At 37.2% G+C, this 1,153,433-nt stretch overlaps 5 protein-coding genes across 11 annotated transcripts; 3 read left to right on the top strand and 2 right to left on the bottom strand.

Annotated features, from left to right (window-relative positions):
- Positions 1 to 344,362: 344,362 nt before the first annotated feature.
- Positions 344,363 to 836,828, top strand: LRRC7 (leucine rich repeat containing 7). Its single transcript, XM_052637059.1, has 26 exons — positions 344,363 to 344,459; positions 447,378 to 447,580; positions 485,089 to 485,206; positions 533,939 to 534,017; positions 549,853 to 549,942; positions 554,280 to 554,336; positions 632,948 to 633,011; positions 684,754 to 684,828; positions 690,897 to 691,041; positions 697,540 to 697,612; positions 711,515 to 711,644; positions 712,632 to 712,747; positions 716,586 to 716,655; positions 718,561 to 718,660; positions 723,111 to 723,235; positions 725,253 to 725,501; positions 730,148 to 730,348; positions 735,825 to 735,936; positions 736,147 to 736,327; positions 737,980 to 739,660; positions 743,505 to 743,645; positions 755,210 to 755,329; positions 782,013 to 782,234; positions 799,120 to 799,212; positions 824,009 to 824,083; positions 836,721 to 836,828. Exons 1-26 carry the CDS (start codon positions 344,363 to 344,365, stop codon positions 836,826 to 836,828), a joined length of 4,725 nt encoding a protein of 1,574 aa, XP_052493019.1.
- A 23,287-nt stretch (positions 836,829 to 860,115) lies between these two features.
- On the bottom strand, positions 860,116 to 900,148 carry LRRC40 (leucine rich repeat containing 40). The gene is made up of 15 exons (XM_052637912.1): positions 899,998 to 900,148; positions 895,679 to 895,860; positions 894,507 to 894,580; positions 892,455 to 892,584; positions 888,810 to 888,933; positions 882,065 to 882,207; positions 879,579 to 879,751; positions 874,292 to 874,379; positions 874,126 to 874,171; positions 871,234 to 871,342; positions 868,351 to 868,458; positions 867,733 to 867,843; positions 865,443 to 865,520; positions 862,510 to 862,695; positions 860,116 to 860,221 (listed from the first exon to the last, which is right to left on the bottom strand). Exons 1-15 carry the CDS (start codon positions 900,146 to 900,148, stop codon positions 860,116 to 860,118), a joined length of 1,809 nt encoding a protein of 602 aa, XP_052493872.1.
- A 16,264-nt stretch (positions 900,149 to 916,412) lies between these two features.
- SRSF11 (serine and arginine rich splicing factor 11) lies at positions 916,413 to 951,795 on the top strand. Of its 4 annotated transcripts, none has more exons than XM_052637024.1 (12): positions 916,413 to 916,612; positions 922,704 to 922,837; positions 926,610 to 926,719; positions 928,457 to 928,549; positions 929,321 to 929,370; positions 932,165 to 932,292; positions 936,060 to 936,141; positions 943,011 to 943,142; positions 944,682 to 944,771; positions 949,474 to 949,569; positions 949,946 to 950,084; positions 950,193 to 951,795. In XM_052637024.1, the coding sequence occupies exons 1-12, from the start codon at positions 916,413 to 916,415 to the stop codon at positions 950,385 to 950,387; spliced, it is 1,449 nt and encodes a 482-aa protein (XP_052492984.1). In that variant the 3' UTR covers positions 950,388 to 951,795. The 4 variants fall into 4 exon arrangements, with proteins under 4 accessions (XP_052492984.1, XP_052492983.1, XP_052492982.1 ...); XM_052637023.1 differs by having other exon boundaries at positions 950,190 to 951,795; XM_052637022.1 differs by having other exon boundaries at positions 949,453 to 949,569.
- A 5,028-nt stretch (positions 951,796 to 956,823) lies between these two features.
- ANKRD13C (ankyrin repeat domain 13C) lies at positions 956,824 to 1,046,152 on the bottom strand. 2 transcript variants are annotated; one of them, XM_052637391.1, is made up of 13 exons: positions 1,045,414 to 1,046,152; positions 1,013,775 to 1,013,816; positions 1,007,864 to 1,007,968; positions 1,004,349 to 1,004,434; positions 1,003,152 to 1,003,197; positions 997,771 to 997,837; positions 992,081 to 992,225; positions 984,420 to 984,551; positions 981,056 to 981,217; positions 970,911 to 970,990; positions 968,279 to 968,377; positions 965,144 to 965,244; positions 956,824 to 957,301 (listed from the first exon to the last, which is right to left on the bottom strand). In XM_052637391.1, the coding sequence occupies exons 1-13, from the start codon at positions 1,045,856 to 1,045,858 to the stop codon at positions 957,171 to 957,173; spliced, it is 1,641 nt and encodes a 546-aa protein (XP_052493351.1). In that variant the 5' UTR covers positions 1,045,859 to 1,046,152; the 3' UTR covers positions 956,824 to 957,170. The 2 variants fall into 2 exon arrangements, with proteins under 2 accessions (XP_052493351.1, XP_052493352.1); XM_052637392.1 differs by lacking the exons at positions 956,824 to 957,301; positions 965,144 to 965,244; positions 968,279 to 968,377 and adding an exon at positions 970,393 to 970,490.
- A 36,373-nt stretch (positions 1,046,153 to 1,082,525) lies between these two features.
- On the top strand, positions 1,082,526 to 1,105,301 carry CTH (cystathionine gamma-lyase). 3 transcript variants are annotated; one of them, XM_052637589.1, is made up of 12 exons: positions 1,082,526 to 1,082,547; positions 1,082,697 to 1,082,870; positions 1,086,595 to 1,086,676; positions 1,088,402 to 1,088,497; positions 1,091,555 to 1,091,664; positions 1,094,085 to 1,094,216; positions 1,097,148 to 1,097,205; positions 1,097,661 to 1,097,738; positions 1,098,737 to 1,098,889; positions 1,100,551 to 1,100,672; positions 1,101,906 to 1,101,958; positions 1,104,599 to 1,104,788. In XM_052637589.1, exons 2-12 carry the CDS (start codon positions 1,082,703 to 1,082,705, stop codon positions 1,104,786 to 1,104,788), a joined length of 1,242 nt encoding a protein of 413 aa, XP_052493549.1. In that variant the 5' UTR covers positions 1,082,526 to 1,082,547; positions 1,082,697 to 1,082,702. The 3 variants fall into 3 exon arrangements, with proteins under 3 accessions (XP_052493549.1, XP_052493550.1, XP_052493548.1); XM_052637590.1 differs by lacking the exon at positions 1,082,526 to 1,082,547 and adding an exon at positions 1,105,012 to 1,105,301 and having other exon boundaries at positions 1,082,597 to 1,082,870; positions 1,104,599 to 1,104,737; XM_052637588.1 differs by lacking the exon at positions 1,082,526 to 1,082,547 and having other exon boundaries at positions 1,082,597 to 1,082,870.
- The last annotated feature ends 48,132 nt before the right edge of the window (positions 1,105,302 to 1,153,433 follow it).

Genomic DNA, 1,153,433 nt, shown 5'->3' with positions numbered 1-1,153,433 from the left:
AGCTTGTTAATATGAATAAAGCAAATACCTGTAGGGTACAAATTACCCATCCATTTAAATTTCCTCAAAGTATATGTTTACAGATAATAACAGAAATTTCAAGATTCCTATACTTAATGTTATTATAATTTTGTGTGTGTATTTGCATGTGGGCTTCCCTGGTGGCGCTAGAGGTAAAGAACCCACCTGCCAAAGTAAGAGACCTGGGTTCCATTCCTAGATGGGGAAGATGCCCTGGAGGAGGGCATGGCAACCCATTCCAGTATTCTTGTCTGGAGAATCCCACGGACAGAGGAGCCTGGTGGGCTACAGTCCATAGGGTCATAAAGAGTGAGATATGACTCAAGAGACTTAGCATGCATGTACATGCTTTGCAACCCCATCGATGTGGCCTGCCAGGCTCTTCTGTCCATGGGATTTGGATTTCTCAGCCAAAAATACTGTGGGTTGCCATTTCCTCCTCCATGGAATCTTCTTAACCCAGGGATTGGACTCGCGTCTCCTGAATCTCCTACATTTGCAGGCAGATACTTCACAGTTGAGCCATCTGGGAGACCCCTATAATTGTATGAAGTGAAGTCGCTCAGTCGTGTCCGACTCTTTTGGACTCCATGGACTGTAGCCTACCGGACTCCTCCATCCATGGGATTTTCCAGGCAAGAGTACTGGAGTGGGTTACTATTTCCTTCTCCAGGGGATCTTCCCTACCCAGGGATAGAACCTGGGTTTCCTGCATTGTAGGCAGAAGCTTTACCATCTGAGCTACAGATGAAGTTCAAATTCAGAGAGTGAGTGGTGTTCACTAAATGTTCTGGGAATAAGTAACAAAACTAAACTTCAAAACAAGAGTTTCCGCAAGGGTTCATAGGTCACTAAAGGGAAAATAAGATTTCAACATGCTAATCAATACAAACACAATCATGGAAGACTTCCTAGGTAATATTTTTCAAATTATTAATGAATTTTGACATACTCAATATAGTCTTCACTATGCCCATAATCCTTTTAGGACATCCTCTCTGACTTTTTTTCCTTCCAATCTGTTTCAATTAGCAAGTAATTTTTGCAAAGTAAAGATGCTGGTGTCTTTGATCCAATCCACTCTTGGCCCAGAATCTTCTCTTGCTTTCTGCTGAGTGAAAACAAACAAAATCGAGGCATTTTGGGGAGGAGAGAGGATCTTGGTCACATGAGGCTAGAGCAGGCAGGCCAAGGACTAAAGGCTCATATTCACCTGTAAGGGCAGTCCAGCCAACCAAGAGAGGGTATTATTCCTTGGTGGCTCAGTGGTAAAGAATCTGCCTGCTATGCAGGAGATGCAGGTTTGATCCTTGGGTCAGGAAGATCCCCTGAACAAGGAAATGGTAACCAACTCCAGAATTCTTGCCTGGAAAATCCCATGGACAGAGGAGCTGGGTGTGCTAGAATCCATGTGTTCGCAGAAGAGTTGGGCATGACTTAGCAATTAAACAACAACAAGAATTATGGAAACACTGTAAAAACGAAACCACAAGAGGTTTAATCTTGTAAAATATATATATCTTTACTGTTACTCTAAGAATTTGGTTTATTTGATAGCTTGGATAAATATTTATGTAATCTACATTCTGCATTTGAATTTAACATAAAATCACTTTAAAATATTCCAGATTGCAACACAGCTGACAAATTGAATACTGAATAGGATTACTGCTGTAAGGCAAAGACTTCTGCTAGTTTGCTTTAGGTAAAATAATATTCTCATATGGGTCCCCGCAACATCAAATAAATCAACTTTTCATTAAAAGACCAGTTTGGAAGAATTCCATTTTCAAATTACTCCTCTTCTCCAAATAGAATTACAGTAAAACTAGGGAATATTACAGCCATTATAATTTCAAACATTAACGGGTAGAAAAGAAACATTATCCTTCTCCAAAATAATAATAGCTTACATTTTCTATGAAGCTTTGCCATTTTAAGCTTGTTTTGACATGAACAATCTCGTTTAAATTTCCTTTAACAGCCAATGTTGCAGATGAGGAAAGTGTGTGATTCAGCTGCCTAAAATGATGCAACTAGGGTCAGGTGAGACTAGGACCTGCATTTAATGTCTGTTCTACTTGTTAGTTTAGGGGTCTCCAACTACATTGAATTTCCTGTAACATTTTCAGAGTATGATGCTCTAAATTATAAATATTTTTTGACAAGTTAATACAACAACTTACAGTCAGGACTAAAGTTGACTTAAAGTTGTTTCATTATTCAAAAACTGAGAGTTTATTTTTCTTATTGCAATAATAGAATTTAAAACTTTAGATTTTGTCATCTTATGCCTGTTAGAAAAGAATAGAAGGAAAGAGAAAAATAGAGTGAATAAAGGATGGCAAGAAGGGAGAAAGGAAGGAAGGAGGGATGGAAGGAAGGAAAGGCAGGTAATGAAAGAAGAAGGGAAGGAAGAAAGAAGAAAGATAAAAAGGGAGAGAGGCAGGGAGGAAGGAATTGCGAAATTGGTCAGGTTGTCCATTTCATCAATATTGAATACAGATTACCCCCAAAATAAAAAGTCTGTCATTTTTTTTACTATTTAAGAGAGAAGACATCTAGTCAGTAACTCTTTTAGGAAACATGAAAACAATCAGCAAATCTTTGAGTAGGCTCTTTCTCAGCATAAATTCCTTCAAAGTGCCTAGAAATTATTTTCAGAAAATATCCAAAATCTTTATTTCATTATGTATAGGTTTAAAAAGTGTATAACTTGCAAATAAATGTTCTTCTCCAATTCAGTAATTCTACATAAAAGCCTTGTGATTCTATTAGCAAAACATTCCAAAGCTGGAGGAAATAGGTATTGGGGAATAGTATAGATGCTTGCTTATCAAATTGATCTAGCTTATACATTAAGAAGCTGTTGAAGTACAGTAATTTTTAACATGAATAGCTACTTTAATGGCAAGGGAGAGATAGTCTCTAGACTCTTCAATCACATATAGTCTGAGTTGGAGGAAATCCTATATTAAAAAGTAAAACTTTCTTCCATCTAGCACAATATGGCTTTGATACAATCACTGCAGCATTCTGAAATTATAGAATTTGTAACAGAGACCTAATTGATTTTTTTATAACTTGAAACTTTAATCCTATGAAGGTTTCATAACAGAGCTTATAATTAGTAGTTACTGTTAGTGTGTTGCTACAGCTTTTTTAAGGCACAGTATAGTATCATCAAAGGGAGAAAATAGTTAAAAGAGTAGAATTATGATAATTCTGTTTATTTAGTGTGTTTTTTTAAACATTCTATGTATGTGAAAGCTTACTGGAAATAATAATTTCCAATTAGCCCTCTTCCAACAACACAAGAGAAAACTCTACACATGGACATCACCAGATGGTCAACACCAAAATCAGATTGATTATATTCTATGCAGCCAAAGATGGAGAAGCTCTATACAGTTAACAAAAACAAGAACAGGAGCTGACTGTGGCTCAGATCATGAACTCCTTATTACCAAATTCAGATAAATTGAAGAAAGTAGGGAAAACCGCTAGACCATTCAGGTATGACCTAAATCAAATCCCTATTGATTATACACTGGAAGTGAGAAATAGATTTAAGGGCCTAGATCTGATAGATAGAGTGCCTGATGAACTATGGAATGAGGTTCGTGACATTGTACAGGAGACAGGGATCAAGACCATCCCCTTGGAAAAGAAATGCAAAAAAGCAAAATGGCTGTCTGGGGAGGCCTTACAAATAGCTGTGAAAAGAACAGAGGCAAAAAGCAAAGGAGAAAAGGAAAGATATGAGCATCTGAATGCAGAGTTCCAAAGAATAGCAAGAAGAGATAAGAAAGCCTTCTTCAGTGATCAATGCAAAGAAATAGAGGAAAACAACAGAATGGGAAAGACTAGAGATCTGTTCAAGAAAATTAGAGATACCAAAGGAACATTTCTTGCAAAGATGGGCTTGATAAAGGACAGAAATGGTATGGACCTAACAGAAGCAGAAGATATTAAGAAGAGGTGGCAAGAATACACGGAAGAACTGTACAAAAAAGATCTTCATGACCCAGATAACCATGATGATGTGATCACTAATCTAGAGCCAGACATCTTGGAAAGCAAAGTCAAGAGGGCCTTAGAAGGTATCACTACGAACAAAGCTAGTGGAGGTGATGGAATTCCAGTTGAGCTGTTTCAAATCCTGAAAGATGATGCTGTGAAAGTTCTGCACTCAATATGCCAGCAAATTTGGAAAACTCAGCAGTGGCCACAGGACTGGAAAAGGTCAGTTTTCATTCCAATTCCAAAGAAAGGCAATGCCAAAAAATGCTCAAATTACCACACAATTGCACTCATCTCACATGCTAGTAAAGTAATGATCAAAATTCTCCAAGCCAGGCTTTAGCAATATGTGAACCGTGAACTCCCTGATGTTCAAGCTGATTTTAGGAAAAGCAGAGGAACCAGAGATCAAATTGCCAACATCTGCTGGATCATGGAAAAAGCAAGAGAGTTCCAGAAAAACATCTATTTCTGCTTTATTGACTATGCCAAAGCCTCTGACTGTGTGGATCACAAGAAACTGTGGAAAATTCTGAAAGAGATGGGCATACCAGACCACCTGACCTGCCTCTTGAGAAATCTGTATGCAGGTCAGGAAGCAACAGTTAGAAATGGACATGGAACAACAGACTGGTTCCAAATAGGAAAAGGAGTACATCAAGGCTGTATATTGTCACCCTGCTTATTTAACTTCTATGCAGAGTACATCATGAGAAACGCTGGACTGGAAGAAACACAAGCTGGAATCAAGATAGCCAGGAGAAATATCAGTCACCTCAGATATGCAGATGACACCACCCTTATGGCAGAAAGTGAAGAGGAGCTAAAAAGCCTCTTGATGAAAGTGAAAGAGGAGAGTGAAAAAGTTGGCTTAAAGCTCAACATTCAGAAAATGAAGATCATGGCATTTGGTCCAATCACTTCATGGGAAATAGATGGGGAAACAGTGGAAACAGTGTCAGACTTTATTTTTTGGGGCTCCAAAATCACTGCAGATGGTGATTGTAGCCATGAAATTAAAAAATGCTTACTCCTTGGATGAAAAGTTATGACCAACCTAGACAGCATATTCAAAAGCAGAGACATTACTTTGCTGACTAAGGTCCGTCTAGTCAAGGCTATAGTTTTTCCAGTAGTCATGTATGGATGTGAGAGTTGGACTGTGAAGAAGGCTGAGCGCCGAAGAATTGACGCTTTTGAACTGTGGTGTTGGAGAAGACTCTTGAGAGTCCTTTGGACTGCAAGGAAATCCAACCAGTCCATTCTGAAGGAGATCAGCCCTGGGATTTCTTTGGAAAGAATGATGCTAAAGCTGAAATTTCAGTACTTTGGCCACCTCATATGAAGAGTTGACTCATTGGAAAAGACTCTGATGCTGGAGGGATTGGGGGCAGGAGGAGAAGGGGATGACTGAGGATGAGATCGCTGGCTGGCATCACTGACTCGATGGACGTGAGTCTGAGTGAACTCCCGGAGATGGTGATGAACAGGGAGGCCTGGCGTGCTGCGATTCATGGGGTTGCAAAGACTCGGACATGACTGAGCGACTAAACTGAACTGAAATGAAATTCTATGGTCCAGTGTCATACAGACACATAATCAAAGGTGAAACTTCCCAGGTGGTTCAGTGGTAAGAACCTGCCTGCCAATGCCTGAGACACAGCTTCAACCCCTGGGTCAGGAAGATCCTGTTGAGAAGGAAACGGCAACTCACTCCAGTATTCTTACCTGGGAAATCTCATGGACAGAGGAGCCTGGAAGTCTACAGTCCATGGGGTCACAAAGAGTCGGACACGACTTAGCAACTAAACAACAGCAGCAACAAATTGAAGGTGAAAAAAGATCCACAGACTAAGAAACCAAAACCAGTGTTCAGGTAAGGACCATATTTTTCAGGATACTCATTTATTTATTCTTTTATTTATTACCTATGTATTAAGCTCTTACTCCATCAGAAGCACTGTGTTTTATGTCTCTGGCACCTGATAATACCAGTCTTCCTATGGGATTACCATATGCAGCAGGAAGAGCCATGACTTCAGGACCTGAAAACCAGAAATTAATTCTCTCATTTATCCTTTGTTATCTGTGTACTCAGGCACTCATTACTTAATCATTCCTGAAGCTGTTTATTAGTTATAAAATAGAACCTTAACAGATGCATTATGACTTCATGGGAAATAATTGAAATAACTACTAGATATTGAGTTGCTTAGGCAATCAGAGTACAACTCTGTAAGTGGATGTAGAATTTTGATTAAATCTGAAAAATTTTGGCATGTGAATTGATCAAATAAAGCAGGAGACCTGGGTGAGTATACTCATAAAGTAAAGGTGTGAGCCGAAATATATGTAATGGTGTGTGCTGAAATAATTTGAAATCCTCAAAGTCTTTATTTTGCAAGGACAAATAAAATGACACATTTATTTGTGTAAAATCCTTTACTGTTAAACATACCTTAATTTTAATACTTTAAAATACATTTCAAATGTAAAAACTATAAACTAAAGAAATAATTGGAGACCCAAATCTCAAGTTAAGAGGTAATGTGTCTAGTATTTCAGGAGCTTCATTTATGTCTTCTGTGTGCGCCTCCTCAATCACACTAGTTCCACACTTCAAGAGGAAATTACCAACATTATTTTTGTGCTAATCAGGTCCTTGAATTCTTCTATAGTTTTTGCTATGTATATAGGTAACTCTAGGGAATATATAAGTAGTGTTGCCTATTTAAAACAATTTTTAAGTGATGGAATTATACCCTTTGTGGTTCTGTGATATATTCCTTTCAATATTATGTTTTGGGGAATTAGATTGACCCAATTCACGGCTGTAGTTAATTTATTTTCATTGCTTAATATTATTATACTGTCTGAATTAGCACAGCTAGTCTGTTCTACAACTGATCAGCGTTCAGAATGTCAAAATTTATTTTCTATTACAAACATTACTGCCTTGTAAATTACCTTCTTCTGTACTTGTACAGGATTTTCCCAACTTTACTAGGCACTGGCAAACTGTCTTCCAAAGTGTTTGCAACAATTTCCAGCTCGTGAGCAATGGATGAATGTTCTTACTGCCCGACACTTCTGCTAACAGAGTCCTGTAAAATGATGTGTTATTGAGACATCAACATGTACTTCTGGGGTTGCTAATGAGCTTGAGTATCTTTCTGTGTATTCAAAGGTCATTCATTTACCTCTTCTATGAAATGTCTGTTTGAGCTTTTTGTTCAATTTTAATTGGTTGTTTCTTTTTTTCTTGTTGATTGATTGGTTGGATAATAGTCCTTTATTAGTCATAAATGTTGTGAGAATTTCCTCAGTTCTTAGCTTGTATTTTGTAGTCTTTATGGCGTTTGTGATAATCAGTTGTTTAATTTAGTAACATATTTTCTCAATGTTTTGTAATGATTTGCATTTTCTGTTTTTTGTTTAATAAACTTTTCCTTGCCTTGAGGTTGGAAAAAAGTCCTATAATAATTATAGAAGTTTCCATTCCCATTTAAATCTTAATTCTATTTGAAATTGATTCTTGAATGATGCAGAGTGTTAATTTGACATTTTTCCCCCAAATGGGTAAACAATGATTCAGAACCATTTATTTCCATTGACCTGCACTGATGACTATGTAATAAATTAAATTAAATTTTTATATACAGATATGACCATTTGTGGTCTTTCTATTCTGTTCCATTTTTCTAAAATTCTACCCTTCAACCAATGCAATACTATTAAAACAATTTTAGCTTCATAGTAATTTTTTTCATAGTAAAGAAAATCTTCAGGGCTATTTTTGACCTTTTATATGTCCAAATTGGAGAAGGCAATGGCACCCCACTCCAGTACTCTTGCCTGGAAAATCCCATGGACCGAGGAGCCTGGTGGGCTCCAGTCCAGGGGGTTGCTAAGAGTGGGACACGACTGTGCAACTTCACTTTCACTTTTCACTTTCATGCATTGGAGAAGGAAATGGCAACCCACTCCAGCGTTCATGTCTGGAGAATCTCAGGGACAGGGGAGCCTGGTGTGCTGCCGTCTATGGGGTTGCACAGAGTCAGACACGACTGAAGCGACTTAGCAGCAGCAGCAGCAGGATACCTCCAAATAATTTAAAAACCTAAGTGTGTAAACTTCCATAAGGATCCTGTGGGAATATTTATTAGAATTGGCCTAGGGATAAGTGGCATTTTTATTATAGTGAATCTAAAGACTTGAATACTTTTCTATATTTAGGTTTTCAATAACATCTTCAGATACATGTTATAATCTTATTTATAAAAGTCTTGAAACAATGTTTTTTATTCCTAGAGACAACATTTTTGCTTCCTATATGTAGCAAATGGTTTATTTAAAATTGCATTTTCTGATCAATCATTGCTCTTATTTTGCATATAGTAATATCTACTATCCTTTATCCATTATTAAAATTCTAACATTTTTATCTGTAGATGGATTAATTATTTTTAATAACAATCATCATCTGCAGTGTTGGAAATATTGATCTTTGTTTTTTCCTTCTAATTATTATACTCTTTCTTCTCCTTTTTTTTTCCCTTTAACTGTTCTGACTGAACCTCCAGTGCTGCTTTCAGGAAAAATAGTGAGAATGTGAAAGTGGGCATCTTGATTTGTTCTGATGTGAAGGAGAATGATTTCAAGTCTTTATTTTTACATATAATATGTGCTCTAGACGTTTTTGAAGGTCTCCTATATTACCTTAAAGAAGTTTCTGGGTTTTTTTTTTTTTTATGTTTTTGATTTATTCATTTTGGGGTCAAATGGATGTTTTTTAAAATGACTAGTCCTTGCAAGATTGAAGGCAGGAAGAGAAGGGGATGACAGAGGATGAGATGGTTGGAGGGCATCACCGATGGACATGAGTGTGAGCAAGCTCTGGGAGTTGGTGATGGACAGGGAAGCCTCACGTGCTGGAGTCCATGGGGTTGCAAAGAGTTGGACACAACTGTGTGGCTGGAATGAACTGAACTGAGTCTTTGCAAATGGGCAGAACCAAAGCTTAACATGACCCAGCTCTCTCTTATCTCTTCTGTCTCATGTCCTACCTTGCTCCTACCCAAAACTCCAGGCACACAGAACCCCCTTTTCCTCCTACAGCACTCCAGAATGCTTCTACTTCAGTGCTTTTTCTTGTTGAATCCTCTACCCTTTTCCCAATATATCTACATGAATTATAGTTTTCTTCTTCATTTTTGTATTATTACTAGAAAACCCCATTCTCAGTAATGCTTTCCCCAGGTACCCCATTAAAACTTCAATTCTCACCCTCACCTGTCTGACAGGTCCGTTTTCCTTCCTCACTTTACCTTTGCCATTAGAATGTATCAGTACTGTGTTCAGTTCAGTTCAGTCGCTCAGTTGTGTCCAACTCTTTGCGACCCTGTGAATCACAGCACGTCAGGCCTCCCTGTCCATCACCAACTCCCAGAGTTCACTCAGACTCATGTCCATCGAGTCAGTGATGCCATCCACCTAGCTCATCCTCTGTCGTCCCCTTCTCCTCCTGCCCTCAATCCCTTCCAGCATCAGTCTTTTCCAATGAGTCAACTCTTCACATGAGGTAGCCAAAGTACTGAAATTTCAGCTTTAGCATCATTCCTTCCAAAGAACACTCAGGACTGATCTCCTTTAGAATGGACTGGTTGGATCTCCTTGCAGTCCAACGGACTCTCAAGAGTCTCCTCCAACACCACAGTTCAAAAATATCAATTTTCAGTGCTCAGCTTTCTTCACAGTCCAACTCTCACATCCATACATGACCACTGGATAAACCATAGCCTTGACTAGACGGACTTTTGTTGGCAAAGTAATGTCTCTGCTTTTGAATATGCTATCTAGGTCAGTCATAACATGCATTTTTTTGTCTTGTTAGTGTCTTATTAAGAAAAATTGTCCTCTTGAGTATGTGTCTCTGCTTTCACAAATAAATCAGCTGAGAAATTACTTTAGAGGCAAATAGACTTGATTCTGTCTCCTCTATTAAGAGTTTATTATTGTTCTAGGTAAATTCTCTGAGTGCTCTTTGTTAAAAAGGAAAAGCACTTCAAGAATCTTTTAGAAAAATGTACACATCTGGGATTACTTAACTATGGAACTTTGCAGCAGTTCTAAATTATGAAATATTTTATTTCCTTTATAAAAATGATATGATATATAGAATAACAAGAAGTCATTTTTTACCATGAACCCAATTGATCAGAACCATATTTTTGTGGCTACTATGATTCTTGATAATGTGATAAATCAAGAAGATTACTGAATGTTATGGTCTCAATGCATTTGGTTTTCTTTTTACAGGTGATAACAGTGGTCTTTCATTTAAAATGAAGAAAGGGTGTTGGATTTTCATTTATTTGTGAGGTCAAATCATTTGAAATTGTAGCAGCCAAAAGCACACGTGCTGGCTTTGTGTGACTATTGTGTTGTTGGTAGTTTTACCATAGGAGAAAGGACTGACTGAATCTTAAGCAGACAAGTGGCAGACTCTGGCCAGTACTGCAAACTGGCTTGTGAACTCACTCCAAACTCACTCCATTTGCTAAAATTTTCTTATCCTGGCCAAGACTAGAGTGAGAAAAGTGAGGTGTCCAGTCCCCCACATTTAAGGATGCAATCACTCTAAGACTTGAGCAGGTACAGGATTGGCACAAAAGAATGAACTCCCTGCTTGAACTCTGTGCCTTGGATTTCTCTCTTGCTTCACCCTAGTCTCAATCCTGCTTCCTAAAATCGATGACAGCTCAGTTCCACATGTGATCTAGCTTTTGATGAGTCAATATGTGTGCTATGCATACTAAATCACTTCAATCATGTCTAACTCTTTGTTGCCTCATGCACTGTAGCCCACCAGGCTCCTCTGTCCATGGGATTCTCCAGGCAAGACTATAGAGTGGGTTGCCATTTCCTTCTCTAGAGGATGACTCTTTGCGACCCCATGAACTGCAGCATGACAGGCCTCCCTGTCCATCACCAACTCCCGAAGTTTACTCAAACTCATGTCCATTGAATCAGTGATAACATCCAACCATCTCATCCTCTATCGTCCCCATTTCCACCTGACCTCAATCTTCCCTAGCATCAGGGTCTTTTCAAATGAGTCAGCTCATCGCATCAGGTGGCCAAAGTATTGGAGTTGCAACTTCAGCATCAGTCCTTCCAATGAACATCCAGGACTGATCTCCTTTAGGATGGACTGGTTGGATCTCCTTGCAGTCTAAGGGACTCTCAAGAGTCTTGTCCAACACCACAGTTCAAAAGTACCAATTCTTTGGCACTCAGCTTTCATTATAGTCCAACTCTCACATCCATACTTGACCACTGGAAAAACCATAGCCTTGACTAGACGGACCTATGTTGACAAAATAATGTCTCTGCTTTTGAATATGCTATCTAAATTGGTCATAACTTTCCCTCCAAGGAGTAAGCATCTTTTAATTTTATGACTGCAATCACCACGTGCAGTGATTTTGGAGCCTAAAAAAATAGTCAGCCACTGTTACCGCTGTTTCCCCATCTATTTGCCGTGAACCCCCACACATACACCTTTATGAGATTTGGAAGTAATAAGTAACGCAGAGTTCTTCTCCTAGGAATTCTGTTTTTAATGGCCTTCAAGGAAGAGAAGGAGTGTGGGTTTTCCTTATTAGCTTTATCAGCAGTTCCAGTAACTATTTCCCACATTTGTAGGCATTTAGGGGGAGAATGCAAGGAACCTGCAAAAGATCCATTTTTACTGGCATGAAATATAGCTTGAATGATGTGCTCCTGAAGCTAGTAGTTGGAGTGTTGTCTTGTTTATTCCATATCTAGATCTGATGTGGTCACATCTTAGAGCTAAGAGTTGGTGAAAATATCTTGACTTCCAGACTTGAGCAGAGTTGGACTGATCCTGGAGCAAGGAGTTATAGGAGCAGCTCCCTGACTTTTAGGCTTCCTGATTGGAAAGCAGCTACTCCCTTAATAATCATTCTATGACCATGTTTTGGAAGTAATCAGTGCTCAGCCTATAGCTGGTCTTGTAGTACTTCCAATAATCTTCTTAGTACACCACGTATTTTCTACTTATCTGGTAATTGCAGATCCTTCACTGATAGAAACAGAATAGATGTTTCATGCTAGAGAGAAAGACTTGATGAGTGTTTCGGTATAACACCAGGAAGGGAGGCCTGGCGTGCTGCGATTCATGGGGTCGCAAAGAGTCGGACACAACTGAACGACTGAACTGAATTGAACAGGATTGAATATGAATAAATGTTTACTCAGGAAACATTAGGGTTTCCCTGGTGGCTCAGTAGTAAAGAGCCTGCAATTCAGGAGACAACCTGCAATGCAGAGACATGGGTTCTATCCCTGGGTTGGGAAGGCCCCCCTGGAGAAAGAAATGGCAACCCACTCCAGTATTCCTTGCCGGGAAATCCTATGGACAGAGGAGCTGGCTGGCTACAGTCCATGGGGTCCCAAGAGTTGGACACGACTTAGTAACTAAAATACCACCACCACCGGGAAACATTTATTTACATATATATTTATTTTTAATCTTTCACCATGTTGAATATATGAATAATATTTGAACTGATAAAGAATGAATTCACTTTGGACCATGCTGATAAGTCAAGTATTATGTTTCAAGAATGTGGCTTGAACTTTAGAGTTTGAGAGATAAGAGATACAAAAATGACAAAATGTATTCCCTAAAAAACCTATTATAGAAAATAAAGAAATTGAAACTGATGCAAACATGACTGCCCTCCAAGAAGGTAAGAAGTATCTGTAAAGTCCAATATATCATGATACAGAATATTCATATTCAAAGTCATCTAATTGAATATATTGATAATTATAAAGAGTCCATCAGTTGAAAGTGATGAGGGATTGGGTTATCACAGCCAAATAAAGGAAGAGTTACAAAGGCAAGATTGTCCATTTTACCAAGACACTGGCCACCCTGGAGGAATGTCTGTAAAGGACCTCGTAGTACTTCTGGTTTCTATCTCATTGTCACATGGACATGACATTATTCTCATTTTCTTACAATTCTTCTCATTGTGTTTTCAGGCCCAACAAGTGATATTCTGACTATGTTTTAGAGGAAATGGAAAGGTAATGCTCACCTTCCATCTGTTTCTTGCAGTAGTTATAACAAACTACGCTATTGGTATACTCACTCTATTCATCACTCTTCAACTCCCTTTATGAGCATCTGTTGCTACAAAATATACCACTTTTTGTTAGGTTTATAAAACTAAATTTTGAGACTGTAAACACTGAGGGTTATGGCCTGGACTACGGAAAATTTACCATTGCTAACCTGTGCAACCAGATAACAAACACACTTTCCACAGGAGAGAGGTATAAACCAGACATTACAAGACCACAAGTACAGTTAAAGGTTTTACTTATTTTACTTTACATTTAGTTAAATCATTTTACTAAATGATTTATTTAATAATGTGCAATTTTTGATAGTTTGTGTTTTTTTTTTCTTTTTCTAGTTTTTTAAAATTTATTTTATTTTTGATTGCCCTGTATCTTTGTTGTGGTATTTGAGTTTCTTGTTGCAGTGGCTTTTCTTGTTGTGGAGCACAGGCTCCAGGCTCATGGGCTCAGTAATTTCCTGGCTCTAGAATGCCAACTCAGGAGTTGTAGCATAGGGGTTTAGTTGTTGGTTGCAAGTGAAATCTTCCCAGATCAGGGATCAAACCCATGTCCCCTTGTTTGGAAGGTGGATTCTTATCCACAGAGCCACCAGGGAAGTCCTGTTTTTATTTCTTACCACAACATATACTTTTCCAGAAGCATAAAAAATGACTCCTGAAGTTCCTATTATGCTTATTTACACATTTCATCTGAACTGCTGGAGTTTTAAAGCTATGTCCTAATTCCTTTATTTTCTTGTACAAGTATATTGAAATCTAGTCCAAATTATTCATGCTATCCTAAGGTAGGACATACCTGCTATATTATATATTCTATAGAACTTATTATTCTAGATTTAGGCTCCTGCATTCTTCTCTATGGTATCTTTAACATTAAATCATGAATATTTTAAAGTGAAATTTAATTTAAACTTAATGCTTCATATTTCTTTTTTAAACACACACAGCTTCATGAATAGTAAATGGCTTATAAATACTCCTTGATAATGATGAAACAAGGTTATTTTAACAAGAATATGTTAATATATAAAATATAACTTTTCATTATTTTCTTCTGTGGCCAAATTTGAGAAAAATTAATAACATTCTGCATAATTTTATCTCTTTAAAAAATTGACAAGGCTAATTTTGATTCAATTTTGAATCAAGAGCAGTGGTTTATGACTTAGAGTTTGCAGATAAACATTTCACCAGCCCTGTGTAATACACCTAATCCCAGATCCTTTATAAAAACAAAATAGCATCCTGTTCTTCAAATTTCCCCCAACAATAACATCTCTAAGCTTATGCTATAGTAGTTAAAAAGTGTTTTGGTGTCCATTTTGTTTTAGCTTAGCAAGCAAGCTTGTTAGGTAGGTTGGAGTAATGTTATTTATTATTTCTATCATGCTGTTGTTGAAAATGAGGCCCAAAGGATATACTGGGTTTATTAAAATCTCTTGTTACTTAGTGCATGCTAAGTTGCTTCCATCCTGTCTGACTTTGTGATCCTATGGACTGTACCTGCCAGGATACTCTGTCAATGGCATTCTTCAGGCAAGAATACCAGAGTGGTATTTTCTCCTCTAGGGAATCTTCCTGACACAGGGATCAAACCCATGGCTTGCAGTTAGATTCTTTACCACTAGTGCCACTTGGGAAGCCCTGTTGCTTAATATTAGACCCAATTATGAACTGAGAGTTTTTTCTCTCTTAAATTATCTTTATTGTGGTATAATTTATAAAGTAGAGAAATGAAGAGTGACTCAGAGGGTAAAGCGTCTGCCTGCAATGCAGGAGACCCAGGTTTCATCCCTGTGTCGGGAAGATCCCCTGGAGAAAGAAATGGCAACCCGCTCTAGTACTCTTGCCTGGAGAATCCCATGGACAGAGGAGCTTGGTAGTCTATAGTCCACAGGGTCGCAAAGAGTCGGACACGACTGAGCGACTTCAATTCACTTCACTTCACTTCAGGGAAAACCACTAGACCACTCAAGTATGACCTAAATCAAATCCCTAATGATTATACAGTGGAAGTGAGAAATAGATTCAAGGGATTAGATTTGATAGACAGAGTAGCTGAGGAACTATGGATGGAGGTTAGTGACATTGTACAGGAGACAGAGATCAAGAACATCCCCATGGAAAAGAAATGCAAAAAAGCAAAATGGCTGTCTGGGGAGGCCTTACAAATAGCTGTGAAAAGAAGAGAAGTGAAAAGCAAAGGAGAAAAGGAAAGATATAAGCATCTGAATGCAGAGTTCCAAAGAATAGCAAGAAGAGATAAGAAAGCCTTCTTCAGTGATCAATGCAAAGAAATAGAGGAAAACAACAGAATGGGAAAGACTACAGATCTGTTCAAGAAAAATAGAGATACCAAGGGAATATTTCATGCAAAGATGGGCTTGATAAAGGACAGAAATGGTATGGACCTAACAGAAGCAGAAATATTAAGAGGAGGTGGCAAGAATACACAGAACTGTACAAAAAGTCTTCATGACCCAGATAATCATGATGGGGTGATCACTCACCTAGAACCAGACATCCTGGAATGTGAAGTCAAGTGGGCCTTAGGAAGCATCACTATGAACAAAGCTAGTGGAAGTGATGGAATTCCAGTTGAGCTGTTTCAAATCCTGGAAGATGATGCTGTGAAAGTGCTGCACTCAATATGCCAGCAAATTTGGAGAACTCAGCAGTGGCCATAGGACTGGAAAAGGTCAGTTTTCATTCCAATCCCAAAGAAAGGCAATGCAAAAGAATGCTCAAACTACCACACAATAGCATTCATCTCACACACTAGTAAAGTAATGCTCAAAATTCTCCAAGCCAGGCTTCAGCAATATGTGAACCGTGAATTCCCTGATGTTCAAGCTGGTTTTAGAAATGGCAGAGGAACCAGAGATCAAATTGCCAGCATCCGTTGGATCATCGAAAATGCAAGAGTTCAGGAAAACATCTATTTCTGCTTTATTGACTATGTCAAAGCCTCTGACTGTGTGGATCACAATAAACTGTGGAAAATTCTTTAAGAGATGGGAATACCAGACCGCCTGACCTGCTTCCTGAGAAATCTGTATGCAGGTCAGGAAGCAACAGTTAGAACTGGACATGGAACAACAGACTGGTTCCAAATAGAAAAAGAAATATGTCAAGGCTGTATAATTGCACCCTGCTTATTTAACTTCTATGCAGAGTACATCATGAGAAACCCTGGGCTGAACGAAGCACAAGCTAGAATCAAAATTCCTGGGAGAAATATCAATGACCTCAGATATACAGATGACACCACCCTAATGGCAGAAAGTGAAGAAGAACAAAAGAGCCTCTTGATGAAAATAAAAGAGGAGAGAGAAAAGTTGGCTTGTAGCTCAACATTCAGGAAACAAAGATCATGGTATCTGGTCCCATCACTTCATGGCAAATAGATGGAGAAACTGTGGAAACAGTGGGAGACTTTATTTGGGGGGCTCCAAAATCACTGCAGATGGTGACCGCATCTATGAAATTAAAAGACACTTACTTCTTGGAAGAAACGTTATAATGAACTTAGACAGCATATTAAAAAGCAGAGACATTACTTTGCCAACAAAGATCTGTCTAGTCAAGGCTATGGTTTTTCCAGTAGTCATGTATGGAAGTGAGAGTTGAACTATAAAGAAAGCTGAGCACCTAAGAATTGATGTTTCTGAACTGTGGTGTTGGAGAAGACTCTTGAGAGTCCCTTGGACTGCAAGGAGATCCAGCCAGTCCATCCTAAAGGAAATCAGTCCTGAATATTCATCAGAAGGACTGATGCTGAAGCTGAAACTCCAATACTTTGGCCACCTGATGTGAAGAACTGATTCATTTGAAAAGACCCTGATGCTGAGAAAGATTGAAGATGGGAGGAGAAGGGGTGACAGAGGATGAGATAGTTGGATGGCATCACTGACTCAGTGGGTGTGAATTTGAGTAAATTCCGGGAGTTGGTGATGGACAGGGAGGCCTGGCGTGCTGCAGTCCATTGGGTCACAAGAGTCGGATATGACTGAGTGACTTAACTGGACTGAATTTTTAAACAATAACATTCACCCATTTGATGTATACCTTATGGTGATTTTTTCAGAATTTTATACCTCTCTCTGAAAATACCATCAAAATCAAGATACACAACATTGACATCAACTTAGTAAGTTCTTTGTGCTTCTTTGCAATCAGTTCCCCATCACAACCAGATATGGTCCTAGAAAATCCCTGATATGTTTCAGGCCCTAAAGATTGCTTCAGCTTTTTCTAAAATTTCATATAAATGAAATCATGCTGTATGTATATTTTTGTGTCTAGCTGCTTTTGCTAAGCCTTTATTTGAGATTCATTCATGTTATTGTGTGTATCATTATGAAATGAGATCTTTGAATGCTAGGTAATTACTATTCCCAACAGACTGTCTTATAATGCTTCTTTTTCTTCATCCCAGGTTTAGATAGTCTTAATTTTTCATTCAACTGGGTTGTTAATAATAAAATCATCTCCTAAGTAATTTTGGATCTCCACCCTATCAGCCATACTGTATAAGAGAATTCTTTCATCTTGCAGAGAAATCTTCCTTAATTAAACAATGCTAATATACTACAATTGCACATAGCAGTCTCAGGAAGCCCCAGGAGTGTAAGCAGAAATCATAAAAATAAGCTTATACACGGTTGGAAGAAAGTAGGAAAATCATACCACTGGTCTTTATTTCTTAAACAGGTGAGGTACGCATACTCACCCTTTTCTCAATACTTTGATAGAATCCTAGTTAACATGCTATGGCATCTTCAAAAGGAAACAACTTAAAAGAAGTAATAAAGATCATTTTAATTCTAGACTTTATATGTTATTAAAGCATCAATATAAATAATAATATGTAGAATTAATTTTCTTTATTTTACCATGAATCTTTACTGAGTGCAAGAGTACCAGGTACTGAGTATTCAAAACCAACATAACAAAGACCCTATACTTGGATTTCTATGAGGCAAGTTATAACTTTTGATTGAGGGATTTCCTTCAGAAAGTCACTCACCATACACATGAAGTGACCAGAAAGGCAAGCTAGCAATGGTTACAGTGCTGATGTGTCACTGAGTGTTCTGGCCCAAGAAGGATATAAAAACAAGTCACAAAAATTATTGCATTTTGCTGGAAAAGAGGAAAATAAAAAGGCCCTGAATATGAGAAGCCATTCAAGAAGTGAATATTCAGTAAAAAGTAAAACAAAAGCATTTCAGCTGGAAAAGAAGGAAATTAAGCTAATAAGAACAGAGAAGCACATTTTATTCAGATTAAAATCCTGTTGACTTCAGTTTTTTTCCAAATACTTTACTTCACAACTGTTTGCTTCACAGTTTTTTATGCATTACACTTATAACCAATGTGATTTATATATCTTTAATCTCATATACACACACATATATATGGAGAGAGAAAAAAGAGAGAGAAAGATCAAAAAAGAACCAGAGAGTGCTTGTTTTAAGTAAATCTATACATTTATTTGAGACATGGCTATTGAATACTTACATGTGCCAGACAGTTTGGCAGGACCTGGAGATATGGCAATGGTAAGAATGACCCAGGTCCTTGTATCTTAAATATCCTACAGTCTCCTGGAAGACATAGGCAAATATAGTAAAGTATCTTCCATGATAGGAAGTATACTTCGAACTATGTGAGCATTGAGAATAACTTAAGTCTAATGTGAGGCATTAAAAAGAGCTTCCAAAACAGTGATTTCTAAGTTGAGCCAAAGAGCAAAGATAAGAATAAGCCAGGCAAGCCCAGGAGAAGGAAAAGGAAGGGAGAAGTCAGAAAGAACAAATATGTAAATACGATGCAAGAGGAAAGAAAATTTTCAGAGATCTAAGAGACACTTTTGTGGCTCAAGTTCAGAGTGTGAAGATAGATGTTAAAATGTTAAAATTAGAGGATATAAGTGTATTAAGATTCTATGGAACCAGATGCAGAGACTCACTATTTCTAACTTGATCGAATAAAGGAAGGATTATATTTATAAGCCTAATGTATAGCTCATGAACCCACATGTCAAGAAACTCTTTGGTATCAAAAAAGAAGGGAATTTGGAACTCAAATAGTATTAGGATTCCCTTCTTATCATTTGTCTTTTCTCTGCACTCTGGGTTAACTTCATTATCCATGCTCACTGCTAACACTGTCTCTAATTTATAGGCTATACTTTTGTCTTTCTCTGCTTCTCAGAGTGGATACTTGAAGTTTTTGCTTAGTCCCTGGTATTATACTGACATAATTCCTTCTACAGTTGTCATGGTGGTCCCCAGTCATCACTTAGTATCTAATGGATTGATAAAGAAATGAAGAGTTGGCACAAGATAAGATAATAAGAATATTTTCCTGGCTAGTCTCTTAAATTCAGATTACTCAGATTTGGTTGATATGGGACCAACATATCACTATGATGACTGTAGAAAGATCTCTTTCAGGATAAGGCAAAGGTCTAAGCGAATACTTCTGTAGGTATCCATTATAAGATAATAGGGTATTGAGAAATTTGAACTTTAGTATATAAAAATAGGCTTATCAAAGTGCTGAAATTCTTCAACTGATTTTAGCACAAATGTTTCTTGAACTAGTGTGCTCTTTGAGTATATTCAACATTTATAAAGTTTCCATTTGCTTAATATAAGTAAATCATTATATCAGGAGTAAATTAGCTACTTAAGCAAGATGCATTTCTCATACAGATGAGTCTTTTCGATGCATGTGAGTTCATGCACCAGGTCTGAAGACCTGAACAACTGTCATGAAGGGCCATACTTATCTCTTCAGAGATCCCTAAGATTTCATTTTTCTTAGACTCAATGTAAGATAGAAGAAGTAGTGAGTGGAAGCAGATGTTCAAGCATTTTGTTCACTTTTGGCATTTTGCTTTCTGATCAAATGAGATTTTCCTATATTTACTTTGGATATAGCCCTGTAGCTTTCTCCTAAACCCCATCATCTACATTTAACAGGCTATGTATAGTAGAAGTAGTGATTTTTGTCATATGACAGATCACATGTCATATGAACAGTGCAGCATGGTGACAGGCAAATAAGTAAATGCTTTAACAAAGCATGGAATGATACAGATTGTTTGGGTACCCCTTTCTTATTCCCACTGGCATGTTTAGAAAAATGTTTTTAAAAACTCCTGAATCTTGCTGTATTGAGAGAAAAGCAGTCTTGCAGAGATTTTGTTTCTTGTATTAGTCAAGAGGAATAACAACTATCTTTTATTTATTTTGTACATGTTGTATTCCAAGTGCTTCATGTAAATTAATATGGGATTCTTTTTTACTCAGATTTGGTTGAAATTCATGGTTTCACACACACATACACACACACAGACATATACACACACAACACACACACACACTCAGTACTTGTTCCAGTTACTTCTGGGTGACTCTGCTGTGCTTTGTATATCCTGTGCTTAGTCATTCAGTTATGTCTGACTCTTTGCAACCCCATGGACTGTAGCCAGCCAGCCTCTTCTGTCCATAGGGATTCTCATGCAAGAATACTGGAGTGGGTTGCCATGCCCTCCTCCAGGGGATCTTCCCAACCCAGAGACTGAACCCAAGTTTCCTGCATTGCAGCCTGATTCTTTACCATCTGAGCCATCAGGGAAGCCCAAGAATACTAGAGTGGGTAGCTTATCCTTTCTCCATGGGATCTTCCTGACCCAGGAATCGAACCGAGGTCTCCTGCATTGCAGGTGGATTATTTACCAACTGAGCTAGTAGGGTGACTAATTAGGCCGAAAGTTAGAAGCACAAGACAATCATCTTATCATGCTCACAGATTCTATGGATCAGAAATTTCCTTATACAACATATCGTTACTCAGCTGACTCTGGGGCTGGGGGTGACACAAAAACTGTGAGTCAAAATCTTCTAAAGACTCATTTACACTATCTGGCACTTGGGCTGGGAAGACTCAAATATTAGAATTGCAAACTGAAATTGCTAAGCGTGCCCTCTCTAGGTGACTTTGTCTCCTCACAGGATGGCTACCTTGGGATATTTTCACTACTAATATGGAGGCTCAGGTATTCCAATGCAGGTGTTTCAGGAAGCAAGGCAAAAGCAACATCATCTTTTATAATGCTGTATTGAAAGTCACACAGTGTCACTATCACCATATTTTATTGATCAAAGCCTCCCTGCATTCAATAAGTGGAGACACAGATCCTCTTTCAGTGGCCATCAAAAATTTTGGTGCCATGTTTTAAAAAACCCAAAGCGTCAGATTGCCTAGGCATGGCATGCTTAAAATTGTAAAAATAGTATTGAAATTTTAGCTTATCATCCTTTTCAGGGATAAATAGCATATGTGAGGTATTACCAAACATTAGGAATGCTTTGGAAAAATTGTCAGTAGGTCACGCATACTACTACTTGATGTCAACCACTGTGAAAAACAGGGGATAAGAGGAGAGTTCTGCCTGAGAGGAAGAGATGCTTTAAGAATTTGGAGAATTTGATATACATCTCCTGCAATTTGAAGGATGCAGTTACTACTATCTGATTCATGCCAAAGAGGTCTAAAGGATAGCAGCTTTGACTAGCTGAAGTTGTTACAACAACAGAACAAAGAAGTCTTTACTGTAAACAAGCCAGACTTCAGAGTTCTTCTGTGCAATTTCCATGTGTCATAAAGAGGATAGCCAAGAATTGTTTTGAAAATGACTCTAAGTCAGTTTCCTTCCTCCAAAGACCAGGGCAACCTTGACATAAAGAAGTTAGAGGTGTTAGAGGGAAAAACCAGAAGGGAGTGGATGTGGTCAACTGGAGATTGTCACATGCACCAATGAGCTGAAGTCAGAGATCCATAAAAGTGACAATGGAAGTAAGTAAATGGCTTAGGATACCCACCACATCTACTGAATGTCACTGAATGATTAAAAGTTCAAGTAAGACCTCCTTTGCCCCATGCCTTTCCTCTACTGTTTCACAGAACAACTCTCTGGCATTGGAAGATGTGATATGAAAATCAGAATGGAAGCATTGCCAGCCTTCCCCAGTAGAGGAGAAAGGGAAAGAAAAGGTTTTAATTGAGTCAGAATTCAATGATTCAAATGCTTATGGGCTGTTCTATTATTAAAATCTAGGAAAATAATATATCCTCTGAATACCTAATGATGACTCATTGTTTTATATCTGCTGAGATTTTATGCAGGATTGGAGATAAACAAACCCTAGCAAAAAAAGTACTTTGTTGGAGCAGTTGTTGGGAGAGAATCATGCAGCAGGCTTGCTGTCTAGCTTTTTCAAGTATTTCTATAAGCCTAATTCATATAGTTTAAACTTTATTTAACTCTCATAATAATTCTATTGAGGTAGGAAATATTATTCCTTGAAGCAGGCAAAAGATGGCCATAAACTCTCTGACATTCCTTTCATCAAGAGATGGAGTCTGTGTGTCCTCATCTTGAATATAGGTTGCCTCTTATTTCTCTGATGAAAAAACCACAGCAGAAGTAATGCACTATCAGTTTCTAGGACTCAGGCCTTAAGAGACTGATAAGGGCTTTGATTTCCTTTCCCTTAAAACCTCTCTCAAGCGTTTCCCGTAGTGGTCTAGTGGTTAAACCTCAGCACTTCCAATGCAGGGAACCTGGATTTGATCCCTGGTCCAGGAACTGGAATTCTGCATGCTTCAATTAAGACCTGGTGGGTCAAATAAAAAATAAATAAAATCTCTTTCTGAAGTCCTAAGCCACATGAAGAAATCTAGTTATCCTGATGGTATCATTTTAGAGATCCCACACATAAGTGTGCCAGTCATCTAACCCTAACTGAGTTTAAACATCCCACATACAAGGTGCCATACAAGGCAGGTGGAGGAGGGAGAATCATCTAGAACCCTCCAGGCCAGACAGTCTCCCAAATGAATAATATATGGGTGACCTCAGTCAACAGAGAAATTTTCCAGCTGAGCCTTGTCCTAATTAGTGATTCCCAACAGCATGAGATATAATGAAATATTATCCTTTAAAGCCACTGAGCTATAGAGTAATTTGTGAAAAGTGAAAGTGAAGTTGCTCAGCCCTGTCCAACTCTTTGCATTTGTACTCAGCACTGATTAGGTAGAATATCCCTGTTTTGTAGATGAAGATAGTAAGACTCAGAAAGTTCAAGATTTTTCTTAAAAAGCCTACTTTAAAAATGGTAAAAAAAAAAAAAAGAAAAGAAAAAAAACCACGTTTCAAAATGTAGATTGTTTTAGGTTGAATTCTCTTCACTATGCCATACTATCTCAAACTCAAATGCTGGATTGCCTAGAAAACATTTATTTTATGTTATTCCTTATTTATTCTACGTATAGAAACAACAACAGTATCAACAGAGTAGAATTATTATATCTAGGAAATTAGGATGGACTTCAAGTACTATTCAGGGTATATTTTCTTTTTAAAGCTTGAATTTGATACACAGGATTAATGTATTTTATAGGTCAATTTACATTACAGATAATCCTGCTATTCTGTGTCATTTTCACTGAATTTGCTGATAAAACATATGCCCTTTTCACTTATCTATTGTGTACTCCCTTATAGAAATTTTGTACATATGCTTGTATGCATACATACACTTACTAATTTATTCATTTATTCATCTATCCATTCATTTGTTTCTCCCTTACTGCTTAAATTTTCATGGCTTTAGGACTGGTTTCCATAATTAGTGAAAAAGTAAGGAAAAGGCATAGGGTTTCACATTTTTCTCCATCCCTCAGATTTTAATGGGTGGTGCCCAGATTGGTCTTAGGTTGAATTTTAGAGAATTTTAAAGCACTCATATTTCATGGCAAATGTTATATTAATTTTCAGATGTGCAATTTTGAAGAGAAAAATGTTCAAAATTTTAAGATATTCTCAAATCTAATTTTTTAAAAGACAGTGAAGACTCACCACTCAAGCACTTGGCAGAGTTGGGGGTCAATAGTAAATTCAAGATAAATATTGATGATTATATTTACCTTTTGGTTTAGAACAAGATCTCTGCTTAACACTTATGAAACTAACAGCAAATGTGTGACATTGGGTCTCTACTAGACCAAGTTCAGATTCAAATTTTTCAAAAAGGAAAGTAATATACAGCTATAAAATACTAGCAAACTCCAAAGGAGGAATAGATAAATTAAATATAAATTCATACAAAATTTCTTCACTCAGAGGTAACCCTGTTAAAGTTTTACAGTATATTTTGCAAGTCCCTCTCACATCCTCTATATATAAGGCTTGCAAAAATATTCTTACCTTTTGAACACTACTGTATCGCTCTTTTAATTTTTGTCTTCTGAAGCATTGACTTTATTGTCAGTCTAAAACCAAAATTTATATCTTATAAAGGAATCTGACATTAGCATCAATACCTCTTTACTGATCTTTCCCAAAAGCTACAGCTGGTGACCTGGATTCTGTTTCACTTAGACACTGAGGCAGACACTCTATGCACAGACACTGTCTCACTAATAGGGAGACTGAAAGAGATCCCAGGAGTTCTATACCTGCTTTTCCTCCATCCAGTTGGCTAAGTGACTGTGGAAATGTAATTTTTAAGTCTCCAAGAAAAAGACTAGGCAAGAACTTTCCTGCTCCTTACAAATTTATCTCCCTGATTTATTGATAACTCTCTCATACATACATACATACATACTTTTTTTTTTGCCTGAATTACTTCTATCTAAACCTGATGCTCAAGCTGGTTTAGAAAAGGCAGAGGAACCAGAGATCAAATTGCCAACATCAGCTGGATCATGGAAAAAGCAAGAGAGTTCCAGAAAAACATCTATTTCTGCTTTATTGACTATGCCAAAGACTTTGACTGTGTGGATCACAAAAACTATGGAAAATTCTGAAAGAGATGGGAATACCAGACCACCTGACCTGCCTCTTGAGAAACCTGTATGCAGGTCAGGAAGCAACAGTTAGAAATGGACATGGAACAACAGACTGGTTCCAAATAGGAAAAGGAGTATGTGAAGGCTGTATATTGTCACCCTGCTTATTTAACTTCTATGCAGAGTACATCATGAGAAACGCTGGACTGGAAGAAGCACAAGCTGGAATCAAGATTGCGGGGAGAAATACCAATAACCTCAGATATGCAGATGACACCACCCTTATGGCAGAAAGTGAAGAGGAACTAAAAAGCCTCTTGATGAAAGTGAAAGAGGAGAGTGAAAAAGTTGGCTTAAAGCTCAACATTCAGAAAATGAAGATCATGGCATCTGGTCCCATCACTTCATGGGAAATAGATGGGGAAAACAGTAGAAACAGTGTCAGACTTTATTTTGGGGGGCTCCAAAATCACTGCCGATGGTGACTGCAGCCATGAAATTAAAAGACTCTTACTCCTTGGAAGAAAAATTATGACCAACCTAAAGAGCATATTCAAAAGTAGAGACATTACTTTGCCAACTAAGGTCCATCTAGTCAAGGCTATGGTTTTTCCTGTGGTCATGTATGGATGAGAGAGTTGGACTGTGAAGAAGGCTGAGTGCCAAAGAATTGATGCTTTTGAACTGTGGTGTTGGAGAAGACTCTTGAGAGTCCCTTGGACTGCAAGGAGATCCAACCAGCCCATTCTGAAGGAGATCAGCCCTGGGATTTCTTTGAAGGAATGATGCCTAAGCTGAAACTCCAGTACTTTGGCCACCTCATATGAAGAGTTGACTCATTGGAAAAGACTCTGATGCTGGGAGGGATTGGGGCAGGAGGAGAAGGGGACGACAGAGGATGAGATGGCTGGATGGAATCACTGACTTGATGGACGCGAGTCTGAGTGAACTCCAGGAGTTGGTGATGGGCAGCAAAGCCTGGCGTGCTGTGATTCATGGGGTCTCAAAGAGTCGGACATGACTCAGTGACTGAACTGAAGTGAAACCCAACGCTGATTGGTAAGCACTTGACTCGCTGATGAATGACCTCCAATTTTGATTTCTGGAGCTGGGTCCTGGTTCTGGTATCTATTATATTGCCTTAGATGATTCTCCTTAACTGTGACTTTGACATGACAACTGATGTCCTAAATCTCATTTATCTTGAAGAATTAGAGAATGTACAGCTCCACAGTACATCCCAGATATACCCCTTAGAAAAAGGCATTAACCCAAATTACAGTAACTTCATTAAATCCCACTCCTTTCCAGATCTTAGATATGGACTTAGAGTTTTGAAATACTAGCCCCTTATTAAGACTTTTAGTGCATTTCTATGAATCATTGTTGCTGCAAGTTCCTGGTATACTCCCTGCAAGTTTTTAAGATCAGCATTTATATGACAGTTTGGAGATATCTCCAATTGGTAGAAGATTGCTTGGGCATTTGTCAGTATGAAAGTTGTTTCAGGAAAATCAAGATGTCCCCTAGTGCAATTTAGGATGGGAAGCCATCCTAATTTCCTTCTTAGCGTTAGATCTTTCAAGCCTCTCTGAACTCTGTGAAGAGAGAAGATCTTAAGTATTACATCAATACTGAAAATTATCCCTCCTATTAACTACAAAAGTTTATATTCAATTTTATGCATTGAATATGCAAAACCTAGTCTTTGCTATTAAATATATTCCTTAGTTTTCTGTTTCTACATTTTACTTTATTTTTCTCCTCCTGAGGCTTTATAATATTTTAGAGTGGCTATTTATAATTAAGGAAAAACATTCTCTAATTTTCAGAAAGCTGAAAAACACCCTAATGATTTTTCATACACTTTGGTATATATTGGCAGGTGTTTTCTGGTTGGTGTTGTTGCTGTTTTTCTTAATTACGTAGTCATTTTCCCAGACTAATTGAATCAATTAAATAATATTCATTCATTCATTCTTTCATTTATTCAACAAAAAAAATGATGCATCTACTCCATACCAGGCACTGTTCTAGACTTGGAGAATATAGCAGGGAACGAAACAGAGAATAATAATCCCCTGAAGATGTTGGCTTGCTATATGAAGGGAATATAGATAATAAAGAAGAAAGTGCTAAAGAGAAAAATAAAGCAGAAAACAAGCATTGGTGAGATGTGGGATATGGTGGTCCAAAGAGGCTGAAATAAGAAGTAGAGTTTTGAGTAACAACCTCCAGGAACAGTACGAATAAGCCAGGAGGATTCAGGATAGAACATTCTGAAGAGAAGGAAAAGCAAATCCAGTAGGTACCAAAACAGAAAAGTCACATTTTAGTATAAATTTTATAACACCTTTTAATCATTTCTGGAAGAGTATTATGGCCACTGTTAGCAATCAGTGCCCAGTCAAGAGTTAAAATGAGAGGCTTAGGCGGAGGCAGAACACACACTAAGAAGTGCAAATATTTTAAAAGGAGGCCAACAGGATTCAGACATATGGCATATGAAATATAAGAGTTGAATTCACCCCAGGTTTTGACCTAAGTTACTGGAAAGGTGTATGAGTTATGAACAGAAATGGTAAAAACTATGGTAGATCAGGGTCTTTCAGTTCAGTTCTGTTCAGCCACTCAGTAGTGTTCCACTCTTTGCGACCCCATGAATCACAGCACGCAAGGCCTGCCTGTCCATCAGCAACTCCCAGAGTTCACTCAAACTCATGTCCATTGAGTCGGTGATGCCATCCAGCCATCTCATCCTCTGTCATCCCCTTCCCCTCCTGCCCCACTCCCTCCCAGCATCAGGGTCTTTTCCAGTGAGTCAACTCTTCGCATGAGGTGGCCAAAGTATTGGAGTTTCAGCTTCAGCATCAGTCCTTCCAATGAACACCCAGGATGCAGGGTCTTTAGGAATAATCAGATGATGGGTAGATGAAAGGATAAATCGATAGAAAGATAGCAATGGATGGAAGAAAAATGGAAATGTTTCCACATACAACTAAGGCTGCACCAAAATCCAGCTGCTCATATACATATTTTTTCTTTTATTAAATAACCAATATGTATTGAGTTATTATAATGAACTAAGTGTTATATTATACTTTACACACTGTGTCACTCAGAGTCTTGTCATTAAAACAGCAACATGTCAAGTATTCATGTAGAGAATCAATTACATGAATGTGATCACTCAGAGTTGTTGGGAAACTGGTTAGAAAGAAAACAGTGAAGTAAACTGAAAATTAGAAGCTTCCATGACCAGTGTCTGCTCCAAAGTCTGAGAGAATAAAACATTACAGGAATGTAAGATTATATAGATACTATGAGTCAGAGTTAGGCATTCAGACTAAAATTTGTAGAAAAGAACTCAGGATTCTGGAAAAAAAAATTGCAGTGATGACTAGTCAAGTTGACAATGCCTAACAGACTTCAAATTTGATACTATATGGCAAGTATTGAAGAGTGCTGTGCTCGCCTTTAGAAGTGTCAGCTTGGCTGGACTACAGTCCCCAGTTATTCAATCAAATGTCAGTCTACATATTTCTATGAAGGTATTTTGTAGATGTGATTGAAGTCCTTAATCAAGGAGAGAGAATATCCTGAAGAAGAAATTCCATCCATGGACAGCAGCTTGCCCTTCCTCATGGCCAGTGCTATGAATTTTGTACTTTTCCTAACCAGTTCTCATGATCAGATAAGTCTGACAATACATTTTTAATACCTGTCACCTCTTGGTCCTGTTTCTCTGGTTGATTCTTGACTGATACACTTATTAAAGAAGACAACAGGGGAAAGGATGTCCACAGCAAATTATAAGGGGCTTCCAGGGGACACAGTGGTAAAAAAAGAAAAAAAAAAAATTTACCTGCCAATGTAGGAGATACAGGACGAGAGACGTGGGTTCAATCCCTGGGTCAGGAAGATTCCCTGGAGTAAGAAATGGCAACCCATATTAGTATTTTTGCCTGGAAAATTCCATGAACAGAGAAGACTGATGGGCTACATTCTATGTGGTCTCAAAGAGTCAGATATAACTGAACATGCACGCAGGTCAGGTAGGCTGGCAAATGACAAGTCAGTGGGAGGGAGAGTAAGCAAGGAGACAGAGGAATGGAGTGGAGACAAAAAAAGTCAGGTGGAATCACGATAAGTGAGGAAACTTTTGCTTCAGTCACAGGACATTTATCTTTTCTACTTACCTGTCCTTTGGCCTCGCTTATTTTTGAATGCGAGTTAGAAATGCTTGGTTAATACTCTTCATGTGCAATCAGCAAGAAAGGGAACTAGATGGTGATAGGTTGTTATGCTGAAGGCTCCCAGTGAATTACATGTGGTAATCACACCTTCACATAGGTCCTCTGGACCTTGACATAGGGCTTGGCCACATTATTTTTCTTTGTCCAATGGACAAATTAAATGCAGTACTGGTTTGAAAGGCAATAAGAATTGCAATCTTGTATTAATGCCTGGAACTGCATGGAAAGAAACCCAGTCTAGTTCCCTGGAAGATGAATCACTATAAGGAAAAAGAGGTCCAGCTTTCCAGCCCTCCTTGCTGGATGCCCAGTCCCCCTGAAATCCCACCAGCTGAATGTAGTTGTGTGAGTGAACCTATCCCTGAAAAATTACCTAGGCCATCCACAAAACCATGGAGAAGTAAAAGTCATTTTTTAATCTACTAAATTCTGGGGTGGTTGCCAATGGCTAACTGATACATTGATATTCCTTGGTAAAGCCTGAGTGCATGATCTCCAGTAGTAATGGTCTAGTGCCAATATGAAATATTTTAGCTGTATTTATATTTAAGAAATTTTATCCTTCAGCTTCCTCAGTCATGTGGGATTTATAATGGTTAGAATTTAAGCTATTTAAATTTCTTATCTGGAAAACTATAAATATTCTTGAATATTCATGGATATGAAATACAGAAACATACATTATCTGATAATAAGTGATACAGCAGTCCTAAGGAAAAAGAAAGTGTGGATACCAGTAACATTATTAAATAGACAATGTATATAACTTTAGAGAACCATGCTGTGCAATAATAAAACTTCCTTCTACCCAGAAGGGCTGCAAAATTGTTCTGCCTGTTTGAATCAGAGCCATCCAAGGGATTGTAGCTCCTAAATCGTAACTAATTTCCTCTAAGGACATGGCTCTGCCTACTAATACAGATTTGGAAAACTCTCAAGAGAATCCTTCTGTTGCTATTGCTTTTATTTCCTGGACTACACTTGGGTATTTCTTATTCCTTTGTACTCTGTCCACCTGAGAGTTAAATTCAGTTATGCAGAACCCAACTGTCCTCTGTTCTGTTTGGCCCTGAATTCAGTGGCATGTGTGTTTTCTAAGTCACTTTAGTCGTGTCTAACTCTTTGTGACCCTATGGACCATAGCCTGCCAGGCTCCTCTGTCCATGGGATTCTCCATGAAAAATTACTGAAGTGGGTTGCCATGCTCCCCTCCAGGGGAATCTTCCCAACCCAGGGATCAGAACCATGTCTCTTATGTCTCCTGCATTGGTAGACAGGTTCTTTACCACTATTGTGCCACTAGGGAAGCTCCAAATTTAGTGGCAAATATTCTAAAAAATTGGTTGTCCCAGGTGGCACTAATGGTAAAGAACCTGCCTGCCAATACAGGAAACATAGAAGACATGGATTCGATCTCTGGGTCAGGAAGATTCCCTGGAGGAGGGCATGCAACCCACTCCCAGTATTCTTGCCCGAGAATCACATGGACAGAAGCACCTGGCAGGCTAGGGTATAGAGCATCACAAAGCATCAGACAATACTGAAGTAACTTAGCATGCACAAACATGCTCAAAAATATACTTTCTCTTTGGGCATGTAAAGGTCTCTGTGTGTCCCCTTTAACCTTTAAAACCCCTTGCCTTTTCAACCATGCTAAAATTCTAGCTGTCCCACTGACCAGCTGGCCTGATAGATATACAAACCAATTACTGGCCACCATTTACCACTAGCCTGTATGACCAATTAACCAAATTCATACTTAAAAAGCCATGCTACCATTAGAATGGCTTTCATTAAGAAGACAAAAACCAACAGGTTTTTGTGAGGATGTCGTGAAAAGTGCACCCTGATATACTGTTGGTGGGAATGTAAATTGGTCCAGTCACTTTGGACGCAATATGAAGTTCCTTTAAAAGTTAAAATGCTCAGGAATGAGAAATAGGAAGAAGAATAAATACTAGGTCCCCCATCTCCTAATCCCTTGTGTGTTAGAAGAACATTCTTGTGGCAGTATACTACTAGAAAAACTCACTCAGTGGGAGAAATAAAAAAGATGCTTCCACAGTCTTTTCTCTTTACTTGTTTTAAATTATGACACATCTATATCTTATGAAAATAGATCCTCGGAACATCAAGAAAGTGTAGTGAAGTTGTTAAGTTAATGGGCTTTAGAACCAGATAGACAGATTTACTGGGCCAAGTGGCCATCAGCAAATTACTTGACTTCTCTAGCTCTTAGTTTTCTCTTATGAAAACAAACATTAAGTTGGTTGTGATTAGTAAGGGAAGGCAGTTGTTATAAAACTCTAGGCTGAGTTTGTGTCATATCGTGAGTATCCAATATCAGTAGCTGTCAATAGTGGCCATGCTCATTTTCTTCATGTATTTGCTTAAAAAAAAAAAAAAGTACCCCCAATTCCAGTCAATCCAGCCAGTAAAATTAGTAGCATTCTATCAGTAATTTTTTTAGTAGTCTTTATCAGTAAATTCTTTGCTGGCCAATTTCCTGTTCTCAGATAGGAAATGCCACTTTTTCTTGTTTGTTTCAGAAGGTAATTCCGAGTGGATCTGATGAGCGTCACCTCTGTGGAGCTAAGGCTGAGTCATTCATCAAAGGCTGTTAGAAGTCATCTATATCTGCTCTAACAGTGGCAGCATTCCTGCTCCTGGTGACCTCGCGTTGCACTGCTGCTCACGGGTGTTAAAAGCTCTCTCTCCAGGGCATGGCTTTTATATACAGAACCTTCAAGCAAGCACTGAAATGCCTTGACAAAATTGGGCACTCTGCAACTGAAAACCCCAGTGTGTGCACTGAAAGTTGTTAATAATACACTATCACAATAATTGCTACCAAAGAGCAAAATGAGGCTGTTTTGGACTTATGCAGCTGAAAAAAAGCTGTATATGGGGAAAAGTCTCTCTCTTTTTTAGAGAGAACATTTTTCAAAAAATGTTATTTATTTGACTGTGCTGGGTCTTCATTGCAACATGTGGGATCTTTCATTGCAGCATGTGAACTCTTAGCTGTGGCATGCAAGATCTAGTTCACCAACCAGGGATCAAACCTGGACCCCCTATATAGGGAGCACAGTCTTAGCCACTGGACCACCAGGGACGTTCAAAAGAAAATCTACTTTCTAAGATATCAATCCTTTGTGGAGAGTAAAGCTGACGTAGTGAAACAGCACTGAACTTGATGACGGGAGAACTGGGTGGCATGCCAGCTCAGTTTGCATGTGAGTTTGTCCCTGTGCTTTAATTCTCTGTGTCTCAGTTTCCTCACTAGGAAATTGGAGATAATCCTCCCTATCTAGGAGTCTCTGCGAGGTAATGTATGTGACAAAATCTCCCACTGTAGATGTTAAATAATGTGTGTAAGAGTCATATTTGCATAGGAAACTTGTTAATATTCCAGCTCCTGGTCCCGTTTCTAGAAATTCAGACTTAGATCCGGGGTGAAATTACAAATATATATATCGAACATGCATACAGCAGACCCTCAGAACCTGTGCAAGTTCACTGTGGCCCATATTTTCAGAAACCTCTACATTCTCTATACCGTATACTGTTATTTAGTATACTACTAATGCTCAGGAAAGAAGGAACTGTACTAAACGTTTTTCTCTAATGTTGGAAAATTATCAAATAAGAAAACCTGAGAGAAATATATGGATTCAGAGTGTCCTTTTCCTCCCCATTATTTTAGCAAAAGTTTATCAAAAGTAAATCAAGGGATGAAACATTAACATGCCAATAAATAATGACAGAGTCTAATGACCTAATCATCATAATATCATATACTTAAATATAGTTAAGGCTTAAATGTGAATAGAAAGACCAAGAGAGAAAATAGAGGGGGATTTGGACCAAATTAACTTTTGTTTTGGCTGGAACCAGCTAGGCAATGCCCCTGACTGTGGATTCTCCTTAGCCATTTAGCTATAGTTTCAGACATAACCTGTTTCTCTTAATCAACACAAATATTTAGGACAAAGCAATAAATGGAAGAAAATCAAAATGTGAAAGGATATCACAGTATTTCTGCTCTCCCAAAACTAGCCATATTTGTCATTGGACAATAGAAACAGGTGTTGCCATTAGTTTCCAGATTTCACTATTGCAAACACAGAAAATATCTACCACCCCCATTACCAGGAGAGCCTTTACAGAGATGGGATTAGCATGCACCTTTGAGTTGTCATGGAAAAGTGCCTAAAAGACTGCTTCTCAGGCCAAAAATGTATTTCTTTCTCTAATTTGTCACCAGTTGACTCCACATTGACCTCTTTTTAAAAAGCTAGCCCTTACAATAAATTAAGCATATGTGTTATTCCAGATCAAGAGACGTCAGAAGAATAGAAATTCACAGTTTTTGTCTCTTTTAAGAAATTAAATAGCCATTCAGTTCAGTTCAGTTCAGTTGCTCAATCATGTCCGACTGTTTGTGATCCCATGAATTGCAGCATGCCAGGCCTCCCTGTCCATCATCAACTCCCGGAGTTCACCCAAACTCATGTCGATCGAGTCAGTGATGCCATCCAGCCATCTCAGCCTCTGTTGTCCCCTTCTCCTCCTGCCCCCAATCCCACCAAGCATCAGAGTCTTTTCCAATGAGTCAACTCTTCGCATGAGGTGGCCAAAGTACTGGAGTTTCAGCTTTAGCATCATTCCTTCCAAAGAACACCCAGGACTGACCTCTTTTAGAATGGACTGGTTGCATCTCCTTGCAGTCCAAGGGACTCTCCAGAGTCTTCTCCAACACCACAGTTCAAAAGCATCAATTCTTTGGCACTCAGCTTTCTTCATAGCCATTAGGGTCCTTAAATTACATTTCTGAAAGTTTTGTTTTAGACAATGTAGACTGGTTTATTTTGAAGCAACTTTCCTACTTAAATCATGTAGAAAAATATTTAGACAAAATACCAAGATCTGTACATAAGCCTTGTTTGTAAGCTACCAAAGTAGTAAGGTTCATCAGACTAAGATCCCAAAGATGAATAAAACATAGAAATGTGAACCTGACTCTTAGGACAACTTTGCTGTCAAAGCATTTGCTGATTTGAAAGTAGTAGCCGGTGGGCTGCTGTCTATGGGGTCACACAGAGTTGGAGACGACTAATGCGACGCAGCAGCAGCAGCAGCAGCTGAGAGATAGGAAAGTGAACGGAACTTTAGGCAGACTCACTACATGGGAAAACAAATCAGAGTCTACCAAGAATGGAGGAGTCCCAAAACAGGACATTGGAAACTTATATCCCCAAAAAAAGGGGGAAACAAATATATCAGCCCTCCTAGGGCTTCAAATTTTCTAAATCCCTGTTTCCATTAATGTTAAATGCCTTTAACCTAGACTGTTACAGAAGAAAGTCTACAAACCCACTTTTGTAAGATGACATTGTTTAGAACCTCAATTTGTCTCTAGAAAATTTTGTCTAATATTTTCAGTCAATGGTGCTGGGTTAATTGGATATCTGTACAGAAAAACAATAACTATATCTTTACTTAATTATCTATACATAAAACTGTTTCATAAAGCTTCAAGTGAAAGGCAAACAATCAGGCTTATAGAATATAAAGCAGAAGCAATAACTTTCCAGGAGGACATCTTTGACAATACTAAAATTAACATTGCTTTTAAACAAAAGAAACCCTGAAAAGAGGGAAAAACCAATTCATGTAGTTTTGACATTTGCAAAATATATTTAAATAGGGACTTGTGGCCCAATTATAAAATGAATCTCTACAAACCAGTAAGAAAAATCAGACAGTGCAATGGAAAAATGGGCAAGAAGACTTAAAGAGGTACTTCATATGAGAGAATTTCCAAATTGCGATCATCATAGAAAGAGAAAGAAATGAAAAATGAAAGTGTGATGAGCTATCACTGTACAGTAGTATAATAGCTAAAAATTGAGATTGACAATAGTCCTGCTGGCAAAGATGTAGAGCAATGAGAGCTATCACACATGGTGGTAGGAGTATAAATTGGTATAATTACTCTAAGAAAACTACATGGAAATAACTATTAAAGTGATTTTATGGCCCAGCAATCCCAGTCCTAAGAGTGTATATATGTGCCCTGAAAGACATGTATATATATGTCAAGAATGTTTATCACAGCATTATAATTGTCAAAAACTGGGAAATAACCCAAATGTCCATCAGCTGAGAAATAAACAAATTGCAATATATTTACAGTTCAGGAAGTATAGAGCATGGAAGAAAACAAATGTTTGCTACATATAGCAGCATTTGTGAATCTCACACACATAATATTGAGTGAGACAATTCATATTTAAGCATTTTTATGTCTATGAAATTCAAAATAGGCAAAATTAATATATGGTGTTAAAATTCAAGAAATTGGTTATTCTTGGTAAGGAGATTTTAAATGCTTTGGAAGTGTTATGAGGGGGTTTCCTGTTCTTTGCTCTTGACATCAGTGGGCATTCCATAGGTGCATTTCTTTGTGATTATTCATTGAGCTATACACTTGTGAATTGTGACCTTGTATTTTTCTCTATATTAAAATTTAATTTTTAAAAGTATATCCTTGGTGAAAGCAGCTAACATTTGTAGTGTCTTTTTTCTCACTATAAAACGTTAACTCTCTGAGGACCCCAGTTAGGACCATTTGCAAGAATCAACAGGCCACACCCTGCAAGTGAATTAAAATCTTTAGTGATGGGACCTAGAATTTTATTTTTTCCAATCTTCTTGGGTTCTTTCGGCAGCCAAGATTGAGAACTACCACACAAAGTCCTCTAAGTTTTTCTCAGTTGCATTTATACATGCAAAGCTATTTTTCCCATTTGATATTCAACATTTATATTTATTAATATACAAATAAATATAATGTATGAACATATACAATTATTTACTCTTTCCATAAAGATTTTTATAAGCTCAATTTTGTAAGGAAATAAGATGATTGATTTTTAAGTACATATTGAATTCAGTTCAGTTCAGTTCAGTTGCTCAGTCGTGTCCCACTCTTTGCGACCCCATGAATCGCAGCACGCCAGGCCTCCCTGTCCATCACCAACTCCCGGAGTTCACTCAGACTCATGTCCATCGTGTCAGTGATGCCATCCAGCCATCTCATCTGTCGTCCCCTTCTGCTCCTGCCCTCAATCTCGCCCAGCATCAGAGTCTTTTCCAATGAGTCAATTCTTCACATGAGGTGGCCAAAGTACTGAAGCTTCAGCTTTAGCATCATTCCTTCCAAAGAACACTCAGTACTGATCTCTCTTCGGCGCTCAGCCTTTTTCACAGTCCAACTCTCACAACCATACATGACCATAGGAAAAACCATAGCCTTGACTAGACAGACCTTAGTCGGCCAAGTAATGTCTCTGCTTTTGAATATGCTATCTAGGTTGGTCATAACTTTTCTTCCAATGAGTAAGCATCTTTTAATTTCATGGCTGCAGTCATCATCTGCAGTGATTTTGGAGCCCAAAAAATAAAGTCTGACACTGTTTCCACTGTTTCCCCATCTATTATCCTTAAAAAACTTCTTTTCTTCATATATGATTATGTATAAAATTTAGGTTTCTGTTGTATCTATCTAGTAATTTGAGTCTCAAAATCTTAGTATGAGGCTTCTCTGATGGCTCAGCAGGTAAAGAATCCACATGCAGTGCAGGAGACACAGGAGATGCAGGTTCAATTCCTGGGTCAAAAAGATCCCCTGGAGGAGGGCATAGCAACCTACTCTGGCGTTCTGCCTGGAGAATCCCAGGGACAGAGGAGCCTGGCCGGCTACTGTCCAGAGGATTGCAAAGAGTCAGGTAGATTTCACTGGGATTCCTTAAGTGCTACTTAAAATAGTAAAATTTATAGTAATCTGGGGAACTAATCTTTTTAATATTATAACTGAAAAAGAAAAAATAATGAGGTGATTTATGTTGGCCTTTGTAGACAGACTTTGGACTAGATGACATTGTTCAAAATTATTTAACATATTATTATAACAGGATGAAGAATTCTTGGAGTAGGAAGTGGCAGCCCATCCCAGTAATCTTGCCAGGGAAATCCCATGGACAGAGCCTGATGGGTTACAACCCACGGGTTCACAAAGAATCAGACATACTGGAGTGACTGAACACAGATGCTTGCAGTAAAGATAATAGATTTTATTCCTGTGATTAGCTTATGTCAATGGCCCAGCTGACTTTAGAAAAGGGAGATTGTCCCGATGGGCCTGACATAATCATATGAGCCCTCTAGAAGTAGAGTTTTCTTTGGCTGGTCACAGAACATGTTGTTAGAGAGATGCATTCTGACTAGAGGAAAGCAGACATCCATGTTGAACTGCTCATGTAAAGGAGTGACCTCAGGGGGTTGACAGTGGCCCTGCTGATAGCCAGCAAGGAAATGGGGACCTCAGGCCTATAATCCTTGGGCACTGAATTCTTCTAACAGTCAGTGAGTTTGGAGGATCTCAAGTCACAGATGAGAACTGCAGCTCCAGCAGAGTTCTGTCTTTCAGGCTTGTGCTACCCTGAATAGTGGACCCAGCCATGCCACACCCAGATTGCTGACCTACATAACTGTATGAGTTAACAATAGGTGTTGTTTTAAGTTGCTAGATTATAATTTATTACTATTACATAAGAATAGAAAACTAATAGAGATTTTTGGACCTGAAAGTGGGGTGCTCCTGTAACAAACATTTATAAATGGAATAGCTTTGGAACTTAGCAGTGAACAAAAGCAGGGAGAAATTTAAAGAGAACACTGAGGAGCATGGTAGAGAAGTCGTAAATGACCTTAAGTAGAATGGTAAGAAAAACATAGATGTTAAAAATGCTGTTGAGGGGGGCTCAGGAGGAAGTGAGAACTTCATTTTTGGAAATCAGAGCAAAAGGGATGGATCTTTATTACATAATGGCAGAAACTGTGTCCTCTAGTTATGTGGAAAGCAGAACTCATACATGATGAATCTGGCTGTATTGCAAAGGAGATTTCTAAGCAAAGATTTGAAAGTTCAGCCTGAGCTCTTCTTGTTGCTTATATTAATGGTAAAATAGGATAGGAAAAAGACAGATTGAGGAAAGAACTATTTAACCAAGAGACTCACTGTCTGGAAAGTATACTCTGGAGAAAAAGCTGAGGGCATGGCTCTATTGTCCTTTGCTGAAACCTTAAAAAGATTAAAAAAAAAAAGAAAAATCGGATGATTCATTCATGAGAGCTTAAGGGTGTGCTTACAGATCCTCTCAATCAAACCGGAAGGCCACTAAGAAGCTTGAGAATATTTTCTCTAAGCCACCTCAACAGGAGGTTGGGCTAGAAAAAGCATTATCTTAAAAAATATGAGACCCTGTAAATTCACAATGGACCCACAAGATTCTTGAGGAAATGATGTCAGCAGAAACACTTCCAGCTTGGATTACAAGAAACAGAGAGTGTGAAATTAAAACAAGCTCCTTGTTGTAAACTCCTAAAATTCTGATAAAAATACTCAGCCCCCAACACTTACTACTTTTCATGAAGAGGGAATGATGATTCAGAAGGCAGAACCAAGGGCCAGCGGGTATAAGGAAGTCCCCATACGGCAGAACTAAGAGCCACAGAGAACTGTTCCCAGACCCTGAAACCTAATCAAATGACTCTGGTTGGATTACACCCAGCTGGATTTCAAAATTACATTAGACCCATGATTCTGTTTTACCTTCTGTTTTCCACCTTTTTTTTGGTAAGGTAATGTTTATATCCTACTCTTGCAACCGTAGTTATATGTTGGGATGGTTGGGGGCAGATAACTTGTTTCATTAGTTTGAAAAGTCCAGGGATGAAGAAGAATTTTGTCCAAAAGTTTTGTCTAAAAGATTACCCTTTGGAACCTTATTTAGAAGCTTTGATGATGAAATTTTGGACTTTGAACTGATGTTGTAATAGAATGAGACCCTTAGTCACCTTGGGAGGTGGAAGGGAGAAGGAAGAAAGTGTATTGAAATTGTAGCACCTTACACTTAGGATAAGAAACGAGGTATTCCATAGGCAATGAAAAACCACAGAAAAACTTACATAGTTTTAAAGATGGCAAAGTTCAAGAAATGCCTAAAGGAAAAGCTTCTGTCACTGTAATGTAGAACTTTTAAAAAATTTGTGTGTGAAATGAGGCACTATTCAGAAAATGAAAAAAAAATCACTATAAAATGGCCAAAGAGACTGAGTTTCTTGTCAGTGATGGTTCTACAGATGTGCAAATCCTATCATTTTGGAATTTGCCTTTGGTTGGAAATATTCATTAGGAACTGTTTGATGTTTTAGAAATTACAAGCTCTCTCCCCTTTATGTCAAGAACAATGTGTAAATGGACTCATGTTTGTATTTATTTATGCCTTGCAGATTTAAGGCAAGTGTCTCATCAGTGTTGCATCTGTGACAGTTTTTTTAAAAAATACAAATTAAGAAAACTTTCCCCCCTAATTATCCCTCATTTTAACTGCAAAGAATGTCATTTTTCTCAGAGTTTTAGTGTATCATATATTCAACTATAATGAGGCCATTTCCCCCTTTATTTCACAAAATCCAGAGATTTTGCTTTACAATCTCCCAAACCTTGTCATGATTTCTTTCTGACGATGGTCTCCTGCTTGTAACCAATGGTGGAATATCCTAGATTTACAAAGTGAATGAATCTTCTAGGCTCTCTGTTGGCTATAGGGTAACATGAATTTTGGCACAAGCACTTAACCTAACCATAAACCATCCAATTAATTAGAAATAGGTTTCAAGAACAGAATATTTTTATAGCAATTTTGACATAGGTCTGAGGGATCTAGAACCCATGTGATGAGGAATGACTCAAGAACTGAAGGACATTTAATCAAGTGGAAATCAAACATATTTAGTGTTCACTAATGAACAGGTACCAATTGGTAGACACTGAATACAAATTACCATTTAGAAGACATATTTAAGATCTTGATTTGTTCAACAAAATCCATTTATTTTTTCTGAATTATTTATGAACATTTTCTAGGAGAGCTAATTGGGAGCCTATCAAATCTCACTGAACATCAAGATGGCATTGTTTGTGTTGGCTGCATTGAGTAAAATGGACTACATGACCTAAACTCCCTTTGAACCTAGAGTCTAAGATTCCCTCTTGCAGGGTTTCTGATGTAAAGATCAACTGGTACCAAAAGGAAAAATGAATAAAGGTGACCTATATTATTTTTGTAATAGAAATTCTGTCTGACAGAATTCAAAGCAAAAATAAAAGCAACCTAGTCCAAAAAGATCTGAAAGCAACCCTAGAATTCATCTGATCCAAACTTCTAATTTTACCAGTGAGGAAACTGAGGCTCAGAGAGTTGATGTGACCTACCTAAGATTATACCACCTTCACACCTCTGAAAAGGGGACAAACCATCAAACTCCTGGTACTCAAGTTAGCTCTTAACAGTATTCTAGGATGTGTAACAATTGCAGCTGTTTTGTTGTTTATTTCCTATTAAATCATACCTCTGGTGTGAAGAGCCAACTCATTGAAAAGACCCTGATGCTGGGAAAGATTGAAGGCAAAAGGACAAGAGGGCAGCAAAGGATGAGACGGTTAGATAGCATCACCAACTCAATGGACATGAACGTGAGCTAACTCTGGGAGATGGTGGAGGGCAGGGAAGCCTGACACGCTGTAGTCCATGGGGTCACAGAGAGTTGACATGACTTCGCGACTGAACGACAACACCAAAAGAGTAGCATACCCTTTTTCAATTTCCTTTTGTCATCTAACACAGTAAACTGACAATTTCTACCTCTTTCCTCTGGCACTTCATCTTACTTCCAACCTCATCCTAAACACTCAAAAGCTCTATCTGCTTCTTCATTAAACTAACAGCGACAGATGGCTGTGTCATCTACAGTAGAGTAGAATTTAGGTCTCAGGGACACAGGTAGCAATACTCAAATTAGAAGGAAAAACTAACCCTACTGCTTACTGTTGTCAAAGGAGATCAGAAGTCAAAAGTTATGAAATAAAAGAGAAGGGCAGGAAGCCTTTAGGAGGAAATATAAGAGGTAATTGTGTAGGAGCCTCAGGACCAGGAAGATTTGTAGGTACGGACAACACAAGAACTCACTGCTGAAAGCTCCCCCTCCCTCCCTTGACCTCCTCTGACTCTGATCCTATTTGTTACTTAAAATACTATAATAGGGGGCTGCCATAACAAAATACCATAATGTGTTTTCTCATAGTTCTGGAGGCTGGATGCCTGACCTCAGGGTGCCAGCTTGGTCAGGTTCTGGTGAGTGCTGTTTTCCTGGATTGAAGACAAGGGCCATCTCATCCTGTGCTCTCATGACCTCTTCCTTGTGCGAGGAGAGAAAGCTCACCAGAGTGAGTTTTCTGATGGTTCTTCTTATAAGGTCACTAATACCATCTTGAGGGCACCATGCTCATAACTTCTTCTAACTCTAATTACCTTCCACATGAAGAATCTAGGTTATGTATCAAAATACTTTTTTTTTCCCCAAAATATTAGTAAAGATGATGGGAGATGGCACATTAATGCCATTTTGCAAGACTTATAAAATCTGCTTATTTTTAAATATGTACTTATTAAATATTTAGGGAAAATTGCATCTATTATAATTAAAACACCAAGCTATTGTAATATCTAGGTCAAACAAATCAATCCAAGGACTCCAAACTGGATGTTTAGTATTCAGCAATTCTAGAAAGAAAGGAATCTTGATAAAGAATGTTACGTAAGGTGTATAATTAACTTATTTTGTTCACCCAGGGCATTCCTGATTATAAAAGGCAGATGGGAGTACTTCAGTCAAATATCTACCTGTGACAATGCCTGAAAAATATTCTTAATCTCAGGACATGTGAAGACAAAAGGATTTATTAAGAATGACTAAATCCATAATGTAGAAACAGAAGTCAATTTATTTCACTATATGTAATTATACACTATTTACCCTTTAAAAAAAAAAACACACATTTATTTGACTTTGCTGAGTCTTCACTTCTGTGTAGGCTTTGTTCTACTTGCAGAGATCAGGGGCTACTCTGTAAGTGGGGTGTGTGGGCTTCTCATTGCAGGGGCTTCTCTTTTTGTGGAACACAGGCTCTAGGGTGCTCAGGCTCAGAGGTTGCAGCTCCTGGGCTCTAGAGCACAGTCTCAATAGTTGTGGCACACAGGCTTAGCATTTTGTGGCATGTGGGATCTTCCCATATCAGAAATCAAACCCATGTCTGCTGCATTGGCAGATTAATTCTTTACCACTGGGCTGCCAGGGAAACCCCTATTTATGCTTAATAATATAAAGTTGGGTTACAACTTTAAAAATTAAAAAGACACAGATATGTATAGCAGACTTTTGGACTCAGAGGGAGAGGGAGAGGGTAGGATGATTTGGGAGAATGGCATTGAAACATGTATACTATCATGTAAGAATCAAATCACCAGTCTATGTCCGATGCAGGATACAGCATGCTTGGGGCTGGTGCACGGGGATGACCCAGAGGGATGTTGTGGGGAGGGAGGTGGGAGGGGGGTTCATGTTTGGGATTGCATGTACACCCGTGGTAGATTCATGTCAATGTATGGCAAAACCAATACAGTATTGTAAAGTAAAATAAAGTAAAAATAAAAATTAAAAAAAAGTTAAATTTCTCTCTATTAAGAGAATGGCAAAAATTAAATTCTATATCCTTAAGACTACCTTTTTATTCTGATCCTTTTCTACCCACCACTCTTCTTCTGCTTATGTGATCTGTATTCTGAGTCATGGAGTGCTCTTATTTAAACCCACTAGAATTTAATGTTTACATCTTGTGTTTGATTCTAATGTTATGTATAAAAATCATATTTTTCTTGTAAATACAGGTAGAGCTTCAAGTCTTTATCAGTGATATGTTATATATATTGGTCAAGCCATAAATTGAAGTGTGTAAGAAGTGGGGTGTTATGCTTTTTAGTAATGGACATTATTTAAAATTCACATTCCTCCAGAAATTGGCAATTTATGTTCAGTTAACTTAGAGTCTCACTATCTTTTCTGAGGGGTTATATGCAAATTCTAAATGAAGGGAAGATTATGTAGCACTCTGGTCTTGCCATGTTAATAATGGAATAGCTCAATAAAATCCCCATTTTCATTTATCCACTCTAACAGTCATTGCTTGTTCCCTTCTCACTTATAATCAAAGATTCACCCAGGGAGTTGCTCACCCTCTTTGCTCTAAATTAAGGTCATTAATCCCTCTGGCATGGCCACACTGCTCTCCATGTACACAAGATACATTCTGCTAATTCTGAACCCATCAGACTATCAGTACTTTTTGTACTTTCTTTTCGAAGGGTATTGGCTTACTTCTTGCTTTGGCTTTTGCTCTAGCAACATGCTTATTGTATAGTTACACTAGGCTCTACTCTGGGGACAAAGTTACAATTCCCCTCTGCTCATAGATCTCCAAATAGATCCAAAATATTCTCCCCCATCCTTCCCTAAGAGCTCTGCATGTGGTGGGGCAGGGGCAAGACATAAAATCCACTTCTTGGGTAAATATCATAGGTTAAGTTGTTTGTTTTTCTCTGTGGTCATTAATGCCCCCCACATTGAGAAGAAATATGGATGCTATGATACCCAGTGAGCTATGTCAATCGATATTCTCCACTCTGCCACAATTCCATCCTATTTATTGTCTTTGGTAGCCTCACAGGGTAATCATATAATCATATTACACTCAATATTGTATGAGCTTCAGAAGCATATAATAAACTCTGAAGTATAATTGATATGCTTAATGCCAAGCAATCAGTACAGATAAAAAATGAGCTACTTTAATTAAGATGAGATCCAATTTGAGCTGCTGTTGTTGAGGAAGGATCACATGTAATGGTTCAATATCAAGAATATTAGAGTAATTGACTCTTCCAGTGAGCACACTCCAAATGTCAATGCTATATTCCAAGAGTAATATGTTTAATAAGTAATTGACACTGCCTCAATCTTGGCCTAAAGGATAGCAGCTGGATTTTCTACAAGACCATCAAGTAACACAGAAACCATGGATTCCATGCTCATGAGACATAAATCTTATATAAAATTGACCTTTAGTGATTAAATAAGCTGAAAGATTTTTATCTTCTGAAACAAATGCCTTCCAGAACCTAACAAAAATCCTTTGTTTTATAAGAAAAACATTATTGAAATCATATCCCTATTTCCTTTATATCTAGCAGTTGGTCTCATGCCATAGAATTCACATTTTAAAGCATTTTAAATTTATATATAACACAGAGTATTTGGAAGGGAATGGAGATGGGATGCTACAGATTCTTTTCCTACAAACTGATGCTTATAAATGGGCACTTACATTTCTAATAAACCCATTGTACCAGATCTTATCCTCATAACCTAAGGTGCTGGACTCACTGCAAAAGGTAGCAAAAGGTTAAAAAATAGATATTCTTATGAAAGGAAAACAAGTACAGAATTAAATGAAACAAATGCATGGCAAGCATCAAGCATCATAAGGAAAAAGTTAAAGAGTTATGAAGGTTCAGTTGTCTGAATGTTCACATTCATCTGGAGAAATTAAAAGTTTTCATGGAGACATTGTCACCTAAGACATGCTGAAAGGATGTGTAAGAAATGAATAGCAGATATTCTGATTAAAAACAAAAAAATATAAATACTAAAAGTCATTATTGTGAAGGATATCAGGAGTAAGTTGGAAAAATATAGAGAATATTCAAGGAATAGGTTTGACCTGAGTGGCTGCAATGCAGAATTTTTAAGAGTAGAAGTAAAGTAAAAATGGGTCAGAAGCCATTTACTGAAGGACCTTAAAGATCAAATTAGGAGGATCTACCTAAACTGAGTGAAGCCATTGAGCAATGATATTATGAGTGTGTTTCTGCAACTTTTCCTGGATTGCAGATCAGCAGTTATATATTAAAACTAACACAAAAGAAGCTGTGGTATATATGCACAATGGAATATTACTCAGCCATAAAAAGGAACACATTTGAGTCAGTTCTAATGAGGTGGATGAACCTAGAACCTATTATACATAGTGAAGTGAGTCAGAAAGAGAAAGATAAATATCGTATTCTAACATATATATATGGAATCTAGAAAAATGGTACTGAAGAATTTATTTACAGGACAACAATGGAGAAACAGACATAGAGAACAGACTTACGGACATGGGGAGAGGGGAGGAAAGGGCGAGATGCATGGAAAGAGTAACATGGAAACTTACATTACCATATGTAAAATAGATAGCCAATTTACTGTATGGCTCAGGAAACTCAAACAGGGGCTCTGTATCAACCTAGAGGGGTGAGATGGGGAGGGAGATGGGAGGGGGTTTCAAAAGGGAGGGGATATATGTATACCTATGGCTGATTTATGTTGAAGTTTTACAGAAAACAGCAAAATTCTGTAAAGCAATTATCCTCCAATAAAAAATAAATTAATTAAAAAAGAAAAAAAAAAAAAACTAACCCCTACTGTTCTTCCTTAGTCCTGTTTCTCATGTCTATATCTCTTATGTAGGTTCCAGATGTTGATTTTTATATTTCACTCACCCTTCCCACACATATACAGATACACAGGTAAATAAACATGTATACACACACTTCAACACATCTCTTTTCTCAATTGACTTACTGTTTGTTTTGTTCCTTCCAGGATATATGGGCAGTATTTTTAGACAAATATTGTAATGATTTATGGTTGAATTTTATGGGAAATCTAACACTCATTTCCTACCCCTTTCTCTTTGTTATTTCAATCACAGAGGCTGGAAGAATAAATATTCACTTTCTCATATTCTTCTGCAAGAAGTGAGTGGTCATGCTATACAGATCTTAGTGTATAGTTGGAAATCTGCTAGAATGGCTCCTGGGAATGTTTTCGCTTTCTAGGTTAGAAGAACTGAATCAGTATCATAGAGACCACTTTCTTCCTCTTTTCTTCTTCCTGGAATGTGGATATGATAATTCTTATAGCTGAGGCAGGAGTATAGGGTAGGGGAGTTCAGAAATTTCAAGAATATTTCATAAATATTGGTTTCTACATATTTGAACCATTGAACCAACATCAGAAGAAATTTCCGGATATCTGATATATGATAAAAGTAACCTCAAATTATTTAATACACTTTTAGTTTATTTGCTGTTAGAAAAAAAAAGTTCCTGATTAGCATATTATATTTATTTACTTTATGTAAATATTGACTGTACATAAATTTATAAACTATGTTTGGTTAAAGCCAAGTAATTTATTTGCTAAATTCATATAACCTTTCTGATTCTCACTTTTTTTTTAATCTGCAAAACAAAGAAAATACCAGCTATTCTGGAGAATTTTGAGGATGAAGGTCAACTAAACAGCAGATGCAGGATAAAAGCACCTATCACAGGGCTAATCCAGAGTGGCAGATTAATAAACATTTTTAAATTAATGAATGAATCAGGTATTTGTACTTCTAAGAAGCTCCTTTGAACGGTGTTGTTTCAGTTGGGTTGACTGATTAAGTATATATCTTGAAAGAACCATGTTGGTTATCTTTTCTTGCCATCAGCAAAAAAGTTGTCAATTAAAGAACATTTGATAACAATCCAAATATATATTTGTAGGTTATAATTATGTCTGTACATGAACCAAAAGAAGAAATGTAATCTTGAATCAGAATTCAAAAGTTTCACTGGCAATCTTCTAAACAATCTTCTAATTGTTAAATTATATCAGCTTCAAATTTGAATATATTTGCCAACTACTAATCACCAAGGTCGATTTAGTATTAAATTCGAGTTCAAGGTAGAGAAACTAAAACCAAATGATGGAAATAGCATCTTGGATTTGGTTTCTCTACCTTGAACTCGAATTTGATACTAAATCAATCTTGGTGATTAGTAGGTCACAAATATATTCAAATTTGAAGCTGATATAATTTAACAATTAGAAGATTGTTTAGAAGATTGCCAATAAAAATTTTGAATTCTATGATTCAAGATTACATTCCTTCTTTATTTGTGCATTGCTTAAGAGTTTACTCAATAGATAGAGGAACATACTAACAACTTTCAACATTGTAGAGGAAATAAAAATTACATTTTTCAAGGCTAATGCTATACATGATTCTATTTAATACCATATACTATAGCATGATGATGACTGACAGTATAAAATATTTCTTAATTTAATGCTTGAAAAGTAGAGAATCAATCAACAAATGAAGTAGAAGGATTGACATTTAAAAACCTCAAATCAATATTACTTTAAGAGTTTGTTACATAAGCAGAAGATAATACCTGATTTCAGATAATGAAGGGATGTAGAAAACATGATTGATAAAAAAGATGCTGCAGAGTTTATAACTGGCAGTTTGAGGACTGCTTATATCAATCTTAAGCATCTAGTAAAATCAAACTACAGGTTGGATTCATATATGAATCCTTATAAAACTTTACATAGAATTTCTGAAACTGGTTTTATTTTGAATCACAAAAATGCCTATTGTGTCTTATAGTAAATCATATCAAAAATAATGTTTTTTATTTATAAACTCTCATTCTGACTCCAGAACTCAATCCTGCTGAGCATGTAGAAATTCAGAAGAAAATTTATGTAGGGTTCTTTATAAGGCCTCACTATCGGAATATATACAGAACCTTTAAAACAATAAACATGACCTCACTGGCTATAATTCACAAGCAAATAATCATGACTTCAAAATGCTCTGGCAAAATTTTTGCCTTTGAAGTTGAATAAAGGACAAGTGCAAATAACCTCAGAGCTCAAACAAGTTCCTATCCAAAGAAAAATCTTCTATTTCCTTCTACTCAGAGCATTATTTTAAGTCTTCATGTCAATGCTACAAATGCATAGCTGTTCTCTCTTTACTTCAGTGGACTTGTATGTGAACTCTTGCTTCATGTATAAACATAGGACAGAGTAAGGACGGGAACTTAAAATAGAGAAATCATTGGTTTGGTACTAAATGTTAAGATATTTTCTCCTGCAAAGATGAAATCTTCCCAAAAGGTGTGTTTTGAGTATTGAATTATAAATAAGTAGTTCAAGCCATTCTGAAGAAAATGGCCTGGCTAGGTCAACATTTACCAGATAAATCAAGATAAGTACATTAATCATGTGGCAATTCTTTTGGAGAACTTCTTCCTGCTCAGAAAGCACATTTATGTTTGCGGAAATCTAGTGTGACAGTAATTAAGGTAAGGATTGAAATGATGTCACTCGTGAATTAGGGTGGGCCTTAAATTTAATGAGAGTGGGCTTATGAAACATAGAAAAAGGCATGTAGAGGCATAAAAAGGAAGGTGATTTGAAAACAGAGACAGAGATTAAAGTTGTGCTGCCACAAGCCAATGAATGCCAGAAGATACCAGAAGCTGAAAAACAGCAGAGCAGATTTGTCCATTTGGAGGAAGTTTTGTCCAGGAAACCCCTTTATTTTGGACTTCTGACCCCTAAAACTGTTGGAGAATAAATTGCTTTTGTTTTACGTATCCATGGTTCTGGTAATTCGTTGCATCCATATTAGGAAACATGTAGACATGTTCCCAACCTCTGAGACTGTCTCCTGTGTTTGAGAAACTAACAATTTCAAATGGCATTTTTCCAACTTCCCTCATAGATAGCATGCAGGCCTAAGGTCTAGGTTCAGCTGCGGAATTTCTCATCTATTGTGTTTAACAATTACCAACAATTAGTGGCCTAAGACAATGCAATGTGTGATTTCATGATTCTGTGGTTCAGTAGACTGGGCAATGCTTAGCTCAGTCCTCTGTTTCTGGGTCTCACAACACCTCAAGTTGTCAGCCAGTGTGTACTGTTATCTGAAGCACAGATGAACGTGGATCTACTTCCAGGCTTATGTGAATATTGGCAGCATTCAGTTTCTTGTGGTTTCTTGGACTAAGGGCTTTAGTTTCTTAGTGGCTGTCAACTGGAGGTCATCCATTCTATGTGCCCCTTTCCAACATGGCTGCCTGTTTCCTCAAAGTTAGCCAGGAAGAGCATCTTTTTGGAAAGTGGGTATTACACTTTTATGAAACATAATCACATACACTGTGTCACTTTTGTCTACACTATTGCTTATTATAAATTCTCAGATCCCACTCATGCTGAAGAAAAGGGCATCACACAAAGGTGTGAATACCATGAGGGATTGTGGAAGCCACATTCAAGTCTGTCTGCACAGTCAGATATGTCTGTTCTTTAAATTGAGGAATGGTGCCATGAAGAATTGGGAAGAGCAGTGACCTTGTTTGTGGTGACCTTGTTTGGGAGTAAGTTGTGGTGGTAGTAGCTGTGTCAGAGACGTTCTGCAGGATCCAATACAGGTGGCTTTGGTAGGTTCATTACCGTGCCTGCTCAGTAGTTCAGCTGTGTCCAATTCTTTGAGACCCCATGAACTTCAGCCCTCCAGGCTCCTCTGTCCACGGAATTTTCCAGGCAAGAATACTGGAGTGTGTTGCCATTTCCTTCTCCAGGGGATCTTTCCAACCCAGGGATTGAACCTGTTTCTCCCAAGTCTCCTGCACTGCAGGAGGATTCTTTACCACTGAGCCACTGGCGAAGCCCTGGGATCATTACTGACACTTGTGCTTATCAGCAGGGCCAGCAGTGTTGTTATCAAAATCCTCTACAGTGTTATTTGGGCTGTGGCTTTCACTACAAAACCTCTCTAGCTTTTGTTCACTTTATCTACTTATTTCTCTGGTCTATTAATATATGCCTAGTGATTTTGTGAGTTTATCGGAACACTTTCCAATATTCTTAATATTATGCTTAATATTATGCTTAAATAATATGCTTAAATCAATCTGACTTGGTTTTTATTTTGTGTAATCAGAACCCTAACTGATATACTTAGTAAAATAAACAGTTTTCTAGTATTCTAGCTAACCTACACCCTTCCTGCCTTCCCTCACCATTGAAGATAAAGACAAGGTGATAATCATTAAACTTAGATGCAAACAATGACAGAGTAGATGCAAAATATTTATATTCATTTCTCTCTAGAAAGACTTCCTCTGACTCTTAGATTAGGTTAAGTACCCAACAACATGTTTCTATAATGGGTCATAATAGGTATCCCATTTTATCATCATCGTTTGTGAAGTAACGTCTTCCCCACTAGACTCAAAGTCTTCTTTGTTCACAGATATCATTAGCCTGTAAATCAGTGCCTGGTATGTCAATAGAGTTTCTTAAGTGCTTGCTAAAATAATAAATGTGTGAACGGATGAATGAATTTATATTACTGCTTTCTCTATAGTCTTGGTCCTACCTGGTAATCAACTGTGTCAGCTCCACGAGTTAAATGTGCTAGAGTTAACTTTAAATCAAGTTGAAATTTTTCCCTGAGAATGATGTTTCAAAATTCATTCACAGGAAAATTTTCTAATTTCCTCAATGTCATGTTATGAAACAGAGGTATTATTTCATCTTTTGGCCTACCTGAGATTCCCAAGATCATTTTCTAAACTTTATGACATTCGATATGATATCAGATAAAATTCTTTGCTGATGTTTTTAATTAAATGTATATGCTTTATTGCCATGCTTTTTACAAAAATTGCAATATTCTCTCTTCTTCACTTCATATTTTTTTGCTGATATTTTCTGTTTCTCACACAGACCATAATTTTCTACCACCATTTCTTCATTCATTGTTTTCTCTACAATGAGCACTTTTCTCTACAAGTATTCAACTAATAAAAGGTCCAACAAAAATATGATTTCTTTCATTCTCATTTCCCTGCCCAGCCAAAAGTAATCTTTCCTTGATTCAAATTCTCATACTTATTATTTTATAAATTCTATAATAATATACATATATTTTATCTCTTTTGTACAATTTAAGTTCCCTGAGTATACAGTGAATGATGATTCATCTTCATATTTTCTGAGTGCCTTATATATTTTGGATATTCTATAAATATTTGAATGATCTTATAATGTAAAGAACATTGGATACAATAGCTATACCTGTAGACACTGACCATCTCCCACATAAAAATGCTAAGTTCTCTAAATTGCTTCATGTAGGTATAACTCAGTATCCCATATAAGCTTGACCCAGATAGTGCAACCCAAATAATATCATTCATAAAAATCTTACAAAATTAATTATCTGCCTCAGTTTCTGTGGCAGTCATTAGTGGTGTTGTGTACCAAATATTTCTGGCTTTCTTCCATCAACTCTCTAGGCACAATTTGTGATTGAGTGGAGGCATGTGATTATTCTTAACCAATGGTTTTGAGTGAAAATGATATCTACAAGTTCAGCATTTAATGGCTTTTGTGGTACTTTCAGTCACCCTTTCACTCTGGCATGGTAACTTATTGCATTTGAGATGCTGCTGCTCAATCTTCTGGGTCCCTGGGTCATTAACATGAAGAAAACTCCCTATTGACCTACAATGAACAAGGAAAAAAAAATCATGGCATTCAAATCACAAAGAATTTGAGTTATTTGTTAGCACAGTCTACTTTAGCTGATGGCACTTTTCTTTTCACTCAGCAAGCCTGGATGTGTTTAATAATACAAAATCTCTACAGTTTTTCATTTCTCACTTTTCTTTGCATCACAATTCTTGTCACCTACTGCTTAGAACATCAGCTATAATTTATGCACATGTGAAAGGAAGATGGAATCATTGATGGGGAAAATTAGCTATTATGAATTGGATACAGAGAAAGACTTCTATAATGAAAACATAGGGGCATTGTGGAATAAACTTCTAGAGAAAAGAAGAAGGTATTTAACCTTATTTTAAGTGTAAAATGATATGAGTGTTATACTACAGTCTCAAATTCCTATGGATTATTATTTTTTGTTTATTTTGACAATTCTTTATAAAAGAAAGACAAGATGAATGCAACTAAAACAAAAAGTTTGGGCTTTAGGCTGTGATCAGAAAGGTAAACTTTTCTATTTAAAATCTGGATTTTTATTAGATAAGTGTGCTCATGGCAGAAATTTATACTAATACACAAATGTATTATTACACCTTTCTAAAGAAGCGTGCTATCTTTGCCATATATTATCATAAAATTTCAATAAGTTATTTTCTTTTACAGTGGATCTAGACTTTAGAGATAAGCAACCTGCTCTCAGACATAAATGCAACGTGACATAGCCACTTGATCCTGGAAAAGATTGTGTTTTAACAATCTCCTTCTTCATAGCCAAAATGCAGTTTTAAAACAATGGGTACTTTTTAAAAATTAAAGATCTGAGTAAGACTCCTATACTAGAGTAAGTTGCAATAAATTCTTAATCAGGATGTCATTTGAATCCACAATGACAACTGGGTGTTAGGAAATTTCTTTAAGCTAATATGCCTAAGGAGAACAATAGAAAGCAATGAAAAGCTTTATCTACCCACGGATCTTGGAAAAAATTGCTGACATAGCACTTATGAAACCCTGACACAAGTAGTTTCCATGCAGAGTCATGTTAACAAAGCTTGATGCCGTGAAAGACAAAATCACCAACAATCAGTGTGATTTCATTTAGGCTATTGTTAATAGGGAGAACATTAATTAAAGAATAATGTCTCAAACAGAAGGATGGGGCCTGGTACATAGGAAGTCATTGCAGTGGTGCAGGAGTTATGAGAAATGGTGGAGCAAGGTTTTGGAATTTTCGCAGGCGAGACACTCAGAACAAAAGGAAGGGGCTATTTCAGAATTATCAGTATTTTATGCTTGTGGGGCTCAAGTAAAGTTCAACAACATCAATTCCAAATCCAAGGTTCTGTCAGGATACAGAAATCACTCTAAGAAGTTTTAGCAAAAGGGGGCTTAATACAAGGAATCAGTTGCTTGCAAAACCCCTGGAAGGGCTGAAGATGCAGACATGAGGAGAAATGTCCTCTAGCTTTCAGGTTCACCACTACAGGTGGAGTGTGGAGAACCAGGTGGTAACCAGGTTCTTCCAACCAGAACAGAAAACTGCAGGACGCTGTTCTTGATGATCACGGCAAACTCTCAAGAAAACCTCACATCAGCCCATGCATTTACCTATCACTGCCAAAGTAAAAAAAAAAAAAGAAGCAACAATTTGGCTCTGCCTTCCCTCCATCTTCCAAATGCTGCTCAAATATCCCTTTTAGTAGAACCTCAACTGTATTCCAAGCCTGGAGTGAAGAGAACCTGGAGGCTGTGATTCCTAATATCCAGCCACTGTGAAACAGAAGAAATCTTAGAAGGATGTGCTGCTTGCAAAATTAAATCAACATGCTACCTTTTATTCTCAATAAAACTTTGAAGAGGTTTAATTCATGAAAACCAGCAACATTTCTCTCTGTATCACCTGCTCAAACCTCTCCTATAACCTGCCATTCCCCCTATCCTTTCAGGTCCTAAACCCCTGCCCGTAAATTCTTCACTCCCCTCCCTCTTATTGTCTCTTCTCTATCTCTTTCCTCTCATCTTTTTCTTTTGTTATTCAGTTTAAAAAATAAAGTCATTAAGTAGGCAGTCGATTTCCTACTGGATGTGAGATTGGTATTTCTCAGCAATTTCATATAAATTTCCAAGACCTGCTTGGTGATATTTTATTTAAAAATTGTACAGGTTTATGAGAATGTGATCACTCTTACAGAGCAATACACTCTCTGATATACACTGACTCATACATGGGACATGACCCCTCTTTCTTTCGTTATTCATAGCATCGCTGGTAAGAAACATTGGTCTGACAGAGTAAGGATTACATCATAGCATCATTCGGCAATGATAAAATTGAATCTTTAGCACTTCTCTTCCCTTGGCTACCTTTACTACCAGAAAGGGTTTCCTGATAGACTCACTTGTCCCTTCACGTCCCCTCTTTCCCTGTCTTCCTTCTTTCTTTCCAGCTGCCCATCTCTCCTCAATTTTTTATGCAAAACATATTTTACGATTTCCTTCTATCCTACCGTGAGTACAGGAAGATAAACATTTCATCCTCTCTACCCTCAAAAGCCTATGAGGATACTTTATTAAATGAAAGATCATCTACTAAGGAAAAAATGGTGCATTCCTATGGGGGCAGAAGTAGTGGCCAATATCATGATTCTAAATAGAGCAATTTGTTTGATACTATGCTATTTAAATGGAGAGGAAACGACAACCCACTCCAGTATTCTTGCCTGGGGAATTCCAGGGACAGAGGAACCTAGTGTTCTAGAGTCCATGGGGTCGCGAAGAGTCAGACATGACTGAGTGACTGAGCACCATGCTATTTAAAGGAAGACCAACTTTTTAATTCTCAGATCTTCCCCTCATAAAAGAGAACTGTGTGACTAATACTGAAGCAGAGTGAAGACCACAGTACACAGAGAAACAAACTCTCATTAGTACTAGTTTAATAATCTACCCAGGACACCATAAACTAGATCTTCAGTGCAATGTGCAAGAGTGAAACCATAGCAACCCTCCCTTCCTAAGCAATGTTTAGGTTAATATGGAGAAATGCAGTAGATAAAGAGAGTAAAAGTGTGACCCAACCTGCCTGCATTTGAATCTTGTCACTGGTAATTTAATTGCCATGCACTCCGGGACGGAGGACAACTTGACTCACATTTCGAAGACCCTGTCTCACCAACTGTAACAGAGAAATAAAATAAAGACAAATATCTTGGCTCCTTCAAGAGTTGATGAAAGTATGAATACAGCGGTGTTGTAAAGCATTTAACACACACTTAAAAAAAAATTATTGGAGTAGAGTTGGTTTACAACGTTGTATTAATTTCAGGTATACAGCGGTGAATCAGTGATATACATATACATATATCCACTCTTTTTTAGATTCTTTTCCCATATAGGCCAGTCGTCCCCAATCTTTTTGACTCCAGGGACTGGTTTTGTAGAAGACATTTTTTTCTACAGATGAGGGGTGGGATTTTGGGTGATGGTTTTGGGATGATTCGAGTGCATTGCATTTATTGTGACTTCATTTCTGTAATTATTGCATCAGCTCCACTTCAGATCATTAGGCATTAGATCCCAGAGGCTGGAGACCCTGATATAGGCCATTACAGAATACCGAGTAGAGTTCCCTGTGCTATACAGTAGGTCCTTATTACTATCTGTTTTATGTAAAGTAGTGTGTATATATCAATCTTGGTCTTCCAATTTATCCCTCCCCCACATTACTCTCTAGTAACCATAACCCTATTAACCATACGGATGTGTGTTTTCTATCTCCGTAACTTTATTTGTGCCTTGTAGATAGTTTATTTGTACCTTTTCTTTTCTTTTAGATTTCGCACATAAGTGAAATCCTGTGGTATTTGTCTTTCTCTGTCCGACTTACTTCATTCAGTATGATAATCTCTAGGCCCATCCGTGTTACTGCAAATGGCCCAATTTCATTCTTTTTTATAGTTAATATTCTATTGTATACGTGTACCACATCTTCTTTATCCATTCCTCTGTTGATGGGGATTTAGGTTGCTTTCATATCCTGGCTATTTTAAATACGCTGCAAGAAATATTGGAGTACATATATTTTTTGGAATTATGGTTTTCTCCAGATATATGCCCAGGAGTGGAATTGATGTGTCATATAATAGATCTGTTTTTAGTTTTTTAAGGAATCTCTATATTGTTTGCTATAGAGGCTATACTAGTTTACATTCCTACCAACTGTGTAGGAGGGTTCTCGTTTCTCCAAACCCTCTCCAGAATTTATTTTCTGTAGATTTTTTGATAATGGCCATTCTGACTAGTGTGAGGGGATACCTCCCTGTAGTTCTGATTTGTGTTTTTCTACTAACTAGTGATGTTGATTATCTTTTCATGTGCTTTTTAGCCATTTGTATATCTTCTTTGGAGAAATGTCTATTTAGACCTTCCACCCACTTTTTGATTTTTTTTTTTTAATATTGAGCTGCATGAGCTGTCTGTAAATTTAAGAGCCTATTCCCTCATCAGTTGTTTTGTCTGCAAATAACACATGCACTTTCATGCAATACTTGTCACCAAAGCAAGAAATCTCACAGTCATTCCAAGCTGCTTCTTCCACTTTATCTTCTATATCTAACTGCTCACAGAAGAAAAGAAAGCTCAGTCACATCCGACTCTTTGCAACCCCATGGACTATAGCCCACCAGGCTTCTCTGTCCATAGGATTCTCCAGGAAAGAATACTGGAGTGGGTAGCTATTTCTTTCTCAAGGGGATCTTCCCGACCCAAGGATTGAACACAAATCTCCAGCATTGTAGGCAGAGTCTTTACTGACTGAACTACCAGGGAAGCTCATGAAATTTACCCAATTATACCTTTCAAATATCTTTCAAATATTTTTCCACCTTAGTTTAAACCCTTAACAATAATATCTTCTGCTGGTACTTTTCAGCAACTAGGTGTTAACTCATATTTTATTACTATTGTGTGTCATCCTCCTCCCCACTTCCCTATGTGTCACCTACACTGCAGTCAGTGATCTTGCTGTATGGAAAATGCGATCAGTCTAACTTCAATTTTAAAACTCTCATTTTTATGCAAATACCTATAAAGTTTAATCTCTATTACTTAGTAGATATTAACCTCATCATCCAAATTTTCATTCTCAATAGCAGTGAAGATCAAACTTCAGAGTGGATCAGAGTCTTCTGGGATGTTTGTTGAAAATGCAGGTTTTAGGTTCTTACTTCACAGACAAGTCTCAAATGGTGTATCAATTAAAGACCATAAGTCTTAGTTTTGCACAGTTGGGCCAGGGCATTCAAATGCAGGGTTCTTGAGATCATCTTTTGAGAAATACTCTGCTCTATAGGCCCATGAGCAACCATTTCTCCACTACCTTACCTCTGTCCTCCTTACATAACCAGTGGTCTTCAAACATTATATGGCTTATATGCCTTTTTGCCTCTACATCTGCTATTTCTATTTCCTGAAAAGTCATTCCTCACTTTCTGTCTGGCTAATTTTCATTCATCTTTCATCATTTCATTCAGATGTCACTTCTGTGTAAGGAGATACCTGAGTTCTCTCAGGGGGACTTTAGTTACATCTTTTCCTGCTTTTTAGGAAGATCCTGTACGAACCTCTGCTTGTACTCATGGCATTGGGTTATAAGCAAATTTTAGACATCTCTACTAGACTATAAAGACATGCCAACAGGAAAGCATCCCCTTCATTCTCGTGTTACCATTATCCAAGGCCTGGCACATACAGGCGCTCAAAAAGTTCATTGGTTGAAAGAAGAAACTAATAAGTGTTAGAAAATCAATTATTTGGGATTATTTAAAGTTTAGGTCACTTCAATATGAGAAAGTATTTCCTCCATGAGGTTTCTACTCTTACCTGACCTCAGTAAATATTATCTCTAAATCTTCAACAAGACTGAGAAATAAAACATTATTAAACTTATGTTAGAAACACCTGACAAAAGTGAAAACTTTATTCCATTTATTTATTTAATTTCATTGAAACAGAAATTATGACACACTCAAGAGATAGAAGGTAAAAAGAGGTTTCACTTTCCCTTTATTCCCTATTAAATGCAATGCTGGAATAAACCAAGTATCTATTATTTGAACTGTTAATAACTTTGCCTAAGGGTGGAATTCTCTAAGGACCACAAACATTTCCTGGATGCTGGAACTGGTGCAATTCACTTGGCCACGGGAACAGATAATCCATAGTTTTGCAAAATAGAGTGACACGCATAAAGGGACTAGTATTATTGCCAACATTTTACTGTTTCACTTAGAGGGGATACTGCTGAGGTAAAGGACTGAGAGTGCTGAACTTCACTTGAGGCCTGTGCTCCTGGAAAACAACAAAGGTTAAGAAATTCCGTTACCGTTTTGTATTCCAGGAAATGGTTTACTACAAAGAACCATTCTTCCCTGTATGACTTAGTTAAGGCTCCCAGAAGACTGCTTGGTTTTTGTTTTTGTTTTTCACGACAAGGCCAGACACAGACTCTCCAAATCTCCATTATTTTCTCATAGTGATTAGCAACACTCTTTGTTCCCACTGACCAATCTGAGCAAAATGCTCACTAATGTGACTTGACTGATTTGTAACCAAGCTTCTCTCTTTTCCCTAGGCCACTGAGCTTAAACAAGCCTTAAAAGCTTAAGCAGGCATTGGAACATAGGACAACCTCGACTTAGCAGTTCCTCCCAAGATTCAGCTGGGTTCAGGAAAGCCATTCCCTACCTAATGTACAGTCATGGCCACATAATCATCTCACTTTTATCCCACACACCAAACATAATGGTAGATCAAGAGATGGGTAAATCATGGCTTTCTTCTCCAAATGCACTGCTCACTAACATTATTTCTGTCTTGGAACCATCAGAGAGCTATTCTTCGGGATAATTTATTAACTGCAGACAGAGATGAGGAGTAATGGATAAAGCACCTGTCATTCACTGAGTAAGGTTTCTACTGTCTTCTAAAGAATATGCTAACCATTTTATATTAACAAATTTGGAGGAAACTAGAGTTAAAAGTAATTGCTTAAATAAGATAATGCATCATGATTGAAGTTTAGTTATAGGAACCAGTCAATGTATAAGCTTGGATCACCAACTATAAGAACTGTCTTAATTGTAATAAGTGTCGTGTGTGTTTGTGTACGTGTGTGTGTTCTCAGTTGTGTTCAACTCTTTGTGACCCCATGAACTCACCAGATTCCTCTGTCCATGGATTTTTCCAGGCAAGAATACTGGAGTAGGTTGCTGTTTCCTCCTCCAAGTGATCTTCCTGAACCAGGGATCAAACCTGCATCTCCTGCATTGGCAGGCAGATTCTTTATCACTGCATTACCGGGTATTAAGCACTTCAGTTGCTGGGGATCGTCCTCCAGGATTTTCAGAGAGAAAAATGCAAAATAAATAAATAAATAAAGGAGATTTTTGGGAGAATGGCATTGTAACATGTATACTATCATGTAAGAATCGAATCGCCAGTCTATGTCCGACGCAGGATACAGCATGCTTGGGGCTGGTGCACGGTGATGACCCAGAGAGACGTTATGGGGAGGGAGGTGGATGGGGGGTTCATGTTTGGGAACGCATGTACACCCGTGGTTGATTCATGTCAATGTATGGCAAAACCAATACAGTATTGTAAATTAAAATAAAGGAAAAAAAATTTTTTTAAATAAATAAATAAATAAAGGAGATTTTTAATACGAATGTTATCCTGGCTTTCAAAAAATGACTTTATTTATGTTCAGCTGGGGGCTGAACATCTATATGTGGGCACTGAGAGATTTTGAGTGGATGGTAGAATTTTAGGCAGCTCTATTTACATGACCGATGTATTTTTCTTTCACGTGCCTGATTCTCATTAAAGGATTTTTCTATCCAGTTGAAGCATCACTATATAAGTGTACTTCATTTTATTGTGTTTCACTTTATTGCACTTCACAAATACTGTGTTTTTCACAAATTGACAGTTTGTGGCAACCTTGCCTGAGGCACATCTATCAGCACCATTTTTATAATAGCATTTGCTCACTTCTTGTCTCTGTGTCTCATTTTGGTAATTCTCCCAATATTTCTAAATTTATCATGATATCTGCCATCAGTGACCTCCAATGTTACTGCTGGAATTGTTTTGAGGAGCTACAATCTTAATCAATAAATTTTGTGTGTGTTTTGACTGCTCTACCAACCAGCCATTCCCCATCCCCGCCCCTCTTTTCAGGCCTCCTTAATCCCTGAGACACAGTAATATTGAAATTAGGCCAGTTGAACCATAAGATGGTCGCTAAGTGTTCAAGTGAAAGGAGGAATGACATGTCTCTCACTTTAAATCAAAAGCTAGAAATAACTATGTTTGGTGAGGAAGTCAAGTGGAAGTTGAGATAGGCCAAAAACTTTATCTCTTATGCTAGACAGTTAACCGGATTGTGAATGCAACTTTCTTGAAGAAAATTAAAATTGCTACTCCAGTGAACAAACAAATGATAAGAAAATGAAACAGCTTTACTGCTGATAAGGAGAAAGTTTTGGTGACCTGGATAGTAGTATAAACCAGTCACAATCTTTTTTTAAGCCAAAGCCTAAGTTAAAGCAAAGCCCTAACTGTCTTCAATTCTCTGAAGGCTGAGATAGGTGAGAAAACTATAGAAGAGAAGTTTGAAGCTATCAGAGGTTGGTTCATGAGGTTTAAAGAAAGCAACTATCTGTGTAACATAAAAGTTCAAGGTAAAGAAGCAGGTGACGATGTAGAAGCTACAGCAAGTGATGCAGAAAGTAAGATAATTAATGAGGAACCTCAAAATGATACTTTTTTAAAAAATGTAGATTAAAAAGCCTTACAGGGCTTCCCTAGTTGCTCAGTGGTAAAGACTCCACCTGCCAATGCAGGAGACATGAGTTCCATCCCCAGTCTGGAAGATCCTTTGGAGGAGGAAATGGCATCCCACTCTGGTATTATTGCCTGGAGAATCCCATGGACAGGGATATCTGACAGGCTACAGTCCATAGGGTCTCAAAGAGTTAGATATTACTAAAATGACTTAGCATGCACACATGTCATTTAGAAATTTTGTAGTTAGAGAGAAGTAGCTAAGGCTTGGCTCCGGAGATCAAAGGACAAACTGACTTGTCCTTGTCTTGTTAGGGGTTAGGCAGCTGGTAACTTTAAAATGAAGAAAATATTAATTTACCATTTTGAAAATCCTTGGGCCCTTAAGAATTATGCTAAATTTACTCTGACTATGTACCATAAACAGATCAACAAAATCTGAATGACAAGACATCTATTTATAACTTGGTTTGCTGAAACTTTTGAGCCCACTGCTCAGAAAGAGATTCTTTTCAAAATATTACTGCTTATTGACAGTGCATCTGGTCACCCATGAGCTCTGATGGAGACGTACAATAAGATTTATATTGTTTTTATGTCTGCTAACACATATAATCTATAACTCATGTATCAAGAAGCAATTTCAAGCCTTATTATTTTACGAAATACATTTTTTAACGTCTACAGCTGCCATAGTGGTTCCTCTGATGAATCTGAGGAAAGTAAACTAAATACCTTTCGAAAAGGATTTATTATTCTATATGCATTAAAGTGTTAGTCACTCAGTCTTGTCTGACTCTTCAGGACCCTGTGGACTGTAGTTAAGAACACTTGTAATTCATGGGAAGAGGTCAAAACATAAACATTAATAGGAATTTGGAAGAAGATTCCAACCCTCATGGATGACTTTGAGGGGTTGAAGACTCCAGTGGAGGAAGGAACTCAAATGTGGTAGAAATATTAATTGCAAGAGAACTAGAAATTAAAATGGAGCCTGAAGATGTAACTGAATTGCTGCAGTAAAACTTGAATAGATGAGGAGTTGCCTCTTAAAGATGGACAAAGAAAGTGATTTCTGCATAAGTTACTTTAGTCGTGGACAAAGAGATGGAAACTACTCTTGATGAAGATGCAATAAAGATTGTTGAAATGACACAAAGGGATTTAGAATAGTATGTGAACTTAGTCCATAAGGCAATGGAAGAGTTGGGAGGACTAACTTCAATTTTGAAAGATGTTCTATGCAGAAGATACTGTCAAACATTACATGCTTCAGAGAAATTGTTCATGAAAGCAAAAGTCAATCAATACGGCAAACTTCATTGCCTTGTTTTAAGAAACTGTCACAACCACCCCAACCTTCAGCAACCAAAACCCTAATTGGTCAACAGCCATTAATATTGAGGCAAGACACTCCTGACAAAAGGATTATGACTAGGTGAAGATTCAGATGATGGTTAACATTTTTTTTTAGCAATAAAGTGTTTTTAATTGAGCTATGTACACTTTTTCTAGACATATGCTATTGCACACTTAATAGACCACAGAATAGTATAAACAAAACTTTTAAATGCACTATAAAACCAAAATATTTATGTGACTACCTTTACTGCAACAGCTGCTTTATTACGGTGGTCTGGAATAGAAACTATAATGTATCTGAGGTATGCCTATACAGGGTAGTATGCAATATATTTATTTTAAAAGCATCACTTAAACATGGCATTGTTCATTGGCTTGAAATTCTACTATATGAAACCAGAATGTTTAGGTTTTATAAGTTTACAAATTGAAAGTTTCATTATGTTCCAATTCTAAGCATATTATGGAACTCATTATTTCTCGCTTGTATATTCTAATCATATTCTTAAGATTTATAGTTGTGATTAGAAGCACTTTGATGTTCAATGTAACACAATGACTTTTTGAAAGTGATATTTACAGTGGGTAATGTGTGTGCTTCATCATTCTCTATCTGAGCTATCATTGTCTAAAGAACAGAGATAAGCTACATTTGTAATAATGAGGATAGAGTGCACAACAAAAATTAAACATAAAACCAGAGAATAAAATATGCCAGCTCCAATTTTATGACAGTAGGCTAACATCAAAAAATAATAGTATCAAGGGAAGGAAATAGAAAACCATCAGCAATTAAAATTTAACTATGAAAAGAATAGTGGTACCAGGGGTTGGAGTAGAAACACTGAAAATCTATCATTGGAACAGAGGGTTTCTAATGCAATATTTTCCAATCACTCATTGTTTAACTAAAATAGAACAGCCTGTTACTTTCACATAGCTATTAATATTGGAATACTTGTAAATTTACATTAAAGGGGATTTATATCTGCTGGTAAGAATAGTACTCCTGTTCTGCCCCATTATGCTAATTTTTTGAAAGTGTTTGATTACTTTAGCTATCCACCTATGGAAAAACAAGATTACTTTTTTTTAAAGACAAGCATTCCTGTGAAATTTCCTGTGAACAAATGTGCTAAAATCAAATTTTACCCTTCTTAATATGTGCTATCCCACCTCAAAGAATTTTGGCCAACTTTAATTCTTCTACCTCCTTTGTCAACTCTTCTTTTGAAGTCCAGTTATGGCCGTGGAAGAAGAAGCAGCATGTCTCAGACATATTCCCAATCTTATCGAACAGCATCTTAACCTCACAAAGTTTTGCCTCCCATGGGACATTGTAACTGATTAGTTAAAGGCTATCCTTACATCTTATAAGGCCATCTGCAACAAGATAATGGAAAAGCAATAAATTCTATAGTTTTAAGCTATTACTGTATTTGAAAGTGGAAGTCACTCAGTCGTGTCAGTCCAATACAGTCCATGGAATTCTCTAGGCCAGAATACTGGATAGGGTAGCTGTTCCCTTCCCCAGGGTATCTTCCCAACCCAGGGATTGAACCCAGGTCTCCTGCATTGCAGGTGGATTCTTTACCAGCTGAGCCACAAGGGAAGCCCAATTACTATATTTATTTAGATGCACAATTCATTATTTGGTCAGGAGTACTATTTTGTGAAATATTGTGACCCTAAACTAGGCATTCTATGAGTTCACATGTGAAAGCATTGCAAATATGAAAGGCATTATTCGTATCAAGAAGTGTAGATAAATCACTGCCCAGTCTGTGAGGGAAAGGGTTCAATATGATGAATCTGCTGCTGGGTCTCTTGATCTCATCCCAAAATGGTACTGTGTTCTATATACTCAACACTGATCTCATTGTTGACAGGCTGGGAACACTGCGTGGGAAACAGTCATATCAGTCTTGGTGATTGAGTATGAGTGTAGCCTTTGACCCTTGATGCCAAGTCCAGTTTTTCATTAAGCAAAAATCATATATAAGTTTCCTAGCATTGCTGAATCATCACAAACTGGATGGCATAACACAAAACAATAGACATGTATCTTCTCATAGTGCTGGAGGCCAGAAGTCTGAAATCAAGGTTAGCAGGGTTGATTCCTTCTTGAGGCCTTAAGGAAAAATCTATTTCATGCCTTTCTCCTACTTCTGATGGCTGCCAGCAACATTTACTAAAAACTCTAATCTCTACCTCTCTATTTACCTGGTATTCTTCCCTATGTATCTCTGTGTCTCAGATCTTCTTCTTCTTTGTCTTATAAGGATACTGGTCATTGGATTTAGAGACCACTCTAAATTTAGGCTGACATTATCTCAAGATTCTTAACTTAATTGTATTTATAAAGACTATTATCTATTTCCAAATAAGGTCATATTTAGTATCAAGGACTTAGATTTGGACATATCTTTTTGCAGGACACAACTTAGCCCATTACACACAGTAGGCTGAAAAGAGAGGTTGACTGAACTTGACCACAGCAAGAATCTATCTTATTTCCTTTGATGACTGAGATATTTTTTCTGCTCTGAATGTCCTCTCTTGGTTATTCACTTGGAAAACAAATATCATTGCATATATCTGTGCCTATGATAAGCTGTCTATTCCCATACCTCATCTGTATATCATTTTCTTAACACTTTGCTGAACTTTTTTCTCTCCAAGTCATAACTACCTGGCCAAACTGTTAGCTATGTTCCATAAATCAGTGTAGATACATACATTGTAGTCCCATCATCTCTCTAATAAAGTGTCAGTTAGATACACTGTTTGAATTTCTGCTCTTTGAGAGAATTCCTTACTCTTCTATCATTCAGGACTTTCCTTGGGTACACCTTGTAATGCAATAGTTCTCTTGTGACTGGTCCCAGCATATCATACCAAGTGGTTACTAGGTACAGGCATATTTCCCTCCTTCAATAAACTAACTTTAAGGAGATCTGTATAACAGGGGTTGCAAACTGTGACTCATGGGTCAAATCAAACTATAACTCATGCTTTTATAAAGTTTTATGTGAACATAGTCTCATTCCTTTACTTATACTCTATAATGGCAGAGCTGAGTAGGTTTGATCACAATCATAAGGCCTACAAAGCCTAAAATATTTACTACCTAGCCCTTTACAAAATGAAAGCTTGTCAACCTCTGCTCTATGTGGTCACAAAAATGAGTTGAAGAAGAGTAACAATATAGTTACTCTAATGATCCAAGACCATGCAATTTTCTTGAGCCCTCAACACCTGATCAAGTCCAACCTTTTATTTTTCACTTCTACTTGATGTACATATTCACTGGCTCGATGGATCAGATGAGCCCAATTTTGTCACTTTCTGCCTCATAGTCTAGAATTCAGACATTGTTGTTGTTGTTCAGTTGCTAAGTCATGTCTGACTCTTTGTGAACCCATGAACTGTGGCACACCAGTCTCCTCTGTTCTTCATCATCTCCCAGAGTTCGCCCAAGTTCATTTGTCTCTTTCTCTCTCATAGTCTGGGATTCGGATATTACTGGCTGCCAATAGTAAGGAGAAGGTGCTGTTCTTCTAAAAAAGCATAGTTATTTTCTAAGGAGGACTTGTGACTTTATTCCCTAAACATTGTGATTCATCCCTTCTAGACATGTATCTAGGATCTCTATCAATCCTACATACTTTCAGCATCATCTAATATATTGGGCCATATGGACCAAGAGGAGGAAAGCTTAATTACATACTGGGTTTGTTGTAAATTTTCCTCTTACTCTAGGCACCTCTCCAAACACCAATGTTTATGGTTATTTAGTAAATGAATCAGAGAACTATCCATAAGTGTGGTTATGTATTGTTTCTAAAATCCAAATAAGCCCAACAAGCTCTGTGCCTCTCCCTTAGTAGTAGGTTGCATATAGACTCAATTTCAATTTTTTTCAATTCAGAAATTTCCACGTTTTCATGTCCCAGATCACCTATATTCAAAGAATCTTTATTAGCTGCCCCTTAGTTTTCATGCATGTATCTCTTGCACTGGGATTTTTGAGTCTTACAAAGTCAGTTAGAACACTTCTTGCTATAGTGTCCAAATAGCATAATGTCATCAACTCAGAGGACTAGTGCAATATTTGTGTAAAGGTAGAATGATCAACATTCCTATAATGTAGGTCATGTCAAGAGAACCTGGGGCTGACATAGCCCTGGGTTAACACAGTAAAGGTATACAGTTGTCACTGTCAAATGAAATCAAAATATTTATCATGGCTCTTAGTAAACAGTATAAAAAAAGCATTTTTTCAGCTTGATAACTATACCAAATGCCAGAGACTATGCTTATTTATTTCAAGTAAAAGATCAATCTGTAATAGAAGCTGCAATTTTTGGAGTAACCACGTGGTTAGGTTTATGATAATGCACAGTCTTTCTCTAGGATCCACTGGTCTCATTCAAAATAAAAAAGCAAATTAAGTGAAAATACTCTAAGAATCACTACCTTGTATCTTTCAAATCTTTGATAGTGAAATTGTTTTCTAAAATATTTTCTGAAATGTCCCCAAATGCAGTATTACATTTGATTTTCTATTTTGGTTGTTATTGACATTTCAGTGGCTTCTACTTGGCCATTCCTAATAACAGACCTTACTGTATGGGTCTGGAAGTCAATGTGGGATTTTACTAGTTGCCAAAAAATGTCATTTCAACTGTACTTTCAGTAACTGATTATGTCTGCCTAGTCACTGGTGCTCATTTTGAGAAAGTCTAAAACCAAAATTTAATTTACTATCTGACCTGTACAAGCCTCTAGTTGGATCATTGGAGCACAGTGTTATCTCTGAGGATTAGTGTCAAATCTGAGCCATTGTTTAAAAATCTCCCCCAAGTCTATTTCCCTCCATTTCCTTTAGTAAAATTTTGAAGATTTACAGTACTACTTGTGACAGTGCAAGAGAACTTGATCCGCCCCCACCTTGAATAAAGTGACCCTTGATCTATGAATTAGAAAAAACTTTTGTGACAATTCAAGTTATAGTTCTAGCTGCCAGACCTAGAATTTTGTTTTTATGTTATTTAGATCAAGTAATATTTTAGTAGGCTACCCATCTCTTCCATTCCAAGGTACAAGTGAAAACTTAGCCACCACTGAAATTCTATGGGTCAAATATTTTATTTGTCCTCTGGCTTTGCCATCTGTTAACTCTATTCTATCTTGTATCTGGTGTTTTAAGTATTGTCACCAGGACTTCACCACTGCAGCATCTTATTAGCACCCCTGTTTTACAATCAATTATTCCTGATTTTCAAGGAACCACTTGGAAGCTTTTAATGGATGATGGTGTTCCCTTCACCAAGGTATTGAGAAGTTTCTTGGTGCAAAGAGGACCTGTGTTCTTGCCTTTGTGATTCTCAAATTGTAATCTCTGGACCTCTTGGGAAAGTGCTAAAAATGCAAGTTTTCTTCCCTCAACCCAGACTTACTAAATCAGAAATTTGGGGAGTGGGGTCCAGTAATCTGTTTTAATAAGGCTTCCAGGTGATTCTCATTTGTACCCCTTGATCACCACCATTTTCCATTAGTCCAGGTAAATTCTAATATAGAATGTTAGCCTTCACTGAGTTGAGGTATCAAATGAGTTCAAAGGTTTGAAATCAATCACATGAACTGCCTGATCCACCTCTGATTTCTGGTGAATATCATTGTTGGCTAGGGCTGCCATGACAAGAAGACCACAGATATGGTGGCTTATCCTATCACTTCATGTCAAATAGATGGTGAAACAATGGAAACAGTGACAAACTTTATTTTCTTTGGCTCCAAAATCACTGCAGATGGTGATTGCAGCTATGAAATTAAAAGACACGTATTCCTTGGAAGGAAGGTTATGACCAACCTAGACGGCATATTAAAAAGCAGAGACATTACTTTACAACAAAGGCCTGTCTAGTCAAAGCTATGGTTTTTCTGGTAGTCATGTATGGATGTGAGAGTTGGACTATAAAGAAAGCTAAGTGCCGAAGAATTGATGCTTTTGAACTGTGGTGTTGGAGAAGACTCTTGAGAGTCCCTTGGACTGCAAGGAGATCCAACCAGTCCATCTTAAAGGAAATCAGTCCTGAATATTCATTGAAAGGACTGATGCTGAAGCTGAAGCTCCAATACTTTGCCCACTTGATGTGAAGAACTGAATGATTGGAAAAGACACTGATGCTGGGATCAATTGAAGGCAGGAGGAGAAATGGACGGCAAAGGATGAGATAGTTGGATGATAACACCAACTCAAAAGACATGAATTAGAGCAAGCTCCAATAGTTGGTGATGGACAAGGAAGGTCAGCATTCTGCATTCCATGGGGTCACAAAGTGTTAGACACAACTAAGCAACTGAACTGAACTGAAGGTGGTTTAAATAACCAGAATTCCTTATCGTTTTGGAGACCAGAAGTCTTAAGATCAAGCTGTTGACAGATTTGGTTTCTTCCGAGAATTCTCTCCTTGGCTTGCAGATGGCCTTCTCAATACATCTCTCATATGTCCTTTTCATGTTCATCCCTTGTGTCTCTCTTTCTTACAAAGACACCAGTCATACTGACTTAGACCCTGGCCCTAATGGCCTCATTTGAACTCAGTCACTTCCTTGAAGTTTCTACCTATAACTATGGTTATATGGACTAGAATCTACCCAATGATCTCATATAACTTTACATCTTTAAATAGTCTATCTCAAAATATAGTTGTACTCTGAGACACTGGGGGAGAGGGAAGTTCAGTCCATAATAGTTGGTTAAATGCAGCCACATCAGTAAAACCACCCCAGTGTAATGTGATTCCATCCTTCTGTATCTAGCACAACATACATTCTCAAACATATTTCCCAGTCTCTGATAGAAATAAAAATCTCACAATATTTATTAAGGGGTGAGTATTTCCTCCATACTAAGATTTTGCTCTCATTCCACTGGCATACATCAGGGGTTTTTGATTCTTGTCAAATGGAAATGGAGGTTAGTGGGATGGAAACTGAAAAAAATAGACATTGTTAGAAAAGATCATTGATATTCTTCAAGCAAGAGATGCCTACTTTGTTCAAATAGAATGAAAGGGATACTCCTATCTTCAAGGGAAGCTCATGGTAATATAAAAGCTCAAGGGTCTCAAATTCATCCAAATCCACCACAGTGCAACTATTGTTGTTGTTTTCAAGTCACTAAGTCATGTCTGACTCTTTCTGACCCCATGGACTGTAGCATGCCAGGCTTCCCTGTCCTTCACCACCTCCCGAAGTTTGCTCAGTCTCATGACTGTTGAGTTGGTAATGCCATCCAACCACCTCATTCTGTCATCCCGTTCTCCCCCTGCCTTCTATCTTTCCCAGTGTCAGGGTCTTTTGCACTGAGTAGGGTCTTTTGCACTGAGTTGGCTCTTCGCATCAGGTGGCCAAAGTATTAGAGCTTCAGCCTCAACATCAGTCCTTCAAATGAATATTCAAGGCTGATTTCCTGAATTGTTTTTCCTCATTGTTAAGGTTCCACTTCTTCAGTCATTGCATTAATATCATAGACATGACAAGGCTGAATTCAAATTATGTTGTAACTCTATAACCTATATAAAGCTCTTTAACATTCCCAGTGTAGTGGCTATTCAGCCTCAAGAAGTCCTTCTTCATAGTGACTGCTTCAGAAAGTGGGATAAAACACAGAAAACCTGACTACCCAAAGTCTAAAATCATTGGTCCTAGATCAAGCATCAAATCAGAAAAACAGAAACAGCTCAAGGTTTTTGAAGTATCAAAAATTTAATTCAGGCTATTAGGTATAAAAATGTTGAAATGTCTGAAGGAACAAAATGGTTTGTGTTATTACACTCAGATTAAGAACTGTAGGAAGTCATCATCACTCTTCAGGAATCTAAGAGTTCACACGTACTTATTCCTCAAACTGCCATCTCTGTTATTTAGCAGGAGTGCAGTGGCTCTCACTTACCCCTGCCATTTCTAGAGGCACTACTTGAAATGGGCCTTGCTGGAACTACTGCTGCTGCCATTGCCATAAGAATAGCTTCTACATTCTCCCATCATCTCAGCTGAGTGCCTCCCACAGTCTGTAGAATGTGTCTTCCACAGCATTTATTTTTGTTGATTTGTTTTCCCAACAAGTTTCTTCTAATTCAAAGATATGTTTAGAAAATAGAAGTCTAGAGACTTTCAATACACCCAAGCACAGGCATTTGTTTCAGAGTGGGTTGCATGGATCCTCCTCTTACTGGGATTCTGCCAAGTTCAACAACCAATAAAGATCAATCCTCACTGCTTCTCTGGACTCTGTCTTTGCTGACCATCTCTCCGCTGTTCATAACTGTTTTTGGTAGGCAGGTCAATATCAATGATTAAGTCAAATAACTTATTCTACCAACCTGGTGTGTGTGTGTGTGCGTGTGTGTGTGTTAGTTGCCAAGTCATGTCCGACTCTTTTCGACCCTGTGGACTGTAGCCCACCAGGCCCTTCTGTCCATAGAAGTCTCCAGGCAAGAAGACTGGAGTGGGTAGCCATTCACTTCTCCAGGGGATGGTAGATTTTCTATATTCAAATACAAATTATCTAAATTCTTTTCATCTAACAAATAAAAACATTAAACCATTAATCTACATATGTACTTTATGAAACTGGTACTGTTATTACATGCATGTTATAGATGAGAACTGGAGTAAATAAAGGTTAAGTAACTTAAAATCACAGAGGTAATAAGTGCTAGAACTGGATTTACTGAATTAAGCAATCTGACTCCAGAAGGCACGCTCTTAACCAAGATGTTGTGCTACCTATGAAGTTAAAATATTATAATTCTTGAATTCAGTTTATATAAGTCAGTGCACAGTATGGATTCTGAAACACTCCCCAGTCTCCTCTCTCACACATTTGCTGAACTTCCCCAATATATGTGAATATTCATATGTCCCCACATGCAGATGGATATTCACATGTGTGCATACCACACACACATACACACACACACACACACACACACACACACACATACAAGCTCTTCAAACTTTAGAAATATGGCCCTAGTGGTTCTTATAATGGAACCCATTGATCATCACTTAAATTCTCTTGCATATACTTCTTCACTACCTAGTATGTCCTATTTTACCTCATCACCTGATAAGCCTAGTGAGCACTGTTGTCTTTTAAACTTCCCCCATACACACACACACACACACATATTCCCAGTATAATTAATGGCTTCTCTTGATCGATGAAGTCTCTGACACTTGTACACATTCCTATTATTGTTATTGTTACTGCATCTGTTTCCATTATTACATTGTAAGCACAATGAATATAAGGTTTAGGTCTTAGTTTGCTTTGTATCCCTACCATCTACTACAATACTGGATGCTTAAATGTAGAGTAGTATTTTTTATGTTGAATAAAAATCTATTTTTTCCATACTTTTGGCAAAAAATACCTCAAAAACTCCATGCTACCTGTTTTTAAAGGCTAAAATCCCTTAGTCTGCAGTAAGCCCCCCATAATATTTACTCCCTTTTTCAGCTCCAGTTCTCACTTACACACAAAAACACATCACACTGGGCTCCAAACAAGACTAAACTGGGACCACCTAAAGATTCCAGAACACAATTAATCTTTGGGCCAAAAGATAAATTACCATTATTCAAGCACAAATAATGATCAATGGTTGACATGTGAGAACCACCAATTCCATATTTCTGAAGTTTGAAGAGCTTGTGTGTGTGTGTGTGTGTGTGTGTGTGTGTGTGTGTGTAGTTTCTTTTATTTGCTTCTTGCTCTCATTGTCTCTTCCACCTGGGATCCACTGAACCAACTTTCACTGTTTTCTGAAATTCTGCTGACTTTCAATGCCTCACTTAAATGCTACTGTCCCAGTAAGCTATCCCTTATTCTCTAAGTCAGATCAAATTTTTTTTATTTTCTATGAGATCATTCACTATAATAAACTTTCTCTCTTCTTATTTATATACAGCCATGGCTTATTTCATACAATGCATCATTAGCTCCATGGAGGCAGGCACCTATGTTACCTCTGCCTGTTCTGTATCAGCACCCTAGAACACTTTGCCTGGAGCCTTGCCCAAAACAATTACTCACGATTAGCTACTGCTCTGACACTAGGATGACATTCTTGTCCAAACTCTTTTCAATGCTAAGTTATTATAATAGGTGTGTGCTACAATTCAATAATAATTAGGCATAATCAATAGCAGAATGAATGTATTTGCTAGTCACATTCTATTAAAATGTGTGCAGATTCAGAAAATTTGGGGAAAAAATCAGAATATAATACAAATAGCTTCATTTAGGGCTTCCTAGGTGGCCCAGTGGTAAAGAATCTGCCTGTCAATGCAGGAGAGGCACGACACGCAGATTCAATCCCTGGATGGAGAAGATTCTCTGGAGTAGGAAATGTCAACCCACTACAGTATTCTTGCCTGGAAAATTCCATGGACAGAGTAGCCTGGTGGGCTGCAGTTGGACATGACTGAGCCTGCACGTGCATCGTGTAAGCTTCTTTTATGAAACGCTTGCATGTCAGGCACTATACTATCTATTGATTCAGGATGCAAGTTTTATTATTCCTGTTTTAGAAATAAGGAAACTGAGACTCAGAAAGTTCAAGAAATGTGCCTAAGATGACACATCTAGGAAATAGAAGAGCCCAGACTTAAGTCCTAGTCTATATGTCTCCTGTACCTATGTTTATAAAAATAGATTGCATTCCCTACTTATCATAAACAAACACATGGGCCCCAAGCATTTTACAAACATTATCATATTTGATCTTTAGAAAAACCATGTGAGGTATATATGGTCTCCATTTTACAAATGAGGAAACCAAGACTCTCAGATGAAGTTATTTCCCCTAATTCGCACGCCAGTAAGTGATGAGGTTGAAAGTTGTACCAGGACCATCTGATGACAGTGTGATCTTAAATTATGAACTGTTGTACATAGGACTCTTTCTGATCTAGCACTTTTTTTCCTTTTGTCCAGTGGACTATTTTAAATTTTTAGTGGAAGCAGTAACAGAGTCAATAAATATTTAAAATGCTTTCTTCCGGCCAGTTAAAGACTTGAAATGCCCATAAGTCACAAGGCGCTATCCATTTCATATTGCAAAACAATCTCTTGTTTTTACTGAGCTCCAGGCTGGAAAAGAGACCCTAAATCTACATATAATTGATTTACTAATCATCTAGTTCTCTTTTCACAAATCATGTATTGGAAGGATTATTGATTCACATGTAAGTAGATTTTTAATTAGTTTCTCTTTTTCTTATAATAAGAAAAAGTTCAGTTTTCTCAGTTCAGTTCAGGCGCTCACTTGTGTCCAACTCTGCAACCCCATGTCCTTCACCAATTCCTGGAGCTTAGTCAACTCATGTCCATAGAGTCCGTGATGCCATCCAACCATCTAATCCTCTGTCATCCCCTTCTCCTCCTGCCTTCAATCTTTTCCAGCATCAGGGTCTTTTAAAATGAGTCAGTTCTTCACATCAAGTGGCTAAAGTATTAGAGTTTCAGCTTCAGCATCAGTCCTTCCAATGAATATTCAGGACCTATTGATTAATAAGTAAGTAAATAATTCATGGCAGGTATGCACGCAATTAAATTGTCAAGTAGTGTCTGACTTTCTGGGTTTTCATAGAAACTCGGTGTTCAGTGATTTGTTGAAACAGTTCTTAATGGGCAGAAGCCCATATTATCAGGGACCCAGCTCTTAGGGTTGGATTGGTTCTAATCCCTGGGAAGGGAAGCAGGACGGAAACCCCAGGATAGCCTAACCCTGAAGCATGCAGTCAGCCCTCATCAAACTGCATATACCCACTAAAGCAGATCTCCCTTGGAAAAGATAACTACATATTTGCTTCCTAGCTCATTTTCTTACCAAAGTAGTGGTCATCTGATAAAAAAATAATGACAAAGATGGCAAATAATAGGTTCACAGGCTTTTCCAGTTAATAGCTTTAAAGTCTGTCTCTTACTTTCATGCTTTTACTTATTTTAAAGTCTTTTTCTCAGATTTGCAAGGGCATATACCATGGAAATGTCTTCAGATGGTAGCTCAGATGGTAAAGAATCCACCTGCAATACAGGAGACCAAGGTTCAGTCCCTAAGTTGGAAAGATCCCCTGGAGAAGGGAATGGCTACCTGCTTCAGTATTCTTGCCTAGAGAATTCAATGGACAGAGGACTTAAATCTATGGGGTAGCAAAGAGTCAGACACAATTGAGAGATGAACACTTTAACTATTTTTTTTCATACCACGAAGGTATGTAAGTATGCAAGTGTTTGACAAAGCTTCCTAGAAGGCCAATTTTATTCTAAATAATGTGAAACATGATTTCAATTCAAGTCAAATATAGGTATATTGTAAAGTAGACTGCAAAATAAGAATGAAATTTTAAGATAAAGCAGCAGGTTTCAAGGAAATATTATGCTTGCTTCAGCAAATTTTTGCTGTTTGCCAAAAACCCTGGGGGTTTTGACTTCACTATATTTGGCCACTGAAAGTATTAGAGAAAGTTCAAGATGCAGATATATTGCATTTTATTCGAAGTATAAGAATCAGATAAGAAGTTTTATTCATTTTATTAAATGGATCAGGGTGATTTTTATGGTTGTAGGGTGTTTTGTTTTTTTTTTTAATTTTAAGACTTTAAGATTTTCAAGCCACATTCTTTATTTCCTGACTTTCCATCAAAACACTGGGTACTCTCTTGACCTTGTGGAAAATGAATAGGTGCTCTAAGAAGATGAAAGCAATCTATCTTACTCTGTCCCTGTGTATCTGAGAATGTTTCATTAACAGTCACTGCATCTTTCTTTTCAAAATGATTCACTAATCCTCTAATTAACCTGCTTGTCGTGATTCTGAACCCTTTGGGTTGGTGCTTGTGACCAGCTGATATTTTAGACAACCATTGGCACACTCTTTCAGACCAGAGTTCTACAGAGTCAGAAGGGTAATTCTGCCAATGTTACAGGGTTTCTTTCATAACTTGATTGCAGCAATTATGTCCCAAGTAGTATTTGATCATTCTAGTCTAAATGTTTTATCACAGTTTTCATTTGTATCTTTTCTACTAAGACAGAACTTCAGCCTGAAGCTGTTTCCTTCAATGTATGCATTATAATTTAACATATTTGGGAAGGTACCATAGAGTGATTTAGAGCACGTCTTCTGAAGTCAGCAGACCTGTTTTGATCTCAAGTCTCCCACTGACAAGGAAGTTGTTGAATCTTTCTAGAATCAAATCCTTACTAGCATAATTAATAAATATCCTTGGGCTTCCCTTGAAGCTCAGTTGGTAAAGAATTTGCCTACAATGCGGGAGACCAGGGTTCTGTTCCTGGGTTGGGAAGATTCCCTGGAGAAAGAAATGACAACCCACTACAGTATTCTTGCCTGGAGAATCCCATAGAGAGAGGAGCTGGCAGGCTACCATCCATGGGGCTGCAAAGAGTTGGACACAACTGAGCGACTAAATTTAATGAACTGAATGACATTCAACACCTTTTAATATTGTTGTTATTGTTTAGTTGCTAAGTCAAGTCCAACTCTTCTGCAACCCCATGGATGGTAGCCCACAAGGTTCCTTTGTCCATGGGATTTCCCAGGCAAGAATACTGGAGTGGGTTGCCATTTCCTCCTCCAGGGGATCTTCCTGATCCAGAGATCGAATCCAAGTCTCCAGCATTGGCAGATGGATTCTTTAGCACCGAGTCACCTGGGAAACCCATCTTTTAATATGCTTATAGTCAATTTGATATATTCTTTTTGTTCAAAACTTTTGCTAATATTTCTGTTGTGCCACCTGTCCCTTTTTTATGACTTAATATAAATTTTGTGTATCCTCTGGATGTGAGTCCTTTGTAAAAATATCTGTATTTTAAATATTGTTGTCTACTGTGTGGTTGGGGTTTTCACTCTAATAAAGAAATTTTTGATGAACAGATTTTTTTTATTTTGAGAAAGTTTAACTTCCATCTTTTCCTTTATAATAGATGTTCTGTGTTTCCTAATTTTTAAAAAAATTTTGCAACTCAAAGCCACAATGATATTCTCTTATGTTATCTTCTAGAAGGTTGATAGTTATAAATTTCACATTTATATCTACAAAGTAGGTAAAAATTATATTTATATGTGAGAATTAGAGGTGAAAGTTCATGTTTTTCTGGTAATTACACATACCAACACAACATCAATTATTTAAAACACCACCTTTTCTCAGTGCATTGCTCTGTTACCTTTGTTGTTAAATGACCTCTAGACATGGGTTTGTTTTTGGACTATCTATCATCTATTTGTTTTTCTTGCACAAGTCTTCAGTCAACTTTGTTCTTTTCTTTTTTTCTTACTAAAGCCTCCATCCAAACATTAACTATCTTTAAGAAAAAGATATTTTTACTTCTATCAACATCAATTAGTTTTTAATTTTGTCTATGTTTTCTGTATTGTATATGACTAGAAAAACATATATGTACCCTTCTGTGTTTGTCTTCCTCTTTTTTATATTGTATCTGAGATTTCTTCCTGTTTCTCCCTAAAGCAGCATTTTGTTTATTCTAATTTCTTGTTTTCACTATTCTTGCCCTTTTAGATTTCCATAAACATTTTAAAATTGGCTTGTCACTTTCTACCCCTCTTTCTCGCCCTCTCTCCAAACCAAACAGCCAACCAAACAAACCAAAAAAATCTCTTGGAATTTTAATTGAGATTGCACTGAATTGATAGATTCATTGGTAAGAAATAACATCTTTATAACACTGAGTGTACCAATGCATGTTCTGTCTGACTCTTTGTGACCCCATGCACTGTCACCCATCAGGCTCCTCTGTCCATGGAATTTCCCAGGCAAGAATCCTGGAGTGGGTTGCCATTTCCTCCTTCAGAAGATCCCTGACCCAGGGATCAAACTTGTATCTCCTACGGCTTCTACATTGGCAGACGGATTCTTTACCACTGAGCCACCTGGAAAGCACCTGTTTTAGGTTTATTCTCAGTTAAATCAAATTTTAATACCTATTTTCAAAGATTTTTTTCTGTTCCATTTTCTAATTTATTGGTAGTGAATAGAATGCAAATGATTTATTTTGACTTTGTATCTGGTGAACTTGCTAAGTTCATTCACTAATTCTAATAGTTTGTTTGCAGTTCATTTTGGATTTTCTATGTCCATAATCAAATCTTTTATGAATTATGAAAGTTTACTACTTTCTTTTTAAGCTTTATGGTTTTTATGTTTCTTACCTTATTGGAATAGCCTGTTTTCCAGGTCAACATTAAATAAAATTTGTGGTAGTACTTTGTCATCATATTTTGTTTCTATACACAAGAAACTTGATAAATCATTAAATATCATTTTTTGCCAAAGATTTTTCTTTATCAATTATTAAGTTAAGAACATGCCAACCTATTCTTAGGTTGCCAATGGTTTTTATCATGAGTTTTGTATGTTATCAAGTGATTTTGCTATATTTAATAATATGATCATGTGATTTTTCTCCTTAAATTTACTAATATGGTGAATTACTTGGATTGATTGTCTAATGCAAAATCACACATGCATTCTTGGGGGTAATTCCACTTAGTCATGATGAAGAGTCCTTTTTGTATATTGTTAAATTACATTTACTGATATTATGGTTAGCATTTTGCAATTGTTTTAAAATTGATTTTTCTTAGTAATGCAATTTTCAACTCTTATTCTCAATATAATACTGATATTATAAAACATTTTGGGAAATGTGACCACTTTTTCTATCCTCTGAAAGAGTTGTATAAGTGTGCTGCATTACAAGTGAAAAAATTGATTTCATTTACTGTTAAGGCAATCTGGATCTGGAGTTTTCTTTGTGGGAAAGTCTTAGATATGGATTACAAAAGTTTTAGATATGGATTACATGTCTTTAATGAACATAAGATCATTAAGATTTTTACTTTTGTTAAATATTTTCTATATATTTCCATTTTATTTATATTTTAATTTTGTTGACTTAGTTTTCATAATATTCTCGATTTGTGTAATACCTATAGGATATGTGATTAGGTCCTTCATTTTATTCCTGAAATTGTTTTTTTGTTCATTCTCTCTCTTTTTCTTTTTTGGTCAGTCTTGATAAGGAACAAGCAATTTACTTTGCTTTAACAATCAATGTTTTTATTTTCTGCCCTTCTCAATTGCATGTCTGCCTTTATTTTATAGTCTGCCTTTATTCTGCTCATACTATCATTATTTCCTTATTTCTGTATTTTGGGAATTTGCTGTTCTTTCTTACAGGTTTTTAAAGTAGGTGATTATAATTGTTAATTTTCAGCATTTCTGTATTTTAATTTATGAATTTATATCTAAACATGTCACTTTATCTGCTCCCCACATTTTGATAAGTAGTATTTTAATGTAACTTATTCAAAATATATTCTAATATTCATTTTGAAATAACCTATGGGTTATTTACAAATGTGTGACATAACTTCAAACATTTGTAAATTTTCTAGTTTTTTTTTTTTTTTTTTAAATTTACTGAATACTAGCTTAAGCTCTCTGTGGTCATCAAATCCTCTGAATCATGATAAGGCTTGCCTTATGGCATAATAACTGGTCAATTTTGGTAAATGTTCCATGTGTACTTGAATATAAAATGTTTTCCAAATTGTTGATGCTGTGCTTAAACATGTAAATTAGGACATTTTGTTGATCATGATGTCTAAATTTTCTATTCTTTACTAAATTTTAGTCTGTTTCTTTCTCAGTGGCAAAGGTATAATAAATTCTCTAGCTATAATTATTTCTCTTGTAATCCTACCAGAGTATTCTGCAGATATTTTATATATATATAGTGAATTACATTATAAAATATCATATATTATGGAGTGTCAGGAAGCATTTAACAGGAGGCTTCCTGTGTGCTGCTTTGGATCTGTCATGAACCTCTGTCCCTTATTAATTCCTGAATATTCAGGAATTAAGTGGAGCAGCAAGCTACCCCCTGGGGGCTTAGGAATCCATGCATTTCCTGTGTTAGTTTTTCCATACAGTGATAAGTAACTATTTATGACCCTCTTCCTTTTTATGAACCATATGGTAAAAGTGATTATTTACAACCCTCTCTCTTTCATATGGATGACCTCATGTTTCCTTGATAACTTGTAGGTTTTGATTTTATCTCTGCTGAAAATAGCTGCCTTGTAAGACAGTATAAATACCCACAAAGCTCCATCAGAGCTTTGGTTCCCCTATGTTCTCTCTCTCTCTCTCTCTCCGCCCCCCCTCCCTCCCTCCCTGCCTCCCTCCCTCTTTTCCTCTCTCTCTCTTTTTCAGGCTAGTTCTCTGGAGCGCATAGGCCCTTTGAGTTCACTTTCTTGACCGGGCTTCTAAGACCCTCTCGAGAAAGCACTCTGCGCCTTCACCCCATCAAGAGGGCACCTGAGGCCTTCGTGAACAGAGCAAGCACCCTGTCAGGGACTTTATTGGTTTTCTGCGTAAACCAAGGAATATCAGCCTCGTTCTCTCTACTTTCTTATCATCAACTCCAGACCACCAGTTTCCAGTCCATTAAAGGACCCCAACAATGGAGTACTGTTATGTTTCTGTCAAAGTAACTTTTTTTCCTGATACCATTTCATGCCCCCAAGTCTGAGCTGTCTTCTATGTAGTTTTTCTGGCTTTTTTCTATTTACAGTTTTCTTATTTTACTATTTTACTTTTAGCCTTAATCTGTCTTTGTATTTTTTTATTCCAGTTTTAAACTCTTTTTTTTAACTCTGTGAATTTAGCTTATATCCATACTGATTTGAGTTTTATCAACCTCATTATTCTTTGCTCTTTGTATCATCATTTTTTCTATTCCCTTTTTCATATTCTATTTGTTGAATCAAGCATGTTTCATGATTCTATTTGTTTCCCTATTGAGATTATTAATCATATTGTCTTTCACTATTCTTTTGATAGATTCCTTAGAGAGATCAAGTATCTTTAACTTGATATAGTCTACTTTAAATTGGTATATTTTCCACTTGTACATATGTTTCAGTTCAGTTCAGTCATTCAGTTCTGTCTGACTCTTTGTGACCCCATGGACTGCAGCACGCAAGTCTTCCCTGTCCTTCACCAACTCCTGGAGCTTGCTCTAACTCATGTTCATTGAGTCAGCGATGTCATCCAACCATCTCATCATCTGTTGTCCCCTTCTCCTCCTGCCTTCAGTCTTCTCCAGCATCAGAGTCTTTTCCAATGAGTCAGTTCTTTGCATCAGATGGACAAAGTATGGGAGCTTCAGCTTCAACATCAGTCCTTCCAATGAATATTCAGGACTGATTTCCTTTAGGATGGAGTGGTTTGATCTCCTTGCAGTCCAAGGGACTCTTAAGAGTCTTCTCCAACACCACAGTTTGAAAGTATCAATTCTTCAGCACTCAGCTTTCTTTATAGTCCAACTCTCACATGACTACTTGGAAAACCATAGCTTTGACTAGATGAATATTTGTCAGCAAAGTAATGTCTTTGCTTTTTAATATGCTGTCTAGGTTGGTCACAGCTTTTCTTCCAAAGAGCAAGCATCTTTTAATTTCATGGCTGCAGTCACCATCTGCAGTGATTTTGGAGCCCAAAAAAATAGTCTTTCTCTGTTTTCATTGTTTCTCCATCTATTTGCCATGAAGTGACGAGACCAGATGTGATGATCTTAGTTTTCTGAATGTTGAGTTTTAAGCCAACTGTTTCATTCTACTCGTTTATTTTCATTCAGAGACTCTTTACTTCTTTGCATTCTGCCATAAGGGTGGTGTCATCTGCATATATGAGGTTATTGATATTTCTCCCAGCAATCTTAATTTCAGCTTGTGCTAGATATACATAAGACGCTAGAAAAATAGCTATCACCTAATTCTCGGTTTTATGCTAATATTAACATGCATTGCAATTACACATATTAAACCACTTGAGTCACACCATCAGTGAGCCAGGGTCAAGTCATTGTTCTCACCTACAAATCCATCCTTCATTGCCTGCTTTGTGATACTCAGGCCAAACCCTCTGAAAATTTCTTCTGCTGTCTAAAGCAAGGTTTATGCATGAGTGCTCAATAACATCCAACTTGTTTGCGACTCCATGGACTGTAGCCTGCAAAGTTCCTCTGTCCAAGGGATTTCCCAAGCAAGAATACTGGAGTGTTGTAGTGACAAAAGAAGGCAAAGGAGCCAGAACACACTTTTCTTCCGTGTGAAGGGCCTCCTTTTGATATAGCATGGGTGCCCTGCAGACTTCACAGATTGCTTTCCTCTGCACCCTCAGACCATCCTCTCCAATCCCAGTGGCCATCCCCACAAGGTCTTGTTGTGCTTTTATGGTAAACCTGGCTGAACCCAGGGCTTTATGTCTACCTACCCAATGGCTGCTTTTTTTTTTTTTTTTGCCATATCTTGCATCATGTGGAATCTTAGATCTTGGACCAGGAATCAAACCTACCTCCCTTGAACTGAAAGGAAAGGGCAAAGTCTTAACCACTGGACCACCAATGAAGTCCCCCAAAGGCTGCTTCTACAAAGCTCCAGTGGGCTGTTTGCACAGCAGCTTTGGTCACATCCTCAGGGAACTGTTTCCCAAATTGAGAGCTATTTCCTTAAATCAGCTCCAGCCTGCCCACAGTTTCTAGCCAGAGCCAGTCATTTCTAAAGACCAATCCTGGCCTGTGCCCTCTGGAATTTTTCTTTACCCTATGAGGTTCAGTTCGGTTCAGTCACTCAGTTGTATCCGACTCTTTGTGACCCCATGGTCCACAGCACGCCAGGCCTTCCTGTCCATCACCAACTCCCAGAGCTTACTCGAACTCATGTCCATTGAGTCGGTGATGCTATCCAACCATCTAATTCTCTGTTGTCCCCTTCTCCTCCTGCCCTAAATCTTTCCCAGCATCAGGGTTTTTTCAAATGAGTCAGCTCTTCACATCAGGTGGCCAAAACTGGAGTTTCAGCTTCAGCATCAGTCCTTCCAATGAATATTCAGGACTGATTTCCTTTAGGAAGAACTGGTTGGATCTCTTCGCAGTCCAAAGGACTCTCAAGAGTCTTCTCCATCTGAGGTAATGTGCTCCTATGGAAGTCATGCCTTCTTTAAAGAAGTCTGAGTCTCACCTCTGAGATGAGGCAGGGGGAGAGTCGGGAAGGATTATTTTGAGTTCTCAGTTTTAATTTTCTCTCTGCCTATAAATAATAGCTGAGTATTTTCCATTGTCATTTGTTTGTTTGCACATGCTGCCTATGGGCTGCTTGTTGTTGTTTAGTCACTAAGTCATGTCTGACACTTTACAGCTTCATGGACTGCAGCATGCCAGGCTTCCCTGTCCTTCAGTATCTCCCAGAGTTTGCTCATACTCATGGCCATTGAGTCAGTGACGCCATCCAACCATCTCATCCTCTATGGAACCCTTCTCCTCTTGCCCTCAATCTTTCCCAGCATCAGGGTCTTTTCCAATGAGCCAGCAATTCTCATCAGGTGGTCAAAATATTGGAAGTTCAACTGTAGCATCAGTTCTTTCAGCGAATATTCATGGTTGACTTAATTCCAGATTGACTAGTTTGATTTCCTTGGTTTTCAGAGGACTTTCTAGAGTCTTTTCCAACACCATAATTTGAAAGCGTCGATTCTTTTGTGCTCAGCCTTCTTTATAGTCCAACTCTCACATCCTAACATGACTACTGAACTATAGCTTTGACTCTACAGACCTTTGTCAGTAAAATGGTCTCTGTTTTCTAATATGCTGTATAGATTTATCATAGTTTTTCTTTCAAGGAACAAGTATCTTAATTCCATGGCTGCAGTTGCCATCTGCAGTGATTTTGGAGGCCAAGAAAATAGGATCTATCAATGTTTCCACTTCCCCCCATCTACTTGCCATGAAGTAATGGGACCAGATTCCAAGATCTTCATTTTCTGAATATTGTTTTAAGCCAGGTTTTTTACTGTCCTCTTTCACTGTTATCAAGAGGCTCTTTAGCTCCTCTTTGCTTTCTGCTATTAGAGTGGTGTCATCTGCATATCTGAAAGTGTTACTATTTCTCCCAGCAATTTTGTGTCCAGCTTGAGTTTTATCTAATACAGCTTTTCTCGTGATGTACTCTGCACAGAAGTTAAATAATCTGCTTAGAGTCTTCTTGTACTCCTTTTTATTAATAATAGTCAGATTTCTTTGACTAATGAACAAATCATAACATTAAATTTTCTCTATTCTAACAACTGACTTGCTTCTGTCTCCTGGTTAGAAAGTGAAAGTTGCTCAGTCCTGTCCTTTGTGATCCTGTGGACTATATAGTCCATGGAATTCTCCAGACCAGAATACTTAAGTGGGTAGGCTTTCCCCTCTCCAGGGAATCTTTTCAACCCAGGAATCAAACTGAGGTCTCCTGCATAGCAGGTGGATTCTTTACAAACTGAGATGCTAACCATTATACTCAGATTTCTATTAATAGTAGTGTTTTTGATTATTTACCCTGTCTGGTGCTCTTTATCTCTTTCTTCATTTCTGTGATTCCATCTGAGATTGTTTTCCTTCTATCTGAAGAGCACCCTTTAGTATTTTTTGAAGTGCATGACTGTTGACAATAAATTATCTCAACCTTTATCTAAAAATGATTTATTTTGCATTACCTACTAATGAATACCTTTACTTTGTGTAGAATCTGAGGTTGGCAGCTACTTCTCAGCACTTTAACAATGCAATTTATTGTCTTTGGTTTTATCATTCCTGTTCATGAGTCAGCTGTCAGTTTTATTGATGTTCCCTTGAAAACAATGTGCTTTTTCTCCGGTTACTTTTATGGTTTTCAATGTTCTTTTCTTTTTTGAAGTAGATTTTATTGTTATGTGCCTAGGAATGATATTCTATTTCCTCTGAGGTTCATAGAAATTACTGAATCACATTGACTGATACTTTCAGTTTTAGAAAATTCTCAACTATCTTTTCAGATATTTTTATTCCACTCCTTTTCCCTCCTCCTCTGTAATTCCAATTATACTTTTTTTTTCTAATTATACTTTGTATTAAATCTTTTCACTATGCCCCTTTCATTCCTTTTGGTATTTTCAATATTTTTTTTTTTGTCTGTGTATTGATTTGGAAAACTTTTATCACTATGTCCTCTAATTTACTATTCTTCTCTTTGAAAGTCTAATTTGTTGCTATATCAAATCTACCCAGTTATTTACTTCCATTAGTACATACATAAGATACTTTCGTCTTTTTTCACACAGACCAGTTCCTCTCTGTCTTGACATTTCCTTTTCTATGAATATATCCATGATGATTATTTTATGTCCATGTCCTGTTGCCACAATATCTGGATTATAGGTAAGTCCATTTCTATTGCAGACTTTCTTTGCCATTTGGTGCTTCTTCATTAAATGTCTGTCAATTCTTGATTTAATATCAGAATCTATACAGATTAATTACTTGGTTTCTTTATTGTTTTATTTTTTACTTTTTAATTGCTTTCAAAATAAAATCTAAATTCCATATCTAAGAAGAATAAAGATTTATCTGATATGTAGGGATATTTTTGTGTGTGTATCTCATTACAGATTATAATTCTAGAATTAAAGTTTATAATTAAAGTCACTGTTTAAATCACCATATATTCATTATTGGATTTATTGTTTTGACATTTTCTAAGTTTCTATGTAAAAGTTCATGACATGTATTTTTTAAAAGGGTTTACAAGAATCAAAGGCTCTAAGGAATAAATCTCAAATAAATATCTTTATTAAGGAATTAGGTTGCATTTGGAAGAGATATGCACTTTCCCTGAGGCATTCATGATATAAATATAGAACCAATAATTATTTTTTTGAATCTAACAATTGATATTGAAATAAAGAAAAACCTGCCATGCATTTGAAATTTTTACAGATTTTGTTAAAATGGTAACACATAGGTCAGAGCTAGATATTTAAAGTCTGAGTGTATATCATCATCACTTATTTTTTTAAGTCAGAAAATTATATACTGAAAAATATTTGTGTAGAAAAATTTCTTAAACTGCTATGTAGGTACATGACTATGACTATGAGGAGAGAGAAAGAAGAAAAGAATATACAACAAGATACAATATTTTCAATGAATTTTATATTCCATCATTGTGGAAGAGTTATATTTTTATCAGTCACATCTAAATTTAATAGAACAATTCAGCATGCTGAACACAGGGTATTAAAATAGAAGTGCTTGGGCCTTCTATTGTTAGCAGGAAACAGAGGTAGACTTCAAATTTGAGTCGGAAGAAGGTATTTTCTTCCTATGTTCTGGTTCTTTATCTTCACCTCCTGTGAATATAGATGAGCAGCACTTTTCGTAAGCAGCACTGTCAGCCTGGGTTGATTCACTTTGGGACCACTTATGTGCTTTTGACACCTACTGTCTCCCTTGCCACTGCCCCAAATGTCTCAGTTCTTAGACACTAGACATTAACTCATGTGGCTTTAAGATATCCAGGGCTCTCCATACTTTTAGTAGCAATAGTGTTAAGTATACAGTGGTATCAGTTCAGTTCAGTTCAGTCACTCAGTCATGTCCAACTCTCTGTGACCCCATGAATCGCAGCACGCCAGGCCTCCCTGTCCATCACCAACTCCCGAAGTTCACTCAGATTCATGTCCATCGACTCAGTGATGCCATCCAGCCATCTCATCCTCGGTCATCCCCTTCTCCTCCTGCCCCCAATCCCTCCCAGCGTCAAAGTCTTTTCCAATGAGTCAACTCTTTGCATGAGGTGGCCAAAGTACTGGAGTTTCAGCTTTAGCATCATTTCTTCCAAAGAAATCCCAGGGCTGATCTCCTTCAGAGTGGACTGGTTGGATAGTATCAATAAAATTAATGTTATGTCTCTTTCTATGCATTCCCTGCCCCCCCAAAAAAAGGAAGCAGATTTTTTACAAAACCTGAAATTTTGTCTGTAAGGCTCTAAATTAACATGATTGGGCATCAGGATTTTGATAGTGACTCTAGGACCTATAAAATATTGAACTTTGGTGAGTGAAAATGAATGAGTACACAGTAGACATGTAATGTCTTATTAAATAAATCTTTGATGTTGCTTAAAGAAATTCAATATAAAGAACTGAGCACCATGAACTGAAGATGTTCTTGGATATCAAGAGACATTTTCAAGTGTAAAGATTATCACACTACAGTGAGAATTGACCTATTTTAAAAATCATTTTTGAATAGAAATTATTTGTAACTTTAGGAAAACATAGGATATGACAAACTAAAAACACTTAATTTAAATACTTCTATTCAGATCTTCTGAAGTTGTTTTCTACTTATCAGTGAGAATATTTGTATTTTTCTATATCTGGTTAACAAAAAGGTTTTCCTTGGAATTGAGTACATTTTTTGTATTACAAAAACATTGTAAAGTTACTGAAAACAAGTCTTAATGGCACTCAATGGATGTTCCTACTTGGAATTTTCTGGAAAAAACTTGTTATACTTACTAGTTTACTATTCAGAGCTATTCTGTGCAAAGAACTCTGCTAGGCAAAGGGGATACAGAAATGAGTAATATATAGATTTCCTGCCATTAAGAAATGAGACACAAATCTGCATAAAAGATGCACTGCTTTACTATTTGCTTGAGTATGAATTTCATCCTGGTTTTAACTTTTATGTTAGCTTCCCAAGGAAGAAATTTTCGAGATATTTGATCAGATTTTGCATGAAAACATAGTAATGAATCAGAGAAGATATAAACACAATTGATTTTCTTTTTTATTTTTAACAATTATAGGGTTTTTGTCTCATTGAAATCATAAAAAATAACCTCTTCTTCATAAAAATAATAAAATTTGATTCAGAATTAAAGTAAGTAACAAAGCATTTCCCAAATGTTTTCTTCAAAGTGTTAGTGGTATGAGATTATGAGATCATCTGTACAAAAAAACTTTCAATAAAAATTTGTTTGTAAAATAATTTTTCTTTTATCCCTCTATGAAGAATTCCAGAATATCAATTTTCTGGGAATCTGTGAATTAAGATTCCTATTTAAGTTTCTTTAGCATTTGTTCCTCCATTATGAAGTTCAGACAAATAGCAACGTATTATAGAAGATGGTGGAAGAAGTATAATTCACACAGCAAAGAAAATGGTACCTAAATTTCCATTCTCAGATCTGAGTGTTTTCTAATAACCAAACTTGCCTGGTCAAGTAATGATAAGAGTAAAGTTAACATTCTTACATGGAGGCTGAGTCAATAGCCCAGTACAGCAAAAAGCTGAAAGGTAAAATAGTGACCAGAATGCAAGAACAAAAAACTCTGTATTATAGAGGGCACCAAAAGTTTCTAGAAAGAGCCTATGCAGTGCTTAGTAGCAGGGCTCTGGACACAGACTAGATAAGTAAGTGTTTGTCGCTCAGTTGTATCCTACTCTTTGCTATCCCATGGACTGTAGCCAGCCAGGCTCCTCTATCCATGGAATTCTTCCAGCAATAATACTGCAGTGGGTTGCCATCCCCTTCTCCAGGGGATCTTCCTAACCCAGGGATCGAACACAGGTCTCCGTCATTGCAGGCAGATTCTTTACCATCTGAGTCACCAGGGAAGTCCCTCAGTTCAGTTCAGTCGCTCAGTCATGTCTGACTCTTTGCGACCCCATGAATCACAGCACACCAGGCCTCCCTGTCCATCACCATCTGCCGGAGTTCACCCAAACTCATGTCCATCGAGTCGGTGATGCCATACAGACATCTCATCCTCTGTCGTCCCCTTCTCCTCCTGCCCCCAATCGCTCCCAGCAACAAAGTCTTTTCCAATGAGTCAACTCTTGGCATGAGGTGCCCTAAGTACTGGAGTTTCAGCTTTAGCATCATTCCTTCCAAAGAACACCCAGGGCTGATCTCCTTTAGAATGGACTGGTTGGATCTCCTTGCAGTCTAAGGGACTCTCAAGAGTCTTCTCCAACACCACAGTTCAAAAGCATCAATTCTTCAGCACTCAGCTTTCTTCACAGTCCAACTCTCACATCCATACGTGACTACTGGAAAAATCGTAGCCTTGACTAGATGGACCTTTGTTGGCAAAGTAATGTCTCTGCTTTTGAATATGCTATCTAGGTTGGTCATAACTTTCCTTCCAAGGAGTAACCATCTTTTAATTTCATGGCTGCAATCACCATCTGCAGTGATTTTGGAGGCCCCAAAAATAAAGTCTGACACTGTTTCCACTGTTTCCCCATCTTTTTCCCATGAAGTGATGGGACCAGATGCCATGATCTTCGTTTTCTGAATGTTGAGCTTTAAGCCAGCTTTTTCACTCTCCTCTTTCATTCTCATCAAGAGGCCTTTTAGTTCCTCTTCAGGGAAGCCCTTACATGTGTTCAAATCAACTCCAACTATTAGCAGTATAATCTTGAAAATGTTGCTTAATGCTTTGTGTCTCAATTTTCCTACAAGAAATATAGAAATAGTAATAGAGGCTAACACAATCATATATAATGATTTCTAAATTAGTTAATATTGTTAAAGTACTTAGAACAATGTATAGCACATAGGAAACAGCATCTCACTGTATAAATAAATTATCCTCACGATTCTTATCTTTCTTGGGTCTCCTACTTGAGGAATTGTCTTCTTCCAATAAAAAAATACATTTTTCTTACAAATTCAAGCTGACTGGGCTGACACTTAACAACATGTTTGGGAAATTCACAAAATGTGTTTATGGAGTATATAGAAAGCAAAAGAAGAGGAATATTTCCTTATATATGCTGGCAAAAATATTCAGCCTCTGTTCATATCCAGTATCTTGGGACATATTCACTGGAGGAAATCAACTAAACTCATGTAATGAGAACAACAGATTATTTTCCATATTGGTCCCTGTTGCCCCCAAATGTTAGCTTGTGGACTTGGTTATGCAATATTGATAATAACAAAGTATTTACTATGTGCTTGCCATATGCCCTGTGCTCTTCTTAGGGATTAGTATGCATTTTTTTTCCCCCCACTCAACTCCTACAACAGTCCTATAAATTGTATATTACTATCCTCATTTTTATAGATGAAGATGAGAACCTAGTGGAATATGTCTTCTTACTACTAAAAAATTTAAAGTTTCAAAATATTTTCAAATATTGTAAATATTTTCAGTTCTTTCAGCATAGAAATAGACTTTAAACAAGGGTCTTCCTAAGAAGAGACTGTCGGAGAGATTAATTCATAGCTTACAGATTTATACATAAATAATTGTGTATTTTTGGTGTGTGTGTGTTCATTCCTTAGTCTTTGCAACCTCATGGGCTGTAGCCTGCCAGGAATTCTCCAGGCAAGAATACTGGAGTGGGTAGCTATTCCCTTCTCCAGAGGATCTTCCCAACCCAGGGATACACCGCTAGTCTTCTGCATTGCAGGCAGATTCTTTGTCATCTCAGTCACCAGGGTATCTTTGAAACTTAACCAAAATCCATCATTGTTTCATGTTACAAAGAAACAAACTGAAGTTCAGTGAGATTAACTCATTCATCTATGTTCATAATGAAAATAATCTACTTATTTCTTTTAAAATGGACTATAATTTATGAAGTATGTATGATTTTATCACTGAGGCTAGAGAAACAAAAAATGTTAGCAATAATGATAACTACATAAGAGATTATCAAACACAGGAAAATCTCCAGTGCTTAACAGAAAAACAGAACATAGTGCAGGACAAATTTTAATGGAATTTTTTTCCTCCTGCTCACTTTAACTATAAAAAGACTGATTATGGACTCATTTACCTAATCAAGAACAAAGCATGGAGAAGTTTCTTTATATATGTATTAAATAGGACAAACAGAAAATAATCATTTATATAATTTAGTACTTCCCATGCAGGTACATGCACATCTCCAAATTGAACCTCAGCCTTTGAACCACTTTTGCAGTTATAGGAATGGTCAGAAGAAAATTTACAGTGATTTCTTATTGTATATGCTTGCTTCTGGTTTTGCTGTCAAAATGAAATGGAACATCCTACAGACAGCATAAATATGTTTTCCCTAGCCACGTGTATATTTTGAAATCATTCCAACACCTTCATTTTGAAGAGAAAATGAAGTGTTTTTCTGCCTCTGTGCAAGAAGCTTGCTGTGAGTCTGTCTTCTGCAGAAGCAAAATAATTAAATTTCATGACCCTGTAATTGTTATCTTGAAAACTTTCACGCCTTAAGTTTAGCTACTTAAGAAAGCTATCTTTACAATGCATCAGGTATTCATTACTTCATTAAAAAGGGTAGAAAAACATCAAAACACTGTCAAGAAAAATCCAAGTTTATATTCAAGATTTCCAGCATTAACTATCATGAACATGCAAAGACCCTCTCTTTCACTTCTCACTTTTTCTAGGATTTAGATCTACTGCCTAAAATATGATAAAATACTGAGTAAAAATTAAATTTCCTTTGAATAGAAGTTATGGAACTAAAAAGAAGTGGAATTCAACTCTCTCTTGTCTTTATATAGACCCAAGGGAAAAGTAAACAAAATACAAATAATATCTGAATTAAAAATCAAAGCTCATTTAGAGAACATCCTGTAGTTATTGTGATTCTCCCTGTTCGTTTTGGATTTTTAGTTTCTTCTGTCATGGTTTCATGATTTTCTTTAGTGCCGTGCTTGTGTTCCTTTCTTTCTTGCTTGTATGTATCTGTGGTAGGTTTTAAATTTGTGGTGTTCATATATATTGACCTATAACTGTATTTATTTGTTGTAGACAGGGAATCCTTTAAGTTCAAACACATTCTGAAAGATCTTCACTTTTACTCTCCTCTCCCACGCTATACATTTTTTTATATAACACTTTACATCTTCATGCTTTTCTGTTCATGGATTGTTGCAATTAAAACTGATTTTTAAGTTTTTATCTTTTAATCTTTGTAATGGCTTGTTTAAATGGTCAATCCTCACTCTTTTGTATATATATGTCTTCTACAGTGGAATTTTCCTTTCCTCTAGTTACTTACTTCTTTTCATAGACTTTTCCATTTAGAGAAAACCTTTTAATATGTCTTTTAGGGTTGGTTTAGTATTGATGGACTTTTAGTTTTTGCTTATCTGGAAGTTCCCTATCTCTCCTGAAATTCCAAATGACAATCTTAGGTAGAGTATCCTGCCCACAAGCTAAGTCACTTCAGTCTTGTCCGACTCTTTGTGACCCTATGGACTGCAACCCACCAGGCTCCTCTGTCCATGGGATTCTCCAGGCAAGAATACTAGAGTGGGTTGCTGTGTAAATAGCTTACAGGTTTTCCCATTCAGTACTTTAAATGTAACATCCCTTCTAATCTGTGAAGTTTCCACAAAAATATCATCTGATAGTCTTGTGCGGGTCCCTTTATGTATGATTCTTATTTTGTTTTGTTTTTGTGTGCCATTAGAGTTCTCTTAATCATTAACTCTTGTTATTTTCATTACTGTATGCCTTGGTGTGGGTCTATTTGGGTTCATTTGCTTGAGATCCTCTGTTCTCCCTGTACCTGAATATCTTTCTTTTTTTAAAGCTTGGGAAATATTAGCCACGATTTCATTAAATATATTTTCAGCTCCCTCCTTTCTCTCTTATCCTTCTAGACATCCCCATAATGTGAATGTTGATATGCCTGATATTATCTCAAAGATCTCTTCAACTGTTTTCTTTTTTCCTATTTGCTATCTGATTGGCTTTGATAGGAGAACTGGATTAGAGATGATCAGAAGCCATGTCTTTCTTCAGGATGTGCTGGTGGAGGTGAGGTTGAAGAAGGAAGGGCTGGGTCAGGTGTGAGGCAGGGCTTCCCTTTGAAAGGTTGTTGTTGAATTATGGGAAGACACCGGGATTCTTGGCCCCCGGAGGAGAAGAATTCAATCTGGGCCCAGAGACAAGGCTTGATCGCTCAGAGCTTTTGTGTAATAAAGTTTTATTAAAGTATAAAGGACATAGAGAAAGCTTCTGACATAGGCATCAGAAGGGGGCAGAAAGAGTACCCCCTTGCTAGTGTTAGCAATGAAGTTATATACTCTCCAATGAATCCAAAGAATATCTGGAGGTTGAAAAGACCTCACCAGACCTACTCCCATAATTTACATTTTAAGATAATAGAATTAGCCAGAAGGTTGAATCCAGAGATTTTCCTCAGGCAGGATACATTATCGTTATATAATCCTTGTAAAGACTGGAAAAGGAGTACTTCAAGGCTGTAGATTGTCACCCTGCTTATTTAACTTATATGCAGAGTACATCATGAGAAACGCTGGGCTGGAAGAAACACAAGCTGGAATCAAGATTGCGGGGAGAAATACCAATAACCTCAGATATGCAGATGACACCACCCTTATGGCAGAAAGTGGAAGAGGAACTAAAAAGCCTCTTGATGAAAGTGAAAGAAGAGAGTGAAAAAGTTGGCTTAAAGCTCAACATTCAGAAAACGAAGATCATGGCATCCGATCCCATCACTTCATGGGAAATAGATGGGGAAACAGTGGAAACAGTGTCAGACTTTATTTTTTGGGGCTCCAAAATCACTGCAGATGGTGATTGCAGCCATGAAATTAAAAGATGGTTACTCCTTGAAAGAAAAGCTATGATCAACCTAGGTAGCATATTCAAAAGCAGAGACATTACTTTGCTGACTAAGGTCTGTCTAGTCAAGGCTATGGTTTTTCCAGTGGTCATGTATGGATGTGAGAGTTGGACTGTGAAGAAGGCTGAGTGCCGCAGAATTGATGCTTTGGAACTGTGGTGTTGGAGAAGACTCTTGAGAGTCCCTGGGACTGCAAGGAAATCCAACCAGTCCATTCTGAAGGAGATCAGCCCTGGGATTTCTTTGGAAGGAATGATGCTAAAGCTGAAACTCCAGTACTTAGGCCACCTCATGCAAAGAGTTGACTCATTGGAAAAGACTCTGATGCTGGAGGGATTGGGGGCAGGAGGAGAAGGGGACGACCGAGGATGAGATGGCTGGATGACATCACTGACTCGATGGACATGAATCTGAGTGAACTCCAAGAGTTGATGAATGACAGGGAGGCCTAGCATGCTGCGATTCATGGGGTCGCAAGAGTTGGACATGACTGAGTGACTGAACTGAAGTGACTCCCGTAATTTACATTTTAAGATAACAGAATTAGCCAGAAGTTTTAATCCAGAGACTGTCATCAGGCAGGATCAGTTCAGTTCAGTTCAGTTGCTCAGGCAGGATACATTATTGTTATACAATTTTAAGGAATGTAGAGAAGGAAAAAAAAAGTTTTCCTTTCTTCCTCCTTGAGAATTTCAGACCCCTCTCTCCTTGGAAACCCCTAGACTTCTTATCAACCTGCCTAGGAAATGACTCTCTCACCTTCTGCTCAGTGGCTGTCACTGCCCTATGGAGGGCAGTGTCAGGTCCCAAGGCACTCGAGGAGAAGCCCTGAGGCTTGGTTCTGAGCTGGCTCACTTCTCTTTAAGTATGTGCTCTTCCACTCCCTAGCACCAGCAAATCTTGCCTCAGAGAGGAACAGTGCGGAGCAAAAGGGATAAGTATAAGTATTCAAAGAGGACTGGGGTGCAGGCTGTGGTGGTCTGCTCACTGTCACGGGTCTGGGCTGCCTCTGATGCATCGCCTATGCTATCACCAATAATGGCTATCCCCTCTCTATTCAGATGGCACTTAGGGCTTCAGCTGTCTCACCGTCTCATGACATTTTGGGTTTTTTCCCCTGGTCGTGGCAGCTCTCTGTTGCTCCTTTGTGACGCTGTGACATGAGACAAGTGGTGCTGGAGACTTCCATCAGCTCAGGTTAGGGCACATGCTGAAAAGAGTGACTGTGGGAAATGTCAGCCACCTGTGCATTTTCACCTTCAATCTACTCTTTTCATACTGCTTTGGAAGCAAGTAAGCATTCACATGCTCCTCACAAGTGCAGCCCTTGCAGCTTCCTACAGCCCTATTGTTGGTCCACCAGCCCTCTAACCAGAGAAGAAGGTTTGTATTCCATTCATTGAACCCTAGGACTGGAGTGCCCAATATGTGGCTGGGACTGCTCACTCCCCATTGTAGGATTTCTGTCTATGTAATTTCCCTTTTCCTCTGAGTCCCCTCCCACAGGGTCCCAATATGATTTCTTCTCTTCCTTTTCCTTTAGCGTTGGCTGTATAGGAGTCATTCTGATTGTCTCCATTTAGTTTCCAGTGAGAATTTTTCCACATGCAGTTCTATTTTTGATGCATTTATGGGTGGGAGGTGAGTTCCATGTCCTCCTATTCCACTATCTTGATTCCTCTTTAGATGACCCTAATTAATGACAAAATTAAAAATTTCCAAACATTCTTGACCTATCTTTGTCTGGATATTCATTTCACCTTTCCATCTAAAAAGACTCCCAGAGAATAATTTAAATTTATTATTTCTTTTCCTTTGTATCTCTAATATTTATTGTGGCTAGGTAAAATATTTTCCAAAACTTATTCACCTAAAACATCTAGCATATTCAACCCACCATTTGAAGAATGTCTTAATGGGTATATCTCACTCTCTGATTCAAATGTCTCAGCTGGGGAAGCTCAAAAGCTGGGGACAAAAATCATTCAAAGTTTTGTTTCCTCTAGAAGTTAGTGCTTATGTTAGCACTGAGAAGTTAACTGGGTTATTTGACCAGAATACCTATATGTAGCCTCTCCTAGGCTTCCTCACAACATAGTTGTTGAGTTTCAAGAACTAGCAATGAGAAAGGTAGAGAGAAAGACAAAGAGGCAAGAGAAAGAGACACATAACCGTTATTTCTTTTATGATCTAAGCTTGGAAGTCATATTGCTATTTCTGCTCATTGAGACAGTCTTAAAGTCCTATCTCAGTTCAAAGAAATGAGAAATTGACTCCACCCTTGCTAGGGTGTAGCAAAATTCTGGAAGAAAGCTTGATATCAGAAATATTGCTGTGCTCACTTTTGGAAAAAACAATCTAATAGAATGTTTCATTCATACTTCAACCTTTTACAGAATGATTACAGTCTTCACCATTGCAATTAAACTCCTCTGTAAATATCACAAATGAATCAATTATGGTTCTATGTAGTATTTCTTCTCTCCTAATCTTGGTTTACTTCTTGCAACATTTGGTCAGATTGACCAGTTCCTTTTTCTTGATACACTACCATCTTAACTTCTTAGCATGAGTATCTCCTGATTTCCCTTGTACTGTATGGATGTGTCTTTTTGGTCTCTATATGTATGTTTTATATTTTTGTATTTCCCAAAGTTTAATCCATGATGATCTCTTACCTCATCACTCTAATATCTATTAGCAGTCACATATCATCTCATAACTTCAACTAACTATTATGTGTAGGAAACCCACAAGTGTCTTAAACTCCAAGTTGAAGCCAATATAACCAACTGTGTGATAGACCTCTAAGCATTTATGTCCTATAGCCAATTCAAACTTAGCTTCTTCAACACTAATCTTATTAATCTAGTCCTACCCTCAACTGTGGAAAATTCTGAAAGAGATGGGAATACTAGGCTGCCTGACCTGCCTCTTGAAAAACCTATGTGCAGGTCAGGAAGCAACAGTTAGAACTGGACATGGAACAACAGACTGGTTACAAATAGGAAAAGGAGTGTGTCAAGGCTGTATATTGTCACCCTGCTTATTTAACTTATATGCAGAGTACATCATGAGAAACACTGGGCTGGAAGAAGCACAAGCTGGAATCCAGATTGCCGGGAGAAATATCAATAACTTCAGATATGCAGATGATACCACCCTTATGGCAGAAAGTGAAGAGGAACTAAAAAGCCTCTTGATGAAAGTGAAAGAGGAGAGTGAAAAATTTGGCTTAAAGCTCAACATTCAGAAAATGAAGATCATAGCATCTGGTCTCATCACTTCATGGCAAATAGATGGGGAAACAATGGAAACAGTGTCAGAGTTTGGTTTGGGGGCTCCAAAATCACTGCAGATGGTGATTGCAGCCATGAAATTAAAAGACGCTTACTCCTTAGAAGGAAAGTTATGACCAACCTAGATAGCATATTCAAAAGCCAGAGACATTACTTTGCCAACAAAGGTCCATCTAGTCAAGGCTATGGTTTTTCCAGTGGTCATGTATGGATGTAAGAGTTGGACTGTGAAGAAGGCTGAGCGCCGAAGAATTGATGCTTTTGAACTGCGGTGTTGGAGAAGACTCTTGAGAGTCCCTTGGACTGCAAGGAGATCCAACCAGTCTATTCTGAAGGAGATCAGCCCTGGGATTTCTTTGGAAGGAATGATGCTAAAGCTGAAACTCCAGTACTTAGGCCACCTCATGCAAAGAGTTGACTCATTGGAAAAGACTTTGATGCTGGGAGGGATTGGGGGCAGGAGGAGAAGGGGACGACAGAGGATGAGATGGCTGAATGGCATCACCCACTCGATGGACGTGAGTCTGAGTGAACTCCGGGAGTTGGTGATGGACAGGGAGGCCTGGTGTGCTGTGATTCATGGGGTCGCAAAGAGCTGGACATGACTCAGCTCTGAACTGCCAGACTGACCTACCACTTAACTTCTTACCTGGACTTTGCTATCTTGATGAAATCATCACCCTTCTGAAGGCTGGGTGTCATTCTTGATTCTTTCTCTTCCATTTTGCAACATTATATTAGTAACCATGCTCTATTACTTCCAGCTCATACTTATCTTTTTCTGTTTCTGTCGTTGACTTGGTTCAAATCTTTATTATTTGTCTCATGGACCACTGAAATATTTTTATAACAGTTTTCCTTACTGTACCTCTAATTTGCCTCTATACTGCAAGCAGAATCAACTGTTGAAAAATGCAAAGTATAGCATGGTACTCTACTGGATAAAATTTTCAACAACTTTCCATTGTTTACTATGTATGAAATCTAAAGTCCTTTTGTGGCATAATAGATTTTTTAAGCTGTGGCTCTAACCCTTCCAATTTAAATCTGATTTTAATATAATCAAAGCAATGATAGACTCTAACATAAACAATACAGTATGTAATGGTATTCATTATCTAATGTAAGCTTCATAAAATTCCTTTATATTGGTAATTAATTAATATTTGTATATAAATTATGATTTACATTTTATAATGAATTAATCCTTATAAATATCATTTTTCAGAAGAAGAAATTGAGATTAAGAAAAGTAAAGTAATACGTTTTCTTACACTGTTGGTGAGAATGTAAATTACTATAGCCACTGTGGAAAACATTCTGGAGGTTCCTTAAAAACTGTAGATAGAGCTACCATAAAATCTAGCAATCCCATTCCTGGGCGTATATCCAGAAAAGATGAAAACTCTAATTTGAAAAGATACATGCACTGCAAAGTTCATAACAGCCCTATTTAGAATATCCAAGACATGAAAACAGCCTAAGTGCCCATCAATGGATAATTGATATATAAGATGTGGGATATATATATATATTATCCCTCACATGATGAGATATTACTCAGCCCTAAAAATAAATGAGATATTGCCATTTGCAGCAACATGGGAGGACCCGGAGAATAACATACTAAGTGAGGTAAGACAGAGAAAGACAAATATGACAAGCTATCACTTATTTGTGGAATCTAAAAATAGTACAAATGAATCTATATTAAAAAAACAGGACCAGAGTCACATACATAGAAAACAAACTTATGGTTACCAGAGTAAGGGGGAGATAAATCAGGAGTAGAGGATTAATGTATATAAACTACACAAAGAGTCGGACATGACTGAGCCATTAAGCACAGCATATCATGCATACATAGAATATATAAGGAAATAGATAACAGTTTCTTGTACAGCATAGGGACCTAAGGATTTCTTTGATGGCTCAATGGTAAAGAATTTTCCTGCCAATGTAGAAGATGTGGGTTTGATTGCTGGTTAGGAAGATCCCCTGAAGAAGGAAATGGTAATCCATGTCAGCATTTTTGCCTTAAAAATCTCATGGACAGAGGAGCCTGGTAGCATCATTGCAAGAGATTTGGACATGACTTAATGACTAAACAACAAGAAGGAACTATATCAATATCTTGTAATAACCTATCACACAGAAACAAAATCACTGCAGATGGTGACGGCAGCCATGAAATTAAAAGACATTTACTCCTTGGAAGAAAATTTATGACCAACCTAGATAGCATACTTAAAAGCAGAGACATTACTTTGCCGACTAAGGTTGGTCTAGTCAAGGCTATGGTTTTTCCTGTAGTCATGTATGGATGTGAGAGTTGGACTGTGAAGAAGGCTGAGCGCCGAAGAATTGATGCTTTTGAACTGTGGTGTTGGAGAAGATTCTTAAGAGTCCCTTGGACTGCAAGGAGATCCAACCAGTCCATTCTGAAGGAGATCAGCCCTGGGATTTCTTTGGAAGGAATGATGCTAAAGCTGAAACTCCAGTACTTTGGCCACCTCATGCAAAGAGTTGACTCATTGGAAAAGACTCTGATGCTGGGAGGGATTGGGGGCAGGAGGAGAAGGGGACGACAGAGGGTGAGATGGCTGAATGGTATCACCCACTCGATGGACATGAGTCTGAGTGAACTCCGGGAGTTGGTGATGGACAGGGAGGCCTGATGTGCTGCGATTCCTGGGGTCGCAAAGAGTTGGACAGGACTGAGTGACTGAACTGAACTGAATACAACTAATCTTTAGTTGAAAAGTTTTCCTTTCTCCATTGGATTTGGCATCTGTGTCGAAAATGAGGATTTATTTGGGAGCTCCTTATTCTATCAACCCTTATACAGTACCACACTGTTTTGATTGGCAGTAAATCTTGAAGTCAGATACTGTAAGTCTTCTACTTAAATTCTGTATTTTTTCAATATAGCTTTAGAGTCAATTTTTTGCATTTCTCCATATAATTAAAATTTTTCTAATCAGTGGAATACATGAATTGTCTATTTAGAACTTCTTAAAATTTTCTCAGTTTTTCAGTTTTCAGGAGAGAAATCTTACTTATCTTTTGTTTAATTTACTACTTAGTTAGAAGCTTTTGTTGCTATGATGAAGTGAATTGTTTTTAAATTTCATTTTCTAATGTTTTGCTACTGGCATATAGATATAAAATTAATTTTTCCATCATAACATTACTTAATTTTGATGTAGTATTCTCCTGATATGCTGTGTTTGATTTGCTATTATCTTTTCCATTATTTTAAAGGATTTGGGGGGATGCAATTTTTTTGTACTCTACTTGTAAGATTTTAAAATTAGAATTATAACATTGTAATATCAGGGTTTGTAACAATAACTTGGTAAATCTTCCCTTCTATTTTTTTGTCTAACTTAAGACTGGTGATATGTTTTCTTTAAATATTTGAGAGAATTTTTTGAAAGAGATCATGTGAGTCTGGAGTGCCTACAGATTTTGGAAAATGAGTTCATCATCTTTAAAATGTGTAGGGCTAAACATATTTTTATCTTTCATCTTGATCAATTTGGATTATATATTTTTTAAAATATTCATTTTTTTATCTAAGGACAAATTTCTTGCATAAAATTGGTCATAAAATTACTTATTGTCCTTTTAATATCCGTGGAATTCAAAATGACAATCTTTTTGATTCTTGATATTGGGAGTCCATTTTCTCTGTTTTGTATTTCATCAATATTGCTAAGCCTAGTTTGTTTTTAATTTTCTGTGTTGTTTGTTTCTCCTTCATTGATTTCCATTATTATCCTCCTTATTTCATTCTTGTTACTTATCTGGCTTTAAGGTGTTCTGTTTTCCTAACTTCTTGAGATGGAAACCTAAGTCATTAATTTTAAATCTCTTTCTTTCCAAATGTATCTATTTAAAGCTACATATTTCTGTCTAAGCACTAGTTTATTTTCATCACATACATTTTAGTGAGCTCAATTTTCCTTATTATTTAGCTGGAAATATTTAATAATTTCACTTGTAGTTTCTTTTCTGACCTATGAATTATTCAGTAGTTTTTAATTTGATTTCCAAGTGTTTTATGTTTTCCTTGATATCATACTATTATCTTATAGCTCCTAGTTTCCATTGTGGTAAGATAATTTACTCTATATTATTTGAATATTGAAAAATGCATTTAGATTTGCTTTATAGTTTAACATACACTCTGTATTGATGGACATACAATATGTACTTGAAAAACTGTGTATTCTAAGATTGCTGTATATAGGATTGTATAAATATTAATTAGGTCAAATAGGCTGATAGAGCCATTCAGATCACCTATGCCTCTACTGAGTTTTGTCTCTAGTTCTATTAATTGCCAAAAGAGAAAAGAAAAAGTCTTTGGTTATGTGGAAGTATCTTCCTCTCTAAGTTTATCAACTTTGTATTGAGTATTTTGAGATTCTGACATGAGGTACATACACATATCGGAGTTTTAGTTCTTTCTTATGTTTTGACTCTTTTATCATTGTGGAGTATTCTTCCGTGACTCTGGTATCCTTTTTTCTTTATTCTGAAGTCCATTTCATCTGATATTAATAAAATGATACCCAATTTCTTATGCTTGTTATTTGCATCGTGTATTTTTTTTTCCTATTCACATTCAACTTCCATCTATTTATTTATTTTAACATAAATTTATTTATTTTAATTGGAGGCTAATTACTTTACAATATTGTATTGGTTTTGCCATACATCAACATGAATCCGCCACAGGTATACACGTGTTTCCCATCATTAACCCCCCTCCGTCCTCCCTCCCCGTACCATCCCTCTGGGTCGTCACAGTGCACCAGCCCCAGGCATCCAGTATCATGCATCAAACCTGGACTGGTGATTCATTTCATATATGATATGAATCATATATGAATGCCATTCTCCCAAATCATCCCACCCTCTCCCTCTCCCTCTCTCACAGAGTCCAAAAGACTGTTCTATACATCTGAGTCTCTTTTGCTGTCTTGCATACAGGGTTATCATTACCATCTTTCTAAATTCCATATATATGCGTTAGTATACTGTATTGGTGTTTTTCTTTCTGGCTTACTTCACTCTGTATAATAGGCTCCAGTTTCATCCACCTCATTAGAACTGATTCAAATGTATTCTTTTTAATGGCTGAGTAATACTCCATTGTGTATATGTACGGCAGCTTTCTTATCCATTCGTCTGCTGATGGACATCTAGGTTGCTTCCATGTCCTGGCTATTATAAACAGTGCTGCAATGAACATTGGGGTACACGTGTCTCTTTCAATTCTGGTTTCCTAGGTGTGTATGCCCAGCAGTGGGATTGCTAGGTCATAAGGCAGTTCTATTTCCAGTTTTTTAAGGACTCTCCACACTGTTCTCCATAGTGGCTGTACTAGTTTGCATTCCCATCAACAGTGTAAGAGGGTTCCCTTTTCTCCACACCCTCTCCAGCATTTATTGCTTGTAGACTTTTGGATCACAGCCATTCTAACTGGCATGAAATGGTACCTCAACATGGTTTTGATTTGCATTTCACTGATAATGAGTGATGTAGAGCATTTTTTCATATGTTTGTTAGCCATCTGTATGTCTTCTTTGGAGAAATGTCTATTTAGTTCTTTGGCCCATTTTTTGATTGGGTCGTTTATTTTTCTGGAATTGAGCTGCAGGAGTTGCTTGTATATTTTGAGATTAGTTGTTTGTCAGTTGCTTCATTTGCTGTTATTTTTTCCCATTCTAAAGGCTGTTTTTTCACCTTGCCTATAGTTTCCTTTGTTGTGCAGAAGCTTTTAATTTTAATTAGGTCCCATTTGTTTATTTTTGCTTTTATTTAAAGCAGGAATAGAAGGAACATACCTCAACATAATAAAAGCTATATATGACAAACCCACAGTAAACATTATCCAAAATGGTGAAAAATTGAAAGCTTTTCCCCTAAAGTCAGGAACAAGACAAGGGTGCCCACTTTCACCACTACTATTCAACATAGTTTTAGAAGTTTTGGCCACAGCAATTAGAGCAGAAAAAGAAATAAAAGGAATCCAAATTGGAAAAGAAGAAGTAAAACTCTCACTGTTTACAGATGACATGATCCTCTACATAGAAAACCCTAAAGACTCCACCAGAAAATTACTAGAGCTAATAAATGAATGTAGTAAAGTTGCAGGATATAAAATCAACACAGAGAAATCCCTTGCATTCCTATACATTAATAATAGGAAAGTAGAAAATGAAATTAAGGAAACAATTCCATTCACCATTGCAATGAAAAGAATAAAATACTTAGGAATATATTTACCTAAAGAAACTAAAAGACCTAAATATAGAACACTATAAAACATTGGTGAAATAAATCAAAGAGGACACTAATAGATGGAGAAATATACCATGTTCATGGATCAGAAGAATCAATATAGTGAAAATGAGTATACTACCCAAAGCAATCTATAGATTCAATGCAATCCCTATCAAGCTACCAACGGTATTTTTCAGAGCTAGAACAAATAATTTCACAATTTCTATGGAAATACAAAAAAACTCGAATAGCCAAAGCAATCTTGAGAAAGAAGAATGGAACTGGAAGAATCAACCTGCCTGACTTCAAGCTCTACTACAAAGCTACAGTCATCAAGACAGTATGGTACTGGCACAAAGACAGCAATATAGATCAATGAAAGAAAATAGAAAGCCCAGAGATAAATCCATGCACCTATGGACACCTTATCTTTGACAAAGGAGGCAAGAATATACAATGGATTAAAGACAATCTCTTAACAAGTGATGCTGGGGAAAATGGTCAACCGCTTGTAAAAGAATGAAACTAGAACACTTTCTAACACCATACACAAAAACAAACTCAAAATGGATTTAAAATCTAAATGTAAGACCAGAAACTATGGAACTCCTAGAGGAGAACATAGGCAAAACACTCTCTGACATACATCACAGCAGGATCCTCTATGACCCACCTCCTGTCTGTTTATTTAAAGTATATCCCTGTGACAACAAATATTTTGCTTTTTCTTTTTAAAATCTGACAATTGCTGACCTTTAATTAGAGTCTTGCTACATGAAACTTCAATAAAGTTATTAATATGGTTGACAATTTTAGGTTGAAATTAGACCTAAGGCTTTTATTCATTTGCTTTTTGACACTACCCCTCAGTCTGTGTTTTTGGTATCTACTACTTCTTTCTTGACTTCTTTTTAATTATATGAAGTTTTAGGATTACATTTTAATTACTCCATTGGTATTTTAGCTATACTTTTCTGGTCATTTTTTTTTTTTTTTTTTTGGTTGTTGCTCAAGATATTTCAATATACATCATAATGTTTAATGGTATAGCTAGAGTTAATATTGTACTATTTAAGAATAATAAAATTAGAAACCCTACCACCAAGAGGGTCCATTTATCACCATTCATTTAAGTTATAGTTATGTAACATATTTAACAAACATAAAAACTTCATAAGAAAAAATAATTTTGCTTTAAATAGTACATGTATTTTTAAAGTAATTAGGAGAAGATATTTACAATCATCCAGATATTTAACAAATTTTGATGGTACTTATTTTCTTCTAATGAGGTAAATTCCTACCTGGTATCATTTCTCTTCAATCTGAAGGACTTTTTTTTTAAACAATCTTTGAAGCACAAGTCTGCCAGCAATAAGTTTTCTTAGCTATCATTATTTCAAAATTATCTCCATTTTGCCTCCTATATCACAAAATGCTTTCATTGTTTGTAGAATTCTGAGTTGAAATTTTTTAACACTTTAAAATTATTTACTTGTCTTCTTGACTCCATTGTTTTTAATGAGAAGTTGGTGATTTTCTTTTTCATCATTGAGCACAGTTCTACATTTAGTATGAACTCATTAGAGAGTGAATTTCAAATATAGATCTTCTTGGGGATAGCTTTCATTTTGTCTTTTCTCTGGAGAATAGATCATGTTTTTGGGGCTTTTTTTATTTTGATAACATTGTGGACACTGTGAACATTATGTTTACAACTCTGGATTTTCTTATAGTCCCTTGAAAAATTTGCATTTGCTTGGATTGCTTATTCTTTCTTTGGATCTTGTTTCTTGGTACGTCAAAAATACATTGTTTAATGCCCGGTGTTATATCTGAGAGTTTGTGGGCTGACATAATGTTACCTCCCTTTAGAGATAGCCAGTATTCACTATACTCTGATAGGCAGCAAAAGGCATCTCCATCTACTTATGGACAGAACAGACTTAAGGCTGGTTTTCAGTTTGTATTAGGCTCCAACTTTCTCTTTTTTGCCCATGATCCTGGAGTCCCTGTTGACAGCATGCATTATATTTTAAAGCTCTTATTCTTGTTAACTTCTAAACTCCATTTTTATCAGCATCAGAAAACTGCCAAAAGTTCTACTCTACTTCACAGTAACTTTCTGCTTTATTTCTAAGTTTTGGTCATATGCAACTGAAATAGAAAATGTTTGAGGGTTACACATGCATCAGGGTGACTTATTTGCACTTTTTCACTCACTGAGGTCTTGAACTTTCACATCTAGGTGCTTTGGCAGTCTCAAACTCAAATTTCATCTTCCAAGTCTAAAGAGATTGCCTTGAAACTCACCAGTTCTTTGGCAGCATCTACTCTGGCATGCTTCTAGGCCTTTGAGGCTCCTGTGTTTTACTGAAAATGGGCAAATGCCTTTAGAGGAAAAAACAGCATGCAGAAAATTTGGGCCGACTATGATGAATTTCCTTTGTCCCTTTCATGTAGTCTCTCAAGTTCTGACTACCTTAGACACTCTAATATCTTCATCACGATTGTTATGGAGGGGTTTTTTTTTTCCCCTGACTTATAAAAATTATTCTATAACTTTTCTAAGTTATTTTTACAACAAATGTTTATGATCACATTATATTTCACTGAAGTAGTACTCTGTAACTTCATTTCACAACATTAGCAATGATCTCATTTTAAACTGTCCTGCAGTGGGCATCTAATTTCAGTATAATTCTTTTTCCCAATACGTTATATTTTCAAAATGAATTCTCAGGAACAAATAGTCCATTAGAGTTTCAAATGATGTTTGCAATGTACCTCTCATTAAAGACATTTCTTGATAATTTTTAAAACATATTTGTGCCAATTTACAACACCACTTATAATGTGTACTTGCTGTAGTTTTATCAGAAGCTTTCCAAAATTAAAGAATTTTAAAATATTTAATTTTGGATGATTTAATAATTTTAAATGATACATCTTATTTCAATTTGTATTCTATTTGATCACTTGAAAAATTAAAATTGTCTTATATTTGGAAAGCAGCAATTTCAAAGACTGCCTATCAGTTGAGCTACTAGGTAAGTGCTCATATGAGTGAAAGTCACTCAGTCGTGTCCGACTCTTTGTAACCCTATGGACTGTAGTCCATGGAATTCTCCAGGCCAGACTACTGGAGTGGGTAGCCTTTCCCTTCTTCAGGGTATCTTCCCAACCCAAGGATTGAAACCAGGTCTCCTGCATTGCAGGCAGATTCTTTACCAGCTGATCCAAAAAAGCAAGCACAAGTGCTCATAATTATAACAGTAAATTAGTCCATTTCTCTAGTTGTTGGTGGTATATGTTTTCTTGTAGTCATTTCAGAATTTTACATAATATCCTAGACATAAGCTGTGCTCACTAAGAATTTAGTAAGTTCAGTTCAGTTCAGTCAGTCAGTGGTGTCCAACTCTTTGCAACCCCATGAATCACAGCACGCCAGGCCTCCCTGTCCATCACCAATTCCCAGAGTTCAATCAGACTCACGTCCATTGTGTCAGTGATGCCATTATGCCATCTCATCCTCTGTCATCCCCTTCTCCTCCTGCCCCCAATCCCTTCCAGCATCAGAGTCTTTTCCAATAAGTCAACTTTTCACATGAGGTGGCCAAAGTATTGGAGTTTCAGCTCTAGCATAATTCCTTCCAATGAACACCCAGGACTGATCTCCTTTGGGATGGACTGGTTGGATCTCCTTGCAGTCCAAGGGACTCTCAAGAGTCTTCTCCAACACCACAATTCAAAAGCATCAATTCTTCGGCACTCAGCTTTCTTCACCATCCAACTCTTACATCCATACATGACCACTGGAAAAACCATAGCCTTGACTAGATGGACCTTTATTGGCAAAGTAGTGTCTCTGCTTTTCAATATACTATCTAGGTTGGTCATACATTTCCTTCCAAGGAGTAAGCATCTTTTGATTTCATGGCTGCAATCACCATCTGCAGTGATTTTGGAACCCCCCAAAATAAAGTTTGACACTGTTTCCACTGCTTCCCCACCTATTTCCCATGAAGTGATGGGACCAGATGCCATGATCTTCGTTTTCTGAATGTTGAGCTTTAAGCCAACTTTTTCACTCTCCTCTTTCACTTTCATTAAGAGTTCCTCTTCACTTTCTGCCATAAGAGTGGTGTCATCTGCATATCTGAGGTTATTGATGTTTCTCCCAGCAATCTTGATTCCAGCTTGTGCTCCTTCCAGCCCAATGTTTCTCATGATGTACTCTGCATAGAAGTTAAATAAGCAGGGTGACAATATACAGCCTTGATGTACTCTTTTTCCTATTTGGAATCAGTCTGTTGTTCCATGTTCAATTTTAACTGTTGCTTCCTGACTTGCATATAGGTTTCTCAAGAGGCAGGTCAGGTGGTCTGCTATTCCCATCTCTTTCAGAATTGTCCACAGTTTAATGTGATCCACAGAGTCAAAGCCTTTGGCATAGTCAATAAAGCAGAAATAGATGTTTTTCTGGAACTCTCTTGCTTTTTCCATGATCCAGTAGATGTTGGTCATGGGGAGGTGGCCGAGAGTAACTAACCCTAGTCCAAGGTAAGAGGCAGCAGCTGCACTTTGCTGGAGCAGCCATGAAGAGATACCCCATGTCCAAGGTAAGAAAAACCCAAGTAAGACGATAGGTGTTGCAAGAGGGCATCAGAGGGCAGACACACTGAAACCATAATTTAGTAAGTTAAATGTCACTATTTCTTTCATTTTTTCAGGTATTGTAGTCACTCTTCAAATAACACTGCAAAGGCTGTAGTTGCACGTGGTACAAAATTGTGGCTTATCTGTTTAAACCACTTACCATATGTCCAATATCCTCCTTTCCTGGATGTCTCATTCTGATCTATTTTGCCATCATGTGAAATAATAGATTCATAAGTTATAAATCTGTTATCTAGACTTATATTGGTAAATTTTTCTTTTTATCTGTAGCAAACTGGCAAAGGGGACATAACTGTATTCCTGGACGTTAGCAGACACATCATAACAGAGTTTTAAAAAATGAGGACATTACTCAAGGCTGCTAGATAAAGCATGTCAGCCTGAGTCTTGATTGGAAAAACAGTTCTGCTCAACCATCATTCTCTTAACTCCTATCTTTCTGAAAGCAAAGATAGTAGCCAACATGTCATCAGTAATGTGATTTTGAGTTGTTTTTCTGGGAGTAGCAATCAATTTGCAATGATCCTTTCTTGTACTGCAAAATTTCTGGAAAAGATGGAATCATGGAAAATCAATTTAATGTTATTAATAATATTTTCAGGAAAAAATTTTTCATTACAATATACAATTCTATTTAAAATATTTTCCAACTTTAATTTAAAAGCATAAAATAGATGTTTTGATCATAAAAATCACTATGCTTGCTTAATTAAATTTAGAAGCATTGTTTATTCATGACAAAAATGATTGTTGCTTTTTTAAAAATGTGAAATCATAAGTCACTTACCATTAAAGATTCTAGCATCCCTTGAGCTACTGTGAAGTATGCTAAAATTTGTGAAGATAAGAAAACACATTAGTTAAATAAAAACTAAAATAAAAAACAAATGTATACTTTAGAATTACTCACTTTCAGAGAAACAAACAGATAGAAAAAAACATTTTTTTTTCAAATGAGCCAAAGAAGTACAGAAAAAGAAAGTATCCTTTAGCTCCTGAAATAAAATTTTATTTAATTGGTTTGATTTCCAGGTTGAAAAAAAAAAGGCATACTTTTTAAGATGTTCTACTCTTCATCTATTCAATGAATGAATATCCTTTCCATCATCTCTTATAGGAAGTTAGCTATACTGTAGGTTTAATAGCTGATGAAAGACATGCATTTCAAGAGGTATCCAGGGAAGCCAGTGTTGCCTTAATAACTTTATCTTGTCTAGTTAAAGACAATAAAACATCAACTAAGAAAGTCTAAGATCTATAAGTATCATTCCCCAGTAGAAACATCAAAAAAAAGAAAAGAAAAGTAAAGAAATAACCTCAGGATAAGATACACTTTTCACTGGATACATTTAATTGTGTAGGAAAATCATTACGATTTTTTTTTTCATTTTTATCTTTATCGCACAGTATTTTATTCCCAACTGAGTATTAGTTACATGGATATGTTCACTTTGCCTCAATAAAACAAAAATTATTCAAAGTTAAAAAAAAAAAAAAAAAAAAAAACTTTGCAGGCTAAAGCCAGTTCTTAGACTGACAGAACACCTAAACACCTCTAGCCACAGAAAACTTTGTGCTTTTTAAAATGAGGAAGCTCTGAAATTTTTAAATGCTTTTATTATTTTGAAATAAAATCTGTTTCCCTATCATTTCTCCCCACAAATTCTAGGTCTGTCTTTTAAAACCCTATGGAATAAGTCCTTTTCCTTTTCTAAAACACAAATCTCTAAGTATTAAGATAATTATTGACATTAAAACTTAATAACTTATTTAAAATGTAAGAATCATACTGGTAGTTTCTAAGTGTCTTCAAGCCACATTTTATCATTTTCAGGGACCTCTAAAACCCAAAGCCTTGAACATATTAAGAGCAATTTTCTGTAATTTAGTGGACTAGTTTACTTCTTGATTTTGTCTGAATTGGAGCAGATATGTGAGCTGCAGATAATGGTGGACATCTTTGAAGTAAGAGGCAGTAATCAGAGGCCTTACCCATAGACTGCCAGAAGCTTTTCTTGGCAGCACATGGACTGTATTCCTGGGTCAAACAGCTGAAGGCATACTCTGTTCTTTATCTGCTGAAATGCCTTTCCACCACAAGTCCTCCCATGCAGCCTGGTTTTCTGTCCTATGAGTGCTGTAACCGTGCTGTCCTTATCTAGTGAGAAGTGTCCCTGGAGACAGACATGAATCTTGCTTGCTTTTAAGAGTTGTATTTTTTTGTCCTTGGTTATAGAAATAGTGATGATCTGTTCTGTGTAATTTAACATCCTCTTCCTGCAACACTTGTAGGAATCACTCCGGGGGAGTAAAAGCTGAGTAACAGTATTACAGCACTTAACCAAACGGATTTAATTTAATATTCCCACTCTATTTTCCATGCAGCTACAAAACTTCTCTGCAAATATGTTCATTGCCTTTATATGGATATCTTGTAAATCAGAGGGTAAAATAGAATCTTCTTTGTGGTATTTAAATTGTTCCTGATCTGGTTCCTTTCTGACTTACCTGCATCATCTGTTGTCATTACTGCCTCCATTCAAAATTCCAGCCACATTGAACCACCAGCTCCCCCAAACCCCACATTCATTCTTACCTCTGTGACTTTGTGCCAGCAATTCCCTTTGCCTAAAATGAGTGTATACATCAAGCAATTCAACTTTTTCTTGTAGTGTCATTCCTTTTCTTTTCTTTTCTTTGGAGCACATCCATCATCATTAGTGGGACTTCATATGGGTCCCTGGTGTTACTCAAGGTTTATGGTATTGGGCTAAGTACCATGCAAATCAGGGGAGAACCACAAGAGATCTCTTTTACTTCGATATGCAATTTATGGGAGAGGAACTGCTCACTCAGTGATGGATAGTGTCCCAGGACATTTTAAGCAGATTCTTAAAACTCTTGAGCTCAAAATAGCAGCAGGAAGTGGCAATGAGATTATTACCATGGTAAAGTACACACTGCAGGAAACTTTATGCAATTATGATTTAATACTGCATCTTTACATTCCTTTACATTTCTCCGGCCTGCATGTGATCTATGAGTGTCTGTGTTTGTGTGGATGAGTTTTGATAAATTTAGACTTTTTACAATAGATTTGTAAATATTTTATGGTAGCAAACAATAAACTAGTATCTATATATATTTTATGCACTAATAACATATTTTTTATTATATTTTTCAACATTTCTGTACTATATAGTTTATCTACAAGTGTTTTTCAAATTTTTGCAAATCTCAAAGAAAATTTCCAAGCTATGTATTGAAAAAAAAAAAATCAACATACAGTGAATCTGTGTTGTTCAAATCTATGTTGTTGAAGGGGCAACTATATATTAAAAATGAGGATTTTATGTAGTCACCCATGTATCCCCAGGCTTCGCTTGTGGCTCAGCTGGTAAAGAATCTGCCTGCAATGCAGGAGACCTGAGTTCAATCCCTGGGTTGGGAAGATCCTCTGGAGAAGGGAAAGGCTACCCATTCCAGTATTCTGGCCTGGAGAATTTCATGGACTACAGTCCATGGGGTCACAAAGAGTCAGACACAACTGAGCGACTTTCACATGTATCCCCACCATTTTACACAATGCATAGCATGTGGTTGTTGGTGTTTATTGCTATGTTGGGCATGACACTTTTGTGACTTCATGGACTATAGCCCACCAGGCTCCTCTGTCCATGGGATTTCCCAGGCAAGAATACTGGAGTGGGTTGCCATTTCCTTTCCCAGGGGATCTTCCTCACCCGGGGATCTTCCTGACCCAGGAATCAAACCACATCTCCTGTATTGGCAGGCGGATTCTTTACTACTGAGCCACCAGGGACGTCCATAGCTTGTGGTAGTTTCTCTGAAAATTGTATTTTTTTGTTTTTTTGTCCTCTACTTCAATAATTGATCAATGCTCTTCAATATGATCTTTTTAAATGAGTAACTGCATGCATTTACAGAAAAACTAGCTAGAAAGTAGGATAAAAAGAAAAAGAAACAAACTTACCTGCCTCGAATACCTATTAAAACAACACAATTAGGCTCACTGCCAAAGTTGTCCAACCACATGAAGAACAAATCAAAGACCTTTTGATATCCCTTGTTTTACTAGGAATAATGGAAATTTCCCTTTCCCTGGTAGTGCACTGATGTTTAGTATTTTTGTAAAGATACTTCCAATTCTACTGCTTGTGACAACCATAGTGCTTATGTGACCACTGTATGTAGAATAGCTGACAACTGTGAAGTCAGACAACGATGAATTTGTCATGCTCTTTTTACACTGACAAGTAGAAAACACTGCTTTATAGTTTCAGCTTAGTGGTAAGTACATTTGGTATCTTCTTTCAAAGATTTCCCAATCATCATGCCTGATGGATTGACAAGTTTAAAATCATTTTCTCAGAGGGTAGATTTAGTAAAACTTCACAACCTGATCCTGGAAAGAATGAAGTTCAGAAAATAAAAGAACATAGATAAAGGAAAATGATGTCTGCATCAGAACATGTTTTATCTAGATTAAGGAGAAAAATGTAAAGGTATTTCTCTCTATAAGATCATCCACCTTTGTATTCACAAACACATGCATTTTTTTCTTTTTCACGCAGTAAAGTAGCAGATACTGACAATAGAGAATTTTAAAATGAAAGCCTGCTCTTTTGTTTAAGGATAGTCTATTCATAGAAATTGAATGATCACCCATTTTACTAAAATAATGCAACCAATTTCTCTTTATAAATCTGGGCAAGTCCATTGCTCTAGATATAACCAGTTGAATTTGTATGTTTTTGTGTTGGGCAGGTGCCACCGTTCTTAGTTGTGGTCAGTTACATGTATCCTGTTGTGAATGTACAGAGATCAGGTAGTGCATGAGAGAAATATTTATTCAACACTAACTCTTTGTCGGGTATTAGTGAGTAAAAGTCACTCAGTCGTGTCTGACTCTTGCGACCCCATGGACTGTAGCCTGACAGGCTCCTTTGTCTATGGGATTCTTCAGTCAAGAATACTGGAATGGGTTGCTATTTTCTTCTCCAAAGGATATTCCCCACCTAGGAATCAAACCTGAGTCTCTTGCATTTCAGGCAGATTCTTTACTGACTGAGCTATGAGGGAAGTCCTTGTCAAGTATTGGGTCAGTATTATTGCATGACTATTAATCATTATAAAGACCTATATGTATTTACATTTGCTTTTTATAAGGAAGGAAATTAAGTAAATAGCCTAGCTAGGATTAAAATCCAGGTAAAATTAACTTCAAAGCCCTTGCTAATTCTGTAGTGTCACATTATCAGAGATATATCAATTGTGTTTCTATCTTTACATAGTCCATGTTTTTACTGAGCAAGACAGGAGGTAGTCCTTGAGCAGGACAGGAAGCTGCCCCAATAAATAACATCTGCATTCTATCTGGTCAAGTTGGCCTAGTTTATCTGCTTCCTTAATATACGCTCAGATTTCCTGAAGTCCATATATATCTAAATTCTACTACAGATCTGCATAATCAGAAATTTTAATGAGGCAGAGCCTGGCTACCTATAGTTTTAAAACTTAGAAATGATTCTTTTTTTTTTTTTTTAAGAAATGATTCTAATGTGGACTAAACAATATTTCTAGATTTTTCTATCCACTTAAATCAAATTCATAATTATTTATTGAAAACATATAAGGTTCTCTGCCTAAGGCTAATTTTGCTACAAGACTTGACAAGTCTCAGGAAATTCATCTTATGATTTCCTGATATTTTCCCAGAGCATGGAAAGTGACCCTCATTGATCAGATATTGTCTTCAGGGTATTTAAACACAAAAAGAACTCATCAGCCTATTTTTACACCTATAAAACATAGATAAAACTAGCTTAGTGACTTTTTTTGAGCTTGTAGAAAGCGATCTGTGATTGATCTCTGTTTTTTTCTACTGGAGAGCAAGATGCACAATTTCATGTCCATACAATTTGACTATCTTAGGGTAGTAAAACTATTCTGTATACAATGAATACATGTCATTTTACATTTGCCTAAACCTATCAATGAGTTTCCCTGGTAACTCAGGTGGTACCTGCATTTCAGGGACCCTGGTTCGATTCCTGAGTAGGGAAGATCCCCTGGAAAAGGGATAGGCTACCCACTCCAATATTCTTGGGTTTCCTTGGTGGCTCAGATGGTAAAGAATCTGCCTCCAATGCAAGAGACCTGGGTTCGATCCTTGGGTTGGGAAGATCCCCTGGGGGAGGGCATGGCAACCCATTCCAATATTCTTGCCTGGAGAATCCCCATGGACAGAGGTGCCTGGTGGGCTACAGTCCATGGGGTCACAAAGAGTCAGACACGACTGAGCAACTAAGCAGAAGCAGCAAACCTATCAAATATATAACACAGTGGTATAACTCTAACATAAACCATAGAATTTAGCTGATAGTGGTGTGTCCATGTAGCTTTATCAATTGAAATGAATATACCACGGTGATGCGGATGTCAATAGTGTGGTAAATTGTGCATACATGGGGATGATTATATGGAAACACTCAATTTTCTTACGAACTTAAAACTACTTTAAAACAAATTTTATTACTTAAAAGTAGCACAAAGTATGCAATATTATCTGAAAGTATCAAAATGAGAAGTGTAAAAGTTATCAATAGTAATACTAATGATTTTTTAAAATTTGGAGCACATTGACCTAGTGATAATTAATTTGTTTAGATCTGTTTCTTACCTGAAAGGAGGATATCATTAAATAATGGATTTTAAATCAACATTATTTCATTTAAATCAAGCATTATTTCATTGTTTGTTCATTTCGCTTGATGTTAAATGTTGACCAAGATACAATTATAATTTTACTTCCAAAATGGTAAGCAATTGGAATATTCTATTATCAACCACGAATCAGTTATCTATATTTTTCTCATTAAGTTGACAAACTACTCTTTTATTTTATTTTTTTTAAATCATTATACAGTTTTTATTTAATATCTTGTCTGGTTAGCAAACAGTGATGACACTATCTCTCTTTTAGTAAATGATCCACCATTTTCTTAAGAAATGACAAGAGTGAATATTAGTCTCTACATTCTGGTTTTTCTTTCTTTGGTTATAGACCATTCAGTGCATTACTGTCTGTCTAACTAGAAACAATCTCTTAGTAAGTCTTAAAATGACTTAACATTATCCATCAAAGTGAGGGAGCATTTTGTTGTTGCTTGTGTATGAGTGTATGTTTGCTTGGTGACAAAGGACATTTATTAACGAGATGTTGAGTTGTGTCATTCATATACATGAATTCACTATGCTTTGTACCTTTGTACCTTCAATTCTTACTTTTCTTCCCCACATATATCTAAGAACTATCCTGGGACCATGCATACAGCCAACATGAGGAGATGGGGAACACTATCTCTGAATTCCAATACTTAATCTATTGCCTAGACTAGTTACTTAGCCCCTTCATGCCTCAGTTTACACTTTGTTTGACATCTCTTGTAACAATCAACTATATCAAAAGAGAAGAAAGTATGGACTAACATGAGCGGTTACCAGAGTCTTACTGAACCATAATATTTTTAAAAAACTTTTATTTTGTTCAGGGATATAGCTGATTAACAATGTAGCAATAGTTTCAAGTGAACAGCAAAGTGGCTTAGCCACATATATATATGTATGTATTCATTCTCCCCAAAACTCTCTTCCATCCAGGCTGCCACATAACATTGAACAGAGTTCCATGTGCTATACAGTAGAACCATAATGTTAATGCGGAGAGATAGGAAGCAATGGGATTGAGAACTGATAAAACTGGTAATGTTTGATCTTCATGTAATGGTAGGTGCATTTTGGGAGTTTGCAAGGCCTGTGAGATTTTGATGCTTTGAAGTTAACCTATGTAACCAACACCAGTAGCTTGGCTAGGGCAGTGGAGAATAAAAGCCTCTTGAAACAAATTTTCCATCTCTACAGGAATCCAGCAGCCCAAAGGAGCATTACTGCTTGAAAAAAGACTCTAGAACTAAAGATGTTGAGTTCTAGGACACCAGGATAAAAACTAAAAAAAAGAAAGAAAGAAAGGTGGAAAGTACAAGGCTATTCCCAGTGTGGATAAACAGCCACTTAACTAAAGCTCAGAGATGAAGCACACCTAACACATTTTGAGAGTTCATTTCTTGGTGGCAAGGTATATCTCTTGGAGAAGGAAATGCCAACCCTCTTCAGTATTCTTGCCCAGAAAATTCCACTAACAGAGAAGCCTGGTGGCTACAGTCCATTTGGTCCCAAAGAGTCAGACATGACTGAGTGCATGCACATGCAAGGGACATTTATTAACAGGATGTTGAGTGATGTCATTCAAATGTACTTTGTTTAGCTTGATTGGAACTTGTCCTAGGTGCTGTTTGGGCTTCCCTGATAGTGCAGTTAGTAAAGAATCTGCCTGCAGTGCCAGAGACCCCGGTCAATTCCTGGGTTGGGAAGATCCACTGGAGAAGGGATAGACTACCCACTGCAGTATTCTTGGGCTTCTCTGATGGTTCAGCTGGTAAAGAATCCACCTGCAATGTGGGAGACCTGGGTTCTATCCCCAGATTGGGAAGATCACCTGGAGAAGGGAAAGCCTACCCATTCCGATATTCTGGCCTGGAGAATTTCATGGACTGTGTAGTCTATGGGGTTACGAAAACTCAGACACCAATGAACGACTTTTACTTTGAGATGCTCTTTAGTCGCTAAGTCTTGGCTGACTCTTTTTGAGACCCCATGAGCTATAGCTCATCAGGCTCCTCTGTCTATGGAATTTCCCAGGTAAGAATATTGGAGTGAGTTTCCATTCCTTCTCCAGGGGATCTTCTCCACCCAGGGACTGAACCCACATCTATTGTGTGTCCTGCATTCGCAGGTGAATTCTTTACCACTGTTACCACCTGGAAAGCCTATCTGAAGGCTACAGCCTTTGAAATTAAACTCTTATGAGAAAAAGCTCCCATAAATTTAATTGCAATGCTATATTTGCCATTTTCAAGGGGAGAATAGAGAAGAAGGATCTATTTACAGTTAAAAAGAGTATACAATATTTCTGTAATTCTTCTTCATAGAATTAGATACCATCCATTGCTATATCTTTCTTTCTATTTTATAATATAACCCCCAAGTTTTAGTATATCATGTGTCCAATAAATTTCTGTATCTCTCCATATCCTTTGTAGCCAAGGGGGGATATATGACTGGTTCTAGTTTTGAATGACACTGACATGTGCAACTTCAAGTTTGGGGGTTTGAAGTAAAAAGGCATGCTCTCTACTCCCTTTATGTCTCTCCCATTGTCTGGAATGTAGCCATAATAATAACAATCATCATAGATTATGACATATTAGTCACACTATGATTACAGTGGTCTCTGATATTATGGACCCTCCATTTAAGATCTAAACTGTTTATGGTCATCTTTATTGTGCTAATAGGTGGAAGGAAATCATCAAAGGCAATCAGATGAAACGAAATGGTTTAGTTTTGAAAATTTTTTAGCAAAGGAATACTTCTCCAAACTGTTGTAAGAAATAGACAAAAAAGAAAGGGAAAACTGCACAAAGTTTGTGTGTTCTCAAATCACAAAAATTAAGCAAATAAACAACAAAGTGGAGGTTTCTCCAAGTAGAGTTAAGACAGTGGTTAAGGCCATGTGAATATTTCCTCCTGATTTTTCCATTAGAAGGACTTCTTCTCTACAGTAATGCCGTTATGATGAATAACTTTGCATGCAAATGAAGTAAATTAGGAATAGAACAAGTCACACATTGCCTAAGTAGCACCATGTTAGAATAAGTAGGTCCAGGTATTTGTACCATCAATAAAAACTAAGATCCTGAATGAAAGATTTTTAACTGTATCACCAGTGCTTAACTTGAACCTGTGCTTGAAAAAATCTTTTGTGAATGGCACACCTGTTTTTCCCTATGAGTTTTCTAAGAAATAGTGTACATAATGTGTATGTAGTTGCATACTCACATATCACCAATTCAACTACTGATATCACCATCTTGAAGAACTCTTCATCTGAAAATGGTATAAGTTCCTTTTCTTGATGATCAGTGTAAGCTGCAGAATGATTATAGAAATTTGATACTTAGTTTGTTCCCACACATTTATCACTAGCAACCAGGATTATTGGAATGGCCCAGAGGAAGCACAGGGAGTAAGATTGAGAGACAAAAATCTTAACAGTTTAATAAGGAAACCTTAATGGTTTAATAAATATTGCAAAACCAAACATTCTGAAACCAGATCTGTAATCAACATAAAATGTCTTTGTTTTGATGGTGGTGGGACTGACTGTTCTCTCCACAGAAATGATGATGGTTACTTAGAGCTAGAATACAAATCTTAATTTAATCAGAGCTATTAAATTTGCCTGTTCCTATCAAATATTGGCTTTAATTTTTGTATAACAATAATAATGACTAATTTTAGAACTGTACTGAATTTGAGACAGTTATCATTATTATCAATATTTATAGAAGGCTAAAAATTTGTATTTCCAATGGCAGTGAAGAATAAAGTAATTAATATTCATATGGGCACACCACTTTCCTAAGTATCATACCAAAATCTTATCTTGCAATGCTCAGATATTATTTACTCTAGAAAGCCTTCTCAGAATTCCTAGCCTTAGGTCTAGGTTAGACATTCTTCCTCTGTACACTGATAGCCTGATTTATCACTCCATTATAATACTTTTGTGAATTAATTTATCTGCCTCAATATGGTAAATTCTCTGGTAGTAGAAACATATATTATTTGATCATGATATGTTCCAGTTATTGATTGCTGCACAACAAATGACTCCAAGAATTTGTGGCTTGAAGCAACAGTCATTTATTTTGTTCACAAATCTGCCATTCAGACAGGATGTAGCATGGATGGTTTGTCTTTGTTCCCACAGTAGCAATGAGGTAGCTGAACTAGGACTAAAAAATCTGTTTCAAGATAGCTTCATTGAATGGCTGGTATGTTAGTTATCTAGTATTGTGTAACAATTTAACTCAAATTTATCAGCTTAGAAAGGCAACAAGCAATTGTGTTTTTTTTTTTTTTCTTACATAATTTCTGTGGATCAAGAGTCTGAGAATTAACTGAATGGTTCTGCTCACTGTAGAACCACAGGTTCATGACACTGCTATCAAAACACTGACTAGGCCTGAAGTCATATGAACGCTTGACTGAGGCTGCTTCCAAGATGGTTCACACAAGTAGATAATTCAGTACTGGCTATTGGCAGAGTTCCAAAGAATAGCAAGGAGAGAAGAGAAAGCCTTCCTCAGCAATGTTGGCAAAGAAATAGAGGAAAACAACAGAATGGGAAAGACTAAAGATCTCTTCAAGAAAATTAGAGATAACAAGGGAACATTTCATGCAAAGATGAGCTCGATAAAGGACAGAAATGGTATGGACCTAGCAGAAGCAGAAGATATTAAGAAGAGGTGGCAAGAATACACAGAAGAACTGTACAAAAAAGATCTTCATGACCTGGATAATCACGACGGTGTGATCACTCACCTGGAGCCAGACATCCTGGAATGTGAAGTCAAGTGGGCCTTAGGGAGCATCACTATGAACAAAGCTAGTGGAAGTGATGGAATTCCAGTTGAGCTATTTCAAATCCTGAAAGATGATGCTTTGAAAGTGCTGTACTCAATATGCCAAAATTTGGAAAACTCAGCAGTGGGCACAGGACTGGAAAAGGTCAATTATCATTCCAATCCAAAGAAAGGCAATGCCAAAGAACGATCAAATTACTGCACAATTGCACTCATCTCACATGCTAGTAAAGTAATGCTCAAAATTCTCCAAGTCACGCTTCAGCAATACGTGAACCATGAACTTCCAGATGTTCAAGCTGGTTTTAGAAAAGGCAGAGGAACCAGGGATCAAATTGCCAACATCTGCTGGATCATTGAAAAAGCAAGAGAGTTCAAAAAAAACATCTATTTCTGCTTTATTGATTATGTCAAAGCCTTTGATTGTGTGGATCACAATAAACTGTGGAAAATTCTGAAAGAGTTGGGAATACCAGACCACCTGACCTGCCTCTTGAGAAACCTATATGCAGATCAGGAAGCAACAGTTAGAACTGGGCATGGAACAATAGACTGGTTCCAGATAGGAAAAGGAGTATGTCAAGGCTCTATATTGTCACCCTACTTATTTAATTTATATGCAGAATACATCATGAGAAATGCTAGACTGGAAGAAGCCCAGCTGGAATCAAGATTGCCAGGAGAAATATCAATAACCTCATATAGGCAGATGACACCATCCTTACAGCAGAAAATGAAGAGGAACTAAAAAGCCTCTTGATGAAAGTGAAAGGAGAGAGTGAAAAAGTTGGCTTAAAGCTCAACATTCAGAAAACGAAGATCATGGCATCTGGTCCCATCACTTCATGGCAAATAGGTGGGGAAGCAGTGGAAACAGTGTCAGACTTTATTTTTTTGGGCTCCAAAATCACTGCAGATGGTGACTTCAGCCATGAAATTAAAAGAAGCTTTCTCCTTGGAAGGAAAGTTATGACCAACCTAGAGAGCATATTCAAAAGCAGAGACATTACCTTGCCAACAAAAGTCCATCTAGTCAAGGCTATGGTTTTTCCAGTGGTCATGTATGGATGTGACAGTTGGATTGTAAAGAAAGCTGGGCACCAAAGAATTGATGCTTTTGAACTGTGATGTTGGAGAAGACTCTTGAGAGTCCCTTGGACTGCAAGGAGATCCAACCAGTCCATTCTGAAGGAGATCAGCCCTGGGTGTTCATTGGAAGGACTGATGCTAAAGCTGAAACTCCAGTACTTTGGCCACCTCATGCGAAGCATTGACTCATTGGAAAAGACCCTGATCCTGAGAGAGATTGGGGACAGGAAGAGAAGGGGACGACAGAGGATGAGATGGCAGATGGCATCACCGATTCAATGGACATGAGTTTGAGTGAACTCCGGGAGTTGGTGATGGACAGGGAGGCCTGGCGTGCTGTGATTCATGGGGTCGCAAAGAGTCAGACACGACTGAGCAACTGAACTGAACTGACCTGACTGGCAGAAGGCCAGTTCCTCATCTGTGGGCATCGCCATAGAACTGCTTCAGTGACATTATGAAATGGCAGGTGGCTTTCCTCTGAGCAATCCAAGGAAGAGAAAACAGAAGTTTCAATGGCTTTTTATACTTAGTCTAATAAGTCAAGTATTGCTGTTTCTGTAATATCCTATTGGTCACTTATTTAGCTTTATTTAGTGTGGGAGTGCATTACGCAGGTCATGAATTCTGACAGTTAGGGATCCTTGTGAGCCAGTTTAGAGGGGACTCCCACAGCTGACAGGTTTGTACTGGCTATTACTTGGGCTTCCCCATGAGACCATTTGGACTTTCTCAGAGCATAGTGACAAAGTCTCAAGAGAAAGAAGATGCAGGGCGACTAAAGTGCAGCAAATGGCAGATAGCACAATGGTTGGGTCAGTTTGGGGGTATGTATTCAGAAATTGGTACAATAGCATTTCTAGTTTATTCTACTAGTAAAAGGAGTTATTTATTTCACACAGAATACCCAATAGGAAAAATAAAAAAATTTTGTGGTGATCTGTAATTATTGATATGATTATCTTTATAGTCATGTATGTGGCTTCTGAACATGGCATAATGTTTAGAATTCAGTAGGCATCCACTGTTATTAGTATAGTATATACCATAATCATTTTAACATTTAGATTTTTACATTTATTAGTACGTTCACAAATAAAAGGAATAAAAACTGCTTTATGTTTCAGTTAAAATTTATGTTATTTTATTTAGGCTTCGTCATTTAGCATTGCTCTTTCAAAAAGAGAAAATCAGATTATGGAAGCTGCTTTTTGAAAACTACTTTGTCAAAATGAGCCTCGAGTAGAAGCTGAGGTGATTAAAGGCAATTAAATATGACAATGATATTTTTATTATTTAATTTTGAATTCCATGCACACTAAGTCGCTTCAGTCTTGAAGTGACCTTAGTGGCTCAGATGGTAATGAATCTGCCTACAGTACAGGAGACTTGGGTTCAATTTCTGGGTCAGGAAGATTCCCTGAAGAAGGGAATGGCAACCCACTCCAGTATTCTTGCCTGGAGAATTCCATGGAAAGGGGAGTCTAGCAGGCTACAGTCCAAGGGATCACAAAGAATCAGACATGAGTGAATAGTTAACACTCCATGGACTGTAGCCTGCCATGCTCCTCAGTCCACGACATTCTCCAGGCATGAGTACTAGAGTGGGTTGCCATGCCCTCCTCTAGGGGATCTTCCCAACCCAACCCAACCCAGGGATGGAAACTGTGTGTTAATGTCTCCTGCATTGACAGGCAGATTCTTTACCACTAGCACCATCTGGGAAGTCCTTAATGTTGAATTAGTCAATAGTATATATTACAGCCCTTAAGGAATGGGATTCATAGAATTTCTTTCCAAGACATGAGTCTTATAAGGTAGAAGTCAGAAGAAAGTTAAGAGGGAAGGAACAAGAAGTTTCTAGGTAACTTATAATGTACAGCTTACTCATAACTAGCTTCAGCAAGAATGTGTAATTCTAAGGAGTCCCTTGGACTGTGAGGAGATCCAACCAGTCCATTCTAAAGGAGATCAGTCCTGGGTGTTCATTGGAAGGACTGATGCTAAAGCTGAAACTCAAATACTTTGGCCACCTCATGTGAAGAGTTGACTCACTGGAAAAGACCCTAATGCTGGGAGGGATTGGGGCAGGAGGAGAAGGGGACGACAGAGGATGAGATGGCTGGATGGCATCACTAACTTGATGGACATGAGTTTGGGTAAACTCCGGGAGTTGATGATGGACAGGGAGGCCTGGTGTGCTGTAATTCATTGGGTCGCAAAGAGTCAGACACAACTGAGCGACTGAACTGAACTGAACTGAACTGAAACATTTGATGGTAAGTATCACTATACAAAGATACACCCAAATTTAAGCAAGACTTTTCTAATTAAAGATAACACTTGAGACATTAAAATCTATATTGTTTACACTTTCTAACAAAAACTGACTCTATTTTTGAAAGGTAGTGAAATAAAATTATAATCCTGCTGAGTACAGTTTCATCTTCTTTTCAATCAAATTATAAAGGCTTTATAAAGGTAAGGCAGAAATTTAATTACTATCACAAGAGCAACATCATCCCAATATAACATTCAGTAACACATATAATCAATTAAATTGAATTTTTAAGACTGTTTTGTGTAGGATACACACTTGGCTATATACTCTGTGTCATGAATAGTTTTCTAAAGACCTTAATCCATACTGGCTTTAATCCTGTTCCCTAGGGTTCTTTGCAGGATTAAATCTGAAGTGAGAAATTGTAATTAATAGATACACAGCTCAGTACAGTATCTAAAAGTACTATGCAAACCACAGACAGGTTGGATTTTGTTGCTATTTCACAGCTAAGCAAAAAACTGCAGCAACTTGACTGTGACCTGAATAATCAGAAGAAAAAAACCTTTGCATTAATTTTCAGATGAAGTTTTACTGTCAGAGAAATTTTCCATCCATAAAGTCTTTCCTTCATTAGCACTTCTCCTAGTAAATTATTTTGAAAACAAATTCTGTAATACTTCTTATATTAAATGCTATGTACCTTGAAGGTAACTTGGACAGGCTAATGTGCATTAGCAACAACAACAAAACCTCCTGCTAAATGTTTCACTGGACTTCAACAAATAGAAAAAAGTTACTTCTAAAGATATTCAAACTTGAACCTAAAATATAAAAAGAAGCAAGATTTCAAGAAGCTCCAGGAAGATGAAGTGCAGGAGTACATGAAGTGCAGACCTGAGACAGAGAAGAGTTTACCATATACAAAGCACTTTCAGAAGATGAACGTGGTGGAATTGCAAAAGTGAAACAAGAGGAAGAGGAACACAGTGTGAGTTTAAAGGGTAGACAAGCAACAGTGCATCCCTATAGGCAGGGAATGTATGCTGTAATTAAAGAAGAAGAAGTAAAAAAAGAAGACTTCTTTCCAAGGACAATGGGAAGGTATAGAAGACTTTTACATTAGAAAATATTTTGATCTTACACAAAGTTAGTGAATATAGATTGTTAGTGTGGTTAGTAAAACAATTGGGTCAAGTTAGAAGATAATTCAAATTGGAAATTGTGGTTGCTTCCACTAACGTAGAAGCAATGACGGTGGAATGGACCAGATGTGTTTGAAATACATATAAAATTATTTAAAAAGCAGAACCAATGGAACTGGAGGTGGATAAGCTATGCAACCTAAAAGAGATGGAGATATCAGGAGAAATTATCAAATTTCTAAATTGAGCAGCTGATTCTGTTTTAGTGGCATTTAGTGGACAGGAGAAGCTTAGAGGCATAAAAGATTTGGGAAAACACAATAGTTCTATTTGGGGATATGTGAACTTTGCAATGCTTATGAAATATGTAAATGAGAAAGTCAAATATTCCTTCAGTTGTAGAAGTAAAAATATATCAACTGTTCAGTCATAAGTCATGTCCAACTATTTGCAACCTCATGAACTGCAGCATGCCAGTCTTCTCTGTCCTTCACTATCTTCCAGAATTTGCTCAAACTCATGTCCATTGAGCCAGTGGTGCCATTCAACCGTCTCATCCTCTGTTGCCCCCTTCTCCTTTGCCCTCAACCTTTCCCAGCCTCAGAGTCTTTTCCAGTGAGTCAGCTCTTTGCATCAGGTAGATGAAGTATTGGAGCTTCAGCTTCAACATCAGTCCTTCCAGTGAATATTCAGCATCAATTTCCTTTAGGATTGACTGGTTTGATCACCGTGCTGGTGGATGTAAGTATGGGAGTTAACAACATAAAAATGATTTTAAAGTCATAGGAATGGATGAGCTCATCTAGCAAGAAAATATAAAGATGAGGACCAAGAACTAAGCTCTGCAAAGAATTTTAATAGGTGCATAATAAAAATAATTGCTAAAACCTTTGGAAGAAAACCAGTAGAGCATAGTGTTATAAAAATTAAAAGGATTTCTTCAAAAAGACAGTGGTTAACTGTGCTGAAAGATGCTTCAATGTCCAATAAGAGAGGCATAGAAAATTGCAATTTCAGTGGCCTTACAGGGACAAAAGACCAATTAGAAAGGTTAACAGAATAAAAAGTATTTGAAAAAATGAAGACATTAGGAGATTGTCTCAAAATATTTTACCATAAAGGGGAACAAAGAAATATAGAGAAAATAATGAGCATATACAGGATCAAGGGTAGATTTTTCGGTAAGATGGGAAATGCTCTGGCAAGTTATATACTTAATGGATTGATACACGATAGAAAAGTAGAAAATGATGATGCAGAAAAGGAGGTTATCATCAGAATATCACTCTGTCTGAGGTAGAGATAAAACAGGAAAGTGAGTGATGGAAGGTTGGGGTGATAAAAGAAATAACCAATTCCTTGAGATGAGAAGGAGGGAATATAGAAAACAGAGATAAAAGCAGAATTTATTTACTAAAACAGAATGAAACAGGAGCAGCTGGAACAAGGTGTGAAATAATTATTTCAGAGAGTGAGACATTAATTTTATGGGAAAACACAGCAGAACTGATGTGCAGAATCAGGGACTTGTTTGAAGTTTGTAATTATGAATTTTAAGTTAAAAAAGTGCTATGTGATTTTTCTCTGGTAATCTTCATTTCCTCAGTTTTAAGCAGAGGGGAGAAAAGAATTTGGTTTCTCTAGGGTTGAAGATAGTATATCAGATGATATCAGAGGGAGAGAGGAATAAGTGAGTGATGGATGTTTGCCAAGGTGTGATTATAATTAAAGACTAGGAAACTAAACTTCAACAAGGATTTCAGGAAATGTGAGAAGGACTAGGCAAAGAGACAGTGAGAGAAGGTGGAGTCATGTCTCAAGGAAGCTGAAGAATTAAAGAAGTTGTGGTTCTAGAGTAAATGTCTAAGAAGTATAGAAAGTGAAGTTTAGTTATTGGAATGTTGGAAATCCTGATCTAAAAGAAGGCTGAGTTTCTGATGATGATGACATTCAATGTGTATCCAGAAGAGCAGATGGCTGAGATGAAGTGGAAGAAATAGTCATAGGAGGTGGAAAGGAAGAGAACCAAGATTCTAGTTTCCGTAGAGATCATTGATATGCAAGTCACTAACGATGTGTGAAGGAGAGGAAGAATGTCAGCCAGGAACAGTTTTCAATGTGTGTAGTAAAACAGATTTCAGTGACTACACCTACAAGGAATACAGTATATTTATTTCATTGAACTGTTCTTTTTAATGCAATCAGATTTATTTCTCTTTGGTTTACATGATCTTGTGAAAAATGGAACTTTTTCAATGTAGTTTTTCAGTTATATATCCTGAAAATGTCTGCATTACAAACCAAACACCTTATCACTGCAGTCCTGGGAAATGCTAAATCCAAAAACGATTGAGAAGAGCTGCTGATGTAGCAAGACAACACCAGGGAAATCATAGAGGAGCTAGACACCTTTCTAGGTGTCTCCAGAGGAAAGTAAGACATTCACCAGCAAATATATGTGAATTATATGATTGTTTACAGTGATCCTTTCTCCTCTATTATGAACTGAAGACCTTATTGTTAAATAACCCACTTTCTCAGACATTAACACAGAGATAATGATGCAGGAGAAGCAAGACATGCAGATTTGAGCACTGGGTCAGGAAGATCTCTTGGAAGAGGAAATGGCAACCCACTCTAGAATTCTTCCCTGAGAAATCCCATGGACAGAGGTGCCTGGTGGGCTACAGCCCAAAGAATCACAAAGAGTTGGACATGGTTCCATGACTAAGCAAGTATGCAATGACACCCAGCCATCCAGTTGTTTTAAAGATTAAATGAGGCGAGCTATGTAAAGCCCATTTATTATTATTCATTATTATACTGGGTATAGGCTAATACTATAACAAAATGACTTAAAATTATAATTACTTCAAAGAGAAGTTTATTTCTCTGCCACTTAACAGTCAAGGTGGGTGGGCAATCCTTGCTTTGCAAAGCCATTCAGGAACTTATTTTGTTTCCATCTTAGTGTTTTCTCAAAGCTTGAAGCTGGCTGACCTCCATGCCTGCATTCTTGTTGGATTCAAAAAAGAGAGGAAATCTAGGACAGATAGCTTGTCTTTAAGATTTGAAACATATTGTACAAGTTATTTCAACTTCCACACAGACAAGGTAGTCTCTGGCAGACCAGCCTATTTCTCAGCCTTAACTTTCGAGTTTTGGGGCCTAGCACCAAAAGAAATAGACTTTACTGGTGGCTTAGATGGTAAAGAATCTGCCTGCAATGCAGGAGACCTGGGTTCCATCCCTGGGTCAAAAAGATGCCCTGGAGAAGAGAATGACTACCCACTCCAATATTCTTGCCTAGAGAACTCACAGGAGCCTGGTGAGCTACAGGCCATGGGGTCACAGAGTCGGACATGACTGAGTGACTAACACCAAAAGAAATAAGAGGAAAATGGATCCTAGAAGAGAACTGCAGTCTCCACCACAACACCTACCACAATATTAGTATTATTTCTAATCATTATTTCCATTAATTACCCTTTTCAGGAGTAACTTCTTTCATCCCTTAGAGTGTATTAACTTTTAAATGGAAGTACCTTGGATTTTTATTTATAAACATACAGTAAAATTGGATTCCTTGATGATTATTAACATATCTCCACCAACATTTCAGGAACACTCTGCAAGTACAAGTGTTTAACCTGGTGTTTCACTAAGCTATTCCTGCGATAAGATGATGACATACCACATGCTATAAGTGTGTGAAGAACTTTAATTTGGAGTCTACACACAAACACTTATGTCTGTATATGGATGGAGAGTAATCTGTTATTTTACCAAGTGCAACCAATTTATGTATGTGGGTTCAGACCAAGTAAAAGTACTCATAAGTAGCAAGTTAATGAAAATGACCATAACTCAAATTCTATTCACTTAATTTGGTAAATAGCCTCAAAGGCATGTATTATCTCTGCCAAAAAGAAATCTGTGACTGTCTAGTTTTATTACCTTTGCTTTACTTATTAAGCATTTTTTTCTGGCTTATGAAAACGTCTGGTTGTTCAGCATATATCCAGCAAAGCAAGAGAACATTTGCCTCTGATTCCATCAAAGCATTTCCAATAATGATCCTGTGCTGAATAAAGCAGCTGTAGCAGCACTAGGGACATGTAAATCAAGATGTTAATGAAGAACTGAATGCACTCATATCTACAGAGTTCCTAGGATTATGGCTTATAGAGATAAAATAGGTCATTACAACTCAAAGTCAATTTTATTGGGAAATAGGCACTAAATTTCTATTGCCAAATGAAAAAATTTGTAATAGGGACTTTGTAGAATCAATTTAAAAACACAACTAAGACCATTTAAAATAATAGTATATGTATATGTGTGTGTGTACATATATGTGTATACATGAGTGTGTGTGTGGGTATATATATATACAGGTTCCATCCTGGGGTCAGGAAGATCCCCTGGAGAAGGAAATGTCAGTCCACTCCAGTATTCTTGCGTAGGAAATCCCGTGGACAGAGGAGCCTGCTGGGCTACAGTCTACTGGGTCGCAAAGAGTCAACACAATTGAGCAACTAAATAACAACAACAAAAACATATGTAGATAAAGCAAAGTACCTTCATATTTCCCTCCTTTTGATCAATATGTACCATCATCTATTTTAAAGTCATTTTATATTGGACCTTCTCAACGAGGTTTTCCTTGTTTATTCTCTGTATCTTTCTACTTTATTTTAAATATTTTTAAATTATTTTAAAACTTTAAGACTTGTTGATATATGACTCTGTAAAGCAAAACCAATATTATTTCATTCTTTAGATGTTAATATTCTAAATATATATAGAGAAAGAAACTTACATGTATTTAGTTACCACAAGTTATATATCAGTTTCATTCCCATATATATTTTCATTTAATCCAATGCAGTATTGTATGAGAGTGAAAATAATGTTCCAGAATCAGGCAGTCCTAGATTTGAATTGCTTGCTTAATAATTTTTGTGTAAGTCTACATAGGCAAAGCGTAACTAAATTTCCTCATTTTGATAATTACAAAAGCTACTGATGAGTGTAGCTGGATGAAGTAATGTGTGCAAAGCACTATTATCCTAACACAGAATATACAGTAAACAAATATCTTTGCTGCTGCTGCTGCTGCTAAGTCACTTCAGTCGTGTCCAACTCTGTGCGACCCCATAGACAACAACCCACCAGGCTCTGTCTTCCCTGGGATTCTTCAGGAAAGAACACTGGAGTGGGTTGCCATTTCCTTCTCCAATGCACAAAGTGAAAAGTGAAAGTGAAGTTGTTCAGTCGTGTCCGACTCTTCGCAACTCCATGGACTGCAGCCCACCAGGCTCCTCCGTCCAAGGGATTTTCCAGGCAAGAGTACTGGAGTGGGTTGTCATTGCCTTTAATCAGGGGCAAATGAGTTTTAAGGGTTATAAAATCATAAAGGTCATTCAGATGAAAGTCAAGTTTACAGACTTACCAAAAGTTTTTAGAATTTTTATGAAAATAATTGTTCAATCTTTTAAAAAATCTTACATCAAACACCTACTCAATACTCTGTGCTACATCGTTGCACTTCTCAAGAATCATTTAAAACTTTATTATTATTTTAAGATTTAACTTAAAGTGTAGTATCTTCAAATAAATTAATAGAAAATATTAGTTATAGTATCTTGTATCTGTCTAAAATTTTTATCTTTATTCAAAGATTTGTTTTAATGTAAATTTCTCTGACCCAATATGTAAGGGTCTCTGATCCAATATAAAGATGTTTGATTACTGCTGAAATACCTGCAGACCAAAATTTTCACATATTTTATAATGCTTATATTTGTTTTACTTAAAATGTTGTCTAATAAAAGGATATTTAAAAACCTTGCTCATTGCTTCAATTTTATCATAATCAAGTAGCATTCACTCCACTTTGGCTGTTTAATGCATCCAGATTAAGGTCAAACATTTAGTCTATTTGGGTGAGTGAGAGATATCGCATTAATAGCCAAAGTCAACAATTCAACTTTTGCATATTTTTTATCAGAGAAAGTGGATTTTCCCAGGACTTGTCATATCTCAATACATTAACTGTACAGTTCCTCTAGACCATTCAGCTATTTACAAAAGTTTAAATAAGAGATTTCAACTTTGAATATATATAAAATATGTGTTTTACTTTTATTTGGTATAATTCTATTGACACAGCCTTAGACAAGGAAGTAGAACATTGATCAACACTTCACTTTGTTTTCTTTCTATCAAATAATTAGAAATAGGAGAGCAAACTAAGCCCAAAGCAAGCAGAAGAAAAGAAACAATGAAGATAACAGAAAAAATATCAATGAAATTAGAACATGAAAAAAAACAGAGAAAATCAATAAAACAAAGATCTGATTCTGATTATTTTTAAAAATCAAGTAAATTGATCACTAATAGGAAGGCTGGTAAAAAATAAATAGGATATACAAAACACAAGCTTTAGAAATGAAACTAGGAATATCACTGCATGTACTAGAGAATACTATGAACAACTACATCCTTGTAAATCCGACATGAAAGAAATGGACCAATATCACAAACCACTAAAACTCAACCTAGGTGAAAGATACAACCTGAATAGTCCTATAGCCGTTAAAGAAATTGAAATTTAAGAAACTAAAGAAATTTAAATGTAATTTTAAAGTTTCGAAAAGAGATATCTTGAGGTCTAGATGGTTTTACTGGAGAATTCTACAAACTTGTAAAGATGATTCTAACATGAAATTTATTCCATTTCTTGCAGAAAATTGATTAGGAGGGAAAAATTCCAAATCGTATTATGAACTTGGCATCATCCTGATATTAAAACCAGGAAAAGAGAGTCCAACAAAGAAAACTACAGACCAATATTACTCAGACCTCATTTTCTTGGCCTCCAAAATCACTGCAGATGGTGACTGCAGCCATGAAATTAAAAGATGCTTGCTCCCTGGAAGAAAAGCTATGATCAACCTAGACACCATATTAAAAAGCAGAAACATTACTTTGCCAACAAAGGTCCATCTAGTCAAAACTATGGTTTTTCCAATAGTCATGTACAGACGTGAGTTGGACCATAAAGAAGCTGAGCATCAAAGAATTGGTGCTTTTGAACTGTGGTGTTGGAGAAGACTCTTGAGAGTCCCTTGGACTGAAAGGAGATCAAACAAGTCCATCCTAAAGGAAATTAGTCCTGTATATTCATTGGAAGGACTGAAGCTGAAAATCTAATACTTTGGCCATCTGATATGAACAGTTACTCATTGGAAAAGACCCTAATGATTGCAAAGATTACACACTGGGGAAAGCATACTCTCTTAAATAAATGATGTTAGGAAAACAGTATCTACATGCAAAAGAATACAAGTGGATATTTACTTTACACCATACACAAAAATCAACTCAAAATGGATTATAATCTTAAATTAGGACCTAAGACCGTGAAATTCCTTTAAGAAAATGCAAGGAAAAATCTTTTTGACATTGGCTATGGCAATGATTTCTTGGAAAGAACACCAATATCACAGATAGTAAAAGCAAAAATAGACTAGTGGGATTACATGAAACTGAAAAGCTTCACCTCAGTGAGGGAAACAATCAAGAGAATGAAAGGCAACATACAGAATGGAACAAGGTATTTGCAAACCATACGTTTTAGGAGGAATAGTGTTCAAAAAGCGTAAGGACCTTCTATAACTCAATAGCAAGAAACAAATAATCCGAATTTTTAAATGTACAAAAGAACTAAATAGGCATTTCTCTAAAGAAAGCATACAAATGGCCAAAAAGTACTTGAAAAAGTGCTCAACATCACATTCCATCAGCTGAATGAAAGCCAAAACCAAAATAAGATATCACCCTTCACCTGTTGGAATGGCTATTATTTAAGAAAAAGGAAAAAGTTAAGTGTTGAGAGATACATAGAAAAGAGAACCCTTGGACACTGTTAGTGAGAATGTAATTTGGAGCAGTTACTACAAAAACAGTATGGAGATTTCTCAAAAATTATAAATAGAACTAACCTGTGGTTGAGCAATCCCACTTCTGAGTATTAAATACCCAATGGAACTGATATAAGGATTTCAAAGAGATATCTGTATTTCCAAGTTCATTGCAGCATTATTCTTATTCAGCATTATTCTTGGCATTGTTATTATTTTCAAGATGTGGAAGAAACTTAAATATTCATGGTTGGATGCATAAATAAAGAAAAGGTGATATATGCATACAGTTTTATATTATTCAGCCTTTAAAAAGAAGGAAATCCTGGCATTTATGAAAACATGCATAAATCCAGAGGACATTATGCCAAGTGATATAAGCCCAAAACAAAAGGGCAAATATTACATGATACCACTAATATAAGGATTAGAAATAGACTCATAGAGGCAGAGAGCATAGTGGTAGTTTTCGAAGTGAACTGAAGTGAAGTGAAGTGAAGTTGCTCAGTCGTGTCCGACTCTTTGCGACCCCATGGACTACAGCCTCCGAGGCTCCTCCGTACATGGGATTTTCCAGGCAAGAGTACTGGAGTGGGTTGCCATTTCCTTCTCCAGGGGATCTTCCCAACCCAGGGATCGAACCCTGGTCTTCTGCATTGCAGGCAGACACTTTACCCTCTGAGCCACCAGGGAAGCTTTCGAAGGCTGAAGGTAAAGCAGAAGAGGGAGTAATATCCAAAATGTAGAAAAATTTAGTTACAAACAAGAAATAAGTCCTAGGGATCTGTTATACAGCATAACCCCATAAAAGAAGACCAATTCTTTCCAAGTTTAAGAGAGATTTCAATCAATTTTTACCAAAATAATGGTAAGATTTTTGTATACATAGAGGAGCTTATCTTAAAATTAATATGGCAGGGTATACACTCCAGCTAATCCAATATTAACAAAGTATAATAAAGTGGGTCAAATCACTCTTTCTGATTTTAAGGCCTATTATACAGTTACACTGATAAGGACAATGTTGTATTAGTGGAGGAATGGACACCTGAATCAATAGAACACAGAAAAATCTAAAAACAGGCACATACAAATACGGCACATTGATTTTTTTATGAAAGTGCAAAAGGGGCTGGTGCATGGGGATGACCCACAGAGATGTTATGGGGAGGGAGGTGGGAGGGGGGTTCATGTTTGGGAACACATGTAAGAATTAAAGATTTTAAAATTAAAAAAAATAAAAAACTTAATACTAAAAAAAAAAAAAATTCAATGGATGATGACTGAGAAGTTTATTTACATCCAGAGATAATAATTTTTTCTTAATTATGCACTTAATTAGTAAAGAAAATGTCCTACAGAAGAATGGATAAATAAAATGAGGTATATATATATATATATATATATATATACACACACACACATATATACATACGAAATATTACTCAGCTTTAGAAAGGAATGAAGTTGTGACATTTTCAGACACATGGATGGACCTAGATACAGAGTGAAGTAAGTCATAAAGGGAAAAACAAATATTGTATATTAATGTATTTCTGTGGAATCTAGAAAAATGGTATAGATGATCTTATTTGAAAGGCAGAAATAGAGACACAGATGTAGAGATCAAAAGTATGGATACCAAAGGGATAGGGTGGGGTGGAATGAATTGGGAGATTGGGATTGACATGTATATACTATTGATACTATGCTGAAAGATCCCCTGGAATAGTATATGGCAACCCACTCCAGTATTCTTGCCTGGAAAATTCCAGGGACAGAGGAGACTAGCAAGCTACTGCAGCGCAAAAAGTTAGACATGACTGAGCGACTAAGCACACACACACACACACGTAAAATAGCTACTAATGAGAACATACTGTATAGCACAGGAAAGTCCATGCAATGCTCTGTTGTGGCCTAAACAGGAAGGAATTTTTTAAAGAAATGTGGATATGGGTGTCAGTTCAGTTCAGTCGCTCAGTCGTGTCCGACTCTTTGCGACCCCATGAATCGCAGCACGCCAGGCCTCCCTGTCCATCACCAACACCCAGAGTTCACTCAAACTCATGTCCATCAAGTCCGTGATGCCATCCAGCCATCTCATCCTCTGTTGTCCCCTTCTCCTCCTGCCCCCAATCCCTCCCAGCAACAAAGTCTTTTCCAATGAGTCAACTCTTCGCATGAGGTGGCCAAAGTACTGGAGTTTCAGCTGTAGCATCATTCCTTCCAAAGAAATCCCAGGGCTGATCTCCTTCAGAATGGGCTGGTTGGATCTCCTTGCAGTCCAAGGGACTCTCAAGAGTCTTCTCCAACACCACAGTTCAAAAGCATCAATTCTTCGGCGCTCAGCCTTCTTCACAGTCCAACTCTCACATCCATACATGACAACAGGAAAAACCATAGCTTTGACTAGACGGAGCTTTGTTGGCAAAGAAATGTCTCTGCTTTTCAATATGCTATCTAGGTTGTTCATGTGTATGGTTGATTAACTTTGCTATGTAGGAGAAACTAACACAACATTGTAAACCAACTATACTCCAGTAAAAATTCATTTTAAAATATCTGACCATGCACCTCCGAGATTCGTGTACTCATTTCATTGTTCATACATTAGATGTGTTCTCATATACTTATTATGAAAAACATATACAAGTCACATACAATTTTAAAGTATAAAATAAAGATGTAATGAGGGATTTAAAAAATTATTTCCATACCACAATGGATCATCTTGTATACACACTTAGGATGCAAACATTTACAATTTGATGATAACTTTGTAAATGAAGAGAAAGTTATTTAAAGGATTTATTCCTTTGCTTTAGTATCACTTTGGGGTTCACTTTTTTTTGTCCCTTAAATCACTGCCCTGAAATATTACGAAGGACTAAATAACATAGGTGATAGTCTCACAGTGTTAGTCAGAACATATCATGATTCTCTAGAGAATTGTTTCTGTATTATTAGTGGAAACTTTACCAGTTTCTAGAGGCAAGAAAAATGTGAAGAATCTTGGGTGTGTTCATTATTTTTAAAATGTGTGTGATTACAGTAGGACTGAGTGCAGAAAACTAAAATGTAGTTTTTTAATTCTCTTAACCAGTCTCCCCTTGCACTATCATCATTATATCTCTCTGCAAAATATTTAGTGATTGAGAACTGTAAGTTGTTTATGGAATACATACATGTATATTTAAATATTCAGTACTACTGAAAGATGATGAGGACCTACTGAACTAAATATGTTTATCATAAAATATTTATGTCTGTTTATTTTTTCTATGGCTTATGAAACAGTTCAGAACGAATAAATCCATGAGGGTTCATTAAGACAGGACAGTGCTGCATTATATTTCTCCTTATGGGACCAACAGATATATTTTAGTAAGTAAATATTAGAAATAATGTTTTGTATATAGGACACAACAGCCAATAACAAATATTCTAAATGCATAATGAAGAACACTGTGAAGGAGGACTTCCAACAAATATGGTGAAATTTTTAGAACAAGTACATGTTCACAAATAACCCCCTTTAAAAATAATTTAACAGCAACAAAAAGGTCCAAATAAAGATTAAAAAATACTATTTACTCCGAAACCAGAGAGGTCAACCTCCTGCCAAAGGATCTGGTGAAAACTTATCTGACGCAAAGCAGTTCTGGGCCAACTTAAGAAAGGATGCTGGTACATCATGTATATTACAGTTGTATTGGTGTAAGTGAGAAACTACTACTGGGATGTCTAGGTTCTGATAGATAAAAGCTAAAAATAAAAGGAGGTGGTTTGGTGGTAAAATGAAAAATACATACTTTCTCAAGTCATCAGTATAGGCAGGGCTAGAACAGTCATCATCTAACCTGGCCTTTTCATAAGAAAAAAGAAGAGCTAGAAAAAAAAAAATAATATCTGGGCTACTCTATAAACTGCTTTAGCAATTATGTGGCATCTAACATAAATTTTCAGCAAGATAAATGATCTACTCAAAATAGAAAGAAGAAGCTGAATTCTAAGAGGACTTACCATCAATGGAACAAAACGTTGTTGTTTAGTTGCTAAGTAGTGTCCAACTCATTTGTGACCCCATGGACCATAGACCATCATGTGATTTCCCAGGAAAGGAAACTGGAATGGGTTTCCATTCCCTTCTCCAGGGGATCTTCCCCACCCAGAGATCGAATCTGCATCTGCTGCATTGGCATGTGGATTCTTTACCACTGAGCCACCAGGGAAGCCCAGGTCAAAACATATTCTTAGTCTAATGAAAAATATCTGATGGGGAAAGAAAAAGATAACTTGGACTGCATTGCTCAGAGTCTCAGCTCTTTGGGCCCCATTCAGCAACCATGGTCTTAAACACTGAATTTGTAACATTAGTTTCTAGCATCATCAGGAAAACCTTACCTAATGCTCGTTAAATATACATCAGCCCTAAAAGTCACGCTTACATTCCCACATGTCATTTTCTCCATAGAAATGAGAAAATGTTTAACAGTATCCTATGTATGTCTTTGTAGCTCTCCTGGAGAGCTGGCTGGCTGTCTTATTAACCTTTACATGTCAGGGCCAAAAATAGTGCTTGACACAGAGCATAGACTCCATAAATATATGTGCATTGACTGCACAGATGAGCATAAAGAAAGTCGAGGAGGATATTCTACTTATAGCACTCTGTGACATATGGACTTAAATAGAACTTACCCTACTTAAAACATAAGTAAACAGAGGAAATAGGACTGCAGCAAAATCTGACAAAAGATAAAACTTGTATACAATTAAATACATGGAAGGAAACATAACTCTTATGAAATAGAAATTATGACAATAAATTAAATGAAAGAGATAATAACAGAATAGGGAAATAAATTAAAAATGGAGTAAAACTTACAAACAAGCCCAGAAAAGAAAGAATTCTGTCTACTTTTCAGAAGATCAGATCAATGGCATGGGGCAGAGATTTCAGAAAATTACACATAATACACAGAAAAGCAGTTGTAAAAAATGTAATTGTTGTTGTTCAGTTGCATAGTTGTGTTCAATTCTTTGCAACCCCATGGACTGTAGCACTCCAGGCTTCTCTGTCTTCCATTGTCTCTTGGAGTTTGCTCAGATTAATGTTCATTGAGTTGGTGATGCTATATAACTATCTCATCCTCTGCTGCCCTCTTTTCTTTTTGCCTTCAATCTTTTTTTTTTTTTTTAATTTTAAAATCTTTAATTCTTACATGTGTTCCCAAACATGAACCCCCCTCCCACCTCCCTCCCCATCTCTGTGGGTCATCCCCATGCACCAGCCCCAAGCATGCTGTATCCTGTGTCAGACATAGACTAGTGATTCAATTCTTACATGATAGTATACATGATAGAATGCCATTCTCCCATATCATCCCACCCTCTCCCTCTCCCTCTGAGTCCAAAAGTCCGTTATACACAGCTGCGTCTTTTTTCCTGTCTTGCATACAGGGTCGTCATTGCCATTTTTCTAAATTCCATATATATGTGTTAGTATACTGTATTGGTGTTTTTCTTTCTGGCTTACTTCACTCTGTATAATCGGCTCCAGTTTCATCCATCTCATCAGAACTGATTCAAATGAATTCTTTTTAATGGCTGAGTAATACTCCATTGTGTATATGTACCCCAGCTTTCTTATCCATTCATCTGCTGATGGACATCTAGGTTGTTTCCATGTCCTGGCTATTATAAACAGTGCTGCGATGAACATTGGGGTACATGTGTCTCTTTCAATTCTGGTTTCCTCGGTGTGTATGCCCAGCCGTGGGATTGCTGGGTCATAAGGGAGTTCTATTTGCAATTGCATTCCTATACACCAATAATGAGAAAGTAGAAAAAGAAATTAAGGAAACAATTCCATTCACCATTGCAACGAAAAGAATAAAACACTTAGGAATATATCTACCCAAAGAAACTAAAGACCTATATATAGAAAACTATAAAACACTGATGAAAGAAATCAAAGAGGACACTAATAGATGGAGAAATATACCATGTTCATGGATCGGAAGAATCAATATAGTGAAAATGAGTATACTACCCAAAGCAATTTACAAATTCAATGCAATCCCTATCAAGCTACCAGCCATATTTTTCACAGAACTAGAACAAATAATTTCAAGATTTGTATGGAGATACAAAAAACCTCGAATTGCCTTCAATCTTTCCCAGCATCAGGATCTTTTCCAATGAGCTGGCTCTTCAAATCAGGTTGCCAGAGTACTGGAGCCTCAGCTTCAGCACTAGTCCTTCCAATGACTATTCAAAAAGGTAGTAAAAGGGAGAAAAAAATTATCCAACATAAGGATTATTATAACTTATGCCTAGCAAGGAAGGTTGAGCTAGTAAACAAGAAAAAAATGCAAATATAATTAAAAGAAAATTATCTTGAAATGAAATAAATGTGCATCTCCAAAGTATTCACTGAGGTCTGCTTGTTAGAAAAATACAAACAAGCAAGCACAAAAAAGCAAGGATTGACAATCATAAATTCTATTTGTCACAAATTTTATACTTAGCTTACTTAAGAAGTTTTTAGCTAAAAGAATTACTCCTATAAAGGAAAATAAACAAATATGTTTACCACCCAACTCTCTTTGGCAACTAAGCTGTTGACAGTGGGGCATTGTCCAAAGCTGAGGGATGAGTACAGATCAAAATTGCAGATTATCATTCATACGTGTTAACAATAAAAAGACATTTTCAAGTACATCACCCATGTATCATTTTAAATTTTTTGTTTGAAGTGATCAAGTCAAATGAAAGATTAATCAAAGGATTTTCATAGCAAAATTATGAAAATAAGTGACTAATAAAATATGAAGAAATGTTACATATATTTTAACCATAAAGTATTTACTTATGCATAATTACATTTTAATTCAGAGGTAAATACAAATGTGTGTGTGTGTGTATGTGTGCCTGTGCTCAGTCACTCAGTCATGTCCAATTTGTTGTGACCGCATGGACTGTAGCCCACCAGGCCCCTCTGTCCATGAAATTTTCCAGACAAGAATACTAAAGTGGATTGCCATTTCTTACTCCAGGGCATCTTCCCTACCCAGGGATTTAGCCCGCATCTCTTGTGTCTTCTGCATTGGCAGGGGAATGCTTCACCACTGCACCACATGGAAAGCCCTAAATATGAGTATCTATCACAGTTGTGGCTGTAAAATAGAATGTAAATGTAATTTACTCTTCTTCTTAAACCAGCTAGAGGAGTTTCTGTTGTGGAAGTGAAATTTTTCTGTAGGCATGTGTAATCCTGACGTCAGGGACTAGCGATTTTACTTACTGGTCTCCACTGATCACTATGTATACGGTTACACCTAGTCTTGGATCTCACTCTGCACTAGCATCAGCTGCTGTTGTCTGGTGTCACTTGAGCTCTTGTTCCATGTTCCATGTTCCTCTGCCTTTGCCCTCTCAATATTTTTGCATTTCCAGTATTGCTGATGGTAAAGGGGGTAAGGGTGGGAGTTCTAAATTTTTAGATATTTGCCTTCACCGATTAGCCATTGTCTTCAGATTATTGGTCTAGACCCATTTCTCCCCATTAGTGGGTATCTATAAGAAGTTGGAGGCTCTCTGGATTTGGAAGTATGAAGCCAAATCTCTGGTACACTGTATAAGTACATTTTGGGAGGTCTCTGAGAGAAAGCTATCTTTCTTAAATACACACATGCCCGTATATATATATATGCATACACATCAGAGTTTTTGATCTGCAGAAGGTAATGTAGAAATAGCAGCTTCTTAGGACTGCCAGCTAAAGAGCACCAGGCTTCTCACCTCTGAGCTTCCTCTTTCTATGGTTCTGTGTTAGTGGTAAAGAATCCAACTGTCATTGCAGGAGACACAGAAATGCAGGTTCCATCCCTGGATCAGGAAGATTCTGTGGACTAGGAAATGGCAACACACTCCAGTATTCTTGACTAGAAAATCCCATGGACAGAGCGGCCTGGCAAGTTACAGTCCATGGGGCCACAAAGAGTCAGACAGGACTACAAGCACACAATCATGGTTTAGGTCTCCATGCTTTTCTCTTTCGTAATAAATCAGTTTTTGAAAACAAGGACAACCTTTTCTTTTAAATAAAGTCAAATTTGTTTGGCTTTCAAACCACTGTCGCAATCTTGGAACTTAAATCTTTCTTTTGAAACTCAAAACTGAGCAATGAATTTTTTTGTTCTAGTCAGTACCTGCCTTTGCTCTAATTTCCAGTATTTCTCCTTTTCCAGTTACACCTTGGAAATACTCATAAATATTACTCCTTTTGTTTATTAATATTTTTGTTGAGTTTGGTGTCTCTTTCATGGTGACATTTTTCTTGAACAGTCAACAATTCTTGTTTATCTTCTCATATTTGTCTTGAGATCCTGTCTTTGCCTGTGGTGCTTGTTATGGAACACTGGCAGGGGTGGCCTTATCTTTGGAGTTTAGGTGCCAAATCAGTTGGGTTTTACAAACCATTTGCATGTCAAACTCCAGTTTAAGTTATTTGCTAATGTAGGTACACTGTTTACCAGATTTCAATGTACACTTCTACTCCTTTAAAAGTGAAATGAAAGTGCTAGTCACCCAGTTATGTCTGACTCTTGGTGACCCCATGAACTGTAGTCTGCCAGTCTCCTCCGTCCATGGAATTCTTCAGGCAAGAATACTGGAGTGGGTAGCCATGCCTTCTCCAGGGGATCTTTCCAACCTAGTGATCAGAACCCAGGTCTCCTGCATTGCACGCAGATTCTTTACCATCTGAGCCACCACTTCTTTAGAACTGTGGGCAAATACTCCAACTACGCACTATCCAGTCAACCGTAAGAAACACAAGGGACAATCCCTCAGATGCTCCAAATGTAGCTCACCAGGAAATGACCCTGACGTTCTCCTTCCCTCCACTTCTATGTTTGTTCTCCAAGCTCAACTTCCCAAAATCACCCCCATCACCTGAAGATCCTTTCCCTGATATTCCCTAATTTCTATTTCAGCAGTTCATCAAGATTTCTGCTGTAGTATCCTTGCTGATTGCTTATCAGCAGAGTAAAGGATTAAAGAAAAAAAGGATAAGAGTTTAAGTGGTTCTGGGAGAGGTAGCATTTCTATAGAGAGCTGAGCAAAATGAGTCATATTATTTTATATAATATTATATAACATAATAAATCTGTGAGACTAGTATCCCAGGCAGTGGGAATAGCAAGTTTGAAGATGCTGAGAGAAAATACTTTTACCCTGTTCAAGGAATTCAGTGGTACTGGAGAGTAGCTTGCTGGTGGAACTGAAAGAAAAATCATCACTGTGCCATGGTAAGAATAATAAACACACATTAAAAAGCAATCCAAAATAGAATACGATGAACACACAAGAAGGGTCCTATCGGCATGGGAGAGATTAAATCTCACCTGGTGAATCAGGCAAGATTCAGTGAAAGACTTTACAGGAAGGGGCTTATTTCTTGTTTAAGAAGCAATGTGAGCTTGTTTGTTCACCCTTCTATGTGACTTCAACGAAGGAGCCATCACTGGTGAAGCTCTGCTCTTGTCTGAGTGGTATAAGATGTCTCACCACTATGTTGATATTGCAGCTAGCAAAGGAAAAGGAAGGTAAAGGGCATTATCTCTTCTTAATAAGGATAAGACTTGAAAATCACACACATCTCTTACACTTCATTCCATTTTAGTCACGTGCGCTGCTGCTGCTAAGTTGCTTCAGTCGTGTCCAACTCTGTATGACCCCATAGACAGCCTACCAGGCTCCTCTGTCCCTGGGATTCTCCAGGCAAAAACACTGGAGTGGGTTGCCATTTCCTTCTCCAATGCATGAAAGTGAAAAGTGAAAGGGAAGTCATCATGTGGGCTACTTAGCTGCAAATCAAAGTTTGGAAGTGTAATCTTTATTGTGAGTTACATTCTACCTAGCTAAAATGTATTTCTCTGGAGCAGGGAAAATTCACTGTTAGGGAAAATGAGAAATGTATACCTTGCTTTCTAAAAAAAAAAAATTCATAATTTTAATAACAAAAATCTATCAACTATAGCACAGTTAAAACTCTACTGATATATAAATTTCAATTCTCCTAACCGTCTAAACAAACACATTCATTGCTGAGTGGTGCTAATTCCACCTTTCATTATATTTAATTTAGGTATTATGTGGAACACTCTTTGACTTGTTCAGTTACTTGACTAATAGATTGTAGCCTAAATTAAGTAGACACACTACATCCAAACACAAATACTTTATAGGCTACCTGTCAAATTCCAAGTTATATTAAATAAAATTTTTATTACTTTAGTCTCCATCACCTTCATGGATTTTTATATTCCCATTTATAAGGGTCTATGCTATTTCAGATTTGATGGATATGCATAGAATATGAAGCAATCTATATTTATGTTCCTTGCAAAGGCCAGAAGCTGACTAAACACATCTAGAAATTGCTCCTGTCAAAAGGTAGTTGTACACGTCATGAATACATTATTGCTGCTGCAGCATCTGCAACACATTTGGCACAAACTGCTGCAGACTTTCAGCAGACTGCAGCAAATTGTAAATATATGCTGCTCCTCAATCCAAGAGGGAACTATTACATATTTTTTCATGAAAGTATGGTCCTCAAATTAGTATGTAATGTACTGCAATAAAAACATGAAACCAAGTACTATTTATTACAACTGTGGTGACTTTTTAAATTAATGGGGCATTAATTTCAATGCTGCTGCTGCTGCTAAGTCGCTTCAGTCGTGTCTGACTCTGTGTGACCCCACAGACTGCAGCCCACCAGGCTCCCGCGTCCCTGGGATTCTCCAGGCAAGAACACTGGAGTGGGTTGCCATTTCCTTCTCCAATGCATGAAAGTGAAAAGTGAAAGTGAAGTCGCTCAGTCGTGCCTGACTCTTAGTGACCCCACGGACTGCAGCCTATCAGGCTCCTCCGTCAATGGGATTTTCTAGGCAAGAGTACTGGAGTGGGGTGCCATTGCCTCCTCCAATTAATTTCAGTAATTGTATACAAATGCTATTCTGCAAAATAGTTTACCCTATATTATCAATGACACCAAAGTATTGAATTTGAATGAAACTTAAATGTCAGTCTTGACTTAATAAAATAGTAGTTTTGTGAATAGAATATCATCCACAAACACTATAAATGCATATGGAAGAAATAAATTCTAGTTTTCAAAACAGCTAAAATACTGTTGTATTACTTGCATTGTCTGTATAATAATGAATAGTCATAGTTAAACAATAGAATTAAAGAAGCAGATGTTTTAACTATCAGGCAAGTTTTCATAATTTTTAAAAATAAATAACCTTAAATTAATGTATGAAAATGTGAAAAGTGAAAGTATTAGTCACTCTGTCGTGTCTAACTCTTAGTATCCCTGTGAACTGTAGTCCGCCAGGCTCCTCTGTCCATGGCATTCTCCAGGCAAGAACACTGGAGTGGGTTGCCATTCCCTTCTCCAGGGATCTCCCCAACCCAGGGATCTAACAGAGGTCTCCTGCATTGCAGGCAAATTCTTTACCATCTGAACCACAAGGGAAGCCCCAAAGTATAGTAGTCAAGAAATAATCACAATGAAAAATCACTTCTAATTTACATCTCTTGATCAGTTTGTTTTAAAAAAAGTCATAAAAAACTATAATTCATATTATCAGAATTATAAAACATTGCATTGATAAAAAAGAATTCTATAAAAATGAAACAGAAGAATGAATTCTTGAAAATAAGAAATATGATAGCTAACATATTCAAGAAAAATTCAAATTGTTAGAAATTGCATCATCTAGGAGGAAAATGGAAAGACAAATATATCAAAAATAGGGAAGAAATACAAAATTAAACTCAATGCAGGGAAAATTAAAGTCAATTTGAATAACAGAAATACTTGAAAAAATAAAAAGGAATATTTCCAAAGAATTCCTTTAAAAAGATTTCCCACTACAAAGAACTTAATTCCATATTGATAAGAGCCACAAAGTATTCTCCTCATTGAATAAAAATTATCCATACCAATGCAGCATTACAAAATATCAGAACAATGTGGATACCAAGAATATTCTAAAAACCTTCCAATAGGAAAAACAAATCAGATATGAAGGGAAAAAAAGAAAACACAGCTTTGGGCTTCTCAACAGCAACTTCAGCTACTAGGAAACAATCAGCAAATTCTTCAATACATTTAGAGGAAATGAATTCCAAATTAAAAAAAAATTTTTTTTGACTGCATCACACAGCCTGTCGGATCTTAGTTCCCCAATCAGTGATTGAACCCACACTCCCTTGCGTTGTAACAGCAGAGTCTTAAACAATGGACTGTCAGGGAAGCCCCAAGTTCCAAATTAAAATATTATATTTAATGAAATTCTCAATCATTTGTGAGGGCAAATTTTTCTTATAAGAGTAAAAAAGAAATTATACCTCATGCACCTTCTGAGGAGAACAAGGAATAGTGTGTCTCAGTAAAACAAGGAGATAAACAAAAAAATAAAAATCTGAGTAGCATAGAAGACAAGCAAGGGGAATTTCTAAAGTAAAAGTGAAGGAAGTTCCCTGCTGCTGCTGCTGCTGCTGCTGAGTCGCTTCAGTCATGTCCGACTCTGTGCGACCCCATAGACGGCAGCCCACCAGGCTCCCCCATCCCTGGGATTCTCCAGGCAAGAACAATGGAGTGGGTTGCCATTTCCTTCTCCAGGAAGTTCCCTGAGTGACAGTTTATTCATCAGAGTGAGAAAGAAATCTGTTCTATTGGAGCAGGGAAAAAAAAAAATGTATGAAGAAAAGCTAGTAGGCAGGGAAAGGAAGAGAAAGGAGATGAAAATAAAAGCAGAGAAATGATAAATCATCTGGTCTTTGGCAGTATTTGTCAACATTACTGTAAATGTGGCTGGCCTGTTAGAGTATTTAGGGGAAAAATATAGCAATTGGTACACTAAGAAAAGAATAAAAATGAGACAACAATCAGCTGTAGGTAAAATTAAATGTATGTTTTTTTTTTTTAAAGTAGTTTCGTAGTCTACTACAGGGCTCAGTAATTTGCATAATCCTAGTTGGAGAAGGAAATGGCAACCCACTCCAGTGTTCTTGCATAGAGAATCCCAGGGACGGGGGAGCCTAGTGGGCTGCCATCTATGGGGTCGCACAGAGTCGGACACGACTGATGTGACTTAGCAGTAGCAGCAGCAGTAATGTAAGTGCTAATGCTTTTACCAAGATTTATGATATAATTATACTGGGAAGATAAGAGGAAGGATTGTTAGCTTATCCAAAATCTTATCTGCTATAATTAAAAGCTTAATTGCTGTTGCTGTTTAGTCACTCAGTCATGTCCACTCTTTTTCAACCCCATCAACTGTAGTCCACCAGGCTCCTGTCCACGGGATTTGCCAGGCAAGACTGCTGGAGTGGGTTGCCATTTTCTCCTCCAGGAGATCTTCCCAACTCAGGGTGAACCCATGTCTCTATGTCTCCTGCTGTGCAAGTGGATTCTTTATCACTGAGCCATCAGGGAAGCCCCTGAAAAGTTTAATAGATTCTGTCAAAATTAACCAATCAAGAGAAATCTGAATATGCACAGATTTTAGAAGTATGGATGTAAATACCAGAAAAGGAGCTAAAATCTGCAAAAACAGCCACCTCTGGAAAGCATGACAATGGAGAAGAGGTGCTGGATAAAGGTATTTTTTACTATAATGCCTACAATTTCATTATATGGGGGCTTTCCAGGTGCCTCAGTGGTAAAAATCCATTTGCCAATGCAGTAGATACTGGAGACTTGGGTTTCATCCCAGGGTTGGGAAGACCCTCTGAAGGAGGAAATATTCTTGCCTAGGAAATTCTATGGACAGAGGAACCTGGTGGGCTACAGTCCATGGGGTCTCAAAGAGTCAGACATGACTAAGCAACTGAGCAAACAGGCATTTTATTACATGGGCAGGCATCAATAAGGTGCAAGTAGAAAATGATGCCTCCACTGCTCTTTCAAATGCAATCTGCAGTATCTTTTTCCCTCTATCCCTTGGGTAAAATTTCTAACAGTTCCAATTAGTATTTTAGGTTATTCTCAGCCAGTAAAATGTCCTCTGGTCATTTTTAGATCTAAGCATAACAACTACCTAGTCCAGACTCAGGTCATATTTACAGAGCTCCACAGTTTTTCCCATTTTAAACCTGTTCTCAATCCTCAGGATTGTTTTAGGATGGGAGCCTGCAGTGAAGGTTGGGAGTGGTGATGGGAGAGAATGGAAGGCTTCTCTGTTTAATGTTTTTCCTTTTCCCTCACTCTCTGATTTTTTGTTTTGTGGGTAGTAATATTTTTGTGAGTTTTCCAGGGGTATTTTTTTCTGGGGCTCCCCTAAACTTTTTTTTGCTATGTACAGTAATGGCTCTCTGTTATTAGTTGTTCTCTTAGGATGATACATTGAGTTTCTGTACCAAATAACAGTTTCAGTCTTCAAAATGTACTATTTTAACTTGGCTTTAGACCATGTACACCTTCTGGGTCCACAGAGCTCACAGGAAAGTCTCACATTCCTACCAGATAAAATGGAAATATAGCTCTCTTATAAGGAATAAAAATATCAGAAAAGCTTCCTCTGTTTGCCCTGCTGCCAGAGCAACTCCACCTACTAAATTTCAGCTTTAGCCTTCCCAGATATGGCCAGTTACCAGAGATTATGTCCCTTTAAAATCTAAGAGGTAAACAAATTATCAGAATGATCCTTTGAAGGACCCTCTCACGCATCTTGAGTGGAAAGCACCCCATCCCCTCCACCTTATAGAGGTAAAAATCACACAGCACACGGCAGTACTCTCCAAGAATCCTCTTTTCCAGTTCCTCAGCCTCCCTTTTTATTGCAGGCTGTGGTTGGTGGTGGTTTAGTTGCTAAGTTGTGATCTACTTTTGCGATCCCGTGGACTATAGCCTGCTAGGCTCCTCTGTCCATGGAATTTTCCAGGCAAGAATATTGGAGTGGGTTGCCATTTCCTTCTCTAGGGGATCTTCCCAACACAGGGATCAAACCCAGGTCCCCTGCATTGGCAGGCAGATTTTTTACAGCTGAGCCAACTGGAAAGCCCCATTGTAGGCTGTGGAGGGTCGTCAAAGCTGGGAGAATCAGTTCCACTATTGGCTAGTTTGTACAACACAGATCTGTAAGCACTCAGCTTCAGAATAAAGGGGTATTTGGTTGCAATTGTTTTGTTCCTGGCCTTTAAGCATCAGATAAAACTGTAAAAGCTGTTTCATTATATTATTCTGCTGCATTAGCTCTTTGGTACTATTTTTTGAACTATGTGCATTTTTAATTTGGACTAAAAAGGAAGGTTATTTTTTCTAAAGAAGAGCAAAAGTAATGAGACCCACCATATAAGTCAAATAATAGATTATAATCCTGAGTCTTTTTGTCAAATTTCTTGATAAAGGAAGACTTGAAAATGATATAGGCAGCAAATTTCAGGTAAGATTCAGGGTCAGATCTGCAAAAGTCAAACTCAAATGCCCACAAGAACCTGACAGCTATGAAGTAGAGTAACACATAAAGTAGGTTACCCTGACAAAAACTATGGTGCAATTCTCATATCCCCCAAAAATAAAGAAATAGCATTAAAAAAATGTGAGCCAAGGATATGCTAATTAACTGATGGAGAAATCCTTTCAAATGTTTATGTATTAATATATCAAATCACCAATATACTACAATGTGCACTTGAAATACCTTACAATTTTTAAATCAGTTTTACCTCAATAAAGTTGAAAATTAAAAAGCAAAAAAAAAAAAAAAAATACAGTGCAAGTGTACTGAGCAGTGATAATCGTGTCAGGAAATATGAGAGAGTGCAGGGATTCTGAGAGCCTGCACAAGGTAAAGCAGATAGCTACTACTCAGTTGCAGCTGATTGTTACGCAGTGACTTAAAATCCTCAGCTTACAAAAAGAAACTGATTTTATGTAGACTTTCTTTTTTAAAAATTTGTTTGACAACTAATTGAAAATAACATGAACCATTTTCTAAAGAAAAATAAACATTGAAAAGAACTTGTCTCTCAGCCAGATACAGCATGTAGTCAAATCTTCAGATTTCTTTGCATAATTTCGTATATCAGTGCTATTAAATAGATGAATTATTTTCCATAATACTTTGCAATTTTCTCTAAGATTATAAACCCCAGATTACAAGACCACCAGTCAAGGTGACTTAATCCACTCAACAAATATTTATCAAATACCTATAATTGTACAAGGCACTATTTAAGGCACTAGGGAAAAAAAAGCCCTGTTTTCATGGAACTAAGTCTGTTGGCAAATTAGCATTAGGGAAGAAACATTGTCTTTATAAGCATCATTGTTGGTTTTTACTAAGTGTTTATTTAATCCTTATAATAAAATGATAATGAAGTTACATTGGTCTCCTAATTTTACAGATGAGAAAATAGAAGTCTCAAAGACATTAAGGACCTTGATTAACTTAACACCAATATTAAATGGCACAATAGGGGCTTGAACTTAACTTTGTCTAACTTAAGGACTCTACATTTATGCTGAATGAAGATCAATAAAATGACATGTTTGGAACTTGAACTAATATAGAAAGACTACACATGAAAAAAAATTGATATGATGATCACACAAGCATCAAAAAAGTGTGACATCAGGAATCACAATCAGGATATTAGGAAATAGCAAATACAGATACACAAGCTTCATGTTCAGTTATCAGAAATAAAGAAATTCTTTAGATGAACACATGACAAGTATGCAAGAGGTGAACGACTCAGCTAGGTTGCATTCAGTTCAGTTCAGTTCAGTCACTCAGTCACTCAGTCGTGTCCAACTCTTTGCGACCCCATGAACCACAGTACACCAGGCCTCCCTGTCCATCACCAACTCCCAGAGTCCACCCAAACACATGTCCATTGAGTCGGTGATGCCATCCAACCATTTCATTCTCTGTCGTCCCCTTCTCCTCCTGCCCTCAATCTTTCCCAGCATCAGGGTCTTTTCAAATGAGTCAGCTCTTCGCATCTGGTGGCCAAAGTAATGGAGTTTCAGCTTCAACATCAGTCCTTCCAATGAACACTCAGGACTGATCTCCTTTAGGATGGACTGGTTGGATCTCCTTGCAGTCCCAGGGACTCTCAAGAGTCTTCTCCAATACTACAGTTCAAAAGCATCAATTCTTTGGTGCTCAGCTTTCTTTATAGTCCAACTCTCATATCCATACATGACTACTGGAAAAACCATAGCTTTGACTAGATGGACCTTTGTTGGCAAAGTAATGTCTCTGCTTTTTAATATGCTGTCTAGTTTGGTCATAACTTTCCTTCCAAGGAGTAAGCATAGTTCAATTTCATGGCTGCAATCACCATCTGCAGTGATTTTGGAGCCCAGAAAAATAAAGTCAGCCACGGTTTCCACTGTTTCCCCATCTATTTGCCATGAAGTTGCATTAGATACCAAATAAAAGGAGACGTGAATAATAGTAGCTTATACTATACAGATACTTTGTGTTTATTAACAAAACTAGAAGTCAATGTTTCCAAGTTTGTTTCTAGCAGTTCGACTTTGTCAAAATCCCAGGTGTTTTTCAATGCTTCCTCTCAGGCAAATGCATCTTTCTGGCTTCTCTTCTCTGGTTTGTTATCTCAAGGTCACAAGTGTCTAAATGAGGAAGAGGGGTGGATTTTCTCTGTCTCCCTTTTGTGTGTCTTTACTAGAAAGAAATGTTGATTCTTCTATGTGGCCAGATACATTGTTTCTTTTTTTTTTTAATTATTTTTTTATTATTATTATTTTTTAATTTTAAAATCTTTAATTCTTACATTGTTTCTTGAATGAAATTTTGGTTTTATTAGAAACAGGAAGAAATAAACAGCCATTGGATAAGTCACTAATAAAATCTTCCAAAATAAAAGACTTACTGTGCCTATTATACACATGATACTTAACAGTAAAAAAAGAAAAAGGTACAATGCAATGATCTATGACTACAAAACCTTACTTTTTGTAAATAATCCTGAGTCAGATAGCTCATGGGGCTTCCCTTGTAGCCCAGCTGGTAAAGAACCCACCTGTAGTGCAGGAGATCCCGGTTCAATTCCTGGGTTGGGAAGATCTCCTCAAGAACGGTTAGGCTACCCATTCCAGTACACATGGGCTTCCCTAGTGGTTCAGATGGTAAAGAATCTGCAATTCAGGAGGCCTAGGTTCAATCCCTGGGTTGGGAAGATTCCCTGGAGGAGGGCATGGCAACCCACTCCAGTATTCTTGCCTTGAGAATCCCCATAGACACAGTCCCATGGGGTCTCAAAGAGTCAGAAATAACTGAGCAACTAAGCACAGCACAGATAGTTCATGGATTCAATCAGATGTATCAAAAGTAATGACCTGCAAGAAATGAAAAGCCTTCTAAAGAAAAGTCACAGATGAAAACTAAAATGCAATCTTGACCTTGTATAGTAAGAAAGACAGTGGATTTCTGCACAGAAAAGATCAACCATATAGTTAGTGATATTATATTTTATTCCTACAATTCTTTAACCTTACTGGAGCTAGGTATACATACAGACACATTCTTTTTTAGTAAGTAGTGGAATCAAGATATGCTTGTCTGACTTCTAGAAACCAATCCCTCCATCTTTCAGTTGCAGGCAGGCAGGAAAATATCTCAAAATGAAACTGCCTCTGTACCTGGAAACAAAAAACGTGTATACTTGATTAAAAGAGTGCTGATTATTAGGTCCTTTTCTTCTTTTCCTGTGTTTCTACAGCTCTGCAGACAAATTAAATATGAATTCCCCCAATTCTCTCTTCACACACATATTTTTTAAAGGACAACTGTGCCCTTTTTTATTTCTATATCTTAATATTTTACTTTCTCATTTGTTTCCATTTTTGCTTTTCTCAAATCAAATATGATTTTAAACATTGGGAGATTATTTACAGATACTCAGCACACATATTTACAATAGGAGTCTTTTCCAAGTTTACTAACTCAAAGAAAACAGGAAATAAAGGTAAATAAATATAGCCACAGAACCTCACTAGAAAGGAAAGCAATGGATTGTATGTCTGATTTACTTACCCCTTTTCTGCAGATATTTGATGTTCTTTAATTGCTTCCCAACCCATTCTGGCAGGTGCTGTCAGGGCTTTGCCATAGTCCTCAACCCTTTGCTAGTTTTCCCCATATAGACCACTGTTCTTTTCCTCCCAAGAGCTGACAGTTAACACCCTTGGATGAGGGTGTTTCACAGGTTGATCTCTGTTTACTGGAACCAGCACAAGGAAATACAGAAGAATCCCTCTATCCATCCAGACATAGAGGACCCCTCTAACCAATGGCTGCTCTGTACTGAAGTTCTAAATTCCTGTTCTCCTGGCTATGACAAAGATAACACAGAAGTGATACTTGTACTGTTCAAGAGTCCTGTGAGAATGAACCGAAGTTTCCTTTTATGAAACTTTCCTTTTTTGCTTGCCTTTAAAGGACAGAAATGGTATGGACCTAGCAGAAGCAGAAGATATTAAGAAGTAGCAAGAATACACAGAAGAACTGTACAAAAAAGATCTTCACTACCTGGATAATCACGACGGTGTGATCACTCATCTAGAGCCAGACATCCTGGAATGTGAAGTCAAGCGGGCCTTAGAAAGCATCACTATGAACAAAGCTAGTGGAGGTGATGGAATTTCAGTTGAGCTATTTCAAATCCTGAAAGATGATGCTGTGAGAGTGCTGCACTCAATATGCCAGCAAATTTGGAAAACTCAGCAGTGGCCACAGGACTGGAAAAGGTCAGTTTTCATTCCAATCCCAAAGAAAGGCAATGCCAAAAAATGCTCAAACTCCCACACAATTGCACTCATCTCACATGCTAGGAAAGTAATGCTCAAAATTCTCCAAGCCAGGCTTCGGCAATACATGAACCATGAAATCCCTCATGTTCAAGCTGGTTTTAGAAAAAGCAGAGGAACCAGAGATCAAATTTCCACCATCTGCTGGATCATGGAAAAAGCAAGAGAGTTGCAGAAAAACATCTATTTCTGCTTTTTGACTATGCCAAAGCCTTTGACTGTGTGCATCACAATAAATTGTGGAAAAATCTGAGAGAGATGGAAATACCAGACCACCTGACCTGCCTCTTGAGAAATCTGTATGCAGGTCAGGAAGCAACAGTTAGAACTGGGCATGGAACAACAGACTGGTTCCAAATAGGAAAAACAGTACATCAAGGTTGTATCTTGTCACCCTGCTTATTTAACTTATATGCAGAGTACATCATGAGAAACGCTGGACTGGAAGAAACACAAGCTGGAATCAAGATTGCTGGGAGAAATATCAATAACCTCAGATATGCAGATGACACCACCCTTATGGCAGAAAGTGAAGAGGAACTAAAAAGCCTCTTGATGAAAGTGAAAGAGGAGAGTGAAAAAGTTGGCTTAAAGCTCAACATTCAGAAAACGAAGATCATGGCATCTGGTCCCATCACTTCATGGGAAATAGATGGGGAAACAGTGGAAACAATGACAGACTTTTTTTGTGGGGGCTCCAAAATCACTGCAGATGGTGACTGCAGCCATGAAATTAAAAGAAGCTTTCTCCTTGCAAGGAAAGTTATGACCAACCTAGATAGCATATTCAAAAGCAGAGACATTACTTTGCCAACTAAGGTCTGTCTAGTCAAGGCTATGGTTTTCCCAGTAGTCATTTATGGATGTGAGAGTTGGACTGTGAAGAAGGCTGAGTGCTGAAGAATTGATGCTTTTGAACTGTGGTGTTGGAGAAGACTCTTAAGAGTCCCTTGGACTGCAAGGAGATCCAACCTGTCCATTCTGAAGAAGATCAGCCCTGGGATTTCTTTGGAAGGAATGATGCTAAAGCTGAAACTCCAGGACTTTGGCCACCTCATGCAAAGAGTTGATTCATTGGAAAAGACTCTGATGCTGGGAGGGATTGGAGGCAGGAGGAGAAAGGGACGACAGAGGATGAGATGGCTGGACGGCATCACTGACTCGATGGATGTGAATTTGAGTGAATTCCGGGAGTTGGTGATGGACAGGGAGGCCTGGTGTGCTGGGATTCATGGAGTCGCAAAGAGTTGGACACGACTGAGCAACTGAACTGAACTGAACTGAATTCTTCTGGTCCCACTTCCTAAATCCTCTAGCAGTTTGTATTTGTTTCCTGGGGTTGCTATAAAAAATAAGAGATAGGGTATTTACCTGATAAAAAATTCCAAATAATGATAGTGAATATGATCCAAAATCTTGAAATCAAAATGGAATCACAGATAAATAGCTTGGAGACAAGGATTGAGAAGATGCAAGAAAGGTTTAACAAGGACCTAGAAGAAATTTAAAAAAAGTCTTTATATAATGAATAATGCAATAAATGAGATCACAAACACTCTGGAGGCAACAAATAGTAGAATAACAGAGGCAGAAAATAGGATTAGTGAAATAGAAGATAGAGTGGTAGAAATAAATGAATCAGAGAGTAAAAACAAAAAGCGAATTAAAAGAAATGAGGACAATCTCAGAGACCTCCAGGACAATATGAAACATTCAAATTATAGGAGTCCCAGAAGAAGACCAAAAGAAAGACCATGAGAAAATACTTGAGGCGATAATAGTTGAAAACTTCCCTAAAATGGGGAAGGAAATAATCACCCAAATCCAAGAAACCCAGAGAGTCCCAAACAGGATAAATCCAAAGCGAAACACCTCAAGACACATTAATCAAATTAACAAAGATCAAACACAAAGAACAAATATTAAAAGCAGCAAGGGAAAAACAATAAATAACACACAAGGGGATTCCCAATAGGATAACAGCTGATCTTTCAATAGAAACTCTTCAGGCCAGGAGGGAATGGCAAGACATACTTAAAGTGATGGAAGAAAATAACCTGCAGCCCAGATTACTGTACCCAGCAAGGATCTCATTCAAATATGAAGGAGAAATCAAAAGCTTTACAGACAAGCAAAAGCTGAGAGAATTCAGCACCACCAAACCAGCTCTCCAACAAATGCTAAAGGATCTTTAGACAGGAAACACAAAAAGGGTGTATAAACTCGAACCTAAAACAATAAAGTAAATGGCAACGGGATCATACTTATTAATAATTCCCTTAAACATAAATGGGTTGAATGCCCTAACCAAAAGGCAAAGACTGGCTGAATGGATACAAAAACAAGACCCCTATATATGTTGGCTACAAGAGACCCACCTCAAAACAGGGGACACATACAGACTGAAAGTGAAGGGCTGGAAAAATATATTCTATGCAAATAGAGACCAAAAGAAAGCAGGAGTAGAAATACTCATATCAGATAAAATAGACTTTAAAACAAAAGCTGTGAAAGAGACAAAGAAGGACACTACATAATGATCAAAGGATCAATCCAAGAAGAAGATATAACAATTATCAATATATATGCACCCAACATAGAAGCACTGCAATATGTAGGACAGATGCCAACAAGTATGAAAGGGGAAATTAACAATAACACAATAATAGTGGGAGACTTTAATACCCCACTCACACCTATGGATAGATCAACTAAATAGAAAATTAACAAAGAAACACAAACTTTAAATGATACAATAGACCAGTTAGACTTAATTGATATCTATAGGACATTTCACCCCAAAACAATGAATTTCACCTTTTTCTCAAGTGCACACGGAAACTTCTCCAGGATAGATCACATCCTGGGCCATAAATCTAAACTTGATAAATTCAAAAAAATTGAAATCATTCCAAGCATCGTTTCTGACCATAATGCATTAAGATTAGACCTCAATTACAGGAGAAAAACTATTAAAAATTCCAACATATGGAGGCTGAAAAACACACTGCTGAATAACCAGCAAATCACAGAAGAAATCAAAAAAGAAATCAAAATATGCATAGAAATGAATGAAAATGAAAACACAACAACCCAAAACCTGTGGAACACTATAAAAGCAGTGCCAAGGGGAAAGTTCATAGCAATACAGGCATACCTCAAGAAATAAGAAAAATAAATATCATAACTCTACAAATAGCTGTGAAAAGAAGAGAGGTGAAAAGCAAAGGAGAAAAGGAAAGATATACGCATCTGATGCAGAGTTCCAAAGAACAGCAAGAAGAGATAAGAAAGCCTTCTTCAGCAATCAATGCAAAGAAATAGAGGAAAACAACAGAATGGGAAAGACTAGAGATCTCTTCAAGAAAATTAGAGATACCAAGGGAACATGGAATGATCCTAAAGCTGAAGCTCCAGTACTTTGGCCACCTCATGCGAAGAGTTGACTCATTGGAAAAGACTCTGATGCTGGGAGGGATTGGGGGCAGGAGCAGAAGGGGACGACCAAGGATGAGGTGGCTGGATGGCATCACTGACTCGATGGACGTGAGTCTGAGTGAACTCTGGGAGATGGTGATGGTCAGGGAGGCCTGGCTTGCTGCGATTCATGGGGTCGCAAAGAGTCGGACACGACTGAGCGACTGAACTGAACTGAATTGACACCTAAAACAACTAGGAAAGAAAGAAATGAAGAACCGCAGGGTTAGTAGAAGGAAAGAAATCTTAAAAATTAGGGCAGAAATAAATGCAAAAGAAACAAAAGAGACCATAGCAAAAATCAACAAAGCCAAAAGCTGGTTCTTTGAAAGGATAAATAAAATTGACAAACCATTAGCCAGACTCATCAAGAAACAAAGGGAGAAAAATCAAATCAACAAAATTAGTAATGAAAATGCAGAGATCACAAGAGACAACACAGAAATACAAAGGATCATAAGAGACTATTATCAGCAACTATATGCCAATAAAATGGACAAGGTGGAAGAAATGGACAAATTCTTAGAAAAGTACAACTTTCCAAAATTGTATCAGGAAGAAATAGAAAATCTTAACAGACCCATCACAAGCAGAGAAATGGAAACTGTTATCAGAAATCTTCCAGCAAACAAAAGCCCAGGTCCAGACAGCTTCACAGATGAATTCTACCAAAAATTTCGAGAAGAGCTAACACCTATCCTACTCAAACTTTTCCAGAAAATTGCAGAAGGTAAACTTCCAAACTCATTCTATGAGGCCACCATCACCCTACTACCAAAACCTGACTAAGATGTCACAAAAAAAGAAAACTACAGGCCAATATCACTGATGACTATAGATGCAAAAATCCTTAACAAAATTCTAGCAATCAGTATCCAACAAAATATTTAAAAGATCATACACCGTGACCCAGGGATGCAAGGATTCTTCAATATCCTCAAATCAATCAATGTAATACACCACATTAACAAATTAAAAAATGAAAGTCATATGATTATCTCAATAGATGGAGAGAAGGCCTTTGACAAAATTCAACATCCATTTATGATAAAAACTTTCCAGAAAGCAGGAATAGAAGAAACATACATCAACATCAGTTCAGTTCAGTTGCTTAGTCGTGTCCGACTCTTTGCGACACCATGAATTGCAGCACACCAGGCCTCCTGTCCATCACCAACTCACAGAGTTCATTCAGACTTACATCCATCGAGTCGGTGATGCCATCCAGCCATCTCATCCTCTGTCATCCCCTTCTCCTCCTGCCTCCAATCCCTCCCAGCATAAGTCTTTTCCAATGAGTCAACTCTTCACATGAGGTGGCCTAAGTACTGAAGTTTCAGCTTTAGCATCATTCCTTCCAAAGAAATCCCAGGGCTGATCTCCTTCAGAGTGGACTGGTTGGATCTCCTTGCAGTCCAAGAGACTCTTAAGAGTCTTCTCCAACACCACAGTTCAAAAACATCAGTTCTTCAGCGCTCAGCCTTCTTCACAGTCCAACTCTCACATCCATACATGAACACAGGAAAAACCATAGCCTTGACTAGACGGACCTTGGTTGGCAAAGTAATGTCTCTGCTTTTGAATATTCTATCTAGGTTGGTCATAACTTTTCTTCCAAGGAGTAAGCGTCTTTTGATTTCTTGGCTGCAATCACCATCTGCAGTGATTTTGGAGCCCCCCAAAATAAAGTCTGACACTGTTTCCACTGTTTCCCCATCTATTTCCCATGAAGTGATGGGACCAGATGCCATGATCTTCGTTTTCTGAACGTTGAGGTTTAAGCCAATTTTTTCGCTCTCCTCTTTCACTTTCATCAAGAGGCTTTTTAGTTCCTCTTCACTTTCTGCCATAAGGGTGGTGTCATCTGCATATCTGAGGTTATTGATATTTCTCCCAGCAATCTTGATTCCAGCTTGTGTTTCTTCCAGTCCAGCGTTTCTCATGATGTACTTTGCATATAAGTTAAATAAGAGGGAGAGAATATACAGCATTGACATACTCTTTTTCCTGTTTCAAACCAATCTGTTGTTCCAGGTAGAGTTCTAACTGTTGCTTCCTGACCTGCATACAGATTTCTCAAGGGGCAGGTCAGGTGGTCTTTCCATCTCTCTCAGATTTTTCCACAATTTATTGTGATGCACACAGTCAAAGGCTATGGCATAGTCAAAAAGCAGAAATAGATGTTTTTCTGCAAGTCTCTTGCTTTTTCCATGATCCAGCAGATGGTGGAAATTTGATCTCTGGTTCCTCTGCCTTTTCTAAAACCAGCTTGAACATCTGGAAGTTCACGGTTCACGTATTGCTGAAGCCTGGCTTGGAGAATTTTGAGCATTACTTTCCTAGCATGTGAGATGAGTGCAATTGTGTGGGAGTTTGAGCATTCTTTGGCATTGCCTTTCTTTGGGTTTGGAATGAAAACTGACCTTTTCCAGTCCTGTGGCCACTGCTGAGTTTTCCAAATTTGCTGGCATATTGAGTGCAGCACTCTCACAGCATCATCTTTCAGGATTTGAAATAGCTCAACTGAAATTCCATCACCTCCACTAGCTTTGTTCGTAGTGATGCTTTCTAGGCCCACTTGGCTTCACATTCCAGGATGTCTGGCTCTAGATGAGTGATCACATCATCGTAATTATCTGGTTCATAAAGCTCTTTTTTGTACAGTTCTTAAAGCTATATATGACAAACCCACAGCAAACATTATCCGAAATGGTGAAAAATTGAAAGCATTTCCCCTAAAGTCAGGAACAAGACAAGGGTGCCCACTTTCACTGCTACTATTCAACATAGTTCTGGAAGTTTGGCCATAGCAATCAGAGCAGAAAAAGAAATAAAAGGAATCCAAATTGGAAAAGAAGAAGTAAAACTCTCACTGTTTGCAGATGACATGATCCTCTACATAGAAAACCCTAAAGACTCCACCAGAAAATTACTAGAGCTAATCAATGAATATAGTAAAGTTGCAGGATATAAAATCAACACTCAGAAATCCCTTGCATTCCTATACACTAATAATGAGAAAATAGAGAAATTAAGGAAACAATTCCATTCACCATTGCAATGAAAAGAATAAAATACTTTGGAATATATCTACCTAAAGAAATTAAAGACCTATATATAGAAAACTATAAAACACTGGTGAAAGAAATAAAGAGGACACTAATAGATGGAGAAATACGCCATGTTCATGCATGGGAAGAATCAATGTAGTGAAAAAGAGTATACTACCCAAAGCGTCTATAGATTCAATGCAATCCCTATCATGCTACCAACGGTATTTTTTACAGAGCTAGAACAAATAATTTCACAATTTGTATGGAAATACATAAAACCTCGAATAGCCAATCTTGAGAAAGAAGAATGGAACTGGAGGAATCAACTTGCCTGACTTCAGGCTCTACTACAAAGCCATAGTCATCAAGACAGTATGGTACTGGCACAAAGACAGAAATATAGATCAATGGAAGAAAATAGAAAGCCTAGGGATAAATCCATGCACCTATGGACACATTATCTTTGACAAAGGAGGCAATAGATTAAAGACAATCTCTTTAACAAGTGGTGCTGGGGGAAATGGTCAACCGCTTGTAAAAGAATGAAACTAGAACACTTTCTAATACCATACACAAAAATAAACTCAAAATGGATTAAAGATCTAAACATAAGACCAGAAACTATGAAACTCCTAGAGGAGAACATAGGCAAAACACTCTCCTACATAAATCACAGCAGGATCCTCTATGACCCACCTCCCAGAATATTGGAAATAAAAGGAAAAATAATCAAATGGGACCTAATTAAACTTAAAAGCTTCTGCACAACAAAGGTAACTATAAGCAACGTGAAAAGACAGCCTTCAGAATGGGAGAAAATAATAGAAAATGAAGCAACTGACAAACAGCTAATCTCATAAATATACAAGCAACTGCTGCAGCTGAATTACAGAAAAATAAATGACCCAATCAAAGAATGGGCCAAAGAACTAAATAGACATTTCTCCAAAGAAGACATACAGATGGCTAACAAACACATGAAAAGATGCTCAACATCACTCATTATCAGAGAAATGCAAATCAAAACCACAATGAGGTACCATTTCACGCCAATCAGAATGGCTGCGATCCAAAAGTCTACAGGCAATAAATGCTGGAGAGGGTGTGGATAAAAGGGAACTTCTTACACTATAGGTGGGAATGCAAACTAGTACAGCCACTATGGAGAACAGTGTGGAGATTCCTTAAAAAACTGGAAATAGAACTGCCTTATGACCCAGCAATCCCACTGCTAGACATACACACCGAGGAAACCAGAATTGAAAGAGACACGTGTACCCCAATGTTCATCGCAGCACTGTTTATAATAGCCAGGACATGGAAGCAACCTAGATGTCCATCAGCAGACAAATGGATAAGAAAGCTGCCGTACATATACACAATGGAGTATTACTCAGCCATTAAAAAGAATACATTTGAATCAGTTCTAATGAGGTGGATGAAACTGGAGCCTATTATACAGAGTGAAGTAAACCAGAAAGAAAAACACCAATACAGTATACTAACACATATATATATAATTTAGAAAGATGGTAACGATAACCCTGTATGTGAGACAGCAAAAGAGACACAGATGTATAAAACAGTCTTTTGGACTCTGTGAGAGAGGTAGAGGGAGAGGGTGGGATGATTTGGGAGAATGGCATTGAAACATGTATAATATCATATGTGAAACGAATCACCAGTCCAGATTTGATGCATGATACTGGATGCTTGGGGCTGGTGCACTGGGACAACCCAGAGGGATGGTATGGGGAGGGAGGAGGGAGGGGGTTTCAGGATGGGGAACACGTGTATACCTATGGCAGATTCATGTTGATGTATGGCAAAACCAATACAATATTGCAAATAATTAACCTCCAAGTAAAATAAATAAATTTATATTAGTTTTAAAAAAAATACCATAGCCAGGTGGAACTTGTCCCCCAGCTCTGGAGATTAGAAACTTGAGCTTAATGTATTGGCAGGATTACTTCCATTTGAAAGCTGTGAGATAGAATCTGTTTCATCTTCTGACTTAGCTTCTAGTGGTATGTTGGTAATCTTTGTATTTGTTTGCCTAACCTAATCTTTGCCTTCATATTCTCATGGCCTTCTCCTTGCATTCATGGCTATGTCTAAGTTTCCCCTTTTATAAAGAAACCAGTCATATTGGATTAGGAGCCCACCCTACTCCAGTATGACCTCATCTTAACTAATTACATATGCAATTATATGCACAAAACCTTATTTCCAAATAAGGTCACATTCTCAGGTATTGGGAGTTAGGTTAGGACTTCAGCACCTTTTGGCAGGTAGAAGGAAATGGCAGCCCACTTAAGTATTCTTACCTGGGAAATTCCATGGACAGAGGAGCCTGGCAGGCTACAGTCCATGGGATCGCAGAGTCATACAAAACTTAGCAATGAAACCATCTTTTGGCAGGACACAATTCAACCCATAAGAAAATTTTTTCTAATAAATTACTTTCACATGAATTCTCATCTCAAGGTTTACTTTCTGGTAATTCATCCTGTCCATCTGATTTTATTTACTGTCTCAGTTACAATGCTTTTAGCAACAAGGAAAAGATAGTTCAAATTAGATTGATTAAAATAATGAGAGGAGTGTATTTTTTATGTAAATTAAAAATTTAAAGAGAGACTGACTTTAGGAAAAATTTCATTCAGTGATTCATGAGTCATTCAACAAGTTTCTTAAGTGCCAACTCTATGCCAGGAAATGTTTTGGAGATGTAACAACAAACCAAACAGAAAAATTCCTGGAACTTATATTTAATTATGAGAAGACAAAAATGAATAAAATTAACAAGTAGAATATTAGGTGATGATAGGACTATAATGAAGAAATAAAGCTAAAAAGAAATCAAGTAGAGTTGGGGTGTGTGTGTGTGTGTGTGTGTGTGTGTGTGTAAAGGGGTGGTGTTTGTATGTGTAGTTTGGTCTGGAAATGTCTCACTGAAAAAGTAACATTTGAATAAAGACCTCAACAAGGAGGGAGGGGTCCATGAGAAAATCAAGGGGTAAAGCCTTTCAGAAAAATTAAAATTAATAGTGAAAGAACCTCAAGTGGGAGTTTGCCTGGAATGCTGAGAAGCAGAAAGGAAGTTGCTTAGGTCTGAGCAGAGTGAAGAGGAGTGAAGGTGGAGAAAGATGGGCCAAGAAACAAAGACTGTTCATAGCTCACAGAATACATTAGGCTATTATAAGAAACTTAGATTTGACTCTGAATGAGATGAGGAACTATCAGGGGATACTGAGAAGAGAAGGGGCAAGATCATACTTGGCTGCTGTTCTGAGACTAGGCAAGCGTAAAAGCAAGGAAACCAGTTCAAAAGCTATTAAAATAAGACAAGCTGGAGTTGAGGTGTCTTGGACTAGGGCATGGTAATAAATGTGCAAGCTGGTCAGATCCTGAAACTGTTTTACATATAGAGTCAAAGGATTTGCTGGGAAATTTTTTCTTTAAAGAGAAATGTCCTCAAAAATTCATTTACATTTCTTTGCAGCTACATTTCTTTTTAATTCACTCAATTCTGTCATCATCATGGACTAGCTGTATCTTCAACTTATTTATCTCATGACAGAGAAACAAATGCTTAATGCTTCTTTGATAACATCCAGGAGAAAAGGACCTTCGCTTTCTCTAATCATTGCCAATAATGTCCTAAGATCCCCTTTGAATGAAGTAACTTTGGTTACATTCACAGTGATCAAAAGAAAACCTTGTACCATATGACTTAAATCTAGGTTATGTGCTCATCCCTAAACCATTAACTGAGACAAGAAGCAAAGAATTTTCTTGATTGCTTCAACTCAACTGTTGCTCATCAGGTAGTCAAAATTCCACATGATGGCTACAAAATGGGAAAGAGGTTAAATAGATCCTGGCAAAGCAAACACAATATTTGTTACAAATACAGCTTTATGGTCTAAAAGTTGTTTTCAAACCTAAACCTATGACTTCATATTAAATATAAGTAAAGCATCACAGTATAGTCCATTACACTGTTTTGAAAGAAGAAAAAGTGGATAAGCATCAGGAGAATTGCTAGACTTTCAGTTGCCAATTATGAATGTCTTTCTCTTTTGCTGGGCAGACAGGAACATATGCAAAAAAATGAGAAAATGAGTTAAGAGTTTAATCTGATCTAATAATTTAAATAAAGAGTTATCATTCATACTTAACAGATGAATTAGGCAATACCTCAGAGAAGTTTTCCCAGGTGGCACTAGTGGTAAAGAACCCACTTGCCAATGCAAGAGGCATAAGAGATGAGGATTCGATTCCTGGCTTGGGAAGATCCCCTGAGAAGGAAATGGTAACTCATTCCAGTTTTCTTGCCTGGGGAATCCCATGGACAGAAGAGCCTGGTGGACTACAGTCCATGGGTCTCAAAGAGTCAGACACGACTGAAGCACATGCATGAACAGAGAAGGCTACTTTAGTAAATCTCAGTTTATCTTAGTTACACTGTCTTTAAACTAATAATCTTTGATTATACTGTTCACCTTTGGTCTTACTAAATATTCAAGTTTAAGAGTAGTCTGAAATAATAATATTATCTTTAATTATATATTTAGTAACCCCTCTTTTAGATGTTGAGAACCATGCTAAACACAAATCCAGAGTGAAAAAATCTTCAGATCATCTGGAATCAAACTCCTGTTCTTGACCAGGAACTAAATATCCATCTGTAAACAGCACATTTTGTTAGGGTAATTAAATTCTATAATTACCCTATAAATCTTATTCACCTAACCAATCCAATATACATCTTTCTACTCCAGTTCATCAAGTAGTCTAAGCTATTCTGGATGAGATGGTTACATGGCATCACGGACTCAACTGACATGAGTTTAAGCAAGCTCCAGGAGTTGGTGATGGACAGGGAAGCCTGCCATTCTACAATCCATGGGATCACAAAGAGTCAGACAAGACTGAGTGGCTGAACTGAACTGACTGAAGCTATTTTGAGGACTCTCAACTATCAGAGTTATTATAGTGGTAATAAAAACTAAGAGTCAAAAAAATAGTTTCCAAGAGTGGAATGGTAATTGCTGGGAGCTGGAAGGAAGAGAAATGAAGAGTTATTATCAATGGGCTTGAAGTTTCAGTTAAACAAAATGATTAAGCTCTACAGAGCTGCTGTACAACATTGTACATAAGTCAACAATAATGCAGAGTACATTTAGAAATTTGTTAAGAGGGTAGATGTCATGTTAAGTGCTCCTAACAAAATAAAATAAATGAATTAAAAATAATACCACCACCTACAAAAACAGTAATGGCTAACTCATTCGTTATTAACTGTGCAACAACCATTCTTCTAAGTGTTTTACATATTCAGCACATTTCATTCTTACAATGGTGTCATGATTCCCATTCTTCAGATGGAACAGAGGTGCAAAAAGGTTAAGTAACTTGCCCGGTATTGAATCCAGACAGTTTATAAACTGAAAACCACTGTGCCAGTAGAAAGGTGTTAACTATTGTATTGCTTTTTTTTTTTTAATTTCAAGACAGTTATTACTGGAAGAAGATAATATTGGTGGTGTCTCTGATTTCAAATCTAGTGAAAAATATTAAAGCAAAAGTGCTAGATCTAATATTTGTAAAATATTTTATTGTAAGCTTTGTATCATTGACTCAATTGACTTCACTATGTAAAGCAGCCACATTAAAAACTATTAATTTTCAAACAAATCAATTATGTTGTTGAATAGATTTAACTTGATCTGGTAAAAGACAGAATAAATGAATGTCAGCAGTAATGGAAATTTTATTCACCTCAATTTAAAATAAGTAAAGTAAGAAATTTTTTTTGCTAAATTCCATTACTTTACCCTCTAAATTTCAGTATATTGAGAAGAATCATAACATTTGAATGATGCTAAAACTAGGGTTTTAATCTTGACTATGTTTTGACGTTATTTTGTCCTTGAAACAAAAAGGGAGTATTAGATTATCTCTAACTTTGCTTCAAGCTCTTACATTCATATATAGAAAAGTGACAGAATATCTTTAAAATTTATTTCCTGCAGTTTCTTACTATATGAAGTTAAAGTGTTTATATTATATAGTCCAAGGCATCTGAATTTTTACACTAAAACTTTTATAATTATAATATATATGTATGTATGCATATGTCCACACACATGCACACTATTTTAGATAATGTTTTAATTAAATGAATAAATTTTCCTATCTGAGACAAATAACTGCAGGCTAAATTTCCATAGGCAAGTTTGGAGTAAATCTTTTAAAAACATGGTTTTACTAGTGTTCTAAAAAGAAATATGATAGCAATATTGTTTTAAATCCCAATTATTTTGTCCTTCTTAGAGTCAAGTCAATTTAAAAGAAAAAGTAACTTTAACTTTTTGACATAGACCATAAAATTATCACACATTAATTTTCCATTTTCACCTGTATAATTCTTGTGGAAATAGTTGTTTGTCATATATTCACCTTGACCCAAGGGTTTTAGTCACATTTTAGATTTCAGGGAAGGCAAAACAGACACAGCACACAAAATACTGACAGGAATTCTGACATATCTGTATGACCTTTGATATTTTATAATACTCATTGAGGGTAAGGATTTAAACTTTCATTACACAGAATGGCACTCACATGGTCTGGACAGTTTCACCTACATGTATAAGCAACCTTACTAAAGAAAGAACTCTGTATTTAGAGTTAATGTCTTAGATAAGCATCCTGATTGCATCTATTGCCTGTGGGTAATTTGTTTAACCTCATCTTTGGTTTTCTTTCTTGTAAAAAGAAAGTGAGGTTACTGCTTACAAAATGATAAGGATGATGTTGTTATAAAGTCTTTAATAAGCTAAACTTGTATGATCTTCTCAGTAAATAAATTCAGTAAATGATTACAGATCTCTTTCTTAAGCTCTGGATCTGTATCTCACCCAGATGCACAATAATAAAACCAAAAACTGGTGGTAGTGAGCACACATATCCTGTATCAACTGCTCCAGTCATTCATGATGGAGAACAGTACGAAAGTTCCTTGAAAACTTAAAAATGGAACTATTGTAGAATCTGTCAATTCTAATTCTAACTTATATGCAAAGACAATGAAAATGGGTAACTAAAGAGACATATGAAGTCCCATGTTCATTGCAGCATTATTCACAGTAGCCAAGGTACAGAAGCATCCTAAATAACCACTGATAGAAGGATGGATGAGGGCTTCGTGGTGGCACTAGTGGTAAAGAACACACCTGCCAAGCAGGAGACACAAAAGACAAGGGTACAATCCCTGGGTCAAAAAGATCCCCTTGGGTAGGAAATGGCAACCCACTCCAGTATTCTTGCCTGGAAAATTCCATGGACAGAAGAGCCTGCCAGGCTATAGTACATAGGGACACAAAGAGTTGAACATGACAGAGCACATACACACACACACACACACAACACACACACACACACACACATGAATGGATAAAGAAGCCATGTATGTACACAACATAATATTATTCAGCCACAAGAAAGAAGAGAATTTTGCATTTGTCCACAACACCAAGAAACTTTGAGGACATTAGGAAAAGTGAGATAAGTCAGACAGAGAAAGATAAATGCTGTATGATAGCTCTTATACACTGTTGGTGGGAATGCAAACTAGTACAGCCACTATGGAGAACAGTGTGGAGATTCCTTAAAAAATTGCAAATAGAACTGCCTTATGACCCAGCAATCCCACTGCTGGGCATACACACTGAGGAAACCAGAATTGAAAGAGACACATGTACTCCAATGTTCATCACAGCACTGTTTATAATAGCCAGGACATGGAAAAAACCTAGATGTCCATCAGCAGATGAATGGATACGAAAGCTGTGGTACATATACACAATGGAGTATTACTCAGCCATTAAAAAGAATACATTTGAATCAGTTCTGATGAGATGGATGAAACAGGACCTGATTATACAAAGTGAGGTAAGCCAGAAAGAAAAACACCAATACAGTATACTAACACATATATATATGGAATTTAGAAAGATGCCAATGATGACCCTGTATGCAAGACAACAAAAAAGGCACAGATGTATATAGCAGACTTTTGGACTCAGAGGGAGAGGGAGAGGGTAGGATGATTTGGGATAATGGCATTGAAACACGTATACTATCATGTAAGAATCGAATCGCCAGTCTATGTCTGATGCAGGATACAGCATGCTTGGGGCTGGTGCACGGGGATGACCCAAAGAGATTTTATGGGGAGGGAGGTGGGAGGGGGGTTCATATTTGGGAATGCATGTACACCCATGGTGGATTCATGTCAATGTATGGCAAAACCAATACAGTATTGTAAAGTAAAATAAAGTAAAAATAAAAATTAAAAAAAGAAAAGAAAAGAAAAAAAAACTGTAATTATAAAAACAGAGAGTAAAATGATGGCTACCAGGAGATGATGATGGGGACATATGAGAGATGTTGTTTTAGATACATATTTGTGATTAGTAGATAAATAAATCCTGGACATCTAATACACAGTACAGTGATAATAGACAATAATACTTTATTATAAACATTGATTGTTAAAAGACTAAATTTTATTGTTCCCAACTCTAGAAGAAATGAAAATTGTCTGACATTATAGCTAAGGCTATTATGGCAGTCCTACTGTAATATAAATGTATAAAATCAATATGTTGTATACCTTCAACTTAATGGAATGTGGTTATGTCAAACATAATTCAGTAAAAAGTAAAATTAAATAAAACAAAAAATCAACCACTTTTGAGAGCTCCCACAGGGAAATGGTTAAAGTCATACCCTCCCTACTCAAAAGTACAAACAAAACAAACACAGGAACAAAACCTGGAAAACCACTACCATGTAAGGAATTAATTCATGATGAGATAGAGTTAGTAGAAAATATAAACAAAAAAACAACAACCTAAGAACTTGAAATAAAGAAACTTGAAAAAGAAAATGTGTGTGTTTAAAAGTAACAACAGTGATTAAGATTTACTTTGTATTTACTATGTGCCCTGTTCTTCTTGCTTTACATACATCATTACTTAATTTTTTTAATTCCACATATAACATAAAAAAAAGCTTAAAATAAAAGGCAGTTTGTCTAGAAAGAATGATATTTAGGTAGATAGCAATAATATAACAGTCATGGAGATAGAAAAATATTGGAATATGTTCTTCAAATAAAATGTGGAAAACTCTGAAAGAGATGGAAATGCCAGACCACCTGACCTGCCTCTTGAGAAACCTGCATGCAGATCAGGAAGCAACAGTTAGAACTGGGCATGGAACAACACACTGGTTTCACCCTGTTTATTTAACTTATATGCAGAGTACATCATGAGAAACACTGGGCTGGAGGAAGAACAAGCTGAAATCAAGATTCCTGGGAGAAATGTCAATAACCACAGAAATGCAGATGATACCACCCTTACAGCAGAAAGTGAAAAAGAACTAAAGTGCTTCTTGATGAAAGTGAAAGAGGAGAGTGAAAAAGTTGGCTTAAAGCAAAACATTCAGAACACTAGGATGATGGCATCTGGTCCCATCACTTCATGGCAAATAGATGGGGAAACAATGGCTGACTTTATATTTCTGGGCTCCAAAATCACTGCAGATGGTGACTGCAGCCATGAAATTAAAAGACTCTTACTCCTTGGAAGAAAAGTTATGACCAATCTAGACACTATATTAAAAAGCAGACATTACTTTGTCAACAAAGGTTCATCTAGTCAAGGCTATGGATTTTCCAGTGGTCATGTATGGATATGAGAGTTGGATGATAAAGAAAGCTGAGCACTGAAGAACTGATGCTTTTGAACTGTAGTGTTGGAAAAGAATCTTGAGAGCCCTTGGATTGCAAGGACATCCAACCAGTCCATCCTAAAGGAGATGAGTCCTGGGTGTTCATTGGAAGGACTGATGCTGGCCACGTCATGCAAAGAGTTGACTCATTTGAGAAGACCCTGATGCTGGGAAAGATTGAGGGCAGGAGGAGAAGGGGACGACAGAGGATGAGATGTTTGGATGGCATCACTGACTCAATGGACATGGGTTTGGGTGGACTCCGGGAGTTGGTGATGGACAGGAAGGCCTGGCGTGCTGCAGTTCATGGAGTTGCAAAGAGTCGGACATGACTGAGTAACTGAACTGAACTGAACAGGAGTGAAATCAAACATATTTTACACAATGCCTAAGAAAGTTTGTAATTCATAGCTGTTTAGGCATGAAGGTATGTGCTGTGCTCAACCATGTTCAACTGTTTATGACCCCATGCACTATAGTCTGCCAGGCTTCTCTGCCCATGGAATTTTCCAGGCAAGAATACTTGATTGGGCTACCATTCCTTTCTCCAGGGGATCTCTCCAACCCAGGGATTGAGCCTGAAGCTCCAGTGTCTCCTACATTGGCAAGCAGATTCTTTACAACTAGTGCCGCCTGGAAAGCACAGACTGTTTGAAATAACCACTAAGGCCAACATATTGCTGTGGAGATTTTTAAGTAAAGAAGGCAAGATTATAAGAAATATGATTAGCATAGAAATTGATATTGCCAAACCTAAATAAGTATCAATTGTATAAAACAATTATGATGATAGTGACTTCAGTTCAGTTCAGTTCAGAGGCTCATTCATGTGCGACTCTTTGTGATCCCATGAACCACAGCACGCCAGGCCTCCCTGTCCATCATCAGCTCCCAGAGTCCACCCAAACTCATGTCCATTGAGTCAGTGTTGCCGTCAAACCATCTCATCCTCTGTCGTCCCCTTTTCCTCCTGCCCTCAATCTTTCCCAGCATCAGGGTCTTCTCAAATGAGTCAGCTCTCCGCATCAGGTGGCCAAAGTATTAGAGTTTCAGCTTCAACATCAGTCCTTCCAATGAACACGTGGGACTGATCTATTTTAGGATGGACTGGTTGGATGTCTTTGTATCCCAAGGGCTCTCAAGAGTCTTCTCCAACATCACAGTTCAAAAGCATCAATTCTTTGGTGCTCAGCTTTCTTTATAGTCCAACTCTCATATCCATACATGACCACTGGAAAAACCATATCCTTGACTAAACGGACCTTTGTTGACAAAGTAATGTCTCTGCTTTTTAATACGCTGTTTAGGTTGGTTATAACTTTCCTTCTAAGGAGTAAGTGTCTTTTCATTTCATGGCTGCAATCACTATCTGCAGTGATTTTGGAGCCCAGAAAAATAAAGTCAGCCACGGTTTCCACTGTTTCCAAATCTATTTGCCATGAAGTGATGGGATCGGGTGCCATGATCTTAGCTGTCTGAATGTTGAGCTTTAAGCCAACTTTTTCACCCTCCTCTTTCAATTTCATCAAGAGGCTCTTTAGTTCTTCTTCACTTTCTGCCATAATGGTGGTGTCACCTGCATATGTGAGGTTATTGATATTTCTCCTGACAATCTTGATTTCAGCTTGTGCTTCCTCCAGCCCAGCATTTCTCACGATGTATTCTGCATATAAGTTGAATAAGCAGGTGACAATAGACAGTCTTGGTGTACTCCTTTCCCAGTTTGGAACCAGTCTGCTGTTCCAGATGCAGTTCTAACTGTTGCTTCCTGACCTGCATACAGGTTTCTCAAGAGGCAGGTCAGGTGGTCTGCTATTCCCATCTCTTTTAGAGTTTTCCACAATATTGTGATCTACACAGTCAAAGGCTTTGGCATAGTCAATAAAGCATAAATAGATGTTTCTCTGAAATTCTCTTGCTTTTTCGATGAGCCAGCGGATGTTGGAAACTTGATTTCTGGTTCCTCTGCCTTTTGTAAAGCCAGCTTAAACATCTGAAATTTCACGGTTCATGTATTGCTGAAGCCTGGCTTGGAGAATTTTAAGCATTACGTTACTAGCATGTGAGATGAGTGCAACTGTGCAGTAGTTTGAGCATTCTTTGGCATTGCCTTTCTTTGGGACTGGAATGAAAACTGACTTTTCCAGTCCTGTGGCCACTGCTGAGTTTTCCAAATTTGCTGGCATATTGAGTGCAGCACTTTCACAGCATCATCTTTCAGGATTTGAAATAGCTCAACTGGAATTCCATCACCTCCACTAGCTTTGTTCATAGTGATGCTTCCTAAGGCCCACTTGACTTCACATTCCAGGATGTGGGCTCTAGGTGAGTGATCACAGCATCGTGATTATTTTTGTACAGTTCTGTGGATTCTTGTCATCTCTTCTTAATATCTTCTGCTTCTGTTAGATCCCTACCATTTCTGTCCTTTAATGCTGAAAAAGCTGAGGTTGAATGGTTCCATGAAGACCTACAAGACCTTTTAGAACTAACACCCAAAAAAGATGTCCTTTTCATTATAGGAGACTGGAATGGAAAAGTAGGAAGCCAAGAAACATCTGGAGTAACAGGCAAATTTGCTCTTAGAGTACGGAATGAAGCAGGGAAAAGGCTGATAGAGTTTTGCCAAGAGAACACACTGGTCATAGCAAACACTCACTTCCAACAACACAAGAGAAGACTCTACACATGGACTTCACCAGATGGTCAACACCGAAATCAGAGGGATTATATTCTTTGCAGCCAAAGGTGGAGAAGCTCTATACAGTCAGCTAAAACAAGACAGGGAGCTGACTGTGCCTCAGATCATGAACTCCTTATTGCCAAATTCAGACTTAAATTGAAGAAAGTAGGCAAAACCAGTAGTCCATTCAAGTATGACCTAAATCAAATCCCTTATGATTATACAGTGGAAGTGAGAAATAGATTTAAGGGACTAGATATGATAGACAAAGTGCCTGATGAACTATGGACGGAGGTTTGTGACATTGTACAGGAGACAGGTATCAAGACCATTCCCATGGAAAAGAAATGCAAAAAAGCAAAATGGCTGTCTGAGGAGGCCTTACAAATAGCTTTGAAAAGAAGAGAAGCAGAAAGAAAAGGAAGAAAGGCAAGCTATTCCCATTTGAATGCAGAGTTCCAAAGAATTACAAGGAGAGATAATAAAGCCTTCCTCAGTGATCAGTGCAAAGAAATAGAGGGAAACAACAGAATGGGAAAGACTAGAGATCTCTTCAAGAAAATTAGAGATACCAAAGGAACATTTCATGCAAAGATGGGCTTGATAAAGGAGAGAAATTGTATGGACCTAAGAGAAGTAGAAGATATTAAGAAGAGGTGGCAAGAATACACAGAAGAACTGTACAAAAAAAGCTTCACAACCCAGATAATCACGATGGTGTGATCATTCACCTAGAGCCAGACATCCTGGACTGTGAAGTCAAGTGGGCCTAAGAAAGCATCACTACAAACAAAGCTAGTGGAGGTGATGGAATTCCAGTGGAGCTATTTCAAATCCTGAAAGATGATGCTGTGAGAGTGCTGCACTCAATATGCCAGCAAATTTGGAAAACTCAGCAATGGCCACAGGACTGGAAAAGGTCCGTTTTCATTCCAATCCCAAGGAAAGGCAATGCCAAAGAATGCTCAAACTACTGCACTATTGCACTCATCTCACACGCTAGTAAAGTAATGCTCAAAATTCTCCAAGCCAGGCTTCAGCAATACGTGAACCGTGAACTTCCAAATGTTCAAGCTGGTTTTAGAAAAGGCAGAGGAACCAGAGATCAAATTGCCAACATCTGCCAGATCATGGAAAAAGCAAGAGAGTTTCAGAAAAACATCTATTTCTGCTTTATTGACTATGCCAAAGCCTTTGACTGTGTGGATCACAATAAACTGTGGAAAACTCTAAAAGAGATGGGAATACCATACCACCTGACCTGCCTCTTGAGAAACCTGTATGCAGGTCAGGAAGCAACAGTTAGAACTCGACCTTGAGCAACAGACTGGTTCCAAATAGGAAAAGGAGTACATCAAGACTGTATATTGTCACCCTGCTTATTTAACCTATATGTAGTGTACATCATGAGAAACACTGTGCTGGAAGAAGCACAAGCTGGAATCAAGATTGCCAGGAGAAATCTCAATAACCCCACATATGCAGGTGACACCACCCTTATGGCAGAAAGTGAAGAAGAACTAAAGAGCTTCTTTATTAAAGTGAATGAGGAAAGTGAAAAAGTTGGCTTAAAGCTCAACATTCAGAAAAAGAAGATCATGGCATCTGGACCCATCACTTCATGGCAAATAGATTTGGAAACAGTGGAAACAGTGTCAGAGTTTATTTCTCTGGGCTTCAAAATCACTGCAGACAGTGATTGCAGCCATGAAATTAAAAGACGCTTACTCCTTGGAAGAAAACTTATGACCAACCTAGATAGCATATTCAAAAGCAGATTACTTTGCCAACAAAGATCCATCTAGTCAAGGCTATGGTTTTACCAGTGGTCATGTATGGATGTGAGAGTTGGACTGTGAAGAAAGCTGAGCCCCGAAGAATTGATGCTTTTGAACTGTGGTGTTGGAGAAGACTCTTGAGAGTCCCTTGGACTGCAAGGAGGTCCACCCAGTTCATCCTAAAGGAGATCCTATCTGGGTTTTCATTGGAAGGCCTGATGCTACAGCTGAAACTCCAGTACTTTGGCCACCTCATGCAAGGAGTTGACTCATTGGAAAAGATCCTGATGCTGGGAAGGATTAGGGGCAGGAGGAGAAAGGGAGGATAGAGGATGAGATGGCTGGATGGCATCACCGACTTGATGGACATGAATTTGAATAAACTCCGGGGGTTGCTTTTGGACAGGGAGCCCTGGTGTGCTGTGATTCACGGGGTCACAAAGAGTCGGACGTGACTGAGTGACTGAACTGAACTGAACTTGCTATCACTGGTAACCCCACAAGGACACAGTAATTTCCCCTAGAAGTGTAAATGACATTTGAAGGAAGAACAGAGGAAGGTTGTAAAGCTATGAGAAACTGAGCCTTTACCAATAAGGGAATAACTTAAGTTCAAAAATATTATAAACATGTAATCTTTCTAAAGTAGTTGCATTGATTTAAACAACAACAAAAAAATCAGCCTCCTGACCACCCAGAAGAGTGAGGATGAGTGAGAAAGATTCAGTTCAGTTCAGTCATGCAGTTGTGTCCAACTCTTTGTGACCCTATAGACTGCAGCATGTCAAGCTTCCCTGGCCATCAGCTACTCCCAGAGCTTGCTCAGACTCATGTCCATTGAGTCGGTGATGCCATCCAGCCATCTCATCCTCTGTTGTCCCCTTCTCCTCCCACCTTCATTCTCTCCCATCATCATGGTGTTTTCCAGTGGGTCAGTTCTTCACATCAAGTGGCCAAAGTATTGGAGTTTCAGCTTCAGCATCAGTCCTTCCAATGAATATTCAGGATTGATTTCCTTTAAGATGGACTGGTTGGATGTCCTTGCAGTCCAAGGGAATCTTAAGAGTCTTCTCCAACACCACAGTTCAAAAGCATCAATTCTTCAGCAGTCACCTTTTTTTAACAGTCCAACTCTCACATCCTTACATGACTACTGGAAAATAATAGCTTTGACTAGACAGACCTTTGTTGGCAAAGTAATGTCTCTGCTTTTTAATATGTTGTCTAGTTTGGTCATAGCTTTTCTTCCAAGTGGCAAGCGTCTTTTAATTTTATGGCTGCAGTCACAATCTGCAGTGATTTCGGAGCTCCCCAAAATAAAGTCTCTTACTATTTTCTTTGCTTCCCCATCTATTTGCCATCAAGTGATGGGACCAGATGCCATGGTCTTCATTTTCTTAATGTTGAGTTGTAAGCCAGGTTTTTCTGTCTCCTCTTTCACTTTCATCAAGTCACTCTTTGATTCTTCTTTAGATTTGATGTATTTAAATGCTATACATTTTATACTTCTGTGGGTCATATTGTGAGCGCATTTTAAAAGGTATAAAGGGAGTCTCAGATATATTACAACAAAACTTTTTTTGTGCCTATTATCATGCATGGAAAATATATCCTAAAGAACATATTTGGTTACTGTTTGCATTATAAATTTTTTTCATGATTATACATTTTTAGTGTTTCTGTATTTAAGATTCTCCAGAGAAACAGAACCAATAGGGGATATACAGAGAGAAAATAATATATCTACAGATAGATAAAATATGCAAATATACATATATTTGTAAGTATAAATATCATATATAATCATATATGTATATCATTTATTATAAAAATTTCTCTCATGCAATTATTAAGGCTGCCAAGTCCAAATCTGCTGTGTGACTGGAGGGCATAGACCTCAGGGGGCTGAGGGTGCAAATGAAGTTCAAAAGCTGTCTGCTAGAGAAACACGCTTGCTGGAGGAATCTGACTTTTTATTCTGTGTAGATATTCAGCTGATTGGATGAGACCGCTCACATTATGGAGAACAATCAGCTTACTTATAGTTCATTGATTTAAGTGCTGATCTCATTCCAAAACAGTTTCCTACTTTGTCTTTACGCTTTTGTTTGTAATGCTCTTCATAGGTTCTTTTTAAAACCAATTTCCAAGGACTTGATTCTTGATTCATTACTTTCTTTTTATATTTTTTTGGCAATCTCATCCAATCACAATTTTTAGTGCCTTCCATACACTAATGAAGCGCATCTATACCCCTACTTAACGATATCTTCTTTAAGTCTCAGGTACTTGTATTCATAATCTAGCAGCATCAATTCATTTTGTGTTCATAAACACAAACCTGAAAACTTCCAATTTAAACTCTTACAACTACCTCCTTTCCACACCACCACTTCCCCCAAATCTTATTTTAACATTACTTATGCCCAAGCCATCCTCTCGTCTATTTTAATCCCAGCATTTTAAAGGCTTAGCTACTTAGCTAAACATACAAAGATGTAAGCCATCTAAAACTTACTCAAATATTCTTGCTCCTAACTTCATGTTTGAGATATTGAACCACATGTAAGTCTTTTACACTTTTTTCAGGGTTCCTTTTTGGCTGGAACACTATCCTCTCACCCATTTATTCACCTGGCCAAACTTTTAGCTCTCAATATTGTTACCTAAGTCAGAAGACTTAACTAGGGGCACTCCCTGTTCCAATCATTCCTTCTGCTTCTCTATTAGAACACTTCTGACACTGAGAGGCAGTTCATCTGCTCATAATTCCATTCCCAGGCATAGAACGATTCTTTTTTAAAAAATGTTATTGAAGTAAAGTTGATTTACAATATTGTGTTAGTTTCAGCAAACTGATTCAGTTATATATGTCCATGTGCATTTTCTTTTTGAGATTCTTTCCCATTATAGGTTATTACAAGATATTGTTGAGTATGGTTTCCTGTAATACAGAAGGTTCTGTTGGCCATCTTATTTTTTTCTAATTGAAACTTATTTAAGATTTTATATTGGAGCATATTGATTTACAATTTTGTGTTAATTCCCAGTGTACAGCAGAGTGATTTAGTTATGATGTACATGTATCTATTCTTTCTCAGATCTGTTTCCCATATATGTTATTACAGAGCATTGAGTTCCCAGTGCTATACCGTAGGTCCTTGTTGTTTATCTCTTTTATATATAGTAGCATGTGCATATGTTAATGCCAACCTCCTAATTTATTCCCCAACTTTTCCCCTTTGGTAATCACAAGTTTGTTTTTTAAGTCTCTGAGTCTGTTTCCATTTTGTAAATAGGTTCATTTGTATAATTTTTTACATTCTACATAAAAGTGATAGCATATGATATTTTTCTTTCTCTGTCTGACTTACCTGACATAGTACGATAATCTCTAGGTCCATCCATGTTGCTGCAAATGATGTTATCTCACTCTTTTTTATGGCTGAGTAGTGTTTCTTGAATGTTACTGCTTTTTGAAAGTATGAACATTACACCCTTTTAACTCTAGCACCTATCAGAATGCTAAGAAGAGAACAAGCTTGCAGTTTTTTGTTAAACTAAGCTGAATATGGGCTTCCCAGTTGGCACTAATGGTAAAGAACCCACCTGTCAATGCAGGAGACACAGGTTCCTTCCCTGGGTAGGGAAGATCCCCTGGAGGAGTGCATGGTAACCCACTGCAGTATTCTTGCCTGGAGAATCCCATGGAGAGAATAGTCTGACAGGCTACAGTCTATAGGGTCACAAAGAGTTGGACATCACTGAAGTGAAGTTAATTGGCTGAACTTCACAAGATTTTTATAGAGCAGTAGTTCTCAGGCTGGTCTGTGGATGCCTAATAAACTCAAAGCACTACCAAGGAATCCACAAAGCCAAAACTATATTCATAATAATACCAGGACATTATTTGCTTTATTGACTATGTGGAAATTTACACTGATGGTGCAAAAGAAATGATGGGTTGGATTGCTGGCTTTTTAACAAAAATCAAGGCAGTGGCACCAACTGTATTTCACCACACACTCTAGTGAAAAATAACAACAAAATAATAACTAATAAAAGTGGCAGTTTCACTTAATGTTCTTGATTAAAAAATAAAAATGATTGATTCTATTAAAGCTGTAGCTTTGAATATACTTCTTTTAAGTATATTCCTTGTGACAAAAATGGGAAGAATGCCACAGCATTTCTGAATAATACAAAAAATGTATTTGTATCAAGAAAAGCACTTGTGTAATTGTTTAAGGTGAAAGCTAAAATAATCATTTTTTTCCCACACAAAACACCATTTTTGTTTGAAAGAATGATCGATAAGCTACCTGACTATTTTGCAAACATTATTTTCAAAAATCAACTAGTGAGCCTGCCATCTCAAAGACAACAACTGATATTATTGTTGCCAGTGGTAAAATTTGAGCTTTAGAGACCAAAAAATTAGAATTTTGGAAAACTTATGTCTTAGACCATAAGCTTGACATCTTCCCAATACTTAAAAAACTTTTCTGATGAGATCAGTGTCAATATTTATAAATATGATTTTCATTGTGCAATGAAATGTATCAATATATTTTGCAACATAAATATGCAGAAAGATCTGTATAAATTAGTGAACCAATATTTTTGTCATATTATTACTTTTATTTTTTACATTTTAAATTTTACTTTTTTAATTATGAAAGTACAATAACAAATTTACAGGAGACTTGGAAAATACAGGACAAGGGTGAACCAATACTTTTACATAAAAGTGGCTGATGGCACAAAATCATACATGGATAAAAGATCCATTCAAAATGCAGAAGAAGCCAAAGGATTTTGTTGTAACAGAATACAGAAAGTTTACCGATATAGTTTCAGATTCTGTTTGAAACTAATTTTAATGAAGCACTCACTTGTTAAGTTTTGGTGCAGTTTCAAAGAATATCCAAAATCATCTAAAAGCTCTCCTCCTTTTTTCCCCTATTTATTTAAGAACTTCCTTCATATACTTCAACCAAAATATATATATATATATATATATGAAAGATGTAGCATATAAAAAAAGCTGTCTTCTATTAAATCAGACATTACAGAAATTAACAATGCCTCTCTTCTCACTGAATTTTAAAATTTGAAGTATATAATTATTTTAACAAGATATTTTACTTATGTTAATATGCAATGAGTCTGTTGTGGTTTAGTCACTAAAATATGTCAGGCTCTTTTGTGACTCTATGGACGATAGTCCTCCAGGCTCCTCTGTCCATGGGATTTCCCAAGCAAGAATACTGGAGTGGGTTGCCATTTCTTTCTCCAAGAGATCTTCCCAATCCAGGGATTGAACCCACATCTCCTGCACTGACAGATTCTTTTCCTGAGCCACCAGGCAAGCCCTAGGTAATGAGCTTGAGTGAGTGAGTGATAGTTGCTCAGTCATGTCCAACTCTTTGCAACCCCGTGGACTATAGTCTGCCAGGCTCCTCTGTCCATGTAATTCTCCAGGCAAGAATACTGGAGTGGGTTGTCATTTCTTATTATTGCTCATTTTAAGGAAATTATTGAATAAATTTTACAAATTTTTAGTTTTAATTTCTACTTTGGTGAATATAGATAGGAATAACCCACCTTATAAGGACTCTTTATGGTCCTTAACAATGTCTAAGAGTGTAAAGAGTCCCTGAGACCAAAATATTCATGGACTACAGCTGTAGTAACATGAATCTTAAGCTGCAAATACTGCCATGGAATTATTTTTAAGAATACTGCCTATTCTCTAAATTGATAAAATAATTTAAATATTTATTTTAAAGTACATCTAAAAGTAACTTATTCTGTATTCTTGTATAGTCCTTTAGAGCACTGGTTAGAGGTGAAAGGAGGTAAACAGACCACTGTTCAAATTCTGGCCCCACCAGTTAGGCATGTTAGGAGTGAGGAAGGAGGAGGAAATGGATTTCAGATAGAGATGGCACACTGTATTATTGTTCCCAGTTATCAGTTGCCTGTGAGAGGATTTGACTTCCTTGACTCAATGGCATCAGCAAAATTTATTTTGCTTGATTAAGTCTAAGTAATAGTGACATAAGCCACTTCTTATAAGAAGTTCTTTTTCGATACTATGAGGTTCTGATATTACCCTTGTCTCTTTCCTGCAAAGTCACAGGTCATGTACAGGGATATGCCTTCAGCCCACATCCTAGAAAGAGGAAAACATGGGATAAAGCTGCTTGGACCATGTAACATGAGCAAGAAATACAGCACTGATTTTGCAAGATACTGAAATCTGTTACCTCAGCATAATTTAGCAAATCTGCTGTATATACTAGGTCATTAATAGTGTCTACCATGAGGTTCACGATCTTGTGTAGATAATATAATAATAATGTATTACATGTGTTATTACTACCAAGTCTGAGTAGAGTAGGCTCTTAGTGAATAAGAAGCAATTGGCTTCTTCTATTGTTCATTCTCACCCATCTATTTTTTCTGTCTTCTTATCAGAGCTTCACTTTAAATCAGGTATAATTTCCCTTCCCATGCAGCTCACATGACTCAGGATAGATGCCTCATCTCTAGGATCTGGAATAGTTCTGATTGTTTTAAGGATCCCATTCCTCCTTGTCTGGAATTGATGGACTTCTCTCTGTCTGGAGTTCCTATAATTATTTAAATCAATGGCTTTCCTTTCTGGTTAAATTAATTTGAGTCATATTTTCCGATCTCTGTAACCAAAAACATCCTAAGGGCAATAAGAAAGCTACTTTTTATTATTAAAGCTTCTCATTTAGTAGGATTTCATAGGTTTTTGACCCTCATCAGTGGCTTTCTTGCCATAGGGAGTAATTTCCAGGGCAACAGGTGTTCCCAACCTTCCATTTGTCTAGAACACTCTCCCACCATTTGGCTGATTGATTCAGGCCTCGGGTAAGGTCTTTTAAAACTTTAACTTTATATTTTCCTAGCAATAAAAATTTTTGATGCTACACTAACAGATATGTTGTTTAAATATAATTGCTAGTGCTTAACCAAAGCTTTCTTATTTTTTTAGTACTTTTGAGAACTTTATTTGAGAGTAATATTATACCAAATCAAGCATTATATTGATGAATATCCAAGAATGTTACTGTTTTATTAAAAATGTATACTATGAATATTTTGTATGTGATCTTCACTTGTGATGAAAATGCTATGTCAAGACCATTGCCTTGACTATATGGACTTTGTCAGACTTTGTCTCTGCTTTTCAACACACTGTCTAGATTTGTCATCCCTTTCCTGCCAAGAAGTGATTGTTTAATGATTTTATGGCTGCAGTCACCATCTGCAGTGATGTTGGAGCCTAAAAAGAAGTCACTGCTTCCACCTTTTCCCCTTCTATTTGCCATGCAGTAATGGCATGTCCCTTACCATCTTCTATATGAGATGTAGTTTAACCCTGTTTCTTCTAAACAACTCAACTCTCACCAAAATCTACCACTTACCACTTTGGATAATCAGAGCTGTTTTCACCTACCTCAGAAGACAAGCAGACTGTCGGTACAAATCAAAATGAGAGGGGAAGAACTGGTATGAACATTAGTGTCTACAAACCAGTCACTCGTGATAGGAAAGATGACCTAATCTGGTTCACCTAACACTTCCAATTCAGTCACTCAGTTGTGTCTGACTCTTTGCGACCCCACGGACTGCAGCATGCCAGGCTTCCCTGTCCATCACCAACTCCCAGAGCCTGCTCAAATTCATGTCTATCAAGTAGGTGATGCCACCTAACACTTTGCAATTTAACAAACAATGTATATTCTTAAAAGAGTGATATTTTACCTTTGAAAATTAGAAATGATATAATATCAAAATGAGAGTTTTAATAAAAAGTGGTACAGCTGTAACCTACACTGATAATGAATTGATGATAGATAGATAAATAGATAGATTGATACATAGAGAATAGGTGCAGAGAATGGGCTTTCCAGGTACCTCAGTGGTAAAGAATCCACCTGCTAGGCAGGAGACTTGGGTTTGACCCCTTACTTGGGAAGATCCCCTGGAGTAGAAAATAGTAGCCCACTCCAGTATTCTTACCTGGGAAATCCCATGGACAGAGGAGACTGTCAGGCTACAGTCATGGAGTCGCAAAGAGTTGGACATGACTTAGGGATGAAAGAGCAGCAACTTCAGGTGGAGAGATAGGTTTTTAAATTTTTAAAAATACTCCTCTGGACCAGTACTGATTCTTAGGACAACCATGTAAGTGAGCTAAGAGCACTTTAGAAGCAAAGTTTAAACAAATGGGGACACTGAAGAAGATTTTAAAAAATACATATTCTTTTGTACAAGTCCATATTATTTCTTTGCAAATTTCACTTCCTGTCCCCAAAGTGATTCAACTTTTATAGCCTCTTAATTCTAAGTACCTTTTAGCCCATTATCTGTTAGTTTTATAAATTAATTGATTGATTTAGTCAATTAACACTTATTGAACACATAGTACATGTGAAGTGTAGTGATTTAAGAATATGGTGATGTATAGAACCAGATCCATTCTGTCAATTACCTGCCCCATTCCCCGATTCCCGATTCTGTTTGTTCATGTTTCCAAAGTATTAAAACAGCTTGTTTAAAACTTATCAGAAAAAAGAAGGACCTTTTCATATTAATTTTCCTGTTGAAGTTCTTTGTGTTATTTAGTCCACATGTCTGCTCACTGTTCTACAATGAACATCTTCTTTACCATATTTAGGAGAAAAACTTTAAATTTTTTAAGTTATAGTGGTAATATTACAATCAGGAACATCCTGTCTTGTTACTTGCTCTCAGAGTGCTTTCTTCTTCTAAACAGCACAAGAAGAATTCAGCTATGGCTGATGTCTGTCTTTCCTACTATCTTGGAATCTCCTTGAAAGTGAAAGTCAAAGCTCAGTCATGTCCAACTCTTCGCGTGACCCCATGGACTGTAGCCTGCCAGGCTCCTCCCTCCATGGGATTCTCCAGGCAAGAATACTGGAGTGGGTTGCCATCTCCTTCTCCAGGGGATCTTTCCAACCCAGAGATCGAACCTCCGTCTCCCACATTGCAGGCAGATGCTTTAACCTCTGAGCCACCAGGGAAGCCACAGTCCAAATCCGCTAGTTCATTATATCTCCAGTACCAAGAATAGTTCCTTAAATATCATTAGAACTTAATTAGTTTTTGTTGAAGAGATAAGTGAATGAATTCATAACCCTACTCAACTTTAATTTCTATATTCTCGACTAATCAGTGAATGATTTATATTAATGCAGAAAATATCCATTAAACAAAATTGAGAGAGCACATGCTACATGCCTGCAAATGGAGAGATAAAGTTTGTGCTCTCAAGGAGCTCACAGTACAGTAAAATTGTTTTTTCACATTTGAAACTTGATTCTGATTTTTTAACAGGTGACACATGCCTAATGTGGCAGATCACTTACTCATAATATTCTCTGGACAATATTTTTGAGTATTTAAAACACAATTTGAACATAATGAAATTACTTTCTTTTTAAATCAAGGCTCTATAATACTTTCCTGTTAAAAATCAGGCAGAGAATAAACAATCTGGAGGGGAATGTTTGGAAGAAGAAAGTCATGGAAAGGATGATCAGGGCCACTTATGATGTCAGCTGCTCATGGAGAAACTTAGAGAATTGCAAGCACACATGAAAAGCACATCTGAACAATGAATATAGATATTATTTCACAAAATATTTCACAAATATATGATTTATTTTTAATCAAATAGTAGGGCTAATAAAAACATATATATATATATATATTTAAATTTGAAAATGTAGTATTTTTTGAAAAGGTAGTATTTTCTTTATTATTCTCCAAATCTCCTCCTCAAACTTTAAGATCTTATTCAAGTGCCATATCTTCTAAGATGACTTCAAGTGGTTCCTCTGCTAAAAGTAATACCATTTTATAGAATCCTTAGGAAGAGGAAAAAAAAATATTTGTGAGTGCCCCTTTTGAAGTATAAAGACTTAAATGACTATTAATTTATTCATTCTTTAATCCAATAAGACTTTATTAATCATCTGTCATGTACCAGCATTTTTTCAGGCAATGGACAGGGACAAGTTAAGAAAGAGACAAAAATCTCTCTTGGAGTTTATTTAATAATGAGATAAAACCAACAATGAACAAGAAAAGTAAGATATATCATACTTACAGTTAAGTGCTCAAAAGAAAAAATTAAACAGAAAAGGATGATACGACATTTGTGTATGTGGCTAAAATTTACAGAGGGTGACTATGGGGAGTCTCATTGTGAAAGAAATTTTGATTAATAATCTGTAAGTAAGAAGCTGAACTGTAGGAAAATCTGGTAAAGAGGCAATTTAGGCAGAGAGAAGAGAGAATACAAAATTTTCTGAAAAGGAACTGTGTTTCGAAGGCTGGAGGAACAGTGAGGGGGCCCATTTGACTAGAGAAGGTGGGAGTAGAAAGTAGAGAATGAGGTTAAAACATGATGGGAGATTACATAAGGATTTCATTATCAAATGTACCAATCAGTTATTAGTAATTCAGTTTTTATAAGTACTACAGTTCAATCACTCAGTCATGCTGGACTCTTTGCAACCGCACGGACTGCAGCACACCAGGCCTCCATCACCAACTCCTGGAGCTTACTCAAACTCATGTCCATTGAGCCGGTGATGCCATCCAACCATCTCATCCTCTGTCATCCCCTTCTCTTCTAGCCTTCAATCTTTCCCAGCAACAGTGTCTTTTCCAGTGAGTCAGTTCTTTGCATCAGGTGGCCAAGGTATTGGAGTTTCAGCTTCAGCATCAGTGCTTCCAAGGAATATTCAGGATTGATTGCCTTTAGGATGGACTGGTTGGATCTCCTTGCAGTCCAAGGGACTCTCAAGAGTCTTCTCTAACACCACAGTTCAAAAGCATCAATTCTTTGGTGCTCAACTTTCTGTATAGTTCAACTCTCACATCCATACATGACTACTAGAAAAATCATAGCTTTCACTTAATGGACCTTTGTTGGCAAAGTAATGTCTCTGCTTTTTAATATTCTGTCTAGGTTGGTCATAACTTTCCTTCCAAAGAGTAAGCATCTTTTAATTTCATGGCTGCAGTCACCATCTGCAGTGATTTTGGAGCCCCCCAAAATAAAGTCTGACAGTTTCCACTGTTTCCCCATCTATTTGCCATGAAGTGATGGGACCAAATGCCATGATCTTAGTTTTCTGAATGTTGAGTTTTAAGCCAACTTTTTCACTCTCGTCTTTCACTTTCACCAAGAGGCTCTTTATTTCCTTTTCTCTTTCTGCCTAAAGGGTGGTGCCATCTACATATCTGAGGTTACTGATATTTCTCCCAGCAATCTTGATTCCAGCTTGGGCTTCATCCAGTCCAACATTTCTCATGATGCACTCTTCATATAAGTTAAAGATGCAGGGTGACAATATACAGTCTTGATGTACTCCTTTCCCAATTTGGAAACGCTCTGATGTTCCATGTCCAGTTCTAACTGTTGCTTCTTGACCTGCATACAGATTTCTCAGGAGACAGGTCAAGTAGTCTGGTATTCCCATCTCTTGAAGAATTTTCCACAGTTTGTTGTTGATTCACACAGTCAAAGGCTTTGGCATAGTCAGTAAAGCAGAAGTAGATGTTTTTCTGGAACTCTATCACTTTTTCAATGATCCAATGGATGTCGGCAATATGATGTCTGGTTCTTCCAGCTTGAACATCTGGAAGTTCACAGTTCACATACTGTTGAAGCCTGGCTTAGAGAATTTTGAGCTTTACTTTGCCATCATGTGAGATGAGTGCAATTGTGTGGTAGTTTGAGCATTCTTTGGCATTTCCTTTCTTTGGGATTGGAATGAAAACTGACCTTCTCCAGTCCTGTGGTCACTGCTGAGTTTTCCAAATTTGTTGGCATATTGAGTGCAGCACTTTCACAGCATCATCTTTCAGGATTTGAAATAGTTCAACTCAAATTCCATCACTTTCACTGGCTTTGTTCGTAGTGATGCTCCCTAAGGCCCACTTGACTTCACATTCCAGGATGTCTGACTCTAAGTGAGTGATCACACCATTGTGAATATCTGGGTCATGAAGATCTTTTTTTGTATAGTTCTTTTGTGCATTCTTGCCACCTCTTCTTAATATCTTCTGCTTCTGTTAGGTCCATACCATTTTTGTCCTTATTGTGCCCATCTTTGCATGAAAATTTCCCTTGTTGTCTCTAATTTTCTTGAATTATAATTAGCAATAAGTAAATATTTCCCTACCTGGGCACTTACAGTGCATTTTAATGGTATTCCTTAATGGTCCTTATCATTTTTTTTCCTTTTATCCATGGCTTTTCCTATCTATTATATTATGGGATTACATTGTATTCATCATTTTGTAGCTTATAATATTAGCTCAAGAAAATTTTCCCCATAAAAATCTGAGTAAAACCAAGTTATTGAGCTGATATTTATCGGTGTCCTTTATCATAAACAAATAGCCCCAGATTTGGCTTCACCTTCACATTAGCCAAAGTAAGAGCAGGTGAAATTGATTTTTTTTTAAGACATGGTTCAACTATCTGATTTATCCTGTATGTATATGCAGTTTTCCAGATTTATTTGGGATCATTAATGTTCTGTATGGCAGGGAGAACTACAAGTTCTTCAGGACTCATCATATGTTAATGTTTCCATAATATTTTAGGACTTTAAATGTCCTTGTAATATCCAAGTGTGGCAGTAGTATCCTCCTCAGTTGCATGCATGCATGCTCTCCTTTGGAACTTTGTAAGATATATAGAAAACTTCTGCCTGGGTTACCGTTTGACAGTGGGTGTTTTTCCTACATTTATTGGCAAGATCACTTTATAAGCAGGGAAGCCTGACATGCTGCTATCCAAGGGGTCACAAGGAGTCGGACAGTACTAAACAACAGCTTTATAAAATGTTTCTTTACCAATCCTCTTTTGAGCTCATTGAATACTTCTTATTGATGTATTTATTCCAAATTGGTCATATTATACCATAAATTATTACTTCATTTATATTTATATATGTAAAACCTACACGTAAGCTGAGCGTCCTCATGGGGTGATTTTGTCTCTTTCTTCCAGAAGTTAGTTTGTGGTCATTGTTCCTTTCTTGCTTACTATAAGAAATCTAAACACAGTCAGAATTTCCTCAGTTTAGTCCCTTCTGTACAGATTTGATGGAGTCATGGGACTAAATCACGTTTTGGCATTTGACTCCTATAATCTCACCATGGCTTTTTCTTCCTCAAACTATCTCTTTCCCTGGGATAGCTTTAATAATTATGCACGAAATGACATGAATGTTCATAGCCTCCACCTTCCTCTTTGATTTCTTGTTCATGTCAGCTGTTAACACTACCACTGTCCACTTTATTTTGCAGAATAATGTATTCAATATCAGCTTCTACCCTAAGCATTCATACCCATGCCATTTCCATTCTTCAGAAAATAAGATAAAATAATAAAAACATATAGCTACTATGAAATATCACATCCTAGAAAACAGTGTTATCGTTTTATTTTTTAGCCTCCTTATTGGATTGAACTTACTTCAAGAGATTGCATTTTACTTCTCTACATCACCAATAGTTCTTTGCATTAGATAAATGCTCTACTATATGTTATTTGGTTTATGCATAGAATAGAACATCTGGGAAATTGAATTAGTGAAAGCAATGTTTCCTTATCTCCAACACTTCTGAAATATTTTGTATAGTTGAGTTTTATATTATTGGAAGGAGAGAATCCAGTAGCTCATTTTGTTAGTTTTTAAAACAACATATATGTAAGCTTACTTGGCTTGAAGCTCCTATAGGATGGAGACTTGGTCTATTTCATCTTCCCTATGGAAGCTCATGGGAACTTGGAGGCAGGAACATCAGAGAACAGCTGTATGAAAATGGTACAACAGAAATAGCCTTTCAGGGCTTGAAATATTGGACTCCTTCTTGGAAAAAAAAATTAAAAAGGAGTCTACTTTCTAGATGCAGAGAAATTCTCAGTATCACAGTGGGGCAAGGTTACAGACAGTAGTTTCAGCTCTATAAATTGTTGACTAAACCTCATCAAGTGAATGGAGTTTTTGATCTTCTTTCTATTCTGTAAGAGACTTAGTTGTCCCTATCAGTCACTGCAGGTTAGCCAGTATAATTTTATATTCTTCTTTTCAGTGGAAGTGCTTTGCACATTGTAGGTATTCATTAAATATGTTAAACATCATTTTATACAATTAAGAATATATTCAGCATAAGTAGAGTTTGAAAACAAAACAAAAGTCTTAAGTTTTGTCATAATTTTTAGGGAAATCAGCTAAAGGCATATAATTTTCAAAAATCAGGCATGTTAATGGGAATGGATAAAACAGTGGTAAAGTATAAATAAAAGAGAAATCATTAATCATTTAATCATTGATTAAGTCACTTTGGTGTATATTGCAGTCATAAAGATATTTAAATACATTGTGGGTAATGTAAGAAGGCAGTTCAATTTTAAATTCAATTTCTATATAATAACTCTGCTACCTATAGAAAATTTTGATTTATTTTGAGAAGTAAAATAATCTCTTTAAATTTAATGTTAGTTAACATAAACAAGGAATTCATCAATTAACCAAGTGCATACTTTAGAGAAACAGGAATATATCTTGACATGTTTTAGAAATATACAATACATAAAGACTGGATAGCAATGGTAAAATCTTCTCATTTTTTTTAGATACACATTTAACATTATAAAATATCTTGTCAGATTTAAAAGATAATGTTTGCATTCTAATCCAGTATCTATTCATAAGATGAAAGTAAAAAGCACCTTCACTGTTTTATACTGCAAATAAATTGAATCATAATGATTTTCATATTGTCTCTTCATTCTCAACACTCCTAGATTCTTACATATTATTTTAATATGGTTTGTGGTACATAGAGAAGCCACCGTAAATAAATATTATTCATTTTTATTTGAAATCAAATATCAACCTTAAAATAAAATGACAGTGGACTATGTTTAATCTTATTCTTTTACACAGGAATAAATACACTAAGTAACCCAAGCTCAAAGATACTTGTTTATGTCATTTTCAAGCAATGAAACTAAGCATGTGTTAGTGAGGCTGATGATTATACAGTGTGGACTGTTAGTGTCTGGTTAGAAGAATAAGGTTATTAAAAACCTTTTGGCTATATCCATGTGATGTAAAATTTCTGTCCTCACACTCAAACATTTCTTTAAATCAGCCGACTATAAGTTAGCTTATTGATGTGGATTAAATCCAAGAGGATATCAGAGATGTTTGTATCTGTGACCTTTATCTTGTTAAAGAAATGAGAAGGAGCAGGGGGTGGAGATTTTAAGGATATGCAATTGTTACTCTTGGGCTTCCTTGGTGGCTCAGTGGTAAAGAATCTGCCTGCCAATGGAGGAGACATGGGGCTTCAATCCCTGTTCAGGGAGATCCACTAGAGAAGGAAATCACCACCCTCTCCAATATTCTTGCACGGAGAACCCATGGACAGAGGATCTGGCAGCTACAGTCCACAGGGTCTCCAAAAAGTCAGAAATGACTTAGCTGCTAAATAACAATGGTTACTGCTAAACTCTCATAAAGCTTGACTAAAAACTATAGGGAAGATTTTGATTTCTATATTGTTGCCTCATTTCTGGTTATTTTCTTGTCACAGATAAAAGTAAGATAAAATGAGACCATCTTTTCCATTTTGTAAGTAATAAGATAAACCCTCTACATTTCAAACTTCAATAAAAAGACGTAACACTTACCTTCAATTCAATAATCATCTTGTTGTTTTCATTATTGTTTAGTTACTAAGTTGTGTTCAGCCCTTTGTGACCCCATTGCAAATTAAAACATGAAATGTTCTTGTCTGTTAGATTGGGAAGGTTTAAAAGATGATTGTTAACCAAGGTCAACACTAGTATGAAAAACAAAAATTTCAATAAACAGTTGATGACAACTCAAATTAGTTTAATAGTTTGGGAGAGATTTTGGTACCATCAATTAAATTTTGTATAGGTATAGTTTTTAATAATGCTATAATTGTTATTATAGATTTTCAACTGGTATTAGAAAAATCAGAGGAACCAGAGATCAAATTGCCAGTATCTGTTGGATCATAGAAAAAGTAAGAGAATTCCAGAAAAAAAACATCTATTTCTGCTTCATTGACCATACTAAAGCCTTTGACTCTGTGGATGACAACAAATTGTGGGAAATTCTTAAAGAGATGGGAATACCAGACCACATTACACCTCCTGAGAAACCTGTATGCAGGTAAAGAATCAATAGTTACCCGGACATGGGACAAAGACTGGTATCACATTGGGAAAGGAGTACGTCAAGGCTGTATATTGTCATCCTGCTTCTTTAACTTATATGCAGTGTACATCATGTGAAATGCCAGGCTGGATGAAGCACAAGCTGGAATCAAGACTGGTGGGAGAAATATCAAGAACCTCAGATATGCAGATGACACCACCTTTATGGCAGAAGGTGAGGAAAAACTAAAGAGCCTCTTGATGAAGGTAATACCAGAGGAGAGTGAAAAAATGGCTTAATACTCAACATTCAAAACACTAAGATCATGGCATCTGGTCCTATCACATCATGGCAAATAGATGAGGAAACAATGAAAACAGTGACAGACTTTATTTTCGGGGGCTCCAAAATCAGTGCATTTGGTGACTGGAGCCATGAAATTAAAAGACGCTTGTTCCTTGGAAGAAAAGCTATGACGAACTGAAACAGCATATTAAAAAGCAGAGACATCATTTTTCTAACAAAGGTCCGTCTAGTCAAAGCTATGGTTTTTCCAGTAGTCATGTATGGATGCGACAGTTGGACCATAAAGAAGGCTGCATGCTGAAGAATTGATGCTTTCAAACTATGGTGTTGAAGAATTCTCTTGACAGTCCCATGGACTGCAAGGAGTTCCTACCAGTCAGTCCTAAAGGAAGTCAATCCTGAATATTCACTGGAAGAACTGATGCTGAAGCTGAAGCTCCAATACTTTGGCCACCTGATATGAAGAACTGACTCATTTGAAAAGACCCTGATGCTGGGAAAGACTGAAGGCAGGAGGAGAAGGGGATGACAGAGGACTAGATGGTTGTATTGCATCACTGACTCAATGGACATGAGTTTGAGTAAGCTCCAGAAGGTGGTGAAGGGCAGGGAAGCCTGGCGTGCTGCAGTCCATGGGGTCTTAAAGAGTTGGACATGACTGAGGGACTGAAACAAATTTTTATTATATAGTCATAGTATTATATGACATCATAAAAAGAGTATACTTAATGTATTGTATTTACATTATTATTATATAAAATGTACAGTTTTCTAATAATCTTTCTAAAAATATATGCTACAAAAGCCATGCATAAGAATGCAAAAGCATATATACAAGAAAATTCACTGGAAAATTGTTGAAATAGTGAAAAAATTAAAATTAGCCTAACAGCCATTAATGGGAAAGTGGTTAAATAAATTATGATATATTCATGCAATGAGTCTATAAAGTTATAAAAAGGAACAGTATATCACTACATTAGGAGTGAAGTAGAATATTATTTCACTATATATTTTTCATTGAAAACAAGTAATAAGGCAATACGCATACATATAAAGAATATATTTTGAAGGGATAAATTTCAGAATGTATGTACCTTTATGTTATTGCATGCTAACAATAATTCAAAAGAGTACATTATACTAATAACTATGGTCATTTAAGAGGGAAAAATAAAGAATACTTTGGTACTTTATAAAATCTGCATTGCTTGAGATTTCAACAAAAAACATAAATTAATTCTGTGATCCAAAAAATAGATATACAAAATGTCTGTCAGAGAAATATTTTGGTAATTTTTAATATATTTTTTTCCTTCACAATGCTATATTGCTATTTTTTTCTTCATAATTTTCTAGATTATCTAATTCTATTACATCTTTATCAGAGAATCCATATATTTCCAAAGGAGCTAAATTTGATTGGTTGTCTACCTTTTATGTCTCATGAATAAATTCTTGATAGTTAGATTGATGTTTGGAACATCATTCATGACTCAAGTTATTTGTGCATACTGCTATCTATCAGGAGAGAAGATTTTCATCAAATAATAATCATTAATGCTGTCTGCTAGTGTTTCCTATAATAAAAAATATCTCAGAGGAATGTGTTCATTATCTAACTGATGGAGATAACTCGTATTAAAAGAGATTTTTGCCTACACTGATCCTGATAATATAATATGGTCATCAAAAATAATAACCAAGTATGTTTCTGTTTGCTTCACTTAGAAGCTATCAGTCGGTAAAGTCCTTTGTAACCCCATTATGGTGACAAGGCTCATTTCCACTGTCACCTCTAATGACACCATGCTTCACAGAAAGGCAGCATACAAATGCTATTTAACTTAAGTAACTTCAACAGCTTGACACTGAAAAATATCACCTTAAAGTTGTGATATAATGGATAAATTAGTTCCACTTCCAAAATATGGCAGTCTAAATGTCATCAAAATTTTTCTAGGACAAAACATCTAGAAATACTGAATAAAAATAACAAACTAGTCTTTCTCTGTTTTTTGGGGGGGTAAAATTAACTTATAAGAAAGAAAATTAATTACAACTGATAAAATAAGAAACCACAGTGGTAAGAAGCATTAAAGATACAATTCTTCTGAAGGCATTGGCCAGTAAGTAATCTAGAATCTCCCTATAAACAGACAGCTGAATAGGACACTAGACCGTTAGCCTAGAAAAGGTGGGAAATAACTTAGAAAGGGAAGCCTTTAAGGCTTACATGTGCATTAAAATTTTAATTTGGAAACATTCGCCTCTGGAAAATAGGAATTTCAGTGCACATTGTCTGCTTCAATCTTGTCTCTGGGCAGGGACAAAAGTCTTTTCTTAGGACTTATGATCTCAGGCATATTCTTCTGAGCATTTAGGATTTATTGATGATCTGGGAAATGCACAGCTAAAAATTAAAAATAAATACAAATCCTTATTAGAGGAAATAACCAAAAATTCACAGTATTCATTCCCAAATGTAACAACCAACTGAGTATGAACTCAGAATCCAAGGAAATATACCGCCATGACCAAGAATTAGGAGAAAATAAACCAGCACTCCAAATTAGATTCCTTGAACTTCAGATATTGAAATTATTAGACCAGCAAGCAAAATAAAAGAGTGAATCAAAAATATGGCCAAAAACATGATGCTTTCAGAACATATCAGAAAATTGTATACATAACAAAAAAACTTGTTGAAATTATAATTAGTGAGATTCAATACATTAAGTAGTTGAGAAAGAATCAGTTAACTGGAAGATAAAGGCCAGAAATTATAGAAAATGTAGCACAGAGAGACAGAGAGAGAAACATTACAGATTAGCTAGTGGTATGAAAGATAAATTAAGAAAGAGGCAACATAGGGAATGGAAGAGAGAGAATACTTAAAGAGAGAAAGGCTGAAGTTTTTATCAAAATAAATGAACATATTTTTAATCCATAACAGCATAAATAAAAGAAATATTTTTTTTAATTTAGAAAGTACAATGCAAGGAATTCTATGCTAAATATTACAATTATGGAACATATAGAAACATTACAGTATGACTTACATACTTAAAGGCTTTTCTTTCCTCTTAAAGTAAGCTAAATAATGAGAACTAAACTAAAAGTTCTGGGGTCCTTACTACATATGTCCAAACTACTCTATTCTGCTTTTGCTAAAACATCAGATTGCTGAACTTACTGTGTTTGGCACTGTTATTTGACTATTTTCTATCAGATATATGATAGACATCAATACAGTACATCTCACCACAGAATCCAATTAGAATTGTGTTCAATTTATATTTTCCTCCATTATTTTGATTTAGGTTTTGATGTGGTTTCACACAATAAACAAAAATATAGCATAAATATTTTTCTAGTTATGTCTATTCTCCCATTCTTGAATGGAAAGACATTCTTTCCTAAAAATTCTCTTCCTAAACCAAATCAGATTCCTCACACTGTAATTAAGGTCCTAAGATTTGTGTAATACAAAAAAGTAATTATACTTATACATTGGAGATATTTTGGGTTCAGTTCTACATGACTACAATAAAGTGAACTTTGCAATGAAGCAAGTCACAAAAATATTTTGGTTTCTAAGTGCACATAAAAGTAATATTTATACTATATTATAGCCTATTAAGTATGTGTAAGAAAGCAATGTATGAATTTAAAAATAATTTATTACTAAAAAATGTTAACTATTATCTGAACCTTCAACAAATCATAATGACTTCGCTGGTGAAGGTTCTTGCCTTGAAGTTGATGGCTCCTGAAATAATCAGGATGGTGGTTGCTAAAGCTTGCTGAAAGTTGGGGTTACTTTGGTAATTAAAAAAAAAAAAAATCAGACATTAAATTTGCCATGCCAACTGACTCATTCCATGAACAATTTCTCAGAAGCATGCAATGTTGTTTGATCACATTTTATCCACAGCAGAACTTCTTTCAAAATTTGAGCCAGTCCTCTCAAAGCTTGGCACTGTTTTATCAACTAACTTTATACAGTAAAGTTAGTTCTAAATCCTGTGCTATAATTCCAGCAATCTTCACAGCATCTTCATCATAAGTAGTTTTCATCTCAAGAAACAATTTTATTTTATGAATGAAGCAACTCCTCATCCATTAAAGGTTTATCCTGAGATTGCAGCAAGTCGGTCACATCTTTAGGCTTCACTTCTATTTCTAGCTCTCTTACTACTTCCACCACAACTGTAGTTATTTCATCTATGATATCTTAAAGCCCTGGGTAGCTCAGACAGTAAAGAGTTTGCCTACGATGCAGGAGACCTGGGTTTGATTCCTGGGTGTAGAACATCCCCTGGAGAAGGAAATGGCACCACTTTAGTATTCTTGCCTGGGAAATTCCATGGACTGAGGAACTGGTAGGCTGTAATCCATGTGGTCACTAAGAGTTGGACACTGCTGAGCAACTTTCACTTTTAGATTTCATTCTAACTCTAGTTCTCTTACCATTTCCACTACCGCTGTCACTTCATCCGTGAAGTCTTAACCCCCTCAAAATCATCCACGAGAGTTATAATCAGCTTCTATCAAACTTCAGCTAATATTGATATTTTGACCTCTTCCCTTCAATCACACATGTTCTTAAAGAGATCTAGAATGGTGAACCTTTCCAGAAGTATTTCAACTTGTTTTGACCAGATCTAGCAAAAGAATCACTAAGTCAGATACTGTCTTAAAAATGTATTTCTTAAATAATGAGTCTTAAAGGTCAAAATGACTTCAATACAATGCAAGGAAGGCATGGAGACTCAGATGTAAACAGACATGTGAACACAGTGGGGGAGGGAGAGAGTGGAATGAATGGGGACAGTAGCATCAACATATATACACTATCGTGTGTAAAATGGATAGCTGATGGGAAGATTCTGTATCACACAGGGAGCCTAGCTGGGCACTCTGTGATAACCTAGAAAGGTGGGATGGGGGAATGGGAGGGCTCAAGGACAGGATATATCTTATGGCTGATTCACATTGCTTAAAGCAATATTCTTCCAACAAAAAAAAAAGAAAAGAAAAGAAAAGTTAAAATGACACCATGATACTTGGGCTGCAGATTGGATGTTGTGTTAGTTGCCATTAAAACAACATGAATCTCATTATATTACACCTCCATCGGAGTTCTTGGATTACGAGATGCACTGTCAAAGAGTAATGCTATTTTGAAAGAAGTCCTTTTCTGAGCAGCTGGTCTCAGTAGGGCTTAAAATATTCAGTAAATCATGTTGTAAACAGATGTGCTTTATTGTTCTGTTTATGGAGCACAGGCAGAGTAGATTTAGCATAATTTTTAAGGGTCCTAAGATTTTTGGAACATTAAACAAGCATTGACTTCAACTTAGTCACCATTCAGTTTCATGAATGAGAATCAGCCTTGAAACTTTGAAGCCAGGCATTGACTTCTCCTCTCCAGGTAGGAAAACTCTAGGTGGCATCTTCTTCCAACAGAAAGCTGTTCACTGCATTGAAAATCTGTTGTTTAGTGTAGCCAGCTTCATTAATTATCTTAGCTAGATCTTCTGGAAATTTTGCTGTAGCTTCTACATCAGCACTTTCTGCTTCACTTGAAACTCATTTTATAGCAATGGTTTCTTTTCTTAAACATAAAGAATCAACTTCTACTAGTTTAAAACCTTTCTCTGAAGCTTCCTCACTTCTCCCATGTTTCATGGAACTGAAGAGAATTGGGGCCTTGCCCTGAATTAGGCTTTGCCTCAAGGAATGCTGTGTTTAGTTTGGTCTTGTATCCAGACCACTAACACTTTCTCCATATCAGCAATAAAACTATTTTGTTTTCTTCCCATATATGTGTGTGCTGGAGTAGCATGTTTAATTTCATTCAAGAACTTCCTTTGCATTTCAAAACGTGGATAACTATTTGATACAAGATTTCTACCTTTTGGCCTGTCTAGGCTTTCAACATGTATTCCTTACTAAGATGAATCATCTCCAGCTTTTGATTTAAAGTGAGAGACTCTTCATTTTCACGTGATGCTAGTGGTAAAGAATCCATATGCCAAAGTGAGGAGACACAGAGACGAAGTTTCTATCCCTGAGCCAGGAAGATCCCCTGGAGTAGGAAATGGCAACCCACTCCAATATTCTTGCCTGGAAAATTCCATGGAGAGAGGAGCCTGGTGGGCTACAGTCCATGGGATTGCAAAGAGCTGGACACAACTGAGTGTGTGCATGTACACACACACACACACACATACACACACAAACACACACTTCCTTTCACTTGAAAACTTAGAGGGCACTGTAAGGTTATCAGCTGGCTAAATTCCATACTGTTGTATCTCAGGAAAGAGGGAGACCCTGGGAGAGGGGGAGAGACGGGAACCATCTGTTCAGTGGAGCGGTCAGACACACACTTACTAAGTCTGCTCATAATATCTTGCATGGGTGCATTTTGTGACATCCCAAAAAATTATAATAGTAACATTAATGATCACTGATCATTATAACAAATATGATAATAGTGAAAAGGTTTGAATTATTTTGAGAATTTCCAAATTGTGACACAGAGACACAAAGTGAACAAATATTAGGAAAATGGCACCCATAGATTTGCTTGATGTAGAGTTGCCACAAACTTTCAGTTTATAAAAACCAGTACCTATAAAGTGACATAAAGCAAAGCACAGTAAAACAAGGTACATCTATATGATGGGCCAACATGACTCGATGATACTGATGATAACAGGGCACTACTCCAGCAGTTATTTGAAAAGATAGACCCAATAGAAGAATTTATATGTAGTTAATTTTTCAATTATTTGGAGGTATAACCCACCTGCCAATACAGGAGATATAAGGGACGTAGGTCTGATCCCTGGGTTGGGAAGATCTCCTGGAGAAGAGTATGGCAACCCACTCCAGTATTCTTGCCTGGAGAATCCCATGGACAGAGGAGCCTGGTGGGCTACAGTCCACGGGGTGGCACAGGGTCAAAATGACTGACGTGACTGACCAGCAGCATGACAAAGGGCAAAGTAGAAAACAAGCAGCAAATATTATCTTCCCCTATTAGTGTTTCCTTATTGACTCATTTATCATAAACAACTTTGTATTAGTAATTTAACAGATTCTTGGATTAAAGGATCATGTTGTCTAAGGAAAAGTGAGCATCATATATGTTCTGGATTGTGTGTATCTGTAGCCTTTCGAACTCCCCTGAGTGGTGAATTTAAATTCCTATATTTGCAGACTACTGAAAATTCTTTAGCAGTTTATAATTGTCATAAAAAATAGACTATTAAAACTATGAATTCTCCACCTGTTTTTTATAAACCCTAACTCCTCAAATTAATAATAATGCATTGTATTAAAATTTAAGATCATGGAATAATGGAACTTTATAATCAGAAAGAACTTTTGGTTTCTTTAAATACACTTACTAATTTTAGAATAAAAAATGTATTTTAAAATTTATGTATAGATATGAAACTACCCAGAGATAGCAAATACATTCTCAGAAAATGTTTACACCGTAATGTGTTAGTGAAATCTACTTTAAAAAAATATCTATTTATTCCCTCTTAGCTAGTCTTTTTATTTATATTTTATCTAGGATAATCTTTCTGTTGGAGTACTGGTATATTAAATTTAATCTGAACTCTTTGTGAAAGAAACATGCCAAGTGATTTGGTTCTATGTATAGTGTGAGATAAGGGATTAATTTTTGTTCATAGCTTCAATATATTCCTCAGGAAGTAAATGATGGTCTTCTGCCTCCTCTATAATATAAAAGCTCATTGTTAAGTTTTTTTGTCTTTGTATTTGGTTTCATCTATTACTGTTTCAACTTAAAAAACTGTCCTAAATTACTACAGTTTCATAATCAATATTGACAAGGAAAACAAGTACCTCATCTTCAGTTCAGTTCAGTTCAGTTCAGTGGCACAGTTGTGTCTGACTCTTTGGGACCCAGTGAACCGCAGCATGCCAGGACTCCCTGTCCATCACCAACTCCCAGAGTCCACCTAAACCTATGTCCATTGAGTCGGTGATGCCATCCAGCCATCTCATCCTCTGTCATCCCCTTCTCTTCCTGTCCTCAATCATTCCCTGCATCAAGGTCTTCTCAAATGAGTCAGCTCTTTGCATCAGGTGGCCAAAGTATTGGAGTTTCAGCTTCAGCATCAGTCCTTCCAACGAACACCCAGGACTGATCTCCTTTGGGATGGAATGGTTGGATCTCCTTGCAGTAAAAGGGACTCTCAAGAGTCATCTCCAACATCACAGTTCAAAAGCATCAATTCTTCGGCGCTCAGCTTTCTTTATAGTCCAACTCTCACATCCATACATGACCACTGGAAAAACCATAGCCTTGACTAGATGGACCTTTGTTGACAAAGTAATGTCTCTGCTTTTTAATATGCTGTTTAGGTTGGTCATAATTTTCCTTCCAAGGAGTAAGAAGCGTCTTTTAATTTCATGGCTGCAATCACCATCTGCAGTGATTTTTGAGCCCAGAAAAATAAAGTCAGCCACTGTTTCCCCATCTATTTGCCATGAAGTGCTGGGACTGGATTCCATGATCTTAGTTTTCTGAATGTTGAGCTTTAAGCCAATTTTTTCGCTCTCCTCTTTCACTTTCAGCAAGAGGCTCTTTAGTTCCTCTTCACTTTCTGCCATAAGGGTGGTGTCATCTGCATATCTGAGGTTATTGATATTTCTCCCGGCAAGCTTGATTCCAGTTTGTGCTTCTTCCAGCCCAGCGTTTCTCATGATGTACTCTGCATATAAATTAAATAAGCAGGGTGGCAATATACAGCCCTGACATACTCCTTTTCCTATTTGGAACCAGTCTGTTGTTCTGTATGCAGTTCTAACTGTTGCTTCCTGACACGCATACAGGGCTGGTATTTCCATCTCTTTCAGAATTTTCCAGTTTATTGTGATCCACACATCATCTTATTCTTTTTCAAATGGTCTTTAACTTCTCTTTATCCTATCTTTTTGGGATATTAATTTTTAAGCACAGGGTGGATCCATGATAGCTTCTTTATTTTTTCTCACACCACTGATCTCTTGAAAACAGACTGTGAAATCACAAGACCTTTTTCTATCTAGTCATTTTCAGATAGTTAAAACAGTCAAATTATAAAAATTGTAGCATACAATATAGGAAAATGTATTTGTAATCTTGGGATGGTAAAGATTTTCTTAAACTAGAAACAAAGCACATACCATAAAGGACAGTACTGATAAAGTTAGCAAAATCAAATTAAAACTTATTTTTGTAAAAATAAATCATATTAAGAGTGAAAATTAGAGATGATATATAACTGAGAAAGGATTAGAATCCAGGACGCACAGACACAAACACACACATATCAAGAAAACCCAGTTGAAAAATGCACAAAATATATAAACTAAGCAATTCATATTGGAAATCTAGACTGTTAATAAACATAAAAGGATGCTCAATCTTGGATGGAGAACAAGATGGCAGAGGAGTAGGTGAACGTGGAATACATCTCTCTCTACTAATACATCAGGAACACACCTGCAGACACAGAAGTGCATGCAGAACACCAGCCGAGAGTAGACAGGAGTACCTGACCACAGGAAAAGAACATACAGAACCATGAAAAATTCAGTAGGACAAAGGAACTAGGGGGGAAAACAGGATTGTTAGTAGGACTGTACCTGCCCTTGGCAGGTGGGGGAACTGAAACTGGGGTATGATCCCCACATTGGGGCAATTGTCTGAGTCAGAGGAGAAATATTTAAAGCAGAGAGTGAAACAGCTGATCTGTGCCAGCCAAAATGGAATAAGAATCAGACAGTTCTTGCCACAAACATACATACCCAGGACAGGGAAGCAGTTCCTCTGGGAGACACAGTGGGGAGCTGGAGTTTAGGGATTGTGGAGCAATCCAAGGGCGAGGACTGCTGTTGACTCTGGAGAGACAGATCAGGGGGATGTGAGAAAGGAGATTGTGGTGGGAAATACCTGTGGAAGAAAGCTGGGCAGCCATGAAGCAAGGCGATACTGCTGAGTCATGCATAGGGGGTGAAGCCATCACCATAGCCTCTCTCTCCCCTAACGCCAGCATGGCAGCTGAATGATAGAGAGGCTGGCCCATCAAAGGCCTGACACTCTGAACTACAGAGTAGGACCCCCATCTAGCTTGCCCCTTTAAGTGACTGATGTGCCCATTTCAGAGTAGGTACCTAGCCAAGGGGTCCTACTGCTGCTTAGAACAACAGAGAAGGACTTCAGGCAAGGGAGCCCTCTAAGTGCCTGAATGGGGCAGAGCTATGGAGAAAGACTGGCCAAAGAGGTCTTCTGACTGCCAGCTATAAGAAGCTTGAAAACAGACTCCAATAGGGCCATAACTCCTGCATCGGAGGCAGCCTGCGTCCCTGCACACTTGGCACGGCCAGAGTCCCCACAAGCCAAGCACTTGTGCCTCCTTCACGCTCAACTCTCACTGGAGCAGCGCTGCCACAAGCAAAAAAAATCTTCTATGCACGCAGGGTCATTTCGGTAGTGTCTGACTCTTTGGGACCATGTAGACTATGGCCTGCCAGGCTTCTCTGTCATGGAGGGGGGTTCTCCAGGCAAGAATACTAGAGTGTATTGGCCAATACTGGTTTCCATACCCTCGCAGAACACTATATTTCCTGCTGCCCCAGCCACCAATTCCCCTGAGTACCTGGTGCTTCCAGAACCTCCACACCTGGCCCTCACAGGGGCAAACCCAAATCCTCCAGGGCAGCCCCAGGAGCAAAACCCAGTGGACGACCCACATACAGAGGTGGAAATAAAACCACAATTGAAACCCAGGGGCAGTGCGGCTAAAGAAGACCCAAAACCTTCCCACTAGCTGTACAAGCTGCAGATTAAATCCACACAATCAACTGTGTCTATGGAATATATGAAAGGTCATTGACAGCTCCCACAAAAGAAAAAGCACTAGTTCTGATAGCTGTAGACATTGGAGGCAAGAACACACAGGAGCAGGACCATATTAGAATCTGAGCTGCTCCCACAGCAGGTCCAGAGATCAGCACAGTGTTGGAGGGCATCCTAGGAAGCTGATGTGGACTGTAACTCCCAGTGAGGGAAAGGACTCTGACAGCAGTTACTCAAGAAAAACATTTATTATTCTTATGTTTTGACGTGTTTTATGATTCTTTTGGATTGTTTTTCTTTTTTATCCTCTTCCTGCCACCCCCCCGCCATTGTAGTTGTAAATTTTATTGGTACTATGAAGTCTAATTATGCTTTTGAGCTTTTTTTTTTTTCTCAGTCATCTTTTTAATTTTTGTTATAAACCTCTGCCTCTACACTGGGCTTTTACAGTTCTGTGGAGTTTCCCCCACTTTTTTTTTTCTTTTCTCTTTTTTATTTTTAATTTTTTTAAGCCTATCATTATTTTTTCTGCATTTATTCCTTTGTTTGCTTTTCCTACTGCTCTTTTCTCCTTGCAGTTAATCTTTAATGTATATAAATCTTCATCTACCTCTATTTAACTTTGCATATCTATTCTTTCTTTCCTCTGCTCTCAACATATTTGTTAGTTTTGTTTTCATTGTTCTATTCCTCACTTGGCACCTTGCTTTAGTTTTGTTTTCCAGTTTGTACTTTAGTTAGTTTTGCTCTGGTAGATATAATTTTTTATTCCCTTTGTTTGCCAGGCTAATCTATTGTACTTTATTTTTGTTGGACCGTTTTGATTTTGCTCATAGGTGTATATGTATGTGTGTCTATTCCATTATTTTAATTATTATTTGCCTGATTTTGTAACTCCCATTTGTCTGGGGTTCAACTTCGGTTTCTCAGTTTTGGATATTTGTTTTAATCTCAGTTAATGCATAACAAACCACTTGTGGAATCTTCATTCCTGGGCAGAGATCAAGCCGTGAGCCTTTGGAGTGGGAGCACTGACTCCAAGACTCTAGATTACCAGAGAACTAACCCCAGGGAGTATCAATTAGTGAGAACTCACACAAAGGAAACCACCTGAATACAAGACCTGGCATCACCGAACCACCAGTAACACCCTGTACAGGATGCCTTGTCTAAACAACATTAACAAAAAAAAATACAAACCCAGTCACCAGCAGACAGGATTACCATGTCACAGCCTTGCCTATCAGAGGAAAACAGAGAAACAAACAAAACACAGCACAAATCTCACCCTAAATGAAGCTTACACAAATCACTGGACCAATCTTAGGAGGGCAGAAACCAAAAGGAAGAAAGAATTCAAACTTGAAGCCTGGGAGAAGGAAACCTCAAACACAGTAAGTTAAAATGAAATAATGAAAAGGTAAAGAAATACTACACAAATGAGGGAACAAACTAAAAAACACAGAAGTCCAAATAAATGAAGAGGAAATAGGCAAACTACCTGAAAAAGAATTCAGAATAATGATTGTAAAGATGATCAAAAACTTTGAAAACAAAATGGAGAAAATGCAAGAATCAATTAACAAAGAACTAGAAGAATTAAAGAACAAACATACAGAGACAAACAACATAATTACTGAAATTAAAAATACTCTAGAAGGAATCAATAGTGGAATATCTGAAGCAGAAGGACAAATCAGTAAGCTGGAAGATAAAATGGTGGAAATAACTTCTGAAGAGCAAAGTAAAGTAAAAATAATGAAAAAGAACTGAGGATAGTCTCAGAGATCTCTGGGGCAATATCAAACACACCAATAATTCAATAATAAGGGTCCCAGAAGAAGAGAAAATAAAAGTGTATAAGAAAAACTTTGAAGACAAAATAGTTGAAAATTTCCCCAGCATGGAAAAGGAAGTAGTCAATCAAGTTCAAGAGGCACAAAGAGTCCCATACAGGATAAACCCAAGAAGAAACATGCCAAGACACATACTCATCACACTAACAAAGACTAAACACAAAGAAAGAATATTAAAAGCAGCAAGGGAGAAGCAACAAGTAACATACAAGGGAAACCCCATATGCTTAACAGCTGATCTTTTAACAGAAACTCTGAGGGCCAGAAGGGACTGGCAGGATATATTTAAAGTATTGAAAGGGAAAAATCTACAACCAAGATTACTGTATTTGACAAGGATCTCATTCAAAATTGATGGAGAAATAAAAAGCTTTTCAGAAAAGCAAAGTTAAGAGAATTCAGTACCACCAAGCCAGCTTTGCAACAAATGTTAAAGGGACTTACATAGTCAAGAAAAACAGGAGAAGAAAAAAGATCTACAAAATCAACCCCAAACAATAAAGGAAATGGCAATAGGAACATATATATCAATGATTACTTTACATGTAAATGGATTAAATGCCCCAACCAAAAGACAGAGACTGGCTGAAGGGATACAAAAGCAAGACCCATATATATGCTATCTACAACAAACCCACTTCAGACCTAAAGACACATATAGACTGAAAGTGAGAGCATGGAAAAATATATTCCATGCAAATGGGAAGCAAAAGAAAACTGGAGTAGCAATGTTCATATCAGACAAAATAGACCTTAAAGAATATTACAACAGATAAAGAAGGACACTACATAATGATCAATGGGTCTATCCAAGAGGATGACATAACAATTTTAAATATCTATGCACTCAACATAGGAACACCTCAATACATATGATGAACACTAATAGACATAAATGGATTAACAGTAACACAATAATAGTAAGAGGCTTTAACACCTGACTCACACCAATGGACGATCATCAAAACAGAAAATTAATAAGGAAACACAAGCCTTAAATGATACATTAGATGAGATAGATCTCACTGATATCTTTAGGACATTCCATCCAAATGCAGAATATACCTTCTTCTCCAGTGCACATGGAACATTCTCCAGGACAGACCGTATCTTGGGTCACAAATCAAACCTCAGTAAATTTAAGAAAATGGAAATTGTATCAAGCATCTTCTCCAATCACAATGCTATGAGACTAGATATCAATTACAAGCGGAAAATAAAACAGCTGTAAGAAACACAAACACATGGAGATTAAACAACATGTTTCAGTAACCGACAGGTTACTGAAAAAATAAACAGAGAAATCAAAAACATTTTAGAAACAAATGACAATGAAAACACAACTCAAAACCAATGGCATGCAGCAAAGCAGGTTTAAGAGAGAATTTATAGCAATACAATCCTACCTCAAGAAACAAGGAAAACATCGAATAAACAACCTAACTTTACACCTAAAACAGCTGGAAAAAGAAGAGCAAAAATACCCCCTAAAATTAGTAGAAGGAAAGAAATCATAAAGATCTGAGCAGAAATAAATGAAAAAGAAATGAAATAAATAATAGTAAAGATTAATAAAAATAAAAGCGTGTTCTTTGAGAAGATAAATAAAACTGACAAGCCTTTAGCTAGGACTCATCAAGAAAAGAAGAGAGAGGAATTAAATCCACAAAATTAGAAGTTAAAAAGCAAAGGTTACACAGACAATGCAGAAATACAAAGGATTATAAGAGACTATTATTAACAACTAACTATATGGCAATAAAATAGATAAACTGAAAGAAATAGAAAGATTCTTTAAAAAGCTCAATCTTCCAAGACTGAACCAGGAAGAAATATAAATTATGAACAACCCGATTACAAGCACTGAAATTGAAACTGTGAGGAAAATCTCCCCAAAAGCAAGAGCCCAAGACCAGAGGGCTTCACAGAGGATTTGATGAAACATTTCAGTTCAATTCAGTTCAGTTCAGTCACTCAGTAGTGTCTGACTCTTTGCAACCCTGAGAACTGCAGCAAACCAGGCCTCCCTGTCCATCACCAACTCCCGGAGTTCACCCAAACTCACGTGCATCGAGCTGGTTATGCCATCCAGCCATCTCATCCTCTGTTGTCCCTTTCTCCTCCTGCCCTCAATCCCTCCTAGTATCAGGATCTTTTCCAATGAGTCAATTCTTCGCATGAGGTGGCCAAAGTATTGGAGTTTCAGCCACAGCATCAGTCCTTCCAAAAACACCCAGGATTGCTCTCCTTTAGGATGGAATGGTTGGATCTTCTTGCAGTCCAAGGGACTAGCAACAGTCTTTTCCAGCACCACAGTTCAAAAGCATTAAATCTTCAGTGCTCAAGTTTCTTCACAGTGCAACTCTCACATCCATACATGACCACTGGAAAAGCCATAGCCTTGACTAGATGGACCTTTGTTGGAAAAGTAATATCTCTTCTAGGTTGGTCATAACTTTCCTTCCAAGGAGTAAGCGTCTTTTAATTTCATGGCTGCAATCACAATCTTCAATGATTTTGGAGCCCAGAAAAATAAAGTCTGACACTGTTTCCCCATCTATTTCCCATGAAGTGATGGGACTGGATGCCATGATCTTCATTTTCTGAATGTAGAGCTTTAAGCCAACTTTTCCACTCTCCTCTTTCACTTTCATCAAGAGGCTTTTTAGCTCCTCTTAACTTTCTGCCATAAGGGTTGTGTCATTTGCATATCTGAGGTTATTGATATTTCTCCTGACAATCTTGATTCCAGCTTGTGCTTCTTCCAGCCCAGTGTTTCTCGTGATGTACTCCGCATATAAGTTAAATAAGCAGGGTGACAATATACAGCCTCGACATACTCCTTTTCCTATTTGGAACCAGTCTGTTGTTCCATGTGCAGTTCTAACTGTTGCTTCCTGACTTGCATATAGGTTTCTCAAGAGGCGGGTCAGGTGGCCTGGTATTTCCATCTCTTTCAGAATTTTCCACAGTTTATTGTGATCCACACAGTCAAAGGCTTTGGCATAGTCAATAAAGCAGAAATATATGTTTTTCTGGAATTCTCTTGCTTTTTTGATGATCCAGCGGATGTTGGCAATTTTATCCCTGGTTCCTCTGCCTTTTCTTAAACCAGCTTGAATATCTGGAAGTTCACAGTTTACATATTGCTGAAGCCTGGCTTGGAGAATTTTGAGCATTACTTTACCAGTGTGTGAGATGAGTGCAATTGTGCAGTAGTTTGAGCATTCTTTGGCATTGCCTTTCTTTGGAATTGGAATGAAAACTGACCTTTTGCAGTCCTGTGACCACTGCTGAGTTTTCCAAATTTGCTGGCATATTGAGTGCAGCACTTTCACAGCATCATCTTTCAAGTCTTGAAATAGCTCCACTGGAATTCCATCACCTCCACTAGCTTTGTTTGTAGTGATATTTCCTAAGGTCCACTTGACTTCACATTCCAGGATGTCTAGATCTAGGTGAGTGATCACACCATTGTGATTATCTTGGTCATAAAGATCTTTTTTGTATAGTTCTTCTGTGTATTCTTGCCACCTCTTCTTAATATCTTCTGCTTCTGTTAGGTCCAGACCATTTCTGTCCTTTATCGAGCCCCTCTTTGTATGAAATGTTACTTTGGTATCTCTAATTTTCTTGAACAGATCTCTAGTCTTTCCCATTCTGTTGTTTCCCTCTATGTCTTTGCATTGATCGCTGTGGAAGACTTTATTATCTCTCCTTGCTATTCTTTGGAAATCTGCATTCAAATGGGAATATCTTTCCTTTTCTCTTTTGGTTTTCGCTTGTCTTCTTTTCACAGCTATTTGTAAGGCCTCCCCAGACAGCCATTTTGCTTTTTTGCATTTCTTTTTCATGGGGATGGATCTTGATCCCTGTCTCCTGTACAATGTCACGAACCTCCATCCATGTTCATCAGGTACTCTATCTATCAGATCTAGGCCCTTAAATCTATTTCTCACTTCCACTGTATAATCATAAGGGATTTGATTTAGGTCATACCTGAATGGTCTAGTGGTTTTCCCTACTTTCTTCAACTTCAGTCTAAATTTGGCAATAAGGAGTTCATGATCTGAGCCACAGTCAGCTACCAATCTTGTTTTTGCTGACTGTATAGAGCTTCTCCATCTTTGGCTGCAAAGAATATAATCAATCTGATTTCAGTGTTGACCATCTGGTCATGTCCATGTGTAGAGTGTTCTCTTGTGTTGTTGGAAGAGGATGTTTGCTATGACCAATGCGTGCTCTTGGCAAAACTTGATTAGCCTTTGCCCTGTTTCATTCCGTATTCCAAGGCCAAATTTACCTGTTACTCCAGGTGTTTCTTGACTTCCTAGTTTTGCATTCCAGTCCCCTATAATGAAAAGGACATCTTTTTTTGGTGTTAGTTCTAAAAGGTCTTGTAGGTCTTCATAGAACGTTCAACTTCAGCTTCTTCAGTGTTACTGGTTGGGGCATAGACTTGGATTACCATGATATTGAATGGTTTGCCTTGGAAACGAACAGAGATCATTCTGTCATTTTTAAGATTGCATCCAAGTACTGCATTTCAGACACTTTTGTTGACCATGATGGCTACTCCATTTCTTCTGAGGGATTCCTGCCCGAAGTAGTAGATATAATGGTCTTCTGAGTTAAATTCACCCATTCCAGTCCATTTTAGTTCGCTGATTCCTAGAATGTCGACGTTCACCCTTGCCATCTCTTGTGTGACCACTTCCAATTTGCCTTGACTCATGGACCTAACATTCCAGGTTCCTATGCAATATTGCTCTTTACAGCATCGGACCTTGCTTCTATCACCAGTCACATCCACAGCTGGGTATTGTTTTTGCTTTGGCTCCATCCCTTCATTCTTTCTGGATTAATTTCTCCACTGATCTCCAGTAGCATATTGGCACCTACCGACCTGGGGAGTTCCTCTCCCAGTATCCTATCATTTTGTTTTTTCATACTGTTCATGGGGTTCTCAAGGCAAGAATATTGAAGCGGTTGCCATTCCCTTCTCCAGTGGACCACATTCTGTCAGACGTCTCCCCATGACTCATCCATCTTGGGGGAGCCCACAAGACATGGCTTAGTTTCATTGAGTTAGACAAGGCTGTGGTCTGTGTTTTCAGATTGGCTAGTTTTCTCTGATTATGGTTTCAGTGTGTCTGCCCTCTGATGCCCTCTCGCAACACCTACCGTCTCACTTGGGTTTCTCTTACCTTGGATGTGGGGTATCTCTTCATGGCTGCTCCAGCAAAGCACAGCTGCTGCTCCTTACCTTGGACAAGGTTGCCCCTCCTGACTTGAATGTGGAGTAGTTCCTCTTGGCCCTCTTGCGCCCATGTAGGTGACGCTCCTTGGATGTGGGGTTGCTCCTCTTGGCTGCCACCAAGAATGAAACATTTAGAGAAGAGCTAATGCCTATCCTTCTAAACCTCTTTCAAAAAATTGCAGAGGGAGGAACACTACCTAACTCATTCTACAAGGCCACCATCATCCTGATACCAAAACCAGACAAAGACAACACACACACACACAAAAACTACAGGCCAATATCACTGGGGAACACAGATGCAAAAGTCCTCAACAAACTTTTAGCAAACAGAATTCAGCAACACGTCCAAAAAGCTCGTATACCATGATCAAGTTGGATCTATTTCAGGGATGCAAGTATTCTTTAATATATGCAAATTAACCAATGTGATACACCATATTGACAAATTGAAAGATAAAACCATACAATCATCTCAATAGATGCAGAAAAAGCCTTTGACAAAATTCAGCACCCATTTATAATTAAAACTCTTCAAAAAATGGACATAGAGGGAACCTACCTCAACATAGTGAAGGCCATATATGATAAGCCTACAGCAAACATTATTTTCAATGGTGAAAAACTCAAAGCATTGCCAGTAAGATCAGGAGCAAGACAAGGGTGTCCACTTTCACCACTATTATTCAACATAGTTCTGGAAGTCCTAGCTACAGCAATCAGAGAAGAAAAAGAAATAAAAAGGATCCAGACTGGAAAAGGAGAAGTAAAGCTCTCACTGTTTGCAGATGACATGATACTTTACATAGAAAACCCTAAAGATAGTATCAAAAAATTACTATAGTTAATCAGTGAATTTAGTAAAGTTGCAGGATACAAAATCAATACACAGGAATCCCTTGCTTTTCTATATACTAACAATGAAAAATCAGGAAGAGAAATTAAGGAATCAATCCCATTCATCACTGCAAGAAAAAGAATTAAATATCTAGGAATAAACTTACCTAAGGAGACAAAAGAACTGTACATAGAAAATTATAAGACACTGATGTAAGAAATCAAAGATGACATAAACAGATGTTCCTGAGTAGGAAGAATCAATATTGTGAAAATGACTATACTGTCAAATGCAATCTACAGATTCAATGTGATCCCTATCAAATTATCAATGACATTTTTCACAGAACTAGAACCAAAAAAAAAAATCACAATTCACATGGAAACACAAAAGATCCTGTATAGCCAAAGCAGTCTTGAGAATGAAGAATGGAGCTGGAGGAATCAGTCTTCCTGACTTCAGATTACACTACAAAGCTACAGTCATCAAGACAGTATGGTACTGGCACAAAAACAGAAATATAGACCAATGAAACAAGATAGAAGGTCCAGAAATAAACCCATGCACCAAATGGGTATCTTATTTTTGACAAAGAAGGAAAGAATATACAATGGGGCAAAGAAAGCCTCTTCAATAAATGGTGCTGGAAAAACTGGACAGCTACATGTAAAAGAGTGAAATTAGAACACTTCTAACACCATACACAAAGATTAACTCACAGTGGATTAATGACCTAAATGTAAGACCAGAAACTATAAATTTCTCAGGGGAAAACAGGCAGAACGCTCGATGATATAAATTAAACCAAGATCCTCTATGATCCACTTCCTAGAGTTATGGAAATAAAAACAAAAGCAAACAATTGGGGCCTGATTAAACCTAAAAGCTTTTGCAAAGCAAAGGAAACTATAAGCAAGGTGAAAAGACAACCCTCAGAATGAGAGGAAATAACAGCAAATGAAACAATTGATAAAGGATTAACTTCCAAACTATAGAAGCAGCTCATGCAACTCAATGCCAGAAAAACAAAAAACCCAATCAAAAAGTGGGAAAACGACATAAACAGATATTTTTCCAAAGAAGACACACAGATGGCTAAAAACACATGAAATGATGCTCAACATCGCTCATTATTAGAGAAATGCAAATCAAAACTACAGTGAGATATCACCTCACACCAGTCAGAATGGCCAGCATCAAAAAGCCTACAAATAATAAATACTGGAGAGAGTGTGGAGAAAAGGGAACACTCTTGCACTGTTGGTGGGAATGTAAATTGATGCACCCACTATGGAAGACGGTATGGAGATTCCTTTGAACACTAGGAATAAAACCACTACATGACCCAGCAATCCCACTCCTAGGCATATACTGAGGAAACCAAAATTGAAAAAGACACATGTATCCCATTGTTCACTGCAGCACTATTTACAGTAGCTGGAACATGGAAGAAACCTTGATATCCATTGACAGATGAATGGATAAAGAAGTTGTGGTACATATACAGAATGGAATATTCAGTTCAGTTCAATTCAGTTTAGCTCAGTTGCTCAGTCATGTCCAACTCTTTGCAACCCCGTGAATCGCAGCACACCAGTCCTCCCATCACCAACTCCCGGAGTTCACTCTAACTCATATCCATCTAATTGGTGATACCATCCAGCCATCTTGGCCTCTGTCCTCCCTTTCTCTTCCTGCCCCCGATTCCTCCCAGTATCAGAGTCTTTTCCAATGAGTCAACTCTCCGCATGAGGTGGCCAAAGTAATGGAGTTTCAGCTTCAACATCAGTCCTTCCAATGAACACCCAGGACTGATCTCCTTCAGAATGGATTGGTTGGATCTCCTTGCAGTCCAAGGGACTCTCAAGAGTCTTCTCCAACACCACAGTTCAAAAGTATCAACTTTTCGGTGCTCAGCTTTCTTCACAGTCCAATTCTCACATCCATACATGACCACTGGAAAAACCATAGCCTTGACTAGATGGACCTTTGTTGGCAAAGTAATATCTCTGCTTTTTAATATGCTATCTAGGTTGGTCATAACTTTCCTTCCAAAGGAGTAAGCATCTTTTAATTTCATGGCTGCAATCACTATCTGCAGTGATTTTGAAGGCCCCACCCCAAAAAAAGTCTGACACTGTTTCCACTCTTCCCCATCTATTTCCCATGAAGTGATGGGACCAGATGCCATGATCTTCGTTTTCTGAATGTTGAGCTTTAAAGAACTTTTCCACTTTCCTCTTTCACTTTCATCAAGAGGCTTTTTAGTTCCTCTTCACTTTCTGACATAATGGTGTGTGTCATCTGCATATCTGAGGTTACTGATATTTCTCCTGGCGATCTTGATTCCAGCTTGTGCTTCTTCCAACCCATTGTTTCTCATGATGTACTCTGCATATAAGTTAAATAAGCAGGGTGACAATATACAGCCTTGACGTACTCCTTTTCCTATTTGGAACCAGTCTGTTGTTCCATGTCCAGTTCTAACTGTTGCTTCCTGACCTGCATATAGGTTTCTCAAGAGGCAGGTCAGGTGGTCTGGTATTCCTATCTCTTTCAGAATTTTCCACAGTTTATTGTGATCCACACAGTCAAAGGCTTTGGCATAGTCAATAAAGCAGAAATTGATGTTTTTCTGGAACTCTCTTGCTTTTTCCATGATCCAGCAAATGTTGGCAATTTGATCTCTGGTTCCTCTGCCTTTTCTGAAACCAGCTTGAAGATCTGGAAGTTCACGGTTCACGTATTGCTGAAGCCTGGCTTGGAGAATTTTGAGCATTATTTACTAGTGTGTGAGATGAGTGCAATAGTGCAGTAGTTTGAGCATTCTTTGGCATTGCCTTTCTTTGGGACTGGAATGAAAACTGACCTTTTCCAGTCCTGTGACCACTGCTGAGTTTTCCAAATTAGTTGTCATATTGAATGCAGCACTTTCACAGCATCATCTTTCAGGATTATTCAACCATAAAAAGGAACACATTTGAGCCAGTTCTGATGAGGTGGATGAACCTAGAACCTATTATACAGAGTGAACTGAGTCAAAAAGAGAAAAATAAATATCATATTCTAACGCATATATATGGGACCTAAAAAAATGGTACTTAAGAATTTATTTACAGGGCAGCAATGGAGGAACAGACATATACAATAAACTTACAGACACGGGAAGAGGGGAGGAGAGGGTGTGATGCATGGCAAGAGTTACATGGAAAGAGTATCTTAGATTACTATATGTGAAATAGACAGCCAAGAGGAATTTGCTGTATGGCTCAGGAAACTCAAACAGGGGCTCTGTATCAACCTAGCGGGGTGGGATGGGGTGGGAGATGGGAGGGAGGTTCAAAAGAGAGGGGAATATATGTATACCTATGGTTGATTCATGTTGAGGTTTGACAGAAAACAACAAAATTCTGCAAAGCAATTATCCTTCAATTAAACAATTAATTAATTTTTAAAAGGTGCTCAATCTCATAGTTAAGCAGGAAAATGCACATTTACAGTATGATAAAATGCTACTTTATACCTCTTGGATTTGACTGGACAGTCTTAAATTACCTAATAATACCAGTACTGATAGGATGTGAATCAAAGAAAACTCTTATAAATTATTGCAGGAATGTAAAACTGTTTGAAAACTATTTAGTATTAAATACGTACTACAACCCAGGATAACTGTGATATTGAATGGTTTGCCTTGGAGACGAACAGAGATCATTCTGTCGTTTTTGAGATTGCATCCAAGAACTGCATTTCAGACACTTTTGTTGACCATGATGGCTACTCCATTTCTTCTGAGGGATTCCTGCCCGAAGTAGTAAATATAATGGTCATCTGAGTTAAATTCACCCATTCCAGTCCATTTTAGTTCACTGATTCCTAGAATGTCGACGTTCACCCTTGCCATCTCTTGTGTGACCACTTCCAATTTGCCTTGATTCATGGACCTAACATTCCAGGTTCCTATGCAATATTGCTCTTTACAGCATCGGACCTTGCTTCTATCACCAGTCACATCCACAGCTGGGTATTGTTTTTGCTTTGGCTCCATCCCTTCATTCTTTCTGGATTAATTTCTTCACTGATCTCCAGTAGCATATTGGGCACCTAATGACCTGGGGAGTTCCTCTTTTGGTATCCTATCATGTTGCCTTTCCAGTTATCCAAGTCTATGTCCCAACCAGTAACGCTGAAGAAGCTGAAGTTGAATGGTTTTATAAAGACCTACAAGACCTTTTAGAACTAACACCCAAAAAAGATGTCCTTTTCATTATAGGGGACTGGAATGCAAAACTAGGAAATCAAGAAACACCTGGAGTAACAGGCAAATTTGGCCTTGGAATGCAGAATGAAGCAGGGCAAAGGCTAACAGAGTTTTCCCAAGACAATGCACTGGTCATAGCAAACACCCTCTTCCAACAACACAAGAGAAGACTCTACACGTGGACATGACCAGATGGTCAACACTGAAATCAGATTGATTATATTCTTTGCAGCCAAAGATGGAGAAGCTCTTTACAGTCAGCAAAAACAAGACTGGTAGCTGACTGTGGCTCAGATCATGAACTCCTTATTGCCAAATTCAGACTGAAGTTGAAGAAAGTAGGGAAAACCACTAGACCATTCAGGTATGACCTAAATCAAATTCCTTATGATTATACAGTGGAAGTGAGAAATAGATTTAAGGGCCTAGATCTCATATACAGAGTGCCTGATGAACTATGGAATGAGGTTCGTGACATTGTACAGGAGACAGGGATCAAGAACCATTCCCATGGAAAAGAAATGCAAAAAAGCAAAATGGCTCTCTGGGGAGGCCTTACAAATATCTGTGGAAAGAACAGAGGCAAAAAGCAAAGGAGAAAAGGAAAGATATAAGCATCTGAATGCAGATTTCCAAAGAATAGCAAGAAGAGATAAGAAAGCCTTCTTCAGCAATCAATGCAAAGACATAGAGGAAAACAACAGAATGGGAAAGACTAGAGATCTCTTCAAAATTAGAGATACCAAGGGAACATTTCATGCAAAGATGGGCTCGATAAAGGACAGAAATGGTATGGACCTAACAGAAGCAGAAGATATTAAGAAGAGGTGGCAAGAATACACAGAAGAACCATACAAAAAAGATCTTTATGACCAAGATAACCATGATGATGTGATCACTAATCTAGAGCCAGACATCTTGGAATGTGAAGTCAAGTGGGCCTTAGAAAGCATCACTAGGAACAAAGCTAGTGGAGGTGATGGAATTCCAGTTGAGCTGTTTCAGATCCTGAAAGATGATGCTGTGAAAGTATGCACTCAATATGCCAGCAAATTTGGAAAACTCAGCAGTGGTCACAGGACTGGAAAAGGTCAGTTTTCATTCCAATTCCAAAGAAAGGTAATGCCAAAGAATGCTCAAACTACTGCACTATTGCACTCATCTCACATGCTAGTAAAGTAATGCTCAAAATTCTCCAAGCCAGGCTTTAGCAATACATGAACCGTGAACTCCCAGATGTTCAAGCTGGTTTAAGAAAAGGCAGAGGAACCAGAGATCAAATTGCCAACATCCGCTGGATCATGGAAAAAGCAAGAGTTCCAGAAAAACATCAATTTCTGCTTTATTGACTATGCCAAAGCCTTTAACTGTGTGGATCACGATAAACTGTGGGAAATTCTGAAAGAGATAGGAATACCAGACCACCTAACCTGCCTCTTGAGAAATCTGTATGCAGGTCAGGAAGCAACAGTTAGAACTGGACATGGAACAACAGACTGGTTCTAAATAGGAAAAGGAGTATGTCGAGGCTGTATATTGTCACCCTGCTTGTTTAACTTATATGCAGAGTATATCATGAGAAACGCTGAACTGGAAGAAACACAAGCTGGAATCAGATTGCCGGGAGAAATATCAATAATCTCAGATATGCAGATGACACCACCCTTATGGCAGAAAGTGAAGAGGAACTAAAAAGCCTCTTGATGAAAGTGAAAGAGGAGAGCGAAAAAGTTGGCTTAAAGCTCAACATTCAGAAAATGAAGATCATGGCATCCAGTCCCATCACTTCATGGGAAATAGATGGGGAAACAGTAGAAACAGTGTCAGACTTTATTTTTGGGGGCTCCAAAATCACTGCAGATGGTGACTGCAGCCATGAAATTAAAAGACGCTTACTCCTTGGAAGAAACGTTATGACCAACCTAGATAGCATACTCAAAAGCACAGACATTACTTTGCCGACTAAGGTCCATCTAGTCAAGGCTATGGTTTTTCCTGTGGTCATGTATGGATGTGAGAGTTGGACTTTGAAGAAAGCTGAGCGGTGAAGAATTGATGCTTTTGAACTGTGGTGTTGGAGAAGACTCTTGAGAGTCCCTTGAACTGGAAGGAGATCCAACCAGTCCATTCTGAATGAGATCAACCCTGGGATTTCTTTGGAAGGAATAATGCTAAAGCTCAAGCTCCAGTACTTTGGCCACCTCATGTGAAGAGTTGACTCATTGGAAAAGACCCTGATGCTGGGAGGGATTGGGGGCAGGAGGAGAAGGGGACGACTGAGGATGAGATGGCTGGATGGCAGCACGGACTCGATGGACGTGAGTCTGAGTGAACTCCGGGAGATGGTGATGGACAGGGAGGCCTGGTGTGCTGCGATTCATCGGGTCACAAAGAGTCGGACACGACTCAGCGACTGAACTGACCTGAACTGAGCAACCCAGGAAATCCACTTCTAGATAGTATACAAAATGGAAAAGCATCATCCATATACATAAGCAGACATATTCAAAACAGTATTACTTATAAAAGTAAAAATTGTCATCAGAAGGTGAAAATGATAAATTCATGTCAACTATCACACAGCAATAAATATTAGTGAACCAGAGTGACATATAACAAGATGATTCATTCTCATAGACATAACGTTGTTTTCTTCAAAATCCAAAGAAAGTGGCAAAAGAATTCAAACTGCATAATATCATTTTTGTAAAAGTTAAATTACCAAAGCAACATAAAACTAGTCTTAGCGAAAGGGCATGAAATTTATTAATGTACAAATAAATACAAAAATTTAGGAATGGGGTTGCCTCTGTGGGGTGAGGGAAGAAGAGGTAAAGGAATGGCAGAGGAAGCTTCAGTCTTAATCAATCATATTGTCCTTCTTAAAAGAGATGCACGATTCATACATCAGTGTTCACTGTAATTTGTATATCATAAATATGCAATTAATGTTTAAAATAAAAAATAATTATCCAAATGCATTAAATGTAACAATAACCCTTCTCTTTCACTAGAATTAGACTGTTAATCTGAGAGATTAGTTTCACAGTAAGGCCATGTAACAAATGAATTTGGAGAAGAATCTAATGACTCCCACTTCCTGCTCAGTGCTTCTCCCTGTTTTTCAAAAACTAACAGCCCTCCATACCCATATGGTTCCCCACTAATGTTGATCCTGTCATACCAAGCTCCAGGAACTCTGAGCTCTTCAGATCTACATCCCCATACATAAAAATTTAACATTTTTAAAATTCCAATAAGAACCAATATCTAATTAAGTCAGATATTAGATAAGATATTAAACATTAAGATATTAAGATACATAAGTGGTTTTTGTTTAAATCAGGAATTGCCAAGCAACTTCTCTAAAACCAGGCCTCTAAAGAAAGTTATTAGAAAGATAGTTGACACCTGACAGTTAATATCACCATATGTCTTTTATTGGTCCTGCGTTTCCTGGACACAGATTATCATCTCAAAAATTTTAGTAGTGTGAGTCAAAGGAGTTGATTAACAGTTTATGAAATTTTATGGATTTAATATTTAGCCATTGATAGATGTAATCTGAATAGCTAATCTATTAAAACTGCTTTGATCTAATTTTTGGAGTTGTTAATGTTTTGGAATTGGACCTCTGCTTGAGCAACAGCCTAAGGATATTCAGCATTCATCTTTCTCCAGTGTTCAGACAGTCATCTGCATTTCCAGAGGGTTGATGACAGGGCAACTTGGAGTTTTAGGACAAGCATCCGCATTTGCATTTCAATAGTTCCATAATTCTATGGAACTATTGAAATCTCCTCAGTATGCTTCATTGTTTAAATAGTGAAGGTGGCCAAAATTTGTTCAAGATTCATAAATCTTAGGAAAAAGTTGAATCATGGTATTCAAGGCTCATTCTACAGAGAACACTTCCTTCTTATTTTTTTTTAATGCTAAAATAGTGTTTGTTCAAACCCACAGGCGTTGCATCACACCTGCTCATATTTAAAATGATTTATCCATTTGAACCTCTAGAGTCTGAAATCAAGGTTCTATGATATGACAAAGAGGAAAGGAGTACATATGTCTTGAAATATATTACAGAGGTATCATCAATTTTTAGTTTGGGGTTTCAAAAATATCTTTCTCATTGTATGCATGCTAAATCGCTCCAGTCATGTCCTACTCTTTGATAACCTATGCACTGTATCCCACCTGGCTTCTCTGTCCATGGGGATTCTCTAGGCAAGAATACTGGAGTGGTTTGCTATTTCCTTCTTCAGCGGATCTTTCTGACCCAGAGATGGAACAAGAGCCTCTTATGTCTCCTGCATTGGCAAGTGGGTTCTTAACCACTAGTGCCACCTGGGAAGCCCTTCTCCTCATTCAGTTCAGTACAGTCACTCAGTCGTGTCCGACTCTTTGTGACCCCATGAATCGCAGCACGCCAGGCCTCTCTGTCCATCACCAACATCCGGAGTTCACTCAGACTCATGGCCATTGAGTCAGTGATGCCATCCAGCCATCTCATCCTCTGTCATCCCCCTCTCTTCCTGCCCCCAATCCCTCCCAGTATCAGAGTCTTTTCCAATGAGTTAACTCTTCGCATCAGGTGGCCAAAGTACTGGAGTTTCAGTTTTGGCATCATTCCTTGCAAAGAAATCCCAGGGTTGATCTTGTTCAGAATGGACTGGTTGGATCTCTTTGCAGTCCAAGGGACTCTGAAGAGTCTTCTCAAACACCACGGTTCAAAGGCATCAATTCTTCAACGCTCAGCGTTCTTCACAGTCCAACTCTCACATCCATACATGACCGCAGGAAAAACCATAGCCTTGACTAGATGGACCTTAGTCGGCAAAGTAATGTCTGTGCTTTTGAATATGCTACCTAGGTTGGTCATAACGTTTCTTCCAAGGAGTAAGCGTCTTTTAATTTCATGGCTGCAATCACCATCTGCAGTTATTAGAAGGGGACAATTTTGTTTTTATTTAAGAAAACAGTTGCACTTAACACATGGTATATAAGTTCATTGGTAGGTATGTTACCTATTTGCAATGATCTTAAGTTTCCTCATAATTGGCTGTGATTTTACATACAGAATTTTTTTGTCAAATATTTTGGTAAAAGGGAGTTAAATCCTGGAGTTAAAATAAGAAATTCTGAGTTCAGGTGCAGGGCAATTGGGTACATTTCTGAGATGAGCCTTGTGCCCTTCCAATAAGTGTGGGAAAATATTGTCCACTAAACAGTTTTAGGAAATGATTAAATAATGGATATATGTGAAAGTTATGTGCAAACTGTATCCCAAAGAACTGCAGGCCTATAACAGTATTGATACAGCTGTATAATTGTTCTGTGAGGTTATTTATTTATTTTTAGATTTTCAATTGCAACCTAAAAATTTTCATATCACTGTCCAGCTGAAACACTGAGATGTAGCATATGTTTATAAGAATAAAACTGTGGGTGAAAAAGCAGAGCCCTAGAGGGCTCAATTCAAAAATTTGCCTTTTTGAGGGGGTTTAGGATTGGGAACTCATGTACACCCGTGGCGGATTCATGTCAATGTATGGCAAAACCAATACAGTATTGCAAAGTAAAATAAAGTAAAAATAAAAATTAAAAAAAATTTGCCCTTAATTTTTTTGTTTGTTTGTTTCCTTGCCATTTCAGAACCCTTTCTTGGTGGTGTTTTATAACTCACTTTTAAAATGACCTGGCTTTTAAAAATATGCTCTTATTCCTTTTTCCTTTTACATGCAAATAATATGATACACTGGAAAGTTATCCTTAAAAGTCACCCCTCTTTCATGGCCCAGGTAAAGTGGAAAATAATCATTCTTGGTACTCTGCTGATTAGGTGTCAATCTCCAAAGTCTCTTCCTAGACAACCCTTAGCAGCCAGAAAAGATGGCTTTTGACCTTGAAGATTTCAGCATTGCAAATCCAAGAATATGAGCAAATGCATTTTCTTTTTAGTAAACTGTGAATTTGCATCCACTGGAGTGGCATCTGAACATCATGACGTCTACTGTATTAGCGATGTAGAGAGATGAAGGGACATTCTCACTTATCATGAGGAAACGAAAAGCTTATAGCCCCTGTATTCCAAGAAAAGGAAAAAAAAAAAATGATTTCAGGATGATAAATCTTATTTTAAAGAGAGAATTGACCTGTTGGGTTTAGAGAATAAAAGAGAAGTCTAAATATAGCACCAGCCTCGTCAATAGGGGTTTCTTAACATATTGCTCCTTTGGGGAGTTTAAAGACGTGTGAGACTTTATATGTCTGTGTGTGCCTTTACGTGAGAGAGGAGATGAATGTGTGTGAGTGTGAGAATGCGTGTTCCTGGCCTGAGGAGAGGGGGTGGAAGCGTGAAGGGTGGCTGGAAAACCCCTTCTAATTTTGTGCACACCCAGGGCAGCCACCCCGGCCCCAGAAGGAGAAGGGAACGCGAGAGCAGGCACAAAGGTCGTTGCCTTGACTGATGTGAAGAGACTGAACCGCTAGCAGAGACTTTTCTCCTTGGCAGCCAACAACCTGCAGCCGGAAGGCGGGCGGGGGAGGAAACCCCGAGGAGGCGCTCCCGGCCGCCTCTTTGCTGAGATAGCAGGAGCGGCAGCCTGCGGAGCCACCGGCGCAGCGTCACCGAGCCGGTGCGGATGCGGGGCGCTCGGGAAGGCGCAGAGGCCCCGAGGCGCTGGTGCGGCGGAGTCGCCCGCGCTGCAGGACGCCGCGCCGGGGCCGCCGGAGCGCCACGCGCCGGTTGAGCTGCAGGAAGAGCCGGCGGCCGCGCGCTGCCCGGCGGCGCCGTGCCTCGAGCACCTGCTTGAAGCCCAGCGGGAGATTGAAAGACCCCGGAGAGCTCGACCAGTCGTCCCGTTCTTTACAAAAAACAGCCAGAGCCGGGAGAAAGCAACCATTTCAGTACTCCACGGGACTGGGAATTTGCTTCTCACAATTTGGGGGAGCCCGAGTAGAGGTCAGAGGGGCAGGCGAGGATCCCGAAAAGGAGCCGAGGGCTGTGAAAGTGGTCACCCCCTTCCCTATGGCTGGAAAATCTCCTTGACAGGTTTTAGCACTTTGAGGCTGCTGCAGCTGGTGTCGTCGGAAAAGGGGGTGGGAAAAAAAAGAGAGGGGGCGGGGAGATCAGGGAGACAGCCAAGAGCCAGGAGCAGCGCCTCCTCGACTGCCAATCCAGGCACCTGTGCACCAAGCCACTGCACCGAGGAGGACCCCAACTCCGGGAGAACCCCGGGCTTGAAGCCACGGACAGTCAGCCCCTGCGCAGCGAGTTCTCACCGGAGGGACCTGCACCCGCCCACTCCACCGTCGCCTGCAGCCGCGGGAGCGCACGGCCCCTCCGAACCGCCCGCTGCTTCCTGGGTCCCCGGGGATCCTCGCCCAGGAGAGGCGCGGCAGCGGGTACGGGGTTTTACGGAGTTGGGTGCAAGATTCGCCTTTTCGGCTCGTCTCTTCTCCTCCCAGGATTTATTGTCTGTGGAGCCTTCTGGGGTGGGGAGGGAGCTGCGCCTCCGCCACCGCCGCGGCCGCCTCTGCCGCTGCGGTCGCTTGCGCGGCGCGCAAGGCAGGCGGAAGCTGGGGAGTGGATGCGCTCCTGCCTCCCCCGCCAGCGCTTCGGGCTTCCCCTCGGCCGCTTCCCGCGGAAACCTCTCCAGCTGTCCACCTGAAGGGCACCGGCATCATGGTCTAACGTGGCAGCTGCCTGGAATCCCCTCTTTCTCCTTCTCTTCTCCTCCTTCACCCCTCCTCTCCTCCGAGGTCCCTCGTGCCCACTCTACTGCGGACCCCGGACACTTTAAGGAATAACCCTCGGCAGCTGCACGATTCACTTTCTCCGGAACCTCATGGGCAGTTTCTCCCGCCGGCGATGTGAGTAGGATAATATTGCTCCGGGGCCAAGGGGGTCGCGGGGGCCTCGCCGCTTGTGGCCGCAGCGACAGTGAGCGTCCTAGGTGAGGGACCCAGGTGGCCGACGGAACGGGGGTGGGGGTTAGGAGAACCCGAGCCTTCAGCGCTCCCTGGGAGCTGCTCGCCCGCTGGCCCGCGGAGGTGGCGAGGATGTGGTAGATTGCGGGGCATTTAGAATCGCGTGCTTGCTGTTGCGGGTGCTGGGGAGTGCCGAGTGGCCTGGGCTGGCGGGTGAGCTTAAAGGGTTACATATTGCGAAAAGGAAGGCAAAGAGCGATTTTGGGTGCTGGTGCTGAGACCGACGATTTGAGGTTGAGGTTGATCACAGTTCTTTATTATCTGAATATCTCCAGTCAGCTTTTTCCGGAGGTGTCTGAAGGATGAAGCGCTCCTTTGATATTGGTTCTCTGTCTCTCTCTTTCTCTCACACACACACTTGTGGCAGGTCACGTTTGTCCCTTTATCTTAAAAGCTATAGTATTACTGTGTGATGCCTGTTTGTTTGAAAAAATAATTAGAAGACCTTTATGCCATTGGGAACTGAAGGGATAGGGTGGGGTTTTGGGGAGGGGATGAAGGGGAAGAAAGAGTATAAAAGACTGGAGGACCAAAAGAAGTAGGGGAGCGATGGAGCAAAGCCCTTCTTCCCGGGAGTCAGGGAAAGCGATGTCTCCTTCCCCTAAGCTCAACAACTCCAGCCCACACATCTCCTTTGTGTTGCTCGGAGAAGCTGGTGAAGCAGCGCTATTCCCAATCCCAGCGCTGGGCCCCCTTCAGCATCTTGCATCCTTCTTTCAGTCATTAAGGATGCAGGACTAGTTTTGGGTCCTACGTGGAAAGAGGGAGGAAAGCACATTAGCATCAGGGTAATAATAGCACTTTAGCTCACGGACAATTAAATTGGGTGCCAAAGGTTCTCCTGTCTTGACAGTTTGCAGAGTCAAGAATGGGAATAGGGGATGGGACTTTTACAGAATGTCTTTTAAAATAGTATGACTTCATGATAATGGAGATAGCTGCAAAATTGCCTTATTATACTACTTCTTGACCATCAGGTCTGCATAAAGGACCCGCCTCCGCCCTCTCCCTTACTGTCTCCTCCCCATCAAGTCACAAAGCGAGAGGGCTGGGCGAGAGGGCGCAGCGCCAGGCAGAGAAGGGAAGGGGTCACTTTCACAACTCCCAGGAATCGGCTTCAAAAAGGAACCATCTGCGACTCCCACGACTCCCACGTTCCTTTCGAACTTCTTCAAAAGAAATTAGAAAACGGGGGAGGGGAGGGTGCGCTCAGTGAGACATGATCTTCCACCTGCTCTTTTCCATTACTTTCCCAATACACTTTCAACACACCGAATTCACCTGCAGTGGTAACTGGGTCACCACGTAAATGTGTACCTGTGTACGTTGAAATGTGGTTCTCTTGGTAGATAAAAAGCAATTCATAAGTGAGCATATTTTAACGTGGGTAAAATTTCTAAGCACCATAGAGATTTTATAGCGTGGGCGAGAAGAGTGCATTCCAGCGAAAGCAGGACACGTGATCTCCAACGGGAGAGATACAGTATTAGGAACTCGGTTTTCTTTGTTCCTGACTGAGCCTATGAGATGCTCAGCATCCCTATTGCTTAAACCCTCCTGTAAAACGGAAAAATAATAAAGTTGATGAGGGAGAGCCTAGAATGTGGGGAGGCACAAGTAGATACCTGAGAAGGGATTGAACCTTCTGCTTCGCCACCACCTCTCCTATTTTACTGCCCACCTTCCACCCACCCAGCTCCTCGCCGCCGCTAGCCCCCTATTTAAAAGTGAGACCTTCCTTCCGGGAGACGTGGTGGAAAAGTTCCCCAGCCCCTGCACACGTGGGTTCTCTAGCGCCTCAGAACCTGCTGCGTTTCTCAACAGATTCTGCCACCTCCCCAGTCCAAGTGTCACGCCTCCATCCAGGCGTCTTGAGCTGACTTCACAGACTCTTAAGAGAACCTCCAGGGGATTTTGTGCAAAAAAGACAGTAGAGCAGAGTCTGTTCCCTGCTTCTTGGAAACCGTTGAGAAAGTAGGAATGTATGAATGATTTTATTTTTCCTTAAAAATAAGGCATATGACCAAAGTATGTCGAGAGTGATGTTTAGTGATGTTTGCATTTGGACGCCCAGGAAGTGTATCAGGCCTGTGGAATGTCCTGAGGTGTGATTATTTATTAATTTAATGGAATTAGAATTTGTTCTAGACCCACAATTAGTTCTCCGACTTGGAGATTTCTTATTTCATTTTTCACTCCATGTTTTATAAGCGATCTTACTGGGTCGAAGTTTTTAAAAATGTGGGTTATTTCTGTACTGTGTTGCATTGCATCATACTAATATGTTGGTAAGGAAAGCAGAGTCAATTTTCATGACATATTATGAAGTGAAAGTTCTTTATGCATTTTTTAAAAGACTTGACTGTCCAAGAAAAGATGTGTACTTCCATGGCAACCCTTACATTCCCCATCACGTGTGCCTGCACATTTGCAGCTTCAGAATTAGAAACCACTTCCTAAAGAAATAAACCTGTTTCTGTTACAGTAGCCATGTTTTATTCTGAATTTTAGGGCTGCTTTAGGCTGGCATTAAAATTTTCTTAACTAAAATCCCATTTCACTTTTGTTTGTAAGCTTTAAATTCTGCTTCCTTTATAAAATTCAAAACATAGCTTGAAGTGTTTTGTGTGCCTGTATTTTGGTGTGTTTTTTATTTTTTAAAAAATTGCAAAGATGGAAATTAATATCACTGAATTTTTATGCAATTATAAAGTCATTAAATGACAGTATTATCCACATAGTGTTAATTCTCAGAGCATTTCTCATTTGCAGTTTGTAGTCCATGGTAATACTTGATATAAAAACCTAGTTTTTTTTAATGACTTGAAATATTCACCTTTTTAAAACACTTGAAAATTTGAAGATATGTTGATGTATCAAAATTACACCTATTTTTACTATAATTTTATCTTTTGATGACTTTTGCTTCAATATGAGTGGATCTCTCATTCGATGACATTATCATTTCATTTTATACCCAAATTAACAGAGTACACAAAGAGTAATCAACTACTACTAAATTACCATCTGAGTTATTTCTGGATCCTTGTTCCCTTTTTTTCCTTTACATAAATTATTTCATATTTTTTGGAAAATTTCTCATTTAGAGAACATGTGCTATTTGTTGAGTATAATAATTAATAAAAGACAAAAAGACATTACTTGTTTGGGTCTCTCCAGTAACAATGGCTGCTTTGTAGAGTATCATCCACATTTCTTTTTGACTGGGTCTAGTCAGTCACGTGAATTTGCAAGATGACTTTGGGGGAAACATTAATTCATATCTATGACAAAAAACAGACCTTCAGTTTGTGCCAAGTCAGCTGACCAGTAAGTGATTCATATCTCCAAGGAAGAACATACTGAAGATGATTCTGGGATCTTCCTAGAACCTTGACATTTTTCTCTTTGAAGCTCTTTACTACATCAGTATTCAATAGAGGGTTTTTAATGCCTCAGGATTAGGGAGTTTTAATATCAAGCAGCAGTTTGACCATATAGTGTTGCTATTAAATTATACTCTGAGGGACTACAAAATCAGAAAAGAGATTCTTAGATGATAGGTTTTGTACATATGTTTAAAATATTGATTCATGAATTGTCAATGAGAACTCAAATTTAAAAGTGGTATCATAAGTCATCAATATTTGGAAAATGATGGCCATAAATCAGTAATATTTCCCCTTTACTTAGTTTTTAGCCATGTTTTGTGAATCAGGCTTTAATCATTAGAAATATTCATGTTTTTATAGAAAATACTCTAATGAATTATCCTGAGATAGTGAAAGAAAATTAAGAAAACCAAAAGTATTATACTTCCAAAATTAACATGTGATTTGGTAATACAAACAAGTCTCCTTTAATGCTGAAAATAGAAGTAGTAATAATTCCTATTTTATAATTCTAATACATAGCAAATAATAAGACAGATGGTACCTTTTAGAGGAGTGCAACATAAACTTTTTGGTACAAGTCAGGTTTTCCATAGTAGTGTGTGTGTGTATACGTGGTTATATGTAGTGATGGAATATGCTTTTAAGGTATGCTATTTAAATAGGAAATATATTTATTTCCTATTTTGGAATTAATTGATATGCTTAAAATTCACGAGCTTTTGTGCCCAAGAGTCAACCCTGATCGTCTGGCTTCTGTTAACATACTGCATAATTACAGTAACAGCTATCAGTTCCTAAGTCAGGTGCTTATTTCCAGATAATCTTTAAAGAAGCAATATTATCACCATTTGAAAAATTAGAATGTTTAGATTCAAAGACAGAAGTGATAAGTTCATGTCACAAAGCTATTAAATAGAAAGTGATGAAGATTTAAATTCAGATTTGTCTCCTGTACCTTTTCCTCCATACCATGTCTTCTCCCTCACAGGCGAAAATTGGTGCTTGTTAAATAACTGAAATCTGTAGGTCATTGAATTAGTACCTAATGAATAAAGAAAACAATATTTTGAAACAGCTTTTCAAAGTTATCAACATATTTGGCAATAATGCACCACATTACTTTTGTGGTCATCTTTTAATATTGGTATAGGAAATGCTGCTGCTTGTCTTCCTGGGATAATTAACTCATGACAGAAACATTTAATAAACTATTAGAACCTGTCATATAAAAGCTCATTAAGGAAGTTTTCAATAAAGCAATTTTGGGTCAATAGCTGTCATATCTACTTTGAAACAGTGATGATATATTTGATATATAAACCCCTAGAGAGGTATCATGTATGCTATTTAAATTATTAACCATAACAGAAAAATTATCATTTGTCATTCAATGACACATGAAAAATTATTAAATAAATGTAATAACCCAAAGATTTCCTACATATACTCCCTTTCATTATATGGTTTACTGCTTGATAAATTACTTAAAAATCTCTATACTATAATATTATTTTACTTTAATAAACATGGAAGCAATAGTATTTATCAGAGATGAAGTATTAAAATTTATATTAGCATTGGCATGATCTGTTTAAATATTTTAATACTAGAATAGATACTTAACATTGTTTAAAGACTTCACTTTCTTCTTTCTTAGTGAGGCAGTTTCTTCAGTTACATCAGTATATTTTTGCTGTACATGAAGTTCAGTACTTTGAGAACATCTTTAACCTTAGGTAATAGTGATACCGGGGCCAAAGTGATAGAATAACAAATTTGTTAAGAATACGGGAATCTCAGGATACATGTGTGTGTGTGTGTGTGTGTGTGTGTGTGTGTGTGTGTGTGCAGAGAGAGAGAATTAAATTTTGTGTTCTTCAAGAAGTAAGACAGTATGAGAAGAAATGAGAAGCTATAGGTTTCAATTATACAATACAGATGAGGTAGGTGACCTGAAAAGAAAAATACTGATAGTGTAAGTACAATCATTGTTTTCACAAGGAGAAAGAAAAGAAAGTGGTACTGTGGAATACAGAGCTAACAGAGAAAAAGATGTGAAAAACAGTCTAAGAAAGCTATTTGACTTAATTCCCCAAGAAGAAAAAATAAGCTTTTATGCTATTATGATATTGAAAGATATAAAGATATATTTGTGTAGTGGAAAAATATTTTATAGATGGCTGTCTGCATTATCAAATTATTTGCTAATGGAAGAAAAGGCAGGGAATGAACCTTATTGAAATAGTGCCTAAATGTTATGAGGGTATTTGTTGCACTAAAAAGGTGAGTAATGGACACAAAGCTAAAATGTGTCAGCTGAATTTAAAGAATTAATGTAATGCAAATGGTGTAGCTAAAATAACTTAACAGTGTAAATAACAGACTTCTTAAATGTTAACTGATTAAGGGTTCTGCATCCAGTACATTCACCATTGCAGTTCTTACTATGAGTAGGCAACCTACAGAGTTATGAAGGATGGAGATGTATCTCAAACCTCATAGTGTTAGCACTAACAACACATTGAATATTTACTGTGTGTCATTCTGAGTCAATGTAACTCAAGGTGTGAAAAAATGTTCTTCCCTACTTCAAGTGTAATTAATTTCTTACGACAATTATAAAAGCTATTGTAATTAAATCAAATACCTATTTCAACTTCCGTGATTGTTAAATATTAGCAGTGTCCTTAGGGTAATATTATATTGTTGAACATCGAGCATACCACACACATACACATATAGCTGTAATTGCTCTATTTTATAATATGCACTCTCACATAGCTGTCATCTTACTATCTCATGAGTTCATAACTTTTCAGAGATGGAAAAGACTTTAGAGGGTCTTATTTTACAAAAGAGGAAACTCAGTACAGATAAGTTTACTTTCTTGTACAAGGTTACACATATGTTGGTGGGAGAAACAAATAGAGCCTGAGCGCTTCACTCCCAACTTCTGCCACTAAAACCATACCCTTGGACCACTTAAGTTTTTACACCTTAGCAAAGGAAAATAGGGAAAAGAACCTTAATCTGATAAATTAGGTTAATGAAGTCAGCCAACAAGATGACCCACCCAAAATACACTTCTTTCTCATTTTATTTTGGCCTGAGGTTTTATTTGGCCTAAGTGTTTTGGACAATTGCCTTATCTTTCCATTTTGATTTGACTGTCTAGGCAGTTTAATTCTATACATTTAACATCTATGAAGTATTCTATTTTTAAAAAGGTACCATTGTTTAAGGAATATGGAATTAATTTCACTAATATTAAAGTTTTGATACTATATTATTTTTAATGAAAGTTAAAAATGTTCTTAAAATTACTGATCTATTTAGAATAATGCCAACTAAATATCAGATGATGGGAAAAGTTCAATTCCTTTTAAATGAATTAATTTCCTTCTAAATTTGCTAATTACATTACAGCATTAATCAATGATTTTTCTTACCAAAAATCAAGAATTCCTTAAAGTAAGGTTAGGCATTTCTGTAAAACATTGCCTTGAATATTGATTAGGAAAGATTTTTGATCGGGAAAGCAAAATATGATACAGCTGGAACATTTAAAAGCATATTCATTTCTATTAATTTTTTTGCATTACAAAGTTATATTTTGAAGGGCCTTTTGAAATAATAAGTTCCCTCTTGCTGCTAAATATCTGTTTATCTGTTATGTTATGACTGTTATGACTTTAAAGAAAGGAATTCTCTGTTCTTTCATGAGACAAATTTGAAACAAATGTTCTTGTTTAATGCTTTCTCTAATGCTAAAATTCTGAATCCATTTTATCTAGAATCTTCAGTTATTGGGAAACTTAAGGCAAGATGTTTTTGAACCTACTACAAAGCATATTAACAACAACTATAAAATATTTTTGAAATTATGATGTACAGCCTTTCCTGGTAGCTCAGTCTGTAAAGAATCTGCCTGCAGTGCAGGAGACCCAGGTTCGATCCCTGGGTGGGAAAGATCCCTTGGAGAAGGAAATCACAGACCACTCCAATATCCTCGCCTGGAAAACCCCATGGACAGAGGAACCTTGTGGGCTGCAATCCATGGGATTGCAGAGTTGGGCATGACTGAGCGACTAACACTTTCACTTAAAATATGTATTTGGGTTATATAAAGGCATATAGAAATATCTACAAACAAACATTTATTTAGCAAGATGTACCTAATAGCCACATCTAATAACTATTTTTAAAAGACAAATGAAATTTCTTAGTATAGCAATAATATTTAAAACTGAAGAAAAAATTAGTGACTAAAGTAGTTCATTACCTATCAGTAGATTAGCTATGCTTTTCATTTGTGGAATGGATCTTATTCATGCCAGCTTTCAGTGTACTGTTCTGGGGCTCGTGGGTGTGATAGAACGGAACATATTTCTGTATCTGTGAATATAATCCCACACAACATTTTACATGACAAAATCTGAATGTCCTAAGACTGGGTGTTAAAGATAAGACAAGATGTCAACCTTTATCCGTCCAGGGTTTGAACTACCTTCATATTAATACGTGTTTTATCTTACAAAGTATCCAATGCTATTTAAAGAGAAGCTATTTAGACAGGTACTAGAAGAAGTGAGGGTGTTTTGTGTTTGCTTCTTTGCTTGCTAGCTTGCTTGTTTTCTTACTTGCTTGCTTTTTCTCTCTCGATAAAACTAAGGTTTGCTTTCTGCAGACAAAATGCAAGCTGCTGAAATAAACATAGTAAGCCAAAGTGGGAAATGAACAAGGGAAGAGGTGCAATGGTGATGTACTTTTGTACTTTGGTATAGAAAGAAACTGCTAGAACTGCAACACATATTTATTTTCTATATAAAAATTATGAAGAAAAATAAGCTTTATTAATGCTTATTAATATAGTTACTAAATAGTTATTAACAGTTAATAAATATATTAATTAACAGATAGGTGTATGCTCATTTACAAAAATATATTGGAAAAACTAGGAAGATGTGTGATTGAGAATGCATTTGTCTTAAAGTCTAAAATGTGCTAGTGAATAAAAAGAGCACTGTTTGTATAAAGTGTTTAATGTTTGTTTTTTCTAAATACAATTGTCTATATATCGAACTCAGTCCTCAGTACACTCTATATGCATCCCATTCTAAATACACTCCCTGAGCCAAGCCCAGGGTGCTCAGTCACTCAGGCATGTCCGACTCTTTGTGACCCCATAGACTGTAGCCCACCAGGCTCCTCTGTCCATGGAATTATTCAGGCAACAATACTGGAGTAGGTTGCAATTTCCTTCTCCAGGAGATCTTCCTGACCCAGGGATCAAACCCATGTCTCCTGCATCTCCTGCATTGACAAGTGGATTCTTTACCAGGGAGCCACCTGGGAATCCCATATATCTTCTCTACTATTTATTAGTTAGTATAAATTCAGCTGTGAATACATGGTATAATGCCGACTGCAAATGAAATAATATCAGTCCCTTTGCAGTCAGTCTTCAGGATGTACTTGTCACCCCTTTTGGCTCTGCCTGTGACTAAGACAGCCCCAAACCTTAAGGGTACATGTCTTCTTTACACATGTAAATTTATCCATGATTTTTAGAACGGAATATATTCTTAATCTTCTTTTTTCAGATAGAATTTTTTTGTATGATAATGTGTGAAAATAAATAGGAAGGCCGAAAAAGAAAGTTGAATTTGGATTCTAGGAATATGAATGAATATATTCTTGTCTTAAATGTCACTTAATGTTTTTAATATTGTTTAATAATAGGTAAAATGGTATATTTTGATATAAAAAGTAGAACATTTTAACACGTCAAGAATTATAGTCTAGTGGGCTCACAGTATAAAAGTAATATAATAGTTTCCAGTATTCATAGTGAAAAGGAAGACAACAAAAACACTATGATGCTACTTAAAAAGTTTTATACTCTTCTAGATCTGAGACAAGTGAGAAATTTGTCCTTAAGCTGAGTAAAGATTACTGTTATGTTGGTACCTTCTTTTTAGAGGGCCTAGTCAAATGAAAATATATAGACAACAATAATGAAACTTTAGAGTTCTTTGGTAATCTTTTAAAAAAGAAAAAGATCAAACCTTTAACCTTCAACTTACGTGATTTGTGAGATCACCCAGTTCAGTTCAGTTCAGTCGCTCAGTCGTGTCCGACTTTTTGCGACCCCATGAACCGCAGCACGCCAGGCCTCCCTGTTCCTCACCATCTCCCGGAGTTCACTCAGACTCACGTCCATCGAGTCCGTGATGCCATCCAGCCATCTTATCCTCGGTCGTCCCCTTCTCCTCCTGCCCTCAATCCCTCCCAGCATCAGGGTCTTTTCCAGTGAGTCAACTCTTCCCATGAGGTGGCCAAAGTACTGGAGTTTCAGCTTTAGCATCATTCCTTCCAAAGAAATCCCAGGGTTGACCTCCTTCAGAATGGACTCGTTGGCTCTCCTTGCAGTCCAAGGGACTCTCAAGAGTCTTCTCCAACACCACAGTTCAAAAGCATCAATTCTTCAGTGCTCAGCCTTCTTCACAGTCCAACTCTCATATCCATACATGATCACTGGAAAAACCATAGCCTTGACTAGACGGACCTTAGTCGGCAAAGTAATGTCTCTGCTTTTCAATATGCTATCTAGGTTGGTCATAACTTTTCTTCCAAGGAGTAAGCGTCTTTTAATTTCATGGCTGCAGGCACCACCTGCAGTGATTTTGGAGCCCAAAAAATAACGTCTGCCACTGTTTCCACTGTTTCCCCATCTATCTGCCATGAAGTGATGGGACTGGTTGCCATGATCTTATTTTTCTGAATGTTGAGTTTTATGCCAACTTTTCTGCTCTCCTCTTTAATTTTCATCAAGGCTCTTTAGTTCTTCTTCACTTTCTGCAATAAGGATGGTATCATCTGCATATCTGAGGTTACTGTTATTTCTCCTGGCAATCTTGATTCCAGCTTGTGCTTTATCCAGCCCAGTGTTTCTCATGATGTATTCTGCATATAAGTTAGATAAGTAGGGTGACAATATACAGCCTTGGTGTACTTCTTTCCCGATATGGAACCAGGCTGTTGTTCCATGGCCAGTTCTAACTGTTGCTTCCTGACCTGCATACAGATTTCTCAACAGGCAGGTTAGGTGGTCTGGTATTCCCATCTCTTTCAGAATTTTCCACAGTTTCTTGTGATCCACATAGTCAAAGGCTTTGGCATAGTCAATAAAGCAGAAATAGATGTTTTTCTGGAACTCTCTTGCTTTTTCCATGATCCAGCGAATGTTGGCAATTTGATCTCTGGTTCCTCTGCCTTTTCTAAAACCAGCTTGAACGTCAGGGAGTTCACGGTTCACATATTGCTGAAGCACCCAAGATCGCTCTAAACTGGTCTTTCAGGGATTCTTCAAAATGTGAATATGCACCATTCTTAGCTTCCTTAAGTAATTGTTTAAGTGGCTTTCTCCAGAACTAGCACACTTGATTTTTTATTGCCAGCAAATTAGTTCACAGCATAGTGCAGAAAAAATGCATGTTATGTGAATGAATGGTTTCACTTATCCCTTGAATGTCTCAGACTCTAGCAGCCTGTAGTGTGGTTCCTCTGGGTTTCTTCTTCTCTTCCCTTTTTGAGACTATCATAGGATTTAATTTTCGAGTCCCTCTTTGCATTAGGCTGTCATGTGACTTACTTAGGCCAATGCCACAGGAGCTAAAATTGAGGAGTACCTTTTTGGAGTAGAAGTATTAATGACCTAGTGCACTATTTGCTCTTCTCCTCTAATAGCTATTTTAGACACATGCGTCATGATGAGGCCTCCATCAGCATGGTCTCTGAACAACTGCACTAAGTAAAGTCATCCCTTTCAATATGTAGCATGGGCAAGAGTGAATGTGTTCTGTTAAGATTTAGGGGAGTTGTTTGTTACTAAATTTAACCTAGCCTTTCCTTCCTTTGAAATTCATTGAGTGAAATTCTATCGAAAGAATCCTGATGTCCATGTTATGGTATCAAAATTGCAGGGCTGTTATATGGACATGCCTCTACTTTACGTTTTAATATAATAATGTACTCTATTTTATGATTGATTAAAATTATGGTAATTAAAAACTATGTTTAAAAGATACAAAATAAATCTACTTGAGACATTTTTATATGCTTAAAGCACTTTGACTTTCTCAGTTTGTAAAATTATGTACTTACATATTTTGATACACCCAAAGTCTAAAAACTCTGATATTCTTATACAACACAGCAGCAGCTCCCCTGATTCATAACAAATGGAAGAAACCAGAAAGATATATATGTGTTCATTCTATAGCTTGTTGGGAGAATACTTGCAATTGAAAAAACTCTACCATGTCTACTAGAATCTGCAATATTTTCGTAATTTAGTACATTCTACCCAAGTTCATGCATCTGTTCATTCATCTATTCTAAATATCTATTGTGCTGTTACTCCACACCATGCCCAGTGCTTGGCAAGACTGATTACAAGTGTGACTCCTGTCTTTAGGGCACTTACAGCCAAATGGGTTAGACAATATTAAAAAAACTAACCATTCTGGAAATATACAACTTCAAGTTATGACAAGATCTGAGAAGAAAAAGACCAAAGTACTGAGAGTGAATATAATAAGGATCTGAGCAGGAGAAGGAGAATTTCTGATGAATTGATATTGAAATAAGATGCCTAAGATGATAGGAGTTAGCCAGGCGAGAGGGAGAAAGAGAATTCTAAGGTAAATGGTATACGCAAAGACTCTATGGCTGAAGAAGGTGGTACATTGGAGGGCAGTACACAGTGTGGCTGAATGTTAGGGAACAGGGGGTGACTGGCATAATAAGAGGTGAAAAGTGAAAGTCCTGTCCAACTGTTTGGGACCCCATGGTCTATACAGCCCATGGAATTCTCCAACCCAGATTTCTGGAATAGGTAGCCTTTCTCTTCTCCAGGGGATCTTCCCAACCCAGCGATCAAACCCAGGTCCCCAGCATCGCAGGGATTCTTTACCAGCTGAGCCACAAGGGAAGCCCAAGAATACTGGAGTGGGTAGCCTATCCCTTCCCCAGTGGATCTTCCTGATCTAGTAATTGAACCGGGGTCTCCTGCATTGCAGGTGGATTCTTTGAAAACTGGGCTCTCAGGGAAGCCCTATAATATGAGGTAGGCATGAACAAGATCATCTCAGAATTTATTGACCTGGTTAAGAATTTAAAATTTTTATTCTATATCCAGTGTGAAGTCATTAAGCATTTTTAAACAGAAGAGTGATCTGAACTTATTGATTTTTTAAGTGATCTCTTGTGCTGCTTTTAAACTCACTACAAGAAAGTCAGAGAGGAAGTAGGGATTTATAAATTAGGAGATATTTACAGTAGATTGGGCAAGAGATTAGGGTATCTTGCGCTAGGATTTTAGTCATGGAAATGGAGAGAGGTGGATAGAAAAGTGAAGTATGCCTTGTAGAAGCTCTTATATTCTTTGTTAAACTGATAGTAGGAGAGAGCTAGAGAGGAAAATTATGGAACTGAGGATTATTCCAAAATTTCTGATAGGAATAACTGGACACATAGAGATGTATTTTATTGTCTGAAGAATCCTACATAAAGAGCTAATCTATTCAGGCATAACTAGAACATTGACACTAATATTATGGAACCTGAATAACTGACATATTGAGGAAGCATGAATCAGCATGTCAATTTATAAACATAAACATCCCTATATAAAATTACTGGAAATGTAGTGAATACTTTTGTAGGGAAAATAATTAAAACCTCTTTTTAAGAAAAATATTTTTCAAATAAGTGATAATTGGGTACATTAGAATGACTCACTTGATATTGCTCTCTTGATTTCCTTCTAATTATTCTCTGGCAGGAAAAGAAAACACAAATGTGTATCCATTCCTTCTGAATACCAATTTCTTCCACCTCTTTCTGTTATGCTTTAATGTTTGGGAAGAACAATTTACTCCTGGTCCTTTTATATTGGGTTGTCTGAGATGAACAGAAGGCTGTTAACTGCTGATATATATTATTTTAAGCAACCCATCTGAAGCACTTCTTGCCCTCTTATAGCCTTGTAGCTACCCAAGTATCCATACTGTGAAGTTCTCTGGGCAAGGCCACACACATCTGCAGATTATTACCTGAGCTGTCTCTTTCCTTGAGCCTTCCACACTTGTAATATCCTGATGCTAAGCTCTGTTAGTTCAGGCACAGTGTAAATCGCTGCCCAGAGAGTGCATATGTTAAGAAAAATGATAATCTTTTGGATATATTATTTAGGAATGTGTTCAGCTGCAAGTAACCACAATTTGTAGCTTAACTGAATAAAATATTATTTTACCCTTTCTTCTAGTTACCATTTGCAGTGGTAACTAAAAATCCCAAAACATTTCAGTGGCTTACAACTACATATATTTATTTCTCACTTAACAAAAGTGTGGAGCAGCAGCAACTCTGCTTGGCTCTGTCCACTCAGTCTTCTCATTCCAGCATCCAGGCTGAAGGGATGTGTTGTTCTCCTCGTGGAGGTCAGGAGCAAGAGACCAAACTGACCCACTCAAATTCAATGAAAGCTTCTGTTCACACATAGCACATTTTATGTTCATTCACATTCCATTGGCTAAAGCAGGCCATATAACTATAATCAAGGCTCAGTGATGCTTTTAGGAACTCTGACTCCTTCCACATCATTGCTTATGGCTTGGGTAGCATTCTTAGCATTTATATTTGAAAAGACTATTCCTTCCATAAGACAGCTGCCTTCAAGTGGATTGGCATCTAATAGAAGCAGTGGATATCAATTGTGGGTTCTCTCAGGTCTCTTCTTTATTTCTTCTCTCCTTTTTTCATAGCCAGCCTACAGATATGTTTGATACAGTAATACTTGTGAATATGTTTTGATTTTTTATTTTTTGAGTTTAAATGTATTTTATAAATTTCTAAAATACATTACTTTGGCTATGCCCTACTATTTCCATAACATAACTATTACCCTACCATGGGGCACTTGAATAAAATAACATTCATCTTGAAATTTAGATTAATAATAATTCAAGTTTTAGTTTGGATAAACAGAATTTCTTATTTTTTCAAACACTGAAGCTTTAGCTATGAAGTAAAATTTTATTCTTTTATGAAAATCTGAAGGATCTATAGAGTGATTTAGATTTTAAGTATAGATATACTTTGGAACTCTCAGATAACTGATGCTTAAATATCAATTGACAAAACTATCATCCGAAATTCCCTTTAAAGTTTCACAACCTTACATATTTTATTTTTATTCAGGTCTACTTTATCTAGGGCTTCCCAGATGGCTCAATGATAAAGAATCTGCCTCCCAGTACAAAACACATAGGTTCGATACCAGGGATGGGAAGAGCCCCTGGAGAAGGAAATGGCAACCCACTCCAGTATTCTTGCCTGGAGAATCCCATGGACAAAGGAGCCTGGTGGGCTACAGTCCATGGGGTTGCAAAGAGTCAGACATGACATAGCCACTGAACAACAACAAAACACTTTATCTAGAACTTTGATTTACAACCATTATTTATTTCATGAATCATATTTTCACAAAGAAAGAATTTTTTTCTATTACGTGGAATTGGAAGTATTTATAACTAAACTCTTCAAAAGTAAATATATAAGAGCATTTATGTTTTACCTTCTTTGGTGTTCTTTTGAAACCACTTGAACTTCTACTTTGAATAACAGCACAGTGACCACTAGATCAATGATTTTCAAACATTTTTGTAATCGTGGAAAGATTTTATCAAGTAAAATAGTACAAAAAACTCCAATGTATAAAACAGAGGCAGGTAAGTTTGCTGTGTTTGAAAATCACTGTTTTATATTTAAGAATTATCAAATCAAAATATAGTTATTTTATAGTTTCTTATCTTTTGTTTTAACAGAAAAAACATTTTACCCTCAATTGGGGACATTTGAAGAAAATATAGACATTATTTCTTTTCAGTTACAGGTTACCAACAGAATTAGCATTGAGAAAAGGTATTTGAATTGTCTTATGCTCCAAACAGGATTGCATTGCATTAGCTCTTCCTTTTCATTTTTTCTCTGATTGACAGAGGGCAATATCTGCACAATGACTCCTAGGGGGTTTCACTTTATCATACCAAATTATCAGTGTATATTCAAGACATCTCTCTGCAGGACAGAAAGGTATTTGGAACTGCCACTGTTGCCTCTTAATGAGTATCTTCTGTACTCAGCCAAATAAGTAAAATGTTAGTGAAAACACAACTCTAGGATAATTGTAGGTAGTCAGAAAGACTCATTTTGTTGAATATAGTTCATTAGTTTTGGCTTTAGCTTTGGTTTTTTATTTTGTCAGAGCTTAAGATCACTTACTTCCCTCATCCCAAATATCCTGTTGAGACTGGTTGCAGATTTTGTGAAAGTCAACTCCAAGAAGATCAGCAAAACAGAGCTTCAGAAGCAAAGGTAGACTGAATGATTATTTCTTCAGAATTTCATTTCTCTATTATACTATGTGACAGAAATATTTGAGAGTATTTGGGGGAGGTTTCTGTTCAAGAAGGCATGGAATTATTGGCTAACCCATATTACTCTCTTGCCTTCTGTCGTCCTGGCCTTGAAATTTTTACTTTATCAAATATCCGTCAAAATTTTATTTTGCTGGCCTCTGTGGTTTAGTGATATACATAGTTGAATTATAGTTAGACGAAAATGTGGGTTTAAATTTGTTTCTGTTACTGTTTTGGTGGTTGACCTTAAGAAAGTTAATTTTAATGCTCTACTTCATAGTTTACTCACACTTGAAACAAACATACCATACTGTACTGTGAAAGTCACTCAACTGTGTCTGACTCTTTGCAACCCCATGGACTGTAGCCCCCCCAGGCTTCTCTGTCTGTGGAGATTCTCCAGGCAAGAACTCCAGAGTGGGTTACCATGCTATCCTCCAGGGAATCTTCCCAACCCAGAGACTGAACCCCATTCTCCTACATTGCAGGCAGATTCTTTACCAACTGAGCCACCAGGAAAGCCGTGAAACAAACATAATATTGGTCATTTCACACAAATGTTGTGATGATTAAATAATTCATGTAAGAAAAAGTATCTAGCACACTGTTGTCTTAGTGATACTTTGGATATGCAAATTGAATCACCTTATCTCTCCAATGAAAATAATTTATTGATTTGCCATTTGTTTGGGGATAAAGACCAAAATTCAAAGTTTTTCTACAAGTCCCTCAAGTCTGTTATTCACACTGCAACTTAACTTCCTACATGTCTGAAAATGTAGGCCCTCTTTCTTTGCCTTGAAGAGACTTGTTTCCTTTAATCTTAGGGCCATTTCCTATGCTGTTCTCATTAACTGCTCTCTTCACCTGGTTAACTCCTAGTCAGTGTTCCTGTTTCAAAAGAGTGATCACTTCCTGGGGAAGACCTCTGCCATCACATTCTCTTTTGGCACTGCACGTGTAGGGCAATGCCATACAGAGTGTTCCATATGTGTTTATTGACTGTGAGCTGCTCCACTCATGTACAATTTTATCTTTCTGGTCCTTCAAACTGTTTTATCTTGGACTTCAGTAAAATGATTGAAAATGAATTTATAATTAAAATGGAACAAAAGGAAAATTAAAAATCTAATAATTAGAGATCTACTGTCATTTCATGAACTCATCTACACATGCTGTACTGTTTCCTTATTACTGACTCTGTGAGAAAATATGATTTTTAAGAAATAAATAGTGTTATATATAATATTATATTACATATCTATTCCTTAAAGGTCAAATTAAGAGGAGAAAGGGAAGTGTGCACAATTTACAGACTAAAAAGTACTTTTTTATTTTGTTGACAAGATAGTTACAGGAAAGTTTTATTGCATAAGGAAAAGTTCATGCTGTACAATACTGTAATTCTTTTTTTTCCTCAGGAGTATATTTACCATTTGCACATATCAGGCTAGATAAAATGTAAAGCCTTTGATATTTTTGTATATTTATATATTTGTAAATTAAATAGCTATTATGAAATTAATTGCCATCACACATAGAAGTATCTATGATGTTGATACTCATTTGCATTTGAACACAAAAAGAAGTTTTGAAAGAGCCTACAGATGTCAAGAATAAACTATGGGCAATCACAGTAAACGTTCTTAGAAGTGCAATATGTGATAAAATGCTTGCATCCAGTTAAGTTAGGGCCACTGACCTTGTCAGGATGACACTGCCAGCCACTGGTGAATTAAGAAGAACTATATTAACTATTACCAAAAGTGTATATCCTTATAAAATTTTTAATTAACAGACTGTTCCATTGTTTATCTTATATATTTTAAAAGATAATGCCTTTGGTTCCTTTATACCATAAAAATGGTGAATGTCAACAAATAAAAATCTTTGCCTACAAAAAATGGTTCTTAAAATGGAAGGAATATGGATGTTTTTTGTAGAATTAAATCTACTGTTGTTAAAAAGTAGGCATACTAAGAGCTGATCTGATGTTCAGCCAGGCTTATTGTCTCCAGTTACATTATATGATAAGCCAGAATTTCAAAATAAATTTAAATTTTTGTCAATTTAAAATATTGACCCATTTTTATTTCCTCTTATCTCTTTCCCTACATGTAAGAATTTAACATATTATTTTAATTGGTTTTTCTGACTTTAGTCTCCCTCACCCATCTGTCAAGTTAATCTTTGTGAAGATCTTTCCTGCAAAATTAATTTTCCTTCTGGGAGATCTCCAATAATTCCCCACTGCTTATAAAAGTCTATTTCTTAAGCTGAAGCTCACAAACTTTCAAATTTCACTTGCAGCTTTCTTAAACTTATTCTCTGTTCTTTCTCTCTATTTACATTTCTCTCTTTAAACTAAGCTGAGGTCTCCAAAGAGACCTTATATATGCCTTCAAGGAGGAGGCATTATGGTGGGATGATCAAGGGGTCCCAAGTATTTCTATTGTGCTCAGTTACTCAGTCATGTCCCACTCTTTCTGACCCCATGGATTGTAGCCTGCCAGGCTCCTGTGTCCATAGAATTTTACAGGCAAGAATACTAGAGTGTGTTGCCATTTCCTTCTCCAGGGTATCATACCAACCCAGGGATCAAACCCCCATCTCCTGCTTGGCAGGCAGTTTCTTTACCATTGAGCCACCCTTGAGCCCTTTGTATTTCCATTACTCTTTTCCAGTAAACTGCACACCTTTGCATGCCTAACCTTTCCTCTATATCCCACTGATCCTCAGTTTATCCCTCTGTACAGTGGGGACAATTGAAATAATAATTGTTAGCTCCCTCAAAGTGATGTTTTGAATATTACATAGGATAATAGATACAAAACAACAAGAGCCTAACACTACTGAGGCTTAATAAATGCTAGTCTTTATACCACTTGCTTTATTGAGTCAATGCTTCCCCTAAAAGCACTAATGAATTGCTCAAGGTCACAGTGAAATGTAAGTCCAGGTGATTACAAAGACAGAACATGCAGGGAGATCATGTAGCATTTGTAGTCAGGAGCAAGGGGTTCAGCTTCATCTGGCCTGGAATGAAGGCTCTAGTGCTGCTTTTTTTTCCAGCTGTGGGACCATAAATAGTTTAGTCTCCTGGATTCTTGGGTTCTGACATGTAAAATCTGTTGAGGAGGAACTTCCCTGGCTGTGGTCCAGAAGTTGGGATTTCACTTCCAGTTCAGGGGTGTGTGGATTTGATCTCTGTTTGGGGAGTTGGATCCCCTGTGCCTCACAGCCAAAAGACTAAAACATAAAACAGAAGCAATATTGTAATATTTACTGACAAAGGTCCATCTAGTAAAAGCTATGGGTTTTCCAGTGGTCATGTATGAATGTGAGTTGGACCATAAAGAAAGCTGAGCACTGAAGAATTGATGCTTTTGAACTGTGGTGTTGGAGAAGACTCTTGAGAGTCCCTTGGACTGCAAGGAGATCCAACCAGTCCATTCTAAAGGAGATCAATCCTGGGATTTCTTTGGAAGTAATGATGCTAAAGCTGAAACTCTAGTACTTTGGCCACCTCATGCAAAGGATTGACTCTTTGGAAAAGACTCTGGTGCTGGGAGGGATTGGGGCAGGCGGAGAAGGGGACGACAGAGGATGAGATGGCTGGATGGCATCACCAACTCGATGGATGTGAGTCTGAGTGAACTCTGGGTGTTGGTGAGGGATAGGGAGGCCTGGTGTGCTGCGATTCCTGGGGTCGTAAAGAGTCGGACACGACTGAGCGACTGAACTGAACTGAACTGAACCCTACTGCTATAGCCCCTGACTGGCTCTTATTTCCTCTGGACTCTTCTTCCTCTAGTCCAAACCCTGTGATGAATAGAACTCTCTGCCTCAAAAGTTTGTGAAAGACAGTAGTTCTACTTAGGACAATTCTCCTGATTGAAAGCCATCCCTGACTCCTTGTGTTCTAACTCTTTGACATGAATTATATATACATACAGTGACTTCTGCTCTAAATTCTCCTCCTATATGCCTTTAATATTCTGACCATATTTCACTGCTAGAAGGCCCCAAAATATACCCTGCCTTGCTCCAAGCCATGTTGTGTGCCAGAAATACTGGCAAGCTTTTACTCATTCTTTAGCTTTTACTCGCAAATATTGCTTTCTCCATTAACTCTTTCTATAACCTTTCTTCTTCTAGTCCAGAGAAAGTTAGTGGCTTTTCTTCTGTGTTTTGAGAGTAATTTGCATTTACCTCTCAATTCAGTTCTGTTCAGTAGCTCAGTCATGTCTGACTCTTTGCAACCCCATGGACGGCAGCATGCCAGGCCTCCCTGTCCATTGCCAACTCCTGGAGTTTACTCAAACTCATGCCCATTGACTCGGTGATGCCATTCAACCATCTCATTCTCTGTTGTCCCCTTCTCCTCCTGCCTTCAGTCTTACCCAGCATCAGGGTCTTTTCCAATGAGTCAGTTCTTCGCATCAGGTGGCCAAAGTATTGCAGTTTCAGCTTCAGAAAACTAACTATATTTTAATTGTTTATGTGTCTTTTCTGCTAGAATGAGCATCATGGCATCAAATGGTTATACCCATATCAAATTCTTATACCTATCTCTTAGCAAGCAGTACCTATGGAATAAATATTTGAGGAATAAATGAAGAATGAATAAATGAACAATAAAACTTGACAACAAATTTGTGTATACATATAGCTAATTCCATGAGGCCTAATGTGATCAGGCCTATACTCTAAATTGTGTGTTTCTTCTTGTTGTTTGATACAGATGAAAGAAGATCCTAAACATTTAATTTTCTAAATTGAGTATATCAACATTAAATAAAATAAATTCAATGCATGAAAGTGGAAAAAGTATAAATTTATGCATTATCAAATCTAGATTTGAGTTCTAGCTTTACCAAGTAATAGCTAGGAAATTTGGAACAGACTGCATAATTTTTCCAAGGATTGGTTTTTTACATCTAGGTAAAGAAAATAATATTTATATTTACCTCACTGTTTGGCCATGAGAATCAAATAAGATAAATAAATGGAAATATTTTGTAAAAGAGCCTAATGGGTGGAAAGGTTCTGTAAGTTACTGAAAACTATTAAAATATTAATTTAATTTTTCAGTAGGTTTAAACTTAGAGTCACAAACTCTGAAGTTCCAAAATGCCCCTCCTAAAGTCTAAACGAAGATCATGGCATCTGGTCCCATCTCTTCATGGGAAATAGATGGGGAAACAGTGGAAACAGTTTCACACTTTATTTTTTGGGCTCCAAAATCACTGAAGATGGTGACTGCAGCCATGAAATTAAAAGACACTCCTTGGAAGAAAAGTTATGACCAACCTAGATAGCATATTCAAAAGCAGAGATATTACTTTGCCAACAAAGGTCCATCTAGTCAAGGCTATGGTTTTTCCAGTAGTCACGTATGGATGTGAGAGTTGGACTGTGAAGAAGGCTGAGCACCGAAGAATTGATGCTTTTGAACTGTGGTGTTGGAGAAGACTCTTGAGAGTCCCTTGGACTGCAAGGAGATCCAAACAGTCCATTCTGAAGGAGATCAGCCCTGGGATTTCTTTGGAGGGAGTGATGCTGAAGCTGAAACTCCAGTACTTTGGCCATAATTGGAAAAATTATGCAGTCTGTTCCAAATTTCCTAGCTATTACTTGGTAAAGCTAGAACTCAAATCTAGATTTGATAATGCATAAATTTATACTTTTTCCACTTTCATGCATTGAATTTATTTTATTTAATGTTGATATACTCAATTTAGAAAATTAAATGTTTAGGATCTTCTTTCATCTGTATCAAACAACAAGAAGAAACACAGTACTTTGGCCACCTCATGAGAAGAGTTGACTCATTGGAAAAGACTCTGATGCTGGGAGGGATTGGGGGCAGGAGGAGAAGGGGACGACCGAGGATGAGATGGCTGGATGGCATCACTGACTCGATGGACGTGAGTCTGAGTGAACTCCGGGAGTTGGTGATGGACAGGGAGGCCTGGCATGCTGTGATTCCTAGGGTCGCAAAGAGTCGGACACAACTGAGTGACTGAACTGAATTGAAAGTCTATATATAACTGCTATCAAAGCATCTCACAAGCTCTCAGTTTGTATTTATTAAATATATATTTTCTTGACAAATATGTCACTTTTTATCTAAAACAGTATATTCTTCTTTCTTTTTCATGCTGTTGCTACTGCTAGTACATGTGCATGTGTGTGTGTGTGTGTGTGTGTGTGAGAGAGAGAGTGTGAGAGAGAGAGGAGTAGGGGGAGGGGTACCTATCTCCCAAGCCACCCTCTTCCTCTGCTCAGGTTTTCAACCTCTGGATCAGCCCAGTCCTCACTACTGCTGCCCTTGAAAGTAAAAGTGGAAGTCGCTCAATTGTGTCCAACTCTTTGTGACCTCTTGGACTATAGAGTCCATGGAGTTTTCCAGGCTAATATACTGGAGTGGGTAGCAGTTCCTTTCTCCAGGGTATCTTCCCAACCCAGGGACTGAACCCAGGTCTCTCACATTTCAGGAGGATTCTTTACTGAATGAGCCACCAGGGAAGCCCAAGAATACTGGAGTGGGTAGCCTATTCCTTCTCCAGTGGGTCTTCCTGACCCAGGAATCGAACCTGGGTCTCCTGCATTGCAGGCAGATTCTTTACCAGCTGAGCTAGCAGTGAAACCCATACATTTCTGTATATCCTATTGATCACTCAGGTATCTGTATTTTATGTTCTCATCCAAGTTCCCTATCCCTTTTGTACTTCTGTCCTATTAGCGCTTCATGCTCACCTCAGAAACATTTAGTTTAGATGCTTTCATCTTTTACTGGGATGTGAAGAACCTCTGTGAGGTGTTCCTTCATCCCACTTCTGTAGAGATCTCTCCAATCTGTTCCCTAGAGAACAGTTGTGAATCCAAGGTATTTTGAGAGGCTTGCAGACTTCCAGGGTTATACTATTTCCAGGCGAGATGCCATTAGAGCCTTTTGGATGTTTCTTTCACACTGAGATTTTAATCCATGCTGTAATTCTGTTCACTTTGAATCATTTCCTCTTCCTACGGGGTGAAATGTCTGTTTATTTTGGGGTAAGAAGTCAGATATTAAGTCACCAAGCACTTTTTTGTACTCTGTACTGAAAGTCACAATATGTGCCCTTTTTTCTAGCTTGATCCTTGATGCTTAATGTCCAGCTTTTGAAATTACCATGAAAGAACTTCCACTTCACATATATTTAGTTCCAGTTGTTCATGCTAGTTTCTAATATTGTTGGGAACATTTTATGTTGCCACTTCATAAAAAGGGGGGGGGGGGGGGGAATAAGAAGCTATTTGGCAGAATAGTAGTTCCTCACAGATGTCGAGAGGAGAAATCTGCCCAGCAAACGGTTATACATGCTTTGAAGTAAAACCACATGATCCTCTGATAATCTCCCTATAGAAAAGCATAATGAAAACAATAGCTTCCATGATAGACTTATATTCTATGGACATTTATAAATCTGATCTTTAGTATTTTGACAACTCTCTCTGATTCCACAATATTTTATCACCCAATATCGCCAAGATAAACATTTTTTTTCTTTTTCTGTACTCTCTGCAAAATCATCAGAAATCTAATCTGTGATTCAAGATTGATGATCAAGTGGGTAATTATCTATTTCTTCATCCAATTAGAATAAACAGGAATCAAATCAATCAAGAAATGGACATTTAAAAATTCTTATTAGTGAAACATTTTAACATTTAGCACATCTATCTATGTAATAGCTCTTTAAAGGTAGGTCTACCATCTTATTTCAGTAATGCAAAACTTTTCTCATCTCTCACAATTCTCATTCCTCCATGTATTTCCTCTTTTATTTTTTCTCCTTCTTGCCCTGTAAACACTTATTAAAGTATTAATCTAATTATTAATTAGATTAATATAATTATAGTATAGTAATCTAAGTATTAATCTAATTATATTCCCTATGTGCAAGGCACTATGTCAAGTGCTGGGGATGGACTTAATTCCTACTCTTAAACACTTTATAGTCTCAAGGAGAATATTGTGCCACATGCTACAAAAGGGCAATGTAGGTTATCTTGTGTAGTTGCACGCTAAGTTGCTTCAGTCATGTCCGACTCTTTGTGACCTGGACTGTTGCCCACCAGGCTCCTCTGTCTGTGGGGTTCTCCAGGCAAGAATACTGGAGTGGGTTGCCATTTCCTCCTCCAGGGGATCTTCCAGACCCAGGAATCGAACCCAGATCTCTTACGTCTCTCCTGCATTGACAGGCAGGTTCTTTACCACTAGCACCACCTGGGAAGCCTGTAGGTTATCTTGCTTAACTCAAATTCTTTTTCCTATCTCCTGTCTATCCCCTTACACACACACACACACGCACGCACTCCCACGCGTGCCAACACATTCCTTATGCCCTCAGTCTGTAAAAAGAGCAGATGTTCCAACTTAATTAAAGTTTTAAATGAAATTAGATCATTGTATAAAATCTGCTGATTCAAAAGAACATAAGGACATAACCTGAAAGCGATCAAGGATCAAATTTAAAGAGATTGTATTTTATTCCCAAGCAAAGAATAAAAAGGATAAAAAGGAGAGTGAGAGCAAGTTTTGTTTTGTTTTGTTTTGTTTTTGCACAAAAAATGCTGCCTTTATGGAAACACTTGAACATTTTCATATCTTTTGTTTTAGGTCATTACATTATAAAGTATCTAATGTTAGCCAAACGCCAATGTAAATTTTCTATATAGAGAGTGAAGGAGTCAGGACTATGAGGTCAGGACTAAATTTATGGTAGTTTTTTTTTTCATTTACTAAGATTTTGGCTAAAGCATAACTGAGCATTTAAGGAGCACTGAAAATTTAAGAACTTATATTGGTAGTAGAAATGACAAACATCTTATTTTTAATTTTCATGTATCAGGCATACTTTCATGAATGTCTATTTTGTTTTTAAGCTTCAAAATATCTCTGGGAGAAAAGAAATCTTATCTTCCTAATTTTACAAATAAGGAAAACAACATATTGCACAACTGGAAAGGATGAATGATTTTTCTCAAGGTCCTAGGATACAGAGTTAGGATCTAAACCTGGAAATCCTGATATTTAAATGCTTACCCTTTAATGGCTCATAAAGGTTTTCATTTTCTTTTTTTACATAAATATTTCTAATTAATACATTGCTTTATTTTGCATAGAATATTTTCAGAAGATTAAATTTGTTTGATTTTGCAGTATGTAGCATGGAAGGGGGTGTGTGATGGAGAATATAAAATTAAAATTCTGTATTTAGAAATTTGATTATTCTTAGAATAATTGAGAAAGGAATCACATTCTAAGCAAATTAAGTAAAAATAATGTAAGTTCATGAAAAATCCACAGCAGAATCTGAGTGATTTTCATAATAATAAAACTATATTTGAACATTTGACACATGCTTTATACTTTCTATATTGTTTTGCTTTTAGAACCAATTCATAGGTAGTTATAGAAATATTTCACATTTATTTTAAGCAAATAGTAGATATTCAATAAATATTCTTTGGTTTAAAAACATGCTGACAGTTTAAGGTATCACCAAGAGACTTGGATGTGTGAAATATAAAAGATTTTTTAAAACTTAAATACCTTCTAGTTATTAAATGTCCTTTCTTTGTGAAACCAAACTGCAGCAATAGCTAATGAAATTTAAACTTTCACAATACAGTGGTTCCCATTTTTCCTATAGATTTCTTTTCTTTGTCTTTTTTGTGCACATTTTACAGTAGAAACCATAGATGTTCAACTCTTCTTGTTTAAACATGACTTTAAAGCTGGTGTTCAGAACACAGGCTTTGTAGCCAGATGAACTTGATCTGAGCTTAAATCATTTGTCTTTTTGGGGAAACTGAGGCTGAGGGGAACTTCCTACAGCTATGAACCCAGAAACTGACCCTAATCGCTGAGCAGATCCTATCCACAGGCAGCTTCTCCAGCCCTTTTGCCACTCATTAGCTAGGTGACCTTGGAAAATTGTCCTAATTTCTCTGCAGTCATATTTTTTCCTTGTAAAATAGGGATAAGGGTACTTACTGTTGAGAATTATGATTGTTAAATGGAATAACATAGAGAGTGTCTAGTACAGTGAACTCAATAAGTGATAGAAGTTATTAAAATGTATAATTCCTATTGTCTGTGTAGCATTCTATGAAGTTGATATACTGTATAACTAGCCTGCTCCTGAAGATCATTCAGGCTCTGCTGACATTTTTCCTATTATCAAAAATGTCTAAGTTACATTTTTGGGTACATGGCTCTTTATTCCCTTATTTTCTAAATATATTGGAATAATTTATTAGAAGTAAAATTCTTCTATGACTAATTGTGAAGTTTTTTGCCGCTTTCTGCATTCCATCAAATTATTTTCCAAAAGGATTATAGTAATTTTTGTGCTGACTGTGACCAATTTTATTTGGCAAGCATTCCAGAATATAAACAGTAACATAAATGCAATTGCACTCTTTTCTTCAAAGTAACCCCCAAGAAGGCTTTGTTCTGGTGCTAACAATTCTATTATGGCTCCTAACGGTTCTGAAATGCCTTGGGAATTACTTTTATAACCCACCTCTTAGAGCTTGGTATTGAATTCTCCCTCTTCTTAACTTCCTACATCTTATTCATTGCTAAGTCCTGTCCATACTCTCTATATACAGACTTTCATGCTCACTTGTGATTTTTATCTTCTTATCAATGCCCTAGTCCATATCCTCAAAATCTCTTGCCTAAAATATTCCAGTTGCATTTTAACTGGTCTCACTCCACCCTTATTTTATCCCTCTGAGTCATAGTCTCTGGTGCTAACTGGTTAACTTTTCAAAATCTGTGTGTGTGTGTGCATGTGCTCAGTCCCTTTAGTAGTGTCCAACTCTTTGTGACTCTGTGGACTGTAGCTCACCAGGCTCCTCTGTCCCTGGGATTCTCCAGACAAGATACTGAAGTGGGTTTCCTCCACTACATAGTTATGGTCAAATCCTGCTTTCCATTCCTTATGTTCTTCTCTCCTCAGTGCTTTTGTTACCCATTTGCCTGGCTAACTCCTACTTAGCCTGGAGGAAGTGTTACCTAAACTATTCTAAATAGTGAAAAAGAATCTTAACATTGTTTCCTTTTGATATCAACATGCATAGAAAATGATGTCACTGTACATAAAGAGAGTTTTGTAAAGATAATTGTTGTTACGTTTTTTGAGTAAATTTGCCATATATCAGGCACTATTTTAAACATGGGAGAAGGCAATGGCAACCCACTCCAGTACTCTTGCCTGGAAAATCCAATGGATGGAGGAGCCTGGTAAGCTGCAGTCCATGGGATGCCCGCTAAGAGTCGGGCATGACCGAGCGACTTCACTTTGACTTTTCACTTTCATACATTGGAGAAGGAAATGGCAACCCACTCCAGTGTTCTTGCCTGGAGAATCCCAGGGACAGAGGAGCCTAGTGGGCTGCCGTCTACAGGGTCGCACGGAGTCAGACACGACTGAAGCGACTTAGCAGCAGCAGCAGCAGCATTTTAAACATGTCACATGAATTAATTCATTTAAACCTCACAACTGTCTTATGAAAAAGGTACCATCTAGTGTCCATTTTTCTAATGAAGAAAATAAAGCAGAAGAAAGTTAAGTAACTTACCAAAATCTATAGATGGTCATGAATAGGAGTCGATTTCAAGGTGAGGAAGTCTGGCTTTTGTGTGTAAGTGTGTGCTAAGTCATTTCAGTGTTCCACTGTTTTGTGACCATATGGACTGTAGCCCACCAGGCTGCTCTGTCCAGGGGATTCTCCAGGCAAGAATACTGAAGTGGGTTGCCAGGACCTCCTCCAGTGGATCTTCCTGACCCAGGGATCATAACCAGTATTAGACCAATAGCTACCTGGTAATTCTTTTTTTTTTTCCCAGTGGTAATAACTCTGCTGGGCTTCCCAAGTGGCTCAAGTGGTAAAGGATATGGTTCTATCCCTGGGTGGAAAAGATCCACTGGAGAAGGAAATGGCAACCCACTCTAAATTCTTGCCTGGGAAATCCCATGGAGATAGGAGTCTGGGCGGGCTACAGTCCATGGGATCACAAGAGTCAGATAGGATTTAGTGATTAAACAGCAATAACAATTACTCTACTGCAGCTATTAACTTTACATTATTTTCCTTAGCTTAGTGTTTTTGCTCTAATGATGTACCAGGCATTACCTGCATAGGAAAGTTTAACCTGTGCTGGCTTCACTCCATGCCAGGTGTGATGAAATGATGTATCACATTACTCATTCCAATGGCAATTAACTCTACCACATGGCAATTTATCATATCTTTGGTATATTATGAAATTTGTACAAATATCCCATCATTTCTCCATTTTGGAAATCTTTAGCTACAATTATACCACTTAAGTTTCCAGTAAATTTTCTTTAACTTGCTGCTGAGCACACTTTTACTTAAAATATATATTTAATAGTATATTCAATAAGTGATTGCCTACTCAGGCTATTAAACTGTCTCATATAGAGGAGATTATGTGATTTAATTACCTTGTACATGACTCTTCTAAGTAATTATCCTAAATCACACATAAATGAACAATAATACATGTGTGTCTGTCTGTAAGAGAAGGACTCTCCAGGTACTTTAAGGCAAGGACTTTTTGTTTTCTGTTCCGAGGCAAGTCCTTTTTCACAATAAGAGCACTTCATTTGTGCCTGGAGAGCTACAGTCCATGGAGACCCAAAGAGCTGGACATGACTGAGCACACACACACTGCAACCACCACACCACACTGCACATTTATGTCAAGCATTATTCTAACTACTTTATTAGGATTATTATGTTTACTCTTCACAGCAATGCCAGTGTTAGTACCAATTAGGAGTTTCAAAAGAAAAGCCCGGAGAGGTTAAGTAACTTGCTCAGGCCTACACAGCATATTAAATGGTGAAAACAGAACAAAAACTCCAGCCATTTGATTCTAGAGCCCTTACTGTTAATCACTGGAGATAAACACATGGATGAAAACAATAGGATCTCGTAAATTGTCTCAGAAAGATAACCTTTTTTATAACTAAGTTGTGGCTCTACCTACATTTACAGCTTTAATTGGAACAAACTGTTTAACTCAGATAACCAGGAAGTCAATCTTTTGATTTGTGCGGATATCGTCACCAGGTTTAGCTAAAAGCTGAACCACTTATATTCTCATCTGGAATTACAACTTACTTAAAATTTTTTTCCTCATACTGATTTGGAGAATGGAAATGGAATTCACCCACAAAAACATGTTTGAATTAGGCTGTGAAATATGTGGTTAGACCATGACCAGCGCGCCTTTTCTTCCTGCCTTTCACTGGTGTAATAGCTGCACGTGAACTACACAGAACTAGTTATAGTGTCTGGATTGGGAGCAACAGTCTGCTATCAGTCCCTTGGTGTGTTGGTGAGGCAGGCAGATTAATTTTAGAAATTGACTTCAATTTTCATTGACTACCTTATAAAACTGAAAAATAAAATGTAATAAATACTACTGTTATCTTTTATTAGCCTTATTATAATACTATGTTTTCCTGATTAAATATTAACTGATAATTCCTTACACTTGGTCAGTGTTTCCCAATTTGCTTATACAAACGTTGCCTTATTTAATATTTGCAAAACTCTGTGGAGTGGCACTATCAGAGTTTCCCAACCTGGACTTGAATCCAAGGCTTTAACCTGCAAACCAGAGTTTTTTCTACTGTATATTCATTAATTTGTTATTTTGTTTATGCAACAAATATATATTCAGTTATTATTATATACCAGATCTATGTTAAGAACTTAGGATAAACACTGAGCAAAATAGTAAAAAGTCTCTGTCTTCATGGAGCTTGTACTCTAGATAGGGGGTGGAGGAGGTAAATAGCTGATATATGATGAGTATTTAAAAGCTAAGTCATATATAGAGTAAATTGAAAATAATACTCTATACTGAAATTTCAATATCAGGTATTGATGACCTTGTTCATTAATTGATTCATATCCAGGCATATTTTCATAAGGAGAATAAGTTGAGAATGTTATTCTAGTTTCAAGATACAGGTGTAGATGCTTAATACATAATTGCTGAATGAATAAATGAAAGAATGAAAGGGATTGAGACATGAAGATCATTAGATTTAGGGAAAGGATCTGTAATTTCTGTACTGATTGTGGCTTAACTGATATATTTACTCAATAAATATATTTTGAAGGCCTGGTCATTAGTTTAAAAAACATAAATTGTTTTTAAGGTTTAAAATTTCAAAAAATTCACATGCAAATGTGTAGAGATTACAGACTATAATTGATTTTCTAAACTAAATAGTTTGGTTCTCTGAGTCTTTAGAAGGAAAAACAACTTACTGTCTTTCCCACCTCTTCTATCCTTTGTCTCCTTCTACAATAAATAAAAATGTTCATTAAGTGAAACTGGTTCCACTAGGTATAATTTAAATAATATATCTTCAAGATTTAATTTGAATCCCAGCATCAAGCACAATGTCTCCAGCATCTAGGAAAATGCCTGACCTGTAATAAATAGTCAGTAAATTGCTACTGACTGAAAAAAGGTTATGGACTTGAAATCTTCAAGTGGCTGGATTTTAGAGGGAGTGTGGGATGATGCTAAGAAGAGATGTCTAGGGGACTGTCTGCTAGATTAACACCTGTTTCGATGATGTCCATTTACCTCTAACTTCAACATAAACCACTAAGATATTAAATCAAACAATATCACATATTACTGTAAAGCAGTGTGATCACTTTCTTTGTAATTTGCACCTATGCAAATATTAATACTTTTGTGACTCAGTGAACTTATTTATATCACAGTCATAGAAATAGGGAGAGAACAAGCAAGGAAGACTTGACAGAAAAAAAATCACAATGGAATATTCTGTGAGGGAATGTTCACAACTACTAAATGAAATTTTTATGTGTGAGGTAAATTGATTTAAGGAGCAAAATTCTGTTAATGTATTACTTGAATAGATTTAAATCTGAATGTGTTGTCCCTTCTACTTGTGCATACCCGGAAAGATGTATTTAGCCACAGTTAACTAAATTGCAGCTTTTTAATGAAGTGTGAGTTTTTCCTACTCAGTTGCTATTCAGTGTCAGGTTACTAAGCTTCATTTACCCATGATCCAGAGACTAAACTTTCAAAGATGTAATCTATGGGGAAATATCAGGAAGCATGTTTTGATCCAGTTGAAATAATTTGAAATATGTATTCAATAGTGATGGCAAATATCTTGAGCAAACACATGCCTTCTCCGTAGTATAGTTTAGGACTGGTAATTTTTACAAAGGGCTTCCCTGGTAAGGGAAGCTTCAGAGGGTAAAGAATCTGTGTGCACTCCTGGATTGGGAAGATCCCCTGGAGAAGCAGCCCACTCCAGTATTCTTGCCTGGAGAATCCTATGGACTGACGAGCCTGGCAGGCTACAGTCCTTGGGGTCACAAAGAGTCAGACACAACTGAGCATATTCTTTTTTTTAAATCTTTTACAAAAGCTTCTTGAACAGTAAATTAATGTATGGTTGACATGAGGGCAGACTTGTTATTGTCAGAACTTATGAGTTATTTCCTTGTATTAGAATTTTTTTCCTAGGCATTTTCTAAAAGACAGGTTTAGATTTTTGAGGCATAGGCTAAGTTTCTCTAGGGAGAGGCCACTTTGTCTCCATGGAACAACTGATTTTTTTTCTAACAAGCATATGAATACAGATGCTTAACATGGTAAGAATAACTATATAATAAATATTATGCTTTGCAACTAGAAAATAACTTTCACATATATTGACATCCATAGCTATCTTGTAAGGGAGATGTGATACCACCATATACTATGCTAAATACAGAAAATAGAAGCCCAGAGGAGTAGAGCAAATAAGGGGCAACCAAGGAAACTTAGCAAAGAATTAGAAAAAGGCTGACTCCAGCTGAAAGGAAGTCTTCTGTTTTCATTGTATGTGTCTTCCTACTACATTGTGAGGCTCAGGATACGTACTCTCTTAGGACTCTCCAGAGAAACAGAACCAATGGGATATACCCCATATATGTATATGGGCTTCCCAGGTGGCTCAATGGGTGAAAAATCTGCTTGCAATGCAGGAGATGCAGATTTGATCACTGGGTTGGGGTGATCCCCTAGAGGAGGGCATGTAACCCACCCCAATATTCTTGCCTGGAGAATTCCACGGACAGAGGAGCCTCGTGGGCTATAGTCCATAGGGTCACAAAGAGGCAGAGAAGACTGAAGCAACTGAGAATGCATGCATGAGTTTGTGTGTGTACACACACACACACACACACACACACACACACACACACACAAGTATTAGTGAGTGTGTGTGTGTTTTAAGGAATTGGTGAATTGACTTACATGACTCTGGTTTGATGAATCCCAGATCACATGGGGCAGGCCAGCAGGCTGGGAAACTCGTAGAAGTTTCAGTTTGAGTCCAAAGGTAGCTCCTGGCAGAATTCACTCCTGCTTTGCGGCGAGTCAGGAGTTGGGAGAGGGGTGGACAGATAAAGGGAGAGAGGAAAGAAGGTCAGTCTTTTTCTAATAAGGTTTTCAGCTATTGCAAGATGTCTGCCCACATTACAGAGGGTAGTCTGCTTCTTCAAAGTCTATCAGTTTAAATGTTCAGTTCAGTAGGTCAGTCGTGTCCGACTCTTTGCGACCCCATGAATTGCAGCATGCCAGGCCTCCCTGTCCATCACCAACTCACGGAGTTCACTCAAACTCATGTCCATTGAGTCTGTGATGCCATCCAGCCATCTCATCCTCTGTCGTCCTCTTCTCCTCCTGCCCCCAATTCCTCCCAGCATCAGAGTCTTTTCCAATGAGTCAACTCCTCACATGAGGTGGCCAGAGTATTGGAGTTTCAGCTGTAGTATCAGTCCTTCCAAAGAACACCCAGGACTGATCTCCTTTAGAATGGACTGGTTGGATCTCCTTGCAGTCCAAGAGACTCTCAAGAGTCTTCTCCAACACCACAGTTCGAAAGCATCAATTCTTTGGCACTCAGCTTTCTTCACAGTCCAACTCTCACAGCCATACATGACTACTGGAAAAACCATAGCCTGGACCTTAGTCGGCAAAGTAATGTCTCTGCTTTTGAATATACTATCTAGGTTGGTCATAACTTTTCTTCCAAGGAGTAAGCATCTTTTAATTTCATGGCTGCAATCACCATCTGCAGTGATTTCATCCAAAAAACACCTTCACGAAAACATCCAGTATAATGTTTGACCAAATATCTGACACTATAGCCCAGCCAAGTTCACACATAAAATTAACCATAATACATACCAAGGTATTTCTAGCCAACATTCACAGAGAGATATTGGATGCAATTAGTTAAGTCATAGATGCTGTCAGCAGAGTCAATGATCCAATTCTACAGATTTCACATTCCAGGTATTTCTACTGAACATTATTAACTCTGATCCTATTTGAGCCTTTTTATCTCTTTCTTTTATATACACATTTTCTCAGACTTTTCAGAGTCACCATGGTTTTCATATATTTGGTTCACACACTTTTCTTACCTGACTTGGCATAGCAAATGATACATAATAAGTACCTCAAATATGCCTGAAGCTCTAAGAAGAATCTCTACAGGAGAAGTATAAAAAAGAAAAACAGTGTGCATTACTCATCTCATACATTTCGCTAATGGGTACCATAAAAGTGGGATAGAAAGGATCTTATTTTTACAAACAAAGAATCAAAGGGCCAGAGAGGGTAAGTAATTGGCCTGAAAGTGAAAGTGAAGTTGCTCAGTCGTGTCCGATTCTTTGCTACCCCATGGGCTATAGCCTATTAGGCTCCTCTGTCCATGGGATTTTCTAGGCAAGGGTGCTGGAGTGGATTGCCATTTCCTTCTCCAAGTAATTGGCCTAGGATCACACAAAATAGAACTCAGTGCAGATGGTGCTCACGTTAATTTCTTTTTGGTATACCTGATTTTTTTTTTTTTCAATTTGCTACCTTTACTAAGGATTTTTGTAGAAATCTGAGGAAGCAGACTGACAGCTTTCTTGATCATTTATCTTGTTACAGTGCTTCTTACTCTATGGGACTATTGTTCAGTCGCTAAGTCGTGTTTCTTTGCAATCCCATGGACTCTGGCACTCCTCGCTCCCTTGTCCTCCACCATCAGTTGGCTCAAATTCAAATATCCATTGAGTCAATGGTGTTATTTAACCATCTCTTCCTTTGCTTCCCCTTTTCCTTTTGCCTTCAATTTTTTCCCAGCATCAGGGTCTTTCTAATGAGTCGACTTTTTGCATCAAGTGGCCAAAGTATTGGAGCTTCAGCTTCAGTATCAGTCCTTCCAATGAATACTCAGGGTTGATTTCCTTTATGACTGAGTATATATGATTTCCTTTAGGATGAGCATATATGCAGGCTATATATTCTCTGGGAACTTCCCTACCCTGCTCAGGACCTTCTATTCTCATGAGATAATTTATGTAACTTACAACAGTAGACTAGAAGTAATATAGGCTAAACTCCAGTCTTTACATTCTAAACCATGTTGTAAGTTGTCGTTATTTTTTTAAACTCAGTACACTAGAACTATGATAAGACCTTTAATAAGCTTTGGAAAATAATGTTCCATTCACTGGAAAGTCATATCTGATAAACCAGAAATAACATAATGCAAATGAAAAGTAGTAGGAGTTAGAGCCTGTAGTTTTCAGCCTTAGCCCTATCAACGTTTTGATTATGGGATGGCAGCAGACATGACTAGTTATCTACTTGACATCCAGCCTCTTTTTCTTGCTTGCTGACAGAACCCTAATTTTATTTGGATCTTTTTCTCCCCCCACAAGTCTCAGGGAAGGATATATCTATTTCCATTTACAGGGTAAATCATGATTGGTCTAGCCTGATCATGGCCGTTCCAATCCTTTGTCAATGATTGGTTTAGACCCACTTCTGGCCAATGAGATAGGAAAGGAGTTCCATAAAAGCTTCCTCACCCCTCAAAAGATGCAAAGATATTAAACTCCTTTTATTCCTATGCATATTTTTTTCTTATCTATATTATACCTAAGACCAATGCATTTACATTTGACCACAAAATTAACCAGATTTAGAATGAATCTGATTCAAGAGTTGGCAGAATAGAGAGGGAGATGGAAGCTCCCCAGTTCCATGTGACTCTTTGAGACACTGATCAGATTAAGTCTAGAGCTACTCTACCTCTAGGCTTTATCTTTTATGTCCATCTAAAAGTCAGTGTAAGACAGGTTTTCTATTACATTCAGCCCAGTGCATCCTAAATTATACAGTTTACTTTTAATGAAGAAGAGACAGCATCTTATTAATGGTGATTCTATGAGCCTTGTTTTGTTGGTGTTTGTTTGTTTTGTCAGGAGGGGATTATTTTTGTTTATGTCGCTTCTTATCAATCAATCAATCAATTCAGTGGCTCAGTTGTGTCGGAGTCTTTGTGACCCCATGAATTGCAGCACACCAGGCCTCCCTGTGCATCACCAACTCCCGGAGTCCAGCCAAACCCATGTCCATTGAGTTGGTGATGCCATCCAACCATCTCATCCTCTGCCGTCCCCTTCTCCTCCTGCCCTCAAGCTTTCCCATCATCAGGGTCTTTTCAAATAAGTCAGCTCTTTGCATCTGGTGGCCAAAGTATCAGAGTTTCAGCTTCAACATCAGCCCTTCCAGTGAACACTGAGAACTGATCTCCTTTAGGATGGACTGGTTGGATCTCCTTGCAGTCCAAGGGACTCTAAAGAGTCTTCTCTGAGTCCCTTCTTATACATACTAGAAAAATTAAATTTAGCAAAAATGGACTACTCTAAGTTGAAAAAATAATACCCTGAAAATTTCAGCACTAAAACTCAGGTGTTCAAGTTACTTAACCTCTCTGGAGCTTGATTCCCTTTGCTGTCAAAGGAAATGATAGTAAATATAGAGATTTAATATAATCATAGATATAAAGCACTTTAGTATTGTACTGGATATCTTATGGGCTCTAAAGTTTATCAATAAATATTTATTGGTTGTCATACTATTTATTTCTACTGTAACTATTTTTGTTTCAAAAACCTTCCTATAAGCTTAGTTACTTACTTTCATTTCCTATGGAAAACAAAATTAAAACATATCTAGACTTTAGCATATATCTCATTGCCTTTCTCTACAATCCATAAAAGCTCATAAAGGTTACAAATTTTATTTCAAATTGCATTGGTAAAAAGTAACAGAACCCCAAAATTCTGTTTTTCTGGTGTGCTGTTTCATACAACATAGAAGTCTTCCCAGAAGTAACAGAATTGAAGAAGGGAACTGGCTGCTAAAGACTTGAACAGTATATAACAAAGCTGAAACTAGAAATATGGTCATAGAGGAAAAAGGAGATAAGTGAGCTCAACAAAGTGATTGTAAGGATCAAGTTTAGAACTCTAAGGCAAGCAAAAAATACACATCTAAACTAACCTTAGGGAATCACTGTATTATAGAAAAGCATATTTATGATGTTTAGAAAAGGTCATATTCAGTATATTCTAATTAAAAAGATAAACTACACAATATGATATTCTATAAGTGATAGTATTTTTTAGTTAAATCTACTAGTATTTCCATTTCTATGAACTCCATTGAAATAATACCATACAGATAAAGTATCATTGAATTATCTATAGGGTCTACTGAAATGGCATCATCAACAAGTAATAGAAAAATAAAACCTGAAATTTACATTTGTCTTTAGTAATAAATTGATATCATAGTATAGAGGACAATACATTCATAGTACAATTTTCAGTTTAGTTCATTCAGTAACTTTGTGACCTTGAGCAAGTACATATCTTAGTTTCATAGGTAAGGTGAGGTCATTGAAACAGGGGAATAGTCTTGTTCTTTCTCTTGGATACCATGACTATGATCATTTAAAAAAATTTTTTTAGAAATAATACAAGTATTTATAGAAAAATTTCAAGATATTACAGGGTGTTCCCATATACCTTCATGCCAACTTTCCCCTTTATTATGTTACCTTTTGTGGTTGTTTAATTGCTAAGTGGTGTCTGACTCTTTGTGACCACTCGGACTGTAGCCTGCCAGTCTCCTCTGTCCATGGGATTTCCCAGGCAAGAATACTGGAGTGGGTTGCCATTTCCTTCTCCAGTATCTTATGTTAGCATGGTACATGTGTCACTATTAGTTAGCAAATATTGATATATTGTTCATTAAAGTCCATACTTTATTCATATTTTCTTAGTTTTTAACCTAATGTCCTTTTCTGCTCCTGTCATCCAGGATATGACATTACATTCAGTCATCCTGTCTCCCTGGCTACCTTTGACTGTCTTTTTTTTTAGATTTTCCTTGTTTTTGATGACCTTTACTGTTTTGAAGCATACTGGTCAGGTATTTCTTAGAATATCCCTCTACTGAGATTTGTATTATGTTTTTCTTCTGATTGGACTAGGGCTAAAGGATTTTGGGAGGAAGAACATGGTGATAAGTGCCAATAGTGACTCATGGATGTTTATTTTATACTTTGGGTTATAATCCAATACAACTTTATTTTGTTGTTCAAATTCTTCCAGTTTTAAACATTATTAGTGCTCTGTTGGAGAAGGCAATGGAAACCCACCCCAGTACTCTCCCCTGGAAAATCCCATGGACGGAGGAGCCTGGTAGGCCACGGTCCATGGGGTCGCTAAGAGTTGGACACGACTGAGCGACTTCACTTTCACTTTTCACTTTCATGCATTGGAGAAGGAAATGGCAACCCACTCCAGTGGTCTTGCCTGGAGAATCCCAGGGATGGGGGAGCCTGTGGTCCGCGTGGAGTCAGACACAACTGAAGTGACTTAGCAGAGCAACAGCAGTGCTCTACTATTTGCTTTCTGTGTTCCTTTGATATACACCTGTAGTTTTGCATTACTTCCTTGCTCTGTCATGCTACAGGATACTCCTGGCTCATCTTGTACATTTCCTGTCCCAGTCTTAGAATCAGCTACCCTGCAAGAACATTTTAAAAAAGGATGGTATTAGAGACCAAAATCAAGCCACTAAGTGTGTTACTGCTACTGGGATGTCATTGCCTCCAGGCCCTCTCAGCTGACAGAACTAGAAAATATATGTGTGCACACTAATGTATATCTATACATGCCCCAAAGTATTTCTATCTGTAATTCTCCATATCTGTGTTAAACTAAACATGAGTTTGTACTCTCTCCAACTTTCATGTTTTACAACTGGATTATTCTATTCCCCTCCTCTTGTTTCTCTGTAACCACCCATCCCAATAGTAAGAACCTACTTTCCACAATTTGCTATTCATTTATTTGCTTAGTTGTTCAATCCCACTATACATATATAGTAGTTTCAGAAAGTTAAGTCGTTTCCTTGTGGGAAACAACTTATGAGCTGGAGAATGGTACTTACATGCAGCTACTTTTGCCTTTAGTGGATCCTTTTGTTTATTTACATTAACACCATTTTACCCTGCCCATATGGTAATTTTTAGTATAACAGCATAATCTTCAAATTGTTATAGATAAATATTTTATACAAATATCAATATATGAAACTTTTACCAGGTCAACATGAAAAAATAAAGACATCATGTAATGCTCCAGCCTTTTCATAATTTCTTTTTTCATTTATTAACAAGAATAAGGTGAACATACATTTATTTAAGGTCCAAATGATTTCCAGATTTAAAATTTGTTAATCAAGCATTACCTTTTCACCTTTAGAAGAAGCTGCTGGTTTTGTTTTGTTTTTCTTTTGAAGAAGCCATTACCTTTGATAGCCATATTCAAATTTTGTAAAGGTACTTACACTGGTTCACACATATACTTTCTTTGCAATTTAAGGTTTAAAAAACATTACTTTTAAGAAAATTTTGAAGTATCTAATTCCAGTAATGTATAAAACATTTCATATAATATTTGATGTTTCAAAGAGAATATTAAGAAGATAGATGGGCAAATTTTGTCAGGTTCACTTTACAAATAAAGAAATTGAGATTTAGTTAGCTCCATGTTCGTATGACTTTCAAATGGCAGAGCAAGGAATAGAACTCAGATCTTCTGTCTCCCTGTTCAATTATAGATTTAGTTTTAACAGTTTTTTGTCATTCCCAGTTGGATTTACTCAATCTTTTTTTTACAGTTTCATAATTAGTTGATGGTACTAAATGACAAAAGCAATATTTCTAATCAGCAGTGCAAGACTGACCATAATGCTTAATAATTAGAATATTGTACACAAAGTACACTGCAAAGAGAATAAATGTCCTTTGAAATAGACCAGTGATTCTTATGAGTGCATATAGTTAAATGTTATGATACATATTTTATTATATATCTGAATTTTTACAAAGCCTTAAAATGGACATTTTCAAATGAATGGATTTTGGTAAAGCAAATTAAAATTAATTTTAAATCATTGAGATTTTTATTTTTCCACTCTTGTTCTATTGTATTATATTAGTTTCTTAGGACTACTATACAAAGTATCATAAATTGGGTGGCTTAAAAACAATAGGAATGTATTCCCTCATAGTTCTGGAAACCAGAAGTGTGAAACCAAGATGTTAGGGTTAATCCTTCTGGAGGCCTAGAGGGGAAAATCAGCCTGTCCAATGCCTCTTTTCTAGAATCTGGTCACTTCAGCTCAGGCAGCTCTTGGCAGTCTTTCACTTATACATGCATTGCTCCAATATTTAACTGGCTTCACGTGTCAGAATCTGTTCTCTTTTTCTGTCTCTCTTGTATGGGCACTCATGACTGGATGCAGGGTCCACCCTAAATTTGCATAATCTCATATCAAGATTCAGACTCTATTTCCAAATAAGATCACATTAACAAGTATCAGAGTTTAGGACTTGAACGTACATTTTTGAGGCAGTTATTCAGTCTGCTACCAGTAGGTAACTTATATAGTAAAATTCACATGATTTAGAATCAACAATAAATTGTGTTATATGATCCTGGTAAAATCTGGTAAAGCTGATGATGGATGTGATAAATGGAAGGACACCCTTATTTGTTAGGAAAACAGCTTAAAGTGTGTTGAACATAATTTGATATATTATAGTAATTATATTTTGTAATTCTTTTCATTACATAAAAATGTAGCTCCTACATTTATTGTAATCCATACTAGTTATGTTTCATTACTGAAATAACTTGTTACCAGATGTTTTCTACACAGTAAAACCTCTGTTTGACTAATATCTTAATTCAAAAAACAAATGAAAGTATTTTTAAGGAAAAAATAAGTTGAAAGTTTGGTTTCATTTATTGCTTTTTTGATCTCAAGAACTAGATGTTTTGAATCAAAACACTGTAAAATCCTTTTACTCTTATACAGTATGTGCCTTGGGATTTCTTTGGAAGGAATGATGTTAAAGCTGAAACTCCAGTACTTTGGCCACCTCATGCGAAGAGTTGACTCACTGGAAAAGACTCTGATGCTGGGAGGGATTGGGGGCAGGAGGAGAAGGGGACGACAGAGGATGAGATGGCTGGATGGCATCACTGACTCGATGGACGTGAGTCTGAATGAACTCTGGGAGTTGGTGATGAATAGGGAGGCCTGGCATGCTGCGAATCATGGGGTCTCAAAGAGTCGGACACCACTGAGAGACTGAACTGAACTGAACTGAATACTCTCCAAATTTCTGGTTATGTTTATATTTAAATATATTGTGTATTTTTGGGGGTACCAGAATGTGGATGACAAGTTAGGAAGATACTAACCAGTCTCCCTGTAATCACTCTGCTTGTGCCTTTTTCCTTCTGTATTCTTATTAGCTTGAGTTAATTCTCAAATATTTGGTTAGAAAAATAAATGGATCATTTTTCAGAAATATGAACAGTGTAAACTTTTAAGTTTATTTACATCAGCTTTATAAATTACTTTAAAAAAAATGTTATCAAGTTCTTGATTTTTTTTCCCTTTTCTTTGGACCTGGGGAAGCAAAGTATATATCTAAAACTTTTTTAGAAGACAAATTATAACTTTCCTGTTTCTCTTTCTGGTTGGGACTTTACATAGATAGATATTTATTTTCAAATTCAAAGTCTAAAATACTAAGCCCCTCAAAATTTATACAAGAGAAGTAAAGAAGAGAAGCAAAAGGCAAAGTAGAATGGGAAAGATATACCAATCTGAATACAGAATTCCAAAGAATAGCAAGAAGAGACAAGAAGCCTTCTTAAGTGAATAATTCAAAGAAACAGAGGAAAACAATAGAATGGGAAAGACTAGCAATCTCTTTAAGAAAATTGGAGATACGAAGGGAACATTTAAGGCAAAGGCGGGCACAATAAATGACAGAAGTGGTAAGGATCTTGTAGAAACAGAAGAGATTAAGAAGAGGTGGCAAGAATACACAGAAGAACTGTACAAAAAAGATCTTAAAGACCTGGATAACCATGATGGAGTGATTACTCATCTAGAGTCCGACATCCTGGAGTGTTAAGTAAAGTGGGCCTTAGAAAGCATCACTACAAACAAAGCTAGTGGAGGTAATAGAATTCCAGCTGAGCTGTTTCAAATTTAAAAGATGATGCTGTTAAAGTGCTTCACTTAGTATGCCAGCAAATTTGGAAAACTCAGCAGGGGCCACAGGACTGGAAAAGGTCAGTTTTCATTTGAATGCCAAAGAAGGGCAATGCCAAAGAATGTTCAAACTACTGCACAATTGCACTCATTTTACATGCTAGCAAAATAATGCTCAAAATCTTTCAAGCTAGGCTTCAACAGTACATAAACCAAGAACTCCCAGATGTATGAGTTGAATTTAGAAAAGGCAGAGGAACCAGAGGTTAAATTGCCAATATCTGCTGGATCATAGATAAAGGAAGAGAATTCCAGAAAGATGTGACTTTTGCTTCATTGACTACACTAAAGCCTTTGTGTGGATCACAACGAATGGTGGAAAATTCTGAAAGAGATGGGAATACCAGATCACTTTACTGCCTCCTGAGTAACCTGTATGCAGGTCAAGAAGCAAGAGTTAGAACCAGAAATTAAACAATGGACAGGTTCAAAACTGGGAAAGATGTATATTAAGGCTGTATGCTGTCACCCTGCTTAATTAACTTATATGCAGAGTACACCATGCGAAATGCTGGGTTGGATGAATCCCAAGCTGGAATCAAGATTTCTGGGAGAACTATAAATAATCTCAGATATATAGATGACACCCCCCTAATGGCATCAAAGAGCCTCTTGATGAAAGTGAAAAAGAAAGAGCCTCTTGATGAGAGTGAAAGAGAAAGAGGCTCTTGATGAAAGTGAAAGAGGAGAGTGAAAAAACTGGTGTGAGACTCAATTTTCAAATAACTAAAATCGTGGCATCCAGTCCCATCACTTCATGGCAAATAGAAAGGGAAAAAGTGGAGATAGTGGCAAACTATTTTCTTTGGCTCCAAAATCACTGTGGATGGTGACTGCAACCACGAAATTAAAAGATGCTTGCTCCTTGGAAAGAAAAGCTATGACAAACCTAGATAGCATATTAAAAAGCAGAGACATCACATTGCCAACAATGGTGCACATAGCCAAAGATACTGTTTTTCCAGTAATCATATATAAATATGACAGTTGGGCCATAAAGAAGGCTGAGCACCAAAGAATTGATGCTTTTGAATTGTGGTGCTGGAGAAGACTCTTGAGAGTCTTGGATAGCAAGGAGATCAAACCAATCAATCCTAAAGGAAAAGTGAAAGTAAAGTCCCTCAGCCGTGTCTGACTCTTTGTTACCCCATGGTCTGTAGCCCACCAGGCTCCTCTGTGCATGGGATTTTCCAGGCAAGAATACTGGAGTGGGTTGCCATTTCCTTCTCCAAAGGAAATCAAACTTGAATATTCATTGGAAGGATTGATGCTGAAGCTGAAGCTCCAATATTTTCGCCACCTGATGTGAAGAGCCAACTAATTGGGAATGACTCTTATTCGGGTACGGATATGGATATGGAAGGTCCGGAGACTATGGTGGCAGAAGCCAGGGTGGTTATGACCACTACTCGGGGGAAATTACAGGGACAATTATGACAACTGAGAGAAGGTATGCACACCTAATGTGAGACTTCTGTGTTGCCATTTAATAGACCTCTGTCCACCAGTCTTATCCTGTTCTCTCACCTTTCCTCCTGTATGTGCATACCTCAACAGGCCCACCTGACAACCATTCCTAGGCCTCTCTTGCTTTCAGGTGCCTGCTAAAGCTAGTCTGCTTTGATGGAAGTAGGGGTTGAGGGGCCACCTGTCTTGTCTATAATCATCTACTCCTGTTGAGCATGTAAGAGATGGAGGGGTTTCCAGCCTTTCAGCATCCTCGTCAACCCGAGGAATTAAGCATCTTAGCATATTCCCCGGAGAAGGCAATGGCAACCCACTCCAGTACTCTTGCCTGGAAAATCCCATGGATGGAGGAGCCTGGTAGGCTGCAGTCCATGGGGTCACACAGAGTCAGACACGACTGAAGTGACTTACCAGTAGCTTATACGGGACAAAACACAGGACAGGAGGAAAAGGGGGTGACAGAGGATGAGATGGTTGAATGGAGTTGCTGACTCAGTGGACATGAGGTTGAGCAAACTCTGGGAAACAGTGAGAAATAGGGAAGCCTGGCATGCTGCAGTCCATGGGGTTGCAAAGAGTCAGACAGGACAGAAAGACTGAACAACAATTTTATTTTATTTGTCAGAGATTTTCCAGATTTGACCCTAGCCCACAGAGGTAAATACTGCAGTTTTATGTTTGTCTTCAAAACAAAATATTTTTTAAAAAATTTAAAATGTCAATAAAAAATTATGGGATATTCTATATTGGCCATTTAGAATAATTCACAACTTGTAATTATTTAATCCTCTTGATTGGTGAAAAGAAGATAAATTATAGAAGTAGTCTATTGAGATGCCATTTGGAGCTAGAAAAACATTAAGTCATTAATATCTTAACTTGATTTAGTGATTTGGTTTATTGGATTAGCTCTAGCAGAGAGTAAAACCCCAAGAGAATAATGTGCCTGATAGATTAGGTTTTGGTGAAGGACTATGACGTCTTTGGCATCACTTTTTATTGTTTTACGGTTTTGCTGTAATTATTTTATAAGTAGATGTGAATCTACCAACATTTTTATCATAGCCCCTGGGTTTGCTGGCCTTAGGTGAGGTAGCAGGTATTAGGGCAGCTCTGAGAAATTTCCTACCACTTTAGAACCTGAGAATTAAAATAATACAAATTTAGAAGTTTCTATTCTGCAAAAGAAAATTAAACTATTTACTATTCATGGTATTAAAGTAATGAGGTAGAAAAGACAGCATTGTGTATATATAGGAAAAATATTAAAAATTAATCATTCATCAAATGTAGGAGAGCAATCTGGTTTTGACATACATTGCTGCATTAAACACCATAGTGATTGACTTGCTAGTCAGGTATCCTCTTACTTAGTCAAGATGATAGAAATGGACTGTTCTATTGAATATATAAAATGCATTCAGCAAAGTTATTGACAACTTGACTTATAGAAGGTACTTGACTATATGCCAAATTAATAAGGCAAAATGTCTCCTTTAGAATGAGTTAGATCTATTAGAAGGTGGAAGGGCTTCCCTTGTAGCTCAGCTGGTAAAGAATACACCTGCAATGCAGGAGACCCTGGTTTGATTCCTGGGTAGGGAAGATCCACTGGAGAAGGTAAGAAGGTATAGGCTACCCACTCCAGTATTTCTGGGCTTCCCTGGTGGCTCAGATCATAAAGAATCCACCCGCAATGCAGGAGACCTGGGTTTGATCCCTGGGTTGGGAAGATCCTCTAGAGGAGGGCATGGCAACCCACTCCAGTATTCTTGCCTGGAGAATCCCCATGGACAGAAGGGTCTGGCAGGCTACAGTCCATGGAGTTTCAAAGGGTTGGACATGATTGAGCAACTAAGCACAGCACAGAGGGTGGAATGGTAATTGTAATTGAGGTAAGCAGTTTGGTTGCCACATGACTATAATTGTGTTTAGAAAGGGACATCAGCTGGTCCCTGACTCTGGATACTGTAGGGACAGTCCATAGAAACGCTTGCATTTGATGTGAGTCTTGAAAGATGAAAACAATTTCAGTAGTCCAAGATAAGGTAAAGATGTGGTATGGAAAAACACACATAACAAGTAGGAGGGCATGAGTTCTTATTTATTTCTTTAGAATAAGAATTGACTTTGACAAAGATTTCGGGTTCATTGAGAGTTATCACTAAAAAACTCAGTGTGCTAGATGTATGGAAAGATCTTAATGCTAAGCCAAAGACCTAGAATAATAGTCTCTAAAAATAAAACTGTAGATTAAACGCAAAGTTAATATTTAACCTTGTAAAGAATCTTCTTTTTAAAGGAGCAAACTACAGTTGCTTTAAAAACTGAAATATATGTATACATTTGTGTATATAGAACTCAAATTTCTGAACTGAAAAAAATTCCCTCTCATGTGGTTGATGAAAAGTTTAATATCAAGCAAGTTCAAAACGCCCTTGGAATTTACACATTTAACATTTGTGATTTTACTGAGGCATCACTTTAAGTAAGGTACCTTTAAAACTACTTCAGATCTAGTCACTTATCTAATTGCTGATCTTAAGGAACCAGCAATTTTCTAATCCTGATCTCAAACACATTTTGCAGTTGACCTTTGAACAAGTTAAGTTTGAACTGCACTGGACCACTTATATGCTGATATCTTTCTGTGGTAAATACTATAGATCTACACTATTCCTGGCTCACTGAATCTGTGGATGTGGAAGAACTCTGGATAAAGAGGGATGACTATAAATACTGGTCATAGCAAACACCCTCTTCCAACAACACAAAAGACTCTATACATGGACATCGCCAGATGGTCAACACCGAAATCAGATTGATTATATTCTTTGCAGCCAAAGATGGACAAGCTCTATACTTTCAACAAAAACAAGACCAGGAGCTGACTGCGGCTCAGATCATGAACTCCTTATTGCCAAATTCAGACTGAAGTTGAAGAAAGTAAGGAAAACCGCTAGACAATTCAGGTATGACCTCAATCAAATCCCTTATGATTATACAGTGGAAGTGAGAAATAGATTTAAGGGCCTAGATCTGATAGACAGAGTGGCTGATGAACTATGGAATGAGGTTTGTGACATTGTACAGGAGACAGGGATCAAGACCATCCCCATGGAAAAGAAATGCAAAAAAGCAAAATGGCTGTCTGAGGAGGCCTTACAAATAGCTGTGAAAAGAAGAGAGGTGAAAAGCAAAGGAGAAAAGGAAAGATATAAGCATCTGAATGCAGAGTTCCAAAGAATAGCAAAAAGAGATAAGAAAGCCTTCTTCAGTGATCAATGCAAAGAAATAGAGGAAAACAACAGAATGGGAAAGACTAGAGATCGCTTCAAGAAAATTAGAGATACCAAGGGAACATTTCATGCAAAGATGAGCTCGATAAAGGAGAGAAATGGTATGGACCTAACAGAAGTAGAAGATATTAAGAGGAGGTGGCAAGAATACACAGAAGAACTGTACAAAAAAGATCTTCATGACCCAGATAATTATAATGGTGTGATCACTCATCTAGAGCCAGGCATCCTGGAATGCGAAGTCAAGTGGGCCTTAGAAAGCATCACTACGAACAAAGCTAGTGGAGGTGATAGAATTCCAGTTGAGCTGTTTCAAATCCTGAAAGATGATGCTGTGAAAGTGCTGCACTCAATATGCCAACAAACTTGGAAAACTCAGCAGTGGCCACAGGATTGGAAACGGTCAGTTTTCATTCCAATTCCAAAGAAATGCAATGCCAAAAAATGTTTAAACTACCACACAATTGCACTCATCTCACATGCTAGTAAAGTAATGCTCAAAATTCTCCAAGCCAGGCTTCAGCAATATGTGAACTGTGAACTTCCTGATGTTCAAGCTGGTTTTAGAAAAGGCAGAGGAACCAGAGATCAAATTGCCAACATCCGCTGGATCATGGAAAAAGCAAGAGAGTTCCAGAAAAACATCTATTTCTGCTCTATTGACTATGCCAAAGCCTTTGACTGTGTGGATCACAATAAACTGGAAGAATCTGAAAGAGATGGGAATACCAGACCACCTGACCTGCCTCTTGAGAAATCTGTATGCAGGTCAGGAAGCAACAGTTAGAACTGCACATGGAACAACAGTTCCAAACAGTAAAAGGAGTACATCAAGGCTGTATATCGTCACCCTGCTTATTTAACTTCTATGCAGAGTACATCATGAGAAACGCTGGACTGGAAGAAACACTAGCTGAAATCAAGATCGCTGGGAGAAATATCAAAAACCTCAGATATGCAGATGACACCACCCTTATGGCAGAAAGTGAAGAGGAACTAAAAAGCCTCTTGATGAAAGTGAAAGCGGAGAGTGAAAAAGTTGGCTTAAAGCTCAACATTCAGAAAATGAAGATCATGGCATGTGGTCCCATCACTTCATGGGAAATAGATGGGGAAACAGTGGAAACAGTGTCAGACTTAATTTTTGGGGGCTCCAAAATCACTGCAGATGGTGACTGCAGCCATGAAATTAAAAGACGCTTACTCTTTGGAAGAAAAGTTATGACCAAGCTAGATGGTATATTCAAAACCAGAGACATTGCTGACTAAGGTCCATCTAGTCAAAGCTATGGTTTCTCCCGTGGTCATGTATGGATGTGAGAATTGGACTGTGAAGAAGGCTGAGCACCAAATAATTGATGCTTTTGAACTGTGGTGTTGGAGAAGACTCTTGAGAGTCCCTTGGACTGCAAGGAGATCCAACCAGTCCATTCTGAAGGAGATCAGCCCTGGGATTTCTTTGGAAGGAATGATGCTGAAGCTGAAACTCCAGTACTTTGGCCACCTCATGGGAAGAGTTGACTCATTGGAAACGACCCTGATGCTGGGAGGGATTGAGGGCAGGAGGAGAAGGGGACGACCGAGAATGAGATGGCTGGATGGCATCACTGACTCTATGGATGTGAGTCTGAGTGAACTCCGGGAGTTGGTGATGGACAGGGTGGCCTGGCATGCTGCGATTCATGGGGTCACAAAGAGTCAGACATGACTGAGTGACTGAAATGAACTGAACTGACTGCTGTTTTGTTCAAGAGACAACTGTTTTGGGGAAATTAAATATGACGATGGTATAAGGCATTCACAAGCAACTTAGGGTGGATCCTACTCTTAATATCAAGGAGATAGTTTACTCAGATACTGTGGGAAGGAGTTTCAAAAGCTCCTCCATCCATCTTCAAAAATCACTCACTGTCATATCTCTGACATTAAAAAATGAAGATGCCCAAACATAATTAAAAGATTAAATTGATTCTAAAAGTTAAGTACAGTTGTATGTTTTTACTATAATTGAATACAGATAATGTTACCTGCCTCATGAGAAACCTGTATGCAAGTCAAGAAGGAACAGTTAGGACCAGACATGGAACAACAGACTCGTTAGAAATTCGGAAAGGAGTATGCTAAGGCTGTATATTGTCACTTCACTTATTTAACATATATGCGGTGTATATTATGGAAAATGCTGGGCTGGATGAATCACAAGCTGCATCAAGATTGCTTGGACAAATATCAATAAACTCAGGCATGCAGATATGTTACCACTCTAATTGCAGAAAGTGAAAAGAAACTAAAGAACCTCTTTATGAGGGTGAACTCTCTTGCTTTTTTGATGATCAAATGAATGTTGGCAACTTAATGTCTGGTTCCTATGCCTTTTCTAAATCCAGATTGAACATCTGGAAGTTCTCAGTTCACGTACTGTTGAGCCTGGCTTGAAGAATATTGAGCATTGCTTTGCTAGCGTGTGAGATGAGCACAATTGTGCAGTAATTTGGACACTCTTTGGCATTGCCTTTCTATAGAATTGGAATGAAAACTGACCTTTTCCAGTCCCGTGGCCACTGCTGAGTTTTCTAAATTTGCTGGCATGTTGAGTGCAGCACTTTCGCAGCATCATCTTTCACGATTTGCAATAGCTCAACTGGAATTCCATCACCTAAAATTAGCTTTGTTTGTAGTGATGCTTCCTAAGGCCCACTTGACTTTGCATTCCAGGATGTCTGGATCTAGGTGAATGATCAGACCACTGTGATTATCTGGGTCATGAACAAACTGTGGGAAATTCTTAAAGAGATGGGAATACCAGACCATCTGACCTGCCTCCTGAGAAATCTGTATTCAGGTCAAGAAGCAACAGTTAGAACTGGACATGGAACAATAGACTGGTTCTAAATTGGGAAAAGGGTATGCCAAGGCTGTGTATTGTCACCCTGCTTATTTAACTTATGTGTAGAGTACATCATGAGAAATGCTGGGCTGGATGAAGCACAAGCTGGAATCAAGATTGCTGGGAGAAATATCAATAACCTCAGATATGCAGATGACACCACATTTACGGCAGAAAGTGAAGAGGAACTAAAGAGCCTCTTGATGAAAGTGAAAGAGCTGAGTGGAAAGTTTGGCTTAAAACTCAGCATTCAGAAAACTGAGATCATGCCATCTGGTCACATCACTTCATGACAAATAGATAAGGAAACAATGACAGACTCTTTGGGCGGGCTCCAAAATCACTGCAGATGGTGACTGCAGCAATGAAATTAAAAGATGCTTGCTCCTTGGAAGAAGAGTTATGACCAGTCTAGACAGCATATTAAAAAGTAGAGATTACTTTGCCAACCAAGGTCTGTGTAGTCAAAACTATGGTTTTCCAATAGTCATCTATGGATATGAGAGTTGGACTATAAAGAAAGCTGAGCACTGAAGAACTGATATTTTTAAACTGTGGTGTTGGAGAAGAATCTTGAGAGTCCCTTGGACTAGAAGGACATCCAACCAGTCCATCCTAAAAGAAATCAGTCCTGAATATTCATTAGAAGGACTGATGCTGAATCTGAAACTCCAATATTTTGGCCACCTGATGTGAAGAACTGACTCATTGGCAAAGACCCTGATGCTGGGAAAGATTGAAGGCAGTAAAAGGGGATGACAGAGGATGAAATGGTTGAATGCCATCACTGAAACAGTGGACATGAGTTTGAGTAAACTCTGGGAGTTGGTGATGGACAGGGAGGCCTGGCGTGCTGCAATCCATGAAGTCGCAGAGTCAGACATGAATGAGCAACTGAACTGAACTGAAGTGATGAGGCTGAAAGAGGAGAGTGTAAAAACTGGCTTCAAACTCAACATTCAAAAAAACTGAGATCATGGCATCTGGTTCCATCACTTCATGGCAAATAGATGAGGGAAAAATGGAAACCGTGACATTTTATTTTCTTGGGTTCCAAGAAAAGGGCCCAAACATCCCCACTGACTGCAGATGGTGACTGAAACCATTAAATAAAAAATGATTGCTTCTTGGAAGGAAATCTATGACAAACCTAGACAGCGTATTAAAAAAGCAAAGATACCATTTTGCCGGCAAAGTTCTCTCTAATCAAAGCTATGGTTTTTCTAGTAGTCATGTACGGATGTGAGTGTTGGACCATAAAGAAAGCTGAGCATTGAAAAATTGATGCTTTGGAACTGTGGTGTTGAAGAAGGCTCTTGAGAGTCCGTTCGACAGCAAAGAGATCAAAGCAGTCAATCCTAAAGGAAATCAACTCTGCATATTCAACCCTGGAAGGACTGATGCTGAAGCTGAAGCTCCAATACCTTGGCCACCCAATGGGAAGAACTGACTCATTGGAAAAGACCTCGATGCTGGGAAAGATAGAAGGCAGGAGGAGAAGTGGATGACAGAGGATGAAATGGCTGGATGGCATCATTGACACAACAGACTTTGAGCAAACTCCAGGAGATAGTGAAGGAATGGAAGCCTGGCATGCTGCAGTCCATTGGGTCACAGAGAGTCAAACATGACTTAGTGACTGAACAATAGCAAATACTCTAATACACCATGATATTTATAAAATTGGCCTTTCTCCATAAGAAATATTTCAAAATAATATGATATTTGACAATTAGCAGAGAGAGCATGAAAACATTAAGGTTTTTATTTAGGAAGGGAAAAAACTAGTCTGTAAAAACAGAGAAAGGAGAATGGAGGAAGACAATGGGCTTCACAATTTAAACTTGGGCCAGCCTTGTTTTCTCACAATTTTTAGAATGTAGCTTTTATACTGTACATTCATCCAGGTAACATGATATTTTATCCTCTGAATATTCAAATCTAACCCACTTTTATATATTAATAAAGATGATTAGACAGCAATAGTAGAAATGATTTTATATGTTAATATTTACAGTTTTTCTATTCTTAGCTGAAGAAGAAATTTTACTCTAAGGAATCAAAAGATTAGATAAATTAACGAGTCTATGAAAAGTATGAATTTTTTTTTATTTTGTTCCTTGCATTATTTGCTATTGTGTAAGAAAAATAAGGTTTTGGTTTTTCGTTGTTGTATTTCCACATAATTTGATTAGGGATAGGTTTAATTTTTTACATAGCACATTCTTAAAAGACAGTCCTTTATAAAATGTTTCTAATCTAAGAAAGAAATACATTTTATATATACTAGTTTAACTGACACATAATGATTAAGCCTTTACAAGACTGGTGAGTATGTTCAATCTCCAAGGAAAAAAATTTCACAAATTTAAGGAACACAATTCCTTTAAGGAACACAGTTTTCTACACAGAATATTTGACCAAATACAATTTTTTATTGCAGACGTCTTCAAACTCACAGTTCCACAAAAACAGTTCTTGAATTTTTTATTAGATCTATTTGTAATAAGAAAGATCATTGCTCTTAATTAAATACAGTTAGGCAAGAAATTTAACTTAAAAAGATACATACTAGTTAGAACTGGACATGGAACAACAGACTGGTTCCAAATAGGAAAAGAAGTCCATCAAGGCTGTATATTGTCACCCTGCTTATTTAACTTTTATGCACAGTACATCATGGGAAATGCTGGACTGGAAGAAGCAAAAGCTGGAATCAAGTTTGCTGGGAGAAATATCAGTAACCTCAGATATGCAGATGACACCACCCTTATGGCAGAAAGTGAAGAGGAACTAAAAAGCCTCTTGATGAAAGTGAAAGAGGAGAGTGAAAAATTTGGCTTAAAGCTCAACATCCAGAAAATGAAGATCATGGCATCCGGTCCCATCACTTCATGGGAAATAGATGGGGAAGCAGTGGAAACAATGTCAGACTTTATTTTTGGGGGCTCCAAAATCACTGCAGATGGTGACTGCAGCCATGAAATTAAAGATGCTTGCTCCTTGGAAGGAAAGTTATGACCAACCTAGGTAGCATATTAAAAAGTAGAGATATTACTTTGCCAACAAAGGTCCATCTAGTCAAGGCTATGGTTTTTCCAGTGGTCATGTATGGATGTGAGAGTTGGACTGTGAAGAAGGCTGAGTGCCAAAGAATTGATGCTTTTGAACTGTGGTGTTGGAGAAGACTCTTGAGAGTTCCTTGGACTGCAAGGAGATCCAACCAGTCCATTCTAAGGAGATCAGTCCTGGGATTTCTTTGGAAGGAATGATGCTGAAGCTGAAACTCCAGTACTTTGGCCACCTCATGGGAAGAGTTGACTCATTGGAAAAGACTCTGATGCTGGGAGGGATTGGGGGCAGGAGGAGAAGGGGACGACAGAGGATGAGATGACTAGATGGCATCACCAACTCGATTGACTTGAATTTGGGTGAATTTCGAGTTTGGTGATGGACAGGGAGGCCTGGCATGCTGTGATTCATGGGGTCGCAAAGAGTCGGACACAACTGAGCGACTGAACTGAACTGAACTGAGGTATAAATTTTTTAAAGTATTTTGACAAATGTATGAGACTTAATTTTCTTCCAAACAAGGTAATTTTCTTCCAAACAAGTACTTTTAAGTACTAAGTGTCAAAACTCTCATGTCAACAGCTTCTTTTTTTACTTCACATTCTTCATTAGTACTTTTCAAATTTGTGACCAATAATTTTAACTACAGTTTTAGCAAAAGTGGAATTAAAGACAATTGACTCAATAAATCTTATTTTCACAACTTTTTATGTTTGTTTTCTCATATATTATTGATACTAGCCCTTTGCTGTCAAGTGCTGCGTGTTTTTTCCTAGGTTGTCATTTAGCTTTCACCAGAGTTGACTCATTGGAAAAGACTTTGATGCTGGGAGGAATTGGGGGCAGGAGGAGAAGGAGACAACAGAGGATGAGATGGCTGGATGGCATCACTGACTTGATGGACGTGAATCTGAGTGAACTCCGGGAATTGGTGATGGACAGGGAAGCCTGGCATGCTGTGATTCATGGGGTTGCAAAGAGTCGGACATGACTGAGTGACTGAACTGAACTGAATACTGATGTTATTTTAGATTTGTAGCATTTAAAAATTTTTATGAGGTAAAGTATGTCAGGAAATTGACTTTGGTTATCTGTAGTAACTGTGTTCTTATAAATTTGCTGCTAATACTGAAATAGCAAATCATGGCTCCTAGGAGAGATATAGGGTTAGATTCCTGCAAGCTTCTAGTCACAAGGCTTTTGTTAACCAAAGAATACATAACCTTGCCTTATGTGTCTTCTATTTGAAGACACCTTATGTAACATGTATTGTTGATTCATTAACAATGAGCTAATGGCCAAACAGCACTATAACTCATGCCTGAACAAAGCTTATCAAGATATTTCTTCCGTAATGTGTATGATAGCCTTCTTGTGCTTAGGAACACTAGATAGAACCTCAGTACCATGTTCTGGGAACACTTTAAGAGCAAAACCACCAACAAAAAAAAATGCAAATACATGGTGCTGAAGACCACAAAGAGGACACTTGTTTGAGGTATAAATGATGAAAGAAGAAGGCAAAACAATATGCATTCAATCCTCGGCTAGAAGCGTGCACATGGAGCAATTCAACTTTTTGCTGCTCTGTGTATGCACATGGCCACACATGACCACAAACATGCTGTAAATATTAGGTTGCAGTTTACAGATATTTTTTTTTGAAAGGGCAGCTTCATAAATTCAGGATCTTCAAATAATGGATATTGACTTTTGATTTTCTTTCTTTGCTTTTCTGTGCCATTGACCATTTAATTATGTCTTTGAATACTTCCTATTATGGTCTAATGTTATTGCCCTATATTGCATTAAAAATAAATGTATATATTTCAATAAACTACAATGAAAATAATATGCCAAACCAGAGTTTTCTGACATAAAATAGTATACTATAGATTTTTTAAGAATTTAAAGTTAAAGTGACTAAGTTAAAACTTGATCTAATATTTAAAATAGACTGCAGCGCACTAGGCATCCCTATCCATCACCAACTCCCAGAGCTTGCTTAAACCCATATCTGTTGAGTTGGTGATGCCATCCAAGCATCTCATCTCTGTTGTCTCCTTCTCCTCCTGTCTTCAATCTTTCCCAGCATCAGGGTCTTTTCCAATGAGTCAGTTCTTTGCATTGTGTGACCAAAGTATTGGAGCTTCAGCATCAGTCCTTCCAGTGAGTATTCAGGGTTGATTTCCTTTAGGATTGACTGCTTTGCTGTCCAAGGGACTCTCAAGAGTCTTCTCCAGCACTACATCATCATCAGTTCTTCAGTGCTCAGCCTTTTTTATTGTCTAGCTCTCACATCTGGACGTGACTAGTGGAAAAACCAAAGCTTTGACAATATGGACTTTTATAAGCAAAATAATGTCTCTGCTTTTTAATATGCTGTCTAGATTTGTCATTGCTTTTCTTCTAAGGAGTAAGCCTCTTTTAATTTCATGGCTACAGTCACCGTCCACAGTGATTTTGGAACCCAAGAAAAATAAACTCTGTCACTGTTTCCATTATTCTGCATCTATTTCACATGAAGTGATGGGATCGGATGCCATGATCTTTGTTTTTTGATTGTTGTTTCAAGCCAGCTTTTTCACTTTCTTCTTTCAGCTTCATCAAGACGCTCTTTAATTCCTCTTTGCTTTCTGCCATAAGGGTGGTGTCATCTGCATATCTAAGGTTATTGATAGGTCTTCCTAGTGTTATTAAATATACTCACAAGATAAACAGCAGGGAAAAAAATATATATCCAAGAAGAAGAGATAATGAAAAGCAATTATGGATTTTCATTAATAGCCTAGAAAAGAGTAATGACTCATGAGAAAAATATAAAAATATTTATTGAGCATATAATTGTGAGAACTCAATATTATCATTCATAAAATTTCAGCAATTAGAAACCATTCATCTAACTATACATCTAGTATCTCTGTTCTTGACTAATATGAAATATTTTTTTCATATTAGAAAATATTCATAGATATATCATATATGTATATATAGAGAGAGACACAAATTCTCCGTTGGAAAAATTATTTATTTACTTACAGTATCAAGAGCATTTGTTAATCATGTTTGTGCTTGAAGTGGCACATGGGAATAACACCAACAAAAAATGAATGTGACAGACACAGTTTTTCTTCTCAGATAACTTTATCATTAAGATAAACACTTAAGAGCATAATAATAAACTGTTCATTGTAACAATTTCCATACCCAATCCCATTGGCCACATATTTCAAGTAATATTAAATACAATTGGAATATAACCCTGGAGTATTTGATAACTGTGTAATACTCTTTATCACACAGTGTGTAACTGTGTACCACTAAAACTGAAAGCAAATCAGCTAGGGAAGGTGTTCATTTTTACCTATCAGCATTGTAGGCAGATAAAGCTCTGTGTCCTGGCCTCTGTGGCATGTTAATATCACCAAACAAACACCAATTTGGGCTGTGTTCTTTTGTGCAGAAAGGAATAGGAGCAATTTAAATCACCCTTAGGCAACTTTCATTGTCTCATTCATGTTCCCTTTCTTGGCACTGATTACTTATCTTGGCTCTCCTATTAACTTCTGTGTGACTTGAGGGATACAGAAATTTAACAACTTGTGTGATCTATCTCATTTGTAAAATGCAACTAATCTACTTACTGTGGCAATGAGTGGAATTTGTAATAACATCAGGCAACTCTAATTACTTGAATGACTAGAAACAATTTGCCACAAATTTGGAAGCAGGACATAGGTTTTATAAAATGTTTATCATTATAACATGCAGATACTTCCACAGTGTATTCCACTGCATAGGATAAAAGCTAGCATAGGTATACTGTATTTATGTCTTTTTAAGAGCCTGGCATAGCTTTCTTCTTTCCTTTTGGCCAAATATTTGGCATAAGACATGCAGATTAAATATAAGCATGCTGGAATATGCATATAATTACTCTTTCTACTTTAAAATTATTTGTTGGACTTTATCAACTATGTAATCCCTTTTATAAAGAACTTATAAATATTTTTGTACCGAACACTCTTAATTTCCTTCTCTCTTGCCACTTGCATATATAGGAACTAAAAAAAAAAAAAAAAAATTCCTCATTTCTCTAGCCTCCCTTGCAGCTAGGCTTGGTCTTATAACAAAGTTCTGGTCAGTGAAGTATTCACAAAGACTACTGGGGTCTTCTTGAAATGATTTTGCTTTTCTAGTGAAAGAAGCAGAGGCTTATCAAGTTGAAAGAAATCTGCAGTATCTGTCTTGAGCAAAATGTCTAAATAATATAAAGAACAAGGAGATGATTTGTTGAGCTATTAAATCAGTGCCAATAGCTTCCTGCTTTCAGCTTTCTAATAATGTGAAGAAAATAACCTTTATTTAAACCTATATAAGTGGATTGATTTTAAACAAACACATTGTTGAGACAAGATAAGAGGCTATAAATATACATGTAGTTGTATGTATGTGCATATACGTATGTTAATGAAGTAAGATATTTGAGGGTGGTGCAAAAGATCAGTTGCAGTTTCATGTTACTATCAGCTTAATGGAAATTATTATTCTAGCAAAATCATTATTACTCTGAATTGAGAAAACCTCCAATGATCAGGAAGCAATCACTTACTAACATCCCTACCCTGCCCCTACCACCCTCAACACAAAGAATGTTATAGGGAAAAGCCAATTTTGACTCTATGTTGGATCTATTTATCTATTTCTTTTACTTTAACCTTGGCTTCCCATTGTTTTTGTTCCCTAAAAGGATACTGTCCATACATAATGGTCTTTGTTGGGAACCCTGCCCCTCTGCCTGAATGTTAAATCAAAATGCCTTTGTTCAGGACCCTGTCCACCTCTGGATGCCTACAGGAAGGAAGAAATTAACACATCCCTCCCCCTACCACCCACCCCTCCTCATTCCAGAAGAGATATCTGCAAGGTTAATGGCCTTTTTACTTTACTTCCTCACCTCCTCCTCCTCTCTGCTCTATAAAAGAACCTGTCATCCAGACCCCATAAAATGGCTAGTTTGAGACATTAGTCTGCTATCTTCTTGATCAGTCAGCTTTCTGAATAAAGTCATATTCTTTGCCTCAACACCTAGTCTCTTGGGTTTATTGGACTGTCATGCAGTCAGCAGAGGGAGTTTGGACTTGGTAACAATAAAACAAGAATTTTTAGCTCCCTTCATGGGGTCGGGTGGTTAGAGGATGGGACTTAATCACCAAGTATATATTAATATTACCAATATTACTATTAATGAAATTATTAATTTACTGTAAAAGATAAAGCAAAATTTAAATGGTTGTCAAAGGACAATCTTAACTATTTCTCAAGTACATTTTTTATATCAGTGCTGTGCTAGCACTGCAAGGCATACAAAAACATATGATTGTTAATATCAGCCTCTTTAAGAAGATTACAAGAAACACTGAATATAGGTTTTAAAACCTCAGGCTTCATTTTGTAATGAATAATTTTTTATGCAAATAGAATTTAATGTCAGTTTTAAATACCTAGAAACTGAATATTTATTAGTAAAATCCAGATTCTTTTGGTTACTGTAAAAGAAAGCATGTCTTTGTAACAAAATGTAAGTACTTTCTGTAAGTAATTTTCTGTACTTACATTCTAAAATATTAATAGATCAATAATTCTGTTATAATAAAGGTATTTAGTAGTACCATATATACATCCAAACAGGATTCTTATAATCAAATGTTTAGTAAAAAAAAAAAAAATAATTCAAGCCTTCAAGTCCCAGTTGTTTTCTTCCTCAATTAATTCAGCAATATTTTATTTAAATTTATCATTATTGTAATACAGAAAACTTAATGGAAAAGTCTTTTCTAAAGCCTCAGTGATTTGATATGTTTGTGGACTTTATGATGAGGGAAAATAATAATCTGAATCCTAGAAAGCCTAATTGAAAAATAAATTTCACTTGAAGTACTTGCTAATGAATGACTAAGGTTAGTTTGGATTCTGCCTTAAAGATATATTGTCAAAAGTGTTAGCTTTACCAAGTTTCCAGAGAAACTAAGTAAGCTGTATTTCAAAGTGGAAAGGACACATTCATAATGGCAAGGCATAGGCCAGAGTAGGAACAATAAGTTTAATTGACTAATTGTCTGTAATAAAGTACTTCTCCAACCCAAGGAAATTTACAAGTTTAGACTATACTGCAGGCAAGTGAGAGAAACATGTTCTTAAGAGAGATTCTGTCAGAAGAACTTGAAGGTCATTCATTGTTCTTTGAGAAGAATTTAATTTCCATATTGCATTTGCATTTTTAATCCTACATCTATTTGTTCCAAGTTACATGACAAAGACATTAAATTTTTAATCAGTAACAAAACCAGCGTTTGTCTGGTGGCCAGTTTCATTGCCCTTCTCTTTTTCATACATTTTACTCACAGCTGTGATACTTGAATGGATGTCCCAATTACCTTGGAATATGGGTGGCAGCAGCTAGAGATTAGAATTCAGCTTTAGGCACGTTTAGGATGGCATCTAACATAAATCAAGAGGATATAAGTCAAATGCAAATGAGTTAACAGAAACAAGCCTATTATTAATATAAGGTGAGGAGGGATCATGCCCGATTAGCTGACCATTGTCTCACCGTCACCTACTACAATGCCTGGCACATGGTAGATTCCCAATTAATAGTTACGGAATCTCTACTTTAAAATAAAAAGGTCAGAGTTATCTTGGGAATGTTATGTATAGGAACACATTAGCAGCAAGGGAGAGTGTGGAGTAAAAATCTTTGTGAGCTGAGTCAAAACTCAGAAATACTCAGACTGCTTGTGGGTCTACAAGTGGAGGAAATGATTTTTTTCTGTAGGACTTAACATCTCAAGCATTATGATCAAGGTAGATGACTGGTATAAAACAAGACAAGCAAACACCTCTAAATCTCAGCAAACATTGTAATAAAAGGCTTGCTTCACATTTTTGTTCGAAGTCTAGTGCAAGTCAACACAGTACACTCTGCATAAGCAGTTGTCCAGAGATCAAGGCTTCAGAGAACCATTTAGTTCTTTAAATCTTTGGAATTTTCATCATCAGCCAGAAGCTGAAGGAAGAAAATGGAAAATGAGGTATTTATATACTCAGAAATTGGCTCACATCACTTCCACTCACATTCCATTGTCCAAAAATAAGTCACAAGCCCACGTCAAAGAGGTGTGGAAAATATATTCTTTGCTCAGAGAGAACAGAAGAACATGGAAACTGGTGAGTACCTGCCTTGTCATTTACAGTCTACTCTTCAGAACATCACGTACTTGTTTCGTTCTTCTTCCCATGCATAGGACAGATTCATTTCTCTTCCAGAAAGGCAACCCAAAGTTCCATGTAGTCCCTGGTCCAGGTCAAAGTGGAGGGACAGTACTTGGGTGATAGGCAGTCCTCTTCATGAGGTCTGAATGTGGTTCTTTGTGGGCCAGCATCCTAAAAACGAAAAGAAAAATCCACAACCTCACACATAGCAGTAATATTCAATGTGGAGCATAATTTTAAAAAAAAAGCATAATTGAAACTTGTTTTTAGGTAGAGGAAGACACTGGTTTATAACATTCATGAAACAGGATGACAAGGCAGGATGTGAAGATTCCTGCTGTGACGGAGGGATGTTCCTTAATTAGACTCCAGTTCTAATAAGAACACATTTGTCCTTTTTTTTTTTTTTAAAGTTCCCTGGCTCTAGGCTCTGTCTAGGAAGTTCTTCCTTTTCTAATAGCCTCCATCAGCTGATCTGATGTGAGAATTCAGTGGGGGGTGGGGGGGAGCTGGAGGGGGTATGTCTATCTTAGTGGAGGCCCAGTCTTCACAACTTATTTCTGATGCATGCAGATATTGGGGCCAGAGTCATTTTAAATATCAAGTAATTTCAGACTCCTGATTTTTTTGGCCATAAAATTTTCTTGAAAACTTACCAAACTTTTGATCTATTTAAGTCAACTCTATGTTAGTAACTATACCCTAAGTTCTTTCCTGTGTATGCCAGTCTGACTCTACTTAATGATATCTACACACTAGACCATCAGATGTGTCTGGGGAGGCTGTATCCTGAATCTGACCTTCGCTATAATGGCTAAGACTTGGTCAATCTTTGACTCTGAGAGGCGAATTTTAGGGATCTTATTTCCTATCGCTCGGAGCCTAGAAGTTGTTGTCTCTAGCATTCCTTCAAGGCCTCAAATTTATGGGCTCTCTCTTCCCTATCATCTCTGCTAACAAATCTATCAATTCTTGTTTAAGTTCATCTCTGTCTCATTAATATTGTGCTGAAAACAGCAGTAGCATCCAATACATATGATCATGTTCATTCTTTCCTCTAGAGCTGTGGGTTCTGTGAACAGGTGCCTCTTCCAAGCTTTCGCTAGAGATAGTTCTACCAAATGTTTTAAAAGGCAGAATAGGACTTTCCACCCTTATAGCTTCTGTCTCCTTGCCATCTATAGCCCACACATCTTGCATTCACATAATGTCCATATTTGAGTTTTTGTCATGGTAACACCGAAGTTCAAAATATCACTTTCTAAGTTGAGATATTTTTTGCTGAAACAAACAACCTCACCATCGAGTAGCTTGAGCAATGCATTACTCATGCATGACTCATGTCACAGCCCAATGTAACTCTGGCGGAGGGCTTGACGTGTGTGCAGGCTCTGCTCTAGTGCTGCAGAGACTGACTCCTGTCCCGTTTATCTGTGACTGCTTCTAATTCACAGTTTATCTGTGACCAGCTGTAGCTACCAGTTTTTCTGTTACTACCAGGGCTTCCTGGTGACTTATCTGGTAAAGAATCCGCCTGCAATTCAGGAGACCTGGGTTCAATCCCTAGGTTGGGAAAATCCCCTAGAGAAGGAAATGGCTGCCCATTTCAGTATTCTGGCCTGGAAAATTCCATGGACTGTATAGTCCATGGGGTTGCAAAGAGTTGGACACGACTGAGTGACTCTCATTTTCACTTCTACTTTAGGAATTCTCAAAATGTGGTCCATGGACCTTTGGGTTGGGTGGCCAGTAAGGTCAAACTTTTTCTTAGTAACTAATGAAAAGTATATGTCTTTTCCAATGTGTTTGGCACTGATGGTAAAAAAAAAAAAATGCTGAGTAAAGCTATTTATGCCTTCATATGAATCCAAGCAGTGTCATCAAACTGAAATATTACTCTCTGCTTCACTGCCACTCACCTGCAATCAAAATATCATCAGTTTCTATTAAGAATGTCCTTGATGAAGTAAAATTAATGATTTTAATAAATAATACTTTAAAAAATATTCCTGCATTTATTTTAGTTTCGGCTGTTCTGGGTCTTCATTGCCGCCTGCAGGCTTTTCTCAGGTTGTGGTGAGCAGGGGCTACTGCTCACTGAGGTGTGCACACTCCTCATTGTGGTGGCTTCCCTTGTTGTGGAGCATGGGCTCTAGGTACAGGTTCAGTAGTTGTGGCACGTGGACTTAGTTGCCAAATGGCATATGGGATCTTCCCGGACCAGGGATGGAACCTGTGTCCCCTGTGTTGGTAGGCTGATTCTTAGCCACTGGAGCACCAGGGAAGCCCAAATCCTAAATTTTGAGTGCAAATCTTTTTTTGATTCTTCATGAAGAAATGGGAATTATGCCTAAAGCATTTCTGCTGCAAACAAAAATAAAATGGTTGTTACATGGAAAAGTCTTTGTTCTAATTTTTGAGTTTCAAACTGAACTTGTCTTTTTTTTTTTTGAATACTATTTCTTCTTGAAAGAACAGACTATTCAGACTGGTTACTTGGCAGAAATTTCCTCAAAAGATAATAAAGTGAGCCAATTATTTCAAGGACAATAATTGTAGGGGCAAATGGTACAATTAAAGGTTTCAAGTGAAAATTAGCATTTTGGAAAACTTGCTTGTGCCGCTATGAGCTTGAAGGCTTTTCTGATAAGGTTGGTGGTATACTATCATTGCATAATGGCATGTGTCGGCATTTGGAAGATATGTATAACTCAGTGCTCTGCTGCTGCTGCTGCTGCTGCGTTGCTTCAGTTGTGTCCGAATCTGTGCCACCCCATTAGACGGAAGCCCACCAGATGCCCCCATCCCTGGGATTCTTCAGGCAAGAATACTGGAGTGGGTTGCCATTTCCTTCTCCAATGCATGAAAGTGAAAAGTGAAAGGGAAGCCGCTCAGTCGTGTCTGACCCTTAGCATGGACTGCAGCCTACCAGGCTCCTCCATCCATGGATTTTCCAGGCAAGAGTACTGGAGTGGGGTGCCATTGCCTTCTCCAAACTCAGTGCTCTAGTGTTGTCCAAATGATCCATACTTGATATTGCAAAATCGTATATTGGTAAACTATCCATTCAAAGTGAAAGAGCTACAGATTTTAGAGTAACAGAAGATTAAAGTTGGTACTGCCCAACTTAAAGCTTACTATAAAGCTCCAGTAATCAGGAAAATGTGAAATTGGTGAAAGAATAGACAAATAGGTCAATGTAACATAATAAGAGAGACCAGAAATGAACCCATTCAAATACAATTACCTGATCTTTGACAAAGAAAGCAGCAATGGAGAAAAGAGAATCTTCTTCTGTTCTGGAATAACTGGACATCTACATGCAAAAATATAATTTAGACAGAGATCTTACACATTCACAACAATTAACTTAAAGTGGGTCATCTATCTCAATGTAAATTGCAAAGCTAAGAAACTCCTAGAAGATATCAGGATAGAATCTGGATGACCTTAAGGTTAATTTTTTTTGGCACACCACCAAAGGTGTTATCCATGAAAGAAAAAATTGATAAACTGAACTTTATTAAAGTTTAAAAAATTCTGCTATACAAAAGACACTGTGAAGAGGATGAGACAACAAACCATAGAATGGAAGAAAATATTTGCCAAAAACGTATCTGATAAAAGACTGTTATCCAATACATGCAAAGAACCCTGAAAACCCAACAATAAGAAAATGAATTATAAGTGAGCAAAATTTAAACAAGTGGGCAAAAGTTCTGAAAATACACTTCACCAAACAAGATATAGAGATAACAAATAAAAATATGAGAAGATGCTCAACACTGTATGTCATTAAGGAACTGCAAATTAAAACATCAAGAATTATCACTGCACATCTATTGAAATGGCAGAAATCCTAGACACTAACATCAAATGCTGGTAAAGTTTTGGAACAACAGGAACTATCGTTCCCGATGGTGATGCAAAATGGCATAATCACTTGGGATGACAGTATAGCAGGACTTCCCAGATGGTGCTGTGGTAAAGAGTCTGCCTGCCAGTGTAGGAGACTCAGGAGACATAGGCTTGACCCTTGGCTTGGGAAGATCCCCTGGAGTAGAAAACGGCACTGCACTCCAGTATTCTTGCCTGGAAAATGCCATGGGCTGATGGGCTACAGTCCATGGGGTCACAAGGAATCAGACACAACTGAACAACTGAGCGTGCACACAGATAGCTTTCTTACAAAACTAAACTTGCTTTCCAGGAATCATACTCCTTGGTATAAACTGAGAGGACTTAAAAACCTACATTCACACAAAAACTTGAACATGGATCTTTACAGTGGCTTTATTTACAAGTACCATAACTTGGAAGTAGCCAGCAAGTCCTCTAGTAGGTGAATGGATGAATAAACTGGTTTATTCAGACAAGGAATATTATTAAGTACTAAAAATAAATGAATTATGCAAACCATGAATGGCATGGAGGAAACGGAAAAGCATATTACTAAGTTAAAGAAATCAATCTGAAAATGCTACATATCATATGAGTCCAACTATATGATGTTCTAGAAAAGGCAAAATGGTTGAGATAATAAAAAGATGATTGGTTGCCAGGCTATAGGGGGTTCAGGAAAGGATATGAAGCAGAGCACAGAGGATTTTTAGAGCATGGAAAGTATTCTGCATGATAATATAATGGTAGATACATACGTGTATTTTATATTTTTGTTATTTATATGATAATACACCAAAAAATGCTCAAACTACTGCACAATTGCACTCATCTCAAATGATGGTAAAGTAATGCTCAAAATTCTCCAAGCCAGGCTTCAACAGTACATGAACCATGAACTTCCAGATGTTCAAGCTGGATTTAGAAAAGGCAGAGGAAAAAACAGAAAAGAAAGGCAGAGGAACCAGAGATCAAATTGCCAATATCTGCTAGATCATTGATAAAGACAAGAGAGTTCCAGAAAAATATCTACTTCTGCTTTATTGACTATGCCAAAGCCTTTGACTGTGTGGATCACAATAAACTGTGGAAAATTCTTCAAGAGATGGGAATACAAGACCACCTGACCTGACTCTTGAGAAATCTGTATGCAGGCCAGGAAGCAGCAGTTAGAACTGGACATACTGGTTCCAAATAGGGCAAGGAGTATGTCAAGGCTGTATCTTGTCACCCTGCTTATTTAACTTATGTGTAGAGTACATCATGCAAAATGCTGGGCTGGATGAAGCACAAACTGGAATAAAGATTGCTGAGAGAAATATCAATAACCTCAGATATGCAGATGACACCACCCTTATGGCAGAAAGTGAAGAAGAACTAAAGAGTCTCTTGATGAAAGTGAAAAAGGAGAGTGGAAAAGTTGACTTAAAACTCAACATTCAGAAAACTTAGATCATGGCATCTGGTTCCATCATGTCATGGCAAATAGGTGGGAAAGCAATGGAAATAGAGACAAACTTTATTCAAGGGGGCTCTAAAATCATGCCAGATAGTGACTGCAGCCATGAAACTAAAAGATGCTTGCCCCTTGGAAGAAAAGCTATGACCAACCTAGACAGCATATTAAAAAGCAGAAACATTACTTTGCCAGCAAAGGTTCATCTAGTCAAAGCTGTGGTTTTTCCAGTAGTCATGTATGGATGTGAGAGTTGGACTATAAAGAAAGCGGAAGGAATTGATGCTTTTGAACTGTGGTGTTGGAGAAGACTCTTGAGAGTCCCTTGGACTGCAAGGAGATCCAACTAGTCAGTCCTAAAGGAAATAAGTCCTGAATATTCATTCGAAATGAATGAAGTGTCAGCTTAAGCTGAAGCTCCAATACTTTGGCCAGCTAATGCGAAGAGCTGACTCATTTGAAAAGACCCTGATGCGGGGAAAGATTGAAGGCGGGAGGAGAAGGGGATGACAGAGAATGAGGTGGTCGGATGGCATCACCAACTCAATGGACATGAGTTTGAGTAAACTCCAGGAGTTGGTGATGCATAGGGAGTCCTGGCATGCTGCAGTCCATGGGGTCGCAAAGAGTTGGACACGACTGAGCAACTGAACTAACTGAACTGAAGTGAATGTGATTTATACATGTGTCAAAAGCCTATACGCTGTGCAATAACAAGAGTGAACCATATAATGACTTATCAGTTGTGACCAATGTACTGTTCTGGTGTGGATGTAGATGGGTGGAGGGTCTGTGGGTTAGCAGGGGCCAGAGAGTATATGGAAACTGTACTTTCTATTTAGTTTTGCTGTAAACCCAAGACTTCTTAAAAATATAAAACCTATTAAAAATCTATTGGCTCTTCTCAAAAACCATTATAAAAACCACTTTGACAATATTTTCAGTTGCCTTGGGATTTTGTTTAAACTGCAAATAAAACTGTAAATTAAGATTGGTTGACAGTTTGATTTATTTAGTATAGGATTTTCTTTGAGGAACATGTTATTCATACCTCGGTTTTTTTTTTTTTTTTTTTTTAGTTTTCTGAACGTTGAGCTTTTTTTAAATTTAAATTTATTTATGTTAACTGGAGATTAATTACTTTATGATATTGTATGGTTTTGCCATACATCAACATGAATCCACCATGGGTATACACATGTTCCCCATCCTGAACCCCCCTCCCACCTCCCTCCCTGTACCATCCCTCTGGGTCATCCCAGTGCACCAGCCTCAAGCATCCTGTATCCTGCATTGAACCTGGACTGGCGATTCGTTTCTTATATGATATTATACATGTTTCAATGCCATTCCCCCAAATCATCCCACCCTCTCCCTCTCCCACAGAGTCCAAAAGACTGTTCTATACATCTGTCTCTAACTGGAAATACCAATTCTTTATAACCTTAAGCATCTCACTCTCTGCAACCTGCACTTCTCCACACTCAGGCATTCAGCCTATCACCTATTCTTCAAACATTCTGAGACCCCATTCCATAACAGCTTTACACTTTCTATTGATTCTGTTTTATTTCCATTTTGGTGTAGTTTTAACTTCTTAATGTATCTTTAACCACTATGTCTCCAGTATATCCTCTATTCCTTTCTTTTTTTCCTTCTTACTCACTGACAAGTTCTCTTTCTACCTTTATTAATTATTGACAAAATAAATAACCCCAGAAGTCAATGTCATCAGAGTTTATGTGTTTTACTAATTTCTGGTTCTCATTGAATACATGCCTACTTCCTATCTTTTTCACATCCCCAAAATCTAATTTGAAAACATCTACAACTTGCAACAACTAAACTTTTCTTCTTAAATTGAAAAGAATATAGACACTGTCCTATGTGAATTTTTCAATCTCTTGTCATCAAATCTGTAATCGTACTGGTGTGAGTCCCTGTCCTCTTTTCTTCCTGCTGTTTCATGGTTCTTATTCACTTCTCCTGCTTGGGACTACAGTGTCTTCTACCACCATCTATCCATTATGCACTATCTCTGTATTTTAACATATCTATTTTCACTTGTTCCTTTTCTCTCTTATTTAATCTTCCACATCTATCTCCCATTAAAAACAAACAACTTGCCCTGTCTTACTTCTCTCTACCATTCATTTCTTTCCTCCTGTTCACAGCAAACCTTCTTAAAAGGGTTGTACCCTTGCTAAAGAGAACTGTTCAGTATTGTGCTATTCCAGATTATAGTGAAATTGACACCTATTTCTGTAGAGTAGATTTACAGGATTGCTGTTCATATGTCATGGAATTTTATAGTGCTAAATTGCCTTACAAAAAATGTGTGGAACAATTACCAACCCATCCACATATAGGTTTCATTTACCTATACTTGTCACCTTTACCATATATTATTAATTTTGGATAATCTAAAAGTTTAATATTGTTCATCATTGCTTTTATCAGTAATGATATTAGTACCTTCTCAAATATTCATTGGCTATTTCTTTTTCTACTAATTGCCTGTTTGTATCCTTTAAGCTTTTATCTTTATATTTCTATGAGCTATTTATAAATTTACCCCCGTGTGTGTGCTCAGTCATGTCTGACTCTCTGCGGCCCCATGGGCTGTAGCCCCCAAAGTTCCTCTATCCATGGAATTTTCCAGGCAATAATACTGGAGTGGGTTGCCATTTCCTTCTCCAGGGGATTGAGCTCCTGACCCAGGGATGGAACCCACATTTCTTGTGTCTCTTGCACTGGCGGGTGGATTCTTTACCACTGAACCATCTGGGAAGCCCTTATAAATTATTTCCTCTTATAAGCTTATAAATATGTATTATACATATTTTTCCCTTTGTCTTCTAACTTAGACTTGGTAGCTCTGTAGCCAAATTTGTAACTCTCTTGATAATTTTCTTTCTGCCTCCTGGGTCACATGCTTCAAAAATCACTTCCTCTGAGGAAACTGTCTACATTGATTGCATGCACTTCTCAAAACCCTGTTATACGAGTTAATCTGTGCAGTGTGATTTCTGTCTCCATCACCTAACTGAACTTGCTCTTGCCAAGGATACTAATAGCCACTGGGACCACAGCTTCCATGATGCCCTCCTTTCTGCTGTTTTACATGATACTAGGCCTTATTCATTTGTTTGCTCCTTACTTTCTGACTAGCTTTCAGTGTACTCCTGCTTAACTCAAATTTCATTTTTTTTTCAAATATCCTCACTGTTGCTGCCCCTCAGAGTTTTGCCATAGGACCTCATCCCTCCTCATTTTACATTCAATGTGTTTTGTAGTGATAATTATCTCTGAGTTTGACATAACTTTGATAATTTTGGAATAGAATGATGTTCTAGTCTGTTTGGTACCATTTTGACCAGGGACCAGGGAATGCCAGGAACCTGTCTGAGAGTCTCCCTTCTTTCCTCTCTCCGTAGCCCTGAAATAGCTTTTGACCAAGAGGAATAACCAGAGAGGGGAGAGAAGATGCCGCTTTGTTATCCAAACTCAACTGGTTTCACCTAACCTAAGAGAACGCTGTTAACTTAGGCAGCAGTATGTTGTTTAGACTTCCACTCTTTCCCGTAAAATCCCTGTCTTTACTTTTCTAATCTTACTACAGTCTGGCTGGTTGCTTGATAAAGAATCTCAACCCATTAAAGAGCATTCTCAGTGTGTTCACAATCTGTTTTTGACTCTATAGCTAGCCTGTGTCAGTTCAATCGCTCAGTTGTATCTGACTCTTTGCGACTCCATGAATCGCAGCACGCCAGGCCTCCCTGTCCATCGCCAACTCCCAGAGTTCACTCAGACTTGCGTCCATCGAGTCTGTGATGCCATCCAGCCATCTCATCCTCTGTCGTCCCCTTCTCCTCCTGACCCCAATCCCTCCCAGCATCAGAGTCTTTTCCAGTGAGTGAACTCTTCTCACGAGGTGGCCAAAGTACTGGAGTTTCAGCTTTAGCATCATTCCTTCCAAAGAAATCCCAGGGCTGATCTCCTTCAGAATGGACTGGTTGTATCTCCTTGCAGTCCAAGGGACTCTCACGAGTCTTCTCCAACACCACAGTTCAAAAGCATCAATTATTCGGTGTTCAGCTTTTTCACAGTCCAACTCTCACATCCATACATGACTACTGGAAAAGCCATAGCCTTGACTAGATGGACCTTAGTCAGCAAAGTAATGTCTCTGCTTTTGAATATGCTATCTAGGTTGGCCATAACTTTTCTTCCAATGAGTAAGCGTCTTTTAATTTCATGGCTGCAGTCACCATCTGCAGTGATTTTGGAGCCCCAAAAAATAAAGTCTGACACTGTTTCCACTGTTTCCCCATCTATTTCCCATGGAGTGATGGGACCGGATGCCATGATCTTCGTTTTCTGAATGTTGAGCTTTAAGCCAACTTTTTCACTCTCCTCTTTCACTTTCATCAAGATGCTTTTTAGTTCCGCTTCACTTTCTGCCATAAGGGTGGTGTCATCTGCATATCTGAGGTGATTGATATTTCTCCTGGCAATCTTGATTCCAGCTTGTGCTTCTTCCAACCCAGCATTTCTCATGATGTACTCTGCATAGAAGTTAAATAAGCAGGGTGACAATATACAGCATTGACGTACTCCTTTTCCTATTTGGATCCAGTCTGTTGTTCCATGCCCAGTTATAACTGTTGCTTCCTAGCCTGCATACAGATTTCTCAAGAGGCAGGTTAGGTGGTCTGGTATTCCCATCTCTCTCAGAATTTTCCACAGTTTATTGTGATCCACACAGTCAAAGGCTTTGCCATAGTCAATAAAGCAGAAATAGATGTTTTTCTGGAACTCTCTTGCTTTTTTTATGATCCAGTGGATGTTGGCAATTTGATCTCTGGTTCCTCTGCCTTTTCTAAAACCAGCTTGAACATCAGGAAGTCATGGTTCACATATTGCTGAATCCTATCTTGGAGAATTTTGAGCATTACTTTACTAGCATGTGAGATGAGTGCAATTGTGTGGTAGTTGGAGCATTCTTTGGCATTACCTTTCTTTGGGATTGGAATGAAAACTGACCTTTTCCAGTTCTGTGGCCACTATTGAGTTTTCCAAATTTGCTGGCATATTGAGTGCAGCGCTTTCACAGCATCATCTTTTAGAATTTGAAAAAGCTCAACTGGAATTCCATCACCTCCACTGGCTTTGTTCATAGTGATGTTTCTAAGGCCCACTTGACTTCACATTCCAGGATGTCTGGCTCTAGGTGAGTGATCACATAATCATGATTATCTTGGTCGTGAAGATCTTTTTTGTACAGTTCTTCTATGTATTCGTGCCACCTTTTCTTAATATCTTCTGCTTCTGTTAGATCCATACCATTTCTGTTCTTTCTCGAGCCTATCTTTGCATGAAATATTCCCTTGGTATTCCCTTATAACATTTTAAATTTTATATATCATTCATTCTTAATTTTGCATAGTTTTGATTAATCATTTTTATGTGATTACTATGTGAAATCCCAGTTCACTAATTTTTTTCAAGAAACTGTTCTACATTTATTTTTCTCTTTTATAGCTTGTGGCACTCCAAATTACTTTTTTATTTATTATTAAATTTTCTTCTTGCTTGTCTCAGGGTTTTCCCCATTTTGGTTATTTGATAACTTATTGATTTATTGAGTGAGTGAGTTAATGAGTAAGTGCTTCTTTCCCTTCCCCAATGAAACTCCAGGCCAGCTAAGCAAGAACTGTTTTTCTTGCTTATCACTGGAAACTCAGTGACTTGAATAGTGACTATATATGAAATTAATGAATAAATACATATTTTAAGGCTGTCACTTTATTGAGTAGCTTCAAGTTCCTATCTTAATGTTCTCTCTAACTGAAGAGTTAAGTAGGGAATTTTGTAATTTCTAAATAGCTTTTCTTTCTTATTTGTATTATTGCTTTAAAGTTTTCATGCAATGAAATCACAGAAATAGAGCATTTACAATTTGTTCTTCTAATAACTTGCTAGGGTTGTGTTTGTGGTATAATATCTGATAGCATATTAAAATTTCTATAATTATTTAAGCATGAAGTTTCTATAATTTACTAAGTTTGACTTACAACTTTTAAATAAACAAGAACTTAGTATTCAAATTTTATTACTTTGTTTTTCTTGTTTATTTTGGAATAATTTTCTAAAATTGGGTTCAGTTCAGTTCAGTCACTCAGTCGTGTCCGACTCTTTGCGACTCCATGAATCGCAGCACGCCAGGCCTCCCTGTCCATCACCATCTCCCGGAGTTCGCTCAGACTCACGTCCATCAGGTCCGTGATGCCATCCAGCCATCTCATCCTTGGTCGTCCCCTTCTTCTCCTACCCTCAATCCCTCCCAGCGTCAGAGTCTTTTCCAGTGAGTCAACTCTTCACATGAGGTGGCCAAAGTACTGGAGCTTCAGCTTTAGCATCATTCCTTCCAAAGAAATCCCAAGGTTGATCTCCTTCAGAATGGACTTGTTGGATCTCCTTGCAGTCCAAGAGACTCTCAAGGGTCTTCTCCAACACCACAGTTCAAAAGCATCAATTCTTCAGTGCTCAGCCTTCTTCACAGTCCAACTCTCAGATCCATACATGACCACTGGAAAAACCATAGCCTTGAGTAGACGGACCTTTGTTGGCAAAGTAATGTCTCTGCTTTTGAATATACTATCTAGGTTGGTTATAACTTTTCTTCCAAGGAGTAAGCGTCTCACATCATTTATTATTATTCCACTATTTTACTTTTGTGTTTTTATCATTTCTTCATATTTTCATATCCTATTTTTTTTACATAAAGCTTTATGATTATGCACTATACCTTTTGCCAAAGTTAAATCACCATATTCCTCCAATTTAAAGCTACTTGTTTTAAAATGATTTTTAGATGAATTCTCTGGCAGTCCAGTGTTTAGGATTGTTCACTTCCTCTGCAGGGGACAAGGCTTTGATCCCTGGTTGGGGAACGGGCATCCTGCAAGCTCCATGCCCAAAAAAATAAAAATTTTAATCTTTTTTGTTTGTTTCATGTTTTCTAGTTTATTTCTGACTAATGCTTTACTTGTAATCCTTTCCTGTCATTTTTTTGAGTGCAGTTCTTATAAGTTAGCATATTTTGACTGTTTAACACTGAAGTCTAAGAGTCTTTGCAGTATAAGAGTATTTAACTCATTTATACGTAGTGACATACTAATGTCTATAATAGTTAACCTTTTAGAGATACTTACAATGTGTCAAGTATTATTTTAAACACTTTTATCTAGTAACACATTTAATTCTTATAACAGCCCTGTCAGGTCATTGGTACTAATATACATATTTTACAGATCTGGAAATTGACATACATAGTGATTCTAAGTGACTTACTATGGTTACAGGGGTAAAATGCAGAAAAGCCAGGAAGTGTACCTAAGCAGTCTGGCCATAAAGGCTGTGTTAACAACCAAGCTTTATTGTCAGCTAGTTTTATGTTGGTTTTGAAAACTGGATAGTATCTTACTTATTCATTGTGTGGTCTACAAAGATCTTTGAGATAGTCATTTCAAGTTGTTGCAAGTATGTGTTTTTACACATAGTCCAGATGTTGTGGTAGTTTTCATCTATACTCTGAATCATAAAATTCTGGAATAACATTGCTCTACATGCTTAATTTGTGGTTCTGAAACTATGTATCATTTTATATTTTCTGGGTGAAGGGTGAAAGAAAGGCTCACTCTCTGCCAGCCTAAGAATTCTATTATCTGTTGTACATTTTTATTCTTTTGTGTCCATAGAATTCAAATTACACTTTTCCTCTTTTAACTTTATGGCTGCAATTGCTGTGACCACCTCTCTCAGGATACTTTGGAATTGTTACAGTGTAGCCACTGACATCTGAAACCCTAGAAGCAAGGCAGATTTTTTAAGTTTTAAGATGAGGACAGGAGTCCAATAGATCTAACAGTATAGGCAGACACTTAACTGAAGATTGAAGTAAATGTAAAAGAAAAGCTGACTGGAGAAGTAAAATTGAAGAATGTAGAGTGGAAAGTGTCTGATATTCAAGATCTTAAATAACTTTAGTGTTTGCTTTAAGCTTAGTGAATATGATTAATCTTTACTAAAAGACTAAATGAAAGATAATGATATCAAAACTACTTATAAATATGGAATCTCTTATGAAAATAATAATTGTTGCATGAATTGATGAGACAGAGTAGTAATTGTAGGAATCTAAAATAGATGATAAAGATAAGATCAAAAAAGGAGAAATAAGAGATAATAGCATAAATGGAAGGGAGAACCAAGTAATGTGGGCTTCCCAGGTAGCTCAGATGGTAAAGAATCCACCTGCAGTGTGAGAGACCTGGTTCAATCCTTGGTTTGGGAAGATCCCCTAGAGGAGGGCATGGCAACCTATTCTAGTATTTTTGCCTGGAGGATCCCCATGGATAGCGGAGCCTGGTGGGTTACAATGCATGGGGTCACAAAGAGTTGGACAAGACTAAGGCCCAGCCAAGTAATGTAACTTTGTATATTTTTAAATTAAGTAACTTTGTTGGCCCACTAGAAGGGAGTGCGGAGGTTCACCGTGTTCCTGCAGATACTTAGTTGCACACAGGAAAAAAAACAAGACAGGTTGCTGGCCAAGTTGCTTATCTATCTGGGAAAGATAAGCATTTAGCAGAAATGACTACCTCTACAAAATTAACTGTGTGATTTGTTGTTATGAACAAATCCTCCTGGAGAGCAACTCTAGATAATATTTAAGCTGTTTCAAATGAAGAAATACTCATGCAACTTAAGTGAGATAATAAATCTGTTGTGAATTATTATATGCATTAAATTTTACCCAACTTGAAAAAAATTAAATAACTTCGTATTTTTGACAAAATGTTGAGTAAATTTTTTAACTTTTTGTCCAAACTGAAATACTTGTGTGCTTCTTCCAGCCCAGCGTTTCTCATGATGTACTCTGCATAGAAGTTAAATAAACAGGGTGACAATATATAGCCTTGACGTACTCCTTTTCCTATTTGGAACCAGTCTGTTGTTCCATGTCTAGTTCTAACTGTTGCTTCCTGACCTGCATTCAGATTTCTCAAGAGGCAGGTCAGGTGATCTTGTATTCCCATCTCTTTCAGAATTTTCCAGTTTATTGTGATCCACACAGGCAAAGGCTTTGGCATAGTCAATAAAGCAGAAATAGATATTTTTCTGAAACTCTGGGAGGGAAGAAGCACAAGCTGGAATGAAGATTGCTGGGAGAAATATCAATAACTTCAAATATGCAGATGATACCACCCTTATGGCAGAAAGTGAAGAGGAACTAAAAAGCCTTTTAATGAAAGTGAAAGAGGAGAGTGAAAAAGTTGGCTTAAAGCACAACATTCAGAAAACTAAGATCATGGCATCTGGTCCCATCACTTCATGGGAAATAGATGGGGAAACAGTGGAAACAGTGTCACACTTTGTCTTTTGGGGCTCCAAAATCACTGCAGATTGTGATTGCAGCCATGAAATTAAAAGACACTTGCTCCTTGGAAGAAAATTTATGACCAACCTAGATGGCATATTGAAAAGCAGACACATTACTTTGCCAACAAAGGTCTGTTTAGTCAAGGCTATGGTTTTTCCAGTGGTAATGTATGGATGTGAGAGTTGGACTGTGAAGAAAGCTGAGCGCCAAAGAATTGATGTTTTTGAACTGTGATGTTGGAGAAGACTCTTGAGAGTCCCTTGGACTGCAAGGAGATCTAACCAGTCCATTAATAGAAAGGAGATCAGCCCTGGGATTTCTTTGGAAGGAATGATGCTAAAGCTGAAACTCCAGTACTTTGGCCACCTCATGCAAAGAGTTAACTCATTGGAGAAGACTCTGATGCTGGGAGGAATTGGGGGCAGGAGGAAAAGGGGATGACAGAGGATGAGATGGCTGGATAGCATCAATGACTCGATGGACCTGAGTTTGAGTGAACTTCAGGAGATGGTGATTCATGGGGTCGCAAAGAGACACAACTGAGCTACTGAATGAACTGAACTGAACTGAAATACTTGTGTAATGGAATAATTGGAATAATTGGAATTTTTCTACTGGATCTTATTTTACAGGCAACATTTTAATGCAATAGTTTTTCTACTTTTGTATTTTTTCAAATAAACCAGAGCAAAAGTACAATGTTTGCTCAAGGAAAACAACCAAAGAGTTTGTGTGAAAATTAACAATACCCATTTATTACCTATCAAACTAATGTAACTAAAGAAATAAAAGATAAAATATACATCATACATTATTCATATTTATTTTAATAACACTATGTCATCTTGGCTATTATGAATAATGTAATAAACATGAGAGTGCAAATAGCTTTTCTGTACCCTGTTTTTATTTATTTTGGATATATACCTAGAGGTGTATTTATATGATATGATAGTTCTATTTTTAATATTTTGAGGAACCCCCATACTGTTTTCCATAATGGTTAATTCAACTTAATGGTTTTCCATAATGGTTAAATCCCACTAACCCAGTGTATAAGGGTTCCCTGTTCTTAATATTCTCACCAATACCTATCTCTAGTCTTCTTGATGGTAACCATTATAACAGATTATTTACAATAGCCAAGATATGGAAACAGCCTAAGATATGTCAATGAATGAGTGAAGCCAATGAATGAATGGATGAAGCCAAGATATGTCAATGAATGAATGGATAATGAAACATATATATACAATTTATATATCATATATATAATATTTATCAACAATATGAAAGAAAGAAATCCTGCAATTTGTGGCAAATTTAGGTGAGTCAGACAATGACAAATGCTATATGAAATTGCTTATATGTGGAATCTAATATAGGTGAACCACAAAAGCAAAGTACAACAGTAATTACCGGAGACTGGAAGGTGGAGAAATTGGGGAGATGTTGGTCGTATGATACAAGTTTGCAGTTAAAAGATGAATAAATTCTGGAGATCCAATACACAATATAGTCAACAATATTATGTTGCATACTTTAAGATTTCTAAGAAACTAGATCTTAAATTTTCTCACCACCAAAAAGAAATGTTAATTAGGTGACTTGAATGTTAATTATGTGACTTGATAGGATTACATAGAGAAGTTAGTTAACACTATAGGTGGCAATATTATTACAATATATAAACGTATCAAGTTAACATGTTATATATCTTAAACTTACAACACAGTGTAATATGTAAATTATATCGCAATTGAAGGTAAGTTAATGTTGACAACATATGAAATAATCCCATAAAGATTATTAAATTAGTAAAAATGAAGACAATGCAGTGTTTAACAACAAACCATGCAATATTAGAAAACAGATATTAGAAAGTAGATTAAAACAAGTTCCCTAGTATGTGGGATTAATTAATCATTTTAACTGGCAGGCTTTGTTTAAGACATATTTGTTGAGTGATTGAATAAATGAGTACATGCTGAGCTTACTGGTTTGAAAGGATCCACTGTGCATCCATTCAGTACTACCCAAGAAAAGTGTACAGTTATGCATTTCTTGGGGGAAAATAAATGACTAGCTTCATGTTTTCAGGCCATGCAACCAAGTAGATGATTCTACTTAATTATCTTATATTATGAATCCATTGATTACTTTTCTTTTCCTGGAATATGACAGTTTTTCTGATAGTAAGCTTGCATTATTTTTTTACAGAGGCAGAAGGAGAGAGAGTAAAATTCAGTTGAACTTTAGAATATCTGCTCCTTAACTAACTAAATAAATGTAACATCCCTATGAATCGATGAATTTTACATATGAACCTCCACACATATAGACATACATATATGTATATGTAAGTGATGTATACATGTATATATCTTCCTATAAAAACAACTTTTGTAGGAGGAAGAAAGGCTGTGATTATCTAAAGAATTTCTGTGCTGTGTTCAGTCACTCACTCATGTCTGACTCTTTGTGACCCCATGGACTGTAGTCCACGAGGTTCCTCTGTCTGTGGAATTATCCAAGCAAGAATACTAGAGCGGGTTGCCATTTCCTGCTCTAGGGGATCTTCCCAAGCTAGAGATCGAACCTATGTCTTCTGTATCTCCTGCATTGGCAGGCAGACTCTTTACCACTACGTCACCTGGGAAGCTCAAAGAACTTGTAGGATCTTTCAGTTATTTGTTTCCTTATTATGAGCTTCTTAGGTGCTCTAGTGGTACCCCACTCCAGTACTCTTGCCTGGAAAATCCCATGGACAGAGGAGCCTGGTGGGCTGCAGTCCATGGGGTCTCTAAGAGTCGGACACAACTGAGCGACTTCACTTTCAATTTTCACTTTCATGCATTGGAGAAGGAAATGGCAACTCACTCCAGTGTTCTTGCTTGGAGAATCCCAGGGACAGGAGAGCCTGGTGGGCTGCCGTCTATGGGGTCACACAGAGTCGGACACAACTGAAGCAACTTAGCAGTAGGTGCTTTAGTACAATGTTAAATACAAATGTTGACAATGGATGTATTTTTTGTTTGTCTCTGAATATGGAGAAACTATTTCTGATGTTTAATTTTACTATAAAGTATGATATTTGCTGAAGGTATTGGGTAGGTACTTTATTCAGGTTAAAGAAATTTTGGTATTTATTTTGTTGACATGAAAATCTAAGCTTTGAAATTCATCTAAAAGTTTTTGCACCTATTGAAGTAGTCATATGGTTTTTCTCCTTTAATAGGTTTATTAGGGAAGTTATAATAATAGATTGATTAAAGTTAAACCAACCATGCATTCTTGGAATGAGTGTGTATTGATCATGAATACATAAATATTTATTTTGACTGGATTTAGCTCACAAATATTTTATTCATGATATTTCAACTATGTTTATGAATGAAATTCAATTCCAATTTTCTTCTCTCATATTGCCCTTGTCTTATTCTTTGACATAAAGGTTACAGTGACTTCATATTACTTGGGGGACATTCTCTTTCTTTTCTCTTCCTTCTTCTCCCCTGTTTCTCTTCCACATTCCCTACCAATTCACTTTTTTCTCTCACTGTCTTTTTCTTTCTTTCATTTCTCTAGAACAGTTTGTGTTAGGTAGATTTAGATTATTCAACCCATCTAGATTTGGGGGGTTTTGTAGCAGTGCCTGTTTGTTTCATTTTGTGGCATGGGAGTAGGTTTCAGACTACTGGTTGAATGTCTTTAATAGTCCTAAATAAATTTAAGTTTTCTAATTCTTCCTGGAGTCTGTTGTAGTTGATTATATTTTCTATTAAAATGGTCCTTTCTTTTGCATTTCATATTTAAAATACTAATATTGTTCATAGCCTTGAGGTTATTTCTAAGGAAATAATTCAGTATTACAGAGCGGAGCAGCAAAGTAGTAATACAATTACTATATTACAAGTAGTTAGAAGACCTGATTTTATCATCACATCTCTGTTACTAAATACACATGGTGGCTTAGGCAAAATTTTTTTTGCATCAATTCTATTACCTTGCTTAGAATTTTGGAAAATTGATAGAATTGTTTTGATAATTAAATGAGACAGTATATGTAAAATGTTAAACCTCTTCTCAAAAGGAGTTTCCAAATATATGTTAGTTCTATTTCTCTCTCCCTTTTTATGACTATTCGTATATATCTATTTTGTGAATTACCTTCAGTGATTTCTTAGCCTTATGTAATCCCTTTCCCTAAGCTAACGTATTTCCTGGTATATTAATTTCTTCTTATATGATTCATATTTAATTATATAGAATAATTTTAATATGCTGATGATTGATTTTCTGAAAGATTAACAGAAAGTTTCTTAAAGGATAAACAAAGAGATCTATGGGCTTCCCTGGTGGCTCAGTGATAAAGCATTTGCCTGCCAATGCAGGAGACTCAGGTTTGATACTTAGGTCAGGAAGATGAAAACCCATTCCAGTATTCTTGCCTGGGAAATCCCATGGACAGAGAAGCCTTGCAGGCTACAGTCCATGGGGTCACAAAAGAGTTAGACATGACATAGCAACTAAACAACAACAACAAAAGAGATTTATTGATGAAACAAAGGGAAGTTTCTTAAGCCCAGTGCACTAAGATAAAACATGACCTAGATAGGATCTTATTAGTGTCTCAGAACAGGGAAGTCAGGGTAAGATCTTTTTTAGGATTTAAGAGTCTTGTCTGAGATTTTAAGGTAAGCTCAGCAGGGAGAAGAATAGGCTGGCACAGAGGATATAATGAAGTAAGTTTTTGTAAGTAATATATTAATCTTGGTAAATAAAATTTCTTGATAGTTCACAGAATTATCTTTCAGAAGCAAGTATTTCTAGAACTACAACCAAGTTTATTTGATTTTTTCTCAGTGATAACATTGGACTGGAAAGTATGTACTGTCTCAGCATTGCTTAATATTTAGGTACAGGAAAGTAATCCTGCTCTCATCATCTTTTAACACAGTGTCAAGGATGTCTATTTACTTCAGTTTTCAGTGACATTCTTTTGGTAATTTCTAATCAGAAACTGATATAGATCATTGTGATATGACGATGATTAATACAGACTCAAACTTGTGTTCGATATGTCATGATTATGTGTACATCTGATGGCATCATTTCATTTTCTGTAAGTGGCATATTCTGTTCTTTTTGTTAGGCGATCATTTGTTGCATCTTTTATTGAGATAGAACAGTCATTGTATGGCAGCATTTGGAACACTGAAAATCAAAAATCTGATCCATGCAACACAAACAAAAACATAAGTATTATAAACAGAGTTTTTAGTCTACTTCTGAATTAAGAGCATGAATTAAGCCAAGAGACCAAAACCCATCCACACTAAAGATTCTGTAGAACCAACATGGAAACTTTGGTTGTTTAGTCGCTCATTCGTGTCTGCATGCAACTCCACCGACTGCAGCACGCCAGGCCTTCCTGTCCCTCACCATCTACTGGAGTTTGCTTAAACTCATGTCCATCGACTTGGTGATGCCATCCAGCCACCTCATCCTCTGGCATCCCCCTATCCTCCAGCCTTCAATCTTTCCTAGCATCAGGGTCTTTTCCAATGAGTCAGCTCTTTGCCTAATTGTATTATTTATTTCTTTTCTGAAATCATTTTTTCCCCTGGAACCATGGAGATCTGTCAGAATATAAGTACAACATTTTTCACCTAAGAAAACACATGTTCCACCAAAAGTTGTCAGAATTATATATAAACGAATTCTACTTTGAACCATCACCTGTCCAATTTTATGAATTTCTTGGGTGAGAAGATCTGTCTTATTGTCTTGTTATCCTACTATTCCCTGTGCTAAAGCAGGCAGGTGTTTTTGACCCCGTTTTCAGGTCTCTTTGTCATTGTTGTTTAGTCACTAAGTCATGTTTGACTCTTTTGTGACCCGATAGACTGTAGCCTTCCGGGCTCCTCTGTCCACGGGGTCCTCTAAGCAATAATACTGGAGTGTGTTGTCATCTTCTTCTCCAGGGGATCTTCCTGACACAGGGATCAAATGCCCCATGTCTCCTGCATTGGCAGGTGGATTCTTTAACTCTAAGCCAGCTGGGAAGCCCTTTCAGGTCTCTTACATAATGTGAAGTAAATAGGTTTGGAGGATGAGGAAAGTAATCAAAAGTTCTCCTTCGGGGTTAAAGTTTTGAACTCAGACTGAGATCCTGTTTTATCTTTCTTATATCAAAATGTCTATTTTCCTTCAAAGGGGAAAAGTTAATGGTCCAAACTGGACTCTGAATAATATCAGACACCATATTGATTGCAAGTATTAGTTTATTGAGGTAAAATATCATATTTAAATTATAGATAGTAATCAACAGATTTTTGTGCCCCAAATCCAATAATAATATATTTTTAGGTCTCTCAGTGATCTGTTTCAGCTGAAATAATCAAACGGTGTTATTGAATGGCATGTAAATGTTCTGCCATCATTCATCAATAATCACCAGTGAACCAGAGAGTGACACTTCTAATGCAGAGATCATCTGATATACATAAAGGAGGAGTTTAGATTTGAGTCTAAGTGAGGCGATTTTCTTATCACTTCTATTATAAATGTCAACCTCAGACTATATGCTGGTTCTTATTTAGCTTTTTTGCCAGGTTTTATTTATGTGAAAATTTTGCTACCAAAACAGACCCTTGTGAAAGGACTCAGTTGTTGATTCTGTGAAAACAAGAACCTTCCCATAAAGGTGCATCCTTAAAGGTGTTTTAGATTCCTGGTTTCTGTCTTATTGCATTGTTTGCAAGGCCTTAGTATTTCAATCAAAGTACCTGGGAGACAACTTTTTCATTATTTCAAATTGGTATCATAAGAAGCTGGATGGAACTGAACTATAAGTGAATATAAACACAACAGTTGGATCGGTCGGATGTTTTAGTCTAACACAAGCAGGTTAATTATTGTCTGATACCAAGGCCTAAAAAGGCAAAAAAAAAAAAACTATTAAAGATAGAGACTTTGAGGTATCATAATTACCAAGTGAAAAATAAATGTCTGTTTATAATATTGAATTTCAAAACAGTAAAAAGAAAATAAAATAGCTATGAAAAATTAAAAATCAAAACACATGGAGACGGAGGTAAGACTGTGAGTCTGTGACTCTAGGATTTTGCTTTGTGGTTTAAGTCTTCAGCTTGAGGTCTTCAGAAGAATATAGATGTGAGGAACAACAATCTTGTCTTTTACTATTGTATTCATTGTTAACAGGTGATAATTCCCTTCAGTTGTCTTAATGGAAATTTTTTTCTGATGTCTTTTCCAGTTGATGAAATCTCCAGAAACAATATCATAATGGTAGAGACTGAAATCCTTTATTTAGGCATAGCAGATGGTGAATCTTTAAAGATGCAACCCATGTTTGCCTTGGGAGAAGAACATTTGTAAACAGTGCAACACAAGGCAAAGTAATTTCAAAAAGAGCCTGTTTGACAATCCCTCTAAACTTGTCTATTCTGAGACTCTAGGATAGACCTAGGTTGGGCTTATCAAACTTAAAGCAATTTTCTTTCAATAGACTGTGTTTTAGAGACTCACCATGGAAAGTGACAAGAATAGGTAAAGAGACTATTGGTTGAATTTTTAGTTGTGTTATCTCTTCCACCAAAGATATAACCATTTCTAAATCTAAACAGATAACCAGAACATTCCTAGCCCAAAAGAAATTTAGCATTTGGGAGCTTTTAAAAAGAAATCAGAGCTCAAATCCAATGAAGAACCTCCTCACTGTCACAGTTGGAGACATTCCTCAGTGGGTGATCCAAAGAAATACAAGGGAGAGCCTCACCCATGTAAGGGTTTTGAACCACATCTGCTGGGATATCATGACTGAATCTTGGGGCCTCAGTTGGAAAACCTTAAGATGAATCTTACAAGGTAGGAACCTGATTGGGTTTTGGATAGTGTATAACAATAGTGTCAAATTATTGAGCACTTTCTTGTACTGATCTTGGTGAGTAAGTTGATAGGCTTGCTATATAAAGTATTTTATTTTACTAGTTCACTAATACTAAAACTATTTTAATTTTAGTTAGTTCATAGTCTCCTCTTACAATAACAACTATTTCCTATAACAAGATTTTGTTGCTATTTTCACTGTTGTTTAACACTTGGCCAGAAAGAAATGCTTGCACCCAGGGTTATTAGACACAGAGACAGAAAATCATGTTGATTTTTATTCTTAACGTTAATGTAAGTATATTTACATTAGAAGACAAGTCAGTTAAAAGAAAATTTAATGTAATCTTCATTTAAATCTCAATGACCTTTAAATTGTCTATATCATTTCTTTCTTCTATTAGTAAGGAAAATTATTCACATTGCATGAATCACGTACTTTTTCAAATAAAAATATCTTCTCTGAGTTTAACATACTGTGAAATTAATGTCTATTTAATGCTTTAAATGTTTATTAGTTATTTAAAATGCATGCTTCAAGTGGCAAGTCTCAACCTATGAATCAAGAACTTGATATATGAAATGGTAAACAGTGTGGTGCCTTTTACAGTAGATCACATTAGATTTATTTTGTTAATCTCAATGATAATAACTCACTAGAGAGTTTGCTTACTTGCTTAGCAGTCTGCCACTAATTGATATGCTGAACCAACAGTGCCACCACTTATGCCAGATTAGTCCTTTGCCTCTGAAAACCACTCCAGAATGAGCCCTCAAGAGGTTTCATTTTAAACTATTGCCTGTTAGTTCTAAGATAACCCTTAAATGGTGAGCTTCCAATCCAGTTAAAAATGACAAAATATTAATCAGCCCTCAAAATAGAGAGCAATATATCATATATATAATCTCTATAATATAAAAAAGTAAATCTTCTGCATAAGACACAGTGTCTACCTTGGTTCGTTAGCTATACTAGAAATATCCACAAATTAGATAACTGAGTGGTTAAGGACATATAAAACTTAATTTGGAACATGTCTTTCTAAACTATTTGTAGAAATAATATACAATGACAAGAGGCAAAGTGTAAAATCTGTCCCGAAAGCATCCAAATCTCAGTTTTGTAAAAGTCTTAATTACTTCATTACTTCAGCTTTCTGAGCTTTTATTTCTTCATCTGTTCAATGAGTAAAAACAAGGTTGCTGAAAATTACATGGGAGAGCATCTATAAAATTTCAAAGTGAAATGCCTTGTATAAAAACAGGAATGATTTAGCTATTTGTTTTCTCAATGGGTCATGTAATTATGTGCTTATAATAGTATACATTATTTTTCTATCAGTCAAATGGAAACTGATCTTTTCTCTGTTTGTATTCCCATGCGTGCAGGCATGCTAAGTCACTTCAGTCGTGTTTGACTCTTTGAGACCCTGTGAACTGTAGCCCACCAGGCACCACTGTCCATGGGATTTTCCAGGCAAGAATATTGGAGTGGGTTGCCATGCCCTCCTCCAGGGGATCTTCCTGACCTAGAGATCGAACCAGTGTCTCATGGCTCCTGCATCGGCAGGCTTGTGCTTTACCACTAGAACCACCTGGGAATCCCATATTTTACTACTTGCAGCCATAATATAATGTTCAGTCACTCTCTCTGGCAGGCAGGTTCTTTACCACTAGTGCCACCTAGGAAACCTCTTGCATTCCCATGCCATTTTCCTATATGTTTCAAGGCTTTTATATTAACCTTTATTTTATAATTAATCATACTTATGAACTTTCCTAATTCAGTGAGATTCAAGCATCAGTTTTGAGGTATTTTTCTCCTACTAATCACTATCTTCAACAACACCCTGCCTTTCCTGTCACTTAAAAACACTTTAGGCTGATTCCATAATTTTCTGATCAGTTTCTAATATTTAAATGTTCAGTCTAGATTGAAACTTCAATCACAAGGCCGATGCTTCTCTTCCTTTTAGAATAAGCCAAGCGAGCCAATGGGTAAGAGGAATGATCTGCTCCTTGTCCTCCTCCTTCTCTCCTCTTACATGTTAGTCCTGGAAGAGAGAGATAAAGGACAGGTGCTGATCTGATCCTTATCAAAGACCTGAGTTGACTGTTAAAACATGCCATCTTACCCAGTGCTTTCTGAGTAAATACTGATTTCTACCTTTCTTTTGAAGCGTAGGTACTAATATCTGCAAAGGAGCCTGTAGAAGTGGGTCCTTCATGCCTCTACTCTTGTATAATAGAAATGCCTGTCCAATTGTTTCTCTTCCAGATTCCTTTAGCTGTTTTCTCAAAGGTACAAACCACATTCTTTTGCTATTCAAGTTCTCTTTCCTAATGATGAGTGATTCATCTTCATGATTGATTAACCATAGCTTTTCCTTGCTAGGCCAAGTGAGAGATGCCTCTAAACTACCCCAAACTCTCTCTCTCTCTATTCTTCCATTATTCTCAAATTATTGCTCTCTTTACTTAAAAAGTGGAAGGATTAATATCAGATTAATATAAACAGTTTATAGAAATCTCAAAACTGTCCAATTGTTTTTTAAGCCTCCCCTTACTTGGTTTAGGAAGAAGGCCATGTAACACCTTTGTTGACCCCTGGGTATATTCTTTCTCTTCCTCTCTTTCTCTCTGTCTATATCTATCTATCTATCTATCTATCTCTCTCTATATATATATGAGGATATACCCTACCCCTGGGGTATATTCTCTTATTACAATGGAATTAAATAAGAGATTGATTTTTCAAAGAACTTGAAAATCCCTAAATGTTTTAAATTTATAAAAACACATGGAAAAGTAGCCCATGGATGAAAAAGAAATCACAAATTTTAGAAAATATTTCAAACTGAGTTAAAAAAATTTTATAGGAAGCAGTTAAAGTAATGCTAAGAGCAAAATTTTTAACTTTAAAAAGATTTTATTCATTCATTGCCTTTATTTGGATTATCTTGATATACGTCTAATGAGGGCTTCCCTGGTGGCTCAACCATAAAGGATCCACCTGCCAAATGCAAGAGACACAGGTTCAATCCCTGGGTCAGGAAAATCCCCTGGAGAAGGAAATGGCAGTCCACTCCAGTATTCTTACCTGAGAAATCCCATGGACAGAGAAGCCTGGCAGGCTGCAGACCATGGGGTCTGTCCAACAAAGAGTTGAACATGGTTTCGCAACTAAACAACAACAATGTCTCATGTGTACATGAAAAAATGTGTATTCTGCAGTTGCTGGGTAAAGTAGTCCATGAATGTCAGTAAGATTAAGGTGATTGAACGTGATACTCATATCTTCCATGTTCTTACTGATAACAAAGTATTAGCAAATAGAACCTAGCAATATAAAGAATGAGAATATATCATGAAAGAATGAGGTTTATCTGAGGCTTAATATTCACAAATTAATGTATATCACCATATTAACAGAATAAAGAAGAGAATTCATATGACCATCACAAGAGGTGCAGAAAATGTGTTTGACAAAATTCAATATGCTTTAATCCATAAAAATCTTTAGCAATTTCTGGAATAGAAAAGAACTTTCTTCACCTAATAAGAGTACCTATGAAAATTCACAGCTAACATTTTACTTAATAATTAATTGAATGTAGTCCCTGAGACAAGGAACAAAGCAAGAATATCTACTTGCATGACTTACATTTGACATAGTATTGGAGGTCCTAGCAACTGGAGGTAAGGCAAAAGCTTAGAAAAGAAGAAGGAAAATCATTTTTTAATTCTCAGATGACATGATCGATTTTACAGAAAACCCAAAGGAATGTATAAAATAACTACAAGCAGTAAGTAATGTTGTTGTTATTGTTGTTATTCAGTCATTAAGTCATGTCAAACTCTTTGTGATTCAACAGACTGTAGCACACTAGGCTCCTCTGTCCTCCATTATCTCCCAGTTTGCTCAAATTCATGTCCATTGAGTCAGTGATGTTATCTAACTTTCTCATCTTCTGCTGCCCCTTTCAAAATATGTAAGTTCAACATGCAAAAGTCAATTTCATTTTTATACAACAAAACTTTCCAAAATGAAGTTTTAACAATTATATTTACTGTACAAAGCATTAAACATTGTAAAATATTTAGTTATATGGTGGGTTTTTATGATTTAGAAGCTCGGGTCTTCACTTCTTAAAAATTACCTTGTCTTTGCATAATTTTTCTCCATTTTTGTGTTCTTTTTGGAATTTCAATAAGTCAGGATACTTAATCCTCAAAATTAATATCTCTAATTTTCTCTTCTCTATTTCTTCATCTTTCATGAAATTTTCTCCTTGTTTCACATCATTGTTCATTTTGGATAGATCAGGAAAGAAAGCTACAGAGAACAAGTAGTCATCCAGAGAAAGAAAAAAAGAAAAAGTAATCATCCAGATCATTCAACTAATTGGTACTTAAACCGCTATTTGAAAGCAACCTGGTCATCTGACTTCAGAGCACATGACCTTAGCCACTACACACTACTACCTCTTCTAGAAAATACACTTATTTAATGAATAATAGTGTCTCATAAAGAATATAAATAACAAAAAGTTATTGCTATGCATTTATAATGCCATAACCACTAAGCTCAGTCATGGCTGATTCTTGCAACCCCATTGACTATATAGTCCATGGAATTCTCCAGGCCAGAATACTGGAGTGGGTAGCCTTTCCCTTTTCCAGGGGATCTTCCCAACCCAGGGATCGAACCCAGGTCTCCCCCATTGCAGGCAGATTCTTTACCAGCTGAGCCACAAGGGAAGCCCTTATAATGCCATAATTGAATTAAATATTAGGTTTTATAAAAGTCACACTATAAGAATGTCCCAGCTATTTTAAATTTAGAACTGTGATAAATCTTCGTGCCTGCCTTTTCCAGTAGAGTTTTATCCCAGATTGCAAAATCCTCAAGATCACAGTCCGTGTTCTGTTAAGTTTCAGAGTATAGAGTGGACAATTTATAACAGTTTACTATGAATTATGCATCACAGACATTCATAGATTATTGACAGTATATTATTTATATGAATGATTTAAAATATACACAATGGCTAATTGGACAGCATACTTAAAATTAGGCTGGCAGTTCTATTCCCTTTTATAAAACAGAGAAGTGCAGATGATACATGTCATGTTTTTAATTTCATTTTTTTAACTATAGCAATAACTTAAAATTGCTATAAAAGTGGTAAATCCTTATTTATTTTACTTTATTCTTGTTTTCTAAGACTATTTTTTAAGAGATATTTTTTAAATGATTTGAGGGTCTGTTGAGTATTTTCGCATATATTTTTTACTTAAGCCATTATTTCACAGTTTTCTTCATAATTTTGGAATAAAGCAATAAAATTGTATAAATTAGCAAATTCATTATAACTCACACAGCTGTAATAGCATGTGGTACATATATGACATTTAGAGTAACACTCATAGAAAAAAATGAGACATGAGAATTACCCACATTTGGTTTTGTAGTCTTCTGGCATAATGAAAGTTAAATATTGAGTTCCACTTTGAATGTCAGCATTTTCCAACCTAACCAGTAGTCCTTGATGTAGTCTCCTGAAGCATATGATAAATTAACTATGAAAACAAAGAAAGATTGAAACATGAGTTAGAAATTGTTGGCAAATACTGAATGAAGAGTTACGGCCTGTAAGAATGGAGGAAGAGCACTACAGGGTAGAACTTGAATGAGATGAAAAAACAAGAGAATCAGTTCAGTTCAGTTCTGTTCAGTCACTCAGTCGTGTCTAACTCTTTGCGACCCCATGAATCACAGCACGCCAGGCCTCCCTGTCCATCACCAACCCCAGGAGTTCACTCAGACTCACGTCCATAAAGTCAGTGATGCCATCCAGCCATCTCATCCTCTGTCGTCCTCTTCTCCTCCTGCCCCCAATCCCTCCCAGCATCAGAGTCTTTTCCAATGAGTCACCTCTTCGCATGAGGTGGCCAAAGTACTGGAGTTTCAGCTTCAGCATCATTCCTTCCAAAGAACACCCAGGGCTGATCTCCTCTAGAATGGACTGATTCGTCTCTTTGGGACTCTCAAGAGTCTTCTCCAACACCACAGTTCAAAAGCATCAATTCTTCGGCACTCAGCTTTCTTCACAGTCCAAATCTCACATCCATACATGACCACTGGAAAAACCATAGCCTAGAGAATAATTGTTGTCTACTTTCCCATTGTGCTATTTTCTACTGTTTTAGTTCCATTATTAACTTTAAAGGCTGTCAATTTGGTCTTACTTACTTTTTAAAATCAAAAGTAGTTCAGATTTGCCAATATATTTTACTAATTTCTTTGCTAACCAATGTTTTTCTTTCCTACAACTCCTACCAAATTTGGCTTTTTTCTTATAGTCCATCCTTAAAAGATTCTATAAAGTGGAAGAATCTCAATTTTTTAATGAAATGTCTTTTTTTCTGCTGTCAGTCTTGAGTCTAAGGATAGTGTACACAAAAAAATTTTCAGTTTTCACCTGTTTTTTCAAAACTGAAGATATTTTAGTTCTGGCTACCACTTTTGTACATGAGAAGTCTGCTACCATTCCAGCTATCTCTTTTAAGACCTTATCTTTTTGTTTAATGTTTTGTATTGACACTACAATTTATTTCAGTGTAGATTTGTTTTTATTTTGCTCATATCTTATTGTCTCCTTCCATTTGAAACTTACATGTTAATTTATTTCCGGAAAAGTTTCTGTCAATTCTTTGTATATTATTTCTATTTTATTCTCTCCTTTTAAAAATCCCATTATATGTATATTAGTTATATGTAATCATTTGTACTTTTTAATATTTATTTCATATTTCACATCTACTTTAGTCTTCATGTTGCTCATGGGGTGATTTTTCAAGACAGCCTTATAATGAACTAGTTTTCTCTTCCACTGGTTTTATCCTGCTGTTTAACCTTTCCACTGATGCTTTTTTTGTATTTCAGAGACTATATATTTAATTTCCACATTTGCTTGAGATAGCTAGCTAGTTAACTAGATATATTTTAAATACACACACAAATTCTTGCTTCTGAAGTATATTTTTTCCTTTATATTTTTGAACACTAAATTTTTTTCATTCTACAATCTCCTTTATCACTCTTTTGGAGCGAAATTAGGCCATTTTTGGGTTTGCAGACCTTTTGTTGATTAACAATTTTGTGTTAGTTTCAGCTGCACAGCAAAGTGATTCAGTTACACGTATACATGTATCTATTCTTTTTCAAATTATTTTCCCATTTGGGTTATTGCAGAGTATTGAGCAGAATTGCCTGTGCTATACAGTAGGTCCTTGTTGGTTATCTATTTTAAAGAAAGCATTGTGTACATGTTCATCCCAAACTCCCAATCTACTCCTCCCCTTCACTCTTCCACCTGGCAACCATTAATTTGTTCTAAGTCTGTGAGTTTATTTTTGTTTTGTAAATAAGTGCATTTGTATCATACTTAGGTATTAAAAGAAATTAACTGTATGGTTCTTTGGGAGAATCTAAGTGGTACAGGGAGATCTTTGTGAAGAAGGGCTAAGAATGAGGCATTCAGCAGATGCGCAGGGCCTGAGACTCTGCATCAGGGCCTGCCTTTCTCTGCCTGCCTTCTTCTCTTGCCTATGCTCTGTTAGTTGGTTTCTGGCTGGAATTCGTGTTGGAAGATTCTGGCTGGAGATGCCAACTTAAAAAGAAATGCAAAATGTGAGAATAGAGAATTAAGTTTTCTTTGGGGCAAAATGAGGACTACAGCTTGGCAGACAGCATTTCAGATAGCTCTGAGAAACTGTGCCGGCCAGGGGGGGAGGTCTATATATATGTGATTTTGGTGAAGAGGGGAATACATGCAATCAAGCACATAGTTTTTTCAGAAGGTTATTGCTAGTCACAAGGAGCAGTTGTCACTGTGAAGGATTTTAGTGCTTTTCTAGATATGAGGAGATACAAGAATTGGGCTCATAAATTTGCTCCTGAAAATATCTAACTATCCAAAGACCTGTTCTGCCAGTTTTTTCCAGAGCACCAGGTGCCTCATTTCTACTCTCCATCCTGAACTCCTTTCAAGGGGTATTAAAAATCAGCAGCTGCAGCAGTATATGAATTCATTTCTGTAGAGGTAGCTGGCAAGTGCCCATGGCAAGTGCCAATTTGTAATTGACAAAGAGAGAAAGAGAGAAAACAAAGTAGTTCTCTTCCACTTCCTTGCCACAAAGGGCTAAATTCACAGGGGTACATCTCCACCTTGCTTTTGGCTCCTCCCAGATAGACATGACATGCTTAAGTTTCCGCCAGATGAATTGATACCCAGGCTTCAGAAACATGCCTCCTTCCTCAGTTTCTATGAACGAGTGCTGATAGTGGGTTCCTGCCTGCTGTTGCTAATCTCTGTCTGTCCCCTGTTTGGCATCAGTTCCTCCACCTCCTGTGTCACTAATGTCCCTGCGTTCAGTTCTCTCTGTTGTAAACATTTGAAGTGGTTTGTTTTTTTTTTTTTTTTTTTGAGATACTAGATAAAACTAGGTGATGAGACATGTTCTAGAAAGTACAAACTTTATATTTGAAGGAAATATTGTTTCTATGGATTATGAAAAACCACCAGAAAATGTTGAGAATGTAATATTATTTCAAGTAAATAATTGTGTGCTAACATAGAAGTAAAAATTTATGAATGGTGTTAAGTTGAAGTTTTTTAAGATTTTCAGTTTTCTAAGTGGTTATTTTTATTGGAATGTGAACTTACAGATTCTGTGTATCACTCCCTGCAGTTTTCAAATCCTGGCTCCACCACTTATTAGTTCCATGATATCGTGTAAGTTACTTTGCTTCTCTGTGCTTCCATTTACTCACCTGTAAAATGGAAATAATAATAGTAACTACCTTGTAAAGTGCTTAGAATGATGCCCAGATACAATGGATACTCTGAAATTATTAGTTGTTATTGTTATTTCCCAATTTTGAAAGTGAATAAATTATTATTTTTTTCCTCCAGGAGGTGAGGAATGATCCATTTGCTTTGCCTAACTTAGACCCTGGAAAATCCCATGGACGGAGAAGCCTGGTGGGCTGCAGTCCATGGGGTCGCTAAGAGTCGGACATGACTGAGCGACTTCACTTTCACTTTTCAGTTTCATGCATTGGAGAAGGAAATGGCAACCCACTCCAGTGTTCTTGCCTGGAGAATCCCAGGGAAGGGGGAGCCTGGTGGGCTGCCATCTATGGGGTCGCACAGAGTCAGACACGACTGAAGCGACTTAGCAGCAACAGCAGCAGCAACTTAGACCCTAAGCAGACTTGCAGGGCTATGGAAGAGTGGAAGTAAATGTGAGAAGAGTTGATTGGCTTCAGATTTCTAAGAACCTTGTATGACATACACAATTTAAATATTTATAATATGAGGAACCATAAAACTGTTAAGAGAGATAGTTATATTTATCTTTTTAAGAGCATAGCCTCTGGTACCTTTAGATAACGGGATTGGAGGAAGGTAAGGGTGAAGACTAGGAGAAATCCTCAAAGCTCTAGAAACACTCTGGGACAGATGTTTGTGTGTCTGGCACCTTTGTGTGTCATGTGGCACCCCTTCCTCCATGCAGGAGTGACTCCAGGTAGGAACATATGGTTTGGTCAACAGACTTCCTAATCCAGAGGCCATTATGCAATTAACAAACTGCCATTTACACTGCAAACAGCTCTAGATTGACCTAGGGCCTGAGAATGGCTGGTAAGAATGATTTAAGGAATAAGATAGATTTCAAGAGAATCCCTCATAGGTTAATTGTTAGGCTTCAATGATATTCATATGTAGATGATGCTCGCTCCTCAAAGAGGAGGCAAGCATGCAATAACAGATTACAAAATACAAAAAAAAAAACTATTAATATTCTCAAACACAATATTAAAGTCAGTGTGACTGTCTGCTAAGGAAATTCAAGGATATATAGCACAACAGTAAAAATAATGCATCTTTATTTTGTGGTTTGCTTTTTTTTTTTTTTCCATCAAGGCAAATTCTACCTTACTACTAGATCTGTTTCTTCCTCATAGAAAGAGAGCAAATTTATGTTTAAAAAAAAAAATGCTTTGGCGTATTTTCCAAAACTTTCTAATAAAAAGCCTAAGCAGCTATGTCGTTTGTTACAAATGAATACATCATTTCATATATATAGGAAATATTCATTAAGTACCCATTGTGGGCTGTCTGTGAAGTCTTTGTTTGATTCTTGCAATGCCTGTAAGCTTTGTGCTCTATTAGTATTTGTAAACCACCCATTTTGAATGAAATATAGTGTGCAATTTTTTATAATCTGAAATTTTTAATTCTTTCTTCTTAAATACACTTTGAGTGTTTCAAATTTGCAAACACACTTTGGTCAAATTTGGGAGCATATTGCAAGCATCATTTCTTTGGCTCTGTCAATAGCTTACCTAATTTAATGGGTATATTTTAGCACATTTTTCATTAGATGATAGCTGCCACAGATAGGAATGCTATACTCATATGAGAGTTACAGCTGTGATGATAAGTATAGATGTCAATTCAAGAATTATGGACTGAGGCCTCCAGCTAGATCATCCGCCAACACAATTTGACATATCTAAATTCATAAAAATAAGTGATGGATGTCAATTCTTTCTAATTAGTTGACAAGCCAGAGGTACCTGAATATAACTAAGTTTTGCAATGAAATTAGACATAAATAATGATAATTTTTAGTATTTTATTCATATTGTTCATATATAATTTCAAATGTATAAAACTATTTAAAGAAATAAAAATAGTTAAAATTTTTTCCAGGCAAGTTTAACTTAGTTTACAAATTAGCTATAATAGTTATTTAGAAAAAAAATTAAAGTTTGAAAGAAATTTACCTCTAACTTTCTTTGTAGTTGAGTCCAAATTATGCATTTTTTTTTTGGTCACAATGGAATTTTGGAAATCCAAGAGCATCTGTCAATGCAAAGACTATTTTACCTCATATCTGCTAGAGCTATTTTAAAAAGCAGCAGCAGATAAAATAAACTGGGTAATTTATTTAAAAGTCAAAAGCACAGTGGGGAAAGCAAAGACATGATCCTGAGAACCCTATATTTATCTTAGAAGCAGGATAAAAATATATACATACAGCAGGATAAGAAACTTCAGAAAAATATCTCCCAAATGTGGAAGCTTTAAATTTAAGTCACAGGTTTAGTTAGGTTGCTAATTCAGATCTCTTTTAGTGCATCTCTTTCTTTGTCTTAACAACAACAACAAAACCTGTATGTATAAATTCAGAAAACAGTTTCAGGTGAAATATTAAAATGAAAACTGCTGACTCTTTACCTTTTATTTAAAGAAATCCAGATTTTAAAAAAGGTATATCTTAATTGTGATTATTCCAGTATAAACTCCTAATAGATACTTGCTTCCAGTTGCCAAATTAAGTATGTGCCAAATAGACCTTAAGAAGCCTTCCAACAGAGCACTATTACAGTGATGCCAGGCTAAAAAGCAAAGTTACCATTCTTAACACAGAGAATCTAGCTTTTTAATTAAAAAAAAATCACTTCTGAACCCTTGCCCAATACTTTTCTATGCATTATAGGTTCATTTTTCCCTTATTTTTAAAATTTGTTTTTAATTGGAGGATAATTTCTCTACAATATTGTGTTAACTTCTATACAACAACATGAATCAGTCGTAAGGATACATATGTCCCATCTTCTTGAACCTTCCCCCACCCCCCACCGCATCCCACTCCTTTAGGTTGTCAGAGTAGTATGCTGACCTCCCTGTCTCATACAGCAACTTCCCATTTGCTATCTATCTTATATATGGAAAATATCATATATTAATGCATATATATGGGATCTAGAAAAAAATCATTCTGATGCACCTATCTGCAGGGCAGGAAGAGAGATGCAGACTTGTAGGTTCATTTTTATATAGACAATAGCTGCTATTAGGCTGCAAGAGAAGCTGCACTTAATTTTGTTCTGCAAACAAGTGAAAAAAACATTTAGGACAAGTTAATAGCAAATATGGCAGCTTGCCTGCCACTTATTCACTATTATTAAGTGATAAATTGTTTTAATAACATAAATGAGCTGTACTTCTCAGAAATGAAATTAATAAAAAATACACATTTTGATAATAAATTATCAGAATTACCCATACCAAATATGCTGGACAGTATTTCAAACAGATTGGTTTCAGTTCAGTTTGTGTACCCTACTGCCATTCATCGTAGTTGGATGGTGCAATATTCCATATCTCATAGCTAATTGGTCTCATCAAGCCTATAAGCAAATGAATCCCTGGAGTAAGTTAGGCATTAGGCACATTGAGAAAGCCATGACTTGCTCAGATTTCTGTGATAAATTTCTGCTCAATAAATATTTAATGGAGTTAAAGATTTCACAGATTTTATCTATATGTCTGAATGCATTTATTACTAAAAGGCATTTGTACAATTTATGAATTACATTCAATTGCTAGTAAAATTGACCCCCCCACACTGACTTAAACCAGCATTTGATTCATGTTTCTATACTTATCTCTACTATAAGCAGTAAGATCAGCCCAGTGAAGTAGCTAGGAGATGCCACTAGAAAGCCCAGATTTTTCCAGCTGTCTATCCAACCTTGTATAGCTTTTTCCCTGCTTATTGCCTGCATGTTTGTATGGGCCATCTCAACCATCATACTCATGTTACAATCAGGAGGAAGAGAAAGGGTAAAGTGAAGAAACACAGAGACAAAGCCTAGCCAAGCCTCTCTTTCAAAGAGCTTTACCAGAAGTCTCTAGTGACTTGGCTTACAGAACTTCAGGTTGGATTGGTCACATGGCCACCCCTAGAGTCAAAGGAGTTTGCGACCTACCACCTCAAGAAGAATTGGGGCAGCAAGGGCACAAACTCACTTATCAGAATGCTTCCAATAATTTGAAGAATTCACAGTATGATAACCACCAAATAGAAACATTTTACTCTCAAACATTGCTCTAAGGATTGCTGAAAATTTGAGTTCTTTAACTTATGAAACGGGAAATTAACTATCTGAAGAAGAAAATGGCAACCCTCCAGTATTCTTGCCTGGAGAATTCCATGGACGGGGAGCCTGGTGAGCTACAGTCCATGGAGTCACAAAAAGTTGGACATGACTGAGCGACTAAACAACAGCAAATATTAACTATCAGGTTGGCCTAACGGCTTTTGTAATAATAATAAACTATGCAATACCATGAACAAAACTGCAGGTATTTCAATAATGTTAACAAGACCTGATGAGTTATCCTGAAAATAGAAAATGTTAATATAACATTTTTTATATGAGCTTTCAAGACTAGGGCTGACTAATACTATTTGAAACAATGGGGTTGTTGATTTAATTTGCATTATGTGGATTGGTAATGTTTCCTTATTGACTGACTTAATACATTGCAGTTTAACTGTTAGTTCTTGTGTTATCAAAACCTTGGGCCAGCTCATCAACTTGTGTGCTTATTTATCCTAACCACTTTGATTGACATTGAAGGTAGTAGAGAACACGGCTCAGTTTCTGCTTTCCAGAGTTGATAGTCTGGTCTAGCGAATGCCTGTGGTAACCCATGGTTACCAGGATCCAGAATTCCACAGGCCACCATTAACATTGTATTCTAAGTGAAAGATGCTCTCCCCCAGGTTGTTATAATGGGAAGGCTCCAGGTAAGCCACTTGTGCATTGTAATAGCTTTTCACATTTCCAGAATAATTGGGAAATGTTTTTCTCTAGGGGAAAAATGTTACCCAGTAATAGTGTTTGGAAAGTTAAATAGGAACAAAGGCATTATGTAGGTACAATAAATTTTAGTTTAAAAATCTTAATAAATTTTAGTTAAAAAAAAAACATTGTCCTATTCTCTTGGTTGAAAGTTTGATCTATGGAGCCAAATGACTTGAATTCAAATTCTGACTCCACCACTTTCCAGCTGTGACCTTTTTCATGAAATGCTGAACTCATAGGATTCCTGTGAAGAGAAAATGAGTTATGTAATTCCTGTAATCACACATTCTCAGTACAGTTTGGTTATTAACTTATTAAATTGACCCTGGATTATTAAGCTTCAGCATCCATTTTGTTGGACAGTAATTGATGGCATTTTCTTAACTGCTATAATCACTTTTCTTTGTCTTTGTCAATAAAATAGAATAAACATAATTTAAACCTGTCCTCATATAAATATTGCTTTTACAAATATTGATATTATACTGTAATAAAATTAGCTTGAATTTATTGATTGCCTACTGAGCATCAAGTACTCCTGTAAGCGTTTTACACATATAATCTTATTTGAGTCTCAGAACAAAATTTGTTGTAAGATTTAGAGGTTTTATTTTCATTTTGTTATTGACTTCCTTTCATAGTCTCAGCTATAATTCAGATAGTTGAGGTTTCTCAATAACTGAATTACAAGATAAGTAAATATGAGTATTTTTAGTACTTTGCAATGAACACTGTTAAGCTCACAATACCATTCTAGATCAGTGTTACTCAGTTTTTTCCCAAAACAAAAAAGACCCCCTTTTGAATTTTGCTCAGTGAAAAGGGTCACTATGAATCTGACCTAAAATATTATCTCCACTCCCACACCAACTGTAGCTATTTGACTTACTCTCTATTAAGAAATGTTGTTCTTGGCATTTGGAAAAATTATGATTGACCATACAATACTCAATTTTTAAAAACCCCATTCAAAGAAAATCATTTGCTATCAATATAAAATTCCAAAATTATAAAAGATATTGAGTTAAACTTTTATTTTTTAATCTTGACTTACATTCATACTGTAGAGTCACTCTCTCTCCTGTCTCAATCCAAAGTGGCTGAGGCAATCTCAGGAAAGAGTTTCTCATTTGGAAGTAACTCAGATCTAAAACTTTAGTTAGTTAATTAAATAACCAATTAACCTTTACACAAAAGACTGATAGACATGAAATCTATATTATTTTGCTAAGAATGCCATGATAAAATATCACAGATTAGATGGCTTAAACAACAGAAATTTATTTTACACAGTCTGGAGGCTAGAAGTCCAAGGTCAAGGGAGTGGTGGGTTTGGTTTCTTCTGAACCTTCTCTTCTTCGCTTGCAGATGGCCATGCAGCCTGTCCTCACCTGGTCTTTTCTCTGTGTGCATACCCCTGGTCTCTCTGTGTCTAGATCTTCTCTTTTTATAGGAACATCAGTCAGTTTGGACTAATGCCCACCGTAACAGCCTGATTTTAACTTAGTCATCTCTTTAAAGGCTCTCTTAAAGATGACTATAAAGTCATCTCTTTATACCATTTCCAAGTATAGTTACATTCTGAAGTACTGGGAGTTAGGACTTTAACATATGGATTTCGGGAGGCACACAGTTCAGCCCAGAACACAATCTGTTTAGAGATCACTTCTCTTCCATACCTCCTGATTACTAGACATTAGACTTCAACTAAATGCACAAAATAAATAGTAAGATGAAATGATATATTTTTTCATGTTGTAGTAACATGTCATGTTTTTCTGATCAAGAATGTGCTTATTATTTTAATAAACACAGAGGGTAACATCTAATAAAATCTTAGTTTTAGTGATGATAGTTATTTTGGAATAGATAATGAAATTGACATACAATATCTTACTAATGCATATGTTTATCTAACTTTGGTAAAAATAAACAATGCCTATTTAAATAATGCTAGCCAGCAGAGAAGGAAATGCCACTCTAGGTCAAAGGTTTAGAGATTATATTATTCAATACTAGCAAATACAGCTTTTATTCAATACTAGCAAAATAGCTGCTGAATAGTCATTTTTAGAAATGCCTATGTAAAATAAGATTGCCAAAAGAATGAGACAATAAATTTTGTACAAAGGACAGTACATTCAAGAAAAGATAGTTTTATCTGTTATTTTTAGCTCCTGACTTTTCTCCTGGAATTGAGCTGGATTTACAAAGGGAAATAATGTTTTGCTTCTCTCCTAGGTCTTAAGATGGATTTTGGTTAAGAGTATCTGTTGTTGCTGTTGTTTTAGTCACTAAGTATTGTCCAACACTTTTGAGACTCCATGGACTGTATCCCACCAGTGTTGTCTGTCCATGGACTTTTCCTGGCAAGAATGCTGGAGTGGGTTGCCATTTTGTTCTCCAGGGATCTTCCTGACCAAGGGATCAGACACACATCTCCTGCCTTGGCAGACAGATTCTTTGCCACTGAGTCACCCATGATGTGGATCAATTATTAGCATTTGTTTGGTTCCACACTCACTGGTACATACTACAGTGCTTCCTGTTACAGTGCTGCTAGACAAGAATAAACTTCTGACTGGACCACACATATTCAAATACATCCATCCATATTTACAACTGGCTTCCCTGATAGTTCAGTTAAAGATCCACCTGCAATGCAGGAGACCCTCGTTCGATTCCATGGTCAGGAAGATCCGCTGGAGAAGGGATAGGCTTCCCACTCCAATATTCTTAGGCTTCCCTTGTGGCTCAGCTGGTAGAGAATCCACCTGCAATGTGGGAGACCTGGGTATGATCCCTGGGTTGGGAAGATCCCCTGGAGAAGGGAAAGGCTACCCACTCCAGTATTCTGGCCTGGAGAATTCCATGGACTGTATAGTCCATGGAGTCTCAGAGAGTCGGACACGACTGAGCAACTTTCACTTTCATATTTACAACTGTACTTTAGTTCACTTAACATTCACACAGCTAGTATTTTTTGTTTATTTTTAAATTAATTTTTATTGGAGTAAAATTGCTTTACAATGTTGTCTTGGTTTCTACTGTATATCAAAGTGAATCATATATATATATATGTACATATATACATCCTCTCTTTTTTTGGATGTCCTTTCCATTTAGGTCACCACAGAGCACTGAGTAGAGTTCCCTGAGATATACAGTAGGTTCTTATTAGTTATCTGTTTTATGTTCTTGTTGTTCAGTCACTCAGTCATGTCCAACTCTTTGCAACCCCATGGACTGCTTTATCAAACCCATGTCCATTGAGTCAGTGATGCTATCCAACCATCTCATCCTCTGTTGTCCCTTCTCCTCCCACCTACAATCTTTGCTAGCATCAGTATCTTTTCTAATGAGTCAGCACTTCCCATCAGGTGGCCAAAGTATTGGAGCTTCAGCTTTTGCATAGACCTTCCAATGAATATTCAGGATTCATTTCCTTTAGGAATGATTGATTTGATTTCCTTGCTGTCCAAGGGACTCTAAAGAGTCTTCTCCAACACCATAGTTCAAAAGCATCAGTTATTCAGTGCTTAGCCTTCTTTATGGTCCAGTTTTCACATCCTTATATGACTACTGGAAAACCATAGCTTTGACTAGATAGACCTTTGTTGGCAAAGTAATGTCTCTGCTTTTTAATACATTGTCTGTGTTTGTCATAGCTTTTCTTCCAAGGAACAAGCATCTTTTATCTCATGGCTGCAGTCACCATCTGCAGTGATTCTGGAGCCCAAGAAAAGAAAGTCTGTCACTGTTTCCATTGTTTCCCCATCTATTTGCCATGAAGTGATGGGACCAGATGCCATGATTTTTTTTTTTTTTTCGAATATTGAGTTTTAAGACAGCTCTTTCACTCTCCTCTTTCACCTTCATCAAAAAGCTCTTTAGTTCCTCTTCACTTTCTGCTACAAGGGTGGTGTCTTCTGCATATCCAAGGTTACTGATATTCCTCCCGGCAATCTTGATTCTAACATGTGCTTTATCCAGCCCAACATTTCTCATGATGTACTCTGCATATAAGTTAAAGAATCAGGGTGACAATATATAGCCTTGATGTACTCTTTTCTCAATTTGGAACCAGTATGTTGTTCCATGTCCAGTTCTAACTGTTGCTTCTTGACCTGCATACAGGCTTTTCAGGAGGCAGGTAAGATAGTCTGGTATTCTCATTTCTTTAAGAATTTTCCAGTTTGTGTGATCCACACAAAGGCTTTAGTGTAGTCAGTGAAGCATAAGTAGATGTTTTTCTGGACTCTCTTGCTTTTTCTATGATCCAGTGGCTGTTGGCCTTTTGATGTCTGGCTCCTCTGCCTTTTCTAAACCCATCTTGTACATCTGGAAGTTCTCGGCTCATGTACTCTTGAAGCCTGGTATGGAGAACTTTGAGCATTTCTTTCCCAGCAGGAGAAATCAGTGCAAGGTGCAGTAGTTGAACATTCTTTGGGATTGGAATGAAAACTGACCTTTTTCAGTCCTGTGGCCACTGCTGTTTTCCAAATTTGCTGGCATATTGAGTGGAGCACTTTAACAGTATCATCTTTTAGGATTTGAGAGAGCTCAGCTGGAATTCCATCACCTCCTCTGGTTTGTTCATAGTGATGCTTCCTAAGACCCATTTGACTTCTATTATATACATTATTGATGCTATATATCTATGTTATACATAGCATCAATATGTATCTATTTTATACAACAGTGCTAGGTATGTATTTTATGCAACAGTGCTAAACACTTCCCCATGCTTTTTAATTTTTTCTAAGCAAGGGTATCACCAATCTTCAGCTTACTAAGTTGATCAAGAATGTGCTTTCCCAAAAGATCATCCTCAAGATCATGTAATTCATTGGTTCCCAGACATTGAAATTTCACAGAGCAATGCTAGTTTTTAACTTGGAACATTTTGTTAGAATAATAAGGATAAAGTTATCACTGATTATCATCATCATTTTATGAGAACATTTTAGTACCAAAAGGACTGCTTAAAGAAGCCTCAAAACATTGCTTATTTTTTTCAATTCCCTATTGAAAATTTTGTCATCCAAGGTGCAATATTTGAGAACCACTAAGCCAGAAAGCAGAACAGAGAAAAATAAAGGTCATAAATATCAAAGAACTAATTAAAGATCTATGTGTGGAATAGTACATCCCTTCTCAACATGTTACTGATTTTCTAATTAAAACATCAAAAGTATTGTTGCTGTATAACATTTGAAAGAATGACATTTAGCTTATTTCATTTGTAATAATAGATAAATGAGAAAGAGTATTATTTGAAAAAAACTTATGAAGTCATACACTTGTGGCTTTAGTTCCTAACAAGATTCTCAAGTTATTTAACATATCTTGTAGCATAAACATCTCTCTCAATATAAAAAGTAGATTTTCAAATGTGTGTTTCCATTAATTAGAACATTTAGATCCTAAAGATTGATTAAATGCTGATAAATATCTGTGATATTAATGATAGTAGAGATAAATAATTTTTCTTTCTTAAGTGAAAGTTGGTCAGTCATGTCCAACTCTTTGTGACCCCACAAACTATACAGTCCATGGAATTCTCCAGGCCAGAATATTGGAGTGGGTAGCGTCTCCCTTCTCCAGGGGATCTTCCCTACCCAGGAATCAAACCAGGATTTCCTGCATTGCAAGTGGATTCTTTACCAGCTGAGCTATCAGGGAACCCCCTGATAAATCATTTTAGTGATAATATAATGGAAAGCATCAAGAAATAACTATGATAATCTTTAATTACTTTATAGTTACAAAAGATAAAGAAAGAAAAGGAAAATAGGAGACATAAATATTCAATTAAAAACAAAATCATAGTGATTTGTTTAGCTGTAAAAATCTACAGTCAGTTGTAGACCCTAATTAGACACTTGCACTGTGAGTCTGTGTGTATGTGAGGAGGTATTGGTAACTGACCCATATTCACACTGACCTGATTTCTCACCAGTGCTTGTATGTTTCTTATAGTGAGAAATATTCCTGAAATATTGTTACACTATGATTAATCAGAAATGCCAAAAGCATAGTAATATTTTTAAAGTATAATAACTAGTCAAGAACATTATAATTATTTGTTTGAAACAACTGTTTATTGAAATCTTAATGCACTATCTTAAATAGGTGATTTTAGATAAAGGATTACCAATACTTAAGGATATTTCATGTAGAGAAAATTATTTCAGAATAAGAATAGAACCATATGTAGAACCAGATTAGAAAGTTACCTATATTGTTCAGTTTGAAAAGTACTCCCAAGACTCTGCTTTATCCAGGTATTATACATCTGAACCACTATAAGTAAAATGCATTCATAGTATTTTTTTTCCTTGTGTATCTTCTATATATAAAATATTATAAGAGGCAATATTGAATAAATCCACTGTAAGTTATTACTGAGTTACCCAGATCTTGAGAGAAACTAGGTAAAATAAAAGTAGAAAAAGCATGGGAAGTGAGGAAAATGAACAAAAGTAGATTTGAAGGCTCATGCAGATGAATTTTTTCCTATTAAAAAATTTGTCTGGGAATAGACAGAAATCACCTATTTTTATCATGTTATCTTTCAGGTCATCATCCATTTTTTTCAAGTACTTCACTAAGTATACATGGATTTATTTATCCTTATTCTTGTTCAGAGTACATTTTTGCCTAGTGAGATAAATTCACTTGGTTTTTTAATATTAAAACTGATGAATCTATTAAAATCTGTATACCGTTTTATTGATTCTCTCTATTGTATCTTATAGCATCTATTTTTAAACTCATCACTTTTACACTGATAGCATGGGCATGTAATGGCTCCTGCTGCTGCTGCTAAGTCACTTCAGTCGTGTCCGACTCTGTGCGACCCCATAGATGGCAGCCCACAAGGTTCCCCCGTCCCTGGGATTCTCCAGGCAAGAACACTGGAGTAGGTTGCCGTTTCCTTCTCCAATGCATGAAAGTGAAAAGTGAAAGTGAAGTTGCTTAGTCGTGTCCGACTCTTTGCGACCCCATGGACTACAGCCTACCAGGCTCCTCCATCCATGGGATTTTCCAGGCAAGAGTACTAGAGTGGGGTGCCATTGCCTTCTCCTAATGGCTCCTACTTGAGCCTAAAGTAATTTTGTGTATTCTTAGCAGTATTATTCTGATATATACAAAAAAACCAGGGTTAACAGAGGTCTTATAGCATGGAGAATCTGAAATCAAAGAACTTTAAAATTGAATTCTATCTTTCCTACTTCTTATTCTGCAGCTTACATACTTAGCATTTCTAAGGCTCAGTGTCCTCATATGTTGAATATAATGGCAATATTTTAAGTAATTCCTATTAGTTTGTTTTTTATCTCTTCCAAAATATATTATCATGACAATTGAATTTGTTTATTTGAAAAATGTAACTTCTATTACTGTCAGCATGAAACACTAAATACTCTGAAAATACCTTCCCATGAAAACAACTTAAAAATCTGGAAAAACTGTAAATTACTGTTGTTGCTATTTAAATGCTAAGTCATGTCCAGCTCTTTGCAATCCCATGGGCTTTAGCCCACCATGCTCATCTGTCCATGGGATTTCCCAGGCAAAAATACTGGAGTGGGTTGCCAATTCCTTCTCTATGCATTTCTTTAAATGAATTGCTGAGCTGGTTAGAAAATAAAGAAGTAGGCAAATGCTTAAACCAAGGAGAAACCATGGAAGGTAGGTAAGAATTAAAGCCAGATTTTGTCCTAAGAGCATCTGCTAAACTTGAGAAATCTTGAACTTCTGTTTTTGTTTCTGGAAATGGCCAGGCAGTCAGGAAAGAAAACTTAGGTATTCTCTGGAGTAAACACATTTCAGTCTGGAATTCAAAGAATTTTAAAGATAAAATATCCAAGAAAAATGAGTTCATTGTATAAAATCACAAAACACAAAAAGAAACTGTAAGAAGCATAGTACTATAAATCAGGGTCAGCAGAAACAAGAATCAGAAGAATCAGATTACAAAGTCTTCAAATATTGGAATTTTCAAATGTATGTGCATTTAGAAATAAATAATGTAAATGTGAAAAAAGAACAGGAGTCTATCAAAATAACAAGATGGATTTATAAAAACAGGATAGTCAGAATGAGAGAAACCAGAAAGGTATGATGCAGCATCCAGGACTAACAAGAGTCATTTTCAGCCCTATGTATAAAGGTTCATAGAAACAGAGGTTACAGGAAACTGGAGAAAGCTGTAACTGTAACAAGAGCAAAGAGTTATCTGAGAGGAATTACAAGCTTTGGTAGAGGCCTGCATGCTAAATCGTGCCTGACTCTTGTGACTCCAAGGATTGTATGTCACCAGGCTCCTCCTGTCCCTGGGATTTCCCAGGCAAGAATACTGGAGTATGTTGCCATTTCCTCCTCTAGAGGATATTCCCAACCCAGAGATTGAACCCACATCCTCTGTTTCCTGCATTAGCAGGCAAATTCTTTACCACTGAGCCAAATTTGGCAGAATGCAGCAAATGCTGACCCACAACCCACTAAGTATGCAGATGGGGAAATAAATATTCCCATCTCTCTCCTCCCACACCTGTTGTACCTTTCACTGACCAAACCACACCTAAATACCAGAGGCAAGGGAACTTTGGTAATGCGTGATGTAGATGTTAGTATACCAGGACACAGAGCAGAGTGGAGAAGGGAGGATTGCAGGGACAAAAGAGAGAATTACCAGCAGAAGAGTATGAGACATTAAATATAGAGTGAAAAGTGAAAGTGTTAGTCACTCAGTCGTGTCTGACTCTTGTTGACCCCATGGACTGTCGCCCACCAGGCTCCTCTGTCCATGGCATTCTCCAGGCAGGAATACTGGAGTGGGTTGCCATGCCCTCCTCCAGGGGATCTTCCCAACCCAGGGTTCAAACCTGCATCTCTTACTTCTCCTGCATTGGCAGGCAGGTTCTTTATCACTAGTGCCACCGACTTACACTTAAACAGAGTTCTTTTTTAAAAAATAGGGGCGAGGAGAGAAAGCAAATGTTCAGAGATGAAATGGTTGATCATTTTCCAGAATTCCTGAAAGACAATACATCTCAAATCAAGAAATAAACCCCGTTTAAAAAGAAATTCACAAATAGACAATATCATCGTGAAACTGAACACCAAAGACAATGAAAAGGTCTTAAAATCAGCTAGACAGAAAAGAAAGATTAGTTCCAAAAGACATCATTATTGATTTCTCAACCACAACGGGGCTGTAAATTGAAAATAAAACCTTCAGTGAGCTAGCATTTAATACTTCAAAGCTGTCTCTCAAGAAGAGGTATAAGATGTAGACATCTTCAAATGAACAACTTAGAGGTTTAAAATCTAACTCACTTTAAAGACAATTTTAAAGGATGAACTTTGGGAAGGAGAGTGATCAAAGGTAGAAGGTCTGAGAAACAATAAAGAATAGTAAACAAATATTAATTACATGGTATATCTAAGCAGAGAAATCATAATTTCCAAAGTAGAAAATGAAAATAAAATGAAAGCAGGGGAAAAAAAACCTTCATTTAAAAGAATGGAAGAAAAAGAAAATAGAAAATCTGCATAAATAGAAAGCACAAAATAGGAAATCAAAAGTAAATGTAATTATTATCAGTGAAATGAGACAAACACAAATATAACTTTCTTATAACAAAAATTCTGATTACAAACTGAGTTTTTAAAGAGGTGGATTTAAAATGCTCAACAATATTCTTTCCAAGAGACATATCTTAAATAGAATACCAAAATAGGCTTAATCCAAAGTATGGAAAATAATATTCCAGGGAATCACTATCCACAAGAGCTCTTGAAAACTATGTAATTAACAGGTAAACAGAATGTAAGGCAGACAGTCTGATTAGATCTTAAGATCACTACATAATGATAGAAGGGTCAATTTGTCAGGATGTCACAGTTTCTATATACTCAAAAATGTAGCATCAAGATAGAAAACAAGGACTTCACGGGGGTTTCCAGTGGTTAAGACTCTGCTTTCACTGCAGGGTGCATGGGTTTGATCCCTGGTCAGTGGACTAAGATCCTGCATGATGTAGTAATGCCAAAAAAATAAAAAGAATTCACAAGCTGTATATATAATTTTTAAAAAATTGTATAAAACAAAAAATGACAGAAAAACAAGGATAAATTCACCATCAACCTGGAGAAGGCATTCACATATCTCTCACTAATTAGTAGATATATCAGAAACAAAAATCAACATTTGAATTATATACATTCTTTTCAAAGCACATATAGAATTTTACAGTCAATAAACTATGCAAATAAGTAGATTAAAAATTGTTTTAGATGTGATAAACCCAAGGTTAAAGAGAAAAGTAGAAAAGGACAAGGGAGAACAAGAGTGTTCATGGAAGAATGAAATATTGGGACTGATTAAGAGGGGAAGGAGAAGATGTAAGGAGAAGTTACAGGCAGCATAACACAAAGGACCTCATAGGCCATTGTAAGGACTTTGACTTTTGCTCTGAGTGGAAGGGAAATCTCCAGTGTACTGAGCTCAATGCAGTGATATAATCTGACTCATGATTTTGAAAGACTCCTTGGCTGCTAAATTGAAAATAGGAGGCAGTCCTAAGATGGCAGAGGAATAGGACGGGGAGACCACTTTCTCTACCACAAATTCATCAAAAGAACATTTCAACGCTGAGTAAATTCCACAAAACAGCTTCTGAATGCTGGCAGAGGACATCAGGCATCCAGAAAAGCAGATCATTGTCTTCAAAAACAGTGAACCTCTCTGGGTGTCCCTCAATGTGGAGAAACTTTCATCTTTAACCTAGATATTTTATCATTGGTGCTGTATAGATGGAGAAGTCTTGAGGCTACTGTAAAAATAAAACTGTAAACCAGAAGCAGGAGGCTTAAGTCCAAATCTTGAGAACATCAGAGAACTCCTGAATTCAGGGAACATTAATCGATAGGAGCTCATCAAATGCCTCCATACCTACACTGAAACCAAGCTCCACCCAAGGGCCAACAAGTTCCAGAGCAAGACATACCACGCAAATTCTCCAGCAACACAGGAACACAGCCTGAGCTTCAATATACAGGCAACTCAAAGTTACTCCAAAACCATTGACATCTCATAACTCATTACTGGACACTTCATTACACTCCAGAGAGAAGAAATCCAGCTCCACCCACCAGAACTCCAACACAAGCTTCCCTAACCAAGAAAACTTGACAAGCCATTGAAACAACCCCACCCACAGTGAGGAAACTCCATAATAAAGAGAACTCCACAAATTCCCAGCTTACAGAAAGGCCACCCCAAACGCAGCAATATAACCAAGATGAAGAGACAGAGGAATACCCAGCAGGTAAAGGAACAGGAGAAATGCCCACCAGACCAAACAAAAGAGGCAGAAATAGGGAATCTACCTTGAGAAAGAATTCTGAATAATGATAGTGAAAATGATCCAAAATCTTGAAATCAAAATGGAATCACAGATAAATAGCCTGGAGACAAGGATTGAGAAGATGCAAGAAAGGTTTAACAAGGACCTAGAAGAAATAAAAAAGAGTCAATATATAATGAATAATGCAATGAATGAGATCAGAAACACTCTGGAGGCAACAAATAGTAGAATAATGGAGGCAGAAGATAGGATTAGTGAAATAGAAGATAGAATGGTAGAAATAAATGATACAGAGAGGGAAAAAGAAAAATGAATTAAAAGAAATGACAATCTCAGAGACCTCCAGGATAATATGAAACACTCCAACATTCAAATTATAGGAGTCCCAGAAAAAGAAGACAAAAAGAAAGACGATGAGAAAATACTTGAGGAGATAATAGTTGAAAATTTCCCTAAAATGGGGGAGGAAATAATCACCCAAGTCCAAGAAACCCAGAGAGTTCCAAACAGGATAAACCCAAGACGAAACACCCCAAGACACATATTAATCAGGTTAACAAAGATCACACACAAAGAACAAATATTAAAAGCAGCAAGGGAAAAACAACAAATAACACACAAGAGGATTCCTATAAGGATAACTGCAGATCTTTCAATAGAAACGCTTCAGGTCAGGAGGGAATGGCAAACATACTTAAAGTGATGAAAGAAACTAACCTATAGCCCAGATTACTGTACCCAGAAAGGATCTCATTCAAATATGAAGGAGAAATCAAAAGCTTTACAGACAAGCAAAAGCTGAGAGAATTCAGCACCACCAAACCAGCTCTCCAACAAACACTAAAGGATCTTCTCTAGACAGAAAACACAAAAATGGCATATAAACCCAAACCCAAAACAATAAAGTAAATGGCAACGGGATCATACTTATCAATAATTACCTTAAACGTAAATGGGTTGAATGCCCCAACGAAAAGGCAAAGACTGGCTGAATGGATACAAAAACAAGACCCCTATATATGCTGCCTACAAGAAACCCACCTCAAAACAAGGGACACATACAGACTGAAAGTGAAGGGCTGGAAAAAAGATATTCCACGCAAATAGAGACCAAAAGAAAGCAGGCATAGCAATACTCACATCCGATAAAATAGACTTTAAAACAAAGGCTGTGAAAAGAGACAAAGAAGGCCACTACATGATGATCAAAGGATCATTCCAAGAAGAAGATATAACAATTATAAATATACATGCACCCAACATAGGAGCACTGCAATATGTAAGACAAATGCTAACAAGTATGAAAGGGGAAATTAACAATAACACAATAATAGTGGGAAACTTTAATACCCCACTCACACCTATGGACAGATCTACTAAGCAGAAAATTAACAAAGAAATGCAAACTTTAAATGATACAATAGACCAGTTAGACCTAATTGATATCTATAGGACATTTCACCCCAAAACAATGAATTTCACCTTTTTCTCAAGTGCTCACGGAACCTTCTCCAGGATAGATCACATCCTGGGCCATAAATCTAACCTTGACAAATTCAAAAAAAATTGAAATCATTCCAAGCATCTTTTCTGACCACAATGCATTAAGATTAGATCTAAATTACAGGAGAAAAACTATTAAAAATTCCAACATATGGAGGCTAAACAACACACTTCTGAATAACCAATAAATCACAGAAGAAATAAAAAAAGAAATCAAAATATGCATAGAAACGAATGAAAATGAAAACACAACAACCCAAAACCTGTGGGGCACTATAAAAGCAGTGCTAAGAGGAAAGTTCATAGCAATACAAGCATACCTCAAGAAACAAGTCAAATGAATAACCTAACTCTACACCTAAAGCAACTAGAAAAGGAAGAATTGGAGAACCCCAGAGTTAGTAGAAGGAAAGAAATCTTAAAAATTAGGGCAGAAAAACATGCAAAAGAAACAAAAGAGACCATAAGAAAAATCAATAAAACCAAAAGCTGGTTCTTTGAAAGGATAAATAAAATTGACAAACCATTAGCCAGACTCATCAAGAAACAAAGGGAGAAAAATCAAATCAATAAAATTAGAAATGAAAATGGAGATATCACAACAGACAACACAGATATACAAAGGATCATAAGAGACTACTATCAGCAATTATATGCCAATAAAATGGACAATGTGGAAGAAATGGACAAATTCTTAGAAAAGTACAACTTTCCAAAACTGAACCAGGAAGAAATAAAACATCTTAACAGACCCATCACAGGCACGGAAATTGAAACTGTAATCAGAAATCTTCCAGCAAACAAAAGCCCAGGTCCAGACGGCTTCACAGCTGAATTCTACCAAAAATTTCGAGAAGAGCTCACACCTATCCTACTCAAACTCTTCCAGAAAATTGCAGAGGAAGGTAAACTTCCAAACTCATTCTATGAGGCCACCATCACCCTAATACCAAAACCTGACAAAGATGCCACAAAAAGAGAAAACTACAGGCCAATATCACTGATGAACATAGATGCAAAAATCCTCAACAAAATTCTAGCAATCAGAATCCAACAACACATTAAAAAGATCATACACCATGACCAAGTGGGCTTTATCCCAGGGATGCAAGGATTCTTCAATATCTGCAAATCAATCAATGTAATTCACCACATTAACAAATTGAAAAATAAAAGCCATATGATTATCTCAATAGATGCAGAGAAGGCCTTTGAAAAAATTCAGCATCCATTTATGATAAAAAAAACTCTCCAGAAAGCAGGAATAGACGGAACATACCTCAACATAATAAAAGCTATATATGACAAACCCACAGCAAACATTATCCGAAATGGTGAAAAATTGAAAGCATTTCCCTTAAAGTCAGGAACAAAACAAGGGTGCCCACTTTCACCACTACTATTCAACATAGTTTTGGAAGTTTTGGCCATAGCAATCAGAGCAGAAAAAGAAATAAAAGGAATCCAAATTGGAAAAAAAGAAGTAAAACTCTCAGTGTTTGCAGATGACATGATCCTCTACATAGAAAACCCTAAAGACTCCACCAGAAAATTACTAGAGCTAATCAATGAATATAGTAAAGTGGCAGGATATAAAATCAACACACAGAAATCTCTTGCATTCCTATACACTAATAATGAGAAAGCAGAAAAAGAAATTAAGGAAACAATTCCATTCACCATTGCAACAAAAAGAATAAAATACTTAGGAATATATCTACCTAAAGAAACTAAAGACCTATAAGAAACTAAAGAAAACTATAAAACACTGATGAAAGGAATCAAAGAGGACACTAATAGATGGAGAAATATACCATGTTCATGGATCGGAAGAATCAATATAGTGAAAATGAGTATACTACCCAAAGCAATCTACAGATTCAATGCAATCCTTATCAAGCTTCCAGCAGTATTTTTCACAGAGCTAGAACAAATAATTTCACAATTTGTATGGAAATACAAAAAACCTCGAATAGCCAAAGCAATCTTGAGAAAGAAGAATGGAACTGGAGGAATCAACCTGCCTGACTTCAGGCTCTACTACAAAGCCATAGTCATCAAGACAGTATGGTACTGGCACAAAGACAGAAATATAGATCAATGGAACAAAATAGAAAGACCAGAGATAAATCCACACAGCTCTGGACACCTTATCTTTGACAAAGGAGGCAAGAATATACAATGGATTAAAGACAATCTCTTTAACAAGTGGCGCTGGGGAAACTGGTCAGCCACTTGTAAAAGAATGAAACTAGATCACTTTCTAACACCACACACAAAAATAAACTCAAAGTGGATTAAAGATCTAAACATAAGACCAGAAACTATAAAACTCCTAGAGGAGAACATAGGCAAAACACTCTCTGACATAAATCACAGCAGGATCCTCTATGATCCACCTCCCAGAATACTGGAAATGAAAGCAAAAATAAACAAATGGAATCTAATTAAAATTAAAAGCTTCTGCACAACAAAGGAAACTATAAGCAAGGTGAAAAGACAGCCTTCAGAATGGGAGAAAATTATAGCAAATGAAGCAACTGACAAACAACTAATCTCAAAAATATACAACAACTTATGCAGCTCAAGTCCAGAAAAATAAACGACCCAATCAAAAAATGGGCCAAAGAACTAAATAGACATTTCTCCAAAGAAGACATACGGATGGCTAACAAACACATGAAAAGATACTCAACATCACTCATTATCAGAGAAATGCAAATCAAAACCACAATGAGGTACCATTTCACACCAGTCAGAATGGCTGCTATCCAAAAGTCTACACGCAATAAATGCTGGAGAGGGTGTGGAGAAAAGGGAACCCTCTTACACTGTTGGTGGGAATGCAAACTAGTACAGCCACTATGGAGAACAGTGTGGAGATTCCTTAAAAAACTGGAAATAGAACTGCAATCCCACTGCTGGGTATACATACTGAGGAAACCAGAATTGAAAGAGACACGTGTACCCCAATGTTCATTGCAGCACTGTTTATAATAGCCAGGACATGGAAGCAACCTAGATGTCCATCAGCAGATGAATGGAAAAGAAAGCTGTGGTACATATACACAATGGAGTATTACTCAGCCATTAAAAAGAATACATTTGAATCAGTTATAATGAGGTGGATGAAACTGGAGCCTATTATACAGAGTGAAGTAAGCCAGAAAGAAAAACACCAATACAATATACTAACACATATATATGGAATTTAGAAAGATGATAATGATAACCCTGTATGCGAGACAGCAAAAGAGACACAGATGTATAGAACGGACTTTTGGACTCTGTGGGAGAGGGAGAGGGTGGGATGATTTGGGAGAATGGCATTGAAACATGTATACTATCATGTAAGAAATGAATCGCCAGTCTATGTTCAATACAGGATACAGTATGCTTGGGGCTGGTGCACAGGAAAGATCCAGAGAGATGATATGGGATGGGAGGTGGGAGGGGGATTCAGGATTGGGAACTCAGGTACACCCGCGGCCGATTCATGTCAATGTATGGCAAAATCAATACAGTATTGTAAAGCAAAATAAAGTAAAAATAAAAATTAAAAAAAATAAAGCAAACTTCATATATATATATTATAAAAAATAAAATAAAATAAATTGAAAATAGAGCAAAGGGAAGCAAGGGTTGTAGACAGACTGTGAATATATGCTCTCAGTTCAGTTCAGTTGAGTCGCTCAGTCGTGTCTGACTCTTTGTGACCACATGAATTGCAGCACACCAGGCCTCTCTGTCCATCACCAACCCCAGGAGTTCACTCAGACTCACATCCATCGAGTTGCTGATGCCATCCAGCCATCTCATCCTTGGTCGTCCCCTTTTCCTCCTGCCCCCAATCCCTCCCAGCATCAGAGTCTTTTCCAATGAGTCAACTCTTCGCATGAGGTGGCCAAAGTACTGGAGTTTCAGCTTTAGCATCATTCCTTCCAAAGAACACTCAGTACTGATCCCCTTTAGAATGGACTGGTTGGATCTCTCTGCAGTCCAAGGGACTCTCAAGAGTCTTCTCCAACACCGCTGTTCAAAAGCATCAATTCTTTGGCGCTCAGCTTTCTTCATAGTCCAACTCTCACATCCATACATGACAACTGGAAAAACCATAGCCTTGACTAGACAGACTTTTGTTGGCAAAGTAATGTATCTGCTTTTCAATATGCTATCTAGGTTGGTCATAACTTTCCTTCTAAGGAGTAAGCTCTAACTTTCCTTTAATGGACTCACAAAAGAAGTTGATAGAGGATAAGCAAAAAGGAAACAAAGAAACGCAAAGCCTTCTGGCCATGGAGAGGGAAGGAACTGAGAATGAAATGCCAGATAAGATTGCTATGATCCATAGGATGTGATTCTTCATTGTGAGCCCATAAAGTTTTAGGTAAAGCCAGAAGATTTTTTTAAATGCTCCTAGAATTAGCACATAATTACATGAGGTCCATCTGAGTAGTTCAGGCTGTTCAGGTACTCAGTCCCAAATAGAAGCTTAATTGGATTTTTCCCAGAAACCTATCTTTTCAAGGTCAATGAATCATCTTGTCCCTTCTTTCCTTAGTAAAAGATACAGCATGTTCCATTTTTCTCATCTAAGATACTAAGATGTTGAAAGTATTTGTGCTTTAAAACATCCTAGAAAATATAAATATGATTTCAATTATGTAGTTTTTTTCTCATAAATAAGAGCAATAGCCATCAAACAATACTCAATCATAACAGTTTATTTATTTAAAGAAAATTCTGAATATCTTCTGTGTCTCAGAGCCATATGCAACAATACTAGAGAATTTACTAAGGGAATGTTGTCCTAACATTCAGTAATCTCAATCTGGTGACAGAGTCATTGATTCGTGGGCTGTAACAAAGAGATTATTCAGGGATAGGATGCAGGAGAGCAGGCTGAAGGCAGAACTCCAGGGAAGAACTTGATGTTTACATCCCAGAAAGACTGTGATATCATTTATATTATCCATTATAGTATATGTTTAGATATTTATGCACATTTGGAAGATAATATTATTTTGTATTTGCCAACTCTCCATATTTCACTTGCAGAAAGGAATATATGCTTTTCTTACAAAACAATTAAGTCCAACTGCACACATTTTTTCTGCATCTAAACAACTGCATATATGGTAATAGTCCTTCCTCTGAGACTTAATGAAGCTCCAGGAATCACCTGGAAATGAGCAGAACAATTCCTTCATTTAGGCAGCTGTGCTCAGGTGCAAAGATCAGCAGGAAGCAGAAAATCCAGACATTAGTCTGGCTTTGCTGCTGACCTTGGGCAACCAAGTCTCAATTTCATTATTTGTAAAATATTGAGCCCATAGGCTCTTTATGAGGAATAAATAATACATATGAAGAGGTTTATAACTGTAGATCACATTAGAGCTGTACAGGGCATACATTTATTTCTCAAACCACTCATTCATTCAGTCATTTAAAAATGAATATTTAATTTCTACTATGCTCTGCAAATTGTGCTCAATCCACAGGAATGATACAATTTCTGTTCTAAAGGAATTTTAGTGGAGACTGGGATGCTAAGATGTATGTGGAGGATCCTGTAATAGGACAGAGAGACAGAAGATAGAGAGACAGAAGATAGTTGGGGATGTGGTTGAAATCGTAGAACACTTTCAAGAGGAGAGATGATTCTGTATTCCAGTGGCATTAGTATTCTCATTCAATAAATGTTGACTCAAAATCATGAAAGCAAATGTTAACACAAGTGTTTTTCTCAATCTTTGAAATCAAGGTATATAGAGGAAGGAAAGAAAGAATGGAGAAAAAATCAGACTGGGTTTATAAATATGTATTGGGCCTCTCAAGTGGCTCAGTAAGAAAGAATCGCCTGCCATTGCAGGAGATGCCAGTTCCATCCCTTGTCCAAGATGATCCCTAGGAAATGGCAAGGAAATGGCAACCCACTCCAGTGTTCTTCGAAAGCAAGAAGATCAAACCAGTCAATCCTAAAGGAGATCAACCCTGAATATTCATTGGAAGGGCTGAAGCTCCAATACTTTGGCCACCAAATGAGAAGAGCTAACTCACTGGAAAAGACCTTGATGCTGGGAAAGACTGAGGGCAGAAGGAAAAGGGAGCAACAGAGGGTGAAATGGTTGGATGGCATCACTGACTCAATGGACATGAGTTTGAGCAAACTGCTGGAGATAGTGAAGGTCAGGGAAGCCTAATATGCTGCAGTCCATGCGGTTGCAAAGATTCTGACATGACTAAGTAACTGAACAACAACCAGTATTCTTACCTGGGAAATCCCACAGACAGAGGAGCTTGGCGAGCCACAGTCCATGGAGCCCAATAGAGTTGAACATGACTTAGTGACTGAATAACAATGTCAACAAATAAATATGTATTGTGTTAATTTCTAAATAGTAGGTAAATATATTATATCTCTATATTTTACCTTATTCAAAATACATATCTTAAATAGTTTCCATATGCTCATAAATTTAAAAAATGATGGATAGTTCAGATATGTTTCTTTCTAGTCACTCAGTTGTCCCTGACTTTTTGCAGCCCCATAAAATGCAGCACACCAGGCTTTCCTGTCCTTCACTATCTCCTGGCGTTTGCTCAAAATCATGTCCATTGAGTCAGAGACCCCATCCAACCATCTCATTCTCTGTCACCCTCTTCTCCTGCTGTCAATCTTTCCCAGCATCAGGATCTTTTCCAATGAGTTGGCTCTTCATATCAGGTCCCAATGTATAAGAGCTTCAGCTTCAACATCATTCCTTCCATTGAATATTAAGGTTTGATTTCCATTCAGTTGAGTTCAGTTCAGTCGATTAGTCGAGTCCAACTCTTTGCGACCCATGAATCGCAGCACACCAGGCCTCCCTGTCCATCACCATCTCCCAGAGTTCACTCAGACTCATGTCCATCGAGTCCGTGATGCCATCCAGCCATCATCCTCTGTCGTCCCCTTTTCCTCCTGCCCCCAATCCCTCCCAGCATCAGAGTCTTTTCCAATGAGACAACTCCTCGCATGAGGTGGCCAAAGTACTGGAGTTTCAGATTTCGCATCATTCCTTCCAAAGAACACCCAGGGCTGATCTCCTTCAGAATGGACTGGTTGGATCTCCTTGCAGTCCAAGGGACTCTCAAGAGTCTTCTCCAACACCACAGTTCAAAAGCATCAATTCTTCAGCACTCAGCTTTCTTCACAGTCCAACTCTCACATCCATACATGACCACTGGAAAAACCATAGCCTTGACTAGATGGACCTTTGTTGGCAAAGTAATGTCTCTGCTTTTGAATATACTATCTAGGTTGGCCATAACTTTTCTTCCAAGGAGTAAACGTCTTTTAATTTCATGGCTGCAATTACAATCTGCAGTGATTTTGGAGATGAAAATTAAAAAAAAAATAAAGTCTGACACTGTTTCCACTGTTTCTCCATCTATTTCCCATGAAGTGACAGACCAGATGCCATGATCTTCATTTTCTGAGTGTTGAGCTTTAAGCCAACTTTTTCACTTTCCTCTTTAACTTTCATCAAAAGGCTTTTTAGATTTAAGGGACTAGAGCTGATAGATAGAGTGCCTGATGAACTATGGACGGAGGTTTGTGACATTGTACAAAAGACAGGGATCAAGACCATCCCCGTGGAAAATAAATGCAGAAAAGCAAAATGGTTGTCTGGGAAGGCCTTACAAATAGCTGTGAAAAGAAGAAAAGTGAAAAGCAAAGGAGAAAAGGAAAGATATAAGCATCTGAATGCAGAGTTCCAAAGAATAGCAAGAAGAGATAAGAAAGCCTTCCTCAGTGATCAATGCAAAGAAATGGAGGAAAACAACAGAATGGGAAAGACTAGAGATCTCTTCAAGAAAATTAGAGATACCAAGGGAACATTTCATGCAAAGGTGGGGTCAATAAAGGACAGAAATGGTATGGACCTAACAGAAGTAGAAGATATTAAGAAGAGGTAGGAAGGATACACAGAAGAACTATACAAAAAAGATCTTCACGACCAATATAATCATGATGGTATGATGACTCTCCTAGAGCCAGACATCCTGGAACGCGAAGTCAAGTGGGCCTTAGAAAGCATCACTACAAACAGAGCTAGTAGAGGTGATGGAATTCCAGTTGAGCTATTTCAAATCCTGAAAGATGATGCTGTGAAAGTGCCGCACTCAATATGCCAGCAAATTTGGAAAACTCAGCAGTGGCCACAGGACTGGAAAAGGTCAGTTTTCATTCCAATCCCAAAGAAAGGCAATGCCAAAGAATGCTCAGACTACTGCACAATTGCACCCATCTCACACGCTAGTAAAGTAATGCTCAAATTTCTCTAAGCCAGACTTCAGCAATACATGAATCGTGAACTCCCTGATGTTCAAGCTGGTTTTAGAAAAGGCAGAGGAACCAGAGATCAAATTGCCAACATCTGCTGGATCATGGAAAAAGCAAGAGCGTTCCAGAAAAACATCTATTTCTGCTTTCTTGACTATGCCAAAGCCTTTGTGTGGGTCACAATAAACTGTGGAAAATTCTGAGAGAGATGGGAATACCAGACCACCTGACTTGCCTTTTGAGAAACCTGTATGTAGGTCAGGAAGCAACAGTTAGAACTGGACGTGGAACAACAGATTGATTCCAAATAGGAAAAGTAGTATATTGTCACCCTGCTTATTTAATATATGCAGAGTACATCATGAGAAACGCTGTGCTGAATGAACCACAAGCTGGAATCAAGATTGCTGGGAGAAATATCAATAACCTCAGATATGCAGATGACACCACCCTTATGGCAGAAAGTGAAGAGGAACTAAAGAGCTTCTTGTTGATAGTGAAAGAGGAGAGTGAAAAAGTTGGCTTAAAGCTCAACATTCAGAAAACTAACATCATGGCATCTGGTCCCATCACATCATGGCAAATAGATGGGGAAACAGTGGAAACAGTGGCTGACATTTTTGTGGGCTCCAAAATCACTGCAGATGGTGACTGCAGCCATGAAATTAAATGACACTTACTCCTTGGAAGGAAAGTTATGCCCAATCTAGACATCATATTAAAAAGCAGAGCCATTACTTTGTCCAAAAAGGTCTGTTTAGTCAAGGCTATGGTTTTTCCAGTAGTCATGTATAGATGTGAGAGTTGGACTATAAAGAAAGCTGAGCACCAAAAATTGATGCTTTTGAACTGTGTTGCTGGGGAAGACTCTTGAGAGTCCTTTGGACTGCAAGGAAATCCAACCAGTCCATCCTAAAAGAAATCAGTCCTGAATATTCATTGGAAGGATTGATGCTGAAGCTGAAACTTCAGCTGAAACTGAAACTTCAGCTGAAACTTGGCCAACTGATGCAAAGAGGAGTCAGTCTTTTCATTTGAAAAGACTCTGATGCTGGGAAACGTGGGCAGGAGGAGAAGGGGACGACAGAGGATGAGATGGTCGGATGGCATCATGAACTCAATGGATATGAGTTTGGGTGAACTCTGAGAGTTGGTAATGGATAGGGAGGCCTGGCATGCTGTGGTTCATGGAGTCTCACAGAGTCGGACATGACTGAGTGACTGAACTGCACTGATGGAACTGGATGTTATGATCATCATCTTTTTTGAGTTTTAAGCCAGCTTTTTCACTCCTCTTTATCCTCATCAAGAGGCTCTTTAGTTCCTCTTCGCTTTCAATATTAGAGTGGCATCATTTGCATATGTGAGGTTTTGATATTTCTTCTGGCATCCATAAATGTATGACATGGCAGTATAAAGCCAGTTTCTCCTTGAGACTATCGATGATTCTTGAATGTCTGGTGAATCATCATCACTGGCTTTATAAATCACACATCTGTTTCTTTTCCAACTGAACAGTGCTTTAACTATCTTTATATTCTGTTAGGCATTTCACTCTACCTGAGCAGTTTAAGGGTAGTTAAAATGTGATATTTTTCACAACAGTCTTTCTGTTTAACTTTGTCCAGTTTGTCCTTGTTACATATCAATTCAAAATATTTGACTGAGATAATTCGGTATTGATTATTTTTGCACTGTCATTTGGAGTTCAAATTGGATCTTGATAAATACTTGAGACTTTTTAATGGCTACTTTATTAATATGTGTTCATAGTTCTAGTTTGGCTCCAGTTTGATTTGGAGTGCTGAATTCATACTCCACTTTCCATAAAAACAAAACCAACAGCTCAGAGATAAAGCAAGAACACTTTTCACTGCATTTTTATTAATAACTCTTTCCTCTTTTTTCTTAAATTCAAAGCCAACAAAGGATTTCTGAAAAGCTGAGTGGTCACCTGACCTTAGAACTTTGTAAGGATGGATGGTCACAATATGCTGCCAGCTTATTATTCTAGTTCCCTGGACAGAACAGACTACCAATCATTATTTTCAAAAATCATATAGCAATATTTTTCTTCCTTTTTCTATATGCAGGCATAAGTACATTTTCATGTTTTAAATTCTTATTACTTTTATTTATTTTACTATGAATTATTTCTATTTAGTTTTTGTACTTAATAGAAGCCTAAGTTAAAGTGACAATAACTGATAAATATTCCGTATTTTAAGATTTAGTGAACATCTACAACTCAGTAAGAAAACTACTTTTTGAGACACTAAAAATTAGGAAAAAGAAAAGATTGACAACCTTTTCTATGCATTGTGAGATGAAGATTAAATTTTGGGAGTCAAAGGACCTGAGTTCAAGTCCTTCTTCTGGCCCTCATGTGTTGCCTTGCCTATGTTACTTAATTGCTTAGACTTTCTGTTGTCTCATCTAAAAATAGTAATGCACTGATATCTAATTCAGAATTGTCAAGAAAATGAAACAAATTATATGATAGTGTTTTGACAAATGTAATGTGTTATGTCAAAGCCCTCAAATGGGCTAGAATCTATATGAGTAAAGGATCCAAACATTGAAGTGAAGAATAATATTAGCTGGAAGATCTTTGGTTACACTTCCAAACATTTAGTAAATATCATAGAGAAGAATCAGAAGGCAAGAACTGAGTATATTTGAAGTGGTTGAATTTGTTTCTGAGTGTAATCAGAAGTTAAAAATAGATCTTCAAGGATGGGTAAAATTTGGAATGAAAAAGGAGAATATTCCAAATGTTTCTGCCAGGATAGAGCAGACTTCATCTATCCACTGAATCATTTATTAAATACTTATGGCCTATTGACCATAGTCTAGGCCCTGGAAGGAATATCAAGAAAGATGGAGTAGCAATGGAAAGAAAAAGATGTTTGACTTGTATCACATGGCAGACACTTTAAACTTACTGACATGGCAAGCCTTTGACTCTGTTGCTCCAGCCACTCTTCTTATTTTTGATAGTACCTATCCTAACTGCAGTCTTCTCACCAGACCTCACCTTACCTCTGAACCAGTAGAATGAACTCACTGAACTCCCATTTCCTGCATCTTCAAATATACATATTTTTATTTACATAGGTTCCCAAAGCCAATATTAGAACTAGTGTAAGGCTGTTTTAGAAGCACTTTTTGTTGTTGTTCAGTTACTCAGTCATGTCCGACTCTTTGCAACCCCGTGGACTGCAGCACGCCAGACTTCTCTGTCCTTCACCATCTCCTAGAGCTTGCTCAAACTCACGTCCACTGAGTTCATGATGCCATCCAACTATCTCGTCCTCTGTTGTCCTCTTCTCCTCCTGCCTTCAATCTTTCCTAGCATCAGTGTCTTTTCTAATGAGTCAGTTCTTCCCATCAGGTGCCAAAGTATTGGAGTTTCAGCTTTAGCATCAATCTTTCCAATGAATATTCAGGACTGATTTCCTTTAGGCTTGACTGGTTTGATCTCCTTGCAGTCCAAGGGACTCTCAAGAGTCTTCCCCAACAACACAGTTAAGAAGTAAAAATTATTTGGCACTCAGTCTTCTTTATAGTCCAACTCTCACATTCAAACATGACTACTAGAAAAATCATAGCTTTGACCATATAGACCTTTGTTTGCAGAGTAATATCTCTGCTTTTTAGTGTGCTGTCTAGGTTTGTCATAGCTTTTTTTCCAAGGAGCAAGCATCTTTTAATTTCATGGCTGCGGTAATCATCTGCAGTGATTTTGGAGCCCAACAAAAGAAAGTCTGTTACTGTTTCCAATTTTTCCCCATCTATTTGCCATGAAGTGATGGGACCAGATGCTGTGATCTTCGGTTTTTGAATGTTCAGCTTTAAACCAGCTTTTTCACTCTCCTCTTTCACTTTCATCAAGAGGCTCTTTAGTTCCTTTTCACTTTCTGCCATAAGGGTGGTGTCATCTGCATTTCTGAGGTTATTGATATTTCTTCTGGCAAACTTGATTCCAGTTTGTGCTTCCTCCAGCCTGGCATTTTGCATGATGTACTCTGCACGTAAGTTAAATAAGCAGGGTCACAGTATACAACCTTGATGTACTCACTCAATTAATATTAAAAATATATATATCTACCTGGACCTGACCCCAGCTTGTTGAATGGAAATCTTTAGTACTGAAAATGGGGGAATCTGTATTATATAAATTTTCTCAGATAATTTTGTGACCTTTATTTTGGAGACACTGCCAAAAGAGTTATGGACATGGTTGCTCATGACCTCTGATTGCTTTTTCATGCTGTTTGATATCAATCTGGCTGCCCCTATTTTTTCCCAGCAGTTGACATGTAGGCTGCACTTTCCAGAGCTCTTCAATGAGTTGTTAGAGCATCTGTCTTGCCTGTGGTCATCACACTTAATCTCTCCTTGCTGGCACTGTTAACACACTCCCGGCTGGTGACATGCCAAGCCTGAGAGTAGCTAGAATAGCATCTTTGCTGTGTCCTGGCTGTGCTCCAAGGCTTCATTCTTGGTCATTTTGTCTGACCATTTAATGCAAACTGTAGATCGTAGATGACACTGGTCATCTGGTAGAAGAGTTCAACTAGCCAGAAGTATAATCTCAAGAGGGTGGAAATCTCACAGTTATATTAGCTTGGACATGAACACTGCTGTGTAACACATTTAATTTGATTCAAAGTATATTTCCCACTTAGCATTCTGACAACTTTTAATGCTATTTGAATTTATATTCATCTATTACTATGTTGTATATATAGTTTATAGTGAGTTTCCTTGACCCCAGTTATCTTTTTCTTGGTTCTAAAAATTTTAAATATTATAAATGAAAGCAAGCATTTCTAAAATAACTAATTGGTTAAAAAAATCAACATGTTAATTTGAAGATAAACATTTTTACAAGTATATATTTGTATAATATTATATTTACATATAACATATACTTTTTCTATATGAGTATGCATGAGTGTGTGCTAAGTCACTTCAGTTGTGTCCATCTCTTTGCTACTCCATGGACTATAGCCTGCCAGGCTCCTCTCTCCATGGGATTCTCCAGTCAGGAATATTGGAGTGGGTTGCCATGCCCTTCTCCTGGGAATCCTCCCAACTCAGGGATCAAACCCATGACTCTTGTGTCTCCTGCATTGGAAGGAGGGTTCTTTACCACTAGCGCTACCCGGGAAGCCCCAAAATAACTAAGTATCTTTCCCTGAAATATTTCTTTAAGAGACAGAATTGGAGTTTAGCCCAGGCAGTCCAATTCCAGAACCTGGGCTCATCACATTTAAACCATGCTTCTTTGCTAACACTGCATAATCTCTTGCATATCTACTTGTGAGCATTCCCATAATGCAACATTTGGGCACCATAATTCTTCATGATCTTTGATGCCAATTAACAACCACTGTCAGTGAAACTCTCCTGGAATCCTTACCAGTACTTTCTAACATACATTCAGTTTTTCTGGTATACCCGCAAGTGTAGTTACATGGAAATCAATTAGACCACTTTTGTTTTCATGTATTCAATAGTCAGATACATAAAAAGAGAATTAATAACCCATCTAAGAGACTGGTTTACTTAGATTTCCAACCAGGATAAATTGTAATCTCTCATTAGTATAATCATGATGACTAAAAATTGTTTTTTTTTAAGTTAAATCACAATTTTGTGTAGATACTTGCATTTGTAGGTTATGTTTGTTGTAGTTTACTATTTTGACCTTGTGAATACTAGTGGTTAATTATAAGTTCACTTGAATTGTTATTATATCATCATGAAATTTCATGCATTTGCTGAAACATGTAATCAAAATTCTGCATTGAATTAATTCAAGAGTCAGAATCTAGAACATTTTGTATAATTTGCATGGTTTATACTGAAACTGCAGAGTTGGTCCTGGAAGCTCAGACCCTGCCCCTCATATATAATATTAAAGCAAATTATGTCTTAAACTCTTGAGATTTTCATTTTCTTACTTGTCACTGTATTATCATACAATGTATTATCATACACTGATAAACTTTTTTCTCACTTGAGCTTTGAGTGAAATTGTTTCAAGTTATCACACATTGAGAAATATTTTCATGTACTTTATATACATAGCATGGGCATATGAGTGAGTACACACACACACACACACACACACACAAAGTAGTCCTTACCTATGAATAAATTGGTATCAGTAAGTATATTTGGAAAAGTGTTTTTTAGAACCAGTGACAGCCTCTCATAGGAATAATGTTATGTTACTGCGTGCATGCTAAATTGCTTCAGTCATGTCCGGATGTTTGCAACCTTATGGACTGTAGCCCACTAGGCCCCTCTGTCCATGAGATTTCTCCAGGCAAGAATACTAGAGTGGGTTGCCATGCCTTCCTCCTGGGGATCTTCCCAACCCAGGGACTGAACCCAAGTTTCTGATGTCTCCTGCAGTGGCAGCAGGTTCTTTACTACTAGCCCTATTATGTTACGATTTCAGTACAAAAATTTTATTTACTCATATTTCATGCCATTTTACATATTGCTTTTATTGGATCATCCTTTCCCAATTTCCTCTCTAGACACTAGAAATATGTCTCTGTACCACTAACCTTAGGAGATCTTCCACTACTGTAACCCATGACAACCATGCTGTTTTCAATATATGCTATCAGCCAGCACAGTGGTATTCCATTAGAATAATTATGTAGATGTTAAGCTATGTTTATATTTTCTTTTCTTTCTTTATATTCTTTTCCTATGTAGGCCATTACAGAGTATTGAGTAGAATTTCCTGGGTTATATAGCAGATTCTTATAAGTATATGTTTTTATTTTCAAAATGATACATATCACTGTTTTGTTCTGAATTTTCAAATCTTGAACACTCAATAGTTGCTTAATGTTTTCAAAATAAGTAGAGTGTACAATGGTGGCACAAAACTGTAAGGTTTATTAAAACTAGAAAATACTAATCACAGAGTATATTCTGTTTAATATTCCAACTCAAGTTGCATTTGGTGCATTTATTATTATTTTCTGGTTGTCAGCATTGAAAGTAACTGAGAAGTGCACTTTTTATTAGCCATATTTTCAAGGAGTCACAATTAATTTGGAATTAGAAAACCCTTGTCAATTTAATCATTGTCACAAAGAAAATCAGCAAGTAAACTCTGGAAAGCTGGTATTCAGAATGCTGGTCAAAGGTTTTTTCTTTCTAAAGTGTAAGCTGATTTTTAATGTGTTTGTTTATAAGTAATCACTTTTTAGTCAATGGGTCTCTGACTTACTCAGTTTAGGTAACTATAACAAAATACCACAGACTGGGTGGCTTAAGCTCACACTTTTCTCACACTTTTGGAGTCTTGGAAGTCTAATATGGAGGCACCAGCAGAGTTGGTGCCTGGAGAGAGCTCTCTTCCTGGTTTGTAGATGACTGCCTTTTCACTGTATCCTCCTATGCAGGGAAAAGGGAGCTCTAGTCTGTCTTCCTCATTTTATAAAAACACTAATCCCATTATGTGTGCCCCACCCTCATGACCTGAGCTAAACTAGTTACTTCTCAAGGGTTCCACATCAAAATACTGTTACTTAAGGGGTTAGAGTCAACCTGTGAAGGTAGGAGATGGGAGGAGTGGAGAAGGGTAAGGACACAAACATTCAGCCCATAAGAGTCCCTAATTGGAGAAAGTGCATATGAGTTTCATCCACATGGGTTTCTATATTTTTAAAATTGGAATGCCTTAGAGAAGTCAAGCCTTCTCCAGTTTACTACAGTCTCTGCCACTCCTGACTGTCCTTCTCCTTGCTCAGTACTCTTAAGGATGTGGTCTACTAAGCATCTTTATATACCTGAATCATTGATTCTTAATCTAAATCACTTAATTTTAAAAAATGTATCAAGATTTTTATATTAAACTATCCTTTTAATTTCCTCCTATAGGATGGAGAACTTAATACGGGGAAGGAATCCCCCACAATATCAGAGAAGTCCTTGTAAAGAAGTTCGTGCAGCACTTCGGAAGAGGCCTGAAGAGGAGTGTAAGTATGTTTAATAGGATTAACTTTGTTCTAGATAGTCTTAGGTGAGTAGCATAACAAAACTACAATGTTGACCTTTAAGTGATCAATCAAATAGTAGAGGTATTTAACAAATACTTGTTGAATCTAATTGAAATTACTGTAAAAAATGTCATATGGTACCTGGGTTTAGGCACTAAGAACATTGTTTATTGTTTCTTGTGTACTTCAAAATGCTCTACTGATAATTTGGTTCTGTGTTCAGATGAGATTGGAAACGGCCGCAGTTTACCACATCTTTCTTAGACATATGTTCCATGAATACTGCTTCTGAAGAAGTTAAAAAAAAAAATTTAATTTGTTTTAAATGAATATTTTCCAGTTTCGTTTGACCACAGTACTCTTTCAACCTTTAAAAAACAAAACAAGACAACAACAAACCAAGGACTCTTTGAAAACCACTGCATTGATCTAAAGAATAACTGTCTAGTGGCAAATATTAATCCATTGCTCAAAATGAAACATTTGAATTAATTGAATGTAGGAACAGATTTTGAACGAGGAGTCATGTATTCCCTCATAAAGCCATTTTAATCCATCTTTAAGTTATCAAAATGTTACGATAGATAATTGCAGAGATCTTGTCTAAACGTTTCTAGTCTATAGCATTGTTGGGGATGTTTTTATCATATTTGTATTTTAAGTTTATATGATGACCCATAATACTAGCTTTCCTCATGGCATTTGCATCTGGTTATTTTCAGGGAACTATATCGCAATTTATTATGACAAAAACTTATCTGAATGATGTATTTTTACAGGAATTTACATTGTGTTAGGATAGAGCTAATGCAGTGGATTCATTGGCATAAACAATTTAGTTGACTTTTAAGGTTATATTGGTATTTTAAATTAGTTTGAAGTACACTATTCTGGGTGAAGATCAAATATATTAAATCTGGGCACACTCATAGCAAGCAGTATGCTTTTGTTTTCTTTCATTTTATTAGAAAGTCGATAGATGATCTGATTGGGTTGGCATCTATGTCATTCTATATAGTGTTTCATTTTGGTATATTTATAACTTCCAACATTATAAACAATATCCAAGTAAAACTACAATTTAAAAATGAAGATATAGTTAATGGGCATGTTAAGACAAAAACTGTTTGTAAAATGCAGACTTGTGCATAAAACTATTCCTTCTTTATTGGGTTCACCAGGATTTCTCCTCTATGATGGTTTAACACAATCAACTTAGTCTCTGTTATAGTTCTGCAGGTTTTATTTAGAAACTTAGAAGGGATTTTTCAAATAAAGCTATAGTTGATTCTCTTGGAGTCACAGAGTATATTTAGTATATATAAAGTCATTTTTCAGCCCTCTTATACTGAGCTGGTCTAACCCAGAGGTTGACCAGCTACAGTCCAAATATATCCTGACACCTCTTTCTGTAATGAAATTTTATTGAAACAGAGCCATCTCTGTTCATTTAGGAATTGTGTATGGCTGCTTTCCACAACAAATGAAAAGCTGAGCAGTTGTGACAGAAACTATATGGTCCACAAAGCCAAAAGTATTTACTTGATTCTTTACAGAAAAATATTTTAAAACCCTTGTCTAGGCCAGTGGGTCTCAACGTATGGTCTCCAGACCAGCAACAGAACCTGGGAATGTGCTGTTGAAGCACAAATTTTAAGGTCTACAACCCACATCTACTGAATCCAAACAGCTGATAGTCTAATCCTATAATCTGTGTTTTGAAGAAGCCCTAGAGGAGATTCTGATGCAAGCTCAAACCTAAACACCACTAGGCTAAGTCAAGTGACTGGCTGTAAGATGACATTAAATTACCATGGTTACAAAAGACTAATAATAATAGACATATTTTGGAACTAAGTCTTTGTTGTTTAATGTAAGGTACATTTTTTTAAAAAGTATTCTGTTATAACAAGCAAATCCTCAACAACTGGATCATGGCAGTCAGGACAGTTTTTGAAATATCACTACAGGAGCTCAACTGGATTGATGATGTTGTTGAACATGGAAGGACATAACGAGAAATGAGAAACATACAAAGTAATATTCTCTCGCATTATTCCGTATTAGTTTAATACATAGTTCTTCTTGTCTGGTATTGACTGCTGTTAATTCCCTAAGAAAGAATCCTCTTTTTTAGAATGAGAGCAATACAGTAGTTAATTAAGACATTAACTTTAAAGTTATACACAGGGATTTATTCTTTAATGTGACACAATATGATCAGATGCAGGACCCTGGGTATTATTTGCTTAATCTAAATGAGTCAGTCTGCTTATTTGAAAAATGAGGATAATTAAAGAGTCTTCTTTGAAAATTTGTTTGGAGAATTAAGGACGATTTATATAAGTACCTGGTATAGAACTTGGGATGTGGCAAGTTTTCTTCTTTCTTGCTTTCTTCCTCTTCATCTATTATGGCTTATTTTCAGCTAACCATTTGAGAATAGCAAAGCATGTTTGGATCATAGAAATGTAAATGTAGGGAAATTATAACTACTATTTACCATAAGGAACAGGTTGTAAACAAATGACACAAAGCTGGAATTCTTGCAGCAGTGTTAGATAGATAGTAATTTGTCTCACGTTCTTTCCTCTTAATTCTACAAATTCAACATGGGGTCTAGATCAAGACTTACAGGTCAGCTCCTGTGGAAAGCTGCCACCTTAGAAAATCGTCATAGAAAGTCAAATAATAGTGGCTTTCCTTTGCTGAGAACTGAAAGAATAGTGGAACTTGACTCTGACAGTGTGTGTGTATGTGCTCTCAGTCGAGAGGATCCTCCAAACACAAGGAAGCCCTCTTTCATTTGGAGATTTGCAAACAAGAGGGTTTAGTTGAATAACAGAATTTATACTACTTTCTTTTATAATCATTTACAATATTTTCAATGTTAATATTGATATTAGGTCACCAGACATATTGCTTTTAACCAGTTATTTCATGTAAGTTATACCTAGCTATGTTGCATTTAGCATAGCCAAGCAAATTTTCAAGAATCAAGTACAAATTTTCAAGAATCGAGTAAAACTTGATCCTTCGAAAAGGCAGATTTTTAAATATGCTCAAGTTACTTCCCATAAAAAAACAAAAATAAAAACTTTGTCCTCAAAACCAAAGCACCATTCAGCTACAGCCCTACATTCTCCTTCTGTCCCCAGGCAAACCTCTCTAAAGTCATCTATGCTCACTCCACTTACCCTCCTCTCACGCCTTCAAATCAATGCAGTCTGGCTCCTATTCAATCACTCTGCTGAGACAGCTTTTATTCAGACTAGCCATAATCTCTTTATGATGCTGTATTAATTTTATATTGCTTTGTAATAAATTATCACAAATTTGCTGTCTTAAAAAACAGTTCATCTCAGTTTCTTTGGATCAAGAATCCAGGTGGGGCTTAGCTAGGTTCTCTCCCTCAGAACCAGGCTGAAGTTTCATCATGAACTCAGTTGGAGAAGAGGCCACTTCTAAGCTTACTTAGGCTGTTGGCAGAATTTGCTTTCTTATGGCTCTATGACCAAGAGTCTAGATTTTTTTATGACCAAGAGTCTAGCTGAGGGCCACATTTAGGATCTAGAGATCTCCTGCAGTTCCTTGGTATATGTGCGTTCTCAATACGGTTGCTTACTTCATTATTTATATGAAATGTAAAAATATTCTTGTATTAACCAGTTTGGTAAAAATCATGATAATTAGTCAAGTTCTTGCCTTCATATTAGAAGTTATTGAACAAGATTTAATATTCATTTACTGTTCATTTTCCCTGATGACTCAAGAGTTTTGTAAATGCCAGTTCCTATCTAGAATTCTATCTGAGCGTCCCTCCATATCAGGTTGTCACCTTTCACTTTTGTTGTGGTTGCTCTTGCTTTTTATCTGTCTACCCCTTCTTTTGGGATTGTGTTTCCTATTTTAATGTTCTCTTTCAGAAACCATCCTTTTTAAGAATTTCACACTAAATATGTGTCAATGAATCAAGGCTTGAAAACCAGTCAAGCCTTTGGATGATTTCCAGTGAACAGGATAGAGAAATAGGTAATAGTAAATGCAATATAAGAAGTGGGGTGCATTAATTTAAAAGATCTTAAGCCTACCTTTCTTCTCACTGACTTCATCTCAAGTTTGTGATGGGTCTCTGGATACTTGGATTCTTTACCAGGTTCCTGTTTCAAATTATGTCCCAGTGATTCCAATATGGTGTGGATGACCTGGTGTTACTGTCAACTCACTCACTTGGTCAGGGCGCTTAGGCGGTGGGGGTGGGGGAGGGTTCATATTTGATTAAGGAAATTTGAAGTAACGCTTTACGATGGTAGCACCGTGCTATGTAGTTATAGAACTCATACATGTGCGTAACAATGTCAGTGTGCAGAGGAAGAGTTACTTTGTTTTCCCGAGCTTCTGTTTATGCTAGGAAACTTCCTAGATGCCTCTGGAAAATACTCTCTATCGTTTCATTAGCCTGCTGCTGCTGCTGCTGCTAAGTCGCTTCAGTCGTGTCCGATCCTGTGCGACCCCACAGACGGCAGCCCACCAGGCTCCCCCATCCCTGGGATTCTCCAGGCAAGAACACTGGAGTGGGTTGCCATTTCCTTCTCCAATGCATGCCTAAATTGGGATAAATCCTTATTCCTGTATCTTCACTCTACACCATAAGAATGCTATGTACTCATTGGCTTAAGCCTATTATACTGGACCAATCACATTTAAGAGTTGATTTGGGCTTCCCTGATGGCTCCCATGGCAAAGCGTCTGCCTGCAACGCGGGAGACTCAGGTTCGATTCCTGGGTCGGGAGGATCCCTTGGAGAAGGAAATGGCAATCCACTCCAGCTCTCTTGCCTGGAAAATCCCATGGACAGAGGAGCCTGATAGGCTACAGTCCATGGGGTCGCAAAGAGTCGGACATGACTGAGCAACTTCACTTTCACTTTAGTATTAAAAGTAATCCTAGATAATGTAAGGTAATGAAAGTGAGGTAATGTATTTGTCATTTGGCCTAGCATAATGGAAAAGGTAAAGTTACTCAACATTATATCCCATACTATTGCTTGTAGTATGTATTTGTCTCTGTATATTTAGCTATCCCAAATTGTTTTAGAGTTGAGAATGGGAACATAGAAACAGAAGAGGTGGTAATTGGCAGATCAGGAATCTGAAAGTGAAAGTGTTAGTTGCTTAGTCATGTCTGACTCTTTGGGCCCCATGAACTGTAGCCTGCCAGGCTCCTCTGTCCATAAAATTCTCTAGGCAAGAATACCGGGGTGGATAGCCATTCCCTTCAGGGGATCTCCCTGACCCAGGGATTGAACTCAGTTTTCCTACATTGCAGTTAGATTCTTTACCATCTGAGCCATTAGGGAAGCCCCCAATGATATTAAAGTAACTTCCTAGCCTCTGTTTATCATGCAGAGCCCTCTTTCCCTATCTAAGCCCTATAATTTGTGGGCAGTTGTGTTTCCATTATCTTCAGTTGCTCTTCTAGCTTTTCTTAAAATACAGTTTCCTTCTTGTTTGGAATGAAACTCATTTCCTCTACATCTCCCTTCCATTCTAGGGCCAGCCCTCCTTTTTGTCAAGCTTAATTATTGGCTATATTGTATAGATGAGGCTGGGGCTCCCCAGTGGCTCAGTGATAAAAACATCCACCTGCAGTGCAGGAGCTGCAGAAGATGTAGGTTCAATTCCTGGGTCTGGAATATCCCCTGGAGAAGGGCATGGCAACCCACTCCAGGATTCTTGCCTGGAGAATCCCATGGACAGAGGAGCCTGGCGGGCTGCAGTCCATAGGGTCACAAAGAATCAGACACGACTGAACCGACTTAGCCCACATGTACATAGATGAGGCTGTAGGATCTCAGACATGTTAAATAATTCATACAGTGTCACACAACCAGTCAGTGCCAAAGCTGGGATGCCAGTGTTAAGTTTGTCTCCAAAAGCTATCTTATTCCTACAGTTCCATGCTATATGCCTACACACAGTAATCTATGCCCTCATTTTAGCTCTCCAGGATTCACTTCCTGCTTAATTCTTTAAAAATTTTTAAGCATTAATTATCATACAAAGAAAGGTATATAACGTGTGTATAGCTTAAAGAGTTAGAAACTAGCATGCATGTATCTAAAACATCAGAGTTGCTGAATTATAGATTCCTACTCAACTCTGTTTATCTCCTTAGTTTGGCATATCCATTCTAGAAAACTAGTCTTTCCTGCTTCTCATTTCTGAGGTCTTTCTTTACAGTGACCATTTTTAAGTCCTACAACAGTCAAAGGAATAATGTACATGATTTTCGTACTAGGGGACTCAAAAGAAACAAATGGTCAGTGATTTCTTATTAGCTTGAAAATCTTATTATTTGTTTGATTTTTTTATTAATATCTTAGATTGTGACTATACAGTGTCATAACAAAAAAACAAAGTTGCATTTTTAAGTTGAATTTTATCACCACATTTGAAATTAATACATGTTACTCACTAATAATTTGGGCATGATATATTATAAAGATAGAATTAAAAGGAGATTAGATTAAATTAGATTCATAGACTGAACATTCTTAGACTAATTAAAAAATTGAAATCAAGCTCATGCAAGCTTAGTACAAAATTGGTATATTTTAAATAACTTTTCCATTCAAGGTGGTAACAGAAATTCAGGCAGAAATATGTCTTGAATTTTCCTCTGGAATATCCACAGGCTTAAACCACCTTTCTTAGTTATCAGCAGTTATATTTGTCCCAAGACTCTATGTAAGACATAATTTTAGAAAAAATCCACTAGCACTAATTTTACTGGCACCTCTGGCTTAGCAAGCCATTCATTTGAATTAGGTCTTGAATCATCACTGGACTTTTTAAAATGCAAATTCCTTCAAGGGTAATACTAGTCAAATCTTAAGACTCTCTAACATAAAAGTGATTTTAGATCACGAATCTCAGCAAACAATCAAATCTCGGGAGAACTTTGGATGCTCTGAAAGAAAAAGGAAAGGTCAAAAAATGGTTATATAGGTGAAGAGTTTAAAAACAAATTCACTTGCTACATATTTTTGCTAAGGGTTGGTTCTGTTATAGGGTGAAAGATATTTTCACATAAAATTTCAACCCTTTCTACATTCTTCCATTTATTTCAGTAGTAACTACCATACTAATTTATTCCTCCTTTGTGAAGGGTTCTCCTTCTCTCCTTGGCAGATGGCAGGAAGGAATGCCCTCCTTTTGGTCCCTGAAACACTTTGCGCAGATTAATAATGCAGTACTTACAGCACAATATTTTACCATTTGCTTGCATGTTTATTTCCTCCTAGTTGGGTTCTAAGTTGCTTAAGAGCAGACAGATACATCTTACTCATCTATCTACCACTAGCATTTAAGCATAATATTTGATATACAATTATCATGCTAATAAAAGTTTACCCCCCAACATTAACAAATTGTAAATGATGAAATTCGATTCATGCCATGATATTTATTGGAGTCTGTGCCTGTGTGTGCTAAGTAGCTTCAATTGTGTCTAAGTTTTTTGTAACCTTATGAACTGTAGCCTGTCAGGTTCCTCTGTCCATGGGGATGCGCCAGGCAAGAATACTGGAATGGATTGCCATGTCCTTCTCCAGGGGTTCTTCCTGACCCAGGGATCAATCTGCATCTCTTATGTCTCCTGCATAAGCAGGCAGGTTCTTTACCACTAGCACCACCTGCGAAGCCCCTATTGGAGTTCAAAGGAATCCAATAAATAACTTCAATTTTCCACAATAATTTTGGAACCAATTAAGGTATTGATAAGATGTCAGGAAATTAGAGATCAAGCATCAATCTCATTACTTTTAAAAGCTGGATAGGAAGACATAACTGAGATGTTTGACAACAATTGACTTCTCACTACAAATGCATACTTAACCCAAATGCATTCTTAACTCAGCCACAGCAGTTCAGGAAAACCATGGGCCTGCTCATGTGGGGAATTCCTCCTACAAAATGTATAGCATTGAGAAACAGATCAGTGTACCTTGTCTTCCCTAAAGCAGGTTCACCCCAAAGAAAGATGGAGGAAGGGGCTAGCCTACACATGTCAAATTCTTCAGAATTTACAAATAAGTTAAATTACTGCATTTCCTAGTACGAGTTAGGAAAGAGATAAGAGGATCTATAGTGTTGAAAATATCTCTCCACACAGAAAATAAGTGAGTGGAGAAACATCACCACTTACAATGTTGCTTATAATTTTTATGTCTTAAGCTACAGAGCTTAAACATTAAACCCTTAGAAAACTAAAGGGGAATTAATTAGGGCAATCTCTCCCAGATATAAACTGCCATTCTTTCATGAACTCTTCTGGTATCATTGGGGGCAGAGAGGTGAAGCAGTGTAGATTTAACTCCAAGACCACTGTAGACCAAAGTCTTAACACTTCATGTTCTACTTACTATCCAAATAATGTTCTACATGATTAGCAAGGTTTCTGCAATATGATTAAACTACACTCATTTATCCGACAAACATCTACTGTTTGAGTACACATGTGTACCTGTCTCGCTGTTCTGGGTGTTTGTGATACATAGTGAGAAAAAATTTAAAAATCAAAAAAGGCAAACATTTCTTGTCTCAACAAAGTTATGCTTTTGTTGGGGAAAAAAGACATTAAACAAAATAAGTAGGTTATAATCCATAGAAGGTGATTCATAGTGTAGAACAAAGAGCAAAGTTAAGGGGGTTTATGATTAGATAGACATTTGAGGGCACTTTTAAGTAGGAAGACCAGAATATGTAGAACTTCACAAATAAAGAGATGAAGGAGTTAGCCAAACCAGTTTAAACTCTATGACTCTTGCATTTAAATTTAACTGGAAGAACCCTCCCATCCAGAGGTTAATTTTGGCATCATGCATAGTTGGGCATAGCTGAGTAACTAAAACTTTCACTTTTTTTGCATGCAATATTTTCAAACCTCTAAAAATTGTTGCCTTTTGGAGTGCCAGATATGGGGTGAATGTGAGTCTGACCAATAGCATGGTTTCTACAAAGTCTGATGAGCAAGTGTCTTTAGTCCTAGAACCCTAGTGCCTTTTGCCACGTGTACTGCTATGGAATTACTTATTGTTAGTCAATCAATCATGTCTGACTCTTAGAATTCAATGAACTGTAGCCTGACAGGCTGCTCTGTCCATGGTATTCTCCAGCCAAGAATACTGGAGTGGGTAGCTATTCCTTTCTCCAGGGGATCATCCCGACTCAGGGATTGAACCAAGGTCTCCTGCTTTGCAGGCAGATTCTTTACCATTTGAACCACCAGGAAAACCACGGAATTGCTTAGACCTTTATAACTGCTGTCATTGTCATCTGTTTCATCTGGAGAATTAACCTCAGCACATTCATGGCCTAAATCAGCTGTTGTTTCTTCAGAAATGTATGCCTCTAGAGACTTAATGAGGCTAAGTGTCTGTTCTTTCAAGAAACTTTCTTTCTTCAACATTGGATTGTTCTGGGAAGGGCTTGAGTAGAATCTCTGTATTATCTTTTTCACAGAAGTAAAGTAGATACTTAGTGCTTCATCTCTTTCTATTGTTCTACTGATTTTAGGTTAACGTTGCCAGATAGAATACAAGTTCAGTTCAGTCACTCAGTCATGTCCGACTTTTTGCGACCTAATGAACCGCAGCACACCAGGCCTCCCTGTCCATCACCAACTTCCAGAGTCCACCCAAACCCATGTCCGTTGAGTCGGTGAGGCCATCCAACCATCTCATCCTCTGTTGCCCTCTTCTCCTCCTGCCCTCAATCTTTCCCAGCATCAGGGTCTTTTCCAATGACTCAGCTCTTCGCATCTGGTAGCCAAAGTATTGGAGTTTCAGCTTCAACATCAGTCCTTCCAATGAACACTCAGGACTGATCTTCTTCAGGATGGACTGGTTGGATCTCCTTGCAGTCCGAGTGACTCTCAAGAGTCTTCTCCAACACCACAGTTCAAAAGCGTCAATTCTTTGGCAAGGCATCTGGATAAATTTGAATACATATATACAACAAATACATTTTTATATCTTATTTAACATTTAGAGTACATTTAAAATGAAAATATTATTCTTTATCTGAAACTCAGATAAGGGTGTTTGGATTCTACAGAAAAACAGAAACAATAGCATGTATGTATGTGTGTGTGTGTGTGTGTGTGTGTGTGTGTGTGTGTGTGTGTGTATTCCAAAGGAATTGGCTCACCTGATTATTTTGGCTGGCAAGTCCAAAATATGCAGGCTGAAGAACCAAGAAGAAGCTGATATGTAAATCTAAAAGTCCATCTGTTAGCAGAATTCCTTCTTCCTTTGGAAAAGTCAGAGTTTTTCTAGAAATAACTTCAACTAATTGGATGAGGCTCACACTCATTATGGCTTTCCAGGTGGTGCCAGAGGTAAGGAATCTGCCTGCCAATGCAGGAGACACAAGAGACATACATTCAGTCCCTGGGTCGGGAAGATGTGGGGAGTAGGAAATGACAATCCACTCTAGTATTCTTGCTGGAAAGTTCATGGACAGGAGAGTCTGGCCCGCCACAGTCCATGGGTCTCAGAGTCAGACATGACTGAGTGCACATGTGTGGATGTGTGCGTGTGTGTGCGTGCACACACACAAACACACTCATTATAGAGGGTAATTGGTTTTACTCAAATTCTACTAATTTAATATCAATCTCATCCAAAAACACCCTCACAGAAGCCTCCAGAATAATGTCTGACCACATATTTAGGCATTGTGACCCAATCAGTTTGACCTGGAAAATCAACCATTTCTAAGAATTTAAATTGTTCCTATGTCTGGTCCCATCACTTCATGGGAAATAGATGGGGAAGCAGTAGAAACAGTGTCAGACTTTATTTTGGGGGGGCTCCAAAATCACTGCAGATGGTGACTGCAGCCATGAAATTAAAAGATGCTTACTCCTTGGAAGAAAAGTTATGACCAACCTAGATAGTATATTCAAAAGCAGAGACATTACTTTGCCGACTAAGGTCCGTCTAGTCAAGGCTATGGTTTTTCCTGTGGTCATGTATGGATGTGAGAGTTGGACTGTGAAGAAGGCTGAGCGCCGAAGAATTGATGCTTTTGAACTGTGGTGTTGGAGAAGACTCTTGAGAGTCCCTTGGACTGCAAGGAGATCCAACCAGTCCATTCTAAAGGAGATCAGCCCTGGGATTTCTTTGGAAGGAATGATGCTAAAGCTGAAACTCCAGTACTTTGGCCACTTCATGTGAAGAGTTGACTCATTGGAAAAGACTCTGATGCTGGGAGAGATTGGGGGCAGGAGGAGAAGTGGATGACAGAGGATGAGATGGCTGGATGGCATCACTGACTCGGTGGACATGAGTTTGAGTGAACTCTGGGATCTGGTGATGGACAGGGAGGTCTGGCCTGCTGCGATTCATGGGGTCGCAAAGAGTTGGACATGACTGAGCGACTGAACTGAACTGAACTGGTATTGATCTATTTCTTTCTTTAATAATGTAAAACTATAACTATTTCCTAGTACTTTGGTTTTTAGGTTTTCACTGCTTTGGGACTCAAATATATTTTTTGTAATATATTTTCCTAAGCTTCATCTCATGAGGTCTTCTATATGAGAGCTATTAAATCAATAAATTCTGAGTCTTTCAAAATAATTCACTATTCAAAGCAATCATATTCATCCTCACTTGTCTGGGTTGGATAATCACACTGAGGGAGAAATTTCCCATGAAATCAGGATCAAAATCAAGCCGAGACTCCATCTCTTATTGTTCTGCATGCCTTTTCCTACAATGTGTCTCCTTTGAAAAGAAGTGAAAGTGACAGTCTCGGTCATGTCCCACTCTTTGCGACCCCATGGACTGTAGTCTGCCAGGCTCTTCTGTCCATGGAATTCTCCAGGCAATAATACTGGAGTGGGTAGCCATTCCCTCCAGGGGATGTTCCCAACCCAGGGATTGAACCCAGATCTCCCTCATTGCAGATGGGTTCTTTACAGTCTGAGCTACCAGAGAAGCCCTGGATCTTCCTTTAAACTGATAACTGTATAAATTTCTGGAGTGTTTTTCTTAGGGTAAGACAATGCCTGTACCCTCACCTATAATGATTTCATCACTTTGAAACTCACCTAATAATGCTTTAAATATACTTTTCTATCCTTAAATTTGTCCAGATTTTGTGGATGCTTTGGTACTGTGTCCGCTTTCTTTGAGTTGTAGTTTCCAGTTGCTGTCATTCTAGAGTCTTTATCTACAGCTTTGAAAGGCCACATCCTCTGTAGTTTCCCAGACCCTGCCATCTCTTGGGGATTCATTCCAGATTGCTCTCTGAAATTCTGTCTCTCTGCTTTGGTTAGATTTCTTTAAGCTACAGTCATAACTGTTTGACTTGGTACAACTGAAACATCTTTTGCTTTCCTACTTCCTCCTTTAAAATTTATCAGAGCTGGGTCTATCTGTTTCTTTTTAATATTTGTTTCTCTTGGCCTGAAAGTTCCCATTTTCTTCTCCCTGTCTGTCTAATATATCTTATAAAATGTCAATATTTCTCCTAAGGAAAACTCTCTGTTCCTCCAATGTAATTAGCCAGTTTTCCTTTATTTTGTTTTTATTTTTGTATTTCTTCTGTTATAATAATAAAGCTAAAGCATGTTCCTTTTCATACCATTCCAGTTCCCCCAGATACCTTAACAAACTCAATTCTTACAGACTAAGTGCTCCAAACAGACTTTATTATTTCTGTTTGTGGCCTTTATATATGCAGTCATTTCAATGGTATGTTTGTTATCTTTCTCAATTCCACCTAGGAGAGGACACCTAGGATTCTCTTCATTATAAGGACTCCCTATTACTTTTCATTTGTTTGCTAATCAAATTCACTACTCTTCTGTGGGACCATCCACACTGAGAGTTCTCTGATTTATAAGGCCATGGACAGTGCTTACGTGAGGATCAAGCCTAAAGCTCAAGATCTAACTGCAACAGCTTAAACACTGTGGCCAGTGCCCAGTACAATCAGTGAGGTCAATATAGTGTTGATAAAACAGCCTCGTCTGCACAAAAACAACCATTTGCTTGGGAATAAGAGTGCTGTGAGTTGCAGTAAACCCCCAATCAAATCTTGCATATCCTACTTGCTAATACTGAAAGACGATGACTCCATGCCCTGGTCCCATCAAAAACTTTTCCAAGTGCCATTTGCATCACCAACATTTACTTTTTGCCTACTTATTTTTATTACTGATAAAACTGACATTGGAGGATGTGGCTAATGTGCCTGGCTCCCATGATCCTCCTAAGAATTAGCTCGTGTAACTTCATTCCAATGGGACATATTGCTGTACAGCTGGAAACTTGCAGGGCAAAACCAGATGTCCTAGGCAGGTGCGAGGAGGGAAAAGAGGGGTTCTGAATACAGCATCTGTGCCCAGTTCTTCTTCAGTATATGTTAAGTCGCTTCAGTCGTGTTCAACTCTTTGTGACCCCATGAACTGCAACCTGCCAGGCTCCTCTGTCCATAGGATTCTCTAGGCAAGAATGTTGCAGTGGGGGGCCATGCTCTCCTCCAGGGGATCTTCCCGACCCAGGGATCAAATCCACATCTCTTAGGTCTCCGGCACTGGCATGCAGGCTCTTTACCACTAGCGCCACCTGGGAAGCCCTCTGAAACCACAGAGCTGTCTACAAAAGCAGGCTCCTGCTCAGGACACTCTTAGCTGCAGAAACAGACACACACCCAGGTAAGCCAGCTCTGCACATGGCTGCAAGGCCACACGTGAATGGGCGCTGGATCCCTGCTCTGTGGGGGACCAGCCTGACCTGCTCTCATGGGCAGACCTGGAGAACACTGCAGCTGGGGAATCTTCTGGGGAGATGACATGGATCCTGACCAAGCAGGCCCAAGTTCAAGGCTTCCTGGCCTCGAGCCATAGACCTGGGCTCCCAGAGCCGCCTTCCTGAGAGCTGGGGATTCCTCTGAGAGCCCCCTGGCACATCCACCCTCTGCCTCCGTCAGTAGACATGGGAGTCAGCTCTCCAGAGAGTCCGGATGTAGGCAGCCACTTGGGGTGATAAGAAGGGAAGCCCCCAGCAGCTGGTCAGTGGGAGGCGGTGTGGACCCAAAATGTCTTCTTCAGAACTTACCAATCAGATAACCCCATTCCACATCCCTGGAAAGGAGACAGTAGGGCAAGAGCTCAGGAAGTTCAGGGCAAATGTCTCCTCATGTAATCCTTAGAAGCGGGCGATATGTCTGTCTCCTCCTATAGCACTCGTGGCACTCAGCAACCAGGAACCAGTTCTGGCAGGTGCTCTTATGGGCTATCCCTATCACGATGAGACTGCTCTTCAGTATCTAGAACTCCTGTTTCAGAATGAAAGGCCAACGCCAAGAGAGCATCCTCACTGGGATGGGAAGGTGCTCACACAATCGCAATAACCTCTCCAAAGAAGTTCCTTCATAAAGTCTCCTTTTCTTTCAGTGCACTAATTCTTTTTATAATAAATCATTGATCTGACTGGAAGGAGAGGGTATCCAAAAATCACAGAGCATAAGCTTAGCTGCATAGATCAGATAGGTGTAGTCCAGAACACAGATTCTGGAGCCAAGCTGCCTACATCTGAGTGACACGTTTACTACCTCTGATCCATATGACATTGTTCTATATACGGAATAAATAAGTGTTTTTACAAAATAAAAGTTCTAAAAGCAAAGAATGTATATTTGCCCCCTTGGAAATTCTCTGATTTTATTAAAGAAAACATAACTATTTAATTGGAGCATGCTATCTTAGAAATAGTTACCTTAATTTATTTTTATTGTACACAAAGAGTATTTGTATGCAAAGATTTTTAAATGGTATCTCCATTACTAGAGAGGCCAAAGGAAAGATTACATTTTACATGTTTTGATTATTTAAATTGACAGTGTGTCCATATGATATAAAGGCAAGAAAATTTTCACATCAATACTTTTAAATTCATTCACATACAAAAGTCAGGCATTGTGTTGTTTCATTTTGTGTGAATTTGAAACTCCTGTCATCAAGACCAAAGCTAAATGCATGCATGCTCATTTGCTAAGTCATGTCCGACTCTTTGGCAACCCCATGGACTGTAGCCAGGCTTCTCTCTCTATAGGATTTCCCAGGTAAGAATGCTGCAGTGGGTTGCCATTTCCTTCTCCAGGGAATCTTCCCAACCAAGTGATCAAATCCATGGCTCCTACATTAGCAGGCAGATTCTTTTACCACTGAGCCACCAGTGAAACCCCAAAACTAAATACTTCCTTTTTAAATGTTTTAATATGTATGTATGTATTTGTCTGTGCCAGGTTTTAGTTGCAGCATGCGGGGTCTTTAATTGGGGCCTGCAAACTCTTAGTTATGGCATGTGGGATACAATTCCTAAACCAGGGATCAAACCCAGTTCCCTGGCATTGGGAGTGCTGAGATTTAGCCACTGGACCACCAGGGAAGTTGTTCCTTTTTAATTTTAAAAGCAGAACTATATGTGACTTTTTGTGCCATTTGGCTGCACGCCTGAAGATTGAATAATGTTACCTATCGGCTTACAGGTCTTCACATACCATGTTTAATCAAGAACCTCTTTTCACTTGTAACAGTTGACATGTCACTTGCCCATCAGTTTACTGTCAAGCAAGATAGAGCACATCATAAAGTACATCAGTTCTTATTGTTCTCTTTTAAAGTCAAGCACTACAGACGACCTTAAACTTGACAGCTTTTGTGATCAGCAACATTTTTGCTGGCATCCTGTTATTAATAATAATACTGTGCCTAGACAGTATTACTAGAAATAATCCACGTTGGAACAATGGTTCCTGCATCATTAACTGCAAAATGATTTCTAAGCTTTTTTCAAGGCTCTTTTGTTTTTCAGGTTTGTTTTTATTTTTTCCTCTCCTGTTAGGCCAAACGCTTAACTAAATTTGTTATAAAATTAACTGGGAAGGGGAAAAAGAGAAGAGACTGTTAAAGGCTCACTCTAATTCTTGACTCAACGGCTGACTGTAATTGAGAGGTGAACTTCAAAATATATAAAGAATTAAAAAGTGAGTTTTGATTGAATATGTAATTATATCACTTGGAAGGCATATTAATAACATGAATATTTCTGATGATTTCTGAAATGTAGGCAGTATTCTAGGCATACTATAATATGTGCTTAATAGCCATAATGACTTTTTTCTGTTTAAAAAAATCAGTGACAGTCAGAAAAGGGTGAGCAGTTTTATGACCAGTCATTATGCAAACATGTGTTCCTCTCCTAGGACCAATTGCAATGTTTATTACATAAATGTAACTTATATTTCTAGTACCATGTATTATCCACACCATCATTAAGCAAAGTTCATAAGGTGGCTTGTTGCAAGCTCAATGATCCATCTGCACAGACTCCAGCCTTCAATTATGTAGTGCTTTCAGTTCTTGTGATCACCTAAGAGTCTGAAAACATCAAAGCTTTTGAATAAATCTTACCTCTGATTCACAAACTACCTTTCACTTTTACCTGTCCTGATTTGCTTTATTTTGAAAACTCTCATGGAAATGAATCTCTCTGGAATTACTTATTAAGATTATAAGTGGTAAAAGAATAAATTACTTACTTTCTCTAATTGCTTAATGCTTCAAGATAAAAAAAAAATCTCATTTCACTTTGTTTCAAAAAGTTGTTGCTCAATTTTTCTATTTCACTATAAATTCTAAGTGCTTTTGATAAACTTTTAGATAAGACCATGTGGATTTAAGAGGAGGTTATCTTTCAGTCTTGAATTGTACTAACTCTAGTTACCTCCATGGGCTTCCCAGGTGGCACAGTGGTAAAGAATTTGCCTAAGCATTCAGGGTTCTGAAGAGATACAAGTTTGATCCCTGGGTCAGGAAGATCCACTGGAGAAAGAAATGGCAACCCACTCCAGTATTCTTGCCTGGGAAATCCCATGGACAGAGGAGCTTGGTGGGCTATAGTCCATGGGGTTGCAAAGAGTCAGACATGATTGAGCACACACACACTAATTTGTCTAAGGATGGCATAACCTTAAAGTCCTTAAAAGATATATCACTCATTACATGTCTACATATCTATTCCAATAATAAATTCAAATCTCTGATCATTAGGATTCCAAAAGATTATATAAATTATTGCTTCAAATTCCCAAAATTACACAAATGTTTTTGTGTGTATGTACACATATATATCATTTGTATAATGTGTGTATGTTAACATATAATAACTTAATTTTGAGATGTACCTTTGAAATAGCATAAAAACACTCAATAGTAAAAGGCTATTAACATAGAAATATAGATAGATGATAATCATGCTTTTGATTTAATCACTATTCTTTATTTAGTGAAAGGTCTTCTGTTTCTTTTCTAAACTTGGAAAAGTATAGAATTTGGTCACTGATAAACTTAACAGGTATTTTAGGTTGTACATTATGTGAATCAACAAATTAATCCCCATTAAGAATTCTGCAGGCTTTCCAGGTGGCCCTAGTGGTAAAGAAACACTCTTCCAGTGCAGGAGGCATAAGAAACTTGGGATCAATCCCTGGGTTGGAAATAATCCCTGGAGAAGGAAATGGCAACCCTTCACAGTATTCTTGCCTGGAGAATTACATGGACAGAGAAGCCTGGAGGGCTACAGTTCATAAGGTCACAAAGAGTTGGACACAACTGATGTGACTTAGCACGCACAAGAGTTCTGCATCAGACTTAATGTGCTTCATTTAAACAAATTAAGAATATGTGTGACCTCTACTTTTGCCCTGTTGCCACCTTTCCAGGGAAGCAAAGAGATATATCCCATACTAACTCACAGTAAATGTTAGTCCTAAAATGAGACCTTTTCATATTGTTGATGGGGTTCTCAAGGCAAGAATACTGAAGTGTTTTGCAATTCCCTTCTCCAGTGGACCACGTTTTGTCAGAACTCTCCACTGTGATCCATCCATCCTGGGTGGCCCTACACAGCATGGCTCATAGTTTCATTGAGGCATGAACATCCACATCTTCAAGCTGGATTTAGAAAAGGAAGAGGAACCAGAGATCAAATTGCCAACATCCACTGAATCATCAAAAAAGCAAGAGAGTTCCAAAAAAACATCTACTTCTGCTTTATTGACTATAACAAAGCCTTTGACTGTGTGGATCACAACAAACTGTAGAAAACTCTGAAAGAGATGGGAATACCAGACCACATGACCTGCCTCCTGAGAAATGTGTATGCAGGTCAAGAAACAACAGTTAGAACTGGATATGGAACAACAGACTGGTTCCAAATAGGAAAAGGAGTATGTCAAGGCTGTATATTGTCACCCTGCTTATTTAACTTATATGCAGAGTACATCATGCAAAATGCTGGTGTGGATGAAGCAGAAGCTGGAATCAAGATCACCGGGAGAAATATCAATAACCTCAGATATGCAAATGACACCACCCGTATGGCAGAAAGTGAGGAAGAACTAAAGAGCCTCTTGACAGTGAAAGAGAAGAGTGAAAAAGTTGGCTTAAAGCTCAACATTAGGAAAACTAAGATCATGGCATCTGGTCCCATCACTTCATGGCAGATAGCTGGGGAAACAGTAGAAACAGTGACAGACTTTATTTTTGGGGGCTCCAAAATCATTGCAGATGATGACTGCAGCCATGAAATTAAAAGATACTTACTCTTTGGAAGGAAAGCTCTGACCAACCTAGACAGCATATTAAAAAGCAGAGACATTACTTTGCCAATAAAAGTCTGTCTAGTCAAAGCTATGGTTTTTCCAGTAGTAATGTATGGATGTGAGAGTTGGACTGTAAGGAAAGCCAAGCGCCAAAAAATTGATGCTTTTGAACTGTGGTGTTGCAGAAGACTCTTGAGAGTCCCTTGGACTGCAAGGAGATCAACCAGTCCATCCTAAAGGAAATCAATCCTGAATATTAATTGGAAGGACTGATGCTAAAGCTGAAACTCCAATACTTTGGCCACCTGATATAAAGAGCTGACTCACTGGATAAGACCCTGACACTGAGAAAGATTTAAGGTAGGAGGAGAAGGGGACAACAGAGGATGAGATGGTTGGATGGCATCACCGACTCAATGGACATGAGTTTGAGTAAACTCTGGGAGTTGGTGATGGACAGGGAGGCCCGGTGTGCCGCAGTCCACGGGGTCGCAAAGAGTCGCACACAACTGAGCAACTGAACTGAACCGAAAATGAGATCTTTACTTTCTTTTTCTTTTTTATGGTTCTAATATTTTTTACTTAAACCTAGATTATATCTGTCTTTTATTATAAACCTCCTCAAATTCTTTTACGAAGGAGATAAAAGGAAATAAAGTAATAATAAAAGAAAATGCTTATTTTTTTTTTTGCATCGTCTTTATTAGTTCAGTGAGCACTTACCAAGAACTTGCTATGTACAGTTTGTTTGTTTGCTTATTTTAGTTACTTCAGGTAGGAAAAATCTCTTCTCTTCTTAAAGAATAGTCCATCCAGGTGGCAAAGCAAACATTTCAAAAGAAAAATCAGAGAATAATTTTTTTCAATATACAAATATCTATAATAGCTAAGACTTTATACAATAATTTAGAAAGCTTTTGTAAGTGAACATGCATTAACATTTTAAATGCAAAAAGAAGATGATAAAGTGCATTTTATGAAGCATTTGAAAGCCATTGTAAAAACTGTAGTATTACCATAATTTTGGTTTGGGGCTAATTTAATTTCTCTAAGCCTTCATTTCTTTATTTATAAAATGAGAAATATTTTGTCACTTCATAGTGACTTTTGTTGCTGTTGATTTTTAAATGTTATAGGATGACTTTTGTGCACAGTGAAGATTATCTATGGCTAATGCAATTTTTAATTTTTATTTTATAAAAGTTAAAGTTTTTAACTGAAACCTAGTTTTTAAATATTTTTAAGAAAACATACAAATCTTATTCTATTTATAAATTTGTTACATTTTAAGTCACTTTAAAACGTTTATTTAAATTTTGTGTTAAATATTTTCTTCATAAATAGAATACATTTATCTTCTTTATAATGTATTTCAAAGCCTGCTGTAACAAGCAAAACCTCCCTAAAGATTTAAAACACTCTTGCAAATCTTATCAATTAAATGTATAAATATAGTAAATTTCAGGCATTTGTAAGGGTTATAGTACTATTACTAACCAATAAAATTCTCCAGCACATTTCAAATAAATGTTACAACTCAATAAATAATTTGTCTTTTCATTTGAAATTATGTGCCCTTATGCTCTAACCTGTCAAAGTCTTTTCAGTATTAAAAACACCATTTATAAATTTTTCTTACATTAAACTTTATGAGTTATGAATGGAAAGTGGTTTTCCTTAAGATCTCAATTTTTAATTGTAAACTTTCCCAGAATGAGAAAGACACTTTTACCTACTTCTTTGACCACAACTTTTATCATTATAATAATAAACAACCTTAAACCTTTGTGTTTACAGCAACCAAGATTTATTTTTCACTACCATTACATGTTGATTGTGCATTGGCTGGGGCTCCACTCCATCATCTTTCTGTTCCAAGATCTAGAGAGAAAATGGAGCCAATAGCTATGATTTGCCACAGACAGCAAAGAGCACAGGCAGGCTGGCTTAAAGCTTCCCTTTGGCTTTGTATTCCATTAGCCTAAGTGAGTCACATGACCTAGGCTACTATCACTGGGCAGGAAGTATGATCCTCCCATAGGAAGAGGCACCCATGAAGAGGAGCAATAGCATATGGAAATGTTTCAAATATGTTTGATCAGTCAATACATTCTACCACATTTCTCTTCTAAAAAAGAGAGGGAAAAAAAAGTCATATTATTACCTAATTATTTCGAATGTGAATTTTCACTGTCAGTATTCAGGCTGCAACTCTCTTCTTTCAGTAATTTTGTTACTGCATGACTGAACACTAAATTAGGTTCCTGCTTTCCTTGGGCCCTACAGTCATGCTAATGACCTGGTCCTAAGGTTTAAATGAAATAATGTAAATGAAAGAATCTACATATTCTTAGCAAATATAAGTAGAAATACATTGTTTTCTTGCTCTCTTGTTTCCTACCTCATTTTTCCTAGTTCATGTTGCTTGTGTGGTAGAGTGTTTTTTGTTTAGGCCCAACATCTATAGCAAAATCAGTCATCATCCATGGATAAAAGGAATTGTGCTGTCCTGTCATCAGTTTGTCTGAGTTCCAGTCATTTTTGGCCTCAGAAACGGTCTTAAGTGCACCATCATTAACACCCACCCCTCTGACTGCTCTAGAAATTACATTTATATTCATTTAGCCTTTTACTTTGGACTTTTTAGAAGCGACATAAGGCTCTTTTCTCATACGACGCTAATTTTTTGACAATAAGCAACCTGCAAGTCATTTTTATACATGGTTTTAAGCAACATTTCATTCATTCTATAATGTGTTTGTGCCCTGATCTTTTTAAGATGCACTTACTAGCTAGGTTATAGAAGGAATTGGAAGTTATGCAGAATTTAGATTTAATGATGTAGGAAATAGGAAATAATTGAGTTTTCTGAGGCAGGAAATAGGAAAACAGCATGATATCATTATCACAGTGTGGTAAAGAGTATGGGATTTTTAGGTCATCCTTTCCTGGATAGGAATTCTGTCACCACCAGTATGGCCTTTGTGTTCCTATCCAGTAAAGATTACACTATCTAGTGCTATCAATTCAATAATTGATTCAGCAAATATTGGGTTCCTACTTTGTACTACCTACTTTGTGGTGTTGAATGAAATAAACTTGGTTCTTGGCTTCATTATGTTCACAGTCTAGAAACAAATATAGAAATACAAGAAAAGAAGCAAAGTAATAGGAAACAATTGTGATAAGGGCTCAGAAGGACAGGAACAAGTGATAGTAAACTGGGGTATATGTCTTTCAGTGATCAGGGAAAACCTCTCTAAAGTGGTAATATTTACAAAGAATTTAAAAAAAAAAAAAAAAAGGTTCTGTTCTGTAGCTGTTGGGAGCCATCCCCAGCCCTCCTGAATATTGACATTCTACTGTGTACTCATGGCTGGAGGAGGGTGTGGCAATCCAGACCAGTATTCTTACCTTGGAGAATCCCATGGACAGGGGAGCCTGGCAGGCTGTAGTCCATAGCGTTGCACAGAGTCAGACATGACTGAAGCAAGTGAGCATGCACATACGCATGTGCTCACGGCATCTAAGTGCAAGCACTGTTAAATTTTATTGAAACCCTCCTTTCAGCTTGTGTCCAGTGAAGCTGGGAAGTACAGAGCGATTAATGGCTCCAGGTGCAGCCTTCAGTCATTCACAGATGAGAGCTGGAGAATAAATAGTCCACATTTCTCACCCTCTGATGGCTCACCTGAGGTATATTCCACATGGATGAGCCTTTGTTGCCCAGAGTGACAATCGCTCCATTATGTACTGATTACTGGCTTCCGTCTCTTCCCTGTTTCACTTCTTTTCTACTGGTGTTTTCTAAGGTTGCCTCCCAAATAAAGTATTTATTCTCAAATCTTTATATTAGGCAGTCTCCTTCCAGGGGAACCCAATCTGAAAGAAATATCATCTCTAATTACCTAGGATAATGTTTGGAATAGCACATGCACTCAGTAAATGTTAGTTCTTCTTTTCTTCATTCTTAGTGCTCCTGAGTAAAACATATATGGTGAAATGTTTTAGGAAGTTATCTCTAGATTATATTATAAAATTGGAGGTAGCTACAGTTAAAAGTCCAAGAAACCAGTGATGAAGCTATTACTTTAAGGTATCTGCTTCATTTATCTCTCATTTTCTTCCTAGGACCAGTAGACTAATCTGTATATGTTCAATTTCACAACCTTTACCCATGGTACAGGTGTAACAGTATGAAGAGAAACACACAAGGTCTTTTAAGACCTGGACTCAAAGTGGGGACTGCCACTTGGTTGTGTCCAACTCTTTCGTGACCCTATGGACTATACAATCCATGGAATTCTCCAGGCCAGAATACTGGAGTTGGTAACCTTTCCCTTCTCCAGGGTATCTTCGGAACCCAGGGATCGAACCCAGGTATCCTGCATTGCAGGTGGATTCTTCACCAGCTGAGCCACCAAGGAAGCCCAAGAATACTGGAGTGGGTAGCCTATCTCTTCTCCAGGGGATCTTCCTGGCCCAGGAATCAAACTGAGGTCTCTGCATTGCAGGCAGATTCTTTACCAGCTGAGCTACCAGGGAACTGGTCCATTATTATTTCCTCCTCTTTTGTTGGCCAAAGCAAGTCACAGAGCCAAGCCCAACATCAGTGGTACCGTTGGAAACATGGGGATTGGGAAGGGAATATTTCTGAACCATGATCCAATCTATTACAAAATGTTTCCTTTGTTATTCCAGTTCAAAGTACTCATTTTATTCCCTTCCAGCAATTTTGTTTTTGTTATTCAATTGTTTAATGACTGTCTCCCCCATGAAATTTTGTATTAGACAAGAAAGAAAAAATAGGCTATCTATGGTATCAAATTAAACCTCAAATATTGTTTCACACAATCAAAGTTTATTTTTTCCTCATGTCACAGTTCGACACAAATTAAGAAGCACTGCTCCGTTATATAATAGCTATGTTAATTGAGCTTGGGCAGCCCATCCAGGAGAGAACCGAAAGATCAAATGTGAAGATTCTTTCCAGGGCCAGGCCAAGAAATGGCTTCTATTACTTTTACTCAGTGGCACTATTGGTTAAAAACCCAGTTGTCAAAGCAGGAGACATAAGAGATGCGGGGGAAATCCCCCGGAGAAGGGCATGGCAACCCACTCTAGTATACCTACATGGAGAATCCCATGAACAGGGGAGCCTGGAGGGCTACTCTCCATAGGATCGCAAAGAGTCAGACATGACTGAAGTAACTTAGCACACACACAGGCACTTTTACCTACCACTGGCCAAAACTCAATCATATGGCCCCAGTACTGCTGTAGTATGAGGTAGGAGGCAGAGAAATCCAGCCTTTTTGCTATTCAGGAAATTAAAATGGTGTGATGAACATACAACTTTTTTTTCTACTAAGATTGTGGGGTTTTTGATGGCAAGATGTGTCTCTGGTACCATAAAGCCTGGCAAGTAGAAGCTCATCACTTGTTTAGTGAATGAATGAACAGCTACAATAATGAACTGATTCTGAAGTCAGTTTCTTCATTTAAGAAAATAGAATAATAATACATACCTAACAGGATCATTATAAAATTTAAAAAGTAATCTCTATGATAGGCAGTTGTTTTATGGAAAGATCTACTTTCTATGGGTCTATCTTGGTTTTATGACCTCACTTCTGCTTTAGAAATGGTTCAGAAAACAACAAAACTCTGTAAAGCAATTATCCTCCAATTAAAAATAAATTAGTTAAAAAAACAGTAAAATTTTAAGTATAACTAATATGCTAAGAAAAAGAGAGAAAATCAAATCATATAAAATAATCACAGAAAACCACAAATGGAAAAAAAAAAATGGAAAACAAAAATAGGGACAAAAAAAAAGGGTAATGACCTGAAAAAATTAACAAATATGGTAGATGTTAATCCAACTGTGTTAATAAAAACTTTAAAACATCAAAGAAAAAGAAATGCTTCAAAAATGTTGTTATTGTGTATGAATTACTATCTGTGATAAAATAAGGAAAATTATTGATGCATGCAAATATGTGGATATATGAAGCAAGACTTGAAGTTGCGTTTCTTAAGATAATGGTTGAGAGAATATGATCTAAAATGAAAAAAAAAAGATCAAGACGAGAGACTTAAAGCAGAAAGAGGCAGAAAGGATAGCACCATCTAGCCCAGAGTCTTGTGTAAAGCCACAGCGCTTCCTTTTCTTGGCCCCACTACTCAGAGCAGCATACATGTGTACTCCTCTCCATCCCTGTAGAGTTGAAAGGATTTGGAGAGGGGAGTGAATGAAAAAGGAACAATGAATGAACACCTTATAGTGATTCATGAGACTCCGCCATTTTTTTCTGTTTTTTACTGGCCTTAAGGTAAAACAAATGCATAGAAGAAACTTAAGAAATTTTGGGTTTATTGACTGATCTTCAATTAAAATTTAATAAAATGTATAAAATGCTTGGGGACATCCAAGGCACTGACTGATCACTGCATCAGAATTTCCATGAATCCTAGATTGTGCTGAGTGCCCTTTCTCCAGGCTCCCCAGTACAATGTGCACACTTCTGTCATATCACATCTTAGATTATATTTACATGTTTTGGGTCATTTCCCTTCAATGATAAGCTCTTGTAGGGGTTTATTCATAATTTATCCCAGAACCCACACAGGCCTTACTCTTGCATAAAGAATTCTGGATTGCCTTCTGGTTTCTGAAAAGGCTTCATATCTGGGCTTCAAAGCTTTGCCTTTAAATTCAAGTGATTTGCAGTGCTTCTGCTAAGACATCCTTTGCCCCACGTAAATCTCACAAATCTAGTGTTGAGTGTATAGCCTCATGCTTTCTGGAAAACCTCTTACTCTAATTATCATAGGTTGAAACCTGCCAAATGTAACAACACATCTTAATGAATTTTCTGAAGATATTGGTGACATTTAAAATGCAGTAGATTCTCACTTGCTAAGGACAGCTGTGGTGAAATTCTTCCCCAAATACTGAATGGACCGTGGCTATTTAAAGTGTCTCTCAAGCTTATAATTCAACTAAACATACAATATTTGTAGGGTAAGGGAGTTAGAGAAAGCGAGGTTGTGAAAAAGAAGGAGACTGGCACTTTATAGGAACAGACACCTTTAATGAGGCCAGAAGCGAGAAGGGGCAGCAGTCAGATTAGTGAGCTGCTGTACTAACCCAAGAAAAGAGTAATTATATATAGGCATATATGTGGAAAGCTACTGTCTTAAGGGGGCCTGTTCTTCTCCAAGGTTGTTCGGAGTAGTTATCTCTTAAATGGCTAGGGCAGGGAATTCTGGAGATGGCCAGAGGCTGGCCCAGCTGGGAGCTGGGCATAATCAACCTTAATATCCTTTTTCTTTTTTTTTCTTTGGGTGAGTGAGTTCTTTGTTTTGCATAGAATGGTGGGGAAGACCTGGAGGGGGCATTTTAACTCAAGGCTATTTTGAGCCCTGTAACTTTCCTTCAATATTCTCTACCATAATTCTTTCTTGGGTTACAATTATTGAATTTATTTGGTATGCCGCCTGTTCTTCTTTAGATCCAAGAACATTATTGCACTAAATGATTATTAGTAATCACATCAAAAAACAGTAAGAGAACATGAACTTTGAGTTAGAGTTAAAGTTCTTAGTCACTTTAATGTTTATTTCAAAGCATTCTTGACATTTCAACCCTCCTGAATTTTTCATTTGTGCAGTAGTGGTTGGAAACCTAAATCTCAAACTTTAGTGTTTTCAGGAGTGCCCACTGGCACTGTGAATTTGAAAGGTTAATTTTAATGAACATTTAAACACTTTCATTAGCATTCTCATTTAAATATAATTGAAATGTGAAGCTGGTAGTTGTAGTGCTTGGCATCCAGGTCTGGTCTATTTATTGTTCAGTCACAACTGAAGTGCCCTATCCACACTTGTTAAATATTGCAGTGTCTACAGGGTGATAAACACTGATTAGACACGTAATTGAACAAGGTCTTATCCCCAGGAGACCATATTTTAAGTAAGAACTTGTACCTTAAGGACTTTTTCTGTGTACTTTCTACTTTTGAGTAGCAGGAAAAAGAGGCAGCTGAATGCAACTCAGGCCATTGAAAAATACTGAAAGTGCAGGAAGGAAAGGGCTATGAAATAAGAAGCATAAGCAAGTGATAATTAGCATCCACCTAATGCACACAATGAATGTTTTCTTTTTCTTCTCTTGGTCTCATCATTTAAATACAAATAAGGCAGAAAGTGAAGAGGAACTAAAAAGCCTCTTGATGAAAGTGAAAGTGGAGAGTGAAAAAGTTGGCTTAAAGCTCAACATTCAGAAAACGAAGATCATGGCATCTGGTCCCATCACTTCATGGGAAATAGATGGGGAAACAGTAGAAACAGTGTCAGACTTTATGTTTTGGGGGCTCCCAAATCGCTGCAGATGGTGAGTGCAGCCATGAAATTAAAAGACGCTTACTCCTTGGAAGAAAAGTTATGACCAACCTAGATAGCATATTCAAAAGCAGAGACATTACTTTGCCGACTAAGGTCCGTCTAGTCAAGGCTATGGTTTTTCCTTTGGTCATGTATGGATGTGAGAGTTGGACTGTGAAGAAGGCTGAGCACCGAAGAATTCATGTTTTTGAACTGTGGTGTTGGAGAAGACTCTTGAGAGTCCCTTGGACTGCAAGGAGATCCAACCAGTCCATTCTGAAGGAGATCAGCCCTGGGATTTCTTTGGAAGGAATGATGCTAAAGCTGAAACTCCAGTACTTTGGCCACCTCATGAGAAGAGTTGACTCATTGGAAAAGACTCTGATGCTGGGAAGGATTGGGGGCAGGAGGAGAAGGGGACGACAGAGGATGAGATGGCTGGATGGCATCACAGACTCAATGGCCGTGAGTCTGAGTGAACTCCGGGAGTTGGTGATGGACAGGGAGGCCTGCTGTGCTGCGATTCATGGGGTCGCAAAGAGTCGGACACGACTGAGCGATTGAACTGAACTAAACTACATGTCAAAATGGTCACAACCTAGAAGTCTGCAGAGACAGGAATAACTAGCAAGTAGATATTATGTTATTTTACTATGACTAAGTATATAGAATTAAATAGTATTTTGGGAATTTTACTCTATAATGACCAAATAGTCTTATAATTTTAAATTTATACTTAGTATTATTTTTGTTAAGTATATGACATCACAAAAATAGTAAATGAGGTTATATTTCAAGGATGTTTACTAAAACCTGGGAGCCAGGAATACACAAAAGGAGTTTAGCCCAAAACAAGGAACTTTTCAAAAAGCTTTCATACAATATTTCCACATATAACCCACTAACTCTTTTAAAATCACTTTAACCCAGAGGCTCAGGCACTTAACTAAGGCTACGCTGGACCAACCAGGACAGTGATAGCACTTAAAAAAAAAAGAAAGAAAGAAACGAAAAACTAGAAAATTTATTTTTTAAGATCTTATTTTATTTGTCAAAAAGAAACAATTAAGACTGGTATGCTGGTCTCTAGCATCATCAAATGTTCTTTTACTTGCACTTCAACACTGGCCTTAAAAACATGATGTTACCCCCAAAATGTGATGTTACTAAAAAAAAAGAAAGTTATTTTACTTGTAACCAAGAATACTAGGTCTCTTGCAAAATTAAAGTATTGTATTTAACAATATGTATCTTCCTAATATCCTACAAACTTTTCTGAAAAGTGTGTATTTACACCAGCTATGGCAGGACTCAGTTCTAGTGATTTGCAGAGAACAAAAGCAAGTCTATCTTGTTGTTGTCCTTTAGTCACTAAGTCATGTCTGACCCTTGAGCTCTCATGGACTGTAGCCCACTAGACTCCTTTGTCCATGGGATTTCCTGGGCAAGAATACTGGAGTGGGTTGCCATTTCCTTCTCCAGAAGATCTTCCTGACCCAGGGAATGAATGTCCATCTCTGGTAGTGGCAGGCAGATTCTTAACCACTGAGCCACCAAGAAAGCCAAACAAAACTATATATTGTTGTTGTTGTTCAGTTGCTAAGTCGTGTCTGACTCTTTGTGACGCCCATGGACTGCAGAACACCATGTTTCCCTGTCCTTCACTATCTATCTCCCAGAGTTTGCACAAACTCATGTCCATTGAGTTAGTGATGCCATCCAATTATCTCATCCTCTGTTGTGCCATTCCCTTCCTGCCCTCTATCTTTCCCAGTATGAAGACCTTTTCCAATGAGTCGGCTTTATGCATCAGGTAGCCGAAGTATTGGAGCTTCTGCTTCAGCATCAATCCTTCCAATGAATAGTGAGGGTTGATTTCCTTTACGACTGACTAGTTTGATCTCCTTGCAGTCAAAGGGACTCTCAAGAGTCTTCTCCAGCACCACAGTTGGAAAACATCAATTCTTTGGCACTCAACCTTCTTTTGGCCCAACCATATTAATAAATAATAATTATAATATTATAGTTGATATAATAGTATGTATATTGTACTATAGTAGAGTATCATTTTATAACACTATAATATAGTTATAATAATAAAATTTATTATTCTATATATAGATATGTTAAGACATATATTTCTCATTATGGTGAATGATGAATCTGCCTGAAAGTGGAGCAGCAATTTTTGTCTTCAACAAGTAGCAACAAGATAACTGAAAACAAGAATATAATAAATTTATTTTTAAGTATATATCACTTTCTTGGATACTTGAATAGTAAATTTTGAGCTTATAATTTTACTCACTATAATAAAAGAAAATAATAACAAGTACATTTCTCCTAAGGAGAGTGCTTAACTATTAAGAATTTATAAAATTAAAAAAAAAAAAAAAGCTTTATGGGACACTTAGGGTTACTTAAGGGCTTTCCCGGTGGCTCATACAGTAAAGAATGCTCCTGCATTGTGGGAGACCTGAATTTGATTCCTGGATTGGGAACATCCCCTAGAGAAGGGAATTGCTACTCACTCCAATATTCTTGCCTGGAGAATTCCATGGACAGAGGAGCCTGACAGGCTCATCTATGGGGTCGCAAAGAGTTGGACACAACTGAGCGACTTTCACGACAATAAGGTTAATTTTTGAGGTTCCCAGGTGGCTCAGTAGTAAAGAATCCGCCTGCCAAGCAGGAGACACAGGTTAAATCTCTGGTTTGGAAAGATCCCCTGGAGAAGGAAAAGCTAACTCAGTATTCTTGCCTGCAATATCCCATTGACAGAAGAGACTTGTGGGCTATACAGTTCATGGGGTTGCAAAAGAGTCAAACACAATTTAGTGACTAAATAACAAAAGTTTAGTTATTATTGCCATTTCACAGATAAAAAAGTTAAAATAGATGATTCAAGTTTTCAAATATGTAGGCCTAGACTGTATTAAATAGTATTTAATCAGACTGTATATTTGTCTTTCTATAAAATGCAAGATAATATACTGCAGACTGTAAGGATTTCATAGTGTAACACTATAATGGTCATATGTAAATCACTTTTAATTTTCATATACAAGTTAAAATTGTTGACAATAATTATAACTACAGAATTTGTTAATTTCTTTTATTTTAATAATGCATTTATAATCAGAAAATTACTTCAGGCTAAACACATGGTTTGCTAAACTTTATTATATGATTGTATATTTTATAGACAGAAAGAATTGCATCAATTAAATAAATATAATCTCCAACATTTTGACTGCTGTTTATGTATTTTCATGATAGTTAATGTTTCCTAGAATATCCTTTACAGTCCTAATTTCAAGGAGAGATTTATTATTTACTTTTAGATGTAAAACAGGCAAGGAGTAAGATGCTTATATAAATAATTTTTCTTGAAGCTGCTGCTGCTAAGTCACTTCAGTCGTGTCTGACTCTGTGCGACCCCATAGACAGCAGCCCACCAGGCTCCCCCGTCCCTGGGATTCTCCAGGCAAGAACACTGGAGTGGATTGCCATTTCCTTCTCCAGTGCATGAAAGTGAAAAGTGAAAGTGAAGTTGCTCAGTTGTGTCCAACCCTCAGCGATCCCATGGACTGCAGCTTTCCAGGCTCCTCCACCCATGGGATTTTCCAGGCAAGAGTACTGGAGTGGGGTGCCATTGCCTACAGAAGTGTTACTTTAAGGGGGAATATTGAAGAATAGTATCATCTTTTTGTTCCCCACTGAATGTAGATAGTCACAGCATCTAAAGTGGTAGTGTCTATGTATATATACTAATAGGATGTGTAACCTGACAATTAGAAAAGCATCTGATTATGCTCTTCACAACCCAGTCTTGCTTTTTATGTTTATTTGGATGCATTTGTCAATTTATAAGAATAGTTAATCAAAATTTTTTACATTTTCTTTTTTTTTTAAGGAGCCCGCTACATGAAAAAATGCAAGTCAAAGTGGTCACAACCTAGAAGTCTGCAGAGACAGGAATAACTAGCAAGTAGATACTATGTTATTTTACTATGACTAAGTATATAGAATTAAATAGTATTTTGGGAATTTTAGTCTATAATGACCAAATAGTCTTATAATTTTAAATTTATACTTAGTATTATTTTTGTTAAGTATATGACATGACAAAAATAGCTAGGAAGAAAAATTACAACTATGGATTTCAGGAAACTAATTTTCTGTCAATAATAATGATATGATCTTGTATTCTCTCTGAGGTCTTCTTTTTAGCACCCTAATTCAACAGTCTATTCCTTTGTAAAGAATAAGAGCTACCTTTCTCTTATGACATTCTTAACCACTATATAAATGTGTGAATTCCTCTCTTAATCATTAACAGAAATTATATTATAATCATGCTTTTAAGAACTAGAGTGAAATTACATTCAGTTCTGAAGGTTACAATTCAAAATTTCAAGGTTATATCAAATAAAATCCAGGCACAGAGCAGGAGCTTTCCACTTATTAGAACTCACTGACATGTGCAAGAAATGAAATAGGAGGTTCAATGATAAAGACAAGCAATGTGGGAAGGAGTAAATAAGATTATTTCAATGGCAAGAAGAATCTTTGAAAGTCTCATTGTTCCAAATGAAAGTGTCTGGAGGTGATTCTTTCTCCTCAAATGTATCTTGAAGATTGTAGTAGAATCAGAAAATGTTAAAGCTAAAAGGATTTTAGAAAGCATTTAATCAATGCTTTCACTGATATGGATTAAGGAACAAAGATTGCAAGTAAGACTGATTTTATATGCTAAAATTACACATATATCACATCGATACCTTTAAATACATACATATACATATGGGAGATAGTGAAGTACAAGGAAATCTTGTGTGCTTCAGTTCATGGGATCACAAAGAATCAGACACAACTTAGTGACTGAAAAACAACAACACAACATAATATACATATATTTTAAGATAAAATGAGTTCCCTGGTGGCTCAGAGGTTAAAGCATCTGCCTGCAATGTGGGAGACCTGGGTTCGATCCCTGGGTCAGGAAGATCCCCTGGAGAAGGAAATGGCAACCCACTCCAGTATTCTTGCCTGGAGAATCCCATGGATGGAGGAGCCTGGAGGGCTACAATCCACAGGGTCACAAAGAGTTGGACACGACTGAGCGACTTCACTTTAAGATAAAATTAATAAAGTTCTTAATTCAACAGATAGTTTTAATGGTGATTAAAATATATTTGCAAAGATACATATATAAGAAATGATAGCAGTATTTGCAATCAAAATATTTTAGAAATTGTCCATAAATATTTTTATATTTAAAATCCTATAGCAGAAATTTCTATAATTACAAAAAATGTTTAAAATTGTATTTTAATTTCTTAACAGTAAAGATTCCTAAATAATTATGTAAACCAACAGAAGTTTCTTCTCTTTCAATCTATTTTAAGGCTTTATAAATGGCAAATCATGGATGGTAAACACCTTATATTTAAATGCCATCAAATATTTATACAATTTGAGCCATTTATTTTGAAAAGAAAAATGCTAAGAATGCTTCAGTAGAAATGAAAAACATCATTATAATGTAAAGTATTAGTCCTTAATGTATTTGGTTTACTAATTTAGACTATTTATCATGGATACACACTTACACTATAAAATGGTAGAAAGGAAAGAACCTTCAAAATAAAAAAAAATTTTAAAATAAGCATAGTTGATTTACAATATTCTGTTCATTTCAGCAAAGTGATTCAGTTATATATACATATATATATATATTTTTTTTTTTTTTTCAGGTCCTTTTTAAAATAGTTCAGTGCCAGGGTCCAGCCCTGGTGGATCCAGGGTAATTCGAAGGGGAGACGGAATCGACGTCCTAGGAAAAATCTTATTTAGTTACAGATATAAAGAGAGATTAGAAAAGAATAGTGTAGTAGGAAAATTAGTGGAGAAAAAGATGCTGAATAACTTGGTTTACGTGAAATACCAAGAAAACTCCAAGACAAGGAATTTGCACTACCTACATAAGCCACAGGCATCTTTCCGTTCTCCCGAAGGAGAGGAGACATTGAGGCCTCCCCGGTCAGATCTTAGAAGCCCAGGCAAACTTAGCAGGCTTGGCGAGTACCCATGCTCCAGATGGGAATTCAGCCAGAAAAACAGAAAACAAGAAAGAAACAACACAGGGGAATAAGTCTTTCCAGAAACTGATCTGTTTTCTTTATTTTCAGGTTTGCTTACATACTTTTTGTTATACATAGGGATGAATACAGAGTCACGTGGGGTCAGCAGACCTGACCCTTGTCAAAATCAGGTGCTTCATATAAAAGTATACAAAGGTCTTAGGGGTTTTACATCATCTGGCCATGAGGCCTGCTGACATTTTATGACCCTTTCTCATAACAGTCAGTCAACTAGAAAACTTATTTTTTCCAGGGGTGATTTTTTTCTTAAACCAGGCACCACCCTCCGAAGGTACCAGATAAAGTTGCATTCCTATAGGGTGAGGGTGTAGCGGGTTACAATTAAGAAAGGAATTTACTTAGCCTAAGGTTTAACATGATTAATCTTAAAGGTTAATACTTATTTCTCCTATATGCTAGTTATATTCATTATAAGGGTAGGGAATATGGAGATTTAGCAGCAAATATTGGCTCAACAAATGAAAAACCCTTCACCAATATAATTTCTAATCAACCCACTATACTATACTAATAATTTTCTAACTTCTCAGAAGAGTCTGTATTTAGAAAGTTTTAAAGCATCTCATGCCTCTCGCAGTTGGGAGGCTGTAAAACAATCCCGTGTGGCTGGACGAACCTGCTCAGGCAGGCTAGAGAACCTTCAGAGGAGTTTGTAAGTTGAAACACTCTTGTCACGCCCAGGAATTTTTATTAACTTGGAGCTGTTAGTTAACTCCTTCTCTGAAAGAGGTGGTGGAGGTCAGCCCCCCATAAAGTCAGAGGTGTAGGTGAGAGCATAAAACAGTAAAGTAGGCAGACTCTGGTTTTGGGGGTAGATGCTTGGGAACAGGGCGTCTCCTGAGGCTGGATCCCGCCTTTGCATAATGCCTAGCCTCCTTCCTCATGACCTTTGCCACGGGCAGAGTTCCTCACGCTGGCTCCCGGCAGTTCAGTTAGGCTATCTTGGTATTAAAGGAGAGAACATTGTGAAAATATGTTTAGAAATACATTTGTAATAGTCAATATCAAATTTAACTCAAAAAGAAATGAAGAAGACCATAACTTTGAAGATACTGAGGAACTTACAAAGAGAAAAACATCTGCTATACTGTTGAGAGATAGTCTGTACACAAAGAAACTGATGCTTGGAATATCCCAGGGGGGCAATTTTAGGAGCCAAACTATGTGGCTGCAGTAGGAGGATTTTGAGGAAAGAAATATCTTTTTCTGTGGATTCTATAGGAACCTGGTTTGGAAGAAGAGTAATCCCACTGTATAAGATCTGGACGATTAAAAACAAAGCAGAGACTTTCTTGGTGGTCCAGTTGTTGAGAATCCACCTCTCAGTGCGTGGCACTCAGGTTCCATCCCTGATCAGGAACTAAGACCCCACATGTCACAGAACAACTAAGTTCGTAAGCCACAACTAGAGTCATTGTACTGCAATGAAAATTGCACGTGCCCCAAATAAGAACTACACAACCAGAAAAATAAAAATATTTTTAAAAAGAGCACAGTTCATTTTTAGTAAAGGATGTTAAAATCCTTTTTAAAATCCTCCTTAAGGTAACTTTAATTTTAATATGAAATTCATGTGCCTCTAGCATAATAAAATAAGAATATTACAGGGTCAGTGGAAATGCAGAAATAGAGCTCCAGAACTAGAAGACATTGACTTGATTTATCTGAGTAGGGATACTGGTTGAACACACCAGAATTTGACCAGGCAGAAAACATACAGAGTGAAAAGGAAAAATTGCTCCAGTATAGTTCCTAAGTTCAGTTCACTTGCCCAGTCATGTCCGGCTCTGCAACCCCATGGACTGCAGCACACCGGGCCTCCCTGTGCATCGCCAACATCTGGAGTTTACTCAAATTCATGTCCATTGAGTTGGTGGTGCCATCCAACCATCTTGTCCTCTGTCTTCTTCTTATTCTCCAACCTTTAGTACTTCCCAGCATCAGGGTCTTTTCAAATGAGTCAGCTCTTTGCATTAGGTGGCCAAAGTATTGGCGTTTCAGCATCAGCATCATTCCTTCCAATGAATATTCAGGACTGATTTCCTTTAGAATGGACCGGTTGGATCTCCTTGCAGCCCAAGGGACTCTTAAGAATCCTCCAACACCACACGCAAAATCATAAATTCTTCGGCACTCAGCTTTCTTTATAGTCCAACTCTCACATCCATACATGACCACTGGAAAAATCATAGCTTTGACTAGATGGACATATGTTGGCAAAGTAATGTCTCTACTTTTTAATATGCTGTCTAGGTTGGTCATAGCTTTCCTTCCAAGGAGCAAGCGTCTTTTAATTTCATGGCTGCGGTCACCATCTGTAGTGATTTTGGAGCCCAAAACGATAAATTCTGTCACTGTTTCCACTGTTTCCCCATTTATTTGCCATGAAGTGATGGGTCCAGATGCCATGTTCTTAGTTTTCTGAATGTTGAGTTAAAGCCAACTTTTTCACTCTCCACTTTCACTTTCATCAAGAGGCTCTTTAGTTCTTCTTCACTTTCTGTTATAAGGATGGTGTCACCTACATATCTGAGATTATTGATATTTCTCCCAGCAATCTTGATTTCAGCTTGTGCTTCATCCATCCCAGCGTTTCTCATGATGTACTCTGCATATATGTTAAATAAGCAGGGTGACAGTATACAGCCTTGATGTACTCCTTTTCCTATTTGGAACCAGTCTGTTGTTCCATGTCCAGTTCTAACTGTTGCTTCCTGACCTGCATAGAGGTTTCTCAGGAGACAGGTCAGGTGGTCTGGTATTCCCATCTCTTTCAGAATTTTCCACAATTTATTGTGATCCACACAGTCAAAGGCTTTGGCACAGTCAATAAAGGAGAAGTAGATATTTTTCTGAAACTCTTGATTTTTCAGTGATCCAACAGATGTTGGCAATTTGATCTCTGGTTCCTCTGCCTTTTCTAAATCCAGCTTGAACATCTGCAAATTCGCCATTCATGTACTGTTGAAGCCTGGCTTGGAGAATTTTGAGCATTACGTTACTAGCATGTGAGATGTGTGCAACTGTGAGGTAGTTGAGCATTCTTTGGCATTGGCTTTCTTTGGAATTTATCTGAGTAGGGATACTGGTTGAAGCCACCTTGACTAGGCAGGCAGAAAACATACAGAGGGAACAGGAAACATTGCTCCAGAACAGTTCCTAGGGTCATCCATATTAAGTTGTCAAATTTCTGCATAGAGGAAGAAGAATTGGCAACAAAAACTGCACTATAGTCAAAAATAAGAGAAAACCTGACTTCAGATGTTTTTGTTTTGTTTTAAAGGAACCAAAGAAGCAGAGAGAATCAAAAGGGTTAACTGTATTAAGTGGTGCTGAAACGTGTTCAGAAGAAGACAACTGAAGGAGAAAAAGCTTTTGGATATCACAGTCAGTCAGTCATTAGGAGCTCTAATGGAGATAATCCAATTTCGACAGTCAGATGACTGTACGAACCATTTCCAATATAATAATGCCTTTGTTCTCTACCTTATCACCTTCCTATGTCAATCCCAATAATAGAATTGTATTTTTCAGATTTATCTTTAGGTAGTTTTATTTTATTCACTAAGATTCACTTAATCTCAGAATATAATTCAGTTAAAGATACCTTGCGTGCATGGTGCTAAGTCTCTTCAGGCAAGTCCGACTCTGTGCAACTCTATGGATTGCAGCCTCCTTGACTCCTCTGTCAATGGGATTCTCCAGGCAAGAATACTAGAGTGGGTTGCCATGCCCTCCTCCGGGGAATCTTCCCTTAAAACTTCCCATAATTAGAAGAGCTAATTCAATAAATATAGAGATGGGAATACCAGACCACCTGACCTGCCTCTTGAGAAACCTATATGCAGGTCAGGAAGCAACAGTTAGAACTGAACATGGAACAACAGACTGGTTCCAAATAGGAAAAGGAGTACGTCAAGGCTGTATATTGTCACCCTGCTTATTTAATTTATATGCAGAGTACATCATGAGAAACACTGGGCTGGAAGAAGCACAAGCTGGAATCAAGATTGGAGAAATATTAATAACCTCAGATATGAAGATAACACCACCCATATGGCAGAAAGTGAAGAAAAACTAAAAAACCTCTTGATGAAAGTGAAAGAGGAGAGTGAAAAAGTTGGCTTAAAGCTCAACATTCAGGAAAATAAAATCATCGCTTCTGGTCCCATCACTTCATGGCATCTGGTCCCATCACTTCATAGCAAATAGATGGGGAAACAGTGGAAACAGTGGCAGACTTTATTTGGGGGGCTCCAAAATCACTGTTGATGGTGATTGCAGCCATGAAATTAAAAGACACTTACTCCTTGGAAGGAAAGTTATGACCAACCTAGATAGCATATCAAAAGCAGAGACATTACTTTGCCAACAAAGGTCCGTCTAGTCAAGGCTATGGTTTTTCCATTTGTCACATATGGATGTGAGAGTTGGACTGTAAGGAAGCTGAGCACCGAAGAATTGATGCTTTTGAACAGTGGTGTTGGAGAAGACTCTTGAGAGTCCCATGGACTGCAAGGAGATCCAACCAGTCCATTCTACAGGAGATCAGTCCTGGGTGTTCATTGGAAGGACTGATGCTAAAGCTGAACTCCAATACTTTGGCCACCTCATGTGAAGAGTTGACTCATTGGAAAAGACTCTGATGCTGGGAAGGATCGGGGGCAGGAGGAGAAGGGGACGACAGAGGATGAGATGGCTGGATGGCATCACCGACTTGATGGACATGAGTTTGGTTGGTGATGGACAGGGAGGCCTGTCATGCTGCAATTCATGGGGTCGCAAAGAGTTGGGCACAACTGAGCGACTGAACTGAACTGAAGGTAATCTTTATTATTGGGTAATTCTATCAAATATAAACAGCTTATTATTATTTCATTTAGTAACCTCATAGATGCTTTTCCACAATAGGCTGACAAATATTCTATATCCCTCTGGGTTGGGAAAAACCAGACCTCCTGCATCTCTTCTACTATTATCACACTCATAATACTTCTGACGCCAACGTATGAGGATTTTTCTCCCACAGCAAGCAATTTTATGTGATACCATCTGGGTGTCATAATTTAAGTCAATTGTGACACCGTTTACCTGAAGATACTGTCAGATCCCACAGGTGAAGGACTCACTGTCAAAAACTGCCGCCTGACACGCACACTTCCGATGACAACCGCAAGTAGCAGGTCCTAGAAGTTATCTACAACTTCTGTCTGACAAAGGCTACCCAGTCCGGTATTCTGGCCTGAAGAATGCCATGGACCGTATAGTCCATGGGGTCGCAAAGAGTTGGACACAACTGAGAGACTTTCACTTTCACTTTCACACTTTCTGTCTGACTAAGCTACACATTGGCAGATCCCAAGACGTACTCCCTTTGGATTCAGTTTTTTGCTAGAATAGCTTACAGAATTCAGGGAGACATTTACATGAACCAGTTTTTAAAAGGGTATGATAAAGCATACAGACAAACCTCCAGGTGAAAAGATACATATAGCATGGTCTGGGAAGGTTCTGAGAGCAGGAGCCTCTGTCTCTCTGGAGTTATAGTGTATTACTCTCCAAGTGGATGGATGCATTCACCTTCTGGAAGCACTCTGAACCCCACACTATTGGGATTTTCTCGAAGCATCCTCATGTAGGTATGATCACGTATTAACTCTAGTTTTAGCCCCTCTCCCTTTTCTAGAGAATGAGAGATGGGGCTGAAAATTCCAGGCTTCTAATCATGGTCTTTCTGGGGACCAGCCCCAACTCAGGAGCCATCTAGGAGCCTACTCAAAGTCACTTCACTAGAATAGAAGACATTCCTATCACTCAGGAAACTCCAAGAGATTTAGGAGTAGGGTGTTAGGAACCAGAGTCAAAGACCAAATATTAGAATAAGAGATGTTTCCTGTGCTCTTACCACGTAGAAATTTATAAAGGATTTCAGGAGCCCTATGTCAAGAACTGGAGGTAGAGATCTATGAAAGAAAGTGTTAGTTTCTCAATCATGTTTGACTCTCTGCAACCTAATAAGCTGAAGCCCACCAGGCTCCTCTGCCCATGGGATTCTGTAGGCAAGAATACTGGAGTGGGTTGCCCTTCCCTTCTCCAGGGAATCTTCCTGACCCAGGAATCAAACCCAGGTCTCCTGCACTGCAGTCAGATTCTTTATCATCTGACCCCCCAGGGAAGCCCATAGCCTCATAGGTAATAATTTCAACTAGTACCTGGCACATAGTACCTACTTAATTATAATTACTTGTAAGTAATTACTGAATGAGCAAATGAATCGGTGCTCTTCTCCCTTTGAATTATCTCCACATTCTTTTTAAAGTACAATTCAGTTGAGTTCAGTTCAGTTGCTCAGTCATGTCCAACTCTTTGTGACCCCATGAATCGTAGCATGCCAGGCCTCCCTGTCCATCACCAACTCCCGGAGTTCACTCAGACTCACGTCCATCGAGTCCGTGATGCCATCCAGCCATCTCATCCTCTGTCGTCCCCTTCTCCTCCTGCCCCCAATCCCTCCCAGCATCAGAGTCTTTTCCAATGAGTCAACTCTTCACATGAGGTGGCCAAAGTCCTGGAGTTTCAGCATCATTCCTTCCAAAGAAATCCCAGGGCTGATCTCCTTCAGAATGGACTGGTTGGATCTCCTTGCAGTCCAAGGGACTCTCAAGAGTCTTCTCCAACACCACAGTTCAAAACCATCAATTCTTCGGCGCTCAGCTTTCTTCACAGTCCAACTCTCACATCCATACATGACCACAGGAAAAACCATAGCCTTGACTAGACAGACCTTTGTTGGCAAAGATAAGTACAATTATCCTCTTGCAAAAAATACACTCAGAATTATTTTACTATCTTCAAATCCTTAAATAAACAAATAAGGAGATTATGTAACACTTTTGTGTGAGATTTTCTACCTGATTCTCATTAGTGCTACGTTTTATTTTTATGTCCTGTCACTATATACTTCATTATTATGGTTGTCATTAGAGCCTAATAACCGACACATTTTTCTAAACTTCTAATTTAGAAAACAAATACTCTTAAATCTTTGTATTGTTTTATTCTTTTCTTTGTCCACATAAAAGTAGCTTTGTTGTTTTATTTCAGGTTATCTAAATAGTCCATGCTCATTGTGAAAACTTCAAACAATGTGAAAGTATGATAAAGAAAGTAAAAGTTGCTTCAAAAACCATTAACTGACTAATTGTACTTATCTTTGCCAACAAAGGTCTGTCTAGTCAAGGCTATGGTTTTTCCTGTGGTCATGTATGGATGTGAGAGTTGGACTGTGTTAATGGTTCAAAAACCATTAACTGACTGGCTTTTTATCCACAGTTAGCATTTACAGTCCTTATGGGTTGACCACTTTATCATTTTGAAATGTCCTTTTTTATCTCTAGTGATTATTCTTGTTTTAAAAGTCTACCTTCTATCTTTAGTACAAATGCTGCCATTTTTCTTTTAGTTAATATTTGCATGGTATTTATTTTTGCATCCTTCTTCTTCTAAACTTCTTGTGTTCCTACATCTATGATTTCTTGGAAGCACAATATAGTAACCTTTAAAAAAATCTAGTCTGATAATATTGATATTTACTTGGAGTGTTTAAGCCATTTACATTTGTATAATTGCTGATGATACAGTTGGGTTTTTACTGGGTTACCAAAAAGTTTGTTCTGGTCTGTAGGAAAAACTGGAAAGTCCATAGGAAAAACCAGAATGATCTTTTTGGACAACCCAATAATACTGAAACTCTGTACCCATTAGAAAACAACTCCTTAGTCTCCTTCCCTCTAGTCTCCAGAAGCCACCATTCTTTCTATCTCTATGAATTTAGCTACTCTAGGGATCTCATATACGTGACTCATAGCGTATTTATCCTTGTGTTACCAACTTATTTCACTTAGCATAATATCTTCTACTTTCATCTCTGCTGCAGCATGTGTCAGAATTCCTTTTCTTTTACATGGAATAATATTCCATTTTAAGTATATATCAAATATTTTATCATTCATCTGTGGATAGATACCTGGGTTGCTTCCTCCTTTTGCCTATTGTGAATAATACTGCTATAACTGTGGATATACAAATATCTCTTCAAACCTCTGCTTTCAACACTTTCAGGTATATATCCAGAAGTAGAATTCCTGGATCATATAATAATTTTCTTTTTAGTTTTTTGAGGAATTGTCATACTGTTTTCCATAGTGGTTGCAAAATTTTATATTCCCACCAACAGTGAAAAGGCTGCAAGCAAACGAGTTTTTCCACATCCTAGTCAACACTCATTATCTTGTGGGTTGTTTTTATTAGTAGCCATCCTAGGGGACCTCCCTGGTGGCTCAGAGGGTAGAGAATCTGCCTGCAATGCAGGAAACCCAGGTTCAGTCCCTGAGTCAGGAATATCCTCTGGAGAAGGGAATGGCAATCCACTCCAGTATTCCTGCCTGGAAAATCCATGGACAGAGGAGCCTGGCACGCTATAGTCTATGGGAGTGTAAAGAGTCGGACACACATATAGTCGGATACATATATATATATAATTAAAGTCACTTTATTATGGTAAAATATACATAAAATAAATTTTGACATTGTAAGTATACAGTTTTATGGCACTAAGTTCATTAACATTCTTATGCTAAATATTATTATCATTATTAATGTTAATTGGTAATGTTACATAGTTCAAAAATGAAAACTTCCAAATGATATGACTTGAAGAAAAAGTCTCTTTCAACTTTATACCCAGTCAACCAACCTCCCTCTTTAAAGGGAGGTATCTGCTATTATCAATTTCTTATATAAATTTCCAGAGATATTTTTCCAATATATAAACCTATGGACATTTTTTCCCCTTCTTCTCCATAGATAGCATTTTTAGACACTATTTGAAAAAGTTGCTTTTTCCACATAGTAGAAAATACAGGAGATAATTTGATAATACAGATATGTTTATAAAGAATTTCCTATTTTTATTTTTTAAAACTCCTTAATAGTATGTTGAATAGATGTATGTTGCCTCCAGTCTTTTGCTGTCACAAGCAGTGCTGCTCTAAGTAGCCATATATAATTCATAAATTTCTTTGCATACATGCAAGCATATTATATGAATCGGAGAAATTGAATTGTTTTATTTAATGATATGTCATTTTGGTTGAGTCTGTAAAATTCTCCCTTATAGAGCTTATTCCAGTTTTTATCATTATCTATAATGTGGTGTATGCATCCATGTTGCTTCCAGTCATGTCCTACTCTGTGCAACCCTGTGAACTGCACCCTGCCAGGCTCCTCTGTTCATGGGATTCTCCAGGCAAGATTCCTGGAGTGGGTTGCCATGCCATTCTCCAGGGGATCTTCTCAACCCAAGGATCAAACCTGCATCTGTTACATCTCCTACATTGGCAGGCAGGTTCTTTACCACTAGTGCCACCTGGGAAGCCCCCAATGTGATGAATATGACTTTCTAAATTTAATAGATGGATATTGTACTCAAAAGCTGTAATGGATTAGATTGCCACAGGATTATATGTAGACATCCTGTCCTCATATTGCCACCCAGAAGTAGATTGTAATGGTTCTTTTCTTATTCTGAGTCTCATTGTGCTGAATATGTAAAGTAATATATGAATTACTTCAAAGTTGCATTTTCTTGACAATTAGAGAGATTCAGCATTGTTTCACATCTGTCATATGCTCTTCTATAAATTGCACATTATTGCCTTTATTGCCTACTTTTTTGTTGTTTTCTATCACTTTGTAACTATACTTTATGTGTTAATTCATATACCAACCCTGTTTTCTTTCAAATATATAACAAATATTCTACCTAGCTAAAATTTTATTTTGCATATGTTACTTTTTGTCATTTTTTAGCTATATGAGGCAAAACAGATCTTTTCTTGTTGTAATAAAATTAGCTAGTTTTGGCTGTGATTCTTCTGTATGTAGTTTATATTGGTAATTAATTCTCTGGAAAGAGTTGTGTTGTTCTTAGAGTTTATGATGACTGGAAATCTGTTTTCTTAAATTATTTCATTATTTTAATCTTAATTCATTTATGATTGTGAAAGAGTTAGTTTTTACAGTTATGGAATGTTTTGTCTTTAATGTTAAATGCAGAGATGGTTTCACACTTTTATGCAGCTATCCTGAAAGTATTAATATTATTTCATAGAGAAGAAATGTCAGTAAATAAGAGAGAGGAAATGGCAACCCACTCCAGTACTCTTGCCTAGAAAATCCCGTGGATGGAGGAGGCTGGTAGGCTATAGTCCATGGGATCGCAAAGAGTGGGACATGACTGAGCGACTTCAAAGTGAAAGTGAAAGTGAAGTCGCTCAGTCGTGTCCGACTCTTTGCGACCCTGTGGACTGTAGCCTCTGTCCATAGGATTCTCCAGGCAAGAATACTGGAGTGGGTTGCTATTTCCTTCTCCAGAGGTTCTTCCTGACCCAGGGATCGAACCCAGGTCTCCTGCATTGCAGGCAGACGCTTTACCCTCTGAGCCACCACTAAACCTCAATTTAGACTTACTGGATTAAGAGAAGAAAGATTATCTCAAAATGCCAGGAAGGGGAGAAGAATACAGCTGTTTTGTTTTTTCTGATACTAAAAAGTTGCCAGGAGTCCTCTTGGGTTATTTCTTACTTACCTCCATGCTTACTGGATAATTCCCACAAATTATTTGGATGAGTATTTGGAAATTAAAACTTTTACTTCTATTACTATTCATCTCACATGATAGAGATCCTCTCTGCTTTACAAATTATAGTGTTAGTTGAGCATGATGAGTAAAAGGATACATATGTCATGAGGATAATAGAGTCCAGTGGTTAAAATGCATGTTTGGGGGTTAAGTCATCTAGGTTAAAATCCAGCGTTACCATTTAAGGCTGTGAAAAATTGAATGCATTTTTTAACCTTTCATTCCCTCTGTTTCCTCATCTGCAAAGTGAGTTTCATTGTGTGTGTGTGTGTGTTAGTCGCTCATCTGACTCTTTGCGACCCCATGGACTCTAGCCCACCAGGTTCCTATATCCATGGGATTCTCCAGGCAAGCATACTAGAGTAGCTATTCTCTTCTCCAGGGGATCTTCCCAACTAAAGGATCGAACCCAAGTCTCCTGCATGGCGGGCAGATTCTTTACTGTTTGAGCCACCAAGGAAGCCCCTCATTCCCATTTCTGTTTCCTCATCTGTAAAACAGTTTCATTGTACTTGTCTTATAAGATTGTTCAGGTGTTGTGAAGAAATCAGCAAACAAAAATGGCAAAATCTGTGAATTCATAAATGAAGTATTTGGGGATATTCATATGAAATATATATCCGAGAACACTATGAGAAATGAATCAGAATAAGAACCAACAGGACACATGGCACATAGTGAGCACACAATAAACAATATTTATAATGATATTTTTAAGAATCAAGAAATACAAATGAAAATGGACACGTTTATTTCAAAAGAAAGTATGTTTACAGTAGGAGTCCCCAACCCCTGGGCCACAGACCAGTACTGGTTCGTGGCATTTTAGGAACCAGCCACATAGTAAGAAGTGAGTGGTGGGTGAGAGAGCAAAGCTTTATCTGTATTTACAGTCTCTCCCCATTGCTGTGTTACTGCCTCAGCTTTTCCTTTCAGATCAGCAATGGCATTAGATTCTCCTAAGAGCATGAACTCTACCATGAACTGCACACGTGAGGGATCTAGGCTGTGAGCGCCTTATGAAAATCTAATGCCTGATGATCTGAGGTGGAGCTGAAGTAATGTTACTAGTGCTGGGAAGTGGCTGCAAATAAAGATTATCATTAGCATAGAGGGTTGACTGCACAGAGACCATAATAAATCAACTGTTTGCAGACTCACAGCAAAAGCCTATCAATGAGTGGCAAGTGACAATTAAGCTGCATCTGGTTTCAGGCTTTATAGTGACAAGTGAGTTGATGTACTTCAATTGTACAGCTGCATCTGGTGGCAGGCTTTAAGTCAGAGCCCAACACTTATTTTAGTCCACAAGTGGCCTGCCCATTATTTTATTTACCATTTTCATCCGTGCCTCTTTCCTGCACTACATCCTTGTCTCAATCACAGTTTTGGTAGGCCCGCAAACTACCCCTAGCCAAAATGAGTAAAATACAAACATCGCTGGAGAACTTGTTTGAAAAAGGGGAGAGATTCAGTGATGAGACAACAGAAGACCATAAGACTGCAAACAGAAATAAAGGTGCATTTGAAAGAAAATACAAGGAGTCCTGCTTAAATTATGGATTTGTTGCAACAGGTGATTCACTTTCTCCAGGGCCACTTGCTTTGTATAATATGTGGTGACTGGCTCTCCAGTGAAGCCATGAAACTTTCAAAACTGCTTCACCACAGAGAGGCCAACCACCCTGCATTAAAAGGCAAGTCTTTGGAGTTCTTCAAAAGAAAAATGTGAATACAAAGGACAGAAGCAGTTATTGAAGGCCACTACTTCATCAAATGTGTCTGCACCGAGAGCATCATTCTTAGTGGCTAACCACATTGCTAAAGTTAAAAAGTCCTTTACTTCTGGTGCAGAGTTGATTCTGCTTGTTGCTGAGGACATTTGTCCTGAGCTTTAAGGAAAGGCTGCAGTTCAAAAGCTGGCATGTGCTCCTCTTTTGGCTAGCCCCATAACTGGACAAATTGGTGAAATAGCAGAGAATACTGAGGCTTAATTGTTAGAGGGGATTAATGAGTCACTGTGGTACACAATCCAGGTTGACAAGTCTACTGACATTAACAACATGGCAATAATGCTTATTTTTGTATGATGTATTTTTAAAGAAGGATGTGCCTGTACTATTTATTTTTTAAAAAACACCTGCAGGTACATATCTTACTGAGTGTGCCTTAGTCATTTTGTTTCTAGATACTCAGAGAGAAATATAAATATACAATATTGTCCATGAGACATAACCTAAAATTGATAATCAGTTGTTATAGGTGTGGCATCTATATGGACAGAAATTCAGCATTTAAAGAATGAAACTGGTTATGTGGTTCTTCAGATCCTGTAATGCCCATATGGACTTCCCTGGTGACTCAGGTGGTTAAGAATCTGCCTGCAATGCAGGAGACCCAGGTTCGATCCCTGGGTTGGGAAGATCCCCTAGGGAAGAGAATGGCTATCCACTCCAGTATTCTTGCCTGGAGAATTCCATGTACAGAGGACCTGGTGGCCTACTGTCCATGGGGTTGTAAAGAATCAGGCACGACTGAGAAACAAACACTTTCACTTTCAACAGAATGCCCATATGCAACTTAGGTGTCTATTATGATAGATAAGAAAGTAATTGTGGGTGAGCCTCAAAATAGTGATCATATGAAAGGAAAGCTAGTGGTTAGGAGGGAAGTTAACACAGACTGTACTTGACTCTCAAGTCATGATGGGCAGAGAGAGACCACTACCAGCTGCACACTGCAGGCTCCTCGCCAGACCTGTGCTGCTCTGGGAATCTCTGTGTAAGCCTGCGTCTTGGCTTCTGTGTCCTGAGGTGTTTTGATGCTAGGTGAATGAGTTCCTGATGCTGCAGCATCTATCTGAATTTATTCCTACCTGTGCTGAAGAAAGAGCCCAGTTCCTACCTATAGCCTGGTTGAGAACTTTCTGGCTGGAATCTAGGAACTGATAGTTCTTTAAATCATAGCTGAAGCCATGAACATGGAGAGGAAAAGAAGGGCAGAAGAGAGGGAAATTGACATTTATTGAGTAACTTTTATGTAGTCCAATTTCATCTATACACACATTTTCTCACTTAGCCCTCATAATATCTAAATGAGAGAGAGAAAAACTGAGCTGCAGAGAAGCTAGTTAAGTGACTTTTCCATTGTTACTACAGCTGCTAAGAGCTAGACATGACTGAGCAACTGAGCATGCATGCACACACAGCTACTAAGGGAAAATCAGTCTTAAAATCTATTTCTATATTACTCAAAGGATTATGATCTTTCTACTCTACTGCCAAGGGAAGAGAGTTTGCATGAGAAAAACTGAAAGGAGAGATCATAAAATTTAACCAGCATTATAAAACTCTAGAGCCATATGTCTATGAAATAGAAATTGAACAATGCCTTCTTAAAGCAATAACAATGGAACAATGACAATAGCTGTCAGTATTGATGCATCAAGTATGAAGCCTCTGACCATGGAATAAAGAGTACATTTATGAAGATCATGATAGGAGGTAGACAGAATGACTGTTCAGGAGCCATGAAATATCCAGGAAAAATACAAAGTAGGTTTTTGAAACATAGGACAGATCTGAGCTTAAAATGTAGATTCAGGAGGTTTTACCATGAAGATGATAACTAAAGCCAAGGGTATAAATGAGATTTCCCAAGAAGTAGAAAGCAGAATAAGAACCAAGAGCAAAACCTGAGCTAAAGAACAAGACCAAAAAAAAAAAAAAAAAAAGCAAAAGCATTTAGAGAGGTAAGGAAAGGACAGGGTTAAGCAAGTTCATGGAAGCAAAAAAGGAGAGTGCTAAGGGGAAAAAGTAGTCAACAGAGTTAAATAAAAGCTGCAAAGAAACCTAAAGGTTTATGGAATCTGGTGGTTAAGATACTGTAAGGTAACTGTGGAAGAAGCACATAATAGTATAGTGTAAGGAACTGAATGTGTCTTCAATTGAGTCCCTTGGAAACAAGCTCCAAGATAAAGATAAAGAATGCTGGATAGAGAGAAAAATTAAACTATTGATGACATTACAAAGGAGGCCTCAGTAGACCCTACAGAGAGCACTGGAGCTGGGGAAGCCCTTCAGAATTATGCCAAAGTGAAGCTTTTACATGAGCATCAAGCAGTCTTTGGAGGAGTGTAACTAAGGGAGGTAATTGCCTTCAGAAAAAGACAGTACTCAGAGAGACATGCACCTGTGAGCCATTAGTAGGCAACCTTCTAGCAGCTAGAAGAATGAATAGTTCTAGCCTACAGGAGATCTCGGTTTGGCAGCATCTCACAGCATCCCAGGAGAGGGTGGAGTCAACGATTGGGAAGGGCAGGCTATCATTTTAAATACTTCGAGGTAAGAGATATTATTGCAATCAGTAATCCTGTCTTCCAAATTTTTCCCCACCATCTTCTTGCCAGTTCACTCCTTTACTGCCAGATTTTCTTCTTAGGTAGATTCTTCATCTACTTACACAGCCTCCAATTAAGTAGCTCTATTTTCCTTCACTGTTCATTAATTGTTACTCTTAGCTTATTTGGTACCATAGATGCAGCTGTGACCCTAAGTGGATTTCTATGGCCATTGCCGTTAGCATGTATTATGTGAAGAATAACCATATTTTACAGAGTTGCTTTTCCTAAATCAATTACCAATAGAAAAGAGGCTTTCCATGGTTGGTCTCAGTTAAGGAATTCAGAAATTACAAACCAAGACATGGTGTATCACTGTAAGGCTCTGACTGCATTGAACCATCTAGTCTTAAATATTTCAGGTGGGGCTTTCCATTTCCTTAGAAGACACTAAGTAAGCAGGCTGTACAATTACAAATAAGAAATGTTATCATAGTCACATGCTCATGAATATAGAAAAAAGTTAAATATAGCTTTTCATCATCTTGGTGATTATTAATTTATGACAGCATTGAGTGTGAGGATAGTGTAAAAATACTTCCCAGGAGGGCTTTGAGTTGATACACACTTATATCATCATGCCAACCACTTTTATCACTCTGTAGGTACTTAATGCAACATCAACTGTCTGTAGCAGTCACCTGGGATGTGTATTTACTGGCAGTTTTGTTACTTTTTACAGAATGTGTGTGTGTGTGTGTGTGTGTGTGTGTGTGTGTGTGTGCACTTAGTCACATAAAATAGAAGACTATTTTTATTTCTCTTTTTAAATTATCAATGGAATAGTTTAATGTCTAAGATGTATTGACAGAGTTCTTTAGCAAATGGGTTCAAGTTCTAATACACTAAATCCCCACATAACCAACACCCCCCCCAAAAAAATCCAGAATTATGTGCAGCCTTATGGAGTTATACCTGGAGACTGTCTGAAAAAGGCATATTTGTTCTTGCTTTGAAAATACCACATAAACACCAAAAAAAAAAAAAATCAGTCCCATCTGTCAACTTGCCTGGAGAATGCATTTAACAAGGAATGAAGCTACATTAAAGGCCATAAAATATGCAGCCAGGGAAAGAAGGATAAAGCCATCCTGCAGTTCATTGGCTTCACCTACTGTGCAGAGCTCTCCTTGTGAACAAGACAGATTGGGTAGTTATTGCCACATGAAAATATCTGCCATTGTGAAGTGTAAGAGCATCAGAAAGGGAACATTGGATTCCAGATTCCAGCTCTTTCTATGATCATTAGCCAAGGAAATGTGAAAATTAATTACATTTCATTTCATTTTAAGAAAGCAGATCAACTTTTTCAACTAGGGGGAAAAAAACACAATTTTTATTTGCAAGCAAGGAAACTGATTGCTCCACTAATATTATTGCCAATTTGGCAACTGAAAGAAGTGAACTTTGCCTAACAGTTTTGCAGCTATGCCTAAGGGAAAGGAGCAAATTGCCAAAGGGTACGCTGATAGACTAGCTATTGGGCAATTATATAAGATCATTATTATTTCACCAAAATGTGTAAGCGGCACAGGAAAATAAGATCCATTTGGAGTAGCTAACAGAATATAAATTGCATCTAACTCAGTCTTCTGGGGAAAAAAAAAAAGGCAAAGCATTTCGATACCCTCTTCCAAAGCACATTTTTACACAGGTAGTAATTGTGAAAAGTGTTCACTTCCCTGTCAAACAGCAAATTGGAAAACAACTATCTGAAACAAAATGTTCAATGCTAAGCTTGTTGGTCTCTATCTGTGAATGTTAGCAAATCATCTAGTGATTCTCTATTGATGCATTTTGAGGGTGAAACAGTAACGTCAGATGTTCTGAGCAGTTTATAAGTACTTCTGGAAAAGGAGTGACAATGTTAAAAGGTCTTGCTTGTTATTAGTAATAAGTTATTATTTGGTGTTTTCAGCTAAAGGGTGAAAATTCCCTTTATATTGTCCTAATTTTACTCACTTTATAGAGAAACATGACATTTTGATGGCTACCTAGATAATTTATTTGAAAATATGAGACAGATTCTTTTACTTGATTTGTTTTATAAAAACTGTAGAACTATTCATCTAACCTCTTAATTCCTAGAAAGTGTAATAAACTAGAAAAAGTCTCTCAATAAAAATGTATTGCAAGTTGCAAAAGTAATTCCAGTTTAGTTCAGTTCAGTCACTCAGTGATGTCCGACTCTTTGTGACCCCATGGACTGCAGCACAACAGGCCTCCCTGTCCAACTCCCAGAACCTACACAAATTCATATCCATCGCATTGGTGATGCCATCCAACCATCTCATCCTCTGGTGTCCACTTCTCTTACCTTCAATCTTTCCCAGCAACAGGATCTTTTCCAGTGAGTCAGTTCTTCTCATTAGGTGGCCAAAATATTGGTTTCAGCTTTAGCATCATTCCCTCCAAAAAAATCCCAGGGCTGATCTCCTTCAGAATGAACTGGTTGAATCTCCTTGCAATGCAAGGCACTCTCAGGAGTCTTCTCCAACACCACAGTTCAAAAGCATCAATTCTTCAGTGCTCAGCTTTCTTTATAGTCCAAATCTCACATCCATACATGACCACTGGAAAAACCATAGCCTTGACTAGACGGACCTTTGTTGGCAAAGTAATATCTCTGCATTTTAATTTGCTGTCTAGGGTTGTCATAGCTTTTCTTCCAAGGGGCAAGCGTCTTTTAATTTCATGGCTGCAGTCACTATCTGCAGTGATTTTGGAGCCCAAGAAAATAAAGTCTCTCATGGTTTCCACTGTTTCCCCATCTTTTGGCCAACTTTTAAGCCAACTTTCCCCATCTTTTAAGCCAACTTTTTCACTCTCCTCTTTCACTTTCATCGAGAGGCTCTTTAGTTCTTCTTCACTTTCTGCAGTAAGGGTAGTGTCTTCTGAATACCTGAGGTTATTGATATTTCTCCTGGCAATCTTGATTCTAGCTTGTGCTTCTTCCAGACCAGCATTTTGCATGATGCACTCTGCATATAAGTTAAATAAGCAGGGTGACAATATACAGCTTTGACATACTCCTTTCCCTATTTGGAACCAATCTGTTGTTCCATGTCCAGTTCTAACTGTTGCTTCTTGACCTGAATACAGATTTCTCAGGAGGCAGGTCAGGTGGTCTGGTATTCTCATCTCTTCCAGAATTTTCCAGTTTATTGTAATCCACACAGTCAAAGGCTTTGGCAGAGCTGATAAAGCTGAGGCAGAGGTAGATGTTTTTCTGGAACTCTCTTGCTTTTTCGATGATCCAACGGATGTTGGCAATTTGATCTCTGGTTCCTCTGCCTTTTCTAAATCCAGCTTGAGCATCTGGAAGTTCACGGTTCACGTTCTGCTGAAGCCTGGCTTGGAGAATTTTGAGCATTACTTTACTAGCGTGTGCAATGAGTGCAACTGTGCAGTAGTTTGAACATTCTTTGGCATTGCCTATCAGCTAATTTTAAAAATAAAGATCTGAAACATATCTTCAAGAAAAAATCTGGTATTTTTTTAATGAAGGAAACATTTTACATTATTGCAGATAAAAATTTTAAAGGTTTCTTATAGTTTTTGAAAATTGGATAGTGTTATACAATCTAATGAAAAATTGGAAACGTATGTAGCTAATTGTTCAAAGGAAGATACACACTATTATGACTAAAATAGGCAATCACTGAGAAATTCAAAGTCTTATTCAATGAAATAAGACACTTAAAAGTTTAGAAATAAACTAAATATCTTGTTCAAATTTAGAAACTGTAAAATAGTAATTATTTTAATGTTCTATGTGTTAACATACTGTTGTGAGAGAATGAAATAAAAATATGTCATATTGACAAACAGGGACAAAAATCTGAAGAAAAATTCGATTTCAGTAAATGTAATTATGGCATCTCTCTAGTGAAGAAGAACTAGAGAATTTTCTGCAACGCTCACTTGTACTTAATATACACTTGCAATACTTTGCCCCTAAATTGTGACAAAATGAATGAAGACTTGGCTCTATCTCCTTTTTATAAACAAAAATACTTAATTTTCTTGAACTAAAAATTAGATGTGAATGCAGACTGGATTGTAACCTACATGCTCCTTTGAACATATTAGACTTTTGCCAAAGTATACTCTTGAAGTAAATAACCTTTTCACTCCTTTTATAGTAAATCACCTTAAACATAAAGCATTTAATAGTTAATAGGGCCTGCATACATTCCTGAAACAGTAGTTCATCAGCAGCTCTGAAATTGATCCAGAGGCTCTGTACTGGATAGATGTAAAAAGAATATCTCATTCCCAGGGAGATTCCAGAGTAGGAAGGATCTAGATGGGTTTTGGTAGAAAACATAAGTAAAGAAAAAATACATGGTGTATGTATTTTCTTATCTGTTTAAGATAAGGTAAAGTTAGAAAATCATAGAAATGTGTCCCAGTATACTCTGTTTATAGATGAGAACACTTTAGGAGAGGAAAAAAAGATGGTGATTTGATTCACCTCATGTGGCTACTTAATTGCAGAACTGGGACTAGCATTCAGGGCTCCTGACTCTTAATCCAAAGCCCTGTAGTGGAACTCTGGCAAGGTTTCTGATGATACTTGATGTTCCCTGTTAGACATGCAATTAAGCTTATAATTGGTCCTTGTTCCACTTTTCTGTGAACATGACTTTCTTCAGATTCTATGAGAGGGCACATTATTCACCCAGGGACAGAGAAGAGAGTGTGAAAATTGAGTCAGTGAAGTAATTTTATTTAAATTATCCAGAAAACAAGGATAATAACATGATTTGATTATTTGTTATTTTCTGCCTAGGTTTCCTTATTTGCATTAACTGAACTACCTGACATCTCCCTTAGGTTCAAGTGACTCCCCATTTATTTTTAATTTTATTTCTAAATAATAGCGGAAAATTTGCTGCAAATTGGGACCTCCCACATCAAATTTTGCCCACTTCTCCTGAATTTTGATAGTTATATGTCATTCTCAACTTTTAACTTCTTTAAGCTATCAAAGCATTTTTTTACTAGCACTAAACATTTATTTCACTGACTTCTCAACACAGAATCTGTTTTATGCAGAGAAATATTGTCTTTGCTAAAACTGTAATTTTTTTCCAAAGGCATTTAATTGTATCAGGTTATGCATCTATACAAGCAGAAATTTTCTGTCTTGGAAATCATCCATCAGGCTTTCTTATCATTGTAATTGCACTAGCTACTATAAGCAGCTCAGTTAGGCATACTGTCTCCTGTTGCAGTCTTCAGGTGATCATAAACAGGAGTTTGAGTTGATGATGTGGTACTCTTACTTGTCAGTAGGTACTTCACAAAATTTAGAGCATCACACAAAATAGCATAACTATCAGATTGAGAGTGTCACATATATTTATCAAGAATCTAAGATCCTGCTTAATTTTATTTTGCTTTATATTAATATTTTATCTGATTATTGGAGTGAAACAGAGTGACTATAGAAACACTAGACAATACATATAGTCAAAACAGAGAAAACTGGAAATATCCATAAGCCATCAGAGATAACCCCTGTTTAGCTTCTGAACACATTTAATACATAAGCACACGCAAAAGCTAACGTATATGAAAAGGAATAATTCCAAAAGGGTGACCTGTTAAGCTTTTTGGCTCTGATCAATATATGGCAAAGATTTTCTCATTAAATAGAATCAATTTTGAATTTAAAATAGTAATTATGTGGATTTTACATTAATATTATCTCTGAATGAATGAGAGGTGTATGAACCAGAGTAAGATAGTATAAGCAATGTGAACATTATTCATCTACATCATTTTTAAAGGTTGCATAGTATTCTACTATGAGTACATTCTATATTTATTTAACCAATCCTTTGTGACTATATTTTAAGTTATTTTAAATTGTCTTTGCTTTTATAAACAATTCTGGGTAGAGTTTTAAGGGTATAATTAATGTTCAAATAAAAATTCTGATAACAGTTTTGAATTCTTCACTTCTTATTCCTTATCCCACTGGTAATTCTTTTTTTTTTTCTTTTGCTTGAGGCATATTTTTAAAATTCAGTTTTATTGCACTATGGACAAAATGGCTGATAAATAATTTTAAAAGTTGTGTGGATAAAGAGCCTCCTTATCCAATGGCAATATGAAAAGAGACATCATGAAAAGAGTAAAAGATCTTTTCCAATTTTTCAGAAATCTCCATATCTATAAAAAATAGACAAATACCTTCATATGTTCTCCCTAGATTTACCAGTTGTCAGCATTTAGCCACATTTATTCAACTTACAGAGAAAGATTAACTTTATCTCTTTCCCTGCAGTTTCACACATTGTATTTTACTTTTAAAGATTGTACTCTATAGATCCTAAAGTAAAGACAATCATTTCCATAAGTACAACATCATTGTCAGACTTAAAATACCTACAGTTACTCCATAATATCATCCACTGTGTGTTCCATATTTAAATTTCTCAAATTGTCCCCCAAATGTGATTTATGGTTGTTTCATTTTTAATTCAATCAATGTTCATATATTTTGGTTGTTGTATTCCTTTAGTCCTAATAACATTTACATGACATTAAATTTTTAAACATCATACTCAGTCATCTTTTTAAAGATGTCTTAGATACGGGATTTGTTAATCATAGCCTCTTTGGAAAGCTTCTAGATTGTTGGTACTAATTGCTTCTGATTGCATCGGAAGGTGTATCAGGTCAGTTTGTCCTTCAGTTGATGATAACTAAAGTATCCCTTGGACTGAAAGGACATCAAACCAGTCAATCCTAAAGGAAATCAACCCTGAATATTCATTGGAAGGACTGATGCTGAAGCAAGAGCCAACTCATTGGAAAAGGCTGATGCTGGGAAAGATTGAAGGCAAAAGGAGAGGGGGCAACAGATGATGAGATGATTAGATAGCATCACTGACTCGATGGACATGAGTCTGAGCAAACTCTGGGAAGTAGTGAAGGACAGGGGATCCTGGAGTGCCACACTCCCTGAGGTCACTGCAGACTCTGACCTAGCTTAGTGACTGAACAATAGCAGTAACAACAAGGAATCTGACCACTTAACTGAGGTGGTGCCAAATCCCTCCACTGCACATTTTCTCCTGTATAATTGGTGAATAATGGGTGGGTTTTGAAAGCTGTGAATATATCCTGACTCTTTTCACCCAATAGTTTTAGCATTTATGATGATGCCTTAAATTGCCGTTGTTGTTGTTCAGTCACTCAGTTGTGTCTGACTCTTTGCGACCCCATGCACTGTAGTACACCAGGCCCCTCTGTCCCTCAACATCTCCTGAGGTTTGCCCAAGTTCATGTCCATTGCATTGGTGATGCCATCCAGCCACTTTATCCTCTGACACCCTCTTCTCCTTCTGTCCTCAATCTTTCCCAGCATCAGGGACTTTTGCAATAAGTCGGCTGTTCACATCAGATGACCAAAATACTGGAGTATCGGCTTCAGCATCAGTCCTTCCAATGAATATTCAGGGTTTATTTCCCTTAAGATTGGCTGGTTTGATCTCCTTCTTGTCCAGGGGACTCTCAGGACTCTTCTCCAGCACCACAGTTGGAAGGCATCAATTCTTCAGCGCTCCACTTTCTTTTGCGTTCAGCTCTCATGACTGAACGTGACCACTGGGAAGACCATAGCCTTGACTACATGAACATTTGTCTGCAGAGTAATGTCTCTGCTTTTCAACACACTGCTTAGGTTTGTCATAGTTCTCCTGCCAAAAAGCAAATGTCTTCTGATTTTATGGATGCAGTCACTATCCATAGTGATTTTAGAGCCAGAGAAGGGGAAATCTGTCACTACTTCCACGTTTTCCCCTTCTATTTGCCATAAAGTAATGGGGCCGGATGCCATGATCTTAGTTTATTTAATATTAATTTTAAGACGGCTCTTTCACTCTCCTCCTTAACCCTCATCAAGAGGCTCTTTAGTTCCTCTTTACGATCTGCCATTAGAGTGATATCATATGCATATCTGAGGTTGTTGATGTCTCTCCCACCTATCTTAATTCCAACTTGTAACTCATCCAGCCCAGCATTTTTCATGATGTGCTCAGGATATAGGTTAAACAAACAGGGTGACAGCAGACAGCCCTGTCATACTCTTTTCTCAATCTTGAACCAATCAGTTGTTCCATACAGGGTTATAACTGTTGCTTCTTGACCTGTATACAGGTTTCTCAAGAGACGGGTAAGATGGCCTGGTATTCCCATCTCTTTAAGAGCTTTCCACAGTTTATTATGATACACATAGTCAAAGGCTTTGATGTAGTTGATGAAACAGAGGTAGATGCTTTTCTGAAATTCCCTTTCTCTATGATCCAGCGAATGTTGGCAATTTGATCTCTGATTCCTCCTTTTCTAAATACAGCTTGGACATCTAGAACTGCCATTAGTGAATGCCAGATGGGCATTCTATCATTTTTCTACACTGTTTTAATATTCTTTCAAGAAGTTCCTTTCTTGATCTCTCTCTCACAGCTTTGTAGGCTCAAGAATTTGTTTTAAATTCAAATATTTTTGTTAAATTTAGTGAAAGCAGTGGAAATTTAATTGTAAATCTAGTTCATTTTGCTGATAAATAATGCTCAGGATTTACTGCTTGGGAAAGTGAATATATTTAGTAACATTAATATTGTTCCATTATTTTGAAAATAATGCTGCTTTTCTGTAAGTCTCCATGATATGTGGTGAAATTATTTCACAATTTTCTATATCCAAAATGACATTTAGAATTCACGGGACTAAGCATTGCAGAATCAGTGTTATATAGCTTGCTTTTTATAGGCATTCCTATCTTTATAGAAATAAGATTTAATTACCATTTTAACTGATTCACTAAGAATAGACAATTATTAATTTATTTAACAATGCTACAGTGTTTAATATGCAAACACTTCCCAAGTCACTTTGCTGTATCTTCACCTCTTTGAGAAAAAAAAGAACAACTTTATAATTCTAGTTTTCTATTTTTAGCTTTTTAGAGAAATATTTTCTGAATATTTCTTCATATTTTAATATAATCCAATAGTATTTGAATAACAATGAGACATTTTAAACCATCAAAAACTGATTTTCAAAAATACCTCATTAGTGTTTGTGAATATGTTATGATTCTCTTTCAGAAAAACAGAACATCTTCTGAAAGATGAAATTTTCTCTCTCAAAAGTTGCAGAAAATTTGGGTTTATTTTAATAGAAAGGTGCATTCTCACGATAAGAAAGGAGTTTGTATAGAAGATAAACACAGTTTTTGTAAACTTCCCTGTGATTGAATCTCCATGCATTCACTAATTTGGGTTGTAGTCTCTTTATCTGTATAAAGGGAATAAAACTACCAGCTTTTTCTCCTGGTCATGAGGTTCAGAGTAGGCTGTCATCTAATTAATGTAGCCATCATGATTATTATTATCAACATTATTATCTTTATATTACCTTTTATATTTATCAGCCCTTGAATTGATCGGAGAAACTAAAGTTGTAAATCAGGGTTCTGCAAGTATGACCTCTGTGTATTGACCCCTAGAGTTTGTCTTCACTGCAGGGTAAGACTGTCTATCAGAGCCAAACTCAAATTCTTTCACGTCTAATTTAGTGCCAAAGCTTAATTTTAGTCATGTGGAGCCTGCCCGCTTTGCATGCCCCACAAAACTGCACCCAATAGATGCTAGCCACGGATAAGACAAACCATAAGACAAACCTGGTGGCTCAGATGGTAAAGCGTCTGCCTACAACGCGGGAGAACTGGGTTCAACCCCTAGGTTGAGAAGATCTCCTGGGGAAGGAAACGGCAACCCACTCCAGTATTCTTGCCTGGAAAATCCCATGGACGGAGGAGCCTGGTAGTTTACAGCCCATGGGGCTGCAAAGAGTCGGATACGACTGAGCAACTTATGACTATGACTATGACGACCCAGGATGAGATGGCTGGATGGCATCACGGACTCGATGGACCTGAGTCTGAGTGAACTCCAGGAGATGGTGATGGACAGGGAGGCCTGGCGTGCTGCGATTCAAGGGGTTGCAAAGAGTCGGACACGACTGAGCGACTGAACTGAACTGAACTGATGGCTACAAAAGAGGCTGTTATCCTTAGCAACCCTCCAATTCAAAGACTCCCCATCTATTGCTGATGGACATCATTACCTGGGCATATAAACCCCTTCTCCAATCCCTTTCCCTTGTCCTAGTCCTCTTCTGGAAGTTATAGTCCCACACTATACTGTAAGGAAGCTTTCCCACGATTGAGGTACTTCCCAGAGCTCTCTTGGAATCTTGGCCAAGTGCCACAAACAAATCTTGCTGTGAAATGCTGCCGTCTCGTGGTTGTGTCTCGCCTTTGATCAGCCCTGATATCCTTAAACTTACTGGTTTTATACTTGAGTTTTGGATCAAAGACCAAGGAGCTGAGTCTTTTAATAAATATTGATATTATGCTAGGGATACCCTTTTTCTTTTTTTTGTGACAAGAGAGAAGAGGAAGAGAGAGCTTTTGTTGAATTTTTTTCACAGTTTCAAGCCAGGAAATTTGATTGTGGGCTCACATTGCAGTTGTCCAACAGAGGAATCTGATTGTCTGGAGCAGAAACTGCTTTATTTTACTCCAGAGGGAAAACTTATCCTGTCTCGGCTGGTTCGATGGTTTTTGTTCAGTTGCTAAGTTGTGTTCGACTCTTTGCAACCCCATGGACTGTAGCACACCAGACTTCCCTGTCCTCCACCTCTAGAGTTTGCTTCGATTCATGTCCATTGAGTTGGTGATGTTATCTAACCATCTCATCCTCTATGTCCCCCTTCTCCTTTTGCCTTCAATCTTTCTCAGCATCATTGTCATTTCCAATGAGTTCACTCTTTACATCAGGTGGCCAAAGTATTGGAGTTTCAGCTTCACCATCAGTCCTTCCAATGAATATTCAGGATTGATTTCCTTTAGCATTGACTGATTTGATCTTCTTGTAGTCCAAGGAACTCTAAACAGTCTATTCCAGCACCATAATTTGAGAGCATCAGTTCTTGATGCTTAGCCTTTGGTATGGGCCAACTCTCACATCTGTGTGTGACTATTGGAAAAACCATAACTTTGTCTATACAGACCTTTGTTGACAAGGTAATGTCTCTGCTTTTTAATATGCTGTCTCTGTTTGTCATAGTTTTCCTTCTAAGGAGCAAGTGCCTTTTCATTTCATGGCTGCAATCACCATCCCCAGTATTTTGGAGCCCAATACAATAAAATATCTCCCTACTTCCACATTTTCCCCTTCTATTTGTCATGAAGTGATGGGACCAGATGCCATGATCTTAGTTTTTATGTTGAGTTTCAAACCAGCTTTTTCACTTTCCTCTTTCACCCTCATCAAGAGGCTCTTTAGTTCTTCTTCGCCTTCTGCCATTAAAGTGGTATCATGTGCATATTTGAGGTTGCCGATACTTTTCCTAACAATCTTGATTCCAGCTGTACTTCATTCAGCCTGGCATTTTACATAAAAGTTAAATAAGCAGAATGCCAATATATAGGCTTGACATACTCCTCTCCCATTTTGAACCAGTCAGTTGTTCCATATCTAGTTCTAGCGGCTGCTTCTTGACCTGCACACCAGGTCTTCCATGGTACTTCCATCTCTTTAAGAATTTTCCAGTTTTTTGTGACCCATACAGTTAAAAGGCTTTAGCATAGTCAGTGAAGCAGAGGTAGATGTTTTTTCTAGCACTCCCTTGCTTTCTCCATGATACAAGCAATGTTGGCAAATTGATCTCTGGTTTACTGACAACTTTTTTTGGGTACCAAATGAGAGCTGAATTACTTATCTCATAGAGATCATAAAAGAAGAAAAATATACTGAGACCTAATGAGAAGTTTTGCATTGATTGCTTCACTGAGTCCTATTTAGAATGGAATATTCCTCTTTTATGGGGAAGGTAACTGACATGATAGCACCAGTAACGAGTAGAGCTGAAATTTGAATGTTGTTGATCGTCTGATTTCAGAAGTCCTGGTCTTACCCTCTCATCATTCTGCTTCACCTGTCCCAGAGTTGATAATAATCCATAATTGAGTATTTTATAGGCTCTATAGGAAATGTCAACCCACTCCAGTGTTCTTGCCTGGAGAATCCCAGAGACGGAGGAGCCTGGTGGGCTGTCATCTATGGGGTCGCACAGAGTCGGACACGACTGAAGCAACTTAGCAGCAGCAGCAGCATGAATGATATAAATTGCCGGGGTCCAGCCCCGGTGGATCCAGGGAATTTGAAGCGGGGATGGAGTCAGCATCTGGGAAAGGACTATTTAATCAGAAATATAAAGAGAGATTAGGGAAGAATAGTATAGTATGAAAATTGGTGGAGAGAAGAGGCTGAATAACTTGGTTTACATGGAAAGCTTATAAAACCTCGAGACAAGAGGTTTGCACCATCTACGTAGGCCACCAGCGCCCACTTGAATAGTGGAGGGTGCCCCACCTTGGGCTCCCTCTCGCGGGGGTCTTAGAAGCCAGGGCAAGTAAGTAGACGTGGTGAGCTTCCACGCTCCAGATGGGAATTCAGCCTGAAAAGGAGAGGGAGGGAGAGGGAGAAAGAAGGAGAGGGAGAAAGAAAGAGAGCGAGAAAGAGAGAGTCGACATGGGGGGAGCCAGATTTCCAAGAAACCAGTTTGAGAAGCTGGTCTGAGAAACTGGTCCATCCTCTATTGTTCAGGAAAGCTTTTTATACTTTTGGCTGTACATAGAGATCAATGGGTAATACAAAATTATGCAGCGTCAGCAGCCCTGACTCTTATCGAGACCAGGCTTTCTCTCTGCATACCTAGCTGTATACACAAGTCTTAGGTGATTTACATCATCTTCTGGCCAGGAGGCCAATTAACATTTTATGGCCCTTTTCTGATAAGGGTCTCTCACCCAGAAAACTTATTTGCCCTTAAAAGTGTTGTTCTTCCCAAAGTCTGATGCCACTCTCAGAAAGCACTAAATAAAGTGACATTCTTACATAGCAAGGACAAAACAATTTATAACAAGGAAAGAGGAGTGCAGTGATTTATAACAAAGAGAAAATTCATTAACTCAAAAGTCTAGTATTGCTAACATCAAAACTACTATATTCCTATTTCTGCATCCCGTTTACATTGATTAATATCCTCCCAGTTGCCTAAAAGACAAAGGATATGGAGGCCTGGCAGTAAACATTAACTCAACAATGAAATCCTTCACCAAACTAATTCTTAGCTCTAAAAGGCTCTATATCTTTAAGATTTTTTAAGCTTCATGCCTCTTACTCTTGGGGGGCTGTAAACAATCACAAGTTGTAAAAGTCCAGGGAAACCTGTCAGGCAAGTTAGAGAGCCATCAGAGGGATTTGAGCTGAAACATTCCTTTCATATGCAGGAGACCAGTTGGAGCTCTAAGTTAACTTTTTCCAGAGAAAGGTAGTCGGGCATAACCCCCTGTAATGTCAGAAGAGTATAGTATAGCAGACAGTAAACAGACAGATTTTGGTTTCGGGGTAGATGCTCAGGTAGAGGACCCCTTGAGACCTGACTCGCTTTGCCCGTCAGGTCTCTCCGCATGACCTTGTCATGGGTGGGATCTCCCGTGCTGGCTCCAGGCAATAAATCTTTTTAAAAACTTTTTTTCTCTGCCATTTTTTACTTCTTTATTTTTCTTTATTGTCAGTTCATTGAGTCTCTTATAAAATTGAAATATGGAACTCTTTAAAACAAAAGCCTACTTTTAAAAAATTGTCTTTATGTGTTTTTCTTATTATACATAATGTTGTTAGTATATCAGTATGCTGCTTTTAGAGCCCCTTGCTTAGAAATATTGAATAGTACACCTTTGAGAGAGAAAGAAAAAAGGCTTTTTCTTTTTTCTTTTTTTTTTTCAAAAACAACACACTGATGGATCTGTTAGTTGTAAAAGGCAAGCCCCCCCAGGGGTAGTTTATGTGAGAGAAATAAGACACAGAAAGATCTAAATTGCTTTACTTAATAAACTATCAGGAATTACAAATCTGACACTTTCTTGGCATCTTGAAAAGAAAAAAAACCTAAGTGAACCCTGGAGAGTTAGTAAAAAGTAGATATGCAGGAGGAAGTTCTTGGAGGACTTTTACTAGCTTGGAAACAAACAGGACCTGGAAAAAGATGGCCAAGTGAGAAATTCCTTAGAGAGAAAAAAACAGACTATAATTATACCCCCAAAGAGCTGTTTTTAGGTTACTGGGTATAATGCAAATTCCTGTATTGAACAATAAAGAGAGTTTGAAAGACCTGACTAAAAGCAAAATAGCAATAGCTGGTCACTATGGTAACAGAGGTGAAATGATGTCATTGGGAAAGATTAAGATTAGGTTGAGCTTATATATAAAGGCCATAGGGAAAGAAAACCAAGTTTCTTTTTCCATCTATTCCTTCCTGACTTAGAAAAGAAAGGGTGGTGGGATAGACACTAGCTGTGCTATGTGCTTGGTTGCTCATGTCCGACTTTGTCCTCCCATGGACTGTAGCGCACCAGGCTCCTCCTCTGTCCATGGAATTCCCCAGGCAAGTATACTGGAGTGGGTTGCCATGGCCTCCTCCAGGGGATCTTCCCAACACAGGGATCAAACCCAGGTCTCCCGCAGTGCAGGCAGATTCTTTACCATTTAAGCCACTAGGGGAGTCTAGGTACTAGCTAAGAAGTATATTCTATAGTTTTCCTTGGCCTTGCTGGAGCCAGCAAAAGGACAGCTGAGCTAAGGGTAGGCATAGTAATTAAAGGTGTTAGTCATAGTGTGATACAGCCATGGGCTTTCAGCAGGTCCACTGTAAACCCAGCAAGAGAGAAGGAATACTTCCAATCCACCTGGAAGGAATACTTCCAGGATGGCTTGAGACCATCTTTCTACCATCAAGCCTGCTTAGCAGCTACAGGATATTTAAACTGGACAGTCTCAGAAGGAATACAGGACGAGAAAGCACAAGATTAAAATAAGATTGGGAGCACACTTTTAGAAAGTTAAGTGATCTGATTACAGACCTTTGTGTCCTTTTTTTTTTCCTATTACTTTAAATGTTGCATTTTTATCATCAAAGGAAAAGCAGCTATTTACTGGTCAACTGGGCAATTTACTGGTTAACTATACTAGATAATTTATATCTCATTTATTGAAGGATTAGTTGTTAAAGATATAAAGTCATACTTCGCCAAAAAGAAGCTTAATTTTTGTGTAATGGTGGCTATATATCTGAATTTTAAAGATGCCAATCACCAGAGGAGAAACTGGCTGCTGGTGTAAAACAAAGAACTATTAAAGAAAGAACTATTATTAGTCAGACTGAATTCACTTTAAGTTTACAGTTAAAAAAAATGCCTTTGTCATCTATTAGTCAGAATCTGCTTTCATAACTACCATCACTCACAACGAGGAGGAACATCACAAAAAGCCTCTAAGGTAGAGAACAAACAAATGGGGAAAATGAGCAAGAGATGTGAGCTTATGGGCTCTATTGTATGATTGGTTAGTTTTCTAAATTTAAAGGAAGATATGTATTGATTAATGATAGCAACATACACCAGGATTTCTGCATTAGTCTGCTTGGGCTAACATAACAAAATATCACAGACTGGGTGGCTTAAACAATAGAAATGAATTTTTTGACAATTCTGGATGCTAATAAAAGTCAAAGATCAAGGTGCTGTTAGAGTTGGCTTCTCCAGAGTTGGCTTTTCCCTTTTTGGCTTGAAAGCAGCTGATTTCTTGTTGTGTCTTCATAGAGGCCTCTTCTTTGTGTGTGCATATCCCTAGTAGTCTTCATCTTCTTGAAGAGATACCAGTCCTATTGGATTGGAGCCTACTCTTCTTGACTTTAACTTCAATTATCCATATAAAAGACTCTCTCTAAAAACAGTCACCGGAGAAGGCAATGGCACCCCACTCCAGAACTCTTGCCTGGAAAATCCCATGGATGGAGGAGCCTGGTAGGCTGCAGTCCATGCTAAGGGTCAGACACGACTGAGCGACTTCCCTTTCACTTTTCACTTTCTTGCATTGGAGAAGGAAATGGCAACCCATTCCAGTGTTGTTGCCTGGAGAATCCCAGGGATGGGGGAGCCTGGTGGGCTGCCATCTATGGGGTCACACAGAGTCAGACATGACTGAAGTGACTTAGCAGCAAACACAGTCATATTTGAGGTTAGGGCTTCAACCTATGAATTTTGGGGAATTATGGCTCTGTCCATAGCAACTGCAAACCCCCAAACAGAACAGATTAGTAGAAGTAACCATAAATAAATTTACACATGATCTATTTTTATTAATTACCTACTGTGTGACAGATTTTATTTTCTTGGGTTCCAAAAATCACTGTGGATGGTAACAGCAGCCACGAAATTGAAAGACACTTGATCCTTGGAAAGAAAGCTATGACAAATCTAGACAGCATATTAAAAAGCAGAGACATCAGTTTGCCAACAAAAGTCTGTATAGTTAAAGCAATGGTTTTTCTAGTAGTCTTCTACAGATGTCAGAGCTGGATCATATAAAAGGCTGAGCCCTGAAGAATTGAAGGTTTTGAACTGAGGTGCTGGAGAAGACTCTGAGTCCCTTAGACAGCAATGAGATCAAACCAATCAATCCTAAAAGAAATCAACCCTGAATATTCTTTGGAAGTACTGATGCTGAAGCTGAAGCGCCAATATTTTGGCTATGTGCTGCAAAGAATGAGATGGTAAGATAACATCACAAACTCAATGGACATGAATTGGAGCAAAAACCGGGAGATAGTGGAGGACAGAGGAGCCTGACGTGGTACAGTCCATGGGGTCACAACCAAAAAATGATTTGCCAGGCACTCACTAGTGGTCACCAAAGGAACTGCCATAAGGAAAGGCAGTTCAGTTCAGTTCAATTCAGTCGCTCAGTCCTGTCCGACTCTTTGCGACCCCATGAAACGCAGCACGCCAGGCCTCCCTGTCCATCACCAACTCCTGGAGTTCACTCAGACTCACGTCCATCGAGTCAGTGATGCCATCCAGCCATCTCATAATCTGTCATCCCCTTCTCCTCCTGCCTCCAATCCCTCCCAGCATCAGAGTCTTTTCCAATGAGTCAACTCTTCGCAAGAGGTGGCCTAAGTACTGGAGTTTCAGCTTTAGCATCATTCCCTCCAAAAAAATCCCAGGGCTGATCTCCTTCAGAATGAACTGGTTGAATCTCCTTGCAATGCAAGGCACTCTCAGGAGTCTTCTCCAACACCACAGTTCAAAAGCATCAATTCTTCGGAGCTCAGCTTTCTTCACAGACCAAGTCTCACAGCCATACATGACCACTGGAAAAAGCATAGCCTTGACTAGACGGACCTTTGTTGGCAAAGCAATGTCTCTGCTTTTGAATATGCTATCTAGGTTAGTCATAACTTTTCTTCCAAGGAGTAAGCGTCTTTTAATTTCATGGCTGCAGTCACCATTTGAAGTGATTTTGGAGCCCCAAAAAACAAAGTCTGACACTGTTTCCACTATTTCCCCATCTATTAGACATGAAGTGATGGGACCAGATGCCATGATCCTTGTTTTTTGAATGTTGAGATTTAAGCCAAGTTCTTCACTCTCCTCTTTCACTTTCATCAAGAGGCTTTTTAAGCCAGAAAGAAAAACACCAATACAGTATACTAACACATATATATGGAATTTAGATAGATGGCAATGATGACCCTGTAAGCAAGACAGCAAAATAAACACAGATGTGTAGAACGGACTCTTGGACTCAGAGGGAGAGGGAGAGGGTGGGATGATTTCAGAGAATGGCATTGAAACATGTACACTATCAAGTAAGAAACGAATTGCCAGTCTATGTCCAATGCAGGATACAGCACGCTTGGGGCTGGTGCACGGGGATGACCCAGAGAGATGTTATGGGGAGGGAGGTGGGAAGGGGATTATGTTTGGGAATGCATGTACACTCATGGTGGATTCATGTCAATGTATGGCAAAACCAATACAGTATTGTAAAGCAAAATAAAGTAAAAATTAAAATTAAAAAAAATAAAAATAAAAAGCAGAGACAAAAAAAAAAAGAGGCTTTTTAGTTCCTCTTCACTTTCTGCCATAAGGGTGGTGTCATCTGCATATCTGAGGCGATTGATATTTCTCCAAGCAATCTTGATTCCAGCTTGTGCTTCTTCCAGCCCAGTGTTTCTCATGATGTACTCTGCATATAAGTTAAATAAGCAGGGTGACAATATACAGCCTTGGCGTACTCCTTTTCCTATTTGGAACCAGTCTGTTGTTCCACGTCCAGTTCTAACTGCAGCTTCCTGACCTGCATACAGGTTTCTCAAGAGGCAGGTCAGGTGGTCTGGTATTCCCATCTCTTGAAGTATTTTCCACAGTTTATTGTGATCCACACAGTCAAAGGCTTTGGCATAGTCAATAAAGCAGAAACAGATGTTTTTCTGGAACTCTCTTGCTTTTTCCATGATCCAGCTGATGTTGGCAATTTGATCTCTGGTTCCTCTGCCTTTTCTAAAACCAGCTTGAACATCTGGAATTTCACGGTTCACGTATTGCTGAAGCCTGGCTTGGAGAATTTTGAGCATTACTTTACTAGCATGTGAGATGAGTGCAATTGTGCATAGTTTGAGCATTCTTTGGCATTTCCTTTCTTTGGGATTGGAATGAAAACGGACCTTTTCCAGTCCTATGGCCACTGCTGAGTTTTCCAAATTTGCTGGCATATTGAGTGCAGCACTTTCACAGCAGCATCTTTCAGGATTTTAACTAGCTCTACTGGAACTCCATCACCTCCACTAGCTTTGTTCGTAGTTATGTTTTCTAAGGCCCACTTGACTTCGCATTCCAGGATGTCTGGCTCTAGGTGAGTGATCACACCATCATGATTATCTTGGTCATGAAGATTTTTTGTACAGTTCTTCTGTGTATTCTTTCCACCTCTTCTTAATATCTTCTGCTTCTGTTAGGTCCATACCATTTCTGTCCTTTATGGAGCCCATCTTTGCATGAAATGTTCCCTTGGTATCTTGAATTTTCTTGAAGAGATCTCTAGTCTTTCCCATTCTGTTGTTTTCCTCTATTTCTTTACATTGATCCCTTATGATTATACAGTGGAAGTGAGAAATAGATTTAAGGGACTGTAATTGATAGATAGAGTGCCCGGTGAACTATGGACCGAGGTTCATGACACTGTACAGGATACAGGGATCAAGACCATCACCATGGAAAAGAAATGCAAAGAAGCAAAATGGCTGTCTGAGGAGGCCTTACAAATAGCTGTGAAAAGAAGAGAAGTGAAAAGCAAAGGAGAAAAGGAAAGATAAAAGCATCTGAATGCAGAGTTCCAAAGAATAGAAAGAAGAGGTAAGAAAGCCTTCCTCAGTGAATAGTGCAATGGAAAGGCAGACTCAGATCTTATTCTGCAGGTTAATGAGGAAGAGAGGCATTTAAACAATTAAGTTACATTAGGCAAAGTTCTGAATTCATTGAGTGAACGATGTACGAGGATTTAACAAGAGTTCTCAATCTAATCTTGCCAGATTAAACATAAAATTCCCAGTTAAACCTGCATCTCAAATAATTTTTGGTATAAACACGTCCCACCTATTGCATGTGACATACTTATCCTATTCATTGCTTATCCAAATTTTAAATTTAACTAGGTATCCTGATTTTTTATTGTTATTTTCTTCCTCATTTTTGTTTGTTTCTTAAATCTGACAACCTTATAATTCAGTCCAGGAAGATCAGGGAAACTCCACAAAGGTGACATGTAACCCAAGGCCTGAGGGAATGAGTAAGAGCAGGAAAAGAATAGGAAAGCTGAAGAGAACCTCACACAAGAGAAAACTGCTAGACACCAGGAGTGAATTAGAGATCACCAAAATGTAGTGTAGATGAGAACCAGTGGTGAGAAGCAGACATCTGACAATGATTAACCAAAAAAAAAAAAAAAAAAAATGGTGACCAGAGTCATCCATGTGGGGGAGATGGAAGAAATAACCAAATTCTACCATCTTCCAAAGGAACAAGCTACAGGAGATTTACTAACCATGACCAGATAATCACCAGTCTTGCCAACTGTAACTATAATTTATTTACTAAATATTTTATTGCACTTACTTCTCACATCTCTACCTCCATGCTGGCCACAACTTCCTCAAGAACCTCCTGATGGGTTTCCCAGTCTTCCTGCCACTATTCTTCACTGGGGAGCAGGATACAGATGCAGATCTGATCTGATCTTTTCCCCCTTTAGAACCCTCAGGACACTTAAAGATAAACTTTTATTTGTTTAAGCCAAGACAAATTATTCAGAAAGTGATGCTTTATTCAGAAAGTGAAAATTTTAAATGTGATGAAGAGTTGAATATAATTTTTATAAAACAAGAGCAGAAGTCTAAAAGCATTAGTGTATGTGTATATGCAAGTTATGTAGCACAAAAACTCAGAAGAAAAAGACTACCTAAAATTCTCATATATTCCAAATTGAAAAAAACAGAGCTAAGTATATGAAATAATTCAAATCATAACGTATTACTTTAGGTAAAGATCTGCACTATTTCAGTCTAAAATTATTATTTACTTGTGAAAAACTAAACATCAAATAGTCTAAAACACTTATTGGTTTGTATCAGAATTAGGACTATGATACAGGTTTCTTGATATCTTGATATGACCATGCTACCTTGTATAAGTTATATGTAAATATCTGGCAAAATATTCCCAATGAAAATATTTCCAAACAGTAATTTTAAAGGAAATATATTTTTATGACTAAAATAATTTTATATTATCATATATATTTTATTTTGAGTATGTTTAATGACGACTAAGGTCCGTCTAGTCAAGGCTATGGTTTTTCCTGTGGTCATGTATGGATGTGAGAGTAGGACTGTGAAGAAGGCTGAGCACCGAAGAATTGATGCTTTTGAACTGTGGTGTTGGAGAAGACTCTTGAGAGTCCCTTGGACTGCAAGGAGATCCAACCAGTCCATTCTGACGGAGATCAACCCTGGGATTTCTTCTGAAGGAATGATGCTAAAGCTGAAGCTCCAGTACTTTGGCCACCTCTTGCAAAGAGTTGACTCATTGGAAAAGACTCTGATGCTGGGAGGGATTTGGGGGCAGGAGGAGAAGGGGATGACAGATTATGAGATGGCTGGATGGCATCACTGACTCGATGGACCTGAGTCTGAGTGAACTCTGGGAGTTGGTGATGGACAGGGAGGCCTGGCGTGCTGTGATTCATGGGGTCGCAAAGAGTTGGACACGACTGAGCTACTGGACCAAACTGAACTGAACTGTCTTCAAATTATATGGCATTAGAAAGTGTTTAGGTATGTGTGTGTATGTGTGTATCTGTGTGAGTATAAATATTGTGAGATATCACAGCAGTTATTGTGAATAATTTGGGGTTATTAGACCCATCTATTTAATAATGTTTATGAAATTCTGCAGTGGCATGGTCAATCATTTTCAGATTAAAGCAGGAAAATAGGGTCACTATTATTTCACAGAGATATGCCATATATAGACCTCTATTATCTTAAATCTTTATGAGAGAAAATATAATTATATAAGTGCTTTCAACTTTGTTACTAATTTCTTATTTTTTAAGGAGCATAATTATAATCTATAACTGACCAATGCTTTTTAAAAATTGATGCATATTATTTTGTACTTGAGGCAGACTAGCATTTCTGAGCCATAAGTTCACTAAAGGAAAGAAAAAATAGTGTTTTATTTTGAAAGAAAACAGAGTTGGCTTCTGGTTATATTTGTTATAACCTACCAAGTTGTTATTTTGAACATAAATGTGACTATAGAAACTATTTCATAAAGAAGATGATTCATCATTCAGATGTCACCTATATGTAATATCTAGTAAAGCATGAAAGTGTTTTGATTTTCTTTTGAAATTTAAAAAAGAAATTTGAATCCTCAGCTGGCTACGGATGGGTACTTTTAAAGTAAAGAATTCTGAAATTGTCTGTATCAGTCAGGGATGTGCAGGTTGGGTCATTATAATCCACAAATAAGCTTTGACAAATTTACCAGAATAAATGCTAGGAACTATTCTGAGGACAAAAGAAGGGATACAACTTACCTGCTAAGGAAATTGGAAAAGATTTGCAGAAGGTGAGTCATGTGAGCTATCTTCAGGATGAATGATTGAGATTTCTTCAAGTTAAAAAAAGAGTGAAGATCAATACTGGCAGAGAAACACATTTGCAAAAGCATGGCAGTATGCAGAGGCATTGTGGATATGTGTTAGGTGGAATAAGAGGACAGCATTTATAGGCTATGTTGAATCAACTAGGAAATTACTTAAGAAGTCAGAGGAATTAAAGGCAAAAGGATCTAACATTCCAGCAATAGTTATGGGGAATGGGGGTGACTTTGAAAGTTCGGACTCATCTGTGATATTGAAAATGTATAACGATAGAAAATGCAGCATGAAGGATGGTTCCAAAGGTGTAGCTTAGGAAACTGGAGAGGGTTGACCCATTAACTGAAAGGTGACAGCACATTAAGGTCCAATTTGGAAGATAAAAAATTAATAAGAGCATGTGTTAAACATTGGGGGCTTCCCAGGTGACATAGGGGTAAAGAATCCACCTGCCAATTCAGGAGACACAAGAGAAGTGGTTTTGATCCTGTATAAGGAAGATCCACTGGAGAAGGAAATGGCCACACACTCCAGCATTCTTGTCTGGAAAATTCCACTGACAGAGGAGCCTGGCCAGCAATAGTCCATGGGGTCGCAAAGAGTCAGACGTGACTTGGTGACTAAACAGCAGTAGCAGTAGCAGTAGCAGTAGCAGCAGTTGAGTAGTAGTCAACAATAGAATCTTTACAGGGGAGAAATTCACTGGGGAAACAATCTGTCAGATTCATCTGAAGTATAAACTTTTAACAAGGAAAAAAATATATTTTGTCTCTTACTCTGATATCTTGGTTGTATGATTGAACATATGTACTCTAAGTGGAAAATGTCCTAAAAAGTATGGTAAAATTCCATTTAGTTTCTATACTCTACCCAATTATATCTAATATAATCTTTGCAAAGCAGACTACCAATGCTGATAACTCTGAGACAGGAAGAAAAAATTTAATTATCCTAAATATGTGTTCATATATTCCCTTATTATGGCTCAAAGAATTTTTGCAGTATAAATGAAATGTCTATTCTAAAAAGCCAAAAAGATTAATTATTTAGTATACTCACTTATCTCAAAGTGTTCATCTTTTCCCCTATTTTGACACAGCTTGCTCTCAAAACCCATACACACATACAAACACACTGGCACAATGCTTATAAACTCTTTTAATGAATTATTTTCTACTATCTTTAAAACCTAAGCCTAAGGCCCAGGAGAATGATGAAATTGTGTTACTTTTCTCTTTCAGATTAGATTTAGCCCTTGGTTCAGAGCCAATCTAGGAAGACAGTTGTTGCTACTTAATGAGAAACCAGGTGCATTTTGTCTCCATTGATGTTCATTTCTGTACTGTGTTTTGTTGTATGTACATCCAGAAAATGTGAATTATAAAGAAGATTTGTTCTGACAGCATTCATATGTTAATCTCACTATAATTGTTAGAGGTGGACTGAGCTCTAACTGGCTTTGCAAACAAAGTAAAATATTAAATTTATATTAGTAAAAGAATTATTTGGTCTGTGACATCCTGTGTCAGTAAGAAAAATAAATATCCTTGACCTAAGGCTTAGAATATTTAGATTTCAAGGTCAGTTAACAGAAGAGCCATCAGGAGGCATTTCCATTTGAAAGAGTCCATTAGTGACAAAGGAGAACAAGATCTTAGAAATATTTTCCCCATTTATTCATGTAAACACACAACCAAGTGAAAGATTAAGTTCTAAATTTTCACATATAAAGATGTACCCTTTATATAATCACTACCTGGTTCTCTTATAATGGACCCATCTGCATAAAAACCATGGCCAATAGAAAATTTCCAAAAATGTTTGGATTATTCACACACTATATTAGAACTTTACCCGAGAAAAAGTCTAATTATCTAAATGAGACTCCTCTTAGAACTGAAAATTTAGAAAGATATGGGATTGACAAAAGTTTTTTTCCAGGAGGAGAGAAAAGTATTCCCAAAGATGATATTTAAAAGCAATGACTGATAAAAAAGAATAAGTAAATAAAGTGTTTTCTTTTTATAATCCTGGAGAAGACTCTTGAAAGCCCCTTGGACAGCAAGGAGATCAAACCAGTCAATCCTAAAGGAATATTAACCCTGAATATTCATTGGAAACTGATGTTGAAGCTTAAGCTCCTATACTTTGGCCACCTGATGTGAAGAGCTAGTTCCCTGACCTAGAATCAAACCCCATACCTGCCAGAGATGCTTGGAGGGCTCAAACAAAACCTTGTGCACACCAGGAGGCTCCACAGAGACTGAGCCGAACCTGCCTTTGAGTGTTTGAATGTCTCCGTCTGAGGTACGGGTCAGCAGTGGCCTGCCACAGGGGCAGGGGCTCTGGGTGCAGCAGCCCTGGGTACGGCATAAGCCTTCTTGAAGGAGGTCGCCTTTAACCCCACCATAGAGCTGCCAGAACTTGCATAGGAATGGGGAAACAGACTCTTGGAGGGCACAAACAAAACCTTGTGTGCACCAGGACCCTGGAGAAAGGAGAAGTGACACCACAAGAGACTGACCCAGACTTCCCTGTGAGTGTCCAGGAGTCTCAGGCAGAGGTGTGGGTTAGTGGCGTCCTGCTGCATGGTTGGGAGCACTGAGTGTGGCAGTACCTGCAAGGGACCTTTTCAAGGAGGTCACCATTGTCTTCATTACCTCCATCATAATTTGGCCTCAGGTCAAACAACAGGGAAGGAACACAGCCCTGCCCATCAACAGAAAATTGGATTAAAGATTTACTGATCATGGCCTCACCCATCAGAACAAGACCCACTTTCCCCCTCAGTCAGTCTCTTCCATCAGGAAGCTTCTATAAGCCTCTTATCTTTATCAGAATGAAAACCACAATCACAGAAAACTAATCAAACTGATCACATGGATCACAACCTTGTCTAACTCAATGAAACTATGAGCCATGTCACGTAGGGCTGGCCACCAAAGACAAATGGGTCATGGTGGAGAGTTCTGACAAAATGTGGTCCACTGGAGAAGGGAATGGCAAACCACTTCAGTATTCTTGCCTTGAGAACCCCATGAACAGTATGAAAAGGCAAAAAGACAGGACACTGAAAGATGAACTCCCTAGGTCAGTATGTGCCCAATATGCTACCGGAAAGGAGTGAAGAAATAACCCCAGAAAGAATGAAAAGATGGAGCCAAAGCAAAAACAACACTCAGTTGTGGATGTGACTGGTGATGGAAGTAAAGTCCAATTCTATAAAGAGCAATATTGCATAGGAATCTGGAATGTTAGGTCCATGAATCAAGGCAAATTGGAAGTCATCAAACAGAAGATGGCAAGAGTGAATATCAGCATTTTAGGAATCAGTGAACTAAAATGGACTGGAATGGGTGAATTTAACTCATGACCATTATATCCACTATATATATTGAATGGCAAACCATTCAGTATCACAGTAATCCAAGTTTATGCCCCAACCAGTAATGCTGAAGAAGTTGAAAGGTTCTATGAGGACCTACAAGACTTCTAGAACTAACACCCAAACAGATGTCCCTTTCATTGTAGCGGACAGGGATGAAAAAGTAGGAAGTCAAGAGATCCCTGGAGTAACAGGAAAATTTGGCCTTGGAATACAAAATGAAGCAGGGCAAAGATTAACAGGGTTTTGCCAAGAGAATATACTGGTCATAGCAAACACCCTCTTCCAACAACACAAGAGAAGACTCTACACATGGACGTCATCAGAAAGTCAATACCAAAATCAGACTGATTATATTCTTTGCAGGCAAAGATGCAGAAGCTCTATACAGTCCATAAAAACAAGATGGGGAGCTGACTGTGGCTCAGATCATGAACTCCTTGCTGCCAAATTCAGACTTAAATTGAAGAAAGTGGGGAAAACCACTAGAATATTCAGGTATGACCTAAATCAAATCCCTTATGATTATACAGTGGAAGTGACACAGATTCAAGGGATTAGATCTGATAGACAGAATGCCTGAAGAAGTATGGAAGGAGGTTCGTGACATTGTACAGGAGACAGAGATCAAGACCATCCCCAAGAAAAAGAAATGCAAAAAGGCAAACTGGCTGTCTGAGGAGGCCTTAAAAATAGCTGAGAAAAGAAGAGAAGCTAAGGACAAAGGAGAAAAGAAAAGATGTTCCCACTTGAATGCCGAGTTCCAACGAATAGTAAGGAGAGATAAGAAAGCTTTCCTCAATATTTAGTTAAAAGAAATAGAGGAAAACAATACAATGGGAAAGACTAGAGATCTTCTCAAGAAAATTAGAGATGCCAAAGCAACATTTTATGCAGAGATGGGCACAATAAAGACATAAATGGTATGGACCTAAAAGAAATAGAAGATATTAAGAAGAGGTGGCAACAATATTGAGAAGAACAATACAAAAATGATCTTCATAACCAAGATAACCATTATCGTGTGATCACTCACCTAGAGCTGGACATCCTGGAATGCAGTCAATTAGGCCTTAGGAAGCATCACTGCAAGCAAAGCTAGTGGAGTGAGGGAATTCCAGCTGAGCTATTTCACATCCTAAAGATGATGCTGTTAAAGCTCCACTCAACATGCTAGCAAATTTGGAAAACTCAGCAGTGGCCACAGGACTGGAAAAAGTCACTTTTCATTCCAATCCCAAAGAAAGACAATGCCAAAGAATGCTTAACCTACCACACAATTGCATTCATCTCACATGCCAGCAAAGAAACGCTCAAAATTCTCAAAGCCAGGCTTCAATAGTACGTGAACCATGAACTTCCAGATGCTCAAGCTGGATTTAGAAAAGGCAGAGGAACCAGAGATCAAATTGCCAACATCTGTTGGATCATCAAAAAAGCAAGAGAGTTCCAGAAAAACATCTACTTCTGCTTCATTTGCTCCACCAAAGCCTTTGACTGTGAGGAACACAACAAACTGTGGAAAATTCTGAAAGAGATGGGAATACCAGACCACCTGACCTGCCTCCTGAGAAATCTGTATTCAGGTCAAGGAGCAACAGTTAGAACTGGACACGGAACAACAGACTGGTTCCCAATCAAGAAAGGAATATGTCAAGGCTGTATACTGTCAACCCTACTTATTTAACTTATATGCAGAGTACATCATGCAAAATGCTGGTCTGGATGAAGCACAAACTGGAATCAAGATTACCAGGAGAAATATCAATAACCTTAGATATGCAGATAAGAACAACCTTATGGCAGAAAACGAAGAAGAACTAAAGAGCCTCATGATGAAAGTGAAACAGTAGAGTGAAAAAGTTGACTTAAAACTCAACATTCAGAAAACAAAGAACATGGCATCTGGTCCCATCACATCATGGCAAATAGATGGAGAAACGATGGAAACAGTGAGAGATTTTATTTTGGTTGGCTCCACAGTTCCTGCAGCTGGTGACTACAGTCATGAAATTAAAAGATGCTTACTCCTTGGAAGAAAATCTATGACCAACCTAGAGAGCATATTAAAAAGCAGAGATGTTAATTTGCCAACAAAAGTCATTCGAGCCAAAGCTATGGTTTTTCCAGTAGTCATGTATGGATGTGAGATTTAAACTATAAAGAAAGCTGAGCACCAAAGAATTGATGCTTTTTAACTGGGGTGTTGGAGAAGACTCTTGAGAGTCCCTTGGACTGCAAGGAGATCCAACCAGTCCATCCTAAAGGAAATCAGTCCTGAATATTCATTGGAAGGACTGATGCTGATGCTGAAACTCCAATACTTTGGCCACCTTATGAGAAGAACTGACTTATTGGAAAAGACCCTGATGCTGGGAAAGATTGAAGGCAGGAGAAGAAGGGGATGACAGAGGGTAAGATGGTTGCATGGAATCAGTGTCTCGATGGACACGAGTTGGTGATGGACAGGGAAGTGTGGTGTGCTGCAGTCCATGGGGTTGCAAAGAGTTGGACATGACTGAGCAACTGAACTGCACTGGACTGAGGACCCTTATCCTGGGAAAGATTGAAGGCAGGAGGAGAAGGGGCAACAGAGGGCTAGATGGTTGGATGGTATCAACAACTCAATGGACAGGAGTTTGTGCAAACTCCAGGAGACAGTGAAGGAAAGGGAAGCCTTGCATGCTTCAATCCATATAGTCAAAAGAGTTGGACATGACTGAGCATGTGGAACAACAATTTATAATTGCGAGTCAAGTACATTCAGCAAACTAATATTATAAGCAAAGGAGGAACAAATAAAGGAAGAGATTAGAAACACTTCAAATTAAACACTATCTCTCAAACTGACACAGGTTGTGGAAAAACTGATGATATCTACTGGCAATGGTGCAAGGAAATGGATATACAGGTATAATACTCTGTTCAGTTCAGTTGCTCAGTCATGTCCGACTTTTGTGACCCCATGAATCGCAGCATGCCAGGCCTCCCTGTCCATCACCAACTCCCGGAGTTCACTCAGATTCAAGTCCATCGAGTCAGTGATTCCATCCAGCCATCTCATCCTCTGTCGTCCCCTTCTCTTCCTGCCCCCAATCCCTCCCAGAATCAAAGTCATTTCCAATGAGTCAGCTCTTCGCATGAGGTGGCCAAAGTACTGGAGTTTCAGTTTAGCATCATTCCTTCCAGAGAAATCCCAGGGTTGATCTCCTTCAGAATGGACTGGTTGGATCTCCTTGCAGTCCAAGGGACTCTCAAGAGTCTTCTGCAACACCACAGTTAAAAAGCATCAATTCTTCAGTGCTCAGCCTTCTTCACAGTCCAACTCTCACATCCATATATGACTACTGGAAAAAAAAATAGCCTCGACTAGATGGACCTTAGTCGGCAAAGTAATGTCTCTGCTTTTGAATATGCTATCTAGGTTGGTCATAACTTTTCTTCCAAGGAGTAAGCGTCTTTCAATTTCATGGCTGCAATCACCATCTGCAGTGATTTTGGAGCCCCAAAAAATAAAGTCTGACACTGTTTCCACTGTTTCCCCATCTATTTGACATGATGTGATGGGACTGGATGCCATGATCTTTGTTTTTTGAATGTTGAGCTTTAAGCCAACTTTTGGCTCTCCTCTTTCACTTTCATCCAAGATGCTTTTTAGTTCCACTTCACTTTCTGCTATAAGGGTGGTGTCATCTGCATGTCTGAGGTGATTGATATTTCTCCTGGCAATCTTGATTCCAGCTTGTGTTTCTTCCAGTCCAGTGTTTCTCATGATGTACTCTGCATATAAGTTAAATAAGCAGGGTGACAATATACAGCCTTGACGTACTCCTTTTCCTATTTGGAACCAGTCTGTTGTTCCATGTCCAGTTCTAACTGTTGCTTCTTGACCTGAATACAGATTTCTCAGGAGGCAGGTCAGGTGGTCTGGTATTCCCATCTCTTGAAGAATTTTCCACAGTTTATTGTGATCCACACAGTCAAACGCTTTGGCATAGTCAATAAAGCAGAAACAGATGTCTTTCTGGAACTCTCTTGCTTTTGTGATGATCCAGCGGATGTTGGCAATTTGATCTCTGGTTCCTCTGCCATTTCTGAAACCAGCTTGAACATCTGGAAGTTCACGGTTCAGGTATTGCTGAAGCCTGGCTTGGAGAATTTTGAGCAATACTTTACTAGCATGTGAGATGAGTACAATTGTGTGGTAGTTTGAACATTCTTTGGCATTGCCTTTCTTTGGGATTGGAATGAAAACAGACCTTTTCCAGTCCTATGGCCACTGCTGAGTTTTCCAAATTTGCTGGCATATTGAGTGCAGCACTTTCACAGCAGCATCTTTCAGGATTTTAACTAGCTCTACTGGAATTCCATCACCTCCACTAGCTTTGTTCATAGTGATGCTTTCTAAGGCCCACTTGACTTCACATTCCAGGATGTCTGGCTCTAGGTGAGTGATCACACCATCGTGATTATCTTGGTCGTGAAGATCTTTTTTGTACAGTTCTTCTGTGTATTCTTGCCACCTCTTCCTAATATCTTCTGCTTCTGTTAGGTCCATACCATTTCTGTCCTTTATGGAGCCCATCTTTGCATGAAATGTTCCCTTGGTAGCTCTAATTTTCTTGACGAGATCTCTAGTCTTTCCCATTCTGTTGTTTTCTTCCATTTCTTTGCATTGATCACTAAAGGCTTTGTTATCTCTTCTTGCTATTCTTTGGAACTCTGCATTCAGATGCTGATATCTTTCCTTTTCCCCTTGGCTTTTTGCTTCTGTTCTTTTCACAGCTATTTGTAAGGCCTCCCCAGACAGCCATTTTGCTTTTTTGCATTTCTTTTCCATGGGGATGGTCTTGATCCCTGTCTCCTGTACAATGTCATGAACCTCATTCCATAGTTCATCAGGCACTCTATCTATCAGAAGTAGTCCCTTCAATCTATTTCTCACTTCCACTGTATAATCATAAGGGATTTGATTTAGGTCATACCTAAATGGTCTAGCAGTTTTCCCTACTTTCTTCAATTTAGGTAACAGTATCAAATGGCACACAGTATCAATTGAGCAATTAGGCAGTATTTATCAAAAATAGTAAAAGTGTTAGATTCATTTCACCTAGTAAATGCAGAAGAACTTGTATTTGCCATTGTTTATCAAGGTATTAGTTATAATTTGGGAAAATAGCAAACTTTATAAATTTCTAGGATAAGATGATTGGTCAAATAAATTGATAGACCTACTCACAACAATATTTCATAGTCTTCAAAAAGTATACTTTGAGGAATGTTTTATCATGTGAGAAAATATTTATAGTATAATGCTACGTGAAAAAGCATGACACAAAGCAACGTACTTAATCTTAGTAATATATATGTATGTTGTATGTGTGTGCATGTGTATTTGTCTGTATGTGTGTATTCAGAATTGCAACCTTAAATGAATGATAGAAAATACTCCACTCTGTTAGTAGTACTTTATTTCTGGATGATAGAAATATGGTGAGTTTTATTTTTCTATTATACTTTTCTATTTGCTTTTATGTTCTGAAGAAAATAACAAAGAACTTTAAATAGAAGAATTTTGATTGAGCAGAATTATGTGTCCAAAATATCTCAACAGCTTTTCTATCATTACTCCTATTTTTCTCTTGGTGCCGGTGTGATAATATTCATTAGAAAAGCATCATTCATATATATTTCACATAATCTGAAGGTTAACAGGGTATTTTCTAAGGTAATATAATTTCTATATTTATCTTCTCTCAAATGTTCTGCAGTTTGCTTCAACTATCCACTTAAGATATCCATACTGACATAGAGCAGTCACTTTTTTCTTTTAGAACCGTTTCTTCTAAATAAGATATACCAATTATTTACATATATCATCATATCAATTTTTCAAGACACTTTTGAAATCTTTAACTCTTTGGGTTAAATTGTTCAGTTCAGTTCAGTTCAGTCACTCAGTCATGCCCGACTCTTTGCTATCCCAAGAACTGCAGCACGCCAGGCCTCCGTGTTCATCACCAGCTCCCGGAGTTTACCCAAACACATGTCCATTGAGTCAGTTAAACTGTTAGATTCAAGTAATTTATTGTATTCCCCACGTGTGATGATTAAAGACATTTAATCAGTCATGTCCAACTCCTTAGCCCCATGGACTATAGCCTATCATGCTCCTCTGTCCATGGGATTTTATAGGCAAAAATACTGGTGTGGATTGCCATTCTCTTCTCCAAGTGATCTTCCTGACCCAGGGTTCCAATCCCCATCTCTTGTTTCTCTTGCATTGGCAGACAGATTCTTTACCACTAGCACCACCTGGGAAGATGGATTAAAGACAGTGAGAGTCGTTTATTTTCCAGGATGTTTATTTCTGAGAAAGAAAGGGATTGTCTATTCATTTTATTCATTTTGTAATATCACATATATTGTTCTTCAGAATATCTAATTTATACTTTTTTACCTGCATCTGAAATTGCAGTTTTAAATCTTCAAGGCTCCCCTGGTAGCTCAGCTGGTAAAGAATCTGCCTGCAAAGTAGGAGACCTGGGTTCAATCTCTGGTTTGGGAAGATCCCCTGGAGAAGGGAATCTAGAAGGCTACCCACTTCAGTATTCTGGCCTGGAGAATTCCATGGGCCATATAGTTCAGGGGGTCACAAAGAGTCAGACATGATGGAGCAGCTTTCACTTTTCAAACAAATTGGTGAATCTAAGGCCAAACAAAATTTCCTTCTTTCCCTCTATTCGTTAATCTATACAAAAGAGAATTTCACTTTGCCTGTCTGCCTTAGACTAAGAGAACAAACAGAAGAGAGAGTTCATGGTTTCATTAATACTACCTCAAGAGATTCACATGGAGAAGGCAATGGCACCCCACTCCAGTACTCTGGCCTGGAAAATCCCATGAATGAAGGAGCCTGGTAGGCTGCAGTCCAAGAGGTCACTAAGACTCAGACACGACTGAGCGACTTCACTTTCACTTTTCACTTTCATGCATTGGAGAAGGAAATGGCAACCCACTCTAGTGTTCTTGCCTGGAGAATCCCAGGGACAGAGGAGCCTGGTAGGAGGCCTTCTATGGGGTTGCACAGAGTCGGAAAATGACTGAAGTGACTTAGCAGCAGTAGCAGCAAGAGATTCACAAGGAAACAATTTTAATAAGTCTTTGCCAAATTGGATCCTGGGTTTTATAGATGCTGAAGAAGAGATACTTAACTTTTGCTTGAAAGGTGAAGAAAGAGGTTTTATTTGTTTGCTGAGGCTGCTGTAACAAAGATCAGAAATTAGGTGGCCCACCCAGCAGGAATTCATTGTCTCATAATGCTGGAGAGTAGGACTACTAAAGGTTCCTTCTGAGGGCTATGAGAGGCCTGTTCCAGGACTCTCTCCTTGGCTTAAAGATGGACATTTTCTCCATGTCTCTCTACATTTTCCCTCTGTATGTGTCTCTTTCTTCACGTGCAATATTCTTCTAAGAATACTAGTCATACTGGAGTAGGGCCCTATCCTACAATGGTCAGACTTCATCTTAACTAATTATACTGCAGCAGATCTGTTTTCAAAGGGTTCACATTCTGAGTCACTAATTGTTAGAACTTCAGCACATGAATTTGGGGAAGACACAATTCACCTGTAATAGTAGAGGAATAGTTTTCTTAAAGGATAATCCTTGAATTTAGTTGAAAAAGAATAAGGAAGTGTAATGAGGAGAGATAAGCAGGTAAGATTGTTCATGAGAAGATCAGGAAAGGCAAAGACAAGAAGACATTTAAGATAAGGTATGAGTGTGGTCCAGGAGGAGACTGAAGTCTTGGCAGAGGATTATATACCCAGCTTGCAAATACAGAATTCATGGTGAGGTAGCAGGAAGCCTGAAAATAGTTTTACACATGTTCAGATTTGAATTTTAATAGTGATTGCTCTGGTAACACGTGGTCCTTTTGAAGTTTATTCTATCTACCAGCAGGACTGTATTAGTTCAGCATGCTCTATTCATTCAGAGGTCTCACCTGCCTTCTTTAGGCTTCTTTCAATTCTATTTCCAAAACTTTGCTGCTGATTTTATTCTCTTGATTCTCTCAAAACCTGTTGCCTTTTGTCATCTCCTAAATTATTAAATTCAGTAAGAATATAAACCAAAAATTTTCATATATAATATTTATTACTTATAAAACAAATGTATGGCAAAACCAATACAGGTAAAGTAAAATAAATTAAAAAATAAAAAATAAAAAATAAAATAAATAAATAAATAGCAAAAAAAAATAAAACAAATAAAGATAAGTAAATACTCAGGGTGGTTTAAATTCTTGTTTGAAATTATTCTTTTAATCTCATATCAGAAACTAACAATGAAAATAATTCAGAATCATAACAAAATATTTCAGTTTTAAAATGAGCCTCTGATTCTTCCATATTAAGCTCCCATAAGTTTGTCATTTAGCAATTATTAAATCTATGAGTGCATGCTCACATGTCATTAACTTCCTTGCAGAAAGCATTTTAAATAAATTTTCTTTTATTTTAACATTTCTTTCAGCCCAAGGATGACCTCAAGCAGGCTTACATGTTTCATGAGTCTCCTAAAATCTTTCCAATTATAAAGTAACTGCCTAAATTTAAATCCAAAGAAACTTAATTGATTAAAAGATTATTACCAGAAGCCCTGTTTATCTAGTTCACATTTTCAACATTTGCTCTAACTATCCTAAAGGCATAAGTACCACCATCATGAGCATTAATTAAAATATTAATAAACAGAGCTAATATCAGAACTTATCTATACTCGTGATTAAAGAATGAATATAAAGCAGCATGAAATACCATTTTCAAATGCTTTCTCAAAGTTGTTTATATCAGATTGAAAAGATGGGTGTTTCATCATGTCTTGTGAAGGGCACCATATGGACATTGTGCCACTTCACAAAAAGCAAGAAATCCCTTAGCTGAGACAACTGCATGGAAAATGCTTTCTTACTGGCTCCCTCTGAAGCTCCTACTCAAATATTTGGAAGAAGGTGTAGAATAAAGTGTTTCACATAAGGTGAAATTTTTAAAAAATAAATATTAAGCATCATGTTCCCCAATTTTTATTAAATAAAATAGTTGATTAAACTACTTCTAAATGTACTATATGTATTTCTGGCTTCTCAATAAATCATGCTGACTAACTGACCTTTCTCATGATTACTCAGTCATCAGGAACATGAGTAATTTTCTTATACCTTATGATAAAAATATCTCCAGAGATATCAAGGTATAAGAGTATCATCTAAGTAATTTATTCAAGGATGAGATAAGTGATTAGACTAAAGTTGTAACCAAACCTAAGATGCTATTAATTGAATTGTCTCAATTCAGTCCAGTTCAGTTCAGTCACTCAGTTGTGTCTGACTCTTTGTGACCCCATGAACCGCAGCACGCCAGGCCTCCCTGTCCATCACCAACTCCCGGAGTTCACTCAGACTCGTGTCCATCAAGTCAGTGATGACATCCAGCCATCTTATCCTCTGTCGTCCCCTTCTCCTCCTGCCCCCAATCCCTCCCAGCATCGGAGTCTTTTCCAATGAGTCAACTCTTCGCATGAGGTGGCTAAAGTACTGGAGTTTCAGCTTCAGCATCATTCCCTCCAAAGAAATCCCAGGGCTGATCTCCTTCAGAATGGACTGGTTGGATCTCCTTGCAGTGCAATGGATTCTCAAGAGTCTTCTCCAACACCACAGTTCAAAAGCATCAATTCTTCAGCGCTCAGCCTTCTTCAAAGTCCAACTCTAACATCCATACATGACAAATGGAAAAACCATAGACTTGACTAAATGGACCTCTGTTGGCAAAGTAACGTCTCTGCTTTTGAATATGCTATCTAGGTTGGTCATAACTTTTCTTCCAAGGAGTAAGCGTGTTTTAATTTCATGGCTTCAATCACCAGCTGCAGTGATTTTGGAGCCCAGAAAATAAAGTCTGACACTGTTTCCACTGATTCCGCATCTATTCCCCATGAAGTGATGGGACCAGATGCCATGATCTTCATTTTCTAAATGTTGAGCTTTAAGCCAAATTTTTCATTCTCCACTTTCACTTTCTTCAAGAGGCTTTTTAGTTCCTCTTCACTTTCTGCCATAAGGGTGGTGTCATCTGCATATCTGAGGCGATTGATATTTCTCCCGGCAATCTTGATTCCAGCTTGTGCTTGTTCCAGTCCAGCGTTTCTCGTGATGTGCTGTGCATAGAAGTTAAATAAGCAGGGTGACAATATACAGCCTTGATGTACTCCTTTTACTATTTGGAACCAGTCTGTTGTTCCATGTCCAGTTCTAACTGCAGCTTCCTGACCTGCATACAGGTTTCTCAAAAGGCAGGTCAGGTGGTCTGGTATTCCCATCTCTTGAAGTATTTTCCACAGTTTATTGTGATCCACACAGTCAAAGGCTTTGGCATAGTCAATAAAGCAGAAACAGATGTTTTTCTGGAACTCTCTTGCTTTTGCGATGATCCAGCAGATGTTGGCAATTTGATCTCTGGTTCCTCTGCCTTTTCTAAAACCAGCTTGAACATCTGGAAGTTCACGGTTCAGGTATTGCTGAAGCCTGGCTTGGAGAATTTTGAGCATTATTTTACTAGCGTGTGAGATGAGTGCAATTGTGTGGTAGTTTGAGCATTCTTTGGCATTGCCTTTCTTTGGGATTGGAATGAAAACGGACCTTTTCCAGTCCTATGGCCACTGCTGAGTTTTCCAAATTTTCTGACATATTGAGTGCAGCACTTTCACAGCAGCATCTTTCAGGATTTTAACTAGCTCTACTGGAATTCCATCACCTCCACTAGCTTTGTTCATAGTGATGCTTTCTAAGGCCCACTTGACTTCACATTCCAGGATGTCTGCCTCTAGGTGAGTGATCACACCGTCGTGATTATCTTGGTCGTGAAGATCTTTTTTGTATAGTTCTTCTCTGTATTCTTGCCACCTCTTCCTAATATCTTCTGCTTCTGTTAGGTCCATACCATTTCTGCCCTTTATTGAGCCCATCTTTGCATGAAATATTCCCTCATTATCTCTAATTTTCTTGACGAGATCTCTAGTCTTTCCCTTTCTGTTCTTTTCCTCTATTTCTTTGCATTGATCGCTGAAGAAGGCTTTCTTATCTGTCCTTGCTATTCTTTGGAACTCTGCATTCAGATGCTTTTATCTTTCCTTTTCTGCTTTGCTTTTCACTTCTGTTCTTTTCACAGCTATTTGTAAGGCCTCCCCAGACAGCCATTTTGCTTTTTTGCATTTCTTTTCCATGGGGATGGTTTTGATCCCTGTCTCCTTGACAACAGTGTTGTCAAGAACCTCCCTCCATAGTTCATCAGGCACTCTATCTATCAGATCTAGGCCCTAAAATCTATTTCTCACTTCCACTGTATAATCATAAGGGATTTGATTTAGGTCATACCCGAATGGTCTAGTGATTTTCCCTACTTTCTTCAATTTAAGTCTCCATTTTGCAATACGGAATTCATGATCTGAGCTACAGTCAGCTCCTGGTCTTGTTTTTGTTGACAGTATAGAGCTTCTCCATCTTTGGCTGCAAAGAATATAATCAATCTGATTTCGGTGTTGACCATCTGGTGACATCCATGTGTAGAGTCTTCTCTTGTGTTGTTGGAAGAGGGTGTTTGCTTTGACCAGTGCATTTTCTTGGCAAAACTCTATTGGTCTTTGCCCTGCTTCATTCCATATTCCAAGGCCAAATTTGCCTGTTACTCCAGGTGTTTCTTGACTTCCTACTTTTGCATTCCAGTCCCGTATAATGAAAAGGACATCTTTTTTGGGTGTTAGTTCTAAAATGTCTTGTAGGTCTTCATAGAACTGTTCAACTTCAGCTTCTTCCGTGTTCCTGGTCAGGGCATAGACTTGGATTACTGTGACATTGAATGGTTTGCCTTGGAAACGAACAGAGATCATTCTGTCATTTTTGAGATTGCATCCAAGTACTGCATTTTGGACTCTTTTGTAGACCATGATGGCTACTCCATTTCTTCTGAGGGATTTCTGCCTGCAGTAGTAGATATAGTGGTCATCTGAGTTAAATTCACCCATTTCAGTCCATTTTACTTCAGTGATTCCTAGAATGTCGACGTTCACTCTTGCCATCTCTTGTTGACCACTTCCTTTTTGCCTTGATTCATGGACCTAACATTCCAGGTTCCTATGCAATATTGCTCTTTACAGAATCAGACCTTGCTTCTATCACCAGTCACATCCACAACTGGGTATTGTTTTTGCTTTGGCTCCATCCCTTCATTCTTCCTGGAGTTATTTCTCCACTTATCTCCAGTAGCATATTGGGTACCTACTGACCTGGGGAGTTCCTTTCAGTATCCTATAATTTTGCCTTTTCATACTGTTCATTGGGTTCTCAAGGCAACAATACTGAAGTGGTTTGCCATTCCCTTCTCCAGTGGACCACATTGTGTCAGACCTCTCCACCATGCCCACCCATCTTGGGTGGCCCCACAAGGCATGGCTTAGTTTCATTGAGTTAGACAAGGCTGTGGTCCTAGTGTGATTAGATTGACTAGTTTTCTGTGATTATGGTTTCAGTGTTTCTGCCCTCTTGCAACACCTACGGTCTTATTTGGTTTTCTCTTACCTTGTATGTGGGATATCTCTTCACAGCTGCTCCAGCAAAGCGCAGCTGCTGCTCCTTACCTTGGATGAGGGGTATCTATCTCCTCATCACTGCCCCTCCTGGCCTGAATGTGGAATAGCTCCTCTAGGCCCTCTGGTGCCTGTGCAGCCACCGCTCCTTGGAAATGGGGTCACTCCTCCTGGCCGCTGCTCCTGGCCTCAGGCGTGGGGCAGCTCCTCCCGACTGCCGCCCATAGCCTTGGACGCAGGGTAGCTCCTCTAGGCTGCTGCCCCTGACCTTGGACGTGGGGTAGCCCCTCCTGGCTGCCGCCCCTGACCTCGGACGTGGGGTAGCTCCTCTTGGCCGCCGCCCCTCGGGCATGGGGTCTTCCCGACTTCTGCCCCTGACCTCGGACGTAGGGTAGCTCCTTTCGGCCCCTCTCTGAACGTCGTCACAGCTGCCCGCACTCTATTTCTCTTCCATTTTCTTATTCTGTATCTCTATATAAACAAGGCTTCCAATGTTATTCCGGAGACTCTACTTTAGATTACTACCTTTTGAAAGTTAAATCTTTGAGAATACCTTAATTAGAAGTTTGTTACTTCATACTGCTCATGGCTCAGGTTCACATGGTTCAGGATAGTTATAATGAATGTTGAAAATTTGCCTGAAAGCAAAGTTCTTCAAGAACTGTAACTGTACCATGTTATTACGGAATTAGAATTTTTTCAGGAACTTGGGTTATTTTAAGCTAAAACTGAAGTTTGATTTCTACTGTCCTCTAATGTCATATTTACATATTTAAGTAAGTCAGTAGATAAAGATTCTAGGAAAGGATGTATGGAAGAAGGACAGAATTATTGAAATATTGTTATCCACCTATGGGATACAATATGGAGAATGTTGGGGTTTTTTGTTCTGGTTGTTGTTAACTTCTTTGCTTTTAGTTCCATGGTCAGGGCACTAGTTCCCAACTCTTAACTACTGAACCACCAGGGAAGTTCAAAGAGAGATTTTTGAATAAGCTCATAACTGCCACTACTCAATACAAATCTCCTCTTGAGATTTTTTTAAGGGTTGATTCTGTAATCCTTATGGTGATATTCTTTAGTTAGTGCTAAGATGATGATAATAATAGTAAGGAGGAGGAGGAAGACAAGGCAAGTGGCATTATTTATAGTCTGGAACAGTTAGAGAAGACTTTAAAAAGAAAAATTTGAGCTTCATAAGTGATCCAAATTCAGTATCTGAGGATCTCTTCTCTAACAGAGCACAAGCAATGTGTGTTAGCAGATGGAGAAATGAACTACTGTGATGTTGGAAGACCTGCAAACAAATTATAATAACCAGAGATAAAATTATTCAATATAAAGATAGAATGGTATTACCATAGAGTGGCAGGATTGACATAGATGAAAATGGATCAGTGTATCAATCCTACTACTCTATGGTAATACCATAAACATCTATTTCTGCTTTACTGACTATGCCAAAGCCTTTGATTGTGTGGATCACAACAAACTGTGGAAAATTCTTAAAAGGACGGAAATACCAGACGACCTGACCTGCCTCCTGAGAAATCTGTATGCCGGTCAAGAAGCAACAGTTAGAACTGAACATGGAAAAACAGACTGGTTCTGAACTGGGAAAAGTGTATGTCAGGGTTGTATATTGTAACCCTGCTTATTTAACTTACATGCAGAGTGCATCATGTGAAATGCTGGGCAGGAGGAAGCACAAGCTAGAAACAAGATTGCCAGGAGAAATATCAATAACCTCAGATATGCAGATGACACCACCCTTATGGCAGAAAGTGAAGAAGAACTAAAGAGCTTCCTGATGAAAGTGAAAGAGAAGAGTGAAAAAGATGGCTTAAAACTCAACATTCAGAAAACTAAGATTATGACATCTGGTCCCATCACTTTATGTAAAATGGAGAAGCAATGGAAATAGTGAGAGACTTTATTTTCTCGGGTTCCAAAATCACTGCAGCTGGTGACTGCAGCCATGAAATTAAAAGACGCTTGCTCCTTGGAAGGAAAGTTATGACCAACATAGACAGCATATTAAAAAGCAGAGACATTAATTTTCTAACAAAGGTCCATCTAGTCAAAGCTATGGTTTTTCCAGTAGTCATGTATGAACATGAGAGTTGGACTATAAAGAAACTGAACACTGAAGAATTAATGCTTTTGAACTGTGGTATTGGAGAAGACTCTTGAGAGTCCCGTGGACTGCAAGGAGATCCAACCAGTCCATCCTAAAGGAAATCAGTCCTGAATATTCATTGGAAGGACTGATGCTGAAGCTGAAACTCCAATACTTTGGCCACCTGACATTAAGAACTGATTCCTTGGAAAAGACCCTGATACTGGGAAACATTGAAGGCAGAGGAGAAGTGGACGACAGAGGATGAGATGGTTGAAATGAATCAGCGACTCAATGGACATGCATTTGAGTAAGCTCGGAGAAATGGTGATGGACATGGAAGAATGGCGTGCTGCAGTCCATGGGGTCGCAAATAGCTGGACATGACTGAGAGACTGAACCGAATGATGGTGTAAGATAGAACATAAACTTGAAAGTACTAGACAAAATAGCTGAAAATTTAGATAAAGGGCCTGACTATCAAACTAAAGAATTTTGTTGGAGGACCTTTGTTGGAGCCTTTCCTAAAATGTATGATTTAAAAGACTAATTATGTTGATAAACTGTAACATTTTATATGTTTTAAATTTTACGCACTTTAGGAAACACTGAATAAAAAGAAGCTTATCTCTTTATCCTGAAGAACTCTTAGGCCTCAATTTGTTAACACAGCTTGCTTATGTCTTAGAAGAAGGTATGACCTGGGGATATGAACTGGGAAATATTTCTATTTAAAAATGTACACTCAGTGAAGCTTTTAGAACTGGAGAATGAACATACATTTTAGAGGATTAATCAAGCTATGTTATGTGTAAATATATAAAATGGATAATTCTCTAATATTTTCTTTTATAGCAGTTATCACAATGCACAAGTGTGGATTTATTTGCTTAATTTTTTGTTCAATATTTATCTCTCTCACTATCCAGGAAGGTTTATCCAGAGCAGGGAATGTAGCTCTTTGCTCACTGGTTCTTCCCATCATATAACCCAATGCCTAACACATTGTAGACATTTAATTTGCTGAATAAATTATGGTAAAGTAATGATGTCTGAAAATAGTATACTTTTGTACCGTATTACTTTGGGCAGTACTACTAAGAGATGCTGAGTCTGAACTAGATTGACTGAATGGTAAAGAAAGGAAAGGGAAGACATTGAATGTCTAATATAGAAGGAAAGAAAGGAGAAGTAAAAGATGACTCCAAGGAACAGCCTTAAGAGAATTAAAACACAGTTAGCCAAAGCAAGAAATCAAGAAGGGAAGCACAATGTCTGGTACAGATTAGGAGCTTAACAAATATTTTAAAGTTCTGCTTTAGAACAGTTGAATTGTATTTAGAAATAGGTAACTCATTAAGCAGTTAGAAACTAAATCAGAGATGGTGGTATATATTAAGAATCATTTGTAGAAAGAGACATTCTTCTCAGTGGATGAAAATTCCTGGGAAATATGTGAGGAAAGAGAATGGAAGCACTGTTAGTCTTAAAACAAGTCACTTGCCTAAAAGCTGAGTTAGAAGTATTTAAAAAGCCTTTTCATGGTACCAGGCACCATCCTTTCCTTCTTGATTTCTTGTTTTGATTGCTGATGTTGTAATATCAGCATTAAAGACCATAAATGTGTTTATCCTAATAACAGTCCTTTGATCTTGAAGACAAACTGGTTTCCTTGTAATAATAGCAAATCAAATTGTGGATAACACTTGCAGGCTTTCAGATATTGTAATGATATGATGAAAACAAACCCATGCAATCTGAGTATTTTTGAAATGTGAGTGCATGAATAATCAAAAAACAAACGAGCCTCAGATGATACACTTGGAGTCCAAGAATCACCGTGATACTGTCTTGATGAGGGAGTTTCAGAGACTACTTCAGGTGAAGCAATGGTTTTAAAAATGTTTCTTGAAGTAGGACATGGAGAGAGATTGGCAGGTTTCCATATTCCTGTGGCAAAGGGTTTCTCAGTGAATAAATTAGAAACATTTGTCATTTGAAAAATGTAAGACTGTGCCAACTGATGAAGACAGCCAGAGTATTTATCACAAGAAATCTTGGAAAGATTGAACTTACCATTGTCCTTTTAACTTTCCAGGGATGAAATATAAGGCAAGGATAAAATTGGCATCAGTTCAGTTCAGTTCAGTTCAGTCACTCAGTCGTGTCTGACTCTTTGCAACCCCATGAACCGCAGCATGCCAGGCCTCCCTGTCCATCACCAACTCCCGGAGTCCACCCAAACACATGTCCATTTTGTCGGTGATGCCATACAACCATCTCATCCACTGTCATCCGCTTCTCCTGCCCTCAGTCTTTCCCAGCATCAGGGTCTTTTCAAATGAGTCAGCTCTCCGCATCAGGTGGCCAAAGTATTGGAGTTTTAGCTTTAACATCAGTTCCTCCAATGAACACCCAGGACTGGTCTCTGTTAGGATGGACTGGTTGGATCTCCTTGCAGTCCAAGGGACTCTCAAAAGTCTTCTCGAACACCACAGTTCAAAAGCATCAATTCTTCGGCACTCAGCTTTCTTTATAGTCCAACTCTCACATCTATACATGACTACTGGAAAAGCCATAACCTTGACTAGACGGACCTTTGTTGGCAAAGTAATGTCTCTGCTTTTTAATATGCTCTCTAGGTTGGTCATAACTTTCCTTCCAAGGAGCAAGTGTCATTTAATTTCATGTCTGCAATCACCAGCTGCAGTGATTTTGGAGCCCATAAAAATAAAGTCAGCCTCTGTTTCCACTGATTCCCCACCTATTTGCCATGAAGTGATGGGACCAGATGCCATGATCCTAGTTTTCTGAATGTTGAGCTTTAAACCAACTTTTTCACTCTCCCTTTTCACTTTCATCAAGAGGCTCTTTAGTTCTTCTTCACTTTCTGCCGTAAGGGTGGTGTCACCTGCATATCTGAGGTTATTGATACTTCTCCTGGCAATCTTGATTCCAGGTTGTGCTTCCTCCAGCCCACAGTTTCTCATGATATACTCTGCATATAAGTTAAATAAGCAGGGTGACCCTATACAGCCTTGACATACTCCTTTTCCTATTTGGAACTAGTCTGTTGTTCTATGATGTCCAGTTCTAACTGTTGCTTCCTGACCTGTATACATGTTTCTCAAGAGGCAGGTCAGGTGGTCTGGTATTCCCATCTCTTTCAGAATTTTCCACAGTTTATTGTGATACACACAGTCAAAGGCTTTGGCATAGTCAATAAAGCAGAAATGGATGTTTTTCTGGAACTCTCTTGCTTTTCCATGATCCAGCAGATGTTGGCAATTTGATCTCTGGTTCCTCTTCCTTTTCTAAAACCAGCTTGAATATCTGGAAGTTCATGGTTCAGATATTGCTAAAGCCTGGCTTGGAGATCAGCCAATGTGATCACACAGACTACAGCCTTCTCTAACTCAATGAAACTGAGCCATGCCATGTGGTGCTACCCAAGACAGACAGCTCATGGTGGAGAGGTCTGGCAGAATGTGGTCCACTGGAGAAGGGAATGGCAAACCACTTCAGTATTCTTGCCTTGAGAACCCCATGGACAGTATGAATAGGCAACAAGATAGGACATTGAAAGATTAACTCCCCAGGTCAGTAGGTGCCCAATATGCTACTGGAAATCAGTGTAGAAATAATTCCAGAAAGAATGAAGAGATGGAGCCAAAGCAAAAACAACACCCAGATGTGGATGGGACTGATGATAGAAGCAAGATTTAATGCTGTAAAGAGCAATATTGCATAGGAACTTGGAATGTTAGGTCCATGAATCAAGGCAAATTGGAAGTGGTCAAACAGGAGATGGCAAGTGTGAGCAATGACATTCTAGGAATCAGCGAACTCAGACAGACTGAAATGGGTGAATTTAACTCAGATGACCATTATATCTACTACTGTGGGCAGGAATCCCTTAGAAGAAATGGAGTAGCCATCATGGTCAACAAAAGAGTCTGAAATGCAGTACTTGGATGCAGTCTCAAAAACGACTGAATGATCTCTGTTCGTTTCCAAGGAAAACCATTCAGTATCATGGTAATCCAAGTCTATGCCCCGACCAGTAATGCTGAAGAAGCTGAAGTTGAATGGTTCTGTGAAGACCTACAAGACCTTTTAGAACTAACACCCAAAAAAGATGTCCTTTTCATTATAGGGGACTGGAATGCAAAAGTAGGAAGTCAAGAAACACCTGGAGTAACAGGCAAATTTGGCCTTGGAGTACAGAATGAAGCAGGGCAAAGGCTAATAGCATTTTGCCAAGAGAACACACCGGTCATAGCAAACACCCTCCTCCAACAACTTAAGAGAGGTCTCTACACATGGACATCACCAGATGGTCAACACTGAAATCAGATTGATTATATCCTTTGCAGCCAAAGATGGAGAAGCTCTATACAGTCAGCAAAAACAAGACCGGGAGCTGACTGTGGATCAGATCATGAACTCCTTATTGACAAATTCAGACTTAAATTAAAGAAAATTGGCATAATGGGTCTAAAAAATCCTAGAGAATGCAAAGGTACTGAAAAACAGATGTTTTGATACACATTTTCTTATTGCTTGAGTCAACTTCTGCAGGCATAATTCTCAAGTGGTTGAAATTCTCTTTGGTTTAAATTATGAATAGAGAAGGATTTGAGGAATATATCAAGATGAATATTTCTGCTTCTTCAGCTAGTTTAGGCTGTGTTAGTGAGTGCTGCTATTTAAATGCATTTGATTCAGAGAGTGTTGATAGGAAGACTGTTGGCTGTATGCTTTGGTTGTAAAAAAATTCCCTTTAGCTCTTCAATTTAGATTTAAAAAAATAATGTTCAAGAGAGAAGAGAATCTATGCAGTGATAATCTAAAAAATAATATACTCTCAGCTTTGATTTATGGAATTTATTGGAAGGGTATTAACAGGAAGAGATTAATATTTTTGTCTTGCCTTTTTAAGTCCCTTTGAAAACCTGAAAATCTAAAAATCCCTCTTTAGGATACTTCCTAAGGGTATGTAGTAAGACAGGAAATCAGGTTGCTTCTGAGTCAAAGTCCATATACTAGACATGAAGCTGCACACTTCTATAGTATACCAGGCAATGGTCGTGTTTCAGAAAGAAAGCAAATGATGCTTCTGTATGTCATGTGTGTAATGTTTATGTGCTTTCTTGTGTGTTATGACCTACTCAATTCCTGAAACACTTTTTTCATCCTACCTTATATTTCCATACTTTCGACATTCAAAAAAGCTTAAACTCTTTATCATCAGATAAAAGAGAGCAATGTTGCTTCTCTCACTGCTACCCCCTCATTCTATTTGTACCTATGAAGTATTCTGTGTGTAAATAACCATCAAATGTGTGTGTGTGTGTGTGTGCAGTAAAACTACTGATAAATTCATGTTTGATAAATTCTCGAATATTGCTTTCTAAATATCACTGTAAATGCAATGCATTGTCTGCTAATGGGGGGAAAAAATGGTGGCTTTGGAGTCAGGAAAAATGAAATCTAATCTCATTCTACGAATTACTCTGTGTGTGACCTTATGCACATCACAAACTCACCAAACTTTAATTAGTTTATTATTGAAATACAATAATATATGGATGTCTATTTGTCTTGATAAAACAAGATAATTGATTATAAATTGTTTTGAAATTTTCCAAAGCTATATAAATAAAAGTCACTATAATCATCTTTAGTTCTCATATTCTTTCACTAATACAGCTAATGTTTTTAAAGTATCTACTCTAAACCAGATATTCAATACTAAAGTTACTAGAAATGTATGTTGTTGAAAGGCTAGACATGGTCCCTCTCCTTACAGAGGTGTCAATCTAGGGAACAAGATTTATTTGAATAAGTAATCAAAATGTGATCAAAAGCTATTGCAGCATACAGTTGGAACATACAGAGAAGAGGACAGTTGGAACATATTGAATAAAGAGAGGCTATTTTCCCTTCCAAACTAAATTTTTAGAAAAGAGCAAGGAAATGTGCCCTGAGCAAAAGCAGAGCTATTTATGAAGACCCTCATAGAAAAAAAAAGATCACGTAGTCCTGATCGTGGCAAAAGAAGCCACGATTACAAAGAGCACTGAAAACAAGGAGAAGAGTGGCACCTAACCAGGCGGAACAGAGCACTGGGTCTGAGAGTGGAGGGCCCCAGTCAGCCAAGAGGACAATATCATACTTGCAAGCCACAGTAAAAGACTTTTGACTTTGTCTGGAAGGCAGAGAGGAGACATTGAAGTATTTGAAGTAAGAAGATGACATAATATTTGTGTTTTTAAAAGGTCACCCCCAGCTTCACTGTGGTGGGAGAAAAATAGAGTGGTAGAGACAGGTCCATAGGCAGGAGACAATAATTGGACAACATTGCTGGGGAGTTGAAATGAAGAAAAACCTTCCTGAATCAAGATAAGTTTTGGCTATTGAAGGATTCGGACTTGGTGATTGTTGGATGTGGAAAGTGAGAGAATGAGAGGAGCCAAGAATATTGCTAAGCTTTCTATCTTGACAAACTAGGTGAACTTTGTGGCTGTTCTCTGAGACTGAGAACACAGGAAGAGGAGGTTTGGGCAGAACACTCAGTGAATACTTAAAACTACATGGTGCAATTCTACAGGCTTGGTAGGTGCTCTGATTTTAGAGAGGACTAGACAGATAGAGGTTAAATATGTGCCGAGAGTCATACAGCCAAGGAGCTGGCTTCAGAGTCTAAATTCTTGACCATGATGATAGACTCATACCTTTGAAAAGCATCTCTTCAATTATGAACATTGTTATGTTTGAGATGTTCATAAGACACAAAGTGGAAATGATGAGAGACATAAATCTGAGTAGAAATTTGAAAAACTTCATAGCCATCACTCATCAAAGTTAAACGAAAAGAGTTGGGAAAGGTGAGTGAGATTGTAAAGACTGAAAGGGAGAGAGCACACAATTAAAAGGGCCACAAGACTAGCCGGGGAATAACTCTAATATTTTAAATGTCAATGTTTGGAAGAGAGGATGGATCTTCTTAAAAGACTGAAATTGAGGAACATAAGCAGAAGGATAAATGTCAGAAGAGTGCGAAGTCAGGGGAGCGAAAGGAAGAGAGTGTTTGTGAAAAAAAAAAAAATGTCGTTCTAGTCCATACTCCTAGTAGGTCAGATAAGAAGGGATTAAAAGTATGAAGGGGATTAAAGAAAGGAAAACTTTCTTTTAAACATGGAAGTTAATCTCCTACTTACCTTATTGAGCTGCACTTGCAACCAAAATTCCACCAAACTAAAATAAAATTTTAAATGCATTTACTCCCAAGGAGAGAGAAAATTGAAGAAAAGATACCAAGAGATAAGAGATTTCAACAAATTTTAAGGAGACAGGGAAAGACAATGTAGTTTATATTTATCTGTATAGAAAGTACATTGTCAGCTACATTATAATATACCCACAGACATGCATGCATGCTAAGTCGCTTCAGTTGTTTCCGACTCTGTGCAACCCCATAGACGGCAGCCCACCAGGGTCCTCCATCCACAGGATTCTCCAGGCAAGAACACTGGAGTGGGTTGCCATTTCCTTCTCCACAAAGGGATACAAAAATTAATTTGCTTCATAGCTCTCCTTGAGAGTCTTGGAGACAAGTACCAGACAAAGAACTGGAGAAACTTAGTAGTGAAAATAGAAAAACTGACTTAGATCCTTATTTACAAAACTGCATAGTTATGCCTCAGGCAGAAGACCAGAACATTCTTTGACTGACTGCCAGTCATCCTGCAGTGAAACTTATTATGCATACAAAGCTTCCAATTAGCTCTGTAGGGAGTCACTCTTCATAATTGAAGGACAGCCAGGGATCACCAGATACTTGTGAAAAACCTCTATCATGAAAGATAAAGACCAAAAGACCAAACAGAAAATGGAACTCAGAATAAATGCAAGGAGCAAGGGGGAAAAGGCACACACACAAAAAAAGTCCATCAAATTGTAGTGCTGGAGAAGACTCTTGAGAGTCCCTTCAACTGCAAGGAGATCAAGCCAATCAATCCTAAAGGAAATCAACCCTGAATATTCAGAGGAAGGACTGATGCTGAAGCTCCAATACTTTGGGTACCTGATACAAAGAGCCAAATCATTGGAAAAGACCCTGATGCTGGGAATGACTGAAGACAGGAGAGAAGGAAGTGACAGAGGATGAGATGATTAGATAGCATCACCAACTCAGTGAACGTGAATTTGAGCAAACTCTAGGAGATAGTGAAGGACAGAGAAACCTGGCATTCTGCTGTCCATAGGATTGCAAAGATTCAGACTTGACTTAGGAACTTAACAACGATATCTTCTAAGAGAAATGAAAGTGATATGGCACCCTGAAATAGAATCATGATACTATGAAAAAGCGGGCCTCCCTGGTGGCTCAGAGGTTAAGGCATCTGCCTGCAATGCGGGAGACCTGGGTTTGATCCCTGGGTCGGGAAGATCCCCTGGAGAAGGAAATGGCAACCCACTCCAGTATTCTTGCATGGAAAATCCCTTGGAGGGAGGAGCCTGATAGGCTACAGTCCACAGGGTCACACAGTCAGACCTGGTAGTCTATAGTCCACGGGGTTGCAGAGTCAGACACGATTGAGTGACTTCACTTTCACTTTCACTGTGAAAAAGGAGCATGATTTAAGAAGGAATAAATAATTTTTGGGCAGTATGAATATGTTACTTGATAAAAGATAATGCAGGAGATGGATTTAAAAGATGAAGTTGAGACAATATCTCAGAAAATAAAATAAAAAGACAAAGGCATGAAAATTACAAAAGAAAAATAATTGAATTACCAGGTAATTCTAAGAAGTAGGTCCAACTGATCAGGATGGCATAAAAAAAATAAAAACAATGAAGAGGAAATTCTCAATTAAAAAAATATTAGAAGATTTAACAAGGGAAGGATAAGTGCTTTCAAAATGAAAGGGCCCATTGAGTACCCAGCAAATGAATAAAAACATACCAAAGCACATCGTCTTGAAATTTAAAAAGACTAAGAATAAGATAAAAGTTCTAAAATGTTCTGGCAGAGGGGAAAGTGGGTGTAAAACAGGAATTTGAATAGTAATGGAGTTAGATTTCCTGACAACAACCTTGAAATCTAGAAAATAATATATTAAAAATGAATTCAAATTTGTAAAGAAAATTACGTCTGACCCAGAAGTATATATCTGACCAAACTTTAAATTTATTTGTAGGTGAAATGAAACTATGATCATATATGCAGAGGTTTAAACATGTTCCTGCTGTATATTCTCTCTCAGTGAGTTACTGGATATTATATCTCACCATCGGATGTTATAGTCCAGTAAGTCTAGAAAGAAAAAGACAAGGGGTTCATAAAATAGGAATAAAACAGAAGAAGGAAATGTAAAATTTACAGAAGGACAATGAAGAGATATTCCAGGATCAAATGCACACACACACATATACACAGACACACACACACACATACACACACACACACACAGACACACACAGAACCACTCCAGACAGAAACAGGAAGGTAGAGTGCTCCTGAAGGATTATCCTTGGGGGTAAATGACATTTTTCACTATACAAAGAGAGGAGGAGATAGTCAGCAACTTGAATGAGTGAAAGATACATAAAAAAAAAAAAAAAAAAAGAAAAACATAAAGCAATTTTAAAGAAAAAAAAGATGCAGAAGAAATAAAATGTAATTGAATTATAGTGATATTTATAGCTATAGTAAAATAAGTATTATTAATTTAAAACAAAATTGCTATATATATTTTGATTGGTTATAAGTGTGTGAGAATTTGTTAGAAGAAAGGTAAACCACCATGTTATATAGCAAAAATCTGTAAGGGAAAAATCATGGAGTAGCATTACAATTAAGTTTCTTAGAAATTTAGGGTGGAAAAAGTTGAAAGCTATTATGTCTAAGGAGTATAAATCAGGAATGGAAGGAGTTACAATGGATAGATAATCCATAAATTAGATACCAAAGTCATCAATGGGTTCTAGAGGTAGTGAACTGAAATGAGAAAGAGTAGAACCATCCCCAAGAAAAAGAAAGGCAAATGGTTGTCTGAGGAGGCCTTTCAAATAGCTGAGAAAAGAAGAGAAGGAAAAGCAAAGCAGAAAAGGAAAGCCATATCCATCTGAATGCAGGTTTCCAAAGAATTGCAAGGAGAGATAAGAAAGCCTTCCTAAGTGATCAGTGCAAAGGAAATAGAGAAAAATGATAGGATGGGAAAGACTATAGATCTCTTCAAGAAAATTAGATATACCAAAGGAACATTTCAGACAAAGATGGGTACAATAAAGGACAGAAATGGTATGGACCTAAGAGAAGCAGAAGACATTTCAAAGAGATAGCAAGAATACACAGAAAAACTATGCAAAGAAGATATTAACAACCCAGATAACCACGATAGTGTGATCATTCACCGAGGTCCAGACATCCTGGAGTGCAAGTCAAGTGGGTCTTAGGAAGCATCACTACAAACAAAGCTAGTGGAGGTGATAAAATTTTAGCTAAGCTATTTCAAATCCTAAAAGATGATGCTATTAAAGTGCTGTACTCAATATGCCAGTAAATTTGGAAGACTCAGCAGTGGCCACAGACTGGAAAAGGTCAGTTTTCATTGCCAAAGAAAGGCAATGCCAAAGAATGTTCAAACTACTGCACAACTGCACTCATCTCACACGCTAGCAAAGTACTGCTCAAATTTCTCCAAGCTAGGCTTCAATAGTACGAGAACTTCCAGATGCTCAAGCTGGATTTAGAAAAGGCAGAGGAACTAGAAATCAAATTTCCAACATCCATTGGATCATAGAAAAAGCAAGAGAATTTCAGATAAACGTCTACTTCTGCTTCATTGATTATACTAAAGCCTTTGAATGTGTGAATCACAACAAACTGTGGAAAATTCTTCAAGAGATGAGAATACCAGACCACCTTACCTACCTCCTGTGAAACCCGTATGCAAGTCAAGAAGCTATAGTTAGAACTGGACATGGAACAATGGACTGGTTCCAAATTGGGAAAGGAGTACATCAGGCTATTTACTGTCACCCTGCTTATTTAACTTATATGCAGAGTACATCATGTGAAATGCTGGGCTGGATGAAGCACAAGCTGTAAGTAATCAAGATTGCTGGGAGAAATATCAATAACCTCAGATATGCAGATGACACTACCCTTATGGCAGAAAGCGAAGAAGAACTAAAGAGCCTCCTGATGAAAGTTAGAAGAGTGAAAAGCTTGGCTTCAAATTCAACATTCAAAAAATGAAGATCATGGCATCTAGTCCCCTCACTTCATGGCAAATAGATGGGGAAACAGTGGAAAGAGTGACAGACTTTATTTTCTTGGGCTCCAAAATCACTGCAGATGGTGACTGTAGCAACAAAATTAAAACACACTTGTTCCTTGGAAGAAAAGCTATGACAAACCTAGACAGCATATTGAAAAGCAGAGACATTACTTTGCTGACAAATGTCCATCAAGTCAAAGCTATGGTTTTTCCAGTAGTCATGTATGGGTGTGAGAGTTGGACCATAATGAATGCTGAGTGCTGAAGAATTGATGCTTTTGAACTGTGGTGTTGGAGAAGACACTTGAGAGTCCCTTTGACAGCAAAGAAATCAAACTAGTCGATCCTTAAAGATGTCAGTACTGAATATTCATTGGTATGACTGATGCTGAAGCTAAAGCTTCAATACTTTGGCCACCTGTTGTGAAGAAGGGACTCATTAGAAAAGACTCTGATGCGGGGCAAGATTGAAGGCAAGAGAAGGGAATGACAGAGGATGAGATGGTTGGATGCATCATCAACTCGATGGACATGAGTTTGAGTATGTTCCAGGAGTTGGTGATGGACAGGGAAGCCTGGTGTGCTGTAGTCTGTGGGGTCACAAAGAGTCGAACATGACTGAGTGACTGAACTGAACTAAAGAAAGAGTTTACTGGCAGGCAATGAGATTATCAGAGGAACAATGCTTTGAACGAAAGGGAAAGCAGTACTAAAAGGGCATTAAATTGCAAAAGCCTTCCTGGACGGTAGACACTCTGACCAAATGGTTCAGGTACAGGCTTGGATATTCTCTTTTTTCTCTTCACAATAAAAAAATTGCAGTTGAAACAACAGATGGGCATCAAGAAATAGCCACATGGTTTGGCACAAAAGGGTGAGTGTAATGTACTGGGTAAAAACAATGTATGAACAATTGATTCAACAGCTGTGAATCATAGAGACACACAGGATAAATGCCTTGAGTCAGCTTTATGGCATCACAGCTGAGTAGTCATGTGGCTACTAGAGACTTAAAAACTTGGGAATTTTTCAAGAATTCTCGCTACAGTACCCTTTCCACCTCTCATTTAATCCATCACCCACGCTAGGGATTCTGCTTCTTAAATACCTTGCCAGTCCATCACTTCTTCCCATTTTTACTGCTGCTCCCATAGTCTGAGCCATCATCACTTACCTTTTACAACTACAATAACCTCAACAAACATTTGCTAGGTGCCTAGTGTATGTCAGATATAGTGTGTGTCAGATATTAGATGCATTTACTGGCTGTTTATATGTCCTAGATCCTATGTAGAGATCAGCCTGTAATCAGGGCTTTCAAGTAAGCTCAGGTAAAATAACAATTCCAAAACCTTGTGATTCAAGCTCCCAGAAATGAGAAATGTAGGATTTTGAAAGATAGAAACTAATGGAGAAGAAAGGTCATCTTTTTAATGTTTTTAGATAAACCTTCTACAAATTACCATGTACAAATAACCATATGGAAGAGCTGACTCATGTGCCCCAAAATATAATTTTATAAATTTCATAAGTTAAAGGAAGAATAAAGGTGGCTTTGGGCTGAACTTTCACCATCTCTTAAGCATATCATATTCATTTGCCTCCAAATATGATTTAATCTAAGCCATTCCAAAACAAAATACTGCATTGTTTTTGTCAACTATTGCTACTTTCTTTTTCTGCAATAGGTTTATGTTGATAAGTAAAAATAAATCAGTGAATAAAATACAAGTTTCAAGTTGATGCTCATTCAATACTGTTTCTGCAGATGGCAAACTATACTGTTACTATGAATTCAGAGATGAAAAAGACAAGATCCTCTCCTTCAAGAACCCACCTAGTACATGGGGAAATAGTACACATAATTAGGAAGCAGTGAGATTAGTGCCTGGTAGCTCCAAGGAAGATGCTATTCGTTTATCCTGAGACATTCCAGAGATAGTGACCTTTTAGTTAGAATGAGAAGATTTTCAAGCTAATTATCAGTATCTGAAGGTGGTTGAGGACAGACTCTCAAATGTATCCATCTGTTCATTCATGAATTGGTTTGTTTAGTTTACATTGGTTATTGCTTGTCTACTGTATGTCAAGCACCAAGACAAATGTAAAAATGAACAAAATAGCTTCTACCCTCAAGAGGCTTAGAGTCTAGGAAAAAAACGACTTAAAAAATAGTAACTTTAATGAAGTGTGGTAGGTGCCATGATACCGATTCATGCAAGTTTTCATAGCATTTGGTTGGTGCCAATCTAGTGAAAGATATGTCAGGACATCACAGAAATTTCTGCCATGATTATTTTCTCCTATTAAAATAAAAGGATTCATAAGTACGGATTCTTATTCTGAAGTGAATAACCAATATAGCTGTCTCCAACATCTGTCTCCAGGGAGTTTGTTCAATTTATATCTCTCTCCCTAGTTCATAGTTGAATGTCTAGAGCACATTAAATACTCAATAGATAATTATTGATTAATGGAGTAAATTTGAGTCAGAAAGAGGAAATCATAAACCTTATGGGTAAAACTTGACTATTAATATTTTGGAGAAATGAGGGAAATATATTTTTTCGAACAAATTTGGAGGTTTCTATCCTGTACTGCAATTAGTATACAATTTTAAAAATCTATATTATAGAACTATGTTTCAAATGTGAGTGTAAGCCTTGCACTGTCAGGATTGTGTTCTGGTCCAGTTCTGCCATTCCAAATGTGTGTGACAATGGGAACTATCTGCCCCTTTCTGAATCCAGTTCTTTATTTGTTAAATGTTAATAAAAATCTGTCTTATATACCTTATGGATTAAATGATATAATGCATATGCATGTCTTATGTAAACTTTTTTAAAGCATTGTATAATTATAAAATATAATCATAATTAAATTTCTAAGCTTTAAATATTTTAAGAATGCCTTCCAAGGCTGGTGGTTAAGCAGTTGGTTTTTTGTTTTCCTGTTTTTCTCTAGTGCAGTGCCTGGAGATGACCACCAAGCGGAAAATCATTGGCCGTCTGGTGCCGTGCCGATGTTTCCGAGGTGAAGAAGAAATCATCTCAGTTTTAGATTACTCCCACTGCAGCCTTCAGCAGGTGCCAAAGGAGGTTTTTAACTTTGAACGGACATTAGAGGAGCTTTACCTAGATGCCAATCAAATTGAAGAGCTACCAAAGGTAATTTTTGACAACCTAAAACACATACTTTAAATGAGTATTTCATAGCTCCAAAGACTTGGCATAATGATAATGCTAACTATAGCCTTCTACCTAGGTAATTGACAAATCATTCAAGTTAGCATAACTTTTCCCAATAGTTTTATCACCTTTTAATGCCATTCCATTTGCAACTTCTTGTGATATGTTAATAACCATGGAAATCATTACTTTATGGGATATGCATTTTTTTTTTAATTTAAGATGCTTTTCAAGAAAATACAGATTGGTGAGTTGAGATCAATAGCTTATATTTAGAAAAGAAAGAGAAAATATAGTACTCTCTATTCCAGAAGTGAAAATTTGAATATTGTATGTTAAGGTAACATTGTTTTAAAGCCTTAAATTATATGTTAAGTCTAAGAAATGCTTTTAAACATACACATACACACAAAAAATCAAGAATACTGTTATGGAAAACATTCTGTTGTTTCTGGAATTTGAAATCTTTGATTACAACAAATATCACTGAGTTTATATGGCATATAACTTATAAATATCATGTAGCTAAAAAAATTTAACTAATATCAATTTTGTATACACATAAACACACACTGACTATGACCAGGAAAGATTGGAGACATTAGCTGAAGCAGACAAGGCCACACAGCAGAAAGATAAAATGTAAAGCACCAGATCCTATTGTTCACCTAAATAAGTGACTCGGATTAAGTAGTTGGCATGGCATCTACCTGTGAAGAACTTACGTGATAGCTCAGAGAGAAAAAAATGTCATGCAATACATTTCTATTGCTGATGCTAAAAAATGCATATTAAATATTCAAGAACCAGAAAAAAAATCCTCCATCACAAAGTGAAAGTTGCTCAGTGACTCTTTGCAACCCCATGGTCTATACAGTCCATGGAATTCTACAGGCCAGAATACAGGAGTGGGTAGCCTTTCCCTTCTCCAGGGGATCTTCCCAACCCAGGGATCAAACCCAGGTCTCCCACATTGCTGGCAGATTCTTTACCAGCTGAGCCACAAGGGAAGCCCAGGAATCCTGGAGTGGGTAGCCTATCCCTTCTCCAGCAGATCTTCCTGACCCAGGAATCAAACCAGGGTCTCCTGCATTGCAGGTGGATTCTTTACCAACTGAGCTATGAGAGAAGCCCTGCATCATAAAAGCTAACTTAATTATCGAAAGCAGAATAAAGTGTTCTGATCAAAAGAATTTTTGAAAATTACCTTCGTTTAGGATGATGGATTATGGTGTTTATATAATATTTCAGAGACAGGAGCTATTTAATATATACTTCAAAGCAAATATTCTTCATTTTTGATAACCTAAATGTATAGTGTCATCTTGAATCTTTGCCCAGGAGGGCTGGGTCAGGCCTAAAAAAAATTTTTCCATATGGATTGACATCCACATTGCACGTAACTAGAGACAGGACTAAAATGAGCTGTATCTTCTACCAGGCTATAAACTACTTGAGGGCAGAGGAAGCATCTTATTCATTTTTGCTTCCCTGTACAGGAGGATGCATGGTGACTTTTACATAATGAATACTCAATTTATATGTTGCCACCGCTAGATGAAATGATGCAGAGAACTTCATGTGCTATAGGACTTCATTGGCAAAACTATATAAAGTTAAACAATTCATAAATGTGGTATTTAGCTCTAGTTTAAGAAATTAAACACGATTTTTTTTGTTTGTTTGTTTGTTTTGGGTCAGGTCCATTTAGAATTTCCAGATGAAATAAAGGACATCCAGTAAAATTTAAATTTTAAACTACTAAACAAGCCATTTTTTAGTATAATTATACCCCAAATATTGCATTAGATATACTTATGCTAAAACTAAATAGTTAGTTATTTATTTGAAAGTAAAATTTAACTGGCTATCCTGTATATTTATTTGCTATATCTGGCAGTTCTAAGGCAATCCAGATATTTAAAATCTTTTTCTAGGTCCGTGCAACAGTCTCTAAGACAAATAGCCAGCACAAGGTCAATTGATCAAATACATACTCATTTAATATCTACTCAACTAAACAGTAGTTGAAACTTCAGTGAATTACAAGAGAAATCAGTCTCATTCCTTGCTCTCAAGGGTCTGACAACCTAATCACAGACAAAACTGAAGCATTAGAGGTGAATGCACAATGACAGATAATCAGAGCCAAAGAACCAAGTCCTGTGGTAGAGCTTATGTCCAGAGAAGAGTACTACTGTTGGAGGGGGGAGAGGAGGGCTTGACCAAAAAGCACAGAAGCAAAAACTAAGATGGAATATATGGAGAAGGGGAGGAGAGGAGCAGCAAAACTGTGAAGGGTCTGGAGCTGCAGGTGCAGGTGGGAGAGTGCTGACATATGTAGGTAGAGGAGGAGAGCAGAAAGAACTCAGATTATGAAAGGTCTTGAGACCCACACAGCAGGATTTGACTTCATACATCAGACAGATAATGCTGTTGGAGAGTTTTACATATCAAGTCACTAGGAGCTTAATGAGGAGAGCTTGCATTAACAATAAAGAAAAATAATACAAGTGAGTCAAGGACTTTAATAACACTTTTCTGTTGTATTAGAATTTAGGAGAAATGGTTATCTTTTGTTATTAGTATGCTTTACATATTTCAAAGATTTTACACATAATCTTTCAGGGTTTCTTTGGCTCTCAAAGCTCAATATTATTACTTTCCTAAAACAACCCTGTAGATTAGTTTCTTCTAAAGCATCTAATATTGAGATATGATCTAAATTATTTGATTTCACAATCTGATCATAATAATGCCTGTATATATTTCTATATGATTGAAAAATAGGTAAATTAAGAAATAAAAGGGCTGGCATATCAATTAGGGTCCACTGAAAAAGTGAAAGTGTTAGTCACTCAGTTGTATCAGACTCTTTGCGACCCCATGGACCATAGCCCGCCAGGCTCCTCTGTCCATGGAATTCTCCAAGCAAGGATACTGGAGTGGGTTGCCATTTCCTTCCCCAGGGGATCTTCCTGACCCAGGGATTGAACCCAGGCCTCCCGCACTGCAGGCAGGTTGTTTACTGTCTGAGCTACCTTATGTGTTTTAATTAATAGAAACCACAATCCAAACTGACCTAACAAGACATAGGCTTGATTGGCTCACATAAGTGGAAAATGCATTTCAGGACACGCTCCAGCCTTGGTATGTTTCTATTTGCTTTATGTGGGAATAACTTTTCCTGAGGCTGGCTTTCCCTAAGGGGGCAGGATGGCTACAGCGATTCTAGTGTTCACTTCCACATCCTCCAAAAATAGAAATATTTGGCTTCTGAAAACATTCTCTTTTTCTAAGAAGGACAAGAAGTAGCTCCTCCAGAATTCCTCGGTTCCCTTGTCCTTAGATCTCACTGGAGTTAATTGTGTCACATGTTCATTGTTGACCCAGTCCTTTTGCCATGGGATCCACTATGCAAGAAAAATAGGATTACTCTGATTGGGTTCAACAGTGATGGGCCACCTCTGTGGAGCTGTGGTTACTGGCAGCAATACAAGAGAAAGAGGTAGGAAGACTGGAGGGGAGATTACCACAATGTACACTACAAACAAAATGCTATAAAATCACTGTTTTATGAAGAACAGTTCATCTTCATCAAAGTTTGTAAGGACTTGTAGGCAAAATATTGAGTCCTTAGGAGATTTAAAGTTTTCAAAGTTAGATTAAATATAGTATTTTTTACTTGCTCTTAGTTTACTGTTTTTCTGGTACTATTTTGACATTGTTACCATTATGATTTCAGATTTGTTGAGTAATGAGATAACCATTTGTATTCTCGATATTACATTATGGCAAAAATTACCTTTTATAATTTTTTTATTATCTTCATTCTGATATTTTATACTGAGAGTGTTCTAGCTGGCCATGAATATCTAAGTTCTTATGCAACAGGTAGAGAACAGAATCAAGGTTAATGGCATTAGGAAAAGAATGTCAAGAGTGTGTCAGAAAAGACGCAAAAATAGATATGAAAGAATAAGAAGTCTTTTGATGAGAAATAGTTCAATCTGTGTTGCTTGAAAGGTAAAAATATAAAAATGACATGCCTTTCACACAGTGATAGAAACCCACACAGCTTATAATTTAGTGCTGCTTTACTTGTTATTTGGAATTGGAAGCTTAAAATTATACAAAGTACAAGAACATCACAGATGTATATTATAAATGAAGTAGTGTGGAAAGCCAAATGTGAAAAAAGTGCAATAAAGAAAAAAACTACAAAGAAACTTCTTGAAATTGAAGAGAAACTTTGAAAAAGATAATAGAAATAATTTTTGTAAAGTCAATATGAACCAAAATTGAAGGACACAGAGTGAATTTGGTAGAAGAGGTCAATTTATCTTTATATGAAAGAAAGGTGAAAGTGAAAGGTGCTCAGTTGTGTCTGACTCTTTGTGACCCCATGGGCTTTATAGACCATGGAATTCTCCAGGCCAGAATACTGGAGTGGGAAGTCTTTCCCTTCTGCAGGGCACCTTCCCAACCCAGGGATTAAACCCAGGTCTCCTGCATGGAGGCGGATCCTTTACCAGTTGAACCACCAATGAAGCTTGAGTACTAGAGCAGTTAGCCTATCCCTTCTCTAGGGGATCTTCCAGACCCAGGAATTGAACCAGGGTCTCCTGCATTGCAGGTGGATTCTTTATCAGCTGAGCTACTAGGGAAGCCCTTATATGCAAGAGGATGGGACTAAATTTGAAATACTGTACTTACTAAATTTTCTCCATTTAAACTATCCAGAATTATTTTAGAGATTAATAACCTTGGCTTTGGACTCAGACAAACCTGGTATCAAAACCTAGCACTGCTAATTGGTTGAGAAGGTATTTCATTTTCTGAAAACCTCAGTCTCTTCATTAGCAAAACTGGGAAAATTATAGCATCAATTCCTAGGTTAGACAGACAGATATATATATATATATATATATATATATATACACACACATATGTACATAGGTAGATATATAAGTAGGTAGGGTGCTTGGTGTGATAATGTTTATGGAGCACTTAGAATAAAAAAAAATCAATAATTGGCATTTATCATTCTTATACCACAGAGAAAGAAAATTTTCCATATTAACTACCCTGGGTAGAATAGTAAGATTTCAAAATAGTTCTGCATATTAAACTCTCCATCAAAAAATGTTGTGGCATGTCTTCATTTCTAACTGAAATCTCCAAAGACAGCTTCTAGAAAAACAATCTTCTGTCCACAGTGGTGTTCAGTTGCTAAGTTGTGCCCAATTCTTTGTGACCCCCACGAACTGCAGCATACCAGGCTTCCCTGTCCTTCACTATCTCCCAGAGTTTGTTCAAACTCATGTCCATTGAGTTAGTGATGCCATCTGACCATCGCATCCTCTGTCCATAATGAGTGAAAGGTTATTTACCCAAATAGCTACACCAAGTGCATATGTAATAGACAATACCACCAGTTCCCTAGAGAATTTCCTTGACTCACAGAATCATGTTATGACATTTTGCAGTAAGTGCACCTTTGGAGATTATTTTATTTAAGCCCTTAATTATTATAATAAGCAAATCAAGGTCAGAAAAGGTAATTAACTTTTCTTAGGCCACATGGGATGTTAAATTTCTATCCAAAATTAAAATCAAAGACTGTGTTATAGTTAAGATAGAATCAATTATGCTATAGTAACAAGTCAAAAATGTATACCTGAAATTTTTCTTTGTGCCCCATGTTGTGTTGGCAGGGACCACTGATCTCTAAGAAGCTATAGCTGATAACTAGTCCAATTTTCCACACAGTGCAGAAATGTCTGTTATTTCCTTTTTAGAACAGTCATCCAACATCTTCATGAACCTTTCTATGGTGGAAGAAGCCACTCACTTAAGAATCAGACCATTATATTCTCAGAAATGTCTGGTTCTTTGCAAATTCTGCAATATGTTAATGATGGAGATCCATTCACCTGTCTATCCATCTAAAACTTGGCTAGGCACTCAGAGTGCTGCTAACATTATGAAGGAGTGCCTTCTCTAGATAAAGAACTATGCTTCTGGAATTACTGCCTTAATCTTCAAAACATTTTAAAGGATTTTGTATACATTGGTTTAGAGTTCTGTTTTCCAAGATGAGTTTCCAAGTTTCTCAAACCACTTTTCAAGGATATGCTTCCCAGATGCTTCATTATCTTAATGATATTTCGTCCATTGTATTCAGATTATTGTTCTTAAGCTGAGAGATGCTAGGGGAAAAAAAAAGTTCCATATCAACAGTTGCTTCTTCTGGGAAGGAAACAAACATTGGGAAGCCAGGCAAGGGCTGGCAAGGCTACCAATAAACATATGGATGGTGCTCATTACTCTATCTTGGTCACTCATGCAAGGCTATAAGGCTGAGAAATTGATTATCCAGTATAAAGCAGACATGAGTTTATCAAACAGGTATGTTTTAGACGGGTGAAAATTTTGGCATAGCTTGGATCCAGTCACTGGCTGTGACATGAAAGGTATCTTCACTGACTCTTTAAAAAAATAAATGAGCAATAAAAACACACCTGAATCATGCCTGCAGGTAAAATAGACCTCCAAGTGAATGACCAAAGAATGGGTTTTGACAACAGTGCTGGAACTGTTTCGGCTGAGCCTACACGTAAAAGTCAGGCAAGCTCTCTGGCCAAAGACGGCCCCTTCTCTTTCCCCTGCCAGTGCTGCTCTTCCTCATGGCCTCCTGCTTCATTTCCTTCATGTCTGTGCTCAAACATCACCTTACCAGAGAATCTTTACCGGTGTTATTCTTAGACAAAATAACAATGCCCACCACCACCGTTTACTTCCCTCAACAAAACCTTAGGCTTAATTGTATCTCTATAAGATTTCTAGTACAGTTCAATCCTGTTAACCAGTAGTAAAACACTGCTGAAATACTGTATCATTGTTGTAAAAAGTCCCCATAACTTCCTCTGAAACAATGTATATTATCTTGCAAAGAGTAAGACCTTTGACAGCAGCCAGAGGTGAGGACTGGAAATGTTGGCACATATCTGGATCAGTTCAGTTCAGTTCAGTTGCTCAGTCATATTAGACTCTTTGCGACCCCATGAATCACAGTACACCAGGCCTCCCTGTCCATCACCAACTCCCGGAGTTCACCCAAACTCAAGTCCATCGAGTCGGTGATGCCATCCAGCCATCTCATCCTCTGTCATCCCCTTCTCCTCCTGCCTCCAATCCCTCCCAGCATCAGAGTATTCTCCAGTGAGTCAACTCTTCACATGAGGTGGCCAAAATATTGGAGTTTCAGCTTTAGCATCATTCACTCCAAAGAACACCCAGGACTGATCTCCTTTAGAATGTACTGGTTGGATCTCCTTGCCGTCCAAGGAATTCTCAAGAGTCTTCTCCAACACCACAGTTCAAAAGCATCAATTCTTCGGTGCTCAGCCTTCTTCACAGTCCAAATTTCACATGGCTACAGGAAAAACCATAGCCTTGACTAGACGGACTTTTGTTGGCAAAGTAATGTCTTTGCTTTTGAATGTGCTGTCTAGGTTGGTCATAACTTTCCTTTCAAGGAGTAAGCATCTTTTAATTTCATGGCTGCAATCACCATCTGCAGTGATTTTGGAGCCCAAAAAATATCTGCATAGAACATAGAAAATAAAACTCTCTCATTGAATTTGTTGGTTGTTGTTTTCATTTTTAATGCTGACTTAGGAGGTGGAAGTGAGGTAGGATAATTTTCGAGGCTCCTCCATAATCCACTACCTAATACAGTACACTCTGCATTTATTTTTACTTTTAACTCTAAGCACTTCATCCATGTAAAATAGAACTTTCACATAATATTTTCTCAAGTTAATAAAACTGCTCTCTGACTCTAGAAGTGTTATAGGAGCAATGTCAAGGAATATACTTTAATATCTATGGCAGTAGAGGGTGGAATAGTTTCTCTAAAATCCCTTTCAAGCTTAACTTGTGATTCACTCATTTGAGATTCCTTTGAAATAGATTAAAATGATAAACAATGGAAGGAAGTATTCTGAAAAGTAGAGTAGTGACTGTAGTTACTGATTGTTATCTCAGAAGTAATACAGTAAATGTAGAGTTCTGAATGGAGAAGACCTAGTTTTAACACAATTTCTGGCAGAAATTCGTCGGGTTACTTTGAGCATCTTATTTAACCCCTTTGAATCTTGGCTTCCTCATCTGCATTAGATTCTAACAAATTTATTTCTTCCCATCTCCTGGGATTGCAGTAAGCACCAAACATATAAAGTACATGAAAGCATGATAAGAACAGCAAAGTGTTCTTGAGCTAAGAGCAATGGCTTATTTTGATAAGAAAGAGCATATGTTTAGTGAAGTTGATTTGCTTTTTAATATAAATTCATATAAACTGTATTATGATAACAAAAAATTTATTCAACAAAAGCCTATGCATTTACTACTTAGTATGTGTATACAGTTGTGTCAGTTATGGTTGTCTTTTTTTTTTAATTTTAGGCCATAAAAAACAACTGGTCATTTTAGGTAAAGACCAAAGTCCATTCAAAATGTATCTCAGGTCCCAAATCAATAAGAGCCTGAAGAACTTTACATGAAAAAAAAAAAAAAGGTAGAAACCAAGGGATCTGAATTTCTGCATAGAATTCACAGTGCATTGACCATACAAACCAAACACTGCCGCTTTTGTGAGAAACGTACTTCAAACCCCCCATATAAACCGTGGCAGACATCTCTTAAGAAGCTGACATCTCTTAAGATTCAAATTCCAGATGCCTCCAAATTATTAAACAGTGAAAAATGCCTTTAAAAAGAAGGTTGAGGTTCTAGTGGGAAAAGAATGGATTTTGGATAAGCAAAAAAAGTTTCCTCTAATATTCTACATATCATATATCTGCAATTTTATTGATTCTTTCTTCTTTTAATTCACTCATATCTGCTAATTAGAATTAGGGAGCCTGAAGCCCTGTTTTTCTTAAGCCTTTAAATAAAATTGTTTGAAATCAAGGGCACTAGCTTATTTTGTGAGAAGTCTAATGACACCAAAGAAGCCAAAGAAGACATGTTTTAGGGGGACAAATTCTGAATTGTTTATTCATAATTATGATTTGTTTATCAAAACAAATGATCATTGATTTATTTTCTTCAACTCAAGAGGACTCTTTCAAAGTAAAAAAAAAAACCTACTTGTTTCAGTATAGTTAAGCAATTGTCATGTGTAAAAATGTGAAAAACTTTGCTCTAGATCAAACACAGGCTAAATTAACACATGCAGGATATAAAAACTGCTACCTGTTTAATAAATTGCCTAATTTTTTTTTAAAAAATTTCACAGTAACGGGTAATTGCCTAAGTGTGTGTCTTGCAGAAACACAATCTATAACTGTAGCATGTTATATAAGTAGCACCACCTGTATTTATGGAGGGCTCTCTGAAAATTCAATAAAAATTTTAGAAATTACCTTTTTCAACTCTCTCAGTCCCTTAAAGATATTCAGTGTGCATAGTGTGTGTTATTCTGTCCGCCAGTTCCAAAGGTATAGAATTTATCTGAATACAATAAAGCCATATCTGAAATAGAACTGTCACATGAGTGGTACATAAATAATCAAAGTTTGAATCTGTTTAACCTCTTGCCTGAAGCATCTTTATCCAAATCTGTTCTTTCACCTACAATTACTTTAGCATTCAAATGCATTGGCTTTTTCTTTTAATAAATAAACAACATAGATGGACTCTTGCGGGGCCCAAAGGAAAGCAAGACAAAGGATAAATTTGTAAAAACCAAAACAGAACAAAGCCCTGTGTATATGTGGAAATTTGTAGATAATTTTTTGTTACTCAGATTTCTAGTATTGTTTAAAATGTTTTATTGTTTCAACGGTGTATAGTCTTCAGTTCAGTTCAGTTCAGTCTCTCAGTCATGTCCAACTCTTTGCGACCCCATGAACCACAGCACGCCAGGCCATTGGCCAACTCCCAGAGTCCATTGCCAACTCCCAGAGTCCACCCAAACCCATGTCCATTGAGTCGATGATGCCATCCAACCATCTCATCCTCTGCCGTCCCCTTCTCCTCCTGCCCTCAATCTTTCCCAGCATCAGGGTCTTTTCCAATGAGTCAGCTCTTCGCATCAGGTGGCCAAAGTATTGGAGTTTCAGCTTCAACATCAGTCCTTCCAATGAACACCCAGGACAGATCTCCTTCAGAATGGACTGGTTGGATCTCCTTGCAGTGCAAGGGACTCTCAAGATTCTTCTCCAACACTATAGTCTAAGCAACCCTCTATTATGTGTATTAGTGAGAAACTGGGACTTCTGTAGTACTCCAGTCAGTTTTTGAGATGTTTTATCTTGTAACTGGAAAATTACTCACCCCATCATTTATTGGTAATCTTTACACAAATATCAGATCACACTGAAATTTAAATGCAATTGAAAAATTTATTGATTTTACTGCCTATTTTTGGGAAATGGTATTAAAAAAACAAATTTTAGATAAAATATAAGCATTGATTAGTTCATGTACTCAACAAACAATTTATGAGTACCAATTACATGCAGACAACTGTTGTAGAAGCTGGAGATACATTATTGAGGAAGACCAATAAGTTCCTATTCTCACAAAGCCTTTGTTGTTCAGTCACTAGGTTGTGTCCGACTGTTTGTGACCCCATGGACAGCAGCTCACCAGGCTCCTCTGTCCTTCACTATCTCCTGAAGTTTGCTCACATTCATGTCCATTGAGCTGGTGATGCTGTCTAACCATCTCATCCTTTGTTGCCCCCTTTATCTTTTGCCTTCAGTTTTCCCCAGCATCAGGGTCTTTTCCAATAAGTCAGCTCTTCACATCAGGTGGCCAAAACATTGGAGCTTCAGCATCAGTCCTTCCAATGAATATTCAGGGTTGATTTCCCTTAGAATTGATTGGTTTGATCTTGCAGTCCAAGGGACCCTTGAGAATCTTCTCTAGCCTCACAATTCGATAGCATCCATTCTTTAGTGCTTAGCCTTCTTTTTGGTTCAACTCTCGCATCCATACATGACTTTTGGAAAAACCATAGCTTTGACTAGACAGACCTTTGTCTTCAATGTCTCTGCTTTTTAATATACTCTCAAGGTTTGTCATAGTTTTTCTTCCAAGGAGCAAGCATCTTTTAATTTTGTGGCTGCAGTCACAATCCACAGTGATTTTGGAGCCCAAGAAAATAAAATCTGCCACTGTTTCCATTTTTTCCCATATGTTTGCCATGAAGTGATGAGATTGGATGCCATGATCATAGTTTTTATAAGATTGAGTTTCAAGTCAGCTTTCTTACTTGCCTCTTACACCTCATCAAGAAGCTTTAGTTCCTGTCTTCACTGTCTGCCATTGGAGTAGTATCATCTGCTTATCTGAAGTTGTTGATATTTCTCCCAATGATCTTGATTCCAACTTGTCATTCATCTAGCCTGGCATTCTGCATGATGTATTCTGCATGTAAGTTAAATAAACAGGGTGAAAATAGTCAGTCTTGTCACAAAACTTCCTTTGCTGCAAAAAGAGAATAGAAATAATTTTTAAGAGAAAATGTTATATAATGGCAGGTATCATGATGAAAATAAAGCAGAGAAATTGCTTAGATTAAGAGGACAGTAATGCCTCTCAGATGACAGTGAAGAATCAACCAGGTAGATTTTAGGTAGAGCCTTCCAGACAGAGGAAATACACCAAGGTAGAAATAAGTGAGGGCTTCCCAGGTGGCACAATGGTAAAAGAACCCATCTGCCAGTACAGGAATCACTGGAGACATGGGTTTGAACCCTGGGTCAGGAAGATCCCCTGAAGGAGGAAATGGCAACCCACTCCAGTATTCTTGCCTGGAAAATCCCATGGACAGAGGAGTCTGGTGGCTACAGTCCATGGGATCACAACAGAGTCAGACATAACTGAGCAACTAGCATTAGTGTAGAAAAAGCAAAGCATTTCAGATTATGCTCTTTAGGTAAAGTTAATAGAGTTTGCTAGCAGAATGGGTTTGGGAGATAAGAGAGTAAAGCCTGAAAAGAGATTTAGAAAGAGTTACCATTGACAGATTAAGAAAGCAAGAAGAGAAAATGTTGCTATGGATACAGGAAGAAACCATGTGCTATTGTCATGGAAGCTAATAACAGAAGTTGTTTTAAGAGATGACAGAAGAGGGACTGTTGTATTTGCTTGCTAGTATATGAGTAATTGGCAACCTTGCTATGGGCGGAAACCCAGTGAAGTGGATTGAAGAAACAATGGTGTGTGTGTGTATATACACACATACTGTTCTATGAGGTTTTGCATTGAGGGAAAGCAGAGAAATGAGACAAGTTAGAGGAAAGTTTGAGGTCAAAATAAGTTTTGTTTGTTTGTTTTAATATCAATTGTATTAAAGCACATTTGTACACTAATGAGTGAAAAAAATGGCTTACAGCTCAACATTCAGATAACTAAGATCATGGTATCCGGTCCCATCACTTCCTGGCAGATGGGGAAAGAGTGGAAACAGTGGAAACAGTGGCTGACTTTATTTTTCTGGGCTCCAAAATCACTGCAGATAGTGACTGCAGCCATGAAATTAAAAGATGCTTACTCCTTGGAAGGAAAGTTATGACCAACCTAGACATCATATTAGAAAGCAGAGACATTACTTTGCCAACAACGGTCCATCTAATCAAGGCTATGGTTTTTCCAGTGGTCATGTATGGATGTGAGAGTTGGACTATAAAGAAAGCTGAGCACTGAAGAATTGATGCTTTTGAACTGTGGTGTTGGAGAAGACTCTTGAGAGTCCCCTGGACTGCAAGGAGATCCAACCAGTCCATTCTGAAGGAAATCGGTCCTGGGTGTTCATTGGAAGGACTGATGTTGAAGCTGAAACTCCAATACTTTGGCCACCTGATGCGAAGAGCTGACTCATTGGAAAAGACCCTGATGCTGGGAAAGATTGAGGGCAGGAGGAGAAGGGGATGACAGAGGATGAGATGGTTGGATGGCATCACAGACTCAATGGAAATGAGTTTGGGTAGACTCCGGGAGTTGGTGATGGACAGGGAGGCCTGGCAAGCTGCGGTTCATGGGGTCGCAAAGAGTCAGACACGACTGGGTAACTCAACTGAACTGAACTGTACACTAATGAGAATAAATTAGAAGAAAGAGGGAGAAACTAAATGAAGGAAATTGGTGGGATAATTATAAGACCAAAGTCCTGAAGGCAAGAGGACACAGAATTCACAGAATGCATAAAAGGGTCCCTTTTGAGAGGAATAGGAGCATTACATTTATTTTAATAAGAGAAAAGAAAGAAAATATGGGTACAGATGATGATGGTTGATAGGACTTAAGAGGCAAGATAGATATAGAAATCTTTAAATGATAGTGGCCTCAGTATGTTAAACACTGGAATAGATGAGTCAAGAAAATGGCAAATGGCAATCTTGTTGTGAACTGAGAGGGTGAGAAAAGGTGTATAAAGCTTACGGTTATACAGGAATATAATTTACAAAAGAATTAAGGTTCTTAAATGTATAAATTACCTGTATTTTGTGAAGTCTTTCTTGAAGTAGCAGGTAGTTGAGAAACAGATGCCAAGGCCAAGTTCTTCTAAACACTTATTAGTTCACATGCCTGGACCAGAGAATTAGCAGTAGAAAAAGAAGAAAAATTAAAAAAAAAAAAAAAATAGACAGATGGAAGAGCTAAGGAAAGAGCAGAAGACAGGAGATGCAACATTTCTTGAGCATCTACTTTGTGCTAGGCTCTTCATATGCAGTAGCTCTTTTGTCCTTTAGATTAACTCTGACAAATAGGTTTTGTTATCCTCACTTTAAGCCCAAGGATACTGAAGTACAATGGAATTATAAGAATTTACTAAAGGTATACAAGACAAGAAAATGGTGAAGTCCATAGAGTAGAAACTTAGGCTCATGTTACCCCAAATACCACATCCTTTCCACTTGACTAATCTGAAAGAATACCTTTCTTCTTACACCTTCCTTCCTAGCATTTGACTAGACTGGAGGATAAACAGGAAGGAGAAATCAAGGATGATAAAATTTCTATCCATGAAAACCAGAAAAATTATACTATTAAAATATGTTGGAAGGGGCTATTGTGTACAAAAACATGACAGATTCTGTTTTAAATGCAAAATGTGAGCTATCAGCTGAGCATTCTCATAAAGATGCCAAAAGAAAGATCCAAAGCTGAGCCTCATCAGAGCATGACTGGAAATACAGACCCATCTTTCAACCAGACATCAGAAATAAGTAGCCATGTTTTGTTTGGCCTATTTTTGAAAACTAGTTAGAGCCAACTTGTAGAATATTAACTTTTACAAAAAAGTACAAAACCTTTGCTTGCATTTTTTTTTTAAAAAAAGGAAGATCTGGTGCTGCCCGTGTGCTCAACGGGTAACAATTAGGTGGCACTTAGTATTTTGCGTCCCTGTATTCCTTTGATGAAGCAAACCTAGGTTGCCATAAATCCCACCCAGGCTGCCCCTAGCAATGAAGTTACCCATCTAGCTTTTCTAGGAAATTGAGTTTCCATCCTAATATATATTGGATTGGCCAAAATGTTCATTTGGGCTCTTCAGTAATGTTATAGAAAAACCCAAATGAATATTTTGACCAACCTCTGTATTTATTCATTTTTTCACGAAAAAACATCCACTATGTGCCAGATACTTGCTAGTGACTGGGAAAATAATGATTGGACAGAATTATGCACATTTAGCAAGAAAAGTAAACACTGAACATGTAATTATTTCAAATATTGTGTATGCGTCTATTATAATGGGTGAGGAAACATTCAATGGAGTGTCCCCCTGAATATTATTACAACTAAGACACTGATAAGTCAGGAACTGGAAGTAAAGTACTTCTTAAATACATAGTGCAAAAGAAACCATGGGAGAAATGAGGCTGGAGAAATTATAAAGGCCTTCCATGCTAAGACACATGGTTTGAATTTTATACTGAAATGTATGGATATTGACTTAAATTTTTATTTAGGTAGCAGGAAGATCAGATATGTATTTTAAAAGATAGTTCTAGCTATCTGTTTAGAAAGATAGTTCTAGCTGCACTAAGAATAGAGTTCAAGGGTTAAATCCAGAGGTGAGGAGACCAGTTAGGCAGAGCTTGCAGAGGAATCTGTGAAAGATGACCATAGCCTGACCCAGGGCAGTGGCCCTGACGATTACACAAAGAATACAGATTGGAGAAGGTTTGGGGAGGCAACTTTCCTGAAGTTGGTCATGTCTTTGATCTCTTGATTTCTGGGTAGGAAGCAAAAAACCTGGTAACTCCTAGATTTCTATTAGAAGATGTGGGAATAAATGCAAAGAAAGAAGGTCTGAGATCCAGAGAACCAGAACCCAAGTCAGCAAAGTAGCAACTTAGCCTCTGTGGAAGTCATGTATATATCACAGTGACAGAGCAATCTACCCACACTGGAGCTGGCTGTTCTAGAGGCAGGAGTGAGGTCCTCCAGAATAAAATGTGGACCTACCAAAATCTGATATGCTGTAGCATTTCGAAATACAACTGTTGGGCATTTGACAGAGTTATTTGTATAGTTGAAAATAATTAAAGATATATGCGCAGAAAACCAAGCAAATAAAAAGTGAAGAAACATCAGGGGAAAAAGAAAACTTTTCTACAAATACAATGTAAACAGTATAAAACAAACACAATGTGTGGACAAATATTACTGATTTAGCCAAAAATTCAGATGTGAGTATATTGGGAAGATGAGGAAACAGAAAGAGAGGGATGGTGGTTGTGGTGGTGCAAATGACATGACTTTTCAATTGCAATATGTGAAATAAATAGGCAGTATCTACAATTGATAAACAAGAAACTAAAATGCATGTGTATTCTCTAGAAATATAGAGGGAAACACAAGAAACTACAGCTTTAAAAGTTGAACTATTTTTAGAAAAGGGATGATACAATGGAAATGAGAGAACAATGAATTGATATAATGCTTTTATAAAATAGATATTAATTTCAAAAAAATAAAGAGAAAAAAGAGAATTTTGCTGGAATAGAGGAAGCACCAGGAGTTAACCTTTTGGTAGCTGTGACCAAATCTGACCATATTATGGTAATTTCCTTTGAAAATGATCCATAGGACACATTGATAAATATAAATGTCTGATGTGCAAATAAATCATACGGTATCATTTGAGCAAATTAAATGACATTAAAATTGAAAAGTGTAAATTTATAAAGAAGGGTCAATATCTGCTATCTAATCTTTTCAATGGTTCACATGATAATTCACTGATTTTTATAAGTTTTAGTGTTATTCATTTCCTAGTTCCATCCTTAGTATATGAAGTGGTGCTAAATCACAGACCATATTCTACTAATATAGCAGTTCGGACTCACTTCCAGAATGAAATCGGCATTTAGGAAATTGATGGAGGTTTATTTCTCTAGAGTATTAACTATTTTGCCTAAAGTTGCTTCATTTTTATTTGCTTGGTTTTCTATACATTTATCCTCTAAATTTCTGGAGAAATAATTTCCCTAAAGTATTTTTGAGATTTAGAACAATTTCGTCATCCAGTTCTTGGCCAGGGTCTTCTGGGAAGCCAAGCTATGCTCAACTTGTTATAGAAATATGGCATTATGTCAGTGTGATTACAATGAGGTTGACCTTCCATAAAGCTGACCTATAGCTGACCTATCATATGTAAAATCACTATGTGAACATTTACTTCCAAAATTTAGTATAGATATGTTAGTATCTACCATATCATGCATGTGGTGCATCTTTCTAGGTTGAAAATTCAATAAAAGATTTCTAAGAGAGAATATGTTATGGAATCAAAAACAAAAAAAATTCTGAATTATAAAGAAAAAAATCACATTGCCTATATTCTGTTGTTAGAGGTGCTGTGGTGGAAGGTAAAGAGATCCTTAACTGGACTCCATAGATAGTTAATAGCTCCTCAGGTGCTGAGTGATAATGGGAAAGAAGAGAAGCAAAGGATATGAATAATATAAACTCATAGTTTTTACTTACTGGATCACATTATTTAATTTCAAAGGTCAGCTCCCAAATTTCATTAGAACCTCTAGTTGCTGAGATGAAGAGCAGGAGTGAAATGTTTTGTGTGCTGGAAAGCTATAGAGCTTTAGAATCAGGCAGATTTGAGTTTAAATTTGGGAAAGGTTTTCAATCTGTTTCTCCCCCATGTAGGAGATACCATTTACCTTGTTGGATTGTTTTCCCTGCATCTTATTTCTGTCAACTACTGTTCAGTTCAGTTCAGTTCAGTCACTCAGTTGTGTCCAACTCTTTGCGACCCCATGAACTGCAGTACACCAGGCCTCCCTGTCCATCACCAACTCCAAGAGTCTACCCAAACCCATGTCCATCTAGTTGGTGATGCCATCCAACCATCTCATCCTCTGTCACCCCCTTTTCCTCCTGCCCTCAATCTTTCCCAGCATCAGGGTCTTTTCCAACGAGTCAGCTGTTCACATCAGATAGCCAAAGTATTGGAGTTTCAGCTTCAGCATCAGTCCTTCCAATGAATATTCAGGACTGACCTCCTTTAGGATGGACTGGCTGGATCTCCTTGAAGTCCAAGGGACTGTCAAGAGTCTTCTCCAACACCACAGTTCAAAAGCATCAATTCTTCAGTGCTCAGCTTTCTTTTTTTAATTATTAATATAATCATTTAATATTATAATTATGCAAGTCCTGTGTACATTGATTTAAAGATTACAATTTCAAATTTTTTTGTTGTTATTTTTTTGTTTTCATTTTTACTTTATTTTACTTTACAATACTTTATTGGTTTTGCCATACGTTGACATGAATCCACCATGGGTGTACATGAGTTCCCAATCCTGAATGCCTCTCCCACCTCCCACACCATATCATCTCTCTGGATCATCCCCGTGCACCAGCCCCAAGCATCCTGTATCCTGTACTGAACGTAGACTGGCGATTCATTTCTTACATAATAGTATACATGTTTCAGTGCCATTCTCCCAAATCATCCCACCCTCTCCTTCTCCCACAGAGTCCAAAAGTCCGTTCTATACATCTGTGTCTCTTTTGCTGTCTTGCATACAGGGTCATCATTACCATCTTTCTAAATTCCATATACATGTGTTATACTCTGTATTCGTGTTTTTCGTTCTGGCTTACTTCACTCTGTATAATCGGCTCCAGTTTCATCCATCTCATTAAAACTGATTCAAATGTATTCTTTTTAATGACTGAGTAATACTCAATTGTGTATACGTACCACAGCTTTCTTATCCATTCATCTGCTAATGGGCATCTAGGTTGTTTCCATGTCCTGGCTATTATAAACAGTGCTGCAATAAACATTGGGGTACATGTGTCTCTTTCAATTCTGGTTTCCTCGGTGTGTATGCCCAGCAGTGGGATTGCTCGGTCATATAGCAGTTCTATTTGCAATTTTTTAAGGAATCTCCACACTGTTCTCCATAGTGGCTGTACTAGTTTGCATTCCCACCAACAGTGTAACAGGGTTCCCTTTTCTCCACACCCTCTCCAGCATTTATTGCTTGTAGACTTTTAGATCACTGCCATTCTGACTAGTGTGAAATGGTACCTCATTGTGGTTTTGATTTGCATTTCTCTGATAATGAGTGATGTTGAGCATCTGCTCAGCACTCAGCTTTCTTTATAGTCCAACTCACACATCCATAGATGACCACTGGAAAAACCATAGCCTTGACTAGACAGACCTTTGTTGGCAAAGTAATGTCTCCGCTTTTTAATATGCTGTCTAGGTTGGTCATAACTTTCCTTCCAAGGAGCATGCGTCTTTTAATTTCATGGCTGCAATTGCCATCCGCAGTAATTTTGGAGCCCAGAAAAAAAAAGTCTGACACTGTTTCCACTGTTTCCCCATCTATATGCCAGGAAGTGATGGGACCGGATGCCACAATCTTAGTTTCTGAATGTTGAGCTTTAAGCCAACTTTTTCACTCTCCTCTAGAGGCTCTTTAGTTCTTCACTTTGTGCCTTTAAGGGTGGTGTCATCTGCATATCTGAAGTTATTGATATTTCTCCCAGCAATCTTGATTCCAGACTGTGCTTGTTCCAGTCCAGCGTTTCTCATGATGTAATCTGCATATAAGTTAAATAAGCAGGGCGACAATATACAGACTTGATGTACTCCTTTTCCTATCTGGAACCAGTCTGTTGTTCCATGTCCAGTTCTAACTGTTGCTTCCTGACCTGCATACAGGTTTCTCAAGAGGCAGGTCAGGTGGTCTGGTATTCCCATCTCTTGAATTTTCCACACTTTATTGTGATCCACACAGTCAAAGGCTTTGGCATAGTCAATAAAGCAGAAATAGATGTTTCTCTGCAACTCTTTCTTTTGCGATGATCCAGCGGTTGTTGACAATTTGATCTCTGGTTCCTCTGCCTTTTCTAAAACCAGCTTGAACATCTGGAAGTTCATGGTTCACATATTGCTGAAGCCTGGCTTGGAGAATTTTAAGCATTACTTTACTAGCGTGTGAGATGAATGCAATTGTGCCGCAGTTTGAACATCCTTTAGCATTGCCTTTCTTTGGAATTGGAATGAAAACTACCCTTTTCCAGTCCTGTGGTCATAGCCAAGTTTTCCAAATTTGCTGGCATATTGAGTGCAGCACTTTCACAGCGTCACCTTTCAGGATTTGAAACAGCTCAACTAGAATTCCATCACCTCCACTAGCTTTGTTCGTAGTGATGCTTTCGAAGGCCCACTTGACTTCACATTCCAGGATGTCTGGCTCTAGATGAGTGATCACACCATCATGATTATCTGGGTCGTGAAGATCTTTTTTGTTCAGTTCTGCGAATTCTTGCCACCTCTTCTTAATATCTTCAGCTTCTGTTAGGTCCCTACCATTTCTCTCCTTTATTGAGCCCATCTTTGCATGAAATGTTCCCTTGGTATCTAATTTTCTCAAAGAGATCTCTAGTCTTTCCCATTCTATTGTTTTCCTCTATTTCTTTTCATTGATTGCTGAGGAAAGCTTTCTTATCTCTCCTTGCTATTCTTTGGAACTCTGTATTCAAATGGGTATATCTTTCCTTTTCTCTTTTGCTTTTCACTTCCCTTCTTTTCACAGCTATTTGCAAGGCCTCCTCAGACAGCCATTTTGCTTTTTTGCATTTCTTTTTCTTGGGGATGGTCTTGATTCCTGTCTCCTGTACAATGCCATGAACCTCCATCCATGGTTCATCCGGCACTCTGTCTATCAGATATAGTCCCTTAAATATATTTCAACTACTGATCTTGTGGTAATTTTTCTTCAGTGTTATAGATTAAATAACATGTGTGAAGCGTGAGTATGGGGTCTGGCAAAGCATAAAACCTTCAACAAATAGTGGCAAATTTATTAGCTCCACTAACATTAAGAACACCAAAAAGCTGACTTTCTTTCATAAAATGAAAAATGATGGTACCAATTTTAAAAAGGAAGTTTTCTTTTTTCTTTTCTAAATTAATAGTGATATGAAAGGGTGAAAATCTTTGGAAAAATCTGTTCTTTCAAAATTTATGTGAAAATTAATTTTTAACAAAATCCTAGAGATATTTATTCTTTCTATTCAGAGATGGTTTGCAGTTTCTGAAATGAACCCAAGACAGCAATAAATAGTTAAATCCTAACCAGAGATTATAGAAAATACCAATAGTTCTCTCTTTCTCTGTCTGTCTCTCTCTCTCTTTATAACCTTTTTTGTGGCTTCTTGATTTACTGGTAACAATGTAGCCTTGTTGTTGAGTTTTTATTTTGGCATGTGTATATGCATATCTGTGCTAAATGATTTCCCAGAGAGTTAAGTTTTCTGTTTTCTTTAAATTTTAAGTGGATGATTGGATGATAAAGATTTGTTCTCTTTTTTGAGGTGGTAAAAAAGATTGTGCTGAATATAACTCCCCTGGCTTTCAATTGTCTCCTTTCTTTTTGTCAGTGTCCTTTAATATGAGTAAAGGTTCTCTTTCTTTGTTCTAAATAATTAAGAACTGACTACACAAAAAGCTTGTAATATACATTCACCACATGAATTTACTCATTAACATTAATGATGGCTGCTTCTTCATTGCCAGTGAAACATTGCCACCCACCTGCCGAGAAACCATCTCTCAGGAGAGCTGGAGTGGGGCCAAGGCCGTTGCAGCAGGGTGTGGGGGCGGCGGTGCATGCTGACAGTTGGAACTCTGTTTAGAAGAATAGTCACAGAAACTGAGGGAGTGAAAGCTTCTAGGGAGGGAGTGATGACCTAGTCAAATGGAGTAGGAAGGCGAAGTAAGGCAAAAACTAGATAATGCATTAATCAGGGCTATAAAGTTTCATTTATGACTTTTACAATAACAGCTTTAGGGGAGAGGAGGAGGGAGCTTCTGGATCTTCCCATTTTCTCCAGTTTATCACATTCATCCATCCTCAAGTTTTCAACCACCGCACTGAAGACTCACAAATCTCTTGTGCCAGCTAAGTTCCCTCCATCCTCAGATTTCTATGTGCTTTTGGGGCTTACCTGAATATTCACACTCAGCATGTCTGATCCCCCGCCCCTGAAACCTGTCTCTTGTCTATATTTTCTTTCTTAGTTGGTGACTGTCCATTCAGCCCCAATGCCAGGATGCTGCCATCCTTTACTCTTCCTACTTATTCACCTTCTGCATCACATCAATGGCCAAGACCTACCAATTTTGCCACCTAAATATTTCTTAATTTCTTCACCCTATCAACAGAGCCTTTGTCAGGCCCTCATGATCTCTCAATGGATTAATGATACAGTCTCCTTAATTGATATATCTTAAACCCGATTTTCATTTTTTCCCAGTGTATTTTTCACATAGCCGACAGTGGTAGATGCAAATGTAAATATGACCAGGCTGCCTCCAAGGTTAAGTATGTTTCCTGTTTTCTCTGTAACTTACAGAGGAAAATTATGCAATCAAACATATAATGCTAATAGGAGTCCTCCCATGATCCAGCTACAGCTTACCTCTCCAGTCTCTTACTTCTGCTCTGAAAGGAAGTGTTCCTGATACACAAAGCTCTTTCTTGCCTCTCAACTCATCCTATTTCTTCTTCTTCACATGCTACTTCAGAATTCATCTCAGTTGTCACCTTCTCCTACAATATTCATTCTTCACTTGCTGGAGTTATTATTTAAGTCTCCTCTGTGTCTATCTATTTACTATGTGTACAATTCTATAATTACATTTACCCAGACCTGTTGTACTTATTCATTCAGTTCATATTTACTGAATGCTTACTCTATTCTGGGGAAATAGGATTCAAGAAGAAATACACTAAATTATGAGACTATGTCTACTTAATCAATGTTTGGTTCAAAGTTAGGATCTCAGTGAATATTTGATACATAAATAATTATGATTTTGCAAAAGTGGATTGTAGAAATGTGTCCCCAAGATTATATAAAACCAAAATAAAGAGACAACTACTCCTGCTCTGTTTCTGGGTCAAGACCGTCTGCTTGGCAGAAATGCATTGTTAAAGATAAGGTTAGGATACAATTTAGTTGGGTTTTTTAAATGATAAACTGAGCCTTAGATGTATAAAATTTGCTCAATAGCATGTGACTTTTTACTCATGAAATCAGAATTCAAACCTATGTCTGTTTGCCTCCAAAATGTATAATCTTTCCATTATGACTATAAGTGAAACAGAGACTCCAGCTATACTACGAGCCACCTTCACTCTGGTTTACTGACCTAGGCAGAGCTGGGTTTTTAGTACCTAGAACTGATTAAGGCATTGATAGTAAAAAAATTAACTTAAATATGTAAACTAGCTTATACTAATATGTATGTTACATATACATATATACAAACTTATACTAATATGAAAGTCAGAATTAATGTCATTCAACCCAGTTGTTCACATATCATATTGATTAATCTCTAGAGATAAAGCCAATATTTTTATAAATGCTAATTGACCAAATTTATTTTAACAACCAATAGGTATTTTCCCAATGGCTCATAGGTAAAGAATCCAGCTGCAATGCAGGATATGTGGGTTCATTCCCTGGGTGGAGAAAACTCTCTGGAGAGGGAAATGGCAACAAACTTGAGCATCAGTTCAGTTCAGTTCAGTCGCCCAGTTGTGTCCAACTCTTTGCGATCCCATGCATCGCAGCACGCCAGGCCTCCCTGTCCATCACCAACTCCCAGAGTTCACTCAAACGCATGTCCGTCGAGTCGGTGATGCCATCCAACCATCTCATCCTCTGTCGTCCCCTTTACTTCCTGCCCCCAATCCCTCCCAGCATCAGAGTCTTTTCCAATGAGTCAACTCTTCACATGAGGTGGCCAAAATACTGGAGTGTCAGCTTTAGCATCATTTCTTCCAAAGAACACCCAGGGCTGATATCCTTTAGAATGGACTGGTTGGATCTCCTTGCAGTCCAAGGGACTCTCAGGAGTCTTCTCCAACACCACAGTTCAAAAGCATCAATTCTTCGGCGCTCAGCTTTCTTCATGATCACAACTCCAGTATACTTGCCTGGAAAATCCCATGGATAGAGGAGCCTGGCAGGCTATAGTTCATAGAGTTGCAAAAGAGTCAAACATGACTAAACAACAAAACAAGTTATTTAAAAAGCAACAAAAGAAAATTCATGCACACACCCACATACTGCCCCCACCCACCCACCCACACACACACACACACACACACACACACACACCACTTGTCTTAAGTAATGTAGAGATATGGGGATTTGCCCCAAATGCCTAACAACAGTTAAGCTAGGTCAAAATTAAGAACATTTAAAGTGGTGCTGTTTATATTCAACTTTTCATTTTTCCTATTTGTTTCTTGGTGCTATTAACTTGCTAAAATAATCATGAATATGTAAGTTAAAGAATATGTTCATTTAAAAAATCTTAATGAAATTTGTTATCATGTAGAATGGCCATAGCAACCTTCTGTATCTTATATATTTAAACAGACAGCTCTTATTCCAGTAAAATAATAGATTCCCTTCCTTCTAAGACAGTGACAAAAGCTAAAATAAACTTGTTGTCCGAAAGGGAGAAATGTTTCAACATTTGGAAAACTTGTTGCTGAGAATATCTGTATTTTAAAAACAGCTGCAATGATAAAGGAATATGTCGAGGCTGTATATTGTCACCCTGCCTATTTAAATTAAATGCAGAGTACATCAAGTGAAATGCCAGGCTGGATGAAGCACAAGCTAGAATCAAGATTGCCAGGAGAAATATCTGTAACCTCAGATATACAGATGGCACCACCCTTATGGCAGAAAGTGAAGAACTAAAGAGCCTCTCGATGAAAGTGAAAGAGGAGAGTGAAAAAGTTGGCTTAAAACTCAACACTCAGAAAACTAAGATCATGGCATCTGGTCCCATCACTTCATGGCAAATAGATGGGGAAACAATGGAAACAGTGAGAGATTTTTATTTTGGGGGGCTCCAAAATCACTGCAGCTGGTGAATGCAGCCATGAAATTAAAAGACACTTGCTGCTTGGAAGAAATGTTATGACCAAACTAGACAGCATATGAAAAAGCAAAGACATTACTTTGCCAACAAAGGTCCACCTTATCAAAGCTATCTTTTTGCCAGTAGTCATGTATGGATATGAGAGTTGGGCTATAAAGAAAGCTGAGTGCTGAACAACTGATGCTTTTGAACTGTGGTGTTGGAGAAGACTCTTGAGAGTCCCTTGGACTGCAAGGAGATCCAACCAGTCCATCCTAAAGGAAGTCAGACCTGAATATTCATTGGAAGGACTGATGCTGAAGCTGAAACTCCAATACTTTGGCCACCTGACGCAAAGAACTGACTCACTGGAAAATACCCTGATTCTGGGAAAGATTGAAGGTGGGAGAAGAAGGAAACGACAGAGGATGAGATGGTTGGATGGTATTACCCAATCGATGAACATGAGTCTGAGTAAGCTCCGGGTGTTGGTGATGGGCAGGGAAGCCTGGCATGCTGCAGTCTATCGGGTTGCAGAGAGTTGGACACAACTGAGTGACTGAACTGACCTGAGGATAAAATGACTGAGTATTTATTGCAGTTTCCATCTAAGAAAAGAGTGCTTCTGTACAATACATCCAATATTGCTAAAATGTACTGGAAGGGATTATAAGTTTTCTCCTCCCCTACAGCCTCAATTTTATTTGATACTACCAGCATTTACTATCTCCATACCTCTCACACCAGCCCACAGCTCCATTGCTGCTGGAGACCTTAAAGTGTTGTTGAATCATAAAATCCCGGCTTCTTTGACTGCCCATGTTACTGGCACCAAGTCTTTATGAGTCCTCTACCCAGTATGCAAATGACACCACCCTTATGGCAGAAAGTGAAGAGGAGCTAAAAAGCCTCTTGATGAAAGTGAAAGAGGAGAGCAAAAAAGTTGGCTTAAAGCTCAACATTCAGAAAACGAAGATCATGGCATCCAGTCCCATCACTTCATGGGAAATAGATGGGGAAACAGTGGAAACAGTGTCAGACTTTATTTTGGGGGGCTCCAAAATCACTGCAGATGGTGACTGCAGCCATGAGATTAAAAGACACTTACTCCTTGGAAGAAAAGTTATGACCCACCTAGATAGTATATTCAAAAGCAGAGACATTACTTTGCCGACTAAGGTCCGTCTAGTCAAGGCTATGGCTTTTCCTGTGGTCATGTATGGATATGAGAGTTGGACTGTGAAGAAGGCTGAGTGCCGAAGAATTGATGCTTTTGAACTGTGGTGTTGGAGAAGACTCTTGAGAGTCCCTTGGCCTGCAAGGAGATCCAATCAGTCCATTCTGAAGGAGATCAACCCTGGGATTTCTTTGGAAGGAACGATGCTAAAGCTGAAGCTCCAGTACTTTGGCCACCTCATGCGAAGAATTGACTCATTAGAAAAGACTCTGATGCTGGGAGGGATTGGGGGTAGGAGGAGAAGAGGACGACAGAGGATGAGATGGCTGGATGGCATCACTGACTCGATGGACGTGAGTCTGAGTGAACTCCGGGAGATGGTGATGGACAGGGAAGCCTGGCGTGCTGCGATTCATGTAGTCTCAAAGAGTCGGACACGACTGAGCGACTGAACTGAACTGACCTGACCCAGTGTGTCTCTCTCCTAACTCTTCCTGATAGTGCCTTGACTAAAATTCTCATTATTTTTCACCTAGATATTCTCTCATTGTCCTTCTGCCTGCTTCTCTGGTCAGAGGTGCCAGTTTCTCAAAAACAGAAATCTGAGTTAGTCCCTCCCTGCTTACGAACATTTAAGGGGTGGATTATAATGTGAGGGATTAGTGTAGAATCATTTAAAAAGGCACACAAGTCCAAGCATCCCATATTTTCTAGGACAAGGGCAAAGTCCAGGAATCTTTCTTTTGGAATAAAATGTGCTTTGCAAGGCCCTTGTTCTGTGGTAGTATTTATCTGTTTTGGGGTGGTTTAGTCTCTCAGCCGTGTCTGACTCTTTGCAACCCTTTGAACGGAAGCCCACCAGGCTCCTCTGTCCATGGGATTTCCCAGGCAAGAATACTGGAGCAGATTGCCATTTCCTTCTCCAGGGAATCTTTCTGACCCAGTGATAGAACCAGCATATATTGTGTTCCTGCATTATCAGGCAGGTTCTTTACTGACCACCAGAGAAGCCCCACCTATTTTTACTATATTGCATTTTATTTTGTGTGTGTATTTATAACCACTAGTTGACTGTATGGGCTTCCCTGGTGACTCAGATAGTTAAGAATTTGCCCACAAGGCAGAGACCCATTTCAGTCCCTGGGTCAGGAAGATCCCCTGGAGAAGGGAATGGCTACCCACTCCAATATTTTACCTGGAGAATCCCATGGACAGAGGATCCTAGTGGGCTACAGTCAATGGGGTTGCAAAGAGTCAGACATGACTGAGCGACTTTCACACACACGGTTGACTGTATACTTGAGAAAAGGGATACTTTGTTATTCCTCTTTGGGTTTTGACATTGTGTTTGTCACTGAGTTGATGTTCAAGAGGGCTTCCCTGGTGTCTCAGATGGTAAAGAATCTGACTGAATGCAGGAGATCAGGGTTTTATCCCTGGGTCAAGAAGATCCCTTGGAGGAGGGCATGGCTACCCATTCCGATATTCTTTCCCAGAGAATTCCATGGACAGAGGAGCCTGGAGAGCTATAGTTCATGGGGTCGCAAAGAGTTGGACACAGCTGAATGACTAACACACACACACACACACACAGATGTTCAAGAGATGCTCATTGAATATAAACAGTCTGGAAGGAAGGGAATTGGAAAGGATAAAAAGGAAGGAGAGAGGGAAGGAAGGAAAGAGGAGGGAGGGAGAAAGTAAAGAAAGAAGTGAATGAATGTCATAATTGGAAGCCTACAATTTCACCAAGTGCCTACATTAGAATTATTTTTATTCTATTATTTTTGAATTGGCTCTTTTCTAACTAAAGATAATTATTAATACCTATTAAGCTAAATAATTTTAAAAGCATTTTATTGCAATATGCACAAAATAATTATTTATTTGAAACAGCTTTCATTTCCAAACTCATCTGGAGTTTGGAAATGCTGCAGGCTGAACACTTTCAAAGGGATTCAAAGCAAGAACTGCTAGGAAACCAGCCATTCAGTAACACCAACTCATTAGACAATCACCTCTTTTCCCTGATGGAATCCACTTGTGCCAACATAGGGCATTAATAACACTCTCGTTGTACAACAGTGACCTTACATCAAACTTCTCAGGAAATGGGTTTATCTTTTCACAGTTCACAGGCAACTCATACTTTTAACATCTGTAGTAGGAAAAACTAAAACACCTTATTCTTTCTAAGGAATTACATTTTGAGATCTAACCATTCATATTCATGATGTCATCACTGTGCCCTTAATTTCCCAAGCCTGAGCATAAAGGTGATAATAAAATGTTAATCCAAATTATAGTGTGTTGCATTTATGTAGCAGTTCAGGGTTCACAAAGCACTATAACATGTATTCAAATTTACTCGAATTCAGGACCTTGCTGTTAAAAGATAGTCACTGAATCCAAGTCTTCTTCCCTAACCTCTGTAGGATCATTATGATGGGCTGGAGATTCCCCCTCTTTCATGCACTTTCCCCTCCCAGAAAGCCACCAGCTGTCAATTATCACAATTGTCTTTCCCTTGCATAGATCTGATGGTACAGAGGGAACCATATGCTGCAGTAGAAATAGCTTTGTTTCCAGACAAAACTGAATTTGAATGCTGGTTCTGGCACTTTCTATATATATGACCTTGTAAAAGTTAACCTCCTAAATTTTCTCATCTACAAAGCAGGGATAATAACACCTTCCTCGCAACATTGTTGCAAGAAGGAGATTCATATACTTTAAAATCTAGATTAGTGTCTTGCACCTGTATAATAAGCACTCAAGAAATGGCACTATCTTATTATTTGCCACCCACCCCCTGCCTCAGAATTTTCATGAAAGAACAACTATTTACTGAGAAAATACCATGTGTCAGGCATTGCATTATACACTGCAGATGCTGCAGAAACCAAAGAAGCTTACGGTCTAGTAATCCCAAAACAGGGGCATCCAGGCTTCAGTAGAGATTAGTACAGAGTGTTGTGAAAGTATCCACAAATAAAGCATGTAAACCAGTCTTAAGCTGCAACCAGAAAGGTGAGAGGGCCTGAGCTTGAAGAAGAGGGTTGAGGGGAGGTGGGGAAGGGTGGGGTGGAAGAAAGCATCAGCTGGAGACCTGGCGTTTACAAAAGTAAAGGAGAGCAGGTGGATACAGAATATGATGCTGCTCAGTGTAGCTGAAGATGTGGTCCCACAGGATTGGCCGGAGGGAAGGTGTGAGAAAGAAACAAGAGACAGGGGAATAACAAGATGAGATTCTAGAGAGGTAAAGGGCATTGAAAGCTGTATCGAGAAACTTGGACTGTCCCAAAGAGAGGAGAGAGCCACTGAATACAGTATAGGCAAGAGATGGACTTGCTCACATTTGCTTTTTTTTTAAAATTTATTTATTTTAATTGGAGGTTAATTACTTTAGCATGGCATGACCTATCACAGAGGTCCTTAACATGGTCCATAAAGCCATGCATGGGCTTCCAGTGATTTGCAGGCTTCTTGAAATTGGCTGCAAATGTGTATGTTTGTGTGGATGTGTGTGGATGTGTGTTTCTAGACAGAGTATCAGTAAGACTGACTCAAAAATGATTAAAAATCATCATCTGAACAACTTCTGTGGGGTAAAGCCCTGACTGCTTTTATTTTTTAATTTTTATTGAAGTACAGCTCCAGGAGTTCATGCTAGACAGGGAAGTATAGACTGCAGTCCATAGGGTCGCAAAGAGTCAGATACGACTTAGCGACTGAACTGAACTGAACTACTTTACAATGTTGTGTTATTTTCTGCTGTATAGAAAAGTGATCCAGTCATATGTATACATATATATATATATATATATATATACATACTATTATAGTCCCTCTTTTTTGAATTTCCTTTCCATGTAGGTCACCATGGAGCATTTCACGTTCTGATTAAAATCTGCATTTCCTATCCACCTCCACAAAGCTTAGAAAAGAGTCACTTTTAATTTTTTGCCATTCCTAACATACCTTGGGGCCTTTCCTCCCATTACAGCTTCCTGTACTGCCCTGCTCTTCCCAATCTACCCTGACTCCCCCACCCTGCCTTCTGCTCACAGAACCTCTTCTCTTTCAAAGCTTGGATGGACTGTTTCTTTCTTCTCTAGAAATTTCCTCTATCCCTACCCCATTCTTCTCTAGCATAAGCACAAGTCAGAGTCATAGAGTTCCGATTACCAAGCTAGAATGAGAGATAGACAAATAGACCAGTGGACTACAGATAGAAAATCTGAAGCTCTGTTGGAAACCCAACAGAATTTGTGTTGCAAATCAGTGGAAAAAATAATGCCCTATTTTTAAAATGGAACAACTGGTCATCTATAAAGAGAAAAGAATGGATCCTTACTTCACTTCATTCTCAAAAATAAATCCCAAATGAGTCAAATCAAAGCATTGAAACTTTTAGGAGGGAAAAAATAGGAGACCATCTGCACACACTAAAACTGAGAGATAAATTTGACTATTGTAAATGTCTTTTTATCAAAAACTACCATAAAAAGAATGGAATAATGAGCCATATTTTGAGAGAACTGTCAAAAAATTCATATTCAGAATATATGATGAACTCTTTTAAATGAATAAAACATGAAACAGTGTTCAGTTTTTTTAGTAATACATAAAATGTGTTACCATTTTCCATACCACATATTGGAAAAAAATAGTCTGAAAATGTCAAATTTTGGAAATAATGTGAGGAAATGAGAATTCTTATCCATGTTAATAGGACTTTAAATTGTTACAGTCACATTGGAAAAACAAAATTCTATTATTAGTAAATGTGAATGTATGCCTACCCGCCTCAGAGAAACACTTGTATATGTGCACTAGGAGATATATACACACACTTAGCAACATTGTTCAAAAAATTGGAAATAACTCAAAAGTCTGTGAACAGTAGAATATATGAGAAGATTGTGTTATATGAAGCATAAAGTAGTAAAGATGAATGAGTGGATTATATACATCAACATGGAATAATGTTAAAACACAGTATTGAATGAAAAGATCAAGCTGCAGAAGAAAGTATACCCCCATTATTTCATTTATATAAAGATTAACAGACAAATCTCAGCAGTATATAAGTTTAGGATTACTAGACCTGTGGTAAAAGGAGAGAGAATGAGAAATTGGTTACTCTTGGTGGATCAGGTAAGATGACAAGGGACGTGTTTTGGAGGAGAATAAAGTAGCTTTCTTAAACTGGTTTGAAGAATATGGCTCTTTGTTTTATCATATAATTAAAAAATATGTATTACACATATATTCCTGTGTATATAGATTTCACAGTATAAAAAAAATTAAAAGATGAAGACCATTATAAGATACATGCAATGACCTGGACATGATGTGGTTCCTCTGTTTAAGGAGCTCCCCATCTGGGGCTTGTTTCCTGCTTCATAGACCACTGTGGGTTGTAAGGGACTTGTTTCTTTATTGTTCCTACTGAGTTGGACATGACTGAGTGACTGAACTGATACTGGTACTACATTCTGTTAATATTTTTCTGTCTTTTTAAGCTGCATGCTTATTTAACTCTTTCATTTTCATCCAAAATAGTATTTGCACCCGTTAAACAACATCTTCCTATTTCTCCCACCATTCTTCTATTTCTGTGAGTTCAACTTTTTTAGATCCCACATACAAGTGAAATCATACAGAAAATATTTATTTTTCTCTGCCTGACTTATTTCACTTTGCATAATGCCTTCAAGTTCCATCCATTTTGTCACAAAAGATGGAACTTTATCTTTTTTATGGATGAATAATATTCCATATGTATACAGTTGACTCTTGAACAACATAAGGATTATGAACACAGACCCCCACAGAGTTGTAAATCTGTATATTGTCCTCCCTTGGTATCTATGTGGGATTGGTTTCAGACTTGCCACAGATACCAAAATCTGTGGATGTCAAGTTCCATAGTTGGTTCTCCAGATCCATGGTTCCGTAAGTGAGGATTCAACCAATCATGCATTCTGTAGCACATATTGTATATATGTGTGTGTGTGTGTGTGTCTCAGAGAAGGCAATGGCACCCCACTCCAGTACTCTTGCCTGGAAAATCCCATGGATGGAGGAGCCTGGTGGGCTGCAGTCCATGGGGTCGCTAAGAGTCAGACACGACTGAGCGACTTCCCTTTCACTTTTCACTTTCATGCATTGGAGAAGGAAATGGAAACCCACTCCAGTATTCTTGCCTGGAGAATCCCAGGGTCAGGGGAGCCTGGCTGGTGGCCATCTATGGCGTGGCACAGAGTTGAACACGACTGAAGCGACTTAGCAGCAGCAGCAGTGTGTGTATATAGATCTCATATTTTTATCCATTCATCTGCTTATAACACACAGGTTTTTCTATGTCTTGTCTACAGGGAACATGGGGGTGCAAACACATCTTCAAGACAGCTTTTTTATTTCCTTTGTATATATACCCAGAAATGGGATTACTGTATCATATGGTAGTTCTGTTTTTAATATCTTGAGGCTCCTCCATGCGGTTTTCATGATGACTCTGTCAATTTACATTCCCACCAACAAGGTACACAGTTTCCCTTTTCTCTACTTCTTTGCTATCACTTGTTGTATCTTGTCTTTTTAATGATAACAAGTGTGAGTTCTTATCTCATTGTGGTTTTAATTTGCATTTCCCTGATGACCGGTAATGACAAGCTTCTTTCCATGTACCTGTTGGCCATCTGTGTGTTTTCTTCGGAAAAGTATATATTCCAATATTTTGCCAATTTTTTAATTAGATATTTTAGTATTGAGTTGTATGAGTCATGTATATTTTGGATATTAATCCCTTTTCAGATAAAGATTTGCAGGTATTTTCTCCCATTCTGTATGTTTTATTTCTGCTGATCACTTCTTTTGCTCTGTACAAACTTTTTGGTTTCATGAAGTCCTACTTGTTTATTTTTGCTTTTGTTGCCTGTGCTTTTGGTGTCATACACAAAAACTCTTTGCCAATACCAATGTCAAGGAGCTTTTCCCCTATCTTTTCTTCTAGAAATTCTACAGTTTCAGGTCTTATATTTAAGGCAGTAATTCATTTTGAGTTATTTCTGTGATTGATATAAGATAGGAGTACAATTTCATTCTTCCACTTGCAGTTATCCAGTTTTCCCAACACCATTTAATGAAGAGCCTATCCTTTCCACATTGCATCTTTTTGGCTCCCTTGTCAAATATTAATTGACCATATATGAGTGAGTTCATTTCTGGGCTCTCAGTTCTGTTCCACTCATCTACATATGTATTTTTATGCCACTACCATACTTTTTTCTATTTTGACCTACATTGATGTTTTAATCCCACAAGTAGACATTTTGGGTTTGTTTTATTCTTTTTCTCCTTATCTTTTTTGTTCATTCTCTTCTTCCTTCCTCCCTCTCTCTTTTCCCTTCTTGCCATCCTTCCTTCCCTCCCTCTTTCCTTCCCTCCTTTCTCCCTTCCTTCCTTCTCACCTCACTCAAGACTGAGAAAGTCATATATTCACCACTGATTCTTTTTGCAGAACCCAGATTTTTTCCTTCCTTTACTGAAGTATTACCCTTAGGAGAACCCAACTGTGTATAGAGTGGTCTCTCAGCCAGTCTCCAACCTCTGTTCAGACCCCAAGCAGTCTTCTATCTTCCACTGGCAAAAAAAAAAAAAACCCTTAGTCTTCAGCCACCAGAGACCAACAGATACCACCAGAGCAGAAGCTAAATACAGACCCACTCAACTCTGTGTAGTAACATTTTCTTGTTATTCTGGAATTTGAGAAATTCCAGTATTTTTCAGCCAGAGCTCACCTATGTATTAAAGCAGTGTGTGTGTGTGTGTGTGTGTGTGTGTGTGTGTGTGTAATTCATTGCACTAAAAAATTTTCCTTTGAATATTTAGCCTACCATTATGAAAATAGGAATTGATGGGAATCTCATGTCCTTATGCTCAGTGTTGAAATAAACCATATCATATACTAGGCATTCAATAAACATAGTTTAAATGCATAGGGATGTTGTAGACATAGAGAATTCCCTCCAAAATCCTAATATCCTCATGATGTCAAGCATATATTTGAAACTAGTTTGAGTTACACAGTCTTTGAATTTGGAGTATCTTTAGATACTATAAATACATTATCCTTGTTTAGCCTTTATCTGGTTATCTTGTGCTGGCTCTTAGGTGATACACATTTTTTAATTACCTCTTCCAGATATACTTTCATGAGTCAACCTCATCACCATTGTCAATGTAAATTCGAGTAGACTTCTACCAGTGTGTTTTCATTACATCTGATATTTACCTTAGCGTAGTCTTTTCACGTGGTATTTAATATCTAAATATTACACTGTAAGCTGATCTAATGAGCTCAATTGCTGTGTCTTATTCATTTTATGTACCTTTCACTTAGCATATTGTTCAGTTTTGTGGCAGATATCATTGAATGGTTTTCCATAAATTAATGAGTAACACTTTTTAGAATGTGCGTTTTTGGTCCCAAATATGTTTTATTTTCAACAGTTAGGTCTTTCTCTTTGGTATCAGCTCCCTTACAAACACCTAACAATTCCTGTTTGGAGTCAGTAATTTAAATTGCATAGTCTTCTTAAACCAGTTTCTGTCAGAGTTAAATTGCTTCCTTCAGTCCAAGAAAAAGAACACTTTAGTACTCAAATATTTTAAGACTCAAAACATTTTTTTGAAATGGGAAATATCATTAGTAAATTAAAGGCAGAATAACCATAATCATTAAGATGTTTACTTTAATTATTAATTATAGTTGCTGTTTTATACTATATTGAAGAATTTATGATAATTCTTTACCTCATTTTCATTCAAAGTTTGAATATTTAAAGAATCTTTAAGATGCCTTCATTTCTTTGCCAGCTTATAGACATCATGACTCATATTCAAGAGCTCACTGCTTTGTTTATTAAATTTAGATTCCATTGAGATTGTTAGTCTATCTGAAACTTCCAAACCAGTGAAGTACCACTTAAGATGGAACTTAGCGCTTTCCTCATTTTCACTTTACTTATCTAAGTATACTTTCAAATATATTTATTCAACATACAGTATGTATAGGGCACTATGTCAGTCACTTTGTTATATACAAAGGTGAAATAAATTGACACCAAGATGAATCAGACATGACTCCTGCCTTCAGAGACCTCATCATCTAGAAAAGTAAGGAATAGATTATTATGCAAGTGTATATATATTTCTGTATTAACATGTAAATATTAGTAAAGACTAATAGTTATCAAGCTCTTACTATGTGCCAAATGTAGTTTTACATTTTTACAAGTAATTCATTTTATCAAATCCAAGGTTATTGATTATAAGACACAGCATTACCATTATTATAGTACCATGAAGGGAAAAAAAAAAACTGCTTTAAAAATATAACAATCTAGATTGGGAGATGAATCCCAAATATCAAAGATATATGTGAAAAAGTATAAGACTTAAAATCGATGACAGGCATTAGAGGTAAAGAGCCTGCCTGCCAGTGCAGGAGACACAAGAGATGCACATTCGATCCCTGGATAAGGAAGATCACCTGGAGGAGGGCACTGCAACCAACTCCAGTATTCTTGCCTGGAGAATCCCATGGACAGAAGAACCTGGCATGCTACAGTCCAAAGGGTCACAAAGAGTTGGGCATGACTGAAGTGACTTAGCATGCATGCACGCACACACGCACAAAGTAACTCATTTAATTCTCTCAACAATCCTTCAAGTAAGGTAATGTTATCCCTATTTTACAGATGAGGAAATTGATAGAGTTCAGAGATGTCAGGTAACTTTCCCAAGATCATACAGCTAGTAAGTAGATAAGTGGGGATTGAATCCACATCAGTCTGATTCCAATGCCATGCTCTTAACCACTGTACCATAACTATCTTGGATCTCTTAATGTAATAGTGTGTTCAGAAATTCCCAAACCTTTTCTTCCTCATGTGGCTTCATTTAAAATTGAAGAAGAATGTAGCTTCTATTAATTCTTGAGATAAGCTGAGAATTTAGTTGAGAAAATAAGACTTGAATTTACAGATTGAAAAAAAAAAAGAATGTTTTGAAAATAATTTATCTGAATTTTGCATAAAATGGTTATAATATACTAAGGAGTAACTAATACCATTTACCAGTATCAACCAAGATTGATAGGGTTGATTTTAAAATATATTATCAGCAGCTATAACTAACCACATTGCATGTAGTGCAATGGTCTTAATAGAATGATAGACCCTAGACAAAAATCTAAGTTAACTCTGGCCATGAGTGTAGATATTTTTTTCCCTATATATTAAGGGAAAATTAGTAGTTAGTGGAAACTGTCTATTGAAGTTCTCTTTTCTAGATTTTATAACAGTAAGTAGCAACATTTCTATGGAGAATATTGAAATTCTAGCACTACATGAGATATTGCAAATGAGCTTTGTAAGGAGCCAAAAATGACAAACGTATTTATCCTAAATAACAACTAACACAATATATTTTGTAGAAAAAAAACTGAGTTAAGAAATAATAACCATGTACTATATAAATTATGAATTATGTGTGAGAAAAAGCAATAGTTAAATGTACTGTTTGCCAATTGCATAGTCATGGATACCAGAGACTTCATCTGTGGAAATTCAGCAAAACGGAATTAGAAATGTTAAACAGAAAAGATCTCATTAAGATAATTCTTTCAGAAATGAATAAGAAATTTCAGTCCCAGCTGTTCAAATCTTGAGTAGTTAAGGTGAGATGGACATAGTGAAAAAAATCTAACTGTATTATTTCCAGAAACAAGATACTGGAAACACCTACATAAAAAATAACCAGATCACTATTATTTCTTGGGATTCCCTGGTGGCTCATACGATAAAGAATCTACCTGCAATGCAGGAGACTCAGGTTCAGTCCCTGGGTAAGGAAGATCCCTTGGAGAAGCAACGGGCTACCCATTCCAGTATTCTTGCCTGGGAAATCCCTGGCAGGGTACGATCCATGGGGTTGCAGATTCAGATATGACTGAGCAACTAACTTGAAACTTGAGAACTAATTAACTAACTAACAGGTGACTAACTTGGAACTAACATTAAAAGTGACGATTTCTATCTTCATCCCAGACCCATCATATCAGTATTTCGTTGGGCAAAACCCAAAGACCCACATTTTAACAAGCACCTCCACCCACCAGTGATTAAAACCATGCTGGATTTGAGAACCTTTGTATTACCACTTGACTCGTTCCCATCTAGTACTTTTGGATTAGTGGCAGAAATGAAACAACTACTAGTGGTCATTTTTTATTAAATATCAGAGATTAAATGTTTCATTTGCTAGATATTTATGAAGCAGTGTGGGGGTACACAAAAGAAATGTGAGTGCATATATTCAACTGTTTTGCATTTCTTGCATGTCTGATAAACAGCTGTTTGATGTGATTAAATGGAAGTAATTTGTGGTTGTGGTGAAAGAGAATTAAGGTAATCCTGGTACCTGAGGGAATAAAAAGGAAGTGGCTACTTGAGAAATTATTTCAAAGAAAAAAAATCGATTGGTTCACTGGCAAATTAAACATTAATGTTAATGAAGAGAGAAATGTTGAATACCTTGGGTGGCGAATCTGAGTAGCAGACGATAGGGAGGGACTAATGTGGGGATGGAATGTGAAAAAATTCTGAAAAGAATCCAGAGTATTCTGTGGAAGGGTGTGGAAGAAAGTGAGACTTTTGTATTGGCCCTTTTATTACCACATTGGTAAAGATGGCGAATTGAATGTTGCTTCGAAGTTTATATATAAATGGATATAACCAAATTAAGATCTAACTAATTATTATTTTCTTTTCACAGCAATTGTTCAACTGTCAAGCTCTAAAAAAGCTAAGTATTCCTGACAATGACCTTTCAAATCTGCCAACCACTATCGCTAGTTTAGTAAACCTTAAAGAACTCGACATCAGTAAAAATGGTAAGATTTTCAGTTCATCTCTAAATAACTTGAATTTTTAACTGAAAATATGCTTTACATGTTCTCTCTTAGAAAACGATATAACACCTTTTCCTTGTTTATGTTACAACTCTAGCTTAATGTTTGTTGACAAACTAAATCCTGAATTATAAAACTGAAGACAGAAAACTTTTCTCCCCTCCTCTTACTAATGTCCCTGACTCACTCAGGCCTTATTTCCCGTTGCATTCAGATATGTGATTTAACCTCTGTGAGATTATTTTAGTGACTTTACAGTGTACATTTTTCTTATTCTTTGAGTAAAACTTTTTCCAACATGTTTCAGATATCATCCGCTCAACAAGGCCTACCCAGTCACACTTTTTGGTATTGGAACATCCAATCTCCCTGTCTCTGCTCTTTTTTCTCCCATAGCAGTGACCATCTTCTCAATACATATAATTTACTTAGTTTTTATGGTTTTGTCCCCCTTTCTCTTGCCCCAAAATATAAACTACATTATGTGACAGGAGGGATATTACTCTGTTTTAGTCACTGATGTATCTCAGATATTTAGAGCAATACCTGGTGAATAATAAGTGCTCAGTAGTATTTGTTATAATTTTGGCCAAACATTATATCTGGTGATTTTGTTGATATTCGTGTTGATGATGTTTTCTTCTTAATGTTTTTGGGGGTCTCCTGTGTTCTCATATGTTCATTAAATCCTCATTTTCTTCCAAATGAACATGGCCCTCCATTTTATTAGAATAAAGCAAGAATCAGTCAAAAAAGGTTATGTCTAGGCATTATGAGGATATAAAGCAGGACTCCTCTGTCATTAAGCTAGTTGGTTAAACTTTATGTGTTGTATGTATGTATTTCTTTGTTAACTTAAGGCATTATTATTGGGGCCAAAGAAATAGACATGAACAAAACAGATCCTTGCCTTCATGAAACTTACATTCTAGAACATGCATTCAACATTAAATAAATAATTAAAAGGAAAGATATACCCATTTGAAAGCAGAGTTCTAAAGAATAGCAAGGAGAAATAAGAAAGCCTTCCTCAGTGATGAATGCAAAGAAATAGAGGAAAACAACAGAATGGGAAAGACTAGAGATCTCTTCATGAAAATTAGAGATGCCAAAGGAATATTTCATGCAAAGATGGGCACAATAAAGTTCAGAAATGGTATGGACCTAACAGAAGCAGAAGATATTAAGAAGAGGTAGCAAAAATACACAGAAGAATTATACAAAAAAAGATTTTCATGATCCAGATAACAACAGTGGTGTAATAACCAACCTAGAGCCAGATATCCTGGAATACGAGGTCAAGTGGCCTTAGGAAACATCACTACAAACAAAGGTAGTGGAGGTGATGGAATTCCAGTTGAGCTATTTCAAATTCTAAAAGGTGATGCTGTGAAAGTGCTGCACTCAATATGCCAGCAAATTTGGAAAACTCAGCAGTGGCCACAGGACTGGGAAAGGTCAGTTTTCATTCCAGTCCCAGAGAAAGGCAATGCCAAAAATGCTCAAACTACCGCACAGTTTCACTCATCTCACACGCTAGTTAAGTATTTCTCAAAATTCTCCAAGCCAGGCTTCAATAATGTGTGAACTGTGAACTCCCAGATGTTCAAGCTGGTTTTAGAAAAGGCAGAGGAGCCAGAGATCAAATTTCCAACATCCATTGAATCATAGAAAAAGCAAGAGAGTTCCAGAAAAATACCTTCTTCTGCTTTATTGACTATGACAAAACCTTTGACTGTGTGAATCACCACAAACTGTGGAAAATTCTTCAAGAGATGGGAATACCAGACCAGCTGACCTGCCTCCTGAGAAGTCTGTATGCAGGTCAGGAAGCAACAGTTAGAACTGGACATGGAACAACAGACTGGTTCCAAATAGGGAAAGGAGTATGTCAAGGCTGTGTATTGTCACCCTGCTTATTTAACTTACATGCAGAGAACATCATGAGAAATGCTAGTGTGGATAAAGCACAAGCTGGAATCAAGATTGCCGGCAGAAATATCAATAACCTCAAATATGCATATGACACCACTCTCATGGCAGAAAGCAAAGAACTAAGCCTCTTGATGAAAGTGAAAGATGAGAGTGAAAAAGCTGGCTTAAAACTCAACATTCAGAAAAGTAAGATCATGACATCTGGTCCCATCACCTCATGGCAAATAGATGGGGAAACAATGGAAACAGTGGCAGATTTTATTTGGAGGGGGGGCTCCAAAATCACTGCAGATGGTAATTGCAGCCATGAAATTAAAAGACACTTGCTCCTTGGAAGAATAGTTATGACCAACCTAGACAGCATATGAAAAAGCAGAGACATTACTTTACCAACAAAGGTCCATCTAGTCAAAGCTATGGTTTTTCCAGTAGTCATGCATGGATGTGAGAGTTGAACTATAAAGAAAGCTGAGTGCCAAAAAATTGATGAATTTGAACTGTGATGTTGGAGAAGACTCTTGAGAGTCCCTTAGACTGCAAGGAGATCCAACCAGTCCATCCTAAAGGAAGTCAGTACTGAATATTCATTGGAAGGACTGATGCTGAAGCTGAAACGCCAATACTTTGGCTACCTGATGCAAAGAACTGACTCGTTGGAAATGACTTTGATGCTGGGAGGGATTGGGGGCAGGAGGAGAAGGGGACGACAGAGGATGAGATGATTGGACGGCATCACTGACTCAATGGGCATGAGTTTGAGTAAACTCCTGGAGTTGGTGATGGACACGGACCTGGCATGCTGCAGTCCATGGGGTCGCAAAGAGTCAGACATGACTGAGCAACTAAACTGAACTGAACTGAAATAATTATCAGTGATTAAGTAAAAATTGAGTTAAAGGTACATTGAAAGTGAAGGGCATGCATACTAGTAGGACATAATCCAGTCAGTGCAGTTAGATAAAGTTACCCTAAGAAATAATAACTAAATCCAGCCGTGACAAATAATAGTTGTTATTCAGTGGGTATAAAGTTTCATTTGTGCTGGGTGAATAACTTCTAGAGATTCACCAACCTACATCGTGCCCATAGCTAAAATTACAGTATTGTGCACTTTGGAATAACTGGTATTATCCCAATGTCCTTCCTGATTTGATATTCTTAATAGTCTTTATGAGTAACTGACATAGTGTATTTTAGCTTGTTTAGGTATTATTATCTGTGTTGTCCTTAGACACTCAGTCATGTCCAATTCTTTACCACCCCATGGGTATAGCCTGTTATGCTCCTTTGTCCATGGGGATTTTCCAGGCAGGAATACTGGAGTGGGTTGTTGCCATGCCCTCCTCCAGGGGATCTTCCAAACCCAGGGATTGAACCCAGTTCTCCTGCATTGCAGGTGGATTCTTTACTGTCTGAGCCACAGGGAAGCCCAAGAATACTGGAGTGGGTAGCCTATCCCTTCTCTAGCAGATCTTCCTAACCAAGGAATTGAACTGGGGTCTCCTGCATTGCAGGTGGATTCTTTAGCAGTTGAGCTACCAGGGAAGCCCTATATATTTTTTAGATTCCCCTAACTAAAAAGTTCAGGGATGTTCTAACTTTTTATCATTGTCTTGGTCACTGATACATCTCTATTGCATAAAACAATGCATGGCACATTGAAGGAGTTCAGTACAATTTATTGGATGAATTCATAAATGAATGGTTCTTCTGGACATGAAACACTTGTTGAAATATACCAGTTTAAGTAACTAACAGTCTTCAAAACTATGAGAGTCATAGAAAAGTTTACATTCTCACTGGGGAGAGAAGACTAACATAAAAATAATCAAGGAATATTGTAAAGCATTATATCGGGTTGGCCAAATTTTGTTTGGGTTTTTCTGTAAGATGCTATGGAAAAATCTGAACCAATTTTTTGATGAGCCCAATACAATGAAACAATTAATTATATGGCGTGTGTGTGTGAGCTCCAGGTTTCCCACATGGCACTAGTGGTAAGGAACTAGTGGTAAAGAACTTGTCTGCCAATTTAGGTGACAAAAGAGACATGGGTTCGAACCTTGGGTGGGAAAGATCCCCTGGAAGAGTGCATGGTAACTCACTCCAGTATTATTGCTTGGAGAATCCCAGGAACAGAGGAGCCTGGTGCAGTCCATAGGGTCACAAAGAGTCAGACATAACTGAGGTGAAATCACTTCAGTTATGTCCAACTCTTTGTGACCCTATGGACTATAGCCCTACCAAACTGCTCTGTCCCTGGGATTCTCCAGGCAAGAATACTGGAGTGGATTTCCATACCTCTTTCAGGGAATCTTCCAGATCCAGAAATCCAGCCCACCTCTCCTGCACCACAGAAAGATTCTTTACTGCTGAAGGCCACCCGGGAAGCCCTAACTATATGGCACAAATTACAATTGTAAATTCTTAGAGAATAAGATTAATAGAGAGTGATTTATGATTAGGGAAGTGTTAAAATGAAGAATATTGCTTGAGGAATTCCTTGAAGCACAGTAACATATGAATAAAGGAGAGCATTTCATTTAAAGGAAACAATGGAGTACAAATGAAGGACACACATATTTCTACACCAACTTGACTTACCACTTAGAGGGTTTTCAGGAAGAGAGTCCTAAATGGATAATTTGCCAGCTTCAGTTCAGTTCAGTTCAGTTCAGTCGCTCAGTCATGTCCGACTCTTTGCGACCCCATGAATCGCAGCACACCAGGCCTCCCTGTCCACCACCAACACCCAGAGTTCACACAGACTTGCGTCCATCGAGTCAGTGATGCCATCCAGTCATCTCATTCTCTGTCATCCCCTTCGCCTCCTGCCCCCAATCCCTCCCAGCATCAGAGTCTTTTCCAATGAGTCAACTCTTCGAATGAGGTGGCCAAAGTACCGGAGTTTCAGCTTTAGCATCATTCCTTCCAAAGAAATCCCAGGGCTGATCTCCTTCAGAATGGACTGGTTGGATCTCCTTGCAGTCCAAGGGACTCTCAAGAGTCTTCTCCAACACCACAGTTCAAAAGCATCAATTCTTCGGTGCTCAGCCTTCTTCACAGTCCAACTCTTACATCCATACATGACTACTGGAAAAACCATAGCCTTGGCTAGACAGACCTTAGTCGGCAAAGTAATGTCTCTGCTGTTGAATATGCTAGCTAGGTTGCTCATAACTATTCTTCCAAGGAGTAAGTGTCTTTTAATTTCATGGCTGAAGTCACCATCTGCAGTGATTTTGGTGCCCCAAAATATAAAGTCTGACACTGTTTCCACTGTTTCCCCATCTATTTCCCATGAAGTGATGGGACCAAATGCTATGATCTTTGTTTTCTGAATATTGAGCTTTAAGCCAACTTTTGGCTCTCCTCTTTCACTTTCATCAAGAGGCTTTTTAGTTCCTCTTCACTTTCTGCCATAAGGGTGGTGTCATCTGCATATCTGAGGTTATTGATATTTCTCCCAGCAATCTTGATTCCAGACTGTGTTTCTTCCAGTCCAGTGTTTCTCGTGATGTACTCTGCATAGAAGTTAAATAAGCAGGGTGACAATATACAGCCTTGATGTACTCCTTTTCCTATTTGGAACCAGTCTGTTGTTCCATGTCCAGTTCTAACTGTTGCTTCCTGGCCTGCATACAGATTTCTCAAGAGGCAGGTCAGGTGATCTGGTACTCCCATCTCTTGAAGAATTTTCCACAGTTTATTGTGATCCACACAGTCAATGGCTTTGGCATAGTCAGTAAAGCAGAAATAGATGTTTTTTGGGAACTCTCTTGCTTTTGTGATGATCCAGTGGATGTTGGCAATTTGATCTCTGGTTCCTCTGCCTTTTCTAAAACCAGCTTGAACATCAGGAAGTTCACGGTTCATGTATTGCTGAAGCCTGGCTTGGAGAATTTTAAGCATTACTTTACTAGCATGTGAGATGAGTGCAATTGTGTGGTAGTTTGAGCAGTCTTTGGCATTGCCTTTCTTTGAGGCTGGAATGAAAACTGACCTTTTCCAGTCCTGTGGCCACTGCTGAGTTTTCCAAATTTGCTGGCATATTGAGTGCAGCACTTTCATAGCATCATCTTTCAGGATTTGAAATAGCTCTACTGGAATTCCATCACCTACACTAGCTTTGTTCGTAGTGATGCTTTCTAAGGCCCACTTGACTTCACATTCCAGGATGTCTGGCTCTAGATGAGTGATCACACCATCATGATTATCTGGGTCGTGAAGATCTTTTTTGTACAGTTCTTCTGTGTAATCTTGCCACCTCTTCTTAATATCTTCCGCTTCTGTTAGGTCCATACCACTTCTGTCCTTTATCGAGCCCATCTTTGCATGAAATGTTCCCTTGGTATCTCTAATTTTCATGAAGAGATCTCTAGTCTTTCCCATTCTATTGTTTTCCTCTATTTCTTTGCATTGATCACTGAAAAAGGCTTTCTTATCTCTTCTTGCTGTTCTTTGGAACTCTGCATTCAGATGCCTATATCTTTCCTTTTCTCCTTGGCTTTTCGCTTCTCTTTTCACAGCTATTTGTAAGGCTTCCCCAGACAGCCATTTTGCTTTTTTGCATTTCTTTTCCATGGGGATGGTCTTGATCCCTGTCTCCTGTACAATATCACAAACCTCATACCATAGTTCACCAGGCACTCTATCTATCAGATCTAGTCCCTTCAATCTATTTCTCACTTCCACTGTATAATCATAACGGATTTGATTTAAATCATGCCTGAATGGTCTAGTGGTTTTCCCTACTTTCTTCAATTTCGGTCTGAATTTGGTAATAAGGAGTTCATAATCTGAGCCACAGTCAGCTCGTGGTCTTGTTTCTGTTGACTGTATAGAGCTTCTCCATCTTTTGCTGCAGAGAATATAATCAATCTATTTCGGTGTTGACCATCTGGTGACGTCCATGTGTAGAGTCTTCTCTCGTGTTGTTGGAAGAGGGTGTTTGCTATGACCAGTGCATTTTCTCGGCAGAACTCTATTATTCTTTGCCTTGCTTCATTCTGCAATCCAAGGCCAAATTTGCCTGTTAGTCCAGGTGTTTCTTGACTTCCTACTTTTGCATTCCAGTCCCCTATAATGAAAAGGACATCTTTATTGGGTGTTAGTTCTAAAAGGTCTTGTAGGTCTTCACAGAACTGTTCAACTTCAGGTTCTTCAGCATTACTGGTTGGGATATAGACTTGGATTACCATGATATTGAATGGTTTGCCTTGGAAACGAACAGAGATCATTCTGTAATTTTTGAGATTGCATCCAAGTACTGCATTTCAGACACTTTTGTTGACCATGATGGCTACTCCATTTCTTCTGAGGGATTCCTGCCTGCAGTAGTAGATATAATGGTCACCTGAGTTAAATTCACCCAATCCAGTCCATTTTAGTTCGCTGATTCCTAGAATGTCGACATTCACTCTTGCCATCTCCTGTTTGACCACTTCCAATTTGCCTTGATTCATGCACCTGACATTCCAGGTTCCTATGCAATATTGCTCTTTACAGCATCGGATCTTGCTTCTATCACCAGTCACATCCACAGCTGGGTATCGTTTTTGCTTTGCCTCCATCCCTTCATTCTTTCTGGAGTTATTTCTCCACTGACCTCCAGTATCATATTGGGCACCTACTGACCTGGGGAGTACCTCTTTCAGTATCCTATCATTTTGCCTTTTCATACTGTTCATGGGGTTCTCAAGGCAAGAATACTGAAGTGGCTTGCCATTCCCTTGTCCAGTGAGCCACATTTTGTCAGCTCTCTCCACCATGACCCGCCTCTCTTGGGTTGCTCTGCAGGCATGGCTTGGTTTCATTGAGTTAGACAAGGCTGTGGTCCTAGTGTGATTAGAATGATTAGTTTTCTGTGAGTACGGTTTCAGTGTGTCTGCCCTCTGATGCCCTATTGCAACACCTACCATTTTACTTGAGTTTCTCTTACCTTGGGCGTGAGGTATCCCTTCACGGCTGCTCCAGCAAAGCACAGCCACTGCTCCTTACCTTGGATGAGAGGTATCTCCTCCCACCGTCCTTCCTGACCTTCAACGTGGATGGCTCCTCTAGGCCCTCCTGTGCTCGCACAGCCACCACCCCTTGGGCGTGGGATAGCTCCTCTTGGCCGCGCCTCTGGCCTTGGATGCAGGGTAGCTCTCAGCCATGCTTAGTAACATATGAAGCACAGTAACATATGAATAAAGGAGAGTATTTCATTTAAAGGAAGCAATGGAGTACAAATGAAGGACACACATATTTCTATACCAACTTGACTTACCACTTAGAGGGTTTTCAGGAAGACAGTCCTAAATGGATAATTTGTCAGCTTAGTGAACAGCAATTAGATTTAGGCCAATTGAACGATAATGTGAGGTCTGCTGCTGCTGCTAAGTCTCTTCAGTCACGTCCAACTCTGTGCGACCCCATAGACGGCAGCCCACCAGGCTCCCCCGTTCCTGGGATTCTCCAGGCAAGAACACTGGAGTGGGCTGCCATTTCCTTCTCCAATGAGTGAAAGTGAAAAGTGAAAGGGAAGTCACTCAGTCGTGTCCGAGGTCTGCCTTTATTCTTTTAAAAATAGACTTATAGCCCACATATTTTTATGGATTGATATTTCTTTACTTTACTAACAATACTATTTATATGTTTATATACATTCACACATGAAATTCCGTTTTCAAATTACAATTTCTGAGATATATTTTATAACCAAATATAACAATCCCTTGGTCTTCAGGCAGGTCAGGTTTGACTAGATAGTTCAAATAAATAAAAATCTATCTTATTCTTAAAGAGAATCAGAAGAAAATTCATCACCAAATGCAGACATGAAAGTTCTACGAAATACGACATTTTTATGAGCACTGTAATCATCTCCTAGTAGTTTTCTTGCATCACAAAATTTTTGTTGCCAGGATGTAAACTGCAAGTTATAGTTCTACTCAGAAATAAGTCTGTAAACATAATTAGAAATCCTAGTAAGTAGAATTTAGGAACTTTTAGCTATGCTTATGATGGTTATATTGTGGAAATATTTATGTAAAAAGCCAAGCAAAGCATGGCAAATCAATCTGCAAGGTTAGTATAGTACAAAAGGTTTGATGAGCATGATGATAGAAGTGACATTGCTAGAAGTGACACAAATAGTGAAAGATTTCAACACATCAATCCTTTCACAAAATTATACCTAAAAAGCTGTCATTGAATTTCGTGGCAGAGACCTAGACAGTTACTTAAGGAGCATAATGTATCCTTTGGGAATCTCTCAAGTGAAGAAAGAGCAGGTAGAAAAGAAGTGCACTGTCAGCATCACTGTTTGGCAAGGTTGGAATTGTCCTGGTGGAAAAGAGTCAAGACATGTGGTATTGAGGGACTGAAAATGAATGTTGATTTTGAGCCAAGGACTCATTCAAGTGCTAGTCAATCTTGATAAATATTTGCCTTAATTGTGTTGGAATTTGATGAGTGACCCCTTATGAGGAAATTAATTCACTTGGAGATGGATGTGAAATCTGATCTTGGTTGTCCCTGTGCCTCCAATTTTTACTTTTTGGGTCTAATTCTTCCACCTGTTATCCAAATGCGCTGTTTTTCTTTCCACAATTTAAAAATATTATTTTATATTAAAACCTTTAGATAAGCGAACTGTTGTGCAGAGGAATGGATCTAGAAATTTTGTGTGAATAAGTGTCACTACCTCTCTAACCATACCTCCAACCAACCCATCTCCCTTCCATTGCATTCCCAGGTAATGCCAAACTATCATTTTCAAATTCATCAGGCTGGTTACTGTGACCAAAAATATGATACTATTTCTCTCCCCAAAGTACTCCTTCCTCTCACTGTTGTCCCCAGCAACCAGAGTCCTTTTCACCTTTAAAAAGACATCTGTGATGTCATTTATTCTGAGAAACATTCCTGATATCCTGTAGACGAAGAGAATTAATTGCTCCTTTCTCTGTTATATGTTTATACATCTTAAGTGTTTTTGCTATGAACATATCTCACTTTGTAATTTGATTTCTGTTTATCCTTATGTATTGACTAGATTGTAAAACCCTTGAAATCAGGGAGTATCTTGTTCATTGCTCTATTTGGAACAACTAACCAATACCCATAAATGGCTGGTGCTCCATAAATGTTTGGAAGATGAATAAACTTTATACTTTAGCATTCTGTAAAATACATAACATATATTTATATTATATTACATGAGGGACCCTACAAAGAATAGTATCCCCACCTATTATACTGGGATGTGTTAAATATTGCAACTGAAAGCTGAAAAATAGGAATGATACTGCAATAAATGCTGCTCCTGCTGCTGCTGCTGCTGCTAAGTCGCTTCAGTTGTGTCCGACTCCGTGTGACCCCATAGATGGCAGCCCACCAGGCTCCCCTGTCCCTGGGATTCTCCAGGCAAGAACACTGGAGTGGGTTGCCATTTCCTTCTCTAATGCATGAAAGTGAAAAGTGAAAGTGAAGTCGCTCAGTCGTGTCCAACTCTTAGCGACGCCATCGACTGCACCCTACGAGGCTCCTCTGCCCATGGGATTTTCCAGGCAAGAATACTGGAGTGGGTTGTCATTGCGTTCTCCGGCAATAAATGAGTAAGCCCTAAGATCAGCTCCAAACTGCCATATAGTAATATATTTGATAGTCCTGTTCATAGGATAATGACTACTTCACATTAAGCTTTGACCTCTCCCTTGAGCTTCAAACTGGTTTAGCCAACTACAGGCTGGACATAGCTAAAATAAGTTCCACAAACTCCTCCAAACATAATGTGTTTAAAACCAAGCTAAGCATCCACCCCAGTCTGTTTTTCCTCCATTATATCCAGTTCTCTGTTAATGTTACTATTATCCACACAGGCATACAATGCAAAAATCCATTCTTTTCTTTACTCCAATATAATTGAATTGGAGTTAATTCCAATAGTTGAATCACCAAATCCTGCCTATTACATCACAGGGAAAGTGAAAGTCGCTCAGTCATGTCTGACTCTTTGTGACCCCATGGACTAGTCCAGGGAATTCTCCAGGCCAGAATACTGAAGTGGGTAGCCTATCCCTTCTCCAGCAGATCTTCCCAACCCAGGAATCGATCCTGGGTTTCCTGCATTGCAGGGGGATTCTTTATCAACTGAGCTAACAGGGAAGCCCCACACAGGCATACAATGTGAAAATCCATCCTTTCCTTAACTCCAATATACATTAAATCACCAAATTCTGCCCATTTTACATCTTAAATGTATGTCGAATCTGTTTCTTTCTCACAATTTCCACTCTTACCATTCTTAATTTAGTGACTTGTCTGTTTCCAAGACCACTTTGTATAGTCTCTTAATTGCCCCCCTCCCCATTATCTTGATGAAGGTGAAAGAGGAGAGTGAAAAAACTGGCTTGAAACTCAATATTCAAAAACTAAGATCATGACTTCCAGTCCCATTGTTAGTTGCTCAGTATTATCCTACTCTTTGTGACCCCATGGACTGGGGCCCACTACGTTCTTCTATCCATGGGATTTCCCTGACAAGAATACTGGAATGGGTTGCCAATTCCTTCTCCATGGGATCTTCCCAACCCAGGGGTCAAGGCTAGGTCTTCCACATTGCAGGCATATTCTTTACCACCTGTGCCATGAAGGAAGCTTCACTTCAATTCAGTTCAGTTCAGTCACTCCGTCATGTCTGACTCTTTGCAACCCCATGAACTGCAGCTCACCAGGCCTCCCTGTCCATCACCAACTCCCAGAGCCTACCCAAACACATGTCCATTGAGTTGGTGATGCCATCCAACCATCTCATCCTCTGTCGTCCCCTTCTCCTCCTGCCCTCAATCTTTCCCAGCACCAGGGTCTTTTCAAATGAGTCAGCTCTTCCCATCAGGTGGCCAAAGTATTGGAGTTTCAGCTTCAACATCAGTTCTTCCAATGAACACCCAGGATCGATCTCCTTCAGAATGGACTTGTTGGATCTCCTTGTAGTCCAAGGGACTCTCAAGAGTCTTCTCCAACACCAAAAGCTCAAAAGCATCAATTCTTCAGTGTTCAGCTTTCTTTATAGTCCAACTCTCACATCCATACATGACCACTGTAAAAACCATAGCCTTGATTAGACAGACCGTTGTTGGCAAAGTACTGTCTCTGCTTTTTCATATGCTGTCTAGGTTGGTCATAACTTTCCTTCCAAGGAGTAAGCGTCTTTCAATTTCATGGCTGCAATCACCATCTGCAGTGATTTTGAAGCCCCCAAAAATCAAATCAGCCACCGTATCCCGTTTTCCTATCTATTTGCCATGAAGTGATGGGACCAGATGCTGTGATCTTAGTTTTCTGAATGTTGAGTTTTAAGGCAACTTTTTCACTCTCCTCTTTCACTTTCATCGAGAGGCTCTTTAGTTCTTCTTCACTTTCTGCCATAAGGGTGGTGTCATCTGCATATCTGAGGTTATTGATATTTCTCCCAGCAATCTTGATTCCAGCTTCTGCTTCATCCAGCACAGTGTTTCTCATGATGTACTCTGCATATAAGTTAAACAAGCAGGGTGACAATATAGAGCCTTGATGTACTCCTTTCCCTATTTGGAACCAGTTTGTTGTTCCATGTCCAGTTCTAATTGTTGCTTCCTGACCTGCATATAGGTCTTACTTCATGGCAAATAGAAGGGGAAAAAAAAGAATGTGTGACAGATTTTATTTTCGTGGGCTGCAAAATCACTGTGGATGATGACTGCAGTCATTATATTAAAAGACACTTGCTTGTTGGAAGAAAATCTATAACAAACTGAGACAGCATATTAAAAAGCAGAGACATCACTTTGCAAACAAAGGTCCATATAATCAAAACTATGATTTTTCCAGTAGTCATGTATGCATGTGAGAGTTGGACCATAAAGATGATTGGAGCATCAAAGAATTGATTCCTTTGAATTGTAGTGCTAGAGAAGACTCTTGAGAGTACCTTCAACTGCAAGATCAAATCCTAAAGGGCTATAGTCAGTCAGTCCTAAAGGAAATCAGTGTTGAACTGAAAGGATCATTGCTGGAGCTGAACCTTTAGTACTTTGCCCACCTGATGCAAAGAGCTGGCTCATTGGAAAAGACTGTGATGCTGCATAAGATTGAAGGCAAAAGGAGAAGGGGACAACAGAAGATGAGATGGTTAGGTAGCATCACTGACTCAATAGACATGAATTTGAGCAAACTCCAGGAGATAGTGGAGAACAGTGGCATCCCCAAACCTGTCCTTCATTAAGTAGCTTCATTACTTTCTAAGTTGCAAAGATGACTAGGTTACTCTCCTGCTTAAGATGCTTCAGTTGACCTAGAATAGAGGGTAGGCTCCCTAACAGCATTAAAGTGAAATGAAAGTGTCAATTCCTTAGTCGTGCCTGACTCTGTGACCCCAAAGAGGATGCAGCCCACCAGCCTCCTCTGTCCATGGGATTCTCCAGGCAACAATACTGGAGTGCATTGCCATTCCCTTTTCCAGAGGATCTTCCTGACCCAGCGAACCCAGGTCTTCTGCATTGCAGGCGAATGCTTTACCATCTTAGCCACCAGGGAAGTCCAATAGCATTAAATGTCTCCACAACTGACCACCTACATTTCCATTCCATCTGCTCATCTCACCAAAGATAATTTGTATTTTTTTAAGTTTATGGTTTAGATGTTGAAGAGTCACCTCAAATGTTTAATGCTGTTGTATTATCTCCCTGACTCTATCTGTATAATTTCCTCTGCCTGAATTACCTTTCACACCTCTTTTCATTTCTTTCAATCTTCGTTATCATTCAAAACTCAATTTATTATTAAAAACTGTTGACAGTTATATTAAAATATTTACGTAGCTTTTACTTTTTTAATGATTAAATGTTTTAAGCATGAAGGAAATAGTATGGATAGAAGTTTGCCCATTGTGAAAGTGTTAGCATTTATTAAAAACATAACAATCCAGCTATTTTAAATGAATAAAACATTACTGAAACTTGTAAATTCTCATCTCCTTCCTTTTTCCTTCCTCTGTGTTAATGTATTTAAAATTTCAATGAAGTGCTAACACATTGTGTATGTTATTCTGCAAGTTTTCACTCTACATTATGTCTCTAAAATTTGTCCTTAATGATCAGTGTGAATCTAATTGTACCAGCAGAGCACAGAAGTCCGCACTACTCCATTTCCTTGCTAATACTGGGAGTTATTCATGATAATTTAAATGTTGGCCAATCAGATGGATATATAAGGATAGTTCAGTGTTTTAATTTGTATTCTGTTAATCACCACTGAGGTTGGCATTTTTTCATTTGTTTTTATTAGCAAGCGTAGAGTATCTTTCTCTACAAGTTGACATTTTTGGTCCATTTTTATTTTGGATCATTTGTCTGTTAGGTTTTAGGTGATTTGAAAGACTTATGTACTATGAACACTAATGCTTTGTTGGTTAAATGAGTTACAAATGTCATCTCCCAATTTGTGGTTTGTCTTTTCACTTTGCTTGGGGTGCCATTTGTCATAGAGAGTTGTCAATGACAATGTACTAAAATTTACCATTGTTCTCTTTTGGGGATGTATTTTTACAGTTAATCTAGGAAACTCTTATATGCTCATATCATAAACTATTTGTCTATATTTTCTTCCAAAATTATTAGTTTTTCTTTTCATATTTATGCCTTCAACTCATTTGCAGCTTACCTTTTGTACTATATGTTATGAAAATCTATTTTGCCATATAAATAAATGGTTAATTATTCTACCACTTATTAAATAATCTCATTTTCTCACTAATTTATAGGTATAGTTATATCCCTTTTACATATAAAAGACATTTTTTTCCTAACTTTCCTTTTTGCCCCATCAGCTTACTTGCCTATTCTTATACCAATATCATATCATTCTAATCATTCTAACTTAATGTTGTTTTAATATTTAATAATATTCTTTTAAAAGTATTATTATTAAATAATAAACTTATTATTAAATACTCTTTATTTTTTAAATTAATTTATTTATTTTAATTGGAGGCTAATAACTTTACAATATTGTAATGGTTTTTGCCAAACATTGACATGAATCAGTAACGGGCACACATGTGTTCCCCATCTAGAACCCCCCTCCCACCTCCATCCCCATCCCATCCCCCAGGGATATCCCAGTGCACCAACCCTGAGCACCCTGTCTCATGCATCAAACCTGGACCAGTGATCCACTTGACATATGATAATATACACATTTCAATGCTACCCTCTCAAATCATCCCACACTCGCCTTCTCCCACAGAGTCCAAAAGACTGTTCTTTACATCTGTGTCTCTTTTGCTGTCTCGCATATAGGGTCATCGTTACCATATTTCTAAATTCCATATATATGGGTTAGTATACTGTATTGGTGTTTTTCTTTCTGACTTACTTCACTCTGTATAATAGGCTCCAGTTTCATCCACCTCATTAGAACTGATTCAAATGCTCTTTTTTAAATGGCTGAATAATATTCCGTTGTGTATATGTACCACAGCTTTCTTATCCATTCGTCTGCCAATGGACATCTAGGTTGCTTCCATGTCCTGGCTATTGTAAACAGCGCTGCGATGAATATTGAGGTACATGTGTCTCTTTCAATTCTGGTTTCCTCAGTGTGTATGCCCAGAAGTGGGATTGCTGGGTCATATGGCAGTTCTATTTCAAGTTTTTTAAAGGAATCTCTACACTGTTCTCCATAGTAGCTGTACTAGTTTGCATTGCCACCAACAGTGTAAGGGTTTTAAAGTGTGTCTCACTGTTTTGGGTACTCAATTCTTTATATAAATTTTAGGTTAACTTGTTGAGATTCACAAACAATCTATTGGAATTTTTAATTGGTTTGAATTTAAAGATTAATTTGAGATAACTGAAATCTTTATAATAGTAAGTATTGTAGTCCATGAACATGGTATTCACCTTTATTTAGATCTTATTTTGTCTTTCAATTAAGTTTTGTTATTTCTTTCAAGAAAGAGCTGCACACGTTTCATTAGAGTTATCTCTAAGTAGCTGAAGTTGTTAGTTTTATAAACTGTATTCCTTTTATTTATTTATTTATTTTTTTCCCGGCTTGACTATGCAGCATGCAGGATCTTAATTCCCCAACCAAAGATCAAATCCATGTCCCCTGCAGTGGAAGCACAGAGTCCTAACCACTAGACCAGGGAACTCCTGTATTCCTTTTTAAAATTTTAAATGTTTCAATTGATACTATGTATAAACACATTGCTCATTTTGATATCTCAATCTTACATTCAGTCATGGTGTGGAATATATATAACCAATAGACCCTTTTTAATTATTTGCATATAAAATCATATCATCTGCATACAGCAATTGTATTTTTCTTTTTATTCTTACACCTTTATATCTTTGTGAGCTACTTTTTTATAAGATATAATTTTCTGAAAAATCTATTCCATCACCCAGATGTTTAATTTATTGTAAAAGATTGTCCACAAGTTCCTTTAAGGTGTTTTAGAAATCTCTACCATATCTGTGGCTCAGAGGTTAAAGCATCTCCCTGCAATGCAGGAGATCTGGGTTCTATCCCTGGGTCGGGAAGATCCCCTGGAGAAGGAAACGGCAACCCACTCCAGTATTCTTGCCTGGAGAATCCCATGGATGGAGGAGCCTGGTGGGCTACAGTCCACGGGGTCGCAAAGAGTCGGACATGACTGAGCGACTTCACACACACACACACACCATAACTGTGACTGTTTCTTTGTATTCTTAACGTTGTTTAATTATTCCATCTATCTTGTACATTTTTATCTTCCATACTGCAAGAGATTTTTCTACTTTACTAATCTTTCCAGTAATACTCTTGATTTACTAGTCTCAATATTGTTTGGCTGGGTGGTTGTCTTTTTCTCCAATCAGTAGAAAATTCTACTTTATACTGCAGCTTTTTCATTATGGACCTCCTACTTTTTTTGTTTATGTATTGGTTTTTAGTATGCCAATATACTTGCAACTTTTTTAGTCATATTATTTCTACTGAAGCATGTTGCAGATTACATAATCTGGATAATTTTTCTTTATTCATTAACTTTCATATAGTGTCCTAGGATATGGTCAATGTTTAAAATATATTCATTGTTTGTGAGAAAAATGTGTATTCTCAGATCATTGAGTATAGGGATCATCTAATAATACACTTTGTTCTTCACAGTATTAGAGGCTTTTCTAGGACAAATACAATCTCTTAGTGATTTCTACATGCCTGGACATTGAGAGCACCCAGTGTTTAGAACATTTACCTACTTGAAACATTGAACACACCTCATGAACTGGGATAAAATTAATTGGAAATGAGATTTTAACCTCTTGTGTTCAATAAAAATTCTATTCTTTTTTTTTTTTTTAAATATAGCACTTTAACCTCTATATTCCTTGAGGAGAAAGAGAAAGAAATGTAGATAAATATTCATGCTGTGTGTAAATCACTCTTCCTCTCAAAGGAAATTCCCCAAAATCATATACAGCAATCCATGGGTAAATGTGTTGACTTTCCATGCCAATGGATCTTTTATCTTTTCTTCCTCCAATCTTAATCCAACAGTAAAATTAAAATCCTAGTCCATCGGAGATAACTGCATTGTATGATAGTGTGGTGTTTGAATAGATAGTCTATGCCTGTTGGCAGAGCTGATACATGGTCATAATGGAGTAAATTGTTTTATATAATAAAGCAGGATAATGAATGATAAGGTTTAATTAGGCAGTGATTCAGTTTTAAGTCTGATTGTTGATTTGTCCTAGCTTCACAGAGACTGTGACACTCTAATTTAAGGACGTTAATGAAAATGATTTAATGTGAAAACTTTTCCTAATACTGCAGCAATTAAGTGATTTTTCTCCCATCCTCTCAAACTTATTTCTATACAAAAATGGATTTGAAAGGCATCATAGTGGGCAAAATCACTGTTGTTAGTTATAATGAAAGGCAATCAGAGTTGAAGGCATTATTATGTGTTTTACTGACTTGCCAATTATTCCACCCCTTCCCCCAAAATGCATGCAGAACACTGAAGACAGCAATATCCTCAGTTTTCAGTGAAGAGAAAGAGTTTCTCTCAAACACGCTAGGGAAAGAAAATATTAGGAACCAGTCAAAGGATGAAAATCTTTAAAATTTTGAGCCTATTAACAGAAGAATAGAGACTCTGTTTATACATATATATTCTCAAGGAAATCTATTTTGGAATGACTTATGTGAGTTGGGGATAAAATATCACCATGCAGTTGTTCTCAATTAGCAGTAAATATGATCTTTGATGTTTGGCAAATCATTAGGCCTTTTGTTTAGAGTAAAGCTTATTATTTTATTCTCTTAAATACCTCACTTTCAACACTTGATGTGCTGTTTATCTAAAACTCATTAGCACTTCCATCATGGTAGGACTACTTTCCTTTCTTTAGTATCTACTTCTGCCCAAGATTATAGTGTTTAAATAGAGGATTGACTCATCTATTTCCATTAAAGAATATGATGGCAACAAAAGCCATGTCTATTCTCCTGCCACCTTTAACTCTTTCTAATGTCTTCATCAGGAAATAAAGTCAACAAATAATTTTTCTGTGTGTTACCATGTAAGTACCAACATTTACTCCATGGGGGTAGAAATTCTAATCTGGTAATAGATCTAAATACTAGGGAAAAAGGAACTGGTGTCACCTCGTCATCCTTTTGAAGGTGGTGTTCACTTAGACCAATAAATTTTCCTGGAGTCAGCAAAGTCTTTTATGGGCTGATTGATTAACCTGGCTTCTGGCTTCTTTGTGTGTCTCTGTAATTCCTGGAAATTGTAAACTAACCAGATTGAATTGGTAATGGAACGTCATGAGCATTCTATCTACTAGGCCACACTCTCTCTCAGCTTCAGTATAAACTCCTTAAAAATAAACACTGCTGCACCTTATACTGTTTCTAGATCCACAATAGCCACTATCAAAGAGCAGGCATAGTAAATGTTCAATAAAGTGGTTAATTGGTAATGAAAGAAAAAAATCATTAGTCAAATATGAAGTAAGATTAGTAAATAGATTCATTTCACATAACGTGAGCTCAGTCACTCAGTCACGTCCAACTTTACAACTCTGTGGGCTGTAGCCCCCTAGGCTCCTCTGTCCGTTGAACTTTCTAGGCAAGAATATCAGTGTGGGATGCCACTCCCGACTCCAAGGCATCTTCCCAACCTCGGGACTGAACCCATGTCCCTTGCATCTTCTGCATTGGCAGGCGGATTCTTTATCACTAGCACCACCTGGGAAGCCTATTTCATAAAATAGTGACTCCATATGTTTGTTGTTGAGGCAAAAAGGTGAGCAGGGAGGGTAGGTGTCATTTTCATTCATTTTGACTAAGATTCATTTCTCTGTGAAAGAACTCATTGTTGGTCAAGGTCATAAAGATTTCTCAAAATTTTCTCCAGACAGACATGTCCTAAAGGCAGAATCAGTTGCACAACTGCCTCAAAGTGTTGATTATTTTACCTGATTTAGCTTTCCTCTTTATAGTGCCACTAAAACAGGCTGAGTCTTTCAGGAAACTGTCCTCTTGCTTGGGTTCCTACTGAGTGCTTCAGTTCAGTTCAGTTCAGTTCAGTCACTTAGTTGTGTCCGACTCTTTGAGACCCCATGAACTGCAGCACACCAGGCCTTCCTGTCCATCACCAATTCCCGGAGTTCACTCACACTCACATCCATCGAGTGGGTGATGCCATCCAGCCATCTCATCCTCTGTCGTTCCTTTCTCCTCCTGCCCCCAATCCCTCCCAGCATCAGAGTATTTTCCACTGAGTGCTTAGCTCCCTTCATTTGAAGGATAGTAAGTAAAGCAATTCATTCCAGTCAGTTTGTTCTCTCTCTCTCTCTTTCTCTTTAAGATATAACCGACCTGCCCAGTTTCTCCCAAATTTATGAACCTAATTGCTGTATGCTTTTACTTTCTCCCATACAATAGGTTGTGTCTCTGAAATCTAATTCTAGTCTGTACTTCCATTCTTAATAGAGTATTGCCTCATTTACTGGATATCCTTCGGGAATGTGGGCTTATACACAAAATTCTTTTCCCACAAATATGTACAATTTATCACTTTATATATCAGATTTATAAATTTTGTGTGAATCATGCTGAATGGAAAATATTCCAAAAATATTTCCTATTATTTTTTTTTATGTGACCATAATGAATGCACTTTAACCTTTCCAAATTGACTTGAGTTCACTGTGGTTTGTGTCACTGAATTTTTTTTTTTTTTTTTTTTTTTTTAGTATTTGTAGCTGCTTGCTTCTAGACAAAATAAGAATATTAGACTTTAAGAGTTCTGGTGCTAGAACTTCTCTGGCGATCACGTAGTTAAGACTTTGCCTTCCAGTGTAGGGGGTGAGGGTTTGATCTCTGTTAGGGGAGCTAAGATCCTCCATGCCTCGTGGCCAAAAAAACCCAAACATAAAACAGAAGCAATATTCTACAAATTCAATAAAGACTTTAAAAATGATCCATATCAAATAATCTTTTTAATAAAAAGAGTTCTAGTGTTAATGTTGTACTTTTCCCCATTACTACCTTTTCTATCAGACCATGTGATCACATTTTCAGACTGACATTCTCCCTATTTTGAGTAGCCTTTTCCTATTTGTTCCTTCTAATAGCTATTGGTAGGACTATATATTAAAAGGACAAATTCTGAACTAAGCTTACAGCACTTATAGTATGTTAAATTCAGAACTAAAGGAAATGAAAACCCACTCCAGTATTCTTGCCTGGAAAATCCCATGGACAGAGGAGCCTGGAAGGCTACAGTAGATGGGCTCACAAAAGAATCAGACATGACTGAGAAGTTAAACAACAACAAAACAGAAAACTTTATGACCTGAGCAATGTACTCAAAGTTCCAGAAAGTTGATACTATTAACGCTGATTGAAATTTGATCTAAGATAATCATAGTACAAATGCAGTTTGCAATGCCCCTGTATTAACACCACATGGTAAATCCTGAATGTGCATTAAACTCAGAGTTCCAGGAAGTTAGGGTTGTTTGTATTTGACCTGGAAAATATGTATGGAACAAATCCAATATATTGTGGTCTGTTATAAATGTTGCATTTTCATTTTTGAGTAACTATAATTTATAACCCCAAATAGTTTAAATCCTGGATTTGATGGAGTTAGCTTAATAACATGAAATGTGATAGTGTTTGGAATAAACTTGGCCTGGTTTCAAATACTAGCTAGCCTCAGAGACTCAATTTCTTCATTAGTTAAGTAGCAATAATAAATCATTTTATAAAATTGTTGTGAAGATGAAATAAAGCAAAGTGTTTATAATGTTTCCTCAATAAATTTCATTCATTCTGTTCCTAAATCTAATACAATTTATTAGATATCCCAAAACCTGCCCACTTTCTCAAAACTTAAAAAGAGAAATATAAAAATTGCTATCACATTTAAAATATCAGGTGAAAATTTTAAAATGTTATAAATATATATCCCTCTTCTCAGCCTGCGGCACTTGCATCATGGAGTAAATCATTTGAGCTGATGATACCTCTGAAATTCAGAGAACTCAGAAACATTTCAAAATGCACTATCCATAACTATTATCATGTATTCAGATTTATATAAAAATTTAAGTAATAAACATAAACTTTAATGCATTTGAGAGCACATAGAAGCATTCCAACTTTGGTATTTGCAGGAAGTCCTTTTTATAATTTTGTATGGAAAAGTTAATTTGAATCTAAAGCATCTATACTTAAGAACCTGTGTTTCTTTCCATGTTTGTAAAGTGTTTTGCTTCATTGTTTCAGGATATTGATGCAAAAATATAGTTAGAGCCAATTTAACAGATACTTCCTGAGTTTCTGTTGTTTTCCTAGGTCTGATCTAGGTATTGTCGGGAATATCAAATGGAATGCCACTGACTCCATCCTCCTATCTTACCAGAACACTCCCTCTTATAGCACGCCAACTTTCCTTTGACCCCATCAAACCCACCAGTCTATAAGTACCACCATTTTTTCATGAATTCTGTCAACCTCGATGTTTGCTCTGCCCTTTTTGCATGGCCTGAATTTTATGGCCAGTCATCTGATGACCCCTTTTACATCTTTGCTTCTCTCTCATTTATCTACGTACACTCAGTAAAATTACAAGCATGACTGAATCTAACTGTCTACCTATGGTTGAAGGGATCTGAAAAAAAAAAAAAAATACCACTCCGCCACACTGACTGATATGACTTAAAATTCATGACTGCTATTCTGAAGTGTAGCCTTAATGCTTCCCAGTAATCATGTTGTACTTCCTTTATCTATTGACTCTCCTTCTCTTCTGGTGACTGTTTCACATGTTCTCTTCTGTCTTCAAACCTCTCACATCTTCTCTCCAATGTTCATGGTTATTTGTCCCACTCCGCTGAGAAAATTAAATCTTTCAAAAGATAATTTCCAGACTGGCAGCATCCTGTCTTTTCTACCAACATCTGCATCCATATCCTCTCATTTCTCCCTGTTATAGATGAGCTACTGTCTCTCTTTAAACCTGTGTCCCCACTGGATAACCATCCTCCCTTGCCTTCCTATGGATATCACTGGAGCACTTCTCAGCCTCTACCACATGATCAAGATTTCCCTCTCTACTTGTTCATTCTAATCAGTTTCAACATATGATATATTTTTTCTATACTAAAGAATACTTCTTAGATCTTCTTCCCTTAATAGTCTCTTACCTCCTTGTAGCAAAAGTTCTAGATGTCTACTTGTTTATATCCTCTATCTACAATTCCTTTCCTCTCATCCTCTCTTAAATCCACCCCAGTCTTTAAATCCTCTACTCCAAAGTAATTTCAGTCGAGGTCATACAGATATCCTCACTACTAAAGTCAAAGGCAGTTTTAGGGCATCGATTTACTTGACACCTTGCTTGAATCTGCCTGCAATGTAGGAGACCTGGGTTCATTCCCTGGGTGGACAGGATCCCCTAGAGAAGGAACAGCAACCAGCTCAGTAATCTTACCTGAAGAATTCCATTGACAGAGTAGCCTGGTGTGCTGCCATCCATAGAGATCACAAAGAGTTGGACACAACTGAGCAACTAACACACCCACTTTACTTGACAAAGTAACATCATTTGAAACAGTTGCGCACTTCTTCCTGCTTATATATGTTCTTCATTTGACTTCTAGGATTCAATACTCTTATTTTTCCTCCCATCTCACTGATTTATCTTGTTCAGTATCTTATGCCGATTCTTCTCCTCATCTTCATTTTGGAGTACTTCACAGTTCAGGCCATGGTCCTTTTTGGTTCATTATCTACATTTACACCATTGGTGTTCACATTTTTTCTCATGTTTTAAATACTGTCTAAATGATAATGAAGCCTACATTTTGAAATGTACAGTCTAGACCTCTCTCCCAAAATTGTATGACATTTTCTCTTTTACCTCCACCGTAGTTTGGCCCCAGGTAAATAGCAGGGAGGGAACACAGCTCCACCTGTTGACAGAAAATTGGATTAAATATTTGCTGAACATGGCTTACTCCTTGGAAGAAAGGTTATGACCAAACTAGACAGCATATTAAAAAATAGAGACATTACTTTGCCAACAAAGGTCTGTCTAGTCAAGGCTATAGTTTTTCCAGTAGTCATGTATGGATGTGAGAGTTGGACTATAAAGAAAGAATTGATGTTTTTTAACTGTGGTGCTGGAGAAGACTCTTGAGAGTCCGTTGGACTGCAAGGAGATCCAACCAGTCCATCCTAAAGGAAGTCAGCCCTGAATATTCATTGGAAGGGCTGATGCTGAAGCTGAACTCCAATTCATTGGCCACCTGATGTGAAGAACAGATTCATTTGAATAGAACCTGATGCTGGGAAAGATTGAAGGCAGGAGGAGAAGGGGACGACAGAGGATGAGATGGATGGATGGCATCAATGTCTCAATGGACATGAGTTTGAGTAAACGCCAATTGTTGGTGATGGACAGGCAGGCCTGGCGTGCTGCCGTCCATGGGGTCACAAAGAATTGGACGTGACCCAGTTTCCCCCTCAGTCAGTCTCTCCCATCAGGAAGTTTCCATAAGCCTCTTATCTTTCTCCATAAGAGGGCAAAGGGACTGAAAACCATAATCACAGGAAACTAACCAATCTGATCACATGGACCACACCCTTGTCTAACTCGGTGAATCAATGAGCCATGCCGTGTAGGGCCACCCAAGACGTCTGGGTTATGGTGAAGATTTCTGACAAAACGTGGTCCACTTGAGAAGGGAATAGCAAACCACTTCAGTATTCCTGCCTTGAGAACCCCATGAACAGTATGAAAAGGCAAAATGATAGGATATTGAAAGAGGAACTCCCCAGGTCAGTAGGTGCCCAATATGCCACTGGAGAAGAGTGGAGAAATAACTCCAGAAAGAATAAAGAGATGGGGCCAAAGTGAAAACAACACCCAGTTGTGGATGTGACTGGTAATGGAAGCAAGGTCTGATGCTGTAAAGAGGAATATTGCATAGGAACCTGAAATGTTAAGTGCGTGACTCAAGGCAAATTGGAAGTGGTCAAACAAGAGATGGCAAAAGTGAATGTCAACATTTTAGGAATCAGCAAACTAAAATGGACTGGAATGAGTGAATTTAAATCAAATGACCATTATATCTACTGCTGTGGGCAGGAATCTCTTAGAAGAAATGGAGTAACCATCATAGTCGACAAGAGTCCAAAAAGCAGTACTCGGATGCAATCTCAAAAATAACATGTGATCTGTGTTCGTTTCCAAGGCAAACCATTCAATATCACCATAATCCAAGTCTATGCCCCGACCAGTAATGGGGCTGAAGAAGCTGAAGTTGAACAGTTCTGTGAAGACCTACAAGACCTTCTAGAACTAACACCCAAAAAAAGATGTCCTTTTCATTATAGGGGACTGGAATGCAAAAGTAGGAAATCAGGAAACACCTGGAGTAACAGGCAAATTTGGGCTTGGAGTACAGAATGAAGCAGGGCAAAGGCTAATAGAGTTTTGCCAAGAGCACGCACTGGTCATAGGAAACACTCTCTTCCAACAACACAAGAGAAGACACTACACATGGACATCATCAGATGACCAACACTGAAATCAGATTAATTATATTCTTTGCAGCCAAAGATGGAGAAGATCTATACAGTCTGCAAAACAAGACTGGGAGCTGACTGTGGCTCATATCATGAACTCCTTATTGCCAAAGTCAGACTGATTTTGAATAAAGTAGGGAAAACCACTAGATCATTCAGGTATGACCTAAATCAAATCCCTTATGATTATACAGTGGAAGTGACAAATAGATTCAAGGGATTGGCTCTGATAAATAGAGTGCCTGAAGAACTATAGACAAAGGTTCATGACATTGTACAGGAGACAGGGGTCAAGACCATCCCCAAGAAAAAGAAATGCAAAAAAAGCAAAAAGGCTGTCTGAGGAGGCCTTACAAATAGCTGTGAAAAGAAGAGAAGTGAAAGGCAAAGGAGAAAAGGAAAAAATACCAATTTGAATGCAGAGTTCCAAAGAATAGCAAGGAGAGATAAGAAAACTTTCCTCAGTGATCAGTGCAAAGATATAGAGGAAAACAATAGAGTGGGAAAGCCTAGAGATCTCTTCAAGAAAGTTAGAGATACCAAGGGAACATTTCATGCAAAGATGGGCTCGATAAAGGACAGAAATGGTATGGACCTAACAGAAGCAGAAGATATTAAAAGGAGGTGACAAGAATACACAGAAGAACTATACTAAAAAGGCCTTCATGACCCAGATAACTACAATGGTGTGATCATTCACCTAGAACCAGACATCCTGAATGTGAAATCAAATGGGTTTTAGGAAGCATCACTGCGAACAAAGCTAGTGGAAGTGATGGAATTCCAGTTGAGCTATTTCAAATCCCAAAAGATGATGCTGTGAAAGTGCTGCACTCAATATGCCAGTAAATTTGGAAAACTCATCAATTGCCACAGGACTGGAAAAGGTCAGTTTTCATTCCAATCCCAGAGAAAGACAGTGCCAAAGAATGCTCACACTACTGCACAATTGCACATATCTCACGTGCTAATAAAGTAATGCTCAAAATTTTCCAAGCCAGGCTTCAACAATATGTGAACTTGAACGTCCAGATGTTCAAGCTGGATTTAGAAAGGCAGAAGAACCAGAGATCAAATTGCCAACATCCACTGGATCATAAAAAAAGCAAGAGAGTTCCAGAAAAACATCTATTTCTGCTTTACTGACCATGACAAAGCCTTTGACTGTGTGGATCACAATAAATTGTGGAAAATTCTGAAAGAGATGGGAATACCAGACCACCTGACCTGCCTCCTGAGAAATCTGTATGCAGGTCAGGAAGCAACAGTTAGAACTGGACATAGAACAGACTGGTTCCAAATAGGACAAGGAGTACGTCAAGGCTGTATATTGTCACCCTGCTTATTTAACTTATATGCAGAGCACATCATGAGAAATGCTGGGCTGGAAGAAGCACAAGCTGGAATCAAATTGCCAGGAGAAATATCAATAACCTCAGATATGCAGATGACACCAACCTTATGGCAGAAAGCGAAGAAGAACTAAATAGCCTCTTGATGAAAGTGAAAGAGGAGAGTGAAAAAGTTGGCTTAAAGCTCAACATTCAGAAAACGAAGATCATGGCATCTGGTCCCATCACTTCATGGCAAATAGATGGGAAAACAGTGGAAACAGTGTCAAACTTTATTTTTTGGGGCTCCAAAATCACTGCAGATGGTGACTGCAGGCATAACATTAAAAGAAGCTTGCTTCTTGGAAGAAAAGTTATGACCAACTTGGAGAGCATATTAAAAAGCATAGACATTACCAACAAAGCTCCATCTAGTCAAGGCTATGGTTTTTCCAGTGGTCATATATAGATGTGAGAGTTGGACTAAAAAGAAAGGTGAGCACTGAAGAAAGGATGCTTTTGAACTGTGGTGTTGAAGAAGACTTTCGAGAGTCCCTTGGACTGCAAGGACATCCAACCAGTCTATCCTAAAAGAAATCAGTCCTGAATATTCATTGTAAGGACTGATATTGAAGCTAAACTTCGATACTGTGGCCACTTGATGCGAAGAACTGACTCATTTGCAAAGACCCTGATGCTGGGAAAGATTGAAGGCTGAAGGAGAAGGGGATGACAGAGGTTGAGATGATTGGATCACATCACTGACTCAATGGACAGGAGTCCGAGTAAAGTCCAGGAGTTAGGGAGGCCTGGCGTGCTGAAGTCCATGGGGTCAAAAAGAGTCAGACATGACTGGGCGACTGAATCCAACTGAAATTAACAGACATTTCATATTACACATGTCCAAAACTGAAATTTTTATCTTCTCTCCAATACCTATTTCACATACTGTTTTTCCCATCTAAATTCAAGACAACCCTTTTATTCACGTCACTCAGGGTAAAAAAAGTTTGGAGTTATCCTTGATTTACTTTTTCCTTTCATAGTCTACATCCAGGGAGAAGGCAATGGCAACCCACTCCCTTACTCTTGCCTGGAAAATCCCATGGACAGATGAGCCTGATAGGCTACAGTCCATGGGGTTGCTAAGAGTTGGACATGACTGAGCGACTTCACTTTCACTTTTCACTTTCATGCATTGGAGAAGGAAATGGCAACCCATTCCAGTGTTCTTGCCTGGAGAATCCCAGGGACGGGGGAGCCTTGGGGGCTGCCATCTATGGGGTCGCACAGAGTCGGACACGACTGAAGCGACTTAGCAGCAGCAGCAGCACTCTACATCCAAGACATCAGTATATTCTATTTGTCTTATGTTCAAAGAACATCCTGATTCCACTCACTTCCTTCTTGCTCATTGCTCCTACCCTGATGCAAGCCATCATCAACTCTCTTTGTGGTTTATTTTCAACACCCTGTGATTGACCTCCCTCTCAGGAACACTGCACTACTCAGGAGCCAGTGCTAGCATGCATGCATGCTAAGTTGCTTCAGTCATGTCCAAGTCTTTGCAACCCTGTGGCCTCTAGCCTGCCCAGCTTCTTTGTCCATGGGATTCTCCAGGCAAGAACACTGGCGTGGGTAGCCAATCCCCTCTCCAGATGATCTTCCCAACCCAGGGGCTGAAGCTGCATCTCTTAATGTTTCCTGCATTGGCAGAGGTGTTCTTTACCACTAGTGCTACCTGGGAAGCCCGTGATCCTCTGTAATTATATATCAGATTACATCACACTTATGTGTTTCTATATCAATCTATGTCATTCAGAGTAAAAAGCAAAATTTTTGTGATGGCTTGAGGGGCCTATAGAAGTTGACTGCCCCCCCCCTCCATCTCCCCACCATACATACCCTTATTACTTCTCTAACCTAACTTTTTGCTGCTCTTCTCTTCCTCATTGTATTCTATCCACACTGGCCTCCTTGCTATTCCTAGAATATGCCAAGAATAATTCAGCTCTGTAGCATCTTCAGTGTCTATTCCTTCTGCTTGAGATTCTTACTTTCCACCCTCAGATGCCAGATATCTATATTTCTGTCATTCTCATCTTCTTTAAGTAATTTCTCAATTTCCATAAGGTTTGGAAATACTTTATGGAATAAATAAGGTTTACCTTAATCAATCTAGTCAAGTTTGAAATCGTCAGGCATTTGTGATCCATCCTGATTCTGTTCTAATTAGATTTTCTGTAGCATGTCTCAAAACTTAAATGCAATTTAATTTTATATATTTCATAATATGCTAATTATATCTATGGTTTATTGCATGTGTTCCTTTGCCAGAATATAAGCTTCACAAATGAAGGGAATGTATCCATCTTTATCACACTGTATCAACAATGTTTGGTACAATTCCTAATACAGAGTAAGAACTCAATAGATATTTTTTGAATGTATAAATTACTTTCCTTTTGGATATCTTATAATCAAAATATCAGAGAATCATATAAGACATAATGATAAAGCAATGGTTCCTTACTTTATAACCATATACAGCATCTTGTTATTTTTCATTACTTCATTTCAGAAAGAATACAATCTAAAATCATGGAAGAGGGAGTCATATGAACTAAAATAGTTGAATAAACTTCCATGCAGATGATAGAATTTAAATGTATTTATATAGATAAATTTAGACAAGATTTGGATGAAAAAGTGGGTGGGGATAGGTAACATAACTTTATTCATAAAGTGATATTAAAAATAAATATGTGTTATAGAAATGTCTTACACCCAGTTTTGTGTTTCAGAGATCTTCTATTCATGACATAGGAACAAATGTTGCTATTGGTATTGGTAGATTCTTTAAAATCACAAAATTGTTGCCACACTTAGATTTCATACTTATCTATTGCACTGGAAAAAAAATGTTGCTTTTATACTTTAATTACAGCTTAAAGGGCTTTCCTACCCACTCCAGTGTTCTTGCCTGGAGAATCCCAGGGACGGGGGAGCCTGGTGGGCTGCCGTCTATGGGGTCGCACAGAGTCAGATATGACTGAAGTGACTTAGCAGCAGTAGCAAAGGGCTTTCCTGGTGTCTCAGTGGTAAAAATCAACCTGCCAAGGCAGGAGACATGAGTTCAATCCCTGGGTTGGGAAGACACCCTAGAGAAGGAAATGGGAACCCACTCCTGTACTCTTGCCTTCAAAATCCCAAGGACAGAGAAGCCTGGCAGGCTACAGTCCATGAGGCTGCAAAAGAGTCAGATGAGATTTAATGACTAAATAACAACAAACAGCTTAAAACCAACTTAAAGTCTAACACAATTTTAATGACATTTAGTTTTGGTTTTCATTTTGACATCAATAATGTTTTATAATAAAATAAATTATAAAGCTATATTCATTAATATTTTATATTTTATATAATTAAATGTTTTTATATTTACATAATTAAATATTGTATAATTTAACAAAATTAAAAGATGCTTACTCCCTGGAAAAAATGCTATGACCAACCTAGACAGCATATTAAAGAGCAGAGACATTACTTTGCTGACAAAAGTCCATCAGTCAAAGTTATGATTGTTCCAGTAGTCATGTATGGATGTGAGAGTTGGACCATAAAGAAAGCTTAGCACTGAAGAATTGATGCTTTTGAACTGTGGTATTGGAGAAGACTCTTGAGAGTCCTTGGACTGCAAAGAGATCCAGCCGGTCCATCCTAAAGGAAGTCAGTCCTGAATATTCATTGGAAGGACTGATGCTGAATCTCAAATACCATGGCCACCTGATGTGAAGAACTGACTCATTAGAAAAGACCCTAATGCTGGGAAAGACTAAGGGCCGGAAGAGAAGGGGACGACAGAGGATGAGATGGTTAAAAGGCATCACCGACTTGATGGATATGAGTTTGAACAAGCTCGAGGAATTGGTGATGGACAGGGAAGCCTGGTGTGCTGCAGTCCATGGGGTCACCAAGAGTTGGACATGACTGAACTACTGAACTTAACTGATATTAATTACAGATTTAAGATTCTTCTGTCAAGACATGGGAAGGGTAGTCCAAATAAAAATATTTAGCCTAAATTTACCTGTGACTTTCAACTTCTCCCATGCTAGGAAGGAAAGAGCCACATTGGATGATTTCAGAATTCTCCCTTTTCCCTTCTCTGGTGGAAGAATGGCTGAGCAGTCAATGGTCAGATAGAGGCAGGCAAATAAAAACCCCACCAAGCAGATTAATTATTGAACCATGAAGAGTTGAGCAAGCAGGACCTTCTTCAACCTCTTTTTTTAAGAGGAGGAACAGAGAAAACAATCAGATAAAGTAGGCTTTTACATCTTTTCTTCCTTAAGGTATTAATATCTTGAGTTGGACATGACTGAACAACTGAGCTGAATGAAATTTTGCATAACTCCATTGCATTAAAAGCTTTGTTTCCAAGGTGTTTTAAGATCAAAATGCAGAGGTGTTATTTCTCATTTGACAGTACTTTTGTGTACATGATAGTTTTATGGCATAGTTACTGAAGTGAACATTTGGGGAAAATATTACCACAATGTCCTAATTGGAAGGGTAAACTTTTTTTATGTCACCTGATATTTGTGAATAAGGCAATTGTCAATTTTTAAAACTAAATATATCATTTTGCTTATAAAACACCGTACTTCCCCTGTAATTATTTCAGAGCACAGTCCTTACTGGTTGTTCAGTTTAGGTTCAAATCTAAGCTAAATATCAATATAATGAGCCTGACTATCCAGGAATTCCCAAAAGAATTAAAATTGTACTGCCTTTAGGAAAAAGTTCTTTATAGGCCTGTGTTAGAAACTTTATGTGATGTCTCAACTGAAAAATTGAGGTTAAACCTTGAGTTACACATCTACAAATGTTTGAATCTGTTTTTTGTAATAATAGCAAAAAAAAAAATGGCTAGAACAAGATACATTATAAAAGCGAAGTCTTATTTCTGGGTAACTTCAAATCAAAGCAAAGTTAATCTTAAGTGTGTATATGAACTTTTTTATAATTAAGGAGTATATGTTTGTGTGTATTTATATATATATATATATATATATGTATATATATTAGTATATAACATTTTAAAAATCAAACATACTGTATTTCACAGGACCAGAGAGGCCAGTCTCAAAAACTGGTTAATAAAAATGAGGTTTCTACACGGAATTTCCTTTGGTTTAGTGGTTAGGACTCCATGCTATCACCGCCAAATTCACAGGTCTGATTGCTGGTCAGATCTCACAAGCCACCTGGCCAACCAAAAATTTAAAAAGAAAAAAACACGATGCTTAAAAAAATATGGGCTCTATGATAAAATACCACCCAATTCGAATGAGAAGTAACATAATAAGGAGAAACAACAGACATGGTGTAAAAAAAATTAATCAAACCCCATGTATATCTCTTTCTATCTATAAACACCCATTAGGTATTTCAATAAGTCACCTAATCTTTGTGAACATGTGTTTCTTCATCTACAAAATGAAAATAATATTGCCTAATACATCTTCCTCACAAGATTATTAAAGGGATTAAATTATTTTACACAGTGGCATAAAGTGCAAGTTAACTTTCCTGTTATTAATACACAAATTTTATCTAGTAATTATTAGGTACTTATTAGGTACTTATTAAGTGCCTGACATGATACTAAGTGCTTTGCAACATACTATCTAGTACTCAGAACAGCTCTTTGAACTAGACCAGAAATGAGAATCTTATGTTCAAATATTATAATGTCTGACTAAGATTACATGGCTACTTGACAATACTGAGATTCAGTCATCCTTCCAACCTGTGCTTTTAACTACAATACTTTATTGCCTGGTGGCTCTAACAGTAAAGAATTTGCCTGCAATACAGGAGATCTGGGCTTGATCCCTGGGTCAGGAAGATCCCCTGAAGAAGGGAATGTGTACCCACTCTAGTATTCTTGCCTGGAGAATTCCAAGGACAGAGGATCCTGGTTGGCTAAAGTCCATGGGGGTCGCAAAGAGTCAGACACGACTGAGTGATTAACACTTTCACTTTTTCACTTTTTCCATGAGTTGAAGATATGCTCTAGAATCTTTTCCCAAAGTCTAAGGGATGTATATTAGTATATATAGTAAAGTTCTCCTGGCAACCTATTTTTCCAAATGTGTTCTGACTTTCATGGGCAAATTGAAATAGCTATGAAAAATCCACAAAAATAGAAAAATATTGCTCAGCATAGGCTAGTTATATATGTTTATTTATGTATTTATGCTATAATTTATAAATACATGTTTATGAATATATGAATTTACTGTTTACTTCGCATCTATTAAAACATTTATCTGAACTACTACATTGATAAGAAATTGAGATATTCTTTCAGCACACTAATTTCTTTCTCTTTGCTATACTCTTAGGTAGATAAACTGTACAAATTTATACACGTCAGATCATTTCAACATGATTGTTGGTCCCTTGATTGACATACACCCTCTGCTTCTGTTTCAAATGACTACATATAACATATACGCAACACTTTGTGCCAGTTACTTCACTTACTTTATCTCCTTCAATCCTTACTGCAACTCTCTGATGAAACCATTCATATAATAATCATATTGCAGAGTAGAAAACTAAAACATCAAACATTTATATGACTTGCCTAGGGTTACCCAACAAGAAGTTAGTAAAGTTGGATTCAATTTTTAAAATTTATTTGTTTTAACTGGAGGAAAATTGCTTGCAATATTTTATCGGTTTCTGCTGTACAACAGTGTGAATCCCTTGTGACTCAGTCAGTGAAGAATCTGCCTGTAATGTGGGATACCTGGGTTCGATCCCTGGGTTGGGAAGATCCCCTGGAGGAGGGCATGGCAACCCACATCAGTATTCAGGCCTGGAGAATCCCCATGGACAGAGGAGCCTGGTGGGTTACAGTCCATGGCATTGCAAAGAGTTGGACATAACTGTGCAATTAAGCACATGAATGTGCACACACACACACGTATGCACATATATCAGCTCAGTTCATTTGCTCAGTCGTGTCTTACTCTTTGCAACCCCATGGACTGCAGCATGCCAGGCTTCACTGCCCATCACCAGCTCCTGGAACCTACAGAAACTCATGTCCATCATGTCAGTGATGCCATCCAACCATTTCATCCTCTATCTTCCCCTTCTCCTCCTGCCCTCAGTCTTTCACAGCATCAGGGTCTTTTCCAGTGAGTTGGTTCTTCACATCAGGTGGCCAGAGAATTGGAGTTTCAGCTTCAGCATCAATCCTTCCAATGAATATTCAGCACTGATTTCCTTTAAGATTGACTGATTGGATCTCCTTGCAGTCCAAAGGACTCTCAAGTGTCTTCTCCAACACCACAGTTCAAAAGCATCAATCCTTCAGCGCTCAGTTTTCTTGATAGTGCAACTCTCACATCCATACATGACGACTAGAAAAACCATAGCTTTGACTAGACAGACCTTTGTTGATAATGTCTCTGCTTTTTAATATGCTGTCTGCTGCTGCTGCTGCTGCTAAATCGCTTCAGTCGTGTCCGACTCTGTGCAGCCCCATAGACGGCAGCCTACCAGGCTCCCCCGTCCCTGGGATTCTCCAGGCAAGAATACTGGAGTGAGTTGCTGTTTCCTTCTCCAATGCATGAAAGTGAAAAGTGAAAGTGAAGTCACTCAGTCGTGTCTGACTCTTAGCGATCCCATGGACTGCAGCCTACCAGGCTCCTCCATCCATGGGATTTTCCAAGCAAGAGTACTGGAGGAGGGTGCCATTGCCTTCTCCAAATATGCTGTCTAGATTGGTCATAACTTTTCTTCCAAGGAGCAAGCATCTTTTAATTTCATGGCTGCAGTCACCATCTACAGTGATTTTGGAGCCCCCCCCCCAAATAAAGTCTCTCACTGTTTCCATTGTTTCCCCATCTATTTGCCTTGAAGTAATGTGACCAGATATCATCATCTTAGTTTTCTGAATGTTGAGTTTTAAGTCAACTTTTTCACTCTCCTCTTTCACTTTCATCAAGAGGCTCTTTAGTTCTTCATTTTCTACCATAAGGGTGGTGTCATCTGCATATCTGAGGTTATTGATATTTCTCCCAGCAATCTTGATTCCAGCTTCTGCTTCATCCAGCCCAGCATTTCTCATGATGTACTCTGCATATAAGTTAAACAAGCAAGGTGACAATATACAGCCTTGACGTACTCCTTTCCTGGTTTAGAACCAGTTTGTTGCTCATTGTCCAATTCTAACTGTTGCTCCTTGACCCACGCACAGATCTATCAGGAGGCAGGTAAGGTGGTCTTGTATTTCCAACTCTTTAAGAATTTTCCACAGTTTTATATACCACCTCTGTCTTGAGCCTACTTTTACCCCATGCCCCATCCCTCTTGGTGATCACAGAGCACCAGACTGGGCTCCCTGTGTTATGTAGCAGCTTCCCACTAGCTGTTTTACACATAATGATGTTCATATATCAATGCTACTTTCTCAATTAGTCCCACCTTCACCTTCTCCTTTCCCCAGTGTGTCCACAAGTTTATTTTCTACATTTGTGTCTCCATTACTTACCTGCGAATGGGTTCATCAGTACCATTTTTCTAGATTCTATATGTATGATTTATATATGATATTTGTTTTTCTCTGTCTGACTTACTTTACTCTGTATAACAGGCTCTAGGGTCAAACACCTCTCTGCAACTGACTCAGTCAGGTTCCTTTTAATGACTGAGTAATATTCCTTTGTGTATATGTACCGCATCTTCTTTATCCACTCTACTGTAGATGGACACCTGGTCCCTTCTATGTCCTGGCTATTGTAAATAGTGCTGCAATGAACACTGGGGTGCATGTGTCTTTTTGAGTTGTGGTTTTATCAGGATATATGCCCAGTGGTGGGATTACTGGGTTAGATGCTAGATGCTTTCAAACTGTGCTGCTGGAGAAGACTCTTGAGAGTACCTTGGACAGTAAAGGAGATCAAACCAATCAATCCTAAAGGAAATCAACCCTGAATTTATTGGAAGGACTGGGCTGAAGCTGAAGTTCCAATACATTAGCCACTTGATGCAAAGAGCCAACTCATTGGAAAAGACCCTGATGCTAGAAAAAATGGAGAGCAAGAGGAGAAGCAGGTGACAAAGGGTGAGATGGTTGGATGGCATCAATAACTCAATGAACATGAGTTTGAGTGAACAGGGAGATAGAGAAGGACAGTGAAAACTAATGTCCTGCCGTCCATGAGGAGGGAAAGAGTCAGACATGAATTCACTACTGAACAACAAGTGCCAGATTCATTCCTAGATTGTTAAGGAACCTCCCTACTGTTCACCATAGTGGCCACATCAATTTACATTCTCAGCAGCAGTGCAGGATGGTTCCCTTTTCTCCACATCCTCTCCAGCATTTATTGTTTGTAGAAATTTTGATGATGGCCATTCTGATTGGTATGAGATGATACCTCATTGTAGTTTTGATTTGCATTTTTCTAATAATGAGCATCTTTTCATGTATTTATTAGCAATATGTATATCTTTTTGGAGAAATGTGTGTTAAGATCTTCTGCCCATTTTTTATTGTGTTGTTTGTTTTTCTGATATTGAGGTGTATGAACTGCTTATATATTTTGGAGATGGATCCTTTGTCAGTTGCTTCATTTGCAATTATTTTCTCCTATCTTGAGGATTGTCTTTTCATCTTGTTTATCTCTCTTTTGCTTTGCAAAAGCTTTTAAGTTAACTCTTGCCGGGAAGGTCCCATGGATGGAGGAGCCTGGTAGGGTGCAGTCCACGGGATTGCTAGGAGTCAGACAAGACTTCACTTTCACTTTTCACTTTCATGCATTGAAGAAGGAAATGGCAACCCACTCCATTATTCTTGCCTGGAGAATCCCAGGGACGGGAGAGCCGGGTGGGCTGCCGTCTATGGGCTCACACAGAGTCGGACACAACTGAAGCGACTTAACAGCAGTAGCAGCAGCAGGGTCTCATTTGTTTATTTTTGTTTTTTTATCCATTAAGTTAGAAGGTGAGTCATGGAGGATCTTGCTTTGATTTATGTAAAAGAGTGTACTTCCTATGTTTCCCTCTAAGAGATTTATAATTTCTGGCCTTACATTTAAGTATTTAATCCATTTGAGTTTATTTTTTGGTATGGTGTTAGATGTGTTCTAATTTCATTCTTTTCCATGTAGCTGTCCAGTTTTCCCAGCACCACTTATTAAGTAGCCCATCTTTCCACCCCTGTATATTTTTCCTCCTTTGTCAAAGATGAGGTGCCCATGTGTGTGTGAGTTTAATCTCTGGGCTCTCTCTCTCTTGTTCCACTGGCCTGTATTTCTGTTTTGTGCCAGTACCATACTATCTCGATGACTGTAGCTTTGTAATATAGTCTGAAGTCAGGATGGTTGATTTCAACACATCCATTTTTTTTCCCCTCCAAGATTCCTTTCGTTATTCAGGGTCTTTTGTATTTCTATACAAATAGTAAAAAAAAAAAGTTTCTAGCTCGATGAAAGTGCCATTGGTAATTTCATATGGATTGCATTGAATCTGTACATTGTTTTCGGTAGTATGGTCATTTTCACAATATTGATTCTTCCCATCCAAGAATGTGGTATGCCTCTCCATCTGTTTGTGTTGTCTTTGGTTTCTTTCATCAATATCTTATAGTTTTTTGCATACAGGTTTTTTGTCTCTTTCAGTTCAATTCAGTTCAGTTCATTTCAATCTCTCAGTCATGTCTGGCTCTTTGCAACCCGTGAATCACAGCACGCCAGGCCTCCCTGTCCAACACCAACTTCCAGAGTTCACTCAAACACACGTCCATCAAGTCAGTGATGCCATTCAGCCATCTCATCCTCTTTTGTCCCCTTCTCCTCCTGCCCCCAACCCCTGCCAGCATCAGAGTCTTTTCCAATGAGTCAACCCTTCACATGAAGTGGCCAAAGTATTGGAGTTTCAGCTTTAGCATCAGTCTTTCCAATGAACACCCAGGGCTGGTCTCCTTTAGGATGGACTGGTTGGATTTCCTTTCAGTCCAAGGGACTCTCAAGAGTCTTCTCCTGCCGGGGTCCAGCCCCGGTGGATCCAGGGAATTCGAAGCGGGGATGGCGTCAGCAATTAGATAAGATTATTTATTTAGAGATAGAAAGAGAGATTAGGAAAGAAGAGTGTAGTGGAGAAAATAGAGGAGAAAAGAGGCTGGAATTCCTTGGTTTACACAGGAAGCCAATAAAGCCCCGAGACAAGGGACTTGCACCGTCTACATAGGCCACAGGCGCCCACTTGAATAGCAGAGGATGTCCTGCCTTGGGTCCCCTCTCACGTGGGTCTTTGAAGCCCGGGCAAATAAGTAGACATGGCAAACCTCTGTGCTCCAGATGGGAATTAGCCTGAAAAGGAGAGAAAGAAAAGAAGACATAGGGGAAACCATCTGGTCCATCTCTTTATTTTTCAGGAAAGCTTTTATACTTTAAGTTGTACATAGAGATCAATGGATAATACAAAGTCATGCGGGGTCAACAGACCTGACCCTTACCGAGACCAGGCACTCTTTATGCATGCATACAAAGGTCTTAGGTGGTTTTACATCATCTTCTGGCCAGGGGGACTGCTAACGTTTTATGACCCTTTCTTTCTGATAATGGTCAGTCAATCAGAAAACTTATTTTTTCAAAGGGTGATTTTTCTTAAACCAGGCGCCACCCTCCGAAGGCGCCAGATAAAGTTGCATTCCTACAGGGCAAAGGTGCAGTGGGCTATAAGCAAGAAAAGAATTTACTAGCCTAAGGTCTAACGTGATTAATATCAAAGGTTATTACTTATTTTTCCCATATGGCAGTTATATCAATTAATGTATATAAGGGACCAGGGATATGGAGACTTAGCAGCAAATATTGGCTCAACAATGAAACCCTCCACTGGTATATTTCTAACAATCCACTAATAATTTCTAACTTCTCAAAAGACTCTGTATTTAGAAAGTTTAGAGCGTCTCTTGCCTCTCATGATTGGGAGGCTGTGAACAATCACATGTGGTTGTAAGAAGCCAGATAAACTTGTCAGGCAAGCTAGAGAGCCGTCAGAGGAGTTTTTAGACTGAAACACTCTTGTTACACCCAGGAGACTTATTATCTGGAGCTCTAAGTTAACTCTTTTCAGAGAAAGGTGGTAGGGGATATCCCCCTGTTAATGTCAGAAGAGTTGGTGAAAGGCATAATACAATAAGGCAGAGAGACTCTGGTTTTGGGGTAGATGCTCGTTAAAGTCCAGGGGGTTCCCTTGAAGCCTTATCTCGCCTTTGCCTGTCAGGCCTCTTCCTCATGACCTTTGCCACGGGCAGGATTCCCTATGCTGGCTCCCAGCATTCTCCAACAACACAGTTCAAACGCATCAATTCTTCAGTGCTCAGCTTTCTTCACAATCCAACTCTCACATCCTATACATGACCACTGGAAAAAATACAGCCTTCACGAGATGGACCCTTGTTGGCAAAGTAATATCTCTGCTTTTTAATATGCTGTCTAGTTTGGTCATAACCTTCCTTCCAAGGAGTGTCTTTTAATTTCATGGCTACAATCACTATCTGCAGTGATTTTGGAGCCCCCCAAAAAACAAAGTCTGACACTGTTTCTACTGTTTCCCCATCTATTTCCAGTGAAGTGATGGGACCAGATGCCATGATCTCAGTTTCATGAATGTTGAGCTTTAAGCCAACTTTTTCACTCTCTTTCACTTTCTTCAAGAGGCTTTTTAGTTCCTCTTCACTTTCTGCCATAAAGGTGGTATCATCTGCATAGGTGAGGTTATTTCTCCTGGCAATCTTGGTTCCAGCTTGTGCTTCTTCCAGCCCAGCGTTTCTCATGATGTACTCTGCAGAGAAGTTAAATAAGCAGGGTGACAATATTCAGCCTTGACGTACTCCTTTTCCTATTTGGGACCAGTCTGTTGTTCTGTGTCCAGTTCTAATTGTTGCTTCTTGACCTGCATACAGATTTCTCAAGAGGCAGGTCAGGTGGTCTGGTATTCCCATCTCTTTCAGAATTTTCCACAGTATATTGTGATCCACACAGTCAAAGTCTTTGGCATAGTCAATAAAGCAGAAATAGATGTTTTTTTCTGGAACTCTCTTGCTTTTTCCATGATCCAGCGGATATTGTCAATTTGATCTCTGGTTCCTCTGCCTTTTCTAAAACCAGCTTGAACATCTGGAAGTTCACAGTTCACGTATTGCTGAAGCCTTGCTTGGAGAATTTTGAGCACTACTTTACTAGCGTTAGGTAGGTTTATTCCTAGGTATTTTATTCTTTTTGTTGCAATGGTAAGTGGAATTTTTCCTTAATTTATCTTTCAGATTTTTCATTGTCAGTGCATAGGAATGCAAGAGACATCTGTGTATTAATTTTATATCCTGCAACTTTAAATTCATTGATTACCTCTAGGGATTTTCTGGTAGCATCTTTAGGGTTTTCTGTGTATAGTATAATGTCGTCTGCACACATTGAGAGTGTTACTTCTTCTTTTCCATTCTGGATTCCTTTTATTTCTTTTTCTTCTCTTAGTAGCATGGTTAGGACTTTCAAAACTATATTGAAGAATTGTGATAAGAGTGGGCACCCTTGTCTTGTTTCTGATCTTAGAGGAAATGCTTTCAGTTTTTCACCATTGTGAATAGGTATTTGCCATGGATTTATCACATATGTTTATTATGTTGAGGTAGATTCCTTTTATGCCCATTTCCTGGAGAGTTTTTATCATAATTGACTGTTGAATTTTTTCATAATGTTTCTCTGCATCTATTGAGATGATATGTTTTTTGTCTTTCAGTTTTTGGTATGGTGTATCACATTGATTGATTTGTGTATGTTGAAGAATCTTTGCATCCCTGAGATAAACCCCACTTCATCATAATGTATGATTCTTTTAATATGTTGTTGGATTCTGTTTGCTAGAATTTTGTTGAGAATTTTTGCATCTATGTTCATCAGTGATATTGGCTTGTAAATTTCTTTTTTTGTGATACCTTTTTCTAGTTTTGGTATCAGTGTGATGATGGCCCCATAGAATTTGTAAGTTTTTCTCCCTCTGCAATTTTTTGAAAGAGTTTGTGCAGGATAGTGTTAGCTCTTCTCTAAACATTTGGTAGAATTCAGGTATGAAGCTGTCTGGCTCTGAGCTTTTATTTGTTGGAATATTTTTGATCACAGTTTTGATTTCAGTTAGTTCACTTAGTTCTGCTTATGATTGGTCTGTACATATTTTCTATTTCTTCCTGGTTTAGGCTGTGCTTTTCTAGGAATTTGTCTATTTATTCCAGGTTGTCCATTAAATTAGCATATCAGTTCAGTTCAGTAGCTCAGTTGCGTCCGACTCTTTGCAACCCCATGAATCGCAGCACGCCAGGCCTCCCTGTCCATCACCAACTCCCGGAGTTCACTCAGATTCACGTCCATCAAGTCAGTGATGCCATCCAGCCATCTCATCCTCTGTCATCCCCTTCTTCTCTTGCCCCCAATCCCTCCCAGCATCAAAGTCTTTTCCAGTGAGGCAACTCTTTGCATGAGGCAGCCAAAGTACTGGAGTTTCAGCTTTAGCATCATTCCTTCCAAAGAAATCTCAGGGCTGATCTCCTTCAGAATGGACTGGTTGGATCTCCTTGCAGTCCAAGGGACTCTCAAGAGTCTTCTCCAACACCACAGTTCAAAAGCATCAATTCTTTGGCTCTCAGCCTTCTTCACATTCCAACTCTCACATCCATAGATGACCACAGGAAAAACCATAAATTAGCATATAGTTGCTCATATTTTTAGTAGTTTCTTATAATCCTTGGTATTTCTGTGTTGTCTGTTGTAACTTCTTTTTTATTTCTAATTTTATTGATTTGAATCTTCTCCCTCTTTTTTTTTTAATGAATCTAGTTAATGGTTTGTCAATTTTGTTTCTCCTCTCAAAGGACCAGCTGTTAGTTTTATTGATCTTTGCTCTTGCATCCTTCGTTTTCTGTTCATTTATTTCTACTCTGATCTTTACAATTCCTTTCCTTCTACTAACTTAGGCAATTTTTTTTCTTCTTCTTTTTCTTGTTCCTTTAAGTGTAATGTTATATTATTTGTTTGATGTTTTTCTAATTTCTTGAGGTAGACTTTTATTACTATAAACATCCCTCTTAGTTCTGCCTTTACTGCATCCCATGGGTGTTGAATTGTCTTGTTTTCATTGTCATTTGTCTCTAGGTTTTTTTTTTTTTTTCCTCTTCAATTTATTCAGTGACCGCTTCGTTATTTAGAAGCATATTGTATAGCCTTCTTGGGCTTGTGTTGTTTATAGTTTTTTTTTTTTTTTCCTTTGTAATTGATATCTAGTCTTATTGTGGTCAGAAAGAATGTTTGATACAATTTCAATTTTTTTAAATTTTACCAAGGCTTAATATGTGACCCACGATGTGATCTATCCTGGAGAATGTTCTGTGTGCATTTGGGAAAAGGTATATTCTACTGTTTTGGGGTGGAATGTCCTGTAGACATCAGTTAACGTCTGTCTGATTGTTTGTGACATTTAAGGCTTATGTTTCTGTATTAATTTTAATTTGTCTGGATGATCTGTCCATTGGTGTGAGTGTGGTGCTAAAAGTCTCCCATTATTGCTGTGTAACTATCAATTTCCCCTTTTATATTTGTTAGCATTTGCCTTACGTATTGAGGTCCTCCTATGTTCGGTGCATATATATTTATAATTGTTATATTTTATTCCTGGATTGATCCTTTGATGATTGCATAGTGTTCTTCTTTGTCTCTTATACCTGTCTTTATTTTAAAGTCTATTTTACCTGTTATGAGTATTGCTACTTCCACTTTCTTTTGATTTCCATTTGAATGGAATATCTTTTTTCCAGCCCATCACATTGGTCTTTATGTGTCCCTAGGTCTGAAGCGGGTCTCTTGTAGTGAACATATATAGAGGTCTTGTTTTTGTATTCATTCAGCCAAGCTGTGTCTTTTGGTTGGATCACTTAATTCTTTTACATTTATGGTAATTATTGCTATGTATGATCCTATTACCACTTACTCTATTGTCTTGGATTTGTTTTTGTAGGCCTTTTGTTTCATGTTTCCTGTCTAGAGAAGTTCCTTTAGCTGTAAAGGAAGTTGTACAGTTTAGGAGTTGTAAAGCTGGTTTGGTGGTGCTGAATTCTCTTAACTTTTCCTTATCTGTAAAGCTTTAAATTTCTCCTTAGAATCTGAATAAGATCCTTACTGGGTACAGTGATCATGGTTGTTGGTTTTTTTCTTTTCATTGCTTTAAGTATATCCTGCCACTCCCTTCTTGCCTGTAGAGTTTCTCCTGAAAGATCAATCGTTAACCTTATTGGGATTCCTTTGTATGCTATTTGTTGCTTTTCCCTCACTACTTCTAATACTTTTGTTTGTGTTTCATGTTTGTTAGTTTGATTAATATCTATCTTGGTGTGTTTCACTCTGCATTTTCCTGTATGGGACCTTGAGGGCTTCCTGGACTTTGGTAACTATTTCCTTTCCCAAGTTAGGAAAGTTTTAGATTATAATCTCCTGAAATATTTTCTCATACCATTTCTTTTTCTCTTCTTCTTCTGGGATTCCCTATAATTTGAATATTGGTGTACTTCATGTTGTCTCCGTGGTCTCTGAGACTTTTCATTCTTTTTTCTTATTCTTCTCTGCTTCAACCACTCTATCTTCCAACTCACTTATGAGATTCAATTTTAATTCAACAGATTCAACTCTGAATGTTTTTTTTAAGTTTAAACTGTAAACAATATAATACAAGTTTTTAACAAATGATGTGGTAACATTTCACCACAGCAGGGGATTCCATTTTCAGCAGAAGATAAAGAGATACAGCCTTTTCTTTAAAATCCTACTTTAGTTTGCTTCTGCTCCCATATCTTGGTTTACACATAATTTCAGCCAATATCAGCTAAAGGCAGGCACCTGTGGAGATAAGGCATCAGCACACTGGCTTGTAATGAGCCCAGATTGGTGACTGAACAGAAAAAGCTAAAAGGAGCAAAGAAAAAGCCTTGTATCCTTTTTGGTTGCAGCTGTTCTGAGTGATTATGAATACTCAGGAGAAATGTTGAGGATAGTTCAAAGGTTACCTTATTGACTTCAGTGCCATTTTGTTAACATCTAGTTAATAAGGGCAGCTCTAGGTGTTATGACCTTTCCAAAAAAAGAGAATTGCTTTTCTCATCCAATTCATACATAATGGCACTCCTAAGACTTCTTGAGTTTTCATTAAGAAACCAGACACTTCAGCAGTAATTTTAGGATAGCATAGTTTCTGATGAATTTTCACATAGAAAGAAGTGGCTGAGAAACATCCCCATAACGCTTTCATACCCTTACTTTTCAGTGGTAAATGACCTGTTTGGTTTGGTTATCCTCCTGCTGCTTTGCTCGACCTCAAGATCCTATGAACATGGTGGTCTAGATCACCTTCCTAGAATCTAGGAAGGTGAGGATTTACTTTCCCATTTATCTATCATCAAAAAATTCATCTAAATCCTACCACAAACTGTTCCTTATCCTTCTGTCAGATATGAAGTACTTGGCAGGGCTAGTGCTTCATGCTTAATAATATTTTCAAGGTGAAAGTGTTAGTCGCATAGTCATGTCCAACTCTTTGTGACTCAATAGACTATAGCCCTTCAGGCACCTCTGTCCATGGGATTCTCCAGGGAATAATACTGGAGTGAGTTGCCATTTCCTTTTCCAGGGGATCTTCCCAACCTAGGAATTGAACCCATGTCACCTGCATCTCCTTACAGGCATCTACCTTACAGGCAGATTCTTAACTGCTAAATCACTGGGGAAGCCCAACAGTTTCAAAACTAGAGACCAATCAGTACTGCAGGGATATAACAATGGCTTCTTATAGCCATTTTCTCTTCTAACCTTTGTAGGGCTTATTAGAGTCATTCTTCAGTAACTATGAGGGATGAGTTCCAGAAGCCCTGTGGATACCAAAATCCACAGGTGCTCAAGTCCCATATATAAAATGATGGGATATTTACATGTAACTTATGCACAGAAGCAGAAGATATTAAGAAGATGTGGCAAGAATATAAAATGGTGGGATATTTGCATATAATCTATGTAACAGGAGCAGAAGATATTAAGAAGAGATGGCAAGTATACACAGAACAATACAAAAAGATCTTCACAACCCAGATAATCATGATGGTGTGATCACCAACCTAGAGACAGACATCCTGGAATGAAAAGTCAAGTGGGTCTTACGAAGCACCACTACGAACAAAGCTAGTGGAGGTGATGGAATTCCAATTGAGATATTTCAAATCCCAAAAGATGATGCTGTGAAAGTGCTGCACTCAATATGCCAGCAAATATGGAAAACTCATCTGTGACCACAGGACTGGAAATGGTCAGTTTTCATTCCAATCCCAGAGAAAGACAATGTCAAAGAATGCTCAAACTACTGCACAATTGCACTCATCTCACACGCTAGTAAAGTAATGATCAAAATCCTCCAACCCAGGCTTCAACAATATGTGAACCATGAACATGCAGATGTTCAAGCTGGTTATAGAAAAGGCAGAGGAACCAGAGATCAAATTGCCAACATCTGCTGGATCATTGAAAAAGCAAGAGAGTTCCAGAAAAACATCTACTTCTGCATTATTTAATCTGCCAAAGCCTTTGACAGTGTGAACCACAACAAACTATGGAAAATTCTTAAAGAGATGGGAATACCAGACCAGCTGACCTGCCTCATGAGAAATCTGTATTCAGGTCAAGAAGCAACAGTTAGAACTGGACATGGAACAACAGACTGGTTCCAAATAAGAAAAGGAGTACATCAAGGCTGTATAGTGTCACCCTGCTTATTTAATTATATGCCAAGTACATCATGAGAAACACTGGGCTTGATGAAGCACAAGCTGGATTCAAGATTGCTGTGAGAAATATCAATAACCTCAAATATGGAGATGACACCACCCTTATGGCAGAAAGTGAAGAAAAACTAAAGAGCCTTTTGATGAAAGTGAAAGAGGAGAGTGAAAAAGTTGGCTTAAAGCTCAACATTCAAAAAACTAAGATCATGGCATCTGGTCCCATCACTGCATGGCAAATAGATGGACAAATAGTGGCAGGCTTTATTTTTGGGAGCTCCAAATCACTGCAGATGGTGACTACAGCCATGAAATTAAAAATGTTTGCTTTTTGGAAGAAAAGTTATGACCAATGTAGACACCATATTAAAAGCAGAAGAATGGAACTGGAGGAATTAACCTGCCTGACTTCAGGCTCTACTACAAAGCCACAGTCATCAAGACAGTATGGTACTGGCACAAAGGCAGAAATATAGATCAATGGAACAAAATAGAAAGACCAGAGATAAATCCACACACCTATGGACACCTTATCTTCAACAAAGGAGGCAAGAATATACAATGGAGAAAAGACAATCTCTTTAACAAGTGGTGCGGAGAAAACTGGTCAACCACTTGTAAAAGAATCAAACTAGAACATTTTCTAACACCATACACAAAAATAAACTCAAAATGGATTAAAGATCTAAATGTAAGACCAGAAACTATAAAACTCCTAGAGGAGAACATAGGCAAAACATTCTCTGACATAAATCACAGCAGGATCCTCTATGACTCACCTCCCAGACTACTGGAAATAAAAGCAAAAATAAATAAATGGGATCTAATTAAAATTAAAAGCTTCTGCACAACAAAGGAAAATACAAGCAAGGTGAAAAGACAGCCTTCTGAATGGGAGAAAATTATAGCAAATGAAGCAACTGACAAACAACTAATCTCAAAAATATACAAGCAACTCCTGCAGTTCAATTCCAGAAAAATAAACGACCCAATCAAAAAATGGGCCAAAGAACTAAATAGACATTTCTCCAAAGAAGACATACAGATGGCTAACAAACACTTGAAAAGATGCTCAACATCACTCATTATCAGAGAAATGCAAATCAAAACCACAATGAGGTACCATTTCACGCCAGTCAGAATGGCTGCAATCCAAAAGTCTACACACAATAAATGCTGGAGAGGGTGTGGAGAAAAGGGAACCCTCTTACACTGTTGGTGGGAATGCAAACTAGTACAGCCACTATGGAGAACAGTGTGGAGATTCCTTAAAAAACTGGAAATAGAACTGCCTTATGACCCAGCAATCCCACGGCTGGGCATACACACTGAGGAAACCAGAATTGAAAGAGACACGTGTACCCCAATGTTCATCGCAGCACTGTTTATAATAGCCAGGACATGGAAGCAACTTAGATGTCCATCAGCAGATGAATGGATAAGAAAGCTGTGATACATATACACAATACAGTATTACTCAGCCATTAAAAAGAATACATTTGAATCAGTTCTAATGAGGTGGATGAAACTGGAGCCTATTATACAGAGTGAAGTAAGCCAGAAAGAAAAACACCAATACAGTATACTAACACATATATATGGAATTTAGAAAGATGGTAATGATAACCCTGTATACGAGACAGCAGAAGAGACACAGATGTATAGAACGGACTTTTGGACTCTGTGGGAGAGGGAGAGGGTGGGATGATTTGGGAGAATGGCATTGAAACATGTATAATATCATGTATGAAATTAATTGCCAGTCCAGGTTCGATGCATGATACTGGATGCTTGGGGCTGGTGCACTGGGATGACCCAGAGGGATGGTATGGGGAGGGAGGTGGGAGGGGGGTTCAGGATTGGGAACACATGTACACCCATGGCGGATTCATGTTGATGTATGGCAAAACCAATACAGTATTATAAAGTAAAATAAAGTAAAAGGAAAAAAAAAAGCAGAGACATTACTTTGCCAATGAAGGTCCATCTAGTCAAAGCTATGGTTTGTCCAGTAATTATATATGGATGTGAAAGTTGGACTGTAAAGAGAACTGAGTGCCAAAGAATTGATGCTTTTGAACTGTGGTGTTGGAGAAGAGTCTTGAGAGTCCCTCGGACTGTAAGGAGAGCCAACCAGTCCATCCTAAAGGAAATCAGTCCTGAATATTCACTGGAAGGACTGATGCTGAAGCTGAAACTCCAATACTTTGCCCACCTGATGTGAAGAACTGACTGATCTGAAAAGACCCTGACGCGGGGAAAGATTAAAGGCAGGAGGAAAAGGGGACAACAGAGGATGAGATGGTTGGATGGCATCACCGACTCAACGGACATGAGTTTGAGTTAACTTCAGGAGTTGGTGATGGACAGGGAAGTCTGGCATGCTGCAGTCCATGGGGTCTCAAAGAGTTGGACACGACTGAGCAACTGAACTGAACTGAACCTATACACATCCAGCTGTGTACTTTAGGTCATCTCTAGATTACTTATAATACTTAATGAGATATATAGGCTATGTAAATATTTGCCAGTGTGTAGCAAATCTGAGTTTTGCTTTCCAAAAATTTCTGAGGTTTTATTGAAAAAAATATTTCCTACCTGCTCTTTGTTAATCCGTCAATGTGGAACTTATGGTTATGGAGGCCAACTATTTGTTTAACTCATTTTTATCAACTGATTGTAACATCCACTCCATCTTTTATTCCTCTGACTATCACATTTATGGATTAAGTTGTGGCTTACTGATTTTGAGTAAGAAAAATTCGTGTTTTTTTGCCACAAAGCCAACAGCACAGCTGTGACAGCAGATGAGCAGTTCTCCAAGGGCAATCAGCCATCTGGCTACCTCAGAGACTCCGGAGAGGATTCCAGCAAGGGCTGCTCACCTAGTCACCCTCTCAGGCAGATGCAGCGTTGCACTGTGTGCCAGCTAGGAAGAGCTGTATAAAATGTTTTAGGGCTTCTGAATAGTTTGGGGATATCTATTGATTTATGATTTTTCTTTAGGCGTCTTTCCATTATGCATGTTCAGTCTTCCCAATCTTTTAAAATGAAAGGACAGCAAGCACAGATTTTACTCTTTTCTTATATCTGCTGGTTTCCCCTTCCTTTTGTTAGCTTTTATGATAACTAGATAAGCCCAACTATTCTTTTCTTTAGATTAGTAAATAGCCAAGATCTATCTTATACTAAATTTTTCTGTTTTTGTCTAATTTCCAATTATTACTTCATAAAATATAACTTAGTGTTCACATTTTATTTTTAAAACATAGACATGTACTATATGACACTAATGTATTATTAAGTTTTTATTCTTACTTAATGATTATCCATATGGTGTTTACACTATGTATTTATTTATTCTTAATGTTAAACTATAGTTTAGTATATTTTCATGTACTCTTTTTCCAATTTTAGGTGTACAAGAATTTCCAGAAAACATAAAGTGCTGTAAGTGTTTAACAATTATTGAAGCCAGTGTCAATCCCATTTCTAAGTGAGTATGAGTCATCACATTTTATTTACCTTTGTGTTTCCAGGGATAAAAGAATAAAGATAAAAGAAACTTACATAGTAATGAATTTTAAATGCTGTGTTTAAAATTCAATTTAATAGAATATTGGTAAAGGAATAATCAAATCAGAATAGTTCAACAAAAGATGAATAAAGCATTGCTGAGTAACAGTGAAGGCCTAATTGGTGCAAGATGGCATTACTTTACAGCAAACCATATCATTTTTTTGGCTATCAGGTGACATTCCATGGAAAAGCACCAAAACTAAGAAAACAGTTATTAGTTGTGGTCATGCTGAAAAATTAGCATCACGGTTCTGATGAAAGTTCAAGAAAGTACAAGAGTGTAAGGTGCATGAAATTAGTTGATAATGTGGTTCAAGCTGGAAAATGAATTAAGTATGATCTGAAAAAAAGGACTATTTAGGTACCAGTGATTACATGAAGAGGGAAAAAAAATATAATTCTATGAGGACAGCCAAATGGAAGACATGGACGGTAAAGATGCTGTAATCAGAAGTAGGGTATTTGTGTGTTACGATCTGTTAGTAGAGCAATGCCATGGGAAAGTGAAATTCAGCATGTGACCATGTTTCAAATTACAATTATGTCATAGTGATAGAGTGTGTGGAATCAAATAGGTCAAGAAACTATGACATGAATGGCTTTGGTGAGTCATGAACCTGAATGTTAAAGTTATTTAACCATAAAAATCTAGAAAGTCTATTGAAAAGTGTAGTAATATTTGAAAGTGGTAGAATTTATTCAGTGGTGTTGGGATGCAGGTAATGAGTTGCAAAGTAAGACTGGTATTTTAATTATACAAAAACTGACAGAAGGATTTGAGAAAATTCCTTCAGTCCTTTGTCCACATAGAGAAAGAGAGACAGGGAGAAACTAAAGTTCAATTAATCAATCTAGTGTTTCCAGAAGACAAAAGAAGTGTATCAAAATGCATTTAACGGGAAATTTTTCTCCAGTAGGGTTGAGGATAGGTAGAAGTGAGGATGGTTTCTCTATAGATCACAAAAAGAGGATGTAAGTGAGACTAGAAATGAAATAGAATGTAAAAGGATAAGTTTAGATGAGGCTCTTTACAGTGAATGGTTAGTGAAATAATTTGAGGCCTTTAGTAGAAAGTGTGGAGCATTAAGGAGCAAACTATGATTAAAAGATACAAATTTTCTACCTCAAATGTAAAATATGGTGCAGAAAAAAATGTGAAAAGTATTCTTCAAAAAACTTAGACCAAAATGCAACTTTCTCATAAAAGAAATAAATATTGCTGACATATCACAAGACTATAAGTATATCCTTGCTTAAGTCATAATCCAAGGCAGATGATTAATTGTTTTGATTTCTGGTTCTTTAATTTTAATAGCTCATTTTATTTAGGAATCATCATCAGGTCTTTGGGAGTGGAAGTCAGATAATAAATTACAAAAGCGTAAAAGCTATAGTTTTATTGACTATGTCTCTGAATTCCTTTCATATACTTAACATTTCAAAAGATAAATGAATATAACCAATTTCATCAAAAAATGGCTAACACTAAAAGCAAGTTTGAGAATTCATTTTAAAAAATTACTTGAAAGAAAAGTCAATTTAGGAAAAAAAAATTACTCAAAAGGAAAATCAAATTCCCATGGTTTTGCTTTCCCAAAATATCATATAAATAGTGCCATACTTTGTGTGTTTTTACTTACCACAGTGATTTTAAGATTTATTCCTGCCATTTCAAGAATTCTACTACATTCCCATTTATTCCTAGGCAGAATTCCTTTGTATGAATATAGCACAAGTTGTTTATATATTCCTCAGTTGATAGATAAAATTTAAGTTGTTTCTAGTTTGGAGCTATTATGAATAAAGTAGGTGTAAACATTTCTGTACAGGTGTTTGTGTAAGCATCTGTTTTCACTTCTACTAAGTGAACACCTAGAAGTAGTTTTCTGCGTAGTGAGGTACATGTATGTATCACCATGTAAGAAATTTCCAAACTGTTTTCAAAATAGCTATTTCATTGTGTATTCCCATCAGTAATCTATTAGATTTTCCATTATTCCTTATTATTGTCAGGATTTGATACTATCAGTTGTTTAATTTTTTTTTTCTATTTTAGCCATTCTAGTAGATACAGTATCTCTTTGTTATAACTCACTGTAGTTTTAATTTACAGTTTTAAAATCAAATTAAAATCTCTCCTTGTATTTCTTTAAAATATTATTGCTTCTTTGATAAATGTTTGGTTTTTTCATATTTATTGAGTTCTCTTTAATATTGAATTATAGAAATTCTTTATAAATTCTGGCTAAAAATCGGATACTTTTAGTCAGAATTTAATTTGATTTTAAAACTGCAAATATTTGCTCTTATGACTTACCTTTGCACTTCCTGAACAGTGACTTTCAAAGAGTAAAATATTTTCATTTTGATGAGACCTGTTTATAATTTTTTATTATTTGTTCTTCTTGTTGCTATCTAGGAGATCTTTACTATTGATAAATCATAGTTATAAAGATTTTCCCCTAAGCTTTCCTTTGGAACTTTTGTAGCTTTGATTTTACAGTTAGGTATATGATCCATTTAAAGTTGCTTTTTGTTTATATGTATGGTGTGTGTGTGTTGTGCTTCTCTTTTTTCTTTATTTATTGCATTTTATATGTTCCAGTACCATTTGTTGAAAATTTTATCCTGTTTTGTAAATAAAATTATCTGAGTATCTGTTTTGTAAGTCAGTTGATCTTATGTGTTTGGATCCATTTCTGGATTCTATACTTTTGTGTTAATCTATATGCCTCTCCTAATACCAATTTTACACTATCTCAATTACTGTAGCTTTGTAATAATTCACACAGTCAGGGAGTGTGAGTCCTTCAACCTTTTTCTTCTTAATCAGATTATTTGGGCTCTTCTATTCCCTTTGCTTTTCCATATATTTTTTTAAATCAGCTTGCCAGTTTCTACAAAAATATGAAAACCTTATGGCATTTTGATAATAGTTGTATTGAATCTGTAGATAAATTTGGGCAGAATTGACATGCCAAAAATATTGAGTATTCCTTTCCCTAAACATAGTGCATATCTATTTTACTCCAAGTATTTCAAGTTTGGGGGTAATTATAAATGATTTATTTATCACAAAAATACAATTGCTTGTTGTATGTTGACTTTAAATCCTGCAACTTTAATAGATTCATTTAATGGTACTAATAAATATTTTGTAGATTTGAGGGAGAAAGCATGCAATTTTCTAGTAGATCATAATGTTACCTGGGAATAAAGATAGTTTTATTTCATTCTTCCCAATCTATGATCCATTAATTTATTTCTTTAGCTTTATTGTCCTGGCTAGGACCTCCTGTATAATGTTGAATAGAAGAGGTGAAAACAGACACCATTGCCTTGTTCTCAATCTTAAGGAAAAAGCATTCAGACTTTCACCATTATGTATGATAGTTACTTTTTTTTAAAATACATTCCCTTTACAGGCTGAGGAAATTTTAAATAACCTATTTCTCACTTCCTTTTAAGCTCTTACCAACAGGGCTCTCAAAGCTTAGGTTCCTACTTTCAAACTTTTTACGAAAATCTAAGCTTTCTCTATAATGTTCTTCAATAGTTGTGCAGTTTCTGACCACTTCCTGACTCCAAAGCCACTCCACATTTTTTAGGAATATATTATAGCAGAATCCCAATTTCAGATACCAAAATCAGTGTTAGTTTTATAATTCTGTACAAGAAATCACCACACACTTAGTGGTTTAAAACAATATATATTTGTTATCTTTTCGTTTATGTGAGTCAGGAATCTAGCCATGCTATAGCTGGGTTCACTTTTTGAGATTTTCACCAGGCTACTATCAAAGCAACAGTCAAGCTGTAGTCTCATCTGGAAGCCCAACTGGGAAAAAAATCCATTTTCAACCTCATTCAGCTTATTGGTAGAATTCATTTCCTTGCTGTCATAAACCTGTGAGCTCCAGCATTTTTCTGGCTGACAGCTAGAGGGCATTCTTGAATCCTAAATGCTAGTGCAATCCCCAGTCAGGTGACCCTCTCCATACATAGTTCACAACACAACATCTTGTTTCTTCAGGGCCAACAGATGAGTAGAGTGAGCATCCTAGGAAGACAGAGGTGTATCACATACTATAGTTTAGAGAATGGCATCCTATTTGCCACAGTCCATTAATCAGGAGCAAAGGACAAGTCCTACCAGTACTCAAGAGGAGAAGATTTTGCAAAGGCCTAAACTTCTAGGGCTCCAAAATCAGTGCAGATGATGACTGTAGTCATGAAATTAAAGACGCTTGCTCCTTGGAAGAAAACCTATGACAAACATAGACAGCATATTAAAAAGCAGAGACATTACTTTGCCAACAGAAGTCCACACAGTCACAGCTATAGTTTTTCCAGTAGTCATGTATGGATGTGAGAATTGGAACATAAAGAAGGCTGAGTGCTGAAGAAGTGATGAATTTGAACTGTGGTGTTGGAGAAGAATCTTGAGAGTCCCTTGGACTGCAAGGATAAAACCAATCAATCCTAAAAGGAGTCAATCCTGAATATTCATTTAAGGGACTGATGCTGAGGCTGAAACTCCAATACTTTGGCAACCTGATGCAAAGAGCTGACTCATTGGAAAAGACCCTTATGCTGGGAAAGATTGAAGGAGGAGAAGGGGATGACAGAAGACGAGATGGTTGGATGGCATCGCCAACTCAATGGACATTAGTTTGAGCAAGCTCTAGGAGATGGTGAAGGACACGGAACTCTGGCATGCTCCAGTCAATGGGGTCGCAAAGAGTGGGACACAAATGAGAGATTGAAGAACAACGAAACTTACAGGGGCTTCCAGGTGGCACTAGTGGTAAAGAATGTGCCTACCACTGCAAGAGACACAGGAAATGTGGGTTTGATCCCACTTTTGGGTCAGAATCCCACTTCTGTATGATTACTCACCCAGAGCCAGACATCCTATAATGCGAAGTCAAGTTGGCCTTAGGAAGCATCACTAGAGACAAAGCTACTGGAGGTGATGGAATTCTAGCTGAGCTATTTTAAAATCCTAATAGATGATGCTGTGAAAGTGCTGCACTCAATACGACAGCAAATTTGGAAAACTCAGCAGTAGTCACAGGACTGGAAGAGGTCAATTTTCATTCCAATCCCAAAGAAAGGCAATGGCAAAGAATGCTCAAACTACTGCACAATTGCTCTCATCTCACACACTAGCAAAGTAATGATCAAAATTATCCAAGCCAGGCTTCAACAGAACATGAACTGTGAAAATGCAAATGTTCAAGCTGGATTTAGAAAATGCAGAGGAACCAGAGATCAAATTGCCAACATACGCTGGATCATCAAAAAAGCAGGAGAGTTCCAGACAGCCACTTCTGCTTTGTTGACTCTGCCAAAGCCTTTAATTGTGTGGACCACAACAAACTGTGGAAAATTCTGAAAGAGATGAGAATACCAGACCACCTGACCTGCCTCTTGAGAAACCTATATGCAGGTCAAGAAGCAACAGTTAGAACTGGACATGGAACAACAGACTGGTTCCCAATTGGGGAAGGAGTACATCAAGGCTATTTATAGTCACCCTATTATTTAACTTATATGTAGAGTACATCATGAAAAATGCTGGTCTGGATGAAGCACAAACTGGAATCAAGATTGCCTGGAGAAATATCAACAAACTGAGTTATGCAAATGACACCATCCTTATGGAAGAAAGAGAAGAAGAACAAAAGAGCCTCTTGATGCAAGTAAAAGAGGAGAGTGAAAATGTTGACTTCAAACTCAACATTCAGAAAACTCAGGTCGTGGCATCCAGTCCCATCACTTCATGCCAAATAGATGGGGAAACAATAGGAACAGTGAGAGACTTTATTTGGGGGGGGGGGGGTGGGGGGGGGGCAAAATCATTGCAGTTGGTGACTGCAGCAATGAAATTAAAAGATGCTGACTCCTTGGAAGGAAAGTTATGACCAACCTAGACAGCATATTAAAAAGCAGAGACATCAATTTGCCAACAAAAGTCCATCTAGTCAAAGCTATGATTTTTCCAGTAGTCATGTATGGATGTGAGATTTGGACTATAAAGAAAGCTGAGCCCCAAAGAATTGATGCTTTTGAACTGTGATGTTGGAGAAGACTCTGGAGAGTCCCTTGGACTGCAAAGAGATCAAAGCAGTCAATTGTAAAGGAAATCAATCCTGAATATTCATAGGAAGGACTGATGCTGAAGCTGAAACCCAATACTTTGCCTGCTTGATGGGATGAACTGATTCATTAGAAAAGACCCTGATGCCGAGAAAGACTGAACGCAGGAAGAGAAGGGGATGACAGAGGATGAGATATTGGATGGCATCACTGACTCGATGGACATGAGTTTGAGTAAGCTCCAGGAGTTGGTGATGGACAGGGAAGTCCAGCGTGCTGCAGACCATGGGGTCGCAAAGAGCTGGACATGACCTAGCAACTGAACTGAACTGAACTGGGTATGGAAGGTCTCCAGGAGTAAGAAATGGCACCACACTCAAGTATTCTTGCCAGAAAAATTCCATGGGCAGGGAAATCCAACGGGCTATTTTCCATAGGGCTGCAGATAGTCCCACATGACTAGGAAATAAGCAGCAACAAACTTCTAGAAGAGATCTTAGGGGACACCTTAGAAAATAGCCAATTTTGACATCTGTTTTGCTGAGAATTTTTGCTGTGAATAGATGTTGAGTTTGTCAAAGTTTGTGTTTTGTTTTTTAAAATAATATCTATTGCCACAATGATATAAATAAACTTACCTGGTCATGGAATATTATGCATTTTATACATGAATGCCTCTGATTTGATAGTATCTTCTAAGGATTTTCCCATCTATATTCATGAGGCATATTAGCCTGAAATTTTTTTCTTATAATTTCTTTGTCTGCTTTTGGTATCAAGGTAAAACTGGCCTCATTAAAACAGCTGGGAAATGTCTTCTATTTCCTGTAAGAAATTGTATAGTCTTGGAATTATTTCTTCCCTAAATATTGATAGAATTTGCAAGTGGAACATTCAAGCCTGAGCTTTTCTTTATGGGAAAGTTTAATTACAAATTTAATTTCCATAATACCTATCAGTTCAGTTCAGTCACTCAGTCGTGTCCGACTCTTTGCGACCCCGTGAATCACAGCACGCCAGGCCTCCCTATCCATCACCAACTCCCAGAGTTCACTCAGACTCATGTTCATCGAGTCCGTGATGCCATCCAGCCATCTCATTCTCTGTTGTCCCCTTCTCCTCCTGCCCCCAATCCCTCCCAGCATCAGAGTCTTTTCCAATGAGTCAACTCTTTGCATGAGGTGGCCAAAGTACTGGAGTTTCAGCTTTAGCATCATTCCCTCCAAAGAAATCCCAGGGCTGATCTCCTTCAGAATGGACTGGTTGGATCACCTTGCAGTCCAAGGGACTCTCAAGAGTCTTCTCCAACACCACAGTTCGAAAGCATCAATTCTTTGGCACTCAACCTTCTTCACAGTCCAACTCTCACATCCATACATGACCACAGGAAAAATCATAGCCTTGACTAGCCAGACGTTAGTCGGCAAAGTAATGTCTCTGCTTTTGAATATGCTATCCAAGTTTGTCATAACTTTTCTTCCAAGGAGTAAGCATCTTTTAATTTCATGGCTGTAGTCACCATCTGCAGTGATTTTGGAGCTCCCAAAAATAAAGTCTGACACTGTTTCCACTGTTTCCCCATCTATTTCCCATGAAGTGATGGGACCGGATGCCATAATCTTTGTTTTCTGAATGTTGAGCTTTAAGCCAACTTCTTCACTCTCCTCTTTCACTTTCATCAAGAGGCTTTTTAGTTCCTCTTCACTTTCTGCCATAAGGGTGGTGTCATCTGCATATCTGAGGTTATTGATATTTCTCCCGGCAATCTTGATTCCAGCTTGTGCTTCTTCCAGCCCAGCATTTCTCATGATGTACTCTGCAGAGAAGTTAAATAAGCAGGATGACAATATACAGCCTTGACGTACTCCTTTTCCTATTTGGAACCAGTCTGTTGTTCCATGCCCAGTTCTAACTGTTGCTTCCTGGCCCCTACATACAGATTTCTCAAGAAGCAGGTTAGGGGGTCTGGTATTCCCATCACTTTCAGAATTCTCCACAGTTTATTGTGATCCACACAGTCAAAGGCTTTGGCATAATCAATAAAGCAGAAATGGATGTTTTTCTGGAACTCTCTTGCTTTTTTGATGATCCAGTGGATGTTGTCAATTTGATCTCTGGTTCCTCTGCCTTTTCTAAAACCAGCTTGAACATCTGGAAGTTCACGGTTCACATATTGCTGAAGCCTTGCTTGGAGAATTTTGAGCATTACTTTACTAGTGTCTGAGATGAGTGCAGTTGTGTGGTAGTTTGAGCATTCTTTGGCATTGCCTTTCTTTGGGGTTGGAATGAAAACTGACCTTTTCCAGTCCCGTGGCCACTGCTGAGTTTTCCAAATTTGCTGGCATATTGAGTGCAGCACTTTCACAGCATCACCTTTCAGGATTTGAAATAGCTCAACTGGAATTCCATCACCTCCACTAGCTTTGTTCGTAGTGATGCTTTCTAAGGCCCACTTGACTTCACATTCCAGGATGTCTGGCTCTAGATGAGTGATTACACCATCGTGATTATCCAGGTCATGAAGATCCTTTTTGTACAGTTCTTCTGTGTATTCTTGCCCCTCTTCTTAATATCTTCTGCTTCTGTTAGGTCCACACCATTTCTGTCCTTTATCGAGCCCATCTTTGCATGAAATGTTCCCTTGGTATCTCTAATTTTCTTAAAGAGATCTCTAGTCTTTCCCATTCTGTTGTTTGCCTCTATTTCTTTGCATTGATTGCTGAAGGCTTTCTTATCTCTTCTTGCTGTTCTCTTCAACTCTGCATTCAGATGCTTATATCTTTCCTTTTCTCCTTGGCTTTTCACTTCTCTTCTTTTCACATCTATTTGTAAGGCCTCCCCAGACAGCCATTTTGCTTTTTTGCATTTCTTTTCCATGGGGATGGTCTTAATCCCTGTCTCCTGTACAATGTCACGAACCTCATTCCGTAGTTCATCAGGCACTCTATCTATCAAATCTAGGCCCTTAAATCTATTTCTCACTTCCACTGTATAATCATAAGGGATTTGATTTAGGTCATACATGAATGGTCTAGCGGTTTTCCCTGCTTTCTTCAATTTCGGTCTGAATTTGGTAATAAGGAGTTCATGATCTGAGCCACAGTCAGCTCCTGGTCTTGTTTTTGTTGAATGTATAGAGCTTCTCCATCTTTGGCTGCAGAGAATATAACCAATCTGATTTCAGTGTTGACCATCTGGTGATATCTATGTGTAGAGTCTTCTCTTGTGTGGTTGGAAGAGGGTGTTTGCTATGACCAGTGCATTTTCTTGGCAGAACTCTATTAGTCTTTGCCCTGCTTCATTCCTCATTCCAAGGCCAAATTTGCCTGTTAGTCCAGGTATTTCTTGTTTTCCTACTTTTGTATTCCAATCCCCTATAATGAAAAGGACATCTTTTTTGGGTGTTAGTTCTAAAAGGTCTTGTAGGTCTTTATAGAACCATTCAGCTTCTTCAGCGTTACTGGTTGAGGCATAGACTTAGATTACTGTGATATTGAATGGTTTGCCTTGGAAACGAACAGAGATCATTCTGTCATTTTTGAGATTGTATCCAAGTACTGCATTTTGGACTCTTTTGTTGACCATGATGGCTACTCCATTTCTTCTGAGGGATTTCTGTCCACAGTAGTAGATATAATGGTCACCTGAGTTAAATTCACCCATTCCAGTCCATTTTAGTTCACTGATTCCTAGAGTGTCGATGTTCACTCTTGCCATCTCCTGTTTGACCACTTCCAATTTACCTTGATTCATGCACCTGACATTCCAGGTTCCTATGCAATATTGCTCTTTACAGCATCGGACCTTGCTTCTATCACCAGTCACATCCACAGCTGGGTATTGTTTTTGCTTTGGCTCCATCCTTTCATTCTTTCTGGAGTTATTTCTCCACTGACCTCCAGTATCATATTGGGCACCTACTGACCTGGGGAGTACCTCTTTCAGTATCCGATCATTTTGCCTTTTCATACTGTTCATGGGGTTCTCAAGGCAAGAATACTGAAGTGGCTTGCCATTCCCTTCTCCAGTGGACCACATTCTGTCAGACCTCTCCACCATGACCCGCCCGTCTTGGATTGCCCCGCGGGCATGGCTTAGTTTCATTGAGTTAGACAAGGCTGTGGTCCTAGTGTGATTATATTGACTAGATTTCTGTGGGTATGGTTTCAGTGTGTCTGCCCTCTGATGCCCTCTTGCAACACCTACCATCTTACTTGGGTTTCTCTTACCTTGGGCGTTAGTGTTATTCAAATTATCAACTTTTCTTTGAATCATTTCTGGTATTTTGTGTTTTTAGGGATATGTATATTTCATATGTTTTCAAACTCATGGCATCTTATTTTCCATATTATTTTATTAGCCCTTAAATCTATAAGGTCTCTAGTGATGCTCTCTGTTTTGTGTCTTTTTTCTTTTTTATTTGATGAGTTATACTAGAGATTTATTAATTTGCTCTATTAAAACTAGATTGAGGTTTCATTTTTCTTTCCTGCTTTCTGTTTGTTTTCTTAGATATAAGAAATCTACATGGTAGTTAAGTCATGAAAACCCTAGAAAATGAAAGTTACAGTTTTAAGTGTTATATTGCTAGGTTTAGTTTTAGATGTGAACTCTATAGTATAGTCTGAATGCCTTAACCGAGTCAGTGGTGAAAATTATTACAGTAAAATTGAGAATAACAACTTCTCAAAAAGTTGAAGACCATCATTTACTGAGAACCTAGCATATCTCAGGCTTTTAGACACATTATTTCATTTTTGTCTTCACCGAAAATATGAAGTAGAAAAATAGTATCTACATTGTTTTTTACATATGGAAATACACAAGGATAGTATAAATTCCTGGATTTCTTTTATTATATTTCACAAATCCTGGGGGAACAGTTTGATTTTGGTTTACATTAAAAGATACATTTTGAAAAAATTGAACTTTCTTAATACTCAACAATAAGAAAATTGCTAATAAATTATCATACATCTTCCACATGGATATGAAGATTGTATATAGGGTGATTATATGTCTCTGCTCAGGTCTTCCCAGTTTATATGTCATGATGTGGTATGATTGCTAATAGTTCCCTCTACAACGGAGCAACTGAACTGAACTGAACTGAACTGAAACTCTAAAAAATGTCCTAGTTTGATTGATAGATTATAATCACTCTGATTTACAGCAAAATTGAAAGATAATAACAAAGTAAAGGGAGAAATCATGATACAAGTTTGCAGTGATGTTAAAATAATTAATTGGAAATTAGATAAAAAATAAATGCATTAAATGAAAATAATAGTTAAAATGTTCTCTGATAATGTTATGTTAATTTTATAACTTTAAGGTTATAAATTATAATGTTTAGATGCAAAATACCTTTCTAATTAGACCAGAGGATTTTACACTGGCTTCTTAATCACAACTTATAGCTCCTAAAATTTTAATTTGGTTTGACATTCTAATGGAGGTCAAATGCCTGTAATATGTTTTCATTAAACTTCTAGTGTAAACACATTTAAAAAAGAAAAATGTTGAAACAAGGATGTCTGCAGCCAATCTTAATTTGTCTATTCCAACAATAAATTTAGCACTAATAAAAGTATTTAAATTAGTATTCTAGTTAATATTGAAAAATTAGAATAAAAGCAATAAAAACAAAAGTAATACTATCACTCCTATTTAGTGAGTCTTATGGAGCAGATAATCATTTAACTCTTTGAAGCAACTCTGAAAGTGGATATTAGTCTTATCATTTTACAAAAAAAAAGGAAACTGAGTCTTACAAAGATTAAGTAATTTGCAAAAGTCACAGAGATGAATAATTGAAAGAACTGTGATTCAGACTTAGATCTTCTAACATCAATGTCCATGTGCTCAAGCACTAAATATTTTGGGTGTCTGATTCTAGTATCATTTATTTATTATAATTTGAATATGCTACTTTTAATTTAAGCCATTAGTGAAATGAAAATGTTTCCTTAGAGAAATTATTTATCAGTATATATATTTTTTAAATGCTTTGAATTTTAAAATTAATCTGTCCACTATGGAAAGCTACCAGTTACTCTAGGAACATGAAAGTATTTCATTAGACTTCACTTAGTGTAAACTGTTGGATTCCATTGAATATCTTGGAGGAGGATAAAGACAGCCTGTAGTTTTCATCTTGTTTAAGTTTAACCTAGCTTGTTAAAGAATATCTTCCTCACAGGTTCTTGTGTGTTCCTCCAGAAATGGTGATTTTGACAAGTGAAACCATTAAAACTACAAAAACATACCATAAAGTTAATAATAAATAAAGTTGAATTTTTTTAGCAGATCTACTGACTATATATTTTTCAAATAATATGTTTTCAAAGTACAATACTAGGTCTTGAGGAGATTTTAAAAATTCCTTCTCAAAGAATGTAATTTAGCTCTGGAATAAAAAATTCTTAACATTTGTGTAAACTTAATTGTCATAGCATTTTGCTAAATCTATAAATATAATGCTGTGGAGAAGGTAAGGAAGAAGGCATTAATTTTGAATCTCAGTGCAGAGTGACCATTCAACAAATTCTTGTTTAAATAAATTGAAATTTTAAAATGTGCATGCTATTAAACAAGACATACTGTATAAATGTACCCCTTAATCCTGCATTTTTAAAAAGAAAGATTTGATATAAAATATCACCCCATCTCTGTTTATAAGCAGACTGAAAAAACTATCTTACATTCCATTCTGATTTTTCATATAACTTAGTTTTGGCAGTCCAGTCTTGCAGTTGGAATCTGCCCAATGTAATCAATTCTTAAATCCTTAGAGAAGTGTTCTATGTAACAGCCAGATTTTCCTGCATCATAAACTTTCTCAGAGAGGTACCATAAAGAAATATATTTTTCATCAAAAGAAGTAGTATAAAGTAGTATCATTTAGTGCATACATGGGTAGAATAATAGACTAAGGTAAGCTGGGTTTTCCAAGCTGTCCTTATAACTAAAAAATTAGTATTTTTAAAGAATTTTTATTTAGTAATAGTTATGATGTTAATATTAATTTTTAGATCAAAAGTCTTAGCATTCTTCTCATTTTACACATATTAATCTTCTTTTTTGAGAAACCATAAATGATTTCTTTTCTTGAATGATTATAGGAACAAAAAGAACATCAAAGTAAAATAGTAGTTAAATTGAATTGTAATCTGTTGAACATCTGTGCCATTTTCATGAAAACTATTATACTACCAGGATATGAGCTCTAAAGTAGTTAAGGAAGAAAAACATAGAGAAAAACAAAGATTTCCAGTAGATTCTTTTTTACTTTTATAAGATAAAATGTATACCTATGAGTCAAGCATTAAATATCCTCTGAAACCTGTCCCCTACTGATACTCTCAAATATAAACTACTAATACTCTTATTCATAAAATATTCTCCCTAGAACCCATGTTCTCTTTGTAACCCATCTCAGGTGAATTTTTACCTCTTCATTGTGGCTCTGACTTTCCCCAACCTCCTTTTCCCCTCTTCTCTGCTTTTATGAATCCTACCTCCGTTTGGAAGCAAATTTATGGAAGCATCCTCTAAGAAGTCATATACAAACAATCGAGCTCCAAAATACAAAGTGAAGCAAGATGTTTGTAGCAAAAATAATCCATATAAGATCAGTGTCTTAAGAGTGTATAAACAATTCCTACTGAATCGATATAAAAATATTAATTGTGTTTAGTTTGGGTTCCTCAGAAGAAAAGTTTAGAGAAGAATTCAAGCAATATATTTAAAAAATGATATCAGGAAATATCAATTAAGGATATGTTATCAAGCTATTTACTAGTATGGACACTGGACCTTAAGCTTTCTGAGGAACTCTGGGAAAGAGTTTAAACACACATCACAGATTTGGGTGAGAGAGCTGAGGTATTTATACTCATGCTAATCATTAGCTGAGAGCTTTTCATAAGGATATTAATCTCTTCTAACCATCAATATTATTTAAGTAATCTCTTGCTCACCAGTATATATGTTCAAAAATAAATAGAATATATAATAGAAATATAGACAAAAACTAGAAACAACTGCAATGTTCAATTAGATGAAGAATGATTAATGAATTGTGATATATTCATACAATGGAATACCATGGTATGGTGATCAGTCATCTACATCTAAATGAATGAATTTGACTTAACTAATGAATTATTTAATAATGTGAATTATTATAAGTCCCATAAAAATATTCATAGTATGATTTGATTTAGATAATATTAAAAAAACCAAACCACATGACTTTTTCTCAGGGATTTAAATAGGTGTAAAACTCCTTAAAAAACAGAAAAGTAACCATCATCTAGGAATTTGTGGAGCAAATAGAAAGATGTAGTCAGGGAGGGACAGCCAGAGGGTTTTAAGGATACTGGTTCTATTTGTTAAATTGTATTGTGGGTATGCATATACTCTTTTATATACATAAAACATTTCATAATAAAAGATTGGTCAGAGGAAGAGAAACCATGGAGTGAAACTCAGATCTAGTGTTCCAGGAGTAGGAAGAAGAGCAGGGAAGTGGTATAGTAGAAGCCCAGAAGGAGAGGACAATCAGTGATGACAACTGTTGCTGGGCAGTGTGGGTTATGAAATAAAATGAAGTTAATGAAATTGGAATTTAGAGGTCATCAGAGGCTTTGGTGAGTGCAGTATCAGTAACAGAGTTAGAGTAGATGTCAGAAAACAATGGCTTGAGAGAAGTAAAAAGTAGTCACTAGAGGCAGCTTTTTAAATAATTTTGTCAGTAAAAACAAGGAAGGTCATAGATTATAATTTGAGGAGAAGGCATATTTGGACACTCTTTAAAAATATTCTGTGAAAAAGTATAGTCTTGTCTAAAGTGTAGAAAAAGGCATTAAAATGTTTAAATAGAAATTAAATTAATAAAAAGTCAATATCTTTTTAAGAAAAATCCTTGAGTTAAATCATTTTGGTAAAAATGATTTAAACATTTCAAATAATTACTTTATCTCACTGATAAGATTGTTCCCAAAGGATATTTTCTAAACTTTTAAATGACTCTTAAAGTCTTTAGAATTCTATTTATTATTTTAATATTCTTGTTCATTTTTAGTGTGCATGAATCAGGTCAGTTTGAATTATAATGCATGTATCTGTTGGGCCTGCATTAAGGAAATTATTAATTAAGGGACAAAACACTCTTTCCTTTCTCATTTTGGGCACCTTTAGCCATCAGTGTCGCAAACTCCACACAACTTCTAATGATTAAGTGAAAGAGTAGATAACCTTGCCTGACTATACATGTGAATTTTCTAATGAGAAGAATCATAAATTTGAAATTATAAAAGATAGCATACATCTTGAAATTTCCATAAAAATATCTCACTGGTGTGTATAGTGCCAGGGTAACAGTAAGAAATGATGCCGCTGACTTTGGCAGTGACATAAATCTCAGCATAGGAGAGCAGTGTGGAGGGGTGAATGCCATTTATTTTAATAACAGGCAAAATTTTCAAGCTGTAACAACATGCTCAATAAATTCTTCCATTACTGTGATACCAAAGGAGAGTTGAAGAATGTATTACACTTCTATTTTTTCTCCTTAGAGATATATATTTTTGTTCTGTTTCTATGGCAACATCTACGCAGTGACTAAACCTTTAACTCCTTTCTAGACTCCCTGATGGCTTCACGCAGCTTCTAAATCTGACCCAGCTCTACCTGAATGATGCCTTTCTTGAATTTCTTCCAGCCAATTTTGGAAGGTAAGAATAAGAACTTTAAATGATACAGTTTTATTTCACTTTAGGTAAGTACTTAACCACCATCAGTAGGTGAGGCTTCAAAAGTGACCCCTGTAATTAAAGATACCCTCACTTTTATCCAATAAATGAGACCATGCCAATTAATGAAACATTTTTAAAAAATAAAGTAAAATTAGGTCTTTACATGTCATTAATAATCAGATTCCAGAGGAATTAAAGAGTTAAATATTAAAAAATAATATCAGAAATGATCTGGAAAAATATACATATGTATATTTTTGACACAGGTTAGATAATACTTTTATAGCATAGAAAAAAAGGAAAATACCATAAATGGATATATTTGAATACATACATGCCTTTAAAATAAAATAATATTAGAAAATATTTTAAATATTAAGGTAATAAATAGGAAAATGTTTCTACCATATATGCAAGGCAAATTAGATCCTTAACTTATAAAGAATTCTTTCAAAAGAGTATAAAGTTAAGATCTCATTAGAAAAAATGGGTAAATAACATGTGGAAGCAGTTCATAATAAGTGTACAAGTTGAAAACACAAAAAATGTTTATCATAAATAATAAAATAATACAAATTAATATATGAATAAAGGGCCTTTGTGCTCTAAGCATATCACAGAAACTGTAAAACTATTTAGAGTGTGAGGAAAAAGATAACTTCACACTGCTGATGAAATTGCAGAATGTCATGTACTCTGTGCAGGGCAGTGTGCTTTAAAAGATGTGAAAATATTTATAACCACTGCCTTTGTAATACATTTCTAGAAATGTATCATCATATATCACACTAGGATTTATGGACAAAGATGTTTATCGTTATTTACAATATGAAAAATTTGGAAGCACACATCCATCTAGGAGATTGCTTGAATATATTATGGTACATCCATATGACAATGTAGCAATTTATAATCTTGACTAGAGACATATCTTTTAATTTCCATGATGTTATGTTTAAAGCTTATCATAACTATATATAAACTGTGTTTCCCATATGAATATGAATATGCAGGAGATAAAATAATTTCCTTGGAAGGGAAATTATGGAAGGTTTTTATTTTCATCTTAAATTCTCAATATTTTCTAGGTGTTCTAGACTGAACATTTTTCATCTTTATTGAGATATAATATATAGCACTGTATGAACTTAAGGTATACAACATAATAATGACAAATTTATCACAAAATGATTAGCACATTAAATTTAGTTGACATCTATTACTTTATATAATTATGAAAAAACATTTCCTTGTGATGAAAATTTTTAGAATTTACTCTTAGTTACTTTGAGATACATTGGACACTATATAGCAGTATTAGCTATAGTAATCATGCTATGCATTACATCTCCAGTACATATTTATTTTATAAGCATAAAGTCATATCTTTTGATGACAATCAACCATTTCTCCTTCCCCTACCTCTACCTCTGATAACCACAAATCTGACCTCTTTTCTGTAGTTATTGTTTCTTCTTAGATTTCATATGTGAGATCATAGAGTGTTTGTCTTTCCCTGTCCAACTTATTTCACTCAGCATAATGCCCTTAAGGTCCATTCATGTCATTACAAATGGCAGGATATTCTTCTTTTTATGACTGATATATTCCACACACACACAGGTTTTCTGTATCCATTCATGTGTCAATGGTAACTTTGTTTCCATATAAAGGCTATTTTAAATATAAAAGATATACTTTAAAAGTTAAGATATTTTAAGTTTTTTGTTAACTGCCTTTTTCTAAGTGATCATCTCAAATTTTTCAAATAACTGACTGACTGTACCTCAACCTCCTCCTCTGGGAAGAAGTTAATAAATGACATTAAGAAGAACTCAGTGAAATAATGAAGTCCTTTAACAGGTAGCAGCCTCTATTTGCATATAGAAATCACCTCAAAAGTTTTTTCCAAATTCTCTTACTTTTGTGGATCATGATTTCATAATATCTACGAATACCATACACTCAGACAGTTATGAAAATTCACAGATATTCACAAGAGCATATGCCTAGTCTCTAAATGAATTAATATTTCACCATTTGTTCATATAAAGTAGATTTTCATTCTGGTACTGGCCACAACCACAAGTATACTTTTGGTTTATTAAATCATAAAATGTTTAATTATCTCCCTAAAATACATTATTTGCTTTAGCATTTTGTTAGTTCTCTTTACTAGTCCTAATACAAGGGAAGAAATCTGGGCAAATATATAACTTAATACCCAAACCACTTCGAATTAGATTTCAATTTTATGTAAATTATCTGCCACAAAATGCTCCATTTTATTATTGTAATCTAACAAGCTTTTGAACCTTCAGCTGGATAATTTGACAAAGAACATTTAATATACTTTCTAAAACCTAAGATTTAGTACCCCTAAAGGCCAAATTAAGTCATAAAATGTTATTACTCTAGTACAGATACTAAGATTTTAGATACATAAATGTTTAAGAAATGTCTTTTACTAGTGATATCCCATGCTCTGAAGAACTGAGACAATTTGTTTCAAATACAGATTAAGAGTTATAAGATTAAAGTTAAATTGGAAACTTGATAGAACTCAAAACCAAAAGGAAATGGGAAGAGAACTAGTTGACTACCTAAAAGCACAGTAAATATGGGACACTGTAGGTTAAATAGTTCAAACAGTGAAATATTCCCACAGCGCTGAGAATTTGGATAAGTCATTTAATATTTGTCCTAAAATAGCCACAACTGAGTAAATTGTAAAGCTCGCTTATAGACATTAGCAGGCTTCCCTCATTGTTCAGCTAGTAAAGAATCCACCTGCAATGCAGGACACCCTGGTTAGATTCCTGGGTTGAAAAGATCCCCTGGAGGAGGGCATAGCAACCCACTCCAGTATTTTTGCCTGAAGAATCCCCATGGACAGAGGAGCCCGGTGGGCTAGAGACCGCGGGGTCACAAAGAGTCGGACATGACTGAGCGACTAAGCACAGCACAACATAGACATTAGTAACAACACTGCCCCAGATTGCAAACATTAACAAGTAGTTAAGTGTGAAATGCATTCCTAATCACCCAAGTATTTTGCAAGCATCAGAAAATGTAAGCACCTCTCATCCACTTCACTTGATTTTCCCAACTCTAGTACTATCATAGGACAGATGATACGACAGGATTTTAAATGTGCATCTACTTGAAATGTTCACATCTCAGGCTCAGAGTCCATTAAATATGCTATATTATGCCATATATATGGCACTTTTCCCAGTATTTAATTAAAGGTAACAGTAACTGTCATGGTCTTTGCACAGGTTGAAAAGAATTTCCAGATACAAGGCAGAATGACAGTAGAATAGAGTTTATTAGAGCAGGAGACGCTGTTAGAACAGAGAGCTGGCTCATGGGAGAGCCAACTCCTTTCGTGGTTTAGTAGCCAAGTTTTATAGTCTCAACACAAAGAAAACTATTGCTGGAAGACTGGCATTAGGTGATTGGTTAGGGTGCTATAGGGTGAGTATGAAGGTGGATATTTTTACCTAATATGGGGTCAGGGAATTAGCCAGTTTAGATCAGAGGGGCTCATAGCAAAAGTCAGTGTCTGGAACTAGAGCTCAGTCAGTTCTGCAGATGACTTTGGTGCGGCGTTCCAGATCTGTGGCCTTGGTAACAAGACTTTACAACTATGACCTTGGTATAGGGCTCCACAGGAATAAGTAACACTCACTAAAACTTACAGTGTGCCACGTATTATGTTTTACATGTATGATGACATCATTTAACATTCAAAACCATATAAATTTTGTACTATTACTACATACTCATTACAGATGAAGAAATTGGAGTTAGGAGGGGTTGATTAATTTGCCCAGTGTCATAGGGATAGAATACAAAGAGTCTGGATTTCACCCGGATATACCTGACCACAAAGCTCAAGCTTTTAACCACTATGCTTTATCACTTGCTTTAAAAATCCATTTGTCATCTCTTGAGGGAAATTGTTACCATGTTTCAGTGAACTCAGTACTTAGTATTTAGTAAATATTCAATAATTTGAATGTATATGATTAAACAACAGTGAATGTATTTTTATAAAACAGAAAATTTAGATGATTAAGACAGTGATATCTGCAAGATTTTAGGAAAGTTTAGGAAAGTGGTATTTATCATTCTCCAATATTGATACAACCCTACTCATAATCAATTTATATAATTCTTAAAGATCTAAACCATGGTTTTTAATGTTTGGACATTGTCATTTGGTTAACACAGTAACAATTTCGTTTACCATAAAAATATTGTTTTATAGAGAAATATCAAGAAACAAATTTTTAAATTCATTTCTACAGACTTGCCAAATTGCGGATATTGGAGTTAAGAGAAAATCACTTGAAAACTCTACCAAAGTAAGTGACTGAGTATTTTTGAAATTTTTAATGGTGATTTTTCACTAGTAGGAAGAAAAAGGACTATTTTTATTTTAGCTATGTTTTGTCATTATGATTGAGTTAATTTTTCTACAATATCTTTCTAGGGGCAGAAAAGTACAGTATACTATAAGAGATTCATATTAAGTAAGAATGCATCCTGCCTTATAAAATTGTATAATTACAAGTAAAAATGGGAAGAATCCATTTAAGATTCTTGTCATAACTGAACATACGTACCAGGAAGTTACTGCCTTGAAACCTATGAAACTGACATTTCTATGACCCTCAAACAATCACCAGTTTCAAATGCTTAACTTTTCAAGCTAATTTATGGATTGTGATAGTTTTCAAATAAAAAATATAAAAGACATTTCATAAAAATGAAGTTTTTCTAGAGATCCTATAGTGACTTGGCAGAAAATATGTATTTATACATTCTTCAAACTGTACCTGTATATAATAGTCTATGTAAAATATGGTTTACATAAAAACACAGGATAGTTTTGCATAAAACCATCACCAAAATTTTATACAATGTTTAGTTTAATAGAATTGTTTGTTCCATCCTGTTTTGCCTTATTTATATCTAATAATAGAATGTGTGCTATGTAGAAAAAATATTTCTGAAAGTCAAAATTTATTTAAAGTGGGGATTATTGTTACTCAGATAAATTATTATGATTTGTATGTGTTACATTTACAATATTGAAAGTACTATCTTGCTGTTTCAACCCTCCTGCAGTATTGCATAAAAACATTGAGTACAGTGATTAATTCTTCAAGCATATCAGCAGGATTCAGTGACATTTCATCTGCTGAACCAAAACTTAATTTTATTTTCCTCTTTTTATATTCTTTCTCTATGCAAACTACACTGAATTTCATTGATTTTTTTTTCAGACAATATAGCAATAAAATACTCTCAAATACATTTTGATACATAAATATGCATGAAAATTCTATCAGTACAATATAAAACTTCCAATAATTACATGAATTTCATTAAATATATCCACAGAGATTAAACATCAGTTCATTCCTCCATAAGTGGTAGACAAGGGGAGAACATGAAAAGTAGGAGATGTCTCTGTATCTAGACACCCTGCCTTTTTGAGTGGTTTTTTGCTAAGCCAAAGCATTATACATAGGTTAATGGAAGGCACCTCTTCTATATTGGGGGCACAAACAGAAATGTAAATATAATTGAGTGTTATTTATCCAGCATTAATCTACTGCAAATTCATTTCTATCCCCCATGTTTTCAATGTCTACATTTAAAGTAGAGTGGAAACAAGCTAAGTACAAGCTAAACTATGGTGAAACAGCAGTTGTTTTGTTCCTCTAAATATAAACATTTGAGTTACGGAGAAAATATTGATGGTGTAGAAAAGATTCCTTTCCCTTCTGCTCTTAAATAACAATTTTGACATAAAGTAATAAATAAATCTGACACAGGTTTTCAAATGTGTATTTTTAAATATACATTTTAAATATAAATTAAAGCTTGACCATAGATTGTTAATACAGTCTTTATATGAGATAGGTGAGTGGACATTTCAGAGTAATGAATAACAATGCTCATAATTGGTACACGGGTATTCTGTAAATTGTGAGACTGAGTATCAGTTATCAAACAAAATTCAAGCAAGTAGAATAATAGGCATTTAACTTCGTCATTGAAAAAGTGTAAAGATATGTAGAAATGAAACTGCGTCTTCTTGGTGGACTGTTTGCATTTGTACCATTAGTATAGCTGTTACAGTTTTTACATTTTAAAAATCTTCAGTTATTTTCAATCTAGTGTGCTTAATTTTTACTTTATAGACAAGGACATGCATAATATATGGAGAACTTTATCTTATTTTGATGTCTACAAAAATTAGAGTTGCAAAAAGTTCTGTCTTGAAAAAAATTAACTGTGCTTTCAGTATGCTTTATCCATAGTGCTTTCTGATCACCAGTCTAGACCTCTAATGGGGAGATACATGAGAGCTTCCTACTGTCCTTTATTTTGCACTTCCAATGAAAATAAAGGAAGAGAGTTAGTTTTAGGAAGAAAGTTAATTTTTAAATAATTACTGCAAGAACAGATAACTCAAGATTTCTTCATGGACACAAACATGATGTCAGGTCTTTAGCAGATCCTCAGTGGCTTTGTTCTTCTTTCTGTCTTAAAGTCCACATGTCTAACAAGGTATAAAAAAATGTAAAAATATAGAGAATTAAAATATGACTTTTTAAAGTAAACTGATAGAGACATCTTGATATGTGCAGATTCTAGAACAAATTCTATTATTAATTAGAATTTAGCATTATAAATTTTTCCACACTGTTCCTTTATGATCACCCTTCTAGATATATCAATAAGTGAGAAAATTAAATTCCTCAGGTACACATTTGCTGAAAAGTCATTGACACAATCACTTTTGATTATGCATAATAATTGAGGACATTGAACATCTGGAAAACCTCAATAAAAATAAAGAAAAAAAACTTTAAATTCGATGATAATATTTTTCCTCATAGCAGAATTATCCTCTTAATTGTAATTTTGAAGAGTCCAAAAATGAGTACGTTCCCATTTTGTAGCTTTTGCACTAGCTATTTTCTTTGGAATTCTCTTACTCCAAATCTTTGCAGGTTAGATCTTCCTTAGGATTCCTATCTTTCTTCAAATGGTGCCTCCTCAGAGGCTTTTCCTGATCACATCATACAATGTTGCTCTCTCAGTGCCTTTATATCATCTCACTATTACATTTGATTTTCTCACTTGTGGCTCTCTGAATTGTATTGACTCCATTTGCTTGGAAATGAACTCCTCAGGAGAACATTAAATTCTGTTAAGAAAAAGGTATTTTTCTGTTTTGCCATTGCTGAATCTCCAGTGCCTAAAACAATGCCCAGTGCATAGGGAGCACTTAATGAATAAACTAGAAAGCTGATATATAGATTCACAGAGAGAAATACCTGTCATATGACCTGGACATTTTATGTCACTTGTATTTTTTCCCATAGAAAAGTATATGAGATACCAAATATTAAAATGAGTCTTTGAAGAGCATCAAGAAAGCAAAAAAGGATAAATGGTTAATGAGTTCTCAATGGCTGATAGGTGAGCCTTGAATTTTAAACCTACACACACACACACACACACACACACACACACACACGCACACACACTGCTTCAGGTGGTTTGAAGTTACATATAACATGCAAGGCATGACAAGGGAAGAAAATAATTTCAAATTAAGGCATTAATATTTATAGCAACTAAAGAATATCCAAAAGTAGTGTAACTTATTTTTTTATTTTGTCATTAAAAAGTGATACATTTAGCGAAGAAACATCTGTCAAGATAAAAACAAGAAATAAGACAATTCTTTTAAATGAAATTTAAGAACCATTTCCATGAAAGTAATTTAACAGCATACAAATGGTCCCTAATAATGGTGAGTTTTATCCTTAAACAGAATTTTCCATTTTATGAGAATTTTTCTAAAACCTTAAAGTTAAAATATGGCCTATACATTGATAAATTTTTATGACTATGACTGTTTCAGCTTGAGCTAAAATATGATGTTGTATAAATGTGTCTGTGATAATGACAAAAATATGAAATAGTTTGAAGAAAAGGAAACACAATTTAAGCCAATATTCATTTTATTTTTGCCTTGCCACTTGAGTACATAAGGCATAAACTGTGATTCCTTGGCCTGCAGCAACTAAGAGAGGAATATTTCAAACATGTTCCAGTAGAATTGCCGGGGCAATATCAATAAAGAAGTAAACCCTGGTAAACAAGTCCAGAAAAGTAAAAATGAATGAATTTGATGGATAAGAATCTTTAAGAGTTTTGGAGAAAGGGATTAAGGTTAGGGAAATGATGTCTGAACATCATAGGGACAACTTTTAGACCCTAGACTCCTCTGTGAAGCTGACAAAAGCAATGGGATCCAGATGCGTATTAATTGTGTAAGCCAAATTGTCTCTATTTTCAACATATTCATGGCCCATTGTGAGTTTTCACATTTATATTTTTACCTAGAAGCACATTATTTGGCACTTATATGAAATAAGCCATACCAAAATACCTAGTATACTATGACAGAGCACCAAAAAGGGGGCCCTCTTTGAATGGATTATTTTAATTGGGTAACTTCTAGTATATTCACCCAAAAGATAATATTTTGCTTAGCAAATTTTCCTTGGAGTTGTTAAAATAATCATTCTATTTCACTATCATCTGTGACAGTTTTTGACTCTCCATAGAAAAAACTCATTAGGGAAAAATTGAAAAGAAAACTTTGCCAAGTACAAGCATGAATGACGTTTTGAAACTACTAGAATATATATACTTGAAAACTAATAAATGATGCATCTATTATTTACATCACTTTATTCCTTGAGCACCATTGCTTTTATTAAGTATTTCCTCCACCTAAAAGAAAAGGTTCAGAAACTCTATTGTGAATACCTAAAGACACACACATATATTTACAGAAGGTGCAGAAACATTGGACCTTATCTGTACATACTCAAAGAAAAATTATAAATTGAATTATAAATATAAATTGAAACAAGACACTAGATCATGAAAGTGGAGAAAAGATTGAGAGAATGTTTCAGATTGAAGAAGAGTAAAGAGACATTATAACTAAAAGCAGTGACTCTGAATTGATGCTTTTGCTATTAAAAACAAATCAACACTGTTGGAGCTCTTGGCAAAACAAGGGCAAAACTTGCATGGGGTCTGAGAATTAAATAGCAACAATGTATCAGTGTTAATTTCCTGATTTGGATGATTGTATTTTGGTTTGTTAGGAAAATGTTCTAATTTATAGGAAATATACACCAAAGTATTGGGAAATGATGGTGCACCAGTTCTGAATTTACTATCAAGTAGTTCAGAAAAGTTAGTTGTATGATACTCTGAATTTTTTGTAGGTTTTTGTATTGTTTCTATATTAAAAAAATCATTTTAAAAAACTATTTTCAAGGAAGCTCTTTAAAAATTAAAAAAGTCACTATCAACACAGAAAATTATCAGTTTCATGTCTGAAATATTTGCAGTTATAGTGTGCAAGGGAAGAGTATGTATTTATGTACTAAAATGCTTAACTATTCATAAAAATAAAAATTTCAGTGATAAACATTGTGCTTTTTCCTAACCTGAATGGCAATAAACATTCCATATTCATAATTTTCACTCAAATTTCTATTTATTTGCAAATTACATTTTTAATTTTCATATAAATTCATTTATTCTTTTAAAATAAGATTACTCTTTAGTCAGACTTACAAAAATATATTTGACACATTTTCTTTTTAAAAGCCTTTCTTTCTTTGTTATTTATTTCCCACCAGTTATCATTGTCAGCATAATGAAGAAAAATCCATAAAATAATACGTATTCTGAACTGGGCAGGTGTGACTAAGTCATATTCTAGTCTTATTTCAGTGTCCTATTAATGAATTTAGATCATTTGGCTTCACCATACTAGTTGCTACAATGAAATACATCAATAGGTTCCTTGGGGCTATTGTAACAAAAAAAAATTTTATATTCAGGCACAGCTTACAGAATAGCTTTTTGATGTTTCTCTTAACTGGTTTTGTGACAATAATACATAATTGGATACAATGTGTTTTTATAATTGTATTACCTTATACTTTTACCAATTAGTATCAATTTATAAGGCTTGATGTTTTGTTAAACCCATGGTACCATCCCATTCTGGGTTACGTTTATCAAAAGTGACAATGTAACAAGTGCCTAATCAAGGATAACCATGGTACTCCCCTCGGGTTTTAGAGAATTGCACTTAGAATCAGGACTTTTTTTACTTCTTATCACACAGTCTTATATTTTAAATTCAACTGAAATAAGTGATAATTATGACATTTAAGATTTTTAAAACATTCTATAAATTATAATGCATCCTAACAATGTAATTATTTTAGATTCCCTTTGAAAATATCAAACATACAGTTTCAGATGTGCTTCCCTCCAGTGGGCTTAGCAGTAAGAATCTGCCTACCATGCGGGAGCCTCAGGAGACGTGGTTTCTATCCCTGGGTTGGGAAGATCCCCTGGAGAAGGGCATGGCAACCCACTCCAGTATTCTTGTCTGGAGAATCCCATGAGCAGAGGAGCCTGGCAGGCTACAGTCCATAGGGTCTCAAAGGGACGGACACGCCTGAAGCGACTTAGCACTGGCCGGGCACAGCACACTTTCCGACAGTTCACAAGAGTGTGAGCTGTCTGTCTTGTGAGCTAATTATATTTCTTTTTAGCCTTATATTTTCAGTATAAGATAAGACTGAGAGTATTATGGTTAGGAAATGTTGTGTCAAGTCCAGCGAGGAGCTAGTGGGAGGGCACAAAAGCCACATAAAACCATGGGATCAAGTCGCTGTTTTCAGAGACTTCAAATCAATAGCCACTCTGATCCCTGATGATTAAATTTACCAAAAGATTGAAAACTGCCTGATATAATAGCAAGGGTAAAAGTGCTATGACTTCAGTTTCATAAGATCTCAAGACTTAGACTCTCATGGAACAATTAGCTTGAACCTTGTTTTATTTTAGCTGAGAAGAGCCAGAATGTACTTAAAAGAGGATTTGCTTTGCAGGCAAACTTGGATTTGTATTCAGGCCCTTGCTTCTTGTTTGTGAATTATTTAACTTCTCTGAACTTCAGTGTCATTATTTTAAAAGAATATTGGGTGGTCATTGCCTTCTTTAAACTGTGGAATATTCTTTGGGTAATTAGACAGCTTAAGAGGGTTCAAGTAAAGATTGGAATGAATTAAATATTTTTTCTTTTTATCTCAAAAAATATCTTTATTAGAAAGGAAACAGAAGGTATTTTTGTATTTTCTGTAATATTTAAATCCTTAAAATAGCGTTTAATGCTAATATGTCTTTTGTATTCTTCAAATAGTATTGTAACAAGAATTTGTATAAATGATTTTCTCTCAGTCTCAGTAAAGTATATAAAAAGTTTAAATATCTACCAATCAATTCTTAACGACTGTTTTCTAAGATTTGAAGTTTCTTTGGGTGAAATGAATTCAGATAAGACATGATAAAAAATAAATAAAAACTCTTTGTTGTTCTTGTTCAGTTGCTCAGTCATGTCCAACTCTTTGTGACCCCATGGACTGCAGCATGCCAGACCTCCCTGTCCTTCACCATCTCCTGTATTTTGCTCAAACTCATGTCCATTGAGTCGGTAATGCCATCCAACTGTTTGGCCCTCTGTCATCCCCTTCTTTTCCTGCCTTCTATCTTAGAACCAAAAGGAACATACCCACCATTTGCAGATTTGCAAATTCAGACAATTTAATGTGGATGATCGCTCTCCCCTTTATGAAAAAATGTAGTGTCTTTATTAAAGATATATTCTGAACTGTACATTAGTATTGATCTTGGTCTCAGAGTCTTGGCCCAGAAAAATATACAAAGACACAAAGGACCTAGCTAACAGATTTACTCCTGTGGTTTCAGATATGGTGCATTGCAAACATCTATCTGATTTCCAATTCCATTTTCCAATAGCCGGATCTCAGATGGAATGTTCACCACATATCAAAATTGAAATCATCTTCATACCTCTTTGCTCACCACTCCAAGCAAAACCAAACCAAACAGAAATTCCAGGCATCTTATTATATACTCTTTAGTGACAGTACCATCCACCTAATTACAAAAATCAGAAGTCTCAATACTATTTTCCTCTCCTACTACCCACAAATCCACTTATGTCCATCAACTTATGTCACTCTTCTCTTTCTTCTATCATTGCCCTACTTGTGATCTTTAATATTACTCATTTTAACCACCAAATACTCATCCTTCACCCTATCTCTTCCACTGGAATCCATCTCCTTATTATTGTCAGAGCTTCTTACAAAAATACACCATGACATACGTCAATGTAAAAGCTCATGGTAACTACCCACAGTTTGCAGAAGACAAACATGTCCAGACCCTACATAACTGGGAGCCAACATTTCCAGTGTCATCATCTTTCAATATTCACTGTCCCACAGGGAATCTCAGATGAAAACAGTTTACAATGCACCTTTGTATCTCCAAGCATCTTTCTTTCTTGGAATCTTCCCTTTTTCTCTCTGAAAAACTCTAAATCATCCCTTAATTTTCCCATCACTTGTCCTGTGAAATTAGCCATGAATTCTGCATTCATACTGGTAGCCTGAAAAATCTGCTAGAGTTTTTTCAAGGCTAAATTTTCACAGGAATTTTGATCTGATTATAGTCTGACTCAGAATTCTAATAAGCTTCATTTTGTGGGAAACTTTTTGTCATCTTAAATATGTTATTTGAAGCCCCAACTCTACAGTCCAACTCTCAAGGAAGCAACTGCTGAGCAGTATGCTTTTTCCTTCCCAGTTACTAACTTTGGGATGACAGGCTCAGCAACAGTGGACATGCAACAGGAATTGGTAAAATGATTTTCACTAGGGTCCTCCTCTAGTTTTTTGGAAAGTGCAGGGGGAAAAAAAAAAAAAAAAACCCTGATTGCTGGGAAATATGCTTTATTCCGACATTTTAAAAGATTTCCCTGCCACCCATGTTTTGATTTTCGCTTTTAATAAGGACTCATGATGAGTAAACAACAAACTATTACTAATAATTGGCTCAATAGGACACATGAAAACAAGTGAAATATATCTAACTTCCAGAGACTTCCTGCTTTCTTCATGTCTCCACTTTTCTCTCTACTCAGGTTGGGGTTAATTCAGGTCTTTCAATATGCAAAATACATCCTAAAAAAAACTTGATGTTCTGCTGAACAGACGCAAGGGAAACATTTCTAAATTGCTATAGTTTTCTACAGTTTCTATGACATTTAAGATCAGTGCCTGAGCAATATTAAAAGTAAAAATTCACAGAAGATATTAACTCCCTGACATTAATTTCCTTGGATGTATATTTTATACTGCCTTTTAGTAACACAAGATTTTATTTGCCCTTTTATGGCTTTTAAAAATTGTGAATTCTTCCTTGCCAAACTTCCTATTTCATTACGTTTGGTTTTACATTTATGCTCAAAATGATACCAAAATTTACCTAGCTATATTGTGTTTCCATTCATTTTCTTTTGTAATTAAATTTATTTCAGTATATTAAAAGGACTTCTGTTAACCTGTAGTACAACATAACACAGTAACTTTTCTAGTTATAAAGTAAATACTGTATAATTTTATAAGTACGATTAAAAATAAAATTAATCAGATTAAAGCACTATGATTCCTACCAAGTTTTAGATGTTCATTTACGATTGTTCTAAAACAATGGGGTAGAAAAAGCACCAAATGGAGTGGTTAAAAAGTAAGAATAACACACTCTCTATTAAGACAAGTTCAGTTGCAACTTAGATAAATAAATTATGTGATTTAATTACATTAAAGCTATTGACTCTTCTGATGTAGTAAAACATTTCTAAATTAAACAGATTTCTGGAGGCAAAAGCTTTATTTTGATTAAATATTTCATGATATTTTCAAACGCAAAAACATTGCTTATACTAAATAGACCCTTAAAGGCATCTCTTTAAATATTAAATCCAACTTAATAGAAATAATTTTAAAATACACTTACTTTAGTTTTATAAAAGAAAGATCTCATAACTACGGACTTTAAGAGAGAATATAGTTTTAAATCTTTGACTTTCCATTGATTTTACAATAACATCCAAACCACTAAACTTAATTAGAGTTTAAGACCATTCATAGTCTGACTCCCTAAGTTCTCTCCAGTTACTCCCCTAAATATAACATGCAAGTGTGTGCCTCTGTACATTTGGCAATAAATTCTCAGTTCATATGATGAATGTCAGTTTAAAAATAACTTTTAGTATATACCTAGCATGTGTCAGACACTATTCTACATGTTAGAAGATATGACAATATGACAATGAACTATAATGATGGATTCTCTTTTATTCAAAACCTACAACTATTCAAGTGTAGTTGAGGCAGACAGACAACAAACACATAAATAAATAAGTGACTGAGACAAGCAACTGCTATAAAGAAAACAGGATGACAGTATAGTGGTTGAGTTTGGAGTAGTTGTTTAGTTGGTTAATGGTTTTCTGGATTTTTAAAATTCTTTTTTGGCCAGCCTGGTCAGAAGAGACCTTTGCGAAAACATGGCCTTTGCATGACTTAAATGATGAGAGTAATACAAAGTTCTAGAGGGACAGCAAAAACAACAAGGAACAGCAGGAGTATAAACATTTGTGATGGGAGCAAAGCCTGACGTGGCAGGAGCAAAAAGGCCAGTGTAGCCAGAACATAATGAACACTAAGTGGAGAGGCAGGTTGGGCAAAATGATGAAGTGTCTTGTGAGCCATGTTTGGAAATTAGGATATAGTCTAACTATAATGAAATTCATTTGAAGTTTTGAGCAAGAATGATGTTTGATTTCATCAAAGCTTTACAAAGATCTGTCTGGCCACTTCACAGTGAAGGGGTTCTAGTGGACAAAACTGAAAGGACATCAATTAGGAGGTGACTGTGATCATGCAGATAAGAAATTATGGTAGGACAGTATCCTGGAGATGGTTAAGTGGTCAGATTTGGGACCCATTTCGAGGTGGAACCTTGCTGATGAAAAGAATTTGTGGTGAGAAGAATAGATAAGGATACAAGAAGAAATTAAAGAGAATTTCCAAAGATTACATTTGACTAACAAGATGGCTGGTAGCATAATTTCCTCATATGGAAAAAAACTGAAGAACAGATACAGGAATTATAAGTTTGATCTTAGCAATGAAAAAATGGAGATGCCTAAGTGTAGGCATTTGAATAAATGATATGCTCAGGAATATAGAGATATAAATATAAGAGTTATTGCTCTATAGATGATATTTAAAAATAAGAGATTGGTCGAGGTAACCAGTTGAGAGTATAAATAGAGAAGAGATGAGAACCCAGAATAAGTCTAGGAGACTTTAATATTTGTAGTTTAAGTATGGAAGAGAGGATCCTACAGAAGCCCCTCAGGATGAATAACCAGAGAGTTAAGAAGGAAACCAATTGCAGGAAGAATGAAAGAGGAAGGGAGGAGTCAATTGTATCAAATGCTAGTTGGAGGTCAAGTATGATGGGAACAGAAAACTGAGCAAGATCTAGGGCATTGATGGGAGCTTGAGAAGAGCTATTTCAGTAATGCATTATCTGTTCTCTCATTGGAGTGGCTGAGCAAAGAGCAGAGATTAGCAAAAGAGGAGAACAAGTACAGAGGGTTCCTTCAAGGAGTTTAGGTGCAGAATGAACAGCAAAAAGATAGCGCTAACTGCATAGGGGTATGGTGTTAGGAAAACTGGGATGACCCAGAGGGATGGGATGGGGAGGGAGGTGGGAGGGGGACTCAGGATGGGGAACACATGTACACTCATGGCGGATTCAAGTCAAGGTATGGCAAAACCAATACAATATTGTAAAATAAAATTAATTAATTAATTAAAAATTTTAAAAAGATTTTGTTAAGAATAATAATGTTAAAGCCTATTTACAGGTTGATAGAAATGATGCAATAGAAACAAAAGAATTAATGATGCAGGAGAGAAGGAAAATAATTACAAGAGGACATGAGGGAATGGGATGCAGAGCACAAGTGGAGGAAGTGGCTGTAGAAATACAAGGATGCTTCTCACACAGAAACATAAGGTTTCTGGGGAAAATGGATTTTAAGAGAGATACATAGATTGGTGCCTTGAAAGTGGAAAGATAAGAATGTTTGCAACTAACTGCTTTAATTTTCTCTGTGAGGCATGAAGAGTCATCACCTGAGAGGGAGTATGGGATAATGGAGATTTGAGGAGATCAGAGAAAGTGTGAAAGAGAAATAAGTTCTCTTAGAAAATGAGAAAGTGAATACACTAGGTCACTGTCATAGAATCCTCTGGCAGTGTTGACTCCCCATTTGAAATTTATGGTTATACATGTGAAATAAATCCATTCAGCAAGTTGAGCAGACTTCAGAAAGCCAGTTACTTTGCTTCAGGCTTAGAAGACAGCTGGCTGGGTTTGGCCAGGCACACCAGATGGAGGAGGAGAGGGGCAAGGGAATTTAACATGTTGACAGAAGAGTGCTGGGATCTGGGGTTACAGAATCCAAAATGGGAGATGGAAGTAACTGAGGATGTGAAAGGGTCAGAAAGAAATGTTTTATTGACCTTCTCTCTTTTTTGATATACTGTGAATCTTTAAAGTACAGACCAAATGCCACTTCTCTATAAAGTGTTTCCTGACTCTGCAGATACAAGTAATTATTCCTTCCACTTTGCTACCACAGCGTTTTGTACATTCCTCTGTGATAGCCTTTATCACATTATATTGAATTTGTTGCCTATCAGTATATCCCCAAGAAGACTGTAAATTTTTAAAGGAAAGAATTATATCTTATTTATTGATCTTTTTATTGACAACAAAATGAGATATAAGGAAGAACATTTGATGAATATATGCAGGCAGTGTAGCGCAGAAGGAAGTTTTTCCTTTCCTTAAACATTGCCAAGCATTTGGTAGGCACCTGGTGAAAACCTGATTAATTGAAAGAACCAGAATTGAATAGGAAGTTAAACTATGTGTTATTTCCTCATTAAATATTTTGTCCACTGCAGCTGGCTCTTGATTATTGAAAATTAACTCAGGTACAAGGCACATTGTATTTATTTTAATTTCCCTGGCATACATTATAGTCATCCCACTGATCCTTAGCTTTGAAGAGAGCACATTACAGATATCAAGTTGGTGTTGCTGTATTTTGGTTAAAAAAAAAAAAAATTAGCCATGTGGTTGCTCAGGAGGGGACAGGCAAGGGATGGAGGGAGAGTTTGGAGTTTTTGTTATTGTTGTTCAATTGTTCAGTCATGTCTAACTCTTTGTGACCCATAGACTGCAGCACAACGGGTTTCCCTGTCTTTCAATATCTCCCTGAGTTTGTTCAAACTCATGTCTATTGGGGCTTCCCTGGTGGCTCAGCTGTAAAGAATGAGCCTGAAATGTGATAGACCTGGGTTTAATCCCTGGTTTGGGAAGTTCCCCTGGGGATGGAAATGGCAACCCACTCCAGCATTCTGGTCAGGAGAATTCCATGGACTGTACAGTCCATGGGGTTGCAAAGGGTCAAAAGAACTAAACGACTTTCATTTCACTTCATGTCCGCTGAGTCAGTGATGTCTTTCAACCATCTAATCCTTTGTTGCCTCCTTCTTCCCCTGCCCTCAATCTTTCTCAGAATCAGGGTCTTTTCCAATGATTTGGCTCTTTGCATCAGATGGCCCAAGTATTAGAGCTTCAGCTTCAGCATCAGTCCTTTCAATGAATATTTAGAGTTGATTTCCTTTAGGATTCACTGATTTGATCTCTTTGCTGTCCAAGGGACTCCAGCACCACAGTTCATAAGCATCATTATTTGGTGCTTGGGCTCCTTTATGATTCAACTCTCACATCCATACATGACTACTGGAAATACCGTAGCTTTGACTATATGGACCTTTGTCAGCAAAAATGTCTCTGCATTTTAATATGCTGTCTAGGTTTGTCATAGGTTTTCTTCCAAGGAGCAAGCATCTTTTAATTTCATGGTTGCAGTCACCATCTGCAGTGATTTTAGAGTCCAAGAAAAACATCTGTCACTGTTTCCACTGTTTCCCCATCTATTTGCCATGAAGTGATGGGAACGGATTCCATGATCTTCATTTTTTTGAACATTTACTGTTAATCCAGCTTTTTCACTACCCTTTTTCACCTTCATCAAGAGGCTCTTTAGTTCCTCTTCACTTTCTGCCATAAAGGTGATGTCATCTGCAGATGTGAGATTATTAATATTTCTCCCTGCAATCTCAATCCAGCCTGTGCTTCATCTGGCCCTGTATTTCACATGATGTACTCTGCATATAAGTTAAATAAACAAGGTGACAATATATAGCTCTAACATACTCCTTTCCCTATTTAGAACCAGTCTGTTGTTCCATGTCCAGTTGTAACTGTTGCTTCTTGACCTGCTTACAGGTTTCTCAGGAAGCAGGTAAGATTTGGAGTTAGCAGATGCAAATTAGTACATATAGAATGGATAAATAACAAGGTCCTACTGTTGCATCAGATGGCCCAAGTATTAGAGCTTCAGCTTCAGCATCAGTCCTTTCAATGAATATTCAGAGTTGATTTCCTTTAGGATTCACTGCCTCTTGAGAAATCTGTAGGCAGATCAGGAAGCAACAGTTAGAACTGGACATGGAACAAGAGACTGGTTCCAAATAGGAAAAAGAGTACGTCAAGGCTGTATATTGTCACCCTGCTTATTTAACTTCTCTGCAGAGCACATCGTGAGAAACACTGGGTTGGAAGAAGCACAAGCTGGAATCAAGATTGCCAGGAGAAATATCAATAACCTCAGATATGCAGATGACACCACCCTGATGGCAAAAAGTGAAGAACTAAAGAGCCTCTTGATGAAAGTGAAAGAGGAGAGTGAAAAAATTGGATTAAAGCTCAACATTCAGAAAACGAAGATCATGGCATCCAGTCCCATCACTTCATGGGAAATAGATGGGGAAACAGTAGAAACAGTGTCAGACTTAATTTTTGGGGGCTCCAAAATCACTGCAGATGGTGATTGCAGCCATGAAATTAAAAGATGCTTACTCCTTGGAAGAAAAGTTATGACCAACCTAGACAGCATATTCAAAAACAGAGACATTACTTTGCCGACTAAGGTCCAGCTAGTCAAGGCTATGATTTTTCCTGTGGTCATGTATGGATGTGAGAGTGGACTGTGAAGAAGGCTGAGCACCAAAGAATTGATGCTTTTGAACTGTGGTGTTGGAGAAGACTCTTGAGAGTCCCTTGGACTGCAAGGAGATCCAACCAGTCCATTCTGAAGGAGATCAACCCTGGGATTTCTCTGGAAGGAATGATGCTAAAGCTGAAACTCCAGTACTTTGGCCACCTCATGTGCAGAGTTGACTCATTGGAAAAGACTCTGATGCTGGGAGGGATAGGGGGCAGGAGGAGAAGGAGACGATGGACGATGAGATGGCTGGATGGCATCACTGACTCAATGGACGTGAGTCTGAGTGAACTCCGGGAGTTGGTGATGGACAGGGAGGCCTGGCGTGTGCGATTCATGGGGTCACAAAGAATCGGACATGACTGAGAGACTGAACTGAACTGAACTGACTGTTGCATAGAGAAATATATTTGATATCATGTGATAAACCATAATAGAAAAGATAATAATAAAGAATGTATAGGGGGACTTCCCTGGTACTCCAGTTGTTAAGACTCTGCACTTCCACTGCCGGGGCACAGTTCAGGGATCTGGTCAGGGAAATAAGATCCTACATGCCATGCCAAAAAAAAAGAATGTATAACTGAATCACTTTGGACTACAGGAGAACTTAACACAACATTGTAAATCAACTATATTTCAATTTTAAAAATTTTTAACAATATAAAAATTTGGCTTAAACTGATACAATTAGTTATAACTTTATTTACTTTTTTGGACTAATCTATGTGTTAATATTTTAATTTAAAAATTCATCTCTGGATATATTCTTTGATTATGTTTCCTTGTAAGGAAATTTATTATAATAGTTTTTATATGGAATAAATTTCCATAGCATTATGTAAAATGAAAATGTGTTCTAAAGAAAGAGATAACAAAAAAACAGTGTACTGTGAGACACTATGGCCTCTTCTAGATTGCCAAATTTTTGCCTGGGAGGCAAACCATTTAAAACACTATGTATCAGAATATCCATAAAGCAATTATAATTTGCTATAGATGCCATTGCCTTCTCCACCAAGGTTTATAGAACTTATTAAATGCATTCTGCTTGGAAATATTTACAAAATCTTTAAATTATTCCTGATACCCACATGCAACTATTGCATATCCCCTTGATATGAACAGTAAAACAAAGCAAAGCACGACACTAGATTATACACAGTGTGTTTCATTGTTGTAGTGAAGGAACCACTATTGAGTGATTTGTGACCTATCTTAAATTTTAAAATAAGCGACATTTTAGTGGAATTCTGCTCTACTTGAATTATCGTTAAGAAATTTAACACCTTTTATTTCTTCCTTTTGGATATAATTCGTGATAATTTTTCATTTAAAAGTATTTGGGCCATCATAGGAGGAAGTATGTTGAAAGAATCCAATCCGAAATTAAGGCAAAACTGAAACTCAGCAAAGTGTGGGAGAAAGTAGAGGAGAAATATGAACTTAATTGATTTGGGCAATGGATAACTGTTACCTTTTATAGTAATAGAGAAACCTGAAATTCTTTCTTCAGTTGTAACTCAGTAACTTACCCAATATTTTTTTCTATCAACTACAATGGCTACCATTCAATATTGGTTCATGATTAAAATTTACTCCATAAAATCCAGCAGACATTCCAGTTATGAGGTTTTGGATAGATGATACAAAATCCATTTAACAAGCTGATTGTGTTTGCTATTCTTATTTTACCTGGAAAATAAGTATTAAATAAGTAAATCTAGATTGTTTTTAAATAAAAACTTTAAATGTAATTATAACAGGGATAACTGACTTCCTAAAAATTTTGTCTAAAAAATGTATTTTTCTGTTTTCTTTATTTGCATTTTCTAACAAAAGTCCATACTGATGTTCCCTCTGTTACTACTAAACAAGTAAAATTAAACAGAAATAGAATTTTTGGTATATCATCAACTATTTTTTAATCATCATACTTGGGGTGGCCTGATGCAAAGGAAATCCAGATATCATTATTAATCTCATATATAAGGAAGCTATTGCCTGAAAAGTATGTATTAAAAAATAAGTATTGCTTTGAAAAAAAAAAGAAAAAACAGCTCTTCAATGAGCTATTCCAGCAGTTTAATAGTAAAATTCAAAAATCTTCCTTTAAAATCCAATTCAAATTTCCATAGTATATCATTATGATTGTTTTGGAGTACACAAAGTAAAATCTGGAATACATTTTGTTAACTCAACCTGTGGTTCCCTGCCTACATCAGGATCAAGAAACCATCATGGCCAAGAGAAGGGGGCTTGGACTTTAGAATAGACAAATATGAATTGAAATGTCTTTTACCCCTTAATAATGTGTGCCTTAGAGCAATTAACTTATCCTTCTTAAACTTATTTCCCATATGTATCATATATTTAGGCACTATAGAGTATGTATTCAGTTCAGCTCAGTCGCTCAGTTGTGTCCGACTCTGCAACCCCACGAATTGCAGCACGCCAGGCCTCCCTGTTCATCACCATCTCCCGGAGTTCACTCAGACTCACATCCATCGAGTCAGTGATGCCATCCACCCACCTCATCCTCAGTCATCCCCTTCTCCTCCTGCCCCCTATCCCTCCCAGCATCAGAGTCTTTTCCAGTGAGTCAACTCTTCACATGAGGTGGCCAAAGTACTGGAGTTTCAGCTTTAGCATCATTCCTTCCAGAGAAATCCCAGGGTTGATCTCCTTCAGAATGGACTGGTTGGATCTCCTTGCAGTCCAAGGGACTCTCAAGAGTCTTCTCCAACACCACAGTTCAAAAGCATCAATCTTTCGGTGCTCAGCCTTCTTCACAGTCCACTCTCACGTCCATACATGACCACAGGAAAAACCATAGCCTTGACTAGCCGGACATTAGTTGGCAAAGTAATGTCTCTGCTTTAGAATATGCTGTCTAGGTTGGTCATAACTTTTCTTCCAAGTAGTAAGTGTCTTTTAATTTCATGGTTGCAATCACCATCTGCAGTGATTTTGGAGCTCCCAAAAATAAAGTCTGACACTGTTTCCACTGTTTTCCCATCTATTTCCCATGAAGTGATGGGACCAGATTCCATGATCTGAGTTTTCTGAGTGTTGAGCTTTAAGCCAACGTTTTCGCTCTCCTCTTTCACTTTCATCAAGAGGCTTTTTAGCTCCTCTTCACTTTCTGCCATCAGGGTGCTGTCATCTGCATATCTGAGGTTATTGATATTTCTCCTGGCAATCTTGATTCCAGATTGTGTTTCTTCCAGTCCAGTGTTTTTCATGATGTACTTTGCAGAGAAGTTAAATAAGCAGGGTGACAATATACAGCCTTGACGTACTCCTTTTCCTGTTTGGAACCAGTCTGTTGTTCCATGTCCAGTTCTGACTGTTGCTTCCTGACCTGCATACAGATTTCTCAAGAGGCAGGTGTGGTGGTCTGGTATTCCCATCTCTTTCAGATTTTTCCACAGTTTATTGTGATCCACAGAGTCAAAGGCTTTGGCATAGTCAATAAAGCAGAAATAGATGTTTTTCTGGAACTCTCTTGCTTTTTCCATGATCCAGCGGATGTTGTCAATTTGATCTCTGGTTCCTCTGCCTTTTGTAAAACCAGCTTGAACATCAGGGAGTTCACGGTTCACGTACTGCTGAAGCCTGGCTTGGAGAATTTTGAGCATTACTTTACTAGCATGTGAGATGAATGCAATTGTGCAGTAGTTTGAGCATTCTTTGGCATTGCCTTTCTTTGGAATTGGAATGAAAACTGACCATTTCCAGTCCTGTGGCCACTGCTGGGTTTTCCAAATTTGCTGGCATATTGAGTGCAGCACTTTCACAGCATCATCTTTGAGGATGTGAAACAGCTCAACTGGAATTCCATCACCTCCACTAGCTTTGTTCGTAGTGATGCTTTCTAAGGCCCACTTGATTTCACTTTCCAAGATGTCTGGCTCTAGATGAGTGATCACATCATCATGATTATCTGGGTTGTGAAGATATTTTTTGTATAGTTCTTCCATGTATTCTTGCCACCTCTTCTTAATATCTTCTGCTTCTGTTAGGTCCATACCATTTCTGTCCTTTATCGAGCCCATCCTTGCATGAAATGTTCCCTTGGTATCTCTAATTTTCTTGAAGAGATCTCTAGTCTTTCCCATTCTGTTGTTTTCCTCTATTTCTTTGCATTGATCACTGAAGAAGGCTTTCTTATCTCTTCTTGCTATTCTTTGTAACTCTGCATTCAGACACAGAGAAGGGAATGGCAAGCCACTTCAATATTCTTGCCTTGAGAACCCATGAACAGTATGAAAAGGCAAAATGATAGGATACCAAAAGAGGAACTCCCCAGGTGATTAGGTGCCCAATATGCTACTGGAGATCAGTGGAGAAATAACTCCAGAAAGAATGAGGGGATGGAGCCAAAGCAAAAACAATACCCAGCTGTGGATGTGACTGGTGATAGAAGCAAGATCCGATGCTGTAAAGAGCAATATTGCATAGGAACCTGGAATGTCAGGTCCATGAATAAAGGCAAATTGGAAGTGGTCACACAAGAGATGGCAAGGGTGAACATCGACATTCTAGGAATCAGGAACTAAAATGGACTGGAATGGATGAATTTAACTCACATGACCATCATATCTACTACTGCGGGCAGGAATCCCTCAGAAGAAATGGAGTAGCCATCATGGCCAACAAAAGAGTCCGAAATGCAGTACTTGGATGCGATCTCAAAAATGACAGAATGATCTCTGTTCGTTTCCAAGGCAAGCCATTCAATATCACAGTAATCTAAGTCTATGCCCCAACCAGTAATGCTGAAGAACCTGAAGTTGAACAGTTCTGTGAAGACCTATAAGACCTTTTAGAACTAACACCCAAAAAAGATGTCCTTTTCATTATAGGGGACTGGAATGCAAAAGTAGGAAGTCAAGAAACACCTGGACTAACAGGCAAATTTGGCCTTGGAATGCGGAATGAAGCAAGGCAAAGACTAATAGAGTTTTGCCAAGAAAATGCACTGGTCATAGCAAACGCCCTCTTCAAACAACACATGAGAAGACTCTACACGTGGACATCACCAGATGGTCAACACTGAAATCAGATTGATTATATTCTTTGCAGCCAAAGATGGAGAAGCTCTATACATTCAACAAAAACAAGACCAGGACCTGACTGTGGCTCAGATCATGAACTCCTTATTGCCAAATTCAGACTCAAATTGAAGAAAGTAGGGAAAACCGCTAGACCATTCAGGTATGACCTAAATCAAATCCCTTATGATTATATAGTGGAAATGAGAAATAGATTTAAGGGCCTAGATCTGATAGATAGAGTGCCTGATGAACTATGGATTGAGGTTCATGACATTGTACAGGAGACAGGGATCAAGACCATCCCCATGGAAAAGAAATGCAAAAAAGCAAAATGGCTGTCTGGGGAGGCCTTACAAATAGCTGTGAAAAGAAGAGTATGTGTGTGTGTCTATATATGTATATGTATATATATATATGTATGTATGTATTATACCCAATAGTGTTTGTATGAAGCAGATGCATGATAAATGGTTCTTAAGCTGCAGAGGGAGGAAACAAAAAAGAAGCCAAGAGAAGCTTCTCAGAGGGATTCAAATATGCAGTAGTCCTTGGTCAAGATAAAAAGAAATTCATAGGGAAGTGGGTATATCCAAGTAGGATACACAGTAATTCTTTTCATACTAGAAGTACCATACGCTGAGTGTTCCCTTTTCTCTTTTTTCTTTCACCCTTTGAATTGAAAATTTTGAGAGGGCCCCTGGATTCCAAGTTTACCAATTCTACTCTGGCTTTTTCCTCTGTACCTCATACTGGCAATTATACAGCAGGATCCAGGAAGCCAAAATACTGATATTAGAATCACCCCTCTGGCCCATTAAACCTTGAGTCATAACATATTTGTACTAAATTGCCGTAATGAAAGTGCCCATTTTGCATTTCCTGAGTGATCTGACCTCTAGTTCCTGAGAACTGTCCTTTTAGCTAGCCCTTTTACCTTATTTGGTGGCTCAAACTATAACAAACAATTGGTGGCTCAGACTGTAAAGCATCTGCCTACAATTCAGGAGACCTGGCTTTGATCCCTGGGTTGGGAAGATCCACTGGAGAAGGAAATGGCAACCCTCTCCAGTACTCTTGCCTGGAAAATCCCTTGGACGTAGGATCCTGGTAGGCTATAGTCCGTGGGTTCACAAAGGGTCAGACACAACAGAGCGACTTCACTTACCTTACCTTACCTTATTTATCATAGTAACCTCCTCAATGTCTAGCATCTTAGGTTACACAAAGTTAAACAATCAATTATTATTCAATCACTGAAGAAATAAATATCATTTATTTTCAGAGAATGCATATTTATCTTGGAATCAGAAGACATAACCAGAAGGCAATACACCTATGTCTTCTGATTCCAAGATAAATATGCATTCTCTGAAAACAAATGATATTTATGATCCAACCAGTCCATCCTAAAGGAGATCAGTCCTGGGTATTCATTGGAAGGACTGATGCTGAAGCTGAAACTCCAATACTTTGGCCACCTTATGCAAAGAGTTGACTCATTGGAAAAGACCCTGATGCTGGGAGGGATTGGGGGCAGGAGGAAAAGAGGATGACAGAGGATAAGATGGCTGGATGGCATCATCAACTCAATGGACATGAGTTTGGGTAAACACCGGGAGTTGGTGATGGACAGGGAGGCCTGGCATGCTGTGATTCATGGGGTCGCAAAGAGTCGGACATGACTGAGCAACTGGACTGAACTGAACTGAACTGAACTGAAGAAATAGATATCATTTGTTTTCAGAGAATACATATTTATCTTGGAATCAGAAGACATAACCAGAAGGCAATACACCTATAGCTATTTGCAATGGGTAATATTTTATATTGATGCTAAAGTTGAAACTCCAGTACTTTGGCCACCTCATGCAAAGAGTTGACTCATTGGAAAAGACTCTGATGCTGGGAGGGATTGGAGGCAGGAGGAGAAGGAGATGACAGAGGATGAGATAGCTGGATGGCATCACTGACTCGATGGATGTGAGTCTGAGTAAACTCCGGGAGATGGTGATGGACAGGGAAGCCTGGCGTGCTGCGATTCATGGGGTTGCAAAGAGTAGGACACGACTGAGTGACTGAACTGAACTGAACTGAATATTGTATATGCACCACTGTACACCACACTCCAAGTCAGATGTTATGTGTCCCATGTTCATATGCTGAAATCTAGCAGACTTACTCAATTCAAAACAATTAACCAAAGCCTTGAGTAGACACATGGATCATTAACGTGACTGAAGAAAGATGTGTTTATTTACAGAAACAATCTTAGAAACATTTCAAATTATTAATTTGATCACACAGTGAATAATGAAGATATGTATATTTATACATTTATGACACTTTTAAAGTCAAGTATTCAACTTTCCTTGTATTTCCATACTTACCTGATAGTAAATATATTAAGATCTATTATGTTTTCAAAATGTTTTTGTCTTAAATAAAAGCAGTAATTGCCTGAATATCCATGAAGATCATATGAAGATAAATTCAAAACCTTTAGAATTACTTCCAGCCAATTTTTAAAAGTTTTTCTTAACCAGAATGTTGAAGAGAACCCCATCAATACTTCACACTCATGCCAAATTCAAACTGACATTTAGATGTTATTTTTGCTATGCCTTGCTCAGGTCAATAATCTGCTATAACAAGTTCTGGTTCAGGTAAAGGCAGTGAGCAGTATTATTCAAACAGCCAAACACTAACATAAGATTGAGCAGGAATAGTTGAACATTCTGGATGCTTTCATAAATATTGTGTTAGATTGTTTTACTCTCATAGCCATTACATTGAATTATTTATTGTTGACTTGTTTAATGTTGCCATGAATCCTTTAATACATTCAAAGCTTGCCTCTGCAACTTACGGTATGAGAAAACCTAGAGAGGACACACAAGAAATGTAAGAACTTCTGCTTAAAATCACCCACTTGAATTTATGAAAACTTCGGCAGTAGTTTTATATGTTTGACTTGATTTAATACGAGTCAAATGAGTCCAATTCTCGTTTTCTGGTGATTCTTCCTGTTGCTGCTGCTGCTGCTGCTGCTAAGTCACAAAGCAAGTTCAATAAATAATCGCTGGTGATAAGAAAAATATTTAGTGAAGATTCTTTTTCCTGATTCTGTGATATAGAAAGAATAGAGTTATTTGAATGATGACCCTACTCCACATAGTTTTGAAGGGATGAGATAATTTACTGTTGTTTTTTATAGGAAGACTACAATTTTCATAATCAAACAAAAAACAGTTTAGTTGAGATTCTGTGTTGACATGCAACAAGGAGCCTCTTTATAGAGAAATAAGAAGGATAAAATTTGGATTGTATTCATATTGCAATAAGGTGTTTAATAGAAAAATGAGACTAATGAGGCAATTAAGGACAAACTTTATATAAATATCTGGAAAGAGTTAAGTGGAAGAAAATGAGTTTTACAAATATAAATTGCTACTCTTAACCCTGATCAGGAAATGAATGTCATTATTCACAAGCAAAAATAAGCTCCTACCATTCACCCGAAGGAATCTCCCCAGATCAACTCAAACTCAAATACACTGCTTCACATCAACCCGTAACATTGCATGCTTCTGCAGAGAGTGATTCAGTTTGTACTCTCTGTATATATAAGGTTCACATTAATAAATGTGATTCCCAATTAGAGAGTTTTGATAATTTCCAGTAACAAGATGAAGACAATAATTTTTTTTAATTTTCAGACAATGAAAACGTGCATTATCAGTCTTGCATTATTCAGATTATTTATTCAGTAGTATTATGTTAACATATTATGTTAGTAGCACATATTATGTTAGTATCACATACCTATATAGTATATTTACTATATATGTTATCAAAACTATCATTATTGTATCAATTATTATCCCCAAACTCAACACACTGTACCAGATAGCTAATCTGAATATTAGCAGTGGCAGACTTTATTTTGGGGGGTTCCAATATCACTGCAGATGGTGACTGCAGCCATGATATAAAAAGACGCTCACTCCTTGGCAGGAAAGTTATGACCAACCTAGACAGCATATTAGAAAGCAGAGATATTACTTTGCCAACAAAGGTCTGTCTAGTCAAGGCTATGGGTTTTCCAGTAGTCATGTATGAATGTGAGAGTTGGACTATAAAGAAAGCTGAGAGCCAAAGAATTGATGCTTTTGAACTGTGGTGTTGGAGAAGACTCTTGAGAGTCCCTTGGACTGCAAGGAGATACAACCAGTCCATCCTAAAGGAAATCAGTCCTGAAAGTTCATCAGAAGGACTGATGTTAAAGCTGAAATTCCAATACTTTGGCCACCTGATGCGAAGAGCTGACTCATTGGAAAACACCCTCTTGCTGGGAAAGATTGAAGATGAGAGGAAAAGGGGATGACAGAACATGAGATGGTTGGATGGCATCACTGACTCAATGGACATGAGTTTGAGTAAACTCTGGGAGTTGGTGATGGACAGGGAGGCCTGCATGCTGCAGTCCATTGGGTCGCAAAGAGTCGGACACGACTGAGCTACTGAACTGAACTGGACTGAATCTGAATACCCTGTCTACCATTTTGGTTAGTAAAGCCTATATTATAAGTTGAGTTTATTATAAGGGAGTTTTTATTCCTTTTGATTTTGCTCTGATGTCAGTTAGGGTTAATGAATTCTGATGTTAAATCTCTTTCTTTTGACAAGTGTAAATTAATCACTTTGGGTGACGCTTTTTTAAGCTAAATTATAAAACTTTAAGTGTCAATCTTTTATACATAAAATGCTTTTATTAAGAATTTGCAAAGTTGAAAAGGAGCAAAAAATCCAAAACTGTGGAAGTTTTTTTTAATTGACAAAATATATGTTCATTTTGACCTGTTTTTAAATAAAAAAGGTTTCCTAGAGAATTTACTCCAGTTAGTTAGACTTCAATAAAATGTATTAATATTTGAAAAAACTGCATAAATCTTTCTTTATTAATAAGGTAAATATTTAGGAATAAATTTAACCAGAAAGTCATAAAGAAAACTGTAAATTCTTATTGAAAGGTATAAAAGAAAATCTGAATGGATGAAAACAGAAATTATTTTATATGGGAAGTTTAATATCATAAAAATATTATTTCTCTCAAATTACTACCAATGAAGTTTAATATTTACTTAACTCATCTTGTCTTACAATTCCAAAAGCTTTTATTTGGATAAAATAACCTAAAATTTATATGAGAAAAAGGAATTATGTATAATGGTCAAGAATGTATAACAAAAGGTATTAATGATGGAAGAACTTGCCTTGTCAAATATCAGAATATAGCATTAACTATTCTTGAGGCAGGAGGTAGATGGGCTCCAGGTTAGACATCTACAACTGGCCTCCTGTTTGTATTTCAGGGGGCACAAAGAAGTAGGTTTCAGACTGGATACTTATAATTTTTAGTATTTCCCAAGACAGGAGATAGATAGGCTCCAGTTAAGGCATTTATAATAAGCTTCCTGTTTGCCCTCTGAAATGGAAGTAACAACAGAAAGAGTGAGTACCCAGTCTTTGTCTCTTGTAAATACCTTAGGGTAATAGTCATGGCAATAGTCAAGGTAATAATCATGGCAAAGACAAAGAGGGGCAAAACCATGTTTGAGTGAAAGATTGAGAAATCTCCACTCCCCTTTTCCTGGGACAAGAGAGACACTACACATGCACAGAAGGATTCCTTCTGGGTCAAAAGTTGGGGGAAAATGCCAGGCCATATGAGTCTGTTCCTCCCAGAAGCCTTCAAAATTCATCTTGGCTGAGAGGTGCGTGCACACTTAGGGCAGGGTCCCAGGGGAGGGTGGATGTGGGAAAAGAAGCCAGATAATTGGCCTGAAGGAAGACCCAGAAGAACTGACCTATATAAATGACTCAACAACTTCATTGCTGCACTCCTCCTCACTAAGGACTCCCACACCCTTTCTCTCCAGGTGCGCGTCTCTGCCTTCCTTCTGTCTTAACTGAACAAACTGTTTCTTTGTGTGCTCTCCCACTTGTTGTTATGCTATGTCTCTAATAATAAACTTTGTACCAGCATTTATAGTTTCTGTCTCTGTGATAAATGCATTTTTCACTGAGGGCAAAGATCCAGGGATAAATAGCTTCTAAACACTAACCCTTGCTGGTCTGGTAGCCAGGATTCTTGGTTTTCCTACAGGCTACTCAGGTTCAATTCTGGGCAGGGAATTAAGATCTTGCTTCATACCACCACTCATTGCTGCCTCGCCAAGATCATTCTTATCAAATATTGTCAAAATAAAAAGTACATCAGTGTATAAATGCAAGGTAGAAATAGATCTCAGTATCTATAGCAGTTTTAAATATGACAAAATGGGTATTTTAAAGCAGTGGAAGATGATACATTACTTTATAAGTGCCATTGGTACAATTGATGATTCATTTGAAATAAAATGGAATTAGACTCTGTATCTGTATAGTATCTAACATTGTTGGGGGTTACTTAACTTACAAGGTTTATGTCAGCATTGTTTGTAGTACCCCAAAAAAAAAATTTGGAAAAATAAAAATTAACAAAATGAAGGCTAACTAAAATAATAGTACTGAGTTGATAAAGTCATTGAAATGACTTCTATAAGTTATTATTGAAGGAATAAAGATTCAGAAGATGGCATACAGTGTAATTTAATTTTTATATAACAATGCCAACACTCTTTATATTTGTGTGTATTTGCATCTAATTATATAAACATCAAGAAAAATATAGGCTGCATACTAGGTTATATATTTGGGTCACCTGAGACTGGAGTTAAGATGAGAAATGAGTAAAAGAGTTAAAAGGAAGGAGGAAAAGACATAAAAAGTAAAATAAATAAATAAATAAACTTAATTAAAACTACACTGAAAAAAACTATATATGTGATCATATTTATACATTTATGAAAGTGATATTTTATTTTATGTACATATAAAGCATTTCAAATATAAAACAAGTTGAAAAGAACTACAAATTAATTACATCAATTGTTATCAGCAATTTGCAACTCTTTTCATTATAATCTGCCACGTCTTCAACCATATTGATATTTCTCTAGGTTCATATATAATGTGTAAATTCAGTAAATAGGATTCTTAAACAATATTTAATGGACACAACTTGCTATGACCTTGTGGCAACATATTGCTTTAGAAAAATGAGAGTATCATTAAAAATCTAGCAGTGAGAACATGAAAATTGCAAACTCTCTTTACTGGACTTTGACTCCTAAAATGCAATAGATTCAATCTATATTATGAGTCCTGCTGGACGTGACAAGCAATTTACCCAATTGTGTTTACAGAGAGCTTACAGAGAGCTAAGAGTAATAATCAGACTAAAAAGGAGGAGCCTAGAAAACAGGTTTGAGAAAAGCTAAGTACATCCAAGATCAAACCAGTCAATCCTAAAGGAAATCAACCCTGAATATTCATTGGAAGGACTGATGCTGATGCTGAAGCTGAAACTCTAATACTTTGGCCACCTGATGCAAATAACTGACTCATTGGAAAGGACCCTGATGCTGGGAAAGATTGAAGGCAGGAGGAGAAGGGGATGGCAGAGGATAAGATGGCTGGATGGCATCACTGACTCGATGGACTTGAGTTTGAGCAAGCTCAGGGAATTGGTGACAGACAGGGAAGCCTGGTATGCTGCTGTCCATGGGGTCGCAAAGAGTCAGACACGACTGAGCAACTGAACTGAATGGAACTGAACATCCAAGAAGGTAGAAAATTAAGCTGAAGAAGAGAAAGTGTTAAACTGGGCAGGATCCAGCTATCAGTGAAAGTGTCCAATTCATATAACAATGGGAGAAGAAGCTAATCAAGAATCTTAATTCTAACCCAGAAGCCATTTGCTTTATGCTTTATATCATGCAGTGTCTATGTGTGGCAGAGCTAGAAATCATGATGTTAGCAGTTCAAAGACAAGAAGCTACCAGGTCTTACCCACACTTAATAAAATCAGTTGCTAAAGTCTAGCTTTCTGGTACTTTTTAAAAGTTATCTGACAAATAGGACAGGTTTATCAGGTCAAATTCCTTGTAATCGAGCCTTCTCTTTTTAGATAATATTTCATTGTGAAGTTGCAGCAGTTGTGTATGTAGCAAGACAGTTTCTGCTATGTCTGTTCACAAAGGACACTTTTTACATGGCGTGGTCTTTAGTCATTTCGAAATTAACCACAAAAAATATCCTCAGTAAAGAAATTTTATTTTCTCCCTTCTCATCAAAGGCCTAAAGGGAACTGTCCATGCCCAAGATAGTACTGAAACATTTGCAGTATACCACATAGACGTGAACCTAATCCCCAAGAGTAGGTTGAACAGGAAAAAAAAATGGTAGTAGGTTTTTATGTATGACATTTCGGCAAAAGTAGTGGATGAGATCCCTCAAACCTTGGTCATCTTTCAATAGAAGTGAAAACTATTTTTATAAGAAACCAAAAATTAAAACAGCATTGAAACATTGTAGTGAACAGTACAGTAGAAGAGTATAGATTTCCAGATTTCTGCCTGGAAATAATTAGTCCTGTCTAAAGTCTACCAATAACTAATAGTCATGTTGTGTTTGGATATTCATGTTAGAGAATCCTAAACAGAACAGGGTTGGCTGGTCCTGAATAGTAGAAGGTATTGGGAAGGCTTTCAGCACACATAGTCAGCTGACAATATTGTCAGCCAAGAAGTTTAATCTAAAGAACCCTAACAATCCTTTAGAGTTGTAGTCTATACCCTTTCTGTTCTTATAAAGTTTCTTGGAGATAAATTACCATCTACTTATTTCAGTGCATCTCAAGTACCTTAAAATCAACAGTTCCAGCACTGAACTGAATATTTACATCACTGAAGGCAATGGCACCCCACTCCAGTACTCTTGCCTGGAAAATCCCATGGACAGAGGAGCCTGGTAGGCTGCAGCCCATGGGGTCGCTAAGAGTTGGACATGACTGAGTGACTTCACTTTCACTTTTCACTTTTCTGCATTGGAGAAGGAAATGGCAACCCACTCCAGTGTTCTTGCCTGGAGAATCCCAGGGGCGGGGGAGCCTGGTGGGCTGCCGTCAATGGGGTCGCACAGAGTCGGACACGACTGAAGTGACTTAGCAACTTAGCAGAATTGGTACTTTATCCAGTATCCCCAAGCTCATTTAGAAATAATAGAAATAACACTTTCCAGATCCTGTGAATCATCCTAGGCCTATTTCTTACTCCCACAGCCAATCAGTCAACAGATTCTGTCAAACCTGTCTAATTTGCTTATTCATTTCCTTCTGTCTGGAACTCTCTGCCCCCAGATCCACCCGTGGCTGGCTCCTCTCTTATCGTCCACAGCTTAAATCACATGTCACTTGCCCTAGAACTCTTTGATGACCCTTCCATCTAAAGTCACCTCTTCCACTCCAGCACTTCCCTAAAACCCTATTTTAATTTCTTTGTAACACTGAGTAATATCACAAGTTCTCTTATTACTGGTTTCTCCCCTTTCTAAAATTTCTCCTTGAAAACAGGAATCTTGCCTAGCTTATTCATCACTGAATCCTCACTGCCTTGTATCCTGTCCAGTTCATATTTAATATCAATGTACTTCTAAAATTCATTCATTATTGAATTCACTCAACAAATACTTATTAAGCATTTGTGTGCCAGTCGCTGTGGTAGGCACAGCAAATCTAATGGCAGACAGAAATGAATCCTATCTTTGTACTCACGGAACTTATATTTAATAAAAGAGATATATACTAATAAAAGTCACATAAATAAAAGTAAAATGGCAACTGTAAGTAGTGATTTTTGTCTGTTTTACCTTCCCTTTATTTCCATTACTATTGCTTTAGTTCAAGTTATCATTGTCTCATGCTTCAGCTATTAAAATCATGTCTTTCCCTGCTTCCAGTCTTGCACCCTCCACTAGGTTTTTCCAAAACTTAAGTGCAAATTTTAAGTCATTTTCTACATTAAAATCCTTAATAACTTCAGTGACCTTCAAGAACAAATATCTAAGCTTGTTAAGATAATGACCCTTTATGTCCTGCCCTTTAACTCTCTTTTTCCCTCCTCATACTCTATGCTTGATTCACCCTGAATTACACCTTTATCTCTGAGCCTTTATGTATTTTATCCCTTCTGCCTTGCACATATTTCCCTACTCTTTGAGTAAGTAATTCACAAATTCTTTATAATTCTGGGGAGATAAACTCCTCCAGAGGGCATTTTCTAAACTCAGTCAGACTGGCACAGCCATTCCTTTAGTGTGCTCTCTTAGAAAAAAAAAAATTATCATGTTGTGCTATAGTTGTTTATTTACTTGCTTGGTTCCCTTGCAGGCCAACAGTTTCCATTATGGCAGACTGTCTTTACTATTTCTATCTCCATTGCCAGAGCAGTAACACGTGTGTAGAATAAATGGAAAGAAGGTTGGTAGGATGGATGAATGTGTGGATGAGTTCTCTTGACAAAATTAAAAATATAACTCTAAGATGATATTCAACAAAACTTCAAACATATGCTGTTAAGAATGCGTTTAAAAACATACTGGCCAGAATGAAAGGCTGGTGAAGAAGCCCATGATGAATCTTCCAAGCACTGTGGAGGGTAGCACTCAGTAGTTTGTCACTAATTATATTTCATGTTTGTTGTTGTTAAGAAAATAGCATTAACTATCCAGAGCCAATGTTGAAGTGTTGGAAGATAAGGCAACAGAGCAATTATCAGTTCAGGTCAGTTGCTCAGTCATTTCCAACTCTTTGTGACCCCATGGACTGCAACATGCCAGGCTTCCCTGTCCATCACCAACTCCTGGAGTTTGCTCAAACTCATGTCCATTGAGTCAGTGATGCCATCCAACCACCTCATCCTCTGTTGTCTGCCTCCCCTCTTGCCTTCAATCTTTCCCAGCATCAAGGAAATGATGCTTTTTCAATGAGTCAGTTCTTCACATCAAGGTGGCCAAAAAGTATTAGAGCTTCAGCTTCAGCATCAGTCCTTCCAGTGAATATATAGGGTTGATTTCCTTTAGAATTGACTGGTTTGATCTCCCTGCAGTCCAAGGGACTCTCAGAGTCTTCTCCAACACCTCAGTTCAAAGGCATCAATTCTTGAGTGCTCAGCTTTCTTTATGGTCCAAATCTCATATCCATACTTGACTACTGGAAAAAACATAGCTTTGACTATATGGACATTTGTTGGCAAAGTAATGTCTCTGCTTTTTAATACATTATCTAGGTTTGTCAAAGCTTTTCTTCCAAGGAGCAAGCATCTTTTAATTTCATGGCTGTAGTCATCATCTGCAGTGATTTTGAAGCCCCCCCCTCAAAAAAGTCTGTCACTGTTTCCATTGTCTCCCCATCTATTTGCCATGAAGTGATGAGACCAGATGCCATGATCTTTGTTTTTTGAATGTTAAGTTTTAATCCAGCTTTTTCACTCTCCTCTTTTACTTTCATCAAGAGGCTTTTTAGTTCCTCTTCACTTTCCTGCCATAAGGGTGGTATCATCTGCATGTCTGAGGTTATTGATATTTCTCCTGGCAATCTTGATTCCAGCTTGTGCTTCATCCTGCCCAGCATTTCACATGATTAAAGGACAATTTGTAAGATTTATACTACTGATAAAACACAAACTTAAACAAAGGATATGAACACTGAGCTCAAAACATATTAAAAAAAAAAAAAAAAAAAACTCTAGACTTCAGTGGGAACTCTGTAACCAAAGAAGAAAAAGGTGGGGTGACAATCTTTTTGTCACTGGATAAATGGACTCATGGAGCTAATACCATATCATATGTTAGAGAAACTTGAGTATTAAAACAAATTAAGTATAATATAGACTTAGTCTTGCTAAGCACTAAGTGGCAACAGCTGCTTTGCAAGTGAAGTTAACTATTTTTTTTTTCTAGTGAAGAAGAACATGAGGGCACAAAGATAAGCTGGTCCTTGAGAAACTCTCAGCATCTGTTTGCAACAGAAAATTGCCTACTGCAGTTTGCCATTAAAGATAGAATCAGTATCAACCACAAGTATAAAAATAGGGTAATTTTAGTTATTCTACCTGAGAACATCCTCATAGAGTGTAACTATTTCCACTTTACCCAGAATAAATCTAGAGAAAATAGCTTCCCTTGCCTAAAAAGGGTAAACTAATTACCAGTGCAGGTACTTATATTGCAGCTATGGTTCTAGTAGAGGTGTCAGCTGACCATCTGTAAAACATCTCTTTAATATTCAACAAATGTTTATTAATTGCCAGCTATTCGATGCATTAAGCACTGCACTGTGCTTAGTTGCTCAGTTGTGTCCAACTCTTTGCCATTCTGATGGACTGTACCCTGCCAGGCTCCTCTGTCCATGGGATTCTCCAAGCAACAATACTAGAGTGGGTTGCCATGCCCTCCTCCAGAGGATCTTCCCAACCCAGGGATTGAACTCAGGTTTCCTGCATTGCAAGCAGCTTCTTTATCATCTGAGACACCAGAGAAGCCCATATTAAGCACTAGGCCACACGAACTCTAATTATTAGAAGGAAGAACTAAGGGTGCTAATGGAATGGAGCAATAGTGAACTTTTATAAGCCAATGCTAATAGTCATTAGGTTTCAACAGCCAAGAAAGTAAGGTCCTTAAAGAGCATCAGAATAAGTGAGCCACTGATGGCAATTCTTTTTGTATATATGACAGAGATGCATAGTTACTGAACAAAGTACTGGTCATGTCAGGAGTGATCTGAAAATCAGCCTCCTAAACAGGATAACTTCAGATCCATCATCAGTAATGAGGGAAGACATAACTCCTAGGTGCTACTGCCAAAGCAAAAGAACATTTGGGGGTACACAGAATGTTTGGAAGGGAATAACTGAGTCTAACCACATCTCTGATACTATAAAGAACACTATTACAGAAGAATCTGGAATTTTAGGTCTGTGAATCAAGGTAAATTGGACATTATCAAACAAGAGATGGCAAGATTGAACTTCAGTGTCTTAGGAATCAATTATATCTTAGGAATTAGTGAACTAAAATGGGTGGGATTGGGCAAATTTAATTCAGATGACCATTATAATACTGTAGGCAAGAACCCCTTAGAGGAAATGGAGTTGCCCTTATGGTCAAAAAGAGTCTGAAATGCAATACTTGAGTGCAACCTCAAAAGTGACAGAATGATCTCAGTTCATTTCCGAGGCAAACCATTCAACATCACAGTAATCCAAGTCTATACCTAAACCACTGATGTCGAAGAAGCTGAAGTTGACCAGTTCTGTGAAGATCTACAACACCTTCTAGAGCTAACACCAAAAGAAAGATGTACTTTTCATCATAGAGGATTGGAATGTGAAAGTAGGAAGTCAAGAGATACCTCGAGTAATAGGAAAGTTTGTCCTTGAAGTACAAAATGAAGCAGGGCAAAGTCTAACAGGCTTTTGTCAAGAGAATATGCTGGTCATAGAAAACACCCTTTTCCAACAGCCCAAGAGATGACTCTGCACATGGACATCACTAGATGATCAACACCAAAATCAGGTTCATTATGTTCTGTGCAGCCAAAGATGAAGAAGCTCTATGTAGTCAGCCAAAACAAGACCTATAGCTAACTGTGTCACAGATCATCAGCTCCTTATTTCAAAATTCAGACATAATTGAAGAAAGTAGGGAAAAACCACTAGACCATTCAGGTATGACCTAAATCAAATCTTTATTGATTATACAGTGGAAGGTGACAGATTCAAGGTATTAGAGCTGATAAACAGAGTGCCTGAAGAACTATGGATGGAAGTTCATAATATTGTACATAAGGCAGTGACCAAAACCATGCCTCAAAAAAAAAGAAATCCATTAAGGCAAAGTGACGGTCTGAAGAGGTATAACAAATAGCTGAGAAAAGAAGAAAAGCAAAAGGCAAGGGAGAAAGGAAAGAAATACCCAACTGAATGAAGAATCCCAGAAACAGCAAGGAGAGATAAGAAGGCCTTCTTAAACAATGCAAAGAAATAGAGGAAAACAATAGAATGAGAAAGACTAGAGATTTCTTCAAGAAAATTGGAGATACCAAAGGAACCTCTCACGCAAGGATGAGCATGGTAAAGGACAGAAGCTGTAAGGACCTAACATAAGCAGAAGAAATTAAAAAGAGGTGGCAGTAATACACAGAAGAATTATACAAGAAAGGTCTTAATGCTCTGGATAGCCAACATGATGTGGTCACTAACCTAGTGTCATACATCCTGGAGTGTGAAGTGAAGTGGGCCTTAGGAAACATTACCGTGAAAAAAGCTGGTGGAGATGATGAAATTCAGTCAAGCTATTTCAAAGCCTAAAAGATGATGCTGTTAAAGTACTGCACTCAATATGTCAGCAAATTTGGAAAACTCAGAAATGACCACAAGACTGGAAAAGGTAAATTTTCATTCCAATCCCAAAGAAAGGGAATTCCAAAGAACATTCAAACTATAGTGCAGTTGCACTCATTTTACATGCTAGCAAGGTAATGCTCAAAATCCTTCAAACTAGGCTTCAGCAGTATGTGAACTGAGAACTTCCAGATGTATAAGCTGGGTTTAGAAAAGGCAGAGAAACCAGGGATCAAATTGCCAGCATTTGTTGAATCATGAAGAAAGCAAGGAGTCCCAGGAAAACATCTGTTTCTGCTTCATTGACTATGCTAAACCTTTGATTGTGTGTATCACAATAAAGTGTGGAACATTCTTAAAGAGATGGGAGTACCAGACCACCTGACCTGACTCTTGAGAAACATGTATACAGGTCAAGAAGCTACGATTAGAACCAGACATGAAACAATTGACTGGTTCCAAATTGGGAAAGGAGGATAACAATTCTGTATATTATCATGCTGCTTATTTAACTTATATTCAGAATATGTTATGTAAAATGCCTGGCTGGATGAACCACAAGCAGGAATCAATATTTCCAGGAGAAATATCAACAATGATATTTGTTAATATGAAATTTAGATGTGCAGATGATACCACTCTAACTGCAGAAATTGAAGAGGAATTAAAGAGCCTCTTGATGAGGGTGAAAAAGTTGGCTGAAAATTCAGCATTAAAAAAACTAAGATCATGATGTCTGGTCCAACCACCTCATGGAAAATAGAAAGGTAAAAAGTGGAAGCAATGACAGATTTTATTTTCTTGGGCTCCCAAATCACTGCAGATGGTGACTGCAACCATGAAATTAAAAGATGCTTGCTCCTTGGAATGAAATTTATGACAAACCTAGACAGCATATTTAAAAGAAGAGACATCTTCTTTTGTTGACTCTGCCAACAAAGGTCTTCCAGGAGTCATGTACAGATGTGTAATAGACCATAAAGAAGGCCAAAGAATTGATGCTTTTGAACTGTGGTGTTGGAGAAGACTGTTCAGTCACTTGCACTGCAAAGAGATCAAACCATTCAATCCTAAAGGAAATCAGCCCTGAATATTCATTGAAATGACTGATGCTGAAACTGAAGCTCCAATACTTTGACCATCTGATGCAAAGAACCAACTCATCAGAAAAAAATCTTGATACTGGGAAGGATTGAAGGTAAAGGAGAAAGCAGTGATGGAGAGTGAGATGGGTAGATACCATCACTGACTCAATGAACATGAATTTGAGCAAAATCCTGGATATAGTGGAGGACAGAGGAGCCTGACATGCTGCAGTCCAGGGGTCACAAAGAGTTGGACATGACTTAGCGACTGAACAGCAACTAGTACATCTCATCTAATACTTAATCATAAGTTGACTTGTATTTGTCAAGGTAGCAAATTCTCAGATGGTGATGGAATGAAACCTAAGATACAGTCAACAAGATGTTTTTCCTGTAAGTCTGTTACTATTTCTAGCTTTGAAATACTGGAAAGGAAGGTGAGTGAATCTTCTAATGGAAAAAGGAGATTTGGGATTTGTGTGTGTGTATGTAAGTCACTAGGTCTGAAACAAATAGATGGTAAAAATAAGACAAAGTAGAATCTTCTCCTTACTTCCTCTCCAATAAAACTAATTGTTCTTTATGGGCGATGTGGTTTTCAAGGGAGAGAGTATTGCTGTGCCAGGAGTGGGGAAGCTGCAGGGTCTGAAAAGAACCAAAAAGCTAAAGAGAATGTGATAAACCAGTACTGTGTGGCTCACAGTAACAGGCTCAATGGTAGAATGGTGTATCTTTTCATCTCACCAAAGTATAATTAAAGAGCATTTAGAGGTTAGGATCTGATGGCTTCCAGACTTTTTAGAACACAGATCTTCTTACTTCAAGGATTACTTACCATTTTCTATTTATAAAGCATCTTACTATAATCCTGCCTTAAGAATATATGTATTACCTGGTTTCCCGTATAAGGCATACGTCAGAACATTCTTAAAAATCATAATAATAATCATTACTTATAGTGGTGTTATTCAAAACACAGTTTCGTTTCAATTAGCTTCAAAATTAATTTTCTAGCACTGAATATCAATTCTGCATTAGTGCTCCTTTGGTAATTACTGCTTACCATCAAGGCTCCATTACGTTTCCATGTTTAAAATAATGAATGTGTAACTCTGTTGATTACTACTTGTGATTTATTGAGTTATTCTTAGAATACTAATGTTTTTAGCAGTATGTCTACTGTTTTTCCAAGATTTGTGAATCTACTAAACCTTGAAAAGTATATGTAAATGTGTATGATATATACATATTAATATACATATAAAGTAAAAAAGCGTGTATGCTGCTGCTGCTGCTGCTAAGATGCTTCAGTCGTGTCCGACTCTGTGCAACCCCATAAACAGCAGCCCACCAGGCTCCCCCATCCCTGGGATTCTCCAGGCAAGAACACTGGAGTGGGTTGCCATTTCCTTCTCCAATGCATGAAAGTGAAAAGTGAAAATGAAGTTGCTCAGTTGTGTCCAGACTCTTAGCGACCCCATGGACTGCAGCCTATCAGCTTCCTCCATCCATGGGATTTTCCAGGCAAGAGTACTGGAGTGGGTTGCCATTGCCTTCTCCCAAAAAGTGTGTATCTCTGTATATAAAATTTAAACTCAAAGTAGGTGTACTATGTCATATTTTTTTCAGGCCCTTAGGTATTCTGGTATAAATACATTAGTGAAGATTCTATTACAAAATTATCATACATTTCCATGTCAGAGGAACTTAGAAATGTAAAAAAAAAAAAAAATTCAGTTCTTATTGTGATTCTATTACAAGTTTCTTATATTTTATTCTGCTTTCTCTTTTAATATCCTTCCTACCTTGAGCCTACTTGAAGATTTTGTCAACATAAATATTTAGACCTGTTGGCAAATTTTTTTTGGTTTTATACCTTCTTCTAAGTTCCCAATCTGAGAACAGACACATAAGTAGACAGTCAAAACAGACTTTTTTAAGAATGGAAAACTCAACTGATTCCCTCAGAGGAGTGCAAGAAGGATTGGTCGGTTCGGTTCAGTTGCTCAGTCGTGTCCAACTCTTTGCAACCCCATGAATCGCAGCACACCAGGCTTCCCTGTCCATCACCAACTCCCGGAGTTCACTCAGACTTGCGTGCATCGAGTCAGTGATGCCATCCAGCTATCTCATCCTCTGTCATCCCCTTCTTCTCCTGCCCCCAATCCCTCCCAGCATCAGAGTCTTTTCCAATGAGTCAACTCTTCATATGAGGTGGCCAAAGTACTGGAGTTTCAGCTTTAGCATCATTCCTTCCAAAGAAATCCCAGGGCTAATCTCCTTCAGAATGGACTGGTTGGATCTCCTTGCAGTCCAAGGGACTCTCCAGAGTCTTCTCCAACACCACAGTTCAAAAGCATCAATTCTTCAGCACTCAGCCTTCTTCACAGTCCAACTCTCACATCCATACATGACCACTGGAAAAACCATAGCCTTGACTAGACGGACCTTAGTTGGCAAAGGAATGTCTCTGCTTTTGAATATGCTATCTAGGTTGCTCATAACTTTTCTTCCAAGGAGTAAGCGTCTTTTAATTTTATGGCTGCACTCATCATCTGCAGTGATTTTGGAGCCCAAAAAAATTAAGTCAGCCACTGTTTCCACTGTTTCCCCATCTATTTCCCAAGAAGTGATTGAGTAACTCATGAAAAACACTAAGCACAAAACCATTTAAAGGGTCAAAACATGGTATTGAAAGATTCAATGATGCGTTTAAGTCCAGTAAGCTAAAGAATGACATGATCAGTCTGAATCTTTAATAGTTATATTAGCAGTTATGAAGTAAATATTTAGAAAGTGGAATTGAGGTGTCTGGAGATAGAGAGATAGATTGAGAGAACATTTGAATAGCATAGAGATCATGTGAACTAGTTTAAATGAGTAACAATGGAGTAGAGAGGAAAGACACAAGATATAGTTAAAAGACAGAGAGTCAAAAACACTTTCATGATTGAATTTGAGTTGGGAAGTATTGAAGGAAATGAGACATCAGGATGAAACACTGGTTGCTAGTTTAACAGACTTGTTGAATTATTGTGCTATAAACAAATACATAAGAAGTTTTGGAGAGATGGAAGGGATAGGACAGATCCTAGTTAGAAATGTTGAGTTTAGTTTGGACTGATTAAGTTTTAGTAAGATGCTCTGATGAAGAGATCCAATTGACACACAGATTATTAAGCTTAGGGCAATCACTGATAACTTCTGAATTTATAATTCTAGGAGAATGATTAGATTAATTGAGATAAGTCAACCTGTTGAAATATGAAGCTATTAAAATCATGTTTTAATAGGAAAATGCTCAAATAATAGTATCACATCAAATAAAAGTGAAAGTGAAGTCGCTCAGTCATGTCCAACTCTTTGCAACTCCATGGACTGTAGCCCACCAGGCTTCTCCATCCATGGGGTTTTTCAGGCAAGAATACTGGAGTGGGTTGCCATTTCCTTCTCCAGGGGAATCTTCCCCACCCAGGGATCGAACCCAGGTCTCCCACATTGTAGGCAGATGCTTTACCCTCTGAGCCACCAGGGAAGCTTGTGCAGTAAAATCTCAGTTGTGTAAAAGCTAACCTAAAAAGACTGGAAAGAAAATCATTAGAGTTACAATGGTCATACCAGGGTTAAACATTTACGGTGACTTTTCCTCATTTTTCTGTTTATTTATATTTTATAAGATTTCTAAGTGCATTACTCAAAAATCACTTTAGGGTAAGGGATAGTTCCTGGAAAGATAGTGATTAACTGGATTCTAAAGGACTAGATATCTCTTTGCCAACAGAGGTGTATACAGTCAAAGCTGTGGTTTTTCCAGTAACCACATGTGGAAGTGAGAATTAGACCACAAAGAAGCTTGAGCACCAAAGAATGGATGCTTCCTAACTGTGGTGCTGGAAAAGATTCTTGAAGGTCCCTTGGACAGCAAAGAGATCAAACCAGTCAATCATAAAGGAAATCAATCCTGAATATTAATTGGAAGGACTGAAGCTGAAGCTGAAACTCCAGTACTTTGGCCACCTGATGTGAAAGAGCTGACTCTTTGGAAAAGACAATGATTCTGGGAAAGATTGAAGGCAAAAGGAGAAGGAAGTGGCAGAGGATAAGATGGATAAGATGGCTAGATAGCATCACTGATTCAATGGACATGAATTGAGCAAACTCCGGGAGATAGTGAAGGACAAGGAAGTCTGGTGTGCTGCAGCCCAGGGGGTCCCTAAGAGTCATACACGACTTAGTGGCTAAAGGACTAGATAGGAATTAATCAGATAAAGAATCCTCTAGTAGTAATAGGGGTAGTAGTAGTAGAGGTGCATAGGTAAAGAATACAGTTACACAGGTAACTGCAAGCAGTTGAGGATTGTTGAAACATAGCATGATGGTATGGCGTGGTCAGCAAGGAAGCTAGATAGGGATGTGTGAGACCTTGAGACTCTATCCAATGCACTCTGGGCAACTGTGTATTGCCCAGCATTTATTTGCTAAGGTCGCCATAACAGAGTATTTCAGACTGAGTGGCTTAAACAATAAAAATTTCTTTTCTCAGTTTTAGAGGTTAGCAGTCTAAGAACAAGGTGTCAGCATGGCTGATTTCTTCAAGGTCTCTCAACTTGACTTACACATCGCCAACTTCTATGTCTTCACATGGTCTTCCCTCTGTGAATCTGTGCTCATATCTCCTCTTCTTTTAAGGAAAGCAGTTATTTGTGTCCTTATTGGATTAAAGTCCACCCTGCTGCTGCTGTTGTTGCTGCTAAGTCGCTTCAGTTGTGTCCGACTCTGTGTGACCCCATAGACAGCAGCCCACCAGGCTCTACCATCCCTGGGATTCTCCAGGCAAGAACACTGGAGTGGGTTGCCATTTCCTTCTCCAAAGTCCACCCTAGTGACTTCAATTTAACTTAATTACCAGTTTAAACACCCTACTTCTAAATATAGTCATATTCTGAGGTACTAGATGTTAAAGACATCAACACATGAATTTGGAGGAAGGAGAGACACAATTCAGTACATAACAGAGAGTGATATGGTTTAATTCCTTTGGCAACCATGTGGAATATGAATTTGAGGGAGAAAAGGTGGATGAACAGACTGATTGAATTATCCAGGCAAGAAATCGTGATGTTGTGTAGAACAGTGAATGTAAATCAATGAATTTAAAATAAATATAATAATAATATTTCCAGAAAGATAAGCTAGTCTAGAGGGGAAACAGTGAATTCAATTTTAAGGCATTCAATTCTGTGCCTGGTATAGAGTTAAATATGGGAGTTTGAAGCTCAAAGACAGATACCTGGGCTGTAAATCTGGATTTGGGCATCATTCAGTTCAGTTCAGTTCAGTTGCTCAGTCGTGTCCAACTCTTTGCAACCCCATGAATCGCAGCACACCAGGTTTCCCTGTCCATCACCAACTCCCAGAGTTCACTCAGACTCACGTCCATCAAGTCTGTGATGCCATCCAGCTATCTCATCCTCTGTCATCCCCTTCTTCTCCTGCCCCCAATCCCTCCCAGCATCAGAGTCTTTTCCAATGAGTCAACTCTTCACATGAGGTGGCCAAAGTACTGGAGTTTCAGCTTTAGCATCATTCCTTCCAAAGAAATCCCAGGGCTGATCTCCTTCAGAATGGACTGGTTGGATCTCCTTGCAGTCCAAGGGACTCGCCAGAGTCTTCTCCAACACCACAGCTCAAAAGCATCAATTCTTCAGCGCTCAGCCTTCTTCACAGTCCAACTCTCACATCCATACATGACTACTGGAAAAACCATAGCCTTGACTAGACGGACCTTAGTCGGCAAAGGAATGTCTCTGCTTTTGAATATGCTATCTAGGTTACTCATAACTTTTCTTCCAAGGAGTAAGTGTCTTTTAACTTCATGGCTGCAGTCACCATCTGCAGTGATTCTGGAGCCCCCAAAAATAAAGTCTGACACTGTTTCCACTGTTTCTCCATCTATTTCCCATGGAGTGATGGGACTGGATCCCATGATCTTCGTTTTCTGAATGTTGAGCCTTAAGCCAACTTTTTCACTCTCCTCTTTTACTTTCATCGGAGGCTTTTTAGTTCCTCTTCACTTTCTGCCATAAGGGTGGTGTCATCTGCATCATTAGTAGAGATGCTATTTGAAACAGTGAGAACAGATCAGTGAATCTGAGTGATGAAAGCAATATACTTAAACAGAAAACCAGCATTTACAGACCAGGCAGATAATGAGTCCATGGTGGAGAAACGAAAGCAGAAGAGTACCTCATCGTAGAACCTAAGGAAGTAGAGAGGTTTGATGAAGGGAATAATCAAAATGTCAAAGAGAGCAAAGGGATCCCAAAGGCAAAAACTGAAAAGTATTAGTTGGATTTGGAATTATTAGGACTTTTAGACATGGACACTTAACAAGTTCCTTGAACTTCTATGTGCAAGGCACTGGGTGAAGCATTATAAAGCATATAATCATACTTCATTTTGAGCTTCACTTAAGACTGAGGAAAGGAGCATTATGTTTGTCTTACAGAATGATAAAGCAGTGGCTCAGGGAAGTCAAATAACTGTCTTAAGGTCAACAGACAACCCAAGATCAGTGGAAGTCAGCTTTAGATTTCTTTCTGTGTCGCCCAAACTGGCATGATTAACTGCTAGTAATACTAAATTCCTAAAACAGAGGCAGTTATATTAAGTTGGAAGGACTAGAATTCCACAGAGCAGTGGATTGATGAGTGAATGTTAGATAAGTAAGTAAGATAGAGTACCCTTTTCAGAAGAGAAGAAAGGAGGACAGCTCGTCTTGCTCTCATTTCTTTAGTACATTGCCTGGAACACAGTAGATGCTCAATAAATTTTAGTTCAGTGAACAAGAAAGAAATATTGACTTGAGCTAGGCATGTGGTATACATGGAAGTGGAGGCAGCAGAGATGTAGGTGGCATGCCGCCCAAGGCGGGGAAAGTAAAGAGGATAACACAAAGAAGAAAGGGAGGAAAGCTTAAACTAGATGCTTCCTAGAAAAGGTTGATAGAGTTCCGGATCAAGTGCACAAGTAAGAATTTCACCTGAAACAGCTTTTTTAAGGTTGGACAATAAAAGTGAAGTAGAGAAATAAATGTGTAAGGACAAGATGCTTCATCTTTTAACAATTTTTTCCATATTAAGCTCCCTCAAGAAAGACTGTCTCACCATTTCCAAGTACTAAATTCATATCTGTAATGTCCTCTGCCTAAATTTCCCTCTTTTTCACTGTATGGCAATCTCTTATTGCAACATAATGGCTCCAATCACAGATTATCCGTTCAAATTTTTTGTTCAATTCTCTAAACAGAATCTGTTATTCCTTCTCTTTTCTACCTCTTCATGCACTCCTGTAGTGACTTGAAGGCTATGGATAAAATACTCTTCCATTTACCTATTAAGTAAATAAATGAAATACCTCATGAAATTAAATACCTTAGCATATCAACAAAATATTTCAAAACATTATACAGTGTGTTTCAAACCAAAGGAATTTCATAAGTTGATTTAGCTTTGACACAAATTGTGTTTATTAATTCAACCTTTTATATACAAAATAATGTTTTATATTTTCTTACTAGTTAGCTAAAGACTACTCTGTCAGATGACTGTATTTTGTCATAGAAACACATTCATAAGTTTTAATTCATTGAGTTTTAATAGTCTCACTGCAAATGACAGATAGGTTGGAAAATTTTTTGCAATGTATTTAAAGAATGAAATGTTACTTGCCATTATAAAAATTTATATATTGCTCACTGTGATGTTCAAATAAAATGATATGTTCTTGTGCCCTCACTTCAAAGTCAAATTGCATGCTGTAACACTTTAAGCTTTCAGTGTTGAATTTTGGCTAGTTCAATAGTGGGATGAGATTATTGACTGCTATATTACTATTCTGTAGACAAATTCATTCTTGAATAATCTGTATGCCCTATGAGAAGGTCAAATGATAAGGGAGAAAGATCTGAAACAAAGCACTAAGATTTCATTGCTTTGAGTTTGGCAGGTATCCAGTTGCATATTTCAAATTATCCAGAAAAATACACAAAGTGAACAATTATATTCAACTGGAGCTGTATAGTATTATCCTCATCTAAATTATAAAATACAGTTGTACATATAAAATAGGAAATATAAAATTCTTTTTAACATTTTGCACATGCAATATATTCCTTCTATACTAAGAATGTGAATTTAATAAACATATATCGGAAGAATTAAGATAATGTTGTGAAATAGCTATATCAATTTGTCCAATAAACACCTCTCTAAATAACTATTTAATATTATACCAAGAAAATAAATGAAACGAAACTCAAGAAAAGTTTGAGACAAAGTATCCTCACAGATAATCTGTGTATGTATTGCCTGTCCGTTAAGTTTGCCTGTAGACAGTTTTTGCTCAAACAGTCTATGTGCATTTTTAATCCAACTTATGTAAGCATTGAGTTCACCATTTAGAGAATTTCCAAAGTTACACTGTAATTAATAATCATATAGATTTGAAGACTCTAGTTCTTGCTTTCTACTGCAAAAATGCTTGAATGTGCGTTAATTTCAGTTGTATCCAAAAATATTGTAACATAATATAATGTTTCTGTTCTTAATTGAAAATGTAAATCTCTTACTGGAGCAAAGAGAAATTTCTAATGGAGATAAGGTATTTAATCATTATTTAATATTTTGTATAACCATATTTGCAGTTATCTGAGAAACTGTAATTTGATTTGTTTTGCTATTTAAGCATATCCAATTTTTAAATCATATGTTAATAAAATAGAGCATTTAACTAATTTGAATAAAATGTACATCAAAGTTGTAAGTGAAATACGCGTAAGTCATTAATTGAAATATGCAATTGGTGACTTTTTTGGAAAAAAAGAAAAGCAGAATTAAAGTAAAGTAATACTGTGATTAATTGATTCAGGATGGCTCCTGCTGAAAAATTATGTTCAATAAGAGTCTGTCATTCTAATTTGTGATCATTTGTCACTTTACAGTAAATCAAATATAATGGATTCAGGTTCATAAGCTGTATAAATGACTGCCCTAAAAATGACAATTTTTAAAATAAAAAGACGGTTGTTTAAATGATTTAATTTAAAATAGTCACTGTATATTAATTTGAGCTACTTATGTGTTTCCAGTAAATATTTACTTTGTAAATGATTTTTTCTCCTATATGCATATATAATTTTAAAATCAAATCAATTTTTTAAAATATGTTTCAAGATACAAGTTACAAATATTTTGTTAAAACATGAAGATATCCAGTAAAAGTTGTTGTTAAATATTTAGTAAAAAAATAAATAGAATGAATGATTTTTTTATAACCAAAAACATTATTCTACTCGAAATTCTTTGAATATAGTAAAGCACACTCTTTTACAGTATGTTCCCTTCTGTATCTCACTGATTTCTTCGGTGTTGTTGTCCCCTATAAGAGCTTTTGTCAAACACTATAGATTAAGCTGAATTATTCTACATATGATGTAAACTGATAAACTTAAGAAAATTTTACTTAGAGAAAATCATAAACCAAATTTTGTTATTTTCAGAGGGAAAGGGACACTGAAACATCGGAGTAAAATATTAATGGATTCATTTGTATTCTGCCTTGAACATCATGCATCAATAATGCTTGTTATTGTAGAATTAATTTAAATGAATAGAAATAGCCTTGAAAATAAAAGTTTAGGCAAGTTATTTTCATGAGACTGGTTTATTGCTCAATGATCCTTATATGAGTGTTTTGCCTTCTTCTTTTAGGAAGCATGCATGTTTTTTTAGTCATCTTGTCCAATACCACTCAGTTTGATTTTCTGTTTCTATCCTATCCAGTATTTGTCTAATCCTAGAACTGTACCGCTTTACAAAAATCTTGTTTATAACCTACTTATATGCAATTATATTGAAACAAGCAAACATTTCCCCTCCCTGTAATATAGACCAATTGAAATAGCTATTTTAGTCACCTTCTGCATTAGGAATTCCATCTTTTGGGCATTGAAATTGATTTTTCTCATCTTAGCATCTGAAGATCCAGAGTGTGCCCCTTGCCCAATCGCCTGAGACTATACAGTGACACCTACAACAGAGGATGTGGAGGCAGCTGCTTTTCGGGCTCCAGAAATGGCAGCATCAGGAGCATCAGCACGAATAGACTTTGTAGAGGTAGTTCTCCCAAACTGTATTATGAAACCAAACATTTTTGGTGTGCTACCTGCTGATGGGGGCTGCCTTCTTACTGCCTAGTGTGATGCAAAATGTTTGGTCTTTGTTAAAATTTAACAATGACATTTCTGGCTAATATAAAGCAACCTGAATTTTTCCCAAGTGTGTTCAGTTGCCTTAATTTCCAATTAATATGAAATTTTATCAGTCTTAGAAAAACATTAACACATATTTTTGTCCAATTTATTTCACTTAGTTGATATAAAGCTGCTGTCACATATAATTTTTGTATAAATATTTTTGAATAGCTCAAAATAAACCATCATTTAAAAGGCATCCTAAAGCAGTTAAACAAGAGAATTTCTCTAATACTTCAGAGGCTGAATAGGGTTGCCCAGTTTATATGTCATACCTGCTAGTTATGTTCTATTGTGAACTTACTTCGCAAAGTAAATGACTATTCCCAGATGGCCCTTATCAAAATATGAAAGATCAGTGATTGACTGGTTTTATGTTTCCTTAAATTTTATGTAATTTAACGTGAAACAGTTATTTTGTAGCTATAAAACACATTTGTTAATTAACCACATTAGCTTTATCTATGCAGTTCAATGACTTATAACATTTCAATTTGCATATAAAATGAATCTCTGTAATGATGTCTTTGCAAAATAAATAACCATTGACATAATGGGTGCTAACATTTTATACATTTGACTTCAAAGAGTAGGATATATTTCATAGTGAAATTTTGAAGAGTTTGAAATTCAGCATCCAGAGATCTTCATCTTGGTACAATACCACATATTCATTCTTCACCTGGTCTTCACTTCTTTTTGGAACAAGACAAGATACAAAGAATTTATACCAGTTCTATTGGAACTATTGCTTGATTGAATATAATTTGAAGGTTCTTTTCATAAACCAAATATAAGAAGTATAGATACATTGAGCTTAATAAAGTTTTTATTTTTTACTGTCATTTGCTTCTATTTTATTTTCTTAGTTAGGAAATTACAAATTGTCACTTTTTATAAAATCTACACTATAGAGTTGAACTGTACTTTTCTGAATATTTCTATTCTGTTTCTAATGCATTTTAATTATGTGAATTTATAAAATAATGACCCTAAATGTATAGCCTTTTGTAAAAGGCACATATATATTTGAAGTGGATGTTGTTCTTTCAGTTCAAATTGTGTAAATATGGATTCTTCCATGTGTACTTGTAAAGATCTTACGTAAAGTTTCACAAGCCTACTTAACTGAGTTTGTACATTGTTTTCAGCTGTGTGGCATATACTCATTGACTTCTGTCATTTACACATATACTGCACATATCTCTAGAAACTGTGTTTTGAAACGTATATTGCTTTCTTAAGAACATAAATATCTGACTGCTTTAGAACAAATTGTGCTATTTTAGTGTAGTTTTATAATATGCTCCCACCATGTCCTTCAAATATTCTGCATGAAAATAGCATTAAAGTATTTAAGAAATATTTCTGCCTCTGTCATATTCCAAGTAAGGAACTAAGTTTTCTATTGTTAAATTTGAGAAGTCTTACAGAACTGCAGTTAAACTCTGCAACAACATGCAGTAGTTCTGTTGGATAATTATTTTGCTGAACTATGTTGCATTTCTGGTCTTATGATAATGTATTAAATGCAATTGAGAGCTTATATGTATAGGATAAAGGAAAGTTCTCTTAATGAAAAGACTTTAACAAGTAACAAATAATTGTTGTCTAGTTGGAATGGTTTAAAACTGCATCAGTAGAAGTGATTACAGAAGTAAAAAATTAAATTATATACCATTGAATATGATACTTGATTCATTTTTGTCCACCATTAATGCTACGTCACAGTAGTGTTCCAACAAGTGGAACTGATTGTAAATTCTTTGACAATGTTTATGGCACTCTAATCTTTTATGCTAAGAGGAATCACATGTGTTAATTTAACAAAAATATTAAATGTATTTGTTTTATAAAGTTACATATTTTTTAGCCTCTAGATATGTATTATTTAAACTAGATAAATTGCTAAAAAGATGTGTTCATAGGCATTTATTATTATTGAAATCACAGTAATCTCATTGAGCTAACATTTAGAAATATATTCAGTTGATTACATTTTCATGGGTGGTGGGATATGCATATTAAACCAGAATTTAACTAAATATACAATAATAATTAAAATGAAAAATAATTCTTAAGAAGACGGCAACACAATATGTGCTTACCCATTGTCTAGGATACCAAGTATTGTACAACAGAACCCCTTCCCACCTTGTAAGATAAGTATCCCTCCTGGGAACCTGGACCATCATGTGAGCAACATATTGAGTTGCCTTTCGACATCTTATTGACATTTCATGAAAAGAAGTCAATTTTTAATGGCTCTTAGCAGTGTGTAAAGGCCTTCCTTGCTGGTTCAGTGGTAATGAATCCGCCTGCCAATGCAGATTTGATTTCTGAGTCAGGAAGATCCCCAAAGAAAATGGCACCCCACTCCAGTATTCTTGCCTGGGAAATCCCATGGACAGGTGACCTTGGTGGGCTACAGTCCATGGGGTTGCAGAAGAGTCGAACATCACTTAGTAACTAAACAGCAGCAGCAGTATCTTAGAAAACAGAATAGATCCCCTTATGTTTCTCAGAAATCACAGGTTCTTGCATGTTTATTAAGAATTTCATATACTCTCCCATTCCTATATTTTTTTTGCATCAAATTTTACCAACTATGATTTCTGCCATTTTGTATTCTATTTTAAATCAAGTCAACTTTCTCTGGAACAAAGCTGACAGATCTAAAAGTATGTTAGTCACTCAGTCATGTCTAACTTTTTGTGACCCCATGGACTGTAGCCCACCAGGCTCCTCTGTCCATGGGATTCTCCAGGCAAGAATATTGGAGTGGGTTGCCATTTCCTTCTTCAAATTTTGTCACCAAAGAATATGATTACTTTACAAATTTTTAGTCATAAACAAAACATAGCAAAGTTATATTAGGTGTTGCCAGTTTTACTTTATGGTAGTTGCTTCTGCCACAGCAACCAATATAAATTAGGTAAAGAATGATAGTCTATGTGTATTTATTAGCATAAAACCAGAAAATATTAATAGGGCAAAGATATAGCATATTGATGTCATTACAGTAAAAGTAACAGTTTCGGGACAAAAGAGGTTAGAAGAGCTTGAGGATGTGGAAACTACACAGTTGCTCAAAATCTTAGTGAAGTAAAATCTTCTGTAAATCCAGTAATTCCCCTTTACCCCTCACTCAACACATACAGCTGCTTTGGTTGCAGCTATATGATGCATAAGAATGGGACTAGGTACCATTTAAAACAGAACTCAGTAATCTCTTGTGCTTGGGCAAATTTTGGAGAGAATGCAAAATAATTCAGTCCAGCTCAGTAAACATTTGTCAAGCACTGTGATTAACATCAGAGACACCAAGTACAGTAGAGCCCCTGAAATTAGGCATATCATGTTTTGGTAAGGAATATAGACAAGTAAAACATTACATGCTATGCAGCATTTGCATAAGATTATAGAAACGTGATGAACAGAAATAGTATAGAGTAATGCTTAATCCTGTCAGCAAAGTTCAGATAAAAACGTACAAAAGAGGTGAAGCTCAAAGAGTCTTTTGAACAATAAATTTGAATCAATCAATAACAAGTGGTCAGAAGGAGTAGTTTGCTTAAAGAGGAAGCATGACACAAGGATTGAACATGCAAAATCACATGTGTGAGGGAGGAATACCCAGGAAGTAGATAGAGATCTCATGAAGGACCCATGTGCCACGGTTGGACTTCATTTGTGGGTAACGCTGAGGTTTCAGTGAAAGGGCTTTAAGTTGAGGAATGATGAATTTGTGAGTTATGGGATAAAATTTGTAAAGATTTATAGGCGACTTCTTCACTAAGGCAGCAGAGAGCAAAAGCCACTCAGTGTATTTTTTAACAGCTTTATTGAGGTGTATGTTACACAACATAAAATCTACCCATCAAAGTGCACAAGTTAATGATTTTAGGTAAATTTATAGAGCTGTGTAATCATCACCACAATGCAGTCTGCAACATTTCTGTCACTTTCCAAAGTCCCATGTGGCATTCCCAGTCAAGCTTCTATCTGATCTGTTTTCACTCCAGCCCTATGGCAACCACCATTCTGTTTTCTGTCTGTATAAATTTGTCTTTTCTCAACATTCCATGTAAATGGAATCACACAATATATAATGTTTTGTGTCTGACTTCTTTCACTAGGCATCATGTTTTGAGGTTTCTGAAGATTGTTGTGAGACAAGCAGAACAGAGGTATTTCACTTCTCAAAAGGTTGTGACTATGGCAAAAACAAGACATATGAGAAGGGTGTTATGTGAACCTGTCCAAAGTGTGAGGGATACAAGGGGACCAAGAGTGTGAGACAGGATGGCATGGAGAGTTCATTCAGAGTAAAAGAGTCAGAAGAGTATAATAACAAAACTAGAAAAAAAAAAAGTAAAGCTATTTTAATTAAATGTATTGAAGACTAAATCTTGAACTGCTGTTTCCTCCCCTCTTTAAAGGTTTGTAATGGGCATTTGTAAATATTGTACTTCCTACTTGTGGTTACTACTCTAGAGATATCACAAACTTGTTGGCTTCTTGGATTAAAATCACTTCTCCAAAGAACACAATATCTTAGAAGAAAGTCAGTACATTGGGACAGACTGACATCTGCTGTTAAGATGTAAAGGGGAAAGTGAATCTAAAACAAGCTGTATTTTCCTTGGAAAACCACTTGGGACATTGTGTTTGGTCACACTGTTACTGAAACTACAATTTTTTAAGTATGCAGGGTTGGTTTATGAATTTGTGTTCATTATAAAGCCACTCAAGTCATAAATAAAGTTCTTTCTTCAGGAAGAGAAGGCTACTGGCACATTCTCTGGATCTATTTTGAAGCTCCACCCTATTAGCTGATAAGGCCTACCCTGCTGGACTACTAGTATTAGAAAAATAATAAGATTAATGGTGTAGCTGATGAAATAAAAAGACTTAAGTGCTCACCGAAATAGCCCACCACTTGGGTGTACCAGAAGGGCAAGCTCAGAAACAAAGAAGTAACCAAGTAAGAGAGCCTGACAAAGATTTCCAGCTTTAATGTCTTGACTGACTTCAATCCAAGAACCAGATGGATAAATATCAGAGCCTCAGAGCACAGCAACCAAGTTCTGGTTTCCCAAGGCCCTATCAAGAGAACTTCATCCACATAAACTCTGGCTCCACTGCCACGGAGGCTAGACATGAATTTGCTGCAGCTCACCCACTAAAGGACCTTGTGGTATAGTGTGACCTAAGGAGGCCAAGAGAGACTTTTGCTCAGTCCTAGTTAGAGTCCTTCGGCAGTCATTTCAGGTAAGGACTAGAACTCGGTTCCAAAGCCATAGTCTTAGGGTCCCCTGATGTATCCCAGATTGGACAGGACAAATCCAGAACCTGAATCCAGAACCTGATAGAGGTTTTTGTATTTTTCCTCTTCCATTTACCCACTTAGTTTCTTCCCCTACATCTGTATACTGAGAGGAGAAAAGATAAACCACTGGAAGATTCTTTTAAAGAAAAGTTGTCAAAAGAGAAGAATTGTACTCTCATGTGGGCTTCATGTAGAAGCTGGTGGTGAAGGGACATGACACATCAGGAGTATACACTGTGAGACTTTTATCCAACACTGAGAAAGAGTATATATCTGTATAGTCAAAGCTATGGTTTTTCCAGTAGTCATGTATGGATGTGAGAATTGGACTGTAAAGAAAGCTGAGCATTGAAGAGTTGGTGTTTTTGAACTGTGGTGTTGGAGAAGACTTTTGAGTGGAAGGAGAAGAATCCTTGGACTGCAAGGAGATCAAACCAGTCAATCCTAAAGGAAATCAGTCCTGAATATTCATTGGAAGGACTGATGCTGAAGCTGAAATTCCAATATTTTCACCACCTGATGCAAAGAGCTGACTCATTGGAAAAGACCCTGATGCTGAGCAAGATTGAAGGCAGGAGGATAAGAGGACGCAGAGAATGAGATGGTTGGATGGCATCACCAACTCGATGGACATGAGTTTGAGGAAGCACCAGGAGTTGGTGATGGACAGGGAGGCCTGGTGTGCTGCAGTCCATGGAGTTGCAAAGAGTCAGACAGGACTGAAGAGACTGAACTGAACTGAGAAAGAGCTGATCAAAGGTACAAGATGAGGTGAACATGATAACAGAAATAAGAGGAAGATTTACAAAGGATAAGAGAGTAAGCTTTTCTTAGGAGTTGGTGTCATGTAGGGTTAATAGGAAATACTATGAAACAAATTTGGGCTTCCCAGGTGGTTCAGTGGTAAAGTATCTGCCTGCCAATGCAAGAGACACAAGAGATGCAGGTTCGATCCATGGGTCAGGAAGATCCCCTGGAGGAGGAAATTTCAACCTACTCCAATATCGTTGCCTGGAAAATTCCATGGGCAGAGGAGCATGACAGGCTACAGTCCATGGGGTCACAAAGGGTCAGGCACAACTGAGCACACATGCACACAAACACATGAAACAAGTTCACAGCATGATTCCCTTATCCTTCAAATAACTCAAGGAAAGAAGCTTCTATTTAGAAGCTGTGTTTCTTTAAACATCCTTTACAACACTATTATAAGAGTGAATACAGATAGCAGGGAGATCAGCTGCTATAATCTGGCAAAGAGAAGGTGAATGCAATGAAAATAGGGCCAAGAAAAGCAAGTAAAATTGAGAAGTATTTTTGGAAGTGAAATCCAAAGGCTTTCTTCAGACTGTTTGCTCTTGATGTGTATAAGGAAAATAGGAAAAAGTTGACAAAATTAAACTGCTTTCAATTTATTCCTTAAATCAGGGTTTCACTTTGTGGCTTTATGATTTGATTTGAAAAGGATTTTCCATACAACAGGCATGCTGCTGCTAAGTCACTTCAGTCGTGTCCGACTCTGTGCGACCCCATAGACGGCAGCCCACCAGGCTCCCCCATCCCTGCGATTCTCTAGGCAAGAACACTGGAGTGGGTTGCGATTTCCTTCTCCAATGCATGAAAGTGAAAAGTGAAAGTGAAGTTGCTCAGTCGTGTCTGACTCTTAGCGACCCCGTGGACTGCAGCCTACCAGGCTCCTCCATCCGTAGGATTTTCCAGGCAAGAGTACTGGAGTGGGGTGCCATTGCATAGGCATGTTCAAATGCAACTAATAACAAATCTGTAAAGCCAAACATAAGACATTAACACTTTTTGATTGACTATAGCTCTTCTTCCGTATAGTACTTGACTAAGGTCCAGTCCAGGTGGCAGTGCTGGTGATTTAGTTAAGCTGTGTCTGACTCTTGAGACCCCATGGACTGTTTTCCAGGCAATAATACTGGAGTGGGTTGCCAGTGCCTTCTCCAGGAGAATCTTCCTGATCCAGAGATTGAACCCATGTCTCCTGCATTACTGGCAGATTCTTTACTGCTGAGCCACCAGGGAAGCCCCCAAATGTTAATACCTCTGAGAAAATTATGGTTTCCCATCCATAATAACTCTACCACAAATACATATAGGACTTAGAATACAATATTGTTAAAATATTGTCATAATTAGTTGTTTGAAGGTCTGTTTCCTTGAGTTCTTTAAAGACAATACTACATCTTTATTTTCTTCACCATTACATCTCCAGTAGCTAGTACTTTGTCCAAAGTTAGATTTGTGGAATGAACAGAGAAGATATGGCAGTTGAAGGAATTATAATTTTCTGTTCAGTTCAGTTCAGTCACTCAGTCATGTCCAACACTTTGCAACTCCATGGACTGCAGCATGCCAGGCTTCCCTGTCCATCACCAACTCCCAGAGCTTACTCAAACGCATGTCCATTGACTCAATGATGCCATCCAACCATCTTATCTATATAATATTCTGCTTAGTGTTTAAGTACTATTATGCAATAAAAATAACACAAATTTTAAAGGCAGTCTCTATCCAGAAATTGTGAAATTGTTGCAAGAACTATTCTAATTAGAACTTCCAGTGAAATCAACATATTTACATGCTCCTAGTCCAGTGGTCATGTATGGATGTGAGAGTTGGACTGTGAAGAAAGCTGAGTGCCAAAGAATTGATGCTTTTGAACTGTGGTGCTGGAGAAGACTCTTGACAGTCCCTTGGACTGCAAGGACATCCAACCACTCCATTCTAAAGGAGATTGTTCCTGGGTGTTCATTGGAAGGAATGATGCTAACGCTGAAACTCCAGTACTTTGGCCACCTCATGCAAAGAGTTGACTCATTGGAAAAGACTCTGATGCTGGGAGGGATTGGGGGCAGGAGAAGAAGGGGACGACAGAGGATGAGATGGCTTGATGACATCACCGACTCGATGGACGTGAGTTTGAGTGAACTCTGGGAGTTGGTGATGGACAGGGAGGCCTGTTGTGCTGCAATTCATGGGGTCGCAAAGAGTCAGACACGACTGAGCGACTAAACTGAATTGAACTGAGTCTCAGTTATTCAAGCTACTAGATTATTATTGAATACTTATATAGATGTCACTGAGTGCTCACAGTGGCCAAGAGGGTAAAGCCTCTGCCTGCAATGACGGAAACCCGGGTTCTATCGCTGGTTCAGAAAGATCCCCTGGAGAAGGAAATGGAAACCCACTCCGGTACTCTTGCCTGGAAAATCCGATGGATGGAGAAGCCTGGTAGGCTATAGCTCATACGGTCACAAAGAGTCGGACATGACTAAGCTACTTCACTCTCACTTTCATATAGATGTCACTTCCATTTGAATTACTAAAGTATAATTTTAGACCATCATTCTAAAATTTAGCAAATATCTTTTAAATGAAGCAATGATTCTGAACTTTCTCATCTAGCTTCACCTACTTGATCGATTTCTTACTATCCATCCTTTAATTTACCAATGTATCAGGCCTACATGTCTATCTCTCTGTCTTATTTATTAATGTACTTTTTGTATTTTTCTAAACTGTAGGTTTCCTGATGATGTATTGTTTATTCACTCTCCAGAGTAGCTAAAATAGTGGCTTGAAATTGGTATGCGGCTAATGAAAAAGAAAAAAAAAACTAATTCCCCCCCATACTTAGAGAAAATAAGATTACTTCCAGTTGGGAGGTAAGGAGAACATACTTGAGAACATTTGACCTAGGGTTTAAAGAGGAAATTATATTTCAACTGCTGGGAAGAAAGCAGTGGTATATTTGCAGAGGAAATGAAGGCTGTCAGAAAGTACAAAGCGTAGTCATGGAATGTCCTAATTTTGCTGACAGTTGGATAAGTTAAGATGAGTAGTGGAAGTAAAAGTAGAAAGGTGGGTTGAGGTGGACCTGACTAACTAATGGCTACTAAAAATTTTTGATTATGTGAGTAACAAGGAAGAGCTGGTATTTAAGACAGGAGTTAAAAAGTTAAATAAGAAAATAAATGTTAGAGCAATATTCAGTGAATAAAGCATATGATGTATTTCAGCACAGTGCTATGCACGTTTTTAAGTCTCTTCTGAGTGGCTGGCACTATGATAGGCCTGAAGATAGATGAAGTCATATGCTTAACAACTTAGTCTTTGTCTGTCTTTCCCTCCAATAAAACAATAATCTAGACAAAACTGATTTGATCTTGTATTCATTGACAGTGAAAGGGAATTAATATTTATTTAGTGGATACACCAGGCTCTTTATCCACAAACATTATTTCATTAAACCTTTTAACAGTGTAAGGTATGTGTTGTCACTTTTCTTAACCAACTGGGAAACTGCGTCTCAGAAATTAAGCAGAAAGTGGCAGAACTTGAATCCAAACCCATTTCTTTTTCTAGTATTCTGTAATGTACTAACTTCACTATTTTGCCTACAGATTATAGCTCTGCTTAAATTATACTTTTAGCAACTTCAAATTATTTATGCTGATGTTGTTCTTAATTGAATTATCTTCAAGGCACTTGATTAAATATCATACCCTATTAATGCCTCTTCTGTGTTATAGATATGAATCACATATGACAAGAATTGCTATTATTTAGAGGTGTTTTTCATTTAAAAAAAAATACATCAGGATACATTTTGGGTTCTGATGTAACAGATTAACCATTCAGTCCCCATAACGATAAATTAAGCAGATGATCAATGAATTTCAAAGACTGTAAGAGTATCAGTGTATTTGTAATTATGTAAGGTTTTGTTCCTCCTTTAAATTTATGGCTCAGTATCTTTATCAGTTTTACCTTTCCAACCTGTTAAAACCAAGCTGATTTCTTGTTTAGAATTTCCTAACATAAGAGACTGTAAAGGTACCAATACCTCACACAGTCAACATACATTACATTTTTCAAAACTTTAAATTGTAATTTTTTGATCTGCACATTAACTGGTAAGGAAAACATCAAAGATATTTTTCATTCAGGTAATAAGAGTTTTAATGTTATTTGTTACCATATAAATAATATTCTTTGTACCACAGGTAATGAACTGGTTTTTGTGTCAATTTTATGATGTTTATTAGGGCTTCCCTCATAGCTCAGTCTGTAAGGAGTCTTCCTGCGATGTAAGAGACCCATTCCTGAGTGGGGAAGATCCCCTGGAGAAGCAAATGGCAACCCACTCCAGTATTCGTGCCTGGAGAATCCCATGGACAGAGGAGCCTGGCAGGCTATGGTCTATGGGGTCACAAGAGTTGCACATGACTGAGCAACTAATCACATAGCACACAATATACATCAATTCTATGTTATATTTCTTCTTGAGGAAAAATGTTTAGAATTGTAATTTTCATTATAAGTTGATGCTTTGCAGAAGGGTTTTGGAAAATTGGTGACACTTTGAAATAGAAATTTTTTCTACAGTAATTACTGTGAAACACAGTCAAGTAAGTAGTTCAAGATGTTTCTATAGTAATTACTGAACAATGTGCTTTCAGTATTCCTTGATGTAAGTAAATATAGAAACTTCAGCTTTTAATATTAAAGCATTTGTTACTTTAGGATATTTCTCAATTTACTTTTTAATGTAATATTTATCATGCTTGAAATCAAACTTATTTCTGTGATACATAATTGATATACAATTTACTCTTTAGGAAAACAAATAGAAACTGAAAATTTTTTAGGAAAAGCAAAATAATGTAATTCTCATCAGTCTTCTCTAGATCAATAGGTTTGCACATCTATAATTGTTAAAAAAAAAAGACTTGGAAATAAGGAGGATTAAAAAGCAGCAATAAATGTGGATACATTGAGATGACAATCTATAAACTATCATCCTAATTTTGTCCTTTAGTAACGCTAACAGAAGAGCAAAAGGGTATATTCCATTAATACCAAGCTTAAGGAACAAGAAGTAAATGTATTTAACACTAGTGACAGAAAACTCAGTAAGAGAATGAAAATTAGAATCAAGGAAAACTTGTCCAGCATAATGTATTGAGTACTGTACTATGTGTTGAGAATTTCAAAGATATATTGATTCCTTTTATTGAGATTTTGGTTCTGTAGAAAAGGTATTTTAGCCAAGGAAACTCATGTGCTAAAGTTGAGAAAATGGATAAATTATGCAAAATACTGGGAGATTCATTTGTGTTGGATGTATTGAATTGTACATAGCAAAACAGAGGGTTTGAAAAGTAGAGTAGAGCCTATCCAAATTTTGTGTGCTAGTATAGAAAGTGATATGGAACAACAGACTGGTTCCAAATAGGAAAAGAAGTACATCAAGGCTGTATATTGTCACCCTGCTTATTTAACCTATATGCAGAGTACATCATGAGAAATGCTGGGCTTGAAGAAGCACAAGCTGGAATCAAGATTGCCGGGAGAAATATCAATAACCTCAGACATGTAGAAGACACCACCCTTATGGCAGAAAGTGAAGAGGAACTAAAAAGCCTCTTGATGAAAGTGAAAGTGGAGAGTGAAAAAGTTGGCTCAAAGCTCAACATTCAGAAACCGGAGATTATGGCATCTGGTCCCATCACTTCATGGCAAATAGATGGGGAAACAGTGTCAGACTTTATTTTTTTGGTGACTGCAGCCATGAAATTAAAAGACGCTTACTCCTTGGAAGAAAAGTTATGACCAACCTAGATAGCATATTGAAAAACAGAGACATTACTTTGTCCGTCTAGTCAAGGCTATGGTTTTTCCACTGGTCATGTATGGATGTGAGAGTTGGACTGTGAAGAAAGCTGAGCGCTGAAGAATTGATGCTTTTGAACTGTGGTGTTGGAGAAGACTCTTGAGAGTCCCTTGGACTGCAAGGAGATCCAACCAGTCCATTCTGAAGGAGATCAGCCCTGGGATTTCTTTGGAAGGAATGCTTTGGAAGGATGCTAAAGCTGAAACTCCAGTACTTTGGCCACCTCATGCGAAGAGTTGACTCATTGGAAAAGACTCTGATGCTGGGAGAGATTGGGGCAGGAGGAGAAGGGGATGACAGAGGATGAGATGGCTGGATGGCATCACTAAATCGATGGATGTGAGTCTGAGTGAACTCCGGGAGTTGGTGATGGATAGGGAGGCCTGGTGTGCTGTGATTCATGGGGTTCCACAGAGTCGGAAACAACTGAGCAACTGAACTGAACTGAACTGATAGAAGGTGGAAGTGAAGTCACTCAGTCGTGTCCAACTCTTTGCAACCCCATGGACTATAGTCAACCAGGCTCCTCCATCCATGGGATCCTCCAGGCAGGAATACTGGAGTGGGTTGCCATTTCCTTCTCCAGGGAATCTTCCAGACCCAGGGATAGAACCCAGGTCTCCCACATTGCAGGCAGACGCTTTAACCTCTGAGCCACCAGGAAAGCAAAATACATTTAATTCAGTCAATTTTTCAAGGAATACTGGACATTTAATTTTACCTAATATAGGCACAAGAATTTAACTCATAAGTAGTATAATTGCTAATATTTATTGAGTTCACCTATATTAACTCATACAACCTTCATATTAATTCTCTGAAGTATTAATACTATCCTTGTTTTATAACTATATAAAATTTATAAGTATAAAAATTTTATAATTGCTTACGTTTATTGAGTTCACCTATATTAACTTATACCATCTTCATATTAATTCTCTGAAGTAAATATTAGTACTATCCTTATTTTTTTTCTTTATTTTTTTAAATATAAATTTATTTATTTCAATTGGAGGTTAATTACTTTAGAATATTGTATTGGTTTTGCCATACATCAACATGAATCTGCCACAGGTATACACATGTTCCCCATCCTGAACCCCCCTTCCCACTTCCCTCCCCGTACCATCCCTCTGGGTCATCTCAGTGCACCAGCCCAAAGCATCCTTATTTTATAAGTAAGGGCACATAAAGAAATCACTTACCCAATGTCACAAAGCTGGTAAGGTGAGATGGAAGGATTCTAACCCTTGCAGCCTGACTCAGAAGCCTTGTTCTTAATTACCATGGCTCAGCAAGGTAGAATCCACTCAAACTGGATTGAAGTTCTGAGGATATCTGATGATATTTTTGTAGGTTTAAATACATACTGAGTTCAGGAAAGCTTTACATTTGTTAGCAAAGTACCCAAATCTTAAAAAATAAATAAAAACAGCTTTATTTAAGTATTTACGTGTGTGTGCGTATGGTATGTATGCTTAGTCGCATCCAACTCTGTAACCCCATGGACTGTAGCCTGCCAGGCTCCTCTGTCCATGGAATTCTCCAGGCAAGAACACTGGGGTGGGTTGCCATTTCCTACTCCAAGGGATCTTCCCAACGAAGGGAATCAAAACTGCATCTTATACTTCCTGCATTGGCAGGCAGATTTTTTTTTTTTATCACTGCACCTGGGAGCACCTGGGAAGCCCTTATTTAGGTATAATTGATATCTAATTGCACATATTGAAAGTAACAATTCGATAAATTTTGAGACATATATACACCAACAAAAGCATCACTACAGTCAAGATAATGATCATGTCCATCATCAAAAAAAATTTTCCTCATGACGCTGCTTACCCACTCTCACCCAGGCAAATACTCTTCTGCTTTATATCACTACAGATTTATTTGAATTTTCCAGAATTTTATGAAAATGTGATTTCAGAATATATTATATTTTTGGTCTGACTTCTTGAATCATTGATCATTACTGGTTTATTTGTCTACATTTTAATGGTTATCAAATTTTGTTGTTGAAAGTATACATTGTATAAATATAGCACAATTTCTTTATCTTCACCTCTTAGTGGATATTTGAGTTGAAAGTTTTCTCCCAGTTTTTTGCTCTAAGCAGGCTGCTTTTGTTACAAGTAGGTTGCTATGAATAGTCAGGTACAAGTCTGTATGAATGTTAAATAAAAGAAGTCAGGCACAAGAAATATCTTTGTTTTAATTTATGTAGGCTACAACATGAGGCAAACTAGTCTTGTCTCAGGATTTATCAGAAATTATAATAGTGGTTATCTGTAAAGGGTACATGAAAGAGACTGCTGCTTTTGGACTCTGAAAGCATTTTATTTCTTCATCTTGATATTGATTATGTGAGAGTCAGTTCAGTATATACTTCGTTATACTTTTGTACTCTTTTGTAGGTATCTTACACTGTGATTAGCAGTTAAAACAAAAGTGAAAAGTGAAAGTGAAGTCACTCAGTCGTGTCCGACTCTTTGCAACCCCATGGGCTGTAGCCTACCAGGCTCCTCTGTCCATAGGATTTTCCAGGCAATAGTCCTGGAGTGGATTGCCATTTCCTTCTCCAGGGGATCTTCCCAACCCAGGGATCGAACCCGGGTCTCCCGAATTGTAGACTGACGCTTTACTGTCTAGGCCACCAGGGAAGTCCAGGGGCAATGAAATGGTTTGGTTCCATCTAGATGATTTTCTATATGTTATCTGGCACGTATACTTTTTATTGCACTATTCTGGTTATATATTCCTGTAGTATCCTCTCTGGATGTCCTATACCATTACACTTACACCTTTTACTGTGATTATTTTACTGTATGTATTCTTGTTATACTATAAAATTTCTATAAAAGAAGAGATAATGTCTAACTTTCTTACCTCCGTGTCCATTATCTGGCATGGTGCTTGAAATGTAGTAAGTATGTGATGAATACTTGGATGAATGATATGGAATTTTTCTTTGTGGTTTCCTATGCGTCTGCTCACCTTATTTGGTTCCTACTGAAGATTTGGCTTCCCCTAATAGTTTATGTCTATAAATATGGATTAAATTATGTCTATAAATTATGGATTGTATTGTGTGATATTTTTTCTTCCTAACCTGCATACATTTTTCAAAACAATAGTAACTTCTGTCATTGAGTGTTTACCATGTGCTTTCAGCACTTTACATCTATCAACTTATTTAAGAGGTACAACCCAATAATATAGATACTCATATAGTTCCCATTTTATGGGAAAACTGAGGCACAGGGATACTAAATATCTTGCCCTAAGTTATAAGTCTAATAAGTGACAGAGCTCAAATTTGATCCTGGACAGTCTTAACCACAGAAATCATGATTTATACAGTATAGAATTCTGTGTTTATATATCTACCACATTATGTCACTGCATTTCTTTATGTCTTTCAGAATTTTGATAAAATGTTAGCTTTACACAGTGGCCTTCTCTGACTCTTTTATATGAAATAGCAGCTCTCCAAATACTCTCAATCATTTTCACACTGCTTTACTTTCTTCATAACACTCTCAACACATAGTATGTTGTATGCTTGTGTGCTAAGTCCCTTCAGTCATGTTGCCTCTGTCCATGGGGATTCTCAGGCAAGAATACTGGAGTGGGTTGCCCTGCCATACTCCAAGGGATTTTCCTGACCCAGGGATCAAACCCATATCTCTTGGGTCTCCTGCATTGTCAGGCAGATTCTTTACCACTAGCACCACCTGGGATGCCAGCTGTATTGTATCCTTATGTTTGTTTCCTTCTCATACATCTCTCCCACTAAAATGGTAGCTCCATATGGCAGAGACTTTATCTGTTTTACTTTTATCTACATTCTTATATAGTAGAATAAGTCCTAATCCATAGTAGATGCTTAATAAAGATTAAATGAACAAATAAATGCTTCTTAGGATCAATTTATACTGTGATGCTTTGGTGCTTACAGGGTTTGCAAAGGTTTCTAAAAACTTCTTTAGCAGAATCACTTCCTGTTTAGAATAGAGACTAAAAAGAGTCACTATTAGACATCATTACACATTCCATGAAGCACAATTGAAGATATCCTGGAAATAGTAACTCAAGAGCATTTGAATCACGTGAATTTTTATTCTGGAAGCAACTTTGTTCTGGCAAGGGGAGCCAAAAGAAAAGTTTTATTTGACATCATTATAATTTTTGCATTTTTAAGAGATATCTGCAGCTTCTAAGTGGAGAGTGTTATAGAGGATACAATAACCAGTTGACAATGCCAGGGAAGTAATTCACGGGACAAACAATGATTTGAACTAGAGCTATGATGGTGAATATAGACATGAGAAGAAACAGGTTTCAGAGAGAGTAGAATCCATAGGACTTGTAACTAATTAGTTATGGGTTTTTGATTTACGTAGTATCAACTCATACTCAGGAAATAGAGGAGGTCTGGGAAGATGACTAACTTTGTTTTCAACCTGATAAATTGGAAGTGCAAACGATGTAACCAAAGTGTTCAGCAAAAAATAAAAAAATTTAGACCTGGAACTTAAGAGCATCTGTGATTAGATAGTTATATTTCAATCATCAAATGTTTGAGTTTGCATAGGGGGATACTATGTAGAATATTGTTCCAGTATCAACAGATTCTTAACCAACTTTGTATGATTTTAAAATTTTATTTATTTATTTTTGGCTGTGCTGGGTCTTTGTTATCATGCAGGGCTTTTTCTCTAGTTTCTGCTAGCAGAGGCTACTCTCTAGCTACAGTGTGTAGGCTTCTCACTGCAATAGCTTCTCTTGTTGCAAAGCATGGGCTTCAGTAGTTGTGTCCCCCAGTCTATAGAGCACAGGCTCACTAGCTGTGGCACACGGGCTTAGTTTGCTCCGTGGAATATGGGATCTTTCCCAACCAGGAATCAAACCTATGTTTCCTGGATTGGCAGGCGGATTCTTTACTGCAAGCCATCATGGAAGCCCACTCTGTGTGATTTAAGCTGAAAAGACTTTAATGATAGGACACTGGATAAATGAAAGAACAGACTATATAACAAGTAAAACTTAGAAAAAAAGGCAAAAGCAATTTTAAAAAGAACAGTGTAGTGTAATACCATTATTGCCACCACTGAATGCTGAATGCCACTGTTTGTACCGGCACCCTGCCAGCACTGCATTCTGACCACCAATATTGAACCATCGCCCTGCAGTGTTACTTTTGCCGCTGTTGCTGCTTAAGCCATAAAGAATTCTCCATAGTTAGCTTCTGTGGCAAGAAGGAAGCACGTGTCTGATGTAAAGCCCCTGCACCCAATTCACTGATGCCAGCCAGAGAAACTTGAAAACAAGATACCTGGCTTCTAAAAGGGATGTTGATCCCCAACAGCCAAAAGCCACCATGTACACTTACTCATCAACATTAGCTTTGTTCATTGCTGCAGCATGTGAAGCTGCATACTGTGGAGAACCATGGGGTAGCTCAGTAAGGGGGAGTTAGGACAGACTTCCAGGCGATTTTGGAGAAGGTTTGAGACATGTTTGTCTTTTCTGGATCAGGTGTTCTCTGAAAGTGGGACATTCGGTTATTGGAGATTTGGGCATTTTTTAACCCATGAGACCAGGAGAATGGAAAGGAATTAGAGTTTTCATGGGAGAGGTAGTAACACCTCATAGTAATAGAAGCACGAGGTCGGCTTTGGTCTCTATTCAGGTCTGATTTTGTAGTCGACTTATTTCTGTTTTATTGTATCATTGTCTGAAGAGTCTTCAACTGATAATTTTGTGAAATTGCTTATGATCAGCAGGGAAATCTCATGATTTGGTGGTAGGAGCCAGGCTAGCTACCAGCTGTCAGCTGTCAGGCCTGCTGTTCCTTTCTCAATAGGTAAGCTTTGCCTCCTACCAAGATTCCTAAAGTGGAAATTACCAAAATGCCAGATGTTGGGCATCCAATTTAAGAAATTACCAAGCCTGTAATTTCCAAATATTATTAGTCAGCTCAGGTTGCTGTGACTGAATGATTTGAGCAACAGGAATTTATTTCTCATAGTTATAAAAGTTGGAGGACCAAGACCAAGGTACTGGTCAATTCTGTTCCACAAGAGGACCCTCATTGGATAGGTCCTATGGAAAAGGTACAGCTTTTCAAGTAATCAGGTATGGGTGTGAGTATTGGACCATAAGGAAGGCTGAGCACCGAAGCATTAATGCTTTTGAATAGTGTCACTGGAGGAGACTCTTGATAGTCCCTTGGACAGCAAGGAGATCAAACCAGTCAATCCTAAAGGAAGTCAACCCTGAATATTCATTGCAAGGACTGATGCTGAAGCTGAAGCTCCAATACTTTGACCATCTGATGTAAAGAGCTGACATATTGGAAAAAAGACCCTGATGCTGGGAAAGATTGAGGGCATGAAAAACAACATATATATTTATACAACGTATATACATTTGTGTGTATATACTGAAATTATTTTTCCAGTAAGTTTAGTTAGCATCTACCATCTCATTTAGAGGCATAAAAATAAAAAGTAAAAAAAGAAGGAATTTGTTTCCTTATGACAAGAACTCTTAGGATTTCCTCTCAACTACTTTCGTATATATCATACAGCAGTGTTCCCTATAGTCATCATGTTATATATCACATCTCTTATATAGATTTTAAAATATTATTTTCTATTGCTCAGCTTCTCATGAGAGACTTCATATTGGTTGCATACAAACCAAAATGGTTTGGTGGGGGTTTTTTTTCTGATCTACAAAAATTATGACAGTTTTTCTTATAATAGTCCTCTGATAGCATAATACTTTTCAAGAGGCAAAACCACAACGATATTTTCACTAATAATTTCCTTTCATAAAAATGCAGTTCTTCTCAATTGTATTTTTTAATCTGCAGAGTCTTCTGAGACATATCTAAAGGGGCACAATTTAGTCTCATGGCCTCCCAGGCTAAATCTACCAGACAATGGCTCCCATTAGAGAATATAGCTAATTTAGGAAACTATAAATGGCTGTAGACAATAATATCTATAAGGGGATTATAGGTAGTAAAACCAGAAAGGTAGACTGGTATCAAATTATAATTTCCTTGAATATAGTGTTGAGGAATTTGGACCTTTCCCTGAAATAATTTGATTTCTGTGCCCAGAAACGACATGAATTGAGAGATTACTCTTTGACAGTGATAAATATGAATTAGCTGAAGCTGAAAGCTGAAGGTGGGCAACTAGCAAAGAGGCTGTTACAAAGTCCTGAGTCACCATAGCCCATGAAGTAAGAGGGGCTAAACCAATAAGTAAGTAAACTAACAAGTGAAAGCAGCTAAAGGATTCTTCATCTTTTAAACCCTAATTCTAATATTATCTGATGTTGTTGTTGTTTGGCCGCTAAGTCATGTCCAATTCTTTGTGACCCCATGGACTGCAGTACGCCAAGCTCCTCTGTCCTCCACTATCTCCCGGAGTTTGTTCAAATTCATGTCCAGTGGGTCGGTGATGCTACCTAACCATCTCATCCTCTGCCACCCCCTTCTCCTTTTGCCTTCAGTCTTCCCCAGCATCAGGGTCTTGCCCAATGAATCAGCTCTTCACATCAGGTGGTAGAAGTATTAGAGCTTCAAATTCAGCATCAGTCCTTCCAATGAATATTCAGGGTTGATTTCCTTCAGAATTGACTGCTTTAATCTCCTTTAATCTCCAGTCCAAGGGACTCTGAAGAGTCTTCTCCAGCACCACAATTCAAAAGAATCAATTCTTTAGCACTCAGCCTTCCTTACGGTCCATTTCTCACATCTGTACATGAATACTGGGAAAAAACATAGCTTTGATTGAACAGACTTCATCAGAATGTTATCTGATATGAAGCCTTTTCTGGGTCAGGCAGAGAGGATGAAAAGAGAATATATATTCAAGACATATAACAGAGGAAGAATAAATAGATGCTTGAAATTCACTGATTTGGAGGGTGATAGAGGAAGAAAAGTTAGGAATAGCTTCCAGGTTTCTATTTTAGACTACAAGGAAGGTAGTGATAGCATTTATCAAAATAGGAGATAGAGACGTTAGAGGCAAGTTCTTTCTAGCAGCTTTACTGGGACAATCAATCCTTCCTTCTCTTAAAGTGTGGTGGGCTCCATCTTATTTTGGCACTGATGGTTCTCCATCCCCAAGACCTGTGAGCTCTACTCACAGTGTGAAGGTCCAGTTTGACTCTGGGAACGTGACCCACTGTGGCCTCACAGGGGAGTTATTTTCTGAACCAGTCTTCCGCATGAGTGAACTGCTTTGAGAAAGAACTTTCTGTGTCTTCCTCAGGCTTTAACGCTAAGGAAACAAAGAACTCCTTGGAGTCCCTTCTTGTTGCCAAGAGTTTTATTGAGAAAACATTTCTCTATTTCCCAAACATGTCAAATACTTCAGTACCTTGGAGAATGCTGATGTTTGCGTCCTTTCTTTGCTTGAAATTTCCTTTTTGTCTGCTCTGTCCACTGAACTCTTCATCTCATTAGCCCTAATTCCAATATTATCTGATATGAAGCCAACTCTGGGTCATTTCCTGAATCACAAGTTCTCACAACACTGACATTTTCTGGGCAACATGAGTCCCAGGCATAATAAATTAGCACGTTAATTTCTAAATCATTGAACTTCTGAATTTTCTGTTAGAATATAAACTCCATCAGAGCAGGGACTATGTTTGTTGTATAAATCCTTGAATTACTGTTTAACACATAAGAAAAACCTCCAATTATCCATTATTATTGTTAATTTTAAATTTTTATGTCCATTTCACTAAGTTGTGAGGTACCTGAAGGCAGTGAGGACATGTTAGTCCTAGCCCTTAGCCTAGTGTGCTTAATAGATGTTCGTTACATTAATGAAATAATTGTTTGTTTAATAAATTTAAAAGGCTTAATTTACAAGGAATTTGTAAAGTGAAGTTTCAGAGTAATACAAAAGAGAGATAATCAATTTGTTACTTTGTCTACAGTGACAATGATGATATGAAGATCAGACCTTTCTTCCTCTTTGGGCACTTAGCTAAGTGTTTTGTAACACTGACAAAAAGTGAATCTTTCCTCAATAAAATTCAGGTTCAAAAACGTAATTTTTGACAGTACATTGAGAAACACTGTTTAAACTTATGACTTTTTAAAAGCAAGACTGATTTTATATAATTACCCATAAGAAATAGCGATATTAGAATTTGGTGTCTTTAACAGTTCTTTGATTGAAATGAGTCTTCATTATGATGCGCATTTCACAATGGTCTCATCTGGAGTTTATTTGTTACCCATTGTTCTATTTGGTTTCTCTTATATAGTCTATTATTTCTGGTAGCTATTGCATTATATTTTATTTCACAACGTCTGACCACAGATTGTTACGTTTTAGCATGATAGACTATATCCGTGGGGGAAAAATTAGTCCTGTTTCAGTTCAGTTCAGTCGCTCAGTCGGGTCCGATTCTTTGGGACCCCATGAATCACAGCATGCCAAGCTTCCCTGTCCGTCACCAACTCCCAGAGTCCACCCAAACCCATGTCCATCGAGTCGGTGATGCCATCCAACCATCTCATCCTCTGTCGAGTCCTGTTTAAGGCCAATCAAAAAGTTATCTTAAGTGAATTTGTTCTATATGTACTGATAAACACCATTAAAAAAAATACCAGTAATGGAGGTTTTAGCATTGAAATATTAAGGGAAGAATCTCTCATAGTAAATACATAGAAGAAAAAAATCTAGTTGAGTCTGAAGCAAATATTTTAAGAAGAAGCTGAATTTAGAAAAAAATTTGTGAATATATACCAAATATAAAAGTGAAGAGGTATACAGATTTGAAAAATATTATCTTTATCTTATATCTGAAAATATAAAGTAATAAAAAGTAAAGAAAACAGAATATATATAGACCTACAGTCATTGTTTCTGAAAAGTTGAAATTGTAAACATCAGAAATCATACCAAAATCCACAGAATAATTGATGAAAATGAAATTGTCAAAATGAAAAACTAGAATTTTGATAAGTCAAATTCAGGAAGGAAAAAAACATAAACTACTTATAACATTCTTGAACCTAGAAGGTATTATGTTATTAATCAATGAAATAAGTCAGACAGAGAAAGATACATACTATAGGATTTCACTTATGCATGGAATCTGAAACCCAAAACACAGGATCAAACGAACAAAAAAAAAACCGAAACAGTCACAGACACAGAGAACAGATGGTTGCCAGAAGGGAAAGGCATCAACGGGATGAGTGAAATGGGTGAAGGAAGTTAGTACAAATTTCTAGTTATAAAGTAAATAACAGGGATGAAATGTACAGTGTGAGGAATATAGTTAATAATTATGTTATATCTTTATGTGGTGACAGACGGTAAGTACTTATCATGGTGATCAATTTGTAATGTATAGAAATATCGAATCATTATGCTGTGCACCAAGAACTAACATAGTGTTGTAGGTCAATTATACTTCAAAAACAAGCAAACAAGCTCATAGAAGAGAGATCAGATCTGTGGTTACCAGAGGGGAAAAAGCAAGGAGGTGGTTGAAGATACAAATTTTCCAATTTTAAGGTCAATAAGTACTGCTGCTGCTGCTCCTAAGTCGCTTCAGTCGCGTCCGACTCTGTGTGACCCCATAGACAGCAGCCCACCAGGCTCCCCCGCCCCTGGGATTCTCCAGGCAAGAATACTGGAGTGGGTTACCATTTCCTTCTCCAATGCATGAAAGTGAAAAGTGAAAGGGAAGTCGCTCAGTCGTGTCCGACTCTTAGCGACCTCATGGAGCAGCCCACCAGGCTCATCCATCCATGGGATTTTCCAGGCAAGAGTACTGGAGTAGGTTGCCATTGCCTTCTCCAAAATAAGTACTAGAAGTGTGATATATGACATAAACAATGTAATTAACATTCCTGTATATTCTATTTGAAAGTCACTAAGAGAGTAAATACTAAGAGCTCTCATCACAGGAAATTTTTTTTTCTTTTCTTTTGTTATCTATATGAAATTATGGATGTTCACTAAACCTATTGTGGTAACCATTTCATGATATAAGTCAAATCATCTTGCTGTACATCTTTAAACTTATACAGTGCTGTATTTCAATTATAGCTCAATAAAAGTGGAAGAAAAAATCAACTAAAGCTGCAAAAGCTATGCAAATAATTTTATACATATTTTCTATTTCTTTTTAAATTATTTAAAATGCATATTATCTCTAAAAGTCCCAAAAGTGCCTTTGTACTTAATTTAGATAGTAAAATATTCATTTCTGCACTAGCTTAGTATTGTCAAAAACTGTCTTTTCTAATCAAGAACAAAAGTACTAAGACTATTTCTTTTATTTCTTTTATACTTTTGCCTAAAACTCAAATTAACAAATCAGGATTTTTTTTAGGATTTTTTTTAAAATGAGTTATAAGACACTTCTGGGATTTAAAAGATTTCTATTTTTACTTTAGATCTGCCACCAACAAGCCATGTGACACTCTTAGACGTACTTAATAGCTTGGTAGAAGGAGTGTATTTAGAAATTTGCTTTTGGCAATAAGAAACAGAATTCTGAGTAAAAGTGGCTTTTTAATTAATAAGTACCTTGTTGTCCATAACAAAGCCTTGAGATAAGCAGTTCCGGTTTCCGTGGCTTAACAACTTTACCAAAAGCTTTTTTTATTTTTCCACATGCTATTCCCCTCATATTGGTTGTCATCCTTGGGTTTGTTGCCTCATGGTTTCATAGTGTCTGCCACAACTCCAGACCTCACATTTTCATTCACACGTGAGAAAAAGAGGAGAAAGAGGGACAGGGGGAGAGTTCTCATGCCTCTCTCCCTCTTTTTAAATCAAGGGGAAAATTTTTTCTTAGGATCTCCCTGAGAATCTCTTTTCCTCCTCTTTCTGTTCTAGTAACCAGAACTGAGTCATATGCTTATGTCCTAGCTGCAGAGGAGGTTTGCCTAGTAGCTCTTTGGCATTTCCAGTTTCTGATGCAGGCTGATACCACTGGCAAGGAAGAAAGAGAAAGGAAATGACAGTTGCCTGGGAAACCAGCCATGGCTACCTTGGCAGATTATTTTCAAATGTCTTTATCTGCTAAAGTTCAAATTCTATGACATCTTAGTCACAGGGTTGTTTCTGTATTATACATCAGTCAGTGTATCAACACTCTAAGGCCGGATCTATCTAAAAGTACATGAATATATAGAAAGCCCAATGTGGCAAGTTATAATTTTTTCATCAAATAATAGGAAGAAATAATAAGCCTGAAACAATGAGCCTGTGGGTGTGTGTGCATGTCTGTGTGTGTGTATGTGAAAAGGGTCTTATAAAACACACAGGGTCCCTGCTCAGTTTAAAACTATAGGAGTTTTAAAATAGCTTTGCCTGAGTGCTTTTTCAGTGGCATTTGAAACCTATTCATGAGCAGACAGTGTAGCTTGCAGCATATTCTAATGCAGACGAACATCTTCATAGTTGACTATGTTTCCCATAACCTCTTGATTGGACAGCTTCAGTGCAAGTTAGGAGCTTCAGTTCCTCCAGCGTGGTCATCCACAGAGATAATTGCTGTAGTTGCTGCTCATATGTCACCGTCCCTCCAGAAAGAGTTCAAAAAGTCTTGTACGATTTCTTCTTTGTTGCATTGTCATGAGTTAGGAATGCACAAAAATGTTTGGTCAGTGGGAAAATTCATGCTCAGAGTGAATGAACGATTGGTTCTGGTCATAAACCCAAGAGGACTAGAGAGTAATGAAATCCAGCCTTCTCCTCAATCTAATTAGAGCAGTGCAGAAATTGTCTTATATCTGGTTGCTGTTTCAGTTCGGTTCAGTCGCTCAGTCTTGTCTGTTTACAAGGTACTATTTTACGCTTCATTGGAAAAGTTTATCTTACTATATGAACTAGAGGTCATCTTCAGAAGTTACCTGTGAGTTTATTTCTTCATACAGAATACTTTTTCATGTTATGCATTAAGTTAGAGACATCTAGTTATAGGAAAGAAAAATTTTTCAATATGACATCAAAAAATCAGCTTAAACTTTTAAATGTTGAATATTTAAATGGAAAAAATATTTCCCACAGACACACTGATATGTGACAGTTTGATATAAATTATACATTTTAAATATTTTTCTAATAATTTATATACTGTAAGGAGAAATATCTTAATTAGAAGCATTTGCAAATTGCTTAATTAGAACTAAAAATAAAGTCTTCTCAATATTCTTCAACAAAATAATAGATGTTTTATGTGGTTACATGTCCTTCTGGGACATCCAAGAAGTCAGTTTAGCTTTTTGTTGCTCTTCTTAGGAGGAAATTGAATGGATATGATGGAGAGTACATAAGTATTGTAACTGTAACTTTGCCTTAAGATTTAACAATAATCAAGGAAGAATTTTTTAAATTTTTATTGGAATATAGTTGGTTTACAATGTTGTGCATTATCAGGTATACAGCATAGTGAATAAGTTACATGTAAGCATACATCCATTCTTTTTTTAAGATTCTATTACTGTATAGGCCATTAAGGGAGAATTTTTATAGAAAATATTTTATCATAGAAATTATGTTATTGGGTACTAGATTTTACATTTTTTCTGGTGTGTAAAGATAATGAATGTACATTTCTTCAAAATAAATGAGGTATGCCAGTGTCGCATTTTTAAAGGATATAAATTCCTGGGCCTTCTTGTCCTCAGTACATATGTCATAAGAAATGATGTCCATCAGCAGATGAATGGATAAGAAAGCTGTGGTATATATACACAATGGAGTATTACTCAGCTATTAAAAAGAATACATTTGAATCAGTTCTAATGAGGTGGATGAAACTGGAGCCTATTATACAGAGTGAAGTAAGTCAGAAAGAAAAACACCAATACAGTATACTAACACATATATATGGAATTTAGAAAAATGGTAATGAAAACCCTATATGCAAGACAGCAAAAGAGACACATATATATAGAACAGGCTTTTGGACTCTGTGGGAGAGGGAGAGGGTGGGATGATTTGGGAGAACGGCATTGAAACATGTATAAGATCATATATGAAATGAATTGCCAGTCCAGGTTCGATGCATTATACAGGATGCTTGGGGCTGGTGCACTGGGACGACCCAGAGGGATGGTACGGGGAGGAAGCAGGGAGGGGGTTCAGGATGGGGAACACGTGTATACCTATGGTGGATTCATGTTGATGTATGGCAAAACCAATACAATATGGTAAAGTAATTAACCTCCAATTAAAATAAATAAATTTATATAAAAATAAAGAAATTATTTATCTCAAAATGTATAATATAAGGTTCATTTAAAGAAACATTGTGAACAAGAGAAAGACTCAATAGTGTGGTAGAATTGGCATGTCCAAAGTATAAAATGCAAATGTCCATTTAACATAGGAGATGGATTAGGTAAAGTGGAAAAATAGTATATTCTTTCCCTAAGTTCCAATGAGAGAGAAACATCAGACAGTAGGAACTGAGGGGAGTTTTCCTATCCTTGTGACATGAATAGCCACTAATTAGAGAGTGTCTGAGAACATTTGAAAGACAAGTTAAAAGCTGGAATGAATAAACCCATGCCAAAAATTTGCAGAATCTTGCAAGAGTCAGCAAACCCAAGTTACTGCACTGGGAATTTATGGAGAAACAAAATTCCTGCCAACTTAATGTGGCTTCAGAAGTAATTGTATACTTAAATAGATAAAACCTCTGAATCTGATAAAAAGTAAATCACAGATTATACAATTTTATCAAAGTGACAGATGTACCAAGATATTGCGTTATTTCCCGTAATTGCTCTAACTGGAATCTTTACCAGATTTGCAATTGGATAAATGCTATAAAGTAATAGCATTCTAGTAAGGATTTAATTTTCATAAGTGAAACCAAATGACACTATTAAGAACAAATGCCCCTAGATTCCAGTAACATGTACCCTAAGAATAAGAATTTCAAATAGTGCATAAATATAATTATCTAGTGGCATTATCTAATGATAAATATTTCTGGTCCTTAATTTATCTGTTATATCAAGTTTTGAAGACTTAGATATTTCTTATGGACCAGGCTTATATCATAAACACATTGAGCTATTTAGACTGATGTAGAACAGGGGTTGGAAAATTATGGCTTATATTCCAAATTTGGTGACCCTTTTTTAATAAATAAAACTTTATTGGAAAACAATCATCTCCATTTGTTAACATGTCATATATGGCATTGCACTACAATAGCATAATTGAGTAATTGAGACAGAGAAAATATGGCCCACAGAACATAAAACACTTCTTGGCATATTGAAATTGAAGACACTCAGTCATGTTGGACTCTTTGCGACCCCATGGACTCTAGCCTACCAGGCTTCTCCATCCATGGAATTTTCCAGGCAAGAGTACTGAAGTGGGTTGCCATTTCCTTCTCCATGAGATCTTCCCAACCCAGGGATCAAACCCGGGTCTCCCTCATTGTAGGCAGACGCTTTACCGTCTGAGCCACCAGGGAAGTCTTCAGTTCAGTTCAGTCGTTCAGTCGTGTCTGACTCTTTGCAACCCCATGAATCGTAGCACGCCAGGCCTCCCTGTCCATCACCAACTCCCGGAGTTCATTCAGAATCACGTCCATCGAGTCCGTGATGCCATCCAGCCATCTCATCCTCTGTCATCCTCTTCTCCTCCTGCCCCCAATCCCTCCCAGCATCAGAGTCTTTTCCAATGAGTCAACTCTTCGCATGAGGTGGCCAAAGTACTGTTTCAGCTTTAGCATCATTCCTTCCAAAGAAATCCCAGGGCTGATCTCCTTCAGAATGGATTGGTTCATTCCTTCAGAATGCATCTCCTTGCAGGAAGTCTTATATAGCCTTAAACAGAAAAACGTTTGTTGACTTCTTATCTAGCCTTAAATAGAAAAACGTTTGTTGACCCCTGGCATAGACTACAGTCTTAGAGCATATACTTTTCTTAAAAACACTCATATTTAAACAATGGTCAAGCCAAATAATTTAGGCCAGATTTAGATGACTAGCCACTGCTGGAAAAAGTGGCTGCCCTGTGTCAGCCCTGACACTAACTTTCCATGTGACCTTAAACAAGTCATCAAGTCTCCTCTAGAGAGAAGGGAACATTCCTTTTTCCTGAGGTTGCAGTGCATAACACCAAATGGCAAAAATCAACATGGTCTTTTTTTTTTTTTTTTTTTTTTTTTTGTTTTGTTTTGTTTTGTTTTGTTTTGTTTTTGTTTTTTTATTTTTATTTTTTATTTTTTTTTTTAATTTTAAAATCTTTAATTCTTACATGTGTTCCCAAACATGAACCCCCCTCCCACCTCCCTCCCCATAACATCTCTGTGGGTCATCCCCATGCACCAGCCCCAAGCATGCTGTATCCTGCGTCAGACATAGACTAGCGATTCAATTCTTACATGATAGTATACATGATAGAATGCCATTCTCCCATATTATCCCACCCTCTCCCTCTCCCTCTGAGTCCAAAAGTCCGTTATAGACAGCTGCGTCTTTTTTCCTGTCTTGCATACAGGGTCGTCATTGCCATCTTTCTAAATTCCATATATATGTGTTAGTATACTGTATTGGTGTTTTTCTTTCTGGCTTACTTCACTCTGTATAATCGGCTCCAGTTTCGTCCATCTCATCAGAACTGATTCAAATGAATTCTTTTTAACGGCTGAGTAATACTCCATTGTGTATATTTAAAGAAGAATGTGAAAGTCAAACCAGGGGAACGTGTCTGAAATAGTTATAAATGCAAGGCAAGCCTGAAGTGAATATTTGGGAGCTGAGAGGCAGAGCCTGATTGGTCAGAGTTTCAAGCAGACAAATGAGGATGATTTGATCAAATTTAAATCCTGTACTCATGATAGGAAAACACAAAGGCTTGTGTTTTCATGCACTAAGTATATGTCTATGATTTTATGGACTAGGATGGAGAAGAACACAATTTCATCATCTGCAAAAAATCATTTAAAGCATTCTCCTAGTCTAAGAAATGTCCTGTAGAAAAGAGAAATGTTTTTGATCATATATATGGGAAATAGTCAAAATGAATCTGTTAAATAATCATAATAAGCATTTGTATATTTTATGAGAAATCCTGCTGATAAGAAACCTATTTGACATTTTTTAAGCAAGATTTGCCAAAATGTTCTGGCCATCTGAATTTTTTTTAAATCATGCAACACATAAGTCCTTAGGAAAACTTCAGGAAGCTCTGACCTCAATAATTTCTTAAAATATTTCCAACTCTGAAAGTCTTCCCTAAGTTTTTCAATACCAAACTCTTAAAGACCACCTACCATATGTCAGGCACTATTCATGTGCTTAACTTATTAACTTATTTTAATCATCAGAATAACCCTATAATGTAAGGATTCTTATTATCATTTCCATATTACAGATGAGAAGCGAAGATATTCTTGTTGATTTAAAGTCAAACAGCTAGTGAGAGGTAGAATTGGGATTTAGATCCAGGTTGTCCGAATTGATTCTGTGTCCTAAACTGCTTTCCTTTTGGAGTTTTCTTGCTATATTTGAGATATCAAAAAGAAAAAAAGAAAAAGAAAAACTCACCTGAATATTTCACTTAGTATTTTTTATTATTTGATTTTTTTTTTTTTACTTTACAATATTGTATTGGTTTTGCCATACGTCAACATGGATCTGCCATGGGTGTACACATGTTCCCCATCCTGAACCCCCCTCCCACCTCCCTCCCTGTACCATTCCTTGGGTCATCCTAGTGCACCAGCCCCAAGCATCCTGTATCCTGCATCAAACCTGGACTGGCAGTTCATTTCACTATGATATTATACATATTTCAATGCCATTCTCCCAAATCATCCTACCCTCTCCCTCTCCCACAGAGTTCAAGACTGTTCTATACATCTGTGTCTCTTTTGCTGTCTCACATACAGGGTTATCGTTATCATCTTTCTAAATTCCATATATATGCGTTAGTATACTGTATTGGTGTTTTTCTTTCTGACTTACTTCACTCTGTATAAACAGCTCCAGTTTCATCCACCTCATTAGAACTGATTCAAATGAATTCTTTTTAATGGCTGAGTAATACTCCATTGTGTATATGTACCACAGCTTTCTTATCCATTCATCTGCTGATAAACATCTAGGTTGCTTCCATGTCCTGGCTATTATAAACAGTGCTGCAATGACACCGGGGTACATGTGTCTCTTTCAATTCTGGTTTCCTCGGTGTGTATGCCCAGCAGTGGAATGGCTGGGTCATAAGGCAGTTCTATTTGCAATTTTTTAAGGAATCTCCACACTGTTCTCCATAGTGGCTGTACTAGTTTGCATTCCCACCAACAGTGTAAGAGGGTTCCCTTTTCTACATACCCTCTCCAGCATTTATTGCTTGTAGACTTTTGGATAGCTGCCATTCTGACTGGTGTGAAATGGTACTTCATTGTGGTTTTGATTTGCATTTCTCTGATAATGAGTGATGTTGAGCATCTTTTCATGTGTTTATTAGATGTCAGGACTAAACTTAACATAAGATATAGATAATTCTAAGACAGATGAATTTCAGCTTTATCTGCCTTTAACATTATGCATACTTCTTAATAAGTAAGCTAATGTATATTCATTATAATATTCATTAAATCAGACCTATTAGGATATCTCCTTGGCAACTGTTAATTAATTGTAGATGCCTGGTAAAAATTGAATGGTTTTTCTTTGTAAATATTTCTAGAATTCAAACATCTCACTGGTAAAGAATCATTCATTCATGCACATATGAATATCTTCACTAAACAAACACTGACTGAGAAGCTATTTGTATGACTGACAATTTACTTGCTTTCATGAAGCTTGAATCTAGCAGGAGGAAAATAATTAGGAAGTAATCAAAAAGTATTTTAATTTTCAGTATTAAATATTAAAATAAAAATATTAAATAATTTCAATGGTAAGTGTTAAGAAAATGGAACAGGGCAATATACAAAGTGAAGATGGGAAGGGAGATTTAATTTGGGGATATGAGGAGGAAATATATGAGCTGAGTGGAAAAGGAGCCAGCTTTGCAAAGATATATGGGTAGAATGTTACAGGCAGGAGAAGTAGCAATGATAAAAGTAACAGTCATGTATATTTTACACATTTCTACCACTTTTACATATATAATATGAACATAGGTTGGTAAACATCATTTAACACAAGTGAGTACCAATTTCATTAGAACTTGATCATTAGAACTTCAGATAACTAGGCAAACATTACAAATGAATCTGAATTATCAGCAAGTTACTTCGTTCAGACAAGTGATGATGAAATTGTCAGCATAACTGATGGAAAATGTGACCCAAACTGTAACCAAGTCCTGATGTTTTCTCGCTGATATAAGGTTGCGATTGTGCCTTCTAGGCCAGTCATTTGTAAGGGAAAGTCATACCAGTTAGATTCCTGTGCAGAAACAGGGAAATAGGCTCCAGACCCACATGTGTTTACCATAAGGACAAAGGTATACAATCGAATGAGTACACTATACTCACATTTCTTCTCCATGAGACCTGATTACCCTGTTAGAAAATGCAATCTTGTTATAAGAATTCTTATCTTCCTCCTCTGCTTAACTATTCTTCATAGCACTTACAACCTTCTAGTATATTATTTTATTTTACTTAATCATTTTATTGTCATTATCATCTGCAATGGAAGTAGAGTCCTTTCAAGGAGTAATTTTTCTTTCTTTTCATACAGTGCTATTCCCCAGACCCCAGAAGTCTCTCTAGCACATAATAATCTTTCAAAAGCAGTTTCTGAGCAGAGAAAGAGTACACAGATTTTTTTTTTTTCATTTCTAAGTGTCCGAAAGAGTCTGAATTATAGTAGTATTTCATTTGCTGATCATAAAAGTCCTATAAGATAATGGATACATAAATTTTAAAGGTGAAGGAACTAAATTTTATTAAGATTTGAGTCAACAATGCCTCCAGAGTTTCTGTACATAGTCAAAACTTGAGGATAGCATTCTGGTTAGTGGGGAGATAAAAAATTTGAAAATCAGAAGAATGGTACTATCTTTTCCTATGTTGTTTGTTATACTTGAAAATGGCTTGATAAATACTGATTATGTATGTAATGTGCATAAGTACTTCTAATCTTTGGGACCAACTCTCACCCAAGGTTTACAGTTATTCAAAGCTGTAACATCATCAAGCCAATATGCTTAGGAGATAATGAGTACAAAAGTTAGGAGTAGGGGCTTTTAGTACAAGCTGCTATGTATAAAATAAGCTACCAGGGTATATAGTACATCTCAAGGAATATAACCAATATTTTATAACATCTATAAATGAAATAAAACCTTTTAAAATTGTGAATAACAAGAAAAATAAAATAAAATAAAATTGTGAATAACAACCTTGTCCACCTGAAACTTACATGATATTTTAAATCAACTCTACCTGAATAGAAAAGAAAAAAGTTTGTCTATAGCAGAAATTCATTTAAGAAAGTAAAAATTGACAAGATTGATGATGAAATTGTGGCCATACTGTGGAATTTTAAAATGCTTCATGAAGAGCTGAGTTTATCCATTGGTTCCCAAACCTGTGTGGATTATTAAAAATATGGATGTTAGAGCCTCAACTGGTACCTTGTATTGGTACAGATATTTAACAAGCTTCCCAGATTTTCATTATGCAGTCAGGCCTGTACTCCATGCACAGACTGGCATTTGGAAACATGGTAAACTACTAAAGGTTTTCAGGTAACAGGTAGAACATGTTTCTGTATATTTGAAATTTACTTCTGCCTGAAAAATACCCCTATATCTGTGCATAATAAACTCAGATAAATCTGACAAGAAGGTGGTTGGAATGTCTTTTGGAGCAATGTGTCATACACTGCCTCACAATATTATTTTTCTCCATCTGTTATAGGTCAATGCACAAACTGGCCCAGTTGGAAAGACTTGACCTAGGCAATAATGAATTCAGTGAGCTGGTGAGTGAATACATTTTCTAAACTTGACCAATATACACCAGGAGATTATTTCTGTTGTTCTTTGTAACCCCAGGTATTAAATCAAGTGCACATTTACATTTGCTAAGTATAAAAACAAAATAAAATCTGAAATTAAAGTGATTGTTTAGCTATATGGTAAACTATAGGTAACAATAATATTATGATTAACTTTTTTTTAAAGGGTAGGGTAAGTAGATAGGCAGATGCAAATTGTCAATTTTGAGCAGCAGCTATGTAGCAGGCACCATATTCAGTGTGTTATATATGTTGCCTCATTTAATCCTGATTTGCCATGTTACCATATTAACTTTATAGACACGAGCAGAAAGTGGTCACTGATTTACATATCTTTTATGTGGTTGAACAGGGCTTCCCTCATAGCTCAGTGGTAAAGAATCCGCCTGCAATGCAGGAGACCCCAATTCAATTTCTGGGTTGGGAAGATCCACTAGTGAAGGGATAGGCTACCCACTCCAGTATTCTTGGGCTTCCCTTCTGGCTCAGCTGGTAAAGAATCCACCTGCAATGTGGAAGACCAGGATGCCATCCCTGGATTGGGAAAATCCCCTGGAGAAGGGAAAGGCTACCCAAGCCAGTTTCTGGCCTGGATTCAAGACATCCTGGATTCCACGGCCTAGATTCCAGACATCCTGGAATGTGAAGTCAAGTGGGCCTTAGGAAATATCACTACGAACAAAGCTAGTGGAGGTGATGGAATTCTATCCGAGCTATTTCAAATCCTAAAAGATGATGCTGTGAAAGTGCTGCACTCAATATGCCAGCAAATCTGGAAAACTCAGCAGTGGCCACAGGACTGGAAAAGGTCAGTTTTCATTCCAATCCCAAAGAAAGGCAATGCCAAAGAATGTTCAAACTACTGCACAATTGCACTCATCTCACATGCTAGCAAAGTAATGCTCAAAATTCTCCAAACCAAGCTTCAACAGTATGTGAACCATGAACTTCCAGATGTTTAAGCTGGATTTTAAAAAGGCAGAGGAACCAGAGATGAAATTTCCAACATCCGTTGTATCATGAAAAAGTGAGGGAATTCCAGAAAAACATCTACTTTTGCTTTATTGACTATGCCAAAGCCTTTGACTGTGTGGACCACAACAAACTGTGGAAAATTCTTCAAGAGATGGGAATGGCGGACCACCTGACCTGCCTCCTGAGAAATCTCTATGCAGGTCAAGAAGCAACAGTTAGAACTGGACATGGAACAACAGACTGGTTCTAAATCGAGGAAGGAGTACTATTGTCACCCTTATTTAACTTATATGTAGAGTACATCATATGAAATGCTGGGCTGGATGAAGCACAAGCTGGAATCAAGACTGCCGGGAGAAATATCAATAAGCTCAGAGATGCAGATGACACCACCCTTATGGCAGAAAGTGAAAAAGAACTAAAGAGCCTCTTGGTGAAAGTGAAAGAGGAAAGCGAAAAAGTTGGCTTAAAGCTCAACATTCAGAAAACTAAGATCATGACATCCGATCCCATCACTTCATGGCAAATAGACAGCAAAATAAGTGGAAAGAGTGATAGATTTTATTTTGTGGAGCTCCCAAATCCCTGAAGATGGTGACTGCAGCCATGATATTAAAAGACTTTTAGTCCTTGGAAGAAAAGTTATGACCAAACTAGACAGCATGTTAAAAAGCATAGACATTACTTTGCCAACAAAGGTCCATCTAGTCAAGGCTATGGTTTTTCCGGTAGTTGTGTATGGATGTGAGAGTTGGACTATAAAGAAAGCTGAGCACCAAAAAATTGATGCTTTTGAACTGTGGTGTTGGAGAAGACTCTTGAAAGTCCCTTGGACTGCAAAGAGATCCAACCAGTCAATCCTAAAGGAGATCAGTCCTGGGTGTTCATTGGAAGGACTGATGTTGAAGCTGAAACTCCAATACTTTGGCCACCTGATGTGAAGAGCTGACTCATTTGAAAAGACCCTGATGCTGGGAAAGATTGAAGGCGAGAGAAGGGGATGACAGAGGATGAGATGGTTGGATGGCATCATTGACTCAATGGACATGAGTTTGGGTAAACTCCAGGAGTTGGTTATGGACATGGAGGCCTGGCGTGCTGTGGTCCATGGGGTTGCAAAGAGTCAGACATGATTGAGCAACTGAACTAAATTGGACTAAACTTTGACCATAACTAATTTGGTCATTATATCAGCCTTTATCCAGTTTATTGAGGCTAAAAACTAATTTTTATTCCTCTGTGATTAGAAGTTTAATCTAATTTTATGAGTTACATGTTCCCTTTAGGTTGTGTTCATCTTTCTTGCAGAGAAATGCTCTGTCATCTCTTGCTTTTCTCTGCATGTCTCCTTAAGATGAAATTTGGGTGAGTGCAAAGGAAGGTACATGTCTTTGTAACTTGAGGGAAAGAGACCCCCTGGACTCAGACTGGTTTTCAGAAGTGTTGGCCTCTGAGGCTGATGTCTGCAGCTGATAGTTCCTTCTATGTCCAGTCTGCAGTTCTGAACCTGCAGTCAGTTTTTTGGGCTCAGGCGGTACCCCCCTGCTAGAATTGGCCATCTCCCTCTTGCTGAAGGTGCAATCACCCAGCCATCACTGCATGTGCGTGCGTGAGTCCCTGCCCTGTCTTCCCTCCTGCACCATGCTTGGCAGTCTTTCCCTGAATTCTGTTGTGAAGGAACCCTCACCAGTCACAATGCTACTAGTGGCCCTAAACCAAGTCTACAGTCTCCGAGAATCCACATGACATGCAAACTGAAAAAGGTCCAATAAAACATAAATTTCAGAGCTTCCTTTTGCCTGCTACACTGCACTGACAAGCTTGCTCTGTTTTGGATGCACCTAACTTTGTTATAGGGCAGCTGGCAAGGTGGCCTCAACACAATATGTCAAGAGGACCTGGTACCTAGTATAACACACCTCTGGTATTTTTAAGGGAAATGTTTATTAATTTAAGCAGAGCGAGTGGTAATGGTAGTGCATAACAGTAGCAAAACTAGTTTATACTAGTTTTTAAATTAATTTTTAAGAAGGTAGGATCTGCCCATGACATATAACTTGGCCTAGTAGTTGAAAGAGCATGTACAATGGTTTCAGATGACTGAGGTTTAACTTTCATCACTGGTTAGCTGGGTACCTTTAGGTCTGTAACTTGCTCTCTATCCTCAGCTTCCTCTTCAATAAAATAAAGGTATCAAACCTAACTATCACATAGACTTTTGGAGAGAATTTCATGTGAGAGAATCTATAATAAACAATGTGTGTTTCAAATGAACTTCAATTCTGTCCAGTATAGCATTTTGCAAGCCTTTTGTATGGATACTTTGTGAATCAATGTTTTACTCTAAATATTTCCATCAACAAAGATGAATAAGACATGTTTATTTTTTGAAATTAAGCTTTCTAAAAGTAAATTTTAAATACATCTATTTTCCCTTCTGCTTTATGATGTCTAAGAAATCATCTGAGCAAAAATATCGTTTACTTTTGAACTCCCAATATTCCCACTTGTCACAAAGTAGGTCTCTTAAACATTTTCTTTTGCATTTGTACTGGGGTACTTTATTTGATAATACTCAGTTATTTGGTAGGGTAGGGGGATGGGAGTATAATTCTAGAACTTCATATCTCTAATATTATTTACTTTTAGTCAAATATTTGACTTTCATTAATCATACTTGTGGGAGTAGCTGTTGTTTCTGTGACAGTAACAATTTTTAATGTGAAAATAAGAGAATTTGCTTTGATAAGAGACCTCTAGAAGGAATATCACATGGAGGAAAGGGAATTAAATTCTAATCTGTAGCTAAATACTGACACATAGAAGATTATTAGATGATTCATTTTGTGACACAGTAAAAATATGGAGGGATGGCAGTAAGTAAAAAAAGAAAGAAAGAGGAAGCCTAACGAAGAGAACAGATGTCTGTTTATCAGAGAAGCAATGTACATATCCTGCATAAGGTTTGAACTGGAAATGCCTACTTATGGATGCTTTTGTAGTCATAAAAGATTCTACACAAAAGAAATTATGCTTCTAATAGCAGTAAACTCTAGAAGATTCTGGGCTTCCCTGGTGGCTCAGAGGTTAAAGCGTCTGCCTGAATGAAGGAGACCTGGGTTCGATCCCTGGGTCAGGAAGATCCCCTGGAGAGGGAAATGGCAACCCACTCCAGTATTCTTGCCTGGAGAATCCCATGGACGGAGGAGCCTGGTGGGCTACAGTCCACGGGGTCGTAAAGAGTCGGACACGACTGAGTGACTTCACTTTCATTAGAAGATTCTGGACACAGTTCTGAAACATAATAGATTCCTAAAGCTTTTTTTCCCCCAAAGATATCTTTTACAGCTTTTTAATCAATATAAAAGTTAAATAAACGTTCATTTAAAAATTTATAAAATTAAAAGTATAAAGATGATAGTATAAATAGTTGGTGATTTCATCCATGTGTGTAATCATTATTACTAATTTTGGTATATTCTTTTTCCCCTCTCCCATTTTCTTTTTTATGAGATCAAATGAATATTACTTGGGGCCTGATCAGAAATGGCACACTGTTAGGTTGATGTGAGGAGTTGGATAGTATCAATCCTTAAACCCTTTTGTATATCCTAGGTAGTACAGTCTTCACACTGTCACAATAATGAATAACATCTTAATGTCAAGCAATGGGCAACGATGCTACAACAGATTAAGTGATTATCATGGTGCCCAGAAGCTATATCGTAATATATTTCAGGAATATAGAGATTTATCCCATAAACTAAGAACTGTTACTGGTTCTGAACTGGTGGATGAAATAATGAAGCCCTCAAAGTGAATCACCATCAGCAAGAATACTGGCAAATGGAACAGACTGAATAGCAAAGCCTGGAGGAGATAGGATGGCTCCAGTAAGTGTGAGGTCACGGCTGACCATCCCTCAGATCTAGCTCCAGCTTCCTGCTCCTTCACTTCCTCTCTTCACCCGACTCTGCCTTACAAAGGAGAGGCTGAGACACACAGAGAAATGTCACTTAGAGCCCTCGACAATTCTGCTATGAGAACCTTCATCGAAAGAGTCAGTCATAAGAAGCAAAATAGAAAGCTTTTTGCCACCAGAAAGAGAAATTTGCTCAGCTCAGAGGAGGTTAACAGCAGACTGGAAAAGGGTCTGTGTGTAGCTTAGAGTTCTGGAATTGAAAGGTAGCAGGCAGCAGCCTGGGTGACAAACCACTGACCACAAAGTGACAAAGGACAGCGGGAGGTGAACACAGAGATTACAGTGGGCATTGGAGCAGCATCTCCTGTTATGTGAAAGTTTCTCTTCTTTTTGCCCACCACTCTGCACCCCCACCCACCACCACAAAGGGACTCCTACAAGGAATACTTGGGAAAGAAGATCTTGATATGGGAGGTCAGATCCAAACAGGAGGGAGGCAAGAGAAATGAGCTTTGAAATTTTACTGTAACTATGACATACATATTGTGTATGTGTTATATAGAAAGAGATTTCTATTTACTATATTGAAATGATAGTGTATACTCTTATTTCTGTATTCAGTCATGATTATCAAATTGAAATAATTAGATTCTTTATAGACGTTATGTCATAAGCTTTCTCTGCAGCTGAATTACGAAGACCGTCAAATAGTAGCCATGAAACAAATAGTGGACTAAAACTTAAATTTAAGAGAAAATTATAAAATTAAAGAAACTTAAAATTTTATTATATCAAATTTGCTAGGTTTAAAATAATATATGTAATATATGTTTAAGTTAGAAAGCAGAATAAAATATATCCTTGAGAACCTATCACTATATTCTTATGAACTAGAAAATCATCAGTTCTGTACAGTCCTAAATTTTATTTCACATTCCATACATTTGCATATATTTGGAACATTATATTATTTCACTTTGCTTGTTCTCAAGCTTTCTAAAAACATGACTATACTACAACTTTATTTACCCTTTATTTTCTCATGTACAATCATTTTTATTACACTTTTTAGCTTTTTATTTTGTATTGGAGCATAGTTGATTAACAATGTTGTGTTAGTTTCTCTCTGGTGCCTCAGCAGTAAATAATCTGCCCACCGTGCAGGAGACCATCTGCAATGTAGCAGACATGGGTTCAGTCTCCCAGGTGGGGAAGATCCCCTGGAGAAGGAAATGGCAACCCACTCCAGTATTCTTGCCTGGGAAATCCCACGGACAGAGAAGCCTGGCAGGCTACAGTCCATGGGGTTGCAAGAATTGGACACGACTTAGTGACTAAACCACCACCATACAGCAAAGTGATTCAGTTATTCATATACATGTATCTATTCTTGTACAAATTCTTTTCCCATTTAAGTTGTTACATAATATAGAGCAGAGTTCCCTATGCTATACAGTAGGTCCTTGTTAGTAATCCATTTTATTGCTGTGATGAATATTTTTATAAATACACATGTACAAGAGTTTATGTAAGACATATATTTACAAGTGAAATTTCTTGGTCCTAGATTGTGCACATACTCAATTCAAAAAATAGTTTTAGTTTTTTTTTTTCGTTTGTTTCAAAACAGTATGTGTAAGAGTTCCCAAGCTTTGTATCTTCTTCTATACGTGATTGTCAGATTTTATTACTTTTGTTTCTTTTTTTTATGTGTAGAATCACTTTTTTTTTTTTTTTACTTTATTTTACTTTACAATACTGTATTGTTTTGCCATACATTGACGTGAATCCACCACGGGTGTATTATTATGATATTAATTTGCATATCTCTGATTCCTAATGTGATTAAAATTTTTCCCTAAGTTAGTGGTAGTTTGTGTTTCCTCTTCTGTGAAATGCCTGTTTATATATTTTTGGGCCATATACTGTTAGTTGTCTTTTTCTCATAGATATCCAGGGATCTTTTATATATTCTAGATATTAATCCTTTGTTGATTATGTGTACTACAGATATCTCCCCTGAGTCTCTGCAGGGTCACTTTATTTTCTTCATAATATCTTTTGATAACCAGAAGTTCTTAACTGAAACATAATAAAATGCATAATTTTTATGTCTAGAAGGTCCTGTGTCTTACTTAAGAAGGTCTTGGTTCCCCGAAATCAAATAGATCTTTTTATATGTTTTCTTCTTTAAAAAATGAGGATTTCATTATTCATAGTCAAATTTATTTCCACCTGGGCTTAATGTTTTATATTGCATACATTTTTTCTTAACAGATATTGAATTTCTCAAGCAACATTTACTTAGTTATTCTTTTCACCTGACTACAAAGTCCTATTAATAAAATATGATTTCTATACATTAATATGTTACTTTCTTCATTGATCATTTTACTATCTTGGTGCTAAAACCAATGTCTTAATTAGCACAAACAGGAAATTTTTGATATCTGATAAGACAAGTGTCTCCAACTTAGGCACTTGGACATTTTAGATACTTGAATTTTAGAAAAAGTTTTTCAGGTCTCTCAAAAGGGAAAAAACATTGTTAGAATTTGATTAAAAATGGATTCTATAAATCAATTTTGATTGGACTAAAAATAGAAAATTGATATTTTATGATACTGAATTCTTATGCATCATGACATATCTCCACTTGTCTATTTTTATATTGTTCAGTATAATTTTGTAATTTTTAAAAAAGTTTTTATGTATTTCTAATTAGTTTACTCCTTTCTACCTTATTTTTTTGTTGTAGTTATAAATGCACTTTAAAAAAATATATAGTCTCCAACTATTTTGTTGCAGCCTGTAGTAATCCATTTGATTCTTGCATTTTTACTTATATCTATGTACTTGTCAAACTCCCTTAATAATATGAATAATTTGTCTGTAGATTCTTTAGGGATTTCTAAAGTGATTTCTAATTTGTCTGTAGATTTCTTTAGTGATGGTTTAGTCACTAATCTGAATAGTTGAGTAGAAGAAAGTGTCATTGATTCTTGATTTTAATTGAAAAACATTTAATGTTTATTATTAAAAATGCTCTTTAATATTAGTTTTAGATAGATACTTTTTATTAGGTTCAAACATATCTTCCTATTTCTAAGAAAATTTATTATGATGCTTTGCCAAACTCTATAAAATGCTCTTTTTGAATTTATTCAAATAATATTGTTTCTCCTTTAAACTGTTAATGCCATAAATTACATAGAATTTCTAGTGAAAACCACCTTTGAATCTCTGAAATACATCCAACATAATTATGACCTTCTGTATAAACTATATTCAGTTCAATCTTGAGAATTTTTTTACATCTATGCTCATGCATGAGGTTGGTATACATTATTATTGTGTACTCTATCTGTGGGTTCATTTTTTTCACCCATTTTGGAAGATTAACAGTCTTTATCTCCTCAAATGCTGCCTTTTATCTTTATCTTCTGTCTCTTCTGCTAAAATCTGGATTAAATATGAGTGATTTTGAAGTAAGTGATTTTGAATAACCATTTTATTAATTATTTTGTAAGCTTTTTTCTGGAAAAGTAATCAGATAAAGGGTAATTCTAAAATATGTATTTCATGTCCTTAAAGAAAGTCTTTCTGCCTCTGTACCTAAAATTAGCCAGTATTCACTCTCCAGAGTTTAAGGCATGATGATGAAATCATTTTAAGAATATGTTCAACTCTTTGAGCAGCTTAATGTACCAGTTAGTTCTAAACTACAGGTGATTCAAATTCTGGATACAAGAACAAAACATGCATTTTAAAAAGCAAAACACCTAAATAACAGCAACAAAAATATTTATAGTGTAAAAAGAAATCTTTTAATTAAGGAAACAATTCTTTAAACAGCAAAGATGGATTGCTTTTAAAGATTCAGAGGATTCATCAGGAAATAATAGCATTGTTTGCATTGTTTTAAATATCTAATATTTGAAACAGTATGTCAAGTAGTCTTTATTGATTTCATAAATTCGGCCATCCATAGACTGTATTCGGGCTTCCCAGGTGGATCGGATGGTAAAGAATATGACTATAATGTAAGAGACTCGTGTTCAGTCCCTGGGTCAGGAAGATCCCCTGGAGAAGGGGATGGCAGCCCACTCCAGTATTCTTGCCTGGAGAATTCCATGGACAGAGGAGCCTGGCAGGCTACAATCCATGGGATCTCAAAGAGTCAGACGTGACTTAGCGACTAAACAACAGTGAACTATAGTAGAGTATTTATATTATATAAAACTTCTTTATGGAAAAGCAAAAATAGTCTGCACTTTATAAATCACTATTTTAAATACTTAGTAAGGCTACAGATCACGATAAACAAGAATTTCTAGTCTCAATATTCAAACTGAATTTGTTTCTGTTGACTTTTTCAACTTTATTTCATTGAATCAAACAAAACTTTCAAATGGATAAATCAAGTGAAGAATGGAAACACTCTGAGCAAAATAATGTAGAAGAAATGCCAATACTTTTATAGACCATTTGGCTTTATAAATAAATATGAATGTGTTTTCATAGAAATTTGAGGCAGCTGAATGCTGTTTTAACTTGTAATTTAAATTGATTAGAATTTAATTAAGCTTTACCTTAATGGCCAATGAGTTCACCTCCATAGTTTGCCCAAGGTATGCTCATTTTTAATTACTTAGGATGCGTGTATACATGACGCAAGCATTATATTCACATATCCAGCAATTTCCTTTATAGATAATTACAGCATAGGCTTTCCACATGCCATGTCATAACTCACTTCACTTGTGTCCAACTCTTCAGGACCTTATGGACTGTAGCCCACTAGGCTTCTCTGTCCATGGGATTCTCCAGGCAAGGAGAGGACAGAGTTGCCATGCCCTCCCCCAGGGGATCTTCCCAACTCAGGAATCAAACTGGCATCTCACGTCTCCGGCTGTGGCAGGCAGGTTCTTTACTAGTGCCTTGGGAAGTCCCAGGTTTGCCACACCTACTAATAAAATTTTGCTAATTATTCCTCAAGTAAAACTTATAAGAAAGAAAAAAGTAATAAAAATATGATTTGTCATCATATAACCAGTCATCCCATTTTCAGGGAAAAATATTTAAAACATCCTAGTTATTAACTCTTCCATTTCCTGTATTTGTAAAATGATTGATGCCATAGATTTTGTGTGTGTATACACATATAAATTTATATATATATATCACAGACATCACCAGAGTTTATTAATATATCAAGAGAAAGTTGAAAAATGTAACTCGTTTTAAAATTATTAGAGGCACATCAGTTTCTGTGCCAGTAAAGGTTCAAACAGGGGATGGAAACTATATTAAGCATTTAACAAAGAGTTTAATATAAACAATGGGCAATCATATTAGAAAACTGGACAGAAGGGGGACTCTGAAGGACCAGAGATGTAATAACTCTAGGAAGCAGCTACCACCTCTAATAGAGGAGACAAATGGAAGACAGTAGTCTAAGGAATTATGAAAACTTAAAGCTGAGACTCAGGCATATAAAGTGGGGCACCTGTGAGCTGGTGCTGATGTCTTCAAGGGGCTAATAAGGCTAGTTCTAGTTGTGTGGAAAAACTGCAAGCTGCAAACAACTGCTGTTGCTGAATGTTAGTGTCACCATAGGGAGCAGTGTTGCTGTTGAGATGCTAACTGTCCAGCCATTAAGTAAAAGAAGCAAGTCCCTTCTTCTTCCTCTAGCCTCCCAGTCTGTCTCCACTATAACCAGTTGCCAGTGCCTGATGCAGAGCCACCTGTCAAAAAAAAAAAAATTTAACTCAGAATTTCACTTCATGTCTGAACATAATTATGGAGTTTTTTTCAACAGGAGGATCAAACTGGGGTGTCCATTTTTATAAGTGCAACATCTGTTGATCTAGAACTTTGAGGAGCAATCTACAATGTTGTATCTACAAACCTCATTTCTTTACTTTTAAACTTTCTTTTTCCTAACAATAAAATAAATTATCTTTGCCTCTGTTTTCAGAGGAAGAAGCTTTTCCCTCATTGCCATTTCTCATTACTGCAATAAGGCTGGGCACTTTAAATGAAATTAATTCACGCTATTTGTTGTTGTTCAGTTGCTAAGTCCTGTCCAACTCTTTGAGACTCTATGAACTGTAGCACACGAGGCTTGCCTGTCCTTCGCTATCTCCCGGAGTTCACTCAAACTCAGGTCCACTGAGTCAGTGATACCATCCAACCATATCATCCTCTATCACCCTCTTTTTTTGTCTTCCATTTTTCCCAGCATCAGGGTCGTTTCCAATAAGTTGGCTCTTTGCATTAGGTGGTCAAAGTGTTGCAGCTTCAGCTTCAGTCCTTCCAATGAATATTCAGGGCTTCCTTTCAGATTGACTGGTTTGATCTTGCTATCTGAGGGACTCTCGGGAGTCTTCTCCAACACCACAGTTCAAAAGCATCAATTCTTCAGCACTCAGCTTTCATTATGGTCCAACTCTCACATCATACATGACTACTGGAAAAACCATAGCTTTGACTTTATGGACATTTGTCAGCAAAATAATGTCTCTGCTTTTTAATATGCTGTCTAGGTTTGTCATACCTTTTCTTCCAATAAACAAGCATCTTTTAATTTCATGTCTGCAGTCACCATCTGCAGTGATTTTGGAGCCCAAGAAAATAAAGTCTGTCACTGTTTACATTGTTTCCCCATCTGTTTGCCATGAAGTGATGGGACCGGATGCCACGATCTTAGTTTTTTTAATATTGAGTTTTAAGCCAGCTTTTCACTTTCCTCTTTCAGCTTCATCAGGAGGCTCTTTAGTTTCTCTTTGCTTTCTGCCATTAGAGTGGTATCATCTGCATATCTAAGGTTGTTGATAGCTCTGTTTTCCTTTCCATAAATAATTTTTTTCTGAATGGCATATATCTAACTATAATCAAGTGTCCTGGTGATTCTGTCAGTAGTTTCAGCCAGAGAGTTAAAGAAAAAAAAAAAAAAAAAGCTCTCTGATTGAACCAATATAAATTATGTGAAAAAAGAATACAAATTTATAGTCAACACTTTACCAAAAAGTAGGAGTATTGTGCAATTATGTAATAAACCCACAAGAATATTCTTGAGTTGTGAATAGGATTTTCAAATAACCCAAAAACTAAAAAAAAAAACCACTATATTTGAAATAATTAAATTCAAAATGCCATCTTCTACATTTGTATACTGAATATCATATCAGGATGTACTTTCTGAAATTTAATCAAAAATTTATTTGATTTCAACCTTCCCAACAAACTGAAACTAGAAGGCAATGAAAATACTAATGAGAAATATAAAGAAAGAGTAGAAAGAGAGAGTATGTGTGTGGTTGTGTGGGTCTGGGTATGTGTGTATACAGGTCTGCAGAGTATAATTAGATAAGGTGGCCAGGGAAGTTTTACACAGAAGGTGACATTTTAATAAAAAACCTAAAGAAGACAAGGGAATGAATCATGCTAATATCTGGGTGTATGATCATTCTAGACAGGGGAACAGGAAGTATAAACACCTGAGATGAAAGCAAGCCTGACTTGTGGACAGCAGGAAGACTAGAAGGCCTGGAGCAGGGTAAGTGAGAAGAATAGGTGATGAGTTAATTGAGGGAATTTGAAGGCAGATACACAAGGAGAGGTGGAATCCTGGAAGACATTTCAAGGCTTTTGGCTTTTACTGTGAGTAAAGTAGAAGCCCTTTGGAAGGTTTTGAACAAGTAGAACCCATGGCCAATTTATGTTGTCATGTCATATTATGTTACATTAGGTTACAGTATGTTACATTAATTATACCATATTATGTCACACCAGGATAATTTGATTGCTGTGTTGAGTATCATGGAAAGTGGGGCAAGGTATAGTCAAAGAGACCAGTTAGGAAGTTATTGCAATAATATAGGCAAGAAATGCTAGTGACCTGGAATGAGGTAGTAACAGTGGAGGTGGTAAGAAGGAGTTGATTTCTGGGTAAATGTTAAAGATATAGCTAAAAGGAGGATCTGAACTTGGAAATCAGGGGTGTGCGTGCTCAGTCACTTCAGATCTGTCTCTTTGCGGCCCTATGGACTGTAGCCTTCCAGGCATCTCTGTCTATGGAATTATCCAGGCAAAAATATTGGAGTGGGTTGCCATGCCCTGCTACAGGGAAATTAGGAACACCTTCTTTCAAAAAATAACACAAAATTATGAATACATAATTAAGTATAAAAGTTAATGTTTACTCATGATGAAAAAAGAAACTGTGAATTTTAAATTACAAATTAAAATTAACAGAATACAATTTTAAAAAGCTTATAAATGTCATAAACATCATTAAATCCAGAAAAATAACATAATGGCACACATCTGCAATACTCCTTTTCCCTTCAATATGATGGTCTTATGCTCTTTAACAGTCTTTTCACAAGACAAATATTTTGTAATATTATTTTCTATTGTGATAATAGAAAACTAACCCAGGTTTATCTCTTCCATAGTTTTTATTGATGATAATTTGGAAACATTTGTTTCATCTTTATAATTTTCCATTGTTACACCTTGTAAAATTTTAGGATTGTCAAATTTGGGAAAACTCCCTATATTTCAAGCCTTGTTTTTCTTCCTTCACCTACAAATCTGGTACTGAGAACCAAAGAACATATTCATATTCCAATACTTTCCTTGGCCTTGTACCTTAAAGTTACGAGGGTCAGGGGAGTTGAACAATGAACACAGTCAGAATATTTCTGGGAGATATTTCAACTCTAGATGGCTAACAACCGGTTAACTATATAGAGACTTGATTGCAAACTATATAAATATATTCCATGAAATGTATACTAAAGGTATTCCCATGCAACTTCCTTTTATCTATTAATATCTCCCTAAAATGCCTGTGGTCATTTCATCAGAACATGTCATGAGAAAAATTTCAGCAAAAGGAAGTCAGGTTCATTCAGTTCAGTAGCTCAGTCATGTCCAACTCTTTGTGACCCCATGGACTGCAGCACGCCAGGCCTTCCTGTCCATCACTAACTCCCGGAGTTGATTCAAACTCATGTCCATTGAGTCGGTGATGCCACCCTACCATTTCATGCTCTGTTGTCCCCTTCTCCTCTCTCCTTCAATCTTTCCCAGCATCAGGGTCTTTTCCGATGAGTCAGCTCTTCCCATCAGTTGGCCAAAGTATTGGAGTTTCAGCTTCAAAATCAGCATCAGTCCTTCCAATGAACACCCAGTACTGGTCTCCTTTAGGATGGACTGGTTGGATCTCCTTGCAGTCCAAGGGACTCTCAAGAATCTTCTCCAACACCACAGTTCAAAAGCATTAATTCTTCAGCACTCAGCTTCTTCTGCTTCTGTTAGGTCCATACTATTTCTGTCCTTTATTGAGCCCATCTTTACATGAAATGTTGCCTTGGTATCTCTAATTTTTTTTGAAGAGATCTCTAGACCTTCCCATTCTATTGTTTTCCTCTATTTCTTTCCACTGATCACTGAGCAATGCTTTCTTATCTCTGCTTGCTATTCTTTGGAACTCTGCATTCAAATGGGTATATCTTTACTTTTCTCCTTTGCTTTTTGCTTCTCTTTTTATCTATTAATCTATTATTCTATCTATTAATCTATTATTATTTACCTATTAATATCTCCCTAAAATGCCTCTGGTCATTTCATCAGCACATGTCATGAGAGAAATTGCAACACAAAGGAAATCAGGTTAGAAATTATAATTAAAAGGTATTACTTTTCCCAGCATTTCAGGCCTAGGCACCTACCTGTATTTTTTTCTTATTGTTGATAAATAACCCCAGACTTAGTGGCTTAAAACAATGCAAAGTTACTATCTTACAGTCCTGGAGGTCAGAGGTCCTAAATTTGAAGTGTTGTCAGGGTTTTGATCCTTCTAGAGTCTTTATGAGAGAATCTGTTGTTTATCTTTTCTAGCTCCTGGAGGCTACTTCATCCCATGGCTGGGATCCCATTCTAAATTTGAAGTGTTGTCAGGGTTTTGATCCTTCTAGAGACTTCATGAGAGAATCTGTTCCTTATCTTCTCTAGCTCCTGGAGGCTACCTCATCCCGTGGCTGGTGATCCCTCTCTCACATTACTTCAGTCTCTGTATCTGTCATCACGTCTCCTATTCTGATTTTACTTCTGTCATTACATCTCTTTCTGTCTCTTCTCCCATTCCCCTGCCTCTCTCATCTAAGTACTTTTGTGATCACTTTGGGACCACTCAGATAATTCAGGATAATCTCTTTCTCAATATCTTTTAAATTAATCATATCTGCAAATTCTCTTTTATCCTGTAAGGTAACATATTCAAAGGTTCAAGGAATCAGGACATGGACATCTTTGAAAGTCCATTGTTCAGCCTACCAGTAAGGTCTCTATCCCCACAGATTCATGTCTAACCACATGAAAATGCATCCATCCCAACTCAAGGTCTCCAAAATTCTCACTTATTACAAAATCAACCCATGTATAAAAATCTCATCTAAATCTCATAAGCTCAAAAGTTCTAAATTCCATCACCAAAGTCATCTAAGTTAGACATCTAAGGACAGGGAAGCCTGGCATGATGCAGTCCAAAGGGTTACAAAGACTCAGACACAATTTAGTGACTGGACAACAAAAAGGTAGACAGAAGTAAAGTTCTGGGTATAATCTACCCTAGGTCCAACTCCCTTTCCATCTGTAGACCTATAAAACTAGAAAACAGGTAATCTGCTTCCAAAATATGACTGTGTGATAGGGAAAGGATAACAGTTATAGATATCTTCACAAAAAAAAAAAAAAAAAAAGGAGGATGGGAATGGAGGCAAAGAAAGAGTCTACATTCAAAACCAGTTTCAAAATTCATCCAAGCAAACTCCATGAGGTTTCAAGGCCTGAGAATAACCTCTGTGGTTCAAGATTCATTTTTCTGTGCCTGTAGCTTTACTCTCTGCATCACTGTTCTTTTTTCTGAAAGGAAAGCAAGGATTTGCAGTGGAGTAGCTTTATAAGCCTGTTCACTACCTATATAATGTTATGAGTCTGAAAGAAAAGTTATGACCAACCTAGATAGCATATTCAAAAGCAGACATTACTTTGCCAACTAAGGTCCGTCTAGTCAAGGCTATGGTTTTTCCAGTAGTCATGTATGGATGTAAGAGTTGGACTGTGAAGAAAGCTAAGCGCTGAAGAATTGATGCTTTTGAACTGTAGTGTTGGAGAAGACTCTTGAGAGTCCCTTGGACTGCAAGGAGATCCAACCAATCCATTCTGAAGGAGATCAGCCCTGGGATTTCTTTGGAAGGAATGATGCTAAAGCTGAAACTCCAGTACTTTGGCCACCTCATGCAAAGAGTTGACTCATTGGAAAAGACTGATGCTGGGAGGGATTGGGGGCAGGAGGAGAAGGGGATGACAGAGGATGAGATGGCTGGATGGCATCACTGACTCGATGGATGTGAATCTGAGTGAACTCTGGGAGTTGGTGATGGACATGGAGGCCTGGCGTGCTGCGATTCATGGGGTCGCAAAGAGTCAGACACGACTGAGCGACTGAACTGCACTGAACTGAACTGAACTGAACTGAACTGCACAGTCTTCTTTCATTTTGTCCTCTCTCTGTTCCTTTCAGCCCATGCTGTCTGTGTTTCTGCTGATACAACAGTCTAAAGAGCCTGTGGGTCTCCCATTTATATCTTGAGGATTCTTCCACTGTGCAAGAGAGTTTCTTTACAGATCAGTCAGTTCAGTTCAGTTCAGTTGCTCAGTCACGTCCGACTCTTTGCAACGCCATGAATTGCAGCACTACAGGCCTCCCTGTCCATCACTAACTCCCAGAGTTCACTCAAACTGACGTCCATCGAGTCAGTGATGCCATCCAGCCATCTCATCCTCTGTCATCCTCTTCTCCTCCTTCCCCCAATGCCTCCCAGCATCAGAGTCTTTTCCAATGAGTCAGCTCTTCACATGAGGTGGCCAAAGTACTGGAGTTTCAGCTTTAGCATCATTCCTTCCAAAGAAATCCGAGGGCTGATCTCCTTCAGAATGGACTGGTTGGATCTCCTTGCAGTCCAAGGGACTCTCAAGAGTCACCACAGTTCAAAAGCATCAGTTCTTCAGCGCTCAGCTGTCTTCACAGTCCAACTCTCACATCCGTAAATGACTACTGGAAAAACCGTAGCCTTGACTAGACGGACCTTAGTCAGCAAAGTAATGTCTCTACTTTTGAATATGCTATCTAGGTTGGTCATAACTTTCCTTCCAAGGAGTAAGCATCTTTTAATTTCATGGCTGCAATCACCATCTGCAGTGATTTTGGAGCCCCCAAAAATAAAGTCTGACACTGTTTCCACTGTTTCTCCATCTATTTCCCATGAAGTGATGGGACTAGATGCCATGATCTTTGTTTTCTAAATGTTGATCTTTAGGCCAACTTTTTCATTATCTTTCACTTTCGCTAAGAGGCTTTTTAGTTCCTCTTCACTTTCTGCCATAAGGGTGGTGTCATCTGCATATCTGAGGTTATTGATATTTCTCCTGGCAATCTTGATTCCAGCTGTGTTCTTCCAGCCCAGAGTTTCTCATGATGTACTCTGCATATAAGTTAAATAAGCAAGGTGACAATATACAGCCTTGACGTACTCCTTTTCCTATTTGGAACCAGTCTGTTGTTCCATGTCCAGTTCTAACTGCTGCTTCCTGGCCTGCATATAGGTTTCTCAAGAGGCAGGTCAGGTGGTCTGGTATTCCCATCTCTTGAAGAACTTTCCACGGTTTAGTGGAATCCACAAAGTCAAAGGCTTTGGCATAGTCAGTAAAGCAGAAATAGATGTTTTTCTGGAACTCTCTTGCTTTTTCCATGATTCAGCAGGTGTTGGCAACTTGATCTCTGGTTCCTCTCCCTTATCTAAAACCAGCTTGAACATCAGGAAGTTCATGGTTCATGTATTGCTGAACCCTGGCTTGGAGAATTTTGAGCATTACTTTGCTAACATGTGAGATGAGTGCAATTGTGCAGTAGTTTGAGCATTCTTTGGCATTGCGTTTCTTTGGGATTGGAATGAAAACTGACCTTTTCCAGTCCTGTGGCCACTGCTGAGTTTTCCAAATTTGCTGGCATATTGAGTGCAGCACTTTCACAGCATCATCTTTTAGGATTTGAAGTAGCTCAACTGCAATTCCATCACCTTCACTAGCTTTGTTCATAGTGATGCTTTCTAAGACCCACTTGACTTCACATACCAGAATGTCTGGCTCTAGGTGAGTGATCGCACCATCGTGTTCCAAAGAATAGCAAGGAGAGATAAGAAAGCCTTCCTCAGCAATCGATGCAAAGAAATAGAGGAAAACAACAGAATGGGAAAGACTAGAGATCTCTTCAAGAAAATTAGAGATACCAAGGGAACATTTCATGCAACTATGGGCTCAAAAAAGGACAGAAATGGTATGGACCTAACAGAAGCAGAAGATATTAAGAAGAGGTGGTAAGAATACACAAAAGAACTGTACAAAAAAAAAAGATCTTTACATATAATTACTGGATAATCTCAATTTTATTCTTGGTTTCTGCTAAGATGTCAATCAGGTTCCATGAAACACTTATCTAAGCACTTTAATCCTTACAAGGAATTAATAAAATTTGCCCCCACACACCCTAACTTTATTTCCAAAGCACAATTTCCTGGCAGTGAATCTCCTCATTTTAGCATTTTTTTGTAGTCTGAATAAGATGAGTATTTACCAAATAAGTTTCTGGTTTCTTGGTTACCAACCAAGTCCTGGTTTCTTTTTGCTTAATAACTCTTTCAGCTTACTCTTTTCTCTTATATTCTAGTACAATCAGCAAGCAAAGATCAAGCCACACCTTCAAAATTTTGTTGGAAATCTCTTCAGCTAAATATAAAATTTATCTCCTACATGTTATGCTTTCCACGAGTGTATGACACAGTTCAGCTACTGTATAACAAAGATTCCATTTACTCCATTTTTCATGTCAACATGTTCTTCATTTCCTTCTGCGCCCTCCTTCAGTTCAGTTCAGTTGCTCAGTTGTGTCCGACTCTTTGCAACACCATGAATTGCAGCACACCAGGCCTCCCTGTCCATCACCAACTCCTGGAGGTCACTCAGACTCACATCCCTCGAGTCAGTGATGCCATCCAGCCATCTCATCCTCAGTTGTCCCCTTCTCCTCCTGCCCCCAACCCCTCCCAGCATCAGTGTCTTTTCCAATGAGTCAACTCTTCACATGAGGTGGCCAAAGTACTGGAGTTTCAGCTTTAGCATCATTCCTTCCAAATAAATCCCAGGGCTGATCTCCTTCAGAATGGACTGGTTGGATCTCCTTGCAGTCCAAGGGACTCTCAAGAGTCTTCACCAACACCACAGTTCAAAAGCATCAATTCTTCAGCGCTCAGCTTTCTTCACAGTCCAACTCTCACATCTATACATGACTACTGGAAATACCATAACCTTGACTAGACGGACATTTGTTGGCAAAGTAATGTCTTTGCTTTTCAATATGCTATGTAAGTTGGTCATAACTTTTCTTCCAAGGAGTAAACGTCTTTTAATTTCATGGCTGCAGTCACCATCTGCAGTGATTTTGGAGCCCCCAAAAATAAAGTCTGACACTGTTTCTACTGTTTCCCCATCTATTTCCCATGAAGTGATGGGACCAGATGCCATGATCTTAGTAGTGTCCTTATAATCCGCATTGCTACTGGCAGTCTTTTAATGAAAATTTAGCTGTAACCCTATAAAGATACAGTTTTTATGTACCATGCTCTTCACTTTGTTCCAAGTCCTCCTTAGCAGAGTTTATTATCATCCATATTTCTATTAGCACTATGTTCAAGGCAGTCTAGGCTTTCTTGATAATGAATTTTTAGCTAGAATTTTTCCAGCTCTGTTCACTACCCAGTTCCAAAGCCACATCTGCATTTTTAGATATTTGTTCCAACCCACTTCAGAATTCTAAAATTAATTCCAATTGTGGAACTATAACAAATTATGACAAGTTTGGTGATTTAAAGCAAACATATAATACAATACAGCACAAAATTGTTATTTTAAATTTCTGTAGGTGTTATCAGAGCTGTGTTATTTCTGGAGTTTCTAGAGAGCAATCCATTTTCTCTCCCTTTTCAGCTTCTAGAAACCACTTGCATTCCTCTGCTCATAGCCCCTTCTTTGTATCACTTCAACTTCTCTCTGTCATGACATCCACTCCTCTACCTTCCCTGACCTTCCTATCTCCCTCCCACTTGTGACTACATTTGGCCAATCAGATGATCTCTTCATATCAAGATCCTTACATTAATAGGATCTGCAAAGTCTCCTTCTCCATGTAAGGTAATGTATACAGAGCTCCCTGGGAGTAGGATGTGTGCATCTGTGGGGAGTTATTATCCACCCTACCACACTTCCCAAGAGAATTTAAACCATATATCCACACAAAAACATGTACCTGAGTATTCATCGCAGCATATTCATAATACTCTAAAAATGGAAAAAATCCAAATGTCTACTAATTGATAAATTGATAAACATGATACAGTATACCCATACAATGAAATAATATGATGAGCTTTGAAAACATCATGCTAAATGAAAGAAGCTAGAAGCAAAGGCCAAAAGGCCAGCTATTTGACCTGTTCAAAATAAACAAATTCACAGTGACAGAAAGTAGATAAGTAGTTGCCAGGATCCATGGAGAGGGGAAGGATGAAAAGACTGAATGTGGTTTTTTTTTTTGGAAGAGGGGGATGATGAAAGTGATCTAGAATTATATAGTTATGGTAGTTGCACAACTTTTAAAATATTCTAAAAATCATTCAATTTTGCATTCTAAAAGGGTAAAGTGTATGATATGTGAAATATTATTTAAATTTTTAATCTTAAAAAAGATCTGTGCAAATTGCGTGAAAACATATGGCCATGTGAACACTTTGCCAGGCTGCCTCCCAGGATCTGGAAAGGAGTTCATGAAAGTAAGAAGCCTGAAAGTTTGAACTTCATTAAGCTTAAAGTAAACCTGCCTCTATGTAGAAGCAATAGGATTTGTTGACAGATGGGATGTTAGGAGTGAAAGAGAGAGTAGTTAAGGATGAGTTTAAGATTTGAGACTAAGCAACTAAAAGATGACATTTCTACTTCTGAGTAGAATACTGTATAAGATGCAGGGGTTTTGTTTCATTGTGGTAAAAAAAAAAAAAAAGAAGAAAGTGCATAACGTAAGACTTAACCTCTTAAATTTGTAAGTATTCAGTACAGTATCTTTAACTATAGCCTTCTTCAACTTTTGAATGTCCACTTCCCTCCCCAGATTTGGGAAGTTTTCAGCCATTATTTTTTTTTTGCTTTGTTTTTTATTTAATATGATTTTTTATTGAAGCATAGTTGATTTATAGTGTTGTGCCAATTTCTGCTATAAAGCAAAGTGACTCAATTACACACACACGTACATTCTTGTTTAATATTCTGTTTATTATGGTTTATCACAGGATATTATGTATACTTCCATGTGCTATACATTAGTACCTTGCTTTTTATCCATTCTCGAGGTAATAGTTTACATCTACCAACCCCAAACTCCCAGTTCATTCCTGTCCCCCTGCCCTTGACAACCACAAGTTTGTTCTTTATGTCTGTGAGCCTGCTTCTGTTTTGTAGGTAGGTTCATTTGTGCTATATTTTAGATTACACATATAAGTGATATCATATGGTATTTGCCTTTCTCTTTGTGACTTACTTCACTTGGTACGATAATCTCTAGTTGCATCTGTGTTGCTGCAAATGACATTGTTCCATCCTTTTTATAGCTAAGTAGTGTTCTACTGTATATATGAACCACATCTTGTTTATCCATTCATCTATCAATGGACATTTAGATTGTTTCCATGGTTTGGCTGTTGTGAACAGTGCTTCTGTGAACATAGGGGTGCATATATATTTTTGAATTATAGTTTTGTCTGGATATATTCCCAGTAGTGGGATTGCTGGATTGTGTGCTAGCTCTATTTTTAGTTTCTTAAGGAACCTCCATACTGTTCTCCATAGTGGCTGAACCAAATTATATTTCCACCCACAGTGTAGGGGGGTTCCCTTTTCTCCACACTCTCTCCAGCATTTTTTTTTTTGTAGACAATGATCAGCTGTTATTTCTTTAAATAAACTTTCTGCCTTTGTCTCTCTCTTCTTATTCTAACATTTTAATAATGCATATTTTGATACATTTTACAGTATCCTATAAGCTCCTTGAGCTTTCTTCACTCTCTTTTCATTCTTTTTCCTTTTTTTCCTCTGATTATGTAGTTTCCAGTGTCTCATCATTTCTTCTGCTTGATCAAGTCTGTTGTTGAACATGAATTTTGCAGTTTAACTACTATATTTTTCAGCTCAAAAATTTCTGCTATTTTTATTATCTGATTCTGCTTCAAAAAAATTTTTACTCGTTTGTCATGTATCATTTTTTTCAAGTTCTTTGAACATTTTTATGACATTTATTTTGAATTCTTTAGTGTTGATTTTTTGAGATTTATTTTGTTCCTTTCTTCAAGCCATATTTCCCTGTTTCTTAATGTTCTATGACACTTTGTTTTGGTGTCTGCACATTTAAAAACATCTACCTTTCCTATTGTATAGACTAGCTTTGTATAGGGGAAGATCTTCACCAGTCAGCCAGATAGAGATTCTGGGGATAGGAGACGTAATTTTAGAGGGAAATATTAGTTTTATTCTGGAAATCTTAAGTTTGATATGCCTTATATTTCCAAATGAAGATATCAAGAAAGAGATTTACTCTGAGTCTAGGCAGAAGTTCAGGACAGATCTAGAACTTTAAGAAATACCAGTATATATGTACATTTTAAAACTATGAGGCTAGATGTGATTACCAAAAGAAAAAGTATAAACAAAATACAATAGCTATTTCTACAGACTATTGTTGTTGTTCAGTTGTTCAGTTATGTCTGACTCTTTGGGACTCCATGGGCTACAGCACGCCAGGCTTCCCTGTCCTTCACCATCTGCCAGTTTGCTCAAACTCATGTCCATTGAGTTGGTGATGCCATCCAGCCATCTCATTCTGTGTCATTCCCTTCTCCTTGTGCCTTCAATCTTTTCCAGTATGAGGGTCTTTTCCAGTGGGTCAGCTGTTTGTATCAATCAGGTGGCCACAGTATTGGAGCTTCAGCTTCAGCATCAATCCAATGAATATTCAGGGTTGATTCCCTTTAGGATTGAGTGACTTGAGCTCTTTGCAGTCCAAAGGACTGTCAAGAATCTTCTTCAACACCACAGTTCGAAAGCATCAATTCTTCTGTGTTCAACCATCTTTATGGTCCAACTCTCACATCAGTACATGACTGGTGGAAAAACCATAGCATTGACTAGACAGACCTTTGTCAGCAAAATATTATCTCCGCTTTTTAATATGCTATCTAGGTTTGTCATAGCTTTTCTTCCTAGAAGCAAGCATCTTTTAATTTCATGGCTGCAGTCACCATCCCCAGTGATTTTGGAGCCCAAGAAAATAAAAAGTCTGTCACTGTTTCCATTTTTCCCCCTTCTATTTCCCATGAAGTGATGGGACCAGATGCCATGATCTTAGTTTTTCAAATGTTGAGTTTTAAGCCAGCTTTTTCACTCTCCTCTTTCACCTTCATCAAATCTACAGATGATAATTGTGTATAATAGTTAAAAATGGGATTGCCCTGGTAAAATGAGGGAGGGCTCCCACACCCAACAATCTTCTGCTTCCTGTGGCTCCACAGAACATGATTCTCTGGTCTGTATTACCAGGCTAAATTAGCAATTGGGGGCTGTTGAGAAAGGCAGAATTCTAAGATGGCCCCCAAGATCCACACCCTCTGGAATACAGACTTCTCTCAATTATTCAATCAAACACTGATATCAGCATTACTGGAATTTTGCAGATGTAATTAAAGTCCGAAATCAGATGACCTTAAATAAAGAGATTATCTTGGGTGAATCTGACCTAATTGGGTTATCCCTAAAAAGGGAATGGGCTCTTCTTAATTAAACAGATTGAAAGTGTAAGAAGGTTCTTGGAAGGAGCCACATTCAAGGAATATAGGATTCTTTAGACCTGAGAGTGACCCCAACAAGAAAGTAGCTGACAGCAAGCAAGAAAACAGGGACTTCCCTCATACAACTCCAAAGAATTGAATCCTGCCACATCTACATGAGTTTGCAAGAAGATGCCAAGCTCCAGATGATAATACCACCCTTTTAGCCTTTTGAGAGCCTAAGCAGAGAACCCAGCTACAACATGCCCTGACATCTGATATACAACACTGTGAAGTAATACGTGAATATTGATTTAAGCTGCTGCTGTCGTTGTTCAGTCGTGTCTGACTCTGCAACCCCGTGGAATGCAGCATGTCAGGCTTCCTTGTCTTTCACTGTTTCCCAGAGTTTACTCAGACTCATGTCCATTGAGTCAGTGAAGCCATCCAACCATCTTATCCTCTGTTGCCCCCTTCTCCTCTTGCCTTCAATCTTTCCCAGCATCAGTCTTTTCCAATGAATCAGCTCTTCACATCAGGTAGCCAAAATATTGTAACTTTAAGCTACTGGGTTTTCAGTAATTTGTTATGCAGCACTAAAAAACTAATACAGCTATATTTTATTCATGATTCTTACAAAAATTACAACACAGATAATTGAAAGTATTTGCAAGACTCCACAGAGCTTTCTCATATAAGATTTTCAATAAAGGCAAATTATACAGTAGAACAGTAAAAATAGAATGCAGGCAAACATTAGGGACCCAAGAGCCTTCCAAGTACAACTTCTCAAAGTCCTTATTGTTCACACAGGACATCCTGCATCTCTGAATAAAACCACCAAGATTTATATGATAAATCTTATTTTTAAGAGGCCTCCCTAGAAGTCTCTAGTGGGATCTTTCATGCCCTTCTGTACACATAGCCAAGCTAGGCTATTCATCCTATGATGCCAGATATAAGTCCCAATAAACAAATTAGCCATGAGTACTACTAGGGGAATTTCAAACTTTAGTTCAGTATAAATTATTAATTAGCCCACTGCCCTTATTTCAGCAAAAGTCAGTGCCAGACTTGTCAACCCCGAAGATAAGCATGGCCCTGACATGACTGAGCGACTTCACTTTCACTTGTCACTTTCATGCATTGGAGATGGAAATGGCAACCCACTCCAGTGTTCTTGCCTGGAGAATCACAGGGATGGGGGAGCCTGGTGGGCTGCCGTCTATGGGGTTGCACAGAGTCAGACACAACTGAAGTGACTTAGCAGCAGGAGCAGCAGAACCACTCCAACTATAAAATAATTCTATCTCATGCTCTTCTGTTTCCCTTTTCCTACTTCACTCCCCATAAGCAAGGTACTATGTACTGACTCTGATGAGTGAGCGAGCAGGTAGGCATCATTTGGAGCCTTCAAGAATGGTGGATGGCAGCAGAGGGGCCTCATTTAGGTGACATATCTTCATTTTACAGTCCATGCCTGGATAATCAACGCTGTGGTCAGCTACCTCTTGTGAGGCAGTCTAGTTGAGTTCTCTCAACCCACCATCTCTTCTAGCCATGGTTAGGGGCTTCCTAGGGGCTAAAGCTGTACTTTGGAAAAGGCAATGGCACCCCACTTCAGTACTCTTGCCTGGAAAATCCCATGGATAGAGGAGCCTGGTAGGCTGTAGTCCATGGGGTCACTAAGAGTCGGACACGACTGAACGACTTCACTTTTACTTTTCACTTTCATGCATTGGAGAAGGAGATGGCAACCCACTCCAGTGTTCTTGCCTAGAGAATCCCAGGGATGGGGGAGCCTGGTGGGCTGCCATCTATGGGGTCGTGCAGAGTCGGACACGACTGAAGCAACTTAGCAGCAGCAGCAGCAGCAAAACTGTACTTGCTAGCAAGATGTTGAGGAAGAATTACTAATGAGGATAAACCATAGTGGAACTTTATTGCTGCTTTTATTGTGCCAACCTGAAGTTAGCTAGAATACTGTCTTCTCTATCTGACCCTGCCCATCATATTAGAACCAATCTTTAATGAGCAGACAGTGAAATAACTAGATATTGAAATAACCAAATAGTGAAATAACTCTAAGTACTAATCCTTACTATCCTAGAAGTCCTTTGATTGTTCCTTATGGACTACTATGGCCTATTTTGCTCTTAGTCCCTCCTATTCCATGTCTGAAATTTTTCTTTGTTTAAATTGTTAAACTGCTTATATTGCTCTTTTTAAAATTAATTTTTATTGAAGGATAGTTGTTAGTGTCTACCGTACAGAAAAATGAATCAGCCATATATATATAAACTTATATATATATAAACTAATATCCTCTTCCTTTTGGATTTCCTTCCCACTCAGGTCACCACAGTGTATTAAGTAGAGTTCCCTGTGCTACACAGTATGTTCTCATTGGTTATCTGTTCCATACATAGTATCAATAGTATATATGTGTCCTTTCCAATCTCCCAATTCCTCCCTTTCCCCTCCGGTCGCCATACATTTGTATCTCTATTTTGCACATAGAGTTGTCTGTATCATTTTTCTAGATTCCACATATATGCATTAATATGGGATATTTGTTTTTCTCTTTCTGTCTTACTTCACTGTGCTCTAGGTCCATCCATGTGTCTATAAATGACCCAGTTTTTCATTTTCTATGGCTGAGTAATATTCCAGTGTGTGTGTGTGTGTGTGTGTGTGTGTGTGTGTGTGTGTGTGTACCACATCTTCTTTATCAATTTTCTATTGATGGACATTTGTGTTGCTTCCATGTACTGTCTGTTGCAAATAGTGCTGCTGTGAACATTGGGGTGCATGTATCTTTCTGAATTGTGGTTTTCTCTGGGTATATACTCAGGAATGGGATTGCTGGGTCATACGATAATTCTATTTTTAATTTCTTTAAAGAAACTCTATACTGTTTTCCGTAGTGGCTGTATCAATTTATACTCCCAGCAAGTTATAAAAGTGATTATAATATAGAAGTTAAAAAGGAAAAAGAGAAAAATCCCTCTTAGCAAACTCCAGTCCCACTCCCTAGAAGGAGGTACAATTTAATGTCATCTCACTTTTTTTTAATGCATTTACAAATATGCACACGCGTATGCATATTTTTCACTTAAGGATGTATCATAAGTATTGTATATCTTTTATTCTTTTCTAAAAGTTATATGTGGTTTCCTATAGTGGGTGAACATTTTTTATTTAATCTGTAATCTATTGATGGACATGTATGTTATTTCCAATATTTTGCTATTTTAATGACGCAGTGACCAGCTATTCACATATAAATGCAAATATTTGTAAAGAATGGTTTCTTAGAGGCAGAAATGGTGGATCACTAGCTATACATATTTCATTTTAATAGATGCTGCAAGTTTTCCCTCTCAAAACCAGAACTAATTCACATAAACTTTTGGAACTCGTTAGAGAAACCAAGTAATTCTGACTTCCCAAAGGGACATTTTTTGGATTGTATTAAGCCACAGGTGATTAGCATTGAAATTTTTTTTAATATAATTGAGTCTATTTTGTATCCTCCACAGAATTTTCAAAGTTTCTGGCTTCTTATTTTTATCATTTCCTGTTTACTAGCAGCAGCACTTTTTCTCTCTCTCTTTTTTTTTTTTTTTTTTTGTGGAACTTGGGAAAAAAATGAGAGATAAACCCATTTTGACATTTGAATCCACTTGCTGTTTATTCATTCATGTTATATTTATACTATTTATGCCAGTACTCCGCAAGGACTGAGAATACAAAGATGAATAAAACATAAATTTTGCCTTTTAGAAATTCAAGTCTAATAAGAAAAATGCAAATGATAGCACCACAATTAAGAGACAAAAGGTAGATGCTCAAACAGATAGAAAATAAAATAGAACTGAAGAGTGACTTTCAGAGGGAAAGACAGAGAGGTTCAAGGTAAAGAAAGACTTGAAAGGTAAGTTCAGTTCAGTTCAGCACAGTTCAGTCGCTCAGTCGTGTCCGACTCTTTGCGACCCCATGAATTGCAGCACGCCAGGCCTCCCTGTCCATCACCAACTCCCGGAGTTCACTCAGACTCATATCCATCGAGTCAGTGATGGCATCAAGCCATCTCATCTGTTGTCCCCTTCTCCTCCTGCCCCCAACCCCTCCCAGCATCAGTCTTTTCCAATGAGTCAACTCTTCACATGAGATGGCCAAAGTACTGGAGTTTCAGCTTTAGCATCATTCCTTCCAAAGAAATCCCAGGGTTGATCTCCTTCAGAAGGGACTGGTTGGATCTCCTTGCAGTCCAAGGGACTCTCAAGAGTCTTCTCCAACACCACAGTTCAAAAGCATCAATTCTTCGGCACTCAGCCTTCTTCACAGTCCAACTCTGACATCCATACATGACCACAGGAAAAACCATAGCCTTAACTAGATGGACCTTAGTCGGCAAAGTAGGGGAGAGAAAACAGCTCATGGAAGTTATGGATGGATGAAACAGAAGAAGAGGCTTGGAGGGTTTTAAGTGGTTAGATATAATTGGCATACAGATACTTTTGTAGGATAAAAGATGGCAAGATTAGATAAATGAACTGAAATTAAAGCTTTAGACTGAATTGTCATGCTAAGAATTTGGTATTTATATCATGAATGACAGCCTGGAAGTTTTTAAGTAAGAGGTATGTTCAAGTCTACATTTTAAATTTTACCCTTGATCTGAGGGATGAATTAATCACTATCAACATTTTTTTAAAATTTGTAACCTCCTATGTTTCAGAAATTGTGATAGGAGCCAGGACTTCAAATAAGAACAAGCTAAAAACTGTGATAAGTGAAAGATTACTAAAATAGTTCAGTACACAAATTAAATAGCCAGAACTAAGAGAGGGAGACAGAAGACATGAAGAAAAAGTTCACGGATGCAGTAAAAAAAGAACTGATGGATAAAGGGAGGTAGATAGAATGAAGAATCAGATCTGTTGTGTGTAGTTGTAATTGGGGTGATTTGGTGGGTATTGTTGGTGTTAATTGAAGTAAGAGGGAAATAGGGAGAGGAGGAAGTTGAGTAGGAGAAGATGGAAGTTCTGAGCACACTGAGTTTGAATTAGGTAGAGGTGCCTAAAAAATATTTAGAAATATAGGTCTAGAATTTAGTAAGTGTGTCTGAGCTAGCAATAGAGATTTGAGAATCATTGACATAGTGGACCCTATAGAAATGGATAAAAATAAAACTGTTTGAAAAATCCAAAAGAAAGACAGTTGTGAAAAAATAACACAACAAATATGTAAATGTTTTACAAACTTTAAAATACTGTACAATATAATTATTATTGTTACTATTGCTATTGTTGTTATTGGAACAATTGAACCAAACTACTAGATCTTATTAGAATTTAAGTTTTACAAAGCATATGCCAGAACCTAGAGTATTTTCAAACATGAAATAGATTTTCAATAAATATTTATTTTTTGTCTTGATGTATTTATTCAAAGTCGTAGGCATATATTTGTTATGGGGGTGAATTAGCAATCATGATTTTTCTTCATCTCATGGCCCTTCTTCAATCCATAAAGAATCTGAGGGTGAGTTCTTTAACTATTAAAAAAAAAAAAAATGAGACAAAGCAATACAAAAGGTTTCTTGCTTAAATTTGTAACCCAAAGAAAACTACAACAATCAATCATTACATTTTAAATATTCAAACTGCTGTTTTACAGAGTAGTCATTACTATATGTTTCCATTCCAAGTGCACATTTTTATTTGTGTTAATAAGACAGAAATACAAATTTAAGAAAATATTATTAGTTACTGTGCAGAAAATGAAAAAGAAGTATGTATCTGTAGTTCAGTTCCCAATGGGCTAAAATTTCATTTTTAAATACCTCCACATACTCATGGCCTGACCTCTGTGATTGTCAATGGTGAAAATTTTCTTATATGCTTAACATGGAGCCAACAGAGTGAAGTTTTGTCAGTGGTATATGGCCCTCCTGTACATTATGAAATCTTTCCTTCTGAGAACAAAACCAATCTCTTGATCAACCAACAGAAATATTTTGAACTCCTGCTGTGTGCTATCATTGTCATACATTTTGAGGGATTTCAAAAAAAAAGTGTGAAACATGCCCCAGCCTTCAAGGAAAAAATAGGTTTATTGGGCAGACAAGTTATAAAATGGAATATATATATATACACATATGTATATGTATATATATGTATATATAACTTATATATATATACTTGCTTGCTTAATCATGTCAACTCTTTGTGACCCAATGGACTGTAGCCTGCCAGGCTCTTCTGTTCTTGCCTATTCTTCAGGCAAGAATACTGGCATGGGTTAGCTTTTCTTACTCCAGGGGATTTTCCCAACCCAGGATTCAAACCTGTGTCTCCTGCACTGGAATGCTGATTCTTTATCACTGAGGCATTGGGGAGGCCCTAATATGTATTATCGGAGAAGGCAATGGCAACCCACTCCAGTACTCTTGCCTGGAAACTCCCATGGGTGGAGGAGCCTGGTAGGCTGCAGTCCAGGGGGTCGCAAAGAGTTGGACACAACTGAGCGACTTCACTTTCACTTTTCACTTTCATGCACTGGAGAAGGAAATGGCAACCCACTCAAGTGTTCTTGCCTGGAGAATCCCAGGGGCGGGGGAGCTTGTTAGGCTGCCGTCTATGGGGTCGCACAGAGTCAGACACAACTGAAGCAACTTAGCAGCAGCAATATGTATTATGGGCTTTCCAGGCAGCATTAGTGGTAAAGAACCTGCATGCGAATGCAGGAGACCTAAGAAACATGAGTCCTATCCCTGGATTGGGAAGATCCCCTGGAGGAGGGCATGGCAACCCACTCCAGTATTCTTGAGAGTCCCTTGGACTTCAAGGAGATCCAACCAATCAATCATAAAGGAAATCAGTCCTGAATATTCATCAGAAGGACTGATGCTGAAGCGAAAACTCCAATGCTTTGGCCACCTGATGTGAAGAACTTATTCACTGGAAAAGACCCTGATGCTAGGAAAGATTGAAGGCAGGAGGAGAAAGGGACAACAGAGGATGAGATGGCTGGATGGCATCACTGACTCGATGGACATGAGTTTGAGTAAACTCTGGGAGTTGGTGATGGACAGGGAAGCCTGGCATGCTGCAATCCATGGGGTCACAAAGAGTTGGACACGACTGAATGACTGAACTGATCTGAACTGAACCAGTATTCTTGCCTGGAGAATCCCATGGACAGAGGAGCCTGGTGAGCTACAATGCAAAGGATCGCAAAGAGTTGGATATGACTGAAGTGACTTAGCTTGCACACACAGTATATATTAAATGTCAAATAAGTCATCCAAGGAACAAATGCTACTCTGAAGTCTAATACTCAAAGTCCTCTAAGATCTAGTCTAATTTACCTTCCTAAAGTATTTCCCTAAATCTACAACTACAAGAAAATTAACCTTCTTATACCCTTCCCAAGCCAAATTAAACTGCTTGCTTTTCTCCCTGCATGCGGCTTGCTTTTCTGCTTCTGTGTCCTTGCTTGTACTGATTTTTCCTTCTGGCATATCTTGCTTTCCCTTCATGCTCATGTGTATATTATAGTTGGTAAATCTTACTCTTCCTTAAGGCCCAGTTCCAGTACAGCATCTCCTAAAAACTTTTCTGATGTTACTAGCAAGAAATCTTTCCCACCTACAAATCCCTCTCTAAGGAGACCTCCACTGCACTCATTACTTTCCTATGTCTTAGTTGCCCCTATCCATGTAGACGCATGCTCCAGAACACCACCCTTCCTTCTGCCTCCTCTGCTCCTTGGTGAATATTGTCTTCAAAAGGATTTTAATCCCTCAGAACCCAATGAGGCTAATTTGTAGTTTTAGTGTACCCAGTACTATTGATTCTTTCCACCCTCTAGGGTCACTAAAACTATCTCACAAGCCTGTTCTATTTTTAATGTAATAATTCCATAATATTTGATTTGTGTTACGATTAACCACTTGCCCTAACTAGACTGTGAGCTCCTTAGGGGCAGAGAATCTGTGCATTCATCTGTCCAAGAATTGTATATTAGAGAAGCATGCTCAAATTACCATCAACATTTTTACTTTTGGGTCACACTTTTAGAAATTCTGATTGAGTGGGTTTCATGTGGAGCCCAAGAATCTACACTGTATCAAGCTCTCCAGATGATTCTTATCCACCATAAATTTTAAAGTGGTCACCAGTTAATAAGTATTTTTTGGATGAATGCTGACTTTTTTCTCTTTTAAACTATAGCATCATAGGGGAAAGACATGTAACTACATAATCTTCACTTTTTCCCTTATGGCTGGTTAATATAAACAGAGTAGAATCTCAAAAACTGTGGAATTGATGTATGTTCATGGGTTCACTGATAACTGCTATAATTTTTAAAAGCTTTTCCTAAGGCATAGGATTTGCTGGGCCATGAAGAATGAGTTGGTTTTGGATGAATGGGGAGGGGAGAGAGCAACCTGGCCAGGAAATTGATATGATCACAAGAATAGATAGAGATGAGGAAGTGCACGCATGCTGAGGGTTGATTATTAGATTAGTGTAACAAGAGCAAAGGTTCTTGTGGCAGAGGAATGAGAGATGAGGCTGCCTCCCCACCATATAAAATAAGCCTTTGTTAGCAGAACTCTCATTTTCATTTTAATTTAATAATAGCAAAAATAAGTGGGTTTGATGTGATTAATGACCAACAAGGGAGCTACAGTGCTGACTTGGCAAGCATCCACCTCCATGCACATGTAGAAGTAAAAGATTTAGTACAGAATTAACCTGCCCAAGCATCTGTTCACAACTCCATGTGAAAAAGAAAAAAATAGGCCATAGCATATGTTACAAGTTGAAGCCTGGGAAACTTTTTTCACATGTTTGTCAGAATTTACATTTTAGCAATATTCCTTATTGACTTCCTAATATGAATTAGAATATTAAATAACCATAATAGTGATAGGTTATTAAATTATTAAAAATATGTTCACACATGAAGAGAATAACTTGTTATGAAAAGGATAATGAATTTGCAGTTAAAATATAGTCCTTTGTTCCTGTGACAATAGCCAGCATTAACCTACACATCATAATTAATCCAATGGGACATTAGTTTATTCATCAAGCTGGCAAATGCTTATTAGCAATCTACTACTTGAAAAGCACTGTACACAAAATGTTAATGGCAAAGCATGTGCATGAAACAAAGGTTCATTCTCACATGGAAGAAAGGTTGATATGGAATAATTAGTATCAAGAAGTCATTATTCATCCTTTTATGCAATAACTCTTGGATGAATGAACGTAGCCCTATGACTTTGTTTTATTCTCTGTCATATCCCCCACACTAAGCACAATGCTTGAAGTATGTTAAGTGCTTAATAAAATGTGGTGGATGAATACATTTATTGAGCACTATGTCAGACTCCCAGTATCCAAAATAGAGTGAAAAAAGAGAGAGTTCCTCCCTGGTGAAGTTGATAATGTAACGAGGATAGCAAATATTAATCTAGTGCACTCAGAAATGTGAAATTCCAGCCATGACAAGTGCTGAGGATCACCTAATGGAGTTTGGCCATGCAAACACTTTTCTCAAGGAGCGACCTTGAGCTGAAATCTAAGGGATGACTGGAAATTAGCCAGGCAAAGAAAAGAAGGAAAAGCACTTTGGGCAGAAGAAGGAGTAGAACGAAGCATGAGTGACTGCAACATAGATTGAGACGGAGTCACAGAAGTGAGGGTAGAAAGCTGGGTAAGCAAGGTATAAGTATGTGAGGACAACTCAGGGAGTTACAGAATTACAAATACTAGGCTAGATTATATAGATAAGAAAGTTTCTTGCTTAAAGTTGGTATAATATAAATTGATTTAAGTTATAACCTCAAAATTCATTGCTCCTTTGTAATAGAAAAATTTGTGTGATAAAACATACCAAAATTTTTATAGTGACAAGCAAAACAATGGAGCATGTAATTTCAAATTGCATAACTTCAATCCTTGTAGATTGCCCCAATAAATATTATAATTTTACTAAATTATGTACATAGCAGCAATTAGCCCTCAAATGGGGGTTAATAAAGGAATCAACACAGAACAATAAGAATAATTTGGGTGTACTGATGTAGAACAGATTGATGCACCCTAGTGATGGCTCATTCAATTATTTTATGAAACTATTAAAAATATATATAATTTATTGGTATAGTTCACATGATAGTATTTGTGCAGAGAAAAATAAAACCAAGACTTTTAAAGTGTCTTAAAGCAAATATGGAAACAATGAAATGTTAAAATCATATTAGGATCCTCTGGAGTTTTCCCTCTCCTGTGTGCACCTAAATCCCATAACAGAGAGCTGGACATGAGGGTAGTGCTCAGAAAGTACTTGTTAAATTTTCATAAGTGGCCAGTTAGAAAATTTACAAATAAATAGATTTAACATTGTGGCACTTTAGTTTACCTATTCGAGAAATGGAAACACTTATACTTATCCTACTTTACTTCACTACATAGCTTACAGCGAAAGATGTCAGATTCGTGATCGCGGAAGAAGATAGAATTTCAGGACCAGGGACCAGGCTTGATCACTCAAGAGCTTTTGTGTCGCAGAGTTTTAGTAAAGTAAGAAAAGGGATAGAGAAAGCTTCTGACATAGATATCAGAAAGGGGACAGAGAGTGACCCCTTGCTAGTGTTAGCAAAGGAGTTATATACTTTTTTAAATTAAATTATTACAATAAATCAAAAGCGTGTCTCAAGGTTGTAAAGATTTTACTAGACCCACTCCCATAATTTACATTTTAAGATAACAGGATTAGCCAGAAGGTTTTCAGGAAGAAGAAACTGTCCTCAAGGAGACATTGTTGTTATATAATCCCTAGTACAGAGTTTAAAAACCAAGTTGTTTGTTGTGTAATCATCGGTGAGCTTAAAGAAAAAAAAAGTTTTATGTGACTAAGACTAAAGAAGGCAGAGAAGGCAAAAAAAGTTTGTCCTTTCTTCCTCTGCTTCCTCCTTGAGAACCCCAGACCCCTCTCTCCTTGGGGACCCCCAGACTTCTTATCAACCTGCCTAGGAATTGACTCTCTCACTTCTACTGATAGGTAACAGTTTTTTTTCTTTTTTAATTTAACAAATATTTATGAAGCAGAGACTAAGTGGTAAGGATATAATGGTGATAACTCACTTTTAACATTTCATAGTTGCTACAACTTGAAATCAGGATAACTTTGGAACCCAACTATGAATGGGTATTTTCTTGACTCTTCTTGCCTACCTCTAACGAGCTACTCTGGCTATGAAACACTTAACAAAAGGATCTTCACATGGAAGAATTTAGAGTTTTTAATATAAGTTCTCATTTCAAGTGATATAAAAATAATGATCTGCCTTATCACTTATTGGCTTTGAGGCAGAAAAGACAGGCATGCATACTTGACAATCCAGTTTCTTATTTGATGCATTTCTTACTGTTTATCAGACCGGTGACATAATTTCTCTGTTATTATCTGTTCAAGTAATTGGGCTTTGTAAAGTTTAATAGAAAACTAATTATATTGCATACCAAATACTGATTACTGATTTTCAAAGAATTTAAATTCTTAATTACATTTAAATTACTCTGAATAGAAGTGGACTTTTATGATTCAGAAGGCACATCAGTTTTGCAGTACAACTTTTATGACCTTCAAGGGTCATTGCTGATATTTATGCAACAAGCACACTGCTATGATAAGTGTTTGGAGCAAGAAATGGCCACCCACTCCAGTATCCTTGCCTGGAGAATCCCATGCATGGAGGAGCCCGGGGGTTGGGGGGACGGTGCTATAGTCCAGGGAGTGGCAGAGAGTCAGACAAGACTGAGTGACTAGCCACATGGTAAGTGTTAGGGATTCAGAAATGTAAGCCCTGCTCCAGAAGCTCACATTGACAAGTGTGGAACTAACAGTGTAAACAGATTTCAGGTATTGGTTTGCCAAATAAACTAACTTTCACGGTATTAAATAAGTAAAATCCAAAAATGTTATCATCGAGTAGTAATATATAAAGAATTTTCCCAGTATCTACAGAAAATAAGATTAATGCTATACATGGATTCTTATGTACATCCTTAGCAGTTTCATTAAAAACATTTCTTTCTCATTGTTTGTAAATTAATCCACACTGGGGAGTTGACTAACAGTGATAAATAAAAAATAGTGATTCAGGTTTGTTTTTGATTCAGTGAAACAACTATATTGGAAAAAAAATATTTATCTGATAAGAAAGAAGACAATTTTAAATATTTTCATAGATTATCTCATAGGAATATATGAATTATAAAATATGATGTGTCTAAAGTATATATTCATATTTCCAGCATTTCAAACATAAATAAGAGATAGAGAACATAGGTATAACATAGAAATTATATAGTTTACCATAATTACAATTTCTATTAATGAACACTCAAATATCACCCAACTATTCTGAAATTTTAAACTTCATTGGCAGCTGCAAATTTTTTATGTATCTTGAAAATACTTACAACATAAATTTTCTTTAATCAATTTTCCCTTTAATACATTTTTCATTTCTACATTTAATATTGTTTTTCTTCCCTGATTTTCTACTTTTCCTTTATTTTCTGACTTTAGTAGCTAAATACAAAGTCAGAATCATGTAGCTGTAATTTAGGGACCCCAGTCTTAAAATGCAGCTCATGATGACTGGCACAAGAGCAATTTTCAGTAACATACCACAGTGGTTTCAAGAGTAAATGGGAGATAAGAAAGCAAAGGTGAAAAGAGTAGCCAAACTTTTTCTAAAGTGTCTCTGTGAAGAAAAGCAAACAAATGGAAAATAGATGGAAGAGACCACGGAGGCAATGAAAATAGTATTTTTTTTAAATGATGAGACAAACTAAAGCATGTTTGAATGCTGCTGGAAGTTGCCTAGTAGAGACAGAAAAACTCACGTTGTATAGGGCGAAAAAAACATTACTCTAGGCCTGAAGTAAAGTCGCTCAGTCATGTCCGACTCTTTGCAACCCCCTGGACTGTAGCCTACCAGGCTCCATCCATGAGATTTTCCAGGCAAGAATACTGGAGTGGGTTGCCATTTTCTTCTCCAGAGGATCTTCCCGACCCAGGGATCGAACCCAGGTCTCCTGCATTGCAGGCAGACGCTTTACCGTCTGAGCCAATCCCTGCAAAGATGAAAAAAAAAAGTGGAAGAGATATATAATCCAGAGCTCACATGGACAAAGGAAGTCACAAATTTGGAAGAGCCAGAGGTGCTTAGTGAAAGAAAACTCCAGAAATGACTACAGAGCACAGACACATATTACGCTAAACCCAAAGTAAATGTATCCCCAACTTAACTCCAACTAAACCCAAGCCCAACTGTGCCACATCACACCCTAGGAAGTATGATGGAGGGGAAATCTGTGTATCAAATGACAGGAATCTTAGCTAATTGTTTCTAAAATATATTCCTCTGCAAATTTTTCTAACTACATGTGTGGGAGGCCTGAAGCAAAAGCTTCATTGCCTTTGGAATAAATCCACCTCAGATCACGTGTTTGCTTGTTCATTAGTTTCAGAGAACAACAGGGTATTATGAGCTGGGGTATGGGAAGGATATAAGATTGAAGAACTATGAAATAGTTTCAGAGAGGTGAAAAGTAACTTCTCAGTGAAAAGAAATAGGGTCACCTGTCAGTATGTGGTCCACATTTCATGTACTTGTCATGAAGTTAAAGTAAAGCTGATCAAACAAAGTGTGATTTTCTCCAACTAATCTTGGTACAGTAGCAGAAAAGCAGAAAGTTGGATGCAATGAACATTAAGTTCATTTAGCTAAACATGACTAAAGGAAAGAGGACATATTTGCCAAGTGATGTTTGAGAGAAGAAACTGTTTATAATGATGGAACATTTATCGTGAATCTCAGCATGATAAGGAAACATAGACAAATAAATAATGGTTAAATTTATAATATCAGTGATCTATCAATTACTGCTGTTAGGGAGTTCTAGGGTGTTGGAATAAGTGAACTAGAAGCATAGAAAGTTGTTGTTGTTCAGTCACTAAGTCATGTCCGACTCTGTGTAACGACATGGACTATGGCACGCCAGGCTTTCCTGTGCTCCACCATCTCCCAGACGTTGCTAAAATGCATGTCCATTGAGTCAGTGATGCCATCCAACCACCTCATCCTCTGTTGTCCCCTTCTCCTTCTGCCTTCAATCTTTCCCAACATCAGGGTCTTTTCCAATGAGTTGGCTCTTCACATCAGGTGACCAAAGTATTGGAGTTTCAGTTTCAGCATCAGTCTTTCCAATGAATATTCAGGGTTGATTTCCTTTAGGATTAACTGGTTTGATTTCCCTGCTGACCAAGGGACTCTTAAGAGTCTTCTCCAACACCACAGCTCAAAAGCATCAATTCTTTGGAGCTCAGCTTTCTTTATGATCCAACTCTCACATCCATACATGACTGTTGGAAAAACCAAAGCTTTGAATTTATGGACTTTTGCTGGCAAAGTGATGTCTCTGCATTTTAATATGCAGTCTAGGTTTCTCATAGCTTTTCTTCCAATAAACAAGCATCTTTTAATTTCATGGCTGCAGTCATCATCCACAGTGATTTTGGAGCCCAAGAAAATAAAATCTGCCACTGTTTCCATTTTTCCCCATCTATTTTCCATGAAGTAATGGGATCAGATGCCATGATCTTAGTTTTTGAATGTTGAGTTTTAAGCAAGCTTTTTCACTGTCCTCTTTCACCTTCATCAACAGGCTCTTCAGTTCCTCTTTGCTTTCTGCCATTAGGGTGGTATCATCTGCATATCTAAGGTTGTTGATATTTCTCCCCTGTTGATATTTCTCCAAGCAATCTTGATTCCTACTTGTGATTCATCCAGCCTGGCATTTTGCTTGATGTACTCTGCATGTAAGTTAAGTAAGCAGGGTGATAATATACAGCCTTGATATACTCCTTTCTGAAGTACTACCTTGCACAGATTACCATGAAAGGAATTGGAGATGCAGAGGTGAACAAAATTCAATTCCGTGCTTCAAAGAGTTCACACTGTAATTTACAAAGAGCTACAGTAGGCTTACCAACATTGAAGGAAGGACTTAACCCAGTCAGGGATCAGGTGAACAGGCCTAAAGAACATTTTAAAGAGCAATTGCAAACTAAAGCTTGATACCTTTGAGAACAGCGAAGAGTTGACTTTTCCTTGAGGCTCACTTTAACTGAGGGTACTGTGAAAGAAAAGCCTGAGAAGTAAGCAAGGGTCAGATGAGAGTCATTTTGTCTGATACAGTCAAGGTATGCGGGCCTTGCAAAAGGCAACACAGTGAAATGGCCTACTGGCTGCATTGTAGATAGAGAATGGAGGAAGTCTTTTGGAGAAAGAAAGCAAGAAAATCAATTTGAATTATGAGACAAGAATGCATGTTATTCAGTTTTCACTCTTAAATTTAGACTTAGACAAGGTCATTAACGTTTGCAATCTAGGTAACGGGTAGTGCATTAAATCGGAAGTCCTGAAACCAGAATTGTTTACCATGCCCAGATGTTAACATTTTGTAGGACCCAGCCTAGTAAACATGAAACATCAGAATGTTATCTTCATGAGGACTTGGTTGTTTTGTTTACTACTCTTTCTCCAGTGCTAGGCTCTTAATAGACTCTTAATGAACATTTTCTGAGTAAAATTATTAAGTTAAACTATTACATTAATTTATTAAATTAAATTATCAAACACGTCTGTCTTAAGCATCTAATCTCCTTTGGCACCTTCGTTCTAAAGCCAAGTTGTTGAAAACCATACCTTTTCTCTGGAATACTCATCTCCTTTTGAACCTTATTTATCACATCTTACTTCAAGATTATGCTCTTGCCTTCCCTGTATATTAGTCATTTAATTCTGGACACAGTAATTTGCTTTTTTATATCCAAATTTCCTTGTCTGTAAATAGGAATAAGAGCTAACACTAACTGAGCATTGAGCCCTAACACTTAGAACCAGGCACTGTTCTATGCATTTGAAGTGTTTTATCACAACTATTCCTCATTATCACCCTATGTGGGGAGTACTACTGTTTTCTACCTATTGCAGAAGAGGAACATGAGCAAATATTTGAAAGCAAGTAAGTGACAAAGCCTGGATCTGGACTCTGTCTAGCTCCTGAAACCACGTTCTTAATCATTCTGCTTATTGCCTGTCCAATGATAGTACCACCTGTCCAATAATAATTGTGAAGATTCAAGGAGAATAATCTATGTAAACACATTTTTAAAAGTGCCTTACTGTCCCAAGTGATCAATAGAAATGAGCTTTTGTCGTTGTTATTGTTTTGTTCTTTTTTATTTATATCTTCTCGGGGAGCTAAGTGTTCCTTTGAGAGAAGAGTCACTATCTCCTAAAGGAAATTAGATTATTTCATTTTAGACAGATCGAATTGGAAAAAATCACTTCTGTGTAATGCTTACTTACATCCACTTTCCTGCAACTTTCCTCATGGATTCTAGTTCTGATCTGGGGATAGAGGATAAACCCAGCCCCTCTTCCTTATAATAATCCTCAAAGATGGGAATCTTTAACACCTATATCTTCAGTCCAACAGTTTGAGGCATTTTCACCATTTCTCCTATGGAATGGTTTCCAGATATTCAATAAATTCTGCTTTGTTGAAGACACTTAATGTTTAGTAACTTAGAGGGGAACAACCAACATATGTTGCATTTGGAACAAGGCATTGACAAAGAAGATGGAGAAACAATCCTGTAACAGTCTGTATTGTAATCCCAGAGACCTTAATAAAATGTCTTCTTTTCATAGCGTAGATAACATTTCTTGAGTGAATGTATTTATAAACAAATGAATTAATGAATCTTCTAATATTTCAGATTATTCTGGAAACTAATTCAGTGATTTAATGGATTGTCTCCCTCTCAACATCATGTCATCTGTGGATTGCTTCCTGTGTGCCATTAATGTATTGATTTGAATATTTAAATGAATGTATTACACTCCTATATTTGGTATAATATTCCTAAAGTTTATGGCTGAAATGTTTTAATTAATTATAAATTAATCTATTTTCTCAGCCATGCATTTTTATTATTGTTGTTAAGAATGCTTATTTATTCATCCAATAATTTCTAAAATATAAAAATATTTTCTACATGTTACCTAACTGTAGTAGTTACATTGAAACCAAAACTTTAAAATTTTTGAATGTATTAGTAGAAGTGGCATCTGAAATAAAATTGAGAAACGTGAAACTAACATAAACTGGAAATATGCTCAACCATATAGAGCTAATCTTTTTATCTCCAAAGAAATTAACTGAAGAAGTTAAACAGTCTAAAGGCATGTTCGACAGAACTACTGAGAGAATGAACAAGCATCAAGAGCTGAACAATTTCAGTTATTCAGTTTTGTGTATCAGAAAGAGTTTCAACAGTACATCATAGAATTCATAAATAAAAGATTTCCCAGTTGTGAGAACTATAGAGCTGGTAATAAGCTAAAGTGAAAGTGTTAGTTGCTCAGTTATGTCTATCTCTTTGCAACCCCACGGGCTGTAGCCCTCCAGGCTCCTCTATCCATGGAATTCTCCAGGCAAGAATACTGGAGTGGGTAGCCATTCCATTCTCAAGGGTATCTTCCTGACCCAGGGATTGAACCAGGATCTCCTACATTGCAGGCAGATTCTTTACCATCTGAGCCACCAGGGAAGCTTAAGTGTGTTGTGAAATTAAAAAATGAAGGAAAATGAGGGAAAGTTTCTTAAAATGCAGTCATATTTCCCTGGAGGGGCATGTGTGTACAGTTGTGTCCAACTTTTTGCAACCCCACGGACTGCCCAGGGAGCAGGTTGCCATACTGGACTGGGTTGCCATTTCCATCTTCAGGATTATTCCCACCCCAGGAATCCTGCATTGGCAGGTGGATTCTTAATTACTTGAGCTGCCTGGGAAGCCCTGCTTCCTTGGCAGATTGCAAGCTCTAACATTATCAAGCAAAAATGATAAAGTAAAAAGTAAATAAATAATACTTTGAAATATTGATCTCAAAATTTAGAAAGGATGTAATAACAGATAACTCAATGAAATGTCATAATTGGGTCACTTTGGTTAAAGAATATAATTTTTTTAATTTGCATTGGATATTTTACATGTGTTAATTTGAGAAACCACTTTCTTGTGTATTATCAGCATTTTGAACCAGGTTCCATGTTGACTTCCAGTTCTGCATTATTTCTGAGAATAAAAATTTTTTGTTACTACAGTGTCTACTAGATAATCTCAATAATCTTAAGACATTTCAAATGCAAAGTTCTTTTTTAAGTTTTAGAGTTCCCTAGTTTAATTTTGACAAAATTAGATAAATGTCAGATGTTATATTTTTCAGTGAACATTTCTCTTAGCCTTATTGGAAGAAAACATTTAATAGAGGTATAAATAAATATAATCAAACTCTATTATCCAAATTAGTGAAATAAAAGTAACACCTGTAGTCAAATAAAGAGAACAGAGTAAACTGCATATACATGACAGGAGTTTTTGGAATCTGTTGTAGTAATGGAAACTGTATGTTAAAACTGATGTAACCATTTTCTTAGATCACTTCGACTAATAAAAATAAGATTATTTAATACTATAGTGGTGTAGGTAAGTATAAATGTAAGACAAGACACTGAAATGTTCCCTAATTCTTTTATTAAATTAATGCCTATATCACAAAGAGTCAGACATGACTTAGCAACTGAACAACAACAATATACTATAGGATTTGGAAAACACAGAAAAGAATTCCTATGAAGAAAAAAATAATTATGATTTTATCATATTTTTTCTAGTGTTTTAAAAAATGAAAGCAAATATAAAAACTTCAAAGTAACAAATAACTGCCAACTGAAAAGAACAATCGTTAACCATTTTTTGTATCTGAGTTAGATTTGGGGGAGGGGAAGGAAATAAAACAATGTAGACCAAGAAGCTGGAATTAAGATTGATGGGAGAAATATCAAAAACCTCCAGTATGCAGATGACACCCCTCTTATGGCAGAAAGTAAAGAAGAACTAAAGAACCTCCTGATGAGGGTGAAGGAGGAGAATGAAAAAACTGAGTTAAAACTCAACATTCAGAAAACTAAGATCATGGCATCTGTTCTCATCACTTCATGGCAAATAAATGGGGAAACAGTGGCAGACTTTATTTTGGGGGGCTCCAAAATCACAGCAGATGGTGACTGCAGCCATGAAATTAAAAGATACTTACTCCTTGGAAGGAAAGTTATAACCAACCTAGACGGCATATTAAAAAGCAGAGACATTACTTTGCCAACAAAGGTTCATCTAATCAACGCTATGGTTTTTCCAGTAGTCATGTATGGATGTGAGAGTTGAACTATAAGGAAAGCTGAGCCCCAAAGAATTGATGCTTTTGAACTGTGGTGTTGGAGACAACTCTTGAGAGTCCCTTGGACTGCAAGGAGATCCAAGCAGTCCATCCTAAAGGAAAGACTGATGCTGAAGCTGAAACTCCAATACATGGCCACCTGATGTGAAGAACTGACTTATTGGAAAAGACCCTGATGCTGGGAGAGATTGAAGGCAGAAGGAGAAAGGGAAGACAGAGGATGAGATGGTTGGATGGCATCACTGATTCAATGGACATGAGTTTGAGTAAACTTCCAGGAGTTTGTGATAGACAGGGAGGCCTGGCATGCTGCAGTACATGGCATCACAGAGTCGGACATGACTGAGCAATGGAACTGAACTAAACTGATCCTATCCCTTCATGGGAAATAGGGGAAAAAGTGGAAACAGCGAACGATTTCATTTTCTTGGGCTACACAATCACTGTGGATGGTGGCTACAGCCACAAAATGCTTGCTCCTTGGAAAAAGGAAAAAATGCTTGCTCCTTGGAAGACAACCTGTGATCAATCTAAACAACAAGTTAAAAAGAGACATCACTTTGCCAACAAAGGTCCATATAGTCTAAGCTATGGTTTTTTCAGTAGTCATGCATGGATGTAGCAGTTGGCCCATAAAGAAGGCTGAATGTTGAAGAATTGATGCTTTTGAATTGTGGTGCTAGAGAAGACTCTTGAAAGTCCTTCAGACAGCAAAGAGTTCAAACCAGTCAATCCTAAAGGAAATCAACCCTGAATATTCATTGGAAAGACTGATGTTGAAGCTAAATCTCCAATACTTTGGCCACCTGAAGTCGGCTAAATCTCTGCTACTTTGGCCACCTGAAGGTTCTTTTGCCAAGAACCAATCATTGGAAAAGACCTTGATGCTGGGAAAGATTGAGGGCAGGAGGAGAAGGGACAACAGTGGTGAGATTGTTGGATGGCATCACTGACTCAGTGGACATCAGTTCAGTTCAGCTCAGTTCAGTCTCTCAGTAGTGTCCGACTCTTTGCGATCTCATGGACTGCAGCTCGCCAGGCCACCCTGTCCATCACTGACTCCTGGACATGAGTTTGAGTAAACTTTGGAAGATAGTGAAGGACAGAGAAGCCTGACATACTGCAGTCAATGGGGTCACAGAGTCAGACATGACTGAGTGACTGAACAACACCAGACCCCAAGTAAAAGTCTCCCTTCTAGTCCTACTCCAATTCCAGGACAATTACTATTTTTAGTTTTGTGTGCATCTATTCTATATATTACTATTTTTATTGTATGTATATGTATTTATAAATATGTAACACTTTAAAATCTATGCTGATTTGTGTTATACAAATTTTCCATACTTGCTTTCTCATTCAATGTTATTTGCAAGGTCTATCTTACATAAAAATATAGATAATTCATTCTCATTGTTGTACACTGTACCAACTTATGATTTTATCATAATTTGGTTATCTCTTTTCTTATGCTGTTGTTTATTTAAAGTGTGACAAAGTTTTTAATATTATTAATTATCCATAATAAAATTTTTCTGCAATAAGTTTTTTCTATGTGTCAGATAATTTTAGTATGATAACTGCCCCAAAACCAAAGTGAACATTTTGATAACATGAGATACATATTTGAAAATGTTTTCCTAAAATACTACACTAAGTTATAATCATTAAAGGAGTTATATGAGTGTCCAGTGCACAACACCTTCATGAACATGAAGTATGCCAAGCCATTCTTCAGTTAATTCACTCATTTTTAATGGAAACAATTGATTTTGAGAATGAAATCAAATGGTGTGAATAAAAGGCAATTTGTGCGTTAGGTTGGGTGAAAGCCATTTAGTTTAGTTCCAAGATCCATTTCAAAACTGTCTATTGATTATGATACATCATTGCATCTTTATGTTGTTTCAGCAAGGTTATATATTGATCTGCTAAATATACTTGGTCTCTTCTTATATTAGGAAGTTGTTGAGATTTCCTCTGTGACACATTTTATATAACATCCAGTAATGAAAACATTATCTATTTTTTAGAAATCCAGCGTATGCTTTACTTCCTTTATTGGGCATTTGTGATCACCAGCATTCTTCATTATTTCAGAATTTCAGTTTTAAGCTGTAACATGATGTCATCTTTGGACCCAGCAGATCTGAGTTATGATCCCAGCTACAGTTACACAACCCTTATCCACCTATTCTTATTTTCCCCAGAAAATGATATTCAGAGTATTCATCTGTAAAGTAGGACTACTGTTACCCTGTTATGTTATTAAGTTAATTAAATGGAACTTTTGAAATAAAGTAGAAATATAGGTTAGCATCAGTAATCCCTCTCCAAATTGTCTTAGAGGCCTAGAGTCCCCAGAAGAACCCAGCATGAGAGATATTTTAGAGGTATTATTGGTCAATTTTATCTGACATTTTACCTAATGGTGGCTCAGATGGTAAAGAATCCAACTGCAATGCAGGAGATCCGGGTTCCATCCCCAGGTTGGGAAGAACCTATAGGAGAAGGGAATGACTACCCACGCCAGTATTCTTGCCTGGGAAATACCATGGGCAGAGGAACATGGCAGGCTACAGTCCATGGGTTGCAAAGAGTCTGACATGACTGAGCAGCTAACACTTTCACTTTCACCTTACCTGACACAGCCAAGGGAGCAAGCAATGTAGTTCACCAAAGGTTACCCATATCCTTAAGATCATGCAAGGTCTTATGTTTCCAGAGCATTCTCCCTTGCCCACACATACCAATGTGTCATAATACCCAGGGTTACGGCTTGAATTTTGTCATTGCCTGAAACAATTTCAGCAATCTTGACCTCCTAACTTCTGCTCTCTGGTTCTAACTTTTTATCCTTTTACTTCTCTCAATCCTTCACTCCTGCTACATTCTGTCTGGCCTCGTGGAAACCTGAAATCCCTTATTCTGTGTTTTCCTAGATTGTCAGTCTCCCACCTGGCTCCCCCAAAAGTTAAAATAACAGTGATCATTGATAAAGCTCTTTGGATTCCCCTCAGTTTCTTCTTTGATTCCCCTCAGACAATTCCAATATGAACCATTCTCATCTAGTACCTTCCTGTCAGCTTTCTTTTTCGCCTCAGCTTCCACAATTTCTTCCTAGCTCCTCAATTTCTCTCCTCTCATCTCGCCCAGACTTTACAAAGAATATTCTATCTGTACTGTTCCCATTTATTTGCCTATTATTTATTTTCAACCCACTGTAATATAGTTATCTCATGAAGCTACTATCACTAAGTTTACCAGTATGTAACTATTTCCAAAACTGAGTTCCCATTTTCATCTTTTATTTTACCAGACACCTCTCCAGTGTATGATACTTTTCTTCACTTCCTTATTTTAATACAACTCTGTTAATTGGACTTTAATAAGCCCTTACTCTCCTGGACTCCATTTCTTCTTGCCTTCTTCTGTATTTTGCTCTTCTTTTACTGACCCTTTCCAGATGGACCCCAACAAGGGTCCTCCCGCCTGGTGTCCTTCCAGCCAATAGAACAAGACTGAGTTCAGCTCAGGAGCAAAGGAAAGTTTTATTCTTTGATCAGGAAATGAAGAGGTGGAGCTCACACTGTAGCGCACGTGCTCTAGAGGGCGCAGATGTGCTGCTTTAGGCTCCATATCACAGTGCCAGATGCAATGTCTCTGCTCATGCCCCAAGATGAGGTGTTCAACATAACTGGTACAGCCATTTTACACTAGAAAACTCTGTTCTGAAGTGCCTGGGGCAAGGCTTCTGTGGGTGGCACCCTATGAGAAGTGTAACAAGAAGAAGTTCCAAGGGAAAAAAGGTTCTATTTTATTACCCAGATCCTACTTTTATTTCTTGGAAATTTTTAGTGGGCTTTGCCAGTGACACTTCTGTTTTCAACTGTCAAGTGTTAGTATCCACAGTGTTCCTTCCTCAGTCGCCTGTACCTCTGATTCTCTTCACATTCCCCATAGGGAGCTCATCCACAAGAGTTCTATTCCCACAAAATACCTAAGTTGAACATCCTTACCTCAGACTCATCCCGTAAGCTTCAGATTTTAATAGCCAACTGATTTCTGGACGTGTCCATCTGTGTCTCACAGAAACCTAAAGCTAATCGTGATCAAAACTGAATTAAGTGCTCTGTGACAACCTAGAGGGGTGGGAGATTGGAGGGAGGTTCCAGAGGGGAAAGTGGGAAGGAGATACAAAAAGAAAGGGATCTGTGTGTACCTGTGACTGATTTGTGTTGATGTATGGCAGAAACCAATACAGTATTATAAAGCAATTACCTTCCAACTAAAAATAAATAAATTTTTAAAAACGCATCCAATCTCTTTCATAAACCTACTCCTACCTCCATATTCTGCACCCCCATAGTTGTCAGTACCATATGCTGTGTAACTGGGGGACATGCATCTTCTAAAGGTCTCCTGAATCCAACTTCTCTTTATTTCTCATTATTTCTTTATTACTAGTCCTAATAAACTTTTCTGGCTTCTTCTTTTCATTTTTCAAAAAGGAAGTTGGCGCTAGTGGTAAAGAACCTGCCTGCCAATGTGGAAGATATCAGACATGGGTTTGATCCCTGGGTCAGGAAGATCCCCTGGAGGAGGGCATGGCAACCCGCTCCAGTATTCTTGCCTGGAGAATCCATGGACAGAGGAGCCTGTTGGGCTATTGGCCATAGGGTCGCACAGAGTCAGACACTACTGAAGTGACTTAGCATGCGTGCAGAGTGATAAGGATAAAATATCACTTCCTCTTAGAAATCCTTTAGTGATCCTCCTTGACCCATAAGATACATTCCTATCTCCTTAACAAAACGTGAGGCCTTGACAGACCCTACCCTCTTTTGTTAGCCTCATTTTCTGCTGCTTACACTAGTTACTCCATATTAAACTTGACAATTCAGTAAAGCAAACTGCCTATGGTTCCCCTGCATACATCATGCTGTTTCTCACCTCTCTGATTCTGGTTAAAATATGCTTCCTCTCCTCTTCTTTCTTCTCACCAGTTCCTTCTCATCTCAGCTTCAGGAATCCATGTCTGGTTTCCCTTGATACTATAGCATTATAGACCCCTCCTTCTTTGTATTCCCATAATGTCACGTAATTGCTCTTTATATGTTTGCTCAAGAAATAGACTATGGGTGGGTTTATTCCTTGAAGGCAGAGATCATAGCACATATTTTGACTCTAGTGAAGTAGCTGGACTTAGAAGCTGTGTAAAAAACACTTATAAAATTAAGGGATAACTAAATTATGAAAGTACTATATCTTCATTCTTGTCATTCTTTATTTCATAGAGTGTCACTGTGTGGCAGGGGCAGTTGTTGTTGTTTAGTCACTAAGTTGTGTCTGACTCTTTTTAGTAGTCACCCAATATTCCTTGAATTCCTCCCACATTCCCCAGCCTTCCCTAAACTTAGGTCCAGGCTGTATAAACAGTTCTAGACAATGAGCTATAAGAAGAAGTGATTCAGTGTCACTTCCAGCCTAAGATCTGTAAGGGCAGTGGCTAGTTTCCATACTCTCTCCCTGCTTTGACTCTTCTGAAAGTCTTGGTTTGCTGGTAACACAAGACTGGTTGGTGGGGGGCAGAAACCCACAGTGAATATGAAATGAGTAAGTAATCCTGTTTGTTAAGCCACTGAGATTTCAGGATTAATTTGTTACCACAGCACAGCTAGACTTCCTGAATAATGCTCATTGTTTCAAGTTTATACACTAGCCTCTGTCTTATTCCATAAACTTGTGTTGAGCTGGAGAAGGCAATGGCACCCCACTCCAGCACTCTTGCCTGGAAAATCCCATGGATGGAGGAGCCTGGTGGGCAGCAGTCCATGGGTTCGCCAAGAGTCAGACACGACTGAGCAACTTACACTTTTCACTTTCATGCATTGGAGAAGGAAATGGCAACCCACTCCAGTGTTCTTGCCTGGAGAATCCCAGGGATGGGGGAGCCTCATGGGCTGGCGTCTGTGGGGTCGCACAGAGTCGGACACGACTGAAGCGACTTAGCAGCAGCAGCTTAGCAGTGTTGAGCTAAGGTATGCAACTTTTTCTCTTCCCCTAGAGTCTGCATGATGCCTGAGCTTAGAAATATTATGCCATATGACTGATACAGAGACAGAGTTTCCCAATAGAGTAGTTCACTCCCTGTCCCCCATGAGCTAAGCAATAGTGGGAATATTTTCATATACAAAAATCCACCCCCGACCTTTCTCATGTAGTCCTAACTATTTTCCAAGTTGAAACTTTAGATTTTGATCCTTGTTACAAACGAAACTTCTCTCAGGAATAGCACCATGTTCCATCGCATTTGCAGGCTAAAGGCATCAGAAACTTATCTCCAAAGTAGTCCAGAAGTCTCTGAAGTGTATTGTACTGACCCATAATTATCAATAGTCCAGAGTAACATTGATACCATTCCATTCTTTTCCACTGAATATCCCATCAAATATACTAGCTTTCCTCATTAGGTCTCAAATTTTACTGAACTGTGGTTGTATCTTATTTCAGTGATAATTTTTTTAGTTGGAGACCAAAAAAAAAAAAAATCTGACTTAAGGTGATGGCTCAGACGGTAAAGAATCTGCCTGCAATGCAGGAGACCAGGGATTGATCCCTGGGTCAGGAAAATCCCCTGGAGAAGGGAATGACAACCCTCGCCAGCATTCTTGCCTGGAGAACTGCATGGACAAAGGAGCTTGGCAGGCTGTTGTCCATGGAGTCACAAAGAGTCAGACACAACTGAGTGACTAACAACAAGGTGTGGCTTAATTCTAAGCTTAAATGATGCCATCAGGATCCATCTTTTAATTCAAACAGGCTCTCCTTCTTACCTTGTGCCTGAAGCCCCCAGAACTGTACCCTTCCAGCTTCAAATCCAGCAGACGAGAGCAAGAGTCTTTTCCCCAAGTCCCAGTCAAAGACGTCTTCCCTGGTGGCTCAGTGGTAAAGAATCCCCCCGTCAATTCAGGAGATGGTGGTTCAATTCCTGGGTCAGGAAGATCCCCAGGAAAAGGAAATGGCAACCCTCCAGTATTCTTACCTGGAGAATTTCATGGACAGAGCAGCCTGGCAGACTACAGTCCATGGGATCGCAAGAGAGTCGGATACAGCTTAGCGACTAAACAAGGACAAAACCCCGTCAGAGAACCATTGCTTCTTATCTGCTCTGAGTGGATCCTTGAGCCAAACCCTGAGGGCAGGTGAATAAAAGGCAGTAATTAGTTTTGGCCATTGTCAATTCCCTGGAGTGGTTAAAAAAAGAAAAAAGGAATCAACTTCAAAGGAAGCAGGTAGCCTTAGAGTGGGAGCAGGGGAGACAGTTTCTGGAAAGAAATCAGGAAGAGGTCATCATAAATCAAGAACTGATGCTGTCAGCAATAGCAGCCGACCCTCTGAATAGTCTGCTTCCCAGGAGACAGAATTTAGAAACAGCTTCGAATTTTGGAATTAAAGTATCTATTATGCACAGTATGTTACCTCTTAATCATATTCTCTTTTTTTCTCTGAACTTCTCTACATTATTCTTTTCTCCCATATGATGCCTTGTGATTTTGTTATTTATATACATTTATTTCCCCAATTAGCTCCTCAGCTACTTCAAGGCAGGGACTAGCTTTGAATAACTGTGGATCCTGCATTGTATGTTTTGCATAGTAGGCCTCCCCATTATTCAACAAATAATTTTTTGTTGAGTAAATGAAAAGATAAGAAATGAGTGGGTCTTATACTATTATTGTGTGTGTGTGTGTGTGTGTTCCTTCACTCACTTGTATCAAACTCCTTGCAACCCCATGGACTATAGCTCACCAGGCTCCTCTGTCCATGAAATTTCCAGGCAAGAATACTGGCATGGGTTGCCACTTCCTTCTCCACGGGCTCTTCCTGACTCAGGGTGTCTCCTGCCTTGGCAGGCAGATTCTTTACTATTGTACGACTTGGGAAGCTCCTATACTATTATTACATCATGGAGCAGAGGGTGTTTGTGTGTATGGTGTTATGATAAAAAAACTACCATTTACCAAGTACCATGGCAAACAATGAGGATCTGAGGACCTAGGGATTAAAAACTGAGTACTACTCTGCCCTTCAAAAAATTATACTCTAGTGAAGAAGACAGAGATTGATAAATACTGCAGAGAATAGTTATTGCATGTTAAGGGAGAGTAATAGATTCTACCTTTTATTATTCTTGTTCTAATGGTTTCCACATCAATTATAGGTTGGCTACCTCAGGGAATACCAGTTTTGCTAGAAGAGATCTGTTAAACTTGGAATTTCTTAGAGGATTAACAATGGATTCCCAAATAAAAGTTTCAGATCCAATAAATTACATCTTATACTGTGATAAGAAAAGACTAATGTAGTTTTCTTCTCCTTTCTCTTTTCTCCCTACTTCCCCAGCCTGAAGTTCTGGATCAAATACAAAATTTAAGGGAGCTGTGGATGGATAACAATGCATTGCAAGTGCTACCTGGGGTATGTAAGTTTTTATTATGCCATGTCGTCTAGCATCTACATTGTATATTAACTGTAACTGATAATGGTTAATCTTACATCTTAAACCTCAGTGTTTTCCTTTCAAAGTTAAACATTTGATAATAATATTACATCAAGTGTTTTTCACTAGTTTTTTAATACTGAGTGTTACGAGTGTTATGTGTGTTATCGGTGAGTAAAATGAGTATGTAACATATGAAAGATTTTTCTTACACTCTTAGAAGTACATTTCATCTCTTTCTGTGCTTACTGTTTTTCAAATCTGAACAAAATTATATTGTTGTATGAAAAAAATGCTATACATAATACCAAGCCTTAGTTTTACAAAATCAATTTTTTTCTTATCGGTAATTAGATAGTGGTTTCTGCTCATATTGTTTGAGCTCTTCCACAAGATAAAAACTCTCTCAGTTCAGGTGATTTCCAGTAGACCTATTTGATTTTTTGAAAAACACAAAGAACATAACTTGTTAAAAATAGGAAGTTAGAGTCAAATTATCTCTCTAACAGAAAATTCAGTAATATCTTCTGAATCATAGGTGGACTAATCAACTCACTGAGTGTGACCATTCATTTTCCATCCAGTGAAAGAATGGCTTTCCATGTAACACTGTTTCTTGCCACTCATGACACGTGCACTCAAGTTTGAGCATGTACATGCATACACAGGGCTTCCCAAGTGGCTCAATGGTAAAGAATCCTCCTGCAATGCCAGAGACATGGGTTCAGTCCCTGGGTTGGGAAGGTCCTCTGGAGGAGAAAATGACAACCCACTCCAGTATTCTTGCCTGGGAAATCCCATGGACAGAGGAGCCTGGTGAGCTACGGTCCATGGGGTCACAAAAGAGTTGGACACAACTTAGCAACTAAACAACACACACAAAAAACAACTAGAAGGCTCTCAGTAGTGAGAACCACTCTAAACTCCTTGCATGGGGTTAAGTAGCCAGGGCAGTTGGTTGTGGAATAATTAATTCTTCAGCCACTGAGATTTCAATGTGTGCTCCTAAAGCCAGACTTGATTCTTTGTTTGAACTGACATTAAACATTTCTTAAAATGATTGCAAAAGCAAGAAGAGGAAGCTATTCTCTTTTGAATAAGCATGGGACCACATAAAGAAGAAAATCTGACAAAAGATTAGGGAAAATATACTTTCTTCTCTCACCAAAAAATACATTTCTACTATCCTCACAAATACAAAACAGAAAAGCATGCATATTTTCTGTTTATTGATTTATTAAAAACCATATACAAATATACCTCTATGAATTAGAAACCATGCTCATGTGAGAATTACAAAAATAATATATTCAATGACCTTGAGCATATTTGTTTGAGAGGTTTGCATATAACAGAAGAGACAAATCTATATTCTACTACACATAGCAGAGACTGATATGTGCCATATTCAAGGTGTATATCAGTTCAGTTCAGTTGCTCGGTCATGTCCCACTCTCTGCGACCCCATAGACTGCAGCACACCAGGCTTCCCTGTCAATCACCAACTCCCGGAACCTACTCAAACTCATGTCCATCATGTTAGTGGAAATCAGAATGCGTGTCTAGTGGGAAAAGTTTATACCTGCAGTGTATTTATTTATTCAAAACTACTTACATAGCATTTATCAGGGGCTACGCACCATCTAGATATTTTACAAGTGACTCACCAAATTCTCAGAGCAACCCTGTGAAGCAGAATTTATTACCAAGCCCATGTTATAGATGAGGAAACTGAAATAGAAAGAGTAAGTAACTGGGCCAAGGTCACACAGTAAGTAAATGGTGGACCTGTGATTCAAACCAGCTTCAGAGGCTCATGCTCACTATAATGCTCCAAATGCTGTTGCTATGGGAATCAGTAGAAGGTATGAATGAGAACTGGGCTTATCCTACTTTTCACACTTATTCTGTTCCCAAAATCCAACCTTGCAGGTGAATTCCATGGTGGTCGTTTAGTCACTAAGTCGTATCCAACTCTTGCGATCCCATGGACTGTAGCCCACCAGGCTCCTCTGTCCATGGGATTCTCCATGCAAGAATACTGGAATGGGTTGCCATTTCCTTCTCCAGGGGATTTTCCTGACCCAGGAGTCGAACCCAGATCTCCTGGATTGCATGCAGATGATTTTCCGACTGAATTATGAGGGAAGCCTGATGAATTGCATAGTCAGTGTATTATTTAATGTATTATTTAAATGTAAAGATAGTGATTCAGTTGTCTGTAAAACAGACAGTGCTGTCTAATTTGTCTGTTACAAAGTATTTTTTTCTTATATACTGCCATCTTCAAGTGGGTTTCTTGCTTTACTTAGTACACTTGAATTCCATATTTTGTGACACTCCTTATGGGAATACTTATGGGATACTCCTATACCTCCTGCCCTTAAACAGGTGTGGTTTTTGAGTGCCTAAGGCTGGCAAAGAGCTGTTAGACAATTACCTAGAAACATCTGGCCTTGAAAGTTTAAGCTTGAATGCAGTCTTCAGCCCATGTCTATGAGTTTCACAGAAGGATTAATTCTAAATATTTAGAGTCACAAGATACAGGAGAAAAAAGCACATTCCTTTTGTTTTTAGTTCACATACCATAATACATTAAGCTAATATATTTTTAAATACTTTTAGAAGCCTGGATTATCACTTATCCACTTTACTTTTCACAAATCAGAGAAGCAAATAAATAATGATCAAAAATTTGTTTGCTACGAAGCTCTGTCTTAAAACCATCACTCTAATATCAGTCAATAAAAATATAATTGAACAGCAAACTCCAATATCTCCTTTTGCTTGTAGTGGCTTCCCCTTTTTTAATTTGTTGCCCTATGCTCATCTGTAGATCCCTCATTGTCCGGATGTTGGAGTAACATTTAATATCCTCAAGAATTCTGAGTCATTGGGCTACAAAGGCCTTTATCACCCCAGGCTATTATTGCCTTTATAAGGTGCTTCAAAGTGAGGATTTAGAAAGACTCAAAAATAAACATTGAAGTGTTATTTTGCTTCCAAAAAAGATGTTTAGAAACTTCACACAAACATATTGAGTTGTGCTACAGATAGCAATTTAGGAAGCTTCGAAGAGAAAAGAAATTTTCTCATGATAAAGGAACAAAAAAAAAAAAGAAATCCTCATACACACACACATACAAACCTAAACACGTGTATTATTCTTTGTGTGCTCATCAGAAGAGATGAGCTAAGTTAGCATAATAGTTCCTTGGGGTGGACAGCTCTAAGAATTGTGACAGTGTTTTTCCAAGTGACGTATTTCTAGGCATGAGAAGAAACTCAGCCCTCTGGCCTGATTCATCCAGAGCACCCAGTTCCTAGCCTAGCAACTATTCACCTACCCTGACTGTGTTCACACTCTCTGCCTACAAAGGAAGAGCAGGGCTAGAGATATGAGCTGGATTAATAAGCAATTTAGAGGTCAGGACCTGCTAATCTAATTAATAGGCTTTATAGTCTATAATCTGATAAAATTGAGTTTGAAATTTTAGCTCCACTCCTTATTAACGGAGCAATGTTGGAATGTTACTTGTGGTGGATCTTGCCATGTGTCATCCTCCTGGAATGAAGAGCTTATTCTATTCCCTCAACCTCTGGGAATACTGCTTGCAACTCTCCACCCTCTTCAGGACTTTCCTCAGCTGAAGAGAACTTTCTCATGTAGGGTTATAACTGTATTCCAGGAGACCACCTATTCAGTGATCAATCAGTGCAAGAGTATGAAGCTCTGGCCCCTTCACTGCTACTCAAGACAACTGCAGTACTACTTGAAGAGTCAGCTGAGTAATTCCTCAGAACCATCACAGCCTACCTTCACCTGCCCAGTCCTTCTTCCTTCCTTCCTTCTTTCTTTTCACTGGTATTAATCCCAAGAATCTCTCTCAAAAATTTCTCTTTGTCTCCATTTCTCAGGGAACCCAATGTGTGATATTACTTAACCTCTAAGCTTTAGTGTGTGTTAAAGTGCAGATTCCAATTCAGTGGGTCTGGAGTGGATCTCGATTCTACATTTCTGACAAGGTGCTGATATGGCTGCTGTGTAAAACACATTCTGAGCAACAAGAACATAAAGTATTGCATCAAGTAATATGTATAAGGTACTTAGCACAGTGCCAAGTATGTGCTTGTGCAATTAATTTGTTGCTGTAGTGTTTATGTGCTTATACTCTGTCAAATAAGTAGAGACAGTATAGCAAAGTGTTATAGGCAGACAAACAAGCAGATGAATCATTGAACACAGATATGTGTGGGACATTTATTTGCAAAACATGCCCTTAAAGAAAAGGAAAATGAATTTCGTCTTGCTCTAAGTCCCATAATTCATGTCCAAGCTAAATAACCATTGTTCATCCCTTGCCCACCATATGATCTGATTCCACTCCTGTCCTCAAAAATCAGTTATTAATCCAGTCATTCCACTTCTAAATTTTTCTTCAGCCATCCCCACTTCACCCTCACTTCTGCTGCCTTAATTCAAGTCCTTTTCATCTCATTAGCTAAACAGCTTCCAGATCCTTCTGATCCTTTCAGTTCTACTCTAACTCTAGTCATAAATCTTCCCTTCACATTTCCCTGAGATTAATATTTCAAAACGCATATCTAATAATGTTATTCACCATCTTAAAAGCCTTGAATAGCTCTCCTTGCCAATAAGATAGAATTCAAATAACCTTCACATGAAAGGTAAGGCGTTTTAACAGGTGACTTCTAAGGCTTAACTTCATCACTATATTCAGTAACTTTGAATTTCCCACTCTTCCTCAAATATACTGCACTATTCTCTCTTCCAGGTACAAGTTCTCTTTTTCTCGACAAGCAGTGCCTTCCTGGCAATTTGTGGCCTTGTGCGTCTATGGCATTCTCTACAGGCTTTTTTAATTCCACATATCATAGGGCTTGATAATTATTTGTTTATTGGGCAGTTTCTTTCACTGTATGAGCACCTTAAAGATAAAGACTTTGTCTATATCATGACAAGTCTCTCCCCATACTTAGCTAAGATATTCATGATTGTTCTCTAGTATATAGGACAAACTCTGGGATGTAGTAGATCCTCAAAAAGGACTGTTGAATAAACAAAATATTGATTCTGCTTAGTAGGGTAAGGTTCAAATCTTGATTTAATACCTTTCTCATGCATTTGAAATTGTAAGCATCATTATATCAACATAAGTTGTTTGGGTAACAACTTTCTCTTCCATCCTTCCTTTTTTTTCTATATTCATTTAAGTCTTTGGCAACTTTGAGATCGTTGTTGTTATCTTTTAACATATCTATGTTGCAAGATATAGTCCCATATCATAAAATTCATCTATTTGAAGCATACAGTTCAATGGTTTTTAGCATACTCACATAATTGAACAAATATCACCACAATCTAATTTTAGAACATTTCCATTACCACTGACAGAAGCCCTGAAAGCCATTAGCAGTTATTTCCTTCCCCCTGATCTCCCAGCCTCTAGCAACCCTAGTCTACTTTCTGATTCCATAGATTTACCTATTCTGGACAATTCATATACGTAAAATCTTACAATAGGTGATCTCTTGTGACTGGCATCTTTCACTGCATTTGTTTCAAGGTTCATCCATTTTGTAGCATGCATTGGTACTTTATTGCTTTTTATTGCCAAATAATGTTCCAGCTTATAGATATATCACATTTTGTTTATCTTTTCATCAGTTTATGGACATTTGGGTTGTTTCCACGTTTTGAATGTTGTAAATAACACTGCTTTGAATATTTGTGTTTCTGTGTGGACAAATGTTTCATTCTTAAGCATGTACCTAGGGATTGATAGGTCATATGGAAATTCTGTTTAACATTTTGAGGAATGGCCAAACTGTTTTCCAAAGTGGCTGCATAATTTTACATTCCTACTAGAAATGTATGAGGGTTACAGTTTCTCCACATTCTCACCAATACTTATTATTGTTGCATTTGCTTTTGAAATGAATTTTACAGTGTTGTGGTTTTTACAACTTTAAAATATTTCCTGAAAGTTTCTCACTAACCCTGAGTTTGCTCAATGTCATCAAGTCTATAGGGAAGTTAAAGATGTTGGTATACCTGGATATGTCAAAAAACAGAATAGAAACTGTTGACATGGATATTTCTGGATGTGAAGCCCTGGAGGACCTCTTACTATCATCCAATATGTTGCAACAGTTGCCTGACTCTATAGGTGAGAACATAATATTTTGTTATCAATGTTTATATCAAATATACTGTTTTCATTTTTAGCAGTATAGTTTGTTTGCAGATATAGGGAATATACTGTTAGCCTGATATTAATAAGTTAGCATAATCATTATCCAATATGAAAAATTATTTCACCAATATTTTAGAATGAAATAGTAACTCTAGCTGTCAAAATACTCTCCTATTAAAATGATCTTACTAAACTGACATACTTTAAATAATTGTAGATCTGCTAAGTTTCAAAGTGTTATTAAAAGGAGTATTCATCTTAGATTTAAGTACTTGAATGACTATGTGTGTCTTCTTTTGTCACTATAGAATCACCAGTAGCATGGGCTTCCTTGGTGGCTCAGATGGTAAAGAATCTGCCTGCAATGCAGGAGAGCCTGGTTTGATCCCTGGGTTGGCAAGAGCCCCTGGTGAAGGGAATGGCTACCCACTCCAGTATTCTTGCCTAGAGAATCCCATGGCCAGAGGAGGCTGGCAGGATACAGTCCATAGGGTCCTAAAGAGTCAGATATGACTGAGCAAATAACACTTTCCATCCACAGTGTTGCTTTAATTTTATTGTAACCTTGCTCTATTTTAAGAAAAACATGACAAATATATAAATATAAAGATATGTTCAAAGTTCTATCATTTAAAAATGACATCTCATCTTTTGCATGCTGTCAAGAGTCATAAGAGCAGAAATTTGTCTGTTAATAAATATTAACCACTCAATCCTTTTTTTGTCATAAATTTTATCTGAGTAGCAATGAAAGAGTCTAAATAATAAGTAAACTTTTATATCTTACTCTTATTATTTATGAGGGGACACAGATAGGAGAGGAATCATCAAACTACTTATTTTTGGAATATAGTTTTAACACTCCTTGAATTAGATTATCATATGTTCTGGAACATATTAATGCTTCTGAAAATTGAATCACAAGCCAAAATTTTCTCCAATTTTTGTTGCTTCCATTTTCACTATTCTTTTAGGTTAATAGAGAATACTACTTTTAACAGAATGAATTAGTTTTTCTTTCTTTGTAGATTTAATGATTTTTTTATGTAGTTATATATTTTTGTAACAGTGTTCTTTCAGCTTACTGCTCTGTAAGACTTATCTTAAGCTTAATTAAACACTTCCACATTTCCAGGCTCTTTCTGTGAAAATTCTGACCCCATAAGTATGTAATAAGCCCTGTGTTCTGCATTCTTATTAATTATCTTAGATGAAACTTATGATCAGATAAGCTTAGAAAGTACTATTTTATGTTGTAGAAAGTAAGGAAATGTAATGGTGTAAAAGAGCATCCTCTGATGAAGATGCTAGAGATGATCATCTGGTCAAGATAGCCATCTGGTCAAAATACATTTCTTACTCTCCTTACTCAAAAACCACTCCATATCTTCAAAAGCATAATGAGAATTAAAAAGCTATTTATATTAGAAGAACATAATTTTCTTCATTACTTTCTTCTCCATACAAAGAATTATGGATAGTATATGGTGAGTACTCCCTTAAGTATTGAGTCAATAACATAATTTAGCTCTGCTTAAAGGGAATGAGCATATACCTGGAACTGAGATATAATGGAAACACGGTAATGCCTACAGACATGATGGCATCCAGACCATAAATTCTCATCCTGAGTAGTTTAAAAAAAAAAAAAAAACCTTAAGCATAACAGGAGAATACGAATTTACAGGGATTGAGGAAGGGAAAGCTTTTCTGCTAAGAGAGACTGAAGAACCTAGAGCTAGGGTGAAAGGAGAGAACAGATACAGATTCAATACTGAAAATTACAGCACATTACCAGCTGCTTTGGACTGAATTTGCAATATCCGGGTTGAATGAGAGCACTAAGTTGCTAATTTAAGACTTGTTTCTAAACCCCAGAAACTTGAGTGTCAGGTGGAAGTAACCAGTGTCAGACATGGAGGAGTGAACATAGGTAAGAAAATATTCACTGACACAAATGGGCATGAAAACAAATACTTTAAAGGAAAACTAATGTTAAAACAACTCAAACAATAGAAATTTTACCCCCAAGGGAAACCAGAGTTATCAAGCAAGTTAAAAAATTACTTTAAGTGTGTGTAGATTCTCAAATAAATAAAAGGAAGAACAATATTTATAAAAACAATAACTTACAAAACAGGAATGATGACTAACAGGTGGTTATGAAAAAAAAAAAAAGAACCAATTAGAAATTCTGGAAATGAAAAGGTCACATAGTGAAATAAAAGATGATGTAACTATTTCTTTAAAATATCCTCTGTTAAGAAAGTGGACTAGGGAGTTAGCCTTCCGGTCTGGGGAAATAGCCTGTACAGATGATAGAAAATACCAGATTAGATGCTTGGCTGGCATTAAGCAGACCAGCACAGGCAAGTTGTATTATGTATTTAATATCTTCCTTTAGAATCTGTGCATGCGTGTGTGCTAAGTCGCTTCAGTCATGTCCGACTCTTTGCGACCCCATGGACTGTAGCCCACCAGGTTGCTCTGTCCATGGGATACTCCAGGCAAGAATAATGGAGTGGATTACCATGCCTTCTTCCAGGGGATCTTCCCAATCCAGGGATCAAACCCACATCTCTCTGTCTCCTGCTTTGGCAAATGGGTTCTTTACCACTAGCTCCACCTGGAAAGCTGAGCGATCCTCAAATTAAGAAGGTAACTTTGTCAGTAGCTTCCTGCTGGAAGTATCTTTGGACCCTATTGACCTTTTAGGGAAAATTACATTTATTCATCTGCAGAGTTGCCAGAGTACCTGATTGTATATGTAGAAAGGCTGGCTTTCCTTGAAAACTTTCCTTCTTGGTCAAGAGAAATACCTGGGAACTCTGTTCAAAGGTCCTAAAATAATTTATTGATTCTGATTGGATGGTAAATTACACCTTATCTTCTCTATTTGAACCTGAGTTGTCTATTGGACTACCAACATTTAAATGAATAAAAGACAAGAACTGTCATAGTATTATTAATAATAAAAGGAAATAGGAAAGAAAAATCTTCAGTTCCTTTACACCTATTTTAGCTGTGAGGTAGTTGAATGGAGTTATGTATTCAACAAACAACCCTGTATGCTGAGTCTCTTTCAGTGTGCTAGTTCCAGGGAAAATGAAGAGGACTTTATGTTTTCTAGGTAGAGCTTTAATAATCAGCTTCTTTGGACAGCAGAGAAACTCAATAAAGGAGAATATATATATATACAAGTACATATACATATATATATATATATTTACTTTCCAAAATAATTTATCTTACTCACTTAGTGGTTAAAGACACAAGTTTTGCAGTCAAGCTGCTTGAATTCAGAGTCCAGCTTTTCTACCTTATTAGCTGTGTGACCTTATGCAAGCTACTTAATCTCTCTGTGCCTCAGTTTTATCATCTTTTAAATGGGAAAGTAATAGTACCTGCATCAGGGAATTATTTTGAGAAATAATGAATTAATATATGTAAAATTGCTTAGAACAGAACTTAGTATACAGTAAATGTTCAATCAATGTTAGGTACTATGATAATATAATAATTATTATAATCTTAGATTTGATGAGTACATAGCAACTTGGCTTTCAAAAATTCTAAATATAGTGTAAATGTCATATAAATATTAGCTATTTGATAACAAATTATATTAATGTTTATTATACTGCTGCTTATTGTATATTTATATGAAAGTATCCAGAATCATAGTAAAAAAACTTCCTTTTCCTTTGTCTTCAGTATATCTGAATTGGGAATACAAGATAAAGAGGTGGAGAATTGAGGTAGAAATAGTATAAAATACCTTTGGTTCCTGAGGGTAGAAGACAGTCCAAACAGATATATCAATAGCAAGACAGTAAAGGAATTATCTGTCAGAGGAAGTCATGAGTAACAGAGCTGAGGTTGATGGCCTATTTCTATTCCAAGAACAACCAGACTACTACAGAAGTTCTGGAATCTGTCCAGAGAGCACACCCTTGTATGGAATGTGTGAATGACAAAGTAGCCATACCACAAATGAATGATGATTCCGTTAGCTCACATATGTGGAACAAAGGAGGGAGCCCGAACTTGCTTTAGCATTTGAAGTTGTAGAAAGAAAATGAAGTCGCTCAGTCATGTCTGACTCTTTGCAACCCCATGAACTGTAGCCTACTAGGCTCCTCCATCCATGGGATTTTCCAGGCAAGAGTACTGGAGTGGGTTGCCAAAAGTTGTAGAAACTTCTGTCAAAGATCCATTATTTTGAAACATGTATACTATCATGTAAGAATCAAATCACCAGTCTATGTCCGATGCAGGATACAGCATGCTTGGGGCTGGTGCACGGGGATGACCCAGAGGGATGTTGTGGGGGGGAGGTGGGAGGTGGGGTTCATGTTTGGGATCGCATGTGCACCCGTGGTAGATTCGTGTCAGTGTATGGCAAAACCAATACAGTGTTGTGGAGTAGAATAAAGTAAAAATAAAAATTAAAAATAAATAAATAAATAAAAGATCCATTATTTTAAAAAAAATCTGTTGCATCTATCTTTTGACCTTAATTCCTATCCTGCCTCAAGATTTTCACACCACTACTTCAGATCTGGGGACTGTGATTCTCTTAAAGACTGTTTGGCAACCTGGCTTCAAGGTGTTTGCACAGCCTTCTGTAATCCAATGCAAAACTTCTCGTAACCCAGCCAAGTGACGTGGAAACCGTTAGCCCTCCTCTGGCTCCACCTGTGGGCAGGGACAGTAGTTTGATCACAACTACAGCTCATAAAGAATTTAGTTGTAATTCATGGTCCTGTGTTTTCTTTTCACAATTGATGAGCAAGCTCAAGAGTTCTTTTATATTTCCAAGGTTGATGGCTTTTTACATATACAGTAGAGAAGCTTAAAGTGATTCAGTCACCCTTTGAGCATAGATGAATAGGCAGTGGGTGTTCAAATTTCAGAGATAAATTACCCCAGTGAGAACTGTCCTCTTTCCCAGGTGACTGTTTTCAGCTGTGTATCATAAGGGCACAAGCTGATGTATTAATCTCCAAATATTTTAGGTATTTTCTCACAGCAGTCTGATAGTGATGACATTTCTCTTCACTAGAGATTCTGCGTGCTTTGATAGACTATGTAATTGAGCATACTGAAACTTCAAATGCAACAACAGCTTTATTTCTGACTTCTTGTCAGTTACTTTTTGCCTTTAAGCTATGCTGAAAATACTTGAGGTTGGTAGGTATGAGCTGTAACAGCACTTCTCAGAGCATGTTTGTGAAACACCACTGTGTAAGATACTCTGCATACACACAGAAGTTCCACAATAACTTTAGAGTCACCCTGCTACATTAGTATATTAAAAGTTCCTTAACATTTTTCATTAAAGAAATATGGTTGATTTTGTTTAATTTAGCATTTCCCAAATCCCATGGACGGAGGAGCCTGGTAGGCTGCAGTCCATGGGGTCGCTAAGAGTTGGATATGACTGAATGACTTCACTTTCACTTTTCACTTTAATGCACTGGAGAAGGAAATGGCAACCCACTCCAGTGTTCTTGCCTGGAGAATCCCAGGGATGGGGGAGCCTGGTTGGCTGCGATCTATGGGGTCGCGCAGAGTCAGACACGACTGAAGCGACTTAGCAGCAGCAGCAGCAGAAACACATTTGACCAAGGAACCTGCTGTATCTGTCAGAACAAGTTTTCTGCAAAACATATGTAGAGCCAAAATCAGCCACTGTTAATGCTTTGTCTTGGATTTTGGCTATTTAGGCCATATTGATACTCTGGGTTCTGTTATGGCTGGGTAAAGGAAGCTGTTCTTCTATTACTCTGCAGTATTTGCTCATTAATACCCTGAGAATAGGAGTAGATAAAGCAGGAAGTTTATGAAGGGCATAAATTAGAGAAATATGAATAGTTAGAATGTCAATTATTAGCCAGTTCTGCTTGATATATTAAAAACTGAGGGTTTTGTGTTTACTACTGATCCCAGTCAAGGATTTATGGTAAGTGAAAGAGTATGAAGTTATATGTTGTTATTTTCCAAGTCCATAATTATAACCACTACACTGCAGTACTTCAGTACCCATTCAGGTTTAATTCAGATTTGTTTTCAAGTTGTATCACAACAGGAATGTTAGTTATTAGTGCTTATGAGTTAATTAAATATTGAATCACAGCTGGCTTGAAAAATTTCATCTCGTCCGTTTGCTGTATAATAGATAAGGAAAATGTGGTAGTAGTACCACCAATTCAGGTTTCTTTGGAACCCTATTTTTCTTTATTGTCTCCATCATTGTACTTGAACTCCCACTGATGTAAGCGAAGTTTTTGCAACTGGAAGGTCAGAACTAGACATGCGAATATGTTTGTAGGTTGATAAAAGCAGAGTGCAGCCATTTAGCATGACAAACATTCATCACAATTATATTGCGATGTATATTGTACTTTATATATTGTAGTTTCTGTCAGTAATCTGTTCTTCTGTACTAATACATCTTCTCTGTTTTAGGGTTGTTGAAAAAACTAACTACTCTAAAAGTAGATGACAATCAACTTACGATGCTACCCAATACAATCGGAAAGTAAGTGCCAAAGTTTCACACCAGTTTGCTTCTCTAAAGCCAGAGACAAAAGAATATATTGAGTTTTCTACTTTAACACATTTTCCACTGGAGATCTCAACAATTTTGTTCATATTTAAACTCGTTTTAGACCACATTTTATTTACTTATATATTTGTGTATATCAGTTTAGTTTTATATGTGAACATTACATTGACACCCAACTATATAACATGATAAGAAATACTTGACCATTGCCCTTTCACAAGCAAAGTGATTACCCAGACCATCAATTATATCATTGCCTGTAATTTTCCAGATACTACTAATTTGGATGCTTTTGACTGAGTAGCAGCTCTAACTTCACTTGAATGTCTTACAAAATCAAATCAATTTTTATAAGATCTGCATTATGTATACGTTACCATTACACTGTTAGTAGAACTTGATATTTATAGAAACTTTATGTATTTTTAGATTTAAGTAAATAAACATGTTTATAAACATGTTTTAGCTTGCATAAAAAGCTTCAAGGTAAAAGATCGTTGTTCCCTTTTAAGAAAAAAATATATTCCATTTATCTGAAAGTGTTTCAATTGTAATTTTATGTTGTCATTAATGTTTGATTTACAGTTCTTGAAGAAATGTATGTATGCTATTATCAATGTTTCATTGGAATTATTTTGTTTACAACTTGTGTAAAGTGAGAAATCCATAAGCTGTCTTCATTCTAAAATTATGTAAGGCCATTTTATAGGAATCTTGTCCCACATTTCATGTGAAGAATTATATAAATCCACATTTTAATAGATTTGGGTATACTTGGGGTGGGGAGAAAGCTTTTTTAAAAAAACAGTTTTATTAGACATGATTGAGGTACAATAAACTGCATATATTTAAAGTCTACAATTCGATGTTTTGATATTTATATAAAGCCGTGAATGGAAGTGTTAGGGAAATGGACTATAAAAAGGAGAATAAAAAAAGCAGTAGGAAACATATGAGAAATCTCTACCTTCTGCTCAGTTTTGCTGTGAACCTTAAATGGCTATAAATTAAAGCCTATTTTTTAAAAAAGGAAGAATGACTGACAAACTGTGGTTAGTCAGACTTGGGTATTTGGCAGACATTTTCTCAAAAATGAACAAAGTGAGCTTTGTTACTTCAAGGACAACAACTGACAGTATTTGTTGCCAACAGTGAAATTTGAGCTATCAAGCAAAAGTTGGAATTTTGAAAAATGTGTATCTTCCACTGTAAGTTTGACGGCTTCCATACATTTAAAGGCTTTTCTGATATCACTGGTGTGATAATGAATGTGATTTATTGAGGTTGTCTGTGAAATGCATCAACATTTGGAAAATCTGTTTATTTCTATAAAGCAACATTTTCCATGACCAATGCATGAGCTACAAAGTCACACATGAGAAATAGACTCATTCAAAGTGCAAAAGGATTAGTTGATGTTAATGTGTTGCTATGAAGAGTAAGAAAAGTTCACTGATGTATTTTAGATTCCATATTGCAATTACTGTATCCCCTAAAAAACCACCACTTGTTGAGTTTTGGTATAGTATCAAAGAATAGTCACAATTATTCAAAGAGACTGTGAAAATACTCCTCCTTCCCTTTTCCAACTACATATCTGTGTGAGATTGGAATATATATATATATATATATAAAACTTAAACAGAATAATATACAACAGCATATTGAATTGTAAGCAGATATGGGAATCCAATTACCTGCTATTAATCTAAACATTGGAGAGATTTGAAAAAATAAAGCAACATCACTCTTCTCACTAAATGTTTTTGTTTTGGAAATATAGATACTTTTATAAAAATATGTCACCTCCAGTAACATGTCATGGATTTATTATTGTTATTTAAGACTGAATAATAAATATTTTTAAATGCATTTTTTAATTTATAATATGATAGATACCAATAGATATAAACCATATAAACAAAAGTACTTTAGGGTTACCAATGATTGTTAAGAGTAAAATGGTCCTAAATTGAAAAATTTTTAAGATTTCAGTTCTACAGTACATTTTTTGGTTGGTAAAATTATGACAGCCATTTCCTCACTTACATTCTAACTTCAATGGAGCACTTGGGCAAAACGTAAGCCAAATCTAAACTTTTATAGTACACCTTCGTGAAGTAAAAATAATAATGATACATTGGCATTGCTTTCTCTAGGGAATTCAGAACTGACAGATCAGAGGTTTAGCTCAAGGTTAGAGATAAATTCTATTAGAATACTATTTAATGTCACCCCAGGTCACATGCAGAAAGTATTTTGTAAATGGTGGAAGTTATTTTTGTTCAGTCACTCAGTTGTGTCTGCCTCCTGCAACCTATGGACTGCATCACACCAGTCTTCCCTGTCCTTCACTATCTCTGGGAGTTTGCTCAACCTCATGTCCATTGAGGCAGTGATGCCATCCAATCAGCTCATCTTCTGTCATCCCCTTCTCCTCCTGCCTTCAATCTTTCCCAGCATCAGGGTCTTTTCTAATGAGTCAGCCTCAGGTGGCCATCACCCTTTTGCATCAGGTGGCCAAAGGGTTAGAGTTTCAGTTTCAGAGTTTCAGTCTTATTTTATTATGAGACATTCTATCTAGAACTCTGCTCACCAACATGTTAAGATCAGCTGCAGTGAGCAAAAATATTCTCATTCTGCATATAGAATGTTTCATAGATTAAACTTATCTTTGGTAATTTTTAATAGTCCAACTAGTAAAAATTGCTGAAAGAATTCGGCTGTTTTTCACAGCTGAAATAGATTCCATGACTTTTGTGCCAAATGACTTGTAAAATTGGTTATTTTTGTTGTCAAATCTTAAGTTGTGCCTAGGAGTTCCAGCCATTCTAAGAACTGAATGTGCAATGACAATAGTAATAAACAACTTTTTGTTTGTGTTCACATTGTGCCAGATACCATGTTTGGTGCTTTACATGTATTCTTATTTAAAAACCCCATCAATACTATTCAATGTGTATTGTTTTCTCCCCATTAACAGATGCAGAAACAAAGGCTGAGAGAAGTTATCAGATCTCAAAGTTAAACTGTTAATTGACCTATGATGCTTCTTAATATATGAGATAGTTGAGTCACATATTTTGCAATATTTAATCATTGAAGAGCTCCAGTGCTCTAAGGGCAAAGGATCTTCCATAGAAAGAGTAACTGCACTAAGCCTTCTCTCTGTTAGCTTTGTAGTTTTAGAGAAAAACAATGAAAGCTCAAAAACTTGAATGGATATTTTAAAAAGTCATTCCATCATAGCGTATGGTCAAAGAGAAAGACCGGAATCATAAAATTTAATAACTATGCAAAGCTAGATAAATCACTTCTTTCCTGTGGGCCCATGACTGCTGAGGGATGATGCAAGGAGCACTGGCTTTAGAATCCAACAGCATGGGTGTGATCCCTCGCTACGCCACTTAACTATGTGAACTTGGACAAGTTATTTAAATTCTCAGTGGCTTAGTTTCTTCATTTGTAGTTTCCACCTATGTCTAAAATTCTAATTGTTTGATCTAGATGTTTAGTTTATATAACATTAATACCCTAGATGGTAAATTCCGGTAGTCCACTTACTAGACTGCTATGACAAGAAAATAAGCATTCTATGTACCTGAATGCTAAAAACTGTGCTTCCCTGTATTCTCTAATCATAGAAAGATACACAAGGAACTGGAAATGTACGTGACTTTGGGAGGAGAACTTGGGGGCTGGGCAATAGAGTAAACAGGAGATTTCCTTTTATTGAATCCGCAGTGTACTTCTTAAGATGTAAAGTTATTCTAGTCAAAAACTTAGAGAGCACACACACACACACACACACACACACACACACTTCATTTGATAAAACCTAAATTCCTTCACACTAGTATTCAATTCTTTCCATAGTCTCGTGTAGACTGGTGATTCTCAATATGTGGTCCTCTGACCAACATCATCAACTCCAACTGGCAACTTGTTAGAAGTGAAAATTCTCAGAGACAATCTCAGATCTATTGAATCAGAAACTCTGAATATCAGACCAGCAATCTGTGTTAACAAGATGTTCCAGGGTTTCTGATGCATGCTAAAGTTTAAGAACCAACGTTTGGATTCAGCTTCTTAAACAGCTATCAGATAACTGTCTTCTCAAACCCTATTCCATTGTGATGCTGGTTTAAAACAAAGCTCCCTTAAACAAGCTTGCATAATGGTTGGCTGCTTTGGCTCTGGAGCCAGACCTTTTGGGTCCAAAGTCTGGCTTTTCAATGTACTAGTGGGTTTATAGCCTTAGATTCCTCCTCAGTAAAACAGAAATCATAATAATGCCTACCTCATGAGAATGTTGTGAGAATTAAATGGGAAGTACTCACATGTTAAATAAATGCTTCTTAAAAATAAAATCTAATAAGGTAAAGAGCTATTGACAAATCAAATTGGGGGTATTTGGGCTCAAAAAATATGTTTACTTGTTTTGCTACTTAATTCTTTTCCTTCTGCCCACCTAGACCACTGCAGCTTCCTCTAAATTCAAAGCTCAGTATACCTACTAAATGAACCAGCATTTTCTAAATTTAATTCCTCAAAACAGTCATTACTTGAGATTTTAATAGGTATGACATAAAAATAAGCTTCATGGACAAATAAGTTTAGGGAACTCTTTACACAAGTTAGAGAACACTAATGTGATATTTTTCCATTTCTTATGTTGGTCTTTTATTTACCTTTTGTATTATCATTTAACTTCTCAATTATAATATCAAATTTATAATTTATAATTTTCAAATATAATATGCCTTCCCAACTAGAATATGCACTCCTTAATGGTTGATAACATGTCTTGAATATGTTTAATCCCTTCACAGGGTTCTCCTTTCATTAACTAATTGACCTTGGGCATGTCAAATCACATCTCAGAGCTGCAGTTTTCTCATCTGTAAAAGGGAAGTAATAATACATCTCAGATATTATTGTCAGACTTAATGTTAGATAGCCTTCAACAAATCATAATAGTAATCAACAATAATAAGCAAAAAGACATTTCTTTATTGATCCTTGCTTATGTTTATCTGTGTGAGGATTAGTAATATAACATGAGTGAAATATCTAGTTCTTAAAAAGAAAATGTTAAATACTTATGAACAAAATATAATAATGCATTGTCATTATATATATATTACATATGATGATGGAATAATGCATTATTCTGCTCAGACTGACATAACAAAATAACCATACATGAGTGGCTAAAACAGCGGACATTTAATACTCTAAGTTCTGAAAGCTGAGAAGTCCAAAATCAGTGTGCTAGCAAGGTGCATGCATGCTGAGTCGCTTCAGTCGTGTCCAACTATTTGCACCCCGGTGGACTGTAGCCTGCCAGGCTCCTCTGTCTATGAGATTCTCCAGGCAAGGATACTAGAGTGGGTTGTCGTGCCCTCCTCCAGGGTATCTTTCCAACCCAGGGATTGAACCCAAGTCTCTTATGTCTCCTGCATTGGCAGGCAAGTTCTTTACCACTAGCACCACCTTGGCATCCCCGTGCTAGCAGGGTAGCATACCTTGAATCATCCCTGATACTCCATGCAGCAGGCATTATAAATCAATTTTATAGATGAGAACACAGGGATTAAAAAGTAGATGAAGTGCACTCAACTATTAAGCGACTATGCAAGCCTGTCTCAACATTTTTCACATTTCCAACGTTACCTCTATTGAGTTAAAAGTGAACTAAGAAAGTAAAGCCCAAAGTCATTTACTTTTATGTTTATTACCACCTACAAAATAAAAGATTTAATGGCATCTGATGGTTTCTAATGGTCATACATGAAGTTAAAGTGAAATTATGCATTATCTATGTAATATAGTGACAATCCCTTTTCCTCATTAGCTCAGTAATTAAGGGTTAATAATAACTTCAAATGATACCCTGAGAAGGGCAACATTTTCTCATCCAAGACAAATTCATGGAGACCGAACTAGAGAACAAAGTAGTTTTAGATTTAGAGAATAGTTTTAGAAAACTAAGTCAGTATTGTTGTTTAACATCAAGCATTACTGCCTCCAATACTGTCACTAGTACTGACATGTGGTCTAAGGCAAAATTTTACCAACATAACTCTTGTAATATGTATACATGGATTTTAGCTGTCATTGACATATTTTGTGTGTGTGTTTCATGTTATCCTTGAAATATTAGCAAAGGACTTTAAAAATGTGTGGTCCCAGGACCAGAAACTTCTATATTACCCAGGAGCTTGTTACAAACACAGAATCTAGGCCCCATTCCAAATCATTACATCCGAGTCTGCATTTTAACAAGTTCGCCTGGGGATCCATATGCACACAAAAGATTGGGAAGTACTGCTTTGTATTTTGTTTGTTTGGGTTTTTTGGTGATGCTGTTTGTGGGATCTTGGTTCCCCAGTCAGGGGTTGAACCCATACCCTTGCAGTGAAAATATGAAGTCCTAACCACTGGACCACCAGGGAATTCCCTGGAAAGCACTTTTTTCAAGTATTCTACACTTCTTTATAGCTTGTTTTTACTTTCAATGTGCACTATTATAGACAATAGAAAAACTTCTTTAAAAAGATAGGTTTTTGTCTTTTTTATACACAAACGATAATGCAGTTTTGGTGTGCTACAGGATGATTTGATATTTGTATATACTGCATAATGGTTACCACATTAACTCTAGTTAACATTTGTCACCATACATAGTTACAATTCCCTGGTGGCTCAACAGTAAAGAATCTGCCTGCAGTGCAGGAGCCATAGGATGCACAGGTTCAATCCCTGGTCCGGAAGATCTCTCAGAGGAGAGGATGGGAACCCACTCCAGTATTCTTGCCTGGAGAATCCCATGGATAGGGGAGCCTGGCAGCTTACAGTCCATGGGGGCACAAAAGAGATATGACTTAGCAACTAACCAACGGCACATGACTTATTTATCTCATAACTCAAAGTTGGTTCCTTTTGATCACTTTCACCCATTTTTCCCACTTGCCTAACCCCACCTCTGCTGCTGCTGCTGCTGCTAAGTCACTTCAGTCGTGTCTGACTCTGTGTGACCCCATAGACGGCAGCCCACCAGGCTCCCCCATACCTGGGATTCTCCAGGCAAGACCACTGGAGTGGGTTGCCATTTCCTTCTCCAATGCATGAAAGTGAAAAGTGAAAGTGAAGTCGCTCAGTCATATCCAACTCTTAGCGACCCCATGGACTGCAGCCTACCAGGCTCCTCTGTCCATGGGATTTTCCAGGCAAGAGTACTGGAGTGGGTTGCCATTGCCTTCTCCTCTGGTAAACACCAATTTGCTCGTGTATCTATGAGCTTGGTTATTTTTTTCACTTTTTTGCTTATTTTTAAATTTCACATACAAGTGCAATCATACAATCTTTGTCTTTCTCTGTCAGACTCATTTCACTTATTTTGGTCTATCTTTTGGACACCAGTGATCATGTGAGTAATATGGTACAACTGTACTCAGGATCCTGTAATAAAATACTTTAGGTGATTTATAGCAGGACAACCATCAATAAAGTCAGTTGGAATGTTATATTTTGAGTTTTAATCCTTTGAATTTCAGAGATAATTGAAGGATGTGTGTTTTGCACCTAATAGTTTTCTTTGTAACACAAAGGTGTAAAATAATTTCAGGGTATAAATTATTAATTCAACATAGCCCATGATCCAGTAAAAATGTTACCTTTTTATTTCAGGAAGTGCTCACTTTACATTGTCTTGGGGACTATGAAACAACCATGCACTGAAACTGTACAAAATAATCTTTTTAATCAATGGGGAAAATTATGATAGTTTTCATGAAAGATCTTTCAGTTCAGTTCAGTCGCTTAGTCGTGTCCGACTCTTTGCGGCCCCGTGAATTGCAGCACGCCAGGCCTCCCTGTCCATCACCAACTCCCGAAGTTCACTCAAACTCATGTCCATCGAGTCAGTGATGCCATCCAGCCATCTCATCCTCTGTTGTCCCCTTCTCCTCCTGCCCCCAATCCCTCCCAGCATCAGAGTCTTTTCCAATGAGTCAACTCTTCGCATGAGGTGGCCAAAGTACTGGAGTTTCAGCTTTAGCATCATTCCTTCCAAAGAAATCCCAGGGCTGATCTCCTTCAGAATGGACTGGTTGGATCTCCTTGCAGTCCAAGGGACTCTCAAGAGTCTTCTCCAACACCACAGTTCAAAAGCATCAATTCTTCGGCGCTCAGCCTTCTTCACAGTCCAACTCTCACATCCATACATGACTACTGGAAAAACCATAGCATTCAAAACATCAAATACTGTTACTCTTGGTTATCAATGTATTGGAAAAATGGAAAAATAATAAAACCAACATGTATTTAATGTACCATCACTGTAAACATTAGGAGCATTAAGAATTAAAGTGATTTTTTGTGAAAAAACCTATCAAAATTACTTTGAACAGTACTTGCCTTGTTTTCATTGTGTGAGTCATAATTCAGAGTGGACATCTTTTCTAAGCATCAACGAAATGTCATCACCTTTTTAAGCTTGGAGCAGCTTCCAGACTTCTATCTTTTGTGTTTTCAATACCATGAAATATCTCTAGGAGTTTCTTTAATGTAAAGTTTATTGCCAGGGTCACTTCCTCTGGGACATCATCCTTTTCATTACAACCACTTTCCTCCTTGATGTCAACAAGTTTTGCTTCACTAAGCTCCTCTGGCAGCAGATCTGAAGGCTCTTGAATAATGGCAGGCAGCATTCCCATAGTCAGCTGTTTCTTCTATAATCCCATATATGTTCAGCTCAAATCCTACAGTGTTATTTGCACATTGTGCTGAAAGTTTCTGCTATACTGCATCCATATTACGTCCTGTTACTTCCTCCCATGATGCTTGCATATTTTCAGTTGAACGCTTTATGTCATATGTCTTCTAAAACTCTGCCAAAGAAACTGTCTGATCTCCAGTTGTAGCATCAAAACTTATTCCAAAATGTGTGTAAGATAATAGGCTTTCAAAATTGAAATAGCTACTTGGTCCACCAGTTGGATTAATGAAATTGTTCTCGGTGATGGAAAGCAAATTTTAACATTTTCATTTAAATCCCCAAGAAAAATAAGATGACCAAGAGCATTACCCAACAGGAGTAGTGCTTTAAATGTTAAATTTTGGTGCCAATAGTATCTCTTCACAACTGATTGACAAGAAGGCAACACAACTACAGGATTTACTGTCCATATGTGAACTGAACAGCAGATGCACAGAGGCTGATCAGTGACAGACTGAAAAGAGTAATGAGACTCATCCCTGATCATGATGCACGTCTGTTATTTACATTGTGATCTATGGGCTGAAGAGTTAGCAGCAAAGCTTTTACTTCATGTAGTTATTCACAGTTAATATAGACCTTCCCTAGTGTCTCAGACAGTAAAGAATCTGCCTTCAATGCAGAAGAACCAAGTTTAATCCCTGGTTCAGAAAGATCTCCTGGATAAGGGAATGGCTACCCACTCTAGTATTCTTGCCTAGAAAATTCCATGCCTGGAAGGCTATAGTCCATGGGCTACAGTCCATGAGCTAAACTCCATGGAGTCGCAAAGAGTCACACACAACTGAGCGACTAACACTTTCACAACTGATATCCCAAGGTAATTGGAATTTGAGCCATGTTGTTGGAAGACTAATGCTGTTTAACAAATCCTGAGCATTTAACAAATCCTGAGCATTACTTTGCTAGTGTGTGAGGTGAGTGCAATTGTGCAGTAGTTTGAACATTCTTTGGCATTGCCTTTCTTTGGAATTGGAATGAAAACTGAACTTTTCTAGTCCTGTGGCCACTGTTGAGTTTTCCAAATTTGCTGGCATATTGAGTGCAGCACTTCCACAGCATCATCTTTTAGGATTTGAAATAGCTCAACTGGAATTCCATCACCTCCACTAGCTTTGTTCGTAGTGACGCTTCCTAAGGCCTACTTGACTTCACATTCCAAGATGCTGGACTCTAGGTGAGTGATGACACCATAATGGTTATCTGGTTCATGAAGATCTCTTCTGTATAGTCCTTCTGTGTATTCTTGCCACCTCTTCTCAATATCTTCTGCTTCTGTTAGGTCCATACCATTGTTGTCCTTTATTGTGCTCATCTTTGCATGAAATGTTCCCTTGGTATTTCTGATTTTATCCAAGAGATCTCTAATCTTTCTCAATCTATTGTTTTCCTCTATTTCTTTGCATTGATCACTAAGGAAGGCTTTCTTATCTCTCCTTGCTACTCTCTGAAACTCTGTTCTCAGATGGGTATATCTTCCCTTTTCTCCTTTGCCTTTCACTTATCTTCTTTTCTCAGCTATTTGTAAGGCCTCCTCAGACAACCATTTTGCCTTTATGCATTTTTTTTTCTTGAGGATGTTCTTGATCACTGCCTCCTGTACAATGTCACACACCTGCATCTATTGTTCTTCAGGCACTCTGTTTATCAGATCTAATCCCTTGAATCTATTTGTCACTTTCACTGTATAATCATAAGGGATTTGATTTAGGTCATACCTGAATGGTCTAGTGATTTTCCCTACAAAATTTAAAGTAATACTCAAATTCTCCAAGCTGGCTTCAACAGTACATGAACCACCACCTTACCTGCCTCCGGAGATATCTGTATGCACATCAAGAAGCAACAGTCAGAACCGGACATGGAACAACAAAGTGATTCCAAATTGGAAAAAGAGTACCTCAAGGCTCTATATTGTCACCCTGCTTATTTAACTAGTATGCAGAATACATCATGTGAAATTCCAGGCTGGATGAAGTACAAGCTGAATTAACAAATGCTGGGAGAGATATCACTAACCTCAGATACACAGATGACACCACTCTTATGGCAGAAAGCAAAGAAGAACTAAAGAACCTCATGATGAAAGTGAAAGAGGAGAGTGAAAAAGTTGGCTTAAAGCTCAACATTCAGAAAACTAAGATCATGGCATCTGCTCCTATCACTTCATGGCAAATAGGTGGGGGAACAATGGAAACATTGAGAGACTTTATTTCAGGGGCTTCAAAATCACTATAGATTGTGACTGCAGCCATAAAATTAAAAGACACATGCTCCTTGGAAGAAAAGTTATGACCAACCTAGACAGCATATTAGAAAGCAGAGACATTACCTTGCTGACAAAGGTCTGTCTAGTCAAAGCTATGGCTTTTCCAGTAGTCATGTATGGATGTGAGATTTGGATTATAAAGAAAGTTGAGTGCCGAAGAATTGATGCTTTTGCCTTGTGGTGTTGGAGAAAACTCTTGAGAGTCCCTTCGCTTGCAAGGAAGTAAACCAATCCATTCTAAAGGAAATCAGTCCTATTCACTGGTAGGACTGATGCTGAAGCTGAAGCTCCTATACTTTGGCCACGTTATGCAAAGAACTGACTCATTAGAAAAGACTCAAAAGATTGAAGGAAGGAGGAGAAGGGGACAAAAGAGGATGTGATGGTTGAATGGCATCACTGACTCGATGGAAATGAGTTTGAGCAAGCTCCAAGATTTGGTGACAGACAGGGAAGCCTGGCCTGCTACCGTGTGGGGTCTCAGTCAGACAAGACTGAGTGACTGAACTGAACTGAACTCTAGAGCTATTATTCATTTACCAGTTGGCTCAGTGGTAAATAAACCAGCTGCCAATGCAGGAGACACAGGAGGACCATGTTTGATCCCTGTATCAGGTTGGGAAGACCCCTTGGAGGAAATGGCAATCCATTCCAGTATTCTTGCCTGGAGAACCCCATGAATAGAGGAGCCTGGTGGCTACAGTCCATGGGGTCGCACAGAGTTGGACATGACTGAACATGCATTGGACAGGACTGAGCATGCACACCAGAGCTATTATTCACAGCTCAATGCTGTGCTTCCCCACTTCTGGGTTCTAACCAGTTGAAGCTGTTAAAAACCATGAATCATGAGTTACCCTGATCAGGGTCAGGCTGGACTTGACTGAATTAGATTCTTCCCTTCCCATGGATAATATAGGGCTTGATTTACCCAATTGTACACAGACTTGTGAACTTATTCTACCTTCTCCATAATGCAAATTTTTCATTTTTAAAGAGCATGATCATCATGACACCCTGTTGCCACCCCCTTTTGGCACCGACTTACCCCCCCACCCCGCCCCAGAGCACTACTAAGTGAATTTCTTCTGAGTATAAGCAGGGAATGTTCCCTTGCCTGGCAATAAATAAAATCAGCTTTGATTTTTGAGCTCTGACCCTTGTTTTAATTTTGATATCCAAGATCCTACATCTAATAAGTGACAGAGCTGGAACACAAATCCATTCTAACTTAAAACTCAAATGCTTAATTTCTGTGTCTACTCATTAACTAAATGATGGGAATAAATTACCTTCAAGCCAGCTAGTTCCAAGATAAAGAAAAAGGAAGAGGATTCTACAGGCTTATTCTGACTACTTCTAATTCATTCTTCCCTTTACAGTGGTGAGACCATTACCTTTGAGGGTTCCTTCCTGTTACAGCAAAGCAATGATATGAATGGTAGTAACAGTGTAATAATATTGCAATCAAAGGAAACTTAAATATGCTAGCGCTTACTCTGTGCCAGGCCCTCTTTCTTTCCCAACTGTCTCAAACTAAGCAATGAAATGTCTTGTTCCCTTGTGATAGCTTGAATGTGTATTCATGGGATTCCTTTGTGTAGATTTGGGGTAAAGTGGGCTAAGTTTGGAGTGGTGGGGATCTTGCAAATTGGAGAACTGTGCTTGTTTGAAGGCAGCTGCCGTTATACTGGTTTCTTTACTTGTCATGGGAGAATAAAGGTCCAGTACTGGCAGATCATCCTTATTTTTCAAAAGACACCAAAAGTCTGGATCATTATATAGAGTTTACCACTTTTTAAAATACTTTGTGAAGTAACCAATACACATATGGAGGCTGAAATGTACCCTGTCTGTAGCATCTGTTACTGAAAGGCACAGGAGGAGAGGCAAGAAGATACAGTGGAGTCACACTGTCTGCATTTAGGTACTAGCTTTCATACTTTTGTGTGGCCTTGGGCTAGTGGCTTAGCCTCTTTATGCCTCTATTTCCTTATATATAAGAGAGGTTTAAAACAATAGACATTTGATAGAGTTTCTTTAAGGAAAATAGTTACTTCTATCTCTAAAATGCTTAGTAAAATATTTTGCACCCAATCAGTGGTTTCATTGTTAATATTTTGCCCCCCTTTATCTTCTCTTTCGTGTATCTGCCATCTGTACCTTTTACCTGCCCATGTACTTATATGCATTCATTCTAAGGGTATACATTATGAGCATCTAACTATAAGAGACACCTAAGTCCATTCTAGAGGAGATCAGTCCTGGGTGTTCTTTGGAAGGAATGATGTTAAAGCTGAAACTCCAGTACTCTGGCCACCTCATGCGAAGAGTTGACTCATTGGAAAAGACTCTGATGCTGGGAGGGATTGGGGGCAGGAGGAGAAGGGGACGACAGAGGATGAGATGGCTGGATGGCATCACCGACTCGATGGACATCAGTTTGAGTGAACTCCGGGAGTTGGTGATGGACAGGCAGGCCTGGTGTGCTGCGATTCATGGGGTCGCAAAGAGTCGGACATGACTGAGCGACTGAACTGAACGGAAGTTGTATAAAAGCAGACAAAACTTTTTGTTATTCTCAGGCTCAGTTAAATGACAAGTGAATTAAGAAAGGAGAAAAATGAACCATATTTATTTTACCAAATTGAGCCACTTATTAAGATATATTGAACCATTTAGTTGAACTGATAAATTAACTTACATAATATTAAGCAGCACTACATAAATAACTTTTGTTGGTGAATTTTAATATGTGGGCTTTTCAGAATTTTTTTGCCATCTGACCTTTTAGAATGTCTAACTAATGTATTTAACTTTTCAGTTTATCTTTATTAGAAGAATTTGACTGTAGCTGTAATGAACTGGAGTCTCTACCTTCTACTATTGGCTACCTTCACAGTCTTCGAACGTTAGCAGTCGATGAGAACTTTCTTCCAGAACTGCCCAGAGAAGTAAGGAATAAACTTGTTTCTATTAATTAATTTTTAATGACTCTGTTTGGGATATAAATTTTAGCAGGTGCATTAGCAGTGTAGCTTCATGAGTTGAGCTGTGAATGCGCATAGGAGTTATATATTTGTTAATCATTCTTTTTAAAATAACAAGGGATAAGCTCTTATATTTGACCAAGGAAATGCATTTGACTTAAACATTGCTTGCCAAAAATTGTAATAAAATAAATTCATGCAAACAATTTGTATATTTTGCTTTTAAGAACAGTTTTTAAATAAATTTGGAGATAATTATATTTCCATTTCTAAGTGAAAGTTTTAATGTAAATAAGTTTTTTAAAGTATCATGTTGCATAATATTATTTAACTTCAGGATCCACCAAAAGGGTTCATTAGCATTCATCTCCAAACAGGACGTTCATTTATTCGTGTCAAGAAAAAACTGTGAAGTATATTTTAAATTTAACATTTTCTATTAAATGCTTTCATAATCAGAAGCAGTAATCCATATATCATTGTCTTAGAGACAAAAGTTATAAATAAAAACAAAAGTACCATTGTAATGTGAAGTTAAACTAATTTTGCAAAGGAAATGTCAATAAGACTTCATTTTTTAGTATATTGATCTTTTATAAACAATATTATTAGTGTTTATTTGGATAGACAAAAAAGGGATTTATGAAAACAATGAAGCTGACAAGTATTCTTTTTTTTGGACAACTATTCTAATCATAAAATTTAAAGGAAAATTATTCCTTTTTAACACGTATAAGAATATGAGATACACATTGCCCTAATATCTAAAGGAATATATTATATAATATATTTTAAACATATTTTAAAGATACACATAAAAAATTAAACTGCACATATTGAGTCTTAGAAGTGATAAGGAAATCTATAAGTCAATCAAATCACCTCATAAATTATAAATGTTAATATAGAATAGTTTACACTGTGATCCTTTGCTTTTTTTGTTACCTGTAGATTGGAAGCTGTAAGAATGTAACAGTCATGTCTCTACGCTCCAATAAGCTGGAATTTCTTCCTGAAGAAATTGGACAGATGCAGAAACTGAGAGTCTTAAATCTGAGTGACAACAGGTATTTTTGAAACTTTTCACAATCTCTTTATTTTCTAAAAGCAAATTATTCCTTTTTATTAATAATTTTGGAAATTTCTCCTATATCTTATGAAATATATGGGATGCAAATATTTATGTAAATATGCAAACATTCAGTTAGAAAATAGCAGAAGCTAAATTATTTTTAAACTTATGTTTCAAAAATTATATGCCAAAACCCTCCCATATGCAGAAAGCATAATATTATGAAGACATGGAAAATAATCATAATAAAACTCTATAAAAGTTGATAATAAAAATATGTGCATAGGTATGTATGTGTGTACATATTTGTTTTCATATATACATTTATGTTTCCAGTAAATTAACAGAGCTATTTTTATACTGTCACACCACCAAAACACTGGTAAGAATAATGCCAAGAACCTAATACTAAAAAGTCATAAGGTTTGTGCATTATAGTAAGGGCAACCAAATGATTATTTAGCCATGTTCAGAACAGAATGGACAAAGAAAGAACAGGTTATCTTCTTGTGACTAAAGTGTTACATTGTTGAACAGGCAGAAAGAAAAGGTGAAAATGCAATTCATCTTTATCTCTACCACAAATGTTCTCAAATAGCAAAGGACAAAAATCAATATTGACTAAAAATAACTGTGAAAAAGATAAAGTGGTGATGGAATATAACAGACTACTTGAACTCTGTGTTTTCATTACGTTTCAGTCAGACAAATGATAATATTAGAAGCTGAGACTGCAACAAAACTATCAAAGATTAGCTTTTATGGAATCATGGAGAATGTTTAGATTCTAAAGTTTCAGTGAGTGTAGGAGTTGTTATTTGTTAGTAACTCAATAATTGGAAAAGGAAATGGCAACCCACTCCAGTATTTTTGCCTAAAGAATCCCGTGGACAGGGGAGCCTGGTGGGCTGCTGTCCATGGGGTCGCACAGAGTCGGACACGACTGAAGCAACTTTTTAGCATGCATGCATGCACTGGAGAAGAAAATGGCAACCCACTCCAGTATTCTTGCCTGGAGAATCACAGGGACAGAAGAACCTGGCGGGTTGCTGTCTATGGGTTGCACAGAGTCAGACATGACTGAAGCGACTTAGCAGCAGCAGCAGCAGCTCAATAATATTTTCATGTAAAGAATTAAACATTTTTTTTAAGCTTTGGAATTTTATTTTTAAAATCAAGCTGACCAAGAAGCTTCATAACTTGCTGCAACAAGAGTAATTCATTTCAAATCAACCCATTTCTTGTTTTGATTCTTTGACAGGAAAGTGAAGTAGATGCATTAAATATTGTGCTCAACTTTCAGTAAGACATTTTTCAGAATTTTCTAATTATATTCTTGTGAACAATATTATAAATACACTTATAGAGAGATTATAGGAAGATGGGTTCCAGTGGGTTCAATTACAGTCCTCAATGGAATCAAGTTCCATTATTGTCAAACTGGAGGAAGAGTTTTCATGATGAGCTGGAAGTTTTTCCTAAATTCTTGGTCCATTCAAATTTTATACATGAATAATTCACACAATATGGAAAATATGCTTATAAAATATTTAAGTGAACTGTAGTTAAGACTACTAATGCAATTATTTATCCAACAAATATAGCATATGTGAGTGCTTACCATGGGACAGTACACTGCTAAAAGCTAGTGCAAAATATATTAATAAAACATTGAGAATCTCATAATACTAGGAATTTAAGTACTTCATCAGGTCAGAAATATAAGCCAATCTATCTCCTAATACAGTGATTGGAACATAATATAGAACCAAACTAATATTTTGAGACTGATGAATTAATCAGTGAATTTTTTTTAATTTTGGAGAGTATAGTTGCTTACAACTATACTATTGTGCAATAAATGAATCTTAACCTGAGATTAAAATTAATATTCAGTCAAAGCTGAGGCAAAAGTTGAATATCACTATCAGAGAATAAACTGCTTGAATAAAAGATTAAATATTGCATGTTATTTAAAAGTCATGATTACTCCAATTTTATATTCTCAATACAATAAATTTTAGAAGTTTGTCATTACAGTTAAGGAACAATGATTCATTTATATTATCAACTATAGGATTGCTCCTGTGATCGATTTACTGGACAGTTATAATACTAAATAAAGCCTCACTTTCAATGGTGGTCAGAGGAAGAGGGAAAAAAAATATGGGTAACATCTTCTCTGACAGTTTCTTTCCATATTCTACTTTTATGATTTGCCTGATGATTTATCATGGATATTGTAAATGATTCTGGAGAGTTATCCCCTCTTGTAATTTTGATGTGGCAGAATGGATATTTTACTTTTAATTCATCTCCACATGATGTAAAAACTTCTCATAGCATCTTACTTTATAATTTCCAACTTAAACTAAATAACTAAAATTAGCAATAGCTTTTATGGGCAGTTTGGTTTAATGTTATAAATGCTAGTATAATAATTATATTAATAAATAATTACGATATAATTTGATCTCTTATTCTTTATATTCTTATGTTTTATAAGTACCTATTAGCTGAGCAAGGTCATTATATCCTTCCTAAAGTTTCCCAGCCAATGCACACTCTGTTGATACGTTTATAGGCTTGTCAATATCTTTTCATATTTGTTAAATTATTTAATAGTGCCTTTGGAGATACAATTAACTGCTTCCAAAATCCTTATTCATTATTTTGACATTTTCTATCTTTGTTATCAAAATATATTTATTCAGCATTTTGTTGATAGAATTCCAACCTATTAAAGATTTAACAGAAATTTTCATTCCAAGTCTTATCTAAAATGTTTGTCTGTATTCAAAAGTGAACATGCAGAAAGTAAGAATAAATTCACTGGTGTGCCTTGTTTGTATTATTCACTGTGCTGACTAGCTATGATGGTAATTCATGTAATAACAATATATTGATCATGCACAATTCAGGTATATCTTATTTATCTTGAAGTAAGCAATTGGTGATTTGACCCTCCACAGGCTGAAGCCAAAGCTTAATAGATAATTTTGATTGAATACAATTTCATATACCTTAAAATGCTATTTTTAAAGATTGCCTCTTTGAATATCTACTAAATGATGTATACAGGGTGGAAGAACAAAAGGACACACTTTTAGGAATCAATATATGTTGATGTATGGCAAAACCAATACAATATTGTAAAGTAAAAAAAAATAAAAATAAATGTTTTACCATCTTAAAAAAAATTCAGAGCTGTAAATTCATTTAGTAATAAGATGGAAAGGCCCTTGCCCTCGTAGAGTCTAGAGTTTTAAAGAGATATTAAACAGTAACCGTAAAAAAAAATAACTACAAAAATAAATATTGTAGATAATATCAAACTGTGATATATCTATGAAGTAAAAGTGCTTTGAGACTAGATTGGGGAAAGAAATTTAAGTGAGGAGTCAAGAAAAGCTTCTTGCAGAAACTGGCATTTCAGCTGACTAGAGAATCTGTGGAATTTTAGTTAAGTGAAGTATGGAAAAAAGAGTATTCCAGGCAGAGAAAGGAGCTTGGCTCTTCCTGGGAATAGGCTGATTGAAGGCCAGTGGCACTGGCAGGACTGTCCGAAAAAGACTAGCAAAAAAGCTGTGGAGAGGTTTGAGGGGACCAGATCTTAGAGGGTCTGACGATGCATGGTAACAGTTCTGGGTTTTATCCTATCATTTGAAGAGTTGTAGCCTCAAGATTTTCACTTTTAAATGATTCCTCAGGCTACTCAGAAGAGAAAAAAGTGACGAGAAGAATGAAATAAATGTTATAGTATTTTAAATAACTTCATTAAATGATCTTTATCCATCTTCACCCATTCTATTAAAAATTTCTTGTTTTTGCAGATTGAAGAATTTACCATTCTCATTTACCAAACTGAAGGAGCTTGCAGCTTTGTGGCTTTCTGACAATCAGGTAACATTTTTTTATTACCTGATTTATTTTGTTTATTAAAATGAACTATAATTAAAATGTTGAATTACTAATTTATTTGCAATACATACCTTTGACAATTACTACAAAATATAGATTTTTTATCCCCTGGAGGAGAGATTTTTATAAGGGTAACAATTCAAATAGGTATTCCATTCCTATGGACAAACAATAGTATAATTCTCATCCCTTTAAAATACGTCAATTTAGTGTCTACTTCCCTCTCAGAAATCTAATACACAAAAATGATCATTTTTCTAAGTGATACATACATGTCCTTAGAGGATGTACTTTAATTATACCTCTGAAGGTAAAGAATAAGAAATCATTACTGCAATCCCCATAAGAGGGAGTTACTATCCTCCATGTTCGTTTTTTTCCATGCTTTTAATTATAGTCAACTTAATTCTAAAAATGTATTCAAAAATATTGTGATACCTTTTGTTGCTCTTATCAATACTTTCTGTGAAATTGCTATGATATTAATTCTTACACTTATGAAATTAGATTATAACTGAATCAGTAATTTGAGTGTTCATGAATAATTTTATTAACTGGAAAGTAAAAATAGTCGAAACCATCTGATTTACCACCACAAAAACTAGTGATAGACCATTTGGACATACTTTGTTTTCTTTTGGCTTTTCCTTGTAATCTTAAAATTTTAAAATATCCTACCCCAAAATATAAATTCTTGGATTTAGTTTGTTGTGATTATTTTCTGAGCATAAAAGTGACATTACCAGTAAATGAATTGTTCAGACATAAGTATTGGGCAATTTTTGTAAAAAATTAAACCTCTGCAAAATGTTATGTAAGTGTGAGAATAATGTTTATACTCCTACAGTCATTACAGCATTTTCTTCCCATCTACTAAGTAAAAAATTAGATTGTCAGTCAAATTCAAGTCATCAATGAACTGTAGATTTTTCAAATCATCAGTATACCATTATAAAATAAATCATTTCTGGAATCAATATGAACTATGCTAATGGAACAGTCTTTTCTACAGTCTTACATTGTAAAAAATAATAATAATAATATCAGGATTTATATTCTTGTGGAAGAATGAACAGAACAGTGGCTGCATCATTTAAATTTTATTTAGAACAGTGATTTAATGTTTTGACTCAGTTTCATGAGACAAGTTGGCATCCTAAATTGCCATTGTACTTCACTCTTATTAATAAATGTCATGAAAAAAGCGTAAACTATTAAACAATATCATTATTCTCAATGTTTATATTTTGTATTTAAAATCAAAGTTCTAAAAACCTTCAAAAATTGTATTTCTGCAATAAAATTAATATAGAGAATTAAATGTTATTATCCATAGGTAAATTCTTTGTGATATATCAGATACAAGGAGAGTTGCTTATGTATATGCAGACTTTGTCTTTGGTTACAAAAATCTCTTAAAAGTAAATGCTTATGTTTTAACTTAATTGAATTCATAGATGATCTTGTATAGTATGAACTTAATAGCAAATTCCATTTGCCTTTTTAAGGCAACAGTTAATGAACATATAGAACTATACCAAAAGTTTACTTAGTTGAAACAGTTTAACACATTTTGGTCTCTTCAAGGTAAAAACAGGTATTATTCAATAAAGATGAATAGGTTTTGAAAAAGAATATAATAAAGAAAAAGAAAATCTCACTATGAAACCCTTATAATTTCAAAATATTCCTCTACAGTAGTCTTATTTTATCTTACATTTTATTTTTTTGTTATTTTTCCCTACTTTTCTTTTAATTGTTCATTCAACACAGTGAGGCCAGACTGTTGACCTCTATCTTATAGCCAGACTGTTGACCTCTATCTTATATAAAAGAAATATTCTTTATATTTCTAATATTAATCTAATTTATATCCTTTGCTTCCAGTCCAAAGCCCTTATCCCTTTACAAACTGAAGCCCATCCAGAAACAAAGCAAAGAGTATTGACTAACTACATGTTTCCCCAGCAACCTCGTGGTGATGAAGGTAAACATAGAAATTTCTCCTATACTTGTATGATTATGGATAAAAGGGATTAATTTCATTCTAACTCTGGCCAATACTAGCACATGGCCATGCCACATAAATCATTTGGGAGCTAACTCCAAGCACAGATCTTATCTTCCATATAATAATATTTTATTAATAAGTGAAATTTCAAAAAACATAACTCTTCCTCTCTATATTTATCATGAAAATAACATTGACTCTTAGGAGCAATATCTTATCTTGGTGAATTGACAGGCACAAGACTTCTAACTAAACACTCAGTTCAGTTCAGTGGCTCAATCATGTTAGACTATTTGCAACCCCATGGACTGCAGGACGCCAGGCCTCCCTGGCCATCACCAACTCCTGGAGTTTACTCAAACTCATGTTAATTGAGTCAGTGATGCCATCCAACCATCTCATACTCCATTGTCCCCTTCTCCTTTTGCCTTCAATCTTTCCCAGTATCAGAGTCTTTTCCAATGAGTCAGTTCTTCGCATCAGGTGGCCAAAATATGGGAGCTTCAGCTTCAGCATTAGTCCTTCCAATGAATATTCAGGACTGATTTCCTTTAGGATGGACTGGCTGGATCTCCTTGAAGTCCAAGGGACTCTCTAGTGTCTTCTCCAACACCACAGTTCAAAAGCATCAATACTTTGGCGCTCAGCTTTCTTTATAGTCCAACTCACATCCATACATGACTACTGGAAAAACCATAGTCTTGACTAGACGGACCTTTGTTGGCAAAGTAATGTCTCTGCTTTTTAATATGCCGTCTAGTTTGTCATAACATTTCTTCCAAAGAATAAGCATCTTTTAATTTTCATGGCTGCAGTCACCATCTGCAGTGACTTTGAAGCCCCAAAAAATAAATCTGTCACTGCTTCCACTGTTTCCCCATCTATTGCCATGAAGTGATGGGACCAGTTACCATGATCTTAGTTTTCTGAATGTTGAGTTTTAAGCCAACTTTTTCACTCTCTTCTTTCAATTTCATCAAGACGCTCTTTAGTTCTTCGCTTTCTGCCATAAGGGTGGTGTCATCTGCATATCTGAGGTTATTGATATTTCTCCTGGCAATCTGGATCCCAGCTTGTGCTTCATCCAGCCCAGCGTTTCTCAGGATGTACTCAGCATATAAGTTAAATAAGCAGGGTGACAATATACATCCTTGATGTACTCCTTTCCCAATTTGCAACCAGTCTGTTCCATGTCCAATTCTAACTGTCGCTTCCTGACCTGCATACAGATTTCCCAGGAGGCAGGTCAGGTGGTCTGGTATTGCCATCTCTTTAAAAATTTTCCGCAGTTTGTTGTGATCCACACAGTCAAAAGCTCTAGGCATAGTCAATAAAGCAGAAATAGATGTTTTTCTGGTACTCTCTTGCTTTTTCGATGATCCAATGGATGTTGGCAATTTAATTTCTGGTTCCTCTGCCTTTTCTAAAACCAGCTTGAACATCTGGAAGTTCATAGTTCACATACTATTGAAGCCTGGCTTGTAAAATTTTGAACATTACTTTGCTATCACATGAGATAAGTGCAATTCTGTGGTAGTTTGAGCATTCTTTGGCATTGCTTTCTTTGGAATTGGAATGAAAACTGACCTTTTCCAGTCCTGTGGCCACTGTTGAGTTCTCCAAATTTGCTGGCATTTTCACAGCATCATCTTTTATGATTTGAAATAGTCAACCGAAATTCCATCACCTCCACTAGCTTTGTTCGTAGTAATGCTTCCTAAGGCCCTCTTGACTTCACATTCCAGGATGTCTGGCTCTAGGTTAGTGATCATACCATTGTGATTATCTTGATCATGAAGATCCTTTTTGTATACTTCTGTGTATTCTTGCCACCTCTTCTTAATATCTTCTGTTTCTGTTAGGTCCGTGCCACTTCTGTCCTTTAATGAGCCCATCTTTGCATGAAATGTTCCTGATAGACAGAGTAGACAGTGTCTGTCTTGAATCTATTTGTCACTTCCATTGTATAATCATAAGGGATTTGACTTAGGTCATACCTGAATGGTCTAGTGGTTTTCCCTACTTTCTTCAGTTTACGTCTGAATTTTGCAATAAGGAGTTCATGACGTGAGCCACAGTCAGCTCCTGGTCTTATTTTTGCTGACTATAGAGCTTCTCCATTGTTGGCTGCAAAGAATATAATCAATCTGTTTTCAGTGTTGACCATCTGGTGATGTCCATGTGTAGAGTCTTCTCTCGTGTTGTTGGAAGAGGGTGTTTGCTAAGACCAGTGCATTCTCTTGGCAAAACTCTGTTAGCGTTTGCCCTGCTTCATTTTGTACTCCAAGGGCAAACTTGCCTGTTACTCCAGGTATCTCTTGACTTCCTACTTTTGCATTCCAGTCCCCTATGATGAAAAGGACATCTTTGGGGGGTGTTAGTTCTAGAAGGTCTTGTAGGTCTTCATAGAACCATTAAACTTCAGCTTCTTCAGCATTACTGGTCAGGGCACAGACTTGGATTATTGTGATATTGAATGGTTTGCCTGGGAAAAGAACAGAGATCATTCTGCCATTTTTGAAATTGCATCCAAGTACTGCATTTTGGACTTTTTTGTTGACTGTGATGCTACTCCATTTCTTCTAAGGGATTCTTGCCCACAGTAGTAGATATAATGGTAATCTGAGTTAAATTCACCCATTCCAGTCCATCTCAGTTCACCGATTCCTAGAATGTCAATATTCACTCTTGCCATCTCCTGTTTGACCACTTCCAATTTGCCTTGATTCATGGACCTAACGTTGAAAGAGCAAATTCACTTTAATTCACCCAATGGTTAAATCCACCCAACCCATTTAAAAGATCAATTTTTAAAAGAAATTATTTGCTCATGAAGTTCATATTTACAGAATAATTACAATAAATGTTGTTAGGTTTTTTGTTTTTGTTTTTGTTTTGTTTTTACTTAAAAAGGAAAGTGAATCATTTGTGGATATTTTTCTTCAGATTTTGATCTACAGCAGTAGGAAAAGGAAAGCTTATTTCATACGTATTTTTCAGGCTTCAGTAAAAGTTATTTTTTAGAATTTATGAAGTAAAATCCACTATGTTTACATAGGTTATAAGAAGAATCTTAAGTAAAGATTATGTTTTATTCATGCAATTTTACTTACATTCTTTTTTAATATCCCTAGATTAACAGAATATTTCATTTTGAAAAGATATAGGAGAAAATGAAAAGTCTCTCATATTTGCCAGTTATTTCTGAAATCTAGCCTCAAAGATTAAATCCCCAATTTGATCCAGGGAATGAGGTTAGACCTAGTTAGGTAAGATGGGGTATTAAGAAATTAGCCTAATTTTTTTGGTTTTGTTTTCCTTTGAGGAGAGCAGAGCTGGTAACAGAAAAGTTGTCTTGAACTTTAAGCAAGTCACTTTTTTCACTTTTCATGCAGAAAACCAACTCTCAGAACTCCTTGCAATAAAGTTTTATATATAATAAAGTTGATGTGTTGGGAAAGAATTTAGCCTAAATTAAGTACTTTTATTGGACGTGAATTTGAGCAAACTGGGAGACAGTGGAGGACAGAGGAGCCTGATGTGCTATAGCACATGGGGTCACAAAGAGTAGAATATGACTTAGCAACAGAACAAAAGTGCTTTTATTGCCTTTTAATGTGAACTTCACAATAATGTTGCAAAGAAGATATTACCATTAACCAGCATGTAAATTAAAGATTGATAAGCCATTTCTTTTCCCTGTTAATTTGAGACATATTTAAACTAATTGAGACCCAAATGTTAAAGACTTCATTTCCGCATGTTTTTACCTAGCACCACTACATTGCCCCCCAACCAGACACACAAAACTACAACAAAAAAGTTTGAAATCTTGGGCCATTTATTGCAAAGCAGCGTTACATAGTATCTTTTATAACACCCTAATAAAGATTACTGATTACATTTATGTAATTAGTCACAGGACATGGAATAGAATCCTGCATTGGCCATGGAGAAGCTGCACCACTTTGAACAAGTCTCTCAAAATTCAGTGATAGTTTTCTCATTATTAAGTTGAGGATTATATTAGTATGACCATTATGCTGTTTTGCAAATTAAAGGAGATAATAGTTTAAAATGCTTAATCTAGCTCTCTCTTTTATCATAATTATGCTATGTCCATTCTCTACACTGGAAAACTTCTCAACCCCAATATATAATTAATGTACACTTAGCAAAGCTGAATTTGGGTTAAGATGTCAAAAGACTATATAACAAATATCAAGAGAATTTTTCCTTTTTTTTTTCTTTCCTTGTTTTTTACTTGCTTTTTTCTTTCTATCCCTTTATTTTTTCTTTTCTTTTTTTTTTTATATTTGTTTTTAGTACCTATCACCATTTTTTTTGCATAGTATACTAAGTTCTATTAAATAATAATTTTTGTAAAAACAAAACAAAACAGTAACACTTTGGAATCTAACTGTAGATTTCCAGTCAGACAGTGACAGCTTTAACCCCACACTATGGGAAGAACAGAGACAACAACGCATGACTGTTGCCTTTGAATTTGAAGAAAAAAAGGAAGATGATGAAAATGCTGGGAAAGTTAAGGTGAACCTTTTAATTTTTGTTTCCTCTTCCTTCTCATTATTTTTGTTTGTTCATTGTTATTATTCAGATAGACTTTGGGACTCACTGACTGACCTCTGCTAGAAGGTCAGATACATCTTCAAGTTTCACGGCGGTACTTTTCCTTATAGCAGGATGTGATTTTGGAAGCACGGCTGTGCTTCAGAATGAGGCAAACATCCTGACTGAGCAAATTTCATAAACCACCCCATCTTACAGAATAGCAACATGAGAGATTCAAGCTGAGAGAAAACAAAAAACAAAACTAACAAAAAGTCTGAGTAGTGGGCTTCACTTAATACCTTACTACTACATCTTTGAAACACTGAAATGCTTTTTTTAACCACTGAGCAAGGCAGGGCATCATTCAGACTGTATGAAGTCAAAATCCACATATATGAAAGAGCCACTGGATTGATATATTACATTGCATTAAAATTTTGGAAGGATCCTACGTTTCCGGAATGTTTAAGAAGATGTTATGAATTTTCTTAAGTGTGAGAACAAGTTTTTCACTTAGTGTGAATGTCTAATAGCAGGTAGTATCCCTTAAGGAAAATTACTTAAAATTTTTCACCTTAAAGCATATTTTTAAAAATCCTTTATTGGTACTAATCTAAGTAACAAGGTCAGAATTTTAAAATCTATATTTTTCCATTATATAAATTTGAAAATGTCAGAATTTATATGAATTACATTAACATCAGGTCTTCATCTAATCATCAGGGCAACATCTTGAATCTCTCATCATTTTTATATTATTTTTGCACTTTTTCCATCATGGATACTAACAGCTCTCACCCTTGGTGACTACTTGCCTAAGTAATTGTATATGCATCCTATTAATAGATCTGGATTGTGTGACATGTTCTTCTCTGTCTCCTCCTTCCCACATTTTCTAAACCTTTGTCTTGAACCAGAACACCATAGAACCTTACTGTAATTGACAAAGCCTACCTGTATCATTGTGAAGAACTCAAAATAGATTCCCAAATCAAAATAACAATTGTGTTAAAGATTTGGGTTTTAAAAAAATGTTTCTGAATGGTTGATTAGTGCTGTCTAATAACCAAAGAGACATTTTTAACTAAAACAAGAAAAAAGACCTTTAGAACATTTCAGTTCTTCTTGTAAGGATTTTATATGTTAAATCCGGAACCAATGGATGATGCATTCTATCCTGGACCTCTGATTCATTCTTTTATTTCACTGAATGTCAAAAACTACATAATTCTTCCTTAAAAAAAGAAAAAAACAATTCAAAGGCTCTAAGAAGAAAAGAGTACACTTATTATACTTTGATATACGTGTCAATGAAAGCATAAAATATAGTAAATGCAAACAGACATTTAGAAGCCCTGTTTGTGTGTTATGTGATCAGGTTTGATTATAATGAGAGTAGGTTCATTATACTTTAGAGTACATTTTCTCTATGTTTATTTACATTTGATTTATTTTATATATTGGGGAAATAATACATGTTTCCAAAATCTCAGAGTACTTGGTTTTGACTAATTTGAGTATTTCCAATGCTATTGGTTATTGGACAAATTAGAATATGAGCAAACGTCTAAATAAATCATCATGGAAGCATGATGAATGGAATATGCTGAAATCTTACATGAAATTATACTTTTCTGGCTCATTACATATACATTAAATTTAGCACCATTTTCATTTTACCTTTAATTTACATAAAATTTTAAAAGGAACTGCTAACCTATGGCATTAACTTCCAAATGGACTAGAGTATAATGCCCTACTTATAGTGTGCTTAGTGTAGTATGAATGCTGCCTTGTGTGAAGAAATTGAGACCCTGTGGTTTTGTGTGACACTGATACTGTTTTATCACGCAGAGTTAAAACTAATTTTCTGATGGTTGTTTTAAACACATTACCCAGAATGAAAAAAAAAATCAAGAATAGAAAAATGATAAAGTGAAAGTTTTGCTACAGTGCTCCTCTTTCTCCCAGAAAATGGAGATTCCTTCTCCCACAGGATCACTCCTGCCAAGCCCCCTGGGAAAGGGGCCAGCGTGGGATTACTCTCCAACCTGCCAGACTGTCTGGCGATTGCTGCACACCATGGGCCAGGTGTGATCAGCAGATCCAAGAAATGCCTGTCCCCCAGAATGACCCACAGCTGGCATGGGGTTGTATAAGTGGCCTCCAGCAGGAAAGGAGCATGTGCACTCCATTGCCAGTTGCAGCACAATCTACCACTCTTCCCTCTCTAAGTGGCAGACAGGTAGGCCTAGGTGTTTGGGGTAGGAGAATCCCCTATGTAGACGCAACCTTGGAACAGTGGTTTATGGGGTATGTTCTGCATGATGTGGGGTAAGAAATGTTGATCATCTAGAAACCTTTCAATTGCCAATGTTTGATCCCAATTTAACTTTTGTTCATTGACATCGGCAACGGGGAGGGAAGAACTGAGTCAGAGGGGGAGGGAACATCAATATGAGATGCCTACTGGTGGGATAGCTGGCATGGTTTTTGAGCTGGGTACTTCATTTTTGTTTATGTTTTTTTTTCCAAGGGTTTTCTCTTAAAGTGTGGGAATACCAATAGTTGGGCAGAATGTTGATGACACTATTGATGCAATCTAAATTGTCCCCAGACATACACACATTTTTCTGTAATATCAATTCTAGGAGAGATTGAATAACTAAAGCTAGATTCTTAAAACAGCATGAAATTGCAATTGAAATTTGCTGAGAGTGGATTTTGAACACAAAGATGGACATCTATTGAAAAGCATCAATTTCCCTTTAATTTGAAGGCACAGATAATGAGAATTCCTGTAAGAGAAGATTGGCCTGGAAATTCTGGCAAATAGGACTTCCTTATCTCAGTAGGTGGGGTGTTTAAGAGTTTAATGAAAAAGAAAATCTTAATGGGAAGTAGAAGAGCACTACTTTTTATAAACTTTATCATCCACATATAGTGGACTAGATTCTTATTCTGCGGCTTATATTCTTTCTACAATATAAAGCAAGCTGAGAATCCTAACTGAAACTACTATAGGTTTCCTTTCTATAAAATGTTCCAATTAATTTCTAGAATAAGATATTTAAAAGAACTAACAACCAAAGCATTAACTATTATTTCTCTTACTGGAATTTACAGTCAGATTATATTTTAATCATTATGTAAGAAAAGCATACTTCTATGTGAATTTGTGATATCATTTCTAAATCCCTTACTGTTAACAGTAATTCTTCATTGTCAAATCTTTGGGAGTCTCCAACATCTTGCAGCTACTATTTGCATTTACTGCACTTTTTTCAAGGTCTAAGATATATATAATGTTGTGAAACACTTCTATTTTTCAAAATTAAGATAAAATAACATTTCAGTAAAAATCTTGCATTTTGATAAAATGTATATGTAAAATGAGCAAATACTTTATGGTGAGTGATATAGACAATATTTTACTAAGAACATAACTGACAAATTTTTACCACCTATTACATATATCCCATATTAGAATAAGGGAATATTTATAACTTATATATTTAGAAATATGAACTACTTTTTTATTTGAGCTCTACCAAACTATAAATATAATTGTATTTATGATCATGTTTATTCATTTCAGAAGCACATCACACATGAGTTGGAAAACAGGCAAAACAATCTGTAAAAGGGTATAAAATATGCTTTTAGAGAGGTTATCAACATAACAGAACTATAAAATACTGTTTTCATTTTTAATATATTAACTTCATGTTTTAAACATTGACATTATCTTATTTAACTCAATAAAATTCACATTTTAGATTTATACTATTTCTTCCATAAGATTGTACAATATGTGCTGCACCTATACCAGAGAATAGCTCTGAGCCAAGTAACACTTGTGAAGCATAAGCTTTGGAGTCAAAAACCTGAGCTTGAATCTGGGCATTGATACCTAAATCTGTATGACCTTCAACTTACACCATCTGAACCCCTGTTTTCCTTCTGTAAAATAGGGGCAGATACTACAATGGGTTATGAAATGTAATTTATTATAGATTTTAATTGTTATTAATGATGACTTATTTATATTTAAATCTATTTGGTAAATAATAAGTTTTATTATTTATATAAAGTAATAACTAATAATAAATTATTTATCCTTATAAAACACTTTGCATAGTGCCTGGCACATGGCAGATATTGAATAAATGATATTGGTGCATACAACCTGAAAGAGATCCAGTTAGATATTATGGTTAGACATATATATAATAGATCTAAATTGCCGAAAGACTCCAGATTTTAAAAATACCTAAGTAGAATCTGATATTAAAAATAGTATCTAATCTCTGCATAGAAATTGTATATTTTCAAAGAACTTTCACATTTATCTTATTTGAATTCTGAATTAACTCTAAATATTATCATTACATCTACTGATTTTACACAAATAGAAACTGGTCAGATTTGTGGCTTATTATTTGTGGCTAGTTGGGGGTAAAATTTAGTTATTCCAGTCAATTCTGCTGGTAGACTAGCATATGGGAAGCAAGGACCTTATTGTATAGGTGGAACAATTCCAGATTTCATGATTTTCCACAATTTGGAGAGGAGCCTCTTTAAGGAAAAGAATATAAAATAACCTTGTAAATACATAAGTAGGGCCCCTTATAAGGCTTTGAAAGAGCCCATGAAGGTGATATACCCTCAAACAAACTTCTTTAGCTTCATGGCAAATCTACTCTATTTCCACATTTAAATATTTTTACAGAGATAAAGTACCCAAATATATTCAGTGATGTGACCAAATATAACATTAACTTGTTTATAAAATAACCAGAAAGTTTCAGCACTATGGCCATAAGAAAACAGTTATCTAACCGTGTCAGCGGAGACACAGCATCTTCAAAAATTAGATTACAGTATTCAATGAAGTATTTAATTCAATTAAGAAAGAACATGTCCCATCCCATTTTTTGCCTTTGATTCAGTTTACAAATGTAATTTTACATTGAAGATATTTTAAGATGTGTAGAATTTTAATTTAATGCCTTATTTGAAAATTACTTTTCATTCATATACCACCACTTATTAAAAATTAAAAGGTGTTCTTAATTGGTATACTAGGCGTATCATTTTATAATTTAAATTTTATAAATGTAGTTTTTTGACTTTTAGTCCTCTGATATCAAGTATTTTTAAACAAGTTCAATAATATAATTTAAAACTCAGATTGAATTTGTGATTAATATTTCTAATGCCAATTTAAACAGCAGATCCAAGAATGCATGCATCCCAGTGGACTTTGTCTAGCATGGCTATCATTCTTTTTATTTATTTAAGAATGCATTATAAAGTACCCTGAGAAATACTTATATTACACTCTAACAACTTATACTTTTTTTTTGGTAAAGTCTAATTTTTTTCATGGGTTATATTTTTTTAGATTTATTTCTATATATTATTAACTTCATCCTTGTTTCAGCATATTAAGGATTAAATCACATTTCAATGATATTTATACTAACAAAATTATCTGTTTTATAAGCTTCTAAACATTAATTGAAAAAATAATTTAATTTTAGTACTGAAGCGAATGTTAAAAATCATCCAGTGAAGTCTAATCCCAGTATTTAATATGGACAGTGAGCCACAAGAAAATATACTTGAGTAACAAAGTTGGTGGATTTGCTAAACTGCAGATGAGCAAAAGTGTTTGAATTCATATTTATAACCCTCAGATCTATACCACTGTCATAGTTTCTTACATTCCATGTGTTACATAGGTATGGGGGGATGTGTGTGCCCCACCATTTTTCTCTTTTAATCTCTCATTCCCTCTCTTCTTCCTCTTCCACCTCTGCTCACTTCTAAACCACCCTCACACATATTTTTAATAACACATACTCACCACAGTCACATAAATCATTCCATTTTGTAAAGTTGATTCTACTCAGATGCAAAAAGACATGGCTATTAGAATAAACCAAGCCAAGTAAATATGCCCCTATTTTTCCTCTTACTCCATTTTAATCAGCCTGAATAATTTATATCTATGCCATTTTAAATATATTTTAAGCACTCTGATGGTGGAATATTCTATATGGAATGTCTCTAAATTAAATGTGAAGAATAATAATTAATATACATGTATTCCTTAAAGTGAGATTCATATGCCAAAAATGAATTCAAGAATGGAAATAAATCTCTCAATAAAAACCAGCCAAAATTTACATATTTACCTAGACTATCTTAGACAAAGGTCTCAATTTTTTTTCTCTTTATTGTAAGATATAACCTATAATGCATGTTACTTTATTAGGGTAAAAGCTAACATGAAACCCTTTCTAAAGGTGTTTCTTTAAGTTATTAGCAAGAATTAGCTACCTACCTTTTGATGTAACATGCTGACTAACATAGAGCTGGTGCATATTTGATGATATTAATAGATAGTGTCAACTCCCCATTTTTTTCAATAAGTGATAAATCTACTTGTAAATCTTTTAGAGTCTCATTGCATCACCTGCATTGATATTTCAAAGATATATCTAATGTCAAAAGTTATTTATAAATAATTAAGATAGTGCAGAGAATAGCCTCTAAAGTATAAATAAAGCTGACAGTAACTTGATTAAATTTTTCAGAGATTACCAATCACTTAAGTGTTTGACCTACTGCTATTTCAACCATTTATAGAGTAGGTCTAAACAGGATAAAATCCAAAAATTGTTTTTAATCTAGAAGGGTGACCAGGGGTGGGGAGAAGCCCTAGGAGGCAGAATGTGTAAAGAACACTCTACAGTACAGTTTTTCAGCCAGCTCAACACTCACTATATTGCATTTGGTTATACTACTGCGCATAAAATGGAGTTTTGTGAACATGCTTGCTGAAGGTATTTTTATGTTAAATTTCTTTTTATAAACTTCTAGGTTGAAATAAACCTAAAACGATATCCAACTCCTTATCCAGAGGATTTAAAGAATATGGTAAAATCTGTTCAAAATCTGGTGGGTAAACCAAGCCATGGAGTGCGTGTTGAAAATTCAAATCCAACTGCTAACACGGAGCAAACTGTGAAAGAAAAATATGAACACAAGTGGCCTGTAGCCCCAAAGGAGATTACAGTGGAGGTATTTCAAGGTTATTGGTAATTGCCAGTGTGGTTTGGATTTTTTGAAATTACTAAATGATATTTTTTTTTAAACTGAGCAGATCTTCATTAGGTGCATTTTTTCCTAATATATAAATAAATCTGTCTACTCTTTTTAACTCTGAGGGTTGCATTTAATAAATGACACCTTCATGGTCTTAAACCATTAATACAGCTTTGAAAGTTCCAATACACAGAAGGAATAGTTTACTCACCTGGCTAGTCCTGGTCAGTACGTTAAATCATTTTCACAATATTCCTTTGACTATCCCTAACTTTTATTGTATGAGTCATTAGAAAAGTATAAATGAAGTTTTATTATTATTCTGCAGATCTTATTAAAATTCTTGATCAGATTTAGGGCCAATTTTTTTAAATATTTTTGTGTTTGGGTTTCACCCTTTATAGAAAACACTATTATAAGCAGCAAAAAGGGGGCAATAACTTTGAAATTTAGCTTTATGGAATGTAATATGAAGCTTAATTCCTATATTTTAGAACGAATTAAATATTCACCCTTATCAATTTGTGTGGTCTGAAAAGAATTCAACTGCATTTATGCCACCTCTGTACTCTCTCATCGACTCTTCAATTAATTTTATTATCATCTTTTATCTTCATTAGAAACATAACTGATATGAGTATATCTAGAAATTCCTATACATGCTGCTTAAATATCTAGGTTGACAAAACTCTTTTACAAATCTGCATTTCAAAGCATCAGTTTGTTGCACTGATTGAACACCAGCTGTACATTTAGCACTGTGCTAAACACTGTGAGAGAAAGAAAAGAAATATAAAAGGTATTAATAGTCCCCAAATAATTTAGAGACCAACCAGGTAAATTTAAGACAGATGAAGCAACTAGAGAATATATTATATAAAGTGTGATAACATGATCGGCTTTGTGATGGAGAGTATAGTACTCTAAGAAACTGGAGACACACATGATCATTGCCAGTCACTTTAAAAGTTACATGAAGTGTTAAAGGTTGAATTCCATGTTCAAGATTGGGTGATTCTTTTAAAGTCAAAAACAGAGGAAGGCATTCTAGGCAAAGAGAAAAAAAAAAGCCTAAGCAAAAATAAGCATGGTGTGCACCACTTATTCATTTTCACCACTTCTTTATTTTGCCTATAAGAGCCATATTAATGTACTTCTTCATTTCTAAAATATTACAGATATTTTATAACAAAGCAACAGACTTTTATATCTAAGTACTGCAATAATATAAAAAGGAGGAAAATTAAGAGCTAGTGTGTACACAAAAGTATACATACACTTTATATTTAGCTCTCCTGTCATCATATAACTGTAAGGTAATGATAATCCATAAGCTGATTAACTACAGCAAAATACATAGATCCTAAAATTGCTTTATACCTGGATGGAAGAAGTGAGGCAAGGAAAAAGTAGCTTTGATCATGAATTTAATGATAACCTGATAGTAGAGAAAAAATCTTAAAATTGTCCGACAAGGACTTCAAGCTTAACAAATCCAAAAAAAATTTTAATCTTTTCACTTCAGACTTCTCCTCTGTATAATTGGTCTTGACCTCAGCTGGTACCGTTATCTACCAGTTCACTCAAGCTAGACAATTGAGAGGTATTTTGATTTCTTTTTCCTTCTTTCTCACTTCTCTATGCCCCTTCCAAACAATCACCAACGCCTATACATTTTCATGAGTGAGTCTCCTAATACTCCTCAGGTCTTGCTTGAACTCTGTCCTTCATTTCTGTAGAAACTGTCAATTTCTTGGCTTACTTTGTCCCAAGCTTCCTCACTGCCTTGCTTATGGTCTTTACAAAACACAAGTCTAATCCTGCCCTCCTTAAAAAACAGTACAGTGACTTGGTATTAGCTATCTGAACTTCCTAATTAGCTATAGTAGACAAGCTAAATAAGACGGAAGCTCAGCTTTTAGCTTCATATTTATTTCTGTGATTTGCCCCACTCTTAGTTTTCTTATTCTACAAGCCTTTTCCTTTTGAAATTTCACTGATAATATCAACATTTTTCCTGAAATCAAGATTCTAGATCTTTCCTCAATTTTTAGACATCCTAGAATGAGAAGATGTTGCTTTCTGTATCATCCTCCCTTTTCAAATTACTGCACGCAAATTAAGGGGCCATACTCCAGTATTCTTGCTTAGAGAATTCTATAGACAGGGGAGCCTGGTTGGGTTATAGTCCAGACACGACTGAGCAACTAATCACCCACACCCTCTATCTATTCTACTTTCAGATATAATAAATACAAATAACCAAGTGTCTAGCTGGTCAGTGTATATTATGCATTTTTATTTTATGTTTTGCCTGTGTATGAAATTTTTGAATCATCATTATTTAGATCATACTGCCAAGAATGTGGAAGAGTACCCTCTTCCACACTACATGATATATTTATCCATGTTGTTAAATATGGAAAACCACGAAAAAAGCAAATAGAGGTAGGCAGAATCAGAAAACAGAAAGAAAAAACAAGATAAAAACAACAGAGAAAGACGAAGAAGGAAAGATATATCAATATAATTATTGATCACTTTCTATTTGCAACCCTATGCCAATAGTTTTAATGTAAATCTAGACTGAGACTATGGCCAAGAATACCATAAACTGGATGACTTAGAAACAGTTTTTAAGGAGCCAGATTTTATTTATATATAAAAATCAAAGCCTAAGAGACTTAAAATTTCAAAGGCTCAAAAGTGTCAGCGGTTAGTAAACTGTTATAGCCAAGAAATACTTAACAGTTCTATTTATTATTGCTAGGTCTGAACAACTTAGTAAATATTTATGCCCCATTTAGTGGTTGAGAAACAGTACACAAAACCAACTCAATGGACATGAGTTTGAGCAAACTCTGAGAGATAGTGAAGGACAGGCAAGCCTGGCGTGTTGCAGTCCATGGGGTCGCAGAGTCAGACATGACTTAGTGACTGAAAAACAACACACATAAACTGAAAGAAAAAATAACAGTTTTATTTCACTCTTAAATAACCAAAACTACTTACTAATGAAATGTGTGCACCTTTTAGACAGCACCTACCACCTCAAACCTTGGAATAATATTGGATACCACAATTCTAAATTCTGTTTCACATTGATTTTTGGGTGGCACTTGATTTTTTGATCACAGCAACAAATACCCAATTCACAAAGACTATTAATCAAAGAAGTGTGCAACTGAATTTTGAAATTGAGAGCTACCTAGGGTAGCAGACATAAAGAGAACTATTGTGCATAAATTTATATCACTACTTACTCAGGAGAATAAACAAGCCACTTTTATACCTAGAAAAATGAAAATTTAGTATTTTTGCATTTCTTAATGTTCTCTTGCTACCTGGTTAATTGGGAATAATAAGTTGAATTCAGTTCATTTCAGTTGCTCAGTTATTTCTGACTCTTTCCGACCCCATGGACAGGCTTCCTCATCCATCAGCAACTCCCAGAGTTTACTCAAACTCATGTCCATCGAGTCAGTGATACCATCCAGCCATTTCATTCTCTGTCGTCCCCTTCTCCTCCTGCCTTCAATCTTTGCCAGCATCAGGGTCCTTTCCAGTGAGTCAATCTTCACATCAGGTGGCCAAAGTATTGGAGTTTCAGCTTCAACATCAATCTTTCCAAGGAGCCTTCAGGACTGATCTCCTTTAGGATGGACTGGTTGAATCTCCTTGCAGTCCAAGGGACTCTCAAGAGTCTTCTCCAACACCACAGTTCAAAAGCATCCATTCTTTGGTGCTCAGCTTTCTTTATAGTCCAACTCTCACATCCATACATGACTACTGGAAAAACCATACATTTGACTAGACAAACCTTTGTCAGCAAAGTAATGTGTCTGCTTTTTAATATGCTGTCTAGGTTGGTCATAGCTTTTCTTCCAAGGAGTAGGCATCTTTAATTTCATGGCTGCAGTCACCATCTGCAGTGATTTCAGAGCCCCAAAATATAAAATCTCTCACTGTTCCCATTTTTTTCCTATTTGCCATGAACTGATGGGACTGGATGCCATGATCTTAGTTTTTTTAATGTTAAGTTTTAAGCCTACTCTTTCACTTTCATCAAGAGGCTCTTTAGTTCTTCACTTTCTGCCATAAGGGTGGTGTCATCTGCATATCTGAGATTATTGATATTTCTCCCAGCAATCTTGATTCTAGCTTGTGCTTCATCCAACCCAGCATTTCTCATGCTGTACTCTGCATATAAGCTGAATAAGTAGGGTGACAAATATGCAGCCCTGACATACTCCTTTCCCAATTTGGAGCCAGTCTGATATTCCACGTCCAGTTCTAACTGTTGCTTCTTGACCTGCATAGATTTCTCAGAAGGCAGGTCAGGTGGTCTGGTATTCCCACCTCTTCAAGAATTTTCCTCAGTTTGTTGTGATCCACACAGTCAAAGGCTTTGGCATAGTCAATAAAGCAGAAGTAGATGTTTTTCTGGAACTCTCTTGCTTTTTGAATGATCCAGTGGATGTTGCCAATTTGATCTCTAGTTGCTCTGCCTTTTCTAAATCCAGCTTGAACATCTGGAAGTTCATGGTTCATTTACTGTTGAATCCTGGCTTGGGGAATTTTGAGCTTTACTTTGCTAGTGTGTGAGATGAATGCAATTGTGTGAACATTCTTTGGCATTGCCTTTCTTTTGGATTGGAATGAAAACTGACCTTTTCCAGTCCTGTGGCCACCGCTGAGTTTTCCAAATTTGCTACAGAAGTTTAAAATCCATTGGTTTTTTTAATATGATTATTTGTCATAAAGTTATATTCTTATACCAGTGTTGTTCATTACACTCAGTGAATGAATTTAGAGTGAAGATTTAGCAGGCTAGATTGATCATGAGAAAACCAGAAATCTTAGGAAGAAGGCATGACATAACCAAAGAAACTGAGATGATCACTTGGAAAACAGTAGGCACTGAGAGAGAGATTGGTGGTTAAAATAGGCCCAATTGTGCATTAACTTTGTTAATAATCCAAAAAAAAATCTAGTTTGTCAGTGTATACTTTCCTCTTAGAACTCTAAAAGAGTTCACCCCTTAGAACTCTTACATGCTTCTCTCTTATATATTATATTACTTATATATTACTTATCATAATTCAATCTTGTTTTATGAGTTATATCTAACTCCGTAACTAGACTGTAAATCCCCACAGGGCATGGGTGACATTTTGTCTTTCTTTGGAAACTCTGCAGTTCTTCGCACAGTGTGAGACATATAAATAGCTTTCAAAAAATGTTTGAGGGATAAATGGACTCATTTAAATTAGGAAAAAAAAAACATTTTAGTGCTTACCTTAGAGATAGGTATGATTCACTTCTCCTAGCGTGCCACAGTGAACTAGATTCTAGAGTCCTATTATATCTGAGCCAAATAAAGATATTGCCTTCTTGGTTAACCAGTATTTAAATGTTTACTTTCCTTGTCCTGTATTATTATATCTCTCAGGATTCTTTTGTTCATCCAGCTAATGAAATGAGGATTGGGGAACTTCACCCTTCATTAGCTGAGACCCCTCTGTACCCACCCAAACTTGTTCTGCTAGGGAAGGACAAAAAAGGTAACATTGTGAACCTGATGTGGAAAATGTGCCACAAATGCATGTGCATGATGAATCACCAGTTGTAAATTATGATACACCATAGTCTATAGAAATATTTTGTAATATGTATTTCTGACATTCACTGGTATGCTATTTTTCATACTTGCTTTTCTGTTTATACTTGTCAATGTTCATAGCACTATAATATTTTTTCCCTTTACATTTCAGAATCAACTGATGAATCTGAAGTTGACAAAACTCACTGTCTGAATAACAGTGTTTCCTCAGGCACTTACTCAGACTACTCACCTTCCCAGGCTTCCTCAGGATCCTCTAACACCCGGGTTAAAATGGGGTCCTTGCAGACAACAGCTAAAGACGCAGTACATAATTCTTTGTGGGGTAACAGGTGTGTTTAGAATTCCCTCTCTTCTGTCCCCAAATGCTTATTTTCAGCAACTTTTTAAAAAATGGAATCTTCCTAATTTGGGAATTGTGTTCAGCACATGAATGGCATAGAAGACCTAAGGGGCAGGTAAGCAAATGTAGTCCTGCTGGGATTTCCAAGAGCGGATGAATCCATTTTGTGAAGCAAAACCATTGTTTATGGGAGAGATGGTAAGAGATTAGCATATTGAGAGGATAGAACCAAAAATAATTAATCAAAAGTTGTGTTTGCATCATTACATAATTGTGACACATTTGGGCATTCACCATCCAAAATGGTGTTAAAAACTAAAGTAAAATGCATGGAAAGCACTAAGTGCCAAGTACAAAGTGAACTCCATAAATTTTTCATCAGCCTCTTCATCATCATCATTTTATCACCACATGGGAAAGTTAGAATGTAAGTAAAAGTATTAAATCCTTCCAAAATGCCTTCTATTCTATTTTACTTTCATTTTTACAGATATATTAAGATCAAAAGCCATAGAGGGCAATAAAGTGACTCAGAGGAGTAGCATTTGCCTGGTTCTGATTCCTTTTTTTATGGCTTGTTGCTATATTTCACACTACAAATAGCAAATAAAAATTGTCATATGACATAGATAATCAATGACTTCCATGCAGATTTTACTGATAATATCAATACCATCTGCAGTATAGTCTTTGGTAATTAATTAATGACTGTTTCTACTCACTGATGCCAATGATAAAAATTTAACTCAGTTTATAAATTTATTATTTGTCATACAAGCTGAGACTGATTATTTAGGTACTTTTGGAAAATGCCTTCTAATGCACTTTTTTTTTTTCAGTTAGTGAAAGCACTTAAAAGGCTGTAATAAAAGATATATAATTTGATATGATTAGTATGCAAATGGTTTAAAATAAACTTAGAAAAATGGGCATCATCTAGAGATACTGTGGTCACTGGAATAAACATACCAATGACCAAAACTCATAATTTAATTTACCTTCTAGAAAAAGATATGGAATACATTCACTATACAATGGATTTAATGTCTTCTAATACCTGCCCCTCAAATATATTATTTGAAGACAATTTGAATTTATTTGATATACCAAAAAGTGATAAGAAAGGTACCTTCAACCAATAGTTTGGAAGTGTACAGAATCAGAAATTCCAGAGATGGAGGCCAAGAATCAAGTAGTTCTAATTATCAGACAGGTTTCAGGACCATTACTGAAAATCTCTGTATTTCTTCATTCACTCATTTATTCATTCATTCCTTCATCTGACAAATATGTATTTAGTACCTACTATGTGCCAAGTGCTATGTTAGGCACGAAGAGAAAAAAAACCTCTGCCCTCATGAGTTTACATCCTGCAGAGGACACAAGGCAATGTGCAATAAATATAATAGGTAAGTAAACTATATGTACTGGAAGGTGGTAACTGAGAAGAAATAAAAGATCAGGGTAAAGGGGTGAATTTTTTTGGACATGAAATAAAAATACTATTCTTAATCATAAGTGAAGCGTGGCTGAATGATCAGTTGAACAAAGGATGCTGGTATTCTTGCCTGCTTGTTCTCTTTCTGGCAAAGACCCAGCTCTTCCTCATTTTCATGTTTCTTCTTCCCATTGTGTTCACAGGATTGCACAATCTTTCCCACAGCCTCTTGATGCAAAGCCATTACTCAGCCAGCGGGAGGCTGTCCCCCCAGGGAACCTACCACAGCGTCCTGACCGGCTGCCAATGAGTGACGCATTCACAGACAACTGGACCGATGGCTCCCATTATGATAACACGGGGTTCGTTGCCGAGGAGACCACAGGCGAGAATGCCAACAATAATCCCCTCCTGAGTTCAAAAGCTAGAAGCACATCTTCTCATGGACGCAGGCCTTTGATTAGGCAGGATAGGATTGTTGGTGTTCCCCTGGAACTTGAGCAGTCTACACACAGACACACACCAGAAACAGAAGTGCCTCCTTCCAATCCTTGGCAGAATTGGACCAGAACCCCTAGTCCTTTTGAAGACAGGACTGCTTTCCCTTCCAAATTAGAGACAACTCCTACCACCAGCCCATTGCCTGAAAGGAAAGAACATATAAAAGAAGCTACTGAAATCCCTAGTCCTTTTTCTCCAGGAGTACCGTGGGAGTATCACGATTCTAATCCCAACAGGAGTCTCAGTAATGTTTTTTCTCAAATCCACTGCCGCCCAGACTCTTCTAAAGGTGTTATTTCGATTAGCAAAAGCACAGAGAGGCTTTCCCCACTAATGAAAGATATCAAGTCCAATAAATTCAAAAAGTCACAGAGTATCGATGAGATTGACATTGGTACATACAAGGTTTATAATATACCATTAGAAAACTATGCTACTGGGAGTGATCACTTAGGAAGTCATGAACGACCTGACAAAATGTTGGGACCAGAGCATGGTATGACCAGTATGTCTCGAAGCCAGTCAGTCCCGATGCTGGATGATGAGATGCTCACCTACGGAAGCAGTAAAGGGCCTCAACAACAGAAAGCATCCATGACCAAAAAAGTCTATCAGTTTGACCAAAGCTTCAATCCCCAAGGAGCGGTGGAAGTTAAAGCGGAAAAGAGGATACCGCCCCCTTTCCAACACAATTCTGAGTACGTGCAACAACCCGGGAAAAACATCGCCAAGGATTTGGTTAGTCCTCGAGCTTACCGAGGATACCCACCAGTGGAGCAAATGTTTTCATTTTCTCAGCCATCTGTTAATGAAGATGCTGTGGTCAATGCCCAGTTTGCAAGTCAAGGCGCCAGGGCAGGCTTCTTGAGAAGAGCTGACTCCCTGGCGAGCTCTACAGAAATGGCCATGTTTAGAAGGGTCAGTGAACCTCATGAGCTAACTCCGAGTGATAGGTATGGCCGACCTCCGTATAGGGGTGGTCTGGATCGCCAAAGCAGCGTTTCAGTGACTGAGTCCCAGTTCCTGAAAAGGAATGGCAGGTATGAAGATGAACACCCTTCATATCAAGAAGTGAAAGCTCAGGCGGGAAGTTTTCCAGTTAAAAACCTTACCCAAAGGAGGCCATTGTCTGCAAGAAGCTACAGTACAGAGAGTTACGGTGCCTCCCAAACCAGGCCAGTTTCAGCTAGGCCTACTATGGCAGCTCTTTTGGAAAAAATACCATCTGACTATAACTTGGGTAACTATGGTGACAAGCCATCAGATAACAGTGATATAAAGACGAGGCCCACTCCTGTCAAGGGAGAGGAGAGCTGTGGTAAAATGCCTGCAGACTGGAGACAACAGCTGCTTAGACATATAGAAGCTAGAAGGTTAGACAGGGTATGTTTGGCATTTCTCTGTAAGAATATCCCTCCTGCCTTTAGTTTTACTTTATTGGCATTTCTGAGCACATGTAGTGAAGCATGAACTACATGAATGAATAGATGATGAGCATTTTATTTATCTTTATATGTGGGGAAATTGATCATAATAGTTTTTCATGGATACTATTTAATGCTCTTCGAGAGTTCATAACTTGTAGGTCAATTATTTATCAAAACTATCCTAAAAGTGGTTAGTGAGAAAGAATTCAACTCTGTTATATGGGATGGTGCTTCAATTGCTTTCTAGCCATGAGGGCAAAATGCCTCTCCTAGGACACGAAACTGTTCTCCAGTGACCTAGAGAAAATTATTTTTATTGAATCTATAAAAAGTGAGTATTCTGCTCCATTCTGCACAGACTCACATATGCTGAAGTCAGACCTAATTTGTTTATAAAATCCACATATAGTTACTGCTATGGGACTCCTAAAGTTGTTACTTCTAATGAGCAATAATCTTCCCAGCAAGAAACAGAAAAATAAAATAAGCAGAGATTGAATGCCCTCCCACACATTACTTTGTTTAATGAAAGTCCTGCCATTTAGAATGTTGGTTTTCATATAGAAAGAAATGTTTAAATTCTAATCATACTACAGACAACAAAAATAGATGATGTCTTTATGAAGACTATAAACATACAAATTAGTGTGTGTATATTGCAGCAAAAAAGAGGAAAATAATCCCAATTCAGTTAAAATTGAATCACAATAAATCACAGAATGCATAGTAATTGAAGAGAGTAAAAAAACATTTCTATAAGGCCTGAATTATATTCTTGTTGCTGTTTATATCTCTCTAAGAGAAATCTGGTATTTCATTTTCTATGATCAATTGACCGTCACCACTGAGTGTACTTTGTAGCTTTGGTGTAGAGGGCTCTGTACACTGCATTGACCTTAGAATCTTAAAACTCTAGTTTGTGAAAATAGGGCTTTTTGTTCTGATTTTCTAGGTTTCAACGCTCAGTGTAAATTGGGGATCTGGGTAATAATATACCATTAGAATGTTTCACTCAGTAGCTTTAGTTAAAACTATTAAAAGCATAGGTCATTGCATTTATTATATATTTTCTTAATGGTGAATTTTATGTTTTCAGGTGTACTCTTTTAAAATAATTATATTGTTTGTAGGTCGTGTCTACATGACAAGAAAAACAATTATTAATAAGAAAAGAGTGAACTAATAAATGTGGGTGTGGGTGTTAGTTTCTCAATGTGGAAACTGGTTCTGCCTTGCAAAATATTTCATCAGAACGTCTGTTTCAAATAGATGTGCTCAGTCCCTTTGAAGGGAGCCTCATCAAAGCCTCATGACTGGGTGTCAGTGGGAGACACCTGGTCGGTTGTCACCATGCCTTACTTCAAGTTTTACCCTCCATGTAGACAGATAACTTGGAGGGCGAAAATATCTGGGGCCAAATAAAACAGTACAGTTTGGGAACTCTGGCCTTGTGTAGACACGACCATACATAACAGGGTAAGATGAACTAGCCGAGAAAGGTTATCAGAAGCTTTTTGGAGCATATATACAATGACTAGTAAATTGAGGCAACAAAGGAGTGAATGGAAACAGATAATGAAAAAAAAAGACAAAATTTTAAGCATTTGGTACTATCATTTATTTACTAGTTTCCCAGATAAATGTTTCATTTCCCTTGATCAGAGCTGCTGTAAAGTAGGCATCTTCCCTACTTGGAGCAGGAATTTGGAGGGAGGAAAATAGGACTGAAGAAAGGGGATTTAGATCAGCAGAATTCTAGAGACCCTGCCCATCCCAGATGCAAATAACTAAAAGTAAAAATTTGTATGTATTTTCCCTTGTTGTGACAATGCCTCCCTTTTTAATTAGTCTTCACATATCCCCTGTCTGTTTATAATTTCCTCAGTTTGTCTTTCATTTTTCAGAGCAATTTCAATGTATGTTCAATAGCTTCTCATTTAATTCAAAGAAAGTAAATTACCTTAGAATACTGCTTCAATCCATCAAATCCTGAAAGCTCTTACTCCTTTCTCTGAGTAACTTCTTCCCTCTCTCAATCAAGCTGCTGAGTTATTCAGGTTGTATCTTACTTAAAACTTACCTACAACATAAATTCAGGGTACTGGAGCACAGACTTATTATGTAAAAATAGTTCTGTACTGTGGTATTTAACATTTTGCCCAAAGTGAGATTGCACCAGGCACAGCTTGCTTCCTTCCCAGTAAAATTTAGTTGCGTGATTTGAACTCTGGGAATCAAACAGTTACACTGGAAACTACAAGATCTTTGTCCATTCCTTATAAAAGAGAACTGCCTAGAATCTTGGACATTGGATAAACTTAACAGCTCTACATAATGTTGGTTAAAGACCTTGCTTGGTGTTGACCTTGGAGAGGCAGCTCTGAGTACTGCCATAGATTAAAGGTGCTTGTTTTCTCCTTTGGTTTGATCTCAAGGCTCGTGCTTCCACTACAGAACCCCGCTTGACTGAGAGATAGTAAAACATGAACCCATATGTCTAAGACTGCTACTCTGCCATAGCTGCTGAGAAATCACTAGACTGAAGTCATTTTAAACCTTAAGGAATCCTTCAAGTGCTAGCTTGAAATGTTCAATGTCCTTCTCAACTTTGGCATGGTGACAATGAAAAAAATTCTCTGAATGAAATAATCAGGTATCCATAACAAATATGAATGGTTGACAGCACACCATCAGGAGTGTAACTGTCTTTCAGTTGACAAAATTCTGATCCTAAAAATCATTTTTTTGCAAATAATGCAATAATAACTGTCAGAATAATAACTGTCTCCTGCTAATGTTCAATAATATTCAGTTTTAAAAAGTGTACTAACTTCAATAGATTTTTTAAAATTAATTAAAAGGGCCAAATGCTGTCAGTTATTGTATTTTCATGATAGGCGGAAAGTAGAGATCATACTGATGAAAACCATCTGATGACAAGATATGCAAAATGACTTAATTTTAAAATGAAGTTCTGTAGAAAAAAACTGAACCACTTGGAATAACTTCAGATGCACTTACTGAAGGGTAGCCGCAGTGCAGATATCACTAGAATATTCTATAAATGTTTAGGTATATCAGATAAATAGCATTAATAATTCAAAGCATAGTTCCTTTAGTTTCATTATGAAATTTCATCAGTTTAAAATGTAATTTTTAAGAAACAACAAAAGAGAATATTTATATTCACATACAAAATGAGTAGTTTAACTAAATTAATAAATTCAATCATCCACTGGTCAGATTGAATGACTTTTTGACCAGCTCTTTTCCTGAGTTGCCATAATTATGCCTATAAGACAGAAAAAAAAAAACTGACTGATTTTCACTTTAACTTCGCAGGGCATTAGTTTTAAGGCAGAATTAGAAGCTAGTATTTGTCTTTTGTGTATGCTAATCTCACAATGTGAAAGAGACCATGAGATTTGCAGCTGACAATATTTAAGACCTCACTGTTCGAAATTTTTGAATTAATAGATCACTACTGATAAACATTTGTCCAGAATCACTACAATCATGATATATAAAAGATAGGTTCTATGCCTATGAGATAGCAACAAATGTAAAACAGAATGTTATCTTTGCTTTTTGTCTTTTCTGTAGTTTTGGATTGGTACTCATTATGTTCATAACTAACACTGTTTACTGTATGCTTCTGTCTGATCAAGTGCATGTTTAAAAAAGAAAGTTACCGTTTGCCTGCATAAAGTTAAATGTTATAAATTTAAACATGTTCATGTAATAATCAGTTTGTTGAGCATGTGTTCACATCCTGTCACATGATTATTTCCTCTACTCAGAATGCTGCTTACAAACACAACACAGTTAACCTTGGCATGCTGCCCTATGGAGGTATTTCAGCAATGCATGCAGGCAGAAGCATGACTTTAAACTTGCAGACTAAGTCTAAATTTGATCTACAAGAACTACCTCTTCAGAAAGTAAGTATGGACTGCCCTACATGTGTCAGCATACCAAAGCCAATTAATGTTGTTTGTTCACGTAATGTGTTTAGGCTGTACGTACAATCCTGCTTACAGACTCTCAGGAGTCCAAAAAGCATAAGGGCAAATAATATAGAGCCCCTACTCTTAGCTGCTCAATGAATATTGATAGCTAGACTGATTATTAGGTTCCTACTTAACAGCTTTGCTTTTTGGATTGAGCAGGTACATGGCTTCTTGTGTTGCTTTAAGACTCATTTTTCTTATTAGTCATTTTCTTTTTGTTTTATTCTTTGCTTTTCTTTCTTTCGTGTGTGTGTATATGTATATATACACATGTTGACTTTTTTTTTAAACTTTTTGGAGATAGTCCTATACTCTCTTACTGATGCATTCTGAGAACAGAAAAAGAAATTATGATTGGATTTTAGTTGGAAAAGTCCTAGAGCCCTAGGTTAGAATGACAATTAAGTCATTAGCACTTCTAAAAGCTTCATTAGTCCATTTTTTGTGTGGGAAATATTACACGGAAGTAAAACATGGGAAACGAATTTGTGGCTTAACTAGCAAATTTTTACTCATCCTAGGTTATTAATGGGAAAGTAGCAAGTTGACATGGTTTAAAATGAAAATGTAGACTCATTTGAAAGGGCATATATGATAAGAGAAAATATTTCCATTGTCCGAGGACCATTTCTGCTTGTTTTATTCAGGCAAAACAGAAAATGTCCATTATACCTGTTTAAATTGACTAATGCAATCTGTCTTAATTGCATTTCAATGGAAACTAATGAGTCATTTTCACACAATATGCCATTATGACTATATTGTTAATGTAGTCATTAACCTGGTAAGTTTTTATTAAAAAAGAAAAAGCAATGTCAAAGTAAGGATAATAAAATGATGGTAGCCTCCAAACTCTCTTCTCTTAATCAATTAATGAACAGATGAAACAAACTACCCTCCCAGCAAAATGAATGTCATAAGACCTCAAACTCATATTTTATTGTCAAATTAGTCTTAATAACAGTCCCTAACTCTGGATACTTTGCTTCCTACTCTGAGGAGAGTCATAAAATCAGCAAAACATTTCTGTTCATAGCTTTTTTTCTTTAATCACCCATGATCACTTAAAAAAAAACCGACTTAATTGAGAATTTCTGTAAGTTATTTTCTCTGTCCTCAGTCTCCTGTTGCAGAGCCAGTATTGTATACAAAAGTCTCTCCAGGAAGAAAAAAGCCTGATCTGTGGCCTGTGCCTATGTCAGTGACAGAACCCTCGCTCACTGAGAAATTTCAAAGTGGTAACTTGACGTCACTGAGCTCAGAATTGAGACTGAGTGTTGTTGGCTCCAACACACTACTATCAGTAAGACCCTTTTCACTGGAGCCTCTCCTTTAATGGAGCCTGTTCTTAATGTCTTCTTAGATGCTCAGGGCTCATCCTCTGCCCTAAAAAATAAAAACCAATGTTCATAAGGGCCTTGAAACTCATTTGCACTAAGGAACAGATGAGCTATCACCAACTTAAATAGACAGCTTTCCTGGAGGGCTTGTCAATTAAATAGAAATCAAACCCTTAAGTTACAATGATAGAATTTCAGAATACAAAGAGCAGATTAGAGAGGTCTTGGTATGAAAGAAGCTATTGCTTGAACTCCTTGAAATTATTGTATGGACAGCCCCTTATTTTACTTAGTTTTTTTGCCCTGTTTTCTTGTCAGTCTATAGAATAATATGCACATATTCAGTGCCTGAAAGGGCTTCCCTTGTGGCTCAGCTGGCAAAGAATCTGCCAGCAATGCAGGGGACATGAGTTTGATCCCTGGATTGGGAAGATCCCCTGGAGAAGAGCAAGACTACCCACTCCGGTATTCTGGCCTGGAGAATTCCAGACTGTATAGTCCATAGGGTCACAAAGAGTTGGACGTGACTGAGCGACTTTCATTTCAGTCCCTGAAAAATGGTAATACACTTGAAACACTGTTTCTCATTGTGTACATTATTCTCCAGATATAAATTAAGTACCTCTTTGCTGCTGTATTAATTTTATGATGTTGTTTGGAGTACTCTATAGAATGGATTCATTAACTATTCTTGTTGTTCAGTTGCTCAGTTGTGTCTGACTCTTTGCAAACCCATGGACTGCAGCACACTAGGCCTCCCTGTCCTTCACCATCTCCCAGAGTTTGTTCAAACTCATGTCCATAGAATCAGTGATGCCATCCAACCATCTCATCCTCTGTCATCCCCTTCTCCTCCTGCCTTCAATCTTTCCCAGCATCAGGTTCTTTTCAGATGAATTGGCTCTTCGTATCAGGTGGCTGAGGTATTGGAGCTTCAATTTCAGCATCAGTCCCTCCAACCAATATTCAGGGTTGATTTCCTTTAGGATAGAGTGGTTTGATCTCCTTGCAGTTCAAGCGGCTATCAAGAGTCTTCTCCAATACCACAGTTCAAAAGCATCAATTCTTCAGCACTCAGCATTCTTTATGGTCCAACTCTCACATTCATATATGACTACTGGTAAAACAATAGCTTTGATTATACGGACTTTTGTCAGCAACACAATGTCTCTTCAATATGCTGTCTAGGTTCATCATAGCTTTTCCTCCAAGGAAAAAAACATCTTTTACTTTCATGACTGAAGTCACTGTCCTCAGTGATTTTCGAGCCCAAGAAAATGAAGTCTGTCTCCATTGTTTCCCCATCTATTTGCCATGAAGTGATGGGACTAGATACCATGATCTTAGATTTTAGAATGTTGAGTTTTAAGCCAGTTTTTCACTATCCTCTTTCACTTTCATCAAGAGACTCTTTAGTTCCTCTTCGCTTTCTGCCATTATAGTGGTGTCATCTGCATATTTGAGATTATTGATATTTCTTGCACCAGTCTTGATTCCAGCTTGTGCTTCATCCAGCCCAGCATTTCACATGATGTACTCTGCATATAAGTTGAATAAGCCAGGTGACAATATACAGCCTTAATGTACTCTTTCCCAATTTGGCACCAGTCCATTGTTCCTGTCCAGTCTAACTATTGCTTCTTGACCTGACTACAGATTTCTCAGAAGTCAGGTAAGGTGGTCTGGTATTCCCAACACTTTAAGAATTTCCCACAGTTTGTTGTAATCCACACAGTCAAAGGCTTTAGTGTAGTCAATGAAGCAGATGTTTTTCTGGAATTCCCTTGCTTTTTCTGTGTTCCAATGGATGTTGGCAATATGATCTCTGGTTTCTCTGCCTTTTCTAAATCCAACTGGAACATCTAGAAGTTCTCAGTTCATGTACTGTTGAAGCCTAGCTTTAAGGATTTTGAGCATCACTTAGCTGGCATGTGGAATGAGTGCAATTGTACAATTGAACATTCTTTGGTATTACCCTTCTTTGACCTTTTCCAGGCCTGTGGCCACTGCTCAATTTTCCAAATTTACTGACATATTGAGTGCAGCACTTTTACATTATCTTTTAGGATTTGAAATAGCTCAGCTGGAATTCTATCACCTACACTAGCTTTGTTTGTAATAATGCTTTCTAAGGCCCACTTGACTTCACACTCCAGGATGTCTGGCTTTAGGTGAGTAATCACACCATCATGGTTATCCAGGTCATAAAGACCTTTTTTGTACAGTTCTTCTGTGTATTCTTGCCACCTCTTCTTAATATCTCCTGCTTCTGTTAGGTCCATACCACTTCTGTCCTTTATTGTGCCCATCTTTGCGTAAAATATTCCCTTGCTATCTCTAATTTTCTTGAAGAGATCTCTAGTCTTTCCCATTCTACTGTAGCTCTAAGATGATCTATGGATGGCACAGATCTTCCCTGGTGGCACAGTGATAAAGAATCCACCTGCCAATGCAGGAGATGCTGGTTTGATCTGTGGGTCAGGAAGATCCTGTGGAGAAGCAAATGGCAACCCACTCCAGTATTCCTGTCTGGGAAATTCCATGGACAGAGGAGCCTGGAGGGCTACAATCCATGGAGTCACAAAAGTAGACACTACTTAAAAACTAAACAGCAACAAGATGATCTGTAACAGAAATGTTGCAGAATTATAATACTTGGAGATATTGCAAACTTCCCAATTGGGCAAAGAGATGATCTAAAGGAATTCTCTTTGGAAACTCTATTAAATTGCAAACCAAGAATAAAAAAGTATGGAAAAGAAACTGAATATATATGTATGTAGACACACACACATATGTAGAACTGAATCACTTTGCATACAGTTGAAACTAATGTAATATTGTAAATCAACTATGGCACCTGTGTTCTAAGTCACTTTAGTCATGTCCAACCCAGGACCCTGTGGATTATAGCCTGCCAGGCTTCTGTACGTGAGATTCTCCAGGCAAGAATACTAGAGTGGGTTACCATGCCCTTGTCCAGGGGATCTTCCCAACCCAGGGATCAAACCCACATCCCTCATGTCTTCTGCATTGTCAAGCAGGCTGTTTACCACCTGGGAAGCCCCAAATCAACTATACTTCAATATAAATAAATTACTATGCTGCCATCCAGCTTCGCATCAAAAAAGAATATCAAGTATTGAAATAGCCTATCTCAAATGAATTATCACTAATACTTTATTATTTGGTGGTTCAGTTGGTAAAGAACCACTTGCAATGAGGGAGACCCAGGTTCGATCCCTGGGTTGGAAAGATTCCCTGGAGAAGGAAATGGCTACCTGTTCCAGTATTCTTACCTGGGAAATCCCACGGACAGAGTAGCTGGTGGGCTACAGTCCATGGGGTCACAAAGAGTCAGACACGACGGAGCAACTGACACTTTTCATTCATACCAAAAACAACAACAGAAGAGAGAGGGCAAGGATGGAAAAGAAACAGGGTTGCTACTCTGTTGCCCCCAAACTATTATATGATCCAAAGGATCGCTTTAAGGCCTATAAAATGTAGGTATTTAGGGATCTGGACAACTTTCCTCCCCTGCTACTATCGCAAAACATTATCAGGTGTATGTACCTGATGCTTAACGAGTTTCAAAATTACTCCAGGGACTCCTTTCTTTCCAACCTTGGTCTCTGCCCTTTTGCCTTTGTGCTCAGATACATCTCTCCCACAGAGTTTATTAGTTATAAAATTTGTTTGATTTTCCTGGGAAACTTTAGGGTTAACCTTTCTTAAGGTACAATCTCTCAGAGTCTCCCTTCTGGCTCCACTGACCCATTGATAATCAGTCCTATGACTGAAGCTCAATTTCCTGGAACTCTTCTCACCAGGAAAGGAGATAGGCAAAAATTATTTTCCTTTGATTTACAAATATATAAAAATCTATTATGACACTCTCACCTTACCACTTAAGATAATAAACATTAGCATCAGCTATTTAAATATCAGACGACACTCTCACCTTACCACTTAAGATAATAAACATTAGCATCAGCTATTTAAATATCATGAGGGCCTCTAAATGATTGTTAGCCATGAGAATGCGCTAAAATATAGAGTAAGATCAAAATATAAACATTTTCAATAGGCAAAATTAACAAAACTGTTTATTTTCCCTTGGAAATACTGGAGCTGTCTTTTTATTCATAAAATCCCTGAATGATAATACTGCCTCTCTATTTATGTGCTATGGTAAATGACACTGAGTTGTCCTAGAAAGAATGAATGAAGTGTCCTAAGAAACTGAAATGAATGCTTTCAGGTATTGCCAATTAAGCACTGGATAGGGAATTGCAGCATCCATTTTTTATAGATGGTGCCTTTGCCAGGGAATATTTGGAAGCTGAGATCCAGGCCCTTTCCCCACACTCTCTGCTGGCAAGACTTAACTTCTTGTAATTAGGAGAAAGGAGAATCCTTTTGTATTTTTTCTGTTACACTGAAATTGTCTTTTTGCAAGTTTTATACCCAGAGAGAGCACCTTTGTGTGATTGCTACCTCTCTACTCCCTCATGGTAATTGACAAAAAGACGCTATTTGTATTAATACTACCTGAAGTCCTGATCCAGCAATTTATTTGGGTTTTTTTTGGTTTGCTGATTTTTTTTTTAAGGCTACCAAAATGTGTCTAATTCTTTTTTTCCCAAATTTTCTTTTAAGCTAACTTGTAACAAACTAGTTAGAGGATATAACTGTTGATGAAGATTAAAGAACTCTGCACTTAATAAAGCATTTAAACAATGAATATTTAAGTGGATAAAAAGAAAAGGCACTCCCAGATTTTGATACATGTTTTGAATATTTCTATTTTTTTATATTTCTTATATTCCAAGTCTAGTATTATACATTTTGCATGGATTACAAACTAAATATAGGCTTTCTGTACTGTAAAGAGTAAATTACAGTTTCTATGGTAACTTTATAGAATTTCTTGATATTAACAGAATGCAAATAAAAATCATAAAAATTAGTTTGATAAATTTAATTTCTTTTTTAATATTTTCATTTTTTTGAAGCTTATTCTAATTTCCTAAAAGATTTCATAGTACTTATTACCAGAACATGTAAGACTTACACATGTGCTATTGAATTATAAATTATTAGTATTCTGTCTTTATTTATGTATTCATTTATTCATTCATTTATTCATTTCTCATTTATAACTGCCTCTCCAAAAAGCATTTAAGGTAGCTTTCTATGACTTTATTGATGGTTCAGTGTGCTTCTTTGGATGTGCTCTGTTGTAAATGAGCTTAGCTAATGTCTTGAAGTTCTATGTTATCAAAAGAAATATAATATTGCAAAATGTCAGTTCAAAGTGTCATTTTTATTATCCACATTAATGGTGGGAAATCTTGACAGGAGAAGAATAAGACTAGGATTTATTGAAAATATGTACCTAGTACCATGAGATACTTTAAATGCATTTTTTCACACAACCCTCACCAAAAACCCTAAATGGAAGTATTATCACCATTGTATAGAATAGGAAACACAAAAGAATATGCAAATAGAATGTATTAACTAATCCAAAATATATCACAGCCCAAATCATCCCCTATGGGCTATAGAAACAGTACTTTCTTATTTAGCTGAGTTTAATAAATGCTAGTAGTTACCTTCCACTCTTCAACATATGCTTGCATTTCCTGAGCACTCAGTATCACCAAGAAATATGTTTGGTAGCAATAAAAGGTTAGTAACCTAAGAAAATTGCAAGTTACTCATCCATGCTACTGCTGCTCCAGAGATATGCAAGCCTAGGAAAGAAATCACTTGCCTTTTCCAACACCCTATCTGCAGGTGTCTGTCTGGCTGCCAATATACATAGTGTGGTCTCTTCCGCACTGGAGAAATAGATAATTTTTTTCTTGTTTTTTTTTTAACTTCTACCACCATAATATTATTCCATAGCTCCTACTACTTATTGGCTATTGAAGCAGACACTAATATAAATTATAATTTCAGGGGAAGAGAAGTTGAAATTATGGAAACATGTATTAAATAATATTTTAATATAATTTTGCCTGGAAAAAAATGACCTCACTGTTTTATTAGTTGATACTCATTCTACTATCATTGAATTAGGGAACGTTTGCACGTAAACTCTTTAAATTTCTAATGTCCTTTCCTATAGATATATGCACATTACTCAGGATCAGATAGTTCCAGTATCCAACATGTATTCATTCATCTGAGTTCCAAGGGTTATTTATTTAATTCCAGTTCTGTTTTGTTTGCTGAAAGCAAAGCAAGATTTATGTAGAACCTTGGGTTAATTTATGCCTATAGTTTCTCTTGATTTTGCTGCATCTATTATTGGCTACCTATCACTCAGGAAGAATTCACTTATCTTTATAACTACGAAAAAAATCCTTCAGGCTTTAAATCCACATAATTCCTCATAGACAGTGACTAAAACTACCAAAATAATCTTGTACTCATACAGATGCTTCCTCACCATTATAATGAAACAATAGCTTAAAGATCATCTGGATATTCCATTACCATCTTCAGACTGAGATCTGTGAAATCATAATGATGTAGATTCAAGCTTGATGTATATTTGTCTTTATGACCTACTTTTTTCAGAAAAAGAATAATATAACAATAATTTCACTGAAAATACTTTGGAGAAAGTTGTTTTCAACACGTTTTTTAACTGTGTGCCTTTGTGAACTATGTGCCAATTACTAAGCAAAATAATCCTTGAGGTCTTAAGTAATATATCCCAAGACCTTTGCAAAGTGCCAAATTCTAATACTACTCTGATATAATTCTTCCAGCTAACTGCCGTAAGTTAATTTCCCAAGCTTGCAATGCCCTTAACATTAATGCAATTAACAGTCAAGAGCAAACCTTCAGGAGCAGCTAAGCCCATTTACTCATATATGCGAATCCTGTACATACACATATACTCACATAGAGGCATGCATACACACACATGCATGCATACACTCATATACATGCTTGTACATACACAGATATATAGACACACAAAGACATATATTCATACACATTGTGTCTCAGGAAAATCAGAAATTACTTCTTCCAGTGGAGGCTTGTGATCATTCGCAGCAGTCAAAATCACAAATGTTAAATCTGCAAATGTTTGCAGTCATTTTTTGGACTAGTGTCTGTTCAGCAAAACTTTTCCTAACATTACTGAATTTCTTAAGTTTAATTTCTGACTTTTAAGTAAATCACACTGACCATTTTCTCTTTTATTTTGAAATATTAAGGATCTGCAGAATTTAGAAGCTGAAGAAATGCTATATTGTGATGATTCTCCACATATTTTATGTTTAATTGGTTATATGTGGTGAGGAAAAGACTAATTCTTAATCTTTTAAAGTATCTAAAGAAAATAACTCAAATGTGATACTAAAAATAATTGAATGAAAACTGAACTCAATTGGTTATGTTCTTTGAAATAATAAATTATAGCCTCATTATTCTTTTTACACTTTTTGGTTGCTCCTTTTAACATTTCATAAAATTTTAACAACTGCATTTTTGAACAGTTCAGGAGCACTTTATTGAAAGTATTTTTTTGGTAAATAGCTATAATCATTCCTTTTGAGAAAAAATGTGAACCCACTACATAATTCTCTTTTGGGTTCCTCCCTCCCAAACATAAATAAATGTTTTCACAGTATTTCCACGTTTGAAAACTGAAGTCACTCCTCCAGTGTCTAACTTAAGAGAAACAAAGAAGCCAGAGCATTCTGGAAATGAATAAAGGAAATTGCTTTCAGGAAATTCCTTTACTCTTGTTGTCTATTCAGAGTATTTTCTTTTTCGTGTGTCTGTGTATTTATGTCCTCTTTGGCCCCTGTAACATATTGAAATTGGTGGAGTTGTTAGTTTTAATTTTAAAAAGAGAAAGATTAATTGGTAAATGAATGAAGAATCTATGTCATCATGATCTTAGGATTTTTAATAAGGGTTTTGGCCTTTTTTAACATTAAAAAGAATCGTGCAATTTCAGTTGTTCTCTGTGACTAAGAGTCATGTTGGGGCAGCTGACGGAAGTTTAGTGGAGGAAATAGTGATAAAGATGGGGATGAAATGGAGAAAAAAAAGGATTATTTGTGCTTAATTCTGGCCACTTTGAAAAACTTTGTGTTCCACAAACCGAGCTAGTTGAACATATTTATAATCCCACTTTACTGGCAAAGAAATCAAACCAGAAACGACATGCATACTAAAAATTCAAAAAGAAAACTGTCCAGTAGTGCCCACTCTGCATAATTGTATTTTAACTGCTTAATTTTAAAAATTGTATGTCATAATATTAGCTAGAAAAATTATGCATGGGCATGTACAAACACTAATCTCTAAAAATAAAGATTAAAAAATTAATGCTTGAAATCAGGCAGATAGATGGTCATTGAGGAGCTGTCTGGTTATTCTCAAGTAATATATACGTTACATATGTTAAAGTGAAGTCACTCAGTCGTGTCCAACTCTTTGTGACCCCATGGACTGTAGCCTACCAGGCTCCTCCATCCATGGGGTTTTCCAAGCAAGAATACTGGAGTGGGTAGTCATTTCCTTCTCCAGGGGATCTTCCCAACCCAGGGGTCAAACCAGGGTCTCCCACATTGTAGGGAGATGCTTTAACGTCTGAGCCACCAGGGAAATCCTCTTAAATATGTTAACCTATATCTGATTTTCAAGCAAACACAGGTGAATTCATTCCTAACTAACCCAGGAACCTTAATTCAATACCTTTTTTCTTTTTTTTCATACTTTCTGATACTCATGAAAAAGGAATTCACACCGTCAAAATACAAGAAGAAAACTGAATTATTTCCTTACTTTCACTATATCCACTAGACCCCAGAAAAATTTCACCTAAATTTTAATTAATTTTGTCATAATAAATATTATTTTTAACAGTTCCAAGCAATGCTTTTTAAAAATGCATGTAATCAAAATGCAGATAGGATCATTGTAAAATTGTTTTGTAAAGGAGGACAGTTAGGACCACTCAGTATAACTGGATGAAGCCTGGCAAGCAGCGCATCTGCACCATATTATGAAGAGAATGGCCCAGTTCTCTCATTCCAGGGCTGGAGGACAATTCTTCACACAAAGAACTGCACATACACTCTCTAACCAGACTTTCTGTATCCACAGGGATCCTCCAAAATATGTGGGGTAAATGGCATAAGAAAAACTGACTATAATATCTCACCACATAAGAATTCCCCAGGAAATCAGGCAGTACTTGCATACCCTATAGGCTAGAGGAGAAAAAAAGTCTATACAAAAAGTTAATCTGCTTCGACAGGAAAAATATCCCACTACTGTAGCCCTCCATAGGAGGTGTCTTTCTCTTGGTTTATGATTACCTTCTGTTACTTAGATCAGATTACAAATGCCTCCCAAAATATCTAGTAGTAATAATAACAGAGACAGGAGTATTGTTATTTGTTAAAAAATAATAAGCAGTAAACCAGCCAAAAATAAAATATATATGAAGAGTTTAATCTTTAATGTATAAATGATCTACACAAATAAATTTGGAGTCAAAACAATTATGATTTCTTTAAACTGAAATTCTAACAGCCCAATACTTTTTGATGTGTTAGTTTTTCCTCTAACTGATCTATGGATAATGTCATAGTAACATGAATCTCACACTATGCTAGTGTTAACATCATTGTAGATTAGTGCAAGACACATTCTCCCAGAATCAGTACAGCTTTATAAAATTTGTTTTAGATTATGGTTTGGAATATTAGAAATTACATACTGTGTATTGTATGGTTTCAGTTTATATTCTAAATGCTAAGATCATACTAAAGTAGTAACTTAAGCAACTTTTAAATGTGGTTTGTAACAATTGGTTAATTTTATTCTGATTATTTTTATTCCAGTACTGCAAATTAAAACTTCTCTTTAAAATTAAGTAAATAACTCTAAGATGGTTATTTTAATTGAATTTCTCATTGCTTCCAAAAAGCTATTAATTTACAATTCTTATCAAGTAAATAGTGGATAAAAGTACCTCCAGTTTAGGATATATGTTTTTCTGCAATTAAAAAAAAAGTAATTTTACCATAATCATTAGGGACTCTTTTCAGAAAACTATGATAAACTTCTATTACATCACTAAAGAATGCCATACCATTTTTGCAATAGACCCCGTCCCAGCAAAGCAACATTTTAGACAATGGACAAGAAGATGTATCTCCTAGTGGCCAATGGAATCCTTATCCTCTTGGGAGGCGGGATGTACCTCCGGACACCATTACTAAAAAGGTAACCAATTTCAAATTAATGACACAAACCATGAACCTTGCATATCCATTGTAATATGTAATCCATATCTTGTGTCTTAACATCATTTCTAACTTTGTGATAAATTTAGGCTAAATACTATCCTACAATAGGGAGTTTGGCTAACTGTTTTAAGTGTGTTGAAAAAAATGAAAAGTGAATATTGCCAAATGTTCAGAGCTGGTAATGAATTTTTATAAACAACATCCTGCCACCTCTCTGAAAATGTATCACCTCTTATTAATGCCTGACACCCACCTTTGAAGCACAAGTACATGAAATTGTGTAGTGTATACTTTCTGAGCTCAGATTCAGCAGCATAGTGTAACCAATTTGTATAAAATGAAATTTGACCACTAAAAGATTGATTCATCACCTGTAAAATCATAGCAACCCATTCATCCTGTCATTCATTCATTAAACACTTAATGAGCAACTGTATATATGAAGCAGCACTACTGTGTTGAGGTCTCGCTAGATGTTAGGGCACAAAAATGAATAAGATATAGTGTGGTGTCTTACCTCTAGAATCTGTTAGTCTCATGAGATAGGCTGAGTGATAAGTAGGTGATTATAATACTTCATGTTAAATCACCATAAAAGGAGTAAAAAGAAAGCTCTAACCGAGAAAATAACTGCAACATATATGTAGGACAAGCGACTAATATTCCAGAATATATTTTTTTAAACTCCTACAAAAAATATAAAAAGATGGATAACACAATACCAAAAGTATGGTAAAAATAAAAGCAATTGGGAGAGTAAATTAATATTAAAACTGAACTTTTTATCAATCAGGAAAAAGCAAAAAGGTGTTATTTTAAACCTACTAGACTATCAAAAATTAAGAAATATGAAACTACAAGCCGTTTCCAAGTATAAGAGTAGTGGGCGCTCCTTTATACTTCTTGAAAGAGTATGAAATACAATCACATTGACAATAAATTTTCTTATAAAAGCTGAATATGAATATATCCAACATTCCAACAATTGCCCTCCTAAGATATCCTAGCAAAACTCTTATGTATGTCATTCAAGATACTTGTAAAGCTTACAATGGTAGAAAACTGGATAAATCTATTACAAGGACTGTGAGAAAGTAAATTCTGTTATTTACACAAAGGAATATTTTGCAGCAATGAACACTTGTTAGCTGTAATTAGGATAACATGTATAAACTTTAGAAGCATAGTTTGAGTGAGGAACAAGTTTCAGGTGATGGCACACATCAAGAGCAAAAAATAAAGCAAATGCAACTGAATCAATTGAAAAGAATTCCATATTTATAAGTCTCAAAAACAAGTAAAACTAAAATATATTATTAAGGCACAAGTATATGAGTGAGAAAATTTTTATAAGAGAATGGTTAGCAAAACATTTAGGATTATGGTTGTCTCTAAAGAGATAGGATCTAGGGATAGGATGATCAGGGAGGAAGCTGATAGTAGTACTAGTATTCTGTTTCTTCAGCTGAATTGTGGTTCTTACACTCTAGTTCTTAAGCTCATGAATGTTCATTTTGTAATTGTGCTTCATAACATATACTCTACACAATCACATACTTTCTTTGTAACTTAAGTGATTTTGTCCCTTGATGAGTGCTTCAGTGCTTTTTTAAAAATATACATTAAATGTCAAATTATTTTACCCCAAAATTGTTAATATCCTGGTTTTCAAGTGTTATACATGTTAATAATCTGCCTATTGAGCAATATCCAGTACTGCAGATAAATACAGTCCTGTGAGGATGGAATAGAGGGCTGGGAGGGCACCTGGAAAGGACACCTATTTAGTAAAGAAATTGAAGAAAGTTAAGAGAGAAGGATTGGAGAAGGCAATGGCACCCCACTCCAGTACTCTTGCCTGGAAAATCCCATGGATGGAAGAGCCTGGTAGGCTGCAGTCCGTGGGGTCACGAAGAGTTGGACATGACTGAGCGACTTCACTTTCACTTTTCACTTTCATGCATTGGAGAAGGAAATGGCAACCCACTCCAGTGTTCTTGCCTGGGGAATCCCAGGGACGGGGGAGCCTGGTGGGTTGCCATCTATGGGGTTGCACAGAGTCAGACGCGACTGAAACGACTTAGCAGCAGCAGCAGCACCAAGAGAAAAGGATGGTGTGAAAATAAGGCCAGGAGTATAAGCATAAACCAGTGCTTTATCCTGAAAGAAATGGGAAGAAGTGTTTTAAACAGGGGAGAGCCATCATTAAAATTTTACCTGAAGAGCACTTTGACAGGTTTTCTGAGAAAGAATTGGAAAGGAGAAAGATTTGAGGGCATGCAACAAGTTACAAAGCTTCTCTTGTAATCCAAGGGAGAGTGGATGGACCAATGAGTGGTAGAGAGAAAATGCAAAGATTTGGTATATTCTTAAAAGATAGAGCCAACATGATCTTGTGATTGACTGTACACAGGGCATAAAACACAGATAATAGTTCTAAGATTGATAACCAGGTTTCTAATTTGTATGAGTCATGATGTGCCATTCACTGAGGTGGGGTGGCAAAATGAGTGACAAGTGGAAGTGGAAGAGAAGAAGGGAGTTTAAGTTTTAATACGTTGATTTAAGACTTCCCTGGAAGGTCAGTGCTTAAGACATCATGCTTCCAAAGCAGGAGGCAGGAGTTTAATCCCTGCCCAGGGAACTAAGAGTCCACATACTATGCTGTGCAACAACAAAAAAAAGTTAAAATGATGACTTGAGGTATCTTCTAGAAAATGAGTGGAAATTTTTAGTGGATATTTAGATATATTTTTCAGGAGTTCAGGAGAGAAATCTTAGTTGATGATACAAATTTAGCAATTATTAAAACATAAGTCATAACTGAGTCACGAATAAGACAGAAGACACAGAGCTCCATGGAACACCAACATATGACATATTCTTAGAATTACAGAGAAGAAATGGCTAAATATTTTATCAATAAGGTTTTTTCTACCACAAGCTATAGAAAATTTTAGTCTTGAACATTAAAGAAATATTTAGCTAACATAAGTAGACAAAATCTAGGCTGAGCCTCAGATTAATCTTCAGTTAGATAATTGGAAAAGACCCTGATTCTGGAAAAGATTAAAGGCAAAAGGAAAAGAGGGCAGCAGAGGATGAGATCATTAGGCATCACCAATTCAATGGACATGAACTTGAGCAAACTCTAGGAGATAGTAAAGGACAGAGGAGCTTGGCATGCTGCAGTCCATGGGGTCGCTAACAGTTGAACTTGACAACTGAACAACAAAGATAATTTTAAATACTTGGGGTTTTTCCCCTCTCCACTCTTCCATTCATATTGTTGGTTCTATCCTAAAATTGGTTCCTCTCATAATTATCAGCTGACTGCCTATGACAGTTGAAGATAACAAGCTTCCTCTTTCAAGTTTATAAGGAGAGAGAACCAAGTTTCCAGTAGTTGTCTCTTACAAGCAAAGCCTTTCTTCCCTAAATCCCCCAACAAGCCTTTTTTTCCATCTCACTGATCCAAAATAGCTAAGGATTTCTCACCCATAGCAAGATGAATAAAACTATATGATTGGCTTTGACTGGTCATTTGGAGTAGAATAGATGGGGCTTTCTACTCCAATGACAAGCAAAAAGCTGTAAAAGGAAAAAACAAAGAAAAGTGACGTCACCTTGGAACTAAAAAAGAATGTTAAGGAAGGGTCAACAGTATCACATGGTGACAAAAAAAGCAGGCAAGGTATGACTAAAGACTTTTTGACTTTAGCAACAAAAAGGTTATTGGTTGTCTTGGCAAAAGTAATTTGTTTAATCAATGGAGCTGAATCCATACTAACCAATGTTAAGAAATAGAGACAGAAAACTCAAAAAGTAGTTTCCTTTTAGAAAGAGAGAATTATGGTAGACTCTGGAAGAGGGTATGAGGAAGACAGAAGTGATATTTAAGATGGCAAACACCTGGTTATATTTAAAGGCTGTTGAGTAATGATTGGTGAAGAGGAAGTTGAAAGATCTCAGAAAAGTAGGAAAATTTACTTCTTTATGAAGAAAGAGGAGAAATTGAAGAAATACCTATCAAAGCCAAGGGATCCTTAAATAACCTGACCAAAGAAAAGAACCATATCACTTACTTGGTTGCAAAAGGCTTCAATAATTTTCCCATAAAAGAAAAGTTTTATTCATTTATTACTGTAAATGGAATGAATAGGTATTTACATTATCCATACATGCATCCATTTTACATGAAATCTATTTTCAAAATCCATGATATTATGTTTAATCATATTAGCAGTACAACTCATGATGATCATTTGCTTGTTTCTCTCCTTGCTTTGAGAATCCCATGCAATTATGTAGTGATTAAACATTTGTGAGCTAGTCCCCCTTATTAATAGCTAAATAATTGTTTAATCTATCCAAAAACTTAATTAATCATTTTGTAAAATAATGTAATATGTCTTTAAATTTTCTGTATCTTTCATGTGTAAACTCATTTATATCTTCTTCCTACTATCATAAGCATTTCCTGAATATCCTATATTGTATAGCACTTTTGCCTAAAATCTGAAATTTCAGAACCTAAAATTGGTATGTTTGCTATTACCTCACAGAGTAAAAAGAATAATGATTCCCTTAAATGTTCAATTTTAGTTTTTTATTATATATTAATTGAGGATATCAAGTTAAGATTCTAGCGAGAATCAACCTAAAGAAATGAAAATGATAATAGGATTATTAGCCTGGGCTCCCAGATTGACTGAAATAAGTGTGAAAATGGTACTATTATTATTTGAGGTTATATTTTACTCTACAATTAATGTTTTTTATTTCAGTGTTAGTTTTACAGTTGTCCTAAAACGAGTAGGCATTAGGCTGGATAGGATGAAAGTGTGAAAGTGTTAGTAGCTCAGTCATGGCCAACTCTTTGCGACCCCATAGACTATACAGCCCACCAGACTCCTCTGTCCAGGGAATTCTTCAGGCAAGAATATTGGAGTGACTAGCCATTCTCTTCTCTAGGGAATCTTTCCAACCCGGAGAATCGAACCCAGGTCTCCTGCATTGCCATCAGAGTCTTTACTGTTCAGGGAAGCCTGAATAGGATGAGAATGAAGAATCAGAAATTAAACTACAAATGGAATGGGAATCAAAGGATATTAATTGGTGAAGTCTTAGCCAGTACCCCATTTGAGTCTGTTTCGCCAAGTCTCTGTAGAAGATTCTTTCAATCTTATCTCTATGTCAAAAGATACTACTGTGATATTTCTACTGTGATAATCCTACTATGTAGCATTAATACTTTGATACTACTGTGATCAGAAACTGCTGTGATATTGCAGAGATTCAGTGGGGATTCCATTTTAGAAAGGCTTTGGTTGAACCTTTTACTCTCGGTTGTAGCTACTGTAGCTTTTGAACTAATTTTGGCGATACCTATGGCTTCCCTGGTGGCTCAGATGGTAAAGCATCTGTCTACAATGCGGGAGACCTGGGTTCAATCCCTGGGTCAGGAAGATTCCCTGGAGAAGGAAATGGCAACCCACTCCAGTACTCTTGCCTGGAAAATCCCATGGACGGAGGAGCTTGGTGCAAGCTACTGTCCATGGAGTCGCAAAGAGTCAGGCATGACTGAGTGACTTCACTTTCACTTTCATGGCTATGCAGAGCTTCCCCAGTGGCTAGCAGTAAAGAATCCACCTGCAGTGCAAGAGCTGTAGGAGACACGGGTTTGATCCCTGGGTCAGAAAGATCCCATGGAGGAGGGCATGACAACCCACTCCAGTATTCCTGCCTGGAGAATCCCATGGACAGAGGAGCCTGGAGTGCTACAGTTCATAGGGTCATAAAGAGTTGGACATGACTGAACTTAGCACGCAAGCATGGCTATGCCTAGCAGTACTCCAAGCATTATGGGAAAACAAATTGTGGGTACCCACCAAGTTGTGGATCCAGAAATTCAGATATATAAAATAAACAAAGTGTGTTCATCTATCAGAAAGAATTTTGCTCCTGCATCTACTGTCTTATTCTATATATCTGGGAGTGGATATTATATAGCAAAGTGTTGAAGGTGTTAAATGTTAGCCTGTTTGTTAGTGGTAGTTTAAATTCTCTCTTGCTAGGTCAGTCTCCAAAATCTTAAATTCTAATATCCATTATTTCAAAAAGTCTGTGGATCACTGCTAGAAGATGTCACAGTGAGGTAAATCCACCCCCACTCCTCGAATTCCAGGGAGTACTACTTTGAGCACTTCGAGAATTAGTTGAAACTTTGGTGGTGACTGAAAACAACAGTGCTCTCAGAAGGAGTATTTGTATTTTAGTCTTCGTATCACATCATTGTTTTTACCTTCAGTCTATTGAATTATATTGCAGTCACCTTGGGAAGAACTATGAGGTACCATGGCAGGCATTGTGCTAAATACTTATTTGTTCATCTTATCCTCACAGCAATCATATGAGGTAAGCACTATTATTTTTGTCCACTTTAATGAAAGAAGAAACTGAGTTTAGACTTTCTCAGTTGGAGACTTGGAGTTTAGGTTAAGTTACTTGCCAAGATCACACACGTGCCTGCTCAGTCCTGTCCGACTCTTTGTGACCCAATGGACTGTAGCTCAACAGGCTCCTCTGTCCAGAGATTTTCCCAGCAAGAACACAAGAGTGGGTTGCCATTTCCTACTCTAGTGGATCTTCCTGACCCAGGGATTGAACTCAGGTCTCCTGCTTTGCAGAAGCATTCTTTAAAACAAATGAAACTTAAATTATTTCCCTTCTTGTAAGAGTAACTCAAGAAACTTTAAAATTTCAGTGATATTAAATCTGAAAGTTTTCAGTATGTAAAGACTAGACATTCAAATCTCTTGCAACATTAGTGACTCTGCCCTCTTTCAAGTGTCTTTTGTTCTAAGTGCATAATGACTTGGCAGTTAGAATAATAAAAATAGGTTTCAAGGTCAATACCAAGATGAATATAATTGAAGAAAAAGGTATGAAAATGCAGCTAATTAAGTCTTGGCTTACAGATGACTTCTGTTGAGCTTGCCCATGGTTTTTCCACATCTACAATGCCTGCTCAACCATTCAGAGCTTCAAGATTTCCAGATGTTCATCATCTCTGAGGCATACCCAAAAACTCACTAGAAGAAACTAAAAGAAATTTGAAAGAAATTATGTGGATTTTAGGCTTCCCTTGTGGCTCAGCTGGTAAAGAATCAGCCTGCAGTGTGGGAGACCTGGGTTTGACCCCTGGGTTGGGAAGATACCCTGGAAAGGGGAAAAGCTATCCACTCCAGTATTCTGTCCTGAAGAATTCCATGAACTGTATAGTCCACGGAGTTGCAAAGAGTCGGACGCGACTGAGCCACTTTCACTTTCACCTTCACTTTCACTTATGTGAGGTTTGGTCATTTTTGTGTTCTTTTAATCCTTTCTTTCACAAACCCCCAAATCAGAATTTTTGCTTTTCAGACTGTATAAAGTACTAATATTAAAATTTGTTTAATTCATTAATAATCACTCCTTATTATAATCGTGCCATTTGTCACATTTCTTAGTATAATGCATTTTATTTAGTATAATGTATGTTTCTTTATATACTTATTTAGCAAATGTCTAAAATATATTTTGAAAATCTTAAATTGTTTTGCTGTTGAATACCATGCAGCCACACCATTGTCTGTGTTTAAAACAACCAAATCAAATTACCACTGGGATTGATTTTTCACTTGGTAATGAAAATCTGTCTGCTGTAGAATTTTTCACAGGGTAAGAATAGATTTATGTCATTTTTTAAATGAGAAGTAGATGATTAAAAGAAAATCAACTTCACCCATACATTTAGTAATTTAAATAAAATCATTTTATTGCTGTGCTATAAAATATCTTGGGGCTTCCCTAGTAGATCAGATGGTAAATCATCTGTCTCCTGCAGACCTGGGTTCAATCCCTGGGTTGGGAAGATCCCCTGAAGAAGGAAATGGCAACCCACTGGTATTCTTGCCTGGAAAATTCCATGGACAGAGGAGCCTGGCAGGCTATCATCCATGGGGTCACAAAGAGTTGGACATGACTGAGTGAAACACACACACACACACACAAAATCTCATCTAAAATATATAATCTTCAAAGTTATGGTCATTGAAAAGTAATTTTCTCCAAAACATTTGCCTTTAAAAGCAAATATTGCTATCAGTAGTCTATATAAATATAGAACTAAAATAAATGCAACTACAGTTCTTGGCTTTTGCAGTTTAACTGAGAGTGGGCAGTGTTGCTGTCGGAATCCTTTATAATGATTAAGGCAGGGGGCAGGAAGTGGGGTAGGGATGGAGGGTGGATGTAGCTCACTTACATAGAAATAGAGAAAGTCTGGAGTAGATAAGAAAGAGAAATGAAGATTTAAATATTGGAAAACATAGGGACGGCAGTAAGCAGAATAAATTTTGAGTCTATAAGAGAGCGAGACAGATGTGGATGAAGCAGATAGGAAAATCAACTGAGTAAACCTTACATATGAGAGATAAGAGACAGGGAAATAGAAATGCTTCCTATTTCCATCACAAGCATAAGAGTCAAGAATATCTGTTCTAGTGTAAAGTAAAATTGAAATTTAAAACATTCTGAAACTTTAGTGAATGTCAGTGCAATAGCTAAACTCTTCTTTTGTACAGAAAGAAATATGTCAAGTAGTGTAAGTTTTGCCTGAGGATTTGTACTTTTTCCCTCCTAAAGCAATATACATAATTAACTGTGAAGAATACCCAGGAGTAATGTCTTGACTTCATCAGTCCACAAGCAAATGAAAACAATATTCTCTATTATTGTGAGTAATGCCAAGCACAATTCTGGCTTCCTCTTTTCTGATTCTTTCCCAAGCCTCATTTTTCTCCTCTGATAGCAAATTTTGCACTGGTTGGAGTACATTTTTCTTCTGGTACACTCGGTCATCTGGTAGACTTGGTCATCACAGAAACTCAACAACAGATTGGAATTCTTTTATAGAGTCATTTTGAGCCCCAGACATTTTTATAAACAGTCGGGAAGGAGATCTTTTTGAGTCAGTTGGTAGGTTGAGATTCTCCTTGCTTCCTTCAACCATCCTCTTCTCATCACTCCTACTCATGTTGGTGTCACTTCTACTGAGGCTTCTGGACTTCTAGAAAAAATAGCAGTTGAATACATTTGCTGTCAGTAAGCTCTGCCACCAAAATGAGAAGAGAGTCAGTGAAAGGGTAGATTGATGAAGTCATACAATTATAGATTTCTTTAATTATTAAAAGCAAATAAACAAAAAATTTTAGACCTATCTGTTGTCCCCAGAGAGTTATTTCTTACACAGATATATTCATTTTTTCTCTTGACCAAAAGCCACTTTTTCCCAGGAGCTTAAGTTTTAAAAGGGAAGTGAAACCATGGGAAGGTACCAAATGTGTCCAAATGAAAAAGAACCTCTACTCCTAACAAAACTTGAATATGGCTCTCTAGATCTAAATGACACAACTCTACTTTTCTTGGAGTTTGGGATTTCAGAAATAATCTAGAACTGAATATCTGTGTGAATAGTATGTATTCACACCTTAATTTCAAATGTCAGTTAAAAGTGTTTTAAGCAACAGTTCCAAACACATCAATTGCCTGAAGGGCTGTCATAATTACCACAGATTAGGAAGGGTTAAGAATAGAAGTAAACAGGTGAAAATTATATTTTATGCGACTTTTATGGATAAGGATCAACTATTGATGATATTTTTAAGCATCCATCAAACACCAGACGGTTCCGTGGAAATGTAGAAAAGGCAGATTTCAGAATGGGTCAGAATGATCCTCTGGAGGAGAAAAATGACAACCCACTCCAGTATTCTTGCCTCTTCTTCCATGGAAAGAGGAGACTGGTGGGCCATAGTCCACGGGGTCGCAGAGAGTTGGACATGCCTGAGTGACCGAGCATACATCAAACACCTATTGAGAGCTCATTGAAATTCTTCAGGCTTATATTTAGTGACTATTAAGAAATATCCGCTAATTTCCCATCCTTAACAAATACATGCTTCTGTCCAGCATGGTCTTTATGGAATAAATATATTATTGTTCTTGAATAGGATAAAAATGCACCATTTAAAGTTCTACAAATTCAGTTCAGTTCAGTAGCTCAGTCGTGTCCGACTCTTTGCAACCCCATGAATTGCAGCACACCAGGCCTCCCTGTCCATCACCAACTCCCACAGTTCAGCCAAACTCATGTCCATTGAGTCGGTGATGCTATCCAGCCATCTCATCCTCTGTCGTCCCCTTTTTCTCCTGCCCCCAATCCCTCCCAGCATCAGAGTCTTTTCCAGTGAGTCAACTCTTTGCATGAGGTGGCCAAAGTACTGGAGTTTCAGCTTTAGCATCATTCCTTCCAAAGAAATCCCAGGGCTGATCTCCTTCAGAATGGACTGGTTGGATCTCCTTGCAGTCCAAGGGACTCTCAAGAGTCTTCTCCAACACCACAGTTCAAAAGCATCAGTTCTTCGGCGCTCAGCCTTCTTCACAGTCCAACTCTCACATCCATACATGACTACTGGAAAAACCATAGCCATGACTAGACGGACCTTAGTTGGCAAAGTAATGTCTCTGCTTTTGAATATACTATCTAGGTTAGTCATAACTTTCCTTCCAAGGAATAGCGTCTTTTAATTTCATGGCTGCAATCACCAGCTGCAGTGATTTGGGAGCCCCCTAAAATAAAGTCTGACACTGTTTCCACTGTTTCCCCATCTATTTCCCATGAAGTGATGGGACCAGATGCCATGATCTTAGTTTTCTGAATGCTTTGCTTTAAACCAACTTTTTCACTCTCCTCTTTCACTTTCATCAAGAGGCTTTTGAGTTCCTCTTCACTTTCTGCCGTAAGGGTGGTGTCATCTGCATATCTGAGGTTACTGATATTTCTCCCGGCAATCTTGATACCAGCTTGTGCTTCTTCCAGACCAGCGTTTCTCATGATGTATTCTGCATATAAGTTAAACAAGCAGGGTGACAATAAACAGCCTTGACGTACTCCTTTTCCTATTTGGAACCAGTCTGTTGTTCCCTGTCCAATTCTAACTGTTGCTTCCTGATCTGCCTATAGGTTTCTCAAGAGGCAGGTCAGGTGGTATGGTATTCCCATCTCTCTCAGAATTTTCCACAGTTGATTGTGATCCACACAGTCAAAGGCTTTGGCATAGTCAATAAAGCAAAAGTAGATGTTTTCCTGGAATTCTCTCACTTTTTTGATGATCCAGCGGATGTTGGCAATTTGATCTCTGGTTCCTCTGCCTTTTCTAAAATCAGCTTGAAGATCTGGAAGTTCACGGTTCACGTATTGCTGAAGCCTGACTTGGAGAATTTTGAGCATTACTTCCCTAGCATGTGAGATGAGTGCAATTGTGTGGTAGTTTGAACATTCTTTGGCATTGCCTTTCTTTGGGATTGGAATGAAAACTGACCTTTTCCAGTCCTGTGGCCACTGCTGAGTTTTCCAAATTTGCTGGCCTATTGAGTGCAGCACTTTCACAGCATCATCTTTCAGGATTTGAAATAGCTCAACTGGAATTCCATCACCTCCATTAGCTTTGTTCATCGTGATGCTTTCTAAGGCCCACTTGATTTCACATTCCAGGATGTCTGGCTCTAGATAAGTAATCACACCATCGTGATTATCTGGGTCATGAAGATCTTTTTTGTACAGTTGTTCTGTGTATTCTTGCCACCTATTCTTAATATCTTCTGCTTCTGTTAGGTCCATACCATTTCTGTCCTTCATCGAGCCCATCTTTGCATGAAAAGTTCCTTGGTATCTCTAATGTTCTTGAAGAGATCTCTAGTCTTTCCCATTCTGTTCTCTTCCTCTATTTCTTTGCATTGATCACTGAAGAAGGCTTTCTTATCTCGTCTTGCGATTCTTTGGAATTCTGCATTCAGATGCTTATATCTTTCTTTTCCTCCTTTGCTTTTTGCTTCTCTTCTTTTCACAGCTATTTGTAAGGCCTCCCCAGACACTCATATTGCTTTTTTGCATTTCCTTTCCATGGGGATGGTCTTGATCCCTGTCTCCTGTACAATGTCACGAACCTCATTCCATAGTTCATCAAGCACTCTATCTATTAATCTAGTCCCTTAAATCTATTTCTCACTTCCACTGTATAATCATAAGGGATTTAGGTCATTTAGGTCATACCTGAATGGTCTAGTGGTTTTCCCTGCTTTCTTCAATTTAAGTCTGAATTTGGCAGTAAGGAATTTATGGTATGAGCCACAATCAGCTCCCAGTCTTGTTTTGAAGACTGTATAGAGCTTCTCCATCTTTGGCTGCAAAGAATATAATCAATCTGATTTCAGTGTTGACCATCTGGTGATGTCCATGTGTAGATCTTCTCTTGTGTTGTTGGAAGCGGGTGTTTGCTATGACCAGTGTGTTCTCTTGGCAAAACTCTATTCGCCGTTGCCCTGCTTCATTCCATACTCCAAGGCCAAATTTGCCTGTTACTCCAGGTGTTTCTTGACTTCCTACTTTTGCATTCCAGTCCCCTATAATGAAAAGACATATTCTAATCTACAAATTAAAATATGTGGAATAATCCAAAGAATGATTATAGGAATTATAAACTAAGGGCTCAAATTTAGCCTTGAGAATTTTAAACTGAACTTCTTTCAGGCTAACAGGATCAGAACAATTATTCAGATGAACTGAATATACCCTTTTAAAACACGGTCATTAATTGATTATCATGTTACTTGTTCTAGTGAGTCTATGCAGCCATGCCTTTTGCTATACTAGAGGAATAAGAATGAATGTATCCAGTTAGATTCAAATCTCCCTATAATTCGTATTATTTATGGCAGAGAGAAAAGGCTGAAGATATATAAAGACTTCCTTGCTAAATGAGAATTAATTGCCAAAGCAAGGGTACATGGCTGGTAGGAAGTCAAAATCTTCATGAAAATGGGATCCTTCAGAGGCAGTTCCACACACTTAGTAGCTGAATCAAGAAGAAAAGCTTGAAGAAATCAATGAAATATCCTCTATTTAACGATCCATTTCAAATACTTCTTTTGTTAATCTGAACAGTCAGGATGACGTATTTTAATCAGTTGACTTTAGTATTATTTCAGTCATTGGTATATTTAAAACCTATTCTACTTCTCTTATGCAATTAAATTTGTTCTCAGAAATAATGCAGTAGGAAGTTGTAGAAATGTCAATGGAAAATTTCTTGTCTAACTTACAGAAACAGTGACAGATGAATAAAGTATTGTTAGTTCCACAGTTGTTTTTGTACTAGACTTTCTTACTTAATTACAGCATTAATTCTTTAACTTATAAAGCATATTACATTATCTCCTAATGCCAGTACAAAAATTATAGCTGTATCCAATAGTAAGGGACATCACTGTCATAAAATCTGGAGATTGTTCTCATCCAGACTGATTCTAAATTATTTCCTTAATAAAAGTGAGAGCCCAAAGAATGTCTATCAAATGGTTCTTAAATGACAGGTAAAAAAAAAAACTTTGTCACAGGTTAAACAAATAGAAACCATGGCAGATTAAACTACTTATTTCATCAATTCTTAACATTTGTTCCTTAAAACAAACAAATAGTTAACTTCAGAAAATGGAGATAACAATAATATTTATACTATCTTCATTTCAGAAGAAATTTAAGGGCAAAAAGAAAATGTGAATTTGACCCATTGTAATGAAAATGTCTGTGATTGAATATGTAGTTTGAAGACCTAAACAATATGATAACTGGCAGATGATTAAGGATTGCTACCACATGGAGACTATTAAAATGATAAGATTCCATTTTGTGTCATTTGACTTTTATCTGATTACTCCACTAGCTATCAGTTCAGTTCAGTTGTTAAGTCATATCCAACTCTTTGCAACCCCTTGGACCACAGCACGCCAAGCCTCCCTCTCCATCACCAACTCCCCAAGTTTACTCAAACTTATGTTCATTGAGTCTGTGATGCCATCCAACCATCTCATCCTCTGTCTTCGTATTCTCCTCTTGCCTTCCATCTTTCCCAGTATCAGGGTCTTTTCAAATGAGTGAGCTCTTAACATCAGGTGGTCGAAGTATTGGAGTTTCAGCTTCAACATCAGTCCTTCAGTGAACACCCAGGACTGATCTTTAGGATGGATTGGTTGGATCTTCTTGCAGTCCAAGGGACTCTCAGAGTCTTCTCCAACACAGCAGTTCAAAAGCATCAATTCTTCAGCACTCAGCTTTCTTTATGGTCCAACTCACATCCACACATGACTACTGGAAAAACCATAACCTTGACTAGACAGACCTTTGACAGCAAAGTAATGTCTCTGCTTTTTATATGCTGTCTAGGTTGGTCATAACTTTCTTTCCAAGGAGTAAGCGTCTTTTAATTTCATGGCTGCAGTCACCATCCGAAGAAGGCAATGGCACCCCACTGCAGTACTCTTGCCTGGAAAATCCCATGGACAGAGGAGCCTGGTAGGCTGCAGTCCATGGGGTCGCTAACAGTCAGACATGACTGAGCAACTTCACTTTCACTTTTTAATTTCATGCATTGGAGAAGGAAATGGCTACCCACTCCAGTGTTCTTGCCTGGAGAATCTCAGGGACAGGGCACCCTGGTGGTCTGCCGTCTATGGGGTCGCACGGAGTCGGACGCGACTGAAGTGACTTAGCAGCAGCAGTCACCATCTGCAGTGGTTTTGGAGCCCCAAAAAATAAAGTTTGCCACTGTTTGCACTGTTTCTCCATCTGTTTGCCGTGAAGTGATGGGACCAGATGTCATGATCTTAGTTTCTGAATGTTGAGCTTTAAGCCAACTTTTTCACTCTCCTCTTTCACTTTCATCAAGAGGCTCTTTAGTTCTTCTTCACTTTCTGCCATAACGGTGGTGTCATCTGCATGTCTGAGGTTATTGATATTTCTCCCAACAGTCTTGATTCCAACTTGTGCTTTATCCAGCCCAGTGTTTTCCATGAAGTACTCTGCATATAAATTAAATAAGCAGGTTAAACAAGGCTGACAATATACAGCCTTGACGTACTCCTTTTCCTATTTGGAACCAGTCTGTTGTTCCATGTCCAGTTCTAACTGTTGCTTCCAACCTGCATACAGATTTCTTAAGAGGCAGGTCAGGTGCTCTGGTATTCCCATCTCGTTCAGAATTTTCCACAGTTTATTGTGATCCACAGTCAAAGGCTTTGCCATAGTCAATAAAGCAGAAGTAGATGTTTTTCTGGAACCCTCTTGCTTTTTCGATGAACCAGCAGATGTTGGCAATTTGATCTCTGGTTCCTCTGCCTTTTCTAAAACCAGCTTGAACATCTGGAAGTTCATGGTTCACGTACTGCTTAAGCCTGGCTTGGAGAATTTTGAGCATTACTTTACTAGCATGTAAGATGAGTGCAATTGTGCAGTAGTTTGAGCATTCTTTGGCATTGCGTTTCTTTGGGATTGGAATGAAAGCTGACCTTTTCCAGTCCTGTGGCCACTGCTGAGTTTTCCAAATTTGCTGGCCTATTGAGTGCAGCACTTTCACAGCATCATCTTTCAGGATTTGAAATAGCTCAACTGGAATTCCATCACCTCCAGTAGCTTTGTTCGTAGTGATGCTTCCTAAGGCCCACTTGACTTCACATTCCAGGATGTCTGGCTCTAGGTGAGTGATCACACCATTATCATTATCTGGGTCATGAAGACTTTTTTGTATAGTTCTTCTATGTATTCTTGCCACCTCTTCTTAATATCTTCTGCTTCTCTTAGGTCCATTCTGTTAGGTCCACCACCTATAGGTTCCTAGAAACCTTAAGGGTGAAATAAACTTTTATTGTTATTGTTAACATGCTTCTGTTCATTTATTTATTTCAGACATGTAAAATTCAACATCATCATAGAACAAATTCTAGGTGGAAAGTGTTGACTTAGCTCTAATTTCATCACTTTTACTATTATGGATCCTCTTTTTTTTTCATTGTGATTAATAATTTCCAATTACAGAGCTGTGTTTTGTAAGTTGACCTTTAGTCATAGAAGAATATGCTTATAGAGATTCAATAAGCCACAAATGCTGCCTGCCCATATCAGTCAGCTGCCATCCTAAGGCTTATGAACTGAAAGAAAAGGCCCTATCACCTCACCTTTTTATCTGTCATTTGAAGTACTGGAGTATACCACCAGTATTCGACTCTAAAAATTTAAGATCAGCAAATTTTAATCCTCCACATAATATTGCATTGTGTCAGCAGAATGCACTGTTACCATGTCCCGAGGGCAAGAGAAACAACCTCCCGCCACCTTTCTTTCAACTTTCAGGGCTCCCTTCCATGACTTTATACAAGTTTGTCCTCTAACACCCAAATGGGAGAACATAGATTTTTGACATTGAAATTACCCCTAGCTGTACACAAATAAAATAAGAAGATAGTTTGGTTATCATAATCATGAAATAGTATCTACAGTATATATTAAGCATGGTACTAAGGTGCTTGACATAAATACACTCATCTTCACAATAACCTTATTCTGCTTCCTTTGATATGATCACATGATTTTTCTTCTGTAGATATTAATATGGTGCATTGGTTGATTTTCAAATATTGAGCGAGCTTTTTATTATTCAAATAAACCCCACTTCGTCATGATGTTTAATTCTTTCTATATATTGCTGAATTCTATTTTGCCATTGTTTTGTTACGGATTTTTTGCATCTGTATTCTAAAGGATATTGGTCTATAGTTTTCTTTTTCTTTCTTCCTTTCTTTTTTCTTTCTGCTTTTTGTTTGCTTGTACTGTCCTTTTGTGGTTTTGTTCATAAAATGGGACGCTTTTCCTCCTACTCTATTATCTGGAAAATAATGTATAGAATTACTGTTAACTCTTATTAAACATTTGATAGAATAAATAAGATTCATCACATAACATTATCCAGTATAATGATCTAAGCCTAGAGATTTTTTTCCTGGATATATTTAAATTACCGATGCTAAGAGTGCTTTCCAGTACTCTTGCCTGGAAATCCCACAGATGGAAGAGTCGGACACAACTGAGCAATTTCACTTTCACTTTTCACTTTCATGCATTGGAGAAGGAAATGGCAACCCACTCCAGTGTTCTTGCCTAGAGAATCCCAGGGACAGGGGAGCCTGGTGGGCTGCCATCTATGGGGTCGCATAGAATCGGACACCACTGAAGCGACTTAGCAGCAGTAGCAGCCGTAGCAACCTTGATTGTTTCAGAGCTATTCAAATTATCTAATCCATATTGTGTGAGTTATGGTAGTTTGTGTTTTTAAGAAAGTGGGATGACCCTGAGGGATGGGATTGGGAGGGTAGTGGAAGGGAAGTTGAGGATGGGGAACACGTACACCTATGGCTGACTCATGTGAACATATGGCAAAAACCACCACAATATTGTAAAGTAATTACCCTCCAATTAAAAAAATTTTTTAAGTGTAGACGTTAAAAAAAAAAGGAAGTGGCCCATTTCATATGAGTTGTCAAATTGTTTGTAGAGTTATTTGTAGTATTACCATATTATCCTCATGATATCTGCAGTCTGTCGTGATATCCTCTTCATTCTTGATTTTGGTAATTTGTCTTTTTTCTTCTTCTTCAGTCTTGCTAGATGTATGTCGATTTTGTTGATCTTTTAAAAAACAGCTATTTTATTTTGTAGTTAATTTTAAGTTCCATTAATTTCTACACTTTTAATATTTCCTTCTGCTTGCTTTGGTTAATTAGACTCCTATTTTTCTAAGCTATTGAGGTAGTATCTCAATTATTGATTTAAGATGTTTTCTTTTCTAGTATATACACTTCAGCTTTGTTTCATGAATTTTCATTTACATTCAGTTCAATATTTTATTTCCCCTGAGACTTCTTCTTTGATCCATGAGTTATTTAGAACTACATTTTTAGCTCCCAAGTGTTTAAGTATTTTCTTTTTATCTTTCTATCATTCACTCCTAGTTTGATTTATTGTGATTGGAGAAAACATTTTGTGTAATTTCGGCTCTTTTAAATTTGTTGCAATTTGTTTTCCAAATCAGATCTAGTCTATCTCAGTGAATATACTGTGGGAACTTGAAAAGAATGTGTATTGTGCGCCTAATAGGTAGAATGTTCTATAAGTGATTAGATCTGCTTAGTTGATGTATTGTTGAATTTTTCTTTTTCTTCATAATTTTCAGTCTAGTTCTTCTATCAGTTGTTGAGAGAAGCATGTTGAAATCAGCAACTGTAAAAATGAGTTAAGTTCAGTCGCTCAGTCATGTCCAAATCTTTGTGACCCCATGAACCACAGCATGCCAGGCCTCCCTGTCCATCACCAACTCCCAGAGTTTACCAAACTCATGTCCATTGAGTGGGTGGTGCCATCCAACCATCTCATCCTCTGTCGTCCCCTTCTCTTCTTGCCCTCAATCTTTCCCAGCATCAGGATCTTTTCCAATGAGTCAGCTCTTTGCATCAGGTGGCCAAAGTATTGGAGTTTCAGCTTCAACATCGATCTTTCCAATGTACACCCAGGACTGATCTCCTTTAGGATGGACTGGTTGGATCTCCTTGCAATCCAAGGGACTCTCAAGAGTCTTCTCCAACACCACAGTTCAAAAGCATCAATTCTTTGACGCTCAGCTTTCTTTATGGTCCAACTCTCACATCCATACATTACTGGAAAAATCATAGCCTTGACTAGATGGACCTTTGTTGACAAAGTAATGTCTCTGCTTTTTAATATGCTGTCTAGGTTGGTCATAACTTTTCTTCCAAGGAGTAAGCATCTTTTAATTTCATGGCTACAGTCACCACCTGCAGTGATTTCGGAGCCCAAAAAAATAAAGTTTGCCACTGTTTGCACTGTTTCTCCATCTATTTCCCATGAAGTGATGAAACCGGATGCCATGATCTTTGTTTTCTGAATGCTGAGCTTTAAGCCAACTTTTTCACTCTCCTCTTTCACTTTCATCAAGAGGCTCTTTAGTTCTTCTTCACTTTCTGCCATAAGGTTGGTGTCGTCTGCATATCTGAGGTTATTGATATTTCTCCCAGCAATAATGAATGTCTATTTTCTTAGTTCATCAGTTTTGTTTTACACCTTTGCACCTCTTTTTCTGTTGTGTATACATTTAGGATTGCTTGTTTTCTTGGTCGATTGACTCTTCTTTCATCACATAAGATTCCTCTCTTTTCCTAGTGTATGGTCTTTGTTCTGAAATATACCTTATCTGGTATTAATGTAGCCACATCTCATTCCATTAATTCATATTTGCATGACATTTACTTTCAACCCTTTTAATATCTACCTGCCTATGTCATTATATTTGAAGTTATTTCTTATAGTCTGCATATAATTAAGCAATGTTTTTTAATCTACCCTTCCAAGATCTGTCTTTTAATTTGCATATTTAATCAATGTTTAATTTGACACATTAAGGTTTAAGTTTTAAGTTTTTGTTTTCTGTTTGTTCTCTTTTAGTGCTTCTTTGTTTTCTTTTTCCTGCTTTTTTGGAGTTTTTGAATATTTTTTAGAATTTAATTTTGATTTATCTACAGTGTTTTTAGTATACCTTTTTGTGTAGCTCTTTTAGTGATTGTTTTTGGTATGGCATTATGTAAACATAACTTACAAGAGTCCATTAGTATCATCACTTAGCAGCTCAAGTAAGTAGGTAAGAAACCTTGCCTTCTTTTATGTCCCTTCACCCTCCTCTACTTATAATTGTCTTAAATATTTCCTCTACATACATTTAGTATCGCCTCAGATAGCACCATAATTTTACTTCATCATCAAACATAATTTTGAAAATTCAAGAAGAGAAAGAAAGCTCATTTTATTCACCCATATATTTGCTTGTCATGTTCTTTTTCCTTTCTTAATGTTCCAGGTTTCTTCTTTTACCATTTTTTTGTTTAGAAAATTCCTTTAACCATTATTTTAGGATAAATTAGTGGTGACAAATTCTCCTCTTTTTCCTCATCTGAGAATATTTCAGTTTTTCTTTGATTGCTGAAGAATATTTTTCAGGAGTATAGCATGTTGAGTTGACAGTTCTTTTTCTTCAGCACTTGAAAAATATTGTGGCACCTTCTTCTATCCTCCACGGTCTTTGATGAAATATCCAGTGTAATTCAAATTGTTTTTCCTCTATAGGTAAGAATGTCATGTTTCTCAAGCTGCTTTTGAGATGTTTTTCTTTCTTTTACTTTTCAGAAGTTTGATTAAAATGTGACTGTGTGTTGATTTCTTTGTGTTTACCCTGTATGGGATTTCTCTCTGCTTCTTAAATCTATAGGACTTTTATTTTGCCAAATTTCAGAATTTTTCTGTCGTTATTTCTTTTAATTTTTCAGCCTGACTTCTTTCTCATCTGTTTTGACAATATTACTGATGGAACCTTTGAACAGAGTTTCTGGGACTCTGTTCATTTTTTTTTCTCAGTGCATTTTCTCTTTGTTACAGACTGGATAATTTCTATCATCCTTTCAGTTGTTTTTTGTTTTTTATTTTTTTCCTCTTTGTTCTCTACATTCTGATATTAAGCCCATGCACGGATCTTTTCAGTTATTATATTTTCTAACTGTAAAATTTCCATGTGTTTCTTCTTTACATCTTCTGTTTCTTTACTAAGATATTATATTTCTTTGGTGGTTTCTGTTCTTTTATTTGTTTCAAGCATGTATGTAATTAATCACTGAAGCATTTTTTTATTGTCACCTTAAAAATCTTTTCAGCTAGTTCTAATTTCTGTCATCTCAGTGTTAGCATCTATTGGGTTTTTTTTCCCCATTGTTTGAGATCTTCCTTGTTCTTGGTATGGTTAAAACCTAGACATTTTCATACTATGCTACAAAACTCTGGATTATATTTAAATCATCTATTGCAGCTGGTCTTCTCTGACACCACTCCAGTTGCCTCATTTTGGCCAAGCTGGGGTACAAGTCCAATTTTTTCATTTAGAATCCAGTGACACTTGAGGCAAAGTCTCCTCATTTTTGTTAGGGGATTGAAGTTCCAGCTCCCAGAAGGTCTCCACTGATACCTAAGTGGGAGTAGCCCCATTGTACTTAAGCAATGGAGGAAATCCTGACTGTCTCCTAAGACCTCTCTAACTACCCTAATGCGAAGGTAGAGTGCCTCATTACTGCTGGGTTGGGGTGTGAGTCCATGCTCCTTGTGTGGTCTCCACTGACACCACTGGGTGGCAAGTGGCTTACTACTGGCCAGTGGGGATGCATTCACTGACGCCTCACTTGGCCTTCTCTGACACCACCCCAGCAGAAGTGTTGTGCCTTGTTAAAGCCTTATAAGGGTAGACATCTCCTCTTCCCACTTGGTCTTTGCTGGCATTGTCATGGTGGGACCACAGTCCTTTCCATGGTGTTTGGCTATAATAGAGCAATTGTTATCTAAAAGTTTTCTGTCTTGCTAACATGCCCTTTTTTCCTTGTCCTTTGGCTAGAGAGACTAGGCTTTGTTGGGGCTTTCTTCATCTATCCTGGTTGGCATTTGGGGGATGTCCACTTTTTCAACTTCTAGTCTGGGATATATGACACAAAAATAAAACCTGAGAAATTTACTACCATGTTGTTACTTGGTCCTTAGCCTCTTTAGTCTACGTTCCAGAGTTTTCCTATATTTGTTTATTTATGACATCTAGTGTTTTTCATTGTTCTTAATGGAGGGAATAGGGAAAAGTATGTCTACTCTATCTACTTGAAGCAGAAATCCTACTGTCCTGATTTCTGACACTGAACCCTATCTGTTAAAAAAAAAAAAAAAGGTACTGCAGAGTATATGTTGTAGATTGTAACTGATAGAACTGTTTTGTTGTTGTTTTACAAAATTATTGAAACCAACTCATTTAAATGAGTACTCCTGTTTCCTTGAAATCAGTTACTTAATTATTCCTTGTAGATGTTTCTGTGTTGTTGACATTGCTCCCAAATATCTTTATAACTCTTTTGAACTCAATTTTAGAAAATGAATTGTATCCATTTGAGTATTCTCAGTGGCATAAATTGTCATCCTTTGAGGCTGTGTTTAATTTTTGGAAGCAATTACAAGTGGTCCAAGAGCCAAGATAAGTAGTAAAACAGATAGCCAAATTGAGTAATACACTTGTCAGTCTTTTCTAAGAAAATAGTGTGAATCACAACTTGATGTAGTGAAAAAATATCATCTATTTTATATCATACAAAACCCCCGAAACATTTCAAATTTCCACAGAATAACGAGCTGTGGGATAAATTGTATATGAATAGTGCCATTTGGTATCAAATCACATTTTTTTTTCTGTGGCTTTGACAAAAATATTTCCTTGGGATGTTTGGAGTTTTTCTCTGTAAACCTTGACAGTGTTTTTGGGTCAACTTGAAAACATCATATTCCATACTATTCTCCTCAAATACATGTTATTCTGTTCAACCTCCCTTTGAAAGTTCAAAACAAATGTCAAATCTTCTCTATTTCTTTTTATCATTCAAAATGTGCAACTCAACCTTTATAGAAAACTTCATGTTCAAATGCTCCTTCAGTATGAGTCAATGTTCTCATAGCTAACCCTCTACTTGAACAAATCCAGTCTCTTGACATTTTCTACATTTTTATCAGTCCTTTATACTTCTTCATGAGCATCCTTATTACTTTCTCAAGCCTCTGTGCCAGCCAAAAAAACTTCCTCTTTATAGTCCCTCCACACCATAATTGTTCCATTAGATGTCTTGTGTCATTTATGTTTGGTTAACTTCCCATAAAATTTAGTGTTAATTCTTTGCTTTCTATAGCTGTCATTGCCCATCCTCATTTATTGCACCCTGTAGCCCCAATAGAGGGTGAAAGAACTGCTGCTGATGTGAGCAGAATCATTTTACAGAATGTTCTTTCCATGCCCACTTTATGTTTGCCAAGCCATCTGAGAACATGAGCATTATTATTTTATAATCATGAGAAGATTGCTAAATACACAGAGCATCCTTCTATTTGCTTAAGTATAAAGTTCTAAGTCACATACATAAGGTCTAAAACTAGATAATAGACCTAATTCAAAAAGTAGGAATGGCTCTTTAGCAAATTAAAGGACTGCTAAAGAAATTTGATATACCCTTCCTCAACCACCTGATACTTTTGTTCTTTTTTGTGGTTCCTTTTCATTTCATAGTTCAACTATTGGAGGGAGAGAGGCAATTTGGGGGAATGGTTGTTGCACTATAATTTTGTATTTAAGAACATGAACTCTGATTGTCAGACAGCCTTGGTTCAAATCCTGGTCCAGCCAGTTTCCCAGTTGTGCAAATTACTTGGGACAGTTACTTAACCTCTCCAAGCCATAGTTTCCTCCTCAGTAAAATTAAATAATAACAGCTAATAATAATTAATCCCTTAATACTATTGTAAGGGTTAAAGGAGATAATATGTATAACATAAGTTTTAGCACATTGTCTGGCACTTAGTGTTTGGATGGTAGCCATTGTTTATTAAATATAAATTACAGTGCCAGTTATTAAAGATGTTAAGTATGATATGGTACTTGCCCTGAAAGGTTTCAAATCAAAGCATAATTAAAGCTCAAACTTTCCAATCAGAAGGAAAAAAAAAAGCCATAAAAATTATTTTTTAATATAAATTAATTTATTTTAATTGAGGTTAATTACTTCACAATATTGTATTGGTTTTGCCATACATCAACATGAATCCACCATGCATAAAAATAATTTTAAAGGCTATAATATAATACATTTTAAAACTATAGCATACAGTTTTTCACCCTTGAGTAGACCATTATCAGAATATCCTAATCAATGAAATTGTGGCTAAGCAATCATTATTGATTATCTCATGTGAATTATGCTCATGGGACTCGAGCTATGTTCTGGACCCCTCTAAATTTGGGGGGGGGGGGTATAAAAATTCTTTTCTTGTCTGTCACTTTCAATTAAACAGCCAGTCTTCCTCTTTTCCATTGGCTCAAGCACTAACTGAAGACCCATGAATACTACATCAATGGAGACAAGCAGAGGATATAAAGTCAATTGATTGTTTAGTAGTCAAGCCAGTCAGTCTTAGTCAGCCTGTACCCCCAGCTTCTCTAAGTCCAGGAAACTATTTTCTCTAAGTAACTCAGCAGGCCAGTGAGTTCATTCAGAGTACAGTAGCTCAAAATGTGATACTGGGCTTATCATGGTTTTCCTCTCCTACCTAACAAGAGAACATGAAATTCCATGGAGGTATGAGAGAATGGAATTTGCAAAAAGGGAATACTTGACCAAAAGTGCGTTCAGTCTTCTAGAATGGCTGAGAAAGTTGTGACAACTTTCATTTAGATTTCTGAGAAGGAAATAGATATATTAGAGAAATACACATTTGCCTATTATGAGTTTATCTTAGTTGTGCTTATGATGTCATAGTTTTGTGATCCCTGGTTACATTAGACAGTATTGGTATGATAATTGTTTTGATATTTTGCTGTGTTTGATATTGTGCCTGAACTTCTTTTTGCATCTTTTGCTCCAATTTCTTGTGACTGAAATATCTTTACTGGTTTTGAATGTAAAAAAAATTGTACATGATAAGACAAACAGTTGGATATCTAAAATGTAATCAAATGATTTTTTACTTTGCCTTACATATTGCCAAATAGTAATTTTTAATATTTTCTTAGCTGAAATACCTGTTGTTTGAAATCAAACAACATGCCTTCCCTCTCCAAATGATTTTCCAATGATCACTGTCATCTCCTTATATCCCTATGTTGCTCTTCTGTAAGAACCTTAAAGTAATGAAGTCATCTTTTCCTTGAATACTTGTTAAATAAATTTTCCTTATTCCTCCAATCTGACTTTTTCGTAGTAATCAAAAATCTTGATTAGTCAGGAAAATTCACCAACTTTCATAACTAATGAATTCTTAGTTGAAATTTACTTTTAAATTCCAAATTGCCTACCCTTAAAACATCAATAAGAAAGACAATGAATTCAGAACGTAATCCCTCAGATCCTTTCATAATGATGGTGTAGTACCAAGCACAATATTAAAATATAGTTTTAAAAGTATTAAGGATGAGCATTCATTTCCCAAGTTAGACCTCCACATTAAACCATACTTAATTTTAAAAGGCATGTTCTAGGGGACTTCCCCAATGGTCTAGTGGTTAGGATTCTGCCCTTCCATTGCAAGGGGCATGGGTTCGATCCCTGCTTGGGAAACTAAGGTCCCCACAAGTTGCCTGGTACAGCTAAATCAATCAATCAATAAATAAAAGGCATGTTCTGGTTATCAACTCACAAACAGAACTACCTCCTTAGCAGAAAAGATGTCAGCTAGAATGACTCAAGAAACCCATGCTAGAATGAAGGTGAGAAAATGGAGTGAACAAAGAACTGGATTAGATATTGTTTCATGTAAAGATTGGAGACCAAACTTTCCCATGCCCTTTAGCAACTCTCCTCTAGCAAACTAGACTTGTTAAAGTTGCTCAGTCATGTCTGACTCTTTGCGACCCCAAGGCCTATATATACAGTCCATGGAATTCTCCAGGCCACAAGACTGGAGTGGGTAGCCATTCCCATCTCCAGGGGATCTTCCCAACCCAGGGATCTAACCAGGAGTCCCACATTTTTCAGGCAGATTCTTTACCAGCTAAGACACCAGGGAAGCCCAAGAATACTGGAGTGGGTAACCTATCCCTTCTCCAGCGGATCTTTCCAACCCAAGAATCGAACTGGGGTCTCCTGAATTGCAGGTGGATTCTTTACCAGCTGAGCTACCAGGGAGCAACCATACATGGATTGATAAATGATTGCTGCTGCTTTAAATGGGGTACTGATGAATCTCTGAAAGCTCACATCAAGATCTGCATGCAGAGCTCATTTTAAAGACCTTTGCATAGCTGGGCTTCCCTCGTGGCTCAGCTGGTAAAGAATCCACCTGCAATGCAGGAGACCTTGGTTCAGTCCCTGGGTTAGGAAGATCCCCTGGAGAAGGAAACAGCTACCCACTCCGGTATTCTGGCCTGGAGAATTCCATGGACTGTTTGGTCCATGGGGTCACAAAGAATTGACAGGACTGAGTGACTTTCACTTCACTTGCATAACTAGTGCCTCTACAGGCTAGACACAAGAATTTCACATGATTAATTTTAATGGAATTTTAAAATTCCCAAAAGAGTATTCTTGGTTTAATAATAGAGAAAATTAATAAATATCAATTGTACTCACAAAAACAAGCTTCCTATACATATGTGTGGCATGAAGACAAATATGGAATTCAACTCTTTTGCTTCAGAATTAGGAATTAGTTTCTATCATTTCCCCCAATGTTTCACATATTACATTCCTCTCCCTGCTATTGTTCAAAGTGAAATGCCAGGTGGTTCACCTCTTTATTTTTTAAGTTCTGACCTTTTCTTCTTGAAATTTTTCAGACTGAACATTGTTCCTTTAAAATGGGGGTTTAAATCACCTTTGATAAGCTATCAGATGACTACGAATGTATTTAATGTGACCTTGTTCTGATATTAACATTTTCACAGACCACAGTAGGCAGACCCTTACTGTTTTTTCATTATCTTTTCCAGCCATGGCTGAAAGCCCAAATGATGCCACTTTACTTACTCTGTGCTTTTTTCCCCCCTACTTTAATCACGTCCTTTCAACACCACAAATCTTCTGACAGATTATCTTCTCCACAGGCAGGCAGCCACATCCAGACCTTGATGGGCTCCCAAAGCCTTCAGCATCGTAGTCGGGAGCAGCAGCCATACGAGGGAAACATTAACAAAGTGACCATCCAGCAATTTCAGTCACCATTGCCTATTCAGATCCCCTCTTCACAGGCCACTCGGGGACCTCAGCCTGGACGGTGCTTAATTCAAACTAAAGGGCAAAGGAGTATGGATGGATATCCAGAGCAGGTGAGAGGAGTTCTTATAACTGATGAATTTTTAGGAAATGTTTGGATAAGTCCCAGCAGTCCATGGTTTGCCTTCCCTCATTAATGTAGCCTGAGACATGTTAATGCGTCACCGTGTTGAATGGATTGAAGCCCTCTTTGTTGCGATTTTACTGTCATTTTCAGTGGTTAAGATCTACAACATATAGTAATTGATGGTTGATTAAAATGCCCATTTCACACAGAGAAAAGTTGATGAGTTGGGATAGTTTTTCTGGTTTATCCTGTACCTTTTTCTACCTACTCTCAACTCTGATTTAGCTTTTCAGCACAGCTTTTGAATGTTACAAAGTGCTTCAGTGAATTAGGTGTAAATACAAGGCCTTTGGTGAAATTAACAGTGTATAAAGTAAACTGTATATTCCCTTCTATTTGTGGGATTTTTTTTTTAAGTTTTATCTTCTAATTGTTGAATAACACAGAGATAAATCTTTGCTATGATCAAAATGATAAAGCAGTTAGGAGGGAAACATTCCTGAAATGCTCCAAAAGCTATTGATAAATACCATGTAGTAAAAAAAAAAAAAAAATGCTGCTCTTCTGACCTACCTAAAATTAGGATTTGGTTTTCTATTGTAAAATCTTATTTTCTTCCTTAAGGCTAGAATATTGAATAGGCTCTCATCTTTTGAGTCATATTAAGCTTAGAAAGTAAGACAACAAGATCTTAATACTCTCAGAAAATTAATTTCCCTTATTTCATTCTGCAGATAATAAGGCAAAGCTCCTACTGACTTCACTAACCCCTTAATATGGTTTGTAAAGGTTTCACTTTATTATTGCTTACTCAAAGCTTCACAAATCACCCTTCTCATTTTCTAAACATATCAAATAAGATTATCTTCATTCTCTAGCTTTTTCCTTTATGCTATTAAGAGTCATTTATTATTTGGATCCCAGCTGCTCTAGAAATCTCCTGTGTTTCCTAATACCCTTCTTGAACCTGAGATTATATATTAATCATTCTCAGAATCACGGTTTTTTTATGATAATTTTCTTCCTATCTTGCCTTGATCTAGGCCAGGTGTTAGATTTAAGGTAAAATAAAGCAGACAGATGTCTTTAATCAGGTAATGAGTTGAGGTTTTTAATTCTCTAGAGATTTTTAAAAGTTAATAAAGTTTTAAATTATGCTTTACCACAGGCATCTTAGGTTAAAAATTGTTCATATCCTCTTCACTACAAATATCGTAACTTCAATCTAATTCTCTGATTTAATTATTCCTGTTGTTAGCAGGCATAATTAATAAAATAAGTTATTACAAAAGTTCTTTCTCCCAGAATCAGCACATTTAAATCCACTGAGATCAATACCCTCTGTTTCACCTACTTTTAGTGATAGGGTTAGTATTGTTATTGGTTGTTTTTTTGCTAAGTCCTGTCTGGCTCTTTTGCAACTCAATAGACACCAGGCTCCTCTGTCCATGGAATTTTTCAGGCAAGAATACTGGGATGGATTGCCATCTCCTTCTCCAAGGGTTAGTATTAGCATGTGGTTATTCTGAACACTCTAATTTAAAGGCCTTTTAGCATTATTACTCCAAAAATACATAAACTGTATAGCTTGACTTAATGAGAGTATTACTAAGTTTTAATTCACATACTTATTAAATTTAAAACATCATAGAGAATGCATTTATAGTCATTGCAAGTGTTTTGCAGCTCTAAAAACATGAGGTATCTTTCAATCTGGGAGGTGAAAACTTAAGCATTCAGTGTTTACATTAAGGAAAGTACTTAAGTGTAATTACTTTTAAAATCCCCAGGTTTTTTTCTGCCTTGGTTTCAGGCTGAAATGGTTTGGAATGCTGAGATAAAAACTGGAGTGAACATGAGGAAGTCTAAGGACACTTTAAACAAATAGTACTAGTCCCCAAACAATGCTCCCCCTTTCCCTGAGTTACAAACCCAGAGACAGTTTCTCAGAACATTTTTTATGACTCAGACTAATAATTATCCACTACCAGTGGCAGGCTGACACATAGACATCCTGGCTCATTACAATGTGCATCTCTTCCCAACTCCACCTTCGGTGGCATCACACTGATAAATTGAAATTGTGAAGATAATTACACTAGGGAAATCAACAAACACTACAAACCAGGGGCCTCACCTTCCCCCAGCCAGCTCTTAAACATTTCCCAGTACATCGCCAACTGCTACACGGCTCTCTTTCGTATCTGTCTTTTTCTAACCTCTTCACTTCTTCGTTTAGCTCTACAACAAGGGGTCCTCAGTGTTTTTGGCACCAGGGATTGGTTTCATGGAAGACAATTTTTCCACAGACCTAGGAGGGGGGATGATTTGGGGATGATTTGAGCACAGTAGAGTTCACACCCCTGTGAGAATCTAATGCCAAAGCTGATCTGACAGGAGACGGAGCTCAGGTGGAAATGTGAGCAGCGGGGAGTGGTTGAAAAAACAGATGAAGCTTCACTCGTTCACCTGCCACTCACCTCCTGCTGTGTAGCCCAGCTCCCAACAGGCCACGGGCAGTACCAGTCCATGGCCCAGGGGCTGGGGACTCCTGCGCTATAGCATTCAACAAATGCTAGAATACTAGGAATAGGTCTCAGAATTTGGAGTTTGAGTTTAATGGTACCTTTTTTAAAGTGTGTGACTCTGACCAAGTCTTTAACTCTTTCATGAGGTTCTGTTTTTCTCCTTATAAAATGAGAACATTACCAGCCACCAACAACATTCAAAAAGTTTTGGGGCCAGTCAAACGATACAATTTTACACATATGCATGCACATGCAAAATAAGTTTGGCACTAAAGAAATTGGAAACAAAAGAAATAGAAATACAAGATTTTAAGGATTAAAATACTAGATGTTGCTTAATGTTTATCAGTACCAACCTCCCTATACAGATAGAAAACAAACAAAAAGAGGCTGAGGAGATTATATAGTTCACTCTCATAATAAAAATACTTTATGTATTTTTTACATTCGTAAGTCACTTTTCTTTTGAAAACTCGGACCTCTCTAATATACGTGTGTATGTGTTAAAAGCAAGACGTTTTCCATATTTAGCAAGAAAAAATGGAGGAGAATATTTAAAACATTTAAGATCTGTATAGTTTCACATGAAAATTATAGAGCAATGATTGAAGTGCAAAGACCCAGGAAGTAACTGACAATTTCTAATATAGGCTTTAGACATAAAAATCAAAATCCTGTATCTTCATAAGACATTTTTAGTGGTGCATTAAAAAGACCAGTAAAACAGTTTTCTTAAATGATTACAGCAACAGTGTAAAATTTGATCAACTACTGCATGGAAAAAACCTAAGTCATTCACAATTTTTAAGTGCAAGGAGACATCATAAACATAGTACCAATAGATATGCTGCTGCTGCTAAGTCGCTTCAGTCGTGTCCGACTCTATGCGACCTCATAGACGGCAGCCCACTAAGCTCCTCTGTCCCTGGGATTCTCCAGGCAATAACACTGGAGTGGGTTGCCATTTCTGTCTCCAATGCATGAAAGTGAAAAGTGAAAGTGAAGTCGCTCAGTCGTGCCCAACTCTTAGCGACCCCATGGACTGCAGCCTACCAGGCTCCTCCGTCCATGGGATTTTCTAGGCAAGAGTACTGGAGTGGGGTGCCATTGCCTTCTCCAATAGATATGCTAGGTATAGCATAATAAAGCACAGTAATTTCTATGAAAGCTTGGAGATTTTTACTTTTACAAAATAATCACTTGGGATATCCCTGGTGGAGCAGTGGATAATGCTTAATTATAATTTTTCATTAAGATTATAATTCTCAATAACCATCCACCTGCCAATGCAGGGGACGTGGATCTGATCCCTGGTCTGGGAAGATTCCTCATGCTGCAGAGCAACTAAGCCTGTGAGCCACAACTCCTGAAGCCCACTCAACTAGAGCCACTGCTGCCCAAGAGAAGCCTCTGCAATGGAGAATGACCCTGCTAGCCACAACTAGAGAAAGCCCACACAACACAACGTAGACCCAGCACAGCCATAAATAAATGAATAAATAAAAACTTTTAAAAAAAGCAATCACTTATTGGAATGCTATAGGTATAAATGACAGAACCAATTACAATGAATCTACATTTTTTTTAATTCAGGGAAGAGAAGTCTGAATGAAAATAGGAAAAGAAGGGACAATAGTTGTCATATATTAAGTGTCTACTATGCTATTTATATTACATGTAGTGTATCTGTGCTATATATACCAGGTACCTTGCACACAGGCCTCGCTTCAGGATGTGTGATCTGTACAGCTGCACCAAGTCCTGCACATGGACGGGCCCTGCACTTGGTTTAATATTCTGCTATCACCAACTTGTAATTCTTTATAATCATTAAACAAGGAGCCTCATGTTTTCATTTTGCATCAGGCCACACTAATTATATAGCTTGTCCTGCTTACATATCCTCTTGTACTTAGTGTACACAATAATCTTACTTACTTTTTATAAATGAAGACCAAGGCACAAAGAAAATAATATGTGAGAGGTATAATTGGCCAAGCTGAAATTTTAACCCAAGGCTGTCTAACCCAGACCCCAAGTTCTGTGTGCCAGTTTTACTATTAAATTAACCATATGAATCAGAAACTTGCTGTGGCCTTAGTGTCCCTTTCTGTCAAATAATATTAACTGAACCTGTTTCAACTACAGTTCAAAGTTTTAGAACTGCTTTCAGTTCAGTCGCTCAGACATGTCCAACTCTTTGAGACCCCATGAACTGCAGCATTCCAGGCCTACCTGTCCATCACCAACTCCCAGAGTCCACTGAAACCCACGTCCATTGAGTCAGTGATGCCATCCAAGCATCTCACCCTCTGTTGTCCCCTTCTCCTCCAGCCCTCAATCTTTCCCAGCATCAGGGTCTTTTCAAATGAGTCAGCTCTTCGCATGAGGTGGCCAAAGTATTGGAATTTCAGCTTCAACATCAGTCCTTCCAATGAACACCCAGGACTGATCTCCTTTAGGATGGACTGGTTGGATCTCCTTGCAGTCCAAGGGACTCTCAAGAGTCTTCTCCAACACCACAGTTCAAAACCATCAATTCTTCTGCACTCAGCTTTATTTATAATCCAACTCTCACATCCATACATGACTAATGGAAAAACCATAGCCTTGACTAGACGGACCTTTGTTGGCAAAGTAACGTCTCTGCTTTTTATATGCTATCTGGGTTGGTCATAACTTTCCTTCCAAGGAGGAAGCATCTTTTAATTTCATGACTGTAATAACCATCTGGAGTGATTTTTGGAGCCCCCCAAAATAAAGTCAGCCACTATTTCCACTGTTTCCCTATCTATTTGCCATGAAGTGATGGGACCGGATGCCATGATCTTCGTTTTCTGAATGTCGAGCTTTAAGCCAACTTTTTCACTCTCCTCTTTCACTTTCATCAAGAGGCTCTTTAGTTCTTCTTCACTTTCTGCCATAAGGGTGGTGTCATCTGCATATCTGAGGTTATTGATATTTCTCCTGGCAATCTTGATTCCAGCTTCTGCTTCCTCCAGCCCAGCGTTTCTCATGATGTACTCTGCATATAAGTTAAATAAGCAGGGTGACAATATACAGCCTTGGCGTACTCCTTTTCCTATTTGGAACCAGTCTGTTATTCCATGTCCAGTTCTAACTGTTGCTTCCTGACCTGCATACAGGTTTCTCAAGAGGCAGGTCAGGTGCTCTGGTATTCCCATATCTTTCAGAATTTTCCACAGTTTTTTGTGATCCACACAATCAAAGGCTTTGGCATACGCAACAAAGCAGAAATAGATGTTTTTCTGGAACCCTCTTGCTTTTTCAATGATCCAGCAGATGTTGGCAATTTGACCTCTGGTTCCTCTGCCTTTTCTAAAACCAGCTTGAACATCTGGAAGTTCATGGTTCACGTACTGCTTAAGCCTGGCTTGGAGAATTTTGAGCATTACTTTACTAGCATGTGAGATGAGTGCAATTGTGCAGTAGTTTGAGCATTCTTTGGCATTGCGTTTCTTTGGGATTGGAATGAAAACTGACCTTTTCCAGTCCTGTGGCCACTGCTGAGTTTTCCAAATTTGCTGGCCTATTGAGTGCAGCACTTTCACAGCATCATCTTTCAGGATTTGAAATAGCTCAACTGGAATTCCATCACCTCCACTAGCTTTGTTCATAGTGATGCTTCCTAAGGCCCACTTGACTTCACATTCCGGGATGTCTGGCTCTAGGTGAGTGATCACATCATCGTGATTATCTGGGTCATGAAGATCTTTTTTGTACAGTTCTATGTATTCTCGCCACCTCTTCTTAATATCTTCTGCTTCTGTTAATCCCTACCATTTCTGTCCTTTATTGAGACCATCTTTGCATGAAATGTCCCCTTGGTATCTCTAATTTTCTTGAAGAGATCTCTAGTCGTTCCCATTCTATTGTTTTCCTCTATTTCTTTGCATTGATTGCTGAGGATGGCTTTCTTATCTCTCCTTGCTATTCTTTGGAACTCTGCATTCAGTTGGGTATATCTTTCCTTTTCTCCTTTGCTTTTCGCTTCGCTTCTTTTCACAGCTATTTGTACGGCCTCCTCAGACAGCCATTTTGCTTTTTTGCATTTCTTTTTCTTGGGGGTGGTCTTGATTCCTGTCTCCTGTACAATGTCATGAACATCCATCCATAATTCATCAGGCACTCTGTTTATCAGATCTAGTCCCTTAACTCTATTTCTCACTTCCACTGTGTAATCATAAAGGATTTGATTTAGGTCATACCTGAATGGTCTAATGGTTTTCTCCACTTTCTTCAGTTTCAGTCTGAATTTGGCAATAAGGAGTTCATGATCTGAGCCACAGTCAGCTCCCGGTCTTGTTTTTGCTGACTGTATAGAGCTTCTCCATCTTTGGCTGCAAAGAATATAATCAGTCTGATTTCAGTGTTGACTATTTGGTGATGTCCATGTGTAGAGTCTTCTCTTGTGTTGTTGGAAGAGGGTTTTTGCTATGACCAGTGCATTCTCTAGGCAGAACTCTATTAGCCTTTTCCCTGTTTCAATCTGTACTCCAAGGTCAAATTTGCCTGTTACTTTATGTAGATGGAATAGACACTGACTGGAACTCACATGAACATGTCCAATGCTTTAAAAAGCAAAAATACTCAACAAATGGAAGATTTTATTATCAACAAAAATTTACCTCTGTATCCCTTAGTGTGGCCTAAAGAACTAATGAGTTTCTAATATGATTAAAGTGAGTTCCATATACCCCTGAAAATACATAATAAATTCTACCACCAATGATATTGAATGGATTTAAATGAATGTCATTTGTAGCTAGCCAGCACACTTAACTTTTTTTAACCTTAAAGAAGCACTTAGTAAACTTTGATTTTCCTCCTGAATGATGAAACTATCTCAACGTTCAAACTACCCATCACAATAACACAAGGCAAAATATCTAAGAATTCTAATTTAATACACTTATTTTTACATATTCATTTTTCATAGAAATTAAGTAGAAAGTCTGTTTTCAACTCTATAATTAACATAAAATATATGAAAGTGATTTTTAAAGCATAAAGTACTGTCCAGATTCAAGGTATTCGTTTTTATAAACTAGAAACCTGATGTGTAATAATGGATATCTTTTTTAACAAATTACCTTCAACAAACTCGTGTGCATGTCACTTGAAGTTCATTATCAGGGAACTCTACTTAGAAAAGGGATTATACAAATGACCCAATTTTGCTCATTTTTATGGCTGAGTAATAAATATTCCATTGTGTATATGTAACACATCTTTATCCATTCCTCTGTTGATAGATATTTAAGTTGGAATCTATAAGAATGATATAGATGACCTTATTTGCAAAGAAGAAATAGAGACACAGAGGTAGAGAATAAATAAATAGATATCAAGAGGGCAAAGAAAGATGGAAGGAATTGGGAGATTGGAATTGATACATATATACTATTGATGCTATGTATAAAATAAAGAGCTAATGAGAACAACTCTGGAGCACAGGGAACTCTATTTAATGCATTGTGATGATCTGAATGGGAAGGAAATCCCAAAGGAAAGGGATATATGTATATGCATGGCTGATCCACTTTGCAGAACAGTAGAAACTACACAACATAGTAAAGCAATTATTTCAACAAACAATAATTTTAAAAAAGAAAAAATAAGGGATTATAATGCATAAACTATTTTGATTATTAACAAATATAATAAAGAATCATAGAATTGTATTAAACAGTGAGTTGAAGAAAACCAGAGAGTGAAGACTTGACTCCTTCCCATTCCACATGAAAATTCTTAGCCATCATATCCATTTTCTCAGCTCCTTCCTTTGTTTCCCAGTTCAAGTGACTATTTACCTTATCCTCTTCTTCTCAGTAAAATAATACTTTATATCAGTTTTTCTCAACCTCAGCTGTACTTTAGAATCTTCTCAACTTTTTTATTGAAGTATAGTTGATTAACAATATTATTTTAGTCTCAGGTATACAGCATAGTGATTCAGTATTTTTGCAGATTATATTTCATTATAAATTATTGTAAGATATTGGCTATGATTTCCCATACTATATAATATATCCTTGTTGTTTATTTATTTTATAAATAATGGTTTGTTTCTATTAATCCCATACCCTTAATTTATTTTTACCCCTTCCCCTCTTCCGTTTGGTAACCACATGTTTGTTTTCTATGTCTATGAGTCTATTTCTGTGTTGCATATATATTCATTTGTATTATTTTTTAGATTCCGCATGTCAGTGATGTCCTACAGTATTTGTCTATCTCACTTATTTCATTTAGCATAATGCCCTCTAAGCCCATTCATTTTGTTGTAAATGTAAAATTCTATCCTTTTATATGGCCTTTTATATTGTGTGTATATATATTACATCCTCTTTATTCATTTGTCTGTTGATGGGCACTTGGGTCTTTTCCAAGTCTTGGATATGGTAAATAGTGCTTCTGTGAAGATAGCGGTTCATGCGTCTTTCTGAATTAGTGTTTTCATTTTTCCTGGATATAGGCCCCGGAGTGGAATTGCTAGTTCTAGTTCTAGGCTTCCCTGGTGGCTCGGATGATAAAAGAATCTGCCATGCTGGAAACCTGGGTTTGATCCCTGGATTGGGAAGATTCTCTGGAGAAGGGAATAGCAGCCCACTCCAGTATTCTTGCCTGGAGAATACCATGGACAGAGGAACCTGGTGGACTACAGTCCATGGGGTCACAAAGAAGGAGGGAGGTTGTTCAGGAGCTTTGAAAAACACTAATGTCCGGGCCTCATTCCCAAAGAAACTGATTTCATTAGTCTGAATGTGAGCTGAGTGATAGGAATTTTTGAAACTCCGCAGGTGATTCTATTGTGTAGCTAAGGCTGAGAAGTGATATTTGAGATATTCTACAGCTCAACAATTTACCAACTGAATAACGTATTGTTATTAACACTATTTAGAAGCATACACAATTCATACATAACTTGTTGAATATTTTTAAAAGAAACTGAAATAAACGTTTTCTCTTTTGCAAATGTATAAGTGAAGTAAGTAAGTGTTAGTCACACAGTTATGTCCGACTATTTGCGATCCCATGGACTATAACCTGCCAGGCTCCTCTGTCCATGGAATTCTCCAGGCAAGAATACTGGCGTGGGTTGCATTTCCTTCCAAGGCAAAGCATATTTGTATATGTAGAATACATAGACTCCAAAGCATAAATAGGAAGGAAAAACAGCTTGATGCTTCAAATGTTTCAAAATCCTTTCATATATTAACTGATTTCATCTAACCAATAATGTGATGGATAGAGCAGTTCCTGTTTTATTGACTAGAAGCCTAAGATTTGAAGAAGCAGAACTAGAATTAAAATCCAATTTCATGAGTGTACCACATTATAAGCTACAGCCTGCTGCACTATGGCCAAACACAGGGGTCAAGAGTAAGCTCACACTGGAAGAATAAAAATATAAAAAATACACTCTAGAGTTTCTGTCTGCCCCAGACAAGAAAGAGGACATACCCACTAATGAACCTAATACATCAGGATGGCCAGAGCCGCAGAGCTGTCTCCTACCAGGAGTATACATTCAAACTAAAGTTTGTGCCTGAAAGAGGACTTGTAACATTACATTAGAATTACATTAGAATAAGCTCGATGAGTTATACAAAGCAGTTCCCATCCATCATATTCAAGGACAAAAAAAAATAAAGCTCGGAAACCCTCCCTGAAGGAGATGCTGTAGTGTACCCCAGAAGAAATCATTTTTAATACTTAATAATATGTGGAGCATATAATAAGTCATGAAGCAATTGGCTAAGACATGATTTCAGACATTTCTTTAGATACTCTGATCAGTTGCCTGAAGGGCTCACAGGGTTTCCAGTTGAGGCTTTCATCTATCGGGACCAAGTGAAGAAAAACCATTATTCTGAATGCTTAATAGTTTAATATAAGAAGAAAAACTTGGAAATATTTTGGGGTTTTATTTATGAATTTTTAAATTAAAAGGCAATAATTTAATAAAAGTTATAGAAAACAGATATTAAGATGGTTTTAATGTATATTATTTACTAAAATGATTTCAGGGACATCCCATACCTCATCCTGCTCCACTTAAAATACAGCTATTAATTCATATTTTCCTCATAGAATTTTATTCTTCAGTAACCTTAGTACTGCAATTCTGAAATTACAAATCATAGTGCAACACAAATAATGTCTAACTCATCACAACAAATTCTACAAATTGACTTATGAATTTTATGCAGTTTTTATAGACAGTGGCATTCAGTAAACACTGTAGTAGGAATCAGAAGGCCTCTCTCAGTGTTCCACTAAATATATGTATGGTCTTGGTTTCCTTAAGGGTAAAATGAAGGAAATGAAGTGAATAACCTTTTAAATTCATTTACATACTAAAAAAATTGAGTCTCTGTTTTCTAGAAACATATAGAGTTGGCAGTTTTTTTCCTGAAAAATCTAGAAAATGCTACTAGAAGGACTGTATTCATCAATTTCTCTTTTTAAAAAAAATCATTTTATTTATTTACTGTTTTTGGCTGTGCTGGGTCTTCACTGCTGCGCGGGTTTTTCTCTGTTGTGATGAGCAGAGACTACTCTCTAGTCGCAGTGCGCAGGTTTCTCATTGCAGTGGTTTCTCCTGTTGCAGAGCACAGGCTTCAGTAGTGGCTGCCCGTGGGCTCAGCAGCTGTGGTTCCTGGGCTCGAGAGCAGGAGCTCAATAGTTGTGGTGCCCTGGCTTAATTTCTCTGAGACATGCAATATCCTCCCAGATCAGGGGTCAATGTCTCCTGAACTGGCAGTTGGATTCTTTACCCCTGAGCCACCAGGAAAGCCCCTATTCATCAATCTTTCTATTAGGATGTTTCTTCAAAGATTTAATGAGCAATTTAGTTGGACTTGCATCTCTAATTCACAACAGAAAAAAATATATGAAAATAGAAGGATCAAAAGTAGTAACTGTTCTTAAATATTTATATATTTTATAATTGTTATATTTTTGAGCCTATTACCTAGGCTTCTTAGAAATTCTGGAAATGCAGAGTTTTATGTAGATTTTATATAATTGTATAGAATTATTTATCACACAAGCCCTGTTATATAATAACCCATAACACGAGGTACTAAAAGTAAAAGTAGCAGCAAATTTAATTTCAACCACAAAACATTCTCTCTACCTCTGTCAAGTCCCATAGTCAGATCCCCATCATCATCTCTCAGCATGTGGCTTGACCTCTTTCTTTAAATTTTCTTCACTTGGCTATCACTATTCTGCTTGTTTTCCTCTTTCCACACTAGCCTTTCCTTTTTTTTTTTTCCATTAAGATGTTTCACTCAAGAGTGGATTCTCTGAGCCAGATTTCTTTGTTCTTGTTTGGGGGTATAGTTGCTTTACAATGTTTCTTTTGACCATGCTAAGTTAAAGAATTCCTTGTAGCTCAGTCAGTAAAGAAACTGCCTGCAATGCAGAAGACCTGGGTTTGATTCCTGGGTCAGGAAGAGCCCCTGGAAAAGGAAATGGCAACCCACTCTAGTATGCTTGCTTGAAGAATCCCATGGATAAAGGAGCCCCAGCAGGCTACAGTCCCTGGGGTCACAAGAGTCAGACACGACTTAACAACTAAACCACCAAGGACAGAAGAGCCTGGTGGCCTACAGTCCATGGGATTGAAAAAGAGTCAGACACGACTTAACTGACAACTAATCAACAAGTTTCAGAAGTTCACTGGGCATTCAGATTGAGATATCAACAAGTGGGTAATTGAATATAAACATCTGAAGTACAGAGGAGAGGCCAGGGCTAGAGATGAATAAATTTTGGAGTCATCCATCCTGGAGCCGAATGAAACCATATAGGTGTGTGTTGTTTTTCAGTCACTCAGTTGTGTCTGACTCTTTGCAACCCCATGGACTGCAGCACTCCAGGCTTCCCTATTCTTCACTATCTCCCAGAGTTTGCTCACTCATCCATCCAGTCGATGATGCCATCCAAGTGTGTATGGATACAAAAGAGAAGAGGGTCAAAGTCTGAGCACTGACTCACTCTATCATTTAAAGGTCATGAACAGAAGAAGAGCCAATAAAGAAATCAAGAAAGAATGGTTAGTTTGTGCTGTACAGTGAAGGGACTAGCCACTCTTTTTTTTATTTCTTTATTGGTAGAAAAATAGCTCAAGAGCTTCAGACCCTCTCAGACTTAAAACGAGCAAGATAGAGCAAGATTCTCTTTTCTGAAAATCCCAATAGGCTTCTCATTTCTCCTATTTGATCAGGTTACCTGCCCAACCTATAATAAATGATATTTTTAGGGGATACAGTGCTTTGTTTTAGGTCTAGATAACATGATTCACTGAAAGCATAGAGGCTAAGAATAATGAAGTGGGTGGTTTTCAAAGAGAATTGGAGATGATAGCTGCCAGACAAAGAATGAATGGCTCTTGAGCAGAAAACACAGCAGGTATCCACTGAAAGCTTCATAAATACACACTGCTAGGAAAGGGAATGGTCTCTAGAACAAAGCACAGTAAGCAAGCTAACTACAGCATCACCAGGTATCTTTCTATAATGCAACTCTCTGATCCTGAATTACACCTCACATACATCCAGGCATGTGCATGTACACACACATGTTGTTCATATAGATAAACACACTAGGTGCAACAATTTCCTTTATTCTTGTTACCAGGTTTTAGAGCACTGCAAGACCAAATCAGGTCACTGAATTCCAGAGATTATAGATTATGATTCACAGAGCCTCACTTAACAATCCATTTTGTCACAGGCTTCTCCAAGTTATGACCCAGTATTTTAGTTGGAACAAGATCAATATAAACCAGAATTATCAAGTAGTCAAATGATAGAAGCAGACTCCACAAGAGGCAAATGCACCATTTATTGCCAAACTGTTGCCAGTATCTTCAGTCAGAAATTTCACTCATTGATATCAGTAACTTGATAGAAAATAGAAAAGCTGATTTTCACTAAATAAGCTATATTAGCCTCCTAGATCTGACCTTTTGCTAGAACACGGCATTTCCTCTCGGCTAAACTTCTTTACTTTCAGACTGCTTCTTGACGTATTCTCGGCTCTTACATTTCATGGCCCCTTTGGGCCTTAGCAGACAGGTGGAACTCCTTAAATGTGAGATGCGTACTGTCTCTGACATGCTTAATGGGACACAACAGCCGCACACAACCTATTAACCATAGCACAGCATGCCCAAGAGGAGTCTAGCTTCAGATCAGAATGTATGGCTGTTTGTCACATTTATAAAACCACAGTGGCATCTTTATTATTTCTATTATTTAAAAAATGTATTGAAGCAGTTCTTCATATACCTGGCACATATGAAATTTGTTTTCCTTAGAGTTTTAGTTCCTTCCAGATTGACACTATAAAATAGATAGAGTCACTACAGGAGAATAGCTGAAAAGTGTTCTCAGCAGTTTACTTTGTAAGTAAAATCTGTTACATATGTTTCCTTTCAGTTTTTATAGTGGTCTGGAGAAAGCCGGAAGTGTGCATACCTTCCACATATTGCATTGTAAAATATAAAATTTTCACATTAGAAAAATATAACCCCAATTTTAAATAATTTAATTGGAAATACACAGAAATACTGGGAAATATAAAGGTAAAATATTTAAGTTATGTTTCGTTCCTTTCTTCTCATTTTCTAATTAGTGACAAATAACAAAAAAGGACTACTAAGTGAAATGGTATGTTGAATAAATCTAAAATATTCCTTCAAGCTACATCAAGCTGTTATATGTTCATGTTGATAAGACAGTGAGCCATTTAAATACAAAACTATTCAAAATCGTAGTTTCTACCACCATTTGAAAACTAGTTTTAACAAATCTAGATCAACTAAAGGAAAGTTTTAATTAAACCTATCTTTAAAATAAAACATAGAGTACTTATGATAATTGCAGTTACTCATCATTTAGAAACTGTTCATTAATGACTTCACCATAAAAATCACATTAGTGGATAGTTTTTTGTTCTTGTGCTGCAAGTGAACTGCATATAATAGTTAACCATTGTATTTACTGTTAAAGAATATGACAGTGAATTAAGGATAATCTCATTAAATGGCCAGTTCCCATTTAATGAGACATGATGGGAACAAATTGATCCAGTTCCCATCAACTCACAATATATGCTAATTAAGTCAGGAATAGGACTCAAGTTTGCCTTGAACTGTCTAAGAGGTAAGGATTAAATGTACCTTAAAAATAAAGAGGTAGAGAACATTTTGGGCATTTGCATTTGCCTGTAAGCAAATTAACAGGCTAAGAAGTGTTGCTGGAGAAAACATTAAGCTGATGTTTCAAATCATCTTAAAGAACATTTCCAGTATGATGGAGGCTGTGGTTCAATAGCTAAGTCGTGTCCTACTCTTTCGCAACGCCATGGACTGTAGCCCGCCAGACTCCTCAGTCCATGGGATCTCCCAGGCAAGAATACTGGAGTGGGTTGCCATTTCCTTCTCCAGGGGATCTTCCCAAGCCAGGAATCGAACCTGAGTCACCTGCATTGCAGGCAGTCTCCTGCACTGAAGGCAGATTCTTCACCACTGAGCCACCAGGGAAGCCCTTCCAGTATGTATTTATATAAATACAAAATATATTCTAATGTATTTTTAAATTTTTTTTAACTCTTTTTTAACCTTTTGCCTGCTAATCTCTGGTAATACTTGGTTCATCCTAGTTTCAGTCCTTGTTCAGTAGATTAAAGTTATAAAAGTTTTTTTCCCGTTATGTAATCAAATTATATGCTACCTCTGGGGTTCCCAAGTCTTTCAGTCATCTGGGGTCACCCTGTCCCACTTCAAATGGAAAACTAGCATTTTCTCACAGACCCCCACACACATCCTCAGCTCTGAATCATCAAGAATTCCTAGGTTTTTTATAGTTCCTCTGGGGCAGTGGTCCTCAATCTTTTTGCTACCAGGAACCGGTTTTGTGGAAGGCAGTTTTTCCATAGACAGGGTGAAGGGAGGACAAGATGACTTAAGAATGATTTAAGCACATTACTTTTATTGTGCTCCTTATTTCCATTATTATTAATCAGTTACACCTCAGATCATCAAGCATTAGATCCTGGAGGTTGGGGACCCTTGCCCTAGCTCAATGTTGGCACTGATGTTCCTTCCACTGAATTCTTGATCTGCATCTTTGCATCAACTTTTATATGGCTGTTACCTTTTCTACCTCCTTACCCCAAGCTGGACCTACTTCTAATGCCATCATTTCATTGGAAAGCATAGGGCTCTGATGTTTAACAGATCTCATTTATGATTTGGGGCTTCGGGAGGTAACAGAGCACAGAATACTAGAATATTAGCCTTCACAGTCCTAAATATTTACTGACTCTTCTCTATCACAAACAATTCCTCCATATTTTTTATCTCTTTCTTTTTTCAGTCTTTTCCTCTTTCCTTTAAGACCTGTTAACTGTCACTTCAGGAGCTGCTGCCAAAACCCTGAACTGTTTCAGAGTCTTCCTTTTCTCTTTTCTTTCGCCTTCACTCAAACTGTGGCTAAAACTTCACCCCTTTCTCAAATTAAAGCCTCTGCTGTATCTAAACAATAGAATTATCTACCCAGGAGATGAATTGTTCTATTCTCTGAGAAAACAATAGCAACTAATTTAAATTAGGTAGCCATCTTTTCCCTCACTCTACATTTGCAAAATTTCTTTCACTTAGTCACACAGCTCTTTCTAATTAGTCAGAATATATGTGCATTTAAAGTAGATAATTAAAATAATGCAATTGTTATTGCTAAAAGATTTTCAAGTTTTACAAACTGCTAATCAAAATTTAGTCCTGCACATGGTAATGAATGAATACTTACTCATGTCTGCTTGCTCAGGTAATTTTAAGTTAATTCCTATCATAGTTGATGCCTATAGAAACACTGTTGCTGAAGCTGAAACTCCAATACTTTGGCCACCTGATGTGAAGAGCCAGCTCCCTGGAAAAGACCCTGATGCTGGGAAAGATTGAAGGCAAAAGGAGAAGGGGACAACAGAGGATGAGATGGTTAGACAGCATCACTAACACAATGGACATGAATTTGAGCAAACTCCAAGAGATAGTGGAGGACAGAAGAGCCTGATGTGCTGCAGTTCACTGGCCCACAGAGTCAGACATGACTTAGCAACTGAACATCACCACCAGAGAAATACTATTTTGTCAGAGTTTATACTGTCTTTTGTGTACCAAGTTAACATAGGCTAACCCTGAGAACTTAAGTGAAATGTGAATCTTTTCTAGTAGGATACAATTATTTGAAGATATTTAGCTTTACATGTATTTGATTACTTTTTTTATCTTTTTTTACATAGTTTTGTGTAAGAATAGAAAAGAATCCTGGCCTTGGATTTAGTATCAGTGGTGGAATTAGTGGACAAGGAAATCCATTTAAACCTTCTGACAAGGTAAGAAGTGAATTCCTTATTGACAATTTTAATTAGTAAAACACTGTACTGTGGCAAAAAAATATTTTTAAAATTTTGTGATTTTACTGTGCTTTGATAAGCTAGCTAACTATGAAACCAGTTAGAAACTTTCTCAGCAAGGGGAAAAAGAATTGACTGCAGTGATTGACAAATCCTACAAATAAGAAGAAATAAATTTAAGCATACTTTTTGAAAAGGAAGTTCTTTGTTTTTTACTTTTTGTTTTGTTCACCATTGTATATATCTGTAAAGGAAGCTACACAGGTAATTTTTAACAATTTGTTTCCAAAAGTTGTAAATCACTTATTTGAGAAGATGTTTTCTCTTAGTAACAGAATGAATAAATACTGATTCAACACCAGGGCCAGTTAATTGACATCTTTATATTTAATCCATCATATTTGTAAAGTATTTCACTGATTGGATTGTAGAACTAAAAGCCCAGAGAAAAGAGATATCCTGTGAGAACATCAGTTGGCCATGGCAGAGGGATCGGGTCCTCCTCTCATGGTTACCCCTGTGTGCCAAACCATGGGTAAAGGTTCACCTCCTCCCCCAACTCTAACCTCAACCATTGCTGGATATCCACCATGCTGCTCATGCTCACAATTGGCCTATCTGATCCCACTGAAGAACACTTGCCTTTTTTATTAAAAAAGTGTACCCTGGGCTGCATAATCTGCCCTCTGCCATCAGTGTTTTAATACTCTCAGCTTCTAAACAATTAGTAATTATAATTTGATGGTAATTGAAACTGTCTGCTTTTGACCTCATCAAATTTAACTGCATTAAGCAACATCATAAAACTTTGGGTGAGGAAGAAAGACGGAAATTACATATAAGTAAAACCTCCACAAGCTCTTGACTTACTTCTGAGTCACATGTTGGTGTAGACCTTTTCAATGTGCCGCTGTTATAAAGGTAACCCACATACCAGTTTCTGATCAAAAAACCTAGTTCTGAAAAAACTTGTATGCCCCTACTCTGGAGATTTCCAAAGCCTTTAATCCCTTATTTTCCTCACTTCTTCCCACTCTTTTTGTCTCCTACTATCCATTATGCCCTTCTTCTTTTTCTTTTTGGAGAAGAAGAAAGGAAGAGTTTAGACCAAGAGGAAGAATTATTCTTACTGTACATATTATATTAGGATGGAAGGGAAAGAAATCCCCAGTGTCCATAAATAAGAATTTCTTTGATTAAGTAATTGGAACAGGTATTCCCATATAAGGAATGTGTATCAAGCAGCCCTATATAAAAGGGGAATTCCAGTTTAAAATGTTTGTGTATAAATAACTGCTGCATTTCCTTTTTGAAATGATGTTGAAGATAATTATTGATTTCGTAGAATTTAAATATTTGTGGCTTAGTAGGACCAAGTGTTTACTGAATTTTAATAAGTTGTTAATGTCTTAAGACAAAAAGCATGAAAATGCAAAATCACCAGAAACATATGATATTTTTAAAAGCCTCAAATCATTGTCTGATTCTTCTTGGCCCCTCTTTTTCTCTCTGGTTTTACATCTCCTCCATAAGCTCTTTCAGTGAAAAGTTAACCACCTTATCATTCATAAGACAGTTTAAATTCAAAATTCGTTTTCCTCTCCTTTCTCACCAGCGTGTACACTTTTCCACCATATTTTTGGAAAGCACAGGGTACTAGATATTTTTCAATTAAGGATGAACAAATTACTAAGTAGTCAAAATGTCAGAATGCTGTTACTTTTTTGCTTTTATTTTTAGCTGAAGGGGACAGTAGATGTGAGGCTTTCAAATCATTGCCTATGATTCTTCCTCTATGAGGAAATATGAACACTTTATAACTATTCATTTAATTTCTCATTTGTAATATGTTAATGACTCTAGTGAGACTGAATTATTTCTATGATCTTATATAATCTATCCATTGAAAGATTTCCTCTCAAAAGCATTTTCTTTGCCTGATTACTTTCTAAAACATTTAAAATCTGAAAAGTCTCCATTACTGCAAATTGATCAGGTTAATTAAAAATTAATTAATTTTCATTTCTTCTGTAGTTCCAAATCTACAGAAGATTCTCAGATTGCTTTTAATTTATTGACCACATCAATCATATGGTAAATCCTCAGTAAAAAGTGTTGAGGGGATCTAAAGACACTAGCTCTGGACAAAAGAGTTTAATCCTCTCACAAGGAAAGGGATTACTCTCAAAAAAATCCAGTTGCATTTCTTTATCCCCCATGCTCCGTTCCTATAGTGGTTGCATAAAATTTAGTGTACAACCCAGTGCCTAAAACCTAAAAGTATCAAACAGCAAGAAAACGAGAATCAAGCTTAAAAATACTCTTCTTGAGAGGTTCCAGTGGTTAGTACTTGGCATTTTCACTGCTGTGGCCCTGGGTTCAATTTCTGGGCAGGAAAATAAGATCGCACAAGCCATGTGGCACAGACAAAATAAAATACTCTTCTCTCCAATGTTAAAGAACAAGTTTCATCATAAATAGGTTAATTTTCAGCTGTGAGGAGAGGTGAGGAGAACCAAATTCAACCGATGTTTTAATTCAGCAGATAGTAACTGGATCAGAGGTTAATGCTTTCTTTATAAGGAGTTCTAGTAAAGTTAGGAAAAAGCTTAAACTTTAATATAATATATACCCTCTTCCAGTAAGAGCTTCCTTCGTGTCTCAAAGATAAAGAAAACACCTGCTAATGCAGGAGACATAAGAGATGTGGGTTTAATCCCTGGGTCGGGAAGGTCCCCTGGAGAAGGAAATGGCAACCCACTCCAGTTTTCTTGCCTGGAAAAGTCCGTGGACAGAGGAGCCCTGTAGGCTACAGTCCATGCAGTCACAAAGTGTCGGACACAACTTAGCAACTGAAAAACAGCTCTTTTAATAAACAGGTCATGGATTTAAAATGGTCTTTCAAGCACACTGTATAATTTTACTTACTATTTATGAATGTTCAAGTGTTTGTTTTATAATGTCACTCAAAATTCTAAGTATCCAAGATATCTGAACGTCTTAGAGTCATTGAAGACTTTCTGTACTAAAGCAGCCAATGGAATTGTTCCAGTCTCTTTATTACAATTGCTGGGAACCACTGCTTCAGCCAAATGACAGTGGCCAAAGTGAAATAGCATCCCAACCGATTACGTGGTATACAGCCAGGTAGGAAAAGCATGAAGTAGTCATCCCAAAGGGCTGAGAGGATGGAGCTGAGGCAAAAGTGAGTTGTGTTGTTCAGTCTATCAGAAGTTCCAATTTAGATTCTGTTCCAATTTAGATATTGCAGAAAAACTCTTGCTACAGCTCAAAAGTTAACTGAGGTTTTAGAGAGAATTGAGGATCAAGGCAGATACGAAGACTGTACCGGATTGTATCAGACTTTGAGAGCTGAGAACAGCATCTGGTCTTGCAAATGTAACTCCTCTCAAAGACCTCAGGGTAGTCTGAATCAACTATGGTCTCCTTGGATTAAACGGATGGAGCATGATTAGTCCTACAGTTCATGTCATTGTCAGAACAGTGGTGAACAGAACAACTACTCACAGTTGAACAACCCAACTCACTCATCATGGAGTTCATTATTTTAAGTTCACTGCCAGGTGAAAGCTGTTTTTACATACTTGAAAAGAGAAAACTGTAGAAAACCAGATAAAAATGACCTTATGTAATGCTTGCCTTTGCCCTCTCAGTGAAGTGGATGGAGCCATTATCTGATTTATTATTATAAAGGAACATTGCTATCAAGATGGCAAGATACTCCACAGAGATAAAAGATTTTGATGTAACAAATCTGATAATAATAATAAAACTATATAGACTTTTATTGAGTATCTATAATGTGTTAGTCAATATATTTGGCTCTTTAAATACATGAACTGATCTGATCTTCATAACAACTTATGTTAGTTGAATACTATCATTCCTCATTTTGTGGAATGGCCCAGAGGGGTTAATTAAGTTGCCCAGGGCCATTTAGCTGATCTGTGGCAGACAAGATTGGAACCAGATTGATCTGATTCCAAATCCTTTTCTCTTAATAAGCCCTGTGATGCACACCTCTATCTGCAAATACCACTTAGCAGAACATGTGACAAATTTATACCTTGTAGAGTTGAGACTAATATAATAATCTAATATTGAAGGTGTTACAGAACACTCTAATTAGTTATAGCCTAGATGTTTGCTTCAACAAATCCTCAAAAGTCAGCATATTTTCTCTATTGAACTTAGATAATTAGAAGCGTGTGTACAGCATACAGTACACATTGGATTGCTAAGCATTTGTATAACTTCTGGACTAAGGTATTATTACAGTGGAGATTGTGCCAATGGAGCAAACCACAATAATCTTTCCCTATTTAAGTGTTCATAAAATAATAACTCATGATTGTAAAATTTAAGATACCAATACAGTTTCCATGAAATGTTGTTGGGAAGAGATTGGATTAATGAATGATTGATATGTTGTGTGACTTCATAAGGCAGCCCAAGACTCTGAAAATAAATAAATTTTTAATGTTGTATTCACATAGCTCCTCATTAAAGAACTGATATCCCTTCTTGCTTCATTTGCGAAGGATGGCCTAAGAAGCTTCTGGATTTTAAAGATATTAAAGGAGATGACAGCCCCTTTCTCTATATGCTGTAAAAGTATAGCACTGAATAATTCCATGAACAATTACCGAGAAACAGGACCAAATGGAAGCTACATTATGCATAACCTCAAATTACATGATAGCAGGAACTACACATACTAGGATATTGAGATCAAAGAATCACTCATTCTCCACAGTTTTATCATAAACACTTATGCTCAGCAGATGCCGGAGACCTTACTTATATTTCCATGAATTTGGACAATCTGCATGTAGACAGAAGTGATAGAAGAAACAATTCATGTTCTTTCTTAAATGCCTTAATTTGCCCACGGTTTAGGTAAAATCCCAAGCCAAAGAAGAATATCAGAGGCATGTCAACTGTAGGATTCTATAATCACCAATAAACGCGAAAGGTTCTGGAATTTCAGAATAAATTACTGTGCTTAATTGTACATAAATTTTAAAAGATCAATTCCAGATGCCAAACAGCCTGCAGCCAGATGTAGGTCCCTCCTATTTACACACCACCTTCCACCCCTAGAAAAAAAGTTGTACGGAGATGGGCATTACAGCAAATAGAAGTTTTTTTTTTAATTAAGAAGAGAAGAAAAGTTAGTTGGGCAAATCCAAAGCATTTCTTTGATACCTTTATTGGAGATAATAATACTCAGAGGCATGCTTGGCAGTAGCAAGTTCGGAAACATACAAGAAAAATTTTTCAGGTTTGTTCAGTCTCATGACACTGTTGGATCACAAACAAAAAGTTGCAAAGATCTGTTCTCGACTTATGAAAAAAGTACATATCATAAACCTATTTACTTCATGTATTCTCCATGGATATAAAAATCAAGAATATCAAACACATTTATCTAGAACTCCACACAGCATATGATTTATATTTACTACATAAATATTAAACTACATGCAATATTTCCTTAATTTTTTATAACTCCTAAGGACAATTTATTTTATATATTTCTAAATTAATTTTATAATATAACTTATATGTCTGTTCCATCCTTAATTCTACTTTGAGTGCTTATATAATACAAAGGAATGTGGAGAACCTATTAATTATGTGAAAATAACAAGAAAGAAATAGATAAAATATAAATAGATAAAGAAATAGATAAAATATAAATATGTGTACCTTTTATATAAAGCTGAATTTTTAAAAACAAATAACAAGCATAAATTATTGTACTACTTGATTATCCCAGCTGCATCTTAGTCACATTGGAGTTTGAGGTTTAGAATACCAGTTGGTTGTTTAAGGACATTAAAAGCAAGGATTTTTTTTAATAAAAATGCATTTTTGCCTATTTTGTTCTTTGTCTTATATGTTGAAAAGACCCTAAATCTATTCAGAAATATTAATAGAAATGCAATCTTCACAATCTCCTTTTAATAGGATTCTACAAGTATGATCACCTATATGAGGTCTTTTAAGAAGGCTCCAAGGCTTCTCTGGTGGCTCAGACAGTAAAGAATCTGTCTGCAATGCGGGAGACCTGAGTTTGATCCCTGGGTCAGGAAGATCCCCTGGGAGGAGGAAATGGCAACCCACTCTAGTATTCTTGCCTGGAGATTTCCATGGAGAGAGGAGTCTGGTGGGCTACTGGCCATGGAGTCTCAAAGAGGTGGACACAACTGGGTGACTAACACTCACTCAAGAAGTTGTGGCAGTGTCCTTTAGCCAATTCGATGATTTTATTATCAAGACATTATGTTAAAACCTATACAGTATTGTAAAGTAAAGTAAAAAAAAAGACATTATGTTATAAAAAAGAGATATAAGACTTCAGCTTGCAAAGGGATGTAATAAAACATAAAAACACAGACATGATTCTTTAAGAAAATATCATTCTATTTTACATATGAAAAAATAAGGTGATTTAAAAGAACCATTTCAAATAAGAACATTGATTGGGACATTTTAATTCAATGGTATATTTAGAAAAACACTTGAATTGAGATTGCTATCACTTTGTGATATTTTTTAACAATCAGTAAAATATTTTTCAGTAAAATTGAAGTCCAAGTACATAACCAGTTATATTAGTTGCTAGAGTTAAATGTTATCTATGTTTTGTCTGCTGCATAATGTCAGCTATTTAGCATGGAACAAAATATACTCACTAAGGAGACAGAAATGGTATGGGAAAGGACTTGAAACTTTTTAAGTTTGTTTCAATTTTTGGAGAAACATCAGAGACTTTTCAATCAAAATATGAAAACACTTAAAATTAGTTCATAAATAATATCTTATGTAATAACTAATAAGAATTAACAGGTCCATCAATTAGAGAAAGCTTATTACTGAGGGTTCAAAAGATCTTTGAGAAATGTGTGAAATCTTTCATATCCCATCTATAAATATACACCACAAGCTGTAAATGGTATTCCAGGGACTCCCATAGTATTTCTAATTTCTGCTTGAAGATATTATAACTAACTAGAATCTTGAAAATATTATGAAGTCAGATTAATAGAAATAAAAACAAAGTAAAAAGTAATCTTCCATGTCTCTTCCTGTAGCAATATTGTTTAACTTTTAAAAATTTACCCATCTAACATTTGAGATGTATCTCAATAGCATGTATTTAATAACAGTATTATCCATGTTTCCTCCAATCCACCCCCAAAGTTGCTATATGCATGGGAGCCTGATACTGGCTTCCAAAGAATCTGCTGCTACTGCTAAGTCGCTTCAGTCGTGTCCGACTCTGTGTGACCCCATAGATGGCAGCCCACTAGGCTCCCCCGTCCCTGGGATTCTCCAGGAAAGAACACAGGAGTGGGTTGCCATTGCCTTCTCCAATGCATGAAAGTGAAAAGTGAAGTCGCTCAGTCGTATCCGACCCTCAGCGACCCCATGGACTGCAGCCTACCAGGTTCCTCCATCCATGGGATTTTCCAGGCAAGAGTACTGGAGTGGGGTGCCATTGCCTTCTCCCTCCAAAGAATCACTAGTAAGCAAAATATAGAATCTGCATATACCTTCCAGGCAAGAAGATACTGCAGAACTTTAATTTTTGTAGTTTATATTTTTCTAAAATCAGATCCTCAAGATGAAGAACCAGAGATGGAGATTTTTGTGCAAGTTAATTGAAGAATTGCTGTTAGGTGAAATCTATATGAGAATGAGGGATGCAGTAGGGCAGGTGAAGAAACCAGGCAAAGATATGGATTTAGTGGAAATTTTAATTAAATTTTAAAAATTGAATTTAAAAAATAGGGTACCACGGAGTTGTCTCACCCTAAGGAAGGAAACAGCCTTTTGTATCCTGGTACCAGTCATTGAGGGCTTCATAAGTGGCTCAGTGGTAAAGAATCTGCCTGCCAATGCAAGAGATGTGGGTTTGATCCCTGGGTCGGGAAGATCCCTGGGTCGGGAAGATCCCTGGGTCGGGAGAAGGAAATGGCAACCCACTCCAGTGTTCTTGCCTGGGAAATCCTATGGACAGAGGAGCCTAGCAGGCTACCGTCCATGGGGTTGCAAAAGAGCCAAACACAACTTAGCGACTAAACAGTATCATCAGTCATTGACTACGTGGGAAGGAGCATGACCTACCCAGAATTTCTCAGTAAGGAAGCTCCAGGCTGAGGGTAATTTTCAAAAGAAGTGTTAGATGTGAGCTGTCAGCAGCATCTGCAGAGTGAAAGCACCAACCTGATCAAGGGAATCTGGGCAGGTCCCCAAAAATGTCCATTATACCATTATGAAAATAATGGGTGTTTTTCATCTTTCAAACTGAAAGTACTTTAGCACCAGTAATTCTGATATGCTTTCATCTATGAGAATTACTTCCCTAGAGCCTGAATGCTTTCAACCATGGCATCTGAGAGGGATTGCCAAAGCAACTGATACTTCAATATGGATCTTGAAATTTGTTGTGTTGTATTTTTTCAACAAGACCTATTAAACCTGCTTTTAAATCCTTGTAATTTTTCTGATTAATCTTAAAAAAAAAAAAAGACTGCTATATCCCAGGTTTATAGTCTTAGCCTCTCTAAGAGATAGTAATCACTAACTGAGCCAAATCTCTGTTCTTTGATAGCTAAAGAAAGTGGTTCACAAAATAATATTGATCACAAGGAGCAGGGAAATTTGGTGTGAGCACACTTAGGTGGAAAAAAAAAATCAGGTAGCAATAGCTACAATCAAAGAAATCTAAAACAACTAAAAAGAAAACCCAAGTAACTGCAAAACACTTTTACTGTGTCATTTTTCTCTTTCGGGTGTGTAAAGAAAATCATGAGAACACAAAGAGTTGATTCTTAAGTTCTGTAAGTTCCAACTTAAGTTTTCCCTAAGATCTTTTGAATGAGTTGAAAGAAAGCCATAAAGAGATGAGACTAGATTTCCAGACACCAAGTTAACCTGAAGGCCCCAGAACTCTGCTGGAAAGTTGGACTACAAGATCAGAATTTTTAGATTGTGTCATTTTAACATGTATATATATAAATACGTGTATAAATATATATATATACACACACATATGTAAGTATGTATATTTTCAAAATATATATATGGGGTTTGGGGGTCTATTGCTTTTGTTTTCTGGCTGTGGTGGGTCTTCATCACTACACACGGGCTTTTCTCTAGTTGCTGCAAGCGGGCGCTACTCTCTAGCTGCACTGCTCAGGATTCTCACTGCAGTAGCTTCTCTATGGCAGAGTACAGGCTCTAGGCATGTGGGCTTCAGTGGTTGCAATGCGTGGGCTCAGGAGTTGTGTCTCACAGGCTTAGTTGCTCTGCAGCATGTGGAATCTTCCCAGACCAGGAATCAAACCAGTGTCCCTTCCACTGAAAGGTGGATTCTTGACCACTGGACTACCAGAGAAGCCCCCAAAATATATAAATTGTTAATAAACCCACAGTTACATTAAGCAGTGAGCACGTAATAACAGTTTAGGATTACTGCATAAGGTACAAAATTACTAGTAAGATTTTATTTAATTGTCTATCATCTTTATAATATAATTAGCATAGCTATACATGGTCTTGCAGAGAAGGCGATGGCACCCCATTCCAGTACTCTTGCCTGGAAAATCCCATGGACAGAGGAGCCTGGTAGGCTGCGGTCCATGGGGTCATGAAGAGTCAAACATGACTGAGTGACTTCCCTTTCACTTTTCACTTTCATGCATTGGAGAAGGAAATGGCAACCCACTCCAGTGTTCTTGCCTGGAGGATCCCAGGGACGGGGGAGCCTGGTGGGCTGCCGTCTCTGGGGTCACACAGAGTCGGACATGACTGAAGTGAACTAGCAGCAGCAGCATACATGGTCTTAGTAACCAATTCGATTTTTAAATGTAAAGGAGTAGAAATTATGTCCCATATTTGAAACCTACTGGGTCAAACCCCATCACCATACACAAACCACATTCCAATAACAAGGCACTATCATTTAACCTCCAAGGACATTTATTAATAGAAAATAGGAAGCGTTGGACTATACATTAAAATGATTAAAGAGAATCATATCTTAAATTTGTGTTTCTCTTTGTTTATTGAGCTATACCAAGATTTATTTTTTATTGAGAGGAAAATCATATATTCATCCTGTCCTCTACTTTTTAAATATGGTTTCTACCTCGACTCTGAATGACTAATTTAGTAGGATACCTCCACTAAGGTACAAGATTTGCTTATTCCTATACTGCAAGAAAACCCTATAGTATGCTGGGTTTTGTATTACTTGCACACACCAGCTGGGAGCAGCTTCAGTTCTCTGAAGGTGTCCATCTCTGAGCCACAATGTGAGGGTCGCCAAAGAGACAAACAATTGAGAGCCACTTTCACTTAGGTATCTTCTGCTGATTGTGAACTAGGGCATTCTCAGGGCTTTTACTCTGGACAACATAGTCATCCTTTTAAATCATAATTAACTTAAAAATATACAACAAAATTCTAACCCGTAGGTTTAAACTTTGAATTTTTAAAAAGTAAACACATATTACTTACAGTCTTCAAACTTCACACATTTGTTATTTTTACATGATCTTTATTACCAGGATAACTTGAAATAAAAAGGCTCTTAAGCATTTGTTGTATATTTTTAAATGCTTTTTATCTTTCATGGTTTACATACTTTTTGCAAACCCGCTAAGCTTTTCCTGGAGAAGGAAATGGAAACCCACTCTAGTATTTTTGCCTGGAAAATTCCATGGACAGAGGAGCCTAGCAGGCTACAATCCATGGGGTTGCAGAGTCGGGCCCAACTGAGCACACACTGCCCAGTCAGTCTTCTCCTTTATATTAAAGTATCCAATTACATTTATCCAATTACAGTTGTGACTTGAGTTGTATCTTTCAGGAATGTTGAAGTTTTGTACATATTTTATAATTACTAAAACTGGTGTTTTCTTTCCACAAAAAATAATAAATACAATCATAATACAGTCTTAGTCTCAGATGTGTACAACTGCAGTCTTTTTACTTAACTTAAACCTCAGAAAAATTATACAGGTAATAAATGAAAACATTGTCACTATAAAAATTAAATAATATAGAAATATAGAGACTAAAAAGTAATTTTTTTTAAAAAAAGAAACTTCCTTTTCTCTCTACCTCATACTGCCAATGCAAAGCCATGGCTAAGAGCCACTTTGTCAGTCAGTGTATCAGAAATCCACAACTGTAGAGCCTCCGAGACATTTGTCACTGGCCTTTTGACCTCCTGGTTTCACTGCTGGCTCTAAGCAATACTCCAGCATGGTCTACTCTACATAAAGCCATATTTTATATAAAAGAATAATAGTTTGACTGAATGTAGCTCAAAAGAGAATAATTTTTCACTTTAGAAACCTTATTTTAGCGTAAGTGACAAAAAAGACTTCACTGAATTGTTCACTTCTCAATCCATTATTTTGAAATGGTATAGTGTCAAAAATTTGACAATTGAAGGGGCTTTGGGGAAGCTTGCAGGGATGATAATCAGAAAGCTGATTATTGATACTATTTTAGGAATAACTAAGAACGAGAATCCACAGCCACCTACAGTTACTCACTCTTGATTTTAATGGCTTCTACTGTTTTATGCTATATATTAAGCTGAGAAGAAAAGTGAGTAGGAGCTCTGATAGAATCAGTAAACTGTATGAAACTCAGCAACCAACTACTCACCGCAAGTTAAGGTCTCATATTAAATACAGGCTTTAAAGTTTAAAGAAATCATAAAAGAAAAGAAATGGAAAATATTTCACCTGTTTTTCCCAAATAGGCAAGAAATCTGGAAAAACAGTATGTAAAGGAGTGTGATCTCTTAAAAGAAAATATGAAAATCAAATGAAAGAAGATTCTTTTTTAAAGCTTAAGAATTTTACCAAGAAATAAACAGAAATAAAAAGATAGTTTAAGTCACAATAGAGAGACTCCCAGAGATTTTTAATTTTTAGGTAATAATTGGAATATTGTAACAATCAATTAAAGAAAAATTATGATTATAATTCCTATAGGAATACCTCCGGGATATTAAAGTTTGGTTCCAGACCACTGCAATAAAATGAATATTGCAATGAAGCAAGCCCCACAGATTTTTAGGTTTCTAAATACCTTTAAAAGTTACGTTTATACTACAATGTATTCTTTTACATTATAAAATGTAAAAATGTGGGGAAGGCAATGGCAACCCACTCCAGTACTATTGCCTGGAAAATCCCATGGAAGGAGGAGGCTGGAAGGCTGCAGTCCATGGGGTCGCAGAGAGTCAGACACGACTGAGCGACTTCCCTTTCACTTTTCACTTTCATGCATTGGAGAAGGAAATGGCAACCCACTCCAGTGTTCTTGCCTGGAGAATCCCAGGGACGGGGGAGCCTGGTGGGCTGCCATCTATGCGGTCGCACAGAGTCGGACACGACTGAAGTGACTTAGCAGCAGCAGTATTCTTTTAAGTGTGCAATAGCATTATGTCTAAAAATAATATAGATGCCTTAATTCAAAAATACTTTATTGCCAGGGGATTCCCTGGTGGCTCAGATGGTAAAAATACTTTTATTGCCTTTTTTCTATAGTGAGTGAAGAGACGGAGTGGGAGGTTGGAGTTAGCAGATGCAAGCTTTTATATATAGAATAGATAAACAAGGTCCTGCTGTATAGCACAGGGAACTATATTCAATATCTCATGATAAACCATAACGCAAAAGCATATTTTTAAAAAAGAGTGTATATATATATATAAATATATATAAACTGAATCACTTTGCTGTATGGTAGTAATTGACATAGCATTGTAAATCAACTGTACTTCAACCAAAAAATTTAAAAATATTGCTAAAAATGCTATTATCTAAGTCTTCAGTGAGTAACATCAATTATCACTGATCACAGACCACAAACAGCATAATAATATTGCAAGACTTACCAAAATGTGACACAGAAATATTGAAGTTAGCAGAGGCTGTTGGAAAAATGGCAGCAGCAGACTTGCTTGACAGAAAGTTGCCACAAACCTTCAATTTGTTAAAAAAAAAAAAAAACAAATGCAGTATCTGCAAAGTGCAGTAAAGTGAAGCACAGTAAAACAAGGTATGCCTATATAAAGTAGGCAAAGCCAAACATAATTTTAACTCTTATATTCAGATTCCCCAAAAGAAAATATTGCATGATAATCAGCATCAAACTATTAAAAAAATTCAGTTTTTTAGTAGCCAATTTGTTGTGTCTAACAGGAATCGCAGATAAAAGGAAATCAACTTTTGGGTTGCTTTTATCAAGTCATAAGGGCAGTATCTTGAAAACTGTATATCTATATACACTTTTCTTTTTGGCTACTAAATAAATCTTACAGTGACATAAAAGAATGATGCAAATGTATTTTTTTCTGTTAGGATTGCTCCATTATATTGTTACTAAGATATCTGTAATCACATAACCAGGTTCTATGGGCTTTAATAGTCTCCTGTTGCACCAATGGATTATTAATAAATATGTGATTTTTATGTTAATATTTCTTTATATAAAAGTTCATGAAAGAGAGTTTTGAATTTCTTTAAAATCTGTGGATAAGATTTTAATGACATTTTTAGAGGACTTTGGTCAGTTGTATAATTTGTAATCTCTGTCTTTTGAGGCTCAATTATTTTAGGTTTCTAAAGCAACTCTTCTTTCTGCTCATTTTTTATGGATTTCATATTCATTGTTGTGTCAGCTAGAGTTCAGTCATACATTGAAGCATCATGTTCAGCTGCCAATGCCCTCTTTCATCTTTTTTTCTTTCCTTTCCTTCCCTCTCGTCTCTTTCTCTCTCCTCTTCTTTAGTTTCTAATGATCCCTGGATAAATCTCTTCTCTTGCTGCATACAAAGTCTTCAATTGTTAAGCTAGAAAACTGTTCAGAGCTCAAGATTTGACTTTCAGCAATTAACCTTACCATTTTTTTTTCACACTTTTGACTCATAGAGTAAAACTATTGATAGCATCTTTATTCTTGATATGTCAAGTGGTCTAATAATCACAGGGATTAAGTAAACGCAGTCTACTGTGTATTTGTCATGCTGCGCCTTTGAGCCACATCATAGCTTAATATTAACATTGCCCAATTTATGAAAAAAAATATTTGCCAATATTTGACCCCCAAAAAAGTTACACCGTACAAGCTATTGAATCAATGGCTAAGTTTACTATTTCTATGAGTCATTTTTTTCCTCCAGAAACACTCTCTGAACTTTTATAGTTATATAAAACCAAAAAATATCATATTTTATAATATATAACTAATATGTTATAAATTATGCTTGCCATCATATGCAATTTTTATCTGATGTATGGCCTTCCTAGAAACCAATTTCTTAGCATCAGCTAGAGCCAAGTTTTTTTCAGAATTTTAAAGAAAAGTATATTTCACAAACTGATGTTGCAGTTCCCTTAAGACAAGTTCTATTTTGGTGTCTACGTTTACAATAGCTGAGACTGTCACAGTCATTCACCTTCATCATTAAACAGTCATATAAAGTTCCTTTCTCCTCTAAAGTTAGAATGTTAAATGTTTGCCTTGTAGACTCACTTCCTGAGTCCTTCAAGGTTTATGTCCAGTGGTGTGCAGGCTAGGTAACCAATAAGACAAGGTCAGATCGTAACACTATGAAAAACCTTCCATACCCATCTTTTTTTCAAAATTACTTGTGAAAAGCAAAACTTTTTAAAAGCCCATTATGGGTACTTTTGGAAAAACCATTTATAAACTTATATGAAAACTGGTTCAAAAACTGGGGTAGAAATATGAAATGGTTTTTTCATGCCTATTTGCAGCACATGGCCAACGCTCTCTGGATTAGCTTTGGTTCAAAACTGGGAGGGTTCCTCTGTGATCCCTGAGTCCACTGAATCTGTGTCTGTCTCAAACACACTTAGATATTGGTGTTTGATAGGAGAAAAGACTTCTTTGGGGAGGACTGAGATACTGTTGGAGAAGACAATGGCAACCCACTCCAGTGCTCTTGCCTGGAAAATCCCATGGATAGAGGGAGGAGCCTGGTGGGCTGCAGTCCATGGGGTCGCTAAGTCGGACACAACTGAGCGACTTCACTTTCACTTTCATGCACTGGAGAAGGAAATGGCAACCCACTCCAGTGTTCTTGCCTGGAGAATCCCAGGGACGGGGGAGCCTGGTGGGCTGCCATCTATGCGGTCGCATAGAGTTGGACATGACTGAAGTGACTTAGCAGCAGCAGCAGCAGCAGCGATACTGTTGCTCTGCTGCAAGAAGCCCTCTAGAGGTGGTGCTGAGGGAAGACCACTGAACTGCTAAAAAACATGAGCTGAACATGAGGTGCAAAATATTAGAAAAACATACTCAAATAAGCCATTAGCCAATAACTAGACTCGGCCATTGTTGCAGATCCGATGCTCTACTGACTTGGAGCGACCAAAGGAGATAACCTCTAAGTGTTCTTAAGGACCATCAGAAAACCCTCTTGTTGGGACCTATGTCCACTATTTAGAGTAAAACAATAGTTGGAGCCATTATAGCTGAGAGCCACCACTAGGAAACCACAGATGATATAGGAAAGACTTTCCAGCCCTCTTGCCATCCCCTTCCCGAAATAAAGATGGCATTCAGTATGGGGTCAATAAATGTTGTTGTATACCCTCTTATCAGTTGGGAATTCGAGGGAAAGATAACAAATGTTGGTCTTTCAGTACACTCCAAGACTAAGAGTAAAGGAGAATTTCCTGTTAGTAAATCCAGTACAGTTGGGAGACTCAGAAGTCTCTTAAAGTGGGCTTTGCTGGATAAAAAGACACTGGATTGTAGCTCAGTCTTCAAATTTTCAATAATTATAACAACATTTATTGACCCCATACTGAATGCCATCCACTGCTCTAAGTGTTTTATATATATTCACTCACTTAATCTAGTAACTATGAGGTATAAACCACTATTACAGGCTTCCTTGGTGGCCCAGAGAGTAAAGAATCTGCCTACAAGGCAGGAGACCCGGGTTCAATTCCTGGCTTGGGAAAATCCCCTGGAGAAAGGAATGGCTACCCACTCCAGTATTCTTGCCTGGAGAATTCCATGGACAGAGGAGCCTGGCCAGCAATGGGTCGCAAAGAGTTGGACACAATTGAACACACACACCTGCAGGCCAACACCTTTGTTGCAGCCCACTGAGAACTGAGTTAAATGGCTAACCTAAAGAACTGTCAGATAATAAATTTGTGATGTTTAGAGCCACTAAGTTTGTGATAACTTATTATAGTAACAGCAGAAAAAACCTAATACACACTACTCATTGAAAAACAGTTACTGAGATATTTTCCTTATTTGGGCAAAATGGATTTGCTATAGCCTTAGGTATATAGGTTGTTTCACTAGTTTGGAGGTATTGCATGATAGTCTGATCCACATTTAGCACTCTGCTAAGTGTTACAAGAAATAAATATTTTAAGATCTTGTCCAGGGAATTATAAAATTGGTCATATGCCATGATTTGGATCTTTGATACATACAAGATGGCTTACTGCACTTGGAATTCAGGAGATGGCTCTTTACCAGTCAGTGGGAAGTTATTACTCTAATTTTAACAATACAAATAGTTTGGTGATTCCTCACCAATATCTGTCACTGTCAAAGTATTCTTTGAAATCTCAGAATATAATGAATTTGTTGAAAGGGTAACACACTGCTACAAAGAACTTTTTCAAAACAGTGTCAAAGTTTTCATATTTCTCATTTATATTCATCATAACAGAGACCATAAAATGAGCTCAGAATTATTTTGTCTCTTTCATATGACAGTGTTTATATATGTAAATACAGTGGAAAATCAGGGCACTGGCCTTTCCAAGCAGTCTTTGGGGAAACAGTCCACCTCCAAAAATAATGAATGCTACACACCATTATCAAACATGACACTCATTGCTATCTGTTTTGACTAATGAGGCAATATGCAGGCTGATAAAGTGAAAGTGAAGTCGCTCAGTCGTGTCCGACTCTTTGCGACCCCGTGGACTGTAGCCCACTCGGCTCCTCCACCCATGGGATTCTCCAGGCAAGGATACTGGAGTGGGTTGCCATTTCCTTCTCCAGGGAATCTTTCTGAACCAGGGATCAAACCCAGGTCTCCCACATTGCAGGCAGAAGCTTTAACCTCTGAGCCACCAGGATATATGTATATACAGAAAAAAGGAAACTATATCAATGACAGTAGCAATTTCATAGTTGGTAAAAAAAAATTATTGATTGAAAAGAACTATTAGAGCTTTAGAAAACAGCAATAAATACTTAGGAAGACTCAGGCCACCATAAAAGTAAGCTTCAAAGCAAGTCTTCAGAACAGTGGCTGAGTTATGCAGAGCTTTGTGATGAATGAAATTAAACTTGCCACAGACATGACATTTGGATTCTTCTGGCAGTCCGGTTGTGGGGTGTTGCTGTTCCTCCCAGCATTGCAGATATGATGGTCACAATTTCACTCCTACAATCTGGATTCACACAAACATTATTAAAACCGTTCCTGTACAATGAGCTGGAAAAAGGCAATCAAAATTAACTAGGGAGCAAAGACTTCGACTGCTGGGACAAAATATAATAGTAAAAGCAGCTTCACCTTCAGCATCCAGAGATGCAGTGCCTTATTTTAGGCAATAATGTCATTCTGGCTGTTGTACAGTGACCTCAACAGCAAAAAGAGGGGACCACCAAGGGAACTGAGTACTCATACAGTTTCCTGGATTGATGGAGAATGAATTATGTGCTCAGTATGAAAAGGACTGTAAGAATTATATTTGTTTTCACAACCAATGCCATTCACTGGTCTAGTGGATTAGTCGTTATGTTTTATTTAGCTGTCCCTTTCAAACAACCTGTTTTCTTTTTCATTGTGAACTGAGCATTTGTACAACTGAACTGACCAAAACAACTAGCTGTTTGGACATGGCACTGATTTGTGACAACATAAAGTTTTTAAAGTTTTTATTACTATTTTCTTAAAATAGTAATACCTTATTTTTCTTAAAAGTAGTGTCTAATTATTGTAGAAAAATAAGAAAATTAGAAAGTGCAGATAAGCAAAAATAAAAAGAAAGATATATATACCCCAGTCCAGAACTCTTGCCTGGAAAATTCCATGGACGGGGGAGCCTGGTAGGCTGCAATCCATGGGGTCTCGAACAGTCGGACACGACTGAGCGACTTCACTTTCACTTTTCACTTTCATGCATTGGAGAAGGAAATGGCAACCCACTCCAGTGTTCTTGCCTGGAGAATCCCCGGGACAGGGGAGCCTGTTGGGCTGCCGTCTATGGGGTCACACAGAGTGGGACACGACTGAAGTGACTTAGCAGCAGCAGCAGCAGCAGCATATATATATATACATATATATATATATATATATATATATGTAAGGGTATACCCCTAAACATAAACAGTGGTTGTGCTAGGTAATATAACATCTATATATATATATAATATGTATGTATATGTATACACACACATATTTACACATATATACAATGTCTCATTACCCAGTACAGCCACTGCTAAGTTTAGGAGTATATCCTTCCAGACACTTTTCCACAAAAATATACATTTAAACATGTTTCATTGAAAATAGTGTTATGCCCACACATAATGTTTTATAACTTGCTTGTTTTTGCTAAGCACCAGTATACTTCTGTATCTAATGAAGTCCTCACCTAAGGACTTCATTTTTAATGACCACATATCATTCTATTATATAGATTTACCATAATTTATTTAATCTATCTCCTGTTGTTAGATATTTCGGTGTGGTTTCTAATTTTTATTATTACAAATAATATAATGAACATATTGGTAAATCCTTGCTGCATACTTATCCAGTTATTTCCTTAACCTAAGTTCTAGAAGTCAAATTACTGGTTAAAGTTTTGTACTTTTCTAAAAATGTAATGCCTATCTAGAGTTTCATTTTGAATGGAAAAGAAAATAAGTTAAAATCGGAAGATAAAAATCATTCAAAATCCTTAATGTCTCATAAAGACCTGAATTGCTAAAGTAAAATACATGGAAATATTTTAATTGGCTCTGCTTGTTAAACCACTTACATACACACAAAGTTATGGGTTTAAGTGAGTCATTAAGTCTACAGATTAGCAAGAGAGATAATTTTCTGAATAACAGGCAAAGGCATTATAATATTATCTTCTATTAATACTTATTTTAATACAAATTATTTTTAATAATTTAAAAATAAGAGCAATATTGATATACAATTCATATAACATAAAATTCACCCTTTTGAAATGTACAGTCAAGTGATTTATAAGTATAGTCACAGAGTTGTGCAATCATCACCACTATCTAGTTTCAGAATCCTTTTATTACCTTAAATAAAATCTGTACACATTAACAGTCACTCCTCAGCCCCCTGCTTCCCAGCCTCCAGCAAACACTAATCTGCTTTCTATTTCTATGCATTTGCCTCTTCTTGACATTTCACATAAATGGAATCATACAATATGTGGTCTTTGTGAATGGCTTATTTCACTTAGCATTGTTTTCAAGTTCCTTGATGTCAACACTTCATTTCTTTCCACTGTCGAATAATATTCCACTGAATATACACGTTTTGTTTGTCCATTCTTAGGACAGATGCTATTCTTAGGATATTAATTAAAATTTTATCATCATACTTCAAATACTTCAGTAGCTCCCCAAACTGATAAGGATGTCCATTAAAGGCCCGTCTTGATCTGGCACCTACTTAATTTGGGGAGTTGATGGGTTCTTTTCTCATATTCCCAACCCAACCAACCTGAACCCTTCCACAACCAACGCAGTCATAATAGAACTACTTGCAGCCTGCTTAATATAAAAGGCATGCAAAAAATAAATAAATAAATAAAAAGCATGCACTTTTGTATATGCCATCCCTTCTATGTGGAATATCTTTCCTCTCCTTATCTGTGTGGACCCTTTAATTTTCATTTGTGATCAGTTGCCAGATAGCTCCTCTTTGTGAAAGCTCCAAACTTTAAGTTTAATATGGATTCAATATTTTAAATGTTTAAATCTATTATATTTCTATCATAATTAGAAACCCTGACAAACTAAGGATAAGCTGAATTCAGCTTTTTAAATAATTTATTATCCCTCTGTCGTAACACTTGTCACACTGCTTTATACTCACTGGTTTTCTTAACTTTTCTTCTACTGTATAGTGCGCTCATTGAGGCCAAAAATTCTATTCAGTGTACCTTTATAATACCAGCAATCAGGCCTCAGTGCAGTTCAGTTCATTCACTCAGTCTTGCCCAACTTTTAGAGACCTGATGGACTGCAGCACCCCAGGCTCCCTGCCCATCACCAACTCCCAGAGCTTACTCAAACTCATGTCCATCGAGTCAGTGATTCCATCCAACCGTCTCTTATTCTATCGTCCCCTTCTCCTCCAGCCTTCAATCTTTTCCAGCATCAGGATCTTTTCCAGAGAGTCAGTTCTTTGCATAGGGGGCCAAAATATGGAGTATCAACTTCAGCATCAGTCCTTCCAATGAATATTCAGGACTGATCTCCTTTAGGATGGACTGGTTGGATATCCTTGCAGTCCAAGAGATTCTCAAGAGTCTTCTCCAACACCATAGTTCAAAAGCATCAATTTTTCAGTGCTCAGCTTTCTTTATGGTCCAACTCTCACATCCACATATGACTACTGGAAAAACCATAGCTTTGACTAGATGGATCTTTATTGGCAAAGTAATGTGTCTGCTTTTTAATATGTCTAGGTTGGTCATAGCTTTTCTTCCAAGGAACAGGCATCTTTTAATTTAATGGCTGCAATCCCATGGACAGAGGAGCCTGGTGGGCTGCAGTCCATGGGGTCGCGAAGAGTCAGACACGACTGAGCGACTTCACTTTCACTTTTTACTTTCATGCATTGGAGAAAGAAATGGCAACCCACTCCAGTGTCCTTGCCTGGAGAATCCCAGGGATGGGGGAGCCTGGTGGACTTCCGTCTCTGGGGTCACGCAGAGTCGGACACGACTGAAGCGACTTAGCAGCAGCAGCAGCAGTAGTCACCATCTGCAGTGATTTTGGAGTCCCCCAGAATAAAGTCTCTCACTGTTTCCATTGTTTCCCCATCTATTTGCTATTTAGTGATGGGACCAGATGCATGATCTTAGTTTTCTGAACGTTGAGTTTTAATCCAACTTTTTCACTCTCCTCTTTCACTTTCATCAAGAGGCTCCTTAGTTCTTTGCTTTCTGCCATAAGGATGGTGTCATCTGCATGTCTGAGGTTATTGATATTTCTCCCAGAAATCTTGATTCCAGCTTGTACTTCATCCAGCCCGGCATTTCTCACGATCTACTCAGCATATAAGTTAAATAAGCAGGGTGACAATATGCACCCTTCATGTACTCCTTTCCTGATTTGGAACCAGTCTGTTGTTCCATGTCCAGTTCTATCTGTTGCTTCTTGACATGTATACAGATTTCTCAGGAGGCAGGACAGGAGGTCTGGCATTCCCATCTCTGTAAGAATTTTCCACAGTTTGTTGTGAACCACACATTCAAAGGCTTTGGCATAGTCAATAAAGCAAAAGTATGTGTTTTTCTGGAACTTTCATTCTTTTTCAGTGATCCAAAGGATGTTGGCAATTTGATCTCTGGTTCCTTTGTCTTTTCTAAATCCAGCTTGAACATCTGGAAGTTCATAGTTCACATACTGTTGAAGCCTGGCTTGGACAATTTTGAGCATTACTTTACTAACGTGTGAGATGAATGCACTTGTGTGGTAGTTTGAGCATTCTTTGGCATTGCCTTTCTTTGGGACTGGAATGAAAACTGACCTTTTCCAGTCCTGTAGCCACTGCTGAGTTTTCCAGATTTGCTGGTATATTGAGTGCAGCACTTTCACAGCATCATCTTTTAAGATTTGAAATAGCTCAACTGGAATTCCATCACCTTCACTAGCTTTGTTCATAGTGATACTTCCTAAAGCCCACTTGCTTCACATTCCAGGATGTCTGACTCTAGGTGAGTGATCACACCATCTTGGTTATCTGGGTCATGAAGATCTTTTTTGTATAGTTCTTCTGTGTATTCTTGCCACCTCTTCTTAATATCTTCTGCTTCTGTTAGGTCCATACCATTTCTGTCCTTTATTGTGCCCATCTTTGCATGAAACATTCCCTTGGTATCTCTAATTTTCTTGAAGAGATCTCTAGTCTTTCCCATTCTATTGTTTTCCTCTATTTCTTTGCATTGATCACTGAGGAAGGCTTTCTTATCTCTCCTTGCTATTCTTTGGATCTGTGCATTCAAATGGGTATATCTTTCCTTTCCTCCTTTGCCTTTTGTGTCTTTACTTTTCTCAGCTATTTGTAAGGCCTCCCCAGACACCATTTCACCTTTTCGCATATCTTTTTCTTGGGGATGGTCTTGATCATTGCCTCCTGTACAATGTCATGAACTTCTGTCCATAGTTCTTCAGGCACTTTGTCTATAAGATCTAATCCCTTGAATCTATTTGTCACTTCCACTGTATAAACATAAGGGATTTTATTTATGTCATACCTGAATGGTCTAGTGGTTTTCCATACTTTCTTCAATTTGTATCTGAATTTTGCAATAAGGAGTTCATGATATGAGCCACAGTCAGCTCCGGGACTTTTTTTTTTGGCTGACTGTATAGAGCTTCTCCATCTTTGGCTGTAAAGAATATAATCAGTCTGATTTCAGTGTCGACCATCTGGTGATGTCCGTGTGGAGTCTTCTCTTGTGTTGTTGGAAAAGGGTGTTTGCTATGACCAGTGCATTCTCTTGGGAGAACTCTATTAGCCTTTGCCTTGCTTCATTCTGTACTCCAAGGCCAAATTTGCCAGTTACCCGAGGTGTTTCTTGACTTCCTACTTTTGCATTCCAGTCCCCTAAAATGAAAAAGATATCTGTTTGGGTGTTAGTTCTAGAAGGTCTTGTAGTCTTCATAGAGCCATTCAATGTCAGTTTCTTCAGCATTCCTGGTTGGGGCATAGACTTGGATTACCATAATATCGAATGGTTTCCCTTGGAAATGAACAGAGATCATTCTGTCATTTTTGAGATTGTATCTAAGTACTGCATTTCAGACTTTTTTGTTGGCTATGATGGCTACTCCATTTCTTCTAAGGAATTCGTGCCCACAGTAGTAGATATAATGGTCATCTGAATTAAATTCACCCATTCCAGTCCGTTTTAGTTCACTGATTCCTAAAATGTCCATGTTCAGTCTTGGCTATCTCCAGTTTGACCACTTCCAATTTACCTGATTCATGGACCTAACATTCCAAGTTCCTATGAAATATTGCTCTTTACAACATTGGACTTTTCTTTCATCACCAGTCACATCCAAAACTGGGTGTTGTTTTTGCTTTGGCTCCACCTCTTCAGTCTTTCTGGAGTTAGGTCTCCAGATAGTATATTGGGCACCTACCGACCTAGGGAGTTCATCTTTCAGTGTCGTATCATTTTGCCTTTTCATACTGTTCATGTGGTTCTCAAGGCAAGAATACTGAAGTGGTTTGCCATTCCCTTTTCCAGTGGACCATGTTTTTGTCAGAACTCTCCACCATGATCCGTCCATTTTAGGTGGCCCTACACATCATGGCTCATAGTTTCATTGAGTTAGACAAGGCTGTGGTCCATGCGATCAGGGCCTCGCATATGGTAAAATGCAATAAATGTTTGCTTTGTGTAAATAATAAATAAAATGATTTTTTCCCTTGACTGGATAAAGTCTGTCTAAATTTTTTAATTTTTTAAATTATGAGTATATGATAAAATATCTACAAAAAACTTGGAAAATACAGAGCAAAGTTACATATAGTTCTACTATATATTACAATAACTTTTAAAGTAAATTAATATTTTTAGTTGGAGTTTCAATATCAAACTCTCAAAAATTAATACAGTGAATAGACAGAAGAGCAGAAGGACACAGTACGCTTGAAAAGCACTATGAACCAATTTAACATAATTAAGATTTATACAATTTTCACACAACAGCAGGGGATAAATTTTATTCAAGTTCCTGTAGCTCATAAACCCAGAGACACTGGAACATATCCAGAGACATAAAACAAGGTGCAAAAATTTCATGGTATAAAGGTTTTGAAGTCATACAGTCTGCTCTCTTATCACTGGTAATTTGACTTTTTTTTAAACTAAATCAATTTAGGAATTTTGTAACTATGTAGCTGCACACTTTGTATTTAATATTTATGTTGGAATTTTCTTATGTTTAATTTGTTCATTTTACTTTAAAATTCTCAGTAACATATGAAGAAATATTCATTAAAATAAACCAGTATTATATGTAATTCTAGTAGGTTTTTAAAGTGTATATTGAATTTACAACCTGTCAAACAGGAGACATTTTCAATGAGGAACAGCTTTAGACAACTTCAGAAGTTACACAAAAGATGATTTAGTACCATATACGAAATTATTTAAGGAAGATATTAAGAATATGCCATGAATTTAACTTATAAATCATAAGTGCACTTTAAAAACAGTATGAGCTTTTTATGCAAATAAAAATGTCATTTTCCTTAAATGACTTAGAGGTGTGTTGCTTAAAATAGCATAATAATCTTTGAACCTTATATGTGTAAACTGTTTTTAATGTTTTCACTGTTTTCTATGTAAATGAAAAAAGTTTTTAAGTAGGTCTAGGTCTTGAAAATAGAATCCTAACCTCTGTTACTTCTGACTTATAGGGTATCTTTGTTACTAGGGTTCAACCTGATGGACCAGCCTCCAACCTGCTACAGCCTGGTGATAAAATCCTTCAGGTAAGACAGACACAAAACAATGCTTTCCAAGGCTAATATTGAAACAAATAAGTGACTTGAGTTAAATGATTGAAAACAAGTTTTTGTTACATTTCTTATTTGCCTTTACTGTTTTGGGGTTGAGAGACTGATCAGAAACCAATTCAGCCTGGTAGAGTCCTATATTCTCAGTACCTCGCACTTGGAAGTTGTTCTGCATATTTGTTTAAAGGAATGGTGTTACTTTGGGAATGTAAGAAGAATTGATTTATACAAGAATCCGTGCATAGTTATCAAGTGTAAGTAAGAAGGATGAAGCACCCAAATACGGTACTGATATAACTTTAGATGAGGGAGAAGGGACTGGTTCATATTTACTTCCTTAACAATAATCTAGTTACTGTTTTAATAGTATTTATGGTTATTTCTCTCTACTTTCCCTGCTCAAATAGTTACCCCACTCAACTCAGCAGTGATACTCTACCCTCTATTTACTGAACTCTGTCAAAGAATTGCAGAAAAGTAAAAACTCTATATAGATAAATTGTCTTGGAATCGTATTCTCACAAATATTTTAAACTAACTAGCAAGATCATGAAAACCTAAGTTTTCAATAATGATAATTATCTGAAAAGACTGAATTACTCCAGCCTTTGGCAATGTCACAGTAGAAATACCACCCAAAAGGCCCATGTCAATTTCACATTGACAGAAGACCAAACCAACCACTTTTCAAATGTGCTTGTACAGGGATGGCTATCAGAGTGCTGTTATAAAAATAGCAAACAGAAAGCAGCCTTACTATCCAGTTAATATGAAAAAGGTTAAGCAGCTTATGACAAGGCATTTCTTTAATGAAGCACTGTATAGATTTTTAAGAGCCATCATTCAAACCAGATTTTTATTTATGTATACAGAGAGGTTAGTGATATGTTGTTGAGTGGTAGAAGTTGATTACATAAGAGTGAATTATATGAACACTTTTGTATCCACCTGTTCATCTCTTGGTATCTATATTGTGTGATTATACAACATGTACATTTTATATATAAAGCTGTGTTATATTATGCAAAAAAAAAAAAGACCAAATCGGTAGATGGTCTTTTGAGTTAAGACATTGAAACAAAAGAGACACATAAAAGCTAAATATTTTCTTTATTATTTAATTATCAAAGTTCTCTATTTTTTAATTGCATAGCTAGCCCTTTGATGTTAAGCATTTTATATCATTTCTATAGAACTCACATTCATCATATGTAAAATGAACTGTGGTTTATATGATAGCTGAGGTCCCCTAACTTAAAAATTCACCTGTTCAATAATTTTATCAATTTCCATGGAAAACAGCTATGAATAAACTCACAATGTAACTACCTAACATTTAGTACATGGTGCTATTTAACAAAGGAAATCGCTAGTTCTTTTCCTCTACTGAATTTTGAACAAATTATTTCAAATGTCAGAGTCTGTAAAAATGAAGCCAGCTCATCTCAGATCCCTGACCTATTAGAATGCCAGGCTGGGTAGAGAAGTATCCCGTGGCATGAAACAAGTTTGGAGACTTTGCCTTCATCTATGACAAAGGAGGGCAAAAGATTTTTCTCTCCAAACTGAGAAAAGAAATATACTTAAATGGATATTAAAATAGTCTATAGATAGAGAGATACAGATGTAGATATCCTACAGAATTAAGAGGATATCTAGTTGCAGGTTGAGAATATGTTCCTGGCTGTGAAATTCTAGAACGGTTATATGTGGGGAAATGAGGATTTAGTAAACTGTGTTTCTAATCCTGAGAAGTATGCAGCAACAGCAAAGTGCACAGAGAAATTAATTCTTAACACGAGAAGTAAAAAAGAATTAAAAGTGGAATCAAAGTCAGAAGAGCTGCCCCTGGGTTGTCTATTCTCTCCACAGAGGAGTCTCAAGGATGTAACTTTTATTTTTTCTGTAGAACTCATTTGTATCTAGTACAATAAAATCAAAGTCCATTTTCAGTAAAAGAAAAATATACATAGACCTTCATCAAACAAATTGCTGTATTTACAGTTTCATTCATACTAGTTAAAAAGTACGAATGGCCAGTTATATTTTCTGAAGGAAATAAAAATGACTAATTCTAAACTGGAATCATTGCCAACATCAGATGTTAAGAGAGAAAATTATATTTTTATCTCTTAATGATACAGTAGCTCTTAGTTTAAAGAACACTGGGATAAAAATGAACTTATAACATTGAGTAATCTGTCGCTTCAAGATCATTAGAATATATCCTCACTGGAGCAAATTTATTTATAAATCTTAATGAAAGCATACAACCTGGAAAATCAAGGTAAAAAAATAAAATCAATGAATGAGCTCCTCTTTAATGTGAAGGCAGTTTGGGGCTTGATCTAAATCAGTAGCAAGTAGAAAAAGATATATAAAATGGCAAGAGATGTACCTTTCCCAAACCTCCCCCAAGCCCAGAATTTATTTAAGAGCTCTCTCTTTCTTCTTCTGTAACTCTTTTTACCCACAACTCTCTTCTTATTCTGCTGTTGTATTATGAGTGTGTTATTTGAGTTACATGAAAATGTGTGCATTAAGAAATGATGCTAATTAAAACATATTCACATGATTATTCTGTCATTTACTATTCATTTTCCTAGAATAGATACTGTAACTCATGAGCTTATTCAAATTATTGACTAAAGTTTAGTAAGTCATTTTGCTTTAAGATAGTGTAGCATGAGGAAAGAGCACTCTGCCAGGGGACCTGACCCCTCACAGCTTCATCTTATGTAAAGTCAAATCATAAAAGAGTGAGAGAGAAAAAGGGAAAGCGCATGGACCATAAAAAATGTTATTCAGTTGAACCATGTGAACTTGCCAATATTTGACCATTTTTGAAGTGGCAGTTTTGTTGGTTTAAAATCATAGTTTCTTTTTTCTAATATTCTTTCCAGTTAAAAAAGTCAACCTAATTATACATTTTACAATTTACAATATATTTAAATATAGAAAATCCACTAATTATAGTTACTCTGTTCAAAAGATGAATAGACTGCAAAAAAAAAAAAGTATTGTACTTTGATAACATGACTCACAGTTGTAGGCCACTTGTAAGTATATTGTATCCTGGTCTATCACAGTAGTCAATTCTATCCTCTTCATTCACTTGCCCTCTCACTTTCCCAGGACAAGAGCCTAACTTCATCAGGAGCAGAGAAATTAAATGATTTATAATTAGTTTATGATATCCAGTTCTACTTTTCCAAAATTTTAATAGCTTTGAACTTTATAATTCAATGTATACTCCTGGTCTATGGCTATCTCTCAGAGATACCAGTATAGAATAATCAAAGAGATGATAATTCAAACAAACCAGATATATCCCTTTTTTTCTAATCTTGAAACACCTTGTCCCTACAATTCATACAGACAAGTTGAAAAACCACTCTCAACAAATATATCTGTCAAGTTTCACTAGTCATTGGTAAGCTATTGGGTCACAGCATATGATATCTTGATGAAGCAGGAGTTATTCCAGATTTAATAGACAGGAGAAAAGAGGATGAGTAGAAGGAAGAATAAAAGTGAGAGTGAAAATGTTAGTCTCTCAGTCATGTCCAGCTCTTTGCAACCCTGTGGACTGTAGCCCACCAGGCTCCTCTGTCTATGGAATTCTCCAGGCAAGAATACTGGAGTGGGTTGCCATTTCCTTCTCCAGGGAAAGAATACCCATGGGCTAGACGGGCATCTGTCTTCAGGAGCAGAGGTGAGGGCCTTATGACGGATGGGTGAGTGTGGAGTACAATGAGAGAGGAAAGAGATCCCAAGCACAAAGAAAGAAAACCCTCTAACTTTATAGTTTCTCACTGAGTTGGAGAATTCAAACATAGACATGGCTTGGTGTGGGACTGGGGGTTAGGATAGGATGATGAGTTACAGCTTTCATGGTTCAGAATGGAAAAAGAAAGTTTAGATTTCCCAAAAGTCTAAATGGAATAAATGTCCATGAATGCCTGGGTCAGCTGTATGCAGATATACAGTGCTATATCTATATACAATCACTGAATCAAACGTTCCTTGTCTGAGGGGAAGTTTGATACCTCTTTTAATGACCAGTAGCTGTAGTTAGCTGCTAATAGTATTATCTTACTCAAAGTTTACTTATTCAACAACCTCAAACAAAGTTCTTTTGAGACGCCATATTATTGTCACAAATTCCACACACTGAATCTCATGACTTTAACTCATAAGAGAGACTTATTTCTTACTTGGAGTCTTTGGTCTAGTTTTCCAGACCATCAAGGGGAAAGCCTTTGGATCCAGGCACATTGTAGGAAGCAAGAAGTCATGTACACCCGTGGTGGATTCATGTCAATGTATGGCAAAACCAATACAGTATTGTAAAGTAAAATAAAGTAAAAATAAAAATTTAAAATAATAATAATAATAAAAGAAAGAAAATTCAAAAAGTACTATTCAATTTAGAATACTCTTTCCCAATGGAATCTTTTAAAATGTTTTTTTTTTTAAAGAGTTCCTTACTCAAATAAGTTTCAGAGCCACTTCAGAGTCTATCCTTTGTTTCAGAATTTCACAATGTTCTAAGCATATTAAGAACCTGAAAAATCTTACATTTCTCAACATACTTAACCATATAACCGTTTTGACCAGCAACATCAATTAGCTATTTCCACAAAATATACTTCGGGAAGCAACTAATTGGCTTTATTCCAAAGTGTTCACATTCATAATTATTATCATGAGTCACTAAGAATGGGTTAGAGTATGTTTATTTCTCTGAATTCTTTACAATTTCTTCCCAAAAAAAGGCCACAAAAAGTAAAGAGGAGACATCTTTGTTATGGTTAAAATGAAAGTCAGTCAGTCAGTTCAGTCACTCAGTCGTGTCCAACTCTTTGCAACCACATGGACTGCAGCACCCCAGGCCTCCCTGTCCATCACTAACTCCCAGAATTTACTCAAACTCATATCCATTAAATCAATGATGCTATCCAACCATCTTATCCTCTGTCATCCCCTTCTCCTCTCACCTTCAATCTTTCCCAGCATCAGGGTCTTTTCCAATGAATCAGTTCTTTGCATCAGATGGCCAAAGGATTGGAGTTTCAGCTTTAGCATCAGTTCTTCCAATGAATATTCAGGACTGATTTCCTTTAAGATTAACTGGTTGGATCTCTTTGCAGTCTAAGGGACTCTCAAGAGTCTTCTCCAACACCACAGTTCAAAGGTATCAATTCTTCAGTGCTCGTCTTTCTTTATAGTCCAACTCTCACATCCATACATGACTACTGGAAAAACCATAGCTTTGACTAGACACACCTTTATTGGCAAAGTAATGTCTCTGCTCTTTAATATGCTGTCTAGGTTGGTCATAATTTTTCTTCCAAGGAGTAAGCATCTTTTAATTTCATGGCTGCAGTCACCATCTGCATGAAGTATAGGACCCTGAAAGAAATAAAGTATTTGAAAATTTCACTAAAGCATTTCCCAACAAGGCTAAATGTGTTAACATTTTCTATAGTTGATCTCTTTTGGCGGGTGAAAATCAAACCATCAGAGAGGACTGGGGAAAGGTGGGCAGGGGTGTAGGTGGTGAGTGGGTTCAGTATTATGTAATGCTTAATCTTCAGAGAGTGATAAAATACATTTGAAACATTTTTTATAATACTGTTTGGTTAGAAGACAACCAAAAATAGTTTTTTAAGTGTGGATGGTTTTATATGCCAGAATTTCACTGCATATCTTTATCCATTTGCTTTGTTCATAATCTATATAGTTCAGCACAGATAACTAATTAGAGGTTGAGTAAATACTTTTTGCAAATCAAAAAAAACTGTACTAAGTAAAACACAAAAAACAATGAAGACAACTTAAGTTCATTAAGCTGGCTCTAACTTCCATAATTTGAATAAAGTAAAAGTAGCATTAACTGGGTACCCATAGTATGTCATTTATAGCACACAACCACCCTGCAAGGTATCTATTGTTGACAGAGGCTATATCATTTATTTGAGCTTCTTCCATTATACCATGCTGATTCTACTGAAGCAAATTTTACTGATAGCAACCTGTTCATCACATTTTCTACTTATTGGTTTGTAAAATATGCATTCAATGTCGATGATGTACAAAATATTGTGCCAAGCAATGTAAGCAATGTAATAGGGATTTGTAACTAAGTTTCTGCCCAGGAAGTAGACACGTCCGAAATTACCTAGAACAGATAGTGGAGGAAGAGAGACAGGGAAAAGCTGACTTCAAATATGTAATAAAATCCATTCCCAATATGTCTTCTTTTAACAGCAAGCTCTCTACAAAATCAGAAACCAACCTGGCTACAAATATTGCCTGAAACTAAGAGACTGATTTTGCAGTTCCTTTTGTGGTAAGGTAAAAGACATAAAGTGTAGGTTATTGGGAAACTGCTTTCAAACAACATAGGGAATTCATTAGAATTCCAAGGGAATTCATTAGAAATATTCATTCAACATATTTGATAAGAAGAAAACAGGCATTCTAAAATCAAAGCAGATAAATAAGTACATATCTTCAGGATTACTATGTATTATAAGTTTCATGCCAGAATTTCTATACAAATAATAGACAAAGTCTTCAGTTTAGTGTTTTCTATTTTGCCTTGCCTTTTTTTGAGCCTGAACTCATGAAACATGCAAGCTGCAGTACATGAGTAAGTTTAAGACAGAAGAGAAATTTTTATTTATGTTTTAGTCTATCAAGATTTTTAAATACTATAATAAAAGCCACTGAGACATCAAACTTTCTCACATTTAAAAAGTGCAGTATAACATTTTCATTGGAACTGTCTAAGAATTAAAGGTCTGCAGTTCAGATTTTTGATAGAAAGGAAAATGTTTCAAATGACTTGGCACACAGTCAATGTAGTATTGATTATACAGTATACTCAGCCCTAAATATATCTTTTATTTAATGAGATTAAAATTCTGCAATGGGAAATAATTCCAGGTAATGTGAAACATAATTGTAATTACCTAAGATACCCACTGTTTTCTCTCTTAACGTCTCGCTCTCAGGTTTAGACAACATGAAGTCCAATGACTCAAATAAGATTGCCGTATATTTTCATTTTCTTTCATCCTAAGAGTTATACACATTCAAAGTACACTATATTAATTTAAAGAATCCGCCTGCACTGTGGGAGACTTGGGTTTGATCTCTGGGTTGGGAAGATACCCTGGAGGAAGACATGGCAACCCACTCCAGTATTCTTGCCTGGAGAATCCCCCTGGACAGAGGTGCCTGGCAGGCTACAGTCCATGGGGTCACAAAGAGTCAGACACGACTGAGTGACTAAGAACAGCAGCAATGTATATCTAATGTATAAGATATATGTGTACTGGCATTTTAAATGTTTGTTCCTTGAAGGGGAGTTTAAATCAATTTGAAATCATATAACAAATCTCTAATCCCATTTCTCCTTTGGATTCTAAGAGTCATGCTGTCCTTCTTATTGGATAATCCCACCAATTTTGTGGCCAAACCTTCTCAGAAACTCATTTTTAAATATAAAGCTTTGAATAATAAGAATACAGTGAAATTCTTGGAGAATTACAACACCCTCTGGAAAATGTCTATGGCATAAACAGCCATAATTTAGCCACTTAACAAAACATTTACCAGAAGGAAATCAAAGATAAATTCAGAAAGGAACAAGAGGATGAAATCCAGAAACTGAGTATGTTTTACAGTAAATTGATAAGCTGTAATTGGAAAGCTCTACTTTTTGTTAGAATTGCAAATATTATGTTCATTAACCCTCCATCTTTTCATGTCTAAGTCATGCAAAGGAGCAATTTAAAAACATTTTGTGGCACAGATGTTAACTGGAATTAAAATAAGGAAGGATACCTTCTGGAAATAATGTTGCTATAGTAACATAATCCTTTATGCTTCAAATCAGTTAAAGTCAGAAATCAATGAATTATGTACTCTTGAAGCATAAAATTTTTTGAGTATCTTTTCTTTTGTAAATTGTTTTCTTTTTAACTTCATTTTTACTTAATAAACCATGCAGTTAAGTTGCAATTTCCTCAAAATTGGACATATTTTATTATAAGCCATGATATTGTGTATTTATATAAAACGTATATGTAGCCAAATTTGACAACATATTTTAAAGCTTCATTAATTTATTAATAGGATTTGTTCTTCAAATTGTCTTTTGTATTTATATTATATATATTCAAAATATCAAATGCATAAATGTAGATTATATGCATTTACATTTCAAAGCATTAAATGGAATAGTATCCTCCTTTATTTCCTCAGCTCTTCTTCTAATCACACACATGAAGCAGCCACAAGACTTTTCTAACTGGAATACTGTGATTCTTCGAAAGAAACTTCATGTGGATTGGGAAAGTCCCACATACATGTAGTAACATAACTGTCTGATTCCCTGTCTGAACCATCCAAGATGTAAGCCAGATAGCCATAATCACTTTAACAAATACAATTTTTTTTAGCTCTTCTAACAGTGGAAGAAGAAAGTTCTCTACAACTAAGATTTTTATCTTTTCCTTCCATTCAAACCCCTCTGTTCTTGCCTCTCCTGGCATCATGCCTACCGTAATGTTCCATATCAAGAAATAGCTCAATTAATCTTAAAAAGTGAATTCACTGAATGAGTCTGTGACACTTAATGAACCTAAAAACATTTGTTTCAACCTCACAACACCCAGTGAAATGAATTGTGTCAAGATAGAGAGTCATGACATAAATTCCCATCTAGACACTAGCTGTGTGAGCGTGGATATTTCATGCAATTTCATTGATCTTCACAATTCTCATCTAAAAAATTGCTAAGGAAAAAACCAAAACAAAATAAAAGTTAAAAATTGCTAAAATTAACTAAAATAGTTCCTTCCTCTGACATTTTGCCCTTTTGTTCTTCTTACTATTCTTGTTACTTAATGAAAATTGTATTTCTGAAATTCAAAAAAGTACTAGTGAAGTAATATTAATAGTAGTAGCTAACATTTATTGATTGTTTATAGTGTGGCAGGCCTTGTCCCTAAGCAGTTGACATATGTTAACTCATTTAATCTTTAATAAACTTTCTAAAATAGTTTGCTTTCTGATCTTTCAGAATCCTTTTGGTAATTTGAACCCATTCCCAGGAAGTCTCTAGCTGTGGTCTTTTAAATAGGCCCCTTGAGATTCACCAAAGTTCTGGCTTAGAGCCAAAACATTTCTGGTGACTAGAATTACAGGTAGAGTCCTACTGTTTGACTCAATGATCTAATTTATCAACTTGCTTATTTCCTTCTGGGAAATCAGTTCTTTGTGTTTCCAACTATATGACTATTATTTATATAGTTACAAAGCATGTACTTTGAACTTACAAAGCATGAAAACGAAAAGCTGATGCTTTAAAGCAGTATTAAAGCTAAATTTATACAAGGGGTTTCCCTAGCCTTGAATCAGAACCTGGATGGTGGGTCTGAACATCTTGAAGCCTGATTTATTGGAAACGGACCCAGATTTCACACCAGAGTTCATCTAGCTAAGTTTTATTCCCTGCTGTTTCCTCTGTGAGGCAGAAAACTGAAGCCATTACAAAGGACTTGATCACCTTGGATTTCCTGCTGCCTAGCTTGATCCCCATCAGGACATCCCTTTCCAGTTCTCCTCCTGCCAGTTTTCCTGTCCCCTCCACTCGATGCACCTGTATCTTCTTCCTTTAGTTCAGCCACCAAGCCCGAGTCAGCTTTCTGTCATGCTCTGGCAGAAAAGACTGGGCCCTCTTTCACTTGTCCCTCCCTCACTTCAGACAGATTTACCTAGATGCCCAGGTCCATGGGGTCACAAAGAGTCGAACATGACTTAGCAACAGAGCAAGAACAACAAGGTCAACAGCAAATGCCGTCTTTCAGTTCTGCTCCTCGAATTCAAAGCTACGACCAATCCTGCTCCCCTCCCTAGATTTTCCTTCTTTCACAATGCTCCCTTTTAAACTTATTTTCTGATAATTCTCTCAGCAAGAAATAATAAGAAGGAATATTAAAGTATCAGATGATTCAGCCCTAGGTTAGCTGCGTAACCCTAACCTACTGCCTGTTGCTAAAGGACCACTCTGACCTCCTTCCTGAACTCCAGTCTTTTATTTCTATATGTATGATCAACATTTCCTTGCATGTGTCGCCGGTACCACAAACTCTGTTGTTTTCCTGACTAAGCCTGCTGCTTCTCCAAGATTTCCATCTTCTGTTAACGGCATCATACTTTGATTTTTCATTTATTTCTTATGCCCTTATCCAATCAGATGCCTAAAAGTTTTCTCCTTTTTAATGTTCCCTTTCAGGTCTCACCGCCCTAGCAGATGGTCTCACTTAGTCTTTCTACTTTTGAGATGGTTCACATGTAACTGCAACAACAACAATTAAGCCAGAGTTAAAAGTTAAAACTATAAGAATGAGAGATTCAGCATTTCTTTAGATTCTAATTTAGGACAAAGTGTTATTCTTACAAGTACTCAAGTTAGATTAAACTTGTTAGGAATCTGAATGAGAATTATAGCTTTGAAATCATGATGTACTAGGCATCACCACAGTTTCCCTTGACTTCCACATTCCTTCCTTGCCAAAGCCACTTCTCTTATCTGAGATTCTGCATAAATTGAAAATAAAGAAGTGGAAAATTGGTGTAAAAAAAATTACAGTAGGAAATAAGATAGCAACTATTTTAAGGATAAAATGTTGATTAATTTATCAAGATCAATGAAATAGTAGTTCAAATCACTGGGAGCGATTGTAATGTTACTATTTCAGTAAAGTATTGCAAGAAATAATAAGAAGGAATATTATAGTATCAGATGATTCAGCCCTAGTTTAGCTGTTTGACCTCAGGCATGTTGCTTAACCTCGCTGAGGTGTAACTCTTTCATTTATAAAAATAACAAAACTAGCCTAGATCACGCAGAAATTAATTCATCTCTGAATGGGATTGAGAACCACTGATAGAAATAATGAATATATTTGTTTTTAACAATGAGGGAAATAGAAATTATCTTTTTAATATTAAAATTTTAAATTAAGAACTTTTCAGTGAGTCAAAATAAGATTTAACTATACCATATGTTTTGTTTTACACAAGTGAAACATTTGACAGTGTTGGTGGGTTTATCAGTTCAGTTCAGTTACTCAGTCGTGTCTGACTCTTTGCAACCCCATGGACTGCAGCACGCAAGGCTTCCCTGTCCATCACCAACTCCCGGAGCTTGCTCAAACTCATGTCCATCATGTCGGTGATGTCATCCAACCTTCTCATCCTCTGTCATTCCCTTCTCCTCTCGCCTTCAATCTTTCCCAGCATCAGGGTCTTTTCCAGTGAGTCAATTCTTTACATCAGGTGGCCAAAGGATTGGAGTTTCAGCTTCAGCATCAGTCCTTCCAATGAATATTCAGGACTGATTTCCTTTAAGATTAACTGGTTGGATCTCTTTGCAGTCCAAGGGACTCTCAAGAGTCTTCTCCAACACCACAGTTCAAAAGCATCAATTCTTCGGTGCTCAGCTTTCTTTATATGACAAAAAGGCAATGGTCCTGTGAACACTTCTAAATCACATCAACAGAGTTCCTGCAAAAACAAAATAAATCAGACCAAGAACAAAATAACTATCATATTTCAAGTGTATCTGTGTGGTACTTACTGGTGTTTCTCTGTGATTTGCATAGTGGCTATAAGATCATGGCATTTGGTCCCATCACTTCATGGGAAATAGATGGGGAAACAGTGGAAACAGTGTCAGACTTTATTTTGGGGGGCTCTAAAATCACTGTAGATGGTGATTGCAGCCATGAAATTAAAAGACGCTTACTCCTTGGAAGGAAAGTTATGATCAACCTAGATAGCATATTGAAAAGCAAAGATATTACCTTGCCAACAAAGGTACATCTAGTCAAGGCTATGGTTTTTCCAGTGGTCATGTATGGATGTGAGAGTTGGACTATAAAGAAAGATGAGCACTGAAGAATTGATCTTTTTAACTGTGGTGTTGGAGAAGACTCTTGAGAGTCCCTTGGACTGCAAGAAGATCCAACCAGTCCATTCTAAAGGAGATCAGTCCTGGGTGTTCTTTGGAAGGACAGATGCTGAAGCTGAAACTCTAATACTTTGGCCACCTCATGCCAAGAGTTGACTCATTGGAAAAGACCCTGATGCTGGGAGGGATTGGAGGCAGGAGGAGAAGGGGACGACAGAGGATGAGATGGCTGGATGGCATCACCGACTTGATGGACATGAGTTTGGGTGAACTCCAGGAGTTGGTGATGGACAGGCAGGCCTGGCGTGCTGTGATTCATGGGGCCACAAAGAGTCGGACATGACTGAGTGACTGAACCGAACTGAACTGAACTAGCATTATACTAGGACAATCCAAAGTAGGATATACTAGATAATTGATAAGTATTTGTTGAATTAATAAATTAAGTTGAAGCTGGGTGAAATTAATTAGTTGTTTCCATAGTTGCAATTCTGGTGTGAATTTTAAAAACATATGACTATTTGTTGCTCATACTCTCTTAAATCTTATTATTAGAGACAAGAACAATGTGATAAACAAGTATCTTGCATTGATGACCCTGTTTTATTTGTGTGTTTACAGGCCAATGGACATAGTTTTGTACATATGGAACACGAAAAAGCTGTATTACTACTGAAGAGTTTCCAGAACACAGTAGACCTAGTTATTCAACGTGAGCTTACTGTCTAAATATTTTTTATAAATAGTGAAGATACGTCTAGCCAGACCTAATGTTCAAATAAATTTATACATAGAAACAAATTTTGCCAATTGCTGGACCAATGGCAAACATTAGTGCCAAATGTATAATACTATAATGTTAGCACTGATCATCCTTAAAAATGTTAACTATATAAATATGATGTTCATGTGGTTATGTATTAGTTTTAATTGTCAGCCTCTGGCTGTGCATTGGTGCAGTTTTGGTTTTGATTTTTTTTTTTAATTGAATAAGTTTCTTCTCAAAGTGGATTTCATATAATTTCGGAGCACGGAAGCACACACAAGCTCTTTATGAATTCTGCTCTCCATCAGAAACACTGCCTCAAAATTGTATATGCCTTTATATAGAAAATACAAATATAAAGAATTGTAATTCCCATAAAATATTTCTAGCACAAAGTATATGTTGGCATATAAACAAAAAGAATATAGAGAAAAAAACAATATTTTCATAAATTAAACATCTCGGATTGAGAAAGAAAATATATCTTAAAATAAGACTTTACTATATTGAATCTTTTTCAATAAAAATTACAAGATAATGCCTTATGAAAGTAACTGTACATATGGTATAAAGTGTTTATATTTGGTTCCATATTCATTTGCTAAATTCTCATAACACAGAGTGAAATATTTCATCAGTTAGCCATTTACCTCTGGGACCTGAATAAAAGATAGAACAACCTAATTTGTTCAATGCCTTTAGCTAATTACAATACAGACAGAGTTAAGAAACAGACTAAAGGTCATTGTAGATAAATCTTTTTCACCACAAATGTAAGCAGTGAATGATGGGTGGCAGCAAGGTGTTGCTTTATTTCTTTCAAGTTTATGTTGATTATAAACTGTAGCCCTGTGATTTCTTTACTTGTAAATGTGGAATTTATTTGTGTGTTGCTTTATCCAATTTGCTACTTTTAAATCATTTTAAATGAGTTTGGGGTATTGATAAAATTTATCATTAAGAAAGACTATTGTTAGAAAGTTATGGGGGTGATAAAATAAACCTTGCTATTTAAATATGAAACTTCAAATATAATTTCTCAGAGCCATGGTCTATCTGGTATTACTAATTTCCATGCCTGCCTTGGAGGGCAAAGTAGAGAAAATATCTTTTTTCCCCCCAAAGTTGCAAAATACATATAATCTTAAATTCTGTCTCACTGAAGAGAAAGATGAGCATCATTAATATATAATTAGTTATTTTTACATTGGAACTGTTTTCCTTTACAAATGATCAAAATCCATTTTATAACCCTTTAAAAATGTTTCTTTTATATATTAGTCATTCATTTGATTAAAATATTAATTTCACATTCCAGAATAATTTCCCAGAGTTGGTTATATGCATTCTCTCACATTTTGACATAGCTCTCTTTTTTTAAATATATATAATGAATTTACTTTACACGCCAGTGTTCCAAGTATTTTGTTACGATTTTCACAACAGTATCATACATTGATCTCACCAAAGCTCTGAGAGTAATATTTGTAAGTTAACTGTTTTATGGGGACATTGAAAATATTGTATTTTTGTAGGGTCTATTAAAATGAGTGTCACTTATTAGAAGTACAGTGGTATTTTTTTGGCAATAGAATTTGTCACTTGAAGGCAAATGATACTTCACTTTATAGATGATGCACTAATTTTGATGTTGCTTTATGTCAGGGTGACATTAAACTATGATTTTATAGGCTTTGATATTTAGCAAATGATTAAATGATTGGCCTATTTAATATGCTTCCCAGAAGTAACTTTTAAATGCATTTTAATATATTGACAATTTCTGATGAGAAATGTCTTTCAGAGCCTAATTTTTTCTTTGCCAAAAACTCACACCAAACTACCATACCAGCCACTATATTCGGATGATCATCAGTAGTCAAGATAGAGGCCCTCACTGTCTTCCCAAGATCACTTAAAGGAGAAACAAACTCATGGGTGTAGTTTGGTAGCCATGAAGCAGCTCCAGTCATCCCATTAGTTTTGTTAATCTTTCATGGGATAATTGGGAGAAGAGCCAGATAAAGGACTTCCCAAGTCTTTTTTCTTAGGTCAAGTTTCCACATCAAACACAGGGTCTCAGGAGATATTTCTGAGGCCAAGCGGAGAGAACCATGATCTAGTAAACCCTCTGCCACTCCTAATGTGACAGACAACATTGTCTTGGGCCATGCTTTACTCCTTCCTGTTCTCAGGAAATGAGAAAAAGAGAAAAGGGACCCCTGACCAGCTGGAAAGGAAAGCTGATGTGCAAAGCACCTCATTGTCAATTGTACTGCCATGCTGCATACTGAAAAAAGGCAGGTAATAATGAAAAGAGGTATTTTGTTTTTTTAAGTTGACTGAAAAAAATCATTGATCACTTAAGGAGGAAGAGTCTTATTGATTCCATGGGTGACCAAAACCAATAATACACAAATTTGTGGTATTGGTTTTTTTTGGAAGGACTGGTTTTGCTGTTTGAATTAGCATCTGGTTTATGTTAACAAAAATGAACAAGCAAAAGTTAAGGGTGTGCCTTTAAAAAAGAAAAATCAAGAGCCACAAAAAAAAGGAGTGTAATTCATGATGACTCCAATAGACTCACCTTGGTCTTTGATTTTTATTAGGATCTTTCTGCTGAGAAAGCTGTCTTATACCTGACATGAGTAAGACATAATGGGAGGGAATGAGAAAAGTATTAGGTGAAAAGAATAAGCACTGAAAATTACTAGTAGAATTGTTACAGATTTTGCAAGCCAAATAGACATTAGTGGACATTTTTTTTTTTTTTACTATTTACATGGCTTATCATACATTGTCACCAAAGCTCTCTTATGATAATTCTAGCTTACCAGACAACACAGCTACCTAAACAAACATAACACTTTCAAAATATAAGGATCTTTTTGACAAGAAATATTGAAAGTCAGTATACCATACAGATATTTATATCATGATAATTTATTGCTTATTGAAATCTATCAAATATATATGTCCCAGTTAATAAGAACTGTAATTACATAGATGTCAAACAATCTGGGCCTTATGTTGGATTACCATATTCAGGATGGAAAGCAGTTTTAAAGAGAATGACAAATCAAGATTGATTAGTTCTTAATCTTGAAGATGATTCCACATATATCACTAATATAATTACTTATTAGAAGCAGTACTGAGATATGTTTTACTAGGTGAGCTAAAGAGAGGGAGTATTCAAAGGAAGGAAAACTTTGAAAAAGTTAAATTTATCTATTCATACATTACATGAAAAGTATCTGAATTTGGCAAAATGACTGATGAAGGAAAAGATTTTACTTTTAATCACAAAATCGATTTAATATCTCCACCACAATTTAAAGCCTTGGAAAACAGTGTGTGTTTGCCAACTTGCCTTTCTATTGACTTTTAATGCTGTCCTCAGTAAGTTTCTGCCCCTTGTTGGCACACAGTTCAAGAGTCCATTCTGACAACTTCACACCTGGCAAAGGGCACCACAACATAAGCAGATGACAGACCAAGTTGGCAGAGGACCACCACTCTTAGTCTTTGGTGAATTCAATCAACATCTTTGGCTGATTCCTGATACGCTGACCAAATAACATGTTTTTTGAAACACTGGGTCAGTAAAAAGTTATGCAAATAATAAAATCTAATCAGTTAAGAAGATAGGTCCTTTATGTAGTATCAAGAAAAACAAGGTTGAGTTTTCCTCTCACAGAAATGCTAAATCATTCTGAGGCTTAATAAAATGTTCAAACACTGGGTTGGTGATGTGCCCTCTCTTTTGGTTGTATTAGTGCTGCCTGATCATCTGGGAATTGGGAGGAAATCTTCAATCTGCACAAACTTTTTTCCTTAATAATACACCTTCCATTAAGAAAGCATCCTGGCTTGGCCCAGAGTATTGCCCCCATCACTCTCAGCACAACCATCCCCCAAGTATACATTACAGCAAGAAAGTAGAGTGTGGGCTGTGGAAAAATAAATGTGCGACAAAGAAAAGCATGTAAGTCAATATTATAGGAGATCCCGGTCATCACCTCTCCTAGGCATCCTTTCAACCTCATTTGATCTAAACGCTTCAGAGAATGTTTTTTGAAACACTCTACCATACAAAACTAAGGCAGATACAATCAAGTTTTCTAGTTATATTCTGAACCTTCTGGTGGTGTTTTTGGTTCTAGAATGCAAAACTGACCTATCTTCCTCACTGCTGTTGCTGCTATAGATCCATTACCTCCAACTCCCCATGATGTTCCAAGGGCAAATGACTGCTTCTGTCCTGCTGACACAAGGATAAGAGGTCCCCTTAGAGTTCTGCTTGGAGACCCCTGACTATCAACTGAGGTCCAGCTTCCAGTTTGGGAGGAAATTTCTTGGGTGATCCAGGAACCCAGTGTAGTAGCATTAACCAAGGCTCAAAGGTGGAGCATGGGTCACGTTTCTGACAGCATCAAACAAAGCTCGTGTGCAAGGGTGAAGCTTGCAGGGCTTCAGTAGAACTGTTTCCACTTCTGTTTTTGAAATGTTGGATTTTACTACATTAAGGACACTCTCTGAGGCTCCCAGCTGATTGTCATGGGGACAGGTTCCAATCGTCCTCACCTTTGACACTGTCTACAAGAGGGTGAATGGGAAATACTATCCTGTGATAGTATAAACTCCATGATTTTAACTTTGGAGAATTCAAAGATTTCTGATAAATGGAGGGAGAAAGTCCACTCTAAGTTTTGAATAAAGAGGGTAAATGAAAACCTAGAAATTTCATTAAAGCCTTGGGCTTTTAGCTATGTGATTATCATAATCTTCTCTGACAGCAGTTCTATAGGAAGTAAAGAGAGAAAAACAGAGAAGAAAAATAATTCACCGGCCCTATCTTTAGAAGCATTATTTTATCTGGTAGCTTTTTCCCTGTTGGATTTTGATGTGTAACAGTGAGCTCTTGCTTTGCAACAACCCAATGAGTGCTGAACAAGATAAGAAGTAGACCAGGATGTAAAGCAGGCACAGATGAGAACGTTATCTCTGGAGCCACACCAACCTCCCCTAATTTTCCTGGGCTGCATAACTCACTTTTCTTGGCCTAATTTTGTATTTTGTTAATAGCAGCACCTCAGAGTAGAAGATTGTGAAATTCAGGCAGTGTTCATGTAGAAAGCAGTGAAATCCTATGACTCTGCTGGTGAAAGTCTTATCCCTTTTTTTGTGGGTGGGGAGGCTTTTAAAATATTTCATTCTTTAAGCTAGTGTAACTTTTAATGTGTGTAGGAAAGGATGTTGAGGGGAAAAGTTAAATGAATCATCCAATCTTTCTCTACTTTTGAAAATGCATATTTTTTCTCAAATCTATCCCTGTTACACAATTGTATTATTTGTGTCAGTTTTTCCTTCCCTTCTTTAAAATAACTGGATGAGTAAGCAGCCTAAAAATAGTCCACTAACTCTATACCTAGAGTAAAACATCTTAGTACAGAGCTGTACTTTCATCAGCAAACTCTGTAATTCCTCCATAGGAGAACTGTAGCTGAATCTCAGATGCCTAAGGTATGTCATTCATAAATTCAAAACATTTGGGGAATGTTTATTGAAGAATATAACAGAAACATTAAATGTGATGTTAACAAATATTTGTTGAGCATCAGCTATATACCAGGCACTACGAGAGCTGTAACATGGTCTCCTCTGCACAGAATCTCACAATCAAGTGAAAAGGTGGGAGAACTTCCCGATCAAAGAGTACAAGACCATATGGTGAGTCCCTGTGTCCCTGCCCTCAGCCCATGCATTGCAAAAGGAAGCAGCGTCCTTATCTAGTCAAATCTCTTTGAAGCTTGAGCATGTTACATTTGGAGCTATAAATAGGTCTTCCTACTGGGTTCTATTGTCTTTGGGAGGCTATATGAGTATTTCCCAAGACTTAGGACAATATTTGAGAGGCTAGAAGTGGCAAAAGTGGATGCCTTACTGGACAAGATAAATAGCAACTGTAATCCTTTGAATCTGTGAAAGAAAATTTTACCAATTTGTTCCAAAGAAGAGAGAGACTATTAGAAAAAATGATATCCTTCAACCTGGCTCTGCAGTGTGGCTGTATGTCACTGACATGATGGAGGAAAGAGATAGAAGCTGTATTTTTAAAGGCTTGATGTGTTTGATTGAAGAGATTCTTCTATGCTTAATGTCCCTAAAGGATCCCTCCTATGACCACTGCTTCTTACAGGCCATCAGAAAGCATGAGTCCAGAGGAGCAATATTAGAATCACTCATGACCCATGGAGAAATGCAATGAGTTGAATATTCATTCAGCTGGCTGCATGTCATGTTTATTTACCTCACTTACTTCAGTGAGGTGAAAGTATTTTACTGAGTGCTGTTCAGACTAGCCCATGAAAATACTGTTTGCATTAAGTAGGATCAGACATTCACATATCATGGACATCTGTTTATTCTTTCAAGAAAAGTTTGATTATTTGAATCTAGGAATTACTTGTTTTTCTTCACTCAATCTGTACATATGCAGGTTTTTTTTTAACAATTTTATTGAGGTAGAATTTGTCCCCAGGTTTTTTTTTTTATTGTTATTGTCTTTTTTTGGCTGCACCATGTGGCATGTGGGATTTAAATTTCCAGACCAGAAATCAAACCTGTGCCTCCTGCAGTGGGAGGTAAAAGTCTTAACCACTAGACCACCGGGGAAGCCCCCATACCCAGTGTTTTGGACATCTAAAATCTTTACCTTTCACTAAGTACTTTCTGATCTCAGCCTTTGCCCACAATGGTCCCTCTATTCCCTCTATTGAAATGTCTTCCTCTCCCCATTCTCTTTGTAAAGTATCAAAATTATACGCAGCCTTCAGGATCCAGTTCAAAGATTACCACTAGATTTTCCCTAGTATTATATTGGAAGAAGTTTCTCTCCCTAATATTAATACCATCATATTACTTTTTGTATGTTTTATAGTACTTATTACAGTCTACCTTCAGTCATAGAGGTTTGATACACCTTTGTTCTTTCCTCTCTTATCACCTGGATGCTTCTTGGGAGGATCAGACAATACTTAAAAGAGGCATGCTAGACTGAAGAGCATCGAGGAGGCACATCTGGTTTTGCTTTCTATGTATCCTTAGGGCCTGTAGAGTGTGAGAAGGATAGCAGGTGCTCAATAAATATTTGTTCAGTGATAAAGTGGATGATAGGCCTGGCACGTAAACACATTTACTGGATTAAACAAGAAGTTGATGTTCAATTTATGTAACAACTTTGAACCATGAAACGTTCACTTCCTCAGTTCATTCTTTTCTTTCTTCAATTCTCCCTTTTAAACCAATCTTCCTCTCCTCCCCAGCATTTCTTCTAAGACCTTTTAGGTTCTCGTGCTGTGTTTCAACAGTTGTATTTGATTTCCCTTTTATATTTTCTAAGGACCTTGTGATGTGCTTAGTCACTCAGTCGTATCTGACTCTTTGTGATCCCATGGACTGTAGCCTGCCAGGTTCCTCTGTCCATGGGGATTCTCGAGCAAGAATACTGGAGCGGGTTGCCATGCCCTCCTCCAGAGGATCTTCCCAACCCAGGGATCAGACTCAGGTCTCCCGCAGTGCAGGCAGATTCTTTACCGTCTGGGCCACCAGGGAAGCCCATGAATACTGGAGTAAGTAGCTTATCCCTTCTCCAGGGGATCTTCCCAACCCCAGAATCAGCCCATTGAAAGTGGATTCTTTACCAGCTGAGCTACCAGGGAAACTAAGGACCTTAAACACCATCCAAAGAGTTTAAGAAACAACTTTTGTTTATTTAATTGGAGCACATCATATCAATCCTTTTGATTTCGTTTGGGTCTTCTCTTCTTGGAAGAAGTCATGCAGAGGGATGCCAGAAATCTCCCTGAGAAATGAATGCAAAGGTTGAACTTATAGAGCCATTGTCTTGGTCTTAGAGCATCTTAGAGGTAATCAAGCCCTGTTTCCACATTGTACCAGAGGCCCAAGACCTGGAGAGGTCAAGTGATTTTGTAAACCAAGGAGACAAAAGTGCATGCTTAGAACTGGCTTTAGGTCCCTATTTAGGGTTATTCCAGCTCTACACTGTGACTTGGTAGATCACTTTATCAAGCTTTACAATTTGGAACGTGGGCAGTAGTAAAAGAAGTTGTGATAGGGATGGCTAGGGAAAAGTAGTTGAGAAGAGCAAATCCCTAACCCTATTTTAGCTCTAAAATTTAATGAAATCACTGCCTAACGCTGCCTGCTCTAAAGACAAGTCTGTCCACAGCTTTTAGCTATAGTTTAACATAACAATATTTTCACACTGCATTTGGGATCCTTTCATGGGGATATTCCACTATCGTCATCCTTAAAGTAAAATATCATATACTCCAGAATTCTCAGGCTACTGCAAAAGCTTTAAAATTAACATAATTAACTGTGTACAGAGATCACAGAAAAGCTGATTACTTTAATAAAACCACACGCCCCCTCCCAAACTTTTATAGAGATCAGAATCTAGCCTGTTGATCTCAAAGCAGAAAGAAAAGTATTTCTACTGCCATTGCTATTAGTTTCATTACGTACTTTGTTTGTAGGAGCAAAAAAAAAAAAAAATTGGAATTCAACCCCTGGGGGAGAAAAAAAAATGTCTGTTAGGAGAACACTAGGTTGGTAAGCTCCTAACCAGAGTTCCTTTATTACCTCATAGGATCTTGCTTTCCTTACAAATAAAGCATTTCTTTCTTAGCTTTCTCTCAACAGTATTTCCCACTTGGGTTTCTATTTGGGTTTCATAGCAAATTGAATTACAGAATTCAATCAGTCTCAAACATTAAATCTATTTCTCATTACTGCTGTGTTTATACTAATAATACTAATTATTCCAGCTGCCTCTGCCTTTTTTTTTTTTTTTGTCTCTGCCTTTTAATTTCTTTGTATGGGGAGAACTTGCTAACGGGCCGTGTAGGGCTTCTTTTAATGAAATTTTGTATCTAGAAGCCATTAGTATATCCTGAAGGAAATTTCAAATCTTTTTTTTTTATAGTAGGGTGGCTCAAACTGTCCAGCTTGGTCATATAACCCACTCTCTATGTATTTACATGAGGAAAAGAATGCCAATTTCTGTTTGAACAAAAATGCAGTGAAAATGAAAAGCGTAGTATTAATTGAGAGAGCAACATTATTTTAGACTAGCGAGTGGGTAAGAGTATTTTAGAAGAGCTGGAGTGCTATATTTTAAGTAAGAGTTTTTAGAAAAGTGAGGAAGAGTAATAAAAGGCTGGATAAAAGGGAGAAATTAAAGTTATTAGGGAAGTAAGAATGAGAACGGGGAACAAATGGAGATGAGAGGCAGATAGAGAGGAACGGAAGGAACTGGATGGCAGAGATCAGACCCAGATTCAAACACACCCTCATCTCCTGGTGACCACACCCGCTTCAGACATCCCTGGAATTCCCTTCCTCTCCCTCCCTCTCTCCTGGCAGAAAGTGATGAAAAATAAGGCATAATATTAGAAATATGTTTCATTTCATCATTATTTATAACAAGTTATTTTTGTAATGTGGTGGATAATTTTTTTAGTCCTGTTAACTTCTCAGCAAAGGAAGGGAAAAAAAATCACCAAAAGGTAGCTCATAAAAAAAAAAAAGTTACCAGAGCCCTCTTCTGAAATAAAGGCCAGTATCATTATAGCCCTAGGTGAAAGTTCAGCGAAGAAATAAGGAAAATTATCGTTCTATCACAGACAGAAGAGGCCCTTGAGAGGATGGTTTATCTATCGACGTTTAAGGAATTATATTCCTCCAAAGAGGAGGCTACCGCTTACCTCTATAACCCACCCTGATAAGGAAACAAATCATACGTTTCATCTCACTGATACCCTCCGTTTAAATTACGGAGAGTAACAAACTGGGCTTCACGTCTAACGTAGTATCTTCATACATGGTTGAACAGAGCCGCACTTTGCAGGAATACGTATGCAATTCTGAAGAGTTGCCACCAGATGGAGCCCTTATATCTATAGTACAATTTTATGTATCTCAATCAGCAAGTCTGTAGCTTGGATAACCACACTCTGGACAGTCCGTTTTTATACCGGTCCTGCTGATATAACAATAAATAAATGTTAATAAACTATTGATAAAACTGTTAACACCCTTTTAAAACTGTTAATACTCTTTTGAGAGAATTAGTTTGAAATAATGCTCTAAATTTAAACAATACAAGCAAAAAATTAAAAGTTTTAAGCTTATTTTAATCAGTTTCTATATTTTTGACTACACCTCTCAGGTTTTACCAACCACCCAGGACCCAACCACAGAAAGAAAGAGTCTCTTTCTCAACTTCAAGTGAGTGTGTGATTTTAAATTCTGATATTCCAGCTCAGATTAATTATGACATCTGCCAGTTTAATTGTTCTTTAACCTCCTTTGGTTCTCCAAATATTTTGGAGAGATATTTTAACAAGTTTCCTTCCTATATGCTCATTCCAAATATGTGGGAAGATATTTACCACAAATTATTTAAAATATGTATTTTTAGATGACCTCTCCAAAACATAAACATCAGGAATTAAATATATAGGCCTGGCATGCTGCAGTCCATGGGGTCGCAAAAAGTCGGACATGACTGAGCGACTAAACTGAACCAAAGTGAGCATAATCTTGATTATGTAAATCTAAAACTAGTCCAAATCTAAATATGTGTATATACGTATACAGCTTTATTTCCAGGTGACACCTGGTAGTAACAAGGTATCCAGCATAAAATCTTAATTTTTCATTTTATCTATGTGTAGAGAAATTAATATAATATTATGATCAGATTTGGGCTTTCCTGGTGGCTCAGTGGTGTAGAATCTGCCTGCAGTGCAAGAGACGCAGGAGACACGAGTCCGATTCCTGGGTAGGGAAGATCCCCTGTGGGAGGAATTGGCAACCCACTCCAGTATTCTTGCTGAGAAAATCCCATGGACAGAGGAGCCTGGCAGGCTCTAGTCCATGCGGTCACAAAAAGTCAAATCTGACTGAGCACATCATCAGATATTATGTATTATAAACTGAATACAGAATGTATTTCAAAATACATCTCATAAACTGATAATCAGATTCAAGGGGATGGTTTATAATCTCCCCCAGCCTCCCTTCTTTCAACCAGAATGTCTGGTTGTTGAAGGCACAAAGCCCCTAGCATCCTTGGTGACCAGTGTCCTCAAGCTATTTTGGTTCTTAGACATTTGGAATGTCAGGGCCTCTACTGGCTAGATCATTGTTTTAAAAACCAAATGTTTCTGTTTACTTCTTCTAAGCTAATTATATCCTCACTTTCATGGCTTAGCGATGGCTTAGCCATCATCCTTGTTTGGTCCTCCTCTGTGCTAATTCCACCAAAGGCCTATTTATTCCTGTTTGTGGTATTTCTCTGCCAACCATTTAATCTTTGTTTCTTCTGAACCCAAGCAAAGGTGGAAAGAACACACAGTGTTCCTTCCCAAAGTCTATGTAAAACTGTTTAATCCTCTGGAGTTTTCCTCCAAAGGAAACACATGATCAACCCACTACTAATACAGTATGTTCTTAGCAAATTCAGTCAACCTTCTTTGGGGGTTGGCCAAAAAGTTTGCTTGGATTTTTCCATCAGGTGTTATGGAAAAACCCAAACGAATTTTCTGGCCAACTCCATAACTTCTCTATGACCTGAAGCGTGTTGATTTCAGTGCACCATCTTGGGTTTGCTTACCAAATGTGCTTTCTCTCTTTTCAGAAGAGAAAAATACCTCCTAAACAAATTTAATTGTATACAACATGGCCACACATTTTAAAGCAAATACAGATGTTCACCACGGTTTCATTCTTTTTAATACAGCTTTTGCCTTATTTGCTTTATTTTCTATTTCATCATCTTTTTTCCTCTCTTCTTAGATTTTCAAGAGCTTTTCATGATAGTTTTGGCTGTGAAATCTGAACTAAATATTAGAACAAAAATTAGGAGAAATTTGTACTGAGAATGAGAGAAAAGTTACTTAAAACTATTTCTGTACTCAAATAGTGTGGGGCTTTGTTTATTAATGCTTGTGGTACGTTTTTATTTCTAGAATTTTTTATGTCAAATAGCACCTAAAGCATTTTCACAGATAGAGTGTTTTAGGGCTTCCCTCGTGGCTCAGTGGTAAAGAATTTGCCTCCAACGCAGGAGACGCAGAAGACGTGGGTTCGATCCCTGGGTCAGGAAGATCCCCTGGAGGAGAAAATGGCAACCTACTCCAATATTCTTGCCTGAACAATCCCATGGACTGAGCACCCTGGCGAGCTACAGTGGGGTCTCAGAGTCGGACACGACTGAGCGACTGAGCATGCACCACACAGAGTGTTAACTCTGTTTTCCTGGGAAGAAACTCTAGGTGAGGGCTTTCTATCCAGCAGGCAGTTTAGTTCCCTCAAGTACTGAGATATTGATCCCCTCAGAGTACATGGACTTGTGACTTGCTGCTTTCACTTGCGGCCTGGAGAGACCTTATCTATTTTACCCACCTATACCCCATTATGCAGAACAAGCATGACCGTTTTCTATCTGTGCCATGATGTAAAGAGGTTGGGAAGCTCTGGTTTTTGTTAAAACAAATGGGAAAATCACCAAGGTTGGGTTGGGTGTGGAGCCCTAAGCGGCTGAAGGAAGAGCAGAAAGTTGTGAAGAACGGTTGCTTACAATGCCTACACCCCTCTGAAACACTCCGTGCACGCCTGCCACCACATGTAGGGTGCCAGTTGTCCAGCTGTGCCACCTGACTGAGAAATAAGTGAATGATGGACATATTTGACACTCCATTTACTACTGCTGATGTTCATGAAGCCAGGAATCACCCATAAAAGAGAGTTGTTAGGTTGTGGGCAAGATCCATTTTGCAAATTTGATTTTTCCTGTTATCATTATACACAGTGTTCTTGACTTGCCATATTTGTCTTTACTTGCTGTCCTTCTATTTATTTTATCTCTGAAAGCCAGTTTTTTGACTTAATTTTTTGCCACACTAAAGGTGTCGTTCAATTTAGCAATAAGTGTTTTCCATTTGATATAATCACACAGTGTTATTGTGATCAAGACAGATTCCCTAACAGGCCATCACTCTATGTTCTTCATGAAACCATGAATGTTGCTAGCAAATGTTACCAATCTGTTTGTGACCGTTTCTCAGAGAAACTCAAACTCAAGACTCTCTTTCTCTTTTGCAGTCTCCCTCTGGCTGCATCTCTCTCACACACAGAGGCACACAGACACACACAATATCAGGTACTAATTTTTTTTTTTTTTTTTTGGTTTTCACATATTTCTCCAAATGACCTAGATCATCATAAAATACTGAAAGGTAAGGGACTATGTCTTCTTGTTCTTTTCTTTTTAAACTTCCCATATCAACAATAATATTAACTCATATTTAGAATATTCATCCAGGCCTATATGTTTGAATAGTTCTATAGCTTAGAGAGGTGATTAAGTAATTATCTCCCAAGTCTTCCTCTGAGCCATCCTAAGATTTGTCCTGTAGTCAATCTATGTGTTTATACTTTAAGAAAAATTATCAGTGATTAAAATGACTTCTCTCTTTTACTGTGCATTTAATTTAATAAACATATGTTAATGAGCAAAGGATTTTGAGAAGAGTGGGAAATAAAAATATAATTAAGCCATGGTCCTTCCTCTCAAAAGCTCAGTCTAATGGAAAGACAGACGCATAACCTGCCTAATAAATACTACAATATAGGTACAAAATATAAGGTGATGACAGAGAACAGAACAATATCACTTTCTCTCTCAGAATAATAAAATGGCAAACACTTCCTTTCAGCTTTATTGTGTGTGTGTTTTTTTTTTTAATGTGGACAGAGAATATTTTTCATTTCCCCTAGGAAGGCAAGGTTCTTGTCCCTCATATATGTTCTTTTTCAAAAAAGACAGTCTCAGGTGACAGGGAGAATCTAATTCACTGCAGGATGTGTGCAGTGCATGCCCAGTCTCTAAGTCCTGTCCAATTCTTTGTGATCCCAAGGACTATAGCCCACCAGGCTCCTCTGTCCATGGGACTTCCCAGACAAGAATTCTGGAGTGGGAGCCATTTCCTTCTCCAGGGGATCTTCCTGACCCAGACATCAAACCCACATCTCCTGCATTGGCAGGCAAATTCTTTACCACTGAGCCAAAGCATGATAACAAATGCCTCCTGTTCCACTTAAAGAGCTCAGTCTCAGGAAAGGGAAGAATCAAACAGTTAAACTTTAGGGTCTCTTGAAATCTTTGCTTTAAAATAATTTTGTGTTTTAAACACCTTTAAAAATGTACATACTTCTGGTGGACTCGCATATTCTAAATACTTATGTACATAAAGAAAAGATCACACTCTTTATATTAATAAACACCTTCATATTAGGAAGATCAGTTCAGTTCAGTTCAGTCGCTCAGTTGTGTCCGACTCTTTGCGACCCCATGGACTGCAGCACGCCAGTCCTCTCTGTCCGTCACCAACTCCCAGAGTTTACGCAAACTCATGTCCATTGAGTCGGTGATGCCATCCAGCCATCTCATCCTCTGTCATTCCCTTCTCCTCCTGCCTTCAATCTTTCCCAGCATCAGGGTCTTTTCAAATGAGTCAGTTCTTTGCATCAGGTGGCCAAACTATTGGAGTTTCAGCTTCAGCATCAGTTCTTCCAATGAATATTTAGGACTGATTTCCTTCAGGATGGACTGGTTGGAGATACTTTGTGTGTAAGAACAGAACAGGCCCATGAGAATTCAGAAAAAAAAAAAGAAATACACTTGAGCAGTATACCTATGATAAAGTTTTCTAAAAGTTGAAGACTAAGGAGTGCCTAGAACTATGCAGATACAGGCCAAATCTCACATGTTCCATTTAGATGGACAGCTGAAATGCCTATGTGGTCAGTCTTCACACCCTTCTCTAAAGGTCCCCCAGTGTTGACCGTTGCAACTGCCCTGGCATCATCTCCTAATTATCAAGAAGTGGAAGTCATATAAACTTCCACAAGTTATTCTGAGGGGAAAATCTCCTCAGAGATTACACTGGCCAGAGAAATAACAGATATGGTTTTTAATGCAACAAAATTTCAGAGATTTTGTTTGCTATTTGAGATGAAAAATCAAGGATTTTCAAATTCAGGTTAGCGTTAACCTAGAGGTGGGACAGCTATGTTATAATAAAGGTGGGTGGGTGAAAAGTACGAGTTCAACCACGGTCTGAAAAATTAGCTGCAATTGTGGATGAAGTGGCTGGTGGGTTTTATTTGTGAACAATGCAGTGTCTCTGTGCAGCAACTCAGACAATGGGAATTATTAAAGCTATGCGATGGACTGTGAGGCATGCTTGAATTTGAAAAAAAGATTGTGGTTATTAAATTCTTAATCAGAGGTATTTTGACCTTCAGATATTACTTTGGGCATATTACTGAAGATCAAGGTTAACAGGTATTGAAAAAAGCCCAGTAACTACATATGGTCAGTGGTTCGTATGCGAGGTCATATTTTTTTACTTTATTAAATTGAACTATTTAGCCAACATCTCACCTTAATCCAGAAAGAACAGCAATGGCATGTGACATTTTGGGTTTTTTCATAAAAATTATGTATATTTAAGGTGTACAACATGATTTGATGTACAAATACATAGAGAAATTAATTACTACATTCAGTCTAATTAATGTCTCATTGCTTTGGTCACCATAGTTGCCATACTGTGTGTGGTGAAAACACCTGAAAGATACTCTTTTTAGCAAATTTCCAATATTCAATACAATACTGTTCACTAGTCATCAATGCATATTATATTTCTAGACTTATTCATCATATGCCTTCCATGCAGACACCATCATTCCATTCAATTTTTCTTGATTTCCAAATGCTTGTAACTGAAAGCAAAAAATGTACTAGATTGGCAAGATTGGCTGTTTGTGACTATATGCTAAACTGTATGATAAACTAGAGATAACTCCATAAAAGTTATGTCTATAACCCTTTAAGGTGCATTATGTAGCAAGGAGTCACTTAACCTCAGGAAATTGAGAAGGGAAATCAAATTGTTTTTAAAAAATGAAGAAATCAAATTTAAATTCTCAGAACTCAAATTTAAACTCTCAGAAATCAAATTTAATACATCATGAGATGTTAAGTGTTTCAGATTCTTATCTGAAGAATGAACAGATGATGCAGAACTATTAAACAGTATCAGGTGGCCTCTTAGCCTGAAGGAACTCAAGTTGTCCAAGGAATGTCCAGTTCAGTATAAAAAGATGCAGAAAAACCTACATTGTTTAGTTTAAGGCAGACTATTTAATCTTCCTCTAGGCATCTGCTGACTGATTTGAGAGATGACAACAGAAATTAAAAGCAGTCTCTCATATAGCATATGTCAATTCCAAGGCATAACTGCTTGTGAAGATCCTATCATATTTTATTTGCCTATTTCAGAAACAGCTGCTGAACTGTCCTTAGTGCTTCATGTAGCTTTAAAGATTAGTCCTGCATCAGTCTATTCTAATGCTTCCTACCTGCAAAACCCAAGCATGGACGTCTCAAATCCTGAAACTCACTGAAATATTGATGTAAAAAGTTATTTTAGCATAAGCAAGAACACTGTACTCAAATTTATTATCAAGATCACCTCCAAACTCTGCAAGTAGCAGAAAATAAGGTGTTTAACTGGATTTCAGAACCTTGTAGGCCCTACTGGAAAAGCAGAAATTTAATGGGCTTCTGGCATTTCAAGAACTCGTTGAGACTGTCAAAGGTTTCAGTAAGAAATTCTAACAACTAGAACAGCAAGTCATTAGTGAGAAAGAAGAAAGCATCTCTAGTGAAATGTGTGTCCAGAGGACTTTGCTGCTGCTGCTGCTGCTAAGTCGCTTCAGTCACGTCCGACTCTGTGCGACCCCATAGACGGCACCCCACCAGGCTCCCCCGTCCCTGGGATTCTCCAGGCAAGAACACTGGAGTGGACTTTAAGTACTGCCCAAAGAGCATATTTTATTCAGACTATTTGAAGTTAGATGTACCCCTCCCCCCAAAGACTGCTGTACAATAGTGGCTTTTCTCCTATTCCTGGGTGATGTTTTTAGCTTTTGCATATGTTGGGAGGGTGTCAGGTGAAGGGTTTCACTACTACTTGAAAACTAGCTCTCCATGAAAGGTGAAATCAATTCCTCTATAGTGTGACCTTCCCTCCTCTCCTTAGGGCAGTTATACTTAAACATGGGCCAAAGGCTGAAGTCACAAAATGAGGTATTTAATCATAGGATTTCAGAAAGTAGCCCAATTAGAGAATAGGACAGCTGTCTCCTTAGAGCCTCTGAAAGTGTAATAGGTAGGTCTGCTTTCTCAGGACAGGCTGAAACTCCAAGCCCTTATTACAGATGGTCCTGATATCCTACTCTGGCTTGATCAGTGTATTATCAACTCCAGAATGACAAGAGGGCACACAGGAGGACTTGTATCAGATAAAATAAATATTTCCTAAATAAAACAAATTTAAATTCTACTTACAAAAGCTTTCTTGTGGAGGGGCAAGGGGAACCACTGATTTGAAAGCTGCTTTTGTTAGTTTTTTAGTATTTGAAAAGACGTTTCAAGCAATAACATATTAGGTGAGCAATACTTCTGCCAGGCAGTGTGTGGGGCTTTGGAAAGGTGAAAATTGTTACAGCAAGGTACTTTCATTTATTAAGCTAAGCATGCATATGCCTTTTGAAGGGTCCCTTTGATCATAAAGTTAACATTTGGGCTGTTCATCACCAGAGGTTTTACAAGGCCCCCTTATCCAAACTACAGCACACTTACTGCTTCTTCCTGTATCCCCAGATAAGTCTCCAGGACCAGATACCAACAAGTCATTTTGTCTGCTTTCATTGGTTTGGCCACACAAGGAATATTCTGTTTATTTACATCTCAAGTGCTCAAATTGCCATGTAAAAACCAACTATCAGTTTTTCTCCATATTTCATTCCCAGCTTTTTTTTTTCATTTTCTGGATTGGTTCCCATGGTAACAAGTCTGTTGGCAGAGAAGGCATGACTCTGATTCTAGCTTTCTGCACAAATTCAAAATTTTTCTAGTGACCCTCAGGCAAGTGTCATATAAACAGGAAGCAAGAGAGCACAGTTCCCTAAGCTAATGCCTCTAATCCCTTACCCTGCCATATGCATTTCCCACCCTATTCCCCAAACCAGGCCTGCTGACCCCAGAGAGGAAGTTCAGCACTCAAGGAAACTGTGCAGAGTCCCTTCACCTGTCAATACAAGGATTCAAAGGGCCCTTCTATCCAACTACAGGTGCAAGGGTTGAAATCTTTTCAGTTGGCTTCCTCTTCTAAATGTTAGTGACTTAACTGACATGAATGCATAATTAATGACAATGTCATCCAGGGGCAAAGTGGAGAACCAACTTGCACTCATTTTCTAAAAAATTTTCTCAATGTGCTTCTGAGATGTTTACAACCCAGGGATTATGTAGATCTTGAAATAGCCTTAAATCAGTATCTCATGATAAGTGGGGACATTGATTGAGTTTCCCCCAATACGTAGTTAAGTGGTATGTGAGAGGGGGCAAGCAAGTCATGGCAGAAAACTGAGCTCCTGAAGAGAGATTAATAAAGATGTAGATAAATGAAGAGGACATTGTCCCTGGTGGCTGAATGTGAACCAGGGAGGCACAAGTCACAATCAGTTGGCGCAATTCAGGGTTCAAGAATGGAAAACTAAAGCAATGAAATAAAATGAAAGCTAAGGAAATGGAGTGGAGAAAGTTTTTAAGAGTGAATCATTTGCAGAAAGGGAGCCTGCAGGTAAGAATGGCTTCTTGCAGACCTTGGCCCAACTCTATCCACAAAATATTTTTCCAAATAGTTTCTTTTAAAAACAGATTATATTTCTTTTGAATTTTAGAATTCCTTTGTGGCTTGGCATTGTTATATGCCTAGCAACCCCAAATCTCCTAGGTCCTCAATATTTAGAAAAACGCAGGAACTGTTCATCACAGTCCTCATATCTGAATGTGCTTTTAACTTTTTCTTTTAGAAAAGTTAATGAATTCAGGGGAATTGAAATAGACTATTTATTAGAAATTAAAATATGGGTATCTAAGCTATAGTGAAGAAAATTGTAAATGGTTGCTTTTTTTGTTGGCTTCTATAAAATATGTGATGCTTATGCACACTGAAGTTTTAAAGGTAGTAGATTATATTGTACAAAGGTATTTTTTGCCCTTTAAAAGTTATTTTCCTACATTAAGAAGTTTTCTTATATTAGAAACTTTTTATTGAAACTCAGGTTTTATGTCTCTGTATGGACAGACATAGGTGTTTTTCTTTGCACACTCGTTTTGCACAGGTAATGAGTTAAACAATGCCCAGGTATGCAGGTCAACTGACCATTATATTAGCTAGATTAGGAAAAGTATTTGATGAATGGAGGAAAAAAAATCACCTTATATTTCTTTGTGTCTTTCTGTCCCTCTTCCCCTTTCCTTATTTAGTCAGGAAATCTTATGTAATTTTTGAATAGTCCACAGGAAAACCAAGATGAAACTCTCAGGCAGATATAATATAAAGCAGTTCCTGTATCAGCTATGGTAATAAATTTTCAGAATGTACTGCTGTAATAAGTTTTATTTTCAATACTTGCAGTCTTTCCACACAAAGGACTCTTCTTGGTCTTGAATGTGGAAAGGCATCTGTTCAGGGCAGAAAGAAATGTTTTATGTTAAGTCTTACTCTAGAAAATTTGGTTTTAGCTTTGATGACACCTAGTGTCAATGGAATGCAATAAATGTTTAATACTGCTTTATGATGTTTAGGCATTTCTCGTTAACATCCTCAACTACGTTTTCCTCCTCAAAAATGCAAGCCTTAGTATTGATGTGAAAAATAATTGATACATAAACCACATATTTTTAATCTCAAGAGCCAATCAAGTTTCTCTGTGTATTCAGTGTATAGATGGGACTAAAGGAAGCTTAAGGACAATGACACTGTCTTCGTATGAAAGAGGAATTTTTCCTAGTTGAAAATGAGAGGTTAAAAAGCTACTGAATTCTGTTTATAAATTTTAAAGACCACCAAAAATAACCTTGCAAAAGTAAGATTTGCAGGTACTGTAGTTTTATTTTTCCCACTTTATAACCACCTAAGGGCACGCCCCCACCCAGCTGTATAAAAATAAAGTATAATATGAACTATAGTCTCTTTCTATTCAGAGAAAATCTTAAATTAACAACAGCAATTCTAAACAAAGACAATGATAAAAATTTAATTGGCTTAAGAATTAAAAGGATACTAGATACTATGTTTTTAGGATTTTTAAGTATCCGTGAAAATTCTTTCATTCCTAAAATATTTTATAGTTGATTTCTTTTGACCTCAGTTATTTTGGGGCACAATCCTTTTATTATTGTATAATGAAGCTCTAATTCCACCTATTTATTTAATATTTTTCCATATGCTAAACACATGCACACACACACATTTTCCACTTTTCATTTGAGGTCATATAATTCAGTTAGTGAAATATTTCACTCTTCTGTAAGTTTAAAAACTAAATCCTATGCAGAGATGCAACACTGGGCCACAGTTTTAAAAAATGAAGACAGCCACTAGACTCATATTCTTTTATGACATCTGATTTCTCTACCATATGTGCAGCACAACAGTGACATCTTAAGGCCAAGTAACTAAAGCTCCTTTAGCCAGAGAAAGAACTTGAATTGGGATCTGTGTTCAAAGAAATTCCATTATATTATTAAGAACTTTTCAAGTTTACAATTTGCAATTGGTAGATCTTAGAAGTGCTTCTTTATTTATGACTTCTTTTGCAGTCTTTGTGAACATTTTAATGTGTACTAAATGCTAACATTTTACATAGACATATTGTATATTAATGCATGCATTTCACTGCATAGTTTATTGACACTCCCCTTGTAAAGATTTTATGGAAGAAACAATAAGCCACGGCAGTATAGCAAAAGAGGCTTAATCTTTATAAATTGGGGGCCTTTTCTGTCTCTTTGCTAGCTTAGGTGGCTGTATACAAATTCGGGTGGGAGGGGCCGGAAACACCTCTTACCATTTAAGGTTTTCTACATGGTAAACTCTAGCCAATTCGAAACAAATTGCTTACTTTAATAAAAAATTTTACCGTTTTATAAAAAGTTAAATCATGACATGTTTAATTGAAATGGCTGTGTTGTAATTAATATTTTGAGATAATTGTGATTTTGAGCTTAAATTATATATAAAAATTGTCATTTTTGTATGTGTTAAAAAAAACTACTGTATCACAACAGTACCTTTTAGTTGAACTACATATTGATGTAAATAAAAACTGAATGAAGACATATTTACTACTTTATTAACATAGATTGTGAATGTAGTTAATGTTTTTTTTTTGCTGTATAAGACCATGACAACCTTGAAAGCTGCTTCATTTTATGTGCAAAGAACTCCTATGGATCTATATTTTAAATTTACTGAATCAATGAAGTTACTTTATCAGTTAATTCGCAAATGCAAGCTGTATTCTCCAGTTTTATTTTATGTATTGACACTAAAAGGTAAAGGTGTACAATGTGATTAGAATGCATTTTGAAGATGCTTTCTGTACAGATACAAAATACAGGGACTATAATAATGCTGTGCAGTGTATAGCAAAGCCATTTTTCGGCTTTGATGTACTCAACTTTTTCAGTATTTAAAAAAGTGTTTTGAATAACATAAAAGTCTCTTTATTGTATAAATAATAAAATGTCACCTTATTGTAAAGTGTCTTTTGTTTAATATGGAAGCTGATTTCTTAGGCAGCAACAGAGTTGTTGCATGAAAAGGGAATATTTCTTTTAAACCAAAAACATAAACATTGTAATCAATATTTGAAAAATGTAACTTTTTAATGAACATGTAGTATTTATCTTTATTAGCAATGATTTTTTCATAATATGATTATGTCTCAATCACCCAAAAGCTATCTATCCATCCATCTATTATCTACTTACCTACCTGCCACCCATCTATTTATATAAACTAGTTAATACCGTCTATCAATTGGTTACTTAACAGAATCACACAGTACATTTTATAATGACTGACTAGCCTACTTCTGATATTTTTGGTGTAAATACAAATGTTTATATTTAATTTTTATTAAATCGGTTCATCTATAACAAATTACTTTTTAGAAAATTACCGCATGACTACAAATTTAGTCTTACTAACATTACTGGCAAATTTAAAAATTAAGACCTTGGAAATTAAAAAGAAATGCACAAGGAAGGATTAGAACACATCAACAGAGTAATTATACATACAAATACCTGCTTAGTATTTAAATAAAACACATTTCAAGATTTCTATGCGGTATATGCTCTTATTTTCTGTTGCTGTTATCTATAAAATTAATAAAATTTCAGTTTTTTTTTTAAAAGAACAAAAGGTATCGTTTAAATGCTCACACTCTGAGGGAAAAATATGCAGATCTAATTTCTTTAAATGTGTTGAATCTAGAAATACTAGGTTGTTGTATGGAAACTTAGTACTGTAGTACTAAGCATCTTAAAAAAAAAGTCCAATCAAGTTTTAAATTCAAAATTGTGAGAGCAATTAAAACAACACTTTTATTATTTTCTCCACCAATAACTATATCTTGTGTACCATTTCTGTGACATTAGAAACCCTGGTAAAATGATTTCATGAAACATGGAAAAAAGACTAGGAAAAAACATTTCAACTATATTAAAACAAAACAATAAACATTAATTTCAAACTTATACTGATACCAACCATATCACAAAAGTCTTATCATGGATAATGAAAAGCCTTTTTTTTTTAATGCCAAAGAACAGTATTAAATAAAATTCAATTGTATAGCCAATGAAAATTTAGAAATTAAAAAAAAGTTTAAAGAAAAGATAGAAATTGGATGGTCATATTCAAGTCAGTTGGTCATAATATACGTAACACAAGTAGAAATGGGAAAAGCATCTCTACAAAAATGCTTTGTCATTATAAAAATATTTAACTATAATAAATAAAAATTCACTTTTGAAGAAACTGTTTGCTATGTGGGAATGAGTGAATTATTTTTGCATAAATCTTATGCAAAACATTTTAGAACAAATATATGAACACAATACATGGTTACACCATCATAAATGAAAATAATACCTTAGAAAAATGTTAGTTATCAATTTAAGAAGTCTAAGAATTAACATGACCAAGATTATGTAATGACTGCAATTTAAGTAGGAATTCTGTCTCTCAAATATTCCAAAATAGCAGCTGTTCCTTTCATTAAGATGGCTGCTCGAGGAACACGGAATGGATTTCCATCTAGTAGCAATGTCCTAAACAAAAGAGAGAAATCAGAATTTTAACAAAAGAGAGAAATCAGAATTTTAACAAAAGAGAGAAGTCAGAATTTTAACATTTTCCATTAAGGAGGCATTTCTTCTAATTTCATTTACTATTTCATAAGTAAAATATGTGTATTTTTTTTGAATTGTCCCTTTTCAGTCTAAGCATTTAAACAGAATTGTAACTATAATAATGACTGAAATAACATTAACTGAATACTCATTACGTGAACGGTATGGTTCTAAGCAACTTACATTCACTGACTCTCTTAAAGATCTTGACAATTCTATGAAGTAGGCACCATTAATATTTCAATTTTATAAATAGGAAACACAAGCTCAGGAAGGTAAGAAAGACTTGTCCAAGATTACAGTTATTAAATAGAAGAGCTGTGATATGAATCATTATTTTACCCATCACCTCCTCAATCTTATAATGACCATATACTAAATGGCTGAATCATATTTACACACATGTTAGAATGAGCAAATTGACAAATACTCATATCAAAGACTATAACATAGTCAATATATCCTATCCACACGAGCAACATTAACACGTCTGTCTTTGTACTTCCTCCCTTGACCAGATGCACTTAAAAAATCTATTTAAATGTTCCGAAATGAGTGCAGTTTAAGATCTAAGGGCTGGTTGATTTACTTATTAAATTTAATGAAATAAATTATAAGAGATTTTTTTCTTAATTTTCAATAACAACTGTTTATATAAACAAACATCAAAGGATTCACAACATATTATACAGTAGATCTAAATTATATCTTCAAATATATCTGTGTGCCATGGGAATTCTTTTAAAGACTGATTTTCTCAATTTATAGAAAAAAAATTATAGTCAATCTTCACTACTTATAGACTCCAAATTTGCTGACTTGCCTGCTCACTGAAATTTACTAGTCACCTCCAAATGAATACATGAGGTGCTTTGAAGATCATTTTGGACATGTACAGAGCAGCAAAAAATCTGAGTCACTTGACACTGAGGACAAAAAAGGTGACGCTCTGTCTTGTATCAGCTTTCATACCATAAACAAGTGTTCCTTCCATCGTCTATTCAGTGTGACTTTTTTTGTATTACTGTACTTTTTCTTGGTGATTTTGCTGTTTAATACAGCCTGCAAGCATAATGCTGACGTATTTCTAGTTTTTCTAAGCACACGAAGGATGTCATGTATCTTACAGGGAAACACACACGTTAGATAAGCTTCATTCAGGCATAAATCATAGCGCTGTTTAGCCATAATTCAATATGAATGAATCAACAATATTAAATAAGGCATCTTAATACAGAAACACACATAACACAAGATTATGTGAGGACTGGTTGATGAAAATGTGACCAGAAGCTTGAAAGAGCCTAACGCTGTGCTTCCCCTAGGGAGTAATGGTTCAGTATTTGTTAAGTTGGTTTTCACAGAGACTTTATAGAATACACTTATGGAACATAACAAGAATCAACTCACTTGCCTTCTATAATTCAATAATTGAGGTACCAAAGATATCAGTGCTGCCCTAGTAAACTAAAATGTTAAACCATTATATGCAGTTTTCAATAATTAAATTTTTCTGACACATTCTGTTTAACTACTAGGCTTGCTGTTCATGTCTCAAATTCCCTTTATATTCATTTAACAAGTACTCATTAGGTGCTTACCACTTTCTCGGCACTGGGATAACTCTTGTACAGGAGGACAAAGAAATGATATAAATGAGTCCTAACAAAGCAGGATGGGAAATCTTAGGCTTGACTAACTCTGCCTGGAGTTTGGAAAGGTTTTTAAAGGTGATAATTAGGTTGATTACTGACAGAAGCAGGGTAAAGGCACTTGAAGCTGAGGTAATAGCAAACACAGAGTAAGAAAGACCGTGCAGGGCTTGAAACAAGCGGTAGTAGTCTCTAATCAGATTTTAAAAATCCCTATCTGCACAGCTAAGGAGTTGATATTTCCCTGATGTTTTTATGCAGTAGTTTCAGGTTATACACATACAGAGGAATGAGAAAAGTATCACTAAAAACAATCAACATGTATGATAGATGTGTACTATATTTACACATATAGCATGCTATATAAACAAAACTAAAACATACATTTGGTAAAATTTGGAAAACAGAATTGGGATTCAGAGTTTTGTTACTTGTTATTTTTAACAGGACATTACATTTTTTATTTCAACTTGCCTGCAAGAGTACCTCAAAAAACAAACAAAAAGAAACAAAAGTACTTCCACAACTGAATAAATGAAAAAACTTAGCATTTACCTTAAGTTCACACAGTTACCAAGCTCTGGTGGAATCTGTAGGAGGTCATTATTTTGAAGGTCCAATGTGATCAGATTTTCCATTGTCTTCATTTTCTGAGGGTCCAAAGATCCAACTTGATTATTACTAATCAAAATTGTTTCAAGTGTGGGAATTCGATACAGAACTTCAGGTAGTATTTTGAACCTATTAGAATATGAACAGAACAAACAGGAATCAGAGGCAAAATTATCCCCTAGATGATGGAAGTTTGATCTAATGACATAAAGCTTTCTTAATGTAAGTTTTTTTTTTGTTTGTTTGTTTTAATTTGGTATAAGTTCTGCACTTAAATTTTTCAGAAAATTCTTAAAAATGGATAAGCTTTGGAACCCTTGAAATATATGTTAAGTGGACATATATGTTAAATTGTTGCAGTTTCCATTGACTATACAAAAAAATCAAACAAAAGTTCAGAGTAAATTCTCCCATGTTTTTCTTTTCTCATTCAGGAGACAAGGAAATCTTCCTGAAATGCTCTTTATAAAATGTCTCCATGTAGGTATTCTTCCTTAGTTTACTTTTATTTCTTATGAAACAGAATTACTGCCAATATTTAGAGTAAAAGAGACTTATACTTTGCTTTGACTTAGGCTTCAACAATCAAAAATACATTCATTTTGGTTTTTGAAAACATTATAAAACAACTCTAGGTTGCTGACTTCTTATCCAAAGTAACCTAACCCTGAAGATGCCACAAGAGAGCTGGGAAAGTTGATGGCTCTCAGAGCAATTTTCAGTAACACTTCAGGATCCCTGGGTGGGGGGAAAAGAAACTAGCTTGGTTTTAACGTGAGGCAAACTGCTGCCTCAACTGGAAAAGAGAAGGATGTGGTAAAGGAGAGCTGTATAGTGGTGGCCTTTTCACTTCCCCATACTGCCCTTCCTTTGCTGCCTTGATGTTAAAAAAAAACTGAACTACAATGAAGGGTAAACTCATTAAGGAAGTTCTGAAGTTACAGCGGGACGGAAGAGTCAATAACCAGAGGTACAGATGGACCAAATCATCTTGAGTAGTCCCTCCAACTTCTCCAAAGTAATTTAAAATGATGCAGCTAACCAGTTAACAAAGAAGTTAACATGAACAAAGTAATTAAAAATGATGCAGCTAAGCAGTTAACAAAGAAGTTAAGGTTAGGTTTTGCCAGCTCCCTAAAGACATTAATTAACAATGCAATTGATAGCTCAATGCATGAGTGCATGCTTAGTCACTTCAGTCGAGTCGGACTCTGTGACCCTGTGGACTGTAGCCCTCCAGCCTCCACTGTGCATGGGATTCTCCAAGCAAGAATACTGGAATGGGTTGCCATTTCCTTCTCCAGGGGATCTTCCCAACCCAGGGACTGAATCCAGGTCTCCTGCATTGCAGGCAGAGTCTTAACATCTGCGCTACCAGGGAAGGCCCTGATAGCTCAACAGACAACTCAACAGAGAACTGATAGTTCATATCAATAGAGAACTGATAGTTCAATTAATAAAAATTAGAATACACAACTCAACAGAGAACTGATAGTTCATATCAATAGAGAACTGACAGTTCAATTCACAAATAAAAATTAGAAAAATCTGAGAAGTACTTATATTTTTAAACAATGACAGCAAAGGTATAACCTATACTCCAGAAAACACAAATAATTGAGCAGCCAGAAAAAAAATTAATAGGCAGTATTTTAACATCACTGTGCCTTAGATTTCTTATCTGTAAATGAGCATGAATAACAGCACTAAAATTATATACTTGTTACAAGGATTAAATGAATGTATACGAAGGTCATGGGACAGTATCTGTAATATAATAAATGTAAGCCACTACTATTTATATTAAATTGTTGCCAGAATCAACTTTCATCATAGGAAACAATATGACATCATTGTTAAGAGCCCAGCTTCTGGAGTCAAACCACCTGGGCTCAAATCCCAGCTCTACACTCCTCGATTTCTAAATGGACATAGTAATAGAACCTACCATGCCGGGCTTTTGTGAAGATTAAGTGAGGTAATACACGTAAAGTACTTAGTTCAGTGTCAGCAGACAATAAATATTAATAAATAAGCTCCCAATAAAAATTAGTTATTCTTGATTATTACACTGGGCTTCCCTTGTGGCTCATCTGGTAAAGAATCCACCTGCAACGTGGGGGACCTGGGTTCAATCCCTGGATTGGGAAGATCCCCTGGAGAAGGGAAAGGCTACCCACACCAGTATTCTGGCCTGGAGAATTCCACAAACTATATAATCCATGGGGTCGCAAAGAGTCGGACACAACTGAGCAAATTTCACTTTCACTAATTATTATATCTTAGTGTTTACAAAATGCAATCTAAATTTCACTAGCATAAAAAGCTCTGAAAGGGCTGGCTACTGCTACACATCCAATATCATTTGTTACTTCTAGTCTTCTGCTACCTCACTTTTTGGTCTGAGCCATACTAAACCTCTTGAAGGGTCCCAAACACATCATTTTCTCACATCCTTGGGCATCAATACATGCTGCTTGCTCTGCATAGGATGCCATGTCCCTGTGTGTTCCAAGCCTCAGTTTCACAGCTACCTCCTCCACCTTCAAGTAATCTCTGAAATACCTATGTATGCACTGTGCTTCCTCTGTAGCAATAAGAACTATTTATTTGCATATCTGTCTTCCTACCAGGCTACATGTTTCTTAAAATAGTTAAAAGGAACAAAAAAATGTAGACATCAGTTGTGAAAATTCTAAAACAGCAACATCACTTTTAACTCTAAGTGGAACTAAGTGACAAAAAACCTGGATGTTTAAACGAGGAAAAAACATACAGCCTTTTTGTTTGTCTCTTTATTCTCTAGTAATCTCTAGTATTCTCCAGTAAGATCTACAAATTTTCTACAGAATAATTGTGAGTAAGATGTTTCTTACCTATTAAAGGAAAGGTTGATAGTTTGTAGCCGTGTCAATGATTCCATTTCTTCAGGCAAAGAATTTAAAAAATTATTCCTAAATTACAGAGAAAAAGATGATTTACAAAATTTGAGAATTTGTCCAACTTTATAATTAAAGTATTGATTGGACAAAAATTTACAGAGCTCAGTTTGTCAATTCTTGATTTCATTAAGACTGTGTCCTGAGAATTCTGAATTAGTCAAAAGCTTTATGTATTTGATCAATGGGCCTAATCCTAATACCAAAGTGCAACCAACTGGTAATGCAAACAACTCTTTAATAATAGATTTAACAGAGTAAACACTGTAAACTAATCCCTTATCTACTTCAAACTGTAATCGGCAATACTTTCCACAGTCAGAGCCCTTTAGGTCATGCCTATAAATACTGTATTATTTGACATCACAAGTATTCTATGTACTTGATTAATACAGATATTTCATATATAGAATAATTGAAGAAAAACGGAAAAATTACATGAAAAAGATGAAACAGAAATGTAAAAAGATTCTGTATATTTAGAAACTTAGAGTTTTCTACTATATAAGTAGACTGTTTCTACTATATAAGGAAGACCATTTCTACTTTTAGTTTAGAATTTTAATTTGCACAATGTGTAACTTTTCAAGATCTTACAATAAAACACAGAAGTAAAGGGAATCTCATTTACCACTGAAATGATCTGGGAAAAAATTTAGAAGGTTAACAAGAAGGTAGAAATATTCTAGAGGCCATACAACTACTACCATTGTTGCTGTTTGGTTGCTAAGTCATGTCTTACTCTTTTTGTGACCCCATGGACTGTAGCTCACCAGGCTTCTCTGTCTATGGGATTTTCCAAGGATGGACTTGGAAAACCCATAGAGTGGGTTACCATTTCTTTCTCCAGGGGATCTTCCCAACCCAGAGACTGAATGCACTTCTCCTGGATCCGTTGAATCCACAGGTGGATTCTCTACCACCGAGCCACCAGAGAGAAGCCCCAAAACTACTAATAATAGAAAACATTTGTGAGAAAATTATCTCCAACTAGATGGGTATCTATCACACTGAGTAATTTTCTCTAACCTATATCTTTGCATTCAGAAGTGAAGCCTAATATATTAATATGCCATACTTTGTACAACTCAACATATGTCCTTTTTCTTTTCTCTGTATTTTTCTCCATTATTGTCTTTATTAATCCATGCTGAATACCAACTGATAGTCTGTATCTTCTCCTAGAGTCTTATACATACTGATATAAGCATATTTTAGTCACTTGATTAGAAATTTCCAGGTATAGTTATAGACAGAGGCACACACATATACACACAAGGATGGACTGAAAAGAAATAAAGTCAGAGCACTGGGGCAGGGATTCATTCTCACTGTTCCATTTAATACTGAACTAAAATGTGATTTTAAACTGTTTTGCCAGTGTAACTGTCCATGGAAAATAGAAATAATTCCACATTTAGCAAGAGCATATATGCTAATATACTTGTTTAACTGCATAAGGAAAAAATTTTTGTCTCTGTATGAAGACTAAATCTTCAAACAGATATAATTAGCTTATTGTAATTTTAACTATTGTGTGAGTGGAGCAAGAGCAGTTACATTTTAATAAACTAAAACCACACCTAGTAACAACATACATGAGCAGTAAGAAGCCCAGGCAATAGAAATATACTTTACAAACCAAGTTTTAAAGCCTAAGAAAATAAACGACTATCTGACCCTGAAATACCTATTATCACCCTCAAAAACCTGTGACACTTCTGATCCTGTCACTTAAACTTAGGACATATTTAAATTAAACTTTCTATTACCTCTGTAGAGCCTTAAATAGTTTCATTTTTGCTGTCAATCATAGTGTTCTTTTTCTTTAACTTGCCTTGCGTGGTTAATATATTTTGAAACCAAATGGGTTCTTTTTATGATAAAGTCATGCTAGCTATTGTGCCAGCATAGCATTTGGACAGTTTTATGTTAAAAAAGAAAAAAGCAATATGAAGCAAATACTTTCCATGTGCTATTTTAATTTTGCTTAAGTATGAATCTAATAAAGTGTCAGTATGTCCTAATATTTTAAATAATTGTCTTATCACATAACTTCAAATGACATCTGATTAAAATATTTCCTAAATGCTTACTTTTAGATTACTCCTAAAATTTTATTAATAAAGACCAATTTTGTTTCTTAGGAAAACATGAGGGAAAGGGCAAAAATCAGGTAAAATACAAATTATTATTAAAAAAGGGGAGCAATAGTATCAATAAATACCTGAGATCTAAAAAAGTCAATTTTTGAAGTGTACATAATTCCAAGGATATAAAGGAAAGCTTATTATAACTGAGATTGACATCAGAAACCATTTCCTTCAGTTCCACAATCCTGAAACAATAATTTTAAATATTAATACTTGAATTCACTGTCAAAACTTTAAAACTACAAGCTGACCATAGAGAAAAAAAGCTTATATTATTTTTGCTAATTAAGATTTTCTGTAACTTTTACTTTTCTCACAAAAAATCACAGTCAGTTTAGATGTGTAACTGATAAAAATAGATTTTTAAAAACGGCTGCAATATTATCTATCCAGGAATTTCTACTTGACTTTAAATGTATGTTGAAGTTTAAGAAACCATTCAGTCTATACTTAAACTAATTATGGACTCACTGCACTTTCTGCCAAAATCTAGGCAATATTTTATTAATTCCTATCTCAGGAAATACTTAAGTAAATTTTACCAAATCCCTCAAATATTAACAATGTAAGGTATTTTATGTAGACTTTCTAATTAAAAAACTATGAAAAATAATTATTATTGCAACTAAGATGCAAGTACAACTGAGAATGAGTCACAGCTTAATAGAAATAGCATCATTAACAGTTCTTACCTTTTGGGAATTTCACATAGCTGATTCTTACTGAAGTTAATCGAAGTGATAATGTTACTTTTTACCGCATCAAACACTTCATCAGGAATCAAAGCTGTCTGTTTATCACTAAATGAAAAATGGTTTAAAAATGCATCATTCTGGGACTTCCTTCATGGTCCAGTGCCTAAGATTCCATGCTCCCAATGCAGTGGGCCCTGGTCAGGGACCTAGATCCCACATGCCCCAACTAAGACTGAAAATCCAGACAGCCTCAACTAAAACCTGGTGCAACCAAACAAATAATTTTTTTTTAAATTGCATCATTCTTAGCAATCTGGAAAGACATGATTATTGCTGTTCATTTTAAAGGCCTTTAAAGATTTCATAAGGAGATTTTTCAAGGTAGTTTATTATGAAGTTCTGTAAAGAATACAACAAAAACCTACCAACTCACAAAATGTTAGGAATTCAGACAACCTATTGTGTCATAACACTTTGTGTCACACCTTTGGTGTGACATAAACTCACAGTCATAAACTCAATATGAATAAAAACAGATACCTTTAAAGTCTAAGATGTCCAAGAGTCATACAGTAAAGGAACAGTAATTGGGATTCCTGTACTGCAGAGAACAGCTAAATCTTTAATTTTAAAAACTATCTCGCCTCCTTTCTTAAAAATCTCTTAATAGAGTTTAGCTGTCAACTTTCTTTGGATACAGAGTTAACTGCAGACAACAATCAATTTTTAAAAGTTTAGCACGATACTAAACTAGTTTTCTCATAACCTAAACCAGTTTCTCCCTCACTTAGCATGTGACTAAGTACACAGGGTTATGGCCTTGGACTAAACTATTTCTGGTTTTTTCATTAATATACTTTGTTAATTTACCTTCCTTAAACCTCAGTTCTATGAAGTTAGAATCTAAAGGCATTTTCTTTTCATAAAATTTCATTACATTTCTTTTCGATTAAAATTTTCAGTTATATTTTCAATAAAATATAATTTTACTAAGAAAGTATAGTAGAACTCTGGCATTTGCAAATTTAACAATTTGGTGTTATAATTGGGCATTATGCCTATGTTCTTATTTTACAATTTTTAATTCCTAACCTCATCCACTGAAAAGAATCTTCAGAGGAATGCCAAAAATGAATGACTGTATGAACAAGAAAACAATATTACATATAATGTGTGATACTGGAGAACTGTATAAGAAAAGCACTATAATACAGAAAGATAAAAAGCCTAAATTTCACCGTTATTATGCTTCCACTTTTGCTTTTGGGTTCCATTTTCTGCTGTGCAGATGGAGCACTTTTACCTTTTCGATCAGAATTGCTCAAGTCACAGAGAACTAATTTATTTAAATTAAAGTTTGAAGAGTTATGCTATTTTAAAAACTTCAGTTGAAGGCATTTATGCCTTAATATTGGGAAATAATTTATACCTTAAATAGAATACTTCTGTCCAATTCAAGTCTCCAAGGAAAACAAATTACAATAAATTTAGAATCAAAACAACCTAAGATATATAGTCTTAAGTGTTACTTTTATTATGCTTTTGTGATATCTGTGCCTTTAAAGAATGAGAATGATTAACCCTCCCGCCCAAAAAAGTATCAATACTACTTTATAGATTGCTTAAAACAATGAAAAGAAAGAGCATATGTAAAGTAGCATAGTGTTCAGCATAGAAGAGAAACTCAATAAACTCAATAAATCATATCCATGCAGAGTAGGGGGAGTGGAAGCCAGAGATAAAAGGAATTCTAAGCCAAGAAATTCCAAGACAGGAATCAAGTCTGTTTGAACATTTGGTGTATTACAAAACGTAACATAGAATTTGATACCTAGTAGCTTCCAAAAATATCTACTGAATAAATGGGTATATTATGTGTAAAATAAAACATACTAAAGTACTACACTAGTATGCTATGAAAAGGACACAACTACAACTATGGATGAGTACTATCTTGTGTTACAGTGTCAAAGAAGGAAGGCTTAGTGATTTCTATGTGAATGAAACACAGCAGATATGAAATGGAGACTGTATCCTGACTGCTGAGGAGGTAGTACCCAACTGATACCACACATTAAGGAAAAGAGGCCAGGAATTGATGATGGTTCTGTGGATAACTGAATAAACCTTGTCACTATCTGACTTGAGAATGTATTCTTTTCATTACAATACCAAAGCATGAGCTAATCACTGAAAGACTTCTGACTGTACTGGCTGTTTTTATCATTGTTGCCTTAGACAGTACTGACGAATACTTGACAATCACTTCCAGTTTCCACATGGGTATCTTCTTCTCCAGTCAAACACATGCCCATAATATATAAACATCATTAGGCTTCTCCCTCGGTTTACATACCAACATTGTAACTATTTCAGGTTTAATATATGTGCCACCAGAGCACATTATTATAATATATTATTTGACTTGAATTCAGATATATAAACAGAGTACAACCTCTCAAGCTTGGCCTGCTTGCGGTATTCATTAAATAAATGATACTTCTACTTCTCAGTTATCAATATATGACCTCCCTCCAGTATAATTCTCTCTGGATGCTAGTTACTAAGTCAGAAAATTTTATTACCAAACAATACTGCATCTCATATTTTACAATTATAAAATATTATTATAAAAAATTACTATTGATAACCATATATCAATCTCCTTAAGCACAATAAACACAAATCACCTAAGGAGTGGGCTTAAGTTCATTGTACTTTTAAAATGCTTTTATCTCATCACTTTTTTTGCAACTGCTATTCTTCTAAGTACTAATGCACTCTGATGAATTCTTCTTCACCAACTGTCCTTTTTGCTGAAGAATTATTTCTGAAAGTTACCTATGTGTTTTACAACATTTATAAAAATGAATTACATACCTATAGTCTAACATTTTTAATGTGAGGATGGTATGCACATTGACTCTAGATTCACTTGGCAGTGTCATGGCAGTCTCAGTAACAGAATCATTTTGGCTAGGTCCATCATCTGGCAAAAGAAAAGTTATATAAAACTAATATTTATACTACAAAGTCATTTAAAAATTCCTGAAAATACTTTAAAACAGTACACATGATTTTTAGATACTATTGGTGAAAATGTCTTTTCATATGCTTTATTTCCAATAACTCAAATCTAGGTATAGAGTCTGATCTTTATTTAATTGAAAAAAGATAAAAAGTTCAAAATCTTTTAATAAATCTTACCATAAGAAAATTTAGGAGTAGGAAAGGATAAAGAATAACTACAATGTCTCAGAAGAAACAATGACAAGCAAAAATAGTATTCCTTCCAACGAAGGAATTTGTTAACAAAGGAAAAGTACTATTTTCCAAAAATGTCTACCAAACAGGCATCTGCCTATCTTTTCAGTTTAGGACACAATGAAGCTGATTATCCCCAATCATTTGAAATCTGGCAATCTGCATAGCCTAGTAAGCTTTTGGTACATTAGTTATATTTACTAAGATTTTTCCTAGCAAATATAAGACTGTATTTTCAATAGATATTTCCTAACATGCATACCCACTCACATTTACATACAGTCAACTCCTTCACCAACTTCTAGAGACTGTATAATGTTTAACACTGTCATCACACAGCATAAAAAGCAAAACAAACAAAAATCATCCACAATTAAAAGAAATGGCTTGGTGATTTTTTTGGCGAAAGAAACTTCAGCCATTTAGACATAAATAAAAAAAGACAATTTTTAGCAATGTGGAAATGATGGAATAGTCTTAATAGTCACATTAAGAACAGAGGCTTGCCAAAAGAACATTAAAAAAAAATTAGCAGTATCCCTGATCTTTCCTCAACCCTGCAGGCATTTAATGAAACTTGCTGAATGATACTAAGTATATTTCTCTTGCCTTAAGCTCACCAGACATTCATCAGTCAATAATTATTAAACTATTTTTTCCACACAAATACATTATGTTACATACAGTAACATAATAAATGACAGACTATCGAATAGAGATAAACGACACAGAGGACAACACTGATTTCAAGTGAAGTGCTTTGCTATTTAGAAGTTCCCTAGCGGTTTGCTTATGCCACTTCAAAGAATATGTAATATATACTGCCAAAATACATCTGCAGAGACAATATTAAACCAGCAACAAAACCCAACATTATTTTTAAATGTACATTTATATTAGCATGATTATATATTAAAATAGAATATTCTCAATACTTTCCAAAGAGCTACTTTTATTTTTTTTAATTTATTTATTTTAATTGGAGGCTAATTACTTTACAATATTGTATTGGTTTTGCCATACATCAACATGAATCTGCCACGGGTGTACACATGTTCCCCATCCTGAACCCCCCTCCCACCTCCCTCCCCATACCATCCCTCTGGGTCATCCCAGTGCACCAGCCCCAAGCATCCTGTATCCTGCATCAAACCTAGACTGGCAATTCATTCCTTATATGATATCATACATGTTTAATAATCAGCATCAAAGAGAATGTAAAGAGGAAGGCAATTGTCTCTTGGGGGGAGGGGGACACTATTGTGAGAAACAGATTTACTTTGCACTATATTTTCTTGTACATTTACATTTATTGCCTTTTTGATTAAAAAAAAACCAAGATGGTAAAATTCCATAACTGGACCTAGATTCAATGCAATCCCTATCAGAATGATAACTTACTTCTTTGTAGAAATTAACAAGCTGATTCTGAAATGTTTATGAGATTGCAAAAAAAACCCCAGAACAGTCAAAACAAACTATTTTGAAAGAACAAAGCAGGAGGACTTATACACCTTCCAATTTCAAAATTTATTACAAAGCAATGGTAACCAATATACTGTAGTACTGGCACAGGATAGGAATACAGATCAATGGAATAAATTTGTGAGTCTAAAATGAACCCTAATTTCATGGTTAACTGATATTCAACAAAAAAATGCCAAGACCATTCAGTGAGAAAAGCTGACTTTTCAACAAATGGTACACAGAAACTGCATAATCACATGCAAAAGAATGAAAGTGGACCTTTATCTTATAGCATTTATAAAAATTAATTCACAGTGGATCAAAGACATGAATTTAAGAGCAAAAGTATAAATCTCTTAGAAGAAAAAAAGTATAAAATCTTCATAAAATAGGATTTTGCAAAGAAATTTTAGATATGAAACAAAAAGCATTAGCAAAAAAAAAGAAAATGACTTAAAATTTTTTTAAAAAACTTGTGTTTTGAAGGACACTACTGAGAAAATGAAAAGACAACACACAGAAAACATTTCCAAATTATGTATCTGACAAGAGACTTATACCTAGAATACATAAAGAATTCTTACATCAACAATTAAAAAATTAAAAATTGGGCAAAAGAACTCAAGATATTTCACCAAAGGTGTACAAATGGCTAATAAGCACATGATGCTCAACATCATTATTCAAATCTGTTAATATACTTCCCAGTCAACAGAATCCTTATTTTATACAGTAATAGTCAAGTTTTGTTCTTTTACAAAGGTAAAGCATTAGGTGCTGACATAATATTTATTATAATTTCTAACTGGTACCCTATAACACAACTCAGAGATTAAGGACAGAACAGTATTACTGTGAATTTAACAGCGTTTTCATAATTTCAGCATATTTATGGTCTCATGGATTCAGATCAGAACCACATCTACCAGAGGCCATTTCTTCTAAATATTTATACTAAAACTATATGCAAATTTATATACAATTAACACTTCACCACTTTTCACGTTATCTTTCAATATATGGGAGAAAATAGAAGAGTACCTTTAATCTTGCTTCGTAGGTATTTTAAGACTTCTTGGGTTCCTTTCTGAAAAGAGGGGGATAAAAACATATTCACCAGACATACATTGTAGTTTTATATTAATAGATCATGCACATGTTTCAATATCAAGTTTAAAAACAAGAGCTGAATTCTAAATATGCTTACATTTATAATTTCTCTTCGAATGGTTCTCAAAGGATTTCCTTCAAGTGCCAGGAATTTCAAATGAAGTCTTCCCAATGAACAGGGCAGACTATAAAAGATTAAATAGATTTCAAGGAAAACATTAGGGATAAGTATAATTCAACCAAGCAGTTGATTATAAAACAAACAACATATGACAAGCTTTACATCATAAAACAGTGTCAAAGAAAACCCAAGTTAATTTAGGCCTAAAATATTTCCTTTCAAGATAAATGCCAAACATGTTTTAAGTAAGATTTGTTTCAGTACTGTCATATTATGATTATTAGAAAAAGAATGTGAGCTATAAAATATTTCCTAAATTGTAGACAGTACCACTCTTATGGCAGAAAGCGAAGAACTAAAGAGCCTCTTGATGAAAGTGAAAGATGAGAGTGAAAAAACTGGCTTAAAACTCAAAACTCAGAAAACTAAGATCATGGCATCTGGTTCCATCACTTCATGGCAAATAGATGGAGAAACAATGAAAACAGTGACAGACTTCATTTTTCGGGGCTATAAAATCACTGCAGATGGTGACTGTAGCCATGAAATTAAAAGACACTTGCTCCTTGGAAGGAAAGTTATGATCGACCTAGACAGGATTTTAAAAAGCAGAGACATTACTTTGCCAACAAAGGTCCGTCTAGTCAAAGCTATGGTTTTCCCAGTAGTCATGTATGGATGTGAGATTTGGATTATAAAGAAAGCTGAAAGCTGAAGAATTGATGCTTTTGAACTGTGGTGTTGGAGAAGACTCTTGAGAGTCCCTTGGACAGCAAGGAGATCCAACCAGTCCATCCTAAAGGCTATCAGTTCTGAGTGTTCACTGGAACGACTGATGTTGAAGCTGAAACTCCAATACTTTGACCACCTGATATGAAGCTCTGACTGATTAGAAAAGACCCTGATGCTGGGAAAGATTGAAGGCAGAAGGGGATGACAGAGGATGAGATGGTTGGATGGTATCACCACCTCTATGGACATGAGTTTGAGTAAACTCTGGGAGTTGGTGATGGACAGGAAGGCCTGGCATGCTGCAGTCCATGGGGTCGCAAAGAGTTGGACATGACTGAGCGACTGAACTGAACTCAGACAGTGCTAAAAAGTAAATGTTAGCAAATAAAAAAATTCCTAAATGAAAAAAGTCATAAAGAATAATTTGTAATCATATACTTCAGATTTCATTCAAAAAGGAAAGTCATTTATTTTTTTGGTATACAAGATAAAACCTGTTGATATACATAAACATTAAATCTCAAAATTTATTAAGCATCTATAATATACTAGGAATTGTTGTAGGGATATCAAGGTCCTTTCCCTTAAAAACTTTTCAGATGAACAAAAGAAAAGGAGACATAAATGGCTAACCAAAATACAGGAATTATTATATGTTGCTGGTGAGCATGTAAAATAGCACAGCCACTTTGGTAAGTGGGAGTTTTTTCAAACACACATTTACCATACAAGTAAGCAATCCCACTCCTACATATTTACTCAGGAAAAATGAAAATTATGTCCAATAGAGACTTACATGAGTGTTCACAACAGTCAGAAAATTGAGAGCAATCCAAACACCCATCAACTAACTACTGAAGAGATGAAAAAATTGTGGCATATCTGTATAATGGAATAACAGTATAAAAATAAAATGAAATAAAAATGAATAAATTACTAAGACAAAAATCACACAAATGAATCACAGAAGCATTATACTACATGAAAGAAAGCACAAAAACTATATGCTGTGATTTCATTCATATGATACTTAAAAAAAGAAAACTACAGTGACAGAGCTCATCAGTGGTTGCTAGGGGTTGGGTGTATGAAAGGTGGATTGACTGCAAAGGGTATGAAGAGACTTTAGGAAAACAGAAACGTTCATTACTGTGACAGTGAATTACACCAATACCTATAGTTGTCAAAAATCATCAAACTGTCTATTTTATATATATATATATATATATATATATATATATAAAATTAGATAAATGCTAAACAAGTAAAGCTGCTTTCAGACTAGGGAAGTAGAAATTAGAAAAAGGACTAAAGGGAGAAGGAAGTAGCAAAGCCTGGATTTGGACCTAAAAAGAATAGAATTCCATTAGGGAGTCAAGCAGGAAAAGGGCATTTTAAGGTAAAGAAAATGAAGAAAGAAAAAGTCAGCATATTTACAGTTCAATGTAGTCATAAGATACTTGTGGGACCCAAAGATGAAAAAGAGAGAATGATGAAGTCTGACTATGAGATGTACTTGACTATTATGCTAAAAATCCTGGACTTTATCTTACAAGACAGTGATTCCTAATTGTTGGTTAGAAAACCAGATGTATCAAAATCTCTCAGGAACTTTAAAAAACAAAACCAAGGCAATCCTAAGGTCCCACTGCTAAAGATTCTGATTTACTACTGTATCTGCATTTTTCTTCTTAAAACTTTTCTTGTGGTTCTAATACATAGCCATAATTAGGAAAAAGTGCTGTAACAATGGAGAACCATCAGTTTTTTAGTTGAAGAAAAAGCTGATAACTTGTATTTTATAAAAACTACTCTGGTAGCATTGTAAGGAATCAATTTTGTTAAAGGAGATTCTGGAGGGGTACGAAATGAAAAGAATGGTCTTAATGTCTAGGACGGAGAAGGCAATGGCAACCCACTCCAGTACTCTTGCCTGCAAAATCCCATGGATGGAGGAGCCTGGAAGGCTGCAGTCCATGGGGTTGCTGAGGGTTGGACACGACTGAGCGACTTCACTTTCACTTTTCACTTTCATGCATTGGAGAAGGGAATGGCAACCCACTCCAGTGTTCTTGCCTGGAGAATCCCAGGGATGGGGGAGCCTGGAAGGCTGCAGTCCATGGGGTCGCTGAGGGTTGGACACGACTGAGCGACTTCACTTTCACTTTTCACTTTCATGCATTGGAGAAGGAAATGGCAACCCACTCCAGTGTTCTTGCCTGGAGAATCCCAGGGACGGGGCAGCCTGGTGGGCTGCTGTCTATGGGGTCGCACAGAGTCGGACACGACTGAAGTGACTTAGTAGTAGTAGTAGTAATGTCCAGGAAGTATGAGGTTAGATGAAAGTAAAGAAAATATTTACTAGCTTCATTATGTTCTAGGCCCTGTGATACATACACACTTTATATCCAAAGCTCTGGAGAAAGAGAAATATACGTATCAGAAATATTTGTCCTGGTTACTTAAATAGTATTTATCACCATTTTTGTTTTAAATATTTCCTTTCTACTGTTTTTACATATTACTAGTAGCCATAATAAAACTGCTATGGGGAGAAAGGTAACTCCCTGGTGGCTGAGATGGTAAAGAATCTGCCTACAATGCAAAAGACACAGGCAATGTGGGTTCAATCCCTTGGTCAGGAAGATACCCTGGAGAAGGAAACGGCAACCCACTCCAGTATTCCTTGCCTGAAAAATTCCATGGACAGAGAAGATTGGTAGGCTACAGTCCATAAGGTTACAGAGAGTCAGACACAACTGAGTGACTAACATGGGGAAAAACATACATGTCAATATTTATGAGGCAAGCAATTCTTTCATTCATTAATTATAGGTACTTTTAGGAATATCCGTTCACTTACTAATTGTCATAAATAGAAGTGACTGAAAAGAATGGTCACTGTCCAAGTATTCAAATTGATGGTCAAGATGTACCATATGCCATATGTACACTGTGAAAACAATTTAAAGTAGCTACTGAAATAGAAACCAAGAAGAAAGTCTACCTTGCTTAACCTTTTCCCTGTTCATAACAAGACAGGTTTCTGACATCCAAATACAAAACTGCAGACACCTAACTGGATTACTGGTTTATAACCCTAAGTAAGTTTGGGTTTTACTTTTTTATATTATCTGTAAAGTAATTCCATCTCTAAATATTATGGCTTTATAAGCTTTTATGAGTCTTTGTTCACTATCCTCTTCCTCTGTCTCTCCAACACAATCAATTGCTAAATACTACTCAGATTCTAACTCATCACACCTCTCACATCTTTCTTTGTCTTTCCATTCTCATTGTCACTAGTTTAGGTCCTTATTACATGAGAGGAATCTAAAAAGCTGTCAGCACAGTAAACCGGACATAGCAAGTGTGCATTTTCAAGTTAATTATTACATTAATCTCATAGAACTTATTTAGAATTCCTATCTATAAACCCACTCCTATCCAAAGCATTCAATCCACTATTATCAACTTACAAGGTTACAATCAAGTTAATTTTGCTTTTAATCTCCCCATCTCTTAACCAATGAAAACTGACTCTTCATAGGGATTTCAAGGACTTCTTTCACATGGCCTCAGTTTATCTTTCAAGACCTGAATACCTCACTACATGTACCCTACTAAACCTGATCCCTCACTGTCCTCTGAACATATACCTATAATTTATTTTCTAAACTTTTAGAGCTTTGTTTGTAGTTTTCTCCTGCCAAGTCATTCTGACCACCGTACATATGAACTTGAAAACTGTGGTCATCCTTGAAAGACGGATGTCTCAACTAGAGTGAGGCATGCCCCAGTGAGTACATTTTTAAATTCTGTGCTCTAGGCAATTAACCTGCTTCACTCTGGTCTCAGTTCTATAACATCATCTAAAAATTTTACTTCTTACCCAAAGTCTGCCCTGACTTTTCTCAATAAATTGTGATCCCTGTATCATCTTTAAGTCCCCAAAGTATTTCATATCTTTCCCATGGTTTTATAGTCATTTAACAAATTCAACAAATATTTATCAGGCAGCTTCCATGAACCCAGGCACTGACATAGAAGTTAGAGCAGTGAAAAAAAGAGATAAAAACCTACCCATCCTCGAGTTCATGTTCCAGTGGTTTAGAAAGAAAAGAAAGAAAAATAGCACTAAGTCATGTCCGACTCTTACAATCCTATGTACTGTAGCCCGTCCAGGCTCCTCTGTCCATGGGATTCTCCACACAAGAATACTGGAGTGGGTTGCCATTACCTTCTCCAGGCGGATATCCTGAGCCAGGAATTGAACCCAGGTCTCCCGCATCGCAGGCAGATGCTTTACCAACTGAGCTCCGCAGGAGTCACTTGCAAATACAACTGATTCCATTAGTATATTAAGCTTGCTGCCAAGAACAAAATCTAATTACCTTTGTAGGTCTGCACATGACACCTGCTAAATAAACATTTATTGAATTCAACTTATAAAAAAGATCTCTGCATGTTTTAACCTATGAATTATAATCAAATACAGACATGATTTCATATCACTCCTTCTTAAACTTACCTACTAATATCATTGTTGCTTAGATCAAGTCTTTCCAAAGACTGCAGGAGTGTAATTTCATCTGGAACAGATTTTAACTTGTTATCCCGCAGGTCTAGCACAAGGATAGAATTCAGATGCTTAAGATGTTCTGCCCCTAACTTTTCAATCTGGTTTTCTCCTACATGTAATTCCTACAAAAGCAAAGATCAATCATGTGTATTTTTGTATTCAATTTTATACTAGATAATGAAAGCAAAACTGAAATATTAATTTCAAATCACTGAAAAACATGGAAAAAACATAATTTTCTAATAACTAAGTTGCTTAAATTTTTAATTATGTTTAAGCTATTTTACAGTTACAGCAAAAAAGAAAATTTTCAAGAATTTCCTAGTAATTTAAAAATAACTAAAGGCTTAATCCAGCAGAAAGTTCAAAGTTTAAAAAACTAACGTAGAGAAATGATTTAGTAGTTACATTTACAGAACAAAAATACAAATCCAAGAGCTATACTGATGAAAAACTAAAGTTTTAAAACAAATCAGTATATGTTTAAAAAGTTATTTATATTATAATAAATGTTTGTTACTCAAAATTTGTATTCATGATTTATAATAATATATTGTTATAATACATATTGATTTCCCATTAGCAGAATCTAAGATTATCAGATAATTTTATTAAATGATAATTTTATTTATATCATTGTCACCATTTTGTTTAAAGAAACTCAATGTATAGAAGTATACATAAGGGAAAGCAAAGTATGGCAAATTTAAATACAATGTTAATGCATATACTTAATACCAAAAAAAAAAGTAAATAATTTTAAACAGATCTTATGATGAGCTAAATAAGAATTGGCAACTTAAAGAATTAGAAACATATTTTTTCCTGGTATTCCAGGCTTCCTACACTATGGTCCCAATTTACTTTGTTAGCTTCGTCATCTATTAAGTTGGTACAAAACTAATTGTTTTGGATTGTGAATTTTAAATCATTATTTTGCTGTTGTTCAGTTGCTTAGTTGTATCCAACTCATAACCAGGCTCAAACATATTTTTATTAACCAAAACAGGACCATTACAATCAACACATTTTTGCCAATGAAAAAATAAGTTTATTTCTATAGAATAAAAATCTGTGCTTCAGGATTCGATGAACTCTTGGAAAGCATTTTCTGCAGCCCGCTAGTTATGGAAGCGCTTTCCCTGCAAAAAATTTTCGAGATGCTTGAAGAAGTGGTAGTCGGTTGCCAAGAGGTCAGGTCAATATGGCAAATAAGGCAAAACTTCACAGCCCAATTCATTCAACTTTTGAAGTGTTGGTTATATGACGTGCATTCAGGTGCTGTCATGTGGAATTGGGCCCATCTGTTGACCAATGCCAACTGCAGATGCTGCAGCTTTCAGTGCATCTAATCGATTTGCTGAGCATACTTCTCAGATGTAATGGTTTTGCCGGGATTCAGAAAACTGTTGTGGATCAGACAGGCAACAGACCACCAGACAGTGACCATGACCTTTTCTGGTTCAAGTCTGGGTTTGGAAGTGCCCTGGAGCTTCTTCTCGGTCCAACCCCTGAGCTGGTCATTGCTGGCTGTCGTATAAAATACACTTTTGGTCAAAAGTCACAATCTGATCAAGAAATGATTCACTGTTGCATAGAATAAGAGAAGGTACTTCAAAAAGATGATTTTTTTGATTTTCAGTCAGCTCATAAGGCACCCACTTACTGAATCTTTTCACCTTGTCAATTTGCTTCAAATGCCAAACAACTGTAGAATGAATGGTTAACAATGAGTTCTTCAACAACTTCTCATGTAGTTTTAAAATGATCAGCTTTAATGATACTCTCAATTGGTTGTCACCTTCTGATGGCTGGCCACTATGCTCCTCATCTTCAAGGCTCTCATCTCTTTTGCAAAACTTCTTGAACCACCACTGCACTGTACGTTCGGTAGCAGTTCCTGGGCCAAATGCACTGCTGATATTGATGTGGCGAGTTGTTTCTGCTGCTTTCTGATCCATTCTAAACTCAAAAAAATTGCTTAAATTTGCTCTTTGTCTAACATCATTTCTATAGTCTAAAATAATTATAAAATTAACAGCAAGCAATGTCATTAGCAAAGATATAAAGAAATGTACATTAAAATGATATATAATGTAACCATTTATTTAAGAATGTATTCCAATACCAACTGGCAAAGTTCAACAATGCAAAATCACAATTACTTTTGCACCAACCTAATACTACTTCTCAAGTTATAAACTACCCTCTAGATGAAATAGGCAAATTCTTATTTTTAAAACCGATTATTTCTTTTTAAAAAAAAATCTGTTATTAACAATACCATTAATATATTTAATCATAATTCTGAAAGATAAAATTATAAGAAAAAAACCACATAACTAATACATTTTCTCAATGTAAAATAAGTTTAAATTTTCATTTTCATGATTAACTTTCAGAAAATGTATCTTTAATAAACAACTAAATAGTACCTTTAATAGTTTACAAGAAGGAAATTCTGGTAGAAAACGTAATTTATTCCTTCGCAAATATAGCAATTCTAGTGATTCCATGCTGGCCAATTCAGGAGGAATAGTTTCCAAGAGATTTGAATTACAATCCAAATGCTTTAATCCTGTAATACATATTTAGTGAAACACAGAGATACTTTAATAGAGAAAAATATTGGTTTACAATTCTATATATGTTAAAGAATGTTCATGTAATCATGAGGACTCACAAAACTGTGATCTTCTACACTGCTGTAATAATCAAGAATCCTAGAATACCACTGAATTACATAAATGTAAACTAAAACATTTTTACATTTAGTTACAATTAAAGAAAAACAATGATACTAAAGTCAATGTTTAATAACAGTCCAGGTCACCTTTGCAAAGACTTAAAAAAAAAAAAACTCTAGTACTCCCTTAAAGTACTCTAAAATATATAAACTATACTCTAAAATACATAAACTATGAGATTATTTACCTCAGTATCATACATCTTTAAAGAAAAGCTTAAATTATTAAAGACATGAATATACACGCATACTACTCATATGAATGAATGTCAAGTAACTCTGGCCAGTAGTAGCTTCAGTTCAGTTCTGTCAAAAAACCCATGGATTTCTATGTATTCTCTTTTACTCTTTCAACCACTCACAGTGCTTCTCTCCCTGTCTTCTTTCCTTCCTTTTTTTGAATTTTAAGTTAAAGGCTTTTTCTAACAGCTTAGCTCATGCTCTTGATAAGAATGTTCTCACTTGCAGCATCTCTCTTACCTCCTGAATATCTCATAAAAGGCAGGATGGAAAACAAAAACAGAAGAAAAGTAAAGGTCTTCTTTTTCTTAAGACTTTAATAAGCAATTTCTCCCTAATCCATATTGCAGATTCTCCACTTACTGCTGCTGTTGTTGATTTAGTCACTAAGTTGTATCCAACTCTTTTATGACCCCATGGACTGACTGTAGCCCAGCAAGCTCCTCTGTCCATGGGATTTCCCAGGCAAGAATACTGGAGTGGTAGCCATTTCCTTCTCCGGGGGATCTTCCCAACCAGGGATCGAACCCACACCTTCTATGCTATTAGGTGGATGTACTACCACGGAGCCACTAGGGAAAGCCCTCTTCCACTTATATCTTCCACTATTCTCAGCCTTATAGTTTGAATAAGTAATATATATTTTGCAACCATTTTTCATGTACTTTGAGCTTATCAATTTTAACATTAATTCAAGACTGAATTGATATATTTAGACTACTTTCAGTGTTTACAGAAACTAATGGCTTTTCAAAACAAATTTAATAGTACTTCAATTTATAGTATGATAATTTACGTATCATTTGGCTATAGCACTGAGGAAAATGTTATAATCCAATCCACCCTAAATCCAGTAAATTCTATAAAGAAGTTTGTTTTACATCTAGAAACTAGTTTTCACAAGTTTTTGCATTTAAGAGCACTGGTTGAGAATACAAGCAGTATGTAGCAGAAAAAGCAAGAGGGATGAAGTAAGAAGATGAAAACCCTGGCTTTACAATTGGCTGTATAATTTCTACACCTAGGTTCCTGAATCTTTAAAGTGTAAATAATATGCATCCCCATTAACTTACAGAACTATTGTGATGGCAAAATAATATATTTTAAAGCATTCTGAATTACAAAGAACCATGCAAATGTTAGAAACTGTAGAATCTCGGTCGTGAATAGTGGAAAAAACAACTAAATTTCCTACTGGTGATAGCTTAAAAGTATCTTTGTAATGGCTAAAGCACAGAAAATACCTGAGACTAACTATATAGTATATTAGAAAACCTTCTATAAATTTAAAGCATTTTTCTGTTGATTTCAATATCTATTCTTCTCTCTCAATATTTCTACTCAATTAAAAAAACAAAAACAAAAAACACATGCTTCTGGCATACTCATTCCAGGTATCGTATTTTCGGTTCAACTCTATTTTCCAATACCTTTACTGAAAAAATGGCAAAAACAAGCAGAGTTAACTATTGGTATCACAAGTAAAGGCTCCCCTAAAATGTCAATTCAATTCATGGCATTTAATTTATGCATTCCTGTAATAAATGACAAATAACCATTGTGCTGTGCTCAGTCGCTCAATCGTGTCTGGCTCTTTGTAGCCTCATTGACTGTAGCCCGCCAGACTCCTCTGTCCATGGAATTTTCCAGGCAAGAATACTGGAGTAGTGTGCCATTTCCTACTCTAGGGGATCTTCCTGATTCAGAGATTAAACGAACATCTCTTGCAACTTCTGCACTGGTAGGTGGATTCTTTACCACTAGCACCAAATCAAAAGCCCAAATAACCATTATTCTATAGTAAAACAGCAGTGATCATTTGTAATGTATAAAAATATCACTGTTTTATTTTTGCACACCTGAAACTAACAACATTGTTAGTCAATTATATAGTATTTTTAAAAAATACCTAACAGCACAATTTTACAAACTCACCTCTAAATAATCTCTAACAAAGTGTTCGAAATCACATCTATGATTTTCTATAAAAAAGGAAGGTTTAAAAAAAATGAAAGAGCTCACATATGATTAGCAGAAAAAGTAGATAAGGTAAACACTCTACAGTTGACACAGTGATCATCAACTGAGAACTAATAAGAGTTTGCCTTTAGGTGAAAAAGAGTTGATTGATTTTGGACTCAAGAATTCTAACATGAACAAGTATACTTATTTAAATTACTGAAATGTACCTTCTATTTTTTTTATCCTACATATTAGTTCCACAATACTTCAAATGTACTGATTCAATGGTGAACTTTAATAAAATAGAAACACTAAGTTTAACCTTCTTTTAAAAAGGATTAACAATCTGAGCAAAACTAGACTATCTCTTGACTAGACTACCCACGGTCCAAGGTAAGGAGCAGCGGCTGTGCTTTGCTGGAGCGGCTGTAAAGAGATACCCTACGTCCAAGGTAAGAGAAAAACACTGAGAGAGGGCATCAGAGGGCAGACAGACTGAAACCACCATAACAGACAACTAGCCAATCTGATCACACAGGCCACAGCCTTGTCTAACTCAATGAAACTAAGCCATGCCATGTGGGGCCACCCAAGACAGCCGGGTCATGGTGGAGAGGTCTGACAGAATGTGGTCCACTGGAGAAGGGAATGGCAAACCACTTCAGTATTCTTGCCGTGAGAACCTCAAACAGTATGAAAAGGCAAAAAGACAGGACACTGAAAGATGAACTCCCCAGGTCAGTAGGTGCCCAATATGCTACTGGAGATCAGTGGAGAAATAACTCCAGAAAGAATGAAGGGATGGAGCCAAAGCAAAAACAACACCCAGTTGTGGATGGGACTGGTGATAGAAGCAAGCAAGGTTCGATGCTGTAAAGAGCAATACTGCATAGGAACCTGGAATGTTAGGTCCATGAATCAAGGCAAATTGGAATGGTCAAACAGGAGATGACAAGAGTGAACATTGACATTCTGGGAATCAGTGAACTAAGATGGACTAGAATGGGTGAATTTAACTCAGATGACTATTACATCTACTACGGTGGGCAGGAATCCCTTAGAAGATATGGAGTAGCCATCATACTCAACAAAAGAGTCCAAAATGCAGTACTTTGATGCAATCTCAAAAATGACAGAATGATCTCTGTTCGTTTCCAAGGCAAACTACTCAGTATCACAGTAATCCAAGTCTATGCCCTAACCAGTAATGCTGAAGATGCTAAAGTTGAACAGTTCTATAAAGACCTATAAGAACTTCTAGAAGTAATACCCAAAAAAGATGTCCTTTTGATTTTAGGGTACTTAAATGCAAAAGCTAATAGAGTTCTGCCAAGAAACACATTGGTCATAGCAAACACCCTCTTCCAACAACACAAGAGAAGACTCTATACATGGACATCACCAGACGGTCGACACTGAAATCAGACTGATTATACTCTTTGCATCCAAAGATGGAGAAGCTCTATACAGTCAGCAAAAACAAGACCGGGAGCCGACTGTGGCTCAGATCATGAACTCCTTATTGCCAAACTCAGTCTGAAACTGAAAAAAGTGGAGAAAACCACTAGACCATTCAGGTATAACCTAAATCAAATCCTTTATGATTACACAGTGGAAGTGAGAAATAGATTTAAGGGACTAGATCTGATAAACTGCCTGATGAACTATGGATGGAGGTTCGTGACATTGTGCAGGAGACAGGGATCAAGATCATCCCCAAGAAAGAAATGCAAAAAAGCAAAATGGCTGTCTGAGGAGGCCTTACAAAGAGCTGTGAAAAGAAGGGAAGCGAAAAGCAAAGGGAAAAGGAAAAAGATACACCCACTTGAATGCAGAGTTCCAAAGAATAGCAAGGAGAGATAAGAAAGCCTTCCTCAGGGGATCAGTGCAAAGAAATAGAGGAAAACAAAAGAATGGGAAAGACTAGAGATCTCTTCAAGAAAATTAGAGATACCAAGGGAACATTTCATGCAAAGATGGGCTCAACAAAGGACAGAAATGGTATGGACCTAACAGAAGCAGAAGATATTAAGAAGAGGTGGCAAGAATACATGGGAGAACTGTACAAAAAAGATCTTCATAACCAAGGTAATCATGATGGTGTGATCACTCATCTAGAGCCAGACATCCTGGAATGTGAAGTCAAGTGGGCCTTAGAAAGCATCACTATGAACAAAGCTAGTGGAGGTGATGGAATTCCAGTTGAGCTATTTCAAATCCTGGAAGATGATGCTGTGAAAGTGCTTTACTCAATAAGCCAGCAAATTTGGGAAACTCAGCAGTGGCCACAGGACTGGAAAAGATCAGTTTTCATTCCAATCCCAAAGAAAGGCAATGCCAAAAAATGCTCAAAGTACCACACAATTGCACTCATCTCACACGTTAGTAAAGTAATGCTCAAAATTCTCCAAGCCAGGCTTCAGCAATACGTGAACTGTGAGCTTCCAGATGGTTAAGCTGGTTTTAGAAAAGGCAGAGGAACCAGAGATCAAATTGCCAACATCTGCTGGATCATGGAAAAAGCAAGAGAGTTCCGAAAAATATCTACTTCTGCTTTATTGACTATGCCAAAGCCTTTGACTGTGTGGATCACAATAAACTCTGGAAATTCTGAAAGAGATGGGAATACCAGACCACCTAACCTGCCTCCTGGGAAATCTGTATGCAGCTCAGGAAGCAACAGTTAGAACTAGACATGGAACAACAGACTGGTTCCAAACAGGAAACGGAGTACGTCAAGGCTGTATATTGTCACCCTGCTTATTTAACTTATATGCAGAGTACATCATGAGAAACGCTGAACTGGAAGAAACACAAGCTGGAATCAAGATTGCTGGGAGAAATATTAATCACCTCAGATATGCAGATGACACCACCCTTATGGCAGAAAGTGAAGAGGAGCTAAAAAGCCTCTTGATGAAAGTGAAAGAGGAGAGCAAAAAAGTTGGCTGAAAGCTCAACATTCAGAAAACTAAGATCATGGAATCCGGTCCCATCACTTCACAGCAAATAGATGGGGAAACAGTAGAAACAGTGGCTGACTTTATTTTTTGGGAGCTCCAAAATCACTGCAGATGGTGATTGCAGCCATAAAATTAAAAGATACTTACTCCTTGGAAGGAAAGTTATGACCAACCTAGATAGCATATTCAAAAGCAGAGACATTACTTTGCCAACAAAGGTCCATCTAGTCAAGGCTATGGTTTTTCCAGTAGTCATGTATGGATGTGAACATTGGACTGTGAAGAAGGCTGAGCACTGAAGAATTGATGCTTTTGAACTGTGGTGTTGGAGAAGACTCTTGAGCGTCTCTGGGACTGCAAGGAGATCCAACCAGTCCATCCTAAAGGAGATCAGTCTTGGGTGTTCATTGGAAGGACTGATGTTGAAGCTGAAACTCCAATACTTTGGCCATCTGATGCAAAGAGCTGACTCATTGGAAAACACCCTGATTCTGGCAAAAATTGAGGGCAGGAGGAGAAGGGGACGACAGAGGATGAGATGGTTGGATGGCATCACCGACTCGATGGACATGGGTTTGGGTTGACTCCGGGAGTCGGTAATGGACAGGGAAGCCTGGTGTTCTACAGTTCATGGGGTCACAAAGAGTCAGACATGACTAAACTACTGAACTGACTGAGACCATCCCTTGCCGTTATTACTTATGGACCTCAAGGAGGATACAGATATAACATAACCTATCATAGGTGGAATCACCTGGGAGAGGGTCATGACCTCTCAGTGAATATTAAATATGAGAAAGAAGAGACAGCATGCTTTAAACCTTAATCAATTTCTCAGGTATATAATTTTCCCACAATTTATAATCTTACTTTCTTTTTATCTTTTTGATGTGTTAAACTACTGTTTGGTAGTATGGATAGCATAGGACAGGATGGGATGGTTGGATGGCTTCACTGACTCAATGGACATGAGTTTGAGCAAGCTCCGGGACTTGGTGATGGACAGGAAAGCCTGGCGTGCTGCAGTCCATGGGGTCACAAAGAGTCAGATATGACTGAGCGACTGAACTGAACCTTTTTGGTGGTAAATCTTAATGAAGTTGCTAGACAATAATGCCCTGGAGAAAATCTGACTAGTTGTTATTGTTTGCATTTACCACAATAAAATCTATTGTTTTACTTGTCTGTAACTATATAAAAATTTATTTTTCTAAATGTAAGTTACACAAACTTCAAATTTATTCAATTTTTAAAACAGAGAAGATTTACTTTTCATTCCACTTAGCTCTGCTGGCAAACTCTTCAGTTGATTACTGGAAAGATTGAGACGCACCAAGCTGGACAGAGAAGAAAAACTAGCAGGAACAGTTGTAAGACGATTATTTGAAAGATCCTTTAAAAAGAGGAAGACAAAATGAATGAATGAACAAGTAGATAAAAAAATAAATGAAGGATCCCTAAGGGGGGTGTTCAGAATTTTAAGGGCATTACAACATTTAAAAAAACTATTTAGAGTAGATACACTTTCTAAGTCTCATTCACTGACAATTTCACAGATCATCATTCATTGCATCAATATTTTCTGTGAACCTATTACATGTCTAATAATGTAACAGAGAGAAATTAAAATGAATTTATTTCAAAAATATTTTACAGAAACCTTTCTGTTAGTACTAAGTCATGCTGTATGTTGCATTGTGTTTCTAAAAAATCCATTTATTCATCCAGTATTTGCTGAGTATCTACGATACATCAGGCAAAATGTACTATGATACATTTTAATGATACATTAACAATGTCTAACGATACTTCAGTTAAACTGTAATATATAAAGAAAAACGTCTTTACAAAAAAGAAAAATGCTTGAAAGAAAACAAGTGAGGCTGAAAAATATGGCCATTTTCATTTGGGAGGAAAAAATATTCCCTCTTGGTTCTTCTGCTTACCACTGTAAGTCTGCTTTAACTAAGCAGAAAAGTCTACTGTTTAGTTTTCACTCGTTCACTCTACCTAATTAATCCCTATACCTTACTTTTGCATTATAAGTCTTTGCTTTTTCTCTAAATAGTTATGAGAATTTTTTTGCAACTCCTTTTAAAAGACAATGCTTTATATTAGGCATTCTTCTTATGACATTCAAATTAAACCTAAGTATTCCACCAGCTATCACTGAACTATTAGGTAGGGCAACAGTGAATAAGAAAAAAATGACTTAAAGGAACTGTTCTCTGAAGACTATGATTTAGTCTAACATTAAATAACTATAACTCTAAATAAATCAAGAAAATAGAAAAAGGAAAAATGCTATTATACATCAGCATATTTTTTAAACATACTGTTATTATTATAGTAACAACACATAATCTACAACATACAACATAATACTCTACAACTCAAATACTCTAAGGTCTAAGAATGAACAGATTACTAGTAAGTATTTTGTGATATCAGAATTTACTGACACTAAATGGAATGTAGTATTCTGGATTGGATCCTGGAACAAAAAGAAAAGGACATTAGTGAAAACACTGGGAAAATATTATAAAATCTATAGTTTAGTCAGCAATATTGTACCAAAATCAATTTTTTAGTTTTTACAAATATCCCGTGGTTATGTAAAATGTTCACCCATTAAGATGGGTGAAGGGTATACAGACACTCTCTGTACTATCTTTCCAACTTCTCTATAAATTAAAATTATTCTAATATCAAAAGATAAAAATAAAGTTTCTGATAAAGAAGATTAATTCATAAATTCTTAAGAAATTTTAAAGAACTTAAAGTAACAATTACTAATAATTAAACATTAAACTATTGCAGTTAATGATTAAATTGGATACAAAATAAGTATACTGCATATGAATTAATCATTATTTATGTGACACATTTCTTCAATAAATATTTATTTAGCACTGTGCTAAGCAGTTCTATGTAACTTTAAGAAATATTACTAGCTTAAATTCTTGCTCAGAAATAAGACCACCACTGAGCTACCACTAAAGAATAAATGAATATTTTAATGCTACAATCTTTCCTGTTGCCTATGGAGTCTCTGCTGAAATGAATTAGGATTCGAGTTCTAGGATGAGACAGAAAATGAAAGCATGTTGTTTGACAGGACACTGTGGGTTTATATTGATGTGTAACAAGTTGATTTAGAACACTGGAATTCCATACTTTTCTTTCCCTTTTTTTTTTTTTTTTGGTAAAGGCAATTAACTAGTCCCAGGAAGGATCCTTCAGTTATGTAAAATTTTGTTTCATGAAATGTCATGACTCCATTCATAATTTTGTCTTGTTTCAGCTGGTATATACAACTTTCAGAGCTCTTGTATTTGGAAAATTGGAAGGGCCCAGAATTTGAAACAGTATCTTATTTTCACTGTTTTTGTTTTAAACTATAGCTATATAAAGCTTGTGGATTAAACATAATTAATTTCTAAATTAAAAAAAAAGAAATATTCTTAGCTTAAATTATTACATATCTTACACTTTAAATGCTTTAATTTATTGTTGCTCACATTTATGATTTATCTGATAATTAGTCCTTAAGATCATAGTTCTTAACTGAAGCATTCTTTTATTAAGAAAATGAATATCTGGGAACCCAGAACAAAAGTTTATAAGGTTTCCATTAAGCCTTCTACTAGATTCTTTTTTTAATCAATTGCTATCTTTTACCACTAAATTTTATAAGAAAATGTGATGGCTCCCTTCCTTCCCATTCATTTCATCTATCTTTTACTTTTCAAACTTTATTTCCAATCTGATCAGACTGAAAAACAAAGAGATACTAAAGAAATGGTTGAGGAGAGTATAATTTTGATTTCAACCACTAGAGCAGATGGGGGAAAATATCAAGAAAGAAATAAGTAAAAGAAGTAATTTGTCCTTCAATAAAAAATAAACAAGTCTAACACTAATGAGTTTTTCAAAACATGTAATAGTGAACAGAACAAGAATGTACTATTAAATAACTACATGGAGTAGAGATTTATATTGGAACATCTGATCTAATAAAGCTAAAGTCTTTCAGATAGGATAGCTTATAGTAGAGTCTTACTCCTCCTGTGGTAAATGTGGGAGGGAAAGGTGTATACACTTTGAAATCCAATTGTCTGATCTTAAAATCCTGAATTCCTTAATCAGTTGTATGACTTTGGATGTTACTATTTTTAAAATCTATAAAAGGATGAAACTACTTAGCTATATGTAAAGTGCCTATTGTCTGTATTATTCTTAATAATATGACTAAAATAGTATTTGTACTGCTTCATGGTTATCTCTATTTAAGATGTGAAACAGATGGAATGAAAATTTCACCAAGAAATGTGGCCACTTTGGAAAACAGGGAAGAAAAGGCAGGCCCTGAAGGTACTGTCTGGACACTTAGGGAACAGAAGGACCATAAGGGCTTAAGAGGAGGTAACGGGAATCTACAACGAGAAGCCACCTCCATTAGAAGCCCAAGCACCACAACTAGAGAGGAGCCCTCACGCACTGCAACTAGAGGAAGCCTATATGCAGCAACAAAGACCCGTGCAGTCAAAAATATTTAAAAAAAGGGGGGGGGGGTAAATATACACTAAAAACCCCTTTCCTCTATTTTGCTAAATCATAAAAGCCTCTGAATTGCAAAGTCATCATCATCTGGCCCCTTCTAAAACTCTACTCTGAAATTAAAATCTAAGGTAATTTCTATCATAAGAAAAACATAGGAAAAAAGAAGAAAAACAGGAAAATAAATTTGCAATTATTAATTTAGCAATCTAATTGTAATACATAGTTCTGATAATCTAGTCATACAAACAGGCGCCCATGTACTCATGATTGGTATCATATATCCAATTTCTCAGCCAAATGAAAAATCCCTCCAGCCCCAAATTATACAAATATTGCAACATCAAAACTTACTAAATCTTCTAAGTTGGAAAGTTGTTCAAACCCCTCTGGTATGCAAGTGAGTTCATTATGTTGGAGATACAGGCCCTTCAGATTTCTTAGATTTGTAATTTCTTCAGGGAGTATTTTCAGCTTGTTATGGCTATTGATTGATAAAACAAATGCTGAATAATTTGGTGACAACAAAATAAATACTTAACAAGGCATTTCTGCTAATCAACTACCTGGGCTCATTAAAAAAAAGACAAGTAAGGTTACTAATTTTAAGCACTTATCAAACTTTACATCCTAAAATAAAACACCCATTAAAATGACAGTAATGTAATCAAATTGAGTGTTTCAGAGAAATAAAGATTTTGAAGCAAAGATATAATTTGTGAAATTTTGATTGGTTCCTTTTAATCAACTTCATTTTACATGCAACGTGAAAAAATACACTGGACTCTAAATTTTCACACTCTATCAGAGTTTTAAGATTTTGACAAAGATGCATACACACACTACAATGAAGTCACATTTTACATGGGGATTAGGCTTCAATCTAGCACTCAAAACAAAAAGAGCTATTTCTATTTGAGGGTCTAACATATCCAGTTGAATGTGTAATATGCAACTCCAATCTTATTTGTACTGAATCACTGTTTTCAGTTCAGTCCTGCAGAGATTCCAGTTTATTGGTGGAGAAGTCCCAAGTCACTTAGAATAATACATTCCCTGATAATTAAGAGATGATTTAACTTGTTCTTAGATTCATGCCAACTACTTGTTCAGGAACTCTACTCTACTGTCTAGCCATATACAGTTTCTTCACAAATGACAGGCAGGAAAAGGGAAATATAAGCATATAATAATGACTTTAAATTATAATAAAACTAGCTGGAACAAAAATGCCAAAAAATGTTTTCTAAAATATGAACCACCGAAACCCACTAAAAATTGGTTGACATTGTCAGTTACTTAATTGTAATCTTTGCATATCTGACAGGAATCTAGTTGGGCAAAAATATGATTTTTGCTATATATTTCCTTCTTTTCCTCTCTTGCTCTATTCCTCCATCCTAACATTCATACTCTTTAAGTGCTAGAAGCTAAAGCTAAAGCCACCCACAGCTGCTGCACACTCTCTTCTCCTCTCAACCCTGCCCACTCTTCTTTTTGCAGGGCATATCTATGCCTTTGGCTTGCAATGGGAAGAGGTTCTGATGTACAGCTAAACAATATGTATCTTCACTAAGTGTCCTAAACAATTTTGGGTACACATATTTTTGTTAATTTATGGTAATTTTAAGTTTTTCATCAAATAAAGACTGTTATTTGAGGAACTGTTCTCCCTCAAACTAGTTAACTTCAGAAAACTGAGGCTTAATCATGCTATGTTAGACAGATCAATAACCATACCTATTTTATAAGCCACAGCTTTTCAAACAATGTTTAACACTTAAACCCTTTTAATTTTTTCTCCTAAATCAAATCATCCCTAATCCCTTTTCCACAGTGTATATATAACATATAAGGCAGTAATTTGTCTTGAAAGTCTGAATGCAGACTGAAGGGCAAACAGAGGTATCTGGAGTCTCAGCTAGCTGGCTTCCCAAGTACCTATCAAAGAGTACCAGAGGCATACCCATGGAATCTGAGTCCTCAGAAAGGTTTAAAACTACTAATATCAAAAATGTGAAATTTTCCTGACTGATGGAAAAAATCATTTTAATTTCTTCCTACTGTTTAACACATATATATCTTTAGACTATCAAAGTAACATAAAACTTGAGATGTCAACAAAGATTTGGAAAATAACCACTACAAATTATTTCACAAAAAATATAGAGTATTTTTTTAATTGGTCTTAAATTTGTAAAGCCAAAAAATATGTAGGCAATTCTAAAACAAAAAATAAAATAATCGGAGAATTAAAGCTTAAAATTCTTATCCTATTTAATCACTTTCTGAGATAATATAAAATTTTTTTTACATGTTAGAAAAAATGTAAGAAAAAAATTTTTTTGAAGAATATTAGATTTATACCTTTATACACTGAAATACTGAAATAAGTTTAAATATTACCTGACATTAAGTTTCTGAAGATTTTCTAACTCTCTTATAGCAGAAGGAAGGGATGTCAACTGATTATCATGTATCTGAAAGTTATTAAAAAACACAGTCAATATCTTGCTCTTATAAATAACCATAAACTTTGTTATTGCAAAATATTCGCTGGCAATACTCTAATTATTCTAATTCAATAGTACTGTTGGACTACTGCTAATTTGTTCTGAGTATAGAAGAGAAAAAAGAGTTTGAAATTGACCACATTACTGTTCAGAGATCATGAGTGGTAAGACATTAATTTTAAATATTACAGGTAAAAAAAAGGAAACTTCACCTCATTGAGTGGAATTTCAATCTCAAATGAGAGACGAGAGGGTTAGAATGTATAGCCCTCTGTTGGTATGATTATGCCAACATTTACAAAAAATAAATGAGGAGGAAGATTTCTTCTCTCATGTTTTTACAGAATCATATTGTTTTCAAGGTACAAGGAACCTTCAGGAGAACACCGACACCAACTGATTCACTTTACAAATGAAGAAAATAAAAACTTCTCTAGAAATCTGATTACATCCAACTTTTTCAGACAAAAACTGGAAGATTTTTTGGTGATCCTAAGTAAAACAGTGGATTGTGATATAGAAGTCTGTGGACTGTGAAATAAACTATTCATGTTTCACTTTACCACATGACATACCAACTAGGAACTAAAAACAAAGTCCCTGAATAAATCCACAAAAACTTAAGCCCAATAATTTAAGTCAGTATTGGAGATAAGTAACAAAATAATAATAAAAACCTTAAGTACTTTCTTTAATGTCTAGAATAATAATGATCATAAAATAATAGCAATAAAAAAAGACAAGCGGCAGAAGCCACCAGTTAAACATTAATTCTAATTCTGTTTGTATGCGTTAACACATTTAATTCAAAGATAGGCAGTACTAACAATCTCGATTTATAGATATGGAAACTGAAGCACAGAGAGGTAACTGTCCCAAGATCACACAGCTATCAAGCTGCAGTCGGAACCGGAAGCCTGAGGTTCTGATTCTGCATTCTTAACCATGATGCTCTGCCTAACACAGTAATTTGTTATTCTTCTTGCACTCTACCAATTGGGCTTTCTTGCTTCTCGAACTTAGCTTCAGAGTCTTTTCAAACAAAAGACTCATAAGTCAACTTACATCAAGAACAGTCAGTGCAGGAAGGAGTCGGAGGTCATCAGTAAGTGACTGAAGTTTATTATTTGATATGATTAGTTTGGTCAAATCTGTCTGCTCCCACCATCGCTCAGAAGCATTGAATGAAAGATTCTGATTAGCTTCCTCAGGGATATCCACATTGATTCTCCAAACACACTGAGGCACTATTTTCACCATACCACACCAAAAAAAGGAAAGAAAAAAAGTGAGATACTAAGTACGTAAGTTGATAACAGCTATTCAAGTTATCCACTGAAATTTCTGAAACATAAAAAACTTTCAAGTAAATCAAACAAATTACAATGAATTACAACAACATTAAAGTGAAAGTTTGATTTTATTCCAAAACAGAATAGGGGATATGTATTTTTCATATTAGATCTCACTTTTATCTTCATTCAACTATATTTACAATATACATTTCCTGCATAGCACATAGTGGTTGGATATATAAGACAAATAAAGAATGGGCTCTATCTTTATGCCACCATAACAGAGAAGATATGGAAATCAAATGAACAAACTCCTGTATCACATAACAACTCCGGGAGGCAGGTGTTATGACTATTCTCACTTTATACATGAGAGAAATGGGACACAGAGAGAATGTATCATTTGTCCCAGGTTATACAGCTAGATAAGATTAAACCCTGGAAAAGCTAAACTATCTTGCTTCTCAGTGAATATTTGAAAGGTATATCTGACTCTGGTAGCTGCTCTCTATCTGACACACAACACAACATTGTTACTCTTGTTGCAGCAAATATAGCAATTCCTTCCACACAGCAAATGAGTCTGTACAAGTTAAACAGAAAGAGTTCAGGTTTATCAATATTAAAATGAAACTCTAGAAGGTATTAACTTGCTTCAGTGCTACAGCAAATGTGTTATTGCACATTACATCAATGAAAGAAATTGGATTTGCTATTTAAAACAATCCCACAAACAAAACTCTAGACCCAAATAGCTTCACTGGTGAAATCTAGCACACATTTAGAGTAGAAACACAACTAATTCTATAGAACCTTTTAGAAAATAAAAGAGATAAAACTCCTGACTCAATTTATGAAGTCAGCATTATTCTGATACCAAAACCAGAGACATTAAAAACAGCGGGTTACTCCAAAAAACAAAAACTATATCTAAACATCATGACCAAGCAGGAGTTATATCAGGAATGCAAGGCTGCTTTCAGTTCAGTTCAGTCGCTCAGTCGTGTCCGACTCTTTGTGACCCCATGAATCACAGCACGCCAGGCCTCCCTGTCCATCACCATCTCCCGGAGTTCACTCAGACTCACATCCATCGAGTCCGTGATGCCATCCAGCCATCTCATCCTCGGTCGTCCCCTTCTCCTCCTGCCCCCAATCCCTCCCAGCATCAGAGTCTTTTCCAATGAGTCAACTCTTCGCATGAGGTGGCCAAAGTACTGGAGCTTCAGCTTTAGCATCATTCCTTCCAAAGAACACCCAGGGCTGATCTCCTTCAGAATGGACTGGTTGGATCTCCTTGCAGTCCAAGGGACTCTCAAGAGTCTTCTCCAACACCACAGTTCAAAAGCATCAATTCTTCGGCGCTCAGCCTTCTTCACAGTCCAGCTCTCACATCCATACATGACCACAGGAAAAACCATAGCCTTGACTAAACGGACCTTAGTCGGCAAAGTAATGTCTCTGCTTTTTAATATACTATCTAGGTTGGTCATAACTTTTCTTCCAAGGAGTAAGCATCTTTTAATTTCATGGCTGCAGTCACCATCTGCAGTGATTTTGGAGCCCCCAAAAATAAAGTCTGACACTGTTTCTACTGTTTCCCCATCTATTTCCCATGAAGTGATGGGACTGGATGCCATGATCTTCGTTTCCTGAATGTTGAGCTTTAAGCCAACTTTTTTGCTCTCCTCTTTCACTTTCATCAAGAAGCTCCTCTTCACTTTCTGCCATAAGGGTGGTGTCATCTGCATATCTGAGGTGATTAATATTTCTCCAAGCAATCTTGATTCCAGCTTGTGTTTCTTCCAGTCCAGCGTTTCTCATGATGGACTCTGCATATAAGTTAAATAAGCAGGGTGACAATATACAGCCTTGACGTACTCCTTTTCCTATTTGGAACCAGTCTGTTGTTCCACGTCCAGTTCTAACTGTTGCTTCCTGACCTGCATATAGGTTTCTCAAGAGGCAGGTTAGGTGCTCTGGTATTCCCATCTCTTTCAGAATTTTCCACAGTTTATTGTGATCCACACAGTCAAAGGCTTTGGCATAGTCCATAAAGCAGAAATAGATGTTTTCCTGGAACTCTCTTGCTTTTTCCATGATCCAGCGGATGTTGGCAATTTGATCTCTGGTTCCTCTGCCTTTTCTAAAACCAGCTTGAACATCAGGGAGTTCACGGCTCACGTATTGCTGAAGCCTGGCTTGGAGAATTTTGAGCATTACTTTACTAACGTGTGAGATGAGTGCAGTTGTGCGGTACTTTGAGCATTCTTTTGCATTGCCTTTCTTTGGAATTGGAATGAAAACTGACCTTTTCCAGTGCTGTGGCCACTGCTGAGTTTTCCAAATTTGCTGGCATATTGAGTGCAGCACTTTCACAGCATCATCTTTCTGGATTTGAAACAGCTCAACTGGAATTCCATCACCTCCACTAGCTTTGTTCATAGTGATGCTTTCTAAGGCCCACTTGACTTCACATTCCAAGATGTCTGGCTCTAGATTAGTGATCACATCATCATGATTACCTGGATCGTGAAGATCTTTTTTGTACAGTTCTTCCGTGTATGCTTGCCACCTGTTCTTAATATCTTCTGCTTCTGTTAGGTCCCTACCATTTCTGTCCTTTATCGAGCCCATCTTTGCATGAGATGTTCCCTTGGTATCTCTAATTTTCTTGAAGAGATCTCTAGTCTTTCCCATTCTCTGTTTTCCTCTATTTCTTTGCAGTTGACAATCAAAATTCATTTGCTCCTTGAAACTTTAGTAGACTAAACCATCTGGGTCCAATCAATAAGTACATTCCAGCACACACTTAGTTTTGGGGGACAACTCATTCATCTACTTATTCCTTCCACAAATTTTTTAATAAGAATCTACTATGTACCAAGCATGACTTTTGAGTGCTAAGGACACAGTGAGCAAAATGAAGGTCTCTGACCACATCTAACTAATATTCTAGCAGAGGGCAGAGAAGACAATAAACAAATACAGAAACAGATTCTGATAATAATAAATGCTATTAAAAACAGGTTAGAGAATACAATGTTACCAAAAGAATTTATTATAGATAGGGTAGTGAAGAAAGACCTATCTAAGCAGAGTCCTTGAAGAAGTCAAGAAGTGAACCCTAGTCAGGCATCATGTAGAAAGTTCCAGGCTCTGGAATAAGCATGTGTACAAGCACAGCAGTAATTTTAAAATATTTATGTTCCCATTGATTAAAACTTTTTCTAAGTAGAGCAGAGTTTTTATCATATATCCTTTCATTCAGCAAGTGCTTGTTTGCATGGTCAACTGTCTACATGGCACAATTTTAAAAAAGCAATCATTACAAGGAAATGGAAACGTTTAACTCCAGATGGCCTAAAACCTAAATATAAGTAAAGGAAAACATTACAGGAATAATGCCATAATTTCTCTCTCCCCACTTCCCACGCCCTCCCTTACACAACAGAAAATCAGAAGAGCATCTGACTGTAATTCACTCATGGTATCCAGATTTGTGCATTTGATCTTTACTAGATTTTTAGGATGGCCCCAAATTCACTTTGTGTGGCATCCATCTTGATTTTCAATTTAGGAAATATGCTAAATATTCCTTGTATTTAGGATTCTGTCCACATGCAGATAGAAAAGGGACTTGAACAGAGAACAGTGTCATTTACTCTATATGCACAAAGGAGCAGATCAAATACAGAATTTTGGCGTTGGTAAATGATCTAAAAGATTAAATTAAGAGGAACAGAGGGCCAAAGAAACAAAGCATGTGCCCATCATGTGACAGCTAACTTAGTCAAACATTATGTTGTTTATCCGACAGAATGTGGTAATCCCAGAAAGCGTCCCGTTTAAATTTTGGCCATATCCCCAGCACATCCCCTGCACCAGACATTTCCTGGAACGAAAAGCAGAAACCGAACAAGCTGACCAAACCAGTGGAAATGTGATAAAAGCCCGAATTCCAGCAGCAGGATCTTGGCTAGGATACGGAGCCAAAGGTAACCAAAGCCAGGACAGAGGAAAGAGAGGCTACCAGGGGAAAGTGCTTTGTGCCAGGTCGCACAAACGGGTCGTACCTCTGGATCTTACCTTCGCTGAGGTTGCGGCCCGACAGATTTAACTGGCCGCTCTTCCTAGCCGCCTTTAAGAGTCCCTGGGGTACGCAGGCACTGCAGTCTCTGCTCTCAGTTCGGAAACCCGCTCGGGTATCCCGCCCCGCTAACCCCTTCAGCCGCGACATGTTCAAAGCCCAGGGCTCAGCAGCAGAGTCCCGCCCGTGACGCTTAACGGTGGCGCCGCTGGGCCGCCCCGCCCCTATCGGGAGCGCGCGCGGCGTGCGCCGGGCCTTCTCTCTCGGCGGCGCGACTCGGATGTCGTCATCGCCAGCGCCTGGGGCAGGAGGACAGAGGAGCCCTACCCGTTGCCGGTGCCGGCCTAGTGTCTTGGAATTACTTCGCTCAAGTAAGTGCGTTTAACGGGCTGAAGAACGATGTTGAGTTTACTGTGTGCACTATTACTGCGACTGCAATCTTCTCTTTTGTGCTCCCGCGGCGGCGAGGGTGTCAGGAAAGGATAACCTCTGCGCCTCTCGTCTGACCGGAACGTGGGCCTTGACTAAAACTTGAGACCTGGGCGCGGTCTGCAGCCTCTTTGGACCCCTGCCTGTGTTTGTTGCCTGTGGTACTGGCGCCAGATCTTCGTTCCGCGTAGGAAGTAAAGCCGATTTCGGTTCTTCTGATCTCTACTCCGACTCTCAGCATTAGTGCGCCTTGATTGTTGTTGCATGGAATTTGTAGCCCAGCATAGGAGGCAGTGTGAAATGGAAGGGTTGGCCACAGAGAAGGGAAGGGGAAAAAAAAATAGAGCTTCATAATAAATGTCGTCTCTGCCAGACAGTTGAGAGGAGCCCAATGTAAGCGCGAGCTTGAGTATAGCGAGAAAAGCTTGCTCTTCGGAACTCGAGAGATAGGAGTTCGAATCCCAGCTGCTTCTGTAGCTTACAAGCTGTGTAACTTTAGGCAGTTTGCTTGACAGCTTTTAAAGTTAACTCCTTTTTCATTAATTTAGGGTTAATCATTTCTTTCTCATTCGATTTTTTAAATAAGTGAAAATAAAGTTTTAAATATTGAGCGCTTGGTGGGGAAAGGAACTCCATCCAGTTCCGAATGGAAGATGAAAATTTTGTTCAAAGTCGATTATCTTGGGAAGTTAGTTTCTATCTGAAATGTAAAGCTTTAATGAGTCATTCAATATGTAATTAACAACTCATCATCTTTAGTATTGCCTTGGGTGGTAGGTGTTTCTTTTGCCTAAAGTAATTTTGTCTTAAAATGCATACACCAGGAAATACTCTCCTGGTGCTGCTAAGTCGCTTCAGTCGTGTCCGACTCTGTGCGACCCCATAGACAGCAGCCCATCAGGCTCCCCTGTCTCTGGGATTCTCCAGGCAAGAACACTGGAGTGGGTTGCCATTTCCTCCTCCAATGCATGAAAGTGAAAAGTGAAAGTGAAGTCGCTCAGTCGTGTCCGACTCTTCGCGACCCCATGGACTGCAGCCTACCAGGCTCCTCTGTCCATGGGATTTTCCAGGCAAGAGTACTGGAGTGGGGTGCCATCGCCTTCTCCGAAATACTCTTCTAAGCCCCCTCAACTAGGCTGGGGATCTTTAGGGTATTTTAAAGGTAATATGATGGCCCGCTGACGAATTATGCAGCACACACAGTTTTTCCCGAGTCTAGGTTCTTGCCAACCATAAAATTTGGCTTCTAGTCCCCCACCCCCTCGATTATTTCTCTTAGTTCTCTGGTGTCCTTTGCATCGATAGTGAGCAGCACTACTAGTAATTACACTCCTAAGCAAGAAAAGGTGAGTTTTGAAGCAAGGAACATAGTAGTTTTTGCAGGATCACTAATAAACACCCAATAAATTGAAGGTGGAAGGGATTAAGAAACTTGCCAAAGGTCACGAGTTTCTCTTAAGTGGTGTGACCAAGCATTTGAACCTAGCCCTTTTAACCTTTCTTGTTAATCATTATGATTTGCCTAGTGGCTTTTATTTCATCATTTTCAACTGGCTTTTGTCCTCCAACCATTTTTAGGAAGACTTCAATTATGTTTTAAGAGATAATTATTACAGAAAACTCTTATTTTCTCTTTTTTAGGGTGTAGAAGCCTACCTTTGGCAGATTAATTGCTTGAATGTAAAAATTTACAGTAGCCACCTCTCCCCCTTAAAACTCCTTTATAGCTCAGCATTTTTTTAAAATTACAGACAAGGTATAGTTTTTTGATTTATTGTGCTTTTACTTGATGTTAAATATTTCATTATTGACATTAATTATAGTATTATATTGAAACTGTTGCATTTTGTATGACAAGCATATTCTAACTAATGGCAGAGTAATTCTGAAAAATCCATGTGACTGCACACTTGTGGTAAACTTCAATAGATATAAACTGACATGTATAAAAATTTAACAAGTATATGTCTATAGTACACCATGTATTATACCTGTGTAGCAAGTGCAGATTGAACAAGTAAAGGTGAATATTATTACCTCATGCAGTCAGGAAAATCATGGGTTTTGTCTCAAATTGATACAAACTGAAAGTTTATCAACTTGAACTTTATGAGAAAGTGTAGTTATGTATAGTTATATTTGTGGGAATTAGCACTGTATATAAATTGTAACGCTTCCGAAAGAATACATTAAAACAAAAAACCCAATCCTTTTTCGACGTGGGCATTGAAGCTCAAGTATTTGCTTTTTTTTAAAAAAAAAAAAAGATCAATTATTAAAACAATGTGAAACGTATATCCTGTATAAGGGCTGGAGACTGCATAGTTACCTTTATAATATAATTTCCCTAGCTACAATTTATTATATTCATTTTATTAAAGTAGGCTTTAATAAAGAAGACTACTCTTTAGGCTTTGCTCTTCTAGCTTTGCTAAATGAAAACAGAAAATGAGGAAGTCAAATATATATTGAGAATTAGATCAGCCAAAAATAATATTCCGTCTTATAACAGAAAGTAAGACTTATCAAAGTAAGGTAGAGTGGCTTGTCACTGCCACTAAAATTTAATAAGATGTTAAAACATGGCTGTGTTATTCTTATGAACAGTGCTATGTGTTAGATATTTTCAGTGTTTAAAGGTACATTTGATAAGATGAATCTATTGAGGCAGATTGAGAAATTGTGACAAAGGAAAATGGCATTAATTTGTGCACATTTTTAAGCACAATTTTTTAAATGTCATCAGGAACTAAGTGAATTTGATTGCAGGCAAAACGTCTGGGAAGTTTTCTTTTTCTGTAAAATGGCAGATTTCGATTTAGCCTATATTGAATCAATAATGTTCAACTTTCAGAATATTGCCTTATCTATGAGAACTGCTATTTTATGCTAAAATTATTTATTAAGAGAACATTCTACTTTTTAACAGTCATTATTGACAAGCTGTTGCACCTAACAAGTATTGCTTATTAAATATTCTGAGTTGAATGTTTTATATTCTCATATACTTATTATTCAGAATTTTCTTTCTGTGTTTGCCTTTACTCTATAAATAAATTAGTTTAAATTGTCAAAATGGAGAGCAAATTATTTTGCACATGGACTCGTCATGTTTTAAATATTCAACTTCAGTGGTGCTTGTTACTTTTAGTTTCCTTTGAAAATTGCATTTTGGACATTTGTTTTCTATTTAAACTTACAACTACCAGCTTTTAAAAGTAGTTGGTAGAAAACATACTATTTCCTTGAAGGCAGTACATATTTTGCATATTTATTCACAGTTTCAAATGTGGCTTTGACTTGCATTTTATTTTTACTGGGACTGTGTGGTAATTTTTTCTGAAGACAGTACGTCTTACTTAGATTATTCATTTGTGTATATATCCTTTGTATGCTCCCTTTGTTTCTCTTCTTAGTTTTGAATTAGGAAGCAGTGAATTTGTTCTAGGAGATTTAATATTTTATATAAATGTTGTCTTCTATTTCTCTCTACTTTCACTGTAAAAGTCCACTAGAATTAGGGAAATATTTTTAGTTTCCTTTTATAAAGAGGCTTTTACATTGCTACTGGTTTTCACATGAAGTGGAGGAAGTAGGGTTTTTTTAAGTTTTTATATCTTGATTACTTGTATTGTTTTTTGTTTGCTTATAGTCTGTCTGTTGAAAATAAGTTAAAACAGAGGTTTTAAAGCAATCTTGCTTATGTCATTAAATAAGAAGCACTTATGGTATTATTTCTTTTTCTAAAATCAGCTGAAAATGTTTCCATTATCTGTGAAAGTGAAAGTCACTCAGTCGTGTCAGACTCTCAAAACCCCATGGGCTATACAGTCCATGGAATTCTCCAGGAATACTGGAGTGGGTAGCCTTTCCCTTCTCCAGGGGATTTTTCACAACCCAGGGATTGAACCCGGTTCTCCTGAATTGCAGGCGGATTCATTACCCCTAGAGATTCTTAACTATTAACATTTAGTAGCTGTTTTCTTGCTTGTTTTTCCATGATTAATGTGATCTGTGACTTAAAGTCTTAATTTTAACATTAATTGTATAGGTTTCTATGATTTTGTTTATCTTAAAGTAGTAGAGTAATAATAGAGGTAAAATTAGGACACTAAACCTGGGAATGTACTTCATACCATTCTTTGTGTTAACAAATACAAAATCAATACCAAATAAATGTTCTTTTAATCATTTTTATAAAAATCCACTATTTTAATATTTGACTTTATATTATCTCTGCCAACATTAGATTTGTCTAATAGATGAATTTGCTCAATAATTATATATGGTAAATGGTGTTCTGTATGAACAAATGTCCCCAACAGCTTTAATAAGACAAGATATGGCTCCTGAGACTTTATTCTTAATACCAACTTAAGCTGATAAGGGGAAAAATATTAATTTGATAGTTTGTTGACATTCACAACTAATAGATTTTTATTTAAAAATTTGATTGTAAATTTGCAGATGGGATATTTATATTCACAATTGCAATTAAGATAAATGCTAGCTTAACTTTCAAAATACCTTCGACTGTCCACTACTTTTTTTAATCATTTTTTTTCCATCCTTTAAAATACTACAGTTACTTATACTTACATGATTTGAATGGTACTATTATTGCCAGGGAGGGGTGTGGTAAAATCCTAATGAACATTTAAATACTTGGTTCTCACTATACAAATCTGTGAAACCAGAGCTTTTGCTTTTTATCCTTCTAGAGATAACATGTTTTCCACTTGTCAATAAATTTACCTGACCAGTATCGTTGCCTAGAGAATCCCATGGACAGAGAAGCATGATGTGCTACAATCCATGGGGTAGCAAAGAGTCAGATACGACTGAGTGACTAACACACACACATACAGCTTTAATTTTTTTTTCCATTTTAGAGCTGCTGATTTTTTTGCTTTTCTTTTGATTCCTCATTTCCTAAAAAGTTATCTTTCCCCCATCTGTTCCTTCCTTCAGAATAATTTAATCAATGTCTCCAGGTGCTTTAGACTTCTACATGAGCTAATTATGGCTTGAAACTAATAGTTGTTCATAGTTAAAAGTAGCTAAAATGGAAGTTGAAGGAAAAAATCATTGTGGTATTTAGCGTTAGCGTGTGTCAGAAATTGTTTATTTTATGTTTTTCCTAATGTTCGCTTTTTTATTTTTCTGATCCGAGCTCTGGTTATTTGATAGTCTGTTGCTCTAACCCATGGCAGTGTACTTTTAAAATTGATCAAGTGTATGTGGAGTTGTTTGTCTTTTGAAAATTAAATAGTGAGTGATCTTGCTCTAAATATAGAGACAAGTAATTGAACCCTTCCTAGAAGGAGTTTTCCATTAAGCATTTGTGTTTTATCAAAAAAGGAATGTTTTATTTAGCTATCATCTATTTACACATACTATTGGTAAAGTGCTACTTTAGGAACAAAATGAATATGAAAATCTGAAATTTGTTGTAATGTTTCCTTTGTGGCACCCGCTTAAGAGAGAAAGAACAACTAATAATAGTGTACTTCACATGTTTACTACCACTTACAAAGTATTTTCGCATTTGATGGTAATGCTCCAAGGTTAGACAGAAGTATTACTGTTATTATTCATCTGTTAAAAAAAGAGGAAGTTGCACACAGACTTTTTTGTAATGGTATATTCCATTTGTTGAGTACCTGTGTGCTGGGCACTGTGATATGTGTTTGATATCCATAATACTTTATAATCTTTTAAAAGAGAATATACCACCAAAAACCTATATTAGAATGTGAGCTCTTAAGTAAGAAACTCTTCCCACTATATAAATTAACTCTTCTGATTCATATCTTTCATGTAAATGATGAAGTAGAAATAGTTCAAGGTACTAGCCTAAAATAGGGTGGTATAAAATAGAATCCAGCTGAGGTTACCATTTTTCAAACTAAAAGTTTTTAAATTGTAGAGTAGGAATAATAGTTAATATTTTTTCTAAGCATTTATATTAATATTCTCATTTCATCCAGAATTCATCCTCACAACCCAGTGAGGCGGGCATTATTTTTCAAATGAGGAAATTGAAGCAGAAAATAATAAGCCAAAGATTGCAATATCTTAATTGGTGGCAGAGTTCCTTTGATTTGACTCTAGGCCTGCATTGTTAATCCACTGTAGCACCTTTTAAATGTGAGGATTAAAGTTAAGTTGCTCAGTCGTGTCTGACTCTTTGCGACCCCGTGGACTGTAGCCCACCAGGCTCTTCTGTCCATGGGATTTTCCAGGCAAGAATATTGGAGTGAGTTGCTATTTCCTTCTCCAGGGGATCTTCCCGACCCAGGGATCGAACCCAGGTCTCCTGCATTGCAAGGCAGGCGCTTTAACCTCTGAGCCACCAGGGAAGCCCTGTGAGGATTAAAGGGCATTTCAAAAGCATACAGTTAATGTGGATCTTCAAATTACTGAGTTAAGTACATTTTGGGTTTTATTAGTTTCCTAAGATTTCCTTTATGAAGAGACAGTTCATTTTATAGCATAAGGGGGGGAAAGAGCTCAGATGGTGCAAATGTCTAATTCCTTAATCAGGGAAAACTCTTTAATATTAAAATGCTTGAAACTATTTATTAGATAAAGAAACATGTAAATAACTGCATTTTTTTTTCACTTTTTTTTTTTAAAGGTTAAGTAGTTGTCCCTCAAACCGCCTTTTTCTCAATTGAGACTCTAAAAAATCTTATAAAACATAGAGGATAGTAATGAGTAGTCAGTACCTAGAGCTTTGCTCCCCCAAATATTTCTGTTGCTGCTGCTGCTGCTAAGTCACTTCAGTCATGTCCGACTGTACGACCCCATAGACGGCAGCCCAGCAGGCTGCCCTGTCCCTGGGATTCTCCAGGCGAGAACACTGGAGTGGGTTGCCATTTCCTTCTCCAGTGCATGAAAGTGAAAAGTGAAAGTGAAATCGCTCAGTCGTGTCCTACTCTTTGAGACCCCATGCATGGACTGCAGCCCACCAGGCTCCTCCATCCATGGGATTTTCCAGGCGAGAGTACTGGAGTGGGGTGCCATCGCCTTCCCTTGACCCCATTCAATTCCAAAAGCCAAACAAGTCTGTTACAAATAAATTGACTATGATTTTTCCAAACATTTGTATGGACTACAGCTAAGAGTACTATGCATATAGATATAAGCAATAGTATCTTAATGTAACTACTCTACCCTCTATGTTAATCATAAACAAAGCTTTGAAAAATGAAAAGTACAGATTTTTGCCTACAGTTTCAAAGTATTCTGTCAGTCTTATAATATGGATATGGAATGTCTGCTATTGACAGACAACATAAATTAAAACAAGTATTTGGGAGTAAGTAGACTTTTCCTATTCTGGTGTGTGTCTGTCCATCCCTAATGCTAATGTGTCCTTTAGTCTCTAAAAAGGGAGCATGGGATTTACAATTTTGACTTGAAGACAGATATTAATCATTATACATTTATCTAATTTATTGAATTAGAAATAGAAGAAAAATTCAGTTGTATAGTTTTTAGAAGGAGAAAAACAAAATAGATCTGTAGGTAAGTTGTGGTTTTTTTTTAAGTTTTTAACTTTAGTTTGTAAGCAGCAATTTATTTCCTATGTTTTTCTTACTGCTTTCTGTAGCTATAGGGGAAAAATGTATAGCAAAATAGTTTTGAGTTTCTCAACCAAACTTTCTTGTAAATCTAACAAATGCCTTGATTCACCAAGCTTTTGTTGAGTGGATTGTGTAAGGCATAAAGTTTCTAGCATATTTGTTGTTCAGTCGCCAAATCATGTCTGGCTTTTTGCGACCCCATGGACTGCAGCACTCCAGGCCTCCCTGTCCCTCTCTGTCTCCCAGAATTTGCCCAAGTTCATGTCCATTGAATCAGTGGTTATATCCAATCATCTCATCCTCTGCACGCTCTTTGCCTTTTGCCTTCAATCTTTCCCAGTATCAGGATCTTCCAATGAGTCAGCTGTTCACCTCAGGTAGCCAAAATAGTGGAGCATCAGTCCTTCCAATGTGTATTCGGAGTTGACTTCCTTTAGGATTGACTGGTTTGATCTCCTTGTTGTCCAGGGGACATAGATGATACTCAGTAAGTTTTTGTCAAATGTTTACTTTGTTCCAGTAAAATATTGCTGGATATCAGAAACAGAGAGATAAATACACTGTCTTCCCTCTCCTCAAAAAGTATATTTGCTAGAGGGAAAAAGCTGCTTAACAACTAATTTGGTAAAACCTGTTGGTTGTGAGGATTTGCAAAATTATGTCAAATTTGGAGGACTCTACAGTCTTCTCAAATAGTGTAAACAAAGGTGGCTAGTAGTAACAGGTAATTTACCCAACTGGGAGCATGGTGTCTAGTGGATAAAGTTATTATACATATTTGTGGCTATTCTATGTTTTAATTAAAGAATTTCCATCTAACACATGATGTCTTTTCCTTTGAACTGTCTTTACTCAAGTTCTTTCCAGTTTTATTGCCGAATAATTGACATACAGCACTATATAGTGAAGGTGAAAGTGAAGTCGCTCAGTCGTGTCTGACTCTGCGACCCCATGGGCTGTAGCCTACCAGGCTCCTCTGTCCATGGGATTTTCCAGGCAATAGTCCTGGAGTGGATTGCCATTTCCTTCTCCAGAGGATCTTCGCAACCCAGGGATCGAACCCGGGTCTCCCGCATTGTAGACAGATGCTTTACCGTCTGAGCCACCCTTAGTAAGTTGACATACAGCACTGTATAAGTATACAGTATAAACATTTTACTTACATATTATCTTGAAATGATTACCACAAGTTGGTTAATATCCATCATCTCATATAGATAGAAGATAAAAGAAAAGTAAACTTTTCCTTGTGATAAGAATGCTTAGAATTTACTCTCTCAGCAACTTTCATGTATATCATACAACATTGTTAAGTATACTTATGTCATACATCCCCAGTAATTATTTGTCTTATAACTGGAAGTTTTTATCACTTGACCACCTTTTTCCAATTCTCCCTCCTCTCACTCCCATCTTTGATAGCCACAAATCTTATCTCTCTCTTTTTTTTATGAATTTGGTTTTATTTCTTTATTTTTTTTAGATATAACTTGTTTGTCTATTCATCCATCAGTGGGCACTTCCCATGTCTTGTCTATTGTATATAATGCTGCTATAAACATGGGGATACAGCTATCACAACATGGTGTTTATGTTTCCGTAGTGGCTGCAACAGTTTACGTTCTTACCGGTAGTGCACAAGGGTCCCCTTTTCGCCACATCCTCTTTAATTTTTGCTATCTTTTGCCTTTTTGATGCTAGTCATTCTAACAGATATGAGGTGTTTTGGAGTGCTCTGTATTATTTTAGATATTAATCCTTTATCGGACATACGGTTTGTAAATATTTTCTTCCATTCTGTAGGTTGTCTCTTTATTTTATTGATGGTTTTCTTTGCTGTACAGAAGCTTTTGAGTTTGATGTAGTCCCACCTGTTTATTTCTAATCATGTTGCTTATGCTTTAGATGTCCAGAGTATCATTCCTAAGACCTACATCAGGGTATTTTTTTTTCCTGTGTTTTCTTCTAGTAGTTTCATTGTTTCAGGTGTTACATTTAAACCTTTAGTCCATTCAAATTAATTTTTGTGAGTGGTATAGATAGGGGTCTAGTGTCATTCTTTTATACATGAGCTCTTTTATTTTTTATTTTTATTTTTTTAATTTTAATTTTTACTTTATTTTACTTTACAATACTGTATTGGTTTTGCCATACATTGACATGAATCCACCACGGGTGTACATGCGTTCCCAAACTTGAACCCCCCTCCCACCTCCCTCCCCATAACATCTCTCTGGGTCATCCCCGTGCACCAGCCCCAAGCATGCTGTATCCTGCATCGGACATAGACTGGCAATTCGATTCTTACATGATAGTATACATGTTACAATGCCATTCTCCCAAATCATCCCACCCTCTCCCTCTCCCTCTGAGTCCAAAAGTCCATTATACACATCTGTGTCTCCTTTGCTGTCCTGCATACAGGGTTGTCATTGCCATCTTTCTAAATTCCATATATATGTGTTAGTATCCTGTATTGGTGTTTTTCTTTCTGGCTTACTTCACTCTGTATAATCGGCTCCAGTTTCATCCATCTCATCAGAACTGATTCAAATGAATTCTTTTTAACGGCTGAGTAATACTCCATTGTGTATATGTACCACAGCTTTCTTATCCATTCATCTGCTGATGGACATCTAGGTTGTTTCCATGTCCTGGCTATTATAAACAGCGCTGCGATGAACATTGGGGTACATGTGTCTCTTTCAGTTCTGGTTTCCTTGGTGTGTATGCCCAGCAGTGGGATTGCTGGGTCATAAGGTAGTTCTGTTTGCAATTTTTTAAGGAATCTCCACACTGTTCTCCATAGTGGCTGTACTAGTTTGCATTCCCACCAACAGTGTAGGAGGGTTCCCTTTTCTCCACACCCTCTCCAGCATTTATTGCTTGCAGATTTTTGCATCGCAGCCATTCTGACTGGTGTGAAGTGGTACCTCATTGTGGTTTTGATTTGCATTTCTCTGATAATGAGTGATGCTGAGCATCTTTTCATGTGTTTGTTAGCCATCCGTACGTCTTCTTTGGAGAAATGTCTATTTAGTTCTTTGGCCCATTTTTTGATTGGGTCGTTTATTTTTCTGGAATTGAGCTGCATAAGTTGCTCGTATATTTTTGAGATTAGTTGTTTGTCAGTTGCTTCATTTGCTATTATTTTCTCCCATTCAGAAGGCTGTCTTTTAACCTTGCTTATAGTTTCCTTTGTTGTGCAGAAGCTTTTAATTTTAATTAGATCCCATTTGTTAATTTTTGCTTTTATTTCCAGAATTCTGGGAGGTGGATCATAGAGGATCCTGCTGTGATTTATGTCGGAGAGTGTTTTGCCTACGTTCTCCACTAGGAGTTTTATAGTTTCTGGTCTTACATTTAGATCTTTAATCCATTTTGAGTTTATTTTTGTGTGCGGTGTTAGAAAGTGATCTAGTTTCATTCTTTTACAAGTGGTTGACCAGTTTTCCCAGCACCACTTGTTAAAGAGATTGTCTTTACTCCATTGTATATTCTTGCCTCCTTTGTCAAAGATAAGGTGTCCATATGTGTGTGGATTTATCTCTGGGCTTTCTATTTTGTTCCATTGATCTATATTTCTGTCTTTGTGCCAGTACCATACTGTCTTGATGACTGTGACTTTGTAGTAGAGCCTGAAGTCAGGCAAGTTGATTCCTCCAGTTCCATTCTTCTTTCTCAAGATTGCTTTGGCTATTCGAGGTTTTTTGTATTTCCATACAAATCTTGAAATTATTTGTTCTAATGAGCTCTTTTAGAACCTTGATACTGGAAAGAACTAAAAGCTTGTTCTTTATGACTGAGAGGATTGGTATTGTTTTTGAGAATTTCCATAAAGTATTTTGTAATATTCTTTGAGAGACTTTCTTTCCAAAATCAAGCACCACACTGTAAATTTGTCTTAGCAGTGTGGTGGTAGCAGAAGCTCCCCACCTGTGAGCAATAAGGCCCTACTATCAGGAGTCTTATTTTTCATGTTTCAAAAATATATCAGAAATCATACACTGCACTATGCATGTATAGGCCAAACGTGACTAATAGGCCATAATATGACTAGAGAGAGCAAAAGGACAGATTGCTTTTTGCTTTGGATTAGAAATAGCATTAACCATTAGTAAGATTGGTCAAAGTGAAAGTTACCTTAGTTGTGTCTGACTCTGCGATACTGTGGACTGTAGCCCAATGGGCTCCTCTGTCCATGCAATTCTCCAGGCAAGAGTACTGGTGTGGGTTGCCATTTCCTTCTCCAGGGGATCTTCCCGACCGAGGGGCTGAACCCAGGTCTCCTGCATTGCAGGCAGATTCTCTTACCATTTGAGCCATATTCATCAATCAAGTATAACTGGAAGCATAACTGGAAGCTTTCCCAAACTCACTTCCAAAAACGAGCTGTGGCTCTTCCCTTTTTCATGCTTCTTTCACTTCAGTTCCCACATGATACTGAAAGGATCTTTTTACCATTCTCTCTGTGAAATATAAGTTGTAAAGCATTTAATCAACAAAGGAAAGGGGTCTTCCTACTTTCCTTGAAAGCTTCAAACTAGTTCTCACCATTAAGTTTCTAATTGCCTATTTCCTTTGCTTGGACTGCTCTTCCCCCAGAAATTCGAATGGCTTGCTTCCTCATTTTAATAAAGTCTCAGCTCAGATAACACCTCCCCATCTTCTATCATGTTTTCTTTTTTTAATATATATATTTATTTTTTATTTATTTTTCTGCGCTGGGTCTTAGTTGCGGCATGTAGGATATTTGAGTTTGTTGCCATAAGCGGGATTTAGTTGTGTCGGGTGAACTCATAGTTGCAGCTTCTGGGATCAAGTTCTCTGACCAGGGATCAAACCGTGGCCCCCTGCATTACAAGAATGGAGTCTTAGCCACTGAACCATCAGGGAAGTCCTTTCCCGGTTTATTTTCACCACAGCACATTACTTTCTTCCATCTTTGTTTTTGTTTATTGAGAGCTTGCAGTACTGAAGCTGGAGTTTCATGAGATCAGAAACATTGCCTGATTTTTTCCTTGCTGTATTTCTAGAGGGTGGGAAAATCCTAAAACATAATATTTGAAGGAATTCATGAGTTTTTTTGTTTGTTTTTGTTAACATTTTCATGATCCTTGGGTTAAAGTAAATAAGACAGGCATGATACTTTTCTCCAGGTTCTGTACTTTTTTTTGACGTGAAAGTCTCTCAGTTGCATCCAACTCTGCGAATTCTCCAGGCCAGAATACTGGAGTGGGTAGCCTGTTCCCTTCTCCAGGGGATTTTCCCAACCCAGGGATCAAACTCAGGTCCCCTGCATTGCAAGCAGATTCTTTTCCAGCTGGAGTTGTGTTTAATTGGGAGCCTAAACGAGTCTAAAGTGATTTAAAATTAGTATATATTAGATATATCTGTTATTTGCTATCATATATTAGTAATTTGCCTTTAGCTGTTTCATTTCTTTTTTTTTCCCCCTAGGCTAATTGTTCATGCTTTATTAACAGTGTCATAATAACACGTAATTTATGCAGGACATAGTCAAAGATTTGTCTTCTCCGTAATGTGTGAAATGAGAACTGTGACATTAGAGACATAGACTAATGCATGAACCTAAACTCGGGGTGGTGACTGACGGTGTGTTGGCAAAAGAAACTGACGTTACCTGGCACAAGTCTAAGAGACCACAGAGCTGATTTATCTTCTGATATAGTCTCAGTTCTAAATGAGAGGGGAAATGGCGATACATTAGCTATTTCATTTCTGTGGGAAACAGACAATAATAACACAAGGTAATTATGTAGTTACTCAATCTATTGGGCCTAACAGGATCTTCAAAATTATAATTCAACTCCTTACTCAGCTTCTGACTGAAGTAGGTTCTTAAGAGTGAAGTGAAATTTCCTCAAGTTACAATTAATAACAAGGTAGTATCTTATCTTAAGCCAGTCTTCTGGCTCTAAGTTCAGTATTGTTTTTAGCTGCTAGATAATTTGAAAATAAAATACTCAGGAATCCTCCTTATTTGAATGATTCTTTTTTGGCACACTGTTTCGCCATCTGGAAGCACCGTCCATCTGTATATCCAGTAAGTTTTTATGTATAACCTGGCTTCTGATGATTTAAAAGATTTATCTTATCACAGAACTATATGGTTTGTGTGGTTTTTTTTGACCTGAATGTGTAATTTTAATTACATAATGTGTCAAACATACAGAAGACTGTGGAATAATAGAAAAGATTTCTGTGTATCCACCGCAAAGAATAAAAAGATGTTAACATTAAAAAACAAAAACAAAAAGAAAACCCTGAACCCAGCCCTTATATTTATTGGTCCTTTTGTCATAGACCATTGTAGCATGCCTTGGTACATGGTAGCCACTTCTAATGAGAGTTAAACTTGTCAGGTGACAAAACTGAAACAATTTAGTAAGGAGTTTAATGCCATTTATTCAAGGAAAAACAGTCCATGGATTGGGGGAATACAGTGCCTGACAGGTGTGGAGCGCTCTTCCCAAGGGATTCTGGGCAAGAGGGAGTTTTATAGGGATGAGAAGAGATATTGGTCAAGAGGTGGAGAATTTCCTCATAAGCTAGCAGGTCTTATTTTCTAGGACAAAGAAAGCTAGCTAAAACTGAATTGGAAGATTGCGAATTTGTATGTTAGTTTCCCTTAACAGGTGTTTCCTCTAAGTGCAGGCAGGCGTAGGTTTAGATTTGTTTCATGGACCAGGTCACCGTGGCAGCCTCCGTTTTGTAGGTACTGATACACTGATTAACTTTACAAACAAGACTCTGTATTTGGCAGTTACATATTTACTATTCAAAATAAGAAAGTTACTTGATATGTTTTATATTAACAGATAGACATTCATGAATAATGTGCAATTAGTTGTAATTAGTAATTTTGCCAGACTTATGGTCAACTTACCATTCCCTTTGTATAAGAGCTAGGAGAAATGGCTTAACTGGTAAGTAAACCTAGCCAGTTGGCTTTACATCCAAATCTCAATAACTTTAGTTTCTAATCTCTCACAAATTGCACTCTCAGTTGCATTATTCCATAGAAGTATTTACTAACAAAAATAATCTGAGTCCTCAGATTTTGGCCTCCAGGAGTATTTAGGATCAAGTAATTAACAATTGTCAGAGTAAATGACACTTATTTGTGCGTGTGTTCAACACATCTATTGGCATTGGCTGTGTGACAGACATTGTGCTAGATCCTAAACTGACCCAGGAACCTCGGGAGCTTTTGGCAGGGGAATACATGTCAATATAACAAATATTTTTGTGCCTCTGTCCTTGAGTGGAGAGAAGGAAACTCTAACTCTGCTTGAGGAAGTTGTGGCAGTGAGGTGAGGAAAGCCTTATGAAGGATAACGGATAAAATGAGGGAGGTCATTAATAACTTGTGGAAAGGCACAGCGAAGTAAAAGATTTTGTCAGGTTTGGGGAACTGCAAGTCTTTAGATAACACTGGATGAAAGTGGGAGAATAGTTCACATGAGGTTGAAAAATTAGGCAAGGATCTTTTTATGATCAAAATTATTAACATTAGGCAAGGATCTTTTATGATCAAAATTATTTTAAGCAAGAAATGCATGTAAAGGAAGTTCTGTAGAAATTTTAGATAACATACTTGAACATATTTGGGTTCTGTAAAATATTCTTTAAAAAAGTGAATTTGTTAAAGCACTAGTGAGTGTAACATTAATATATCTTTTTCTTAAGATTTTAGTGCCAAAGCAAATTCGTTGCAAATTTAGTATTACAAGGATGTGTGTATGGTAAAGAGAAAATAGGAGTGGGGAGGAAACTCTTGATAGCTAGGGTTAAATTTCATTAGATCTGTAGAAGATACTCTGTACGAGGAAATACCGTGGGCATTTTAAATAAGAATAGTTGCTTAAGTGTGCAGTTTTTGCGGGGGAGTGGAAGCGTGCTTTAAAAAAAAAAAGAGAAAGAAGTTAATGCCTTCCACCTTTCTCCTCTTTCTGGGAGTGGGGGGAAAGGAGCGAAGAGGGATGGAGATAAGGCCTTTCACTAGACAGCAGCCCCTTCTCGCGTATTTTCCGGTTGCGAGCATAGTTTGCTGTGCCGGCAGAGGGCGGAGCCGACGGTGACGCACCCGTGCGCCGCAAGGCACTGTGGGAAGCTCGGACCGCGAGTGAGGTGGTTGGAGGCGAGGTGGGGGCGGCCGTTTGTTTTCTCGTGGTCTCGAACTCGCGCGTTCTCTTCCTTCCCCGCGGCGAGCGGCGGGGCGGAGAAACGGCGGCGACGGCAGCAGGAGCAGCTGTAGCTTCGGACACCGTCCTGTGCCTTTTCCGGCGAATGGTTCCTCTTCCCCCTCCCTCTCACTGTTTGTTGTGTGTTTGGTGTGTTAAAGCAGGAGCGAGAACGCGAGCAGCGCCATGAGCAACACTACCATCGTCCCCAGCACTGCGGGCCCGGGCCCCAGCGGCGGGCCGGGGGGCGGAGGCGGCGGCGGCGGAGGCGGCGGCACCGAGGTAATCCAGGTGACTAATGTCTCCCCGAGCGCTAGCTCTGAGCAGATGCGGACCCTCTTCGGTTTCCTAGGCAAGATCGACGAACTGCGCCTCTTCCCGCCTGAGTGAGTATCGTCCACCATCACGGTTTTTGCTAACTCCTCCCCAGCCTGGGCCTACCCACACCATTTCCTGCAGGCCCTTGTCTCTGCCTCTCTGGGCCAGGCTGCTTTGGTTGAGGTTGGCTGTTGGGTTTACTTATGAAAGAAATCTGCATTAGGCCTACTGCTGATGCACAGAGGCAGAGCCAGAGTTTGGGGGTTTAGGAGACAACTGGCTTCTAATCTTGGTGTTTTTTTTTCTTTCTTTTTCTCTTTCTCTTTAAATTGTGCCTGCGTGGTCGTTCTTGGGGCCCTTAAAAGCAAGACAGACTCCATTTTATGTGTTTTGTATAGGTTAATTTTTCAAAAAAAAAAACGCGTTTGAATTCTTTGAAAAGTAACAAAAATTTTCATTTCTGTGTTATTTTGATATTGAATTTAATAAACTGTTCGCTAACTGCTCGATATTGTTAAGTGATTCTGGCCTATTTAACATAATTCAGTTAATACTCTGACAGACTTTCAATGAGCTTGAAGTGAAGTCGCTCAGTCGTGTCCGACTCTTTGCGACCCAATGGTCTGTAGCCTATCAGGCTCCTCAGTCCATGGGATTTTCCAGGCAAGAATACTGGAGTGGGTTGCCATTTCCTTTGCCACAGTGAGACTTAGTACTTTTTAAAATGAGAAGAGTTACAGCTGAAACCTCATATTTTCCTTTGTTTAAATAACGTACACATTTTTTATATTCTAGAATTATTCTTCAGAAGGAATTTTTTAGAACGTTAATTTTTTTAATTTGGGGTGTACGGGTTTTTGTTTTTATCCTGTTGTCTTACATTTCTTATTTTATCACAGATGTGTTAAATGAGTGCAATAATTGTAAAAAAAAGCTATAACAAGATGTGATAAATACTAGAGCAAAAATTTAAAGTAATAAAAACAGTCCAGTGCTCCTTGGGAAGAGTGAAAATTCAGATTTTTACTATCAGTGGGTACTCAGTTCCAGCTGTACCATAAGTTTTTTATGATGCCGCTTAAGTACTAAACAGGAGATTGGAATCCTCAAAGAATCCACTGTTGTGGATGTAATAAATCATTAATAACCTGGGCATGATAAATCTGTGCGCTTGTCTAAGTTGATCATACCGCAGTCGGTATTTATTACTGTATTTCATCATGTTTTCCTTAAAGTATTTTCAGATAATAGTGTTCTCAAGTGCTGTATTGTATTTAATTTGGGAGTAAGTACTATAGGTATGGAGGGAGGTTGAGAGTTAATTTACATGAAGTGTAGAATTCTAGGAACAAACTTTTTGTTGAAGTTATTTTAAACAGGTATTTATTTTGACAATGAAGGACAAATGGCTTTCATAATAAGAACTTACGGAAATGGATGTTTTACTGTTAGTTTCTCCCAACATTTATCGTTAGTAGTATTAATAAATGGTAAAATGGCAGGAAATGAAAGTGACACATCTGATTATTATTGATTACTTGATTGTAATCATGTTATTTCTGGAAGTGTATGAGATGCTGGACTTATTTATAAGAAAATATTTCCAGTCCCACAGGTCATTAAGAATTTTTTTTAAGAGTTGCTGACTATGAAATGGTTTTCTTGTGAAAATGTTCTTTTTATGATACTTCTATAAAAAGATGACAAGTGTGGGATGTTACCTTGGCTGTTGTCTCAAGGGGTTCATGATAGAACAGACTGGCTTTTTGATTTGTAGTCAATGGAATGGTTCCATCCTAACCAGGAGAGTTGTGTTCCAGGTAACTTGATGTCTGGGGTGCTATGCATTAAGAGGATTTTTTTCCTACATTGGGAAGAATAAATATTGACACAATTTTGCTGTGATTCCTTCATATATGCGCCCGTGTACAGATCATTTTTTTTCCTGAAAATATGTAAGGTTATAATGTAGTGAATTTTACATTACTTTAGTGGCCTTTACAAATTGAATAGTGTGAATGTAGATCCTGTTGTTCATTTAATATTATATGTGTATGAACATAAAGTTTTTTTTTTTTTTTTTTGACTAATTTAAGTCTTAATAGATAAGCCGACCTGCACAATTTGGAAATAAATTATTGACGGTTTCTTTAAGCTCCCCACAGTTTTCAGTAGTAGTTTGTTACAGATAATGTGCTATGGAGTCCTGGTAGTCTAAAAGGGGTTCATCTTTCCAGAAGTACTCCAAAAATTTACTCTTACTCATAGAATAAGATTAAATGACTTAACTTGAAATTTTGTTGATTGTAAATATATTTGTTGCTTGATTTCTTTTTTTTTTTAAATGGGTGTGTGTTTCTCCCAGAAGGTGTTCATATCCACCTGGAACTCTGACATGCTTGCTTTCTTTTTTTTGTTCAAATGTCACCGATTCACGCTTAATAAAAGTGCAACCACTCCCTGCCTTCTCTATTCAATTTAATTGCTTTTTCTCTGTAGAGCTGTTCACCAACTGACAAGTTTTAACTCCTCTGTCTTCTAGAATAAGGTTCCTTGGGGTCATCAACATCACTTGAGGGGCCGTTTTAAAGTATTATGTGACAGAGTTCCGACCCACACCTCCTGAAATTCTAATTTTAGCCCCAAATTCCTGTTTGTGGGGAAAATTCCTGGGATCATAAACATTTCACTGAGAACCTCAAGAAGGTGTCTCCCCTTATTTTATTATCAAATCCACCTATTTCTTGGTTCTTTTAAGCCAGAAATTGCTAATTTATGATTCCATGCAGTGATACGACCTGTCTTCATAAAGTAGTATTTTATCCCTCCTTCAGTATGATAGCCTTATATATACAGAGGAACTAAGCCTTGTATCCTGTTTTACAAATGAGTGAACTGAAATTCACATAGATTTCTATCAGTGTCAGAACTAGTATTTGAAACCTAATGTGATTCTTTTCTACCACTTCATCATGATTTCCTCAAAGCCAAGCAACTTGTGAGTGGAATCATTCTTTTACACCTAATAGGTATTCTTCAAATGTTTGATTTTAGTGGGGTATCAGTGGAGAAAGTCACTGGAGTGCTTATCAGGTAATGATCCTTGAGAAGCACATGTCAGTTACTCAATAACTGAAGACTTCTGTTACACTGCAGATAAATCTATTACTAACTTCTCAGGGACCAAAAAGAGATACTTTCAGGATCATATAAGTAACTTAGTATAGTTAGGTAAGGGAGAGAACATAATTTCTTTAAAAATTGTTTTAATTTAAAAATATAAAATTTATGTTTAAAACTAAATGCAACAATTTACTATGGTTTTTTTAGAACTAAATAAGACACATGAGGGAAAGAGGATGTGAGGTCAACAGAGTTAATTTTGTCACAGACTTGCTATTTTGTGGGGCTTAAGAGGTAACTTTGTTTGTTAAGAATCAGAGCCTTCCTCTGAAAAGGATTCTCACATTCAGTGGGCTTGAGGTGGAAAACAGTCATCTGAATTTTATGTGTGCATCCCAGAAGATTCTGAAACAAGCCTCAGAGGTCACTGTAAGAAACTAGACACAATACCACCACCACTCTTAGATGGTGAAAGCATCACACAAGGCTTCCTTTTCCCTATCTTGTTCCTCAGTTCTTTTCAACTGCACTGTCTCTTCTATATTAATTCTTAAAGGTAAGGATATTCTTAAAGGTAAATTATGTTTAATTCTTAACAGTCATTTTTAGCAGTGGTACTTGCACAAAATCCTAGGGTGGGAAAATTAATTTCCGATGTCAGTTCTTAACGTCTCTTTTATTGATTTTAACTGAGAAAATGTGACAGTATAAATTGCAGGACCAAATGGCAGTGGTTTTACACGACAATTTAAAGTGAGGAGAGATGAATTATTTGCCCTTCGGCATTCTTACTGTACTTTCTCATAATATTTAAATTGTTCGTGTTTTATGTTTACCTCAGCACCACTTATAGGTATAATAGAGTAGTCAAATAATGTTACACGTACATGAGTGGGTAGAAAAAAATGTGAACATTTAAGATCACTAAATGGAAATATATTGGAGGCATGCAGGCATACTTTCCTAATTTTTTAGAACACTTGATTGTTTATATTCTTTAATAACCTAATATTTGATAGTTATATTTTCTTTCTGTTAGATGACAATAGAAGGTGTCAAAGAAATAGTAGAGGTCATTTTTTTTTAATTGCTTCACTATGTTGTGTTAATTTCTGATGTACAACAAAGTAGTCAACTATGTGTATATATATACCCACTCCTCCTTGGATCTCCATTCCACCCATCTGGGTTGTCACAGAGCACCGAACTGAGCTCCTGTGCTACACAGCAGCTTCCTATTAGCTGTTTTACACCTGGTAGTGTATATATGTCAGTCGTACTCTCCCAGTTGATCCCACTGTCCCCACCCACGTCTACATGTCCCTTCCCTATGTCTGCATCTCTATACCTGCCCTACAAATAGGAACAAAATTGGGCCATTGGCAGAGATGTATAGTAGGGTCACTTTTTAAGAAATGTAAGTGCTTACACTTTAGAACATAAAATGATAGCATTTAAAGAGCTTTTTATTTTAGTTGTAAAAATGTGGCTGTCAGAAATAGGAAGAGCCATGTAGCTCTAGTACTAATGATGAAAAAGCTTTATTTTCAATATACTGGGTGTAGCATTTTAAAATTTCAGAACAGTGATGCTTCACATTAAAAAAAAATTGTATCCTTTCAAAAAAAAAAAACATCTTCCAGTAAACTTCTCTAGCAATATGGCTTAAATCCATTTCAGTACATACATTGACAGCTTTGCTTTGAACCTAGATTAGCATCTGTGCTAATAAGGGCAACGCCTTTAAGAAAACTTACATTCTAGGAGATTAGAATTCTCGGATTATAGATTGATGTTGGTAAAAAGTTTTTATTTTCATATTGTGCCCAAATTATAAGAAAATGTTTCTTTTCAACAAAGCTTAATCTGAAACACTTAGTGTGAACAATCTGATGTAATCCAGTTTTTATGCATATATTAAAATCTCGTTTAATTAGAAAAGTTGACAATTTACCCCGTTCTAATAATTCAAAAGTATTACAGGATTTCCCTCTTCTTTATTGAGTCTCAAGATATAATTGGCTTGTTAAAGCAGTGGTTCTTTACACTGGGTGCATATTAAAATCATCAGGGAGAATTAAAGATGGCATCATTCAGTACTTCTAATTGTAGTCCTCCCCCCCCACCCCACCCCCACTTCGAAGATTGTAATATAAACCTGGGATAATGTGATTACTTTAGTTCACTGATTTTCAGATAGCTTCTGGTTTGGTGTTAGAGAGCAGAGAAACCTACCTTATTTATTCTTTCCTTCCACAAAAAGTTTAATGGCAGAAATTTAACTGTCTATTATTTTTAAAAAACAACTCTGCTCCCTTCTTAATCTTATCTTGCTTAGAGCGATTGTTGCTTGGACCTTAGCTGCTTTTTGTTTTACATAAACAAGGTGCCAAGGAAAGTGACATTTTGTTAATTGAAATTTTGGGTAATAGGTGGGGGTAGCAATATTCCTGTGAGTGCTTAATTTTTTTCTCTGTGTGAAACTGCCGTGAGAGACCCTTAACTATTTATAATGCCTGAGAGTTTTAATCAGCTGTAGATGAAGAAGGACAGGGCATTTAGTAGGCAGGTCAAGAAAACTCATTGTCAAATAGATGTACTTGACCATAATACTCTTTTGTCCCTGAAATGGAAAATTTTTGTTTTTAAGTCTTAAAAAGTTAGCCATATGTAATGAAAAGTTTTCCAAGCCAAAACTAATTACTTGCTATTTGTATTTTTAAATGCCTGGTATTGATATTATGAAGTAAATGTTGACATTTTTGTGATCTGTTCAGACTCTGAGACTGGTTTCAAACTGTTTTTAACTTGATGCATTATGAATTTAAACAGTGATTGTTCTGGGTGTAATTTTCTATAGTCAGTTCTGTGGATAGTACTTGATTGAAAAAGACCATGTATTTTTGAACTGGTTAATATGTGTGCAGTTATGTATTTGTCTGCCTCTTATACTTTTGAATGCAAGTATTTGTGAGTCATTCATTTGTGTTTTTGCTTATAATTTCCTCTTCTTTATGTTATCTGTGTATTTTTTAGTGATTCGCCTTTACCAGTCTCCTCCCGAGTCTGCTTTGTTAAGTTCCATGATCCGGACTCAGCAGTTGTGGCACAGCATCTGACAAACACTGTATTCGTTGACAGAGCTTTGATAGTCGTACCATATGCAGAAGGTTTGTGCTTTGTTTAACTACCTATGTGGGCATCCTATGATGACCATCTACCTCAGTGTAGTTTTAGAGTGAGCATTAGTAGCATGTTAAAAAATCTAAGCTATTAACATTTTGAAACCCTTGTTATACTGTGGTCCATAGTTTTTACATGAAGGCTTCCTAACTTAAAGTTCAAAATCTGATTTGTTTTTATAAGATATTTAACCTTTTGCATTACTTTAAAACATTTTAAATTCATTAAAACCACTTCCCTAATCGTAATTCCTTAAGATACATCTACTTAGTTAATTTAATATTGTTTTATATAAAAGTCCTGAAGGTGAATGGTTCACTTCATGAACATTTACACAGAAACCTTCAAATAAATGCATGATGATGTTTCTATTTTGAATAAATGTGACCAGGTTGGTTTTATTTCCATAGTGATTTAGTGATTCTTCTTACCAATAACTTTAAAAAATATATCCCCCATTGAATTTCAGTATACCAAGGGTCGCAATGGTTTTGGTTTTTATGAAGTTCAATATTTCCTATAGCTTAGGTGCCAAATGGGCACTGGGTGTTTTGTTTTATGCCAGATTTTCTTGTTCATTCTTGCTATATTTTCTAGAATATCTCTAAATAATAAATTCTTCTCTCTGTTATTTGTGTGTGTGATTTTTGTAGTGGAGAAGGCAAATGCAAAACTCTTCCAGATGACTGAAAAACAGTGGGTCCTCTGCAGCTACAGGGGATTCTAGACATTAACTAAAGGCCAGCAAGCACTCAAGTCCCCCAAGTGTTTTCCTGGTGTAACCATTTGTTAACTACATTTTCTCTCTTTTTACATTTTAGGCTGTTAAAGTAATTTGGCAGAAAAATAATGAGCAGGGTTTTTGGATCTTAAAAAGCCACTGTGACAAGACAACACTATCTTTATTCCACTTTGTGAAATTTTCTAAGACATACTTTTTACTTAGCTTGTTCCCAGTGTACTGCTACTTTATTTGCTTTTTGGTAACTATAAATTTAGTGAAAGAAATCACTGAAATATGTTAAAATTACTGGATTTTATTAACATATGCTGACCAGGGTATAAATGCTTTCCCCTTTCCTTAGTGAACTGGTCAGTGGAAGCAGAATCTAGATACTGTTAACTTTAGTTGCTATCTTTGAATACTGATGTGAACATTTAAAACCATTCCTTGTAAAAATTGTGAAATGTCTCGTCCTTAAAACTTAGAAAAATTTCCTCTGTGGTTTTCTAAAGAAATTAAATGGCATTCATGGATAAATTAAGGCATGCTATAAAACAGTAAATCTGTCTCCATGCTATTAAAGTGTATGAGCCCAGTTTTAAGGTTTTAAAGTGTGTGTATATATATATATATATGTAGTGTTAAACTTGTGAGTGTGTTTTGATTAAGCAATTTCTGTCAGTGTGCCTGTTGTAGGATGACTTACCATCAAGAGAAAATTTACAGAATTCAAATGTAGGATAAGTAAATGTAGAATATAGCTTTTGGAACAAGGGTCAAATCATGTGAGTAATTTGCAAAATACTAGTTAGCCTTATAATTTTAAAAATTCTTTTTGGCCAAATATTATGTCATAGTTCCCAAGCCCTGAACATAATACAGTATATCATATAACAAGATTTCATAAATATTTTTAGACCATAGTAATTTTTTTTCATTTGTTTTGAAACAAATATTTAGGGAGTACATGATTAGAATTACAGAACTATTTAGTTACAGAATCTATTAGTATATTACTGGTAATTACTGGTATGGTATGCTGTATTAATGTTGCCGCCACTAAATAACTGATGTACTCAACCCTTCTGTCACTATTCACCCTGGTTTTAGCTCTTAAATTATGCCGTTGCTTCTCGGTCAGTGTTTTAGAGCAATAGACACAGTCTACGGTAAGGAATAGTGTTTAACCAATAAAACTGAGATAGCTGAATTTGGAAGGAACTCTTAATAATAATGGATTTGGGGACTATTTAGGTTCCTTGGTTAATGTTTGTTTCTTTTGTCTGTTTCTTTTTCTTTCGTTTCTACACATTCATGCAGTATTTCATGGTTCTATCAAAGCAGCAGTAAAAAAAATACTCTTGACGCATGAAAATTAACTGGTGAGGGGCCTCATTGCTATTTTTAAATTGTAGTTTTATTTTTAAATAGTCTTTTTTTAATCAGAGGATCAGATGCATGACTTTTTTTTTAATGGATGCAGATCTTCTATCCGGTGTCTCACAATAAATTCAAGAGGATTTTAGTTTGCCAGAAATGTTGCAAATGCACTAATTTTAGCAAGATGTTGATACTTAATATTATCCTCTTGAGACATAATTTTGCATGCAAAATTATCCCATAATCTTTGTAGGTTTGTTAATAATGATGCATTAATGCCCTATATCTAAATCTTCTCCCTTCTCCCCCCCTCCATAACTCTTGGTATCTAAATTGATGACAGCTCTGACACAAGCAAGATAACAGTGCTGTGTAGTATACATTTGTTTTATATTATCGGCACTTCTCAGTTTAGGTGGAAGGAACCATTACCTTTATTTAACAGTGGTTTTTCTTTTTTGTTGTTGTGTTTTACAGTTCTTTTCCCTGGTTCAGCCTGAACTATATACCAGGCCCTGCTGAAAATACCACCCAACAGTTTTCTTCTGCAGCTTATCCAGTTTCTCTTAAGTGCCCTGTACATATTGTATGTTTTATGATGAGATGCAGTTTCTTAATATGTATTACAGAAATACTACTGGTATTTGCAAATATGTAGTTTAATTGTATTATTGAACTCTCATTTTGGGGGCTTGGGCACATTAACAGATTAATCCATCTGTATAGGGCTTTTGCTGTTGGATAGAATTTAAATTGTCTACATAAATATTTGTCTCAGGACCCTTAGATTTTATCTGAATACACAGATTAGGCTTTAAAAACAAGACATACATGTTGTTTTTGGCTTTAGGAGTTTGGCTAAGTTAGCTTTTGAACTGACACTATATAGCAGCATTTTTTGGTATGGTTAGCATGGCACATATTGGAACATAAAGCATTTTACTGTACAGGTAAGGAATGTGCCATGTTTTACTTTTTCTCTTTCTCTTTCCCTCTCACTCACTCCCACACACATCCTGTGTGTATTCAGAGACCGTCAGAAACATTCATATTCATTTTCATGAGTCAGCAAAAGCCCTACTCTTGATTCAACAGAATATTTCCTTTACATACTTTTTTCTCTTAATTTTTACAAAATTGTATGGTAGGTGTAAAAGAAAATCATAGTAACTGTACCATATTATTAACCCCTAAATCAAACTTTTTTTGTCTTGTGTATCTTGATTTTTCTGTGTGCTTTATAGTGAAGCAGCCGACACGAGTCGTTGTTCATAAAACAGCTTTTGAAAGTTGAGAGCACACCCCTGGAGAACCGACTGTGCTTGCTTACGTTTGGTTCATGACTTAAAAATCGAGTACAGGTGATGAAATCTTGGCAGTGTTAACAAAAAAGTAGTGTGTATTGTGCTATTTTTTTTTTACTCTAGAAACTTAACCATTTGTAGAGAAAAAGGAAACAAATTTTCACACATTGAAGTTTCATTCTGACATAAAATTAATGATAAATAATCATAGAAATCAAGCTTTATATTTTAGCGAACATAAGTACTTTCAACAAACTCAGGTGGTGTATCAGGGAGACATTTTCTGGGTGTTTTTGTGTGTTTTCTGTCTTGCAGAAGAGTGTGTTCTAATGCATGGGTGTTTCTCTGCAGGAGTTATTCCTGATGAGACTAAGGCTTTGTCTCTGTTGGCACCAGCTAATGCAGTGGCAGGTCTTCTGCCTGGTGGTGGACTCCTGCCTACTCCTAACCCACTTACCCAGGTATTAGTTCTATTGAATTCTTAAAGCATGGAAAGGAACACAGAATGGTGGATAAATCTGAATGTATTTGTGCCTTTTTTGAGTCCTGTATGATTCCACTTCACAGACTATTGTCACATGGTCAGAGTATTGTAAAATGCTGTTGTATTATAATCATAAGTATTAAAGTGGTAGTTTACATTTTAAGGACATTCTCAAAAATAATATATATCTTATCATTTTGTCACTGACTCTCAAAATAGCCCATAAGTCATGAGGCATATTTCTGTTGCAGATGTTGTTTAGTATGTTGATCTGAACTGAGAAAATTAAGGTGTGAAGTTAAGACATTTTTTTTTCTTTCCCCATACCCTTTTATCTTTTGCTCTTGGGGTTTACATTAAGTAGATAATGTGAAGATGAATTTGAAGATCTGGGTAATTCATAGATACCTTTGATGTATAAAATTGTATAATAAGCCAATTTTATAATAGTTAATCTTTGAACAACATGAGTTTGAACTGTTTGCTCCGTTTATATGAGGATTTCTTTTTAACTACTACATGGCTTTCCTGGTGGCTCAGACAGTAAAGAATTTACCTGCGATGTCGGAGATCCAGGTTTGATTACTAGGTCGGGAAGATCCCCTGGAGAAGGGAATGGCTACCCACTCCACTCCAGTATTCGTGCCTGGAGAATTCCATGGACAGAGGAGCGAAGTGGGCTATAGTCCATGAGGTTGCAGAGAGTCGGACACAACTGAGCGACTAACGCTTTCACTTTGAATACGTATTATAGTACTACACACCCAAGATTGGTTGACTCGAAATGTGGGCCAGTCGATAATGGAGAGCTGACTGAAGTTACAGGTCGACTACATGAAGAGTTGCACTCCTAGCCCCCATGTTGCTCAAGGATCAACTGTATGAACAGGATTTTAACTCAGTGATTGGTTAAATTACAGTATGTTTGCTGCCTATACTTCATAAGTAATAATGAAACTAGGAGAACTTCAAGGACAGTGCTTGTGAAGAGGCTCAAACTGCCTGCAAAGTTATAAGATTTTGCATTGTTTGTGTGCATTAAATTAACTAATTATGAGGACTTCCTGGTGGTTCAGAAAGTAGAGAATCCTCCTGCAACGCAGGAGACCTCGGGATGATCCCCTGGAGAAGGGAATGGCTACCCATTTCACTGTTCTTATCTGGAGAATCCCATGGACAGAGGAGCCTGGTGGGTTACAGTCCATGGGGTTGCAAAGAGTCAGGCACGACTGAGAGACTAACATACAACAGGAAATTACTAGAGAACTCTTAATGAATATATATAACTCAGGTATAGAAAGAGCCACTACTGCTGTGGTAAGAAATGTAAGTAAGAGTTGCTAAGTCATGTCAGATCCTTTGTGACCTCGTGGACTGTAGTCCACCAGGCTCCTCTGTCCATGGGATTCTCTAGGCAGGAATATTGGAGTGGGTTGCCATTCCCTTCTCCAGGGGATCAACCCACCCCAGGGATGGAACCCGGCTCTCCCACATTGCAGGCAGATTCTTTACCGTGTGAGCCACCAGGGAAGCCCTAAGGAATAAACTTAAGATATACACACTTAGTTGGGGGGAGGAGATCCCACAGTTTATAGACTTCAACTAGTAGTCATCCGACCCTTTAGAGGAAAAAAAACGTTGATATACTCTGCCAGCCTGGCAGTATGAGACATAGAAACAAAATTTTAAATAAATAGAATTTGAAATTTCACAGATTGGCGCTGTTCCATTGGCTGCTTTGGGAGCTCCTACCCTTGATCCTGCCCTTGCTGCACTTGGGCTTCCTGGAGCAAACTTGAACTCACAGGTAATTTAATATCCTTGAACTCTGAGCTTCTTTCGTAATTTAAGAATTTGCTTCATTAGATTTTAGTTTGCATTTCAACAGCAGGAGATAACCGTTATATTGTAGTGAATTTTTTCTTATGTAAACTTGTTAATGAGAGATTTAAAAGGTCACTGCATTAGCCCCTTGCCCATCAAAGAATTTCTCATTTTATGATGTTCAAAGTAAAGATAAGTTTCATAGGAAACCACTACCATATCAATGTTGCAAAGTCAGAATACAAGTCATGAAACGATAGGAATGTGTTCATAATTTGTCCTCTTGTCATTTACTCACTTGGAAATTTTTGTTTTCCCTCATTGCAATTTAGATTAACTTTTATGAAGTTCTTTATGAAACTTTTGATTATTATACTGACTGAGCACTTTGATTTTTGTTTTACATGTTTCCTTAAAATGTTACTTATCCTCAGGAAATCTTTAAATAAGCAGGAACTAGTCTATAAAATCTGGACTGTTTAGCTACATCATCTTTGTATTTAACTTGATAGAGCAGCTCTCGATATCCAGCACTGTAGTCACTATTGTCATCTGTTTATTTTTTTGCAGCTAGAAAATTTACTGTGACGTGTTTGCCTGGCATTATATTTCTGTTAGTCATTGTGGTGCTTGGGATATGTTAGCTTCTATAGGTTTGCCAAATTGTTCTAGGTCATTTCAACATACTAAAAAAAATTAAAATTGTAATCATTTACTATTCTGTGTTCTCATTTTTAATATTTTTATTTTCCAGTCTCTTGCTGCAGATCAGTTGCTGAAACTTATGAGTACTGTTGATCCGAAGTAAGAACTTTTTTCCTTTGTTTCCATTGATGATAGAAATATGTCAGTGTCTACAGATAGCACTTACTTTTTGATAGCTAAAAGAAATTGATCTCACAGCGTGCAATCAGTTCAGTTCAGTCGCTCCGTCATATCCAACTCTTTGCGACCCCATGAATCGCAGCACGCCAGGCTTCCCTGTCCATCACTAACTCCCGGAGTTCACTCAAACTCAGGTCCATCCAGTCGGTGATGCCATCCAGCCATCTCATCCTCTGTTGTCCCCTTTTCCTCCTGCCCCTAATCCCTCCCAGCATCAGGGTCTTTTCCAATGAGTCAACTCTTCGCCTGAGGTGGCCAAAGTATTAGAGTTTCAGCTTCAGCATCAGTCCTTCCAATGAACACCCAGGACTGATCTCCTTTAGAATGGACTGGTTGGATCTCCTTGCAGTCCAAGGAGCTCTCAAGAGTCTTCTCCAACACCACAGTTCAAAAGCATCAATTCTTTGGTGCTCAGCTTCTTTCACAGTCCAACTCTCACATCAATACATGACCACTGGCATGCAATACATAATCCTGTTTTCTAGAAAGAAAAATCCAGAAGTATGCCCATCTATAAAGTGTTTTGTTTTGGTGTAATTTTTAATCTTTGAAGATCATTGTCAATAGCTTAAACCAGAGTGACCAAAACCATCTACGAAAAAAATGCTGCAAGGCAAAAGGGTTGTCTGAGGACGCCTTACAAAATAGCTGAGAAGATAAGTGAAAGTCAAAGGAGAAAAGAAAAGATAGTGCAGAATTCCAAAGATTACTTAGACATAAGAAAGCCTTCCTAAGTGAACAGTGCAAAGAAATAGAGGAGAACAATACAATGGGAAAGACTAGAGATTGCTTCAGGAAAGTTGGAGATACTAAGGGATTATTTCATGCAAAGATCGGCACAATAAAGGACAGAAAAGGCAAGGACATAAGCATAAGATACTAAGAAGAGGTGGCAAAAATACACAAGTGAACTGTACAGTAAAGGTTTTAAGGACATGAATAAAAATGATGATGTGATCACTTACCTTGTGTCCCATATCCTGGAATGTGAAGTCAAGTGGGCTTTAGGAAGCATTACTGTGAGCAAGGCTAGTGGATGTGATGGATTCCAGCTGAGTTATTTCAAATCCTAAAAGATGATGCTATTAAAGTACTGCATTTTATTAAAGAAGTGAGGGAAGCACTAGCCTAGAGTAAGAGTAATATACATCACATACTAAAAGTCACTGTCTTTCGGTGCTTTGAAAAGTTTTTATTTGTGCTGCAATTTATATTCCTACTTGACATATCGCAGATTCTTGAGATGTTTTCATTAGTCATTTCTTAGTGTGTTAAGTGAAAGTCGCTCAGTCGTACTGGACTCTTTGCAACCCCATGGACTATACAGTTCATGAAATTCTCCAGGCCAGAATAGTGGAATGTGTAGCCATTTCCTTCTACAGGGGATCTTCGCAACCCAGGGATCAAACCCAGGGCTCCCGCATTGCAGACGGATTCTTCACCAAATGAGCCACAAGGGAAGCACCTTAGTGTGTTAAATCTGAGCGAAATTAATTTTCCTTTTTTTTTCTTTTTATTTTAATTGGAGGCTAATTACAATATTGTAGTGGTTTTTGCCATACATTGACATGAAACAGATATGTGTGTACATGTGTTCCCCATCCTGAACTCCCCTACCACCTCACTCCCCATCCCATCTCTCAGAGTCATCCCAGTGCACCAGCCCTGAGCACCCTGTCTCATGCATGGAACCTGGACTGGCAATCTGTTTCACATATGATGATAAACAGGTTTCAATGCTATTATCTCAAATCATCCCACCCTTGCCTTCTCCCATAGAGTCCAAAGGACTGTTCTATACATCTGTGTCTCTTTTGCTGTCTCGCATATAGGGTCATCATTACCATCATTCTAACTCCATATAAATGTGTTAGTATACTGTGTTGGTGTTTTTCTTTCTGACTTAACTTCACTCTGTATAATAGGCTCCAGTTTCATCCACCTCATTAGAACTGATTTTCATTTTAACTGGGTGAAAGTCGCTGTCAGTAAGTAGAGCATGTGGGGGAGGCAGAACAGAATCATTTGATTATAGTAGTTGTTGGCATTTTTTCTAAAAATGACCAAGTGAAATCCAAGCATGTATCTACTATGAAGCTTGTTAAGTAAAATGTGACTAATAGAGTTAAAAAATAAAAAAAACCTCCCATAGTCATTCTTGTTTACATTTTACACTGCCCACAAATAACTATCATCCTCAACTTGGTGTCTATAGTTTTTTCTCATTTTTATAAACCCTTAAGGCTAAAGACTAAACCCTTTAGCCTTTGCAGTCAGGAATTTCATAAATAACTTTGGTATGTCATTGGCTTCTGCCTCAGTTTGTCATCTGTAAGCTTAAAAAGTAATTCTCTTCCCCAAGAAAATTAGGATGAAGTAGAAAACATGAAGGAACGTTCTGTTAATCAAAAATCACTAGCATTATTATATTCTCATTTACTAGCGATTCTTAGAAAGTATATGAAAAGTTCATGGATGTTCAGCAAAATTAGTTTTTTTCTTATTTGAAATATCTTCGTCTTTTAAAATGGTGAGTGCCATTTTGCATAGTACTATTTTACTATATTGTTTATAATTTTGTCAAAGTTATCATGGAGTCTTCTCACTTTTTTCAAGGAGTATCTTAGTAAAATGATGATAGGAAACGTGTATTTAATTAGATATACAAATATGTTTTTAAATGTGTCAAATGCAATTCTTGGTTCTATTCCAGATTGAATCATGTCGCTGCTGGTCTTGTTTCACCAAGTCTGAAATCAGATACCTCTAGTAAAGAAATAGAGGAAGCCATGAAGAGAGTACGAGAAGCACAGTCCCTAATTTCTGCTGCTATAGAACCAGGTAAAATAGATTTATGCAATTATGTTTGAAATATGTTGAATAATACTTCCGTCATTTTTTCCCCATATTTTGCTAAAAGTTCATTCTGAAACATTGGTGCCTAGGATTACCTAATGCTTTGTGGGGTATTTTGGTTGTTTTTAATTTGGGGGGGTTTACTGTTATTTTTAGTCACTTATGTTTGCCTAAGTTCAGGTATAACCTAAATCAAATCCCTTATGATTATATAGTGGAACTAAATAAATTTAAGGGACTAGATCTGATAGATAGAGTGCCTGATGAGCTATGGATGCAGGTTTGTGACATTGTGCAGGAGACAGGGATCAAGACCATCCCCGTGGAAAAGAAATGCAAAAAAGCAAAGTGGCTGTCTGAGGAGGCCTTACAAATAGCTGTGAAAAGAAGGGAAGTGAAAAGCGAAGGAGAAAAGGAAAGATACACCCATTTGAATATGGAGTTCCAAAGAATAGCAAGGAGAGATGAGAAAGCTTTCCTCAGTGATCAAGGCAAAGAAATACAGAAAAACAATAGAATAGGAAAGACTAGAGATCTCGTCAAGAAAATCAGAGATATCAAGGGAATATATTTCATGCAAAGATGGGCTCAATAAACGACAGAAATGGGTATTGACCTAACAGAAGCAGAAGATATTAAGAAGAGGTGGCAAGAATACACAGAAGAACTATACAAAAAAGATCTTTATGACCCAGATAATGATGGTGTGATCACTCACCTAGAGCCAGACATCCTGGAATGTGAAGTCAAGTGGGCCTTAGGAAGTATCACTACAAACAAAGCTAGTCAAGGTGATGGAATTCCAGTTGAGCTATTTCAAATCCAAAAAGATGATGCTATGAAAGTGCTGCACTCAATATGTCAGCAAATTTGGAAAACTCAGCAGTGGCCACGGGACTGGAAAAGCTGTTTTCATTCCAATCCCAAAGAAAGGCAATGCCAAAGAATGCTCAAACTACCGCACAGTTGGCACTCATCTCACATGCTAGTAAAGTAATGCTCAAAATTTTCCAAGCCAAGCTTCAGCATTACATGAACCATGAACTTCCAGATATTCAAGCTGGTTTTAGAAAAGGCAGAGGAACCAGAGAACAAATTGCCAACATTTGCTGGATCATGGAAAAAGCAAGAGAGTTCCAGAAAAACATCTATTTCTGCTTTATTGACTATACCAAAGCCTTTGACTGTGTGGATCACAATAAACTGGAAAATTCTTCAAGAGATGGGAATACCAGACCACCTGACCTGCCTCCTAAGAAATCTGTATGCCGATCAAGAAGCAACAGTTAGAACTGGACATGGAACAACAGACTGGTTCCAAATAGAAAGAGGAGTACATGAAGGCTATATATTGTCACCCTGCTTATTTGACTTCTATGCAGAATACATCATGAGAAACTCTGGGCTAGAGGAAGCAAAAGCTGGAATCAAGATTGCAGGGAGCAAGAACAATAACCTCAGATATGCAGATGACACCACCCTTATGGTAGAAAGTGAAGAAGAACTAAAGAGCCTGTTGGTGAAAGTGAAAGAGGAGAGCAAAAAAGTTGGCTTAAAGCTCAACATTCAGAAAACCAAGATCATGGCATCCAGTCCCATCACTTCATTGGAAATAGATGGGGAAACAGTGTCTTTACACTTTAAAGTCTGTGGAAACAGACTTTATTTTTTGGGGCTCCAAAATCACTGCAGATGGTGATTGCAGCCATGAAATTAAAAGATGCTTAGTCTTTGGAAGGAAAGTTATGACCAACCTAGACAGCATATTAAAAAGCAAAGATATTACTTTGCCAACAGAGGTCCATCTAGTCAAGGCTGTGGTTTTTCCAGTAGTCATGTATGGATGTGAGAGTTGGACTATAAAGAAAGCTGAGGGATCAAGAATTGATGCTTTTGAACTGTGGTGTTGGAGAAGACTCTTGAGAGTCCCTTGAACTGCAAGGAGATCCAGCCAGTCCATCCTAAAGGAGATCAGTCCTGGATGTTCATTGGAAGGACTGATGTTGAAGCTGAAACTCCAATACTTTGGCCAAACTCCAATACTCTGGCCACCTCATGTGAAGAGTTGACTCATTTGAAAAGTCTTTGATGTTGGGAAAGATTGAAGGGAGGAGGAAAAGGGGACAACAGAGGATGAGATGGTTGGATGGCATCACTGACTCAGTGGACATGAGTTTGGGTAAACTCCGGGAGTTGGTGATGGACAGGGAGGCTTGGTGTGCTACAGTTCATGGGGTTGCAAAAGTCAGACATGACTGAGCGACTGAACTGAAGTTGGGATAGCCTGATCTATGGTCTTTTATTTGACCAAGAAGGCCTAATAAAGTTTCTTCTATTTACATCATTTGTTTACAGAAAAGTAAATACATCATTCTTTGCAGATTGTCTTTTTGTGGTGAGATGAATTGTCCCATTTTCTGCATATATGTATTTGGATATTTGGTCCTGATTTTTTTTTCCCCTTGATAAACAATGCTTTATTCATTTTCTTCATTCCAATTCTTAATGGGGTGATTTTTATTGTATATGGTATTAGACAAATAATTGTAAAGTATAATGGATAAATTAATACCAAATCTTTATGTGTATTATCTCATTTAACCAAGTTATTAGATAATTAACCCAGCAGCATATAACAAGCAGTTTATATAGATAACTGGACCTGTGTGACTCCAAAACAAGAACACCATTTCTGTTTTCATTGGAAACAACTGAAATGACTGAAAACGACTTACTTCTTTATGAAATTTTGTTTGCTGCACAAATTTTTGTTAATTTGATATTCACAATAAGTTGAATTCTATTAATGAAATGATAGAAATGTAAAAGAGGAACTCATTCTCACTTTGTGCATGTGGGCTAAGTCGCCTCAGTCATGTCTGACTCTTGTAAACCTATGGACTATGGCTACCAGGCTACTCTGTCCATGGGATTCTCCAGGCAAGAATAGTGGAGTGGGTTGCCATGACCTGCTCCAGGGGATCTTTCTGACCGAATGCAGCTCCTGCACTGCAAATGAATTCTTCACTCTCAGTCGCCGGGGCGGGGCCAGCATTCTCACTTTGAATGATAGTCCATGTATGAAGAATGCAATGGCTATATTTCTCCTTCATTCGGTCCTTAGTTAAAGAAATTTATGTGTTATTTTAAACTACTAAATGGTAACAGATCATTCTTGCTCTGCTCTGTGAACTTACACAGTGTTGAAAATGAATGCAAAAGTAGAACAAAGATTAGAAAGAGAGCTGGTTTAGTTTCTGTCCCAGAAGTATAGAAATTAGTGATTGAATGAGACATATCTAGGAAAGAAGCATAGAGTTAAGTGATGACTAAAAAGGAACATTTTGCTGGTTCAAGAATTTTAAATGTTTATCTTATGTTTTTATTATAGATACAAATATTTTACACTTAGGTACAGTTTGAGGAGGTTTTATTAATCCATGAACATGTACAGAGTAGAGTTAATCTGGGTAGATTGTAGCTCTGTTTGGGGAAAGAGAACCTAAGGCATGCAAACAGAAAGGAGTCATAGTTTAGAAACCTGAAGAGTAAAGAATGAGAAAGGTGATCATTTTTATGAGTTGTTTTATGGATGACACTTCCTAGCTCCAGAAACCTTTAGCTACCTGAATTTAAGGATCATATAGTAAACCTGAAAATTAGTGTAATAAACTCTTACAGTAACTTCTAAATGGAAATAATCTTTCTGCTTAATGATTTCTAAATCCAGATTTCTTTTCATTTTAATCCAGATAAGAAAGAAGAAAAACGAAGACACTCAAGGTCAAGATCACGTTCTAGGAGGAGGAGGACTCCCTCATCTTCTAGGCACAGGTAATTAGGTTGATTGCTGTTTGGTAGTAAGTTCTTCCTTAGACAAAGACAATTTCCCTATGTCACACCTGCTGTTAACCTAATTAGCTCATGGTTACAGTGGTTTTGATAACTACTGCTATTTGTAGATTATGTGAATTACTATTCACAGGTATATAAATAGAGAGAAGATGGTAGATATTTTAAAATCCAAAAAAATCTAGAGGTAGGAAGAAGCCACTGGGATTTGAGCACTGAAATGATTAGTACTTTGGGAAGGACACTATCCTTGAAACTTTTGACTTGAATTCTAGTTCTGACATTTTACTAGACTCCTAACTTGGAACATGGAGGGTTGTTATGCAACCTTAGCTTACCCATCTAAAGCTTGAATATTTGCAGATGACGTGTTTTGAGATTGCTCTTTGTATTACTGGATAAACTACATGATGGTAACTATTATTCTTTATCCTACCTATAGTAAGACTCTGCAGGGTAAAAGGACCAGTGTATTCTTTCTCACATGACATACTTGTGTATATTTGTAAGGATCTTTCTAGACCAGTGACTCTCAATCTTGGTGATATTAGGACCTCTATACTCATAAAAAATATAAGAGCTCCAATGAGCTTTTGTTTATGTGGCTTACAGCATCATTGTTGGCCATAGTAAAATTTGAAACCATCGTTTGAAATAATAATGAATATTGAAACCCATTCGTATTAACTTAGCTTTGAAACAAAGCTTTTCCCCCCAAAATTAAAAAGAATGGCTTAGTTTACATCTTAACAGCTTTGCAGATTCTTTAACATTTAGCTAAATAAAAGATGTATAGGATTCTGCATTCTGCTTATTGTAGTATATTTTGGTTAATATGTATAGAAAATCTGACTTTACACAAATATATCGTGAGAAGAGGGAAAAGTAATTTCTTACTCTGGGTAATTGGGAGTAGTATTCGGGTAATTGGGAGTAGTATTCTTTGATACAATACCAAAACTTGTAAAATCTGTTGATCTTTATTATACTTTGAGTGGATCTCTTCACCAGGCATTCTTTTGTACAGTTATGCATTGTTTGGAAAATAACTGATTGATTGCATTATGCAAGTTTTCAAATGTTGACACTTTTTTACACAGTCTCAAAAGATGACTTGGTGATATCACCATACATCTTACCAGTAAACCCTTTTAAAATCTTAGGAAGCTGTCAGATTCACAATGGTGGGTTTAAGTTTTCCAAAGTTTAATTTTCTTCTGAAAGCTCAGATTTTATTATTGGCAACAAATTTTTTTCCTTGAAATGATAATTCATTTTTCATGAAAGTGTCTACCAGATACCCAAGTCTGAACAACAATGGTTTGTCAGTTCTTTCAAGTAAAGATGTTTCATGGCAAAAGCAATTAGGTAAGCTCACACTTGTCACACAAGTGTCTTCCTTGACAGTCGCTGAACTTAAAAATATCAGAAATGATTTATGCATACTGCCTATTTCATTGCAGAGAATGTTGCTGAAGGGACCAGATTTAACATTTCTAGTCAATAATGATACTACTTTAATAGCACTCACGGAACTAGATTTAATAAAATTAAAAGTTTTTACTGGCTCTATCAAAGATGATGTTGGTGAAATGGTCAGGATTTTCACTACAAAATCTTCACTACAAATGCCAATGAAAATACAGTAAATAGCAGGTTCAGTTGCCACTGTCTTGATTTGTAGTAAGGAGATGCTTTTGCACCATTGGTGCAAATGTCAAAGTGGCAAAGGAAGTATTACCTTGTTACGATTCTGGTGGGGTGGGGGGAATTGACCTTATAGCTCCCATAGCATTGTTAAGTCATTTCTTAGACTGTCCCTTAGTCCGTTTGACTGCTATAACAGGATACCATAGATTGGATGGCTTGAAAACAATAGAAATTTACTTCTCACAGTTCTGGAGGCTGGGAAGTTCAAGATCAAGGTGTCAGAAAATTTTCTGTCTGGCGAGGACCTACTTCCTCATTTATATTGATAGTTTGCTATATCTTCACTGTGTTCTCACATAGAAGGATGGACCAGGGGTGGGGTATCTCTTGAGTTGTTTTTATTTTAATAATTTTATTTATTTATTTTTGAGTGTGCTGGGTTTTCATTGCTGTGCAGACTTATAGCTAGTTGCGGTGAGTGGGGCTACTCTGTAGTTATGGTGTGTGGGCTTCTCATTGCAGTGGTTTTTCTTGCTATGGAGCACAAGCTCTAGACGCTCAGGCTTCAGTAGTCATGGCACATGAGCTCAGTAGCAGTGGCTCCAGTCTCTAGAGCACAGGCGCAGAAGTTATGGCTCATGGGCTTAGCTGCTCCATGGCATGTGTGATATTCATGGACCAGGGATGGAACCCATGTGTCCTGCATTGGCAGGTGAATTCTTTACCACTGAGCCCGCTACCAGAGAAGCCCCTTCTTGAGATGTCTTTCATTCATAAACGCATTCATCCTATTCATGAAAGCTGGGTCTTCATAACCTGATCACCCCAAAGGCTCCTACCTCATAACATTATCATGTTGGGTATTTGGTTTCCTCTGAGAATTTTGGAGGACGCAAAGTTTCAGTCTGTAGCAGAATGTTACACGGTGGTTCTCTCTGGTGTGTGTGTGTCATCCACCTTCATCCCAGCCCATTTCATGCTTAAAAGATTTTGTCTTTCAAAAAACCCAAATCTAGAACATCTGAGGGTTCCATTGAACCTTTAGAAGTTCCCTGTTGCCTTAATGTATGTACAGTGTTTTTTAGCCATAGTGCTATTGCATACTTCACAGATTATACTATAGTGTAAACATAACTTGTAGTGTACTGGGAAACCACAGATTCATTGTGACATACTATTACTATGATATCCAGTTTATTGCAGTGGTCTGGGAGCAAACTCGGTGTCTCTGAGCTGTGCCTATAACTTAGAATACTAACTTTGCAGTACAAGTGCTTTCATGGCTTTGTTTAATACTTAGACTTAAAAAGGAGAACTTAACATCTTTTGTATATAGGAGTTACATGCTAAGGCTTTCAAATATTAATTTTAATTAAGACCATGAGAGAAAAGTCCTTTGGAACACTTGTAGTAAACACATCATAGCAGAAAGATAGTTATTATAAATTGTAGTATTTTAACATATAAAATGACTCTTACTTTTAATATGCTTTTTACTTATATATAAATAATAATTAATAATAAATAATAATAATTGTTGTTTAATTGTTCAGTTGTATGCAACTCTCTGTGACCCCATGGATTGCAGCACACAAGCTTTCCCTGTCCTTCACTATCTCCCAGAGTTTGCTCAGACACTTGTCCATTGAGTCGGTGGTGCCATCCAACCATCTATCTCATCTCATCCTCTGTCGGCCCTTTCTCGTCCTCCCCTCAATCTTTGCCAGCCTCAGGGTCTTTTCCAATGAGTCAGCTCTTCTCATCAGATGGCAAAAGTATTGAAGTTCCAGCATCAGTCCTTCCAGTGAATATTCAGGGTTGATTTCCTTTGGGACTGACTAGTTTGATCTCCGTGCAGTCCAAGGGACTCTTAAGAGTCTTGTCCAGCACCACAGTTCAAAAGCATTAATTCTTTGACATTTCACCTTCTTTATGATCCAACTCTCACATGCATACATGTCTACAGTAAAAACCATAGCTTTGACTATGCGGACTTTGTCAGTGAAGTGATGTCTCTGCTTTTGAAAACGCTGTCTGAAAAAGTGAAAGTGAAGTTGCACAGTCGTGTCCGACTCTTTGTGACCCCATGAACTGTAGCCTACCAGGCTCCTTCCGTCCATGGAATTTTCCAGGCAAGGATACTGGAATGGGTTGCCATTTCCTTCTCCAGGGGAAGCTTCCCGACCCAGGAATCGAACCCGGGTCTCCCACATTGTAGACAGATGCTTTTAACCATCTGAGCCACCAGAGAAAGTCAATGGTTTGTCATTGCTTTTCTTCCAAGGAACAAGTGCCTTTAAATTTCATGGCTCCAGTCACTGTCCACAGTGATTTTGGAGCTCAAGAAAATAAAATCTGCCACTGTTTCCACATTTTCCCCATCTATTTGCCATGAAGTGATGATACCAGATGCCATGATCTTCGTTTTATTGAGTTTTAAGCCAGCTTTTTCACTCTCCTCATGCACCTTCATCAAGAGGCTCTTTAGTTTCTCTTCACTTTCTGCCGGTAGGGTGGTATCACCTGTGAATCTGAGGTTGTTGATACTTCTGGCAATCTTGATTCCAGCTTGTGAGTCATCTAACCCAGCATGAAGTACTCTGCACATAAGTTAAATAAGCAGGGTGACAGTATACAGCCTTAATGTGTTACTTACCCAGTTTTCAGCCAGTCTGTTGTTCCATGTCCATTTCTAACTGTTCTTTCTTGACCTACATACAGGTATCTTGGGAAGCAAGGTGATCTGGTATTCCCATCTCTTTAAGAATTTTCCACAGTTTGTTGTGATCCATACAGTCAGAGGCTTTAGCGTAGTCAATGAGGCAGAATTAGTAATTTTTCTGAAATTCCTTTGCTTTTTCTATGATCCTACGGATGTTGGCCATTTGATCTCTTGTTCCTGTGCCTTTTCTAAATCCAGCTTGTACATCTGGAATTCCTTGGTTCATGTACTGTTGAAGCCTGGCTTGAAGGATTGTGAGCATTACCTTGCTAACTTGTGAAGTGAGCACAGTTGTACATTATTATGAACATTTTTTGACATTGCCCTTCTTTGGGATTGGAATGAAAACTGACCTTTTCCAGTCCTGTGACCGACAATTGCTGAGTTTTCCAAATTTGCTCACATATTGAGTGCAGCACTTTGACAGCAGTATCTTTTATGATTTGAAATATCTCAGCTGGGATTCCATCACCTCCGCTAGCTTTGTTGTATAAAATATAGAATAATCTCTATGTTTCTCTAATTTTTAAAAGTTTATATGAACTGAATGTTGAAGTGACTGCAGTGCAGTGCTGTTGAAAAATAACTGTTCCAGGACCTTATAGTAAACTGATAGATGTAATATTTCTGGCTTATTAGATTTTTAAAATATTAATTTAGAAGGAAATGTGAGAATGCATTCATAATTTTTTATAGCCATTTTTTATACATTAGAGGTAAGATAAATGTTACATGGTTTTGCTAAAATGATTGTTTAATTTTTTTAAAAGCCAGATTTCTCAAAAGATGAACACTTGCTAATGCAAACAGCATCGATTTTGGTTTTCCATAATTTCTTTTTTTTAATTCTTCATAAGAAAGTGATGGTTCTGATATTTTAGAGGGTCAGTGTTTCACTCAAAATACATTAGTAGTACCTTTCATTATACAGTATAGTAGTTGTTGCTCAAGGATATAGTTGGTGAATAAGGTAGACATATATACCGCTATCCTTATGGAGCTTAAAGAAAGGTAGGTAAGCATTACGTGAAAATTTCCTGGGATATAGACATGTTATTGAGAGGGATTGTTTAGTTTCAAATATGGTCAAAAATAAGTAATGTACAAAATATAGTTACTGAATTTGATGAGACGTTACTCCTAATGTGTTTCGAAACAGCTGTTCTAGAGAATGATGGCAACACTACGGTAGCACAGCAATAAGAGAAGTCAGTATTTAATTTATATGTCTACACTAAGGTGCTGAGCTGGATTTTATAATTTTGCTTAAATTACAACTATTCTATGATGTAGGTGCTGTTTGTTTTTTTTTTTTGCTGAAGTAATAGGCTCAGGTTAAATAATGAATACTTTTATTAACTGACTTTAAAAGGGAGATTTGAACACAAATCTTTTGCATTACTAAAATGTCTATCCTTTAGCACCCTCAAAATAATGAAAGCAAAAAGTTTAAATTGTGTTTGAAGTTTTCCATGGAAAGAGGTTGAATGGTTCACTAAAAGTTAAATGACCAGGTCTAAGCAAAGAACTGCCATTTGCTTTCAGTTTTTCTTAAAATAGGGAAAAGGATCAATAACAGCATCAAAAGGTTATTTGCACTTAACCTTTCAGAGAAAACATGGGGAGTGAAGGTGATAATGCAGTAAGCACAGAGAAACATGTCTTACATGGCAGGAAGGAGATGATCATACAATATTGAGGACACATGAGAGTAAAAAGGGCATTTTATACTGAATTGTATATATATCTGTATCTGGCCTGCATTACTTGTATTTCTCTTAAACTGGAAATTAAAGAAGAGGAATGTATATCAGAGAACAGCAATTAGAAATCATAGAAACCAATACAGTATGTGGTTTCCTTTTGAAATACTGAAGTGGGTTACTATGCCCATTCTCCAGGGATCTTCCCACCTCTTAAGCCTCCTGCTTTGGCAGGTGAGTTCTTTACCACTAGAGCCTCCTGGCAAGCCCAAAATGGGAATAATAATAGTATTTACTGTTACTAGGTTTATTATGAAAGTAAATGAGTAAATATTGGTAAAGCATGTAATGGGCATAAGTAAGTATTTGATAAGTAGTAAATGGATTTAACTTGTTAATAGTGAGGAATAAAATTAGGTACATTCTAAAATGCTGTGTAATTATGAAGTGATGCAAATGAGTCATTTTTTATTTTCCTTCATTTTCTAGTAATAATTTTAAGTTTGGAGTTGTAGTTGCAGTGGGCAAAGTAGGATTGGTTTGACAGGTTGAACAAAAGATTAAAAGGTGAGGAATTCCAGGTGTTAAAAGGTATTTTCTAACTTCTGGGATATCAGATGTTGTGTGAAATAAATAATGGCAAGAAATTACCCTCAGTTACTGATAGCTAGCCAACATGTCTGAATCTTTGGTCCTACACTTACATGAAATAATCAGAAGAAGAGCTAGTCTTTTTAGGTTTATATACATATGTCTGCTTCCTTTTACTTTATAAGGCGGTCAAGAAGCAGATCCAGAAGGCGATCACATTCTAAGTCAAGGAGTAGACGACGATCCAAAAGTCCAAGACGGAGAAGATCTCATTCCAGAGAGAGGGGTAGAAGGTCAAGGAGCACGTCAAAAAACAGGTACAGTAGAAAACTAGTAACAATGAGTGAGTAAAATTTCTCTGTAGTAAGAATTCTTAGTCGTTTCTACTACCTTTTTTCATTTCATCTTTTCCATTCAGCCACTGGTAAGAATTTTGTGTTCCCAGCAACTTCTTGATATGCCAGAGTTTTCGGCACACAATCATACCTTCTTAATTCTTCTTTATATATCTCATCATGAGCAGCTTTTAAGTATGAATTAGCTGTATTCCTGACAGTGAACCATACTTAAGAGTCTAATCCCGTGATTTGGAGGCCAGTAAAGAATTAAAGTGAGGATTCGCTAAAAACCAAAACATCCACACCTTAACATTGTATTTTGACTTAAACATTCATTCAATAATTTATTTTTCATACAGGGCCAAACCCTTTGAAATTAGTAGGCCTAGTTTTGAATAATAGATACAAAATCACTTTCTTTTTGTTTAAACCACCTTTAAAAGTATCAAGAACTCTGTTACTTGAAAGTGCTTAGATTTAAACTATTATCTCTTTATAAAATATTTGCCTTAATTTTGTAGAAACAGCCCTATATTTTATTCTTTACCCATTTATGTATTTAATTATGTGATTAAAAGTAGTAAGAATCACAGCAAAAAACAACAATTTTTTTTTTTCCCCAGAATTTATTCTTGGTAAGCATATAACTCAACTTGGGACTTGGATTTTGTGATAGCTTTACTGCATACTCAGCCTCTGATGAGACTTCTAATCATGTTTAGAGCTAGTCATCTCTTAATTCAGCCAAACAAGCTTACTTAATGAACCATCTCTTACACAAAGAGCAATTAGGCATTCCTTCCCTTGAGGAACTTTATTTATACTAGGGGAAAAATTAATGTAATTACCAAGGAAGGGCCATTGTTAGGGATGTTGGAAGAGATTTATTGAGAGGTGACTTGAGTATTAAATTCTGATAGATTTGAGTGGACTCAGGAGCATGATTTCCAGTAGAGAATACTTACAGTAAGGTTAGCATGAATTCTTGAAATGCGGAGTGTGTTGGTGTAAAAGGACCAGGAAATGAGGTCAGGACAGCTGAGACAGATGACACATAAAAGGCTTTATGGTTCACACTAGGGAGTTTACAGCTGATCCTGAAGTCAATGGGAAGGAATTGCAAAGTGATAAGCAGAGAATTAATATTTTCAGATTTGTACTTTGAAAAATTTCTGATAAAGGGGTATAATATGAATTTGTAAAAAACATGACTGGGACCACTTAAGGGACCATTTAGAGTTGAGGTATGCTTGTAGTACCAGTCCATTATGATTTTTTTTCCTAATAGTATTGAATAGCCCAGAATATATAATAGCAGGGCCACAGTTAGAAGGTTGGCTTCATTCATGATAGATGTTTACATCAGGTGTGTGCTTTGAAAGAATAAAAGTTTTTATCAGAATAACATATCTTAAGAATGAACTTCCATTTCATTGTACTTTTGTTTTTAATTTGTATATATATATATTTTCTATTAACTGAATCTTCTAACACATTAATAAATTGTTCATTTATTAGAGATAAAAAGAAAGAAGACAAAGAAAAGAAACGTTCCAAAACGCCACCAAAAAGTTATAGCACAGCCAGACGTTCCAGAAGTGCTAGCAGGTAGGGTGGCATTATGAATTCTTGGCATTGTTTTTGAAACTTTGTTTGCAAAGACTTATAAGGCTATGAACATGAAATGTTTTCCAGTACAGAACTACATACTTTAATGGTGAAGTTTTCTAAAGGCAATCAGTGAAGAATAAGTTTCCAATTAATACTTTATGGTATAGAGTTCATTTACAATAACATGGAATTCAACAGAAGTCAGTTTTTATGTTTGCTCTATGCATTTCATATCCTAATTTGAACTGTTCGTGAGTTTTTTTTTCTCCCAAGCATTTGATGGCTAAAGTATACTGCATTATCACATTAGATTCATTTTATTACATGTTAATACTTAAAATAGTTTTTTTTCCTTACGTAATGGTTTGTTGATAAAATAATTGGAGGCAAGGCAAGTTCTAGTTTGTGTCATTCTTAGAGTAGTTAACCTGCTATGGTGAAAATTTAGTGTTGTAAACTTTCAGAAAATGTATTTTTCATACTTAAACATGGCATTCATGTGATAGTAGAAAGAACTGGCCATACTCCATTTTCTTCCTATCTTGTTTACACATTTTACTACAGTGTTTGTTTTCTTAATCTTGATTATTTAAATTCACCTAAGGGCTCAAACTGTCTACAAAAATTAACTTAAAATGGATAAAACACTTAAACGTAAAAGAAAATGGATAAAACACTTAAACGTAAAAGCCAAAACTAAAAAGCGCTTAGAAAAAAACATGTAAGTAAACCTTCACAACCTGGCATTTGTCAGTGGTTCCCTACATATGACAAAAGTCATAAGCAACAAAGAAATAGCCAAGTTTGAGGATAATAAAAACTGAAGAGTTTTTGTTTCAAAGAACACTGTTAAAGACAGCCCTCAGAGTGCTAGAAAAATGTTTCCAATAATGGACTTCTACCTAGAATATAACAACTCAGTCATAGAAAAATTGTGCAGCTGCATTGGAAAAACAGGTTGGCAGTTCCTACAGAAATTAAATAAAAGAGCTCTTTAACACAGCAGTTTTGTTCCCAGTGATATGCCCAAGAGAAGCAAAAACATGTCTCCACAAAAACTTACACATGAATGTTCTTGGCAGCATTATTCATATCCAAGAAATCAACCAAATATCCACTTAACACGAGTAAACAAAGTTGTATACTCATACAATAGATTATTATTCATTTGTAAAAAGGAACCAAAGTAATGATAGTACAATATGTACATACTATATGTACAATGTGTACATGATAGTACAATATGAAAACATGCCATGTTACAGAAGCTAGTCACAGCAGACCATACATTGTATGATTTCATTCATATGAAATGGACAGAATGGATGAATCTATAAAGTAGATTAGTGGTTGGAGTATGATAGCTAAAGACATGGGGTCTCTTCGGGGTGTTGAAAATTGTCTTTTTAAAAAAAATTTTGTGTATATATAAAGAAAGTAAACCATATATAAGTGCTGAAGGAATACCAAAATAGGTCTAAGGCGGCAAAGGGGAATAAAAGATGAGAGGTGCAGTATGTATTCTATTACCTTAAAAACTGGAGGCATATATTATTTGTTTCTTTACTTAATGGACTTGCTCATAAGTGCCTTACTCTGCTTAATTATTTAATCATTCTTAATCATTTTTGGCTGCATTGGGTCTAAATTGCTGTGTACAGGCTCTCTTGGATCCAGCGAGCAGTAGCTACTCTAGTTGCTCTGTGTGGGCTTCTTATCTTGGAGAGCACAGGCTCTGGGGCACACAGGCTTCAGTAGTTACGGTGGCATGTGAACTCAAGTTCCATCGTTGTGGCACAAGGGCTCAGCTGCCCCGTGGCATGTGGAATTCTCCCAGACCAGGATTGAACCCATGTTCCTTGCATTGGCAGGCAGACTCCCAACCAGTGGACCACCAGGGAAATCCTGAATCATTCTTAAATTATGGCATATTCTATACATTTTTATTGAATACCTACCAACATGTTTGCAGCTGTCATACAGTCTATCATAGGTCACAGAAATATAACTTTTTAAAGCCCATCTTTTCTGAGGAATATGGAATATTTGTTATACAAAGAAGTATGAAAAAGTGTTAGGTATACAGCCCTGACAAGCTTAATAAACATTTGATGAAGGAAAAGTTCTGTGTAACGTTTCCAGGACAGGGGTCACAGACAACTTGTGGTTTTTTGTTCTTTAAAGCTTCATGTGGCTGCTGAAATGAAGACAAAGCATATTGGGCTTAATTTTTTAAATTTGTGTCTAAATCATATACTTTTTTCATTTAATCAGTTTTTTATTAAAGTTTACTATCCCCTTACAGTTATTACAGAATATTGACTATATTCCCCATGTTGCATAAGACATCCTTGAGTCTATTTTAAACTTAATAGTTGCTTATCATTAGGTGGGTTTTTAAGTATAGTTGTTATACAGTACAGCAATTCACAATTTTTAAAGACTATGCTCTGTTTATTGTTGTTATAAAATGTTGGCTATATACCTTGTGTTGTAAAGTATAAACTAGTAGCTTATTTTACACCTAATAGTTTGTGTCTCTTAATCCTCTACCCATGTAATGTCCCCTCCCTTTTCCTCTTCCCAGTGGTAACCACTAGTTTTCTCTCTGTATCTCTTGAGTCTGCTTTTTTGTTATTCAGATTACATGTGTAAGTTATATCCTACAGTATTTGTCTGTCTGTCTGACTTATTTCATTTCGCTTGAATGCCCTCCGTGTCCATCCATGTTGCTGCAAATGGCACAATTTCATTCTTTTTTATAGCTTACAAATAATCTGTTGTATAAATAGTAGCAATTTTCTTTATCCATTTCTTCTGTTGGTGAACACTTACAGAACTTCTCTATCTTGAGAATTATTAAGAAATGGTACTGTGAATATTGGGGTTACATTTCTACCAGCAGTGTACGAGGGTTCCCTTTTCTTTATACCCTCTCCAGCATTTATTATTTGTACACTTTTTGATGATGGCTGTTCTGACCACTGTGAGGTGATAGATAACTGATTGTAGTTTTGATTTGCATTTCTCTTAATAATTAGCAGTGTTGAGCATCTTCAGTTTTGGCCATCCATATGTCTTTTTTGGTGAAATGTCCTGTTTGGGTCTTCTGCCCATTTTTGATTCGTTCGTTTGTTTGATACTGAGCTGTATGAGCTATTTGTATATTTTGGGGATTAATGCCTTATCAGTCAAATTGTTTGAAAATATTTCTCCAGTTCTGTAGGTTGTCTGTTTTGTTTATGGTTCTTTTGCTGTGCAAAATCTCTAATTAGGTCCCATTTGTGTTTTTTGCTTTTATTTACTTTAAGAGATGAATCCAAAAAAAAAAAATTGCTATGATTTATGTCAGAGAATGTTCGACTTTTCTTTTCCTCCAGTTTTATAGTATCTGGTCTTACACTTAGGTCTTTAATCTACTTCATTTTTGGATATGGTATTAAAGAATGTTGTAATTGCTCTCCTTTACACACAGCTGGTTTTTCTAGCACCACTTATTGAAGAGGCTGTCTTTTCTCCATTGTATATTGTAGCCTCCTGACCATAAGTGTGTGCCTTTATTTCTGGACTCTTACCTGTTTCATTGGTTGATGTGTCTGTTTTTGTGCCTGTACTGTACTGTTTTGATTACTGTAGCTTTGTAATATAGTCTGAAGCCAGGGAATGTGATTCCTCCAGCTCTTGGTTCTTTCTGTCAAGATTGTTTTGGCTATTCCAGGTTGTTTTTGTTTCTATACAAATTTTAAAATTGTTCTAATTCTGCAGGAGGTGCCATTGGTATTTTGATATGGATTGCATTGAATCTTTAGATTACCTTGGGTGGTGTAGTCATTTTAACAGTATTGGTACTTCCAGTCCAAGAACACAGCAAAACTTTCCATCTGTTTGTATTGTAGAAGCAGGATTTTTTAAAAGTCAATTTAAAGAGAAGGAGGTATATCTTAAAAAGCTAATTGCTCAAAATAGGGATTGGATTAGGGGCATGATTTGCTAGACAACAGGAAGTCAGTTTGATCCCCGTTTCCTGATGGCTCAGTGGTAAAGAATCAGCCTGCAGTTCAGGAGAGGTGGGTTTGATCCCTGGATTGGGAGATCCCCTGGAGAAGGAAATGGCAACCCACATCAGTATTCTTGCCTGGGAAATCCCATGGATAGAGGAGCCTGGTGGGTTTACAGTCCTTGGGGTTGCAAAAGAGTCAGACATAACTTGGCAACTAAACCACCACCACCATTAACTCTAGTTCTCGGTTCTCTGTTTTACCTGATGATTTAGAAGTAGTTTTGAATTTCATTTAGCAACTGCCTTCCATAACACAACATATTAATCCTTTACATGTTCTGTCCTTTGACTGAATCTAAAGCTGGTTCTTTGAATGATAATTTACTTCAGACTTGAATTAGAACCTTTGTTGATCAGTTTTTCCTTGAGCTTAACATTTCTGATGTTTTGATGACATCATGTCTTTAAGAATTGCTAGAAATTAGGGCTTTCCTAAGGGCATTAAAGGAAAGGCACAGTTTGCCCCCAAAAAGTTGCCGACTTTTATTACCCGTTTGCTTCTTCAGCTCCAAACAATATTTGAAAATGGAGTTTTCTGTTTCTATTGGAGTTCCATTGTAGACATATCTGGTATGATGTGCCTGCATTTTTTGAATAACACTGTATTTTAAAGTCTAGTTTGCACATTTGTTCTTCTAGAGAGAGACGACGACGAAGAAGCAGAAGTGGTACAAGATCTCCTAAAAAGCCTAGGTCTCCCAAAAGAAAATTGTCTCGTTCACCATCCCCTAGAAGGTAAGTATTAATCTTTTATTAGATCTATCCTGTTTTTCAGAAACTGTCCTAGGATTTTTCTTCCTTCTCAGGAATTAAAATACTTAAGAATGTGCTGATACATTCTCTTCATGACTTGAGATTGTTAGAATAAACACTGTTTATGATTAGGCATTTTAGACCTGTAATCAAGTTATAGTCTTCTTCCCTGTGTTACTTGTATACAGCTTGTGTCCAGTGATTTGAAATTGGATTTTTGTTAATCTCCTTATAGCAGTGAACTTAACATCAAGCTTACCATCTAAAACAAATTTAAACTTATTGCTATTTAAATAATGGCAAAAATTCTTGAGCACTTTGTTTCAAGCATCTTGTGAGCATTTTACTGTCATCCTAGACATAAAAAGGAGAAGAAGAAAGATAAAGACAAAGAAAGAAGCAGAGATGAAAGAGAGCGATCCACAAGCAAGAAGAAGAAAAGTAAAGATAAGGAAAAGGAACGGGAAAGAAAATCAGAGAGTGATAAAGATGTAAAAGTATGTTTACAAACTAATATATTCTGGTGTTTTGGTTGATGTTGGTACTTTAAAGAAGTAATTTTTCTGTGAAGACGTTTACTTTTCTTATTCTCCTTGGCAAAGCAGGTTACACGGGACTACGATGAAGAGGAACAGGGGTATGACAGCGAGAAGGAGAAAAAGGAGGAGAAGAAACCAGCAGAACCAGTTTCTCCTAAAACAAAAGAATGTTCTGTGGAAAAGGGAACTGGTGATTCACTAAGAGAATCTAAAGTGAATGGGGATGATCATCATGAAGAAGACATGGATATGAGTGACTGAACCATGCCTCTGTGGGAATCTAACTGTGTACATGCATCAGTGTCATTCCTGTGTGATTTCTTAATGCTGTATTTGTTCATCTCAAACCTAGATGTATACAGCTCTGAGTCATAAATGGTTATAAAGCTCCTGATGTTGATATTAGTTATTTACATCCAAAAGCTTTTAGGAAAATGATACAGGGGTAACCAATTCGTGACAGGGTGAAATCTGATTGAGTAACCAAGCAGTTTTACTATCCTGGTGCTGCTTCATAACAAAAATGAAAAGCTGCATGCATCTACAGCAGGCATGGATTGTTTATGTTGTATGATCTCCTTTATTAAGTAAGTTCACTTATAGTATTTCTAGAATTTGATTCATTGCCGTAATAGAGCCATGTAGGGAATGCACTGATTGCATGTTAATTGTGGCAGGAATATCCTAAATGTCATTAAAATCCTTCAACATGATGGATCTACTTATGGTCGTTTGTTGACATGACAAATTAACCTCCTTATAGTTACATCTGGAAATGAGCATTTGAAATAGATAATCCTTTAAGCCTTGTGGCTAAATTTTTGTGGCTTTTGTTTAACTTTGAAAGGTTATATATGCACTAACCTTTTTTGATGGCTATAATTAGGCTTTAATTACAGAAACAAGATTTCAAATGAGACTGTCTTTGGCAGTAAGTAAATAGCATATTTTGAAGTAGAGTTGTATACTTTTTCATAAGGTGTTTGGGAATTTTTTTTCCTAAAATAATTTATTCCACATCTACATCAGTGACAGCTGTTTGCCTATCCTGAAGTCCATCTGTAAAAGAAAGTTAGCTTTTGTCCTGAGTTTGTTTTCCACACTTTTATTAATTTGTTTTAATCTCATTGTTGGAAAAGGGGGATAGTGCATTTTAAATTGACCTTCATATGCTTTTAAAAATAAGACAAATCTACTTGATAATGTACTTTTTATTTGATCTCAAGTTGTATAAAACCAATAAATTTTGTGTTACTGTTACTGCAGTAGTAATTTTATGCACACAGTGATTCCATGTTAAATGCAAAGTAGTTAGGCAACTGTTTTCTTACAGGAGTTTCCAGGCTTTACTTTTGTGCAGTAAAAACAAAAGTAGGCTACAGTCTGTGCCATGTTGATGTACAGTTTCTGAAATTGTTTTACATGACTTTGATAATAAAACCCTTAAACTTATGTTTATGTTCTGTAAAAACGTATTTGTATTTATTTACATTGTTGAATGTATGGCATTTACCTCACTCATTTTACAAATCAAGTTCTTTCTCCTTGCAGACCACATATTTTAATATAGCGGTAAAATGAAATCCATCGGTAGTGATTAGTTGCCATCAGAATTGTCAAAATTAGTTTAATTTCTAAAAAAGTCTTTTTAAGTGTAATTTTATTTCTTATATTTTGGGTGTAGGATTTGCGTTGAGTCAAGCAATGAACTTTAGGATAAACAAATGATCCCACCTATATTTAGTAAATTTATATTTTTGGTGAATATAAACATAACTTTTCTGGAATAGTATAGAAACTCAATGGTATGTATCTACTGTACAGTACTAAATAGTATATTTATTCATTTATGAAATGAGTAGTGTTTGAGTGGCCGGGATTAAGGGGAAAATGAGACTTGGAATTGTAGCTTTTATCCAAGTTGGAGTATGATTTTTTTTTTTAATCTTTTAAAATTGAAATGCCGTATAGAAAAGCACCATTGTTTTTACAGTTTGTAGTAACTTTTTAAAGATTTTATGGAAAGGAATTTTGTCTATAGTAAGACATTGTAGTAATGGTCCGAATAATCACTGCATTTTTAAACACAAAGTTGAACGCAAATGACATTTCTTTAAACTTAAAAATTTAGTAGAAAAAAATCTAAAAGGTTGAACCATATAATATTGTCTTTTGTAAGTCAGAAACAAGTAAAATATTGGCAGTTTCACTTGGTTAAGCCTAATTTTACTCATTCTATTCCCTTTTAGTCTGAATACAAAGTATGCTAATTTCTCAAAAGGGATTAAGAAATTTTTGGCCTTAAATAGTGCTACTGACTTAAGATACTATCAAAGGGAGTCTGTATTTAGGTTATTTTTCAGTGAACATTTATGCACAAAGGTAGAGTTGCAGGTTACATGAGCCTTTAATACAGATGAGTTGAAATCAAGTGAACACTGCCTCCACTGAGTTTTGTTCTGTATTTGATAGTAAAAATGATTTAAAAATAAAAGTGGTTTTGTTAGAAAAATGTTTGTGCTATTTATTTGTTTAAATTCTTCAAGAGTGAATGAAGACAGTGGCCATGTAAGGGTCCAGTCATGAATTTTGGCTTCAGTTACAGCTGGGGAGACGTGTCTGTCTTACTCATTTTTCTGTTTGTAAAATGAGGAGTAATATTTACCTTGTAAAGTAGTTAAAAGTGTAGCCCTGTACACCTGGTCAGTAAGTGGTACCTACTATTTAATTATGGTGCTCTTCAAAGCTATATAAAATTTTAGTTTGGGAAAATGGTTTAGCAAAAGCACAAGGATAAATTTCTTACAGTGATGGCTATGTTGCCCTTTATGTTTTTGTAAATATAGATTTTGGATAATAAGCTTCCTGGTAGTGATTTCTATGTGGAAGGTAGAAAAAACTATAGTCATTTAAGGGGAAGAAAAACTCACCGGGCACAGTGAGAACTTGTTTTACATTTACCTTGGAGCTGCATCTTAAAACAGGTTCTGCTCTTGTTACCATATAGGCTGCATAAGCCAGCTTTTCCTCTGATAGAGCAGTACCACTTTCCTCACTTGGCACCTGATTAAGTGGTCGATGCTGGTTGAAGTCTTCTGTGCTGGCATCAAGATTAACATTCTTTTCCTTCTGTCTCAAGTCTAGCTAATGCATCTCACTCCTATCTAAAATACTTCTCTAATCAAGTATATGTAGTATATATTTAAGTATATTTACATATGGATATAATGGAGATGCTATTGGTACTTTCAGAATATGTTACAGAGGTAGTTTTTAAATGAGACTTCTGAGTTGTTGATTCTGAGTGTTCTATTTTTGTTCCTACTTTAGTATCAAAGATTACCTAAAATTCATTCAGACATTCTTCAGCAAAAGAACTCACGTGTGAACAATGCTAATTCTTTACCAGTGGGGATATCCATAAGAATATTCTTAAAATTTACAGTAGGTGTTAAATACCAGGTTTTGGGAGACAAGCGTCAGGTCAGCATCATATAGTTTTGCTCTTCTTTTCATTCAGCATTCAATCCAGGAAGCAGAGTGACTCAAAGGTTTGTTAGAGTTTTGACCTTAATTGTGGGAGCTGTCTTAATGGTCTCAAAATTGTCTATACTATGCATCTGATGCTAGAGACTCAAGCCACAGGAGTCAAGAAAAGCAGGCTGGTTGGAGGGGTTGAGGTTAAATTGAAACTACAAGCTGGAACCCACAAGAATGAACTCAAACAGCTAAAAGTCTATGTACCATACGTGCCATAGCCAGAAGTACTATTCTAAAATGAGCTATAACAATTTTTAAAAATCATCACAGGTATCGCCTAATGGCATTAACCATCACATTATTGGGAAGTAATTACCTTCCAATTAAAGATCATCACAGGTAGTTAAGTCACATAACAAAGTTTCACTGTCAGTTGTCTTTTAAAGGTCCCAAATTTAGGTATTTTGGAAAAGATACCTTTTGCTGGAGCTAACAGTACTAATCAGTAATTCAGCTCAATAGTAAAGGTTAGCATACTACAAATAGAACTTGTAATTCACCTAGATTCTTAACAACTGTCAACCATGTTGTTTGTGTGTGGGTCACTCAGTTGTGTCCGACTCTTCCTCCCCATGGACTGTAGCCCACCAGGTTCCTGTCCATGGAATTCAGGCAAGAATACTGCAATGGGTAGCCGTTCCCTTTTCCAGATCTTTTGACCAGGTCTTCTGCATTGCAGGAAGATTCTTGACCATCTGAGCCACCAGGGAAACCATGTTGGCAAATAAAATAATAAGAATGAACAAAAGGAAGCACCCCTTTAGTATTTTCTTTACTCATTCCTTTGTGGCCTCGAAACAAGCTGTCTGCTGTAGGCTAAGTGGAAACTAGGGAGAAGCTTTAGTAAAACACTTGTTATTCACCACCCTTCCCTCAAGATGTGAATGATAAGCTGTGCATGAATAACACTATAAAAGCATTTTTTTTGTGTCAGTGGGGATCAATACCAGTTCTAAGCAGGAGAAAGAAGCTGAATAGTTTTTCAGCTGCTCTGACGTGTTCCATTTCCAGACCATCGTGTGTAGCTATACTCAAGATATTATCCGAGCATCAGCTTTGTGCCTCCCTCTTAATGAAGCTTCATAATTTACATGAATGTCTAGTCTACAGAGAGAGGCAAATTGCCTTCAGGGAATTTTCTTTTAAGACTATATTCTTTTGAAACCATAGTGGTGGCAGGGTATATTGAGCCTTTTAAGTGGCCATTTAAGGTAACCATTTTATAGTCCAATTTTTAAACAAGTTTTTTAATCACAAATGGAAGGCATAGAGAATTTATGAACCTACATTATAAAACTTAGATCTTCATGTAAGAGTATCAAAATATAAAGTTTTTATCTACTTGAAACAGCATATAGCTTCACTCATTAGCTGGATTAAAAGGCACATTTTGAAAAGTCTAATATTGTGAAAAGTTTATTTGCATTAAATAGCTCCTTATTTTTACCATCATAAGAGATACTGACATATACCTGTCCTTTGTGATCAGATAAAGACATTTTGGAATGGATAATTTCTTTCTACTATTATTTATGAGAGAAAGTTAAAAACAAAACCCAAGTGCAAAAGTTTCAGTAGTCTTCCTACCTCCAGTGTACCCCGGCAAAAGTCACAGCTTGTAGGGAATTGGTAAGTCCTAAGCTGCAATGTACCATTTTTTCCCCGCACTGAATCAGTACAAAAAAGATCTGCAGTATATTCCTGAAAGTATACCATATTGCCACAAAGTAAGGGAGCCTAAAAGCAACAGTGATCATTCATTACCTTTCAGTCTCTCCAAACCTCATATAATCATGACAGGATAATAGAATCTCTAAGTCACTTGATCAAAACATTCCCAAAATAATAGGGATCAACTTCTATTCAATAAACCTAGTATGGTTTTACCCACTCTTTCCACAGAATTCAACAGACCCACATAAGGTAGTAACTGGTCTTTGAATTTTTTTAACTATGATTATTTTTCATCATATAAAATGTATTTAATAAACTGTCAACATATGCAGTGTAATAGGTATCAGCATGGAAGATGCAGCTTCAAAGACGTTTATTATAAAATTTCTTATGGTTGATGCTTTGGATTTTTAAATAAATCATCTCTTCAATAAAGGTCTCTAAACTCATTATTTAAAATCCTGGAAAAAGTTTAAATTACTGATAACTCTAAAAAACTTGACAGATCCATTCTGACATTTCTCGGGATACATTTAAAAAACATTTCTTCAGCTAAGTTCTTTAATGTAACAAAACATTTTATGACTGTTAATACATTATTCTCCCTAATTTATATTCATTCTTGGACCTTCAAACCATCTTGGAATAAGTATGAAAGATTTTAAGTGCAAAAATGAATAATGCATGATTTAAACACTGTGGAGGTAATTAAAATCAATAAATATTTTCTTGTGACTTAAAAAAATAACTAGGAATTGTCAGTCTTGAGTACGTTTCTGGAATTTAACTTGTAACAAATATATTCTGTTAGCATATAAAATGTTTTTACCTTATTTTGAAAGCATTAAATATGTAGGGATGTCCAAAATATGTGGATTGTTTTTAAAACTGACACAAATGCATCCATATACCACTAAAAACAAATGAAATAATCAGAATGATGTGCACTTATTAGGAAGCAAGTTTAAATATTTGGAATTTCTTTAAAGTGCTCAGATTTGGAAGAAGAGTATCTTTAAGCATGCTAACTGTACCTTATCATGAACACAAAAAAGGACTTTTAAACTCAAGTTTAGAAAAAAAAACCGAGGTTCTATGAAAGGAAGATTAGTAACAAACATTTTCCATTGAAGAAAGAATTCAGGTAAAAATAAATAGCACCACAATGAATTGCACTAAGGTGCTAAAGGAGGTACCTTATTCCCTGCAGAGTGAACGCTCCTTCTGAAATGTATTGCAACATATAAATGCAACTGTTTAATGGTTACCATTTGGTTCATTCATCTACAGAAAACTGCATTCCTTCTAGTTCATTATATTGAACGAACATTCAAATTACTGAACTATACATAATGTTACATAGTTTACATTTTATGAAAACAAAGCTTGAAGGAATATTTATAAAGGTCACCTTGAATATAAGATGACAAGTTTAAAAGGGCTTCGTTTATCTTAAGACATTTAATTTATGTTAATGGTCCAGGAGTGTTTTAGATATAGATATAGATATATGCATATATATTTCAACAAGAAGTGTAAAAATTTTTAAAAACAAATCACAGCACTCAGCTGTTTTACATAAGAAGGACTTGGGGTCATTAAGGTGTCAAACTATTACACTTATGTATATTTTTAAAAAGACTGAAAATGGCACATCAGGAAACTTGCTGAAATTCTTGTTAGAGGCCCATTTCATTATATCACTGATGTGTCAAGTCAACATTAATTCCCTTTTCCTCGATGAAAGCATTTCCCTTCTATTTGGATTCACTCTGGGGTCTCTGCATTCTCTAGCCTTCCTTGGTTGAATGGCATCATCTTCTGTGTCAGTTAAAGATCAGGAAAACGGCTTGGGTCTTCCTTGTAGTCTTCAGGTATGGTGAAGATGGAGCCATCAAATTCATCATATCGAAACTCCTGAAAAGTCACAGTGGCTGTGATCGTAGGAAACACGGGTATATCTAGAGAGGACAATTAATGGTAACACTGTAAAATGAAATGGTAACTTATTTATAGACAATGAAATACTGTAAAAGAGAAATATATATATTCCTTAAAGTGTAAAAAAGCATTAGTCAGGGACCAGACAAACCCTAATACATGTCTAGTATGAGTGTGTTTGGCAGGGATGAGGGATGTGGGGGGAGAAGTTTGGCTACTCATGAGAAAAGAAAGACACCAAGGCATCAAGAGTTACATCAAAAAATCAAGGTCCCACTGCTCCCCAGTCTTAGAACTATAATGGCAGATTCCACTAGACTATTTTTTCTTTTTCTTGGGGCAAAGGGATGGCTACATTTGTACTTTTTTGCATTCTGATATATTTTCTTTAGAATGTAGTGTATAGACTCTTGAATCTGAGCTGATTTTTTTTTTTCATTTAACACATGAAATGCATTAATCCTTTTTTGTTTTTAAAACACTAAAAACAATCCATCACTTAAATATATGAGATAAAAACAATCTTGTCGGAACTGGAGTAATATCATACCACCACAGCCTAATATTTTTCTAAATAATATACATTTCTAGCTGAAATTGAGTTAAATCTGACAACAAAAATGACCAAATGGGACTTCCCTGGTGGCACAGTGAATAAGAAACTGCCTGCCAAAGCAGAGGACATGGACTCAATCCCTGATCTGGGAAGTTTCCACATGCCATGGAAAAGCTAAGCAGGTGCACGGCAACTAATGAGCCCTGTGCTCTAGAGACCAGGAGCTGCAATCACTGAGCCTGCGCGCCTAGAATCTGTGCTTTGCAACAAGAAAACCACTGTAATGAGAAGCCCTTGTACTGCAACGAAGAAGAGTAGTCCCAGTTCACAGCAACCAGAGAAAGCTCACACAAAACAACGAAGACTCAGCACAGCCAAAAACAGATAAATGAATAAATTTATTTTAAAAAAATTAAAACTCAAAATTTGATCACTCTGCTTAGTTTTATTCCTAACACAATTTATTGGAAAGAACACAAATTATAAAACCTGGGTTGATTGCTACAAGTCATTTAACTTATCAGCCTCCAGGATTTCATCTATGAAATAAACTTGAAAGCCTCCTTAAAATTCTGAAATGATTCTATGAAAGCTAAGTTGAATGTCTGTCTAGGATAAAGGCATACCATTAACTAAGTCTGACTGTTACAAACCTAGTATTTTATTGCAGAAAGTAATATTTTCACACACACAAAAAAACTAAACACAGAAATCAACATAAGGATTACAGAGTTTTTCCAGTTATTTCTGAGGAAAAGATCATTCACTGGGGCCTACTGAGTGAAGATTCTGTTCTGATTCAGAGGTCAGCAAATTAAGGCCTATTGCCTGGGCCTTGCAAGGCCTACAAGCTAGAAAAGATTTTATATATTTTAATGGTTTTAAAAAATGGTTCATGCAGATAAAATTACATGAAATTCAAACATCATTGCCCATAGTAAAGTTTTATTGGAACACATGGTTTACTTACTCTCTATGGCTGTTTTCATTCTCTAATTAGAGACAATAGTTGTAACAGAAACCATATGGTCTGCAAAGTCTAAAATACTATCTTTCAGAAAAGTTTGCTGACCCTTGTTTTAGGCACTGGATATAAACCAGTAAACAGGAGAAAACAAATTATGCATTTAAGGAGGTTACATTCTGGTTAGGAGATCCAAACAAATAAGTAAAGAGGAACTGTGACTGAGGATCCAGAAAAAAACAAAGCAAGTTGGGGGATAGGCAGTTTCACTGTTGAGGGTAAGAGTTCTTGATTAGGGTTCAAAAGCAAATCTCAATAAAGGGAACTTTCAGCAAAGACCTGAGAAAAGAAACTATACAGTTGCCTAGAGGAAGAAAATTCTAAGTAAAGGGAGTAAGTTTTTTGATTTTTTTTTTTTTTTTAAAAGCCCTAAAATCAAACAGTATGGTTTATTCTGGGGACAGGTGGGAGATCGGTTTGGCTACAGCCAAATGAGTAAGGGACAGATTAGCAGAAGATGAGGTCCGAGGAGAAGTAGGCAGCCAGTTCAAGTGGGGTTTAAGTCAAGGAAAAGTCTTCGGCTTTTACTCCGGATGAGATGGAAATCAATAGATGGTTGTGAGCATACTAGCAACACGTCTGAATTAAGTTTGGACAGAGATAATGAGAATTTAATGTAGGATGACAAAAGTAACAGGAGAGATGTGTTCCAGAAGGAGCAGTCAGGGCGGCAGGAAGAAAATCGAGAACTCTGTCTCAGAAGAGAGGAAGAGAATCTGCACCAAGAAGCTCCGCTGTTTCTAGCCTAAGGCTGTTACAAACTTATTTTTGTATACAGGCTTTTATGTGAGTATATCTTTATTTTTCTGGTACAAAAGGCTAGGAATCCAATTGCCTGACTGCATGGATGTTGGATAGTTAGTTTTTATGTTTTTGTTTTTTTTTAAAGCAGCAGCTAAAACGTTTCTAGAGTGGCTGTACCATTTTACATAACCATCAGCAATATGAGTGATCGATCCAGGTTCCTCACATCTGCACTAACATCTGGAGTTGTCACAATGTCTTAGTTTTTTTAAATAGCATTATTTATTTATTTTTGGCTGTGCTGGGTCTTTGTTGTGCTCATGGACTTGCCTCAGTTGTGGCAAGCGGGGGCTACTCTCTAGTTGTGGTGCACAGACTTCTCGCTGCAGTGGCTTCTCCGCTGACTCGCGGGCTCCAGAGCGCAGGCTCAGTGGTTGTGGCGCACAGGCTTAGTTTCTCTGTGGCATGTGGGATCTTCCCAGACCAGGAATAGAACGAGTGTCCCCTGCACTGGCAGACAGATTCTTAATCACTGGACCATCAGGGAAGCCCCAGCAATGTTTTATTTTAGCCATCCTGTTGCTGCTGCTGCTAAGTCGCTTCAGTTGTGTCTGACTCTTCGTGACCCCCGTCCATGGGATTTTCCAGGCAAGAGTACTGGAGTGGGATGCCGTCACCTTCTTCTTCTCTGCCATCCTGTTAGGTATATACAATGATCTCACTGTGGTTTTAGGCTTCCCTGGTAGCTCAGCTGCTAAAGAATCTGCCTACAATGTAGGAGACCCCGCTTCGATTCCTGGGTCGAAGATCCTCTGGAGAAGGGATAGGCTACCCACTCCAGTATTCTTGGGCTTCCCTTGTGGCTTAGCTGGTAAAGAATCCGCCTGTAATGTGGGAGTCCTGGGTTCGATCCCTGGGTTAAGAAGATCCCCTGGAGAAGGAAACGGCTACCCACTCCAGTATTCTGGCCTGGAAAATTCCATGGAGTTTCCATGGGGTTGCAAAGAGTTGGACATGACTGACCAACCTGCACTTTGTTTCACTGTGGTTTTAATTTTTTGTTGTTTTTCAGTTGCCAAGTCGTATCTGAAATTTTGATATTTGTAATTTTATTTTCATACAGTTCAATATATTCTTTTCCCTTGAGATTTCACCACTGACCCATATATTATTTAGAAGAGTGCATAACAGAATACCACAAACTGGAGATTCTCCTGTTATTATTTCTAGTTTGACTTGACTGTGACTGGTTTCCATTCCTTTTCAATTCTTACGGTTTTATTTTATAGCCCAAGATACAGCCTATCTTGGTATATGTTCCATTAAAAAAAAAAAGGGTACCCTGCTGATGTTGGGCAAAGTGTTCCCATAAATGCCAACTAGGTGCTCTGGTTTATGGTGGTATAGAGCTGTTCTATAGTATCCTTGCCGATTTTCTTTCTAGTTGTTCTGTCAGCTGTTGAAAGAAGGATGTTGCAGACTCTAATAATAATTGAAAATCTATTTTCCCTTTCATTCTTTCAGTTCTTGCTTCACCATCCTACAGTTCTGTTGTTTGGTATATACATATTTAAGATTGCTTTCTTCTTCATGGATTGATACCTTTATTGTTATATAATACCCCTCCCCGCCCCCGTAATTTTCTTTATTCTGAAATCTACTTTGTCTAATATTAATATATCTAGTCCTGTTACCCTTTGATTCATGTTTTCATGATACATCTTTTTCCACCCATTCATTTCATTTTCAACTTGCCAAAATCATATTTGAAGAGAGCTTCTTGAAGACAGCATGTAGTTGAATCCTGGTTTTTAATCTATTTTTCCAATCTATCTTTTAAAATGGTCTGTTTAGACTGTTCACATGTAAGGCAATTATTTATATACTAAGACAGTTCTGCTGTTTCATTGCTTTTTTGGTCATCTCTTTTTTCATGTACTTTTCTTGCTTTCCTGTAGGTTACAGGAATACTATTTATTTGCTTGTTTACTTTTGGCTGCACCATGCAGTATGCAGAACTTCCCTGATCAGGGATCAAACCCCACAACCTCTGCAGTAGAAGCATGGAGTCTTAACCACTGGACCACCAGTGACATGACCACATTCTAGAATTTTATTTGTATTTATCTATAGTATTTTTGAGTATATCTCTTTGTACACCTTTTTTTTGGTAGCTGCTCTAAGTATACATTATATATAACTAACTTATCATTGGTTCCTGATGTCATCATTTCAGCAGTTCAAGTGATATAGGAAAACCTTGCCTCCCCCTCCTTTACCTCCTTTTCACTTTCCCCTATTTATAATATAACTATAAATAGAAAGAATGGAGAGATAAAAGTAGACTTGGAGTAACCTGGCTATGAGAAGCAAAGGTTAAAGGCAAGTGCTGGGTAGGGTAGAGCTAAAGGGATTGTTCTATTAGATTGGTTGAATTTTTCTCTGAAGTTTGGCCATATTCCCTCACCTCCCTGACCCTGACTCTTTTTTTTTTTTTTTTAAGCCACACCATACAGCTTGCGGAATCTCAGTTCCCAAACCAGGGATTGAACCCAGGCCATGACAGTGAATGCCCAGAATCCTAACTACCAGGCCACTAGGAAATTTCCTAGATTGGTTGACATTTAAAAGGAGAAAGACCTTTGACTGGTTGAATTTTAAAAACCTGAACACAACCTAACAGCTAAGAGAAGAAGGCTGTACTGGGCTTCCCTCGTGGCTCAGATGGTAAAGCGTCTGCCTGCAATGCGGAGACCTGGGTTCGACTCCTGGGTCGGGAAGATCCCCTGGAGAAGGAAATGGCAATCCACGCCAGCACTCTTGCCTGGAAAATCCCATGGATGGAGGAGCCTGATAGGCTACAGTTCATGGGGTCGCAAAGAGTCGGACACGACTGAGTGACTTCACTTTCACTTTAAAGCAGTTGGGAGGTTAAGGAGAAATGTAGGAAAACAGAGCCAGCTTTTTTAAAAAGTGGGAAGGAGAACAGATCCATAGTACAAATGAAGAGATTACTCAAGCTAAGAAAAGGGACACCACTTACAATGAGATAGAAAAGCTATAAGAAAAGATAGCGCTTGGGGCAAAAAAGTTTGTATGAAAGGTTGGGAATAATGAGGGAGGTCTCATTATTTCTGATGGCCTCTTTTTGTAACTAAGAAAACAAAAAAACTCATCTGCTTAGACTGTGGGAAGAAGTAATGGAGGGGATGCAGATGGAGACTGATGAAGGAGGCTCAGATTTAGCCTTTGAAAGCAAACTGAGAGAAGCAGCAAATCAGAGAAAAGATCATTCAAAATTAGCATTTAAACTTTGGCTGAGGACTTCCCTGGTGGTCCAGAGAAGGTGGCACTAGTGGTAAAGAACCCACCTATCAATGCAGGAGACATAAGAGACACAGATTCGTTCCCTGAGTCAGGAAGATCCCCTGGAGGAAGGCATGACAACCCACTCCAGTATTCTCGCCTGGAGAATCCCATGGACAGAGGAGCCTGGTGGGCTACAGCCCATAGATAGGGTTGCACAGAGTCATACACAACTGAAGCGACTTAGCACGCATGCACACCAGTGGTTCCCCCTTCCAATGTAGGGGACATGGGTTTGATCCTGGAGTTGGGGAACTAAGATCCTACATGCCACAGGGCAACTAAGCCCACGCACATGTTTCACAACAATAGAAACAACTACAGAAGCCCCGATCACCGCAATGAAGAGTCCACGTGCAGCTCAGCCAAAAAAACAAAAAGCTCTGGCTCATTTTGAAAACATACAGTTATGTTAACAATTTCCAGATTTCCCCCCTCAGTTGTACCTTCTATCCTAAATATAGAAACAGAAATGACTGAAGATTAAACTGACCTAGGACTAGATTTTATAGGGTCATTGTAAAAGAAGGACAGAGATGAGAAAGGTACTTAAGCAAATTTCCTATGAGTATATAAGCAAAAAATTATAAATCCCTTGTCAATAAAGCTTTATGTCAGAGAAATGCCTGCAAAAAAGTGCTATAGACTTTTTTCCCATATAACCAAGGTGTTTCTTTTTCACAAAAACTTGTATTATAAGGTTTGACTTTGGCTTGGAACTTAAAAAAAATGTGAATACAATAATAGTTTCATATACTTAATCCCTGCCCTCTATTCAGGTTTGTCACTTGCCTCTTAAATACAATATACAGAACAGAGCCAATGCTTGAACTATTTTCTGGCTATAGATAAAGACAGTGGGATTTTAAGCTTCTGCAGAAAAAGTTATGTGATGATCCATAACTCAAACACTCAGCTCTTCTTTAGTTTTTAGCAATTTCTGCCTACAATCTTATCATTGGTTTAGTCAAGTAGATATAGGGTTCTCAGCATTTTTATATCACAAAGGGAATCTAGAATGACATATTGAGAATATGTTTTAAAATCAATTTTAATTCACAATATGCATATTCCCAAATTTGAAAAATTGAGAAGGTTGGGTTTTAATTTTTAGTAATAAAAGCATTACTTCTGGGACTATAGCACCTGCCCTAATAGTTCTGAGATGTGGTTTCAGTAATATTGAGTGAAACAAGATAAATAAATCAGAGGAATTATATAAAAGTTTTATTTTCCCTATAATACCCCCACCCCATCCAGAATATAAACACCAAAAGGACAGGGATTTTCACTGTCTCTCATCATTAGAAAAGGGTTCAGCACACAGTAAGCACTGATTTAAATACTTGGTGGCTGGATCGATGGGTGGTATTGAAAGCCCCCATGGAGCTTAGTGAAGTGAAGTCACTCAGTCGTGTCTGACTCTGTGACCCCATGGACTGTAGCCTATCAGGCTCCTCCATCCATGGAATTTTCCAGGCAAGAGTACTGCAGAGGGTTGCCATTTCCTTCTCCAGGGGATCTTCCCAACCCAGGGATTGAACCCAGTCTCCCGCATTGCAGGCAGATACTTTACCATCTGAGCCACCTGGGAAGCCCCCCATGGAGCTGAAATCACTGCTAAATCTAAGCCTCAACTCCTAAAGAACCAGTAAATAGTGTCTTACTCCTCTTCTTCTAATATAGTTAAGAAGATAAATATATACAAAATGATTTTACTGTTTTGAAAGATCATTGTTAAAAGTGAAGTTAGGTTTAAATATTTAAGACTGAAAAATAAAATGTAGTATTACTTTATCACTGAATATGACTGTTGACCCCAGAAATATTCCCACTGTTCAGAAGCTCAGAATCTGCAGAAAATATGGGCTAAAATCCTGTCTCTCGATTTCACATTAAAATATTATCACAGTGCATAAGTTCACTCACACCCTCTTGAATGAAATATTTGTATATCCCTCACTTACATTTGCTTTAAATCAAGGAGAGTTTTCATCAAGCATTTTCTATATTTGACAAAATATGAATATCAATGCACGTAATTACAGAAAAAAAACATAAAATTATAAACTAGGAAATCCATATTCCTTCAAAGAATATTTCTTTTTAATGTTAGTAAACAGCTCTGTATTTCTAACAGACATTAAACTTACATGACAATTTTTCTCTTACCTAGTTTTACAGGAAAGCCTGGAGGAAGTTTCATTTGAACAAATTCTCTAAGCTTATTAAAGTGCTTGAAGGGAGCTATTACTTCCAAAACATTCAATAATCTGAAATATGGAAGGAGAAAAAAATTTTTCACATTGATTTTATTGTGTCCTTACGTTTTATAACTACATGCTCCAAACTTACAGTATCACAGCTCCAACATCACAGATGTTAAAGATGAAAAAATGACACCTCCTTTACCTCATTTTTTTTTGTTTTATTATTCTTTTCACTGTGTCAAGGTCTATAACTTTTACATTTTATTGTGCAGCCATAATTTCCACAGTTATTTGATCTTAGATCTACATTTCAGCAGACTCAAAGCTCACACTAGTCCTCCTCCTAAAGTCTACACATTCCCAAGTTCTTTAATTAGCCTACTGTTTGGATGCCTGAATTTCACTGTCAATTTTGTGTGTGAGAGGGCTCCTAAGTGTTTATTATTCCTTGATTTCTTGCAGATTTGATAAATGAGTATTTCTTTTTCGCATATGAAAGGGGACTCTGACTGGCACAGTTTCAGTCGATACTATTCCCTCTTAACTAACACAGTCTCACAGGGTCTCCTGGCACTCAGGGCTACACTCGTCATTATACTGTGACTCATCCTTTTAGCCTTTGGTTGGATGAATTTGATTTCAAGGAGTATTAACTTTCTCTCAAGAAGGGCTCATGGCTGCTGTACTGACTGAATTCTTCTGTGTCCTTTTCAATTGCCTTGATATATAAATGACACCTTACCTAATTGTGAAAAAAAGTAAGGTCAGGCTGTTTTTTCAACACCTTTTCTCCCGAATGCCTTTAGAGAGTTCTCTATTATAACAGAAATGCAATAGTTTAATCAGGAAAATCACTGTTACTACTTCTTGTCTATTTTTATTGGAGCCTAATCAGACTGCAGATTTAATTCTCCACACAAGAAAATTTGCTTCTATTATATTTTGAATACTATTTTGTTTACATTTTGGAGGCTTTTTATTTAAGTGGAACAGCAACGATCCTTATATTGAACCATTCTCCTCCATAAATCAGTTCAGTTCAGTCACTCAGTTGTGTCCAACTCTTTGTGACCCCACGGACTGCAGCACACCAGGCTTCTCTGTCCATCACCATCTCCTGGAGCTTACTGAAACTCATGTCCATCAAGTCGGTGATGCCATCCAACCATCTCATCCTCTGTCATCCCCTTCTCCTCCTGCCTTCAATCTTTCCCAGCATCAGGATCTTTTACAATGAGTCAGTTCTTTGCATCAGGTGCCCAAACTGTTGCGAGTTTCAGCTTCAGTATCAGTCCTTCCAATGAATATTGAGGACTGAATAGTATTATCCTCCACATATATTACTTCTCAAATTCCTTTAACATTTTCTTTCACTGGACTTCCGGTGGTAAAGAACCCGTCTGCCAATGCACGAGACACAAGAGATGCGGGTTCAATCCCTGGGTCCAGAACATTCCCCTGAAGGAGAGCAAAGCAACCCACTCCAGTATTTTTGCCTGGAGAATCCCATGGACAGAGGAGCCCGGCAGGCTACAGTCCAAGGGTCACAAAGAGTCGGACACGACTGAGCAGATTTACCAAGCACATGCACTTCTTTCACTGGATTCACTATTAGCTACCAAATTTAATTTTTGGCCACATCTGTTCTGTTCATTGTTGTTTCTAATGTATTTCTTTTGCAATAGTGCTATTTAGAGCTTAGTTTATTTCCTTAGCTTTATAATCTCCTTTTCATTTCATTCTATTATACCTTAGAGTGATCTAGTTTACAGATCATGTTCTTTTATGCTCTCCTAAAGTATTTCTAAAACTTATATTTTCACTTCTATTTTATTCTAGAATGAGTTCTTTATCTAGCTCTTACATACTATCTATGTTCCTTATTTTACTTTTTTAAGGGGGAATGGTTATAATTGCCACATTTTATAAATTCTGAGATACCTAATTTTTATTCACATATTAACATCTCTGAAATTGGAATAACTCCTAAAACTGATAACATCTTATAATTTGCCACAGTTTTCTTCTTCCTTACAATATATATGCAGAGTATCTTAGAGTCATTTTGGGTTCAAGATAAGATAAATTTTGCAGACTTGTATGTATGGCTAATTCCCTTCCTACATCTTCTGAGAACTATTATTTTCCTCTTTGATCAACAGCTTGAAGACTAGATATGGAATTCTATCTACTCTTCTAAAACTTGGCTACTGAGGAGTATAGGATGTGTATAGAATCTGTAGAAAAATAAGGGTCCTGCTCTCTTCCAAAAGAAATTCTTTTTTAATGTATTAGGTCAGACTGGAAGTAGAAGGATCTAGGAAGGAAAGCCTAGGGCTTCAACTCATGCCCAGCTTGTGAGAAGCCTGAATTTACAGTTCTGTCAGAATCGGCTCTAGCTACCCACCTCCCATTCCACACATCTCTCCAAACTGTTTTTTTTTTTTTTTTTTTTTTTATGAGCAACTGATGAATACAGGTTTGAAGGATATATTCAAGATATTCATGGGAGTATTGTTTATAATGGTGACAAACTAAAAGTAATTTAAATGTTTATCAGTAGGAGGATAACAAAATAAATGGCAGTACATTAATACCATAAAATACCAAGGAAAGAAAAAAAAAAGATAATGTAATTATTTTAAGAACTCCAAGATGACTCACTTTTAAGAGAAAAGAGGAAACAGAATAAAATGCAGACTATTCCCCCATTTTTACAAAAAATGCTAAAAAAACACAAAGCAAAATTTAGACAAAAATACATTATTTATTTACCTGTCAACTATTAGGAAGGTCAAAGAAAACTGCCATGTTTATTCTATAAACTTCCATACTGTTAGATTTTCTACAATAAGCATGTATTCATGTATTATTTTTATAATTTAAAAAAATTATTCAAAATTTTACTTAGTTGATATAATTAAAATGTTAATATTTTGAGAGCTGGAAAATTACTAGAAGGGTGTAGACACTGCCAAAGCAAAGGCTATTTTACATTTCAAAGGCCTCAAATCTACCACTCAGATGCAAACATAATTATAGCCTTAAGATTTTAATAGTTTCTTTCATAAACTTGTGCAGTTAGTAACAAACTTACGATTCAATTCCCAAGGGAAATTCCTGGCTCATGGCTATTGTGGCTTTAAACGTTTTCTTACTTTCTTTGCACACCAGTTCTCTACCCAGATGAGGAGCTCTAAATTGAAAAAGAAAACATTAGGAAATTTTTTCCACGCTGTATCATCATCCTAAGAAGAATCTGTCATCTTCCAATGACATTCATTAATATTTCAACTTTTCTTACTCTGAGCATAGAAATAAAATTATGCTAATAGAGAATGAGACATGTATAACAATTGAGACAAGGGTAACAAGGAAAATAACAAGGTATAAAAAGTTATTTCACACTAAATATAATTTTAATAATCACTATTTTTAGTAACAAACCAAAATCCTAGAAAAAAACAAACTTTAAAAATATCATTCCAGGTGGGAGGGGGGTTCAGGATGGGGAACACGTGTATACCCGTCGTAGATTCATGTTGATGTATAGCAAAACCAATACAATATAGCAAAGCAATTAACCTCCAATTAAAATAAATAAATTTATATTTTAAAAATATATATACCATTCCATATTTTTAAATCACTTATTCAATTCAATCTCTTTTTACTATCTATGGTTCTCAGCACTGATCAATAAGAAGCAAGCTAAAGCATAAAGAATTTTATATTGTCAAATATAAGAAGGAAACATTTTATAAAAATTTAAAAAGTATACTACAAACCTTCCAGTATTAAAGAGAAGACAACTTCTTCCTAAGCATAACGGTAAGTAATATTTATTCTCCAACAAAAGAACATTTTCTATGAAAGACAGTACCTTCTTTGATACGGTCAGCTAGAAAAATTTATTTATTCAAAATAAACTATTCATTCATGATTCTTTTATTCAGTCAACATTTACTGGCTAATTATAAGCAATATCAGTTCAGTTCAGTTCAGTTGCTCAGTCGTGTCCGACTCTTTGCGACCCCATGAATCGCAGCACGCCAGGCCTCCCTGTCCATCACCAACTCCCAGAGTTCACTCAGACTCACGTCCATCAAGTCAGTGATGCCATCCAGCCATCTCATCCTCTGTCGTCCCCTTCTCCTCCTGCCCCCAATCCCCCCAGCATAAAGTCTTTTCCAATAAGTCAACTCTCCCATAAGGTGGCCAAAGTATTGGAGCTTCAGCTTCAGCATCATTCCCTCCAAAGAAATCCCAGGGCTGATCTCCTTCAGAATGGACTGGTTGGATCTCCTTGCAGTCCAAGGGACTCTCAAGAGTCTTCTCCAACACCACAGTTCAAAAGCATCAATTCTTCGGTGCTCAGCCTTCTTCACAGTCCAACTCTCACATCCATACATGACCACTGGAAAAACCATAGCCTTGACTAGACGGGCCTTTGTTGGCAAAGTAATGTCTCTGCTTTTCAATATGCTATCTAGGTTGGTCATAATTTTTCTTCCAAGAAGTAAGCGTCTTTTAATTTCATGACTGCAGTCACCATCTGCAGAGATTTTGGAGCCCAAAAAAATAAAGTCTGACACTGTTTCCACTGTTTCCCCATCTATTTCCCATGAAGTGATGGGACCAGATGCCATGATCTTCGTTTTCTGAATGTTTAAGCCAACTTTTTCACTCTCCTCTTTCACTTTCATCAAGAGGCTTTTTAGTTCCTCTTCACTTTCTGCCATAAGGGTGGTGTCATCTGCATGTCTGAGGTGATTGATATTTCTCCTGGCAGTCTTGATTCCACCTTGTGCTTCTTCCAGCCCAGCGTTTCTCATAATGGACTCTGCATATAAGTTAAGTAAGCAGGGTGACAATATACAGCCTTGACGTACTCCTTTTCCTATTTGTAACCAGTCTGTTGTTCCATGTCCAGTTCTAACTGTTGCTTCCTGACCTGCATATAGGTTTCTCAAGACGCAGGTCAGGTGGTCTGGTATTCCCATCTCTTTCAGAATTTTCCACAGCTTATTGTGATCCACACAGTCAAAGGCTTTGGCATAGTCAATAAAGCAGAAATAGATATTTTTCTGGAACTCTCTTGCTTTTTCCATGATCCAGCGGATATTGGCAATTTGACCTCTGGTTCCTCTGCCTTTTCTAAAACCAGCTTAAACATCAGGGAGTTCACAGTTCACGTATTGCTGAAGCCTGGCTTGGATAATTTTGAGCATTACTTTACTAGCATGTGAGATGAGTGCAACTGTAACATTAAGCAATTGTCTTGGGTAAGGAAAGTAGTCTGGCAGAGGCTGAAACAAAGGGATGATGACATGGAAAGGTAAAAAGCAGATAAACAATGAGTGGCTTTACACACCTTGCAAAAGACTCTGGATAAGAAGAGAATATAAAGTTCATCATACAGTGAAAAAACTCAAACAAGCAGTTTCACTAGGCCGTCTTCATATTCTATTTCCTTAGAATAATGTCATATGGGTTTGGGGAGTATATAAACTGGCAAGAGGGACGTAAAACTGCGGCTCTACATTTTACTCAAACGAGAGAATGTAATTAGGGATGCTTCTCCCTCATCATACTTCATCCACATTTTTAAAAGAAAAAAGAAGTGCTTCAGACAAAACTATACTACTAATTCTCTGTAAAAAATTTTTTTATAAAACTTTTTTCCTATAAACCAAAAAATACATGAACACAACAAAACCAACACTTACTTTCCATTTTCAGCAGATATATACTCTTCCCATGTAATAGTGTTCTGAGGAGGAGGGGTAAGGGACTGTCTTCGAATCGGCTGCCAAAAAAAAACAATGAAAGAAAGAGTAAGGGGGAGAGGGAAAGGGAGAAAGAGGGGGGAATAGAGACAAAAGAGAGACCGAGAAGGAGACAGAAAAGAAAATTATATTTCAAAAAATATAAAATTAAAACATGAAATAAACTACAATCTCCTTAATATCATCAATACAATGCTTTAAGAGGTTATTCGGAGATCTAAAATGTTTCTGACATTATGCTAGATGCTGACCATGGGAACTACAGAGAAGTATAAAAACTAATCCTGACTTCATGGGGCTCACAGTTCAGAGGTGGAAAGAAAAAACAGACACAAACATAAACAGTTAATCAGGAATACAAAATATTAAATGACTAAAGACAAAATGTGCTTACAAAAAACTGGGTAATACAGGGGTTCAGAAAACAGGGCAGTCTTCTACAGACAATAAATTGAGATTAGAAGATTAACACTCCAATTTAAAAGAAAAGAAAAAGAATATTTTGGACAGGGAGAATAATGAAAATACTAGCTTGACTTGAACTAGGGAGGAAAGTTCAAAAGGAATATCAACAACAGTGGTAAGGGTCATATCAGATTTAAAACTTACCCCTTGTCTTTGTTAACTAAGAATCTGGATCACTATAGGATAAACTGGCAATAAAGAAATAAGGGAGTAGAGTAGAAATTGCTAAGGAAAAATGAACAGGACAAACTATGTACAGCAAAAGGGTAATAAGTGAAAGACTGCTATAAATAACAACAAGAAAAAAAAACAGTACCACTGGGAGAGGTTCCATTCAGAGAAGTATAGTTTTGGATATAATGAGTTTAAGATGTTAATAGGCAGCATGTTAAACCAAGGATTCTGAAGACACAAAAATGAGCCAGAATCCCACCCAGCTCCACTAGCTAGTAGTTATGTGAACTAGGACAAGAAACTTTATGTAACTGTCAATTTAACTCACCTGCAAAATGGAAATAGGACCATCACCTCACAGTTAAAAATTCAATGAGACAATGTATAGAAAGGGTTAGCGCTTGGCACATTAGAAAAGATTCAGTAAATAATAATGAGTATTTTATACTGGGAAGTTCCTAGAGGGCAGTTACAAAAAGAGAACAATCAAGAAGGAAATCATATTTAGAAATAATGTTAAGAATTCTCTGACTAAATAAAAAGTAAGAAAACAGGACTGATGACTGAGTCCTAAAAATCACACAGACTGGGGGTGGTAGGATGGGAGAATGCAGAAGAGGACAGAAAGGAGCCTTTAAAAGCATTTAAAATTAAAGGAGATATTAGTCAATAAGAAAAAAAAAAAAAAAACAGAGTACCAAGGTATCATGGACGTGAAAAGACTGTTTCAGTATCATAACACAAAGACTTCAAAGAAGGCTGAAAAATTGGCAGTTAGATTTTGTTGGCTAGAAATCATTGATGATCTCTGAGTAACAGCCGAAGAATGTGGGATGAAAGGAAACTAATAGTTTTTTGAGCATCGGGCAGTATGAAAGACAAAATTCTGCCCTTGAGAAGCTTATAAAGAGATACACAGGAAGTGAATAATTATAATCCAGGGTGATGGTTATTATGATAGAGAGATCAAGAGGATGGCATAAAGAGCACAGAGAAGAGATCGGCCTGACCCAGGCTGGGGCAGGCAGCCAAAAAGATGTGTGAGAAAGGCTGGTTCCTAGTGGAGAAGTCTGAAAGAATGAGAACAAAATAACCAATTGAAGGACACTGAAGAACAAACAATGGTGAGAACAAGCATGCTGTAACAGGAAACTACAAGTGTGGTGTGTCTAGCTGGCATAAGTAGCATACACAAAAAGAAAAACAGCAAGATACAGGGTAAAAGGGCAAGACAGAAGAGAAAAAGTAGTTTGAAAGGGTTTTACGCAGTGAGTAGACTGTATTTTACTCAAAAAGCAATGAACAAATATTTTGAGCAATATTATGCAGCTTTTAGAACACAAACATTGGAGCCAGACTGACCAAATCCTGGCTTTGCCAATTACTAGCTGACTTTGGAAAATTATTCAAACTCTTTTGTCTCGTTTAGTTAACAATAACTTCTCAGGGTTGTTGTAAGGATATAACTGGATAGTTAACCTAAAATACTTAAAACAGTGCCTAACAAATAGTAAATACTCTATACATTTTAGTTATTAAGGCTTTACATAGTTCAATCTATTTCAGAGAGCTCATTCTGGTAGCAGTAAGTTAGGAAGCTATCTCTAATTCAAATGAGAAATGATAAGGGGAGCTATTTCAAAGTGGAAGAAGAGAGATTCGTGAGATCTTTAGGATTTTGTGATCAAGTATAGACACAGAGAAGGCAATGGCACCCCATTTCAGTACTCTTGCCTGGAGAATCCCAGGACGGAGAAGCCTGAAAGGCTGCAGTCCATGGGGTCACAAAGAGTCGGACACAACTGAGCAACTTCACTTTCACTTTTCACTTTCATGCACTGGAGAAGGAAATGGCAACCCACTCCAGTGCTCTTGCCAGGAGAATCCCAGGGATGGGGGAGCCTTGTGGGCTGCCATCTATGGGGTTGCACAGAGTCAGACACGACTGATGCAACTTAGCAGCAGCAGCAGCATAGACACAGAGGTAAGGAAAGTTAAGAAGTTCAAGGACAAATGTCAGGGTGCTGACTTAGGTCATGGTAGCAGATAATGGTGGTACCACTCAGAGAAGGAAAAAAATTGTCTGATCAGATTTAAACATACTAAATTTTAGATACCTATGTTTATCCATGTGGAGGAAGGAAAATACTATAGATCTGGTGATTAAAAGTCAGGTCAGAATTGAAGGTATATACTGGGTGAGAGTTACTAGTATTTATCTGGTAACTGAAGCATCAGTTATGTATCTAACAGAGAGACATTAGAGAATACTAGATGTCTACTCTATCAATAATCTGTTCTCCTATTCTTTGTTGTAAAAGAATCTTCCTACCAATTTTTGACTGGACACGTTACTCCCTAGATAAAAGACTTCTTTTCTAGCCATCTTTACAGCCAGCTAAGTGTTATCATGTAACTAAGTTCTAACTAATGGGATTTGAGCAGTGATGTGTGCAACTTCTGGTTGGGTTCTCAAACAGAACATGTATGGCCTTTCCTTCCTAATGACTATTAGGAATTATTATTCCTAATGGTTGGGATACTAAGCAGGTAATAAACCATCATATACCATGTGGATGAGAGCTAGATCCTAGAAACGCTAGAGAAATATTGATAAGACAGAAAAAAAAAGGATAGGTCTGAGATGAACTCACAGAGCAATGAAACCATACAAACTCAGATTTTTACCTAAGAAAGAAAGAAACTCCTGTCTTGTTTAAGTTACTGCAATTTTGAACCTCTCATAGTCAGCCAAACTAACATCATGAAAAAAGTGGAAGTGTTAGTCGCTCAGTTGTGTCCAACTCTTTGCAGCCCCATGGGACTGTAGCACACCAGACCTCTGGGTCCATGGGATTCTCCAGGCTGGAATGGGTTGCCAACCCTCCTTCAGGGGATCTTCCCAACCCAGGGATCCAACTTGCATTTCCTGCATTGCAGGTAGATTCTTTACCACTGAGTCACCAGTCTATTTAATACCTATATATATATTTAATACTTGTATATATATTTGGCTATAACTAGTGTTTTATATATATATATATATATATATATATATATATATATATATATATATATATAAAATCTTAGTGAAGACTCATTTTCCTGGCATGATTAATGTAGCATGTCATATAATTTTACAGGTAATAAACTTCTCTAAGCAGTTTCTACTATTTCCAGTAGAATTCTTTCTAAACTATGTATTATACACCCCCCATCTTAGTAGAGACTGTAATGAATCTAACTTAACCTTTTACTGAGCACTTCACCTCATCATTATGAAAATCAGTTGTTACATTTTAATAAGCTTTGTCTTAGTTTATGTTTATTCTAACTTGCCCTTTGTTATATACTGATACTTGCAGTTGAATCCGTCAGTGTTCCCTCCGTGCAGTTATCACAACTATTTAATGAAACAAGAAGACACGAAGGCTGCCACAGGACACCAGATGGCTTTCTGTTATTTCCCCAAGGCTCTGTAACTGACATGACATCAAACCTTTCCTACATAATTAAATGCAAACTTCTAATGCCTGTTTTTCTTAAAGCATAAAAAAAGTTTTAATTTATTGCTAGATTTGCTAAATTTTAGTATTTTATGTTGTAAAGATTTCTGGAAGTTTAAGGCATTCATGTATTTTATGTCTATGTGTTCCTATTTTGATTTTATATATTAAAAAATATATAATCACTAACAGAGGTTAACTCAATATTCTACATATATATATATATCTAGCTGGCATAAATTAATACTTTTATCAATGACTGTCTAACGTATAAATACGACATTGCTTCCTCCAGTTGGATAGAACAAAGTGGAAAGCAGCACCAAAAGTATAGGAGCAAGTAGCCATGACTTAAGAATTTCTGAGCACTTAAATTTTACTATAAAAAATACTGTTAAAAATATATACTAAATATTAGAACTATGTCTGGAAAGGAGGGGGGAAGAAGAAGTAGGCATGGCAAAACTAGTTAAACAGCAATTTCTCCTAAATGCTACCTATACGCTATTTCTTATAGAAACTAAAACAAATATTTGGCTATAGAAATGAGAAGAAACTCAAAAGCTAATTATTTAGAATAGAGAACATAAATTCATTCTGAAAAAGACTAGTATATTTAAGAAATGAAATTTTATTAAAATGTGGCTTTAAAATATAGTATTTTCGGGAATTCCCTGGCAACCCAGTAGTTATAACACCATGCTTTCACTGCAGGTTCAATCCCTGTATAGGGAACTAAGATCCCACAAGCCATGCAATGCCACCCAAAAATGAAAAAAAAAAAAATATATATATATATATGTATATGTATATATACAATATTTTCATGTCTTTTTGAAAACAATCATAATAAAAATAGTCATATATATTTTCTAGGCTTGCAAAAATTTCAGTAATGCTCAAAAGCCAAAAACATGTTTTTTACTAATATGTTTTAGAGACAACACTGAAAAAAACACAATACTAATTTTTAATACACTTTTCAATAGCAAACTTCCCTTATTCCTTTTCCAGGTTCAATTTCACAATATTCTGAAAGAACTGCTAAGATGAGTTAAATATGTGGATACACACAAAGAAGAGACTATAACAAAGGCAGACTGGGAAGCAATATACTTAAAATAAGAAGAAGAACCTGGGGAACGGTCCTAGAATCAAAACCCATCATTGCTACTTACAGCTTTATGATTTCAGATATATTATTTTTTTTTAAACTTCACTCTCCTTTCTATAAAATTGCATAATGATAGTCATCTCAGTTCAGTTCAGTTCAGTTGCTCAGTCGTGTCTGATTCTGCAGCCCCATGAAGTGCAGCATGACAGGCCAATCTGTCCATCACCAACCCCCAGAGCTTACTCAAACTCATATCGAGTCGGTGATGCCATCCAACCATCCCATCCTCTGTCTTTCCCTTCTCCTCCTGCCTTGAATCTCAGTAGGTCATTGTAACAATTAATAACTAAATGAGATAATTTTTGAAAAAATACTTCACACAATACCCAGGAATAATTTCCTTTGATTCCTAATTAGAAGTCAAAAGCTTAATTATTTAACTCACATTATTTTGTTCTATTATATAGGCATCTGGGATTAAACTAAGTTTTAAATTCAATGTGTAAAACTGTACTTGATTAAAATGTCAATTAAAGACCCCTTTAACAATTCAATTGCATTGTTACAAATTCCACCCTAAAGAAAATAACTTGTGTACTTATCTCAAAATGGTTTGCTGCCAAAATTAAACAAAAGTAGCAGTAAACACCTATAAGCAATAAGCAAAACAATGTCATCTTTTTAAAAAGAACTATAATAAAAAATAAATAACAATGTAGGTCCAAAGAAATGCCTTTTTTGGCTATTTTACAATGAAAAAGGGTAGTGGCTTTGTGAAAGATTAAGCTCATCATTCCCTCTCTCAGTTCATTTCCTATTACCCGAACAGAACACATCCTACAACTCCTACTGATCAAGAGATCAGTAAATACCAGGAGGTGTCTGGAAAATAAAGTCTAGTGAGGCTCTATCCCAAGGACAAAAGAAAAATGAGGACTGCAAAAGGATCTGACAGGAAGAGAATAGGATCATACTAAACTGGCTGATCACATTTTAACTTAAACATTTAATGTGGATTCTTAAGTACTTTTACATCCTGTACTCATTAAACAATGGCTGATTTGCTCAATATATAAACTTCTTAAACATTAAAATAATTTTCCAAACCATCACAGTATCACCATGAATTAATTGAAACCTGGCATACTTTTCTACAAACTTTGTCTATCCCTAACGCAAGAGAAGACTCTACACATGGACATCACCAAATGGTCAATACCAAAATCAGACTGATTATATTCTTTGCAGCCAAAGATGGAGAAGCTCTATACAGTCAGCAAAAACAAGACCCGGAGCTGACTGTGGCTCAGATCATGAACTCCTTATTGCCAAATTCAGACTGAAATTGAAGAAAGTAGGGAAAACCACTAAGACCATTCACATATGACCTAAATCAAATCCCTTATGACTATACAGTGGAAGTGAGAAATAGATTTAAAGGACTACATCTGATAGACAGAGTGCCTGACGAACTATGGACGGATCTGTGACACTGTACAGGAGACAGGGATCAAGACCATCCCCAAGAGAAAGAAATGCAAAAAAAGCAAAATGGCTGAGGAGGCCTTACAAATACCTGTAAAAAGAAGAGAAGTAAAAAGCAAAGGAGAAAAGGAAAGATCTACCTGTTTGAATGCAGAGTTCCAAAGAATAGCAAGGAGAGATAAGAAAGCCTTCCTCAGTGATGAATGCAAAGAAAGAGAGGAAAACAATAGAATAGGAAAGACTAGAGATCTCTTCAAGAATATTAGAGATACCAAGGGAACATTTCATGCAAAGATGGGCTCAATAAACGACAGAAATGGTATGGACCTAACAGAAGCAGAAGATATTAAGAAGAGGTGGCAAGAATACACAGAACTATACAAAAAAGATCTTCACGACCCATATAATCACGATGGTGTGATCACTCACCTAGAGCCAGATATCCTGGAATGTGAAGTCAAGTGGGCCTTAGAAAGCATCACTACGGACAAAGCTAGTGGAGGTGATAGAATTCCAGTTGAGCTATTTCAAATGCTGAAAGATGATGGTGTGAAAGTGCTGCACTCAATAGGTCAGCAAATTTGGAAAACTCAGCAGTGGCCACAGGACTGGAAAAGGTCAGTTTTCATTCCAATTCCAAAGAAAGGCAATACCAAAGAATGCTCAAACTACCACACAATTGCACTCATCTCACACACTAGTAAAGTAATGCTCAAAATTCTCCAAGCCAGGCTTCAGCAATATGTGAACCATGAACTTCCTGATGTCCAAGCTGGTTTTAGAAAAGGTAGAGGAACCAGAGATCAAATTGCCAACATTCACTGGATCATCGTAAAAGTAAGAGAGTTCCAAAAAAAACATCTATTACTGCTTTATTGACTACGGCGAAGCCTTTGACCGTGTGGATCACAATAAAATGTGGAAAATTCTGAAAGAGATGGGAATCCCAGACCACCTGACCTGCCTCTGAGAAACTTGTATGCAGGTCAGGAAGCAACAGTTAGAACTGGACTTGGAAGAACACACTGGTTCCAAATAGGAAAAGGAGTATGTCAAGGCTGTATACTGTCACCCTGCTTATTTAACTCACATGCAAAGTACATCATGAGAAATGCTGGGCTGGAGGAAGAACAAGCTGGAATCAAGACTGCCAGGAGAAATATCAATAACCTCAGATATGCAGATGACACCACCCTTACGGCAGAAAGTGAAGAAGAACTAAAGAGCCCCTTGATGAAAGTGAAAGTGGAGAGTGAAAACGTTGGCTTAAAGCTCAACATTCAGAAACCTAAGATCATGGGATCCGGTCCCATCACTTCATGGCAAACAGATGGGGAAACAGTGGAAACGGTGGCTGACTATATTTTTTTTGGCTCCAAAATAACTGCAGATGGTGACTGCAGCCATGAAATTAAAAGATGCTTACTCCTTGGAAAGAAAGTTATGACCAACCTAGACAGCATATTAAAAAGCAGAGACATTAATTTGCCAACAAAGGTCCATGTAATCAAGGTTATTGTTTTTCCAGTAGTCATGTATGGATGTGAGAGTTGGACTATAAAGAAAGCTGAGCACAGAAGAATTGATGCTTTTGAACTGTGGTGTTGGAGAAGACTCTTGAGAGTCCCTTGGGCTGCAAGGAGATCAAACCAGTCCATCCAAATGAGATCAGTCCTGGGTGTTCATTGGAAGAACTGATGAAGCTGCAACTCCAATACTTTGGCCACCTGATGCGAAGAGCTGACTCATTTGAAAAGACCCTGATGTTGGAAAGATTGAAGGCAGGAGGAGAAGGGGATGGTAGAGGATGAGATGCTTAGATGGCATCACCGACTCAATGGACATGAGTCTGGGTAAGCTCTGGGAGTTGGTGATGGACCGGGAGGCCTGGCTTCCTGCGGTTCATGGGGTCGCAAAGAGTCAGACATGACTGAGCGACTGAACTGAACTGATAATGTAATTTGGCACAACACTGCAAGGGAGAGACTAAGCATTCAAGAAATTCAAGTCTCTTCACAGTAGCCTTGAAGCTTTTCGTGACTGTGACTGACGTTTTACACTATAACCCAGCAGTCACACATATCCACATAAACACAACGTATACACACACCCCTGACACTACTGATTCATAAAGCAATATGGACCCATCTGGAGATGCAGGAGACAAGGATTTGATCCCTGGGACAGGACGATCTCTTGGAGGAGGAAATATGGCAACCCACTCCAGTATTCTTGTCTGGAGAATCCCATGGACTGAGGAGCCTGGCGGGGTACAAGTCTATAAGGTCACAGAGTTGGACATGACTGAGCGACTGAGCGCACACACACACTATGTGCTCTAGTTTTTATTATCTGAATTTAGATTCTACTTAAAAAAAAGAGCAAGAGTCATAATAGCCCACTAAACTGAATTAATAATCCACTAGAGGTCCCAATTCTACAATTTGAAAACACTGCTATAAAAAATGTCATAAAATGTTAATCTTTAGGAATCTTTTCTTTTCCAGTTTTAAAATCTAAAATTGTTAAAAGACCAATTCAATTCATCTGACTAAGGAAATAAGATTGGAGACACAAGTTATTGTGTCTTGTACCTAAGTATTTCCTTGATTTCCCTCCCCTTTCCTAACTGTCACACAATTCTTTGCAGGTAGCATGTTTTCAATAAATACATACTGAATACAAAATTTATTGGATGGTATTGGCTAAAGGAGATCAGCCCTGGGTGTACTTTGGAAGGAATGATGCTGAAGCTGAAGCTCCAGTACTTTGGCCACCTCATGCAAAGAGTTGACTCATTGGAAAAGACTCTGATGCTGGGAGGGATTGGGGGCAGGAGGAGAAGGGGACGACAGAGGATGAGATGGCTGGATGGTATCACAGACTCGATGGACGTGAGTCTGAGTGAACTCCGGGAGTTGGTGACGGACAGGGAGGCCTGGCGTGCTGCAATTCATGGGGTCACAAAGAGTCGGACACGACTGAGCGACTGAACTGAACTGACTGAACTGATTGGCTAAAAATTCCTTCATAAAGTAGGCAGATTGTTAGCAAGGCCTTCAAAGCAGCAGCAGGTTTCAGTTGATGGAGTAGGAAAAAATGTATGCAAAGGGGTCATGCTTTGGTTTCATGTTTACAAAATGATTTTAATCTATTTATTAGTGAAGACTCAGAAACAAACAACAGATTCACAAAAAAATCACCAGACCATCACAGAAAAATAAAAGGTGATACATGGTAAACAAAACCTACGAGCATACTTAAATAAACTCACTGAATGCCAGCAATGAAGTCTACCCCCTCCCTTAGAACATTATACATTAAGAAAAGTAAAATTATACCTCAAAATTCTGTTCCATTATGTTTCCACCTTTACTCAAACTCTCCATAATGGCCTTATTTCGAAGAATGTCTTCTTCACTGAGATGTTCTCTTCTTTTTCTTGATTCTAAAACAAGTCCATTCACCAGATAAAAGTCGGCCAAAAAGTTTCCTACCCTTTCCTAAAACGAAATCAAATATTTCAAAATAATAAAACAAATAAAGTTTACCTTAGATTTTTTTTTAAAGTTTCAAAGTAAAATATACAGTTTCTCCACAAACATGTAACATTTAGATGAAAATAAATATTCCTCTGGTACTTAAAATTATCAAATTATCTTATACATTCTATTAAGCTAAAAAACACATAACATTACGCATTTTAAATCTGTAAAGTAAAATTTTTAAACAGATAAAATGCAGGCAGTTAATCTCCAATTAAACAGCACATAGTATTCCTTTAGAATCTACTAAGTAGCACAAAGCTACAGAAAACTTAATTTAGATAATAATCAAATATCATGAATTATAAGGAGGGGTCAGGGATAATTAATGTTCCCATTTTATAGATAGAAATAAAAACTAGAATAAAAAGAAATAAACTAAGTCACATAAAAACTTCTAGTACAACTAAAATTAATTACCTGTTCCAATATTCTCTAGCAGGCCCAAACTTCCAAGATACAGTTGCTTGCTTCTTTCAACAAAAAGAGAACAACCAAGCAGTCTTGCTCACTAGTACAATTTATATTTATATTATGGATTGAGACTGAGGAATTCAAATGGAATAAAAGGACATCAAGAAAAGTCCTCGTTCAACATCAACCTTCATTTTTTTCAGACCCACAGGTGGTCAGAGTTTGAAATACCTTACCTGAAACAACATGATCAGTAACTTACTAAAAACAGGCTTCCCATTTCCACCTGTATGCAAATCACTTCCCTGGCTGCTGCTTTCTGGCATTCTAAAACTAAGTGTTTAGAGTGGTTTCTGTTTTTACCTTGCTTTGTGGCTTCCTTATCAATCATTAGAAAGGAAGGCATTTTGCACCTGTTTCTACCTACAAAATGGGAACTATAAGCAATTACTGACTCCCTCCTTACCTGTCAAAGATTTAAGAAGATCACCTAGACACTCTTCAAGAGCTTTGAGCTGCTTAGCAGTAGTACTAGATGAACAGCAGCTTCAATTTTTATCTTCTCTTGAAGTGATCCTTCTAATGCTGTCCAGAAGAACAGAGTACAAACATAAGACTCAGGCCAACAAATGGACTGCAATATAGGATCTCACATCTGGAAATCCTATAATGTTACTTGTTGCCAAATAGGCTTGGAGATGAAAACTGATGAACACAGATCTCAAAGTGAGAATTTTTCTGTGGTTGGGAAACATTCAGGTGATAATGATCAATTTTTGAAATCTTATAATGAAAAAGCATTTATTAAAAATAAATCAAAAGACAAGTCATATCAATAAAAATATTTAAATGTATATTTCCCATAATACAACCATTCCATTTCTTGCTAGCTATAAAAGACAATGCAAAGGGATATAAAAGGATGGTAAATGTAACATCATTTATACTGGGAGAAAACTGGACACAAATGTGTATCCACCTAAACATCCAAAAATAAGATACTGAGTAAATAAATTACAATATATCCATACGATGGAATACAATGCAGTAGTAACAAGAATAAAGTAATTCTAAGACATACTAAAAATTGGGTGGGTCGGGGGAGGAGTTGCAAAATAATAGATACAATGCAATGACACTTTTTAAAAAAATAACTATTTGTATCAATAACTAAATATTATTATAGATATAAATCAATATACATTGAGATATGTTGATTATTATAGGTATATATCAATGTACAATGAATTGTGCATGACTGAGCAACTGAACAACAATGTACATAAAGTATAAAAAATGTCAGGAAGATATACAGCTGGATAATCTTCTGCAAAAGACTCTGGGACTATAAGCTGTAGTCAAGGGGGATTTCTCAGCTTTAAATGTAAGACTGTGTGGTAGTTAATTTTATGTCAATTTGGTTAGACTATGATGCTCAACTGTTCAAACAAACACCAGTTGAGATGTTGCTACGAAGCCAACATTGGGTATTGGGGGGGTGCGCCACACAGCTTGCAGGATCTCAGTTCTCCAAGAAGGGACTGAACCAGGCCATGGTGGTGAAAGCATGTCCTAATTACTGGACTGCTGAGGAATTCCAAGATGGCATTTTTCAGATTAGTTGAAAGTTAAATCTGTAGACTTGGAGTAAAGCAGATTACCCTCATAAGGTGGGAAGGCTGTTTCCAATCAAATGCAGGCCTGAAGAGCAAAGACTAAGGTCTCCCAAAGGAAAAGCAATTCTGCCTCAAGACTGCAACACAGAAACCTTGCCTGAGATCCTGATCTATAGATTTCAGGCCCAAAACCATACACCTCTTTCCTGAATTTTCAGCCTGCTAGACTGCACTACAAATCTCAGACTTACCAGGTCCTGCATTCACACAAGCTAATTCCTTAAAGTAAATCAACCTCTTCCTCACTCTTCTCTCCTTCTGTCTATATATGTGTATGTGTGTGTGTATATATATACACACACACAGATATATACATATATACAGATAGATATAGGTCTCCTATTGATTCTGTTTCTCAGAGAACCTTGACTAATTTACTTTTGTCTTTCTAATAAGGATATATTTCTGTTGTGTGTAATAAAAGATAAATTCATAAAATCTTGGCCCTTACCCAATGTTATTTATTCTTTAAAATTTTATAAAATGCTTCTTTATACATCCAACTAAAAAATATGTGAGTATATTTTGAGCAGATGAAATAAGAATTATGGAAAGAATTGACAATTTACTAATGGAGAAACCTCCAGTGAGCTTTAATTAAACAAGTACTATAGAAATGTAAGCTTATTTAGCCTTAGTCAAATATATGGAATACTCAGGAATAGATAAGGGGTAAGTAAATAGTTTTAAAGTTGAAAAGTAGAAAAAAGGTCCAGGGAAATGAATTTAACAGTGGAGCTTCTTCATGGTCTTCTTAAAATTAAAGCATTAGAAATATAACAGAACCATGTGAAGACACTGTTTCCTATTTAACAACAAGGCAACTGACAACAAGAATATTTTTCAACATAAAATTCAAATGAACTAAGCTTTCTCTCCTGGCTTCTGTAAGATGATCTTCCAACTCTGTAACCAACTATTATAATTCCCTATTTGGGTTCAAGGAGAAAAGAACACATGACTTGACAATTAACTAGGCTACTTGTTCTACATGCGTTTCCATCACATTATTTTGGCAATATTAAATACTGAACAGTTTTTAAAGTGTAAAAATCTCGATTTGCACATACTGTTTTATCTTCCCGAAAAAGCCATCCAGTTTGGGCACGCGTGAAAGAAATTGATTTGGTTGATAAGGTTGCAGAGTAAATATCGCTACTCATTAAAATGTCAACCTCTTCTTCTGTTTCCATTTCTGATTCCTGAGGTAGAGGCAAAAGGTAGATATAAGAAACTAAGTTTTTAAAGGTTATTAGTGCCACAAATGAAAATATCAACAATTAAAATGCTACACATTTCAAGAAGCAAAAAGGACTGATTCTAAAAACAATTACAGAAGTTTAAACTTCATATATCTAAATAAGTTGGGCTTCCCTTGTGTCTCAGCTGGTAAAGAATCCATATGCGATGTGGGAGACCGGGGTTCGATCCCTGGGTTGGGACGATCCCCTGTAGAAGGGAAAGGCTACCCACTCCAGTATTTTGGCCTAGAGAATTCCATGGACTGGATAGTCCATGAGGTTGCAAAGAGTCAGACATGACTGAGCGACTTTTACTTTCATCTAAATAAGTTAGAATTATAACTAATTATGAATCTAAAAATACAGGACACATGAAAAATGTACTTTATAATGAAAATAATAATAGTTTACCCCATCGTAGAAATATATAATGGAAATAATACTAGATTGATTACTCATTACATAAATACAGAGTACATAATTACAGAAGATTTAAGAATTAAGTAGACAGGTCTGAGACAAAATGCCTATACAAAGGTTTTGTTTTCTTTAAATACAGATGAATCTTACTTTAGTTTTTTTAACCTGAAGACCCACTGCTACCATTTGAGCCCTTCTTTCCCAATAGTTTTAAGTAGAAGGAAGGAAGGGAAGAGAAGAAAGGAAAGAAAGGAAAGTAGACTTTCTTTCCGAATAGTTTTAAGTGGATGGAAGGAAGGGAAGAGAAGGAAAGAAAGGAAAGGAGTATAGGCTCTTCTCTATACTCATCAAAGAAAGAAAAGGAATCCACAAATATCATCCCATGGTTTCCAAACTCAATTAGCAGCCTCGCTGCTAATAAGTAATAACTTGTGCTGGCATATAATAATTGATCAATAAATATTTTTTAAAAGAAAAAGATTTGCGCTTGTTTCATGTACAGAAACGTAACTAAATGACCAAGTACAGAAGAGTAACTGAGTAGGTAATAAATGAGGTTCTATTCTCTTAATAGGCTAAGAGAGTTTCCCTGATACTTTGGACCACAGAATCCGAAAAAGAGGAGAAAAAAAAGAAGAACCCAGAGCCTTAGTGGAGAGTGAGAACCATCCATAGCGTTTACAGTAACTAGAGGCTCTATTTTCCATATTTCCTGATTTCTAGATTCCCAAGAGGCCCATTTTCTATTCTTCACCAACAAACTTGCACCCAGATTTCCTTCACCCTTGCAAGTGAGAAATGGAAAATCTTGACATTAATGCTAAGGCTGTAATAGATGAAAATGTATTCCTGGTAACCCAAACTAACTCTGAACACAACTGCAAAATTTTGGCTGGCATAGACTGTACAGAACTATTAATCCTCATGATGCAAATATGTTATAAATTAGGATCTTATGTATTAGCTTGGGAACAACACTATATGTAACACTACCTATGAAGAAATTTGCCTTAAGTTTCAAACATCGCATTTCCAATAAACCTTTTTATCTATAATTTTACTTATGGATTTATTGCGGCTGTGCTGGGTCTTTGTAGCTGCACGGGCTTCTCTCTAGCTTAGGTGAGTGGGGGCTACTCTCTAGTTATGGCGCAGTGTCCTCAGTGCAGTGGCTTCTCGAGTTGCAGAACGCAGGCTCCAGAGGGCAGGCCCAATCGCTGCGGCACACAGGCTTAGCTGCTTCTTGACATGTGGGATCTTCCTGGACCAAGGATCACACCCATGTCTCTCTCTTGCACTGGCAGGCGGATTCTTTAGCAGTGAGCCATGAGGGAAGCCCGCAAAAAACATCTGAAACAGAACTCTTCTATAAACTGTACACTGACTATCTCCTAACCACATCATTGAAAATGACCTGTTATTAATTACGTTCATTCAGCAAACATTTAATGAACAGTTATTACTTATATATACATATTTGAGGAAAAGAACAAGTATTCCCTGCCTTGAGAACTACTGCTCACTATCTAGCTTTTCTATATTCTTTCAGACATAAAATACACACGCATATATCCTAAATACATCAGCTAATATTTACACCACTAGCCTTAATCTCTGGCTTCTCTTTTAGTATCATCTTTCTAACTCATCTATTGCCTCGTTAGCTATCCTATTGTTATTTAAGACACAAGAATTCAAATTATTTAGTACATTTCTGAGAGTCTAGAAAAAGGGTCAGCAGAGTAAGAACAGCAGTCAAATCCAGTGCACCACCTGTTTTTATAATTAAAATTTTATTAGAACACAGCCATACTCATTCATTTATATATTGTCTAGCGGCAAGGTGACTTTTACGTTAATAATAGCAGAGATGAGTAGCTGTGACAGAGACCATATGACCCCATAAATACATTTAAATATCTAAAATATTGACTCTCTTCCTTACAAAAAGAGTTTGGCAAACTCTGGCTGAAAATGCACTGATGCTGTATTAAGTACCAGAGAACACAACTAAAAGAACCCCATACCTTTGAGGAGCTTAGCCCCCCAAAAAAGAAGAATGCATATAGATTAAAAGAAAAAAGAGAAATAGCACTAGAAGCTCTACAGTACCAGATTTAGTGGAGCATCGAGAAAAGAATGGTCACCCAGGAGAGGAGGAAGCAACAACACTAAATAGGTATCCCTCAGGGTGAGAGTGTAAGAAGTGTATTCCTGGAAGTGGAAACAACATGAACAAAGGAATGAAATAGCCTGGAAAAAACTGCAGAGAGTTCAGCATGAGGGTAGCTATGATAACAAGGTAGGCAATCATGGGAAAGTCAGCAAAAGCTACGTCATGAAGGAACCATACCATGAGGAGGAATTTGGATTTCATTCTTCTTGGCAATAGGGAACTTTTAAAGTGTCTTTAAGGAAGACAAGTTTCATGAATTTGTTTTCAATGTTCAACCTATCTCCAATATCTGAGATAATTTAGAAGCAGGCAAGAAGGGGGCCAGGAAGATCATTTATGAGACATTTGTGGCAGTAGAGCTGAAATAGTATCTAAATTATGGCAATAACAGCATCAATAAAAAAGGGATAATTATAAGGCATTTGGAGAGGGAAATGGCAACCCACTCCAGTATTATCACCTGGAGAACCCTGTGCACAGAGGAGCCTGGTGGGCTGCTGTCCACGGGGTCACACAGAGTCGGACGAGACTGAAGCAATTTAGCATGCGTGCACCCATAACGCATTAGGGAGACAAGAATAACCACACATGTTCTCTAATTAGGAAACATGAGAGTACAAGAAAAGATGTCCAAAAAACTCCAAGCTTTCCCACGGAACAGAAGATGATGTTAATCACTAAAAGAAAGAAAATGTGAGAACAGGAACCTAGAGGAAAAATAATTGAGTTAAGTCTTCAACAAACTGAATTTTGAGGTACTTAAGAGATGCATATGATACCCAATAGGCATTTAAATAGGTCCTCGCTCAGAAGATTTGAGTTAGAAATAAATACTCGTGAATTATCAACTAAAAAGAGGTAGTGAGAGCTGTGGGGATATTCTGGCAATTTGTAAAAATGAGAACAACATCAAGGGCCTATCAATATTCAAGAACTAAGCAGAGGAAGAGCCTCTTGACGAAAGTAAAAGAGGAAAGTGAAAAAGTTGGCTTAAAGCTCAACATTCAGAAAACTGAGATCATGGCATGTGGTTCCATCACTTCATGGGAAATAGATGGGGAAACAGTGGAAAGAGTGTCAGACTTTATTTTTGGGGCTCCAAAATCACTGCAGATGGTGACTGCAGCCATGAAATTAAAAGATGCTTACTCCTTGGAAGGAAAGTTATGACCAACCTAGACAGCATATTAAAAAGCAGAGACATCACTTTGCCAACAAAGGTCTGTCTAGTCAAGGCTATGGTTTTTCCAGTAGTCATGTATGGATGTGAGAGTTGGACTATAAAGAAAGCAGAGGGATCAAGAATTGATGCCTTTGAACTGTGGTGTTGGAGAAGACTCTTGAGAGTCCCTTGGACTGCAAGGAGATCCAACCAGTCCATCCTAAAGGAGATCAGTCCTGGGTGTTCACTGGAAGGTCTGATGTTGAAGCTGCAACTCCAATACTTTGGCCACCTGATGCGAAGATCTGACTCATTTGAAAAGACCCTGATGTTGGGAAAGATTGAAAGCAGGAGGAGAAGGGGACAACAGAGGACAAGATGGTTGGGTGGCATCACTGACTCAATATGTGTTTGGGTAGGCTCCAGGAGTTGGTGATGGACAGGGAGGCCTGGCATGCTGCAGTTCATGGGGTCACAAACAGTTGGACATGACTGAGTGACTGAACTGAACTTAACTGAAGTAGAGAAAAAGGAAGAGACAAAACAGAGTAAGACAGAAACAAGGGAAAAGGACATCTACTGGCCAAAGTCAAATCACAAGGAAATGAAATTTTAAGAACTGAGTTACTAGCAATAGAAAATACTTGAGAAGTCTACATAAAGAGAAGGTTGAAACAAGTGCACTGATATCAGCAATGGACTCACTATGAACATCATCTAAAACCCCAAACCCTACTTCCTTTTCCAAATGCTCCAATGTATCAGTGTGACACCACCATCATGTACACCATTCTGTAGTCTGTGCAGTGTGCAATACCACCATGCTTAAAAAGCAAGGTACTTACCTTAATTTAAAAATATCAATATACTTTATTGCTAAAAAATGCTAACCATTATCTGAACCATCACCGAGTCATAATCTGTTTGCTGGTGAAGATTCAAAACATTTCAGTTCAGTTCAGTTCAGTCGCTCAGTCATGTCCATTTCTTTGCAACCCCATAGACTGCAGCATGCCAGGCTTCCCTGTTCATCATCAACTCCCAGAGCTTACTCACATCCAACCATCTCATCCTCTGTTGTCCCCTTCTCCTCCCACCTTCAATCTTTCCCAGCATCAGGGTCTTTTCAAATGAGTCAGCTCTTCGCATCAGGTAGCCAAAGTATTGGAGTTCCAGCTTCAGCATCAATCCTTCCAAGGAATATTCAGGATTGATTTCCTTTAGGATTGAGTGGTTTGATCTCCTTGCTGTCCAAGGGACTCTCAGAGAGAGTGTTCTCCAACACCACCTTTCAAAAGCATCAATTCTTTGACGTTCAGTTTTCTTTATGGTCCAACTCTCATGTCTATATATGACTATTGAAAAACTATAGTTTTGACTAGATGGATCTTTGTCCGTAGAGATGTCTCTGCTTTTTAATATGCTGTCTAGGTTTGTCACAGCTTTTCTTCCAATCAGCAAGCATCTTTTAATTTCATGGCTGCAATCACCATCTGCAGTGATTTTGAGCCCAAGAAAATAAAGTCATTGTTTCCATTGTTTCCCCATCTATTTGCCATGACATGATGGAACCGGATGCCATGATCTTAGTTTTCTGAATATTGAGTTTTAAGCCAGCCTTTTCACTCTCCTCTTCCATCAAGAGGCTCTTTAGTTCCTCTTTGCTTTCTGTCATAAGGGTGGTCATCTGCATATCTGAGGTTATTGATATTTCTCCTGGCAATCTTGATTCCAGCTTGTACTTCATCCAGCCCAGCAACGTGCATGATGTACTCTGCATATAAGTTAAATAAGCAGGGTGACAACATACAGCCTTGACATACTCTTTGGGATTGGAATGAAACTGACCTTTTCCAGTCCTGTGACCACTGGTGAATTTTCCAGATTTGCTGGCATGCTGAGTGCAGCACTTTGACAGCATCATCTTTTAGGATTTGAAATAGCTCAACTGGAATTCCATCACCTCCACTAGCTCTGATCGTAGTGATGCATCTTAATACCCATTCGACTTCACACTCCAGGATGTCTAGCTCTAGGTGAGTGATCACACCATTGTGGATTTTATCTGGTCATTAAGATCTTTTTTGTACAGTTCTTCTATGTATTCTTGCCACCTCTTATTAACATCTTCTGCTTCTGTTAGGTCCATACCATTTCTGTTCTTTATTGTGCACATCTTTGCATAAAATGTTCCCTTAGTATCTCTCATTTTCTTAAAGAAATCTCTAGTCTTTCCCATTCTATTGTTTTTCTCTATTTCTTTACATTGATCACTTAGAAAGGCATTCTTCTCTCTCCTTGCTATCCTTTGCAACTCTGCATTCATATATGATAGTAATTGATATACAGTTGGCCCTCCACATTTGCAGGTTCCACATCTACAGATATAACCAACCAAGGATGAAAAATATTTGGGGAAATGATTCCAGAAAGTTCCAAAAATCAAAATTTAAACTTGCCACATAGTCCAGTCAACAATTTACAAGTCATTTACATAGTGTTTACAACTATTTACTTGTGCGTCTGTGGATTTTGGTAACCTCAGGGCTCCTAGAATCATTCCCCGGTAGATACCAAGGGACAAACTGTCTACTATTAACACAATGCCACTATACATAGCACCTGCTTCTGCTGCTACTACTAAGGTGCTTCAGTCGTGTCCAACTCTGTGCAACCCCAGAGACAGCAGCCCACCAGGCTCCTGTGTCCCTGGGATTCTCCAGGCAAGAATACTGAAGTGGGTTGCCTTTCCTTCTCCAATGCATGCATGCATGCTAAGTCACTTCAGTCGTGTCCACCTCTGTGCAACCCTATGGACAGCAGCCCTCCAGGCTCCTCTGTCCGCAGGATTCTCCAGGCAAGAATACTGGAATGGGTTGCCGTTCCCTTCTCCCATACATAGCACCTAGCAGTGTCTAGACGCATTTTATTAGGTCCTTGATAAATGTTTAAGGAAGAAGACAGGGAAGGAGGAAAAGTCAAAGAACTATGTAAAATTAATTCACTTAAATTACTTTTTGATCATATCAATATGCTGTTTAAGAATCTTGCTCTGTTATCAACTATGTGTGCCTGCAAAAAATAAAAATAAAAACAAAATAAAAGCAACAGTGATTAAACAAAATGTTGATCTAAGAACATCTGTAGTGCTATCAATGATATATATAGATACTATAAAAGCTGTTTCTTTGGTTTATAGCAGGGAAAGGAGCTTTCAGGGAACAATGGATCAAGATAATGGTGCACATGGTTTTTCAAAGGTGGTTGTAGAGGCAAAACCAATATGGTGATACAGTGTTTAGAAGGAATATAATTTTACACTTTAAGAGTGAAAAAAAAGAGAAAACAAAGATAGCCAAAAGAGTTAGTTAGTAAAAGGGTCCAGACAAAGAACCCAAAGAGGTACTCATATTAAAGAGACCGAGATGGTTCACAACCCTAAAACAAAGTAGGGACAGAACAGGTTCAATAAATGAGAACTACAAGAAGTTAGAGTTTATTTAAGCAGGACATTATCAGTGAATTATGAGCAAACAGACTCAATAGTTTAGTCAGGATAAAGAACAGATGATAAAAATTTTTTTTAAAAAACTAGAGGTAAGAAAATGGAAACTTTAGGAATAAACCATCTCAATTATGTCTTATGCCTTTCAAAACAATTACACTGAGGCTTGGCTGCATACACAGACTTTTTTAAAAAACCATTTATAGGAATTTGCTCAAGATGCTCACCTCATGGTGTATTCGCTGATAAACCTTTTGTTCATTGTCTAATACTACAAAAGATTCAGAGGGTGCCGCATCCCCATTGAAAATGAAGCTTAAATCCCCTCGTTGGCACTTCATGTCAGTAAAGTCTATGAGAGTAGTGTCAAGCCTGTGAAAAAAGGACAGATGAGAAATTCTGACAAATAAAATTTCAATAAAACTCCATATTAATGAAACAAGCTTTGTTCCTTCTAAACTCAAACCAAGAGGCTAATATATTTCAAAGCCAAACTTATAAATAAGTGCTAAATTTAAAATATCTCATTAAAAAACACCAAAAGAATATTTAAATATATATTCAATTTTACCTATATTTCATTTTATTGAATATATAACTTCATTAACCCAGCAGGAGAAAGGTTGTTTTCCCATTGCTGATGCATCTCTCTACCTATACCCCATTCTATTTCCCTTACCATAGCTACTCCACAAAATTTACTTCAAGGAAGAAGGGCAGAAAAGGAAAGCAAACCCGTCTAACATTTTTTGATCCCTTTAAGACAAAGTTGCTAGCTCAGCAGAGTACAGCTGACCCTTGACCACAGGGGTCTGGAACACTGACTCCCATCCCCTCCATATATAACTTTACAGTTGGCCCTCCATATGTACATTTCCACACTCTCAGATTCAACCAACCATGGATCATGTAGTACTATAATATATATTTATTGAAAAAAGATCTGGGTATAAGAAGGCCCAAGTAGTAGTTCAAACCAGTGTTGTTCAAAGGTCTGCTGTGTACATGAAGAGTATAGCAATGGACAGACCACATTCTTACATTAAGGACTGTCTGTCCACAGTCTTGTCCTTGTCAGCTGCATCGATGCTGACGCTTAATCATACAGTACTAAACCTTGCTTCATCCTTCAACTCAATAAACCTTTTAATCTACTCCAAATTCTTGGCCTTTTTGCTTGACTTCTCAGATTCAGATTAGCATTCTCTTTCCCAACATTTTCTTTTCTAACATGTCCATGGCCTGAAACATTCTGGATCTTTCCTATGGCAAATATTCATGTATTCAAACACCTGTATGTTTGTTGTGTTCATTGTAACCAAGACCTGACATGGTCGACCCAATGGGTTGGTCTCAAATAAATTCTATAAATCACTACTTGGTGAAATTAGAGAGAATAATGGAGTGGAAAACTTTACAAGTACCCTGACGTGCTTCAGTCTTGCCCAAGGCTTTGCAGTCTCCAAATCATCATATCAGGACCTCTCTGACTGGCTGCTCAAAACACAGTCCTTAAGTTAAGAAATAGGTTCACACAGCTGTTAAGAAATGCTGATCACACCCCAAAGAAAATTTCTTTAAGTCTTTGTGAGAGGTCCACCCTGGCTACTGAATTTCTAACACAATATAAGAACTCATTACTTTGTAGGATTTTCCATTCTCACCATAGACAAGGCAAATGAGTGGGCATTACTAGCTTCCCTTTATAGGGAAAGCTGAAAAATGGAACATTTTCACATGCTGCATCAAAAGAGTAACCAAGGTTACATATAATTTAACACCCAAACTAGTAACTTTTAAAAGTGAAGGTGACACTATTAATAATTTTACTAGGACAACAGAGATGAACAGGGAAGTATGATTAACCTGTGTATACTGCTACTGCTGCTAAGTTGCTTCAGTCGTGTCCGACTCTGTGCGACCCCATAGAAGGCAGCCCACTAGGCTCCTCTGTCTCTGGGATTCTCCAGGCAAGAATACTGGTGTGGGTTGCCATTTCCCTCTCCAATGCATGAAAGTGAAAAGCGAAAGTGAAGTCGCTCAGTCGTGCCTACTCTTAGCAACCCCATGGACTACAGCCTACCAGGCTCCTCCGTCCATGGGACTTTCCAGGCAAGAGTACTGGAGTGGGGTGCCATTGCCTTCTCCGAACTTGTGTATAAGAAGCTCTTTTCTGAGCCATGTAAAATACAGACACCCCACAGAGTCAAATAAGTCCTAAAAAAATAGCAAGGCACCAACTCCTGTAGGAGTGAGCTCGACTTGCTGCTTTATAGTTGAATTCTTGCTCCTGGTCCACTTTCAGTGGCCTGCTATTGCACTATTGGTGCTAGTACTACCAAATATATTCTGTTATTGCTTGTACATGTGGCACAAGAGAAAATGATGCCAATAAAAGGGGCTTATCTCCTACCTCTAATGTGGGCTAATGTGGTTTAATGAAGTCTCAAAAAGGGGACAGATCATTTTATATGAGTGGCCTATTTGGACTCCACACTTCAGCTACCAGGGAACTCTATACCCTTTGAAAAAAGAAGACATGGGCCAGAATAGTCTTTTGCCTCCACTCCCTTCTTGCCCATCCTGGGTGAGAACAGTAGTGGGCTGCAATGGGTGGGGGTGAGAGAAGGGATGCACAGAGAGACAAAGACAGACTGACATTGGCGACACTTGAGCCCTTCAATCTAGTCACACCTGAAATCAGTCAATTGTCAATTTTTATATGTGTTTTCATAATTTACAACTGAAAGACTATCTAATACAGCTTAGATATTAGACATATTAGATGGCATAGTAAGCTGTATCAAACATGCCTCATAATGATATAATTTATCATGGTGATATTATAATGTATTAACTAGTCCTTGGCTTTCAGCTTAATGAGCCTAAATACTTCTAATTTTTACCATGTAATTCACCATGAAGGACATAAAGTTCTTTACACAAATGCAAAGATTCAAACAGAAAATGTCCTTTTACAGATAAAAACTTGATAACTACCCAAGTAACAGTGAAAAGAAAATAGGGCCTACCCTTGAGATAGGAAGAGCTCAAATGAGACAGTTCGCAAAGACTATGTAGGTCAATGGTTATATATTACCTCAAAATTATTAACAGTGAAAATATCTATTAGTATTCTCAACAATAAAGTTGTTCATATTACTATTTCTACTAAAATATTAATTTCTCCTAGACACCAAAGAAGATACTGTGTTGTTTTTTGCCCACACAGCTTGCAGGATTTTAGTTCCCCAACCAGAGATGGAATCTGCGTTCTTGGTAGTGAAAGCATGGGAGTCCTAACTACTTGACTGCCAGGGAATTCCTATACTTTAAATAATCACACTGCTATCATGAGATACAAGTAAAAATCATTTGAAGTGATGTTGAAAAGAACTAATTATCTCATGATATTAAATGTCAAAGTTTTTACTTAATTGTTTTTCTTTTAATTCTTCACCTATGCAAAAAACCTTTACCATACATTCTAAAATGCAGCTTCTCCATTAATCTAGTTAACTTTGATAACCAGCATTTTGAACCCATCACTCCTTCAACCTTAATAAAGAGCTTTCCTGCTAGTAAGCCCCAGGTTTCAGAGTCTTACTAAATTACAGTAGCTCCCCTTAAGCTATATTCTTTCACACAATTATTCTCTCAGGCCCTTATTCTCATATGTCTATCTTAGCCATTTTGTGGGGTTTTTATCATCTATATTTATTATGTAACATGCATCATGTCATTTACTTTTAAAAGGTATATATAAATGTGAAATAATTTTTTAAAAGAAAGAAGCTCCTTTTCTTCTAAATTTAAGAATCAAACAGAACTAAAACTAACCTTTAACACAGCACATGGAAGACAATACTATTCTCCCAAGTTATCTACTAACTTTGGCAAGTACCTATATTAAAATTTTTTAAACTGATGAATAATTTTTGAAATTCATAATATATTGCTAACAATAGGCTACTGAATTAAATCTACATCATTAACAAATCCTTTCATAGTTTTTCATCTATACTTTACTGTGTTTTCCAAGGTTTCTGTATTGACCATGAATTTAATGTGCATGAGAACGTTCATGATGAGCAATATCTGAGGAGGTTATTTTTAAAAAACAAAAACACAGAAAACTCTACCTTAACCAATAGAATTTTGCTTGAGAATAATTACCCTAGAACTTACTTCTAACTAAAGGTTATCTCTTCATTATAATTCATCATACTTAATAATTAATCTCATAAACAGTTGATTTTCTTTAAATTTCTGTCTTGTGACATGATAAGAAGTCACATGATAGGAAGACAGTAAGTCAGAGAGGTCCTGGCTCAGCCATTAACTTGGAATATGCTCGAAAAAAATCACTTCACCTTTCTGAACTTGCTAATCTATAAAATGAAGACTTTATATAACTTTTTAAGGCATCTCTAGTTCTCGACAATGCTCAAATTAATATTGTGAATTTTTATAAACATAGGCATATAAAATTATATATATCATATATAAATATACTAATATGAATACATTAAAATGGGGACATTTCCTGGCAGTCTAGTGGTTAGGACTCTGCACTCTTACTGCTCAGGGCCCAAGTTTGATCCCTGGTTGGGGAACTAAAATCCCATAAGCCACACAGTACGGCCAGTTAAAAAAACAGTTGGCATATTCACTAGCATTCTAAATAGCTTAAATATGTATCATTTATATAATTTGTTGTTCAATGCTAAATTGTATCCAACTCTGCAACACCATGGACTGCAGCACACCAGACACCTCTGTCCTCCACTATCTCCCAGAATTTGCTCCAATTCATGTCCATTCTGTCAGTGATACTAACTAACCACCTCATCCTCTGCCACCCAATTCTCCTTTTGCCTTCAATCTTTCCGAGCATGACGGTCTTTTCCAATGACTCAGCTCTTTGCATCAGGTACAAAGTATTGGAGCTTCAACTTCAGCATCAGTCCTTCCAATGAATGTTCAGGGCTGATTTCCTTTAGGATTGACTGCTTTAATCTCCTTGCTATTCAAGGGATTCTCAACATTAAAAAAACTAAGATCCTGGCATGTGGTTGTCCCATCACTTCAAGGCAAACAGAAGGGGAAAAAATGGAAGTGGTAACAGATTTTATCTTCTTGGGCTTCAAAATCACTGCAGATGGTGACTGAAGCCATGAAATTGAAAGACATTTGCTCCTTGGAGGAAAGCTATGGCAAACTTAGTGTATTAAAAAGCAGAGATATCACTTTATTAACATAGGTCCATCTACTCAAAGCTACGGTTTTTCTTGTAGTCATGCACGGATGTGAGAATTGGACCATAAAGAAGGCTGAGTGCCAAAGAAGTGATCATTTATAAATATACCTATATTAATATAAAGATAAAGAAATAATGATAAAATTCTGAAATGAGTAAAATAAATAGATTCTTCATGAGATCCAAATATCAATCAGTTAAAAAGAAAACAGAAGAAAATTAAAATTAGCCTTAAAAAATATTCACTAGAATGGATAGATGAATGGCTAGAAGCATGGGTGGGTACATAGGGGAGGGAACAGTAGGAAACGGATGCAGTAAAAAAGGACAAGAGTCAGGTCCTCCTTATGTGTTCCTTATTCCCTAAAAAGCTAGGAAGAGGGGCATGACCATCTTAAACCTTCTTGGTATTGTATCATGATCTTCATTCTATTTGCGTTCTAGATAGTCTGTAGTTGAACAATAATACCTTTGTTTTAGTCAAGATTTTATACCTTTGGTTTCTTATCTCTAGTATCTCAAAGGAGAAAAAACATTGTGAATACATTAAGACATGTTTAGGTTATAAAATGCTACATCCATGTATAAGCTACAGAAAGAAAAGCTTCCTCTAAATCTCAGTTATCTGTTACTCAGAGAAAAATCAAATTACCTTACCTGATATTGATACCTTGCTTGTATATTTTACATGCATCAGAAGGCAGAATTCGGGAAAGTAAAGGCACTGTATTTGTAAAAAGAAAAGGTGAAAAATAACCACCTAAAGTTCTGAGACATTATAAATTTTTTAATTAGAACAGTACTGTAACATTTTACTATTTTATCAAAATTGTCATAATTTCCTTTAAAATTTCCTTTAAAATTATTTTTCACTGAAAAATAATACACAAAGCAACTCTGAGCAACCTCAAATATCTACTATTTAATTGTAATTACCATCACCACCACCCACCACCAAATACAAATAAGAGTAGCAGAACTGATGCACTGCCATTCTTGGTAGATACTGCAAGATGCTACTATTAGTGAGAAAACAAGGCCTTTTGGTAACTAAACCCTCCTGAACGGGTAACCAGATAAACCTGGATACCATCTAATTCTTTATATATAACTGCATAAAATACCAGAAAAGTAATATGTATAATAGAAAAATACACTTTTAGAGCTAGTTGAATTTGAATTTGAATTCTAAATATATTGATTACTCAGTAAGCTCAATGTACATTAGTTTTAAAATTCTTAAAATCCAATCATACTATTGACTCACACATTTCTACATTTCAGTGTTGCTCACATTCATATCATAAGCTATATTCTTATAGTTTTTTATTATTCATTATCTGCTATATTTTAAGGAAAGATGAGTTATTCTATAGATAAATAAATCTACATAACAGGCTAAATAATTAAACTACCATATACCAAAAAAAGAAAAGAATGTGAAACTCAAAATTCTTGAAATTAGAGATCTCATCCCATGTACAGGTGTATGTATGTGTGTGTGTTTATCTGTGTAAGATGTATTACACGTATATTTTATAAAACTCAAGTGTTTTAAAAATGGGTGATAAAAATCAACCTGGTTAGAAAGAAAGACCCTAGAGAAAACTAAAGGCTAGGTTTTTAGTTAACTTTTTCAAAAGTTTTCTAAATTTTTATATATTTTCTAATTAACATTAAAAGTTTTTTAATTCTTTAGAGGTTATTCAATCTAAAATGATTACATCATTAAAGACAGTTTTCACTTTTTATTTTATGAAAATAAGAAAAGTTTACAGCCCAGAGGGAGTATCAGCTAAAAGTTACCCTGGTCAAAGAACATAAGAAATCATTTTCCAATCAAATTCTTCCCTATATGAAACAACAGAAGTTAAGAAGAGTAATAACGGCATATGCATGTGCGTGCTTCGCTCAGTCGCGTCCAACTCTACGACCCCATGGACTGTAGCCTGCCAGGCTTCTCAGTCCATGGGATTCTCCAGGTAGGAATACTAGAGTGGGTTGCCATTTCCTTCTCGAATAATGGCATGCTGCTGCTACTGCTGCTAAGTCGCTTCAGTCGTGTCCGACTCTGTGCAACCCCACAGACGGCAGCCCACCAGGCTCCCCCGTTCCTGGGATTCTCCAGGCAAGAACACTGGAGTGGGTTGCCGCTCCCTTCTCCAATGCATGAAAGTGAAAAGTGAAAGAGAAGTCGCTCAGTCATGTCCGACTCTTAGTGACCCCATGGTCTGCAGCCCACCAGGCTCCTCTACCCATGGGATTTTCCAAGCAAGAGTACTGGAGTGGGGTGCCATTGTCTTCTCCAATAATGGCATAAACCTATATAAATGATCAAGCTCCTCTTTCTTACTTATTAATTGAGATCTACTTTTCTGTTCTTAAATATTTGATATAGTAAGAAAAAGATGATTACAATAAGCCAGCACTCTAACTTAATTTAAATTTATTATATCTTGTAAAGTAGCATGGTAAACTACAAAAGCAAAATTCAGAATCACACACCAATACCCACTTATGAGAAAAGGAAGAAAGGGGGAAAGTAGAGAAAAAAAGAATCTGAAGATTGAAAAGCAAAAGTTAAAAAAAAAAAGAAGGTATATCATAGAGGAAAAAAAAGATTTCAATGCATTCCAAAAATAGAGCAATTTGCATTTTCCCAATTTTGTGATGACTCTTTCTTCCCCCATGTAAACTGAACAATCAGGCTCTCTATATCTTAAGTTATTTCAACTTTATCTAAGAGTCTAACAGAGTACTCCAAAGACAGTATAATCTACTGAACTGAAAAATGAACAATCTCTAAGTTTTCATTCTGGCTTTGCTATCGCTTATTCCCTGATTTTAAGAAGAGTCTAGGCCTGATGTTTTCCATCTCTAATATGCAAAAAAAAAAAAAAAAAAAAAAAAGTCCTAAAAACAGGACAGATATTCTGTAGATTATGAGATAAAGAAAAAAACTATTAGTTTTTCTGTTGAAACATGCCATACACATAATGTTAAGTTTGTAGTGATTATAATACTATAAATTATTTAACACTTTACAGCATCTAAAGTGCTTCCTTCAAAAACATGATTTCATTTCATCTACACCAAAACAAAGACTTGAAAATAGGTGGGGTGTTTATTCTTACTCCCACTTTTAAAATGAAAAAACCCAAGCTCAGGAAAAATATGTGATTATCCATTGCAAACAGGAGCCAGTACTTCTGATTCCATTTTAAGGCTTTTCTATACCTAAAAACTCACTCTGGAATAATTTAGCTGCCTTCAGACTTGCTATTAACCAAGTCTGAGGCTATTTTCAGCCAAATACTGAAGGAGAGAGAGTGGAGTTTTTGTGCTCTACTACCACTAAACTAAACTTACCCGTGGATCTCAGTATTTCTTAACTTGCCCTTATTTCTGGGTTGCCTTTTTCTTTTCTTTTTTTTTTTTTTAATATCAGGGGCTTTCACAAGGGAGGAAGCATGCCTAAACTCTAGAAAAAAGCTTGATAATCAAATCTTATATCAGAGATTATCCAATGTTTTTTAATCCAAAGCATCTAAACTAAATCTAGCCAGTGAGTTTAGTTTTTAGAATGATAGATGACATCCAAACATCAGGTGCTAATAATGTGACATGAAATCAGTAAAAACCTTTATCAACAATGAATCAGATGTGCTAACTTTCTTGCGTCAAAGTCAAGTTCTCAGAGAAGCAATACATTTTTTCAAAAATAATTTTTATTATATTTTGCCCAAGTCATGGGGCATGTGGGATCTCTGTTCTCCAATCAGGGATTGAACCCAGTGCCCCCTACTCAGAGTCTTAACCACTGGACCACCAGGGAAGTCCCAGAAGCAATACTTTAAACTAGTACCTCAGTGGTTACATAATAAACTTGATTATGTAACAGTTACAATGTGTTTACAACTACAGATAATATGTGCAATTTCAGGAGTAATTATATCCATTTCAATTTGTTCATGTAATTGAAATGTCACTTTTAAAATATTTCAGAATATTTTGCTGAGCAAGATAAAGTGACAATTTTAGAATTCAAAATACTAACAGTTACTAAAACAGTCAATTAAAGAGCCAGTATACCCAAGGATCACCAAGAATGACTGGGGTCTTAACAGTGAAAAAAATAGCATCCAGACTTTAGACCAATCTAACTTGGAGCTCTTTTATTACACAATGCTATCACATCTCTTTTTCTTTTGGTATTCTAGGACACTGGGACTTCTGAATGATAGAGCATAAAACATTATGAGAGTCAAGAAAATCTTGAGTGAGTTTTTTTGGCCACACCACGGCACTCGTGGGATCTCAGTTCTCCACAAGGGATTGAACCTGGGCCAGAGTCAGTGGTAAAGAGTCCACTTACAATGCTGGCGACAGAGTTCAACCTCTAGGTCAGGAAAATCCCCTGGGAAAGGAAATGGCAACCCACTCCAGTATTTTTGCCTGGAGAATTCCATGGACAGAGGATCCTAGTGGACTATAGTCCACGAGATCACAAAAAGAGTCAGATGGGACTTAGTGACTAAACAACAACAACACCTACAACAGCAAGGAAAGCCCAGAATCCTAACCACTAGACCACCAGGGAACTCCCACATGTGTGATTTTTGACGGAGCCAAAACTAGCCTGATGATCGAAAGTTGTAACTGATTATATTTAAGGATTAAAATTTTTTATTTAGAGATTAAACAAATCAGAAATATCTTAATCACCCATCTCATAAAGTATTATGCTGCTGTTTTTTTTAAAAAAGGAGGTACTTCATGTAAGTAAAATGTAAGATATTTATGATAAAGTAAAAATGACAAAATGCATAATAATTGTATGATTTCATTTAAAAAACTAATTCTGAGGCTATATATACACATATAAACTTATATTTATATGTGTGTACAAACATGTTCATCATAAGCATTGAAGAGAGTTTGAAAATATTCATATGAAACATTAATAGTCATCTCTAGAGTGGTCTCTGTCAATATCTGATTTATTGTTATGATTATTTTATGATTTATCTTTATGATTATTTTGGTGATAATAAGCATTCAAATGTTTAGATCATAAAGATTAATTCAGATGCTTTTAAAAAACACATAAGCACACTATATCCAATTTATATATAGATTACATTAAAAAATGTTTAACCCAAAAGTCAGTTGTTTGGATAGTTATTTATTTAGTAAAGTATAGGTCACTAGGATCAAGCTTCCTATTTGAACACAAAAGTTTCCTAAGTAGACTCATGTTTAAAATGAGAAAGAGAGAAATACCTTACTGAGGTAAATCAAAAATGACTGTAAAATATCTAGGAATTAACATCTTTTATAAATAAGTGGAATAGTGTGCAACAAATGTGTTAAGACAGTGGCTATAAAGTATGTAATAAAGCAGCAAAAGTGATTGAAAGATGAGAAAATATACAAATTCAATTAATATTAACCAAATTCTTCACATTTAGGTATCTAAATACTATATGTCAAATTTCCCTAAATTCAGTAATCTAATAATCCCATAGTTATTCTTCTCTTCTCTCTGAAAATTTCTTACATTAAATTATTATATTTGAACCAGCATTTCGTTTTTAAATAATACAATCTTTTACCTTAAAAAAATAATTATGGAAGTTACTAATCAGGTTGGGATAATTAAATATTACTATAGGGCTTTATGGGCTTCCCTGGTGGCTCAGACGGTAAACAATCTGCTTGCGCTGTGGGAGACCTGGGTTCAATCCCTGGGTTGGGAAGATCCACTGACTGGAGAAGGGAATAGCAACCCACTCCAGTATTCTTGCCTGGAAAATTCCACGGACAGACGAGCCTAGCAAGCTATAGACCATGGGGTCTCAAAGAGTCAGACAGAACTGAGCGACTCACACACACACAGGGCTTTATAACCATTATATTCAACATGATGAAAAATATTTAAATTTCCTTACAGCAAGTATTGGTTATTTTAACATGTCTATTTAATAGTTATTTTTGCATACCTACATATTACACAGTAAAACATAGCACATTCTTACCCCAGCTTTGAAAATCCCAGTGAAGTTCGAGATAAAAGTCACCTAGCTGAGAAATGAAGTATGTATAATTAGTAAATGCATACCTTAGTTAACAGCTCTTATACCTGCATAACATTTTGCTTTAAAAAAAATCTGTTATCATTAAAGATCTATAGACAGAAAAAGGAAATAATTTCAATTATGGAGTCAGAGAAAGAACCAAAATATATATGTATACTTACTGCTTAAAATAATACTACAATAGCAGACATTACTACACTTATCCACAGACCACTTTAGATTTTACAAGAACGTTTTAATCACATAAAACTGATATAGGCATTTAAATTTGCATCAGTAAATATTCCACTTTAGTATAACCAAAACAAAATGAGTAGTATTGTGAAAATAGTTAATAACTTTAGAAGTGTTTTTTAAAAAAACTTCTAAAATGATTATTGTGTAGGCTCATAATGATCTAATAAAATCATTCACTGCAACAGAAACTTTTTTCTATAAAGTGGTAACACAAGTTTTCTAAACCTGAAATAATCTGTCATCATATTATCTATAGACAATGTTTTTATTTCTTAAATTAGAAGCTAAACAACAAAAACTATAACTCTTCAAGGAACTATTAATCAAATAGTCTCAAATAATTTATCCCTTGAGATTTTAAAAAATAGCATACCTAAAAGAAGACACAGTCATAGGTCTTTCTCCCACAGTTTTTTCAGGCATCCAAAATAAAGAGAAAAAATAACAGAAAACAAACCTCTCTCCCTTTCTGTACCACTACACCCAGCTCTACCACCATGGAGTAGGATAGATAAACAGTTTTGTTACATATAGAAAATGCAAAATGCCCCTACTAGCAGTAGCAGCTTCTGCTCAGAGAAAATTTTTGAATCCAAAGAACAAAGGAAAATTACTTCCATTAATTATCATTTACCTTCTTTTTTCTTAGAGCTGTTACCTAATTTATTGAGAGCAATAATTTTTTATCTACCTTCTAAGTTCAAAGCAAATAATGCTTCCCATAAGATTACACACGGTAATTAGTATTTTTTAATGTCATTATTGCTTAATTGAAGCAGGATTTTTACTATTTCTTGACTCTTAATAATTAGCAAAAAATAAAACTGCATTTTTAAAATGCATAAAAGTACACTTTCAATTACAGTTTAGGTACAAAATCAGTCAAGAAATTGAGCTTACCTCTTTCAGGGCTTTTAATAATCGAGGTCGTTTTTCTTCAACACTTTCCCTGGATTGCTGCTTAAGCTTCCTTAAAAGAGCTGTAACTAAAATTTAAATTAAAAATTTTTTTTAATTTAAAATAAATTTTGCCATGTTAGACTGCTAATTATACCTCAAAAAAAATTGTGAAAAAAAATGTCACCATGCTAAGAAATACCACTGGCTTATTACACACAGATATAATACAGATATTGTGAATATGTTAGAAAATATCTTTGGCAAAGCTTTTATGATCCTCAAGAAAAACTGAAAGGAGATACCTCGACATCAACTTACAGTCATACTAGCTTTGGTGGTTTTTAATCATCAGCAAGGCTTCATCTGACTGAGTCAAGATTACCAACCTCAGTCAGATGATGCAGTGTCCTATTGTTGACAGTGATCTAAAAGATGATCTCAAAGATAGAAAATCTCAAGAATCATACTAGATATTATTTTTCTAAAAATGTAATTACAAAATTTTATCAGTTGAATCTGTTCTTCTTTTACTTGAGACTGTACTTGCTCTCACATACTACCAACATAGCGTAAAAAATACTAAAAAGAATCCTATTCTATCTGTAAAAAGAACTTCAGACTCTTAAAAAACCCCTGAAACCCTCCAGTGTCTTCTCAATAGTTAACAGATATTTAGACAAATTGCTTAAGTGCAGACCACAGCTTTACTACTTATTAGCTGTGTCAATATGGAACACTTAATTTTCCTAAACTTCACTTTCTTTTTTTCATTTGTCAAGTAAGAATGAATCTATATTAAAATCTATAGTAAATCTCAAGTAAAATCTACTATAAAGAGTTACTATAGAGGCTCAAAATTAACTGCTTACTACTGTGCCTGTAATTAGGTAAACAGAAATTTTGTTTATTAGAATGAAGGTCTAAAATATACCAGCAAACTCAATCAATCTCTCACATTTACTGAAATAAGAGAAAATATTAGCCTTGAATAAAATAAGATAAAAAATGTATTAGTGGGGTGGAGAATGTATACATCAATACATGGTGAAAGAGGAGAGTGAAAAAGTTGGCTTAAAGCTCAAGATTCAGAAAACTAAAATCATGGCAGCCAGTCCCATCACTTCATGGCAAACAGATGGGGAAACAATGGGAACAGTGGCTGACTTTATTTTTTTGGGCTCCAAAATCACTGCAGATGCTGATTGCAGCCATGAAAGTAAAAGACACTCCTTGGAAGGAAAGTTATGACCAACCTAGACAGCATATTAAAAAACAGAGACATTACTTTGTCAACAAAGGTCCGTCCAGTAAAGGCTATGGTTTTTCCAGTAGTCATGTATGGATATGAGAGTTGGACTATAAAGAAAGCTGAAAGTGAAAGTGAAAGTGAAGTCAGTGTCCGACTCTTTGTGACCCCGAGGACTGTAGCCCGCCAGTCTCCTCCATTCATGGGATTCTCCAGGCAAGAATACTGAAGTGGGTTGCCATTTCCTTCTCCAGGGGATCTTCCCGACCCAGGGATCGAACCCAGGTCTCCCGCATTATAGGCAGACGCTTTAACCTCTGAGCCACCAGGGGAAGCTGAGGGATCAAGAATTGCTGCTTTTGAACTCTGGTGTTGGGGAAGACTCTTGAGAGTCCCTTGGACTGCAAGGAGATCCAACCAGTTCATCCTAAAGGAGATCAGTCCCGGGTGTTCAATGGAAGGACTGATGTTGAAGCTGCAACTCCAATACTTTGGCCACCTGATGCAAGGAGCTGACTCATTTGAAAAGACCCTGATGCTGCAAAAGATTCAGGGCAGGAGATGGGGATGACAGAGGATGAGATGATTGGATGGCATCACCGACTCAATGGACATGGGTTTGGGTAAACTCCAGGAGTTGATGATGGATAGGGAGGCTTGGCATGCTGTGGTTCATGGGGTCGCAAAGAGTTGGACATGACTAAGTAAGTGAACTGAACTGATGCTAAAATGAAAACTTCAGCTACCTACATCAATCTTCAAATAAAATTATTTTCTGGCCTATAAAATCCAATAGTCTAAGGACCAATTACCTAGATAAATTAGGATTCAAATTTATATGACTCTGACTAACCTTCATGTTTGTTATAATTTAATATCAAAACTATATTATCTAAGTATAGAATTTTTTCTATAATTCTTCGCCACTATAAATGCAAATAGTTTAATAAATGTTTATTCAATCTACCTTTATTCAGATCAAAACAGAACCTCGTTCACATAAAGAACAAAAATAATTTCCTAAAAAGAAAAAGCATCTTAATTAAAAGCAGAAACCATACAGTTTCCATCAACTAAATATACTAAAACTGACTGAAGACCTTCAATACATAGAAAATTATTAAAATGACCAAATATTATTAAAAATGTAGTGACAGCAACTACATATAACATAGTGATGTGTGCAAAAAGATTCCTGTTCTATGAGATTTCACATTAAAATATAACATCAACTTATGGAAACACTCAGAACACAATCAGACAAAATTATTAGCATATCTGGGGGAGTCAATATTTGTACTCCCATATTATAAGAATCTTATTAACAGTGATTGACAAATAAAATAAAATTAGCTACAACAAATGTCATTGGTGTTGGTTTAGTCATTGAGTAATGTCCAATTCTTTGCAACCCCATGGACAGTAGCCTGCCAGTCTCCTCTGTCCATGGGATCTTCCAGGCAAGAATACTGGAGTGGGTTGCCATTTCCTTCTCCAGGAGAACTTCCTGACCCAGGGATCAAACCCAGGTCTCTTGCATTGCAGGTAGATTCTTTACCAACTGAGTCACCAAGTGACCAAAAAGTCACCAGCTGTTTTCCTCAATAATTTCCGAACTTTCTACAACAAATGTCATTACTTTCTTTAAAAAAAAATTTTTAAGTTTTGAGTATCTCAGGAGAGTGATAATAAATAAAAATCTAATATAATACTTTTCAGAAATTTTTAAATTATTGATTAATCTCAAATCTTCCTTGTAGTTTTAATTATCTTCATTAATTCACTGAACAAATACATATGCCAAGCACTGTTCTAGGAGCCAGAAATGAAAAGCTGAATAAGAAACATATTGATGACTTGAGTTTTCACAAAGCTTACATGATACACTATGAGGAAAAGACATTGCAAGACAGCAAAAGAGACACAGATATAAAGAACAGACTTTTGGACTCCGTGGGAGAAGGCAAGGGTGGGATGATTTGAGAGAACAGCATTGAATACATGTATATTATTATATGTGAAATAGATCGCCAGCCCAGGTTCGATGCATGAGGCAGGGTCAGGACTGGTGCACTGGGATGACCCTGAGGGATGGTACATTTATATATATACGGTAATATATATATAGTCAAGAATAATTCATACATAAGTTTATAAGTAGCTATAAATTCTTCATAGTATGGAAAGTTACACCAAATGAAAAATATGTCAAATGCATCATTTCATATTTTTAGAATACATAACAACAATAGTAATTTATATTGCTTACTCATCTGTCTATCTCCATAACTGATGGCTTCCGCCAGCGGGCTCCATCCCTGAGCATTTTTCACCTTTACTGGAGCATTGTGAGCCAAAAGTAAATGGGCACATTCTGAAACACAGAACGATAATAATATCAAATATGATGCAATTTTCAGAATCTCTAAATTAAAAATTCATGTAAAAATTCAAGGTATCAAGTTAATATAAACAGATCTATGAAATAAGCATTGTACTATAGAGAATTAAGTAATTTTTTTAATTCCTATGTATCTAACCATGTTATTTCCAATCCTTAGATTCAAGAATTATCTATTCTAGTACCTAAAAATAAATTGGATCTCTCTGCAAACAAAATATTATGTTCCCTAATAATTGTTTCCAAGGATATTTTAAGAATGTTTCCATATTATAAAAAATTACTCAAGAAACTCAAAAGCAATTTACATAAAAACTTCAACTAATAAGACCCAGAAGAGGACTATCTGCAAGGTCAAATGGAAAGTTCATTATTTATTTCGAGGGGAAAAAAAAGTATTTGCAAAAAGAATCACTGATGTTTCCATATTATTTTTCAACTTTTACAGCTTGTTTAGTTCAGAAAAATACCCAAAGGGGACAAAAACTTGTTTATAAGGACAAATCTGGACAGTCTTTCTAGTAATCAAAAAAAGTAATAAAAAGGTAATAAAATAATCCAAAAAGGTAACTTTAAAAAAGGTATACTTGGCTCACCATCTGGCCCAGGCACAGTTGCCTGCTGAAACTTAAGAGAAACACTGAAGACTGCCACAAGAGACAGGAAAATTACAATTAAAAATCTATGATCAGGACAATAGTTCCCAAAACACTGGATTTTGGGGGGGCTGGTCACACGGCATGCAGGATCTTAGTTTCCCATGCAGGATCTTAGTTTCCCATGCAGGATCTTAGTTTCCCAACCAGGATCAAACCTGCACTCCCTGCAATGGAAACATGACGTTCTAACCACTGGACCACCAGGGAATTCTCAACACTGGATATTTTAGGATGCACTGAGGGATCTCAGCCTCTTGGATCTTAGCTGGTAAGTTCAGGGGTGGTGGTTTTAAATCATTACTGTCAACATTTTCAGTTATTCATGGGAAAATTAATTTACATAGTACTTCATCAATGGATTTTGTGGTTTCAACTGTTTTATCTATAGAATACTTGCCATTTCCAACTCAGTGGCTAGGGCATTTCCAACATTTAACACTGAGGATATGTCGTAATCTGAACCAAGTCTTACAATAAGAACCAACATAATATATGACAACATGAATAAAAGTTTTCTACAATAGGAAAAAAAAGTCTAAGGTATAGACCTATGTATAGGCTGAGGAAATTTTTCTTAAATTAAAAACAATAAGCATATTAACAGGCAGTAAAACATCTGAAACAAGGCTCATGGGAAATTTAAGATAGCTATCCAACTTAAATTCCCTAAATGAATGATTCATTCATCCAATCAGTCTTTTAGCATGTATTTATCAAGTTCCTATTATATGCCATTTCTAAGTTCTAGGTCCTAAATATAAGCAGTGAAAAGAAAGATAATCAGAGAGCTCACATATTATGTTAAAATATAATTAAGTAAAGCAGTAAATAAAAAAAATAATGTTAAGGGCTCTGAAGGAAATAAGAGTGTTATGACCGTTGTAATGCAAGTGAGCTGAGGTGGAGGAAGAATGGTGTTAGTGCTATTTCTAGTAATAGAAGAAATACCTACACTAGCAGGACATTATATTAAGTAAGTAAAACAAATACAGAAATTTCACAAAGGTGTTTAAGAAAGTCTGCTAGTAGTACATAAAAATATATGTACGCTGAAATCTCCTTTAACTATAATGCTCTTCTCCATTTCAACTCAAATCCATAAGTGAAACTCTTCCTAGCCAACATGGCCAATATACCCACCAGAAATTCAGAAAAAATTAAGATTTCACTAGTGAAAAACAGGTTATTCAGTAGGTTAAGATGAGGGAAAGAAGTAAATACAAGTGTGTAAGTTATAGGGTATCTTTCTCTAATTCAATCAACAAATGTTTGAATGCCCTGGGAATTTTTACTGTGTTTACAAATACGTATACAAATAAAAAGTGCCCTTCACAGCACACCTCTAAGGGAGAAGATAAAAGAGAACAGCGTAGCACAGACTGAATGGTGGTAGGATGTAAAACTGCTGTACAGAATTAAACATAAGGTACATGTTTTATCTTCCACTACCTATTTCAGTCTCACGCCTATGCAACCAAATACCAAAAATATTAAAAGGTCAAGTAGGAAAAAGTAGAAAAAGAATATATAACTGGAAAAATGTAAATGGAAGATTATAAATTGATAGGTATATTAATGGCTGTACCTACTCTACATGAAAAGGACTTAGGAAGAGCAAAAACTGATATTATTTGCAGATCATGAATAATCTAACCAAGTGTTTCCCAAAATATGTTCCACAGAATTATAGTTTCTCAAGATACTTGTAAAAAAGAGAAAATACCAAATAACTACAGGGAACAATGACTCTATAATAGAAGGCTCCAATTCAGAATGTCACAATGAATATTAGCACCTCAAAGGTGCTAAGGTTCACAATTAAAAAAAAAAAAAAAACTGCTTAATATGTATTAAGCCACTATTTTCCAAATCACTATTTTCCTCTAAAAATTACTTCCCATGAATCAAATGTTCTGTGAAACAATTTTGCATAGGCCGATACAATCCTATGATGAAACATAGCAAAACCTCCTCCACCAAAAATTAGGACCTAGGACAGTAAATATGTTTCATTTCACATTCAAATTCTGGTAAATATATATTTACTATTAAAGTGTTAAATTTAGAATAGCAGTCAGACTTGGCATCAAATTAACTATGACTATAACAAAGACAGGAGGGAAGCAGGCTACATATTAGCTAACTTTGATTTAGACCATTTTCTTTTCAAATGATTCACAGTGAAAAGAGAGCAATGCCAATCACCATAATGATTAGGAATCCAGGCTCTGACATAAGATACTCCAAGTTCAAGTCAAAACTCTGCTATTCTCCCTAGGAAAACTGCTTAACATTTCAGAGCTAACTTTTTTCATCTGTAAAATGGGGACAACGACAGAATCTTCCTCACATGGTTGCTATGTTAAATGAGTAAACATGTATAAAGCCCTGAAAAAGCATCTAGCACATTGCAAATGAATACATTTCAGTTATTTTCTAAAGTTCTGATCCAAAGTTCTTCAAAAGAAGGCATAAGCTATTATTGGTCAAATTTAGCTAACTGTATCTTTCTTTTCACCAAGGTGTAGAGATGACTATCATGGTCTGCCCTACCAACAGTCCTGCTAAATATTCTTCCTCTGTATTCTTGATACCCTCTTCTACCCCAACTCTCTCCTAGTCAGTCTCACTGAAGCTAATTTTATATGAGTAACTACATATCCCAAACACAATTCATGAGATCGCTAGTCACTCATCACTGTGACTTGGCTAAAGATGAACTGGCCCAATCAAACTTTCTGTTCAGAAATTCAGGAACCTAAGAAATTGAACACTGAAATCAGAAAGCCTTCAAGATTCAGGAACTTAGAACATTTATTTTGGGTCATGGTCAATTTCAATAAACAGAGAAAAATCAATCAAGAAAAGACAGAATATTATATATATAAATAAAGAACAGTAGATACACCATAAGAAACAGACCAGATGATTGATAGAGATGGATAGATATACATACATATATGAAGGGAAGGAAGGAGGAAGGTTGGGGGGGGTGGTGGTTGCGGAGGGGAGGGAAGAAAGGAAGGGAAGAGAAAGGGAGGAAGGAAGGAAGGAAGGGAGGGGAGACGGGGAGGAAAGGGGAAATGATAGCTGATCTCCCAAACTGCCTTTTGTTACTACTCTTCCTGAGACATAGATAGTCCCCATAGCTCAAATTTAATATTTAGCCTCTCAATGAATCTCTCTTTACTTAAAAGTTACTTGAGTGAGTCTCTTCTCTGTAAGGAGGAAAAAAACAGCCTAACTAACTAAAATTTGAGTCCCCAGTTTTGTTGTTGCTGTTCAGTCGCTAAGTCATGTCTGACTCTTTGCAGCCCCAAGGACTGCAGCATGCCAGGCTTCCCTGTCCTTTACTATCTTCTGGAGTTTGCTCAAATTCATGTCCACTGAGTCAGTGATGTTATCTAACCATCTCATCCTCTGCTGCCCTCTTTTCCTTTTGCTTTCAGTCTTTCCCAGCACCAGGGTCTTTTTCAATGAGTCAGCTCTTCGCATCAGGTGGCCAATCTATGTAGTATTAAAATCTAAATTAAATTTCCTACAAATCATGTTTCACGTAAGCACATAAACTTAAACTAGCAAAAGAATTTTGTTTTTCATCAAAGCAAGTTCTAGTAATACCTTTCAGATCAAACATTTACAGCAACAGCTATTTTATAGTATATAACAATAACAGATGTTCATGATATGGTTAGAATATCAGAAAAGTGTTAAAAAATTATCTTTCTGAAGATTTTTATCAAAGACATCCAAAATTTTAAAATCTAGCACTCAGAAGGTTGTCAATCAGCTCCTAGAAGCCTCACTTTTCAAGATAACTGGGAATCCAGATAATTATGGCATCTGGGAATAGGCTTAAAAAGTAGATCTTTTGGGAATTTCCTGGTGGTCCAGTGGCTAAGACTCCATGCTCCTGTGGCTAAGACTCCATGCTCCCCCTGCAGAGGGCACAAATTCCATCCCTGATCAGGGAACTAAGATCTCACATGCTGCAACTAAAACACAGTGCAGCCAAATAAATAAATAATTTTTTTTTTTTAAAAAGGAGATCTTTTAAATCATCCGTGAGCTGTTTTTTTGCTCTGAAGAATAAACAAGTACTAACTTTTTATGACCTATCGAAATAATTCTAGACTTATGAGTTTATAAATAGTCCATATTAAAGAATCTTATAAAACTCTATGAATATTAAAAATATTATAATAATTAATAAAACTTGATATTTGGAAACAAGAGTCTCCTGATATTATACTGACTTGAAAAATAACCAAACAAGGAAAACAGCTTCAAAAGGCATAAAGGTTAGTATAAGATTTTCACTAACTCTTTGAAAAAAGTGCTATGAAAAATGAGAAAGTAGTTGTGCTTTTTAATATACTGAATCTTAGACTCTAGCAAATCAAATAACCAGGTGAATATTTTAAAATTCAAAACATAAAACTCATCTTAAAATTTTAAAACTGATTATACATGAGCGAAGTCAGTTTAAAACTGATTCAGTTCAGTTCAGTCACTCAGTTGTGTCCGACTCTTTGCGACCCCATGGACTGCAGCAGTCCAGGACCCCTGTCAATCACCAACTCCCGGAGTTGACTGAAACTCATGTCCATTGAGTCAGTGATGCCATCCAGCCATCTCATCCTCTATCGGGATCCTCCTGCCCCTAGTCCCTCCCAGCATCAGAGTCTTTTCCAATGAGTCAACTCTTCGCATGAGGTGGCCACAATACTAGAGTTTCAGCTTTAGCATCATTCCTTCCAAAGAACACCCAGGGCTAATCTCCTTTAGAATGGACTGGTTGGATCTCCTTGCAGTCCAAGGGACTCTCAAGAGTCTTCTCCAACACCACAGTTCAAAAGCATCAATTCTTCGGTGCTCATCTTTCTTTATAGTCCAACTCTCACATCCATACATGACTACTGGAAAAACCATGGCGTTGACTAGACGGGCCTTTGTTGGCAAAGTAATGTCTCTGCTTTTCAATATGCTCTCTAGGTTGGTCATAACTTTCCTTCCAAAGAGTAAGCGTCTTTTAATTTCATGGCTGCAGTCACCATCTGCAGTAATAAAACTGATTATACACGACTATACAACAACAAAAAAAGAAAATATTTACTAACCTTTATTTCCTAACATCACAGCAAGATGTAAAGGAGTGTTTCCTAAAACAGAAACAAAAACAAATCAAATTAGTATAAAAACACTGGAAAAATTATTTTTAAATGGTTTCTGCTCCTTCAGAAAGTTCACTGACAAATTTTAAGCAAAAATAATGTGACTACAAAACGATCCTCCTTATGTGGTAAAGTCAAGGTCAGAGGACGCAATGGTTTCTAAACACAGCATATCCTACTTGTGTTTCCTCCACCTCCCATGAAAAATATCCATTTTATTTTGGGACTTCTCCTTCAAAAAGATGTCAGATTCCTTTGTTGGTTACTTCTCTGCATCAACCTTTGTTCATTCAGCACACAGTTTAAATACCTACTACACACTCATCCTTCCTCATCTCAGTAAGATTCAATCCTGTCCTCAAGTTTTAAAAACATGAAAGAAAATGAAAACACTAACTGGAAAAAATATATTCACCCCCATGTTCACTGCAGCATTATTTACAATAGCCGAGATATGGAAACAAACTAGGCACCCATCGACAGACATATGGATAAAATGTGTGCGTGTCTGTACGTATTACACATTCAATGGAACGTTATTTGGCCATTAAAAAAAGAATGAAATCTTGCCATCTGCAACAACACAGATGGACAGTGAGGGCATTATGCTAAGTGAAAAAAGTCAGATAGAGACAAATACCATAGTCTCACCTATATGTGGGTTTTTAAAAAATACATACATATGTATATATATACACAGAGAGAGAGAGAGAGAACAAACTGATGATTGCCAAAGGTGAAGAATAGGAGAGTAGGTGAAATGGGTGAAGAGAATTAAAAGGTACAAACTTTCAGTTAAGAAATTAAGTTGTGGGGATGTAACATATGGCATGGTTACTATTATACTGCATTTGAAAGTTGTTAAATGTAGATCTTAAAAGCTATCATCAAAAGAGAAAATAATTTTGAACTATGTATGGTGATGTATATTAATCAGACTTCTTGTGGTAATCACTTCACTATATACAAACATGAAAACATTAAGTTATAGACCTGAAAGTAATAAAATGTTGTATATCAATTATACTTCAATTAAAAAAAAAGAATATATTGCAAAGGTAAACAATTTCCTCTGTCTCAATATGCTAAATCTAGGTGGGTCTGTACCATTCTCTGTTTTGCTAAAGTCAGTACCTTGTTATTGTAAACATTCGTTTCTGATCAGCTCCAGAGAAAAAGAAATCTACATTTACAAGTATCAATTTCCAATTTGATTGGTTAGAATAAGATCGTCTTCCACCTTTTCTAAATATTGAACTAATTTCATGTGTTGCATTTACATTCTATGAAAATCTCTATCAAAACCAAAAAGAGTCACAAAAAGTAAACAAAACTTGTTGACAAACTGATGCCAGAAACAGCTCAACACTAGGTCAAAACCAAAGCCTTTACTTTGGACTTTCATTCTTAATTCCCATTTCAATCTCCTCTCTAAACTGGAATAATAATTTTAAAACAAAAACTTGACAATGTTGTAGTTTCACTTAAAAGGCTTGACCATGGTCCACATTTTATCTTTAACATGGCATAAAAGGTTCTTGAGATAAGTCCTTACCTTCCTTTCTTCTCCTATTTTCTTTCTTACCCCTATTTCATCTGAATTGCATGCAATAAATTCTCCAGTAGCCCAGATTCTTGATATTTTACACACATTTTGTTAATTCTTGCTAAATATTCCTTCCCATTGGCCTAGCAAGTTAACACTCACCTTTTAGGGCTTAGCTCAAACATCATCTATCCACTGAAGCCTTCTCTAGATAATCAGATGTCCCTCTGCACTGCTCCCAGAGCCCTCTATACCTATCTCTTTATTGAAGCACTTTTCACACTAAACTGTACTTTTTATTTTATGTAGAAACATCTGTCTCCTTCATTAGACATTAACCTCAGTACAACTAGATATTTTATTCATTTATGGGTATGAAATGCTTCCAATACACATATAACATTCAAAATACAGTCAATAAGCATTCATGAATGAAGGCTTCAGAAAAAGCTCTGACTGATAGCAACAAACCCTAAAAATATCACTAAAATGCAACAGGCATTACCTTAGGCAAGGGTTGCACACTCGAATATTTCCTTAATTGGGTAATGTAACTGTAAAAGTTTTCATGTTATTTTTCCTACATGTCTATAAGAACATGTTTATAAAACTATTTGGCCCTTGAATTTCCTTAGAGTGAACATTTTTATTATGGATTCATAATGACAAGAGTACTGATGTTTCCTAATTCCTTTTTGTGTACATTTTGACAATGTTTTTCTAGGATTCTGTCTATGTCGTCTAAATTGTCATCTATTGTCATACATTTTGTTCATAAATATCCTTCTACGATTTATCAATGACATTAAAATTTCTACAGATGCCCCAGTTTTCGTTCACATCTGTTATTTGTGTTTCTTATTTGATCAGCCTGAGGTTCATTAATTTTATGCATCTTTTTAAAGAACAAAGTTTTGGCATGTTGCTACCTAACATCTGTTCTAATAATTGTTGCCTTTATTATTTCTTTTCTTCTGTTATTTGGGTGAAATAGACTTAAGTTGGGAAATTAGGTAAATTAAGTTGTTCTTTTCCTAATTTCTCGAAATGGATTCTTAGATGCTTGGTTTTTCACCTTTTCCTAGTATCTTTATCTTTTGATCACTAATCTCTAGATTAATTGCAATGTGATCAGAGAACAAGCTCAATATAATTTCAGTCTGAAACATGTTGAAAGTTGCTTTATGGTCAAGTTTAATCAATTTTTGTAAATGTTTTCTGTATGTTTGAAAACAACATGTAACCTGAGGGTCTGGGGTACAACATTTCAAAGAAACATGCTAGGTCCAGTTTGTGTTGTTCATCTTTTTGTATCCTTACTGGTTTTCTTGTCAGCTTATTGTTAAAAAGAGGAAAGCTAAAATCTCCCACTATAATGGGGATTTCTATATCTTCTTATATTTCTAGCAATATTTGCTTGGTATATTTTCAGCCTATGTTATTAATTTGTAATTACTTTGCCGGTAAAATGAATGATTTTTTCATCTTGAAGCACCTCTCTTTATCTCAGTATTTTCTGCTTTAAATTCTATTATGATGTTAATACTGGAGAAGGAAATGGCAACCCCCCCTCCCCCTGTATTCTTGCCTGGAGAATTCCATGGACAGAGGAGCCTGGGAGGCTACAGTCCATGGGGTGCAAGAGTCGGACACCACCTAGTGACTAACCTACAACCACATGATGTTAACACAACTATACCAATTTTTTGACTGTTATTTACATGGAATATATTTTTCACTCCTTTCACTTTCAATTTTTACATGTTGTATTTCAGATATGTTTCCAATTGTATGCAGTTGGGTGTTTTTTCATACAGTAAGACAGTATTTATCATTTAACTGTTAGAGCATTTAATCCAGTCTCATATATTGTACTTAATCATACTGAAGTGAAAGTTGCTCAGTCATGTCCGACTTTTTGCAACTCCACAAACTATACAGTCCATGGAATTCTCCAGGCCAGAATACTGGAGTGGATAGCCATTCCCTTCTCCAGGGCATCATCCCAACCCAGAGATGGAGCCCAGGTCTACCCATATGGCAGGAGGATTCTCTACCAGCTGAGCCACTAAGGATATTATTGGAGTTTAACTCTACCTTCCAGCATTGTGCTTTCTTTTGTGCTTTCAATATCTGTCTTGCCAGTTTTCCATTTCTTTTTCTCATCTTCCTACCTTTTTCCAAATTGATTATTTTCATATTTCCATTTCTTGGTTTTCTATCTGTGGATGGAAGGTATGTATTTATTTTTACTATTTTTATAGTAGTTATCCTAGACATGTACTGTCCAATATGGTAGCTATATGTGGTTATTGAGTATTTGAAGTGTGGCTGGTCTGAACTGAGATGTGCCATAAGTAGGTTTTTTAAGACTTTAGTATGAAAAACAAGAATGTAAAATATTTCAATAATGGTTTATATTGATCATCAAATTAAAATAATGTTTCAGATATTTTGGGTTAAATAAAATATAGTATTAAAATTACTTTAACCTACTTCTATTTTATAAGGCTAATAAAAAACTTAGTTTTAAGAGAGGCTTGCACTGGCTTTCTATTAGATAGCACAGCTCTAAAGTTTACAATATGCATCCTTGATTTATCAAATTCTCACAGTAAATGGCACATTACCCTTGAGAGCAAGTCAATGACCTTAGAACACTAACTCCATTCCCTCCATCCAGACAGCTGTTATCTAGTCTCATGAGTTTTTATTTGAATCTTACAGTCAATATTCATTTAGGATTTCTTACCACTTCTGTTGCTCTTCATTCCTTTCTACTTCAGAATCACTTTTATTCTATCGGAAATACATCCTTCAGTATTTCTTTCAGTGGTAGTCTGATAAGTGAATTCTCTTAGGTTTTGTTTGCAAATGTTTATTCAACTTCAAAGGGTACTGTAAGGGGTATATAATTCTTGATTAGCTGTTCTTTTTTCAGTATTCTATATGGTCTTATGGTTTTCTTTCTTGTTGAGAAGTCAGCTATAGGAATTTCTACTGTTCTTTCTAAAGTAATACAAATTTTCTGGCAGCACTTAAGTTTTTTTTTCAGCCATCTCATTCCAATGTGCAATTCTTTTTTTTATTCTGGGTTTTGCCAAGAGAACGCACTGGTCGTAGCAAACACCCTCTTCCAACAACAACACAAGAGAAGACTCTACACACAGACATCACCAGATAGTCAACACTGAAATCAGATTCGTAATATTCTTTGCAGCCAAAGATGGAGAAGCTCTATACAGTCAGCAAAAACAAGACCCAGAGCTGACTGTGACTCAGATAGTGAACTCCTTATTGCCAAATTCAGATTTAAATCGAAGAAAGTAGGGGAAACCACTAGACCATTCAGTATGACTTAAATCAAATTCTTTATGATTATACAGTGGAAGTGAGAAACAGATTCAAGGGATTAGATCTGATAGAGTGAATAAAGAACTATGGACCAAGGTTCATGATACTGTACAGGAGGCATTAATCAAGACCATCTTTAAGAAAAACAAATGCAAAAAGGCAAAATGGTTGTCTGAGGAGGCCTTACAAATAGCTGAGGAAAAAAAAAAAGATGAAAAAGGCAAAGGAAAAAAGGAAAGATAAACCCATTTGAATGCAGAGCTCCAAAGAATAGCAAGGAGAGATAAGAAGCCTTTCTGGGTGATCAATGCAAAAAAAGAGGAAAACAATAGAATGGGAAAGACTAGAGATCTCTTCAAGAAAATTAGAGATACCAAAGGAACATGTCATGCAAAGATAGGCTCAACAAAGGACAGAAATTGTATGGACCTAACAGAAGCAGAAGATATTAAGAAGAGGTGGCACGAACACATAGAAGAACCATACAAAAAACGATCTTGATCACTCAGATAACCACGATGGTGTGATCACTCACCTAGAGCCAGATATCCTGGAATGTGAAGTCAAGTGGGCCTTAGGAAGCATCACTACAAACAACGTTAGTTGAGATGATGAAATTCCAGTTGAGCTATTTCAAATCCTAAAAGATGACGCTGTGAAAGTACTGCACTCAATATGCCAGCAAATTTGGAAAACTCAGCAGTGGCCACGGGACTGGAAAAGGTCAGTTTTCATTCCAATCCCAAAGAAAGGCAATGCCAAAGAATGCTCAAACTACTGCACAATTGCACTCATCTCACAGGCTAGTTAAGTCATGCTCAAAATTCTCCGAGCCAGTCTTCAACAGCACATGAACCATGAACTTCCAGATGTTCAAGCTGGATTTAGAAAAGGCAGAAGAAACAGAGATCAAATTCCCAACATCGGCTGGATCATCGAAAAAACAAGAGAGTTCCAAAAAAACATCTACTTCTGCTTTATTGACTACACCAAAGCCTTTGACGATGTAGATCACAACAAACTATGGAAAATTCTTAAAGAGATGGGAATACCAGACCATCTGACCTGCCTCCTGAGAAATCTGTACGCAGGTCAAGAAGCAAGTTAGAACTGGACATGGAACAACAGACTGGTTCCAAATCAGGAAAAAAGTACCTCACGGCTGCACACTGTCACTCTGCTTATTTAAATTACATGCAGAGTACATCATGCAAAATGCCAGGCTGGATGAAGCACAAGCTGGAATCAAGATTGCCAGAAGAAATATCAATAACCTCAGGTATCCTGATGACACTACCCTTATGGCAGAAAGTGAAGAAGAACTAAAGAGCCTCTTGTTGAAAGTGAAAAAGGAGAGTGAAAAAGTTGGCTTAAAACTCAACATTCAGAAAACTAAGATCATGGCATCTGGTCCCATCACTTCATGGCAAGTAGATGGGGAAAAAATGTAAACAGTGAGAGACTTCATTTTTGGGGGCTCCAAATTCACTGCAGATGGTGATGCAGCCATGAAATTAAAAGACGCTTACTCCTTGGAAGGAAAGTTATGACCAACCTAGACAGCAGATTAAAAAGCAGAGACATCACTTTGCCAACAAAGGTCTGTCTAGTCAAAGCTATGGTTTTTCCAGTAGTCACGTATGGATGTGAGAGTTGGACTATTAAAAAAACTGAGCACTGAAGAATTGAGGCTTTGAACTGTGATGTTGGAAAAGACTCTTGAGAGTCCCTTGGACTGCAAGGAGTCCAGCCATTCCACCCTAAAGGATATCAGTCCTGGGTGTTCATTAGAAGGACTGATGCTGAAGCTAACACTCCAAGACTTTGGCCACCTGATGTGAAGAACTGACTCATTTAAAAAGACCCTGAGGCTGAGAAAGATTGAAGGCAGGAGGAGAAGGGGACAACAGCAGATGAGATGATTGGATGACATCACTGCCTCTATGGACATGAGTTTGAGTAAGCTCCGGGAGCTGGTGATGGACAGGGAAGCCTGGCATGCTGCAGTCCATGGGGTCACAAAGAGTCAGGCACGACTGAGTGACTGAACAGAACTGAACTGGGCTTCTTAAATCTCTGAATTGGTATCTTTCATCAATTTTTGAAAATTCTCAGCAATTGTCTTCTCAAATATTCCTTTAGCCCCATATCCTCTCTCTTCTCTCCTGTTGTTCAATTAACATAAAACTGCTGTTACCTTTTTAGTTTTTAAAAAATTTCTTCCCCTTTTTCATTACATTTTCTTCTGACATATTTCCAAGATCATAAGTTCAGTCTTCAGGATTTAAACTGTTATTAAGCCCATTGATTTAGTTTTTAACTCAGGATTATACATTTCCACTTGAGAATTTCTACTTAGTTCTTTTCCAGATATTTTATTTCAATTTTCATAGTTCCAAGTTCTCTACTAAAATATTCAACCCTGTCTCTCATCCTCCAAGAAAATCATAAACATTGTCATCTAAAGTGTCTGTCCATACAAACTACTATACTTAAAACAGATAAACAACAAGGTCCTACTGTAAATAGCACAGAGAGCTATATTCAGTATCTTATAATAAACTATAATGGAAAAATCTGAAAAAGAGTATGCATATGAATAATTGAAATACTTTGCAATATATCAGAAACTAATATAACATTATTAATCAACTATACTTCTATTAAATAATGAAAAATAGTTCCTAATAATAATTACAATAAATGAAGCTCTGATGATTGTTTCTTTTACTGCTTCTCATTCATGTTGTCCAGTTTCCCTGTAATGCTGGTCATCTATAAGCTGAATGTGATATTTAACTAACTCCTTATGCAAAAATCCTGGAGCCTAAGAAACAAATCCTTCAGAGACTTTCATTTGTTTCTGCCATATGGCTGGGGGTACTAGACTAACCCAGGGACTGATATTTTTTTCTGGCCCTCAAGACTCAAAAGTATGATTCACCCTGTAACAGAGCTGATTTACCTGCAACTGACCCTTATTCCCAAGCTGCAGCTCTTCAAGTTTTCATCCCAAAGACCAGCATTTTTAACAGATACCTCACACCTGGTAGGCCCTGAAAGTGAAAGTGTTAGTCCTACTCTTTGCAACCCCATGGACTGTAGCACTCCAGGCTACTCTGTCCATGTAATTCTCCAGGCAAGAACACTGGCATGAATAGCGATTTCCTTTTCCAGGAGCTCTTCCCAATCCAGGGATCGAACCCGGTCTCCTGCAGCACAAGCAAATTCTTTACCATCAAGCCACTAGGGAAGCTCAATCTCTATCTTTTGTCCTCTTAGCTCACTGAGACTGTCAAAAATACCACTCAGCCTCTTAACCACTTCTTCAGGATTCACAAAAGCTACTGGGGAAATATAACCTCAAGTGTTAGGCTCACTTCTTTGGGTTTTCATCTTCTGCCAGATCTTGGACCAGGGGTTCCTTCCTACCTCATTAGATCTTCAATGCCCTTAAAGTAGAATATTTTATTCTTTGTTGTTGTTCAGTCGCCCGGTTGTGTCCTACTCTTTGTAATCCCATGGACTGCAACATGCCAGGCCTCCCTATCCCTCAGCATCTCCCAGAGTTTGCTCAAGTTCATGTTCATTGTATTGGTGATGCCATGCAGACATCTCATCCTCTGACACCCTCTTCTCCTGCCCTCAATCTTTCCCAGCATCTTGAACTTTTCCAAAGAGTCATCTCTTCGCATCAGATGACCAAAATACTGGAGCTTCAGCATCAGTCCTTCCAGTGAATATTCAGGGTTGATCTCCCTTAAGATTGACTAGTTTGATCTCCTTGCTATCCAAGGGACTTTCAGGAGTCTTCTCCAGCACCAGATTTCTATGGCATCAATTCTTTGGCGTTCTCTGCCTTCTTTACGGTACAGCTCTCACAACCATATGTGACCACTGAGAAGACCATAACCTTGACTATACAGACCTTTGTCGGCAGAGTAATGTCTCTGCTTTTCAACACACTGTCTAGGTTTGTCATTGCTTTCCTGCCAAGAAGCAGTTGTCTTCTGAGTTCATGACTAGTCACCATCCACAGTGATTTAGGAGCCCAAGAAGAAGAAATCTGTCACTACTTCCACCTTCTCCCCATCTATTTGCTATGCAGTAATGGGTCCAGATGCCATGATCTTAGTTTTTTTAATATTTAGTTAAATGGGCTCTTTCACTCTCCTTCACCCTCATCAAGAGGTTCTTTAATTCCTCTTTGCTTTCTGCTATTCGAGTGGTATCATTCACACAGGAGACTGTTGATGTTTCTCCCCCCATCTTGATTCCAGCTTTTAACTCATGTAGCCCAGCATTTCTCATGATGTGCTCAGTGTATAGGTTAAACAAACAAGGTGACAGCAAACAGCCCTGTCATACTCCTTTCTAGATCTTAAACCAATCAGTTGTTCCATACAGCATTCTAACTGTTGCTTCTTGACCTGCACACAGGATTCTCAGGAGACAGGCAAGATGGTCTAGTATTCTCACCTGTCTAAGAGCTGTCTAGTTTGTCATGATCCACAGTCAAAGGCTTTAACATAGTCAATGAAACAGATAGATGTTTTCTGAAATTCCCTTGCTTTCTCTTTAATCCAGCAAATGTTGCCAATTTGACCTCTAGTTCCTCTTCCTTTTCTAAACCCAGCCTGGACATCTGGAAGTTCTTGGTTCATGTAATGCTGAAGCTTAGCATGCAATATTTTAAGCATGACCTTACTACCATGGGAGATAAGCGCGACTGTCTAATGGTTAGCACATTCGTTAGTACTACCCTTCTTGGGAACTGGGATGAGGACTGACCATTTCCAGTCCTGTGGTCACTGCTGGGTCTTCCAGATTTGCTGACATAATGAATGCAAAACCTTGATGGCATCATCCTTTAGGGATCTGAATAGTTCTGCTGGAATTTTATTCTTATTTGCTTCTAAAGAAGACTGGTCCTAATTATCTAGCTCATCATTACTAGAGGCAGAAGTCCTACTTAGATTTTATTTGTTTTCTCTATCTTCATTAATACTTTGCTATTTTTTTATACTTTTTTGATGAGTGCATAAACATGCAATAACTTTATGAGTGCTAATGATCATACCTATCAAAATATAATTACTCTGTTAGCACTTTTAAATCACTTTACCTCAAATTCAATTTTATCAGCAACTGACAGTCATAGCCTTCTTTTCTTTACCACCAACACAATAAAATTTACAATTTTCAATATTCTCCAAGGATGTATGAAAGTCCTTTTCTTTGCTTTAGTTACCAGATGTCATAGTTACTATTTTTGGAATTTCTTCACTATTGTTTTCTCTTAGTAACAAATGCCATACCTTAAGATGAACAGGGAAGACACATGACTCAAGCCCAACTAGTCTGATACCCAATTAGAAAACTGCTAATGTACAATAGTATGCAAGTTTCAGGTGTATAACACAGTGATTCACAATTTTAAAGGATATATTCCATTTATAGTTATAAAGTATAGGCTATATTGTCTGTATTATATTATGTATCCTTATAGCTTATTTATTTTGCACATAGTGGTCTGTATCTCTTATTCTGATACCCTCCTCTTGTCTCCTTTTGCTTCTCCCCACTGATAACCATTAGTTTGTTCTCTATATCTGCGACTGTTTGTTTTTTGTTATATTCACTGGTCTATTTTACTTTTTAGAATCCACATGTAAGTAATATCATACAGTATTTGTTTCTGTCTTATTTCACTTCAAGTTCATCCATGTTGCTACACATTCATCCATGTTGCTACATAAAACAAAATTTCACGTTTTTATGGCTGAGTAATATTCCATTGTATATAAATCACATTTTCTTCCATTCATATTTAATGGACACTTAGGTTGCTTCCATACTTTGGCAATTGTAAAGAATGCTGCTATGAACACTGGGGATGCATGTATCTTTTCAAATAAGTGTTTTCAGTTTCATTCAGATAAATACCCTAGAGTAAAACTGCTGGTTCTATTTTTACTTTTTTGAGAAACTGCCTTACTGTTTTCCATAGCAGCCACACCAATTTGCATTCCTTACAACAGTGTAGGTTCCCTTTTCTCCATATCCTTGTGAGTATGTTATTCATGTTTTTTTTAATTAATTTTTATTAGAGTACAGTTGATTTACTATTTGTGTTCTTTTTGATGACAGCCATTCTGACAAGTGTGAGATGACTGTGATTTTAATTTGCATTTCTCTGATAATTAACGTGTCTCTTAGCAATTTGTATATCTTCTTTGGAAAACTGTTTATGCAGACCTTCTGCACACTTTTTAATTAGGTTTCTTTTTTTTTAATGTTGAGCTGTATGAGCTGTTTATGTACTTTGGATATTAACCCCCTGTTGGTCAGATCATGTGCAAATATTTTCTCCCATTCCATAGGTAGTCTTCTCATTTTGTCAATGGTTTCTTTCACTATGCAAATGCTTCCTGGTTTAATGAGGTCCCATTTGTTTATTTTTATTTCCTTTGTTTAGGCAACAGATAAAAAAATATATTGGTACTATTTACATCAAAGAGTGTTTTGTCTATGTTTTCTTCTAGGAAGTACTGGTCTTACATTTAGGTCTTTAATTCATTTTGAGCTTATTTTAATAAATATATGGTGTTAGAACCTGTTCTAATCTCATTCTTTGACATGTAAGCTGTCCAGTTTTCCCAGCATCACTTGTTAAAGAGACTGCATTTTCTCCATTGTGTATTCTTGCCTCCTCTGTCACAGACTAATTGACCAACATGCATGGGTTTATTTCTGAGCTTTCTGTTCTGTTCCATTGATCTAAATGTCTCTTTTTATGCCAATACCATACTGTTTTGGTTCCTGTATTTTTATAGTATTCTGAAGTCAGGAAGCTTGATCCCTCCAGTTCTGTTCTTTCTCAAGATTTCTTTTGCTAATTAGGGCCTTTTGTGTTTCCAAACAAATTGTAGAATTATTCATTCTAGTTCTATGGAAAAACACCCTTGGTGTTTTGATAGGGATTCAATAAATCTGTAGGTTTCTTTGGATGGTACAGCCATTTTAACAATATTAATTCTTCCAAACCATGAACACGGTATATCTTTTTGTCTGTTTATTTAATCTTCAATTTCTTTCATCAGTGTTACTGTCAAGACTTTTTTACTGTATTCAATTTAGATATTTTAAAATGAAGTAACTGTATTTTTTTAATTTCCATAGTATCTTGATAAATTGGACAGTTTTCTTCACATCATGATTTACCAGTTTCAAAGAAACAAACTGCTTTATGTGTTACTAAAACACAAGGCAATTATCTTCTAAACTTCTATTTCTTACAGTTCTTAATAGAGTCTTAGGATACTTATATTGATGCTTCTTTTATAATAACCATTTTCAAAGACTCTCAAATGGATTTTTTTTTTTTCTGCTTTTCCATCCTGGAATGATTCATTCAGCTCTAGTATGGGAAAGGGCAAGCATATTGCCCTTGCTTTTCTCTCCACGTCCAAGAGAAAAAGCAGCAGAAACTCCTCTACATGCTGAAGCTAAAAGAACAAACTGATATTTAAGTACTTTCCTATGACACTCTAAATACAAAGAAATCAAACAGCTGAGGGATTGAAGAGCTGCTGCGCGTAACTCAAAAGACAAGGAGAATGGTACAAGGCTTCTACTCCAAAAACTAGAAGACACTATTGAAAAAAATTAAATAATATCTAAATACCCCAAACTCATGGATTAAATATTGTTAAGATGGCAATGCTCCCTAAATTGGTCCATAAACTCAAAGCACTCTCCATTAAAACACAGCTGGCTTTTTGTTGAAAACTGACAAGATGATCCAAAAATTCATACAAAAATTCAAGGGACCCAAAATACTCAAAACAATCTTGGGAAAAAAACAACAAAGTTGGAGAAGTCATACTTTCCAATTTCAAAACTTACTACAAACCACAATAATCAATATAGTATGTACTTGCATAAGGACAGAAATATATATCAATCACACCATCAAAAAATAATTTTAAAAAAGATCACAGACCTAAAGGCTAAGATTAAAACTCTAAAATCCTTAGGGGAAAAAACAAAGGAGTAAATTTTTGTGATCTTTAATTAGGTAATGGTTTCTAAGATACACCAAAAGCACAGCAAAAAGAAAATAAATTGGATTTCACCAAAATTACAACATTTTATGTTATAAAGGATACCATCAAGAAGAGGAAAAAGACAACCTACAAAGGAAGAAAATAGTCTGCGAATCATATATATGATAAGGGTTTTGTATCCAGAACATATAAAGAACTCTTACAACTAAATAATAAAAAGACAACCCAATTTAAAACTGGGAATATATGAATAGCCATTTCTCCAAAGATATACAAATGGCCAAAAAGCACACGAAAATATGCTCAATATCACTAGCCACTAAGGAAGTACAAATTAAAACCACAAGCAGATGCAACTTTATGCTCACTTGGATACCTATAACCAAAGACAGGTAACAACAAATGTTGACAAGGAGGAGAAATTGAAATCTTCAAACACTGTTCTTGGGCCAGTGAAACAGTGCAACTACTTTGGAAAATAGTTTGGCAGTTCGTCAAAATGGTAAACACAGATTTAACACATGAGCCAGCAAAAGGTATACACCCAAGAAAATGGAAACATCTCCACACAAAACATATACAATTGCTCATGTGAGCATTACTCAAAATAACCAAAAGGTAGAAACAACTCAAATTTGCATTAACTGATGAGTATAAATAAAATGAGAAATACCCATACAATGTAATCTTAGTTGTAAATAAAAAGGAATCAAGTACTGATACATGCTATAACACAAATTAAAAAAAAAAATGTGCTAAGTGAAAGACCACATATTGTGTCATTTTCTTTCATAAGAAATGTCTAGAATAATAAAATCTAAACAGACAGTAGATTAGTGATTGTCTAGGGCTGGAAGAAATGGAGCGGGAAGCACTGAAAGGTAAAAAAAAACATGATTTCTTTTTAAGGTGATAAAAATGTTCTCAAATTGATTGTGGTGATAGCTGCACAACTTAGAATTTACCAGAAACCATTTAACTGTATATCTTTAAAGGTTCAACTATACACTAAAGGAATTATATCAGAATAGGGGAAGAGATAAGGAAGTGAGGGTTAACACATTCACTGAAATAATCTTTTTTTAAATCTTCCTTAAAAAGATCTTTTTACCAGATTTATTTTACCTTAACAACCATCACACCCAGGTTAGTCTAGCTCTCAACTAAAACAAGCTTTCTTGCCCACTTGCTTTCTCAGTGTGCATTTCTCTATTCAAAATAAGGTACTGTAAAAAAGCTTTATTATTTTTCAACTGTTAACAATCTTAATGATATCAATAAATGAAGGCAAGAAGGGGTAAGCTTGCTCTGGCACAAATTTACTCCTGCCATCTGTTTCCTGTATTAGAAACTTCTTCATCCTATAATTCAGGGACATGACGTAAATACACTTTTACTGGAACCCAGCCACATGCTGATTGCTTATGAATTATGGCTACTTTTAAGTAACAAATGGTATAGCTTGCAAAGCCAACAATATTTATTTATCTTGCTCTTTAATGAAATCTTTGTAGACCAATGCTCCAAATACTGAGGGTTTCATGTCACATTATATTGTTCCCAGGATAGAACACTTATCATTCATCAATATAACTTCTATATGTAATCATACTACACTACTGTTATTAAAAATTTCTCACATAACCTAGTTTACTTGATTCTAGAGTCACCATTGTATCCTAATATAAAGTTAGAAGAGGAGTTCATCAGTTTAGCTCAGTTCAGTCGCTCAATCGTGTCCAAATCTGTGCAACCCCATGAATTGCAGCACGCCAGGCCTCCCTGTCCATCACCAACTCCCGGAGTTCACTCAAACTCAAGTCCATTGAGTCGGTGATGCCATCCAGCCATCTCATCCTCTGTCGTCCCCTTCTCCTCCTGCCCCCAATCCCTCCCAGCATCATTCTTTTCCAATGAGTCAACTCTTTGCATGAGGTGGCCCGTCTTGGAGTTTCAGCTTTAGCATCAGTCCTTCCAAAGAACATCCAGGACTGATCTCCCTTAGAATGCACTGGCTGGATCTCCTTGCAGTCTAAGGGACTCTAGAGAGTCTTCTCCAACATCACAATTCAAAAGCATCAATTCTTCGGCACTCAGCTTTCTTCACAGTCCAACTCTCACATCCATACATGACTACTGGAAAAACCATAGCCTTGACTAGACGGACCTTTGTTGGCAAAGTAACGTCTCTGCTTTTCAACATGCTATCTAGGTTGGTCATAACTTTCCTTCCAAGGAGTAAGCGTCTTTTAATTTCATGGCTGCAGTCACCATCTGCAGTGATTTTGGAGCCCAGAAAAATAAAGCCTGACACTTTTCCACTGTTCCCCATCTATTTCCCATGAAGTGATGGGAACGGATGCCATGATCTTCGTTTTCTGAATGTTGAGCCTTAAGCCAACTTTTTCACTCTCCTCTTTTATTTTCATCAAGAGGCTTTTTAGTTCCTCTTCACTTTCTGCCGTAAGGGTGGTGTCATCTGCATATCTGAGGTTATTGATATTTCTCCCAACAATCTTGATTCCAGTTTGTGTTTCTTCCAGCCAAGTGTTTCTCATGATGTACTCTGCATATAAGTTAAATAAGCAGGGTGACAATATACAGCCTTGACGTACTCCTTGTCCTATTTGGAACCAGTCTGTTGTTCCATGTCCAGTTCTAACTGTTGCTTCCTGACCAGCATAGAGGTTTCTCAAGAGGCAGGTCAGGTGGTCTGGTGTCCCAACTCTTTCAGAATTTTCCACTGTTTATTGTGATGCACACAGTCAAAGGCTTTGGCATAGTCAATAAAGCAGAAACAGATGTTTTTCTGGAACTCTCTTGCTTTTTCCATGATCCAGTGGATGTTGGCAATTTGATCTCTGGCTCCTCTGCCTCTTCTAAAACCAGCTTGAACATCTGGAAGTTCACGGTTCACATATTGCTGAAGCCTGGCTTGGAGAAATTTGAGCATTATTTTACTAGCGTGTAAGATGAGTGTAACTGTGCAGTAGTTTGAGCATTCTTTGGCATTGCCTTTCTTTGGGATTGGAATGAAAACTGACCTTTTCCAGTCCTGTGGCCACTGCTCAGTTTTCCAAATTTGCTGGCATATTGAGTGCAGCACTTTCACAGCATCATCTTTCAGGATTTGAAATAGCTCAACTGGAATTCCATCACCTCCACTAGCTTTGTTCGTAGTGATGCTTTCTAAAGCCCACTTGACTTCACATTACAGGATGTCTGGCTCTAGGTGAGTGATCACATCATTGTGATTATCTTGGTCACAAAGATCTTTTTTGTACAGTTCTTGTTTTCTTGCCACCTCTTCTTAATATCTTCTGCTTCTGTTGGGTCCATACCATTTCTGTCCTTTATCGACCCTAGCTTTGCATGAAATGTTCCCTTGGTATCTCTAACTTTCTTGAAGAGATCTCTAGTCTTTCCCATTCTGTTCTTTTCCTCTATTTCTTTGCATTGATTGCCGAAGGCGGCTTTCTTATCTCTTCTTGCTATTCTCTGGAACTCTGCATTCAGGTGCTTATATCTTTCCTCTTCTCCTTTGCTTATCGCTTCTCTTTTCACAGCTTTTTGTAAGGCCTCCCCAGACAGTTATTTTGCTTTTTTGCATTTCCTTTCCATGGGGATGGTCTTGATCCCTGTCTCCTGTACAAGGTCACGAACCGCATTCCATAGTTCATCAGGCACTCAATCAGATCTAGTCCCTTAAATCTGTTTCTCACTTCCACTGTATAATCATAAGGGATTTGATTTAGGTCATACCTGAATGGTCTAGTGGTTTTCCCTACTTTCTTTAATTTAAATCTGAATTTGGTAATAAGGAGTTCATGATCTGAGCCACAGTAGCTCCCAGTCTTGTTTTTGCTGACTGTATAGAGCTTCTCCATCTTTGGCTGCAAAGGATATAATCAATCTGATTTTGGTGTTGACCATCTGGTGATGTCCATGTGTAGAGTCTTCTCTTGTGTTGTTGGAAGAGGGTGTTTGCTATGACCAGTGCATTCTCTTGGCACAACTCTATTAGCCTTTGCCCTGCTTCATTCCGTATTCCAAGGCCAAATTTGCCTGTTACCCTAGGTGTTTCTTGACTTGCTTCTTTTGCATTCCAGTCCCCTATAATGAAAAGGACATCTTTTTGGGGTGTTAGTTCTAAAAGGTCTTGTAGGTCTTCATAGAACCATTCAACTTCAGCTTCTTCAGCATTACTGGTTGGGGCATAGACTTGGATTACTGTGACATTGAATGGTTTGCCTTGGAAACGAACAGAGATCATTCTGTCGTTTTTGAGATTGCATCCAAGTACTGCATTTTGGACTCTTGTTGACCATGATGGCTATTCCATTTCTTCTAAGGGATTCCTGCTCACAACAGTAGATACAGTGGTCATCTGAGTTCATAGGTTCTGTTGTTTCTTTAACATTTTACCTAGAAGCAAACTCCATTCATTTTCATTCAATAAATATTTACTGAGCATCACTATGCACTCGGCATATAGTACTAGACACTAGAAATTCAACCGGTAATAAGCCAGAAACTCTTGTCTTCATGGAGTTTATATTCATAAAAGGAAGAGAAATATAAAATGAAACAAAATAGGTTTTAACTATTGAGAAAAACAAAAGGCTAAGACTGAAAATAATGAGAAGCATACTTTTTGATATTTAAATTAGGAAAATCTCTCTAAAGAGATAATGTTTAAAATGAGATCTAACAGCTAAGTAAGAAATAAGAAATCAAAGAATGAGAAGAAATGCATTCTAGACAGAAGCCAGAAATAACCTAGCATATTCAAGAAGTGAAAGAAAACAAGTATGGCCAGACACAGAAAAAAAGGAAAGATTGGTACAAGATTATATCAGGAAAGTAAGAAAGGGTTCTTTACCTATGATTTAAAAAATATGAACTTATTTTGAAGTGGAGAAGGCATTAAAGGATCTTGAACAGGGATACGACATGCTACAACTTACATTTTAAGATCGCTTTTCTTACCCCACAGAAAATGGAATTGAGGGGGACATAGGGAGACTAGTTGCAGATCCAGTACAGTATTCCAGGGAAAAGATAATAAAAATTGGTTGGTCTCAACGTGGACTGGAGACAGAAAGTAGACTGACTTGCTAATTAGATATGTGTGGGTAAAAAAAGGGAGTGAGACAAAGAAGGAAATCAGCCCTGAATATTCATTGGAAGGACTGATGTTGAAGCTGAAGCTCCAATACTTTGGCCAAAGAACTGACTCATTTGCAAAGACCCTGATGCTAGGAAAGATTGAGGGCAGGAGGAGAAGGGTACGACAGAGGATGAGATGGTTGGATGGCATCACCAACTCGATGGACATGAGTTTGAGCAAGCTCTGAGAGTTGGTGATGGACAGGGAAGACTGGCATGCTGCAGTCCGTGGGTAACAGAGTCAGACATGACTGAGCCACTGAACTTAACTGAGACAAAGAATGATCTCAGTGATTGACACCGGAGAGCTGGATATCTAATGATGTGATTTAGGGGATGGCCGGGGGGGAGGCAGAAGGTGATAACTCCATTTTAGACAAATAAATTTTGAGATATCTCTAAGATTCTCAAGTGTGGATAATTATAATATCTGGAACTCCAAGGAGAAGTCTAGACTGGGGATATAAATTCAAAATTAAAAAAAGAGAAAGACATTTAAAATCAAACAAATAAATTTCTCAATATCTATTTTTGTCCTAATATTAGAAAAGGTAGCAACAGCTCTCTTTCTTCACTTCTCTTTCAGGAGAAAAAAAAAAAGCTCTAATGTTCTAAATTGTAACAGAAAGAAAACAAGCAACTGATAACCCTAGTTGCTGCAAAGAGGATAACTGGGTGAATAAAGACAGGTGGGAGAGAAACTTCACTTTTACATCATATCCTTGTATATCTTTTTGCAGTTTTGCAGCATGCAAACATAGTAACTATTCAAAAAATTACATAAATTAAGAAGGACCCACCAGAGTCTAGACAGAGCACAAAGGTGAAGAAATCAAGGCATTTATGCACCTAAATAATTACTGTTTTCTTAAATCTTCCAAGAACATATAGATGAAACGGTAAAAGCCTTAGTACATACTGAAGTTACAAATGAAACTTCCTATTACAAGTCCAAAGTAATCCAAATTTCAAAAGATTTATGAATTAGAAATGACTCTGAGTTCAACAATCCAATCCCTCTCACTTCACAGGCAGGAACATGAACAGAAATACATACTACCTATAATCAAGAATGCCATATGTCACACTATGATTTCAGTAGCTTAAAATGCAAAATACTCATCATCAACATCATTCTCTACCCAACACCACATGACCAAATGTATCATGAAACTAAGTGCTCAAGCATCCTAGTTTGAACCATCATATACTATCCCCTCAGTTATCTAAGTCCTCAACCTGCTTAAGCTAATCTGTTAAACAAAGGATGCTAAAAATCTTAAAAATAACTGTTAACTTTTCAAAATATACTTTTAAATCTGAAATTGGATGCCTTGGTTCTAACTTGGTAAACAAAACTGAACTCTGTTTTGCTAAATGATTAAAAAACATTCCAGTAACATTAAGAACACTGCAGTGTTAAAGTATGCAAATTATTAACCAAATGCCTGGCATTTATAGGGCATATATTAGTACAGGCCCAGCACTATGCTGTATACTTTAGATATCTTATTTAATTTGCTCCCTAACCCCATGAGACAAAGATTATTGCTATTTCACATGTCATAAGAAAAAGACATCTAATAACGGTTAATTTCCTAAAATTACACATATAGGAATCATGACAGTCAGGACTCTAAAATCAGTACTCTTTTTATCGTACCAACAGATTTCAGACTTTCTGGTTTCAAGACCACATTAAATTGTTTAAAAATTTTCCTTACTAATTTTAAAATTACAATAAACTCATTACATGCTAATATAAATTTTTTATGAAAAACATAATTGCAATTTTCCAAAACAATAAAAAAAAGATGAGTGGTACAATTTCAAATTCTTTAATTAAAAATTAAAGTATATTAAGTGTTTGACTTAATAGAAAACAGCTGGGTTTTTATAACTAAATCCAGATTCAGATGACATGCAATTAAAATAAAAGAGGAGCATTTTAATAGCCTTTTTAAATAATTAAGCGCATTGTTCGATACAACACCAAAACTTATTAAGTGTTCATTTCTAATGGACTGTTGCCATGTGAAATCTAAAACCATATCAATAAATTTTTTGTTTTGTGGCACACCAAAATTCATTGGTTTCACTTGCACTTTGAATGAATCTCATGATTCTGTAACATAATGGACTGATCAGTCTAAAAAATACTGGTTGACTGAGTCATTCGGATCTTCCATATGTCAACACATTTCACTATACAAAAATTTTTAAATCACATTTAGTAATATTACCAACATGGCCAAAACAGTCTTTAAATACTAAGAAACTGTCAAGCTTAGAGTGACAAAGACAAGTGTTTTAAATTCTTTCATCTCAAATTGAACTTATTCCATTGGCAGCAAAGACTAGCAATTGTTTTCCTTGAGGTCCCAGGTTTACTTTTCCAATTTCCAGGAAATACATCCCAAATATCCAAATTGGAATAACCATAATTTGTGTGTAAGCTGTTTTTTCAAATAAAAAGTGTTTCATGATAAAAGCAGCCAGTTTGGCTTACAGCTCAAAATGCACAGATGTTTTCCCTTATTTTCTCTTCAGTATGTAGCAGAAAAGCATGCATAATCCACATAATGTCTCAAAGAATATAAAAAGCATGTACTCAAGATTAAGACTTTAAAAATTAACAACTTCTACAGCTTCGGCAAAGACATTGTGAAATTGGCTTCCCCACCCCCGCCTCACTTCAAGTACAGGCAGTGAATGATACAATGACTACTAGCAGTTCAGTGCCTTAATTCATGCTAACACTCCAACAATTTTACCCACCACTGCTTTTGTACCATCAGTGAAAATGTCACTGCAGTGAAAAAAAGGCAAACAATGACTTTGTATTATTACAAAAATAGTTCTGACTTCATGTGCCCCCTAACCAGGGAGCAAAACAGGAAATTATATGAGCAAAACAGGAAATTATATGTTGGGACGATCCCCTGGAGAAGGGAATGGCAACCCACTCCAGTATTCTTCCCTGGAGAATCCCATGGACAGAGGAGCCTGACATGGGATCTCAATGAGTCAGAAACGACTGAGTGACTAACACAGACACACACACACAACCAACAAAGCTCCAGCTTCCACAGATAACTTCAAGTCTCATCCAAGCAAGCAATTAAAAGGGAGAACTTTTGTATTTTCTCTCATGAATGGTATTTTACTACTGAAATTCACACACGTATATTTACATTCAAAATATCATCAACTCTTAACCAGCTCTACCTTCTCATTATTTCCAGTTACCCCATTTATTACAATGGCATGTTAAATTGATCCATGCCCATCCAAGTTTCTTTTCTGCTTCATATAGCAGCCAGAGAGGGCCTTTTAAAATCAGATCATGTTACCTGGCTGCTCAAAATCCTCAAATCACTTCCTATGTTGAGTGAAGTAAAAACAATGAATGGTCTACAAAAAGTCTTGCATGCTTACATCTCCCACCTCCACATCTCAAAATTCCCCATCTCCTACCACTCTCTGCCTTGTTCCGGTCATACTTGCCTTCTTGCTATTCCTTGAACATGGTACCTTTCTTTATATTTGCAATTCTCTGCCTGAAATTCTTTTCTCCTAGAAAACAGCTCCCTAATTTTCTTTAAGTAACTGCTCTAATTTTTCTCATCCCTGATGTCTTCCCAGACCCTAACCTCCCCTCCCTATACTCTCTATCCTCTATATACTCTATAAGATTTTACTTTATTTTACTCTATAATATTTATTATTATGTTGTTGCTGTGTCAGTTGCTCAGTTGTGTCCGACTCTTTGCGACCCCATGGACTGTAACCCACAGTCTGTAACTGTAACCCACACAGACTGTAACCCACTCCATGGCTCCTTTGTCCATGGAGTTCTCCAGGCAAGAATACTGGAGTGGGTAGCCCTTACCTTCTCCAGGGGATCTTCCTGACCCAGGAATTGATCCTGGGTCTCCTGCAATGCAGGCAGATTCTTTACCATCTGAGACACCAAAGAATATTACCATATGTTTATTAGTTTGTTTACTATTTATCTTGCCCCATTAGAATGTAAGCTACCTGAGAGCAGAGACTTTGTTCATTTTGTTCACTGCTCTAAGTAACCCCAGAACCTAAAACACTGTTTATCACATTATCAGGAGCTCAGTATATTTATCGGTTAAATGAAGGAATGAATGAACCAAAAAAATGGGGTGGGGGGAGGCGAATATAAAGAACCATTAGCGAGCAAGCTAAGTTGCTTCAGTCGTGTCTGACTCTTTGTGACCCTAAGGACCCACCAGGCTCCTCTGTCCATGAGATTCTCCAGGAAAGAATACTGGAGTGGGTTGCCATGCCCTCCTCCAGGGGATCTTCCCATGAAGAACCATCAGAATAGTGTTAAAATCTGTTTTTATTCTCCAAAAAAGCATTTTAGCCAGGACAATGCACATGATTCTCTATGAAAGCCAACCAATGTCCAAAAGGATGGGCAAAATAGCACTGGTGGCTTTATAGAATTCAGCACTATGCTGATTAAGAGAGGATGAATTAACAAACCTGACAGATATCTATACCCAAGAATCCAAATGCATTTTGTTGTTGTTGTTCATATACCTGGAAGGTATATGAAGTTATTGTAAACTGGAATATACCACTAACCTGAAATTGAATTTAACATGTATTTAGTTGGAGAAGACTCTTGAGAGTCCCTTGGACTGCAGGAGATCCAACCAGTCCACCCTAAAGGAGATCAGTCCTGGGTGTTCTTTGGAAGGAATGATGCTGAAGCTGAAACTCCAATACTTTGGCCACCTCATGCGAAGAGTTGATTCATTGGAAAAGACTCTGATGCTGGGAGGGATTGGGGGCAGGAGGAGAAGGGGATGACAGAGGATGAGATGGCTGGATGGCATCACCGACTCAATGGGACATGAGTTTGAGTGAACTCTGGGAGTTGGTGATGGACAGGGAGGCCTGGCGTGCTGCAATTCATGAGGTCACAGAGTCAGACACGACTGAGCGACTGAACTGGACTGAGGTGCTTAACTTTATCTATTGTTCCCCTCAGAAGTGAACTCTTTTTAAAGTATATTTATTCCTTCAGATTTTTCCTTCTTTTGGATCTCAACTAAAACATAAAAAGTAGGAAAGACAGAAACAACTGAAAAATATATGCAGAAAAACAAAATCCAAATTAGAAACACCCCAAAATAAACAAAAGTGATGACAGTATATGACAGGTATGAACCAAGTTATACCAGTAGTAGACTAAAGATGACTTACAGGGGAGAGACAAATAAACCTAACCTTGTAGCAAACTGATAGGCAGTATAAATTCAAGTATCAGATAAAACCTCAATTGAATGAAGCTCTATCTGAACCTCAAAAACTAGAGTGTCCTCTGCTGAAAGGTACGTCATAGCAAATGTGAGAGCAAGGTATTTATATTAATCGCTACCACGATATGAGCCTTCAACATTATGTTCAAGTACAAGTCTCCCATATAAGAAAATAATGCCCCAAGAGATAGATATTGTATCTACTCATTTCAGCAGTTAAATACATAGTATAATTACATAAAATCCAGTTTGTAGAGAAGCATGGTCTCAAACTCAGATCCGATACATAAGAAATGCCTTCTAGTTTTGTAGACAGAGAAAGCAATGGCAATCCACTCCAGTACTCTTGCCTGGAAAATCCCCATGGACGGAGGAGCCTGGTAGGCTGCAGTCCAGGGGGTCGCGAAGAGTTGGACACAACTGAGCGACTTCATTTTCACTTTTCATGCACTGGAGAAGGAAACAGCAACCCACTCAAGTGTTCTTGCCTGGAGAATCCCAGGGACGGGGGGAGCCTGGTGGGCTGCCATCTATGGGGTCGCACAGAGTCAGACACGACTGAAGTGACTTAGCAGCAGCAGCAGCAGCAGCAGTTTTGCAGATAATCTCTGGGATATCAACAAGACTAACAGGCTCAAAAACAGAGGAAACGCAACCAACCACAGAGTTAAACCTCACATATCCTGGTAACGAACAGCATTCATAATCTTTAAACAGAAAAGAGATCATTTCTCTTTTTCCTACACTCATTTGACACGCTTCTGTCTTACTCTAAAACTGACCTTCCATCTCTCTCCAGATAAAACAGATGACATACGAATATGAAAAGGAATATATTCTGTCTGCTCAACCCCCAACCAATTTTTGAGAAACTACATTCATTTTCTAGAACACAAAGCATCCTGACAATTACCTTGTACTCTAGATTCCTATGACTTAAGAACGTCATTAATTTGGAACCAACATACTCAGTTCTCCAGTAAGTCCTTCCGAATTGTCCTGCCTCATTGCTGATACCCAGGACACATCATCATCAGTAACTGCTCATTTCTGCTTCCTTTTTTGCCAAGTTGAAAGGTCAGACCTTCCTACTTCTACCGTAGTTCAGTGAAAGTAGGTCTCCAGAAGATGTGTTCATATCCCAGCTTTAAGCAACAGTTCACATTCTACAATGCTAATGATGAGGGCTTTGGGAAGCATAGTCATTTAACCCCAGGAGAGTCCTATCTGGTCGGAGATATACACACAGGAAAGGTGAAAGGAGGACGGTCATATTTATATAATCATCAAGATTAATCAACTCCACAGATTAGTGGAGTGACAGATTTCACAGCCAAATCAGCCTCATAAGCAGTGTCAGTGCTGAAAACTTTAATGGATTATCTTGGGCTTCCAGAAACCACTTTTTTTAATCTGAGGAAAAATGAGGCATGTCTTCCAAAAAACAAAATTCAAAAAAGACTACGAAACATGAGAACCAATACAAAACCACTAGTGTTCATTTAAAGATGTGCCTCTTGACTAAAATTGCTCACCTGAGACTTCAAGATTTTTTTTCCCATGCAAAGTTTCTCTTTATAGTCCCCTCTTCTCAAACAAACAACGTATCGTGCATCACCCCTCATGAATGTTAGGGACCAAAAACAGAGAATAGTATCAAAAGGAAGATCAATTTATATAGAATAAGTCAGAATAAACATATTGCATGGGCACCAAACAGATTATCCTATTGCCTCCATATTCAAGTGTACATTTTTAAACTTTCTGAATGTAAGATATTTTAAAATTTCTGTCTGAAGAAATTTGCCAGCCACCAGACACAAGTTGACCGTTTCTTTATCACTTCACTGAGTCACTTGCATTGGTAGGAATAGTCTCAAAATGAACTTTATCTTGAATTTGAAATCTCTAATCACTATGTAAAACAGCTTCAAGAGGATGACAACTCAGTAAAAAATGAAAATTAACTGTGTATAGAGAAAATGGCTTGTCCCATGCCAGATAATATAATTAAAGGCAGTATAAACTGCCAAATGTCTCAGAATAGATCAAAATTTTTCCATATCTACGAAAGAATGGTTTAAGCAATTCATAGATCAAGGATATTCATCACTTTAACACCTAAAAGCTTTTGACTAGTTTCCAAAATAAGGTGCTTAACTTCCAAAGATTTAACTCAATTAAGGGGAAAAAAAAATTACAAGTTTAACAAATAGGAAATGCAGTCAAAATCAAGAAAGTCTTCTATAAACTTCACAATCATTCTCAGTTCTAAAGAAGAAATAAAAATCATTACCACCAACTGTAAAAAAAAAAAAAAAAAAAAGCACGTTAACATGACGCTTTTTTTAAATACCAATGGCAAAAAAAGTCAGAAAAATCTTTACACTCAATGTGAAAAAAACTTAGATTTAAACTTTAATCCTATACTTAAAAAAAAGTAGTATAAAGCTAAAGATACACTAATGTCAGAGTTGAATCAATTTTTGTTATGTTTAATGTATCTTCTTCCCCACTCAAACAAAACTGTTACTAAATATACCATGAGTCAAAATCATTGCCATTTCTGAACACAGTATATAGATGATATTATGATTGTTACTGTATTTAACTATATTTCAAGCAATATATTTGGATCCAAATACAATATTCCCCAGTATAACTGATAGCTCAGAAAAAGCAATTCAAAACTAAACTAACATTTTTCCACAAACACACACAAAAAAAGCTCTATCCCTGCCCCTATTCAATTTGACAATAACTTATAAATACACACATACACACACACACACACACACACACCCCCAAAGGAAGTGTTTCAATTCCAAGATCACTAAAACTGAAAGAGCTAATGAATAGTGAGCTAAACAGTGACCAAATTAGGATCCAATAACGGGTGTCACAGTGGTAAATCTGCCTGTCAATGCAGGAGAGGCAACAGAGGCAGGTTCAATCCCTGGGTTGAAAAGATCCCCTGAAGTAGGAAATGAAAACACACTCCAGTATTCTTGCCTGGAAAATTCCGTGGACGGAGGAGCCTGGAGGGCTACAGTCCATGGGGTCACAAAAAGTCAGATACAGATGACCACGTACTATCTACTATCTGTAGAATTCAATAAGCTTTCAAAGTAGATAGAATAAAGGATCAAGACTAACAAGATAAATATTAGTAAATGTAAAGTCCTGTTTTGAGGTTTTAAAAAAAAGCACAAGAAGAGATTAGAATAGGAAGACAACCACTTGAGAATAAACAAATTTTTAAAAATCCACATATTATTTCACTGTATTATTTAATGTGTGCTCTTTAGTAATCCACATTACTGAATGTGTATCACTTAGAGCAATAAATATAATCTCTTTGTCTTTGTTTATGAGGCTACTATAACTTCAACACAAGGTTGGTTCTTTCCATCTTCAAAGGAAAGACTAAGCAACTAGAGAGTCACTAAAAGATGAGTAAGATCCTCATTTACTTATTTAATACAGTTTTATAGTATTCACTATGTTTCAGGGACCATTCTTAGCACTCTGTAAATCATGTCCTATGAAGAATGGATACAGAAGTTAGAAATGCTTAACTTGAAGATAGGAAGAACACGACAGCTCTTGCTTATAAAGTATCTAAAGGGCTATCATGTGGACAAGGCAGTGCATCTATCTGTGCCACTACAAGAAAAAGAAAAACAACAATAGTGAGAGGTCTGGGCTGTACAGGAAATCTCTGAGAGCTGTTTAATAGCATTATCTTTCTATATGTACTAAATGAGAAAATATATATCAAAGAACTTTGCCATAAAATGCCACATACACATTATTAAAACTGACTTCTTTGCAAATTAGTGGGTCCTGATTAACAGAATATTTACAGAGGTTGATCATGGGCTTTGAAGCCCTCACTGTTAGTTCAGTTCCCCCTTTTGGAACTTATACTAAGTATGCAACTTTGGCAAAGTTTCCTTGTGCCTCGAGGCTTCAGTTTCCTCCTTTAAAACAAGAATAAAACTATCTGCTTTGCAGGGTTATTGTAAGAATTAAATGTGATAATGTATGTAAACACAGCATAGTGTTGACATGTTCGAGAAACTATGATCATAATCATCATCATCATTATACTATGGAAGGAATGTCAAGTGAACATACAACTATGTCCTATGATGTGGTTTAATTGTATGGCTCTGCTATGCACCTGAATGAGTAGATGATTCTGCTATGTATTTATCATGTTTTAACAATCCAAATATAATACACAGCTTGTTTTTGTTGGGTAACTTAAAATGCCTTTATCTTCTGTAATTTGAAAAATATTCCAAAAAAAATTAACGAAATATCCAGGTTAGTAAACTCTGAAGAGTAAAAGTAATGTAAACATAGTAGGGAAATTATGCAGCTATAAGCAAAAAGATTGAAGAAGTAGCATATTAAACAGAATTGGGCTTCCCAGGAGGCTCAATGTTAAAGAATCCACCTGTGGAGCAAGGAACACAGATTTGATCCCTGGGCTGGAAAGATCCCCTGGAGAAGGAAATGACAACCCACTCTAGTATTCTTGCCTGGAAAATCAAATGGACAGAGGAGCCTTGTGGGTTACAGTCCATGGGGTCACAAAGAGTTGGACATGACTTAGCAACTAAACAAGAACAACGTTAAATAGAAGCTACTCTTTCTAGGAGTCTTCACTGTAGGAGATGAGAATGTATCCATATACTGCAGAAAACAACAATTACAGTTTCCACCAGTATGTGAAACACTGGTTATATTCATGAAAAATGTCAACAATGTCACTGTTGGTAGGAATGTAAATTGGTGCAGCCATTAAGGAGAACCGTATGGAGGGTCTTTAAAAAACTAGAGTTAACAGAGGATCCAACAATCCCACTCCTGGGCATATATCCAGAAAAGACAAAAACTAATTTGAAGATAAATGCACCCCAAAGTTCACAGCAGCATGATTTACAATAACCAAGACATGGAAATAATTTAAATGTCCATGGATAGATAAATGAATAAAGAAGATGTGGTATATATAGACAATGGAATGTTACTAAGCCATAAAAAAGACTGAAATAATGCCATTTGCAGCAACATAGATGACCCTAGAGATAATCAGTCTAAGTGAAGTAACTCAGAGAAAGACAAGTATCTTAAGACAGCACTTATATGGGGAATCTAAAAAAGTAAATGTCGCTCAGTCGTGTCTGACTCTTTGCGACCCCACAGACTGTAGCCTACCAGGTTCCTCCGTCCGTGGGATTTTCCAGGCAAGAATACTGGAGTGGGTTGCCATTTCCTTCTCCAGGAGATCTTCCCAACCCAGGGATCGAACCCAGGTCTCCCGCTTTGTAGGCAGACACTTTACCATCTGAGCCACAAGGGAAGTCCATATATAGGCAATGGAATATTACTAAGCCATAAAAAAGACTGAAATGATGCCATTTGCAGCAACTTAAATGACCCTAGAGATTATCAGTCTAAGTGAAGTAAGTCAGAGAAAGACAAGCATCTTAAGACAGCACTTGTATGGGGAATCTAAAAAAGTGATATGCACCTCCCTGGTACTCCAGCGACTAAGAATCCACCTGCCAGTGCAGAGAACATGGACTCGATCCCTGGTCCAGGAAGATTCCACACTGCTCAGGGCACCTCAGCCTGTGTACCACAACTACTGAGCCAGTGCTCTACAGCCTGTACTCCATAACAAAAGAAGCCACTACAAGGAGAAGCCTTAGCACAGCAATGAAGACTTAGTGCAGCCAAAAATTAATGAATTCAAACAAATAAAAAGTGATCCAAATGAACTTACTGACAAAACAGAAATAGACTCACAGACATAAAAAAAATGTATGATTACCAAAGGGGAAGTGGGGGCTAAAAACTGGGATAAACAGATGCGCACTACTACATATGAAACAGATAACAAGAACCTACTGTATAGCACTTTCCCCTGATGCTGGGAAAGACTGAAGGCAGGAGAAAGGGACGACAGAGGATAAGATGGTTGGATGGCATCACCAACTCGATGGACATGAGTCTGAGCAAGCTCCATGAGTTGGTGATGGACAAGGAAGCCACGGGGTCACAAAGAGTCAGACACGACTGAACTAAACTGAACTGCATAGCACAGGGAACTATATTCAATATTGTGTAATAATCTAAAACAGGAAAGAATCTGAAAAAAATCTAAAATACATGTGTGTGTGTATATATATATATAACTGAATCACTCTGCTGTACACCTGACACGTTGTAAGTCAACTATACTTCAATTAAAAAAAAATCAACAAAGGGCAGCTAAGTACAATGCAAGCATTTAGTATATCAAAATGATTTTTAAAAAGAATTTCAGTAGGCTATGGAAAAGAGTTTAAAGGTATTTAGGATTCTAATTACTTTGAGCAGAATTTGTACTTGAACAAACCAGCTCTCATCTGCTAGATGACAGACATGCAAGCTCAATATGCAATTCAGTACCTTCTGTGATCAATCAAAAAAATCAGCTCTAACATCATACTATCATACTTAGTCAGTCATAGTCACCTCTTGCTTCTTTCAAAGGGAATCATCCCTCAAAAACAAAGTTTCAACTTTTTTCAGGTATATTTGTAATGGAACCCTTAAATGGCAATATTTTTAGTGCAATGGCCATAAGATAAACCTTTTATATAGCTACTATGAAGATCAAATCTGAAAAACATTCTAAACATTCAAAGCTACACTAGATCTGCCACTAAAAACCGTTTCCCAAACGGTTAACATATGATTACTATCAACAAATAATATGATGCTGTTGCAACAATAGTAATTAAATAAACTTAAGAATGAAAACCTGGGTGCAACTTTTAGGAACATTTTGGGGGGGTTGATTTTTAATAAATGACAGTAACATTACAATATTGTAAATTCAGAATACAAATGCAGTTGTCAGAGAATTATACAAACAGTGGAAATCTCAGTCTTTTTTTTTAACCTCAGTTTTTGCCCTAATTGTAGATAAGAAGCCTAGAGTCCAGTGGAATTCAGGAAGCTAATTCAACAGGCATGTATTTCATTAATGTGTTATACTATTTTGAGCACAGAATTGAGTGTGTTCTAATTGAGTGTATACAATTCTCACGTTCGGTTAAAAACGAACTATTAACAATATTTGCCAAGTACCCAGTTTAAAATGGCCTATTTGTCAAATGCTGAAAATATCAGTGTTTACATTAGCTTTATTTTACGGTGGCTTAAATCACAGTAAAATAAAGTCAATCATATTATGACAGTCAACTGATAATCACATTATCACAGTCAACTCAATCACATTATGTTTTTAGAAGAAACCGAAAAAAATCAGCTAAAAAGCAAAAAATAGAAATACAGTCCTTGAATAACAAATGACACTACATGTTGTTATGTAGGATATGAGGAAGTTACTATGAAAAATCATAGTACTATTTTATCACAGGTCATCAAGTAATGTTTTAATTACTGTCAGCAATTACCTATGTGAAATAAGTATAAAACTCTAAGCTCTGCTTCAACAAAATCTTAGCCACTTGGAAGTCACTACTTGCTCTAGGTATCAAATGCCAACAAATTGGTACTGTTGCTTTCAGAAATCAAAACACTTGCAAAAGTGTAAACACTTTGTATCAAACTAAGCTTCCTAAAAGCAGCAGGAAAAAGAAACAGACAGCCTAATGGTGTGTAGAAATCATAACCAGTTGCAGCCAGGTTGGGGTCTGTACCTGGACAATAAAGGGAGGTGGACAATTTATATGTTCAAAATTCAAGATCCCAAGGGTGGAGAGGGGGCAGAAAAAGAAGATACAATTCAATAAACAAGGATGACGACCAGGCTTGATCAGAGGCAGTCTAAAATTTCTTATTGTCAAGAATCAACTAAAGCCCTGACTCAAAGATAAAACAGCTTCTAATAGTTTGAAGAAGGTAAGGAAGAAACATTCCTTTGCACCCACAAGAACCAATCCCCAGACCACTGGCATGCTATTACATGATTTAAGGGCATTTGGCTCGGACGATGGGCAAAGGAGAGGAAAGAAGAGTCCGATAAAAGCCTCGGATGTATAGAAACCAAGGATTTGAGAGGCCTGAGGAGGCGCAGGCTCTAGGAAGGAAAGGTGGACAGGGCGAGCACTCCTCACCGTGATTATCTTTCTGCCCGATATTGTGCGTGCGGATGAGAGAGGACAGTCTCCTCACATCCCCCTTGAAGACGCACTCGTGCACCGGATAGTGTGCAGGGCAACCGCCTCCACCTGCGACGACAGCAATGGGGCTGGTGCCCGCTAAAAGCGCCGGGGACTGGGAGATGGGAGTCGCGGAGGAATTGTGCAGCGGCAGGGCCGGGGGGCCGGGGAGATTGGTGGAGGCCGGGGCTGTCTTCAGCTGTAGCCGGTGGTGATGGTTACTGAAGATCTTATGACAGGCTCTACCGCTCTTGCCGCTGCCGCCTGTGCCAAGCCTGCCTCCTGTAAAGGTGCCGCCGAGGGCAGCCGCCGCTTCCTCATCCCCAGGTTCCAGCAGGTCCCCCTCTTCTTTGCTGGGCTTGTGGTCCCTCCGCAATGAGCGGATCTTCTCCCCGGTCATCGCCGCCACGGGCAGAGAGGGAATCCAGGAGGCTCACCGCTGGCGACGAAGCTGGCGCTGCGGCGGCACAAGGCGATTAGAGCGGTGGCCAGGATACTCCAGCGCAGCATGAACTCCCAGAGCGCCCCCGAGCCCGGGACAAACGCATCTCCCGGAGGAAGAAGAGCCGGCTCTCGCCTAGGCACGAAGGGACGCGCGCTCGCTTGGGGGAGCTACAGCTCAAGTGCCCACGACACTAGGATTCCCGTCCCCACCGCCGCAGCCGCCGCCACTGCCTCAATCCGAAAAACAGGGCACGGCCATCTTCCCCTGGCTTCTCTCGCGAGAACTCCCCCGGGAGGGAGGAGAAAGGAAACACCGCGATAAGTGAGCTGCCTGCTCCCGCCCTCGCATGTTCTATTCCCAGAGTTGCTGGACGCCAGCGCCTACGAGGCCGCTGGTTTCGGCCCCCAGCTGGAGTCTCTGAACCAGAAGAGGAGATCCAGCATTACCGATGGCTGCGTTTCTTGTGGGAAGTCTGCAACCTGAGCCTGCGTTTGAGATAGTTGATGCACCTTATAGACAGTGACTTAAACCCTGCGACCTCCAGGCTTCCCGGAGATGAATGCAGACTGACACCCAGGCACACAGGATATGATGTCACTAAAATGCACGGGACACTCATTCAATAAGCATTTGTTAAGCATCTACTTCGTGCCATACATTGTGTTAGTGTGTGTATGTGTCATTAGAGGAGGAAAAATAGTCAAGCACTTGAGCACAAGATATAACTGTGAATGAAGTGGATGCAAAGAGTTGGGATGAACGGGAAAAAAGGTGGGGAGGAGAGGCAAATTTTAGTGCTGAAGTGTCAAATCACCACAAAAGTTTAGAAACTGACCTTGGAAAACAGGCTATTCAGTAGACAGAGAGGGTAGGTCACTCAAATATTTGTTGGATGAATGAATTTCGGGCAAGCGTCAGAGGAAAAAGCATGAGGAATGCACCTTGATGACAAACAATACTAGTGTAATTGAAATATCACTGGACTAATTCATGGCCAACTTTGACCTAGTGTCAAATTCCAAAAGACATAAATCTCACTTTGACAAAATAACTAAAGCTGTTGGGAACTGGAGGGGAGAGGAGTCAGCAATGTCCTAAATTTTACTTTCTCTCTCCAAGGTCCCATTTACCCTGACAGCTGCTTCTCTCAACTTAAACCAACTTTATCACTACCTCCATAACACCCCCAACCCCCACCAAAAGTAACTCCTACATAATACAGTATGTAAAACAAGAATCAAAATTATATGAGATGATGTCCATCTAGTCAAGGCTACGGTTTTTCCAGTAGTCATGTATGAATGTGAGAGTTGGACTATAAAGACAGCTGAGCACAGAAGAATTGATGTTTTTGAACTGTGGTGTTGGAGAAGAGAGTACCTTGGACTGAAGGGAGATCCAACCAGTCCATCCTAAAGGAAATCAATCCTGAATATTCATTGGAAGGACTGATGTTGAAGCTGAAACTCCAATACTTTGGCCACCTGATTCAAAGAGCTGACTCATTTGAAAAGACCCTGATGCTGGGAAAGACTGAAGGCAGGAGAAGAAGGGGACAACAGAGGATGAGATGGCTGGATGACATCACTGACTCAATGGACACTGAGTTTGAGTAAACTCTGGAAGTTGGTGATGGACAGGGAGGCTTGGTGGCTGCAGTCCATGGGGTCGCAAAGAGTCAGACACGACTGAGCGACTGAACTGAACTGAATTGATAGAAGAAGAAATTATTAATTCTATCTGGAGGAAATTAAACTTGCATGATCAGAAAACCTTTCTGGAGGAAGTAATGTCCAGACCGGGTTTTAAAGAATGTATAGGAGTTCCCCAACTGGGCAAGAGGAAAAAATATTATAGGTAATAATAAAAGTTACAATAATAGCTATCATTTATTGAGAGCTTAACATGTTAGGCATTGTTCAAACAAGTTCTAGAACCATTTTATTTAATCCCCACCACAATTCTATGAGGTACTTTCTGTCCCTGTTTTACAGATGAGACAACTGAGGCATAGGAAGTGATGATTCAAATACTGAATAGAGATAAAGAGAATAGTATGTGTAAATATAGAATGATATTTGAGAATCATTGGAGCATAGTATGTCAGGAAAAGTGGTAAATGAGACTAGAAAGGAAAGCTGAGACTTGATTACAAGGAGCAACTATATGAAACTTGGACTATATATGCTAGGCAGTAGAGAGTTTGCAAAGGATTTCAAACACATTAAAGTCAGAATCACTTAACGCTATAATGTACCCAGTATCCCAGTATCCCAACCAGTATCCCAAAGATAGGAGATTTTACCAATTTTTCCAGCTTAACCTCCTCCCACTATGCCAAAGTGATTCTTCACTCTAACCAAAGCAGCCTGTTGACAGTCCTTATCTGCTCTTATGCCTCCATGCCTTTGAATATGCTCTTCCACATATCCTGAATTCATTTCTATTTCACTTACCTAAATACCTTATTCAATCTGTAAAGAATTAGTTCAAATTATATCTCTTCTTCACACAAGGGTTTTTTTTTTTTAAGTTGGCATAGAATTCAGGGGTCCAGGAAATTATATTGTATGAAACCACTACATAAAATTCAGCACATCCTTCTTTTATGAATGTCTGCCACAAACCACAACAGTACTAGAGGTACCTGTGCCTTTGCAACCAAAAGAAACCAGAGATATTACATTACAGCTGCTGCAGATAGTTCAAAATATCATTACATTCATCATTACCTCAAAACTAGGTTAATATTTATGCCCACTGATAATCTTTGTTCTTCTGTTAATAAAGAAGCACATATATTACTATATCATACATTCAAAAAAATATTTTGATAGATATTTCATTACTCTAAATTTCCTTCTTAATCCAAAGTATTTTTACACACTTAAAAACATTGTTCTGAAAATGGTTGCCTAGGCTTCATCATACTGCCAAAGAGGTCCAGGGCACAAACAGAAGTTGGTAACTCCTTCTTAGGAGTTTCTAATGATACCTACCCTTCCCTCTCTTCTCCTCTCCAACACCACACCACTTTGAATAGCTGTCCCTTCTTCGCTTTATTTGTGATTTCCCATTTTCACTTTGCATGCCTCCTTAATATTCTTGCCCACATCTTCAACTAATCCTTTGACCTTTCTCAGTACTGAAACTGTTTATCACTCTTGTATGCACAGTGCCTGACAGATAGTGACATATTGAATGCTTAATATTAATAATGAACAGTTGTTGAATCAATCAGCCAGAACATAAAACCGCAAAGTATATAAAATGTACCAAGAGAACTAAGTGATGAGAGGCTAAATATACTTATTAAATAATCCCAACCTGACTACACTTCAGTTGACTACTAGTTTCTTGGATTCTTATGTAAGGCTCAAGAGTAAATAAATATCAATTTGTTGTTGTTGTTGTTTTAACCAAATAACAGTAAATTCAACTGAAACGGTCTTAAAGGGGTTTACTGACTAACATAACAAAAAGGTACAGAGCTAGGTCTTCAAGAGGTGCTCTTCCAAATTGCATGTCAGTTTCTCCGTGACTCAGGGCAGCTTCTCCCTGTTAGGAACATCCTCAAAAGGCAGCTTCCTCAAGGACCCAAGATGGCTGTCAGCAGTAACACTCGCCTCCTGCCTCCTCCGTCCGGTGTGGAAGGAAGGCCCAGGACCACACAACTCTGGGGCTCGGCATTTATTAGATGACCCTGTCCAGTCTTCATGCCTGGGAGAGTGTTGATTGGCTCAGGTAACAAAGCCCTGTGGCCAATGAGATTACCCTGATCAGTTTTGCCCAATCAGATTTCATCTCTGAACGGATGCGGGGGCGGGCAAGCACTCCAACCAGCAAAACTATTAGGAGAATGAGTTAGAAAAGGTGACGGGGAGAGACAAATCCAAGCTCAGTCTGGGAAAGTACTAGATCCAAGGACTTAAAGTGGGATTTTCCCGTTGGTGGAGTCGTGTGTGTGTGTGTGTGTGTGTGTGTGTGTGTGTGTGTGTGTAGAGCGGGGGCGTGGGGGGGGGCGGTGACTGGCTTGTTATCACAGTGTCAAGACTAAATATGATGAAATATTGATTATCAATTATAGCAATAAATAATGAGTAAATAACTTGACCATCAAACAACAGATTTACATTTTATTCAGATGTCGCAGAGATAGCATTCGACCAACAACTCTACTATTATATAACTTAAGTATTGAATAAACTAGATTTACTCTAGTTTTACAGACTAGCACTTCTTAATTTCCTCACGGTATGGCTAAGAATCTAGATGATGATAAATTTACTTTGACTAGAAGGAGGAAGTGCCTTCTGACAATTGGATGTCCCAACTTTTTCTAATGAAAATTTTATTAAATAGCTTATTGTTCACCAACACCCAACAACAACTGGAGGATTAAGTGTGGTTCTAAGGTGAACCACACTTTTATTTCTGAGTTTTAGGGGGAAATTATTTATCTGTATTAGCTTTAGACAAACATCTAATCTCCATCCTGGTATCTTTATTTAATAAAAGCAATACTATCAGAGTATGAATATAGAATATGCTGTATAAAATAACAAAACCTCACTGCTATATTTTATTAACACTTCAACAAACCTAAAATTAAGGTTGATCATTACAACTCTCATGCAGTCCTCTTTACATTGTATACTAATATGTTTCTAAAGTAAACATTAGAGCAAATTTCATCTACATCTTTTTTTTCACCTCTCAAGGTTTGTGTTTTATACTTCCCACAATAACCTAGAATATGATTTCCTACACTCCTTGTTGGTTTACCTAAGCCTAGGAGAATTTTGCTTGGTTAGATGGTATAGCTGCCTAGCTCTTGAGGTTATTGTCTTGATCAGCCCCAACAACACTCCAAACAGTGCATTCACAATGAAAATAACAAACCTTGTAAATCAATACTTTCACACATTTTACATCCATCCCTTTGGGGCTCAGTGTTTTTATTTCCTCTAAATTTGCCCACTCCTTTTCTCAGAGACTGTGCTGAGCACTTTAATTCCTTCAGCTATTTATGGTCAGTGCTTATCAGTGATTTACTCAGATTTCTCTTAGAAATCAGAAATCTTAGTAATCAGAAAAAAATAAGAGAGGCAAGGGTTGCCAAGGAAACCAAAGCCAATAGCTGTGGAAGTTCCTGAAGGATGCAAATCCTCTGAGACAGGTAAAACACACAGACTTTTTATTGAGGGAGGAGGGGCAGGGAGGGGCAGGGAGGAAAGATGCCAAGACCTTAATGAGAGGACAAGTCAATATGAAATGAAATGGAGAAGATAAAGTGCAACATATGTAAACATATTATTTTTAGATCACCAATGTGGGCTTGGAACAAGAGATAGAACAAGGATATGAATAGGAATTTTAGTAAAAGAAATTCAGTTCAGTTCAGTCACTTAGTAGAGTCCAACTCTTTGCGACCCCATGAACCACAGCATGCCAGGCCTCCCTGTCCATCACCAACTCCCGGAGTTCACCCAAACCCATGTTCACCGAGTCAGCGATGCCGTCCAACCATCTCATGCTCTGTCGTCCCCTTCTCCTGCCCTCAATCTTTCCCAGCATCAGGGTCTTTTCAAATGAGTCAGCTCTTTGCATCAGGTGGCCAGAGTATTGGAGTTGCAGCCTCAAAATCAGTCCTACCAATGAACACCCAGGACTGATCTCCTTTAGGATAGACTGGTGGGATCTCCTTGCAATCCAGGGGACTCTCAATAGTCTTTTCCAACACCACAGTTCAAAAGCATCAATTCTTCAGCACTCGGCTTTCTTTATAGTCCAACTCTCACATCCGTACATGACCACTGGAAAAACCATAGCCTTGACTAGACGGACCTTTGTTGACAAAGTAATGTCTCTGCTTTTTAATATGCTGTCTGCTGCTGCTGCTGCTAAGTTGCTTCAGTCATGTCCAACTCTGTGCAACCCCATAGATGGCAGCCCACCAGGCTTCCCCGTCCCTGGGATTCTCCAGGCAAGAACACTAGAGTGGGTTGCCATTTCCTTCTCCAATGCATGAAAGTTAAAAGTGAAAGTGAGGTCACTCAGTCGTGTCCGACTCTAGCGATCCCATGGACTGCAGCATACCAGGCTCCTCCATCCATGGGATTTTCCAGGCAAAAGCTCTGGACTGGGGTGCACTTGCCTTCTCCAAATATACTGTCTAGGTTGATCATAACTTTCTTCCAAGGAGTAAGTGTCTTTTAATTTCATGGCTGCGGTCACCATCTGCAGTGATTTTGGAGCCCCCCAAAATAAAGTCTGACACTGTTTCCACTGTTTCCCCATCTATTTCCCATGAAGTGATGGGACCGGATGCCATGATCTCAGTTTTATGAATGGAGAGCTTTAAGCCAGCTTTTCACTCTCCTCTTTCACTTTCATCAAAGAGGCTCTTTAGTTCTTATTCACTTTCTATCATAAGGGTGGTGTCATCTGCATATCTGAGGTGATTGATATTTCTCCCGGCAATCTTGATTCCAGCTTGTGCTTCCTCCAGTCCAGCGTTTCTCATGATGTACTCTGCATATAAGTTAAATAAGCAGGGGGACAATATACAGCCTTGACGTAGTCTTTTCCTACTTGAAACCAGTCTGTTGTTCCATGTCCAGTTCTAACTGTTGCTTCCTGACCTGCATATAGGTTTCTCAAGAGGCAGGTCAGGTGGCCTGGTATTTCCCTCTCTTTCAGAATTTTCCAGTTTATTGTGATCCACACAGTCAAAGGCTTCGCAGTAGTCAATAAAGCAGAAATAGACATTTTCCTGGAACTGTCTTACATTTACGATAATCCAGCCAATGCTGGCAATTTGATCTCTAGTTCTTCTGCCTTTTTTTAAACCAGCTTGAACATCTGGAAGTTCATGGTTCATGTATTGCTGAAGCCTGGCTTGGAGAATTTTGAGCATTACTTTGCTAGCGTGTGAGATGAGTGCAATTGTGCGGTAGTTTGAACATTCTTTGGCATTGCCTTTCTTTGGGATTGGAATGAAAACGGACCTTTTCCAGTCCTGTGGCCACTGCTGAGTTTTCCAAATTTGCTGGCATATTGAGTGCAGCACTTTCACAGCATCATCTTTCAGGATTTGAAAGAGCTCAACTGGAATTCCATCACCTCCACTAGCTTTGTTCGTAGTGACGCTACCTAAGGCCTACATGACTTCACATTCCAGGATGTCTTGCTCTAAGTGAATGATCACACCATCGTGGTTATCTGGGTCATGAAGATCTTTTTTATATGGTTCTTCTGTGTATTCTTGCCACCTCTTCTTAATATCTTCTGCTTCTCTTAAGTCCATATCATTTCTGTCCTTTATTGACCCCATCTTTACATGAAATGTTCGCTTGGCATCTCTAATTTTCTTGAAGAGATCTCTAGTCTTTCCCATTCTATTGTTTTCCTCTGTTTCTCTGCACTGATCACTGAGGAAGGCTATTTTATCTCTCCTTGCTATTCTTTGGAACTCTGCATTCAGATGCTTATATCTTTCCTTGTCTCCTTTGCTTTTCACTTCCCTTCTTTTCACAGCTATTTGTAAGGCCTCCTCAGACAGTCATTTTGCTTTTTTGCATTTCTTTTTCTTGGGGATGGTCTTGATTCCTGTCTCCTGTACAATGTCACGAACCTCCGTCCATAGCTCATCAGGCACTCAGTCTATCCGACCTAGTCCCCTAAATCTATTTCTCACTTGCACTGTATAGTCATAAGGGATTTGATTTAGGTCATACCTGAATGGTCTAGTGGTTTTCTCCACTTTCTTGGTGTACACAATAGGTGTATATGTAAGGTATTAAATGGAATAGACAGATTGGGGTGAATGTACTTGTGTGCATAGTTTTCTAGATCTGCTTTATTTTAAATTACTTAATTTCCCCAGGATACATCCAACTACATGCTGTATCAATTAGCCTAAATATTCCTCAGAAGAACATCTAACTCAACAAGTCCAAATTAGAACTTATCTCTGTCAGCAATGCCACTAGCCAAACCTTTTATTATCCTCAACTCCTCCCTCTCCTTTACTCACACATTAAACCAGTCACCAAATCTTGACTTTTCTTTCTCCCATATAGCTCTAAAATTGAACTATTTCTCTTGATTTTCCACTGGCCAACTTAGGTCCAGGCCATTTTCACTTGAACTGTCCCCAGACTCTTTTGTCTCTGGCTCCCAGTTCTTACTGTTGCATGCATACTTATGCAGAACCCCACATCTACTCACCCCTTGGATTGACAAACTTATCAAATAAAATTACAGGACTCCCAGTTACATTTGAATTTCAGATAAACAATTTTACTATAAGCATTTCCCAAATATTGCATGGGACAATGTTGCAAGTATTACAAATAGTCAGTCAATATTTCAGACATACTTATACTAAAAAACATTTTCTAAATCTAAAATTCAAGCTTCACTATATTTTGTCTGTTAACTGTATTTTATCTGCTTAACTATATTTCATCTGGATCTTTATCTGAATGATTAACACTGCTATCCCCTGATCTCATATGCATCCCCTTGTCACTTTTTCTATGGATATATATTATAACATTTTATGTGATCATTGTCAACTTACCCCTCAACCATTTGTTTATTTAGTTGAGAGTTACATATATAGCTAAAGTATGAAACCATATGTGTAAGAATAATAACACTAAATTCGAGATAGTAGTTTCTATGAAGTATGAAGAAGGAAATGTCATCTGTTAGGGATATAGGAGGAAATTCTATTGTATGAATGTTTATATAGAGTATATTTTTAAATTTTGCTTTTGGGGTTTTTCTCTAAGAGTATTTATGTTTCATAATACATAAATGGTGCAAATGCAGACTTTTTATATTACTTCGCTTCTTTGTGTGTCTCAAATGTTTGCAGCAAATATTTTAAAAATCTCTAATAGCCCTCTAGATAAAGTCCAAAGAACAGAACAAGGATTACAAACACCTTCATAGGTCCACTGACCCTATTTATCTCTCTCATTGTACCATTTCCAGCTTGTACTCAACAGTTTGGTCATGTTGAAAAATTTTCTGCCAAAGATGTCCAAGACTTAGTCCATACTATTTTCTCTCAGAGGAGACTCAGCCCCACCCTCATCCTCTCATCACTAAGTCTCAAATTAATTATCAATATCTTTGGGGAAACTTCTCTGACACCTTATCTGTGTCTGGGTTAGGTTCTTCTTCTATGTGTTGAGTTGGCCAAAAAGTCTGTTTGGGTTTTTCCGTAAGATGTTACAGAAAACCAGAGCAAACTTTTTGGCTAATCAATAATCTCAGTGCTTTGAGTACTGTCATCCCCACTTACATCTAGGCACACCACAGCGTAATTGCTGACTTACTTCTCTGTGTCTCCCATAGAATGTAAACTCCTAAGTACAGACTATGTTGTGTTCACCCTAATATCCATAGCCTGGCATTAATGAACCCTCAATAAATACTTGCCTTAGAGAAAAAAATACTTACAATAGGAATTAATTAATTAACGAATGATGGACTGGTTTATTTAACATTCTTCTGGCCTGGAGAATTCCATGGACTGTATACTCCATGGGGTCTCAAAGAGTTGAACACGACTGAGTGACTCTCACTTTCACTTTCACTTCAAGGCACGCTATAATTTACTTTTAATAAGAATCCTGATTTGAAATCAGTATTTAGATGGAATCATAAAATCTTACCACCTCATGGTGTGTAGATTGGAAATCATTACCTGGAATAAAGTTCTCTTCTGTCATTCATATTGCAAAGTTTAGTTTCAATATCATCTGTCACCTAAACTAGGTTTTGCTTTTGCTATTTAGGATTAGCATATCATAAACATTCATCAATTTCTACAACCTACACTTAGGCATATGTGATGTTTGTGAAAATTGCTTTTTATACTTCTATATTCAATTTAGTGAATATGGTAGGCATTCTATTATATAATAGGTATTAGATATTTATACCACTTGCATTTATGGAATCTAGTGTAAATTTTGTTGTTACCTATATCTTCTGCTCAGTCTGCTCTTTTCCTTCACTTCCTTTAAAGTCCATGTGCTACAAAAGTTGTGGTTTACTAAGAACTCCTAATCACTAACCATGTGTAAAAATCAATGCATTATTACCTTAATAAAATAATACAATTTTCATTTACTATGTAAATTTGCCTCTGAGTTTTCTCTCTCCTGTCATCTGTTTTCTGGATACAATTATTAATTTGACCAGTACTCTTCCTTCAATTCTGATTTTAAGATGCTTCTTAGAGTCTTTGCTCCTCAGCATTTTCCCATTCTCATTTATAGAAAAAAAAGTGGATATTGGGAAAGCACTGAAGCAGGAGAAATTGGTGCAATGAAAAACAGTATGTGAAACATACTTCGGACTTCCCCGGTGATCCAGTGATTAAGACTCTGTGCTTCCAATGCAGGGGGTATGGGTTTGATCCTTGAGGAGGGAACTAAGATGTCACATGCCTCACAGCCAAATTCTTTTTTAATTTTTAAAAAAGGATGTCTTTATTCTACCTACTCCTTGTTTATTTATTTCCATCCCTCAAACTTCATAATTTCAACTCTCAGTTAAGTCTTATCCTCACATTCTACTGTTGATACTTCTAAAATAATATCATCTGGATTATTTTGAGGCAATATCAAGAGAAGAAAATTAAGTCAAGTGATCATATAATTATTGAAGATCCCCTATTGCTAAAATCCAACCTACCATACTTCCCTGACTGTTATGAACATTTGGTCCAGGGAATGCAAAGAGTTACCATTTGGAGAATGTTGGCTGATAATCAAGAGCCTTCGATAGTGGAACATGCTACAACGGATTCACCATAGTCCATGAACTGGTCCCCAGTATGACAAGTAAAGAAACCTATTTTTGTCAGCTTCTTGAGAGTCAGTCCATTTTGCAGGAATGGACTTGAGACAGTGGAAGATAAATGACTGATAAATCAGAATTCTAATCTAAAATTAATGATGGATTGGGCTAGAATTACTCAACAGCACACCCTCCTGTAGATAAATCTCATACAAAGCCAAAGAAGCAGAAGGCTGCTTGGTGAGCATGGAATCAGAATAAGTGGAGCCAATTATTTGATTCTAATGTTTAGTGGCATTGTGTTTTGTGAGCCTTTGTGTTCTGTGCTGCAGGAATGAAATTTCTGTCTGTGAGGCAGATGGAGATTTACATGACCTAAGAAGGACCAGCCCACGCCTCATCAGCACACAATGCTTGGATTGCGGTACAAATTTGTGCGTTTGTGATTCCTTTTTTTCCTGGAATTTCTGAATGATTAACACTGCTATGCCCTGATCTCATATGCACCCCCTTGTCACTCTTTTCTATGGATATATATTATAACATTTTATGTTATCATTGTCAAGTATAAGCCTGGAAGCTATTGTTTCTTTCCATGACTTTATACATTTCTACTCAAATTGATTATATGATCATTTCAAATTTTAACTTTCAAATAACTCTGTTCACTTGTAACTGTAATTTTTCTTCCTGGAGGAGGCTCCTCATCATGGTTTCTATATAAGGTTAACACATGAAAGCAAAATATTTTTAATATTTCATCTCAGGAAATAAGGATTAGGCATAATACTAATGGATGTGATCTATCAGTTGAAATATTTGTTAGACGTTTTAAACTATCCTTCTGAATGTATACACAAACACCTACACAATATAGGACAATTCTTTTAGTTCTTAGACTTCCCAGGTGGCACTAGTGGTAAAGAACCTGCCTGCCAAGCAGGAGACAGAAGAGATGCAAGTTCAATCCCTAGGTCAGGAAGAGTCCCTGGAGTAGGAAATGTCACCTCACTCCAGGATTCTTGCCTGGAGAATCCCATGGACAGAGGAGTCTTGTAGGCTTTTACTTTCACTTATGATGTACATTCAGCTTCATTTTGATTAATCAGTCTCTAATTTTTAAACACCATCTAGCTTTTTTGCTTTTCTTTAAACTTGTTTTTAATGGGAGGATAATTGCTTTACAATGTTGTGTTGGTTTCTGCCATACAACAATCATAAGTATACCTATGTCTCCTCCTTGAACCTCCCTCCCATGACCTACCCCATCCCATCCTTCTGTATCGTCACAGAGTGCCAGGTTGAGCTTCCAGTGTTATACAGCAACTTTCCATTACCTATCTATTTTACATATGGTGATATATATGTTTCAGTGTTATTCTCTCAATTCATTCCACCCTCTCCTTCCCCTGCTGTGTCCATAAGTCTGTTCTCTATGTCTGTGTCTCTATTCCTGCCCTGCAAATAGGTTCATCAGTACTGTTTTTCTAGATTTTCTATATATATGTTAATATACGATATTTGTTTTTCTCTTGCTGACTTTCTTCACTCTGTATAACAGGTTCTAGGTTTTTCCACCTCACTGGCAGTGGCTCAAATGTGTTCCTTTTATGGCTAAGTAATATTCCATATATATACCAACTTTGTCTTGTTTCCAATCTGTTGCAGACTAGTATTTTGTAAAATATACCAAAAACAAATAGCTAGAAAAATTTAAATGTCATACAAAATTTTGTTATACTCAAAAGATATCAATTTACTCTGTCAAATTTTTATAGTAATTTCTATTGCTCACATTTCATGTCTAACCTGCAACAAATAGTCTGCTGACAGACACTGCTATGAAGACCACACTTGGAGTAGTGCTATCCTATACTATAGGAGCTCCCCAGGTGGTGCTAGTGGTAAAGAACCTGTCTGCCAATGCAGGTGACATAAGAAACATGGGTTCAGTCGCTGGGTCAGGAAGATCTCTTGGAGGAGGAAATGGCAACACCCAAGTAATCTTACCTGGAGAATCTCATGGACAAAGGATCCTGGGGGACTACAGTCCATGGGATCGCAAAGAGTCGGATATGACTGAAGCAACTTAGCATCCTATACAAAGGGGTTTCCCTGGTGGCTGTGGACTAAAGAATCCACCTGCAATGCAGGAGATGCAGACTCACTGCAAAGATGGAGGTAAAGGGTCTAGAATGGTATGTTTATGCAGTAGAAAGAATGGCTATTATTGTGAATGTCAGTCTTGGGCTTCCCAGGTGACTCAGTGGTAAAGAATCTGCCTGCTACCGCAGGAGACACAGGAGTCATGGGTTTGATACCTAGGTTGGAGTGGGAAAAGCAACCCACTCCAGTATTCTTGCCTGGAAAATTCCATGGATGGAGAGGCCTGGCAGGCTGGAGTCCATGAGGTCCCAAAGAGTCAGACATGACTGAGCACACGCTCATAGCCCTATGTTTGGGCTTCCCTATTGGCTCAGATGGTAAAGAATCTGCCTAAAATGGGGGAGACTCAGGTTCAGTTCCTAGGTCAAGAAGACCCCCTTGGAGATGGGAATGGCAATCCACGTCAGTATTCTGGCCTGGAGAATTCCATGGACAGAAAAGCTTGGTGGGCTAGAGTCCTTCAAGTCCCAAAGAGTGTGACACGACTGAACAGCTAACACTTCCACTTTCAAGGTAATAGAAAGGATTTCTCCTTTCGATTGCTCAGAATAGAATCCCATTGATTGATTCTGTCACTAGCTATGTCCAGGCCTATAAGTCTTTCTTTCCTTGAACAGCCATAATGCACAATAAAGTAGTCACTATGAGTTAATAGCAATATATTCATTGTAATGATTGACTGTTCTTTTGATTCAAGAATGTATTAAAAGTGTATGTAAGGAATAAAGTTTGTCACTCTGAGTGCTTAATGAAAATTGTATTTGAGTGAGTAAAAAGAAGTTAACTGAAGTTAAGCACAAAGTGTTTTTAGAGTAGTAAAAATAGTCTGTATGGTATTATAGTGATGTCAGACATTTGTCCAAACCCATAGAATATGCAATACTGAGAGTGAATGCTAATGTAAAATATGGGTTTAATCTAACAAACACACCACTATGGTGAGGATGTTCAAATTGGAGAAGCTGCACACATGTAGTGCAGGAGGTAAATAGGAAATCTCTGAATCTTCCTCTTAGTTTTTTAGTGAACCTAAAAGTTCTCTTGAAAATAAAATCTTAAAAAAAAAAACAAACAGAAGAAATGAAAGATTTTCTGAATTAATGAGAAAAAAAAGGTTGTTAGCCTTTGGTGCATTTGAAATGTATATGGTTATTTGTAATATTATTTAAGAACCACTGGGTCTTAATGCAATCCTTCAGGAGTCAAGGGTTCAATCCCTGTGTTGGGAAGATCCCCTGGAGAAGGGCATAGCAACCCACTCCAGTATTCTTGCCTGGAGAATTTCATGGACAGAAGAGCCTGGCAGGTTACAATCCACAGGGTTGCAAAGAGTCAGACATCACTGAAGCAACGGAGTACAGCACAACATATCCTATACAAAATAGGGATTATTATTTCCACTTTCCTGTTAAAAAAGAAAACTTGGCTAAATAAAATAATTTACTTAATTTCACTCAGATAATCAATGGCAAAGGCCAAATGTGTAACCAAGACTGATTCCAAATTCTGAAGTTATAAATAAGTATGGTTTCACTGACAATTCTAAAATGGTGCCATCCGATACAATAGTTGCTAACCACGTTTGGCTATTTAACTTTAAATTAAGTTTAATTATATAAAATTAACTTCATGTTTTCAGTTCTTCAGTTGCGCTAGTGACATTTCAAGTACTGAAAAGCCACATATAGTTCGTTAGTGGCTACTGTATGGAAAAGTACAGACAAAATTCGCATCCTCACAGAAAATACTATTGAAATGTCTTGCTCTAGAATACCAATAATTCCACTTTTGTAAGCTACTATTAGACACTTTGGGGTTGCCTGCTTGACACACAATTATGCCCTCTTCTTCAAGAAGCTGCCCTTTCCTCAAAACAAGGCAGTTTTTATCCTCCAAGAATTTGCCCCACCTCTCCAGTCATGGCTGGCTTAACCAGCTATGAACAACTTACAAAGAAAGTGAAGTCACTCAGTCGTGTCCAGCTCTTTGTGACTCCATGGACTATAGCCTACCAGGCTCCTCCATCCATGGGATTTTCTAGGCAAGAATACTGGAGTGGGTCGCCATTTCCTTCTCCAGGAGATCTTCCTGACCCAGGGACTGAACCCAGGTCTCCCACATTGTAGGCAGACGCTTTACTGTCTGAGCCACCAGGGAAGTCTATTGGCAGGTTGGTATAAACCCCTGACAGGGTTTCTGCCATAAGCTGTATTAGATCACTGCGGAACCACAGCCAAAGCAAGTACATGTGTCTTTTATCTTTAGGAGAAGGTGCAGGCATCCTAAAGTGATTTACCTTGGTGAAAAGAGAACATTCACAATGTACTAATGTCAATTATTTCTCAAGAGAAAAGAAAATAGTAATTAAGGAGTGAAAAGGAGAATTTGACCTAGAGTCCCACAAAGTATCAGCTCCAAATCAAACAACTATAGTTATATATTAAGACTGAAATGAACTAATGTGACAGCCTTGCAGCAGAGCCTATGGATCAATGGAAGAAAATTGCCAAGGAAGAGGAAATAGTAATGAATTTTGTATCTACAGCTATAGCCAACATTGAGTGTTTGTTTACTGTTTATCGATCATGTTTAGGCATTTACATGCCTATCTTCTTTGTTGTTCAAACAAATTTTTGAATACACCAATTTTGCAAATAAAGGGTATAGAGAAAACTGAGATTTACAGAGCACTAGGGCATAGTTATGGAGACGACACTGGCACCCCACTCCAGTACTCTTGCCTGGAAAATCCCATGGACAGAGGAGCCTGGTAGGCTGCAGTCCATGGGGTCATGAAGAGTCGGACAAGACTAAGTGACTTCCCTTTCATTTTTTACTTTCATGCATTGGAGAAGGAAATGGCAACCCACTGCAGTGTTCTTCCCTGGAGAATCTCAGGGATGGCAGAGCCTGGTGGGCTGCCGTCTATGGGGTCGCACAGGGTCGGACATGACTGAAGCGACTTAGCAGCAGCAGCAGCAGCAGCAGCAGCAGCAGCAGCAGCAGCAGGGCATAGTTAAAAGCTTTGGTGGTTGCTGAAACTTCATACAGTAAGAAAAGTACTATACAACACCATAAAATATTGAGTTAGAAAAATCAATGTGAATTCATAAACTTACAAAGAAATACTGGACTCTAGCTCTATACTAAAAGTGATCCAGCTGCAATAGTCGTAGCAGTACTTTTGCCTGCCACAAAAAGCCATGGGCAATCCTAGCAGCCCAGATTTTTATCCCTAGTGTTATTTTAGGAAAAAATAATAAGATTGAATAGAGGGCAGTTGAAAATATTTTATCTATTATTTATTTATCTATTGTTGTTATTTAAAAGTGAGGATGATTTCAAGAATGTCAGGGACAGGAAAAAAAGTGCCATCTTAAAGGGATTTCCATCCACCAACTTGTAACAATTTGACCATTAGAAACTCAGTAATGATATTGAAAAAAGAAAGATTAACAAGGTATTTTTAATATGTGTGACTATAATCAGTCAGTTCAGTTCAGTTCAGTTGCTCAGTCGTGTCTAACTCTTTGCGACCCCATGAATCGCAGCACGCCAGGCCTCCCTGCCCATCACCAACTCCCAAAGTTTACCCAAAGTCACATCCATCAAGTCGGTGATGCCATCCAGCCATCTCATCCTTTGTCGTCCCCTTTCCCTCCTGCCCCTAAACCCTCCCAGCATCAGGGTCTTTTCCAATGAGTCAACTCCTCGCATGAGGTGGCCAAAGTATTGGAGTTTCAGCTTCAGTATCAGTCCTTCCAATGAACACCCACGACTGATCTCCTGTAGGATGGACTGGTTGGATCTCCTTGCAGTCCAAGGGACTCTCAAGAGTCTTCTCCAATACCACAGTTCAAAAGCATCAATTCTTTGGTGCTCAGCTTTCTTTATAGTCCAACTCTTACATCCATACATGACGACTGGAAAAACCATAGCCTTGACTAGATGGACCTTTAATAGCAGATGTTAAATTATATTGACTTTAATATAAATAGAAAACATTAATGTATAAGTGCATTTTCTTTATTCCATTAAGTATGTGTCTATAAAATATGGATAGGTCCTTTTCTCTAAGTATAAGGAAGATACAACTTACATTGCTGTTGTTCACTGTTGCTCAGTCAACAAGTCTCATCCGACTCTTTGCAACCCCATGGGATAGAGCACGCCAGGCTTCCGAGTCCCTCACCATCTCCTGGAGCTTGTCCAAGTTCATGTCCATTAAATCAGTGATGCCATCCAACCATGTTATCCTCTGTCAACTTCTTCTCCTTCTGCCTTTGATATTTCCCAGCATCAGGGTCTTTTCCAATGAGTCAGTTCTTGGCATCAGGTGACCAAAGTATTGGAGCTTCAGCTTTAGCATCAGTCTTTCCAAGAATATTCAGGGTTGATTTCCTTTAGGATTGACTGTTTTGATCTCCTTGCTGTCCGAGGGACTCTCAAGCATCTTCTCCATCACCACACTTCAGTATCCATTTTTTGGCACTCTGCCTTCTTTATTGCTTAGGTATCACATCCATACATGACAACTGGAAAGACCATAGCCTTGACTGGGGAACTCTCAGTGAACCAAATGCTTCCAGAAAAAAAAAAAAAAGAAATAGGTTCTGTGTCAAAATCAAATGGACTGATATACTCCATGGGTGATATAATATAACGAAGCAGAAGGTGGATCCAGCAATTGCTCACTACTGGTGGTCATATACATAGTAATCAACTTAAAGATAAATTTCCCCCCAAATAATGGATTAACAGCTATCCCACTGTAAGAATTAACTGAAAAGTTGATCTCTCATCTTCTGGTAAATAAAATCTTTAAGTGTTCTCTAAATAACCCTACACAATGAATTATAAATACTATTCTGATATCACTTAGAAAATTTCCAATATTTGTATCAGACTAGATCCAGTAACAACAAAATGGCATCATCTCAAAAAGCAGGATGGTTAATTGCATGTGAACAATGGCACTGAGGTCAGCTGGCTTATGCTCAAAATAACTTCCTGCAGACGAGTTGTTTGATCTTTTCATATTTTGGTTTCCTTATCTATAAATGGGAGTTGTAACATCTCCAAACAGTTTCTTATCTAGTGGGAGTTCTAGTAGTTTCTTTATCAATAGTTACTGTGAAAATTAAAGAGTGAATATGTGTGATATTGTAGGATTGACACTACCTGATGTCAAGACTTGATACAGACATAATACTGAAAGATGAAATCCCCAGGTCAATAGATGCCCAATATGCTACGCTACTGGAGAACAGTAGAGAAATAGCCCCAGAAAGAATGAAGCGATAGAGCTAAAGCAAAAACAACACCCAGTTGTGGATGTGATTGGTGATGGAAGTAAAGTCTGATGCTGTAAAGAACAATATTGCATAGGAACCTGGAATGTTAGGTCCATGAATCAAGGTAAATTGGAAGTGGTCAAACAGGAGATGAGTGAACATCAACATTTTAGGTATCAGTGAACTAAAATAGACCGGAATGGGCAAATTGAACTCAGATGACCATTGTATCTACTGCTGTGGGCAAGAATCCCTTAGAAGAAATGGAATAGTCCTCTTGGTCAACAAAAGAGTCTGAAAAGCAGTACTTGGGTGCAATCTCAAAGATGACAGAAGAAAAAAAAAATGAGAGAAAGATCTCTGTTCGTTTCTGAGGCAAACCATTCAATATCACAGTAATCCAAGTCTATGCCCAGCCAGTAATGCTGAAGAAGCTGAAGTTGAATGGTTCTATGAAGATCTACAAGACCTTCTAGAACTAACACCCAAAAAAGATGTCCTTTTCATTATAGGGGACTGGAATGCAGAAGTAGGAACTCAAGAGATTCCTGGAGTAACAGGCAAATTTGGCTTTGGAGTACAAAATGATGCAGGCAAAAGGCTAACAGTATTTTGCTAAGAGAACACACGGGTCATAGCAAACCATCTTTCAACAACACAAGAGAAGACTCTACACATGGACATAACCAGATGATCAATACCCAAATCAGATTGATTTTATTCTTTGTAGCCAAAGATGGAGAAGCTCTATAAGGTCAGCAAAAACAAGACCAGAGGCTGACTGTGGCTCAGATCATGAGGTGTTTATTGCCAACTTCAGACTTAAATTGAAGAAAATAGGGAAAACAACTAGATCATTCAGGTACAACCTAAATTAAATCCCTTACAATTTTACAGTGGAAGTTACAAATAGATTCAAGGGATTAGATCTGATAGAGTGCCTGAAGAACAATGGACATAGGTTTGAGACATTGTACAGGAGGCAGTGAACAAGACCATCCCCAAGGAAAAGAAGTGCAAAAAAGTAAAATGGCTGTCTGAGGAGGCCTTACAAATAGCCGAGAAAAGAAGAGAAGCTAAAAGCAAAGGAGAAAAGGAAAGATATAAGCATCTAAATGCAAAGTTCCAAAGAATAGCAAGGAGAGATAAAAAAGCCTTCCTCAGTGATCAGTGCAGAGAAATAGAGGAAAACAATAGAATGGGAAAGACTAGAGATCTCTTCAAGAAAATTAGAGATATCAAGGGAACATTTCATGCAAAGCTAGGGTTGATAAATGACAGAAATGGTAGGGACCTAACAGAAGCAAAAGATATTAAGAAGAGGTGGCAAGAATACACAGAAGAACCATATAAAAAAGATCTTTATAACTCAGATAACCATGATGGTGTGATCACTCACCTAGAGCCAGACATTCTGGAATATGAAGTCAAGTGGGCCTTAGGAAGTGTCATTATGAACAAAGCTAGTGGAGGTGATAGAATTCCAGTTGAGCTATTTCAAATCCTAAAAAATGATGCTGTGAAAGTGCTGCACTCAATATGCCAGCACATTTGGAAAACTCAGCAGTGGCCACAGGACTGGAAAAGGTCAGTTTTCATTCCAATCCCAAAGAAAGGCAATGCCAAAGAATGTTCAAACTACCGCACAATTGCACTCATCTCTCATGCTAGCAAAATAATGCTCAAAATTTTCCATGCCAGTCTTCAACAGTACGTGAACCATAACTTCCAGATGTTCAAGCTGGATTTAGAAAAGGCAGAAGAACCAGAGATCAAATTGCAACATTTGTTGGATCATTAAGAAATGAGAGAGTTCTGGAAAAACACCTACTTCTGCTTTATTGATTATGCCAAAGCCTTTGACTGTATGGATCACAACAAACTCTGGAAAATTCTTCAAGAGATGGGAATACCAGACCTCCTGACCTGCCTCCTGAGAAATCTGTATGCAGATCAGGAAGCAACAGTTAGAACTGGACATGGAACAACAGACTGGTTCCAAATCAGGAAAGGAGTATTTTAAGGCTGTATATTGTCACCCTGCTTATTTAACTTACATGCAGAGTACATCGTGTGAAATGCCAGGCTGGATGAAGCACAATTGGAATCAGAATTGATGGGAGAAATATGAATAACCTAAGATACATAGATGACACAGCCCTTATGCCAGAAAGCAAAGAGGAACTAAAGAGCCTCTTGTTGAAAGTGAAAGAGGAGAGTGAAAAAGTTGGCTTAAAATTGAGCATTCATAAAACTAAGATCATGGCATCTGGTCCCATCACTTCATGGCAAATAGATCATGGCAAGTAGATGGGGAAACAATGGAAAGAGTGAGAGATTTTATTTTGTTGGGCTCCAAAATCCCAGGGATGAGGGAGCCTGGTGGGCTGCTGTCTATGGGGTCGTACAAAGTTGGACACAACTGAAGCGACGCAGCAGCAGCAGCAGCAGCAGAAAAATCACTGCAGATGGTGACTGCAGCTATGAAATAACATATTAAAAACAGAGACATTGCCAACAAAGGTCTGTCTAGTCAAAGCTATGTTTTTTCTCAAGTAGTCATGTATGAATGTGAGAGTTGGACTATAAAGAAAGCTTAGCTCCAAAGAACTGATGCTTTTGAACTGTGGTGTTGGAGAAGACGCTTGAGAGTCCCTTGGACAGCAAGGAGATCCAACCAGTCCATCCTAAAGGAAATCCGTCCTGAATATTCATTGGAAGGGCTGACTCTGAAGCCAAAGGTCCAAAACTTTGGCCACCTGATGCGAAGAACTGACTCATTTAAAAAGACCCTGGTGCTGGGACAGATTGAAGGCGAGGAGAAGGGGACAAGATGGTTGGATGGCATCACCGACTCGATGGACATGAGTTTGAATAAGCTTCGGGAATTGGTAATGGACAGGGAAGCCTGGTGTATTGCAGTTCATGGGGTCGCAAAGAGTCAGACATGACTGAGCGGCTAAAGCGAAATGAGCTGAATTGGTATTATTAGGTGATTCATCAATCTGGCAGCATCCCATCTGGCAACTACAAAGGCAAGAAGTGATACCAAATGGAAAGCTTAAAAGAAGGGTTGGGCAAGATCATTAGAAAAAGAAAAGAAACCATGATTTGAAGGTGGCACATCTTTTTTTATGGGGAAGGAAATGTAAGGATTTTATCATACAGATTTCCTCTTCTTCCCTTGGGGAAAGGAGTGGGGATGAAAAAGGTCCACGTGACAGATTACTTCTTTGGTGTTGTCATTCAGTCACTAAGTCATATCTGTCTCTTTGGGACCCCATGGACTGCAGCTCCCAGGCTTCCCTGTTCTTCACTATCTCCTAGAATTTGCTCACACTCGTGTCCATTGAGTTGGTGATGGCATTCAACCATCTCATTCTCTGTTGCCCACTTCTCCTGCCCTCAATCTCTCCCAGCATCAGGGTCTTTTCAAATGAGTTGGCTCTTTGCATCAGGTGGCCAAAGTATTGGAGCTTCAGCTTCACCATCAGTCCTTCCAATGAATATTCACAGTCGATTTCCTTTAGGATGGACTGATTCAATCTGGTTGCTGTCCAAGGGACTCTCAAGAGTCTTCTTCGGGAGCACAATTTAAAAGCATCAATTCTTCAGTGCTCAGAGCTCAAAGATACTGTTATGTATATCCCTTGAGGCTTCCCAGATAGCTCAGTGGTAAAGAATTCACCTGCCAATTTAGGATGAGCGTGTTTAATCCCTAGGTTGGGAGGATCCCTGAAGAAGGAAATAAATGGCAACTCACTCTAATATTCTTGCCTGGAAAACCCCATGGACAGAGGAGCCTGGCAGGCTCCAGCCCATGGCATTGCAAAGACCTGGACAGGATTTAGTGACTGAACAACTTGATGTGGAACCAGGACCCTGATCTAAGGTTGCAATATTGTTTCTTGACTGCACCTCCCTTGTCTCTGCATCCCCTCCCTTCCCTGACTGTTGTTCATTCAGATCTGTCTGACTCTTTGTGACCGCGTGAACTATAGGAGGATAGGCTTCCCTGTCCTTCACTATCTCCTGGAATTTGCTGAAACTCTTGTCCATTGAGCTGTCATTGCCATCCAACCATCTCATCCTTTGTCGTCCCCTTCTCCTCCTGCCTTCAATCTTTCCTGGCATCAGGGTCTTTTCCCTTTCCTGATTAGCAACTGTTTGAAAGTTTCCTGTGCCTAGAAGCCCCACCAGGGTCCTGCTCACTTTCAGGAGTTTCCTATGAACATTAATGTTTTAGAAGCATTGTTTAAAGTAAAATTGAAACTATCTGAGCTTTTAGGTGTGTGATCATTTCCATGGTAGAACTTTTGTCACTTTTCTAGTCTCTATTTAATTTGCCTTCTTTCTTAAGTCAATTTTTGTAATGCTTATTTTTCTAGTATATTATCCTTTTCCTGTCTTATCAAATCTGTTGCCATAGTTACTATTAGTATTTTCATGATTATTTTAAGATCTCTTACCTTTGTAGTTATATCTCCGTCGTTTAAGCTGATGTCTAGCTTTGAGACAGGAGGGAAGGGGGCAGGGTATAGTTGTCAAAAGAACCACAGCTGTTGAGAATACAACATAAACTGATTAGAAACAATTAGGCCCAAGTTGGTGGAAGATTCAACTTTCTGTAGACCTTGGACTTTATAGCATCCTAAATGATGCACCCAGAGGCACCATGACAGTTCCAAGGTTGATCATAAAAGGCTAAAAAGTGGGCAGTGCCCCAATTCCTGGAAATCCCCACTCCTTCCTCAAAATAGTTGGAATAATCCTCATTCTTTAGCCTATTAAATTACCCAGCCCATAAACACTAACCACCTCTGCACCCCAGAGATGCTCTCACCTTCTGAGAAGGCCTACATTTAGACTATGGAATGTGTATCTCTGCTTTAGCTTTACTATGGCTTGCTCTTGAATATTTTCCTGCATGAACCAAAGACCCTCCCTTGGTAGCCTGTCTCAGGAACTTGCCTGAGACCTGGGACAGGACAGGACCATCCTCTCAAATCCCATTTCCCTGCAACCTCTTTACAAAAGATATTAAGAAATCTCAGTTCAGTTCAGTCACTCAGTTGTGTCCGACTCTTTGCAACCCCATGAATCACAGCACGCCAGGCCTCCCTGTCCATCACCATCTCCTGGAGTTCATTCAGAGTCACGTCCATCGAGTCCATGATGCCATCCTGCCATCTCATCCTCTGTCATCCCCTTCTCCTCCTGCCCCCAATCCCTCCCAGCATCAGAGTCTTTTCCAATCAGTCAACTCTTCACATGAGGTGGCCAAAGTACTGGAGCTTCAGCTTTAGCATCATTCCTTCCAAAGAACACCCAAGGCTGATCTCCTTCAGAATGGACTGGTTGGATCTCCTTGCAGTCTAAGGGACTCTCAAGAGTCTTCTCCAACACCACAGTTCAAAGCATCAATTCTTCGGCGCTCAGCCTTCTTCACAGTCCAACTCTCACATCCATACATGACCACAGGAAAAACCATAGCCTTGACTAGATGGACCTTAGTCGGCAAAGTAATGTCTCTGCTTTTGAATATGCTATCTAGGTTGGTCATAACTTTTCTTCCAAGCAGTAAGTGTCTTATAATTTCATGGCTGCAGTCACCATCTGCAGTGATTTTGGAGCCCAAAACAATGAAGTCTGACACTGTTTCCACTGTTTCCCCATCTATTTCCCATGAAGTGATGGGACCAGATGCCATGATCTTCGTTTTCTGAATGTTGAGCTTTAAGCCAACTTTTTCGCTCTCCTCTTTCACTTTCATCAAGAGGCTTTTTAGCTCCTCTTCACTTTCTGCCATAAGGGTGGTGTCATCTGCATATCTGAGGTGATTGATATTTCTCCTGGCAATCTTGATTCCAGCTTGTGTTTCTTCCAGTCCAGTGTTTCTCATGATGTACCCTGCATAGAAGTTAAATAAGCAGGGTGACAATATACAGTCTTGACGTAATCCTTTTCCTATTTGTAACCAGTCTGTTGTTCCATGTCCAGTTCTAACTGTTGCTTCCTGACCTGCATACAGATTTCTCAAGAGGCAGGTCAGGTGGTCTGGTATTCCCATCTCTTTCAGAATTTTCCACAGTTTATTGTGATCCACACAGTCAAAGGCTTTGGCATAGTCAAGAAAGCAGAAGTAGATGTTTTTCTGGAACTCTCTTGCTTTTTCCATGATCCAGCAGATGTTGGCAATTTGATCTCTGGTTCTTCTGCCTTTTCTAAAACCAGCTTAAACATCAGGGAGTTCACAGTTCACATATTGCTGAAGCCTGGCTTGGAGAATTTTGAGTATTACTTTACTAGCATGTGAGATGAGTGCAATTGTGCGGTAGTTTGAACATTCTTTTGCATTGCCTTTCTTTGGGATTGGAATGAAAACTGACCTTTTCCAGTCCGGTGGCCACTGCTGCATTTTCCAAATTTGCTGGCATATTGAGTGCAGCACTTTCACAGCATCATCTTTCAGGATTTGAAACAGCTCAACTGGAATTCCATCACCTCCACTAGCTTTGTTCGTAGTGATGCTTTCTAAGGCCCACTTGACTTCACATTCCAAGATGTCTGGCTCTAGATTAGTGATCACTTCATCATGATTAATAAATCTACTTCTTACCTATCACTTCACTTCCGGCTGAATTTCTTCTGCACTGAGACATAAAGAACATGAGCTTCATTAGGTCCTGAGACAAGTCGTGCAGTTTCAGTAGAAAAATAGTTGGTTTGAGTGTCACCTGAGTTATGGCATCAGCTTCTCTAATAGTTCTTTGTCACTGAGTGGTTATTCTATTTGACCAGACTAATTTTGCTGTCTTTTACTCCCAGGCCCTGGTTGGATGCTGCAGTAAGCCACCTGGATTCCCAGTTCTCAAGCACTCACTCTCCCAGCTGCTTTTGAAACAGGAAGGAAGGGAGCAGGGCACAATTTTGAAAGGATGACATAGCCTAAGGATACAGTAAACTGATTAGAATTAGATGGGTCCAAGATGGCAGACAAGTCAACTTTGACTAGACCTTGATCCTCCATATACACTCATTATAACACATCAGGAAGCTAAATGACATACCCAGAGGTGCCAAGACTGTTCCAAGGCTGACCATTAAAGATAAAAAGTGGGCAGTGGCTCAACTTCTAGAAATCTCCTCTTCTCCCAGATAGTTGGAACAATTCTCCCACTCATTGGCCTATGAAATTACCCATCCCATAAAAGCTAACCACACTACATTTTGAGGCCACTCTTGTCTTCTGTCATGGCCCACACTCTGTAGAGTATGTTTCTTCCAAGGCCACACTCACTCTCTGAGATCTGTGGAGTATGTTTCTCTCTAAATAAATCCATTTCTTCTTTTTTTAAAAAAAAAATAAATCCATTTCTTACCTATCACTTTGTCTCTCACTGAATTGTTTTCTGCAATGAGACATCAAGAATCTGAGCTTCATTAGGTCCTGAAACTAGGTCTGCAATCTCAGTTGGAATATCATGGGTTTTGGCTGGGTTCAAGTCCCAGTCATGTGAGTTAGAGTCCCAAGCAGGATTTTGTTGAAGTTCAAGTCCACACCTCATGGTTCAAGTCCCAAACTGGGTTTTGGCTGGGTTTGAGTCCCAATCTGAGATGAATGGCTTCACTTTGAATGTTGGAGGCTGATGACTTGCAATTGTCTCTCTTTCTGGGGACTGTCTTAGCAAAAGCAAATTACCCTACCCAAGGATATAATTGTTTCCTCAGGATAGCCCACAGCCCACTGCTCATCCCCTTGGCCTCAAGGTAGGACAACTCTGAAGGGTCATTCCAGGTCCCAAGCATCCCATGATTACTCCTAAAGCCTCTGTTGCAACTGCACAAGGGTCAAATTTTCCTTCTGCCCAGTTCTCTCTATTGCACCCATCATAAATATTGTCCCCAAGAACACTCCCTAAAAACATCCCTGTATACAAATCTTATAATTGCAAAGACTGTGTCTAGGGGGACCTGATATACCATATTCCTTTGAATATGTTGTAGTTTCCTTTGTCAGCTTTTGAGTCTTAAGTCTGGTTGTAAAGTCAGCCTGAGCTATGGCAGTGCTACTGATGAAGGAAGCAATTCTCTCTTTTTCTGCATGAACTAGAGGTAATCCACCAGTCAGTGGTGGTATAAGCAGATATAATATGAGGTCCCTGGAATAAAGAGAACTACGCATATCTTTCTTGACTTAAGAGAAGCCATTTTTGTCCAGGCCATTTTGTGATCTAAGCCTGGCCACAAGGTTTGTCCATGAACAGATCTCAGTGATTAATGATCTTAAGGGAGGCAAGGGAATGAAGGAGAAAAGAAAAAAGTCAAGAAACAATAGTTCAGTGATAAAGTAATCCTAGTTTTGGAATATATGTAACAATTTGATACATGTCTTTGAGTTCTGCAGGACCTAAGACCCTCACTCAGGTGAAGGATGGAAGACTGATGTCAATTCTGACTTCAATCAGCTAAAGCTTGGACTCTGGACCTTTTCCTTCAGAAAAATCACTGAAGTAGTAGGCCTCAAGAGATTTTTGGATATATCAATAGATTTCTTATAGTATCCTGGTTAATAATTCATCTGGGAACAAAGTTATTTTATAAAGAAGTTTTCTTCTCTTGAAACAAATAAACAACACAATAAATAGTATGACAGTACTGATATGCTTCCACTACTTACAGTTTTTAGACTTCTTGAAGGGAGAATGAAATCTTGGTATTTCCTCAATTGCCTAACATTTATTCAGTCATTTAACAAATATTCATTGAACATATTCTGTATGCCAGATTCAAAGCTAGGAGCTGGTGGCATGATGATACTGCTGCCTTCCTTCCAGGAACATGTAACCCAGCAAAAGACATTTAAACAAGCAATTTCAAATAAAAACAATAAGAATTGTCATAGAACTCACATCTGTGAAATGGAAACCAACTCTGGGGACAGTAACCTCAGATAAATCTTGCCAGAAGAGGGAAAGCTTGAGCTGAGACTTATAGAACCTAAAGCAGCTAGCTCATCTGGTGAAGAAGGGGGAATATAATTCCAGGGTAACAATAGGCATGTGTGTGGGTTAGTGGCTTAGTCATGTCTGACTCTTTGCGACCCCATGGGCTGTAGCTCACCAGACTCCTCTGTCCAGGGAATTCTCCAGGCAAGAATACTGGAGCAGGTAGTCATTCCCTTCTCCAGGGAATCTTCCTGACCCAGGGATGGAACTCGGGTCTCCTTCATTGCAGGCAGATTCTTTACCAACTGAGAAACAATGTATAAAAACCCATAATCATGAAAGTGTATTGGGACATTCAAGGAACTGGACGTGGCTTGGTGTGGCTGGGGAGGGGTAAGGACTGGCAAGACACAAGGGTTATAGTTGCCAGGTGAAGGAATTTAAACATTTTCTGGTCAGGACATATAATCAGTTTTGCATCTTCATTTTCAAGGTTATTCCTGCTAGAATGGAGGATAGAATGTATAGACTAGATAGCCTAGGTAACACATAATAAGAGACTTAAGCAAAGACAAAGCATTATGCTTGCACATAATTGTCACTGAATGGTTGTTTGTTGAATGAATATATCAGTGAAGAATGAGTATAGCTCAGTGTTGTTCATTGTTACACATGTACGTACAGCTCTAGGGACAAAGTGCAGATAGAAGTCCTTTCTTGAGAGAAGGGACTTGAAAGTGCTGACATGATCAAAATTGCATTTTAGAAGAATATTCTGCCTGTAAAGTACAAGGTGAACTGAAAAGGAAACAGGCAGGAGCATGCAGTAGCACCTGATCGAGGATACTGCAGTGGGCATGCAGAAGAGAGACTGTAGCCCACCAGGCTCCTCTGTCCATGGAATTCTCCAGGCAAGAATACTGGAATGGTTAGCCAGTCCCTTCTCCAGGACATCTCCCCCACCCAGGGATCAAACCCTGGTTACCTGCATCGCAGGCAGATTCTTTCTGTCTGAGCCACCAGGGAAAGACCCTAACTCTCTTCAAGGTCTTAACTCTCTTCAATTCTGTGAAGGTTGAGAGAGCTGAGGAAGCTGCAGAGGAAAAGTTTGAAGCTTGCAGAGGTTAATTCATGAGGTTTAAGGAAAAAAGCCATCTCGTAACATAACAGTGCAAGGGAAGCAACAAGTGCTGATGTGGAAGCTGCAACAAGTTATCTGGAAGCTCTAGCTAAAATAAATATAAAAGTGGCAACACTAAATAGCAGATTTTCAACGTAAGATGAAACAGCCTTCTATTTCAATGTAGACTGAAACAGCCTATATGGAAAGATGTTGGCATCTGGGCTTTTACATAGGTAAAGAGGATAAATCAAAGCCTGCCTGAAAAGCTTCAAAGGTCAGGCTGATTCTTGTTAGGGTCTAATGTAGTTGGTGACTTGAAGTTGAAGTCGATGTTCATTTACCAAAAATCCTAGGCCTGTAAGAATTATGCTAAAGCTGCTACCAGTGTTCTATAAATGGAACAACAAAGCCTAGATGCTTAGCATATCTATTTATGACATAGTTTACTGAATATTTTAAGCCCACTTTTTGAGACTTACTGCTTAGGGAAAAAAAAAATTATTCCAAAATAATGCTGTTCATAGACAATCCACCTGGTAATCTAAGAACCCTGATGGAGATATACAGCAAGATTTGTGTTGTTTTGTGCCTGCTAGCACAGCATCCTTTCTGAAGCCCATAGATCAAGGAGTAATTTTGTATTTAAAATCTTATTATTTAAGAAGCAGAACCATAGAAGACAGACTTGTTTCCTATGGGTTGGAGTTGAGGGAGAGATGGACTGGGAGTTTAGGATTAGCAGATGCAAACTCTTATGTATAGAATGGATGTAATTTTTTGAAAAAGATTATTTTATTTTTTTATTTTTGGCCACATTGCATAGCATGTGGGATCTTAGTTCCCAGACCAAGGATCAAACCTGTGTCTAAGCATGGGCTTGGCCACTGGACCACTATGGAAGTTCCAGAATGGATGTCATTAGCGACATTAATGATCCATGAGAAGGGGTCAAATGCAAACATTAACAGGACTAAAAAAGAAGTTGATTCCAACTCTCATGGTTGACTTTGAGATTGCTCAGGGTTTGAGAAGATTGGCTCCAGTTTTGAAAGAATTTTTGCTGTGGGTAAGATGCTATCAAATATCAGTGTATCCTTCAGATAAATCATTCACAAAAGGAAGGGTTAATCGATACTGCAAACTTCATTGCTGTCTTATTTTAAGAAATTGCCACAGCCATCCTAACTTCAGTAACCCACACTATGACTAATTGGCAGCCATCAACCTCAAGACAAAATCCTCTACCAGCATAAAAGATTGTATCTCATTGAAGGCTTGGATGATGATCAGCATATTTTAGCAATCAGTTCAGTTGAGTTCAGTCGCTCAGTAGTGTCCAGCTCTTTGCAACCCCATGAATCACAGCACGCCAGGCCTCCTTGCCCATCGCCAACTCCTGGAGTTCATGGAAACTCATGTTCATTGAGTAGGTGATGCCATCCAGCCATCTCATCCTCTGTCATCCCCTTCTACTCCTGCCCCCAATCTCTCCCAGCATCAGAGTCTTTTCCAATGAGTCAACTCTTTGCATGAGGTGGCCAAGTATTGGAGTTTCAGCTTCAGCATCATTCCCTCCAAAGAAATCCCAGGACTGATCTCCCTTAGGATGGACTGGTTGGATCTCCTTGCAGTCCAAAGGACTCTCAAGAGTCTTCTCCAACACCAGTTCTTCGGCACTCAGCTTTCTCACAGTCCAACTCTCACATCTATACATGACCACTGGAAAAAACATAGCCTTGACTAGATGGACCTCTGTTGGCAAAGTAATATCTTTGCTTTTTAATATGCTGTCTAGGTTGGTCATAACTTTCCTTCCAAAGAGTAAGCATCTTTTAATTTCATGGCTGCAATCACCATCTGCAGTGATTTTGGAGCCCAAAAAATAAAGTCTGTTTCCACAAACTTTAAAGTGTAAAGACACTGTTTCCCTATCTATTTCCCATGAAGTGATGGGACCAGACGCCATGATCTTCGTTTTCTGAATGTTGAGCTTTAAGCCAACTTTTTTGCTCTCCTCTTTCACGTTCATCAAGAGGCTTTTTAGCTCCTCTTCACTTTCTGCCATAAGGGTGGTGTCATCTGCATATCTGAGGTTATTGATATTTCTCCCAGCAATCTTGATTCCAGCTTGTCCTTCTTCCAGCCCAGCCTTTCTCATGATGGACTCTGCATATAAGTTAAATAAACAGGGTGACAATATATAGCCTTGACGTACTCTTTTTCCTATTTGGAACCAGTCTGTTGTTCCATGTCCAGTTCTACCTGTTGCTTCTTGACCTGCATACAGGTTTCTCAAGAGGCAGGTCAGGTGGTCTGGGATTCCCATCTCTTTCAGGATTTTCCACAGTTTATTGTGATCCACACAGTCAAAGGCTTTGGCATAGTCAATAAAGCAGAAATAGATGTTTTTGTGGAACTCATTAGATTTTTGATGATCCAGTGGATGTTGGCAATTTGACCTCTGGTTCCTCTGCCTTTTCTAAAATCAGCTTGAACATCAGGGAGTTCACGGTTCACGTATTGCTGAAGCCTGGCTTGGAGAATTTTGAGCATTACTTTACTAGCATGTGAGATGAGTGCAATTGTGCTGTAGTTGGAGCATTCTTTGGCATTGCCTTTCTTTGGGATTGGAATGAAAACTGACCTTTTCCAGTCCGGTGGCCACTGCTGCATTTTCCAAATTTGTTGACATATTGAGTGCAGCACTTTCACAGCATCATCTTTCAGGATATGAAATAGCTCATCTGGAATTCCATCACCTCCACTAGCTTTGTTCGTAGTGATGCTTCCTAAGGCCCACTTGACTTCACATTCCAGGATGCCTGGCTCTAGGTGAGTGATCACACCATCATGATTATATGGGTCATGAAGTTCTTTTTGTACAGTTCTTCTATGTATTCTTGCCACCTCTTCTTAATATCTACTGCTTCTGTTGGGTCCATACCATTTCTGTCCTTTATTGAGCCCATCTTTGCATGAAATGTTCCCTCGGTATCTCTAATTTTCTTGAAGAGATCTCTAGTCTTTCCCTTTCTATTCTTTTCTTCTATTTCTTTGCATTGATCACTGAGGAAGGCTTTCTTATCTCTCCTTGCTATTCTTTGGAACTCTGCATTAAGATGGGAATATCTTTCCTTTTCTCCTTTGCTTTTCACTTCTCTTCTTTTCACAGCTATTTGTAAGGCCTCCCCAGACAGCCATTTTGCTTTTTTGCATTTCTTTTCCATGGGGATGGTCTTGATCCCTGTCTCCTGTACAATGTCACGAACCTCTGTCCATAGCTCATCAGCCACTCTGTCTATCAGATCTAGTCCCTTAAATCTATTTCTCACTTCCACTGTATAATCATAAGGGATTTGATTTAGGTCATATCTGAATGGTCTAGTGGTTTTCCCCACTTTCTTCAATTTAAGACTGAATTTCAGCAATAATGTATTTATAATCAAGTATGTACATTATTTTTTAGATATAATGCTCTTCCAAATGTAGCAGATCATAGTAGAGTGTAAATAAAAGTTTTATATTCACTAGGAAGCCAAAAATTTTGTGTGACTTACTTTACTGTGGTATTCCCTTTATCCTGGTGGTCTAGAACTGCACCCACAGTATCTCTGAAGAATGTCTGTAGTTTAAAGCCTATTCAGAGAAGCTCTTCTTATTTATTTTTAAATTTAAAATTTTGTGTTTCTATCTTTTAAAATTACTGTTGGGAAAACTATTACAGTAGAAATGGAAGATATGCCAAAGGAAGAGAGCGTATTAATAGATGTATAGAGAAGAGTCATCTCTTTAGAAATGTTTAACACTTGGTTTCCTATTCTAAGATTTCTCTGACCCTTTATTATGCTAATAATATGTATTATAACTCTAAAGATGTCTGATTAAGTCTGTAGTGTTTCCAAAACAGTTTTTGGCCACAAGCCATTTGTTTTATATAGACATTCCTAGGGACATAGTTTGGGGAGGTTTGGTCTAGGAAGTGTATCTTAAATATCTTGCTTTCCATTCCTTGGATAACAGAATCTTCAGGATAACAAGTCATTTTCTCCCAGAGTTCTCTGTATGTCTTCGTTACCAATCCATTCTCCTTTTGGTATGATTAAATTCAGAGCAGTCCCTTGGTTCCTCTGGTCATAGTTCTCAAGTGAGGTTAGTCTTTCTATGTTTGGAAATCTGTGGAACTACGTAGGGGTGTGTCATCCGCTGCCAATGAGCCAAGACAATCCTGAAACTTGAAGAATTCCCCCTAAAATGATTTCCCTATGACATAAAATTGCTAGCAAGAAAGTCAAGAGCTCTTCAACTGCTGTATTATCAGTTGAACAAGACTTTGGCCCATTTGAATAGTTCAAGTCACCTATCACTCTTATCTCTGTGAGCTGTGCAAAAAGACATCATCGACTTTCTCCACTGGGATACATGGCCTATGTATAGTATACCTCTGCAAAGAAGCTGAAATATCAAAACATCAAAACATAGCTTTCTGACCTAAGTGCCACCGACTTGGTCTACTTGCCACACATCCTATCCTGGTCTGCCATGAGCTTCTAAGGACTTAACTTTTGAAAACTGCGAAGTATTATTATTTTTCTCATTTTTACAAAGGAGGAGCCTGAGATTTAGAGGTTCAGTAAATTGACTCCTCAAGGTAACATAGATAGCAGGTGCTAGAACTAAGCTTCAAACTCAAGCATTCTGACTCCCAAACTCAGGAGCTTCACTGTTAAAATGCCCCAGCTGCTATGTCGCTTCAGTCGTGTCTGACTCTGTGCGACCCCATAGATGGCAGCCCACCAGGCTCCCCCGTCCCTGAGATTCTCTAGGCAAGAACACTGGAGTGGGTTGCCATTTCCTTCTCCAATGCATGAAAGTGAAAAGTGAAAAAGAAGTCGCTCAGTCGTGTCTGACTCTTTGCGACTCCATGGACTGCAGTCTACCAGGCTCCTCCGTCCATGGGATTTTCCAGGCAAGAATACTGGAGTGGGGTGCCATTGCCTTCTCCGAAAATGCACCAGATGGTACTTCATTACATTTTTCAGTCATATTCTGTTCCTTTTATATTATTTGGAATGCATCTTAATGATTTATAAGCTACTTTATTATCCCAAATATCTGAGACTCTGTTTATTATCAGATTAGATACTCACTGTACATGTCAGCAAGAGCAAGCCACAACTTTTTTCATCTCATCATTAAAACAAAGAAATTGTATTAGAAACTTGAGCTCCAGTGTTTCTCTTGATAACAAATTTAATAATTTTATCGAGTATTTAGACTTACTCTCAAGACTTTTCACTTTCAATTATTTCATATCAAAACCAGATGAAGGAATTTTCTGTTAACTATTTTGAAAAACGTATTTTTACTAGCAAACAAAAGTAGGTGTCAAAAGTGATATCCTCAGGGCTTTGGCTCCCTGTGGTGATCTACTAAACCCAAATTAAGAACTTGTGTTGTAATGTCCTTCTTCTCTCCCTTAGCCCCAGATTGCCTTCTCATAAACTTCATTGTCAAAAGCCAAGGAAGAGCAATTTTGTTTCCTTTGAGGTAAAATAAAACAGATCTAAGCACTGCCTATATCATGCTTTACAGTCAGAAAATCCCTCCCAGGTCTTTACTGTTTTTGCTGTTCCGTCACAATATCTTTATCCATAGCCTGACTTTAATGACAATGCTATTTTCATAGTGTGTAAAAAGTATTTATTATACAAATATTAGTGAGCTTTGTGTAATGAAAGAAATGTAAAAAATGAGGAATCTCCCATTTCTTCCAAAAACACACATTCATGCAGAATCCCACTCCAAGAGGAATTAATCTTTTTTTCAGTGTTATAATGCTGTTTTGCTGTTCATGAGCTCATTTACATGAAAAATTAGCACACACTCCAAACTATATAGCATTTACTATATTTAAAGTAGTTGTCTTCTTTTCACTTAATAAGTTTTTTCTAAATAACTGCCATTTTCAAATTAGGATGGCTGGTATTAATTTTATTATTAAAAGGTAGCATATGCTCATGGTATAAAACTTAAACACAAAAGCAAATAAAACATTATCTTTAAAAAGTTATCGTTTTACTGCAGATCCATGATTTAAACTACCAGAACGATTTTTACACATGTTAAATTACATGCTAAGTTGCTTCAGTCCTGTCCGACTCTTTGTGATCCCATGGATTGCAGCCACCAGGCTCCTTTGTCCATAGATTCTCCAGGCAAGAATACTGGAGTGGGTTGCCATGCCCTCCTCCAGGGGATCCTCCTGATCCAAGGATAGAACCCTTGTCTCCTGCGGCTCCTGCACTGCAGGTGGATTCTTTACCACTGAGCCACCTGGGAAGTCCATTGAATTATGTATGTTGCTCTAAAAATAATGCACCATGGTATAAACTGTCTTGAAAAAGTGGGAGCATAATATACACATTGCTTTGCACCTTGCTTTGCTGTCTCAGAAGTTAGAGATCATGACACACCAACTGAGATCAATCTCCATGCTTCTCTACTATACTGTACCCCTCACAGAATTGTGTCATTAACACACCAGTCTCCCATAGATGGATACATAAGCTGTTTTCTATTCTTTTGCTTTTAAAATAGCAAAAATAGGTATGAATAACATCCTTATTCATCGTTATACACATATGGGAACACGTTTGAAGGATAAATTCCTACAAGTAAAGTTACTAAGTCACGGGAATCCTTGATACATAATATTGAGCTGCTGTCTATTAAAGTTTTCTCAATGTATGAGAGTGAAAAAGGCTTGATTTAGAGCACTTATATTAGTGTCATTTAAAAAAGAATCTTTTGTTATGGTAATACTAAATACAATATCCATATATTTGAAACTCAGTGTTTGTTCACAGACATTAGGAGGTAAGCTCATTTAGGAGATAAGCCAATTAGGACCGTCCTGGTCCCTTAGATTCCTATCGCATAAAAACATACGCATGTACAGCTATATATAACTCTTGAAATGAGTTGCAGTTGATATATTTTTAACAGAAAAATGTTAATTAAATATACATTAATATTTATTAGTGCTTTGGAGTCCATTCATTTTTTCCCCAGGGCTAAAAATTTTGCCTGGTTTCTTAAAAATTTGCAGGTCCTTAGGCACTGCTCCCCAGTGCTTAATGGCTGTATCCTCGTAGTTAATTTGAAAAGCAAATTGCCTCAGTCCTTTCAGTAAAATTTTAAGAGCCATTTATTCTGTATTCTTTTCTTCCTTAATTAGTTTAATAAAGTTTCAGATATTTAGCTAATACTTTGCAGGAAGAGAAGTATTCCTAAATTCCCTAGTCCTAGAAAATAGTAGCCACACTAAATAGGTCAAGTCTGTATTGTTTAGGGAACAAGGAGACTTTTGTTGTTTTTTAGAGGAGTGATCCTTGTGAGAGTAGGGTTGTGGATACAGGTGAATAAATTGCGACCCAGGACAACTTCCATTCCTACCAGGATGTTGCTGTCAATTGTGTAACAATGAAGGCATTCTGTCTAAGGATTTAAGGCTCGAATAAGTTTTTCAAAGCCACACTTCGTTTTGTATTTCATCAGAGAGAGGTTTCTCTGGGTACTTCAAAAGATAATGATGTTTGAATAGCTCTTAGAAAGGTGCCAGAGTTTTCGTTAGAGATCCTCTCTACAGTAGCTTTACTATTACTTAAAAATACGACTCTCACTCCGATTTCAATCAACGTTAAGTACTGGGTCATTACAGAATTCGGCGTACTTTCAAAGGCAGGCTGCCCGCTGTTAACGAGAACCCAAGCGGCGCATTTGGCAGCTTGGGCCGGCGTTTTCGTCACCGATCTCCACTTTGTCGCTTGCGTCCTTCGGAACCGCCCTCAGGACAAAGGGTGGTAGGTGGAGGTGGGGAAGGGTCCAGGCAAGGGCTGCTATTAAGAGGAGGCTATCTGTGTGGCCTCTTTTCAGGTTACTGGGTTTCAATTCAAACCAGGTTTTCTCCTCGTCTCCCGTGAACCTCCGGTCTGAGGTCACAGAGACGCCCGGGTGGCTCACAGGAGCCAGCAAGGAAGTTTTCCCAGGGTCAGGACTCAGGAATTTCACCCGCAGGAACCAACACCAAGGGGATAACATAGACTCCAGCCTCACTGCACAGCCTGTACCGGGAAGAGGTTTGGCGGTGACGCTCCAGGCTACGCCTCTGCTGCCAGCCAATGACAAGCGGGGGGCCGCTTTGGGGCCTGCGCTCATTGGGTCGTGCTGGCTCCGCCCCAGGGTGAAGCAACGCTACCGGCCGGTTAATAAAGTCCCAGCTACTGAGAGGTAGGGTTCGGCTCTTGTGCACTCGCTGCTGGTTCCCCCTGCGTACCTTTACCTCCCATTCACCTGATTCTTCTGTCTTTTTCAAGTCCTGACGCATCAGTTTTATAGTTTTATCTTCCTCGCTCTTTTACTCTTTCCTTTCTTCGCAGCTCAGCATGCAGGAAAAAGAACCCTCCCCACACGGATTCTTGCCTAGGTTCCAGCATTTCGCCACGCAGGCCATCCACGTGGGCCAAGAACCGGAGCAATGGACCTCCCAGGCTGTAGTGCCCCCCATCTCGCTGTCCACCACGTTCAAGCAAGGGGCTCCTGGCCAGCACTCGGTGAGCTGGGTCTGTCTGGGGCGGTCCAGTGTTGGGCGCCCCAACACTGGGCGCCCCAAAGAGAGATGGCTTATAAATTAAGAAGCACACAAGTAATTTGTAAGGTGTAATTTGTGTATTATCACGAAGAATGTTTACTGTAAGGATGATGCCTGTAAACCTCCTTGTAGTAAAGCTTTGTATTGGATGGTTCAGTGATCATATTTCTTTTGATAAGCAGGACTAGAGGGAACAGTTTGTCTAACTTGCTGTATAGATTTGGACTGATTCATGTGATTAGGGCAGATTTGCAGGTCAAAATTATCATAACTTCCTTGAGTTACCGTAAGCAACAAAAATTATTAAGATATAGTAAGAAGTCAACGTAAAAAACTAAGTCATAATTCACTTGGAATCAAGATTCTTCCCAATAGCTTTTAATTCCCAATATTATTCCAATAGTTATTAATAGATATTGACTACTGCTTGTATGCCAGATATCAGTACATACCTACATTATATCATATGTATTACATATATTACCTCAGATAATCCTTACAGCAATTCTATTCTGAACTGAGTTCTCATTTCTCTCATGAAAAACCTGAGGTTTAGGGATGTTAAGCATCTATTGCAAAGGCCATTGTAATGGAGCTGGGATTCATTCTTGCTCTAGACCACCATCCACTCTTGGGCTTTAATCCACACTGTGTTGTATTAACAGTTATGTTAGCAACAATCTAACCCATTGCATCAGTGTGGCTTAGTGATTAAGAGCATAAATCATGTAGTCAGAGGCCCTGGGTTTGAATTCTAACAGCACCTCTTCTGAGCTGGGCAATCTTGAGGAAGTAATTTAACTTATCCTGTGTAAATAAATGTTTTAATAATAGTACCTGCCATGTAAGTTGTTCATATGTAAGTTAAGCTGTATGGTATGATACATTATAATTGCTTAGTAGTTTCACAGTGTTCACATGTACATTTTTTCCATTTGATCCTTAACAACCAGGTTAGAGTGCAGGACAGGTATATTTTTTGATAGAAAAGGAACCTACTCGGAGTCATAGATGAGACAGCTCTCTGTGTTAATCATATAGCTTTTTCTTTTTTGGTAGAGTACTTGATGGATCTTGTAGTATTTAAAAGTTGCTGAGGTCCAAAAGAAATTACCGTTGGTCCTTGAACAACAGGGGTTTGAACTGTGTGGGTCCACATATATGTTTTTGTTTTTTTTTTTCAATTGTAACTACTACAGTGCTGCACAACCTGTGGTTGGTTGAATCTGGGGATGCAGAGCACAGATATGTAGGAACCTCAGATATGGAGGGCAGACTGTAAGTTGTACATGGATTTTCCACTGAGCAGAGGGTTGGCACCCTAACTCAAGAGTTGTTCAGTGTCAAATGTAACTAAATAAACTTTGTAGATCTAAAACCTTGGTTGTATCAATATTTCAAACACTTCTTTAGTGTGTTATATAAGTTGAGGAAATTCTTTTAGACATGGCCCTTTGTTTTGTGAGGTGGAGTTCTAAGGACGTTTCTACAACTGGTTTAGGATACTTGGAGCTATTGTAACTTGTAATCAAAATGTGTACACCATCTGTCTTTCAAGTTCCTTCCCAGTGTAAGCCTTCATGAACGTGTAGCTGCCCAAGCTTTAATATTTAATGCAAAAGTTAATAATTTAGCTATGATATTAATAATTAAATGTTTTCAGAGAGTCAACCAGGTGATAAAATCCACAAACTCCTCTTTTTTTTCCCACCATGCTGTGCTGCTTGTGGGATCTTGTTAATAGTTCCCCAACCAGGGACCAAACCTGTGCCCCCTGCAGTGGAGGCAGGGAGTCCTAACCACTGAAACACCAGGGAAGTCCCCCGAACTCCTCTTACTGTCTTTAATACATCAGTTAAGAGCACTAAAGAGAACTCAAGGAACTGAAATGAGAAGCATCTAATTCTTCATTTCCGTTTGGAAAACCATCGAATGAGTGATAGTGTGGGAATTTTTGCTTCTTTTCTCTCCACAAAGTTAAATCTCTGCCATGAATATTTAGGAAGATGTGGGCTACCTTTCCATGGCAGTATTCACATGATTCCAAACAGTTTTTTTGCATCTGGAGTACAGCTGCAAGTCCTATCAAGGAGGCGATGGTGGAGAGTGATGAGGATATCTTGGAGCCCTATAAAATATGTCTACTCCGTTTCTCAAAAACATGGCAACAAAACTTAAATAAACTACAGATTATATATATATATATTTATATGTATAAAGCATATACATTTATGTAATATATGTGTTTTTGTTGGGAAGATCCTCAGGAGGAGAGTATGGCAAACCACTTCCGTATTTTCGCGTGGAAAATCCCTGTGGACAGAGGAGCCTGGCGGGCTACAGTCCATAGGATCACGAAGGGTCGGGCATGACTGAAGTGACTTAGCACACATGCGTGCACATGTGTGTGTAACTAGTCCTGGGAGCTCCTGAATCAGAACCAGGTGTAAAAAGTGGTTATGTTTTGTCATGTGCTGTATGAAGCAGGAGGAGAAAAGTATGTATAGGATTTTTAGTCAGTGTTTAAATCCTGGTTTTGAATTCTGGCTCTGACATACCTGGTAACATTTGGCTTTAGTTTCTTCAGAGCAGGTTGTGAGGATTAAGCAAAATGACTGGATGTAGACAGAGACTGACAAATACTATATGATATCACTTACATGTGAAAGCTAAAAAATAAAACTAACTAGTCACTATAGCAACAACAAGAAAAAAACCATACTTACAGATATAGAGAACCTTGTGGTTACCAGTGGGGAGAGGGAAAGGGGAGGGGGAAGTTAGGGCAGGAGATTAAGAGGTTAAATATTACAATATGAAATAAATAAGCTATAAGAATACATAGTACCAACATGGGGAATATAGTCAATATTTTATAATGACTATAAATGGAATATAACCTTTAAAAATTGTGAGTCACTATGTTGTACACCTGAAACAAGGTAATATTGTACATCAACTATACCTCAATAAAAATATATCAAATAAAATGACTGGGTGACTTCAGCTAGTATAGTACCATATGTGTAAGAGGAATATAACGCAAATTTTTAAAAAGAATTGTGTAGAGCTGTTTTGCTGAGAATGACTCCCTTTTCTGAGTCACTTTTGTAGAACTAAGACCTGAACTTCAGGCATTTGTAAGCATATCTTCCTGCTGGATGCTAAACAGAACTTGCATCACTTATTTTTTAGGAAATGACATGCAGGTTAGAAATAGGTTTACTTTGTTGATTCAGGTGACTCCTCTTTCCTAATACCCCTAGATTAATGGGTAGAGATGAGTCTAACATAATAATAATGCTAATAATAAAAACATTTATCCCAGTGGTTAGCACATGCCAGGCATCATGCAAAGAAGTTATACATTATCTCATTTTATCTTCATGTCAATTTTATGAACTAGATACCTGTATTTTTTTCCCATTTTACAGGTCTAAAGATTGATTCTTGAAAATATTAAGTACCTTATCTATTGGCATATAGCTCCTAAGTGGCAGACCCAGAATTCTAATCCAGTTTGGCTGACATAATACTCATTCTTGTGACTAATGGCAAGACACGTCATAGATAAACAACAGAAACTCGTTATGGTGGGATGCCCCTGTAGTTGTGGAGATGTCCGTGTTAAGACTCTGATAATAAATTTAAATCTCTTAGGGTGAACTCTGACCTCTTTCCTTCAGGGTTTTGAGTATAGCCGTTCTGGAAATCCCACCCGGAATTGCTTGGAAAAAGCAGTGGCGGCACTGGATGGGGCTAAGTACAGTAAGTGATTTTTGTTTCAAAGTTCGTAAAATCTAGAATTCATTCTTACTTTTATAGAGAAAATCATAGAGGCATGGAATGTAGAATTGGAAAGAAATAAGGAAATCAGCTAGTTCAAAACTTATTTTTCTAAGACATTGAATTATTTGCCCAAGGTTGCACAGTGGACTTCATATGTATATGTGTAGGTATAAAGTGAAAGTAAATCTGAATAGAGGCAAAATGGCAGAATGTGTCACTTAGTATTCATGTAAATCCACTCTTCACCTGGGGCTGGCAATATAAATAGATACAGATTAACCAAGTTTTATAACACCATGCATGAGAACATAAACTTTTTAATGCTCTGGTCCATTCACCTGCCATTGTGTTGGTTTTTTTTTTTTAAGCAGAGGGCTACTTTTTCAATATAAAAATCTCTTACAAGTTAATGAGAAGGCAACAAATATAGATATTAACACAGGATTTGAATAGTCATTCCATAGGAAAAAAAGTATAAATGGCTTTTAAAATTATGAGAAATTGATGAGTAAATTCTAGGGAATCTCATGTCAGCTGCTATTAGGGCCCGAGAATAGGACCAAGGGACATTTGCAATAGCCAGGTGTCCTTGATACTGTGCTTTCAGAGATTACGAATTAACTCCTCAGATCTAGTATTCTTTCAGTGAATAGAATGAAAGGCTATTATATCATCTTTGTATTTTTTATACAAATGATACTAAATGAGGGCAGAATAATGAGTTAGAAAATAAGAGTCTTAGGAGTTTTCTCACAGCAAGAGTGTAGGAATTAGAAACATTAACATGAGTTGTTGGGGTTTCTTTTTTTTAGATGAGAGAATGTTTTAAACACCAAATTTCTGAAATTTAATACTGTATGGGGAACATTTCCCACAGAGGGTATAAAAGCTGAGGGTTCATATGCTAGACACTTTACAGGTGGGCTGCAGAAAACATGGTTGTTTTGAATTGGATTTCAAGGTTAGCTTTCTATATGAATTTGTGGTTGGACTTTGAATCTGCCTAGTAGAAAATTGCAATGCCAATCTCAACATTTCTGAGAAAATTTTGAAATAATTACATTTTTCAAGTTAATTGGATATCCCATCTATCAGTCACAGGTGATTTTTTATCATAAAGGTGATATATTGATATTTTCTAGGATGTTTTCCTTTACAGGGTCTAATGTACAATGCCACTTTTTTTTTTATAGTTCAATTTCACTATTTTTGTTCAATATGTGATTCCAGATCATGTATGTTTAGAAGAGAATCTACATTAAAACATTTTTTTAATAAAATTTAAATTTATCAGACACATCTCAGGTATGATTTTGAATTTTGTTAAAATGTTTGCTCAATTGAATATCATATAGTTAACGGATGAATCATAAAGAAATTTGAAATTTCTTTAGAGTTGAATATTTTTAAAATATAATATAATTGGCAATTGATCTTTTGACTCAGAATTTTGTAAACAATTATTTCTTTGAAGCTTTTCAGAGAGATGTTGCTATAACCAAAGCAGAATTAAGTATTTTTTGTTTTTGAAATAGAAAGGATTTTGTAATGGTATTAATCAGGGGATTTCTGATGACTCAGTAGTGATGGTTGTCCTTTAGTCAGCAGAGAGAGGGATTTAAAGTAATGCAAATAAATACTGTAGGTGTTTTTTAACCTTTGGGTCTGGCATTTTGGCTTACTCTAGCTTGGTTTTTATTTTAGGTTTGGCTTTTGCTTCAGGTTTAGCAGCCACTGTGACCATTACCCATCTCTTAAAAGCAGGAGACCAAATTATTTGTATGGATGATGTGTATGGAGGTAGGTGACCTCTCTCATTCACGCTGTTTCAGCTGTTATTTTAAAGACAATAAAATGGGTCCTAAATTATATTAACATTGCTACTTGGATTATTGATTATCTTTTCAAAATATGAACACCTCCATGCTGCTCCACACTTGATAAAGGAGGAGCAGAAACACCTGGGGTCTAAGCTCTAGAACTGCTTAAAGACTGATTGTTTAGTAACAATTTTATTTAAGCTGCTGCATGCATGCTCAGTCACTAAATTATGTCCAACTCTTTACAATCCCATGGACTGTAGCCCGCCAGGTTCCTCTGTCCATGGGATTCTCCAGGCAATAATACTGGAGTGGGTTGCCATTTTTTCCTCCAGAGAATCTTTCTTATCCAGAGATCAAACCCACATCTTTTGTATCTCCTGCATAGGCAGGTGGATTCTTACTGCTGCGCCACCTGGGAATCCCATTTAAGCTGCTGGGATGAACCTATTTGAGACATACTCTGCTCTAGAGAAGATAGTATTTAGGGAGATAGTGTTCTAGTATAATTTAAAATTTTTTCTTGCAGTGAAAATGTCTATAGTCCAGGTCATTTTCAAAGGCCTTAACTCTACCCAACTCTTAAGCACCATGCCCCCTGGTTTTTTTTTAGGGACTCTTTTGAAAACCCATCGAAAGCTATGGACCTTTTTCTCCAAAAAACGTGCTTAAGACTATACTCAACATTTATCATTTTAATTTTAAGATCAAAGGGCCTACTCTTTGTAGCCTATCTGTGGATACAAATTTAAGAACTTTTATTCCAAATTGTTTAAATGCTAGTTATAAAAAGTGGTAAGTGGGAAGTTAAGGGAAACTAGTTGCCCTTATCTTTAAGTAAGACTGATATTTGTGTTCAAAACAGCAGCAAAAAAAAATAAATTTTTAATGTACTTCAGTTCAGTTCAGTTCAGTCACTCAGTTGAGTCCAGCTCTTTGCGACCCCATGAATCTCAGCACGCCAGGCCTCCCTGTCTATCACCAACTCCTGGAGTTTACTCAAACTCATGTCCATCGAGTCAGTGATGCCATCCAGCCATCTCATCCTCTGTCGTCCCCTTCTCCTGCCCACAATCCCTCCCAGGATCAGGGTCTTTTCCAATGAGTCAACTCTTCGCATGAGGTGGCCAGCATATTAGAGTTTTAGCTTTAGCATCAGTCCTTCCAGTGAACACCCAGGACTGATCTCCTTTAGAATGGAGAGGTTGGATCTCCTTGCAGTCCAAGGGACTCTCAAGAGTCTTCTCCAACACCACAGTTCAAAAGCATCAATTCTTCGGCACTCAGCTTTCTTCACAGTCCAACTCTCACATCCATACATGACTACTGGAAAAACCATAGTCTTGACTAGACGGACCTTTGTTGGCAAAGTAATGTCTCTGCTTTTGAATATGCTATCTAGGTTGGTCATCTTCCCTTCCAAGGAGTAAGCATCTTTTAATTTCATGGCTGCAGTCACCATCTGCAGTGATTTTGGAGCCCCAAAAATAAAGTCTGACACTGTTTCCACTGTTTCCCCATCTATTTCCCATGAAGTGATGGGATCAGATGCCATGATCTTCGTTTCCTGGATGTTGAGCTTTAAAGCCAACTTTTTCACTCTCCTCTTTCACTTTCATCAACAGGCTTTTTAGTTCCTCTTCACTTTCTGCCATAAGGGTGGTGTCATCTGCGTATCTGAGGTTACTGATATTTCTCCCGGCAATCTTGATTCCAGCTTGTGCTTCTTCCAGCCCAGCGTTTCTCATGATAGACTCTGCATATATGTACATATGTATTCCAAGTGCTTCCAGATAATTAAAAGATCACTTCTGGAATATTATCACTTTGTCTATCTCCTGTTTGAACAACAAGTTAAATCTGTAAGTTCTTTGAAGGAAGAGACTTACTCTTAATAATCATTTTATCCCTCTCAGAAATTTGTAAAAAGCTTTATATTTTATCATAGTTCCCTGTGATAGTTTGATGAATTGAAATTATAGAAAAAACAAACATTTAGATGCTATTATAATACAGTATTAAAGCCTCTTGATAAACCTAGGTACAAAATCTTGAAAATTGCTGTTGATTTTTTGTTTTAAAGAATTCTTTACATTTTTTTTCAATGTTACATTACCTAGGGTCAGTCTACCAAAGGTCTAGTGAGTCTTTGATGATAAAGTTCTTTTTCCTTTTTTGGTTCACTGTCAATAATGGTAAACTTTTCTTTAATTTTGCATGTATAAACCTTAAATCCAGACCAGTGTTTATAAAATTAACTATTCTCAATTGAATGACTTATCTTTTTTCACTATAAAACTCTAGTTGTTTGGTTTACATGATCTCATTTTTCTATTAAGGCTTTCAGAACCACATAACAAAAAGATTGAGAAAGTACAAAGGATAATAACTAGTTCTTTTCTATTACCGAAGTATAATCAGTCTGAAAATTTACTTTGAACATTTCGTTGACTTTGGTTCATTTATTTTAAATTTAAATACTAGAAAGGAATTGTTAGAAAAATGTATTGGTGTTTTAGGGAGCATGCCACTTTATGTTTGAAGAGTAGAGACTGCTAAGAAACATTTTCTGCTTCATGCCTCTTGGTGTGGGTATCAAGTGTGTTTTATTTGACTCTTATACTTTCAGTTTAAAATTTAAGCCCTATATTCTTTAGTATGGCTTAAAGCCCTATATTCTGTAGGTGGTTCAGTGGTGAAGAATCCACCTGCCAGTGCAGAAGATGCAGGTTCGATCCCCGGGTCAGGAAGATCCACTAGAGGAGAATGGTAACCCACTCCAATATTCTTGCCTAGAAAATCCCATGAGCCTAGGAGCCTGGAGAGCTGTAGTCCCTGGGGTCTCATGGACCCACCTGAGCAACTGAGTGCATTCTTTAGCATACAAGAAAGTTCAAATAAAGTAGACTTGCTTTTGGTTGTTTCTTTATTGGTGATTGACACTTCCTCATATTTTTAAAGTGTTTATACTTTTGAGGAATGAATATTTCCGAATACAATGTTCTTTTTCATTTTATCTGATTTTCTTCTGCCTCAGGTACAAACAGGTACTTCAGGCAGGTGGCAACTGAATTTGGATTAAAGATTTCTTTTGTTGATTGTTCCAAAACCAAATTGCTAGAGGCAGCTATTACACCAGAAACCAAGGTAACTCAGTTTTCAGTTTGTCTGTTTTTCCTTGTGATTTTTAAATTTTCATCATTTCTGTTTACTTGAGGGCATAATTTAAATCTGAATAACCAATTTTCCTGGAAGCCATTGGAAGACATCAAGATTAGGATACGGTCTGACTTCTGTTGGATACTGTAGCCTAATGATTAGGTACATGCATTTGGTAGTGGGATTCAAATTATAATTCTATATCATAGTTGGTGTATTATCATGGGCAAATTATTTAATCAAAGTCTCATTTCTTTCATTTACTAAATAGGGGTAATTTTATCTGCTTTATTAAAAGGTAGTTGGGCGAATTAAATGAGATAAGGCATATGCTGTGCTTAGTTGCTCAGTTGTGTCCAGCTCTTTGTGACCCCATGGACTGTAGCCCACCAGGATCCTTTGCCCATGGGGTTCTCCAGGCAAGAATACTGGAGTGGGTTGCCATGCCCTCCTCCAGAGATAATAAGGCATATGAAATCTTTTTATGGTACCCAATACATGATGACAGTTAAAAAATTTGTTAGCAAAAGCAGACGATTCTTAACTGCATTACCAAGTTAGTATTGGTAACAGAAGTCATCACAGAGTTTGGATTACAGAAAGGAACCTTGTAAAATCCCAAATCCTAATAAGCATAGCATTAAGGGTTCTGAAGGATACTTCATCAAAATAACAGAAGCACAGAAGGACCACAAGCAATCCTTAGCTTCCGTCCTGGGAAGGCTTGTATGCCACTGGAAGGTGTTTTGTGCTGGAATGAATGGCATATGTGATATTCTTTCTTGGAACCTCATTGAAATTCTGCATGGGGAAAAGAAGGACCAGCGTCTTTTATAAGTATTAGCCTTTTCCAACTTTTTGCTGATGATTAAAAGGTTTGTACTCAAGATTTTGCTGTGAATTCATTGCTGTGAATGCTAAAAAAGAGAAAACTTTTTCTCATACAAATTACTTTGAAGATTAACTCCAGGGTGCTCTTTGAGTGATTAAGGTTAGTTTTCAAAGGAACTTTTTTTTTTCTTCCTTGGGAGAAAAGATGTTAAAATAGATGGTCTGAGTCTTTCTAAGGGAGGAAAGCAAATTGTGTGTATATTAATTCTTGTCAGCAGAGCTTTATGTAGTGGTTCCTTACCAACTTGAATTAATACATTTTCCCCCCTAATATATCTGCCTCCTCATTTAAAATAGATTTTTAAAGTCTAGGTTAAATCTACTTTGTATTTATTTACTTATTTGTATTTTAATTACTTTTAAAAATTATGAATGGGAATGATAAATTCTTTCCCAGGAATAAATTTTTATAGGTTCTCAAATAATTATGCTCTTGTAGAATATGCATTATTTTAACTACCCTATCTTTTCTAAGGTAAAACTCTAAAATAGGATGAGTGTTAAGCCAGATCACTTGCTCATTTATATAGGCAATGAAGAAAGAATCATTAACCCTTTTTAAAAGAAAACTGTAGATACTGTCAGGCTTCTCTGGTGGCTCAGACGGTAAAGAATCCAGCTGCAATGCGGGAGACCTGAGTTCAATCCCTGGATTGGGAAAATTCCCTCGAGGAGGGCATGGCAACTCACTCCAGTATTCTTGCCTGGAGAATTCCCATGGACAGAGGAGCCTGGCAGCTACAGTCCTTGGGGTCGCCAAGTGTTGGACACGACTGAGCAACGAAGCAAAGCAAAGCACCGTAGATAATGTCAATCAAAATAGTAGCAGCTTGTTTAACAAGTAGAATTCTGTTCTTTGGCCTTTTAGTAACTATCAAATATACATGATGCGGGGACTGTGCCAGGTTTTGGAATAGACAGATACCATCTCTTAAGTGAGCTCTGGCCGGGTTTTTTGTTCTGTATGTGTCACTTCTCTTCCTCACTCCAAAACCCAGGCTCTTCTTCAGGTTCTGGGGACTTATTTTGTAGTTTCTAGTGCATCTGACATTATTTAAGTTACTAGTCATAATATTTTTGGCATCAAATAGTTCTCTTAACTGAAAATTCCAGAATGTCATCTTATACAATCTTTTGTTTATCTTTGAGAGCAAAATTCCCAGACTTTGGAGTATGTCTTTGGAATTCATCCTCTTTTTAATGGAAAATAATTATAGTGATTAACTTGAGTGCTCTTCTGCTTATATGTACATTATCTCATTTGATCCTTATGACTACCGTATAAAGTAAATGATATCAATCTTATAGTATAGATGCAAAATTGGGAGAACATAGAGGGTTAGTTACTTAGCTGTGATGACCTCTCAGAAATTGATGGGGCTAGGATTCAGATTCAGACCTTTAAACTTCATTCTCCATGGTCTTCCCATGTAGCCTCCTAGATGGTTACAGTGCATGAGATATATGTTTGTGCAGCGTATTTTTGCAAACTGTTGTCATTTTCTAAATTGTTTTAGCTTGTTTGGATTGAAACCCCCACAAACCCTAGCTTGAAGATGATTGACATTGAAGCTTGTGCACATACGGTCCATAAACATGGAGACATCATTTTGGTTGTGGATAACACTTTTATGTCAGCATATTTCCAGGTAAATGAAAGTAATATTTTTGGCATAATTGGTAGACTACACAGGTACTTGTAATTAGGAGAGGAGGGACATGTTTACATTAAGTTACCTGAAACCTAATCACAATTATTGATTTGACAAAGAATTGAAATTGGATCTTTCCTACCATTAGTTAACATTTTTTCAACCCTAGGCTAGTATATTGTATGGGACTTTGTGTTTTTTAAATATTATCTTCATTAAAGCTTTTAGGTTCTCTGTAAACTCTATGAAGACCTGCCCTTATTATATGATTGTATATGTCAGTGCCTTACACATAGTAGGGACTTCAATGTTTATGTGTTGGTTCTAAGCCAGTTTTGTGTGTATATATATACATACATGTCATTATAAGTCCTGCAGATGTCCATCATATAGTGAAATATCATTGAGTATAGCTTTTCTTTTCCTTTTATTTGCAAGGCTAGCCAGGTAAAATACATGTTATTTCTCCATTTCCCTTCCTTCTTTCTAGTTTGTCTTCTCTTTGTGTTTCATAGACCATTCCTTCTGTATCTTTACCTGACTTGTATCATAAATTCCTATTCTATGTATCACCTTGTACCTGTGCAGCTCCTTTATCGTTCTCCTTTTAAACTCTTTTCCTGCTTATCCCTTTTCATACATCTCTTCCCAACTCAAACCCTCCCATCCATCCTCAATCTCTTTCTTTTTCTCCCTGTACTTTTTCCTTTCTGTTTTGCTCCTTTTGGTAGATCATCTTGGGAATCTTTCTATAATTGCCTAGTTGTCTGCCATTTCCCCACATGTTCTACCTCTTTCCCTGAGTAACTTAACTGTTTCCTTTCCTTATTAGGAATTACCATCTCCCTGTTCTTTACTTTCTGTCTGTGCCTTGTGGTCATTCTTATTGCACTTCCTGTAGTTCACCTGTATTCTGTAGAGTTCCTAAAAGCCCAGCTCATTTTCTTCAGCTCTTAGGCTGATGTTCACAAGCTCAACAGTTTACATTCCCTTCTTCTGTTATCCGTCCCTGAAGTTGGCCCAGGTTGCTGCCTCCATGTGAGGGACTGACTCCCTGGGAGTTTGCACAAAGCTGTTTTCACCTTAGTCTGTTTTATTCAGAAGGCACTACTGTGTTTTATCTTTCTTTCCTGAAACACATTTCCTGGTTACATTGTATTCAGATGGTTTCTGTGCCATCTGTCTTTGGCTTGTGATACAACTTCGGCTGACTCTTCTCTCAAGTAAAGCAGTCTGTTTCCAAGTAAAAATCTCCTGGCATCATCTATTTATCCCAGGTGATTTTCACTCTGGGTGTTTTTATACCCGCTCTTTACTCCATCTACCACTTGGAGTAGGGCAGTTAATACAGCAGAGGATTGCTCTGGCTGAGTCATCATAAGTCCTGTTTATTCTCAAAGAGATTGTATGAATTGTTTTAGCTTGAGCCTGCCCAGGTTACTCATCAGGCCTGGCCCTTTTTCTCATATTACTGTCAGTAAAATAGGTCCAGTTTTTCTGCTTTCCTGAAGCCCACATCATATTCCATTTGCCAGGAACTGCACTTTTCAATCTGGATTCATTCCAGTTGAATTAATCAGAATCACATTGTCCCTAGGCAACCACATGCATTGGTTCCACAAAGCAAATCTTCTGAAAGGATCCTGTCTTTGTTTTACCCTCATGAAAACTGGGGATGTTCTTTCTTTTCCTGCCTTTTATCTTCTTGATCTTCTGCAAGTCTCACAAAAGGCAAAAATACCAGCATAAAGTTTCAGAGTAGAATCCCTGGATTCTGGCGGTAGTCTGAGTTCTGACTCTACCAGTTTTTAAAATCTGAGTGATCTATTTTATTTGTCTCAGTTCCTTTTCCTTGTCTGTACAATTAGAGTCATAAACATACTGATTTTACTGAGTTGAAGTATTTTTGAACACTGCTTCACTAAGTTATGTGAAATATTTAACATAATTTTTGGAGCATAATGAGATCCATAGATATTAGTTACAGGCTTTTATTTTTCATTTTGACCATAGGGTTTACAGAATGTTAGCACTGGAACAGTCTTCACACATTGTCTAATTTGACCCATCACTTTAGAGATGAGTAAACACGTATGTACAGAGTGCTTTGAGCAATACTTTACTTAAAATGTCCTATTTTTGAGAATTTAAGTGAAAAGTCCCCCAGCCTCCAGGTGGTGAGGTTAAACGCACACACATACACACACCTGCATATACACACACTTTATTTTAAAGAAATTTTAAATGAAAAGATGTTGATATTATATTGTTTAGTGAATAAGTTGGTTATTAATTTTCACTGTGAACAAAGACGTCTAAGACTAAAGAACTACTTTGCAGGAAAATTGAGTGAGGGAAACCAATCTAAACGCATTTCTGTACAAGTGATTTTACACTTGACAAAACTAGAATAATAAAAGAGTAATTAAGAGTCAAGATCATGATAAAATGAATAGCCACAGCATACACTGTAAGGTTTTAATGATTAAAAACCTAAGCAAATTAGTTTTACATTTACTTGACATAACAATTGCTAAGTGTTTGTGTCAACCATTCTGTGTATTTACTGAGTCATAAAATGCCGGCATGTCTTCTGTAGGTAATAAATTTAGGGGTTAGTCAGCAATTGCTCTAAAGAAACAAGTTCAGAAGGCCTGTTGACCTGAGTTATCTGCTATTTCCAGAAAATGTCTGCCTTTGGATTGAATAATGAATCCAGTACTTTTGTAGTTTTATTTGATGTGAGGGAAGAAAGGGAAAGATGGTATCAAGAGAAAGGTAAATAGAGGTCCTGGAAAATTTTAAGATGTATGTATTTTTGAAAAATTAAAATACAGTTGGAAATTACAATAGTAAATAGATAAGTAATGCAGGATATTTTCAAGTGATTTCCCATTTAAAATAAAAGCCTTTTTTTATTCCTTTTAGCGGCCTTTGTCTCTGGGAGCTGATATTTGTATGTATTCAGCAACAAAATACATGAATGGTAAGACATGCATAGTCTACACTTCATTCTTTTCCATGGATAGATGATAATAGCATAGGCTTTATCCTTTTATCCTTTTTCTTCTACTATTATACAGATTTTCTCTGACATAGGTAGAAAGTTAGAGAATCATCCTTTGATTAAATATAGGACTTCATTTATAGCAGACAAAACTATGCTCATGATACATCAGCAAAGGATTAAAATTTACTGTAAAAGATTTTATCCTGCTGACAGCTTACAAAGAAACACTTATATTTTATAGGATTTTAATTTTATTGTTTTAGATATAGCCTTTGCTACTATCAAATTGAGTAAAGTGTATTTAAACTTATTCTATAAGGCTTTTTCTCAGAGATTTTTTTCAAGTGAAAGTCTAATTTTAGAAATTATAAGCTGAGGAATAATGTTTATACATTGCTTTTTAACTTAAAGCTTTTTGGTTTTGTTTTTAGGCCACAGTGATGTTGTAATGGGCTTAGTGTCGCTCAATTCTGAGAGCCTTCATAATAGGCTCCGTTTCTTGCAAAACTGTAAGTATTAAAAAGCCTGAATTTCCCCTTGTGCTCTCAAAGTGACTTCATTTGATATTGTATTTCCACTAAGTGTTGTGAAGTGATAGCATTCCACTAATTTACAAAGAAATGGGGAATAGAAGGGAAATCCTGATTTTTTTAGAGGAAAGAAAAATTGGGTTATAAAAATACTATTTATTATAGCATAACAGAGCAACATTTGGAATGATGGCTTTCTTATACTATACCTTTTATATCTGGAGTGATATCTAATTTTAAATGGCACTTAAGATATATAAACTTGTATTTTTCAACAGATATCTAAATATCTGTTTTCTGTTTAGATTGTTTACTATCTCAGGTGTCCATAAGGGTTTATTGAAAAATACTAGATTTTAACCAATGTGATTTGACAGAGATCAGTATAATTAGGAATAAAAATCCCCTTCTAGGAAATAAATATTAGAGCAACAAAAGGGGGCACTGAGGAAGGAAACCAGAATTTATTGTGTGCTAAATTCCTTTCATTTATAAAAAGAAGGAATGAGGCAAATATCCTGGAGGCCTGGGAAACCACTGGCTGCCCTAGACAGAAGCTATATATAAGTAGAATTTTGGTAGAACACCCAGGAATAATAGAAGCTGAACTGCTATTTTTTCTGTCTGATTTAATACTCTTTCAAAGAAATACAAGATTAAGCTATGTGCAGTGTGTCCTTTTATTAAAATCATGGAAATCACTATTGATGCTCATATTTGAAAAATTTATGTGATTGTGTTTGTACTTCATTTTTAGGATATTCATTTCCCTTCTCATTTTAAAGCCCATTTCTCTAAGCTTGTTTTATGCCTCATTCTCATGCTTCTTATTTGCTATATTAATTTTTCCTACTAAAACTCAAATATTGAGCTTTGTTGTTAGCTTCTCACAGTCACTATGATGAAAAAGAGTGGTGAGAGGCTTTTCTAGGTCTGTCTTCACCTTCAAACTGATGCAAGACATACTCGTTTTGCAGCTCTTGGAGCAGTTCCATCTCCTATTGACTGTTACCTCTGCAATCGAGGTCTGAAGACTCTACAAATCCGCATGGAAAAGCATTTTGAAAATGGAATGGCAGTTGCTCAGTTTTTGGAGTCGAATCCTCAGGTGGAAAAGGTTATTTATCCTGGTATGTTAATCTGCTTTCTAAGCACATGTGGTTACTCTAGGATTTTACATGTTATCCCTTGCATTCTGTTTATGTAACATTTGTAAGTTAGGTGCTTTCATGTTTTTTTGTTTGTTTGTTTTCCGCTTGTCATTGAGTGCTGCTGTACGTGGGTCTGATGGTAAAGAAGATAGATGTGCTCTTTAGCCTAGAGTTGTCTAATAGTCTAGTGGATGCTTGAACTCTGCTGGAAGAGTTAGACCCAACTTAGTGATTGAACAACAACATTCCCGGATTACAACCTTGTACTTTCCAGTTGATTTGCTTATAATCTTATCAGTCTGCTGTTCTGTACTAGCTCTTTTATCTGATATACATTGAGACTTCATACTTACCAAGTTAAAACTTGATACCAAAATTCCCCTGAAATTCTCTTACCTTTTTTGGCATTCCTTCACTTCTCACAAATCTATAAGTGCTGATGTGAATTAGCAGACTTACATGTTACTCTTTGAATTTATTTTACCAGACGTCTATATTGTGGTGGTCTTAAGTAAATAGCTATTTTAAACCCTTTTGAGGTGTGCATTCATAGAGTCTTGGGTGTAAAGGAGAATTATGCTTGATCCCTGCCTTTAAGGCATTTAGGTAAGCCAAGGCAGAAATACAAATGAGACTGTGTGTGTGTGAAATCGCTCAGCTGTGTCCGACTCTTTGCGACCCCATGGACTGTAGCCTACCAGGCTCCTCTGTCCATGGGATTTTCCAGGCAATAGTACTGGAGTGGATTGCCGTTTCCTTCTCCAGGGGATCTTCCTGACCCAGGGATCGAACTCAGGTCTCCTGCATTGTAGACAGACGCTTTACCGTCTAAGCCACCAGGGAATGTACACTAGGTAAAGAGCTGTTGGCTGGTGTGTATTTTGAATGGAGAGAGGGAGAAAAGTTTTGGACTGTGCCCTGAGGAAATAGGTTAGCATTTGTTAAAAGGGCCTGGACAAGGCAATTCAGATTTCTTTAATACATGTTTATCAATTGCAAACCATGGGCTTTGTACTGGGATCTGGGATTCAATTATTAATAAAAGAAGTAGCTTTCTCTTCATGGAGTTAGCCTGATGCATAAGATAGATATTAAGCAAGAAATTACAGAGGATATAATTAACAGAGGGAAGGGGGCAGTGAGCGGGAGAATGTTCCAGGCTAAAAGGATAGCATGTGCAAAAGTCCCAAGATAAAAGAAGAGTACAGTGCCACTGGTGTAAAGAAAGCTGGCATGGTTAGAATGAGGAGAGACTAGAAAAGATAGGTCAAAATGATGGCAGTTTGGTTTTCTGTTGTGGCTCAGCTGGTAAAGAATCTGCCTGCAATGCAGGAGACCTGGGTTCGATCCCTGGGTTGGGAAGATCCCCTGGAGAAGGGAAAGGCTACCGACTCCAGTATTCTGGCTTGGAGAATTCCATGGACTGTATAGTCCATGGAATTGGAAAGAGTTGGACATGACTGAACCATTTTCACTAGATAGATAGGGGCCAGAACAAGAGGTCAGATGTGAACATGGCATAAAGCCTGTTATTAGCCTTATTTGCAGTTGACTTAAACGAAGTGATTTTTTGTTGTTGTTGTCCTGAAATTACATGTTTGACTCTGAAGTAAGACATTCGTTATACTTTATGACTACAGGGCTGCCTTCTCATCCTCAATATGAGCTGGCCAAGCGTCAGTGCACAGGTTGCCCCGGGATGATCACCTTTTATATCAAGGGCTCTCTTCAACATGCTGAAACTTTCCTCAAGAATCTAAAGGTAACTTTACAAAATCATTTTTCAATTTATAGACATTAAGGCCTTCTTGTAGCATTATGATCTTCATTATTTCTCACTTCCACCCAACTCAGATTAATGTGTTTGTATCTGCAGGTCACACCCACAAACCTCTTTGTCATGAAATGCATTGGGTTAGAAAATCACCTGAAGCAAGAGTGATGTGATAGCAGAGAGAACATGTTCATTTTCTTAACTCTGCAGAGGCTTTCATCCATTTGAGAGAGACAGAATGTTCTAAGCCATTTGTTTTTAAATTTATAGTGAACTAACTGCCTTTTCAAATGAAATATTATGAAAAACCTCAGTACTGTGTCAATGCACTGCTGAAAAACTGTATGGAAATCCAGCCTAGGAATGACTTCCCGAACCCTGTGCCTCTCAGGCTGTGTCTGCCTGGAGTGAGGGAAAGGCGGCCTTTGTCTAAAGTTCACAGAGGTAGGAGTCTCTCCAGAGCCCTGGGAGAGACGCCTGTGTAACTCCATGCTTTGGGTTTTAAACGCTACAAATCTAAAGAAAAGAAAAGGATGCTGCCAGATTAGTCAAAGTCTTCCTGGTTCTAAAATTTGTCCACTTCTAAAATCAGAAATATAGTAGTGTACATTTAATTGCATACAGTTGTGAAAGTAACTTTTAACATGTTTGTAAAATTCTGCAACACACAGTAACACCAAATAGAACTACTGAGTTTTTTTTCCCTTCTACTCCAGGATGGGGTTAAATGGATATATTTATTTGATAAATGGTACATATTAATGAGTAAGTTTGTAGAGTAACTTAATAGATATTAAGAGATTTTTATATAAAGAGTAACCACAAAGCTGGGTCTCAAATGTAATAATTGTGAGGTTTGAGAGCTCATGTTAAAGTTTACTTTTGTGTGAGGTCAAATGAGGAAGGTATAGAAGATTCACTTTGATCAACTTTTAATGTTTTAAAAGTTAACACACAGTGTGTCTCATTGGTGAGATCAATTGTTAATGGCCTCATTGTGATGGATTTTATTTTCATTTTTTTCTCCAAGTTTTTATCCAGTTTGTAGTTTTTGTAATAGTTATTTTGTAGTAATTATTCATAATTGCCACAACTTTCCATCTCGCATTGCAGGGTCATTGTATTTTATTTTTAGGATTTTTTTTTGTAGTATTTTTATTTTTTAGTGGACAATCTACATATATATATATATAAATTTTTTTTTTTTTTTTTTTGCTATAGTTATTTACTCTGGCTGAGAGCTTGGGAGGATACGAAAGTCTTGCTGAGCTTCCGTAAGTATATTTCTGTTTTTCTCAGTATTTTAAATTTGATTTCAGCTGTAATGATTGTTTGAGAAAGGAGTAGGATAAAATCAGTGATTGTTCAAGTTATTTAGCAATAAGGGCAGCATGGCATTGTCCAGTTGGAATGGACTCTTAACTCAAGAGAATGGAGACCCTGTTAAAAATCTACTGTGATCAATAAGCTGTGCTTTCCCAAGTTTTGTTTTTTTCTCTGTTTGCCTAAAGAAGATTTCAGCAGTGGTTTTCTGACCTCTGAACCAGGGCTACTTATTCTACCCGATTCTGTCCTAGAAGGGAGGTTGAAGACTGAACTAGAAGGGCTGATTTCAAAGCTCCCAGAGAATGTATTTCTGATAAAATACCTCCACATTCTTATTTGTCAGAGGAGAGCCCTACTAGTTGCCATCAGGTCCATTTATTTTCTTTTCTCTGGGGTAAAAGGTAAACCCCCAAATCTAACTTAGTATTCCTGGCCCTTCACTATCTAACCTAGCTAATTCATCTAATTTTATCAAAGCACCAGAGGATATTAGAAAACCTAATATCAGGGAGTCCAGCAACTTATATTACAGACAAAGAAACAAAGATTCAGAAAGTTTTGCTGATTGATCAATGTCACACAGAAATATGTTAGCAACTTCACTCTTGAGGCTTTGCATCAAAAACAGTGAGCAGGGAGGTAAGTTTCTATGACCATATATTATAATTATTACAGGGATAAATCAATATTGTTTGCTATTAATTTTCAGCTGTATTAGATGCATGGTATATTTCTATGTTTTAATTTTCATAGACATTTCTGAAATAACTATGTGTTGAGGACTGTCAGGGATTAAGAATGTAGGCACGTTTCCTGTCCTGTTATAGTAGTTTACAGTTCATGGGGAGAGTTAGGTAATTTCATAATCTTAAAAAGATGATGCCCAAATAATGATTCAAACAACTAAGAGAAGACAGAGACGTTTTTGTTAGTCTTTCAGGAAGATGCCTGCTAGTAAGTCTGGATGCACAAGAGGGCACACTCAGCATATGAAATTGGTTATTTTTCGTAGTAATACAGTGTGTATTAGTTTTAAGACTCTCTTAAAAGTAGACCTCACCTGACTTATTTAGGGATTTGGTTTAAAGTTGCTCGGCCATCGGGCACTCCAGCTAGGCTGTAACCCCAATGCCAGTGGAAGAATAAATTTAGGTCAGAGCTTGTCTGTTCTGTCCTCCTCATTTCGAGTTTCCCAACAATGCCGCAACCAGTGCAGCATTGCAATCAGCGAGAGAGAAGCAGAGCCAATGGGTACTGGGTCGGTCTCTCAGCCTAACAACATGTGTTAGCTCAGTGGCCTTAGAACACTCACTTATCCACTCTCCACTTCAGTTTCCTTGGTTGTAAAGTGTCGATAACACCGTACCAGATGAGGAAATTGACTTGAGGACTGGTAACTTACAAGCCCAACACAGCCAGTATGTGGAGGGGCTGAGATTCATGTACGCAAGTCTTTTGCTCCCAGAGGCCTGCATTCTTGTTTCTGAGTATTCAATCTCTTTCAGGGAATTAAAAACCTAAAAAGGAAGAAATTTTTAAGGAGGACATTTGCGTGTAAAACTTCATTAGTGATAGAAGAGGATATTCATTTACTGTGAGCATCACTTCATTAGAGTCATAAAAGAGGTTATTCATTTAATATTCATTTACTAAGATTTTCTTTCCATGGGCCTGAAGTGGGCAGGAGAAAGTAGTTCCTTCTGCTGGGTGTGGGAAGGGAGGGTTGGGTGTGGGGGCAGTGTACTCAAGTGCTCAATAAGACTGTAAGCCTTTCCTCCACGATGCCTCAGCCCACAGAGATTCAGCCTCCACTGAATTCCAGCAACCCTTGTTGTCCATACTTGTTTAACATTCACCATAGACTGTTCTGTGAATTGTCATAGTCTTTAGCTTCTGCCTTGTTACCTAGAGTAAAAATGATCTCTCCTTCTTGGTTTCCCAGCTCTTACTGTAGTGGCTGACCCATAGTAGGTGCTCCACCCTTACACAGGTCGATGTTGACAGTGAGTTACTAGATGGTTTTAAACATCCTCCGAGGCCTCTTTGTCATGAATTGTGAGTTGAAATTAATTCCTAGTGCTTAGTGATTGCTACTAGCAATCCTAGGTTGTCTTTTCCCTGATCTGCCTCAGAAGGTCCAATTCTGGACTGATCCTTTGATCCAAACAGAATTAATTCTGACCAACTGTTGGTCCAAGAGGCCTCTTATAAGTACAGCTGGATGGCCATGGGGTGTTGACTTCTGGCCAAGGCCTCATTCAGGTAGGTGTTAAACTTTACACACTGAAAGCTATGTCTTTCCCTCCTGTATGTGAGCACTTGACTGGCACTTTCAGTTTCTGATTAAGTATACCTCACTGATGGTATAAAAACAGCAAAAGATAGTGGTTTTCATTTAAAAGCATGACTAGAAAAGATAATTTTCATAATTCCTTAATCTTTTGTTTACAAAACATTGCAGGTGTATGTATGAAGGATTTGATATTTAGAGTAGAAAAAAATTTGAAAAGAAGGGCAATTTATGAGATAGAAACAAGCCTTCACTGCTACAATATAGTGATCAGAAATTTGCTCACTCTTTCTTCCAGGGCAATCATGACCCACGCATCAGTGCCTAAGAGCGACAGAGAAGTCCTTGGCATTAGTGACACGCTTATTCGACTCTCAGTGGGCCTAGAGGATAAACAAGACTTACTGGATGACCTAGATCAAGCTTTGAAGGCAGCTGTAAGTTTTGTTTTACTGTGTGTGTGTGTGTGCATGCGTGTGTGTGCTTAGTCTTGAGGGTGAGGGGGAAGTCACTATGTTTATAGGGTGGCCTGACTGTTCTCTGTAAAGGTTTTTTTCTTCTTTTATTACAATAGCATGTATAAATGTGCAGAGAACTCAGTCCAAAGTGCAGATTTAAAAGAAGGTAGTCGTCAGAAAAGAATTCTTGGAGGAGGTGAAGTCTTTGCCTGGAGGTTTAATAACGTATTTTTCTTGTGTACCATTAATACAGCACTCTCCAAATGCAAGTTCCAACTAGCATCCCAGAACTGCTATTGGTGACTGCTTCCTGAGACGATCAAATCTGAATAATTGAATGGACCATTAATGAGCCTCCACAGAATTTTCAAATGAAAATTTTAAGGCACCTCATTACCTTTCACAGCTGTAATCTTCCTGGGATCGTCCCTGTTAAAAAATTTCCTCTTCCCCTTATTGTAACTGACAGGTCAATTCTGTTCAGATCTTTTTATTAATTTTGATATACATGTGCCTCTGAAGGAGGTGAGATTTGTGATGCTATTGGGGATTATATTCTTTTTTTCAAGTTTAAGATTTATATTGATTATGTTTACAATATAATGGTAATTCATTTTTGATGTTTTATGAAGAATTTAAATTATTGAATAAAAGTTCTTAAGTCAAGTGTGTTTTTTGTATTGTTGAAAATAGCACTCAAAGCAATGGTTTACACTTAATTATCATAAGCCAAAAATCAAATATCTGAAAAGTCTGTGAAATTCTACTGATTTAAGGTTGTACTTACTATTTTTTTAAGAATAAATCTAATTACCACATGCATCCCATTGTGATATTTCTGTATTATATGGCATTAAATTATATTCCTGGGCCCTTTTAATTCCCAACTCTTAGAGATTTCAGCCACTGAATTTATAAGTTTAACTGTGTAACAATCATGCTCAAATCTTAGTGTTAGCAGATTAGTTATAAAAAATTGGTATATGGCAGGTCAAAAGCCAAGTTTATAGAGAAATATTACCCTTTTCTGAAAATTTTATCTGAAACAGTTAATTTGTTGAGGCTAAAATAAGAAATACTTAAAATCTTTCATAGTTAGGTGCATCATCAGGATGTTACTGTCAATAAGTCATAGTCAGATAATTGAATTTTTAAAATTTTTGTACTAAAGCCTTTCAGTCATGTTTGCTATCACCATTTGTTTCAGTAAAAAAAAAAAACAACTTATCATTGAGACTTCCCTGGCAGTCCAGTGATTAAGATTCCATGCTTTCATTGCAGGGGCCATGCGGGTTTGATCCCTGGTTAGGGAACCTTCTCACATGCCACAGAGCATAGTAAAAAAAAAAAAAATCTTGTTATTGAACCTGGAAATTCTGTCTCTGTAGGTAGCAGAATTTTGAGGCTGGTTATATCCATTTGTGGTTTCTGAAAGATTAACTTCTTTCTATTTCATTACCTTATGGCTGTGGGGATAAACAAATGACCATTTGAATGAGAAAAGCAAAGGCTTTTTATTCTAAGCTTGCAAGGGAGTCTGTTACTGTCACTTGTTTTTTAGCAGACTCAAAGGAAGGCAGAGCATAGAAATTGTAGAAAGGTTAATATCTGTTAATGTGGATAAGAAACAAATTTTATATTTAAAACTGATAACTTTTGAATGAATAACATTAAGTCACTGTTATAAATATTAAAAAAAAAAAAGGCTAAGAAAAACAAAGGCAGACAGAAGAATGGAAAAGCTTTGTGGTGTAGAGAGAAGGCTTCACCTGTGCCCTGATTAGAGGCTACTGGCCTAGGAAAGCTTGGGCTGGTTGACTTAATGTGGGCATCCGGTGTGATTGGGTGGTGGTGGTGGTTTAGTTGCTAAATGCTGTCCAACTCTTGAGACCACATGAACTGTAGCCCTCCAGGCTGCTCTGTCCATGGGATTTACCAGGCAAGAATGGAGAGCATATTTGACTTCGTAGGATTAGTCCTCAGTTAAAAGCAGGGACAAAAATTAGGGAAGCAATCAGTTATTAATCAAGTCCTAACCATTTGGGGCTGATTATTACAGAAGGAATTGTTTAGCTTCCTGGATGTCACTCAAGATAGCAATTAGATTTGCTATAAATCTGACTTATAGCAGCTGGCTTCCTAGGTTGTTTATTGTAGAAAAGGAGTTGGTTTCTGAGGGGATTGCTGCAGATGGTAGGTCAAAGTTCTGTTTTTATATATGGCCTATCCTTTGCCCATTTGTATATTCAGTCCTGTGGAGTTTCTGATGAGCAATAAGTAACTACCATTTTATTAAAGTTCTCCAGAGAAACAGAACCAACAGTGTGTGTGGTGTGTGTGTGTGTGTGCACATGCATATGTAGTGAGAGAGATTTAAAGAGATTTATCTCAAGAAATTTGATCATGTAATGGTGGGGTATGGCAAGTCTGAAATGTGTGTGGGGCAGGCTGGAGATTCATCTAAGAGTTGTTGCAATCTCGAGTTCAAAATCTGCAGGGCAGGCCAGCAAGTTAGAATCTCAGGCAAGGTTTCTGTGTTGCTGGTTTTGAAGCAGAATTGCTTAGCCTTTGTCTGATAGTCAGGGCTACTCACATTACAGAGGCTAGTTTCCTTTACTCAAAGGCTACTGATTTAAGTGTTAATCACTAAAGAAATATCTTCACAGCACCATCTGGATGAGTATTTATTTGACCAAACAGTGGGCATTATAGCTCAAACAAATTGATGTATAGAATTAACTATCAAAACCATGTTCTAGGCACTGTCCCTTACTGCCTGAGAAGGCACTGTTATATTTATTGGTGTTTGAGAAGCTTCTCTACACTTTTCGTTATCTGCAAGTATGTCTCCATTAGCACAATTCACACTGAGATGATGACTCTGTTTAAACACTGCACCCCACTTCATAGTACATCTGGCATTATAACATAATCAGACAGGCACATACTGGTCAGGAAAGATGAGGTCAGGCTTCTAGGACACAAATATTCGGAGTTGCTTTATAAGGCACGTTAGTCAAACTTCAATCCTGCCTCATACATTTTCATTAGATTTTTAGTGAATTCTGTTATACATAAGGATCATAACTGCTACTGCTGCTAAGTCGCTTCAGTCGTGTCTGACTCTGTGCGACCCCATAGATGGCAGCCCACCAGGCTCCCCCGTACCTGGGATTCTCCAGGCAAGAACACTGGAGTGGGTTGCCATTTCCTTCTCCAATGCATGAAAGGGAAAAGGGAAAGTGAAGTCGCTCAGTCGTGTCTGACTCTTAACGACCCCATGGACTGCAGCCTACCAGACTCTGTCCATGGGATTTTCCAGGCAAGAGTATTGGAGTGGGTTGCCAGTGCCTTCTCCAAGGATCATAAAGTGGTCCATTATTTTGGAATATTGTGCCAAAGATGGCCAGTGCTGAGATGTGAGGGGTAAATAAGAGAGTAATGCAATCTGGCATTAAAAAAAAAAAAAAGTAAGACATTCCTTTCAGCAACTGCATAGCCTTAAATGACCTGAATTCCACAGAGGAGCCAGAAAACAGTTGGGAACTACAAACTGATTTTACACAAAGATAGAAATCTCACACCCTGTGTTTTTGTAAAGTAAAAATAATATAATCAATTACTCAGGGGAACCTAAAGAAAGTTTCAGGGAAAAGCAAATAAAGCTTGTAATGCACTTTGGAAATGCATGAAAGGGAACACAAATGCTTCATAAGAAAGCTCTCTTAGGAGGCCAGTATCAAAAGAAATAAGAAATATGGCAAACATGATTAAACCAAAGTCATCAAGGGATAACAAAAGTCTTATTATTAAAAATAGGAAAACTTCTCTTAGTAATTATCTGAAGGTAAGTAAATAGTTAAAAAAGAATTCTCATCTCCACAACTAAAACCCTGATTCCACTTGGTTCATAATACAACTACAAACTTTGAAAAAAATTATGCAATGTAATTGCTTTGGGATAGAAATTGAAGGTTTGTTGAAGAACAGATTGTGGTATTTCTTGTTTTAATAACCACACTTGATTAAATGTTGACATGGCTTACGAAATTAATTTAAATTTGTTCCCATGAGAATGGTCAGATATTGCAAATATTCCTATCTTTCGAGTAGTATGACTCGATAGAACACATACAGCACAGGGGAGTGAGAGATTTCTGAGTTCATTACTAATTTTATAATATTTAATTTTTTATAATAAAATTTTGTTTTAGACTTCGCTGGGTCTTCCTTGCTATATGGGCTTTTCTCTAGTTGTGGCTAGCGGGGGCTACTCTCGGGTGCGACGCTTGGGCTTCTCACTGCGGTGGCTTCCTTTGTGGAGCACAGGCTATAGGGCAGTCGGGCTTCAGTAGTTGTGCACGTGAGCGCAGTAGTTGTGGTTCTCTGGCTCTAAAGCACAGGCTCAGAAGTTATGGCACATGAGCTTAATTCCCCTGCGGCATGTAGAATCCTCCTGGAGCAGGGAACAAACCTGTATCCCCTGCGTTGGCAGGTGAACTCTTAACCACTGGACCACTGCAGAAGTCCTTAATTTATTTTGATTAAGAGTTTGGCAAAGTCTTGCCTTGGCCAGCTCCTCAAGGGACGTTCTCTGAAGTAAATGCCCTGTAGATGTGGGTTTGGAATTTTATAGTCCTGTATTAATCAATCATTAGTTGTGGCCTGAGGATGGGAAGGGGCAGGGAAGTTGATGGGGGGCGATCGTGGGTGTTGGGTAACTACCCTATGTGGCTCTATCTCACAGAGGGCAATTCTATAGACAAGGGTGGATAGGCCTGGTACTATTACACCCACTGCAAGTAACATGCCTCGTCCATTTACATTTTTGGTGTAGTTAATCAATAACCTGGAGAATCCCATGGGTGGAGGAGCCTGGTGGGCTACAGTTCATGGGGTTGCAAAGAGTCGGACATGACTGAGCGACTTCACTTCACTTCACTTCAATCAATAACCAAACTATAATATGAATAAAAAAGAGTTTTTTGTCTGAGCCAAATTGAGGACTATAGCCTCAGAGACATCCTCTTAGGTAAGTCTGAGGAATTGCTCCATAGAAGCATGGTTTTCACACAGCTTTATACCTTGTCACAACAAAGAGCATCAAACAAGTCAGCGATACATTCCTTCAATATTTCCAAAAACCAAACAAGCAAATAAACAGATCAGCATGTACCCAGTGAGTCAGTATGACCTTGACACCTGGGGAAAGGGTCTCATCATTGAAGGAGTACCAGCACTGGTTTCCCAGAACTGGAGGGATTTAATCTTTATTTTTAACAGGGCCATTCTTTACTTATGGTCAATATCTTTTCTTTAATGACTAAAGCAGATGTATGATATATGTTTTATATATATTATATATAGGCCACACATAGGCTTTTTTAGTTAGTATAAAATTCAAGTAAATCATATAGAAGCCAGAATGACTTCCCTGCAACACAATATTTGAAAATTTCTTCCATTAATATCTAACAACCTCCAAGTTAAGTTGTTGTTGCTTAGTTGCTCAGTCGTGTCCGATTCTTTTGTGACCTATGGACTGCAGCCTGCCAGGCTCCTCTGTCGAGGGGATTTTTCAAGCAAGAATAGTGGAGTGGGTTGCCATTTCCTCCTCCAGGGGATCTTCCTGACCGAGAGATTGAATCATTGATTCCTGCACTGGCAGGTGGATTCTTTACCACTGAGCTACCTGGGAACCCTGCCGTAGCTATAATGTGATTATTATACTATGATGAAATTGTTGCCTGACTTCTTTCCTTACTTTCTTCCTCCTTCCTTCTACAATATTTTTTCTTTTGTGGAAGATGATTTTTTTTTTTTCTAATGAATTTAGGGTTTTAGAGGGAAAAGGATATTTTTAAAAACAGGCTTTCATAACAGAAAAGTAAAAAGTAGACTTTCTCAGTTCAAAACCAAGGTCAGGTGTTTAACCAGCTATTTTCCTTTGATTTGAACAACTTATTTAAACACTCTAAGATTCAATATTTGTCTTCATCAGTACAATGGAGATTAGTAGTAATGTTAGCTTCATAGAGTTGTTATGAGAATGAGGTTAAATAATGCTTGTAAAACACACATATAGTAGGTGCTCAGGAATTGTTAGCTATCCCTTTGGCTCAGTAATAACCATTGTAAAATTTCTGGGTATATGCTTTTGGGTTCTTTCTCTAAGTTAGTGTTTTGAATATTGGAATAATGGCAGGTAAAAACTAACCACCTAACTCCTGTTGTGGTTTAGATTTAGAAACTTTGCTGTTGTTACTAAGTAACAGACTTGTTATCCTGGTTGTATGAAGGAGGGGATGTAGTTTTCATTTTAGCTTAGCCACAGCCTGCTTCAACCAACTAGCGTGATAATTTTTTGCTTTTGTCTTTGTTTTTAAAATTGAATATTGCAGAAATGCCAGAGGGTCTGGTTCACCTATATGTGATAGCTAATACAAATTATAACAATATTATGAAAATATAAAGTAAGCCTAGAAGTTTAACCATCACCAAATGGCAACAATGATTACTGTAATGTGGTGGAAAAGTTTGAAATTGTTCTGTTTTAAAAGAGCGAAGAAAAGAAATTCACTGTTACAAATTTTCCATGTTGGATGAATTTATAGCATGATGTTTCAAAACTATTTAATGCCAGGTATCCTCTTGTGTTTTTGATTCTCAGAAATTAAATAGTTTTTGTAAAAGGCAAAAAACCCAAAATTGTAAAGAGTGATTTTGCTAAGCCATTGGAGTGGCCGCTTCTTGGTTTTGACTACCTGGCATTCATCTATTAAAACTTCTTTAGTCAATATATATCCTGTGGAAAGCTTCCCTGTCCCCATGATTGATAACTGGTTTAGTGAGGAGTTCTAGCAGAGAGCACAGACTAATTTAAACCAATGCACACATCTGGTCTGCTGCCCACAGTGATGGTTCCAGATGAACACTTGATCTAAAGAAGATGACTTAGAATGGATCTCAGAACCTTTATGGGAATTATCAGAAAAGATGCATTCTCATTCCCTTGTGACTTGAACCTGGATGTGTGTAATATGGAGGTGCTGTAGCCCATCTCACCACCTTGAGGGGAACACCTATCTGAGAATGAAACCCCCTGGAGAAGGCATCTCTGAGAGATGGACAGAAACTGGGCCATGGCAATATTTTTGAAATGTGGATCCAGTTATCCTAGAAGCTAAGCCTATGCTTGTACATATCAGTCACAGGAGTCAAGCCATTTCTTCTCCTCCACTCCCTCTTCCTCCCACCCACCTTCTTCTTCTTCCTCCCTTCTCCCTTTTCTGGATTAAGCCAACTTCCCTTTCATTGTCTTCTTTCTGCTACTCTTCTTAATTGAAAGAGTCCCATCTGATATTGAAATGAAGGAAAATTTACTTATAATGGGTAATGTGAGTCTTACCTATCCTCACATCTTTATTTTTATATGTTGTATATAGTGATATTACCATATTTACAGGTTACAGGTTTGATATTGTATGAGTGTTCTCCAAAGAAAGCAATGTGTATGTGTGCATATGTGTGTATGGCCCAGGGAAAGTCAATGTTGCCATTCAACTCAAAGGCCATCATCTTCTGGCTAATCCTTCTTTTTTGGAGGAGATCAGTTATTTGTTCTATTCAGGCCTTCAACTGTTTGGATGAGGCACCCCCCATGCGCGTTTAAAGAGTAATCTGATTTACTCAGAGCACACCACTTTAAATGTCAATCTCATCCATAATACTTTCACATAAACATTCAGAATAATATTTGATCAAATATCTGGACACTGTGGCCCAGCCAAGTTAACACAAAATTGACCATCTCGTGCGTGCATGCTAAGTCACTTCAGCCGTGTCTGACTCTTTGTGACCCTATGGGCTATAGCCTGCTAGGCTCCTCTGTCCATGGGATTCTCCAGGCAAGAATACTGGAGTGAGTTGCCTTGCCCTCCTCCAGGGGATCTTCCCAACCCAGGGATCAAACCCGCATCTCCAGTCTCCTGCATTGTGGGCAGATTCTTTACCACTGAGCCACCAGGGAAGCCCTTAACCATCACAGATACCTAATGATCATACAGATACCTAATAATAATGATGGCCAACATTTATTTAGCTCTTCATATGCAGCAGGTATCTGGCTAAGATTTTTGCAAGCATTATTTCAATGAATTCTCATAACAATTGTTTGAGCAAGGTGCTGCTACTATCTCTTTTTTTTAGTGAGAAAATAACGGTAAAAGAAATTAAACATCAAAGAAAGTATTTAAGGTCATACAGCTAATAGATACTGGAGCCAGGACATGAACCTGGCTTGTCTGATTCTCAAGCCCATGCTTTTAATAGATAAGACATACTGCCCTTCAAGGCTACCAATTTGTTTGCCACACTTTGGTCATTTTCAACAGAATACTCTAGCAGCATGTTGACTAAAACAAAGGCCTTGACCTCAAAAGTGTAGTCGGCGTACTGAGAGGTAGACGGTATGTTAAATCATGCGGAGGGTGCTATATGTCCTGGAGGGCCAAGAAACCTTCCTGGAAGAAAAGGGGTCCAAGCTGGATCCTGAGGTGTTAGCCAGATGGACAGAACTGGAAGGCTGTTTTACAGCACAGGTAGAACTCAGTTTTACCACTGGTCAATATTGTGTGGTGGTGGTTTAGCTGCCGAGTCGTGTCCAAATCTAGCAACCCCATGGACTGTAGCCCGCCAGGCTGCTCTGTCCATGGAATTCTTCAGGCAAGAATACTAGAGTGGGGTACCATTTCCTTTTCCAGGGGAATCTTCCTGACCGAGGGATTGAAACTGGGACTCCTGCATTGCAGACAGATTCTTTACTGACTAAGCTATGAAGGAAGCATCAGTCAATATTAGGGATAGAGCTAAAAAAAAAAAAATCTTTAAGATCCCTTCTATATACGTTTTCTATTGTTACTATAACAAATTACCACAAACGTAGCAGCTTGAACAATACAAATTCATGATTTTCCAGTTCTGAAGGTTAGAAGTCTGACATGAGTGTCATTGGACTAAAATTTAACTGTTACCAGCCAGACTGTGTTCCTTTCTGGAGGATCTAGGGGAAGATCCATTTTCCTTCTCATTCAGGTTGTTGGGAGAATTCAGTCCTTGTAGCTGTAGAACTAGGGTCCTCTTTTCTTTTCTGGTTATCATCTGAGGGCTGTCCCTAGCTTCTTCACATTTGTTGTCTCACGGACCTTTTCTCCATCTTCAAAGTCAGCAACAAGTGGGTTGAGTTCCTCTCATGCTTTGAATCTCTCCTTTTTGCATTTTGCCTCTCTAACCCAGTGGGGAAAGATTCTCTACTTTTAAGAGAGGGCATCTGATTAGATTGCCCTCAGGATAATACAAGGTAATTTGCCATCTCAAGGCCCTTAACCTTAATCACATCTGCAAAGTTCCATTTACCATGTAAGATCACATATTCATGGGTTATGAGGTTTAAGACAGGGACATCTTGGGATGGGGGAGTCATTATTCTATTTACCATGACCTTCCAATTTTAATGTTTTCTTATTTTATGAGAATCAATGATGAAATAAGAGAAAATCTGTAGAGATAATGCCTTGGTTTCCAATTTTTAAAATAATCTACATCTGTAGATAAAAGTTTTTCCTGAGCAGGAGGGAGACGTCATGGTCTAGAGTAACCCTAGATATTTCTGCACATTTGGAAGGTCCTCCTCTTTCTAGAAGTGTTCTAGAAGTCAAGAGCTTGGGGAGAGTTGAAGGATCTGACTAATTGGTGAGATGAGTGTTTTATCTTTAGGTTCTTCTGGAAAGTTTTATGACTATTTATGTACTCCCTAGTCTGGCTTCTGGTCTTCAGGTTGCTGAGTTAAATGAATTATGTTTTAGACAGGTTAGCACTCACTAAAGTTGGGGTGCTGGTCTACAACAGTGCTTCCTTTCTACTCCAAGGTCAAAGCCTAGTTAACTGGGTCTTTATATCTTCCTCAGACTTTGCTGGATTCCTCCTTACTCCTCAGACCTACAATAACCAGGACCAGTATTGAGCTGGATCTTACCTGGTGGTAGGAAGGAGCAGTGTGGTTTAGACCAGTACCTACATTTTGGTGGAAGATAGCTAATCTGAACCAATGAACTTGACTCTTCAACCTAAAAGCCAGAGACCAGATTCCCAAATTCATGGAAGAAACAGATACAGAACCTTTAGATCTAGACATCCCTCCACTGTCACACTCACTAACCTGCTAGAAAATGCATTATCAAAAAAATGAAAAGGAAGAATTGTGCCAAGCACAGTTTCAATACAGTTATTATGATCTATAATTATTTTAACTAGCAAGACCACACATTTTGTAATACTGTGAAATAGAATTCATAAATCACATATTATCTCTAGAATATATCATACTTTTTTCAAATATAGAATAAATTTACAAGTATGGACTCTGGAACCACATGGCCTGAATTTGAATCTGTTTTTACTTCTCATGAGGCTTTAGGCAAATTACCAATCTCCTCTTTGTTTTCTCATTTCTAAAACAGAGATAATAATAGCACCTACTTCTCTGGATTATTTTGAACAGTAACAGGTAGAATACTGTGAAGTGCTTAGCACAGTGCCTGACATATACTAAGCACTCCCTACATAGTAATAGTCATTACTGGATTTATATTGTTGCTTTAAAAAATTAAAATAAGAACTCATTATTGGACTTCCCTAGTGGTCCAGTGGTTAAGGATCCCCCTGCCAATACAAAGGACACAGTTTCGATCTCTGGGTTGGAAAGACTCCATATGTTGTAAGGCAATTAAGCCCATGCGCCACAACTACTGAAGCCCATGTGCCCTAGAGGTCGGAGTCTTCCGCAAGAGAACCCATGGCAATGAGAAGCCTGTGCATTGCAATTAGAGAAAGCCTGTATGCAGTAACCAAGACCCAGCACAGTAAAAAATAAATAAATAAAAAACTCATTATTGAAAAAGCATAATTATTGTCTCCAAGGTATTGGAAAGAAATTGAAGGTGGTCACACAGCCAGTTATGGTGGATCCAAGACCAGAGCCCATTTCCTGTCTCCATCCTAATCCATGCTCTTGTTTCTGAACCTCAATATAGCCTGTGTATGCACTGACATCAGGTGATTTTTTTACTCCAAGTCTCAGAGAAAATCTATAGGAGAGAAGCATTTTCTTGTCTCTCCATACCCCAAATAAGTTATAACCAAATTTGACTGCATTTTTGCTTCGTTACTGCAAACGACACTTCAAAATCACTCTCTATTCTAGTTTTTCATTTTTTCAAACTGGTAATGTTTTCAAAGTTGCCAGAAACTGTGACAATGTGTTTCCTTGTTCTTTGCTTCCCCCCCTAAAAAAAAACTTATCATATCGATAATTTTTGGTAAATCTTCAAGAACATCTGGTCTGGTGTCCAGTGAAGTGAAAGTCTCTCAGTTGTGTCTGACTCTTTGCAACCCCATAGACTATACAGTCCTTGGAATTCTCCAGGCCAGAATACTGGAGTGGGTAGCTTTTCCTTTCTCCTGGGGATCTTTCCAACCCAGGAATCGAACTGGGGTCTCCTGCATTGCAGGTGGATGCTACCAGCTGAACTACTAAGGACTCCCATAGCCTCATTAATAGTACTAGATATAGTAAACTGCAATTGGCTCATAAAGGATTGAGGGCAATCCCTAGCCAAAAAGCCCCCAACTTCAGACAGAAGAACCCACTGATGAGATGTGTCTCACTGAAGTTCTCAGCAAATACATGTAACAAGATTATATGATCAACAAGTTTGTTTCTAGATAAGTACATCCTCAGTTGCCAGGAGAGATTATTTAAGAAAACTTTGTTCTCCTTCTTCCTTCTCCCTTCTTTTAATTGTTCACCCAAATAATTTATTTTATGGGATAATATTTGATATATAAAAGGGGAAAAATGAAGAACCTATGAAATAAAATATTCACAAAGTCTGCTGAGTTGATTTATAAAAAATAATTATCTCAAATGTTAATCCCCTTTGTACAAATTCTATAAAAATAAAATGTCAAAGAGGAGGATCTATAACTGCAAGAAAAAATATATATGCTATATTTTCTTGACTTTTCCTTAATTTTTGATTTCATTTCCTTAACCCAAATTTGATCAATATTGTGGATATTTCTGTTTTATTTGCTACCCAGCATTAGTTCCACCTTCCCTGAATGATGCTTACCCTTCAGCAGGCTAGTTCAGGCTTGCTAACGTGGCAGTGTCATAATTCTAGATGAGAATGGAAATGTGAAATGCCTCTTGAGATATTCACCTTGAACTTGCATGGCATTGCTTCCACTGCATTCTATTGGCCCAAGCAAATCACAAGGCTAGTCCAGATTCAAGGAGTAGGGAAACAGACTCCATGTCTTTCTAGGAGAAGCTAAAAGTCACATTGCGAAGAGAAATTTTACTAGAAAGAGGTAAACCATTGGGGACCTTTTTGCAACAAATAACTCACAATCATGGAGGGAGTTGTCTGAGAACTCTCTGAGTCATATATATCTTCCTCTGGCATGGTAGTGCTTCTTAGATGCCCTGAAGAGGCAGAGCCAATAAATCTTTCTAACAGAGACAGGCTAGCAGGTAAGTTCACAAAAGGAAACCCATATAGAGTGAACATGCAATTTAAATCCTATTTACCAAAAAAACACTTACTAGTATTAGGGATCATCAACAATGACTCTAGTACCATCTTCCTACATTCACTCCATCAATGGAGAAAAATATTGTAAAAAAATGATGATTAAGTGTGCATTCTCTATAAACCTAACAGATAACAAATTCATTTTACATTACTTAAAAAGATAACACTTAGACATTTAAACTAACAAAAAAAAGATTGTTCATAATTTCTTCACCTCTACTTTCAAATAATATCCTGGTTACATGGGTATCATGTAGGACTCATGGGTCTCCATTATTATTTGTTTTGCTCCTGGAAAATCATCTGATGTATTTTGGAGCTTATTTGTTGTGACTTTGTTGGTCCTTTCCCACTTCTAGTTCCTTCGATAGTTTCTTGTCTATTGTTTTTCACCCCAGTCTCTTCTAAGGTCTAGAGAAATAATCATAGGTTTGCTAATCTCTCTGCCTGATAAACTCTGATTTGTTCACCAACATCATCTACAATGCCATGATTAATCCTAGGAAAATGCTCATAGGTTAAAAAGCCAGGGGAAGTAAGTTTCGTGTGAAATATAGTATGTGAAACAAAGGCATTTATAAAATATGAAATAGTGATTTTGTGAACTGGTGAATTTTAGCATCAACACTGATTTTTATTGGATGCTATTGTTGTTGAAGATGAGTGGCTTCTCTTCAGAGCAGTTTCTCCTCTTGTCGATCCAACCCTTGGTGAAGAGATCATCTGGTGTTTATGCTGTGAAGTTGGCTGCTACTTCAAGGAAAGTCATGTTGTGCTTTGATAATCGTTCCTTTTGCTAGAAAATAAAAACTGATGTGGAAGAAAATATATGAGATGGTTTTACTGCAGCCGACAAGGAGGATGATGCATGAAGGAGATAGGTAAATGGTTTTAAGCCATTAAAAAATCATATTTCTTTGCTTTCTTTATCCTGAAAAAAATTGATTACACAGTTCTTAAAGATATAGGAGGAAAACCCCATCCATATGCCATGTTTTTACAACCTTTTATTTTTTGTTTCTTTACTTTTTAGTACATTGAGAACCTTAAAATTGAAATGTCTCAAGTTGTAAGAAGCCTTGCTTTTCTTTGAAATCAAAATTGCTGTTCTGTTTTTACTGCCATCTATCAAAATGCAACCCATCCTTTACACACCAGCTCAAATCATCTTTTCATAAAGCCATCTCTCTTCTTTTTAGCTGGAAATAATTTCTCTCCTCTGTGAGCCCATATTTTTGATCTAAGCATTTTATTTCTTTATACTAGAACTTAGGCTGCATGAGAGCAAGGGTCTTGTCTCGTTCTTCAATTATTTATTTAGAAATTAAAAAAATAAATTTTCTTTCAATGGAGGTCTATGATTGCTCCATTTCATGAGCGATGTCTTTTATTAAACTGTATTATTCTCTGTCTCTCTCTCCTTTGTCTTGGGGTTAACTGGAACTAAAATTATGGCAAAATAATTTATATGCTGTGAGGCCAACATTTCTGAGCTTCGAGTAGTTTTCAGAGTAGAACATGAGATTAAGTGTAAGTCAGTCTTTGCAGAACTGGATTAGATGTTCTGTCTATTTTCAAAGATTTCCATTACCATAACCTCTCTAGCACCAGTCTAATTTAGTGTGGAAGCTCAAGAGGGCTCTGCTTAGCTAAAAACTACTCCTCTGGTCATACTCTGGGCTATACAATGTGGTTAGTGACATACTTGCTTCAGGGGCAGAAAAACACTAAAATATCAGGGGGAAAAAAAGTGCAGAATTTTCTAGAAAGAAAAAGTTTATGTACAAAGATGACCATCAGAAAATAGAATAACATCAGACATCTCAATGGGAATATAAAAAGCTAAAAGACTTATTTGATATATAACAGCATACCGATCAGGTATTACAGTGGAACAAAGCTATTGAGATAAATGGACACTCCCAGGCTTTTATCTCCTATACATTCTTCCTCAGAGAGATACTGAAAAATGTATCTTTGATAAAGTAAGTGAGCAAATTGAGAAAAAGTATTGTAATGCTTTGATTAAAAATTAAAATTAATTTAAACAGTCTTGGGGAAAAGGGTCTGTGTAGAGCCAATTTTTGCTGGTTTCAAATCTGTTCCAAACAAAACAAATGGTGGTAGAAATTTAGCAATTATTCCTACAGTTCAGTTCAGTTAAGTTCAGTTGCTCAGTTGTGTCCGACTCTTTGTGACCCCATGAATTGCAGCATGCCAGGCCTCCCTGTCCATCACCAACTCCCGGAGTTCACTCAGACTCATGTCCATTGAGTCAGTGATGCCATCAAGCCATCTCATCCTCTGTCGTCCCCTTCTCCTCCTAACCCCAATCCCTCCCAGCATCAGAGTCTTTTCCAATGAGTCAACTCTTTGCATGAGGTGGCCAGCATATTAGAGTTTTAGCTTTAGCATCAGTCCTTCCAAAGAACACCCACGACTGACCTCCTTTAGGATGGACTGGTTGGATCTCCTTGCAGTCCAAGGGACTCTCAAGAGCCTTCTCCAACACCACAGTTCAAAAGCATCAGTTCTTCAGCACTCAGCTTTCTTCACAGTCCAACTCTCACATGCATACATGACCACTGGAAAAACCATAGCCTTGACTAGATGGACCTTTGTTGGCAAAGTAATGTCTCTGCTGTTGAATATGCTATCTAGGTTGGTCATACCTTTCCTTCCAAGGAGTAAGCGTCTTTTAATTTCATGGCTGCAATTACCATCTGCAGTGATTTTGGAGCCCCCCAAAATAAAGTCTGACGCTGTTTCCCCATCTATTTCCCATGAAGTGGCGGGACTGTATGCCATGATCTTAGTTTTCTGAATGTTGAAGTTTAAGCCAACTTTTTCACTCTCCTCTTTCACTTTCATCAAGAGGCTTTTTAGTTCCTCTTCACTTTCTGCTGTAAGGGTGGTGTCATCTTCATGGTTGAGGTTATTGATATTTCTTCTGGCAATCTTGATTCCAGCTTGTGCTTCTTCCAGTCCAGTGTTTCTCATGATGTACTCTGCATATAAGTTAAATAAGCAGGGTGGCAATATACAGCCTTGACAAATTCAATGAAATTAGATAATTAAAAATGAAGCTAGAAATCCTAGGAAAGTCAATTCATAATGGTCAAGAGTCACCACACACTTCTCATACCTTGTAGCAGGATGCATTCCGAGGTCAAAATCCTTATGTAAAAGATGGCGTATTAGACCAAGATGGGATCCTAGAAATCCTTTTATATTTTATCATTTGTTCTTTTAAAAAAAATTTTATGTGGAAAAAATGTCAACTGCTCTGAATAAAATTCTGTGAATTTTGCTTCACAACCAGAAATTGATTACATGAAGAACCAACCAAGTGGTTTGTTACACAGTACTACTGGAGGGACTAAGCGAAGGTTGCACAAGTCACTGTTTTGTCCATTTTTTTATTCTGTCTTATGTAAGATTGGGGTTAACTTGTTCATGAGAGGTTCCCTATACACTAGGATCCCATTTGAGTGGCCTGAGTATCAGGGCTGTCTTTTAATTTCAAGTTGTACTTGCTTGGGCTCTGGGATCACTGTGAGTAGTCTGCCAGTGCCAAGGACTTGGCTTTTGGCAAAGTCTGGAACTGGAGATATTTCTCTCAGCCTCTTGGCTGAGTCAGAATCTTGTTTCCTGCACAAGAAATGAAGTGCTATCCAACATCCACATCCAGACAGCTTGAGATCTGAAGGTGACTGTATGATCTGTGAAAAGGCTGTGTGTGCTGATCTGCAAATTGGAGATAATTACTCTCGACAGAGGAAGGGTTTGAAATTGCTGTGTGAAGTCAATGAAAAGTATTATGAAGCCCACACATGAAAGGTGTATTTTCTTATTAGGTCTGCTGCTCACGGAGGGATAATTGTAACACATCATTCCTCTCTTTCCCTGTGAAAATGAACTGTGGGTTCTGTGCCGTACTCGGCATGTGTTGTCTTCCTAGGCCACCCAATCTCACAGAATGTTAAGCAAATATGGCTTTTATGAGCACAGAACTGCCTCCACTCAAAAGATAGACTTGTTAAAATGAATTAGCTTTTTTAGAAAACTAGCATAATTTAACCCCAGAGAGCACTGGGAGTAAATTGAACGTAGAAGCTGATGTTCGGCAAGTGACTGCTAACATGGAGAAAAATGAAGCAGAAGCCAAGACCCAGAAGCTCCCCTAGACATGGAAAGGGTTCTGGGGGCAAAACAGCCCTACAGTTTGGTTTCTGGATGTTAAAAACATGCCCTTTTCTGGAAAGGGTCATAAATAAAATTCAGAATTTGGTGTACCTGTGGTCTGGAAGAGATAGGGGACAAAGTCCTGATTTGTGCTCGGGGTAGTACATTTAATATGCAAGCAGTATCTGATCTTCTAATCTCAAGAAATTGGTTTAAAAAACTGAGACTCCTTGAGGAATGTAGTCTTAGTTCACTTGCTGCAGGAGAGGCAGCCTGAAGGTCCCTTGCTGGAACCAATCAGTCATGTCTGTGTGCGTTCTTTTTCTACCCAAGGACACAGGGATTCAAGCTTGAGTTCCAGGTACCAGCTTACCCATCTACCTTCCCCAATACTTGTGCATTCTACCCTCTTTTGGGGGAGCTGGCATGCTGCATGGCTTGTGGGATCTCAGATCCCCCACCAGAGATTGACCCTGGGCCACAGCATTGAAAGCCCTTAATTGAAACACTAGGCCACCAGGGAACTCACTCTTATGCCATTTATTTGTAGTACAGTAAGTCCCTTATATATGAGTTTCATCTCGAGAGTGTGTTTGAAAGTCCAATTTTTTCCTAAGTTCTCCAAAGTTAACCTAGGTACCCAGCTAACACAGTTGTCTATATAGTAGTGTACTGTAATAGATTTATAATACTTTTCACACAAATAATACATAAAAGCAAATACAAAAATAAAGAAAACATTTTCAATCTTATAATACAGTACCTTGAAAAGTACCGTAGTCTAGTGCAACATCTGGCATACAGGGGCTGGCTTTGGGTGAACAGGCAACAAAAGTTACTGACTGGAGGACAGAGAGGAAGTGGGAGATGGTGGAGCTGAAGGACTGTCAGCAATAGGAGATGGAGGGAAGCTGCAGTTTCACTCAAGCCTGACATTGATGGAACATACATTCACATCTTTGAAAATTCACAACTTGAAGGTTCACAGATTAGGGTAACTACTATATTAGATATAGATATTGACCTTACACTAGAAAACCTTTTATTGTTTTCAGATTGTTTCAGATGTACAATTCTTGTTCCTATAATGGGATTGTTCACTTTTTTGATGGCAAAGTTCATTCTGTATTAAAAAGAATTTTTTGTGTGACTTCTTAGTATACCTGGCACATGGTAGGTATTCAGTAGATTGGAAGTCCTTAATTTATTATCCAAGTTGAAACAGTTTTGAGAGTAAAAGTGGATGCAATTTGTTGCTATGCTGAGACAACAGGTGCAAATTTGGACATAAAGTCAGTTTATCAATCTATATTTGAAAGTGAAACTAAATTTTCCAGTGATTTCTTACACATGATTCTTGACTTTTATACATTTTCTTATCTCAAGAAACTTCCCATTGAGTCTTGAACAACTTTCCCTTAAAAGCCTTTTTACTGAGATTGTGCTTTCTAAAACCGTATAGATGTCTCATGACTTGTTCCCTTTTATGAGCCATTGCATTCTTCCATATTCCTTCCATTTGTGTAGCAGTGTAATATGGCATTGTTCAGTTCAGTCGTGTCCGACTCTTTGCGACCCCATGAATCACAGCACACCAGGCCTCCTTGTACATCACCAACTCCCGGAGTTCACTCAGACTCGCGTCCATCGAGTCAGTGATGCCATCAAGCCATCTCATCCTCTGTCGTCCCCTTCTCCTCCTGCCCCCAATCCCTCCCACCATCAGAGTCTTTTCCAATGAGTCAACTCTTCACATGAGGTGGCCAACGTACTGGAGTTTCAGCTTTAGCATCATTCCTTCCGAAGAAATCCCAGGGCTGATCTCCTTCAGAATGGACTGGTTGGATCTCCTTGCAGTCCAGGGGACTCTCAAGAGCCTTCTCCAACACCACAGTTCAAAAGCATCAATTCTTTGGCGCTCAGCCTTCTTCACAGTCCAACTCTCACATCCATACATGACCACTGGAAAAACCATAGTCTCGACTATACGGACCTTTGTCGGCAAAGTAATGTCTCTGCTTTTGAATATGCTATCTAGGGTTGGTCATAACTTTTCTTCCAAGGAGTAAGCGTCTTTTAATTTCATGGCTGCAGTCACCATCTGCAGTGATTTTGGAGCCCCAAAATATAAAGTCTGACACTGTTTCCACTGTTTCCCCATCTATTTCCCATGAAGTGATGGGACCAGATGCCATGATCTTCGTTTTCTGAATGTTGAGCCTTAAGCCAACTTTTTCACTCTCCACTTTCACTTTCATCAGGAGGCTTTTTAGTTCCTCTTCACTTTGTTACTCCCTAACTAAACTCTCAAAGATGGACTCCCCAGGAAGTCATTCTAGCCAAGATGTTTCAAATAATACTCCTGTTTCTGGATTTGAGTTATTAAGTTAGCAATCTGTGTCTTTAGTAGGTTTATAATTTGGGGTAGGAGAAAATAGTTTCTGTTTATGGGATCTGGCTCCTTACTCCTTGTCTATGGTTATCACAAAGTAGTACATTCTTCCAAAGCTTGTTCTGTGAAATATTACATGAGAAAAGCTTTATTTGATCAATTTAGTTTGAGAGATGCTGTATCAAAGAGACAGCTTCCCTGGAGGCTCAGATGTTAAAGAATCTGTTTGCAATGCAGGAGATCTGGGTTTGATTCCTGGGTCAGGAAGATCCCCAAGAAGGCAATGGCAACCCACTCTATTATTCTTGCCTGGATAATTCCATGGACAGAGAAGACTGGACATCTACAGTCCATGGGGTTGGAAAGACTTGGAGCTATGAACATTTAATTTCATTTCATGTTAAAAAGATTTCTTTACTGCAACAGTTTTTCATCTTTAATAAGCTAATGTGTTTTACTGATTTCCAGAGAGATCTATAGCAAGCATTTTTGAACCATGGAATTCACATTTCATCTTCTCCTTTAACCCTTCACCTTGACCCCAAACTAAGGAGCGTCAGCCATGTCTAATGTTTCAGAACATGTACTTTGCAAAAATCTAGATTAGTATAATGTGTTGCCTTTCAAGATTGAAATAGACTCCATTACAAGAGAATTCTGCAAGGTAGGGTATCCCTGATCACAACTACAAAGCCAGAAGTCTTACACGACTTTGATATCTACAATTGGAGACTAAATAAGGGTAATAAAATAAGTTGTTGGGAGTGAATAAGCCCAGACTTTGTAGCAAGAAATGTTTTACCTCATGTGTTTATGTATAACAGCCTTTAAAGGATTCTTAATGGTTTCAGAAATAACTCCCCTATTCCCTTTTCTAAAAATCTAGTGACATCGTTATCTATTGTATTAATAGCTGAAACAGTTTCCATTCTGGCCTCATCTTTATTCTGTTCTGTATGTCTCATGTCAGTTTTCTCCTTTAGGGCTATTATTATAAAGCCAGTCTTTGACTATGCATTTACTCAAAGTGCAGTCTTTAAGTATCAAGTCCTTATTAACAGCATTTTACAAAAGGATATACTTTCTTTTAAGATGCTCAGCAAGCTACTGGCTGCTTATTTATTTGCATTATATACAAAGAAAACTTTCTGATGTTATAGTTTTCTGCTCTGTTTATGTGCTGTTTTTCAGCGGAGGGTTATTTTAAATTTGCTTTGGCAAATTCTGCTTGTACTCTGAATCAAAAAGAGACCCCTTTTGCCTCTGTGTAAAATCACTGATAGCATGAGATTAAAATTTCCCTGACATTAGTAACAGTTCTTTAGTGTTTTTAAACACTAATTATTAACAAACCTGTGATCTCAACACTAGAGATTAACAAACCTGTAATGAAATCTTTGGATGTGTTATGAAATGCCTGCAAAGCACAGGAGTAAAGATAAATAAGGCATTTGGGGTCCAATATTGTGTAACTAAGGCTACATAATGTCTCTGTTTTTCAGATAGTTTTGCCAGGTCATGTAAGAAAAAGAAATGGACACATGATGAAAATTTATAGATGAAATAAAAACAATATGATGTGGAAACATTAAAATCAGCAATCTACATCATGGTGTAAACTTTATATTATATGGTCTCTCTTATCTGTTTATTTTTGGCGGTGCTGGGTCTTCGCTGCTGCATGGGCTCTTCTCTAGTTGTAGCGGGGCAGGGAGGTCTGCTCTATGGTTGTGGTGCACAGGCTTCTCATTGCAGTTGCTTCTCATGTTGCAGAGCATGACCTCTAGGGAGTGTGGGCTTCAGGCTCGAAAGCACAGGCTCAATAGTTGTGGTGCGTGGGCTTGGTGGCTTCTTAACATGTGGGATCTTCCCAGATCAGGGATCAAACTCATGTCTCCTGAATTGGCAGGTGGATTCTTTACCATTGAGCCACCAGGGAAGCCCTAGATAGTCTCTCCTATATTCATACAGTTACACTAATAGAAAATAATATATTAAGAACAAGGATATTTGCATGATTGACATTTATTCCCAGTCAACATCAAAGTACTATACTGAGCAGGCTATATATTGGCTAGACTAACTGATATGTGCCTTTTACTTTTGAGAGATACTGCCCAACATCTCCATGGATGTTGTGTGTCACTTTGCACTCCTACTAGCAAAGAATAAAAGTGTTTTTTTTCCCCATCAATTTCCAACACAAGAATTTATCAAATGTTTGGTCTTTACCAATCTGATGGATGAAAAATGGTGTCTCATTATAGTTTTAACTTGCATTTACTGAACATCTTTCATATATTTGACTCATTGTATTTCCTTTTATACCAACTATCCTTCTCACTTTCCTATTGGATGAGGAATGCTTGGAAGAGAGTTTTTGTTGAAATAATGGCATTATTATTATTCTATATTCAGATTCAACAATAGCAGTAGATATAGATTTATAGAGTGAGATGATATTTTTTTAATATGGAGATGCCAAAGAGTGAACTTCAGCACATTGATAATCTATATTTTTATTATAAAAATTTTAACCCAGGTTAAATGGATATATTTCGTAGTTATTTCTTTTTGTGTTGTGAAGTGACAGAATTATTCAGTATTGTATCTATTCCAAAATACTACTTCTCAGTGGGCTTAAACACACTATGGTTTTACTTTCTATTATGCTCTAACAGACTGGTTCCAAATAGGAAAAGGAGTACGTCAAGGCTGTATATTGTCACCCTGCTTATTTAAATCTATGCAGAGTACATCATGAGAATGCTGGGCTGAAAGAAGCACAAGCTGGAATCAAGATTGCTGGGAGAAATATCAATAACCTCAGATATGCAGATGAAATCACCCTTATGGCAGAAAGTGAAGAGGAACTAAAAAGCCTCTTGATGAAAGTGAAAGAGGAGAGTGAAAAAGTTGGCTTAAAGCTCAACATTCAGAAAACGAAGATCATGGCGTCTGGTCCTATCACTTCATGGGAAATAGATGGGGAAACAGTGTCTTTACATTTTAAAGTCTGTGGAAATAGACTTTATTTTGGGGGGCTCCAAAATCACTGCAGCTGGTGACTGCAGCCATGAAATTAAAAGATGCTTACTCCTTGGAAGAAAAGTTATGACCAACCTAGAGAGCATATTGAAAAGCAGAGACATTACTTTGCCAACAAAGGTCTGTCTAGTCAAGGCTATGATTTTCCCAGTGGTCACGTACGGATGTGAGAGTTGGACTGTGAAGAAAGCTGAGCGCCGAAGGATTGATGCTTTTGAACTGTTCTGTTGGAGAAGTCTCTTGAGAGTCCCTTGGACTGCAAGGAGATCCAACCAGTCCATTCTAAAGGAGATCAGTCCTGGGTGTTCATTGGAAGGACTGATGCTGCAGCTGAAACTCCAATACTTTGGCCACCTCATGCGAAGGGTTGACTTATTGGAAAAGACCCTGATGCTGGGAGGGATTGGGGGGAGGAGGAGAAGAGGATGACAGAGGATGAGATGACTGGATGGCATCACTGACTTGATGGACATGAGTTTGGGTAAACTCCAGGAGTTGGTGATAGACAGGGAGGCCTGGCGTGCTGCAATTCATGGGGTCACAAAGAGTTGGACATGACTGAGTGACTGAACTGAACTGAACTGAAGATAAAATAGATAAAATAATTTTGCTTTTCTTCTTTCTTTTCATGCTTTGTAACTAACAGATTATAGTTTTCCCCTTTGCTCTGAATAAAGAGTAGGTCAAGAGGCAATGGACACCTAGAGCTCATTATGGAAATAATCTTTTAAAGTTTTACCCAAAGAATTACAATGATACTTATTAAAAACTAAAAATATTCCCATGATGTAGGCTTCAGTGTGAATATTATGTAACCACTTGCAGACTGAAATATGATGAATTTATTTGTCCAAAGTCAGTCTACATGACCACAGGAGTTGGACACTATCCTTCTCTTATCTCATTTACCAACTGCTATTTCTGATTGTGCTGCTGTGTACTTATGATGTACCAGGGCAGCATTCAGAACACAGGGATACAAACATGATTAATATTTGGCCTCATTCCTAATGAGGTAGCTATAAAAAAAAAAAAAAACAACTTGTTTATTTAGTTACATCAGGTCTTCATTGTGGCATGCAGAATAAATTGCTCCACAGCATGTGGGATCTTAGTTCCCTGACCAGGTATTGAACCCACATCACCTGCATTGGAAGCTGGACTCTTAACCACTGGACCATGGAGATTTCTTGCTTGAACAGCTCTATTGAGGCCTGACTGAACTTACAATAAACCGCATATAGCTAGAGCATACAATTTGGCAACTTTTGACATGTTTTGACACCTATAAATCCATCATTGCAATTAGTATAATGAATGTACTTATTTCCTGTGTTTCTTTGTTCAGTTCAGTCACTCAGTAGTGTCCGACTCTTTGCAACCCCATGAATCACAGCACGCCAGCCTCTCTGTCCATCACCAACTCCCGGAGTTCACTCAGACTCACATCCATCGAGTCAGTGATGCCATCCAGCCATCTCATCCTCTGTCATCCCCTTCTCCTCCTGCCCCTAATCCCTCCCAGCATCAGAGTCTTTTCCAATGAGTCAACTCTTCGCATGAGGTGGCCAAAGTACTGGAGTTTCAGCTTCAGCATCATTCCTTCCAAAGAACACCCAGGACTGATCTCCTTTAGAATGGACTGGTTGGATCTCCTTGCAGTCCAAGGGACTCTCAAGAGTCTTCTCCAACACCACAGTTCAAAAGCATCAATTCTTCGGCACACAGCCTTCTTCACAGTCCAACTCACATGCATACATGACCACTGGAAAAACCATAGCCTTGACTAGACGGATCTTAGTCGGCAAAGTAATATCTCTGCTTTTGAATATGCTATCTAGGTTGGTCATAACTTTCCTTCCAAGGAGTAAGCGTCTTTTAATTTCATGGCTGCAGTCACCATCTGCAGTGATTTTGGAGCCCCCCAAAATAAAGTCTGACACTGTTTCCACTGTTTCCTCATCTATTTGCCATGAAGTGATGGGACCAGATGCCATGATCTTAGTATTCTGAATGTTGAGCTTTAAGCCAACTTTTTCACTCTCCTCTTTCACTTTCATCAAGAGGCTTTTTAGTTCCTCTTCACTTTCTGCCATAAGGGTGGTGTCATCTGCATATCTGAGGTTATTGATATTCCTCCTGGTAAAATGAGCACAGGTACCTTTAATTTTTTTTTTTTTAATGGTATCTGGGATTTTCTTTAAAATCATGTTGGAAAGAGCAAGAGGGCAAGGTATAGATGGCCAGACTGGTCATAAACTGGTTATTGATGGAGCTGGGTGGTGAGTATCAGGGATTCCTGAGACTATTTTTCATAATAAACAGTAAAAATAAAACAATTAGACTTGATTCCTGATTTAGAAAAGCTTACAGTCTCTTGGAAAGAGAGATCCAAAGAAACTGTTTTAACGCATTACATGGAGAAACACTTAACTAAGAAAGGAAGACTAGTGTTATAGAATGAAATAATAGCTATTTAAAATAAAATGAACCCTAACTCATTCTACAATGTAGAGGATGTGACATAGTTCACTTCACTGGTTAACTGAATCTCCATTTGACCCTCTTGTCTTTAGGGACTGGGGAGATGGAGAGAAAAATTAGATTCAAATGAAATGACCCATGTCTAACCAGAGCATACAGATGAGTCTTTGGATACAAATACTGAAACCAGATTTGGTGTCTTTGAAATGCTGGTGTTTGTAAAGAGGGAAGGAGAATGCTGAGCAACAGTAGAGGATGCTTTCATCAAAGTTGGTGGACATTTTTTTTTTTTTGCCATGCTGAGCGATTTGCTGAAATTTCCCAACTAGGGATGGAACCAGCATCCTTAGCCGTTAAATCATGAGGTCCTACCCACTGCACTGCCAGGGTATTCTCACTGGACATTGTATTGAACTGCTTGTGTGTATTGCTGCTATACAACTTTGTCCATTGTTTCCAGGTCTTCACAAAATGCTACAGCACAAATGATTTGTTTGTTTTGTTCTTCTCTTATTTTCCCTTTTGCAGAACATAAGGAAATAAACCTAAGTGCCACAAGGTGGAACACCTCAGTCATGGGAGGTGATATTGAAGAACTCTTGGCAAGAAAACTTTAAGACCTAGAAGGTTAACCGTAGGAATGCATAGACGTGAGGAGAAGGGATCCAGGATTAGGCTGGAGGTTGGATATGCTGACGTGTGGGTTAAAATTGGAATTGGCCGTGTAAAAAAAGGAGAAGGAAGCTAATAAAATGTAGTCACCAGTATTATGTTGGAAATAGTTTTTCAGGTGCTTTAGTCTGTTAAGTAAGGAGTAAGGGTTCTGGGCAATGTCAATGCTCCAGATGCCCCTTGAGGAAGAAGTCTCCAGAAGGGACATGTGTGTTTCTGAGGAGAAGATAGAAAATTCTAGAAGGAGGGTATTAAAAGAGAGCCTTTCCTTCAGATATGGTGCTCTCTGGGTCCATGGTCTCCACTTCATTTCATTTTATGCTGTGCTAAGTCATTTCAGTCCAACTCTTTGTGACCATAGTCCACTGTTGGCTCCTCTGTCCATGGAATTCTCCAGGCAAGAATACTGGAGTGAAGATCCTCCTCCAGGGGATCTTCCTGAATTTAGGATCAAACCCACGTCTCTTATATCTCTTGCGCTGGCAGGCATGTTTTTTACCATGCCACAAGACGATTGACTCTGAGGGCCCAGCGATAACCTCTGCAGAAAACTGCAAATACCATCCAGCAGCAATATTTGTTTTCAATCCCTGTTTGCTTTTAAATGTGCTTTAAGAAGAAATCAATATGGAATCCCTTCAGAAATGTTGATCCTCATCCAACTACTTTAATCATTTAAATTGTGTAGTTTAGCTTTGTGCAATTGTTAGAACTGGCTCTTAATCTAAAATTGTATTGGTCAATAAAATTTCGGAATCCATCCACTTGGCAATATTATCATTAAAGAATAATAACTTTACACCAAAAAATTGTCAGCCAAAACAGCTTTTGAATAAAATAAGTACATTATAGTAAACAACTCTCAGCTATTGAGTCAAGTGAAAATTCAGCTTCTGTCCAGATAATTTTTGTATGCTCTGGGTATGTCCTACAGCTAGTGCTTAATCATTATATTTGTGTAGTGTATCCTGTTTCTCTGAAAGGAAGATCAAGAATATAGATTTCAGACATTTTGTACTCTCAAGCCTATTTGAATTATCAACTAAGGGATTAATTACTTGTGCTCTTTGCTAAAATAAAATACCATGCTGAGACGGAGCAGGATCCTCTGGTCTTTCCCCCATGTCTTCCATCTTTTTGTCTGTAGGAAAACTTTAGCCGAAGACTAAGTATAATCAGAGAAGTGAGAAAAGGCAAAAGCAAAGGAAAGTAAGACAATATTAATAGGTTAGTCAGTAAAGAAAAGGCTTTTAGTTTTTCTACAAGGGCTATGGGTAATTTTGAGCCACGTCCTTTGAGCTGCCTTGTAAATACTGAAACCCCTCCAGATGGAAGATGTTAACTACACAATGACCAGATTGTAGCTATGACATAAGCTGCTGTAATTCCAAGAAGTGACCTCATAGAAATGGGAATAAGCCAACCCTGGAACTAAAGATTAACTGTACTTAAAACAATCAAGATGATGTTGATCAGATCACCACATGACCAATTTCAAGATGACTGTCAGAGCTGACTGTGCTGTTACTGCATCTAGTCCCCTCCCTCCGCCTATATACTCTTGAAACTCCTCTTTAAAAGGTCTTGTTCACTCTTTGTCAGTGTGGGGGGAGTTGGCCTTTGGACAGGAATCTGCCCTTCTTTCTCCCATTTGCTGGCCTCTAAAATAAAGCAAACTTTCCTTTCCATCAACTTTGCCTCTTTATTGGTTTTTGAGTGATGATTGGCCAGACTGATTTTGTGTAACACATCAGGTCCCTGAATACTGAGCTTCAAGTAAGTTGTTGTTTTAAGGAGACTCAATAGATTTTTGTTTGGAATATAGACCAAAGATTAGAGCCTTCTCTTACTCATGACATGTACTGTCCTGAATCACAGCAGCAAGCACTCAGGCAGAAAGTCATATTAGCAGAGGCTAAATCAGGGCTTGTGATTCTGAACTGTATTCACAGCACAGTTTTAAACACAGAAATGTTTAAAGGCACACTTGGTATGACTCACTTGCATTTAATTCTTATTTATGGGACTATGCACTCATGACTTTCAAAATTATGTTGTTTGAACAGAACAGGTTATGGCATGAATCTGCATACAATAGGCCCTGACCCACCAACTAACAAAATACAGCTATGTTTTTAAAAATGAGTCTTTATGCGTTTAGATACCCATACTAACATTTTTACAAATTATATGATATCTGGGATTTTATTGGAACATAGTCATGCACAGTTATTTATTATTGTCTATTGCTATTTTTGTAATATAATGGTGGAGCTGAGTAACGGTGACAGATTCCACATGGCCTGTGCCTACAAAGCCTAAAATATTCAGTATTTTACTATTTAGAGAAAAATGTCACTGAACTATGGATAATGGTCCTGACTGGATTTGCTTATATGTTTAAGAAATGAAGTTTTCTCATGTTCCAGGAAATCTGAGACATTACTTTGGTGCCATCTTAGTGCTACATTACCATTCTAGCTTTTGCTTGTATCAGATTGTACTTGGCAGTACACAGCTTTTTATTACCCACTTAACTCAATGGTCTAGCCAATAGCTATCATTATAATAGAATATATCTTCAGGTGGGGTATAAAAATATTTATTCAATAATAAAAATTTGGTAGATAGCTGTGAAGACTTCATGATATATCAATGTGTTGTTATAGATGCTGATTTTTTGTCTAGATTTTCTGTTAGATACATGTTAGATACATAAGATATCAGAGAAGATATTTTTTCTACTGAGTTAACTTCATAATAAACTTGCTGGACTGACGTCATTTACAGACATTATTAGTAGTTAGCAGTATGATTTCGTTTGAAAAGCATTGGAAAGCCTGCCTTTCTGAAAACACCTTTTAGATCAAAAGCTATCTGAAAGGACCCTCTTAACTCCTTCTTTCACACCTCCTTCCCTTCCCTTAAATTGAAGCTGACTCCAGCAGATGGAAGACTTCTTCATATTGGTGGGAAAATAATCTCTAGAGTGAAGTGAAAGTGTTAGTTGCTCAGTCATGTCTGAAACTTTGTGACCCCATGGACTGTAGCCCACCAGGCTGTCTGTGGGCAAGATTCTCCTGGCAAGAATACTGGAATGAAGCCATTCCCTTCTCCAGGGGATCTTCGAGACCCAGGGATAGAACCCAGGTCTCCCTGAATTGCAGGAAGATTCTTTACCATCTGAGGACCAGGAAAACCCAGATAATTTCTATCTTTCTGTAATCCTTTTTTTTTTCCTTTAATCTACTGAATGCCTTTCATGACCCAGACACCATAAAAGTTGGGGATCTTGAGATATTGTCATAAAGTAGACGTCATTCCTTCCCCAAAGGAATCCAGTGTTTAATTTAGCAAAAAGACACCTGGAATCTTATGTGAAAAGATTATATTGTTATAATAAAAATGTGAATAAAGTACTGTGAAAACTCAAAGTTTCATAGACGAGATAACATTTGAACTAGATTTGATGAATCAGTTTAGTTCAGTTCAGTCACTCAGTTGTATCCGACTCTTTGCGACCTCATGAATCGCAGCATGCCAGGCCTCCCTGTACATCACCAGCTCCTGGAGTTCACTCAGACTCGCATCCATTGAGTCCTTGATGCCATCCAGCCATCTCATCCTCTGTCGTCCCCTTCTCCTCCTGCCCCCAATGCCTCCCAGCATCAAAGTCTTCTCCAATGAGTCAACTCTTCGCATGAGGTGGTCAAAGTACTGGAGTTTCAGCTTTAGCATCATTCCTTCCAAAGAAATCCCAGGGCTGATCTCCTTTAGAATGGACTGGTTAGATCTCCTTGCAGTCCAAGGGACTCTCAAGAGTCTTCTCCAACACCACAGTTCAAAAGCATCAATTATTTGGCTCTCAGCCTTCTTCACAGTCCAACTCTTACATCCATACATGACTACTGGAAAAACCATAGCCTTGACTAGATGGACCTTAGTCGGCAAAGTAATGTCTCTGCTTTTGAATATGCTATCTAGGTTGGTCATAACTTTTCTTCCAAGGAGTAAGCGTCTTTTAATTTCATGGCTGCAGTCACCATCTGCAGTGATTTTGGAGCCCCCAAAATAAAGTCTGACACTGTTTCCACTGTTTCCCCATCTATTTTCCATGAAGTGATGGGACCAGATGCCATGATCTTCGTTTTCTGAATGTTGAGCTTTAAGCCAACTTTTTCATTCTCCTCTTTTACTTTCACCAAGAGGCTTTTTAGTTCCTCTTCACTTTCTGCCATAAGGGTGGTGAATAATTAGGAGTTATGGTTTAAAAGAGATTAAATATGCCCTCTCAACATGCAAATACTTCTGAGATTCGAAAAGTTCAGAAAACATTTAATAAGAACACGTTAGTAAATGGGGGATTAAGACAACAAAAAAGACATGATTCCTTTCTTGAGGAATACATTGCATCTTAGGAAAGAAAAAATTTATGAAATATTTATTTTTAATACACTGTGAGAGTAGTAGTAGTAGCAGTAGTAGTGGTGGTGTTAGCTGCTCAGTCGTGTCTGAGACCCCCATGGATTATAGCCCACCAGGCTCCTCTGTCCATGGGATTCTCCAGGCAAAAATATCGGAGTGGTCATTCCCTTCTCCAGAGGATTTTTCCCAACCAAGGGATCGAATCCAGGCCTCCTGCATTGCAGGCATATCTTTTACTGTTTGAGCTACAGGGAAGCGTACATTGTGAGAAGAGACAAATTACTTTGATAGGAGTAGGGGTGGAGGCACAGGGAGGTTAGAGGTTGAGAGTCAGGAAAATTTATATGAGAGATAAACTTGTGCTAAGTCTTAAAGGATGAACACAGTTATAGAAGAAAAAAATGATACTTGGAGGTGAAGCTGGCTCTAGTAAAACAACGATATGCTTCAGATCAGTGGGAAATAATCCAATGTGGATTGGTCCCTTTTCCCTACAGATATGTATGGAGGAGAGATAATGGCCTATGAATGGATGAAACTTGCGTTATGAGAAGGGAGGCCTCAGTTAGTGCAAGGGCTAGAGAAAGAACCTTGGTTGCCCAAGACTGAGGAATTGCCCATGGCAATCAAGCAGGAGTAAGAGCATGTTTGCATGTGTGTGTGTTAAGTCGCTTCAGTTGTATCCAACTCTGTTCGACCCTATGGACTGTAGCCCGCCAGGCTCCTCTGTCTAGGCAAGATTCTCCAGTCAAGAGCACTATAGTGGGTTGCCATACCCTCCTCCAGGAGATCTTCCTGATCCAGGGATTGAACCCATGTCTCTTATGTCAACTGTACTGACAGGTGGGTTCTTTGCCACTAGTGCCACCTGGGAACCCTGGGAGTAACAGAGGAGAAAGCAAATCAACTGAGTGGAAACACTGAATGTTGCAGCTCAGGTTAGTAGAAAAAAAATCTGAAGAACTGTTTTGCAAAACAAGTAAGCCTAATATTCAATTTTAGTATATTCATGTTGCATTAATATTAACATAAACCTTGTGCATTTCCCTGAACTTTTGGTAAACTCTGCTATATAAGAAACACCTAAATAAAAATCAAGGAAACAGGCTAAATTCAACCCTGAATTTAGTATGGAGCAGGAAAAATGAATTGTATGAGATGCTGCTGCTATTCCCCTATACCAGGAATTGAAGAGTAGAGTGATCAGAAAAGAATGAGACTTTGAAAACACAGATACAGGGAAAGATGTAGCATGTAACGTATTGAAGTGCCTTCAATGCTAAAATCTAAATTAAGGGTATGAGAGAAGAGAATATAAAATATTTTAGTATTGTATATCTTACTGTGAATTAGTTTACCTATTGATTTCCTGCGTGGCAATAGCAAGAATCAAAATCCAGGTATCTAAGAAAAGAAAAATCTCTAGAAAGGGTGGGGAATGTGAGAAAATTATAGAAACAAGATGAGAATAATAGAAAAACTGCATCGACTTCTCTCATAGGCAGAACTGGACTCTGTGGACTATTGATTACTCACTGATAGAACTGGCATATACCAAGGAATTGAGTCCAAGGGCCCAGTTCTGGCCTCTGCAGGAAGTCTGTCATTTCTGCTTTGAAAATTATTTATTTTATATGCTTATTTGCTTTAAAATATAGTGAAATAAAAATGATACACCTTCAGGACTTTAATTCCTAATTAACTATTTTCATGATGCAAACGAGGTCATTTTTAGTTCTGTACATCTGGTTTCAAGCTAGTTCTTGGACCTAAACCGTAGAGGTCAAATAAAATTGTCTGGGAATTTTGAGCCCATTTCCTAGGCAATTTTGCCAACCAGCAATCAAGTATGGTTCTAACCATTATCAACCGATGGCAATAAATCAATATGTGCATTTTGGCAAAGACATTGCAGGAGGATTTAGCATCTGTCTAAATAATTTTCATCCCAACCACTCTATAGTCACCTGATATCTTGGTACTAAATCCTGGAATTTAAAAATAAAGATCAAGTATCCAGAGCTCTCTAGAGTGATTGATGCTCCAAACATGCACAAACATTGTACAAGGAAGCTGGCACCAGAGGACATTAATTAAGTCGGCTGAGATGCTGAAATATGATCTGTGGGGGTTATTAACTTTATAGCTCCCAGTAGTCCAATCTTTGGCACTAAATTGGCACATCCTCATTTGGACATTGATTGTAGATTGGAGCCTGCCCTTGCTTCATGATGCTGTTGATCTGAATCATAGCATAAGAGCTCAGGGAGAATGGCCCATTAGTCGAGTCCACATAGGTAGTTGGGTTAAGTGTCTTTATTTAGATCATAGACAACATTCTTTAATTACTTTAACAATCAAATTATAATTCCAAGTCCCTTATTTTTGTTCTTCTTTTTAAGAATTTATTTTCATGTGTCTTTTGAACCCTGAGAGTTTAGGGGCTAAAAGCAGAGATTCTGGGTCAGATCAGCTGGGATCAGTGCTAATGCTTTGCCTATTGTTCATTTTGTCATATCAGACAAGTCATTTAGCCTCTGTAAGTCTCAATTTCCACATTTGTGATGCTGCTAGTAGTGTTACAATGAAGATTATAATTCTGTGAATGGAAAATATTAAGTACTCAAAAGTTTTAGCCATTCTTTTTATTATGATTATGCATTTTCTTTACCATATCAATTTTAGAGTAAGTTTATCAAATTCTCTAAAAAAAATCTTCCTGTGATTTTAATAGGAATTGCTTTGACTTTGAAGATTATTGTGGGAAAATTAGATATTTATAACTTTATCTTTATCTTCTGTTATCTGAAATTTTATATTTTTCTGTCAAGTTTTTCTGTCAGGCATATTTTTCTATGTCTGGTGGCTTAGATGGTAAAGAATCCATATCTGGAATTTTATATTTTTCTGTCAGGGATATTTTTCTATGTCTGGTGGCTTAGATGGTAAAGAATCCACCTGCAATGCAGGAGACTCAGGTTCAAACCCTGGGATGGGAAGATTCCCCTGGAGAAGAGAATGACAACCCACTTCAGTATTCTTGCCTGGAGAATCCCATGGTCAAAGGAGCCTGATTCGCTACAGTCCATGTGGTTGCAAAGAGTTGGACACAACTTAGTGACTAAACCACCACCAGAGATGAAGAAAGCAATAACAAATATCAGTGACACCAAAAGCTAGTTCTTTGAGGAGATAAACAAAATGGATAAACCTTTAGCCAGACTCATCAAGAAAAGACAGATGACTCAAATCAATAAAATTAGAAATTATACAGAGCTATAACTGACACTGCTACTGCTGCTAAGTCACTTCAGTCGTGTCCGACTCTGTGCGACCCCATAGACGGCAGCCCACCAGGCTCCTCCATCCATGGGATTTTCCAGGCAAGAGTACTGGAGTGAGGTGCCACTGCCTTCTCCAATAACTGACACTACAGAAATACAAAGCATCATAAGAGACCCCTGAAAAAGTAAAGGGAAAGCGTTAGTTGCCCAGTTGTATCTGACTCTGTGACCCATGAACTGTAGCTCTCCAGGCTCCTCTGTCCACGGAATTCTCCAGGCAAGATTACTGGAAAGGGTAGCTATTCCCTTCTTCAGGGGATCTTTCTGACTCAGGGATTGAGCCCAAGTTTCCTGCATTGCAGGTGGATTCTTTATCACCTGAGCCATGAGGGAAGCCCCATAAGAGACTACCACAAGCAAATACGTGCCCATAAAATGGACCACCCTAGAGAAATGAACAAAATCTTAGAAAGCTACAACCGTTTAAGACTGAACCAGGAAGAAATAGAAAATATAAATAGACCAATCACAAGTACTGAAATTGAAATTGTGAATAAAAATCTTCCAACAACAAAAGTCCAGGACCAGATGACTTCACAGGCAAATTCTATCAGATATTTAGAGAAGAGCTAATACCTATGCTTCTCAAAATCTTCCAAAAAACTACAGATGAAGGAATACTCCCAAGCTCATTCCATGAGGTGACCATCACCCTGATACGAAAACCAGACATAGATACCACAAAAAAAGAAAATTATAGATGAATATCACTGAAGAATGTATATGCAAAAATCCTCAACAAAATACTAGCAAACAGAATATATGAGAGAATTTAAATAAATTTTAAAATATTTGTATATAAATTCTTTCTCTCTTCCATGTAGTAAAAAATATTTAATCAAAGTATTTCATTTGTTTTTCAAACTGGCATTTTGCTCATTGAAGTTTCCAAATCTTTATGAAGTTATACCTGTTGAAATTTTTATGTTAACTTGAGTTTCTGTTGGTCTAGAAAATTTTTATTTCTAAAAAAGCTTTGTAAGACTACCAAAATACTCTTCTTTATCTTTGTGGTAGGCTGGTAAATAGTCCCCCAAATATGTCCATCTACTAATTCTCAGAACCTGTAAATATGTTAGGTTACATGACAAATGAGAACTTATATTGTAGCTGGAACTAAGGTTGCTGAACTACTGACTTTAAAATGGGGAGATTATCCTGGATTTCAAGGTGTAATTGCAAGGATTCTTATAAATGAAAGAGGGAAGCAGAAGAGGGGAAGTGTCAGAGGGATAAGGTTTGACTAGTCATTGCTGATTTAGGAGGCCATGAGCCAAAGAGTGCAGAAGCTGCTATGGGGAGGAAAAATCAAGGAAATGAATTCCTTCCTAGAAGCTTTAGAAGGGACTTTGGCCCTTAATTTTTAGCCCAGTGAGACCCACTTCAGACTCTGACCTCCAGAACTTTTACAGAATAAATTTGTATTGTATTCAGTAAGGTTTTGGAAATTTGTTACAGGAGCAATAGGAAACTAACATGATCTCCTTCTTTAGGACTTCTATATTTTTGCTTGTAAAATGCCAATGTAATCAATTTAAAATTTTATGTTTATGTTTGAGTAAGATAGAAATCTGGCAATTTTTTCCTCAAGATGTCTAATAGCACTTGTTGAATAGCTATTCTTTTCCAGTTGATATGATAGGTCAATGTTATCACATGCTGAATTCTCATGCACACGTGCTTCTATTTTGGGGCAATTTATTTTGTTTCATTGATCTATTTATCTATTTTTACACAAGTTTGATTTTCTTTTTGTAGCCCAAATTTATAGCTTATTTTTATGTCCAGAAGAATCATTCCCCTATCACTTTTTTTTAAAAAAATAGAAACATTCCTAGCCATAATGTGTCTGTTTCTTTCCAAATGAATTTATTTACATTACTTATATATAAAATAAATATGTTTATATATAAATAAATTTATATATAAAATAAATATATAAAAATATGCTGACTCAGCAGCAGCATATATAAAATAAAGCTTTATTGTATTTATATAAACAGCATACACATACTATAAAAATAAGGCATTGTAAAAAGTTACAAAGAAGGAAAAAAAGAACATTGAATACTTCACCAAGTAGAAATATTCATTAATATTTTAGGTGAACATAGTTTAAGGAATTTATTTATGCAAAAGTGTCTAAAGATGGGTAAGTACCTAATAGCAAATTCTCATATAGCTTACGATATGTCAGGAATTGTTTTGAAAGCTTAGCACATGTTAACTCATTTAATTTTCACAATTACCGTAGAAATAAGTACTATCGATATGTCTGTTCTCATCATATAGAGATGAAAACTGAGATCTGTAGAGGTGGAGTAGCTTGCTTAAAGCCACACATCCAGTCAGTATGAATTCAGGATTTGAAACTCGGCACTCTGACTCTAAAATCTGAGGTCTTAAACACTATGCCTTGTGAGAGAATGACAGACCTAATTTTTTAAACTATGAATGATGAAATGAAGAATTGTGAAAGTAGAAGACCAAAGCTCCCAGTTTTATTCGGATTAGTACTTCCTAGTGGTGATTTTAAATTTTAAGTTAGTGACAGGGAGAGTGTGGACTACGAGGTCATACATTTCCTATTTTCAAGGAAATTCACAGAATGGGTATCAAGCGGTGAGTTAATTAATATGGCAGAGTTTATAAATTAGGAGAATTTGATTTTCTATAATAAACACTTATTATGAATCGAATGAAGTTAACTTTAACAAATGTATCTTATAAGCTTTTGGGTAACCATGAAACAAAATTGACGTAAAATTTCTGGGAAATTAAAAAATTGATGCTAAAAAAACTATGCAGGTTTTTCAACTTATCATTCAGTATCAATAAACATGGGTGAAACTATTAACACAATAATAATAAACAGAGAAAGTAGCTTTGCCTCACCTGAATAATTTCCAAAGCTTGTCTTTGGTTACTATATTCTTGTGGAATTCAGTTCAGTTCAGTTGCTCAGTTGTGTCCAACTCTTTGCAACCCCATGAATTGCAGCATGCCAGGCCTCCCTGTCCATCACCAACTCCCAGAGTCTACTCACACTCATGTTCATCAAGTTGGTGATGCCATCTCATCCTCTGTTGTCCCCTTCTCCTCCTGCCCCCAATCCCTCCCAGCATCAGCTCTTTTCCAATGAGTCAACTCTTCGCATGAGGTGGCCAAAGTACTGGAGTTTCAGCTTCAGCATCAGTCCTTCCAATGAACACCCACGACTGATCTCTTTTAGAATGGACTGGTTGGATCTCGTTGCAGTCCAAGGGACTCTCCAGAGTCTTCTCCAACAGCACAGTTCAAAACCATCAATTCTTTGGCACTCATCTTTCTTCACAGTCCAACTCTCACATCCATACATGACCACTGGAAAAACCATAGCCTTGACTAGACGGATCTTTGTTGGCAAAGTAATGTCTCTGCTTTTGAATATGCTGTCTAGGCTGGTCATAACTTTTCTTCCAAGGAGTAAGCATCTTTTAATTTCATGGCTGCAATTACCATCTGCAGTAATTTTGGAGCCCCCCAAAATAGTTTCCACTGTTTCCCCTTCTATTTCCCATGAAGTGATGGCACCATGATCTTAGTTTTCTGAATGTTGAGCTTTAAGCCAACAACTTGTGAAATTACTGAAATATAAATACCTTGTAACTTTCTTTTCTTTAACTTTCAGAGATGGTAATTAATGGCACAGCACAATTTTTCTTTTTTGGCAGCACTGCACAACTTACAGTCTTAGTTTCACTCAGTCAGTTCGGTGGCTCAATCGTGTCCGACTCTTTGCGACCCCATGGACTGCAGCATGCCAGGCTTCCTTGGCCATCACCAACTCCTGGAGCCTACTCAAACTCATGTTCATTGTGTCAGTGATGCCATCCAACCATCTCATCCTCTGTTGTCCCCTTCTCCTCCCACCTTCAATCTTTCCCAGAATCAGGGTCTTTTCCAATGAGTTGTTTCTTCGTATCAGGTGGCAAAGTAGTTAGTTCCACTACCAGGGATTAAATTCAACTTCCAGCAGTGGAAGTGTGGCGTCCTAACCACTGTACTGCCAGGGAATTCCCACACAGGATTTCACACCATATTTATATTGGAAGGATTAGTTTCTATCTTTTCAATGCTTCTTATCACAAATCACTTCATTTTGATTCCTTTTAATTTTAAATAAGGTTAGTGTCAGGTTGACGCTTCTAAGTTTGGTTATATATTGGCTACTACTAAATGAGAGGCTTTGAGAGGTTTTTCTGATTAAATCAGCAAATAATTGAGGTTTCACATGTTAATTAGGACTCTCCTGGATTGCAAAGATCAGAAATCTTATCGAAATTAAATTAACACAAAGAATAATTTGTTATAAAGGAAATGAAGTGTTGAATGGAACCCATGGATAGTCATGCAGATGTTTTCAATGAATAAGTAGAAGGAGGATTTAAATATTCTTAAATCATCTCACCGTTTCTCATTTCTGCTCACCTCTGTACAGCATAATTCATAATTCTTTCTATTTTTCTAGGCCCTTTGTCTTTGGTTTTCTGATCTAAACAGCAATAAGCATCTCTCCTTTCTCTGCTAAGATTTACTTATACTATACTAAGAGAAACTGGCTTTTATTTTCAATTCTAGTTTCACAAGTTATGGGAAAAGAACCTATTGATTCAGCTGGTGATCCCCCCTATATAAGCTGTAGCCCAAACCAGAACCACAGTGTACCAAATGCAGTGGTGTGCTGATTTGGAGTAAGGCAGGAGTGAGGAGGTGGGCTGAAGGGTATGAAAGTGGGAACCTGGGCGGACAGAGGGACCAATTTGTGGTGATTGCCATCTCTGAGTTGTAAATACTTTCATGACGGCCATTTTCAAGCTCCCAATGGGATATCACTAATGTGGATTTGGATGAGGGGCTAACTATCAGCTTTCACAAGATAACAGGAAGCAGCTCTGAAAATGACTGTTTCCATAGTAACCATGTGGACGAGAGAACATTTCTCAAGAGGAGATTTTGGACAAATGAATCAAATGTGTCTAACACAGCCTACATTGTACAGTAAATACAGTTGATATTTTCTTCAATATATGATTTCTTTTCATTCTTTTTTATTTTTAAACATTTTTAATTATTTTTTATTATTGGGGTATAATTGCTTTACAAGGTTGTGTTAGTGTCTGTTGTACAAAAAGTGAATCAACTATAGGTATACATATATCTCCTCTATCTCGAGTCTCCCTCCAACTCCCTCTGTTCCACTTTTAGTCTTTTTTTTTTTTTTTAAATTGGAGGCTAATTACTTTACAATATTGTGGTGGTTTTTGTCATACATTCACATGAATCAGCCACAGGTGTACATGTGTTCCTTATCCAGACCTTCCCTCCTACTTGCCTCCTCATCCCATTCCTCAGAGTCATCCCAGACACCAGCCTTGAGCACCCTGCCTCATGCATCAAACCTGGACTGGTGATCTATTTCACATATGATAATATACATGTTTCAATGTTGTTCTCTCAAATCATCCCACCCTCGCCTTCTCTCACAGAGTCCAACAGTCTGTTCTTTATATCTGTGTCTCTTTTGCTGTCTCACATATAGGGTCATTGTTACCATCTTTCTAAATTTAATATATATGCATTAATATACTGTATTGGTATTTTTCTTTCTGACTTAGTTCACTCTGTATAATAGACTCCGGTTTCATCCATCTCATTAGAACTGATTCAAATACATTCTTTTTAATAGCTGAGTAATATTATATTTTCATACTTTTCATGTGGTTCTCAAGGCAAGAATACTGAAGCAGTTTGCCATTCCCTTCTCCAGTGGACCACATTCTGTCAGACCTCTCCACCATGACCCACCCATCTTGGGTGGCCCCACACGGCATGGCTTAGTTTCATTGAGTTAAACCAGGCTGTGGTCCATGTGATTAGATTGACTAGTTTTCTGTGATGATGGTTTCAGTGTGTCTGCTCTCTAATACCCTCTTGCAACACCTACAGTCTTACTTGGGTTTCTTTTACCTTGGACGTGGGGTATCTCCTCACCACCGCTGCTCCTGACCTTGAATGTGGAGTAGCTCCTCTTGGCCCTCCCGCACCCACGCAGCCACTGCTCCTTGGACGTGGGATTGCTCCTCTCGGCTGCTGCCACTGGCCTCAGCCATGGGATAGCTCCTCCCGGCTGCCTCCCCTAACCTTGGATGTGAGGTAGCTCCTCCCGGCAGATGTCCAAGCTGGTTTTAGAAAAGGCAGAGGAACCAGAGATCAAATTGCCAACATCCACTGGATCATCGAAAAAGCAAGAAAGTTCCAGAAAAACATCTATTTCTGCTTTCTTGACTATGCCAAAGCCTTTGACTATGTGGATCACAATAAACTGTGGAAAATTCTGAGAGAGATGGGAATCCCAGACCACCTGACCTGCCTCTTGAGAAACCTATATGCAGGTCAGGAAGCAACAGTTAGAACTGGACATGGAACAACAGACTGATTCCAAATAGGAAAAAGAGTACGTCAAGGCTGTATATTGTCACCCTGCTTATTTAAATTCTATGCAGAGTACATCATGAGAAATGCTGGGCTGGAAGAAACACAAGCTGGAATCAAGATTGCTGGGAGAAATATCAATAACCTCAGATATGAAGATGACACCACCCTTATGGCAGAAAGTGAAGAGAAACTAAAAAGCCTCTTGATGAAAGTGAAAGAGGAGAGTGAAAAAGTTGGCTTAAAACTCAACATTCAGAAAACTAAGATCATGGCATCTGGTCCCATCACTTCATGGGAAATAGATGGGGAAACAGTGGAAACAGTGTCAGACTTTATTTTGGGGGGCTTCCAAATCACCACAGATGGTGATTGCAGCCATGAAATTAAAAGACACTTACTCCTTGGAAGGAAAGTTATGACCAATCTAGATAGCATATTCAAAACCAGAGACATTAGTTTGACAACAAAGGTCCGTCTAGTCAAGGCTATGGTTTTTCCAGTAGTCATGTATGGATGTGAGAGTTGGACTGTGAAGAAAGCTGAGCTCCGAAGAATTGATGTTTTTGAACTGTGGTGTTAGAGAAGCTCTTGAGAGTCCCTTGGACTGCAAGGAGATCCAACCAGTCCATTCTAAAGGAGATCAGTCCTGGGTGTTCTTTGGAAGGAATGATGCTAAAGCTGAAACTCCAGTACATTGGCCACCTCACGCAAAGAGTTGACTTATTGGAAAAGACTGTAATGCTGGGAGGGATTGGGGGCAGGAGGAGAAGGGGACGACAGAGGATGAGATGGCAGGATGGCATTACCGACTCAATGGATGTGAGTCTGAGTGAACTCCGGGAGTTGGTGATGGACAGGGAGGCTTGGCATGCTGCAATTCATGGGGTCGCAAAGAGTCGGACATGACTGAGTGACTGAAATGAACTGAACTGAACTGAACTGAACTGAACTGAATATTCCATCGTGCGTATGTACCACAGCTTTCTTATCCATTCATCTGCCGATGGACATCCAGGATGCCTCCATGTCCTGGCTACTGCAAACAGTGCTGCGATGAACATTGGGGTACATATGTGTCTTTCCATTCTGGTTTCCTCGGTGTGTATGCCCAGCAGTGGGACTGCTGGGTCGTATGGCAGTTTTATTTCCAGTTTTTTTAAGGAATCTCCACACTGTTCTCCATAGTGGCTGTACTAGTTTGCATTCCCACCAACAGTGTAAGAGGGTCCCCTTTTTTCCACACCCTCTCCAGCATTTATTGTTTGTAGACTTTTTGATAGCAGCCATTCTGACCAGTGTGAGATGGTACTTCACTGTGGTTTTGATTTGCATTTCTCTGATAATGACATTCTTTTTTTTAAAGTTAAGGTAGTAACATAACATACAGCATAATATCATTTTAGCTTTTGGAATATACACATTAGTCAAGATAAATAATAAAATGTGATGATTATGACTTTGATATTTCCTGTCAAATTAAGCTGATTAATCAGCAAATTAGAACTGCTCTATGTGTGAAATGAGACAGAGGAAATGTAGTTTCCTTAATTCTGGTAGTGGCTGAGGTAGCACATAACATGACAGAGCTATTCCCCCAGAAAGAAGTAACTAGAGCTTGGTTAACAGAGATGACTGGATTATACTTAGATTTCTCAGGTTATTGCAAGTTACAGACAAGGGTCTGCATTGGGAATCTTGGCTTTTGGAAGGCAGAAAAATGTGAGGAGTAGAACTAGTGAATTGGCTAAAAATTATTTATGTACCATGTAAAATTATCCTTCCATGATTTACTTTTTAATAAAAATTAAAAACTTTTAAGCTTTGAGAAAATTACAAATTTCACATGATTGGACTTCTTGTGAAAAAAAAAATACTATTTTTATGTATTGACTTATATTGACCCAAGCCTAAGCCACAGTCATGGGTATAAGAGTGGTAAGAGATGCTGGTACAAAAGAGGTTGTGTAAAAGAATGAAACTAGAACACTTTCTAACACCATACACAAAAATAAACTCAAAATGGATTAAAGATCTAAACGTAAGACCAGAAGCTAGAAAACTCCTAGAGGAGAACATGGGCAAAACACTCTCCGACGTAAATCACAGCAGGATCCTCTATGATCCACCTCCCAGAATTCTGGAAATAAAAGCAAAAATAAACAAATGGGACCTAATTAAACTTAAAAGCTTCTGCACAACAAAGGAAACTATAAGCAAGGTGAAAAGACAGCCTTCAGAATGCGAGACAATAATAGCAAATGAAGCAACTGACAAAGAATTAATCTCAAAAATATACAAGCAACTCCTGCAGCTCAATTCCAGAAAAATAAATGACCCAGTCAAAAAATGGGCCAAAGAACTAAATAGACATTTCTCCAAAGAAGACATACAGATGGCTAACAAACACATGAAAAGATGCTCAACATCACTCATTATCAGAGAAATGCAAATCAAAACCACAATGAGGTACCATTTCACGCCAGTCAGAATGGCTGCAATTCAAAAGTCTACAAGCAATAAATGTTGGAGAGGGTGTGGAGAAAAGTGAACCCTCCTACACTGTTGGTGGGAATGCAAACTAGTACAGCCACTATGGAGAACAGTGTGGAGATTCCTTAAAAAACTGGAAATAGAACTGCCTTATGACTCAGCAATCCCACTACTGGGCATACACACTGAGGAAACCAGAATTGAAAGAGATACGTGTACCCCAATGTTCATCGCAGCACTGTTTACAATAGCCAGGGCATGGAAACAACCTAGATGTCCATCAGCAGATGAATGGAAAAGAAAGCTGTGGTACATATATACAATGGAGTATTACTCAGCCATTAAAAAGAATACATTTGAATCAGTTCTAATGAGGTGGATGAAACTGGAGCCTATTATACAGAGTGAAGTAAGCCAGAAAGAAAAACACCAATGCAGTATACTGACACATATATATGGAATTTAGAAAGATGGTAACAATAACCCTGTATGCGAGACAGCAAAAGAGACACAGATGTATAGAACAGACTTTTGGACTCTGTGGGAGAGGGAGAGGGTGGGATGATTTGGGAAAATGGCATTGAAACATGTATAATATCATATGTGAAACGAATCACCAGTCCAGGTTTGATGCAGGATACAGGATGCTTGGGGCTAGTGCACTGGGATGACCCAGAGGGATGGTATGGGGAGGGAGGAGGGAGTGGGGTTCAGGATGGGGAACACGTGTATACCTGTGGCAGATTCATGTTGATGTATGGCAAAACCAATACAATATTGTAAAGTAATCAACCTCCAATTAAAATAAATAAATTTATATTAAAAAATGTGATTAAAAAAGAGGTTGTGAACAGGTAAGGACAGCAGAGAACACTGATTTGAGATGACATATGAACATGCTTATGTGGGTGTATTGTGCAATGTTTCACATATGAACATTTTAGTAGTTTTGTATTGTTCACCAATGCCTTGTGAAATGGAGTATTTTTTTTTTTTTTAATGGAGGAGTCAATGAAATGCTGACTCCTACTTTCATGTCAGAATGAAGCAAAATCAGAGACAGTTCATGGAAAGATAACATGTTATCTTGGGGTAACATGGGGAAAATATTCTGTTTTCTTAAAAATTAATAAAATTGAAAGAGAATGTTAAAAAGAAACTAAAGATAAAAATTTAAATCCCTGTTCATATAAATGTTATTTTAACTATTTTAAGAACATTTTTGGACTTTGTATTTTGACATAATTGTAGACTCATACAAAGAGCAACTAAGCACACACAAGAAGTTATAAAATGGTAGAGTCTCATGTACCCTCTCCTTACTTTCCCCCAGTGACATCACTTTATATTTCTATGGTATAATAGCAAAGCCAGGACACTGGCACATTACAGTTACCAGAGTACAGACTTTATTAGGTTATCCCCAATTTTTAACCTGCATTCCTTTGTGTACATGTGTGAATATATGCACTCATGCTAAGTCGCTTCAGTCGTGTCTGACTCTTTGCAAGCCTATGGACTGTAGCCCGCCAGGCTCCTCTGTCCATGTTCTCCAGGCAAGAATACTGAAGTGGGCTGCCATGCCCTCCTCCAGGGGATCTTCCTAACCCGGGATCAAAACTGCTTCTCCTGAGACTCCTGTGTTGCAGGCAGATTCTTTACCGCTGCAACAAAGCGATTCTTCCTCGGCTACCAGGGAAGCCCTATGTGCGTATGAAGTGAACTTGAAAGTCCAAGTCGCTCAGTCATGTCCAACTCTTTGCAACCCCATGGACTTTACAGTCCATGGAATTCTCCACGCCAGAAGACTTTCCCTCCTCCAGGGGATTTTCCTAACTCAGGGATGGAACCCAGGTCTCCCGCATTGCAGGCGGATTCTTTACCAGTTGAGCCACAAGGGAAACCCAAGAATACTGGAGTGGGTAGCCTATCCCTTCTTCAGCAGATCTTCCTGACCCAGGAATCGAACCAGGGTCCCTTGCATTGCAGGTGGATTCTTTACCAATTGAGCTATTAGGGAATCCCATGTTGGTATAGTTCTATGCAATTTAATCCCATGTATAGATCACTTCAGTCGTATCCAACTCTGTGTGACCCCATAGACGGCAGCCCACCAGACTCCCCCATCCCTGGGATTCTCCAGGCAAGAACACTGGAGTGGATTGCCACCTCCTTCTCCAATGCATGAAAGTGAAAAGTGAAAGTGAAGTCACTCAGTCGTGTCCGACCCTCAGTGACCCCACGGACTGCAGCCTTCCAGGCTCCTCTGTCCATGGGATTTTCCAGGCAGGAGTACTGGAGTGGGGTGCCATTGCCTTCTCCGTCTATCACTGCAGAACTCAATCATGCTACTTCTTTGGATTTGCCTGCCCCTGAGAAACTGCTCATCTGTTCTTCATTGGTATAGTTTTGTCATTTCTAGAATGTATACAAATGCTATCATACAGAATACAACCTTCTGAAATCCACTGTTTTTTACAGCACAATGGCCTTGAGGACTTTCTAGATTGTCATGTGTATCTATCTATATGTAGCTCATTCTGTTTTTTTTTTTTTTATCATTGTTGAGTAGTATTCCCATGACCTTCTCCGCAGAGTGGATAATTTTCAAGAACTTCTCATAGAACTCAGGAAGGCACTTACTATCATGAGTTTATTATAAAACGAGGCAACAAGGAATAGTCAATAGAAGAGATACACAGGGCAAGGTACAGAGGGTGATTGGCTGCCATCTCTGAAGAGGTCTCTCAGCACCTCTGTACGTTCAGCAATCTGGATGCTTTCTGAACCCTGTTGTTCATGGGTTTTTAATGAAGATTTCATTATATTGGTGATTGATAATTAACTCAATTTTTAGCCCTTCCCCTTTTCCAGAAAGTTGGGAGATACAGCTAGAAGTTCTCAAATTCTAATCAAAGCTTCATCTTCTTGGCCACCAGCCTTCCTTCTGAAGCTATTTAGGGGACAAGAGTTATTTCATTAGAACAAGAGCCACACCTATTACTCTCATCAGAATGTTCCAAAGGTTTTAGGGCTGTGTGCCAAGAACCTGAGACAAAGACCACACAAATTTCTATAATGCTATATCACTGTAGAGATTCTATATACTGAAATGTCAAGTAACTATCAGAATTGTAGCAAGTAACTGGGACCATTGCATCTAATATAGTCTATTAAAGAATATATTTTTACTGAATATGTGATGCACTGTTCTATGTGACTCAAGCTGTTTTTAAATGAACATTGAACACTTTATGCCTCACATTTCATCAATAATGAAAATTAATGTTAAAAAAGAGGTTTCTTGTGACATTTCAATTTTCCTTAAAGTCTGTCAATGGTAAATTGAACTAGTGCTTGAGGACATCCTTCTACAAAGGGATAATTGTTATTTTAAAATTGCTCTTTGAATGCAAGTACAGATTTGGGACATCTGAAAATGAGGGGAGTTATTGTTAGTATATATCATGTGGCCAGCACTGCAATTTCTTATGGTGGAAAAGAGGTATCCTCAGGTCATACTGAGAAGAGAAATGACTCAAGCCCCAGAGGTCCTTAGCTCTACTCTGAACTAATCCTTAGACAGATGACACTGGGAATAACAGTTATTTCTGCTCATTGCAAGAGGTTAAGTAAGCTGAGTTTTCAGAGCTTAACCTTTCCATTCTTGAATTTTCACACCAATAATACACATTGTCTGAATTGATTGTATTGGCTGTTAAGTGTCAGACTTAATTATTTACATTAGGATATGAGATGGTATTGAAGGAGAAAATAAATTTACTCCTGTCTGCTTCATTTGGCTTAGTTCCAAAACAGAGAACCTTGCAGGAATGTTTCCTGTCATTGTCAAAATGGGTATACTTGAGAAAATCTGCATACATATGTTTCCAAAATAAAGTATAATTATGATTACCAAGTAAAATGTTATGAAATAACAAAACATTTTAAAGGCCTCTCAACATTATTACATATATTAGTGCACTGCAGTTTGAAGGAATAGGTACAGATGTTCTATTTTTGACACATTATCCAAAGCAAAAGATTAATTTTTTTCCCACTCTGAGTGAGGAATGTGACTAGAGGGTGAGACTTAAGGTATTTTGAAGAAAATTCACATGCCTGGTTTCAGGAATGCATACCTGATGGTATACAATTTGAATAGAAAGCCCAGATCTTCAGTTTATCTTATTTCTCCCTAAAAACACACTGGATCTTTACGACCTTTGTTGTCAGAATATGCCTACTTTTTCTTGGGCACAGACTTAACAACTGAATCCAGTTAAGTGTTTTCCTTTTCTCCTCTAGTTTTTCCTATTCTCTGAAAAGAGGTGTTGTCAGAGTTTTTTTGACTAAAGCAGTTGGTGCAGCCTGTAATTCTAACTCTCCATGAAAAATTGCTCTTTGGATATTTATTCCAAGACCACAAAGTTCGACTGCTATTATTATTACCTTTTCTGACTCACTCAGAAGTTCTGTGAAATACTTTGCCCCATTACTACTATTTTAGGAGAGATCAAAACTCATAGAATGACTTGCCCAAGGCTCAAACTCATGTCAAGGTCATGGCTCAGTGGTAAAGAATCCGCCTGCCAAAGCAGGAGATGCAGGAGATTCGGGTTTGATCCCTGGGTCGGGAAGATCCCCTGGAGAAGGGAATGGCCACCCTCTCCTGTATTCTTGCCTGGAGAATCCCATGGATAGAGGAGCCTGGTGGCTACAGTCCATGGGGTCGCAAAGAGTCGGACACGACTAAGCACGAACACACAGGGTTAAGTCAGCCCCAGAACCTGAATACATGGCTTAAGAGCTTTCCTAGGGTTACAACTAAGGGACACCAGTTTTGCTGTCATTCAGGAGACCAAGATCCATCCCAGAATGGGGATTATGCAGTCCATTGCATCCCTTCCAAACAACACAAGGCAGGGAAATGAAATAAAATGACATGTAAATCTGCCTGTTATGCCTCTTAGTGAAGATGCAGTTGAAACCATATAAGGAGTTTGTCTTATACAGTTTTACATTTTTTGGGTTCATACTAGACAAACTGGTGAGAAGAATTTGATGAAGGGAAGCTTCATATAAACAGAAGTAAAGTCCTGATCACTCACATTCTTCATTCTCTTTTCTTCCCAGCTCAGTTCTGGTTCTTGTCTAGTCTTGCTGTCAGGCCGCCTGGAAGCTGGCGCAAGTGAGGCAGAAAACTGGGCTATGTTCCAGTGAAAGAATCTCTTCTGGGTCACTTTCACACATTTTTAAACACAGAAAGCAGGGTTTTTCTGGCTGAGCAAGAAGACTGGTTACTGTCTCATCTTCCTTTAGTATCTCTTCAGACAGGCTCAGCATCTTTCATCTGACAAGACATAGATGGGATTATTAATAATATTTTATCTTTAGGTCAGTTTTGCTCACAGTTCTTTCTCTGAGATGTTTTTTTAAAAAATTCATTGTAAAATTCCTTTTTTCTATTGAGATCTCTGTTTGGAAGGTCTCTATACATTTCCATAAAAATAGCTAAAATCCCCAAATCCAATTATAGATAATCTGCTGAAATTCAAAGGAAGCACAGTAATATTTACCTTGTGAAGCGGCCACTGTGTGATCTTTGTATGCCTGATTTCAATACTGTTGAATTTTTGGAAAACTGTAGTAACCGTATGAGTGTTTTGCCCTGCTTCATCATGAAAATATATGTCACTCAAGTAAAATATGAATTAGTGACATAAGGTGAGGGTTTTAAGGAAAAACCCCAAGTGACCAAGCTTGTATATTTTAAGAGACCCCATGATATATAAGAGGACAAGAAGCACCCAAATAACCTGTCACTTAGGCAAATCCAAGTCTGTTTCTGGTTATTTCCTCCATTCCAAGAAACTTGTCTTTTCTCGTCCAGTCCCACCCTACATTAACCAGTGTTGCATTTCCCCCCCCCCTTTTTAATATTTACTTATTTATTTGGCTGCACCAGATCTTAGCTGTTGCACGTGGGATCTAGTTCCCTGACCAGGGATTGAACTTGGGCCCCTGAACGAGGGGCTCAGAGTCCTAGCCACTGGACCAGCAGGGAAATCCCTTAACTAGTATGGCACCCCCCTCCAGTACTCTTGCCTGGAAAATCCCATGGATGGAGGAGCCTGGTAGGCTGCAGTCCATGGGGTCGCTAGGAGTCGGACACGACTGAGCGACTTCACTTTTACTTTTCACTTTTATGCATTGGAGAAGGAGGTGGCAACCCACTCCAGTGTTCTTGCCTGGAGAATCCCAGGGACGGGGGAGCCTGGTGGGCTTCCGTCTATAGGGTCACACAGAGTCGGACACGACTGAAGAGACTTAGCAGCAGCAGCAGCAGTGTTACTTTGTAATACACTTCATAAATTAGTTGGATTGCTGACTTCTTGAGAAAAAAAAAAAAACATTAAAGGATTCTGATTAAATAATTAAGAACCTGTATTGCTTTCCAAATGAATCTAACCAGAACCCCATTGTGCACTATAGAGGGCTT

The sequence above is a fragment of the Budorcas taxicolor genome, chromosome 3, assembly GCF_023091745.1.
Source record: "Budorcas taxicolor isolate Tak-1 chromosome 3, Takin1.1, whole genome shotgun sequence".
Lineage (NCBI taxonomy): Eukaryota > Metazoa > Chordata > Mammalia > Artiodactyla > Bovidae > Budorcas > Budorcas taxicolor.
Note: the sequence above shows the minus strand (reverse complement) of the source record. Positions and strands in the feature narration are given on the sequence as shown.

What these genes read in the sequence shown, in the direction of transcription:
- LRRC7 (XM_052637059.1), top strand. Translation starts at nt 344,363, where the DNA reads ATGGAGAACTTAATACGGGGAAGGAATCCCCCACAATATCAGAGAAGT. An exon ending in GAAGAGGCCTGAAGAGGAGT is followed by an intron (nt 344,460 to 447,377) that starts GTAAGTATGTTT and finishes GTTTTTCTCTAG; the next exon opens with TGCAGTGCCTGGAGATGACC. An exon ending in CTACCCAATACAATCGGAAA is followed by an intron (nt 697,613 to 711,514) that starts GTAAGTGCCAAA and finishes TTAACTTTTCAG; the next exon opens with TTTATCTTTATTAGAAGAAT.
- LRRC40 (XM_052637912.1), bottom strand. Translation starts at nt 900,148, where the DNA reads ATGTCGCGGCTGAAGGGGTTAGCGGGGCGGGATACCCGAGCGGGTTTC. An exon ending in CTGCACTGACTGTTCTTGAT is followed by an intron (nt 894,581 to 895,678) that starts GTAAGTTGACTT and finishes AATAACTTTCAG; the next exon opens with ATACATGATAATCAGTTGAC. An exon ending in GGTAACTGTGTGAACTTAAG is followed by an intron (nt 860,222 to 862,509) that starts GTAAATGCTAAG and finishes TCTTTTGTTTAG; the next exon opens with GACATTGCTACTAGATGGAA.
- SRSF11 (XM_052637021.1), top strand. Translation starts at nt 916,413, where the DNA reads ATGAGCAACACTACCATCGTCCCCAGCACTGCGGGCCCGGGCCCCAGC. An exon ending in TTCTGCTGCTATAGAACCAG is followed by an intron (nt 932,293 to 936,059) that starts GTAAAATAGATT and finishes ATTTTAATCCAG; the next exon opens with ATAAGAAAGAAGAAAAACGA. An exon ending in AGGAGCACGTCAAAAAACAG is followed by an intron (nt 943,143 to 944,681) that starts GTACAGTAGAAA and finishes TTCATTTATTAG; the next exon opens with AGATAAAAAGAAAGAAGACA.
- ANKRD13C (XM_052637391.1), bottom strand. Translation starts at nt 1,045,858, where the DNA reads ATGACCGGGGAGAAGATCCGCTCATTGCGGAGGGACCACAAGCCCAGC. An exon ending in CGGGCAGAAAGATAATCACG is followed by an intron (nt 1,013,817 to 1,045,413) that starts GTGAGGAGTGCT and finishes TTTCTGTTTTAG; the next exon opens with GAAACACTCCTTTACATCTT. An exon ending in AAGCAAGGTATCAATATCAG is followed by an intron (nt 992,226 to 997,770) that starts GTAAGGTAATTT and finishes CTTTTTTCACAG; the next exon opens with GCTTGACACTACTCTCATAG.
- CTH (XM_052637589.1), top strand. Translation starts at nt 1,082,703, where the DNA reads ATGCAGGAAAAAGAACCCTCCCCACACGGATTCTTGCCTAGGTTCCAG. An exon ending in TATGGATGATGTGTATGGAG is followed by an intron (nt 1,088,498 to 1,091,554) that starts GTAGGTGACCTC and finishes CTTCTGCCTCAG; the next exon opens with GTACAAACAGGTACTTCAGG. An exon ending in GCTCCGTTTCTTGCAAAACT is followed by an intron (nt 1,097,739 to 1,098,736) that starts GTAAGTATTAAA and finishes CTCGTTTTGCAG; the next exon opens with CTCTTGGAGCAGTTCCATCT.